This window comes from Nesoenas mayeri, assembly GCF_963082525.1.
Source record: "Nesoenas mayeri genome assembly, chromosome: 2".
NCBI classification, from domain to species: Eukaryota; Metazoa; Chordata; class Aves; order Columbiformes; family Columbidae; genus Nesoenas; species Nesoenas mayeri.
Window position 1 is genome coordinate 153,462,310 of NC_137543.1, and position 1,153,433 is coordinate 154,615,742.

The window sequence follows — 1,153,433 nt, forward strand, 5'->3', positions numbered from 1 at the left end:
GTCTTTCTTACTTTCAAAAATGTTAATTGCTCTAGGTTATCTTCTGCTAAAGTATGGCTTTGTGTTTTAAAACTCCCACAAATGTTCTTTGTTTTATGAAGCACTTGTTAGAATTAAAAGGTCCAGGCAGATACATCCCATATCCTGGCTGACTCATAGTTCTATCTTGCTCTTCTAGCACCTTTTTAAGTTGAAATACCTCTTTTATGATCACAGGTTACTTGAGCTGTATAAAGTGTCTGACTTGGAAACCCACATATTCCCAAATCACTTCTTATTTCTACAGGAAATATGTTACCAGACACCCGGGACTGCAAGTTCTTGCTCAGAGTAGTGATGACAGTTCATAGTCAATGATGCTACTAATATGTCAGTCTTTCATTCTCTCATTTATTCTCATAGAAAAATGGTTGGAAAAGATCTCTGTATCCTCCTTGCAGACTGAAACTGTTGCCACCCTGGACGATGAGAGCTCTAGCTTTGTCTAGTCAAGCCTTGGAACCTCCAATAATGGCACTTTGGTGCATAGCCAAAGTTTATAGTAGCAGCCCTTTGCACAGAAGGCTTCCATCTCACATCATGTTTAATTCCATTTCTAAAATGTTAGAATTCTAAAATGATCTTCAAGTGCCATGTAACGTTATTTTCTTTATGCAACAAATCTCTCTATGATGATGATTTTTCTTGACTTTGTGTCATCAGCAGTCTTCATCAGCACATTCCTACATTTCTGGACCAAGGCCTTATGAATTGAATTCATGAGTGGTGTTAAATAAGACTAGCCTCAAGACAGATTCCTGAGGAATTCCCCTGATACCTCTCTCCACCATAAATAGGATTGCCTGCCATTTCAGCTTTTTTCTACACTGCTTATACTAATCCCCATCTTCTCTGCCTAACTCACATTTTCAGATAGCCACATGCCAAATGTTGAGCAGTAATTCAAGTACATATATCTCTCTTTGTCTAAGAGATCACCTGTTATCAAACAAGGATATAGGATTTTCCAGCACAGTTAGCTGTGGCAAACTCATATTTGATTTCCTCCCATTTTCTATTCATTCCATTCCTAAAATTACTTTTTTTCTTTATATATATATATACACACACACACACACATATATACATATATGTATACATATATATATACATATACATATATACATATATATACATACATGTAGAGAGAGGTGTTTTGAAGCTTTGCATCCCATTCGAGTTGCACTACTCGTGTGGCTGTCTATCTGGTGTCCTTTCTTTCTATATATTTAGTTACTACACCTGCAGTTCTCTAGACATATGATACAAGTTTGGTGCTCTGGACTACAGACTTTTTGCTAGAGGATTTACAGTTTTGTGTGCCAGTTAGTAACAGGAATTTTTAGCTGGCACTTTTAACAGCAAGTGACACTCTGACCATGAGCTGACTTCTATGCTGATGAATTAATTCAATTGATTTAATACAGTTATTCAAATCTATTTCTCAGAAACATGTATAGCTATATGCTGGTAATTATTTAATTGACTAGAAATGCATTTGTATTTCTTCTCTAGCCTGAAGGAGACCATTTTTAGCTCCAAATTCTTGTTTATAGAAATCAGTGGAGATGTCCCTGAAATGTCTGCTATTGTAAATGAGGACAGAGGTGGTTTACCAGTTCCCATGCAGCTATGGCAACAGGAGCATTTTCTAGAATACTGGAAGTGTGTCAATGCTTCTGACCCTGTGAGCTGCACACCAGATATTACATGTGGTCAAGAGCCATGAGTAACATTCCACATCCACTAGACAACTAGAAAGAAGGGGATCTCAAAAACAATGTGAATGGATGAGATCATAACAGCTTCCATAGTTTCCCCTATTTCCATCGAGTTTGAGGCTTTTCAAGGTCCTTGGACAATATCACAACTAGTCCCACTGGTTGTACCTGGCTCATTTCCACCCAAATCCACTCAGTTTATCTACCAGCCCTCCTGGAAGTCCCATGGGGCTGTCCTGGCATGCAAGCACACAGAAAATCATTTTCTAGCTGAGCACAGCTCGAGAACAGTCATCGTGATTTTTGAAAGTTCAAGTTATGCTTTTAGAAGCTAATTGAAATAATCTTTGAATGTCAAGTTGTCCTCCTTTCATGCTTGCTTCAACTGGAAAATATACAGAGCTCTACCTGTTTCCAAAAGGAGCAAAGTCAGAGACATGAATAACTGGAAGCATACCTGGAAGTATGCACTTAACATGATTCTCCATGACAGCGTAACGTGACATCAGGTAGAGTCTGAGCTCCTCAAGGGACCCTTCGTGTATCTCCCAGAATCTTCTTTGCCTTTTTGATCTTGTCTTGTCTCTGCTGGCCACAGCTGACCTTCCCAGTTGTGCTGGACTGAAGGCAGGGTGCAGCGGGCTTGGCAAGCTGTCTGTGAAGGGGATGCGTTCCAGCCTGAGGAAAGCAGGAGTTCATCATTAAACACTTGGTAAATAATGGCCTGCTCATAAAGAACAAAAATTGAAGCAGAATAGCTTGGAAACTCATGAGCATTCTGAAATGGCAGGAACCATGTTTCCCGGTCTCTGAAATACATTTAAATTACTTTAAATGTTGTGGATCGATGATCGCCAAACTGCATACTGGAAGGAAACTGGTGATATAAAAAGTAATGAGAAAAGCCAGAACTGAACATTAGTAATTTTCTTCATAAAATGCAAGTTTCCATGACTCATTCATATACTATCAATTACATGTGTTTAGAGGCTGAATTTTAAGATTAAAATAGTCAACTAAATTTAACTGTGCCATTATCTTTATGTTCTCGCAGAAATTTTTTGCCCTGGCAATTGCAAAGCACAGCATAGTGATTGTGAGCATAGGTTACAATAACATCCGCCCATAAACTGCATTTACTGTTTATATAAATGTGTGGATAACGTTGAGGGTTTTTTTCCATTCTTCTAAATGCCAATATGACATGGTTTAATTCACATCTTCAGTAAGCTTTATTTTTACAGATGCATTTTTAGTGTTTTCATAAAGTTATTATTAACATGCAATGTGAACTAAACTTCCTAATATCCTGGACTGTGATGTTTAGAGATTGCAGCAGCCACACAGGCTCACATTAGGCATGATGATTTTCACTTCTTCAGTCTTGATTTGTGTTCACCTGGGAATAACTTACTTGAGAATTAGAACATAAATGCCATACTATATCAACCCAGAGATAAGCCCAGGTGATTAGTCTGTCTCTGGTGGGAATCTGTGGTGGATACAGGTGGAAAGGTGATGGGAAGAAAACTACGGATAAAATTATTCTTTCCTGAATATGTTCTTCCACTTTGTAGCTTACACTAGTCTGGGAATATCTTGAGTCAAAGTTGCATCTGGCAACTGCTTACTACTTAATACTCACTGTTAGGTTTGTCCTCCATGAATTGAACTGAACAAAATTATATGTTTTTGACTGCCACAGTATCCTCAAAGTCTGAGTACTACAATTTCACTATACATTGTCTGAAAAAGTAATTATTTTTATTTTAATACTGTAACATAATGATTTAATTGGTTGCCCTTAAGTTTTTATTATGAGACATTGTGAATAATGTTTTCCTTTTAGCCCAGTTCGTGAGTTGACTGTAGGGTGTCTCTCTGCAGTCATCACTCTTCTAAACCAAGAAGTGCTAGGATATTGTACTGGTTTTGGCTGGGATAGAGGTTGTTTTCTTCATAGCAGCCCCTAAAGCGCTGGTTTGGATTTGTGACCAAAACAGTGCTGATAACACAATGATGTTGTAGCTATTGCTGAGCAGTGCTTACACAGTGTCAAGGCCTTCTCCATGTCCCACTGCCTCACCAGCGAGGAGGCTGGGGGTGCATGAGAGGGTGGGAGAGCATACAGCCAGGACAGCTGACCCCGATCAGCCACAGATATTGTATACCATGTGACATCATGCTCAGCAATAGAACCTTGGGAAAGAAGGAAGAAGGAGGACGTTCAGAGTGATGGTGTTTGTCTTCCCTAGTCGCTGTTACATGTGATGGAGCCTGGCTTTCCTGGAGATGGATGAACACCTGCCTGCTGATGGGAAGTGATGAATCAATCCCTTGTTTTGTTTCACTTGTGTGTGGAGCTTTGGCTTTACCTGTTAAACTGTATTTATCTGAACCCCCAAGTTTTCTCAATGTTAACCTTCGGTTTCTCTCCCCCTTCCCACTGGGGGAGAGCGAGTGAGCAGCTGCGTGGGGCTGAGCTGCTGGCCAGGGTTAACCCACAACTGCTCTTTAATCTCTCCTGATATGGTAGATGCTCTGTACCTCTGATCATGCTCTTCTTCCCTCTGTATCATCTCTAGCTTTGCTGCATCCCTTTTGCAGTAAGAATCAGAGCTGCACATAGTGATAGAGAAACGGGTGCACCATTGATTCCTACAATGAATTTCTGATTATTTCTGTTTGCTAAGAAATAAGTATTAAAGGATCTTAATCAGAGATCCTTAATATTCGCTTTGCCTTTTGGCTACCACTGAGCACCAAGACAGCATTTTCACAAAATTACCTAAAGACACCTATCTGAATGGCTATCGTTCACATATATATATGTCTGTAGCCATATATAAAGAAAGCTAAGGGGTTTATTCCCCATCCGCATTCTTTTGACAGGAGTAGCTTTCAAAATAAAACTCACTTAAAGCAAAATGTACCTCAGAAAATAATACATCAGAAATTTCTGAACACCATCCATAACATATTCAATTTCTTCTTTTCAGTATACCTCACCTTTAAAGCCTTACAGCAAAGAAGCCCTGTGGATTTAACTTAAATATTTGAGCAAAAATGAATTGTTGAAGATTAATCTGAATCCTTCTATTAGCAGAATATTCTTTTCTCTTACAATTGGTCTCCTTTTTGCTATGTGGCATTGCAGGAATATTTTGAGCTAATTGAAAGGTAATTTATAGTCAGTGGAAAACAGAACATAAAAAGCTGAATTTAATATCTATTTCTTTTCTCATCCATCTCCTGATGAGCCTCTCAATTTTTTTCTCACATGATTTTGCCCTGTCTTAGGAAATACTGCAACTACAGTCAACTAAAGTCAATGCAGTCCTTAATTAGAATAATTTGATTCCTAAGGAAATAAAAAATAAACCAAATAACTAAAAACAGTTACTTCAGCTATGTATTTTTTGTTATAGCTGTGTTTGGAGAGCTTGTAACAGAATGCTTCTTCCTTTAATAGTAATGGTTTTGCCTAAACAAACTTCTAAGAACTTCTAATTCTCAAATATTAGCTGTAAGTCCTTTTCACTAAGTCAGGATTACAAATGGTTGAAAGATGGTGAGAGCAGTTTCAGTTAAAAGCAAGTCATTCTTATTAGTTTATCATGGATTATCAGAACAGTTTATAAAATGAGAAAACATGAACGGATGAGTAATCTCATGGAATTTATGTTCATTAAAATGGGTGAATAAAAATTACCTTCTAAAGGACTATCCCAAACAGATGTAGATTAAATGGTTGTTAGGTGTTTTAAACCTTTTTCTGTTTTTCCCTTTACAAATATGTAGTTATTAATAATAGGTAATAAGATAAAGCTATGTCTTCAGAAACACCTGAGAACCTAAAGCAAGGCTTCCCAGACTCAGTTTAACTGAATGACAGGACCAGTTTGAAAAATATTTTGGTACACAAGTGTCTGTGCTTGCTTCCCCTCTCTGCCAAGTCTTGATGTGTCTTGAGCAACAGATACCTTTGGAGCCACTGAACTGCAAGAGCCAGCACTGGTGTGGATGAGGAGACACCTCTTTAATCACTGTTATTTTGACTAGCCAGTATCCATCTTGCCAAGTCCTCCTAAAGTCTGGTTTAATAGCAAAAACAGTGGGCTCTTTTTTTTGTTCTGTTTCTGTCTTCAGTCTTTCTTCTGTGTTACAGATTCTTTCCTTGCTCTTTGTTTTTTTTCCTATATCTAATACTGATTTGATGGTCATTCCAACACACACTTCCTATAGCGATTCTGACTTTGGCTTTTTTATAATTGCAGTGCACATACAATAATGATCTTCATGATTTCAGAACTTGTGAAAAACAAACCTGCAATGATGGAAAGGTCATCTTTCTGCAGGAGCATTGAGGTGGAGGAATACCTTCTTTAATTTCTTTTATGTAGTTGCCTTAACAGTTCATATAGTTTTATTTGGGGACACCAGCCATTTGCTGCTTTTATTTAACTGTCTGTGGCTTATTTTGCTATTGCACCCACAACAATTCAACCTTCAACCAGACATTAGTACTGTACACTCAAGTGACTTTAAATTCTCTGACACTTAGCATTCTATTCCTTCTTCTGTGCCTTTGCAATAAGTATTTATTTCAAAGCCTACATTTTAAGGAGATGATGGGTTATTTTTCTCTAGAGTATTCCCCAGTCTGGGGATAAGAAGCATGGCACCCAGATCAGCCTTTCTCAGGGGAAGTGTCCTCCTTGCAGTCCCTGAAGGACATAACTTCACACCACACTATTGCCATGGAGCTGTTTTGTCATCAGGCTCATCTGAGACAGAAATGATTTGCTGCTATTGGTCAAACAGGGTTGTGATTTTCCCCACACTAGATGATTTCCTACTGCCTTTGCCATTGCAATGAAAATCCTCAAAGCAACTTTAAACTGGCAGTTTTAATTTATCTTTTAGTCACTTTTAGTCACTCTGAGGTACGTTTTTTCATTTCTGTGGGGTTTAGCAGTGGTTATTTGTGACACAAATCTGAATGCGATGCTGATGTCTTAAAGAAAATGCGGTTATCTGGAATTCCTCTGGTGCAGACCTGCAGCTCCCTGTGGGGGACTTGGGGGCCACAGGGGCCTCTGGACAGGCAAGCAGGCAGGGCAGAGATGGCAGAAATGGCAGATATGGCAGGCAGGAGAGGCAGAGGTGGCAGGCAGGGCACATTCCACTCCCAGCCAGCAAAGCTGTGAGGACAGCAGGGGCAGCCCCAGCCCTGGACATTGGGCACCTCCCTGGGGACAGGGACAACCAGGAGTCTCTCCCACAGCTGGAGACGGGGAGACCCGCAGCCCTGGGTACCAGCAGCAAAACCCCTGGCACTAGGCCACTCTGAGACATGACAGCCTGTTTTTTCTCTGGATTTAGTAAGGATTATTATTGAACAATGCCAGATAATAAATTTCCCTCTTAATATAAATTATTTGTAGCATTTTTCATGAAGAACCACTCACGGCACTCAAGACCCATTCTCACTTGCCAATTAATCATGTATTATACACATAGCACAAGTGCCCAGGAGTAGGTTTGCTTGGCGAAGGTTTCCATCAAAATGCAATGTGTTTGTGAACGTATTCTCAGCAGATATTTGTCTATGAATATTAGCATGTGGTTACTCCAGAAGAAATCTGTGAAACACCTCATTTGCCAAGTGCTTCGGTGAACCGAGTCAAGGCATAAATCATCAAAGTAAATAAATCCATTCAGATAGATCCAGATCTGCCTGCTCTGACAGTTTGTAAACAAAGCCTGTGTTTGTGCAGTGGTTTATGGTGTGTAGTTGGGCTTGTCATGTGCCATTTGCAGAGCAGGCGATCAAGTTGCTTCATGGATAGTCTCAAAATTTGCTCAAAGAATTTAAAACAAAGCTTGGTTTTACGATCATTTCATACCTCAGCATTGATAAGATTACTGTGAGATCAAACATCCAGTGAAGAAAAATCATAGTTATGTTTTTGTTTTTGTTTTAATTAGTTCATTAACTGCTCAAGGAAAACAAGTGGATTATATGGAATGTTAATCTCACATTCAGTAGCTCCTACTTAAACCAATGATTCCTCAGCAAGAAAAGTCCCAGTAAAACACATCGGTTTGCATGGTCACCAGGGATAACTGATGGTGATGATCTTTGCAATGCCAGCTGAATTGGTGCTGGGTTGCTATAAGGCTATTTAAGTTAATTTAACGGCACAATATCCCCGGTTCACTGTATACAGTGACTCAGTATTGAATTAGTACAAGTTACAAGAAAGTGCCTCAGAAACCAGGCAGCATTAGATAATTACCATTGTGTGTTGACAAGATAATCTAATTTTTTTCATAGACCTTGACTAAGCAAATCACTCATGTGCCTCCTTCCCAGGCAAACCATTTACATTTGATTAAGAATCCCATAGACATGAAGCATGTGCTGGGGATGCACTATGACCAGTCATCACCTGTTTTTCAAGAGATTTAAATAGACTTTGGATCAAGTCTCAGACTGCAGACTGATGAGAACCTGAAAAGGTCCTGAAATTTTATTTTATAAGATCTGCATAACTGAACAGAGTAAAGAAAGGGCACAAAACACTCCATAAAGTTAAGTATTAGTGTGCTACTTCCTGGTCCCACAAAATATTATTCCATATTGCTAAAAATATTGTCTTCCATTCCTTCTATTTTCCAATTCTTTGTGCCCATGGTCATCTTGTTCACAGAAGAACAGGCTGAAGTGTTGTTTGAGCACAAACGTTCCGTGTACATGTCAGTCAAGCTGGGATTCTTTTCAAGCAGACTGGAGATGTCAGCTCACAGTTATAATACTGGCTTTTATGTGTGCTAGTGCACAATTTGCTTATGCAAATAACCACTTGCATAGTTTGCATGACTCAAGGTTGAAGGACTTTGCAAATGTCACCTTCACAGAGCCTAAAAGGAAAGAAGAATCAGAGAGAGATGCAGAACAATATCAAGAGCTTTTCACTCACAGTAACTATGGTATTGTATTTCTACCACAGTCAAATAACAAATGCAAGAGTTACTTCATTTGATATTCTTCATATGAGATATGTTGCTAACACAATATTGAGTGCATGTATGAAACAAGTCATTTCACACACAGCAGTCATTTAAGTGTCCATTTGCTTATTCTTAACAAGCACAACCCACATCCTCATGCTGCTGAATTCATTTCATTTGTCTGTTCATCTTTCTGCTTTTATGTTTGATCTTTGCCATTCACAGAAGAGGATGTCTTCAAGCAAGACATGCTATTTAGTGTTCTATAACGAAATAGCACTGACCTAAATATATGTCAGCAATAGCATAGTATACAAAGAATAATAGAAGTTCATTTCCTCCAAATTTTGTTTAATGAGTTATTTGAAAATGTTTGATAAATGGTTGGTAAAGGATTGTATGTGTGTGAAATGCTTCTTCAGTTAATTCTGGTCTTTTTTATGTACCTTGTGAGGCTGTACATCAGCTCTTAGTAACATCAATACTAAATGTTTTGTATGTCTTAATTTGAAGTTTTGTAATTTACAGGGGAAATGGACCTTTGACATATGTTTCTGCAGAATGGACCAAACAAGATGAGAAGTAGAGTTTAATGCAATATAGCTATACCCATGACTATACACCTTTTAGTCAATATACTAACAAGCATTCCATGCAGTCTTAGAACAGTGACAGAGATAAGAAACTTGTCTCCATAGCAGTAATTCACAGTAACCAGTCTCTATTTCTACTTACTGTCTATTGTAAGGGAACTGCGTAAAATATTCTGTACAGTGGGGAGGAAAGAAGTTATTCTCCCACTTGCTGCTTTTGTTAATAGAAAAGCGGAGTGATTAACCATTAAGGAACAAAATGTAATATATTTTGTAGCAACAATGGTAATAGCAGTAAGAGCAACACAAAGGGCACCTACACAAGTAGAAAATGCATGCTAAACAATGTTGGAGATTATGCCATTTTGGATAAATTCAAGACTGAATTGCTAACAGTTTTCAAATCTGTGAATGTTTTTCATTTTTCTAACTTCTGTGTGTCTTGAGGTACAAAGAACATTTTCTCCATCTCTGAAACCAAACTCTCAAACATTTTTTGTAATATTTATTTCCGTTTAGAAGAATGGGTTTACTCTCAAAGTGATAAAGTTCAAATGATCTTATTCAGCTTGCCACCTTACTCAGCTGTTCAGTCCCAGAAGCATATTGCAACACCATATTGTTTATATGTCTTTTGGGGTTGTCTTTTCATTATTTCTTTCAATTACCTAGAGTGTTTTATGATTATTTCCACAGTGGCAGGCTAAATGCACAAAAACCACAGGCATTTAGAGAAGAAGCAGAAGATAAGCCAAGACAGTAACTTTTAGTGCAAGAATGCAGGTTGCTGATTTAGTTCTTCAGGCTAGAATCATGAAGACAGGCCAATGGTCCCTTATTCTGTAATCTAACCTGGAAACTGGGATGTAAATCACTTTCTGAAAAGCTGCTTTCAAACAGCCATCTAGAGAGAGCAAGAGGCTTCTTTTCTCATTCTCTGCAAGGGAATTTTCTCATTTCCTTTTGAAGGCACAAAGGCTAATAGAGAAAATAAGATGGACACTGATGTTTTAGAAGTTATTGTGGCTCCAGTCCTGACTCCCACTGCTGCACATCTTTTTTATATATACTAAAGACCATTGACTAAAATGCATAGGTGGCCAGATATCACCAAACCCCAAGCCCCTTCTCCCAGGAAGACTAATCAACAAGCAGCACTTTGGTTCCTATTTTGTGACTCTGCCTTTCCATTTCAGTCTAATGGCACAGCTACACTAGAAGGGATGAAGGGCTGACATACTTTATAATCTTTTGTCAGCCTTTAAGCAAGAGAGTGACAGCACTCAGGTATGTGACTGAATTGTCTAAATAATTGCTTAATTAAAATTAAGTCAGTGCTGTACAAAACATGTTCTCAGTGTTACAGTTGCAGCTCTTTCTGTAGCTGGCCAGTGACAGGAATGACAGGAAGACTATGACTCTAGGACTGTGCCCTTTCTGTTGTCTTTGCCAAAACAGGACCCCCTGGACCCATCTTTTTCTTCATGGAGCATTATAGATCTTCAAAGAAATTCTGTGTTTACTAATATGCATTGGACTCCTTTCCATCCTCCAATTTTACTGGGATTTTTTGCACTCAGGACCACCATGTCCTTGAGCAATGATATCTGCAGTTGGATAGAACAAGTCACAGAGTTTAGAGCAGGTAGTACCTTGACAAGTTTTCTTCCTTTCCTAGGAATCTTTGTCTTTGGAGTCTCCAAAGCATGGAAAGACATGGGGTTTACCTGTTCACTATATTGATCTGGTGCATGCTTAACAGATTGTTTTAAATTTTAGTAGCCTGGGAACTGGTTGTGTTATCTATCTGAAAAGATAAGGGTAGTTTCAGTGAGTTTGCAATGGAACAGACATACCTTAATTGTAATATTCTCTGGGAAAGCACTTCAAAGAACTAATTCCTGGAAGAAGAGCATGAAATCACAGGCGATAAATCCAGATAATGTTTATAAAATATGTAGAGTTTTGAAACTATTGAGGGAAATCTACTCACAGAAAATCAGACAGAAATAAGACCTTTTCTTCTTGGCCTTACAGTTTGTTTGACAGTCCAAATGAAATGTGGGGTGAGGGACACTCCTGCTGTACCAAGGGCAGGAGGCAAACATTCCACTAGTGTAGGAGTGGGCTGTCCAGAGTCATGTCTAGGGTAGAGGGTAAAGAGTAGATGAGAGAGTGAATAATTGGAGTTTTTCTGAGGCCCATTGCACTTCTCATTGGTCCTGAGAAGTTCATTAAGCACCAGGTCCTGTCTGAAGACAGAGATATTCCTGAAGGTTTTCTGTTAATGAAAATTCAGGGCAAAATTTTGCCCATTCAGTGTCCAGCTGAGGACTGAGAGGTCACTCTCTGCCCATGTGCGATTGCAGACTGAGACATGGCAGGTCCAAAAAGAGTGAGAGATCACCAAAAGCTGCTGCTCAAGGAGCCAAGGATGACTGTAAACCAGAGGAGTGACAAAAACTGTCTCCATTTGGTCCATTTTGTTCAAAATAGTCCTATACTGGATGTATGGGACCCAAACATACTGAGGCCATAAATATAAGATACTGGCTGTGGGAATTCTAAACCTTATAGCCTCTCATAGGGATCTCTTTTCTGAAGATCTTCTATCTGTTGCTGGCTCTGAGACTGTCTAGGGAGTGGTCAGCTTTCAAAATCAATGCTTCACTGTGATGTTTTGGTATCTTTTATGTTCTTTTTTTTCTAACTGTAAAAAATCTTTATTTTTCTCAACAAAATAAAGATTGACTTTGATCACTACCAGGCAAATCATGTCTCCTGGTGAGGAGCTGCAACTTCTCAGCAACTTTGTTGATCAAGCCATTTGGCAGGGAGTATTACACTATGACCCTGGAGAGACACAAATATGTTACCAGATACCAGTGGATGACTGGGACTCCAGAGAGAAAACCTCATCCTTCCAGATCCATAGGTACCAATGATGACAGGAGACATTTTAGAGAAGATGGCAGTTGAGAAGGTGTGTACTAAGTCACAGAAAAATTCTGTTGGAGTGTTAAACTTGCACCATATCATCAACATCTCAGTGCACTCCAACCTGCACCACTTCAAATCCTGCCACCTCTTTTCCCCAAAACACCCAGCAGCCAGCTCAGCAGGGATATTGTGGCACATACCCTACAGAAATGGAATAAAATCTGTTGTCCACCGAGGTCATACAAATTTCTATGCATTAAAAATATTAATATCTCAAATATAATTTCCATAAACACATACATAAATACCAGCCTTCAAGGTCCCAATGCAGAATGTTGTTCTACTTTTATTTATATATAAATATATTTGTTACTGTATATCCACAAAATACAGACATACACTCCCTTTAACAATGTAAAAACACTACATACATGCAACACATGGTTTCATAATTTCCTTTTCTTTAGTAAAATATCTATTTAAATAAATAGTAAAGCATGATGAGGCATAATTTCAAGACAAAAAGAACAGGTTGCAGCATAGTCTCAATTAATGGAAATATTAATAACAACGCACTGTTTTTAGCAGCAGAAAAGTACTTCAACCTAATAATCAGTTGTCATTTAATTAAGGGCCACGTAGGAGACTTTTGTCTTGGATATAACTTTTATGCAGAAAACAAATAGACTAGCTCAAGAAATCAAAAGAAGGAGAAACTCCTCATGCAGCTCACAATTCAAGAATGTTTTCTGCAGGAATCAGTGATAAATGTTTCTTCAGACATATCTGTCTCTGCAGAAGGGAAAAACATCTAATGAAATATATGCTGCCGTACAGAAAATTTATGAGTAAGTGAATTCATGGAGACCATGCCATATATCAAAATGAATGAGCATGCAGACACATCAACACCGTGATGTTAGTATTAGCATAAATACACACAAAAAGAAAGATTTCAATGATATCCACACTGAACTTAAAAAAAAAAACAAAACAAAACAAATCCCAGAAGGGTGATTAGGATATTTGTTCTAGTTCTGCCTTCTCATTTTTTATCTTAATTTGTCACACTTAATTTGACTGGTTTTGTAAATAGATCATAGAATCGAAGAACCCTGAATCTTCTGTAAGAAACCTCAAGGATCAACTGATTCTAAACTATTTACTTCAGTGTTGTTGTGGCATGAAGACTGAAGGAGCTTTCCTGATAAACCTTGCTAAATGATTCCCGAAGCGCATTGCCTGATTTGTACTAAAAATCTTCCATCCACAGAAATTCATAGAGTAACTGGTCAACATGCTTAATAACCTTTTTCTTTTTATTCTGAATTGTTTGATATCTTTCATGCTGTCAGTCCCCTGATAAACTATTTTCTGCTATAATGGAGATAGCAGTTTACACTCAGAAATGACTGTTTGCCATTAAATTACATTTGGGGATCCCAGTGTACAGTTCGTTTATACTTCGTCCTGAATTTTTATAGAAATATTATGTGGCAACTGCAACAGAGGAGATGGAAACTCTTTCTTAAACCATGCCACATTGTCATCCTGTAATATTTCCCAGGACATCATACTTCTGCGTGCTTTTAAAAATAGCAGTAGAAGAGGGGAAAAGGGAACAAATGATATAATCTTAAATTTCTCACTGCTTACTTCCTTTCACTGACATTCACATGGCAATACTTTTCATATATTTCAGTTTCCTGAATACAGAACTGTTTGAGAAAATCACTTCAATAATCATTAGATCATTATTGCCATTCAAAGAAAAAGCATTTAAAATGTCACCGCACTGCTTATCTCATAAATAAAGCACTCAGAAACTAAGTGCAGTTTTATGGAGGCCAAGTAGCATTTTGCAGTTAGTATGCTTTTCTGACAATGAAATATGAAAGGACAGTCTTACTACAGTCAGAGATATCCTCGTGTTTTATAGGAATATGTTCTGTATCACTGCCATAGCTTGACTATTCTCTTATTTAAACTTAGTTTAGGCACTAAGTCAGTGCCTTCTTAGTAACTGTTCTCTATTTGTTATACTTTACAGCTTGCTCTTGTCTGTAAGAAACATATCATGTATCTCCCAGAGCACTTGAAGAAATACTACACTTCCCGTGCAGTCTTCCAGAGTACACAGCTCTGTAGTCAGCAGCTGAGGACACGTTCTGGCTTTTTGCTTGCTTCACTTAGTTCTGGGGATTTCCCTCCAGATTCAGAGCTCAGCCAGTCAGTACCACCAGCCCACCCACGGGCTGCGCCTTTGCACCCAGGATGCTCCATGCATCTGCTGTCTCATGCTTGTGTAGAGATTACGGTTGCATTTCACATTGATTGCCAAGTCAACAAATTGTGCTGTGAAAAACTGCTCCATTGTGTTAACATTTACTCTCCTTTCAAGTAATATTAAATACTAATTTCTGCATTGTGCTTTTCCTCTGTTTTTCTATCACATACTTATTGAGAGACATGATACAAGAAGTGATAATCTGGGGAGACAACAGCTTCCAGCAGTTTTCATGGCTGATGGTAGAAAGCAAAGACAAATTGACATTTGTGTATTTTGCCAACCAGAGAGAGCACAGAGATGCATCTGCATGACTGGTGAGAGCAGAATTGATGTCACGGGGTCTGTCTGCAGCCCCTGACTGCTGACACTACTGTTCCCTCTGACACAGGGTCTGGGCTGGGGTTACCGTGCTCCATGCTCAGGTTCAGTCTGTGCTTGGGGTAAACTCAGCTGTGAGAATTTCATCCCAGCTCGAAGTGCAAAAGCCCAAGCCCAACCTGACAAACGCAGCACATGCAGAAGTCTCCTTGTGAGTGTCCTGGGCCTCAGACTAAATCTGAACCTGAGGGCATCTGCATGGCGTGTACGGTACAGGAGACTGGGCTTTAGACCAGGTCTGGACAGATATTTAACCAATGGTGAAAGTATATGGGAGAGGAAGAGGAGCAGGGGAGTCTGGTGTGAGCAACATTGAACTTGATGTAAACAAGATTAGTTCAGCTTGCAATGTGAAAAGTATTAAAGAAATCTTTTCCAGGCATGGAGCTACTCCAATTTCTATCATAACTTTTAAATTTAGTTTCTCCTTCATCTACTGAGGTAATAATTACTTGGAATGGGCTATCAGAAGCTGAGTATCGACTTCTTTCAGATAGTGCTCCTTTCTAAGGAAAGTAGCTGCATCCATCCTAACAGCGCACTCCAGTGTCAGTAAGGACAGAGGGCTCAGTGAGGAATGAGCGTCCTGCCTAGTAGCAAATCTTCCATTTCCTTTGTTATCCAGACAGTTTCTTTCCCCTGTGGCCAAGGACAGTGTGTTCAGCCATGGACGCACAGTGCCGGCCTGCAGGAAAGGGAAGAGGCATAATTTATGCTGCAAGCCAGCAGAGTGTCTCACACGCTTTAAAACAAGCACTTCCTATTTCGTAACTTTGGCCAATTCCACAGCTGGAGAGGGCTTCTGTCCCAGCGCACGTAAGCCTCCTTTGCATATTTCAAAGTCTTAGTTCCACAGTCTTAGTTCCTTCTCTTAAAGGAAAATGAAAATTTCCTTCATGCTATCAGCAATCTAAATGTTTTTCTCAGCAGGCAGCTGCAGAGAATAACTGCTACCTCAGAAAGAGAAGGATACACCTTGTGTTCCATGTACAAATTTTAACAATCAGAGAAATTCTGCCCCCATCTTCAACAGGAATTAATCTTTGGGAGGACACAGGCATTTGACTTTCCTCTTTGCTTTGTTACACCAAGTGTCACTTCAGCCCCCAGCTGTGGTACATGTAACCTTTCTTTGCTGCCCAGTGAAGCCAGTACAGATGTGAGCACAATGACCCAGCAGAAAACATTCAGATATTCATATGCAGACATGTTGCATTTCAGTCTGATTCTGCAAGGCTATGATACCCGGAAGATGCTGTCAGTACTTAGGGTAGAAAATAAATCAGGATTAATTGGTAGTCAGCATAGCTGAAAGACTGGTCCTTTTCCTCAGCAGGAACCAAATAATGTCACCCAAACTGATGCCATGGGAGTTTATTGCTGGATGGGAACAGTAAGAAGACAGAGAAAAAGCAGTACAATTATTTTATGAATTGTCTTTTAAATAATAGTAGTAGTAGTAGTAGTAGTAGTAGTAATATTAATAATAATAATAACAACAACAACAACAACAACAATAATAATAATAATAATAATAAGAAGAAGAAGAAGAAGAAGAAGAAGTGCTGTTGTATTAGTGGCAATGGGTCAATCCATGACAGATTTGCTTTGCACTGTACTCAGTGAGAATTATTATAGGAATAGTTAATGGCATTTTGAAATAATTTTATTTTCAGTGCCAGCCATTCTACATTTTCATTCCCTTTATACAGCCCAATTTATTTAATGGAGAGTTGTACTTCTAGTACAGCATTTTGCTTTGGACATTTCACTTAATGTTCTAGATAAATGAGAAACAGTTTAGAGGAAGAAAATAAGACAATAAAAACTTTAAAGGCCCTCAACCTCATTAAAAAAAAATTGAAGAATTATCTTTCTTCATTCTACAGTAGATAAATGTCACAGAAATATTATAATAGTTTTCATATGCATGCAAGGATTGTTACAGAGATAGTCCATGCTTTCCCATTTTCACCAACATAAAACAAGATGAAATCAACTTCATTATCAATCAGAGGAGTTTGTTTTAGGAAAGCATGTGTGCTGTAGTAACTGATGAATCCAACAGTAGATCACCAAAGGAGATGAAAGAATCTCCAACACATAAATATACATTAAGATTTATGTATTTGATTATACACCATGTGTGCATGTCTTAGACATGCATCTGATGAAGATGGGCTGGACTTATAGACACAGGATGGGGTAATAAAGCAGCAGGCCTTTCCCAGTCCTCTTTTTCATAATTCATTTGAATTTATAACACCGAATCTCAAAACAAAATCCAGCCCACTCAGCAGTTTTCGAAGCACATAAATCATAATAAATCTTCCACAGTTTTCTGGCTTTCATTCTCTAACAGTATCAATGTCTAGACAGATACTGCGTGACCAAGAAATCAACCTGCTGGTTTTTTAAGCAACATAAATGCATGAAAAGATTGACTATGCTGCACCTCCCATAACATTTAATCTAATTACTCTAAGGCTGATGGAAACATCAAGGGGAGGTTGCTTTTCCTAAGCAGGATGGACTGCCTTATCTCTTGCTTTCCCAGCTATCAACTAAGACAGCAATGGGCATGTCCTAGAGTAGAAAATGACCCCTTGAGTATCAACTTGTCTCTAAATTGTGCCAGGTTATCTCATAAAGTTCAAGTTGAAGTCTTAGCACCATAGAATTTGATGGGAATCTTTCCACTAGATTCAGCAGAACCAAGATTTTCCTCTCACGGCTGGGTTGGATACCTTCCAGAATGGAGGGTGTTTAGCTGTGAACGGTCTGCACTAACTCCATCACTTTCAGCTGTGGGAACACAACCTTGACTTAAACTAAAAAATTAATAACCTTAATCTCTGGTGTCTGTAAAGGCTCATCCAACCAGATGTGACAGCTGTGAAGTACTTTCATTGCTTGAGACAGGAAATACCAGGCCCATACACTGTACCATCAGGTTCTTGTTTTGAACGTAGCCAAGGTGGCAAATTTTGTGGGCAGTGGCTGCATTTGGAATAACTTCAGAAAGTCAGTAGGAGCTAAATACCCTGGAGATCCTCCTTAGCTTCTTTACTGACCCCTAACACGTTCATTAAATTTACACAGCCACTCCATGCAGATTTAAATACTTCTCTTACCCTCTCTCGTTTCCTAGTACCTGCAGCTCTCCACCGTGGGCTCACCCATGTTAAATGACACACACAGGGTCTGATCCACCCCTATACAAAGAAAAGATGTTGCCATGAAAACAGTAATGCAACGTACCATGATTAGCACCGCCACAGACTTGTGTTCCTTATATGTGTCAACTTCTGATTCATGCATCAGGCAAAGGTAGTTTCCTTCATTGAACAGAATTTTATTCGATCGATCCTTAATGTAAAACATGCTGTCTGGCAGTATGTATGCCACTGGCCTTTAATTCTTTACCAGGCCTCATTTTCAGGATTTCACCCAGCATTTTCCTTTCTTGCAGATTCCAGATGTCCCAGAGCTTGGAAACAAGTGATTTCCAAAATGTGCAGCTTAATCAAAACGCTTTTGAGACTGGAGAAATACCATGGCACTCACCTCAGTGACTTTCCGACTTTCTTAAACCTTCCTAAGGATCTGGCACCACAAGACGTATTCCCTTCCATTGCATTCAGCCAGTCAGTAATTGCTGCCAGATCTAGTGAGTACCTGGAAAATTTTCTTCTACAGTCGTCCCCAGCATGGTATAAAAGTGAATATTTGAAAACATTATTCCTTACTCTAAGACTCCCCAAGATGCTGTGACATGCTCTGAAGGCAGACTAACGTTGTATTTTACTTACAACATCCTCAGGAATATTTTACTGACTCATTTTCACATTTAAGCTTTCTATGGCCTATGCCTATACTAACCATAATCTCTTTTATGTTGTTTGTGCTCTTGACTTCTGCCTAAGCTGGTATGCCTGCATGCAGTGAGGTAAACCTTAATCACTCTTTCATTTTCCATTACTTACTATCATTTATTTAGATGCTCATAGCCATTGCAATATTCTCTTGAATATCTCTCCTTAACGTCTACCTCCACTATGACTACTATAGGCAATTTAGCAAGAGTTATATAGATGGAGTTGCCATGTTACTTATAAATTGCTGTTCTAATAAGCTGAGGTATAAACATTCTTTATGAGTCATGTATGCTATTTTTATAATTAAATATAACATATCTTCAAAGGTCAGCTTGGCAAAATAGTGTCTCAGTGATGGAAATCACTAAAAAGAAATGCATGAAATCAAGCAAAGCAAGTTAAGATAAAACTGTAAACAGCAGTTTGGTGGATAAAAATAACCCTCCATGGCTCTAATAGATATGCCAATGGTGAAATAAAGTAGGAGGAGCAGAAAGTGATCCAAGGTAATAGGAAAGTATTGCTGCTGGTGCTGGGCAGCGATAGATGTAAGAAACCTTGACAAAGGTATTTTGAAAAGAACCAGACACAACAGAATACTATAGAAAGGATTTATCATTTGAAACTGGTCACTGCACTTCTGCATTATGAAAGAATGAAAAAAATAATCCCACAGAAATATCTGGCAAGACACATTATGAGTTATGAGGTTACCTTAAGCAAAAACTGAGAAGCCCAGGAAAGATGCAAAACCATACAACAAAATTTCAGCTAGTCTTTACATCCTTTTGCTGTAATAAATAACAATAACAATAATAAAGTAATTAAATTGATGAGAGGAAAAGTTCTTGAACTTGCACACCCCACTGTTTCTTGTTTCTCCCCTTGACCTTACATCCTCTGGCATGTCCTGTGATCATCAAAAACCAAGCTACTACTGCTTGGTGCTGCTCCATCTCCACAGAGCTGCTGGGCCAGCGATTGCATTCTGCTTACCTTAGCTACCAAGTGAAATGAGTTTGGTTAAAGCACTTGACTTGTCTCAGCACCTTTGCGACAGTCAAAAAGTCGGTTACAGAAACTGCAATTTGCTTTGCTGTTTGCAACAGAAATGTGAATAGTTTCTCTGATGCAAGGGCTGTCCACATGCTCATCACTTAAGACTTCTCATGCTTGTTTGAAAACAGGGTTATGCTTAGACTATTTTTGTATCTGAGCCCCTTTGTTTTCAACACTATGGTTCATCTATAAGAGCTGAGCAGTATTGTTTCTTCTGAGAACAATCCACACAAACCACCACTGCGGCTACCAGCAGTAATATAATGAGAAGAAGCTTGTCAAAAGACTTGGCATCGGTAAAATTATACATAGTTGCTGCCACTGGTCTGTTCTGTCATGCTGAAACAACAAATTTTGACCAAGACCGTGGTTCCCTTACTGTCCATGCAGTTATGTGCTAGTTCATATTCAGGCTCCTCTATGACACAGGTCAGATATATTGAGGCAGGGAAATGCAGCTGGAACTGGAGACTGGGCCTTTCAGGGATTTCTCCTCTAAATGTAGGGTGGATACAGCCAGTGACCAATGTACAAAGCAGCTATACTCTCTTGGATAGAAAGATGCATCAAAGCTACCTGGCAGAGAATTGGAAAGCAGTTCTTAAAGTGGAGAACAACAACAATTCAGCTGTGTGCTACACGATGTACTTGCTCTCAAATGAATGCTGAAATCCATCCTTAGTCAACAAAGTTTAAGTTTACCAAGGGTTTGGTGAGCTTTTACCTGAATTAGTGTCAAAGAGAGGCAACTTGCCTCTGAGGTCTCAGAAGGAGTTGGAGAAAAATGTCTTCTCCCTTCATTGTACCCAAACCAAGTTTCTGCACACTAACACACTGCACTTTAAAAAAGTGATTGAAGTGTTGCACACAGCAATCTCAGCCAGGCATTGATCATGACATCCTAATAGTAATGTGTGGATATTCAGAATTCGGCTATTTTTTGAATTGTAGCAATAATCAACAATTGTTTCCAATCACGAAAAAAACCCCGCACACCTGAAATGGGATTTATGCCCAGCTTGGCATTTGCACAGTTGACATTGCTATGTACGGTATGTGTGTGTTGCGTGGAAACTGTACACGAAACCAGTGACCAAAGGAAACGGGGCTTTACTCCCTGACTTTATGATGATTTCATCCTTGATAGCTCATGTTGAGCTTTTTCAATTTTTCTTTCTCCAATAGTATCACCAGCCTCCAAAAGCTGGGATGGGATGGGATTATGAACTTTTCTCATGTATTTGGGTGATTCCTGTTCTGCTGCAGAAGCACACAGCACCACATGCTGGTTGCCCGCTCCTGACAGTCCATAGGCTGGAGGAAGAAGATGGACAGGACCTCAGACACCAGCAAGAAGTAGGAGCACCATATTGGGCTCTTAATACTGGGTGTCAAAAGCCATTTAAAAGGGTACTTCATTACATCTTGTACTGCTGGGTGATGAAAAGCACTGAGCTGAATAGGAGTGGGCTGACTCATGCTTTATTTTTTGCAGAGGGAAGAACTTCAGCACTCAGCAGCATGTCATGCAGCAGTTCTGCGCGATAGGTGGGTGCAGCACTATCATGGCCAGGAGGGATGGTGATGACATGGGCAAAATGATTTAATTTATGAGTTCAGGCTATCAGCAAATACTGTCCCCAGAGATACGAGCAAATGGCATGTTTCCTGGCAGCAAATTGTATACATGCTAGCAGAAGTTAGAAAGCAATCTCCTCACTTGACCCCACTTGCCCAAAGGAAAAAACACTTTTGAGTTTTAACAGATCTGAATTCAGAGACACACAGGAGTAGTACAGTTGATTAGGATTGGGGTGTGAGAAGTGAGATAACCTGAGTTTAGGCACCACACTTTAAATGTGAGCTCCTTGCCTATTCGCGGCTCACGTCGCTCCCCCATGAGCAGTCACCAATGTCCTGCCACTCACCATCCTCTGTCCCTTGGGCAGAAGTTTCAGAGAAATAAATCAAATCACAATCTCACTGATGGAAATCTCTCACAATGCTGACAGAAATCTCTGGAATTGACTACAAATTGTACCTGTGGACTTCAGAGGTCTTTCCAACACTACTTACCATCACCTGGTTTACTGCATTTGTAGCAAAACTGAAAAAAACCCTCTCTTTTTGGCCATCTCTCAGAAATCTTGTGCTGAAATTGATCTGACTTTGGAGTGACTCCTGCTTGCTGTGAGCTTCGTGACATAGAAGATGCAGCAACCACATGTTAGTCCTAACCTTTATTTTCTCTCCATGTTGATGTCCACTTATTGAGACTATTATCAGCTCCATTTTCCAGCCCATCCAAAGCTGTTAAGTAGCATTCTAGCAATTCAGGGCCACATGCTCATTTTCCTTCATGTTAGTCTTGGTATTTTGGTGTTGAAAAATGGGATAAATGTAATTTGTTATTTAAAGGGGCCAGGGCTGTTCTCCTGATTGCTCACCCCAAAATGAGCCCTTCATCTCCCAAATCCAGCAGGGACACCAGACACTTTGCAATGATCATAAGCTAAAAAGGACTATTTTAGATGATCCACCTGCTGCTGACTTTTACCCTGCAGACCCATCTGGAAATCTGAACATCTGCACAGTAAATGATGCTTTTGCTGCTGGAAAGAGCAGGTGCTGGAGGAGTCACCATCACTCAGGCCCAACATACAGGAGCGTGGCAGCCGTCCAGAACTCTCATCTGGGACTCACACCTCACATGAACCGTGGATAAGTCAGTCTTCCAGCTTACACCTGGTAGGGTTTGCATGAACACATTTATATTTAGAAACAGCCATAAAGAGATGGGCTGGTTATTTTTAAATTAATAAATAAATAATAGCTAGAGTGTTTCAATTACAAAAACATTTGAAATAACATTTTTCAAACAGCTACAATTCTCCTAAGTCCTGACCTCTTCCTATTCTACCCTAGATGGCAGACAAAAGGTACTTAGTTTGTTCTATTTAATTATTATATTTAGAGGAACAGTGCATTACCAATTGCATGCGTTGTAAAGTGAACAGTAATTTTTCACTTATCAAAATGTCAGTAATATACATTTTAGAATACTGCCATTTATTTAGGAGTATTACCAGTAATGGAGGCATTTTCCCCCTTATTTATAGTAATATCTTCAGACACAGTCCATATAATAGGCATTAATCTCTGGGACAAGGTTCACCTTGGCAAACAATCTCTCCCCTCTAGTTATGATGCTCAGAGGAAAGTCCAGTACATCTCAGTATTTGACATGTAAGTACAAAATCTGGTGCAGGGATGACATGGGTAAAGGACAGAAGAGCTTAGAATTCAGCCCTCCTACATGATACTATAAATCAAATACTATTTTTTCATATTTTAGCACTTCTTGTGTTTGCAGGAGAGTGAGGGCTGTGTGATGTTCTCCCACCAAGCTTTGGGCCAAAGTGGCTCAGCCACTGGTGTTGAGCTGATGCCAGTGGACACCACGATCACTGCGATCCCTTCTCTTAGCGAACCTACAGCTATAAACTCCATGTTTTAAATGCCAGACAGCTTTCACCATGAGACAGGTGCAACCAAGACATGACACAGCAGTATTTTATGTGCAAAAGTAAATTTAATGAAAAGCTTTGAAAGTGGGACTTGAAGAAAATCAGTGGGACATGAAGAAATCAGTGAGAGCTGCGTAGGTCCAGTAGAAAATACCGTCAGGTGACTCTTGACACCTTGACAGGTCTGCACAGCTCTTGTGATCTTCTAAACACTGGTGGCACTTTTAAAATGGAAGAAAACTGACTGAAATGCTTTCAAAACTCCTACCTGCTTTCACTTACCCACCTCTTGTGCTTACCCATGCTCAAAGAAAATGCTTTCTCTGACTCCAATTTATCACAATTTTTTTCAGTCCCAAGGTCATGAAATGAAAGATAGTTGACCTAAATATTGAATTATAAACCTGTTCTGCTGGCTCTGTTGTCAGCTGCTGCTCCAGAGTGGCACTCAGTGCTCTTGCTAAAAGAGAAATGGCAATAATCCAACCAAAGTCACTGCAGGAGGCGTCGCAGGATCTGTCACCCATCCGCTCCCAGAGCACAGCTCCTCTGCCAACAGGCACTGTGGTGGGCTCCCTGCCCCCCGCCCCCTTGAAACACCTCCATTCTCAAGCATTTGAAAAACACATAATGAAAATCAATGTGTAAGTACTGTGAACCAGCTCCTTTCCGCCTCAAGATCAGCTTGTGTAGTACTGAAAATATTTTGAGGTAATTTCACCATAACATGTTTAATTAGTTCAGCCATTTTGGTATGTCGGTTTCAGCACAATTAATTGCTCTCCATTACTCCAGTTATTCATGACGGTGACACAATTTTCGGAGATAAAAGGTTCTCAATCACAGCTTGCTAGATAGGCAATTACAATCAAAGAACAGTTATCCGCAGGAAAAATGAAACATCAAGACTGCCCGGCTGGGAATGCAAATGAAGCAAGACTCTTCTCCCAAGTAACAAGTTATAGAATGAGAGGAAATGGTCTCAATATGCACCAGGCAAGGTTTAGATTGAATATTAGGAAAAATTTCTTCCTGGAAATGATTGTCGGGCATTGGAACAGGCTGCCCAGGGAAGTGGTGAAGTCACCATCCCTGGAGGTGTTTTAAAGATGTATAGATGAGGTTCTTAGGGACATGGTTTACCGCCAGTGTTGGGTTAACGGTTGGACTCCATGATCTTGAGGGTCTCTTTCAACCAAAATTATTCTGTGATTCCATGAAGCCACATATACAAAATACAGACACTGCCACATCAGCCCATGAAACAGCCCCTCTGCCCCTGCACCTGCTGCTTCTCGCCAGTGGTCAACTCGCAGGGGCTGGGAGGAAGATGCTGGTGCCATGGGAGTTCTGCTGCATGTGGCTCTTTCCCCATGTGCTCTCCCATGACTGAACCGCTGCTGGCCCCAGGAGCTAAGGACAGGTTTGCTGTGAGAGCAGATAAGGGATAAAAGCATTCTTCAGTGATCCTGAAGTTGAAAGCAGGTCACAAGAGCACCAGGATAAGCCAGATGTGATGCATTGAATAGATTACAGCCATTTATTTGCCAAACTCTCCCTCCTGACGCTGTCCTCGTGTGAGGAGAAACAGTGCTCTCCAGATTCTGAGCTGACTCCTTTTGTCCCTTCTTGTCTCCTTTCTGAGTACTTGCACAGAATCTCTCTTTTACACCTTTGCAATAGTTGAGCCTGAGAAACTGCCCTCCACCCAGGAGGACACACTTTTCCCACAGTTCCAGCTTCCCCACACTACATACTTTAAATTAGTCTTCCCGGGAACCTGGATAGCTGGAACATGCGAGCACAAACTATTTTTAGGAAGGATTGCTAATTAGGCTTTATTTACTCTTGATATCACAAGAAGTGAATTGGATTCAAGCACATGCGCATGTGCCAACTTTGATTTTAATCTCTTTAGTGCCTGCCAGGACTCAGATTTTCCTGTGGAGCTTCATGTTTCCCCCCATTGAACTTGTTCCTTATGCTTTTTACTGGAATATTTATCGTCCTCAAATCATGTCAGCTTTCTTTGACTGCTTTTGTAATCAATAAGCATCCATCTCCTCATAAAGACTGTGCATTTACTCTTTGATTATGGCTTTTCCCCTCTCTCATAGGCAGGAAGGTGAATTGATTAACTCTGTTTGGCCACTCCCAAATAAACCTGGTCAATAAAAATACCTGTGACTGTCTTTTGTCCTTAAAAATCCCACAGGGATACAGAAGAAAGGATGGCAAGGGAATCGGGGGCTAGTTAATACAAAAGGTATTTCCAGTCGCTCCTCAGAAAGGTCACTACCCTCCGAAGCCTCACATCCTTTCCAGCAGCACAGACATGCAGGCAAAGCCAGCACGGTCCATCATCCAAGGATGCCCAGGTGGGTGATGTAAAACCAGCATGTACTTCCATGCAGATTGAGTGGAAAAAGTTCTGTAAGATCTGCAGTACTGATGAGCCATTGGATTGTGGCACTTCGTTACATTTTTACAGCTATCCCAATGCTTTTGATCTCTATTAGCATTTTAATAAATGGAAATTATGCAAACACAGGCAAATTCACAGGTGTTAGGCAGGACCTTTTTTATCTGTACTCTTTTATAGAACTAGCCCTTAATCCTGATGAAGCCTATGTGGTATCCATAACATACATATCTCCTGAGGCTGTAAGACTGAGCTGGTAACAACCAGTTCTTTGCAGGAACTGCCTATTCTTTATTATTTCTATTTGAGTTTGAAGCACCACAGCGGGGTTTTCCTGTGGTAGAGAAGCAGCCCATGCCAGCCTTCACTCAGTGCTGCTGGTTGTTATTTAGGAGGAAAGGAACAGGAGCATATTGTGAAGTTCAAACAAAAGTCACATTCAAACTTTGCTCAATGGCCAGGATGCACAAGGCTCCCACCATTGCTAGCCCATGGCTAAAGTTGAAGGCGTGAAGCACATCTAAACCAGAACAGAACTGAGGTGGGACATGGTTCTCACTCCAGAGCCAGATGCTTGTGAGCTTCTGTGAATGCCTACAAGCTAGATACTTGTAACCTCAGGGTAAAGCAAAAATGTAATTAGAGCCCTAAAATTCAGCAGAGACTACATGATATCAAACTCCAGGTGGGATGAAGGTGGGACTTAGATTCTAAATCGTTTTTCTCCAAAGATTTAGTAGGACGGCCTCTGCCTCTGGTTCCTCATTCATTGCAAAGTAAAGCAGTGTCGCAGCTAAAACTCAGAGAAATGAAACATCGTGTGTGCCTTACACAGTGAAAATGCTCCCAGTTTCTGCTCCATCTTGCCAGCCCGTTACAAGAGGATTGCTCCCCGTCCGTCAGCCTTCTGTCATCACTGCTTATTTCAAAATAAACAAGAGTCACTTTGGTGAACAGCTCAATCCTTATGTCCATTGCTTTTCTAATGACTGGATGTATCAGACAGGCTGTTACAGTGGTATCATTTATGGTACTAGTACCCTTCTCTTAAGCTTTTTCCAACACTCTCAGCAGAAATCTTTGTAGCCAATGCTTTTAGACTGACCTTTAATAAAATGCTGGAGATCTCAAGGTTTTGCAAATATTGTCTCTGTCAGAGGTTTTTGGGTTTTTTTTTGTTTGTTTGTTTGTGTTTGGTTTTGTTTTTGTTGGCGTTTTTGTTGGTATTTTACCACCTGATTTCAGGCAGATGTGAGCATCCACCATCTTCTTAATGGAATAAAGGCTGTTGTATTAGAGTGTGTCCTGTAGTAATTGCTAATGTCTCCATGGCTGGCATGTGTTATTAGTTATATTTTATCAATGTAATTAATATTGTGAGATACTGTGTTTGAGGATGAGAAAGTGGTAGAAAAGTGAAAATCTCAAAGAATTATTGGGCATCTGGGTTTGCTAGTGACTGACAGTGAGATGTGGATGTGTTATCTTTACTGTTGGGAATCAAAACATACTGAACCCCTGTTGTAGGATTCAGCAGCAGGCTGAAAGCACCAGCTTTTCAGTGGAGTGAAAGAACAAAACAACAAACAGAAATTGTCCATGTACCATTTGCAAATCAGAATGACAAGTTCAGAAAGGAATTGCTTTATTTCTCCCTTTCTGTATAGTCAGAAAGTATTTACCTCATGAATGTTGCATTGTCCAGATTCTCAGGAAGGTTTTCCTCTTTTTGGACAACTTAGTTTATTAATCTATTTTTACTGAAGTCAACGTAATGAGAATTGAAGTAACCAAGATCCAAAAAAGTGGGAGGATAGATTATTGTCACTGTAGGTGTATGGAAGAAGCGGACAGGCTGTACCTTAGAGGGTTGTTGGCCTCATTTAGACTGTGTGGTTGTGAGGATGCTTGGAGGATGCTGTGGAAAGGCGGCTGCCAGGTTTGGGGCCAGCCGGACGGGCGGGCGGGATGGTGCTACACAACATGCTGGTGCAAGGGGGTTGCCAAGGGAGTAAAAGGTGGAAGGAGGCCAAAAAAAGAGCAAAACTATGGGTGTGAACACAGAAAGCTTCTGTCCAGTTGAGAGAATAATAGATACCAGCCCATAATGATGTGCTGGGGAATTAGAAGAGCTGGATCCTGCCAAGCCCAGCACCCAGCCCCCCTCAGAGCTCGTGTCCTCTTAAGGTCACCAACAATCACAGGTCCTGATCTGCCGGTGCCTTGCACCTTGTCTTATCCCTTGCAGAACTAGAGGAAGAGAGACTGGTAGAATTTTACGCTTATTTTCTACTTATTTGTAGGTTTTACTTATTTTTTTCCCAGGTGCAATACTTACATTCCTGGTGCACGCCGCTGCAGCAGCATAGCAGTGTTGCTGTAACACCTGCGCTCAGTTATTCTCACAGGCTCGCAATGGGACGGTCATCGTGGAAAACTGGATTCAATCAGCAGCGATGAGCACATGGTTCTATATAAAGTCTTTTAAGGCAGCTGTTTCCATGGTGCTTAAGCATTAAATACAGTAAGTGAGATTCCAACAGCTCCTTGCAAGGCTGCTGGGCAGTCACTGTAGCGGGGAGTTGAAAACATGAAATGACTTTGATTTATATGATGCTCAAAACTTTATAAGGCAAATGGAAAACAAATGCTAGTAAATCCATGAGGTTTTTACGCATGATCCAGCACCACAGTCTGTTTAGTCTATGTATATGTCAAGACACATTTCACTAAACTATAAAACTCTCTATGAGCAACTTTTTACATTTGGATATATGTGCCTGTCCTTTAAACAACCTGCATAAAGTATTTCACCTTTCTTTCCTTCCTCTGTTGATGATTTTATTCTATGTTAGAAGTGTTTTTAACATTTTAAAACTATCGTAAATGGATATATGTGCTATAACACAAACAGCCTGTGGGACAATCACTGTGCTTTTGACTACATTTTAAAGGCATCACAGGGGATGTTAAGTAGGCCATTAGGGATGTTCAGGTTTTTAAAATGTATTGATTTAAATTATGTATGTTAATGCACCTATCAACATTACAAATGTAGTTTGCAGCAAACCACTTATAATATATGAATGATAAGCTATTAATAATAACTATGGCTGTAAATTAAATTACTTGATTATGCTGTGAAGATGCACTGTAATTTGGAACAGAAAATTACTTTGAAGTGATTTCAGCAGCTGATAATGCTTTTAGAGTAGCAGAGCTTTATGAGCCACAGTCTTCTTTAAGTCAAGCATCAAACTTTCTGATGGATTTTGCCCATTAACCTGTTTTGTTGGGTATTGCCATGCCCTGAATGCAATGGAAGAGACAGACTGACAATATAATGAGTGAAGATATTTGTTAAGCAAAATATGGAAATGTTTTAAATCAAAGACACAGATGCTTTTCTGATAGAAAGTGATCAAGCTTGGGCTGGGTATCAGTGACAGCTAAGCTCTTAGAAGAGTCTTGATTTTGAGATAAAAACAGAGACCCATTGTCTCTAAAGAAGTTACCTTGGAATTTTTGAATTTGCACAAACAAATATTCATATTAAAAACAAAACAAAACAACACAAAAGACTAAACAGACAAAAAAACCCCAAAATGCTCACCTATAGCAGAATTTATTATGAGGCTCTGAAATATAAGCTGAGCAGAAATGCCATGCTTAAGCACTACTCCCATCATGTCTTACATTGCTGGTATAGCAGATTAGATTCTGGATGAATTTCAATAGACAGAATAACCAAAAATAATTTGCCAAACATGGACTTCTGTAACAAAAAGCTGCTTTGGTAGTTTACATGTACCTATATAGAAAGGGATGAGGTTGTAGGAAAGTACTGGAGAGGTTGCGCTTGAGGAGCAGTGAGCATTTTATGTATATCCCAAGGGAAACACTGCACCTGCCTTAATAAAAGAGGGTAAAACCTGGGATTGTTGAGGCACGTGGTAATGGTTCAAGGCTTACCTGCAGCTCGGGGTAGAGGTAGCACTGCTGTGTGTCCATGAGGAGACTCCTTCTCAAACCTGGTTGGCCCTAAGGACTCCTTGGATACTTCCTGTGGCATGTAGATCCCTTGGGGATGGTTACACACTGTGGTAGTGGGTTTTGCAATTCATGAGTTTCTCCTTTAGAGTCACCGTTATCATACACGAGGCAAGGGCAAAACAGAAATGGTTCCTCTGGGCTCGATGAGCAATCTGATTTCTTATTATGAAGCGGCAACAAAGAAACGCAGAATCACAGAATCGCAGAATCACAAGACCACAGAATCACGGAATGTCAGGGATTGGAAGGGACCTTGAAAGGTCATCCAGTCCAATCCCCCCGCCAGAGCAGGAACACCCAGATGAGGTTACACAGGAAGGTGTCCAGGTGGGTTTGAATGTCTCCAGAGAAGGAGACTCCACAACCCCCCTGGGCAGCCTGTTCCAGGCTCTGTCACCCTCACTGAGAAGACGTTTCTTCTCAAATTTAAGTGGAACCTCTTGTGTTCCAATTTGAACCCATTGCTCCTTGTCCTACCATTGGTTGTCACCAAGAAGAGCCTGGCTCCGTCCTGACACTCACCCTTTATATATTTGTAAACATTAATAAAGGTCACCCCTCAGTCTTCTCCAAGCTAAAGAGACCCAGCTCCCTCAGCCTTTCCTCATAAGGGAGATGCTCCTTCATCATCTTTGTTGCCCTGTGCTGGACTCTCTCCAGCAGTTTCCTGTCCTTCCGGAACTGAGGGGCCCAGAACTGGACACACTAATAAACAAAATATAAAACAAATCCCACTTTAAATCTAAGAACTGCAGGTACTTCGAGTTGTTTGGTGCATTTAATTTTTTTCTAATCCAGTATCTCTAAATGTCCCAGCTGTTACAACTGGGATTTAGGGCCACCTCTTCCTTCTGAATTCTGCCACTAGATGAGAACTTGGATGTTTGTTGCTCTAATGCCAATTACTCAGCACATTGGGTGTGGGCTGTTGGGATTTTTTTTTGTTTGTTTTTGGTTTTGCTTTTTCCCCTTTATTAAATACAAATGTTGGAAGATGGTGTGAGCATGCATCACAAGATGTTGAGGTATTCAGCAGTATTTCAGGTAAATGGGACTTGGTTTTTTGATTGCTCAACCTGATATTTACAGTCACTCAACAGCAAGATTTGTTTTTCTTAATCATATTTTGATTTCTCCTCTGCAGGATCTGGATGGGCAACATTGGTTCTAGAAGGGAACAAATCAGAAATTTAGAAACCTTCGTTGGTTAACCACATGTGGGTTCTAGTTTTTGGGCAGTTAAGGGCATATGGGCAAGATGCAGTAACCTCTGGTGTGAAAGGAGGGAATGTGCGGCATGAACGTATCTTCTCCATATAGCACTGTCTTGTCTTCCTACCCCTTCCTCCTCACCAGCATGTGCGTGAAGCCCCCAGCTCCACACTGCCAGGGTTCTTCTGTTCCATGAGGGGAATAAGGAGGGGAAAGCACCTACGATCTCAATCCCCTTCTACAGCAACATCAGCACCTTTCCACTCGTTACCTCCTGCCATGCCATACAGAAGCTTTGGTCTTCACCTTCACCATGGGATGAAAAATATTGAAGAGGCAGAACAGATGCCTTAGGATCCAACCTTGTGTATCCTTGTTATACCATTGGGGTCTTCACCTGCTTTCTCAGCAGCCACTGCAATTATATCAAAGACACTGGTGGCCCTAGCAGCCAACCTTGTGTCCTGAGATTCCCCTTGAACAAGCAGAGGTACTTCAGGTAACGCTTTCAGAGGGGAGCTCTGCCAGGGCTCTGAACAGAGGTGCTCAGTCTCAATGTTCCCAAGGTGCAGTCCACAGGTCACTGACTGAAATGTTTTCTAGCGCAGTTCTAATGCAAACACCCCAAATCTGTGCTCATTTTTTATTCTACTTCTGCGACACAGTAGCACCAATTCCCTCCCCTGTCATGCCCTGCAAAATCTGTGTTTTTCAATACAGTCTGGCAGACTAGTGATGGGGGGGTTAAAATAAAGATTTAAAATCCACATTCACACAGAAGAAGGCATTTATGAAATACGTGTACCTCCCAATTTTGTCTCACTGTTTCATTTCATTCGAATTGTGTCACTTTTACTAGAAACTTTTCATGACCGTTCTTGGAGATCAGACATTGAGATCCCCTGGGAGAGAGCATTCTATGTCTCAGCTGCCGAATGGTGCAAATTATAGAAATATTGTGAATAACTCCAATATCAACATCCGGAGCTTCATAAATCTGACACTGCAGATTTTCCTTATGTCAACTGTCAGCCTTTTAGCTGCCCTATGGTCCATTTGCTATATATCCCTATAGTGCCTGCCCAGGGGGATGCTGGTGGCTTAAGCACAAGCTGCCTGAAAGGAGTGACCAGCTGTGTTGCCCTTTCTGAGGCAGTGCCAATTGCTCTACACTGCAATATTACAAACTTAATCTCTAAGAAATGTGTTGCAGAAAATCTACTAAAATGATATTTTAGAAACATTGTTTTCAGCAGCTCTCGATGATGAAATTTTCATTGTGGAACCAGTGTTCTTGCCTCTGTTGTTTGAAATGTGGAGGTAAATTATATTGTTATGTTGAAACCCCTAGTCTGTCGGACTGATGATGGGGTAGAGAGAGTAGACTTCAGATTTATGTTGACATAGATGAAGAAAGTTATGAGATTTGCAGTGACTGATATTGCCTCAGTCTCTCTTCATCTCCTTTGAATCCTGTCAATCATACTGTGCCACAAAAAGCTCCAAGAAATATTCATGGAGGAACACTTTTCTCCCTCTTTGAAACACATCACACTGAAGTCCATTATCTTGGGATATCCCAGGAACCTAAAAGAATGCTGAATCCTAAATCTGTCTTGTTTTGCTGTGATGCATAATTGACACCTCTTGTCTGGCAGAGACAGCAATGGTGCCTGTCCCTGGGCCAGGACCGAGGTCCCCTGTGTAAGGACAAGCTTGGCTGTGAGAGGAGGTCATGGCCACAGAGCAGGTGGTGGCTACATTTACAAAGCAGCCTTTTAATCTATATCAAAGCATTTCATAATCTAAATTAAATCTCTAAATTACCTAAATCTGGACATGAGGTATCTAAGTTTTAGATACAGAGAAAAATATATACACACATTTATATTATTTAATTAGCATCTATATTTACAACTTCCACCTATTTCCTGTACTCCTTTCTCATGACAATATTTTACTAGTGTATTTGAATCTGTGTTTTAAAAACAAGATAACTATACTTTGTCTTTGGTTCTTTCCTAGGAATTGAATGGTGTCACTGTTCCCCACGACCTTTTGACTTCAGAGATCAATACTGACCAATAAATTGTGTGTTTTTTCCTACAAATTCCTACTATCTGGTTAAGAGCCAGATCATTCAAATAGCTGTCACCTGCTGATGTGTTACACCTTGACTCATTCTGATAGTCTAATTTCCACCTGAAAAGATTCAAAATGGTAATATTATGGATCAAGCAAATATTATTTGCTTTAAAAAGATGCCTACAGAGGCACAATTAAGAAAAGGAGAATTACTGTCATCTATAAAGTCAAAGATGATCTGTTCCTTTCTAAACAATCACAGCTTTTCCACTGCATTATACAGAGGACTCATTCCCCTCATGGACTTGACCAAGCCTCTTACAACTAGCTCAGTCTTGGATATCCGTTTGGTTTTATTTTTGCACTTTGAAATGGAACATCTCTCTGGAGACACTGAAAACCAAAACACTAAAAGGACCTACACACTTACTGTTGTCAAAATGATTAATCTGTCTAATGGTCAGTCAAGTAGTCAGCACCTCAGACAAGATGCTCCATCCTTAACAGATGAGGCTGTTGGACACCAGCACAGCTACGCCGAAGGAGCATTAGGAGTGGCAAGAACCTGAAGTTTATCTGTCCCTGAAGTGTGTGCAGACTTGGATGCTGTAATTCAGAGCTCACAAGCCCAAAGTCTCCCTTGGATTGTGGGACACTTGTTCCCCAGCTGCAACATTCCTTCCTTTCTGCTCTGCTTTGGAAATCTTCAACCTCTAAATGAAAGCTACCTGCCTCATTACCCTGGGGGGATCAAAACTACAAACCTACCACATCACCAGCCTTATTCTACACCAGTATTAGGATTTCTTATTTTAAAAAGTGGTCACTTTAGGAATAATGACATATTCCAATATTGACTTTTACTGGAGGCTACATTTGCATGTGCAAGGGCTGAAGCTCCCAGGCTCTGCCAGAGGCTAATTCCAATACACATCTACTATCCTTATTTAAACAAGCATTCTTGGAGCAGGGTCTGATGCAATTTACTGGTATTCCCAGATGTGACTATTAAAGAAAACACTCTGTAGTTCAAAGTGAGACAACATTTGAGCCTAAATCATATTCTAAATGCAACTCACCTCAACACAGAAAGGAACTAAGAATATTTGGAAGAGGAGTCATTAACAGACAGAGATAGTATGGGAAAAAATGATTTCCCTCTCTATTTCCCAGCTAAAGTTTCCCTTTTCAGATAATACAAGATCTAGGACGTAGTTAACAAACTGATCAGCCAGTAGGCTTAAAACATAAGTATTTATTTACACAATGCAAGTATTTGGTGGACTATATTGCCACAAAATTTTTGGAGGCCAAAATAAAAATAGTTTTTAAAAGCTATTGGATGAATTAATGGGAAAAAAAATGCCTCTCTTCCTCTTAAACACTGTGATCTGAGTCAGAAAATTCCTATGCCACAGATTGCCAGAGGCTTGGAAGACTTACCATACTTGGAAGAAAAGTATCATTGCACGCTTCCTGTGTTACTCTCTATTTCTTTCTTCAGCATTTGCTGTTGGCCCATGTGGATGGGATAAGATTGACCTGTTGTTTGAATATGGCTGTTTTCCTGCATGGAAAGATCTTAAACTTCAGGGATCACTAAGGACACTAAAGAAGTAAAGTTTTTGTGTTGCAAAGACATGGATACAAGGATTGTGAATATTGTGAAATCCTTATCTTTGTATAATATTAGAAGAATGTAAAATGGATTTTAAACAAATGTAAACTACACTTCCTATCTTTGAAGATTGTGGATAGGTCATTTTCAGTTGTATCTGCACAGCATGGACCCCATGCAGCCACAACATCAGTTATGTATTTGTCTAATGAATTGACCTTGCTGAACCACCAAAAGACTAAATATTGAGCAAGTAAAGCAAAAGCCTAAGGGAACTTAGGGAATCGACAGTAATGTACTCTAGTAATTTAGGCCCCGTGTCCCAATCCAAACAACCCCAGTGAAGGAATTTCATTATATTCAATGGGAATTTAATAATTTTGGATTAATTAATCTTTAAATTAGGCTCTTTGACACTATCTTACAATGTGAAAAATAGTTGGATATCTAAAGTAACCTCGGTAATCATTAATTTTCTAAATGAAGGTTAGAAGGGCAGTTTCAGATCCATTTCTTTCTTTATCCTACTTTTCTGCTATTAATCAGCCTGTCCTTTGGCTCAACTGCCTGGGCATTAAAAGTATCATGTTACCTCGCAAATAAATGCAACAATCAAAAAACCCCATATCTTTTCTACCTCCATCATATAAGCTGTGTGAAACAAAGACTCTTCTCATGGTCACTTATTTCAACTTGACTCCCAAATGGTTGTCAAAAATTATTCTAGATGAGGAAAGTTAATTAAATTTTTCTCTTAATTCTTTGCCCTTAAGATATGGCATTTGAAACCTCCAGTACTGAGTGCACGTCCTTATGCAACTCATTGTAAGGGTTCACCGTTCGCTATTTAAAGAGGAAAGCAAATATCTCATTACAGACTATCCATTCTCTAAGCCTCTGGAAGAGTTTCTCCATGTCTCTAGGCAACTCTATTTTACCCAGCTCTCTGTTCTTCTGTCTCCAAGAGGAATCAAGTGGATTAAAAATGTATCTTCTAAAATATGTGTCTAACCAGATGCTGTGGTCTGTATTTTTTTTTCTATCACAGGGAGGAAAAAACATTGCAATTTGAGTTAAAGGCAAGTTATGAAATCCCTGATGTGCAACACCTGTGGTCTAGACGGGTTGAGCCATTTTGCCTGGTCACAAGACACACAAAAGAGGAATAGCAGTGAAATTATCAGCTGGCAAAGCAGAACTTCTGGCTAAGAGGCAAGACCTCTTAAAGAACACTGTAGCTGCCTCAAGGCTTGACTAAAAACACTAATAATATATTCTAACTGCTTTTTATTTATTGTATTAAACCTATTCAGCGGCAACAGATTGTCTGACCTGTGCATAGGATTAGTTTCCAATGAAACTCTTATATTTCAGACTCCTAAAAGCAAAAACCACTTGACACCTGGCAGAAAAGGGTAACAAACATATTATAAAATTTAATTAATCCCATAGAAATAAAGGTTCAACTAAAGGTGAAAAATAATCATGTTATAAATGTCAACGGGTGATATAGGCTATTACAATATTACTTTACTCCTGCTTTTGCTCGGGTATCATTGCTGCTTTCAACTGGGTTGCACCAGTGTGTAAGTAGAAAACAGAGCACTTAGGCTGCTTTAATTTGTAATGGGATATAAATGATGCGGAGCTGAAATTCCATCTAATGGCACAGTGTCAAAAAGTTTAAGCTACATCTATGAAAACCAGAGATTTTTCAAACTATGTGCAAGCGTTAGTGCCTTTATTCAAGAGACGAGAACAGGGGCCAGGGCCTGGCCAGAGAGGGCCAGCGTTTCCCATAATGTGGGAAAACTTGAGAGGGATGGAAATTGAATCCAGACCGCATTAGACCACTAGAGTCCCTCATGCCTCACACTCAGGTCTAAGTATCCCAACCGCACACCTATACGATAGTTTTTGGGATTTAGCATCCAGAAGGGAGAAGGGTCTCCAGAACGCAGAGCTGGCACCCCAGTAAGGAGACAGGGTGGCCAGAATGGGTCACCATTTGCAGTTGGAAATCGCTCTTGCACACACCTGAATTCTCCTCTTTTTGTGCCATTCCATTCATTCTGAGCGTTTCACTGGATTTACAAATCACTTACTTCAACGCTTACTCAGAGATTTTTTTTCCACCTAAACCACCTTAATCTATTGACAATAGATTGAGCGCTTTTACCTGTCTCAAGTGGCAGCTCATGGCATCAAACCAATATTGATGTTGACAATCCAAGAGAAAACACTATAGTTTCTGACAGAAACCTGAGAGAAAAGAGTGTGTGTTGGTGGGGGGAGGGCAGCATGGGGATGATCAGTGCCTATAAATACCTCTATATAAATACAGGAAATATAAAGACTTGCAATGACTTTCTGTTACTTTTCCCAGCCTGTATAGGAGAAACATAAGATATACATGGTAATATTTCCATTGATTTTGGTTGGCTTCAATTTGGTATGAAGAAATCATTAATATTTCATTATGGACTGGTTTGCATGCTGTCAGACACAGAACATCTGCATTGCTCCTCCAATGCACTATCTGCTGTGGAGGTAAAAATCTCCAGCTTCCAGTGGCAGCTGTGAAAACACTTTAAACCCTTCAAGATCTCAGGTGATCTGATCAAGGGACATCTTTTCATCCCCAGTATAGTGGGCTTGGTACCAGTGGCTGCAGAATATAGAAAGGAAAGGCTGAGTGAATTGGGGCAAGGCTGTGGAAAACACTGCACAGAGGGAAGCAAGCATCTCCTTCCTCCCAGCCATAGTCAGCAGCTATCTGCATAATTGCATTTGCTGACTTCTTTAAAAATAGCTAATGCTGGGCATGGCTGATCTATTAAAAAAAATGATTATTTTTACCATTAAGAGCATACATAAACATTTCCTCCTTCATGCAAAGCTTTTGCAAAACATCATCAGAAGTGTAATTCCCATAATGATTGTTTTTTGCTTGGCTGGGTTTGTTGTCACTCTATTTCCACCTGTAAAATCCTGTGGGATGTAACCATTACTGTGTCAAGTGAACTTTACTTTGGTTTTAACAGCCAAAAGAATGGCAAATGCCGTGACCTACACTGCGACTGCTGAAGCATCAGACACTGAAAATGCATTTTTCTTTCCTTTCCTAAAGAGCACAGGGAACTGGAAGGGCTGGCTGACACTCTAAGGATGTCTTCAGTGCCTCCCCACGGCAGCAAGCAGATATCCTATTTATTCAGTTTCAGAACAGTGTGAATAATGTGGAACTCCCAGGACTGGGCAGCCCACACCCCTTCTCCACCTTTCACGCCAATGATTAGCACGTGGGAGGTGAGCAGCAAAACTCTGTAATCGTGCTAAGAGGCTCGGAGTGAAAAAACAGCTTGAAATATAATCCGTTCTTAAACAGCTCCAATGGGATCTTTCATGTAGCAGTTTTCACAGAGCGCCACCTAAATCACTTCCTGTCACTTCCTATGCCACCTAAATAATTTCCTATGCTGTAACATCAAGACCTAGACTCTCCTATGGCAGTTTGAATAACGCATGAAAAGGCCTACAACAGGAACTATGGCAAGAGAATTTCACTTGCTGAAACCTTCAGGAACTACTAGTAAAAGAGACGTTAGCTGATTTCTTTAAGAGGAGCTGTAACTGGAATTGCCACCCTCCTTCTCACAGCCGAGGAGGCTCAGAAACAGATGGACAAGGAGTGTTTGTCTACAAACAGAATCCTGGTGAGCCTGGCTGGAAATCCAGCTGGCAATGAAAATCTGGCTCGTCAACCAGTTTCCTGTCCCAGTATCTGCATAACCTTTCCTGGTTTGCATATCACCAAGCATGGCCACTAATTCTGGTTAGTTCCTAAGTGAATTTTATCAATAGGCCTATTCCCAACAGGCTGTGTAATGCAACGACACTTCAGCGTTTGCTTTATTCCAGCCAATTTCCACACCTAGAACAAACCTAGATGGACTTTCCAATTCCATCAGGCAAAAAAAGATATTTTAAAAAAAGATCTATTTTTATGTTTTAACTGTGTTCTGCTAAAAATATTCCAGCTAGTAAAATATCCCCTCATTGCTATGGGAGCTACAATGCTCCTGGATCTTTCAACATAACCAAATGACAGTTATGATTAAATAAGGCAAAATTGCATTGGGTAGGATGGTCACCTTCAGAACAATTAAAACAAGTGTTCTGGTACAAAAGATGAATCATGCTATTCTTGTTCTCCCAAACTCTACTGCAAATATAGGCTGACAGGTTAATAAAAGCATTTCTAAACAGTTGTAAGAAATCAGCCATCTGATTCAAGAATCCTGTGACTCAGTTAACTTATTATTCAGCTACCGAAAACTTCATTTTCCCATCTGTGAGATGACAGAATCCAATGAAAACAATATTAATATTTATGTTCTAAATAGAAAAGGCTTTCAAAGTATGTTCATGAAGTGGAAAATAAAAGCAGAAGTTTAGCCAAAACTTTCTGGCATTTTGCATATTTAAAATGTTTCATTCTTGCTGCCAGGATTTTTTGGCTTCAGAGCAAGAAGTTATATTTTACAAAAGTTATTAATACGGGTGGATAGTGATTTAACTTCTGTATCACTTGAATCATCAGTATCTATTACATAGGTCAGTTAACTTTAACTACAGTTCATACTGTTAAGAATATGAATTCCAAAACTGCCCATAGGTGGGAAAAATATATTTATTTGAGCTATTTTAAATGTTCATTATAGTGGTGTTTACATATCATATAAAAATCAATCAATAGAATGTGTGCACATTTATCAGAGCTACTGGTAAAAATAATAAGGATATGAAATGCTTTGGAATTACCAGTGAACTTTTTCTTTCATATCCAGGGTCTAATTCTTAATTAATCATGTTGTTGCTTTCTTATGAAATGTGCAAATTTCCACACCTTATGTTAATAATACAAACTTGACAACCATTGGAAGCAGCTGATGGAAAACTGAGTATTTTGTTTCAAACAATTATGTAAGTCCTTATGCACGGAACACTTCCCTTGTATTGCAGCTGACCAATACCTCCCACTTTTCAGAGCAGATATATGCTCAGAAATTGTTCCACCAACAGGCCCCATTGCTCACATGAGACGGGTCATCACTCCAACAGTCTGCACTTATCCAGTGGGAGAATGCACAAGAGAGCAGCAACTTCTACACAGTTTTCCCCTGCATTCCCATAACAGCACTGCCAGCACAGGATGCATTTGTATTACGACATTAGTTTGCAGTTCAAGAAAGAAAACTCACTTTTTAAGCAAGAAACACAGGCCCAGTGCAAGAACTGACTCACTCCCAGCTCTCCAGGCAGCACAAGCACAAATACACACTGGCCTAAAATATTCGGATGTTTGAATTCGGACATACCTGTCGACAGCAGCTCCATCAGCTACTTCTGTGGGAAGGTTGATGCTTTTTCCGTTTTGCATATTGGGGAGAAAAACCCAGCACCACTGTGCACAGAACAAGGCAGGAACACCCCAGCCCCTTGTTTACAGTTTCCATGTAGGGAAGCGGGTGCAGGAAGAAAATTCAGGATGGTAAATCATGAAAGTGATGAAATCATAAGGAAGAGATTTCTTTAAGGAGGCTACTATCATTTCAAAGCTTAATTTTGATCTTAAATTGGGGGGAGGAGCAGTGGAGGGTGCATCTTTCTATCTGAGAGGGAAAGAATGAGATTTGGGTTTAGTTTTTTTACTATGCATCTCCGTAGTGATGCTCTGCTACTTTACTGTGAAAAGTACCTGTTCACCTGTTCTTTATCTGGATTAATAAACTTGTTATAATTTAATTTGGACTGTACATTATTACTATATGAACCCAACAATGAAGGAGAGTCATTTGTGTTTATGGCCATTACAAAAACCCAGAACTATGACTGACCAAAGAAAAAGGATAGTGAAATGGTCTCTGAAATGCATGTCCCTCGGACAGCTCATCAGGCTTTCTGGGTTGCAGTTGCTGCTTTTGAGGAAAGGGGAACATGCAGCAAACTCATTCCCAAAGTGGTATTATGCTGTGTATAGAAGACATTCATTTTTTACCACTGTGACTTGGCACCATCATGTGGCCACTTTGAGTTTGCTCAAGAAACAATTTACACGGAAAAACGCTCGCAATGAATTCATTAGAATTTGCAAATTATTTCAGTATATTTTAGGAGATGGTACATATCTTAAATACAGATTCACTCAATTCTGAACACATTGTCTTCCAGCCATCCTTTTTTTCCCCAAATTTAATCATGGTTTTCCTCATGATCTTTGCATCAGAAGATTTGAGGCTACAAAAGCGAAAGGCATTTTCAGTGCTTGGTCTCAGTACAAACTTTACCAATAGTGGACAAAACCTAGTATAATATAACAAACAACTATCCTTTTCCTCACTACAAGAGGTTTGGAAATGATTTGAAGGATTAAACAGGTCAGTATTTTCTGTTTTACATCAGAAATCCAAAAAGATTTAGAATTTTAGTAAATCTCACATGCATATTATTTACATAGTTTGATCCAAACAGGTAGTGTACATAGAAGGACAATCTGAGTTAGTCAGGTATTCCTTTTGCAAAGTTTTGGGGTCAAAATCAGTAGTAACATATCATGAGATGTAAACTTGTATTCTGAAATGTTTGCATCATGTTTTTAGGTAGATATAAGAAAGTTTTACCAAGCCTTAGTTTGTAAAAGGCCCAGAGGTATAAGTGTCCATACATTCAGGTTGTTTATACAGAGGCACAACCAAAAGATTACTATCATTTACTTCAAAGTAGAAAATTGAGAAACCGCAGTGTAATTTATAGGAATATATTTCCAGTATTTTATTGAAAATATATACATCTAGAGTACTTTCAATAATGAAATACAGTGCATCACATTTTAAAGTATAATAATGCTAAATTAGGTTGTCATTTTTATGATAAAATATAAAGTTTCAGCTGAAATATTGTATTAATATTCTTTAAAATATATACAAGTTATATACAAATACAAAATTACATTACAAATCTTTTAATTTATTATCAAAAATAATTGAATATTTTGCGGTAATTTGTACAGAGAGGTGGACTGTTTCTAAGAAGACTGCAATAAAATCATATGTAGTTTTTCAGATTCCTCGGGCTGAGGTAATGCCCACTTCTTCTTTACAAACTGAATGTCTATCTCTCCAGATGCTTTGGCCAGCACAAGGCCTAATAACCCGTTTGTTTTTTCTGGTTCTCCCAGGAGAGCCATAGTTACAACACTGAAATCAAAACAATGGGGGAGAGGTTTTAATTAAGGCAAAATTAATAGAAATGGGTGTTTTCAAACTTGTCTTTAGCAGGTTACTTCTAGTTAACTATGATTCCTTTTTTATGCTCATCATAGTGTAATATTCCTTACTATTTCAAGTCCCAGCATGTTCTTTAGCTTTTCACCAGTTGCAATCATTGAATGGAAACACAACAGGCAACTCTTGCCCAGTTCACAGATTCCACCATCGATTTCTAATAATGACTTTAAAATTACTTCAAGCTTGTAAAAATGAACTATTTTTAAATGAGATTTTCAAGTACCGTGTAGCCACTCCAAAAATTGCACTATTTTCTCTCCAAACTAGCAGCACTTTGCTATAGATTACAAAGATACAAGGAAAACTTCTTGTTAGATCAGGGGCATCAAATTCATTCTCACCAGGGGCCACATCAGCCTCGCGGTTGCCTTCAAAGGGCCAAACGTAATTTTAGAACTGTGTGAATGTAGTAGTTACATTTATCCAGTCCTAAAATGACATTCAGCCATTTGAAAGCAACCACGAGGCTGATGTGGCCCCTGGTGAAAATGAGTTTGATACCCCTGTGTTAGATATTCACCAGGATTAACTTAAACCTGGGGAAGACAGATTCTTGCAGCAGGGCTCCCATCAGGGAAGAAGGAGAGCTCTCCAGGCTCTATTTCAGAAAGGCTATATTAAATACCTTTTCTGCATCAAGCCACAGGACACCCAGCTCCCTACACTGACTACAGGAACGGCACTGTGAGACTACCCTGATGTTAGTCTTGGTGAATAGGTGCTAGCCAAAAATATTCTTGTTTACTTTCTGACAATGAACAAAATATATTTCTTTATGTTGGTAACCATACCATATATAGGTATTTGAAAATGTTCTCCAACATATCTTGCCTATTTTAGAGGCTGATCCTGATCCAGCAAAGCTATCTTTGAACTTAAAGCAGTCCAAGGATTTTAGTGGGAACAAAATTTTTCTGGTTGTGTAAACAGCAGCTGCTCCATGCACAGACATCTGTTCCAACTGATAACACTATACCTGATTTGGATTTATACTAAATATTATTTCTCCTTCATCAGACTGTATAAAAGAATGAGTAAATAAGGATGAACTAAAATTTAGCTTGCTATAGTCTCTCCATTTGTGCAACGGTTTAAAAAATACAGTTAGAAAAGCAATTCTAATGAACATTTAATGCCATAAAAAAAAAACAAACTCCAGTCAAGATGTAATAATAATATTAATATTTTGTTAAAAATAGAGCAATGTACTTACTTCTCTAACGGAACAGTCTGCTTTGCCACAGGCAACAAATCGTTTTCCAGAAGATCCCAAATGTAAATGTTAGATGATGCATCCAGAACAAAAAATACGGCGGGCCTGGTTAAAGCCCACTGCAGCGCAATGACTGGCTGCCCATTGGTGCTGCCATTCCACTGCAGGAGGGGATGCTCTGATGTCATTTGGTGTAGCCTGATACTGCCATCTGAACAGCCAACCTAGATGGTAGTCAAAAAGAAAATACTTTCTGTGAACAAAACAAACTAAACAAGATAAAAACTGCAATTCAATTCTTGAGAATACCAATCACATAAGTAGAAGTAGTTATCTGACTCAAGTGGCACATATCTCATATCTGACTCTACGGACTATCTGGATTTTAGCTTTCAATGTAATTTTAAGTTCAAAATCAGTAACTCTGTACAAGCATACTAGAGTAATCTAATCCACTAATCCTGGGTTGAAGTCCTCGTTTCCTATTTTAAAACAAGGTCTCAAGTGATCAACTTCGCTAATGCTGCGATCAAGTCTGAACTGGGGTGAGGTCATAGCCTAAGTGACCAATTCAGGCAGCTACTTAGTGACACAAGTAACCGGTAAAACCAAGAATAGCTTTCAGGACAGGCTACATTTAACAATATAAGGATATTAAACTGATTCATAATGCACAACTAAAACCAAAGACAGGCAGACATCACTACTTCCAGATATTTTCTTATACTCTTTGTCTGGCCTAGTATAACATTTACAAGCTTGCTCTAGCCCAGGTACAAAATGAACTATTCTATGAAAACAGAAAATAATTATTCTTAATAATTATTCTTACTACTTAATAATTATTCCACTACTTAATAATTATTCTTACTACTCTGGGCCACCTCTACATAGGGAAGACTTCCTAGAATTTTCAAATTATGATGACTTTTTACAGTGACTCTGGAAATTGTGCTTACATTTAAAAGGACTCTGCAGATCCAAACATGTAGAAATGAGCATCGCTCTAAAGAAATGCATTTATGAAAAATTTAAGAACATCTACACTGGTAAAAGAATGTTCTGACTGCGCAGAGGTGACACAAAATATATACTCTGTAGCCAAACACATTCATTTTATACCTTAGGCAATCCAAATGAAGTCATGTAAACCATGGCAATTTTAGAAAGACAGAGAGGATCAAGTACCAATGTATGCAAAGATAAGCAAATGGAAAATCCTACCCAAGTCAGATTCAACTTGTATTGAATACATTTTCTCAAAGAAGACAAATAAAGCCAAGAGGTGTGTTGCCAGGAACTGCTGAGGGCAGATCTGAACACGCGGGCTCACAGGAACGCTGCCCCGGGGCTGTGGGGCAGGGAGCAGGGAATGCCCAGGGCTGCCCCACACATCTGTATTTCACAGCAATACAGAAATTTTGTCTCCAAAGCGATGTCACTAGGAGATGGATGATGAAAGTGAGAAACTGCTGAGGTTTCATCAACAGCACAAGACATGCTTGTCATGCTGATATTCAGTAAGAACAAATAAGAAGTTATCAGGCTGAAGTGAGATTGCCATTTGTTTCTGCGAGCCAGATTTTCCACCTTCTACATAAGCAGAGTTCGAACACCAGGACACAAGATTTGGTTTCAGCCTTCACGGCAGATTGGAATTAGCAAGGTAAATCAACTATCACATCTAGTTAAATACATCAAATTAGGAATCCTCTCTCAGCATGTAACTAAAAATGAAACTTGTATTATATTAAAATGTTTTCATACCAAAAATAGTGGCTTTCCAAAAGGGAAGAAATCAATTGTGTTGATGCTTATTGATCTCAGTCCATTCTCCTGGGGTCTGAATAGTTTTGGAACAACTTTTAGATCATGTCTTGTACCGTGGCCTACCAGCCCCTAGGAACAACATAATGCAACTTCTGTTTTATTTTGTTCATTTTTTTAATCAGTATCACAAGAAAAAGTTAAATAATTCACAGAGCTGCTACCTTAAGCGATCCTTAATAGCTAACAAATTTTAATAGCTAACATATTTTAATAATAGTCTCAAATTATAAATTTCATCTACAGTCTACTGGTAAAATTCCAAGTAAATGGTGCAGTTTCAAAAAAAAAATCCCAACTATGAGATGAATTTCAGCACATTACTCACGATGTTTGTTCCAACAATGAAATGATTAGGATTAGAAGACAGAAATTTAACAGTCAGTGTCTGGGGCATTCTCTGGCGCACATCCTTTGGGAAAAGGCTAGAAAAACATAATGGTAAAAGATGACATAAATAAAGGAATTTGTCTCATAAAACTATGCAAGTACATACAGAAGCTCTTGATCTAAAATGGCTATGACTAGCTCTAAGAATAAGTGTATGTATATAAAAAAACCTAATGAAAATATCGTTAAACATATCTTACATAACGGCAAATTAATAAAGCATAGGAAAAATTAGCTTCAAGAGATACACATGTGAAGTCTAAATGCCCCTGTTTTCTTACCTGTTATTCAATTCCACAGTAGAGCTATGTACTAACTTCACTTTCCCTCCAGGAATTAAACCTAAAATTATAGAAAATAATTATTTAAACTGATTTAAGCACTTTGCATTAAGAAAGTGCTATCATCAAATTAAAACCTAAGTGAGTAAGTAAACGTCTATTCCATAATTAAATTGTTTATTATAGATTGAGCTTTTAGTAGGTAAGAATCACATAATTTAGAACTATACACTTCATAATTCAAATCAGAGGAGTTGTAATCATTGACAGAGGACAAAGAAAGGGAAACATGATTATAAGTTTGAGTTTTGCACTATGCATATAACCTCCTGTGATATGACTCCATAAAACTCAATTCTATCACTGGTGAAAAAGCACATTTATGTCTCTTGGATCTTCAACAATGAATTACAGTAATGAGAAACTGTAATAATGCTTCCATAAAGTCAGTCTATGTTAATTGTTAGTAGAGACTAACATAGATAATTCTAATTGTTCAAACACAAGCATTTTTTGCAGAGGAAAAAAATTAATGCTGGTGGCAGCAAAACTGTGTCAACACATGATCACAGCTTTAAAATGTATCTCTTCACAGACACACCATCCAGTTTCAGCAGCTTAATATAGCCAGGCATTGCACACGAGCTTATACAACAGAAAATTGATAAAAACCTTCTAGTTTGTTAGCATTACTTCATTGTTTATATATGTATTTTAAAATGTATCAGGATTTTAATCACAGCCTCTTCTATTTAGGCAAGTATGTAAGTCTAATTTTGGTCAAAGAACAAAAAAATGTAATTATCTTCATTCACATAACTCAGAAAGGGCTGAATGGACTTTGTTCTTTACTTTTTTAACAGAAACTTTTTCTCACACTAAATTAAGTACCTTCACCAAATGAGAACTTTCAGGACAATCAGCAAAGAGATATAGATATAGACAACAACAAAAGCATCATAACAGACTTGGTTAAAACTAAAGAAAGAACAGGAGGATTGAGAAGGACATAAAATCTCATAGTCTTTGAGAAAAAGCTGTTGAGGACACAGAAATCTGCTTTGACATTATAAGAAATGTATGGTGGCAATTACCACCATACATTACATACATTAGTAGATGAGATTCAGACAGCAGTGAAAATAACTCTCATGATACCTGCCCAATAACTTGAAATATCAGATATAAGTCCTATTCAGAATTAATCTTTTCCTCAGTAATTTAGCCTTCTTCTAAACTATTTTTGCCATCACTGACTCTCCCTCTGTCTTCTAACTTAATAATCTCAAAACTCAAGAACTTTATTCTACCTCTAACCTACAGTACTCACCTAAATCAGTTTGTGATCCAGCTAAATCCACTTTTTGTAATTCAACAACTACCTGAAAAGTCAATATTTAACATTAATAAGCAATATTTACTAGACTTTAAAGTATTTAAACTAGATGTAATAATGTATAACTGTAAAGGAACGTTTAGATAGTTAAGTCTAACATGATAATGATCACAGGTAGATTCTCTATCCTGTCAATGTCTGCAATGGTAAAAATAGTTCCATGTGCCTGCCAGATGTTCCCTGCTGTAAAGCAGAATATTGGAAGTGACATTCTACATTTAATTGTTAGTTGGCAATTAAAGGCAGATCATTTGGTCTGAGCCTGTTGCTACTAAAAATTACTTAAGAGCTTTAAGAGACTTAACTACTGATATAGAAGGAAACACTTTTATCCCCTTATTATTCACTGAGCCATTCAGTTCCTCAAGCAAGGTCAATTCAAATGAAAATAACAGGTTCAGCAGCTGGGCCAAAGCTGCATCAGAAGAAGACTGAACACATCCAACAGAAAGAAGAGCTGGCAGAACAGTTAATTAAGACCTACAGACCTGGTGCTTACCTGCCTGTCATTTTTTAGGCAGGGTAACCTTATCAACAGACCTTTAAATTTTGCCTTTGAACATTTATTTTATATAAATTATGTCACTCGTCACATACATTTAGTAAAGTCTCTGACATCACTGTGATTCAAGTAAAACAAAGTAGGTGGGTGAAAGAGGACTGGGGTCTATTACTCAATTAATAGAAATATGTGGACACATTCCTATGAAGCAGGACTACTGATTGCCTGTTTTCATGAATTTGTGTACCTGTTAATAGCTTTGCCTACGGATAACATCACAGCATTAGGGAGTCAAGTAAAAAATTTTGAGAATTCCACCAGAATGGCTGGTGTTGCTGTACTTTTCAGGGAGGAAATTCTTAATAGAAATCATGGATTTCGTTTTCTATATTTGAAGAAGTATTTTATTATTCCAACACGATGCTCTCTCTTTTTATACATACATTACTCACCCACATATTGAGGATTCCATTTTCATCCATTGAAGCTATCTGAAACGGAGGGCCTGAGATTTCTATGGAAGGAATAGTAGCAGTTTATATTCATACACTGCCCTTCGTCCTGAGCAATATCAAAGGATTTGAAACTTTTCCTAGGTTAATAAATTCCCTGAAACTTTTATGATCCTCTCAGCTGCATAAAAAGGAAAAGCACCCTAATTCTACCAATGAAGAAAAAGACAAGAAACTAATATGATCAGTTAGTCCTACCAGATAGGCAGATGTTCTCTGTCTGCATCTTTTAAAATGTCTTGATTCTGCAGGGACTTTGGAACAGAACATAAAGTGCAATAGATGAAATCTTGTAAAACCTGCAATATGCAGCACATTTATTCGGACTGCTATGGATTTCCAAGTGTAAATCTGCGATGGAAGGAATAATGTCTCTTCTAGCACACTGGTTGAGAATTTGAGGGCATGAGGATTAACGTTTCTTTTCAAAGGTTGGTTATGAAAAAATCAGGCAAAAAGCACAGGAAGAACCACCAAGTAGCGTCACATACTTTAAGTGCTTTTGGATATAAGCAAGTTGCTCCACTTTTTTAGATAGGTGTTTTTTTGGACATAATAGGAGTGCAAAGTCTTCTTTAAATGCATTCTGACTTCTTTAAAGACATTACAGAAGCTCCAAGACTTCTCTATAGGCAGTTTTTGAGTGACAATTTGTTTTATCATGGAAGAACAAAATATTGCCTTTAAAATAGACATTATAACAAACACACACCCACATCTGATGTGAAACTGCACTGGATGAACATCACATAAAAATGAGAGTAGAAAATAAACATCAATGTTGTATGCAACTACTACTACAGGCAACTTAAAAGGCAGAATAGAATTACAAACTGGATTTCGGCTGTATTTGTTTCACTAGATACCTAAAGAAAGAATCAGATGTCTTGATGGTTTGAAGAGCAGCTTACATACCCTCCTGATAAGACAGGCTTGAGAGCCCATAATTCTGATCAGTGTGGAGAAAGGTTGAGACAGATTCCACTGTTAGTATGGGAGAGGTGTGGTTTACTGTGTTTAGAACACCATCTGTAATTAAGGATAATGAAAGGTAAATACTATATTATTTTCAACACAAACAACAACAAAATGCCAATCACTTTTCGGCTTATGGAAGACCAACAATTACAAAGAGGGAATAGCAAATAATCACTTCACAAAGAGTTACATTTGTCTCAAATACCATACTGCAAACTGTTTCCTAAAATAACAAAATATTAATACTACTAGATAAATCTATGTTTCACCATTTGTATTTACTTCTCATTTTCCAAATAAATACTGCACCATTTATGCCACTGTACCAGACATTTCATTAAAATCTGCCATTTCGGGGTTACCATGAAAAGTATTATGTTAATTTCAAGCTCCATAAGTAACAGGTATAGAAATAAATCACTGCTTACTATAGAAAAGACAAAATCTAAGAAGGCTGGAGAGTTAGGCAGGGAAAATGTAATGAAATATAACAAGGGCAAGTGTAGAGTCTTGCATCTGGGCAGGAACAACCCCAGGTTCCAGTATAGGTTGGGGAATGACCTGTTAGAGAGCAGTGTAGGGGAAAGGGACCTGGGGATCCTGAGGACAGCAGGATGACCATGAGCCAGCACTGTGCCCTTGTGGCCAGGAAGGCCAATGGTACCTGGGGTGTGTTAGAAGGGGGGTGGTCAGTAGGTCAGAGAGGTTCTCCTGCCCCTCTACTCTGCCCTGGGGAGACCACACCTGGAATATTGTGTCCAGTTGTGGCCCCTCAGTTCCAGCAGGACAGGGAACTGCTGGAGAGAGTCCAGCGCAGGGCAACAATGATGATGAAGGGAGTGGAGCATCTTCTGTGTGAGGAAAGGCTGAGAGAGCTGGGGCTCTTTAGCTTGGAGGAGACTGAGGGGTGACCTCATTAATGTTTATGAATATGTAAAGGATGAGTGTCATGAGGATGGAGCCAGGCTCTTCTTGGTGACAACCAATGACAGGACAAGAGGCAATGGTAAGACAATGGGCAATGGGTACAAACTGGAACACAGGAGGTTCCATTTTAAATTTGAGAAGAAACTCCTTCACGGTGAGGGTGACAGACACTGGAACAGGCTGCCCAGTGAGCAGCCTGGAATGTCTCCTTCTCCAGAGACATTCAAACCTGCCTAGATACCTTCCTGTGTAACCTCATCTGGGTGTTCCTGCTCCAGCGGGGGGATTGGACTGGATGATCTTTCCAGGTCCCTTCCAATCCCTGACATTCTGTGATTCTGTGTGATGATTTGCAAAGATTGCAACCTTTAAATTACATTTGAAAAACTGTGTTTTACAGTCTTAAATTACTTTGTTTTGGTTTTAATATATCTTAATATGTGTGTTTAGATGTAGATAAAAAGAAACGTAGGTTATATTAAGGGAGATAAGATGAAGCTCATGATTTCAGATGAAGTAGTAGTTGAGTAGTCCATTTTAAAATTACGATACTCCTTAGGTTCCACATCTGGTCCACCTCTCTGTTCTCACTGCTTGATGCATATTGAGCTGGCTTATATTTCTTCACAGCTATTACTGATTGGCAATTTCTACTCGACTAAATATTATCTCCAAACTGGCTAAGCTAGGCTACTGAAGAGATAGTGTCCTTAAAAGAATTAATAGTAGTGGAATTGTTTCACTGCCCACAAAATTACTAATCAGATTGTGTAGATACTAACCAGTGGAAAATGTTGGAACTCGAAACGTCCAGTCAGTGTCACCGATCATCACGTGAGGGTGCATTCTCGAGTCTTCTCGAAGGTCCCACACCAACAATGAGCCATCTATTGTTCCAGCAAAAACTAATGTTGTTTTATTTGGACTAAAGCAGCAGCATGTTACCTGTTAAACAGTAAAAATATGCATGGTTGGTATCACGATAAAGGCAAATGATCTGATAAGCCTGAAATATGTTTGTTCTTCCTAAGCACGCAAATCCAGAAAAGACAGACTACAGATGTTTGTGGCAAGAGAACAGTTTGTTTAAAAGGGAATAGGATACAAGACTTTCAGTAGGCTTTCTCTTTTCAAGACAATTGTCTGCATCTACTGTCACAAAGCTGAAGAGCAGATAGAGCAGATCTAATTGATGGGGGGGAATGGAAACAGGTCCCTGATCGGAGAGGTAAAAGAACCCTCTCTCGATCCCCATCACCACCCTTGGTGCCCTTAACAAATAGATATGAGGCCCTGGACCCTGAAAATCAGGCAGAGGACAGCCAAGAAGATCCACCTGGAGAGCCCCCTGGATGGACCTCATCCACAAGAAGGATTACAACTGCAGCTGTAAGAGGAAAAAAAAAAAAGAAGAGTGGTAGTAGTCACCGACTCCCTTCTGAGGGGAACAGAGGGCCCTATATGTCGCCCAGACCCATCCCACAGGGAGCTCTGCTGCCTTCCTGGGGCCAGGGTGAGGGACATTAATAGAAGACTTCTGAAGCTAATTCAGCCCTCAGACTACTATCCCCTGTTAGTAGTCCAAGCTGGCAGCGAGGACATCAACAGAAGAAGTACTAAGATAATTAAAAAAGACTTTAAAGAACTGGGTCGGTCAGTTCATGGGACGGGAGCACAAGTGATATTTGCCTCAGTTCCTGTGCTATCTGGGATGGATGAGGAACTAAATAAAGAGAGAGGTAGAAAAGCCCATCTCATCAATAGGTGGCTTAAGGATTGGTGTCACTGTCAAAATTTTGGGGTTTTTGACCATGGGGCAAACTCCATGGTACCTAGTCTCCTCAGATCAGATGGGCTTCATCTTTCTAGGGAGAGCAAGAGGACTATAGCCCATAAGTTGGCAGGGCTGATCAGGAGGGCTTTAAACTAGGTTTGAAGGGGGAAGGGATTGAAATCGGGCTCTCCAAAGATCAGCCTAAGGATGGAAAGCCTGAATTAAGAGTGAAATCAGCAGCTCACTTGAAGTGCATGTACACTAATGCACGCAGTATGGGCAACAAACAAGAGAAGCTGGAAGCCATTGTGCAGCAGGAAAGCTATGACATAATTGCCATCACAGAATTTAACTGTGTGATAGTGATGAGTAGAGGGAAGTCCTGACTACATCTGGAATAGCTGCTTTAGTTCCATTCACTCTTCAACCATAAAATGGAGTCAAACTTTAAAAAGAAAGAAACAAATAAAAAACACACACAAACACCACACACCACCACGAACGAACATTCCAGTAATGGTGCACAATGAGTGAGAACAATGTTTTGCTCACAAGGCTCAGATCTGTTTCTCAAAAGAAGACATATCTTGCGGCAAGACAAGAAAACAAAATAAACATAATAAAGCCTTTTGTTCACTGAGTAAATATACAATGTTATTAAAACATACCTCTGAGTCACACATTAAAAGTTTCTGAGGACTGGAGGGCTGCCAGATGTTCCAAACACATATTATGCTCTTTCTATACAGTAAACCAACACCTGTCTTTTCAGGTAATCCATGAACAGAAAGTAGCGTCTGCCTCTGAACTTGAGAGACACATAGGCAGGATATTTTTCGGTCTAAACCATTAAAAAAAAAAATCAAGAAAGAAAAGCAATAAATAAACTCACAGTAGATGAAAAAGCATAATTAGCTGCTATAGCAACAACCAAAGAAGCTAAGATGTAATTATGAAGAATATTTCTATTAACAGTGGGTTGCTTTTGATGCTATAAAAGAAAAAAGAAGGGACTAGAGAAAGAATAAAAATAATTTGAAGTAGAAAGCAAAAAGGAAGACAGCCAAGAACTTAATAGAATAATTAGTCTGGGCATAAACAAGCCAGTCTGATCTGATGTCAGTACATATACTGAAAATTAAGCTAAGTCTCAAACAGGAAACAGCACAGGCTAGGTTTTTTCTGGTTCAACTCATGTTCATGTTGGAATATGTATGGTTGTGTGCTACAATAGGTCTTCCTAACATCATTACAGATGCTTTATTTTTCATTTTTCTTTTCATCTGAACATCTACTGTTTACAAGGGGAAGACATACCCGCAGTTCAAATATATCAGGCTATATTCTCCCTGTTCAATAGCCTTGTTTTATTTGCAACTTTGGCCCTAGTGTCAACATCAAGAGCCTAAATAAAATGACATCCCTTGGGATGGCCCTTCAAGAACAGGGGCAAGAAATTACATCCAAGACACCGATATATCATGCTAATCGCTAGCTATAGTTCAGGTTTCACAGCAGCTAGGACATTCTGATGTTCCCTGTGTGAAACCCATCTGCACAGAGTTACAGCAAGATTAGCACAATTAAAAGAAAAATGGGCTTTATGTCATCTATATATCCTGATATGTGCTGTTTGCACTTCGGTCATGACAAAAAGCATGGTATTTTGCATAAGGAAGAAGAGTTCAGACTGCATAGTAAGAGGTGTAGAATAAAGTTCCCTTACCGTGGAGGAATGGCTGGTTAGTATTTAACTGGAAACAGCTGTCACTAATAGACAGACTGGTTTGTCGAGAACCTGGTTTCCACCTGGGTTGTGTTGCAACTTGATCCTCCTCTAGCAAAACAGCAATCACCTTCCAAACACAATTACATTTATAGAAATAAAAGGCTCATCTTATCATTCAGCTTTGCTATTTGTAGCTTTCTAGATTATGTGGACTAATTTAAAAAAACCTTTAGCAACTCTGTTAATTTTACATCTTTGCAAATACAGCTTAACAGACATAAAAGCTGCACAGCTCTTGTTCCATTCCTTTGCAGAGAGATGAATCTCACCGATAATGAGTCTTATTTAAGTAATTTATTTAAATTAGTGAGAACAAGTACTGTAAGTGATCTATCACACAGTATATTTATGGACACAACTCTTAAGGGATATTAAGTACATAAGTGTACCTGGCAAGCAGACCGGAGGAAATTTGCTAATTTTTGTGAATCGATTTTAGGTGTTAGAGCTCCATTCACTGACATATCCTGGCTGGTTACAGGACCTAAGGAAAAATAAAAACCAAAACCAAACTTGAAGCTTCAAAAGAGAATCAATTAAGAAAACCATAAGAACACTGTAATCTTTAAGCGAGAAGAGAGTGGCAGGCATCAACTTCTCTTCAGAAGAAATAACAGTACTGAAGAACAAGATCTGTTGAGAAATTGTATCTGCTGCCAACAAAAACAGCAATCCAGAGGGAAGAAACTATTTCTGCTACTTATTCTCCACCTCCTTCCATGAATATCTACATATGTTCACATATATGAATATATTCACATATATTTTCAGTGCCTATGTATTCAGTGTGCCTACAGCAGTTTGCTATTCATGCACCCTACCACATTACAAATTCTGACAATTAACGGGTACAAAAGAGAAAGTTTACACGCACACATCCGTATATGAATAAGATTAAAATGTTCTTCACCTCCAGATACAATGGCACTTTCTGCTGGATGCTGTGTCCATTTCTCCAGGGTCTCAACTTCCTCAGTCTGAATGTCTCTCTCAAGATTGTCCTCATTACATTGAACATACGCCTAAAGTAGAATGATAAAGTGATCAATATATGGATGACACAGCTAAGAATGACACATAACTGAAAAGAACTTAAACAGTCATTTTAAACCTGATGAGCTCAACCTCTTCTCTTTGTAAATTCAGACCTAAGTTTACTACACAGTGTCACTACTTTGCACATGCACATTTTACCACACAAGAGTGCCAGACCTCCTGCAAAAATACAGAATGTCTTACGTGACATGTGAACATTAAACCCAGCATACCTGGGACAGTGAGCCATGGACTTACAGAAAGTCCTTTAGAAAATGTGGAGGGAACACGAGAGAAATGGAAAATAGCCTCATTGGCCAAAATGCTTTGATAGAATTGCTTTATGGTAATTAAGGCTTAGAGATGAAAGTTATAATTTATTACTTTACTGTCCTCTTAGCTCTAATAAGTTGCTTTTGTAAGGAAAAATATTTTCCAGAACATGAATCAGCAATTTCAGGATTTAAATATTATAACATGTTTGTTACCTGCTTAGTGTTCATTTTACCAAAATTCCTGATATACATGTCATACTCATTTACAGGAGGCAAATCCAGTAACGAAAAACTAACTGAGAAGTCCAGATCAATTAGTGGGAGAAGTTCCGAACTCCGTTTTCTTTAAAATAAATTACAAGAAAGAAACACAAAAATTATTATGACCAAGTATTTGGTATTCCAAAAGAAAATCAACCCAATTTGCTGCAGTACCAGAGATCTAACAATCCATTGATCTATGCAAATTGAAGCTGTACCAAAATTGACAGATAAAAATATATCAATAGAAGTACATAAAAGATTGTTACGATTTCTCATTTGTTCTGCTGAGATAATTATCATATCTGAAAACGCAATATTGATTGCAAATGGCAAACTTATGTGGTTTATTATTATAATTAAGTTAAAGCTGAGCACAATCGTCTTGCCTAAGTATTCAAAAGCTGTTCTGTGAGGTAACAGATGAATGTCATTTTCTTCTTGTAGCTAGTATGGTAGCTAATTCTCCTAAACTCACCTTATGAACTTACATTACCTGTATGTGTACGTGATTTATAAAGAAACTCGTTTTGTTATGACTTAGGCAAATGTAATTTGAGTGACCTCCACTGGTAACAGACTGCCTGAATTTCTACCTCTTTACATCACCAGAGAAACAAATAACAAGAGCAGCAATCTCAAAATACATTTTAAATATGTACATGAAATGAATTAATTGCTGATTCATAACCTGTGGAAATGAATACTTACCTCATCCACAAAAAAAAAGCCTCCAAAAACCATCAGTTACTGGATTATGGAACTCGATCTAGATTCTATGAAAACAAGTACTCAAGACTAAGGTAGACTATGCATTTTTCCATTTGTATTTTTTGTTTTGAATATGATTAGCACATTGTGCAGTACTTGAGATATCTGAATCTCTTTGTCCTATGAAATGCCAAATCGTTCCATTTCCCTACATTCTCTTGCTGCAATGATACAAAAAATAACTGCCTTATCCAGCTTCCTCCAATCCTTTTACTTTCTGCCTACCTCAGTTCTTAATTTTTTCATCTTTGCTCACAGATGAAACTATATTTTGATTCTTAATTGGAAGACAAGTCTAACTTTATATACTGTATCTTACTCTGATAAGCATAAAACATTTATGTGATATTAGTTATTATCATCAAGATCCCTACCACTCCACTTGGATGGATGTGTGGATAATGAAGAGGGTCAATCTTCATCACAATTCACACAATTACCTGTCTACTTTAATGTCATAAAATTGTTAGGATATTTTATTTTAAGAGTTAATTGCTTGAATTACACACAGATGTCTGTTTATAAGTTAATTCTGCACTCTTGCTATAGTAGAGATTCCTTGACAAGGGGAAAAATCTTTTAGTCTCTCTTGTACTTTCACATTTTTTTAAATATACTTAATGTAAATACAACCCATATACAATAATGGCTCTGTAGCAATTCCATATCTACACAATCTTACAGATGCATATCCTAGTTGCAGTTTTTCTTCAGTGAGATATAGTATTTGAAAAGGGAAAAGACTAGAGCAACAGGAGCTGGAATTTTAGGGTGGATTTTTCTTTATGCCTAAGGACAATTTTCACATCCCTTTTTTGCTACTTGATGACTTCTATTGCATTTTCTTATCCACATTTTACTTCTACTTCCTAATACACCACCTCTTCACAAACATTGTGGGCACAGATTGCTGAGGTTTAATTCAAATGCAGGAAAGTTGCTTCCTAGTTACAAATCTTAATGATACATGCAGACAAATCTTTAAAATAAATGAATACGCCTCATATTAATACTTAAAACTCCAAAGTGCTACTGTTCATTCATGGGATACTTTCAGTCTGTTTACTGGTAGCAATGTATTATCACAGCATTCAATTCCACAAACCCTTCCTCTTTCCTTGAAAATGCTAGTTATCTTCACAGGTTATATATGTTGTTAGCACACGATGTTATATACATAGTCATAATCAGTCACAGTACATAATCAGCAGAGGCTGACAAACATTTCAGAAGGCAATTCTTCAAAGAGGCGCCCTCCTGAATTTCCTAATCTGTCTTCAGTGTCTAGACAGGAAGCCTACACAATGAACTCATGTAAAATTTGGGTCTATAAATTTAGGCAAGATGAGTTAGACAACCTAAAATCTTCCTTACATGCAGATTAGCCACTGATGTTCTGTAGCGATGAAGCAGTGGAATCTAGTATTATCAACAAAATTTAATAGTCTTGCTTTACGCATTCAATTGATGCAACAGAAAATTTGAAATATATACAGTGCGGCAGATAAATCAGGAGCTCCTGGCAAGTTAGACATGAAACAGGCATCAATTTGTTTCTTTAATATAGAGCTATCTTAGATGACTTGCATCTAGATCAATTTTAAATTAGTTATAACACCAACTGCTGTTATCCCTGAAAGGGAACTTGCTATTTTAGCAACGGTATGTACCATATAGGCTTGAAGAAATTACAGTTCTGCAGAGCCCTGGGAGCAGCTAAAAGCCTTGCCCTTTAGTACTGTAAGTCAATATCTAATTAAGTGACTGAAGAATCCCACAAAAATTACAATCTTGGCAACATTCTGCAATAAAATGATACACATAAACTGATATACAGATAAATTTGTTATCAAATGACATGTAGCAAAGCCTGTAAATTATATTTACTTCACAACTGATTACTCTTAGCTTACAACATAATATTTGATTCTAAAAGCCTCAAGTTTATAAACTTCACATATTTCAAATACAACGAAAAAAAATCACATTTCAAATAGTGAGCTGCCATTTTGTGTGGATTATTTGAAATACACTTACTTCTGCTTACTAGCCATGCTTCGGCTACTTTGTCGTTGGTTTGCCATTTGAAAATCCATGAATATTCCACAAAAAGGGTTTCTGACAGAAGGGCATTGCCTTTCTGTGATATTATAAAACATTGTTAGTATTATAATTCTCACTTCACAGTGCATTAAAATGTAAAGGAGTATGTCTAAAAAGCAAAAGATTTATTACAACACAGCTACTAAAAGTTACTAGGTCTGCACATTACACAACACATTCTAACAGTTATCAGTACAGTATGCTTCTTAACTTCAGTAATATGGGCCAGCATTTTTCCCTTAATATGGTCCTTTATCAAACAATGCAAAATGACTGACCATTGTAATTTTTATCTTAGAAGACTATGATGCAGAAAGTGCCTTCTCCTTTCTTTCTCCTGCCATTAGCAGGTATCAGATCAACTGAATACAAGACAACAACTCCACGGTCACATTTAAGAAAAAACCCTGCATTTTAGAAGTGATACAGAACTATATATTTAAGTAGTATCTGTATTTCTCTCACCTTCCCACCCAGAGCAGTGGCTTCAACTTTGCTTAAAAGAAAGAGGAATTAATGTCACCGGAAGCCCCGAACTGTTCTAGCACTCCTCCAGTTTTCAAAATCGACTCTCATATCCTTCTCTTACCCAAAATAAGACATATTAAATGTCAGTCTGTAAATTTTTACACTTCACATTTTAAACGATTAGTAATGCCTCTGAATCATTCTTTAGAAATGTGAAAGTTACCCACAGACCTAAGTGACTCATCCAGACGACCAGATTTCTGCCTCTCGGCAGACTTCTAGAAAAAGTGGCCTGTTTACTCATAAGTTGTATGTGTTACTCATACACTTAATTAAAAAAGACTGTTATCTAAGCACATACCCATGATTTGTTCCTTTTTTTCATTTTCAGTTTTCTTTGGCAGTGAAGTACAAATTCTATCATTTTCTGCACTAATTGCTCTTTGAATTTCTTCAATTTCTGATGTTCTGGAAAATGGAATCTCTCTTGGATTTTCTTCTGCATCTTCTTCTTCACCACTTCGGTCTTCATCATCCTCAAAGTCATCTTCATAATCCTTTAAAAGTAACGGGATTTTCAATAACTAATAAAGATGGATTACAAATGTGTTTTTTGAAATCTTTTAAAGAAATTATAAAATGTTGCCAAAATACAAAACCAATTCTCATACAGATGGTTATATATCATCTCCCTGAAAGGTATTTTAAAATAACTTTTTGATAGTAAGATAATGGCATGTATTGATTGTTTGGTAATTTTAATCAAGAGAAGAAAATCCCACAGTTTTGTTCTTCACTGCCCAAAATAGATTCTCTTTTTTTCAATATCCTAAAGTAGGAACTATATGTTTAGGTGAACTGTGTGTTCTTTAAAAAAAATAAAACCACAGTGTTCGGTGGCATAAATGCTTCATAGATGTATTAAGTTGTTTATTTGATAGTTTTAATTCAAGCTGCCCTTCAATGGCAGGCTCAGATTTACTAAACTACCACGCTGTTTGCAAGCCCACACATAAGGCTCAGAATTCTCTTAACTAAGACAATTCACCTCACGCTAAAATAGTCACCTAATACAAATTATATGGACGAGTATCAAATATGGTAATTTCTCTCCACTGAATGGCAAAGAGCTCCTGCACTGAACAGCTCAACAGTGGACATCAATCCTAACAAAAGCAGAGATGAATTCTGGCTTTGCTGAACAAAGACTGAGGTGGGTCAGACAGTGATGAAAACACACTCAATACACTCATCTCTCTTAATAACATTAAACAAAAGAGAGTTAAAAGAGTTCAATTAAGCAAATTAGTGAGTGAACTGTTGTGTGTCTATACCTTTTTCTAGAATATTTTTGCAATGAAAAACAATGAGGCTTTTTTCCCTTCCTGAAATTATTTGCTCCTATTTAAAATTCAAACATTTTTCACAGAAAATAATTGAAGTAATTGAAACCCATTAAGACAGAAAAAGCATCTTATGAAGACTTCAACTCAAAAGCAAAAATTGTTTCCCAGCCCCTGATGAAAAGTAAGTAAATATCTAACAGAGAGTTTCTACATAACATCTACTTACTATCTACTGTTAGCCTAGTTAAGGTCACTGTCAGCAAAACATGTAACATCCTGTAATTTTTATTTCCATGAATAAAGTTAATCACTATTTTGATACTTGAGAATTACTTCAGAAGGACAATTGTATGCTTTTACTTACTTCAAAATCATCCTCATAATTTGCTGATGAATTATCAAATCCCGTGGCTGAGTCAAAGATGTGTGTATCTTTCACTTCCTAAACAGGGAAAATAAATGTAGCTGTTAAATAATCTTACAAAAAAAAATCTTTATCTGCCAAATCTTAGCATAAAGATAGACGAATAGTTGTTCTTCCCAGATATTTCTATATTTTCTAGCAAATATATAACGAATTCAGGTTTGAAATATATATAAAAATGTATAAACAAGTGATAATTACTGACTCAAATTAATAACACAGGAAAACAGAACTCAAGCCTATATTGGGAAGACCAACTGTTTTTCCACAAGTATTTTTACTGGGAAAGACACAAAAACTGCTGTGCTGCCTATAATTTCAATAGTATACAGTAGCTCTTATGATGGTATAAAAACAAAATAAGACTGTTGTACTTTTTCAAGGATTAGACAAAAATATCCCTATACCTAAATTATACTGGGAGACTCAATCTGTCAATAACATAGTGCAGATGTTGGAATCGGGAAAACAGAGATACAACAGGAAAATTAGATATTTTTATACATAAATGATTTTGTTAACATTGAATCCTCTACTGTATTTACATGGAATAAGATCCATGGCATCCCTGAAGCTAGAGAAAGGTAATTTATTTGAAGTTATTGATTAAAATAATGCCATTTAATTACAGCAACATGTACTCCACATAAACACAAACTGATCCATCCAGTCTTTAGTCGGCCTTTTCCTCCATAGCCTCCTCATAGATTAAATTATCCACATGGAAGGGATTTCAACAACTTTCCACATATAAACATATAAAAATAATTTTCTCTTTCTTATGCAACTGTTTCAAGAGACATATACAAACTACATTGCTAAATGCATTTTACTTAGCTTACACTACATATTATTTGCTAACGTCAGCTCCTTATATAAAGCAATAATATACTATAGATATTCGTAGACTATATGTATTATACATCTAAATTCTTCCCACTTATTAAGAACTATTTTTTCAAGCATACAATACTGAAATACAGTTGAATAGATGGCTACCTTCAATGCTTAGCAATTTTTTACAGAATAAATCAATATTCTCATGCAGTATCTAGAGAGGTTAAGAGATATCTTAAGACCAATACACGTAAATCTTATCTTCAAATGGCATTATATTGAAATATATATTGTAATTGTTTTTAATCCCAAGGAAAAAAAGAGCATTCTAAGATACAACACCAAATAGTTTTACCTCTTCTCTTGTGTCCCTTTCTTCTTTTTCAATGAGTTTTGCATGATCTTTAACAGTCCTATTGAAAAAGAGAACATCAATTTTCTTCGTCAACTTAGAAGAAAGCATTAATTTTGGTTTGTTTGGGTTTTTTTGGTTTAGAAAAAAAATAGTTTTCTTCCTGAAATAGAAAAATTGTCGAAAATCTCCTATTAACTGAAATATTTCTACAAATACTTTTATAGATCTGTTTATGAAACGAATTATAATGAAACAGTCAAGTTATTAATCATGTAAGAACTGCAAAAACCTTGTCCAAATTTAATACCCATAAATGCATCAAAATGGAAGAAAAAAAAATAAGGAGAGAAAAAAAAATCTATTAAATCCACACATCTTTTAGTTGTATTAATATCTGCAGCAAACTGGAGATCAAGGTCAGGTTGTTGTAATATGCTCTAAAACTGTCAATGACAGATTGACATTCAAACCTGCATTTATGAATGCAGAGAGAACTAGAATATATATAGAACTTCTGTAAGGATTTTCTGTTTGCTACTATGAAAACTTGGACATACCATCCTGAAATTTTGCTCATCCTACTGATGACCTGGACCTTTCTTTTTCACATACAACAGCAAACTTGCTATATATATCTAATGTTTGAGATACACATTCAGAGTAGCAGCTAAGTAGAGATATTAAAATTAAACCAAACAATTTAAGAGGATCCTGTGTAGTTCATCATGACCCTTACATGTGTCCATGTGCCTGCACAGTGAATTTCCAGGTGGTACAACACAGCATTTCTGTCTCCCAGACTCAGTGCCCAGATAAATATATAAGTAGTTTGCAACGACAACAAAATATCTCTTGCTATCCTGGGTCAGACAAAACAAAATAAATGGAATACAAATATATCTATTTTTATATGGATCCTCTCAGAGGTAAAACAGACTTATTTAATTGCTGTTACAAAAGGCATATGAAAATGTATATATATATATTCACCCTAGACATGTAAGATCAAGAATTCATGCTTTTTGTTTTGGTGGTGACTGAATCTTAGCATATAGTATATGTTTATTTTAAATCTTTGAATTTACCTTAGGTGCTGGTGGCTCATTTCTTCTTGAATTCTCTCCTCTTTTTTGTATTTGCTGTTCTGTAAAACAAGTCACAATATTCATGTGTCAGAAATGCTGAGAAGAAACATGTGTATGAACCTGTATTAGTAGTAGCAATGTTAAACAGTAAGAAAGCTTTCTAATTAATGATTTAAATGACACATATGATTTTCCATGAGTCATTGCTTGTAAGAAGTTCTGTGTATAAACTAACATCAGAATAATCCCCTCCTTACAGATATGGTAAGTAAAGAAAATAAACACACATAAAAGATATGCTATATAAATAATATGAGCTTCTCCTGAAGAAAATTAAATACTTGAGAGTAACATCTGGCTACATCCCCTTCTGCAGTGCATTTCAGAAAAGAAACAAGAATGGATCTGGAGTCTTTTTGCTTAAGAGAACCTTATAAAGCTTTATCAGAGTAAATCGTGTTTTTTTATTGGATACCTTCACATTAGTATGTTAGTAACAACAGTTAAAAAATGCTCTGCACTCAGCATGTACTGCTTAAATTGTGAGCCCAGAGCACTTTCCTAAATAACCTCTAGGTGTGGCTGAAAAACTGACGGGACTAAGGGCTGACCGCAGTGATACTGAAGATACCTAGTAATTTCAGCAGAAAATATATTTCTGAGAAGCTTGTACATCTTCAGTCTTTAGGCAGCAGAAGAAACCACCCCAGACCTTCTGAACAGTTCTATGTTCCATAGAACTTAGCTGATTTTAAGAGTTACAAATGACTATATGACTGCTTGTATTATAAAAATGTCCAAGTTTTGATTAAGTCTCTATGATATAAAAACATGGTCTGTATTAGAAACATAAAAGATATTCTGTGGCTTCAGAGGTAGAGACAAAAAACATAAGGGATCTATAGTCACATGCCTACTTGTGAGTTAGGTATCCATGCTCCCTTTAAGGGAACACCAAAAATAGCTTTCATTAAAATCATATTTTTTTTTCTATTAAGGCATCCAGTGCATTTTAATGGCCCTCTAGCTTAAACTCCTGTCCACTTCAAAGTGTTAGAAAAATGTCAAAAGTTATAGCAATAAAGACTATTATGAACAAAAGATGTTTCTATTTAGACAACATAGACAAGTTTCTAGTCTAAATTTGATGAAAAGAATCAGCCATAGGTTAGGATTACTTACATGCAAATGTCTTATTTTAATCTACCGCTTTAGCCTCAAATTTCAGAGAATGTTGACTTGCAATCCCAGTTTTTTTATTATTCACCTTATCAATGATGATATATCAACAATTAAAATAGGTTACAAGGTAATGTTTTAAAGTTTTAACAAAACTAACCCCTAGATCACACTTCTTTCTTTCATTTTCTGCTGTTTTTACTCTCTCCTGAGCTTCTGCTGGTTGTCCTTCTCTGTTTCCATGGGACGATCCCTCTTTAGATCTCTTTGATTTATGTTTTCCTTCCTGTTCCTTTTCATAACGTTTATGACTTCTCTCTTTTGAAAGCATCTCTTTTCCTGGCTTAATAGAATATTCTTTTTTTTCTCTGTGTCTTCTTTCTCCCTCTTTATTCCACTCTTGATCTTTCTGTAACTTCTGTACACATTCACCTTCTTCAGCTTCGTTGGCTAAAAACTTATCAATGCTCTTTTTGGTATCATTATCCTGGAAAGAGAAAAATAACATTAAAGAATTCGAAAGTTCTCCAAGACTGTTTTATCCTCACAAATCTATCCATTTTTGAGCATTAGAAGGATGGACTTGTAAGTAGCTAACATCTTTCTGCCACACAGATCTTCCAGCTATTATTCTTTTTTCATCTCCTATACTGGCAAGTTCCACACTACTGTATTAATTGAGATTCTGATATTTATCCCAGGACACTGTGTAATTTGCCAGAGAAAATTCTTTGGACTGTGTGTATTCTTCATATAAAAATTTAATTATTTGTTTACTAGGTGGTCTAACATAAAATATGATGTATACTTACTGATATTCCTGTAAGAAAGGCATGAACAGCAGATGGAAAATTTTGATGTAGCTGTACAAAAATAAAGCAATGTTTGCTACGCAAATTTTATTTTACTTTTACTTCAAAAAAAGAATGAAGTATGTCTTTAAAACAAAGTGGCTCAGATATATTTTGTTGTTGTGTGTTTTGTACACTTGTGAGGACCTTACTGTCTATGCATGTCTTGGATTCCTTGCGAACTGGAGTCTGATCCAGTTTGTTAATTATTCTACAATTTTATCTTATTCCTTTATGAAATACTTAGTTTCTTTACCTTCTTTTCTGTATGTCTTCTTTCTCGCTCTTCACTTCTCGGTTTCTTCTCTTCTAGAAAATATAACTTAATGAACAAATTTTATTATACTCAAACTATGTATATAATTAGCTCTAGCATGCAGAAAATAATGTTTTAGAAAACCTATGTCACTGAAATACAGGAGCTTTCTAAAACTTAATATTCTGTTGAAATTCTCTCTCCAAAACTGGTTATTCCTTTTTCTTTCCTGATGAATCCCTCTGTTCTCAATTGTCTTGTATAATGGTAAGAGTAATGACACACACTACTAACTTCAGCGATCACCCTGCAGCTTGCAGATTCAAATAGATCACTCAACAAAAAATGTCTAGGCAGGAAGGTACTTATTCTCTTCTAGTCAACTGACCAACAAAACCAAGGACGCTCACCCCCTCTTCAGAAAAACGGAAACAAGCATCACAAATTTTAAAAGCACCAAAACTAGGTTATGACAAGATTCCGTAAAGATATACCTTTCAGTAGGTAGTCACACCTGCCTGTATTTATCCCCTCTGTACAGACGGGCTGCGGTTTCAGAGTATTTCTATCTAACTATCAAATATTTCAAAGTACAACAACCCAAAGGGACTTACCCAAATGATGCCTGCTTTCTCTCCTTCTGTGATGTTCTTTATCTCTTCCTTCAAATGATTTCAGATTATTGTGTGTCTCTATTTGCTTTATCTCATGTCTTTTATGCTTTTTGTCTTGTTCTCTATCATTCTCCCTGTCTTTATGTTTTGGTACACTGTAGCTTTCCTTCTTCAAACTTGATTCTTGAAGCTTATCTTTGTATCTCTCTCGGTCCCCTCTTCTCTGGTGATCTTTTCCCTTTTCTCTCTCTCTCATTTTATCTCTGTCTCTTTCACCAGATTTAAATCTCTCTCTTTCTCTTGTTCTTTCCTTGCTCTTCCCTCTGTCTTTGCGTTCACGTTTATGAGTGTCTGTGTCATGAACAGACTTCTCTTTCTGCAGTTTCTTTTCTCTCAGCTTTTGGTCTTCATTTTGACCATCCAGTTGTGTTGCCTGAAATTTAAAAAAAGTCTGTTATTATAAATCAGCAGTCTATTTAGATATAGTATATTCATGTGAAAAAAATATTAGATTGCTAACTATGAATTTAATTTCCCAAACTGTACTAAAATACTGATATATTTCTAGGCTTACTTTGTAAAATTGTTAACATCACATCTATACTTATTGTAAAATTTTCAACATATTTTAAGAGAATTTGGTAAGAAAAAAAAAAGAAAATTTACTGAGGAACTGTGAATTCTGTTTAGAGCTGGGTAGAAAAGTTAACTAAGCATCTTAAAGTCGTTAGCTCATGTAGACAGAAACTGTGCCATCTTGTAAAATATGTTGCAGACACACACGATAACAATAGACACCCATCCTGCAGCTGCCTTTAGAACAGAAGATTTGCTTTTACTTGAACAGAAAACAGCATATAAAAACTGTGAAAGAAAATTTTTGGCCCAGATCCCTTCAGGATGCAACTATTATTGTACTTTCTAGTCATAAGAGATTATATTTTAACCTTCCTAAAGCAAGTAACACAACTCCCACTGATTTCACTGCATCCACGATTTCAGCTATTTACTCAAGGCAGAACAAACAGAACTTGCTTTGATTATAGTCAGTGAGTAAAGTGAATTAAACTTTATCCATCTGTTTCACAGAATGAAAGTCCAACCACACCACTTCTGTTGGAACGAAAGCATTTCAACTCAAATTTGTTTGCCTTAGCCCACATTGAATTAGTGGAAATGTTACTAAATGTGTAAAATGATGAAGTACTTATACTGTAGCACTGGCATTGAAGTAATGGGGAGCCAGGTAACAGAAAGCTAGGTACTAGATAAAGAAGAAGGATGCTTTGGCTTATCAAAGCACAAAAGCAGATCTACACAAGACATAGAAGATACATTTTGGAAAACAGCTTTTAAAAAATACAGTGCAAAACTAACATGAATATCCCTGGTATAACTGACTGGAGCCTGAATGCTTATGTGACCTATGTGACCTATGTATAAAGTAATTACCCAGTTTAAAAGTGCATGACAAACATAATAAATTATGATAACAAATGCAATATTTAATATACACATAGGAAACTGAGTAAGTATATATATATATCAGAGCTGTCACTTGAATTTGGGTAGCCAGCAAATCAGACCCCATTGTGTGCTGTGTGATTACCACAACAATGGTATTTTTTTTCAGTTACCTAATTAAGAAATCTGTAATCTTACATGACTCATATAGCTATAAACAGTTGAGTGGGCTGGCCTCTGGACACACTTGGGCTAACAGATTCCAGAATGGTCAGTTGTAGCAAGAAAGTTAACAGCTACACACAAAAGATCTGTACTGTCCATATTCAATAATGCAGATTTAAAGTGTCCAGTGTATCAAAAACCCTTAAAGAGCTATTATAGATCCACAAGGCAGATTGGCTGGTAGAACAAGCAGTCAACCCTCTATGTTTAGACTCTTAATAAATACCATTGCTATAAAGTAACAACAAAAATAATAGAAATAAAATAAAATAAAATTACCCTAAGATGTTTCCTAAGTTCTTCTGATTTCCAAGTATCTTCTTTGGTTCTTCTCTAGAACAGAAAAGACAGCAAAAGATTGACTAATCAATTTGCAGTGAGAAGGAACTCACTTAAAGGGCAGTTTTTCAAATGAAAGTATCAAGGTATATATGGCAAATAGCACTCCATTTTGTTATATAAACATTAATTTGATTTAGCCTGAATGTGTATACTTACAGTGTACCTCATCTGACTGGACCTGGAAGAAGCCTGAAGCTCAGACTTCTACTGGGTCACCCAGCTCTGCACACACATGGTAATGAGCTCTGAGGTCAGTGTCCACATTGGACAACTGTGCAGCCCTTCAAGAAGACTCAGAACTGGCTTTCCAGCGACAACCATTTAACTGTGTTACAGTCAAACGGGTGCAGACAGTCAGGCCACTTCTGGAAAGTAATCGGTATATCACTGTCATTAGGTTCAGCCTCCTGCTCTGTTAGATCTGACTTCAAAGTAAGTCCTGGTCAGAGACTTACTCAAGTGAGGTTCTAATATCTCTGAGGTCGGAATTGGTCTCGGCAACCTGGCTTTCAGGTTTGACCACTCCTCAGTTGAAAATGTGTTCTTATATGGAGTCACAGTTTTTCTTGCTGATCGCTAGGGCCACTGCCTTCTGTCCTCTCACTGTACACATCAGAGAAGCATTTGACTCCATCTTTTCCACAGATCCTCTGCACATACTTGAAAACAGCAGTTAGATTCCCTCTTAGTTTTCTTTTCTCTAGCCTCAAGAGCTCCTTATCCTCCTTCCCATGTACACCATGGGCTCCAGTCCCTAAAACATCTCAGTGTGTTGCTCTGGAATCTCTTTGGTACCAGGGGCCCTAAAACCAGACCTAGTACTGCAGACAAGGCCTTGCAAGTGCAGAGTGGGAGAGAACAGTCGCTTCTCTGCTAGCTGTGTATGGTCTTGACACATCACCAGGATGCTGTTAGCCATAACCACTTGAGGAGCACAATCATGACTTACGTTCAAGTTTCTGCCCACCAGCACCCCCAGATCCTTTTTCTGCAGAACCACTCACAGATCCCATTCACATGGCAAACAGTAAATACAGTATTTTCCCCTTAGACATATCGTTTGAGGCACCCCAAACCCAGCTGTAAGAACATTTCAGGGGATAAATAATGTAATCTTTCTTTTTCCCATCAGCAGGGATCTGACATAGCTATAACAAATTGTTAGATTTTTAAACACTAAAAGTTAGATAGATTAGCATGCATTTCAAGCAAACCAAGGAAGCTTCTGGTTTAGTATTTGAACATGCCTCAAAAAATGCTGGCATGATTTTTCAATCAATTGTCACTTAATATTTTAAAATGGTGTGGTGCAAATTACATGTGTAAGTTGACTGCCTCATGAAATACCTGTATTTAGCACTGAGTGGAACTTTAACAAAGCCTAAGAAACTCAACAGAACTTGTGCAAGGGTAAGCTGGAAGGACATGGACGGGAAGAGAACAGAATGCTGTATTAAGTCTCAAATGGTAACTTATTCAATATCCCAAATATATATGACTATGTTTTGGTTTTAGACAATATTTAGATACATATCAGCATACAAAGAAACAACGCTAATAATGTTAACAGCCTAAAGCCAGCATAACCAGTAGACAATATTGGATAATGTAGTTTGAGATTTATTTCAAAGCTGAGACAAAAAGCATGCAGCAAATATTTAGAGATGATTCTCTGGTGCCCAAAAAGGTGAATCTGTCACTTTTCTCGGGTCTGCAGTTTTTAGCTCCCCACTACCATTAAAACCTCTTGCTTTTTTATATGATGATTCTCCACTTAATTCTCTAGCAAACAAGCAAATAGAAAAAAGAGATTTTTTTAATAAAGTGTAAAGAAGCCTAATACTTTTGAAAGCACTGTCCCTCTGTGAGTAGAGGAATCATTGCACACACAAGATATTTAAAACAAACTTCAAAAGGATTTGTTGAAGTTTCTTACCTGTCTGCAAATTTAGAAGTCCTTATATACTCACTTAAATCCAGACTAAGATCAGTTATTTAAACTACACTGGGTTTTGACTTAATTCACCCATGTGAGAGCATGGGGAGCTCATCAGCTGACATAAAATTCCACAGATTTACCAAACTCAAAAAGTGCTATGAACATTTTTAACACGTACGAATCTGCCCGCAAAACAATAAGCACGTTGCCTCATGAAGTTCGCAGGACAAGTGACCATGTTACTTTATATAAATTCTCCACCAGATATCAAGAGGGTTTTCTTCACTGACAACCTAGAAAGACTAGGGGTTTTGGAAGTTTAATATTAAAGTTTTTAAGTAAGCTAAGAACTCAGTTAACTAAGATTCTAAAGAAACTGAAAAATAGTAAGAGCAACTTCTGTAGCTTTTAAGCTAGAAAAAAAGTACTTTACTTTTTACATATAAATATTTATCTTTCTTATTCCCAGTATGAGATGCCTATTGGAAAGCCCTCAAATGGGTAAACAGCACGAGTGATAGACTTGATTGAACAGAAACAGTGAAAGGAGGCTTTTCATACAGTGTGGCTGTTAGTATGGCTGCCTCTGGGTCTTTGGCATTTGTATCCAATGCACTTGAAAAATTTTAGATCGAAGTTTAACAATCCATCACAATTCAGTAACTCCTCTCTTCTCAGTAAGCAGTTATTGATGTACCACAGTTAATGAAATGATATCTGAATTTAAATGTTTAGAGTCATCCTAACATATTACTTCACATGCCCTGCCCAGCCACCCTGTTTTCTACTCCATTATTCAGCATCACCACAAACGAGTTAGCTGTAAAATCTAGATTCACACACTAGTAATAATAAAGTTTGTGGCAAATTGATTTGATATTTCTTTGCTATTTTCAAGTGAATATGCAACACAATAATTGACGTTAACATGTCCATGTGGTTTTGTTTCCTTTATTTTGGAGCTCTACAAACCTTTCACAATTTAACAGCATCGTACAAAAGTTATCGGGGTTCCTAAAGAACTAAAACCCAACAATTAGCAGTTACAGAAGCATCAATTATTAAGTGCATTTGATCTACAACTTTTATAAATCACCTATCCCGTTGTGCATCAGCGGTGGCTGATGCGGCCTCGTCCTTCCGCTGAGGTGGGAGTTGCGGGCAAAACAAGGAGCCGTGAGTTGTCCAAGGAACTCCACGGGGTTCCCAGGGGCAGCAGCAGAAACACTGCAACTGTTTCCTGCCTTGGCCCCCTCAGATTCCCTGCTTCATTCCTCGCTTTATCCGACGCCAAGGGACGCGAGTGCCGGCGGGGCACCTGGGGCACGGCGCGCCGGGGGAGGCCGAGCACAGCGCGGCGGCCGCCTGCTCAGGGCCCTCCCGTAGAGGAGGGAAAGGGCGAGGTGGGACAGCTCCCAGCAGCCGAGCCCAGGCAGCTCCCCAGAGACCCAACCGCCCCTCACCTTGTCACCCTCCATGGCGGGGGCGGGCGGGCCCGAACCGCCACCCGCCCGCTCCGAGCGGCTGGAGCCCGCGGCAGCTGCGTCCGGGCCTGCCTAGCAACGGGCGGCGAGGGGAGAGCAGACGATGGGCCGAGCGATGGATGAGCCGAGTGATGAGACGGGCCGAGCAGTGGATGGGTGCTGGGGCAGGGCGCTGCTGCCGCAGGGGATTGTGGGAAAGGGCGGGAGGCGCTGAGGTGGGGAGGCGTGATGGCGGAGCTGCCGCTCTGCGCCGCGCTGTCTGACCGTCTGCAGCCCTTTCTCAGGGAGAAGCCGTAGTGTGGGATGCCTGCGTGGCTGCCGGTGCTCAGCTGCGGTTCGCCAGGGGGAGGCGGCGTGGGGAGGGCTCTGACCCGCCGAGCAGCAGCCTGTGAGGCAGCGATGGGGCTGAAATGCAGGAATAAACTTAACAGCTGAGTCAATTATACTCTTAAGCGGCATTCTTTGTTTTATCAGCGCTGGGGAAACTGGGGATCATCCTCCCTAAGTGCTCCCAAGACTGGATACTCTTGCGTTGCTTGTATTCACAGAATTATTACATATGTATCCTGGGGTGTATTAGAAGGCGGGTGGTCAGTAGGTCAGAGAGGTTCTCCTGCCCCTCTACTCTGCCTGGTGAGACCACACCTGGAATATTGTGTCCAGTTGTGGCCCCTCAGTTCCAGCAGGACAGGGAACTGCTGGAGAGGGTCCAGCGCAGGGCAGCAAAGATGCTGAAGGGAGTGGAGCACCTCCCTTATGAGGAAAGGCTGAGGGAGCTGGGGCTCTTTAGTTTGGAGGAGACTGAGGGGCGACCTCATTAATGTTTATAAATATGTAAAGGGTGAGTGTCAGGAGGATGGAGCCAGGCTCTTCTCGGTGACAACCAATGGTAGGACAAGGGGCAATGGGTACAAACTGGAACAAAGGAGGTTCCACTGAAATGTGAGAAGAAACTTCTCAGTAAGGGTAACAGACACTGGAACAGGCTGCCCAGGGCGGTTGTAGAGTCTCCTCTGGAGACATTCAAACCTGCCTGGACACCTTCCTGTGTAACCTCATCTGGGTGTTCCTGCTCTGGTGGGGGGATTGCACTGGATGATCTTTTGAGATCCCTTCCAATACCTGACATTCTGTGATTCTGTGATATGCATTAAAATTTTTGAAAATTTTGACATACAATACATCTATACTAAGAAATAATTGATGTTAAAATTGTTTAGTTTCTTATTTACAGTACATCTATTAATTATTAGTTAAATATAAACTGAGCACTCTGCTTCTAAACAATGTATCACTTAATCTTCTGTCTCCCTCTTGTCATGCAGAAGAATCTAAAACTTGAAAAAATATCCCCTTGTTTTGCAGTTGGTCAGAAAGTATTTATCTCATGTCAATTGGTTAATGATGGGTACATATTTTATAAGTTAATCACAGTTTACATTAATTTGTCAGCTTCTCTTCAGGCCACTACTGACTTTTTATAGGCCAAGTACAACATGAAAGCATTCCTAATCGTAGCTGATTCACTTTGTAAATTCATGCAAGATTACTGTGGAAAAATAAGGGTGATATGCCTAACTTAACCTGCCGTTTACCCAGAAAGAAAGAAAACTTATGACTGAGGGGGTGAAAAAAGCAAAGGAAAAGGTGTTTTTGCATTTGAGAAACATTCTTGCTGTAGTTCAACAGGAGTTTGTCACACTGACAGAGAATTTAACCCCTTATACTTGGCCTTAAATAGTCATTTGACAAATACATACAAAGCCTTACAGTTGTCTCCTAGTCATGTTTCCAGAAGAAATTAAAAATGCTGTAAGAGTTGCCTCACTGTCTGGACCATGAAATATTTTCCTTTATCATGTAGCGGAAAAGCAAAGGCAAATTAAGCAAGCAAGGCGGGGAGGGGGATGGGAACCAAACAAAAGCAAAAATAAACAACAACAAACCCCCAAACCCCCCAACAAACTGCTATTAACTGTAAGCATGACCTTTAAGGGCTAAATTACATCCACTAAATACAAGCATCTATGGATACCCAACTATTTATAAATGTTCTTATGAATTATTTAGCTGTCTTTAGCAGAGCAATAATAATCTATTGGCATTTTATATTTTCTTCCCTGAACAAATAAAAACATACTTAGAAACCATCTGGGATTAACTAAAAGAACCCTTTAGCCAAAGTGGTGACTTAGAAACACACAGAACAAGGCATCTGCTCAGTAAAGGATACTCTGCAGAAATGCTGCCCTAGGCATAGAGGCTCAAGGACAAAAACTCCCTTCAAATATTCTAATTGAATTTGTTTTTAACAAATACATATAATTATCAAATGTAACAGATACCAAAGACTGGACAGGAGCAAAAGCTTTTTTTTCAAGTTCTGGTCCTACCATGTACTCTTCAGAATATGCAGATGTATCCCTATCTTACCCTTATTAGGGTACACTAGTCAGGCAGCTTTATGGCACAAGAAAAATTATAGATGTAAGAAGGCACCACTAGAGGGTTTGGAAGGAACTTTTCAACCTTAAAACCAGGGATCTAACTGAAATTAAACTGCTGCATAAGAACACAGGCTGGAATAACACCTTTGCAATAACAGAACTAAAACTTGTGCATGTTTAAGCGTTTCCACCATGTATTAAAATAAACTACAGTTTCTCACCAATGTAGTGGAAAAAAATGGAATACACCGGTGGTTTTACTGTTTTTTTATAAAGATGGGATTTAGAATTGTGTGACTACAGGCAACAAAAAGGCACATATGTGTTGCGTTACTGGACAGCACAAAAGGATGCTCTAGATTTTCTTGGAAAGAAAGGTGCTGTAAACAAGGTTTCTGGTAACCCTGGGCATTTTAATACAAGTTTATCTTCTACATTCTTTTCTGTTGTCTGGCTTGGCATGCATATCTTCATCTTCAGCTGCACTCTTATCTCAAAAACAGTAATATAAAATAACCCAGCTTTTTATATTCTGTACTTTTTGTCTTCGGATGTTCATAGAATTGTAGAATCATTTAGGTTGGAAAAGACCCTCAATATCATTGAGTCCAACCATAACCTAACACTGGCACTAAACCATGTCCCTGAGAACCTCATCTATACATGTTTTGAACCCCTCCAGGGGTGGTCTCTCCACCACTGCCCTGGGCAGCCTGTTCCAATGCCTGACAACCATTTCTATGAAGAATTTTTTGCTAATATTCAATCTGAGCTTCCCCTGGCACAACTTGAGGCCATTTCCTCTTGTCCTATCACTTGCTGCTTGGGAGGAGAGACCAACCCCCTCCATGCTCCACCCTCCTTTCAGGTAGTTGCAAACAGTGATAAAGTCTCCCCTCAGCCTCCTGTTCTCCAGGCTGAGCCCCCCAGTTCTCTCAGCTGCTCCTCATCACACTTGTGATCCAGACCCCTCACCAGCTTCGTTGCCTCCTCTGAACTCACTCCAGCACTTCAATGTCTTTCCTGCAATGAGGGGCCCAACACTAAATACAGGATTCAAGGTGGGGTCTCACCAGTGCCAAGTACCGGGCGACGATCTCTTCCCTGTCCTGCTGGCCACCCTGTTCCTGGTACAACCCAGGATGCTGTTGGCCTTTTTGGCCACCTGGGCACACTGTTGGCTCATATTCAGTCACTGTCAATCAACACCCCCAGATCCCTTTCCCAAGGCACTTTCCAGCCACTCTTCCCCGAGCCTGTAGCGCTCCCCAGGGTTGTTGTGACCCAAGCGCAGGACCCGGCACTTGGCCTTGTTGAACCTCATATGATTTGCCTCAGCCCAACAATCCATCTGGTCCAGACCCCTCTGTATGGCCATCCTACCCTCCAGCAGATCAACACTCCCATCCAAGTTGGTGTCATCTGCAAGCTTACTGAGGGTGCACTCAATCCCCTCATCCAGATCATCTATAAAGAGATTAAACAGAACTGGCCCCAATACTGAGCCCTGGAGAACACCACTCGTGACTGCCCACCAATTGGATTTGGCTTCGTTCACCACAACTCTTTGGGCTCGGCCCTCCAGCTGGGTCTTTATCTATTGCAGAGTACACCCATCCAGGCCATGAGCTGCAGCTTCTCCAGAATGCTGTGGTATACAGTGTCGAAGGCCCTACTGAAGTCTAAGTACACAATATCCACAGCCTTTCCCTCATCCACTAAGTAAGGGGGTCACCTTGTCATAGAAGGAGATCAAGTGAGTCAAGCAGGATCTGCCTTTCATAAAGCCACGCTTGGCTGTCCTGTATGTGCCGTGTGATGGCACTCAGGATGATCTTCTCCATGACCTTCCCTGGATCCTCCTTCCAGCCCTTCTGGTAGATGGGTGTCATGTTTGCCAACTTCTAATCCTATGAAACAATATTGATTTTTTCTCTACCTCTGTATGGAATGACACACCACAGCATTACACCAAAAAATCAGTTGAAATATCAAGCCTCGTCAGGAGAACGTGACAACCCTAAACCATGATTAAAAATGATAATTATTTTATTATTATAAATAAAATCTTTTTCTTTTTTTATATGAAGGAAGAGAATTGTTAGGATTTAGGCTTCGTAGATTTTTTTTTCATTTTTTTAAACCAATTTCTGCTGAGGTCTTATGAAGATGAGAAGAAAACTCAAATATTATTATCAACCTAGGTGCATAAATTACCTCTTTCAAAGTGTTCAAAATGCTCATGGGTCCTCCAGGTTCATAAACAAAAACAGCAAAAATTTGGATCCTTGAAATAAACTCTGTGCCTTTAGTTTTAAACTTTAACTTGTAAGAATCCTATTAGGGGGAAAAAAAAAAAAGAAAAAGAGATTATGATTATTATGAAAACTTATTAAGAAACACGTTTTAATGGAAACTATTTCTGTCTTAAGGAGCAACAAATATTTGAGGATCTTATCATGAGAGCACAATTTATGCATTCAGTGAAACTGAAGCCAGATTGGGTGATACCAGGGATCACACATGTTTGCTTTTCTTCCAGACAGCAGAAGCTCTATGCGCTAAACAGGTATAGTAGAGTCTTATAACTTTTCTTTGTGCTATATATTAGATAATTTGAAGCAGGTAGAAAATATTTGTGCTATATACTAGATCATCTGAAGCAAGTTGAGATAGCTGGATAAAATCAAATGCAGAAGTAATGAGTATTCCATCACATGAATTTACTAAGATGTAAACCATGCTCCATTAATAATTCCACAATTTTTAGGAAAAAAACCTCTTGAGTAAACATGCACAGATTTGTATTCAATAGTTAAAATCCTGTAGAGAGAAGCATAAGACTAAAATAATGTTGTTGGGTAAAATAAGGTATAATATCAAATATTGTTATTCACAAAATTACTGTTTGTGAAAATGGTCAAGAAGCTACAATTAAAATAGCTTCCAAAACATGTTTTCTTGTGTGAAATCCAAAGAAGATGGGGAAACTTAAATTTTATTTTTTTACCACATAAACTGAATTTTGCCAATTTTTCTCATCCTCAAGAACCAAGATATATAAATAACATCCTTTGGGAAGTTAGTCTGAAGAACAGTGACAGTACTTACTGGAAAAAAAAAAGCATCATGGAAAACTGGTGTGATGCAAGGTCAAGAGAAACATAGAATGACACTACTTTGACTTCAATTAAAGCTGCTGAGTTTGAGAAAGCGGAAAATGAAACCTATAAAAAGGACTAAACACATATGTCTAAGAAAGAAATATTGCAAGCAAAATGTATTCACTACAATTCTAAGAAGGCAACAGACCTAAAAAGCAGGATATGAAAAGAATATTATCTAAATGAGATATCGGCTCTGTAGCTGATATAATTCACTACAGGATACTTACGGAAAAGCCAGAGCAAGCTCCTTTCTGTGAGTCTCTTCAAGAGTTCCTGATGCATTCAAGACTGCTGTAATAAGTATTAAAAAACAGGATCAGGAAATAAGAGAATTAACAAATCCAAGACTCTGCTGATAAATTGTTTAATAACACATTTGTTTTTTTTATTATTATTTTAATTTATGGGCACCAAAAAGATTAGAATAAACAAATAACTTTTTATCAAAAGCTGTAATAGAGTAACTGACCCTAATTTATCCCCTGGCAACAGAGTTTATATCTTGATTTTAACAAGACTCTTTTGACCCTATTCTAATAGTTACATGCTAATTTCATACCACCCAGTTTTGTCATCAAAATACTGTGTGGAGCCAAGTCAGTTATCTACAGAAGTTCTAAGAAGTCAGTGGTAACCTCTTTATCAGAAGTTTCTATTGATGTTGCAGACAAATGCTTTCAAATTAATGCTACAAGATCTTGCTTCTGTTTGCCTATTTGATTGGCACAGTATCATCCACCTTTGGTTCTGAGTAATCAGACTTCCATATCAACTAATTAATTACTCTGTCCAGAATCACTGCTAGGCTGTGAGGCCTTCAATTATGTGTTTGTCATCCTAAATGCTACTACAAGATTCATTTTTTGCATTTAATACAGTACAGGGTAGTCCTCTACAAAATCTGTATCTAGCTCATTTGCAAAATACACACTGAGGCAGAAAGGAAGCCAGAATAAGATGCAGCATATGGTAAAGTGTTGGCTGGCAAACCTTACATTAATTCAGTTTTGGTTTTTTTTCTCATCTTTAATGTTCAGTTTGGTTTGTCATACAGATACCGTGAGGCCAGATAGGGAAGTAAAATGGAGCAATGGAGTCCAAGACAGAGAGGAAAGGGCTTGAAAAAATTATAAAATATTAATAGTATTGGTTGTAATGGAGGGAGCCAACATACAATGTGGCCATTTGTATAAGGTGTTACTGAAGCTCAGGAGTGAGGAGTTCACAAGAAAGTCTATATAAGCAGAATGAGTAACTAGAAAAGGAATACAATAAATGCAAAAAATCACCTACATTTACTGTAGTTTGATGTTATTAGTGTCCAAATGGGCAACAGCATCATATGTGATACCCCAAGTTGAAGGTAATAAGCTTTTGTAGGGCATTATACGGCCCTGCAGTCGTCTCACTGTTACACCCCGTAGGTCCTAGAAGCTCTCTAAAAAGACCCAAAGTAAGTAAATTGTCATTTCAAAGACTGGATTACCATATAGTTGTAAACTGTTGATTTTGTTACTTATGTTTTTATCATTTGGTCATTCTGAATTTTCATCCTAACTTAATTATACAGGTGGAAAACACACACTGTCAATGTTAAACAGCAACATGAGCCCATGGCCAGAAATCGTTCTTGCTTAGAGCGGTCTGTTGTGTCCGACTGCAGGCAGGGAGGGAATTTGAAAGGTGATAGAACAGAGCAGCACATTCAGTTGTCAAGACAGGGATTTTTTTTTTCCAATTCTGCTGTGCAGAACTGAGCAAACAACTTTTCCTTTTGTGCTGCTGCCTTCCCGACTTTTCCTTTCTCTGGATAATGGAGATGAGGTTGTTTTCAGTTCTTAAGGAAATAAATCTTATGCAGCTTTCCTATTTGTCCGTTTCTATGTGTTTTCATAACTTTTCAGCGTATTGCCTAAATGAATTTTCTCCCTTTCCCTGCCTGCAAATACTATATAAAGTCCTACAAACTTTACCTACTACTGCCTACTATATAAAGTCCTACAAACTTTGTGAAAATTGGCAGCTGAAGACAGGAGAAAGTACCCTCATTCCCACTAAGTGAAAGGTCAGATATTTAAAGGCAAAATAAAAAACCTTCTGGTAAAGGCCGAGTTTAATCAGCAAGTGTGTACCGGCAAACTGATTAGCACACAGCTAACAACAAGCAATAGCTGTTGGAAAAACAAAATTATTGAAAAGATAAAGGAACAGTAGGAGGAATGATTTGGGAAACAGGTGTTACTGTGAAAAAGGGATACAGGACAGAAGCCTGTAGAAAATCAGCTATTTTAGTTCCACAGATCAGGGCTGGTGTAATACCAGGAGCCTGGGTCGTGGTGCTGCCCTGGGTACTGCAGGGGATTCATGGATTTCAATAAAGAGTCAGCTTTATCTGAGGATGTGCGAGCAGAGCTTCGGGAACACCTGTTGTAACGGAGGAGTAGAGCAACTGGCCTCTGGTTCTGCTGAGCCATTGATCGCTTGGTCATTTAATAACATCCCTCAGTGGGGAACAAATATAAATATGCAGGCTGTCACAGGTAAAAACCACTCCACCGCATACATGGCTAAAGAGAGCGGGGCTGTTGCACGGTTGCCCCTAAGGAAGCACGTTCGCGGTCCCTGAGCCTCGGCAAGCCGGTTCTGCTTCGTGCCGCCCGGCAGGAGCTCTTTTCCCTGTTCCGACCCCTCGTTCCTGCGAGGCCGAGCAGCGGTGGCCGTTACGGGCAGACTGGTTTGGAGGAGAAGGACCAGAGAGAGCAGCGGCCGGCAGAGGGGAGGAGGCGGCAGGACGTCCGGCCGCCCGGCACGGGGGGAAGCGGCGGAGCCCAGGGGGCGCCAGCAGCCCCGGCTGCGGGGACGAGGCGCCTCCTGGCGGCGGCACAACCCGCCCCGCGGCACCGCCCTCCCCGCGGCGGCGGCGGTTTGGGCCGGGCCGGCCCGAACCCGGAAGCGGGCGGCGGTTGGTGTCGGTGCGCGGCGAGCGGGGCCGGGCGCAGGATGCGAGGCGCCGCCGCCCTGCCCCCCTGCCCGCTCGCAGCCAGCGCCCGAGGAGGAGGAGCGGCAGCGGCAGCGGGAGGAGCGGCAGCAGGAGCAGGAGCCGCCGCTGCGATAGCATGAGCGGGGCCGCGGCTAAGCAGCCCCCCGGCGCGGGGACCGCCACGGATCCCGCCGCCGCGGAGAAGGCGCCGGCTGGGGACGCGGTGCCGGAGCCGCCGCCGCTGCTGAGCGTGGACGTGACGGGTTTGGTGTCGCAGTTCGCGAGGAGCTTCGTGCTAATCTTCCCCGTGTATGTGCTGGGCTACCTGGGGCTGAGCTTCAGCTGGGTCCTCATCGCCCTGTGCGGGCTGTTCTGGATCCGCAGGCACCGCGGCGGCAAGACCTCCCGCCTGGGCCGGGCGCTCGCCTTCCTGGAGGACGAGGAGGAGGCGGTGCGGCTCAGCGTCTCCTCCGCGGATCTGCCTGCGTGGGTGAGTGAGTGAGTGGCCAACACCCTTGGGGCGCTTCCGACAGAGCACCCGCGCCCCGCGGGCAGCGCGGCCGCCGGCCGGGCTGGGGCCTGTCAGCTCCCCCGGGGCGGCCCCTCCTGCCCGGGCCGAAAGAGACTCGCTGCAGGCCGGAACGCCAGAGCCGGCCTGGCGGGAGGGAAGCGCTGGGGATGTGGCGATTCCCGCGCTCCTCGGCTGCTCGTCCGCAGCCCCCTTGGAGACTCGGCGGGAGCGGTCGTGTCCCGCAGCCCCGCCGGGTCCCCTGTCCGAACGCACGGCTGCCCCGCCCGCCCCGGCGCTGCCACCCGGCCCGTTAGCACCCGCGGCGGCCGCGCCGCCTGCGCCGTGCGCTGGCAGCCCCGCGGCGCTGAACCTGTCACAGCCGGGACTTCCCTCGCAGAAATAAACTTCACCTCAGGGGCTGGGGATTTTTTCACCTCAGATGCCTGTGGCACACAGTGACAAGCACGTCTCGATGTAGAGAGGTCTCTGCAGCGCACAGGTCTTGCAACTTGGGCAGGAACCTTTTCTTAAGAAGTTGAGATTAGAGGCAGACAAAATCGGTATCTTAAAGGCTTTATGGTTTTCAGGGAAGCGTTGCTTAATAGGGACAGAAAAATGAGGTGGTGTTTCTGACAGGTTTCAGGGTTGTGACATGGGGACTAGGGTAAAGGAGCTTTGGTGTCCTTATTTGTTCGTTGCTGTGGTTGGTTTTAAAAGGTTTTCTCTGAAAGTGGAGTCTTCCTTTGAAAGTTTAAGACTTTCTAATAAGTCTTTAGAACTGCCATTATTGTTTTTAGATGAACTCAGCTTTAAAGTTGAACACTTTTTCTTTGTAATTTTTACTTTGGAGGATTAACAGTGATTTAAATAGAGCTGACGGCCACCAGCCAGCAGTGTCAGTGCTCATCCAGGCCTCTCTGCATCCTGGTGTGCCTGGTGATGTGCTGCGCAAAGCTTGCTGCTCTCTTAGTCCCCATACCTGAAGTCTTGAGGGTTTCTGCTGTATCTTTCCATGTGATTTGTTGGTTGCTTACTCCCCACTCCTCAATAACAGCCATGCATATCTCTGCTAGGTTCTCTTTGCACTCACTGTGCATCGAGCAGTGCTGCAATGATGAATATCCGAGTAGCTGTTTTCATGTGATGAAATTGCTATACCTGGTCTGACCTGTCCCAGCTTTGCTAAGGACATTATGAGAGTTCCAGACATCCAGAGACAATATAGTATGTAGGTGTGCAGTGGGAGTCTTTTTTACTCCCATTTCTTCATATCTTTTACCCGAGTTCTAGCAGATGATAATGGTAAAAAAGGGTATAATGTTTAAAAGAGATGAGGTGGTTTCACTGCTTGAAGCTGAGATGTGAGTCTTAAATAATGTGGTTAATGGCTCTTACGTTAGCTTCAGGGTGTTTGTTTTGTGTTTTTTTTTTTTCCTCCCCTGTAATCATGTAGCCATATAATGGAAGGGTTCTGATTTGATGCATTCAAAATGAATTAACTGAAGCTAGATTTGTTGTGGAGGGTTGTATATGGTAACTATCTGCTGGTAACTAAGCAGTAGATATTCAAGCTTAGTGCTGTGTGTAAATTGTATTTTAAGCTACAATTTGTTACCTGTGATGACAATTAATTCCTGTGTGGAGTTGTCCGAATAACTAAAGATGTAGAAAGGAGCCTTTCGAGTGAAGTCAGAGGCAAAAAATCATCAAGAGGAATGAGTGCTGGCTGCGAACACCTGCATATCCTTATGGTATTACGAGAAAGCAACTGATCAGTATGCAGGGTTTCCCCAAAAATGTGACTTTCTGATATGCCAGTTGGCAGACGTATTGTAAATCACTGTTGTGTTTTTGCCTTTTTTATTTCTGTCTTTGGTTATGTTATTAAATTTTAAAGGTCTTGATTCTTTTCATTCTGCTGACATACATAGTATATTCTGGAAGTATCATGTTTCCAAGTAAATGTAGCTACCAGATGAAATGCAATCTGGAAAACTGAAGTCTTCTGAGAACTGAAGGCCCACCTAAATCAAAAGTGGTCTTCAATGTCTGCTGTCATAGTCATTAAACTTTATATGACTCGTTTTGCTGCCTCTGTAATGTGTCTTGGAAGAATGCTGTTCTCCTGCTTTTTGTGTGTTGTCTTGGAGATTCATGGATTTCAGATAAGAGTTACTGGATGGTATTTAGAGCCTGACATCTCTTTAATAGGTATTGAGTTTATCCATCTCAATGTGAACTCCAAACTGGTATGTTTTCCCTTGGTTTCTGGTCAGGGAAATAAACTTTAAATTCCTTGAGTATGACTGTGCTGTGTTTGAAATATAGGAAATTTTTTATTCCTCTGGGACTGGAACTGAGATGTAATAAACCATTTTTCAACTAAAACTATGTAACATTCCAAACAATTATTTGACATGTGATATCTTTCTGGGCTTTTGATGGGAAAAGAGCTTTAGCTGAGCAGCAGCGTATCTAGGTGTGAATTCTTACCCCTGCACCTACCTTGAGATCGATTGCTGCTTTAGTGATCAGTGAGTGGTCGGTAATACTGCATCAAGCTATTTATTTTTGAGAAAGTGATTGTTGCAGGAATAATGAATTAAGATTTTTCTGATGACAATATGTTCAGTTACGATTGGAAATTGTTGTATTATCACACTAGAGTTTGTAATGTTGTTTATTAGTTTCCTAAGCTAGATTTACTTCTTCCATAAGCACGTGGTTATAACATAGGAGAATTCCGTACTGTGCATGTTAAATGCATTAATTCAACACGAATACAATTTATGTTACTGAAAATGTCAACACTGAATTATTTACAAGAAATATATATGTGCTAAAAAAATATTTCTTTTACTGTCTTAAAAGAAAAAGATCTCTACTGAGACTTGCTAACATGTAGTTGTTGCTCTGCTGCATGTTTCGAAGATGTCACTGATTACATGCAGTGGGAGGGAGCAGAGGTGGGTGCTTTTCCAAGTCATTTAAAACTAGGCAGCAGAATTTACAATGAGGAAGAAATGGAGCTCAAAATGATCTTCAAGTAAAGTCAACATTTCTTCTTTCTTAACAACGTTTTTATACACTAGATGTGTTGTGTACTGGAATGAATGTCATTAAGATGCAAACATACATAAGGAAAGTGGCAATTTAAGTATCACTAAGAGGATAGAAGGTAGGAAGACAGGACTCTGAGGCTGTAAAGGCCTGCTATCATGTTGCCTTTTGTTTTTAAAACAGTAGTGGAATTTCATAATCTAAGTGGTATAACAAATTTACTTTGTTCTTTCTCAGAACAACCCAAAAAGTAAATATCATTTTGCCATTGTTGGTTTTTTTTGTTCTTGTTGTTGCTTAATGTGACTTTTATAACATTTCAACATCTTTTTGGATAAGTGAAACTTTGACTCCTGTTTTCTTCAAAATACAGATAAAAAGCTGTACTGAATATTTTTCTCCATATTGATTGTAAATTTGGCCTGCTACCAGGAGCTGTATCTGTGTGTGCAGTCTGTCAGCAGGAGACCAAAACAGGAATAAATCAGTGGTTTTAAATAATTGATTCTGAAAACAGATTTAGATGTTTTTCTTTGTATCCCTAACCATGTATTATATAGAAACTGAAATACTGTACATCATTGTAGTAAAAGTAATGTCATATTAACACATGAGTTACAAGTCTGCTCTAGCATTTTAGGTCCAACAGACTCGCTTGAGTTTCTGTGCTAGTTTGGAGTGAGTTTTAGGGTTTTGGTTTTGTTGTTTTGTTTTCTTATCTACTGAAGGCAAAAGGAAAAATCTGCCTAAACCTAAATAGGTGTCTAGTCACGTTTTTCATCAAATTGATTTAGTCCTATTGTGAAGAAGTCTGTTAGATCTTCTTTCTCTTGGGAAGCTGTATGAAATTGTTGCAGAGCGTGAGTATTGTGAATTACCATTGAACTGCTATACGGCTGCTACACCTATAGGGGAGAGATAATGTCAGCATTTACCCTTTTTGCTAGAGGCTAATGTATAGCTACAATAATCAATAAAATAGTCATCAACCCACGTTTAGTTGAGTGTTTTTGCAAGGGTGATGTTCAGTAAAGCATGACTTCAGTGGTAGGTGCATATTTCTTAGTTGAAGGTTGTACTGAATGTTGAACAAACTGTTAGTGTTTAAGAGATGGGGAACCATTCTGAGTATAAGCAGCACATGTCTGAAAAAGGAAATTGTGATTTATAATTATGAAATTATTTGTATTTAGTCACGTGTCTTAGAATAAAATACGCATACATATATTTCCGCCACCCCCCCACACCCCACCCCAAGCCCTTCCGTGAACTTGTCAAATACACCAATTATGTGGTTAGAGCAATGAAGACTTTGGTATTTACTGGTGTTAGGAAGGCAGAGCCAGTATGTTTGTGGAAGGAAACATGGTTAGGTAGCTCTAACTGCGAGGTCTCATACTGCACTGAGTGACGTGCAGATAAGGTTGAGGTGGTTACCCTCTTAGGTGTATTTGATATGAAGATTTCTTAATGATGTAGAATCAAACTTGCTAAGTGAATCTTTGATAGTTGAGAACAGGAATCTCCAAATAATCCTTCCTGATGGGTGTTAAGTATGTATTCAGTAAACCTCATAAACTTCTGCAATGCAATGTTTGTTTTTAATTGCCATAGAACAAAAAGATCTTTCTCTTAACTTTTAATTATACATTCAGTTAATGCCATTATTACTGGAGCTGTTGGAACCGTAGGTGGGTTTTTATACAACATACTAAAATATGAGAAGGAAGGCTGTGAGGCATTGTGACACATTCTTCTGATCCTTTCTCCAAATGTTAGTTGAGCATGTTAGGTTGAATTTTCTGAGGAGTGATTTATAAGAAAAATTACTTCCATGTATGGCTACTTAATGCTAAGCTGGATCTAATCCATTTATATGGTTCGTACTGCAGACGGCCATATAGCGTAGGCTGCCAGCCGGCATCTGGAAACTATGAAGGGGTGTAAGTAAGGATGGAATAAGAACTTGTGAGTACTTAACAACTGAAGTCCACGTCCTCTTTCTGCTTGGTTATTTTTTTTTCCATATTCTATTCTGGGTGCCTCGTAGCGTATGTATACATACATCTATGTATTGTGGGTTGTGTGCCTTTTTTTTGGCGGTTAGTTTTTTTTTTAAGAAGGAAGCTTCATTTGTTTCAGTATTACTTCTTGTAGTTAAGAAGGTAACCTGGCTGACTTTCTAAGGTTACTCCATAGTTAAGAGGCATGTGAAGGATGGCTTTAGGAACGGAGAACCAGAGGAAAAAAAAAACAACCCCATTTATTTTAGACAATTGATCATATATTCCTGTTTCTCATACAAAATTTTCAAATTTACTGTGTTAAACCTATACTGAAATGATGTCTGTCATATAACACATTCTCTCATGTAGTAATGTGGTGTCACTAGGTGATTAGTATGTAAAGATCCTTTTCCAGAGTATTTATGGTAGAAGGCCATGTGATGAACTGATATTAATGAACAGGATTAAAAAAATGCTAAAGAAAAATATTAACATGAAAGTATTACTGTGTCTCTTGAACTATTTTTAGGTGCTACAAGCCTTTTAAATATATGTTTATAATACATTCTTTTTCATATAACAAATTAATATTACATAACCATTATTACTGACTTTTGGGACTATTGCAAATGTATTCATTAAATGTGCCATTTATCTGAATAACTAAGATGTGTATGAGTGTTTTTTGGGTTTGTTTTTTTGTTTTTTTTAATTTTCATTTTAGTCTGTTGGTCTTGTTTCCATGACTAAATAGTTTTGCATATAGGGGCTGGCCCAGCTTTAGCCATATGTGGAAACATGGGAGTCATAAAGATCCTGTCTGTAAGGACTAAGGTTGTATAGAAGGAAAAAAAGGCTGGAGTATCAGTTGAACTTTTCTACCTCCTCTACAAGATTGAGTTACTACTACTTTTTGAGATTGTGGGCACATCGCAGATTGTGGTTGGATATGCATTCGAATTTTTTTGTTGTTGTTTTTTTCACATGAGAACCTGCTGGGAAATAGGAAGATGAATCAGCATTACTGTCAAAATATTTTGATTGCAATTTTTAGTAAAGAAAGCCAGTTCTAGAAATTTTAAGTATTCAAAACAATTATTTAGTGTCCTGTTCTTGTTTTTTTTTCAAATGAAAGAAGAGGCAGCATTTTGTTTCTGCTCAGATAAAAATCTTTGACTTAAATAATTTGATTTACATTGCAGTTTATCTCACATTTATCGAATCATTGCTAATTATAACATTGAAAATGTTCTCTAATTGCTGAAATTGCCTTTAGCATAACTTCTGAGCTTTGCAGCAATTTTGTGCTGACCTTATGCCTATACCAAATCTGAGGTATGGATTTGTGGAAGCTGTTTTTAAAACTTATTTTAAAATACAAAGTTTTAAAGAATGCTGATTTTTAAATAGCCTCTGTAGTGTCTGAAACCAGTTTGTTAGAGCCTTATAGTAGTACATCAGATTCTGAAAGCAGGAGTTAATGATTAAAAATTAACTTATGCCATCGATTCGGTATGTTTCAACATGTAGATAGAAGGGAATCAATAAAACAGTATGATCCTTCTGGTAGGGTTACAGAAAGAAGAGATTTTATATGAGGCACTGGTAGTTTAGATACAGTGTTTCTTGACCTGTGAAGTCTCATATTTCTCTTTGTTTTTCCTTGTTGTTGGACAATATGAAGTAAATCTGATACCATGCTTTCCTAAGGAAGTTTCAAATGGACCCCCACCAGCAGCTCTGGAGCTTTTCTGTGGCCAAGCCTGGGCAGCTTCTGAGTTTGATGTCCCCAGCTTGACAGACCAGCAGAATTTCAAATGCAGGATATGTAGAGCTGCTTTTGCATCTTTGGATGAAATACCGCACCACTTCTCATCTTTGGCTGGTGTTTGTGAACGTATCATGAAAATAAAGGATATACAGAGATGGAGCATTCAACATAGAATTGAATGTGAATAAGAACGGTTGGGAAACAGTATTTTGATAAGGAGAGGGGAGAATGTTTTTGTTTTAAACAACTGTTTGAATGAATTAAATTATGAAACTGAACTATTTGGGGTGATCTGGCATTTTATCACTAGTGTAACTTTTGGTGTGTACAGCACTTTGATATTTCTGAGTAAGATTTCAGTTGAAAGAGAGAGAGTTCTCTAAAGTATAGAAAGAAAATGTTGAATGAGGAATAAGAGGGAAGAATCAAATCAAGAATTTATGATAAGTGACCATATGTGAAATGGTGGAGACCAGTTGCCAGCTTGATGTGTTTGATGGAATTAGTTTTGTGACTTTTCTTGGCTGGCAATCTATGAGTAAGTCACAAAATGGATCATTGTTACATCTGGAGAGTGAATTTTTCCAAATTTGCCATGTCAGCTAATGGAGTAACTGATAGCAATAGTAGGTTTATTCTCTATGGGCTAGAAGTGTCAAGATTAAACTTGCTTTATAAGGAAATTTCATCACAAAAGTGAGGTTTGAAAATCCTGAATCCTTTGTGGGCAGGTGTTCAACAAGTGCACTAGCCTTGCAAAGTCCATTCTATTTACCTCAGCTTCTCAAGATTGTTTGTTTTGAACCCTTGTTCCTTAACATAGCCCCGGATAGCCTCTGCCTTTCTGTCGGGGCTCAGGTGAAGACCCGTGTCCCATCTCGTCTTGAATCCCATTGATAAGGTGCCTGGGAGAGGGAGAAAGATGGGGCTCCTCAGCTGCCTTGCCATCATTTGATCCCCATCCCCAACCTAATTCTAGGGTTTTATTCCCTATAGCTTCTACCAAGCTCCCTGTACCAGTCTTTGTTAGACTGGTAGAGTTCTTATTTTCTTTGCAGTTTAAATGGTGCAGCCTTTTTGTTTTATTCTCTGTGTGCTTCCTGTGATATTGTTAGAGGAGCAGTGAGGATTTCAAAGCTTCTTCCTACTAATGGTTCCTTATTCATGAGCATATGTATAAATACCATCCCTAAATTGCATTTGTAGGCTTTGTAAGTTTTTCTCTGCATTCTAATATGGCTATTGCAGAGAGAAGCAAGGGGGTTAGTAGTCAAAGGGGATGATTTTGCAGTTTCAAAAGGAAGTAAATGTACACTCCTGACAAAAAGGATCTTCTGCATCCACTGCATTTTCCCACTGATTCCTTGTGCCAGCATTAGAATTTACTTGGCCACCTAACTGTAAGTTTTTTGCCAGGTTTAGTGTTCAGCTGGATCAGTTCCGTGAGTTGTTTTACTGTGTAACCACAGAAGTGCTAGTGCCTACAAAAAAAGAGGTTATGGAAGCCTGTGGTTGGGTTTAAAGTGAGGTGCAATAATCACCTGCGTGGAGTGGACCTTCTTAGAGAGAGGTGGCAAATAACACTGCTGAGATGTCTTTGTGGGGAAGCAATTTGAACTGGAACAGTTTATCATGTCAAATTGCACATCCAAGTTGTTTTATAACATTTCAACAGACCTGTTAACATACTTAATCATCAAACACATCAACACTCAGTACTTTGATCCAGCTTAAAAGTTGGCTCTGTTTTTAGTGTGTGGTTGGGTCAGATGAGCTCCAGAGGTCTGTTCCAAGCTGAATTATTCTGTGATTTTTGTTTTTGATTTAACCTGTCGCTTAAATTAGCTTTCAGTCTCCACTTATGGCTTACAAATTATAAGAAACCTCTTCTGCATCAAATACCAGCATTTGCTTACCTCTTAAGTTTACTAGCAAAAAAAAAGATGGCTATCTTTAGAGAGTGTTTTGTGGGAGGCAGTGAGACTTTTTAAGTCGTTCAGATGCCTGTCAGCTAAATAGCTGGTATTAAAATTCTGTGCAGCAAATTGCTAAAACATAAAGTTTTTCAAGTGGAACTCCTGTTACATAAATAACCTTTGGAAAAGGAGCATTCCCGTATAATGAGTCATTGCACGAAGTTTTGTCTGCTACACCCTGATGTGACTACAAAATTCTTAGGAGTTGAAAATTTGAAACAGGGCTAATGGTTTTCAGCTGAAGCAGTCTGGAATTAAAGTACCATTAAGTTGTTACTAGAAATATGAAACTGGTTTTACTTGGCTGAAAATAACTGTCATATGACAGAGAAGCATTACATTGTCATTTGGCTGTCCTTATCATATAGCAGCATGAGTCAAGTTTACATTAGTTCAATTGCAAGCACTTTCACCTAAGAGATTTATATTTGTGATGTAAATTGCATACCTTTTTGCATCTGTTTTAATGAAGACTTGAATTGAGAGTGTCTAGTACAGACTGCAGCACTGTTGTTTTCATAACCTTTGTTTGCATTCCTTTGGGTAGATACTGGCTCACATGAACTGTCCAAATTGACTGAAATAGTTTCATAATAGGAATATTTTGAAAGCTGTAACACCAAATGCAAAATTAAATGTATTGACAGTCCATTGTCTTGTATTCCATCCCTGTCTACCTTAAAAGGAAGGCTGGGAAGAAAGCAGTTGAATCTCTAAAAATACAGTGTCTTCTTGTTTCATTTTTAAAAGTAAGCAGAAGGTATGTTGAAGCATGAAGGTAGCTATAAAACTTCCATTGTTGTGATTTAAATTAATCGTGCAGTATTATAATCCACACTTCTGCTCTCAAGGTTTGTAAGTGTTCATGTTTAAAACACCTTACTAAAAACAGTGGATGGTGGAAAGGAAAACATTGTGGGGGAGAACTCAAATGGTACTTAGCAGCTCAGGAAGCTCATAGTTGGCTTTGTATTCAAGCATTACTGCTGCTTTATAATACATGGTTCTTCTTGCCTTGTTTCAGATCTGCATAGCTTGACATCAAAATGTATTTGTGCTTTCTCAGATGCCCTACTTCACATAGCGTATTCTGTAGTAGACTGTTAACTTAATCGGCTTTAAAAAACAACAGTGAGTAAGTTTATAACTTCATATCTAAAAACTTGACAAGATCTCTTGTGGCATTTTGCAGGGAAGAGTATTACAAGACGTGATCTGCACTGTTGGCTTTTGTGCAGGCTTGTAGAGCAAACTCTGCGGACTCGGTGGCAGTTTGATCCATCTGCGTGTTTCAGGCAGACTCAATGTAATGAATGGGTGATACTTCAAGTGAAGAAATGTCTTTTCTTAATTTGTTCATATTTCCTAGTCCATATTTGCTAGTCCAGAATTTGGAAATACTGTAATTTGTCTTGAGGCAAGTCCCCTTCCTCCTCCCCTGGTCTATTGATTCATCTTGTTAATTGTTGAACTAGAATGCTAAATTCTCTTGTATGTGTGGCTAGGAAGTTGTCTAAGTCTAGTAATCAATTTTGTGATGCAGACTATATTATAAAATGCTGTGTTCCTCACCCAATGACTTTATCTTAAAATACTTGAACTAGAAAAAGAACATTTTTCCACCCACCCACCCTCTGCCAGTTAAATAGCAGCCAGGAAATGATAAGAGAGTGCTTCATGGGGGGAACAAAAAAAAAAGCCAAACTGGTGTTCAGTCATTTGACGTCTATGTGTTATGAGAATATTCAAAAGTGATTGATATATTGATCTACATTGTAATAATTTCTCTGTTTGTTCATGATAGTCTTTATTTTGGTAGGGAAAATACTTGGGCTTTTGAAAGTGTGTGTTTTGTTTGTTTGTTTTACTTTTTAGGGTGTGTTAGGTATAAGTACTGTGCTGATGTGAATGTGCCCAAGCTGTCCGTGTCTTTTGGATAAAATCAGTTTTCTTATTTCTGTCTTGTTCATGTAAGTCTTTACCATGAGAATTATACATAGCCAAATTTAATAGAAAATTAGACCTTTTAAAAAAGTTGCATATCATGTCTGCCTGTGTTGTTTTCAAGTCTTAACATAGATGTATAGTAACAGAAAACATATTTGCCAACAATTATTTTTTTTCCAGTTCCTTTGTGTTTTGGAAGTTTTGCAATTCTAACCTGAAGTTTTTTTGCCCTGTATGTCTGTTCTTCCCTGAGTTTTCTAAGGTGAATAATGAAATGTTACCAATCTGTTAACTTTGTTACATTGATTACCAAAAAAAAACCCAATGAAGTTTGAGGATTTTTTTTCCCCTTTTTAGTTCTTTAGGGTAATCCATTACACTCAGAGCCATCTGACAGCCTGGAAACAGTTTAGGTTTGGAAATCACATTTTTTTTTACAAATGAAGTTCCCATATAAGAATACAAACTTGAATTTTATGTGAGAGATGAGGACTTACAATAGTGTTCTTTTAAAACAGCAATTCATGATTCAGTGATTTGCTTCCACATGTTGTTAGTGATGTACCTGCTTTCTTTATACTGAATATTTTCAGTTTTCTGGCACAGCTAGGCAGTCTGTTGTATTAGTAACACCATAACAATGCTTCTGACAGAGTTGTCAATGGAAGCGTATCTACCTGAAATTAGGTATTTTTCCTCTTTTCTAAAACATTTTCTGGAGTAGGAAGCAGAGGCTTTTGTTCTTGAAGGGAAACTCTGCTAAAAGGATGGAAGTGGTTGTAGCTTTACTTACAGTTGCTTTAAAGCATTTGTCCTTGACTTAGTAACATGGATTCTCATCTGTGTCCTCAGAGTGGAAGCTGAAAAACTGTAGAACAGCATTTAACCTTCAATTTATTGAGAAGCAACGAGAATTTATCCACTTGTCAGAGAGAGGATATTATTTCATCATCATTCCTAAAATTAATGAGGTTTAAGCTCTGACAAATCACTTCAGAATTTCCTCTACTGTAAAGTTCTGATTCTTGATTCCCATGTAACACAAGCTTCCAGTTTCGATGTAACATGTAAGAACTTTTAAGGTCATTTGCTTTCTTGCTTGAGACTTGCAGTGCTTGGGGAAATGATGTTTCTTTCTGTCAACCCCAGGTGTCCTGTGGGTTTTCATTTGTTCCAGTTTCTTCTTCCAGCAATCAAAGTGATGAACTCCAGCTCTGCTTTCTGCTGCTGTGATTGTTTGCATTGCCAGGCACATGGAAAAAACATTCCTGTCTGTCATAGCCTAGTGAACGCAGTGTAAGTAAAGCTGTTACGTTGGGATCTCCCACTGACTAAGTGAAATGGAAAAAACCCTCTGATTTGGAACAGCTCAGATTAGTCGATGGTATAGGATTTGCCATGTCACTGTTTTAACAGAAAGTGACTAATTATATGAGCTCCTGAGGATGAAAGAGAACACTGAGAATGAAGTATTGAAATATATGTCTCAAAGACTGTTTTATTTTTTTCCAACATATTCTACAAGTTACTTTCGATTGCAGACATTTTGACTGCAGATGTTTCCATAGGCAAATAGATCTTCAATGATTTAGTTAAAACAAAAGTCTTCTATTCATTTAGTTTGTAAAAAAAAAAGTCTTGTAGATGAATGTTAAGCTTGCTGACTATTTTATGTCCTAAAATTTTTCAAATACATTGAGCAAAGTAATGGCTGCAGCAGATGCAGCAAATGAATATATGGCAACGAGAATGGTGCATTTGATTTCAATGTGCCTTTGATCTTGAAAACAAAGAAAATCCCTGCTTTTTTCCTTAGTGGCTAGTTGTACTTGGAAAAGCCTTTATCAGATTTTTGAAAATACTGGGTTTTCAGCTGGACTGATGTAGTTGCAAATTAACTGCTCTTTATGCAGATCACTGAAAGTAACTGTGGCATTTTACTCAGGGGGTTTGATTTCATTTTAACTGTCATCACTGCATGCTTCTAAACTCAAGTGATGTCTTCTGCAGGAAAGCTATTACATGTGATTAAGAGCTGGGTGCAGATCTTAGGCTGCTGAAAAAAATCTGTTAGTTGAACTTGGGCTGGGATTCAGGCCTAAAATAACACAATCAACAGTGAAAGCCATTAAAAAAAATCTACTGTCAATTAGTGCACACAATGAAGTTTGCTCTAGCAAACTGAAATGTAGATTTCATCCTACTGGACTTGGGCACCTCATTTCAGAGATAAGTCTCTTTCTGCCATCTGCCTTTAGTCAGTGGGAAGAGATGAGCTGAATTTTTTGCAGGAGGTTCCTGTTCTCCATATAGTAAGAACCTAAAGTAATGAGGCCATAACTTCACCGCTGCTTTTTACATGTCTAAATTTAGCAAGCAACAATGTGGGACACAGCTACTAGATTTTAATTAATACATGTAGTAAGTGTTCTATTGTAGAACTTCTAAACAATTATTAGCACCGTGTAGCAGCATCTGCTGCAAAATCTGCTGAGCGCTGAAGTGCTAACAGTGACTTGGCTGCAGATATTACTCCTCACATGTGCACAAACATTAATTTCTCCTTCAAGAGAAGTGCAGGCTAGGGAAGGCTTTGTTTAGAAGCAATCAAATAAAGTGGCATAGTTATTCTGGCATGGCCATGGGCAAGATTACTTGAAGCTAGATTTTAAGGAACTGATCAACTATGTGGTTGATTACTCGCAAGTCAGGCAGTTGTCTTTATTGGTTAGAAATTTCCACTCGTAGAATTAATATTCAGTTTGGTTTGAAGCACAAGGTGTTTGGTTTCCACTTACAACTAGAATTTGCTGGACCTAAATTTATATATGTAAGTCCAAATTCATTGCAGATTTTCTTTACAATCAATACTTTCTGTGATTAATACAGGCATCTCCAGAGGACTCTTATCTGACCATAGGAGTAATGTTCCAACATGTCAGATGTGTATCTCTACAGGCCTGTATTTCTCTCTGTTAATGATAAAGTGGGTGTAGAGTGACTAGATTATTCTTGGTCATGTAAAAGATAGAATTTTGAAAGTTAGAGAAGAAAAATTCAGCAATTGCCTACGGATCACCAGCATTTGAATCTTTAAAATTGGAAACCTTTGAAACTGCTACAAAGCCATATATAGGTAAAAAGGGTTGCTGAGGTGTAACAAGAGTCTTCCTGTTGTTGTAAACTGGTATGCAGATCTGGTATGATCTGATTATCTCTGTTCCAGCTGCTGTGGAAATATCCAGAGTGGGACTGTAGGTGTGGAATAAAATGCAGAAATGCTGAGCTTAAAGACTGAGTTGCTTATTACTGATATTTAAAGACACTATTTTGCACTTAATGTTATGAGCCAATTGTAGGCGGTATGTTTATAAAGTTACTGCTGTTGTCATTAATTAAATTAGTATTGATTTTTACTGCTGAATTTGGAAGTAGAAGAATATAGACTGGTTATAATGGTTGAGTTTAGGGTAAAGAGTATTCAAGAGATCCCTAAATGCTTGGGTTATCTTCAGCATTGATGACAATCAGTACTATGAGAGGTGACAGGTCTGTGCTGCATTTATAAAAGGAAAAATGTATCCAGCTCTCCTTTCTTCACTCCTGCTACCGCTCCGTCCCATCTGTCAAACATCCAACAATTCCAGCGGTCTAATGCTAGAACATTCCTCCTCTGTGTCCAAGAAAATACCCATCACTACCCATCATTTGTTTGAAGGGCAGTAACTGCCTTTATACAAGGGCTATTAGTAGTTTCAGTTGTGGGCAAACATCTTCCTGCAAGCATTTGCTGAGCGTAAAAAATGGCTGTGTGTATAGAAGCAAGTTGTTGTGGTTCAGGTCAGCAGCTGTGCACACTTGATTGGGCACGCTACCTGGAAGTACGTTGATGGTGTTATCGATAATCTTTGGTGTATACTCAATATGCTGTTTTTTCCACAGTTTACTTTCCACTGAAGGGCTGTTTTTGTAACTGCTTATGTAAAAACTACAGTATAGTATTTAAAAAAATTACAGGAGCTCCTCTCTAAACACAAATAAAATATGTGAATTTACATTAAAAGCAAAGAGATTAAAATGGAGTATAATTTAAGCCATATATGGCCAAACCTTAAACTTCCCAAACAGGGGAAGGCAGATTCTTTAGTTTCCAGTATTTAAAAACATAGATTACCTTAGAAAGAGGATTTATGGTTTTTAGAGTTTATGATCACTTTCTTTCCCTGTTTTTTCAGGTAGAAAAGCTTCAACAGAGGCTGGAGAATGTTTCGATGCAGATCATTTTAAGGCAGTATTTTGAATGCTGCTATCAGTGATGGTTTGCAGTCGTTAACGTGGGAGAGTGTCTGCAGGGAGCTGGAATCTCAGGGGATGTTCTCTGGAACCAGGGCTCGCAGGAACTCTGATAGGGTGAGGGGGAGCTTTGCAAGCTGGTGCCTGGGCTTTTTATTTGTATAATATTTCATCATTTGTATTTTTGTATTTACTACTGATCTCTTAAAAGATGTAATCTTCTTGAAACCTGGTCACTTTTTTTTTTTTTTAAGACAAATATTGGTTTTAATGGCTTACAGAAAGCATCGGTCTTGCAGGAGGTTTGCAACTTGCTGGATGTTATACTGTACAGATGCTGTATGTGTCAATCCAGTAGCATAAGCATATATTTTCCTTGGAGAATGTGATTTCAGTGGTATCCTTTCCTTCTGCAGGTTTATGCGCACTTACTCTGCTTTTTCTAAAATAGTGTCTTGTTTAAGAGGTGCTAAGCTCAGTCATGGGACAGATACTCCAGCTGAAAGACAGGCTATTGAAACAGATCCACGGTTTGGATGTATACAGGAATTACAAGCTGTGGGTGCAGATTGAAAACATGGTTGTAAAACCTTTTCAACATATAATAAAAATACCTTTCCTACTTCAAACCCAAGTAATATTACTGGGTGGGTATTTGATAGGGATTTTTATTGATGTTGAACATTATCTTGTGTCGTTTGATGAAGACTTTCTCCTCCAAAGTATCTTTTGTTGCTAATGCATAGAGTCAAAATAGTAAGACTGATATTTATGGATGAGGATAATAGTTAATTTAGCTGGGAGGCAGTCTGGCTTTTGCTTCCACCTTGTAGCTCAAACATATGATGTAGCATAAACCTAAGTTTAGAAACTTGGTTTAGCAGGGAGTGTTTCAGTCTTTCCTTAGCAACCAGCCTACCGAAAACACACCAGAGCTACTCTTCCTGGGCTGCACTGAGGAACGGCAGCAAACTCTGTGGTTTTAAGGTGGAGTTTATAAATAGAAATAGGATAATGACGCCTGCAATTGCAGGGGATTGGAATTCAGTGGTCAGACTGATTTCTAGTTCTGTATTGGTTGCGTATTTTCAGCATGATCCTGCATGAAGATAAGGGCTGCCCTAAAAATCTAGAGTGTCAGTTTTGCTTTAAGTAAACTTAGCTGATACAAGGGAATTTGTAAAATGGAATTAATATTATCTTTTGTTTTTTCTATTCTTTTTTTATTTTTCAAGGCGTAGAAGGGATGAAGGAGGGTGACAAGAGCTGCTAAACTGCTGTGGGCTACAGCCAGACTTTGCAAGAGCTGAGAGGATATTCAGAGAAGGATAACTCCATAGTACTACTTGGTTTTTTCTTTTCCTTAGACATCGCTTCTGGTTGCTGTGTTAGCTGCACCTTTGATCTCTAGTGCAGAAGTTCCTGTATTATGTGTTGCCAATGAAATATTAGATTTTGAGTATTTTTTTCTAACAAGTAACACCAGTGCTGAAGTACAGTCCATTGGGTGGGGGAAAATTGTTTTAGAGAGCATAGAGAACAGCTTTTATGAATTTTAAAAATTTGAATGTGGACCTGATTATTAGAAATACGGAGCTTTGTATCAGAATCTGGTTAAATGCTTGAATGGGGGAAGCAGAGTTGCACTTGTGAGCTGTTTGTCATCCGACACCTGACAGTACAAGGTTAACTAGGGGCTTTCTTCCCCACCTCTTGTTACCACTATGTTAACTGAGACACAAATTAACATTACTATGCTTTTTAGTCTCACCTTATTAGAATGTTCTGCTTTCAGTTACTTTCTCAGCAGAGTTCTGTAGTTTCAGAGAGAGTTTATCACTGAGTATTTACGAGTTCAACAAAGCTGTCAATCAGTCTGTGTATACTCTTTGTATTTTCTGGACTCTCTGTGGTAAGTTCATAGTGTTTCAGCTACAAATGATACAGGGGGATTTTACAATGCATGTTACACCTTGGATGGTTTCTGATCGTGTTTTAAAATGTTTTAATACCAAGAATAAACTCTGGCCTCATAGTACTGGATGTTGTGCAGTATGTTGAAGTTATACACTTCTGGTGTCAGATTCAATTAAAACATGAGCGTGCATGTATTTTCTTCTAGTGTAAGAACTAAATAATAAGCATATGAGACCTAAATAAGCATTTTCTACAGACTTGCTTGACTTCTTAGGATGCAGGTTAACCCATCTTGAATTAGCGTGCTCTGATACTGTATTTTGGCTTGAATATCACAATATAAAGTTCCCTGTTTTGCTATTTTGTTTTTTCAAACACAAATTCGCAGTCTGCTCAGCCTCAAACCAATAAAAAGTGAGTGATATCTGTCTTGTTGGAGTTCACATAGATTTGTTTCAAATGTATCATGAATTATAGGTTAAATTAAAATTGAAAAAAAAGTTTAACCATGGGTTTCAGTAGATGGAGACGTTTCATGCTAAAGTGTGCACATTGGGTCATACGAGATCATTTTACTCTTCAGTAATAAGCTGCTGTTAAGCCAGTTAAAGAGGGGAAGGGAGATTTGATCTGCCAGAGAAAGAGGACAGTCTGTCCTGTGGAAGGTGGTCAGTCCGTCCTGAGCACTTATCTTTCTTAAATATATGTCCATTTTTGTCTACACAGAACTCTTGCAAGGTTCCCTTAGAGAGAATAGCTGTGTAATGTAGCAAATGTTAACAGGAATAAGATCTCCCAGGAGAAAGAACCTCAGTGAGTCAGAGCTCCTGGCTATGGGGATTAGTAAAGCGGGTAGTGGGTCAGTGGAGTAAAAGGAGAAGGAACCTTCCACGTATTAGTCTAGACAGCAGCACCAAGGCAGGCTGACAGTTTGGTGCAGAGCCCAGCATTTCTTTTCATAGCTGTACACAACTCAAAAGGACAGTCAGTTGTACTGTGAAACTGGTTGTATAAGCTATTTTGAAAGCTAATACGTAGCAATCCAGAGAGGAAGATTTTTCTTCTTTTGAGAGCGAAGGACTCTGGCATGCAGTGGAGTGGGAACAAATCTGGAATCTCAAGGGAAATGAAAAGGAATTTTTTTTTATACAGGCTTAAAAATACAAAATATTTCATATTTTTGAAATGTGACAAATTGAAAGTAAGGTCCTATTGCCTTATAAAATTTGTAAACCCCGAAATCTCAAATTTAATGGTATTAAGACTTTATTAGGGAAGGGAGGAGAAGGAATGAAATTACTTTTGAGAATAAAAGGGTAAAGTTGATAACGTGTCAAAAAGGAGTAGTGTGCAAGATTTTTCCAGTGGTAAAATTCATCAAGCTCTTATATCTCTGGTTCATGCTATACCTTTAAGCAGCTTCAACATTTTGAATCTGGGTCTCTGCTTTTAGTGATGATTGCAATGCGTGTGGGAATTTGGAGATGTGCTATAATGTGGGCTGTCATTCCACATTGTATATTGTAAACCCTGGTTGCGCTAGGTGTCTATAACCTGGTGTGATAGCGAGATGTTATAAATCCTGTTCTTGATATTCCAATTCTTTGATGTTTAGCGTGTTACACTTTTGAGATCTGTTGTTGTCGCTGTTGTGGGGTTTTTTGTTTTTGTTTTGTTTTTAAACTATTCTTGCCCTGGCCTTTCATTGAACGTCAGCATTTAAAATATAATGGTTATTGCTGTGAATGCCCACTGAAGGTGAGATTGGAAAAGGGCATCTTGCTGTGATAACAGCTGATAATGATTTCTGGCCTTCTGAATGAGCAGTCATGTAGATAAAACAGCACTATTCTAAATGTGAGTAGTAAGTGATCAAAATGTTAAACTTAATTTCTTCTGCTGCTTGACTCTAAGAAGTGTTCAACATTTCTTCTGTGCCAGCAGCTGACAATTGAGAAGAATGGTGAACTGTTAGATGAAGAAGGACTCGTTAGGAGTCTTCCACTCCCTAGAAACTTGAAGAGTGCTCTTTCACTGAGTCTTTATTTGTAATGGATTTGGAATGGTGGATATGCACTTCAAGGGTGTAACTGAAGGGCTGGCTTTTGGCAGCAGGCATTGCTCACCTGTTGGGAATATGTGTATATATAGGGGACCCATTGGGTCTCAGTGGACCTACATGCTGATCATTATGTTAATGATCATAGAGTCATTTCAATTGGAAGAGACCCTCAGGATCATTGAGTCCAACCATAATCTAACTCTGGCACTAAACCATGTCCCTAAGGACCTCGTCTAAACACCTTTTAAACACCTCTAGGGATGGTGACTCAACCACCTTTCTGGGCAGCCTGTTCCAATGCCTGACAACCCTTTTTGCGAAGAATTTTTTCCTAATATCCAATCTAAACCTCCCCTGGCACAACTTGAGGCCATTTCTTCTTATCCTATCACTTGTTACTTGGGAGAAGACACCAACCCCCTCCATGCTACAGCCTCCTTTCAGGTAGTTGTAGACAACGATAAGGTCTCCCCTCAGCCTCCTGTTCTCCAGGCTGAACAGCCCCAGTTCCCTCAGCCACTCCTCATGGTTTTAGTCATTGCATTGCTAATTTATCTAGTGATTTCATTAGTGCTTTTAAATTTAAAATATTTTATATGAAATATAAAGGATTTTTATTATATTAAAGATTTAAAAAAAAAACCCTACCCATGAGACTGTGAGAAGCATAATGTCATTTCCTCAGTCTATTTATTTATGTATTTATTTTTTCATTGTAGAGAAAGATTAAGGCATGATTAATATTTTTATTTAGTGAAATTTAGCTCTAAAGGCTCTGTTTCTGGGTTACAATAACTAGTTTTGAGTCTTAGGAACACTTCCTGTCAAATTTGACATATTGTGCCTCATTGATGAAGTGATTTGCTGGAAATCTCCCACTCTGGGGAGCAGAGATCTTATTTTAGACACGGTCCAGAAACCTTCATTAAATTCTGGAGAAAAATACTACCTGGGTGTGAAAAGCGTGTCTCTGTGTCTGGGTATCAGTCTTATGTCAGAGGTTTTGCCTATGAATCCTTCAGAAAGTGGAAACCATTAAGGGTTTGGGGTTTTTTTTTAAGTTGTCCTGTTCCAGTCCAAACTCATCACTGAAAACTTAAAATCCTTTTCCAGCTGGAAAGTAGAAAAGAAATGTGAACACAAAGATTTGGGAAAAATTACAAGACCTTCTTCAGTGGCAGTGAGAAAAGCACTTTGGTTATGGAGTTGACTTCATCTTTGTATTGAAGCCTGAGTTGTGATGTAGATGGTACTGGGATACTAGTACTTGAAGATAATTCTGAAATTAGGCTGAGATGAATCTGTGGTACAGGAATGGAGGTTTCTATTTAGAAAGTGATAATGGACTAGCAAGGGAAAGCTGTGTGGTGTTGTCTAGCAGGCATAGTACACTGTGTTTAGGGTAGATTCTGCATCCAGATACAACAGAAACCCGTGCCAATGTATTTCCAGATGTTTGGAAGGAAATTGCGTAACTACTGGCGCTAACACAAGGGATTTTTACTTTAGGTGTAGTGATTAAGCCAGGATGCTTCTGGAAGTTAAATAGTCCTCAGTTTTTGTTTTCTAGGCTGAGCAGCTTTCTTTGAGTTGGGGTTGCAAAGGCTGAGTGTCAGGCTAGAAGGAGGATTTCCCAGATCCCTCACTGACTAGCACACTACTGTTCTGTCCATCTTCCAGAGCAGCTGCTCTGATGCCTGGCCCAGGGGATTTTGTTATGGCAAGCTGCTGCTAAGTGGGAGGTTCCTGGGTAACTTTGTACTGCAGCATGCTTGCTCCATCTCTGCAAAAATAGCAGCACTTAGGCAAATTCTGTCTAGTTTTTGTACTGGTGAGTCAAATTGCTGAAAAGTAATGCAGTTCTTGACAAGCCTCACTGCCAGAATGAGTGAGGCCTATTTAGTAGATGTTGAAGTGAAAGATGCGCATGGAGAAAATGAAACTGATGTGCTTTGTAACGGCTCAGCATCCTTCAGTTCTGAATTGCGTGACTGGCTTCTGGGCTGCCCTTACAGTCAGATCAGAGCTCAGGAACCTCTTCTAGGCAAATCCAGCATTATATTGCATTGCCAAGGACATTGTTTGCCAATAGAAGTTAGGGGGGATGCCCAAGTGAGAATGGGCACAGCTGCCACAACTTTGGGCTGGTCAGATTTTTGCTAGGCTGCTAGTGAAAACTGGAGGATTGGTAATTTTCTAAATGCTATTCCAATGACACCTGTAATCAGAAGGAAAACAGAGGGACAGCTTTCTCAATTACAGACTTATATATGTATTTTGTATGTAATATACATATATGTAAATCTAAGCAAAGTAGCATCTTTGTATTATTTAAATGAGAAACATAGGTATATTTATGGTCACTGGAACATTTAAAAAAACATTAAATATTTTGAATTTGATTTTATGTTTTAATTGTAGCACATCAGACAGGTTGGATGTGAGATCCCTCTGTGTGGTGAGGCCTTTGAAGTTCAATAGCGTGCGTAAGGGCAGCAGTGACTATTCTTACAGTGCTACTACCGTTTGCAGCATTTTATGAAGACTTGTTTTATGCTAGTTTAGCCTGACTTTACAAAAAACAGTGTAAGTGCTGTTAGTAATTTTCCTTCTCTCCCAGATACGATGTCTACAACTGTATGTTAGGAAATCTGTCCTTCAGGACATACCAGGTTGCTGAAGTATCTTGTGGATGTGAGCTACTGTTTACTCTGGCTTTGAAGTGGTCAGTAAATTAGGCCTTTCTTTAGGCCTTAGCAAAGGGGGAGGAACAGAAATAAAACTTCCTACACTGTGTAAAGAATCTCAGTTTTATTATTTGACGTATATTAATTTTATTATAGTAGCTTTCCTGTGTTTAGTATTGAAACCCGGAGGTGTTGAAAAGCTGCTCGTTTCAGACTTTCCGCAAGTGCTGACTTGTTTTCTGTTTAATTGCCCTGTTGTTGAAAGAATTAACTTTCCCTTTGATGCTGCCAGGGACTCTGGAGCGAATTGCTTGGGAGGCAGCGGAGAACACGGCAGAGCTCACACTGCAAGACTCCTGCTGAAAAGCTGCTGTCATTTGTTGTGGCAGCTCTTGGGCCTTGCTGAGCTGATAGGGGCCGTTCCCATGGGATGGCAATGCTTGTGCTGGTAGAATGTTTTAGAAACATTTGGTGGGATATCAAGTGTGTGTTTCTAATACTGCCCTTGTCTCATAGGTGCAAATCTGACTCAAAGGGTGTGCAATTCATTTTTTTTTAAAGGTTTACTTTGTTTTCCAGTGTGGTGTCCAAGTGCTTAAATGGCTTACGTTCCAGTTTATAAATAAATACAATCGTTAACCTTGCTTGGCATTACTACTGTTTCTTCTGTTGAGGTATGTTTCTACTTTTTCCAGTATTTCCATTTTACTTCCAGGTTTTATAGTGATCAGGAAGCCATGGCAACAAGTCTGAGTTCCTTCCCCATCTCCTTTATCTCTGTATCTTATGCCATGTGTGTGGTGTGTTTTGGGGCTTTGTTTTTTGTTTTATTGTGGGGGTTTTTTGGTTTGGTTTTGTGGATTTATTTATTTGTTGCTTTGCTTTTTGTTTGTTTTGGTTTTCATCATTATTGTTTACGGGCAATTACTATAAAAACCTATAGTGCCTATTTGAGTTAGGTTTAATTTTAGGTTTAGCTGATTTACACAGCTCCATTTAACTACTATTTTGTGAAGTACCATGTGGGCTTTGATAGTTAGCATATTAAACCAAACTGATTTTCTCTATTCAGCCTGTTTCTGGATCTTCCAGATGTTTCTGTTGAAAGACGTCACATATGCAGCATATACTAATGGTTCTCAGTAAAACTGCTTCAAGAGTCCTTGCTTAATCCCCATACTGAAAACATTCATATTCAGTATTAAGAATTATGTATTTTGCTGTACAGAGGCTAATCATTTTAATATATTTAAGGCTGCAAACACAAAATCCATGCCAAAGTGTGCTAAACAGAATCAGATTACTGAAAAATAATGGTAATAGCAGTTGTTTGTTAATTTAGTTGCAAGTGCTTGTGGTTAATAGCAGAATTTTTGAGGAACCAGAATTACTAACAATTTAACCTTCTCTTTCAGGAGTACTAAATCCTGCAGTTGTAGCAGTAAATATTTACTGTGTTTTCCCTTGTAATTCAGAAGAAATGGGAACTACAGTATTTCTGGGCTTGAAGTTGGGTGAATGTCCTCAGGCCAGCCTGCCTTACCGACTGGAAAACACTGGCATGAACAGCTGTTAAATCGAGCTTGAATATCACTATGTGACGCTCTTTATTCTATTCAAGCTGGGATTCTTCTTAATTCTTTTACTAAATTTCTCTGGCCTTTTTGAGTTACCACTGCAGTGAGTTTAGACAGATAAATCTGGCAGTTATAATTCAAAGGATAATTTAATTTCAGTGTGTTTCTTGCCACGCCACCTAGACTGAGGCTTAATAGTTAAATAATTGCTTATGCTGTGCATTCAGAAGGTGATGTAGAACACTAAAACTGGGAAATTCTAAAGCTAAAATGAAATTCTAAAACTAAAACTGAGAAATCCTGTTCTGAATTATGGCTGGTTTTATAAGGCACCAGTCTGGACAGTGATACATGGGAAAGGTTTTATCTCACAGGGGCAAAAGGCTGCTGGGGCAGGAATTAGCAGGGCTCATTTGGAGAGCTTTAAACTAGATTCCAAGGGGGATGGGGTTGTAGCTGGGCTTGCACCAGTGGGGCAGCATTCCAGAATTGATAAAGACCGGGAGGCCTCCCATATAGGGGTATAGGGTTGAAATCGGTGTGCTCAGCTCACTCTCTGAAATGCCTGTACACCAATGCACGCAGCAGGAGAAATAGGCAGGAGGAGCTAGAAACCTGTGTTTGGTCAGGAGATTATGATCTGGTGGCAATTGCAGAGACATAGTGGGACAGCTCACATGACTGGAATGTGGTCATGGATGGCTATGTCCTTCTCAGGAAAGACAGGCCAGCCAGGTGTGGTGGTGGTGCTGCTCTTTAGGTGAGAGAGCAATTACAATGTATTGAGTATTGTCCAGGCACAGATGAGGAGTGAGTTGAGAGTCTATGGGTGAGAATTAATGACAGGCTGGCAGGAGTGATACTGTTGTGGGTGTCTATTACAGCCCACCAGATCAGAGTGAGGAAGTTGACAAGGCCTTCTACAGCTGAGAGCGGCCTCACAATTACATGCCCTGGTTCTTGTGGGTGATTTTAACTACCCTGATGTTTGTTGGAAGGATTACTCAGCCAGCCAGCCACAGTCCAGGAGGTTCCTCCAGTGCATTGATGATAATTTCCTGGTGCAAATGGTGGATGAGCCAACTAGGAGAGGAGTGCTGCTGGGTCTCATCCTCACTAACAAGGAGGGTCTGGTTGAAGTGGTAAAGGTTGAGGGCTGCCTTGGCTGCAGCAACCATGAGATGCTGGAATTCAGGATCTCTTGTGGCAGGAACAGAATACCAAGCAGGATCACAACCTTGGACTTCAATAGGGTCAACTTTGGCCTTTTCAAGCAATTGCTAGAGGAAGTCCTGTGGGCAAGGGTGCTTGAAGGTAAAGGGGCCCAAGATAGTTGGTTAGTGTTCAGGGACTGCTTCCACCAGGCTCAAGATCAGAGCATCCCGACATGTAGGAACTCAAGGAAGGGAGCCAGGAGACCGTGGTTAAATAGGGGACTGCTGGGTAAGCTCAAATGGAAGAGGAGAGTTTACAGATCATGAAAGGAGGGGCTGGCCACTTGGGAAGAATATAAGGCTGTTGTCAGAGGATGGAGGGAAGCAACTAGAAAAGCTAAGGCCTTCTTAAAATTAAACCTTGCAAGATGGCTCAAGGACAACAGAAAGAGGTTATTCAAATACATGGCAGATAAAACTAACACTAGAGGCAATGTAGGCCCACTGATGAACGAAGTGGGTGCCCTGGTGACAGAAGATACAGAGAAGGCAGAGTTACTGAATGCCTTCTTTGTCTCTGTCTACTCTGCCGCAGGCTGTCCTGAGGAGCCCCGTGCCCCTGAGGCCCCAGAGGCAGTCAGGACAATGGAGGAGTTTGCCTGGGTTGATGAGGGGGTTAGGGAGCAATTAAGCCATCTGGACATCCATAAATCCATGGGTCCGGATGGGATTCTGAGGGAGCTCGCTGAAGTCATTGCTGAGACCACTCTCCATCATCTTTGCCAAGTCTTGGGAAATGAGAGAGGTGTCTGAGGGACTGGAGGAAAGCAAATGTCACTCCAGTCTTCAAAAAGGGCGAGAAGGATGATCCAGGTAATTATAGACCGGTCAGCCTCACCTCCAGCCCTGGGAAACTGATGGAACAACTTATCCTTGGTGCCATCTCAAAGCGTATCAAGGATAAGAGGGCCATTAAGGACAGTCAACATGGCTTCACCAAGGGGAAGTCATACTTGACCAACCTCATAGACTTTTATGAAGACATAACCAGGTGGATAGATGATGGCAAAGCAGTGGATGTGGACTACCTTGATTTCAGTGAAGCATTTGACACAGTCTCCCACAGCATCCTCCCTGCTAAATTGAGGAAGTGTGGACTGGACAGTTTGGTAGTGAGGTGGACTATGAACTGGCTGAAGAGAAGAAGCCAGAGAGTCGTGGTCAATGGGGCAGAGTCCAGTTAGAGGCCTGTTTCTAGTGGAGTGCCTCAAGGGTCGGTACTGGGGCCTATATTCAATATATTCATCAACGACCTGGATGAGGGAACAGAGTGCACTATCAGCAGGTTTGCTGATGACACTAAGCTGGGAGGAGTGGCTGACACGCCAGAGGCTGTGCTGCCATCCAGAGACCTGCACAGGCTGGAGAGTTGGGCAGGGAAAAATGTAATGAAATATAACAAGGACAAGTGTAGAGTCTTGTATCTGGGCAGGAACAACCCCAGGTTCCAGTATAAGTTGGGGAATGACCTGTTAGAGAGCAGTGTAGGGGAAAGGGACCTGGGGGTCCTGGTGGACAGCAGGATGACCATGAGCCAGCACTGTGCCCTTGTGGCCAGAAAGGCCAATGGTACCTGGGGTGTATTAGAAGGGGGGTGATTAGTAGGTCCAGAGAGGTTCTCCTTCCCCTCTACTCTGCCCTGGTGAGACCACATCTGGAATATTGTGTCCAGTTCTGGGCCCCTCAGTTCCAGAAGGACAGGGAACTGCTGGAGAGAGTCCAGTGCAGGGCAACAAAGATGATGGAGTAGAGCATCTCCTGTGTGAGGAAAGGCTGAGAGAGCTGGGTCTCTACCTTGGAGAAGAGGAGACTGAGGGGTGACCTCATTAATGTTTACAAATATATAAAGGGTGAGTGTCAGGAGGATGCAGCCAGGCTCTTCTCGGTGACAACCAATGATAGGACAAGGGGTAATGGGTACAAACTGGAACACAGGAGGTTCCACTTAAATATGAGAAGAAACTTCTTCTCAGTGATGGTGCCAGAGCCTGGAACAGGCTGCCCAGGGAGGTTGTGGAGTCTCCTTCTCTGGAGACATTCAAACCTGCCTGGACACCTTCCTGTGTAACCTCATCTGGGTGTTCCTGCTCCGGCGGGGGGATTGCACTGGATGAGCTTTTGAGGTCCCTTCCAATCCCTGACATTCTGTGACTCTGTGATTTCCTTCTGTGGGATGCTCTCCCCCTGCCCTTATAATGCACAAAGAGACTAAGAAGGCTAATTGCAATACTCTTTCATATTTTTACATTTAAGCTAAAGAAATGCACTTTTCATAGGGAGGAGGATTTTGTATGCAATATTAGCTTTCCAAAGTAAGCAAAAGGGATAGATATTCAATATAAGAGCTACTTGTGAGAACTGGAATACTGTTCAAGAATACTTAGTTACACTGTAACCATATCAAGAAACTTGGTTATATTTTGTGACCTTATAATTAGACAAAAAGTTACTGGTATAGTTCCTTTAGTATTTTTATCTGGTTCAACATGTAATTACACAGTGCAAATGGAAGAAACTACACATAAGCTAAGTAATGCTGACTCAGACAAGTATCTGTTAAACATAACTATTATAATCCACTATTTTTAATGTACTCTAAAATAGAATTCTTACCTTTGATCCTTGAGGGGAATAGAAGGGAAAAAAGCCAATATACAGTGGTGTGGGGGTTTTCTCGGGTTTGATATTTTATCTTAAATCGAAACAGTTTTTATTGTTTCCTTTTTTACTTTAATACATAATTCATAATGAAGTCGTTGATGTGTAGCAAGAAAAAGTTTTCACTTCATGGAATACTGTGGTCAATAGTGGTAGTTTATACTTTCAATGTAGGTGCCCTTTTTGTGGTTTCAGTGCATGTAAATAATACTTATGACCTGTGTATTGTATAAATCATAATCACTGAACAGAAGTTAAGCATAAGAAGGGTTGGCTGATAAATAGCTTTAAGCATGGAGAAAGCTGCAAAGACAATTTTAAAAAGTGTTTTACAGTGAGGAGATCAGTGCATAATAACTATTGTGCAATTTCTTTTTAAAAGTAGATAATTAATACCTACAACTTGTGCTGAGAGCAATTCACCATTGCTCCCAGAAGGGTGTTGTAACTTCATTCTTTCTGATTTTTTCTTGTCAGTGCCTAGTTTTAGTGACATTTATGTAGGTATGTGAAACCTCCCTTATTGGAACAAAGAATTGTATTTAAGGAATATTATTATTATTGTTATTATTAAGGAATATTATTATTATTAAGGAATATTATTATTATTATTTGCACTTTGAAACTCATTTGATACCATTTGCTGATTACTGTTTGACTTTCCAAAATTTCCCACCAATCTGTAGTCTGCAGGGTTTGAGTTTAATGGTTATTATTTATTTTGTAGCCTTGTTTCCTTAGGATGATGCGGATGATCATCTGGGCAGAAAGCTCAGTTAATTTGGCCAGTAGGAAGAGCGTATATAGAGACTTTGAAGAATAAAATCATTGTGGTTAAGAAATGTTTCTGCTGTTAGTATGGAAATAGGAGATTGCTAGTGGTTTTCTTCTGTCCCTGTTTTGTTCTATTGTTGCATTCCTTGGGGTTGTTTAGAGTTGAGCACAAGTAGTTGTGTGAGAAAGCTGAATAATGTATTTTTAACATGCAGAAATGCATCTTTTGAGCATATATAACTTTCAATATTAGAACTTCCCTGGAACATGTAATATTATGAAGTTTTTGATGTTGAACATGGTTGTTAGGGTATTTCTTACAACAGTTCTTTTTAGTTATATTTTCCTTTAAATAATAGATAACTGTGCCAGGTTGTTGAAATGAGATGCTTCTTACCAAACCTGCCTGAGCAATTTAAGAACAGAAACCAAGTGGAAAATGCCTTTAGTGTTTGAGTGTCTTCGCTGAAATCTTGGCTTCTGTCTCTCTCTGTCATGCTTGTCTAGTAGATTTTATACAGGATTTAACAGGTTTTGCACATCACTTAGTCTGATTTCTGTTTCTGGCCATAAAATGTTTGTTCAGTTGCCTCGATGCTCTTATGTCAGTCCTGACTGATCCAGAGGACCAACTGCCATCCCTCAGGCTTTCCCCAGTTGTCGTTGTGTAAGATTGCGTTTGATAGCAAAAACTCTTAAAGCAAAAGATAATGACGCCATTAATATTGCAGCCTCTTATAGCAGGCTAAAAATGTATGGAATTAGTACTGACAAATGTTTATGCCATGTTTTCAGACTACCTGGTTATGATGCATGTAAAGATTAAATGAAGCTCAAATTCTGACTCAAGGGTGACTGGATTAAAAATTTCAGTCTTGAAGGTGAAAGATTGTATTCTGTCTGGTTTTGATGTGAGAATAGACATTGACTACAACTGAAGTATGTTAAAGAGGAGTGAGTAGAAAAGTGACTAGATAAGCAAGGATGGAAAAGGGGTGAGAAACAGGAATGGAATATGTAATTCATTGTATTATTTGTTGCCTATTAACATGTGCAACTGTAAGCTAGGCTTAAATAATTAAGTGGTTGACCTAGTACTAAGTGCAATAATGATAGAAGCGTGATAGGTGTGGCACACTAAAGGACAAGTAATTATTAAATCTGTGGAAAAATTAAGAACCACATCTCGTTAAGCAAGGTCTTTATTAAGACTGTACAGTAGATAAAATAAAAATTAATAAATTAGCGTATATGACTTGATATTAGTCTATGTGGCTCCTTGTTTGTTTCCCAACCTATGCCAAGTGATTCTACTTAATTTGGGACTGATTGCGAAGGTGCTTGATGGGTGCACGTGGATGACACTCCCTGTTTTACCGCAGTCAGATGTGCTGAATGTCAGTTGTGTGCACGGCGCAGGAAATGTGGCCAATGCCTTGCGAGTCTATACGCTAAATCGGGGAAGGCGGATCACTCTATGGAGGAAGGTGGGCTGAAGTTACATTTAGGATGGGAGATCTTTCTCAGTCATGCGTGACTCTCCTGTTGGTGTCAACTGGACACTTGTACAGAAGACTGAAAATGAATTTTGAACATGGTAACTCTGTTATGTCTTGTGTTACTTGCAGCAGGCAGATTTGAGTTTGGTATTGCCATGAATTTCCTTTTCATTCCTTGTCTGTGTGTTTAATTAGCTGTAGTTCTTGTTTTCTCCTGTAAGGAACAGCTCTTGAGTTCCAGCCCTGTGAACATCACTAACCGCTCTCCTAAGCAAATTGGAATGAAATATTCATGGTGATCCAACATCATGCCTAAGTTGTTATTGAGAAATGGCACATTTTCCGTCTGCAGATTGAGAAGGCAAATGTTTTAGGGGAAAGATCAATATATTGCTTATTAGCATTAGGGTTAACACAGTGTGTGTTCTTTTTGTTCCTTTAACTTTTTATGGCTGGAAGCAACTTGAGAACCCTGCAGGACAAAAACTGAGTGTAAGATCTGTGCAGCTATAAATTCATGTACATACAGTAACTGCTTGTTTAGCAAATGCAAAAGAAAATTGCTTTTAAGAAAGAAAAAAGCCCCATTTAACCATCTAAATACAGACTTTTGACATTCTACCCACAGTAATTTCCTTGGACATTGTTTCTAAATAAATAAAATAGAATAATATGGTATTTGAACTCATTAAAATCCAGTGAATGCTTTTGTTACAGTCAGGCAGATCATTGGTCATTCTTGTGCCACTTGTAAGGGTTTTGATAGATACATGATATACTTGAAAAAAGTAGTTTGAAAAAGATGCCAAGAGCCTCTTTTTTTTGACAGTGGAAGTCAGCAATGTTTTTAATTCTTGAAAAATGTGTAAAAACATACAGCTTTCCTTAGTTATGGACCTTGGAATATTGAGAAAGAAACAAACTGGAGAAATAACGGATCATATTGATTATGCTGTGGGAGCCAATCCTCCCGCATGGCTGAAACAGAGATGCTTCGAGGAAATTAAGGACTGGTCTGAAGGTAGCTTGAGTATATTTAAGAATATTAGTGCTCATGGTTAATGCAAGAATTTAATAAAAATCTAAACAAATAAATCATTAATGGGCCTTTATTTCACATCCAGCTTGTTAAAAACACAGTTTAAAAGTCTGTACTGAACTGGCTGCTCACACTTGGGATATATGCATAATAAAAATAACCAGTAGGCACTGCTGTTAAAACCAGTGGTACAATCTGTTATGCTATGAAGAGATTAAGACTTTGCAATTCAGTTAAGTAGAGACGTTGTTTCACAAAAGTCAGTATATGTAGGTCACAGTTTTTTATGGCGTTCAAAGGCTCTTTGTGTTTCACCGTGTGATCTGCATCTCGTTGCAGAAGCTGTTTGTTCCTAAAGGAATGTTTAACTGCTTCAGGTTTTTATGTCTTGTCTGTGTGTGCAAGATGTAAAGCTACTAACTGTGCTCTCCTGTGTCTGAAAAACTCTCTATTCTTCCAGCGTATAATTGGTGTTTTCCTGTTGCGATGGGTACTTTCCATCCCATGTATGTACCATCATCCTTCTGCCTTCTACTGAATTTTGCAGTTGTTTAAGAAAAGAAATCAGTAAAAATGTCTTAGGAAGGGCTTTCAGCAGAGCTTAAATCCATATTCCTGAGCTTCGTCCTCACTGATTAAATTTTTCTAGCCATGATTTATTGATATTGTGAAAGATCTGGCCTTAATGAAAGGATGTAGATGTACAGTCAGAACTCTGGCGGTCGTGTGTCATTTTAGAAACCCCTGAAACAGAAGAGGTAAATTAATGGACCCTAACTGTATTAGCTATGCTTATTATTTTGTTTTTAGTTTGTTTATGGTGTTGAAGCAATACTTGATTCCACATGCTGCTATTAAAGATATGCTTGGACTTGCATCTGTGTAGTTCAGTTATGAGTTCATATCTTTCTCTGCTTGAATTAAAATATTCTTGTCAAGAGTGTTAGCTGCATAATATGTTGTTAGGGAGATGCTTAAGCTTTCCTGTATTACAAATGAGTGGACACGATTAAATAAAAAGTGGCTTTTATTTGTATTAAATTTATGTTTGGTGTGTGTTTGTTTTTTAGGTCCATTTTCCAGACACAGAGAGGGCAGAATGGCTCAACAAGGTAAGGGCAGTCATTAGCATCGCTTCCGAATGGGAAGAGGGAGGAGGGGAATCTGAGGTTTAAAAAAGTGACACAGAAATCTGAGAAAGGAGTAGTTTTATTTAACTGTGCTCTTTATACACTTGAAGCTTCTGGTAATCGATCCAGCTGGCCATGAGAAAGATTAAATCTGTTTTTGTGGTCTTGAAATTGTCAGTTTTGGAGAATGACTGTAAGTGGCATTAAAGTAGTTGTGTGGAAGTCATGGCAGCTGTAAACACAGTCTTGTCAGTTCTACTTGTCTGGGATACTTTCCAGTTACTGTGGGTTCCTGACCTACAATCTAAAAATATATCAATGTTGCAGTTTTGATTTGTATGTGTGATAATCTAAGATATAGATTTCTGTATCTTGTTTGTGTGGTTTTTTTTTAATATCTCTTATTCCAAGAGCATAGAAGAACATGAATTAACTAGAAAACAGTGAGGGAAAAAATGATACAGCATTATCAGATATGACAGTAAAATATTATATTTTTTACATTTATAAACCTTATGCAAGTATTTAAGAAATGCACTTGACCTGTTTTTTCTTATTCCTTTCTTTACATGCAAATAAACTTAACCCTCTTCATCCTTCTCCCCAGCATTCAGCATCAGTGCTGGATACACATGCATTCATGGGATAAAAGGAGAAAATTCTTAATATTGTTTTTCTCCTCCTCCAGTGCTTCAGATTTGTGCAAATGTATAAAACACTCAAATACAGAATTCCAGAAAGTTTTCCTGTATGTAAAAAAGAACCAGTTCTTACATCTGTAGTGAACTGTATGGAAAACCTGTATGTTTAAAACTTTGTACAAAATGTCTTACATTTGCGTTAGAGAATATTTTTTAGTGATGTGTGAAGTTGTGTTCCATGCAGATTTTTTTTCTTCCTTAGACTGTAAAACAAATGTGGCCTTTTATTTGCCAATTTATTGAGAAACTCTTCCGGGAGACCATAGAACCAGCAGTCAGAGGAGCAAACAACCACCTCAGCACCTTCAGTTTTACAAAGATTGATATTGGTCATCAGGTCAGTGGCTGGTGAAGTTACTTCTGAGAGGCTCTGTCTTCCATAGCGTTTTCATGTAGCCTGTTTAAATCTACTCCAAAATGTCTCAGTTACATTTGGCGGTGAGCCTGGTTCTGGTTTCTGCTCTAACATTAAAATAAAAATTGGTTTGGCTTTTTTAGCAGAGACTTAAATTTGCCTGAGCGTTGGGAGAAGACTCAAAATACAGTGAATAGCTCATAGCAACAGGATTTTAACACTGCTCGTGTAATGCTTTACATTAATGAGCAGGGATGATTATCCCTTTCTTGCCAGATGATCCGAGTGCAATTACCTTTCTTGTAACAGATGAACTTTTAATCGTGTTATGTATGGAGTTTAACGAGGGTGCGGCTGGCTCAGCTTTTGAAAGGACTGCACATAATGTATTGTCAAGGACCAGATAGGTGTTTAATTCTGTTTGGTCCACGAGACAAGGGGTCATAATAAGTAGCTCTTACAGCAGAAGAGCCTGTTTGACCAGTGCAAGCCAAGATTAAGTTACTTCTGCTTGCAGTAAATGTGGTGCTAATTCCTCTTACCTGCATCAAACAGAACTTTATTTTCTCTTGCTTATGATAACTGGGATTTAAGTAAGGTTTTATATATATATATATTTATATGGTTTTTTTCCCCTCCTCCTCTGAATGTTAGGAAAACTGAAGTTAAGTTTCAGTTATGAAGGAATTGTTTTTCTCTCTTTGACTCTTATTTCATGTATATTACAGTTCATTATGCTTTACTGCACCTTTTGTGTGTTTGGTTTTTTTTCTTTACAAGTTGTAAATACTTTTACACAGGGGCTCTGTCTTGTCCTAGATACACCTATCTTACAGACTGTAGAATAGCATTCTTTTTAAGCCATACTAATTTTAAGTATGGTTTAAATGATCTTCCACACCCCTGCATGCCTCTGCTGCTGGACTGAGTTATGTTGGACAGGAGAAGCAGCTTTTCTGGCTTTATATTGCAGCCTTGGTTGAGCTGCGTCCTGTGAGCTGCACAGCCCCAAACTTTGATTTTCCAAAGCCCAGGGTAATTGCCACAAGGGTTGTGGTTGAAAGGTAACTTTTACGCTTAAAATAATATTTTGAGCTATTGATATTGATAGCTTTGCTTCATAACTTTTAATATTGTTTAGAGTAAATTCTTAACTTCAGGCGTGAATGTGCATACATTCACCTTTATTTCAAAGTTAAGAATTTAATACGGTATGGTTCAGTAGAAGGATCCACCTTTTACTTGCTTCGTTGTTTCAGCCTCTGCGGATAAATGGTGTAAAAGTGTACACTGAAAACGTGGACAAAAGGCAAATCATTTTGGATCTTCAAATCAGGTAAACTCTATTATCATATTACGACGGTGCCCGTGCTTTGTTTGATTCAGCAGTTACATTAGCCTGAAAGGAGAAGAATTGCTTCATTACACAAATGTAGTTAATGCTAATTGTGTACGAATGGCGGAAGGAACTGCATGCTATAAATAGCATTTATCTGAGGGAAATAGTATATCAACTCAGTGTGACTGGATCATTAAAGTAGTGTTTCTTAATTAAAAAAATGCTTTTCAAAGCTCAAGCACCATCTTTGAGTTACTTTCCTAAGGTATTAAAGTTTCCCATGAAGTCTAGCCTAAAATTTAGGATATAAGATTGGGTTTTTTTACTTTTCTCAGTTACTTAGTTTTTTGTTTTATAAACACAGTGTTAGAAAAAGAACATGCTGCTACCAAAGTACTTGCATTCATAAACCTAACTGAAGTAAATCTATTTATTATATAATGCCAGAGTGACTGTGCTCCGCTGCTTCAGGTTTCTTTGCCCTTTCATCATGACCCTTTTCATATAGGTTTATAAATAGATCTGCCTAATGTTTGCCAAAGTCTTTCTCAACACAATCTGCAGCTACAGAGTTGTTTAAAAGTTCAGCTAGTGAACCCAGCAATGTTTATGTATTTGATCATCACAGATTTGTGTTACAGTGGCTACTTTTGCTGGTTTGTAGCTTGTGGATGGGCTGGATTCGTCAGTCAGTCAGCAGCCAGAAGGGTAATCAGGCCTCTCAGCTTTTCTTCCTCAGAGTCACTTCCAAAGTTTGAATTTGGTTATTCTTAATTTCTGAGTTATTTCTCTCAATGTCAGCTGTGCTGCTTTGTCAGAGCTGGGCCCTGGAGCGATAAGAGAAGCTGCTGCATCCTTTTCTGGGGTCCTCAGTGGGGCTACATCTGTGAGCAGGGCTCCATCTTTCTTGAATTGAACCGTTTTATTTCTGTAGGAGAAATACAGCTATCCAAATCAGGGACTGGTGCTGCAGAAAATACAACAGGAATATCTCTTGAGAGCTTGTTTCACTGGATGGATGCCTTTAAACCCTAATGGAGACATTTCCTTCAGTTTTCGCTTTTATGCCACTTTTGATAGCAGCAGTGAAAACAGCTTCACCTCTGCAGAATTAAACCCTTGGGAAAACAGACTTGTCTGACCACTGTGGACACAGTGCAGAGAAATTGTTTTTGAAAAGCTATTTTTGGGGCATTTGAAGTCTCCCAAGAGCGCTTCTTTCCTTTAAAGCAGAATTACTCCCACAAGAGGAGAGGGTAAATGTAATGTGAGTTTTGTTTTGTTTTCTTCTACTTATCTTCATGAAGTAGGTTGAGACAGATAGAAGTAAAAAGGACAATAAATCCTATCACCTAGACCTCAAGGAAATCTTTACCCATATGTCTTGTTGTGTTATATTGCAACCTACTTAGAGAAGTGGTAACAGCTGGAGTAGAATTCGGTCGAAAAGGCTGAAATAAATTCCTTGCAGTGATTTAGATAACAATAATAGTGCTGAGTCTGCTGGGTGCCTGATTTTCCCAACACCTTGTCCTACTGCTGGTAACATAGGGTAACAGGAAGAAAATGGAAACAGGAGAGCTGTGGAGATTCCGCCGATTATGGTTTAGACAAAACCACCATCAAAGGAAGTCCTGGTTTATATTTAAGACTTGTCCTTGATAATTTCTCGTTGAAAAAGGGCCCTTTTCAAAGGCTTTTACTTATGCAAGTTTAAGACAGGTGGCACCCCAGTATCAATTGCTACTGTTTTGTTTGTTTGGGGTTTTTTTTTAATGTTCTGTAAGGGTCCATCACTGGGATCATTTCAGTAGTAACAGGACTGAAGAATAAGAGTAATAAATGTAATAAATGTTCTTGGCATGCCTAGATACAGAGTTACGTACAGATACTGACCGTAAACAATTTTTTAGGGAATCAACTTAAGTTCAGTTTTGCAAGATTATAAAGAACAGCCTTACTGCTGGAGAAAAGTCTGTCATTTGGAGTATTTATCCCTGTAGACTTTAATCTCCAGTTAAATTAGCTTATTCTCATTTTAATTTATTTTTAAGTTTAAAGTTAGGATCTTTCTATAAATCATTCCCCAAATACAGTTGAGATGGAAACCACTCTCTCTAAGCATTTGTAAGAATGTACGAAGCCAAGTACTGAGGGTGAGTATGGCAGAGGAAAGGAAAGGTTTTATTTATATTTTTAATTATTTGAGGTACATTGATTCTTTTAGTAATCTCCTTTTATCCTGCTGTTTCGCCATTGTGGCTTCCTCTGTCCCTTTTTACTGTCTATTGTTTGTGACATGGTCTATGCATTTGCTTTGGACCATACAGTGTATTTGTCATTTCAATGCATCTCCAAAACACTTCTTCAGTATTTTTTCATATTACTTGAATTTTTGGGGTTTTTTTTTACTTTTAAGCTTAGTTACAAAGGGAGTGTGTTTTGGTTTAGTTGTTATCATTTCTGCAAGGATATCGAGTGTATTACAATCATTGCTTCGGGGTGTTTTTGAGAACATTTTGAAACGGGTCCTGTGCATCGCTCAGGATCCAATTAAGAACTTTACTCTTGTAAGCAGCTTGGCCAGCTAATCCACAAAGCAGTCACTGGAAAATGTATTTAAAGATTGAATGTCAGCACCACATTTGCAAAGGGAACGTTTTATCTTTCGCTACTGTGAGCTTGATGTTAAAAATGGTCAAAACTCATGTTACAATTTAAAAGTCCAGTTTCTGGTGACACAGATGTGCGAGAGAAAAATCTTAACTAGAGAAAATGAAGGTAAAGTCTTAAATAAATGGTTAATAAATGCAAATCTTATATTTGCTAAACTGCATGAATGTAGTAAACACTTGGGGAAAATGAAAGGTTATGGAGCAACAGAAAACAAGATAAACTCTCCGATTAAATTTGAACTGTAGGCCAAAAAAGATTGAGAGATTGAAGAAATACTCGTTAATAGCGTACAACTAAGTTTTTTTCATCTGATATAAAAAAATAGATGCACTGAAACAAAGTTTTAGGCTGCAGATTTAAACACACGGAAATATTTTTTCCATGTGGCATACTTGAATGGAGAAACTCCTTACCATTGTAATGCCAGAAGACAGATGTGAAAATGGGGTCAAAAGACCTTCTAAAAAATAATGATGATAGCCCAAAGTACAGATCATTGTAATCTGGGAAATATGTTTGTCCTATTCTTTGTTTTTCTTCTGGGTTTTTTCTATGGGCCATAATGACCACATACGGTATAATTAATGTGCAACTCATCTGATTCAGTACAGCTGCTGTTATATTCTTACAGGACTGTCCTCATTAAACTTTGTCTCAGTGATCTGAACATTGCAGGGGTCATAAATATTCCAGGATATTATGATCAGAATGAATAGAATTTGCTTCCTAAATGAGTCTTCAAGTTGTGTGTTGCAGTGGAATTCTATACGGCATCAACTGTTAATGGACTCAGCCAAATATCTTAGGGGATCAAACCACGTTTAACTTTACGATTATGTTAAAAGTTGTTGACTTATTATCTTCAAATGCAGTTTGTTACTATTTTTACATCAACCTGTCATCATGTTATCATGGATTTTCAAACGAGCATATTACTTCCCAGTCTTCATAACACAAATATTTCTGATGCTACAAAGTGCCAGGATTGGGATTTCAGTTGCAGGTTTTGATTGACCTTGGTACCCTGTCATGTTGTTACGCAATTATTCCTGTGTGTATTTATATATCTACCATCTCTCTATATAGCTAGATAGGTAAAAATAGAAATTACATAGATTTAAATTGTGTATTTAAAAGTATATCCCTATTTTTAAACTGTACAGTCACACCACATTCTTTCCAGGGAAAGCAATGGTCACCTTCCTTTCACACAGACCCCTGTCATGTTATCTTCTAGTTCACCAAACTGGTCATTCTACCAAAATGATTCTGCACAGAATTATATTTTGAATAGTCATCATCATTAAATTCCAGTGTTGGATGTTTACAAGAATGTCTTGTACTATTGTTTATTTCTGCTTAACGGACCGATATGATTTACATTTGCTTGAAATCCCCTAGACAGCACCATCACACACAGGAGGCTCCAGATGGTTTCAATAATGGATATCCTGAATGCAGCAACTCACCTTTGGGTTTTGGTGGGTTTTTTTGGTAGTATCTTGTTGCCATCGGTTGTCAGGGTTGGCACGGGTCCTGCTGTTCTGCTCTTACTGTGACAGCAATTTATTTTATCTTGGCTTGATTCTCAAATGGCCCCATGAGGACAGCTCCATTTTCTTCGTAATTTCCTAGATGTTTCTGTGCTAAGATTCCTTCAGACTCCTAGATGTGGCTGAACAGGTTTTTGCTGTACACGCTAGATCTGAGGAACCCAACGTGAGAAGCCTGGGCTCTAGTGCAGAATCTGGAACAGGATACCTTGTAGAGGAAACAAATTCTCCATTTCCAACCCCCTCCCAGCAGCATCTGACTTTAAGCTGCCTTGTCTCCTCCTCACTTAGTTCCTTCTTCCATTTTCTTTAACTGGGCAGTGTGTTCAGAAAGCTCTTCAGATTTGTCCTTTTGTTATAACCCATATCTTAGGCAATCTTGGTGCCCAGCTACTCTCTCCCTAGCTGTAGCTTGGTATTCAGTTTGTTGGCTTAATGGTTTTAGTTCTCATTCTGTAGAATCATTGACCAATTCCCTTGCTAAATCAGAGTATCAAACTTTCTTCCTAAATTCCTTGTTGAGTCTCAGAATGAGTTTGTTTTTAGATGCAATGTGGCTCTAGTTCCGAGAAGAGATCTACCCAGCTCTATGCTTGACCTGCATGGAGCTTCAGAAAAAGCAGCTGCTAAAATCTGAGTCTGAACTGCGTGCAAATAAGCTTTTAGTCTTGTAGTGTGGGCAAAATAGGCTTTTTTTACAATATTATATGAATCATAGGAGGTTCCATCTGAATACGAGGAGAAACTTCTTTACTTGGAGGTGCCAGAGCCCTGGAACAGGCTGCCCAGAGAGGCTGTGGAGCCTCCTTCTCTGGAGACATTGAAACCCGCCTGGACACCTTCCTGTGTGATCTGCTCTGGTGAACCTGCTTTAGCAGGTGGGTTGGACTGGATGATCTGCAGAGGTCCCTTCCAACCCCAGCCTGTGATTCTGTGATCTGTCTCTGAGATACAGGGCAGCATCTGCAAAATTTCAAGCCCTTGACCTTGCATTCCCAAAAATGGGATGCACGAATCGTTCAGGGAAAAACTTGCGTAATTTTAATATATTATTTTCTGATTTGCTTCCTGCCTCCTCTCTCTCTTCAGAAGGGGCTCAGCTGTTTTTGGCTTAAACCTTGCATAGGGGATCATCCAGTTCAGCATGTTCAGTTTACTGAATGTCTAAATATGACTGGTTTTCCAAGTCTCTGACTATTTCAGAGAACTCTTTTTCGCAAAATAACCATCTGTGTCTAGTGCTTCTCATGAGTAGATTAGATGAGAGTGGATTTGGGTATATGCACTATTAATGAGATCTATGTAGAGCTTTCTGTGTCCGTTATTTCCCAAAAGTAAGGCAACCCGCATGCTTTCTCTTAGATATGCTTCTGAAGATTATAACGTACCTCTGTATTAACCTGAGTGATTTTGCTTACAATGGTGCTGTTTTGAAGGGAGTGTATTTTTTAAACAATCTTAACTTTGTTGTAATGTTTTAATAGGCATTTTTGGTGTATAGACTGAGATACAATTATATTGTCATGACAGTGCAAAACAGAACTAATAGTGTTTTGTGGTTTGGTCCATGAAAATGAAATATATACTTTCTTTTTAGTTTTGTTGGGAACTGTGAAATTGATTTGGAGATCAAGAGATATTTCTGCAGAGCTGGTGTGAAAAGTATACAGGTGAAATACATTTTTTTTTCTGATTTTGATATAAATTAATCACTAAACCATTATTTTCTGATGAAATAGTTTATAAGAAAGACTCAGTAATTGTGTAGTTTTGTTGCTTTCCGATTTTTTAGTATTGATATTCAATAATTTCAGTAACGTGACTTAGCTGAAAGGGTAAATTCCTTTCAGATATAGAACTGTTTTAAATATATAACATTTTCTACTGGAAAAGATGGAGATAATTTCACAACAAGCCCATGTTCATGTGATGTGTAGATTCATAAAGAGAACATAGAACTTCAAATTTTATTTTATGTAATATTTTATGTAATATTTCCTCTCTGACGAGGAAAAATAATCTGGTTTTGTGTGTGTGATTCTTGACAATACCTGTAAGCATTTAGATTTGTTCTAGTATCTGCAGATGCCATTATACTGGTTTGTGCCATTTGTTTACATTGAAGTGTATAAATAATCTACTTCATATTTTTAGCAAAACTACCACTAACATGACACAGCATCATGTAGGTGAATGTAATGAATTGGGAAGCCCAACTATTTAGTGCTGTGTTAATTTTGGGGGATTTGGATGACATGTAAAGTTATAAGTATAAAATTCTTCTGTAATCAAAAAGGTAATGAATTAGAAGCGTGAGCACTGCCAGTGAATACATTTTATTTAAAACTTGAAGTCAATACTATTGCCCTTTTTTCCTCCCTTCCACAGATCCACGGCACTATGAGGGTTATCCTGGAACCACTAATTGGAGACATGCCCCTAATCGGTGCACTATCACTTTTTTTCCTTAGGAAACCTGTAAGTACATTTGTTTGTTTCTCCTCTTTTTAGAGTGCTGATCATAGTAGTGGGAAAACTGGTGCAAAAATTAAGCAGCAAGAGAATTTGGGAAATCGCTTCCATTTGGTTGAACTTTCCCATAAAAACAGTGGACATGAATACTAGAAGAAACCAAGATGAATAATACTTACCATGGAATTATGAAGTGTCTTTTGTCAAAGCTGCCAAATTTTTCTTACGAGTCTCCTGTAGAAGGGAAGATCAATAGATACCATCTTGGTTATTTGTAAAAAAGCTTTTGTTGCCGATTCTCATGACAGTCAGCATGTGAGCATGGTCTGAGTTAAAATGCCACAAGCTCTGTGCAAGGTTGTTTTAAAACCGTGCTGATGTTACCATGAATTAAAATCAATGTGTTGAGATTACCCACCATGATGACTTGAAGTTTTTACACTAGATAGTAGGGGGGTAATTTCCATTACAATTACCAGTGACCCAATTATGAGAATGGATGAAGCACAGAGGGAGTTGGAATTGGGATTCAAAACGATCGTGGCAGAAGTTGGAGGGGAGGGCGTGTCATGTAATCCAGCTGGAATAGGTGCTAGGCCAAAGTGCACATTTGGGCAGGAATAACAGCAAAACAAGAGCATCCGATGTATGGAGGTGAGAATAAGCTTGACCTGCAAGGACAGACCAAAAGAATAGGAATTGTTTCGTTTAGAGAAGACCAAGGAGAACGCGTTCTTACAGAAAAGAAACACGCAATCTATTGATGACATCTATGGAGGCTATGAGTCTGAGCATTGGTTGAGTCCATGGACTCTGGCACCCAAATGATGAGAATTTTTGCAGGATTCAGTAACATTTTAGTCATTCCAGGCATATTTTGAATCAAGAGAATTATTCTTAGCTTATTGAAGAGGAAGAAAACATCTCCATCTGAGTAATTAGAAAATGAGTTAAGGAAAGTTTTCTGAGGCCAGAAACTTTTCTGAACTCAGGCCTGTCACAAATTGCTTGATAGTTTTCATGAGAAGCTGCATTTTATAAGGCTGTCGTGCCTTTTCATGCAGAACTTAAATATGGTGTTTTAAAAATACATTAAGTGCAAAGTTGGAAACTAATACAGTTTTTGAAAGCTGGGAAGGTGGGTGGTGTAGTCATACAACTTCAGTTCAACACTTTCTTTTGCATTAAAATGATAGATGTATGTCATTGGAGTTTGTGCTATGATAAGGCACTGAAGACAGTGGATTGTTATACCTTGCAGTGATCATTCCACTTCAAAAGCTGTAGGCTAAATCCTACAGGTAAGATGGGTGAACAGGCACCAGTATGTCTGTTGGTAACTTGGTGCAGCAGTGGTAGAAGAACAAAGGATAGACAGCGAATGTAATTTTCCGTGTGTGAAAATGAGTAACAAACACCCTATGATCTTAATTGGATTAAATCTTATAAGATATGACAATAATGGTAGTGTAGGTTTTACTGCTTCCAGGAAATTTTTAATCTACAGATGAATTGAGAAATGTTCACAGATTTTGTGAAGTCCATACAATCATCTTATTTTAGAAAAATAGAAAGGAGAGCAAAATACACATTTCACACTTGCTGGTGAATTCTTTGATATTGTGTCACGTGTGTAAGGCAGTATCAGCAATTTGAAGTTTGATATTGCTTTTAGTAAGAGAGCTTAATAGAAAATGTGGATGACATGGAAATTCTACACAGTCTTATTTAAAGAAATTGTTTCCATCTTTTACTTGGAAATATATTTTCAGTTGGAAGCTTTTGTTTCTTAGATATGTTCTAATTAAACAGTAAAACTTGTGATGTCAAGATCTCGTTTTCAAGGTTTGGGGGGTTGGAGTGAATTAACTACTTCAACAGCTTTAGAGGGTATGTTGTTATTTTCTTCAGTGAAATCACATTTCTTTTGAACAAATGTCCTAACTTGTTGAAATGATAGATCTGTGTGGGTGTTTATATATGGCCTAGGAAAAGCTTCAAGTGTCCCGTGTAGCATTTATGTGGCTTATTTCATCTGTCTCGAGATACCATGTGTGCTTGAATAGAGGGAATGCAGACTTAAATCTCAGAAAAATATGCAAGAATTTGGAAATATTTAGTGGATAATTTGGTGAGTTTTTTTGTAAAAGTGAAACAGTTCATGCAAAGCTGAGAAAACATCATTGCTTTTATTTGGGACGGGTTGAGGAAGGATATTGGGATGAACCAGATTTGGAGTACCACACATTTCTTTGAAGCAAGTCTAAACATTAGGAGATGTCTGCTTAAGCTTTGTCTCATTTTTACCCTCTGACTAAGCAGTGTGAGTGTAGGGCATCTCTAAATGTTCATATCTATCCTATCAAACTAAACAGGGCTATGACAAGGATTGAATGCTGCCTTATGGTACTTTGCACTGTGTAATTAATGTATTCTCTGATATTATTTTGCTATTCAGTGCCCTCCCAAACAATCTTCAGTTTCAGTACAGGGACCACCCAATAAAGAAGTTAAATGCAAACTCTGTTTTAGAGGAGCAAGGAGAAGAGTTTAGCTGTGTGGACACACATGTGGTTCATGTTGTCCAGAGTAATTTTGTCTTTAGTCCTACCTCCTTGCCACTTTATTAGGGCTCTGGTTGACTTAGTGGGACAAAAAAGGACAGGAAATAGACTGGAGTATGAAAATTAAGTCAACTCCTCCTGAAAAGTATACAGTTACAAAAATATTAAGTGTTTGTCACCCTCCTTTCATTTAAAAACTAAGCTGGTGGTCAAGGTCTGAGTAAACTTAAGGGGGGTTATTTAAAAAACAATGTATCTTTGAATCAAGTTATTCCATAATTTTGACAGTTAAACATGGGCATTTAGTTTTTTTGAAGCGGACTTCTCTCCCACTGCACTGTGTCTTCTTGGTGGTTATTTGTTTAACTTCTGTAGAAAAATGAAAATAATGCTTATTATAGGAATAACCAAACTTTGTCCTCTTGCTAGAGAGCAAGTGGCTGCAGCCAAGGGAAGCTTTTCTTCAATATTTTTGTTAGAAGGGAAGAGGAATTAGTTGGCAGCTGGCGTTAGAGTTTGTTCTCATATTTTCCAGTCTAAAGTAACTGGCAACAATTCCTCTTGCTCTGTATCATCTGTTTGCTGGCCGTAATGACTATATAAGGCAACACTGCCTAAATTAATAGTTCCGAACATACTTGCTAAATGAATTTACCAGTCTCGCATTTCTGAGTAATGCAGGAAGTTTTTGATGCTGCAGGAGTTCTTACTTTATATGAAACTTCCATATGAAACTTTACATGAATATTGTATTGTTACTATTGCGAAGAAGGTCTTAGAAGTTTGATCAGTGTATAAAGTACGTCCAGATATGCAAGAGATTTCAAGAGGGAGAAATACGTGTTTTCTAGTGTTTTGAAGTAGTCGTTAAAATCTCTGAGCCTCAATGCTAGAGAGAAGTTAGCACTGTGGAAATAGTCGGGATTTGGAAGGGTTTTCGCATTACTTCTCATTACGTTAACATGATGTATATTTACCATATATTCTTCTTCTCTAAGTGTAGCTATGTTTTCTTTTAGAACAAGATTTCACAGTTAATTATTTTGATTTTTGGGTCAGTTATAGAAGTATATATGATTTATAGTACTGCAACTTGGTAATTTTCAAAGGTTGTTCAGTGGCATACTTAATATTGAAGGCGTGTCCTAACCCAACCCTTCTCTCTTTTTTTAAGAAAACCAACAAAACAGACACATGAAAATACCAGTACTATTGTTCTATAAAAACAATGGCTACAAAAAATCAGGATGCCTTCCAGGAAAAGTGGGCTCTTCCAAATGTCTCATTTTTATGTTCTCCGTTTTGCCCTCTGTTGCTGACTTGAGCACTGTTCTCTCTCTACCCATTTTACATTTTGTCCTGTCGTCTTGATTTATTTATATTGATTTAGTTTCATGTTTGGAAAATTCAGCGCTGGATGCGACTTTAAAAATTATCAGTACTGATGAAAATGAGGCTCCAAAGGGGTGCTTGCATCAAGAATGAGTCCTAGTGGAACGGCTGGAAAAACACATCAAGTTGTTACGTAGAACGCAGAAGAATGTTGTGTTGGTTTGCTTTTAGTTGATCCAAAACGCCTTCAGAACATACAAGACTGTTGGTATCTTTGCTTCAAAACTTTTTAACCTCTTTTAAAGGGGTTTGTGGAACACCTGGATAAATTCTGAAGTGCGGGTACTATTATAATAATATTTGTTAAGAATTAGTCTTGTTACTTATGAAGTGAGAGTGATTTGCACTGTTACTTTGTACACTTAGAATTTTAATTTTGGTAGGGATGCTTCAAGGGCCATCACAGTTGATGCTTCCACTGTACCGTGTTCTTCTCTCCCTGTGCCCTCCTATTTGGTGTTACTGTCTCCCTTATACCAGCATTGAAACCTCTGTTGCTAGAGGAAGCTGGTTAAGGGATGTCAGCTGGCAGAATATTGAACACAACAAGAAGTGAGAAGTTTCCTGTCCTTCAGATGTATTTTAGTATCTTGATTAAGCTCACTAACAGGTCAGGAGAATGTCAGTATGAGTGTGAGGGTGTGAACCAAAATGCAGGATGGGTAGAAAGCAGTAGAAATTGAGAAACTGAACTGTAGCTTTGAGTAGTTGACACTATGGAGAACACCAAGGTGCACTGAATTTTTGTAAGACCAACTGTGATCCATCTGGTCACCTTAAATCAAAAGCTTGCCTTCTCTTTGTCTTACCCTCACAACTACACATCTTATGTCTATAGCAATTATCTCACATAAATCTTCAGACAGTTAAAACTGAAACACCTGTGTTAAACACAGTTTACTTTCTATAGTATTGTATCCTCCAGCCTTGTTTGAGAGGCTGAGTTTATTATATATTTATTTGGGAAATAACACTGGATAATGTTACTTATTAAATTATTCTAATAATGTTAGCACTTTAGCATTGCAGTGCCAATGGGCGGTGGTCTACTGAGACAAATCGCGCTGTGTTTCTACGTGACCATTCACAAGTAACAGAAGAGGGCATGTTAGTCCCCTTCTAAGACATTTCTGAGAAGAAATACAGCTTACTCCATGGAATTTTATCACCGTGCCCAGTAGGAGAGCTTAAATTTGTCATGCAGAAACCTTACACTTCCATCGCTTGATTAGCAGGAAGTTGTTCATCAGCATTTTGAAATACTTTGTGGCTTCTGTTCTGAGCATGAGTAGTGCTCATGGCAGGCAAGTCCAGCCACAAGGTTGGCAGGGTTGAGAGGCTCCTTTTGTGCTGCTGTGTGAACTTGAGTTACTGCCCTGTATATTCTATATTCCAGTATGTTCTTTTCCCTTTGTAAATGCACCAGGGTATTGAGGGCACCAAACATGTGAAAATGCTCATCGGTTTTTAACCCACCTTTTCTTACAGGCTGCAGGGATATATGTTTTTTAAAAACTCTTTCAGTGTATGTGTTGCAGTAGTTCTCAGTACAGAGCCTTGATGAGACACAAATGTCTTGTTTTTAGAGACGAAGCATAATTTGTTTTCACTTCTCTGAGTAGAGGAAGAATTGAAAGAGCTGTAAGATGACGCACCTACTGGTTCATCGGAAAGTGTAACTGGTGTCTGAAATCCCATGCCAGGCCAGTGAGCTGCCTGGTGAAAGCCTCTGCAAGGCACGGCACAGCACCTCTCTCGCTTGCAACGTGTTGTGGAAAGACATCATTTCTGGCTCCTGGCAGAGTTTCACTTGGTGACAAATCCTGAACACAGACTTTCCAGGGCCCTGTCAGCTCTGCTGGAGACACCCAGCTGGCAGTCCCTGAATTTCACTAAACTAAGAGAAGTATGCATTGGCCAAAGCGGTGGCAGACAAGGAAATTATATTGTTAAGCTATTTTGGAGATGTATAGGCCAAACCTTTTTTTTTTAAGTATGGAATTTTTTGTGCTTTGTAAAACGGTTCATTGGCTGGCAGTCTTTTGCTTGCTTCCCTTCTCCATAGGACTGTTTGGTTTGCAGTGTGGTGATGTTGCTTTAACTCACTGTCAGAACCTCAAGTTAGGGGGTTGTCTTCTTCTCCAGCAATTCATGGCCTGGTGATGCCCAAAATGTACAACGAAAATCCTCGTTATATGGCTAGACCTCAAGTTAGGGGGTTGTCGTCTTCTCCAGCAATTCATGGCCTGGTGATGCCCAAAATGTGCAATGAAAATCCTCGTTATATGGCTAGACTATGTCTGGAAGGACTCCCTCTTGCATATCAAGCAATACTATAGATCTGACTGTTTCGTTCTCTCTCTGTGTGAGTTTATCTGCTGTCAGTGCTATTTCCATGCTACTGTGGGCATAAGCTTTTTTTTAACCTGAACTTCCTGTTGCTTTTGGGAAAACTCTTATATTCTTATGTTACAAAAGATGTATCTTACGCTGAAGTCTGATTCTGTTTGGAAGCCAAAAGTGCGTACTTGAAACAACCTTATTGAGAGGGATGGAAGGAGAGAGAAGACCAAAACAAAACCCAACCGAAACAAAACATGAAAAGAACAGAACATTTGTCAGTAAGATATGTAGACTAAGCTTAGAGAGTGTGTGTTACTGCGGTGATATCAGTGGTATCTTCTGGTAGCACTGGAAAGGAAGCTCTGAGTGAGCAAATGTGGCAAATCTTGTCTGCAAGGAGAACTTCGCTTCAAAGCCCAAATAGCAAAAGCTTGGTTTATGCCAGGACTTTGAAGGCTCGTATTCCTTCCAAAACATTTCATGGTTTAAGATTTATTTGCAAATCTTTTCTAATAATCCTATCAAAAGCTTAGCCTTTGTAATGTTTTTTAATTTCTTAGCTCCAACTTGGAAAAGGACTTGACTTTCGCATCTCTGAAACTGGCCTTGGTATTTATTCCTGTACAACAAGTGGATGAATAGAGGTTTCTGGGATTATATGTACTAATTGGCCACTCTTAGTAACACTATTTTTTCAGTTTCATTGTGTAATTATTTTTTACATCCTTCATGATCTAAGGACTGATGACAGAATGAATTGGTAGCCTTGTTTTTGAGGTGTGTAATAACCAAAGCATTGATAGTGAGGTTGTACCATAGGCACTCTATGAGTTTCATATACCGTGTTGCAACCTTTTGAAATGCTTTTTGATCGCATAAATTGAAAATCTTTCATCTCTCAGTGGTATCTCATAGCTTGGTCTTTGTTTTGGGTTGTGACCGTTAGTACAGAAACCACTACGATATGTTTCAGTCTAGTGTAGGAGATGTTTCTCAATGCAGAATTTCAACATGCATTACGTTGCTCATTTCATTTAATTCAGTTAAGTCTGTTTAGGGGACAGCACAGGACTGGCTGTGTGCAATGAAAAAATATAAAGGAAATGCAAATATTTTCTCATTTTCTATTTACTCTGAAAACATCAGTATGTAAAATTGTTAAATATGGGATGCAGGTATGAACACCTTAGGACAGGAACTACTCTTTTTAGGTATTTATGCTGTGTATTTGCCTTCTAATTCACCGGTGAGTAATGAAAAGGGAATAGATCATGTAATAAACTGGGTTCTTTCTTAAAACAGTACAAAATTACTTCTTCCAGACCCTTGGTAGCCTACATAGATTTTTGAACTGTGACATAATATAATGTCAAAACTTGTGATTAGAACATAAGAACGAGTCTGAAAACACAAATCGTGGTTAGTCTTATCGGCTGCTGCCAACCTACGTGCATGTTATGTTACTTAAACACTTGTGGGTTTGCAGGATTGAGGAAGTAGAACAAAACTATAAAACTGAGTTATTCGTGCTAAGCTGGACTTTTCCTCCTGTTTCAGTTATTTATTTCTTAACTTTCAGAGTTAAGATGAGCATGAGATTTGAGAACATACACTAAGTATTTGCACCATTAATTTTCAAAGAAGAATACACTGAAATAACCTTGTTTTCTTAACTGTTAATATTATGTTCTAGCTCATGGTTTTTTATTGTAGAACTGTACAAGTAAAGCTTACACACCAATGTAAAATAACTTGTTTCACCACAAATTATTTCTGATATTTTTTTTCTTTGCATTTGGAAATTTAGCAACTGGTCACTAGAGCTGCTATTGTATTCAGAGAATATCTTTCCTTATAGCGTAATTTAGTTTGCCTTCAACGTTGTGTGCAACTGGAAACATGAACTTGGAAATTCAGCTTTACATTCAATAGTATCTGATGCGATGTTTCATTTTGTCCTGCAAGATAATTTTAGTACACAGAATCACGTAAATAAACGAGTAAGTGAGAGGATGTCTTTGGAACATCCCAGTTCTAAAAACAAAATATCTTAATTGTGGAATGTAATTACCAGCAGAGAGAGAAAATTTTTCCTTTTCAGTTTATCCAGTGGTGCATTTTACCAGTGATGTAGAGGCGAAGACAGAAGTGATACCAGCAACTAATGCAAGAAGTATTTTCTCTTTATTTCTTTATGCCCTAAACTGCAAAAAGAAATTATTGCCATTTACTAAAAAGTTCAAAATTCTGGGGTTTTTTTGTTTGTTTGTTTTTCTTCCTCTGATATATCATTTCCAGTGTCTGTTTGGGATATTGTGCTGAAAAGTAAATTAAAAGAGAAATTAACTTCCTGATGAAAGCTGCAAAATATGGCCTTAGAAACTGGCCTCAGTTTTCACAGTAGCAGCAATTCTGCAGTATCTTATCAAAAAGCTCCTGTTATTTTTAAAGCCACAGAATTAAGCTTATAGGAAACATGTCGCTCATTGTTCACCCAAGTGTCTAAAGCTTTACATTTCAGTTCTCTACTGCTGCTACTTTATTTTGGGTACTTTGGGAAGGTGTTTTTTAATGGTCAGAGCAGAACAATAAAATGTTGGAATTTCATCATAATAATATCTGTTGAGATATTGAATATAATTCCTGGGCAAAATTCAGTATGTGAAATGGATAGATAAAGTAAATACTCTGTAATTGGCAACAGGAAGAAGGCGGATGCAAGGGCATAATTAAATAGATTAAAATACATACAACTGGCAGAAATTCGTTGTTTACTGCATTTTAACCCACACAATATAAAACTATGTGAAGTAAGAAAACAAATTGAATAGAACTAAACCATGAAGTTTAGGTGCCATTCTGAGAGTTCTTCTGTCTGGTGCTGTAATGACAGAATGAAAAATTGTTGACTTGTATTCATTTTTCCAGTCTGGGAAACATTATTATGCTGAAGGGTTTAGAAAATTGCATTTACAAGAGGCCAACAGATAAACCGTAATGATCTGTATACATGTATAATCATTTTGTTCAAAGTGTGTTGGTTTCTAAATGTTGAAGAAGAGCAGATCTCCACTGGGATCCTTCCTTCTGGCTGGCAGAGGTTGAAAGCTGCTTCCCGTCATCAAGTTGCCTGTATCAGAGGAGTCTCTGTTTCTGTTTCTCTCCTGCTTGTACAGAGCCATAGGAGTGTAATACAGTAGAAGAAGGAGGCTATGAAAAATCTTGCAGTGATTTTCTGAATGGATATCAGCAGGGCAAGTGCTAAATTTTAACCATTCTATTGAAGTCTGTAGGTTTATTCACCCTTCTGAATGGCATAGGTAGGAAGACACTAATCTTATTCCCTGGGTGGGACGAAATCACAGAATCACAGAATGTCAGGGCTTGGAAGGGACCTCAATCCATCCAGTCCAATCCCCCTGCTGGAGCAGGAACACCCAGATGAGGTTACACAGGAAGGTGTCCAGGCGAGTTTGAATGTCTCCAGAGAAGGAGACTCCACAACCCCCCTGGGCAGCCTGTTCCAGACTCTGTCACCCTCACTGAGAAGAAGTTTCTTCTCCAATTTAAATGGAACCTGCTGTGTTCCAGTTTGTACCCATTGCCCCTTGTCCTATCATTGGTTGTCACCGAGAAGAGACTGGCTACAACCTCCTGACACTCACCCTTTACATATGTATGAACATTAATGAGGTCACCCCTCAGTCTCCTCCAAGCTAAAGAGCCCCAGCTCTCTCAGCCTTTCCTCACACAGGAGATGCTCCACTCCATCATCTTTGTTGCCCTGCGCTGGACTCTCTCCAGCAGTTCCCTGTCCTGCTGGAACTGAGGGGCCCAGAACTGGACACAATATTCCAGGTGTGGTCTCACCAGGGCAGAGTAGAGGGGCAGGAGAACCTCTCTGACCTACTGACCACCCCCCTTCTAATCCACCCCAGGTACCATTGGCCTTCCTGGCCACAAGGGCACAGTGCTGGCTCATGGTCATCCTGCTGTCCCCAGGACCCCCAGGTCCCTTTCCCCTATGCTGCTCTCTAACAGGTCGTTCCCCATCTTATACTGGAACCTGGGGTTGTTCCTGCCCAGATTGAAGACTCTGCACTTGCCCTTGTTACATTTCATTCAATTTTTCCCCGCCCAACTCTCCAGCCTGTCCAGGTCTCTGGATGGCAGCACAGCCTCTGGCGTGTCAGCCACTCCTCCCAGCTTGGTGTCATCAGCAAACTTGCTGACAGTGCACTCTGTTCCCTCATCTTCGTTGGCCTGTTGTTGGACTCCCTCCAATACGTCCATGTGCTGAGGAGCCCAGACGTGGCCCAGGCTCTCCAGGTGTGGCCTCAGCAGCGCTGGGCAGAGGGGCAGGCCCAGCCCCCTCGGCCTGCTCGCCATGGCTCTCAGCGTCAGCCTCCTGTGTGGAAACGGCTCGTGTAGATCCTTGCCGTACATCCCGTGATATGTCTTGCCTTTAGTTTTGGAATACTAAGTTATTAAATCTATCTACCTTTTCCATGGTAAGGAAAATGATTTTTTTTTTCTGCTTAATTGTTTGTTACAAGTAAGGTATGTGCTTCATAGATAACGTTGAAATAATTCGCCACCTTTACAAAAGTATATTAACAGTGCTCCTTCTGTAAGTAAACGTATTACGTGTTATCTTTAGGCAAAGTATTCACAAAGGAAATCACTAATTAAACTATTAATAGATCCTTTATAAAAGAATGATGTGCGGGTTTCTTTTAATAGAAAATGAACGTAGTGATTATTCTTGCCTGTTTGTGGAAAGATGCAACATATGTTTTTTAGAGATTTGTTGTTTTGTTTCAATATTTAACTGAAACACCATAATTAGTTTGTTAACGGAGGAATGTCAAAGTCCTTTTAACTCTTTTCATACAGTTAGATTGGGTAGTTGCATTTGGAAGCATGGTGGTCATTGGGCGAGTTTGGATTTGTTTGTTGATTTTATTCAACTAAATACTATGCAGTTAACAGAAAGTTTTCAGTGAGAAGAGAGATAAGGAAATTCAGTTCTGTTAGTTTTGTTATCTAGAATGAGATGATTATAGGATTGAAAAGAATGTTAGAAATCAGTTGTTAATGCCAGTAGCCCTGAAATAGAATAAGCAGCTTTACAGAATAATATTTGTATGTATAGTATTCTGTACAGATTTTTGGTGAAGAAAGTATATATGATCTAGCAATCTCTATTCATTATTTCTGAAGACTTTTCTCACTTCAATACTTAATCCTGTTGATACCATTCTTCTTTACTGCATCAGTGCTAGAACGAATGTGTCTCTTTGTCATAGAAAACAGCCTATTCTGTGTTTGCAAGCTGTTGTCACATCCTCCTTCTCCCTTCTTAATCCCAGCTCTTCTTTCTTTCTGTTGGTCAGGTCTTCTAGATCACTTATTTTCTTGGTCTCTAATAGCATTCTTCATCAGCTTATTATACTTTGCAGATTCATGTTGGTGACTGTTCATCTGTAACAGGTCTATGGTGAATATGAAAATATTTCTTCAGAAATTAGGACCACATTTCATTCATATTGATTTTATATAGTAGATGCTGTATACGTGTGCATATTAGAGTGTGCACCTGTGTATTTAGATGTATTTATGAGAGGATGGATAAGAGAATGAGGACTTGTTTTTCTAGCTGTTTTAAAAGCCATTGGTAAAAATTATTTGGAATGGAATGGAAGAAGTTTTGGTTTTCTGTTTAAGAAGATCCTGGAAACTGGTTCTTAACCTTCCACTGACCAGAATCTATCGTGATCGGGTTTATTTCTTCAGTGTTGTAAACTCACAAGTTGCCTTTTTCCCCCCCTTCCCTTTTCTCTGTAATTCACAGCTTTTGGAAATCAACTGGACTGGACTGACCAATCTTCTGGATGTTCCAGGACTGAAGTGAGTATATGTAAAGCAGTGTTTGATATTCCTCCACCTCAATGAACTCCAGAAAATCTGAAGTCCATCAGCTAAAAATATCAGGCTAAATGAGCACTTTTATCTCTTCATTTAGAAGTATAAGAAGTTGCTCAACATGCAGAAGGTAGTGATTTCACTACAATTGAATGTACATAAAGAGTATTTTGAGTGGGTCTTGTTAAAAACATTTTGAAAAGATAATTTTTAATCTGCTTTTGTTAGTGTTCTCAGCCTTTCAAGGTTTCCAGAGTGTTGTGAATGTCCTATCTGCCATCTCCTGGGACAGCACAAGGGCAGAGAGCTTGAGTTTTTTATGCCAGTGGCTTCACAACATCCTGGCTTGTGGCTTCCTATGCTGATACATCTCTAGGTGCTTGTGTAAAGGTAGTTAGAAACAGCTTAAGACAGTGATCAAATTAAATGAACTCTTCAAGTACTTGCTTTTAAAGCTCTCAGTTTATTATGTGAAGATCAAATGGAGTAGCAAAAATATTGCCTGCATATAGCTAGAAAAAATGCTTGGCTTATTCAGAGCGTTTCAAAATAGTACCTGGCAAAACCCCAAAGAAAGAAAGCAGAAGTAGAGGTGAAAACCAAGCTGCTTTGAATCATCGCAATCCTGATAAGGTTAAATCCATGAATTTATTAATAATTATCAAGTTGTAATAGTTACCCAGGGGCTTTTCAATATTGGGACAATGGCTAAGGGGATAATGGCAGATCTGATACACACTCAGATTTTGTGACTAGTCCTTTTATTGGATCCAAATACTCCCAAGAGCTGGCTGACTCCAGGTTTATTTTTTATTGTTTAAAAACAAGAGCTTGAATTTAGGTATTAAATTAATCCCTTAGTGCTCAATTGTGTGACCAAAATGGTTTTTGCTTTACTTAGACACGTGAAGCCAGTGCATGGAATCCCAGTTGAACAGTTTGAAATTAGAACTTGCACTAAGTAGGTTAATGGCTGTAAGAAGTGCTCATGTTTCAAGCCTGCTTAGGACTGCCTCCAAGGAAAGAGCTTTTCTTGCTGAGTGAGAAAATGACTTCCAAAATGCAGCTCCGGAGTAATAATTTGCTCTTTTGACATAACATTAATAAATATACGTTTAGTACTTAAGCTTACTAGGCTCCCAAGTTTCATATCATGCTCCATATCTGCCTGACTGCAAACACAAAACCTCTGATGTAAACAAAGTCTCGCTAAGTATCTCAAGTTTATGGTTTCCGGAGCAACCAAGCTTGGCCACATGTGCATAGAGTGGTGCCATCTAGATACTATAGAAACTATTTCTATAGTAACTGTAACTGGGGTGACTCAACTCTTGGCGAGGCAGAGAGCATTTCTCGAGTGCTGTATTTGGTTTTCTTATCTGTATAGATAGATTGTATATTTTGGTACGACAGCCTGACATACTGTAGTTGTTCCAAACAATGGTGAACAAGAGATTACTGCCACTACAGGTACCTTTTCCACCCCACGGCTGTTGGCTGCACACTAAACTACTTCTGCTTTTCATACTCTTGTTTGTACATGTCTTCTGCTACACAAATTTCTGCATTTGCTCCTGGAACCTTCTCTGTCGGCCATTAACAACTTCCATTGCTCTTTGTATGTAACTCCACAAGGAGAAGGACAGAAAAGTAATTCATATTCCATCATTAGCATGGCTTACAGAGCAACGGAATTAAACTCTATGTGAGGAGTCAGGTTGTGAGAACACTCAAGTGCTGTCAGGAGGGGATGTGGATGGTGGGAAGATGAATTCTGTTATGGTATTGGAATATGGTAAAAATACTCTATGCAGTCAGATGTGCTGTCTCTGCAGCGTGAGCAAGGACAAGGCAGGAGAAATACAGAGCTGCTTGTTCCGTCACTAACAATTAAGTAGAGCTAAACAGCAATACAACAGAGTAGGCAAATGCCAATAATTTTCTGCAATGAAATGGAACTTTTGAAGACATTTACTATAATAACCTGTCTGAAGCATTTCACACCTCTCATTTCTGTGAACTGAAAAAATGATTGTACTTAAAATCAATGACAGAGTTTTACAGTCTTAAGCTCTTTATCGATAATGCAATTGTTTAAATTGATACATCTTCCCGTGCTGCTTGATCAGTGATGTGTCTCTGCTTTCCATGGATCAGACCTTTTAGTTCAAGTAATAAAATAATTAGAAAGATTGTAGTTTTTGACTTGTATTCATGAAGAATAGCTTCCAGCTGGGAGCATCCCAGTTGGCTCATATTTGGTTAGAGAAGTTTCAGACAGCTTGGAAGTGTCATGTTGGTTTAGAATTCATTTAATTAATTACTTAGTTAGGATCTTTGGTATTCTTTTTCAGCTCCCTGATTTTAAAGACAGAATATCTACTGCCTTGTAGGAGTCTGTGTAAATTTCTGTGAAATTCCATTAATGCTCGTTCAGTTTTTTATACTAATTTCTCACGTTTTAGTGAAATTCAAGCGTTTTTGTTAGGATAAAATTGCAAGACTGACCTTTGGAATCACAGGGTTGGGTTTTTGTCCTAGTATCAAGGACCACGAATCCGCCAAGGGTCTGGGCCCTGTTGTGCTTCAGGCCGTTTTTCTCTGCTTTAAGGAAATATCCTGTAGCATCGTTTGAACATCAGTCATTCTCTGAACCAAGTCCAGGTTTATTTATGCCCATAGCTTATTTCGTAATGCATGTGTTCTAAGCAAATACTTGAGAAGAGCATGATAACCTTTATTTCCAGGCAGCTGTGCTGCCATCGCCTCTCTGACACTGTTGTTGGCGTTTTCTGACCTAGAGCAGTGAGTTTTCTCCATTAATCATCTGTTCTCAAGGCCTGCGCTTCCCTGAGCGTCAAGGTAGAGCTTTGTCTTCTTGCCAGGAAGGGGCACTAACAAAAGCACGAACAGAACAAACTTCTCTGATCTCTCTACGGCAGATTCATCATCAGAGTTGTATTTTGAAAAATGGGATTGTTGCTTGTGTAGTGACCATCACCTCAGATTCTTTTTTTCCCTTTTTAATGTTTGGACTTTTTATCTTAAATTTTTAACAGAATGATGGGTTCTATTTTCTTGGCTTACCTCAGATAAAGTTTAATGTACATAAATTGAACACGTGATGTTTAGCAAAACTAAACTGAGGAGGTTCGAAAAGCAGCATGTGGTATGATGACTAAAGGAAGCTACTTATTTTCAAATAACATAGTTTGTCTTCTTGTAGTAGCTGTCTTAAGAATTACTGAAACTATAAATTTGTAGGGTTGAGGGTTCACACAGAATGAAAATCTTCACAAATATGACTGGATAAGCTCTGGGAGAAAGGAGGGGAATAAAGGCTCCTCTTTAGGACAGATGTGAATTAACTCACAGAAGCTGAGAGGAAGGTTCCTCTGAGCAACATCTTAACATTGTCCGCTGTTGCTTCTTTCAGAGAATAAATAGAGGTCTGCACAGACCTCTCAACTGATCTTGATGCAGTCTTGAGTTTCTTGTGTTCTTATTGCACTGGATATTATAAAAAAGAGCCACGTTATGTTGTGTGTCGTAGTTGATCTGGATTTACAGTGGATGTGGGCAGCCCGGGGGATGCAGAGATCTGGCATGAGAAATCAGTGTGAATTAGAAATGGGCCAGATTGTATTCAGTGGGTTAATTTTGTTACCTGTTTCTGCCATAATATGTTTACTGCTCACCAAGAAATTTTCTTCCCGAAGGAAAATGTAATATATATTTCATTTCACTGCGGGTTTTGTGTCCGGCTGCTGAATCAGAGCTGCTCCCAACTGCAGATTCAGTCTTAGGAAAACTTTACAAGTGCTCAGTCTGAAAAACCTTCTCAGTAATCGAACGTATCTGCATTTTCATTTCATAAAGACTACAAAAGGGGAATCTTAAAGTGTGTTTAGGAGGAGAAATCATTCATCCCTGAAGAAGCTCCACCAGCTTTAGTGCGAGTGCACCTGCGGCTCAGAAGTATTTTTATATTTGTCTCTCTGAATCTTTGCACATACCCCTAAACTCTCCCTGGATACTTGTTTTCCATGGTGAATTGTACCACTCCAGTTCTGCCTTCTTACCGCTGTAGATGATGCAGGTAACCAGTGGTGTTTGTCTGCAAACACTGATTTATTGTCAGCTGAGACCCAAACTGGGTGAACTGGTAGTTTAGGAAAGTTTCTCTTTTCTGTGCCTGTGGGGCGTGAGGGGGGCGAGTTTGGGTTTTTGAATGATTCATTAGCAATGTGACTGTACCGCCACTCCCTTTTTGCCAGAACAAAACCTGTTTTGCTTCCCTAGGCCATATTTTCCTGGGCCACAAGCATGTTTTCTTTGTGTTTCTTTTATAAAAGACAGTCCTCCCAGCTCAAGGGGACAACTTCTTTCCTAACAATACAGGAACACTCAGCCAAACTTTCAGGGCTGGTTAAATCATAATTAAAATACAAAAGCAGACTAACAGTTAACATCTGCTTGGTTATTTACAATGCGGGCAAGAGCCTTTTACCCTGGGTGGCTTTAAAAAGCGCGGGGCGAGGGGGGAGCTTGGGTGGCAGGGAAATGAGAATGCAGATTCATGTCTGTAGTTTCTGTGATTCCGTGTCAGCTGCTTCCACCTGGTGGCTATTTTGGCAAGAATCCTTTATTTTCAAAAGTGTTTTATAAAACTATGTCTTCTAAATCCCCCAAAAGGCAAATATTTTCTCTGTTCAGGTTGTTAAGCAGCAAAAGGCGTATCTTAGTGTGACATAACGTGTGTTTAATTCTCATGAAGTAACTGAAGACTATTTTCTCCAACAGTGGCTTATCAGATACAATAATATTGGATATAATATCCAACTACCTGGTCCTTCCAAATAGAATTACGGTCCCCCTTGTCAGTGAAGTGCAGATTGCTCAGCTGAGGTTTCCTATACCAAAGGTAAGCACCTTTCTGTTAATACTTTTAGTTTCACATTTAGTTTTTTCTGTATTAGTAACTGTTAGAGATTTTTGTATGAATTTCTAAATACTGTTATTGCAGTAGTTGATGTTATCATGAATCCAGTCACTTAAAATAATTGAATTAATTTATAAATAGTATGTCTGGAGTTAATGTTTCATAATAACACCAAGAATGACATTTTTCTTTTCCTAGAATCTTAAACATATTACTTGTTAAAATATAGTTCAATTGTATAGACTAAAAATCAAGTAGCCTGTGTGCAAATTATTGCCAGTGCTCTTCTCTGGAAAGTTCTTACTACCTATTGCTCCTCACTTCCATTTCTTGTTATAATTGGCATGTTTCTGATTATTGATGGCAGTTTTTCCTTTCAGGAATCTCTCGAATGTCAGGTCTTCTGTGTATGTGGATCGCCATTGATATCCCTCCATTTACAATGTGTCCAAACTAAGTTTCATGTTAAGGAAATCGCAGTGGAAATTTTAAAACATATATTGCAGAAATTGTGATGGAGGCTTTCAGGCTACTACATAAACTCATCTTTTCCTTTTTCAGGGTGTTCTAAGGATACACTTTATTGAAGCTCAGGACCTAGAGGGGAAAGATACTTACCTAAAAGGGATTGTCAAAGGGAAGTCAGATCCCTATGGAATCATCCGTGTGGGCAACCAGATTTTCCAAAGCAAGGTCATCAAAGAAAATCTCAATCCAAAATGGAATGAAGTTTATGAGGTATAATCAATACAAATAGCTTGTTGTGTGTTCTGTAAAGTCATTTTCAAAACTGATTTTGTTAGAGAAGGTACTCTGTAACAGAAGAGAAAGTCACCATTGATGTATGTACATTTTTAATCTAGACTAAGCATCAGTGCTTCTGAAACTAAATCCAGTCTCTTAAAGCAATGTTAGCAAATCACATCTGAAAAGCTCTTACACTTGCTCTACTCATCTTTTTTAAAGAATTTGCATATTGATATGTTTTAACACACAAAGGCAGTGCAGTTCAATGTTTTACTGTTACTGTGCCATTTGCTAGTTGGTTTTACCATTGACAATGCTATCTTACTGTACTTTCAGGCCTTAGTATACGAACATCCAGGCCAGGAGCTGGAGATCGAGCTCTTTGATGAAGATCCAGATAAAGATGACTTCCTGGGAAGGTAAATGTTATGGAGAACGTTTGCAAGTGTTGAAAAGAGATTAAATATTTCAATGTAATCTTTTTTTTTTCCTATTCGCATTTTATTGCGGTTGTAGTTCTGCTATATTACTATATTTATAAATTAATTATCTTTCCAAGATGTGGTAGTAAGTAGTTCTATAATTACTTCATATATGTAAATATATGCATATAAAAATGTGCTTGTGTGTGTATATACATATCTATATGTTTTTATATATATATATATATTTTAAATAATGTGTTGTGGGTACTCATGACAAAAAAAAGGTGGGTGTTTTTTAGGAATTGTACCCTACCTGCTTTAGTGTTCATAAGCTAGCACATTATTTATTCAGGCAAAGCTAATATAGCTTTATTACCGTGTATCTTCTTCATCTGCATAGTTTTTGAATGGCCAGCTCACAGTTTATTTTTCTCTAAGAGCTGATCTTAATTATTTGATTAAAGCAAATATCTTGCTGTAATGCTTCTGCAAACATTACTCACCCGTAGATTCCCTAGGCCTGCCTTTAGTGTTTACCCATGAACATTGCAGGCTTTTAGTCAGCCTTTTTCTCCAGTAATTTGTCACCTTTATTTCTTGCAGGGTTTTGGAGCTTCTCATTGTTGCTTTCCATACAGAGTAGAACTCCCTTATCTTTCCAGCTCCTTTTCTCCTAACAGGAGCAACAGCACCTACTTCTCATTAAATTAAAGAAGTAGGTAGTACAAAGGCTTCTTTTCTTTGCACTTCCCTAATCTTACACTCAAGTGGAGGGGAAGCAACTGGCATCATGTGTACTTCAGGGCTAATAAAATAAAAAGCCACAAAAAATGTCCATGTAATGACATGCAGTTGGCTGCCCTGTTTGATTTTTAGCAGATTCCCTGGTACATTTTCAGCTTGTGTGAACTAGTGCTCTCGCAGACAATGCTGAAGCATGAATTCATGGCCAGGGGCTGTTTTCCAGTGGGTAGTTAGGATGTGGGCACTGTTCTGAGAGTTTGGTCTTATGTGTGTGAGCCATATTGTGCCAGATGGGCTGTAGAATAGATATATTTTCTGCTATCCTGCATTCCTCTTCATTCAAACATTTCATTCTCTACTTCTTCCTCTTAGGGGCTAAAAGAACACTAGTCTGCTCCTTTGGTCTCAGAGGAAGCCTGGATGCTCAGCAAACATGGGCTGGGGTTGGAGTTCTCTATGGGATCTTTTTGCATCTTGACTAAAATACTTTTGTTTTGTTTTTCTAGTTTGATGATAGATTTAATTGAAGTTGAAAAGGAGCGTCTTCTAGATGAGGTAAGCGTTCAGCAAGTTTGGGTTAAAAATCCATATGTTGTCTATATGGTTCTTTAATTATTATTTTTTTCTGAGCATAGTTCCTGCATGTGCACGAATGACCTAATGCTAGAAATAGATTCCCTAATGATCAGTATAGTGATTTAAGGGATACCTGAATTGGTGAGATCTGTAGAATAATGCCGTTCTTCTGTCTTGGGGTTTTAAGATGACTACTATGTAAATGCAAAAACCAGTAACTTAGGTATTTGGTGAGAGCTTTTTCTTGCACTAGAATTGCCCAGTTTAACTACTGTTAGACTTAGCAGACTGACTTTTGTCCTGTATGTAAGAGAGTTTTTATAGTAATGTTATGCAAGGTTTGTATTTCCAGAACAACCTTACAGAACTTAAAGAATGCTCTTGATATTTTAAAAATGCTTTTACTATATAACGTCGAGGTATATATGGCTGGTTTTGTTATTTTTTGTTGTAATATTTTAAAGGCCATTTTAAACAATGAATCAGATCTCTTCAGGTTATGCGGACTTCAGCTCTATAAGATTTCTAGTAGAGTTTAGCATTTCCTAAATGTCCTAAAGAGCCAATTGCAACCATGTATTGGTTTGGTGTCACATCATTTCACATTACTTTGCTTAACTTTTAGTGGTTTACTTTGGATGAAGTGTCCAAAGGAAAATTGCATTTAAAACTGGAATGGCTCACATTGATGCCAACTGCTGAAAACCTAGACAAGGTATTAAAGAAACACATCACTTTTATCCTGATCTTAATTGTTGGGGGGTGGTTTTAGTTGTTGTTAAATATGTAAGTAATTAGATTATCTAGATGTTGTGAATCTGGATAAATCTGTAACTTTATTTCAAGCTGTTTGTGCTTTAGAAATCTTATTGTCGTAACTGTTAATGTGCTGTAGTGATATGGGATTTTAAAATGCTTTTGTCATCCTTTTCTCTTAGTACTAAGGTTTGAGAATATCAGCTAATAGTTCATTGGTCTGGGAGATAAAGCTGGATATGCTATTAGAATCTGTCCAGTCTAAAAAATGAATTAGTAAATGGGGCAGAAATTTCCATTAAAATGGGTTTGAAATATTTATGAGTTTTGAGAAGTTAGTTTTTATGCTTCATAGTGTTCAATTGTGAATGTTTGCATTTGGGAGATGGTTTGAAAATGTTTTTCAGGAGTATGGGAGAGAAATAATTATGATGTTTGATTTTCAGAAAAGCTTACAGTATGTTGTTGATTTAGGTGCTAACAAGCATTAGAGCTGATAAAGACCAAGCCAATGATGGGCTTTCTTCTGCATTGCTTATTCTCTATTTGGACTCAGCAAGAAACCTGCCTGTAAGTTACATTCTGATGGATAAACCCTTTTGTCATGGGTATGTCCCACGTACTTCCAGCATGTCTTGCTCGGTGGTATGGCACACTGCTTTACTAACACACATTATGCCACGTTTTCTATACTTTCTCTCATTTCAAAACGTGTAATGTAAGGTCCACGTTTCTAGCAGTATAGTATTATAGGTACATATATTTAATAAAACATTACTCTTTTATCAGTGTGATTTTTCTTTAAAGAATGCTCCTTTCCTGGACTTGAGAGGCTGCATGTTTTTATTACACAGTGTTTTCCATAAATAGTATGGGATTAGTATGGGGAATTTTAAGGAACCTACTGGGAAAAGGCCAAGGTAAACCTACTTGCTTTGGTTTAGGGTATCTGGGGTAGATTTGAAGATCCTGAAGTCCTCATCACAAAATTAATACTGTCCAGTGGATGTTACAGTGGCAGAAAACTTGTCTGAGATTTCTGTCAGGTTGTCATTTGGCCTATTGGTTATTTGCTTATGCAAAACATAAAAATAAACAGTGGTTCCATCACATAGCAGTAATAAAGTAAACCCTACCCTAAATAGATGTGAGAAGCATGACACTGGGTTTTGTTGTTTTTCAGCATTGCTGTTAGAATGAGAAATTCTGGAAGTGCTGACTAAAATACTAATGAGAGAATAAAGTTTTCAAGCCTCAGATTTTTTTTTGCATGCATTTTGCAAATCTGTCCCCTCATCTTAAATTGAAGTTCAAATGCTGCATGAGACACAGACTGTGGTAACAAATGAAACCTTAGCAGCCTAAACAATTCACATCACTGACTGGTGATTTGAAGCCTGTTCCAGGGTGCATAGAGCAGTGTTTGGAAGTAGTATTTATAGGTTATTTTAAAAGCCAAAAGGATGTAGCTCTTATGGAATAGAGTCCTGCGTTATCTTTTCAACCTCACTGTATTGAATTCAGGGGAACGCTCTAACTTGGTAGAAAAAGTGTAGAATTATTCTAGTACAGAATAAGCAGAGACAGAATAGAATTATTGTGTGCATAACATCAGTATCAGAATACTCCAACACACAAAAGGAGTCCATCTGCCATACGTTTTGTGCAATAGATTAAATTGAACTCATTTCTGTATTTTCTTGTTCAACTACTAATTTTACTCAAACTGTTAACAGTTTAATGTATCAGTTAAAATACACGAAGGCCTCTTACTTAAAACAAATAGTTTAAAGTTCTTTCCTCCACAATTTCCGATTTTTTTGCATACAAGTCGGCTTCTCTATATTAGATCAGCTTAGTTTTTCCCTTCCTGTTTTGAATATACATTTTCTAAAATGCTTAGAAATCCAATGCTTAAATAATGTCACTGCATTGAATCAGACTGCAGTGAATGATAGTGACTACAGCTTTTTTTAATGTCCATTTGATTCTACTATGGAACATTTGCAAGACTAAGTATAAAAGTCTGCTGGCTTCTCGTGTTGTGTTCATATTCACTTAAAGGGGTCGTGTAGTGTAATAGCAACATTCATCACTTTTGGATTCCTTGGATTTATGGGGAACAGAAAGTCCAAAGAGAACTAAGTCCGTTAAAATTACACTGATTGCTTTTAATAGTTTTGAAGACTTTTGTCCACAACTTGAATGTTACAGTTGAAATATGTTCTAGATGAATAAGTACTTTTTATTACCTTCCAAATGGATTACTTAAGTTAATGCTTATCACTGCTACATATTTGATCTTGTCGTCAGTCTTGTTTTGTTGGCGTTATGGTGAATAATCCCAGCACAGGCATTTCTTTGGCATAGATGCATCATAGTTGTGGGTTTCTGAGACACTGCGCTGATTTATCTCAAGTGTGTTTCAAGTGAAACAGAAGCGGTGTAGAAGGGCGGTCTCTAAATGTACTTAGTTGAATTTGCCCTATAAATCTGCACTAGCAAAAGTAAACTTGGGAAGTGGGTTAATAGATTTGAATAATTAATAAAAAACAAAAATGCAAAGACTTTTCACCTTGCTGCACTACAGAAAGTCATTTAACAGATGAAAGTATTTGTAATGACAAATATGTACTTACTTGTTGTTATCTGCTGTTTTCTCTGGAATCCTTTGACTGTGTTCCTTAACTTTTTTGTGTAGTAAAGCTGCTTATGCATTCATTCTGCCACAACCCCATCACTCTGCTTTCTCCTTCCATTTCCATCTTCCTAAGAGTATCTACGAGGGAAACTTTGGGTGTGGATACTTAAAAGAGAGGAGAGCATCGGGACTAGTCTTTTGTGAAAACACTACCTCACTCTATAGAGCACTATTTGTGAGTTCTCTGGTATTATTTGTATTGTACCTTTTCTCTGCCAGAGTGTGGATTAGCGCTACTAAAGCCACTCACTCTAGTGGAATGAGAGCATGCAATTTGTTTTGCTGCATGGTTTCAACAAGTGTGCATTGTTTTTGTGCTATTTTTATTGCATCTTAAAGGCTACTTAAATTTCATTGATCAGCATATCATTGGGTAAGTAAGTAACTTTTTATGATAAAAACCCAAGATAAGTTTGTTGTAAAAGCTCTTACATTTAACTTGGATTGCTGATTCATTGAGAAATAAAATGCATACTGTCCTAGCACACGGTATGCTGGTGGATTGTTGGCTTTTATTGCAGAGAAATAAGCTGATAAATATCGCAACCAACATCCCTGTAGTTTCTTTAAAAGGTGATGCACTTAATGTTTGTAAGAACTTGCAACCTCTCCACACTGGTTCAAGTATTGCTTTAAAAATGGATGTGGTTATTTGTGCTCCCCAAACTGTAAATTCCCTTGTAAATCCTATTTCACTCCATGATGCTCCTTGTTTTGCAAATTCCCAAGCTCCTTTTCTTTTTTTCCACGTAGTCTGTAGTCAGGAAAATCCAGGCTAGGATTCATATTTTTCACTTGAATTTAATGTTACAAGATTATTACAAACTAACGAGCCTCTGACTGTCTTACACTTAAATCTGTAAAACACAACCTTGGTATCTTCAAAGAGAACAAGAATCTGTTCAGATACAAACTCTTTGGCCAGAGAGAGCTGAGGATGCCATTGTAGACTGTGCAGATAAATTTGTTGCTGGCTGTTGGCTTTTGGCTCGTATCATAAACCTGGATTTTTATAACACCTTCCCCCCTTCCCAAACCCCAACAAAACCTTTTTCTGTGGTCCTTTAGCTTCTCTGTAAAGCTCATGGTGAAGTATCAAAAAAATTACATCTCATAGAATCACAGAATGTCAGGGATTGGAAGGGACCTCGAAAGCTCATCCAGTCCAATCCTCCATCGGAGCAGGAACACCCAGATGAGGTTACATCTGTTACCAAATCTTTATAAAAATCAATCAATAAGAAGTGCAGTTCTTAAGCTACAGTTCAGTTATTTTGGTGCTAAAACTGATAAGCAGTTGCTGTTTCTTTTAGGTACAAAACCACTAGATATATCCTAAAAATAATATTTTATTAAAAATTGAAATGCTTGATAGCATAGCCCTAATATTTTTCTTGGTCTTAAGGTCTTCACATTAGGACATGTAATCCACATATAACCGCATCTCTTTAGACACTGGACAAAAGTTTCCAAATCCCCAAAGCGATTAGTGAGTCCGAGTGGAGCAGCTGTACGAGCAGCCAGGTCTGGTTTCTGCAGCAGCAGCAGCAGCAGCGCTAAGCGCCCTGTGCCGCAGTTGCACGAGCGCTCGTCTTGCAGCAAGGAGGAGATTTCTGGCTGGAGACCAGGAGACAGGGCTGTAGGAGCCCAGAGATAATGACAGCTCCAGCAGTCATACAACTGCATCTTGTTTTCAGGGCATCTTGAAACACGAGGTATTATGCAAACATTCCCATCTGCAAGTTCAGGTATCTGCTATGTAACCTGAGTTACTTGGAAGAGGGGGAGTGTTAAAAAAGGGGCTCAGTTTATATGGGGAGAGGAAAATCCTCAGAGGGCTCTGAGTTCTCTCTGTACCTTTCTAGACAGCATTATTGACTACTGGGAACCTAGATTCATGACACCTAATTCAGACATTTACCCATCTAAATCTGATTTATCTGAAATTAAGGAATATGAGTAGTCTTCTAAGAGCGAGTAACACTAGTTTTATGATACATTATCATTAGCTCATAACATTTTTAATTTGGTGTCTATATAACATATAAATTATTCATATATTAAATCAGCTTTTACAGGTCAGTGACTGTCTTCTGGTTATCAATTGAGGGTGCACTCAGATTTAGACATTTCTAAAGCCCTATTTTACACCCAAACAAGACTGAGTGAATCAACGGAAGTAATAAGTTGTAGTCCAAAGCATGTTGAATTAGGATCTGCCTTAATAACAAAACAGCTTGTTAGTTGTGTTGTAGTTTATGGGTTTGTTATTAGGATTTACCGCAAATGTCACTGGCTGTTACAGAATGCTAGCCTGAAATGTTATTTATTCCACTGTGTCAGTTCTGAGTGTAGTTCTTGGATATTCATCCCCTTTTCTTATAACTTCAGAGGCACTCGGAATGGTTTTGTCACCCAAGGCAAGACCTTTCCTTGGCTTTTTATATTGAATACTCCCTCTTCTTCTCCTAGTCTCCTCCCGCCCAGCCTTTCAGCCACATCCTCATGGACCTGCAGCTCCTTCCCTTGAAACCTGAAGTCTGGCTTAAACATACTTGCCCCAGCTGATGTCCCTTCTGGCCTATCCTTGCTATGATTCCAGAGGAATTGAGACATGTTCAATATCCAGGAATCATTGGTTGCCTGCCTTTATAATTGATCACATAGGTTTGTTTTTGACTTTTAAAATTCCTTGAAATAATAATATAGGGGGAGAAGGGACATGTATTGAATATGCAGGTGCAAATGTAAAGGAAAGATGGCCAGTAAGTTGAGGGGCACTTTGGGATTTAAAATGACCTTGATGAATCGCAGATATGATCTTGAAAAACTAATACTTTTCCATAGAGAACAGTCACTTCACCCATATAAAGATGGGATGGAAATAGCTGTCTGCTGGATAGCTCTGCCCAGAGAGATCTGCAGTCATGCTGTACCACGCTGTTGTAAAGACAAACACAACACTGTATGGAAAGAGGAGCGTAGGCTGTAAGATGTATGGACTAATCCTTCTGTTCTGCTCAGCTACTGCTGAGGCCCTGATTTTGGCCACAGCAATTGAAGATCTGGAGGACAGCAGTGGTGATAATGAGAAAGCCAGGAAAGGTGCTGAGCAGGGGAAGAGTAACTAGAATGAGTTCAGCCTTGGGAAGTAAAGATGGGGATGGTAATGATACAAGGCTGCTCCAAACAAACTGGAGTTTTCATGATTGTCAGAAAACCAGAAGCTATGCTCCAGTAAGGAACACACCTGTTTGGCATTAAAAATTTTGCTAATGAAAAGAATAGTTAAACATTAGGATTGATATGGGTACGGCGCAAGTCTACATCTTTGAGGACCTTTAAGTACGATAGTAAGTCCCTAACTTATCAGAGAAATAGCTGTGGAAGATGCTTTAACTTTTTGAAAAGATAATCATTTTTTAAAATTCCCACAAAACCAGCCAAACCTTCTTTCTGGGTTTCTCCAGTTTCATCATATTGTGTGTTCATTCTGAAATAGAAACTTTAAAGCTGAATGCCAGGAATCTCATCATATATATTGGCCAGCTTCAGGATATGACGTTCCAAACGAAAATGTAAAGTATTTCTGCACAAATGTTAAATCTCTCTTCAAAGTTTAGTCACTTTTGGATTTGGTTTTCAGGAAGGCATTTCTTTTGGAAGAGCATTAATAGTGGTGGTTCCTGTTCATAGAACAGCGTGTTTTAAAGGACTATTATGCATTCTTTTTTTTGCCACACACTAGAGCTTTGAAAGCAGAATTCTCCCTTGAAACCAAATATTGTACTTAAAGAAAAAGCCAGCCATAAGTGTGCTACCTTGAAGTCTGTTTTATTTCAAAATCATATTTTCTGACATCACTTATGAGTTGAACGCAAATTTTCTGTAACATTTTTGTACTTCCTATGTGTCGCTTCAAGAACAATATGTTATTCTTAATAAGTAAAATGTAAAAATTTGCTTAATTAATGGCACATAGTCAAAGGTTTTGTGCTGCTAAATCAGTTCAAATTCCCATTGTTACTGTATTTGCATGTTATTCAACTAAGTAGCAGACCTTCATTCTAGTTAGCACATTCTTTGTATATTCATCTGCTGAAGAGGCTCAAATGACTTAGATTTTTATAGTGAACTAAGTCCTATCAATAATTTTGGTATAGTCCTTTCTCCCATAAAATGACTCATTAATATAATTACTTGACTTACCATCAGAGAAGTTTCTATATTGTGAAATGCACTTAATGGAATTTTAAAAAGGTTCATTTAGTAAGCAGTCCGTAAAACATCAGGCGTTCAGTAAATTCTGGGAAGGGAAATATGAGTGGAGTAAAACTGAGTTATATGAGTTTTAAAGCAGAATACAACCATTTAGAGAGGACAAGAGGAAAAGAAAGTTGTGTCAGGCTTTTTCTTGTTGTGATTCCTTCATTGTTTTGTTTGAAATTTCTTTTTGGGCTTTTTTTAGGTTGATTTTTTTTTCCCCCCACTTTGTCCTATGTTGTCGTGTTATAATTAATTAACCTAGCGAAATTGCTTCATTGCATGTCTTATTAACCCTTCCTATGTTCATTCTCTCCTGACTAAAAAGCATAATCCGTTAGAATTTAACCCTGATGGCTTGAAGAAGGCTGCTGTTCAGAAAGCCCTAAAGGTAAAACTAATATAGTTGTCCGTTTAAGGTCACAAAAGTAAATGGAAATGCACAAATGCCCGCAACACTTCTCTTCCAACAGTGGGTGGAACTTCTGTGACTAGATATATATATTTAGTGCGATTCTGTTTTACTTAAATATGGTTCAAGAACCGGTCAAGACATTGGTAAAATACTGTGATGTGTGGTAATTTGAATTGTAGATCAGTCGAGTGGAGTATAGGCTGCTTTAGAAGACTGGGGAAAAACAAATAGTCCTGAGAACTTGTTTGAAGTGACTGAAGAATGAAGCTGACATGAAAGCTAAATCATCTTTTACACACTGGGTGATATTGATTGGTCAACTGTGAGTGACTATCCAATAAAATCCATCTCTGACGTGTTTTGAAATAATCTTTCTGCTAGGTATCTTTAGAAGGCTTTGCATATTTTTTTATATAAATGCTTAATAAATTTAGCACAGTTTTTGGATGGAAGGCGTAGAATTGAGAGGCAAACCGAGAAGACAGAAGCCAAGCTCTCCACTGGAGGAACTTGGACACAAGACAGTCTCTGATAGACTTTAAACAGCAGCTCTGTCAGTCGCAGGTGTTAGAGGTGCATTCTGTGTGTGTACATATTGCTGCCCATTTGGCAGGAATTAAAATGATATTTACATATAAGCAGAAGCGACAGGGTCTTTTTGTCAACTTCTATAGTCTCTGTACAAAGGAAAAATGAAACAAATCTCACCAACCATCTTTAAACACCAGCAGCTGGAGTGTAATCCGATTTTCTTTCTATTCCTTAAACCTTTGTATGCTGTTGTCTTTGAGAGCTCAATATTTGCAATTAGATATAATGAAAAGAAAGAAATGCAGCATTCATCCAAGAAAGGAGTGCTTTCTTCACAGCTTTTTTTCCTAAAGGAAAGTATGGTCATAAGCAGCGTGTCACCTTAAAGTCAAGTAATATTTGTGGGAGTATGATGTCCAAAATGTAAGCTCAGATTCAAAAATACCTAAAACGTGCACATTCTTAATTTAAAATAGAAAATATTTTAATCACTTGGTTGTAATTGTGACCTTACATGCATTAAGTAGATTTTAACTAACTTTCTGTTTACATACCTGATCTGCACAATCTCCTACATGGTAGAATTCAAAGGATATTATTAACCATGTATACTATATTTTCTAGGCCTTTTAAACTGCATTAACACCTGCCTGAGATGGTTAACTTTCATGTCTAACTTTTCTTTCTGACTTAAATTTTTGTTAGGTTACTTTAAAGTTTGTAAAACAAACATGTAGTTGGGAATGTTCCTTTACATATATAATGTGTTTCTAAACTGATGTTTATTTTCACAGTTTGATGTAATGCTATACAGCTGGTGAGCAAGGCTCAGATATGGCACATGGTTGATTCTCTAATAAAGAGTATTTGGTAAACTGTAGAAATATACATCAGGTATATTATAGTGCATTTTATTTCTCCCCAAACCAAAAAGGGGGGAATATCAATATTCTGATATTCTGTTCTGATATCACATCCAATGTAATACTACTGCTGCAATGTAAATACAGCCAGCTTCCTGACTTTGTGCTTTCTCCATATCTCCCATCCGCATGCAATTTTCATTTTGCAGTTTTAACTACCCTTCATTAGCTTTGGGTGTTGTAATGCTTATTAAAGGATAATCATTCAAAGAAAACAGAAAGGAGTCTAAGCCTCCTGCTTATTTGTAGTGTTTTGCTTCAGTGTATTTAGGTTAGTTGGATGCCTTCATGTAAATGTATTCTTGAGTTACTAGCTAGTCTGCCATTCAAGCCTGTTGAATAAAATACTGAGAATAATAGATCAACATAGAGTAGAATGCATAGGATTTGTATTTTTAAGATGCAGCCGTTTAAGTTTGGGAGGAGAGAGGTTTTGTTTTTTTCTGAAGGCAAAGTTTTTCTTTTTCGTTACCAGTCAGGAAAGAAAATAAACAGCAATCCCAACCCACTTGTTTTGCTGTCAGTTGGACACAAGGCACAGGAAAGTAAGGTAAGTTCCTACTCTTTATACTTATAGAATCATAGAACCATTTTGGTTGGAAAAGACCTTTGCAATCAAATCCAACTGTCAGCCTAGCGCTGTCAAGTCCACCCCTGAACCATGTCCCTAGGAACCTCATCTCTAAACCACGTCCCTAGGAACCTCATCTGTGCGTCTTTTAAACCCCTCTATGGATGGTGACTCAACCGCCTTGGCTCTGTCTACAAAGACTTGGTGTCTCTGTGTGCTTGGCATTGGCCATCAAGTCATTGAGTGTATCCAGTGTGCTAACAGTTACCACCAGAACTGAAATTGCCAACAAGAAGCCAAGGATTGACTGGGTGCTTACTCAGTTTGAACCGTCTATGAGTAGAGACCGGATTTTTTAACTGTTTGTAGATGTCCTTCCACAGTAGGTTCTGATCTGCAACTAAGAATCCTACAGTAGTGATTGTACAAATAAGTGTGGGTAAACAGCAGGCTTCAAAATACTGATCAAGATTTGCAAACTTACAGAATCACGGAGTTATAGAAATGCCCAGGTCGAAAGGGACGACTGAAGACCATCTGCTTGAACCTCCTGTTTAAAGTAGGGCCTTAGATTAGCCAAAGTGCTGTGTTTCTCTCAGGAGCTTGTAGTTGAGCCAGGCTACTTTGTCGTTATGTCTGCTGCTTTGATGGAGGGAAAACCTGTGTGCTTTGAGAAGGTTGTCCTCTTGAGCTTCTGTGCCCTCCAGGGTAGGACACTCACAGGACCACTTCCGACAGTTCCTAGAGCAACTTGAAATCTGCTTTTCTGAAGTCCAGAGCTTTTATTCTGCTACTTGTTTTCCTCATGCTCCTTAGGATCTTAAGTTCTGTGATTTTATAGTCACTGTAGCCAAGACATTATCCCTCATTTTTAAGTAGGAGATTTAGAATAGCACCACTCCGAATCAACACATCCAGTGACTGAGAACAACCATAGCACAGTGTTTTCCTAACCCAGACTTTTCCATTGCTTGTGCACCTCTGTGCCACTTTCCTAGAAAACATTAGAATAGTTGAAGCTCTCAGTGAGAACCTGGTTCTGCTGACCTGAGACAGCTTGGTGTCATCTGAAGAAGGTGTGACCCATCTCCTTTTCCTCACTGGCTGGTCTGTAACAGATGCCTGTCATGAGGTCAGTCTTGATGGTGATCCCTCTGACTTTGACCCAAGGCATTCGACATACCTGTCGTGCATAAACAACCTCTGTGCCTTCAAATAGCTCTTTAAAATAAAATAGCAGTGGTGAATTGATACCTAGATAGGTAGATGTATGTAACATAGGTATGTTTTGTTTTTAAAGTGTCTCCAAAAGGAGAGGACATATAATCTAGTTGCTTCATATCATGCCAAAAATTGACAAAGCCTAAACCAGATCTTATATATGGAGGGAATGGAGATAGAAATTGAGGTCCTTTGTTCCTGGAGACAGATTTTCTTGTGAGCGCTTTTTTCTCCACCCCCCCCAATAAATAGGTTGCTGAAAGCTGGGAGATTTGAGAGTAAAAAACCTTGCATTTGTTCACAGACTGGTGTGACGTAAAGGTTCTTTAGCAAGAGTTTTACTTTACATGCAGCAGCTTTAATGGAAAACATACTCTGTGACATGTCCTGTGTATAATTTTACATGTGGTATTATAGATGCCTTGGGTAGATCCCACTTGGCCCTTGTTTAAATGTGTCAGGTTTCAGGCATTAATTTTGCAAAGCCAAAACAAAAAATGTCCTCAACTCTTGACACTGGCTTTATTAAACACAAATGTTCTGTAATTTTTGTGCTTCCTGTCTCTAACTTTAGATTCGATACAAGACCAATGAGCCGGTATGGGAGGAAAACTTCACTTTCTTTGTACACAATCCCAAAAGACAAGATCTTGAAGTTGAGGTATGTTGTCTCACTCTCTTTAGATACTTTTATTTCTAAGACATTTCAGTAGTAACATTCAGATGTTACAGGCTGTTATGACATTAGACTAAATATATTGTGAATGCCATTTAAAATTATACTTAAAGGGGTGTTTAAGACCAGGCTATGAGATGTTTATTTGCATTTACTACTAAAATGAAGAAAGACTACAACCAGTCTCTCACCAGAAGAACATAGTTGATGGGTGTCTTACTTAACAAGCCAAACCAAACCAATAAATTTATACCTGTTTCAAACCCTAACCATGTAGTTATTTGGTCAAGGATCAGGTAGATGTAGCTGTGATGGTTGGTTTTCTGTCTCGATTTTACTGTAGAAGATAGCGATGAAGAAACTAGGCATTGAGTATATTTGTTATTTCCTTCTTCAGTGCAAAGTAATCTTATGATCAGGGAAGTTTGGTTTAAGAACAAACTACATTTAATATTGTTTGTTTTAATAAAACTGTCATTTCCTTTTCTTTCTCTGAACTCGTACAAAGCAGATGATACAAAATGACTTGGCTTCTGTGTTCCTTCAGGTGAGGGACGAGCAGCACCAGTGTTCTTTGGGGAACCTCAAGCTGCCCCTCAGCCAGTTGCTGGAGAGTGAAGATTTAACTATGCATCAGCGGTTCCACCTGAGCAACTCCGGGCCAAACAGCACTATAAACATGAAGATTGCACTCAGGGTACTCTGAATCTTTTTTCCACTGTAAATATCTGAAAGCCTTTTAAGACTATTGTGACTTCTGGTCTTCTGGCTTTATGAAGAAGATAGTACATTTCCTTTGGTGTCACAATGCCAGGTGTCCTTAGTTGTGGCAGTGCTATCAAATACACAGAGGTAACTTCTAATTTCAATACATTCTATTTCAAAACCAGAGAATTCTCCAAACAAAACAGTAATCAGCTGCATTAAAATTAAGACTGAGACTCCCCATGGTTTTAGGTTCAGAAATCACATTTGGAATCTGAATTCCTTCAAGTCTCTTAGGACTCAGTAGGCTACAGATCAGTGAAATCACCTTTATCTTATAGAAATGGAACTGAGGTCATGATGGTTTAGAAAGAATAAAGTCTATAGGGAAAGGAAGTACCTTCACAGTACTAGAAAAATTCAAACCAACATATGTTTTGAGGATGAAACTTGCATACCCCAAAATTGGTTTGTTTTTTCCCCAAATAAATTATTTGGTTTAATAAGGTAGTGTATCTCTTTGCAAACAGTCAGACTTCTGTTACCTTCTGTTATTTGTTCCTTTCTCAAGTGTTTTCTTGCTTACTTGTCATTAATACACGAAAATAACTTATAAAAGAGAAAATAAGTTAAATGAGTGAGAAAATCTTGTGATGTAGAGATTAGACGTCAAAATATTAGAGGAAAAACTATTGTAGAAGAGCTTTCCAGGTGGGTACATCTGCAAAGTAAATAGCACCTGCACCAGAAGTGTGTTAAGTATGGGAAGGGAATAATGAGAATAATTCTAAAAGAATGGAGAATTTCAAATTGCTTTAGAGTGCTGCAGATGCCAAAGAGAAGATGGAGCTGTGTTTTGCTCTGCAAAAGGTTTCTTATTTTAGAATGGATGAGTGTAAGTGTGAATATTTTTGGTCCTGCATTAGTGTCTGAACTTAACTTGTCACCAACCAGTACTCTTGTAGAAACAAATCTGTTCCTGTTTTTTTATACCGGAAAACAGTAATATTGTATGTATTTTTACTATATCTAGGTCCTTTCTCTTGAAAAGCAAGCAAGATCTCCAGATCATCAACACTCAGCCCAAGTAAAAAGGCCAACTCTTTCCAAAGATGCAAGAAAATCATCTTTTAAGCCTCAGGTTCCTGTCTCACCAGCACCTGATTCAAACAAAACAGTTCCAGCTTCCCCAGGGGCTGACAGCGATAAAAAGACTGATACAGCTGACAAAGGCCAGCCTCCCAATGCCAGCCCGCAGTGGCCAACAGATCTCAGCCGAAGCTCCTCCAGTCTTCATGCTTCTAACTTCTCTTATTCTCCCAGCCACCTCTCGGTTAAAGAACCCACTCCCAGCATCGCCTCAGACATATCTCTGCCCATCGCCACGCAGGAGCTACGGCAAAGACTAAGGCAGCTTGAAAAGTACGGTGTTAATTACTTCTTTTTGCAATACTTCTAAGTTGATTTATACAAAGTGTCATCAGTGCAGTCAAAAAAAGAGAGTGCTTAGTTTGCATTTCAGTATTATTTTTCCCTGTTGCTGGCATTTGAAGATCAGCCATTGTGATTTTCTTCTTCCCCTGGTAGCTCAGTTAGACATACTCTGCAACCAGAAGTTGCCTCACTATTGCAATGATCTCCAAGATAAAGTCCACCTTGTTCTCATAGCTACGCTGTGTAGTGCTAAAAAGAGCAGCATGACAAGAGAGAAGGGTATTTTTCTGTAAAACATTAATCAGTTTCATGGCAATAGTTGCCCACCACTGAATCCTATTAGCATTAGTATTAAGCCAATTAAGCTGACTGTAGCTGTTTTTTTTATATTACTCAGAGGGATAGTTGACTACAAAGATTACTAAATGAATAGTCAGTTACTATTCCATTAATGAGGATTGCTGCAGCCATGCTTTCTTAAATTCTCTATTTTATTTTCTTTTACTTGCCTCAACGGGCAGCTATACTTCCCAGTAATAAAGACAGCTGAGCAGCCAATCTGCTCCGAACAGGAGAATGGAAGCCATTAATTCCTTATTCATGTAGCTTTGTGAATCGAAGTAGAAAGATTTGTATTTTTCATTTGAACCAATTCATCTTTATCAGAGTTCATAGAATCAAAAGAGCAATATCGGTTGGAAGAAGCCTCTGGAGTGCTGTCAGCCCTCTGCTCACAGCAAACCCCACTTCAAAGTTCGATCAGGTTTCTTGGGCCTTGTCCACATGAGTCAAATATCTCCAAGGCTGGAGATTCTTTAAATTTTCTCAGCAATTCCAGTGCTTAACCACTCCACTGTGAAAATGTTTGGGTTTTTTTCTCTGTTTCCAATAGGAATTTATCTTGCTGCAACCTGACTGCAGCCTCTTGTTTTACTGTGCACAGCCATGAGGAGTCTGTCTCAGTCTTCTCTATCATCTCTGGTTTTAGTGGGGAAAGGTTGCACTTTAGTCTGTGTTGGCATTTGTACAAACCCTTTTCCTTCACCATCTGCTCATGGGCTCCAGTCCCTCATTTATCCTTATGGTCCTCGGCTGTATTCGCTTTGTCAGTCTCTTTTCTGGCCCAAAACTGGGTTAGACTTTGCTAATGATAAATGTTGAAATACTACTCCTTATTTAATACACAGATTTCATACCTTCTTATGTAAGAAGGGTGGTAAAGCTACACCTAAGGACATCCTTTATTGCAGGCCCCATGTTTTTAGGTGCTCTGATTTTTTATTTTTCATTAAGAAAATACTGAACTGAAATGCCTTATTCCAGTTTTAAAGCGAATGACTTGGGAAAATTAATGGAGCATTCTGCAATCACTTTGTAGTGGGTACTCACATAAGAGGCATCGCCTCTCCCTTGAGGATGAGATATCCTTCGGGTGGCTGAGAAACGCCCAGCATGCCGTGTTCTGTCCTGTGTGAAACAGAAAATACCCATAGTCAGTTTACACAGAATAAAATAAACATTTTGTAGAGGTAAGGGAACTGTGTCATTCTTTAAAACAGAAATTCTTTATCATAGTGGTTGCTTTTTATTTAAGTGTAACTGGGATTTGTAAGTGTAAATTGATTTAAGTCTTATTTTCAATGTGGCATAGCCAACAGAAAAGTAAAACGGCTGTGTTTATACTGTGTCTGGAGCTTTTAAGACAGTAAGCGGGTTTAAGTATCACTATTTTAAGCCAAGGATATTTATATTTCTACATTAGAGAATTCAGAAAAGAACGAGCTGGTCTTCTGATTGCCTCCTGGCCATAGGTAAAGTGGCCCATCACTGTGGTTTTCAGTGCATTTTGCACCGTTACTCTTTCCAGTTTCCTAGATACTGCTGTAGTGTTTGTTGCAGGGTAAGCAAGTTCTTTTACTGCTGGTGGTTTTCAGAGTACCGAAGCTGACAAGACAAGAATACCTCGCTTATTTTGGAGAGCTGAGCTGTTCGGCAAGGAACTGGAGTATGAGAAACCGATGAAGATGCGCTCACATGCTAATGTGCTCTCTTCTTTCACACTGATCTAGCAAAAAGTTAAATAGATAATACATAATTTCTGGGAAAACTCAGCATATATTTCAGTTAGGTCTTAGTTTAAATATCTTGTTTTAAAAAACTAAGGATAGTGTTTTACTTTTTCCTGCAGTGGAACAACTCTGGGCCAGTCTCCGTTAGGACAGATTCAGCTAACGATTCGTCATAGTTCACAAAGGAACAAACTGATTGTGGTTGTGCATTCCTGCAGGTGAGCATAAAATACCCAGTTTCATTTCTGCGCATGTTGCTTTGTAAATGTTGTCGTATCTTGAATTATCCTCATAATTTGATTGTCTGGATGATCGTTGTTGTTTTTAAAGTAACATGCTAATTGTAATTAATTGTGTAAATACACAAACACTCAGAGCTATACTCAGAATCAGTAAAAACTTCAAAAATTTTGCTCTGATTTTTCTATTTGTCTCTTATGTCTCTGTCATTTAAAATGAAAACGGCACATAGATTTTTATCAGCAGCATCCGAAGGCTGACTCTAAGAGATTGAATTTTGCATGGAATAACAAAAACACACGATTTTTTGAAAGCCATATCTAAACTTCTAATTTAAGAAACATTGCATTCCCACCTCTGCTGTCTGCTGACCATTTATCTGATCTTATACAAGTCCCTGCTTGGCATTTTTTTAGTTCTTCTTTACCACTGCTATTAGCTATGGGCTGTATCCTGCATATCATGCTTTGTGCAGGGTATCCCACAACAGATTCATGTCCTAAATTAAGCAATAGTAGTGTAGAAACTGATATTCAGCAATGTCTCATTCATTTTTTAAATGTTTTCATTGTTTTTCCCTGGTTACAGAAATCTAATAGCATTTTCAGAAGAAGGATCTGATCCATACGTGCGAATGTATTTATTGCCTGACAAGAGACGATCAGGAAGACGAAAAACACATGTATCAAAGAAGACATTAAACCCAGTTTTCGATCAAATGTATGTTCTGAACTGTGTATAGCAGTGTTATATCATGTCATTTCAAAGCTGTCAAATCGAGGCTTCTCAGCTTACCTGAATGAATGAGCTGTTGCAACTCCTCTGTGCATCATCACATCACCCAGTCCCTCTACTTGGTGGCACTTCTCAGTATCCAGGGAGTCAGGAAATTTCCCCATAGTTTATACCCTGGTCCATAGGCTGGAAGTCGTGCAAGCTTATGCAATGTTATATTGCGTAAAAATCCTTATCTTTGTACTCAGCTGCCTGGTGGTAGTTTCCCTCAGACGTGTGCCCCTTCCTCCCTCACGCATCACTGAACAATAAAGATCTTTTTCTACGGACAGAAACTTAATTTGGGGAAAAAAACACTTCAGTCCATTCTGTCCAGGGGAAATCTGTAAGCATTATTTAGAGGCTCTGGTAGTTTTTCCTGGTATGGCAGCTCTTTCCTGTTTATTGCAGGTAACAGATTTATTTACTGTACCTTTCCAAGTAAAATGTGTTACAAAGCAATAAAGGTGTTTAAGAACCGTAGTAAGAAATAGATGTAGATTGTGGTCTGATCTTGCCCTTGCTTTCCTGAAGTTTCAGATCTAGAAAGAAAAGGAGCCAAGGTTCTACAGGACCAGGGATCAGGAAGACTGACCAGTCTTTCCATTTTAGAGAACAGTGATACTGAGCTGCCAAGACAGTAGGATTCCCCATTCTCTTTCTCTGTAGAGTCAGCATTTGACCTTTTCCTTGTTCTGTTCTGTTTGGGTTTTGTTTTGTTTTACCAGTGGCTTCTAGAGACCAAAGGTAACAGAATTGTCAAACATTTGACATTGACATTGATCATAGTATGAAGAAAAATTTTAGGCAAAACACTGGGATTTTGTTTCCTCCATTTAGCTCAGACCTCATTGCGGGGGGGTGGTTTGGTTATAATTTGAATTGTCATTTAGCTGTAGGAACTGAACTTGCACTTCAGGTACAAAATTCTCTCTAAAGCATCATTTTGCCTGTCAGATTTGATTTCAGTGTCTCCCTCCCTGAAGTGCAGAGAAGAACTCTAGATGTAGCAGTGAAGAACAGTGGTGGTTTCTTGTCCAAAGATAAAGGGCTGCTTGGCAAAGTAAGTTGACAACAAGCAAATTCTGTTAATAAAGCACGTTATTATGTAAGACTAAAATCCTCTTGTGAGATGAGATTATTCGTGTTGATTGAAGCACCTGGTTCAGCTCCAAAGCTTTTAAAAATGATAGATGGCTTAGATGTCATGCTTCAGTAAGGGAAGGAACAAACTGCAGAGACAGATGTCAGAAGCTGAGGCAGTGATCTCTTCTAGGAAAGGGCTCTCAGTAACAAAGGAAACCTGCATGTCAGACTTATTAATCGTACAGTCAGAAAAAGAAAATAACTAGTAGAAAACAGGTGGTATCTCAGAAAATGTTCAGACAAGACTGGAAGGACAAGCAAGAGTACTTAGAGAAGCACACAGAACAAATGTATGTTTAGTAATTAAAATTCCAGATTGTAACATCCATGAGAAAGAGCTGCTACTGGAGACGTTCCCAGTGCCAGAACCAGCTTCACTGTTCTGTAGGCACTCATTAAATCACTCTATTTCCTACCCATGTGATTTGGAGCATGGAAAAGGAATAGTAATTCCTACACGCTTGCAAATTTACATGTTAGAGCTCTGTAAAGAGGATGAGAGATACCGTGGCCAGTTCATGGGGAGTGCTGTTCCTAATTTTCCTGTTTAGCAGGAAGGCTGTCGGCATAAACAAATCACCTGATCACCATTGTCAAGATCTGCCGTGTTCAGAATTTCAGCCTGTGAGATGCTCTGGGACCCTCTCACTAAAGGGTATAGATCTTCAGGTTAAAAACAGCAACTTGAAGCTTTACTACAGGCTGAGCAGATAGCTAGGGTGACAAGGATGTAAAATATCTTTTTTATTAATGGCATTGCTTACACTGTAGTTTACAGGATTGTCAGATTTGATCTTTAAAAGACAAAGAATGAGAGGCAGACATAATGCATTGATTGCTAATTTAGCTTTCCAATTTAACTTTCCACAGGTATTAATACCTCTGGCATCTGAAGAACTTGCTAAAGGCTGGACCCAGTGGTACGTTATTTCCTTTAATAATAATACTACATACTAATAACTGGAGTGCTAATAATAGTTTTAATAATACATGCTAAAATGTAATTTTTTTTCCAGGTATGATTTAACAGAAGATGGTACAAGGCCACATGGTGCAAGTTAGGCCTGTGGATACTTGGAATTCACCACACAGAATTTTGCCAACCTTTATATATTTTTAAAGCGTTCTTCTCACAGATGTACCAATATTATTTTTATAGCTTTACTGATTTCATTCTTAGACACATCCCCAATAATTTTATAACACTTGGCCATTTTATGTAGACATAGCCTTTCTCATTGTTAAACTTTGTATTTTAATTTGCAAAACCATTTTACGTGTTATTGTCATGTGCAATAGTACAGTAAAGTAACCTTTTGTGTTTAAATTTCTCTTTATGATGGCTGTACCTATTAGAAAGTGGAAAGATTATGTTCTGCTGTTTTCTTGCCTTGTTTTATATCTCACCAAGGTATACTGTACCATGTAAATATATACTATTTTTTTATAATTCTTTCATGCTGATTTGAATTCAGAAGAAAATTAGATAAAGGATATAGATATTTTCTTGTAAATGCATGTTAATTTCCTCAGATGAATCTCTTTTGTCTTTGCAGCACAATGGTCTTAATCATTTTGTGATATTCTTCAAAAAGAAACTGCAGAAAAACCTTTTTACTTTGTGTTCCTGGCCCACTGTGGCCAGCTTAAAATGTACAAAACAATGACATTTTAATATTTATATATAAATGTATTATTGAAAGATCATGCTATAGAATATTATAAACAAAAAAGAGAATTCTATAAATATTGTACAAATAGAGGATGAGGTCCATAAACAGAGGATGAGGTCCATTAATCACGGTTTTTAAATCTGCGTTTTTAGTTAATGGAGCGAACATATTAAACAGTACAGTTTTATTATACAGGTTCACTTGGATTTTGTTATTTATTCTGGTACTCTGTAGTACCAGACATGTGACCTTTCAAAGGTATTAGGACATGGATTTTTTTGTAATATAAACAAAATCTCTGACCACTTACAACTGTCTTTGCTGCCACGTTTCACCAATTTAAAAGGTATACAAATCAGCTTGCAATGTAAGTTCATATAGTAGGCATACATACAAGTCATATGTTATTTTATTACACAAAACTGTGCTAAATAGTATATTATGCTATACGTTCTATAATACTCAAATGGAACACCAATAGGTAAGAGAGTGTGAAACTGAGTTGAAACTGTCTGTACAGTTGCTATTTAGTGTGTTTGTTGGATGTAGAAAATGCACTTCAGTGGTCCCCACCGGGTTGTGAGGAATGCTGGCGTTCTGCTGAGCATCACCACAGCTGATGCGATTAGCACAAACTGATAGAAGGAGACAGTTGAGAGCTGAAGTGAGAGTGTCAGCCTAAACAGCTGAGCTCATAACTCTAATTTCATGAACTATGGGAAAGTTTTTTGTATTCAGAATTGATTTTTCCTTTTCTGGTAAGTTTTCTCCGACTGTTATAAAAATGTGCATTAAGAATCCAAGAGAGCAGTTCAGCTCTTTCAGAGCCAACACCCTCATTCTTGGATAAGTATGCAATTACACAGATAAAGGACATTATTTAGCTAAGATTCCAGAATGATCTCTCAGTCAAGAAAGAATTTCAAAGCAGAATAATAAACTCCTGAAATTAGCTTTATTGTAAGACTACTGACAGAACCTTAATTCTAGATGTAGAATATGCCTACGTTACTAGATGTACCAAAGTGCCTACCATAGATGTAGCTTTTTGTCTTTTCCAAGTTTAAGAATTGACTCATTTCAGTTTGTCTAAATTCGGTTTAACACGAACATTTGTCATGGATGTGTGTGACATGCACACATACACCTCTATACAGTGATGGCCTTCTTATCGCCACATTTTATACAAGACAATTTTAGCAAACAAACTGTAAATTTTGCTGCTGTTACTTTCTGATGGACTCGGCAACAGAGAGGTTCTTTGTAAGAAATCATTTCCATTTGAAGGCTTCACTCTATATTGGAATGTATGACTATGAACATACACTCATCTGTTCATACAGAATGTAATATATTATGAAATATGTATTTTCTTTGCTAGTTCTTCATGAAAATGTTAAGAATGGAAAGACAGAATTATTGTTAATTCAATGAAAATGCAGGAAGTGAAAGGTGATCTAAATAAAGGAGGTCTAAGTGGAGCAGTTTGGCATAATTGTCTTTTTCCTTGGTTCAGCCCAAGGTAGAAGGACTTTTGCTGTTCATCTTGGCCAGTGACTCAGAGTTTGATCCATAGCCAACAAATGGGCTGTTTGAATGATGTGGTGTTTCAATTCGAAGTCTGGGGACAGATGTTAGAAGACTCTGCACTTACTGTAATTCAGTAAGAGTAATTCCTATTGACCGTAATCGGCCCTGGATGCCAGACTCTTTAGAAGTGTTCTCTTGAGTGAATTTGGATCAGAATATGAGTGCCTAGATGAGACTGATTCTTTTGATAGTGGAAACAAACCTCTTTATCATAGTTACCATCTTCTGGTGGTTCATATGGAAGTAGGAAGGACAAACACGACTTTCCTCTGGGTTAAATTGCACTTCATTATCAAGTCAATGTATTCAATATCAACTGATAGCTTTTCATGTAGTCCTTGTTTATCATGTGCCTTAAAATATGAACATATGAAGATATTTAAGAAATGGCTAAAAATAAGCTTTATTACCTGTATGTACCAACACATGTTCTCTACTGTTGAAACTGTTTTTAGATTTACTTTGCTTCACTGATGAGAAAACCAGCTTTCTTAATTATAGCAGTGGTATAACGCGAACTCAAATCAGCATGCATATCACTTGGATTTGGATTTAAAGAATTTTCATTTTCTGTCTTGAATCCTTTATCAGAGCTGCAGCAAATGGTGAGAGTTGAAATGAGAACAAAGGGTAATCGATTTTGTACAGATTGCCTTTTTAGCTCATGTAATTCTACATAATGATGCATGTATTTATTCAATAAACGGTTCATATGGAATCAGCGTGTTGCTTCTCTTTACAGGCACGTTCCCTTTTCCCCTCTTTTGCATATCCCTGTCCTAATTAGTAATATCATGAGGTGATTTTCTTCAATTGTCATGTGTGCTGACTATTACTTGCTGTAAAGTGTGTGGGCAAATTTGGGGGTTTTCCATGAAAGAGTACAGGCTACTTCACTGGAGAATTCCTTACTTGTTGGTCTGGAACTAATTCACACTTAATAATTAGTAGGTGCTTTGTTCAACTTAAGTGTCTAAAACTTTTTCTCTTAAAATGATCAGTTGAACAAACTGTCATGATTTTAGCACCTAGCAGTTGTCATGAACTATGTGTTCAAAAGGACCTAAAACTGCTTGAAATTGCCTTTGATTTAGAAGCAGATGTTTGAGCGTGGCAATCTTACCTGTCCTTCCGCCTGAGTGGTAAGGTGGATATTGATACAAAGTACAACCAAGTACTGCATAAATAAGAAAACGGTACTGGATCCTCTATCTATTACAGAAAAACAGCCATAGAAATTATGCTGTTTGCATTAAACATTAATTTCTAATTAGAAAAGGGAGATATCTCCCATTAGTGTCAATAAACATTATCCAGTGGGGTGACTGGGTGATGAACTTCTGCAACTTTTATTTATGGCTGATGAAAACTACTAGGAATTCAGACAAGTTGTAGCTGCTTAAGGGAAGGGGTATTATAATTAATTATGAAATTAATTAGAAATTAAACATTAATTTCTAATTAATTTATTCTAGCAGAAGAAAGGGCTTATGCTAATCAATGGGAAGGCATCTAGAGCCAAGTAAAAGCAATGCCCATCTTCCTGCCTCCCTCACGCAAGGTGTTTGTGGATGGCGCGCTTCCCGGCAGTGCCAGTGCTGATCAGGTGGCTGCATCTGCCAGACCTGGATCAGAATCGAACCTTCCATTCAGTCCCACAAGACAGATGGTAACTGGACCAGCACCTGCAGAACACTGCCTGCGTATTCACAGGTTCTTGTTAGAGAGGAGAAATAATTGTGCGAGACACTCCTCCAGATGGATTTGGTATTAATTTAATAGGCTTGGCCAAGCCTAGACTTTTTCTTAATATTTGCTGACTGTTTAAACTGGTTTTGGCCATCATTTAGTTCATCCAAGAGCAGTGTTTGCCAACATGGTTATTTTGGTTATTTTCTCAGGTAAGAGCTGAATACAAAATTGGTTCCCTATGAGGTATCATATATATTCTCCCCCAAACTCACTCTGAATGTTAGATGGTACCTTTGATATTTTGTAGGAAGACCCAAAACTTCAGATACTCCCAGGCCTACTTGTGGCTATTGCTGAAGGACTCTGAGTATTTAATCACAAATGGTATTTTTATACATCTTAACAAAGTGTCTAAGTTTGTGTGCTCTCCTACTGATTTCTAAGGCTGTCAGGCTCTCAACAGTGTTCTCAGCTACTTTCTGAAAATTCTTCATTTGAAAAATGTAAAGCAGCTGAAGTAAAAAACCCACTTGTATTTCTCTCAGTGTTCTGCAGTGAATGTAGCTGCCAGATGAGATGGCAGCGCTGGGAGCAGAGCTCTCATCTGTATTCATGTGACAGAGATGATGCTCTCTGTTCTCCCTGTCTGCAGGGAGTACTGCTTGCCAGTCACCTCCACTGGAATCCAATTTGATCACACCACCGCATCGCTGTTTCCTCAGATGTTACCAAAGTGAACCAACCTGTCTTCCTTTGTTGTTTCTTTGAGTCCTCAGGAGCCATAAAGTTTATTGCAAAGGAATTAAGGGCTAATAGGGACCATTCTTCACTTTAAGATCCAAACAGGAACAAGGTCAAAGACAGAACTAGTCAAGATTCCAACCTTTCACAGCCAGGCTGGGGTAGTGGTGATTCTTGCCTTGGGGACAGTGGGGTCTGTTCCTGCCAGGATGTGGTAGCCCAACTGCCCACAGAGCTGGCTGTGCAGCCCCTCAGTATAAGAAATGACATACAGAAGGAACCTGTGAAGACCCAGCACCCTGGCTGGCCTGTGATTTCATTTGCCGGGTGCACAGTAAGAATCTGTTGTGTAACTGACAATTTTATTAGTTATTTTCTAAACACAGAGTTCCTTTCAGCAGGATGTTCAACTAGATGACCTGCTGAGGTCCCTTCCGACCTGAAGAATTCTATGACTTTTGAGTACATTTTTTTTAAACGTTAAAATAAGATCAATAACTGTACTGAAGCTCTTGTGCAATCTTGGGCCTGTGTAGTAGGTCTTCCTGGGCATTTTGCTGCTTGAGCCCAGGCTCTCAGAGATGTAGCAACTTTGGCTGAGCAAAACAAGGGGCACATAGCAGGAAGGTGCAAGCTTTGTCAAGTCAGGACACAGAAGTATGTAGTACTTAAAAATACAAGTTAAGTTGAAATGTAGATAACGCCAGCAAAGTGCTAAGTGTCTGTAGGTACTCGGAGATCATTGATTTTACTGCATAACTGGAAGGAGATCCCTAAAACTAAAAATAGAGCACACATTTAACAGTGCTTGTTTCCAGCATGGGATTTCAAATCAGGTTTTTTATACTTCAGCTGGATTTGCAAGCTAATGTGTTATTCTGAAAACTCTCAGAGACTGGAGCTTACCAAGCATTTCACAAAGATTAATAATTTAATAAAGGGTATTCTGGAAGACAGTTCAATGTAGACTTCAACATGGAGAAATATAACAGCTGAAGTCCCTGATGTATTAAATTTTGCACGGTTTTTCATTGCTATCTGAAAGTTCAGTTGAAATTGCCATGTTGAAATGTTTTCAACCAAGAATTGATAAGAACCTTCATCTGTTTTTGCATGAATCATGAAACCTTCTCTGAGCTAAAGGCAGTATGATAACCACTGAACGGGTGCTCCCGTAACTTCCAGCTCAGAGCCCAGCTGGATAAATTAGATGAACTGTGACAGCAGCATCCAGACAAAGGACTCGGGTTGTCTCTAGACCTGTCCTTCGTACAGGTGATTAAAATGAAATGAAAGGTAATGAAAATGAGTTAATGGAAATGGCTGGTCATGTAGAATGGTTTTTGTAACAACGCTAGATCTTTGTGTTTTATTAGGTAAATCATTAATTAATGTGCATGTAAAATAAATTGGAATTGAAGGTTTAAAATACTAAGATAAGCTCTCAGAAAAGAAGTGTAAATCTTAGAGTTTTAGGCAACTTTGTTCTATGTCTTTTTAAAATCTATTTCATATGCTTTTTTAAGTTCACATTATTGGAAATGTAAAAACCACTTCATATTTAACATTTTTTATAAAACATTTTAGTTTTGCTTATCTTGTCTTTCAGCAGGAGGCTTGTTTTCTGAAGACACCATTCTATTCCACTAGATGGTAGTGCAGACCCTATTCTGAAAAACTTTTGCTGCCTGTGCACTTTGTTTCTTGTACGCAAACGAAGTGGTCTGAATTCTAGGCATCTTTTGGAGCCTGAAATCAACCTGACTAAAAAGCAGTGAAAGACTGGCATGTTCCCCACTGCACTCTGCTCCCCCTCTTTGCTCTGTGGCACAGGTGATACTAAAAGAATTGAGTTTCATAATAATGAGGGTTAATAATATCTGGATTCAATCTGCCAAAATATTTTTGTAAAAGGATTCAGTCATGAGGCACTGAGAAATAAAACTGGTCCATGGTTTGAGGAAACATGAAACTTCTCCTGGAAGATTAAGGTTCTAACTTCACCATAACTGCCTCTGTCAGCAATTTGCATAGGTGTTCCATGCCTTTGATACTCAGCCTATACAATTAGAGTTGATTATAGAACTCCCTTGGGGCGCTGACATGACTTGAATAAGATTAAGTGCAAAAAATGGAAATTAATCAGAGGCAGGGAGAAGTGAAATTACAGTTTAAGACACAGAGAAGGGCCTTGACCAGCACATTTGAAATGTCATCATGCTTTAAGTATTTATGTCTACCGTGGGTTTAAGCATGAGGCTAGAAACTCGAGATATCTAATAAAAGTGAAAATGATCACAGAATAGTACAGTAAACACAGGGCGGTGGAAAGGGGGAAAAGATAAAGTGCTACTAGAAAAAAGAAATCTTAAAAAACAATTCTCCTTGTTTAGGGACATGGTAAGAAAATATTTCCCAAATCACATTGTCAAAATGTCTTGTGATACTAAAACTCTTTGATGGAGAAAACAGGAATAATTGACAGGTATGTCTGAATGACTGAATTTGGGAGCCCTGTCAAATGCTTGACTCCAAATGAAACCTCCAGTCTGTCACTGCACTCACCCAGTTCCCAGTTTGCTGGTTTGCATGAAGACAGCTGGACACGCAGCCTGAAGGAGAAGCACAAGGAGCCGTGGTTAGGTTCCTGCTCTGGATCAGAACATGGGGACCATCCGCGTTGCAGCGTTCACAAAGCAACCCTGATGGGAGAGACAAGTAAATGCTGGTATATTCCCTAACCAATATAAAGTATTTCATCATGTGTGTGTATGCGTGTGCATACACACACATATATATATACATGCACAATATATATAAACTAAAATGGTTGAGCAAATCATGTCCATTCTGATATTTATATGGCATTTTCATGTTTCATACAAGAGAGATGGAACAGACATGGTGACGTATCTAGATGATGCATGTCTATCACAATGAAACCTCCAAGAGCACTTGTAAATTTATTAATAGCAGTATTTTTGTACTTTAGAAACGATTCTTCTCTTTATCCATAAAGACTAAAATAGAATGAGACGTTAAAGGAGACATAATATTTACAAGACTTGTAAATCTCTAATAATTCAGAATGTTAAATTTAACAGGGTTAAAGTAATCTAGACATGGCAGATGTAACTGGAGTGTTTCACATCTGAAACAAGTTAACTGACAAACTGATATCACAGATTTACTCATTGATACATAATATTCTGAAAGATGTTAATGACTTTATAATAGAAAATGTTTGCTGCAGTTATCATGAAGTGATACGCAATGTATTTACAGTGGGAGGGATTTAGACACACAAATATTATTGTAATTTCTTTCTGTGAGCATTTTATAGCATTTCAGAAATTGTCTAGTTTTCATGGTACTAAGATTTAGCAGAGTAAAATTACTGTGATTTATAACACTGCCTATAAGGAAAGAGGGATGAAAGGGCATAATAATAGAGCAAATAATAATAATTATTATTTTATAATAAAGCATAATAATAAACCAAAATAAATAGAGTTGCACTGTTTTCATGCCTTAAATTCACCTTGGTGTGAATGGCCTGGAAGACATTCAGCAGTACCGACGAGATCCCACGGGGCGGCAGTTCAGTTCTTCATCTGCAAGGAGTGGCCCTTCAGAAAAGCTCTTGCATTTTCTCGGCACATTTTATTTCCTTAATTTTGTTCAAGTTCACAAGGATCATTTTTTTTTCTACTTAATCTCTTAAACTCTAAAATTGTTTTGTGTTGATATTAATAATTTCAGGGAAATAAGCAGTTTCACAGCATAATCGCAGCACCTCCGAAAGCTGACAGTTCCCGATGCATAAAGGATGGTGTGATTGGCAGAGTTACCTTCAGGCAAGGGGAGAGCTGGAGAAGGGGAATAGTGTGAAACTTCATCTCTCTCCCGTGCTGCCATGCTGTTCGGATTATTTATCAAAGTATGTGAAGATCAAAAAAAAAAAGAAAGGGAAATGAATTGAATACATGTAAATTATTAAAAGCCTGCCTCAGAGGATGAGCACGTTTTGTGGATGCTCTATTAACTATAACAAATTTTATTATCTATTCAAATGAAAAGAAATAGGAATAACGATTCTAACATGTTAGGAAATAATGTGCATAATAATCTCATCAGAAACTATTATCTACAAAATAACACTGTAAATATGAATAAAAAAAGTCAAGAAAGCACCTGACATTCAGAGAATTACTTGGGTGTTTTTTTACGATTATTTATGATGTTGAATTGCATAGGTTAAAATAGAATATTTGCTATCGTCCAAACTATGATAGTCTTGTGAGAGACATTTGTAATAGAGATCTCTTACACAGGCCACCAACAAGAATAAAGACTAGTTTATGAAGCCATGGCACAAAAGCAAATCTTTATTTGCTGTTGCTCAGCAACCATGTGTGGAAGGCCCATTTTTCATTTTTGCCTTAACTTGACTTGACAGGAAAATGATAATAAATATGAGATTATTATCACAGGGTATAGATTATTTTGAACAGATGAACAGATATGTCAAAAAGAGGCATGTAATTTGGTAGTCTTGAAAGGGAGAACATTAGATAAACTGAAAATAGAGTTGTAGCTTCATTACTGGCTTGCAGTTCATGCACAGTTCTTGAAAAAACCTACAAAACGCTATTCTGCTTCCCCTTTTTTTCTATGTGGTCCTTTAAAATGAACCATTTGGTGTTATTCAGTCTGTTGTTATCTGTGTCAACTTCTAGTTTCAATACTAGGAAAAAATCATTCTGTGGTTGCTATGCAACACAAATTACAAGCTAAAATATGTTGTAGTCCGTTTGCTAAATGGATATGTGCCTGACTAAATAAACAGTAGCCAGGTGACTAACGCAGCATCTAATTAAAAGACTAATCAAGGTATTAATGAAATATTCAGTCCACACGAGACATGACAAATAAATCCATTAGTACGGATCTAAAATGACAAAAATTATTCATATATGCAGAAAGGGAAGATGATAGCACAATGTATAAATGTAAAGTTTTCATATTTTTTTTAATTTGCTTTTACTTTTCTACAAATATGTTACAACTTATTTGAAGCAAACTGTTTCACAGGCTTCTTGCACTTAGCAGAACACCTAACTTCAGAAATATTAAGTCAGGTCCATAGGATCTGAAACAACCCTAATTCTTCATTGTCCTTTACCGCAGAGCAGCAAAACGTTCCCCTGTTTTGGTAGTCCACTTCTGGAGGGCAGTGCCCACCGGCTGCCCAGTATGGGGAGCAGGGCTGGGGGACAGTGCGACTGTCCAGGCATCCGGCTCCCCTGGGACCTTTCTCCGTGGATGTCGATAACTTTGGGTATTGCCCTTTCAAAACTTCAAACAAGATGGGCCTTTGTCTAGATGGAAACGATGGAAATAAAATGGAAATACAGTGTGTGTGTGTGTGTGTTTGGCTGCAGGCGGAGACAAAGTGACACTGCACTGCTGGTGTGCAGTTATCTTCCTCAAGAAGGTGAGTCTTTTGGCTGCAAACTCCTTCTGCCACATCGTCCCTGCCTTGGGTAAGTGACCCTTTCAATTACAACTTGTAAGCAGTGTAACCCATTCTCCTACACTGCCTCCAGTACCTTCTATTTGGCATATTTTTGTTCTAAAACCCAGTAATTTTAAAAGTTTCACATGCACTCAGTTGATGACTCAGGAATTGAAACATTTTTAATAATATCTTTGTTTTCAGCAGCATTAGTTACCTGTTAAGTACAGTTTTTAAGCACGACAGAACAGCATAAATTATATGGGTTAAGCATGTAATAAATTATTTTTCATCCTATATTTTTCAAACTGCATTTAAAAAGAGGTAAATAGTTGACTCAAAAGCTTTAAAAAATAAACCAGGAAGTCTGCAAGTCAAATATATATGGCAGAAACTGTGACAAGTCTTAACTTTCAATATAAACTAATACTGTGAGAGGTAGGATGATTAAAGAATATTCTATGTTAAAAATTAACATATTAGCAGGAAACATAAATACTACTTTAAAAATTAGTGATTTTTTACATATAATATGAAATAAAATCTAAATTACATCATATTTTTTAAAATTACTATCCAGAAAAGTCTAATTAGAAGGGAGAATTTTATAGAAATTATTGTTGGTTTTGTTTGCTTGCATAGTAAAGCAGCATATGCTGTACTGCTCTCATGGACTGAGCGTCAATTATTTCAGTAAAGCACCTGCCTGCTCTGAACAGCCAACACCACTGAGAAATCTGCTACTCCAAACACAAAATCGAAAGATGATATAAACTAAGCCTTTAACAAGACGTATTGGCTGGTTTTGGTTTGCAGGAAAGCTCAGACAAATGGAATGGGGAATATTAGAGAATTTGAAAGCTGATTATGCTTAATTCAAGGACTGAGTCCAGCTATTTCTGAGCACTGCAAAATAAGTTTGAGAAAAAACAGAAAGCAGCCATTTCGTAAATAATTAGAACCAAAATAAAATAAAAAGCAAACGAAACCAAACACTTAGCTGTCGAAGTGTAAATATCATCCAGCCTGCCGTTTCCAATAAATTCTGGTGAGTCACCTGTTTAGCACTTCATCACTGTTCACCACTACAAAGATTAAATGTGTTAAGACAAAAACATTCTTTGAGGAAACAGTCACCAGTGTAATCAACTGGATGGTGCAGGCTTTGTGAGCTGGCAGGCATGATTTTGTAAAAACATTACCTGAGATCCAAGCAAGAAGGCATATTGTTTCTTAAACTTACACATGAATATAACTAAACATCTCTTATCCCTGTTTGAAGGCACCGAGACCTCAGAGGGGGCTACAGGAAGGTACCAGTGAGCTGGTGTGTGGATCTACTCTGTCACTTCTGAGTAACTGATCAGATGCTCCCCCAGGGATAGATTTGCAAGCAAACCAGCCTTTATTAAAAGGTGAAAGCAGTAGCGAATCAGTACAGTGTAGCTGACTTTAAAATCGAGGAGCGCTGTCTGCACTGAACTCCTGACTAATGCCTGTGCTGCAGCTGTCCAGACGTGCCCATCACTGGGCCTGTCATCTCCAGATTTACTACCTAATGCCTGTCTGCCATCCCAGCTCCTCCGGTCCTTCTGCCACTCCGGCAGCAGCAGCAGCCGGTTCTTCAGTCTCCTCCACAGAGGTGACCTGGGGGATGGGGACAGTGGTGCCCTGGAGGCAGCAGTGAGGAACCAAAGCTCACACAGGTGGCACCTGACTGAAAACACCTCTCTGAACACAGAATCACAGAATGTCAGGGATTGGAAGGGACCTCGAAAGCTCATCCAGTCCAATCCCCCCATGGAGCAGGAACACCCAGATGAGGTTACACAGGAAGGTGTCCAGGCAGGTTTGAATGTCTCCAGAGTAGACTCCACAATCCCCCTGGGCAGCCTATTCCAGGCTCAGTCACCCTCACTGTGAAGAAGTTTCTTATCATATTTAAATGGAACTTCTTGTGTTCCAGTTTTAACCCATTAACCCTTGTCTTAACATTGGTTGTCACCGAGAAGACCCTGGCTCCATCCTCCTGACACTCACCCTTTACATATTTATACAAATTAATAAGGTCACCCCTCAGTCTCCTCCAAGCTAAAGAGCCCCAGCTCCCTCAGCCTTTCCTCACACAGGAGATGCTCCACTCCATCATCATGTTCGCTGCCCTGCGCTGGACTTTCTCCGGCAGTTCCGTGTCCTTCCTGAGCTGAGGGGGTGAACCCCGCACCAGACAAGGGGGAAGCGGCGAACTCCCGCGTTTTGCGGAGCCCACCCCGCGCTTCCCGCCCAACGCTGCGCTCCCGCCCGTTCCTTTCACGGCCCCGCCCCCATCGGCCACAGGCGAGGGAAGGGAGCCCGGCCCTCAGCGCTACTGCTCGGCGGGAAGTGGGGGAGGGGAAAGCCGAAGCTCTCGCGAGACGGGAGTTCTGCGGCGCGCGCGCGCCCGCCCCGCGCTCAACGGCCGCCGCGGGAGAATTCGAAAGCTCAGCCTCAGCTCAGCTCGGCGGGGCTGGGGCCGGGGTCTCCTCCGGCGGGGAGGCACTCGTACGGACGGGTTTCTCACGCTACTGAGTGTTGTAGTCTCTTCTGCATGTGAGCTCGGGCGGTTGCCGTTTTTGTTCCCCTCTCGCCCTGCGCAGGCAGCTCCGCGTTGTTGGAAACGTACTCCGCAGATCTGTCAGGATTTCTGTGTGAGGGAGCGCTAGGTAAGCGGCTTGTTTATCTCTTCCCTCTTCTGCCAGGGGCGCGCACGGCAGCCTGCGGGGCTGTGCCGTGGGCTGGTGGTAAGCGGGAGAGCGGCCCGGCCTGGGTCGCTGTGTGTCCCTCCCGCCCCCTGTGCTGTGGCTCCACAGCCGCTGAGGCGGCCGCCCAGCTGGCAAGGATGGGAAACGCCGAAATTACGCTCATGGTGCCAAAAAGTGGCCTCGCCCATTTCCCATCGCCTTCACTTGACAAGAGAGGAAAGGAGAGAATGTTTTGCTGCCCATCAGTGTTTCTTATACATAAGTAAATGCTGTCGTCGGGAATGATGGCTACATAAATAGGGGTGTGTGCTGGATACCCTGTTGCTGGAATTATAGCATGTCCTGAGTTGGAAGGAACCCACAAGGATCATGGAGTCCAACTCCTGTCCCTGCATATGACAACCCCACAGTTCACATCGTGTGTCTGAGGGTGTTGTCCAGTCTCTTCTTGAACACTGTCAGGCTTGGGGCCGTGACACCTCCCTGGAGAGCCTGTTCAGTGTCCAGCACCCTCTGGGGGAAGAACCTTTTCCTAATGTCCAACCTAAATCTCCCCTGGCACATTTTAAAAATAAAAATATCCATTAGAAAGTTCTTCTGTTTTGAGACTTGATTACCAAAAAAGGACTGAAAATAATACATGCAAACACTGGAGCTTAGTGCTGTTATGAATCTAAATGCTGATTCAGATAACTGTAAAGTGTTTTGGAAGGGGAAACATCTTTTGTTTATAACTATGTAGATTAAGAATGTAAGTTCATACATTCTTCACTGAGACCAAATATTATCTTATTTTGAGATACAGTACTTTCTCTAACTTATTTTTTTTATAAAACAAGGAAAAACAAGACCACAATGAAACGTGAAGCATTTTTACAAGTTGTGTCCAAAGAGTCAATTGAAGACTTTTTGCGTTATACTCAGAGTCCTGTAAGTAAAGCCATGATACATATCCATTACAAGTAAGATCTTAGCAAAGAAATGCTGTGACATAGGGACAGAAACTATTTCTTTGCTACCTGGAGATGTGCTAAGAATAATTGCTTTAGAAGATAAGTTCAAATGACACTTAATGAAACATAGCTGAAAAAGTTGTAGAGTCTGAAGTGTTGTGATTTATAAGCCAACTCATTTTTTAACATTTGGTTGTTGCATATGGAGTTTACATTTTAAAAAATAAATGATTAATACTGTGGTAATACTAAAAAAAAGTACTTGTTTGATGTTGCTGAAGTACTGGTTTTTAGAATTTCAAGCTATGAAAGAGTTTGTTACTGTGTAATGAATATGAGCTAAAAGACAAACATAGCAGAGGCACGTTTCACAAGTATTTGTTTATTCATTTGGTTGTTTAGGCTGTCCAGTTGTTCCTTAGTCCATGTGTAATTGTACTTGATATTTCTTTGTTTTCACTGGATGTTTTAGAGATGTGATAGACTGCTGTCTTTAAATGTAGTGTGGAGAGAAGCAGCAGGAACAACAAAACAAATCCACTGAAATCTTCTAATTAAAAGTTCATTCTCATGTTGTGTATATGATATTGCATAGTAATCAGAAATAATAATTTGCTCTGTAGTGTTTTCCACTAAGCTTCAATCTTTCTGGTTTTAAGGTACGCATGATTTCTCCTAAACATCTTTAATAGCCTTAATAAATGTTATTGTCAGGTTAGTTTCTTAAATTTTCTAATCAGTATTTTCCTGATATTACCCATGTCAGGTTAAAGTCAGTGGATCAGTAGACATCGGTGTCCACAGAGGTACAAACTGATTTACTAATGTAGCAGATATATTAAACCTACCATTTCTATAATAGGGATCATATTCTATTTAATAAGCTTAGGTATATTTGTCTCCCAAACATCATCAAATCTCTTTTTCCAAGAAAGCTGCTATTATAGTTTTTGCATTTGCACTTCTGTATGTGATGTAGATGACAACTTGATTAGCAGATTGCCTTTGTTTGAAGTCTCCTTCCCGTTTTTTTCCCAGACTATTCTGTTCAGGATGATGTACGGTACTTGCAGTGTTTGCTTTTCAGTTAATTCGGTCGTGTTGTTTCTGCCATCTTCATCTAGTAATCTATCTTAACATATGCTCGTCTATTTGGATTAAAAATTGTTTTTTCAGCCTTTTATTTTTCATCACCAGTTCACAAGAGTTGTCTTGCAACAGTTTTCAGCTGTTGCCAAAACCACTGGAAACTTTATATCATAAGCTACAATGAGTATATTGATTAAAACTGTCTTCGTGCCTTCAGAGCACAAGGGAACATGAATATCCAAATTGCTTTTTTCTTGTCTAAGAGACTGAAGTTATTTTATTCATTTCCTTTTGAAACCTTCGGTGATAGTGTTTAGCCATGTCTTGTCTTAGGATGAGGAATTCTCATTTTAGGGTCTCCATTGAATAATTCTTGACTGCTTTTCTGGAGGAGGGTGTGGTAGGGTATTCTGTCATTTAGAAGTGGATGTGTAAATATAGAAAGAAGAAGAAAGCGTGGTTAGAGCCTCACTGCTTTTCTTAGTTTTCATACTGTATTTATGCCCTGTTTTGTCTACGTATTTTGCGTTCTAGCCTCAGAATGTGCCTTTTTAACTTATTTTTAAGGTTCCATTCTTGGCATCACTACTTATTTCAACATCTTTCATTTCTACACTCCCCTTGAATTTTCCTTTTCCCTCCTCTCAATGTTTTGTTTCATTCACATCTTCTAAAATTCCAAGGGTTTGCTGATTTTCCTTCAAGGTTTGTCTTGGGTTTTTTACTTTTATTCTTTGTAATATTTTTAAAATAGTACTGTATCGTGATGCTGTTCATTAAAGTCTATCAGGTGCTGATAATTTTTTTCCCACTAAATTGTGTTCCGGTTCAAGGAAATACGTTATTTCCTGGACAGGAAAATAGAAATTGTGGCTATGGCTATCATTCAATGACATCCTTTTCCCTCATAGGTTTTGGAATAATTCTATCTCATATAATCCCAAAGAAAGATCAGAAAGCTCTAGTCTCATTATAAGTTCGTTCTTTTTGTTCAAAACAGTGCTATCCTGTCTTTTGGGTTTGTTTGAATTGGAGGGCTGCAGATCTCCCTGTGTGCCGTTTGGTTTATTGTGTTTGTTTCCAGCTGTAGAATAGGATAGAAATTCTACTAAAACTATGTAAAGAATCTTTCTTCTCATACCCTTCTGGCAAAGTTCTAATACTTTCATTATTTTCTGTTTTTTCCTTCAACATTTTTTTAAAATTTTCTTTGTCATTCCTGCTTTTTAGTGTATATACAAACTAAAGATGTTTTTATTTAAAGATCATGGACATTTTCTTTTCTCTAAAGTGTTTTAAGTGTGGCAGTATTGCAAATTACATCTCAAAATTACATCTCTTTACTTTTAGCTGCATCTGCTTTTTCTTCTCATCTTTTCTCTGTATATTCTGTTTCCTAGCAAATTGTCTACCTTCTTTGATGCTAACAAGCTTTTGCGTCTGTGAGGTAACTTCTAGCAAAGTTCTTCTGAGCAAATAGTTCAGATCAGTCTCTTAGTGAAGTCTTTTGTAGAGACTAATAGTGGCTTCTTATTCAGGAGGGCAATATAGGGATAATGTGCTCATGAGTTCGGTTTGGTAGGGGGACTGGTCTATGCAGGTTGTACTCCAAAACCTGTAGTGCTGTCCTGTGGCTCTGCTGTTAAATTTCTAGACCTTGCGTAAGGATTTTATTTCAATAGCCATCATTAATCTCTATTTAAGATAGCAACGATATGATCAGGGACTCTAATTCTGTGCAGTTGTGAGCTTCTTAGCTAAGGGTGTGGAATGGTCTCCATTGGGAATGAAGTATTTATAACACATGAGAGGCAGAAGTTGATGTGATGGGGGCATGATTTATGTTCAGTAGTGTTGCTGTCAAGGGCTAAAGACTTCAGTCTTAAAAGAAAAGAAGCACTTTTGTTTCATGATAAAGAGTTAAACAGAAGGAATTTCTCATACTGGTTTTTAGAGAAATACAGCTTTTAGAAGGTTCTGTAAGTGCAGAGGAATGGAAAGAAATCCTTAATGTTAAAAATAAATTAACTTTAGGAAATACGATGTTGAAATATAAGTCACTTCACTGATGTGGAGTTGTGTGATATCTTCTAAATATTCACAGAAAAATGCATTTGATCCTTTTGACTTGAAAGAACTACTAGAAGAGCTGCCAAGAAAGCAAAAAGAAGTACTATGGGAGAGACTGAGTCAGCTATTGACAGAGACTTTGATGGAGAACCCTGTGGAAACATGGCAGAAGACAGAAGAACGTGAATGTGAAGATGATATGGAAGTTGAGATGGTTCCAGAAATGGTAAAAATTGTGTAAAATAAAAATAGAATGCATATTTCATATTTTCTAAGAAATAAAATATTTTCATAGTATCTGAAAACATGAAAGGGTGATCAAACAAGGTCAGGTCCAAACATCATCTCCATGCCCTATTCTTCACTATCATGCTTGGGTTAAACTGAAATGATGATTGGTCTATACTATAAAATATTAGATCTGCTGATAGTTGTAACTATGAGAGATGTGACTTAGTTTTTTCACTAGAGTTGAGTGGGCTTTTTGTATGTCTTACTTCAGTAAACAAATGTTGATCTTTCCTATGTTCCTTAAGTATCTGGCATATACTATAAATATTTACTACCTGTTTTATTATGTTATTTTATTGAAAGAAGATAATGAAATCTAGATTTCAATGCCCCTCCCACAAATTTAGCTTATACAAGATTTCTGACTCAGACCCTCATATACTGCCTTCTGTAGTCCATGTAGTCTTGAGAATATCAGAGAAAAAGCTTATTTAATTTTGGAAGAAAAAAGAAGTGCAGTGGGGAAATCATTAGGGAGACCTAGAGGCTTGTAGAGAATCCGTCATAACTACAGAGGCCTATAGAATCATGTACCAGGATCTAAAGTCACCAGATCTATGCATTTTTGAGTTGCGTGAGACCGTGGTAGTTCAGGTCTTTTTAGTTCTGAAATGGATATGTGTTTGAATGGTTTTGTTGCAGGTGAAGTTTTTAATGGTGGAATGGATATGCATATGCAGTTGCCGAATAATCTACTAGCGGGAGCTGAAAGGCCTTTTCAAACTTTTTGAAAGAGATGTACTTTAAAATCTATGCTGTTGCCTTTTCTTATTTGACAAGTTTTGGGTGCCAGTATACTCTTTGTTCAAAATGGGAGCCAAATAACAATTCAGCTTTGCTCTCTGTTGCTAAGGTTTGTTTCTTGTCATAATTATCTTCTGAGTATAAAATAAACTGCAGAATTGTTCCTTGACATTGCTTTCTTTCAGAAACAAACTGTAGCGGTGATCCAAGGAGTGACAAATGTAGTGACTGCTTCCATACCTGTAGTGGGTGAAACTGTAAACTACAAACCTCTTCTAGAATGTGTTTTTGTATTAAATGGTATGTATTTATCTGTTATAGAATATGGCATTATACTGTTGGTTTTTTTAGCAGATGAGTACACTAGGAAAAGTTGGTACTGATCTGAGTTCTTATTTATGAGATGAAATTAAGGGAGTGTTTACTTAAAAATCAGTTAAATGGTCTAAAAGTTGGAACTTGAATAGTTTTCTTCCTCCCAACTGTTTGCCCAATGATAGATAATTTTCCTTATTCTGTGGCTTATAGTGTTTTTAAGGCAAAACTTAACTCATTGTTAACTTTGGATCATTGTTACTCATCTAAAATCTTGGCCAAAACCTTAGAGTTAACAAAGCTACCTAAATACCCACGGTGAGAACAAGCTATTGAGATGTGTAAATGTGGTGAGAGCTAGTTGATATTGTGAGGTATAGTTAGTGTACACTAAAGTTAATTGTTTTGCAGTAATAACTTGGTTTGTTGCAGTAATAACTTGGTTTGTTGCAGTAAATAATTATCTATTACTTTTGTTAGGTATTCTTCCTGCATTACCTGAATCTGAAAAAATCCTACACGGTGCTATCCAAGGTGTATGTGAAGTGTGGTGGGAGAAAGGACTGGAAGGGAAGGAGCAGCTAGGGAAGACTCTATTTATCATTCTGCTAAGAAAAAGCCTGAAAAAATCTGCTACGGTATGCTGAAGCTGTATTGACTTCTAGATTACTAGTGAATATTCCATGAAAGATTATCCCTTCAAATTCTCTTTTATTTTAAGTTTACTTCTTTTCCATGTCCTAGTGCTTAGCAGTTAATACAACCTGGGATACATGTTAGAAAGTGTCTCTTCGGTGTAATTTGCATAAGCAACATATTAAAATGCTGCCTTCTCTAGAAAAAACTTTGGGTTTTGGGCATCAATTTCACAAGTGAATCGGGTTCTTTTACTTTCTTTTTTCAACTTTTTTTTTTTTTCTACATTTTTTAAATTTCCTCATTCATTTGTAAAGTCCAGTGATTAAGATTTAAATAGCAATTAACATTTTTAGATAATTCAGGTTTTCAGTACTATGTTTAACTAGTCAGAGAATTCTTATGTGGGAAGCTTCATTTTCTGTTAGTCTATGTCTCTACAAATAATTTATCTTATTTCTCTATTAAGGCAATAAAATTATTAAATGTGTGAGTTACTTAGAGTACTGTGGCATACAACTTTTACATTAAATCAATAAATATCTCCTTTGCTTATTTCTTTTATTTTTCCCTGTTAACTGCTTTCATTGTGTAAAATGTCAAAAGTGAAATAAGACACTTTTCATGTATTTTGAGTGAAATAGCAACTTGCTTTCTGTGCTTGAGTGTGTCTTCAATTGCAAGTCAGTGCTTCTGCAGTTACACGTTTTTGTAATTTCCAATGATGAGTTTTAAGTCAATTAACATTTATAATTTTACAATCTGAAAATCATCTCTCTGTAACAATGCATTTCAAATTAATTATTAAAAAATCTTTTAAATGCTCCTTCACATTGAAGCTATAGCTACTTCACTATATTGTGGGCTTTTTTTTTCCTGTCAGGGTGCAGATATAGTTCGCCTATGGAATCTACATCAGATATTACTTTGTTTTGATTATGATTCAGAGGAGAGTAATGAAGTCAAGGACTTGTTGCTTCAGTGTTTTATGAGTGTAAAACACATTAAAAAAGAAGAGGTAAGCAAATTCTCTTACTGTGATTTTATACGAGTGGGCTTTGGTTATTTTTAATGGTTTTGCCTGAGGCCTTTTTTGCAGTACAGTAGGTAGCAGTACAAGACAAATCAACTCTAACTCCACGCTATAAACCGTTTATGTTTGTTTCATTTGGAAAACACTTTATTCCTATTTCTGACTTAAATATAAAAGTGTATGTCTAAATCATCACTCAAGTTCTTGCACTTTGAGGTAATAAGAACCAAGTGCTTTGCTTCCAGTGCATATCCCTCAATACTTAAGAGAATTATACCAGGGAATGCTTTTATTTTATTGCAGCTTTTATTTTATCGGAGGCAGATAACTGTAGCAAAATAATTTCCCTTCTAAATGTTTCCATTTAGGAGATTGCATTGCCATGGTCTGTTTTAAAACTAACAAAATGAGAATTATTCTACTTGACTCCTTGTATTTGTCTCAGTGAAAAATTGCTGTATTACACTTTTTAGTTTGTGCCTGTGCACCAAGATAGTAGTATCCAAGCATTTTTTCTGGTTAGGTGACAAGACAACCTGACATGGGCTTTAAAGTTCTAAATCCTCCCTGCTGGTGTAAAATACATATGTTCACTTTGACGGAATACATGAACCTCCATCTTTAAATGAGCTCTGAGGTTGCTGCATGATTGGGGCACTGGGCATAGGAGGTTTTAAAAATAGTGTTAGGGAGTAAATTAGGTGAAATGTCTGATAGACCAGGTTTTGCATACCAGACACTAAATTTTTTTTATTTTTGTTACTTACACATTGTATTTTAAGATGTTGTAGTTTTGACTAGAATTGGGATATACTAAGGCAATGTGAGAGGTGGGAAAGGAAGGAGAGAAAACGTGGGTGGAAAGAGGGAAGACAGGTAACACTTTATTGACTGATTTTGCATTTGGTTTATGTCCTTGTTATATTTCGGTTCAGGTCATTTTTTGCCCTCTTGAAAAAGTGTGTATTTGATTCTGTATTAATTATTTTCTTCTGTTTTATTATAATCCATGACATCACTTTAATATTTCATATTCGTGTAGGCAGAGTAAATGGTTGGGAATTATATATGTAAAATGATACTGTTTTCTAGATTTCAGAAGTAACTACTTGTAGTTATTTTTTTTCTTCCATGTCTTGTGAGATTTTTAATATAACACATGTAAGTTTTTCTAAAGAAAATGTGTACCTTGAATCTTTGGGTGAAACACAGCCTTCAGCACGAAACTCTTAAATTTTGAGGAACAAAAAGCTGTAACAATCAGACTTGATACTGAATCTTTCTCCTGGCATATTGAAACACCTCCTCTTTGCTTCACAAGAATATGCAAGCTTGGTCACACTTTGCACGTTTACTTTTCTGTCCAAGCTTTTGCTCTTTCCTCTTCCTCATGATTTCTGGTCTCTTGACATTTTGTCACATTTCCTTTTTCATACGCCTGTGTCTTTTTAGGCAGATATAGAAAGAGCCTTACTGCACTTTTTGCTCTGACATATGATCGTTAGTGGTTTAAATCCTTAATCCTGTATCCTTAGCTTTATAGCTAGAAGGATTGACTGAAAGTAGCAGCTCCCAGCTGGGAATTGAACTTGCATTCTGTTAGTCCAACCATATCTTTCTGATAAAGGTGAAAGATCTAAACCACTGTTCACAAATATAGACTCTTACTGATTATGTCCATTCTTCTCATCTGTTCTTGAATTATTGGTATTGCCTGCCAGGCACTGATTCTGAGTCCTGAAATCTTTGAGTGGGCTTGGGGAGCTTTCTTAATTTCAGATAAAACCTTTTTATTATCGAGGTCTGTTCATTAGCCTAGACTTTACAAAAAAAATACAATGGCTGCCAGTGCAGCTGACACTGTTGCCAGATTCAGTCTGGATCTGACCTGCTTATTAGGGTATGACAGTGGGTACAGCCTGATAGGATATCTCCCTTTTCAGGGCTTCTAGGACCTGAGAGAGCTTTAGGCTCTTCATCTCCAAGCCTCTCACATGTAATCAAGGATGCTTTGACCTTTCTCAGACTTTTTGTTAATTTCAATCTGTACCTATTTTGGAGTGCTCTGGGTTTGGGTGTGTTGTGGGTTTTTGGTGTTTTGTTTTCTTTTCCAAAAGAAATTTAACATGGGAGGGAGAGTAAATAAGTTGTTCCTCCTATTTTATTTTTCTGATTATTCCTAAGTAAGTAATGTTGCTGAGTGTTAATATTAGAATTACAGAGTTTGAGATTGGAAAGGACCTCTGGAGATCATTTAGTGCAACAGCCTTGCTCAGAGCAGAGTGAGCTAGACCAGGTTGCTCAAGGCCATATCCAGTTGGGTTTTGATTATCTGTAAGGATGGAGACTCCACAACCTCTCTGGAGAAAGTTGCCCAATGTTTAATTACCCTTACAGTTTGGATGCCCCAATATAAGAAGGACATCAGACTATTAGAGTGAGTCCAGAGGAGGATGTCCAAAATAGTGAACGGCCTCAAGGCAAGACTTAGGAAGAGTAGCTGAGGTCACTTGGTTTGTTCATTTTGAAGAGGAGAAGGCTGAGGGGAAGCCTTTTTGCAGTCTATACCATCCTCATGTGGGGCAGCAGTGGGTGATGTGCTGGTGATCCTTATGGGTCCCTTCCAACTTGAGATGTTATGTGATTCTAAGTCATAGGTATTTTCTGTCCTCTTTTCCCATTTGGAAAATATCTTGCTAATCTTAGTGCTGTATTAAGATATTGCAGCAGTCAGGGAAGCTTTTTGTATCATCCAACAAGGCTTTTTCAGTCAGTGCAGTATTCTGCTATCACTTATATCACCCCTGCAATTTCTTCAGTGATCTATCTAAAGGGAGTCTATTTTGGTAGGAAGTGAACTCTCCTATGCCTCTATTTACCTGGCAAGTTGTGGTGGGTTGACCTTGGCTGGACACCAGGTTCTCATCAAGCTGCTCTGTTACTCCCCGTACTCATCAGCTGGACAGGGGAGAGAAAATATGACGAAAGGCTCATAGGTTGAGATAAGGACAGGGAGATAATAAAATATCTCATGTTGGAAGAGACCCTAAAGGATCAAGTCCAACTCCCTGCTCCTTTCAGGACTGCCTAAAACTAAACCATATGACTAAGAGTGTCATCCAGATGCTCCTTGAGCTCTGATAGGCTTGAGGCCATGACCACTTCCCTGGGGAGCCTGTTCCAGTGTCTGACCAGCCTCTCACTGAAGAACCTTTTCCTAATGTCCAATTTGAACTTCCCCTGACACAGCTTCCTACCATTTCTATGGGTCCTATTGCTGGTCACCAGGGTGAGGAGATGAGCACCTCCTGCTCCACTGCCTCCCTGATGAAGATGTAAACTGCAGTGGGGTCACCCCTCAGCCTTCTCTAAGCTGTGCAAACCAAGATCACTCACCAGTTACTGTCACTAATGGGCTTGGCCTTGGCCAGTGGCAGGTCCATCTTGGAGCCTTCTGGAACTGGCTACATCAGACATGGGGGAAGCTTCTAGCAGCTTCTCATGGAAGCCACTCCAGTAGCCTCCCTGCTACCAAAACCTTGCCATGTAAACCAAATATACAAGTCACTTATGTCCTTGAGGAAACTAGTTCAAAATAAGAGGGGAATCACAATCCATTCTGGAAAGAGCCCAAGACAGGGTTCAGTTAAATTAGGTGTCTGAAACCAATTTACACATCTACACCGGAGCCTAATCTGTATGGGTCTCAGGAAAGATTTAATTGTGTAAGTATAAGTGAATGACCTGTGCTATATTAAATGTCCTAAGTTGCTTCAGACATCTGCACAGGGCTGGCACATATAACACAGGATCTGTCCTAGGTCTCTGCCTTCTGGAAAACTGAGTGTTTATTATGAAATTGCTCTATGCTTGAGTAGTGGCATGCAGCCCCTAGTCAATAGGATCAACAGAACAGTTCAGCTTCACAAAGCAGTTACTAAACATTCTCCAGACAATTAACATTCTAGGGAACTAAACATCCAAATTTACGTGTCTCAGGTTGTGAGCTGAAACCAAACTTGAGTATGTGAACTGCCAGTACAGATGCAGAATGATAACTGGGATTTTTCTAGCTTGGCAGACAGGAGATTGTCTTGAAACTCAGAGTATTCAAACTATTTTCCTGTTGTTGTAAAACTATTGTGCTGCTGTTGCAAGTCCTTCTATTTGGGGATTTTGCATCCCAATGGAGTTTAGTTTTAGTCACAACCTGCCTTATGTGTGTTCTCTAGTTTTCCTGCCTGGCTCATTTCCCTAATGGCAGTTTTCTTTTAGCAACATGTCCAGCACACCTCCAGTGTCTCTGCTGCACCTTTTCTTACATTCTGTGTCTATTTCTTAAATGCTAATAGGCATACAAAATATTAACATGATGTATGAAATACCTTGAGACAAAGCTGAACTCCCGTATATTAGAGCTAATATTCCCTTTATTGTCTACAGGCTTGTTCTACAGTTCCTAAGAAAAGTACACTTGATAGTTTTTAGAGTATGTCCCAGAATGTAGCTCCATAGCACTTAAGCTGATGTAACTCCAGGTTGCAAGGATGTTGCCATGGGCTGGCATTCCTGTTTTCCTCTTTCTCTGCAGTATGAATGCTCAAGTAGCTACGTCATGGGTTGATTCAAGGAGGTACGAGATCAGATTTTTTCCTAGTAAGACTATTTTTCAGACAGATTAACTGCCCGAATTGATCATATGCAAGGATGAAGGTAAAGGAAAGGTCAGGAATGTGCTATCCTGGTTCTAGATCAGGTTAAACTGATACAGAATTGCACAGTTATGTCTCACTGCAAGATCAGGGAGCTCAGTTTTTCTGCCTTCCCAGACTGTGCTATTCAACACAGAGTAGTATTTCTCAGAAGCTTATTTTCAGGCTGCACTAGTGGAGTGATCCTCTGAATTTGTATCTGTGTGATATATGAAAACATCCTTGTTCAGGTGGGGTTTTCAGTCAAACAGCTGGAGAGCCCTGCAGAGCATATATTAGTGTGTTTTAGGGGTAGGTCTGTTCAGCTCTCTTCTTCCTTGCTAACCTGTGTATACAACTGACAACATCAGATGTACTATGTCCACAAGCACAGCAGTACGAGATGCTCAACATTCTGTTAATTCACTAATCCTAAAGATGACAAGTTTGCAGTCTTATTCACTTTTCACTGGTTTATCTCTCATGATGCAGAGAATATTGATAACGGTAATCATTTCAGATGCATTGATCACAAGCAGCAGATTAAATTAGAGACACTGTCATTTTCAGGATCAGGGTCAACTTGTTGAAATCTAAGGCAAAAAAGAACTGGTTGAACTGCTTGAAAGCTGCTTTGTGACTTCTTCGTCTGTCTTGCTGACAGTATTGTAGAAGATGAGATGAGCTTGAGTTTGGCCCCATCTTTGCCTTAAGCTGTAGAAGCTGTAGGTCAAGACATCCCTGACCTTCTGGTTTGTCAGGGATGTCAATGGAGGAGTGCACCACTGGGAGTCCAATATATGTATTATATCACCAAAGTTGGAGATAAGTGACTTTTTCTCATTCTCTTTTTTTTTTTTTTTTTTCTTTTATGGTAGAAGAAGCTCTCATTGTCAACAGGAAGAATTTTATCAGACCTGCAGACAAGAATCTTGGCACTGTATTTAGGCTTTAGGTCTTGATTTTTATAATATTTTGAATTACTTCTTAACCTGAAGGCATTTTAGTTATCAGTTCCACTAAAGGGCAATTTCTGCCTAAATGCTTCCTTCCCTCTACTCCTACTCCATGATATTCCAGCTCAAAGTGTGTCTGGCATTATCAGCCTTATTTTCTCTGTTTTGTCATAGATCTGAACCTAACTGCTGGTCCAGCTCACAATGGAGGTGTCCTCGAACCTCTGCTAATTGTTCTGTGCACCTTTTGAACTTTTGCCAATGTGCTCTTCACTATTGTATCTCCTTATTAATTCTCCTGATCTGTTTTTGGCTGGAAAGCTGACAGATACAAAGGACCCTTACCACTGGCTGACTTGCCCTTCTTTATGATCAAACTTTTCAGTCTCAGAAGCCAGATGCCTTCACTTCATCTGTAAGATGAGCGTGAGTGAGGCTGCCCATACAGATACTCTGTGAGGCTCTAATTCCATGGGCAGATCTTACTGATTCCAGAAAAGCAAGAGCTCATTTCCTCCATCCACAGCCTTCCACTGCCTTTTCTTGCAAAAAATTATGTTGCTCATCAGATTTGTCATGACCGTATCTTACTTGCTAAAATGGAAGGAAGCTAATTCAGGAAAAAACCTGAATAGTTTTTGTTCTGTTTTCGTGAATTAAATCAGCTCCAGGAGGTTTGCAAATTACCTTTCATGAGGCAATAGGAAAGGAATTGTCCTTTCTAATCAGAACATTTATTTTCCTTAGTGGCTCAGCTGTTCTCTGTGGCTTTGTTCAAAAATGTTTCTATACCCTGCACTGACAAAACTGTCGTGCTATTTTATTTGTTCCTTCACTGTCATTACCATGTCATCCTGGAATGACATGGCACTTGACAGAGCTGTGATGTGGCCTCAATGAGGATCCAGAGTTCCACAATCCTTTATCATTTTGCAATGCTACTTGAAGTCACACCAATACAGAATGGAGGTGGAAAAAAATACAGGCAGACATATAATCCATGTGCTCATTTGTTTTGTGTTTTCTCTTCAGTCTAAATAACTGTAATGCTCAAGTTCTGTTTAAAAATTAAGAATCTTTTTTTTTTTTCGCTGCAACAATTTCATCTATGCTTTTTAAAATCAAATGTGTCATTTCTTTTGATATTGAAGCTCTGTATTTACTGTTTTTTTGAGATGGCTCTTAAATTGGCTATTCCTCGGGGGTTTAACTTTCCTTTTTTTTTTCCTTTTTTCCTTTCCCAATAGGGAAGAAGATTCTTGAGCTTTTTGTTCAGCTGGAATATAAACTTCATTAAAATGATACATGGAACTGTTAAAAACCAATTACAATTTTTTCAAAGGTATGCATCACAGTTAAGAGTTCTTAATGATCGTTAAGGGCTTGGCTAAAGTCTTGTTTGTCTTCCTCTCTAAAATACCTAGTATATTGATAAATATATCAGAATCCTGGGACCTTCATATCTGTTGGATACAGCTACTGTATTGTTTCAGCAACTTCATTTAATAGTTTTTCTGCACATGCTTATGTATACAGTTATAACTGTAGTAAAATGCTTATTTAGCATTAGCTGAAGCAAATTACTCTCATATAAACTGTACTGCATTACTTGCAGTATTTGGGTGAGAATTGCAGGTCCATTTCTGCTTCTGTAAGGTGGTGTTTTTTTTTCCTATGAGCAATCTATAATTGAATTTGGTGAGATTCTATATAAAGACATTCTGAAAGAAGTGACTTGCAGGATCATAACCTAAGAACTTGAGTGATGGCTGAAAAATGTGGATGTTTTTTCCTTTGGTTATTTAGGGAAATATTACAGAAGTAATGCTTCATATTAAAATCAGAGGTTTTCTAATTATTTCAGTTAGAATAATGTATATCTGTACATATTTATAAGGAATTTAAGGCATTCATTGTGAGACAAAAAATAAGATATCTGTGCTAATGTTTTGACTTTCACACCATAAAAAGTATTTCCTGTGTTTTTTAATAGTGCTCGGGTTCATTAATTAGCAATTAGCTTTGTTTTTCTGCAGTTGTCAGTGTAGACCTGCAATATATTTGCTTCCTCTAAAAATAATGTTGATACACAGAATTAATAATAGTATTGGTACTTACAAAAACCTTCATATTTTTACCTTTATGACTTGTACATAGATATGATTAGGATGCTTGCTTGAAAGTGTTCCCATGTGTTAATACAGATCCTTGATGGAATACATTTCAGAAGTTTACTTCCGGGCCTGGAAGAAGGTGTCAGGAGAATTCTTAGAGGTAATAATATGCTTGAAATTTCATTTAGATAGTTTTGAATTTCAGATGGAGAAGATAAGTGACTTTTCAACCTCAGAAAGGTTCCTAAGCAAGCTTTAAGGAATTATTTCCATAAGGAAAGGGCCTCATCAGGGCCTTCAAGGAATAAGAGCATGTCATGCTTTGAATGTTTGCCCACTGTGATCTCCTTGGTTGCATTTAAGCACCTGTGATTCTGCTGCTGAAATATCGGTTCATGCAACTATGCATATACATAATGGTTTTTTTTGTGAACACACCGATTATCTGAGTAATTGAATGAGTGTTTGCAAGTCTATATATTTGATGGCTTAAATATTTATCTAGTTTTTGCAGATTTCCATTAAGATGATCAAAAACATAATTACAGCATTGCAACAATGCTACAGCCACATTTAAGATACCAAATAGTTCTTATTTGCCATGTGGAGGTGCTTTTGAATTCCAAACCTGGTTCTGAGAATCATATTGTTTGTATATTCTGAAATTGTGAAAATTAGTTGAAGCAGACAGACCTCTATCATGGAAAAATTTGGACCTAGTAGAAGCCAAGTAAGAAATAATATCAAAGACTATTTTCAGTTGTTTGTTTTAGAGAAAAATATGAGTTGCTGCACAGCCTGCAGTACTTATTATTGTTTTATTGTTTTAACAGTAGCATGTATGTGTTTTTACTGTAGATACTTGAATCCTGCATTCAGGATTTCATGCATCATGGAATTCACCTTCCCAGAAGTTCTTCTGTTCATTCTAAAGTTAGAGAGGTAAGTTTCTATAAAGCGTGACATGAACTATTAGCACCAAAATCAGATCAATTACTAGAAAGTGAAAAACTTCCATTTCTTACTAAAACATTATACTAGGTCTGGCTTGAATGGAATTACTTTTCTGTATAGCAGCCTGTATGGTGCCGTGGTTTGGATTTGTTGACTAAAACAGTGTTGATAACACACCGATATTTTGGCTATTGCTGAGCAGTACTTGCATGGTGGCAAGGCTTTCTCTTCCCTGCGCTTTGTCTCTAGCGAGTAGCTGGGGATGAGCAAGAATTCAGGAGAGGGTACAGCAGAGACAGATCTACCAAACTGACCAAGGGATATTACATGCCATATAACATCATACTCAGCAATAAAAACTGAGGGAATGTGGATTTTGGGGAGATAGTAATTGGTTGGAGACTGGCTAGGCATTCATCAACTTGTGGGTGGTGGCCAGTGATAGCATTTGCAGCACTTCTTTTTTGTGTGTGTGGTTTGTTGGTTGGCTGGCTTTTTTGGTCCTCTTTCCTTCACTTATGAAACGGCTTTTAGCTCGACCTGTGAGTTTTCTTGCTTTTCTCTTCCAATTCTCTCCCCGTCCCCACCGGCAGCAGAGTGAGTGGCTGTGTGGTGCTCGCCTCATGACTGAGGCCTGTCCGCCACAAATACTTACTTAAAAAGTAACATATTCTGAAAAACTATATTAGAGCAAATTTTAGGAGGAACCTGCTTATAGTTTTGCACCAGATTTGTCTTTGCTCGAAAGTAGAAATATAAGGAGATTTTCCAGAGTGCCAGAAATAGTTTTTGCTATCTGTTGTCGACGTTTCTCTTTACCTGGAGAATTGACCTTTCTACAGCTGATCACAGGGATGAAAAGTCATAAGCTCCTTGAGGCAAATTTAATAGAAGGATCTGGACTGAACTTTTTTCTTTTTTATCCATATGGGAGCTTTTGTACATGTTTATAGGGACAAGCCTTGATTGAGTTACAGATTCTAGTTGTTTATCTGTGGCTTTAATTCATGAGCAAGACTTATGAAGCAAAATGAGAAGTGCACAAGGCTTTTTAAGGCAAGGCATTTGTATTTGATCTATGCCCCTTCACCTCCCATGCTTTCCCCCAAATATATAGACACTGGAGTGTACAGTATGTGCAATATGTAGCTTGATACACTGGTATACAATCCTATATTGATTTTCTTGTTTATTTTGGTTTGGTTTTTTTGGTTTTGTTTGTAATAAAACATAAATAGATTCTCATATCTACAGTGTCGATTGCCTTGTCCTCTGGTTCCTGATTGATGGAGTAGGCTTTTGACAGGACATTTCATATTTTCTGGGCTCAGGAGCTTATGATCTTGAAAGAGGACAGTGATGTAAATAAATCTGGCTTTGAGTTGCAGGGGAGCGGGTCTTGTAATTAACTGAAATGATGCATTCTTTATAGTTATGCAAGAATTTGATTTAAAATGATCCTTTAGAATCCAGAAAATTCTGTAGCAATTAGAGTAACCAACCACAGTCATTCATTTGAGCAAAGTTTGGGCTATTTTACTGAAAGAGTGAGGAGGGAGGGGAAAGCAACACGTACAGCTCTCTCTTCTGAATTCAAATTTCTGGTTGTAAAATCTATTCATTTTGCAAAAATCTGATACTCACTGTTTTAATGAAATCTATTACAAAACGGTACTGATTTGCCATTAATCTTGGATTAGATCCATCATTCTCTTGTAGAAATAAGAGCTCCATATTCTTGTCTTTAGTGTATCTCAAAACCAGAGAAAAGAGATTCTTCCACCATGGTGTTCTTTCCGTAGATGCTTTTCACAGGCTTCCCTGTGGAGCTGGAGCTGTAAATACCTGAACTATTCAAAGTTGCCACTAGAGGGTCAGTTTCTTTTCAAAAACTGTCCAGGGGTTTGGGTGGAGGAATTACTTCCTATCAAGTTATGTGATGTCCTTTATTATAGTTTGCTCTGTTCTTCTACTTTCCTTTTTTGTCTGTGTAATTCAGATCCAAAAATAAAACGAGCTTTATCTGACTAGACACAGTTCTGTGTCAAAATGAGTACTAATAGTTGCTTTTCGTCAGTGCATACAAAATGTATTACGTTTGTAGATTTATATTTGAATAACTCTGGTTACCAAATAATGTTCCTTTGTTCTTAACAGAGAACTCATTAATTTATCTGTAGTTGATAATTACATGGTTTCAAAGATATTTATGCTAGTTACTCTAAAAGTAGAGGTTTTTACTGTAACAAAAAATGAATGGTTGCTGTGAAACTGACTCTAGCCATTATTTCATTTCTGAGTTGTAGTTCTTCATATAGATTTATCGAATGTATAAAGTTATAAAATGTGATATTTCTTAGATCTATTTCTTTGTTATGATTTGCGAGACTTTTTAATAAAATAGAGGGTCAATTAAAGTGTCTAGTTTTGTCATTTTCCATATTATGGAACACTTGGGTGTTAAATGATGAAATGAGACAACTGCACACTTCTTGAATGTAGAAAGTACTGTTACATTGATTTTTGAGGTTGGTTTGTTTGTTTTTTTTTCTCAGATGCTGAGTTATTTTCATAAACAAAGTAAAGTTCGTCAAGGAGTTGAAGAAATGCTTTATCGATTGTATCAACCTATCCTTTGGAGAGCACTGAAGGTAATTATCCTTTTCAGAATATAGGACTGTTTCTCCAACTACTAAATTTTCTATGCCTCCTGCATGTTCTGTTTTTAATAATTGCTTTTAAAATAAAATGGCTATGGAAAAAAACATCAGTGTGTTTAGCATCTCAGCTGTAGCAGAGTAACTTTACAAGCTGTAATTAGACATAGTTTGTGCAACAATATTCTAATTTGTTAATATAATTTACTTCTATAATTCAGTGTTATTTACAGGTACGCAGAGTGCTTTCCAGGATTACGGTAGACAGTGGGACTAACACTAAGTTTGGTCTTCTCATCTTCTTGTGAATTTGGGAATTTTGTGTATTCTTGTATTCTGTTTTCCATGTTCTTTATGGAATGATTAGTGCTTTTATCAATCAAAGCCAGAAAAGTTCAGAGGATGATTTAGTCTCACCTTCTAATTAATTACCAGCCTTAGAATACAGCTCAATTTATTTTCTTAGAGTATTATTTTAGAAAGCCTTTTCTTCTAGTTTGATTCTATGTGGAAGCATTCATGCTATGGATGTGCTTTTAATCAAGCTTTCAGAATGAGATTTCTGACTTGTACTACTTTTGAGGTTAGTGTGTACGTCTTCTGTGGATTGCATGCAGAGTAAGAGGGTGCCTACTGCATTTTACCTACTCAGTTACACTTCACGATTAAGATGAGCCAAGCTTTCTTCTTTGTGAACAGCTTTTATTTTGTCTGAGGTTATGAAGTTCCTTCAGAGAGACCATATATGTACCACTTGTTACAGACAAATTAAAGGCTTTTTAACATTTACTGGAGTTTCATTTATTGATTGGTCATATAGCATCTTCTCTAACTGTGGGAGAAGTATTTAAACACTCTTAAAAGTATTTCAAAACAACTTACAAAGTGGTTTAAAATGGATTTGAGAGCTACAGGAAGGAGCTGAGAGCTGTTTGGTTTCAGTAGAACCCTGTGGTAGAAGTGGGAAGATGAGCAGACTCATCGCTAGACCACTCTCTGGTCTGGTGTTCCATTAAAGACTAGATCCCATCCCTTTAGAATTAATATAAACAAGAATCCTTCTGAATGAACCATAAATATTCTCAGTGCAAGAGAATAATAGCTACAAAGCATGGCTATCTTTAATTTCTACATTTCTGTCTCTAAAAAGAATAGGGGTTTTGATTGATTTTTAAATTTTTTTTATAGAGTAGCAAAATTCCTGATTAGTCCCAGAAAAATTTCAGAGTGGTTAGCAAAATATGGTATTTTGTTCTTAAGGGAGTTGCTATCTATAAATGGAGGCTAGTAGTTCACTTTGCAAAGCCCAGGACTCAGATATAAGATTAGAGTACTTTGGGAGAATATTCTGTCAAACCTTATTAAAGTTGCATAGATTTGTTTGGAGAAATGTAACAGAAAGATTTGTCTTGAAGACAAAAGGTTAATTATAGATTTGCAGCAAGAGAGTGGGAGAAATTCCTGAATGCAGAGTGGTTCACTTTTTTGACAGCTGCTATTTGTAATTTTCACATCACTAATGGTTCCATTGCTAGAACAAATCTGAATTTAGGGAAGTTTTTTGGGGTGTTTTGTCAGTTGGATGTGTTTTTTGGTGTTGGTTTGAGGCTTTTGTTTGTGGTGGTTTTATTGTTGACAGCATCCACGTATGTAGTTAAGCACTTTAAGCTTAGACATTAAAAGGTATATCAAATAAGTTATGGAGAATTTGTTTTAATACAGCAAAATAGTCCAACTATTATGAACATGTATTGCAGAATGGTAAAGGGAGGTTTGTAAAAAACTGAATGCGGCAATTACATGAATCATGTAATGATTCAGTACAAGAAGAGACTTTGAAGTCCAAATGATTAAGTACCACATTTCTGAAAGTAAATACATGACTGAACGTCAAAATTTAGTGATTTATTTTTGGATAGGCCACTGCCTTGCTGTGTGACTTTTGTATAGTTTTATTTTTCATGGAGTACTGCTGAAGTACATGTCATTGTTATGATAACTGTTGCTGTGACTCAGAATCACCAGTAGTTTAAGATGCAGAACTAAGAAGGGAAGCTTATGATCATCCTTACTGGTATGGATTCTGCTCCAAAGCTTGAGATGTCAGTTTCAATTTGGATAACAAGATTGCTCTTATTTTAGCCAGTGTAGCCCTAATTTAATATAGTGCAGAACAAATCACTTTGTAACACTGGTGACAAAGCAGAAAGGCAACTCATAGAAGGACCTCTTTACCCCTCCTTTTTGCAGGATAATGCATAGTTCTCTGTTTCTTCTTATGTTGCTTATTTTGCAAAAACTTAGATCACACAAGCTTCCATTGTGGCTTTTAGCTACACATATTTTATAAGCATTTTTGCAACTGTAAGTTTTTATAATATGAGCCCTTATGCAATTTCATCTTTTTTCATGACTTTATTGTGAAAAGTAAGTTTCATGCAAACATAGCAGAGACAGTTGCGCAGTGATTGGTTAATAGTATAAGAAGCTAGGTAAATATAAAAATATGGATATTTATTGTCAGATAAGTAGTGATTATTTCTTATCAAGCTCGAAAAGTCAAGAACCACTCCTGCAGGAATTCAAGCTGTTGGAGGAAGTGATTCCTTTAAAGTAGTGTGTTTAATTGGGTTTTTTAATCATCCCGCACTTTTAAACTAACTTTTACTGGGCAACAGCGGTGTTTTAAATAGTTGGAAGTGAATTGCAAGGCCTGTAAGATCAGGTGAAACTTGAAAGAAACCTCTGAAAATTAACTGAACAAAAAAATATTTAAAATATTGTTTAAAAAGGTTCCGAGAGTTCCTCAGAGTATTACAAGGATAAAGGTAAAGCAGCATTAGTCATTTAAATAACTTGAGGCTCTTCTTGCATGGAAAAGCCAGTGTGGAACAAAATAAGAATTTAAAGTCTTAGCTTCCACCTCTGTGAAGACATTTTCTCTATTATGAGCTTGAATATGCAAATACATGTGGGATAAATTCCAGTTAATTAAAGGCAGGAATTTAAACTGTGGGTACTCAGTTTAGAATTAAAGTGAGCTTAATGGAATTCAGCGTAATGCACTTAGAAATTTTATGAAAATTAACTTTCTGGGATGGCCATGGTAGACAAGGTCTAGGTTATTGCACAGAAACATTCTTGAATTAATTTTCACATGAATTATTAGTGCATGAGAGCTGTTTGACCCTGAATTCACATATTAGCTTGTTGTGCATTAATTCTTCTATATAGGCAAGCTCAAAGTTAAAGGATTTTCTACAGCTTTATAGGATTGAACTAAGAATTATAATCTTTTCAAACTGTTTGTATTATCCATGATAAATAAAGTAAAACACAAGTCCCTCGCTAAAGGAAGCATAGATGGGCTTTATTTGCCTTCTTGATGTTAAATTTAGAATTGCTATTAAGTTTATTGACTTGAGGAATTTGGCATTTTTTGTTTCTATGCAGAGGTGTTACCCACCGTATGTGAATCAGCCCAGAAGCGAAATACAAAATAAATCGTAAATTAAATAACTGTTGCTCACTTCTTTTGTGCTTTTCCTGCTTTTATTTGCCATTAGTTTATTTAGTTTTAAATATTACATGGTTATCCTCATTTTTCTTTCTCCTGCCTTTGGTCCGAATGTCTCATATGACAAGGGAAGAAGAAAATTGGATTGTTAGAGTAGTCAGGAGTTATCTTGCTTTTAAAATTAAACCTACTTTGCTTGTTTTATTAGACCCTGTGTATATATTTAGCCTCATATATATGTTTGTTTTAACTTGAACCCAAAATCTGAAAAAAATTCTTCCTTCCAAAATGGAGTCCCCGCTCTCATTATTTCACTGGCTCTGATCAAATGTAGTCTGATGGTTGGATTTCAGATTTCTCCCTCTGATACTCTGAATTTCATATTTTCTTCTTTTCATTGCCTGCTCTCTGTTTCTATCCTCCAAGAGTCCACAGGGCCAATTATTTTTCACTGACTGAATGTCTGAATATATACTTTTTTCATCGTTCTTTACATTTGGGGTTCTACAACCAGTGAAATGTATAGTTCAACACACTGAAAACTATTAAAATTGGTAAAATGTCTGAGGGTTATGAGGCTTACCTTAGATTTTTGATGAGCTGCCCGGAGCTCAGAACATGGTCCTATTACTTATGTGCATAGATGCAGAACTGAATATGTTTATGTTGGGTAAGTTACTCTCCAGGCTTGCTAGTACTTAGTTCCTAAATGTTGTTTTATTGAGCTTTTCAATTAAAACACAGGTCTCTTGACAGGCAATTTAATTAAGTCTGCTTGAATTAAAGATTCTTGTATTCTGAAGAAGATCTTTAAGGTGACCAAGAGAAATCCCAACTGCTCTTAATTTATTCAGCATTACAGAGAGCAGAAGGTCTCTGACTGACTCTTCAGGGTCACTGAAGCTGATATGCCTTGAAAGCTGGTTGTACTAATAACTGAGGTTTGACTGAATGGGCAGAAATGTAAGGTAAAAATATTAAAAATAATATGTTACTATAAGTTCTCCCATACATTTAAATATTAATCTCTTCTATCTACTTAATTAAAAATAGTAACTTGCTGGAAGTGTTTAGAGAACAGTATTTGATAGGATATGCCTTTTGATATTAAAAGTCTGTGCTAATTGAAACTTTTTTTTCCTTCATTCTAACAGGCCAGAAACTCAGAAGTTCGCTCAAATGCAGCATTTTTGTTTGTTGATGCTTTTCCTGTTCGTGATCCCAGTTTCAGCGCTGAAGAGATGGAAAATGAAATTCAGAAACAGTTTGAAATACTTTTTGTAGGTTTTTGATGAAACTAAAATGTTAAAAACGAAAGTTCTGTCAAATAACTCAAAAATAAGCTGTGGATGCAATTAAAATTTATGGAATTTCAGGATGGTATTTACAGGGAAATGCAGGCCTGTGAGGCAGAAAATACAAAAATAAATAAATGTTTCAAATTTCATGTTGACAACAGATGGCACAACTCTGAAAAGGAAATATTTAGGATTGTTATTCATTAACCTGTAAACGAAAGATGCTTTTGAAAGACTAGATGCATGAGTAATGGATCTTGATCCTTATGTAACCTAATATTGGTGAAGAGAGCTTTACATTTGATACATAAGCATTGAATGGAAGCTTAGTAATGTACTACTGAATACCTTGGAAATGAAATATAATGGAGATAAGAACCTAAAAAAACTCTTGACCACTCCAGATGGATGAGAATGGGCATAGTATTTTCATCAAGAAAATGTTTGGGGAATCTTGAGTACGGTCTTTGAAAATGTAAACATCAGATAATTGAATCAATTTCAGAGTTCTTCTATTGTTACATAGAGCAGTGGCCAGTGTAAATTTGTATATAAATATAAGTCTAAACAGTCTCACTTAAGTCACAGATGCAAGACTTAATGCGACCTATTTAAAAAAAAATAAATTCCAAAGTCCAATTTTAAAAAAATGTCCAATATTTGTCTTAATTTTGCTTTGGTTTAAATTTCTTAGTTTGATACATAATAAAATGCCTTGAGAGAATATTAATATTACATTTCTTTGATAGTATGACAATTTGCATAATGATTAAAAGGTGATGGAATGCTATTTGTTTATAGTAGGTTATTGTCAAACAGCAGTAGAGTCACAAAAATGCGTATAGTCACATTGTTCTTCTGTTTGTTTTAGAGTCTCTTAGAAGATCCTCATCCAGTTGTCCGCTCTACAGGGATACTCGGAGTTACTCAGATAACAGCCAAATACTGGGAGATGATTCCTCCAACAGTTCTTGCTGATCTTTTAACAAAACTAACTGGAGATCTGGCATATGATGTAACATCTGCTGATGTTCGATGTGCTGTTTTTAAAGTAAGTCTCTTTTTCTAAGTTTAAAATAATGATTGTCATTTTTATATTGATGCGTAGGTTTCTAGTATAGGCCACTTTAAGTCAAGGAAATTATTCTAAAACACAGCTTGCACAAAAAAGTTCCTATTACACGCAAATTTTGCACCTATTCTACAAAAGCCATGCATTTGGGATGAACAAATGCCATTTTAAAATAGTGACTAGTTGGCACTTAGCATTTTTAGTCTTATGTACATTGTTTGTACCTGATAATCTAGTTATTTAATTTTTAGAAGTCTTGAAAAGTATTAGTCTTGAAAATGTATGGAGGCAGGTTTCGATATGTTTCAATGTTACTGGTTTTAACCCATCCCTAGTTGTGCACAGTTATATTGTGACTTTGTGCTCCACTTGGTGGTTTTGAGGTATGGGTGAATATAGTTACATACTGTTTCTTTTGGAATGCCGGCCTCCTGTGCATTGTTCAGTACATTAGGATTGTTTCACCTTGCATATTCCTGGCATCTGGTCAATAACTAATAGCTTGGACAGAAAAATGAACTCCATAACCGGTATTTTCCCTTAGAAAATGTGTGTGTGTGTGTCAATTCAGCCTTAATTTGGAGCAATCTTCATTTTAATCCTCACTTGCTCCACTACAGCTGCATGGGGGTCTATACTGGATAAGTAGGAAGTACTGATTTAAAAATAACTTGGCAACCCCCCGCCTCCATTTTTAATCTGAGATTGGCAGAGTTTAGGAAGCTCAGATTTTTACCACAAAGAGTACTTGACATTGTGTCCTCAGGTAGAAGGCAAGACCGTGGCCCCAGTGTAGATCTGAAGCTGCTTCATCTGAAACGAGTTCACTGGAAATTTGAAATAACCACAGCAATTTTTACTAAAGAATATTACAGGAAAAATACATGTGCACAGTGTGTGTCCCGACTTAATTTAACCTTAGAAGTGTCATTGTCCAGTTCAACAACTTTTAGGTACATCTTTTTGCTAATCCATTCTATTTTTTTTCTTCCTTGCAGTGCATACCGATTATTTTGGACAACAAACTAAGTCATCCATTACTGGAGCAGCTCCTGCCAGCTGTCAGAAACAGTCTTCATGACAATTCAGAGAAAGTGCGAGTGGCTTTTGTTGATATGCTGCTGAAAATTAAGGCTACCAAGGCTGCTAAGGTAGGATAAGTGACGTTTGATAAGTAGCAAGGAGATAAAATCCAAGGCATTTATTAAAAAAAATAATTATCTTTTGAGACTACTGCAGTATTCCTAAAAGGAAATAAATTGATGCTTAATGGAGTAATGCTCTTCATTTCAGTTTTTGCTGCCATTAAAGCCAGGAGAAAGATAATTCTCAGCTTCAGGGATTTATTTTGTTTTAGGTATTAATTAGTTCTTTAGGCATATTGGATACCTACTGTTTAAGATAATTCTAGTAGGGATGCCCATAGTTTGAAATCACAGGGGAATTAGAATTCCAGATTTCACAAAAATTACAAACTTGTATTACTGCTGGCAGTACAAGCTGTTTATTTTTTAATTTCATAGCCTTTAATTACTGTTACAAATAAGCTAGAGCTCTGCTAACGATGGGATGCACTGATGCTTTGGGATGATTTTGGAAAGGGTCTTGTTGTGTACAGGTTTTTAGGGTGTCTACCATACTTGTAGGTAGTTTGGTCCTACTTTGTCTTATGATGAGAGTATGAAACCTGGCACAGAATGATAAATCATTAGATTTTGTGGTGATATCCTTGCAGAGTAAATAATTCTTCCCTATACCTATGAGCCTGAATTGCTTGAACCAGAATTTTACTGGTCTATCAGAAATACAGGGAGATTTAGAGGTGCATCTGAGCAGTAAAGTCATGTTGTTGCAGCAATATGTGACCTCTATTAAATTCTGGTATTTTGGTAAAAAAAAAAAAAGCTCATGCTTTTCTCATAAATGCTATTTGAATTTATTGAGACTTTCGATGTGGACAACACTAAATAAAGGTTACCATTGTCTCTTTCTTTTTTTTAACTCATTTAATGTCTTTTTCTTGCTTTAAAAAGTTCTGGAAAATCTGTCCCATGGATCATCTTCTGTCTCGTCTCGAAGCTGATTCGCGGCCTGTGTCACGACGGATAGTGAATCTCTTATTCAACTCTTTCTTTCCCTTTAACCACCCTGAGGATGTGTGGTGTGAGCGCTGTGTTAATCTAATCCAGATGAATTCAGCAGCAGCTAGAAAGTTCTATCAATACGCTTATGAATATACTGCTCCCACCAATATAGGTAAAGTACCAAACCTTAGGAGTCTTTAGAAATACTAATATTGCATCATGAAATTGCTTTTAATTTTTTTTCTCTAAAGGTGCTGTATTGTTGCCAGATCTTTTGGATCTCGTTGAGATGGACAAAGGACAGTTAGTATTTATCATACAGAAATAGTGAAATAAAATACTTTGGTGTCTCTAGTGATTTCAGATCTTTATGTGGAAGATTCTATAGAGGGTGAAAAATATGTCTGATAACCTGATTATCTGGGACTTGTGGATCAGTAGTATTTTCAAGTTTCTCAGAGAAAATCTAAGCAGCCTCTTTGCTATTAAAAGCTTCAGAAACTTTCAGTGAAAAGAGTATGTACTGCACAGAGTATAGCTGCTTTTTATAAAAGTGCTATTGAACCAAGTAAAATCAGGAAAAAGATGTTTCAAAGGAGTTCTGATATTACAAAAACAAAGTAGTCAGCATGGATTGACTTAGGCAAAATACCCAAGCCCTTGCACTTGACTGCTTACCTTGGTAAGGTAGTTTGGAAAACACATGTGTTAGTGTATTTCACCTAGTCATACTTTCACCAGAGTGGACATAACCCTTTCCCTTTTATGTAGAGATGAGCTTCTCATTAAGGAGTGCAATGGTTAAGGCTGCTACATCATTTATAAACGATTGGAATTGACCTGGGAGGGGTGTATTATTGAACACAGGTCATTAAATTAGCAGCTATGTTGGATGTAGGACTTGCGGGAGCTTCCTCTGATCCTGATTTGATGTGGTGGTGGTTGTTGTGTGTTTACTTTTGAGTGGACCATTTAACAATAAAATTATAGAACCTGGTGATAATGTTGCCATTTCTTCTTCATACTTGAGGCTATAAAACGTTTCTTTCACATTTTTTCCATTTCCTTTTACCAGGAAATTTAATATTTTTCAAAAAATCTTTTTCCTTATTATTTCTGGTTCTGTTGCCTGCTTTTCAGACTGGCTTTCCAGCATTACACTTAGAAGCATTGACTAGCAACCTTCTTAACAAATAGTAAAGTCTAATTTATTCTTATTATACTTAAATATAGCTAAATTGATGCTTACTATTCGGCGCTGCTTGAATGCCTGCATCCAGAAAGCAATGAAAGAGAGTCTTCATAATAGTGATGATGATGATGAAGAAGAAAGTGAAAAGGAGAATACAAGTGTAAGAAAGTCCACTTTATGATAAGTTCTGGTAACTTTTTTCTATGATGCTTAATTTGAAACATAGGCAGTTAATGATCTGATGGAAATCTAAAGGAAAGCACATGGGCATCTGGGGAATTAGAAGGTGAGAACTGCGGTTATGGTGTTTTCATGCCCTTCAGTAGCAGAAATTTGGTGAAGCAGCTAAAATAAGATAGAAGAAATACGAAACATATTTTAAATTAATACTTCCCTAAGCACTAATTATAAATTGACTTTATTCTGCAATGAAATTATTCAAAAAATTAACGTCGCAAGATGACTGTATATATTTATATATAAAGTAAGAATGAATTGTGGAGTTCATGTTCTATAACAAACACAATGCTTTTGTGAAAATAAAAGAAGGATTTTCAGGTATTTTGAAACCTTATTTTAACCTAAATTTATATTTGAGCATGTGATAGGTAATATCATCTAAGTGTTTGTATTTCAGGTGTTGAACAACGTGTTGTCAATAGATGATGTGGCCAGCATGGCAAGTTTATTGGAGATTATTGTAATTCTCTGGAGAAGTATTCACAAAGCACTAGATCGAAATGAAGATGCCAAAGATTATACAATCAGAAAATTTGCTTCTGTACTTCCAGGATATTTTAAAGTATTTAAGGTAAAGAAAGTTGGGATTTTCCTGTAAAGCACTTAGTATTATCTTCATATTTTTTCACATATTAAGTCTTTTATCTATTTTCATGCCATCAAGTCTTTTTCATTGTTGCTATAAACCATAAACAATAGCAAGTTTCTCAGAATTCCACAAATGGGTAGAAGCTGTTTTCCAATTGCACTATCTGACTGATGAACTGTTATCCAAATAGCACAGAAATACTTATGCCATAAATTGTTCTCCTTATAATGTTTTTATAGGATTCCATTCTTTTCAATGTTTTTGGAACTTTTCAAAATCCGTGACTGAAAATATGTCATTGCAGAATAAATACTCAGTGTAGATGAGAGTCCACATGTTTTTCTACCTGCTCCCTGCCTCAAACCTTCCATCACCACCTCTTATGATCCAGCTGCTGGCACAGGGAACTGAAGCAGCTGAGGTTCCTTTTTCAGTTTCTTGTATTTGGTTTCTACTAATTTGATTCTACTTTCTTATGATCTCATGATGCACTCATTTATTGTTTGAGTTTGATATAGGCAATTAATTAAAATCAGTCATTTTCATATTTTCAGTCTCCTTGATCTGTTTAATCATTCTGGTGTTATTCTTCGGGATGCTGTCTTTTAATAGTGGCTAATAGCATCTGCTGCACCCTGTAGTGGATTTGGAGGGATTATCTACTGCATACCTTTTTTGTTTATGGTTTTCATGCTGAATTATACCAAGTTATGCTGAGTGGTATACTTAACAACATTCAAGTTTGCTTTAGATCATCAGGGAGTAGGAAACAATTCATTGCTGCCTAATATTCTGCAGCACAGATATACCAAATGCTCTCTCCACCCTGAAAGCATTTGGAAGTTGTCAAAGACATTACAAATCTTTTTTTTTTGGTAGAGGATGTACCATCCCTGCTGAAAGGTTCTGGTGAGCAGACAAGATATCCAGCTTTAGCAAGCAACCTCTTTGACTTTGATATTCTTACAGTGAGTAAGCAGCTTGGATTTAAAAAGACCTGTCATCAGAGGCTTAGTTTCTAAAACACTACAGATTGAAGCAGTATGTCTCTTTCCTGAAAAGCTACAAATATATTTTTAAATGTTCTTTTAAAAAATCATCTTTAAAGGTTTTAGCTCTTCAAATGTCTAAGTAGGTAGTAATTTCATTTGATTGTATTCATGAAGCCTGGACATACAGATAGACTATTTTTGAAGAGTCTTTCACATAAATTGGTTTCTAAATAATCTGAGTGAGACTGTGTCGTGGTCTAGACCAGGGGTGTCAAACTCCTTTTCACCGGGGGCCACATCAGCCTCGTGATTGCCTTCAAAGGGCCAAATGTAATTTTAGGACGTATAAATGTCACTGCTACTCCTACATTTATCCAGTCCTGGTCCAGTCCTTGTATTATGATGTCTGGTAACGACTGGTGGTGCATTTTACGTTACCATTGTTACAGAAGCACCCTTTCCTTTACAGACTTTTTTATAAATTTCTGATGCGAATGAATATTCATTTAAGGCACTAGTTACTTGAGAGGAGTCACCTGGTATCATGATTGTGCAAATAAATATTGGCCTCTGCTAGAAAGAATGTAAGCTAAAGCTGTTATTTCTTTTGCAATGGTTATTAAACAAATAGAGCCATAATTATTCATGGTAGTTGTTCTAACAGTTTGCCAGAAAGCTGAATTATAAGATAATTGATAATTGGCCTCTGAGAACAGGAATCAGAAGTTTCAGATTGCAAGCCACACATTGTTATGAGCTTCTTGCACATGCGTTTCTAGTGGGAAAAAAAGAAGAGGAAATCTTTAATTTGGTGTAATTTAATCATATTCTTTCTGTATTCTTTTTGAATAGTTTTGCATGCATCTGTACGTGTACATCATGTATTGTACTTTTTTCATCCTAGGATGAGCGTTGCATGACTCCATTGGTTATTCTGGCATCCTTTATGCCCCCTGCTGCCATTCCTACGTTCAGGTACTACTTTTAAATCCAAAATATGAATGACAACGTATCTCTTGTTGACTGTATTTGTTAATTTTACACAACGTAACATATTAAATGCCCATTTGGTTAATTACTCTACTAAACAAATTTGATAAATTAGTAATATCTGTGAAGTGCAAATATGCCTTTGAGCCACTGGTGAATCTTTTTTGATATTATATTGGTTGATTTTCTTTGAATTATTTCTGCACTGGATGTAAAACTAATGCATTTCTTGATTGTTTGTTTGTTTTCTTTTAAGCTGTAGTGTGATCTCCAGACTCAGAAACACTGATAATGGAGCTGACCAAAGCAAATACTCTACCCTGATAGACTGCTTGTGTCGCTGGGGTCAAGTGGGACATATTATGGAATTAGCCTGCGATTGGTTGTCTGACACATTAACATCAAAAAAGGTGCGCTTGTGCATCTGTCAAAGAATTAAGGAATTGCTAGATTACATAAAGGCATCATGCTTTTTTTTTTCTTAATAGAAGAAGCCTCTTTAATGCCCTATTATTCTGCTTTGGAATTAGTTGTAAAGTGAGATACTAGCAATATTGTCCTGGTTTTGTGCTTTCTTCTCATTTAGAGTATTAAAAAGTCTGAACGACGAGTACGTATCCACGTAACACATGAATCAAAGCCAGAATTAGCGATTGATTACATTGAGTATTTATTGACTCATCCTGTTAATCGTGACTGCCTACTCTCTGCTCCTAAAAAGATGCTGGAGAATCTTTTGAAAATTCTCAGGACTTCAAAGGTAGTATTCTCCTTACCATGGACAATGCATGTAAAAGTGTGCTTAACATCATATATTGCCTGCAAGAATAAAGAAATAAGTTTCATGATCCCTTCTTCCGCTCTACAAAAACGTTTTCCTTTTGATTTCTATTTCAAACAACTATTCTAAACAAGAAGCATGTTATTCCAGAATTGTTTATAAATGGCAGGTTTTGACCAGCTTGTCATTTTCAGGTGTGTCAAAGTTTTTGCGATCTTGTGTCATGCATTTTTAAGGGACCTGATTTTTGGAATGTACCTGTGAGGAACAGTCTGAAAATCAGATACAGCATTGCAAAATTAAACTAACTGCCTATTTGGTTGTTTGGGGTTGGTTTGTTTTTTTTTTTATCTTTTGTTTAAAGCTATTGAGAAAAGAAACATTTGAAAGGATTTTATGGAAAATACATGTGTAAAATTGATTTTTCAGGCGGTTCTTGGCTCAATTCTGAAAGGAAATGATGGAGGTTCTGGTAGCTGCAGTCAAGCAACTGGCCTAAGAGCCTTCAGCCTCTTTTGCAGGTTGAGTATTCATCTTCAGAACAAGGTATGGTTATACCTTTTAGATATAAGCTGGATTTACAGCTGATATTGTAAGAAAATTCCAAAAGAAGTGACAAGACAATTGTTAAATTTCTCATTTTCTTTCCAGTTTTCTGAAGAAGGAAAAGATTACCTCTCACTTCTGAAGGAGACGGGTGCTTGGATAGAAAATCAAGTTGTGCCTTTTATACTAGCAAGTGATCAAGAGGACGACATTTCAAAACGCAGTAATGTTGCTGAATTAATTATCCAGGTTAGACGTCTCTTTTAAATCAAACTGCTACCAATCTGAAAAGCTCTGTGTGTAGCAATGACATACTGACAAACATAGTGAAGTGGAGTTTTTGGAGCCCAGCAAGCGAAATACTATTCTGATTGTTCTGAGGCTACAGTTTTGTGATTTTGCTATTTCTTTGATTACTTAAAATAACACACTTTTAAAAAAACTTTATTTTAGTTATAACTTCTATATTTTATAAAATATAAAAATATATAAATGTGCACACCCTAGCATTTAATTCAAGTAGTTGGTGTCAATAATACCTTGTTCTTATCTAGAGTTTTTTAACCTACCAGTGCATAATATCTCATCAAATCTGTTGAAGTGAAGGTGGAACATGTTTTATGTTTCACATTTGTGAAAATGTCCACTTGAGATTTCTACCACAGCAGTTGATGTAACCTGATTGTCTCAAATTTTAGGTGTCTAACAAGTAAATCTTGTCCTCAGTCTCTCATCCCCCATATTAAATAATGTCTATGCTCCTTTATGAAAAGTGTATTAACATAAAGCTAACATTGTCACTGAGTCTTGGTTCTGAAAAAGAGAAGAAAATTTGTTGCTGGAAACGAGGGTATAAATACGTGGTGTGCTAGCATGTAGTAGCCTGTTCTTCTGTAGCAGGGATGGTCCTGGAAATGACATAGAATCACCGGAGCTGCCTTGTTGTGTTGAATAGCACAAGAGAGGAGGAGTTAGGGAACCAGGAAGGGTGGTGTAATTATGAGGGAGGATTTAGATCTAATCATATTTGCTCGCTTGCTTGCTTCCTTCCTTTCTTTCCTTCCTACTTTCCCAAAAGAAATAGGTAAAATTATACCCTGAGAAATTCAGGATGCTTCATTCTAGTGCTGAGTCCCATAGAACATATCTTTGGAAGCCAGCAGAGAGGGAGGTTGAGAGTTACTTGGGAATTTAATAATGAGGAGGTCAGTCTTGTACTAAATTCCACTGATGCAGCGAAATGGCTTTTTGAAAGTTTTAAAGAGATAGAAAACTTAAATAGGTGTTGTAGTTGTTCATGGTACAGGTTTCTGGTTTGTTTTATATGCTATTGTCTTTGAATGAAGAAACTTGGTATGCATATCATAACCCTTTTGCGGCTATTTTTCAAAAGTTTGGAGGCACAGAACTCAACTTTGTAGAAAGCCAGGACACAGAACAGGGAATCTTTACCAGCATAACCAGAATGTTTACGATCAATTTCCTAGGTTCTAATACAAAATTAAAATGCAGCTTTATTGATAAGCACTGACATAGGCAGTTGTCACCAGTAAACCCATCTGATATACTGCTTAACTAACCAATAGTGACACGCAATGATTTTTACTAGTAGATCTCAAAGTCTATTTGCATCATTGTTTCCACTGAAGAAATAGAGGTATGAAGACTAATGTGACTTGTCTGGAAGTCCAGAAGAGAATCCAGACCTCTTGCATTACCTGTAATGAGCCACATGCTTGTTAAGCAGCTCATACTTGCTGCTCACCTTGTGTATTCCTTTTTTAGTGGAATGAAGTCTTGATTGTGCTTTTTAGTTGTTTGGAGTGTGTATTTGGTAACAATGCTGGCATTAAAAACAGACCTCCACTTGCATTTCTCTATCAATTTCCCTGTGATGTATCCCATTCTTTCCCATTTTACGCTTCTCTGCTTGCTCTGTTACTCAGTTTTGCATGTGTCATTATGGGCAGGGATTCACTGGGGGGCCGTTCTCTTCAGGCTGCTGGTTTGTTGAGTGGAGCTGGTAGCCCCCTTTCAGATTTTGGTCAAGGGAAAGATCTGGACTAACTTTAGTCACAGTCAGTGTTCTTGAAAAAAACAGTTCATGCATACATAGACTAGTTAAAAATTCTCTACTCTGTCTATACATTAGTATTATAATCTGTTCAGTATGTAACGTGCGTCTCTAGGGAAAAGCTCTTTTTGTATGCTGTTTTTAATTTTGCTGTTCATTTAGGTAGAGATGTCATATTCTGCCTCAGTAACTGTTAGTTATCAGTGTGTCTGATCTGAGCCTGAGTGAAAAAGAGGGAGAATTTACTGCCTTTCAAGAAACAGTTTCTTGGAGGAAGTAGCAATTGGAAGCATTTGGAGAAGTGTTTGGAACTCCTGCTTTTCAAAGTTTGCGAACTGAGTAACTCCAAAGAGATGCACCAGCTTTCAAGGCAACTTGGCTAAGATTTTGTGGTTTGATTATTTTAAAGTTTTACTGAATGGTTACTTTGTATAAACCTTGTTTCTTTTATACTTTTCCATCTCTTTTCTAGTCCTACCTGACAGTATGTAAAGATGTCATAATGGTTGGCCTTGGAAATCTCACATTTCAAGCACAGCTTTTAGATATGGCTCTTTCAGTTATACAAACAGGTACAATGTTTTGTACTAACCTCAACATATCCATATATGTGTGGCTGGCTTTTCTTATATTAGCAGAACTATTCCTTTTAACATTTTGGAGTTTTTTTCTCAAAAAATGGTGTTTGCTGCTTGTGGTAGCTAGTACCAATAATATGGTCAAAAGTCACAGCAGCTTTTCAGAAAACTGAAAATAAACAGAAAACCAATGCAGAACCATGTCACTGATAACTAATGTTTCTTCGTTGTTCTTAGATTCCAGTTATTACAATATATAATTCAACGTTTATGTATGTGTATATATACATATATATATCAGTATGCCTTAGGAGGCAACATTGTAGCACTATTTAAATTTGTCTGACATTTGGAAAATTATGTCTGCAGTACAGACAGTATTAGAGCTCAGCTCCTGAAGAAATCTGCAGTTTTAACACCTATACTTCAAGAATTGGAAGGAACTCTGGATTTATACTTAAAATATTGATTAAACTGTTTGAAAATTTCAGCTAAGGATGCTCAGAAACTCAATATATTGTCTACACTTGTAAACTGTATCTATTTATGTTATATAACTGAGTTTCATTCTAAGCTTGTACCTGAAGAATGTCTCATTACAATTTTTATATTGTGGTATTTATCTCTTTCTCTAGAGAGAGGTGGCTTTTGTGCTCCAGTGTTACTGTATGCTCTAAAAGAAATTGTTGAAGCTTCTTTAACTCAGAATACTGAGACAGATGAAGTGGCAAATCTTTTCCAAGCTGTACAGACCACCTTCCAGAAAGTTTTACAATGTGTGGCACGTAGTCTCAAGAAACAGCAGAAAGAAGGGATTCAGGTATCATATTACACTTGAAATCACTACCTAATGTATAGATGAATCCGTACTTTTTATGCAATTGTATTATACTTAGACACTTTGAAGTTGTTGTTCAAGTCGGCATCTGATTAAATTTCCAGATAAATTTTCTAAGTTTCCTCGTTACCAATGTGTGGGTGTTTGGTTTTTTTTAATCCATTCTACCCTTTTTGTCTCATCATGACAGAAAAACTAGTAAATTGGAGTACTATGCATTCTGTTACAAATGATCCTGAACTACCATAGTACTCATAGGTTATTATTCTTATCTGCAGTTAAATGAACTCTCTCAATCCAGAGCAAAGAATTCGATCCATATATAGTATGATCTTGGGAAGGAGGAGAAGTTTATTTTAGCCTGAATTATATCAGCTTCAAAATATGTATGATATCCTAAAGTTCTTCAAAACCTCCTCCCTCCTATCTTCACAGAAGAGTCAGCTTCTTGTATTTTATAGTAGAGACTAGATAGTAGTGAGATGGGGAGATCACTCTGGAAAATCTGATGGCCTGCTTTTCAGGACTTCCAGAACATGTTCCATTCTTTTTTGTTACAACCAGTGTTTTGTTTGTTTCTCTCAAATTTGAGTGGGCTTCCCAAACATGTTGCTGACTCCCGCTCTGATCCAAGGTGGCTAGAGTAGCTCAATAGCTTTAGGTGTGATCTGCACTTCTGGACAGAGAACCTTGCTGAAATATTTTAATAAATGATCTGTTTTTCTTTGGTTTTAGTTGATTCACTCTCTTCAGGTGCCTCTTGGAGAATTCGTACATGCAGTCCAGTGCTGGCATTCAACTTGCCCAGCAGTTCACCAGGGTGTACTCTCCACCCTCCTGGCTGCAATAGTAGCAGAGATAAGTTATGTGCTACAGAAGGTACAGTTAATGCTGACTTTTTTTTCTTTTTATTATAATTACTGCTTTTTAAATGTTGTGTTGGGACAATAGAGCTATGTATGTTCAGAAAATGTGATCTTTGTACTGCAGGTCAATATTTTGTTTGTGTTGGCATGGAGCAAACAGGAAATCTTATTTGCCGTAATTTCATGTTGCAGTGCATCTCTCATGTTTACAAATACAGCCATGTAAGAACAGAGTTATCCTGATATGTAGTTCGCTATCTGCCTCAGATAGAAGAATTTAGAAATCGGGCAGTACTGGAGATGAACGACATGGTTTTTGAAAAGTTCTTTCCATATTTGTACTGGGTCAGACTGGGAAGGAGTTAAATTTCTTCACGGCGGTCCACGACAGTGCTGTGGTTTGCATTTGTGGCTACAACAGTGCTGAGGGCACGCGGGTTAGTTTTGGCTGTCGCTGATCAGGGTTTGTGGAGTGTGAGGGCTTGCTTTCTTCACCCCCAGCCCCACAAACCAGCAAGCAGGCTGAGTGGGACAGGACCAAGGCAGGTGACCCAAACTGACCAAAGGCGTGTGCCATACCATACGATGTGCTCGGCACTAAAAGCTCAGGGAAAGGAGGAGGAAGGGAGGTTATTCTAAACCTACCTCACTTTGTCTTGCCCAGCATTAGGGAACTTAAGAAGTGAACCAGTGATCTGTGAAACAGATTCCAGTGCCCTGTTCTTGGAATTGTCACATGAGGTTCTGTAATCCTGTACCACGGCAGGGTGATGTCTTGCTTGACACCGAGCACTCGTGCATCCTCTGCTTCAATACAGATCTATTTCTCATTCCACATCTTTTTGTTGTTGTTTGATTTCCAAATATCTGATCTGAGTTTCTTTGGAAAGAAAGAAGCTTTAATACAAAAAAAAATATATATATATACATAGAGATTATCGTATGTGCTAAAAGTCCAAGGAACCATTACTGTCCTTGAAGGAGAAGGGTAACATTCCCAATGTGTGTTCCTCATGCTGGGAGTGTTAGGAACAAATAGGGCAAGTAAGATTGGAAGTTTCATGGACTAACAAGGAAGAGCAGAAGTTCTTTAGCAGAGGCTGCTGTGGTTGCTGGATTTGTCAGAAAGTACCGAGTACAACAGAGCTGCTGCTAAGATTCGATGTTACAGAAGGAACTGAAACAATACCTGCAAATATTAATGTCCCAGCTGAGGGGCTGTGGGATGAGAGCATGCTGTTCATAGATGCTGCAGGGTAAAGGTTTGTCATCTTGAATGACATTACAGATTCATACTTGTAGATTATTTTTAGATTATTGCAGTAAATCGTCTGAGCTGGAGTTTTCCCTGCCCCCAGATTATTGTATTAGTAAATCAAAATTCAGTTCTAACTAAATACTTGCCACGCTATTCGGAATTTGATACTAAAGAGAACTGACACAGGGAATCAGGAAATCACTGTCACCTAAGCTGTGTTCAGAAATCATGTATGGACACTTAAACTTGGAGATACAAAGAATACTCATTTGTGCTTAGCAAGCTATGCCTTTATAAATAATGACCAACAATGTAGTTAAAAGAAATTTCTATTCAGAACAGCGCTGGAGAATATTTCCCTTGGTACAAATACTGTTTATTTGTTTTAGTCTTTCTAATTTGAATTTATTTTGTTTATTTGGACACAACACAATCAGATTAAGGCTGTTCAAAGAACACATGTGAATGTTTCTTCTAATTATATAAGGATAGGTCTTGGTTAGTGTAATTATTGATTTGCTTCAGTGTTTTCTGGATACATATATTTCTTGATATACAGCAGCTTTTGACTTTTTTCTTTTTTAGGCTTCCAGTGAAACAGACTTAACTATACCAAAGACTATTTCAGACCTTCCTCCTCTTTCAAGCAGTTTAATGACCATAATTATGAAGTCAGTTAATATTGTCAGGTAAATGTTTTTACATTAATTTGTCTAAGATTGTTGCTAATGTAGAATAGCTTATATGTTGTCAATAAATGTTAAATTTCAAAATTCAAATAAAGTTTGAGGAACTAGCTACTTCATAATCCCTTTCTCTTGATATGTTGTTTGTAGGTATTGATGGGTGGAGGGATTGGTTCCATTTTTTAGACTGCTTCTAAGAGTGCTTCTTGTTTACAAGACTGTTCATCTAAATGAGTTCTTTAATCATACATCTTGGCTTGTTTCTTTCATAAGGTAGTTATAAATATCTCAATCCTGTAATTCTAGTTGAATTTGCAAAACAAAGAAATCCAGAGAGTCCAACAATAGGTTTCCTAATCCAAATCTTGTTCTCTTTACACACCCCTTTTGAAAAGAAATACAGAAATTCAATTAATTCCTCTGAAACTTTTTCTTGTAGTGGTCAAGAAGAATCTTGTCCATTCTTGATGGAGAAAGTACTAGCTTAGACCAGATTGTTTCTATGAATACTTTGGTAAACATGTATCTGTCTTCTAGTATTTATCTTTTCAGTGCAAAGAAAATCTAATTGGGGAGATAATTTACCTCTGGTTCCACTGATGCCTCAAGACTGAGACTACTTAAGGCTTTCTTTTATTAATATGTATCAATAGGCCGTAATCAGAGACCAGTAGTAAATCTTTCAATATGTTAGAAATTATCATCTACTTATTCTGTGTACGATCTTTTTAGTTTTCTTTCCAAGCAATTCACCATTTTGCTAACTCACATATTCTCAGTTCCAGAAGCCACATGTTGTCTTGGATTACCCAGTAACCAATGCTTTATCCTGCATGGTGTCTTTGAAACTATGGTGGAAGGGTAGCATAATCACAAACTTGTGTTTAGTTCTATTTTGAAATAAACATGATTTATAAAGTGTTTTTGCTTTATTCTTCCCTTAGGTCATTTTTAAATGAATTAATGGAATGCATTCTCTCTGAAGAAATTGAAGGGATTTTTAGTTTAACAGCTTCTGTCTGCATTGTGATTATAATTAAAGGTCAGTCAAACCATTTGTGTTCTATATTTTCCCCTTTCTTTTTTTTATGTGCTACATTTTGAAAGCTGAATTCTTGTATAACTCAACAGGCACTTTTCCTCATGCTGTTAAGGTACCATTTTTCTACAGATTTAAGGTTATATCACTGGTAAATTACATTGTTAAGCTTTAGACTTTCCATCTTTGTGTAGTGAGTTTAAAAACACAATTGTCTGCTAAATCATAGGGTCTATATATTCTGTTTTGCTGAAATACACATTAATTAATGTGACAGTGAAAATCTAATATCTAATCTTGCATTAAACAGTATTTTATTTAAAGAAATATTTCTGAAAATTTGCAGAGGTTTTTGTGATAAATCATTATTTTTGTCCAACTTTTCAACATAAGCTTATTTCAACTAGGTAAGCACAAAACTTGGCTTCTGAAGGATATTGCACCTGCCATTCGAAGGAAACTGCTAACGTGCACGGGTGCTGCCGGGGAGGAATCCAGCAGCACTGAAAGGTAAATGCGTGAAGGGAATGAACGCTCACCTCTCCTGTACCCTCTCTGCAAGAACTGCCTGTGGTTTGTACGTACTTAATACAGTCAGGGTGTTTGGAGTGATTGCAGAGTTTAAAACAGCGGGTAAAAAAATGGTGAGCTATTGAGCCCAGCACAATATTAAATTTCTTGCCCATGTGTTTGCTGCAGTTGCGATCTTTACATACTTTGGGTTGTTTTGCATTTAATCTGAATGTGTTACGCCTTGATCCTATATACTGCAGGATTCAGTTCTGAAATTCAGTTCTGTTAGCGGCAGGTGTAGAACAAAGCAAGTTTACTATTTCTCTAACAATGTTTTTAAGACCTTTCCACAGGTGGTTTTATTTTACTCTTTTTTGGGATTTCAGAGTCATATCTGCTTGACTTTTAGGAGTTTTTTTGAGGTAGGTTTCTTGAAAGTTATTTGCTACACTGTATTTGCAAGCATTTATTTCAGACCTGCCTAAAAAAGACAGTTATGATGAATGCCTTAGCCTCAAGTGTCTCAAACTTGCCCAAGTCTAAAAAATTGTTAATATTTGGTTTCTGCCTAGTTATTGAACTGCCTGTGGAATGAGAAAACAGGCAAAGTAGACATTAAAAAGCACAAACATAAAATACAAAGAAAACAGGCTATACAAAAATACTGAGAAAGTTCATGATGGACTGCAGTGGCCTGAATATGCAGAGGCTGTTGCAACCTTTAGTTCTTCAAAATGATGATCCTTACTGTCCAATCAAACAATAGATGTCAAGTAGACAGACTTTAAACTAAATTACAAACAAATTAAAAAAAAAAAATCAAAACACACAAACCAAACCAACTTCAAATTTCATTGTACTCAACAATTTCTTGCATGGCACTTCCAACCTAAGGACAGTTCCCCAGCATGCTCTTCTGATGGGTCACCCACCTCAGGTATGTTGTTCTCTGGCATTGGTGCCATGTGTTTAAAGTCAGTACTATGGTTATAAGATGCTACTGAATGAAAAATAAGATGGTTTATCAAGGAAGCCACATGGGCTGTATCCTTTTCCCATGATACTTCACAACCTTAGAGTTTGCACATGAGGTGTATGAGGAAGCCCAACAGCTACACCGAGTCTTCTGGCAATGGTAGAACTTTCAGAAGGCTGTACAGTAAATATCCATTTGGAATTTGTCCACAAGTGCAGAAGGTAAATTGTATTTTTCCAGGCGGGAGTGGGGAAGACTCCTGATATATTCAAGACAATACAACAGAGTAGCTGTGTTGTTGCTGACAAAATATGTGTTTATTCATTTAATGTGCTATTAAATCAGCCAAAAGTGTTTTATTTAAGTCATTTTAAAGAGATACACCATCTTAAGAACTAGATCAGAAAGTTTTATGATATATATGAGCCACCTCAGTTATGTACCATCAAAAATGAGATTTATTTTAAAAAAAGGGGGGGAAAAAACCAGAAATTTTGCTGTTTAGACTTTGAGTGGTTTCCACAGAGGACAGTGTTCTCATGTAACAGAAAATTGATAAAGAACTAAAAAGAAATTATTTTTTTTATTAAGTAACTACATAATTGGACTTCTGACACACTGGCTGACCCTGTGTCCTAGGCGAATTGCTTTAATTAGTTGCTCGGTTGTCAAAAAGTTTATTTTGGTGAGACCTAGCTTAGAAACAAAATCAAACAAATACACAAAACTCGATTTTTTTTTTTTATATTAAATAATTGAATGTCAGGTTGCCAAGTTTCTACTGGAGTATTTTTTTTTAAATAATAGAGATCTGGAAAAGAAAGGTGATCAGCAGATTATCATGATTCAGTGATGCACTTTTAATCAAGACAGTTGAAAAGGCTAAGAAATTAAAGCAAGTTTTAACATGATTAAATAAATAGGCCCATTAAAATGAATAATTGCTGCCACTTGAGTGCATTACTGACTATAAATTTCAGTGAGAACACAGATAATTGTTTTATGAATCTATATGATCATCTCAGCCCAGTGAACAGGGACAAATTGACCTAGAAGTTGGGGCAGATGAAGAGCATAGGATGCTACAGTGGTTTAATTTTGTGATATACGAGTGACTACCTTTGTATAACACAAACCCAAGACATAGCTACAGGTAAACCACAATATTAAGAATATGACCATGATGATGGGAAGTATTTTGAATACGAATGAGAAGTGCAATATGATAACAAAATTCAGAAGCTATCACACAGCTTTGCAGAATGTGAGAGGATTTATATTTGTACAGGTATGCTGGGGTTTTTTTCCTCTCTCCTGAAGGGGAAAACAATTCAAGCTGAAAACAGGTCAAGAGGAAGTTCTTCAATGATGAGCTTTTGCTTGATGAATTTACAGCGTGTTTGCACTTTCTCAGACGAACGTTGGACCAGGCTGGGCCTCTGGTGTCTTCTCCCATGTCCTGTGTAGTGCTCTGGTACCTGTGTGCTCATGTCTAAGTAAACTGTGATTAAGTACAGTCTGAAACAGGCCCTGTTGTCTGTAAATTGTTATTGTCTGCCCACCGAACCCCAGCATCTGAGTCATGCTATGCTGTGAGCTACAGCTCTGCATGTTACTTTGACCAGAATCTTATAACACACAGTGCTGCACTGATACATGTTAAAATATATTATTGGGTTTTTTTAACTCATACTTAATACTATTATTACTTTTTGCTTCTGAGTGCTTTATCTCATAATAACTCCTTGAGGGTTTATTTTATTTAATACCCAGGTACATCAGGAAATAGTAACATCCTTTAATTTCCCAAGAGGCTTGGCATTCTGTGCCTGCATCTTAAATTTAGGCTTAGAAGTAATCTATTACGTATTAGCAAAGAAAGGAAAAAGTAAAAATGCTGTCTGGTGCAGTAATTAAAGTGCTGCCCTTAAACAAGGAAATGTTGCACTAATTCAGAAGCAAAACTTTTCATTGTGATTTAGTCTTCCCTCTTCAGCTGAGTTAGCGATTTAAGGTGGCCCTGTGGGTCTATTATTTTAAAAATGCTGTTCAGTGCACATAAAAATTCTGGACAACATATTGTATATTGAGAGAATTTCCTCAAGAGTAATGGCACACACATTAGTTTAGTTTATAAAATGCAAATATTTATGCCTAGCAAAACAATGCAAATAAAGCTGTCAGTGTAGTGATGTAGAGGATGGAGAAAAATACTTCATATTCTGTAAAAACAAACATACTACAGAATAATACCTTTTACTTAATACTTTGTATTTAATTAACATTTTGATATATTGGTATTAGAATTCAAATTTAGCTAATGGCTGTGCTGAAAGATATTTCTTTACTGTTATCATTTAGCTCTTCCAAACTCTTTTTTGCACTCTCACTGCATCTGTAAATAATGATTCTTGAATTGTTTTGTAGTATAACTTTGTGTATGGTGTGTCTGCCACCTATCTGAAAGTTCCCCAGGAAGGTACCCAGTAACACTGACAGACATTTGGCTGTTTGAGGAGTTATTCTGAGTAGGTGTTCCTGCTCCGGCAGGGGGATTGGACTGGATGATCTTTCCAGGTCCCTTCCAGTCCCTCACATTCTGTGATTCTCTGTGATTCTGTGATGGCTCCGTGTCCAGTGGCTGCAGGTGCGTGATCCAGCATCATAGATCGATTGCTTTATTAGCCTTAAATAGCAACAAAATAAAATTTATACAAAGTAGCATTGTGTGTAAAACCACAGTGCTTAACTAATTACACTAATTTTATAGTACATTATAATACCAGCTTGTTTTGACAGTTGAATTCCATCTGGCTTGATGGATGTGGTGCTGCAAAGGGCGAGTGTCACAGCCCTGTAGTTCTCTGGGTTCAGGGAGCCCAAACATCCCACCCGCTCCTGTGAACATGCAGATCTGCCTTGGGTATTTCAGGTCTTGGTGTCTCATGATGAATGCTCAAATTCATCACGATTAACGACTGACTAACCGTGCTTATTTGGGCCATCAGTCTAGGACTACAATAATAAAAACATGGAGAAAAAGAATGCTTGAGAAATACAGGTGACAGAATCTTTTATGAAAGTAACGTGAAGGGTAAAGTGCACAGTGGTTAACAGTGAAACAAAGTTTTGTTAGAAGACCTAAGAGCCCGTTTGTGTCTTTTGAGGGTATTTTAGAGCAGTCCTAGAAGTTGTTGCGTCAGAATGCGACTCCAAAGGCTACGTGAGTGACTGTCAGGGAATGCAAGAAAATATAAAGGAACTGCCAAATGGAAGTTTCAGAGCTGATTTGAGATTGTTTAGGGAGTAACAGGAGACCAAAGAGTCAGAAAGGGACTTGGGTGGGTGTACGTGCAGCTGGAGGAGGCAGCTGCTAATAAGGGTAAGATAGAAAGCTCAGGCTTGGAAAAAAATTGCCACAAGAGAGGAGAAAAATTATGAGGAGTGAAGAATGAGAGAGAAAGGAGGAAAGTAAAAGAATGAAAAATGGCCTTAGGGTGAATTATCCGTAAAGGATTAGACTATTTGTTTGAAAAAAAGGAGTAAAAAATGCTGTGAAGGAAATGAGTGGGTTCTTTAAATAGATGATGAAATATTAGAAAATCTGTTTGAATTGACAAAGTAATTTAAACTGGTTTCCTGTAGATTACACTGTAGCTGGAGATGATCAGCAGAAAAATGGAAGAGTTGAAAGAAAAAACCCAGCTATTTCAAAAATAATTTGTAAAGGTGTATTTAATACTTAAGCTAATATGGAATAACTGGTCATAGAAACTATGTGATACCTGTACTGTAAGAATCAAATAGTCAAGGACTGATTTAGCATTTAGCGTATCTAATCCTGTTGTGTATTGGTTTGTGCCATTTCAGAATCTTGTGCGAATCATCTCTGAAAACTTTGGATGAATTTTTGAATCCTTGACCACGCAGAAGCTTTTGTCATGAAAATTAAAGGAAGATGTATCGTTTTTTAAAAAAGATTGGTTTATATACTTATCAACAGTTAAAGTTTGTTTTTTTGCTATTCTGTACATGTAAAGCAGGCAAAATGTATAAAAGAGTGTATAAAAATCATGTAAAAGTATAGATTTTTTTTTTTTTTTCCAAACACCTCTAAAGAGGTTATTCTGTATAAAAATGTCATATTTGGAAGGGATATAAAAATCTTTTTTTTTTTCTAATAAAACTAATAAAAATTTGAGATGGTGGTAGCATGTAACCTCTGTTCCTGGGAAGACAATAGAGCACATTCCCAGAGGTTATGGGAATAAATTGGAAACATGTGAATGACAAAAAGGTGATGGAGCACAGCCCTCGGGAATTCACCAACCTGACTGTCCTCCCTTTTGTGGGAGAGAGCAGAGAATGTCATCTTGCCCGTCTAGCAGAGGCTTTTCCACAGGCTTGTATAATACCCTCAGCCAAACTGGAGAGAGGAGAACTGGATGGGTGGACTTAAAAGATGAGTGAGAAAACTGGCTGGACCATCACACTTGGAGAATAATGGTGCTACACAGTCTGAGAGCTGGTTACTAGTGGTGTTCCTCGGGGCAGATACTGCTGCCAATACTGTGTACCGGTTTTATGAAAAGCTTGCGCAATGGGATGAGATGCAACCCTAGGCTGTTGGCAGATGATACCAACTTGGGAGCAACAGTTGAATCACCGAGGGACAAGGTTGTCCCACTCAATGGGAGCCAGACAAGCTGGACTTAAGGATCAATACATCTTGTGATGTTCAACACAGACACGTGCTCTGCTGCCTGTATTGGGATCGCCCTGCACAGTAGCACAGGCAAGTGCAGAAGGGCCATCTCACTGCTGTCCTCGCTGTCCTGCATGAGGATTAAGAGGAGACTTTTCTCAGAGGTACACATGAGGAGAATGTGAGGCAACACGAACAACTTAGAGCAAGATAAATTCTTGTTTTTCATAAGAAAAAAATATTCTCATTATGAAAATGAATTTAAATTGGAAATGGAACCAGAACAGGTTGCTCAGAAAGGCTGTGGAACATTTGTCGTTGGAGATGTGCAGAACTTGACTGCTGAGGCCCTGACTGTCGAGTCATAAGTTTGAACTCAGGCCTGCTTGAGTAGGGGATTGGACCAGGTTATGTCCTGAGCTTCCTCCCAACTTGAGTATTAGTGTGATTTCGTGACAAGTGTACTGGAGGGGAAAAGCCTTAGCTATTAAACAGAGATGTGATTAATACATAAGTTAAATTGTTTTATATTTAGCTATTTTTATAAATTAATAATGATTATGCAGATAATGCAGACATGTAAGCTACTTATTTAATTTTCTTAATGCAACCAGATGTTCTCCTAAGACTAATGCTAGAATGCTGACTGTAGAATGTTCTTTTGCCTTCACTGAGATACCTGTACATGAGGGGTCTGAGCTCATGGTGTGGCTTAACCCCAGCCAACAACAGAACAACAGCTGCTCGCTCGCTCCCACCACCCTCTGTGGCACGAGGGAAGAATTGTAAGGGTAAGAGACTCATGGGTTGAGATTAAAACAGTTTAATAACTAAAAAGAATAATTTTTTAAAACTGTAAGGAAAAGACAAAACAGAACACATGCAGAGAGGAAAATAAAACCCAAGAAAGACAAGTGATGCAATTGAAAACAGTTGCTCACTACCAATCCACTGCTGCCCATCCAGGCCCTGAGCAGTGGCCCCCTGGCTGACTTGCGTCCTAGTTTATATACCAAGCATGCCATCACATAGGGTGTGGAATATCCCTCTGGTCAGCTGTCCCAGCTGTGTCCCCTCCCAAGCTCTCATGCACCTCCAGCCTTCCTGCTGGTGGTGAGAATCAGAGAAGGCCTTGATGCTGTGTAAGCTCTGCTCAGCAGTAGCTAAAACACTGGTGTATTATCAATGCTGTTTTGGTCAGAAATCCAAACACAGCCCCATGCCAGCTACTATGAAGACAATTAACTCCCAGCCAAAACCAGCACAGCTTGTAATGCTCTATTTTTCTCTGTTTCAGAAGGAACCAGATTCTTTTCAGTGGTGCCCAATGACCGGATGAGGAGCAGCAGGCACAGACTGAAGCACAGGAGGTTCCATCTGAATATGAGGAGAAACTTCTTTACTTGGAGGTGCCAGAGCCCTGGAATGGGCTGCCCAGAGAGGTTGTGGAGTCTCCTTCTCTGGAGACATTCAAACCCGCCTGGACACCTTCCTGTGCAATCTGCTCTGGTGAACCTGCTTTAGCAGGTGGGTTGGACTGGATGATCTCCAGAGGTCCCTTCCAACCCCAACCAGTCTGTGATTCAGTAAATCTAATTAGCGTCCCCAGAAAATGATTCAGCCACAGACTAAAAGCAGCACATGGTGACCAGCTTAGAGCTGGGTATCTAACGCTTTGTTATCTACAGTTAAGTGAGGTGACTCGCTATGTGTCTATGAAAATGGCTTATTGAGGTCTCCAGTGTTACTGAGTGGCACTGAAATGAAAATTCACAGATTTAGCCAAATTAAAGACAGACATTCTTAATTAAGATCCATGCACAGTGCTGTGCCCCCATGTATCTAAACAGGCATCTAATGTGCCAGCTTTGTGGTAAGAGACTAAGATTTTTTTCTAGTATCTGGTCTGTCAAGTGCAACAAACTACTTTTCACCTGGTTTGCATCAAATTCATGCTTAACCTTAGTGCATAAAACTTCCCTACTGGATAAAAACTGATGTAGCTGGAATGTTCATATTTAAAAGCAATCAAATTCTTAATAACTGTCAGGCTTTTCAACACGAAGGTCAGGATGTGTACAGATTAATGAATTCCAGAAGATTTACCTTACCCACAATGGTAGCCTGAGCCAAAAAGCCTAACGCTGCCACAGCAGGTATCTGTAGGTCTGCCAACTGTTTATCAACATCTTTATAAAAACTGTGTTCTTTGGCCTTCATTCTTCTACATCTGTTAACAGGCAGGTGTTCCAGTAATGACCTTTTAAGTCTTCTGATTATACAAATTACTTAATGAATATGTAAATCACAGCTTCTTTTTTCTGCTTCTCAGTCTTTCAGTATTTGCTGATATTATTAGATTAGAAGAGAATCCAAATTTACCGCCTTGTTTTTCCTCAGTGTATAATATTGCTTTTTGTTTTTTCACTTTCCATGGAATACTTGTTACAGACATAATGCCAACATCAGATGCAGATTTCTTCTGAAGCACTCGCAGGTGGTATTGCTGGGAAGGGTCAGAAAATGTAAAGATAACCCTTTGTCCTGCTGTTAGGTGGTACTCGAGTCATTCTCAAGAGTTGAAATAATTTTGCAGTAGTTGTGCAGCTGGTGGATAGATTTCAGTTCAATTTCTAGTCCAGTTCTGCTATATCTGCTCTTGGAGATGAAAAAACATTGGCTTTCTGCAACGCAAACAGTGATGTTCTTCAGATTCATTGAGTCAAGGTCTGACAGAGCTTTCTCCTTGGGTCTTTATGGCAAATTTCAGAAAAATATCAAAGGAGTTCTAGGTTTTATTTGTTGTTCTCATTGCAAATTAAATCTTGCCAAAATGTTAAACCCCTACATTTTCCTTCTGTTTCAAAGATGTAAATAAATAGCATGTTCTTTAAGTTGTCTTTCGGAAAACTGTAAACCAAATTTGTTTCCTCCTATTAATTCAAAGTGCTGCTGAAATGCTACTGGGGAAAAGGGCTGGTCTTGGTATTCACCCAGGTGCACTATCCTCACTGTGTGGCTGAGAACTTCCCACAGTTTTCAGACAGACCCTTTAAGATCTGTTCAGCTTTTTCAAGAAGTTGAACTTGACTTCGATTGATAAAATTGCTTGAAATATTAACAAGATAACACCATTTGAAGATACTCCATTGAGCAGCTTGCATCGACAGTCACTGCTCGTGTACAACTGCTTGAAGAATGAATTTTCTAGTCACAGTTGTACCTGTACATGGTGTGGCTGTAGCTCTCCCCTTCATGGAGATTTGTCCAATAGAAATATCACTGAAGAAGGCAATAGCTTTAAACTATTTGCAGTAATCTTCTGGCTTTTAACTTTGTTTCCCAGCCAGACAACAGAGCAAATTAACATCATCATCACAAAGGGGATACAGTCCCTACAAAGAAAATCCAGCAGTCTTCCATCTGTCACAGCTTCAAATCAGGAGCTAAAGAAAGACCAACAGAAGTTCTCAGGCTCCTTCCTTAGCAATTAGGTGTCCTCAGGTATGGATCCAAGCACACCAAGTTCCAGACTTGCCAAGGAAAAGAAAAAATCCACCTTGCACCTGCTGCTCACTCCCATGATAGCTGCAACTCTGCATTTAAACTCTTCCGTGCTGCTGCCAAGTGCTTTGAGATCTGCTGACTTGCAGGACAGCAGAGAAGCTAATTTTGATAAAATCCTTCACGTAATAAATGCTTAGTGAAGAATACTTACGACCATGACTGCGATATGAAATCATGAGCCATCCCAGCAACCTCACATTGTTTTTTGCTAATCTGCTCCAGTCTCTGATGAACCAGGACCCTTGTGCAGTGTCCGTGCCTGTGCTCACGGTGCCTGTCGTGGCAGCTGCCCAATCCAGACAGAGAAGCCTGGCTTAGTACTTGCACCTTGACAATTACCTGGCCAAGGGCAGCTTTGGGGAACAGCTGCAAAAGTTTCCAGAGGCAGCAGTTCTTCAGTTTCATTAAGCCATTGCAAATAGGCACTACTCTTGGCCTAATCTGCTTCAGATGAGACTTAGTCCCAGGCCCTGTGTAGCTGCATTGCTGCTTGGCTGAGCATGACCCTAGGTCTAGCCCTAGGCTTCAAAATTCCAAGTAATTTTAGCTTTAATTTACTCAGCAATCACTGGGATTTTTTCACTGGCTCAGGTCGTTTCCCACAGAGGTGTCCTAAGTCCTCTCTAATAACAGTGGGTCATTTGTTTCTGCACGGTTCCACACCACAGCTCTAGAAAAGCTGCAGAAATTCTATGCATTAGTATTGAGGAAACTTTAGCTGTGGAAATTCACTTTCTGTTCTATCTGCTAGCATTTTTTGCAAACAGTATCACAGTAGAAGTTCTGTTAGTATTATTTTCTTAGTGCTAATGACTCCAAGAACTAGAAGCTGTTACCGACCTTTTCCTGTATCATCTTTTATTTTTAACCAGAGGACCACCTTGTTTTCAGCAGAATAGCTTGGCTCTCAAACACATGACTTTACACTTATTTATTTCATGGCGCTTGTATTACTTTAGACCTCACATTACTAAAGTCTTTCCAATTAAAATTCTAGTCCTCGGTTTGGTATTGTTGTCAACTTTGTCCTAGTTTCAAATATATGTTCAAATTTCATTAGTTCATGCTTATTTTTTGTACTGTCATTAATGAAAATATTAAATAAGGTCCCCTTCCAAAACATGATTAGTAATTCCTTTTCAGCCTAATCTATTTCTCTCTTCCGTTCAATTAGTTCCTTACCCATCTTGCTATTCCTATAATCTTGTCTTGGGTTAATAATTTTTTATATGCTGCAGCAACAGATGCTTTGCTGTAAAGCCTTACATTTTAAGTAGGTACATTTTAGCAGTTCTTGCTGGAAAGGTACATGAATCCTGTACAGCCATATGCTACATCAGAGGACATATAGGATGGAGCCAGCCCAGCCTCCTTTTGGGTTCTTCGCAATGTAGAATGACACATGCTTCCTCCCTTTTGGGCTAATTATTAAGCACTTATATAAACTGTCTGTGCTAGCTCAACTTCCATGTGAATAAAGAATACTGATTTGGCATTTTTAAATTTTATTTCTTAATGTGACAACCTTTCCCAACCAATTGCCTAAAATGGTACCTGAGTACCCCTTACCAGCAAGAAACATGGGCTCCATGCACTGACCTTTCTGAAATCTTGTCATGGTTGTTAAGTAAAAGGTAAGTATTAGCAACTTTATTTTCTCAGCATAGTATCTAAAGGAAAAATACAGCATCTGTAAGAGGCTATGAATCCAGGGGGACCTATCTAAGAGAGTACTTAAAACAAACAACCAAAACCAACCAACCAAACAAAAGAAGGTGACTCTGTTTCCTGCTCCAGGCTATTTAATGACAGTGTGACTGAAGTTCTCCCACTGTTCCATTGAAGGAAAAGCTCCTTTTACTGAGGGAGCTCATTTTGTTGATCATAATGGCAAAAACTGTATCCTTTCCACATCGTTCTCTAAGATTGGACACTAGTAATACAAAGGATAAAGAAAAATATTTTACTCTCAGTATTTTCTCAGTTCCACACAAAGAGAAGTTCTCAGGCTTGTCTTTTATTTAAAAGCGGCCCTTTATGGAAAGCAACCATCTTTCTTTCATGACAAAACCAGTGCTGCCTTTCTCGCATCCTCTGTCCCCAGATTCCTTCTCAGGGCCTTGCAAGATGGCTGTTTGCGCTTGTGCACCCGCTGTGTGTAAACCTTTATTTTACAGGGAGAGCTGCCCCTGTCAAGTGCCTCACATGGTCACCAGGCTTAGCAGATGAATTTGCCCACGTACAAGAGCTGCCAGGGGATGCACAGTTTGGCGACCACAACACTTGACATCTTTAGATGTTTCAATCCGCACTGCATTTCTGCAACAATATTCAAACTCAAGGGCAGTAACAGAAAGTCCGAGCCTTATACTGCATGGTATACTATGCATCTGTGACCTAAGTAAAAAATTAAACGTGGGGTTACTAACTTTCAGTGTTTACCAGATTCTTTTTTTTTACTTTTCAGATGCCTTCAGATTGTCAGAATTGAAAAAAATAAGGTTAAGACTGAAAAAGAAGAAATTTAAAACTAGCCCGTCCGCAATGAAATTGAGATGTGTTTGATGTGAGAAAATGAGAGAACTTGTCAAGGGATCTGATTACAGCCTCCTGAGTCCCTGTTTTCATGGACGCTGGAATCGGCAGCAGTATTTGGCTCCGGAGCCATCCGTCACAGGTCAGCCAGCCTCTGGGGAATTCTTATCTTCCCAGATAAGATCATAGAGCCTTAAACTGCCTGAGCACCACGTAGTGATCAGGGAAACGAGCTTGCAGGTTTTAATTTATCAGTGTATCATGATGCATTGATTGAACGCTTAAAAGCAAACCGTTTCCATGGGATCTGATATCAGAAAGCACTCTGTGCTACCCGATGAAAGACTCTCCTGTGCGATTAGCACAGCTGAACAGGTGTGCTGCTTTTGGCTCCAGAAATATGTTGACTTTGTGGAAAATTTATATGTGGAAACAGGGGGTTTTTTTAATGATGGTGAAGGGGAAGAGGAGAATTCTTTTTTCACAAACCTGTTGTGAAGACCATCTTCATCCCTTCTGTTCTCAACCTTCCTGTTGCAGTTCCAGTTTAGAGCAGCTCTTTTACCTCTAATTTTATTCAGCTGCTAATGAAAGAAAAGGCGAGTTACATGTTTATAATTCTTTCTAACTATGTTTAATGTAATTCTTGCCAGTAGACTTATGAACCTTTGACACCTTTTCACCATTATAATGGTAATATAGGAGATTTATTGATAGAATACTAAATATCCATCATAAACTTCAAAGCAGAAACCTTCATCCATCTTATGAACCATTTGGAGAAATTCCCCTTCACATGGTGGAACTTCCACTCGTGGCAATGGGTTCTTTTTGAGCACAGTGGGGCTCTGGCTCTGACCAGGCTCCGGGTTCCCTGTGAGGGAACTCGGGCACCTCGGCAGCCCCAGCTCTCTCTGTCCTCCTTTATCCTCCCTGGGCTGCTCCTGCTCAGCCACCTTCATCCCACCATTCATTGGCTGGGACCCCAACATCGTATCTTTGCTTTCCTCCTGTTCCTTTTTTTTTTTTAAATTATTATTATTATTATTATTTTTCCAACCCTATGATAATTTTCTCACACTAAAGAGGCTAACTGTAGGTTAGGAGAGATTAATTTTAAAATAGTAAGACTTTTGCAATAGTGGCTTGCTTTTTCAAACTTGGTAGTCACTCCTTGGCTTTACCAAGAGCAGTGCATCCACATTTATTAACACTTGCATAAGAAAATAATTCTGTATGACTCAGCCCACAGTCGTATACAGCAGAGGGTCTATTATACAAAGCAGAAAAGTTCATGGAAAATGCTGAGCCTAAGAGGAAGATTCCCTTGAGAAGTCAAGTAAGTGTTTTTGTTTGGTCTTTGATGCTCTGTTGAAACACTCTGAACTACACCAGAGAGCAAAGGGAAGGCTTTTTGAAGCCGTTATTCAGAACAGAAAAAGAGCATCCTGTCTCTTCTATTATTTAATTTTTAATAGTTTCACCGAACCCTATGACTATTCTTAACATAATCTTGTACTTACAAAGCCACGTAATGTAATTTCAGTGTAGTCCAAACAATGTTCCTTTCCCCAGCTGTCATGACCGTGAACTTTCCCTCTTTTTTTGTTTTTTCTGGTGGCAGCATACCCTCAGTAACCTTCCTTTAAAAGAAACACAATGGTCCAGGCAGTCTTGTACTCTGAGATATCAGAATGCCTTGAGCAAGATTTACTAATTTTTTTACACTAGAAACTATATTGGTCTGGTTTTTTAATATTTTGCTATTCAGAATAACCCATGTCGATAAGCATTAAGCTACAAAACTGAAATGGAAATTATCTGAGCTCAGTTCTTCTTGCTCCATTCTGAGTTGCTACTAAATATATTGTTCAGTTCTTGATTTCCTCCCAGTACATTTCTCAACGATACTCCAAGTTTATAGTCGCACAACAGCCTGTAGGTCACCACCAGGTTTGCCTCTGCCTGTCACAGTAGCAGGACAATGTTTCCTGGGTAGAACATGGAGAATGAGCTTAACCCAGAAGCATTTATGTGTTCAGCAATAAGGAGCCAAAGTGAGTGACATGCTGGAGAAAAAAATGGAGAGGAGCATGAGTGGCTTTGTGACTGTTTGCTGTGCTGCACATCCTCTCACCACCACGGCAACGGGCTGGAAAATGCAAGAGCTGCACTTTCTGCTTTGCAAAACCAGATCCTCCCTCGTATGTAACACAGGAAAGCGTGGTTTGAGAACAGTTAGAGCTGAAAAGTCAGGCACTCACAAGTCAGGAGGTATCAAAATGAAGATGTGCACAGCTTTAACCTTACCTTTAAATATGTGCAAATGACCCAATATGTTTAATTACCTTAAGACAAGTTACTTACTCCACACAAATGGTTCCCTACTCAGTGCTTGGTCTGTATCTGTTCTACAGGTGATTCAAAACCCTTGCTGTTGACAATATAGCAAATATTCAGTGCTTTTCCTCCACTTATCATTCAACATATAGCTCTGCACTTAATCTGCTGCACACAAGTCATACCCAGCTCTGAGGACAAAACTATTAACTTCCACAGTGGTGTTACTATGGTACCATTCACCGCAGCCCCAGAGTTTCACAATGATTCAAGTGTCTTTCCAATTCCCTGCAGGTTTACTTATCGTCATTTTACAAACGTACAGTGAGACTAAGTTAAAAAACTTCTACGAATTTTGAGAACTCAGTGTGAGATGTCACGTTGTACAGCACTTGTCACCTCAAAGCCCCCGTCACCAGCTGCAGTTGTGGGGCCTTAGCACTTGAATCAGACCTCCATGTTCCCAAGTCACACACAGAAAGTGAGAGACACGTAACCAGAGCTCCCCAGCAGCTTTAAGTGAACCAGAGTCCTGTTCTTTAAGAATGACAAAAAGTGAAATAATTTCATTCATCCTTTAATATAGTACAAGAGGGGTGAATATCTCAGGGGGTTAGTTATCGGTTGTAAAATCCATTCACCAAGTATCAAATACTACAGATTATCGAAGATGGATAAAAATAGTATTTCTTAACAGTTCAACTCCCTCCCATTAAAAGCACCTAATTAATTTAAAAATTTGGTTTTTTAAATCAGTTTTGATCAATGGAAACCAAATCTCATTATTCATTGCATACATGGGGGTTTCAACTTGGTTTTCAAAGAACAAGAACCCATTTGCAAAACTAATTTAATCTGGATATGCCATCTTGGTAGGCTCAGATGGTAAGTTTTTCAAGTGTGCTTGGAAACCCATGAAAATCAGTAGGATTTTGGCTTCATAGAATCATAGAATCATTTTGGTTGGAAGAGACCATTAAGATCATTGAGTCCAACCATAACCTAACTCTGCCACTAAACCATGTCCCTGAGAACCTCATCTATACGTCTTCTAAACACCTCCAGGGATGGTGACTCCACCACTTCTCTGGGCAGCCTGTTCCAGTGCTTCACAACACTTTCTGTGAATTTATTCTGAACCTCCCCTGGCACATTTCCTCTCATCCTATCACTTGCTACTTGGGAGAACAGACCAACCCCCTCCATGCTACATTTTGGGATGCCAGAGGTTTGTTCCTCATAGGTGCTCAACATCCCTGCGTTGTTACTCACAGGTTGCCTCATGCCACCTTTTCCTTCTCTTCAACCTGTTTAAGATCAAACCCAGCTTTAGCACCCTGTTCAATGCAGGTATCACCGTAAGTGGTATTTGAGCAAGTCAGCTCGAATTTTAAATGAACCTCAGATGAATTCGGGTTCAATCCAGACCTACAGCTGCTCTCTCCAGCTTCCCCAGCAAACCAGCAGGAGACTATGGAAATTTTCCTCCCAGGCCCAAACTTCTGTGCCCACTGAAGTGGCTGGTCTGGTACCAATGGTTCCTACAGTCTCAGAAGTCAGCTCAGAACACGCTGTCCTAAGCGCTCATGTACACAGATGTTTAGGTCTTTGGTTAATGTAAGTCACATTTATAGTTTTCAGTTAATGTAAGTGACATAACTGCTATTCTCACAGGTAATTTTCTCGAGCTGCATTTTATCACTTAGGCCCTGAACACTCCATTTTAGGCTCCTTTCCAACTGTTCTTTCCAGCAACACGTAAAACCCATTATCATTCCACTACAGCATGGGGAATAAAAGGCCAGCTCACAGTTTACCAGTCGTAACTAAAATCAACCTACTTTTTTTCCTTTTCCTTTTTTAAACTCTATCAGTCGCTCAGTTGCACAGTTCCCAAGGATTTTTCTTCTGGCTCCACATTGAACTCCTGTTCCTCAGTGATGCAAAAATATCTAGAGAGAAATTTTCAGCATGTTCCAGAGTGAAGACATTTTCTAATACAATTTTGGAAACAAGCAGAAAAGCTTTAAAATAGATGAAATCAGCAGTACATTAAAACATTATTCCTAGATACAACTGAATTGCTGTCATATTTGCAAAACGAATCCTACCGCACTCTTCCATCACGCAATGTGACATCGTCAAATATTTATTTTCATGCTAAACTGAATTCTGTATGGATCCATTTAAAAATCTGAAAGGCTCTGCTAGTTTTATGGATATGAAGTAACTCATACTGAAATTCTGTAATTTCTGTATTGGATATTAAAATACTTTGAAGGACTTTTAGTTATACTATGAAATGTTCAACAATTGAGAAACAAAGCCCCCAAACACTGCTGATATGACCTGGGGCTTTTTACATCAGTTGAAGATCTCTCCCTTTAGGAACTCTCTATTCCTTCAATAAACTTAGTCCCTGAATGTAGAATACGACCATCAAATCTAAATTTAAGTGAGTATTTGCACTGCTATGGAGAGAATGATTTGATTTTAGCTCTCAGTAATCAGGCTTCTGTATAGCTTCTCATCTTCTAAACACTTAGTGTCTCAGGCACTGGATGACTTTTACACTTATTGCTTATCACTATTGCAGGATAAAGATCTTAATTCTTAACTGCTTTAAAATATTAATTATTTTAATTCTATATTTTAAAAAGTGTGCACATAGAATACGTTATATGTTTTCTCTTAATGAAAGGCTTGATTATGCAGAGGTATATAACCATACATGTAGTTTTTCAACATACCTAAATAAAAAACTATTTGTAAGTGCACAATGCATAGTAATTTTTGATAGTTTTTAATCCCAAGAGTTGCAATAACTCTCTCATAATTAAAAAAAAAAAACACCTTGCCACTTTAAACTTTCCATCAACAACAACAAATAAATATATTCAAAATGTTTATTTCCAGTATATGAATGTATGAACAGTTCTGCAGTCACAGTTCGAAGAATTTCTTTGCCAGATCAACCTGCAAAGGGTCCAGAGCTTGTCAGCCTCCTAAAGCAGAGTTTATGGCTGCTCACACCTGCAATATGCAAAGCAGCAGTCGGAACCGTTCCTCTCGTAACCATGGTACTCGAGATGTGGCTCTAGAGATGTTTTTTCTAGCCTTATTTTTCACAGTCTTCTGAACGAAGTCCTCAAATCACAAGCAAGGTGCAGGAGGATTAAAGCTGCTCACCCAGCTCTTGCTGCCCTCACACAAGCCTGGTGAAGGTGACATGTTCAGCAGTGAGACTCCAAAAGGCTCCCTTTGTGTCTGTGTATCCATCTACAGGCTTCAATTATTTTACCTATGTCCTCTAGAGCCAGAAAATGCAAATAAAAAAGGGTTTAAATTATACCTTGTCTGGGCATGGATGTAGCACAAACCTCTTTCACTCCTACCCCCCACAAAACATCTAAAAGCTCTGCCAAGAAATCTACATTACTGAATCTTAGATAAACTGCCTGATAGATATTGTTCCCTGTGGATTTTGGATGCATTAACAAGACAAATGATCTGCAATTTACGTGCTCAGAAGCCTGAATTTGGGGAGGAGAGGATGGGAGGGACAAGAGAAAAAGAAAACCAAGAAATGAAGAAGGTAATTTGAATGCTGTTGCGTCGGTTTGTTTTGTTTTTAAGGGCATGTTTGCCAGTGCAGGTAGACTGTATTTAGCAGGACCTGGCCTTTTGTTCAGACTCTTCTTTATACTTGGCTAAGCTGACAAATAGCTCCGTGCTCCTTAGATGAACCATACAGCTCCGTCCTGTACAAACAGACCTATACGATTTCTACAGTCCTGTGGGTGTACCTATGCTTGGTTATATAATTCTCATTTGTAATTAAAAAACAGACCTGCAAAGGCTTACAAACATCACCTCTGCGCCAAAGTAAAACTCAGATGCTACTTTTGTGTTTTATAACGCTTAGCTTTTAACTACCTTGTATTATTTTAATCCTGTTTACAACATTTTACTCATCACTTAATTGCTTGTAAGTATATAACTACTACGAGTATTTTCTCTTCGTGTATTTTTATACCTAAATTATTCTCTGGCAATGTTCTACTTTAACAGAATTCTGAGTCTATCTTCTTTTTTACCGCCACCCAGTTTTTGGTTCATGTAATTTTGGCATCTTCTTACCTGTCTAAAATTCCTATCATTAACTCAACTTCCGAGATTATTAATTCCTCCCTTCTACTATTTCATTCTGAACAGTATTAAATTTACAAAATAAACCTCTACACATCTTCTTGCCTCTTCCATGCTAAATTGCTTCTGCCTACCAACGTCTTTTCTAGCAGGGCTGTTTGCTTTCAATATAATTTGGAATGGCCCAGTGAAATTGAGAAAGAGAGGAGCTGACCTTATTGTCCAATGGTCAGACCATGTCTTTGAATAAGCCAGAGCAAAAATTGGAACCTTTAGAATCTGAGCCCACACAGGTGTCCTGGCCACCAGCCAGTTAGCCATTCTGGGATTATTTCTGACCTTTTCTGGGTCTTTTTCTGGTCCTTGCTAAGGGCTTTTTAATTAAAACATATGTATGTTTCTCATTAAAAATCTTATTCAAACAACACAGCATCTCCAAACAGAAGAGTGTTTCCTTGTAAAACTCTTGTTCAGCTGTGGTTGCCATGGATAATGTAAATCATATATATAAAATCATATAGATGATCCAGCTCTTCTTTCACTTTGCCCAGCATGTTTTTGACACCTGTAAGGGCATCATATAAAGACTCAGCTCCAGCAATTAAGGACATGCTAAACTCCAATATGTTATTCACTGTGCTCAAATTTTCAGATCTATAATTTCCAATGTCATCCTTCCACACAGCCTCACATTCACCTCTAGACACATCAGCAATGGAGGGCTGATATTCTACCCTCTCAGCCACCATTCAGTATCTTTACTAGTTTAGAATCCCTTATTGAAATGACTTAAATATGCCCTTATAGAAATAACCTACTGATTCCCTCTTCTACTCCTTTTTCGAAACTACCAAGTCCTACAGTTTTGTTAGGGCCCCACAACAACCGTGGCTTCAAGAATGGAGTTTCATTTTTCTAGTCTTTCTAGTAATTTTCACAAATGACTTCAGGATTTCTTTTTCCACAGTTCAGAAATTTATTGGAAACGTGATAATAAAAACCACAATCAAAACAATCTCATGAGGTTGGTAGTCCTAAATGTGGATGCTTAATTTATTACACAAACTATTAAAAACCTTGGCACTGAGAAATATCTTGAGAAAACGACTGTGAACCAGCAAGTAACCTGCATGTGTCATAACATGTTATTTACACTGTGATTCTGTTATCCATCTAATTTGCACGCAGACTCAAGTCTTGCAGTTTTTACACGTCATTAACAAAACTCATTATACCAAATACTGCTGGTTTCAATCTGTCTGTTCCTAGGGCTTTAGGACAGATCTGTGTATCTGCTAAGTGCGGTGTACTATAGAACTACAAAACACAACCAGGTAGGGAATGCTTTACACTTCCCAGTCCTGAGAATTGCTACTTGAGTTATTTCCAAATGCCCAATTCACCTACCAATTGACTCTTTACTCCTTCCTTGACACCTTACTCCAGTCTTTACTAACATTGTATACTCAAGGATTTCTTTCTGTCTTTGATGAATACCCTTTCTCTCTTGATTTTTCACATTTCTTCGTATGCGTTTGAACAAATGTCATTATTTTGCTAATCCTCTGCACAGAGTGGCTGTGAGAATTTTAATTTCTTCTTAAAATCTGCATAGTATTTGATCATAAATTCACAGGAGCTATGCAAATCATTCATTGCAGAACAGCAATGACTTCCAATAATACCACTGCTATTTTGTATTTTGACAAACAACTTGTTCTCTCGCTGTGCCTGCCATTTGCTCCTTTCTTACCTTCAGTTGTTTTGCAGTTCTCTGCTAATTCAGATGACCTTTTCCCTTGTTCCTACTACTGGCTTTTAAAGCCAGATGGTTTGCATAACCCATGAGAATATACTAATTTATGTTTCAGCACTTTCATTTCTCATCTTGTCCTTTCCATAGAATGCTTTTCCCTCCTTTTTCGTTTCTCCCCTTTCAGTACTCAGATTTCTTTCAGAGTCGTCAACATTGATTTTCTGAGGTAAAAGGACCTTTTGGCTTAGTGAAACCACTCCCCTGCGAGAGGCAAGCAACCATGTAACAGACCTCAAGGACAGAAATGCTTGAAAAGACCATCTGACCCTTTTGCAAACCCCGGGCCAGCAAACAACATCCAGTATTGATATATTTCTTTCAAAATGTCTGTTTTCTGAATAAAATATTGCCCTTTTTTGCATCTGAGTCACCAACCTTAACCACAAAGGAGGTGACTTTGCACCAGCTCTAGAATCCATGGGCCCTTTTCCCCAGCACAGAGGCTCACATTTTTCCCACAGAGCAAAACAGAGAGAAGAAGAGAAATCTGCAACTGTCTGTCAGGGCACCAGGAGCTGCAAGAGGCCTCGCATGGCCCTCCAAACCTTCCCCAAAGCTCTGACCTGTGTTCCCAGGCTTGGCTGATAACCCCATGGCAGGTCCCAGCTGGTCCCAAAGTGGTGCCCACACTCCTTGTGTCCACCCTGGTCTGGATTTATTGGTGTTGTATTCTCTGCCACCTTTGAGGTGAGCAAAGAGGAACAGCTGTGCTCTTCCCAAGTTAGCTTGTTCTGTGTGATTTTGTTATTTCATTTTCTAGTCTACGGCAAAGCCACTTCACATACTGCAATTTTCACTCCTCCCTTTAAATACCCTGAGCGTGAGTCTGTCATGACTGTACCTGGTTAAAGCCAGGGGTGAAGCATGTCAGGGAGCGCAGTTAGAGCTGTTTACCTCAGATATGAAGAAGATCGTGAGAATCTTAAACCTCAGGAACAAGTAAAGCAGATGTCAGGGTGACGGGGGTGGCTGGGACCAGCCGTGGCACGGAACCATCTGTCCCCGTCAAAAATGCATCCATCCCCTGCCAGGAGGCACGGCAGCTGCACCGCTTCACCTCCGTGACTGAGACTGCCGCGTTAAAGGCTAAATATTATTACACTGAATTTGTGAGAAAATGAGAGCTTGTGGAGGAGCAGGGAGGCAATGGGTTCGTGCCTGGGAGTCCTGCGCAGGCCCAGCGCCCCTGCTCTCATGGAGGGAATCAGGGACGGGAGGTGGAGGGTGAAGACATCACCGTGCGGACGTCACCCAGGCAAACACGCACACCTCAGCTGCCAGAGGGGTTCACCTGAGTGCTCATACAGCCCTCCAGGATGGAAAGTAATTTTCTGTGGAAGAAAGAGTGGTAAATAAATCATTACTGGGGAGGCCACAGGGAGATCCCAGCAGCTACTGGGAACAAAACTTTCACAGGGGCTGAACTGGTTTTAGAATGTAATAGAATCATTTCGACTGGAAGAGACCCTCAGGATCATTGAGTCCAACCATAACCTAACTCTAGCACTAAACCGTGTCCCTAAGAACCTCATATAAACACCTTTTAAACACCTGCAGGGATGGTGACTCCACCACGTCCCTGGGCAGCCTGTTCCAACGCCTGACAACCCTTTCCATGAAGAATTTTTTCCTAATATCCAACCTGAACCTCCCCTGGTGCAACCTGAGGCCATTTCCTCTTGTCCTATCACTTGCTACTTGGGAGAACAGACCAACAGCCTCCATGCTACAGCCTCCTTTCAGGTAGTTAATTTTGCATGCAGGTGTGTGGAACAAGCTCATTTAATAACCCCCACCCATCCGTTCTGTGCCATCTTCATGGGGACACGGGGGAACGGCCGTTCTGGCGGGAAGGATCGCGCGGGGCTCCTCTGAGGCAGCGCCGAGGGTTCACGGGCCGGGGACACCCCGAGCCCTCAGGCCGCCGGCGCAGGGGCCGCTACCCCGCGATCCTGGCAGGGAGGACAGCGTCCACTCCTGCAGCCGGGCGGGCTGGGAGAGAGAAGCGGGGAGCGGGGAGGCGGCGCCGCGGAGCCGGAGCGACCTGCCCCCCCCGCGCCTGCCGGGCCGGGCCGGGCCGGGGCGGGGCCGGCTCGGGGGCGGGCAGGCGGCGCTGGTCGCTGTCCTGGGTGTTGAATCTGCTGCGGCTGCCGCTCGCCGGAGCCCGGGAGCAGCTGCGGGAGGCGAAGGGCGGGCGGGCGGCATGGAGTGAGGGCTGGCGGCGGCGGGCAGGGGAGCGGGATAGCCGCCTGCGATGGGCCAGGCATGATGGGGGCGCTCGGCTCCGTCCTCCCGCTGCTGCTGCCGCCGCTGCTGCAGGTCCTCGCCGCCGCCCCGCGCAGCCAGCCGCCCTCCGCCGGAGCCGCCGCTGAGGCGCGGATCGGTGAGTGGGGCGAGGGGCGGGAGGCGCGGGGCTGGCGGGGAGCGGGGCCGCGCCGGCCCCTCAGCCCTCGGCTGCTGCCCGAGAGCTTCCCCAGGGGCAGCTCCACAGGCCCCCGGCGGCCGCGCCCGCACGGCTGCCGGTGAGGGGCCCGTCCTGCGGTCCCTTAGAACCGGCTCCGCTAAGGGGCCTCGTCCTCCTGCCCCTCAACAGCTGCTCCCGCTGAGGGTCCCTGTCCTCCTGCCCCTCAACAGCTGCTCCCGCTGAGGGTCCCTGTCCTCCTGCCCCTCAACAGCTGCTCCCGCTGAGGGTCCCTGTCCTCCGGCCCCTCAAGACCGACTCCCGGCCCCTCGCACCTCCCGGGTCCCCCTTGGTCACCCCGGGGCCGGCCCAGGACCCCAGCGGCGCGTCCCGGCGGCGTCTCTGGTGCCACCTCCGGGCTCACCTGGTCTCCCCACAAGCTGAAAAATTTTGCCAAGACAAACATGAGGCCCCTAAAGTCGAGGTGCACCCGTGGGGAGTCACCAAAAATGCGTCCAGCCTCCACGTATTTGACCCTCCTCCCAGTTTAGTGGATTCAGCCCACGGAACTGCCCTCATATTTGGAAAGCACAGGAAATCCACAGACCCCCAGGTGCAGCCCAGTCCACCACTAACTCATTCTGCTGGACATGGAAGTCAGCACTGGCTCCTGGTTAAGGCTGTTTTAGAGGTGTCTAAAAATACCCTGTGCTGCCCAGGGAAGACCCTTAAACAACCTCCTCCTTTGGAGACATTCTCTGACCATCCCCTTCCTCTTTTAGGTGATATCGTCTGCAATAAACACCCCCCTCCTGCTCAAATGACCCACACTAATATGGAGGGATCCTGAAAACAAACTCTGTGCGTTTAAGATCAATGCTATTCTGTGCAGCCCTCCCTGGCAGCCTCTCCTTGCACTGAGACACTCATGACTGCATGCTCACCAGAATTATCTCCAATGGTATCTAATACAGTCAGTTTCATTTCACTTATGGTGTCTTTCCTAAACTCACTTCAAGCCAAGAAGGTCATAAGTGGGAGAATTTAGTATTTTTTCCCTGGTTTAATACCTTCCAGGAGTGGTTATGGAGGTCAGAAAGTGCAAGGTAAACTAGCTGTCCCTAAGAAGTCTTTTTTCTAAGACAAAAAATAACATGACTTTAAGAAACAAAGGAAGCCTCCCACAGAAGTATCCGTGCAGTCTGCCTCGTGTATAGTCTGTTTATTAAGAAGGAATTAAAATCAGCTGACCATGTTTTTAATGAGGCTTCAGCCAAGTGGCAATAAAAATGAGCTATTAAATGCCTGTTATAGTTAAGGTAGTGATGCAAGGTTTTAAGGAGAAAGGGTTTGGACTGGATATATCCCTCCCTGCTCTCTCCTGGTTGCTATAGATATAGACTGTTTCTCCTAATCTGCTGAGGAGAAAGCTTGCATAAAGATATTGAAACTAATAGCTGTAATTTTTACCTTTCATAATGTGATAGGCTATACATTATGTTTTCAAACTAGTCAAGTTCTGGTTCTCTCTCCCTAAATATAAACTGCAAATGAGCCTGGGTCACAACATCTTTTTCAGCATGCTGTAGCTACAAAACAATGTTTGTTTGTTTGTCGCTTCCCTGTAGCTTCCCTGTGCTTCTGCCTCGGCAAGGATGCCTGCCCAACCGTTAAAGCTGTCCTTGCATGGAAGGGAATGGGGGAAGAGCAGGCTTGATTTTACACAGTGAATACAGTGATCTGGGAGGTATAATTCAGAGATATTTCAATAGCAGTGAAACAAGTTGAGCCTTTCTACTTCTTGCTGGGGTAAGGAACTAACTGATGTCTCACAGATCTCTGTGGAAGACGGGAAAGGATTTATTGTGTTTGACAAGATGCAGCAGAATGTTTGCATTGCTGGAAGTGAAGCAGCTTTAGCTGTCTCTTCTCTTAGTGTTCCTTTATTTTTTTTATTGACCAGTGTTTCAGATCTCTTTACTCTTGAGTTCAAACCATTTATTATGATAGATTTTGTTCAATTTTAGACTACAATTTTTAGACACAATCAGGAGATGCAACTGTAATTTTACAAGGTATCTGAGTTTTGGGATTATTTGTGGTTATAGGTGGAAGATACTACTTTGATTTCTTCTTGTGCACAATCCCATTTTCTGTAATTGAAAACTGAACACAGATGCATTATGAAACCTCTATAATATGTGCTGGAGATTCCTTTAAAAGCCATGTAATTATAAAAGCAGTTTTTTATTAATTTGTTCATATTAAGTGTTTCAGAAAGTCTTTGTAAAAGCTGGTTCAGTAGTAGAAGTTCATGACCTTTACCATTTCATAGGATGTTTTAATCCAGTTTCATTCTTTCCTTCTTCTTTTGGGTCCACCTTTGTCTATGCTTTCCAGTATAGTAAACATCTCCAAATGGTGATGTATTTACTTTGCAACATACTTACAAACTTGTTTAAGAAACTGAAAGTTTCCAAGTTGCAGTTAAGACAAAATATTTGGATTTGTGCTTCCTCTGCCTATATTGTCCATGAGGTTTTGTAAATTGTTCCTGTGGGAAGGTGTTTTTATAAGATGCTACTAGCAACAAAACCACATATTTTTCTGTTTCTTGACATTTCAAGTAGCATTTTGAATGTGAACAAATGAGGAAATGTGTAGCCTTTTTCCTCTCTCTCTCTCTCTTGCCCAAGTTTAGCCCAGGAGAGAGATTCTTATCTGTTCTGTGGAAAAAAGTCAGCTGAGTACCTAGTAGTGTTCATTAGCCTTTGATGAAACAGTGAGGCTGGGAGTTTAATATTCTAAATAAATCTTTATTTGTTGATAAGACACAGTCCATTTAAGATTATAGAACTTATTTTTAAAAGTATCTTACAAAATAATAATCTGTGAACAATATATCCTGATCATGTTTGCTAAACTTCTCCAATTTTGGTTATTCTGCTCCTGCAGTGATGGTTGTATGGATTTTTTTTTTTTTTCCAATGAGACATTTTATTAGCAAATAATTATGCTGAGGAAGTAGTTAAGTTTAAAATACCTTCCAATAAACTCTAAGCAGTTGCTTCAGTAAAAATAACAACTCCAACAATTATTTTCATGCAGTTGTACAGCTTTTTAAGTGGACTAATCTATTCAGAAAGTTGCAGGGGTATCTTATTTTCCTATTAGTCTGGGTGAGGTAGAGAACTTTGGAACAAAGTAAACTGTGAACATTGTTGATCACATTCTTTCCATAGTCCTAAAAGACAAAGGCTTAACAGCAGAAGTCATCCGCATATGTATTAGAAAAGAGTGTGCTTGCTGCAGTGCCTTCACATTGACCTCTAATGTGTAAAATGATACTTAGAACCTTCAGTGAATACAAGTATAATTTTGCAATATAATTTGATCTTTTGTGCTGTGTGCAATCCCATTTTTTGGTCTGCATGTTCTTCCTAAATTAGTACATTAATATGCTGTGGAAGTTTCTGGAAACAATTGTTCCATGTACCATGCAAGACAGACTTCCTTCAAAATTGTATTCGAATCATCATATGCAAAATTTCTGCAAGTTGAATGCCTATGAATTTAGTTTTTATCTAACTAGCAAAAAGACAAGTTGGTCACATTTCAGCTTATAAACTTAGATTCTTCTAAACCTGTAGCTGTGAGTCCCTGACACAGTGAGCAAAGACAGTCTTACCTTTCACTAGGGGTTAAATATGGTTGATGATAGAAACTTTACTCAAAGACTTGCAAATAATATTGCATGGCATGTATGTTTAAGAGCTGAACATAACTATTTTAGGTATGAATTAGGAATTTCAAGTTGAAAATAAGTAAGAAACTGCAAGAGCAGGGACTTAATTTACCATTAATGGAAAGCATATCTTCAGCACTGATTCTTAAATTAGAGGAGGATGAAATAAATAGTAGGAGAGATGAAAAATGCAGAATTTTTGGCTTTTCAGTCAGTGCTTCACATGCAATCTAAAGGAAGTAGTGTTAGAGAGCTTTTATCTATGGCTATTTCATGGGGAACAGCAAAAAAAAAAAAGGTCTTGGTTGAGTTCTTGTTGGGTAGATGTTGCTATAACAAAACTAATGGCAATTTTTCTCAGCCATCATTGTCAACCACCTTGGAGAGCCAGGAGGGCTGAAGTTTTGCTTCTTCCAGCAACTTGAGCTGAAGCTCAACAAAGTCAGTGTCAACCTGCCCATTGGCTTCAGTAGAGTTTGGATCAAGATGCTGGTTGAGGCTTGTGGCAGACTGGCTGGTAAAGCAGGGGAATGACACTGTCACCATCTTTTCAATAGATACAATTGCGTGACTTTCCAATTGCACTTATTTGGAACTTCTCATAGGCACTCAGGTATTTTGATATCATGTTGATTTGATGTAATTATTGACGATGGAGCATAATTTATGATTTAATGAGAATGAATAAAATATCAACAAAATAACTTAAGAAAATGCTATGTGCTCAGAATATGAAGGATTCACTGTAGGAAACTGCACGCTTCCCTTTATGAAAAGTATTTGTGTGTATTCTAGAAATGTTTCTGAATGATTCAGTTATGTTAGAGAGCTGCTTGAAAGCAGCTTGATATCAAGGCCTGTCTGTCTGCTAGCTCCATTGAATTAAAGGTAAGAACATACATTTATGTTTTTGGCATCATGTCATGACTGTTCTACAATATCCTTTTCCACAATATCTTTTTACTATCTAACTTGTATTTGTTGAAAGTTTCAAATGGACAGGAAGTGAATTACTTCTCTATTAGTAAAAGGAAGCTTTAAACATTGTTTGTAGGATGGGATTTCTAGGGAGATTTTTACTTTTTGTTTAGTTTACTGACTGAGAGAAAACAATCAAGTTTTTGGAAATATAAGCTTATTTCTACTTCCTACTTGAGTGTACCCCAACATTTCTCTGTATTTGATGAAATAAAAGACAAGATTTCTACTTGTCTTCTTTTTATTTTGCTACCAACAAATAATACCAGTCCCAAAATCTTCATAATACCAGACCATCATCATACTGTGCTGTCAGTCAGCCTACTGAGATGAAATCAAGTTACTCGTAGTTATTAGATCCTGAAATATTTGGGCAGTTCTGCTAAAATAGCAAAAGGTAGTTAATGTTGACAGACTCACCATAAACGTGTCGTTGCCTGTGTACTTTGTATATGGTGAACAGCAACGGTTATAAACATCAGGGTGGAGAGACTGCCAGTAGTGAGAAAAGGGCAACCCCAGTCCCTGAAGGTGCTGGAGCCCACAGCTAAGCAGGGACTTGAGGTCTCCTCTGTCAATCACAGTTTCAGTGGCTGCAAAGAGGAAAAAGGCATGAACTCGGATGGAAGTGGTTGCTGTCAGTCATATGTATCCATATCCATAAGACCTCCCTTCTTGTGGAGACCAAAAGGCAGTGTATATTCCAGCTTCCTGAAAATTATCTGTATTTCGGCTTCATCCTACCTACACTGTTGCCTGAAATTTAGATAAATCTTGGAAGTTATTCTTACAAAATCAGTATACATAAGGTCCTGCTAAAATCTGTGTTGGTGTTTACAGGTAGATTTAGGAGGGCATCCAATGAAGATTGGAGGAAATATCAATCTGGTTTTGGTGGTAGAATTGACAAAGGAGAGAAAGTATCCAAGAAGGCAAGTCCACTGCTAGTGTCCATTCAAGATAGGATGTGGAATTGGATGTATCTTTGGTTAGGCTCAGCATGGTCATTATTAATAAATCTGTGTAGGCAGTAAGTAATACTGTTGCTGGTGAAACAGTTCTATGTTTGCAAATGAAGAAGAAGAGAATGTTTACAGGGGAAAAATCAGAGGAGATGCCAAGGAATAGAGGGATGTTGGGGATGCGGATGTTTAAAAGAGGGATTGGGTGGAGTTACTTTTTCTCATGGAAAAGACAGTCAAATGCAGCAGCAAAACTGAGATGTTCAATGAACTGGCTTGAGGCATGAGAAAATGACTCAAGGTGAGAAGAAGGAAAAGGGATTAACAAAACAGAAATATTCATTCATTCATTTAGGCCAAAGCTGTGGCAAAAAGGGAGTTGGGAATTGTGTGTAGACTATGAGAAACTGCTCTGGGGATAGAAAAAAATGATTAATTTGTCCTAATATAAGGGATGGGATTCATCTAACTAAAGGTAATTATTTGAGCTAGTGACTCCAGACTCCTTTTAACCTACATCTATTTGATAAATTTCAATTAATTTTACCCAAATGTACATGTCTAACATAGGTCAGATAAATGTCTCCCTGAATAAAGCTATTGCTTTCCACTTAGTCTTAATATGTTTCCCAGGTTAGGGTGAGTATCTGGCTGTAAATATCTACTGCACCTTAGCTGTTCAAAAATCAGATGCTCAGGTTACACTTGGGGAGAGGTAAGCACATTTGGAGAGTGATTCACCTGTGTTTCCCCACTGAGTTGGAACTAATGAAGTAGCTTAAACTAAAGTTAGGTTGGTTGAGGATGACCTACTATGTTACTTTGAAACCACAGGCATGGCTTTGAGCTATGTCAGTCCTGCACTAAGCTGTTTGAGAAGGTTCTGTGACTAGTCAGGCAGGTTTGTCACATAAGGGACTGAAACAAGTGAAGTAGCTGAAGGATATTAGCAGTCCTGGAAAAAAAAATTCCTTGAGAAAAATCACCATCTGGTAAATACAAACAAATGAAAGTGACCTTTGAATGAGAGAGAGAGAGAAGTAATGAGCAGAACGGAATGAGCAAATGAAGGGAAAGGGGCAGGTAAATGAACAGGGGGTCTGCAGGTGAGATGGACAAATGAGGGGAGGCTGGTATGGGAGAGCTGAAGGAAGGGGACCATGAAGACTTAGTAGTTTTGGACAATCAAAAGACAGCAGGAAGGGCATGGAGGTTAATGTGTACACTGGATTACTGTGTTTTCTTATGTGAGTTATGGGAGTGGAAGGGCTCTATTTTTATCTTAACCATTTCATAGTGTCACTATACCGTAGCATACTCAATAGCAGTATGCCATTCAGAACAGCTGTGCTCACCAAAAAATTGGAGAACTTTTTTTTTCTGAAAAGATTAGAGGGGCTTAGCTTTACAGAGTATATTCCTTTTGTGATAGAATTTTTGAGAAGTAAAGTAGCTTTGTAAATTACTGCACCTTACTGCATTTTTTCCTATAGTTTCTTTCAGTGAATCATACTTAAATACTAAACATCTTTTGTTGATGCACAGTCTCTCTGAATGGAGAGTTGAGCACTTGACACCACATACTTATTTTACCTCAAACTAATATGCTGATAAAACCAGCTATTTTAAGGTGTATAAATCCGTAGCTAGAAGTTTCATAGGAAGTACAGCTGGTTGTAGTAGGTGTAAGGTCTTTCCTTTCAGTCATAGCTTAACAGCATGTGATGCTGGTTACATAAGCCTGAAATGCACAGATACATGTGCCTCCTCAAATGTAATATACTTCCAGATATCCTCATTGAAAACAATGCAACTAAGACCAAACACACGCTACATATTTTAATAAAATTACAAAGTTCAACAGAAGCCAGGAAATATCCTGATACATGTCAAAAACCCATTTTTACTCCCTCTGCCCTAATTAATCTTTGATCTCTCAAGTTTGAACCTCAAAAAATTCTACAAAATACGTTATGGATATCAATCTTGGATGCTCAAAAACTGATAGATATTTTGTATTTCTAGCACACAGAAATCTTCTCTCATTATTCTGCAGGAGATAATTACCTTCCTGTCTACTGCTGTCCAAAAAGAACTGAAGATACTATAACCACTTGCTGATATTCTGCTCTGCACCAGAATGGCCACCTTTTCTCTACAACTTCTTTAGTTGATTAATACGATGTAGTTAAACTCAGAGCAGTTGTTTCAGACAAATGCTTTACTTTACCTGCATGGTCTTGTCTCATCTTCAGGCCTGAGTAAAAGTTTCTGTGGTAAGAAATTGCCTGTGTTTTTCAACTATTATCAGGCTGCAGCTTTGCAGTGCAGAATGTTTAGTAATAACAAAATTCTACAGTGTTCCTGCTAGTGACTTCTTGATCTTGTCTTTGTAAAGAGTATTGGTTTGGCTGAAACAAAAAAAATGGATCTAAATCACGGCCTTGCTGACAGGCAGTGAAAACAATGCTGCTATTAGTGCTGGTTTCTGTGAAATGGCAACAGGGAGATGGGTTTGGGGAGAGGATTAGCTTATGCCACTGTTGCCCCTGGGCTCTCCATGGTATGAAGACTTGAAACTTTGACTTGAGTCCTTCTGAATGATAGTCTCCTATTAACCTGACCTCTCTTACAGAGTTGATTGGTAAGTTAGACTTTAAATTCTATTTACTCTTCAGTGCTGAATTAAAAATGTGGCATCAAAGATTAAAACCCTTGATTAATGCAGATAAGTCACCACCAAAGAATGTAAATGTCTATTCTGTTTTTTAAAGAATGTATACATTACGGTGTATTTATCTTGGCAAATAATTTTGTTATAATTTTAGTTTAGACAGTGGAATACTTTATATACTTGCTATTTATATTTCAGCTTTATTTGCTACCTGATATGATAGATGTTAGGCTACCATATATCTTCAGTGAGCTATTACTCATAAAATCTTCCTTTTCTAGATTTTAGCACAGCTCAGTATTCTCAGTATGTAGTCACTGCAATGCCTTACTTAACACTAGCAAAATATTATACCCTAATTCTTCTGTGACCTGGCCTCCCCTTTCATCCCAGCTTCTCAGCTAAAAACAGTTTCTCACTTTCATGGTATCACCTTCTGGGCTATAGCAACTCCTTCCACTTGCTGGAGAAGGCTGTAGTCACCAGTGAGTATTCAATTTCTTACTTATGTTCTAAAGGAACTATAAAGGGGGGGAAAGGGGAAATTTTGGAATTATACATCTATCATGACTTTCTGGAAATAGCTGGATATTCATGAAGACAAGATACCATGTTAAATATATCAGATAACGTTTAGATAGGTGAACGCAACTTGGAGTCGGCAACACAGTTGGCAGAGATACCCCCCTTCCTTTATCCTTGAAATCTGGGGTCAGGTTCTGCAATTTTCCCTTTCCTCAATTATGAGGTGAAAGGTCAAAGTTGTTAAAATATTCTTGTTAGTACTACCTATCTGGAGGTTTATTTTAGTTAACTATGTCGGCTCATAATTACAATTTAACAACGTACATTACAGGCCGGGGGTGATTTCCAAGCAAAAAGGGCAGCTGTAAAAACTGCAGATTCAAAATAAATGAAATAATAGTGAAAACACAAATTTTGAAGGAATAAACTGAGTTAACTGATGCTATCTGATGATTTTCCATCTTAAGAGCTGCAGAAAAAAAGAAAATAATCATGTTATGCGGGAGCAATCACACTTTTAGACAACATAAAATTTATAACACTCTAATCAAATAGCATTTAAAAAGCAGAATGAAGCAGAATGGGAGGGTTGTTTTAGGGTGATATCTCTTTGGTCTTAGGCTGCCCAACAAGATAAAGATCTACAGTCAAGGGCTTTTTTTTTTTACCCCTGTCCATTTGCTTTTGTTTCTCTGAGTAACACCTGCTCTAACGAGTTTATCATCTGAGAGTAAATAACTGAGAAGGGGGGAGGAAATGGACCCAGCATGCAGGCTTGAGAATACCCAGCTGTCAAACAGCTGACATTTTAGATAGTAGAACACACAGCTTTAATGGAGGATCTGATTCAGCTTGAATGAAGGAGCTGAGCACACCCGGTTGTCAAACTTTCTTAATTAAAGAATTACTTGAGAGAATGTTAGAACAATACTTTATCATCTTCAGATTATGGAGCTATTTTCCTAGTTTGGCGGATAGGGAAGAGCTCTAAAACGATCAGCGACCCGGTGATGGGGCGGCTACACAGGTTGATATTTAAAGGTTGTTAATAAAAGGAGCACAGTTGTGCTTCTTTCTCTTAACTTACATTTTAGAGCATTTTGTACCAGAGAGACTAAATTAAATAGTGGTGCATGGTAGGAGGGGGATGAGCCTCACCCAAGGCTCTGCATGAGTCTGCCAGCATCTGACATTGGGAATATGTATGTTTAGCCACCTAACACTCCTTTAACAGGATGGGCCACTTGTAATTCATTATATTTCTTTTTGTCCATCTAGTATTAGAATAAAGCTAATTTACTTTCAGGTGAAAGTTGATCACTGCACAGGGAGACTCTTCTCTTGACAGAAGTATATAAAATACAGCCTTTCATTAATAGTTTCACCAGTTTTCCTGAAGTTGTTTTGTTTGGTGTAAATAAGAACGGTTGCAGGTTCGGTTCCTTCTGATGTCACTGATGTGAGTCCAGGGTTCCTGGATTTAAGGTGATTTAAGCCATCAAATATTTGAATAGGACTTGCCTAGAGCTGGTTTTATAGAATATGTTTAACCCCATTTAAGACAGAGCGTTAGCAAATAAATATTTGAACGTTTTCTTTCCAATCAGTTTTCCATTGTCTCTGTTACAGCCTTGGCTTGGGAAGTCCCATGTTTTCCTGCTACTTGACAAAAAATCTCTGCTTAGCTCATCTCAGTTGAGAGAATTCTTGCCGAAGGATGAGTTTGGGTGGTGTGGTGGTGCATCATCTTGAAACCCTGATCCTGCAGAACGGGGTTCTGCTACTTTATTTGGGATTGTCATTCCCTGGAAAACAGCGGGTGTAGAGTTCTGTTGTTTGCCAGCCACACCTAAGTCACTCTTCTGTTAGACAATGTTCATGTACAAATGAAAAGAAAGTCAGTATTATACTCCTTGCAGAGTTCAGTGAAACAGCTATTATATAAAGAAATAAGTGCAGAAAAAGATCACATAACATTCTTATACCTGTAATCCTGGTTTGGCTTCAGCAGACTGTCAGATTAACCTAATTATTAGAACGCTTAATGAAATTTCCCGGAGAGGCAGATTATTTTTAGTCAGCTTTCATCCTCTAAAATGGGTACTGACGGAAGGTGAAGAATCGACCTTTCTACTGTGGTCTCTGTTGAGTGAAGCCTCATTTATACTTGGGATTTCTTTTTCCACCTTTGGCTTTTGTCAGCTGTGCTAACAGAGCTCTGTTTGACCAGCTTCAGCATTGCTATGCAACCTTTGGAAAGTCCTTCCCAGTTGTGCAGATGTCAACTATATACCAGTTTGTAAAAAAAAAAAATATCCCAACCCATCTACAGACTGCAGATACGGTGCTTCCTGAATACACATTAGATAAAATACATCACTTTCTTATAAAGTAAAGCTTCAGAAATAATGTATACAAATGTGTATAAATGAAAGCAATGAATACTGGTAAAGACCAGATATGATGGCAAACACAAAAACAGAGAAAAAGGGGGAGAGAGAGTGTTAGGAATAAATCGTCTCTAAATGTGCCAAGCTGGAAGTTAGCGTACTATGATAATCTCTGTTATGCTGGAGTCAGTATAAAACGTGTCTTTCCCCTAGTCTGTCTAAGCACAAAACCAGCAAAATGGTAGCTCTGTTGGAAATAGATTAATTTCATTACATAGTTTTCTAACACTAGTTCATTCCACAGTGTTCTATGTTCTATTTATTCATAATCTATTTTTGGTCATATTTCATTTGTGAATAACATATGTCAGGTATTATGATGATAGATTTTCACATCATAAATCACAGGAGAGCTGTTTCTGTAATAGTTTATTACCTGAAAGCTGTTACTGACTCTGTTTAATCTTGGTTCTGATTACCGGTGCAAATACCTAGGCATGTGCCTAACAATAGGTAAGTGCTATTGTCACTTAGTAAACAGCATGGGAAAAAATAGGTCACATCAGTTTTGATCATACCTTGAATTTTTGCAGAATCAGGAATTTTATTTCACTCATTTCTTTGCTAATTGGACACTTTAATGACATCAAAATTTCATGTACTAGGAAAGTCTATAATAACAAACTTCATAGTACTGTCACCTGCGTATGTTTTTAGGGTTAGCTAAAGAGTTTGTGGCATTTCCAGATAAGATAATTAGAGCAGGGTTTTAAAAATGAAACTAGATAGGAATTCCCCAAATGACTTTGCATCTGCTATTTGGAGTGCCTTCTGCAATAACAAAGCTTTGTGTGTTTCATTTACTTTTTAAAAATTGATACGGCACACCACTTTAGGATGAGTTAGAAGCTTTGGTTTTCATTCTCCTCTGATGAGTAGGTATCTGGTGACATCTGGGAAGGACTGTAAAAACCTACATTTGAGAAGACGTAAATTAACTAAACATTTCTCTGAAACCAGACTGGTGCCAAAAAAACACTAACTGATGCTTTACAACTGCGTGAAGACCAAAAGAGGTTGTTTCTCCTTTTCCAGACATGGTCCCCAATACACATATTGCCAACGCTCCCCTAGAAGAATGACTTAACTCTGGACCTTAAAGATCAGTGTGAGAACACCAGATATCATGTAGTTATAGAGCAAATAAATATAAACTCTTGTTATAATCCCCAGGTGCCTCATGAATGAATTTTGTATTCACGCTGCAATTTCTCAGTTCATATATTATCTATGTGTAGTCATTCCCCATATGCGAGAAACTGGAAATAGCTTTTTATTCTTGGTCTCATCTCAGGAGGTGCAAACTTATATCAGCAAATATATATTTTTGCAAATCTAAGCTTGCTTTTTTTCTTTTTTAATGGAGATGATATGTTGCTATAGGATAAAAATTATTAGGAATTTTCCCTGAGAGGCAGTTGAGAATTCTCTCCTCAGAAGAGAAACTACTGGCTGGCTAAGGGGAAAGAAAGTAGGACAGACCACAGCAAGTGACAAGTCATTATGGAAACAGCTAAAAACTTTAGTTCACCTTTCCCATTGCATTCTTACCCATGCTGAATATAAACTTGAATCCTCTGAAGAGCTTGTCTGTGCTCTTTAACTTGACCTAGAACTCTCTTAAGACAGTGTTTAAATTTAAAGGGCTTATTAGGAAGATGTTACTGTACCAACAGAAAAGTAATATTTTTCAGATTTGATAAAAAGCTTTTATGCCCTTCTTGACTGAATCTTCTCCAGATTCCATAGTAAGGATTTTTTTCCAATGTCATATCTGGTATTTGTGGAACGAATGATCAAAAATTAGTGAAGAGGAAAAGGATCATTTCAGATAGTGACTTCTGTTTTTAAGAATCTTACCTGTGGGAACATTTTGCCATTCCATTCATGAGACTTTAAAATATCGATAAGTTGAAGATTCCCTTTTTCTGCTGAGGGACATGTCTCTGCTGGTGGATCAGTTCTCCAGGCTGCTGTGAGTCCTGGTAGGTCTGAGGGTTGTCTGGCAGCGGTGGGTGGTTACTAAATGGGAAGGTCATCCCAAGGTGAGTGTCACGGTGCATCAACCCCTCCTTACCCCTTTTCCCTCAGCAGTGGGTCACTGCCAGAGACAGATTTTGGTCTCATCTGAAATGGCATTTTGTGTGGTTTGCTCCTAAGAAACTTTGGACTAGAGCAAACCAAGTAACCACAAACAGCATCCCCCCTGAATTATACCTGCGTTCCCCTAGAGACTGGTGAGAACAAGAGGCTCACAGTCCTGGGGATATTCTAATGATAGAACAATTCTGAAGCAGACAAATATTCTGGATGCGTATATACATAAACTGTCCTCAAAAGAAACAAAATTGTATCGTCACAGTAATTGTGAATCAAAAATTATGCTAGTATTTGCTCATTAGCTCCTGAAACACCGATGGTTTATAAGATGCAAAGTGGATTTTTGCTAGTCAACTGCTAATAAAATGCTAATCATTTCTTGCCAATATGTGCAGAAAATACACTTGGTTAAGTGTGTTTTTTTTAGAACTGTGTTCCAGCCAGAAGTCTCTAGTCTATATTAAAGTGCTTCTGCTGGGTTCCCAGAGCCATGGAGAGCACAAAAGTAACTTTGGTAGCAGAAAAACCCCTGTATCTTTGCATTGTATTTAGGATTTCAGTACAGATGAGAAATCATGAATGGAAAGACATTACATGAAGACAGCACATTTCAAGTATTATTTGGCTTTTGAACTGCATCACTCTACGCACCTAAGTGGTACCATCGCTTCAGCCTCAGCCCAGTGCAGACAACAGTGATGTAGGACCGTGTGGCCCTTCAGTGTGGTAGCAGGTGGAAACCATCAAAATCAAGTTACCTGCACTTTTGAGTGAGCAGCTGAAAGTGGGGTTTAGGTATGCCCTTCAGCTATTTGCTTTGCTTTTGGCATCATAAAGGAACAGGGCAAGGATTTGCCTTACCTTGTGTTTTAAAAGCTTGTTTTTCAATATTCAGTTACCCTGCTGTCTCATTTTGGAACAATGGTCCAGTACCGGTCTAGAACAACCAATTATGGTTTCTGCAATACTCGTGGAGGTTTCACGTGAGGGCTGGTGAGATCCTTCCCTATTCAGTTTATGAGGATTTGTGAGCTACTAATCTGGGTTACTGTATTTTGAACACAGAGAAATATACATAAAATTAACAGAAGAAAATGGATTTTTTTTCCCACAAATGGGCATGAAATAATGAAAGTGCACCATTGTGCATGGCATCTGTGTGAGAGGGAAGATTAAATTGCAAGTAAGCTGAATTCAAAGAGAAAATAGCTCTACAGTGTACTCAGAAAATACTTAATTGAATAAAGTAGGAAGAAGTACAGTAGGCATATACTCTACTGATTTATCATGATCTTATACCAGATTGGTGGGTATTGTAACCTCAGCTGAGCCCATTTTTTCATTGACTTGGTTTATTTTCAGAAATGACCAGTCTTAAAAATAGTCAGGTGTGGAGACAAGCAAACAAAAGGTGATAATACTGATGAAAAAGACAATACAACTTCAGGAAGATCTATTAATATTTGGTAACCTTGAAGTCACACAGATTAAAGAAGTGTAACTTTTCAAGTCTTCTTTAAAGGAAGAAGGTGAGAGATTTTAACGAAAATGGAATACCTTTGTTCCTTTTCATAGTACTTTTAGTAATCTGAATATGCAGTTTAAAACAGAACAGTTTCTTGAATCTTTGAGCTATCAGAACAGGTTTGTTCTTCTAAAATAAGCCCTTAAATATATATTTATCAATTTCTTTAAAATACAGATAATGCAGGAGAATAAATACTCTTCACCAAAAATTACTTCAGTGACAGAAAGTGGCTGTTGTTTTTCTCTTCTTTGGCTGTTGTACATAGGTTATTTGAGCAATGATTGTAAGTTTTTGCTTGAAGAGCAAGAGATCTCAAATTGCTCCCGAGTGCAATATGGCTATTACATACCATGTAGCTGCTATTTTTAACTTCTTGAGCCATTAGTTTTGTGTGATCATTGGATTAAAGCTCTAAGTGCAGTACAGATACTAAAATTATGTTTAATAGAAGCCAACAGAACAAGAAAATAAATAATAATAATAAATAATATTTTGGTTCTGCTGCCTCTATCCTGTTTAACATTTGGAGTTTTTTCCTTACAGGAGCAGCATTTGGTTTTGTGCCGTATCAGGACAAAAATAAAAAATGATGATGTTTGAATGGAATAAAACATTTTCAAAAAGATTATTTTTGGAGAAGGCAAAGTATTGGAACATTATTATTATTATCATTATCATTTTTTAAGATACCACTGAACTTTGTCAGCCTGAACTGCTGGGTTTGTCAGCCTGAAGGCAGAGAGAAGGTTTTGCTAATCCCGATGCTGGAATTTGTATCTGCAGATGCTTGTATGCCCGTGATGGGCAGGAGGGAAATCACTGAGCTGTTGTTGTGTGTCAGAGCCCCCAGACCTGTCACTGGTCAGGCTGCCTTGTTCCGTCACCACCCTTTAGAGGGGGGTTTGCAACACCTGAAATCAAAGCCCCAGCATTCAGATCTGGCACAGATGCATTGCAGTGTTAAATTGACCCCAAATTCAATATTTCAATTCAATTAGCTGGAATACTTTTTTTTACAGTTTATCCAGTGAAGTGTTTCATTAGAAGTACCATGTAGAACTTTGATTTTCTGAAAACCACACTTTAAACTGAAAGACCTCTTGACAGTCTCCAAACATCTTTAGTTTATATAAAGATCAGAATGCTCAGAAAAGTGAGTTTATTTAAAAGACAAAAACAAAACCAAAAAACAAACTAAAGAAATCTTTTAACTTCACTTATGTAAGAGCAGAATGTGAGTGAAATTGTCATTGAAGTGATAATTCTAATCTTTTACTTCTTCTTGAGGTATCAGCTGCCTGGTCTGTTTTTTGATAGCAGGAAAAAAATCCTGATGCCCGTTTTCCAAGTTTCTTCAAAGAAGATGCTGGTTTCAATGAAATTGGTGTGGGTTTGTGTACTTTCAAAAGCTCCGGCTTTCTCAAAAGATCACAGAATGTGTAGATATCTGTCCTCCAGAGAGAATCACATCAAAAATGGGTTCTGCTCAATTTTTCAATTATTTCCTAATCCCAGACTAACTGGATATTGTACCTATTGACAAACACTATGAGAAATAACAACAGGCAAGAAATTCCTTTTCGGCTCCAGCAATTTAATTCTTTCTCAGAAATGAGACTGTATTAGATTAGATATTTTAAATTCTTTGTTTTGTTTTCTTTAGATATCCTTTTGGTAAGAAGCATTTCAACATTTTTTTTTATTGGGAAAACTTCTGCAGGGTAGTTAGTTGTGCGGTGTGGGGTTCATCTCACTTCAGATGCCTGTAGTGGAGTCAGTCACTCTGTGGCCCATTTATAGTCATTGAAGAGAAAGTGGCACTTATGGGACATAATTGCTCTGACCTATTTTACGTGTCTGCTTCAGGATGAGAACAGGACTCCAGGAACATTTGGCTAAACGAATGAGATTTCCATCAACTGCAGGGGCAGTGAACAGAACCTGCGTTATAGACAGAGAAGTGTAGAGGAATATAAACTCCCATCCAAACTTTCTAATATATCCCCATGAACTTTTTATACTTGATGTCTGTACTTTGCCTTCAAAAGGGATAGTTTCCAAGTCTTAAGAGCACTTTTTAATGCTGAAGTTAGCATTTAGCATAAAGTTAGCATCTTTAGCAGTGCCTTTGTTGTACCCGAAAACCGTGTTACATAAAAGACAAATATATTCTCTTACAAAGTCTTTAAAACTTTGAGAACCCTAGTGATTGGAACTCTATGGAGTGATAGCGTGGTCTTCCCTCTCTTGAAGTACATTTTCAGCTCTACAACAATGGACTATATTATAGTTTGGGATTAAATGATATTTTTGAAAAATCAATTATTTTGAATTTTTAAAGGAATCTTCTTGATTTGTTTATAGATTGTGATTTATTTTGTTTGAAATAAGCAACTAAATGATAAGGATTTCCCAAGTAAATTCTAAGTAATCATTAACTCCAAACTGAAAAGATGCAGTTTGTTTCCTGTTTGTTTCTAATCTCAAAAAACTGTTGGCCATGGAAAATAATCATGTACCAGCACTCTTGACTGAAAATACATTCCTTCCTTCTTGATCTACAGTATAACTGACTGCATGATGTTTTATGATTATTTGCTTCATGACTCTTTGCTCATATTGAGCATATTTTTTTTTCTCAAAGTGCTAACTTGTCTTGGTACTGTGAAAAGTACAGAGATACTTTGTAGGGATTTTTCTTTCACCTGTGTTCATTAGAAAACAAACCTTGTCTTAACATTTGATGTAGTCTACTTTGCATATAGAAATACTGCTGGTTTTTTAGAATGTCTAATGAACTATTAATATATAGTGCTTATTTATTTTATGTTGCCACCAAGCATGCTGGGAATTTTAAAGACCTTTGAAAAGATAAACTTCCAGCCTGAAGGGGTTGATGAATTCTGTAGACAATATAATAAATGCAAGGATTTAGAGGCTGCATAAATGAATAGTAATATAAAGATGGTCAACAATATGCTGTTTACCTTAACTTATTTTGAAGTTATGACAGTAAATGCTTTTCTGTAGTAAGTAAGATTTTTTAGCTCCGTGGAGGAAAAGCGATATGTAGTTACCATGTGCTGGTAACCCAAGCACACTGGGTTGGGGGACTGAAAAGTTGTGTGTAGATATGGATGAGGACTGAGAAGGGGTCACACGCAAGGACCTCCTCTGTGATGGTCCATGACAGTCATGAAGTCTTAAGCTGAGCATTAATAAATAAAGGAGAAGCTGTATCTTGGTTTGGAAAGGGTACTCTAAATGTGTTAGCAGCATGAAAGGAAACAGCAAACAGGAATAGGAATACAAGAAGTTGGAGGACTTCAGTTGAGTGTTGAAGGAAGAGGGGGGGACAGGAGTGGAGTATTAGGAAGTAGGTTATGAAGGGCTTTGAATGTCAAGTGGTCATAGAACAGGATTTGATTTCTGTTTCCTACTATGTGACATTAGGCAAATCATGACATTTCTCTGTTTTTTTAATGAGCAGAAAATGTGGATGATGCTTGCATACCAAGTAGAGAACTGCGGTAACAACTCTGGTCTTGTTGCAATGCAAATGAGATATTTATACTAATTTTAAAAGTTCTTGAATGAACATGGTGATGTAAAAGCATTAGTTTTCAAGTTTCCTTGACCTTACACTATATTTTTTGTAGGACCCATTAACATATTTTGCTGCAATCAAAATTTCTGCAGAGCCTGATTTCTGTTTACAAAGCTTTTTATTTATGGAAAGCAAGATTCCGCAAGGTGCTTTTCTTTCTAGTCTGTAGCCATATTGAGTAGTTAATGGGGAAGAATGCTTCTTTTTGGACTTCATCATCCTAAGCATTTTCTTAAAAATACATAGATAGGATATTATAGTGTATCACTAACTGTTAAATTTAGTGTCCCTATTCATTAGATAAGAGAAACATGTGAAATAATATTGTCATCTGTGGGAGCAATCCTTGTGTCAATTGATGTATTTATTTTATTTTCCAAATAAGATCTTGCCACATAAGATATGCTTAGAGTGGTATGTTTTGTAAAAGCAAAATACAATACAGCAGAGAAACTACATCATTTTGGAGGGAACACTTGGATTTAGATAGACCTTTTTTATGTCAAATGAGGAATTTGTAATTATTTGGGTTTGCCAAAGACAGGAGAAAATCAACAGCTTTGTTGATAGATTGCATAAAACCAATAGTTTACCCATGGGTAGTCAACTTCCAGAATAAACCGTTGAAAAAGAAAAATATTCAAACAGTTTAGGAAAACAACAAATTCTACCAATGCCCTTCTTAGCTGTTTCTTATGTTCCATTTTGCAGTGCTCATAGGTACACTTTTTGAATTTATTTGGAAGATATGCTCACATTTACATGAAATTCTAATTTGTACCACAGATCGAGCCCATAAATTGAAGGTTTCAGCAAGAGATTGCTGTTCCTTTTGTTATAGGTGAAAAATAGCAAAGAATTAAATCTGAAGTTCAAGAATGGTTGTGTGGTCCCTGATGATTTCACACAGAACTGTCTCTAAGGATTCCTTCTTTGCCATGTCCAGCTGGCTCCGGTGCTGTGTCTCATGCTGGTAGATGGTGACCGGACCTGGATTTTACACCCTTTCACTGCCCCTCATCTGGATTTCAGTGGGGTAATATTCTGTGGTTTAAAGTTATCATTTTTTAATAAAGAGTACGTAATACAGAGCACAGCTCTGTATGTATCCAGCAACACAGTCAGGTGTGAGTACACTGGAGTTGTGTTTTGTGCTGAACACTCCTACAAGCTCCTTGTTTACATGACACTCACTACCCAGATTTCCTGATCCTTTAATAGTCCGAGATACCCAATGGTTCCAGGATGAGGGCTGCTGATAGAAACTCTGCTTCTCAAAGACAAATCTTGTCTGCACAGCGGAGAGGAGGTTTTGGGTAGTTTGAGACTTACACAAAAAACCTGAAGCGAGACTGAGACCCATCTGAGACCCGTGTCACATATACTCGTTATGTAGGATGAATTATTTTGTATTCTGTGCATTAATACAGATACACAGTACATATACTTGTGATTTGTAAAAGACAAATAAGCAGGCCTCCTCCCAAATGAATACCACTGGAGGTGAATGAGCAAGACTGGGAGAAATTCAGAAAGAAAGAGAGAAGCAGAGAGAAAGCTATTCCCAAAAGTTACATGTTAGGCATGTCACTTCATGTGCACTGGAAAACTGTTGGACATGACAACAATCCAAAAGCACATAATGATACAAAGTTATTCATAAAAATAGGATGGAACTCACGTTTGAAGATGGTAATACTTTTATGGATATTCGAAAATAACTTTGTATTTCCTAGATGTAACATTTTATGCAAAGTGAGTAAGAGATCTGGGGAAAAGCTGTATCTGAATGAGACAATTTATGGGAGTGTTGGTGGCTTAGGTAAATTAAAACAAAAATATTTTTTCTTTCTCTTCTCCTTTTGTTGTTTCTCTCATCTGTAATAAACTATTTGCTGTTAATATTTTCAGTATTTTTATTAAAATTATACTTAGGACTGATCATGACACACCCCATTTCTAAGATCCAATGCGATAAAAAGCCTCTTTGTACTTGTAGGTTTTGAAGCATGAAGGTTTGGACTGAGGAGAATTTAGAGAGTTCCCTGGGCAGCAGCTTTGGGGTTGTGGTAAAAGAAGGAAGTTGTTAAATTTGTCAAGAAAAAAGCCATAATGAGTGGTGGAAAATGAGAGCTGAAGCTGAATAAATTCATGTTAAAAGACAAGTGATTTTTAATCACTGGGTTGATAAGTCATTGAGCTGATTCAAATGGGACATATGATGCAATGCTTTTACTCAAGCAGAAATTGTGGACTGATTGCAGTGACCACCTGATGATACTTGATGACATTCTCTGATATTTTGAATGTAGAATGTGGTCACTGTGGTCTTTTCTGACCTTGAAATCTATCAATCACACTTCTGTTTATCTCATATGTTAGAGAGAATTACATTACTGGGGAATATATTCTCTATAGATTTTTCCTTCTTCGCTGTTCCTGTGCTGTTCGTGAAATGTGAACGGTGGTATCTATTATTAACAATCCCACAGTAGAATTATTTTATAGTGTTTTTTTATGATTAAAACAAAACAATTTCTACTTATTCTATATAAAGGGGTTTAAGGAAATCTGGCCAGTCTTACCAGCAGAAAAAGACAAAAATGCTTATCAGCTTCAGTTAACATCTTATTTGATTGTAAAGTGTTTTCTTTCTGGTATATTTTTGTAATAGGTAGAGCTGTAGGAAGCTGGTATGGATGACTATTTTGTATTCATAATTTTTACATGGACTGCTTGTAGTCATAAAGTACGCATACCTAAATGTTACTTACTGTACAAATTGCAGAAGGATGGAGGTCCTCATTCTAGAATAGTAAGAATATTTTCCCCGCACTTTGTACTATCTTTAAATTGATGTTTGAGGACTTGCTCCTAATATATTCAAGTCAATAGAAACACAACCAAATCTAGATGTAGTAAGACAGAGAAATAGTTTCTTAAATAAACTCATCAGACTTCTTCCTAGTTCTTGCTTTTCATCTGGGCAAGTCTTGGAGAAGATTGGATTGTTCCAAGTAGAGCTTTTCCCTTGACGACAGTTCCACCGGAACTTTATACACTTTGCTAACATTTTTCATTGTTTTGTTGTAACAATGCAGTGGCATTTCAAGCAGAGCTCCAGCAAAACAAAACCATTATTTATTATCAAGATAGTACTAAAATGAGATGTTTTATGTTGAAAACCAGAAAGAATGTTACCTTGTAGCATACTCCTACATGTCACTGGCTAGTGCTTGGGTTAAGATGCTACATTTTGGAACAGACAGTGAAATCCTCAACATGTAACAATTTTCCCTGTATGAGTATGTGTATAGTATTTGTTATTAAGACTGAAATCTGGTCCAGGGTTCTCATGCATTCGTGTACTGGTTCAGTAGCGCCCACAGCTACTCACTGTTTTCTTAAATACTGTTTTCTTAAATACTCACAATATTACAGACGTGTGCACACTGAAGTCTCCAGAGTTCTCTGTTGTGATTCACCACCAGTATTTGGAAGCATTAAAGCCACCACTGGATTCTTCTGCGCTTGTCTGTTTAGTTCCCTCTGCAGTGTTTGCGATCTGATATTCCAAACTTACTGGCCGATTTTATGGTAACAAGATATGAAGTTAAACACAGAAAAATCTGGCTAATCTGATTTTAAAATATAGCAATAATAGCTTTTGACCCCAAAGCACTGAATGCATTTTTATTCTTTTGATGGAAAATGGATCACTGTTCTTTTCGGCTTGGTATTTTGCTGCAGTGCAGCTTTCTGTGCCTTCTCCTGCAGCTTTTGCTGGTGTGTTTCTCACTGATGAGACAGAATTAATCCTGTGACTTCAGGTCAGTACAGGATCACGGCCCAGTGGGCACCGTGTCACTGGCTTGTATAGACTCTTCAGTCTTATTTTTTGCCAAAATCTACATCAAAGGAAAGGAAGACAGCAGGTGTTCCACATATAGCGTGGAGAGAAATGTATTTGAGCTTCTCTCTTTTACCATTCTGCAACTGCTGCAGAGATTTTAGGGAATAAGCAGAGGCTGAAATACGGTCATCTTGCAAAAATGAACAGAGAGTTTATTCAGACAGTGCTTTGTCCATTACTCATCTACTATTTTTTATGATTAGACAATATGTTTTTCTTATGTTTAGAAATGGCTCCTAATGGCTCAACCCTCTGCTGTTGTGTTTAAGTTTCAGACAAATGACAAAAAATAACAGATAGACAATATAGGAATAGTAAAAAAGACAGCCATAACTGTAGAGCAATGAAAGTACCCCACCTCCTCTTAGTTTGTTTGAATTAGAATCTTATATGTAACAACAAAACTATATATCTATATATATATATATAGATATAAAGAAGTGTATTTTTAAAGATGTTTTCCTTGAAAAAATCTCTGCTGTCAAGACAAATGGGATATGAGTCATTAGGAGGCGTGGTCTAATTTACATGCAGCTCATGTCATGTTTTGCAAGAGTAGATTAAATGCTTTTCAGGAGCACTAAACTTTTCTTGTTGACAGCGGGAGCAATTGTGGTTAGCATAATAAAACTGGCAATATAAAATAATTTAACCATATTTTGCTTCCATTTTACAATGCAAGAATTTATGTAACTGAAAATGTCAATAAGGAGATAAATTACTGGCTTTCACAGTGAAAAAATAATAGTGTGATTTTCTCGTGGCAAAAGATAGGGCAGATATCTGTGAAAAAGTAAGGCAAGAACAGCTATTTTTGAAGCAGTTTCTTTTATTCCAAATTCTTGCACATATTTCTTCTGGCTATTGAAATGCTATATTTTTTTTTTTTTTCCAGCTATTGATGTAATGAAGCTACTGAAATATCTCTGTCCTTTCAAAATTATTAAGAGACAGCTGTGATAGTTAGGGTGCTGTTCTAGCACTTTGATCTAAAGAAAGGCATGGCCTTATAGAATGAGAGTCTTAATGTATGGTCAGCTTCAGTTTGTTTGAGATAATGGTCCATAAGTGTCACAGCTGTTTTGCTAAATGACGAGAAATGTTGAAGGCAAGCCAGAAAATGTTTAGACAGTGAAAACAGCAAAGAAAGAACATATACAATGATCACTAAAGAAGGCTGATATCTAAAAGTGCATGAGTGGAGCTACAGAAGATGCTGTTATATTTCTGGTGACAAATAGTACAGCAATTGGGGGTGACCCACTTTGTAACTATCATCCAAATACTGACCTATCTCTGCTGCTCTTGGTCAGACAACTTGCTTGTTTCCTGGGCAGGATTTTTTATTTCAGTTAGTAAGACTGATTCTTTCTTCTCTAGAAACAAGGGCTAGAACAATGTAAATCATTGGTGATTGAGTTGTGACAGATTTATGTCAACGTGGAATTAAATTGTTTGATTTTTAAAGATGCTTTGTTAGGTTCGTTTTTAGGAACAAATGAAAACATCTCATAAGTAGGAACAAAAAGAAAGGTAGAAATTAAGAGCTACTAAGGAGCTTTAGGCATAATTTCCTAAATGGTGGAGATGGTGTCTTCTCTCTTTCTTACCAGGCTACTCAACTGGTTCTTTTTATTCTGAACTCTAAAGATGCTCAAAGGTGAGTTGGTCTTGTTGCAACTGTCTCATTCTGTACAAAAGTAATTGGGTGTCGAGCTGGCCACAGGAACCGTTGGTGGTTTGGGTTGTCCACAGAAACCGGGGCACAGGTCAGTGCTCTCAATGAGGCCACAGGGGCATTTTTGTTCAAATTCCTCACGTTGTCTTTGCAGCAGAAAGCACCAACCACACTGTGCTTTCTCATCAGGACTATTAGCAAAATTCAGCTCAAATTACAGAACTAGAGTTGGATTTATGAAAGTGAGATTGCCTTGATGTTATAAGCTTGCTGAATTAATCTTCAGTGGAACAGTTCACTAAATCTAGTATTTAAGAAAAAGTGTTTGTTTGTTTGTTTTTTTCCCCACTTTTAAATCGAGTAAGAAATCTGTACTTTTCATACAGACAATATTTCCACCATGCAGCACTAGGATGAGATTCTAGGAGTGTTGCCTAGGAGTACTACTAAGATACCACAGTAATGCTTCATTTTGTCCAGGAGAGAGATTTACAAGCAGCTGTCATTTCCAGAGGCAGATATTTCCATTTCTCACAGAAGTGGTAACTATTTTTAATTGCTGACAGTTAACAATTCCCTGGAAAATGGGAGCACCTATAGCCAGTAATTACAGTCTCTTCTCACCCTTCAGCCCTGAAGGATTCAAGCCCCTGCCAACAATTACAAAATCTGGTGCTCCTGGACCATGCTGCATATTAGGTTAAGCCTAAGTAGCTGTCAAGAAGAGGAGATATCATGCCCAAGACAGACAACCGAAGTAGGGTTACATTTCCAAAAAGTTTGAGAATTGCTGCTTTACTCAGTCCTAGAGGCATAGATTGGAATGAGCTGTCAAATACAATTTTTCACAGGCTATTGTTGAGCTTATATAATGAGGTGGAATCCACCTGCAGAATAGAATGAAGAAAGAGAAGATTAAAAGAGACATGGAGCTCCACTGACTGAACTCTAGGACAGCAAGAAAAAAACTGAATGAGATTTTTATACGCTTAGCTGAAAACTCTGTATCTAGCTGTTGTACAGGATGGAATAGTAAGTGTCTATCTTTTTTTTTCCTTTTCCAAAGCTTCATATGATAAAGGCAGAAACTCAATAACAGATTATTTGAGGTGGCCTTACAGAACAAATTCCACCTGCAGAGATACACAGTCCTTTGAGTTGGTAGCATGGACATATTAATTTGGGTGTGATGTCCAAGCTTGCGGTTTAAACTTTATATTAAAGAGCAGGAATTTGATTATATGAAAGGAGCATATGCCTTCCTCCCTCCCCCCCCCCCAATAAATATGGCTCTTTCAGCTTCTGAGCAAGATTTTGCAACTCTTCCAGATCCACACTTATGCTTAGTTGCAATGCTAATAGTGGTTTACCGTCTCTGGAAAACAGATATGAGTTTTCCAAGTGTAAACAGCACAGAAAGAGATACAAAGGAAGGAGGCAAATAGATGTACAGTGCCTGGCTGGAGGAGTTATATCAGTTTGACTGATTCACAAACATATACTGAAAGAATTTAATATGTGGCAGTCTGAATCAGTGATTTGTAAGAGATGACAGATGTAGCCAGAAACACCTTGCGAGCTGAGGGCTGAACATAGTGTTTCTGACCATCTGAAAGTGTTGTGATAAATGTCAACTACAGGCTATGTTTTCCTTCTGCTGTGTATCTTTGTTCAGACAGTATGTACTTGTCAGTTATTCTGATTTGGGTAAAATTGCAAGTATCCGTGTGCAATGTGTTTTCTGCCTTCCTCTTCCTACAGGACACATGCTCTTAATTCAAATATTTCTTGTTTTGGAGTGAGGTTCTGTAATAAGATGTAGAAAGCCAGAATTAGCAGTTTGACCTGTCTGTTGCCTTTGTTTGGCTTAAGGAAGGACTTTAGTAGATAGATTTTGATACAGCTTTATGCTGTTTGAGGGAGGGGTGTTTTTTCTCCATGCCCCAAGCCCCCCCTGTAAAGAATAGAAAAAAATGCAAAAAATGCAAAATACAGTCTGTTGAGGTGTGAGACCTAATACAAAAGCAATGTGAGACAGACTGTTTTGCATAGATTTTAGATTCTTACTTGACTGGCTAAAATCCCAAAAAAAGTCTCCTGTGATTTAGTTTTAACTAGTTGGCAGATGTTGAATGATCTCAACGAGTGTCTTTGTTGCTGTTCCATAGAAAATATGTAGCAGACTGACTGTTTATAATCTCTATAATAGAGGATTTGTCAGTCTTCCTTTATTACCTGTAAAATGGATTAGGAGAATGCTAAGATTGCACTGGTACTCTTAGGAACCTAAGAGAGTTAGATGCCCATCTTTGTTGGGGATTTTAATGAAAAATATGTCTTCAGTGATTATATTAAAATCATCAAGACTACTGGCTCTGCTTCAGCCTTCTCTATTTGTCCTCATCCAAGCAGATCATAGTGCTCTCACAGTTTCCAGCCTTTCTAAAACTGCTGGGAAATTCCTCTTTGGACAGAAAGTGCTGAGCATCTCACCAGAGCCAATTTCTGATATAAAGTCTGTTCTCAGTGATGCGATAGTAATGAAGATGAAGATCTGGCTGGGCACATAGAAAAGGTTTATTTTTCCACAGATGTGGTTTTTTTCCATCTTTTATCTTTACATGTTTTTTCTTTTCAGGCTTTATTAAAAATGAGCTGAAAAGATCAACATTGGCATATATGATGTGTCTGTGATTCCAAAGTGGAAACCATTTCTAGCTTCTGTGCTGTGGAAGTGCTGTGGAAGCTCATCTGAAAATAATATTCAGCTAAATCTAGTCAAATGTAAAGCACTTGCATGAGAAAATGTACATTTTAATGAATTGGTTTTAAAGCATCATGTATCAACTGGGGAAAAACACACAACTGAAAATGAAAAACTAAAGCACAAAGAGCCATTAGGCCTATCTGATCAGTTAAAATGTACACATGTTGGACCTAAAGTGTATGCATGTAAAGAAAGTGTGTACAGTAAAAATGAAGAATCTGATAGATCAGGCCAGATAAATCACATAATTAACAGTAAGATCAGTCCAGATAAATCACATAGTTAACAGTAAAAGAGACATTCAAGATTCAGGTTTTTATTTCCTCAATGTGAATGAATCATCCTGTATTTCTCCTTTGGAATCCAAACCAGTTTGTCTTTCTTACCCACTGCTGCTAATAGGAAAAAATTGTGTGTGTGAGTTCATTTATAATGTATACTAAGAGAACAGAAGACAGTTGAAATAATTCATTAGAATGAATATAATCTATTTTGCTCAGGAAGTAGATAGCTTACAATGAAACACCAGAGTGAAAACAGTGCTAAGAGTGCCATGCGGGTAAGGACACCCTGATTAACGGTTTATCTGGAGAGATATTCACAGTTTCATCTCTTCCAAAGTAGCTGCTTGATATTGTTGCTGATACATTGGTCCAGTGTCGTCTGGGAACACAGAAGATGGCCAACAGCCAATAAGAAGTAGAAAGTAAAACTGTTTTATTTACTGAGGTATTAAGCAAACGTCAGCAATCATTGTTAGTGCTTTGGATGATACCCAAGGCAGAAGACTGGACTCCTGTTGGCTCAGGAGTATAAGGAAGCTTACTGGAAAATAGGAAGGTTAATGAAAAGACTACTTATCTTACATACCAGGACTTGAACAAAAGACTAGAGCTTCAGATGGAAGTTCAACAGCTTTTTTTTAATGAGAAGTTCTTTTTATATGAGAGGTTCTGATTTCCTTTGGAATGAGACAGCATGGGACAAGGCCCATATCTATATATTTGTACTTTAAAAATCAATGAGAACGTTAAAGTAGGTTTGAATGGTTGGATAAAAATCAGCTCAAAATATAGCTAGAAGTGAACTATATCACAGACATATCCCCAACTTGTTCGACATTTTTGTTATAGTTCAATGTAAATAAGACTTGGGAAAGGCACGTAAAGGTTGTATCTGTAATAAAATGTGAGTGTCTGGAGGGTTTTGTCAGTATTTTTCCACTTAAAACAAACTAAACCAAAACAACTGCAAAAGTAATTAAGCTAGTGACCAAAACTCATGTGAAAATCTAGGGAATCACATATCTTTTCCTGGTGGTCTGGAATGCATAGAGACTTTGAGACAAAAGATCAAATTTATGGCCTTTATATACCCTTAAACTTCAACAGGTCATTTAAATGATTTGTACAAAGTGGTTATGTGTGAATGTTGGATGGAAGGCAGCTTATGAAAACAATTTTCTTGCTAGTTGTGTTGATGAATATGGCTCCAAAGGGCTTCTGCGCCACAGTGAAATCATATACCGCTAGTTTAACTTATACATGGTTTGAGGTGGATGAAGTGAACCCCATCTCTCCAGAAAAACTGGGCTGCTTAAATGTCTCATTTGGTTTTACCCAGCTGCCACAGAATTCTCTGAAATACATTTATATTCTATTTAAATCAGTTGCCATCCACTTCAGTAAACAGAGCTCTACAAAATTCCTTTAGCTTGCAGAGGTTCAAACCAAATAAATGCTGCATGGTAAAGTCGATCTTTACAAAATAAAAGTGTGTGAGGTTTATGTTAGTACAAAAACAATAATTCCTAAACTACAAATTCCTAAAGGAACTTTCATCATACTCCTTTATTATTTTTAAGAACATTTTTGCTTGCTTTCCAGATGCTATCATCATTCTGTTGTTTCTATGATATTACATTTGTTTTCCTGTTCAGGACTTCAGCAGTGCTACCAGGAGCAGGTTTACATGAAGTGATGAAGGAGTGTAGACCTTCTACTAAATACAGCCACTTCCATGTGATATTCATGTACAGATATGCAGCCTCTTCATTCAGATGTGCGGCATTTGTTGCTGAAGCTGAAAGGAATATTGTTCTCATACATTGCTCTATTTCCTTTGAACGTTTATTTTACACTAAACAAACAAAAAGTTTTTACCTCCAGTTTTTAATGTGGATATTAGCTGTGATTTAGAATAATATCCATATTTAAAGATATGAGAAGGTTAACTTGCAACTTTCTGCTAAGTTGTGTGATATAGTTGCATAGTATTGGCAGTTTGACTACATGATTCTGTTTGTCCCTTTCAATGAAAATGTTCTCTTCTATTCTCTTCTATTCTATTCTGTTCTGTTCTGTTCTGTTCTGTTGTGTTGTGTTCTGTTCTGTTATCAACTGTTGAATGTCTATTTACAGAGTGCTATAATCAGGTGTAAGTAATGCAAGTTTTGGAAGGACTGGTCAGAAAATGATGAGAGAGGGCAAGCTCAGAACAGCAACAATACGATGAGTGTGAAAATAGAGGGAGAATAGTGTGATAGAAAAGAATATAGTAAAAAAAAAAAGGATTGTATCAATATTGGAAAACAAATAGAAAAATCTGCAAGTATTTAAGAAGATAAATGTTGAAGTATAGTCCCACATCTTATTAAAATTGATAAGGGATATTTTTGCCTGTGTGTTACTTCCTGAAAAAAGTTTTACTTTTTTAACAGTAATAGTATTACTGACACATTTCCTTCAGCTACAAGAGATGCCATTTCTTTTTAGCTGGAGGGCATAGTCATTTATTTTCTTTGACTATACTATTCTATAGACAAGCTGACTCTTGAGCAAAATAGGCTATTCTTAATCCACTAAAAATTAGCAAGGTATTTAATATTAAAACAGTTGTTGAAGTGAAGTAGGTGTCAAAAGAAATGCCTCTGCATGATTGCAGTGAGAACAGAGGGACAATATGGCGAAAAATAAGGGTTAGTGGTAATTATCTGCTAATGATGAAATCTTGTGCGAAACCTGCAAGCAAATGGAGTTACAGAATCACCAATTCATATGAAAGGTCTTCTGTAGCTCATTAAATGAAAAACTAAAAAGGAACTGAGAAACTGGTTCTCAAATATATAGCAAAATGTGGTGATTATGGTCTGCACTAATAAACCAAATGTCTGACCTGCTGTCTGACCCACAGTGACAGAATATAAACAATTAAAATACAGTTTGTTAACTTCTGTAACTCAGACAAGCCGCCATTCTTGGTTTTGAAAGTAGCACAGACTGGTCACTGCATTGTGGAACAAATCCAATGTAAAATCAAACTCTGAATAATTTATGACAGTGCTTGTAAGCCTATATTAAAAAACCTCCTCAAATATATAAGTCCTTCAAAGGCCAGAGAAAAGTAATGAGTTCATATTTGTCTTATTTCTGCAGTGTAGACAGTTTTTTCAGTGTATAGTGAGAGACTGTTCATGACTTGAAATCATAGAAATGACTTTTTAAAATACAAAGTTGCTGAATCTCTATCTTTTTTACAACATTCTTGTGATTTTATTCCTGATTTTATCATTCTGCCCTTATTCTATTTGGAACATAATACATAATTTCTGCTTGGAGCTGAGAAAGACCCTATGGGTGGGTATATTAAGGGTTGTCCTCCCTTGCCTTCCTTTGGTCTGTATTTAATATGCAGAAACTGATAGGAGGTTGAAATATCAGAATGGAGGAAGAAGTGTAGAAGATTCAAAGACGATACTGTGTCCTCTGTGACTTTTGCTCATCAAGAAAATCTCTAATTTATCACCAGTTTTATTCATTGCTCTGAAAAATAGAGTAAGGCTTTCAATGAATGTAATAATAATTCTGGTGTTAAAGATTAGGTTTCTGTGATCGTAAGACTAACTTTTTCTAAACTGAATCCCTGAATGACTTTGGAAACTCCAGAAAACCTATTGTTGAGTTCTGGAAGTTTGCGGTACTGTGCATATATATTTAATGTCTGGTTTATGGTCATACATCTTATGAGCCAAAATGTAATATAGGCTCCTTAACTCCATTATTCAAAACTTACATTTCTGTTGCTGCAGTAGATTTGCGGTGAGTAATACCAGTATTTTGGAAAGTAGCCATTAGCTAAATGACTCATAGTAAAGAGTTTTACACAAATGTAGACTGTAACAGTATAAATTCTTTCATAAAAAGATTGAATCATTGACAGTAAATGTTCTCAATAAAGACACATTCCAAGGGCTCAATTAACAGGGTCTTTTTCATGCAACCTTTGTGTTGTGAAAGAAGAAACTGTATTAAAAAATAAAGTTACACCCACTTTCTAATTTAATCTTATTTTTTTGCAATAAGTATACTTCTTTCTCCATAATAAGTTTATGGAGAAAAGTAGTGTAATACAGTACACAAAAGGACAGTAGGGGCCTTGAGAACCATTGTAGCTTTCAGGTGAATAAAACCATGAGATTCTTGCATCTAATGTTTCCATTTGTATTTGTAATGTCTCTGATAAAAAATAGCTAAGAACAACAGAAGCGTGTGGCAGTGGAATAGCTTTTGCAACAAAACGTGTTGACGACTGTTAAGTCCTTTGAAGCGGTGTTAAAAGGAAATAGGAAATGTTGTAGTAGAACTGAAATGGTAAAAATAGGGAAAAATGTAGAAAGTTTTTTACAAAACAGTATTTCTAAAAGTATAAAGAGACTGAACAGTTCTTATCAAGTCCAGATCTCATAGTACATCTTCACATTTTAATTATAAGAGGAGTGCAGGTAGACAGAAAATAACTTCTAAGTAGTCGTAAAGAAAGGTGGCAACTGAAGCAGACTGGGATTTTCCTGGCTTACATTTGTGTTCAATGATTTGTCTCCATGGAGTCAATAGAACTAAACCAAGAAGAAGCAGTAAAGAAACTGGAGAAAAGCTGGAAAGGCATGTTTTCAATGTAAGAGTAGAATCTGTAGCTTTGAAGAAGAAAGCTGTTTTAGAAAAGGCGTATGAAAGAAGGAAGGTACTAAAAAGTGCTAAAAAGGAAATTGCTAGACCCTTCAGAGATGCCTATTAACAAAGGAGAGCGATTATAATGTCCGTATTTCCTGAAAGATTGATAAGAAAGGAAAGAGAAAACAGTTATTTAATTGTATGATTAAAAAACCAAAACCTACTTCTATCGTAAAAGGTAAGATTGATACACATAACCTAAATAAAGTGGTTAAGAACAATAATGAAAGAAAGCAAGAACTGTTTGAATGTGTTTGTCTCTTGGATGATAAAAGCCAAATGTTATTTCAGCAGAAGAAAAAGTCTGAGTGAAAAATGGCTCAGAAAGGATCTGCCAGGGCTGGCTGCTCCCTGAAGGGACACGAGCCAAAAGCTGGAGATGGTGACAAGGCTGACAGTGGCCTCACCAACCTGGACCTAGTCCCACCACAGATGAGCAAAGCAAGCCGGGCAGATCTGGTGACCTCAGCCCAGGCTTAGCTGAGAGTCGAGCCCACTGAGCAAGACCTTAGTGGTGAGAAAGGCTTGAGATCACACTGGGACGTTAAGTCTGAAGGTCTGGATCAGGCTCTGAATCAACAGGGTGCACATCCAGGCATTGATACGGTGGCAAAACAGCTCAGTGCAGTTCAGGCCAGGCCCAGGGTCTCAGCCTAAACTAGACAGAGTGGGGAGCCCCCACTTCAGCTCTTTTTCATAACAGCTCCCATCAGTGAGCTGGGCTTGAGCTGCCTTGCTCAAGGAGGGGAAGAGAGAGCTCAGGGCCCTGAGAGCATCACAGCAAAATGGCAGTTTGCGTATGGAAGAACTCACACATAAAATACATCATTTGGGTCTCTAGAAGAGGATTGAGTGAAGGATAAAATCAGAATCTAATAAGGCAACAGGTGATGTTTTTAATATGTGGCAGAAGAGACAGATAACAAACCTAAGACAAGGAAAACCTTTCCCCAGAAACTTACAGAAGAAAGAAAACAGTTGAAAGGGAGGATGTGAGATAAAGCAGCATGTTGTTCAAGGAACAATTGACGTTTTCAAAATGAGAGAACTGAAACCAGAGAAATGTGAAGGAACTGGGAACAGGAGTAGCGTAGGAAAAATTGAAATGATACCTGAATTAGGCAGGTAAAAGCAGCAAAAATGTTGAGGACGAGATTTGAAGAAGAACTGTGTCTGTGTTAGGACCACCTCTGCCAGAAATGCATATAAATTGTTTGGCTAAGCAAGGAACAGGAAGAGTTAGGAACCTGGTAGAAGTGGGGCTCTTACGATCATATAGGGCACCAAGAGTGGAAAAACCCAGCAATATTTGGGGGCAGAGAAGCAGCAACAGTTTAACCTCTCTCGTGTCTGGATTTTGGGCACCTGTCTCAAAGTTGTAGTTAAACTTCCATGTAGTTGAGACTGTAGGCCTTCATCTTTTTATTCTGACAGTTATATGTGATGGTAAATTAAATAGACACCTCTCAAAATAGTTTTTTAAGGGGTTTGTTAAGGCTGTCTTCTGAAAGTCACCCTCTGCAGAGAGAGCCCGCCACACCGAAGAGATGACTAAGTGATTTTTGAGTGATTTCTCCATTTTCAGAGAATGTCATTACATTTACAGGCTAAGAAAGGACAGAGAAAACTACATCCCCCAGGGAAGAAGGAATATAATTGCTTTGGGAAAAAAAAAATCTTCAGTGAAATGTACCCATCAAGAAGTCTACTTCTCCTTACAGTTGCAGGCTAAAAAAATCCAACTGTCATCCAAAGTGCATCATACTCTAGGAGCACGAGTTATGTCTTTGTTAATTAACTAATCCTGGACAGGATTTGGGCCTGAGTGTAGATATATGACAATCCATACTGTTGAATTGCTAGCACAGTCATGGCCTCGGCAGAGTTTGGAGTGTTAAATGAGCACTTTTCCAGACAATCCCCAGGGAAGGACTGGGGAGATGTTATGGGCCAGAGACCACTGCAGGTAGGATGCAGCTGTTCTGTTTTGGAGGACATGGAGACAGAAGCAGAAATGGATGTGAACCATGCTGTGCTAATCAATACCAGGGCCAGAGAACTGTTGCTGGCCTGTTTCATTTATTTTCAGAAGCAACCTGAAAGAAAAGTACCAGCATCCCAGAGTTATCTTGACATTTGAAGTTACATGTTAAGGAATCATAAGACTTGCTAGGAAGCTTGTAATTCTGTAGGCATCAGCTTTGGTTTTGGTCAAGTAAGTAGCTCCTCAATTTAAAACCAGGCCTTTAAACCATGCTTTGTGTCAGTGATCACCTGCAGTCTGTATTGAGTCAGCTGCAGTGTGAAGGCTTACAGGAGTAAGATAAGGAGTTTCAAAGAGTTAAAAGCTCAATTCCCAGTGACTACTAATGAGAGCTGAGAAGTCTAATCCTTTAGGTCTCTTGGAAAATCCTATCTGAAAATAAAAATTGGATGAAGTGTAGGATTTATTGGTTCTGACTGAAAAGATGAATAGTAGCATCAAGTTTTCAGACAAGCTGCAGACTGGAATAACAGAAGAGGAGTTATATGAATTTTCTAACAAGACTTGTCAGTTTTCCTGTCCTTATTAAGAAGAACAGAACATCTGCAAATGGGGCAGACGCGATCTTGAAAATAAGTCCTGAATCAATCAATTCAGCTAAGAACAATCTGTACACATGATTTTGGGTTTGGCAAATCATCAAACAGCTATTAACTGGAAAGCTAAATGGGGTCAGCAATCAAAGCCTGCCTGGAAGATAATAAAATCATAAAAGCATTATAATATGCATTACTTAAATATAAATAGTCAAGGCACTTTTGAATTATGTGAGGCAGTATTCAGCTACAGATTAAGACACGTTTCTATGTCTCCATATAGATGTCTCCACATGAATTAGTTACCTAAACTCCCATTATAGTCAATATAATCTCTCAAATTTGGAGAGGTTTTCAGCCCATCAAATGTGGGTAGTTAAGTTAGAGTGAACCGAATAGCTGTGGTCTTTGGTGTCTACTGGTTACCTATCACAGCTGCTTCATTCTTCATGAAGAATATGCCTTTAGTCAACTTTGTCACAGGAAACTTCTGAAATACACAAAGAATTTAGGATTATTTCCAATATACCTTGGTTGGACCATTGATTATTTCTTCAAGTTGAAATATATAACCCTTTACTGCAAGATCTGTATCCAGCTGGACATCCCTAACCATATGTTGTGGAGAAATAATACCTGGAACTGAATATCACGTGGAAGTTCTGTATCTATTTTTGGCTTCTGTTTACTTCTGTGTAACCTTGGTCCTATTTTTAGCTGTGGAACATCACTACCTGCCAGTGAACCTTGATAAGAGCTCTTCTGTAATAGGTCACATGCAGGATCCGTACAGACCCATACACTCTCTTTGCCCATTGCCTATACATTTACTTAAAAGAAAGCAAAAGAATAGCGCAAGCATAGAATCACATTTCTCTGGTATACTTTGCCAGCCTTCAGGAATTTTGAGCTAAAGGAGTCCTAAATCAGAGATTATATCATTTTCTTGGGCACTAATTTCTAGACCTTTATAAGCCATTTAAAAAAATGTGTGCTGTTACTTTATTTGATGTCCTGGGATTGTTGTGGTTGAAGGGACAGCAAACTTAGGTCTTCCTATTTACTTTTTCCATACTGTTTATGAATTTTTAAGCCTTCAGTCCTACTCCCTCCCTCAGCTGGGGAACAAGCTGAATCCTTTCACTGCTTTTTCTGGATTTATTTGACTATAGCTGAGGACAGAGACGACTTTTTCATGGAAACTTGTATTGTATCTTCCTGTCTAGTCAGAATATTACAGTTAGAAAGAGAAATCAGTTCCTATTCATCTAACCTTTGTGTTGGAAAACACTATTTAAATCGTGAGAGGTGTTAATCTAATCTTAGTGTGCACTAATATCAAATAAACTTCACAGAATCACAAAATCACAGAATGTCAGGGATTGGAAGGGACCTCGAAAGCTCATCCAGTCCAATCCCCCTACTGGAGCAGGAACACCCAGATGAGGTTACACAGGAAGGTGTCCAGGAGGGTCTTGAGTGTCTCCAGAGAAGGGGACTCCATAGTCTCCCTGGGCAGCCTGTTCCAGTGTCTGTCACCCTTATTGAGAAGAAGTTTCTTCTCAAATTTAAATGGAACCTTGTGTGTTTCAGTTTCAACCCATTACCCCTTGTCCTATCATTGGTTGTCACCGAGAAGAGCCTGGCTCCATCCTCCTGACACTCACCCTTTATATATCTGTAAACATTAATAAGGTCACCCCTCAGTCTCCTCTTCTCCAAGCTAAAGAGCCCCAGCTCCCTCAGCCTTTCCTCACATGGGAGATGCTCCACTCCATCATCTTTGTTGCCCTGCACTGGACTCTCTCCAGCAGTTCCCTGTCCTGCTGGAACTGAGGGGCCCAGAACTGGACACAATATTCCAGATATGGTCTCACCAGGGCAGAGTAGAGGGGCAGGAGAACCTCTCTGGACCTACTGACCACCCCCCTTCTAATACACCCCAGGTACCATTGGCCTTCCTGGCCACAAGGGCACAAGTGCTGGCTCATGGTCATACTGTTGTTCACCAGGACCCCCAGGTCCCTTTCCCCTACGCTGCTTCTCATAGGAAGCAGGTTAATAAAATAAGTTTTTCACAGTGATTGTTGTTTTATGTTTTGTATTTTGCTAAAATTGAGAAATTTTTTGTTAGAATTCCTTTTCAAGGGGGAAGCAAATAACATAACAACAGTTTTCTAAATCAACAGGAAACAGATATGATTCCCTAGAAAACTCTTGCATTCAAGCTTCTTTTCTAATTTGTTCATAAAGTAAATCAGCTCTAAAATAAATAGCGCTGTGGAGCAGAGTGTATCGGTGAACTGTCTTGAGTTTGGAGGGCCGTTCTACCCATGTACAATTCTATTGGCATCAGGAGGAATGGAAAATGAGAAAAGAATAAAATTGTTTTGAATAAGCTAAAACACCTTTTTAAATGTAAAAAATCTGACATTTCTCACTCTAATCAGGCTGGAAACAAAATTTTGACTTATTTCAACAGTAGCAAGAAGCCTGCAGCTTATTTGTCCTATAGCAATATATACTCCACTATGTATTTTCCTTTTTAAGACTATTTATACAAATTAAGAATGTTACTCTATGGTTTAGTTTTAGTTTTTGCTTAATTTCTATATTTGAGTAATAACAAAAGAGCAGCTGTTAATGAGATTGCACACAAATACTAATCCTAACTAAAAAGTGATGAATGGGATATACTTTGAAAAATTAAATTAGAAATTAATGGAATGAGGAGAAACTGTTGCCTGAACTGATGTGATTCTAAATCTCCAAATTATGTTGATAATTGGAAAAATTAAGAAACAGTAAGTGTGTGCTATTTGAGTAGAATTATATTAATTACTGTAGCTTGGAAAAGCCTGACAGGAACAGAGTGGTTTGAGGTAAAAAAGATCATATAACTTGTGAGGCTCTTGGATGGAAGTGAATGGGAACACAGTTCTGGAAAAAAATTCACCATAAATAAGCTAGCTTTTTAAGTGTAAAGAAACAATATCAGCATTAAAGTCCTTTTTTGCTTTGGAGACATTACAAAAGTAACTCTGCGTTAGAGCTTAAGAAAAAAAAAAACCCTGTTATAATTACAAACTATTGTAAATTTTATATTTAAAGGCTTCTTTTTCAAAGTGGTGATACATCACGGTGACAAGAGCAGCTGAGATGTAGCAGTGTGGAATAACTGATTACTTATTGGCGGGCACTGCAGTGATTTACTGGTGAGAAAAATTCCTCCTCTGTTCCTCTGACAATCACCAATAAATTACTTCGTCTTTTCCTTAAGTTTAAATATTTACAAGCAGCCCGGAAGAAAAATGCATTCTTCATGCTTTGTACATATTTTCTGTGTCTTGTATTATCACTTACTAAAGGTATTATAACCCAGTGCTATTTAGTGTCTCAGAATCCACAGCTTCGAGACATCTCTGTCTTCTGTTCAGCTGTATCACAAATAATGGACATGTTTATGGTTCCTTTTAAATGTGTCCTGTGGATGTGTTAAATTTAGTTGTTGAGTTTAATGGAAAGCCAGAGATGAGTTAAACCTCCTGCAGCAAGCAGTTGTCATTTATTTTGCAGTTTTGTGAATGTGACATGTGGTTAGTGAATTACTTTTAAAGCAAACTACCCCGGACTCCTCGCTGGCACGAACCAACGGGGACTAAAAGTCATTTCTTCTCTCTATACCTCAGAATTCTAGAGGTTTATAAATGTGCCAATACTGCCACTCTAACTTGATTACTTAAGCTTCTAGATTTGGAATAGTGTCTAATTTTGACAGAAACTATGTGACCATTTTATAATTCAGCATTTTAGTCGAATTTGAGACCTAGGCTGTAATTCATTCTGTTCCACTTCGTAGAATGCTTGTTCCTCTAACCTTGAATTCTTTTTATGTTGCTGTAGTTTTCCCATGTCTGGTTACTTTTCCCGTTGCTCATACATCTTTTAGTCTCTGCATTTTAGAATGCCATTCAAATACATTTTTTAAAAATTATCCACTTTTCCATGAAATACTTTTTAATAAGTGTTCCCAAATAGAAATTGGGATAGAGACATACCATAATGTGTTAGAAATTTAGAAATTTCATTCTAATAAATACAGAAGTAGAAATTATGAAGTGTCTTAAAAGATTTGATTAGTCACAGCAACTCAGTATTGTAAAAACTGGAAAAATTACCAGATGCTTCCTAAAATCAGGATCCATTTTTTATGTGCTTTGGAACATGTCTTACAGTTTTCTTCCATAATCTTAAGCAGTGGAAGTTTATTGTAAAAAGCATTTTATTTTATTTTATTTTATTTTATTTTATTTTATTTATTTTATATTTTTTAAATTTTTTTTTATTATTTTATTTTCATTGCTGGCAATAAAATCTGATGAGTCGGCTGCACTAGTAATCATTTGCTTGTCCTAATTCAACATAACCCCCCCTTGAATAACTGTGATTTTTGCCTGATTTCTATGATATATAGAAGTGTTTCCAGAAAGTGAAAGAAGGTATAGATCACATTCTACAATTTAAGGAAAAAATTAGAGAGAAAGCTTTTAATATTTTGGAACAGATATGTGTTTTACATCAACTTTGCATATTAGCACAGGAGGGCTACAAGTTAGTGTAACTTACAAGAGTTTTATGTCTCAAAATGTTTTCTATAGTGAAACTTTTGACAAGTTACTGGCTGAGCCTGGGAGTGTGCACAGTGTGCCCACAATATTTTAAAAAGAAATGGAAGCCAGCCCTCAGTTATTTGAAACAGCAAAATTAACATTACTGAGTTTATGTATGTTTGCCTTAACACAAATGCCTATGTCCTAGGCATTCCTTGCCTATGTCAGCAAACTTGACAAAACTATACAAAGTGATGAAAATGCTTGGGATTAGGATTGTTTGATCATCCTTTTGGACTATCACTGTTTTGGGAGAGTAACAATGGCAGCTGAACTTCTTCTGCACAAATATATCTGCTGCAAAGAGGGACCTTGATTTGGAAATGATGGTTCATTCAGCATTGCTTGCTACTCATAATTAAGCACAAGAACTGGTCTGGAATGAGGGATCTTCCCTGGGAGCGAAGACCAGCCCATGGGAAGCAGCAGGAGGGCACGGAGCTTCCAGCAAAGTGATTTGGAAAGAACAGATGTGCTGAGTTGGGCTTCAGTTTAGATTTGGCCACAACCTCCAGTCAAGTACTTGGAATAGTCTGAATTCCAAGCTTTTTACAGGAAACAGATTACAGAACAAAATAGCACTTTTTAGTTCTGGCAACAATAATTTACAGTGTAATTCCAGACAGGTTTCAAGTCAGCACAAAAGTTCTCCTGGTGCCGAACAAGTTGTCCTGCTCATCCACCTTCCACCTGGCTGGCTGTTGTGTCCTGTTCTCGCTCTGCTGCCCTTTCCTCTGCTGGGTGGGAGAACTTATCCCAGCTAGAACTGGAATGGATAGTCAGGGCTGTGATCGTGCCACTCTATACCAGTACTAAGTGCTCATGGAATTATTATTTTCCAGAGTTTTTTTCCTTCTCTCTATCTCTGCAGATAATTATGTTTGCTTCTTCCTGAGACAGAGCCACAGTAAAATCTCCTCATAGCTGCTCATCATCAACCAGCTATATCAATCACCATCAACCAGCTCATCATCAACCAACTATATTCTAGCATCATGGAAAGATTTGCTCCAGGACAGGTGTTTTTTGCTTAGGAAATGAAAGTAGCTGGAGCTGGTAATGGGTTGCAAATGAATCAATTAGCTTGTCAGGTGTCAGAAGTTCAAGATGGTTGTCAGATCTAGTCATAATGAAATTTCTACCAGTTATGAGGATGCTCTGCCAACAGTGTGTTTTAAAAATCCTTAATTACATATTCTTATCACCTAAAACTATCAGAATTATTTTTATTTTGCCCTCTGTCTTTTTATGTCCTTTTACCGCTGTATCCCAGTTAGGCTGCTGCGGTTTCTCACATCTGTGAGGCCATTTTCAGATATTTGTCAGATCAACATATTGTCAGGATTTGTTAAAATTAACTGATAAAATTCATAAAACTAATTGAAATACTGTTTTTGACTACAAGAAGGCAGAATGAAGAGAATGATCTAGCAAGCAGCACTAAGATTTTAGCAGACGCTTATTTTCCTTTAGCCCAAAGCCTATACCTGAGGGAGCTGAGCAACATGTCACCTGAATGCAGGAGCAGGGCTGCAGGGAAAATGGTAATGCTGCTCTGGCATGAGAAAACTAAGAAAACCAGTGCTGGAACAGCCTTCTAGTGGGAAACATTGAGTCGATGAACTTGGAAACCTAAAAGCATTTTTGTGTTGAAAGTGGAGCCATACACTCCTGGTGATTCATGCTGCATCTGTAGTATATCCACTTCCCCATGTGTCACATCAATAGGGCATTCAAAGAGAATGACAAGTAAAAGCAAGGAGTAACAGTGCGATGGGATGTAAGTAACATTAGAGTGTCTCTTTTTTTCCCCAACATGCGATTTAAGAGGTCTGAGCTTTGATGTATAATACAAAAGGGCACTAGTGGAGTGAAATCTGAAGGATGGGTAGGCGTTAGTAATGTACAAAATAGCAAGCTTGCTTTTAAATGGTTTGGCAAAGACCGAGCTGTGAAAAATAAGCCACTGTTGACAACTTGGAATCCCCCTAAGTGTGGTGTCCCTTCTCCTTCAGTAGTCTTAAAATCGAATATGCTTTTAGTTATGTGCATTTGCCTTCTCGTTATTGAAAAGAAGTTAGGAAAATTTTTCTTAGCTTATATAAGGAAAAGCTGAAGGAATGCTTTCAACTTGAAGATTATGTTTCCATTTTTAAATAATGAAGGCATTTTATTTACATGTATACTCATTTTAAACAAAAGAGGACAGCAAATAAGGAGTATTTGCTGTGATTTTGTTTTGTTCTTGTTGCAACATTTTGTGACAAGCCAGGTTAATGTCTTTGCTGATCATCTCTTGCACTTCCTGGCACATGCCTTTCATGTTGCTTTGTGTGTAGTTTATAACTTCAGGTAGAAAATGTTTTTAAGAGATGCATATGCTCATGTGCTGCTTAGTATTTTTAAAATGAATAGTACCAAACTGCTCTGCTACTCCAATATGTGCAATAAATATTCTGATGTAGTTAGAAATCTGGTTAAACTTTTAGACAGAAGGAACTGTTTAGTTGTGTTTTGACCTGAAAAGTGGTCTTTGCACTTTTATCTCCGAAATGGAATAACACAAGGAAGCACCCAAGTGTAACTGGACCCCACCTTTACAGAAATAACAGGCCTTGCAGAAGGAAAGCCTGAAATCTGTTAAAGTAGTATGAGGGGAAATCATGGGCTCCTGGAAATGAATTCCCAGCTCAAGCTCAGCTTGACACAGTGCCAGTCTGGCAATCTTCTACTGCTTTTAGCAAAGGGTGTAGTCCCATAGGTTAAGTGGTAAAGAACTCTTCTACAGAGCACAGGATTTGCTGCAGTTGCAGGTAATCAAACATTTTTTGGCTTTAAAACAGAAGACCAAAGAAAACAAATCCCCAAAATATTGCTGCTTAGAGTTTTTCAGCATATGCACACATAAAAAAGATAACCTGAATTATTAGAAGTGTGAATTTAAAGGGAATTTGTTGTACCACATTTGTCGCACACCCACTCTATGTGGGCACTTGGAAGTGATTTTCTTTGAGTTCGGCTTAACTGGTGAGTTGGCTTTTTTTTCACAGAATCACAGCATGGTTGATGTTGGCAGGAGCTCTGGAGGTCATGTCCAACCCCCCTGCTCAAGCAGGGCCACTCAGAGCCCAGGACCATGTCCAGATGGCTTCTGAGTACCTCTAAGAGATGGAAACACCACAGCCTCTCTGGGCAGCCTGTGCCAGCGTTCAGTTCTCCTCACAGTAAGAAAGTCTTTCATGTGTTTCAGTTTGTGCCCGTTGCCTGCTGTCCTGTCACTGGGCACCACTGGAAAGAACCTGGCTCCATATTCTTTGGATGTCCCTTCAGATATTTATATACATTGATGAGATATCTCTGAGCCTTCTCATCTCCTCTCCAGGCTGGACAGTCTCAGCTCTCTTAGCCTTTCCTCATAGGAGAGGGGCTCCAGTGCCTTCATCATCTTCATGGCCCTTTGTTGGACTCTCTCCAGTATGTCAATGTGCAGAGAAGCTTAGTATGGGACCCAGTACTCCAGCTGTGGCCTCACCAGTGCTGAGTAAAGGAGTAGGATCACTCCTTCAAACTACTGACAACACTCCTTTAATGTAGCCCAGGCCACCATCAGTCTTTGTGGTAAGATAATTATATGTGGCCAGGTCTTTGGCTGTAACATTTGGCACTTCAAGCTGGGAAATGCTTGTTTTAAATTGCTCCCTTTGCACACATACACTGTGATAGGTTTTTAATTATGTACTCAGAGACCATTTTACCACACCTCTCTCTCTCAATCAATCTCTCTTCAGTGAATAAGTCTTTATTTAAGGTTACGTGGTCACATTTACTGCTCTTTAGCTTTCAGAAGTTTGATTTAATGAATACCTGCAACTTAAATTTACAGAAATGCTAATGTATAATTAGGTGTATGTTCTCTGGGGCATGCTTGGAAGAGGCTCACTCTTACTGGGTTCTCTGTATTGGAACTCCTACATGTTACTTTAATGGAAATAATGGCATGTTCTTCAAAAGCCATCCTCATTCTTTTCAGGCTGTGGATTGAGCCATCTGGTTTTCAGCCAAGTGCTGACTTCAGGCAGGTGGTGAGAAGAGTAGAAGAACATGCCATTCATATCTGAACTGAAGCCATTGTGGTTACCTGCGTTGCTAATAATTCAGTGTAATTTACCTCTCTGGCTTTCCCAGAATCAAGTTCATTAATAATAACGCTGAGGGATGAGACCTGTGGGCTCCTCAAGGCCTCTGATGGTCCTTTGTGTTCATTCTGAGAGGAAGCACCATTGCAGGTATGTCTATTTATCCCTTTAACCATGAACATCAGAGGGGACCACCCTGTCCTGCACTGCGGAGGAGCCCAGTGGGATGAGCCTGGATGTGTTTTCCTTGTCGGTGGAGCAGAGGAGTTTACTTGTCAGAGCAATGGACACTGGTCTCAAAACTGCCCTGGTCTCAAGCCTGGCGGTTACACAATTGTGGCAGCTGACTAGAAAACGGCACTTTTTGTTAATGTCTTAATTACTCTTCTTTTGCAAAAGAGTCACTAAAACTTGAGCTGTTGCTCAGGAGGTTTTTATTATGAAAGAAAATTGTCCTTACTGCTGACTTGTACATTTGTATACAAATGTAGATGTTTTCTCTCCTAAAAGAGGAGCGGATAGTCTTGCAGAAGATATTGGTATGCAGTCTACCATCATGTTATCATCCAAAAATGCAAGTGTAGAAGTTGCAGGGGATTGTTCTGGCTGTTTTGAATCGTGCCATGAGAACTCTGGGGCTTGCTGGTAGACAAAATTTCTACCCTAAGGCAACCAGGCTGTCTATAATATATTCAGTCCATATCTACTTAATTTCTTATGTCCTCAGTCTTTTTTGGGAGTTAACCTCCTGTGGTAATTCAAATATTTTGGTTATTGTTCTCTATTCTTTGCAGTGAGCAGAGTGAGGACAGGAAATTCAGTTCAAGCGTATAGCAGCTGAGGACTCAGGAGGCCTCTCAAACTCTTCAATGTCCTGTTACATCTTTCGGATGACAAGTTGACCTTGCTCTTTATGGATCAAGAGTACTATAATCAAATGGAGGTATTATTGACCAGCTTGAGATTTTAGAGCAGTACACCTACATGCTAACAAAGTGCACCAGCTGCGGTAATTTATTGAGGTTCCAGTACACAATCTAGCACCAAAGAAACCTTAAAAATATTACTAGCAAATTAAGATGGTGGTGTTAGATGGCACATGGTTAAACACGCCCTCTAATCCCTTTTCCTAGAGGAAAAGATGTGTACAACCAGATACATTGCCACCTGGCAATCTAAGAACTTACTAGGGCGATTGGTGAAGGTTTATTTAGGGTGTAAATATTTTAAATAGCCTTGGATTCAATAAACATACATTTTGATAGCAGAGAACTTATCTCTTTATTTATTTATAAATTAATTTTTGCTCTAGGCCTGGAATAGTAATTGAAACTGTAATATCTAACTTGTATACTACAAAACTATACGGATTAACTAAATCAAGGTGAGCTTTACACATCTAGTTTACAAAAAAGTGTACACTAGGACATTTTTTCTTTCAAATGTCTCCTTTTCATGACCAGACAACTGGAAAGTGCATAGTGCAAAATCAGTTGAAACATAGACGCCTATGATGAGACACTTTCTGACTTCTGCTCAAAGTATCTGTATTATTTATCATCCTCAACATTTTGTTTCTGCTATTCTTAGTATGTGGCTTTGTTTCATTCAAGTAGTGTATTGTCTGGGAGGACTATTTATTAATAAGAACAAAATGTACAAGATGATGAAAATATGTTTTAATTTTTACTTTAGAAATCAATGTTTACATGAAAAATATTATAAAGTGCAAGGAATGTCCAAGGCAAAATTGCTTGCATTTGTTTATATATTTATGAAGGAAAGTATTACCAGAAACATGAGTTCAGGTAAAATCTTCCATTTTTCTATTGTGTGTTTACCTCTGTTTGCACAGATGGTGTAAGCCATGAAATGCAACCAGTGTTCAGGAAAATCTGAAGGTAATATAGTGGTAGGATGGAGACAAGACCTTCAATACAGGTTTTTAACTGATAGTAAACTGAGTTTTGTCTATTTTTTTTTTCTCTTTTAATACACTGAGAAGAAAAAACAAACTCATTTTGTAAGCATTTCTTAAAATTCATCAAATAACCTGCTGTAGCACTGGGGCTTCTTTCACCTTGACAGTTCGATTCTTGCTTTCAAATTTCTGGATGCTTACGCTCTCTTTCCAAGCACTGAATAACACACTTGCTTTAATTTACACTCCTCCAGACTCCTTTTCTTTTTGATTTATTGATTTTTACTTTAGTACAATCTTTTCTATTTGGGCTTCTGATCACTTGGACACAGTTATTACAGGGAAGCTAAAGATCAAAGGTTTGTGTCCTGTTAAGCAAGGTTCTCTCACGGTCTGTTTTGGTTTCCATATTACAGCTGTCACCTTTGGTTTTCTCACACTGTGTTTTCTGTTCCATTTCTTGCTTGTCAAGTGTCAGGAACTTGCTCCAGTGGGACTCTGTTCCTCTGATTAATAGCACAAGTGGCTAAAAATAGGAGGTATTCATGTAGGCTGCATTTCCTGATAAATATTTTTATGCCTTTTGACCGGTGTTCTCAGATGTAATTCTGACCAGGTGACAAAGTGACCACTAATACTCACAAAAGGAGTGAACCATTATGTCATTTTCTTCAAGTCATCCTCTGAAGAACAAAAATTTCTTGTGTAATGGGGAAGGCAGAAACATGTTAATAGGTTTAAATGTTACCTACTGTTATTTTTCTGCTGTGGGTCAGAGGCTTCTGCTGAGGGGGCTGTTGGGAGTGTTGTGATGACACCAGTTGCAACCATCTCTTATTCCTTTTCCAAAGTGGGAGATTTGTTGTCTTGTCAAATCAAATAATAGTGAGTTCTGGTCTCATTTGCAATTCTGAATTCTGTTGAGCAAATGTATGTATAATGAAGACATCAGTCATTATTTTGTTGCTCAGCTGGAAATATAAATCCTGATAATTATTTATGCGTTTTTTTTCCTAAATCCATATGTAAATTCTTGTAATGAAGTTTACAGTTATGGTTGTCATTAACTATCATGTGAAAGCCGAATACAAGGAACCTCAGGCAACCATCGTACCCATCGACATTTTTCTTTAGTACTACTACAGTTAGGTGCGCTCTGCTGTTTTGTAGGATAAATTGTCTTTCCAAAAAGCGATAGACCTCTAGTGCACAATTATGAATATTGTATGTTATGCTTTGGATGTAAACTGCCAGTATTAATTAATCCTCAGATGAATTGAGAAGATTCTACTCACATAAAGCTTGTGAAGCAATGCAGAAGCAAACTGAGCATTTTTATAGGAGAGCAGAAGGCTCAGGTTACGTAGGGAGTATAAAAAGTTTCTGTTCTTGCTCACTTTTATTAAACACTAATACATTTCCAAAAGTTTAATCTCTAGAGCTTAAACTTTGCAAGTTTTGCTCTCCCCAGAAGATTCACGTACTTGGGAAAACTGTGGCACATCCTTTCAAATGTTTTAATTCCATGTATACGTTCATGTATTTGCCCAGTGGAAAGGAAAAGTCAGAAATTTTGCACTAGCTCAAAGAGCATTAAAACTCTAATATATGAACCATAGATTTTGTGTTTTCCTCTGGATACCCATTACTGGTTGGATAAATGATTTTTTTCTAATCCTTTTAATGTTTGGTACATAAAGGAAGAAAATTTCATTAGCATGAAAAATGCTGCTAGGTGGCTATAATCTGTGCATGTTCGCACAACTTCCCTCACATGAACAAAAAATACCCTACTCTACCTAAATCTCCTTGGCATTTAGATCCAAGGAGTCTATCTCTGAATTTATTGAAAGTAGAAATTTCTGTTCCAAGGTAGAAAGATTAAATACACTGAAAGATGATTTCCAGCCTAGCCTAAATTCTACTGTTTGAATCTTTTGTACCTTAGAACTTATTTTGTGACTGAAGAATAGGAAAATAATATTATCTTCACTTTACTGATGATTTGATTGGATTGTAATGGAGATGGTAATGCTTTCTCGCCTGCAAAGTAGTTTATCTTCTGCTGATGGCTTAAAAATATAATTGTTTAACTACTATATGTGGGAAAGGTAATGTACTAAGAGAGTAAGAGAAAAAACAGAGAAGCATTTTGGTCTAATAGTGTTATATCAGATATTAGGAACCAGAATGCCTAATGCATTAAAATAGAAGAAAAAATAGTCGTCCACTCCTATGTTCAAAACAAAGCCCTAAAAACTGACCTTTACCAAGAGTCAGGCTAGACACTTTTTCTGTTCTGCTGGAGTATTTTGTGCCATCTGTCTAGACTGTAAGATCTTTAAGGCAAAAGGAGATGCACAAGTGGCACATAGACCACTGCTAGGACTGCTAATTGCTTACTTTTCACAACACCTGGCACACATTATAGAACACATTTTCTTCTGCCTGTTTAAAGCGGATAATATTTATTTACCTGCCTGTCACTTTGAAGAGTCTTGTGGAAACCAAAAGAATAAATAAGCTCTGAAGGGGAACTGATACTTCTCAGACATCCCAGGGCAGACACAGCCTCTAACTCCAGGTTTTCAAACAGTGTCTTGCATCACTCTGAGAGGTTTTCTGGTGCTCTCATCCCAAACATCTGCCCATGGCCACTCTCAGAGCCAGAAACCAGGTCCGGACAGAGCTCCCCTGGTGCAAATGGCCAGCCTGATGTTTTTAAATTTTGCATGGTGTTGTGGGACGCATTAAGTTTCACACTGGTGATTTTATTATGCTATCAGTGCTGTCTCAGTTGACCAAATGGCAACTATCATAAAAAGGGAAGAAAACCAGCCCGTCTTCTGTTGCCTGTGTTTCCTTCTTAGCTGAAAAGATATGAAAGAGCCCTTGGAGTATGGGAATAGAAAAGGTCTCAGCTGGAAATGGTCGATGGTCCTGCAGGAGCAGAAGATCAGGACACAGAGCAAAAATCTCACTGTGCAGGAATCACAGAATCACATAGAATCAACTGAGTTGGAACAGACCTCAGAGATCATCAAATCCAACCCTTGGTCCAACTCCAGTCCATTGACTAGATCATGGCACTAAGTGCCATGTCCAATCTCAGTTTAAAAACCTCCAGGGACGGTGAGTCCAGCACCTCCCTGGGCAGCCATTCCAATGCCTGACCACTCTCTCTGGAAATAATTTCTTTCTAATATCCAGCCTAAATTTCCCCTGGCAGAGTTTAAGCCCATGCCCCCTTGTCCTATTGCTGACTGCCTGGGAGAAGAGACCAATCCCCACCTGGCTATAACTTCTCTTTAGGAGCAGCATACCCAGAGTTAAGCTCGAATGAGGTCACCTAACAGGAATTTGTTCTTTTTTCTTTTCTCATTATTTCTCCTGGCTTTGAATAATTTCCATTAAAAATGAAACTTCTTCAGTTAGTCACCATAAATTAGTCATCCACCAGCGTTTGAGGTATTGGCCCCCAGTGAACCAACCTGCTACAGTCAAGTACAATTCAGAGCCCTTGTAGCTTTTCTTTGTGAACTGGGCAAATGAGCTTGATGTTCTCTGTTTCTTTGTGCTTGGATTACAGCTGCTGTAACTAGTTCTGGAGGGCTCCTACATTGCTGTTCTCTATAAGGACCTTACTGTGGAAAGTAACCTGCTGGTGCTTTTCCTTACATCTTTCTGACTGCATGAAACATCCAGATCCTATCTAGCCACATTTATCTGCATGAAGCTTCAAAAGCTACAAAGTCATCCCACAGTGTTTTAGCATATGTTGAAAAATGAAATACTGTCAAACTCCTACAGTACTTGAAATAGACTTGAAATTGCCTCCCATTTTTGCTCCTTCACACTTTTTCTACAGAGATCATTCAGGGACTCAGATGCAGCGGGGCACAGAAATAGAGAATGAATCTCTCATTTGTCAAACTAAAAAATTACCTTCTGAACTAAAATAGTTTTCGATAACTGGAATCTCTGGTTTCATGACTACTTTGTGTATTATACAGTATTAGAGGTTCTTATTGTTTTGTGCAGAATGCTTAAAGCAATAAGTGATATCTAAGTTTATGTTATGAAAAGAGAAATGTCTCAAAATTTGGTGTGAATGAGATCTCATAATTTTTTGAGCTTGATTACTACCAGCATAGATGATGGTCTAAAAATATGCTATTTGTTATTCTATCGCACCTATCTGGTGTGTCTAGAACTGAAATTTTATGTTCTGATCAGTACTATAAGTCTGCAGAATTACATTCTCAGAGCCAGTTGCAACAAGTGAGGATTTGCCAATAATTTTAAGGTGGCAAAATTTCACTGCTATGTGCACAGTTAAAACGACTTTAGAGATGCAGAAATACTGAATATCAATGCCTTCTCATAAACAATTATGAAGACATCCATCCTGGTTTGGGGGTGGTGGGTGCTGCCCTGCTTGAGCTTTGTGGTTTAATTATTTTGTTTTGTGTGTGTTTGATGACAGCCTTCTCTGCAGACTCATTTATCACCCCGTGATTTTACAGTGATTAAATAGTAATGCAGGAAGAGTGAAGTGTTAATTTCCTTTACCCTACTTTTCTTTAAGCAGCCAGCATAAAGTAGGGTAAACCCTGTTAAAACAATTTTAGCTCCAATATTGACTTTAGAAATACAGGATGAGATTATACCTTGCCAATGAGATGAAAGGAGAAAATAACAAGCTAAAGATTCTAAATCATTGCCTCAGTTCTACAGATGAACATTTATAAGTTGGCAGATGAAGATTTCTAGAATCAAAAATCTTAGTGCTTCCAGAGGAGCTATTTTGTTAGTTTTCTAAACTGCCTTTTAAATACTGTTTAGTTATATATAACACACACAGCAAAAAAATATAATCCTAAATACATAAACTGGAGATAGACCTGTGAGGAATGTTCTGGATTTTTTCTAGTATGCACCGATTACTTGAAACCATTCCTGGCCACGTTCAATGGATGATTTTTGTGCTGCAGCTGTCTTGCTGAATATTCATTTTGAAATGCTTGTATTTAAAAATAAACCCACTAGATTTGTTTTCATCACACAAACTTGTCTTTCACTACGTGTCAGCGACCTGGCATGGTGACGGCATCTCTGAGCCGCCTTCTTCTGAGAGTATTCACCAATATTTAGATAAGTTCAGGCATTTTTAAATGGATCCTAAAAATATAATAAGTTATGTAGCTGTTTCCTGTTTTCTCCTTTAAGAGCCAAGGTGGGCCTGTTTTCTCTACCTCCATCTCTACCATCATGTTTCCAGGCAAAACTGTCTGCTTTTTGGTGTGGAGTTATTTCTGATTCACAGAATTGCTTATAAATAGCAGAAGGCATTATGTGCCACTAAAGCAAAATATAAAGAAGGGAAAGCATATTTTTCTTTTCCCCAAGTAGAAAGAAAGGTTAATTCGCTTTTCTGTTCCTAGTTTAGTTGAGGAACAGTATTTCTTCTGTAATGCAGCAAAAGCACTTTTCCAATCTGCTGGAACTCCTGTTCCTCTCCTGACCATTTAGGATCCAGACTTGCTATTTCAAAAATCAGTGAAGTTTTGTCAGTGCCTATACTAGGAACAAGTTTATTCCCTTGGTGGCTGCTGCACTCTATATTGGGGAAGTATGACTGCCTACGACACTGGAGAATGAGACACATAGGAGCAGGCAAGCCAAGGCTACAATGCCAACAGAACTAGTATCAAGCAGACATATTCAACAAACCTTAAAACCTCATGAAGAAGTTATATACAGTGCACAGTGCCTCCTTTTTAGTTATTCCTTCTTCTTGACTCCTTGTATCCTCTGAATCTGGATTTTTCAAAGGTATTCAGATGATTGAGTCTCAACAAAATTTCCAGTTTTGAAGAACTAGACATTTGATTTTTGACATCTCGAAGAATGCAGTAGAGGCGTCTCATCTCAGGGAATCGTAGTGCTCAGACAGCTGGCATTTACCTCCAAGATCACTACAGAGAAACCTGCAAGACCAATTGAAACAAATAGGACTTTCATGGCACGGCTCATCTAAATGCTTTTAGAAAACAAGGCTGGATTCAGTTGCCTAAAGAAGGGCATCTTGTGTTGTTTCAGGTGGTGTCGCTATTCTGCCTGAGCACTGACACTCCAGAAAAGACCAGATCTCCCTCAAGTCCTGTATCATATCTCTCAGTGCTGTGTGGGTGTTTTAGTCTGTGGTATCTCAGCTGACACTAGACACCAATGTTTTGGCAATAAATTTCATCTCTATTTTAGTATAACAAAAATAATAATGAAAAATCATAGAATCATAGAATCATTTCAGTTGGAAGAGACACTCAGGATCATCGAGTCCAACCATAACCTAACTCTAGCACTAAACCGTGTCCCTAAGAACCTCATCTAAACGCCTTTTTAACCCCTCCAGGGATGGTGACTCCACCACTTCCATGGGCAGCCTGTTCCAATGCCTGACAATCCTTTCCATGAAGAATTTTTTCCTAATATCCAATCTGAACCTCCCCTGGCACAACTTGAGGCCATTTCCTCTTGTCCTATCACTTGCTACTTGGGAGAAAAGACCAACACCCTCCATGCTACAACCTCCTTTCAGGTAGTTGTAGACAGTGATAAGGTCTCCCCTCAGCCTCCTGTACTTAAGGCCAAACAGCCCCAGTTCCCTCAGCTGCTCCTCATCACACTTGTGCTCCAGACCTCTCACCAGCTTCGTCGCCTCCTCTGCGCTCTCTCCAGCACCTCAATGTCTTTCTTATGATGAGGGGCCCAAAACTGAACACAGGATTCAAGCTGCGGCCTCACTGGTGCCAAGTACAGAATCCTACATATATAATACACATATACATGTTTATTACATGTATATTCATACATGTGTAATACAGACCTATACTTCTTTTCAAAGACAAACATTGATTCTGTTTTGTGGAGTGAATGACACTGACTGGTAGTGGGAGAAGTACCGCGCAGCAGTAAGATGAGCAGTCATCTTTGATCTGGAATTGCCACTGTGCAGTTAGTGCTTTTTATCTGCTGTACCTCCTGCTGGTACAGGCGGCACACATTCAGGAGCTTCTCAGGTAAAAACATAATGCATGTTATTATACGTACAAAGAGGGAAGGTAGAAACTAAGCAGAAAATAACAAGACACAAAAGCACAGTACTTTTAGCTTCCCTTCATCATAAAGGAAAAAAATACAGGAGGAAAATAGCTTCCATATTTTCAGGCAATTGTGAGTCACCTTAAATCTCTTAGGATATTTTAGTAAAAATTATATTTAAAAAGCTTCTATGAAGTTATGAACTAGTAAGTTTTGCTTCTGATATATTATACTTACTTAAAACAACAAACTTCTTCAAGGTATAGAATTGGTTATCTATCTTGGAATATAAATGTTGTGAAGTGAGCTATGTGGATTGCAAAAGGAAAGACAACTGGGTGATCTTTTCTGAAGCCAGCTATTAGCATTCTGTAATTATACACTAGATGAGCAGTAGCAATGAAGGTGTTCCCACGTCCAGAAAGGTAGTGGCTGGGAGGGATAATCCATGGCCTAAACTCACTGTCCGGCGCATAAGGTCCTTATTGGTGAACTGTATGGTCAGGAGATCAGGTAGGCTCTGGAGGTGTGGTGGAGATCTCAGAAGAGAACAGATTAGAGCAAAGTCATAGTGTTGTCAAAGAGCGATGACAAGGAAATCATATGCTTAGAGAAGGTTTTATCCATAGTGCAGGAACAGGATTGGGAGTTCTGGGGTGATACAAGGCTCTAGTACTCGGTTGTTGTTTTGGAGGTGTGCAGACACTTTCATATGTCTTTTCAAACAAAGCATTACAACTAAAACCAAGAGTAAATGTGTAGTAATCATATTTTATATGTGTTTTCTACCTGTAACCCAGAATTACATAACTTGCATGCAGGTGTATTATCAGATGTCGGTGCATAGAGCTGCTGAGCATAAGGAAAGTAAGGATTTTCTGGGAAGTCAGGAGGATGCAGGCACATTCACGTACCAGCAGCCCTGTTCCGTTCCATCACAGCTGCGCCCTGTCCTCCTGCTCTATTTAAATTGGGAAGATGAAGAGCTGGGTTACTCTGATGTAACGCTCCAGCAGACCTGGGCCACTCCAAGGACTGTTTTTTTCATTGAACCTACACGTGTTAACTTCATGTTTTTATCTCTATAAAATTATTAAAACTGTTTGTGGTGATTACACAGAAAGCAGGGCGAAGTATTTTCTGTTCTAGTTGTTCTGGCATTATATTAATAACTAAAGGGAAATTGAATTAATAGACAAAACCCTCAGGTGTAAAAATCCTCAGGTTATCCTGAACCAAGTTCTAGCCGAGATTCTGCAGTGCATGTTTTTCAACAGCAGAATAACAATACAACTCATAATCTGTGAACTCCATTTTATTTTTCCATGTGCCCCTCAGTGAAAACATTCCAAAATATTATACAAAATGAATAGAACTGTAGATACAGTGATTGTTGTTCTGATCCTTGACCTGATACTTTTCAACTGTCTGCAGGAAACTGAGGCCACCTTCTCGAAAGGTCTGGTGGTATTCGATGTGAATCGGTAACAAAGCTTTATTCACAGAATAGCTAAACGAAGAGAAGTAGCTGTGTATTGTTTCTTTGTACAGACTAATGTGTAATAACACATCGCTCTTCCATGTTTTGCATTTTTGACATAACTTTTATGGAACGATTTCAGAGCCTTCAGACATTCTTGTTGCAATCTCATGTCTGTTTGAAAAGACACTTCAAATGAGGTTGCACTGTAAAAAAATCATATTCATGTACTCATTTGGGCATTCTTGTTGCTATGCTTCTGCTGCATGAAGTATAGCTTGTAGAACAGAGGATAAAGGGATAAAGGTCACAAAGCTTTGTTTTGTTTGGGTGCTTAATTTTTTTTAAATTTCTTTTAAGGGTCTTAGGATTTATATTCATGTACAAAACATTGCACACACATTGTTCTTTGCTGTCTGCAGAGTATTAAATTCAGAAACAAGAGCAGATTTATAAGATATTAATCAAAAAGAAAGTAGTCTCCAAGTATACTTTTAAAGATTATGGCTTAGTGTTTTGGCTGAAGTTCAAATCCTGAAGGAAAAAAACCCATTTTTTTGAATAATACTGGTTCATTAAAATAATTTAAGGATTCTTAAGAAGGCTCCCATATGAGGTGCCAGACTGGTTCTAAACCTCATTGAATATCATGTCTCACAGAATTATGCAAATGCCAGTCAACTTACAGTCAATTGTAAACTGAAGACTCATGTCTGGAACTTCATGAAATCTTATCACCAAGCATTTTTGGAGGAAAAAAATAAAATCCAGTCTTGAATTAATGAAAGTTTGGAATAGGCTTGCAAACTATCAATGAGATTATTGTAAAACAACTTCTGTTCTCAGGATGCCGGCAAGAAATGAGAGAGCCCCCTTCTGCTAAACTCTCTGAAATCCCGAGGCAGCGCTCCTGGCAAGTCAGTGTAAGGTGCTCCCAGGAAAGCTCAGGTCTGTTCTTATCGCGGCCACTGGCTTTTCTCTGTACTTTGGACTTTTTATCCACTTTAACTCATTGTGCCTCTCCTAGCGAGAGGCCAGATTCAATAGGCACAGCCGGCTCTGGAGTTGAGAGCAGCTTTGTGGGGCAGCGGAGGGACCTGGGCAGTGGTTTCCCATTGGTGAATACTGACGTGAAATTCCCCATTCTCTTCTCTTTTCCATTTTGTGCCTTCTACCTGGTAACTCTCAGGAGCGAAGAACATCCACGACAGGATAGGGTATGTAATGATGGGAGTAAAGACTGCTGCATGAATGCAGACGGTAAAAGGTATTTGGCTTTATATAAGACAGGCTGTTATGATGAGATGTGTAGAAATTCATTGAAGCACCTGCATATTTTTGTGGGATGTATTGCCTTTTGTATGGAATTTCTTTTCAGCAAATATGCTTTGAAGACTTTGAGTGATGCTAAAGAAATGTAAGTGTCCTTGACTTCAGTCTTCAGCTTAAGTTTAGATGGGAATATGAAAAACATGCAACACTAGCATTCACTTGTTCTCAGAAGTGGATTGTTATCCTCAGATGGATCATGACAATCTACAACTCCAGTGTGGTACACATGACGTGTATCTACAGGGTATTACTGAAGTGTAATCATGCTGACTGCGGTTCCTTCTTATCCAAAAGGAATGTGGTAGAGGATTAACACAACATTTGAGAAGAAACTTCTTCTCAGTAAGGGTGACAGAGCACTGGAACAGGCTGCCCAGGGGGGTTGTGGAGTCTCCTTCTCTGGAGACATTCAAGACCCACCTGGACATGTTCCTGTGCAACCTCACTTAGGCGTTCCTGCTCCAGCAGGGGGATTGGACTAGATGATCTTTTGAGGTCCCTTCCAATCCCGAACATACTGTGATACTGTGATACTGTAACATCCAGACATATTTTTTCTTTCATTAAAACCAAACTGAATGATAAGTCAAACTCAGAGTGGAAAGAAGCAACCAGAGTTGAGACCTGAAGAACAGTCTATCACTTCATTAGAAGCATCTGCATAGCAAGTCAAGAAAGAATGGCAGATAGTGCTCCTGAAGCCATAGAGAGATTTGTACAACTTATCACCTGAGGCCAGAGGTCTCCTTGCCTGTCTGATACTTGGCCAGTTCAAGGTCCTGAATAGAATTCTTGTCCCTTGTCATACTTTTCAGTCCCCTGCCAGCACCCAACTCCACTTCTCGGGGATTATAAACTCAAATCTCATGTACTGTAGAGTTCAGTGGCAGGCAAATAACTGCTTCACATTTTCTGTTGAAATCCTTGCATTTTTTGAGAAGAGTTACAGCACATTGACTTCACTTAAATCACCATTAAAAAAAGTACTATTTGGGAAATGCTTGTTTGCATTGCACTGAGTACTTCCCAGTACCTTTATGTAGCTACTTCCTTTTCTTTAAGGTTCAAACCATTTCTGTGAGATGTGCAGAATTTAAATAAAGGTGCACAAAGGTTGTTACTTGTATTACAATGACGATTAGCAACCCAAATTTGCCCAGGTCTCTGTTTCGCAGACCACTTATAAACACATTGTAACAATCAGAAATTTTAGCACTTACCTAGAGAGGACACGCAAAACACAGATGGAAAGCAATGGTGAAAGGATTTTCCCAGGACAGCAGCAAAAATGAAGACCAGGACAAGAATTCCAGTCTGCTGGATCGTAGTCTGCTAACCTTGCTAGTAGATCTGGCTTATCAGCAGCTTGATATCTCCTCACTATGAGATTCAGGTATTCTGAGGACATGCAACATCAACTCTTAGATAACATATTTTTCTTATCAGTTCTAGAAGAGCTCAGAATTTTTTCTCCTATGGCACAAATTTCACACAGGCACTTTGGAGGTTATTGTTTACAGAAGAAAAATAACAAAGATGATAAATGTGAACAAAAAAAGTGGGCTTTTGCACTGTAATTCACAAAGCTGCTCAGACGCTTCAGTTCCGTCCAAACCAGTAGGCATTAGATGCTGAGTTAATGAGAGCTGGAGACTATATGATATGGCAATGACTTTTGACTACTCTTAATGGTGAAAGGCACCTATATAAACTCCTGAAGGCATCCAGGCTTCAGATTTTTTTTCCTAAATAAATGAATTTTCTCAAGGGCAGTTTTTCCTTCTCATTTCAGAGAGTTTAACAGTTAGATGAACTTCTAGAATCTTCAAGGTTTAGTCTTCTAATGATTTTTTTTTTCCTAGAGAGAAAAATTTTGTTTTGTGTACTTCTTAGCAAGGAACCACAATATGAATTCTGGTGCTTTTCTGCATGCATCATGTTTGTCTTGTTTCAGAATTATCTCTAATTTTCTTGGCTTCCTCCCCAGATTGCTTTAATCATGAGTCTTTTTCTTAACTGCTTCTCTGATGTGTGTCATTGTGGTGCCTGCCTCTCAAGAGCTATCCCGGGAAAAAAACATCTCACTAGTATCACAGGGTGAGCAGAGCTGCTTCACAGAGACAACGGCACAATGTAGTCTGGGACAGCTGCCTCTCACGCCAACCTCAGATACATCAGGGTGAGTCAGGAGTAATTAGAGCACAATTACTGGTCAAAATCAGGACCATTCACACTCAGTTCCAGATTTTCTTTGAAATCGGTGCAATTTCACAAAAGTAAGTAGAAGTGGATCGTTTTACTCTGCAATGAATTTAAACTACTGTCTGGAATGAGTTTTGAATCAATACAGGATAGATTTAAATCTTTATCAGCATAACAAAGTATTGTCCTAAGTGTGCCCCTCAACATCTATCCCAGACAAGAATGTGGAGTGATGCGTGGAGTGTAACGTGCGCGGTTACATATAGTACATAAAATGGGACCTGAACAAAGCCACAAGGTGCTGCACATTGATTATATGTCAAGAGATAATTTGTATTGATTGGAACAGCTGGTGGCTTTTAGAAAAAGTATAGTACATAAACATATATAAAATTCTTTCCTTTTTCTGTGGATAGGGAAAAGTTTTAGGCATCTTCACTATGTAGTGTTAACTTTGATGAGCTACCAGTATCCTTGTGTGACCTATTTCTCATAACTCTGTTCCATACTAGAGAACACTGCAGCTTCATTGGCAATTCAAATTCCCAGGGTAAATTACACAGATAAATCTTGGTGCCACAGTCCATTGAATTTTACCTAATATTATTCTTTTTCCTTCAAGAACTTTAAGAGACTATGACTTTCTGCATTGACTTTCATTATTTTTCTCCAACACATAAATAATTAATGTGGATTACTCTGGACTGTTGAAACTCTTTATTGAAGAAATTACCAAGTGTATATCATAGTGTCTCTTTCACGAGATGAACTTAGGTGATTTTGGCACGCTAAATAAACCTTATAATGCGATTCAAAATTGCATGATAAAGGTACGAAGCTGTTTTGCCAAATACATTCCCAATAATAGCAATAAGAGCAATTTAAAGTGTTTTCAATATCCAGCAGGCTTCAGTATGGATACTCAGAAATAGATGGATTTAGAGCACAGCTTGTGTCCTGTCTCCCTCTTTGGAGCTCATCTGTTAAGTGTAGCTCCCAAACCCATGTCTGCTCTTGTCCAGATTAGGCTTATTTTCCTGCAGTAAATGACTATGGACTATGCTCATGCACTTCAGACTCCAGAGTTATACAATTCTTTTTTTCCTTGCCAACTTGTTTTTCCCAGTTCCACATGATAATTCACCCAGCTCAAATTAACTGCGAAACAGAGATGGAACAAAAAGAAGAGTGATTTTCTAAGAAGAATGAGGAATGGAAAAAGAAGGGATAATATGTGACGGGTACTGGTTGTACTGCAGCTGTTGGTACAGGCATCATTTTTAAAAGGAGCTGTGCTCTAGTCTAAACAAAACAGAACAGTAAAGCAAATCATTCCAAAGAAATACTCTAGAAAAATTGTTACTGCCTTTGAAGTCTGGTGAGGACAGTGTTGGCAGAGGTGAGCTACCCCTAAGTATTGGGTAATGACTTACTTTTAGGGTCAATATAACTGGATGAAAATTGCTGTGAGTTGTTTTTTTTTTAAGTACCAAGGAGATACTCATTAATATTCTCTGACAAATAACGAAAAGAAAATTTTGGTGCTTGTTAGAGGAAAATGATAAGCATATCTCCTTTATTTCCTTTGATTATGTGAACAATAGGAGTTTTCTCAAAACATGAGGCATGACTTTAAGCAACTGTTTTGGAAAAAACCTGTCAATGAATGTGCCTCTTGGAGAGTGATTCGCTTCAGATGATGGGACATAACCTTCTTTACCATGTGTGTGTTTTGGAAAATTTTATCTGAACTATCTTCCAAAGCTCATAACCCTCCGACACAGCTCCTGTTTCCTCTGGCTAATGGTTGATTCCTTCCCCGACCCAGGTTGTCTTAACCCTGACAGTGGAAGAAGGCTAAAATGATGTTATAATTATGACTTAGAATTCACCCCCATTCTGCAATTTTGTAAAATGAGTATACAGGAATAAACTGACAATCACTGATGGGTAAAATGAGGCTGACAGCTGTAATGATGACAGTAGTTCTTCCACAGAATAAATATGACTGAACTGCAGTGCTTGCTGGCCTGTGTGCAATAATATCGAGAAAGGCTTTGCCGGTGACACCATACTCTGCTGTGTATAAGCTTCAGTGTTACCTTTTCAATTTTTTATGGCTATGAATAATACTAGAAGACTTTTCTGCCCACAGATTGTGTGGCGAAGGAAGTCATACAGGCGATAGCGGCTAAAAAATCAGGCCACTTGTTGATGTGTTTAAACAGCAAAGCGGAATTATTGGAGTCAACAGCGTTCAGCGTTCAAATTCTCTGCTTAGTGCAAAAAAAAGTTTTGCTTGGTCACGGTTGTGATTTCAGTGGGTGTTGGGGGACTTTTCAGGTTACTGCCCAGTGAGGAAATTAATTATAACAACTGGTGACCAGAAGAAGGTATTGAATCACAGTTATTGAAGGCCTGGTCTGGATTTTTATGACATTTTGTATACAGCTTGTGAGCACTTCAGTTAACCTTTCCTGATTTTCTAGGAATGCATCATACATTTTATATTGTAGAGATGTGATTTTTTTTCCCAATATGGGCTACAAGCATGACAAGGATGTTTTGTTTGGGACCGCATTATTTGGGCAAAATCACATTTGATGCCCCACTGCCTCATTGAATAGATGTGGGTAAAAGATTTTGCTCTTGATCCTAAGAAGTAATAATTTTACTGTTAGTTTTTAAATGATCTTCTATTTGTTCTCCAATAATGGTTTTATCTGCAAATCTTGTATTTAAATAGAGAGCATGTTAGTGTTCAATGTAACCATGAGTGGAGCTGCTCATTTGCCAGGTTACGTCTGTGCTCCCCATTGCTGTGTGAGCTAGTTGTGGTCTCTGCTTAACAAAGACTTGGAAAATGCAGCATTGAGAGAATTGTATTTTTTCAGAGGAGACAATGCGAGTTCTTTTAGTATTTACTGTGAAAAAAATAACAAAAAGGCACAGCAAAACACATGCTGCCTGTATGTCGAGGGTTAAGATTGCAGGGTGGCAATAAAACCCTGGCAGATGTATTGTTAACCCCCTCTCCCCCCCCACTTCCCCCTTTTTGCCCCTCCCTCTCCCCCCTTCCCACTCAGGACAGGCGATCGGGAGGGAAAGAAGGACAGAGAGAAGAGAGTTGGAAAAATTAACAGTGTTTTACTAATGCTACTAATAAGAATAGAGAAAATAACACAAAATATACAAAACCAATCTTGAAAGTCTCAGCAACTGCAGAGCCGACACCCAAAGTCCTGGACTGGACTCTGCAGCCAACCGGAGCTGGATTCAGTCTGTCACTGGCCTCAGTTCGCAGGGACGACTAGCAAGGTCCTCTCCTAATGTCGGCCATAAGCAGAAGGGAAAAAGCAAAGGCAAAAGGGACGAGATCCTCATGACCTCCCACTTTTATATGAAGTATTCACGTGAATGGAATGTTATACACAGTTGGTCAGTTTCTTGGTCACTTGTTTCTCATCGCCCCTCTCGCGAGATGTCCATCCATGCTTATCAATAAGTTTGCATTCCATTGCTAGGTTTACCAAAACGTGTGTCTGGTTCTCCAGGAAAATGCAGCTAATATGAAGGCTTTAGCTGACAGGTAAATTCACTAAAAGAGAGACTTGTTTTTAACAAAACCAGGACACTGTATCAGCCATGTTCCTTCTGAGCCCTCGGCAAATCTTCTGGACCTTTCCAAGCAATGGCCTTTCCCTGTCTCTTCACTTCCTGGTCTATTATTACTGCTCACATCTTCAATTCTTCTTGATATTGACCTTTCCTCAGCACTCCCCAGAAGAAAAACCCTACATCATTGCAATCACGGCATTAGTAATTAGATAAGTAAATAATATTTTCACCACAAAGAAATTCCTTTCTTTAGTGATGGACAGACTCAGGACTAATTACATGCAATAGAAGAGATGTAGTTGTTTGCTTTTTTTTTTCCTAAATGCAAAAAGGACAAAGTACCTACCTTATATAGTGAGAAATAGTATCAATTAATACAGCGGTTTTGTGCTATTTTGCCTATTTAGTGCGTCAATCCTTGCATTCTGGTGGTGGAACAATGGTTTCTTGGAGAGCAGAAGAGAATGGGTAGGAGTTAGAAAAAAACTTCTCAGAAAGAGAATGGAGGAGTTTGGAATAGAAGAAAAAGAAAGAAAACAAAGCAAAGAAAAAAAATATAAAAATGAAAATTAAAAAAATAGAGCCAAGGAATATCAACATTTATTATCAAAGTGAATGCCAAAATAAAACTAAAGAAACAATTGATTTTTCATATGTAATTGATAGGTTTTGAGCAATGATTACATTACACATGTATGTCCACCTATGGTGCCTGTGTAACCACAGAGTTTGGGAAATGGAGAGAAACTCCGCTCAAAACCTGTGGTCAGCTAAAAGTACATTTTTCCCAGCCATTCTTGCAATGTTGTGTAATTCCCGCCTTGTTAGGTGTACATGTACAGCAGACAGATGAAGATGTGTTGGGTAGATCCCAGTTTTAGCCAACTGAGCAGAAGTTTCTCTCACCTCTACTAGTGAGATGAATACATCTCTCTCAACCAGATGACTTCTCCATTCAGTTTTCTACATGAAAACCATGTTTGACTCTTTAGTGATCAGTTCATGTTATCATTCCTTATTGCCACTGTGCACTAGCTTGATTTTTTTCAATTAGAGCTACCTCACTTCTGTGAGCTGAGCACTCATGAAATGTGATTCTAGGACCATATTTCTTCATCCCACTATAAAAAAATAAACAGGTGCTCTCTATTTAGAGGCACCCACAGCTGATGTTAAAGGCCCAGGGAGGCCCATTGGGCATGCCTGGTGTGGGCAAGCACAGGTGTTCCCTATTTTCTCTCTCATTAGTAGTAAGTATTTAGCAGTGCTTACCCTGTAAGGTCTCCTTACCAGAGAGCAACTAATTCTGAAAGAAACAGATAACTTTGAGCTTTAGCTGTTGAAAATGTTAATGGTCTTCAACATATTTTGATTAAAATAGGTCATAGTGGCTAAAATTTTGTGGTGAGGGAGGTGGTTGTGCTTTGGAAATGTGAAGAGATATTAAGTGCTCACATGGTGGTTGAATGAGGAGCCTGAAAGGAAAAGGGAGAGAACCCTCAACAACAGAAAGGATTTAGGAGGTTTGTATTTTCCTATTTTCTGATTGATAGGTATAGAAGAAAATTAGATGTTCTTGCCTATTGTTTGTTTTCTTGCTTTGATGATTATAAGACAATTTTTGATGAAGAAGCTATAGCCTATTTTTTATTATATATTAGTTAATAGAATGATTATGGGTTTGGGGCAATTTTGGAAGACATGTTTAATGTAAAGTTATAATGAGTTGGTTAATTGGGGGAAGAGACAGCAAAATAAATTTAATATAATCTAGTTGAGCAGTGGGTTTTAAAAAATTATTTTCCTGGTAGGTGAATTACTACAGCTTTTTCTAGATGAAGTTCAGGTGATTTCAGCTGATGTCTGGACTGTTGTAACCTTCGGAGACACCTTTTATAAATCCAAGCAAACAGTATATTCCAGTGTGATTTAAACTTCCCTATTTTGTCTTTAGGAAAGTAGAACCTGGTGGTAGGATGAAGGAAATAGTTTTATTAGTGTCTCATGAGAAAAATACCTTGATAAATAGATTTAAACTTTTAGGTGCTGTATTTGAAACAGTATTTTGTGTTTGTGTTGTGCTGACTGTCTGGGAAACTGTGCTGGAGATGTGGAGTAGAGGGAGAGAAAAGGGAGGTATAAGATTTTTTGAGGCCGTATGGAATCTCTTTTCCTGGATAGTTAACAAAGAATGCACCATGTAAATGTATCATAATATAGCATAGATATGCGTCCTCACTTTAAACAGTCATGAAGCTGAAAACTACCGAGAAAATGTGTCTGTATATGACTGGGTTCAATACAAATGGTCCTTGTACCTGACACAACTTAGCAGGATCACAGGCTAATAAAGTCTGTATTTAGAAGGACAAAACTAGGTATTTATTTATTGTTCTTGACCTCTCTCTGAGACACCTACTTACCTTGGTATATGGAAGTTTGATTTGGATTATGCAGACAGCCTGAGCTTTTCTGACCTATAATGATTTTACTCATATAAACCCTTCTGGAATTAATAAATTCATAAATTATCAAGAAGACAGCTTATAAGCATAGGATTTATGTCAGTATAGTAGAAGTTGGTGGGCATATACCACAGCTTGGTGAGCCCTTGCATTTAGGAATGTGAAAAAATAGGGGATAATCCTTATTGTTGTGCTGACTGGATTTTAAATAACTCCAATATGTGTCAGGGAACACAACACAGGCTTATGTGACATGGGGAGACGATGATCAGCTGAACTTCTCGTGGCTGCTGGTGCACAAGTTATGGCTCCAACCTTCTTCATGACTGTTGGGATGTGGGGGCCATGCAAGAATTAGCCATAAAGTTGAATCTTTAATGCAAGTTAAGAAAGAAACCTGTGTTTAAATTCTAGATTAAGATTTGTACCTGTTCAGTTTTAGTCTTTGTTACCTGGTTATGTCGAGAGCTTACTGTAGGGTTGCTGTTTCAAGTAAGATTGAGGGTTTCAGATGTTTTTTGCTTGCTTGTGGGTTGTTTTTGTTGTTTGGTGGATTTTGAAGATATTTTTAATGTGTTTTTGGAGATTGCCTGGTAGAAAATGAAATGTAATTTTGATCCCATAAGGCATGAACTGAATTAAGTGGTTTTATGGAGAAAATGGCACTTCACTCTTCAGTGGTGACTTATTGCCACTATTACTATTAGTAGGGAAATTATATTTAAAATGAAATATGATGCTTATTAATGTCACAGCAAATAACAACAAAAGATAAATTAGCATATTGACTGGCTGCATGAAATATGCATAATAATCAACTATAGCAATAAATAATTTGAAGCTAAATATTTTTTAAGGAGTTTTGAAGGTCCGTGTCTATTTCAAAGTATTCATAGATGGATACAGTTTGCCAGGCATTGACTTTATTAATTTGCTCTCTGAGACATAAGTTTCCAAGGCTGTGTCAGATGTCTTGCTGCAGTGAGTGTCAAATAACCAGTTCTTATTAAAAGAGAAACTAAAACATGATAAAATCAGCTTTCTTCTGTGAAATATATTAGGTAATAAAGCACAACTTATCAAGCAAAATCTGAGTGCATTTCAGTCAGAGTTCTGTACAGAGGTAGCCTGGCCACTTGTTGCTTTGCACCTGAGCATATTCATGCTATTTATTTTGAATCTGGAGTTTTCTGTTTCTGAGAATATCAGTATATTATGGGATGTCCTGTCTCTGGCAAGTGGCCATGGGCAGCAGGTGTTTGTGGTCCCAGCTCCCAGGTGTTGCAAAATCAGCAGAGTCTGGCTGAGCCAGTTGCTGTTTTAATGTGTGACTCCACTAGAAATGTTCCTGGTTGAAGCTTCTTATGCGATGTGTTTTGAATCTACAGCAGAACCACTGCAGGATGGGAAATCAAACACATAATTGCCTGTGTTCCCTCCATCATGAGACATCTTCCACAGCTCTTTATTTGAAATGGATACTGTGGGCTTCTGGTTTTATACCTTTTGTGATCTCTCAGGACAATGAGGCAGAGAGATTTAACCAAAGATTTCTTCTAACCGTAAAAACGCTTCTTTTGGAGAAGATAATCTTCCTGGGTTTGGAAAACTGAAGTTGAAACGTACCTTTCATTTGCCTGGCTTGTATCAGTACTTAGTCTTTTACTATTTTTTTTTTCCTGCAAGCATTCTCTTTTTGAAGTGATCATTACTATGCTTTTAATTAGAGCTCTACTTGTGCTGTCTACACTGTACTGATGCATTTTGATCCCTGCCTGTCATCATTCTTGCCTTATGTTCTTTATGAGTCAATGTATAGTTAAGACATCCTTCTGCTTTGCTGGGTGGGTATCAAGGCTGCAATTGGGTTTCTTAAGTGAGTTTTCAGATGCTATTTCAGGTCAAATGGCTGTTACATTAGACTTGACTGGAGCAAAATGGTATGCATCTCAAAAATAGGTCATGAACCAAAGTTTGTGGATGGTGTAGGCACATTCTGTTCTGCCAAACTCTGCTTGAAGAAACCTTTTCTGGTCTGAAACTTCCTCTGCCTTTCAAAAGCTACCAAAACTATATCCACAGCTTATTGGTGCACAGCTGAAAGAACAGGAGAACAGTTGTATTGGTGGGTGTATTGTAGGCTTTGATGATCTGCTTAAGGTTATGTATGTGTGGTGTTTCCAGGCAGATGTGGGATAGATATAAGGGACTCTGCTGGTGCTCCAGATGACTTGAATTCATGTAGATATGCTTGCTTAGCTCAGATCTAGCACTGAGCCAATAAATCCTGCTGAGAGACACAGTATATTAGTTCAGGCTTAATGATGTGCTAATACACTTACCTACTGAAAGGCTATGCAGGCACACATAAGTCACTCTATTCCCTGAACTTCGCTTTTAGTAGAGTTAGGACTTGGGTAATTCACAGGCAGAGACTCTTGAGCCTTTCAGTTTTTCTGTTAAGAACAGGCTACTTAATCCATTTGGCTCTCTGATGAATAGCGATGCTTGGACTCTATGCCTCTGTGGAGACAGGCATGGCTGGGAGAGAAGATTTACTCCTGTGTTTAGATGGGGTGAAGTTCCTGGCTGTTTTTTGGTGCGTAGTGTGGAACTGCTCAAGATTGCTTGATTTCTATAACTCCCTGTGCCCATTTCTAAACTTAAGGTACTTCCCAAAGAAGTTAGGAGGCTTAATTGTGAAAATGTCTTCTCCAGGGCAGTTTCTGTGTTCAAAATACAGCCTAGTTCCTTGGACTTTATCCAGTTCTACCTCCTTCTTTCTCAGAAAACAAAGTAAAGAAACTACTGGTTAGATGACTGGAGTGCATGCCATTAACAGCACAATATTTCACGCTGCTTCTGTACTTGGTCCTTGTTTCCGTCCCCTAGTGTGGAGTGACCAGAGCAGGGACACATCTTGCATACTTCACTGCTGCCCTCACAGACATCAGCATGAGTTCATTTTATTTGAAGATAAAGGGAAGAAAAACTAATGTCTCCCTACCTAGGTGATACTGGCAATAGAATACACATATTCACAGATTAAATAATATTTGAGTGGATGAGCTGGAATTACCAACCTGGATGCTGTTTCTAGAGTGAGGTGTGGGGCTGTCATAGCACGGGCCCGTAAAGCACCATTTTTGGAGCAAATTTCGTGCTTTAAGGGAAAAACAACAACATCAAAACTGTAATAAAAACCCACCCAAGCAAGAAATGCCTAGGATATTTTTCACAGACAGGCACCAGTTTGTCAGCTGTCTGTGGAGGTATCATGGTGTTGGTATGGATGGCTTAAAGACTTAACTCTTTTTCCAAAGGGTTAATGCTCCTGAGGATCTAGGCATAGTCTGTGGTTGCAGTTCCTAAATCCAAGCCTAATCTGAGCAATTTGTACCTGATTCTTAGGCTTGTCTGATCACAGTAAAAACATCTTTAGGAAACTCCTGATTTCTTGGTGTATATGTTTTGTGCTGTGGCACTGTGCTGTTGTATAATAATGTATTTAAAACGGAGACAACACAAAGTCCTTCCAACTACTAACTAGGAGACACATGCATGGAGGAAACTGAACCCTCAGAGGAATTTGGGGGAAGAAAAATATCAAAGGTTATTCTGGATATAGCTAGTTAGTAAGACATGCTGTCTAACCAGACCTGTTTCCCTTGGTTTCTGCACTGCCCTGTCCAGACTCTGAAGGCCAATGAAACATCTGACTCTTGCTGAGTAGTTAATAGCCTGAGAGGTCTTCAGTCTGCACTAATTATCCACAGTTTGAAACCTGCATTAATTTTCACCTTTCTGTTGTGTTTTTAGGCTGCCTGTTTGAGGATGACCTTTGCAGATCTTTTGAAGTCTGTGTAAATGGTAAGTCTTCAATGTTTTGTTTGCTGACTACTCTGTCCTCTGCTGTGTAATTGCTGTGTGATCAATTCAATAAGCACAATCTATATAAAAATGAGGAGAGGAAAGAAAAAGACAGTACTGGGTATGACTATTTGGTCAGCTGTTGGGGGAAAATTAATAGATTTTAAAAATGTATAAATCCTCTTTCAATCTTGAACGAGATCACCTCCTTTTATGAGAAACAGATTGTAATTAAATTAAACACAGTGAAATATGCTAACATTTAATTTGTCTTAATACAGGGTAAAAATAACAGTTTTACCTTCAGGTTGTTCATCTTTTTAGAGGTTGATATTGAGCAATTATCAGTCTCATTTTCTTGAAAAGGTTGTTATTTATTTTAATAAGAAAGAAGGTGTAAAATGAAGACTGCTATTGTTCTTGATTGTGCTGCTTCCATTTACTTGAACTATGTAGAAGCAGCTTTCTTCTGCTCTCCTTCACAATTTCTTTTCAGTAAGTCAAAAAAGTCAACACAAATGTATGAATAAGTCTAATTGGAATAGTAGGAAAGACTTTTTCTGACCATAGTCAAAGTTTGTTAATGTGCTATATGAAATAATTCAAATCCTGATGAAGGATGGACTGGTTTAGAGAGAGATCTTTTGAAGCATTACCGTTGTATGATACATAGATCCATAATCAGGGATTAAAAAAAACCACTGTTTTTTATATGAAATTTCTCTTTGTGAGTGTGTATGGCATAAAATAGTAGTTTTGTTTTATGTCAAACATGGGAGACAATTATAAACTTCATTTCACCTGAAATGTTTGTTAAATTTGGATATTAATAAAATTAAACTTCTGCTATTGTTGAATGTCAGGCAAATGCATGCAGGAGAGGCAATAAAAGACAAATATGGTTGAGGAGTTGGGAGGGACTAAAATAGTTAGTTTATAAATAGTATGTTTGTTAACATCTCCAAAGGTAATTTGTTAAAGTGTCATTTGCAGTCATTTGAATAATGTACAAAACTTCTTCATTGACAATTTCCATGAGGGAAGTGGCATTTTCTACAGTGATGTGTTTTGCTGACTACCAGTGATCTTCAGTGCCCAGCTGTAGTCTTCTCCAAAACATTTAATGGTGTTTTATGATAGGCCACGGTTATATCTGGCAGACAAGTCTATCATGGGAGTTTGTGTGTTCTCTGAAAGCCAAAATCTTCAATAAAGATGTTCCTATAAAGGTTACTTTATGGCTTCTTGCTCCACCTGTTTGCTTAATTGAAACAGTTTTAAAAAACCCAGCATGACTTTCATTAGAGTGCAGAATTAAACTCTGGAAATTGTATCTTTGAATTCAGAAAGGACCTCTTCTATAGATCTACTCTTATTTTGCCATAACTGTAACTTAAAGGTCATTAATAAACCAGTTGATCAATGGTATTTCATAATGTCTGATCTTAAGTAAAAAGTATATGCAGGGATTCTGTCACTGTGTTTAAGGTCACAGCAAGTTATTTTTTTTTTCCCCTAAATGGGTGAATGTTGTCTACAGTGGATTTTAAATGATGTCCTTGATGCAAGTGAAAATATGCTCTTCTTGAGGAAAACTAACAGAATCTTTGAAAGATCATACTTTGTAGTACTGAAATGCCATCAAAATTTACTTTACATATGTACCAGAAAAGAAGAGGGCCACTTGCTTCTAAGCAGTCCTTCCTATTTTTCCTGTCTAAACCAGTTCTGGTTCAACCGTATCTCTGAAGCTCTTCAGAAATCCTGATATATTAAAACACAAAGGCTTTGCTGGATTGAAAGCTCAGGAATCAGAGTCTGTGGAGGTCACTGTGCTCAGGAGCAGAGCTTACTCTGCATATTGCAAGGTCATATTGCAAGCTTGCCTCCTTTGTTGTCATACCAGTGCATATTTCTGAAGGAGAGTGTGGATGTGGGTAAGAAAGAGCAGCTACTTTTGGGCAGCATCTTTGAAGCAGCTGTGATGTGCAGGTCTGAGTCTGACTCCTGCAGGAAGGCTGATAGTTTTGATCGTTCCTCAGCCTCCAGCCAAGGACCTGAATTGATTGCATTTTCAAAAATGAAACTTGGTTTGCCTATTGAGGACATAAATCAGAGTATTTGCTGTTTCATGTCATGTCATCAGCTGGAGACTTGAAGTGCTTGTTGTGCATTAGACTTGTAAAAGGATAAGCAAAATGCCAATAGCTGAGCTGTTTCATAATTTGAAAAAACCTAATCTGTCCTTCTCATTTGTTTTGAAGAGATTAAGTGCCTGAAAGATTCTGATAAATGTTCATTTGTATGAGTAAAAAAGATATCTTAAAAGAAATCTGATTGTTAAAAGCAGTATAATCCAGTTATAAGATCTGATATAAACAGCATCACTGTTTCAGTTGCATCGCTTGCATCTGTTTAGGTCATACACCATTTTGCAGGGCAAAGACTGGCTGTAATAATGATTGTTGACTTTTCTGCCACTTTCCCTCATCATATAAAGGTCTCTCTTGGCTTCAGTGATGTGTTCTCGCTTATGTTTGTTTAATAGCTCCAGCAGCATGCATGCAATATTAATTTATTTTCATAAACCTTTTATCAGTTTCCTGAGCTGCACTGACTCATCAAGTGGTTAAAAAGGAACATATTGTTTCATGTTTATTTTAATGGCATAAGGATAAGCCAAGTAAAAAGACCAAATGAGTTTTCCTGGATTCTTCCTTTGCAAAGCTAGAACTTTGCAGGGTCAAGTGGCTTAGGTGTCATTTATTTTACTTCTGCTATGTCATTACCTCTATTTTACAGTTGGAGGAACTGATATTTTCACCCATCTAAAATGCTTGAAGCTTGAAAGCTTGCAGCTGAAAAACTTGATATGAAAGGTAGAAATGCTTACGAGCTGCAGACCCTGAGAGAAAATAATCTGGCATTCTATAAGATTGTAAGTTCTTGCTCCCCAATAAGTGCTGATAAGCTGCTACAGGTACCACAGGAAGCAAATAAAGATGTCTTAATTAAGATATATAGAAAGGAAAAGAATAATATAAGGAGTAGAATTTGAAATGAGGTATGTGTAGTGACACAGCTGTAGGTAAAGAGGGTTATAACATTCACATGTTCATGTAGGTTTTGCTGTCTGGGTTAGAATTTCCCATGTGTGCATTTTTTTTTCTTAACCATTATGCCTACAATGTGTTGGTATGAAAAGGAAAAAAAAGAAACATCAAGAAGGAATTTTTAGAGTATCTCTGAGACAGCAATCCTTCATTTGTTCTAGAATGCTCTGTGTGTTCATATATTAAAGTTAGTACTTCTGGATATGTTGGAATATGTCATGTTCTCTTTTGTATTTTAACTGATAAGTAAAGCAGTTCATGTAAAATATTAACTGATATAGATTCCTTGTTGGAAGGTTTAAACAAATGGGCTCCTGAAAGCAGGAAGGGAAAGAATAGTTTTTATCCTTATGAAATGACACTGTTGAATTCTGGTGGTGCCACTGGGAAAGATGCCATGTGTTATAGATAAAAGCATTCATTCCAAACTAGCCATCCCTTATTGTCCTCATTCCTCCCCTTATAAACTGTTTCAACTGCTGATTTAGAAGGATGGCATTCTTTCCCTTAGGTTTATTCTCCAGATATTTTGCTTCAGAAAGCAGCTTTGTGCTGTGTTTTATCCGTGCGTGGATACCGTGAAATATCTTTGCTCCTTATCAACAGAGCCTTTATAAATCAGAGCAGTTTTATTTATGAAAGATGTTGTGGCTGCAAGGCTCTTTCCAGCATGAAATCATAACAGGGTTCATGCAGACAAGATCAGACTGTACAAAAAACAGGTCTGTGAGGCCAACCAAAGAAGTTAATTAAATACAGTCTTTGGTACAGCGTGCATCATTAAGTCAAGCCTCACTGACAACCACTAAACCTCTCTTAGGAAGGCATGGTCTAATGTCTGCAGGAGTGTTTGAAGCTACTGTGCTCCTGAAAGGCTGCATAAACAGCTGTGCACAGCTGAATCAATATTGCTTTATGTATGCAAGTGGCACTTGTTAGGAGGGACTTAGGCTAGCATGGTGTGTCAAAGGCATCCAAGCATTGCAGTACAAAGTCATGAGCGTTTCCAAGTTTGGATGTCTCCAGATAGTTCAGAATATTAATGTACTTTATTCCTCAGCTACGGAGCTCCCTGAACATTTGGAATATAAGTGATTGTGTGTGCTGGTGATGAGCCATAAATAGTAAACATGTGCTAGAGATGATAAGGGAGAGGAGTCAGGGTCCCTGAAATGGTTTCTTGAACTTAATGTGTCACGCTTTGAGATTTTCCAGATCGTTGCCTTGTAGGATGGAATTACATGCACCTCAGCGTTGTTTAGCTAACAGATGTCTGCAGCTACATCTGCATTTGCAAGGCACTGCTCTTACAAAAGCTATCGAAACTTTGTCAAATGACAGTATAAAGCTGTGCCTAAGCTTTCCAAAGCCTTTCAGTAAGAATCAGTGCTTGTTATGACTAAATTCAGACTTTAGTGGATAATGCCAAGCGGCACCTCTATATACTGTTACTTTACTGTTATGTACAGAGAATTTCTGCACTTTCCAAGGATGTGGTAGTTCTTCACAAGTAACTCAAGTCTTAATACTATCCTATAAGCTGAACCTGATGTTGTAATTTTTGATGTGAATTCTGAGGTAAATGGGAACATGTGTGTTTGAAGTAGAAACCTGACCAATTATTTAAATATGAGGATTTACTTTCAGTGGTTCTTCTATACTAGTTCAAGGACATCAGATTTTTGTTGGACTTTTTTTTTAATATGCTTTGAATAAGTACATCAGAATCTGTTATGATACTCAAAAAGGAGAAAGTTTTAGTATTTTCCCTTGTATCATGGTATTCTGAAAAAAACACATCTTCAAAATTGTTTACATGGTTTGTTCAACTGGAATCAGGGGTGGTACCACCTACATATTCTTGAGAATCTGTGGCTGTGAGGATGTGTCTTACTTAAGAGTTCATACACAGATTTTGAAGTAATTCTGTGTTTGCCTCAGTGGAAATAAACACCAAGAATGAAATTTACTCACTTCTTCTCCCCCTGCACTTGTTCCCCATTAAATTATGTGACAGCATCACGTAACAGGAGCAAGTCAGTGATACAGAGTTTGTTTGGGAGTCTCTGGTCCCCATCAGCCGGTGAACTCCCTCTCCTCCAATGTTGGCTCTGGCTTCCCCTTGTATTATGAAAATCAAAGAACACCTGTGTTAATGACAGTGTCAGACCTCCTCAGGATTAATAAGTGGAAGAGAAATTGTAATGCATAATTAGGAGTGTGAAGGGGAGCAGGAGGTGGTGTCTTCAGACATCTCAGGGTTTCTCAGCTCTACTCCACCCAGCCATGCCACTGCTTCACAAATCAATTGTATGGCCATGGTTCCTAAACGAGGGGAGTCTGGTAAGCTACTGGGTACACAGAGCCCAGTGCCACTGACAGGAACACCTCCAACGCTGATGCTGGATGATTCTGGGCTATTTCAGTTAAAAACACTGTGGAAAAGAAATAACATTCTAATTTCACCATGAGGTTAAAAATGCCAGGACAATGATGACTTCATCTGCTTTACATTGCAGTAGGGTATGGTGCTTTTATTCTCTTTGAAGAAAAAGCCTATCTTCCAAACTGTCTATTTGTGTCCTGTTTTTCCTCTTGGTGTGGTGTTAAAATAGCTGCCTGTGTGACGGTGGGGTGTCTAACACAACTGGCATGAAAACTGGAGTAGTGGTCAAAGGTGAAGTTACAATCTGCTCCTTAGGAAAAGTCACTTGGTGTGATAACACAACTATGGTTATCACCATCCTAGCTGTCACTAAAAGTTTTATTGTGGATTGTGTGTGTGTGTAGAATCTGAAGTCATAGCTCCTGCAGGGCACAAACCATCACTTGGACTTTGACAGAATGCTCTCTAGCACCAAGAGAGTGGCCAGTATGTGCAACCATAAATCTACCACCAGCCATGGGTAGTCCTTTATATTCAGCTGTCCTCTGCTAGTAAATAAGTCTTGGAGCTGCTAAGTATTATTTCATGTGGACAGACCTCCTTTTTCTTCCAGCTCAGGCAAGAATGCTTCTGTGTTGTCATATGAAAACTTGGATTTCCATCCTAGTGTTGTGACTTGAGGTAGTGTATATTCTTACTCCAAATATTATGGAATCATAGAATCATTTTGATTGGAAGAGACCCCCAAGATCATGATGTCCATCTGCTAACCCAACACTATTACTAAACTATGTCCCTAAGAACCCCACCTATGCATATTTTAAACACCTCTAGGGATGGTGACTCCACTATTGCCCTGGGCAGCCTGTTCCAATGCATAACAACCCTTTCCATGAAGAAATGTTTCCTTATATCCAATCTAAACCAACCTCCCCTGGTGCAACCTGAGGCCATTTCCTCACATCCTATCACTTGTTACTTGGGAGAATACTAATGTGCTCCATGCTACCACAGAACCAGGGCAAGTATCACAAGTAAAATTGTTTAATCAGTGAATGTTTGAGTGTTGTTGTTTGTTGGTTTTGTTTGTGTTTTTGGTTTTTTTTTTTTTTTTTGGGGGGGGGAGGGCAAAGGGAATTTTGGTGTTTGATTCAAGATCTTTTGTTAAAAGATTCCACCTCCCCACCCACAGGTTGGAGAGGTGGAGGAGCTTGATCATTGATGAATAAACTTAATTTAGTATCTATTTCTCCACTACACAAATGATGTATTTACTGTGCAAATGTTGATGAATGTCCAACGTCTAATGCAACCTGATTTTAAGGAGTATTGAAGTTCTGGAATATTTTGGACTTTCTGTTTTTTGGGAAAATATTAAGTATTTCTCCATTGAATGAAGACTTCACTATTATAATATGTGTGCTTGTGTTTATTACAAAAAACCAGGCAAATCCTATTTGCTGCTTTTTGGAACTTGTGCTAGGCAGGATATGTGCAACTTAGGGTAACTTAGAAAATGTTACACTAGCATATTTAAGATTTTCATGAAAATACATTTGGGTATTTGCAGTATTTTCTGTATTATGTATCCTACTAGTGTGTGGTGGACCCCTTTTTGGGAAAGCTATGTAGCATCTGTTGGCACGCTTGTTGGACGTGTTCAGAGACGTTCTCTATTTCATCATTTTATTACAGTAAAAAAAGTAACTGCGGTATTTGGGAGACCATGGAAAAGTACAGCCTGTTTGAAAAAAGGCATTAGAGGCTCTCAGTAAAATTTATGTCTGATGAATCATGAAACACAGGAGTCTGAAAAGGACAGCATGGTCTGTAGAGAAGAGAACATCAAAGGATAGTGTTCTGGCAATGAGGTAGAAAGCAAATGAATCCTGGTTTGGAGTGACATTGCAGCAGTGTGTCTCTGAAAAGCCATCACGCTTTCTCCCTTTCATGTGTCAGGGGACATTTGGAAGTGTTATGGCTTCCTTTGTAATCACAGTGTTTGGGTGTGGCTTCAAAACTAGAATAATAGGCAGGTTTTTTCTTTAAATTTTTCACCTCTACTAAATTTTCACCTTTCCAAAAAAACCCTGAACCTGCACAAATATATTTATGAATAGAAAACATTAATAAAAACTGTCAGACCAGAGGAGATGTGAAATTGGTGAGCTGGCAGTGGCAGTTACACAGATACATTGTGATTATTGGGCACTCCAGATTTCAATGAGAGATGGATTTTTCTTTTTTTCTGGAGTTAAAATAATTTCCACTAAACATGTCGATTACTTACGAATATATAACACCAAAAATGAAGTGCATAACTTTGGATCTACTTGCTTATTTTGGATTTCACCTAATCTCTTTTAAATGTGAAACTGATGTTTGCTGTTGTCCCCTGAACAGAAGTAAATATTGTCACAGTGCAGCAGTGGCTAACTGGGTCAATCAGATTAATTATTATTAGTGATCAAGGTGCTTTGGTAATTAACAGAAGTACTGACAGGAGTGTCTATAAGAGGATAGACTAGAAAACTTTGAACCTGTTTCCTGCTTGAGAAAGCTGTGTGCTTTTTAAACATCGTGCCACTGTGTCTTTCTTCTGGAAAACTTCAGTAATACTGTCTAATAGTACATTTTCCTAAAATACGGAAAAATTAATCAGACTGCTTGCGAAATGTACCAGTTTTACAAGGCCATTAATGAATGACTCTTCACTACTCTTTCTCTGTGTGTTCTTGAGTGTGTGGGAGGCAAAGCTGTAGGCTACTTTAATGTCTCCTGAATAAGATCCTTTTGGATATTTCTTTACAGTTACAAGCTTAACTGTGCTTAAGATGGCATACTTTAATTTTTTTTTAATTTCAAATGTTCTGTCAAAACTCTTTGTCCCCGTTTGCTGGCCAGACTGTGCATTGCTTGACTGTTGCATTACAATAATCACATAATAAGCACCTTTATGTTGCAGACTTCATCCCATTTGACAAGCACTAACAGTTTTGACTCTCAACATGCCTTTAGATAGTAAGCATAACAGAAAAATAATGTTATTTATGGTTTGCTGGGGGGGATGTTTTGGTTCTGACTAGGTGACTTCTTGAATAATATGAGAAATTAGTAGCAAAACCTTGTGACTTGGATCACCTGAAAATATATCTGCCTCAGCAGAGTGAAACTCTGATAAAAGTTTCTGCAGACATTTTTTTGTCTCAAGATAGCTTGTATGTGAAAATATATTCAACAATAAGTAACATCCATGACCCGTCATGCAAGAAGCTAAGGAGGGAGGCAATTACTTTAACCGATAATATTCTAAATATGAGATGCAAGTTCATATGCACGTAAAAAAGTATATTTATGAAAAAACTTTCAGTGACTATGTTCTAAACAGATGAACTAAACAGATATATTTCCTTCTGTTTTATTTTTAAATAGAGTGCAGAAGTTTTATTCCAAGTTGTATAGCTATTACTGGAAGTCCTTATTTTGGACTTCATTGGATCCAAAGTAGAACATTAATCTAAGGAGAGCTAGAAAATATATACCTTTTATTTATTCTAATGCTTAGAATAAATGCTCTGTAATAAAGAACATTGACAGGCTTTTTTGTTCCATGTCCTCATTTAATAAATAAGAACAGTCTTAAAGTGAACTAATCATAGCACTACTTATTAACAGGTAAAGACTTGTTAATGAAAAGTCATTCTCCATTATCAGCTATTCAAAGCCTTTAATTTAAACAGAATTTTCTTTCCTGCCTCACAACCTCCATGGCAACAGCAACAAAAGTTTATCTAGAGGTAGACAGAACAATAAATATATTTTGTGGTCCAAAGGTATTTATTGTGATTTAGTCCTTTACTTAAATAGCTTTGGCTGCTGCTCTGCATAAGTGAAGAAATATTTAGTTGCTTTTGCTGTGGTGTCAGCACGTTCCTCAGTTGGCTCTAGGGTAGGATCAGCATGATTTAAGGAAGCCAATACCAGTAGTGGATGTTAAGGGAGAATAATATGACATTTAATGTTTGGACTGTAAACTCATCAAGGGAAGATGCTGATCAAAAGGAAAATGTTTTGGGTTTTGATGTAACACATCAAATACTTGAGGCTATTGAATTTGTGATATTAGGATAAGGCTGAAAATGTGTGCCTAATTTATTCTGTTTAGACCTTTTAAGACCATATTTAGTCTTTCAACTGCATTACCTCACTGACTCTTTCAGAGACTAGACAATACCATCATGTTCTTTTCCTGGAAGTAACAGACCGGATGTGCTTGTGTATGGTTGCAGACTGTACAATTTTTCAATGGCAAGAATATATTTTGTTAGCTTTCTTTATCTGTTCTTGAGCTGCAATTGAGTCTATCTGTATGATGAATTCTGTAACAGATGAGAAACGGGTGTATCATCCAACCAGAAACTACAATGTGCTGATGGGGGGAAAAAAAATATTGAGGGTAGGGTTGAAAACTAATGTGACCTTCATTAAGATTATTTTTCTTTGTCTAATTGTTGTCTTTTGACTCTGCCTCATACTGCTCAATCTCAGTCTTGTGAAACTCAGATGAAATGGGCATTGGGTGTAGACTGGCAGTTAGACGGATGGACATTTGGATGGTACAATTACCAATAGTATCATAGTTTCTTGGATGCTTATGTTATAGAAGACAATCTGCAATACCCAATCACAGTGTAACCAGTTAAAATGGATTGTGGATTTCCAAAATTAAATTAGTCTGTTTCCTTGGGAGGTTGGGTTGTTTTCAGGTTGGAGATAGGATGGTGGCATTGGTTTAATTTTTAAATTTCAATTCATTTTCTAGCTTTAAGGAAGAAATTTACCTCTTTCTTGTGTTAATGTGACATTTAAATCCCCCAAACCTTTCCTAATGACAGTAGCCTTCTGTTAGTCTTCTGATTTCATCTCTTTCTAGAATGTAGTTTCATTTCCTTTCAAGGTTGAACTTCCAAATTCAAGATACAAAGATTTACTAGACTTCTACAATAATTAAGAGTTCTTACTTCTATTTACTGACAGCCTGCCTCATTTTAATGGAATTTTGCTGATGGCTTATGTTGGGTAATTGAATGGAACAAACTGTTCTTTCACTGACTGTAGCTATTAAAGTTTCCCTTTGCATTTGTATCTATAATTGTGATTGCTTACGTGTGTTTGGTGAATGATGACATTCTAAGTATTCTTAAATGAGATATCTTTTTACCTTTTTATTTAATCACAGAAATTTTTGAACTAAGGCAAAAATGATTAGATGAGAAGGGACAAATATGTTCAACTAAGAATAAGATAATACTGATGTTCAATTAAGAAGTATCAGTCCTATTCCATGTGTCAAATTATTTTTGTTCACTTCAATTTTGTAATGGTAAATTTATCTGTAGTTCTCAATGTTTTTGTGACAAATGTTTGAAGTTGAGTCTAATACTAAGACTTTCTTTTGTTTTAGTAGATCAGTTAGTGCCCGTTTTATATCCTTTGATCTAATGCATTGTCAATTAGAAGTCACTCCTTATTGGGCTTTATTTCAGGTTATTTAGAGATTTAGCCCCACAAAGTGTGTGTGTTGTGTTATTTTGTTTTCTTCTTCTCCTGAAGGAATTAGGTCATTGGGTAAAATTATTTAAATTACTTTATTTCATGAAATATTACCCCACACAAATAATGCAAAAAACCCTCAAAAAACAGGTTTTAATGTATTTTGTTGGCATGGTAGTTGAAAGTCAAGTTGTGACCAGAACAGAGGTTAACAGCATATTTTAGAATGGAAGACATCTGCACCTTCAAAAAGGTGATTTCGCCTTAAAAATCTGTAGAAAGAACCAGTCTACCACAAAAAATCTCTTTGCTGTCCTCAGACATCTCTTGGCCAGCACACATTAACTGAAAATCAGTTCTGGACATGGAATATTTTTCTGGGGCTGCAGTGGTTGTGAAGCTAATGTCGTGATTCCTTCCTGCTTTGCTTAAATGGGAAACCCACAAATGCAGATCAAATTGCTCAAATAATAGCTTAGGATTTCTCCCTCGTTATGGGGAGGACAGCCACATCACTTCCTTGGTCTATGATGAAATAATAGTTCAGAATTCTTGAGCTTAGGGTTTTTTGTCATGGCTTTCATTTGCATCCAGTAGTACATGAGTAAATATTTCCTGTTTTTAATCTGAAAGTCTCTACATTGGATATAAATGGGAAATGGGCGATTGCTAATTAAGCTGCAGTAAGTGCAAGTTTCAGTGCCATTATAAGCCGCCTTTTTAGAAACCATGACAATGACATTAAGCATTTGCTAAACAAAATCTGCTCCTGTATGTCATGCAGTTTGCATCCTGTTTACTATTAAGAGGTTGTTGGCACAGGCAGATGATGTTTTGTTTAAAAACAATAAATAAACGAAATTTTCTTGGTCTGAAATCAGCTGTTTTCAGAAGTGCTGGTTTAGATTGGATTTAGATGGAAAAAGAGGAGGCATAAATATTTTTTCTATGCTTAATTTTTATGAGCCAGTGCTTGTACATCAGCTGTTATGATTTTTATGTGAATCTTCAAGCAAAGAAATATTTTCTAGTGACATGAAAATAAAGTTCTGTTCCATTCTCACAAGGAAGACTTACAGGGACCCACTATAAAGGTCTCTGGCAGGACCTGGTTTCAGATCCCACTCTGTTCCACAGGGGTGGAAATGTCATTTCAGGAGAAGAATGGGAAGGGGTTTAATCCTGTTGCATGGAGTTTGAGATGCTCACTTTGTCAGCATATACACTGCAGAGAAAGTTTTTTGGACTAAAAAAAACCCCAAACAAAGAAACACAAAAATCCAGGGACGTACCAAATCCCCTGAGGCTGAAAACCATACATAAGTGACTGAACTGCATCTTTTTGAAGTGGTGCAAAACTTAGTCCTGTCTTCAGTCCATGTCCCTTAGGCTGTTCTTTATGTTGTTTTAGCTATACAGGAATTGCTCTGCAGTCTTGCAGCTCCAAGCTGGCTTTTTTGCTAAAAGAATTGAACATTCTGGCTGTATAATCAATGGCATAGTCTAAACCCACATCACTAGAGGAGAAAAAAACTGCAAAGAATGTGAGAGAACTTGTGTGTCTGTTATATAGAAAGATGATTATGGTGATATGTGAGGTTTTCTCGGTGGAAAATACAAATTAATGCAGTTTTCTTTAAAGCATTTTCCTTTGCTAGACAAGGGGATTTGGTAGGCAGTCTGACACACTCGCAGAAGAGCAGAGCCATATGTCACTGCAGCAGGGTTGTCCTTTGGCTTGAATAAAATGAAAATGTGAAAGATTTTATTGCTTTGGGTGTCAGTGCTGGTTGTAATCAAGACAAAACAGCATTATCCACAATATCAGTCTGGGAGATAGTGCAATTCAAGTGGCAGCAATCTTATGGGTGCCCAAGAGCGATGCTGGCTGGGTCTGAGCTCTGCAGGTTTTGTGTGCTGTTCCCCCGTGAGCAGAAACACTTTCCACAATTGCATTTGGAGTGAATAGTGTTGATTAGTGACTATTTTTTTATGGAAGATGGAAGAGATTCTGGGTGTGGCTTTAACTCATCATTTCATCTTTTGCTGTTAACAATTTCTGAATTGCCTGTAGACTCAACCAAAGAATGTGGGTGTTTCAGGCAAGGCTGAGAAGATGGTGATGAGATAATCTGACCCGAACTGCTCCTCACAGTAGTTTTTGTGTGGGAGATGGGGTTGGTGAAGGCAGCAGCGTGCCCTTCCTTCAGCTGGGCCAACACAAACTCTCTTCTCTAGGGCTTCTCAGCTCAGGGTTGTTTTTCCACGTCCTGACCATATTGGTGCAGAGTTGTGGATGTGACCTGACACCTCTTCTCCTTGCCACAGCCCAGGATTCCCTGAGTGAGCAGCATTTCCTGTCTAAGACAGGAAGGGGCTGAGGGATCACTTAGACCAGGGGTGTCAAACTCATTTTCACTAGGGGGCGCATCAGCCTCACATTTGCCTTCAAAGGATTGAATGTCATTTTAGGACTGGATAAATGTAACTACTCCTACATTCTTACAGTCCTAAAACTGCATTTGACCAGTTGGTTCAAATATGCAGGGATTGTTTAGCTTACCAGATTCCCATAGAGAAACATCAGACATTGTTTCTGTTGACACGCCCTTATACCCCCCAAATGCTCTTGTATGCCTGAATCTGTTACTGACTTCAATTAATATTAATTCCAAATATTTATTCTTTAGATTCACAGGAGCCCTACCCACGTCTGTGTGAGGTCTTGACTTCCAAGTTCAGTGTCAGGGTATATTCTAAAAGTTAAAGTTTCAAAAAGCTTATATGAAGCCAAGAGAGGTAAAACATTTTAGTGAAGCTACACATCACCAGCTATTTTAAAGAGAAAATAGAGTACTTAATGAGGTTTATTGTATATATTAAGAAATAACAAATACTGTATGTTGTAGGCATACTTAGACTTTTGTGATATATGTTTGAGTCAATCTATAATCTAGTGTAGTCTAAAAATACAGCAAATATTTTTTGGATCTTTTTAAAAGAATATTTACTTTTGAAATAGGAAACTTGCATTTTTTTTTTTTAATAGGAGAATAATATGATGCTCTCGGGCAAAAATAATTTATGGAGTTGATCCCTAAATTTATTCTATGAGTCACTGTTTGCTCATTTGCATCAAGAGTGCTTGTGTGAGGAAAGGGCTAAAAGTCTTAGTTTGCTTGAGGAGTGAGTTTGCTTCAGGGATCTGGAAGTTCATATCCAAGATGGAGATGTGTTAGGAGAAGAAAGTGGTATGTTTGTTTGGGTTTGTTTGGTTTTTCTCCTGAATCTTCCATACAGTTTTGAGGTCATCTGACTTTATTCTCAGAGAATATGAAGTGTGAAAATAATTAGTAAATCAGATGTTCTTTGTCTCAAGTGAGAACTTATGGAAGATGGTGTCAGGAAAGGCCGCAGGGCACTTGTATGGGCACCTTTCTTGCTCTGTAGGTGTTGTGAGAATTTTTAACCTCTGTGCAGTCAGGAAAAAAATGCAGAAATGTATGTGATGGGTTAAGGTGCTTGTTTGTATTTTTATAACTCTCCCACATTTCTGAGTAGTCAAGTCTATTTCTCAATAGTGCTGAATAAAGTGATAAAGGCATCAGACAGGCACAGGGGGTTAAGGTGTCTGGCTATCTCTATTAATCACTGTGCCTGTTTTAACTGGTTTAGTCTGTTATCATTGTCATGTCCTAACCAGCAGCAGTTCAACAGTAGCTAGATTAACTAGCTAATCCCTAAAGCCCATTACTATTTGTTTTGCCTGATGCATTTGCTAGGTTGCTAATGGAGGGTGAAAGGTGCTAGAAGTGTGGAGCTGTGAGCTGGACAGGCTTGATTGACAGGCCCAAGATGTCAAGGTCATGAATAAAACTACTGCAAAAAGAAGCATACCTGGAGTACCACATTCTGTAATTCTGCAAAAAAAATACCATTACTTAAGTAGCGATGGGATCTGTGAGGTGTCGGTGCCAATGCGGTATGTGGAGTTGTGGAAGGATGCCATGATGGCAGCTCCATCAATATTACGGGAAATTCTGAATGAATGAATAAAGTGAGATGCCAAGTTCTACTCCAGAATTGCCTAATAGCCTTCCTGTGTGTCCATCATTATTTCAGTGTCACACAATGTGAAACTGGTAAGCAAGAAAGTTACAGAAGTAAATTCACTACTCTGACAAGTTCTAGTGTCTTACAAATACTTCCTTACTCTGAGATGAGCTTGAGTAACAATCTAGTTTAGAAAGTAGCTTTTAGTACTGGATTTCAAATACTCAAATTCTCTTTCTGTTCCTGTGAGATAATTAAATTATCAAATGTAGTGTCATTATGTATGATTGAAAGGAAATCAAAGAAAGTTGTCTTGCTTGAGATTAGTCTGAGAACACTAGAAATACCAGTTAATTTGCCAGATATTCAGCCACACACCTTTTTCTCTTAAACTTAGTTGTCAGAGAATGGAAGAGAATCAGTGAAACTGGTGTGCAATAACAAGGAGTAATAACATAATAGAGTGTGGAAAGCTGATGGATTCAGGACTGATTTTGGTAACAGGCAATAGAGGCAGAAAACAATTTCATAGCTGCAGAAGATTCAGAGAATTTGATAGAGATGGCAGATTTCAAAGAAAGGAAAGAACAAAAATATTAAGACTTCTAAAAGCAATTAAAGATAGCAAACTTCTGCAGTATTTATTTGAACACTTGCAACTTTGTGAATCTTTGCTGTTTAGAATGATCCAGCATCAACTGCAAGTAGCAGCAGTGACTGTAATTTGTCAGTTGTTTCTGGGTTCTGTTAGTAAGGCCACTGTTACATCAGGAAGAAGTTTAAAACTTTTTAAATGTCTTAAGTTGTTGAAATGCAGTTATTTTTCTGTTATGGCATGCCGCTGTCTTACCACCATGTTTGTGTGTACCTGCAAGGAACAGAAATATAGTTAAATGTGATGGGCAAAAAGTCTTAAATAAAATTGGTGTTGAGGTATTCTCCTGCTATACAAAAGAAAATTGAAATTATATTTCTGTTGTCCACACCTGTGATATAGTTTCTACAGGTTTTGAAAACCCACATGCTTAAAATAACTGTTACCTGAACAATAATATGATGTTATGGTCTTGGGCATGGCCTCAGCAGACCCGGCTCTCTCAAATCCCCCTTGTTTGTGCTGCTGTGGCCAGGATGCCCTTTCCAAATCTCAAGGCTCATTTAAGACTTTTGACTTGCTCTCTCTTTCCAGCTCCTTCGTCACCCTCCCTGGTGTCATGAGCAGAAGCAGGCAGCCTCACTGTTCTCATGAGTCTCTACCTCTTCCTTTCTCTTCTCTGGTTAGAAATCTTGCTGTTGTGCAACCAGCGCTGGCTCTTTTCTGTTCCCTGACTGTTGTAGCTGGATTGTCTCACTCAGAGTGTCTGTGACTGATGCTGGCAAGTGTGATGTGGGCTCCTTGTTTTACCTTGTACCCCACAAGGGTTGTGTCACATGTGGGCTGTGCAGTCCATTGGTCATTAGAACAGAAGAGGTGACCAGCTGGGCTGGAGTTGGGTTAGACACACCTTATGGAAACCTGCATGGCATGTGCCTCTTGCTTTTACCCCAGGAATCCCCTGGGTCCAGCTAAAGGAATCTTCTGAGTGCCTTCAGGAAGCCCTGGGTATATGCCAGAAACAGCATCCCCTCTGCCTTTCTAGACATGTGGTAGGAGAGAGCAAGAGGTTCCACCAGGCTTCTGGCGTTTGGTTTGCATGCAAAAAACATGGAATAAAATGGATTATTAAGATAGGCTGTGTCTTCTGCTTGGCCGGAGGCATGTAAGTGTTGGCCAGACCTATTTGCACAAAGGTCCAGGGCAAACTATAAATTGGTCTGCCAGAAGCCATGTTGTAATGTCTTATATAGATGCTAATCTTATATATATATGCGAACCTCAATCTGGGAGCACAGGGCTAAGGTGATACCAGGGTTTAAACCCAGTTTAAGAAGCATGTCCTGTACTTGACACAGCTCCATACTGTGCTGAGGATCTCTTCCCTGGTGATCAGAAAATCCATAAACAGAAGCACAATCCCTGGTTTTGCTTCTGTTCCAGGGAAGGTCCTTCTCTCCCCCTGGACATGGCAGAGCCCCAGACTGACAGCCCACTGCTGGTATGGGAATCTGATTGCCCACAGCATGAAGATGTTTTTGTTGCATGGATATTTCCCCAGGCCCTTCCAGTTCAGAACAGATAAGTGGTAAATTTGTTTGTTTGTTTTTACCTGAAACCATAAACCTAAAAGAAACCTACTTCTGCTGAATGTGCTTTGGAAGTATAATTTTGACCAAAACTCTAACTACCAACAATCAGTCAATCGGTTATATCCCTTTTGGGGGGACAGTTCTGATCCTTATTCCCTTCTCCCATACATAGGTTTATTTTGCTGTAATAATCACAGATGTGGAAATCAGGAAGGTTCCATTTTTAAGTGGTCCAGGGGTATGCAGTGTTCATGTTCAAGAGTATGGCTTTAACAAATTAAATTACCCTAAGGGAGAAGTTATAGTAGTACTCACTATCTGGAAAATATACAGCTAAAATGACTTATTCTCTAATAAACATATATATAGATATAGCATAATAGTTGTATATGATGATGGTATTGTCTGGGGAGCAGTTGCAGCAGCAGAGCTACCCTGTTTGCTTCGGAGCTCTCTGCTGACCTGCTGGTTAGATGACATTCTTATTAAACAGATGAACTTGTGAGAGAGGTGTTTAGGGGGATTGGTGATGTTAAGTGTCTGCCAGCAATTTGTAAATTCATAAAACATTTAAACCCACAAACTGTATATTAAGCAGCTGCACATCCTTGGTCAGTAATAGGCAAAATACAGCCTTATAAATCAGTTAATCACCTAAGCATGTGGTTTCTGATTACTAAGGAAAATGGGAAGGAGCATATTAATAAGTGAAAATAGAGCTGCGCGGATCTCAAAGTTTCTTAGATTGTTGCTGAAAATGCCTTTTGGAAAGGCAATTCTCACAGCTGCATGGTGTGCCTGAAGTTTGAGAGGCTTTAAATATTAGTTTGGTTTGTATATGTTGCTGGTTCACAATAGAGAAGTGATACAGTAGCTGTTGAAATAATAATTTGCTGTGTGTCGTTGTATATTTGTACTAACCAGTGCCATTGATTATGCACTTTGAAAGATTTCTATGCAAATATCTTTCAGGCAATCTCACATAGTGAAATTAAGTGGATCTGTATGCACAAAAATATATTGAGATCTGTTAGATGTGGCACAGACTCTAACAAATGACTGTAGATTTATATACATTAAACACTTTTCTTGATGTTTATTTGAAGTTCTTGGTATTCAGCTAGTGATGCAATTTCCTTCCTGGAACTTGAATCTCCTTGACAGTATAATGGCTCTTCTGATTCTGAACAAACCTACAGCAGAAATTATAACAATTATTTCTCTTCTGCAGTGATTTGGGAGTTTTTCTTATGGTTCTCATACCATTTAGACCCTAATGAGATGTATATTACTAATGATTGCTGAATGCTTGTCCAAATGTTCAGAGATGTTCACAGTGTAAAGCAGAAACAACTTCAAAAGCATGTCCTGTTGTAAATTTTTGATGAAAAATACTGTACAGTGTTGGAAATTGATGTGGCATGAGATTATTGTATTGCCCATGAAGAAAACTGTAGAGCAGAAGTGAGGAGGCAGGTTGCACTTTTAGCATGAGTAATATATCTTTATGAAGCCTGATAAATGCCTTAACTGAAATAAATATATTAGATCAATCCATCCAAATCTGTCTATCTTAGTTTAAAATGAAGAATGAATTGTGCTAAGGATACAAATAGTTTTATGGCAAACTTAGGTTTGTTTGTTTTTTTAACAGGAAAGTTAGAGTAATGATTTCTATAGACACATTTAAATGATTAATTCTCTGCCCATTCCCTGTCTGAGGAAATAATACACAGTACACATGTGAAGGGGAAAGTCTATTATGAAAGAAGTTTCTGCAGGCTCAGGTTAAGCAGTGTGCTAGAGTTCTGGTGATACTGTAGTACACCTGCTGATTTCAGACTTTCTTTTAAATTTTACTATTTACCTTGGCAAAGTAAACACAGCAAGTCATGTCTGCAGCACACAAAGCTTTTTATATTAATTTGCTTTGTAACAAACTGAAGATGACCATATATGTCTTGAAACTGGACCTGTCAAACTGTGCAGTGTTGTAGTGTTGGACTTGACTTCAGTAGGTCTTCTCAGAGGTGAATTTTAGGCTGCATTTTGCGGTGGTTAAGCCAACCGGATCACCATTAGGGTGATTCACATCTCTTCTCCAGCTCCAGTCACAGCACCTGCTGCTTTCCTTGTGCTGGATCTGGGGCTTCTCTGGTTTCAGAGCCCTTGTTTCAGTAAATCTTACTGATGGACAAGTACCATGTCTGCAGAATTGCATGAGAGGGGGAGACAGCCAGTGCTGAGGGAGAGGGAAATACCTTGCGTGCTGTCAGCAATTTTGCTTCACCTATGATGCAAAGCAACTTCATTATTACTCAATTCCAGAGCTAGAATTACTTTTTTTCTGCACTTTGTGGGCATTTCAGTTTTTCTGGCCCTTGCTGTGAGGTCTCTGTGCCATTAGCTTCTGCTCCTACGATTCTGCAACTTAATCCGAAATAATGGAGCTTAATGAACTTGTCATTTGCATTGTGGTCCATGCATTGCTAGGGGAAGTGTGGTCTTGAAGTAGTCTATTTTCCCTTTAGAAACTAATAGTATGAATAAGGGGCCAAAATAAAATTAATTTAATTCTGGCTTTTTCAGGGGGTGTAATTAAGAAAGACTTGAGCAATGAATCAAGTCTTTGCCATCTTTTAATAAAAGGGTTTGAGTCAGCAACCTGCAACACAGTTTTAGCTGGAAACATGTGGAAGAGCACATCCTGATCTGCAGTAATGATGTATTTTAACTGGATTGTAGGTTCTTCACAAAGTAAGCTTGTCCTTTTAATAATAGTACAGCTACTTATTTCCTAACACTATTAAAACCCAAATCCAGCATTTGCAGTAAAAGATGCTGTTTTCTTAAATTGATTTTATACACTGAAACAGCAAGAATGTATAAAAATGAAATCCACTTTATATAAGACTTGGGCTTTTTGTTTACAAGCAAGGTATTGGGTTAAATTTTGAGAGAATGTGCACATTTAATATTTGCTAGAAATATATGTGTATATATATATTTAAAGATTTATATTTACGTACCCAAAAAGGAAGATACTTAATTCTTTTGCCATTCTTTACCTCATAAATCTTCCCAGTCACAGAAGGAGAAAAAAAGTGTGTAATTCTATCCATGTAACAAGTGTTGAATTCGTGGCACTCCTTCAAAGGCTTTATGGGGCTTCCAATTTCTAAAAGCACATCCTGATTTTCAAGAGATTATCCAAAGCTGTAATTAAATTACATATCTCTTTTGGTGTGGTTGACTGTAAGGTGTGCTGTGTAGGAGATATGCAGCTACTTGGTTGAATGCTCTTATCTTGAAATGTATAGGCTTGTAAATGTGCAAGTTCAAGTTTAGAACTGTAACTCGTAGGAAATGCAGCTTGTCCAGAGTTTGGGTAAAGAAATGGACCTGAAACTTTGGTCAAACTTCAAGTGAAACTTCAATAGTTGGAACAGGCAAATATATATATTTTAAACTGTATTTTATGTTTTCATTTGGGTTCATAAGAAAGCAGCTGATCAGAAAGGATTCAGGTGACTTTGTAGAGTTGGGTTTAGCCTCAAACAGGGGATGAAAAGCTAAACCAGTCTCTCTCCAGGCCTTTGGTGATCTCACTGCTCCCCACAACCGTGTTCTGGTTGGGATTTTCACATGCCGTATGTCAGGGTGATTGAATCTATTCCTTTAAGGTTGGACGAGGCTCATCAGGTGACTTTAATGCTTCTGGTTTATGGTCAAGGTCTTTAAGTTCCAATATCACAGTATGTTTGGGATTGGAAGGGACCTCAGAAGATCATCTAGCCCAATCCCCCTGCCAGAGCAGGAAAGCCTAGATGAGATCACACAGGAAGGTGTCCAGGAGGGTCTTGAGTGTCTCCAGAGAAGGAGACTCCACAACCTCCCTGGGCAGCCTGTTCCACTGTTCTGTTACCCTCACTGAGAAGTTTCTTCTCAAATTTAAGTGGAACCTCTAGTGTTCCAGCTTGATCCCATTACCCCTTGTTCTATCATTGTTTGCCACTGAGAAGAGCCTGGCTCCATCCTCATGGCACTCACCTTTTATATACGTATAGGCATTAATAAGGTCCCCACTTAGCCTCCTCTTCTCCAAACTAAAGAGCCCCAGCTCCCTCAGCCTTTCTTCATAACGGAGATACTCCACTCCCTTCATCATCTTTGTTGCCCTAATGATATGATGAAAAACTCAATATGCAGGTGCCCCGGTGTGGGAAGTGCCCAGCTGTGCCATGTCTCAAGCTCTTGATGCTTTCAATAGACTCTGGATCACTTCATAATGGCATAAGACACAATGACAAACTATGAATATTAAATTTTGGCAGGTGTTTACAAGCCCATAGTCATTAGACTTCTTTGGAATTACTTGTGTTTTTCTGAAATTAACCTTGACAGCATTAAATAAATTAAGAAAATATTGCCAGTAGTGCAGGGGGCAGCAATGCCAAGACATAACCTTTCTGGAGCAAAGGCTCAGCTTGTTCTCTCATTGACTTTGTTGGCTGGTTGGTTGTATGTTTGTTTGGTTGTTTTGGTGTGGTGGGGTGTGCTTCCTGGCAACAGACAGAAGTGCAGTTGTACAATATCATAATTATATTTAACAAGCATTGCATATGGAATGACCAGGTGTGAGAAAGGTAAAACAAATAAACCCTCCAAACTCCAAAGCCCCCCTGCCCAAAAAACCACAAAAAACCCCAAACCCCAACATACATATATATATATATATATATATAAACATATCTGTATGAATTTTTCATTAATGGATAGAACCTCAGATTAAAAAAAAAAAAAATCCCCCTTATCTACTTAATTTGTCTGTCCTTTTTCAATAAATTAAGCTCCCATATTGTAGCTTTTTTTCCTTCCCGAACACATAGCAAGAAGCTGAGGTTCATGCATAACTTAAGAGGGCAGGAATGACACTGAGCCTTAGTTCTGCTTTATTGGTAATAGAGCTGACAGTTAAGAACAAATCTACAGAATGTAATTGCAAGTCCTTTAACCAAGCAGTGTGCTGAACATCTGCAATGGAATTGGCCCCGAAATTAAAGTTAAGCATTAGTTTAAATTCTCAGAAAGCAAATTAGGAAGCTAACTAGATCTCTAATTGCCACAGTGATTGTATTGAACACAAAGCTGGACTTGGGAATTAGTTTCATTTTTAATTCAATAGTAAGCAATTGTAAATATGCTAATTTTCAGGTATGGTATGTGTTTATGTAAATGAATAATCAGCTATTTTGCACATCTTGCACACTTGCATGTTTTCACTATGTATATAGCTATGGTAGGAAGGAGCTTCTGTCATGTAGATGCAATAGAAGCAGAAGAGAAATGAGTTTCCTTGCCCGCTTCCAATGGATGTGGAAAACAAAAGGAGACAGGGACTGTGAGGATGTGGAAAGTATAAATTAAACTATACAATAGTAATGTAATATCTGGGATACTGAATACATTGATGTGAATATACAATTGTTAAAAACAGAATGTGGTTCTACATAGCTTCTTGGTTTTTCCTAATTTCTGCTTGAATATATTTTAAATTAAATGTTAATTAATTGGCTTAAATTAAAATACTAATTATATTATTTAAATATATTAGCTATATTTTTCCAGTTGTGCAGACTGTAATTATTCTCTCCCTCTCTGTGCACAACCAAACAAAAATATTAATTTGTAATATCACTGTTATTCTGTTATTATTAAGGAAATAATAATTCTTTAAGATATTTAAGGGCATTAATCTGGTATAACTATTCAAAAAAAGTCTAGCTGTGGTATAAGTTCATTTAACAGATGGATACTTAAATTTGTGTGTTTGTGGTTTTGGTTTTCTTTGTTTGTTTTAAATAATGGTATAAAGCCAAAATATTTTGAAGCAGAGCTTGCAAAGAAAGTAGAAATATGGCTTGGTTGATTTTTTTTATCTTGCTAGAGGCCAAACTAGTAATGAACTGGATTTTAAAGTAGGATTTAACTTTATTCACCTTTACAAATTATTAGAAAGAAAATATATAATTTATTTCCTAAAAATTAGATAGTTGCATATGGCACATGGAGTGAGCAGAATGGTTTTTGATGAAGGCATGGCTGCTTTTGATACACTTAAATAGAAAGATGTGCTTCTAGAAAGAGTGGCTGCCTGCTCCATAAAACAGGGGAAGACAGTTTTAGTAATGCATGTAGGTGGAAAACAACCTGATATGGGTTGTTACTCTGGTATCGTGGTAAAAAAGGTTAATATAATTCAACATATGGGAACAAAATGTAGCTTGGGGGCATGGGAGGCCGGCTTTGATTTAATTTTCATCAAGTCTGGTAAGGCTACTATGAGAATATTGCATGAAACTGTCATTTTGTTTAAAATCATTGTCAAAAATTGGAATAGAGACAGAAGAGAGTAGATTAAATGATTTTAGGTTTGAGGAAAGCAAGAGCAAGAAGACGATCATAACGTGCACTGGTGGGCAAAAATTGAAAGTAGGTGATAGATTATTTGTAAATAGTCTTTAAGCTTGATTGCCTTTTTTGAAAAAACATATTTTATTTGAATGTGTTTTTCTGCAGTATTGGGTGGTTGATATGAACAGAGGAATGAAGCTGAAGGCTGAGTGGCATGAACAGTTTGGTTAAATGGCAAAATGATCTCTTCTGTCTGTTCAATTTTTAATAAAGCAATGGGGCAGTTTGCTTCCCTTGCTGTATCAGTGCAGAGGAGCACAGAGATTGGTATTCAGGAATAAAGGTTTTTGTACATGCACCAAAGGACATTTGAAGTGTAATTTGGGAACCAGAGAAATAATGCTCGGCACTGTTTCTGAACTGCTTGCTGCTGTGGGGACACAGCTGGCTGTGATGGAGTTTGAGCCATCACTAACGTTTCCAATGTGTCCTTAATCGGATCCAACCACCTCAGATCTAAATAACCCAATACCTGGGGCAAGAACTGCTGTATTGATCATAGCTTTGCCATTACTCGCAGAGCTGCACCTTATAACAAAAGCGAAGATTTTCATTAAAATGTCCTGAGCAGAGAAAGTTTGAGAGAGACTGACAGAAATTGATCCTGGGTCACTTTCTAAATTAATTTTTAGTTCACTGCTTGCTTTGTAGGGAACATTTATTTCATGGCCAAGAGTCTAGTGCATTGCTTTTGGAGGCATTCTAGTGAGTTTTCTTAATTAATCTTTCCTGCTTTAACTTTGTCTCCGAATAATTTATGGGTTTATTTCAGCTTTCTTAGACTTTCTACTGTGTATGTTATCTATAATAGCTGTTCCTAGCCTAGTCCATCCAATTACACTTCTTTTTGAAAAGAAATTGGCCCTGAAGAGAATGTTCTTCCAGAATATCAATAGTATCAGTAAGATGCAATCTGACATTTGAATTTGAAAAACATCTTCTCTAACAGTTAACAAAGTAGATGTCTGTGTATTTAATTTCCTTTGCAAAACTAGTGATTGGCTTTTGAAATTTTTCATTAGATGTAATGGTTGAACTGCGCTCTCTTTTGTCCTTTGGGTACTATATATGGTTTTAAGTTTGTGGATGTACGGCAAATTTGTGAGAAGTACTTGGACTGTTCTGATGATGACAGTTACTTCAATTTACTGTTTAAATTAGTGAGAGTTGAGTAGGGAGCGAGATACAGAAAGAGAACCTTGTAAGGTTTGGTCTCAATGCTTATTGAAGCCGAAATCTACCCAAAGAATGATGAAATTAACCCAGAGTGTTTCGGGGATTGACTTCTCCTTGTCCTAAAGCAGGGTTGTGGTCAGTAGTGGGTCATGTCAGCATATGGGAAGCCAAAGGATGAAGTCAGAGCTCTGCTGCAGGGACATGTGGAAGGGGATTCATCAGGCCCAACCTTAGATATTTGCAGTTTGGGTGTCAGTCTCGGAGCTGGTTGCCTAAAGTTTTCCATATAGTTGGGAGTAAAATAAGCATTTTTAGGTGACAACTGATCTAATATGCTGTAGGTCTTTCCTGTGAGAGGAGATAAATTGTTCCATGACTATATCCCTGCAGAACTGGATAGGATGATGTCTACTCTATACATGAGATCTATTTTAACCATGTGAATCCCATCCGTGCTTTTTTGGATAATGGTTGGTTTCTGGAACTGGCAGGTAAGAAACCCCCTGTCCCCTGCCTTTCATTGTCTGAAAGTGAAATGGAACACCTACCCACTGTGAAGGAAACTTGCTCTAATTAGGTAAAGCAGGTACCAGTCTTGTTGGACAGGTCAACAACAAACATGGTGTAGCCTTGGCCAAGGAAACTGAGAGCACAAGAAGCCAGAGGGGACAGACCATTGCTGGCACTAGTAGCTATTGACTTGCACCCTTTTCTTCTCAAACCATGGCTGATTAGACATGCCAGCAGTTTAAAAAGTGCCAGCAGGAACACCCGTAAGTACAGTCTAAGATCTTATTAACTCTGGGGGGTGGCACAATAGTTACTAATCTACAGAGACTGCACTGAGCGAAGACACTTTCCTTTTTGCTAAAGCCATTGTGTAGAAAAGACAAGATTTGCAGAGCTGGAAAAAGAGGACAAGAGGGAACAGGATTGTACCCTTGTGGTTATGCTGTGATTGAGTCCTGTTCCCAAGATTATGTCAAATTTTCAATGAATAGCTACTTAACGTACAATGCATTAACAATCTTGGGAGCACAAGCTGGAAATGATAATTGCTCTGTCTCCAGCTGAATATCCTATTAGGGTGCAGGGTCTTACTTTTCCTTTTGCTCTCTTTCTGGCTCCATGCAGCTTTTCTATTCACTGGCATGGCTTCAGCAAAAAGCAGATTTGTCCCAGCCCCTCTTAAAGCCTAATAGCTGGGGACAAGCCTGTGATACAGCAGATACAGGAGTCAAGCCTTTTCAGACTGAAGAACTCAGATTTGTCGTTTCCTAAGCAGAAGTGCTAGTCAGTAAGACATATATATATGTGTGTATATGTATATACATATGTGCATAGGTGTGACTCTCTCACAGTTCCTACTAGCCAAGGGCTGCTTTTCAGAAAGATGCTGAGTATACCTGCACTTTGAGTGTTTGGATCCAGTTGATGCTCTCAACACACAGAGTACACTGGTGTCCTGGCTTATTTAGAGTTGGTTTTGGTTTGTTACCAAGGACGATGGGAGTGGAGGTCATATTTTTCAAAGCAGAAAAATACATGGCTTGTACTGGTATTTTGGGGACATTGAGTGGACTTTGAGTTGTAGTTTGGCTTCTGCTGACTTTATATTGAGGATTTATGCCAGCACACAGAAGCAGAACTGCAAGGACTCAGAGTTTTTTAGGTCAATCAGAGCGATACTTGTGCTGTGTCTACATAAGTATGTATGTGGTTTTTTTAATTATTATATATATGTGGTTATTCCTATTGGAGTATACTGTGATTTTTTTCCCCCCTATGCCAAGATACAGGAAAAAAGTGTTATGACTTTTGGAGTGTGCCCATGGGATGTGACTGTTTGGGTTGAGCATTGCTGGTATGCTGCAATTAGCAGCATACAGCAATAGCGTGGTCAGCAGGACAAGGGAAGTGATCCTTCCCCTGTACTCTGCATTGGTGAGTATGCCTGGAGTATTGTGTTCAGTTCTGGGCCCCTCAGTTCAGGAAATAGATTGAAGTGCTGGAGCGGGTCCAGAGAAGAGCAACAAGACTGGTGAATGAATTTGAACATAAGACCTATGGGGAGAGGCTGAGGGAGCTGGGGTTGTTTAATCTGGAGAAGAGGAGGCTTAGAGGTGAGCTCATCACTCTCTAGAACTACCTGAAGGGAAGTTATAGCCCGGTGGGGATTGGTCTCTTCTCCCAGGCAGTCAGCAATAGGACAAGGGGGCATGGGCTTAAACTCTGCCAGGGGAAATTTAGGCTGGTTATTAGAAATTCTTTACGGAAAGAGTGATCAGGCATTGGAATGGCTGCCCAGAGAGGTGCTGGACTCACTGTCCCTAGAGGTTTTTAAACTTAGATTGGACATGGCACTTAGTGCCATGATCTAGTCAATGGACTGGAGTTGGACCAAGGGTTGGACTTGATGATCTCTGAGATCTTTTCCCACCCAGTCAATTTTGTGATTCTGTGAATTCACTATTGTATTTTGGGGTCTTAAATATTCTGCTATAATTTGAAAGGCTTGGGTTTTGTCTCCTAGAATTGGACTTCAGCATGTGATTTCATATCTACAGTGAGATTATAGTAAATAGTGATAGCCTGATGTGTAATACTGATTTTTGTACCCAGTACAGGTTAACCACAGTTCAGCAATTAAAATAGTCCCCCTAAGAAGGAAGGGCTTAGACTGTGCAGTGGTAGGCGTTATTTAACCCAATATTATCAATATCTTTTGCAATGCATTTCACATTGTAACATAAACACAGCTAGATTTCTTTTTTTCTGCTACTCTGTCCTGCCTCACAAACAAGTACACAATGCAGGAGGTGATGCTCTTTAAATGAGCTATGTGAAGCTACAAAAGGGAATATATTTTCCTTTTAGTGACAACACACAATGTTTCTATGATGGAGTTGTCATTTGTTCCTAGGTGGCTGTTATTGATCTCAAGTAAGTCTGAAAACATTTGATGCTGGAGCAAGGAGCTGCCTTCCACATACCATGTTAAAATATATTCCTGAGCAGAGCAGTGTCTTATTTTAGCATCGCTCAGCGGGCTGATTTGGATATTGGTGAATATATGTATGTATATATGACTCAAAAGTAGTCTTAGTTTTAGTTGAAGGGCAGCAATTAAGACACCTAGTAGTACATTTGTTTATGAATCACTGGGCTTTATCATCACTAAATACGCTGGCATCAGTGTTGTGGGAACTGCAACAGTAAGTGGGTTTGTTGAAGATCTGTTGTGCAAATACTGAAGTATTTTATGGAAAGCTGTTTGATGTTTCTGGCCAGCCTAAATAACTTATTATTTCAAAGTGGCTGGACTTAACTATAGGTACTGCAGCAATTATCTATAGAACTTGCTGTCATAATTCTCCATGGGTGTTTACCACAGCATTAACCAAAGCTGCTTTTTATTTTTGATATTTTCTTTTCCTCAACTACCATCTCCCATTCTTTTTCAAATACTATAAATTACTATTTCTAATACTGTCACTGTAGTTCATAAAATGCTACTTTATAAAACATCTCCCTTTGCCTTACCAGCAGTAATTAATAGAATGTCAGACTCTAAGTTCCAGGTTTATCGATTTAAATTAAGGGGCTATACTTAGTATTTTAAGGTGTGGCTTTAGTTTCAGTTCTATTTTTTCACAATACTTTGTGCATTAGTAGTGCTCTTCCATCAGTGGTCTGAAAACACCCAAGAAGCCATATTACATGAAGGTGCAAATCATTGCTGGGCACTCCCATAGAAGCTCAGCAAACTTTCTGGGTTAAGTCCAAGCAGGAGAAAACTGAGCTCTGCCACTTGTCTTCTATCAAGAATCTGCTTCTCTGCCCCATAAACACAAGAATTTTCTTGCTTATGAAGTAGTAAAGCAAAAATAGCTCTCACAATGACAAAAACCTAAACTCTTACTGGAAAAATTCCATTAAAACTTGGTTGGCACTGTTCTGGGGTCTGTTCAGAAATCTGTGCCAGATCTTTTCCTTTTTTTAAAGGAAAACAACACTTCCAGTGAGTCTTCAGGCATTGCCTTTTTTGCTGCATTTGTGGTAGTTGATAAAGCTTTGGCTTGTAAACCACCTGAGGATGTGTCTGCTTTGAGCCTGAACACAAAATCACAATCTTGCACTTGGGAATTGAGCCACGAGTCCACATGAGGCCACCAGAGCTGGAATCATACCAGGCTAAGATAGTCCAGGCTCTTGTATTGTGGTTATTGCAGGTGACCATATCCCTACACTCCTTAGGAAGGTGAGTGTAAGTCGTCAGGAGTTGTATTCACTCCTAGTAGAAGGTAAATGAAAGCCCAACCACCTGCAGTTCAGTGAGAGCTGTGATTTTGGCCAGTGCTAGAACTGGGTTGTGTGCCACCCTGCAGCTGGGATTGACAAGACAGTGTGTGTAGCTGGCTGTAATAAATTTGCATGCTTTTGGAGAGATTTTACACAAGAAATGAGGAGGGAAATCTTTTAGTTGACTAAATTATAGGAGGGAACTGAAGTATGCTCAGTAGGAGGTAACACATAGGGCCCTGTTTCTACATACCATGGGAATGTCTCTCAGATCTTGAGCTATATTTATGTAGTAATTCTATTTCTTGCTCTATAAATTTTACATGAGCTTAATGTACTTACGAGTTAATTGAAAATGTATTGCCAAGTTATATTAAGTTACACTGGGGGCAGCTAAATCACAAGTTCAGTTCCCCTTGTTAAAGGTGATCAGAACATCTTTGCTGACAACCCACCCCCACCTCCTGTATTTTCAACTAGAATAGTTATGTTATGAAGAACCTGTTTTCTACAGAAGGGTGCTCCATTCAAAAAACTGAATAGGTTGTCAGCAGAATAGATTTCAGTTGGGGGCAAGCTAGAACTGAGCTTTCAATTTATGGTGCATCTATTGATTGATATGCTTGTATTTCAAATATGGTACAGAGGAATATAATACTTCAGATGGAAAAAAATGAAGTTAGAGGACGATTCAGTGTGGCCTGTTTGCATTTATGAGAACTGTTGTCCAGCTAGTTGAAAAAAATGAAGATCCAGAAGAAAGAATGCAAGCCTTTTAGGCCAGCTGATGTATTCACTCAGGTGTGGGGCATTTCTAGAAACAATGTAATTTGACATCATTTTAATTTAGCATCTCACAGTCAGACTTTGCTTAATCTGGTTGTTGTCAGAACAGCAATGGCCCACTGCAATTTGGGGGCTTCCTGGCTGCAACAGCAGGAGCTGTGTTAGGAGCAGTTTTGCTATCATTCTTGTTAGCAAGCTGAGCTTTTCTGTTGGGATGATGTTTCTCACATTCAGCACAGCCAGTATTTCACATGAGGTTGTCCTTTTTGCCAGGATTTGACGTCACGGGTACTATTCAGGTATCAAATAGCGGAAGTTTGAACATAGGTTTGTGTGTAAGTCAGATCTTTAAATTTCGGTTGGAGAAAAATACTTGTATACTGATGAATATTATGTGTATTTTCTGTTATGTATTTCATCTTGAGGATGAGTGGTCTTCAATGTAGTTATGCAAAAATTGCTGACCAGGTTACTTCCCTGAGAAAATGCTGGTTGCACAGCGGAGTATGTAAAGTATCCTTCACCCAAAGAGCTTTTATGAGTTTTAAGTGTTTATTTGTAATTAGCTAAATGACCTGATATCAACCAGCAACTAACTTGGCTTGAAACACAAAGTGGAAATATGTATCCTTTTCTCACGATACTGAATTTTTGCACAAAGATTATTTTGCTTATTACTAGTATTCTGTTTGATATACAATATAAGGATATACAACTTTCATTTTATAAGTTTTAATTATCTTAAAACTTTTTTCACTTAATATTCCAGCTAAGACAAAAAAATTATAATAAATGCACAAATGAATTACTACTTGGTGTTACACTTAATATAGCAGAAAGCATGCATATATCTTTTTTGATATTATCAACTTGTCAAATGAGCGGAGACTGCCTGATAAGGTCTTTATTAAATATGAAATTGCAGGGACAAACACACACAAGTTCCAAAAGAAAACAATTTAAATTGATGTTCAACATCCAGCACTTCAGTTATATGATGTTTGCTGATGGGTAGCTTTTATATATTGGCATACATTTTTATTTAACTTTACCTGGAAATGTCAGGAGGAGAGTTCGGGGAAAACAGAAGAGAGATTGTAATTAATATTGCTCACGGTGGGACGCAAGCATTGTTTCAGTTTCAAATTAGAGCAGTGCTCACTCAGGCATGCACTGCTAATATGTTATAATTAAGGACTTGTAGAGCAGGGAAAATTAATGGGCAGCATCTCTGATAATGATGCTGTACTGCACTTCTGAGTGGCATTACAGCAGAGGGAATCAATACAGCCTTGCAGTTCATCTGTCATTTGCTTTTGCTTCAGACTGCTTTGAGTGTAGGGGGGTTAATATATATATAGATAGATAGATAGATACACATGTGAATAGGGTTTAAAGTCACCCAAGACCAGAAGATATAAAAGCTATAGAGGTTTTGTGTATATGTATGGTCATTAAATAATCAAGAGTTGCTTTCAGAAGACAAGATATGCTTATGTTTGAGATTTTGCTGTAATAGGAAATTTAGCAAATTTTAAAGCTTTTGTAGTCTTATATCCCCAGGTTTAATAAGACTAAAATATTCCCTGCAAAAGCCTTACTCTCATAAAAATTTTGGGCATTATAATTTTATAGGTAGGCATCTAGAAGGAATATTGGTTGTGGAAACTATTGATATAATGAAGACTAGTTTTATCACTTTTGCCACTCCCCTTGGTTATATCATAAGTCAAACTGGAACTGTTACTTCAGAGGTATATATGTAAAATTGTAATAATTAGCCACTTTGACTTGCTTGTCATGCAGAAGGTTATTTAAATCTTCAATCTCTTGGATTTTGTTCAGATTTTAAAATAACAGCTAACCAACTGGAAGCTTTTCCTCTTGTTTAGAAAGCATCTTGCAGGAAGTATGCTTGTGTTTGGTTTATATGATGGCTCTGAGGACGGCATTGTGGCTTGAAGGTGGGAAACTAAGTTTCGTATTTGGTTTGAGTTATCAACTGAGTATCTGAAATCACCACATCCAGATGGCGAGTAGCTCCTTCTCCATTGCACTTGTGAAGAGAGATTGTCAGACCTTGTTTTGGTGATGATTCATCACTGACTGATGATTTTACATAATTATATGATTCTCTGCCTAACATGAACCTAATATTTTTGTGTTGTGGAATAAACACATCTTCATTAAAAAAAAATAAAAAAATTGCAGTTTAATATCCATCCAAGGATTTCCAAACATTTTACAAACTTATACATCTTAGGACTTGTAACAATATTTCTTTAAAGGTGGTAGAGGGAGAAACCTTAGATAAGGCATCTAAGGCTGGTAAGAGTCTTAACCATACAGACTGAACTTTGAAAACTTGTTGATTCTTGTTATGTACTTGTACAGCCCTTCACAGGAAATGAAGCATTAAAACCAAAACCCAACAACACAAAAAACCAACAACCAACCAATCAAACAAACAAAAAAAACACAGAAAAATAATTGGCAAAATAAACTTTCCTTGAAGTGAATATATAGAACTTTCACTGCTAATGATCAGTTTTATGTATATAGAAAAGAGGATTAAAAATTTGTCTGGCACTAGAGACTGTAAGGTGGAATAGATCCCTTCTCACACAAATATAGTCTTAAACCTGTAAGTGGACCTACAGAGTTCCAACAAAAAGATTCAAGAAACAAGACAGACCTAAAAGCTGTCATTTGGTAGCTCTGTTGGAAGAGTCAGAGCTCTTCATTTAAGCGATGTCAAAGCAGAGTGACATTCTGTTTGGTGTTCCTTAGCCATTTTGTGTGGTGGTGACATACAATAAAATGTGGTGGTGGTTTTTTGTGTTTTTTCTTTTGGAGCAAGGTGGAACTTTTCTGGAAATAACATATGTTGTGCATAAAGTTATTTTCATTGCAAGGTATCAAGTTCTGGGTTCTTCTGAAAGAGCTGTCAGTGCAAACACAATCCAGGTATCTGTTGACATTTAGTGTTTCTATTCTACCTCACCTTCCATGAAAGACACACCATGATAAAGCTGCTGCCTTAGAGTGTGTATTATATAAACCCAGTAATTTGGCAGTACCTACCAAATCCTAAATGTAGCACAGCAGTAACATGAGTGAAATCCTCAGATAGCACAAGCTCTGCTCATTTCATTTTGAGCAAAGTATTGTACAATCCACATCCCCAGTGTGGAAACTCGGTGGTCTCCTGCAGTTTGAGGCTTCACTTGAGGTGTTCAGTCCTGCCTTTGAGTTTCAACAATCTGTGAATCCTACCAATTTTGCCTTTCTTGTTGACCTTACTTGTTTGTTTCATTGCCTGCATATATGTCATGACATAGATCTCATAGGAGAGTTTTCTTCTAAGGATCTTGAGGAAAATATAGTGCAACAACATGCCCTTATGCAACATCTTTGATTCAGAAAGCGCAGACTAGTGGTTGGTTGGTTTGTTTGTTTTAAATGACTGCTTTGTGGTAAGAGGATTCAAAGCTGTTGGTATGACTTTGGTATTATAATGCCTCTTTTCACTGAAGATCAGATCTGATTTTTTGGATACAAAATTTGTTCAAGTCACCCAAGTTTGTAGACATTTAAAAATAAACATATTCCAAAGCCTGCTAAGTGATTTAAATTCCTTACCTTACTCTTAAATCCATCATAAATCCAAATGAAGTTGAAATAATCTTCACTTATTCGACCTGTCCTGGTGATGTGGTTAGCTTCAAGCTCATCAGAAAGTGTAATCCAAGCCAACTATTCTATATCTACTGTACAGTTATTTCTACCTAGATATAGTAACTCACATTTCTGCCTATTGAATTGTGTACTTTTTTAATGCCATTTCCCAATTTGCCAAGATTATTTTGGTTTTAACCTTGTTCTCTAGGGGCTTGAAAGAAGCTTCAGGCCCAGTGTTACGTGCAGATAAATGTTGTATTTAATAAGCATTCACTCTGTTATACCATTTAAATGATTAATGAAGTTACTGAATAAATACTACTAGACCCAGGACAGACCCTCTGCAGAATCCTCTTGATCCATCCTTTTCTGATATCCTGTTTTGACAGTTATCCACTGATAAGTCTATATGTGGTTTTCAAAACAGTTTTACCCATTTTAGAAAGGGTTCATCTAGACTTGCTAATCAAAATGTCATGTGAGACGGTACCAAAAAACTCTGCTAAAGTGAACATAAGACATCTACTGACTCTTTCCTTCACACAAGGGCTTTTATCCTGTCATGGAGAATATCAACTTGATTGAGCAGTCTGTTCTTAAAAAAAAAAAAAATCCATGTTGACAACACTTATGTAATCTGTCCTGTCTTCTATCTGCTTTTGATTTGCTCCAGTGTTTTTCTGGGACTTCAGTTTAAACCAAGTAGTCCACATTTCCGAAACTTCTCAATTATCTCTTTTTCTGGAGACAGGTATTTTAGTTTACTTTTTCCAGCCTTGAGCCATGCTTCTTTCCCACAAGTTCTCTTAAATAAGTACTAAGTGCTCTAAGTTTCCTCTAGTGTGTTTTTTTTAAGAAAGAGTTTCATCAGGCCTGTGATTTGAAAATGTAGGATATGGTTAAATGCTCACTTATCTCATTCAAACTTCCATTTTCTCCCCCCCCCTTTTTTTTTCCTAGTGTGTTGTGATTACTTGCCTGATCACAGTTCCTTTTCTAATGAAAAAATTAAGCTAAAGTAATTTGAGTGTTTTCTCATGGCCATCTATTGATAATTCTCCTGAGTAACATGCAGTTCTTATTTTCAGTATACTCATATTTGTGGGGAAAAAGCACCCAAAGATATCCAGGCATTACCTTTTCATTAAAAAAAAATCCATGTGTTTTTCCTGAAGTCTAAACCATGATGGCTTTTATTTGTGAACCAACTTGAGGATTTTGTTACCCTTTCTTTACTCCATATTTTTCTTGCTAAATCCTGCAGAAAATTATACAAATATTTTCAACAGCCATGTGCATATCTTTTGTCACTTTTCTTTACTATTCTATATGAACTGCCTTCTGAGGGACAAGACGTGATCTACCAACCACAGACAGAGAAACTGAGGAGGATAGAACCATTTTTTCAGATAGTTTTCATGCTATTTCTATGTCTTTATAGCATGCACACTTTACCTGTTCCTTTCTTATTGATATATGCTCTGCTTTTGTCCCACTGTGCTCTTGTTACTTTTAGATTCCTATTATGAACTTAACTTCCAAAGTGATTTATTTTGAAGAGCTTGTACTTTACCTACCTACCAGATCTCTGGGCAGAGCACAACTCGTCTTTCCAGAATCCAGCCTTCACTTGATCCTTTTTCTCTTACAAAGAATTCACCACCTTTGCAATTTTACCATCTTTTGCACCTGTAGCTCCTTTGAAAGGTCTTGAAAAGCCTTTCTTTTCTGGCAGAAAAAAGCTGCCAAGGGTCTTCCTCTATTGCTTTCATGTGCTTTTAAATAAATAAATAGCCCAGAGTGTCCTGCTGCATTCTGCTTCTGGTGAGCATTTGGTAGTTCTCTTTGTTCTTGTCTTTTTATCATCAACTACACACACACACACACACACACAAAATACTAGAGACCTATAAAATGCTGTTCAGTAGTGTACACAAACATACAATTAATATGCCTACAGGAATGTTTGTCTATACAAAGTGCAGACAAACTGAGAATGGTTGACTAAGTTTTGTTTTGCCCTCAGAAGCGGCAAAGGTTACTACCTGCTTTGCAATGTTAACAGTGTGGCTTGAAGAGTGTGTATTTTCATGATGTCTAGTCAAGTTTTAATGTTTAAAATGAATTGAAAGCTTTTAACACTTAGCCAATGTCTCTTTTTAAAACGCTTTTTGATAGAAAAGGTAGTATATTGACACTTTGCCTTCTTCTGAGTATTTTGGTTTGCATGTTCAATATGACTTCTGTACAACTAAGGAGTAAACTTATTATTTTACAGTAAAAACTGAGATTCTTGTCTTGAAATGTTACAGGACTTTGGCTTCTGACAGCACCAAAATATTTTGGGGTTTCTGGTAAAAAAAAAAACCAAAAACTATATGTATATATATGTAGCTTTCAAGCTAATTTCTAATCTGGGCATATCAAAAATATATTAAACATATCAAAAATAGTATTAAAACAAACCCAAAAGAAACCCCCCCAAAAACCAAACCAACAAGAAAAACAAGAACAAACAAAACAAAAAACCAGTAACTTGTCTGGTTTACTTTATACAGATGAATTTTACCTTTATCTCCAGAATCAGTGAGTGATTCTTCCTTGTTTCTGCCCCAACCAGATATAGTAGGAACACTATTTCTGCTATTTTGACATCCTTGGTTATTTTTGCTTTTTTAAATCAAGAATAACAGAATTTCAGTTGTTGACTAGTGTAGATGATAACTGAAAAAAAATTTAAAGACATTTGTTTATGAAACATCATTAATACAGGGAAATTGGATAGTTATAGCTTCTGTGCAGTTATCATGAAGCGTCTAAGAACTGGGGGATTGAATATCAGACAAAAATGATACTATTGTAAATAAGATTCCTAGTTGTTGTTTTTCAAAATCTCAGCTTCCAGATGTACAGCCAGTGTTTGAAATATGTGCCTAAACATAATGATCTTTATGAAAAGCTTTTTTTTTCCAGAAATTGCTTGACCTTCCAAATGTATACTTGTTGTTATTGTGCCCTTAAGTGCCTACCTCAGGAAGGCTATCAGCAGTGGGCAAATCAGCTATGTGAACACAAGCTTTCTGTTAACATTTAGAGGAATTAGCATTTACCATATAGGCACAATGGGAAGCTCCTCCTTGAGTAATTTGCTCTTTTTAGACTGATTTCTGCCAGGAGATCCTATGGCTCCACAACAAACGCAGCTCCATGCTTTTTTTTCCCTATCCATCCTTCTTATGGCAAAAGGAAGGGATTAAAAGAAGTTCAGAAGTTTCCTAGAAGCAGTAAAAGGCCTTCACCAACTTGAATTCTTTTGGTGAGGTGATCACCTTTCTCTATGCATAAACTCATTTATCTGTAACTGTTTTAAGGCCTTTCTTCAAGACAGAACGAGTCCCTCTTTCCCATAGCAGAGTTGTGTGCAAACAAATTCCACCTACTTCTGTTTCTCCCAAGAAATCCAGCAAATGTTGTTGACGATGCTGAAGCTGCTTCACATTTCTGCATTTCTTGTTTTTCTTCTCTAGGCGAAGGGAAATGCCTTAAGTATTCAGTTTCTTTCCACTCTTCCAGTGACATATAGAAGAGAAAGTTGGAAAGAAATCATTTAAATAAGGATGTCAAGGACAGAGACTTTATTCTACTTTGTTGGTACTGCTTACCTATGGTATTTCTATTCGTATAATCCCTGTATATTAGCATTTGGGTTTATGTGTATATCCTCTGCATCAGGGGCCAGTTGCCCTCTTTATATAGAAGAAATGCTTGCTGCTTTTTTTCCCTCCTGTAGCAAAGCATTTTTTGGCTCCTTCATTTTATTTTCTTGCTGTTTGAAGTTCAACACATTTCTGAGGTACCAGATGGCCAGGTATTAAATGCATAAAGTGCATTATTTCCTCCTTCCCTTCCCTGCAGCTGTTTGTTTCTGTTCAGTTCTGCAAATAGGTGTGGTTGTGAGTTGCAGCTGATATAAATCCCAATAAAATCAAGTAGCATTGAATATGTTGGGAAAGTAATCAACTTTTAGCATTCTTAAGCTGCTTAGAATAGTGTTAAATAAAATTGTTGGCTGAAGAGTCTTTGTGTGTTTCATGCTGACACAGGGAGTGGGGAGTTTGAAAGAAGAGCTTCTGTTTAGCTGGTAATAAAGTCTGGTACAAATGAGGTGGGGTTGCTCAAAGTCAATGCAATGAATTGTGTGATGGAAGTCTCTCTCAACTATAGGATTAATGAGTTGAGCTGAATTTCAGCACTGCAGTGTATATATAGGGAGCTCAAATAGTTAACCATGCTGTTTGGGGTTTGACATGGTAAGGCTGCAGTAAGAAACTTATTCCCCTGATTTAAAAACCTTGTGAAATGCAAATAAAACTAACAACTCTTCGCTGCTTATTTTATCCAATATCCAGAACTAAGCCTTGCACAAGTAGGGCACGTCTGAATGACAGGTAGTATAGGTAACATATGGGGTTTTGGTGTTCTATAATTTACTTCCTAAATCAAAAGAAGTGGAGCATTTTTGCAGACGTGCTTTAATTAAGCTTCTCTCAGTAGGCAAAGTCACATAATGTTCCAGCTTTGCCAGGTTGTCCATATCCTCAGAACCCTGTTGCTTCATTGGATTAAAGCTGTAGATTGTCTTACTTGCAAAGTCTAAAAGACAATGTGCTGCACAGAGAAAAATGAATATAATAACCTTTAGATTTTTAAGATAACTTGATCTTTCATAGAAAATATGAGGTTTAATTTTTTTATGACTTTATGTATCCGAATATCTCATGTGAATTTTACAGCTTTTTGTGTATTAATACTGTTTCCACAGTATTTTACTTCATCTCAGAGTAGCAGTCCTGTAAAATGAGACTTTCTTTATACAGCCATGGAGGCTGCAGTGTGGAGGACTACTGAAATTACTTGTGACCTTGCCTGTCATTCGTTAGTGAACACGGCAGCAACATTAATCAAAATGAACTCGTTGGTGAATTTTTATCTACAGCATACTGCTCCCATAACTCTTCCTGTGTTTTTCCTGGTGTCAGCAAGATCTGACATTTTTAGAGCAGATGTGTAATTTCTGCAAATATTTATAATTCACTTTATAGGGCATATACATCACATAAGAGGTGCTATCTTGCTCAGGCTTTAACATGTACCACATTTTATGGTTCTTGTGAGCTTGACCTCAATTCATTTGCAAAATAATTTTTTTAATACTAGCACAGAAGCTTTGTAATACCAAGTATTGAAGTCTCCCATACTAAGCTGGATCGGTGATCTGTCATAAAATTGTAAACAACACATTTTAGTCCATGAGAATTACTCTGTGGCAATACTGGAGTGCAGCACCTTGAAACAGATTGATGCATAAATCCTATTGATTTCAACAGTCAAAATATCACCTGCTGTTTCTCTCACCCTCCTGCCTGTCATATGTGGCTGTGAGACCTCCAACACCACTGTCTTTTTGCATCCTGGTTATGATGATGATGTGACCAGACTGATGGCTTATTGCTTCTCATCCCACGTGTTTGTTCCACCACCTCTTCTCTGTACAGCAAAGCGTATGACAGAATTTCATTCTTTTTTCTGACAAAAGTAGGTCAAGACTAGGTACATCCCGGTTGTCATCTACAGTTCACAATGATGGAAGGAAATATCTTAACATCTCTCCTGTTTTATTATCACATTTGCCTCTTGTTCTCTCGTTTTTCTGTTAAGAATGAAGTCTTAAAATTTTAGTGTAGGGCTGTGTTTAGCAGGAATGTTAAAATTTTGTTTCTCTGTGTTTGTAACAGTCATGCTGGGTTGTTCTCCAGTCAGTTCATTTGAAATGTGAACAAACAAACAAATACTCTAATGCTGAGTTTATTGTTCTCTGCAGTAATTTATGTATGTATTGCATATGCCTCGAATCATCTTGTGGAAAGGGGCATTACATTCAGATATTATCTTGTATTCTCGTGTATAACCTCAGTCCTTCTCCCACAAGAGGGAGACACAAAATAAGCTTGAATTAAAGGAGGCAAGCATCTGGTCTGAGGAGACCCTAATTAGCAAGGAACTTTACCATTCCTGAGGGAACAAAACTCGCAGAAGGAGTAAATATCAATAGTGCGGGAACATTTGGTATGACAGAATGTTTTCTTGTAAAGGAGAAAGAGACTGTGTAGACGTGCTTATAGATTTAGAAGGAAGGCAAAATGTTTCTCAGTGAGATTCTGGCTGTGTTTGTGTTCACACATGATGTGGTGCAATTGGAGCAGACCTACCAAGCAAAACACTTGATTTGCAAACCTGACATCCAGGCTTGCATGGATTTTGGGAGGTGCTTTGCCTTGCAAGTCCTGGGACTTGAACAACACTAGCACCCATTTTCTTCAGAAAATTGAATATATGTGTTCCACTATGGAAACCAAAGTGTGTTCAGTGAGGAGAAGCAGAGATTTGCTGCAAAAACATATGACTTGTGAAATCAAACACTACTGTAAATACACCTTCCTTCTTCTATTTTTGTAAGTCTTCATGCCAAAGGTTGTGTTTGACATGTGAAATTTCATATGGAAACCCCATCCAAACTCGTTCTCTTTTTTTTTTTTCCCCTGAAATGTGTTTCCTATTATGAAATCCAAGGATTTTCCTAGAGAGAAAAGCAATGAATCTGGCAGTGCTATGCTAGCACCATCTTCCATGGCTGAAATGTTTACCAAACTCTGAAACACATAAATTAATTTAAGACCATTCTGTAGAAAAGGAAGGCAGAAGAGAGAAGGTCTAGTTTGGGTATTTTTTCAAATGGTGCTTCCTCAGGGAGCAATGCTGATGATCTCACATAAAATAGAGCAGACTGTCCTTCCATCTGCAGATGTGCTCTCAAAGATGGGTTATTACTGATGATCACTGCTACATTCCTCAGATGTGGTTTGTGTGTGGTGGTGTGTTTGAGTTTTGTTTTTGTGGTGTGGTTTGTGTTGTGTGTATGCAGTGGTGGTGTTTTGTTTGTGTGTTTTGTTTTGGTCACTAATATATTTTTCAGCAGTCCCCCTTCTCAGGATTATTGATCGATGCCTTCAATAAGAGCTACACTGTCTTCAGCTTCTGATTCTGCCTTTTTCCTGTAGGTTTGTACATGATCAGTAATTGATCCTGATTCCTTTTCAACAGTTACAGTCTTTTGTGACCTCTGCAGGCACTTCAGTAGTAGGGACCTGAGATTTTGGTGTATCATCCAGAGTGTCTTTTCTTCTCCACTTCTTAATTCATTACTAGGAACAAAACCAAAACTAAAAAACCGAACAAACCTTCAAATGCAATCTAATTGTGAATTACGTGAGAAAAATGAGATGAAATGAGAATATTTACTTCCTTTTCTTCTTCTATCCATTGCTTTGTGGACTAATGACGAAGTTGTTTTGCTGCTCAATGGAAAGATAACAATGGGAGATAGCTGGGATGATTGAAAACGTTTGTGTTCTCTCTCCTTCAATACTATGTCTGCAAAAGGAGATTATCTCTGCATGGTTGACACAAGCACCAGAGGAGTAATGGCTCTGCTGGAACAGGAAAGAAGCAAAAGTCAGAAACTGTTTAAGTGCAATGATTTGAGATCACCTCACCTATTTCCAGGTGTTTTGCAGTGCAATTTATTCAATTCAGTGTTAGGGTAGGAACCTTAGAGAAAACATAGAGAGCATCTGATGTTTTGTAAAAAAATAAAATGTAACATAGAGCTGACTCAATGAGGAGGATGTGAGACAGGAGAGGATGCGTTCTCAGCTTAACTTAAATTTCTAGGAAGTGTTTGGAGTATGTATGCTTCACCTGGTTGTTTATAAACCTGTACCTGATATAAAAGAAAAGAAAACAAAACAGTAGTAACAGGCAATGTGGATTTGTAGAAAAACAAAACAAAAAAACACAACCAAAAGGATTTTTTATGACCTAGTTTCAATCTTTGATGTGTAACAGGCCACAAGGCTAAGCATACACAGTAAATAATGACTTTAAGGAGGTTTTTGACATGTTCTTACAGGGAAGTTGTGCAGATCCTGTCCATATGAAAGTCCCTAACCTGGTGTGTGCATCAGTAATGGTGCAAAACCCGCTCTGGGATGGGACCTGGTCCTGGTGGAGACGCCAAGGGCAGCAGGATCAATTGGTTTTGCTTGGGCTGAGCCCTTTCACCCTGTGACTCCAGTAAACCCCTCCATGGGGGCAGTTGCTGACCAGCTGTGTCTGCTTGTTTGGAGAGGCTTTTCTGGTGCTTTTCAGTGTTGTTGTAATTATTTACATGACACAGCTGAGTGTGTGCTTAAGAAATCTGCTGGTGATATACAAGCCAGGAGGGCCTGTCAACATGTTCAAGGACAGGCTGGGAACCCATAATGACTTAGAAAAAAATTGGAGAAATGGCTTGAAATAGTGCAATCCAGTAAAGTGTAAAGTACTGCAGTTATCTGTAGCCTACCACAGGTGGGAGGGGGAAGGCTAGCTAAGAAGCCAAAAATGCTCTGGGATATAAAATGCATTGCAAGCTGTGCTGCAGTTGGTCCCATCATATTGCACAAATATCAAGCTTCCTGCTGATATGTTTAAGGCAGAATGTTGTGCCGAATGTACAGAAGGTAATCCTTCTATTCTGGTCAGCAATTTTGTGAGGCTTATTCTGGAGAACTGGCCTGTTTTAGAGCTGGAAAGGGTCTGTTTGGAGCAATAGAGGAATGATGTGATGAAAGAATCGGTGTTCTGAAAAAAAAAAAAGCCTGAGAACAAAGAAAAATGGTCTTCTTGTACTGAGAATAAAACCTGGTAGTTTAAGATACATCATGGGATATCGAGAAAGGATTTAGATATTTTTCCTCATCCTGCAGGCGATGAGCATGGAAATAGATTCCTGGTGATATAGAGCCTGTAGGAATGGTTTAGGGATTTTTGCTCCTGCCTGGAGGTGGGTGATGGGCTCTCTGATCTCATGAGGTCTGAATGTACATCTCATTTTTCCTGAGATGCCAGCCTGCCTGGGTGGAGACCTCAGAGAACCAAGAGCCACAGGAACTGCGTGGAAGGGACAAAAAATGGAAGGAAAATATGTTCAGCTTCCCAGGACTTTAATCTTTGAGTAGAGAAAGACACAGGTGCAACCAAATGATAGGCAGTAACTGAAATGTGCCAGAATACAAGGGTATGCTGTGCTCTACCATCTGTTATACTAGTTATGATTCTCAGTGCAGCATCCTGCAGGCCTTGCTCTTGCAGAGGATTTTGCCTGCCTACACGCTTGTCTTGTGTGTCAGCCTCAAGCTTTAAATTGTCTTTAAACTTTGAGACATGAAAGTTTTTTTGTCACCTGGGTCTTCTATATTGCAAATCATTTCAAGGCATCGTATGGCTTGTGGGGAAGTATTTGGATGTTACAGAAACTTTCCAGGGAAACATGGTTCTTGTAGGATGCCTGTTGTTGTTGCAGTGTCCTCCTTATCTGTTCTGACCTGATGTCCCCAATAAGTACTGTGAAACTAAATTTTTGGTCACTGATATTTTTATTCACTTGCCACCACAGCTGGGTGGTCCTGCTTTGAATATGGGATTAATTTTGCCTAATTTTAGTGACTTGGAGTTTTAGGTGTTTGGTCTAAACAACTCTAGGTTTCTCCTCTTGGCAGTGGATGGTAATAGATGCCTTCAGACAAGAAGTTTAGTGGTTAATATTGAAGGAAAGGACTTTGCATCTGGAAAGAAAGGGAGGTAAAAGCTTTGGTTACAAAAGAAGGGGAAGTATGACTTGTCTTTAATGTGAAAAGTATCTTCTTTTTTAATTAGCTGTTAGGGTAACGCTTTGTGGTATGTTAGTTTGTTAGTTTTGGAGTATGTTTTGTTCAAAAAAAGATGAAAAGTAAGAGGGAGTTTCTTGATATAATTTTATTTTGATGCAGTCATACATGTATTTTAAAGAAATTATGACTTATTGACACAATTAAGTCATTATTACTGTGATGCGAATACAAATGGAACTGCATTGAATTGAGTATTTAGTTGCGAGAACATATATGCAACCTATGATAGCATCACTTCTGTGTAAATAAGCTGGATGGAGGTTAAAGCAACGTCAAAAAATAGCTTTTTATTTTCCCTTTCACCTGAGTTTCCCCATGACATCTGTTTAATCTTTTTCTTGGCTACATGAGTCTCAAAGAGTGTATCTTTGACTTTTGCAGGTAGAAGATTAAGCCCATCTGTGGAGTTGTTTCTATTTGCATGCAAACACTTTGAATATTATTTAAGGAGGAAAATAAACTGTACTAGACCTTTACTTTGTATAGTATATAGGGGTATGAGGCATAGTCACATGTTTCCAGCAATGTTGGTGAAGTTTGATGGGGATTAGTGTGATGCAACTTTGGAACTGAAATCTGTCCTTTAGTTGCTCCTCCACACAACATAGCCATATGCATATAAAATTTGTCTGTTTATGAGAAGGCCACTTATTTAATGTGTTGTTGCACGGTAAAGATGTGAATAGCTGTTGGATGATCTTACACATATGTATTACTAAGTTTCACTTGTGAATTCTGGTTGTGGAATAGCAATCTGCATTTTTGCCTTTGGAGGTAACACCTGTTGAGAAGTTGTAGATGGAAATATGCAAAATATTTCCCATAAGCTACTTTTAATATGCTTTTCTCTTAATGAAATACATCTTAGCTTCGTATTTACTCTTTTGGCTTTTATTAATGATTTCTGTGATTAATCCATATGAAAAAGATGGTAAAGTTTGGATTATTTTTGTCCAAGACTTAACATACTATGAAAAGATCTGTAACTGTTGGAAGTGATTTGTGACAACTTCTTATTTCCTTTTGGAGGCTGCCATCTTGTGTTCTGAAGTCAAAAGTTCCATTACCATTATCTCACTAATGTTTTTTAAATTGTGAACACAGTGCTGATAAATACTGCAGTATTTAGCCTAATGTGTGTATAGTCAGGTATACTCACATATAGTAAGTCCTTTATCTTAAAGCAATCTGATCTTAATAATCTTAGATCAATGTTTACTCTGAAATCCGTTGCTGGTCATTGAGAAGACAACTGGTATGAAGAGTTTTGTAGGAGACCGAATTTGATACTGAAAGATCACTGTCTTGTAGATTTTGTGTGATATTTCTAGCAATATTTTTCTTGTAAAGTTCATTCTTGGAGCTGAGTGAGGAATGCAGGATTTGATATTAAAGAACACATTTTTTGGGTACCTCTTTCAACATACTCCATCAAATAGCCTTCAAAAATGTTTAAATTTAAAGTAAAAATTCAAATGCAGATTCAAATTTTGCTGAGGTTCTTCCATTTAATCATATTTTATTGTTTTAGACTTGCTCCTAGTTTTAGGCTTTGCCTTTTGCACCGTTTTCTTGTGTGAGAAGTTGAGTAAACTCAAAGCTTATCCCAGATTTACTAGTAGATTATCAAATTAGGATCTTTGAGAGCTTTAGGGATCAGAGCAGACACATAATGAGGCCTTCAATGTAAGAATGCAGTAGATTTGTACCATTTGCCCTTTAGTAGTGAAGGTGGTGAGCAATCTTCTTTAACTTACGGCATGAAGTGAATTATATTCAGAACAAGTTAACATCAGGCAACATATTCAGGGGTTTTCAGTGTTTCATACACAAAAATAAAAGCTGGACTTCTGAAAGCTGATATGAACAGAGAGGGTTCATTTTTTGCAGATGTCAGAATTCTTTTGTGTTTTCTTTTTTTTATAATAGTAGTATATTTTCCCAATTTCTGTGCAGAGTGATTTAAGCAAAACTTTGCTGAAATATCTACTGCCTATTTTTCTGAAATGAAATTCAAAGTGATATTTGGAAGTTAACTTCAAAGTTATATTTTCCCAACCTATCAAGTTTTAAGAACTCTGAATTATTTTTGATTCGTCTATGAAGGGGAAAAAAAAAGCAAGTATATGTGATACAGTCAGTGAAGAGGTGTTGCAATTGTTCTTGATTCATCTACGCTAACAATAGTTATGATTTTAACATAGCTGTTCCAGTGTGTGATGTGCTTTTATGATGCTTTGCTTATTATGTAAAGCCTTTCATGTTTATTTTTAGCACAAATTTACACTGGGATGAACATGAAAACATATTTAATGTTATCGTCTGTATTCTCAATCATTAAATAAGTTAAACCCCCTTGAAGCAATCAACGTCAGGTAACAGAAAAGCAAGGCATTTAAGTTGTGAAACTGTGAGGAAGGATGTGAGGCTACTCAAGTGCAAATTTAAACTGATAACTGGATCATGAATAAAACACAACCAAAAAGCAGGTAGAGAAGATACTGAGTCTAGGGCTTGTACAGAGCCGCTGTGGTGATCTGTGCAATTGCAAAGGTTCACTGAAGGAAAGGAAGAAACAGTTCCCAGTGCTAATTTGTATACATCCCCAGGCCAGCGAAGCTTTTAAGAGAGTCAAAAGGTGCTGTCATTTATTAACAAAACATAAACAGGGGTATGAGCATCCCACAGGGTTTGTGTTCTAGAAATGATTCTGACATCATGGATCTGCCCATTCCTGTGTAGCTGCAGATCCCCAAGGACCAGCTGAAATCCAGTATGTGTTTGTTTACCCAAACGTAGCAACTTCCAGGCCTACTTAGGTAAGAAAACTGAGGCTCAGTGCTGAAAAATCAGTAGCTCATCAGTGGTGCTGTGTAAAATGAAGACAGGTTGAAATCTGGTACTTTCCTACCACACCATCAAATATTTCTGTCTATGTTAAAGGTGCAAATCTGTTATCATCAAAAGTACCAGCAACAGCAGAGTCCCCAGGCTTGCTGTTATGCTGGCAGTCCTGGCAGATGGAAGAAAATTGCAGTCATGTATCACTCTTAAAGACAATGCAAAAGGAGAAGCTGCCATGAGGTGCTGTCTTCAGATGTCAGGGGAAGGGATGGATGACACTGTAATTAATTTAAGACTACTGCTTCAAATTGGTTAAGCCAGTGCCTTATTAAAGCAGAGAGCGGTGTGTGGTGCTTTCCAAGGAAGGAACAGGAGGAAACGAGAAGGAGTCTGGAAAAATAAAAGCAGCTCTAGAGGCTGTTGGCTTCCATTAATTCCTTTCAGATAAGTCCAGAAGTGAATTTTCTGCTGGGGAAAAATACTCTTACTACCAGCTGAACATACCCAGCAAGTCTGTTACTAAATGACTGGAAATATGTTGTGTTACAAGTACTACAGAAAGGACCAGACCAGGGGTATGGTTAATGTTTTTCTCAAGTTCAGGGGTAGAATCAGCACTTTCTGTTCTTTGAATTAGCTAAAATACAAGAATTGTTTAGCTCATTGAACTTGCTGAATCCTTATCTTTGTCCAAAACCTAGAAGAAATGGTATTCTTGGCTCTTATTATTTTGAAACTCGTTTAAGTTCTTTCTTTCAGTGAGTAGCATTTTTTTTTTCTCAGCCAAAGCTGAGATCTTGTCTGCAGTATCAGTTAGTTCTTTGTCTCTTTTCTTTCAGCAGGAAAGAGATATAACAATTTGAACATGAAAACTCTTCAATTTTGGAAGTAGAGAAAAAGGGAAAGAGTAGAAATTAAACTAAAGTCAGGCTATTAGTTGGTGCAGCAAAAAAGAGATGTCTCAACTGTTGTTTCAACAGACATGCTAAAATTACCTGGCTAATAAAAAAAGTAGACTTTATGATTTCAGTGAGGTTAAAAGCATCGAGATGAAATCTTGTAATATTCTATTCCTGGGGGTTGGGAGAAATATGTCTAAAATCTTTCATAGGTTCTGTGATGAAGACTTTCTGTCCTCAGCATGCTAGACCAAAAAGATTTAGGTATGATTGAGTAGTCTTTGGTACAAGAAAACAAAATTATGGCTACTTTTTCTCAACTTCTGAAGTGCAGAAATTTCCCACAGACCTCCCTCCCAAATTTCCTCCCCTTATGGAACAGGTGGTTGTGTTGGTAGCAAAAAGAAGAGGGATAGAGACATGAGCTGCAGTGTGCTGAGGTCTCCCTCCCTACTGCTGTCAGTAAGCAGAAGTGTGCTAGAAGTGAAGAGCTGGGGGAACTGGTGAGCAGCCATTTCTGCTCATTCCCAGGCTGTTGTCAATCATGTAACTGCAAGAATAACATCCACATGCAAGGCTGTGGGACCAAAGAAGGAAAAGCAGGCTTTTAATATGCTTTTCTTTTAATATGCTCATCTCCTGAAGTGACTTTCTGCCTGAGGGCAAGGAGCATCATCAAAGGATGGTGCAAGTGTGCTGCTGCTTTGTTCCCAGTTGCATCCCGCTTTTCCTTTTTGTTGCGTACAGACAACACATCATTCAAAAAGAGGCCTGAAGATTTGTCTAACGGAGGTTTCCACCTGTAGGTTGTGTGCTCGGGCTGTGTCATGCTGAAATTTTGCCGTAAGATGGCACGAAGGGATGTCCCACCTGTCACAGACTGACTGATGATACAGTTTAAAACTTTAGCTTATTCTTCTTTTCCAACAAAGTATAAATTGCAGCTTTTTTTTCCTGCTCTCAAGAGTGGAAAGGAGTATCACTAAAACTAATGATTTTTACAGTGTTTAAGGCTTTTCAGAGTGCTGTATAAGCTTCCGCCAGAGACACCCTGCATATAACAGGCACTTGTTCTACAAACGCAATAGAATGCGGACAGCAACAGTTGTGGCTGGTTGCGGGTTTTCACCAGCATCTTGGGAATTTGCAAAGGCAGTGAAATTATGAGGTGTTGTTTCTGCCATCCTGTGGCAGTTCTGATACACTGCAAAGGGCCGAGCTTGGCAAATTTCACTAAAACATGGATTATGGAGGGATGCTGGGGTGGTAATGGATGATGCCCTGGTCCTTGTTGTGAGTGGAGCTGCTGTTATTCAGGTGTTTATTTGTAGGGTGCATATACCTGAATGGGTGATATGAACAATATGGATATTTCCCCCCCCCCCCCTTTATATGTAATTTAGTGTACACTGCAGCTGGCTGCAATTGTTATTTGTTAGTAAGTAAACAATGATGTTTCCTGTTCTTCCTCTGAGAAAAATGCAAAGTGAATATCTTCTGAATATTGCTCTTTGGATAATTATATATTCTTGACATGTTTCTGAAATAAAAAGGAGTTACATCAACTATTAATATAAAATAGTAACCAGGTGGGGTTTTTAAAATTTTAATGCACCTAGAAATAATTTCTTTAGCTTTTACTGTAAAAAGAATAATTTTAATGGAGTTTCTGGGGAAAAAAAAAAAAATCCCTTCTGTGTTCCCAAAATAAACCAGCACTATTATTGCAGTGTTTTCATCTTTCTGCCCTGGAATGGCTAACTTTTCTAAATGAACTTCATGACAGCTAGATAAAAAACTGAACTTGTAATGAAGCCTAGTGCATAGTGACAAATAGGTTTTTAATTAGAACTCAGATTTCTTAACACCTCTGTGGAATAAACCCAAAACATATACGATGAAAACATGAGATGCAGATGTGTTTGTTCCTCAGTTACTGTTTTCTTAAACACATTTTTGTGAAGTGGAAATTGTATGAGTGTGGAAGCCTGGGGCAGGGAGAAAGTATTTGCACCAGGCACTATTAGTATAAATGGAAGTAGATTAGAGAACTATCTGAATTAAAACAAAACAAAATTGAAAAAATGCACAAAAAACCCACAAAACCCCAAACAAACACATACAAACAAAAAACCCACCACCCCCACAACCTAATCTCTATCCTTAAAAACCAATTTTAATTTTTTTAAGAGCTTAAAATTATACCTCTGTTTATGGATAAGTGTTTTATTCTGTTGTTCTGCATGTGGTTTGCTCTCCTAGAAGTAGTATTGATCTTTCTGGGGGAGAGCTTGTGCACACTGAATATTAGAATAGATTTGTGATGTAGCTTGGAGAGGTGGTTCTGTGTTCTTTGGCACAGACTCTGTGGCACTTATGGCACGTGGACACCACTCCAGGAGTTCAAGTGCTGCAGGTTGGTCTGTTATACATGGCATGGACAGGTCTTTGTTCTGATGTGCTGGGCACAACCATTTCAGTTTGTTCCAGATTTGGTCTCCTTGAATTCCTTTTCCCAAGTCGTTTTATGTGGTTTGGATCACGTGATTTCTAAATAGAAAATGTATCTGGAAATATTTTTCCATCTAACCTGGATATTTCCAGTCTCGTTAACCACCTCACTATTTACTACAGAGGCATACTGAAATTACAGAGACAGAACAATTTGGAATGAAGGCAAATTCTGTGTATGTCATAGAAACAGTAAAACATAAACAAAGTAAAACAATGGCTGAATCTCTTCTGTATTCCTGATATTTAGATGTCTGTATTTTGACATATCTATATATGTCTTAACTGGGCATTGAAACCTTTTTCTAGCATTAAGTATAAATTGAACTAAATTGTTTAGGAATGTTATAGTCTTCGAGACCTGGGAACCTATGTAGTTTTATACCTTAGTATATTCATCCTGTTTGAACTAAGTCACAAATATTTGGTGGAAACAAATGTTTCTATTCTCAGCAAGGTCATTCAGAAAAAAAATGAGTGACTTGTCTGGTTTATGAAACCCATCACAAACTATACATAGTTTAAATATATGTGTGCATCGGGCTTTATGTAACAATGTATATTGTACAGCAGGGGGAGTATTTCGTCAGGAATCGAAGACTATTTGTCACTGCGTCACTGAGCACTTGGCACTTCACAAGCTTTAGCAAGATATAGTGTTTGTTTTTATCAGAAACCATCAGGCATTAACGTGTTAAACAGCACGTATACAAGGGCAGAGGTTGGGTAGGATAGACTTGGTTACTTAAACCTTTCATTTTGTCCACTTAGGCAGAATAGAATAGAAATGGGTATGCGTGCTAAAGGTGAAAAGTCCGGTTGATTTCAGTATTTCTCTTTTCTACGTACAGAGATATTAAAATTTTCTGTATGAATTGTTTTTGAACAAACTTCTTTCTGTTCCCTGGGTCAGTATTTCCTAACGTCTAAGGTTTTAAACTCTTTATGCCTTTTATGCTTGTGTGTCTAAATTTAAAATAGTCCAATACCTAGTGGGCTTTTATGGTGTTTGTCACTCTTCTGCTGGAGTTAAAATGCTGTATTTTGGGCATGGGTGGGAATTCCAAACTGTGCAATGAGATGATGTGGGCAGCGCTCTGAATTCTCTTGTATTCATGATTAAAAAAAAAGTAAAATAAGATTTACAATGGACAGGGTGAGCAACAGGAAGGAGTGAGGCCAAATTAATCCTGATATTGCTGTGACTTATTTTATTACTGTGTTGCCAAGGCTTTCAGATTTTGTACCAGTATTTTTTATACAAGGTATCTATACATGATATTAAGTAAAACCCCGAAAGAACTCTTTACTTATGCTATTACAGAAGGGATATTCATTTACAGCCTGGTAAACAGAAAGGTAAATTGACTTTAAACTGATGATATCGTTCTGCCTTGTCCCTGTACTGTCCTCATCAAAACTGGATGTTTAATTCTATTTGAATTCTAGGGAACAAGCTGTCATTGTATATGTGTGTGTGTGTATATATATATATATACACACACACGTATATATGCGTGTGTGTGTGTATATATATATATATATATACACACACACGTATATATGCGTGTGTGTGTGTATATATGTATATTTTTTTCCTCCCTTCATTACAAGCTATTATTTGTACTTTCAAATCTTCCTACTGATAACCACTGCCAGTTAGAAAAAACAAATGGATACAGTATGCTAACGGCTTAAAATGTTAGCTGACATTTCTGTTATTTCACATTTCCTATAGTGTTTCTTTTGAAAACTAGATTTATTGTTACCTGACATCACAACAAGAACTGGACAAACCCCATGTCCTTAACAGAAGGCTCTTAGCAATTCAGTCTTGTCACACAATTGTGTGTCAGCAGCACAGGGCTTGGATCCTCGCGGGGTTTATTAAGTCTTCATTCTTGTACATTAGGCTGCTTGTTAGAGATGTGTCGAAATGAGATGCATTCAGTTCTGTGGTGATGTGAGAGACCTCATCTTGCCTTTTTATTTCTAAGATTTGTTTTTATTATTTTTTTTTCCATGAGATGATAGCTGAATTAAAGAGACAAAGAAAACTTCTCCACTCAATAAACAGGGTGCTTCTTGGCTATCTCATGCATGACAATTTTGTTGACTCCTCTATGTATTTTTTTTATGTAAAATCACTGGTTTTCCTTTTATACCAAATGTCAAACAGTTCCTTTTTTGCTGTCTGATGCAGATCACTCTATTGCCTGGGTGAATCCACCTGATGCATAAATCTCATCTGTAGCTGCACCCAGAGCAGGACCCTCATGTTCTTCCTGGGCATCTGGCTCTGGTCTCTGCTCCCTCCTCACTTCTAGTTTAGGCTCTGTAAGGCCTCTCATTGACATAGATTTTTCTACTGGCTTTTGCACCTAAACCAACGACTTCTCCTAAGCCTTAAAACTTGCTGTAAGACATCCTGAGGTTGCCCAGTTAACTATGGCAAATACTCCTGCTTACTTCAACAGTTTGGGACCTGCCTTGCCAACAGAGTAAGAAACCTGTTGTTTTGCACTGGTTTTTACTCAAAGCTCATCTTTAAGAAAAGGAGCAGAAGTCTTGACCTTCTCTCTGGCCTCCACTTACCCTTTTCTTTGTGTGATTTAGGGCCTGCAGTGTGTGGTACATGCCTGGTGAGATCACTGTAGTCACTCTGGACTCTGGTCCTGGTATGTTTGATGCCCTCAGTCCAACTTTTCTCTCTAGCACAACTATTGGTCTGGTTGTGGAATTTCCCATTTAAAAGATGATCTCGGTGCACAGACATGTTAATCCTTCATTTTGATGTCCTTGACAGATGAAGCGAGACAGTGCAGTGCATCATGCCGTTATCGCAGAATAATACTTCCATTTCTCACAATTTTGTTTACAGTTTTTAATGCAGCGTGGGGCAGAGATCCCTGAGCTACTGCTGAATAATCTAGTTCCAGAACCCAGAAGCAGCAGAGTGATATCAGTATGGTGCTGTACTGGGAGTAATTAGCCTTGCTTGAGAGGCAGGCCTAATTAGCCCATGCACAATGTTGCTCTAACGAGGTTATATTCTCTCTGAGACCTTGGCTAATATCCCTGCATGGTGCTGTATAAATGTGCTAGTTTGGCTGGCTCTGACACAGAGTTGCATTGCGCAGGGTGAATATGCATTTGAAAGGGTAAACGGGGGTCCAGAAAAAACTTTTTCCCTGTGTTTTTTTTATCATTTGCAAGGATATTTGATGTACATCTGTGGGGTACTATTCTGTCATCCTTGCTCATTTGGAGTATCCTATTTAAATCAGTGCAGCCACTTGCTTACAATTCACTCAGAAAAGATCAGAGTCATGCACAATCTTAGAATTTTAGGCTTACGAAAACATTACTTCTCATAGAAATAGTTATAAAAATGACTGGCTTATAATAATGCAAGTTATGAGATCTGTATTAACGTGCCTTAGTGGCAGCAACAGACTTTCCTTTGTTAATTCTCTCAAAATGTTAGGTGTGGTTTAGCCCATTAAGGAACTTCCATTATTGTTAACTTGTGCCAGGCTTAGTATTGCTACTGACCTGGTCTCAGTTCAGCCTTTCATTGCTGTTTTCAGTCCTGTGGAGTTGTCCTGTTCCCCATAACTTTTTAGCACAAACTTGTAGAACATATGTCTTCTTAAGCGCCTGCGGATCATGGGTCTTTTTCAGCATTGTTGAGGCTGATTTGGTTTCAACTTCAGTTGTGTAAATTTTACCCCTGTTGCTAATACATGTGTGTGAAATATTTAAAACTGGTCCTGAGCTGTGTGAAATGAAGAGCCTTGAAAGATGTAATGAACCAGGCAATACACAGATATATAACTTGTGAATTCCTAAAGCTGTAATGGAACAAAGGGAGACATTTGGTACTGGAAGATTCCTGTGTCATAAGGCTGAAGGTCCCACCCAGCACAGGCCAGGTGGTGGGTGCTGAGCTTCCAGCAATTGCTGCTCAGATACCCACCTCCAAAAATAATGCCAGCAACATTACTCCAGAAGGTTAAGGGAGAAGGTAGTGCTTTTCTGTACCTTTGTCAAAATCTGAATCCACTTTGTGGACAATATAATGAAATGTGTGAGTTCCAGAGCAATGCTGAGTGCCCTGGGCTGGTCCAGTCACCTTCTGTCACCAGTGTGGAGGTGACACTGCTGCTGGTCCCAGTGCTGGGAGAACTTAGGGTGTTTTTGGACCCCTGTAAAACAATATCTCCTTTCACACATGCATAGAATAGTTGCATCCCTGGAAATGCTGGTCTTGTATAAAGAATGAACTTTGATTTTTATGTGAGAAAGGCAGCTAGGGCCATTGAGAAAAATGTGACAATGCCTTAATGTGGCAGTGTCAGATACATGGGGGCTGATTTTTTTCATCATATTAGGTACTTCAAGTACAATTATGCAGTATTTACAATGAAGAATTGATGAACAATGGGGAAGTAAAGCACAAAGTGGAAGTAATCATGAAATAAGCTTCATCCTGACTTTATGGCTCAGCTTAGGAATTTGGAGTTTATCCATTAGGAATGCAGTGGTTTGTCAAATGGAATTTTTTTTCCCAAAATAATTTTTTGTAAGGTCATCTGAGAAGAATTTATAAACTAAAGTTTTAGCCAGTAAAATGGAAATTTGCTGTGACTGCATATTCCATGACTGACATACAAATACTGAAGGCAGGCTTATGCTGTGAGAATGTTTTTTTAAACAATATAGGACTCCAACATACAATAATATTTCTCCTGAATGCTATCCCTTTGGTTTATGAAAATGTTTACCTATTATTAAACTATTAGTAAGAAAAAATAACTGCATGTTCTCCATTGTAATTCTTGCTTTAATGTTGAAGGGATTTCATAAAATACCAGTATAAAATATTATAATCCCTTGTGTCTAGATATAAGAAGGTATGAAATACTTTATCACATAGCATAGTTGCAATCTTTGGGTTTCTCCTATGGTGTTTATTGCATACTTTGATGTTGCTCTTTCCAGTATATATTTGTATAAATTCTTACTGGTTTCACCAGAGATCACTGAAAGGAAGAAACGTGGACTCTGAAGCACAAAAATATTGCTCCTGTTCAATATTGTTTTCTATTCTTATTCAAGGGTGTGAGGTTTTTCTTTCTCCGCTGCATCTGAAGTTGTTTGAAAAGTCTTTTATCTCAAATACTTAAACCCTTCTGAGATTTTTCTTTCATTCTTTTCTTGGTTGATTTGATTATGTTTTATGTCTGTTTTCAAGGATAATTTTCATCTAAAGCAAGCCATGGTGTCTTAGTATGAAACATGATTTATTTATTTCATTGTTGATAATATCATTTGTGAATTCAGTCACACACTGAGTGCACCTTGGCAGAATATTAATTTCCTACAAACAAGAGAGCAAATAGTGAGATGTACTGTACATTTTGATCATGAGGTTAAGTGAATTCAGCTTACTGCCGAATGGAATATCGCTCCACAGTTGTAATGTTGTTTCTTCCTCTTGATTACCATATTTGCATCTAGAAGGAAACTTTTTACAGGAAAAAAGCTGGAGAAGGCATCAGAGATTTCAGGGTTGGTAGAAAGAGGGGGATTGCACGATAATTTTCTTATATGGGAACTAAGCATGTTAAATATTTCAATATTCACTTTCAAAGCAGATTAGATAAAATTGCTGTACTTTTCATCTGTTTCAAAGACTTTCAGACATTATTGTCATGGCATTTTGGTTGTTTCTGGTGTGGTTGATGCTTCTATGTTTAAAAGAAACAAAATAAGCCCCCAAACATTTGTTTCTAAGCAGAATACATAACTGGAGACCATGGCTGTACTGACACCTCTTCCATGGAACAAACACATTTACTTCTTAATTATAATCTAATTGATCCAAAGGACCTCTGCAACTGCATTGCAAGGTTGATGTGGGCTTTTATTCACTGAGTTCAGGTACTAAATATCTCAATATTGAGTGTGAAGTTTTTTTAAGTTTTAAAAATAAGTGTTGCCGGGGAGCTGGAAGGCCAGTGTTCCCCTGGCAGGTAAATGGATTTAGATTGCAGTGTACAATATATAGAGTCTGCACATAACCCCATTCCCACTAAATCTCCCAACACCTGAAGCTAAGTTACATTGCAAATAATGTTGATCTGCTGCCAGGTGATGCTGGGTTTCCATGAGAGCCCAGTGAGAATGGTAACTGAATTTCCTTGTTGGAAGAGGACAGGGAGTCAGCTAGAATGTGGGAATCATAGAACTAGGTTTACAACTACAGTGATCAACTTGGAAACTCAACTCATTGTTATAGTTTGATCTCCCCTGCTTTATCCTTTGTCTTTTCTCCTTGTGCATGTGCTTTTTCTGTCAAACACATGGCAGCACCAGGATGGAGTTTCTCAACCAGCTGAAGGGAAGCAGTTCACCAGAACTTGCATCTTGCTCAATGTTTTAAACTTCTTTTGTTCTTGGCATAGTAACAAAACTTCAGAAAGCTCGAGAAAAACAAAACAATCAATCAGCCACATCTTTCGAGTCTTGCGCAGTGGTTATATTTTGGTGTTTGAGCAGAGTTAATGATTTTTCCAATGTATGCTTCTCTTGTTTTACACAGGAGATTTTTGTAAATAAGTAGTAAGCACTAGAGAGTCGTCATATGGAGGAAGTCAGTGCATGTTGCAATTTTTTAACAATGAAATTATTAATTCAGACCTCTAGTAGTTTCAGAATCTAGTATTAAAGCTCAACTAAAGAAACCGAAAAAAAGTAGCCTAAGTCCTGTCAAGAGCACTTGTGGCATTGTATAGTCTTATTTTTATTTGATCTACAAGATGACTTTTATAAATAATATATTTTACATGGATATAAAAATAGATAATTTCATAAAGTATATAGCCAGAAGGGTATTCTCATGGTGGGATGAAGGAATGTCTCATAATTCAGCTCCAATTTGTGACCTGTCACATTTTTTAAATTTTTAAGATATTAAGTAGTTCCACAGTCTGGTGTTCTCCATTTTTCAACTAGAGAATTAATTGAACTGACAAGGTATGAGGAAAGACTTATAAATCTTTTTCTAATGAACCTACGTGTCTGAAGCTTAGACCAAAAACTACAGACAGTTTTAATAGAAGTTAGGTTTGACTTCATTTTGGCGATGATTTCACTAGGATTCTGCTGCAGCCACTTCTTTTGAAGTTAGTATTTTGCATATAGCATCTTATCCTTGTGATCTATACATATATAACTCTGCCATGATCATCTTTGCCCTCCGTACATGGGTACATAAAAAATGCAAGGCAGGAGAGTGAATATTTGGCAGAATGGTTGACTAGTAGAATTCCAACAAGAATTAATTTCCTCTCTTCTAATGTTATTTTATGTACACTCACAATAAATATTCTCCAAGTGATGGTTCTAGCATTTTCACCTGTGCCGTTTAGATGTGTTTTGAAACAAGGCATCCCAGGCAGACATGATCAGTGTGGTTTTTTCTTCCTTCCTGTGAATAGCAGATGTCATAAATTACTGGCCATACTTGAGTCCGTTGTCATGAGTTTGACTAACACTAAGTAGTTATATAAAAATGTTTGCAGCTATTGAGTGAAAACAGCTTATTTTCTTACCATAAGGATTTTGAGGAAAATAGAGAAAGATAACCGTATCACTAGTAAGCTGTTGGCTTTATATGGAATTAATTACTGCTTTTTAAATATAAAATATGGTATTTTTATGCCAAAGTCCTTTTAATGCCAGCAGTCAAAAAAATCCATTTATGATTCAAGAATGGTTGTTTCACTGCTGATGCCTTCAAATCTACTGGAAGCCGCATCCCCGCTTGAATTCAAGTAGTGAAATGGCAAATTTAATTTGTGCCATAAGTAGACACATTAGATTTTACACTTGTCTTCAAAGGTGTTTTTTATGGCATGTGAAATGAATAAAGTAATGCTGAATGTCGCATTTCGTTTGGGATAGAGGAGGATGGAAGTAACACTATTTAGGTTTATTCTAAATTCTTGGTGAATTCTTGACAGCGGAAATCCATAGCTGTGCAGCCATATGTGGTTTCAAAAAGCTGGGATTTTTTCTGAACATTTTATTGTGTATAGAGGAATGAGTTATAGCATCTAGATTTTAATTGTGAATCTTAATACAGATTTACAGTCTTAATAGCATGTCCAGCTCAGTCCTGCCCACATTCCCTCAGTCTCCCGTCTGTGGAAATACTTTGCAAGTGAAAGACTGCACAGGGTTGTCGTCTTTGTGTTGTCTGTTCTGGGTGGCTGGAGAAATGCAGATGTTATTCCATATGCCTCATGAAACCATGAACAGCTAAGAAGGCCCCCAACCTGAATATACTTTCCAAATAGCAATTTGAAGAATAGTCAGAGGGGAACAGGCATGTTCCTTCAGGTTAACATTCATACCTAGGGTTACAGAACATACAGGGTTATTTCTTAGTAGTTCTTAGTGGTTCAAAATCTTAGTAGTTCCACACCAGTTTACTCTCAGTATAGAGAAATTAAGAGCAAGATGTAAGTTCATGGGCACGAAAAGTCAAGAGCAGAAAATGAAAGTCAAGAAAATAAAGTGTTATTGGCCAAATTTAAAACTTATGCTTGAATACTTTCTCTTACCATTTTCATCTTCTTTCTTACCTTAGAAAAGTTTTCAGCTCACTGAAGCTGTTTCTTCTACCTTCCTCTTGACTCCTGAGCTGGCTTGTCTCATGGTAGTTCAGCTGCTGTGATGAGAAGTGCTGCTTCTGGTTGGAAATATTTAATTTCTTTTGTGCATATTAATCTCATAGTGTCTGTACTTACAATTCCTTACTCTTTTATTTCTTCTTTGTCTTCTCATTCCCTTTTCTTGCCTTCACTGCTCACTTGGGAAAAAATGGCAATAAGAAAACCCTGTGCACTTGTTTATTTTCTTGCTTATGAAATTATTTAATCATTGGAAATGAACAGTTGCCCAACATTGCCTATTGCAAACTGAAGTGATTCATTCACTGACAGTGTAATAAACCTTTCCTGAACAAGATGAAGAATATACAGGAAAAGAAGAATTCCAGTAGTGTTTGGATTCTTTTCCAGTAAGTTACAATATTGCCACTTTTGTCTTAGCTACCATGCCTTTCATCAAGAGCTGTTTAAATTTAGGAGAACTATTTTGATTGCCAGAGAGCTCTCCTAATTAAGTGTTTAATTCTGATAATTAAGGTTGAACTCATAAAAAAAAATATATATATATGCAGTTAAATACTGTGCTGCTTAAGCTCAGAAATTTAGAGTTTCCAAATTTTTTCTATTTCTTATGTATGTGTGATGTCATGAAAGCTGATCGTGCTCCTCTGTGCCTTCTTCCTGTTGATATAGTTTGGGATGAACAGCACAATTTATTTTTTAAACTCTATAAAAAGCCACCGTTTATCAAAGTGATTTGTTTTTCTGCTGTGCCTACTGTGACTGTTTATTGTCAAGCCCAAAACCCACAAGCGTTTCAGTACTGAGCGGTGTTGGACTCAACTCAGATCTCACAGTCACATCCAATGTTATTACAACTCTGCTCTTGGGTGAGTGACTTTGGTTTGAGGGTTGGTTCTGTAACTTCTAGTTGTCAAGGTCTAAAATTCTCAGGAGAGGAAATTGCAATAAACAATGCAAAGTCAAAGAGATGCCCTGGGTGTTTTACTGTAATGAATACAGAGAAGAAACATAGTTAAACAGTTCCCAAATCCACTTTATGTACTGGTGACCTGCTTTTTATCTTGGAGGTATTTACTTACTAGGCATACAGCATGGTCTGAATCCATCTCCCTGCCAACATATATAAAGCTGCAAAGCATATTTAAATTATATATGTAACAATAATGATATTTCTTTATTCCAAAACCAGAGAGAGTTTTAGAAATCAAATTTTTGTATTGCTGGCTTCCAAGCCAGTTTAGTCAATCTAAAATATTAAATTTCAAAACTACTTTTTTCTTTGAGGTATTTGTTGATGAAACCAAGGCATTTGCCCTTTAGAAACATGATCAAGTGTTTAATGCTAGTTACTCAACACAAATGTTAGCCGATGTGTATGTAGATACTGCTTGGGCTGCAAGACAATATATTTCAGAGAGACAATTTTTCTGTTTAATATTAGAGTTCTGGTTTTCATATAAAGACATTTAGCATATTCCCATAGGTCATATTTGTCCTCTATGTCTATTCATATAAATATAAATCGCTTCTTACCCTTTAGGATGATGTCACAAGTTATATTTATTATCTAACAATCAGAAGTGACTTATTTTGGGCATGAGTGGAAGAGAGAATTGTATTTTTATGCCCTGTGGTTTCATACCCAAAAGAGGTTGAGAATCAGTGGAGTAAGTCCACAAAAACACGTCTGTGACCAGACCTGTGCTTATGCAAGTCCACATTTAAACAGCTATTTGAACGCAGGCACCTAAGGGTGTCTCTTTGTGCTCAATGAGTAGTACCTGTTCCGTATTTGGTTTTGTCAACCTGTGTTTACTGCACACTGTATCCACACCCAATAGTGAATAGTTAATTTACTCCTAAGTGTTTCAATGTCAATCACTACTGTGCAATTTACATTTTTCAACAAGATTAATGAGTTTACTCAATGGGGAAAAGTAATAGATATTTCACCAACTGGGAAATTGGAGACCAGGGAGAATAAGGCTAAAACTGCCAACACTGAGCATGTACAAATGATGTGGGTTTTTTGTTGTGGTTTTTGTTTGTTTGTTTTTGTTGTTGGTTTTTTCCAGTCCCTGAGGCTTATAGGTACATTACATAAGAGTGGGTTTCCATGCAAACAAGTCTTGGAGTTGAGAATGATCATCTACTATGTTCTAATCTCTCCCCAGAGTGTAGAATTATTGTATTTGGTTTATTTTTTTTTCTGTAAGTATTTACTAATGAGGATGCACAGGGAACTGAACTGGTAGACCAGCTGCTTTTGTGATGATTTCCCTGCAAGGGGCTGAAAATGGGCCCAGCAGCACTGCTGAGGAGAACACTGGGCCGGGCACAGTGGTAAGTGTGATGTGCCCAGCATGTGCTGGAGCAGCCACCCTGGCGCATCACAAGGGAGCAGCTCCAGATAGAGTATTTGGCCATCCACAGCTCAGGGTGTATGGACCGCCTGGTGCCTCTGCCAGGATTGGCAATTACGTTGGCCCTGCCGGTGAGAAATGTGCTCTGATTGAGGTGCTGAGCCATGTAGCCACCACGCAAAGGAGCTATAGGAGACAGTGTGCAGCCTATGGAGATCAGCAGGGTTTTTGCAGAGACTGTGCAGGGCAGAAGCCCAACCTCTACATTGCATGGATGGCTGGAGGAGTAGCTGCATCTTAGTGAGTGGAGGCTGGACGCTCCAAAGATGGGGGAGGCTGGAAATTTGTGATTTTCAGGAGGAGGGAGGCTCTTTATCTATTTGCAGAGGTGCCCTTACAGAATAGATATAGGACTGTGATAACAGGCAAAGGGGCACCAGTTCCCTCTGGGTAGACAGCAACTGAGCCTGGTCCCCTTTCAAGCACCAACAGGAAATTAATCCCTTCTTGTCATCTCTAGGATCCTCAGAGGGTGGTTTGAGTGTGGTGCTTGGAGTCCCACAGAGTCTGCAGGGGGCTAATAGTGTCTTCACTTGCGTTCCAAACCTCTCCTGCTTGCTCCTGCCTTGCTGCTTTAGCAGATAGGAAAGTTGTGGTCAGGAATCATCCTCACACAGGTCACTTGACCCATCTGCTTCATTCAGTGTTTCTATTGACTCCCTCTTTGTATATAACCCAGACCTCTATGTTATAGGAGAGTTTTGAGAACAAATTCCACCTTTCTTCCTTACTAGTCAACTTTTCAGTTTGAACTGTACACACGACACAAAACAAAATCTGAAATGCCTGTAACTAGTCTCATGACTGAGCTTTGTAATGACGTTGAGGTCTTTACTTTGCCCTGTTGATTGCTTTTTGAGCTGTCTTTGAAGTATCAATAATTTCTTTATCCATTTGCACTGAAGTGCATCATCATTCTCATTTCTTATCTTACTACTGATACTTATCCGAGATGTTTTCAGGCAGAAAAAAGAAAAAAAAACCCAACAAATTCCAACCAAACAAATCCAACCAGATTCCATATCTTTTATCCTGTAGAATAGACTATATTTTTTCCAGAGGTTGCATGTATTCATGAAGTATACTAACATTGCAGGACTGAAGGGCATCCTCTTAGAAAGTTATCTGTGGCCAGTGACTTATTTTTATTGTGTGTGCATACTGTTTCAATTCCTAGATCCTGAAAAGACTGGGTTTCCTCCTGTGTTGTCTTATAAACCATTCTATGTGTTTTGCTAATTCTTCTGATATTGGCATTACTGCAAGCATTCTTTCTCATTTTTTGTTGTTGAATAAAATATCACTGGGTGGTGAATCCATGCTTCATTCATAATGCCTCATAACTTAACAGCACTATTATGAACAACTCTAAAAGCTTTCTCATTATGATATTAATTCTTCCTAATTTTTTTGAGGGCTAACATTTATATGTCTAGCCATAAACGTTACTGCTGTCTGGTTGAACTCAACCATTAAACTTCAGCTCATTTATCTCATCTTCTCTTCTATGTCCAGCAAAAATAGTTTAAGCATATATGGTCGCCTGTTGGTAACACTTACAAGGAAGTCAGCGTATCTCCTCCTCTTAGTAACATGGCCTGTATAACCACAGAGAGGAATGCAAGAGTAAACAGTGTGTGTGAATAGAATGTCCAAAACTGCCCCAGAGTATGTTTGTCCCAAAATTGGTAGTGCTAAAGCAGAAATTAAAAAGAGTAAAGTTTGCTTAAAAGGATTATCAGCTGGCTTAAGTGGTAACCAAGGATTTACCTAGAGATTTTTGGGAACTTAAAAAAAAAAAAAAAAAAAAAGAAAAATAATTGTGCTTGAAAATAAGTGTGAAAGAGGCATGAAAACTTGCTACAGTGTATAGGGGGTTGAGAGAAATGGGAACAGAGCAGCATGAAAATGGAGTTTGCCAGTGCTGGTCACTGTCCTGCCAGCATCACAACCTGCACCCAGGATGGTGCATCCTCTTTGCTGGAGGTGGTTGTAGGTATCCAGCACTGCTGGGACCTACTTTGGGTATTCATACCTGGCTCTGGGAGATCTAGTTCACTGCCTGCTAGTTATTCAGCTGAAGAAAGCAGGACAGGTATGCCCAGAGCTGGACACCCCTATCTCCCCAAGGAGGTGGTTGTAAGTGGGAACCTGCACCCCAGAAGGAGGAGATCCCGGTACAAAGCCTGTGAGCAGGTTGTGCATGTGCAGACAGCTGTATGTGAGCATGGCTATGGGGATTAGAATGTTTCGGGGCTAGCAGCAGAAGGGTGTTGAGAAAATTGTAAGCATTTGCTATCATTTTGTAAGTGCCTGGTATTGTGGTTTAGCTGTTCTTTTGCTGATATTGATCCTGAATGTATAGCTCACTGATTGCCAGTTCATTACATGCTATTAAATAAATCAATAAACCACTTCAACCCTGATTTCATTTAAACCATGTGATGTGGCCAAATTTTTCCTGTGACAACATTCTATGTAAAATTGAGGTAAAGGAAGATAATATCTCCAGAAATACATGATGGATGCCTACTTCATGTAGCACATCAGTTTAGGGTCATGGTGGTTCGGGTGGTTCATCAGGTTCATGCTGTGAGAGCAATGTAGCCTTTGTTCCTCAACTGATCCTGTTGTTCTGGTATGCGTGCCTGGCTCCTGTATCTCCCTCAGTATGGCTATTTTCATAAAGCCAATACAAAATAGCCATAATCTCTCTTTCCATTTAGAAGTTTTGATCTTTAATCAAAAGTATAATCTTTCATCGTATTTTAGCATTTGTTGTTTTGTGCTTCAACCAAATTTCCATTAAAACTTCAAGTGCCTCTTTGAATTGGAAAACACACCTGGGAACATGCTATTCTGATCACTCTGTTGAAAGCCATTATCACTTTCTGCAGTATCTCAATCTAAGCTGTAGCTCTGGAAATCCCTGTCTATATTTTGTCTGAAAGTGGCTGTTTTAAAAACAAAGAAATAAAAATCCTGTTGGTATTTATAGTACCTAATGATAGAATTTGCTTTTATTGGATGAATTATGGTGTTCCACACTCATATGTCTCCGCATCTAGTTTGCGTAGCATATGTTAATAAAACTGAGAAGTGCTTTTGTCAGTCAAAGTTATATATAAAGGCCAAAGAACCAGGAAGGCATTCAAAAAGTATTTACTGTCTGAATATAATGCTGTTTTCAAATACCCAGAGCTCTAGCATTACGGAATTAATGGCTAGTTTGAACTTTTAGTGCGGTTAGTGGCATTCCGCTTCATGTTTCAGCTGCATTACTCTCATCTGTGACGCGAACTTTTTCTCCAGTGGGGTAGTGCTCAGAGATCCCTCTGAGGCAGCACTGCTTAGAGAACTGCTTCATTAAATTTGTCAGTTCTGGCTCTAAATGAGTGTCATGAAAATGAATTCCACTTTAGGATAAAATATGTACTTGGTAAGGACTGTTTCTGCAGGTGAGCGAAGCTAAAGGCATTGACACATGTATGTTTTGCTGTTTCTAGCTAATGACTTGTCAAGGATGAGAATATGGGAATTCTAACATTCAGTGCAAGTGATAAATTATACCCATTAAATAATTTCAATAAAGTGTTTCAACTTATGTAAAACCTCAGAAAATACTGGAATAATTTTTGATTCATAAAAGGCTTATGTTACTCATCTGCAGGCTTTGATTTCAAACTAAACTAGTGGATTAGAGGGGCACAATCTAGAAGTTGAGGCAGGGTTTGGTGCTTTTGAGAAGTTATGAGAAAAAGGATATTCAGGCCTTGGGATGGTTATTGAAAGAGTTTTACAGAATAAAATGTTTTGAGTTAAAATATTATTCAGAGGTAAGCTGGAATCATACCAACCCTAGATGCTGTCATTTTGCATAACATTTGCATTTAAGCTGGTGGAAGCTATCTTACTGAAAAAGTTGCAGGTTATTTTGAAAATGGAGAACAATACAGGAAGGTGAAATTTTTGTCAGCAGGGTGCTTTTGCTACTGCAAACCTTCAGAATTGATTTAGAACAGTCTGCTCAGAAAATCAGCTTAACTCTGGTGTAACATTGGTATATACTAAGAAAAACTCTGCTGTGTTTAATTTTATGACCTCAATAGGCCACTTCTGGCAGATTAATCTGTAATCAGGAGCACTTAGAAGTTCCTATCCATCATGGGTGTTTTGTGTCCACTGTGGTGACTGCTCCATTTTTACCCTCCCCGTCACAAATTCAGCCCAGCTTCTATAATAACTGGCAAAATGATCCAGAGCTTCACAGGTTCTGAAAGCAGGATTGCCCTTCAGTGACAGCAGGAATTAAGTCAGGCTTGAGACAGGCTGGTGGGTAGTTGTACAAAGGGCTTTCTTCAGCTCTGTAGAAAGCTGGAAGTTGATAGTGAGGTCTGCCCGATAATTTTGGAAACGCTTCACAAAGTTGCAGCCCGTGCACTCTGCCGTGTGGCCTTGGAAGGCGGTTTCTGGGGACTATACAGAGAAGTCTGAATGTTGATAGATGTTGTATTCATCTTGGCAGAAGCTATTCAAATGTAGTTATTTGTATAAACTATGAGCGTTTTCTATAAAGCTAATAAATGGTTGTTATGGCTCAATGCAGATGGCATCAGTAGCTGGTTTGGGGCTTATGAAATGTATATATGTATTTCCACAGATAACATTTCTCAGAGTTTAACAAACTATTAGAAAGAGCATTATGGAAGATTTGTATGCTGTGTACATATTTCTGAGACCTGAATTCTGCCCTTGGGGAATTGACACCGCTACTGCTCAAAGGAGAAGCTATCAAGGGAAAAAATATTGGAAATCCAAACATGAGCAAATAAGAGATGTTTTATTTCCCCTTCCCCCTTTTCCATTTGCAAAAGATTGGAAAATAACTGATATTGCAGCCGTAGTGGCAGAAGCTACTGAGGAGAAAAAAGGATCTGAGAAAAAGCAAATGATATTAGTGCTTTGCTTTGTATTATATAGTCATCCAAATCTGCTGGAATTACAGCTATATCGTGACTCTGACAATGAAAGGGTTGTTTTTTTCTTAGATTAATGTTATTTTTCTTTCAGTTGTTGTAGAAGATATGCAGTTTATATACTATAACAAATTTTCTATAAGGTACTACCATAGCAACAGGAAATATACTTTTATATTGCATGTAATTGCTGTTATTTTGTATATCCTCACTCTGTATCCTGAGTAGATTCCAGATCCCATATATGAATATTTGTCATATTTAGAGATTCATTCTCACCATGTCCCTAGGAGACAGACAAAGACCATGCAAGAGAAGTATCACTCCATATTCAATTAGGTGAGAACTTTGAATTTTCATGAGAATATTTACCCCCATTTCAAACACTATCTCAAAAAGCCTCAATCCTATGTATTTGTCACTGGGTCAATACAGATTATTTCCTATTCTGAATCTTGGTGTGTTGAGAACTCATACATATGTAATAAAATCAACAGATTGTTTTGATCATAATTACTTGGTGGTTTGCAATATGGTCAAAGTATTTATTTTCCTAAGGTCTGGGTGTTTCCACAAGAGTTGTACGATAAATGGATTTTGTGGGAGGGGACCTGGGCATTTCTTGCCCTATGTAGCAATATTCCTTATTGTCAGCCCTAGTTGTGGTTTGCTGCTCACCAATTTGGAATTAGTGAGCAACTCATTGAAAGCCTCGATTCAGCAATCGCGAGTGGGAATCTGTGTCGCGTTTTGTTGATTTTAAAGGAGCTTTGCACAAATTTATCAGCGCAATCTGCTTGGAAGATTTAAGGCATAAGAAGAAAAGTCTGATGTGGAAAGGAAATACCCAAGAAAAGGAACTATAATAGGGGTAATTTTAAGCACATTTCTTATTGACTTCTGTTTTGCTGGCAGCCTTGTCAGCTTGCACACTAAATGACTCTCCAGTGCTCTGTTCCTCTTGCACAGTGCAGATTGAAACCTGGTGTGAATAAATAAATGGCAAGTCAGATGGAATCTGTTTAAAACTAGAAATAGAGACATGACTGTTAATGCAGGCACAGGCACAAGCCCTGGCCATAAAGGCTATATCAGCTCCTGCGACTTTTTCCTCCCCGTCGCCTCTCTTTCCCATGAATAGAGTCATGATCGAAATTGTGCCACAGCTACATCTTCGTTTGGATGATTTGTCCTCTTTTGGCTGCTACTGAGTAATTCTGGGATGCAGACACAAAGCTCATCCCAAATGACTGTTGCTAAACTATGTGTGACACCACATGTTCACAAAATGTGTGTTGTAAAATGTTACTAAATAATTCAGACTCATTAAAATCTTCAAAAGCACCTAAAATCTAAGTTTAAAAATGTGCGATGTGAAGATCTGGTATCTGTCATCTATATAGGTCAGTAAGTCTTTTTGGATGGTGGGTATCTACAGTGCCCAGCTTAGCAGGCCCACCAAGAAGCCTTTTTAAAAGCTTTTCGTTTTTACATGTAGGTAGTAGCTGGTGATGCTGAACTGATATTTCTAAAACTTCTGTCATTTGAATGTTAGCCTTCTTTATGGTAAGGGTACATAGTATTTGTAGCTATGCTGTTCTATGTTTATGCAATATGTAAGGTATGTTTGTATAGACAATATCATATCTCACTAATACATAAAATGTTGTATGTGAACATTACTGTGGCAGATGTGTTGGAAAGGCTAAGCTTGCTGATAAGGCTTACACACAAACATTTTGATTCTGAACATGTCGCAGTGATCCAGGCAGAACATGCAGGGATGCCATGAGTGCGTGGAGCATGTCAGTATCCTTGCTAAAGCACAAAATTGCTTCTTGAGATGTCTGGAGTAGAAATAACCAGCCAGTATTTCTGAATGCCAAGCAACTACACAAGAAACATCCAGAAGGCCAGACATTAGAAAATCCCTTTTATCTGAGAAAGCAACCTTCACTTCTTATAAGTCTTAGCTCACTGATATTACTGGTAGTGGAAGCAGAGACAGAGCTGGACTGCTGTTGGAAGAGAGATTTAAAGGGCTCTAACAGGAAGAAAATAAGAATGCTTATCTTCCAGTGGGGCAACAGAGTATTTTCTTTTTCTATCACCCCTTTCCATTTTGTTTGTTCCATAGGTTTGTAGGTATGGAAGTTGTTTGGGAACAGATGGTAGTCGAGTGACTGTATGCGGTGATGTGCAAGGCACCATAACCTTTGATGACCGTACTTGTTATCTGGCCTTGAGTCACAGTGGTTTTTCTTTCCAAGGACAACCACGTCTGAATTCTCCACAGCGCTGCTGTTCCAGTTTCACCTGCCCCTTCACAGCAATGCTGTGCTCGTAATGAATTTAGGGTCAAATTACAAAGCCCTTATTAAACTAGGCTGCTCTGGTTGCATTGCATTGTGAGTAGTTAACTGGAGAAAGAAGTTTTTATGAGCTCTTGCTTTAATATTTGATTTTCTTGGTATGAGGTCCTAATCCAGACTGCCAGTTTTCAGGTCCCATCTTTTTCTGCATTTTGGGATCTAAATCTGAGGAGTGCACAGAGAAGCATATATAGTATATTCACAGATCTGATGAAAATATTTTTTTAAAAGTTAATTAGCAGACAGCTTTTCAATTCCTCTGAAGTGCCTGATTTAGCCACTATGTATTCATGTTAGTGATCCTGTTGCCTTCAGTGGGAGTCCGTATGAAAGACTGTACACTCAGGAGCTTTTTGCCAACAGCTGGCAGAACTTAGAAGGTTATTTCCTCCAGCCTTTTCTGCAGATATGAGAATGAAAAGATATCTGTATCCAAGAGGCAATGTGCTAGAAATCTCTACACCTCCCTGTGCTCAGTGCCTCTGTCAGCCTATTGTCTGCTGTTATGAGGATGTTGGCATTAGAGAAGCAGAAAAAAGCAGTGGGCTCTACCTGTGGTATATCTGTGCATTAGGGCAGGATGTTGACTCTGATATCTTTTTCGTTTTCCTCTCTAGAAGCCTCAGGCCCCCTTTGGGAGTGCTGTCTATATGCTATTAAGCAGTAAAAGCATATGTTAATAGCATCTTCCTTTTTGATCCTTGAAGAGACTGACAATTTCCATCTAGCATACGCAGAAGTGCTGTAGTATGGGAGAAGTTGGAAATAGAAAGGCAGGGGGAAGGGAATGACTTCTTTAGAGATGCAATCCTTGTATCCCAAGACCTGCCAAAGTGTCCGTCTTTTTCTTCCTGGGCTCCAGCCAGAGAAGCGTCTGCCCAAACTTACAGAATCTCTGCTCTCTTTCAACATCACAGGCACAATGCTGCCTGTGTCAGAGCCGCAGGCAAACTTAAATAGCTGTAGATATATAAAGGAACAAAGTGAAGGAGCCTTTTGAAGCCCAGAAACCACTTTGAATAATTTAGGGATCTTCCTCATCATCCTACTGTTTTCGTTGGCAGTTTGGATGTACAGATCCAGTGGCTTAGTTTGTAAAAAGAGGCAGAAGTTGGGTGAACGAAACAGCTCACGTTTGGTTTTGTGTGTAGTTCATTATGCTCACCCTCTTTCTCCTTCTGTTGGAAATAACCCACTTTTTTTCAGAAGTTTTTAGGTATTTATGAATTATGAGGAGTGCTTAACATAAAGTGTGGTGTGTTTTTATTTTTACTCCCCCCCCCCCCCCCCAAATTCATTTATTGTAGTGGTTCTAAGCTCTTGGTAAGTAAGTTTATGACTACAGATTCGCATTCTGCAGTTTCATGCAAATGTCTCATTTCTTATAGAATATCTTTACTTACAGGGTGTGTTTTGTACTAAAAATTACGATTCTTTTACCTAACAAAATGAGAATGCTTTTGGAAAAAAGATGCACAGAGGTTTGAAATGTTCATGAAGGTCTAAAAATGACTACTCACTTTTCATTTACTATAGATTGCATTGGCTTTCATGGGGAAGAGAATTGGCTTTTAAAAGAGAAACCCAAACCCCTCTGAATGCTGAGTTTTGGGAAGGAGGGGGAGAACTGACACTGTTGGTTTGTTTTCATGAGATGTCTGCATTAGCTCTCAAATTACAGAGCTGATTCGATGGAAAATTGCAAGCGGCTGCTCATTTGTGACTGACCCTGCCATCTAACAAGAAGATAGACCTTAAGCATAATTGGGTTGATGCTGATTTGATCGCACACACACAAAAAAGCTTAAAATAAGTCTTAGATCTGCAGAAGCAAGGCAATGCTCCGTCCTTAAATTGCCCCTTTTGTTGGCTGTCGCAGGATTTTGCTGCACTGGATGAGTGGTTGTTAGAAATCATATGCCTAGTTCAGTGGATTGAAGAGAAAGTTATTTTTATTGATGCTTTGTGCAATTATATTTTGTGTATATGTTTGGAGAAAGAAATATTTGCCCAGCATTCCACCCCAAGAAAAACTACACAGTTTACACAGTGTAATTTGAGTGGAAGAAAAGGTAACATGAGTATTGAATAGTTTACGGGGAATTGATATTATGGATTTGCTACCTTTTTCACTGGAAATCCAGGAATGCATGAGACAACTAACAGAGTTTGGGAAGGAAACATGATGCTTATTTCCATGTTTATCTGCTTACATCTTGGAAGATAAATCTGGATGTTGTATGCTATTGCACATATGTGAAGGTGGCCAGCATAATCTAGGCTGTCTGGAAGACTTGTGGGGGGCAGGGCTGGTTTTATAAAGCAGAGAATGAGTAAAGACTGGGAAATGGGTGAGATGTGTTAATTCGGCACCTCTCCAAGCTCGTCTTCCTTGCTCCTGTGGAGTATGGCCAGCCAATTAACCTGCTCTGCTCAGCCGCCGGGTCTTGCTTGAACGCCCATGTAGATGCAGAGGATTGTAATTTGCAACTGCCTATACAGGTGAAAATTTCATCCCAACACCCTGCTGCTCAAGGACCTGGATTTCATGCTTCCAAAAAAGGTTCTTAATTATTTGGGAGGCTTGCTACTTGTGCTAATAATGAGCTTGCAGAAAGATGTTTTGCTTGAGGTTGAGAGTATTTTGCTCAGAGATCTGATCAGAGATGTATGCAAAAAAAAAAATTCCTGTAAACATAAACAGGTATTTTAAACAGCTATTATTCTGAGTCCTTATACATGGCAATGGAGAAGACTTTTTAGGTTCATTCTATCTGCATCCCCAACAATGCTGCAAATAAGTTTCAACAATTTTTTAGCATCGTTGCAGCAAATGTTGCTGTATTTGTGACAGACTCTTCCCTTTGATAAGGGACTAAATTTGCATGGCTGAGTTAAGCCCTCTGAAAATAAGGGCTCACAATGAATAAAACACCAATGTACTGTACCCCTTTAATTACCGTAGTTCTCAGACAGCATAGTTATGACATGTAATTAAATTTCATTGTATAAATGGAACATGGGCTGTGGTAGGCACATCTTTCATCTTTTGATGTATAATGACATTCAAAATATTCTCTAGTACTCAGTTGATAAACAACTTGAAGAGTCAGGGTCTACAGAGTAGCTTGTTTGATTTTAAATTTGTAAGATTGGCACGTGGTCTCTTTTGACGATACTGCATTCTGATGTGATCCATTTATCTAATGTCATTAACAGTACATGCTGAATGTACAATTAAGCTTGAAACTGTCAATGTCAGTGGCTGTTAAAAAAGGGTTGATAAAAAAGAGAAGAGGAACCGCTGTTTTGTAATAAGCATCTGTGTTGCTTTTAAGTCAAGAAAAAAAATCAATGAATTTCAATATATTGCTGTCTTCATTGCCAATGTAATTCAATAAATATGTTAATTCACTTTTCTGAACACTGAAGAGTTGAGAGCTTTTTGTGTCATTTATTTTTGTCAGTTCTCTTTTTCTTGTTTTAGTTAGACTTCTAGCTTAAGTCCAGTAATAAAAATGTTATTAAATTGAACTAAAGAGGAAATATTCTATATCTCAGATTTTTAACAAACTGTGGGATTTTTTTTTTTGCTATTTCTTTGTTACCTTTGAAACAGCAAGCCAGCAAAGACTGCATGTTATGTCTTCATCCTTAGCAATTCTTTTCCTGCTCAAACAAAAACCGAGCACTTTGAGGTCCAACAAAAAATACAATTTTCAGTTCACATGCAAAATTCAGTGTAAGCATTTCTTCTAGACCACATTACTGGTCTGTACCATAAAACATGATAGATAGACTTCATATATTTTAATCTTATTTAGGAATTTACATGTTTTGCACTTGGATGAATCAAATCTGAAGCATTTCTTTAGGAATTCTTTGACGTAATAGCATTATTTGGTAGTGAATTATAAATGCTGATGTGAGAAATACCTGTATCTATCTCCCTCTACAAGAGTGTTTTCTTGTTTTGTCATAGTTACATTTGTTTTCTAAAGAAATTATTAAAATATTAAATGCAACTGCATATGAAAGGCATAGACATCATGCTAACTACTGTAAGAACCTTTGCTGTTGTGGTTTCCAGAAGAACTAGTAGGTGTGCAAGTGCTGGAAAAGAGATGCCAAATTGTGAGTGCGCAGAGCTGGGAGCTCCTGTGTGTCCTGCCAGCAGCTCCGTTGCTGTGTTTTGAAATGGACAGAGATGGTCACTGAGGGAGTAGGAAGGAGTTGCATGTGTCAGGAGCACAGGATGTTCTTAGGGGTATCTGGGCATCAGACTTTTATTTTTAGCCTGTGAAATCTGTTGAGATATGTTATTGCATCAGACCTATTCTGCTTCTTCTCCCTTAATGCTTTTCTGACTCATCATCTAAATATTAGATCCAAGAAACTTAATATTATCAGAATGTATATATTGATTATTATTATTATTTTATTTTTTTTTTTCCTGGTTAATGGGTGTGGCTGGTCAGACCATGTGTTACTAAAATATCTGTCTGGAAGTAGTTATTCAAAATGTGGCCTTGTAAATGGACAGGAGATACACAAACAAAGCTTCAGTTCATAGAATTACCCCTCACTGGTTAATGTTCCAGTTAATAAAGTAACAAGAGATTTACTGGCTGAACTACTCCCATGGCGATGAAAGTTATCAAAGGAGACAATCCTATGGCTCTGTTAATACTTGGCTTGAGTTTTGTGAGATTGATGCTAACCAAGATGAGTAATCATTAGCAAAAATGGAAGTTACTATAACTAAGAGAAACTTGTTTATGGGACTGATGCTGAATAATCTTGCTAAGTTTCCTGAAAGAACTTCTACTCTGATCGGAGCTGAATGGGAAGACAACAGTATAAACCTACCCCAGATGCAACATATCAGTGGCCTAAAGAGGTTTTCTTTGTTTTGTCCTGTTGTATTTTTGAAGAACTAAGTTTCTCGACAGGGAATGGTGGCAGTGGCATCAATAAAGCACTTGATTGGTCTGTATAAGAAACTTCAGTTTAATCTGCAGAGTACAGACACTATTAAAGGAATCATAAAGTGAGTACAGTGTCTTAATAGATTACCACAAATTGCAGTATTGATGAGGGAAGTACTTGGACCGAGCTTCCTAAAAGAATTTCTAAAGAATTGATTTTGTAAAAGATCTCACTTTGTATTTTTATCAGTGACTTTAGGACGAGAATTAAGATAGTGCTGACAGAAAACTGAGCTGCTTTTGTGATAAAAAGAGGAATATTATGCTGAAAAGAACATGTAGCTTTGAGAAGAAGAATGATACAGAGTCATAGGAACAGTACAAAGTGTGAGGTCAAGCAGTTGAGGACTAAAAGCTCAACTATCAGAATATTCCCCATTGGAAATGGCAGAGGAAGAGAAGTGCCTGAATCTATTTTTCAAATGTGGGATGATTGTGCCTCCTTGCTATGAGGTTCCTGTGAAAGACAATGGACAATTTTATTATGGATCTATCCAGGCACATGGCAGCAGAGATAAACAAGGAGCAGTGTATCCAGCCTTAACGAGAGATGACCTGAGATACTCTTGTGCACATTTTCTTTCAAATATGTTGAAAAAGATTTAGTTGAAACTGGAGCGTGTGCAGAAAAAAAGGCTGGTAATAAGATTAGAGAATGAAGTCTCTCATCAGTGAGGAGGCTAGAGGAGGACATTCTATTTAGCCTTGCAGATTAAGCCAGAGAGATGATACCTGATATGCAGATGATACCTGATGATGCAGCTGATATCTGTAAGTATGTTGCTGATAAAATACCAGGGAGAGAAAAGAGCTCTTTAAGCTAAAGGCCAGTATTAGCATACGAACAGATCGGTAGTAATGGCTCATGGGTAGGTTCAAAATTGGACTTAGAGGATCCTTCCAAGAGTTGGCTCTTGAGCCTGCCTTCAGGTAGAAACTATAAAAGAAAAAGTGGGAAACATCTTGAAGATTAAGATGTATTTTTACCAGAGGAGTTGTGTGATGTGCGTGTGGAAGTTCCTTTCATTCTTCATATCCTATACTTGGCTTCAAACTCAGTTGCTGTGCTGTCTGTTAATGGTCTCAGGTGCTTGTGAGTTGCATAGGTCTTTCAGACTAAAAAAAAAAATCTTAGAGAGGATCAACTACCAATGCTGTTTATGTTGTGCACTTAAAAATACGTGGCTGTATGGGCTCCAAAAATGGCCAGGACCCATTTTCTGGCCCAACATTTGAGTAGCATCCAGCCATCCATCTCCAATGACCAGGTGGACAGATGTGCTGCCTTGAAATGTTGTAGCTCATGAACTATCGATGCGGTCAGTGTGCAAGAGTATTAGTTGGGACAAAACCATCCCAAAGACCTTTCCAACATGTCAGTGATGCGGGGGACAAATGCCAGTGGCCAGGAGGGTTCTGTGGTGTGGTTGAGTTTGCAAGTGCATATAGAGATGTTGGGCTCTTAGCGTGGGACTGCAGCTTGATGAGCACAAGAAATACAAATTGTATTACTTTGTTATCTCTGGTGTAAAGAAATAGATGAAATATTAATCTACTGTAGGATGAAACAAGACTGGTATACTGCTACTGAATAATATTTTATTGGAAATCATGGATTTCTGAAAGGTTTTCAGTGTTTGTGCTTGATTCCATTTTACTAAACAAAAGAAAATCAATAGTATTCTGAACAGGAGGATTCTCTAAAATTTGGCTAATTTGAAAAATGTTTTATTTGTTTTTTAATTTGAAATATGTTAAAGTACGTAGCAAACTTAGAATCTCTGTGTTTAGATGTAATTTGAGAATTTTTCTCATCTTGAATACAGGCTCAGAATGTATTAGGCCTATTTCTTATAAATAACACAGGTTTTAATTCCTTTTTCTGTTTTACCAGTTACCTCAAGCTTTATCTTCTTTGTATTCATTTTCAAATAAGCACCTTTGCCCTTCTCCCTTACATCTCCCATGTTTGAGAGAAGCTGCTTGTAACCATTCGTAACCCAGCTTAAAGCCGTCCTTCAGATTCCTTCCTGAAATTCTCCTCTGTGAAGCGTGTAAAGTATATTCAGGGAACAGGACTGTGTTTATTCTTGTTTGTTGTTCTGGCTGGTATTGCCAAGCTCACTTGTTTATCTATGTCTCAACACTATAAATACTCATTTGTGGATGTAGTGTCCTTGGAGGAGAGTTTTTAAAATTAGTGTTTTATTTTATATGTGTATATATAGTATTTTAATATAATATACACATATAAAATAATTATATGTAAATATATGAGAATGGATTTTTGTTATATGTTTACATTTAAAACATATTCCCTGATACTCTACCAATAATCAAAATTACCAGTGTAAAACACATGCTGGAAAGCTAGTGGATCTTATAGCAAATGTTCCTTTCCTTTGGTTCTTGGTGCTGTTTAATATATGCCCAGTACCTTCAAGGACAATACTGTATGTGAATTTTTGACTTTGCGTGTAGTATGACCCATCTGTGACTCTTGCTTTTTTGGTTATTTATTTCAATTCTGACTTTAACCACCATATTATGACACTTGTCCATTCCAAGAAATGGATGCATTGATGGCCATTACGAATTAATCTCATGTTAAACAAAACTGTGAAGCTCATATTTTTAGTGTTGTTTTTTTTTCTTTCTCTGTAACAGATAAGTTTTTACCATTATTTGAAAGCAATATGATTAATTGAAGGAATGTCCTTATGTTCTGCATGTCACATTCACTTAGAGTATCAAATGCTCAGACCAATGGATCCTGTTAAAACAAGAATAAACACTTGATACTTAAGTATAGTGCATCCAACTGATTCAGTTGTAGCAGGTACTTTTCCCTGAAGTGATTTAAAAATTAACTGTTAAAAATGATTGATACAAATCACAGAAAAGCAATTCTGTTTTTCTAAGAATAAGAATAGGTCTTGAAAATGTATTTGAATGCACTTAAATTACTATATTTAAGAATACCCTGCTCAATGCTAGGAAATTAACAGTTGTTTTACTCATTTGGAATAGAAATGTCTTCAACCTTTTAGGGAAAGCAAGAGCAAATTACAGCCAAATTTTCATTTCACAAGTCATCTTCATCCAGGATAAGCCAGGGCCCCAAGGTCAATTCTTCAATTTGGTATCCTATTTCCATAATGTTATTCTGCAGTGTACTTTCATTATTACTGGAGCAGTGCTCGCTTTCCTATTAGTTTTATAAATGGCTATGTTAATGCCTTTTTGCAGACAAAACCACCTTTTGTTAATATCCCAGTGGATTTCTTAAGGATTAAAATATATTTTTAAGCAGCCATTTGTTCTATTTATATTTTTTCATTGATGATTAGCCCTTGTCACCTACCCCAAAATGACATTGTTCAAACAGAGATCGAAGCAGTTTTTAGAAGATGTGTTGAGTGATTGGCTTGACTGATAGAAAAGAAATAATTAGAAGCTGAAAATCCTAAGAATCTTTGTAAAAATTAGTAATAGCTAAAGCAATGCAACAGTAGGGGAAAAATAAGGGTGGGGGGGAATTGTATTCTGGCCAGGGAATATTTTGTTAAGACATCGAGTTCTACAGATAGAACTGTTTTCTTTGTCTTTTCTGTGCTGTTAGTGATAAGGTACCAGTTCAGCTCAGCTGGGTTACATCTGTTACCCCTAAAAACTTGCCAGTTTTGTTTTAGATAATTAGGAATTGAGTTATACAGTTGTAATATATATGTAGATATTACATGTAATATAGTAATTTATCCAAGACAAAAATGGTTGGAAGAGGTCTGCAGTGTTCAACAGTGCACATTCTTGCTAGGAGGAGTTGTGTTTACTGCAGAGCCAACTATGGAGTAAGAAGGTCTCCTCAGACCCTAGATACACTGGAAAATACCAGTTCTTGGGAGCCATGTTGATTAAGTTTGTTTTTCTGAGGTGTCTTTTGATAGATGGATAAGTGACTTATATATATAAAATATAAACTTGTTCAAGAAAATATAGTGAAAGAAGCTATTGATTGATTACCTTGATCATTCTTAGGCTACAAATCTTGTAAACACTGTATAAACATTTTAGTAAATTTACAACAAAATCCTGTTAATAGTAGCATAGCATTCTGTTTTGTTTCGAAGCTGAACATTAGAATAGAATCTTTACGTTGGAAGGGGCCTATAGCAAAGGTCTAGTCCAGGGGTGTCAGACTTCTTTTCACGGAGGGCCACATAAACTTCGCAGTTGCCTTCAGAGTGCCGAATGTAATTTTAGGACTGGATAAATGTAACTACTACTATGTTCATACTTTCTCATTCACATTTTTATACATTCAGCCTTTCTCAGTGTTTGGGTTTTTTAAATGTCCTGACATATTTTTAGGTCTTGGAGACATATGGTCCAGTAATTTGTTATGCAGCTCAACCAGCTCTGACATATTGCCTCTGATGAAGTTACTTAGGTTAAATTTTCAAAGTTGAGTGCTTAAATGTGAGCGTATATGACAACAATAGCAATCTGCTGAGTTTGGTTTGCTTTTGTGTCAATGGAAACTTAGGATAAGCAGATAGATGCCTTAAAAGCAAAACTAAACCACCCTCCTCCCCCTCCCCCCCCCCCCAAAAAAAAAAATCAACAAAAAACCCAACAAACACAAAACAAAAAATCCCCCAAACAAACAAAACCAACAAAAATAGCATTTTTATTTTAGTACCTAATACTAATTCAGGTTTTCAAGATATGCTATACTCTGATTTGGAGCAAAATTCAGAGGTCCTTGAAATGATGAAGACTTGAACTAACATCCTACACTATACTGGTGGAACCAATTTAGACCCTAAATATACCTTCATAGTCTCAGAAAGGCTTCTCAACACATGTGAAGAAGACCACTATTGTAGTTAAATTGCTTGTAGACCTCTTCTATATGTGTTTGGCTAACTCCAGTGCATCTGCTTTCTGGGCTTTCCCAAGTGTCCTGTTCCTAATTAAGTCCTGGTGTGAGCATGTGCTGTTGGAGACACGCTCCAGGTTCACCTGACCTCAGTTTGGTGACTCTGCTGAGTGTGAGTGAAGAACTGACAGTGTCTCCAGAGTTAAGGTAGGCACTTCATCTTACCTAAAACTTGAAATATCTTCTAAATATACTCTCTCTCTTGGAGATTTTCCCTGTAGTGATCTTTACTACTTCTAAAAATCTCCATAGGTCTTGTGGCTTCCAGTGTATACATGCTGTCTTTTAGTTAAGATACTTTATGTTAAAAAACTGCCAAAGAAAGGAAAGGAATTTCATACGGTTCCCAAATGAATGAGAGTCAGCTTGCACGTTGGTTGCTTTCTGTTGGCATCTGGGTCCTAGTACAGGCTGCCATTCTTAATCATATTTTAATTTTCAAATAAATTGCTTTCATTATCCTTTCATTTACAATACCATGTGTGCATTACTGCTCATTAATGTTTGTCATCTACTTTGCTGAGACTGGGTTTTTAAATAGCCGTGGTTGCAATGCAGTAATTAAAGATGATCCATGTTGGTTTTATAGAAATTATTCTGAAGCCTTCTTACAAAAAAAAAAGGAAACCCAAACCCAGAGTGCTGTTGAAATCAATTCCTTAAATGTACAGAAGCAGCTTATGATAAGTGCTTTGCCTGTAGGTAAAAAGAGAGCACTTCTAATGGTTCTGCTAGAATGATGCCTAATGATGGATCTATATGGAAACTATATCTCCTTGTAATATTGTAATTACTGACAGGCCTGGTTTTTTTGAGTATAAGATTTTGTACTTCATATAAAGTATTTTTTTTCATATTTCTTTGCAATTTTTTTTATTCCAGTGCCTGTTTAGCGTGGCTAAATTCCTTCCCCCTTTTCAGCCCATTCAGCCAATTCCTTCCCCCTTTTTTCCACTCCAGCTACCAAAAGTATGAAGAGACTGAAACAACCTGATGAGGATTTTTAAATTACAATTTTGGAACAGGATCCCCGTGGGATTGAAGTCAAAACACAGAGGCAGTAGCCTCTGCCATCTTCCTTAGGTTGTATATCATAATATGGAAATGCTCCCTGTATCTGCACTTGCAGTTTGTCTTTGCTTGCCTGAGACAGCCTGTATGGCTGATTCCATGCACACACAAAATTGTGGATCTCCATACCTCTGCCTATCTGATATTTTTATTCCTTGCTCCTCAGCTTTGAAAATCTGTCCCTGAGGGATCCTGATGTGAATGTTCCAAAGTAATGTCACTACTGATATGGCACAGGAGTAAAGGAGCAATTATACACTATTCAAAGAGAAATTTAAATGGATTTTTAAGATGTGATACTCTTTATGAACTGCCAGAGAATTAGTTGTTTTTCTTGAATATGTTAAGAGAAAACTTCAGGTGATGGATACTTCCTGATATAAGAGTTCTTAGCCCCAAGAGTTGGTGCAATCTTCCTGATGGGACTTTAAACTTTAGTTCTGCTATCACTTGCAGTCCTTCTACATGGCACTAATGTGGTCATGTCTAAAGAGGTCTCTCATATCAGGCTACATTCGCTCTGAGCTCAAAAGGAGGAGATACATTCTGGCTCTTTCTGTCTATGCTATTGTTTGCTTTTAATGAAACTTGTAACCTCCCCATGACTAAGAACTTAACATTCCCTGACTCAGAGCGAAAAGAGAAAGTCTTAAGTATCAAAATTACCTATGTTACCTTTTTTTTCCTACAGTTTCTGTATCTTCATGGAAGTGTAGTGAAGGCAAAATATTTAGAAATTTTTTTGGGTGTGTGTTGCTGCACTCTGGTTAAAATAATGCTTCTTAAGGTACTGAAATACTAATAATTTCATATAGATAGATTCAATTAGTGATAAATCAATAGAGTCAAATGAGTAATAAATGTATTAATTTACTTGTTTGAGCAACAAAAGAAAACTCAACACCTCTCTATTTGAACCTTCTATGACTTTCTTATTTGTACTCAACTGAAATAGTTGTAACACTTCTTCTTAGTGTTTGTTAGCTGAAAACCCAGCTGGGTGAAAACTGATAGTAGCCCCTAAGCTAAGGCTGGATCCACAGATCTTTTTTAGAATTTGTTTTTTATGTCTAAGCGGTTTATCGAAGTCTTGTGACTTTATTCATGTCAAGGCACATACCTATTCAATTTAATGCTTTAGATTTTAGTTTAGCGACATGATGTTCAGCACATGCCCCTCTGTCTTTGTCAGATCTGGAGGAAACTTGTAGTAACTACACTCCTAACTTCACTGTCTAATCTCGTATGCAAGGTTTGTTGGGCTGAATAAGATTTAAAACATTTTTTCCTAAAACTCAGGCCATTTAGTATGAGAAGAAACATTGCCTTTATTTGTTCTTAGAAATAATACTTTCACTTATTTGCAATTTCACTATCCTTGTTAACGTTGAAAAATGGAAGGAGATGAATAGGCGGAGAAATCGATAATCCTGCTCTAGGTCATCTAAATACACTGTCTAGACAAAACTGTGGATTTGCTAGTGAGAGTGTGGTGAGATTTGGGAGTATATCTCAGAAGTTATTTTGCACTGAAAGAAGGCCAAAAATTATGCCTTTGTGAAATGAATTCATCAGCACCATTCTGAATGTAAGAGAGCCTGTAGTTGTATCAGACTGTATCATGTTCATGTAAGATGTTTCAACCTAAGTGTAATCAGTACTTTGAAATTCCATCTGCGTAGGAAACTTCAGTGCTAGAAAGGTGTGTTTCTTCTTCAGCAGGCAATATTTGTCCTATGGACTCCATATTACAGCAAAGCTTTAAAATTTCCTGAAGGATGTGATATGATACTTGCAGCATTTTCCAACTCCTTTTAATTTTTTTCAGATTTTTCTGAAATTTTGGGAAAGCTGAGACAGCCATGGAACACTGAGGCTGCAGTACAGACAATTGCTTAAGCAAAAAGTTAAGTGTGGAAATATTCCCAGTAGGATCTGGGAGACTTGGAATGAATTTAAATGTAGGGATGTACTTAACAGTAACTGAACGCATTGGGGTTTGTGTGGAAAAAGACTGGGTAACATGACATCCTTTAGAAGTACTTGCTACCTCAAATGCTTATAAATATTTGCCTTAAATCCAAACTCAGCTTTGTCTGAAAGACAGGAAATTCCATGAGTGTAAAGTTTGTTCCAGGATATTCCTTCCATTTTCTGGCCATGGGTAAATACACATCAAAGACAAAATTTTGAGGGGTCATAGTTCTCTGGAAATGGTGACTTGGGGATGATTAATTATTCTTCAGGATGGAATAAAGGTAAACGTTTATTTTCTAATTTGGGCAGTATACAATTAAGTTCTCTGATACAGTGAATGTGTCTAAGTATATTCTCTTATTTACCAGTTTTCCTGTGGTGGGTAATGATACAATTCTGTATATGCTGATTATAACACACAAGTACAATGACAGTTACAATTCCTCATGATTCTAGATGGCCCCAGATTTAAATTTTAGTAAGCAGAGAATCAGAAAAGGTGTTTATACTAAAAATCATAATCAGAAGAGGTGCTATAAGGTTTTGCTATTCCTATTCCAGTACATGAAGAGTGTCAGTATCTGAACAGAGAATCAGAATCTGTGCAGAGATGAAGACAGGAGAGAGAAGTAGTAATACTGTTAAAGAAATGTAATGCTGTCAGTTTTGCATAGATTGTCTTATTCTGGTCATGGTTATAAAGGTTTGAGGAATATCCCACCTACTGTGAGAAGACATCCCTCAAAGCATTGAAGCTGCTGCAATAGCTTTAGAATAAGCAACAAACGCTTGCTTTTCAGTAACGTAATAGGGATCTGCACAACCCTTGTCTCTCTGTATAAGAGGTATCAGTAACGTCAGTGAATTGCTGAGCATCTGCCAGCAATGTTAAAAAAAAAAATCTTATTTATGTAAATATATTTTTCTGTTTGTTTTGTGATATTAAAATAAGCAGAGCAGAAAATGATAGATTTTTTTTTTGAGTAACAGTCACTGTCCAGATAAGGTGAGGGCTAAAAGATTTCTCTTCTTCATACCACATAATATGCCATTTTCATTTTGTGCTGCTTATAACCCTGAGTGTCACAGCTTTCTATTCTAGTCTGAATAGTCAATGAAACATTATGAAGCCGATAAGAAAAGCTGGTCCCCGTTACTTGGCAACGGCTGTTAAGCAGAGCTGAGTGCTGTTGATTGAGGAGATTAGCTGCCATAGATAAACCTCCTCTTTTTGCTGCCCTGCTGCTTATCTTTCCACCCATAACAAGTTGCACCAAATATGACAGCAGTCAGTGGTTTGGGCTGAATATGAACTTGGAGGCAAATAATATTTGTGTAGGAGACTTAGGGTGCAGCCTTTAAAGTCTTGAATCTATTAAAATTTACAGGTTGTGTTCTGTACTGTCCTTTCTAGACTTTGGGGTGAACGTTCATGTTTAAAAGGGTGATGCTCCAGATGTGAGAGAAGTGGAAGGTTCTGTTCCTACATTGTCCATTTGTAAACACTGAGAATAGCAGCAAAACTTGTAACAGTCGTCTCTGACTCCTGTTCTTAGTGACTGCGAAGAAATAAATTGAATATGCTGTAAAATTAAACCATTTACTAGATATGCGGGAGTTGGATTAACAGATAAAAATTGTCTATTTTAGTTGATGCCTTTGGGAGAAAATGAAGTTGTAGTTCCAACAAAAATGTCTAGGTGTATCAATATCTGTTTATATATCTGTGTGTGGCTTGGAAATCTTTCTAGTTTCACTATATCCAAATTTAGTTTAATGAGAGAAGGATTATGTCGATGGGCAAATTAGAACTGAAGTATGGCCAGGGATAGGAGGTGGCGGCTTTTTCAGGCTTGTTTCTTTTTCCTCCCACAATTTTAAAACGTTGCTTTATGCTTTTCCTTTCATTACTGGTTGTACAGTTCTGTTTACATTTCTGCCTCTGCAGAGGTCTTTGCAAAACTTTATGTTGGCCAGAACAGGAGCGTAGGCTCGACTGGTTGAATAACTGGGGAATGGCAAAGCACTGGTAGAGGAGAGAAACTCTGAGGTGACACGCGTAGAGAAAAGTTGCCTTTGTTCACAGGTCTGGGTGATAGTGTCATAAATTCAGTTATTTTATTTAAACATGTGTTATTTTCAATAACCCAGCAGAAGCTTCAGAATAATAGTTTTTTGGGTAGAGGCATTTTCCTTCACTTAGGATTGCAGTCCTTTTTGTTATCTCTAGCAAAACATATTAAAAAAAGGTGATGGTTTCTGCCTGGAAGAGTATTCAGCTGGAGTATAAGAGGCATCAAACAGATGGACTATTTTCTGTGTAGTTTTGTTATCCCAAGCAAGAATCTGTCACTTCATAAGCAATACAGTATGAGGGAGAAATTTAGAAAGATACAGTATAGCACTCATTAGTAAAGTATCACTACAATGGGTTTTTTTTGCTGATCTTGTACTCCTGACTTTCAAGCTTTTTTGCATATTTTTGCTGTTTTGCATATTTGATGAACTGTTACTTCCTTTTTTTTTTGTAGTATGAATACTTTGTTCAAAATTAATATTTTTAAAAGTTCTGTCATCTTTTAAGAAGTGCATTTACTGAATATACAACTGTACTTAACCGCTCAAATTGCAGGTGACTCTTAAGCTTAAATTCTGCCCCCAAACTCCAGTTAGATTATGGCTTTTGTCTACAGTATATTAAAAAGCGCATTTCAACCTGTAAATATGCTAAAATGTTAAATATTTCCTATGAGCTGGATGTATTCTGTTAATGAATCTGGAAGCAATTGGAGACTGAACATTTCACATGCATTGAGGAGTCTCCATGTGCATTGTAAAAGCAGGAAATTTTTGCTTTTGAGATTCACTTGTACCATCATTTCCAACACTGCAAATCTTAAAAGTTGTTATGAACTGTAACCCACAAAACTGATGAAAATTCAATACTTCAGAAACCGCTCACAGTCCTGCTCCAGATCTCTGTTCCCATATCATTTTATCTGTCTGCAGGCTCACTTATAGAGACAAAAGATCATCCTCTTTTCTGAAGATTTCTATGCTGAAAAAGGCATTTCACTGTAGGGCTTTTTCCAGCCTTTAGATAATCTCTTTTGCTTTCCTCAATGTCATTTCTAAAATTTATCGCTCATTTTAAAATTTGGACACCAGAACTCTGTAATTCCCACGCTGACCTCATCAGTGCTGCATGCTGAATGACATCACCTCCCGATTCCAACCTTTATATCTGCGAACTTCCTGAGTGTTTTTGCCCTGTATTGTCTCAGACTGAATGCTGGGGTATGAACCAAGTGAGAAAGACTGAAATATCTCCTGTTCTCTACCTGTTGCTGTTATCAAAGCTGCAGGATGTACTCAGGTGCAGTCACATGGTGGGAACAGCTGCATCCAGACCAGGCATTGTGGTAGAAATAGTATCTCTAGATGCAGCTGCTGATAGGTGCTCCTACATATCACAGAATCACAGAGTGTCAGGGACTGGAAGGGACCTTGAAAGATCATCCAGTCCAATCCCCCTGCTGGAGCAGGAACACCCAGATGAGGTTACATGGGAAGGTATCCAGGCAGGTTTTGAATGTCTCCAGAGCAGGAGACTCCACAACCTTCCTGGGCAGCCTGTTCCAGGCTTTGTCACCCTTACTGAGAAGTTTCTTCTTAAATTTAAGTGGAACCTTTTGTGTTTTGGTTTGAACCCATTACCTCTTGTCCCATCATTGGTTCTCACTGAGAAGAGCCTGGCTCCATCTTTGTGACACTCACCCTTTATCTATCTGTAAACATTAATGGCATGACCCCTCAGTCTCCTCCAAGCTCAAGAGCCCCAGCTCCCTCAGCCTTTCCTCACACAGGAGATGCTCCACTCCCTTCATCATCTTTGTTGCCCTGCACTGGACTCTGTCCATCAGTTCCCTGTCCTTCTGGAACGGAGGGGCCAGGTATGTAACATCCTATTTAGCTATTTTAAAGCACAGTTTTCTTGAAAACTTTCAGATTTTTCACACACTCCAGCCTGTTCAGCAGAAGCTGTTGGTATCGCTCTGTCCAAGTTCAAGGGGAGGTTCTCGGCTGTTCCAGTGTCAACAAGGGAACTGCCAGAGACGGCTCGATGTGCTGTGGCTTCTGTAGGCGTGCTGAGATTTCATGCTCGAGCAAGGTGGAGAGATTTCTGAGATAGCTCGCAACAGTTTTAATCAATCCACAGGGTGCAGCACTCTGTGAAGTTACCCCAGTTTAGAAGGATTTCCCCTCCTCTTCATAAAGGAATGAATTTAAAATTTCTGCTGATGCGTTCAGGTTGGCATAACATGATTTTCCATAATTTTTGTGATACTTTGCAGCGAGGGAACAAGATGGAGATCTTTATTACTATAATTTCATGCATGTCTGAAGTCAATTTCATTTAGGAATAAATTCAGTAGCTCAGATTACAAAAGTAATCTGCTGTCTCAATACATCTTGCCTGCAAAGATCTAGGAAACTTTGAGTTTGGCAAAGGTCAGAAGTAAACCAAGTTTGCTCTGACTATTAGGTACTGCATCTGATGAATATGAATGGAATGGTCATTAGTCATGTTTTCATGAGGACATTGTCTCCTGCAGACCTGTAATAACTAACTCTTATAAGCTCTTGGAACTTAAACAGCACAAGTTAAACCTTTCACTATTTTGTATTTTAATACAAAATGAAAATTAATGCAGAAATCCATTTTGCTGAACATATTTCCTTGCAGAGTTATTTATGCCTTGGGAATACAGATGCAAGAGCAGCTACAGCCTCATCACACAGTGAAGACATTGCCAGCACCAAAGTGGTTCTTGGCATCAACCGAAAATGTAATGGGGATCCTTGAAGTGACTGAAGTACGTCTCAGTGATACTTGGAAAATTAGTGTGCATAAATAAGCATTAGTATATTTGCATCTGATTGCCTCCATAAATAAATTCTTACTCCCTCCAGTAACCTCTGTTCATAAATGCATATTGAGTAAAAAAAAGAATTGTTCATGTTTCATCATTCCCCATTGCTCTGGATTAATTTTAAACAGTACAAGCAACAGGAGTTCCATTACTCATCCAGGAGGGAGCTGAACAGCTTCAGAACAGTTTCTCCCTGCTTGAAACTTGTTCTGATTCAGATTGTTCATTTTTGTCTCTTCACTCCATTTCTCGCAATAATGTCATAAATAATTAATCAACCAGGTTGCATAAACTTTTAGTCTTTTCCCATAAAGCATCAGATAGATCCTTAAGCCCTGAACTCCTTTCTTTCTTAACTTCTCTAGTTTATTCATATCTTTCTATTCATCATGTGGTCAGAATTCAGTGCAGTGTTCTGTCTTCTGGAGAAGACAAATCGGGGGTAATATATGGCTCAGATTTCTCTCTGAGATTGCAATGTAAAGTATAAACTTACATGTTAATCTTGCAGTCCAATTACTAAATATGATAAAGAAATGAGAGCTTTTTTGTAAGCCTACTAATACTTGACTTACAATTGAATTTGAAGTATTTTTCCTTTTGGAGGAGGAGTTGTATGTTGAAGTCTTTCCTCCCTTTTCCCTTTATTACCAGTATTGACCAAAAAAAAGTATTTCCCATTCAGATGGTTTTGATTGCAAGCTCTTTTTTCTTCAAGATATCATAGTTAATATTAAGGAGTTTTGCTTAGTCCTCTTAATACATAACAAATAGATCATCTTGAGGGGTGTGATGGTGATTTTTTGTGGGGTGGGTTTTTTTTCCTTTGTGATCAACATTGATCATCTGGATGTGGAATATGTCACTGCTTTGTCATCCCTTTATGTCCTCATCATGAAGCCAAAAAGCACAACTTTCCTTGCACGTGGTTAACTATGAGGCCATGGAAAATTCAAGTTTGTTTCTCTAAGAAGTACCAAATTATCCAAGCATTATTCAACTGGAACACCAGCTCTAGCAGCAAAAATTTAAGATTTGCTTTCTTTTCATCCCTACTTTTTCCTTTCCTTAAACACCCTCCTGCCCTCTCCTCCCAAGATATGGTCATTATTTCTGTGGCTGGGAGGCCTCTGAATGACCTGTTAAGAGTGAGGTTCATTTCTGTGCTCTGAATTGCAGAAAGTAGGCATTGAAATCTGGAGCTCTCATTCTCTTAGCTGAATAAGTTAGGGGCTTTTTGGAAGCAGGCAGCACTTCTTTTCATGGCAAACCATCTCTCTTCTTGCTTTGTTAAACTGTAGCTAGCTTTTTCACAGTCCTCTCCCTCCTTTTTTTTGCTGGACTCAAGAAAGAATATGATTTTTTTAGGTACTCTCTCTACAATTTAAAGATTTCTGTTGTAACTTCAAAAAACACCCCTCTTGCAAATGAAAATGTGCATAATATTTTGGGACTGTGCAATCCACCACTTAAACTGGTGAGGGAAGATCAGGGTTCTCCAGAACTTGCTTTTGGAATTACTCCTTAAGACAAGGGGACTGTAGCCCCCAGAGGATCTACTTATTCTTTCTCAGATGTGCCGCAGGATGATCCTGAGCTTTGCAAATCCCAACCCTATCAGAGTGTTTGCACAACAGCTAACTAATGCTGCTCTTAATGTGAACTTCTATCTTTTCATATGAGCACTTTCATAATCACTAACATGCCGTCCAGTTCTTTCAATCAGCGGAAACATTTTGGGGTTTTTTTTCAGTTGCAAGCAGGCCTGCCATCTGCTTTTTCCTTAAGTATTTGTGTACAAAAAGGTGAGGAAAGGCATTAAATCTTGTTAGTCCTTTTATAGGACTGTGAGGTGGTCTGGCTTTCAGCAGAATTCACAAAGTTACCTTTGCCCTTCAGGCAGCAGTTTATTTAGTAGCTGAGGAAGGTTGTACTTACAGCTCTGTTAGTAAGAGTATCTGCTGCATAGTATTTTCTTGTTGGATACTTTTTGTTTTTCAAGTTCAGGACATCTCACATTGGTTATTTTTCTGCTTCTTATGGTGTTTCTATTGAATCCACAACATAAATCAACAAAAAAATTATGCTTTGTTATTTACTGTTGATTTACTTTTATTTAATAATGGTTTTTGCTGTACACACTAGCAAATGTAGAATACCAGGATGTACTGCTTCTAAAACAATCTGTATGCACTTTGCTTACTTGTTTTAATAATGCGTTTCTTCTAGAAACAAATATTCTAACTTTTAAATTTTTTTTCCGTATTGCATTTCTTAATTTTAAATAACTGCGTTAAAAACTTCCACATGCCTATCAGCCATCAGGATAGTAGGGAAGGACAGGGTGGACTGAGGGTGTTGTAGCTGCGTAGCTGTGGATTGCAGATGAAGTCAAATGGATCTAAAAGCGCCTAAATGCAGAAGGTAAATAATGTTTGCTCCAGGACTGATCCCCGAGCAGGAAACTGTCCACTAGGTGCCAGTGTTACTGCTCTGAATGGGAAACAACGCAGGACTATTGAGGTTCCACACAGATAAGCAAAATAAGAGTAAAAAGGTTTGCAAAGTTTAACACGGGGAGATTGGCTCCAAGGAAGGAGAGGCAGCATTCTCGGTGGAGCGCTGCAGGTTTGCAATGCAGTTCACCGTGATCGCAAGCAGCAGCTTTTCTGACGAACTGCTGCAGTGAGATTTGTAAGCATTTGCTGCTAGCAAGCATTGGAGGGATATTTTCAAAACATTGCATGAGAAATGACACTGTGGAAGCCACTGTTGCTCTATCTGCATGACCTCACCCTCACATGGAAAGGCAATTTAAAAGTAGAAGTATAACTTACAAACAAATATTTTTTTAGTAAGTGGAATATTGAAAAGATGCTGTTTGTGGAAGAGCTTATTTGTAAATGCTGAATGTGGGTTTGTGGACTACATGGTCTGAATAAGCCTCCTGGAATGCAACTTAACAGAACTGTAACTTTTTTAAAAATAATTCTGAAAACAAACACCTTACTGCAGAGAAATAGCAGGGAGAGAAGAGCAAAATATTTTAATAATCTATTTCATACTTCCTAAAACATTTAACATGTGTGACCTTGAAGTCCAGTATCGTGAGACTTTTGAGATGCAGATGTTATGCTTCCCATTGGAAAATGATTTAATCTTTCCAGTAGGCAAGCCAGGCTCTAACCTTGGGTTATAAGACTGCAAGCACTGGCCTTTTCATTAGTTCTGGACTTTTCTTGGATCTTACAGCCTCTTCACGCTCCTTCCCCAAGCTGTAGGTTTAAGTAATGTCCATATTCAGTGAGAAGAATGAATCTTTTTCTTACAGAAGGTTAGGCTGCTGGAGAATGATGCCCACCGAAAACTCTGCAGCAACATCAGAGGACTTTCTCTGATTGACTGCAAGAGCACGAATGACCCAGTCAAAAGTGGCAGCAGAGGCCCTTTGTCACTGGACTTTCTTGTTTACTTTGATGACTCAAGAACAATGGACACTGCCTGCAATAGGGGACAAAACTTACATTTTGTACAAAGCTCTACTTTATAATTTTTTAACAATTGTCAGGTAATTAGGGCAAGGCAGCTGAAGCATTGGTCGACCCATGAATGCGAATCCTGTCTCTCTCTGGACAGCCACCCCCTTTCCAGCTGCTGCTGGAAGCTCGAAGAGCAGAACTAGTGCTTCAAAGCATCTGCTTGAAGGCTCCTTTGCAAAGGTCACCTGTCAGCACCATGTGAAAATTTCTCTGTGTGTGGATCTAAATAATTGATGAGTGCAAAACGCACTCTTTTAATTTACATCTGTCAAGCTTTCATCAGTCTCCATTATCTCTACCAATCCTCATAGCTTTGGTCAACAAGAACTCTTCTTTTTTTGCTGGTATTATTCAAAACAGTGCCAAGTCTTGTACAGGTCTTAGTTTCAATTGTCAGATTAGCCATACTTGGTGGTTCCAGGATGGAATATATTTCTCTAGCCAAGGGCACTGTTATTTTATGTAGGAAACTCTACTTAAAAGGAATTGAATGAATCAGCTGCCCACAAATAGTCTTGCCTGCACGGTGAAGATGGGCACTCAGTGAGAGTTTCCAAAGATCTTTTAAGTACCTGTTAAGCACATGATGCCTGTCTACCTTACCAAGTGAACCTGCTGGCACAATCAACTCTTCAAAACTGTTTTAAACTATAATTTTTTGTGCCCTTCTTTTATATAATTTGATACCTAGATGTCAGTCATGAATGTAACATGGTGCTTTGCTCCTCAGTGGGTAGGAGAAGTAATAAATATCCACTAATTAACGGCAAATGGGCAAAATAATGAATTAAGATGCGTGTTTTTCATTTCCTTCTAAACCTCTCACAAAAATCACCTTTCCAGAACTTGTGTTTTGACTTGTTCACGGTTTAATCTGTCAGCTGTAATTTTTTCGTTAGAAGTTGATAAATATTCAGAGTAAATACACGTGCTCCAGGTTGTTGTCTCTAATAAAATAGGTTCATCTGCCACTATTCAAGATCTCGTTGGGCACCTGGGGTATGTCAAATTTGTATCTTGTAGTGTTAGTATCTAGCTTTGTAATGTGTATTTGTAAAAAATCAAGACTTTAAACAGCAGCTCGTAAAAAGAAAAAAAAATGCTTGCATTTTTTCTCAAATAAGAAACCTGTTAGCAAAATAGCGAAATACATAAAGAAGCTTCTCACTGTCTCCTTTGGTATATTATTCTTCTATTTTAGTATCTTCTTTGGAAACAAATGTAGAAGCCGCCTAAAAGTCAATATCACCACGCTGTTAACAGAGATATTTCCAGGTCTAAGTATAACTTATATTGCTATGGAAATTTCAGATACCACTCTTTGCTAATGGTTACCAAATGACAGCACCTTAATAGCAACCATATGTGTATATTGATCGGTTGTCTCACTCTTCCCTCATTCTGAGCATGCGTAAAAAGCAGAACTCTTTTGCATATCACCTTCCTTCTCAGAATGCTATTTTAATCAAAGTTCAGTATGAACACTGTCTTAACAGCTATAGGCATACAGAACTTTTCCTTGGGTGGTGGTTATTAAAGCATCACTTGTGCTTTGAATCTCCTCTACCATACGACAGTTACTGTAAAATTTGGGAGCTCTTCCATTTGCGTTTTTGTTTCATGACATCTTTGGGCAATTTGGAGGTCCAAGGTGTGCACGACAGGGAGCTCAGACACCAACACTAGAACAGCCCCACATCACCCTGCACTCGGCTGGAAAGTCACACCATGTATTCACTTACTGGAAAGACCACGCTGGTTTTGGATAGTCTGTGGCAGACTGGGCTGCAAAGTTTTTAAACATTACTGTAATTGAAGTGAAAATGAGGTTTGTGCTGGATCTGAGCCATTTTGGAATTTGGGCCCCATCTGCAGAATAGATTTTTTAGGAAGAAAAAGATGGGAACATTTTTTTGTTTGTTAAATCATTCTCACCTGCCTTTCCCCTGTCCCCCAATCTATGTAATTTTTAAAAAGGTTAAAGAGGTACCCTGAAAATGGAATGCTTACCACAGAGATGTTGTAATCAAAGAATGATAAAACCCAAATAAACCAACCCCAACCAAAAAAAAAAATCCCAAACAAATAGAAAAACCTAGGAAAATTGCTACTTTTTTTTTTAAAAAAAAACCCCAAAACCCTACTGAACTAAACTATGAAATCTACTATTTGCACAACTCCAGCTGTAATCCCCACTATAAAGACCCTCTGTATTTTAGAGATGGTATTTGCCAACCGCTCCTTGGGGCGTTGTGCTCCCCGGCTCTCCCAGTACCGCACTGAGCAGAGCGCTGTTAGTGATTGCCGCCTCTTCAAAGCTGCTTATACCCTACCCGTATTTCAAGCAAAAAAAACCCAAAATAACTTGCAGTTTCTCCCTAAGCAGTCCCAGTGTTTTTGGATGGATTGTATAATGCAGCTCAGGCCCATGTGCTAATTGTTCATTTTAGAATTTAAATAGGTTTTGTTCTATTCAAAGGCAGTTGGCTAAAGGTTTCTGAAAACTCTGCTTTTAGAAAAAAAGGTTAGGTCTCTTTTAGAGTTTGTGAGCGAATTAGCTTTTGCGTCGAGATATCTTGAAATGATACTTAATGCAAAAACTTCATTTTGAATGTGTACGCTTTTGTGGACTTTAAGATAATAATTTTTTTAGGTACTTTATTTTTAAAAAGGAATTTTTGTTGTTGATATAAACATAGATTTTGTCCTAATTATTTGTAGCTGATAATGGTGGCATTCCAAAATAGAGCTGGCTATTTCAAGTTATGTTTAATTTTGAACAATCTTTTGAACAAACACTGAAATGTTCCAGTATTCCATTCTGAATCAGGACCTTGTTATATTCCTATTATCCAACCTTTTAGAAGTGACTGATATTTATATACTTTCCTACTGCAACAGGTTTTTAAACAGATATTTTTATCTGCTCTTAGACTGTTTTATACGTTATATGGCAGAAAACCCAGATCTGCGTATGTGGTTTCTAAATTAAACGTAGTCTCCAATAACAAAATTAAACTCAGAGGTAAGTTTTTAATTTGGATCAACTTAATTTGGCAGTTGTAAGTGACAGGAGGATTGGAAAGGCAAAGAAAGCAAAAGTTGGCTGATTTCAATGAGGTATTTGTGTTTAACAGTGGAGGCTAATAATGCCCTTTTTCTGCATCCTAGATTGGTTTATTTCCTTTTGTGCCATTATTTGTGTTTAGTGAACAGCTGGGCCAGTAGTTCCCATTTGTAGCCTTTTAGCTCTGTGAAGCAGCAGAGAAAGTAATGGACATTGGAAAATTAATACTCACTGTTATTTTCTGCTAATCTCATACAGCTATTCTTTTTGAGGATGGATGTAATATCAGAGCTGAAGTAATTACTCTGTTAAAACTCGTACTGCAGGGGAATATTTTGCTAATTAAACTTGTTGCATTTAAATTGCTTCCTTTGGATCACCATATAGAAGAGAACTGTTGTGAACAATACATGAAACCACTTTCTTTCTCGGAGGCCCAGAATTGCAGATGGTCAGATTGGATGTGAAGCACCTAGGCTCTGAATTAGGCTTTTGTATGAAAGAGAGAAAGGTAATTTGAATGTTTGAACTCCCTGTTCCTCCCACACATATACAGGAAGCTTGTCTCAAAATGAACAATTCTCTAAATAAAGACTAATAAGAAGCTAAATTAATTAGAAGGTGTGATTTGAAAAGACATTGATGAGAAGAGTCTGTCATTTTAGACAAATGGAATTGAGCTAAATAAATTAGGCCACATTAATATCTCATTGTTCTGTGAGCAGCTTTCTTTTATTGCATTCATTAGAGGGTACTTCTTGAAATGAGCCTTTGCTCACCATTACGGATTCAGTTCTCATTTACCAATGCCTAACGCACATCCCCTGCATTAAAAATGTTTCTGCAAATCCTCATGGTTTCTGCAAATTAGTATTTATATTTCTGGATGCTGCACTTTTCATCTGCAACAGAGTAGGTGCTGAACGTTACTTTTTTTCCCCACTGAATTGTCAGTAGAGAAGTGCTACTTCAAAAGATTTGAGAGGCAGAAGTCTGAATTACTTCATAAAATAATCTGTATGTCTAACTTGTACAATAAAATCTTCCTCCAACTAATATTTTTTCTAGTATTTATCTATTTAGATGGAAAATAGCCTATTTCATGGCTTCAGTACTCCTTTGATAGCTTTTTAAAGTGTCTTTTAAACGGTTCCTTCATTATATAATTAGGAGACATTGGAAATGCGCATCTCATCACGCATTTCTTCCTGTCAGAAAATGGAATGTAGATTTTTCCTTTTCTTTTTCTCTTTCCTGCAGATGGAATATTTGGGAGATGTCAGCGAGTGCCGGTAATAGACATCTATAAATATGACATTTCACCTCCTGTTCTGCAGCGGCTGAGGATCATCCTGGAGAAGCTCTCGCACAGAGGTACAGTAAAAACTCTGGAGCGGGGTTAGTTGCGTTGGGGTTACAATTATTTTGTGCTCCCTCTGAGGTGACATCTTCAGAAGTTTTCTTAACACCCGGTAATACAGACCTTATAAAAAGTAAAGTGCCTTCTGACTCACTGAATCTGCAACAAGGACTTTGTGAAGCAATTTCAGGAGAGGTGCCTCCTCCCTACATAGTGCCTGTCTGTGGCTGACACTCTATACAATCAAATTTTAGCGTCTACGGATGCTGGTGTCATATAAATAAGTCAGCAGGAAAGAAAAATAATTTGCTATGTGGCATCACAGCATATTTCAGAGTGCATGGGCAGAAAACACACAACTTCTAGCAAGCTGCAAACAGTTTTCAACTTTCTAATGAATTCAGATAAGTAGAATTGCTCTGATTTCATTACAAGCTGCATCTACTGTGTTCCATTTAATTTTTCTTCAATTTTCTGAAATTAATCTCCATGTCCTTTCCAAAACTGGAAAGGATGTTCTGGCTTCTGAATGGCAAAACTTGAACCGTCAAATGAAAATTTGGATAAAGTGAAAGCCAAGGAGGTGAACAAATGTTTTAGGTATTGTTGTGTATTGATAAGGATCATGTCTGAAAGCATTGTGGTGAAACTAGTTCAGCCAGGAGATGACAGGTATTAATACATTAAATATACCTCTGTTGTAGACAGCCATAGGACCAAGAAATCTTTGTAACCTAAATAGTTCCAAGAGGATTGTTAAAATGGTTATTTTGCACTTGTATCATGTGTTTTGGAGTTTGTTGTTCATTATTTTCCAGTTACAATCTCAATTACAAACTAGTAATATTGTATTATGGTAGTTTAATCATGAGGATAAAATTGATTTATTAGAAATTCATGACTATACTTAGAGACTGGGCTTCTAGTTTGGAAACCACTGATTCAGAGGATTCAAAAAATTTCCAGGGATTTATTTCCTGTCCAGCAGCCCATCCAAATGAAGCAAACTTGGCAAAACTTGATTGTATAATAGTAACTCTTGGGTGATTTACAGTTACCTGTGAATAGTACTTGTGGCTCTTTCACTTGTCATTGCCTAAAGGCTAAATTATGCAAGCAAATTGACGGAAATACTATTTCATCAGGATAACATTGTACGAGTGGCAAAGCTCTCTAAATAAGCTCTCTAAATACAGTGAAGAAAGAGGGGAAATTCATCATACAAGACACCTAAACTGATACTAGGTTGATTATACTTTCATGGACAGCCAGCACTCCTTTACATTGCCTGAATATCGGTGATGAGTCCTATGTAAACCTTCCCTCACGAGGATGTAGGTGAGAGACCTTCTGGAGGGGCACACAGAGGCTGGTGGGTTGTCCCACGCCATCTCAAATTATGCTTATGTATCTCCATCTCCCTGACTACCATCACATTTTGGTTAGCTCAGCTGAATTCAGGTGACCAGCCCCTATGAAATGCTTCTCTGAGCAGTAAATCAGCCCTCCCTGAGATCTATTATCAGCAGCCTGTCTCCCTGGAAGGACCTGTTGCAGTAAACTGCAATATGCTTCTTTTAAGGAAACTTGGGTGTTGAAATTTGGACTTGTCTCACACTTTTTCATTGGAAAAGAATGAAAAGGGATTCAGAGGTTTAAACCATGGTGGAAAGTGAAAGTACTTTTGCTTTTCTGTTTCCTCACTCATGACATTTAGGGGTGCCTACACAAACATATATATGCTTTGAACTGATAGAAAACTTTTGCAGGCAGTTTTTGTGGCCTGTGGGTAGCCCATAGATGAGAATCTTAAATATAAATGTAAAAGATAATAGAATGCTAGAATGCCCTTGTTCGAGTGATTGATGTGATAAAATCATGGGATTTTATTTTTTTTTTCTCTCAGTATCCTTGGCAAATTCCGAAGTGTTTAGTGAGGACAGAAATACGGAAGGAATAGAATCAATACAGGCTTATCAGATTAACTGACACTGGGTTGCGCAGAGAAAACTCTGCTGTTTGCTGGTGCTATCAGATGTGATACATCCAGCCCTTAGGTCATGTTCACTGGCTATGATGGTCACTTACACAGTGAACGCTTTTCTCCTGCAAGGTGTGCACAAAACATTATGACCATTTCTGCAGTATAGATAAGCCAGACATTGTCAGGTCCACAAAAAATGTTTCAGGTAACCTCAAGAAAGGGCTTGCTTTTTTCAAAGGTCTTATTTCCTTTATCTACACAATATCCAGTTCTCCTTTCCACAAGAATACTGGCTAGTTCTGCTTGGTAATGCCCAGCTTTCCTGGAAGGGATAAGGGACAGCATTTGTTGTCTCCCTTTTGTAAAAAGCAGGACTAATTTCTCTTGAAAGACTACATAGTAGGTCCCACAATAATTAAAACTTCTAATAAAATCTATATTGAACACTTTCTATTTTTATTAGATATATATACAGTTAAGGACCAGACATCATGGATGTTAGTAACTTGAGTGGTTTTCTAGGTTCTTATTTATTTACTTTTCTAATGGCACTATTTTTGTTGTTGTTTTGTTTGTTTTGTTTTGGGGTTTTTTTGTTTGTTGGTTTGGTTTTTTTTGTTTTATTGTTGTTGGTTGGGTGGGGATTTTTTGCTTCCTTCCAGTATTATTAATCTATTATTTTTTCCTACCAATAGTCTGTTAACATCTATTTTCATAGAATTAAAAAAAAAAACCTCCATAGAAAGCCTTGTAAATTTTTTTGTTTGCTAATCACTTCTAAATGATAACTCTACTTGAATCAAGGTCCAAATGGAAAGATTGTATAATTATGCACTATAAAAAGACCCCTATACATCAGAATAGCAAATATAATTTGTGATTTTGCCAGCCTGAGATGTTTACTACAATAGGGAAGCATGCACCAAAAGCTTAGATGAGTGACACACCTGATGATAATCTATTTAATAAAAGACTTTGACTAATATTGAGTTCAGTTTTCATAGTTTTTATGTCTTCTTTACGTATTGAGTCTATCTTTGTCTATACTATCTACTAGTAGATTGATGATAGAAATGAAATTCTTGGAATATTAGTTTCCTACAAAGAAATGATCTGTTAGAATTCAAATAGCCTTGTTCATGGCCTTTTCACTCACAGTGACTCCGAGTCAGTCAAATCTTTTGAAATACCCTTAATGGAGATGACTTTTTTGAAGATTCAGTTTTTATGAATGTGACTATCTATACAGAAAAAGCCTTTTGCACAGCTGCTGAAACATGATGAATCACTTTCTAAATTGTTAGTGTTTCAATTTATAATTTATGAGGAGATCAAACATTTCTTGTTGTCTGATAAACAGAACAATCAAAAGTATGCTGTTTAGACAGAACTGGATCATTGGAAAAGGGGAATAAAGGGGAAGTATCAGCACAGAGTAGGAATGAGTAGTGCCTGTAGGAAATGGAAATACTTATCCCTGTGGCTGATGTTCCACGTTCTCTTGTCCAATTTAGAAGATACTTCTTGGAATATACCAAGAATGATAAGTCATCTATACACTTTCCTGTTTGAGCTAAGCTGCAAAAAAATAGGGTTTTTGGTTTTGTTTTTTTTTTTTAAATTAAATGGTTGAAATAGCTTATAAAATGTTGTTGTTTTCTTGCCCCAACAATATTATCATGAAGGCAAGGTGACAGAGTTGCTAAGATTCTTAGCAAGACTGTAGAAACACAGTTTCATGCTCATGGTTGACCTATAGACTAGAAGCACGGAAAATGAGATAGGAGGGCTAATCACGGTACATTATAACTCAAGCATGAATGCATAAGTAATAATTGAAATATCAGCATAAGTGATAATAAAAGGGAGCAGTAGTATTTATCAACTTGCTTACTCCAAGAGGGTTTTGAATTTGTTTCATGGAATAATTTCTAACCAGTGGTTCAGTGTAGCCAATGATGTGGTACCAACTCTGTGCAAGTCCAGCTGCTGTAGCAATGAGAATTACTGGAAGAGCGAGCTCAGAGGGGGAGCCTGGAGGACACACTTTCTTAAAGGCATTGGAACAAGGATATTTGTCCAGGACCACAACCAATGCCCATCAGGCTCAGGATTGTGCCACTGTGCGTCTTTAAGGAAAAAAAGTGAGGAAAGTTCAAGCATACAGAAGTATTTAATAGTGTTTACACCTTCTCAGCATCATGTGCTTAGTGGCATCTGGTTCTCCTGACACAGAAGTCATATTGTTATCTGCTCTATGGCCGGTGGACAGTGGTTCAAGGCAGTTCGATGGAGCACTGTGTATTAGAAACAAAGCATGGCAGACTAATAATTAGTAGTTTAGCTTCTGTCTTCTGTTTTACTTAAATTTTAACTAAATCACAGCTGTTGTCCCTTTACTGCAGGAATCATACAGCATGTCTATTTGGAAAACTAAACAGATAAATGTTTTCTTTTGTTTATGCAAGTTGGAGTCATTACTGAATGGTTCCTAAGTATGCTTGTTGCTATTTAATTTTTGCTATATTAACTTCTTGCTTTACACTTTGCTTTCAAGGAAAGCAATTTCTTTTACACTTTGGAGTCCTGCTTAAGATATTCAAATATAACAGTGTTATTAGGAGAACCAAAAAGAGTAGGATACACTTTTAAATTCATTTAGCTCAAGTCAGCAAGATATTCTTGAGAGGCTCATGTGCTGTGGAAATAGGCAACAGATTTACAGATGATTTGAAAAAATAGCACTTTTTTTCCTCGTTTGTCTTCTTTGCAACCCAGAAAGCTCTTGACAGGGAGAAAAAAAAATATTTGTTCTAAATTAATTTTAACCAGTTAAGTGTATGGTGATTAATATGACTTTGCTAGAAATAATTTTATGTACTCTTACAGCAGATTTGTTTAAAAAACTAAAATGATTTACAATCAGTTAACTTGAAAATTGAAATTAATGTGACTTGTCACATGGAGCTTGTGAAGTTCGCAAGGGTTGCTAAATATTTCAGTCAGGACTATTTTTCAAGGCAAAGTATCATTTGTTACTGCAATGAAGGTAACAGACTTGAAAGTAAACCTTTATAAGCTGAGTTTTGAAATAAACTTAAAAGGAATAATGCAGTTCTTGCACATATTTGCAAGGTGATTATCACATCATTATGGAGGTGTATGGAAAGCTGAAAAGAAGAGAGAAGTAGGAGAAAACAGGTTTGTCTTTACATTCAAGTATTGATATGAAGGAAGGCAAACTCTTCTTTTGACCTTTAGGAAAAAAATAGAGTTTTTCTTGAATAGAGCAATGCATTTATGTCAAATTTCGCAGGCATCAGCTTGCTCCAGGCATCTGTGTACTTAACACATTCTTCTCCTAGATGGCTGCTGAAGCCAGGAATTAAAGCATAAACTGCAGGACATGCTACACTGGAGGAACTCAGCTGGGACTGGAGGTACTTACCTTCTCCTGGTATCACTGTCATGCTGCCTTAACTTTTTGGCTCAATGGACAACACACTGAAAAGGTTGCAAAAAAAATCCTGCCTTTAAGTGCTAAAGACATTTTTGGTCTTCAAAAGCTAAACAGAATTTTAGCAAACTGAGTTTCAGAAAAAGCAAGAAGTTCCGTTTTATAAAACAGCAGAAAATATACACTTTGAAATCTGCTTACCAGACATAAACTAATATGGTGTTGATTTGCTCTTTTCCATGTAAGACCTTTATGAGAAATGTATTTGCATTACAAAAAATTATTATGGGGCAAAGCAAATTCTCTGTATTGTGGGAAAAATTTTGAAAGTACAGAAGAAAACTTCTTAATGTATGTTTAGTTTTAATGGTATTCACAACACTGTTACATAAAACTTTTTGATTTGGCATCATTTGAATATTGGGTTTTTTGGAAGATAAATACGTCAACCCAGTAGCATCATATTACTTTTGTTTAAAAAGGATGATGAATCAGGTTTTACTTGTGATTTTGATAAAATAACACATTAACTAATATGTGTGATAGGAAGGAGAAAAGGTCTTCATGTCTCTTTTGTGTCATGTTTCTGTCAACTAGCACTTCTTACTCTCTTACTTAATTCTTTAAAAAAATTAACACATTTCATAGGACTATTGAACTGAGCATATACTGGGCTTGGAATGATACTGGGACATGAAATGGTTTGAAAACGCACTTGGAAGCACAGGAATCAAATTGCAGTTCATTATCAGTTGTTCCTACACTTGGAATGTCAGCAAATATCAATTCAAGCATGAGATTATTTCTTTATCTGCTGTATTCTCTAATAACACCACTTTTGGAAACTGAATAACAGTATAGCATAACTAAACTAATTGTGCCATTTTGTACTATTAATCTATAATTATAGCACACTTACATGTTCATCATAAGACTGCTTTTTATCGTTGCACTACCATTGGTTTCTTCCTTATTTGTTTGTTACCAGAGAATTTGTTTTACTTTTCTATTTCTATATGCATTGCATTTCTTATCTACTGATTTTATCTCTGTCTACGTTGCCTCACGTTCTTGTAAGATATCAGCTCTTAATGACACCTAGTGTTTGACATATTTTAGCTTTATAATAGGTATTCTAAATTCTGAAACATTATTTTAATCTTTTTCATACAAAACCTCAATAGGTAGATTGTGTTCCTCACAGTACCTCATGGCATGACTGAAGCTTTAACTTGTTATAGTAATACAGTATGTATTCTCACAGAAGTTCCTTTTTCCCTCTGCTAAGCAGGAAAACAAGTGCATATATATATATACACACACTTTTTTTTTCTTAAGCTGTTTTCATTCTTTACCTTACAACTTTGTCAGAAAGCTTCTGAATAAGTGGCAGTTTTCTGCAAAGTCTGGCTGATATTAAATCTCTTTTTCAATCCCACTTGTGTTTTCTTTCATGCTGATTCTTCACAGATACTCGCTGTGTTTCACAAATTTCTTCTTCTGTTTTGTTTTGCCTGTATGTGTGTGGTCATGGATAGATGGTGCAGTTCCCGATGATAAAATTGTACTTTCTCGCCAACACTTCTCCAATACTCAGTTTCTCTTTTGCAGCTTCTCACAGTCTCAGCATTGCAAAAGTACTTTCCCCCCTATTTTGAGTCTTTTATTCCTATTGCGGTCTGGTTTCTAATTAAGCTTTGCACGGACCTGCACTGCGTATTTCACTAAAGTGTCTCCAGTCTTTTAGGAAGGCTTTGATTATTCTTCCTCTGTTTGACTTAAGATATGTTAAACATATAGCCCTTAAACTATTTCTTTTTTCTCCTCCCTTGCCACATTTTGGGGTTTGTGTGGGTTTCTTTTTGTTTTGAACGCAATATTTTCACATTTCATTAGTATGGTCAGAGAATTGATTTTCTTTATTTTACCTGCAAGCTATCCAGCAATGCAAAACCTCTGACTTGGAGAGAAGGTGTAAAGCTGCTGAGTCTGCAGTATTTTGAAAACGTAACTTTTTTACTTCTAGTCTTTTTGTAGCACCACTTGCTTTTGTAAAGAGGCAAAATTCCTGCCTAAGAAGGAATAATGATCTAAAAATGATAAAGATATGTTAGCCTTAACCAAGAACTTAATTCTGTAAGCACTGAGTTTTATTTAATCATGTTTCGTTATTTTTTGGGTTGGGTTGGTAACATAGTGGAATATTTTTGCTGTACTTGAATGTTAAAAACCAACCATGGTGAACAAAAGTCTGTGTTAGTTGTGGGAGTAGAGGAATAGGAGGAAAGTTACACGGTCACAAATGAGAACTCAGCCTGTTTCCATACAAGCCCAATCACACAACCTAAAGCTGTTTGCAGCTTCTGTGATGTCTTGGCTACTCAACCTCATGAATTTCCAGGCAGTTTGCATTTGCTGAGCTATTCCAACCAATGAATATTTTGCAAAAGACATTTTTTTCCTCTGTCATTTATTGTTGTATTTGCAAGGTGAGGTCTTTTGGCAGGGTGGTTTTCACAAACTATAAATTCCACATTGGTCCGCGTTGAGAGCTGTTAGTTTCTGTTCTTCATGGTAAGTGACCAATATGCAATATTACATCTCTGTCCATGGAGAAAAAATATTTTCTGATAGATTAGTAGTGTATATTACTGTATAATTTCCTTTGGTGTTGTCCTTATGTGAAAGGTTTAACAACTGCAAGTCAATTAATTAATGTTAAATGAAAGTGCTTACAGGAATCACAGAAGTGCTGGTTAGATGGATGTCTAGAGGGTAGCTAGTTCAATCTCTAGTTAAAAAGCAGGATAACTGGAAACTATATCAGATTGTCTGCTTGAGTCTTGAAAACCTCTAAGGAAAAGGATTTTAAAACCCTTTGTGTTTTACCCAAAGTTTGATCAATTTGTGTAGTCTCTGAGAGAAGTTCTTGCCATGTCCAGCCTCCCAAACTGTAACTTGTGGTTTCTATCTCTTGTTTTACTATCAGGTGTATTTACTTATATGTGGGAGAGATGATGAAATGTTCTTCCCTTTCCTTCTGTCAAGTTGAATTTTGTATAGATGCTGCCTGCAGGCTTGAGCAGAGGGCGAGTGTATGGTCAGAGAGGAATACACTGGTTTAAAATTACAAATTAAAATGTTTATTGGAACGGAAAACTTTTTAGTACCACCTTATTAACGTGTGAGGTAATTCCAACAGTCAATAAATAAAAATGGAAGGTGGGCCTCAGTGAGAGCTGCTTAAAATGGAAGAATTTTCTTTAAGCTGAGAATATCATTAGAAAGACTGGATACCAAACTCAATTCAGAAATGAGGAAAATACGCTTGAACCTATCTCAGTGCAACGCAGCTTTATCTCCCTTGTGAGCAGTGCAAAACCTGTCTGCTTTTAAATTTTAATTAAAACTTAGATTAGTTATGATCATCTAATCTTTCCTTTGCACTGCAGTGTCTGATCACTATGTATAAGTATCCAAAGTTTAATCTCCTTCTGGTCCTCCTAGATTTGACAGTCTAATTAAGTGCTCAATTCTAGCACTTAGTATATAAGAAATCCCACTTCATGTTTTGGTAAGATTTTAGATAAAATTGGTCATTTACCTGTTCTGCTGAAGAAGTTCTGGATAGTGTTATTGTTTTGTCTTTACTACTGCATTAATCTGCTTTAGGAACCAACAGATATCCTTCCTGCATTATGATGAAAAAATTTGAGGGCTCAGCCAAGCTTTGGTAGTAAAGCATTACTGACATCATACTGGGTTGTCCGAAAGACATACCTCAGTATCAAAATTAGAATATAAAAATGTAAACATACAACCATTTTCTCTAAAACTAGTGGCTCTTTGTTTACAAAATCTGCTCTGTTTTTCTCCCTAGGGAATGGTGATGTAACGACATAAGCAAATATCTGTGTTATTTCTCACACATCACCTTACCCTTCTCCCTGTTGACCTGTTCTTCAGTTTTCTTGTCTAGAACTCTGCCCTTTACCTCATCCCAGGTTCCTTGTGACTAATTTTTCCCCTTTGAACTTTGGGAAGAGGTGACATTAATCTCTTATTTCTTACACTAGCAACTTATTATCCCAGAAAGCTCTAGAAAAAACCTACTGTCTCCTCTTAAAGGAGCAGATATTTTTCCTTATGTCACTTGGCTTAACGTGTACAGAGGCAGGTGATCCATGTTCAGGTAATGCCAGCCCACATTATTTCAAGTGCTCTTAGCAATTCTGACAGTAGGCTTAAATTTGCTCTACAGGAGTCCACCTCAACTCTAAAAAAAAAATACAAGTGGTTGCAAATTTGCAAAATTGTTAATCCTCCATCCCCCTTGCTCACTCTCCACCTCATCCCATCCCTAATGTCGGTGAGTGCCAGGACAGTGCTTCAAACACTCTGCCACCCTGGGCGGACTCTGCTATTGCTGAATGGCAAATGTGAGCTCTGGTTGTGTGCATGCACCATGTCACGCAGCTGCAAGTCTACAGTCTCTGTCTCCAGAGGCTCTCTTCATAAGCAGTAGAGAAACAGGCACTTTGAGGGTATGATTCATTGGTGTAATTTCAGACAAGTGTGGGATGAAGTGAATCATATCCTAGATTTCACTGCTTAGCTCTCTGTTGACTAGAGACTCCATGCCTGATTACCTCTGCTGTTTCGTTTAGTCACGTGAATTTTGTCTTTTGTGTCTTACTGAATGTAATATTTATGTTCAACCATGTTCCGGGCTCTGTGGAGAGGTGTTTAGAGGAATTAAGTTGTGCTTTAAGGAGAAGTAGCTTCTGGTACAGCTTTAATAGTCTTGTATGGACTGAACAGAACCTGAGAAACCATTTCAAACTCTGAGACAGGGTCACTGAAAACAAAAACTCACCGACTTTGCTGCAGTTTGCCCTGGCCCACACTCTTGCAACAGTTTAATTATTGTTCTCAAATCATCTGGGTATTCATCAGTTATCCATGTAGCAGCATAAACTAATCAGTGCTGAAAATCTGACCTTTGTTGAATAGCAAGTGCTCAGGCAGTTTCTTACTCTGCTGTGTTATATTGGAATAAACTTTTTTTGTGAAACTCATGCTAGAATAGATTCTGGTTTTACCTTGAACTTCAATTTGACAGGTTATGGTAAATGTTCTTGTCTGGCAACTGCTGGTATGAACTTATCTTCATTAGCAGGTAGTTTAGCTTTTAGCCTTTAGAGTAAGTAACTACTCCTCCATTTATACAGTCTGAAAATTACATTCAGGCCTTTGAAGGCAACTGCGAGGCTGATGTGGCCCCTAGTGAAAATGAGTTTGCCTCTGCTTTAGAATATTCTTGTGATCTTAATGTTTGCGCTATTTTATGCCTCATCACTTTATACTGAGTACACGATAAGCCTGTTTACATGTCTTTTATCTTCTAGTGACTCCATGTCATATAGCATTATTTTTCATTTTCATTAAAACAATGTTGCCAGATTATGCAGTAGATCGACTTGGATTTCTCAGAATATTTGTATTTTGTAGGGAAAAATAAAAGCTATTGTATTGTTATAAATTTCACAAATGCTGTGGAAACAGATCTGTTGGAATAGTCAAACTGCAATATTTTCCCTGTTACAAAAAAAGCAGGTCTGGCATGTCCTTGTTTGATATTGTTTCTTTAATTTCAAAACGCAGCACCTGTCTCTGTTTCTGTGTTAGTCACTCTTTGCTAAGGCTGCTGCAAGTGTCCATTTTTATAATAAAACCTGCAATTGTAGAGGTTTTCACCTTGCTGCTGTTTTACTGAGCAAGCTGCAGCTGAGGGGGGTGATGCTGAGAAGGAAATCACATAGATTTCTGCATATCGACATACAGGAGTATTTGGGGATGTTTCTCTTTATATTCTTTGGATTTTTCAATGTTATTAAAAAAAATAGAACAAAAAAATACAAAAAACAAAAACAAAAAAGTACAAGTCTAGAACTGTGAAATCAAAGCATTGCCTGAAGAGAACCCAAATGTACTGATTTTCTGGAGGATTTGTGCTGATACATTGAAAGACTGGATGGACTCACTTTTCCAGACTGATTTTTACAGTGATACAACTGTCTAGGGCTTAAGACATCAGAGGGTAAGAATTAAGAGCCTCTTGGTTTCCCACATGGATGGCTGAGCAATAGGCCAACAAGATCTTCTTGTGAAATGAAACTTCTTGCAGAAGTGTAACAATATTCATCCCGGGAAGCAGCATATTATTAAATCAATATGACTTTTTGTTACTATACTACCAATGACTAGTGGCATAGGCAGAGCTTGCATTAAGAACAAGGTATAAGTGTAATAGCTTTTTAAAATTTATTTTTACTGGTATTATTTTATCTGTTTTAAAAGATGTTTTTTTAACCTGATTTGTCTTTTAAGTTTTCCGTTTGCATAAATGATTTCATAAAGGTATCTACAAAATGGTCTGATTGGTTGACTTTGTGTCCTCTGAAAATATATTTAGGTGAGTTAGTGAGTTGCTTTGACAGGTAATTCTAGAAATGGAAATCAGACATGATTTCAAAACCGGGTGAAACCTTTTGTCAGTGTCAGAGCATTTATAACCTTTTATAAGAGTTTCCAAACTTCCAACATCCCCCTGTATCGATAGTGCAACTTTACTGGTGCAATGAAGAGTGAGCAGCAGGTGGAGCATGCATATTGACTTTTGCACTACAGGACATTGAATCTCAGAAAGCAGGATTTAAATAAAATACAGGAACTCTGAGAGCAGTGTCCCTAGTCCTGAGATGGGAGAAAATATCCTGAGGCTGTTATCCCTGCTAGAAATGGTAGCATAGACTTAAAATTTTCTTCCTGGTGGTGCTTGTTGTATTACTCAATACTTTGAATAATGGATCTTATATTTTCCGTGTGCTCTTTCAATTTTTGAAATATTCATCAGGTGTCTGCATCTATTTTTGAAACAGAAATTACCAATCTGGGATTGTTTCACAGATATATGGAGAATAATTAACAGTCTCCTTACCTGCTTTGCTAGGACTCCGATTAATGGATTTAAATTTGGTGTTTCTAGGTTTAGCTCTCATATTAAGCACAGTCTATTGCACAATTGATGCATACAGTGAGGTTTGTGAAATGCATACTACAGCTCCTATAAATAAGAGATTTAATGAACTTTAGATCAAATTAAAATAGATCCTTCATCTCCAGACTGCAGAATTGCTCAGTTTTCTTTCACCGAGTTAGTTAGGCAATAAAAGGTCAATCATTGCAGAGTGTCTGTATGTTTATTGCCTGTGGTGTTGGAATGAAGCTATTTTTATTAGTGGATTTGTTGTTGGAGCACATACTATGAGCTATATGTAGTCATACCATCAGAATTGGTCATATACTACACCAGTGAAGGATACATGGCTCTACGTGCCGGTAATAATTTTGGAGCTCATCGGTTTATAATTGTGAAAATTACATTTTCAACCTCAGCAGTCATTTTAATTAACCTTTGTATCTATTTTATTTGTTTACAAGTTAAAGTTGAAGGGCCATTGGTACTTTGTCTGTTTGCTTCAATTGTCCACCATTACATCCCGTGTTTCTAGTTCTGAGCTCTGTGAACTTGACCTGAGATAGGAGAATTCAAAGAGAGTCTCGAGCTGCTCGAATGACTCATTTCTGTTTTGCTTCCCTACTTATCATGGGGTGCAGAGTAGAATCCAACTTGTTTTTGTGTGCTAGGAAAGGGGGGGGTGAAAACTTTGTCAGAAGATATCTGGAAGAAGCAAAAAGCACAATCTCATCATGTAGCTGATGTTTTTGGTTACAGCTGAGCTTCGTCTGAAATAAGCTTTTCTTTTTATTACCCTGTGGCAGCAAAATACTGTTTAGAATTTTTACATTTGTTCTTGCCCTCCCCTTTAAGCCGTTAGATCTGCTAACATATTTCTGCAGACGGAAAGAACAAATCCTACAGTGATTGGTTTAGCCACCTATCAAGTCTGGATAGGCATAAAACCCCATTGCTCTGGGCTGGTAAATGATGAAATGCAGTATTAGCTCACTCAGATGACTCATCCTGCTGAACATCCTCCTCTGACAGTGATAGGTAGCAGATATTTAGGGAAAGAGCCTAAGATATGGAAAAAGTATGGAATAAGCTTTTTCCTTATATGACTTCAGACAGTGGTTTAGGGACTTAGCAATTCTTGTATATTGCTAAGCAAAAACTGTTTGTAATACATAAAAGCAACTAAAATATTAATGTTACAGCAAAGAAACCATGACCTATGATGAAATAGGAGGAAAGATGAGCAATAATTGCATAGAGCCAGTACATACAGTATTCCCTTAAAAGTTCTTTGTAAATTAGTGAGATTCAGTTGCTTGAATTTAGTCTGTGAATATTATAATTTTTTTTTTTAATAATGCCTTTCCTCAAGCAAAAAAAAAATCTTATTAATGAAGATTCAAGAAAGTGATATAGCACATTCCTGGGATAGCTGTCCTGTTTTTCATTATAACAACTTCTACAGTAGTTAATAGTTTCTTCTTTTGGCCAGGGCTTTCAAAGCTCTTTGTGAACACCCCTTGGCATCCCTCAAAGGAGACAGAGTTATTCTGAAGTAGTGCCACAGTTGGAAAAAGTTCTGCATTTCCAATGGCACACGTTGTGCTGGTACCAGAGCCCAGAGAGAGGATGCTGCTCCCCTGCCTGCACCACCAGACAACACATCATCTTTAACTTGAATTGCTGCATTACAGGGTAAATGGAATCTGGCTGTAGTATTTTATTCAAATTTTTTTTGGCCTATTAAGAGTAAAGGTCGGTTTTCTTAATAAAGGAAGCTAACTGATTTCTTGAAGGTATCTGGGGGTTCTGGTCCATGGCAAGCTGGATATGAGCCAACAGTGTCCCTGGCAGCCAAGAGGGCAACCATGTCCTGGGTCGATCCAGCACAGCATGGCCAGCAGGGCAGGGAGGGGATTGTCCTGCTCTGCGCTGGTGTGGCCTCACCTGGAGCTCTGTGTGCAGGGCTGGGCAACACAGGATAAAAAGGATATAAAGCTACTGGAGTGTGTCTAGAAGAGGGCTAGGAAGTTGGTGAGGGGTTTAGAGGAGAAGCCACATGAGTGGCTGAGTCACTTGGTTTGTTCAGCCTGGAGAAGAGGAGACAGGGGAGACCTCATGGCAGCTGCAGCTTCCTCACAAGGGGAGGAGGAGGAGCAGACACTGAGCTCTTCTCTTCAGTGACCAACGACAGAACCTGAGGGAATGGCAGGAAGATGTGCTGGGGGAGGTTTAGGTTGGACATGAGGAAAAGGTTCTTCACCCAGAGGGTGCTGGACACTGGAACAGGCTCCCCAGGGAGGTGTCACAGTCCCAAGCCTGACAGTGTTCAAGAGGAGACTGGACAACACCCTCAGACACATGGTGTGAACTGTGGAGTTGTCATGTGCAGGGACAGGAGTTGGACTCAATGATCCTTGTGTGTCCCTTCCAACACAGGACATTCTATGATTCTGTGATTCTAGGTCACTTTTGTAACTGATTAAATGCACGCTAGGGGTGTGTTTCAATAGGAGTCTTGCTTTAGATTCTCACAATAACAGGCCATTAGGCCACACTCCGCCCCTTGCTTTTCGTGATATCACAGACATCTCCACAGTATCTTCTGTTTTCTTACTTTGGCTGTATCACCACTGATTCTCATTATTAATTTTTCATACATCATGTGTTTGTGCTTTTAATGGAAAAGGAAAACATCAGCACCTTCTGGTTTGGGTAGGGAAACAGATGGACCGATTTCACTGAAATGATGACATTGTGGAAAAGTACAGGAAAGTTTAAGAGCAAAAATGAATCTGCCATGGATCCATTTCAAATCTTGTTTTGGCACCCCAAGATTAACTGTGATCCAGCTGTGGAAAGGACCCAATTATTTGCCCCTTAATCTTTTACAGACTGAGTTCCTGGGAGCTGCGTTCCATCTGCCTTGAAATCTGTGTGCTGGCTTATTTTTCAGTAAGAAATGCTGCAGCCTCTAAAGATGGACAGCTTTGGGATTCAGAGTGACTGTGCCATATGATACATCATTTGACTGTTAGACAAGCTGTTTCTATACAGACAGTATACTTAGTAGATAAGCTAATAGGTCCATTTGCCCTTTGATTTCTTACATTTCTGTTAATTAGTATCAAATTCTGGCTGCGCTGGAACACTGCTGTTGGCCCCATGTCCCATTCCTGTCTCTGGGATCAAAGTTTCATTTTTAATGTTTTATAGTGAAGTTGCCTTACTACAGGAAAAATATAAGAAGATTTTTCTTTCTGTGTAGATGTGGCATCAAGGCTGGTGCTTAGGGAGAGTTTTGTTGGAAGTCTAATGTTAGCAGAAAAGTGGTGTTATGATCCTGCCAGAAGAAGTGTGCCAGTGTACCCTAGATGCTGCCCCAAAATAATTTAGCGGGGTCTGGGCTTGCTGTGTCTTCCTTACCTATATTCTGTTTGTAATCCATTGCTATGGGGTGTTATTTTGCACAAGATGCCTTTTTAAGGCATTTTTGGGTTACGCTATCTCTCCAGAAAGCTGGCTATCTGTAGTAAGCATAAATTGTAACAGGTGCTCTTCTAAAAGTATTTCCATCAGATTTTTGCCCTATGAATTTTTGAAGCAGCAGAGCTAAGTGAAGAAGAGGACTCACTGCCTCATACTCTGCCTTAACTCTGCTAAGAGAAATGATAGAGGAGGTGACATCAAGTCACTTGTGCTGTCTGCAGCAGAACACACACATCTTGATGGAGATGTCTGAGTATTTTTTTGGTCTAAGGAGGAGTGTTAAGGGCCTCTCTCCCTTATTCCAAGAGACGTCAAAAATGTTTCAGGATCCTCTAAGAACACGTTGCCAGGCAAATAATGTGAAACTGAATTCTTGTGAATATTTTGCTTCTGTGTTCCTGTTGAAGAAACAGTTTCATCCAAATCAGGGCTGTATAAATGTAGGAATAGTTACATTTACACAGTCTGAAAATTACCTTCGGCCCATTGAAGGCAACCAAGAGGCTGATGAGGCCCCAGCAAAATGAGTTTGACACCCCTGGTCTAAATGATGCAGCATAAACATGAAATAGGGTTGGGCTTAATGTTACAATTCATGTAAAAAACCATAATTGTCAAAGGCTTAAAGGGTACAGGATCTGCTGAGTCATACTGCCAGCCTCTTTGCGGGGATTCAGGGCAGCATATTGCAGAAAAGCGGCAATAAGATAACAGCACTATTGAAGTTAGAATCCTTCCTCTGTATCTGAGATGGTTTACACCTAAGACTGAATAACAGTTGCTGAGTCCATCCATGTTTTCTTCCCTTCAACCACCCCCACCCTTGATTTTGAGACTTTCTCCCTTTTAACATATTTTTTTGGTTTGCTCTTCTATTATAATGAAATCTGAGCACCTTTTAATTTTCAGTATTTGTGTTCTCTATCTCTGACAGATAAAGAATTAATGTTATCCTAATTTTACAGATGGGACATACAAGGACTAAAGGGTCAGGTTCACAGAGATATGTAAATGTTTGTATTCCCATTGATTTCAGTGGCAAGTCTCCTACCTATATAAGATGCTTAAATATGTTTTGGGTCATGGACCTTAGTGATTAGCTGAGATTTTACAGGAAATCAGTAGTGGCACAGGGATCTGAACCCTTTAGTGTTCTTTGAGTTCATCTTTTTTGTTGTGTGCTTTCTGAGATTATGTGAAGTCTAAGCCTTCCATTCTCATGAAGCTGGTTTTAGCATAATGGGACAGAGGTCGTGAAAGCTGCTTTGATAGCTGTTTGCCTTGGGCATTATAAAACAGAATTGACTTTAAAAAGGCATTTACAAGTGACCTAGTGCTTGCTGGGAGAAGGCCACTGCTGCTGGATCAAAAACTAGAGGAGATACAGCTTCAGGACACAAGTGAAGCGTCTCTGTACTGTTGAAAGAGTCAGTATCAGAAGAATTGAAAGGGGGGGTGCTGAGGGGAAAGCACAGAGTAAGTAAAAGTGATAATTTTTGAATATTTATAACCTCTTTTATGCTGCTGCACAATAGAAAACAAAGGAGGTGGAGCCTGTGTTCATATTTAAAATCTAATTCTCCAGGTCAGAGGGTAAGATGACCTGTTTGTGCTATTTGCTTTTCAGGACAACATATGGTGTGATTGATATTGGCTCTAAAGAACGGTCCTCATACAGCTGTAATGATGGGGTTGTGAATATGATATCAGCTCCCTAGGGAAAACTTTAAGTTTAACATTGGGGGATAAAGTGAATATAGTATCAATAAAAAGATATTGCTGCTATTTTTGTTGCTTGTGCCCTGGCACTCGCTGTATTGACAATAACATGCAGGTCAAAACACCTTCCAAAATGTGATGAAGAACTATTACTCTGTTCTTTGGTTTCACCAACTGGGATTTTAAATCTGATTTTAAAATAAGTAAATGAAGTCTCTTGCTTCTATTCTGATGTAAGGGCTGCTGATACGGTAACAAAAGTGACTTGAATTAATTTTGGAGAGGAATGTAAATACCAGAAGGTAGAATAACTGGTGAATTATATTGATTGTTACAGCAAGGGTATTGTCTTCCCCAGTAATGAAACAAAATAGTTTTTTTCTGTGTTAAATATACAAAGAAAAAATAAAGGATGTTTAAAAAACAGTGGAAAAAATATAAAAAGCTGCCTGCCATCAAATATTTGGCCTCTTGAGTTCAAGAAGGTAGGACATGATGCAGGGCTACTGATTTCGATTGAGGCTGGCTTGCTCCTCACAACAGCAATTTTTTTTGGTCCTTTATCTTGGATGATAAAGTTAATTACTTATTCAGTATCTATATCTTTATAGCCCTTCTATATCTGTGATTCTTTTAAGCAAACTCTACAACATTATCACAGTGCTTAAAAGCTCTACTTATGGACTTTGTTTTGGTTACTACAATATAGAATCAGTACAGACACTTTCTGGAGAACCTACAAGTTAAGAGGTAGCAGATGGACCCTTAAAGCCCAGCAGCAAAGCATAAGGAAGCCAGGAAACAATATGGGTCAGTATATAGACAGTAATTTTGCTGTGGCAGGAGCCCTATGGAGTTGAGGAAAGGGTGATCTGTCTTTGCAGGAGCCCTGCGGAGGTGAGGAAAGGGTGATATGTCTTTGCATGAACAATTCACTCTGTCAAGACTTGAACGTACAGCTTTAGGCAAGAATATTAGACACCTCCAGTCTGATACATACAAAGGCATTTTTCCCACTTCAATTGCTTCTGTACTTCCCAAATGATTGGTGAAAGGAAATCAGTAGGTTATACTTGGGGTTTCTGGCTGTTTTTTTTCCTTCCATTAAAAATCTGGGAGAAAACCGAGAACTTATCTGGGGATTTTAATGGTGAAAATTCAATACTGCAGCCTCATTACTGTTCTGTTATGGATTCCTTTCATCCAATATCTTGATATTACCACTTACAGCAATAAAATTGTTGCAGTTTATTAACCTAAGTGTTTAATACTGTTTAGTTGGAGAAAATCAAAAGCCCATGCTAATGTCACTGTATTGACAACCCTTCATCCTTGCCTCTGAACTGCCTGTGTTTGTTACCATTCAATGGGAGGTTCTCTAAATGTTTGAGGCTGAAGCGGGAGCGGAGACATTTCTGTCAGGTCACTGCTGCTTAATTAGACAAGGTTGCTTTCAACAGTTCTGCCCAATAGTTGTACTCTTTAAATAACAGGCTTTACCAGTGACTTGTGTACATTATGACTTGTGGAACATGGTCTCCAGTCTGATTATTTCTAAAAATTCAGTATATGGATATGCAGAATGAACTTAAGTCTCATTTTCGGTTAGAATACTGGCAGTAGAGAGAAGAGTGTTGCTTTGCCTAATTCTGTAACATGTTTGCACATGTTTCTTAGAAATAAAATTTATATGTTGGCAACTAATTGGCTGAGGCTTGATTGACAGACCAAAATATTTTTAACTGCAAATCCTACATGTAATTTAAATCTAATTTCATCTGTTCCAAAGAAGCTTGACTGATTAAAAGCATTTCATTTCATTGCCATGCAATGGATGTAATCTTAGTGCCACATTTTTTTAGCTGGCTTTTTAAGGCCAGCAGTGAGAGTAAAGCCTGTAGTCCTGGAAGGAGATAGAGTTAAATAGTTGTCTGATTATAAAACTTCAGTGTGTCATCCACAAATAATAATGAAAAAATATGGAGAATGAGGCAGCTTGCTGCCTGGTCTCCTTTAAAAATACATCTTGAAACTAACTGAATAGAAGTTATCATCATCATAAGGGTGTCAAGATACCATCTATCAGAAGATCAAATGTTTGAGAGTGATGATGGGTAAGGATGCAACTCCCTCAGCTCTGGACTAACCAGCTTAGCTTTACTGCAGGTGATCTGAAGTCATTTATTGTCATATGATTTGGGCAGTATGAAAGCAGTTAAAGTTAATATCAGTTTGAGTGATGTATGCTTCGGAGGAAAAGGTAATATGATTTTTGTGATAGCTGATATACTTGGAAAAAAATGGACAAGTTTCCGATGTGTCAGCCTTTATTCCAATGTATAAAGGGCAAGCATTGAACAGGCACAGGAGCTGACCTGATGTGTCCCCTAGATGGGGACATATTATCAAGGTATTTAAGGAATTATGCTCTGCTATTTCCCATGCACTAATTGTCTTGTGGGTGAGATTCCAGCCTCTAATGTTGACAGTCTGTTGGAAGTCACATGAGGCTTTCTAGGGGAGAAAGAATGGCTCTGTGGAAGTGTCAGGTATCAGTGAGTTCCTCTCATTTATTTACCTGATATGATTTTTGTTTTCCTTAACATAGTATTGTAAGGATGGGCATTGCCTGCCCATTGCAGCTCAGTACTTCAATAGTTTTTCAACATCTTAGCCAATTTGACAGAAAGGCAAGGTCTCAAATACATTCAGTATCTACAAGCTTTATGGAAATTTGTAGCTGGGTCAAGGAGAGGCTCCCAAATGAATACTCTGACAGAGGGAGAGAACACTCGGTGGTTTGAATGTTGTGTTTGGCTGGGTAATACACAGATATTTTGAAACTAGCCACAAGATGCAGGGAGATACCTGAAAGGGAATAAACATTTTAGAAGAATAAGAGGAGTACATAATGATGAGAAATAGAGATACTGGGGAAGGAGCTGTGGTGACATAAGGAGAATGGGTTGGAACTGTAGAAGAAAGCAGCAGAGAACACTTGAAGAGAGTTGGTATTTTTGTGAACGTGGGACATGTACCTGAAGGAATAAAGGCTTCATTAGTCTTCATTCTTGCTTGAAGAGTAACTCATAAAATATGCTGTGAAATGTATCTTCATATTCTTACATTCTGAGACAGTTTACTTCCCTTCGTCGCCGGCACCTTTTTATAACATTTCCTCCTACCCCTTTCTCTCCCCCAGGCTAGGAAGAACCATTCCAATCTTTTTTCATAAAGATACTTTCTGTTTCTTTATCATTCTCATTGTCTGGTGTTGAGACTGTGCTTCCTTTGTTCTTAGATCAGCAATGCAAAACTTCTCAAAGTGTTTCAATGAGGGCATTCAAACATTTTAATGTTGTAGGACCAGGAGCAGCCTTCCTGTTCTCCTCAGTACTTTTTTATTGTCCATAGCTGCACATTGAGAAGCTTTCTATTTATTTCCCCTGTTAACAGAATTAAGTTGGTTCCCAGCAAAGTATAGATATAGACTATTTTTTTCAATGTATACAAATTTGCATTTTTCAGCAGTTAACTTTTTCTCACGTTTACGCTATTGTCAAGAAGATAATTCTTGACCGTGTTCTCTGATTTTATTTAATGTAAGGATATTTGTTAGCCTGTGAATATATTCATACTGCCTGTCACGCCTCCTTTATAGACCATTATTAAATAAGGCAAAGATCCTAAGGGACCTTACATGTAAGCAAGAACACCGTGATTTTTATCATTGTAATTGCAGGAGGTAAAGGAAATTCTGCTTACAGCAATTTTTAACTTAAATAGCAACATTTCACATAACACAAATGTTTATTGGTAGCAAGTAAAAAATGTGTTGATGGAAATGTTTAAGATAAGCAGCAAGGAGAACATGCTTGCATGTGACGAAATGTGTTGAGAATATTTTTAGTCATCCATCTCTCGAATTTGCTCTCTGAAAGTCAGTCATCACTACCTATAGTCCAAGGAAAGAGAGAGGCAGCAAGTGTGTGGGAATCATAGCTGAGTGCTGGATGATCCCCTTTCTTTCCCTTCCTTCTCCCCTTTCACCTTTTCTTCTTTTTGGGTTTGCTAAAACTGTCCTGCAGATGGAAATGTCCTGGAAGTGGATGTTGGTAGGAGTTTTCCAACCAGTATGACAGCAGCAGAGATCCTCTGTGCCAGGAGGAGTGGAGAATTTAACCCCTATTCAGATGGCTCCTTTCTTACTAAATGAAGATGTGCTGTGGGAAATAGAATGCATTTGACACTGTATTTACCATTCATTTCTACTATGAACAGAATTATTTTATAGACAGACACATTGTTCTCTCACGTGTTAATTTTTTTAAATGCATTTCACTTCTGCTGACAAGCCATTAAAATTCAACATTTAAATGTCACGCTTTGGCATGTAATTTGCTGTCATGAAAACAACTATGGATTTATTTTCTGGTGAGATTCTCGTTAAGTATTGAGCAATATGTCAAAACCAAAAAGTGTCGTAATTTCTTAAAGGGAGGGAAAAGGAGAAATCCCCAATTGGTATGGAATATTAAAAATTGCCTGCCCTGATAGGAAGAGGTTCAACAGCATTGGTTATTTTTTTACAACATGAAAAAGGCAATATAATTGTTCTGGTGAGCTGGAGTTTTGATATAATTCTGAATAGGTCAGACCAATAAAAATTCAGGAATTAATTATTGAAGCTGAGTTCAACCAATTCTCGATTGGGTGACCACCAGTGAAAAACAGAAGATGCTGCACAAAGTGATTGTTTCGTTGCTGTTCCTTTTTATCTTTCTTTCTTCTTCCCAAGTCTGTTTAAACATTAACCAATAATCCAGCATGGCTCTAAGAAGGAGTGTGCTGTTTCAGGCACGGATGCCACAGTGAAATATAGTGCCTTGATCCCCTCTGGATTTTTAAAGGTGATAGGCACCTTTTGCAAGAAGAATAATATAAATTTCAGTGAGTGACACAAACTTAATTTGGACAATTTTCTTTCCTAAATTTGTCCCACACATGTATAAAATCCATTATACTTATTTAATCGCTGTCCTTATCAGCTGTTCAGTTTTGCTTTATACTATCAGATGGGTACTGTATTCCAGCCCACATAGGGCAACATATTAATCTCAGCTGAAAAAAAAAGCTATAATTTCCAGTGATTTCATACTAAAAGTTGTTGATAACAGTAATAAAAAATATTTTATGCTTAACACTTTTTGATTTAGTAAGATTTTGAGATTCCAGCTAACAGCTTCTTTTTCACCCCTACTTTATCCATAGAAATTGCTTTATTCCTTTCATTTTCTTAATGTTAAAATATATATGAAGTGAAACCAAATACCGTATTTGTTATTGCAAGATATTTTCACTGTAAACTGTTTTCCATTATGTGCAATAGCATATTTAATAACACAGAATGTGATTACTTTCTTAGGTAAATGTTAAAATATCTTCCAGGCTTCTGTAAACTCCCTCCCTCCACTCCCCCCACAACAGTTTATCCATTTTTTCTCTTCTTTTTTGTTCTGTTTTGTTTTTACTGGAAGCTATAACAGTACGTGTAGATTCAATATGGCTCCACAACAGATTTTCCTATGAACAGTACTTTGAAAGCTTTTTTACTAACATTTTATTTCTGTCAGGTTACCCTTTCTTTCAAGCAGCCCTTTTTTAGAAATTCTGTTAAAGTGTGTGTGTCCAGTGTCAAGAGCATCAGATACAGGCAGGGATGGGGAAGCGTTCAAAATGACCTGTCATTGTGAGAGGGAAGTGGTAAAGAACATTCTGCTGCTTTGAAAGAAAAAAATCTGTGCTAAAGACTATAAGAGCTCCTGCGTGGAAAAATGGCAGCAGCGGGGGAAGCAATTCTGTAAAATTTTTAAATGCAATTGTGAATTTTGTTTTGGATATAGAATAATTTTTAGAAATGAAATTAGTACTATGGTAGTGGTTGTTACACAAAACTCCCAATCTGGGTTTTGCTTTCAAAATTCCTTCCGCACAGTTTGTTACAGAAATCAAATATTAAACAGAGAACACAACCTGTCTCGTGTAAGGGAAATGCCTACATTGTGCAGGCACATCAGCTCTCTGCTGAGATGGGGGACAGGGATTTGGCACTGAGGGCACTAACCTCAATAATGCAGGTAAAGAGGTAATTGTGTAGCCCTGCAAAGAAGCTATAATTGTTAAAGGAGTCATTGAACAATGTTTCTTCCCAAGGCCTCATTGGCATCCTGGTTGCTTTCACAACAAAACTGAGTTGCAGTTCTAGCAAAGCTCATTTTTCTGTAAGAACCAAGGCTGGTGCTGGTTGAATGGAGATATGTGAAGGGGAGAAAGTGTTGTACTCTGCTTTTAAAGAGGGAAAGAAAATATGATGGACAAACTGAGAGCTGGAAAGCATCCTGTCATCTTCTCAGTCAAAACTCAGGTTGAGTTAGGCTGAGCTGGACGGGGTGTCCTGCCTGGAGTAGCGACTGGAAAGGGCCTGGTGAGAAGCAGTGAGGGCTGTATGAAATCTCACCATCGTTGCAATAGGTAACTGGGCTGTGGGGTTTATGAGATGAATTCTGCTGTTACACTTGCTCCTGGTTGTCCTGCTCAAAGCTGATTAGGGTGCTGGTTTAAACACGGGGGGATTTGATCGAAGGACAGCCCTCAAGATGGGCCTCCATTTAGAGCCTGTCAGAGATCAAACTATGCTATTGCAAGTAGAAACAGCATAGTAAAACATTACCTAAAAGCATAAGTAATAAATAAAACCGCACAATGAAGTAAATAGCTGTCATTTAAAGTATTCCAATTTACCCTCCCTTTTTCATTGCTCCCAGTTCAGAGTTTTAATATATCCTTTTTCTTTTCTGCTGTTTATCTGGGTTTCGGAAAAGGATGAGATTAGTGCAGCAAAGAGAAAATCCAGAACCTGCTTGTGCTTGCTAGAAACTGTAAGTACTATTTCAGCAAAAACAGTGCTCAGAGCACTTTAAATCCAGTCTGTCTTCTCCTACATCTGGTCACTGATTTTCCTTCCCATTACTGCCACGGAGAAGAATACACAAGTATTTTTTTTTTAATGAGTCACCAGGTTCAGCTTTCAGCATGTTCAACCACTTTGAGTGAGTGAATCCAGGTAGAAATTGAAAAGTTAAAATAAGAAGTTAAACATTTCCAAGATATTTTTGTCTTTGTTAGACAAGTAGAGTATAGAGTATGCTTCTATGTCTTTGCATCCCAGTTAGCAGTGAACTAGATAGCTTGGATAGGATTCAATGTAACTGTGTTGACATAGTGCTCTTCCTTGGCTAATTAGCCTTACTAAGCTCTACAGTGCTTTGTTTTGTACATGTTATAGCTTTGCCAGTGCTAAGTTAAGTATCTTTTCATGTTAGTCCATTTGCTGTGTAGATATACTATTTTGGGTCAATTTTAGAATCTCGCACTTTTTTTGATGTTGAAAATTCTAAACCTTTACCCTAAACTTCCATCAGATTTTTCAGGTGTCAACTTTGTGCTTACTTTGTTTATTATATTTACTTAACTTCTACTTAATTTTAGTGATTTTGTCATAATCATAATTAGAAGTAGAGTGTATTGTGTGTTATTGCTTAAATAGATTTCTGAACAAGCCCTAAGTGTATGGACTTCCTGCTATAAACTAGTTTATGCTGTGAACGGCTTATCAAGTTTGTTATTTTTCTTCTTTCGTGAGGATATATTTTCAGTTTATTGATAGTTTACCATAGGAATCTAAGCACTTATGGTAAAATTTAGCCTGTATGCAAGGAGTCCTTAGAAGGCCAGTATCTTCAAATTTACCATAAGCATCAGTTGCCTGTTACTTCTCTCTGAGGATTTTTTTCATTTGATGTGATAGTGAGTTTACATACAAGAGCTTTATTTGCCTTTTATTTACTACCAGTTTTGTAGGCTCTAGAATGTGTGATCCACTTCCTTAAGGACTGTCCAGTTTACAAAAACCTGCCTTCCAAAATCTCTGCCTCTGCAGCTGGTTTCAGTAGAGAAGCCAGTACACCAACAGGCTGGAGACTGGGTGATGAACAGTTCAGTTCTATGTTTTTCAAATTAGTGAATCAAATGCTTTTGTATTTTGGCTGAGGTATGTTATTCTCCTCTTCTATCTCTGGTGAGCAGATAATTCAAGGTTTAGATGCCCTTTAGAACACCTCTTTTAGCCACTCCCAGCTATAAATGAAAGGCCAACATTGGGTGCTTTCCTGTAAATGCCCTTTAAATGGGAAGTGAAAGGTAAACTAGCCTTATACCACCATGCAAACAAGGAGGAATTTTACCTAGTAGATTTGGAAGGAAATAAACTGAGAGGAAAAGATAAAGTGTGGTTCTTTTTTTAATTTATTTTTTTAGAAGAGTAATGAAAAAGAAGTTTTGCCACTGCAAAGTGTTCTTCTTTCCTGATCTCCAAGGATTATGATGTTATTACTAGATAATTGATCCAAGCCTTTGCACTGTCCATAGTGGATCTGAAGTGCTCACCAGGGAGATGCTCTGATTAGAGGCACAGCCCTTTTACTTTTCACAGAATGTTCTGCATCCCAAAACGCAACCTCTTTCCTCCCATTTACATGGCATAGACGGATAGTTAGTGCTGTCTAAATGCTGCAAATGAGCTTCTTGCTACACTAACAGTTTCTAGGAGTCATAGATTATATTCCCAGGCCTAAAGCTGTTTACTGCATCCATCATCAATACCATTAAGTGGTAGTTCATCTAATCTGCCTTAAGGGACACAAGTGAATTTTGTCAAGGTACTCTCAGACAAATGATAGTACAATATATATTATTTTTCCGCAGCTATTTATAAATACATTTTAAAGGAAAAAAAAAAAAAGTACTTTGGGAAAACTGATGGGCTTCACAAGAAATAACAAATGAACATTGCATTACCTGCAAAACACCATATTCATTCAACAGTTGTGCAAGTAATCAGGCACTATCAACATGCATATCACATTCAAATTTTACGCTCGTGTGTCTAAATGCATGCGTGGTAATGTCTTTAACTGCACAAACACATGCAAAAATATAGTCTTTTACAGTCTTAAGTCAGAACTAGACATTTATTTCCTCAGCTGAGAAGTTATGGCTGATTCAGGCACCCGGAACTGAGCAAGACTTTGTTTCTGAAAGGCACAGGGTGACTCCAGCGAGAGCAAAGAATGCCAGCTCCCTTCAGAAGCAGCTCGTTGTTTTGCAGGAGGGAGCCTCAGTGCCTCAGCCTGAATTATAGAAATCTGTGTCAGGAAAAAAAGCCTCTCTTCTCCCATGGGAATGACAATAAAGTAAATAGATCTAAACAAATTCTTTGAAACATCCCCCAGACTTTTCTGCAAGATCATACATTGTTAGATTAAAGAACTGCTCAATGCCATTTTTTTTTTCCTCAAAGATTTACTAGTAAGATCAAATCCCAAACCAAATTGCTTTCAGTACAAGATGGATCATTTTCTGGCTTATTTTCTATTTTCAGACCTCAATTTTTCAGTTTTAGTACTTTTCCAAGGAGCAAAGCCTGCATATAAAAGGAAAGGTGGGATTTTGACTTTCTTTTGAAATGCCTGTTAGGGTGCTGACATTCTTTTTAAGAAAGAAAAAGAGAATAATTTTAGGACCCTGAACCTAGAAAACATTATTCCAAGAGGGACTGATATCCTGTGAAATAGGGGTAAAAGCCCAGAATATACAGTATTATGTAAGAGATATGAGTGTATTTGTCCTATTTCCTACTGATATGTATATATTTTTTAACTGAGGCAAGTTTTTGAGGGCTAAGCATGTGGGAAGGAAGGGAAGAAATCCAGAGAAATGCAAGAGTCTGATATGGATTTAAACTTCACATTCATCGTTGTTTAAAGTTGTCTTTCACAATACCTTTCCTGAAATGGATTGTGTGACTGCCGTGTTTGGGTATCCTGTGCTTTTGCATTGTGATTCACTGGAACAGCAGTTATAATTCCATTAATTTGTTTGCCTGTTTTCTTAAATTTTGAGTAATGTGGCAAAATGTGCCACTTTTTAATCTTAACTTGAAATAAATGAATTAAGGACTGTCATAATAGCAATACTGAGCCAGAGCAAATTGCAAGGCAATAGATTTAGAGTAGAACTAAACAAATATCAGAATTTCTCATCTGTGAGAAATTTGAACATTGGAAAGAGGTTGTCTTGGGGAATGTAGATTGATGTACAGAGGGAAATTTTGTTCATTGCTAAATAAATTGTATAAAACTCATTATTTTAGAATTCCCAGAGGCTTGAGAAGCACCATGGACTTGAAATCCTCAGAGTTTCAGCTCCTGTGGATTGAAGAATTGCCAGGATTGCCTGGTGCTCTGCTGGCAGCCTGGAGCTCCCAGGGCTTCTCGTGTAGCTTTTCTGCTTAGGCAAATGGGTAGGAAAGCAGGTTGCTGTGAAGTGTTTTCTGGAATGTGTTCTAAGCAGAGCCCCTCTCTCTGAGAAGTTCTAAGCTAATACAAGATTCAAATCACTTCTCCTAGTAGTCATTTTTGTCAACTCAAAGCTAACAGCAGTACGATGAAGGCTTTACTTTTCCGATTTATTATTTCTTTTCCTCATTATGTGGAGTTGTTGCATTGGGCATCTTAAAGACCTAAAGCTGAAATATTCTCCAATAGTGCTGAGGAATTACCCCAGGTATGCTATACCTCCCTGATAGAAAATCACTGCTTCAAACGAGATGGAAAGAAGAGATTGTAGATTTTTGGAGTGGGGAGAGAAAATGCTTCTATGAGGGAGCATTAACCTCGAAATTGCATTAATATTGGTTAAACTATTTTGTCTGGAAATTGAGCAAAACAGGTAATGTTCTGTGTGACTTGGGGATGTTATTAGAAAGACTGATCGTACTCTGATACAGCCAGTAATCGTTTGGTTATTGCCCTTGTGATTTTCTGGTAAATTTGGTGCAGTGCAATTAGATTTTTAGTGATCTGGGTGTGGGTCATGTCTCTGATTATTTGTATAGTCAGAGTTCCTCTTACATGACAGTATTTGACAACAAATCAGTGCCGTGAACTACTATGATTACTCTCTGCATTTGATTAGCAGGAGGAACATCTTCCTGAGACAATATTCAGATATCTACCTGAAATTTAGCATCTTATGATGATATTTTTCAACAGTAAAAAGATTTCATAATCCACATTGAAACAACACTGATTCCAAAGTTTTGTTTCAGAATCTAAGATACCTAAATTGAAAAATCACCTGTCATTATTCATTATGTAAAGTTGTCATGCAGGTACATCAATGGAAAATATGTGATTGTGAATTTATTATTGTTTTGAAAGTCAAAAGAACAAGGCTAAATCAGATTAAAACCTTCAGTTAATTTACACTGATTCTTACCCATCTTATCTATTTTCCTTTTAACATGGTTAAGATAAGGTCCATAAATTTGCAAAGAATAAGCTAAAATAATCTTACTAGACAATGAAGGAAGTGGTAGCTTCCTTTCTATCGATGGTTTAGCTGCTACAGTAAATAGGGTTAATTTTTGCATGAAGATGGGACCCCCTTGTGTTAAACATGGCTCGAACACATGATGAGATTATTCTTCCCCCATTGACTGAATACTGGTAGAAGTCATAGCAGGGATGTTCCAAAAGCCCCCAGATGCTCAGTGGTGCTATTGGACACATTACCCAGGTCACTAATACCTGTTCATCAAGCAGCAATGTCCCTCCTGTTAGTCTCTTTCTGAGATCTCAGTCAGATGTTTCATAACAGAACAGCCTGATGACAATCCTGATTTTGTACTTTCTGCAAGGTTATGTTCCCAGCTAATAATAGGATGTTCTTTTGATTCCCCGAAGGATAATTGTCATGGAGTTCATGTTGTCAAAACATATTATTAGGATTGTTGGAGGAAGAATATAAAGCTTTGAGTAATCATTAGGTGAAGTTGGCAAAGATATGTACATGGTGACACCTGTTTTAGTGCAGAGGGTGAGAGATGAAGTAGAACACTAAGACAGGACACCTGAGTGAGGTTCTCTGCTACCCATCCCTTTCTAAGGATACTGTGAATCATCTTAGCAGATAATGACCCCTGGTCTTGTAACTCCTCTCGGTTGTTGCCGTGTGCTGTTGGCAACTTCAGTGCAGTGGAAAGCCAGGCTGGATTACTGGCTTACAGAGGGAACTAACTTGGTTTGGGTCAAGAATAATAAAAACATAGGAAGACAAATCTTTGTACCTGCAAATGGTACTTGAAGAGAAACGTGATTTTGAATTTTTCAGTGCTAAGAATTAGGATTATGGTGGGTTGAATTGCTGTGAATTTACCTTTTATCTGGCTAATGTGGGTTGCTTTGTACTGTCCATGTTCAGAAGATGCTGCTGAACTTGAGGCTGGCTGGGTGTTGGATGCTTTACCTTTTTGCAATCACTCTGGAATCAATGGGCTCTTCAGTTATCACTACATAATTGAGTTTCAGTCAAACATTGGTAAATTTTACAGCTCCTTTTCTGATTATCAGTAGTTTTCTTCCATTGCCTGTTTTCTTTTTGAATGAACTTCTTTGTGGCCATTGTACCAATCAATACTGCAGAGACTTAAAAAAGGGAAGAGGAACTTAACATAATGCAAGTAATCAGAAGAGTTGTTGTATACAAAGGGGATGAAAAATAAATCTTTCTCCATAATCCATGTGATAGAATAATTCTTTGTGTTCCTCTGCTTTGATCTTACTATGAACTGGGGAGTTGGAGGTGAGAAGTCAGTGACAAGCATGCTGAGCTACCACACACTGTCCACTACCTCAGTGTGGGAAAAGAAAGCCAAAAAAGCTTTGACCTCAAGCTGCAAGATACATTTTCATACCTACCAGGTTTTTCTGTTCTGTCTTGTTGGGATCATTTCCTACTGAGGCAGATACAGCCAGAGAAAAGAACAAATGTTTTCAAATACTTTGCACTGCCTTTATTGCTGCTTCCATGCCTTGAAGTGACTGCTTGCAGGAAATTGTTCGTAAGCCGAGAAACTTTTACTAATCTTTTGCTGGCATGCAGGAGGTTCAGTTCCTCTGATCTCTCTGGTTCAAGGTAGTCAGGAAAATAATGCAAAATTATAGAACTATTCAAAGCCACAGAGGAGTGACATCTCCAGAAAAGTAACTGAAGTGAACAAGACTGTAGTCTAGATTTCATGGTTATAATTCCTCATAGTATACAGTTTAGTGTGTGCATATTAGATAGTCACATAAAGGCCATAAGAGTTACTCTGCAGGGTAAGCACTCTTTATCAAGAGAAAATCTGAGCTATTGAGAACAGAAAAGTAATTGAGAATCGGGGAAATGGAGAAACGAAACAGGATCTTAAAGTTGCAACTTTGATTTAGAGCAGAATGGCTCTTTTGAACAGAGTCACACCACGAGCAAAGAAGCAAACAGGGGCTGAGGACAGCCCTGTATTGACTGTTTATGAGAAGGAATCTGCAAGATGGGGTAAGAGGACAAAATTTCCCATGACATGGGAACTGTGATGGGCATTTTGGGCTGAAGGTGTTGGGGAAGAGAGGAGACAAAAGATTATTTATTGGGAAATGCTCACTTAACTGGGAGTTAAATGAGTGCCTTATACAGAACCGATATCCCAACCAACCGAATTAAAGGCAATCTGTACATTAAAGTAGTCAAGAATATAAACCAGGGGGGAGGGAGAGATAAGATATTTCAAACACTTCAACAATTACCCTGAAACTAGATTAGAATGGAATCCAAAGAGAGATCTTTTATCCTCTGCAGAGCAGTGTGAGTAATTCTTGTTTTCATTACAAGTTTTCATTTTTTTAATGATGTTACATTTGCATTTTTTTTCTCCTAAAAGATAAGAGTTGATTAACAGTGCTGAGAGTTTTACTTCTGCCTTCTTAACAAAGTTTGTTCTGTAAGTTTTATGGACTTGCCTCTTCAGCCACTTGTGGCTGGTTCAAAGACCCGGTGCTGTGCTCAGTGTTGAATGACGGGGAGAAGGAAAAAGTGCTGAAGGTAATTCTGTGGCCTTATGTTTGTGCCAGCTGGGTATTTACATCTTCCTTTGGGCTGTAGCTTATAGCAGCCTCAGAGCTGGCCCTGTTTGGGGGCAGGAAGCATTTCCCAAGGGACTGGGTGTCAGCTGCATGCTCTCAGGGCACAACATACACTGGTTTAGTATCTTTTTTTCCTTAATTTGTGCAATTTGAGAAATTTTGGCCGACCGAAAGGTGTCAACACAGAAGAGGGTTTGTTAGAGACTCTGAAGTAATTTTGGATGGTCCATCCAATCTGTGCTTTAATTATCCTGTTAACCTACCATCAATTTACTACCTAAACTAGGAAATAAGACGGAATCAAACAGTTTTGATCTCCACCTTGGTTCCTTTTAACCTTTATGACCAAACAAACTATTTGGAGTTCGAGAACAGACTAGCTAACCTTGCTTGCAGCATTAACAGATATATCAGCAAGTTGTAGTGACATGATGTACTTTACTGTCCATTTAGAAATCAAGTTCAAGTAAAACAAATGTTGGAAAAAGACATATGGCTTATGGGGACAGATTTACTCTCTAGTGAAAAGTAAAGTTATTAAATGAGCAGTGCCTGCCAATTGCAGAGAAATTGGCAGGGATATGTTGGCACTGTATTTTTTTTTTTTATTTATTAGTTAAAATGCCTCATGCAGAACTTTGGAATATGACCTTAAAATGCTATGCAGTGGCAAAACATACAGGGTCAACGCACAAATTATGTATTGTGTTACGAGCAGAAAGAATATAGTACTACAAAAAACCTCTCAGAAAAATCAGTAGATACAGTGACGAAAGGATATCGCCTTTATAGATTAGAAAACCCTTTTTTAAAGATTAAAACTGTGTACAAGGTAAGAGCTACTTGTCTAACCTTCTCTGAAGTCCAAGCAGAGAGCATTCCTTATTTTTTATGGTAGTTATTATATAAAGTTGTTTGATTAGCAGAGGAAAAACAACAAAACAGAAAAACCCACAATACCCAAACAAACAAACCAACCCCCAAAAACCCAACAACAACAATCCAAAATAAAACCAAAAAAACAAATCAAGTTTATTTATTTTATTAGGAACAGTTGTTCTAAAAATCCAGAGTAATTAAGTTAATTTTGGAATAGTTTTAAGAATCTTAGATTGGTAAAGAGATTCATTACATTTTCAAAGTATGATCTATTAATAGCTGCTAGTACAAAGGAATCCTGACATATATGACAGCAGGTACTTCAATTAAGAATCTGGGTAATTAAGAGTGGGATGTACATATTTATCCAAAGGGGCTCTTACCAACACCCAAAATGTTTTCAGACTAGTACACTTAAGTAATACTTGATTCTTTTGAATCTCTGAATAAAGCCAACAGAACAAAACCAAACATTATTTCCAAAAAGTAAATGGTTCTTTACATATATACTCTAAAATATTAATGGTGTAAACTTGTTTAATGTTTTTAACATAATAGTTCACTGAAACTCCCATGTCTTCCTGCAAAGCAATTTTCAAGCAGGCAGTAAATAGCAGTAAAAGCGCACAGAGGCAACTCTGCATAAGATACAGCTGGGATCCCATTCAGAAACCTTGGTAGGTTTGGATCTGCAAGGGTACAGTGTCTATTCAGTAGCACTGAATGATCCAAAGCCAGGCCTGTGGTCACCAGCTGGGGCTCTGTCCCTCTATTGGCACCAGGCTCCAGGAGCTGAGGTGACTAAGTACAGTGAGCCGAATATGGATCTCATGCTCTTAGAAAACCTTGCACTTTGTATTTTATTTCAATTTGTTGCAAATACTAAACCCCGTATTTATTTTTTCCCATAGTCATTTGACTTTATTTTAATCTCCGATAAGCTACTCCCCGGTATTTTTGTATCTTGTGAAATATTTATTTTATTTCTCATATTTTTGTGCTGAAAGTTTTCAAGGAAAAAAAAGAATTCTAGTGCTGAGCTTCTGCATAAAAATAACGTGATCGTATGGTTTGTAGCTGACTTTTAAGTGCGTTGGAAAGGGTCGCCTTTGTGTAGGGGAAGCGTCAGCTCTTTAGCAAAGGCAGAGCCTTCATTTTGACTGGAACGAAATGTATCAACATTGGAAGAAACCAAGTCCTATTTAAAGCTGAAAGGCTACTAGATGGGACAAAACCCCTGCATTTTTAAAGGGGAAGGGAAAGAAAGCCATTCATGAGAAGTATAAAATGTAATTTTGTTTTAAACCTCACTAAAATCTATATAGGTCATGAAGACAATCAGTCTTTTATTCTTTGAAATAATTCACATTACAGCCCTATGTATTACCACCCTTATCACAGAAAAGCCTTTAGATTTGTGTTGGCAGATAATTACAAATTGATTTCTGGACCCTCATTTTGACAATGGTTTTGAAAACCTCTTATTTTTTTTCCTCTTTTTAAAAGCCTCTTATGATTTCTCCTGCATCATACTGAAGAAGTACTGTCATGATGAGCTGGCCAGGTGTACTAACCATTTATAAAAAAGAGCCATAGAGTACAAGACCTCAAATATTCTGGAAATGAACTGTGAAATGCTGCAGGTAACTGCAGTGTACTTAATTTACATCTGTCTTCATCTTTCATATCATTCAAACTTGAAATAATTTTACAAATAAATGGTAATTTAACAAATGGGTAACCTAAAATTTTACAGCCTGCAGCTTGCTCCTTTCAGTAACATACTGAATCCTGGGGTTTTCTTCTGCTTTTTCTGCATTTAACACTTGTCAAAAAGTCTTCAGGAAACAGACGGCTTAACCCTTTATTGCTCATATTTACCTTCAAGGGTAAGATTCCATTGAGTGATTACCAAAGTCTTGGGCTGAAAATTTAGTTTGCAGGTTCTATAGGTAGTAACCAAGTTTAGAGTGATAATTCCCATGTTTAGGAGTCTACAGTTTAAAACTCAGCATGTTACAGCTGAAGAACACATTTAAGTGAAGTTGATGGGTAGGAAGGGAGAAGATGAGTAACAAAAATAACTAGATATCTTGGCATGGTTTTGCTGTGTGCACAATCTGCAGTCAGTCGGTGACAGCAAGCGTAGTAATCACTGCTCACCACCTGCTTAGCTGTGCTATTTTTAAAGTATAATTGAATGACAGCAGTAGTGGGGTTTTTTAATTGTTTATTATTCCAGAGAATTAAATAGTGTTATCTCAGCATTTGGGATACATCTAAAGGATTCACAGCACTAAGAATATCACAGGCACGCAGGTATGTGAAGTAGCCTGTACGACATGCAGTAAACACTGACATAGAGTAACTGGAGGCTAAATTGAAATTTTTTAGTATTTCAGGTTTTATTGATTTGGTTTTGAGTTGTTTTCCTAACTCTCAGACCTTATGTATTATTAAAATGTTTGCAGAACATCAAGTATGAAACCATTTTTCTTAGGTTTATTTTTCTTTCAGGGGAAAAATAATCTTTCAGATATGTGGGAATGGTGGCCATTAGCTTTAGCTAATAATCCCTGTGCATGCCTTTAAAGTATTTTTTTCTGCAACTCCCAGAAGGATGTAATTTGTAAACAGTATTAAGAAAAGCATATGAAGTGCCACTGTCTTCAATAATCTGTAACTCTCAAGGGAAGATACATTCGGATCATGCTTCTTGTTGAGCTTGAACCTGAATCTGAATGCTATAAATTTACTTTTATTGTTCTTCATTTTTTCCTGTGTATTTATAAGTCATTTCTTCCATTAACCATTTTGCCTTCCTTTTACATTTCAATGTTCTGTTTTTCTAGTCTCCTTTTGATAAAGAAAACATTCCACTTAAAAACAAAATAGAAAAAAATCAATTCTTTGAAGTGACCAGTGGAATACATAAAACTATATGAAATAAAAATAATAAACTCCTTAACTTTTTGTGTAATTAATATAATTCAGGAAAGCAGGATGTGTGAGCAGGTTGAGAGGCATTTTTCATTTCTCAGAGGCAGATCCTTCACTGGAATTAATTCTCAGAGATCCATTTATTTCAGTGGACATTTAACAATTCACACAGCTTGGAATCTGACTCATCTCCTCCCTTTAAAAATATCTGTCACTTTTGTTTGTCCGCCGTTCTCTCCTGTGCCAGAACATGCATATGTCTGTGTATGTTTATGTATGAATGATACTTGCTAGAAACAATCTTTATTTTTCCTAGACGAGGCAGTTTAGGATTCTTCTGGGGTATCACTGATTTGTCTCCATGAGGATGTTACTGTCCTGTTGCTGATGCGAGCTGCTGCTTTAGACACGCCAGCAAAAGGCAAGAATTTATGTCTATGTTTAAATTTGGGGAGGAAATAAGACAATTGAGGAATGATGGAAAAGGAAATTAAGAAAATATTCTTCCCTTATCCTTCAAATAAGATCAGAAAAGAAATATTGTAAGCGACTTGGCTTTTTTTTTTTAATTAAATTAATTAAAGAATACTTTTTGAAATGAACAGGATTCACGTTTTCTGAATTCAATTGCATGTGTTGTGCCATGGAGATGTATCAATAGAGGAGGGATTGTATATGCTGCCTAATTCTGCTCAAGGCTCTCAGCCAGAGGGAAGGGAGCAGGGTAGCTTGGGCTGTGCAGTGATATCCTTTTGGACCAGTTTCTACACTCTGATGATGCAAATGCAAAGATTCATTTATTCTTCGTAAAGCCAATGCTCAGACAATATTTCAGAACAAACCTTTCCTTACACAAAGGTTATTTTCTCTCTGGAGCATTCTCTTTTTTACTGAAAAGCATTGTAGACTAGAAATTCTCTGAGAGTTCATGACACCCTGAGAGCCTTCCTTTCAGAGACAAGCTGTATAATAATAATGCGGTGACAGAAAAATCGAGGAGAGGTGGCTTTCTCTGATAGAGAATTTGCCTTTAATTCTATCCTGAAGAGATTGCAATGGAGCACCAACCTTTGTTCTTACTGTAGTGCTTCACTGCTGTACCAGCCATTTGTTAAATGGGAAGTAATTGAAGTTGGAAAAGAATTGAATGAATAAAGCTTTTGGCAGGGAAGGGGAGGAGGTAAAGTATGGGTTAAAGGTTATTCCCAGCAGAAATTTCATAAAATGAGAGGTAATGTGGCTTTTGAGCTGGAATTGTTGGTGCCTCTGGAGGGGGCTTGCAGAAGAGAGGGAGGAGAGCAGGTTGGGGGGAGGGAGGCTGAACCTGTGGAAGCCCAGTAAGAACCATAAACTTGCGTAAAATATTGAACTTGGGGCATCTTATTAATTATATTAGAAATTTCACCCCGAGAAGTACAGTCTTGGCTGTCTCTGTTGGTGAACGGAGAGCAAAGGAGAAGGAACTGAGGAAGAGTCAGGAATCTGTAATACAAACACCCCTTAGAAGCTTTCCTACCCCTATGTTTTAAGATTGCTGTAAGTTGCATTTGCTGCTTCTAAAGGAATGAACAGGCTGCACTTTTCAGTGCTTTCCTGAATTCTGGGGTTCTGGTAGTTTGAAAAATAATTAGGATGATTTTTTTTCTCTATTTTGATCTTGTATGTGCTTTCAGACTTCCTCCTTCACACTGACAAAACTTTTTTCCCCTCTGACTCCTTCCCCTCCACAAAGAAAAAAAGTCTGTCGTGAAAGTTAATTTTGTGTTATTTTGGGCCTGAGGACAGGCAAAAAGGATTTATGTCCTTAATAGAGACCATGTTGAATAACATATCACCATTGTGGAAAAATTAATATGATTCCATTAGGTGTGCTTTCCCTACTGTATTACTGGTATTTGAAATTTTTTGTTCTTGTATTTTGGTCCAAATGTCTGTAAACATATGCATTCTTTATGCTGTATGGTATTATTTGGTGGCCTTCCAATGCACAGTGAATTGTGCAAGACACAAGGTCTGAGTTTTTTTTACCCCAAACAAATTGATTTTTTAAGGACTATTATTTTTGATGCACAATTGTTATTTTCATACACGGCCTTTACATTTCTACATAATGAAACCCATCATTTGATATGCCTTGGAAAAGCTTTGCATATTTTTTACTATACAAATACTGTTCCTTATCTGGATAGAAGGCTGCTTCCCACTCCCAAAATAATAATGAGACTTTAAGTAAGATTGTTTTTAGTGAAATTCCTTAGGGATTGATGTTGGCTCAATTTTCATCCACAACTTTGTCAATAAATTGAAGATGCACATATACTAGCTGTAAATAAAAAGAATTCCAGGTGACTTATAGACTATCAGAGCTACAAATAATAATCAAGTCCTACCAGAAAAGTCAGGCTGGTTGCCAATATGAGCCATCCAAACAAAATGTGTAAGGGAGTACACAGGCTGGGAGGATCCATGTTCAGTCGAGAAAGGTGTGATGGTCACATCAGCCAAGCAGCTCATTGGGGCTTTCTGTGAGGTCCAATGTGGATCTTGTCTATACAGTTTAGAATACTGACTTAGGGAGAGGGAAGTGATTTACTCTGTATTGCATTAGGCAGATACAAAACTGAACAAGATATTCCAGTATCCACATTTATTTAACTTGTGTTGGCAAATTGAAGAAGATACACAAAATGGCTGGAAAAATAATTTTGAGAGAATGCCTTATAGTGACAAACTTAGAGCTCTATTTGTTCCACTTTTCTCAGTGAAAGAGGGGCTATTTGTTTACAGTGCAAAAGGGCCTTAATGTGTCAAAAATATTGGTTACAAGAAGCTGCCATAATCTTGCATAGCAAGACAAGATTTGGCTGAAATAGGCTAGAAGCTGAATCCAGATGAATTCAAATGGGAAAGTTGCAACAAATACACAAACAACAAAAGAAGCAGCCTTCATCACAGAGTAATACTTCATGGAAAAAGAAAGTCAGGGTACTAATTTTTTCTAGCTTGAATAAGGCAGCCCTCAGCATAGTATCACTATTGCCAAGCTTGCTAAATAAATTGAGAAGAAAAGTGCAAAGGTTTATTCTGTGTTGACAGAACATCATCACCAGTAAATTTTAAGATGATATATACTCAAATTCTGAATCTCGCAGTAATTGGTCATAATACCAGACCAGCAGCTATTAGCTCTGATAAATATGGTACTTTGTTGTTTTGTACAAGCATTATTATAACAAGCAGAGTGAACAGCTTACTCTGTGCTGCTGAAACTTTGCTGTTGTCTTCAGCAGGAGGTGGCCTTTGGATTTAACCACTTGGGACTGTTTGGAAAGGCTTTTGTTGTCCAGGAAAGGTGTTTGTATGGTTGCAGTGGGGCTGGTGCTCCAGCTCGCATCCAGCACTACAGTAACAATTCCTGCAATATCTGTAAGACAATGAACCAAAGATGGCCTTAGCGCAACTTCACCAGCCGATTTAATAGGAACTTTTTCTTAACCTGTCGTATTCAGGGGTCTCTCTGTCACGTAAGAATCAGCAGGTCTGAATGTGAAGCTTTGCATGAGTTATGTGCCTGCTGGAAAATGCTCCGTGCAGGGGCTGGGGCAGCCAGTGCCTGACTTTGCTTCCTGTGGCTTCTGGGAAAGCTGAACTCAGGGGAACTGTTGTTAAAAAAAAGTTAAAAAAAAGTCATGAATCATTCACAGCTGAAATAACTTTTAGAATTGGGGCTAGCAGATAGCTATAAAAAGTGTTAATTCTGTAAGTAATGTGTTACGATTAGAAATCATCATTAATTAAACACACTCATTTACAGAATGAGGTATTTTCTTTGTGGCACATCCGGGTGTTCTCTTTACTTGTATTTTTATTTCTTGCAATTACGATTTATGACTTTCCATAAAAATGATAATTTTCAGGCATCCTAAGTTAAAAGAATGAATCAATAATTTAAAACTGAGTATTTGTTATCTTTGAGGACTGCAAAAATGAATTGCCCATTGTTGAATTTAAAATGCCAGTCTTGTGGATAAATCAGTCCCCAGGGGAGCTGTGAGCAGCACTGTCTCAAAGAGAGAAAGGGAGAGGTTGCAGGGTACAGATATTTATTTCTCTTATATTTATGGCCTGATAGTCAGAGAGGCTGAGCGTTTGAAGATTCAACTGAAGTGAATCGAGTTGAAGGTGCTTCCCAAAAATCAAATCTTCATATATATGTTTGCAGTTGACTGGAGGGAAAGAAAAGTTAAAGGAGAGAAATATGGGCAGGGAGAAGACTCAGGCATGAGAGGAGTCTGAGTTGTGTGAAGTTAAATGTGGGCTGCTCTTTGGTGTCTCAAGAGATCAGAGAGATTCCCTTTTTTTCCTGGGTGGAAAATTCTGTGCAGGTTTTGGAGAGAAACGATCTGCTGTCCTGCACCAAAGTCGTTGCTGGGGACACTGGCAGCTGGGATTCCACTCTGGTTTTAGGACTTTTACTCCTTTTGCAGAAGGTTTAGATGCTTTAGCATCCTTGCGGGGTGGCAGGCACTATATGAATGTGAAGTTCTGTGCTATTAGCAGCAGCATCACTTCAATTACTCATTTGCAGGAATGGCCCTGCCATTCTCGACTACTTTGCTGACTTGAGGAGGTGTGGTGTAAATGAAGTGCATATAGCACACAGAGCAGTCTCACTGAATTCGGTGGAAACAGGATCAGTTCCTGTGTGATTGCTGCAAATTCATTTTGTTGCAGTTGTTTTTCCTCAAACCCTTGAGCTGACCCCAAATGTTACAAATCAGATTCTTTGTTATGTTTCATGTAAAAATCAGTCATCTATCGTATAGGTGATGATGATTATGTTATAGCATGATGATGCACAAACTATTAATTTCTTGTGATGTAAGCACCCATGTGCGGACACACATATGTATTTAATTTCTGTGTTTTTTTCTCAGTTCAAGATCACATATTCAGGGTTTTTACTTTGATCTTAAAGAAAAAAGGAAAGCTGAGGCTTTTGGCAAGGGCTGCAAAGGCAGCAAAACGAATAATTGAGGGACTCGAATATGAAAACTAGCTTTGTGTCTCCACCTCTGTCTAGAAGAGGAAGTGAGAAGATTTGTATCGTGTGTGGATGCTGTCATCTCCTTTGAGAAAAGAATAAGTATTCTCCCTAAATTCTTAAAAAAAAAAAAAAAAATTACCTCAGCTTTATCTGAAAAATGTACTTTACTCCCTTTTCGAATTAGTCATTGCTGCTACGCGTGGCATCTCCTGCCATTCCGTACCGTAATTGAAACTGTAATAATTGATGCCACCTTTACATATTTATTTCCTGTAGAAATAGTTGACACAGAGTCACAGATTTGGTAGATAAAAATAGCGTTCTGGTCATGGGTTTCTCTCCTCCACTGGCTGTGATGATAAAAGTGATTTCCTGTTAAACAGGCAGCCCGGGACCGCAATCGCACGTGCATGAAGCTTCTGATTTACAGGGGTGCTTAGCACCCTGAACTCCAGTTTAATTCACTGGGAGCTTTAGCACCAATAGATTAAAGTCAAGTATGTGTTTGAACATATTTTATATACTGTGTGACAGGTTCTGATTGCTTTCATTGTTGGATAAACTCTAGCCTGCTTTATTTTTCCTTCTTCTTTCCTCCCTTACTAAGTACTTTGTGGTGTTTCTTATGCTCATATAAACTATTACAAAAGCCCACAAAATTATTCCCCTTCCTCCAAAGCTCCAACCCTTCTTATTCTATAGGTGGTTTAGCATTTTCTTTAACACAAACAATATCAAAAGGTACAGAATATTGTATGAACTGGTTCAGCACTGTTTATTAATGGTGCACCAGACTTAGCAAGATGTCACCATTTTACTGTATTGTGACCAAGCTCAGAAATTGCCTAGAGAGTCACGCCTGTTTTCAATACCATGGATCTTGAAGTCAAAGAAAATTCTTGAGACACATCAGTGTTTATGATAATTAGGTTAAACAGTGTCTTTGAGGAAATCAAGGGGGTCATATGCATGAGTGAGCTGATATACAGAAGATATCATTAACCACTGGAATATCCATGTCCAAGTACAAAAAAATACCAGGACAATGAACAAGCAGGAGCTGCACACAAGAGGTCTCATTATTACTTGATACTGTATCATATTCTCTGTGTGCGTTATACACAATAGTTATGATTAATAAAAATAATAATTAAAAAAAAAACCTTCTGAGGACTGCAAATCAAATGTTCAAAAGGTAGATAAATGTAATTCTGGCATTCCCTGCTCTGCCTTAATTCAGCATCTTTGTGCTTGTCTGTTACAGTGCGGTGTCTGATTATATGATCGCATACTATTTTTTTCCACATAATCCCTGCATCGTTTAGTGCATGAGGAGAACCTATTCTTTGGATCACCTGGGATCTGAAATAGCTCCATTTGCAAGCTGATAGTTAAAACTCCTAGCAACCCAGACATGCCTACATAACCACCAAGCTTATCTAAGGTCTTCTGTGTTGTGAAATAAATTTAACCCATTCAATCGCAATAGCTAACCATGAAGAAGAGGAGAAATCAAGTCACACATTTTTATTTAGAAGCATTGCAGTTATTTTCTGTTTTTCTACAGTTTACAAAATTACAGAATCACAGAATGTTAGTGTGTAGACATACGCAGGCACATCGCAAGAAGAGCCAGAGGCCGCAAATGCATTGGAAAAAAACAAGATTTATTTTAGATACCTCTCTACTAGGGGATCTCCATAGCCGCACCTGAGCTCCCAGATAGAGGTGACACCAGCTCCTGCGTCCCCACTGGTAAGTTCAGCCCTGCTGGAACTTCGCTGGACCTGCTGAGCTTGCCTGTATTTCAAGGCTTCAAGCAGGTGCAGCCTCCCACTCTTTCTCACAACAAAGCAGGAAACTCAAACATAGTGATAAGGTGCCTAGAGTTTCTCACAGGCCTAAGTTATCTAACACAGAGGTTCTACTCATCAAGCACACAAGGTCAGTAAAACAATTAGTGTGATGTATGTGCTTTTTCTACAGACAGGTGCAAGTCACTTGAGCGTATTTACATTTAACTAACCTCCTTGCCATATCTTCTGCTATATTCCTGTACAGTTAGGGATTGGAAGGAACCTCAAAAGATCATCCAGTCCAATCCCCCCACCGGAGCAGGAACACCTAGGTGAGGTTACACAGGAAGGTGTCCAGGCAGGTTTGAATGTCTCTGGAGAAGGAGACTCCACAACCCCCCTGGGCAGCCTGGTCCAGGCTCTGTCACCCTTACTATGAAGAACTTTCTTATCATATATAAGGGGAACCTTTTGTGTTCCAGTGTATACCCGTTGCCCCTTGTCCTATCATTGGTTGTCACCGAGAAGAGCCTGGCTCCATCCTCGTGACACTCACCCTTTACATATTTATAAACATTAATGAGGTCATCCCTCAGTCTCCTCTTTTCCAGCTCCAGAGCCCCAGCTCCCTCAGCCTTTCCTCACACAGGAGATGCTCCACTCCCTTCATCATCTTTGTTGCCCTGCGCTGGACTCTCTCCAGCAGTTCCCTGTCCTTCTGGAACTGAGGGGCCCAGAACTGGACACAATATTCCAGATGTGGTCCCACCAGGGCAGAGTAGAGGGGCAGGAGAACCACTCTCAACCTACTGACCACCCCCCTTCTAATACACCCCAGGATGCCATTGGCCTTCCTGGCCACAAGGGCACAGTGCTGGCTCATGGTCATCCTGCTGTTCACCAGGACCCCCAGGTTCCTTTCCCCTACGCTGCTCTCTAAGAGGTCATTCCCTAACTTATAATGGAACCTGGGGTTGTTCCTGCCCAGATACAAGACTCTACACTTGCCCTTGTTATATTTCATTACATTTTTCACCACCCAACTCTCCAGCCTGTCCAGGTCAGAAGTTTCCAGGTTTAAAGTCTCATTAATCTCTTAAATATTTATTGACAGCAGGGTGTAAGCATAAATGAGTAGGATGTCATCATAAATAGATTGCTGTCTACTTTGTTTTCTTTGAAAACTGCATTTTTATTCATTGTTATGAAAAAGAAGTAATTCTGTGTCAGACTTGGACTGTTGTATGGAATACAGGGGCACGACTGCCTTTTGGGGAACATGTTAAATCAAAGAGGAGTATATTCCTGAATTGAGATTTTTAATGGGAAATTTAAGTGATTTTGAAACCCCAGTTACTGTGAATGCTGGAGGGAAGGAAGGTGTTACTGTATCTACTTCTGAGCTGTATTTTGAGAGAGTGTCTGCATGAGTCGTCAAAGGTGCCTGTGTGAGACGTGACCTTTTCAGTTCATATTTATTATGTCTTCCCAAATACACACTGTAGCTGTACAGTGCCTGTCAACATTACATTTGGTGAAACTCGTTCTCTGAAAGGAAAAGTTCTCTTTTAATCCTTAAATACTCCCCTTCTGAAGCTGGTCTTGAGAAAAGAAAAAAAAAAAAAAAAACAAAAACAAAACAACCTAAAAAACCCAAAACACTGTGAAGAAAATTGTATGACAGAGAGGAAGAAATATGTTTAAACCTTCTTTCCTCCCTTTTCCAAAATCCTTCCTCATGTTATCTCATACTTCTCCTTCTGATCTATTCTTTGTTATTTCACTTTGTTCTTCTGAGGGTTTGTGTTGTAAATGAAGTGCAAGTGTCCCATCTCCAATAAAACACGGTGCATTTGTACCATGTTGTATATACACTGTGTAGTGTAACTCCTTCCCCAGAAGTGACTCAGCTGTAGCACTTACCTGTTTCTGCCCATGCTGGTCATGGAAGAAGTTATCAAAACATTTTCAGCCTTTTTGACACTTTTGATGTCTCCTAACTTGCGAAACTCTAATTGTAGCCCTTAAGCTCTTGCTGGGGTTTGCTGTTTACAGGAGGGTGAACATAGAGGGATCAGAACCATGGACAAGAAATAATACAATGTATATTAAACCTATTGAAAACCATGGAAAATATTCTGTAGTATAACCCTAGCCAACTGATCAGTATGCCACCCTATTTCAACATTATGGATGAAAAACCTTGTGACATACACTGGTTTGGTGAAGAGTTGTCTCAAAGCTGAATTAAATAGCTTTGTGCCTTCTGAATCAAATGGGGCATTACCCACTCTATCTGTAATTAAAAAAAAAAATAGACATTAAGTGTAAATACAGGATATGACAGTTTGTGAAGTGAGTATTTAGGATTGGTTTGGTTTCGATTCTAAATGGGAACATTTTGGAAACTGGCTTTTAACAAATGCTGGTCAGTAGTGTGAAAACTTATTACATTTCTCTGGATGCCTGAAAGGGATTCATATCAGACTTGTATCATGGCAGTTTCTCAAATCTTTCAGTTACATCAGACTGTCAAAATCATCCACAACAGTGCAGTTGGTCTTTATAGCAGTATGCCCTTCCTAAATCCCCACTGTGACAGCAGTTGTCCTCGGGTGGGCTGGATCTCATCTTTTCTGGAGCAACCTCATCCATCTTCCTGCTTTGTGCTGCTGCAGACAGGGTGGAACAGCTCTGAGCACAACTGGGCTCTGATCAAGGCCTTTGGGCAATCCCATAATGTTTCCAATAAATCAAAATAAACTGACCAGCTGCTCTTTCATGTCCTCTCTTGTTTGGAATAGGAGAGAGTCTTTTATGGATTGAGTGTTTTGGCAGGGAAACAAAAATAGCCTCCAGACCCCTCAGGTAGCAAGCCTGGGTGATGGGAAAGGGGCTGGCAGGGATTAAGCTTGTGGATGACTTGGGGAGTTACACGAATGCTGGGGGTAGAAGACAAGTTCTTGTTCTTATGATTGCACAGCACATCCTCTACAGTGCGGTGCCAACAAGAGGGCAAAAGCTGCCCTTTGTTTTAAGGAATCCTTTCTCCCCTCCACAACCATCACCAGAGAATGGGGAGACCAATGTACTAGTGAAGATTTTTACAACTTGCATGACTTTGATCTTTTAATTTGTCTTTTATTCATCTATGAAAAAGTGACAATTGACCATCTGAAATGTCCTTCATAGTCCTCATGGGTGTGTTGCAAATGGGATGATGGTGGAGATAAATAAGCAGCAGCATCTGTATGTGAAATGCTCTGTGAGCCTCACACCATTGTGGCTATATGGAGTGGAAATTAAACTGCTCTTATTTTCTCATGTATGAATCAGCAGATAGTACTTTTTTTTTTTTCCTTTTTTTTTTTGTCATTGAGCAACTGAAAATAAATAAGGTTGAAAGTAAACATTTCCCAAACTTCTCTTTTGTGTTCTGACTTTTTGCAAAAATTTCTGCAGGTCTAACAGCTGTATAATGTATAAATCATTATAAACAAGGCTTGAAAGGAACTTCACTGTTTATACTATAGCTTCCCTGCCCTTTAGCAGTGATGAAAACTGAAAATACCAGTGCATCTTGAATTCAAAGGAGGAAAAAAAAAAGATGAGGGATCATAAAGGGGTAACGTGGTTCAGCTCGACTCAGCGTTTGGAATATTAAGCAGATTTGACCCATGCTGAGAAGAGTCTGAAGAGCAAATTCTTCTCAGCACCATCTCTTATATCAGGACCCTGATTAACAAAGACATTTAAATAATGTCACTGCACTTCATACAATTTGAGCCTATTTTCTCTTTTGTATAGCTTGTGAATGTAATTTTTTTTTTTGCTTGCCATATTTGACCTCTGTCTCCTAATAGTGGCAGCCGATGATACTTTGAATTATTATGCTGAATATAAATGTAAGCTTCAAAACTAACAAAGCTTTTGTTCCTTTTCCTGATGAAAGCACAATTTTGCAGTTACTTTAAATATTACAGCTCTAAGTCTGCCATTGCTACTTCTACTAAGGATTTCTCAGTGAATTCATTAGACGTGTCTGTTTTCATAGCCTGGCTTGTACAAATAAGAAGCAGGGATTTGAAAGTTCAGGGTATGTCTTGCTGTGCTTAAGCTGCAGCAGTGTTACATATGCTGAACCTGTTTTTATGTTACTAGGGGAGAATAATGCAAGCTGAACTCTAAATTCCCTCATTAGAGGTTTAAATCTCTAAGGCTAAAGCTTAGCCTAAGTTTTGATATTTGTTAACAGAATCCTGTGTGCATTAATATTTTCCAGAGGGCACAAGGAATTCTGAAAGAACAATTTTAGAATGATAAAGGTAAGTAAAAGCCACATGTGTTTTCCAGGCATGTGAAAATAATTTCAAGGGTCAGTGGCTTCACAGTTGGAATTAACAACATGGTAACAGAAAGAGGAAGAGGAGAAGGTGACTGCACTTCCATTTTGTTGTGTAATGTAGAGAACAGTCATGTTCACAGAATGTCCCTAATGAAATAATGGTGTTTCTGGAAATACTGGCTTTTTCTTTTCATTACATGGGAAGGGGGGAGTTGGTTGGTTGATTTTGTTTTTTGGTGTGGTGGTCTTTTTTTTTTTTTTGGCTGGTGCCTTTTTTTCTTTTTGAATTAGATCTGTTTCTAAATGAAGAATAAATGAATGGACCTAACCTGTCAGGTTTATTTCAAGCTATATCTAGGGACTGAGGGCAAACCACACTTCCCTTGATGATAATTTCAGCTTTCATGTAGTTTCCTACCTTACTGGTTTTGGAAGAATGGAAATGAAATGACTGTTCATTTGATTGATACATCTGAAAATGGAAGTGACTTTAGTGAGAACCCATTCTTCTCTTACTGAGTATCTAAATCGGAGTTTGCCAGAGCCTTTGTGCTACATTTTGAGGTAGCCTGATCCATAGTGAGTGCCAGTTGTCCAGATGGAAATTCTAAATCAGGCAGCAGTTGAATGTGGGATTGCCTCTGCAAAAAATAACATTTTTTCAATTGTTTTGCAGATTAACAACCTGTCATATTTCATCTCTGTCATACAATCCTAAACATGTTGTGGGGAGATACAGGGAGGACAGTGAAGAATATGAGATGACTAAACATAGTCTTATGTAATAGAAAATCGTATGTCATTTAGATTTCATTGCAATCCATACCATGAACAGGTTGCATCTCTTCCCTCAAGACTTATTCTATCTCCTTAATTCATTGCATTTAGGGAACATTAAAAATTCCCCCAAATCAAGGCTATCAGATATAGTTGCATGCAATTAGAGCCACAAAGAGTGAGAAGTTGTTGCCTCCGACAGGTTTTCATTTCACCATCACATAGGCACAGAGAGTCAGTGAAAGGGCAGTTTTGCAGCATCTTGGCACCTGGCTCTCAGTGGTTTTCAAACAGGGGGCTGGAATCTTTCCTTTTATCAATTGAGATATCTTTGGGGCTGGCAAATGAAATGAAAGACTCTTTGCGTTATGTGCTTGGAAACTTTGTACAATGTGTGATGCTTTCACTAGTATTTAGTGGCTGCCATGTAATCCCCCTCTTCTGCAAAGATCCAAAGTATCCTGCTATTGTTGCATTAAAATAACCATTTAAAAAAGCATACAGGAATTAGAGAAAGAAGTGGTATTTGCTTCAGCATTTTTATAAGCTCTACAAATCACTGTGTGTAGACATCAAACCTAAATCTAAACTGTAAGAGCAGGGGGTTTATCTTTTATTTAAAATAAAACAATGCAGTACTGTAATAATCACATTTTCTAAAGTCTCATAGAGCACAATAAACCTCTTCATACCAACTACAACATACTGTCCCCAGGGATTTTACTAAACAGAATAAAATTGATGACTTAGGTTATTCATTCTACCTGTGTGTCTATCAAATATTACTATAACATAAAGAACAGGAAAAGATTAAAACTACTGTTTCTTTAATGTTTTGTTTAGGTCAGAAATAAAAAGAGAGTATCTCAGTCTTTTTTTGTCCTCTCTTTTCCTGAATCCTTGTGTGATAGAAGTGATTTTTTTGCTTGTCATCACCATCTAGGCTGTGGTTTATCTTTGCTTATGAACCATTCCCATTTTAAAGCCAGTTTTCTATTCTGAGGCAATTAGCAGCCTGGCAGCCATCAATAGATGGAGACGCCAGTAGTGGCTTTTTTTTACCTGTGATGACTTCTAGCAATGAGCATGTCTTGATTTGAATCAATGTGGGGTTTTTTTTCCATTTCACTTTATATTTTATCAATGAACATTGTGCCAAGATTTCACCTACCATTACAATGTCATTTCTTTGACAAACACTGCCAGTTATTTTCTGTTTAATTAACATGTTCAGCACCATTTGAGAGTGAAAACGAGCATAGGTTTTATTAAGAAAGGAAATGCTGGTCATAGTTGGTGAGGGAAATGCACCAAAGATAGACACGGGTCAAATTGGAAGAACCGCACTTCCAGTTTCTCCCCGAAGGAAAGATGCTCATAGGAGTGAGTGTGGGCTGCTGCATCTGTGGGTCCTTGTGGCTGGGAGGGTATAAGGTGCTGTGAGCATTTTAATACTTAAGGAGAGGGACTCCCTGTTGTTGGATCTTGTGCTGACAACATTTCTCCTCGGGAAAAGTCCCCTGACTTTGAGAAATCCACCATGAACAAAAAGAGATTTCACTGCGGCTCTGCTGTAGAAACATGTCATTGAGTTGACATGATCTTGAAGAATACTATTTGCTGTATAACTCAGAGCCCTGAGCAGACTACCCCACACTCTCTTAAACCGTGGCATTACAAAACCAGCTGGAAAATGAGAACCTTGCAGTACTTTCCTTTGGAAAAGTGTTTGTGTTGTACCATGTCAGATGTGGCAGCAAGTCTGGGCTGTGCGACTCAGCAGAGCAGCTCTGCTCTGTGGAGATGGGCATCCCACTGACACCGAGCAGATTCTTCCGCAGCATAGAATCTACTGGTGACACTCAAGAAGTTAGAGGAGATAGGAGATTATTTACTATGCTGCTCAGTTTTTGTATTTCGTTTCTCTTTGAACTTGAAGATAAAATAACAATTAAGAATTATTGTTCAGTAAATGAAGGATACAAATGTAAGAAACAGCACATTATATTGCCTGATGTTATGCTGGGATAGTTTCAAAATTAGGTATCATGACTCTATTTTTTACTATATTTTATGTTGATATTTATTTCAAAAGCTCCTTAGTGTAATACTAAAAACATATTAAAATCAACTGAGTAGTTTTGGGTAGCATATGGAAGACCACTGCAATATATTCAAATGCAGAATTCAAGCATGTGAATGGGTTTTGTAGTAGCGTATTTCACAGAGCTTACAATGAAGGTCTAGAAAAAAAACAGGCAATCTTTCCTGTTTGTATTTAGCTTTTGCATTTATAAGTTTTCCTTTCGTTCTCCTCTGTTTCTGGTACATTGCACGCGTGTTTACACCACCTGTGCTTCTGAACAGGTTTTCAGAATTTGGACTTGGATCCAAACACGTGAATTCTTCAAGGGGAAAAGCAGCATCACTTGTCATTGATTCTACCAAGCATTTAAGAAGAAGTGACATTTACCAGGGCTTGTTTTGAAGATTTATAAATGCGATCTAGAGTTGGCAAGAATAGCTGCTTCAATAAATGTTGTGCTATAGCATGTAAGCATGGGTTTTACCACCAGTGGATTCACTAGCACTTTGTCATCCAAGTAAAAATAAATATTCAATAAACAATTTATTAGGGATGTGAGTTCACTTCTGCTTCATTCCACTTGGGAAGACTTGTCACCCGTTGCCTACATAGTGTTATTAAGGACACAATGAAATGAAGACAAATTAATTGTGGAATTGTCAAAACTATGTCAGGGAAACTTTCCCTTGGCTAACAACAATACTACAAAGAATAATAGGAGTAGGGATATATTTAGGCTGTGTACATGAGGGTGTTTGGTATAGTAGCTAATGTTAACTGAATCATAATACCTGAATAGAAGCTGTTCTTTCATGGGCCCAACTTTTGTCTTGACAGAACTGGTTTACATTGCTCAAGTGGCATTTGAAGAACTTATAGCAGAAGTAAGTAGGATTTGCAACCATTAGAATCCTCATTTGGACTACTAGATTTGTGTGACATAGCATTAATGTGAATGATAACAGAAATAATAAAAAAATGATGTACTGCTTCCTGTTCCCCTTAGCTATCCAAGGCCAGGTAGTGTGGAAAAAGTGGGAAAGGGTCTGTTTTAGCTTTGTCACTACAATAGTTGAGTTCCCATTCAGGAGCATTTTCTTGCACAGACAATTGGGGTAAAACCTGTGCTGGGCAACTGTTCAGCTAAACTTCACCAGTACTGATGCAGAGAAAGGGTTATCATGGCATGTTTATCCACACAGAATAGTACTGGTTTCACACAGTATCACAGTATGTTTGGGATTGGAAGGGACCCCAAAAGATCATCTAGTCCAATCCGCCTGCTGGAGCAGGAACGCCTAGGTGAGGTCGCACAGGAACATGTCCAGGTGGGTTTTGAATGGAGTTATTTTCTTCATGGGCTAAGTTAGAAACCTTTCTTTTTCATAGCTAGCCACGGTCATTATTTAGACTTAATTTGAGAATTAACACCCCAGAACAGAACTAATGTTTTTAAGTGCTTTGGTCTGAGAGCCAAGGATGCTCTGAACACTCTGCCCACAGGTGTGAGGCATCGAGGAAGGGGGGTGTGGATGGGGCAGAACTTGACTGACACCCAGACTGATCAATGAGAGTGTTCCTCATACTTAAGGACAGTTGGGATTTTCCAGTCTTTCTCTCCCTTATTTGTTTTCTTGGCCCTTTTTGTTGGAGCCAGTGGAGTTCTGTTTGGGGCATTTAGTTTGGCCTTTTGTTGTTTTGCAGAATGTCATTTTAGGATTGTATGAATGTGGGAATAGTTACATTCATACAGTCCTAAAATTATGTTTGGCCCTTTGAAGGCAACTGTGGGGCTGATGTGGCCTGCGGTGAACATGAGTTTGACACCCCTGCTCTAGGAGATCCATGGAAAACAGGGGCCCTGCTTCTGTGTTGGGTACCACTGAGGGAATCCTGGGTGGCATGTGAAGGTCCTGAGGACAGTGCAGGGGATGCTCTGGTGGCAGCAAGGACTCCTAGTGACCGCTTGGGCAACTGGAATCTGGTGTGTTGAGACAATCATCTTTAGCCATGGCTGTAATTCAGGATCACAGAAAAATACAAAACATCACACACACATACAAAGTATATAAACATCACAGTCAATGTGACAGATTTATTTTTTTTTCTAAATACAGAAAGGATGAGGAAAGAGAAACTTAATTGGTTTTGACAGTATATCAATGTGGCATAGGAGTATCTTTGCTGTAACCTTAGAAATTTTGACCAATTTTAATGTACTTTCAAGCAAACAGGATGTTCAAAAGTTACCTTTCTGAAAAACAGAGTACATTTAGCTTTTAAAAATGTCAAAGATTCAAGGGCGTAACTTGGTACTGTATATAGCAAAATGAATCAAACCTGACTAACTGCTAAATATAATGTAAAGTACAAAAGCAACAGTCTTATTCGAATGTCAGGGCAGACTCCTTCAGTTTATATGTTTGAACCTTTGGAATTTAGTCAAGGGGTAATTGATAGAAGGAAATATCTTCTTTCAAGTGTCACATGTAAATAAAGTAAAAGCTACAACTATAAATACAGTTCATGGAATATATAGAGATAGAAGTAAATGGTGAGTAGGAATAGCAAATTAACAACAAATTGTTGAATTTGCAATGCCCTGTGTTTCCGTTTTATTTGCTGTAGTAACTAAAGCACATTAATCCCAGGTTCTAGTTTACCCCTTGCAACAAAGTGCTGAATTGTAAACTAAAATGAAAAAACAAACAAACTTTTCCTGTTTGGTAGTCCTAGTGCTGTGTGAGGTGCTATGAATAAGGAATACCAGATAACGGCCAGATTTGTAGCATGTAAATGGATGAAGCACAACATTGTTGATAGCTTATTCATTTATTGTTCTTTTCTTTAGATGATTTGTGCCTTCTGGGGCCATGATAGCAAACATTTTCTAGGTAGACTACCTTGCTGGGCTACAGATTTGGGGAACTGAACCACAAGCATTTTGGAGTAAGAAAAGGGGAATTCTTTGTGGTTTTATTCTTGTGTTAGGAACAGATAAGGACGGATGTGTAGAGCTCTTGGACACCTTAACTCTCAGATACGTTTACAGGGAAATTTGCTTATAGTTTCATTATGAAAAATCAGAAATCTGTTCAATGAAACAGAGATCTTAAATAACAGTATGCTTGTAAAAAATGTACGGTAGTCTGGCTTTTTAACTTTGTCTTTTGTTGTGAATTAGCTTAAACTGCTATTGGAGCAATCAGATTGATTGCTGCAAGTTTCACCTATCATGACGGTTATAAACAGAGGGGTAACACTTCTAATAATTAAGGCTGCATTACATTTTCCAGTGTTATTTTAATGTGCCTATTGGAGCAGTTTATAGACTAATAGAATATTCAGTGTTCCTTTCTTATCACATTAATATTTCTCTTAAAAAGAATTAATATGCAGGTTTTGTTTTCTTAACGAGGGAGAAAAATGCATGTGACCTTTAACCAGTGTGCCCTGAGGAAGTGGAAGATTAGGCACATGAATGTTCCACTGCATCAAAAGCATGTTAATAGGTAGCAGCTGATTATTTAGAAATATATCGCTGCTGCTTAAAGTTGGCAGCCACTGATCAGAAGACTTACCTTCTGTAACAATACTAAGTGAAAGAGAAATGTGAGTTATGCCGCCAATGTTTTTGAAATGCTTTAACATAATTGCTGGTTCACTTCAGCATTAGCTCTGAAGGAGGTTTGCTGCTTTGTGTGCCATTCAAAAGAGCTGATGGACAAATTTCTGGAGTGAATGTTTTTGAAAATACTTTCACTTCCTTGATATTAGTTGCCAGTCCTTAAGCAATAGAAAAACACTGCAGTTAATGAAAAAAAGCAACTACCTCCCACTTAGTTAATGACACGAATGACACGTGGCAGTAGCTCTTGGTGGACTCTTGTTTTTGTCACTGTGTTTTGTTGATGCCAACCCAGTTCTACAATATTCAAATGCCTCACAAAATGCAATACAAGTTTAACCCCTGAAATTGTATTTTGTTATACCCGTGTTGCAGATAGAGAAGTGAGTTGTGTTGCATTGCAGGTTCAAAGGCAGATTCAAAAGCTGGCAAAGGTGCTTTCAGTCCCCCCTCCTGGAGCTCGTTGCCCTGTGGCTCAGCCAGAGGGTCCAGGTGACACCTCAAACTGAGGTCTTTGCTCAGAGGACATTCTCTCTTGCTCTGATTGAGCACAGTGGGTATAGCAGGTCTGGGCAGTTAATATTAGACCCTGGTGGCATGAAGTTAGTGGAGCTATTTTGGAATATCCAGATTTTAGCTGAACATAGAATATGCAAAGGCAAAATTTCTCCTAAGAATGACAGGAATTTTATATTCACTCTGTGTATTTTATTTCAGTGTTATGTTGTTATGTCACAGAATCATAGAATCGTTTCGGTTGGAAGAGACCCTCAGGATCATCGAGTCCAACCATAACCCAACTCTAGCACTAAACGATGTCCTGAATTCCATGTCATTGTGGAATGTTTTGAGGCATTTTGTTAATGTCAGAATTTTCACTAAGTGACATTTAAACCTAGCATCTCTTGGTGGTTGTGAGCAAAAAGTGATGTAGCTTTTTGAATGAAGTGATGTGTTGTGAATGGACATCAGGTGGAACTATGCTCACAAAGACTGAAATTTTAGAGGTTTTCAGTTCATATCTGATTGTACTAGCTCTTCCAGTGTAAATGTTTTAATTTGTTGACAATCTTGCTTAAAAAGTTACTCAGAGATTCAAAAAAATCTGCCTTTTAGTAGCACTGTGATAAATTGTGGTAAAATTGAATCACAGCTTGTAGCATCTCATATTTTAAGTTTTCAGAGAGAACAGACCCAGAAAGCAATAAAGAAGCTAGAAAGAACTAGAAATCAGAGTGTGTGCAGCTGACAAAGCATCAACGTGAATCCGTGAATCAGCATTACATGAATTGTCCAAAAATGTTATTAAAACTTGCTGAAGTATTAACTCCATGAAACAAGGCAGGGAAAATGAATACCAGGTAGGAAATCATGTCAGTCAGAGCTGCTTTCACTAAATCCTTTTCATTATTGGCTAAAATAAGTCAAATAATCTCATTTTTAATCTCTGGACAGCAGCTAAATACATGCACATACAATACACTTTACCTGACATGTATATGTAATTTTTTAATTGTAATTGACTTGTAAGTCAAAGCCCTGAAATGCAAAGGCTAAAAATGCTTAAATGAAAAAACATCTGTCATACAATGTATAGTAAAGTGCCATTTCAGCCTCCATTGCAATTCTTGGAAGGTCAAAACCCAAAAAGTTTATGTGCACAAGAGAACAGGAAAAGGATGATTCAAATACTCCTCTGGCTGAAAATGCTATGTTGCCTTTCAGGATTGCACGAATTCACAGTGCGTATTTTCTGTGCACGGGGTGAATTCAAAATGAAACCCAAGGAGCGCTAATCAGCTTTTTGGGGAGCAGTGTGACCTGCAGATTGTTCGTCTTTGCTTCAGGCAAACTGACTTGGCTAATGTATTTCCCTGGGAAACTTCCAGCTTTCAGCCACCAAGATCTTTACAAGGTTCCTAAGGGAACTCTAACTCCTGCAGCTGCTGTGCTTTTATTAATAATAATAGCAACAATAACAATTACTGTTATAATTGTTGTTATTGATGTAGAAAGAGACTGTACAAATGTGTGCAATACATGGCCTCTTCCTGGAGGAATTTACATTCCAAGAGAAGTGACTTAACGTTGGAAATGGAGGATATGATTCTACACAAGTCTATATGTAAGACTTTCTGCCTAGCATTAAAAAACAAACAAACAAAACAAAGAAAACCCACAAACCTTTTTTCTGTTTTAATTTGTATTGGTCTTGATGCAGGACAGAGTACGGTGAGCAGGGCACCAAAGGCCCTTGCTAGAGAAAATGTTTCAAGTATGTCAGATTTCTCTGTGTGAGCATAGAATCATTTAGATTGGAAGAGACCCTCAGGATCAGCAAGTCCAACCATAACCTAACTCTGGCACTAAACCATGTCCCTAAGAACCTCATCTAAACACCTTTTAAACCCTGCCAGGGATGGTGACTCCACCACTTCCCTGGGCCGCCTGTTCCAATGCCTGACAACCCTTTCCTTTTCCCCTGAGCCTCCTGTTCTCAACGCTTAAAAAACAGTTCCCTCAAGATACATCATGAATATCCTGCAGAAGCCTTTGCACTGACTCATTCTCAATTTCCTTCCATACTGCCTTGTACAGTGGTCTGTTAATTGGTCTTAGAGACTTAGTTCAGAACCAAATGTGGAGAGGGATTTGCACCTGCAGCCTGTGCTGTGCTACCCGGTTTTGCACTCCTGGGTATTGACTTTGCGTGTGCAATTGAAAGCACTCCTCTGACAGCCGAAAATTGATTTTTCAGAAACAACAATGAGAGTTCAGCAGTTACATAAAATGGGGATGAGAACCACTGTGCGGAGCTGCAAGATCAGTTCTGCTTGTAGGCATTTAAAAATACATGAAGAACGGTTGATCTGAGATAATTTGCTAGAATATTTGTAACCTGTATATCCAGTTAATTTTCTACACTTATGTAAGTGCCAGGACATTTCTGACCAATTCTACCTTGTTACAGGTGATGTTTTAATTCCCAGACTGAAGGCACTTCAAAAGCCCTTTCCCAGGAACTGTATTTTTCATGACAATAAGGCTGTCATCCTACTGCTAGCATGAAATGAAATGGATAAAATAAAATGCGAAGAAAGACCTGCTGGTTTTATATGCATTGTTAACTACTATTTGGACAATATCTCCATTCTTAGCATGGTACAGTCCTGCATTACAACCAATTTCTGCATACTAAAGAGATCCTTCATTATGAGATGAATGAACAAAAGTTTAGAGTGGTGTAAGGTGACTTGGAAAGAAGTAATAAGATAGAAAAGGAAGGAGAGTGGAACAGAAAAATAAGTGATATTTTGACAGAAAATGAAAGGTTGCCACTTATTTCAAAAGGAGATTGCAGAGGATTTGTGTAGTAGAGAGAGCTGTTTCGCAGTGTAGAACTAACATCAGGCTTTTTGCGTTAGATCTGGAATATTTGCATGCACTATGATGTGATTTCAAGCAAATACAGGTGGGCTCAAAGCTCAGTGAAACAAGCAAAGCAGTCTCATCTTTATTCTAGCATCACTGTTTGAGGTGCATGTGAATATTTCTTCATGTTCGTGAAAACTCCTTGGGCTGCCAGCACTGAGGATATGTCTGTGCGTCATCCAGGGGCAGAAGGATAGAGAGGAGCAGAAGGTGCAACTTTACTCACTATAAATTGGATTTGATTGAGTTTTTATAAATATGTCATGGCCTAGATACTGCAGAGAGCCATTTGATTTAAAGATGTAACTGACCATGAGTTAAATTATGGTTGAACTTTAGATTAAAGTTGTAACTGTGCAAGAAGCCCCCTTTGCATTTCTTCCTTCCTAAAAAGCCTTTCTGTGAATGGAACCATCTACTTTCAAGGTTGAGGGTCATCAATTTATGAAAGGATTATATGACATAGTGAATAGCATGGAATTTATCTCAAGGATTTGGGAAGTCTTTTTCATGTATCCATTCTGTGCTAGTCTTTGGAAAGCAGCCTATTCTACTTAGAAGCTAGATGATATATTTTGCATTATCATATTATTCTTTTATTACTATCAGATCCAGTGGCAGAAAAATCTTATGTAACGCTTAGAAACTTTCTCTTGTATAAACCAATTATTTGTAGCTGCCTACAAGAACTGAGATGAAGGAAACATTGCATACTCAGTCCTATGAGAGCATTTTATAATCTCCTTGGCAAATGAAGCACTCATTTGGCTTTTTCAAATAATAGAAATTCTAGAAATCTGAAGAGAAAAGCTTTTCTTCCACCTTCTGGGATAGTTACTTAGAGTAAATTAAAATCAGGCTTGTAAGAAGATCATGCTGGTAATTTAATTCTATGGAGATTATCACTTTTATGTATAATAAAACAATATATGAAAATTTGAAACCATAATCCTTAGGCAGCCCTTTCATCTATTCATTTGAATGGAAACTCTTTGCCTGCGAGTGTGAGTGAATCACTGCTGAGTGCAGTGCCTGAAATTCTTGTATATTATAGAGGAGATCCTACTAGAAGCTCCAAAAGAGGGCAACAAACTCACTGTTGCAAATCTGGTACTTGTCACTGCTGCCCGGGAAGGAAACAGCAAAGCTCCTGAGGACTTCCAGGAGATGGACTGAAAAGACTGGTGATGACTGCTTTATAGCTCCAAGTAGTTTCTTCAAATACAACCCGTACCAGATTTTCTTTTTATCTAGAAGGCCATATGATGTTTGATGAGAGGAAAAAAAAAATAATTAGAGCACATTTTCATGGAAGTGTAGCTCAAAACTGTCTTTCAGATTTTGTTCTGATTTTGTAGAAACCGTCTTTAGTCACAATTTTCAGAGCAAACAAATATTCCAAACCAAAGATACAGGGGTATTAAAATGTTGTGGTGCACCAACTTATAGGAGAAGCTGGAAGTGAGCTTAACTGTCCAGAGGTGGGTTTAACCTCTATTAGGATTTTAGCTATTAGCCTGCCATTGAGAGCTGTATTGCAAAATTGTTTTCAGAAGAAGTTTTAGTTTTCTTTTATTGCAACAGGAAACATCCAGATCTTACCTTTTGGCTGCATTCTTAGGCAGAAAATAAAGCAGTTGAAAGAATGAATTTTGTTATATGCACAGTGACCTCAGCATTAAAGCTGCAATTTTGACTTAGGCAGCACTGAAATATGTGAATGTATTTCAGTGAACATGTGAGCATGTCCTTGAGTTCTGAAAATGGAGGTCTGGGATGAGAACAATTGTGGCTCCTCTGGAGAACACGGAAGGGCAGCCTGGAGAAAGGCACGTCTATATGTTGACCTGTCTGTTGTGAAAATAGGGAAGAAAGACAATCATTCCCAATTCTGCAGACATTCTGACAGCTAAAGGTAGGCATTAACAATTTGCAACACATGGCGTGGGGGATGAAAGTCTCTGAGCTCTACAACTGAGAGTTTCCTGGCTGAAATGCAGCAGCAGTTGAAGGTAGCTCAGAGAAAAACTTATTTTATCATCCGCTGTGGATGGACAAAATGGATAACATCACCAAAAACTGGGGAAAAAAATAATGTCACCACTCAAAAATAGTAACATGTTCTGGCTTCAACTCTGAATGCTTCTGAGGGTTTTTGGCCTTTATATGGAGATTTTCTTGACAAGGATTGGATTTCATTGCATAGGTTTCTGCCAATATGTAATAATTACCTGTTACATTGAATGGACTTGGTACTCAAAAATAATTTTGTTTGCCAGTATATTGATGCAGAACTAATAATGTTATTTATTTCAATTGGTACCAGAGCTGGAAGGGTCTCATGGGTTTATCCTGTCAGACTCAGGTTCCACTGGGCTTGCCCTCAGAGCCCCGCGCAGCCCCAGCCAGGCTGGTCAGGAAAATGGTCGGTGGTCCGAGCAGGAAGATTTGCATGGTGCTGAGAAATTAAGAACTTAAATTGGACTCTACTGTTTTACAGCTGAACACTTCGGCAAAGTAAAAAGGCTGTTGTTTTTCTTGCCTAGGCCTTCAGAGGGCTTAAATATTGTATGAATAATTCTAAAATAGAATAAGTTCAGATGCAGAAGTTGCAAATATTTTCAACAGTTGCTAATATAATTTACATGCATTAAAGATGTGGTCAGGTATATCTGGAAAGGCGTCGAGTTTCTCTAAGATGAAAAGCAGAATCAAAACCACATGAAAGAATGCCATTGTGTAGATAAACGAGCGGCTGAAAGAAGAAAGCATATATTTTAATTTTTGTTATTTTTCAATAATTCTGTGTAATTGGTGTAGCATCACAACCAATTAAGCAGCTTAAAAGTGAAATTGTATGATAAATGTGAAAAAAACCTTGGCTTTACTTTTGGAGACAGAAGCTAATATCTCCACCAATGTGAATCTATGAAAACTGTTTTCTTCACTATTTATGCTTCTTGCTTTTGATTTTATTTCAATTAATAAAATAATTCTTAGACATGTACTCTCTGTTGAGTTCAACACTACTGAGTGCTGAACATAATGGAGACATAGACAATAATAATTTCATTATTATTTTTGTAGTTGTGGGTAATAATAGTAATTAATTGTGCTGTGGAAGGAAAAGATGTGGGGAGATACCTGATGATAATAAGGAAAGACCAGGTCATATCTGGAGCAACTCCATTGGTTTTGATGTGCAGATTGGGTTTACTAAAGGTATTAATGTCTTCCCTGTGTCTAGACTGGCATTCCCTTTTCACAGACATTTAGATTACGGAGTTTCAAGTTTAAAAAAAAAAAATAATAAACTTTAGACTCTGATACCAATGAAAAGTGCTACTCTTTTGGGGGAAAATTTGTACCAATGGCTTTTTCTTGGGTACTCATAATCAACAGTGCTGTTCAGCTGCTGCTGTTGTTGTTGTCATTGTATTTGCATCACTCCGGTGTCTACCAGACCCCTTCTCTCTTGGCATTGTCCGTCTGTGGGAATTCACGGTTGGGAGACACAGGTGGTCCTACTGGGGGGATGATTAATCGAGGGTTGGGCATACCCCTGTACCGTTCCCCATTAGTGACATGGAAGTAATGTGCATACAAGAGCCCGGCTGTGATCCTGCTCAGCCAGGGGAGAGAAATTGTTATAATTGGGTGGCGAGGCAGGAGCTGGCGCTACGTGTGACGGCGGAGACAAAGGGAACAGGAAATCGCCATACGGCGTCATATGCTTCTTCTCAACCTTAATTTTGATGGCAGCTGTCAGTGTAGCATTATGGTTCTTGAATGTGCTGTTTTATTGAGCTCAGTGTGTGGGAGAGATTTTTTTTGAAACTGAAACAATGCTGGAAAATGATTGACATGAGGTTAGCTTTAGACATGTTGCCATTCCTGAGATAGCTGAATAAAAACCAGCAGTATTAACTTACTGACAAGGGGATTTGAGAATTAATTAAAATTTGCATTTTTCATCCATAATTTGTTCTAACTCATATTTGAGTTAGAAGTGCTAGGGGATAAAGGGCATATTCCTTTAATTCTAGTTTCTTAAGCTCTATAACAAGTATTCTAGTTTCCTCTTATCTATTTGCTCTTCTTTAACACCACATTTGTGTTCTTTTACGATATTAAGACTGGTATACTTGTTACTGGTTTGAAATACATTATGAGAAAATGTTAAAATAGTGCTGCAGGAGGAAGAAAATATACTAAAGTTAACTAAAGATACATGGTTATCATGACCAGCGAGAACTGGGATTGCAATGGTTTCATATGTTCTTTTACCAAACCCATTTTTTTTGTGGAGGCATGAAAACATAGGTAACTATTGTCTCTCTGTCTGCAGCTGTATATATTGCTCAGGGTTGAGAGACATGAATTTCCTGTCTGTATACAGGTACCAAAGATTAACTCCTCTTGCTTTAATTTGAACAAAACTCTTCAGAGTAATCCTGTGGTTTTTTTCTTCAAAGTTTGTTATTTATTGTGTATTGTTTAGCCTTTATTAGGGCTAGTATTGACTTGGACTTACAAAGTGAAACTGTGTTTGTTTTGAACACGTCATTCATAAATTAGTAGTTTTATAGCTCTACTAATGATTTTAATATATAGGTGTTTTAGCTGAACTTATTTTGTTGCACCTTCTTCTATACTTGAATGTTATCTCTGTTTCTTCTCCTGCATGAATTTATAAAACAAACAGAAATGTGTAGTGCTAGGCAACAGAGAACTCAAATATACATATATATATATATAAACTTTCATGTAAAAATCATTTTAATAACACTACATCAAAATAATAGTAGGTGCATGGTGACTCATTTATGTGTATTCACATAAGAACATGCTCTGTGCAGCCTTAGATTGAGATTTGTGAAATTATTTGAATCCTTCTACTTACATGGCACATTTGAAAAGGTGAGATTTGCATTTGAAAAGGATTAATCAGAACTAAAAATAGATTAGATAGAGAGATTTTTTCCCCCTCCCAAGGGTCTGCAGTCATTTACTGTAGCCGTTAACATCTAGCATGATTTCAGGTGAAGTGTTTCCTTAATAAACTTGAGGAACATCTTTATTTAAGAAAGGAGAAAGAAGGAGCAAAAGCAGAGTGTCACAGAGATATCAGATAACTTTTTTGTTTGTTGAAGTCTTAATGAATACTTACATTAGTTCTTTATTGTTTATTATTATTCTCTAGATAAGTGAAAAAAATTAAGTTTGGGATGCAGTCCACCTAAATCTTGCATAAATAGCGACTTTATTTCCTAAAACGTGTCTAAGTCCCAGAAAACAGCACAGTATGAACACTTCCTAGGCCTGTTTAATCTTGTACCCAACTTAAGTATCTCCTCCTTAGGCTGAAAATTTGATATATGTGAAAGTAATTTTTACTTCTGCACACTCATAACTGTCTGCTTTAGCAGAATGGAGATATCTTGTATTTAGACTCCTTTTAAAATTCTGGGCTTAAGTAAACAGTGAACTCTAACTGAATGTAGTAGAAAAATTTAAAGAATACAGATCTTTTTTTAATAGCTCACTGGATAAACCACTCATCCAATGAGTGAGGTAGCCAAGTTCTGGGTTCTGCTGAGGCTAATGATGCTTTAGCTGCATTCTAAGAGTTTGCACTGACTCTTTTTGTGAGAACAAATCTGAGCCTGACTGCAAATGGTGATGGAGTTTATCTTGTCTGCATGAATCACAGAATCACAGAATGTTAGGGATTGGAAGGGGCCTCAAAAGATCATCCAGTCCAATCACCCTGCCGGAGCAGGAACACCCAGATGAGGTTACACAGGAAGGTGTCCAGGCAGGTTTTGAATGTCTCCAGAGAAGGAGACTCCACAACCCCCCTGGGCAGCCTGGTCCAGTGTCTGTTACCCTCACTGAGAAGAAGTTTCTTCTCAAATTTAAGTGGAACCTCTTGTGTTCCAGTTTGAACTCATTATCCCTTGTCCTACCATTGGTTGTCACAGAGAAGAGCCTGGCTCCATCCTCGTGGCATTCACCCTTTATATAACTGTAAACATTAATAAGGTCACCCCTCAGTCTCCTCCAAGCTAAAGAGCCCAAGCTTCCTCAGCCTTTCCTCACACAGGAGATGCTCCACTCCCTTCATCATCTTTGTTGCCCTGCACTGGACTCTCTCCAGCAGTTCCCTGTCCTGCTGGAACTGAGGGGCCCAGAACTGGACACAATATTCCAGGTGTGGTCTCACCAGGGCAGAGTAGAGGGGCAGGAGAACCTCTCTTGACCTACTAACCACCCCCTTTCTAATACACCCCAGGTACCATTGCCCTTCCTGGCCACAAGAACAGAGTGCTGGCTCATGGTCATCCCTAGGTCCCTTTCCTCTACGCTGCTCTCTAATAGGTAATTCCCCAATTTATACTGGAACCTGGGGTTGTTCTTGCCCAGATACAAACTCTGCACTTTCCCTTGTTATATTTCATTACATTTTTCCCTGCCCAACTCTCCAGCCTGTCCAGGTCTCTGGATGGCAGCACAGCCTCTGGCGTGTCAGCCACTCCTCCCAGCTTGGTGTCATCAGCAAACTTGCAGATAGTACACTCTATTCCCTCAGTCCCATGAAATAGGGACTGAACCAGAAATCCCCCTTCTGAGGCTGATTCTGTTAACCAGATACATCCCCTTCCATCTGGTGCTAGGGAGGACTTATCTTAAGGTGGTTTCTTACACGAAGATGTTAGCAGGATAACTATCTGGAATTTTTATCAATAGTTATTTGAGGGTTTTGTGGTGTTTTACTGTGCATGGTCTAAAAGCAGATATTCTCTTCAATTATGTGATATTTGGTTATTAGATAATTACAGATAATTGCATGGGCAAGTGCTATGAACTAAAGTGTTGCCGTAACATCTAAAATCTACAAACCGGGTAACAATTATATTTGGAGTTATATCATTATTTCAAGTATAATTACCATGAGATTGGCAGTGCGTGTAATTAATGAGTAATCACTGGAATTTGCCTTCATTGTTACACTTCCCCCTTGTTGTAAAGTTCTTTGTTACAATATTTAAGTATAAAGATAACATAAATTGCCCTCCACATGTGTTATACTAAAACTCGAAATACTTATTCCCACTATGGTAGCAGCTCCTTAATGTTCTAAAAGTGTAGTTTCATGGAGAAAACAAAGGAGGGACAATGTGCTGTGAATGGGGAAGAAGTGAAGCAACATTTCAACAGATACCAGCTAGTGAGAACTTTTCCACAGCTGTCCAAAATAACCCTTTTCTATCTATTAAAGCTAGTTTGTAGCTAGCTAAAATTCTGCTAAGAATAAAGTCTTTCAAAATCTTATTACATCATCTAGTGTCTTTCTTCCATGGTAAGGAAGGTTTGATTAACAAAATTTCATACAGGAGAGAAGAATCTGTAGTTTGTTCTTGGTTTCCAATTGAAAAAAGCTTTTTTGTTTGGTTGGTTTTAGTATTGCTTATATAAGACATATTTTGCCAAACTTTCAAGTTATTAAATAGTGGTTGTGCTTTTTGTTCGTTTGTTTCATTATTTATCAGGTTTTACCTGGCGAGATGATTATACACAGCATATTATTGGTCAGGAACTCTCAACCATCCACAAAATCCAAACCAGGCGCCCTGAAATATTTGCATCTGAAGGATCTGACACAGGCAGGTAAGTCTTCAATAGTTTTTTTGCCTGGTAGTTTTTTGGGAGGGTTTGCAAATGGACCAATAGACCACTGTCTATATGATAAAAGGAAACCACTTGTATGACAGCACTAAAAACATCAGTAGAAAAAGAGTCGACAGGTGAATGAAAACCCTGTTCTTCTGACTATCATCAGGTTAATAAAATATGCCTTCTGTTGCAAATTTAGTTGTCAGAATTCAAAACATCTTTTATCCAGATTACGCGGTGTCTAGTCTCAGATCAGCCAGCTATACTTTGACTGGCTTAAAAAGGCAGACTTAAACAGTAGCTCATCCACAGGAGACATTTTATTCTGGAATAAGCCAATAAAAAGTAGTATTGAATGACACGCTGAGCAACTAATTATATTTTCAGACTCGTGTTCTTCCAAAACAAAGCTGTAACTGATTCAAAGTCCGTAGATTCTCAGCTTTAGTTGCAAAATTTGTCCAAGAAGGAGAGATTCATGCATGTTCCCAATGTTGGGATATTTCTGTCTATTCTTTGCATTATAGAAGCCATTTTCCTCCTGACTTGAAGGATATTGAGGGGTGACAGTGGTTATTGTTGGCAAGAGACACAATATCTATAATTCTGTAGAGTGATATCATCTTGGTACACAGATACACATGCGAACACACTCTTTTATGTGGTCTGTTCTGTCCTACAGGCTTTTAAATGCAACCCAAACACACAAAGCCCAGCAGGACATTTTGAAATGCATAAAATTTTAGGAACATTAAAAATGGTAAATTTTGCTTTCCCCTACAATGATTTTAAGAAATGCAATATGAAAAATAGTGAAATTTATAGTCCTTTTTGTCAGAAACTTTTCTTCATAGTGGGAAACAGCTTGAGCTTCTAGCATTGAGGGGGAAGACATTGGACTTGAAATCTTCATATACTGCACTATATGGTTTGCATTTACTGCAAAACCATTTCTTTTCTAGATTGCTCTTTTATAGAAATAAAAATGCTGTGTATTTGATACTGCCCAGTGACTTCAGCTGTGTTTACCTCAGTTTGTTTTTATTTAATTCATAGAATTTGACCCTGTATTTCAAGTATTTACTGATTCAAAAATATTCCTTACAATCAGAGGACAATACATTTTAGGAGTGCAGTGAAGTAGCAACTTAACTTCTGAAGATGATGCTGATCTATAGATTATCAACAAAGTGATAACAACATGTGGTTGTTTTCACTGCTTAGGTATGCAAAATACCATTACTGTATGGATTGCTCTCTGTACATGGTATCAGAAACCATTTTGAACATCATCTGGGGGATTTTTGTTTTAGAATGAATGTTTCTAAAACTTTTATTCAAGAGAGTAAGACAAAATAGGCCAGATTTTCATGAGTCTAAACTATATTCTGCAGTGTTCAATGTTCATAGTTACATAAAAATAAAATATGCAAGAAGATATAAAAAATAATTTAGTTTTTAGACTGAGAACAGATGATCATTTTTAGGTGTTCCTGTTGTGATCAGGTTTGAGCTGGTTTGCATTTTTAACTAGGACTATACATTTAAAAACCCCCCATTTTGTCTGTTGACACCTTAAGAAAATCAGAATTTCAAATGCGTTCCACTTATAGCACTTCCTATTGTGGATAGATTTTCTGAAGTTACCAAGCTGTGCTTCTGAAAGCATTATCTTATGTGCCAACAGTTTAAAGCATTAATTGATTTTTCTGGTTGTCCATTTGCAATATATTCTGTAGGTCAGAGAACAGTAGGAACTTTTTCTCTGGCGTCTTGCAGATTCTGATAAAGTTTGCTATATGCTCAGCGTGCTCCATGCGCTTGCTAAAATCTTATCAGATAATATTAGATAATTAAAAAAGCAACTTAGTGTGGGTATCTAATTATCAAAGAAACATTAAGGCAGGAAGACCTTTTATTAAGGGTAACGTGTGTAATAAGACAATATGAAGTCATACTAATGAGTCATTAATCCCCACAGAGCTAGTGAGAGCAAGAAAATAGACTCAGACACTTGAAAGGTAAATTGACTTAGGCTAAATTAGTGTGTATGAAGTCTGATTGAACAGAAGACACGGATTTCATCTTAAAAAAAATGCTGAAACGGGGAGCTTGATTTCAAGATGAAAGTTCTTTCTTTGCTGGCTAACTGGAGTGTACGTGGTATTTCCTGGGCCCTTATTAAATTTCAAAAAAATCCACTCTTAAAAGAGGATCCAAGATAAAGGAAAAAAGTCCATTCTGCACACAGGGAATAAATGTCAGTTGTGTTCATCGGTGCAATTAGGCAAAACCAGAAACGTTTCCAGCAAACTTCAATGTACAAAATGGGGTATAGCATTATTTCTATAACAAAACCATCACTAAGTCAGTAATAAGATTCTCACAGCATTTAAAAGGGAGAAACTTTATTCTAAGAAGTGTCATATCTGTTAATTGAGAACATTCTAGAAAAGTATAATATATGAGGTGCAGTGATTTAGCTATTTCCCCACAAAAGCTTCTAAAGCGCTGTTTTTTGTAGAAAATATATCATTATTTCTGTGGATAAGTAATGATATACTTTATTGTCTTTACATCCTGAAATTGTATGTAAAGTGCTATTTCAGAATAAGTTAAAACTGGAAATAGTTACAAAAAAGTGCACAAGAACACAGCTGAAAGTCATGTCTCCTACTCACCAGGTGCTTCTATATATTTCTTTAATCCATTTTCCAATATCACTTTGTCAAATTTAAAAGAAATATTTTAATTCAGTTGCAGTAATAGCTCATTTAATGTATTGCACTTTCTGTGTTAACAAGGTGAACAGCAGTGATATACTGGTGAACTACAAAAATATTAAGTCTTTCAGATGTACTTGTAGGATTTTATTAAAGTTGTCATCAAGCGAAGTGTAATACTTTGATATCATTTTACATTTTAATTGTTCAAAAGTTTATATCATAAAATATTACATGTAGTGTGGAATTCGAGTGTAATTACTGTTTCCATAAGAAAAATGAGGAATCTTAGACCCCAGATTTTGCTTCTGCCACCAGTGTGAGTGATTATATACTGTAAATAATGGCGTAAAAAGCTAACCTAAATACTGTCTTTTATCTGTTCGGTTCCCATTAGTTCCAGTGTAAATCCTCCGGGCAGAATTTGGTCTGGTATTTCTGTTTTTCCTTTCTTTTCAAAGTCAGCGAAGAAAGGAGAAGATGGGTGTTAGAATTAATTGATGAATGAAAGATGAGTGTTTGAAGTGGGATACCTTCTATGATGAGAGCTTCTTTGGATTAGTTCTTGTCTATTGGAGCAGAGAGCATCCTGCTCAGCTCTCTCTCAAACTACAGAACAGTTTTAGTCTGGATTTAAGTTGAAAAGGAGATGGATGGTGTTCCCTGCATATCCACCATAAGGCAGAATTTAAAGCTCTGGAATAAGAGAAAAATATGAACAACATAAGAAGGGAGCAAGAATTATGATGGATTATATCAAGATTACTGAAGTGCTCTGTGTAATAAACCTTTGTTTTCTGAGAATTTGTGTACCTGATGGGAAGCTGATAGTTTTACACTAGGGAGAGGCTGAGGGTTTTTCTGGTACTTCAAAGTGAGGAACCTTGTGAGCACGATTGGTTGCAATGCCACCACAGCAAATCAGATTATTAATTACATTTATTGGCATTAAATTAGTCAGAACGTGCATTTGATGCAACTGTGAGCATAGATGGAAGTCTGTGACTTTGTGCACAAAGTAATGTAATTAAACCCAAGATTTTGGAAATGAAATAATGGTAGTCTCTCAAGCTGTGCCCCCCCCAAAAAGCATCTTGACATGGGCTGGTAGAATAAAATTTTGCTGACAGTGGCACAGAGATGTTGAAAGCCAAATGAAACCTCATCTTTCTAATCTGGAAAAGCTCTTCCACCTGGAATTATTGTTCACCGAAGAAGTGTGTGGGCATGTGGGTAGGAAATGGTGATGCCAAAAAGGTGATTTCCTTCAAAACCATGTGTCACTCACAAAGAAGGAAGCAAACTGGGAACCCTTTCTCTGCTTTCTTATATGAGGAATGACATAGTTACTTGTGTTGACTTTTAAATTGTTGTCATAATTGACAAGTTGTTGAGATAGATGAGGAGAGCTGATAATATTTCAGATTCATTGCACACAGCGGTCTGTATCCCCTATAAACACTTCTGCACTGCTGATGTTTAATCACATTTTTAGCTTTTCTTTGCAAATGTCACCAGGATCTGTCTAAAACGGTCAGGATACACCACTGTTATGTGAATCCCAGGCACATGAGAAGATCAGAAGAGACACGTTTTCCATCTCATTATTCCCTTTTTAAGCCTTTTGCTGGAACTGAGTTGCTCAGTTATTTCTGCACACCCGGTAGTCTCACTGCATTCCGTAAATTGGTGCAGGGCCAAATTGATGTTGAATCTCATCATAATCATCATCCAGTAACTTTAAAAAAATCTTAGAACTATCTCAAATTTCTTTGGGGTGCAATTTAATCATGCATATTTTCCTTTTACAAGCATTTTCTTTTCTTCCGAATATGGCTTTGCCTTGATGTGGGCATTTTATTTGATTTACAGTTGGATCATTAACTTTGATTCATGCAATAAATTGTTAATAGTACAAGATTTTTTGGCTGCTTTTGCTGAGACATTGAATTTTCTCTACTTTTGTGGTTGCTAAGCTTTTGCGTGACTTTTTTGTTAGGTACGGAACTAACTTCATTGGCCTGCAGTATGAAACGATGCCTTTTTAGTTGGAAACTTTGTATGTTGTGCGGGCTTATAACTTTCTTTTTTGCTTTTGCGGTGCAGGACTTTGGGACAGAACGCAGAGAAAGAAAGAAATTACGACCTGGAAAATGATGTGAACTTGGCCAAGTCTCTTCAGCAATATCTTAAATATCTTGGAATTCTTTCCCAGCCTGCAGCTACAGGTTTGCATCCAAGGAAGATGAATGACAAAGCTTCTGTTAAGGTAGTAATTTTAATGTGGTTCCTGCATTCTGTGATTTTTGTCATCATTCTTCTTTGAATTCTCTTTGTTTTTCAGTTTTCCCTTCTTTCCTGAGACCAGACCTTGTTTCTTGCTACCTCTTCCGACTAATTTTCATAACTGAACTAGCCAAGTTCTCTTCAAATGAGTAGGGTCAGGTTCAGCATTGTAGACAATAGAGCTCTGCTAATCCACAGCATTTTACCTTAATTAGGGACATGTTGTATGTGAGGGAGAAGGAAGAGGGGGATACAGGTTGTAACATCTTCACTGGCTGATCTGGAATCCTTCATGCAGCATTTGAACTGGTGCTCTCCAAAAAGCCGACTGAACTACCCTGTGAAATCTTGCTGGTGTTTATGGTGCTTAGAGTATAATTAATATGATATTCGAGCAGATTTTGACAAATCTGATTAATTGTACCTCAACATTTCCTACTTCTTATTATCATAAAAGAAGACTACAGAGATCAATTAAGGTTCAAATGTATACATTATAAATATACATATAGCTAGGAAGATAAATTTAACTATAAAATCCTGAGTATTTACTATGTCAAAAAAAAACCCAAAAACAAACACCACACACACAAATGCGTGTTTGAGAAGTAAACCATTTTTTATTTCTTTCCTAGAGAAAACCTCTCTTTTTCTAAGATGGAGCTTGATAAACTTATAATAATGTTTGGATGGTGGTGTTGCATATGGCAGGGTCTTATAGCCCTAAATATTTTGCTCAAAAAATATGTTTATCCAAAGCAATCTATTTATTTTAAAGAAATAGGCTGCTATTATAGGGAAACTTTCAAAAAATTGGCATGTACTATTTGCATGAATACAGTGTAAATGCAACAATGTTAGCTAAAAGATATAATGATGTGTTACAAAAAAAAAATCAGGCAAATATAATGCCAAAGCCACATTGCTAGTTTTTTCCAGGAGCTATAAGAAGCGAGAGACACAGCACTGCTACAGTATATCTGCAATGGCAACTCCCAACAGCCTTACCAGTTGTATCAACTACTTAGTTAGTCATGGTATAACTGGAATGTTGTTATTCTTGTCAGCAGCTCCAAATTTCCAGCTTCACTGATTGACATGTATAGCACATGATTTATGACGTATGTCATTAGGTGGTCATCTGGGGGAAGAGAAGCTTGCAGGCAGCAGCAAGGTGGCTTTAGGGATGGATGAGCGACCACCTTCATGGTACTTTTCCTTCAGTCTCTACTCCTGGATGCTGACTGCAGGGAGGATGCCCCGCTTTGAATCACTGCCTTTCAGAGACAAGAAAACTTGCTCAGGAAGTATTTCACTGGGTCTGGTGCTGTCATGCAAGTTCATAAATAATCCATATGGCTGAGACCTTCTGTGGGGAAGCCTGCTGTGATAACACCATCCACCAACCTTATCGAGTGTTGCCATGGAGATGGGTACTCTGAAGCTTGGGGAAGTGGGATAAAGAGGAGAAAATCTGGAAATGAAGCACATACAGGAGCAAGCCGTACTCTTCTGTTTACTAAGGAGCATTTTAAAACAACAGATATTCAGATGTGTTACCTATAATCTAAAATTAAAAGAAACAAAAAAGAAAATTATCTTAAAAATTAGTAATCAGTCATGTATTTTAATTGATCCTGGAGAAGTTTCCCTATCCTTTGTGAATCAAGTGCAACCACTATTGTTTAAAAAAGAAATAAGAGGGACGAAGTGTTTATGTCTTGATTCATTGAGTCATTAGTGGAATAATGTTTAAACAACAGAGAAACCAGGATTTTTGCTACTCCAGGAAGTAGGGGGCGGGGAAAAAGACAGTAAAATGGGTTGAATTTAGAAGAGTAGGAAGGAAGGAACGGTAGGAACAGCATTTGGTATTGTTATAGCTCTTGAAATTGAAAATGGCTATCTTGTGACCTTTGATTTTATGCTTTAACAAAATCTTGGTACCTTATTTTTGTATTTCTTATATGGATATGAACCAACATTAAATAATTACAGCAAGATCTTTTTCAGCTTTCTTGCACTTCTCTCATTAAAAATAAGGGTAAGACAGAGGTACTTTCCTGTACTTAAATTTAGAATTGCAAGTTTTGGGCATTTGCCCTTCTTAAAAGAATTTTCTTTCAAGTATATATTTACCTCTGTCACTTCATTCTTGCTGTTGGGGTGAAGGAGATGTAGCACTGCTCTGGTTGCTTTGATACCTTACCTGCTAGGAAGTATAGCTGCATCTTGCAGAAACTGAGTGCTTCTAGGTAGACTTTGAGTGAATTCTGATTTGTTACAAAACTGTCATCAGAGGACTCTGACCAAGAGTAAAAGACAGGAAGAAAAAAGACAAAGACAATCTAAAATATTTGTTACAGTCCAAACATGTTACTTAGTGTCTTAAATATTTTTACCCAAACTGGTTTACAGACTTTCAGTGGTTTTTTCCTACTATCTTCCACATATATTATCAGAATGAAACTGCAGAGCTTCAACATTACCATGTAGAGAGCACACATACAGTTATGCGTAAAGTTGTAAAATAAAACACAGAAAACCCTAAAACAGGTAACTCCTTTCCTATTTCCCTTCTTCAAAGAAGTGTCAGCTTGAGGCTGAGTAGTGACAGAAATAACACCGTTAACCTTACACCATGTGATGGACCAAAATTCCTGTAATGTCTACCACTTATTGCAAGAGCTTCTTGGAGTGATTTTTTTTTTTGAGACACTTAAAGATAATGATTTTTTCTTGGTATTTAGACAGTATCGACTGCAGGCTATAATCTCACCAGTCGATAATGACTCCACCAGTGGGTAAATAGCAGTAAATCAGGAGGTTTGGTGGTATCTTTCCTGAGGATTACAGTTGTAAAGAACATTTCACTTTAGTTCAACCGAAAAGAGTTGTTCAGAAAATGGGCGCTTGGTGGCATTTCTTACTTAAGCATTAGCTGATGTGTGTTTGTTTTTCTTGTCCTCCCCCTTCCCCCCTTAGGCTTAATGAAGTTTTTACCATTCACAAAATGCTGCATTGTCAGCACTTGTTATTCCTTTCTAGCAAACCTGGAGTTAACCAGGCACATACATATGATGAGAAAGCTGGTTTATCTTCTCTGCTGAGGCAAGAAATGCAGACTTCAAATCACATGTGAATTCTCCTGCTGTTCTCCCCTCCAGTTAGAGCAAACCCCTTTTTTCCAGGAAAAAAACCCCAAAACCAACAAAGACAAAACCCTGAAAAAAACATGACGCTGTTGACATTCCTACAGAAGCTGAGAAGCAGAGTTTTGTTGGGTTTGAAGGGGTGGCACCGAGGTTATTGCTGGAGCTGGTGGGCTATAGAAGGAGCGCTTGCTTGCTTTGCTGCTACTGGCAGCCTTGTGGGGAGCTCGGTGTGTGTTTGCAGAGCAGGTGTGCCTTCAGGAAACCTTTAAATAAAGGATGTGGGAAAAGGAAAAAAAACCTCTGCGTCCACAGTGTCTGTTACAACAAAGCAAAATAAAGAGGCAGCAAAAATGATCAGTACGGAAACAGAAATGCCTCTTATCTACTTTTCACCAGCCATTAGCCAAGGCAGAAGGGAATGATCTTATAGTTTGTTAAAAAGTTCACGTCTACAGATGAATAGTTACATGAGATTTCAATTATACTGCTTTCATCAGACCAAGAATAATTTTTTAGTCATCGCTGAAATGAAAAAAAGATTGGAAATGTGATCCAAATTTATTTAAAAGTCTCAAAATCAGGAAGAAACTAAAATAAACTCACCCTTGTTTTTTCCTTGACCTAGCTATCCCTTTTAGCTGGAACTGCTTGCTTTTTTCTTGAATAAGCTATCATTTTCACATGTTCTCTTGCCCTCTGGTAGCCTGAATTGTGAATCTTTCAATGCATCAGGCTGGCAAAAGCGCACATCTTTGGCAAAGTAGTGCTGCAATCGTGTCCACCACACCATGGGGCTGGACATGCTCCACTCTGGGGCTGGATGGTCTATTGGCTCCTCTGGGAAATCTTCTAGGCTGTAGGAATAAGCAAGCTGCCTGCTACGCTTACGCTTGTGCTGCATTTCTTGTTGCAGGGCTCTCTGTTTTATGGTTTAGGGTTTTAGAGCCAGAAGGTGCATGTTGTTGCTCTTATTCCTTCCCCCTGACTTGGTCTCTGAGGTCTTCAGGTGTGAGTCCTACCTGCTGCTAAGTCTTTTAAGGCTGGTGTGCCATTCAGACTCTAGTTCATAACACAGGCAAGGAGAAAATAGATTCTCTCAGAGTCTTCAGGGAATTTCATCCATTTTCTGCTTTTTTTTTTTTCCTCTTTCTTTGGTTTTGAATTACTCGCCTTCATTTTCAAGGTAGGCTTTATCTATAAATATTGTGATTGCAGAACTCTCTGTGTCTCAGGTATTCTTATAAATTTTAAAGCAAAGAGTTTGGAAAAAAACCAGAATCTTTACATCAAATAAGTGACTAATAAAGGTCTTTGCAGAATCTTGAAGGGAAGAAGGAACAGGCAGGGGGGTATGGCTGGTTGTTACATCAGCAGTAACAGTGGTACTGAAAGCGCAAATGCAAACTGCTGTGGCAGAGTCACTTTGCTGAAATCTAGAAGGGTGCGAAGGTTAGACAGGACATTTGGTAAAGCTTATATTTTAGTCCACGGTACAAGAGGGAACCTTCCACCTGTTTTACCCTTTGACATTCAGGGAACAGCACTCATGGCTTTGCTGGGTTGAAAATCAATTGTTTGATGCTTTGTAATTGATCTTCTGAAAGAATTAGGATGTGTGGTAATATTGAAAAGGATCATTATTTAGTTTAGAAAATCTGAGTGCATAAGTGCTCAAACGTGTACTCTGAACTTATCTGCAAATAATAATTACTGTGATTTACTAGTAAGAAATTATGCAGTCATTCCTCGTTTTAATCTAAAGATTTAATTAAAAAAACAGGACCCTTATTTATCTAGCACTGATTAAAATACAGTACTGAATGAAGATCATCAGAAATTGATTTGATAGCTGACTGCTGAAGAGTCAAAAACCTTTCTGCAATGTATGCATTTAAATTCTGCTGATATAAATGTAAGATTTAATATTTAATATATGTGGGATTATGTATAAGAAAAATGTAATTCATTCTATGAATAAACACTTTCATAAAAATATCAGGAATAATTGATAAAGGAGCCTCTCCCCAAAGTTATAGAATTTCCCATCTATTGACATATCTGCACAGCAACCATTAGAGTAAATCAAAATGTCTCACAAGTGTTGATGTATTGATTTACCTAATGCTGTTACAAAGTAGGGAAGAACTAAGACCCCCTATTTCATAGACAGATTTATGTAGCTTTTCTGAGGTTGTGCATGAATTTTTTGGTAGAGTGTAGACTAAAATTTAAGCTTCGAATCCCAGATAAATATTTAATCTGTTAGGTCATTCTCCCCTCCATGGCTCTTTTCAGTAAAATAGAAACATTAAAGTCCTCTTAAAAACAAACAAAAACCCCCAACACAAGCACTAGAACAGAATTCATTTAACCAAATACAGATGTTTGTATTGGTGCAAGTCAGCCTAAACTAATTTTATGATCAGTGGAGAGAAAAAATGGATTTCCAAGTTGTGATCCATCCATTCTAATTTAAATGTATACATTTAGATGTGTTAAATTCTATCCTGTTTGCCATTCTGCATGGATTTAGTCTAGATAGCAATTTTTTTCTGGGAGGGCTTATACCCATACATTTGAAGAAGTGAGAGAATCATGGCTATAAATCCTAGTAAATTACACATCAGGTTGTTCGTGGCATAAAAACACAATTTGGCAAATTAATGTGTGATTTAATTTTTGAGTTTAATAATTTAACAACTGAAGATTTTAGTGCCAGTATTGTGCTCTTTAAGTCTTAGACCTAACACCTGCTTCTACCTAAAACCTATCAGTTTATGTAGAATGTAGTTACAGAATTTTCACATCTTAACTTAGAAATCACAATTTCCCTTATTGCACAGCTTGTAAAGATTTGCAATCTTATAGAGATTAATTATTTGGAAAATGATTTGGAGATGTGAAAATGATGTAAATTATAAGCATAGGTCTGGAGGCTTATTTAAAGGCCAGTTCATTAATTTATAGTAATTTCCAGATGAAACATAGGTTGATAGTTCAAAAATTGCAAATACTGAATGGACAATAAGATTTGCATCTTTTCTAGATCCCACCCCTTCAAAAACCAGCTCTCTTTTTGCCAGTTATGTAGTATTTGGTGTTTTTGTTTCTCCTGCAAGCTTGCTGTTTGTCTGACAAGTATTTGCTCACTGTAATTCAGTACACAGAGCTCAGTAAATACAAGATGATGCAACTGGTACACATTTTAAAGTGTATTCCATCTTTATTTTTAGATCATATGTACCAAATGAGAGGATAGAATTCACAAACAAAGTTATTTTATCTAACTTCTGTGTGAGTGTGCTGGTGTATACATTTCAATATAGTGCAACATTTTTTCCCCTCATAAAAAGAAAAGAAAAATGCTCACCTTACTTCAAGCAGTTGTCCAGGAAATGGTTGGTTGCTTTCAATGGGGCTGTAAAGCAATTTTCACAGAATGTCAGGGATTGGAAGGGACCTCAAAAGATCATCCAGTCCAATCCCCCTGCTGGAGCAGGAACACCCAGATGAGGTTACACAGGAAGGTGTCCAGGTGGGTTTTGAATGTCTCCAGAGAAGGAGACTCCACAACCTCTCTGGGCAGCCTGTTCCAGGCTCTGTCACCGTCACTGTGAAGAAGTTTCTTCTCAAATTTAAGTGCAACCTCTTGTGTTTTGGTTTGAACCCATTACCCCTTGTCCTACCATTGGTTGTCACCGAGAAGAGCCTGGCTCCATCCTCGTGACACTCACCCTTTACATATTTATAAACATTAATGAGGTTACCCCTCAGTTTCCTCCAAGCTAAAGAGCCCCAGCTCCCTCAGCCTTTCCTCACACAGGAGATGCTCCACTCCCTTCATCATCTTTGTTGCCCTGCGCTGGACTCTCTCCAGCAGTTCCCTGTCCTGCTGGAACTGAGGGGCCCAGAACTGGGCACAATATTCCAGGTGTGGTCCCACCAGGGCAGAGTAGAGGGGCAGGAGAACCACTCTTGACTTACTGACCACCCCTTCCTGGCCACAAGGGCACAGTGCTGGCTCATGGTCATAATTTTATAAATTTTATCGATGTGAATCCTTCAGATCTCTATCCACTTGCATTTCCTTGGGTAAAAGTAGTCTCTAGATTCACATGTTACAGTTATAAATATACGGAATTGGTGCTAATGTGCTCAACTTTTGGCAGATGAAGATCTTCATGTTTCTGTGTAAATCATCTTTAGATAATGAGTTAGCTCAATATACCACCATATGCCTACAGAAAATGTGTTTAAACATCATTCACTGAAAACTTAAGTAACAGACTTATTGCCATATGAGCAAACTGTTCTCAGGAAGCTGATAAACCCTGGTGTATATATCAGCACTGACGGCCATGCTGCACAATTTCTACTGTCCACTGAGGGTTGAGTGTCACTCGTTGGTTCCTAATAGTAATGTTCAGGAGCTGCTGAACCCAGTAGCCTGACAGAGGTGAGGCTGCTTCAGCTCCATGTCCTCACATCTGGCCAGTAGCCAGGTGGAGCAGATACTGCCAATAGGCACCACGGGACCCATGGTTGTTGGCACTCAGACCACCATACACACACATTCACACAGAATAGAAAGCTTCTCACCCAGAAAGATAGATAGAAATTGAGTTTATGGGGAAGACAGGACAGACTCTGGTGATCAGACACAAGGACACTGGCCAGCCTGCTTAGATGCTACCAGTCCCTTTTACTCCACAGCTATTTCCTAACCCATCTTGATCACTCTCTCTCTGGTCCTTTCTCTAAATATCCCATAATTTGCCTCATGCAATGACAAGGTGCTCTTCTTGGCATCCCATAAGGAATCCCACACCCCTGTAGGCAGCAACCCCTTCAGTCTGCAGAGTGATCCAGAGAGATTCTCTCACTGACCCACCTGGTAGGTGGCACTTCCGGACACCATGGGTGATGGCTCCTTGTGATCGCCTGGGGAGGAGCTGGGACAGAGGCCCCTTGGCATTGATCAAGTTATTTGGGTTCATCCACATGTCATTCTCCACTCCATTGTGTGTGGAGAAAAAACATGTTATAATGTAACCCAATAGATAAAACTAACATTTCTCTTTGTGATGAGCTAATGATGAATTCTAAGGTAAGACAATCCAGCACTCCTTCTACACCAAAGGAAATGCTTTAGAAACTTTGTTTTAACCCATAGGTTGGAGATTTGTCAGAAACAGAGAGAACAACTAGCAGTTAGTTATGAAAACTAAAGCCTAGTGAGTTTCTCCACAGTATAAGAAACATCAATTAATGATAAAAATTATTCATACAGGAGAATCTGTTGGAGAACATTGAAGGGTAGACACACAGCTAAGAGCATCCCGAAGGAGACCATGAATGGCTGGGAACATTTGAGACTTAGAAGTGAATTTCTTAAACAGTAACTTATACATGAAAGAAACCAATTTATTTATCTTTCCTCCTCTTTTGTTTTGGAGGGTTGTTTTGTTTAAGAGTGGTAAAACATGCTGCTCACAATCAAATCTCTGTCAACTGAAATTACAGCAATGTAGATTATTGAACAGCATACAGTCAGATCCCAGACAATCCTGTTACACTGCAGTTTCACAAACAGAATTAGGAAGCGAAGTCATCACTAGTTTTGATCAAAGGAGACTCTGAGGACCCTTTTTGCTTGATCAAGCTTTTGACACTGCAAACTACAGGGTGTTAATTAACTATCTTTGCCATCTTTACTTCTCTGATGTAGTTCTTAAATGGTTTCAAAGCCCTTTTAATTCTCAGAAAGAAAATAGGAGATAGTTACAGAAAATTATTAGTGAAATAGTAGGTCAGATGATAGGACTTTAATGGTGCCTGTTGCCATAAGCCTATGAATCTGTCAAAAGACCATGGCCTGATGCTATCCCTTTGCTGTAGGAATCACTGGTTTGGCCTTTTTAACAGTTTCTGGATTCTGAATTAATCTTCCAGGTTCTGGGTTTTTATGCAGTGGTTTCTTGCATGGTATAATACCATTATCTATAGTAAGTGAAAAGGTTATCAGTTGGTAGAAAAGGCTTTTGCTCCAATGCTGCTCAGAAAACTGAATTTTCCATTGACTTTACCTATTATTTTCAGACAAACCTAACACTGAATTTTTTGCAGAGTGTGTGACATCACGCCTACAAGCACACAGAGGCTTGTAAAGTGGAGATCCCCTTTGCTCAACTCCATCCCAGGGACTTTTGCAGTAATATGTTCCATGGCACTGATTCAGTCCTCAGGTTTTACTGCTGGCTGGATTTCTCTCAAAGTAAAAATAAAAGGAGGTGTTCAAATTCATATCGCACACTCCAATCTAGCAATCAGGCAGTGCCACTCATGCCCCTGTTCAGTTAGGTGTTCACGTAAGTACACGGTATTTCCCATGAAGTGAGTTTACATGAGGCAAGGGTGTGTGATTCACAGACTGCTTCTGGTAGAAAAAGCAAAACTTCTTTCACTACATGGAATGAGTTAAAGTATGAGAACGCTTCATTTTTTGTAGCCTGTGGAAAATGGTATTTTATTGGTGAGAGAGGGACTGGTTCCAGTGTGTGTTTTTCCTTTCTAATTTCAGAGAGCATTCTGCCACTACTTCAAATAGCCACAGCAAGTTAAATACTGTAGGTGGAATCATGGTCCAACCAAATTTAGGTGGTAGCAAACAGGAATTAATATCTGAAAATGCATCAAACAGAAAAAGCTAAATGAAATTGAGAGAGGAAGATTTCTTGTTTATGCATTCCTAGGGGATTTTTTGTTAGCTCTATATGCTTTCAAGATTTAGCAAACGTATCCTCAAGAAAGGAAGTATTTTGTCATAAATTTAATTCCATTCTTTCTGCACTTGGGCAAAATATTCAAATCAATCTATCCCTTAGTGGATAAATTGAACAGCGTTTATCTATGCCTTGGGTAGTGTGTATCTAATCCTGCCCTCCCTCCCCTCGTTTTTGGGGGTTTTTTTTAGAGAAAACTTGTAGTCCATAGACTATTGCACACTGCATATGCAGGGTGTAATTTAATGTGCCCTTCTGTGAACTTTTGTGCAGAAAATGTCAGTTACTTACATACCTAAACCACATAAGACATTGCCCAAAGAATTCCATCTTCAGAAAGGTTAGTGCGTGGGGTTTTTTGATAATGTGTGAAATATTGAGATAGCTTATTTGAAAGGTAGCGAAGAGGAAAATCTTGTGCAGATGAAGAAATATTTTGTTTAAAGTGGTTTTTTTAGCAATTCACAGTACTTTTAAAAGATGCTGTATCAGTGACATGAGATAACTGAATAGTATCTTATCTATTTAAAAAAATCCTGATAGTAACAGGGACCCATTTTTTAACATATTTGCCACAAACCAGTTATATAGTAACTATATAGTAACTATTCTTTCGTAGTTTTGGCAATTGCACTTAATGTTTGTCCCTTTGTTTTTTCTTTCAGTTACACACAGTACTTTCTATAAATCCATTTTAATCAATCTAGAAATTATTTTTATTTTAAAATTTTTCTTGCTACCTGTTTCTCTCTCTTTCTCCATAATGTCAGCAGCTTCTCCAAAGGCACCCACAAAGGAATTTACAGATTCTTCTTTTCACTGACCATGAATTATGGCATTTAACTTTGAATTAAGTCAAATTAGCAATGTCCATGTTCAGGAGGTTGGATTGCACCAACACTTCAAATAAGATTATGCTCTGATGTAAATTGCCACTGGATTCTAAACTACATATAACAGATATTTCTATCTTTTTTTCTGTAAAAATATATATATATATATTTTTTTTTTTTTCTCATGCCACTTAGCACAAGGGTTGTATTTATCCATGCTGCATTATTATTGGATTTTGCCTTGTGTTTGGCACATATATTTTTGGTGCTGTGTTTTGTTTGAGTTTGGGGTGGGGATTTTTTTTCTCCTCCAAGCTGGGGCTGGCCATGCCACACAGCTGTGAGACCCCTTTAATTAAGTCAGACTAAGCTGCACCTGATGGGCTGGTATCGAGTGCACTGTGAAGACAGCTGAGCTGTCGGTGCTGTACTTTAATGAGAACTTTTAATATTTCATCCCTTCCTACCCAAAGTGTGACCTGTCAAGCTGCCGAGAGGCTGCCCCTTCTTGACAGGGGAGCAGTTCTGAGCCCGGGACTGGCACTTGATTATTTCCAATTTGTGTATGGTCACTTGGTATTTTTGTTGTGTTTTCTTTCTTGATGTGCTTGTTGTCTGCAAAAGCAGGAAATCACAGATCTGTTGATGTTAAAGGGTATTTGGACTTGTTAAATAGCTCATCAAAAGCCAGCCTACGTCTCCTGACCCTAATTTTTCATGAGTGGTTTGAGACTGTCTAGCAGTTTTATTCCCCCTAAGACTTGATTTATCAGTAAAGCTTTAGAGGTAAAAGAGGCAGCTGGATGTGGGACAGAGATCCAACATAGCTGACTTAATGCCTTTCCATGACTGAATGGGGATTGTCATCTTCCCCTACCATGTTTCTTCCTTTCCCAGCTCCCTATTCTTCCTTCCCTTGTCCCCGTGTCCTCCAAATAGTGGCAAGGTGAGGAGTACCTGAGTGGGAAAGGGAGACGACAGTTTACATGTATTCTCTACAAACTACTTGGTGTGTCTGGGACTTCGTGTCATCCTCTGCAAGTTCTTCTAGGGAGTGAGTGTCATTAAAGAGTTAATTACCCCATGCAAAGCCCCATTGAAATGGAGAGATAAATACACAAAACGAGTAGTTTTTCACATCTAGGATTTGCTATTAAGTATGTAAACAGCGTTCAACTCGTATTTTGACAACTGGCTCCCCTCTTGGCGTTGATCAGTGCGGTGCAAACCCTGCAGCTGGTGCACTGAACCGCAACTGCGTTGCTGCTGTTTGATGCAGTTCCCTGGGGACACTGAAATATTTCGTACACAAAGCTGCCTGATCTCCAGCTCTATATTCTTTGACACTGTCTTACTCCAGCCCAATTTCTTGGCATTAACAAAACACGTTTCTATGTTAAAGCCCAACTGCAGAAGTCAAAAGCCTTGCGTTGGTGGATCAGAAGCCAAAGTGCTGTTTTTCTGTAATAAAGTTGCATAAGCCATAAATCTACGAATCGTGATATGGAACCATGGAATGAGCCTCTTCAATCATTTCTCAAAGGGAGGATAAACCTCTTGGAAAGCAAGGGTTATGAATATATATTATAAAATCAACTGACTGTTATCAGAAGAAATAAAACTGTTCAGATGGAGAGAAAAAATTATTGTCCGTAAATAAAGAACTAGATAAAATCTAAAAGTTTTATTCATCTCTGGATTAGCTTGTCAGCCTTACTTATTTTGCCTTTAGAAAATCCATTAGGAAATAATTATTTTTTCTGGCCAAATTCTACTAATTGCTCTCCTCTGGGGTGTATATGCACTCTATATGTAATTTGCAGGATTTTCTGTCCTAAAATATTATGGTATCAGTGCACGGGGACATTAGTGATCCACTAAAATTATTGCAGTGAGAGCTGAAATAATCACTCTCCTAAGCTTCCCATGTCATAGCATAGTTTGTGTGACAGTTTAACCAAGAAACCACAGCTGAGAGGTAGGACTAATTCTTCAGCATACATACAGTATGGGATGCAACTTCAGCAAAGTGTCCTGAAAGAATTACAAAGAAAGAATATAATTGGAATAATTCTGGATATAAGTAAACATTTCATTTCAAATTTGTATTCAGCAGAGAGTGAAGGAAAATTATTTTTGAGATTATTTTGCAGGACAGAAGAGGTTTCTGAAAAGAAAGAGTCCTGCCTTCAGATCGTGCTCATAACAGAAATGACTCTAGGATTAAATGGTAGTAAATATAATACTAACAAATGAGTTTGTATGAGTTTGTTGTTTCCTGTGATGCACAGAGGCTTAAAGTACTCAAGGGGAGTTTAGAATTTGTCCTTAAACCTAAATTGCATCACAAGCAACAACAAAAAAAAGGTCAATGAAAATAACAGATATTGTCTTGCAATGCTGGATTCCCATGTGGTGAATCTTTGAAAATAGAAAAATCTAGTGCCAGCCCACCTTTCTGCCTTTTTTTTTTTTTTTCCCCACCGCATTTTCAATGAAAATATGCTTTTAGCTTGATTGGAATATTTTTTACATTCCTGTCAAATTTGCTGAGTAGTTTTACATGAAAATAATAAACGAATTAAAACCCAATTTAAAGGCTGTTTTCACACTTCTTTATACTGTCAGAGGACATATTGATTAAGGATTTAATTTAGTGGAAGAAAATTTGCATTTGGAACAAAACTATGTATTTTCTATATACAAAGGAATTGTTTCAATTCCTGGGTGTTCTTTAAAAAATGACATTTTTAATTTGACTTGCTAGTTTTGGGTAAGTAGCCTGAAAAAATGTTATTCTTACAAGTCTGGTAAAAACCGAAGGGAAAGTGGCTTTACTAAATTTTCTTTGTCAAACTGAATACAAATAGTACATACATAGTTAACATCAAGTTTTAGTTGTATATCATCCTCTAATATTTTTTTTGCTATTTAATAATTTAATAAACTGTTTTACAAAACTTGTGCCGATGTGATAGTACCTGTTTAAAGCAAACTTAGCAGTGTGAGGTTTGCAGTCTGCATACACATTACAGATTCTAATTATTGTTTTCCTGGTTGGTAAAACACTAAGCGTAGTGTCTGTGATTCCTACACCATAGTCATTGCAAAGCAATAATGACCCGATCCTTTTTTTCCACCTTCTTCTCTCTCTAGAACTACATCTATAATGATCCCATCAGGTACTACATGATGCAAAACCTCAAAGAAAGAACGCCTCCTTTGGCCCGTGTGTCAACACCACATCAACAACATGCTGAAAATCTCCATGGAAGGACCTTCAACCAACCTCAGCCAGACAGGTTCTCACCAGAGTCAGAAATGGGGCTCGACCAAAAAACCCTGCTGGCTGCAATGCACACGTACATCACTCAGAACTTGTCAGCACAAAGCAACGATAAAAGCTCCCACAGCAGGACTAAAGGGTCTCACATTTACGCTGATGGATTCTACTCTTCGCAAGTCAGCCCTTTTGATGGAACTTTTGCCAAAGAAAAAGCAGATGATGATAAAATGCAGAAGGTGTTCCAGCCAAGACCTGCGTCTGGAGTGCTGGGGCCAACCCCTGAGATAACGAATCATAAATCTGCTTCCCTGAATGATCCAAAGGACCCTCTGAGTATAGTGGATGGTAAAGTTGATATTTACTTATTTTTAATTTTCCCTCATGTTTACTGAGCATTTTTGAGAAAAAAGGAAAAGAATTTGACATTCTACTGTTATCTCCTACTGTTGGCATATTTCTATCTACCATAATACTCACAGTAATAACGTTCACCCTTCTAACTACTCTTTCCCTGCAAACATCTACCCACATTCTTCAACCCACCTTCCATATGCATGCAGAAATATATGGCACTCAGTAAGATGTAGCATTTATGTAACATGATATTTTCAAAGTTTTTTACAAACAACACATAATTATAGGTATATCTTTGCTGTCAAACCTGGTTTTATGCATGCACCCCACACTACATATAGGTAATATTGAAATGCCTGGTTTTGCTCTATTTCTTTGTATTTAACTAGAAATTTGAAGACTATGGGTAGAATTTAAAGTTAGACATAGAAATTAACACTGAGAGAAATTCTGGTGCAGAATACAGAGAGGGGAGAAGTCAATTATGTGGAGTCAATTATGTGGACAGGTGGACACAGTAATAAAAGAAGGTGAGGTTACAGCTGCTTCTGGGTGGACATTCTATAACGAACAACACATTTGCTGGATTTTCCTCTTTATTTTTGCTAATGCTGCTAAACTAGGACCAGATCCTGATTTTTTTTGCACATGATTGTTTGACAAATACTTAAATGAAGATCGAATGTAACATCTTACAGGATACTGTGCCACATTTTAAGCTCTGCTTTGTAAGACGAGATGGGTTTTCACATCATGGTTGGGGATCAGGCAGAGTTTAGAAAACAAGTCTCATTCACTTCATTGTTTTTTTAAACTATTGGTATTTTTCCAGTGGTTCAAAATGCCTGAAAAATGAAATACTTAATCCTCAGCTATTGCCAAGCAGTTACATGTGTTACACTATGGTTATGACTGTCCCAGTGGATTTTGGTGATATGTAAGAGGGTTCCTTTGAATCCCTTCTGTAGTTATTGTCATCCATAAAGTGTGATGTTCTCTTATTTATTTATCTATTTATTTATTTTTAAAACAGAACACACAGAAAAGTCAGAGTTGCAGCAGAGGAAAGATAATACTTGCAATCTAAAGGATGCTCAGAAGTGAAAGCATTCTTGGTATGGTGCCCAGAGATAATAGGTTTCAAGGAATGAAGTATAACGTAAAATCAAATCCAGGTGGCACTGTAAGTCTCTTGCACAGGTTAGACAATTTTGTTGCTAGACTCAAAACAAACTAGGAACATGCTGGTTTCATTATCCTCCAGCTGTTCCACTTCACCTTTCTTGCTAGGAGCCAACCGGGAAAAAAATGCTTAACACTTAGAGGGAATAACAGGTTTCACAATTCATTGCGTTGTACTGCTTTGACTTTGCGTACATAATGTGTCCTTTAGGAACCTGGTCCATTGCAATAGCTTGTAAATACTGCATGGATATAAAATTATGAATTGTTTGAGTAGGAAATAATATGGTTTCCTTAGTGGTTTTTAGGCAACTAATAGTCTCATAAGGAGGTATTGAGGACAGACCCAGTGTATTTGTTGTTTTAAGTGCTGTCTGTTGGAATAAAGATGGTTTGGATTCAGATTTGCTAGGCTGACCGCACTATCTCTTTCTACTTTTAACCTTTCTCCAGTCTCTCTGGTGCTTCAGGATTTTTGTACACTAGCGGGTGGTTTCTCTCTCTCACTTTCTAAACCACAGAAGTGTTCAAAAACTGGAAAGCATGTGAGCTCAGTTCTCTGCTGCATCTGGCACAGGATTAGACAAAGAAACTTGACTGAGAGAACAATCCAGAATGTACTGAACAGATTAGCACTGAGAATTGCTGCAAAACAGTGGCAGATAAATTAGCTAACAAGGCACCCTGAGGGAGAAATACAAGAGAAGGAAAAGTGTAGCTATTTTTCTCCCAGATTTGGAAACTGTCACCTCTAGGAGTAGCATGATGTGCGTGGGTACTGCCTTTGTAGACACTGCAACAGCGGAATCTGTACCAGCCACATTTAGAATTTGGCTCAGTGTTAAGTGATTTGTTCTAGTCTACTCGCTTTTCTTTTTGTATTAAATATCACAGAATACTTCCATTACTTTGGAAAGGCCATAAAATTCAGATGTCTTTTTTTTTTTTTTTCAAAAAATAACAAACTTTGCTGTTTATGAAACAGATATTTTTGTACATTCTTCATCTTGCAAAGCTGTGGTCCTCAATCCATACAGCTCTCAGCTGCTGAGGATAACTAATACATGGTCGGTAGGGTGATGAGGTAGAAGACGACAGGCTATCCTGTGGGACCGCCACCATTCAGGCAAGCTGGCTTTGGCAGTTGTGTCAACAGAGTATGGAGTATGATGGATACGTTATACAATAAAAAACTGTTTTCCCTTTCTAAGCTGCTATTGTTACCTACAAGGAGGATTCTACTGGTGAAGCTTATATCAAAAATCGCATCATCTAAGATATATGTGCCTTTACTGTCATCATAGTTCCAAGGCAACTTGCCTTCTCCAGAAGCCGGAGCTATGGGAGAAATCTGGTTTGCCATATAAACTATGCGAAATGTGGCTGAGCATTGCCAACTTAGTTTAGAAAGGGTCAGTGGGATAGTATAAGGGCTGTGCACAGGTACACGCATGTTCAAGTATGTGTGCTGCTGAAGCAATGTGCCATTGCAGTATCCATCTGCTTTTTGGTCTTTCTCCAACAATGTTTTCTGATTTTATTACACATTGGTGTTTGTAAATAGATCAGCCTTATACAGGAATATGCAAATGATACATAAGCATGGATAAGTGTCATGACAAGAAACAGAAACATCCGTATTTAACATGGGCATGTATTAATGTCATATCAGTAACCTCATCAAGTTAGCAAGACTCTTTATGTAGCCTTCCATTTCACCAGGCTGTTACAGACATTTTGGTGACTATTCCTCCCAGTATACTGAAAACATGGTGTTACTCATACTTACTGAATTTGGTTATCACCTTTGGTCCTTGGCATTTTAAGTCACACCTGCAGTTGTTCAGTAAAGATAGCGTATAATGCCTGAGTTTTACTCACATTGACAAAAGTATTTGGGAGTTCGTTCAATGAACTGTGCCCAGGTGGCATTGACCAGGGCAGGAATAGCAGCATCAGAGGAGCAGGAGGCTCCTCTATAACAGGTTTATTTAATGAACCAGAAGGACCTGCAGTGAGCCTGTCAGTATTCTCTGGAGTAGGGCCTGTGACCATTCATTTTCTTGTGATTCCCTGCCCCATTTCCACTTTTTCTGAGATTGATTCTGCTTTGCTATTGACTATAAACCTGTGGAAGTGGACTGGAGAGATAAGACTTGGCTAAGAAAATAGGTAAAGAGAAAAGTTAGTTTGGAAAAAATGGAGTAGAAATGAGAAGGCTATGTTGAGTAGCTCAGTAGTTGGTCTTGACAGCTGGCTGTGAAACAACTGAAATAAGTAAAAATATCCAGTAGTGCTACGTTAATATAGGTCTTTTAATAATATATGTCCTGAAACAAGATTGTATTTTAGATTTGTCTTCAAATATTGATATAATGGCCGTTGACTAGCTTAAATAAAACTTAAGAGGAGATCACAGAGGCAAATTATTTTTCTGAGGCCCAAACTTGCTTTCAACTTGGAAACTTCAAGTTGCTGATTTTTCAAATCAGAATTTTGAGCTACTTTTGGGTCGAATCTACTGCTGAATTAGAGTAATTCGAACTAGCTTTTTCATCATTAATGAATTAACATTGTACAACTTTTACTTAATGTCACAATTGCTTTTGTGCTGTTCCATTTGCTAGAATTTGCTTGAAACATCTCCCTGTGCATTTTGTTAAAAACTCCATAGTTTGAATAACCACTCTTTTGAAGTATTTTAAGATTTTTTTTTCCCTGTTTTCAGAAAACAGATGAATATTCAGGACCCTAAGTAACCTTATCACTGAGTAAACTTGAGAATCTGAGAGTGTAAATTTTGAAACAATAGTGCTACTAGGCACATGGTTTTGAATTTTTCTCATAAATCCATTTTCTTGGTAAGATGTTTCTTAATAGCTTGAAAATCACAGTAACTGAATGACATTCTCAACGTGTTACAGCTAGAAAGCAGGGCTTCTATGTCTTCTAAGGGAGAAGAAATGTGATTTCTGTTCTGAAGCTGAACAAGTAAAAAAATGCTTCAAAAATATTGTAGGAAAATAAGCGAGTGATCTTAATGCAGTCAGTATCGTTTAATAGTTAGGAAACTAATCTGGATTCTGGGAAACTCATGTGCGAAGCTCTAATCAGTTGGCTATTTGGGGCATGTTCTCTTCTGCCTAAAACTGAATGTTAATGAATGATGCTTGTGTGCCTTAGAAGCCTTTCATTCTTGAGGAAGATATTTTCTAAGACCATTCCACATTTACAAGGGTTTTAGAAATACAGAGGTGCATTCTTGATCTTCACTAAAAAATATTATGAACATTTGTAAATATTATTCCAGATGACTGGAAAAAACCTTCAGAATCTCACTCACATTGTTAGCTGCTGCATATCATGAGCTATTCATATCAATGGATAAATGGCAAAAACTCTTGAAAAGGAAATTCACTGAAGTCATCAGAGTCTTCATTCTTTTGTAGATGCACTGATGTCAGGTAAACAAACAGTGTTCCAAGAACACTTTTACCTACTGTGATGTGCTTTGCAATATGTCTTTATACATATAGTTGGAAAGTTTTAGTTTTGATTTGGAACTGACATATATTCTGTATTTTCTTTGCTGACTTTATTAGCTCCATTTCAATAATTTACCTTTTCCTGTCAGGTTATTGTATGATAGTTCTATAAAACACAAGAACAGAAATGATACGTAAGCAGGTACAAGGCTTCTGTGGTAATCTGGCAGTGCTGGTATTTTCTACAGCTTAAATTGCTTTTTTTTTTTTTCCTGAAAATGTAAGTCTGCCAGCTTTTCGTGGCCTGGGATGTCATCTAAACATTTCTTTCCTCAATGTGACAGACAAAACATTAATCGCCGACAAATCAAAACAGTAAAGTTCACTTTTTGCAAAATTATTGTTTTCCAAGGTTAATCAATACAATTTAGAAGATTCCTCCATTACATATGCATGTATATAATGGACGTATATCCATATCCACTTCTAATTGAAGAGGAGCTTTTTGATTGAAAAGCAAAGTGTCTCTTTTCTTATTTTGTCCAGAACTCTTTATATCTATTTACCTTGCAAAAAGCAAATCATCAAAGACACCTAATCTCTAATAAATAGTAGTGTTGTTTGCATTATCTTAGTGCTGCTAAAAAAAGTTAAGCTGCCTTAACACTTGTCTTCAGTATTTTGAGTTGGTTTAGACAAGGAAACTATACTCTTCTTGTAAAGAAAAGGTGATAATTTTATACTCCTCTCTCTAGGATAGTTTCCTGGCTTGTAGTGGCAAATATCTCCCAGTGCCTGGCATGGATTCACCTTCTCATAAACTCTAACATCCATTTAAAATATTGTGTTTTCTGTAAAGGTGGCTGCATGAATATGTATGCAGTCTTCTGGAAAACAGATATTCTCCATGAAGGAAAAGCTCATTTTTTAGGTAATGTGGAAGATATATATTGATACAAACACGTATTTAACGTATGCAGCTGAATCTTGTGCTTATATTGTTTTGTGATCCAGAGACAATGATTAAAGATGTATTGAAGAACCTAGAGAAACACCAGGTGAATGTGGAGAATCTCAGCTCAACAGAATTGGATGAGATTGCTGATACTATCGCCAGTGCAATTCAAACCATTGGCATTCAGGAAGAAACAAAGGAGAGTACTGGAAAAACTGGAGAAGACAAAACAGAAGCACAAATGAAAAAAGAAGGTGTTCAAGGAAGGGCAGAGACACAGACTGGATTAATGGAAAACAGTGTTAACAAACCAGGTATTAATTCTAAGAGTTAAGTACAGCAAAAGATTTTTTTTTTTTTTTGTAAAACAGTTTTAAAGAAGATAGGAGGGAAAGTTTCTTTGTTTTTCCCCAAAGGCTGCATAATTCTAGCCTGGTTGTTTTCTTTTTACAGCAGATACTTTATTTACTGAAAATGCGTCTTTTTTGAACCCTTGATCTTCAAGATTCGCAGACAAGATAGATCTATGCACCCAATTATATTGAAATACAAATTGCTTTAGGTTGTGTTGTCTAATTTCCATTTCTTGGAAATGAGACGTGTAAGCAAAATGTTAATAAAAATTATTACCTTTCAATAATGTATTTTGAATTTTAAAAGTTATGGTTTACAGATAATCATTCTTTAATGTACCACAATTACTTGCAGAAGAAAGTCTTGGGTACAGGTAGAAAACTACTTGTTCCCTTTCCTGCACAGGGAAACAAAAGAGTTGTTACTGGACACATATTTTCCTGGTGATGCAGAGTCAGGAACTCCAGTAATTGCCATTAATGTGTTAATACCACAGTGGGACATAAGTTAACACCCATTCTCTGTTGTAGGAATGTTATGATATCTAGGATACCAAAAACATATGCTATAAGTGATAAACAGTGATTTGAACTTAGTTTTTTTTTTTCATGGTGCTATATTGAAATACTTACTAGTTAGGGATATTCTGGGTATTTTAATTGTCAGTTCTTTTTGTAGATTAAAATGAGCAGACCAAAGGGTTTGTCTTGAATCATGCTGGGAGAGATGAATAAGACTCAGTTCATAAACCAACGAGCCAGCATTGTTAGACTGAGGTTAATGACATGACTGCATAACATCATTGTAGTTAAACCATGTCATGGTTTTAGTAGATATCTATTGAATTGTCGTCTTCTTCCGTGAAAATATGTGTAAGGGATGTATGTATTTACTTTAATATAAATTCCCATTCAGCTAGCTAGAGCCATTTTAATGTGTGATTTTTTTTTTTTAGCTATTGATAAACTGATATGAAGATTGGACACTTAATTAGCAAAATAACACTATTACATTGGCTCTTGAAGTACTTTGTCTATTGATCTTGCATTAATTTGCTATCGAAGTGGGGTTAGAATGACAATACTGAATTATACAGTGCTCTTTACTCTGCCCTTTCAGCTTTGATGTCTTAATGTTTAAATTGCATGAAAAGGCCACCACTACAAAGTCAGCCTGTAAATGGTGTTTGCTTCATATATGATGTTTTCCCTTCATAACTATGTATTTGTGCTTTTCATATCCTACAGACAATGGAGTACGGGAAGCCAGTGCAAGAACCGATAAAGAGGTAGAGTACCATTATTGTAACAAAACAAGTATTACATCTTGGAATATCAGGTTAATATGTAGTGAAGGTCAAACATTTCTGAAACATAAGACTTGTTTTATGTCTTGCGTGGATGTAATTCAGTATCAGAGCGTAGGCATATTGTTTTTCATACTTTGAAATGTTAAATGAACATTTATTTAAACCTAAACCAAAATGAGTTTTGTAGTTCAAAAAACCAATATCAAGTCCAGTTTTGCCTTTCTTTCATTCATAAATAGACAGAATTCATAACAGATCGCAAAGTTCAGACAAATTCAGGCTTTTCCTCAGGTTAGTAAGAAAATGACCGTATGACTTTTGTATTAATAGACTATACCCTATCAGTAAGAGTTTGAAAAGTTATATTCAGGTTTAGTTCAGTATAACATTCCTGGTTTTAGTTCTAAAAATAATGGTATTCTTTTAACACAGGATAACACTGCAAAACTAGTTAACTTCTTGAATGAGAATGCATTACGTGAAAATATGCCTAAAGACTTTATACCTGAAGTCTCTACTAAGACAGAAACCAAGAAATCTGAAGACACTGACTCTTCTTCCTCAGAAGAAATAAATGCTGGTGTGGAAAATGTAAAAAGTGAGACTTTCTCAAGGGAACTGACAGCGGCAGAGAACAGTAAACCTGACTCCAAAGACCCGAGTGAGACCAGCTACTGGATCAAGAATGCTTTAATGCAGGATGGAAACTCCTATAAAGAGCCTCAAAAAAATACGGGACAAGGCTTACAACTTGAAGTGAAGTCTTCTGAGGAGAAAGAATATGGATATATTGTTACAGTGAAAGAGTAAGTATAGCAGCCAATTTCAATGGCATTTTTAACTGGAGAAAAGATAAAGTCATTGCACCTCATGAAATATGAATGTACAAGAGGCAAATGCCACAGGCCTGATTTTTAATCCAGCTGAAACCGTTTGGAATCTGTTCAGTACTTTGATGAAAATACAAGAAAAAAAGTTTAATTTTCTTATAGTTGCCGCTCCTCCAATGCGGAAGATTTTTAGTTTGTAGGTCTTTTGCTTAGACCTCTCTCTGTCTTCTCATGTTCCAGTGACCTTCCAATATGTCAGTACGCGTTCTTATGGTTAGGATGTGGGCTTTAAATATTTGACTTGAAAGTAGCCTAAATATCAATGCCTGAGTCATTCTTTCAAAAAATGACACACCATAATAAAGCACAATATTTTCTCAGTGGTTTCATTTTGATCTGAAAATAACATGTATAGGAATCCAAACATCACATATGCAGCTAGTTTAGAAAGAAATACCTAGTGATTTCAGGTCATGTCACTAATGAATTTGACATTTAATACTATACTTTCAAAAGATAGCTTTTTTTTTTTCCTCTTACGATACACAGTTTATTATAGGAACGCTTTGAAGTTTAGAACGATGTAGGCACTTTTCCCTTTTCCCACTGTGGGAACAATGTTGTATTTGATTAGTAATCCCAGCTCATCTTCTGTCAGAAATCAGGAATTTCAAGGATAGGCTTACAAATCTCTGCCCAGTATTACAGAGAAAACGAGACAGAAACTTCTGTAGCATGCATTTATTCTTTTGAACGTCTCAAACTTATTACTGGGATCGAAGGCAATAGAAAATAGAAGATTCTTCTTTTTTACCACACTGTGTTGCCTTGAAATGCATGTGGTTGGGTGACAGAGGACAGCTTCTTGTTTGGCTTCTCCCAGGGGCTACAGTTGAGAAAGATGGGATCATGGAGCAAGGATGCCATTTGGGGAAGAGAGTATAGATGGTGCATAGAGGGAGAGGCAGAAGAGAGTGAAAGCCGGGGCTCGGCAGCCCGCAAACCTCAGAGATGGAGGCTTCCCAAAATGTAGGGAACACGCACTCACTCCTCAGAGATGACAGAAGAAATAGATTTCATAAGGACTCATGGGTTACCCTGCAGAAAATAAAAGTTACTTAGTTACTGGAATGAGAGACACTTGAAGGAAGGTGCTCACCTTGTGAGGACATAGAGTGGGGATGAGAGTTATATTAACAGTTCCTTGCATTCCTATCATGTCTCATTCTGAGTTTTATTTTTAACATTTTAGTGTTGAATTTTATTAACTTCCTAAAGAAAACCATCTCTACTGTTAGAGAAGACCTTTTGAGAGTTTCAGAGTACTTGCTTTAAGAAAAGTCCCAGACGATTTGGATCTTCATACTTGTGTTAACTTGTCTGTGTGTTAATGATTATTTCATAACCAAGTGCTTTGGATTTAATTAACCAGTTTTAAACTACTTTTACAGTGGCACTTTTCAGTTGTTTTCCTGTAATGCTCATTTTTGTTGACTTGTTCCTGCAGCAGGCTCGACGTTCTTAAGAACCTCGTCCAGGACAGAGCTAGTTATTACAGAGTATTATTCCAGTTTTTTGTCTAGGTCATAACTTAGTCCTTCAAGTAGGTTACACTTCTGTTTGCATTTTGTCAAGGGGGGCACTCAGGAGTTTTCTTCTGTGTTTTTGAAAGCAGTTTTCCAGAAATTGATGGTATTCTTTAGTGAAACCACGCTTCTTGGTTCCTGCCTGTGAATGCCGTGTGAAGCATTAAAAGCCAGTTTTTCCCCAGCTCAGTGCTACTACCCCCAGGCCTTTTAACTCGCATCAGTCTGGAAATCACTTTAAATCCAACAGTATCTTCATGACACCATCTCATTTGACCATCCAGGCTTATTTGGCTTATAAATTCTCTAAAAGCTTAGAGCTTTCACAGCTCTGTGTAGCTGGATATATTCTGAATTTTGGTCTTCACGGCATGTAGATTCTTCACTGTGTCATCTTATCTGGTTTTCTTCCTAGCTGGTCCCCTGCTGATGACTTTTCCCTGGATTATGTCTATTATTATTCAATGAAACTTGCTGAATAGGGTCATTTGTCCAAAAATTCTTGGTCCTAGAGGACTCCATATACAAAAATATAATTTAGCATAGATTTGTTCAGCTTCTTTGCTATTTTCAATGCCAGAAAGATAAAAAGTACTTTTCTTATATACTAGATTATTACAGTTTTAGTAAGTTTTGGGCAAGGTGCTTTTAGATAAACATTGGGATGTTGTTAATTCTCAGCAAAGATGAGAAAAAATTTGCAATGTCTTAGATGAAACTATTTCAAATGGTTTGAATTCAAAAATTTGTTTATCAAAACAATTTGAGTTTTTAATGGTAACCAGATCATTGTATAGTGCTCTTACTATCTGTATTCATAAAACTTAACTGATAACTCCTCACTACTTTCTTAGAACTTTGAGTACAACTAGATGTCATCTTCTCCAAAGTCACCGTAGAGAAAAAGAAAATAAGCTTTCATTCTTGTTTTCAGTTCCTAATCTGAAATGAGATAACTGTTAATGAGAATTAGGTGATAGAGCTGAACTAAAGAACAATTCCTTTTGTACCAGGATTATGTTGTATTCAATCTGCAGCAAATAGATTTTGGTTCAGGGGTCTTAGCCAGTGACTTATAACTCTTCAATGATTTGACCCTCAGCATTTCAACTCCCAAATATACTGGTTTAATTTTTGTTGTTGTGGTTCAGCTTGTTTGTTTTGAATAGGTCCATCTGAAATGTATGAGTAAAATGAAAAACTCACATGTTACAAAAAAACCCTTAGATTTTCTGGAATCTTGGAAGATGAACAAAACCTGTTTAGGAAATTCCACATACTAAAAATGGACTTGTACGCTCTGCAGGAGCAGTGAAATACTGTCTACAGCAGTCTAGGGATTTGTTGTGTGCTAGTATTTCCCACAACCATTTCCTGAGTACATAAAGTGGCCTTAGAGAGCAATTGGATCAGTGTAGCTGAGAGTTTTGATGATGCCTTGTTTTCATGAATGTAACTGTAATTCCATTTTTTTCTTGCGGGACAGAGGGTAGAGAGTGGAATGCTTGTTAACTATCACTGCATAGAAAAGAAATTTTGAAGTCCATTTAAGGAACATTTTTTTAGTAAGCTTCCAGTATAATTCAGTTTCTGTCCTGAAAATCTCACTGGATGTTTGCAGTAAATAAATAGTATTAATAAATGGCATAGGTGCATGGTACACATTTGTATATAACTGTGCGTGCATATTACATTCATACAGTGAAGAGGCTGGAACTATTCCTAGTCAGATCTGTGTCTATCTGAAATCACTTCTGTTTGATAGGTGATCATAGTCTGTAAGTACTCAGAAAATTGATTTCACAACTGATAATTGATATTTTGTGTTTAGATCTTTATGCTTTTTTCAAAAGTTCTCTAAAAGAGAGAGGAAGCTGGACCTAAAGGTAGGCACAAAATGTATCTTTCTAATAACCCAAGTGTTAGTCAGATTCATTTGTAAAGTAACTTTCTTCCATTAATTAGCACATTTAAGATTTTAAACCTAAAATTATGATTTAAGTGGTTTTTGGTTTTGTTTGTTTTTATTCCACTCTTAACTTGTGCACACAAAATGAAATACCAAAATATAACATGAGAGGTACTTATTTATTTTCCAATACTACTATCTTTGTATGTTTTGCTTCTTCCTTCATAAAGCAATAGGTCATAGTTTCAACCCATCAGTTTTTATTAGCCACGATTTTTTGGAGCAGCAAAGCTTCATTTTTACAGCTGCAACAGCGAGCTTTTGGTGAGAAAGGGAAGTAGTCCAATGTATTTGTACACTGGGGATAATAGCTTAAGTTCTTTTCACCTTCTGATCTGAAAATGGAACTGAAAAGTTTATACTCGGTGGTGTAGTTGACAGATGTCAGGGGTGATCCATTCACTATTAGATTCTCAGGCTTCCATGGCTTTGCGAGTGTGACCCAAGGAGATATTAAGACTGCTTCAGTGAACTCCTAAGATGCCAGCTTTTAATTGTGCCACAAAGCAAAGATAAACATTTCCATGTAATACTTGAAGAAAAGATTTGTGATAGTTTAAAGACTTGTCAAAACGGCAGTCTGATCGTCAATGGCAAGAACAATAGGTCACTCCTGCTGTGTTTGTTGAGTGACCTTTCAGATGGTTGGAGCAGTGCAATCCATACCAATCCATAATATCCATCAGCGCTAAGCTTCAGAATGAATTGACAGTTTCAGTGTAGAAAATTGTCCGGCAAATCCTCCACCGTGCTGCTTCAGCACTTTATTATGCTGAGAAACCAATCAAATTAGGTGATTTACTTTGTTTACTCTTTTCTCTTTCCAAAAAAAAATGGTATTCTGTCACTGTAGCATTTGTGTGGAAAAACACTTGTTTCTTTCTCAGTGTAACTGCTTTGAACTGTTTCTACTAATTTTAGCTCTGAAATTCTCAAGTAATATTATAGAAGTTATCTACAGGGTGCCATTTTCATTTCTATGCTACTTGGGCCTCTCCATTATGGTGGGAATACATCAATGTGAGCTCCCAAATCAGAGAAGTCTTTGCTTTTGGACCAAATAACTCTTCCTATTTTCTGAACTTCTAGTTCTTGAAGTATGCAAAACTTTTTTTTAGTTGGAGATAATGCCAACACTCCGATTTGTCTGGCAGGATATACTCTAAGCTGAGGGCCAAGATGCCACAATCAAAATATTTAAATGATATTTAGCTTCCTGAGTCCCCCATGTGGAAACCCAAAGCCTGACTTTCCAGAACGTGTAGTTCTTACCACCTTCAATAAAACTAAATGCAAGCTGCTGCATGCTCAGCATCTTAAATAGTCAAGCTGGTGTGCAGTTTCTTAAAGATGAGACTTGGTAGACCTAAATGCACTAAGAAAAGTCTTAATTTAACAGTAGGAAGTTCATTACTTTTCTCTGCTTATCATAGTCTTTTGAGCTTAAAAGTCAAGTCGTGCTTTTCCAAAGCCACGTTTGGAGCTTGGACACTTGGTGCAGAGGAACCCGTCCCATTTTGCAATTTATCAGCATGCATGTGCTTTGAATTTTTTATGTAAATACAAGATCGCAGACAGCTCATGGCAGCTCTGTTAGCTCATGAGCCAACTTGTGGCATTGTTGTATTAGTCAATTCCTGGATCTTTCATGTTTTGTCATATGTTAACTATCAATTCTAGACTGTCTATTTACAATTATATAGGCCGTAAATCTGTTCGCAACATATTAACTTAATTGGATCATACATGCAATTCTATGCATTTAATTTAGGGTAGCTGGCATTCTGCTCAGATGCTGCAAAAAAGCTGAAAATGGATCTTGTGTTCATAACATAAAATTGCTGTGGAATATGATTAGTCTTACCCATTTAACGTACTGAAGGGTTAGGTTAATTCCAAATACTTGATATTCTTTTTCCACTTTTACAAAGGTGATAAATGATACTGCTCTGCGTATAATGATTACTTTCTGCAGGGTGGTGTTCAGGTTAGGACCCTGAAGCTGGGTTGTACAAAACTCTTGGTTTATTCCCCAGGTTTTCTGTTTTCCTAGGCAAGTCATTAAAGCATTATATTTTTCTTATCTTCATTATTTGTTTCCCCTATCAGGTTAAAATATTTAGTGCATTTTAATTGCATTTTAAAGTGACATTTAAAATAAATAGGAGAAAATGAATCACAATATCTACAGCAATGAAACAGAGCTGATAGGTTTTATTGTTCCTTGTTACTGGAAGAGATCTTGATATTTTTTAGAAACTGAGCTTTTTGTGTTCCATGAAGCTTTTCAGCTCCTTTTTAGAAAATAATGACAAAAAGCTCTTGTCCTTTAACATATATACACAAACAGAAACACTGAGTTTATCTTCTATGCTTATATCAATGTCTTCTTTGAAATTGCTATTCTACCTAGTAGTGCATATTCTTCACTTAACTTTTACAACTAACTTAAAAAATAAAAACAATTATAAACATACCTAAAACAGAAAAGCTCTTGCTACTCATGTCTGTTAAAATCAGCAAGGAACAGCATTGCTGACATTAAAAAGATTAAATGAAAGATTTTTGCCCTCACTTTGTCACTTTCCCTATCAATCTCCACCCTTGTATAAATAAGTTCCATAAATGTCCATCATTCATTTTAAAGCCAGAAGTTTTGCCTCTGATAACATAACATGACTTTCTACCTAAATAATACAGGTGGAAAATACTTGTTTATGAATTTATCCAGTAGAGACAATTATGTCATTGTATCTCAACACTATAACTAGTGGAGAGACATAAATCTAGAATCTTCCTTGGCTGACTTTTCATGTGTAACTATTCACACTCCCTAGAGTTTTCTGGACATAAAATAATTTTTCCCTCTTTAATGCTCCAGATTCCTTGTGATATTTAGAAAATGACAGAGACCATATCCCCCACATTATTGCTTCAGTGCCTTAATTCTGATATTATATATTCCCATAGGAAAATGATGTTTCATGCATCTTATTCTTGCACAAGAAAATAAAAGCAGCAGTTGCTGTAGCTTTTCCATAGAGAGGAATATCTGCTGCATTTTTCTTTTCAATATGATAGTTCAGCTTTGAATATTTTGAATTTCTTCTTATCTGTTGTATGTGCAGAAATAAGATGATAGTCTGTTCTACTTCTGTTGCCCTTAGGTTTTGAGCTTCCAAAATCTGTTGAAATATATTATCCCAGAATATGATTCTCGCCTGCTGATGTTGATCACTTTACAAGAGAACACTCCCTCCATCTTTCCTTTCTCTTCACTTCCCCAGATATTTTCCTCTGCTTTCTATCAGGACCAGCTCTGCATTTTTAGCTCCAGAGGAACATTCAGAGCAAAATTTTGAATTGGTGTACCTGGTGACCATCTGATCTGTCACACTAGCAGCAGTAATGGCATGGAATCACTCCGGTCGTTTGAATTCATGACAGGCAATGGGTAATTGTAGGAGCACGCCTGGAGTTCCAAGTAGTGCCACTGGGACTAGCTCACATTTATGTCTCTCTGCTCAGCTGAAGAGATGTGGCCTTGTTTCCCAGAACAGACATTTCCATTTCTGTCCTTCCATGCCTTGTGTGCCCCATTAGTATCCCTTGTTTGGGTCTCACATGCTGGCTCTTTGAGGAAAGCCACTGGTGCAGGTACCCATGACCTCTCCAGGTGCAGGTTCAGGTTCTCTGCTGTCTCCAGGTGATGGACCTTTAATCTCTGAGGCTGCACATTACATATTGGCCCCTCATCCTAAGAAAGATGTTGAGGTACTAGAGAGAGCGCAGAGGAGGTGACGAAGCTGCTGAGGAGCACGTCTGATGAGGAGAAGCTGAGGGAACTAGAGCTGTTCAGGCTGGATAAAAGGAGCTTGAGGGGAGAACTTATCACTGTCTAGAAAACTACCTGAAAGGAGGTTGTAGCTTGGAGGGTGTTGGTCTCTTCTCCCAAGTATCAAGTGATAAGACGAGAGGAAATGGCCTCAAGTTGCACCAGGGGAGGTTCAGATTGGATATTAGGAAAAAATACTTCCCAGAAAGGGTTGTCAGGCATTGGAACAGGCTGCCCAGGGCAGTGGTGGAGTCACCATCCCTGGAGGGGTTAAAAGACATTTAGATGAGGTTCTTAAGGACATGGTTTAGTGCTAGATTTAGGTTATGGTTGGACTCAATGATCTTGAGGGTGTCTGCTAACCAAAACGATTTTATGATTCTATTCTATATCCCAGAACTGGGATGGGGCTGGGAGCTGTGCTTTGTTTTCATAAACAGTGGTTCACTAAAACCCCAAGATTCTGCAATATCTCACAATCCCATATGGTCAATACTTAGAGTGTATCACAGTCAGTTTTGGGGGGAAATTACCATGTAGTTCATTACAAAGGAGTGATAAATTTTAAGCTTTTGAAATTACTGAGAAGGAGAAAGCCAAAGATCCGGATTCCTGGGAATGCAGCAAACTGAATCATAATGCAGTGTATTATGTACCAGTACTCCTTCATCAGGGCTTTTCTATCCAGTCCTGGGAAGCTCAGATATAAAAATGCCATCATTTAATTTTCACACCTGAATTTTTTTTGGAATTTCTTAACCTCTAAAAATTAGAATGAAGTTATTTTAATCTCACTCTAAATCACTTTTATGCTCACAAATACAATTTCGTAAGAAAATCAGTGAGAACTAATTTGGAACACACAGAATAATCAGATCTGAGAAAATATTTAAATTTATCTTTCAAGTAGATATTCTGGCTTTCCACTGGCACTTGTTTGAAGAGGATATGCCACAATCTAAAGACTAGGTCTATCTGCTGTAGAAATAAATTTAGAGTTTATTTCCTAAAAGTGCAAAGATTGCTTTTTATAAAAAGTCAGTTTTAAAAGCTTTGAAGTTTGTATCTCTTACAGATTTTTTTTTGTTTCTTCAACATCTTTCTTTTTAAAGTAGGTTGTTCGATGTCTTTTGTCATTTTAAAGTTATATTTTAAATTTAAACCATTTGCATAATAAATTGGCCTGGGCTTTAAGCTGTCTTGAAGGAAGAGGAAAGATATGAAGGAAGGGAAAGAATGAAAAGTCAGAAATACATCAAAATGTGTGTCCTGAGTTATCCTCAGTCTCATTTATCAGTTACTTGTATGAAGGAGTAATTTGAAATGAAAGAACAATTTTGCATTTTCGAGGCTTTTCTGCATCAGAGATTCAAGGTTCATGACAAGTGGACTCCAGTGCTGTTTCTAACATTCAGCTTAAAATGCATTAAGGGAATACTTTAGTGAGGTCCATTTCAGCCTCAGAAAGGAGGCTATCACAATTAGGGCACAGATTATTGCCATTATTTCCATGCTTCTGCTGGAGACAAAGCATCTGTATGAATTTGTTGCTATTAACACAGCTGGAGGGTGGTGCGTGTTTAAAGCAATGCAAGTACAAGCTGGCACAGTGTCACACTTCCATTATAACTCCAGAGAGTTCATCCTTCTCGACTTCTCTATCACTCTCGTGTTTCCATGATGCTGTTATCTCCTCTGACCTTCATGGCCTGGCCACTGCCATTGATTTTTACCAAGTGTCATCTGTGTTACAAATTGGTCTGGACTTGAATCTGTCTGTATTAAGAGGTTTAAATTCACACTTACTGGTGGTGGGAAAAGAGGGAAAAAATTACAGAAAGTGGGAATTTGCTGAGCTGTCAAAATGGAAGTAAGCTTAAATGGGTTTTATGGCTAATAAAGCCTTTGAGGAAAGCATAGAAAAAGGAAAATGCAGCCCAATGCAATAAAATTGCAGTGTCCTGAAAATGATTGCGATAACAGCGCTGTGAAGTCAAGCAGCTCTCAAACAATCCCATGAGTAGCTCTGTGCTCAGAAGTTATTTGGTTGCTCTTGTGAATCCTGTATAAATATGAACCATTTACAAAATTAATCATTATTCAAATTTGAGGCACAGACTACATTCAAACCAAATTAAATCAATTTAGTGCTGAAATACATTATTTCTTTAAGTCTTTACTGGGGATGTGTGCTTCAAGATGTATGAAACTAAACTGAAACACAGAAAAAAGTCTCAAACTCAGCCAAGGCATCATGGACTTGAAGCTTCAGTGCCCAAGACTTTCATTATGGGTTATCAGATGAGTTACTCTCAAGGACTCTTCCAGACAAGAGAAATAAATACAACTTCGATGTCTAAATATTTTATTTTTTTTAGGCTTGATAGGCTCAGAAAGAATTTAATGACAACACTATAATTACTTTGAAGTTAAAATGTTCCCGGTAGTCCTTGCTGTACCACTTACCTCCTGTGTGACCTGGAGCAAACCACTCTTAATGTCTCAATTTCTTCTCCATAGTATGGAAAATATGCATCTCTCTCGTGATCATTAAGGCTTCCTTTGTGGCTAGAAAACTGGGAGTTGAAGAAGGTTGGATTTAGTAGCTTTATAATGGTTGCCGACATGATGAGAATGGGAGAGTCATGTCACTGTGTTGCCGTGTCTTCTCAGACATGCCACGTGCTACCTGAGATGGCCGGGGCATGCACTCCTTCCATGAGGTGTGTGTAGATGGCACTATCCACCTATTTTTTTCTCATCAGGTAAATGCCACATCTTTCCTCTGCATTGCAGGGTGCATGGTTCAGGTGTTCGTAAGCGCAGATAAATCAGACAGGTTTGGTGAGTGACCTTTCAGGTCAGAGAAGAGCAGTGGTGTTGAGCTAGAAAGTGTCATGAAGCCAGATCCCAGCAGATAGGAATCAGTGGGAAGAGAGGAGGGAAAAATCTCATAAGGAACCTTGCTAAAGCTATGCCTGTTTTTGTGATGGCATCAACAGCTCTTCCACAGTTCGGTTACTACTGGAATTCATACACAAGGAGTTTTGCATCCTTCTATTTCATACTTCAGTAACTGAGTTTCCCATTATGTTGCTTGTTAAAATATTTACTAATCTTGGAAAAAAAAAAAAAAAAAAGAAAAAAATTAAACCGTGTCCTTAAAATAAAACCTTTCCTAGTATTGTTTTCAGCTTCTCTGAGCTGAAGAAGTGCTCTGGTCACCAAATCTGAGACCACATCAGTGATATGCTACTATTCACATTATAAATCTTGGTGATTGATATCTGAAGGCTACCGAGCCTCAGCCTCCAGGAGTCAGTACCAGGGACCCTCTCTCCTCCGTCCTGGCAGCACCACACCTGGAAGACCCTCAGGAGTGAATCCCTGATGAGATACATCAGAGTCTCATGGGAGAAAAGCTGCTGTTGCAGCAAAACCCCAAGTTGTACCTGCCCTTCAAATCACCAGGAGATAAACGGGATGCTCTTCATACTGACTTTAAGGAGGGTGAGTCACAGAGCAAGGGCCAGGGTGTCACTGCAGATTAAGAACTGGTTATGAGATAGGAAAGATTCGTCATGAACTGCTGCTTCTCAGCGTGTAGAGAGATTAGTGGTACCCCATGGGCAAATTGTCTCTGTTAGGAAGAACTATGGAGGATTTAGAAAAATTCCAGATGGATTTAAATACATTGAGGGATTAAGGAACACAATAGTAGATGAAATTCAGCTGGAATAAGTGTGACAAAATAGTAGACATTAAGAAAAATAGTCCTTCTTGGGGGGAAAAAAAAAAAAAAAAAAGGTATTCATAAATCTCCTCATAGTCTGGGCTCTGAGGCTGTGGCAAATTTTGAAGAAAAGATTTGCTGTGTATAGATATATCAGTCCTACCCTTGGCATGGTGGTGCTTATTTTTGGACTTGAAAATTTAAAAGAAGGGGTGCAAATCCTGAATTAGGTGGCCCATTTCCCTGACATGTATTTCTAAAACACAGATGAGTCTATTACATATCACTAGGGTCAAGAGTTCAGCAGGAGATTTTTTAAAAAGATAGAGATTTTTATAAGTAATGAGCATACACGTAATCACATTAACGATTTGTAGAATTATACTATAATCTTATATATCTGTTTTTAGAAGGAATACTCTTGCTGCGGGGTATAAGGGACTGATTTCTGATCTGTTGTTTGCGCAGGCTGCAGTGCAATGGGTGTGCATGGAGGCAGAGTGAGAGGCTGAGATTATCACCCCAGTCTGGAGACACGAGGGTCACGTGTTTCATGATGTTCATGTAAAGATAAAACAGCACCATTCTTGTATCTGACTGGAGTCAGATACTGAAATAATTTGGAATCTGGTCTTTTCATGTGTAACGTTCTTGCTTATTTGATCAGGTGTCACTAGTACTCCTAGGATAGAATATGGATGTTCTGCTAGTTTTTGACTGGGCTTTGGGCAACTGTCTGAATACCAGCAATTTCATAGCAACCCTCACACACTCTAAGTTTTTACTCTGAGAATTGAAAGCAATGTCGAATACTGTTACTGGAGAAGTTTTTAACATATTTCTATCTTGATATTTAGCTATGTGAACACAACAGTGTCCAAGACAAAAATAACAAAACACCAACAAACAAACAAAAAAAGATTTCTGTCTGTTTTCCTGGGGTAGACTTCTTCTTACAGAGGTGAATCTCAGCTGACGACTTCTCTTACCCTCCTTCAGAACTTTTCCAGGATTATCTTGGACTTTATTTCTTCTTATTTTTGGACTCTTCTGTATTTTTCTGATGACTTAAGATCAGCAGCAGGAACTGGTGGTTGCTTACTCCACCTTTATGTTTTCCTCTCGGCTGCTTTTAGCAGGCAGAGCCCTCACAGCTGGTGTGCACCAGCCCCTTGCCCATGGAGAGGCAGCACTCAGGTCCCACAATTCTGGCTCCTCTGCTTCTTCTTGCCAAGCAATACACTGAGAGTGGAGACACAGGGTGAAAAGAATCAGGCCTAATACTGGCCCATGAAGGTGGGTGGTTAAAAGTGCTGAAGCTACTGTCACCTCTTCAAATAGACCTCCTCTAGTGGATTTGATCTTTTGTATTCGTTAGAGCAAATACTAAGCAAACAATTCCTAGTGTATCTGTAAGTCATGTTAAAGAAGCTCCATACACCTCAGAGTCTCTTGCCTCAGCCTGAGCCCTGTGACCAGAACGTACCCAGTATATGTGCTGTTTTTCAGGAGGATGGCAGCTTGTGCCAGAGCTGGCTGGGCATCTCCTCCCCGCTTCCCGCTGGTAGGGAGTTTTCCTGCAGCCTGGTCCATGCCCGTGCTGCTGCCAAATGGTTTTACCAGCTGGAGAAAACTTGACTTCAACTTCATTCATCCTAAAGGTGTACTCTTTATTTGATTTTCTAAAGCATTCCATACGGTATTCCAGACCCATCTTTTGGAACTTTGAGGGGTTATTTTTAGGTTTAGCTTCTGTCTGCAGTACTAACAAGATTGTGCTGCATATTAAGAAAGTGATACCATTGCCCTGTCAATGAGAGGAAGCCAATTTAATGTCAGTGCACAGAGACATTATTGGAAAATGACCAGGTGGAACTTTCTCAAATAATTATTTTAAACCATAGAATGCATCTTTCTTAAAATTTGAAAAGACTAGAGGAAAATATCTAAGATCAGTGCTAATAAAAGCAAATCTTCAACATGAAAGATGCTCCTGTGTATGCCTACTAAGTGAACAACTGTTAAAAAATCTTAGTTATAAACACTCAAAATAAATGCAGTGGTAGGCAGGACCAACAGAATTATGTTTGTCAGCTCAAGACTCAGATCAGCTTCTGAAGTACCATCACCAGAAGACACTGATCTTTGGTTGAACCCATCCAAGTGATTGTCAGACTAGGTCTTCTGGTGGATTATTTTTGGTAACATGTGAGTCTGTGGGGTAAGGACCCAACTGTGAAAGAATCTCACAGGTCTAAATCAACGCATTCACCTGCAGGGCATAATCGGAGTGTACCCCTCCTTGTTTAACTACTGAAATTAAATTTTTCAATAGATTTGGTCCATTCAGCTTCTGTTTTCAAGAGTGTTGGATATCTGTCTTGTTCTCTATGTGGTTAGTAACTTTTACCTTTAAGGCACATTTCTAGGTTTTAGGCTGAAATGTGGTTGTTTCACAATTTAGGGTAAAAAACACACTGCCTCATTTAGGTACCAAACTTAGAGCTGCGGGATGCTGTGCAGCTTCCCTAAGGATAGGCATGTCATCCACTTCATTTGATATCACTGAGCTCCCGGAAAGACAAGTGAAGACATTCCCACACACAGAGATTCAGGCACCTTCTTTCCTCTACTGATTAGAAGGGAGTTTGGGAGACTCCAGAAGATGACCCCAACTGCAAGGTATCTCCCTGTTCCACTGATATGTGCTGAACAAGTATGGATATTCTGGGATCCAGTGTATCTAGAGCTTCTCTGCTGAAAGGCATTTGTGTACTGTCTTCTGCTTATTACTGCCATGGTTAGAAGGTGAAGCAGAAGATGGAAGAGATCTTACTGAAGTTATTCTGAGCAGTTTTAAGTCCCACATCCTGGATGGTGCTCTGTGTACCATTCCTGAGGCATAGCACTGTCCATCATCGTCTTGGTGGCCCAGCAGTTCACCTTCAGCAGGCATAAGAGCAACAGAGGAAAGTAGACAACATGCAAGAGATAATGTCTTGGTTTGCTGCACTCAGGAGGAAGGAAGATGTCTGGTCCAAACTTAGTTTTTGAGCGTGTGTGCATTTTAGAGTAGTAAACCCTGAAAGTGGTTTTAAAGTTAACAGTCTGAATAAAATATGCCTTAAACCCAAAAGTCCTGTGTGCTGCCTTCAGGTTCTACCTTCCTCTGTTTGAGATGTGGATTCTATACTATAAAGCTAAACACAAGCGTAGCTAAAATTTTGAACCTTCTCCAAAGGAAACAGGTGGAGTAGAGATGCCGCTGTACTTGAGTTTGGGTAGCAAAAGAGAGGCTGAGTGTGAGAGTGGCACTTACTTCCCCAGAAATTGTGCTTTCTGTATTGCCAGGACTGTAGTGTACTCTTTCAGGCTTAAGAGAAATGCCTTGTAATTTTAGTGCAGTGGTCAGCTGGAAAGAAGCAAACTGGCATTCATTGCCTATGTCCCAGTTTAAGCAAATTTTAGGTGGATTGAACCCTACCTTACTTAAGATTTCACTGAGGATTAGACTGACATTGAGGTTAAAGTAGTGCAGTTCTCAAGTCAAGCCTATTTCTGTACTGTAGATTATTCTTCATTTTTGCAGAAAATGATTCAGTTGAACTAATCTGACAGGGCTGACTGGATGTCCATTACAGTGCTGCATTAAAATTGCTAAACAGAGTATTGGAAGGGCACTAGGTACAGTCTGGTAAAGACAATGCATAATTTGAATGACGGCACTAAGGGAGCATTTCAGAGTTTGGTAAACGGATTTCTGAAGACACTTGGCAATTGGGAGGAGGAAAAGCAAATGAGAGCAACTGCTTGTGAGACTGTCATAACCCCAGCATAACATTGAGCTACATGTTGCTCTCCTTGGGCTGGAAGCAGGCTTGGCAAATGTGAGCAATCAAGCCATCTGTATAACTGGATCAGATTTTTCACTACCAAAATGGATCAATTTATGGGATTGTTTTGACAGTCATGTTGGGAAATACAGAACATATAGTTTTCATCATTGTTTACTTCTGCTTTTCCTCTTGTTCCCTTTGACTTTGCCCACTGTCTTTTATTAGAGTTTGAGCTCCGTTTAGCTCAGCATGCAGAGCTGGCCATGCTGCCAGTGTTGCTCCCCGCAGAACTCCTCCTGTTCCTTCATTTACATGTTTCCTTCTTATTCTTTAACCAGAAGGGGAAGCTTTGAGCCTTGAATGCATAAATCATTAGGTCCAGGTCAAAAATAGACAATCTATTATTCAAAGTGATTGTTCTCACTCATCAGATTTGTAGTTTATCTTGGGAATTTCTTGGAAACATGGCATTCATTTGTAACATTGTTTGGATAACTGCAGCATGAGGCTGAACTGCTCCTGAGGTCTGCATCCAATATTCACAGAATCCCAGAATGTCAGGGATTGGAAGGGACCTCAAAAGCTCACCCAGTCCAATCCCCCTGCCAGAGCAGGAACACCCAGATGAGGTTACACAGGAAGGTGTCCAGGCGGGTTTGAATGTCTGCAGAGAAGGAGACTCCACAACCCCCCTGGGCAGCCTGGTCCAGTGTCTGTTACCCTCACTGAGAAGAAGTTTCTTCTCATATCTAAATGGAACCTCTTGTGTTCCAGTTTGAACCCATTACCCCTTGTCCTACCATTGGTTGTCACCTTGTAAACTCAGCAAAAGAAAAGTGAAATCTTTATTAGACAACAGCGGAGGAAGATTATAATCCAGTGTTCTATTACTTAAATTACCTCTGTAAGTGGATTGTTCCTTAAAGTATTTCTGTTTTCAGCTCCCTCACTGGGAGGGATTTAGATATTGGAAGATATGGAATATTGTTTTCAGCAGGCAATCTAGTTTTCCTATATTCAATGTCCAGTACACTTTGTGAAAACATTTTAACAAACAATTACATCAAGTTGGGCTTCCAAATCCGCTGCTGAGCATTTAAATGAATTACACTAATTTTCAGAAGTGCCTAGCAGCTCACATTAAGTTAAGAGATATTTATTCCTGTACTTTAATTTTTAATTTATCTGCAAATAAAGTAGCTTTGTAGCTTAGATGTGCTGTGAGGTTTTTTTTGTTTTATATTTTGTTTGTTTGGCATTTTTTTACAAAAAACCCTTGGTGAAGTTATAAGGAGCTGATTGGTTAGTGATTTTTTAGCTCAGACAAGTACGTATAGATTGGTCCATTTATTTTTCACATGTTTAAAGTGGGTAGGGAAGTTTTCGTGGTTAAATCATGATGTTAAATCATGACATCAGAGTCTTGAACTGAACTAGGAAGTCATTTCAGCTGAAGGGTAATGTAGTACTACCATAAAACATTGGCTATTTTTAGCAGAGATATAAGACGTATGCTCCAGCAGGTATAACTGGTTTAGTGCGATAGTTGTGCACTGAAAAGTGAGATTAAACAAAAGCAGCAGTGAAATATTTTGCGGATGACAATCTGACAGACTTTAAGACTATATATATCTACATAAATTTGAAAGGAAATACTTATATTTCATTCCCCATTTATTTCTTCATTGTCATCAACCTTTCAAATGAAGTATATTCTACAAATAATGTGAGAAAGAGATTGGCATCTGAGTGAGACAGAATGCTTCTACTGGTTCAGTGGGGTGTGAATCTGTCAACTGAAAACTAATAATTCTGCTAGCGCTCACACATAGAGATGGCATTAGGAAATAAAGAAATGGAAGAAAGTTAGTTATACATGAATTTTTAATAATTTCTGACTCTGTTTTCATCTTCCAAGCTGTAGAGAACTGGAAACCTAAAAAGGACCCCCAGAGAATTATTGTAAACTGTGGAATGTATCATATTTTTGTTTAGTTCCTGTTATCGTATCTTAGCACACTTAACTTGAAGGAAGATGCAAAAGAGGAATCTATAGCAAGTGAAATGAGAGTACAGGTAGGAAACCCAAAGTAAGCACTATCTCGGTATCTCAGCTGGCAACAGCTGTATCATCTGCAAAAGGGTGCTATGCCATCCAACAGTTTGTTCTTCATAAGACCAAATTCTAGATCAAAGCTGATCAGAAGCCTTCAGAATAATAAAATGGAGGGGTAAAATCAAGAAGGACTATTAAAGACGCTGCAGGAGCCATTAATTTTATTTTGCAGAAAAAGTGTTAGCCAGCCTCAAGGCAACTTGCAGAGCATAAATAGCAGCCATGGGTAGGTCTTCTGTCGCTTTTGTTGTTTTGGTTTTTTTCCAGTATGTGTTTTATATCTCTGAGGCCTGTACAAGTTGTGTTTTCTTTTTTTAAATGTTCACTGTTACTGGTGTACTGAAATATCTTATCACAGGTTCCCAAAAGAAAATGCATATGTGTTGGACTTGTATTGTAGCTTGTCTGGAAACCAATGGACCACAGCCCAGAGTCTCACTCTGTGCAAGGACTGTTACAAAAACAGGGACCCCTCTCTCCCCCGCCACTATAAGACGCTGAAATGGCCATCTTGGCCGTTGAAGTAAAGTAATGAAAACCTGATCCCCACCCTTAGCTCTCTTCCCAGTGTTTGGCCTTGAGAAAAGAGTTTCATCGTTAGGGTTGAGTCTAAAGAGTCTTCTTTCTACTGTTACAATTTGTCCCTGAAGTATCTCATTATTTGTATCTTATCTACTTTTGTAATGCTTCCTTTGAATTAATTTTGTAGTAGCTGAACCCTGACAATCACAGATGAATCATAGTCATAAAAAGAAAACAACAACAAACACCAAAAACCCACCAACCAACACTCCATAATATGGTAATTTCTTCCCATGTAGGACTGAATCGAGCAAGCAGAAAACCAAGCATAGTACAACAACACAAATAGAAGCTGTTCCATGAGTACTGTGTGCTTGCAGTGGGGACGTGTGGGAGGACCACGGGCAGGAGGATAGGTGATATTTGCAAGTTGTCTTCTGGTAACCGTCCTTGTATAAAGCAGAAATCAGAAGGGTGATCTGTTGCAATGTAGTTTCTGTAACACTGTGCTTGTGGGAATGGTGTATTTCCTGTGTGTAAACAAGGCTGAATGCACTCACTGTACGAACCGTGCAACACTAAACAAAAGCAAAGCAGAAATAGAGTGTGGAGAATGATGTTCTGCCATTTTTAGATAAAGGATTTGAATATTCAACTCTCCTACAGTATGACTGTCACAGAACTGTAATAAATGGTACTAGCATGGATCAGTGCTAAGAAGTTGGAAAAATTGTTTTGGAAAACATCGTGATATGAATTAATCATTCTTAATCTGAATCCTCAAATGTGATAGTGTCATCAATAACAGTACTGGTACCAAAGAGGATTATAGATAGCACTATGCCTTTTAAATGTGCACAATTTCTGGTTCTCCACCTTTCCTGTGTTATTATGAATGGCAATTTCTTAGCCTATGAAATGGTATGTGAGTTTGTGAATTTATGCGTTTTAGTTTGGTGTTGGATGAGGGTTACTAAGACTACTCCTGGATGCCTGGGCTTGCAAAAGAATGGCCTTCCAGCACCATTTTCTCTCCAGCATTCTTCCCAGACCATAGCACTCAAATGCTCTGATTACATCCCCCCCTTTACTGTTACTACATTGGATCATAGCAACATACCTTGGTTTTGAAGTCAGAGAATGCTTTTTCTGGGGAGAAGGGGTAAGCAGGGAGTAGGCGCTTGAGCCTTCACAAATTAGACTCCTTTGGTAAAAAAATGACAGCAATGTACGTAGCAGACTTTGCAGGTACCACTGCGTAGACTTGCTATTACAGTAAAAGCCCACTTGCTGACACCAATCATTTCCGTAAAATTTAAGCCAACATCTTTGGGAGAAAAGATTTAATTAACACATGAGCCCCTGAGTCACTATGACAATCTGCTTTCATAGTGGTGGGAATAATCACATTTCTACCCACTGTCAGCCCTTGAAGTATAGGGGTTTTATGAATAATCTATGGTACATTTTTTCCTTACAGAAACAATCAGATTCTTTTGTTCCTTTCACACAAGAACATTTCTGTCTTAGACATCTAGAAAAACTCTAAATTTATCTGGTGCCTTGAGAGGCTAGCTCTGCCTCTGTGACAGGAGGTCTCTTGAGCATTTTGGGTTAGTAGCATGAAGTGAGGCTGAGCGATTCCATCCTAATGGAGATCCACGTGAGACACCCCATTATTTAAACAGAGGTGCCCTTAGTGCAGTGTATGCAGAACACAGTGCAATAAATAAATAAATAAACAATGCTTATTGCAGATAATAAATAAAATTGTGGCAATGATTATTACTGTGAAGTAAAATTAGGTTCAAAAATGTTCACTGTGAAGCAGAAATAATAACCCAGGTACAGAGCTCTGAAAAATCTTTTTTCCCTCTTAGTCCATTTGAAAAGATCATGTCTAACAGTACATGTGTTTTTTTTGACACCTCCTTCACCAACTTGTTATAAATCCTTGAAGGAAAAAAAGAAGAATCTTTTTCCCCTGGTTTAGTCTCATCAAAGTTGTTTCTGATTTACTGTGGCATAAGTTAGGGAAGTATCCAGCTTGTAAGATTTAATTTTATGATCTTTGTTGCTTTAAAACTGTTGAGAATATTTCTAAAATCACAATTTAGACAGGGGATGTTATATCTGTTGTTCTCACTGGACATTGCTGCATCATTTCCTTATCTTTTTACTTTCTTAATACTTTCATATTTGATACCACAGTACTGAAAACAGCTAAACAAATAATGATCTGTTTATTAGAGACAGAATGTTTTTAATGCATCTTTAAAGTTGTAAAAACTCTAATAACATGAAATTTTTGCAAATCTAGATTTTTGCATCTAGATAAGTGTTTTTTAAAATGATAGCAGTCCTCTTGTGTTAGGCTTGATTGCAACCAGTTTTCTAAATTAAAAAATGTAAATGCGGCATTGACAAAGGTTAAAAAGGTTTAAAGTGGGTTCTGTCAGCAGTGCACGCACACACCAAACTAAATCCCATGTATCTAATCAGTGTCCTCCGGACTCTGTGCCTCGCTCCATTGTTTACTTTCAAATCCATAATAATTTTGTATCCTTTCACTGGATGAAGATTCATTTTTGAAACTAATGAATTTAAAAATGTGCTTTTCCCTTGTCCATTTGATACTGAGCCTACAATTTGACTTTCATTGTTTGTTTCCCTCCTTGTCTCGTCAATTCTTTTTTTTTTCTTTCTGTCCTTTTACTTTATTACAATTTTTATTGAGGACTGAGATGAACTGGTTGCTGCATCATGGGCCCATTACACTTCCTAACAATTCCATTTACACCTTATTGTTTGTCTTATTGCTGGAAAATTCAGGTGATTCATCATGCCTGAAGAAGCACCTGATCCCAATTCCCTTGATATCACGATCACTATGTGACAGGAATACAGTTAGTGGTGGCTTTCAGACTCTAAGAGGCCAAGGTGATAACTCTTTTGGGACTTTTAGCCTCTCAAGTATTGATGAGTTCCATTTTCGTAATGCTCTGTTTTCTTGCTCCCTTTCAACAGCCCCCTGAGTGTGGAAAAGGGCTTGGAGTTAATAAAAGAAGTGGCAGATCTCCTGAAACTGCAGATGAGTGCCTTCGATGATGTCAAGTACGTACACGGAATTTGCCCCTTCTTATTTTGTTGGATTTCTCATTATTTTTGAATAGTTTGTCTTACAAGGATATATCTGCTCTTTAATGACAAAATTAATGAGAGTGTGAGAGAGACGAAAAAGAATATTGTGATGATCTTTATACTGTCCCTGACACACAGGGGCAAATTATTTTGAAAAAAATTATAAAGACTGAAATTTTTCTATGCTTCCATAAGGAAAAATAGTCTGTTCAAAGCACTTTAAAAATATTACTAACCTTATTTAACAGTTTGTATGTAAGGAAAGTCTCATGAAGGGTCATCATATCCAGTGTTGCTCAGAGGGAAAATTACATTGGAGATGGGTAAGAACTTGAGTCCTTGGCTTTGAGTCTGGCATGTGACACAGTAGGTCATGTAGCTTGGTCAGCTACTCATTGAACAAGTCACAGGGAGTTCAGCTATGTTGAGTTACTGTTTTTCTTCATGTGATTCATACTGATGAATGCTTTGCATGTTAATCGCCTGAACTAAGAGGTTATGATTTGCCATGTCCGGTAAAAATGTTCAGATTGGGAATTTTATTAAATCATTTTGGTAGAAATATTTACTTCACAAAGCTTAATTCTTCCTTTGTAAGACACAAAACAAAAATAGTTTGATAGAAAAGTAATGGAGAAGAAGGGTCAGCTGTGGGAGGATTTTGACAGCTTGCTGGAAAGAAGTCACATTTTGGTGCACAGAAAATAACTGATGTCTGGGTGACGTCCAGTTCCTGCCTGTGTTTCAGAGGGTTTGGGGCTGCTTATTTTGGCCCATGAGTCAGGCTGCTGAAGTGCAGCATCTTTCTCAGCCTTACATGTGCTGCCATCAGCTTTTGTTTAACCATCAGTTCCAGTGAATATAATTCGTAATTTAAAACTGTGTTTTAAGCCATAGTCTGAAGATGCTTAATCTTTGGTGGACGTGTTTATTGTTATTCAGAAAAAAAAACCCTCTACCTATTCTATTATTGTATATGTAGGGCTAAATAAACTACTGGTAAGAAAATAGTCTTAGAAACCTGACAAATACCAGGGGTATTTGCTTTAGTTTTTTAGAAGGAAAATATTCCCACATTTTGTTTGTTAACACAGTCCTTTGCATTGCTGAATGTCTTTTTGCTTGTATTTTATGAAATGCATTTTTTTTATGAAAATTGAGGTTTAAAATTAAAAGAGAAAATACAATATTACCTGGTCTTCCTTGTAAACAGAATTTGCAGCCTTGACTTTGAATACTAGCAGAAAAAGTCTGCTACACTTTCAAAGTGGTAATCCCGTGGAACAATTTCTCTGCTGGAATCATTGGGTTCTGCTTCATTAACTTCATTCATTTACAGTACAAGAGCACTTTCAGCCACCTTTCTAATTGTTAGCATAAAGCCTTTTGGTTATTTTTTATCATTTGATAAATTACAACAGCTTTGCAATTGGCAGGATGTAGATTCATTCTCTAACAAAAAATATCCCTCCAGTGATACAGCTAGCTAGGAACCACCTTTTTTCTTAAATGTGCAACATTAGGAAAGCTCATCATTTTGTGTCTATTAACATGCAGTCATATGACTGTAGCAAAAGTATTAATACTTGTATTGTATGGTCTGTACTTTAAAAGTGTGTTATGAATTATAGTAACTCCAAACAGGACTGAGCGTTCTGCCCATCAAGACATTTTTATCAGTCTTTGCCTTTTTAAAAAATATATAAGTCTGGGAAAGGTTATCTCAAATCTCAAGTTAGTGAAGAATTCATCCATAATAAATTTTCTTAACAAAATGAGATACTTTGACTCAGGTTAAACCCATGAAATGCTAAAGATATGTGGAGCTGGCCAATAGCTATAGCCATAGTAGAAGCTTTTCAAAAAAGGCTTCACCAAGCAAAGGATTAACACTTTTTGGATTTGTTCTTTTGTTTTCACTGCACAACTGCCAATGGAAAACTGTATGAATGTGAAGGCTCTGGTTAGCTTCTGAGTGGCCTCATGGAGAGGGCTTTCGTGAAAAAAACCTGATGTCATGATTATTCCTAATCCAGCTTCGCCAAGTCGGGAAATATGCTCTTAGTTGACATAAGGCATCATGAGTGATTTACATTATTTTATTTCACTGGCAACTAAAAGTACTCTTTTTCTTAAGGATTCAGTAGCTTGTTTGTTTGTTTTTAAATGGAGACATTTTGTAGAAAAAATTACCAATAAACCTGAGACCAAGGATTTTTAAAAGGGGTTGGGAATATAACATACTAGTCTGCTTCAAACTCTGACCTGCGTAGTAGCCTGGTGTAAAATTTTCAGTTCTCTCTTTTCCATCCAGTAATTCTAGATGGCAAGAAGGTAACAGTGTAGGCCTTGAATTTTTCAGACTTGCAAAGATTTAAGAGTAAATACAAGTTAATGAGAAGCACAGCGTCAATCACATTCAATAGGAATAGTGTGAGAACTGAGGAGAGAAACTGAGTGGGGAGTCCTTTAAATTGTTTAAATTCTCGGTTAAGAGTTTCTTCTCCATTTCTATGGAAAACACAATTTTAAAGGGACTGCTTCAGAAATACGTTACTACCTTTAGTCAGTTTTGTCTGCAAATACCTTTCGTTCTTCCCTGTATTTTTAGTTTTTTCCTCTGCTTTGGAGTTCAGTAAGTGAACGATTGCTTTTGCCAGGGATTCCTACCGATTCCTGTGTTAGTTCTTGATTAGTTGATGCACGGTAGTAATCAGTTTATCCTCTTTCCTTCACGGTCCTGCCGACTTTAACCGATGGCCCGCGGTTTCCAGCGTAGCCTCGGGCTCGGCTCCCAGAGCGTTCAGTCCAGTTCTGCAGTTGGTTTGTTGTCAAGTTTGCATTGACATAAACTTTGCTCACCCTGTGAAGCAGATGAGTGGGAATAGATTTGGGGAATTCATAATTAGAAATATTTCAACGTTGAAGAAAAGATCCAACATGTTAGCTGTCACTTTTGGATGCAGCTTGAATCTTTATGGAAGTAATAGTTATGCTTAATATGTTTTGTTAATGATTATGTAGCTGTCAAATAAATTCCATTATTTCTTATTACATCATTAGAGACCATTAAAAGGATATTAGCATGCTGATGTAATTATGCAAGCAGACGTAAAATGACTATAGTTATGATTTTATAATCTAATTATGGGTGTCCAATGCCCCTGGTGATTGATTGTTGGACTGCTATCATGGATTGAAGTCAGATGAGTAGTAGTGTTAGGAGGGTTTGTATTTATTTAACAAAATATAATTTTACTACACTGCAATCTACAGCATTATCCTTCTTCATGTAATTACAATTCTTCACACCTTACAAAATAAACTTACAAACATGAAAGATTATCACGAAGCATCCAAATATAATAAAAATACTAAAATCTCTAAGCTCAGCTGTGAGGGCAGTGGAAAGAACACTCAGAATCCATAGTCAAAGGCGTTGATTAGAACATAAATGAATAATTTGGTTTCTGATGAGAATATAGGTTATTTCTGAATTTTTTTAATGTTCTTTTATTTGGGGAATTTACTGAAAACATTGACAGGGGAACTATTCAGCTCTAAGCTTAGCTGAATACCTTTGTATGGAGAGAAAACAGATTATTCTAATTTCATAGTACCTCAGACTGCATATCCTACCATTCTCAGCCTCCAGTTAGGAGTGAGATTTTCAGCTGAATATTACATTTTCTGACGGATGCTGCAGTAGCGCTGATTTTTTTTTTCTTTTCCTTCTTATTTCTCTCTTTAGCCTTATATGATTTGCCCTATTGCCATTGAAGATCTCTCACTTTAGTTTTCTCTTTTTTCCCCATTTTTTTCTACTGTGTTGGCTTCCTCCACCCATTTATCATAGTGGGCATCTTTGTCATTTTTGTGTTCTAATATAACTAAACTCAATACTCAAAGAACTGTCCTTTAGGACACGTGATAACTTGACCAACAAGCATGCCTATTTCCGTATCTATTTTTTCAGTGGAAATCCTGTAGCAGAACACTCTGTATGAATTCCATAAAATGACATGAATCTTTATCTGCTGCTGTTGTTTTGAAGTGTAAAATAATTGTCTATATAAACATATAATCTATATATATAAAGTTGGGGATGAACAGGATACTTATGTCAGTTTCCAAATGCTAATATAAATAGATTTTTCAAGTTAAAAAAGCTGAAGCTGATTATCTAATACAATGTCCTGGATTGCAGAGCCATAAAATTTAACCAATAGTCCCTTGTCATGTTGGATCTATATCTTATATCCAGAGCTAAGTTAAAAGACCAAATCACTGATCTTTCAGAGTCTAACATGCAAACTCCCAGGCCTCAGGCTGGCTGTTCCTATTTCACTTGACTTCTCTCCCTACCCACACTGAGGCTGGAGATGGATTCGGTGTTTTACTTGAATAGTTTATTATACAAAAAATGAAAATTCAGGTTAATTGAATATACGTATGGAAACCGTATGGAGGCTTCAGCTGAAAAATACATTTCAAAATTTGTAGCAGCCACAGCAGTGTGGTTTGACATTGTGAAAATAAAATACTATAATTTTTAAAGTCAAAGTAATGACTAGAGTAAAAATTTATCCAAGTTGGCTTATAAGAAAAATACTTTTTTTTTGGTCATAAGAACAAACAAAACATTACTTTGGACTGAACTCAAGCCTTTTTTTTTGAGCTGACCAAATATATCAATCTTTTTATAAAGACTAATTATTATATAGTCTTGAAATGTTTGATCATATCTACATATTTTTCTACAGCCGTCTGTCTTATCCCATATGCAGGAAATAAAATGCTGAGTTAATGAGCAACTCTTCAATGCTTCATTTTATTCTCATTGTTCAATGTGTGGCTTCAGGATTCATTTATTGCACATTATTCAAATCCTGCTTTGAGGTCAGAAAATCCATTTCCTCTTGTTTTGTTTTGTTTTGTTTTTTCCTATGGTGCTCTTCACTACGCTATCAAAATGCTTGACAAACATGAACTGATATACTTAACTCATATGAGATGTGGGGTGTTAATAGGACCATACAGAGCTGGAGTTCTGCATGAAGAGATTAATGTCAAAGCATTTGCTAATATGAAGTGTCCAGTCTGATGTCTCAGAGTGTAGCTTATTCGACCTCTTCTTTAAAGAACTTCACTTATTGAGAAAGAGATCCCATTGCTTTAAATTACCATTCTGAGTGTTCAGCAGTCCCAGAAGTCAGCTCTTAGTTTAGACAGTGGCACTTGGTCTGTGAGAACAAATTGCCTGAAATGACTTGGCTTCAAATGAACCGAGTCTGAATCTGAGGCAGAACTGAATGGTACCAGCAGAATTCAAAGCAGCGGTAGGACCTTTACATTCTTATAGTTCTGTACCTTATTTGCAATATACTTCCTAAAGTCTGATAAAAATGAAGTTGAGGCCCCTAAAAATATTGATCTTCTCTACTACTTCACCACCATTCTTCCTTGGATGTCAGGAATCCTACTGGAAAAAACATTTTGAAAAGAAAGACTGCATCTCTAGATATGAAGTCAAGATTGTTTTTTCCTGTTAAACTGTAGTATATCTTTAGTGTCAACTATGTTTTTTGCATAGTTTTATGTGAACAGTGATCTAACAAAAGCTTGAATTTGGAAGGCCCAAGGGGAGCAACAAGCACATTCTTGCCATACTTCAAATCTCTGTTTTCGAGTGGTGGGACATTTACTACCTCCTTTTCAAAGAAAAGGCCTTACACTCCAAATAACATCTACTATTATTCTTGTTCTTAGGAAGGGCTGAAACGTTTGGGCTGGAATAAATACAATTTGAAAAGCCAGCCAACCATCCCAGTGAAAAGAACTTAATCTGAGGAAGATATCTGAAAATCAAACCAAGTGCTGAAAGTTTGGAGAAGCTTTATATGCGTTCAAATCAGTGTTGGGCAGGCAGACTGATGAGCGGTGCTCCCAGCCTCACCTATTATGAACATGTGCATGGGCTGTAGGGTCCTAATCATGCTTTATAGGTTTTGTTCATTGTTTGTCATGCTATTTTTCTAACACCTGAAAAACTCAATCAGCCAGTTAATCATATTCAGTCATCCAGAACCTAAACACTGGAACAGCACTTGGTATTTTCACCCCATCATGCTGATGGATTATGACATGTGGTATATGTATGCTCTAAATGTGAACGTCTCAGGAAATTATTGGTAGCTGGAGAGGCAGGATAGTGTGAGGGAGGATTATTTAACCACTGAGCGCAGTAGTGGGACAGATGGCACTGTGTCTTGTTAGGTTTGTGTTTGCAAACTTTTACTGTACAGATTCCTCATGATTCCTTTCTTCTTGATTCAGTATGATCAATCTTTTCTTGTGTTGTATGTTGAGCACCTGCAGATTAATATTCTTGCAAAGTTTTTTTCTAGATTGGCAGATTCTGGATTCTGCCATCTATGCCATTTAGATTGACTGAGAGGAACGTTCTAATACTGTGCTCATGAAAAACCATGTAGTCCACACTGCTCTCCTTAAGGTGCTGTAATATAAGCTAGCAATAGATTGAACTTTTACTTCCATTCCATTTATTGTCCAGAAATTAAGCAACGTTTTTATTTCAGTTTGAATTGTGCTATGTTCAGTCTCAACAAAAAAATGTACCTTTCAAAAAAGTTGAGCAATATTTGTCGTTTGTTCTTTGATTTTAAATAGCAAACCAACAGACTAAGGCTATTTGGCATAATCTTGTTTAAAATGTTATAAAAGCATAACTCAGAAATAATGGAATCACTTCTATTCAAACTTGACCTCTTCCACAGCTTTAATGAGTCTGGCAAACAAATAGTCCGAAAAATGTACTGCTGTAACTCATCGCATGCAGGCTTTATAAGAAATTACATTGTGTTTCTAGTACATATTGTCTCATTTGAGAACTAATTTATAATATAAAGATGCATCAATTTTTAAAGGAATGAGGATAAGGAAACAAAAATAAGGTGGAAGTTTCGACTATGCATTCCTTTACTTAAAAATGAATGTTTTTTCAGCCTTAGCATTACATTAGTCTTGTGGCTTTTTCCCCTGAGGTATAATATATTTTGTGTGCTTTTCTTTAATAAATGTGCATATAGCCAAGATCATTTTGCCTTCTTCACTGTAACTTTCCTGCTAGAAAAATATGAAAATATATTAAAATAACAAGAAGGATTTTGGCCTGCAGCATTTTATGAATTCTAGGTGACAAAACAGGAAGACAGTAAAAATCTGGGGAGACTTATAAATAAAAATGTACAAAGTTTGACTTTCCAGTACAACACTTTATCTCATTAAACCAGGAGATTTGCACCTTTGTAATCAAAAGCAGAATGAAACCCAGTGTTATGAATACATATCCGTGTACTCACAGGTCCCTACTCAAGAGAAGGCTTTTACCGATAAGTGATCTTCTAAAGTTTACCTATTTTTAACTTCATATTTCTCTACTGCCCATCCCTCTGTGTGACTGAGAATGCCATCATATCCTTTTAAAAATAACATTAAAGTTCATAACATTATAAGGTAGGCAGGATATACTCCTTTGTTTCAAGCAAGTCACTGACTATGTGCCATTGCATTTAATTTATATAACATTTCACATATTGTTAACAAGTAATAATTACCATTCTACAGATGGGTAAATTGAAACTCAAGACAGTTTCCCTTAGATGGTACAGAACTTAGTGACAGATATGAGAATAGAGAGAACTGAGATTCTCACTCTTGAACTAAAGCTTGGTCCACAAATAGAATAACTAGTATTAGAAATGTAAAAAGATTATCGTGTAGAGATTTGTTTAAAAGAATAGTCACTTCTAAGGAATACATAAAATTAATCTTATAGGTATGTCTTTCTTGAGCCTTCTGCCCTTGGCTACTTGATTCTCCTATGTATGCAAACACACGCTTTTTTCGTCTCTGTCACCTGGATGGATGGGTTGCATGAATATTACAGACCTGCTGGCCCAGCTGAAAAAGAGAAATCATTATTATGCACATTTTTTTTTACACCCTAGCCAGTAAATATTGCATATCCAGGCCTACAAGCTGCACCACGACCTGCCTGTGGAAGGGTTTGTATTCCTGAGGAGCAATAAAGGCAGTAGGAGCAAATACACATCTGTAGGTGCAACTGAAAGAGGCCCATGAACTCCACTTGCAGAGCCTCCTTTGCAAAGCACATGTCTCTCCCTCAGAGCTGGCAGGGGAACCTCAAGACCAAATCTTTTAGTTAGTCTCCTCAGAGCTAAAGGAGAAGCCAAGAGTTCCTTAAGCAAACATGCAGGAGGGTTCAGGTTGTAGCACTCAGAGTTTTGTAACTTTTTGAATTGAGGCTGTAGCAAAGTTTGGGTTTTTTTAGTCTCTGGTTGTGCTGCTTAATCCTCATCAAAGAAATTTTTGACCTACCTGGCTCCTGTCAAAGCTGAACCTTTACCTCTGCAAAAGTCTAAACAGGAGTCATGTTCTTCATTAATTATTAAACGTCACTTGTGCAAACTCAGCATAAGGTGACTAGCATCCCAGTAGACAAATTTTACACGTGATTTCAATGGGCTCCATTAACAACAAAGGTGTGCGGAAGGTCAGTAGACCTCAAGTCAGTAAAATACATTGAATACTTACTGGCTAAAAATTAAAACTGTCTGCTGTTCAAGTACCAGGCAGAATGATAAAAGATATGAAGAAGAATGGAAATAGAAACAGAATACTATTATCTTCTGTTATTTATTTTTTTTAATAGTGTTAACATTTTTATCCTTAAGCTTAATTTTGGGGGAGTGAAAGAAAAATCATGGTACATCTAAACAGCATGTTGAGACCATTTTTCCATTCTCTCAGAGTCCAAACACTCTTTTGCTGTAAAAAATTATAGCACTTGTATGGTTTGTTCTTTTAAATACTGTAATTAAGAACCTTATTTGCATGGCAGGCAAAGCTGGCAACTTTCATGTACTCAGTGTGGTGAAAATGTCAAGTTTCATGGCTTGTGACAGATTAATAGAAAAATTATTTTAAAACTCTGCAAATTATTCATAGATATTGAGTAATCATCAGAAGTTGCATTTTATGAAGAATAAAAATAGGACAAATGGAGTGTGGCATCAATCTTTAAATTGAGTGTTGTCCGTTTTTTAAATCATTTAAATTGTAGGCTTAGCAAAATAATCTTCACCTGAGATGAAGTGAGTTGTGAAATCTTAAAAATACTCTTTCATCATCTTTTGCATGGTAAATTAGTATCCAGTGTATTTAGCACCATTTTGATATGTATGGATTAAATAAGTAATATAAAATTAATGATTAAAATAAAACAATTAAAGATCCATCATTTAATAATGGTTGCTATCAAAGACCCACCAAACATGGGCTGCTGTTGTTGGAAAGCATCCTTTTGTGGACCAATCACCCCTTTTCTGTGACTTTACTGTTGAAATTATTCTAGTGGCAGAAGTGTGCTGGTCAGAATACATTTTGTTATTTGGACACCCTGTATGGCCATCTTCTCTCCTCCTGAAACAATTTTCCATGAAATCACTCCACAGCACTGATCATTCCAGGGGAATAGAAGAGGACAGTTCCAGGTGTCCAAATAATTGCCTGATTTATGGAGGCTGTAGATGTAGCTTGCAGAGGTAAGTCTGAGCTGCAACCATCAAATAGGACAAGGGGTAATGCCTTTAAACTAAAAGACAGAAGATTCAGGCTAGAGGTGAGGAAAAAAATTGTTGAAATGGGGGTAGTAGAATACCAGAGCAGGTTGCCCAGAGAGGTGGTGGATGCCCCATCCCTGGAGACATCCCAGGCCAGGCTGGGCGGGACTCCGAGCAACCTGATCTGGGTGAAGATGCCCCTGCTTACGGCAGGGGTTTGCTTTGAAGGTTCCTTCTGTGATTCAATGATTCTATGAAATCCAGACCTAAGTTTTGTTTCCACATAGTTACATTTGCAAGATGTGATTGCTCTGAGACTGCCATTCCATCTAGTCTTTGTGATGTAGTCTGTTACAATTCACCCAGCTGCACCATTTAAACCATTCTAATGAAATACAAGTGGTGGTAGAAAATCAACCACTAACTGGTGAGCACCATGTTTAGTGCCCTTCCCTTAGCAGGGATTTTGCTTTTTCATCTTTAGTACTTGATCATTGTCAGGTGTAAGATGTGATGTTATTGCAACAAATCTTCAACTTTCTCTGTGTTAGCTCTGTGTTTAGTACAGGACCACATTTCTGTACACAATCATGCAAACGAACAGTTCATGGTTAGAGTATATAAAGGATATAAGTATGAATAGATAATATATTTTTGGCTGTATTTCAGTATGTTGTGGAACACTGTCTTTCTGCAGTCTAAGGAGAGTATTCAGTGTTTCCAGAGAAGGGCTAAAGAAGCTCAGTTTGCTAAAACAGATAAAGATGTTTTAATTGATCACTGGTTGTAAGTACATACTTGTCAATAGAAATGTGAGAATACATACAGCTGTACATTGACGTTTGTTCAGGTGCAAAATGAAACAAATCTTTGAACAGTAAAGATACCAAAGAGTGAAAGGTGCGTGCCATTTTAGTATTAAGTCTGGCTGATGATCAATATACTCTGCTTAACAGTTCAGGGAAGTTATTTTCTCGTAGGTCAGGCTAGAGCACAATATGTTCCTGACAGATTTTCTGAATCTTTGAAGTTTAGTCAGGTACCTGTGTATGTAATATAAATAGAGTATAATGCAATGCTCCACAAAATTAACTTTGGTTAAAATTTCTGGTCAAAAATATTGATGAAACCTGAATCAAGTGGTCAATGGATTTACAGCTGGTCTGAGTAACAGAAGGAGAACAAAATAGACAGCATACACTTCTCCATCCATTTATGATTTATGCGACAATGACCAGCTGCAATTTTTTGCCTTTGCTTTACTCAGTAAATCATGTTGTATGAACATACTGTATTAAAAAATGCCTCTTCTAATCCTGTGCTGTTTCTCATTAATTTGATCTGGCATGAGTATGTTTCTATACCTATATATAAATAATATATAACACATTCACAGTATTATGAGCATTTTAGTTCTTCCAAAATTGAGAAGGTGAAAAGGAGGCTTCATTGCAATATAAACAATGGACATAAGCTTCAAATTCCTAACACAGTATGCAGAGAAATGTGTACACATTGCAAGTCATTAGTTCAAGCCCACCAAACATTTCCTGAGACAATTACCTTCGTTGCTATAAAATTTACTTTGTGCAATCCTCTGGAGCGTTACTAATTGCTTTTCTTAACCTCCAGAGATTAAAGGATTTTGAAATGAACATATAGACAAGTAGTGACTCTAATTTCAAATCTAAGCTTTATTAAGGCAAGCTCTGTTTTACGAAATAGGGTCATTAAGAGAATGTTTAATGTTGGAAATACCCAATCCTGATCTCCTCATCTTCCTCCAATCTTGAGAAATTGCACTTTGCCTCTATTTTTAAAAAATGCGGTGCAACCTCAACTCATTTCCATCTGGCATCAGCTCTATGTCTCATCTTCAAGGATACACATAACCATGTTGGCACTTGTTTCTCAAATCCTTTTCCACTAGGGGGTATGATAGACTGTGACTGCATTTCACAGTAAACCTTCTGTATGATATTGTAATACTAAAGTGTACACACATGAGGGAGAAGATCAGGCATGCAAAGCTTGGTAGGTAATTTATGGAGATTTAAATCCTGTCATTCATAAATGTAATTATAACCTAAGGCTTAAAAGTGATATGGACCTTGCCATATTGACCATGCTCCAGCATCGTGTATTCAGATCATTCGTTGACAGGCAAAATGTAATAAGAATGTTGTTAGTCAGTAAAACAACTAATAAAAGGAAATACTTCTATTTTTCACAAATAATATTGTTTATTTCTCTGCATGTTGTGCACCCTCCCACCTTCAGATGAGAAATATAAACCCAAGAGGAGGGGATATTATTAAATCAGCAATCAACCTTCGAGTCATTCTGGTATAAACACTGTAATTATTTCATCTCTAGTAAACAGAATATAAGACAACAGCACATAAGGGTGACAATTTGCAATATGCTTTGAATGTCTTTGTTAAAAAAACCCAAAAACTATTATGGCTGAAGGCAACATTATTGAAATTAAAAAAAAACCTAGAAGTTGTGACAGCCAACAGAGGGGGTAATTAGTAAATTTCACATAATCAATTTAGCAGGTCATTGCGACAGAAATTACATTTTGCTTCGGAAGAAGTCACCATTTATTAGCCTTGAAGCCAGACCTGCTTACCTTTATTCAAAAAAATTTCATAATAAAGTATTAGAAAAAAGAAAAAATAATAATATGGTCCAGACGCCTTCTAAAACTCACAATCTTCTCTTGTTTAGTTAAGTGTAAGTTCACTTATGTCAGAACAGTCAACTACAAATTTACACAGGTGTAATTGTAGCCACATACAGCTTGGAGGGAAAAATAAACAAATCTGTTATAAAACCTTACTTTTCTAGATTAAAAGTGTTACTATCTACAATTTTACATCTCAATTGCGGCAGATGCATGTCTGAGGTGTAGGTTACGCTTCAGCCTGGACGTTGTGTTTTCCATTTCTGATTGCTTTTCCCTGCACAGCTGGCTGAGCGCTGGCGAGATGGAGCTGCCAGGCAGGAGGGATGCCCCCACTACCGCCAGCATCCTCCCTCCCTCCCTCCCTCCTCTGTGGGAATGGTTTGTTTGCAATTCGTCAGGTCATAAACAATCCTGTGCACTTCAGTGAGCCTCCGTATTGCGAGTGATGTAAAGACAATTGCCATTAATATTAGCTAGGCTTCAGAGGGTTTGACAGCCGCACGAAGAAGCGGTCTCATCTATCTAATTTAAAGTTTCTGGTTAGGAAGTATCAGGGGTGCATTTTATCCATCTTAGAACCTTTTTTTTTCAGGCTGGTTGCCCTCTTGTTAAAAAGTATTTTTAAAAAAATATTTTGCAGTCAAATAATTACCGGTTTTGTTTAAATGTTCTCGTCCAACACATAACGAACAGCGAGGAATTCCCCAAAGGGCATCTATTGTTATTGAAATGTTTATTTATTGAGTGCTTTTGCCAGAAGCCCCCCATGAGAAAAATCTCATTTTATGAGCTCCTGAAGCAGTCAGTTCCCAAAACATTGAGCACAAATGCAATTTAGACCAAGTAATCTCAAGGTCTTTTGTTTGCTTTTAAATAAACAGCAGAATACCAATATGCAAAGAGTTGTGACAAGAGCTGCTTTATTTTCTGTATTTTGTAGATATTCCTAGTGAAGCTGTGCTTATGTGGTGCTCAGGTGATTCCTTACATTCAAGCATTCAATTGCTACCATAGAGAAAAACAATATTCCATGTAGCAATATATGAGTGGGTATTTTAAATGATTCTGAGATTTCTTCTTTCTTGAAAAAGAATGGTGTTACCTTGATATCATCCCACTTCCATAAGCATTTTTTTTTTCCCCACCCTGTTTTTTCCTCTTTGTTTCCGTATGTTTTCTCTTCAGCTATAAGGAGAAATAATAGTGCTTGTGACAAGGTGTGCGTGGACTTGACTCAGATCCTGTCGTGTTCCTGGATTATCCAAGAGAATAGTGCGATGGTCCCTGCTAGGCTTCACCCCTCTCGCTGCCTGTGCTGGGTCACTGAAATGATCCCACTTTAATCTGTACAATTTGAATGATGCCATTAGGTGCACAACTGCAGTGAGCAGGGTAGGAGGACACCTGAGCAGGGAGTGAGCTCTGGATGAGAGACAGAAGCAAAAAACACACGCAAGGGAAGGAGGGCAGGAAACTTTGTGTCTTTGCTGATAAAGCCAACCTGTAACTACACCGTGCTTGAAAGTTTAAGTTGGTTCCAGGTTCACAGCTATAATGGAATATGCAGAGTAGATTTGAGGGGAATATCTAAATACTTTTTCACCCTACCCTTGTCGTGAGATAGCTGTGTACTGAGTTGGTGCCTGCTTTGATTTAAAGCAGACTGCTAGTTACACTGTCAGTGTATGTGCAGCCAAAGAGGAATCATCATTTCTCTTAAGCTGGCAATGCAGAAAGAAGGACAGGACAACAGTAGTTAAATTCAGTGCATGATATCATGAAACTCCCAGCTGCCTTTTAAAGTTGGATATCTCAGTGTCAGTGACAGAATTGGGGAATGACCTGAATTTTTTGTAAAGCAGTTGTCTCAAATAAAATATGCTTTTCAATTGTTGAGTATTGTAACTTAAATGATGCTAATAAATGTTTTATAATTACCTAGCATTATTAAAGTACATTTCTTGATCATTAATGACTAGGGATCTGGAGTGCCCTTTACCAATAAAATCTCTGTGTTTTCTTTTTTTTTGCCCTTCCCTAAGAGTATTTAGAAAAAAATGATGGATTAATGAAAGTTCCTGTTAACTCCGGTATAAGATGTGCACAGTGCATGCTTTGCTAGAAAAAGACCCAAAGAATGCTTCTTAGTGTGTTTCTCTTTGTCATCTCGAAACGAAGTCCTATGGTTAATAAGAATTTTTCTTCCTGAAATGAAAGAAGTTTAAAGGTATTTCTGTCTAGGATATATGTGATGCAATTAAGCACACTTCCTTAAATGCTCTCTATTGTATGAATGCAAAATATCAAGATGTTAGTAAAAGAATAATTTAATACTTCATGCCCTGCAACAAAAATATTTTCAGGTTATTATTTTTATGCAGCAATTTTTCAGACATCATTCTTTCATAAGCCACAGCTGTAGGAGGTCAAAGTGTGTTACATGTGTGGTCCCAGCCAATGTATATCACCATTTAAGCAGGGTTGTTATTCATAGTATAAATGTCATTTTTTTCACTGTTTATATGAATAATAAAACCGTAGGAGCTCACATAATACATAGTATGTCTGTAAACTTTTATAATGGTGCCAGTATTTGTCTTTGTTGAGCCCTTGTGCTCTTTCCCTCTGTAAATTATCGTATTATATTTTCTACAGTCTCTTGTTAACTGGACATTTTCCTCAAAAATACAGTTACTATATATCCATGTGTGTAATTTTCTTATGTTTTCAATACATATGCACTTTATTATCGTTTTAAGGATATCAGAACTAAAATTTATTTATTCCTTTCATCAGATATACATGTAAGTTGGATATTATTAGGATGGGTGGAGAATGAATGCAACATTACATACACGGATTTATTTTTCTTTAAAAATACACAAAGAAAGCTTTTTGTGAAATCCTGAATACTTTGCCATTCTTCATCTGCCTAATCAGTACCTTCCTCTGTAAATGTATCATATATCTTAATACCAGAAAGGACCATCAAAGTACACCCAAAAAGGTCACCACAGAGTCAATTGTTTCCCTTCAGAAGTTATTCGAAGAGGTGATTACATCTGTTGTTAATAGATAAACACTTTGTGGTATCTTTCTGGTCAAAATCAGCCATTGGATCAGATATGTCCAAAATCTTTTTGCCACACATGTTTTTGCAGAACATGATCAAGATAAATCTTCCGAGTTTCTTCCTTGTCCCTCTGACTTACAGTTGTGACAACAGGACTAGACTTGTATTGATGTTAGGCACATAAAACATGAAACTACGTGTTCTTTGGCTGCTGAATTCCAGTGATGGTTTATGCTTTACTTTGGTGAATAACAATTTCAGTGCCTCCAGTTCTCCATTTTCATAACAAGAATAGTATTTACAGGAGTGTTTTGAAGTTTAGTTAATGTCATTGAAATTCTTTCAGACAGGCACAAGATACACACAAGAAACCACAAGAGGTATAAAAATGTATGCAAATGTAGCTAATGAAGCAAGAGGAAGAGGGCTAAATGGTGTCTTAATAGTTTCTCCTTAAAAACCTATTTTGATAAGGAATATTATGCCATGTCTCTTGATTAAGAATCTTATGTTTTTTTAATAATCTCTTCCAGCGTGCTGGGACCAGCTGTGACCTTCAGAGTGCACTCAAACCTCCAAAACATTTCAACTGCAGATGTTGCCAAAGCAGCAGGTAAGAGTCCTTGTTCTCCATTCCTAAACTGTGACCTCCCACACATTTGCTTAGCCGGCAGTGGCCCTAGAAACTGCCCAGAGACATCCTGTTCTCCCAGGAAGATTGACATTTAAAGATGGAGACTGTCTAGAGGTGAGTGACACATAGAGGAAATTGAAGAGTAACATCTGAGTCAATTAAAACTACCTGAGACTTCCTTGTTTGTTGAGGAAGTGGATTAAATAGAGACTTATAGTCAAGGCCTAGCACAGTGAAAAAATCTTCAGTCTTGTCATGAACTCATAAAAAGAGCTTGGTTATTTGTAAATGAGGATTTAACACCTTCGCTTTTGCAATTCTTTTCAGGGAACAAAAGAATTACTACAGTTTAGCCTTAATTTCTGGATTAAAATATAGTAGAACTATAACTTCGTTGGTGTGCTGTTTAGGCAGTTTCCATGATGAGTTAATCTTGAGAGTAAAAGTTGTATTTCTGAAGCTAAGCTACTTCTGAATAAGTACCACTGTTCCAAGGACTCTCATTGGCTTCTTGTCAACTTGGCTACTAACTGTATTATGGAGTTACTAGCTACAAGAAATAATTTCTGCAAAGTAACTGAATTTATAAGTGATTTGCTTCCAGATTACCCAATTGATACGTTTTGAAAATGAGTAAACAAGTTACAATGTTGCTTGAAAACAGAAATAAAATAATTCCATTTAAAACACCCCAAAACTGTCCACTAACTTCATTTACTTCACCACAGATTAATTTAGTTATAGAGAGAACTGGGGTAGTTCCCATGCCAGAAATTTCCTTTGCAGGACCCATTGGAGATGGGTCTTGCTAACTACTGTTTAGAGAGCAGGAAATGGGGTACCATTTTTCTTAAAAGGGTTTAACATGCCAAAAAGCTGTCAAAGTACTATCAAAATTAGGAAATTGCAATCAAGTAATTATTGAATTATGTGACACCTGAATATATATCTTTTACATGGGAAAAATCAATATGGCTTTTTTACAGCAATGTCTTGTCTTGCAAATCTGTTGAACCTCTCTGAAGGGATCAACGAGCATGATGTAACTGGTAAAGCCTGTCTGAGTTGGCAAAGAATTTTGACAAAGTCTTTCATTAGAATTTTCTAAGGAAACTAATTGTTTCTAAGAATGTGGAATATAGAACATGAAAATGGTGGATCAGTAATTGGTCAAGAGACAATAAACAGAGCTTAAGAATAAATTATTAGATTTCTAAAAGGGTAGAGATGGCAGAAATGTGCAAGAATCTCTGCTGGGACAGTGACATTCAACATACTTATAAATGAGCTGGAAAAGAGAATGAACAGTGTGATGAGGAAGCCTACTAATGATACTAATTATTCACAATACCAAAGGTGAAAGTTGACCTTAGAAATGTACAGACTGAGTGACGAGACTCAAAATGGCAGATGAAGTAAATTGTAAATTAGTGTAAAAAATGCACATGGAGAAAATAATTTCTTTACATAGGAAGTTATAGGTCTAATTAGACCATTACTGCTTTGGAGTAAGAACTTAGTGTAGTAATAGATAATTGAGTGAATACCAGTTGAACAAGGAAACGTCTTAAGAATTATGGGGAAAGGAATAGAAAACAACACAATAGCATTTGTCCTTGCATAAATCAATTGCTTGCCTGTTTGTAAATACAACATACAGTTCTGCTTCTCATACCTCAGAGAAGTTGGAAACTCTGGTTGAAATGCAAAGATTTGGAGAAAGGCAGAATGCATGACTGTAAGTGTGGAATATCATCCAATAAGGCAGGAATCTTTATTTTGGGGGAAAAAAAAAAAAATATGATTATGGAATGACAAATATCTGTCAAGTCCTGAGTGACACAGTGAATATGAGTGGGGTTGTGCAGTGTCTCTTAAAATGCAAGAATAGATGAAACTAGTAGAAAATGGGTTCAGAATGCAGTTTGTAGCTTTAGATTTTGTGGATAATGAAATTGTGTTCAGAAATGTACATGTGAAGAAGTGCATGGAATAGACGTCCACTGAAATGTAGTAAATCCTTAGAAACCTTTGGAGGATCCTGATGCACCTTGGCCTGTTCCTAGCAAGTATAAATACTGTGACTGGTTTATTTCAGCAAAATTCAAGAATTAACATTAGCCTTTCTCTTACTCCTGGCATAAAAGTAGTTGTTCTCAACTTTCTTAACTTAAATATTGCTGGCTAAGTAGGGACGTTCTGTGGACAAAAAATGTTACCTCAGAGCAAGTTCTACAGATTAAGCAATTTAAACTAATATTTTATACTGTAATTTTATCTACTCTATATATTCGTATCCAGGCACTTCCTATCTTCTGTGTGTTTAGTACATTAAGATTTTCAGGTTTTGATGGCTGCAGAAAGAGGTTTGTAGGAGCCTTACATCAGCTGCTATTGATATGTCACCATGGCCACAGTATTGTTATAACTAAACCTTGTGTTTGCCTTTCATAAAAGAAACAAACAAACAAAACCCCAAAAACCCCAAACCATACCCAAACAAAAACCAACCAACTAACAATAACACAACAACAACAAAACACAACACCATCCACCCAGAAGCCCCCCATCACAACAGAACACACTCACAATTCTATCCATCCATCAAACATTTTAAATTTAAAAAGTATGTAATTTTACTTTCTAACCTATAAATAAGGTTGTAGTAGCTCGGCAAGGTAGTCACTCAGCAGTTCATTTATTTTCAATAAACTTTGTACTTGCAGATCTCTGAAGCCAAAAATAAATTCAGTTAAAAGATCGACAGCAGTATATACTATAAAGAATTTTGTCAGAATTTAGTTGTAATTAGAAATTTTAAAAGTCAGTGGTATGCTGAAGAAAAGCATTCAAAAAACTTAATTTACCCAAGAAAACCAAAGCAGAATAAATCAATGTGTACTTTCAGGGTAGGCACAAGTAAATGCATTACTCCATGGTGTACTGCTATTAGGTAACTTGACATGCAGCCAGGAACTCTGGAAACAGATCTTGTTTACAGAAAATGACCAAACTGACAGAAGAATTTCACTGTCCATCATGTCCCTAGAAACAAAAACAGTTTAGAAATGCAGGTAATCAGATGCAATAGTAATTGTGGGAATGTAAATTATCCAGATTTGCAAAAAGGAATTTGTGTAGATGTTATGTACATGCATGTCTCACTAATACCACAGAAACAATTTTTATGCAGGAGTTTGATCTTATTATTCATGCAGTATAGATTTTTCTAACCAAAATGGATAAATTGCATATTTTCCTTGCATTATTTAGGTTTAAATATAGGGAACTACATTTAAAGTTTTCCATCTTCCTCTGTGGAATTTGGCACATGTGCAGGTTAGAAAAGGCATGGCATTCTTTAGCAACTTTGCAAACAGATGAATGACTTAGAATATCTAGTAAAAAGAATTAGAGATATAGACATATGATAATAAAAATGGTTTCCTATGTTTTCTGGGATTTCGAGATTCATTCTTCTTGGTCTACACAAGACTCAGCTTGAGGAAATATAAAGCTCTCTAAAATCCTCAGCCATGTTCTTGCTGATAAAACTTGGGTTTTTTTCCAGTAATCCACAGTTCCAATTCTGTGTAAATGTTTTGATTTTTTTCCCCCATTTTCTCAAGCTACATAATTATATGGGAAAGCTGACAACAGACTAATTTAAAGTTGTGAATAGCTTGCTTTCTCACATTAACAATACCTTTATTTGCTCTTTGACTACTGAGCAGAAGGGCAGCCCATGTTTTGCCAGTGTCGCATGCTTTGACATTCATAATATAAAACATATCTTGCATCAAGTAGCTGTCCTCTGGCCTATTGCTGTTTAATAAGTCAGGCTCTGTGGTGCAGTGTAATTTCGTCTCAACGTTTTGAAGAAATAAACTTTCTCTAGACATAGATGACCTGCTCTAGAAGTAATTACACTTGGCACATGACATCATTTAGACAAATGAATGTGGATTTCATTTCTCTGCAGTTTAAAGGTTAGGAGAAATCTATCAGTGAACAATTATCTGTAAGATAACTCTGTTTATATAAAATTGCAATATAGTCAATATAGTAATGAGCAATGAGTTTGATTTTATACAGCTTTATAAGTACTCCAGAATCCCATTGTTTATGCAAGCCATGTACACTAACAGTGATAATTAGAAAAGAGGAACCTGCTGAAGTTTCTGAGCATAGGATTTTAGTATCAGATGGCTGTAATGATCATATATATACTGCACACATGAAAACGGGATGCAGGAGAGAAAAGTCCTTGTGCACAGACACTCAGCATTGCTTAAATGAAATTAAAGCATTTGCTTATGTATAGCTGCAGCCTTTCGCTAGTTAGAATCATGGTTACATTTTTCTAGTATTCTATTAGCATGCAACAGTTTAGGCGATATAAAAACTGGAGACTGAAAAGCAAGGGAATGTATGCATAATGTAAGGCATATTAGTGATAGGGGACAGATAACAAAGCAAAAAGCGATGCGTAACCAGATAGTAAGGAAATAATAGGTCTTGTATGCAGGTTCTTGTGTATAAGATGTATTGTGATGTACACCATTGTGGAGAGTCAGAAAGCTTTTTAAAATATGAATTTTTTAAAATATGAATTTTGAAGATGCATTAGAGTATCAAGAATATTTTTTTTTCCTAAATTTCTTTAACTTTTAGCTAAACTATTGATTTGGTTTGATTTTTTTTTTTTTTTTGGTTGGTTGGTTTTGTTTGTTGGTGTTTGGTTTTTTTTAATTTTGCTGTTGCTTTGCTGGTGAAGCCCAAATATTCACAAAGTGCATGGCTGATAGGGAATATTAATCACAACTTAGGGAACAAGGTGTTGAATCATATCACCTTGTTGTCTAAAAGTTATTTCTCTGCCAGCTTTCTAATTCTACAAAAAATAATTCCACTGTAAAAAACTCCCACAAACGTAAAAATACTGTATTACCATTAAAATCTAACGAGAAAGCTAATTTGAGTAAAGATGCTGCCTCAAAAGCATTGGAATAGTTAAAAAAATTCATATAGAATCCTTTAGCAGTTTTAAACAATGGCAAATGATTAAATTTGTAAACTTACAGATTTGAGATTTGTCACCTACCGATTTTGGTCATGTCCCAGCTGTGATGAAATATCCATGGCAACAAATATTGCAATGGAACTTCCTGACATCGAAAATGAATATTTTTTGCTAAAACTGCAGCTCTAAACAGATAAAACATGATCCCTACCTTTTAGCTTTAAACAGTCCTTCTGAGATGTAAAAGATACTTCAAAACCCTGAGAGTTAACTTACCCCATCTGATTATTTAAGCTGATGGTGTCTTATTGGTTTAGAGTGGTCCAAGATGTCACAGTTTTAATCCTGATTAGGATACCTAAATGGCCGGTTGTATTAGTGACCCTGGATTCAGTTGGTGAAGAAGGTATTTATGCCATATTCTTCCTCTGATATATTTCTGTTGCTTGACAAGTCTGAGCTGTGTTTATAGGCATCAAAACTTACTCTTCTAAACATGTAGGCTTAAGCAGCTAAATCACAGGTCTAATTACAAGGGCTCTTGGTTCCCATCACACCCTACAAACCTTTAATGATCTTGGACAGTTAGCAGGATTGAAATACAGAATTTTCTGATGGACAAGAAATTTAAAATTCAGAGATTCCAGACAGTGAAACAACTCACCTGAGTTAAAATAAAAAATGGTTCCATGTTCTTCTTCAGCTTGAATGTAGTGGTGAGGAACCAGCCTTACACAGTCACTGCAGAAATCTGTTTACTTCTCCTGTTTCTTAAGCACATTCAGTAAAATCACAGTTTTGTCACACATACAATCTGGGTCCTGTTAAAAAGGGCGGAGTCTTTAGCATGAACATATTTTTATTTCCTTATAAATTCAGTGCTACAAATATCCATTATAAATATATTTTAAGTGACTGAACTGTGAAAGTGCAAATGGTTGGTTAAAGCTATAGTCCTTGGATGCATTTTTTAGCTGTTTGCAGCAATTGTTTGTGTTAGCCTTCAGTATAATTGAAATATACATTTCAACTTCTAGCAGATCAAATGTAACTCTAAAATATCACAAATGATTTATATGACTTCTATTCATTCTAGTAATGAAATGTAGTCTTATTTTTATTGGTCAAATGGAGTTATCTTTCCAGCTTGCTGCATAATAGAAATAAATATAATAAAAACCACATTTATGGCATAAATGCTTGCATATCTCTTAATTTCATGGTCTGAAATTTGGCAAAACATGACACAGAGGGAAGATAATTTCCTTAAGATTAGAGAATCAATTGATGAGGATCTGGTGCACAAGTTAAATTGAATGTTCTAGGAATGCTGCAGAGGCTCCCTGTGCTCTCTGGCCAGTAAGTATTGACCATACCAGCATTGTTGAGATAAACATGATAACTGTATATTATCATCCATTATTAGGAAGGAAAGTTTTCTAGGAGGTTCTCATGAGAATGAAAGAGAGAGAACTGTCTTCAAATTTATCTTCATCTAATGTAACTCTTTATCTTCATATAATAAAACTACATGTGATATGCATATGTGAAGAATATATAAATGTAAAGGAGGGACACTAAGAGAGGGAATAGCAGAACAATGAGGAATAAATAAGCAACTGTGAGAACAAGATTATGTAAAGTTTTGTTTACCTATTCATATATTTAATTAAAAGCATATTTAGAATAATTTTTATTACTGATTCATGTCTTATAAGCATTTTGTTTCCATGGGTGAATTTGAACAAAAACGGTGAAACATCATTTAAGGTAGTGAGTGTGGAATGCTGGTCATTTTCACTTGTGGTTAAGCTCTGTCTGGCCTTTGTTTCTTTTTAGAACATGGTTGGTTAATTGTTGAATGTTCTTTGCATAATATATTTCACTAAACTACGTGTAACCTGGGAATGTATTGTTCCTTGTACTGCTGCTTTTGCTGTTATACTGAAACTTGGAAATGACTGTTTTGTTGTTTTGGTTCCAGCAAAACCCATCTTCTTTTTTGTGGCAACTGTCAGTGCCGATGAGTTCTATATCATCAGAAGCAGGAAATTTCAATTTCTGCTTAATAAGTTTTTGTTTTCTCTAAGAAGTCCTTGTTCTCACTAAATGGCTATAACCAGCCTTGGTTGACTTGTTGATTTTTGGCATAAGCTTTGAGAAGTCTCAGAAAGATGAACTCTGTGGCTTCAGTCACAATGGTGTGTGCTGGCATGCTGTCTTGGTGTCCTTTTCCTACCCTACAACCGCAACTAACAGTTGTTTTGAAAGTACTCATTGGCCAGTCATTGTCAGATTCCTAATTCAGCCGTGATGAAGTAAACAGAACAAGAAGAAAGTCTACAGCTGAATTCCTTCTCTCTGTCTAGATTTTTGTAGACCATGCATTTAGGTGTCTTTCTCTCTGAGATGGTAACAAAGAGTGCATTTATGAATAATTTGAAGTTCATCTTCGAAGTGAACTGACAGCTTCTGCATTGGAAACTTTGAGCAGTGTAGCCAGGGGGCTGTGAGGTCCATCTGATTTCACTTTCTGTTGCCCTGGTTTAAGGAGGGTTACAATTCTTTAGTCTCCAATGTGAAATATAAAAGTTTGACAGCTCTTTTTCTGTTGATAGCTCTCTTGATACAAATCTTGATTTCTTCTACTCAGGCCTCCTTAGTTCACATTATCCTTTTTCACCTCTTGACCCTTCTGTAGTTGATCAATTCCCTTTCACCTGCTGTATTGTCAAATCTATCTGAAGTATTTCCCTCAAATCCTACCATTGCTGAATAAAGGATGTCATTATATTTTTGAAGTATTATTCAGAATCTGAACTGTCTCCTGCACTACCAAATGTCTGATAGAATGATTAATGAATTTTGGAGATGGCATTTCTTTCCCATCTTGTTCTTCTGTTGAAAAACCAAGTGAGTTTTAGCAGCTGTGGGGGGTACTGCCATTTGGTAAATGTGCCTAAATCCTGAAGAATGGCAAATGTCTTTGGTTATGACGCTTCTCCAGTTACTCCCTTCTAATTCTGATGTTCATTGCTGTGATTAGTAAGGATGGATTTTATTATTTTTTTAACATACACCTCTCTCCTCTAAAATAACTGTGAGTTATCTAATTTAGAAAGAAATCATCTTGCTTTCAACCAATTTATGTTGTAACCGAAAACTTCAGAACTTCTTTTTGTCCACTCTATAAAGTGCAGCCTATTCCAGCAGAGAAATTCCTTAACCAAGCCTCTTAACTATTGGGAACTCTAAAGCTAGTTTGTCATTTTATAGACTTGAGGAGGAAAACAAGAGCTAAGTAGGATTATGTAGCCAATGTTCTTCAATTAAAGCAATGGTGGTTCGTGTCATTACATTCTGATGCGTATTTTTCAACACCCTTTCATAGAAAACCACCAGGTTGCTATTAAACTAAAATGAAGACAAGCACACCACTGGTGTAGTATATATGATAATATTTCAGAAGACAGTAGCTGATACCTGAACCAATCTGTTCTGTCAAAGGTTCAATAGAAAGGCCAGAACTGAAACTTAGAAAAATACGTATCTGCAAAGATTGATTTGCAGCTATTCATGTGTTTCTGTTAGCTGCTTTTTCTGAAATCTATAGGCAGGCCTATGAAGACAGGTAAAAATTAGTTGTCTCTTAAATTAATTTATATCATGATTTAAAGCTTAATAATGATTTTAAAGTTGACTTTTGAAAAGAGCTCTCTGGTACTATAACTACATGCATTGTAACAGTGAGGGTAGAATTCATCTAACCCAGTTGCAGTTGTCTAAGCATTTATTCAAAACTAGTTGTCTAAATTGCCTCTACATTCAAAGAAAAAAAAAAAAAAGAAATCATATGAACGTCTCCATCATATGGAGATGCTTATCTTATGCACTTATGATAGGTGACTAAAAGTAAGAAGAGAAGAGAAGAGAAACCCATCACAGATATCCCCACAAATGTATAGATGTTGATGATGGGACTGCCATGCATAAATGCTGCAGATAAATCCAGGAAGATTGGCTGAAGTCAGGGTTGTAGAATTTAGTGCAGTGAAAGGTTTTCAGGCTCTTCCTGTGGTCTCTAGTTGGTAACATATTAAAACATATTTTTTCTGTTGCTAAGTCTCTTAAGTCTTCTGGTGCAAATCCTCATTTCTTCGTTGTAAGCCTCCTTCATTCACATTGCCCTTTGGTAACATATTCAAAGCTCTTTAAGAATTCAAAATTAATTTAAGGTTAAGTAAATTTACAAAGATTTAAACTTTCATAAATATTACCACATATAATATTGTAAAACACCCAAACTCCTGCAGTCAGCTTGTTCACACCTACAGCTGGTAATGCCAAATGAAACTGTCGTGTAGTGTAAGTGCAAAGTGGTTTTCTTTCAAGTCCAACAAATCTCCCAATGTATTCTTGACTGTGGAAGTGAAAAGTGTTTTTCCATATTAAACTTTTGATCTATTTCCTTTCACAGATGTTTCAAACAGACATGTACATTTTAGAACAGTTTTCAGCTGATGTAAATCAACAGTTAGATGCACTGAAGTCCGTAGCACTGAGAAAGCGTGTTTGAAATGAAGAGGTATTTATTTTTGTATAGCAGAAGTATTATGGAGTCCCACTGTGAACATGGAATCAGAAAGTCCCTATACTAAAGTATTTGAAAACTAGATTTCATTCTAATTTAAATCAAAGCCAGTAGAGATCCCTAAACCTGAGACAACCTGCTTAATGTTGTATTTCATCCTATTATTTAGCAAAATAGCTTCTATTCAGTTTTGTTAGGATAAGCAACACATTTTCTTGGAAAATGGAAATAAATATGAAGTATGGCATATAAACAATAGTACTTACAATTAGACATCTTTAAATGTTATAGTCCTTTAATAAAATTTTATATAGTTTTGTTCAGTGCACTTAAAAGACTATCTCTGCAGCAGATGCTAAACACATTAAAAGAAATTATTTAGGGGTGTTACAGTAAGAAGAAATCTGGTAAGGCAGGTACATAAAAGGCACCTTTTGTGTAGAGAATAGGTAGGATGATCTAATTTTTTTGGTGAATATGTGACTTGAATTTTTAGGTAAGCATAAACAACTAAAGTACCCCTAATTTAGATCAGATAGTATTGTAACCTAACCTTTACCTGGAAATGAACAGTCAGTACATTTTTTTCCATCCAGAAATCAGGCAGATTGATTATAACTTTTGAAAATTTGGAACAAGATAAACCTAAGAATTTCAAACTATGCACGCAAATAAACATTAGGGACCATGAAGAACAGGGAATCATGTTCTATTTTAGTTGGTACAAACAAAGTTCTCTAGCTGATACAAATAATACCCTATTTTTAATAAATGAAACTGGATGATTAGCAACTTTGTGATTGTAAGTGATAGCTTTCATATCAGCGAAATAATAAAAAATGAAAAATAGCCGTTATTTAAAGCACGAGAAAAAACAACACAAAATCAATTACACACAGAATCATCTTAGAATCAGGCTGTCATCCCTTTTTGCTGGAGAAAAGTAATAACATGAAAAGGCACTTATCCAGAAACACAGTGTTTTGGTAATGGTGTGTAAGGGCGGCTGACCCAACCCTGGGAGCAATCTGTTCTCTTGGTAGAACACGATTTATGGGATGACATCTTGGGGAGGAGGCACAAACATGACCTGGGATGAAAGAGCTGGGCTGAAAAAGGCTTAGTTAGGAGGTCCGGAGGATTCGTGTGTTATCTGTCTTGAAAATAGCCACTTGCACGACCTTCTACTGCTGATAGCTCACGGAGGAATGTATCTGAGAGGGGAAATAACGAGCTCTTGACAGTGAGACAAGGAATTATTTGAGAGCTTTGGAAGAGTTTTTGAAGATAGGGGAAGTTTGTTGGCACTGCTCACAAGGGCGCACTTGTCAGAGATATTCAGTCCTGTATTTTAACATTGCCTTCATTTTGAGCAGTCTTTCTCCTATGGATTGAAGGCTGGTCCAGCAGCAGCTGCTGCTACCTGATAGCCTGCACAGTTGTTAGGGAACGTTGGGACTACAAGGCAAGTCATCAGATGTTCATGAATTCTGTTTCTGGACTGTTTGTGGTCAAGAAAGTATTTTTATTTCCCCAGGTTTTCATGAACTCCAGTTATCAATTCTGACACGTAAGATAAGATGGAGTCAAATTTATAGACCTTTGATCTTGTATTTACTTGGAAATGATGTTTTCCATTGTCTGACAAAAATTATATGGAGCATTTAGAGATTAATGACCATTGTAATAATCTGCAAATACTTAATCTTTCTCGCATTATCTAGTCTTTAGGAGAACATGTTAAATCCTTTTGTTCTCTTTGGAAAATATTTTCTATGAAGGTGAACATTCCAGATTAAGAAAAATTGTATGGCTTTATGTTGGTGGAAGTCAAAAGACGTGCCAGATTTAATCTAGCCGTAGATTTTCAAGAACTACATGTAAATACTCTGTGCCTCTATTTTCTTGATTGTCATCCCAAAATACTAGTAGGAAAAAGTTTTTTATGAAAACAAAAATAAAAGCTATAGCATTTTTTAAGTCAATTCAGGGGATAGACGATATGATGTTTTGTAGCGTCAACATAATCATTTGTATGTATTGTATTTTTTTCCTGGTTGCATAAGTACAACAAAATCAGGATGACAGCAATCATAAAATCAAATAACCCATCTAGTGGGTTATTTATCCTGTCCCTCAGAGCTGCGATGGGATTGGCTGGCAGGCGATCATATCGCTGATATTTGATACTTTATTAAAAAAAAAAAGACAGATGAGAAAAAAATGTGTATGCCAAAATCCAGAGGGTGCCTCTTGGCAAAGTTTTATACACATTTTAGATCAGTAACAAGAAAAGGTAGGTAGCTACACCCCATTACTCCTTCCTAAACAGCCAGGTAATTACTTTTGGCATTTTGACAAGTGTTTGCTGGAATGAAGGTCAAAGCTGTCAGCACAGAAGATCTATGCTAATCTGCTCAGCTGGAGAAGACTCAGGTAGCTAATGTTTTGTAATTAGAAGTTGTGGAAACCTGTTTTCACTTTAGTTTTTTTGCTGAGTGTAAGTGAACTAATAATACAGAGTAATTTCATTTATCATCGTTTACAAAATTGTTTAGATGGATGCTTAAGCATACAATGTGAAATTGCAGAAATATGGGAAAACTGATATTGTGGTACAAATGAAATATATATTTATATGCACATACATATATGTGTTGTGTTATATATATCCAGTGTGTATATTATATACATGTGTATTTGGCTAGGCATATACACAGAGTACTTAACACTAGTACTTTTAATTTACCAAGAAAAAATAGTAATAATGAAAAGAAAAAAGATAAAAGAAAATGTGTATTTATTGTATTAGATAATGCCGCAAAATGTTGCTGGAAATTTCATACACAAAAATTAAATGCATGCAAAAACCTGCAGTTTTTCTTTCGGAAGTTATCAATATCACTTTATTCATCAGTACTCTGTAAATGGATTCCTATAATGGATTTTAAACTGATAAAAGTACTTTAACAAAATACAAGAAAACAAGCAAAAGAACCCCCAAACCAGATAAATATATTAAAACTAATATGAAAACAATGAAGATTTTTATAAAACATATATTTTGTTTTGTAATGTTGATTGCCTTTACATAGTGTTCTATTCCTGTTTTTATAAGGCTAAACTAAAAAAGATTATTTTCCTCTATTGTGCTATTCTTTCAGCTACGGAGATTGCGTGCGTGTTTATATGTCTAAGAGACAGAAAGAGATAAGCAGACAATTTTTCAGAGGAGCTCAATATGTTCGGCTATGGTCCGAAGCCCCAGCTGAGACCTCTAGTCTGCAGTGATTTCACACACGTTTGCCTGTTCATTCCCTCTGATTTTGCTTCTTGAACTGCAATACTTAATACAGGTATATTGTGACCATGAAACACTTCCTATGCATGGAGAAAGAATGCAAAACTTCAAAAAGTAATGGTTTGGGGCAGACTGGCATGCACCGTGAAAATGCAGGTCAGGATTTGATGGCCTAATCCTAGACTTAAACCTAATAAGATAAAGTTGCAGCGTTTCAGTGGTTGCAGTTGGAGCTGGACTGGAACCTCATAGGAGTAGCAGTCAAAAGGTATGTTTTTTTTCAGAGTCATTTTTAACCTCGATCAGCTCTGCCAGACAAACCATTGAACTGCCACCAACAAAGAGCCATAGGGATGCAGCACTGATGAAAATATTCCTCTGATTCTTTTTGACTTTGCATGTAATTCAGAGCAGGTAGATAAATAGAATAAAAAAAAAAAAAGATAAAGCCATAAATCTAGGTCTAAAGAGCAGTAAGTCCATCTGAAACATACTTCAATTGAGAAAAAGATGCTGTTTTCTTCTGGATTTAATTATTTTATTTTATTTTATTTTATTTTATTTTATTTATTTTATTTTATTTATTTTATTTTATTTTATTTTATTATTTTTTCCAATTGCTAAATCATTGCAGGGAACCCAGCACATGAATAATTTTGTAAAGATACTAGGAAGCGCCTCCTTCCCTCCCCTCTGCCCCCACTGCCATCCTTCCTTCTCTGAATAGATTATGTGTTTTATATTATTCCATCTGACATTTCTTTCCTTGGCATTTTTCCTCTTCAGGGGAATCACCACATATTCATTCTCTTCTTTCATTGCCATTTAACAACTTGAGGGTACGTTCTCTGCCCATGTGCAGCAGTATGGCTGTGGAAGTCTCGTTAACATTAATGGGAAACGAGCAGCTAAAATCAGCCACACTGGGTGTAGTTACGACCCTTGGCTGTAAAATGGATTGGTATGTTCAGACAGGAATTATTTCCATTTAAAGAACTGAGAAATAAACCAGCTTATTAAATTATTTTATATTAAATTAAAAGTATTTTAACACTAATTTTTTAATGTGTTTCAAACTGAGAAATCCCACCCGCTGTAGAAGCTGTTATTTTATGCTACAACATGCTCTCAAAGTTACGTGGCATTTTAAGCACATAAGCTGTCTTTCCCTTGGCATCTCCCAGGACTCTACTTTCTATAAGCCTTAGGAAAATGTGTTAACAGTTATTTTTTGATGGTAAGTTAATAATTTGTTAACTTAACTGTAAAGAATCAGATGCCCCTCCCCGATTTTCTGATTTAAACATGAATTAATTTAAATGTTTGCAATGGTTTTCTCAGTCCTCCTGTGATTCTGCTTTTCTTTTCTGTTCCCTTTTGCTCTCATATTTTACCCAAGACTCTTTTCATACTGGCAGCAGAGTTCTCATAGGATAACCAACCATCTGAAAGCAGGGGAATGGACAAAAAAAATCTGAAAGCTGGGAGATGTGGGAAGCCCAGGACATCAGAGGTACATGTAGCTGATTCCAGAACTAGCAGTATGGATGAGGAAGCTGATCCTCTTCAGTTGTTACTAAACTGGAGATGAGGCAGAGTTTGCATATTTATCACATCACTTTTTTTTTTTTCTCCATATTGCTCCAGTTTTTCTGACTCCTTGCCAGAGTGAGTAAGTGCATTCATCTTTCACATTATAATGGTTTCTTGGTGTGTTGCTTGTAGGTAAAGAGTATCACAGAGTTTAAGAACTCTAATTTGCTATCTTCTGTTATGCTGTTATACTGATATCTGTTATATACTGCTATCTGTTATACTGCAAACAATCATAAATGTTAGAATTGGCATATATTTATGTGTAGAGGCATATGTATCAAAATGAATTATAACTTGCCCTTAAGAGTTTTAAACAAACTTAGTGGAGTATTGCCATACAGTTAAATCAATCTTTGCTTTAGACAGAAGGCAATAAGTATCTAAGACTCCTCATTCCAAAAGACATTTACATCTCAGACTTCTTCACTCAGAAAAAGAAAAAAGTGTAAATGGAAGCTATCAAGACAGAATGGTTAGTAACACAGCACACAGTCCACAGCATGTTTTCACTATCACATGTATACTTTCCAGTTCAAATTCTGGTACCCTTAGGAATAACATCTATTTGGTTCTTAGTGTATATCTCATAATGGCTGTCAGCTTCTCGCAGAATGTGCTGTTGCTGCTGAGCATCCTTCATCCCCCCCAGTTCCTCTTCTGTATAAACACATGCAATTCACACCTCTTCATTTACCCACTGTTAGTGGTTGGTATGGCAAGAGGTAAAACTGAGTTTGGGGTAGATCCCTGTAGAGATGTGAAAGCTGCTGTTGGCAAAGCCCAACCCTCATCCAGGCAGTTACATGAACCAGGTTGTTTGTGTTGATACTTACACATATTAAAATTAGATAGTACATTTATACCTCTTACATTTAAAGCTGTTTATATTTAAAGATATTTTGATATCTTTATCTCATTAAACAGGTAAAACCAGGAAGGCAATGTACATATTTAAAATGAAAAAGAAAAAAAAAAAAAAGTGAAACCAGCTATATTTGCTTCCATAGTCTTTTCCTTCTTTTCCTTTTGAACACTACTGGAGATACATGGCTAAAATAAACCAAATATGACCATTCATAGAAACCAATTCCAGCAAACATCACTTTGTACAGATTTTAGATGCAATATGTCTTTCTCTGTATAGTTCCCAAATTCTTTTTTTCATGTCTGAAGTGCAGTCATAAGAAAAAACAAGGAATTGCATCCGATTTCCATTCTTCACTGTTTTATTCAGACACAGTTATACCTGTAGAAATGCAAAAATATCACACTGCGATGGTGTGATCTTGAAAGTTTTTATGTTTGTAACAACTTCGTGCATTCTGCACTTTCGATCTGTCTCCTATTCACGGATCTCAAAGAGTCCTTGAGCATGTTCCAAAATGCACAGATGGGTTCTGCCCCTGCGCTAAGGGCAGGGAAGTCACATTGAACCAGAGCTGTTGTCGTGACACTTTTTAGAGGCTGGTATTTATCATGATTAATCAAAATGTCTATGATTTATGGTGAAATAGTTATTTTTAGTTCTGAAAGTTGTCCAAATTTCCTAAAATATTGGCATACAAAACCTCTAATAGTAAATGTGGTAGCACGCAGAGGTAGATTATGCCTGCATAAAATATCTTCCATATCTTATTTCCAAGGATGCTTAAACTTTCAAGAGGCCATATGTCTATGGGTCTGACAGTTATATTTTCTCTAGGAAGATTTCTGGGAAGATTATATGAAGAAAAATTCACTTTAATATTTTAGGTTTCTGATGAATCTTGATTGAGGATTGTCAAATTCAGATACGACATTTATTTTGATTGTTAGCTTAATTTATATGATAGGATTTTTGTATATAGAAATGACAGTTTCTCTGCACTTGACATGTCATAAACCAATCAAATTTTTCATAAGTGTGCTGGGCTAGTTCATCTTTTATACTAACCTTGGAATATTTCTTTTGAAAACATTGCAAGTGAAAACATGACATTCTCATTTCCTTTTTTATTAGTGTTATTATTTTAGTTTATGAACATTCTTTGCTGGTTTCCAACATCTGCTCCATTTTTAATATTTTAGGGCATAATTTCTCACATTTTAATAGAAGACATTTCTTTTTATCTGTAATTAAATCCGTAACATTTTATTCTCCGAATGTTACTATGGATTGTGACTTAAAGAGGCTCCTAATATCAATTTAGTTTAAGGATTTAGTTTATTATTCATTAATTTTGTGTTCATTGTAATAGCAGTAATCATTATTAACTCATTGGGTAGGTATGAGGATATCATGTAAACTGTATTTCCATAGGAAATCAGTTCATTAGTCATCTTTAGCAAAACATAAAAAGCCATTCATGCATTAATGCTGTCACTTTCTTTTCTGTATAATTCTATGCCCATTATTTTACATAGATATCTACATATGTATAAGCTGTACTGGAATTTAAACATTTCAATACATGTATAAATTCCCTTGCCTGTCCTTATGGCAACAGAAATTTTGCTGTTTTAAATCAAGATAGCTTCACTCAACTTATGACAGGACGCAGTCTAATTTCACTTTTTATTTTAAAGAAACACCTTTCAATTACGTACCGTTTACCTTAGTAAAATGTGTCAATTTTTAAAATCATACAGTCCTGCTTTTTTTTTTTAAAAAAAAAATCAGTTAAGCAAAGCAGAATTCTAATTTTTCTTTCAAACTAATTAATGTGTTAATCAGAATATATGTAATTTCCCTTTTAAAATTGGAATTAATATTTTATATTAATTAATATTTTATAGTTTAAAGTGTGCAGAATAGAAATGCAATGTGGGTTGTTTGGGGTTTTTTTTCCCCCCCATAAATCCCTCAGATACATCATTCTTAACTGTCCCATATTTCTGAGACTGCATCCCTTGACTGGTACACAATTCTGCTCATGTTAAAAATGAGTTGACTGAATGTCTTAGAAAAAACAAGTTGTGTGTACTGCCGTGTTAACTAATTGCAGTAGCTCCCTTGCAGCTCGGTGTTGGATTGGAGTTGTCCTTCTGTGCAGGGACCCAATCAGTCATGGTCAGTATTTTGTCAGCTAACTCAATTCTTTGTAATCAAATTTAGACATTAAGAGTGGATTTCATCTCCTCTAACTCAGGTGTCTGTCTTTTAGGTACTTCAGGTGTGAGCTAGTCAACCTTGGCTCCCTTTACAATCAGCTGAATGTAATAAGTGCTTTCAGAGGGTAATTCATTTCATCCCATGAGAGGTGTCTGTCTCATCTGTATCTCTGACATCTCATCTATCTCATACATGTCTATCACACTTATGATTGGTGTCTAAGATAGGTCGAGTATATATCATTCCCTTGAGGATCCCATTATTCTCCATTAACTACAACAGGAGACTTGCTTAAACTTAGGGCCAACCAAGAACTCCCAATGAAAGCAAATCCTCTCCCAGGAACCTTTAAAGCACATTTCAGAATTAATATGGACACAGAAAACTGTTGCTGATGCATAGGCATCATTTTTTGGAGCAAGGTGTTTCTGCCTGCCTTTGTGCAAAGATTAATGCAGCTCACTAAATAGTGTGGTCTGGCAGCGGTTTGGGCACTGAGCAAAACCTGTGTGGCTGCCAAGTGCCCCTTCAGAAAAATGCTGGTTTGTCATGGCCCTATGTCACCTCTGCCAGCCACATAGTGATATCTTAGGTACTTGGGTCATCTCAAAGGATGTGTGCTCCTGTATTTAGTCAACAGAATAAATAAGTGGAGGAAAAAGGTAAAATTTTGTTGTCTGTGGCTTTTGAAGGTTATACCTGCTTCACCTGTACATCTGTCTGTGCACATGATATAAGGTGGAGGTTGACTCTGAGGCAGTAAAAATGTTCTTCAATAGCTGTGTAGCCCTATATTTACGTCAAATTTCTTAACATGTGAAAGGGCTTGATCTCAGCTTACTTGAATCTTAGAAGACTTCCAGCCCTAGGTAGCTGAGCTGTGACTCTTTCCTTTCAACTAGGGTTTACACTATTCCTTAGTTGTAATGATTTTTAATTTCGAGTGCCCTGGATGTTCAAAAGGAGATGCAAGTCAATTTGCAATGGTTTCTTCTACTTCAGTCCACATCTAACTTCTGCTATGCGCAAACTCCCTTCACTTAAAAATAATGAAGTAGTATACCACATAACATTCTTCTTTTCAAATTCTGAGGAAAACAAACAAACAAACAAAAATTGAGCTATCCTTACAGAAATGACAGTTGCAGTTTCAGTGCTTCTCTGCCAGTCATTGGCTTTGACTTTCTTCCAAGGAGGCTGCCATGTTTTGTCAAGAAGAGCCAATAAGTGGTGGAAGTAAAGTCACCAGTTTGTACATTAGTGCATGACAACAGCAGGCCTTTTTGGAAGATGTTTTCTGATAGGTTCCAATTGATATTGAAAGTAATTTATTTTAAAGACTATCTTGGTTCCAATATAAACTGATAATTCTTTTTACTGTTCTCTCCCACCCTAACTTGTTTTCCACATCTGCTGTAGATCTTTGCATTATGGCCTGGAGCATCTCTGAGTATTCTTCCAGAAGCCACTGGTTTTATAAAATTGTCTCCTTCTCTTCTCTTCTTGGTAATGGCTCTTCTGGTTTTCAAACAGAAACAATCTTTATTTTGTCCTTCCTGACAATATTTTTAACAATAAGGCAAGAACATCCTTTCAGGGATTAAGTAGACTGTAATTTGAGTCTCTGCTCATCATCACACCATAGGTTTCCCATCAGCTTCTTTGTCCTTTTAGGAGAAACTTTGGTTTGCCTGTCTCACTTCCTGGATATTGAAGAAAATTTGGGCACAAAGCATGCTGCCAAAGAAAATTGTTCTTGCTTCATTATGGACCTGCTGGAGCAGCATGTCTAGGCCAGCCTTCTAGAGGTCTCAAGTAGGCACACAATGGCTAAAGAACCCTTGGAGATATAATCGCTCCAACATTTCCAGAACACAGCCCAGTCCCTTTCAGCTTGTACTATTACATATATGGTCAAATGTGTTTTGGCGCAAAATTGCAGAACTATTAGTTTACACAATGGGGAAAGTTCCAGCACACCTATTAACAGATTTCTAGTCTTACTATCACAAGATACAGTTAGGATGTGTAGTACTGGAGCTACCTGAAACAATCATCATTATTCCCTTGAAATTAATGGAATTCTTCCTTGGGAAGTGTATATCCCTCGTGTGTTCATGTCTGCCCAATGTGTTTGAGCCTTGCCTTGCCTTTTGTTGAAACCTTTACTTCACTGCAGCTTAGACTTTAGATTAAAAAAAAAACCATTAAATTAGAGGAGTGAGGCAAATTGATGTTCTACTTGGAAGAGAATATTTCAGCATAGGTAATTTTATCAGCTGTTAAAGTTACACAATTATCCTCCTTGAGCATACAATCAATGTCTTCTCCCTTTTATTTGTGCCACTTCCTAATCAAACAAGTTACTGTGTTATTAAACAATCTTTTTCATTGTTTTAGGAACAATTCCACTTTTAGTTGTGTTATGGATAAAAACATGAAGAAGTCCCCTGTTCGACATATTTTAGTTGGCAGCTTTAAATGTCATAGCCTTTTAAAAATTAAGAAAAAACCCCCATATTCATCTAAATCACTGATGTGGGTTTTGTCACTCTGAGTAAAAGTGAGTTTCAATTTTTCAGTATTTTCTTGGGATTTGTCTCAGCTTCAATAGGGAGAATATTGCATGAATTGTTGGTTGAATTGTGACTGAATCATTTCCCTATTACAGATAGAGTCTGAAAGTCACCAGCTGAAAAATGTATACATTCTGTGAAAAGCACATGATATGACTTATGGCATCGATTGTTAAGAGAAAAAAGGTGTACAGCTCTAATAACAAGTGAAAGATGTTTCTCTGTAATTAAGGTTTTTTTGGTCATTTTCTTTGATGTACAGTTAGCTAAATCTTCATTGTAGATAAACTGAAATGATACATTTTTAAACCACAGGATATGCAATTTCACACTACTTTGAAAAAAAAAAATCCTCCCTATAAAAATTGGCTATGTATGCTTCTTTTTCACAGTATGGATATGTATTTTTTAGTCTGTGTAACAGTGGATTTTTTTCTCTCCATAAACAAAATCAAAATCTTTTTGGGGAGGTATAGTTACAGATATATTCCACCATTTTTACAATACCTGATGACAAAATCTCAGAAAAGATCAAATACCAACTTTCTCTCAAACAACTTGCGTGGGACAAGTTACTTCATTTTCTCAGAATTTTCCATGTAATCACATCTTAAATTTATAATGCATGTGAATGGTCTCTGGAGCAGGGTTTGGCTATCAATAGATGGAGTGTTTAGATGTAACAAATTGTTTTTGTTGTGTGATATCATCTGAATAACAAGTGCTACTCAAAGCAACTGCCTACCAAAACGTTAATGATTTGAGAACGTTTTCCTGTCTTTGAGCTTCTGTCTCTTCTTTCCTTGGGCTTGATCCTGAAGTATCTTATGGGAGGGTGGAAGGGGATGGGATTTATAAAGGACAGAAGGATGCATACTTAGATGTGGATGTATATATATAAGTGCCTACATTTGACCTACATGTCTAAGTACTCATTATAGAATAATAGAATGGTTTGAGTTGGAAGGGACATTTACAGACCTAGTCCAACCCCCCTGCCATGAGCAGGGACATCTTCAACTAGATCAGGTTGCTCATAGCCCTATCCAGCCTGGCCTTGAATGTCTCTAGGGGTGGGGAATCTACCACCTCTCTGAGAAAACTGTTCCTTTGTTTGACCACCACCCTCCACATGAATTTTTTTTTTCCTCATGTCTAGTATAAATCTCAATATTATAGTGATGATGGGATTCATTTGCCTGATGGGAGACATCTGGGGCCACTGGAGGTGCTGTAGCTAAGATACCTACCTGTGACTTCACTTAGTGGAAGTCCACATCTTTCTGGAGGCCATGCAGGATAACTGATGGTACTTACAAGGGCACCAGACACCTGGGTCTCTAAGTGCTGCTCTAGGTTTCTCCTGAATCTGAAGTCAGCAGAGCTAAGAGAACTGTTCAGCTGGATGAGAGTAGGTGAGTGATTCGGGGAGATCTGAATAGCCCTCCTTAAGTGCATTGGCTTTAGACTTTATTAACTACATTGGGAGCTTAGGAAACCAACTGATACGTAGACATGTCTGTGTAGGCACTTAGGTCTAGATGTCTTAATTTGAGAGCTGAATTCCAGCCATAGCTTGCACTGAATTTGATGGCATAGCACTCTTAATGCTTCTCAATTATAAGCACCAAAAGAACTGACAATATTTATTAAGTGCAGGCATTTTTTTACTTTTCTGCAGAAACTGTGTGAGGCACCCTTCAGACTACAAGTTAGTTTTTAACAAAACTTGGGGAAATAAAGAAATTATTTTTGTTAAAATAAGAACTTGTCTTTAGCTTTCTGATAATAATTAAAACATCAATAGTTCCTTGGTCTTACTAGTGATAGATTTTCATAAAGGGATATGCTTCATTTTTAGGAAGTAAGAAAAAAAAGTCTCTTACAGGTGATTTTTTTTGTGTGTGTGATTGTCCAGTAACACAGTCGATTTGAATTAACTGAAATAACAGTTTTCTCCTTGCTATAGCATTTAAAAATTTTACATCGCTTACCACTGTCTGTATTATAACATCATCCCTTTGACAGCAATTAGAGCTATAACAATAAATCTCTGATTTTACTTTCTTTCAAAACGTTCACAATTCAGATTGCTATTAATATGGACTGAAGGTTGTGATGTAGATTCAAACTTGTTAAAAACATTTCTTCACTTTCAGGATAAAAATTAAACTGCATTTAATTCTGCCAATATTAAATCTGGCAAAGAAACATTCAAAATTGCTGATTTTAGATACTAGAAAATGCAGAAATCTGTTCTAAGTTTTTTACATATTAAATGAAGTAACAGAACCAATATAGGGATTTAATACCAACCGCTGATACATATAGATTATTTTAGATTAAATGAGACCTGTGCTTTTTGTAATGTCAGTAACAAGATGTTGTCTCATTGTCCCGATAATTTGATTATTTCACTATTTCAGCATCCTAAATTTATTTTGAAATGCCCTTCAATCAAATTTCTTATTTCAGACTCTTACTTGAGTTATGTAGTTCATATTTCTATATTAAAATATATGGTAGATTGAGGCACTACAATGGTAATAAGTATATGCAATTTGATAGGTTATTTTACTGTTAAGACACACACCATTACTCAATGGAAAATATCTCCATGCTATGTGTTGTTCCTCCCATTGGTCTTCTGATTTGTGTGAAATCAGAAGCAGATGGCATGGATCAAATTAACATGTTCATTTATGTGTGGGACAACATTAACGTCGAGGATGAGGTGGCCTCTTTTTTTTTTCTGCCATGCTCAGTAGTAGCCTAATTCAGTTTTCCATTGAAGTCATCGGAAAGGCATAACTTCACCTGGAATTGTTTACAACTGATGAATTTATCCAGTCGTATACAGGGGGTTTTGGTTTTGCTCCACAACTACTTGCTACTTTTCTGATGCATGGATTCTCTCAGGCTTGTACTACAAACCACAATGCATATAAGTATAATTAGTCTTGCTGATTAATTTCTATAGATGAAAGCTCAGTCTCCTCTCAGAAATGCACTTGGTCAGGATGAAGACATGAATTCAGTGTTTTCCTCTGCCTTAGGGAGCTAGAACCCATCTTGTTAATCACTGTGCCTGTAAAGCACTGGGAGGAGATTCTCAGCCTTTCCTCCAGAAGCTGTTACTCTTTTCCTGTAATAAGTGAACATTCACTGACCTAGAGTGCAGGAGAGCAGACGGGGACACTGCACTGCAGCCCAGCATGAGGACACTCCCAAGACATTGGGTAACTCATCTCCAAGTCCTTGCTTCATTCCACATTTAATGTAGATTAGGGGACTATTCACTGAAGAAAGAATTCAAATGAGGCTCTTCTCTTAGCTGGTTCAGAATGGTAGCTACAACATCTACTCAGTGAACCCACTCCTTTACGATTGACCTCAATAATTTTTCCACTTTTGGGGTATTAATCTGATTGATCTGAGCACAGTATAATTTATTCTTCTGTTTCACAATGTGTGTTAGCCTATAAACATCTTTAGAGAATATGGTTGGAACCATATCATCCATGCTTCATAGGGGGTACGCTTCACTTGCTTGTTTTTCAGTTGCAAAGAAGGTCAAAAAATAATGAATAAATGTCAAGAAAGATCACTTATGAGAAGTGGATGCTCTGCATAATAAACATTAACACATGTTTAACAAAAAATTTCCTCCAGTAGAAGTCATTCTCATATTAATTTAATCCTGCTGTCTAAGATAATACAATCTCTTTGAAACAGTCTCGATTCTTAGTGCATAGGGACCTTTTCTGGATCAGAGGCCAAATTTCCATTACCTGATGAGCTAATCTGACGTGACAGCCTCATATGCAGATGGGGAATCTCTTGTCAATAGTTTTCTTCAGAGACAAAGAGAGACAAATGTCTATATTCATTCTCTCACTTCATGCATGAGTAACATTACCTTTCTGTCTCCCTTTCACTCTATCTGTATTCAGGTAGTCATTGAGAATTTAAATATAAGCTTTTGTGTTTCTGAGTTAGCTTATGCATGCAAAGCTGTTTACAGAAGACTGGCATCCTTGTCTGTTTGTTTAAGTACAGTATGTATTTTGACATGTAAATTTACGTGAGGCATATTTAATCAGTCACAATGATATGCTAATTGGATTCCTGTATGAACTGCATAAAAACAGCATTTGAAAAAAAGATTATGAAGGGAACTTATTACCAGCTGAGACGCTTTCTAATCAGTATTGTGTGTCATCAAAATGCACAAAGATAAAAGTGATAGTTTTTCAGGACTTTTGTAACCAATAAAGAAAATATGAACGAAAGCAAATGTGAGTTTAAAAAAAAAAAAAAAAAAGTCTTTATCCAAAGGAGTAGCCTGAAAGTTAGAAAACAGCAACAAAAATCCATAAATTAGAATGCCAAAAAATCTCTGAATTGCTTCCGCAGGTTTTGGATGTTGTTCACTGACATGATTTGTGTTCTGATAAGGTTATAGGTTGATCTTCTCTGCAAAAGAGCAGTGACATTTAGACTTCAGCTCTGTATGCCCTGGGGATTTTTTCAAGTATTTTGAATATAGTTTTTATAATATATATTTTTATAAGCAAATCTCTAACTTGTTCAGTTGCAAGTGATTCAGTCTCAAGCAAAAGCAAACCATGCCAGTGTAAACAAGCATGAATGAATACGTATAAACTTACAACACTCTCCCATTCCCGTTCTGGTCATTTACCACTGATGCCTGAATTTCACTGGTAATGAAAAGTTTAAAGCTGACAGTCTTTATCCATTTAAAAAAAAAAAAAAAACCAAAAAAAAAGTATTCTAGGATCTTTTCTTTGGTGATCACATCAGACTACTTCTCATTCTGATATTTCTTCTGTGGATGGCTATACTTATATATTTTCTAGCATACCACAACATATTAATAAGTTTAGCACACTTAGGTTCTTTGACTGGTTTACTACTCGTATCAGGGCTTTACTGAAAATAATCTTTGTTTCTAATATTTTCCTTAAATTTTGACTGCACAGGGAACAATTACAAACATAGGTTAGGCCATAGGATCTCCAAATTAAGGGATTTACTATTGAAGGTTAGGCCTTTTCTTTGAATTTACTCAAAACAGGGAGTGGACAAGCAGTGAAAATGTTGCAAAACATTATAATGATTAGCTGGAAGCCACCTATGGGCAATGGGGAAAAATGGGCAAATAGCGTATCTTAGTTTTATTGCCTCAATAGAGTTTAACTACCTGGGTAGAGCTGAAAATTAGGTTTACTGAGAGATCCTGGGAATAAAGCCCTTTCTGAGGATAAACAAAAGGACAGAAAGAAGAAAACATAACAATCCTTCCCCAAGAAGTGGATTACTCAAGAGTCCACGCATATCATACCTTGGGGAGACTGGAAACCACAAGTTTCCCAGCTTTGAAGCAGCTCTAAAAGCAGACTACTGGGTGTTTACAGCTGAAAAGTGGGGAAAAGAAAAGGTTTTTCCTATTCCTGCTGTAGAAACCTGCCCCATGCGTGTCCATAAGCTGAGTGACACTGGCTCCAGGGATGAGCAGCCTGATGGCAGCCAGACACTCGCATGTGGTTGGGCCTTTGAGTGTAGAGTAGAAAATACTTCAGAAATATGATTATGTGATGTGCCATTTTTGCTTTTTCAATTATGATGGGTTATTGCAATATATATACACTGTAGGAGAAAGGGATCTTTTTTTCTCCATAGTTGGGTGCCCTAACTACTAAGCTGGAAGGGATCATGAGATTTGAATGTACTGCTAACAATTGGTTCTTCCCATGTCCAGTCTTACATTCATATTGCAAGTAATCTATGTATGTGTATGTTGGATCAGACTTTAATATATAGTTTACTTCAGGTGAATGTATATGCTGCTTTTGTAGTAATGACCCAGTTATAATTGAAGGAACATTAGGAAAAGCTATGCATTATATACTACTAAGAAAGAAGGAACACAGTTGGTACATCAGTGCTGTTGTGGTTCAGGGAACCACACTTAGTGCTTTTTGGCGGATACACTAATACCTTTTGCTGATACAAGAATAAGTACTTATGTATATGTTGTAATTGTTCATCATAACATGTTAATTTTTTTATTATTGCCTTAATTTACTCTTTACCCATTGATGTATTAGGAAGATAAAAGCCATTTTGATATATAAAATAGGAAAGTAATCACCTTATTTGGTTTAGATTAAGTATTTTAAAAGTCACCTAGTTAAGATTATGTGAATTTCTCTGTAGACACTATTATTTTGTTTAGCTCACTTTTTTTTCTTTGCTTTGGCTGGGACCAGGCAAAGTGAGAGGACAATAAGTGTATGGTGGTCTTCTTTCAATCTTCCACATATTAACCTCAATCGGTTTGAGAGAGAGCCTTAGTTTTACCAGTGTCATTTGTGTGATCTTAGTGAAATCCCTTAGATTTTCCTTTAAGTGGGAAAAATGATGGAAGGCCTAACACAGCAAGAAAGTTTTCTGAGCTTTGATGAAGCGTGCGAAGAGCTGTGCGATTGTCAGAGGGAAAGAAGTTCTGAGGCAGAAACTGTATAACATGCGGTGTGATGAAAAACACATTTCTGGTTGCACAGCCGCTTAATGCCCAACTCTAATTGGCCTTTATTTCGTATTTCTCACTGTCTGTGAGCAAGCTAGTAAACAGTTACATTTCTTTACTCATAGTAGACTGTATAGTGCTGCTGTACTTTGTGTGCTTTGTGTTTTAAGAGCCATGAAAGTATGAACTTCTGCATGCCACAGAGCATGAGCAAGGTCTAGTGAACAATTTAATATTTTGAATCTGGATTCTGGACCTCCTTCAGCATAAGCAATAGCAGAATATGTGTGCATTTTTTTCCCTTGAAGTGTGAGGATGCTTAAGGTATGGAAAACTGCACAACTGCACAACTGTATAATGTATGGAAAATATATTTTACCATTTGGATCTTACTGAGATTTCCACAGTGGGGTAATAGCACAAAATTGCTCAGGCTTCTATGTATTCAACACACCTGCTTTGATTTGTGGGTATCTGTTGCCTGCCTGCAATCTTATTAAAATCTCTGCGTGCATCATGCTATAGTTTTCTGAGCTGCAAGTAGTATTTTATAATGTTTCAGCTGATACATTGTGTCTACATAAGTGACATTGATATGTAACACAATCTTTTAATGATGTTTGATCTTCTTCTTATTCTGTAAATCAATTATTATACTATCCATAGGTGTTTTCTCTGTTTTACTATTTCACTCTACTAAGAAGAAAACTAAGCTTTGCAGTGTCCTTTTACCAAAGGTAGTGATTCCCAATAGGTACATCCCCATGCCAGGTCACAGAGTGCACATGAAGAGCTTTGAATTGCAGGCTTTTCCAGAAATGCATCACTAGTTCCCTTCCCTGTGCCGACGGGTGGTCTGTACTTGTCCTGTGGTCAGACTCTTTGCAATTCGTATTTGCCCAAATGAGAAACCGACCCTCGCAGGAAGGCTCTGGGCTGTCTGCAGGAACAATAGGGATAGATTGAATCCCAAGATTCATCCTCAATTTAAGCTGGAGTACCTAACTGTTGACTTCAGAAACGTATTACAAGCTTGGAAGGAAATCTGTATTGGGATAGAAAATGTGCAAAGGCCAGTGTGAGCCCCTTTGTGAATTTTGTGGAATTTAATTTCAAGTGTTTATATGTTAAAGAAAGCTGACAATCAAGATGAACACATCATGCAAAGCCATGTCAGTGAGTTATGATTGAAATTCTAGTTTACATGGGAAAAGGAGAAAAAAAAAATAAAATAAAGTAAATTATTTAAATACATCTTATTAGGAACTTAAGCCAAATTCATACCACGTAGTAAAAAACAAACAAACAAAAAAGCAACAAAACCAACAAAACAAACTTGAGAAAGACCAAAATCAATCCAATATGGTAAAATAGAATAAGAAAGTTACTAGAAGATATGTCAGGAAACCAGATGTTCAAAAGAGAAAATCATTAAATGTAAGAACTTAATAAAGTAGGCATAAAAGAATAGACAAGCAATTGCAAATTCTTAAAAACTAATAATGACTCATTTCCAAATTAGTTGGGGCCAGGAAGCCTTTCACAGGGTCCACAGGATCAAAGGTGTTGAATTACAGCTGCAAAAAAGTATACCCCAAGTGAAAAAAGAAAACGTTTTATAAAGCTATGCTCACTATTCAAGTATTTAGCAAGGTTTCTATGAGAGAATCCTTCTTCATGGGAAATCATCAGGTGATGTTTGAAATGGAATCTATGGAACAAATAGGCAAAATGAAGAGTAATAAATCACCATAGCCAGATGATACTTGCATAAAATCATTTAAACAGCTCTCCAGAATGAAATAGCTGAGGCAATAGGTGTGGTGGGGGAGCTTCAGCCTAAGACTGGAAGATGGAAAATATAATGCTAATTTGTAGAAAAGACTATTGATTGACAGGAATGACAAATCGCTAAACCAAATGTTTATATTGAATAAATGAGTATAAATTATTCTGATTATTAAATTAGAGGACATATGGGTGTGTATGGCGTAAGCTTTTGAAAAGCAAAGTCCTGCCTCCCAACTTCAGGCCCTTGAATTCAGTAACAAGCGTTGGAGGGAGATACCATTGATATGGTTCCCATGAAATTCCAACAGGCTTTCAACAATATCTCTCAACAAAGCAGCTAAGTTGCTCTGGGATAATAGGCAGGTCTTCACGTGGATAAATAGTCAGTAAAAAGAGAGGCAGTAGAGGGTAAGAATAAATGTTCCTTTTTCACAATGCGGAGATGTCACCAGCTAAATTCCACAGAGGCTTGTGCTCTTCAACAGATTCATAAATGATCTGTAAAAAGGACAGAATAGCTTGCTGAGGATTCTGAGATATTCAAGATAATCAAGACAAGGACTGACTGCGTAACATTGAAGAAGGACATATGAGTGACTGGGCAATAAATTAGTGGATGAAATTCAATTTTTATAAATGTTATGTGATACTTAGTGGTGAAAAAAATCTCACTCCTAACATTATGTATACGGTGATGGACACTGAGCTGACTGTAAGTACTCAGGAATGAAATTTGAGGTTATAATATATAGTTCTATGAAAATGCCAGTTCAGTTCTTCAATAGCAGCAATGAAAGCAAATTAGATGTTAGGGAAGTACAGAGAGAAAAAAACAGAAAACATCATTATGTCATTGTTACAAAATCACCTTGTGTCTGTGTCCCTAAATGCATGAAGCTCAGCTCCTGCTCTCAAAAGGTATATTATTATGGGCAAAAATATAGAGAGGCGTGACAAGGAAGATCAAAGGTATGGAACATCTGCTGTACCAGGAAAGATTAAATAGAATAGGAGTCTGTTTATAGTGGTATGACTGATGGAAAAATACAATAGAGGTCTGTAAAATCATGACTGTAATGGAGAAGTTGTGTAGTGTTTGAATATTTCTTCTGTCTTTTGAACGAGAACTAGGGGCCATCAATTATGTTATGTTTTATATAGCAAACAGTCCTCCTAACGTTGTGTATACAATGTCCTCAGTGCTAACTATGGGGAGACAAGATGACAAGCAGAAGAAAGTAGCTTTCCAAACAATACAGTATCAAACTGACAAAGTCTTTGACAAAGTTTGTTGAGAATACTAACGTTTATGTGGATTAAAAAAAAAAACAAACAACCAAACACCTGATACACAAATGAGTGTTAGAAAAATCCATTGATTGCAAAAACACAAAACATCACCTCTGGCTCAGAAACACCGTCTTATTTTTTACAACACTGTTCTGGGAAATACTTCTACCAGTCTCCCTTTCTGTGTAGGCTTCCCTACATATTTAGGATTAGTCATTGTAGGAGACAGAGTTTTAAGAAAATTATTTGCACCATCAGTTTTGTCATCAGGTGGCAGACTTACTGTGTTCTACATTTGTTTAGCTTTTTACCACTCTATTATTTTGTTCGGGGCTCTGTACTTAAGGGACATTTACATTTCTAGCTTGGTGTCATAATAACAATTTCAGCTAATTAGTAAGTCCTTAAGTGCTCCTAATAGAATAATGCTATCTTGAATGCTAGTGGTCCAGATTTATTTCTACTTGAATTTCTCTGAAATCAATGAAGTAACACCAGTAATAAGGCCTGCTTTAGGACATTTTTTTTCTTCCATTGGTTTCAAAGACTAAGATGTTACAGAGATGTGAATGTCAAAGCCACATCAAATAGAGTAGCCACAAGGCAGTTATATATTTTCAAATCATCTGACAAGCACATGTGGCAGAGAAAGAATGTGTGCAGAGAACACATTGGAGGATAAACACCAACGAGAATTGGAGAGGAAGGAATTCTGGAGGCTTCAGTTTGTGTTGGCAGATGGGGCCGAACATTTGTCTTAGGAGACTTAATACAAAAATAGACATTAAAATTATCCTGCTTTTCTTACTTGAGACAAATCATATGCTACCTTTTTTTTTTTTTTTTTTTTTTCCCAGAGAAAGGATCATATGTTAAAGAAAAAGTAGAATAAATTAGTATTTGGATATAATATTTTTATATGTGTTTCTTGGATGTGAAAATTTCGTTTATCCTTCTTTAAAAGCATGGTAAGGCTTCCTGAGTGCACCAGCCTCAGTCGTCTTAAACTAAAACTTCTTTTGGGCCATAGGAAGTGTTTGATCTAATTGGACCATCAGCCAAGGTATTCAGAATGAAGTGAAATGACATCTGAAACCAATTACATACTAGTCAAAGGGAGTAATAAAAAGCCCGATGGTGTAGCTAAGGTTCTGTGACTAAAAAACACTGAGTATTAATTTATTAAATTTTATTTTTAAATAATATTTAGATTTATAATAGATTTATAAATTTTTGAGATACAGTTTTGTTAAGGGTAACACTTGTTCTAGTCTACTGTAAAAGTGACAAAATTCTTGTTTGATGCATATAGCTACTAAAGCGACAGAGTGTGGGTGAAAAGCATTTTTTTCTGAGATCTTTATCTGAAAAGTGTAGAAAGGCCACTGGAAGTCTGTTTACACTGGAAATTAAAGGTTTGTCCTGAAATTGTTGGTTGAATACTCACTTTTTCTGGACTATGCTCTGTTGTCTGTGTGATGGACAAAGAGATCACATCCCTTCTTGACACTAAATATCACAACTTAAAAAAAGATTCTGTTATTTGGCACTGACTTAAGGGTGCAGAAAACAGTTGCCACAGTAAGTGGAAAGTTTACCCTGAAGCTGCTGAAGAAAAGCCACAAGAGGCTTCAAAGTAATGCAAAGTTACACGCTATTTTAACTTACTGAAAGAAGTCAAAAACACACAGAAAATCTTCAATAAAATCAAGAGTGCCAGAGCTCATGTCTTGGGATTTCCCCTAATGAAAACTGACTACCTCTTTAGACTCTAGAGATATGTGATTTGTGTTTGCATGAAACAGTGTACTAGCCATAATTATTAATAATATTTAGTATTCAGACTTGAAGTGGAGTATACATGGATGTAAGAGAGAGTTTAATTAAGTTTGATAAATATTAATTTTGGGGAGAGAAGATAACAGTGAGCATTCTTGTGTAGTAAATAAATCTCAGTTCAGCTTCTGGTTTGAGATGACGAACATTTGGGTTTTATTAAATTTAAGCTAGTTGATTTTATTTTTGTTTATCTTGGGTAAAACACAAACAAAATACCCATTTTACCTGTTTGAGGCACATACCTGTAGAAAACATTGATCCAGGAAGGACATGAGGGACAAGACATCACCCCTTCACAGTCACATCCATACAAGAAGCAGCAACTTCTAGGTGCTAACTAATGCAGAGGACTGTGCCCTGGCTCCCTTCTTCTGAGAAGAGGCAAGCCAGGTCTTTCAGGTTTTGTTCTTGAGGTCTACCATGAGCAGAACTGTCCTATCTAACCTGGCCTTCACATTTAATGCCTCTGTTGATTCATTTTGTATGTTGGTTCCTGTGTGGACGTAGATTAGTGGGCTCTTGGAAAGATGTTCAAGACCACGGAATTGAGGCCACCTGGTTCATATGGCTAAAGTAGGAGGACTGTCTCCCTCTGTAGGTGTTGGACTGAGGGAAGATTGGCCAGAAGACAATTTTGGAGCATCTAAGTAAAGATGCAGCTGTGAATTACCCTGTGTATGAGTTGCTTTCTTTCCTTTCTCTTACAGAGGTCTTTGGAAAATTATCCTCTTCATATAGGCACTACAGGTTAAATGCCTAAAATTAACGAGTGATGAAATTCAGGTTGATGCCAAAAGACAGCAGTTACTTTCTTCATTTTAAGCTTGTTTGTTTGTTTGTCGGTTTATTTTGGTTTTTTGTTTTGTATGTTTGGTTCTTGTTTATTTTTGCTAATAGACACCCAAAACTGTTGGCATCTGTTGGCTGAATTGTACCAGAAAATTTGAGGTCTTTCCAACATGTGTCCACATCCCTCCAACCATTAATACAGTGCTGGCACTGCCAACAAAGTTAGAGCAGTTAACCTGGGTGTGCTGCCTCTAGCCCACATGTGAGGGTTACAGGAGCACCCACCATGGCAAGGCCTGGACTTCACCTCTTCTGTGGTATTTCATTCCCAAGTCTTTGTAAAAGCTGTCAATGAATAAAGTTGTAGGGTTTTGTTTTGGTTTTTTTTTTTCCTTTTTAACATAAAGCTGCTCTGACTCCATTAATACAGTATTTCCTGAGTGCTAAAACTGGAAGGCTGCACATTCCCAGTGGTATTGTGTTGTGGCTGGGAAACTGACATTCCTTCCTCTCATTTAGTTTTAAATGAGAGGTAATGTGAGACAGTTTATGTAAAAATGTTTTAATTAACAGAACCCAGATGCAACATCAGAAGTTCTAGTGGAATTAAAAACAATATACCAAGGATTTAGTCCTCTAAATAGTAGATAGTTTAGAGCTATCTAAATTCCTCTGCTGTAATGCAATCTAGTCCTGTAGCTGCTGCCTTGCTGCCTTTTTTTTAATACTAAGTTATGCTGGGCCATGATAAAAGGATGCCAGCATTTCAATTTGAAACCATGGCAACTAGAAGTGGTGATTTGCATGTTTGCATGACAATGTGATCGTGTTATCTCTGGAGATAATGCACATAATATACATAGTGGAACTGCTCTACCTAAATATATGAAGTGGGATGGGGGAAGAGGATCATCTCTGTTGCTGTAGAAATTATACGTAAGAAACAAAATTATTTTTTCTCCTTGGGTGAATTGAAGGTCAAGAAACTTAATTCTGCACCTTTCAAGTTCATCTTTTGATTCAATATATTAAAATACTGAATTCAACAACAGCTTCCAGGGACCTCATCAGGAAGCAAAAACACTCTTCAAACTCTTCCTTTTCCAGTTGTCTGGATTCCTCTGTCCTCACACATGAAGAAGGTGCCACTAGAAAATGTTTCCTACTATTGATATAACTTTTTGCTAAAATGATGGCCAAAGGATACATGGAGACAAAATTAAGTAATCGAATAGGAAACTGACAATTTTTGTTTCAGTTTTAAGAGCAGGTTTGAAAACAGCCTGGGCTCTAGCATTGCTACCCTTCCTCCAAAGTATCATGGAATCTGTACTAGGTGACTGCTTTGATTAATTTATGCTAAAGTCTGGGATGTATTTGGCAGAACTCACTGTGGACTAACCTTCAACAGATTAAATCAGCCTTCCCAAGTAGGAACCAGAAACTCTCACAGCAGCAGTGAATCTCTCTGCCATGAATTCTAAAGACAAATAGCAAGAGTAGGGTATGATTTTTTTTTTTTCTCATTAATGGTGGAACAAACAGAAAAAGGTCCCTTGAAAGTTAAAGCTTAGCTACTGCAGAGTGTCCTCATGTATTATGAGTGAGAAACAAAGGAAACTGAGAAACTTCAAAGCTTCCTGTGGCATTCAGAGCTTTCCATCTTCAAAGCACCTCTCTCTTTTGTAGTTCTGCTCTGGGTTTAATTAATGCATTTTAAATATTGTTACTGTAAACAGCGTCATCTTTGTTTTCTACCCAGTTTCTTTCAGAGTAATTTAAATTATTTTATGAAGCTATCTGTCATCTTTATTTAGTGCCTCTTAACCTCTTGTCTTTTACAAATGAGTAGTCACCTCCAGTTGAGATTAAAACAACACTGGAAAGGGGTGTATATGCATGTGAAGCAGTCCAGAAGAAAAAAAAAATGCTTTGCCTGCCTTTTATGTACATTCTCTAAAGTAAAAATAGACATAACCCTTTCAGTTGATGTATTCGCAATATTTTAATATTTTAATATGGAGAAGAGAGCTTTAGGAGTTATGATGTATCTTTTTTTCTTTAGAAAGCTAATTCTAGACAACTGCATGGGAAAAAAAAATCTGTGAAAATTCCACATCTGCATACTTGGAGTATTACTCTTTTATTCATCCTGTCATTAAATTTTTTCATATGTATTTTGGGCATACAGATATGGGGGAAAAAGAGAAAAGAGGTAGGCTGGGAAAGACACAACATTTTTCATCTTATTAAGGTATTTTTGTCAGTGGAGACTTAAGAAGTTTTGCCTATTAAAATAGTATATTTCTTCCCTTACAATATCTTTTTAGTTCTTTCTTTAAAATATTCATTGATGAGAAAAACTAGAAAGCAATATTGAAGAAAGGTCATTTGACCAGTTAGGCAAAATACCACCTTGTAGTTAACATTACTTAGTTCTTCGAGTCTGAATTAATTAAGTTACTGCTTTATAGAAATACCATGATACTAGGCATTTTATTGTTTTTTTCTGTGCTGTGTGCACTAACAATAGAAAGAAGAGGGAAAAGTAGCTAGGGAGGGAACTTGTGGAAAAAACATGAAAATATTTTTCAGCTCTGGTAAGGGATATGAATGCAATTGTCTGCCAGTCTTATTCCTGCCTCCAGTCACACGATTGGGATCATGCCACACTTGAGGCAGAGAAGAGGCATTTTTAATGCCTGTATAGCATGATTTCAGTCTCTCAGCTTTCCAAAACATAATCCTTCCTGCCCTCCAGAATGTAAAAGAGCTCGAGTCAGAGGGCACTGAAGCTAATGAAAGCTTTCCTTTTGACATCCCTGGCCCTTGGTTCAGGCTTAAAGAACACAATGATTGCTGCTACCTTTAATTCCTTTTTAAGTCCTCTTTTCAAATCATGACTCATCTCTTCCCTCTCTTATCTGAATTATGGCTTAATCTTGCCCCAAAGCATGTGAATGGGAGGTTCCCCAGTGACTGGAAAGGAGCAGGATCAAATTTTAAATGTGCTTTAAGGGTCAGTAGCAGTCCCGTTGCTGACACAGTCTCACTGTTGTCTTCGTACAGCAATAATTTATGTAATATTAGTATTTGTGAAGTTTGATGTTTGTAGGTTTTGTTTTGGTTTTGTGGGGTTTTGTTTGTTTGTATTGTGCAAAAGAGCAACGCTTTTGCATCTTGACTGTGTTTGTACATGCGTGTAGACAGGGAATTTAACTTTACGCCAACACTACTGCAAAGAATGGAAGAAACATGTACTGAAAATGTAATGTATAAATACACAAAAATCAATCATTGTTTACCAGGCTTGTACCAGGCAAGCTGTTATTAGTCCTACCTGCTCCTGCAATGTTTTAGGGAAGATATAAATGGATACTGCAAACACAACACATGTTTCTGTTACTAATGGAAAATAAAATAACACACGTCTTCTAAGCTGGGTTTGCTTGGTGAATGTCATTTATTCACAATTTGATTATTCAGTCTTTCTAGTTACACAGCTTCAGTTTAGTATTCATCTCCTGCATCTTACTGCAAGTTTCATGGAGGCCTTATTCAGCCCTTCCATTTTAATTCTTCTTCTAAGTTAAGTTTGTTTGTTTGGTTTTCGCTTATTTTTGTTTGTTTGTTTTGATATATTCCTCAGTTGTGACAGATGCTCTCTTTTTCTTTTTCCTTTCTCTTGTCTTTAAAACTTCTTTCCTGTAAATCTTTGTCACCTCATTTCTATTTTTATTTAGTTTTCTTGTTCCCAAACTCCCTATTTTTGCTGGTGTTTTCTCTCCTTCCTTTTTCATAATCCATTTTTTTCTTATCTTTCTACTTCCCTGTCTCTCTACATTGCCTGTCCCCAGTATTTCCTCTCTTTGGGTCTTGCTCTTGTTGTTTTTGCGGCTGACTGTCATTCAAAATACTGCAGTAACATAACAAGGAGATCCCCTGAGACTCCATGAAAAATCCTATGAAAGCATTTCTTTCTTGTGATGTTTTCAGCAGGAAAAATGAACAGAAAAGACCGGCTGGACCTGAGCCCTAAATTGTGATGCTGGTGAACTGTCCCTTATAGTTGTTTCTCCAAAGTCTAAGGATGGGAAGGGACGTTCTTCCAGTCCTGACATGCCCATCTCCCTAACTATTATTTAGAGTACTATGTTCAAGACTTTGACTTGCCATCAGAAATACTCTCCCAGTAAATTTTTGCAAAGATCTGGTCTAGGGTTATTCGTGTGTGTAGAAGGGAGAGGTTTGTTTGCTATCTTTTTAGACAAAATGTGGTTTAACTAATAATATAAGGCTTCTTTCAAATTTTAAATGCCATTTTGAAGTTTTGCTTGATATCAAGTCATTAATTTAGCTGAGGCCTTGAAGGGATTTCTAAATTAAAAAATAGATAATAGAAAAGAAGCCAATGTAGCAACATTTTATGCATGCAATTCCGTAGCAAAATGTATGCTTACTGTCTATTTGTACACTTCTATGTTAGGTTATAAATAAAAGCATCTCTAATAAATAGAGAATCCTAACTTTAAATATACAAATTTAAATGTGGCCACAATGATATCCTGTTTCTAAGGTATCAGCAGCATATAAATTGCAATGGCCAGTATTAATTATACCAGGAATATTATTATTAATACTAGTAGTAGTAGTATTAAATTATGCTTATTCTTATGCCATATGTAATTGGGGTACTGTATCCAGTAGAAAATAATAATAATTCCTATTGTTATCGTGTTTACAAATAAGTAATTGTTAGCAAAAAACCCCCAAATGGTGGAATTAGTACAGAGCTGCTTTTTTTAACATTCTACTCTATATATAATGTTTACATTTTTATATGAATTTATGTTACACTGTTGGTGATGATGCTTTTGTAGCAGGTGTAGTTGGGTTATTTTTCTTAGAAGAATAACTTAATTTTCAGGGGAACCATAACCTAATTTTTAAAGTCTACTAAATCCTTATCTAGTATTTTAATAGAAAGACACAACAGGAAGTATATCATTTGTTTATTTGAAAACGGCTCATCATTTTTAGAAGGTTTCAGCTCTCATAAGCTACTGTGTAAGAATCATCTGCTTGTGTGTGTTTCACTGGAAGTTGGTGTTTCTGCACGACTAAGTCAAATAAGTATGTTTTCATGTGAATCTATTAATTTACAGCTTGTTGTCAGAGACTGTGCAGTGTTTCAGTTTGGTCTGCAAGCTCCTATTCACATAATGATGTTTTTTATACTAATACTGTTAGTTTAGAGTGTTTCTGTACAAGTGGCTGACAGGTCAGGATCACAATGAACAGACGAATATAAGGAAAACGGCTATCTGAAATTTCAGCATTTGTTAGTCATTTCCATGTGGCCCTACTATAGTACACAAGTTTGGTAAAAATTGCAAAACATGGTACTCTAAACAGAAAACTCTATTCAAAATGTTTTTCAGTGGCAACTGAGGGTCTCAGCTTTTTCTTATGTTCATTTCTGCACATAGAAAATCACTCATAAATTATTGCATAAATTATTTCGATTTCATTTTCAGCTACAAGCTGGCCACAAAAGAACATTATCTTCATGGTTTATGGTAGTTTTCTAAGGAAGTAGGGCTATACAGAACAAATGCTTTCATTTCAGTTGTTAAGTTTTGAGTCTAGGAACTACTCTTTGTCTCAGCTAAAGACATGTTAGGAAAGCATGGAAATAAAAATAAAACAGTGGGGCTTTAATCCAAGCTGTAAATGTTATGATCTCTTGTGACCTTTCTATTCTTTCCTGCCTGTGTTAGTTGAATATATCTTCCTCGTATTCTTTTATTTTCCTGTGCCTCTCTTAATCTGTGAATTTTAGTGTGTTGCAATATTAGAGAAATTCCAAATTAGTTGCCTCAAATCAATCATTTGACATTCCTGGGTATTAGAATTAGCCGAATTTGCATGATAGATTTCTCTAGTGTACCTGTTCAGGAAATAAAGCAGATAAGACTGTATTTTCCTTTGGTTTTCATGATATGATACTTTTTTCAGGTATATTTTTCAAGTTGGAAAAAAAAAAAAATATCATCACTAAAAGCCATTTTCCTGGTAGTTACAAGAACAAATAAGTCATATGGTCTATATCTCTTTGGTTCAGAAGTAATTTGATGTACCTGTATCGAACACAGTGATACCGATTCTATAATTTTATCTAAATAGGCACTAACTTCAGATGAAACTGTGAAAGCTAAATAATGCATACGCATCAGAAAGCACACTGTGCCCTTTCTATCTTCCCCAGCCCTCTGGTTTCTATCTAAATCAATATCTGTGTACTGCTGTGATGGCTCACAGCACGACGTGCATTTGGCATACTGAAACTGCTACATGCTTTAAAGCAACACAGGATCTTTTGGAAAGGCACTTTTCCCCTCAAAATACTACTGCCAGTGAAGCCCCACACAAATGGTCAATAACAACAAATTGCCTCCAAAAGTCACTGGAATGGAAAAGTAAGTCATACGACAGAAAATAACCTGAAAGGAAATTTTTCTTCTGGATCCATAAGAGGTTTTCTGTTTCACTAATCCAGAAAGCTTAACTTTGGTGATATATGCTTCTCTCTATATATTTGCATTTTTTTTCTGATCTTTATCCCTGTTATTAAATGCTTTCTTTTTTCCCAACATACTACATTTCTTCTAGTAATAAATGGATTTGGTTTGCTGAATGTCCTTGGCTTTTGTTTTTGCTTTCTTCTTCCATTCTTGGTAATGTATTGAAGAAATATACATATCAAGAGCAGAAATTTAATTTTGAGCCATCATTAAGGGTATAGTTCCAGATCCATCCCCTTATCCAATAGCACTCCTGGAAATATAAGTGAGGAAATTTAAACTATTGTATTCAGTACCACAAATGAAAACAGTGAAATAAAATGTAGTGACTGGTGATTGTCTTACAAGATGCTGCAACACAAATATTAGCCAGTGTCTGAATGTGGGGATCGATGAGGGCTTCCTAATTGATCTGTGCTTATGTTTCTTTCATCCAGAGCTCAAAATGTATGGGAAGCAGAACAAGCCTGAAAATGGCCCCTCTGGCAAAATATGATAGTTCTATCGTATCACTGGGAGATGAAATGATTCCTGGGTAGCAGCTTTGTAAAGGGTGAAATAGGTTTGTTTCCTCCTTTTTAAGTCTTTCTGGGGTGCATTAGCAGGTAGCCATTAAATCTCAGAGTATTTATTAAATGATGACTCAACTGTTATGATATTTCTCTACTTTTGCAGGGTTTTTTTTTTGTATACAACTTCAGGTTTCAGGTACAAACTTGTGAATTAGAACGACTTGTTTTCTGTGGTCCAGATTTTTAATGTGTCTCAGCTATTCAAAAAGTGGCCCGTCCTGACTATGTCTTGGAGACAAGTTTCCTCTTTCCACCTTGGCCACAGCTGACATGCGGCTCCAGTGCTCTGGGAACACACAGTTTTCTTCTGCTCTCTTTCCCCTGGGGAGGGCTGTGATCCCCACTGCTACCTGGGCTGGGATACAGTCGAACATGTAGGAGGTCATAACGCTTTTGTCAGCATGCTTTTCTTCCTAAATTCTGAGGAGCCCTAGGAAACATCAAACTTCAGCCAATTTGTGCTTACACTAGGGTAGTGGAACTGTAGGTTAGTCTTTATTATAGTCTTGAAAAGAAAATTGCGGTCTGTGAGTCCAAAGGTAAAAATGTTGCCCTAAGTTTTCTTCTTGTAATTTGTGCTCACAAAGTGAAGGTATTTTTTTTTGTCGTATACAAAGGTCAATCAATACACTAAATGTACCATACATCTCTTTTGTTTCTACTTTCAAAATCTCAGGACCATTGTTAGAAAATACATTTGCAACTGTTGAGAAACCACTTCAGCAATCATGATGGTACTCTGTGCTGTTATTTGAAAAGGTGTCTTTAAAAAGAATGAGAAAAAAGAAACAAAATGGTGAAAGGGAATTGTTTGTCCTTTTGGCTTTCTTTTTAGTTTCTGCATCTGTTTTTAGTATGCTATTTAAACATTATGCATTTCTGTTCTTTCATTCCAATGACATTACTAATCTTTCATTGATAGCTTTAGGGAGAGTAGAATGAAAAAAATACTATTTGTTTGTATAATTAACATTACAGATTGCTAACTAGAATAGTTCTGAATCTACACTAAGAATTCCCAGTTTATATATCATACATTTCACTCTCAGAAGTCCAAAACATGTTATGTGACGTTATATACGATATGTGCAGATTCAATAGCTCCAATTATATTTATCCAATGTATTTTAACTGAATCCAGTATAAATTAGATTTAAATATATAAAGATACCTGCTAAAATTGGGTCAAAGCTTTTCAATGCAAATGTAAATCTTCAGTACTAACACCTGAACAAACACATTTCCATTTTAATTATTGAGTTCATCTATGATCCTTCTTGCAAAGTCTTGGTTTATTTTGCCTTTGTTATCTTACCTGATTGTTTCAGCCCATTGAATCCATCTGTTAGCAGTGAACCCACGCAACCAAGTCACCAGGCTTGTCACATGTACTGGCAGACCCCTGTAGTGACCCTTGGGTTGGGCTTGGTATGTCCTCTCCTGCTCAGAGATGGTTTGCTCCTAAATCCTGATGTTCACAGGGATGCCTAAGCTGGCTACCCCCCTACACACAATCATCCCATAACTGCACATCAGCTCTATATCACTTGGTATACGGTTTTATATACCTAGGATGGAAATTAGTGTCACACTCTAAAATGTTTCTGCCTTTCAGTCTCTTGATAAATGACATGGTCTTCATGTATCGTGTGCATACCAGCTTACTTCTGGCTTGATAACCATAGCATTTGGAGTAGTGAAAGGAATAATACAGGTCTAGGAACACAGAGTAAACGACGTTCTTGCATCCATTCTTTCCAGCTACTTGTAATCCACACGTGAAAACATCCTTTTTCTTTCGTTTCTGAGAGAAATAAAGCTTTTCTATCCAGTGGGTGAATGTCACAAACTCTACTTGTGGAAATCTTGCAGGAATAACCCAGGACTTTATTTTCCTGTATTGTTTTACATCTGTAGAGATTATTTTTGAAAGCTAAGGAATACTTTACTGTTTTGTATTGTAAGTTACACTATTCAGACCCATCGTAGACTTTGGTTTTACTCTCTATGGAGGTCTCGATGACCTGCAGAGAAAGAATTGTTCCTTTGCACACTAAGATTAATAGAACTTTTTAGAAATATAAGTACTACATGCATATACACAATAACACAAGTCAGATTAAAAATCCAAGCCCTTCCTGATTCAAGAAATATTTCTCAAGGTATACAGTCTTCAGATCTTCTTTACAATTTGATCTCCAGTAGTTTTTTGAAGGAGTTACGTAACTTTTCAAATTAATTACTCCGACACATGTTGGACATAATTTTTTAATCCAGAAAATGGAAATTTTACTCCATGTAAATCAGAATTCAGGAGAAACAGAGGCAGCATGGCAATGAGATTCATCTTGGGCCAGCAGAGTGTCTAGGTATTTTACTTACCTGGTATATCATGATTATATTGTTCTATATTTTGTAGTCTTAAGAGACCACAATTCCTAGAGCTATCTGGACTTTGAGTCAAGAGCAATTATGTCAACTGTGTGTAGAAGGCTGTTGAAACTGTCTCGGTTAGTGGAAGGACAGGTGGGATAGTACTGACTCATGCTGATGTGGCTCCAGCTCTTTGATACTTGCATTTCAGATGCTTGTTGGCAAAATGACAGGGAGTTCTCTTTCCATATCGTTTCCATCCAGATTTCAGTGATTTTATTGGCTTTGGCTTGCAGAATGCCACGTTCATATCTTCATTCATCCCTTTGTAGACAGTGCTTATTTTTAGTGCTGCAGTCACCATGGTACCTGGGAGTGAGAAAATATTTCTGTATAATAACAACTTGGACAAGTTCCCTGTTAACATAGTAAAGATTGTCATCTATGATACCACATCTTAAAAGCAGCAACACTGAGCAGAAAGTAATAAAAAAATCAACAATACAGATATGCAGTGTACTCAGAATACATCTCTACTACCAGTTGTGTAGTTTATTATGATGGTATTGCAAACTCTGGAGCAAGATGAAGAAACATCAGAGTTCCAGCAATAGAAAACAATAACGTTATTTGATTTATCTGTGTCCCAGATATTGTTACAGCCACACATTTCTCAAACATTTTTAGGCGGATGAGATGTCTCCTCCTAAGGTGGGTCACTAAGGTAAATTATTTTCTGGCTTTGAATCCTTTCTATGACACCTGTGAAAACCTGGCTAACTCATATCAAGAACTAGAAGCAGTATATCCCCAGCCACGTGGAAAAACCAAGTGTTTTCAAGGATAAAACAGCAGTGTCACAAAACCTTGCCCAGTTATCATTGTAATGATTTTAATGTTGTCATTCTCACCTTCTTCCTTTTTTCTTGTCTAAACAGACTTCAAGGAAGAGATGATCCATCCTTCTGTGTGTTTGTTGAACACAAGTATATTCTGAATGTGGTGGTAACTGTTTATTTCTATATTATAATTTTAAATGGCTGGATTTCTGTGGGTCTTATGTGATATGTAAAACAGCATTTTTGTATTTGAAAAAAAGAAAAACAACAAAAAGACATCTGAGAAAGGATCTTTTTGAAAAATTCCAGTTTTAACCTCAACGTTCTTCTGGCCTAAGTTGTTTCCTTTATACCCTGAGCACATCAATTATTCCTAGCTGGTCAATTAAGCCTTGGGAAATGTCCTGCATTTCACTTATTATAACTGTAAACCAATAATTTGTAGTGCGTGCTTTATGTTCTAACCCTCATAGTTGCCTTTTGTTGCCAAGTAGTCTTATTAAAAAATGGTGATTTCCCTTATACCATGATACTGGACTTCTGTTCATGAAATATTTTTGAAGTGGTATTTCTTTCTCAAGAACGAGAGGATTTGTTGCTCATCTATCTGCTACTTCAGGGATACAAGACAGATCATAATTTTGTCATTCATTGCAATGCTATCTTTTTCCTGATAACCTCAACCCTTCCAACAATTTCCAGCAATCTGATAGCTTGTTTGCGGAGATAAACAGTCAGATTTTTCAGTGCTTTTTAATCTTCTGTAACAATTGCATTTTGTTATCCTTTGATCATTATCTCTATTACTTGATTTTTTTCTCCTCCTCTTCAAGCCCAAGGTCCATGGTCTTCAAATTTATATATTGCAACAATTGAAATCAAAATTATGTTTGGACACTTTTGAATAGCTCCTAAGTTCTTACAAAACAAATTTTACCAATCTGTATCTTTTAATATTACGGACAATGGAAATGAACAGACCTGCAGTAAATTCCTGATTAGAAGACAACTCTGAAGATAATTCAAAACTTTAGCTATTGGAGGTGTATATGCCAATCCTGTTGAATGTCTTTAGTGTCCTGTGAATCAACACAAGAATACTAAAAGCTCAGGTAAATAAATACACAAAAGTATGGAGAAAAGCATGTTGTTTAGATGCATTTATAACATGACCCAACTGTCTTCAAAAGTGCATAAAGACTCTTCCCCTTTAATAAACATTTTATCAAGTATGACAGAGTTTCTCTTGCTCTCTTAATGCTGTACCGACCTGGGTTAAGCACACTCTGGCAGCAGTTGCAATTCAAATTTGTATTTTGTCTTTTGCTGGAAAATAGATGATTGATTGCCTGTACAGTTCAGAAACACATGGGCCATTCATTCCTGGCTAGTTTTCTTCATGCACTTTCTACAATTGTCACTGTTTCCCTCAGTTCTTATTATAGAGCAAATCATTCCCTTGCCCCTCATCCTGCTGTGCATTCAAGGTTCCCAGCTGTCCTCATTTTCTCTATTCTTTTAGGAAAATCTCTTCAAGAATCTGCTCTTCAATGCCTTTTCCTAATTTTCTGTGGTTTTCGGATCTCTTGTAGTGCAAACCCACATGGGATATGGTCATTTGCATTATTCAACCCTATTATCTTGTTACTTTAAACCATGCCACTTTCAACTGAAGTTGTCTCGTGTATTACTCTCGTTGTGGTTATTCTTTGCAGCGTTTACTTTGATCCTCTTCTCTAAATGCAACATTTGAAAATCCTCTCTGCCTGATGTTTTCTTCTTTTTCTAAGTGTCATGTACGTATGATTGCTGGCCACAAAACACATTAGTTTAGCAAATATTTGTAGCCTCCAAATGTTTGTTGGGTTGCATGCTTTGTCTTCTAAAAGACAAAAGTGCAGGCATAGTGATAGTTTTATGACAAATTAATTCATGACAGGAGATTTTGTATCTGTTTCTAATTCTAGATGACCAACACAATTAAGGAAAGAGGCACACAAATTATCTACAGAATGGGAAAGATGATACTTCTTTTTCTCAATAAGATTCAAAGAAGAATGTATTAGTCTCTAGAGGACTTTGAGGCTCTGGGCCCCAAAAGTCCCATGGTCTTTATCACACCTGAAGACAACTGAACCTACTTATTTAAATATCCCTAGAACCTGATTTTATTTGTCATCACTTTAATTTGTCACAGGAAACAATTAGCTAAGTACTTCATACTTTCAAGTGTCTGAGATAGGAGTAGTGTTACTGGCAGCATCTGTGCTTTAGTGGTAAAGTTAGAGGCAACATTTTTAGGTGTTCTCTCTGTCTAAATATTCAGCAGGTGCATATCAGAAAAGTAATCTCTTCATTTTAACTAATGATTAAACTTCAATGTCTCGTTTACAGGAGAAAAAATAGAAAATTCATTTATGTTGTCTTTTTCCATACTGAGAGTTCTTTGAGGAAAAAATAGAATTCAATAAAATCTCACTGTCTCTGGGTACTGCCATAACATCAAAATTTTATTGAATGATTTCATTTACTGCTGTTTCTAAGTATTTATCATTAAGTGTTCCCCAACTTGAAATGAGTTTTACCCTTGATAAATAAGGCTTAACTTATGGGGAGGCCTAGATACAAAATCCCTTTGCCTTCCCTTTGCTGTACTGGATTATAATACTTGAAAATAAAATTTTAATGGTTAAAAAAATAGAACAAACTACACACTTAGGCCAGTTAGACATAAGGTCCTCTTCATAAGCCTCTTCTTTAGCTTAAAGTATTCCCAAATCCTGTCAGCAATCTGGGGTGTTACACATTGAACTCTCCTGATGTTTGTTAAGTATCTAGTAAACCTCTCAATAGATATACACCTTATTTTCTTTAGGACTTTTGATGTAAGCGTTTTCTACCCTCTTCTCTAGTATTCCTTTGGACTGATTCACTCAGAAAACTTCCTACTCGTTGACCTCTTTACCAATCTTTTTTACCAGGAGGATTTTCATCTGAGATGAATAGATTCTATGTCTCTTTGTTTTGTATCAAATGCATGTTTTCTTATTAAAAAAAAAAAAAGTCACTGTTTAGTATTTATTAACAATAATTTGCTTGCTTTCCTTTTTGCCTATATCTAATTTCCCTGGTTCCTTATGTTCTCCCAAATTCATAAGAGTGTACTAAGGTCTGCATTTCCTTTCGCTGTAAAAATTTATGGACTATTTTAATACAGATTAGTGAAAGTGCAATACCAAAGCACTGTAGGTGGTAAAACCCAGTTATCATTTGTATGATTAGTTTCACCTTGTAGCTGTGTCTCTGAAAAATGCAATTAACAGTTTCATATTCAGCATAGCTGGCTTTTATTCCTGCTGCATGGTGTGCAACATTTGCATCATAAAAAAAACCCTAATTGGTAAACACAGCCTTGCCAGATTCTCTGCAATTCACCCAATTCTCGTAACGTTAATTGGCTCAGCTTCAACACACATTGGATGGGTTTTCAAAGGCAGCCGCAGATTAGAGAGCTTGCAAGCACTTGTGTTTCACAGTACTGACTCCAAGGAGACTGAGGGAGGAAAAAAAAGTATTTTAAATTAATGCTGAATGCAGGCGAGCTCTCTTGTCCAATGGTTGCCATGGAAACTGTTTTGTCTGCTAATCTGATAGCAGAGTGTATGTTTATTGGTACACATCTCTAATGACCTTCAGAGACTAATCTCAGCTGGAAAGTAGTATTCTACCACTGTGGTCAGAGACAGCAGCTAAGTGATTACATCCTAAACTCTATTATTGTAGCTTATACTGTTGTGGGGGTTTTTTTTCCCTTCGTTATTGTTGTTCCCTGCTATGCATTGCCCCAAAAATGACAATTTGCAGTGCTTAGATGCATATCTTTGGTAACAGATACAGTGTGTCAGATACAGTATGTGAAGTTTTTATGGTGTGGTCTTGAAACTGCAAATTCTTGTATTGCTGAGCTGAGGGAATTTTTCACTTTTCTATCTCTAATAATGGGTTAATTCAAAGTAGCTGTGACTCTAAAAAAAAAAAGAAAAAAGAAAAATTGAATATGATATGAGGGAAAACACAATATGCCCCTTCGCGATGAACAAACCCATTTAGACTCAATCTTTTAAACCTGAGCAATGCTGTGTCTTATATCATTAAAAAAGTTAATTCTCAAAATTCAGGTGTTATGCCTTTAAGTTAGAAACATTAATTATAGCTGCCTTGCTGACAGTTTCTAATTTTTTAATAATAGTACACAAACTTATTATGGGAACAATTTCTAGAAGCATACACAACCAAATTGTATCCTAATTAATGAAGCAATCTTTCTTTAAATCTGGGGGTGTATGAGTGTTGTCTCTGCCTTAATTACCAGCACTGCATGCATGGATGCCGAACGATAGCCAATTAATACAGGAACTGTCAGACTCATACAGAGAAGGATTGTGGGTTTGTTTTCAAATCCTACAGACTAACTGGCACCTCAGCCTCGTGCAGAATTTTCGTATCGACCTCTACCAGGTATTATATAATTTCAGCCGTTACGAATTAAGCATTAACTAGTAAAAATCTGTGGCTTTGAGGTGCAGTAAATGGCGAAGCGCTGCAGGAGCTTCACCAAGGAGGTGCATCTCTTGCCTCCTGGCATGAGGCTGCATGGTGCCGAGCCTGTGGGAGACGGCGAGATGCAGGATCAGGGGCTGGTCCCTGAGGTTTGCTGCTTTTTGCCTTGAGGAGAAGTGGGAAGGCTGCTGCCACGCTTGTCTTCCAGCAGTCCATGGGCAGGAGCTGCTCAGAGTGTCTCCTTGCCTGCTCCCAGGCTTCTCATGGAGGGTGATGGAGGGTCCAGAAGTAGAGAGACCCAACAGAGGGACACCTGAGGAGTAAAGACAAAATAGTGAGAGTTAAGGGACCTAAGAGAAGATGAAAACAGGCAAGGAAAAGAAGCTGAGCTAGGAAAGAAAAATTACTCTTCTATAATTCAGAAGTGATTCAGGTACCTACATCCACCTCCACTATTTGAGTGAGTGTGAATGGTGAAGGCCACTAAAAAGAATGAAAGAGAGGAAAAAGTACAGGAGAAACTAAAAGAGAACTGTCATTGAGTAAGGGAACTACCTGAATTGTTTTGCCTACCAGGAGGTTCCAAGTTTGCTTTCTTCACTTTAAAATCTTTGATTTGAAAGGTTTGATCTTTGCAATTCATGAGGAAATAAGATAATTAGCATACTGGGGGCTATGTCTCTGCTATCTTGAGCCCTCTCTGTTCTTTTATTATTATTGTCAGAGCTTAGGATGCATAGTAAACACCATAGATCTGCAAACTTTGCCAGTGGTCAGGCCTTCAAATCTTCTGCGAATCTTACCAGGTGGCAGCAGCCTAAAGCGATGGTCCTGCAGGGACCCACCTCCTGCTGCACCTCTCCCACGGGGCTGCAGCACCAGAACCTGGGGAAAAGGGATGAAACCTGTCTCCCTTACTAAGATAGCGTTTCCTTAGCCAAGCTGCAGACATGTTTATGTCAGATCTTCAAGCTGAGTTAGTGCAGAGAATTTATTTTTAAACCTTTCTAGGAAGGAGCTTTCAATCCCTCCTTGCCATTCCCCTTCTATTTTCTCTTTCCAAAACTTGGTCATTTGATATTGTATCACATCACCTTGTCCTCAGAATGTTTTGTTTCTGGGCTTGAGTCTCTCCCCCTTCTGAGCTTCATTCTTTAAAATGAAATAAATTGGAGATTAATATAAACTGATTTTTTATTTTCATCTATATTAGCTATTATTTTCTTTTGAAAATATAAATCCCTGCATTTTATGAATTTGATTTAGACTGTTGGCTGCAGCTGCTTCAGCCTAACGGAGTGGTGTGCAAACTTAGCAGTGGATGCAATTCAAAGCTGTTTATTTGTGCAAGGGCTTCAGAGGGAGACCATGCTATGTGTTATTGGAACAAAACAGGCGTTTTCATGCAGGAGTTTGATTCTTCTCTCAATGAGATGAAAAAATGCCCAAAGTAAAGGCTAGCCTGATTTTTTTATCCTTTTGAAGTTCTGCTGACCTTCTTTACAAGAGTCGACTTACATTCACAGAAATTAAAATCTTCAAATCACTGTTTGGTACTTCTCTTTCACCGATTAAGGTATTTATCTGCATATATATTTCAAAAAATAATGCAATTGCTTTCTGTTCTCCTGTGTGAAGAGTATCTGAGAGCCTTGGTTTATCCAGAAATTGATGTTTTTCTTCTTTAGTGGGAAGAAAGGTAGTTGCAATTTTAATCTTTCCTTTCTATCATTATTCCTTGAATGCAGTCTGGTTCTGAAAGGTGCTTGAGAACCTTGATCTTTTTCTTCTAAATTACCAGGTTATTAATGATCAGCTTTGTCTCGAAGTAAGGAGTACAGATTGGGCTACTTAGTAGGCTGTTCAAAGCGAATTTCTACATCTCCTTTAGGTCCCAAATCCCAATACAAGTAAAGTCAATTGAAAATCTTCAGTGAGGAAGGATCAAGTTCTAAATTGTCTCATTTCTTTTAGTTATGGTTTGCTGTGAAAAGGCCCCTGTTTTCTGCTGTTTTCTGCTTAAAAAGCATGATTACAGGAAATGTGTTATTTGCACTTTATAAAAAGCTAAGGGAGCAGAAATGGAAAGCCAAGTTTTGTCGTCTGAACTAGAAAAAGATATATGTGAGTATTAGTGCTTTTTATAATACAGTTTGCAAAAGTGTATATTGTGTCTAAGTAACAAAATCTTTCCTTAGTATCCAACTCTAAAATATGTGTGTATCCTGTCTATATTGCTGTACATATTTATGCTAATGTTAGTTGAACAGACCACAGCTGAACCATTTTTAAAGGATGCTTGCATGAAAATGTATTGAAAACATACTGAAGTTCCAGCCTTATATTTTTATAGAAAGTAAATAAAGTAGATCAGAATTAAAGCATAAATAACTCTTTGATTTGATACAAAATATTTTATTAAAGTCACTTTTACAAAGCATTCCAAGCATTTTTAGACTGATTAGAAAGTAAAGGAAGCTATATTTCAGATTTTTGAATTCTATTTTGTTTCCTTTTTCATGCATGAGATACAAAGGTAAGGAAACATTTATGTGGAAGAATTTCTGTCAAATTTGGTATTTTTTTCCTATTCTTGTGCCTTTACGTGTTGGCACAACTGGTTTCACTCTTTCACCAGTTCAGGTTTTTTACAGAATTCTAGAACATCTGGGGAGGGAAATTATATATATATATTTAAACATCGGAATAGTCTCTGCTGGATATTGCCTATTATCTTAAAGGTATAGAAATAATTAGATCTCTTTTTGCTTATTTTTGTAGGTTGATAGCCATCATTGAAACTGAGTCATCAATTTGTCATTCGCTTTGGTTAGTAATGTTAAGTATTCCTATAAATCTAGTTAGTGTAACCTTTCTATATCTACCTTTCAACACACTTTATCTACAGGAAAAAAAAAATGTATAAAAGGGCATTATGTCTTTTTCAGGTTTTGTTTGGTTGGTTTTTAATATTTTTTACAGTGTTGTTCTGGTGTGGGAATTTTTTTTCCCCCACTCAGGAGACACAAAATAACATTTTAGTTTACTCATATTGAGTGAAAAGACATTATGAATTCTTCCTTCCAGGAGAACTCGAGTAGTTTTTTCATCCCTCGCTACCCTGATAACTACTTCTGTGGTGGTGAATCACTGTTTGAGTCATTATCATCATCAGTTATAGAGCGCTTTACTGATTTTGTCCAACTAATTGCATGGGTTTCTTGCTGCCTTTCTGTGCAAGGGCGAGTTAGCTAATCATTACAACACCCTAAGAGCAGGTACATACTACAGGTATCAACCTCGTAGTTGTTTCAGGAAAAAGTGAGATGTCCTGCAAAAATCTAAGAGAGATGCAGAACTTAAGCTAAAGAGAATCTGTGTTAAGAAAGTGTCTGACCTCCAGCTGTGTTCTAACATAACTGTTCAGTCTTCTACTTACTTATCCAAATCTTTGCAAATACCTCGCAAAAATACTGGCTTGTGAATTAATAAATAATGCTCATCTGATTCCAGTATTTTAGTGTACTATTTAATTATATGGAGGGCTAAATTTCCCCAAAATCTTATTCTTAAGCACATGCTTAACTTCAGACTATTGAAGTAAATAGTGCATATCCACTGCGAAATACACAGGGACTTTTGGACAATCCTGTTACAGAAAAAAATAAAGGACAAATACTTACCTTGTTTCACTTTTCTCCTCATGCAGCACTGCTATTCTCAGTACCTTCTCCATCACTCTTTAACAGTTTGTGTCAGATTCTGTCATGTTCTCCAGTTTGCGCTGATTCCTCTTTGCAATACAAAGGAGTAGTCAGGGCTGTGTTAGTGTAGGAAACATCTTTCAGCAATTAAACTGTATTTTCAGGACTTGAATTGACTCCTGTAGTGAATTTCAGAAGGAACTCAATTTCAAATCATTCAACCTATATTTTCTTGGTTTACAAAAACTCTTAAGATAAAAAGAAAATCTCTATGTTTTCTTGACCTTTACCTAAACAAGGCAAAGCATTTGAAATATATACTGAAATGAAAATGCAGATGAAACCTGAAATTCTTTTTGTCTCACTGCACTCCATCTGGACATAATATCATGTGTGGTTTCAACTTAAAATTTGCTTAAGAAGCAAATTCAGACTCAAACCTTTGCCTACATATATGTATGCAAAAGAATAAGCTTCCACTGAGAAAATAGTCCTACTGTTTAAAAATTCTGTTTAACTTTCCTTTTGTTAAATATGTCATTTTCTGTACTAGAAAAACTGATAAATTATTGGTACTTATTTCCAGTAAAACTTGGGTAATTATATCCCTTAATTCTGTAATCTTTGTTTTTAAAAACAGGTACAAATGATTACATAAGTCCAGAACCACCAGCGATTACATAGAAAACTTCCTTTGCTTTATGGCTTCAAAATTTCTAAAATAGATTAACCTGTCCCCTCACAGTGAAAGGGCTATTTAATGAAAATACCTACACGTTTTGCTTGATTCAAAGCTTAGTTTACCAAACAGCTCAATTCAATGATGTTACTATTTGCACAGTTATCTTCAAAGCCGATCCACCACTCAAGCAAGAAGCCTATTTTGAATTTAGAGTATAAAGTATTCCCATTAAAATTCATGGAATTTGGCTTATCTACATTGTTCTGAACATTTGGCATTTTAAATAATATAGTAACCTCCACAGACGGCAAGATAGATGAAGAGCAATGCCAAAATGTCAAGATTATGTTGCTTCTTCCACTCTGTCATCACACTACACAAATCCTGTAGACATGTTACGATAAAGCTCAAGGGCCACACAACATGAGAAAACCACCCTCTCTCAGATCATCTCCAGACACTACAGCTTTAGATATCACCAGGGGTTTCCACAGTAGATCTGACTTATTTGCAAACCCTCAACTTGAAGAGTCTAGCAGTATCCAAATAGTGACTTGAAAGCCATTTATAATTTGTTTAGAACAAAAGCATGTCAGAGGAGACATAGTTTTAAACTTAGACTGCATCAAAGTTTTCCCCAGCCTGCATCCAAGAATGAGCAGTGGCTTTGGACATGCTTTGCAAAGTCCCTTTGTCCCTTTGCCAACCTGCCAATCCAGATTGCCTTCGACAGGGCTTCTCCTCTCATCTCAAAGTTTCTCTGATTCGGATACTTTGTTATCCAAGCTTGACAATGCCAGTTTGTATCCTCCTTGGGTGTCTCTCAGTTCGTAATTTAGTACATCATGCTAGAGTCTCTTCTTGCCATTGCATTGTCACCCCGCTTGTTTCTTCAATCGCTTCCAGTATAGGCTAGAACTGTAAAACTCAATATATGGTAACTTTTTTCACTGATCTGGACAATTACAGTTTTCATAAAATTATTGCATGTAGCTTTCGTTACAGTACTAGATGTCAGCTCCACTGTCACAGATGTATTCCTCAATGATGTGTTATGGTTCTCCAGCCTTGTACTTTAAAAAGCTTTATTCAGTTTGTAAATATTTATTTAGTGATCAAAGTCTGAAAGTAGCTTTCCTTTCTGATTTGGGAGTTATTTTTTCCTCTGTCTAAAGAAGGTTTCACAGCGAAATGCCACCTCTAATCTGATTTTCTGTGTCTAGAGTGTATTTTATTAACCCTTTTTTATTTTCTTCAGTGATAGATTAGTAAATTCCAAAGTAGCTTAGAAACATTGCTTAGTGACCTTTTTGTTCTTTGCATTTTTTGAGGAGAAATCAACAAAAGACAACAATAGTAACCTTTCCATATTCATTACCATAAGCTGCACTGACCTTAAGAAACAGTCTTATGATTCCACACTTGTATACAGGTTACGGCTGCTGTGCTGATTTCAAGAACTTGACAATTTTTCTCTTCTTAGGCCTGTGAGAGACAAAGAAATTAGATATATTATAATACCTGTGCATTCAGGATGGAATGACAAGTAAATCTTCCAAACCTTACATTGCAAGGTAACCTTTTGTGTATATTTCCTCAAAACTGAACTTCTGGGTGATATTAAGTCTAAAAGTTTAAAGATGTCTTAGAAATCTGGTAAGAACAGGATCATTTTCATTATTGCTTCTGATTTATTTTAAAATAGGCTTATTATTATTTGTATTTAGTTTTTGAGAGAATGAAAATGAATTCTAAAAAGTATTATTTTCTTTCCCTTCCCTGGAGAGGAGGAGAAGCCAAATGAGAAGTATTAACATTTAAAGGGCAAAGGAAAAATAGAAGGTATGTGCAAGCTCAGCATTAGTGAACCTATATGATTGGATTCAACTAGATTTCTTGATATTTGATCTTGTTAGCTTCATTAGCTTTGCTGCTAAACATTGCACTGTTTTCTGGGAGATTTTCTGAAATGAAAAAGGAGAGCAGAAATAAAAAATAAAATTAACATATAATTTTGTAGGCATATGTGATAAAATCAGTAATTTATAGTTCACAGAGAATGAAGTGACGATAAATCTATTGTATTGTATATTGCGCAGCCCTGTGGTTGTAATAATATATTAATTGGTGATAATTTAAGACAAAATTGTCAAAAAAAATCAAACCTATATTCTGGCAAATCTGTGAACTCAATGTTCTCTCTGTCTTGAATAACCCAAAAAATTACGGTGTGCCTGTTTTGGTGCCTATAAACATGCAATCCCTTTCTAGATTATTAATGAATCTGTTAAATAGCCAGAGACCCAGAAAGTAACCATGATATGCCCTGTCATTAGCTTTTCACCATGACAAAAATGCACCATTTAATTTCCAGCCCCCCCCCGCATCCTCTGGCGATTTATTAGTCTGGGGCAGTGTTTTTCTCTTTATAACTCTTTACCTATACTCATCTCTTATAAGGGATCCTGAAAAATCATTTTGGCAATCTGAATAAAGTATGTCAAAAGGTTATTCTTTATTCACTATTTTGTCAACATATCACAAGGTTTCTGAGTTAGAGCTCTAAGACATGTTTTTTCAATACTAAACCAAACTTAAAGAAGATATTGCTTGCTTTTTCTGTTACGCCACTATCACCGCCTCCTCTGTAGTGTACACAGTTGTTTATGGAGCTGGGTTATACAGTCTGATTTTAAAACATGTAATATATATCATATAATATAACTTTTAAGGAATTCTATTTTATTTGTAATCTAATTTAGAGAATAATTCTCAAACAATTATAGTGGCACATTACAAAATATGTGAGGGGGCATTGAAGATGCCTTTTCTAGAAAATAAAATGTAGCTCTGTAGTCTAAGAGACAAGATGTGGTGTTTCTTCACAGAAACAGCGCTGATCAGCCCCTTTATTGTCATCATCTTCCAAGTGTTTTGTTTTTCTGATTTGAACTGTCATTTACATCCACTGGTCAGTAATTCCCTAGAGTGATTCTATAGCTCTGGATTGATTTTAAATGTAGCTACAGTGTGCTGCACGCATCAGAAGCAGCAGAGAGAGAGTATTCTATAAACAATTCAGATAACTTGTAGGTGAGTATTTCAGAAGCTTTAGATGTTTGCTATTTGTTCCAGATCACCTGGCACCTCTGTTTTGATAGTGTTTCGTCTGAATTACTGGAAAGGCACAAAGGCACAAGTGTCTCCTGTTACACTGACGCAAAGGATCATTTGGCTCAGATGGACCTCTCTCTTCTTTAACTGCTTCATTAACCTATTTTAGTCTTGGGCAAATTTTTCCCATTCTCCTCATTCTGATGTCCTTGAAGTATCTCTAAGTTGGTTTTCTCTTTAAAATAATTTTAGACTCTCATGTTTTTCTCCTTCAGACTGTTGGCCGTAGCTTATAATTTCATTTGGGCTCTACCAAACACTTTAGTTAGTAAATTAATTTCCATCTAACTTAACTGTCCTCTTGGATCTGGCTATTAAGAATTAATTCTCATCTTCCTGCTTCCTTCATCATGCATTTTGATACCCTCTTAATTTTTCTCTGAGTAGCGCCAGTCTTTACTAGAGATTTTACTTCATTTCTGTTTTTAGGTTCTTGCTAGCCTTTCGACTATCATTCCTCAAAAAATTCTCCATTGAAAGTTTAATGACACTTCTGGCCCTCTTGGTAAAAATACCCTACAAAGACTGTATCTAGAATGGGATTGTCTGTGGTAGGATCACAAGAGCAGCAACAACAACTGTCACTATCAGTGCTACATCTTTAATTTCTCAGACGTAAAAAACAAACTCTCCCTGGCTTTTTATGTGTTTTATGCTTTATGATGTCAGAGAAGTAATTCTAGTTTTAGAAGATTATTTTCCGTTAAGAAGCAAAAGTGCAGAAAAATAATGATAAGCCTCGGCTTCTCTTTGATTGAGGAAATCCTGTGTCCTACACCAGCTCCATTAAAACACGATTTCTTCTGCATGCTGAAGCAATATAAACAGTCCCTCATCACCAGAGGGTGTAATAATAGTGTCATCCCTTGAGGTGCAGTTCATCTGAGTGAACACTAGTTAGAAATTAGTAGTCCCTCTGTAGTCAAAGCAATGAAAGTATCCCCATAGAATGATTCATATTTTCTGTTTTACAGTTCTTATATTCTACTTTAGAGGTGTATTTTAAACACCACTTCTAGAGCTGCCTCCAGCATGTATAGAGAAAGACTAAATAACAGACATGTAGGTGGCAAAGTTCGGTGTAATCAGTCCCGCTGTTACTGTCATTTTCGGGATTCAGTAAAACCTGCAGCTCATGGTACCACCACTGGCCCCTCGGGCAATTCCTGCTGTGTCCATGGCTTCTGCGGCAAATGCGAAGAGGGGCAGGATTTTCCCCTTAGATCTTTTATACTACGTATCTAAAAAGGTCATGATGTTATATCTGTTTCTTAAATGTTTGTTTTGATTTGGGTTTTGTTATGTTTAGGGGTTTTTTTGTTAGATATCTATAAAGGTCATGTTCCACCACAGCCTGAGGTGTCTGTCCTAACCATGGAACTGCGTTAGCCGGTTTCTCTTTCCAATCTGTCATAAAATACTTGCTAAAGCACAAGTTGTGTACTTAGTTATATAAGTGCTGTTCTGAAAATTTTAATGCGTCCAGTTGTTTCCAAAATGTTGATAGGTATTCTACATTCATAACGTATGGCTGATTGCTTTCACTATTTTGGGCTTTCTCTCTTGAAGCCTTGTGGTTATGTGATAATGTCAGGGTTTTTATTCAGGAAAAATGTCTCCAGTTATTGAGGCTTCTTTCAAATAACCACTTGCAGCATTTTCCATTGCATAAATTTTAGATGCTGAGTGATCAGCTGCACCAGGTTTTTTTCAAGTTTCTAGGTTCAGAGAGGATTAAACCAAAATCTCTAGATGGGGACCGGGTCTCATTTTTTACCCTTCATAAAAAGATTTAATGAATCCATGTTAATCGTACTTTTGAAAAGGCATCTGTAACGCCTCACATTATGGTTCTTGAGAGGTTGCCTCATGGTGCATCTACAAGAGGTGTGAGAAAACTGCTGTTTTCTTGTTATCATTGCCATCACGGATGATGTTAGCTTTTGCTACATTGAATTTCAAACTTTCCTTTTGTTTGTATTTGTCTGCATCGAAATGGGAATGTAACTGTGACTTCTCAGATATACAACCTAGCTTCAAATTGAGAGGAAAAAAATAATTATAAGTATCCTCTAGTAATAATTCCATCATATTTCTGGCATTGAGAATATACTTACAAAGCCCAAAGAACTCACTGTAAAAGGCCCGTGCTGTAGTTCCACTCACTGAATTTTATCAAATGCAAGGAAGAGCAGCAGTGAGCTCTGAGAGGGTAATTGCAAACAGTAGATCTTTCCCTTGATTTGATAGTATGGATTGGATAATTTTCCAAATCACTAATTCCTCAGTACAGCGTATGGCACAGGTGGCTGCTGATAACTCAAGCCTGCAAAGAGTCACAAAGCTGAGTTGTTCACAGCATTGCTGCTGCTGCATATGTTGGTATAAAATACACAACAATGCTCCTAAGGAGGAGAAAGGATGAGAAATGATAACATTAAATCAATAATCTTTATTTGACTCCTTTTATCTTTGTTCAGCTCAGTAGCACATGAAAATGAAAGCAATGGTTTTTGTGAGAAATTTGGATAGCAGAGAGGGCTCAGCCACCATGAAAGTAATTTCATATCTGGAGATGAGCTGTGAAAGCAGCTTTTCTGTTTATTTGAAGGATAGAGCAGAGAGGCCCAATGTGACGAGGAGCGGTTTGAAAGCAGCAGAAAGAGTAGCTGCACGTTTCTCTCTAAGTGTCTTAAATCTCTTTCAGATTAGGAAACTGATCTCATGAGGAGGCATTAAATATGGCACACATCTTCAACCTGCTAAATGGTGGTAGCACTGCCATCATTAGCTACAAGTTTATTTTGGTAGCATGCAGAGATCAGATTGTATAATTACTGCACTGGCTCTTGCAATATGTTATTGGCTCAAACCTTGGCAGGCACACAGTAGCTGAGCAGACTGATCAGGTTCAGCCCCAAATAGTCTGATTTTTAAGGATATGCAAGCTATACAACACACAAAACCCAAGGGTTTTAATACCTTTTACAAATACCAGGTACAAAAGTAAAGATCTATTTTTGCTCTCTCTCCCGCCATGGCACCCTTCTCTCCTTGTTCATTGTTGGCCAAATACCTGAGTATTACCACCCTCAGAACAAGCATATTTTTAAAGAAAAATTTGAGCTCACACTCCAGTCACATTATTATTTCTATCAATGTGGTCATTGTTAAATGGATGACAGCAGTTTATGGGCTGGATGGGGAAATATTTGCATGTGGAATGCCTGTTGTACTTTTTGACCACTACTTATAACCTTCCTGTTGCAATATGGTCGTGTATTAATCTAAAGGGAAGTGGAAAAGGGCAAAACAAAAACTCCTACCAGCTGAGACTGTTTAACCTACCATCTGTTTCTGAACTGCCGGCTAGCCTCTAGTTACCCAAGAGGCTGCTATGCAGTTAACCTTACTGAGCAATGTATTTCTGGACTTCGATTAATGGAGGCGAGATAGGAAGAAATTAATAGATTTTAACTTCTGTGCTTCTTTTCTTTGAGATTTTGTAGTCCAGAACACCATTATGAAAGTAAAATCACAGCAGCAGTATTTCTGAGTTTTTCTAGTGATGCTGTGTATTGGGGATTCTGCGCAAGTATTAAATGTGCTGTATTACGATGTCAAGCACGTGGGAAGACTGTACATCCAGAGCAGGCTTGTTCTGAGCTGGTAAGATCATTTCTTATATCTGTAGTGTTACCAAATATTTCAAACATCTATTTTGTTTAGCAGTTTTGCTTCTACATTACTTCACTTTCCATGTGATTTATTGGTTCTGAGAGCACAGCAGCTTGGATTTGATCTCACCAGATGATGCTAACTAAACATGCTCATAGATGGTTTGCAAATGGAAAGGGACCTGAAGTGTTGAAGGAAATGTTCCTGGTAATTCTGTAGGTGGCACTCTTTGTTCTGCATCTGCCTTCAATCCAGGCCTTCATTCAGCGCTAGTTGTTTTCTATACAAGATACCAGGATGGGTATCTTCGTTTACATCCAATTTCAGTAGGCAGAATTTATGCAAATGATACTTCTAGAGTCAACTATATAATCTTTGCTTGCTGCCCTAGATTATCACATTTATATTGCTGGGTGCTCCTAAACTGTTAATGGCTTTTGGTGGTGGTGATATTCATTACCCTACTATTCCTTTTGTGATAATGGGTACACACACAGTTTTACAGAACATGAAAATTGGTGGGTTAATTATTACTGTTATTATGATTATTAACAGGAGCTCTGGGTTGAGTTCTGCTATTTTGGCTCACACCACAAGTGGCACCTGTAGCTGAAATAATCCTGTAGACGTCAGTGAGGTAATTCAGAAAGGATGGTTCGGCAAGGATGGCTGACTCTGCTCCAGTGCTGGGAGGCTGTCAGCTCTGAGAAGTTAAACCTTGGACTGTTTTTACAGACTTGAGCAGCTTCCCAGGCTGAACAAGTTGTGGGCTGCCTTTCCTCACAGCTGAGTATTGTCAGACTGTACGTGACAGAGTAACATCTGCATCATAATCTTTTAAAGAAGTCTTATGTTTTCATCAACACCTTGCTCAGGTTATGGGTAGAAAGGGGATGAAGATGGCATTCCCTTTATAAATAATATACAATAAAATAAAATATAATAAAATGAAATAAGTGAGTTGGGAATGAGACAGTTTCTCCCACTGCTAATGGCTCAGTCCTACTTGCAACACAGAAACCCTTGTTTGTGAAGTTTCTGGGGAGTGAATTCTGATATTTCAGCCCACTTATCACATGTGAAATACAAGACCTTAACTATGTAGCCTTAGTTGAAGGGAATGCCTGAGAAGAGAAACCATGGGTGCGTGCCTTCTTGAACTAGTAACAATTTTATCAACTTGCTGACATCAAGAGATGTGAGACACAGATGCCACCTCAAAGGCTTCCAGCTTGTTAGCCTTTCACACTCCTATTAGGATGCTCCTAGTCTAGCTCATTGGGTAAATTTGGTAATTGTCTTTAAGAGATATATAGAAATCTGAAAGGTGGCTGAGAAGCTGCAGGCTGGTTAGTAAAAGGAGCAGAGGGAAACTGAACAAAGTGAAACCTTTACTTGCAGCCACAAACTTTTAAAACTCCTCCCCTGTTTTGGGCAGCTTTTAAAACATTTACTGTAATAATTATGTATACATACTAATGTAAAAGAGCTTTCAGAATAGCTATTTCAACCATAGATGCAACGAAGGTCTTTAGGTAAATATGAGAAGCAAAATTAGAATGTGTATTTCTAAAGAGATAGATGGAAAAACATGTAAGGACACAATATGCTGGCCCAAATTATACCTTCATGAACTTGCATTGTGGAGTGAAATAGTTTTATCAAGGGCCTCTCATTCCTGAGGTGAATCAGGTAAATAAGAAAGTAGTGGCGGTTTTGTTGTTGTTATTTTGGGGTTTTTTTCCAATTAATTATCTAAATGATTAGCAGATACGGGAATTCAGAATGGAGATGTAGAAGATACTTGCACAGATCTAACTGGGAAAAGTCTTATTGGAAGATTTTAGAAGGTAGAAATTTCCTCTTTATCTTGATTGAGTAGTTTTCCTTCTTATGTTTTCTGTAAAGATGTATTGAAGAGTCTTATTTATGTTATATCTTCTAGTTTGCTGGTTTAAAGCTTTTCTGTACTTTGTACAGTCTTTTATTATATTTCAACTATAATAAAAGCAGAAAGCTCAGATGAAATTTACCTAATTGATTTTCTCTTTCTCAAATAAAGATAATAACAATATACATAAAGCTCCAAAATAAAGCACCTGTTATTTTGTAGATTTTGCCTGATACTACCTACTGCCTTGATTGAACCTGTTCCTTCCACTATAGTTGACATTGTGTAGTATTTTTTTTTCCTTAAGAAACCATACTGAAATAGCTTTTACTTCTAGAACTATTCCTGGAGAGTTGGGGTTTGGCCCTTGGTATTAAGTCTCAGCTAACCAAAGCCACAGACATGGATTACTGGCTATATAACATCATTTATTTGATTGCTGATCACAAGTCTACTTGTATAAGGGAAATTCCACTTCTTAAATGATCTTGAATAAGAGTTACTGAATGCAGGCTCCCAAATGCACACACTGAGATCATTGATTGTCCTACTACTCTTAAGTGCGCCTCCACTTTTTGCATGGTGAGGTCTTGCCTTTAACGTAACGTGAGATAACTGGTTGTACTTGTGAGAAAATAATACATGAGTATAATGCTCACTGCCTGCAGTGAGTGTAAAGATAGTGTTAGAAAATTCCTCACAAGGGCCTGGAGAGCCTAGCCTATCTTTTAATCACAGGAGAAAAGAACAACAGGATTACAGTTTGGCTTGATGTTCCTGGGTGATCTCCTCACCCTCCTTTCCCTATGGATCCCTGCAGAGAGAGCTTCTATGTGGAATGTGGGTGACCTTTGCTCATCTGTCCCTAGTCTCCTTTGAGCTGGGCTTTGGAGGGCACATGGACAGGATGCTTTTCTTCCAGGAGATGATGGCTCCACATAGCCCATGGGGAGTTATTGTCAGCCCTCACAGCCACGTGAACAACTGGCTACTGTTTTTCTTGGACTAGCTCTCCTTTTCCCTCCCAAGTGCTTGGGAGCCTGGTTGTACACCAGCCAAGACCCGCCTGTGTGGGGTTTGGGCTCTACAGTTTGCAACTCAGCTTAGCTGAGTGAAGTTAAGACTCACAGCAAAAATTCATGCATTTTTCTTCATGCTGACTTCATACCGTGGCCAGGCATAAAAACTGTTCCCTCGGGTCTGTAAGCTGATACTGTATATTGCATCAGCATCTGTCTTTATGTGCCCTCGATAAGCCATAGTGCAATTACTGGAAGTATTTTGGGATGAGTCAAGAGGCAGAAGTTTGCTGGACTGTTTTACCGTGGCCAAACAAGGAAATGGCGCAACAGATTTTGTTTTCTGGGGGAGTTAAAAAATCTCCTCTGAACCAAAAGAAAGACCTGTTAAAGCTTGGCTGACAACTATCATATCCTTACTGTATTCAAATCAGTTTGCTTATCTGGAGAAACACATCTGTTAGGACTTGTCCCCTGAGAAAATCTGAGCTTATCAGGCATCAAAAATAGCATACAGTTGGAAGGAGAACCAGACTTGTGAAGCTGATAGGTTTTGTTTACCCAACTACCATGTTATGTACAAAGAATTTTTTTTAACTTGGTTCTGTATGCTGTGTAATATAACGCGACATTTCTGTATATGACAGCAGAAGATTCAGCACTCGAACTTCTCACAGCATGACTCAACACCTCCTGACAACTCAGCAAATAACAACAACAAAAAAAGATCCTTAATTAATTCCTTTACCCGGTAATCTCAATTGCGATCATATACAATTACCTGTTAGTCTCAATTGGGATCACACAAAATCACTCCGAGTCTTTCATGACTTCATATTCAGCTTTTTGCACCAGAAAAAAATATATGCAGCTAATGAAAAGGTAAACTCCCTGTGTACACATTGACATAAATGTCAAATTTTAATGATTGCCCTCTTTGAACTTCAGACAACTCATACATACTGTGGGATCCTGCATAGAAAACAGTAAATGTCATCAAGACAGTGCATGAGATGTAATATATTATAATAAAAGGCCAAATGACTTGAAAGTCAGCTTTTCTTGCATTTTTTATGAAAGAAAAATTGACCCATTTTTGTGAAAGATGTCACTAAGTCATAGTATAATTTCTGTTGCAAAATTGAAGTCAGTGACCAAGACTTGTGTTCCTAGAGATAGCTAGACACTTTTGGAAATGCTTCTCCTAATTAAAAGATCCTGGCTGATTCAACCAAAAATGCTTTCATCTTTCATCCTGTAGAAATTGGTACATGGCCATGAAAAGTGATTTTTTTTTTTCCTCTTTCTCTCTGAGCTTTTGCAGACTTCAGCTGCAGTGTGGAAACAGACTATATTTTTGGCTGAGCAGAGACCCTTCTGTTGAAAATAGCTTTGATGTCTAGGAAAGGATAGTGGATGCATCTCTGCGTTTGACATTTTTCTTGAAGTTAAATCAAAGAAAATCTTTATTTTGCTGCCTCCAATTTTATATATATGTGTATATATATATATATAAAAGTATATATAAATGCATATATGTTTTTGGCAAAGGACGAGAAACTGCAAGACAAAAGCATTCTTTTGAATTTTAACTTTTTCCTACCTTTAATGATTATCATGAATGTTCTCTTGCAAAGCACCTCACTCTAAGAAAATACATGGTAATACTTAGTGTGAGCCAAGCAGCTAATCTAACAGCCCATTCATTTTATACTACCCAAATGATTCAAATGTAAAAATGGGAATTAAACATAAATAAATGTAAATTCTGCATTAGATCAATCCCTGGACATGAGTGAATACCTAAATTGGTGTTTCTGTTGCAGTAGTATCAGTTATCCTCTTAAATTTTATTTTTTTCTCTTGAAGTCAGAATTATAGTAGGGTTAGTTTAATTCATGTAACAATGCATAAGGAGTAAGATTTCAGAATTTGAAGACACCTCCCCCTCTTTGTTTCACATATTGTGAGTACACAGGCATCGGTGGGTACAAGGGGAAAAGAAGGAGGGATCGAACAGAATATTAATACTTTCTGAATTCCTTGTCATGAAATTCACAGCAGAACGCAGCAAATTGGCCATGAACATAGGAAAATTGTGTGCAGGATGCTCATTTTTGGAGTTTGCCCTCTGTTTTAGAATGTAATATATATGAAATTGCTGTGGAAGGCAAAGAAGAAAGAATGTGACACAGAGCAGCAGGGTGCCTGCTTAAAAACACAGTTCAAGCCTTCCGCGGTGGTACCGTGTAGTTGTGTAGGCAGAGGAGGCGATCCCACAGCCTTTCCTTGTGAATCCAAGCAACAAAAAGGGCACGGCAGAATCGCAGGCTTGATTTCAGTGCCAAGGGCTCAGCAGAAGCCAATCTCTTGGCTTGGCACCCTTCTTCTTGACAGGAACAAATCGAGTTATCCTGACTTCCCCACGGGAGGGACAAGCTCCAGGAGTGTACAGGCTGGTCTTGGAACAGCAGCTGAGCTCTTGGAGCAAATTAGGATGTCGAGACGTACCAGTGGCTTCCCATCGTGTCACCAGCCCTGGTGGTGACAGTGCCCAGCGACAGGATGCTGTAAGAGGGGAGGCAGGGACAGAGCTTTTGAGGACCAAGTGGGTGTGAAAGCAAAGCAGGCAAGCCAAGATTTCCTCAAGGATGTCTCAAAATGTTATGATTTTTTTCAGTCTCTTGCCCCATTCTTTAAATGCAATTATTCTTCATCTGCCACTCTTTGTTATTTGCTGCTATTGGTAGCATATATGGAACGAACAGCATATGTGGGACTGGACACACAGACACACCAGAGATAGCTGTGCAGCGGATGCAGTTCTCATAGGCATACACTGATACCCTGTGTCATAGGCTGTGCTAATGTGCAAGCCAAACTTCACACTAAATAATGGTAAATGATTATGACAGGAGTGGGAAAACAGATGCTGGTTTCAGAACCAATCCCTATGACTCATAATTTCATATTGCTGAAAACTTTGCTACAGAACAAACTCCTGCAGAAAGCAACGTTTTCAAAATTAAGAGGACCCTTCTTAATTTTTGTTCATTAAAGTTTTCTGGTAATAATTGCTTGTCCATATTATCTGGAAGTAAATTAGCTACCATCAGGCTTGAAAAAGTGCTGTGGAATATCTGTAGGTTCATTCTGTTCATGTTCGTGTTCAGGGTCAGTTCAATTCAGATGGTCTATACAGATGGTACGGTTTACTTTTTAAGAAACAGCCAACACAAAAGGCGAATGTTAAACAAATCCCAGAATTAAAAATCCTTGCACACGTATTGTCATATGAGACTACCCTGTTCATATTCCACTTGATAGTTTAGCAGTTCTTTTACTGAAATTAACATCTTACATTTTGAATAGCTTTTGTTTCAAAATAACCCTTCCTCCTCAAAATATAGGAAATATAGTTCATCACACAGAAATATAGGTAGAGAATTTCAGAGATTCCTACAGTGGAGGGTAATAGATATTTAGGAAGATACAGTTTGTATGGCAGAATACTTCAGTAGTTTAGGGGAGGAATTAGGTGTGCAGAATGCAATAAAACCAAGTTGGTTCAGCAGAAATTAATGGACAAGGTCTCCAGTATTGACAAAAAATACCCAGGGTCACTCATGACTGCACGGCAGTCACAGCTCTCATACCTTATGTGAAAGATGGCACTTGTCATTAGCATCTTCCTGAGACATTGACTTCAGGGACAGTTTGTTAATTTTGGCAACATTTTGTGGTTTTCTTTAAGATCTACCACTCTAGTCCCACTTCAGCACGTCCTTATCTGAAGAAATCTATTTTCAGTTTCTTTTAATAGGGAAGTAAAATGCTCACCAAGGTGTTAATGTCATAGTTCTAAAAGTTTTTATGCATTTAATATAAATTGCAATTTAAATAGTTCTGTGGTTATATTAAAGTTCCATAATAGGCATTGTTGTTTTTTCGTAATATTTTACTACTTTAATTGCAGGTAAATGGCTTGGCATAATGCATCTCAGTAAAGTATATCCCTATTTTCAAACAGTTTGATTAAATATTAATGATGAACAGTACACAAAAGCTGCTACAAAACAGTGAATAAAAAAATTCTTCCTTCAACTCCACTTTGTAATACTGAGCTTTTAAAAATATTTCAATGCATTCACACCATCCTCCACATTAAGAAATGCTGCTTAATGTTCCTGTGTAAACTTCACATAAAAAAGGAAATCTGCTGTCATTTTGCACTGAATATCAGCTTTAGTATTAAAAGATGTGAAGAGCTGAACTTTCTGATTGTCATGTGGGCTTAATTCATGCATGAAATGACTGTGCTTGCTCATATTGTAGGACTATATGCATATTGAGATCCTCCTAATGCCGTCTGCATCTGCACCTTCATACGCAACACTGATTTTTGTACTCCAGTGAACCCTTGGGGCTCCAGCCGTGGCGGGACCAAGCACTGTGGGTATATGGGATGATGGAGTTCCTTAAATTCAGAAGATTTTCTGTCCAACTACAAAACAGAAACAGAAGAGGGCAAACAAACCAAGAAAAAGTCCTCATTGTGCTGCTGGGAAGCGATGTTATGTAGAGGCTCTGTCCAGACATCAAAATACTGGAGGTTGCTCCAGTCCTCCAGTTTTTCAGACTTGAGTCACAGCCTGAATATCTGTATCTCTTTTCTGCACAGTTTTTTTGGGGGTTTCCTTCCCTTGGAAACCAAGGCATCCCTTGTAGACTGATGAATACTCATGGCTCATTTTATCAAATTAAGTCAAATCTCCCCAGTGCAGGTTTTCTCTTCATATGTATCTAAAATAATGTAATGGCTTGTGTCAAGAAACTTGGGCACTTGCACATCAGGACTTTCCATATATGACTCCAGACATTTATCAGGTTGTATCACTATTCTAGGAAACATGTCTTAAGAAATTGCTTTAGTAAAAACAAAAATTGATTGCTTTACTGAGATAGGTTGGTGATTTGCAGTGTCTGCAAGTACCTCTGCATGGTTTCACAAGTCAGGAAGTTGCCTAAAGGAATGCTTCACACTATATCTTTCTTAAGCCTGATGTCCATATGCTAAAATTTTGTATTTGCTCATTGCTAATGCTACCTTGCGCCTTGTTGACTGCAATGGAAATTTCCCAGATGCTCTCTGTCCTGCTGGCGGTAAGACTGAACTCAGAGGTAGGTGTGAGGGCCTGTGCAAACCTGCTAACCTGCTGAGCACAATTTCCATTCCTTACTCCACAAGAACAAGTATCTCCTGTTGAAAGCGGTGGTGAAAGGAGCAGCAAGAGCAAAGGCTCGGGAGCTCTGGCTCTGCTGTTCTCTTTGTGTTGCAGCAGTGCCCCGGTGCTAGGATTGTGCTGTGCAATGCAAAAACATGACAGCAATGCCTCTCTTGAGTTGTGCGGAAGTGCTTTCTCCTTTTTAGAGCTAATTTGTATGGGAGCATGTGTCTTTCCCATATTAAGTGCTACTCTTGGTCCCCAAAACATTTGCTGCCAGAAGTCCATGTGTTTTCATGTTATTTTTCCCTACTATATCTGTGATGGACCCATACAGAACTATTCATCTGCATTAAAGCTGCTCTTGCTGTGCACTTACTGCTCTAAGTAATTGTATAGTTTTCTCAGATTACCCTCTGTTTTTTTTCTTTTATCCCTTTCTTAAAATCTGCTAGTGCCATGTGTTTTGTAAGGTGTTTGCCAAACTGCCATCATCATCATCATCATCATCCCTCTTCTGCTCTATCAGGTGCATCAGGAAGAATCTTGACAGTATTGTACAAAGAAATCTTGCCTTTTTTCTATTTTCCTACAACAATTACCAAAATGTAATCATATTGCAGGTTGGGGACTGTATTCATTAAAATGGTACAGATTTGTAACAGAAAACAACAAAGAGTTTAAAATTGTTTTTGCTATCCTCAGACAAAAATTTTTGAATGAAAGAAGCTTCCTGGTGCTTAGACCAGAAATCAAAGAGATGTGTTTATCTGGATCTGACTCTGTCAGTTAAACAGCTAGTTTGAATCCTAGAAGGAACTATACCTCTTGTTCATGGATCATTCTTTGCTTGCAAACTGATCGGCCAAATTAAAAATAACCCATGTACTTCTGATTTCCCGATATTCAAAGGGAATTGGTTGAGTAGGCTCTTTTAAATGTTTATTTGTAATAGAAGTATTATTAAACATGTAATTGTTTTAGGAACTAACCTGTTGAATATTTTAAAAGAGCTGTTTCCAAAATATCTTGATTGGGCTGTAAGATAGGAAATATCTAGTCCTTGTTCGTTTCAGTTCCCTTACCATGTTTTGCTCTGCCCAGACTTGTGCATGTGTGTGCATCTGCATGAGAATTAAGGGAAAGACCACATACTTTTAAAGTGGGAATTGCATTTTCTTCTTAATATTAATCAGATGCCTGGTGAGATGCGTATGTCATATGTTGAGATGAGATACGTACTTGGCTATAGGATTTCCCTTGGCTGTTACACTGTTCACTTTAGTTTCTTGTCATACAAACTCCATATTAAAATGCCGTTTTAATTGATGCATGAACATCAAAGGATTGTGTTGGCTTGGATAGAGGTAGAAGAATACAGACCTATTAAACTCTTTTCTTTTTTCATCAATATTGAATTGCTTCATGGAATGTCTTCCTGACAATCTAAAAATATCATGTCTAAGTTTTCTCACTAGTTATTTGACATATATCTTTTGGTTTGCTGTGATCCGAAACAAGTGCAGTCATGAACTACTGTAGAGAAACAAGTAATGTGGGTCTGATTCTTTACATAGTGTAAACTAACACAGTTTAAATGACTTTGATAATTCTGTGGCAATTTATACCATCTGGAGATTGGAATGAGCAGTTTGCGCCCCTGCTTTGTCCTAAGGTCCAAGGTAGAATTTTTGTTCTTCTCTGATCAGGAAAGCTTAGAATGAAGAGGTGAAAGATTAGGAATGTTTAATTTATTCAGCATGTAGATTTAGAGTTGGGAAGTTTTATGAATAAATTCTTAAATATTTTTTTCTCTTCTGGCTAATCTTCTCTAGGCCTAACTCTGGGATTCATCGAGAGGATAGTTTTAATCTCTTGTTTGCTTTTCTTTTCTTCTCATGCTCTAAGTAAAAGTTACTTTTATTTCCCATAGTGTTTGAAATAATTTTCTTTGCTGTACTAAATTGGTTTTGTATTTCATAATTTGTATGCAAATCTAGTGAAAATACTTTGACAAAATATAAACCTTATGAATTAAACTGCTTTAAGCTTTAAAAAGCAAGCATGTTGTCCTGAAATTTTGAAGTTACATATTTGCATTCTCACAGGCAATGGAATTTAAAACGTACCTTAAAGCCTATCTTCTCTCCCAGTGTAACACCTGAACTCAATGCTAATATGGGCTGGCTCAGTTCATTATAGGAAACTTGCATTTTAACTTGATTCCATTATTTGCTGATATATGATCTTCCATGTGACCTGTAATATATTCTGGCAAAGTAACTGGCAGCTATAGCAGGTATCAGAAAACAGAAGGCTGCAAACCAGGGTGAACAGTAAAACAAGGCATTCGGCAAAAATCTTTCCCACAACTTAATATGCAGGTTTTGTAAGCAAAGTCATGACCCGATCACAATATCCATTTCTTTCATGGCTTTCATATAATAGGAAAGTCAGTAACAAAATAGGAATTCCCTGCATCTACCTCAGACTGACCTGGTCACACATCCTGTCCCAGATTTGGCGTACTTGTTGGTGGAGTTGCCTGGCTTGGATAAGTGGTGCGGTAAAAGCCAAGCTCCAGGGCAGACCTCAGCCTGCCCAGCCCATCTCACGGACCAGCTGAGTTTAACTTTCTCTGAGCTCATGAACTGAGAGGTCTGCTGGTGGCCTAGGGTATTGGCTGCTCAGCTGTGCTCTCCTGAATGAAAGAGTGAGACAATGGGGTCCTGTGCAGTTACCAAGTGGGCATCTCCTCCCTGCAAAAATGTCTAGCTTTTGTAGAATGAGATGAGGAAGGCCTGTTTCTGAGGACACGCTTGGATGCAGCCTTTCCAGACAGTGGAGCTACATCCATCTGGATGTTCATTCCAAGCCACATCAAACTGGAGGTTCATTCCCAAATCCAAGGTTTTAAACTTCATCGGATTCTTCTTCATCTTCTACATCTATATGAAATATGGGTTTAAAGTCAAACTCCCTTTCATCTGTGGCTTAGGTTAGAAATGGAAGAGTTGATAGGTGCCTGGATTCTTCTCTTCTTCACATAAAACTTACAATATGCATTAGAATGCTTCTTAGAAGCAGACAACACAACACCAAATCAATGTGAAAAAAAATAAAATCAAGCCCACACAGAAACGATCGAATGCCAAGACTAAGATTGCTTCTGGAGAACTTAATTTGGCCCCTTTAAGTGCAGGCACTCTAGCATTCTTTTAAAAATGAATACTGTTTTTCCCACATGACCCTGCCTCATCCGCAGTTACCTTGTGTTTCTTTCCATCCTCTTCATGTATTATGTGGCTCCAGGGCTTTCCCTACCACACATCATTCAAAACCTGCACTGAATACAAAATTATTCGTTACTTCATTGTTCTCATGGCTGTCATACCTGAATGCTTCACATGCAGTAATAAAATTACCTGCATAATACCCTGGCCATTCATGGTTTTGTTATCCTTACTTCACAGACAGGTGACAGACAGAGGCACACAGGGAGGAAGAACAAAATAGTTGACAATGTATCAGCTAATTTCTAAATAATATATTTTCATAGTATCCATAATTTCAATCAGCCTTGATGTGTGAATAAATACAGTTTTAATATACATCAGTTGCAACTATAAGTGTTCAATAGCTCAGCTCAATTGTCTTGTATAAAGGCCAGAAAATGAGGAACATCAAATTAATGGTCATCTCTGGGAAATGTGAAGTGATTTGTCCAACATCACATAGGAACTCTGTGGCAGATCCAGAAATGGAATTCAGTTCTTCAGTGGCAGCTGCCCTAACCATTAAATCTTATTTTCTCTTTCTGTAGTCCCTTGCTGGTTCATTATATACCTTCCAGTTCCTGAAACAAATGAGGCAGAAAGAAGTGAAAGCCTCATTCACTACATAAACCTGATTCATTCCCAGAATACCGTTTCTCAGAATACCATCCACAGAGCTCACAAAAAGAGCTGCAGCTATGCCATGGAAAAATAGTCTGTGATCACATAATTGAAGATGGTTTCATAGCAAATATGTTCAAGGGGTCCAAATTGAGTTGCAAAAGCAATTTTGAATACCTGAATTGGAATGGAGTCCTTAGTAATTATTTCTGATACCTAGAAAAAAAATAGTAAAACAGAATTTCTGCTGTGTTGAACAATACTTACCTTAAACTTAGATAATCAGAATTTGTATCTTCATCTTTATAGGAGAGACAACTAGCACCAGAGCTGTTAAAGTAAACGTTATTTATAGATGGCTTCTTAACTTTTATGAGAATCAGACAGAGTGAAAATAAAGTGCACCTTCTTCTCACAAAAAAAACCCCTTAAGTACTAATCTCTACCTTCACATAGATGTCTAGAGGCAACTTCAGTGCATACAGGGAATACCTATGTCTCCTATGTCTAAGATCTCTTACTCTATTTGTGTACCTGTTTGTCCCTTCATCTTGCACATGTTCTGCCCCTTCTCCACTGACTTTTTGCCATCACACATTTCAGAATAGAATATTTTTCTGTGGCTGGGTGTATTTATTGGTTAACATGTTGAAAAAAACTGATAAAAGGAAAGACAATAAAGGGAGTGGCCTATTTAGACACTACAAGTGATAACCGCGTTTGGAGAATAAGAAGAGCACTTAATTGAGTTGAAGTGCTTTTACGTTGTTGGGAACCTTCAGAAGACAGGAATGCAGAGGAGAGCAGATGGAATGGGGCAATCAGGTGGCGGTTCAACTCAAGGCAGTAACTCCAGGTGATGCATCCAGGAGCCCTCTGCAAGCTTGTGCTCCCCATGGCACGGTGCTTCCTTCCATGCTTGGACTCCTGGCTTTTTGCAGTCAGATAACATATGCATTGACAACATTTTACGAGTGGGACAGAGTATACTGGTGGGTCAAATTTCTCTGTAAATTTGTTTTTCTTAACTGAATCATAGCTGTGTGACAAAGCACATCGTCTGAGATCCAGTTTTCTCTGCCATTTTCCATGGTGCTCTATGAGCAGCTCTAATGCTGTAGCATGGAGGGTAAAAGTCAATGAGGAGTCAGGCTTGGGCATGGATAAATCTGTTACTTTCCTGAAGAATTTTGGCTTAGCTTTCTCACTTCGCTTGTTAGTACATTTTTCAGTTTCTGGTTTATCGGTAAGGAGCCAAAATTTCCTCTCCTGTTACATGCTGCCATAGGGGAAGGGTAATCCCTGTGGCTTTGGCAGGTGCCGATAACTTCTGAAGAGAAGTAGCTTTTGCAAAGGCATATTGTGACAGGGAGCATTGCTCTATAATGCATTCCTATCCCATTTGCCTATCATAATTCAGCTGTGCCACACCAGCTCATTTAAAATATCTTCTCGTTTGTTAGCTATTAGTGCATGTCAGATGCAAAAGAAGTTATGGCTTGTTTGCATATTGTGTATTTTCCCTCAAACTTACCCATATTTCTCAGTTTGACTCCTGCAGATGTAGCTCACATGCAAAGAGGATTTCTTTCACATTTTCTGGTACCTCTTAATAACCTTACTGGCTTTTTTAAAACAGACTTTCTTCTGATTTATGCTCAAGAATTAAAACCACATTGGTCTTGATTTCTGCTGTGCTTTTGACATCTGTTTCTCTGGTTGTAATCCACCTAAATAAATTTTTTAGTAAAATAAAATTAGCAAAAAAAAATATTTTAAACTTTAGTTTAAAAAAATACTATGGCTTCAAGCTTCTTTTATGGCTTGCTTCTTTTCTAATTAGATTTTTTTTTTAATTTTACTTTAGGTTATGTATTATAAATTGTTTATAAATCATGAGGAAAATAAATGGTTTGCATCAGAATTAATTCTGTCCCCAGGGAAGAGGTAACACTGATGTGAGAATAAGCCCCTGGCACAGCCACTTTTGTCCACTCAAGTCCTATTTTAAGGATGCTGTGAAAAGCGGTAGATGATGTTCAGGTTGATTTTTCAGAAATAAAATTAAGCTTATCTAGGAGCAGCGTTTATCTGTCTGAAGTCCAATGTTTTGCCTAAGTTTTTATTTGTTTATAAATTAAAACCATTGTGATGATTCTGTACAGCATGAAACACGATTCTTTCTTTAGAAATTCTTTGAATCATTTCTAGAGATATTTAATTGTATTTGAATTTTGAATGATTATGAATTACAAGAGTAGGGACAGCCATTGGCCAGACAGGTCACGCAGGCACGTTGTCATTAGATCTGCGTGCGTCCGTGCGACTGACAACAGCAGCAGCACAGTCAACCTATTCCCTGGAGATTAGAATGTGGCCTGAAAGGTCAACAACAGAAATTGCGTTCATCAACTCCAGAATAATGAGTCTTCCCCTGATTTTATTATTCTGCCTTTGTCTGGTTGGTATCCACAGTGAAAACTTTCCATGTTTACGGTAATGGTCACCTCAGAGCCTGGTTCTTCCATAAGCTCTGTGCTGGTTTACCTTGCTATTATTTGTAAAGCCTGTAATCCTTCCCGTTGGGTTATTGTAGGTTCTAGTCATTGGTTCTCTGGAGGTTTGGTTAGTTTAGTCTGTCAGCATGTTCAAAACTGTGGGGAGCACACTGTCGTGCAGAAGGTATATTGCTCAAGGCCAAATGCAAATGTTCTGGTTTGCATACACTCCCAAAGGTTTTAATTGCTGGAGCAAGGCCTCACACTTAATAAACAAGTATTGGCAAAGCTCACATCTGGAATAGCGAGCTATGTTACTCTTTGTGAAAAGAAAATCTTTTTTTGTTTGTTTTTATTTCAAAACTTTGAGAGAACCCATTTGATTGTTTGGAGTTATATTCCTATTTATTCAGTCCCAGAAGTGATCAAAGCTGTTCTCTATTTTATACCGCACATCTTGAATGATTTTATAAGATGTTATCTTGAAAGATTTTATAAGATGTTTATAAGATGCCATTAAAAAAAAAAAAAGTGGGAAACATTTGTCATGGACTGGTTTTGAAATAATTCAATATTCATTATAAAGATGAGGGTAAGAAATGGTTAAGTAAATTAGTAGCATACTGGGCTGTCCAAGGCTCTTTGGAGATCCAGGCCTGATGCCATCACCACTTTTCTTGAGTTTCTCGTCTCAAGACATTAAGGATGAGAATGATTATTATTCAACATTGCAGGCAGAAATACTGAGCTGCTAGCTCAAGGTTACGTGGTTCAATCTGAGGTGAAGTGGGGAATAAGACTCCTGAGAGCTTCCAGATCCAGGTCCACATTTTAACCACCACAGTTCCTTTATAGGAAACCCTGATTATCTGATACATTTTGTCCAGCAATCAAAATGAAAGAATAATTACTCATTTAGAGCCTGTTTCCTACAATGACAAACCAAATGAAATCAAAATGAAGGAGACATGCAAAAAACCTTAGTCCAAGTCTTGGGTTTGAGGAACTCTATTCAAGCCATGATGAGTTTTGAAAATTAATCAGAAAGCTAATGATAATGATTATTTTTATTTGAGATAAAAAGCCGGAAGTAGATTTTGAATGTTGTGTAGTTGTGATGTTCTGTTTATAGCCCTGGAAATTTCTTACCAATTAAAGATGAGCCCAGAAGTGCACAGAGAAGCAAGACCTTAATTCTCAACATTCCATTAGGTTGTTAATTAGCCATAATGTTTATGACTTTCTAAAGCAAGTTCCTGGAACGGGCTTAGGGTAACATCCGTGTTCTTTTGTGTTCTGGCAGTTTATAAATTGCAGTGTAGTCTAAGGTATATCAAAGTGTTGGACTTCACAGAAGAATGTAATGGATATAATTTGTTTAAAAAAAAATCACAGTATAATGTATGTATTTCTTATTTTAAATATACATTTGCCAAATACATTTTTTGGTTGAAATTGAGTGGTGAAGGACAGATTTCTGGTTAATTCTATGCAGGAATAGCTTCAGCTTATTGCTGGTATTTATGAAATAGTTTTACTTTTTGTCTCAGCTATCTCTCCGTGTTAGGGTGTATTTTTTTAAATTTCTCTTGTGACTTCTCCATACTTCTTAAATCACCCCTTATTCTATTTAAAGAAATACAGGTAGGGAGGAGGGGGAGTGTGTGACATTCTTTATAAAGAGCAAAAGAGTTCTTAGTCCCAATGTGATACATTTTACATTTTTGAAAGTAAATTTATTTTTTGAAGTATTGAAGAGGGATAGATTTTTTTATTTGCATATATTGCTCAAAAATTTTAACTTTTAAACATCGTTAAAAATATCTCTTTTAGTTTTTTGCAGTGTAAGACTTGGATAAAACCTTATAGCACAAATTTTATTTAATAAGTAAAGCAAAAGCTCCTAGAAGAACTATGTAGCTATTTTTGGTGATGTTTAGTGAAAAGGTGACAGCACTGACCTTTAGAGTGTTTGTCGAGTACGAGCAAAGTGCTTGAACCATTCACTCTAGTGATGTAAAGCTGCCAAGAATATAACCTATGAGAACAGGTGCTAGTACAGTAATAATTCTTTATAGACCTAAGGTTTTGTTCTAGCATTTTTAATGCTGTGAGTGTTTATCCTTTCTTTTCCTATCACATATCTACTGATTGTAGAGTTCGTGTGTGAGCTGCATTGTGGTATGCCAAAATAAAAGCCGAACTGCATGGCAATACACTAATCTACAGCATTGAGTTGGGTTTATGTAATTTAAATTATAGCCAGAGGTAATAAAATTTTCTGTTTCTAGTTTATAAGGGAACAACATGAACCCTAACAGCTGTAGAACAGTTCACAAGAGACAATTTACCCACAGTTTCACTGAGGCTAGTTTATAATGTATGATGAGCTGTCACAGGCTGGACTTCTCATTTTTAGATTGTCCTATATTTTTATTAGTGAAGTTAATAGTCAAATAGTACTACCACTATTCTGGATAAGACTAATAAATGTCATAGGTACCAATCTGAAAATATACAGATAAAAAGTGCACATCTTTAGAAAAAAAATAACCTAACAACATTATAGTTGAGTTGAATTGAATATGTAATTTTTGACATTCCACAGTACTTTTAGCACTGGAAGGAATTTTACTGAAAGAGGAAATTTCTAAAATATGAGAAGCTCAAGAGAGATCACGTTTAGATTTGACTGAAAATCAAATAGTGGTCCTTCTGAATGCAGTGATCCAAAATGTTGTCTTAGACTTCAGAGAGAAGGGGTTAACCATAAATATATTTCTTTCAAGAAAGCGCGCAACCGGGACGGATGTCTGAACAGCAACAAGGAAAACTCAAGTACTTTCAAGAGAGGATGAAGAGGCTGGGTTGAAAATATCACTTACAGTGATCTTGGCTCAGTCAAGTAATTTAATCACTATAACGAAATATGTAACTCAGACTCAACATAGTCCTGCTTCATTGCAGAGTTAGCAAATTACAAAGTGCATTGCAAAGAAATTAAGAATTCAACAGGGCATAAACGGGCAGCATAACAGAAAATAATTAAGCATAGATTTATGACACGAAAGATCAAACTTTTAAAAGTGAGCCTTATATTTGAGTAATTGAGATGAAATTTCTGTTTGTTTGTTTGTTTCCTGTTTGGTCTTATCTATATTTTAAACATTTCACAAAATACTTTTAAGATCTCTTCTCCCATTTTCCTAGTCTAAGTCAGTGTAAAAAATGAATCATTTTCATCAGCAAACCAGCTGCACAAGTCTGTAAACAGAAAAGGAACAATAACATCTTGCTTTTGCGCAACACCTTTCATCCTTTAGACTCCCCAAGTCTTTTTATGTTAAGATAAGCCATTCTGTGATTCTGTGATTCTAAGCTGTTCTTTGACTCATCAGCTCACAGGTGGAAAGCGACAGTATTAAAGTCCACAGTAATGATGGTCTAAAAGTCCAGACTAGAAAGAGAAAGCAAGTCCCCTTCCTTTTGCTTAGCAGTGAGAATTTTGGTAAGCAGGATGCAATTAGTCAAGCTGGAATTTGTCCCTAACATTCAGGATGATGCCCAATAATTTTGCTTTTATTCTGGGACACTGTCATAAAAAGCATCTTGAGATCTTTGATAAAAATAAATGGTGAGCAAGTGGCTTTAAAGACCTTTTTTCTTCAGTCAATCAGCTAAGCCTTAGCATCTGGCCCTAAATCTCATTCAAATAATTGTGCCTCAGGAGGTGTGTCCTGAAATTACTGAGGGACTTTGACTCTGTGGGGACTCACAACGTGAGAATACTTATCAAGGATGGAAGCACACCCTTTGGGTAGGAAGTCCCATAGGCTGGATTGACCCAGATCCTTTGGTTACCAGGATGGGAAAAGCTGGGAATGGGAACTGACAGTTGGCTGGGCAGCTTAATCCTTCTCACTAGGGTCTTTGCCAAGCATGCTTTGCTTCTGGCTGGGAAGGTGCCATCTTCTCAATGGCTGGTATCATTCCTGCAGCTCATGGACTTAAAGAAGGACAGGCCAAAACTTGGCCTGATCTAACCATGGCTTACAATTGTGAAGAATTAAGCCATGTCTGCAGTTAGGCAGTGACAAGAGTCTGCACCGATAAACACAAAAAAAGCAACTGCAACTGCAGTAAATACCTTTCCACAACATGAGGGCACAACTACCAAAAATTCAGGAATATTTTATGCAAAGTAGCTGGCCAGTGAGCATTGACCTCTGAAATATTCTTCAAGAAAAGCTGTTGTCCCTTGTGAAGGAGAATTAACAAGTAAAAAAAAAAATAAATAAAATAAAGCCATAAAGGCAGTAGTGACAGATGAGGGGGGCAAATGAATCTTAATCACTATACATATTTCTTTTCCACCAAGGGATTCTTATGGTGTACCAGTATTTTTCATCTCTAATCACTGGTGCTGCGTGTCAGTATCTCTTATTCCTTTCCCAATTTGAGTGACACAGTGTGATATGTCTAATGACAACTAGAACAAATTTCAGTAATGAGGTCACCTTGGGCCTGTGTTACTGTCTGACTGCTGTTTTCCATAGAAATTATTTGTGAAAGCAGACCACATGCTCTGCATAACTTCCTCTGCTTTACTGAGAGTGACGAAAGGGAGATATGTTAAAACTTGCAAGGTGCAGATGGTTTGCATTGATCTATTCCTGATTTTGAGCTGTAAATTGATATGTAATGAGAAAGCTGCCACTTTGGTCCCTAGAAAAAAAGTTTATGGGTTTGGTTGAATTACTTAACTTTTCTTTATAAATGTAAAATCATGCAGATTCTAACTGATGATGGGCAAACATATGCCAGCAAGAAAAATAATAAGTGTTTGAAAGATGAGCTGAAATGAAAATCTAAAGTCAAAAACCTAACTTTGCCTCCAGCTCAAGTTGAACTGAGATTTTGGAAAATAGTGCAGGAAAGTAATGATCTTGAGAGACTGTAAGTATCAAGAGTTAAGTTAGAACTTCTCTAACTATTGTAAAATTCCACTGTTTGCTACAATACAATCTGAAGCTTATTTCTGTTTCTACTATGTCACAGAAAAGTGGTTGTTTAGAAATTTTGCTCAGAGTTCCCAACAGAGAGGAAAGAACTACTGTCAAATCTGCAGAGACTCAGGACATCATTCTGTTGTCCACTTCATGCAGAAGTAAATCAGGAATACTTGGACAGCTATGTCACCTAATTTAGACTAGATTAATTCCAAAGACTACAAAGGATTTAATTTACAGTGATGTAAGGAAGGTCAGAACACACCTAGTAGATATGCACCAGTTTTCATCAGCTAAGTAACTTTATTCACCCTAAGAATAAGATTTCTGTGGGACTACTCATAAAGATACTCTTCTGTGCACAAGATTCAGGCTTTAATTAAGTTTTTAAACTATACTCACAGGAACACAAGAAATCATGAGTGGGTAGGAATATGGATTCAGTGCTTCAAAATGGCAGTTTATTGTGGAAAGGTCCAGTGAAGGGAGAACATGTATTTGAAATTTTTTTGTATGTGTTAATAGCATATTTTGATGTGTAACTTAGAGCCCACTACAAAATAACAATTTCAGCTCTCCTTTCAGCTTTGACCAGAATCCCCTGCAATCATATTTTCTGCCAGAGGTAGTGATAAATAGCAAACTCCTGTTCTTTACAATGCCACTGTTCTGTCATTATTAAATAAGATGGTGCTGAAACTACACACTATGTAATGTTTGTGTAAAAATACCCACCAGAAACCTAGCCATTTATCTTAAAAATCTTCACTATTTCTCATGAATTGACTGATCATTGTTTTATTAGTTAATGGATTTCATTATATATTTGTGTGCATTTCAAATTCACAATATACTTATGAAGCTACATAAAGATGATCACCAGGCCAGAAATCAAATTGTAAGTGAATCAATACATTGATCAGAAAGAATATTTCTAAATTAGCTCAATAAGGTGTTTTTTCTAATACATGGGCTTATAAAAATGCATGTAAAGCTTAGAATGACTACTTAGTGCCTTCCTCAGAGAGGTAAAAAATATTCCCTAGATTGAAAGCATTTTCCTGACAACTAAATCTAAGAGTTTTACTGGCTCCTTGCAACACTCATGCTCATTGAGGCTAATTGGTCCTGATTCTGTTCTCTGATTTATAGTTAGTCAGAAGGTTAAATTAATTAAAATCAGTGGAACTATACCAGTACAAGACGTTCTGATCTCATATCAAATGCTATGAAGGTAAAATCAAGTCCAGTGTTTTCTAATCTGTAATTCCATTAATTCAGAAACTCAGTGTTATTTGAAATTTCTCACTATTTTTACTAGGAGTAAGACATTGAAGGGAAAAGCACTGTCTTTTTTACATGCCATACATTATCACCATACTCTCATTGTCTGTTTTCTGATTCTGGTATTTTAATGTCAATCACTGCTTTGGTTTGGTAAGACCTGTCAGATCTGTTAATTCAGAGCCTCACCTGGTTTAAACAGACAGTGCCTTGCTGACAGTTGGCATGGCCTTAGATTTCACTTGAACTACTTCATCCACTTTTTCCAAGAGTTGACCCCTCACTATTAGCTGGAAACCTTGTGACTCAATAGCTGCATTTAACTTACACAGACTGTATCCCAGACCTGAGCTAAAAATTGAGCATAAAATTTAAAAATGTATTGAACTTCTCATTCTCTTGAATGTTGGCCTGTAACTTCCAGAGAGCAGATGTATGTAGCTAAGGCATACTGCTGATGACAGCACCTTCCCCGGCAAGGAAGTTCATGGTTTTCAGTTATTTTTCCTTGTTATTTTTTCATCTATAGGCTGTGCATAAGTTTTGATGACTCTCCAACATTTTCTGTTTGCATCTGCTCTCAGTCCTGGCCAACTCAAACATAACACTAACAAATACCAAGTGTACCTGTTAGGTTTACTATGATAGCTTGTGATTTGACCATTTCACTAATTTCTTTAAGATTCGCTACAGGCTTTCTTTGTTCCATGATAGATTTATAATTCTTGATCTTTGTCTTCCCTATTTGCCTGATTGCATTATTTTTTCTCTCAGGTAGTAATGTTATGTTGTCTTCCCTGGAACCTTCCTGAACTGGCTTTCTCTGGCCTATATGTGGTCATGCTTCTTTTTTTTTTTACTTTAGTAATCTTCTAAGTAAGAGTTCTAGTCTTCTTACTGTAAAGCTAAATTTCTAAAATTAAGCTTCTAAATCCACATTTAGGTTCACAACTAAAAAGATCTTTCTTTTTTCTGAAGAGCTGTGTACTTGTAGCACCCAAGGAGATTGAGGTTACAGAAGACAGGTGAACAATTTTCTCCTGCTTTTTGCTAATTAGAAATAAAATATTTAATTGTAGTAAAATTTACTTTCTTGAGAGTTACTTTTGCAGTATAATGCTAGGCTAAGGATTGTTGAAAATATGACTTATAAACTGTGATTTGGCTGTAGTGTTCTCAGAATCCCAAGCATTACATGCTGTATAGTCTACATGATGATGGTATAAGCATTCTTTCCAGGGCCTAGATTCTGTGAAAGAGAATTGGTGCCAACTGAGAAATATCAGCTGAAGCTCTAACACTGTTGACATCATCATCAGAATATCTTTAACTTCAGTGGCATTAGACTGGATTTCGGACTGCAACCTTTAGTTCAGACATTTTCAGTCCTCTAACGATATATTTAGCATATCTTTTGGAGGATCACTCCACCCTTTTCAGGAAAATACGTGGAATGGAGACAAGTAGTTTATGGAGGTTATGTAGGTTCCTTGTTTTGGGAGTCATGCCATCCTACTCCTATCAAATATTAAAAATCTGATTTAAATGCTCATTGTGTTCCTACTATAGCAGGAAGGACTAAACTGCCCTCTGAAGGTGTCTCCCTCACTTGCAACAGTCCAGGTAGCTCAGACTCAGTTCCTCTGCCCACCCATAGCTGTCTGATGCCTTTTGAAAATGGTACTTGATACTTGCACGTGAATTGTGAGGTGTGACACAGGACATACAGAAGACTTGTGCCTTTCTGTAGGGATGGCAGGAGGCCAGACAAAGTACCCAAGGGCATCTCAGATAGCACTAGGTATCAATGAGTAAGCAGGTCAGTTATACTTTAGGTTGAAGATGAGGTTCACCCTAGACATGCCCACATGCACGTTATTTGCATTCTTGTTACAATCAATACAGTCACCTGAATCAGCTGAACTTCGTGTAGGCACCTACCTTACACAATAACTCTTTAAACTCCCTTGGTCTTGTTGACTGGATCAAAACTAATCACTTTAGATATGCAGATCACAGACACCTATTTTCAGTTGTCATAATCTGAGAGGTGACTCCTAATGGTAGAAGTGAACTTCTTTAGATTCCATCTTTGCTGTTTAGTTATCTGAAGAATTAAGTATTTCATTATGAGGTTACTTGACCTATAGATCATCTAATTTTCTAACTGTCTTTGCCACACAGGAATCAAATATATTTGTCCATACTGCCAGGCACAAATTTTTTGTACTACTGAATAAGACATGGACAGAGAACAGTCACTGTTGGGATCACTGACTGTTGGGATGATTCTCTTGCTTATCTGCTAACATGATCCCAACCCAAACAGGATTTTTCCCCACTGCCTGAGCATGGCTCAAGGAACAACCTACTCCAATGACTATTATATGTAGGTAACAAGAGTGCACCAGATTTTGTTTTCTTTATAGTCCTCCAGTACTATCCTTGAAGGCTTTATGGCATCAAATACCCTGTATATGCCTTCATAGCGTACTCCAGGGAAATCAGCATACAGGGTTTTCATGTGATGGAAATATTTCTCTGGTGAACTACAACAGAGCCCTTATTTCAGACATCTTGACCTCCTCCCTGCAAACATTAAATAATTATGCCTTATGGTCACAGAGTAGTGCAAGGGCCCAAACAAGGCCCATGGCCAAGTGTGGGGTAGAGTAGAAGGAGCCTCAAGACTAGAGCTCTGTCAATGGCCATGTTTTATTTAGCACTATTGAAGTAGTTATGAGAACTGAAGGGTTAGGATTTCTAAGAGTATTATTGTTTGGAACGAGATTTGATGGATGAGGTTGTAAATAGTAAATTTGAGTTATAGAGCATAGATGTTAAAATGCTGGATGATACTGGGTGGGGAGTTGGTAAAGTGAGCTGCCTAATGTGAAAATTTGATGACGTGAAGATTGCAGGACAAAATAAAGACAGGCAAGAGAGATTTTTTTTGACTGTAGGAGACTGGGATAGAAATCTTTGTGAAGAAAAAGGTGGGAAGTTATTGACTGTTTTCCTGGTACAGTGAGGGAGGGTCAGAACAGTGGCAAATGTTGCCTGGTTTTAAATTATAGTCTTGATGGAAGTGGAAGAGTTGAGGTCCCAGGAGGTCCAGGTTAGTGCTGAATAGTCCCAGTAAAAATCAGAAAGTAAAGAACATTGCTGATTCACTAAATCCCAAAAGCTGATTTCCCTTAGTGAAGTTATAGCCGCACAGCGGAAGTAATGAATGTTTCTTATATTTTCCCCTGGTCAGTGAATACAACCAAAGAACATATACGGGGCAATTATCTCTGGGTTTTGTTCTAAGGCAGTAAAAAATAAAGCTTTTTGTCCTATATATTAAGAAAAAAATCAGGCAAACATAGATCCCTCTATTGGAATAAAGATCTTATTCTGAAAAGCTCATGAAAATTGAGCATCATTAGGCTGTTCCTAGACTATAAAAAAAATTTATACTGTACATTTTTTGAGAAATTTGCTCATGGATACCAAAGCCATGGATGATTAAAAACAAATATGAACTAAAGGGAACAAACAAAAAAATCTTATGTTATCCCTTAGTGAGAAAAAATGTTATGGAGAGTTTGAATGACCATGAATGTTAAGAAATTATTTGAATATCAAGGGGAATTACAAACACTAACTTATAATACTGTACTGTATTCCTAATTATCTTAAAACATGCGGCTCTTAGGCTCAACAGAAACAGAAGTTTTGCTTGCTGCTGTGTTCACAGGGGCTTATATTGTTCTTAAATGATTGAATAATCTTTGCTTGAAATTCAGGATTGGTTTGAACACTTTTTTTTTTTTCCCCCAGTGTGATTCAAAATGTTTCTTGAGTTTCTGACTGTTTCTGCATGTAGAGAATAACTGAGGCCACAATATCTGAACCAGCAGCATCCATAGTATATTTTGTTGGTTGTTTTACAATTCATTAATCAACAGTGAAAGTCTAAGCTCCTTAGCACACTGATCAGGAACAGCGGCTGCATGACGTGTCCACATTTCATATCCTTCACACCTAAAAAGGAATGGTCAGAGAGATCTAATTATAAATGTGTCATTCTGTATTTACTTTAAAAGAAAAGCTCATTGAAGGACTCTTAATGTAGATGACAAGTGAACAAACTGAAATGTACCCCAAGCTGATTGCTACCAGAGAGATTACAGGATTAAAGGAGCTGTGTTGCTTTTCTCATTGTCTCTTAAGAAAAAAAATCCACCACATAGTATATTTCTTTAGACTTTCACATTTTATTCTTAATCATAGAAGCATATTTAAGAGAAGCATTATAGCTTGGAGAAATGAACACAGATGACGTAAATCTTCCTCCTTTCCTTTATTATCTTGCTATTGTATTGTTAGCATTATTCCTTTTAGGGGAAGCATAACTAGACACTAACTGCAGGATACATGTTCCCATGTGTGGTGCACCACCTCTGAATAGTTCAGTCTGGTGTGAGGAAGTAATTTTCTTCCAGTTACTCTGCAATGCAGCTCTCTTTTTATTTTCTTAACTTAGGTCCTGGCTTTCTTCCAGGAGGAGAACTCTGAATGTTTTTCCATCCTTGTTAAAGGTCTAAAAAATTACTCCTCATTTTCCCCTCTGATTTAACCCTTACAGAAAAATTGATAAGGTTTAATCAAAGACACCATCTTGTTTTTAACTACAGGCAGTGCCTTGGATTCTCCCTGAAGCCAGGGTGTACTATGAATATCTCTGAATTTTGAAAGAAGCACTGTGGGGGAACATGTGGCAATTGCCCCCCACTCCAGGGCTTTGCTGCTGTTTGTGCATCTCACCCTTTCAGGGGGTTTAAACAGCCTTGGAGGGCCTGAGCTCCTTTGCCGTGCTTCCCTTCTTTCCACACTGCCCCTCAGCTGCACACCGGCCCTGTGGGAATACTAAAGCCCTGTTTATTTGCATTTTCATGTCCTTGAATGCCGGTCAGCAATGCAGTATATCGCACATTGATTCTAGCTTTCATCTTTCCAAGTGCGGGTATTATTTGTTATATTTCAGGTGCCAGTATGAGTGATTGTCATCCACCGACAGATGTGCTTTTGAGGTAGCAAAAAGAAAGATTGACATGACTTTTGACATGATTTTTGTCAAGACTTTAGCATGCCATTTGCTGGAATACCTAGTCTAATGAATACCTTTTACTCCTTGGAGACGTGCAATCTAATGTTATGCTATCTTTTTTCCTCTTTGATATCTAAATGTCAATCATCAGTAGGAAAATTATGTTAGTGAATAGGTAGCATGCAATTTATCCCATAGAAATTAAATATCTATCTAAATTAGTGAAAAGAGTCTTTTCCATACCCAAATGTAATTTCTGCATATAATTTTGTGCTTGCCAAAATCTCATTTGCACATATGGAACCTTGTTTTTATAAGTCATCTTGGAGTGAGAGTTTAATATATGTGGTGTTATTTTTAAAATAATTGTGTACATGTGCTGCTAACAAAGGGAAAGTTACTGCCAGCAGTAGAATTAAGGCTTCTTGTTTCCCCAGGGAGTTCTCTGACCATTGACTTAAACCAGTAGCTATTGTAGCCTGAGGCAAGAAACGCCTTGCTGTTTCACTATAGACTTTCTTGCAACAATGCAACACTTCTTTTTTAAAATTCATTTGGGGATTGTGTCTTAATGCAGATGTGAAATGTTCCATCCCTCAGCTGATGCTGAAAATTCTGATACTTTACAGTCACTTAATGGTGAATTATGGTGGAAATACTATGGAAGTACTTGTAAGGAACTCCTTATTTAGCATAAATTATTTCATCATTACTAATGCTAAATAAGAAATTCCAGAGACCTAGTTATGATTTTAATCACTTCAAAGTGCTATAAAAAAAAATAATCTTCATTCCTTACTATATATGCTTTAAAATACAACAAACATTTGGTTTATGTTTTGCAGTGTTTGGTCTTTTGTGAAAAACAATTGGTGAAGCTTTTCAAATTAAATTTCTACTCAGTTTGGAGAGTATGAGTGGTCACCAGCTTTATCTGTGAAGTGTCAGAAAGATAAGCTTTTTAAATTTGTGGTTAGAGACTTTTTTGTTTCTTTTAAATTTAATTCCTAAGGATAAACAACATGAATTTTAGCTGAATAAAGGCAGAAGAAAAATTATCCCTCTCTAAGGGGGAGGTTTTGGCTTTATATATGTGGAGTTTTATGTTTCAAAGGCAAAGAAAAGGAGGTGACAAAGCTGTCTCTGTTCATGTTATGGGTGGGTGTCGGTGGGTGTCTGAACCTTGGCAAAAGCACATGTGAAATGTGTAGCTTTTTCCAAAGATCATCACTGTTTGCTACCTAAGATAAAACAAGAGTCGGCTGAGGGATTTAGTATTTCCAGGCAAACAGAGAGGTCTCATCCATTCATCATCTTGCCTACTCGACAACTTTTCACCTCTTCTGACCAGGGAATCAATCATGTTATAATTAGGCTATTTGACACTGTTATTGCAATATAAGCAGTGCCTAAGACTACCATAAAAATGCATATTAATGCAGAAATCACAAGAGACAAACCACCTTTGTGATTCAGTAAATGCAGCTGCTTTGGCTATAGCAGATCAATAATACTGGAAGAAATTTGGCTGTAGCTTCTAAAATACTACTTAGAGAGTCTCTCTGGGAGTTTTTCTACAAGGGATTTACCTGAAGTTTTCTTAAGTCGTAGCAATTCACAACTTATTATATGAAGTATAAAAGTGGGAAGGAAACTTCATTCTAGCAAGTAAACCTGTAGTGAAAACCTCTTTGAACAATAGTGCTTGGGATGTATGTGAATGTTTATACAGAGATGTACACACAAATGCAAATATACATGTTATAGATTTAATTAATTTACTACAACCAGAGACTAATAGTTTCACTAAAAATTCCTTCTTTAAGCAAGAAAACAAATAGTGTAGGTAGTTAATATCTGAACATGCATTATATGGAAGTTTTCCATGCATTGTATGCATTCCAGAAGACACTGAACTACTTGCACTAAGAGAGAAAACAAAACAAAGCAAAACAAACAGGAACAACAACCCCCCCCCCCCCACACACACACACAGTATATAAATCTGTCTATAGGAACTTGCCTACTTACATAGTTATTAGACATTTGATCAAGAAATAAAATTGGTTCTTCAGAAACATACCAATATTTTAACTTCCTTTCAATCTGCATTTAATTAAAAAGTTGCAACTTAAGATATTCCACTACAAAATTTTGAAGTAAATATATTTCTAAACATCTAGACCACTGTTAGCAAAAATTTCATTTCAGCAATGTCAAAACAGTTCAGCCTGACAATCTCAGCACATTAGGATATAATATTGAATTATAGGAAACAATACTGCATGATTTAGAATTTAGGTTTTAAAACAAGTGCAAATAGAAATAGAACAAGACTGTACCATCAGGACAAAATCAAGTAATAAATCCCAATGCTCCATTCTTATTTGAAGCATTTGAATTTTTCTGTCAAATACTATAAAAATCAACATGTTCACTTAAAACTTTCTGTTTCAATGAAACAGCATTTCCTGATGGAAGATGGTTCTTTGGAAAAATGTTACCAGCTCTATCAGATAAGTGCTTTGAGATAGGCACTATTCTCTGAAAAGGACCATTAATTTTGAAGGTGACAATTCCTGTAGTAAAGGTAAAAAGTAGACAAGGATTGACATTACTTTGTCAAGAGGGAATCCAGATAACTCCTTCCTTTTAAAAGAGAAAGAGACCATACATTTGTGTGCTTCAATAAGTTGGCCGTAGCTTTATTTTGGGCTGGAGAGAAGAGAAAATTGGATCGAGTGAATACACATGAGAGACGGTGTGTGCGTAGGTGTCTCTGTGTGCGTGGCTCTCCGTGGACATAGTATTGTTACAGCAACAGGGGGCTTGTGTATTTTTACTGTCATGCTATTGTCTTGATATTGTAGCAAAACAGGGGAGAAGGTTTTGAATGGTTCATGCTCGCACACAGCTGCCTGGTAAACACAAAAACCTGGTGACTGTGTACCCAGCGCCTCTCTGAATCAAAGTGGTCTCCTGCATATAAATTTTCTGCTTCTTATCACATCTCAGTGATGTAATTTCTGTAACTTTCTGCTGAACCTGTAAAGGAAAAACGCTCAACATCCTTATAATTTATGTCACTTCCAAGAGGCAAAACCGCCACTATTCCTCCATTCATAAAAATCTGAACCCCTGTAGGTGGGCAGATCTTTCATTCATGCGCATATGGAAGAGGAAAAGTACTTTGAAGAGAAAAACTAATACACATAAAAGTGGTCTCCAGGGTATATTGTCAAAGAAGTGCTCAAATTTACACACATTTTTGGTTAATGGAATTTCTGCACCTATCCCCCCTGGAGGACTTTCAAAATGTACTCTGTTTATGAGCAGCTAATTAAATGTGCTTTCTGGTATGCCGGTAATTAGTTGTTTTTAACAATTATTCAGGTGCTGTAAGTAAAAGGTAACGGTGAATTTCAGTTTTAAAATGTTGACTTTTTTCCCCCACTGAAATATGTTTACTGTATAATAAAAGGCAGCTGCCACCATCTTTCCAATTTGGCAGTCAAACAACCCAAAAAGAAAAATACACCTTTAAGGCTGTGATCTATAATCTGGTGGATTTAGCAGACTCTGGTTTTGGATCAGAGCTTGAGCTGCTATAATTGTAGACAATCAATTGAAAAAATATAGATATATCCTTATATGTGTGCACACACAAAAACACACTCTCTCAGCTTGAACTTAATCAAGAAAAATGTTCTTTGGTTTATGAGGTCAGTCTAGATGATCATAGTGGTCCCATCTGGCTTTGCAATCTATGAGGTTAATTTATTGATACAACTGAAAAATAATGTATAACTGTGCAATATTAAATTTGATATATGAAGACTGAGAGCTGCTAAATAGAAAAGGTAATTGAAATTTCATTAATAGTGACAGGAAGTCAGAGTTATTTGTTCTTTTAAATTTTATTTTTCTTATCACCAGAAAGAGTGTATTCTCATGGTGATAGTTTGAGGCTTTTTTTTTAACTTCTATTTACTTCATTTTCACTGTATGTTGTAGTTCTTATTACTTTAGTGAAGCGACTCTTAACATTTTTCAGTCTTTACAAGGTCAATATGCATTCCAATAATTGTGAGAAAACTTGAAAAATATAGAAAAAAAATTGTTTTGCCTAATTTGTGTTGTCATCTCATATATATCTCTGACAAAGAATGAAAACCATCTACCCTGTGTAAATTAACACTTACATAAAATTAACATTTGTGTTTCTGTCAGGGTTGTTGCACCATATTGTTCTGCAGAAGGCAAAGGCAAACTGACTTTACCTAGTGGCTTAAATGGCACTGATGGATGCTTTACTTACAGTACATAGTAATCAACATTTCTTGCTGATGCTATCCAAATACTAGTGCTTTTTGTCCCATAATTACTCTCTATTTAAATTAATATTATTTAAGCCTATCTGGGATTAAACCCTTTCTAATTCTCAAAGAGCATTATAGTATGTTTACGTTCCAATTCAGACATAGTAAATCAAAATAGCTGAGCCTAGAGGTGTTTAACCCAAATGGCTCAAATATATGACTAATACCTTGTCTAGGATGAAGTTAAAATCCTTGAAGGCTATAGATTATTTTGAAATATATGTTCAATGCAATCCAAAATTGTATTTTGAAGAGCAACAAGGTAACATACAACGTTTTGCACAGCGCAGGGAAATGGAATGTCTCTTTCTGGTGGTGGGTAGAGCAAAACACATCTCTTCAGGGCTGCTCTATATCCACTTTTGTTGCTGATTCTTGTTGGAATTCTGGTGTTATTATGGTGCTGGTCAGTGAAGAACAAAATTTTGAGTGGCAGCAACTGCAGTCAGGTTCTGACTGTATGGTTTTCCTGTGGTGAGGGCAGAAGAGACAAAAGTGTGGCTTCCTACAGCTGAGGACTTTTGGTAAAGGAAAAGCAGTCCTGGGGAGCTCTTTCAGTTCTGGTGGAAATGAACCACTGGAGCCACTGCAGCTTTGGGCCATTAAGTCATGTGGTGAAGTATTTTGAATCTAACCTCATAAAAGACTTTCTTAGGAGAATTGCTGTTTTACCTGAAATATTATCAGAGTTCCTCAATACTAGTGCTCATGAAATGAAAAAGAAATAAGATTTGGTGATTCAGAATGAAATGTAATTTTGTGAAATAGCATTGTACTGCTGACTTATATTCAAGATTTTGACATGTATTTTGCTACACTGATGCCATGAAGCAAGGCTCCTTGCTACAGTGTCTCACAGGTGCTGGAATTTGAAGGTATATCATGACCAACAATTTGAAGATACCTATTATTTCTAAGTGTGTCCTCCTTTCTGGTGATAGTGCATTTAAAAGGGAGAAATGCATGTTTGCACATCCACAAATCCATTTTTTTTATGGTAGAAGGCAGTGAGGTCAGTCAGGCATGTTCTACCTTTGGCGAGTTCATCCTGAGTGTTCCCAATTACCTGCTCCTTCATATGCCTAAAAATGTGGTCTAAGGGAACTATTAAAGTTACAGTGTGATACTTTTCATCCTGGAAGATTAACTCCTCTTCAGTTAATAGAAATATTTGGAGTATTTTTAACTTCAAAAGACTGTATAAGCGTTTTTACATTATACTTATCTGTGAGAAATAATGTTATAAACTAGAACATATCACTCCAACGTTGCCAAGCCTGAAACTTTCTTTCACATTCTCTCTGTCTTTCCTGACCTCATATCCCAAATATATGTTTTTAATTTATTTGATTGCATAAAATTTAAAAAACCTGGTTTCCCAGTTGAGATTTCCAAATCTGTTTGTTTTCTTCTTTTGCATTGATGGCTGTTTCTATAGTGTTTGTCACTTCTGTTTTGGTTACATGCTCTGCAGAGTGTCTGAGTTCTCTGATGATCAAACACTTTATAGAGCTCCTTCCAAACAGACAGAAGTTCCTATTCACTGTTTGGTTAACTAAACCCAAGATTTATGGGGAGGAGAGCGTCCCTGGGAAGGTTTTACAGGTTATTGTAGAAATGACATATCATGTTTAATCTGTGAGGTCAGCTGAGCCTTGATGCCTCACGTATTTTCAAATCGATCCTAAGCACCTGTAAGTAGATCTGTAAACCGCTTCCTTTGAAGTATATTTCCATGAGAAAGAGCTATATTACTGTGACTTTGGGAGTGCCTTTAGTCCCACTGCAGCGCAAAGGATATCCACATGAATACTTAAGAGGGAGGTTGAAATTGGAATTATATGGTTCACAGCATTTCTACTTTAGAGGGACTAAAAAGCATCCTTCTCTCTGTACAGTTTTTTTTTAATTTTCATTTGCTGAGTATCACTTGGCCTTTAGTTAACTGAAGGCTTTTTAGGCTGCTGGAAATAAAATATCAAATGAGGTTCAAATAGTTGCCTTTTTATCCTGGCAGCTGCAGCTGGCTTCCTCTCACCTGGAACCTCTTTTAACTTGACACTAAGGAGAAAAAAAACTCTTCCCCCAAACCTCATATAATAACTTTTTTCACATTTATCTGCTTTTTTATTCAGTGGAGGATGTCATCCCTCGGATGTGAGGTCAGAGGATGAAGCACAAAATGTATATCCCACTGGAGAGTGCAGGCAGGGCTGCTCCTCAGCACCATTCAGTGCAAGACGCTGAAACAGAGGTAGATGGCAGCCAAGTGTTGGTGATTGGGGGATCCCTTGGGCCACCAGAAATCGGCAGGAAAGAACCACCACTGCCCATGGGTCCTGGAAGTGATTGCCACACTGTCACTGATTGCTGAACTTCCAGGTCACTGACTTTGCTCCCTGTCCAGGAAATGCTGAAGAACATTTTTCCCATCTTTTCCATTTGCCACAAACAGCTTTCTGTTCTCAAACAGATGAACTTATCCTCTAATTTTTCTTTGGTGTCCACCAGGAGCTGAAAAATCCCAGAACGCAGTATCTTCCACTAAGAGCAAGTTCAGAGAGTTTGTTCTGAATGTCACTACTTTAGGTTTTTTGTGCTCCTGTTTTTCTTACATATTAGATTTCTCGCCAAAGTCCCAGCTGTTTTCTCTTATCCTTTCTCTGTGGTTTTACAATAAAGAAGCTGATGATGAAGCATGATTCTATCAGACATGTAGCAATCAGCGCACAAGAACTGAAGTGCTGTTTCTCCAGTGTGCTTTACTGGCAAAGCCATTTCTTTCACTTTAATCAGTATTTTTATTGGCTTCTTCATCTGCACTGAAGCTTATTGGACTCTGTAGTTCCAACAAATGTAGGTTGTTACAAGGGCGTGCAGAAGTGCGTTGTTTTATGTGTCCCATAGGAAGAAATACAGAAGGGATTGCTCGGTTGATTACAGAGACAGGGAAGTGGTGCATGACTATTCGGAGTGGATGTTATGATTTGTCCAGTTCACTCTGATGCCAGCTGAGATTGCCATGATGACTAGAGGTGCAACTCCCAGAAGGTCAGCCTTCACTTGAGCCATTCCTGTAATGGACTTACAATATATTTTTGTGCTAAGACGTGGCTCAGATTGAACTCTGCATTGATTGAATTACTTGATGAGGACCAGCAAAACCAGTGGTTTCTCTTAGGAGTTTGTGTTTGATAGCACTCCAGTCTCTAATTTACTGTATGTGTGTGCGAGAATGCAAATAATTCTCACAGGATTGTATAATCGGTGTTTATCCTGACTTGTTAGTTGAATGAGTATATTATGTAATGACTTCGATTTTAAAATTTTCTATTTTTTATAAAAACAATAGTTCTTTTCCTAAGCTAAACTGAAACTTGTTGCTCCTGGTACCAACTTGATATCCAGTATTTTCTTCTTCAAATGACTTTTTAAAACATACCTTTGCCATCATACGTCTTCTCTGTATGGTAATATGCTTATAGTCCTGATCCTTAGGGATGTGAGAGCAGGATGGGCTCTAATGATAGAAGGACTTTGTTTGGAATCATTGTTGCAGCTGGAAAAAGCAAGTAAACTGTATAAACCATTGAATAAAAGCTTTTGCCTCCTTTTACAAATCTTCTCTCATAGTATGTGTCAACATAAATCACTTACCAGTGAGTAGGTTGGGGACAGATGAATATAGATGGTGTCTACAATTCTTCTTTTATAATAATAAAAAATAATGTGTATATTTGATTGTACTCTGCTCCATTCTTCTAGGTCACTTTTTTCTTTCACAGTATGGAGCACATTTATCTGCCATAATCTAAACATCAAAACTTAGACATTTAAGTCTAGGTGAGGCACCTTATATTTTCTTGTAGTCAGTACAGAGAGGTACATACCGCTGTTTGCCTTAGTTTCAGGTAGGTATCCAGGATATATCAGAGCTTTTCCTTCTAGATCTAACTATGCCTCTACACAGATGATAAAGTATAGGCTTGAACATCTAACTTTTGAATAGTGAGTTATCATGAATCTATGATGCAACTTTTTTTTGACTTTTCATCACTTAGCACAATAAGGCATAACATCTGACTCCAATAGAAAGAGATCATGGTGGCAATATCTTTTCTCTAGGAAAGAAATGAAACAGTCATTAGAAAACATCCAAGTTTAAAATGTCAGCCAGTTTATTATTAGTTAGAGCCAGTCTTCACATGTGGTCTCTTTATGTCCCGCTCCTTGAAATGAATGTTGCAATCTTCACCTAAATGTGCCTGCCTTGATCACCGCTGGCTTTCTCCTTCTGCCACTCCACACGTCCTCTGTTCAGTGCCAGGGTAATGCCAAACATGCTTATAATTCATGCAAAAACTTGGATCAAAGGTCATCCATGGGAAGCAAAGAGACAGAGCCCTAAGTTCTGATGACTCCAAGTTTTCTTTGCGTCTTCTGAGCTTGGAAAGCACAATAAATTGGTACAAATAAGTGTGCATGTGTTCTAATACCCATTAGTAAAGAGCACACAAACTTACCTTATGAGATATAAAGCCTGATCTTTGGGGAACCATTGAGAAGTCCATAGGATTTATATTATGATACTGAGTATTCTTTGAAGCAAAGAATTAAATACTGTGACAGAGACAGATTAAATACTGTTCCAGGCAATGTTGCACTCGGAATTGAAGCAGTAAAATTACAAAAGCACTTAGGAAGTGTTAGATGACTTGTGAAAGATATGTTTCATCCACATAACTGGAAAGCATAGACAAGTAAGCAAACTAATGAGACTTCTACAATAGTGAATGGATATCATAATAACCAATAGGAAATAAGGCCAAATTTTGTCATGCAGTGAGTTACCTTGTTCTGACATGTGCTCAGCAACCCATTGCTTTGAATTGATAGTTTTCTGTGACTGTGAAACTAGTTAACATTATTTTAAATCATAGAATCTTACAAGCTCCAACACTTTTTAAAAGGAATAAATAGTGATTATGGCAAATACAGAAGGAAAGCAAAGAATTACTGGATGTATTTAATGTAAGCTTTACAATTCACAGCGATCTCCAATACCTCGTGTTTCTTTCCCAGGAGTGTCGGACAGGATACTTACATTTTAAATGGATGAGGTTATGTCCTAGAAACACTTCCAGTGCTTCTTCCTTTCTTCTCTATTTTTAGAACTGGAGTTGATATTTACTTTATTAAATGTATTTTTTAAGTTTAAGGTGGAATTATTCAGAGCTAGTGAGATATTTTTCTCTTATCTCTGTTCATAATTTACCTCACAATGACTTCAAAATCATTTACATTCAGCCCATTCTCTTGTAATACAATCAAATCACATTGCTAGAAGGTGAATTAATTAAGAGAGGTTTGAGAATTTTTTGTTGCATTTCTGCAATATTTTTCTCCATTCATTGGCCAGCTTTCTGTGTAAATTTGAAAAATGCAGCATCATAAGCCAAGACAAACTAGCATTGGTTCTAAGCCCAGAGTCATGTCCCTGAAAATATACGACCTATGGATATTTTTTAAATAGCTCTAGTGATTCTCTAGGATAAATAATTTACATGCTCATAAAATGTATTCATAGAGCTTCTGTGCCACTTTGCCTTCATGTAACTCTAAGATTTGAAAATAGGATGGTCCTGTCAAAAGGTTCATCCTAGTTGTATGTTTCAAATAAAATGATCTTTTTGAGAGACTAAACATGAGTTAAAATTAGTTTTCTACTTTCTGCATATTACCCATTAGCTTGCTTCCTTTGTCCCCTGGTCTGTGTGCTGATACTTGGGCTACATCACTAAGTAATATCCCACCCTGAACAGATACCCCAGGTAGCAGTTAGCGAGTCGGCTCAGGTACAAGAAGCAGGTAGGTTACGTTGTGGTGTTTTGAATTGATTTACCCATCTTCTCTGCAGGGCTAATTAGCCCAGGCAATGTGCCAGGTTAAATGGTTCTGCTACCCAATGTAGCATGTTAAAAGAAACCTCACGTATCTCTGCTCGCTGCCAGGTTTGCTATGAGAAGTCATCTGGGCCACCAGCTACCAGCAACATCCTGCTGGGGCCCTGGACTGCTACTAAAGTGTAGGCATTAGTATGCAACAATGATAAATATCTGTTTCTGTGTGTTTATACTTCTATTGGATAAAAATTTTGCGTATGAGATATCCCTGTGGTTAGTAAAGGATATGAAGTTTTTTGAAATACTGGTGTAGTGAATTCCACATCTGGGCAAGACACAGCAGGCAGTTTCCTATGGTCAATGTGTATTTTCTGTTACCATTAGTGGCAGTTATATATCTGCTGTAAGAGTTCTTGGAGAAATAAATTCCCTACAATGTAAGGTTGTGTACTCTGCACCAAATTACACCTCAGCACTTCAGGTGTTCTTCCATTCAGGAAAAATAAAGCATTCAAATTGCTGAAGACAATTTCATTCTGATCTTTACTCTCTAAAGGAAGGAAAAAACCTCCAAACCTCTATAACATTATAAACACTATGCATTTTCCAACTCTCCTCTTTGCTATCTGTATATTAAAAGAAAAGAAAACAAAGCAAAACACAAAAAACCCACACCTCAATAAAGACCAAACATTTGTGCCCACTTGTAAGCAAATAATAGCAGGAAACAGAATGGTTGATATAAAGAAAATATTATATTTTACTGTCCTAAACACAGACTGCTTGACATGCATGTATAACAGCAATTCTTTTAAATGGAAATGCTTGCTGTTGACAGTGTAAATATACTTCCATGTGAAACATTTGAATGATATAATCCAAACCATTTGGCTCTCACCACCTCCAACAGGAGACTATTCCACAATCTAATAGATCTCACCTTTAGGAATTACTTTTTTCTTGAACTTATCCTAATGTTTCTTATCTGAGTTCTACCCCAGTACTGTGTAGAAATCTCTATGGGCTTTCTGAGATAATTTGTCTTGTAAGTTATTTATATCCTTCAAATCACTAGCAAAGGTTCTTCCTTCCCAGACCTTCCTCATGTTACCTTCATTTGCTGCTTGAGATAGGAGTTTTTGCTTCTTCCCTCTCTGGCTCATCCATTCAGGCACAGATGTGGCAGTCAGGAGGACTATGGGGTGGAGGCAAGGTCTGAAGGACACTGATGTTTACAAAGGAAAGGCAAAGCAGAAGATCAGCACAGAACAAATTCCTGCTTGGTCCGTAAGGAGGAATCTCTATAGTTTCCTCTAGAACCAGCAATGCTTTGCATTCTGGAGACATACAAAATTCCCAATTGTTTACTTTAAAGGCTTTTTAGAAAAAATTAAAAAAACCCTTGTCTTAGAGGTCATTTGCCTGTTCTTTTTGAGCAGCTCCTTATACAACTGTTCTCAAAGTGTTTAGTCCCAACTGTCTAATAAAACAGGCTATGGCAACCACTAGAACATCAAGAGTTACATTCTGATAACTTTAATGATACATTCGTTTCTCAGACATGCCTTAATGACCTTTTAGCAAACTTCAAGTAAAGAAAGACCAAAGGAGTTATACTTCTGCAGTTACTTGATGTCCTTAGCATAAAAAATTAGAAGTTGTGATAAATAAATAAATAAGCAGATAGAGATTGTCACCCTGCATGTTGTAGTAATAATGTATGTCATCAGAGAAGGAGTTACCAAATCTAAAGCCTTTAAGGAAAGACTTAAAACTTGAGATCAAAAACGCTGGAACTTTGGTTCCTCAAGACCAAACATTTTGATTTTGTTGGACTGAATACTTGTTTGAAGACTCTGAAATGCTATGAGATGAGATAATGCTGTAAGACCACAAAAGCTCTGAGGCCTCAGACATTGTTGTCTTTCCTTTTCTGGGTCATTTACCTGGACTAGTTTAGTGTATGCTGCACTTAAAAATGTCTTATAATCCTCCCAAGAAATACCTTTAAGTTAGGAAGAATAAAGTCCATGGTGCCCAAAATATGGTGAACTACCAACAAATATTTAAAGCTCTTCAGAAATGCAAGATGGAAAAATGTTGTGAAGCAGTGAAACTTAGTATGCAATTCTAGGGGCACCCAGCATCACTAGGATGAAACAGATTTTCCAAAATTTAGACAACACCGGTCATGATGGCATTGTGTTTCACTGATTTGATTCTCTCCCGCCTCACATCTAATTTATAGCTGTGCAGCTGGTATGATTTAGAAGCAAATACCTTGCAGAAACTGTAAATGACACCATATGGTGCCAAGGTATGCACTATTGCAATTTATGAGCCAGAACATTGAGCCGAAGAGAGACTGTAGTCAGAATTAAGGAAGATGTTCACAAGGAGAGTGTATATATAGTAAAAGGAGACTGTCTCAGTCCAGTACCTTTGTAAAATGTAGATGAGTTACATAGGGAACTGCCACTACAGCCTGATGGTTCTTCTTAGGGAACAGGATTCTCTGAATGTGGTCCAAACACACTTATTTTGAACATAGAAGGAAGAGTGGAAATGCAGATAGAATGAGTTAAATCATGGTTCTGTACTGATATTAACATACAGAAGTGTACTGAATGTATGCTAATTAGTAATCACTAAATAAGGGAGTTGAAGATTTTGAGGGGAATGAGGAAGACATATACCAGGCCCTGGGCTTCAGGAGATCAGACTTTGGCTTTTCAGGAAACTGGTGGGCAAAATCCTGGGAGAGGCAACTCTAAAGAAAAACAAACAAACAAACAGCTTAGGAGAGCTGGCAGGTGTTTAAGGACAGAAAGTCCTTAACTCTTTCCTGATACTCAGGAAAACGAGAAGTACCAGGAAACTGGCTTGGTAAGTCAGGACTGACTTCCAGTGGAAAAAAGGTGCATGCAGGAAGGACGGGCTACAAAAGAAAGACCATAAGAATGATAGAGAACCCAGAGCAGTACTAGGAAAGCCAATCTGCACTAGCATTCAAACTGACATGGAACATGGGAAACAAGAAGAGCTCCTACCACTGCAGTAGAAGTACAAGAAAAAAAAGGGAAAACATGGGCCCAGTACTGAATGGGGCAAGTGATTTAACGACAGCACATGGAGATAGGCAGAATTATTCAGTATTGTCTCTGTGACCTCCAGCAAAAAGGTCTCCCAAGACTATGTACGGAGAGAGAGTTTTCAAGGAAAGAAACTATTACAATGCAATCTATGATAGCAGAAGACAATTGAGTCAAGGATCTTTTAAGAAATCTTGACACAGGAAAGTCCACAGGTCAAGGTGGTACATACGAGGATGCTTAGAAAGGTATCTGATATCACAGAGAGGTGACTATCATCTTTGAAAGCTGTGAAAATTGGGGGTTAAGGCTGGAGAAAAGCCAGCGTTGCACCCGTCCTCACAAAGAGTAAGAAGGAATGCTCCTGGAAACTAGAGGCTGATCAGGTTCACTTTGATCTCTGAGAAAATTATGGTGTGTGTTCTCTTGGAAGCTATTACTGGGCACATGAAGGACAAGATGATGACTGGGACTAGCCAGCATGGATTAATCAAGGGCTAATCATGCCTGACCAACCTTATTGCCTTCTACACTGAAATGACAAGCTCTGTGGATAAGGGGAGAACAGTGGTTGTTATCTACTTTGACCTAAACAAGGCTTTTGACATGGTCTCCTGTAGCATCCATGAATTCAAGTTCAGGCATTTCAGTCTCAGTGAGCGGATTAGTACAAGGCTGAAAAACTGTCTGAATCGTTGGAATCAAAGAGAACTAATTAATGGTGTGTACTCTGCCTGGAGGCCTGTTATCTGTGGAATAACATTGTGCAACTGGCAATATTTGCTAGAAAAACAGAAATTGTGACAGCCAGGAGACAGTGTTGGAATTCATGACCAAGATGTACCCATGTCAGCGCATTGCCTAGCTGCATAGAGATTCTTGTTCATATTTCAGATAACAAATCTGCTCCCTTTAAGAAAGAAATAGGAAATGAAGGTGGGAGACTTGCTGCAACACTGAATTCTTTGCAGCATGCAGAGAGGGAAGCAAAGGGGTTTTAAATATGCATGTGTACCTAGAGACTCTTGGCATAGTGACTCTGACAGGAGAGTTCAAGCTTGTCCTGTGAGGGTTCCTCAGGGAGCGTATTAGGGTGAGGATCATAAGGGAGACACATTTCAAGGACAGGAGCGGATGAGGTGATGTGGGGACTCCAGGTAGGTCTCCAAGGCAGAGTCAGGCTGAAGGATCCTCTCAGGCACAGGAAAGCTCTCAGACCACTACGAAGTTTCCTAATATTTCATAGTTCCTACATGAGTTTAAAAGGAAAGGTCATAAAACCAGTGCAGCATCATCCTATTTTTTCCTTTTGGTGATGTACTAAGGCTCACTTCACACTCACTTCAGAGTGAATCTTTTAAATATGTATCAATTTCCTCTCATAAATCCAAAAAATGTTATCTCCCATGGTATATGGGCTTTTATGATACCGTTAACATCTTTCCTCAGTCAACAGAGCACAATTTGGAGCTTGTTGTAATAGATCCTGTTTCAGATGATGAATGGTGTATAGCATTCATCCAAAAACTGTCACTACTTAAATGTTTCTGAACATACTGTTCCTACTGTCCAGAGGCCAGGAGTCACAGCTGTAAGTCACATTCTTGGTCCTTAGCATGTCTTCCTCAAATGTAAAAACAAACCAAACCAAAACACATTTAAGTTTTGATCTCAGTGAAGTCCATGGCAAAATTGCTGCTCTGTATAGTAACAGCAGGATTTTCCCCTCAGATATAGGAATAAAAGATCTCAGAGATGTCAATGTTTCAAGGGGTTTAAACTGGTGGGGGTGCTGCTCACAGTTTGGTGGTGACACTTTGGGCCAGTGCCTGACATTGGCCTTCACGTTGCTGTGGTGACATGGCAGAGCTGCCAAACTCCCTCGGTTACCCCCGGCTTGGCTATACTGGCACTGCACTCCAGTATTTTACACTGTCTCTCAAGTAACCATACCCATGAAGGTATTATAAATACTGCATAGGTAATAGATTTTTGCTTCTTAATGGCAACCTGTAAATAAAATAAATAGAATTAAGAAAATAGGAAGTAAAGTTATAGACGGAAAATGAGTATGAAGTGATTTCCCTTGCTGCAGGCGTCTTACTTCTTCTTGGCGCTATGGCAGGGTGAGTTGAGAACCTGTAATTGCGCTCACTGACAGGCTGTCTCGAGAAACAAGCATTTGATCATGATCATCCTTGACAAAGATATAGGGCACAAGCACCCATGGACACCTAATTTATGGATTTTTATCTTGTTTTATGAACTGTCTGTAGGGTTAAATTGCTGAATAGGAAATGCAAAGTGAGCTGGAGACAAGGTATTTGAAAAGCAGAACTCAAGGAAGACTAATAATAGCGATAGACTGGAAGATCAGAGAGCTAAAAGACTATTTCGGCTAAATAAACAAGGAAGCCTCTGACCTCTGAAATTCAGTAAGCTGGTTATCAGTCTAAGAAATAATGTTGTTTTATCAGCTCATTGTTAAATAGGCCCAAAGTACCAAGTACAATGAGTTGTTAGGTGTATAATTTTTATAATAAAAACCCTTTCAGTTAATCTATGATTTTATTGTTGTACACAGATTGCTGCTATTTTCTCAAAGGTGGGTTCTCCTTTTGCCAGAAGAATTTCTTTTACTTTTCTTCAGAAAAAGGCAGTTAGCTGAGGGGAAACAAAAAATAAAAAGTTATTTAGTCCAGCACATTTCTTTACCTCTGTAATTTTATTTTACTCTTACCTATTTCTTCTTATCTTGAACCCCCCCTCCATGGTTGTGTTTGATTGCAAATTCCAGGCTGAGGTGAACACATAAAACTATCAGTGTTTCTAGAAATACTATAATTTTCACTGCTGAACCATGGAATGCAATGTAGTGTCACTGAGTTTGGCTTTGGGACAGTGAGGGATTTCCACTTCTGGCATTAGGCTGCTGGGTGACTCGCAGAAAACCACTTTTATCTCACTCTTTCACAACTTTTCCATCTCATATGTGAAACAAAGACTTTTACTGATGCAGATATTGTGGTGTAAAGGGGATGTGTCTACATCATGAAATCCCTTCCCAGTCACAAAACAGAAGCATCTCGGTGTGACTTTTATGTCTAACAGAAATGGATGCACAGCAGCTATATTTTGAGTGAATTGAACTGAATGCCTATGAAAATGTGACCCTATTAAATCAACAGGGTAACGTTCCCATTTGACAGCGCCCATATGGAGCACGACAGTGAAATCGGTGAGGCTCAAAACAGTTATGACCTCACACCAAGATTCAGCCTTGAATCAAATTCTGAATTATGACCTAAGAGTTATGCATAGAAATCTGTTCTTGAAATTAAATCTAACAAAGCTGTTTGAAGGGAACTTACAAACATGTAAAAGCTTCATATAAATTCATATTTATAGTAGTATACTATTATAAGCAGAAACTATTCAGACACCTTTGGTCTCATCAGTCAGATAACCAACACTGTGTCTAGTTAGCAAGTGCTCAAAGAAAACCACAAAAAAAAGGAAAAAGTGCAAGCTCAGTAGGGAAAATAGCCTTTTTTCAGAGTCAAATTCTTAATAAAGTGAGATTAATTGGGCTGTATTTAGATGCAGGGCTGCGTGAGGATGGCTTCAGCTACGGGACTCATGCAGACATGCTCCAATAGCTTTAGCTGCAAAATGTGAAATGTTCTATATGGCTTCTAATAATTTGTTCTGCAAAGGGCTACCATTGCCATGGCAGATGAACAGATTGGAGCATGTGTCCAGCCATCCCCTGTTGCTGCCAGGCCCGGGGAGAGCCGAGCGTGCCAAGATGCAGCGTTTCACCTTGGCAGCTCGGACACAAACACATATTCTGCTCCACAGTAGTAATTTCTGGGAAAGGAGGACCAGCTGGAGCTGTTATTAGCAATGTCTTAGGTTACCCCAAGTATGTGCTTTGGCCTTTGCCGCTAATCTTACCTGTTTGTAGATCAGATGCTAACAATATGAACAGTGGCAAGAATTATATTCATTAGGAAAAGATATTTTAAAAAACATTTGAAGGAAATGCTAATAACGGAAGCTAAGGATAGTAGTAATTTCATTCTCACTTTTCATAAAAACACTTTCTCTGCTTGTCTAAAAAAAATTTGTTGAATATATGTACAATGTTCCCTCCCCATATGGGTATACCTTCAGTTCACGCAAAGAAAGTCAATTTCTTACAGTGTCTCAATTACAGATAAAGACTACTCAAAATTTATTCAGTGAAATCACCAAATCAAATTATATTTCCTTTATTATGATCTTAGACATGCTTTGGAGTTTTGGAAGGAATTGTGTGGAGAACTTTTTGGGGAGGAGTGTTGTTGTTTTTCTTTTTTGTTTTTTTCTTTCTTTCTTTTTTTTTTTTTAACCTAACCACAATGAAACCCAAAACCTTTCATTTGATTTGGGTAAATACCTGAAGAACAGTTTTCTGTTGTTCACAGAGGATATTTTGAAACTATTTATGTTGCCAGATGTGTCTAACCCTTCTTTGCTTCCCCAGGCTTTGTTGTTTTATGTTTGTTGGTTCTTGCTTGGTTTTGTCAAACTATTATAGACGTAATGTTTGAAATACACATTTATATGGAAAGTAGTGTCCTGATGACCACACATTTGGAGCAAGAAATCCAAATACTTCATACCACATAGAGAATATTCTTGGTTTTCCTTTTCGCCATCTTCACATATGTTATTATCTAGCACCTAGGTTTAAAATAGGATCAGCATCTTGAATATGACAAGAAAGCCTTGATTTTACTACAAGTAAAATAATGAACACTGTCCTTTTGAAAGTCAATATTAATTAATAATTAAAATCAAAGGTGAATAAATTTAAAAGCTGCGAATGTGAAAAAGCCCTAATGCCAAAGTTAAATACAATAGCCAATTTAATTACTTTGTGGTTTGTCTGAGGCTGAAAACATGTTGTATAATATTAACCAGTAGAAAAAATAGGTTAAGTATTTTAACTGATGTTAAAAAAGCAACATCTACCCACTCTATAAAAGACATTACAAAGTAGTTTCTTTTTAACAGTCTACTGAGGATTGTAAATACAAGTAATATTTGTAGTTTTTATGATCTCTCTGGTCCAAAAGCCCAACGTGTCATATATTTGTCTCTGAATTACTACCCCATTTGCTGATAACAAGCATACTGATAAACAACCTGTATGTCCTTCTCAAATGTTACAGTTTAGTTAAAGCAGGATTTAAAATCATTGAGGTCAGTTCAGACTTTCATTGGATCTGTTAAATATTCAAGGTAAAGGAAGTCTTTCAAAATACGAAATCAATACATGCATTTTGTGGCATCAGATGGTAGGTCTTCCTTTGATGCTGCTCTGGTATTCTATCCCAAGTACTTCATGTTCCACACCAAAGGCGACACTTCACTTTGAACAACTGGAGTTCAAACTGTGCATAGAAAACATATTTAGATATTCTGAGTGCTTTTCCTTTCAGATGTATTAGGCTTTATAAAAACCCTGTTTTCCTTTAACACTACTGCTGTGGAAATAATAATTTTTAAATGTGGCATAGTGTGTTTTAAGTACATAGTAAAATTGCACAAGTAATAATATGGTAGTCTAAAAGAATGAGGTAGATGCTGTACTATGATAGATATGAAAATGGAAATTTATTTATATGTTGTAATTACCAAATAACTAGTATATTTTGATTCCTTCTAATGAATTGTCAACAATGCCTGCAGTTTGATTAAGATAGGCTTATGTCTTTAAAGTACTCTAACTAATAATATAATTTCTACAAAGTATTACAGTGCTATATTTAAAAGTTAATTTTATATTAATTGTTATTTAAGTATTAATATATTTCAATTTAATTTAAAGATTGTAATTGAATGCAAGGTTATAATGCAGTATTAATGTCTATTATTTAATGTTATTTATACTATCAAACATCTTGTTGGTATTTTTAAATAAGAAAATAGATGGGTGGATCATTATACAGTGTGAAATTAGGAAAATGAGAGAGATGCATCTTCTCCCTGTTATCTCTGTTTCTGTTCCTTCCTTTATTGCATTTTGTTTCACAAGATATTGAAGATCTAATGAATATTCAAATATATGCAAATCCTATTCCAGCACCATACATCACACACACAAACCACATACACTTTACATATAATTACATCCTACATATATCTCTATTCTACAAGACCCTGGTGCTTTTATCCCTTATAGATGAGTTTTCGTAGGAATTGCATTGACCCAAGGAATTGTCCAGATACAAAATTGCAGAACATCTAATTAAGTTGGCTATCAAAAACAAGAGATGCAGTAACCTGTTAATTATCTTGCCTTCATCTCCTCACTCATCGTACATGTGAAAAACAAGCCTCCCTTCTCCTTCATAGCCTCACTTGCAAGACAGCAGGACATTCAGATTCTCGTTCAACCTTTGGTGAAACTAATTGCTTGAAATTGCTCATTTTTTATATGTGGCACAATGTTACCTGAAGGAGCATCAACTCTTCCTGCTATGTGACAATGTAATATAGAGAGCTGTGCTCTTTTGCTGCTGCCTCCATTTATATGAATTCCCACAATAACCAAATCCTTTCAGGATAACCCTGGAGGCACTCGTTCTGCATGATAATTTGTCAACTTTGTCTGTTCAGTAAACTTTTTTGGAAGAGGAAGTTTTTTGTAGACCTTATCACAAATTAATCAAAACTTACAATACACAAAATTCTGCCTTTTTTTTTTTTTAATTAAAACCTAGAAGCTGTAACAATCCGTTATTTTCAAAGCAGGATGATGGGTGCTGAATGAAACAATTCATCAAAATATTTAATATGATATAATTGCAACACAAAAAAAGAGGCAATTTAATGATTCAGGGGAAAAAAACAAAACAACAAAACAAAAAACAAACAAACAAACATATTATATGCTGTACCTAATAAAAACTGTCCTCCTTGTTTTAAAATCCAAGAAATATTTTACAACTATAATTTTAACTCTTGTATTCTCATGCTAGATTAAGTCAGTCTTACCACTCTATGTCAATATTGCTCACTGCTACATTATATCTCAGATTATATAAAATAATACACATATATGGATGGAAATATAATACTGATATACATATAGTTTTAGGAGAAACCTCAAAATTTATTTTGAGTTTGAAATGACAGCCTCAGAGTTATGGGAAAACACCACTGTAGAAATTTACCCTTCATGTTACAGTCTGTGTGGCTCAGATTGTGGGTAGCAGAGACATCCCCTTCTTTCCGTCTTGACATTTTACCCATTAATTCAGTATGCTCCTTCCTCATCATATCACTTACTTATTTCCGTGTCACGCAAATCAGTTCCTTGAATCTTTGCTGCAAACTCCCAACTGCTTTGACGTTTCATGGCTGCACATCAAATGGATGGTGACATTTTATTTTCATGTGAATGGTGTCTTTCTGAGAGAGGATGAAGTGCTATCTGGAGCGGCCTCTCTCTATATCAGCTGTAGGGAAAGGAGGCAGGAAGCTTTTACTAAATGTCTAATTTTCAGGTGTCTCAAACTGCACTAAACCCACCTTTGGAATACAAAGTGCAAAACATAGTGTGTAGCCAAACCTAATCCAAAGTCCTGGGTAATTTTTTCTTTACCCTCACCCCTCTTTGTTTTTGTGGGTCCATCTCTCTTCTTTCTCCACCTTTGTGTCTGTCGGCCTCATGCTTTGGCAGCGGTAAAACTCAGTTGTGTCCTTCAATCACCTGCCATTTATGCAATGACATTATGCTGCTTCAGGAAGAGACCTCTCTTTCACACTTGAACGCCACTGTGTATCATTCAGTTTTTTCTATGTATTTTTGCCTGTTCTAATATTATTGTTTTCTCTAAAAATAACCCTTTCCTTTTATTTTTTTCATTATTCACATAATGCTCCATTTTTTAAACTTTTCAATCTTTCTAGTTTTTCTGTCATAACCTAGTTCAGCTCCGTTGTGATGACCATGCATTAGTGTGCCACAAAAACTAAGCAATAAAGTCCGAGTGTTAGTTTGTTTTAAATTTTCCCGAATTTCTGTGTTTCTCTTCTTCACTCCAGTTCTTTTGGGCCGTGATTCATCAGCTGAACATGTCTTAAAGTGCATTGCCGCATAAGAACAAACTGAACCAGAAATAAAAATGCTTTGCTGAACCCAGGTCTGAGAGCTGATGGTACCCTTGAGGATGGCAGCCTTTCCTCATAAAAACATGCAGTACCTTTTTCAAGCAAAGGTTTCTCAGTATTTCAGAAATGTTGGGATGGAATTATACAGTTACTTGTGAAAAATATCTGTCTTTAAACATGTTGCGTATAAATTTATAGTAATAGAAAAATTTGTCAGAAGGGATGTCTGGAGGTCACTGGGTCCAACAACCAGTGTAGAGCAGTGCCAAATCTGAAATTTTGCTTTTGGAGGCCTTGTTCCACCTGAATTATTGAAATCTCAATGAATAAATATTCTGTAGCCTCTCAGGGCAGCTTTTCCCAACGCTAAGTCATCACTTACTCGCTAAGAAAATATTTTTTTCCTTCTGTCCAACCATAATTTCCTTTGTAGTAATTTTGGTATGAGCCTCTATGAAAGTCCAGCTCCATCTTTTTAATAATCCTGCTCCAGCAGCAGTTGAATCACCATTTAGCCTTCTCTTCCCCAGGCTGAACAAACCCAGCAGTGTCAGCATCTCCTTGAAATCACTCTCCACCCACTTTGGAGGCCTGTCTCTGGTTTGCTGATGTCTTTGTTGTGCTGGAAACCTACCATGGGACACAGAGAACCAGAAAATATTACATGAGTCAGTCACTGAGTAAAAAGTCAGTAACTGCAAAACACTGCATCTGGCTAAATAAAGTAAAATGCTGGTAAAGTTGTGCAAATATGAGGAAGAACAAGACAGAAATACCCTCCATCCCTCAGTGTACAGCAAAGCAACAGAAGGGCACCAGGGAAATTCAAATTATGATACATTCTTGATGAAATATTAATAAAACCATAGTATGGTCTTAATTGCTATAATTTAACACCCTGTATGGTATAAATATTTTAGAAACATGGTAAAATGGAACATTAAGAAGGGGTCAAGGGATAATAATATACATTAATCTTGATTGGTAGAGATATATACCTCATACTTAATTTATGTTTATACTACTGTTCTGTATTCATTTTTGAAGAGTAGTGGGTGAAATAAGCTATATGTATGTATAATTTATATTGACATACATGTTACGTGTGTATGTGTAGGTTATTGTAGGTATTTATAAAGTAAAGGACTCTGACATGTGATATGTATATTTATGAAGGAATTTGAAAATGCTTTCTCAAGAGCATCCTCTCCTTTAGAAATCAGTCACGGATCCAGCAGTCTACAAAAGCAAGGGGGTCAGAAAATATGCAAACCACTTTCTCACAAAATTATTTCCTGAGGAAGTCATTATCTGTACTGCCCTTGTAATAGCCACCTTTTCTTTTTTTTTTCCTCCATAGCAAATGGTTCTTTTAAGGCTGGTTTCCATATATTTCCTTCAAGGGGAAGCTCTGAGAACAAACCTGTGCTGTGGCCGTGCTGGCAGGGACAGGGACACTGCAAGGCTGGCTCCATGCACAGCCTTGGGTGTCCTTTACAGCCTCACATGGTAGGAGAAAGTCTGCCTGCCAAATGGAGTAGTCAGAGAAGTCAGAAAACATTTCATCGAGCTTTTAACTCTCCTATAGATTTTCACCCTACAAGGAAGCTCTTGTGCTAATTTTTTTGCAGAAAATAGCATGCAGAAATTGCTTGAAATTGCTGGCACTCTAATAGCGACCTATGCCCACGTATGCATAAAGCGGATAGGCATTTCATTTACATTTATCGTAAATTGTATGCAGTAATGATTTCTGTGTGTTAAATTGCATAATCCATACAAGTCTGACAGTCTCATAAAGGCTGTGGGCCGATGTCCTCTTTGGAATGCATCAGTGCCAATGAAAGGGGTTACCGTATCCTTGACAGAGGTTACAGCCGCCCTGTATCTGCTGGTGGAACTGCTCCTGTCATCACTCCTGAACTGTGTCAGTCAAAATTTACCAGGTAATCTCGAAGAGTTTAAATAGCAGTTTGGTTTTTTTTTGCTAGTGATGCCAAAATTTTGCCAGAAAAGGGATAAGGTGCCACTCAGAAGAGTGCATAGCTGGCATTTTGAGAGACAGTAAACTCTTTTACCAGCAGGGCTCCTCCTGATACACAGGGTTAGTCTACAGTCTCACACTCTCTCAATTCATCAATCTTCTTTAGTTCTAATGTTTCTACGGTTGCTTACGTTTTCTTTTTAAAAAAAAACCAAAACCGAACCAAAACAATGACACCAAAAACCAACGAAACAAACAAAAAACCGGCATGACAGAGATGCTTTTCTTTCTGAATGTAGGATTCTCCCACAAAGTGTACAGAAATTAGAGATATAGAACAGCATTTTGCCCAGTATCTATAACCTGACCTGTAATCCTCTAGGAGTGAATTGGAACCACAGGGAGGGAGACAGCGTGTCCTGAAAAATGTTTTCATAGCATTGTTAGCGAGATGGTGCCCACAGAAACTCATGGCAGTAAGTACTGGGTTAGGTCTACTGGAAAAGAGAGACCTCCCTGTCACACCAGTTACAGAAAGGAAAGCTTTGCCTTTGCTTCCAGCACTTCTGGGAGAGCTGATCGGAGTGCCCTTTCCTGACATTTCTCCTTATTTTAAATCCTGCCGATAAGTCACTTCTGCTCCTCTCAACAGTGAAACAGTGAAAGTACTGCAGTTTTCAAAGGATTTATAAGGCTTAGCTGATCACATCACTTCCTGTGCCAAAAAATAAGAGAACAACCGTTGTGTGGATGAATGTTGCTTTGGTATTTTGCTGTCTTATTGCCAATATCAATTCCTTGTTATCTGTACTCCTCTCTGCAGCCATTTACAGTCTCCAGTTGTGAGGTATATAGCAGCTTTTTTGCCCAGGAACCACCTTTTAGTTGTGTGTTTTCACAGTGCATTTCCCATGAGGATCCTGGCCATGTGAAGAATTTGTAGGTTATATACTAGTAATAATAGTATTTTGAGTATGACTACAGCAGTCCTGGCTGCCTGAATGAAGGGTGGCTCAAGGGAGGAGGAAAAAAACATGTGGAAGCACTCATGGGGCTTGAATTTCTAGTAGCTAGTGACCAAGGTCTGAAGAAATGTCTTCAAAGACCAGCAACGGGGAGTTTAACCTTTCCCTATAAATCTGTCCCCAGGATCTGCAACGTAGCTATTCTTTGCACACTTAGATCTTTCCTGTTAAAAGCTTCTTCTCATTCCCATCAAAAGTGCATACCTGCACACACATGCACATTGAAATGCTGGAAATGCATTTAGGAGCCAGTCATCTCCGTAGACAAGCATTTACCCTCCTTATTTTGCACTTCACCTATCCAATGATAAACATAAAGCTTTTTTATGATATAAGTTTATATACTTTAAAAAATATTGGACCTATATTTCTGAACTATGAACAGGTTTCACTGAATCTTCCACTGTTGATTTTAAAGAAATTCCCTTAAAGATAGAAAAGTTTTCATTAAGGCAGAGATATGAAAAATTATTGTGAGAAATGGTGGGCAAGTTAATATTTACTCTCACCTGAAAGCTTTAATGTGACTTCTGTTACTAGTGGCATCCTTGGTAATAAATACTTTCATTTTATTCTGAGGGGACAGCAAATAGATTTTGCTAGTGAATGACCTTGTGCATTAGCTGCTTTTTTCATGATTTAGTGAGACAGTCAATTGAAATATTGCTAATGTTTTCCCAACTCAGTCTTGTTACATTTCTGCCACGACGATGACATTAAGTGTAGTTGTAGATGAATAACAAATAGCATGGCTTGCAGTTGTGTTTTGGATCATTAAAGAAATGAACCTACAGGGTACTGTTTTATTAACTGAGGAAATGACTGAAAAAAAAATGACAGTCCTTGAATGTGTATTTATTAAAAATAACAACAGTTTGGCATGCTGAGAATTAGTGGTAGTGCCTGTTAATTTTTTCATATACCAGTGCAAACACACTACAGTGTCCATCCAAAGATTTTGACAGATTTCAAATAAGAATAATTCATACATTTCAGACTGTTTATATGAGAATACTCAAAGTGGTGCAAGCAGGAAAATGCTATAATAGTACAATATAGCAAAGATGAAGATTAATAATTAGAGGCTAATCTGTGTATTTTTAAATCTTATATATTACAGTGTCAAAGAGGTTCAGTGTACTTTCCAGGGAGACCCTCAGGAGGACTGGAACGCTTCTTTAAAAGAGCGACTGTTACTGGTTTTCTTTTCCTGAGCCCTTTGGTGTGTTTTATTTTTAAAAAATAGAACCTATAGAAAAAGTAGCTGCAGGCTCCTGGAGAGCTGGTCTAAGTCCTTTCCCTTGCTCCAGTAACACATCATCACACAATGTCCGTTAAATTCTAGGTAACTGGTTTTCCTGAATTTCTACAAAGATACAACTGTAAGTGGCCACTTCTGGATCACTTCACTGGTTCTTCATGCTTATAAACCACCCCAGTTAATATGTTAGAAAAGTGAGAACAGGGGAGAAAACTGTATTTTAAATACTACTATTCCTGGACACTAGGTAGGTCAATATTTTGTTCCCATTAGATGGAGATGGCCATGAAATCTTGTAATTTTTCTACATTTTTTAAAGTGTTAAAAGGACAAGGAAAGGATCTTACATAAAAGTTTATGCTTTTAAGGAGGACAGGTGATTCTTATTTGAAAATAACAAAATTTAAAAAGGAGATGCGACGGATATCCTGAGGAATTGAAATCAAAGGAGAGAATATTCAAACAAAAGCAAAAAGCAGATACAAAATTCTAGAATATGTAGATACCGTTGAAAAGCCGAGTAACTGGTATTATCTGTTTGATTTTTTGATGTTATTTTCATCACAAGAAAATTAAAGCAGTCTGTTGAATTCTTGACTATAAATCAAAAAGGCAGAAAAACTGTTTTTTCGTAAAGCTGTTCCCAAGACCTGTCTATTTAAAAGGAAAGAAACTGTGGCCTTAAATTCATTCTATGAAGTGTTGCTTTCCACAGCATTGTGAAGGTGAGGAGATAAAAATTTCCCTGCACTAAGGCCGGCTGAGAGAGATCCAGATGGTCCTTTTTACTCACCCTTCCCCTGGGACCACGGATCTTGCCTCCTGATTTGTAAATGTTACAACTGAACATATGATGGTGAACTTTAATGTTAATCTAACTGGGACTTTTAAAAGAACAATTAAAAGTTGATCTAGAAGTTAGCAATCAGTCCAGAAAGAAGCTTGCTGGTAATGGCACTGGTAGTTGTGCCACTTTGGTGTCCTTGAACATATTCTGCTCCAGCTTCAGCTCAACGTACAGCAGGTTGCTTTATTTGAATTTTCCGTACAGAGCTGAATTTTGTCAAAGAATATTTATGTGAATAAATTTTGATGTGAAAGGTAGAATGACACTTCTTTTTTTTTCATTTTCTGCTAACACTGGCTGAATTGGTATACCTTTAGCTATAAATAATGGATAAGTATTTTAAATATGCAAGCAAATAGTTACATGTGCATGTGCTATACTCTATTAAGTAATGTGCAGCATTGAGTTGTCACTGTTAAAGTGGCCAATAGTTTTAAAAATTGTCCCCATTAAGAATTCTGTATTTATAAAACATACATGGTTATTTTTGTTATTAGATTCAAAACTCTTATATGGATAGACATCAACTTCCGTATTCTATTTAGAGGAATATTTTTGATAATGTGTTTCTGAAGGTCTGCAAGAAACGTGTAGAATAGGTTTTTCATTTCTACAGTTCTAATTAATATAAACTGGTTTTGCTCATAATTGAAGAGCAGAACCATCATGTTGACAGCACACCTTGAAAATTCCAGTTTGTATCCATGGCTTTGTCTGTAGGACTGTTTTACTGCTGAAGTATTTTGGAGCTTGTGTATGTGTGTTTCTTACAAGGGTTTGCATGTGGGAAAAAAAAAAGAAGAAGGAGGATTGGTTGACCTGGTTGACCCAACAGGCCTTTTAAGGCCTGTATTTATATGTGATTAATAAATGATACCTATGTCAGCATGGGATAAGTCAGTCTCTGGTGATACTTATTTATTTCTCTTGAAAAGTGAGGGAACCTTGACTGATTTCTTAGTTGAGAAAGCAAAGTTAGTAGAGATGGATCCCACCATTAACATAAAAGCTTCAGAGAAATAAAAAAGATGTTATTTCATATATCCCAAACTCCTTTGCTACAATTAAAATATCACATTTTACAATAGCAGTGCACTCATTTTAAAGGACAGTTAAGAGAAAACATACGAATCAGCAGCTGTTTATTAAATAAGTAAAAATAAATCAATGTAAGCAGTCAGGCAGAAAGAATGTGTTTAGAATACTACCTAATCTATGCAAATAGACAGCTACGTGAGGTCCTGATGTATCAAGTCTTTGCTGGTCTATCTTTGAAGAATAATCTGACCATGGGACATTAGGACATGGGAGGTAGATAGTTCAGAGAGGGGAAAGTGATGTCGCTTTAGTGAACAAGTTTAAAAAAATAGGCAGCTCTTGCCAGCTACTTCCGTATGAGCCGTTTTTTTCTCTTTTGGAAGTGTGCAGTGCTGCTATTTGCCTGAGAAATTGATTTGGTGTGTATTTATCGAACGAAGACAACAGAGATGGAAAATACTTTGTTTGTGTGCGTGTAGGTTTGGCTGCTTCGTACCAAAAAACTGTGCGAATGCACAGGTGCACCGGGGGCGGTGAGCATGGCCTGAATTTCCGTCTCCTGGTTTTGTTGACTAGAGCAGGTTGTAAAGGGATCCGTGCCCTCAGAATTGCTGGAGATGCAAACAATATTTCAAATTACTCCAGGCAGCAAGGTACTGCATCTGAACAGATTGAAAGCTGTAATGTTGATATCAGAAATTAAATTAATACACGTGAGATTGAAACAATATCTAATTAAAGTAATTTGAAAAATGACTTGAAAATTGAATCTGACATAATATTTAGCAGGCTGTTGCTGGTACACCTATGTGGCTTTGACTTTTCTGCAACCGTTTCCATTCTGGCCCTACCTGCTAGTTAACTAGAAATTACACATGAAGCCACTATCTCACACCATCAAACAGTAAAGACTGGAAAACAAAATACCTTTTTCCTGCATCCTCTGTACTTTTCCTTCACTAACTGAATTATAGAATTCATTAAAGGGACCCTTCTTCTCCTTTTGCCTGGCCACTCGAGTTAGTCATTTTTCTTTCAAACTAGAGCATTTTGAATGTTCCTGTTGTGGTTTTGATGTATTTCCTTGCAGCCTGATGCTTCTCCTGCCTGGAAGAAGTGCCCAGTGCTGGGGCTCCACATGCCACTCTGTAGACTTACACCAAAGTCAGGGAGATTTTATCTAATATTCTAGAAAGTCTATTCTTCTGGACATGGTCATACCTCAGTATCTAATTGAAAGCTCATTAAGGCACTGTTCGATTATTTTCAACAAAGGAAAGTGGATGAGATGAGAGCAACCTATGTAACATTGGGTGTTGTATAGGGAAAGACTTGGAGGGTTATGCACTGACAGCGTGGATTTCCTCTGTCCCATTCCCATTTAGTGGTGCAAATGCCTCAGCAGTTTCTAGAGGTGCATCGACTGTGCAAAGACAAGTTTATTCTGGGACTGTGTTCTTCTCAACAGGGGGAGAGCCAAAATATTATGGAAATCCATTTTCATTGGATTGCCAGGGACCAGGGTTTTAGTATGTGCTATGCGTATGTGTGTCACAGTGCATGGGTCGGCCAAACATAAAGGTAGTCTCTCTCTGGTTCACGCTATGAAGTAGCTTTCCTTATAATCTGGGGGTTCATTGTAGAGGAGGAGAAAGCAAAGATAGCTTGATGTAAATAAATGCAACATCTGCTTGTCTTAGATTTGGGAAACTTGTTAAAAATTTAAAAGCTGTAATAAACACTTATCATTTATCTGGATTTCCCTTCCCTTTCCGTTCCTCAAAGAGGGGAAAATACATGAAATTCTTCCCAATGTGGCTCTATGAGAGGAGCTTTGCAACAAGCAGATGAGAAGAGGACAGTTGTTGTAGTATTCATCTGACAGCCTACAGTAAATCTGAATTAATTGCCCTCCATCACTTTATTGACTGGAGGTGCAGCCAATATAGTTAGTGAGTCTAGGGCACGAATTTGCTCATTCTAAAATAGGCATGTAATAGAGGTCAGGGGAATCATATGTCTGTAAGTAGTTCTTTTTTTCTGCATTTAATTAAGCACAGCACACCATCAAAGTCAGACTCACAGCAGCAAAATAAGGTTTCCTTGTGAATGACACTATCTTCCCACAAATGCTTTTCATATTTAAGGATTATTTATTCTCTGGAGTAGGTGAATTCTGCAACAGCACAGGAGACAGACCGAGGAAACCTCCCGTAGAAACCCTTCCCTCGTCCCGCTCATGCCGGGGTGCACTTCAACAAGGTTGTGCTTGACCTTTGTAAACCACTCATTTTTTCAGGGCTTCCTTCTTCCAGAAGTGCTATAATGAGACTGGAGGTCTGCTTGAAGCCCTGTAAAACTCACTTCTCCTGCTAACCGATGGACTCTAAGGTTGAACCTGCCAACTACAAAACTAGGCACTCAGATTCCTGGCTGTGCCACTGACAGATAACTTTGCTAAAGCAAATAAATGTTAGCCCTCAGAAAACACATCAGACCTCTCTCCAGTTAGTGAAGACTATGAACAGTGACAATTCCTACCCTTAAACACTCAGTAACACCCTCATCGTGCTCTCTAATAGAGCAAAGCCATTAAGTTGTCCCCATTGTAATTTAGATCACAGAAGAGACTTCCACAGATTCTTTCAGGTTAAAATAACTGATATACAGAGAGCAGGTAAAATTATTCCACTGTAGCTATGTGCTTAATTATATGGAATACTGCATAAATTGTCAAGTGCAAAGAATTATTCTGATAAATTAAAATACTAATTAAATAGGCTATTGCAGAATTTTGAGAACATAGGGCTGCGCTTCTTCAGGTAATTTGCATATCCTTCATCTAGTGAATTTAATTTAAAGGCCTCCTTTTTTGTGTGTTTGCAAGCCCTTTTTGTTTCAGTGGAAGATTAAAAAAAGGATTTATGTGTTGCTAACTGGGTTGGGTGGATTTTTTGGGTGGTTTTTTTTTGAATAGCCGTTTTTATCATGCATCTTTGCTGATGAATTTGTCAGTTCTCCATTAGTATTTCAGGACTTTAAGCTATGACCATAAAAAATCAACTTTGATGGAATGTGTAATACACTATGTTACCCAGAATTATCATTTCCATTTCATAAAATTTGCAACAGAAACATCATCTGCTGTAAATTTGTACTGGAATAAAGCTAGTATGTAGTACACTAAAATGCTTTTAAAAAATGCAGGCCAGTTTTCAAGGGATTAGTAGCTTGTTCTTAATATCTAAATTTATTTTGCCACCATTTCTTCCTCATATATCTACAGGCTATCAACTATGTTTTATTGTCTTAAATTCTCAATTATAGTCATGCATAGAAAAAGTTAAGTAGTTCTATTCCCTGATCAGCAGCTTCAAGCAGCTACTTGATATGTGGTTGATGCTTCAGCACTGCTGTTTTTGAATTTCTTGACCTCCTGAACTGCTTGTGAAGTTCAAGGTTAACTAAAATATGCTTCTGTACACACCTGGAGTGAACATACTGGAGACTGTCTGCTGTGTCTCTCTCCGCAACATGACAGTGCCTGAGCTTGACCATTTTCAGCTTATGATTTAATCAATAACACATCGTGCCTTCATGCCCCCTAATTTTGGCAAAGTTTATCATGGCTGTCAAAGATGTCGGGTTTTTTAGCCAATATCAAGACAGAAATGGGAGCTGTTAAGTAAACTTTTAAAATGTTCTTTAATATCAAAACTTCAATAGTTAGAGTCTCTAGGAAACCTATAAAAAGGAGGTCAAATATATAATGGTAATTATAAATTTCAGCAATTCAGGAGACATAATATTTTCTTTTAACTGTTCGTGTGGTAGGAAATTTCACACTGGCATTTAAGCCTTGCTGTTTACTTGTACCTATTTATTTTGCAGGTACTCTGTTGTGCAGTTTTCTTTGTCCTGAGCTACCAAAGAACATTTAGTTAGACTACTTGGTTTCTTTGAAGGAACTTTCTGTGGAACTTTGTGTTTTTATAAATCTTCTAAATTTTTGCATTTGGTAGAAATCTGCCTTTACTGTGCATGCTGCACGTGAGGCAGTCAGTGTGGTAGCATGGCACACCTTTGGAATGACATGACACATCCAAAAAGGAGAATGTTGCTACATGACATGGCAGGTCATCAGCCAGCAGTAAAGCAACATAGCCTAGAGTCCATCTCAAAACTGAAAGTCAAGCTTGTTGGCAAATATTTACTTTTTTTTTTTTTTAATTCATACTGCATAACATACACAACACATTGAAAATGTAGCCTCAAATTGCATGGTCCAGGCAACTGTCTTTCTCATGTGGTTCTTGTGACTCTGGGTGGAATATATATGTTTGTGAATGTATAAAGCATGGCATAAGTCTTAAGCATGTGAGTATTGTATGCTGGTTTTAGGATAATATCCAGTAAAATATGTATTTAAGCTTTCTCAGCTTGGGACTCCATATTCCCATCTGCTTAACAGCTAGTGTAAGAGAAAGAAGCAAAAATAAAGCTGTACAAGTCTGAAAGGTGGGCAGAGCTTTCCTCTCCATTTCCTCTCCATTTAAATCATGGGCAGTAGTAATCCTTTGCTGAAGACAGTCAGAAAAGTTTCTCTGTGTTAGGATTGCTTGAGTTTTCACTCTTGAGTGAAATCTCTTACCAAAATCTTTCCACATTTTGGATATACAAGGTGAGATTGAGCCCTAATGATGCGACTCACCTCTGAAATAAATGTGAGTCATTTTTGTTGGACAAACTAAATGAAGTATCAGTTCACGATAATATTGCTTTTGAGAATTGTCTGCTGAAGTCTGAACTGTTTTGAAAATGTTTCAAGTATTAACAATTAAAGAGTATTTTTCACAAGTGAAAGAAAGACATAATAAGTCCTTTCAGTATTTTAATGTAAATTTAGAGTGTACAATATCTTCTAGCACACTTGTCCTTTGTGGTAGGAATGTTTCCTTTAGGCAACTTAAATCAAGAATCTGTGTCTGTCTAAATTGTGTCCTTAATCAAAGGAAAGAGATAGGTGCCTGCAGATGTGTGTAAGATATGTGGGATGACTCATCCTATTAAATGTCTGTCCCTTTCCAGTGACTGCAGAGACAACCTAGATGACTCACTTGGATTACATAGTCAATAACTAGATGGCTAAAGGGAGGAGATTTAACAAGGCTCCAAGGCTTCATTTCTACGCATAAGTAAACAAAACCAGGTGCATGGGTTTTGGCCATAAGTCCAACTGACACAGTTTGCATCTATAAGGTTAAAGTCTTCCCATCCAAAATGGGATGACCTTACCTATACCCCCAGCGGGGAATAATCTCATCCTTGTGCTGTCCCCAGAACTATGGTTGGACATTGTTTTGTGAGAATACTAGTGGGCAGAGGCCAAAAGCATGTGAAGACCATAGTAATGATTTAAAAGTATGGGCAATGGTAAGACAGTGCTAAAGTTCATGACCTGGGCATGTTTGGGTTCCAAGTGTAGATGTAGTCTTAGTGATTACTACCTCTATTTTGTATTTAGCTGTTTTATGCTGGATTACTTCATTTTTGTTTTGAATGCTTCTACTCACATAGAAGCATGAGCCAGCAATGTGCCCTTGTGGCTAAGAAGGCCAATAGTATCCTGGGGTGCATTAGGAAAAGTGTGACCAGCAGGTCAAGGGAGGTTCTCCTGCCCCTGTACTGCCCTGATGAGGCCACATCTGGAGTTCTGTGTCCAGTTCTGGGCCTTCCCAGTTCAAGAGAGACAAGGAACTACTGGAGAGAGTCCAGTGGAGAGTTACAAAGATTAATAGGGGACTGGGCCATCTTACTACGAGGAAAGGCTGAAAGAGTTGAGTCTGTTTTGCCTAAAGAAGAGAAGGCTGAGAGGGCATCTCAGCAGTGCTTATAAATACCTTAAGGGTGGGTTTCCAACCACATGATAAGGGGCAATGGGCATAAACTGAAGCATAGGACATTCTGTCTAAACATGACGAGAAACTTCTTTACTTTGAGTGTGACAGAGCCCTGGAACAGGCTGCCCAGAGAGGTTTTGGACTCTCCTTCTCTGGAGACATTCAAACCCACCTAGACACATTCCTGTGTGATCTGCTCTGGTGAACCTGCTTTAGCAGATGGGTTGGACTGGATGATCTCCAGAGATCATTTCCAACCCCAATTATTCTGTGATTATGTGATAAATGGGAAAAAACTAAATTTCAGAAAAGAAAACATTGTGCATTGCGTCCTGGTGTTGTGAAATAACTGATTTACCTTACCTGCTAGGTAGGAGTCTGTGTTTGTTGTGGAATGTCCCACGGTGGCAGTGCGGTGTAATGGTGAGGTGCCACTCTGCTCTTCGCTGCAAGGAAGTCAGTGGGAAGTTTCCACTGAAGAGAACTCTCCAAACATGTTGCATACATGTGTTAAATGTGTGTGATACTATGTGTACAAGGGAACTACAATTAGTTTGGCTTTCTTTTTCACATAAGAATGAACAATAAATGGCATACATTTGCATTCAAAAAACTGACTAGCAGTTGCTAGCAGGGAAAGATCTTCCATAGATGCTGTAGTTAGGAACTGTGATGAATTTATTGGTGGAGGAAAGAAGTTTAGTTGTATTGTAAATGCTGCAAAACCATGCATATTCTAGGTTTACTGTAACTCTTTCAATCTCAATTTTCCTTACAGCCATAAACAAAGTGAAGCTTGAAAAAACAACTGGACTGAAAATTCTGCAGACTGGTGTGGGGGAGGTAAGTGGCTTGAGGGCATGTTACACTCTCAAAATCGTTTTAATTGTTGGCTTTTTTATTAAGAAATCCTGGAGCTCATGAACGTTTGTGAGCTACCAGTCTGATAGTGCTAAGGGCCTTTTTATGATACAGTTGCATCTGTCAAAATACAATCTGCTGCACAAATACCACTGTATCCCACAGAGAAAAAAAATACCATGCTTATGAGAAAAGTGCAGCCAGCTTTAAGAAAGGCAGTTTTTTGCTTTGTTGTATCACAGGAACAAAATCCCCCAAAATGATCACAGCAACTGAAGTAATTCTGTTATTGCCCTTGATTTTGATGGAGTGCTATCTCATCTAGATCAATGAAAGTTTAAATTTGGGGTAAAGAATCTTCAGATGTTAGGGAGAATCTGACAGTGAATGACTTGCTTATTTTGGATGTAGCTTGAAACATAAATAAAACATGTGTCTGTTATTATGGTGATATCACTAAGCAAAAACTCCAGTAAGCAGTTCATCATTTATTAATAAAGATGATGCTATCTGCTAAGAACCTCGTATGAACTACAGTTGATTGCTAATTCTCGTGCTAATTTTGTGTACACAGTTATCTTTTTTTTTTTTCCTTTTCATTTAAGTAATTTTGCTAGTGGTGAATGCTCACAGGACTAGACAAATGCCTTTTTCTTGTGATTACATTATTCTCAGTATTAAGAATAATGAATTGCAAACTTGTAATATACTGAAGGAATTTACTTTTTTTCTTTTTTTTTTTACTGATTTTCATTTCTTATATTTCTAACTTTTATCAGTTTAAGCCTAAGAACTTAACTTGCCAGGATTTCTGAGGTTTTTTGTTTAACTTTATTCACATACTTAAAAGACTCAGTCCTGAAGAGGTACCAACACTGAGACCTGCTAAGATGTTTACGGACATAGCTTTAAGAATTAGAACATGGAAACAAGCATAGGTGAAATAATCAGAAAATGAAAGCCAGCATCTTAATCAGCTTAACTGGAGTCAGCTTAACTGGAGCTGATTTAACTAGTTGAGGTTCTCAAGGGTGCATAACCTCGAGAACTGGGAAGAGTGTCCTGGAGCGTGGCTGTGCACCTCAGGCTGTGTCCTCACCTCAAGCCAGAGTGAAGCTTGAATATATGCTGTCTGCAAGCTCTGGGCTCTGCTGCATAACAGAAGAACCAAGACTGTGGCACACACTGTGGAAGCCACATTCAGTAAAATTTTACCCAACAGGACTCCTCATGCTGATGAAATCCCTCCATGTATTTTGTCTGATTCCAGTCATTGAATGGATTCCAGTTGGCTTCAAAGTCAGCTGGAAAATGAAAGCCGACTTCACTTTGGTTGCTTACTGTTAAATGAATTGTTATCTTGCGTGTGGCCAATGGAGAAGGAAAGCACTTCTGGATATTCAAAATGCAAGTGGTTGTCACCTGCTAAATGCATCATTAATCCACATCGTGATAATAGGGTTTTGTAACCTTGGCAGTCTAAGGATGTACTGGAGATACAGCCTCAAGGACTTCTTAACTTTTTTTAAGACCAGCTAATAGAACTGGAAAAAGTGGACAAGTTCTTAGGCTAGAGAACTCCCCAGTCTTGTTCTTGTGCTCTGTTTAGTAAAAGTCATTGCAGAACTCATCCCACATATATTTATATTATCATACCTTTTTTAAAAAAAATGGTGATACTACTTGGATTAGTTAAGACTTTGACAGAAGTTTGTGCATTACACTCTGCCAAATATGTGGTTTTAGAAGGCAAAAAGTGGAAACAAATTAACCAAAGGGAAGCAGACATTTTGGCTTAAATACATGTTACACCTGAGATATGGTGATCAGCAGTGAAAGAACCAAGTTGTTTGGAGCAGTTTAGGTGATGGAAGAACATTTGTTCAGCGGCTTATGTATTTTGTTGGATGGGAATTCTCCCAGCTGTGTACATCCCCCTTTCTATGTCCTATCAGATATGATTGTGTACATAATGAATATATTTCTACAGTCTCACATGAAAAATACTGGAGTGCTGTAACCAAGCTGTTTCTTTGTTGATAGGGTATCAGATTCAGGCTATTTCAGGTTAAATCTGACTACATTAATCCAGTTTTGCAGTTTGTTTTTGATTCACCCTCGTGTTTCACAGTGTTAAAATAGTAGAAAGTACATATTTTAACATGATGAAGGAGCCTTTTGTTGAATAAGGATTTATTTTTCTTCACACCATATGAATGGAATGATATGTAACAGTAACTGTACATTAAAGTCAAGTTGCTCAAATCAAAAGTACTTAGAAAAAACTCTTTTAGTTTCAGAATGACAAACAGCCTTTTATTTGGACAGTAGGTCAGATTCATGGCAAAGTCAATGGCTATATAATCTTCACTTGCAGGACTGTAAAATAAAAAGGATTGATTTTACATGGCAAGTTTCATATCTGAAGTAGTTCAAGAGAAATATAGTTGAGATACTTATGGTGAATGGAGTAGCTGTACAAACAAATGCAGGAACTGTTCTAAGCTCAGTAATAATTTGTGTGTTGCTCTGAACAGTGGAATCGGTTTCAGGTGTTGATCTGTGATAACAGGATTTGTGCCTGTGTAGACACCAATGACTAACCAGGCCTTGGTGCCATAGAAGGAAACTGTCTCCTTCTCTGCGGAGAAGATAAATGCTTCTCAGAGCTCTTCAATCTCTTGCTTTCCCTCTCTATCTCAAGAAAAGCATTTCAAAAGCAACAACAGATTATAAAATTCACACCAAGCTTACTGAGCCATTCAGTAAAGTCTGGGGAGGGCTGATGAACTGCTTTTATGTCACTGCATAAACATGTGCTCTGTAGTCATTAACAACACAGGTCTGGAGTCTACCACAGCTGCAATACAGTTCATCATCTTTATGCCATGTAAAAGATTTTCACAGCTTCAGTGAGGTTTCTGGAGAGAGCTGAGGTTAGCTGCATTGTGCCAGTATAGGGTAGGCTCTGCTTTAGCAGGATGAAAGATGCATTCCTAAGCTGCAACATCAGAAGCTGCTCATGTGTCAGGATGTTGACTTGTAAGAAGGCTGTTATACCAGCAAACCAGGAATCATTCTGCTGTAGAGAAAACCAGTTCTGACACTGAAATCCTGAGGATGCGTGCACTGCTGTAGTACTGACTGCCTTTGGATGTTTATTTTCTGTTTGGAGTATTCCAGCACCTATAACAGCTCTAAAATTCCTATACAGTAGCCCTCCAAGATTTGAGTCATTGTCATGCATTATGTTTGTGCCACACAAATTCATCACGTTGTCTTGGTTATTCAGATATGGTGAAGCTGCTGTTGTCTTTGAGGTATTTTCTTTTGATCTCCCACACATGAAACAAATCTCTGAAGTCCTAAGGTCATCCTCAGAAGTCCAAGAACCTCCTATAATTGAGTGTGTGTGAGGCTGTGAATGTAAGTGTTGTGTTATCTATATGTATATTTGCATAACACCATAAGAGGCATAGTACCGATAAAAAACCCAAAGAGCTAAACAGCATTTAAGCAGGACCTGTACCTCCATTCCCCTATCTCCCAGCTTGGTGTGGTCCATTGCATGTTTCAGAAACAAGATCTGAACTTGTTGCTCTGTATGGCTGAGCACTCGTGCGAGATCTTGGGGACAGCATTTGGGGTCACATGGAGGAAAAGCCCCTTTAGCAGCCGCACAGCTCCACCTGACTCCTGCTGCCTTCAGGATTTAGCGGGATCAGGAGCCCCAGTCCCACGCCAACATTAGTCTCATGGACTTGTACCGAGGAACTGCTCTCTAGCACAAGGGACCTCAGTAGGCACCATGAAGCATGGCCCCGCACAGAGGTCACTGCTTGACCTGAGATTCCTCACATAAGCACTTTATAGTAATTATAAAATTGCAGTATTTTTCTGTTCAATTCCACGCTGGGCTTGGCTATAACCAGGGTTTGTCTGGTTCAAGTCCAGCTCCAGTTTAAGAAAATTTCAAATAATGGTTCAAATGCAGTTACTATGGCATGGAAAAATAACTGTTTATGCAGCTTTTGGCTGAAATTTGTTCGCAACAACAGTTTCAGAATAACAGGTCAGGCTTTCCAGTAGCTTAAGAAAGTGTAATGATTCAAATCATGTTTTGTAGGCTAAGGGCCTGTGATTTGAAATATAAATTATCTGAGCCAAGGTCTGAAACAAATCAAGGGAATGGCACTGTTTCTCTCTTGAGCTGGTAAAACGGCACCCACTCTGGAATACATTATTTTAAATTAACTCTTTCTGTTTCCCAGTAGGGGAAAATACACTCATCGCTGGAACTGTCACTTTTTTTCATAGGATTTGGATCATGGTTCTCATATGGCAGACATAAGAATTAGCATATTTTTCTAAACTAAATGTGAATCACCCAAAATATATGTGAAATGAACACTTTTCTGTACCTCTAGATGTTCTAAAATGGAGCAGTGATATTTTGACAGGTTTCAGGACATTCTCATTTAGAGATATTTTGATAGATGTAGATTATGTTGATGTTGCATGAATTGATGTTACTACAATAAAGGAAAGAAATCAGTGTTTAAAAATTCTATTGAATCTAGAGGACATTATAAGATAGACTTTTCAGTGATGTATAAGTCTCTTTGAGGCAGGAGTCAGATTTCTAACTTATTATCTTCCTTAATGTTGCCAAATTTTGTCATTAATGTCTGTGCATCCAGGTTTGACCCAGAATGATATTGGAAATCCATACGAAATTGGACTGAGTGCAAAACGTGACAAATCATTTGCTGTTGTTGAAGAATAAAGTGTCAGCTTCATTCTGATATGCTCTGATTACTAGGTAGAATGCTAAGGGTTGGGTTTTGCTTGTAACGACCAAATTAGCCTGGGATCTACTCCAGCTGCCTTTCTTACAGTGACAGCCTGGCAATCAGTAAATGTCTCTGATTTAAAGCAGGCATTGCACCCAGAGGTACACTGGGATAAAAAGGGATGCTGTATCCAAGATTACTCAGCTAAAGTAGCTCTGATACTCATCCCTCTCTTACCAGAGCTAATTATGCTGGAGCTGAGCACAGGTGCATATGAGGGAATACGCCTCTGCATCACAGCGTAAGCATCCTTAGACCAGGGGAGGGATTTTTCTGCTAGCCTGCTTTCAACATCTTTTCATGCCAAAGCTGTGGCTTAAGAGATCAACAAATCCATTTTTTCCTGTTATGTGAGATCTGGGACTGGAGATCGTGAAGACGGCTCTTGCTGTTGGCTTTTGCTGAGCGCTCTGCCTGTGCTGATTAACAGCTAAGTGGAGGTTTCCAGGAGGACAGTGTTTTGGAGCAGCATACATTGCTGTGAGCAAGGCGTGTGTCAGGACACAGATGGGCTCTTTGCTTTAAGGCATGTAACTTTAAGGCTATATATATATATATACATATATACATACAAATAAGAAAAATAATAATTAAATTTAAAACTTTAAGGAGTACAATCCTAGAAATATTCTTGGTGAAAGCACAGTGAGGAAGATTTACTTTATCCCACGCACAAATACTAGGTTCTAAAGCTGTGTAACCCTTAAAAATTCATAGATTACATTTTACATAGAATGCTACTAGAGATATTCTACTTTAATGGAGTTTTACTGACAGTGACTAATACCTCACTGTTACAATTTTGTGAGAATACATGTATAGTAAAGTGATGCTAATCAGAAGTTAGTCATATGGTAGCGTTTAGAAGTAATGCTTCAAGAGCTTTAAGGAATAAAGCTAAACAGAACATTAAATTTCTCCAAAGAGAATGATGGAGCTCTATGGCTCATTTGTTTAAGATCTTGTATGTTTTTGCAAAATGCATTTTAGCTAATATTTAGAGATAATGTTAATGCTATTTATTAACTATTCATTATGGTACATAGCCCACTAGAGGGCTGCTTTTCAAATAAATTGCTTCCAGAGTGTTAATAAATGGCAAAATAAAAACAAAAAATATGCAGCATGAATATGTATATTATTTTACCACATTATTTTGTCATATACCTTCTGTGACTGCATGTTATATACAGAAAATACTAAAACAATACAAATAATAGCCCCAACTCTGCAAACATTTAGAATATGCTCAGCTTTAAGTATATAGTTAGAGTTCCCTTTTAAGCTACTGATAAGTTCAGAGTTAAAGAGATGCCTCGGTGCTACTGGGACTGTCTTCTGTCACGTATCACACCGTCTCTGGTTGTGGAGGGGCAAAGTTCCAATGTTTATCCCCTGTATTTGATTTGAATATTGCATAGCAGAGGTATTTTGACATCTGAATGACAGGTCACAGCTTCAGTCTGGAAATCAGGTGTCAGTAGTAATTTCTTTTCTTGTGCTCTGATTGTGACAACGCCCTCCACCTTTACAAATTTGTAAAGAACATGACAAGAAAATGAGATTATAATGTTAAGAAAAATACAACAAATCTGATTTTCAGCGACAACTATCAGTGTATATTGATTTATGTTTTCCTCCTGAAACAGTATAAAAAGCACAAGTATCGAGGTGTCATGTTGGTTCATGAATTCCTTTACAGTAGCACTGTGTGATTTAAAGGAGCAGAAGTGCCAAGTGATGTGGCAGTTGCCATGGCAACTGCAGCAATTCAATTTTTATTCAGTATCATGTAAAATGAAACAAGATATGGTTTGCTTTGTGGCTTCAGGAACTTATGCATCCTACCAGTGTTGTTCCTTTTTTGTCTTTTGTAGCATTGTTCCATTAAAAAAGTAGCATATGTTTGTTTTAAGGATTTGTCGTGGTTTTAGGCTGTGTCATGCCACTGTTTTTAAAGCAGAGCTTCCCTTACAAACCATTATAGATGTGTACAGAAAAGAGATTTAGATACTAGCAATGACTATGTAAAGCAAACTGTAGGGTAATTCTGCTTAAAAATCAATGTTGTTATCTACCCTATGATTTGGTGGCCTGTGTTGGATATATTCATAAAGAAGATACGTGGGATCTTTACATAGGAGATATCTTACTGATTCATGAAATTCTGCACCCTCCCTTTACCAGCGGACAGTTCATTATGACTCAAAGGGGAACAAAATCTTCAGTGTTGTGGTGGATTGGCTAGGGAAGCTGCAGATGAACATTCACTTCTGTTTAACTGTCTGAAATTTGAGTGATAGAGCTGGTCAGAAATTTTGAGGAGGGAGATTCTTCCACCTCCAGAGACACGAGCTTGATCCTGGCAGGAAGACATGGATTTCAAGCAATCTGGAACACAGACTTATAATAATTTAGAAGAGGTATAAATCCTACTCCCTCAGCCCCTGCCCCAGCAGTCCCTGGGCAGCTAATGGACAAGTCCACATGGAAAGCCACCCACTAGGACCTCTGCTCTTGTTCTGTAGGCACAGGAGAGTGCCTTGGACTAAGACTAAAGTTGTGAGGCACCCACACTTTCCATATGAATCCCTGGCATCAGGGGCCTTATAGCTACATCAGCGTTAGTAAAATAAACAAGACCAGGACACAGAGCCTTTCATGGTCCCGTATTTGTCCATATTGTTGAGTTGTTGGCATGGTCACTCACATTACGTCTTATGCCAACTAATACACTTCTAGGCTGTTTTTGTGCTAAGCCTAAGCAAGATCTAGGCCTGGGACCATTTATGGCAGGCAGCTTCAGTGTGGTCTGGGCATTAAGACACAAACATTGAGGAGATAACTGATCCTTTATAGCTAAATACTGCATCTCCAGCAAAATATCCATTTCAGTGAAGAATTATAGGTGTTTATTTACTGCGTGCCAAGAATTGGATAGGGCATGAGCACAGCACTTCAGCATACACAAAACCAGCTCCTGGGTCACTATGACTGCTTTTAGCACTATGAGTAGATTCATCATAGAGCAATATTTCAATGTGAGCCGAGGATACCAAGTATCACAACCCGGGACAACGAAAAGGGACGCGATTCTATGCCACAGGAAAATGACCCACTCTGTTAATGGCCAAGGAGCACTATGCACTTTGCTCTTGAACAGGGATGTCATTTTGCAAACTATTTATGTCTCTGGCTCTTTACCTTTAGCAGGTAGAGTAATGACTTAATTTTACAGACATCAGTGCTGGTTTTATGATACAGATTTTGTTTGATTGTTAAACTGATAATTTACAGATCTTTACTAAGTGAATGCAAACAAATTCTGGTCCTCAAAGCTCTGCTAATGCACAATGTTTGAATTTTAATTTCCAGTCCATCTTAGATTATGGTGATGAAAAACAATATTTAATCCCTCGTTAACACATGAATAAGCGGAAACTGTCATTTCCCACCAAACAATAACGGGATTATCTCAAGAACTGTCAGTTTATGTGAAAACATTATGTTGCCCAAATTTTCATAAAAATTAGCAGTGGGTAATATTCAAGATCAGAGCAATGGAAAGAGGGAAATCTGCATTCATGGTAATAAATATTCATATTTGTCTGCTCAGGAGATGAAAATCTAATCAAGGGGCTATTGATGCGCTGGCTTCTTTTTTTTTTTTTTTCTTTTTTTTTTTTCTTTTTTTTTTTAAACCAAGATGTTTCATCTAAATTGGGTTTGATATGGAAATTAGTCTCACTCCAAGTCCTCCAGGCCATGAGCATGCTGGGATAACACTGGAGGTGTCCGGTACATCAGATGTTGCTGCTGGCATCTGCTTCTATAGACAACAAACACAATAAAATAAAATAAAATAAAAAATCGATAACATCTCAAGGGTCAGCCTCCCAGTGGCTTAGGGCGTTGGGTTTTCTTTTCCCCCCTAAACATTTTAATTTTATCCCAGTTAAATCCTCAGTAGTGCGGTGTTAAAATTGTCGGCATTTTTTGCTTTTGTTGACAATTACCATAAATCAGAAGACACTCTGCATGAAGCTTAATGAAATATGTATGATCTAAAAATGGGAAGAAGATAAGTGCGGTATGTTGCTGTAGGGTTTTGTGTGTGTATCTATGTATCTGTGCGTGCATATGCGCAACCTGAAGAGCTAACTTCTATTTCGTGTGCTGTGCACTGAATGGAAGAATCAGGAAGTTACCATCTGGAGAACAAAATAGGTTCTTTACAAGAAAAAAATATAACACATGAATAAAATGTATCACATTTTATCCAAAAAGTGAGAGCAGTGTGTTTTCCGTATCAGTTAATATGTTCAATTAATATACTTGTCTCTTAAAATATTCTTGATACTGATTTTGCCTACACTAATACAAAGATCTGGTCTGCTTGCACTGCCTCCAAAAGTAGCATTTGCCTTGACATACTTCTTTTTCCTAATATTCTAATTATTGAACTCAGTAGTTATACATAATCTCTTATCCTTGCTTGTACTTCCTGTGGATTTTATGATCTTTTCCTTAATTAGATGTATCTTGAAGGTTCTGATCTTACAAATAACCACATATATATTTATCTGAGCACAACCTTTCTTGAGAGAGAACCTATCAGCACTGTGAGTGCTGCTGGACACTAGATAGTATCATCTGGCTACTGGTCGCTGTCTGCACACAAGCAATGGGCAACTCAGTCCTTTTAAAACTCAGAATACCATCAGTCATTTTATTTAATTCCTGGAGAAACTGTCCTACAAAGGTATCTTTTTATGATTTGGAACTGGACAAATGTCGTATCAGCAGCATTCAGCTATATTGCCTGTAGCAGGAGAGAAAGATAAGCAGAGACTGTTCTGAAAGAAAGGCTATTCTTACTGACCAAGAAAAGAGAATAGCTAGAATACAAATATTGCTTGTTGAGGAGGTTGAATTCTTTCATTATCAAATCTATACCAAAAGAAATATGGAGATATGGCTTGTACTATTTCAGAATTCCAGTAATTTGTGCAATAAATCATTGAGAAGCAGGTATAAGCAGCCTGCAGAGTGTGGTGTGCATGTATTGGCAGACCTGATATCTTTTACTGTACAATCTGTGCTGGCATCTTTGTCCACAATGTTTTTCAGAGATCTTATCTCCCTAGTCAACTTCTTTGCCAAGCTTAAAAAAAAAAAAGAAAAAGCATGTGGTATATATAGCAGATGGGTGTTCATCAACATACAGGTGTCTGGCACACAGGTGCCCGATAATGTAAGGTAGTTAGATATTTTCTGGGAAATCCCATTATTTGTTCCTAAAAGAAAGGGTTGCCTATTCTTCTAGTGCTACCTGCACTGCAAGATGTACACCTGAGAGTTTAATGGCCTCTCTTAACTGTTACCCATTTGACCAGAGTGATGCTTAGACCAGAGCTGCCTTTCTTCTCTTTGCTTTTCCCCGAGACACTAAATTGACTCTGTGAAGTTCATGATATTCTGCAGCAGAACAGCAGCAGTCTGCGCTGACGTTAGGCAGCGCTACTTGATCCAAGTTCTTTATTCACTTCACCTTCATACATGTTTTGCTATTAATTTTATTGTAAATAATAACTGTTTCATCATGGAGAGAACTGGGAATTCTTCATATGTAACAAGTAACTTTGTCTAAAGCGTTTGAATTTTTAAGGAAAAAAGATCAAACCAGTTGTAGTAGCTTCTACTGAAATGCTGATTTGAGTTTGTCTCAAGTAGAAACATCATTATGATGATAATGATCTATTGATTAGAGAAGCATTAAGCCCCAATATATTTCAAGGTAGTATATGGAGAAAAGCAGTGCAGTGCTACTTGTAAGCAATATATCCAATACTTTGTAAGTACTCACATCACTAAACTCTGCAAACTATTTTAGCTGCATAAGGTACTTTGTATTAAATAATGACTTTGGGTTCTTGCCATAGGTAAAGAAGAGGTTCCAGGTGCTTCACAGCCCTTGGCTGTGGTCCAAGGTCTCACTTCCAGTCACTTTCTTTCAGGGTCTGCTACTACACACTGACTATCAAAGCAGCACAGTCAGCTTCAGGATGTGCACCCTGATTTTCCCCACAAAATTACCATGTAAACTTGGTATGGTTCTATGTGCTGCAGAGCCTTTCGATATTGTGGAGCATTCGTGGTTTCCCATTTAGATGAAATAATGTATTTTCTTATTTGTTCATGTAAGAAGCACAGCAACAGAGACCCAGAATAGAGTGGAGGTGTAGGTCCTTGTGCAGAAGCTGGGAGACCGTGAGTTTATGCGCCGCTCTTCTGTGTGGGCTAAACCTCATCAGCTACATGGGGTAGTAGCCTCCCAGGATTGTTTCATTTTATGTAAATATTTTAATGTTTCAGACAGTTCATGAGAACATGGAACAGTAGGTATTCAGCTTGGCTCCTGGTTCATACCAAGATCCTTGTTATAAGTCAAGTGGGTGAAGGCTTGGACGTTTCCCAGAGGAGGACTCTGACACTGAACCGTAGATGGTGGTAAAGCTTTCTGTCACCTGAACTTTAACTAAAAAGCATGTCTTTGACATGAAAAAAGTCCCTATTCAAAGTTTCCCTAAAACTTGTGTGGATCTATGAAAAAAATTCATTCTGTAGTGAATTGATATTACTTTGCATAAATCATTTAATTGTAAAAAGGCTGAGTAGTTTTAATTAACAGGGGCATTACCGTAATGCTTTCTAGACAGGATTGGGATCTCACTGGGTACCTGCCCACACACAGAGTGATAGGAAAACTGTGCCTTTGAGTGATTACAGTTAATCACTCAAAAAGACAAGATTAGAAAAGAAAGGGAATAAAACTTATCATTTTTCTTATTCTATAAATAAGGATCTGAGTCATAAAGATACTAATGAAATTGTCCACACTTGAAAACAAGCCTCTGAGAAATTTGGGACGGGACCCAAAGCCCAATCCAGTGCCTGAACCAGATGTTCACCTTTCCTGTCCATTAGTATGCAATTCCAGGAGCATCAGGATGAAAGCTTATCTTCAGACTTGACTTAACAAAATGTTTTAATAATCCTAGCTATGAAATGCTAGGAGCTGATCTTGGATTTTACAATGAGAGACAAAGTGGTTGTGATACAGTATGGTATGTAAATTATATGCAAAGTATATTGGCATGCAAATTCGAATGCTAAAAGGAAAATCATTCTTTTCTAAACGAGAGAAGAGAGCTTTTCACCCATAGAAGCCAGTATCTATGAATAAAATTTTTTAAACAAATTGACAGGCTTTCTTTACATTCTAAAACATATTTGTCTTTGCATGCAAAATAATTTCATCTCTTTTCTAAACAAGCTCAGTTTCTTTACTTTGCTGATACCAAGTAGGCAAAAATGCTAAAAGCCTCTCAGGCAACTAAGATCTTATGAAGATGCCATAATATTTTTTAAAATGTATATTAATATGTGAAATTCTGAAAAGTCATTTTAAGACTTCAATATTTTGGTTTCAATAGTCAACGCTTGGAGCAGATGCAGGTGTTGTCTGTGACCTTGTTAATCAGTAACATCCACAGTGGTTAATACCTTGTTGTTAATGCTCTTTTGTATCCATTAGACAACAAAATGTTCCTCTGTCTATTGCCATAGTGAACTCTGGAAACACTAATGGGCAGATATAGAATATTTCAGGAACTGGTAATATTCATAGGGCATGACAAGATACACCTGGTTGCCCCTCTGCCTCGCCAATAACACCGTGGTGCTATTAAGCATATTTTGTTAGCTGAGATGAGAGAAAGCAGAACAATAGTAGCTGTGTCTGCTGTCTTTTCTATTTTATATTTTTCATTTTGAGCTTGAGTTTCATGCCAGACTAATAGCCGATGGCAATGGGCTGGGGAAATGAAACTTTTGCTAAGATTAGGGAATGTGCAGAAAACAATGTGTGAAATCCTGATTTGACAAGGATGAACAGACTGGTGAGGGCACAGAGACATTTTGTGAAGTGAAACCATATTTGTACCCAACATGTCTAGAAAAAACCTATAACAACCAAGGTGGCAAAAGATCCCACCCAGGAGACAATAGAATGACATCCTCATTATGCCAGTCAGAACAAAGGAGGTGTGGAGTTTATTCTGCCCTTTTCAATTACTGGCAGCTTATATTAATTTATGGTAGTGGAGCGATGTGTGTGTTGTTGTGCTCTGGGGTGATTATCCTTGTGAGACTCTAAGTTCAACAGTTGTCATACAATTTGGAGTTGCAGACTGGCAATTTTCGTAATTGAACCTCAGGAAATAAATAAAATATGGCAACTTGATACATTTCAAGCAATTATATTTCTGCTGAAATTTCGGCTTCATCCTGGGAACTCCCAGATTTGCTAAGCCAAATTCTGTCTGTCATTAAGAATGCAAATAACCTCCAAGAAAGAGAAGAAGGCAGATATCTTTATTATATACAGTGGCACAACAATACATTGTACTGTCACCTGCCCTTCATTTAGAACATGGTCTTATAAACCTGCCACCAGACCACAAGTCAGGAGAGCAGACTTTGAAAAATTATATCAGCTGTGGCTTTTCTGGCTCCGGAGAGGCAGAACAACAGAATTCCTCCAGTGTAAAATGACGTATTTGCAGGGTACAAATTCAGTACTCCTACCCAGCTTATTCAGCCTGTAAAGTTTTCAGAGCAAGGTCTCTTCCTTGCTGCATGCCCAATGTCCAGTACCTTTATTATTAATTATCATGATGTAGCACAAACAGGGAACCACCAGGCTGGATTCCCTCATGCTAAATACCTGTCAGATTAGCAAATAATCAGAAGTTTTCTGAGTCATTTTCCTGAGAAGATTAATGATATATGCAAGTTATTTCTTTGGTGCAGTCCTGTTCATTTACAAAAACAGTACACCAGCTCTGTTCCACAGGATGCTGGAGGAGCCGGCAATTGCAGGCACAGTTTCCAGGCCCCCAGTTTATAACACTGGCTCTGGCTTTTTCCAGAGCTTTGAAAGACTGGCCCAGTTTCCAAGACTGCCCGGTACCCTTACCTGCTCCACTGAGATGTGAGCCTGCTGATTAGAAAAGTCTATTAGTAGCTGGTGTTATCGACCCCTAACTTAGAATTCTTTGAATCATCTATGATAGGAGTGTCATCAACTGAGCTCTGTAATCACCAGAGTTGAGCTATGATTGGAATTGCCTTCTATTTCCCACTGCTGATTACAGGGAAAGCCAAAGGCTAGGACTGCATAGGTAAATGGGATTCAGTTTACAAGCTAGTATTGAATAGGTTGGGTCTCCGCTAGATCTGAGGTGTCAAGATGATTCTGTGATACAAACAACTAGGTGAATTTGGGATATAACAACCTCTAGTGTTGGCTGAAGATGTGGATGGTACAAATGATGTTCATTGAACTCCATATTGCCCTATAAGCCTGTCTCAGGGATTCCCAAGTGTGATCTTCAACCATTTGTGGCCATCCTTGACAGTCTGAGCACTGAAGTTGTGTTCATGGAATGTGTGAGTACACCAAATCTGAGCAGTGGGATAATCAAAGCCCAGCAGATATCCCAGTTCTTGAATACTTCTAAGAGGTCATACGAGGCAATTATTAGGCATGTCTGACACTCTGCATCCCCAAGACTAGGATGAGATGATTTCTTGAAATGTAGCTGCAAGGGCTCTTGTTGTTGTAAGGATTTCCCTGTAAAGGGGAGATGAGACAGTGTGAGGGGAGATGAAAGCTCCCGTCAGGCTGGACCATGTTATTCTGGGCCAGGCTGGATCTTGATGGCCCAATGGTGAATCTACCTCTCAGGGCAACACTTTGAGACCTGCTGGCCTATGCAGTGAATAATCTGTAGTCTACATTAGTTTCCCAGTTGATCCCACTGGAGAAAGTCTCTTGTAGTAGCCTGAAGCCGCCTCCTTACAGGCAATGAATTCCCTAATATTAACTTCTGAACAAAGAGACAAGATTTCACTCTTTTTTTGTCTGGTATTGAGAAGTGGCATGAGGGTGGGCACGCTGACAGGGCACCTTGCAAGGAAAGAGGAAGGTGTCTGTTGCAACTAAAGGATGTTTCCTTCCTTTACTTTTCACGTTGTGTGAAAGATGTATGACTTCCCAGTCAGCACAGCTTGGCGTGCACCTTTGTTTTCCAAATTAGAAAAACAAAACAAGCTGTTTCTCAGTATAGTTGTTGGGCAGTTTGTTGCATCAAGCTGTGAGCAATGTATGCCATGGAAGGAGCCCTGGTTGATGCCAGCAGAGGAGATCTGTGACTGGGATACAAAAATAGTCATGCCACAACAGTATGCAAACAACGGTGTTTATCTTCTGGTAGTGTAGAACCCCTTGGTGTCTCTCCTAACCTCAAAGCTAACTCAGAAGAAAAATATAATAATGTTGTCATATCTTATTTTGCTCTTTCTTTTGTTGTTTGCTCACCCCTTCCTAGGTGATGATAGATAGTCTTGAGGTAGAGGACAGTGCACTTGTGATAAAGAAAATGTCCAGTTGCAGCTCTGTACCTGCAGGTAGATGCTACTGTCTCCATATAAACTCACAGACATGAGAGAAGGTGACTGGGCTGCGCCCATACCAAACCTGGAGCCTCACATGTTGGAACAGAATGAGTTTTAGGTCCCTTGGGTTGGTCTGGATAAGCCAGAAGAGGGAGACAACTCACACACATGGTGAAAATCATAAGTTTAGAAGGGTGAAATAGCTTTGAATTTATCTTAACTCCTTTTAAATAATTTGCTTGTAAGCGACTGATTTTTCAGGGCAAGGAATAATATTAAGACTCATTGTCAGAGATATAGCAAGTCCTTTTGATAAAATAGTTTGCAGAGTATATATGCTGTACTGATGCTAAACAGCTGAATAAAAACAAAAAAAAATATCGACATTATTATTTGCTACCAGCAGTTTCCATATATTTCTTCATATTGAGGACATCCTTTTCTTCTCTGTTTTGTTTTCAGTCTTGTTTTTATTTTGTTCAGAACAAGTGAGCCAGTATAATATTTCCTCAAAAGCTGTTTATTGCATTGCCTTAGCATTCATTTTTATTTAATATGAACCTGGTGAAGGCAAATTAAGAAAAAAAATGCTCAAATTGAATTGAATTTCAGGTGTCTGTCAAATACGTAACTGTGATAGTGTGAAATAGAGAGTAAAAATATTTTAAAATTGTAAAAAGGCAACACTGCTCATATATGCCAGTATGTATCTATTCCTCATTGATTTTCAGAGTCAGCTTCCAGTCATCTGACTCTTCACACCTTATGAAATATAATGCAGTATATAAAAATAAATCAGTTGGAAAACGCAGGATTCCAGCATGCAGCATTATGATGTCAAGGGTAAATGAACCCATTGAAAAAGCAACTAATGCACTTCAGTGATTGCATTTTTTTTAGGTTTTATCAACTAGTGTGCAGATTTTTACTGTCTAAACACAATGTAGTCAGCATTTATCTCCTATAAAATCAGTCAAAACAGAACCTCCTATGTAATCAGTTTGACTCAGAGATGGTTGTGGTGGTGGCGGAGGGAATCACTTTTCTCTAGTAATTCTCAGGCAGCCAATGCACACATCTTATCAGGGGTTACCTAGCAACTGTGGGCTGCCATTAGTTGAAGTATAGTGATTAGTTAATAGCCCATGACTTCACAGGTTACTTTTTTTTTCACAATTATATACAAATATTTAGCATTTGATTTCTTCTGAAAACCCCTTCTCATACAGAAATTAATACCAGGTCAGATCATGACTGGTGCTTATCTCTCCAATCTATAGTTAGCAGTAAGTGCTTACTTTCCTTCACCTTTCCTGTCATATTTTACATCTTCCAGTCAATTGCTGCAACTTAAGCACATTACCAAAAGAAAACTATGAAGCGTCAAAAACAGATCAGTGTAATTTTCTGGAACTTTTTTATATTGGCTTTATGAAATTTGGAGGGGATCACTCGCTAGCCTAGGTGAACCAGGCATCCATCAGATGTGCAAAATTTGGTTTAGTATGAAGCTTGTAGCCCAAAAGAGGGACAGGACTGAACTGTCAGCTATGCCTTTTCTTCTTTTAGCCCAAAAAAAGCATGACTGTAATGCCCAAGCCTGGTGACCTGCAGGTTGTTTCTGAGAAATGTGATCAAGTTTCCTCATATTGCTTTCATATTTCAAATCCTGTTGGCTCCAAGAAGCATCTGGAGAATCAGCCATGAAATCAGGAAACTGTTGGGTGAAGGGAACCTGAAGTCACCTCGTCCCATCTCCTGCTCAAAGCAGGGTGATTACTAACACCGTATCAGGCAGATCCCCTTTCTGCACTGGCAGTTCTAGCTCCAGCGTTAATAAATAAAGACTACGCTTTGAAGGCAGAAAGAAAATGGTGGATCTGTTATCTTACCTGTAAGATTCTTTTATCCTTTAGATGCTCCCACTACTAAGTTGCTTGTGCAGTCTGGCCTCACACATTTTCCAAGGACTTGTTTTCTATGCTCTTTGACTTTTGCTGTCTGCGGGTGATCTTGGTGTGTCCCTAGGACAACCATCCTGATCCTGGCATTGCTGCCATCTGGTGCATGATAAATAATAATGAGTTCTCTTTGTCTTTCTTCACCTGCTCAAAGTCCATGCTCAAAGCCATACATCAAAGGCTCTGCATGTAATAAATGTATCTGGCACGGAGGTCTTTGGGGTGACGATAACCATTAATCACATAGAGTCTCCTTTCCATTTCTACCAGGCCAGGGTGGTGGTGGCCCCATAGCCCCTCAAAGGTTAAGGACGGCAGTCATTTTTATGGTTTTCTCTATACCTTGTGGAGTTGCTGGTGTGAGCTAGCCTTGACCAAAAAATTTAAAGTTTCTTGCATCTATTTTCCCTCAATGAATTACCAGGGGCTTTGGATGAGTGTGCTGCAGATGTATTTGGCCCTAGAGTAACTTTTAGAATTCACCAGAATTTTTCTGGACACAGTTGCTACCAGAGCTTCCTCCTCCGTGGCTGCTTCCAGCTCTGAAGAAGGTCAGGGCCGTGTGCCTACAACTGTTCTGATTCAAAATGCAGTGAAGTCAGTGGAAGAATTGCCTTGGGTTAGGTCCTACACAAATGCATTAGGATACAAGATAATGCATAGATCATAGGAAGTCTACTACACCCAACTGTCTCTGTATACAAGGGAAAGACAAGGAAAATAAGGAGCTGTTCCCTAGTTCCCCAGTCCCTTGGGTTTACTTTTCTGGCCTAATTCCAAGCCAAAACCACCACTGGGCAAATTTCCCTGAAGGAAAAGCACAGCCTTGCTCACCACCAGGCTACTCAGCAGAGGTGGCCCCTTCAGAAGCCGATGGTGTAACCATGTGATTTTTCTAGTCTGAATTCATAGGATACAACCTTAGTTTGACTTTTAAATACCTGTCACATAGCCTCTGATAGTCTTAAAAGCATGGATTGTGTTTAGTATAACTTACTTCAGATTCAGGACTTTCTGAAAGGTAGAACAGATTGCAGTTGGTATCTTACAGACCTTTGCAAGCTACTCTTACAGGCACAGGGAAGAGAAGGCAGAGCTTTGTTCCATTTGTAGTTTTCAGTGGGACTTGCTCTGCTACTAATGGTGATGGGGACAATGTAAATTCATAAAAAGATAAATGTACAAAATATTTCTACTGTGAACTCCGGATAAAAATATAAGTTTTAGATAAACTTTATGCTACTATGATAATTCCTATTCTATGCACTACATGTATCTATGCATCACATGAGCTCAACTCATATCAACACATATAAGTTGGTTAAAGAAAAATCCACTTATAGTTTATAAAATTTGAAGGGCTTTATGAGTGCAAGGGTTGAATTTTGGGAATTGTAACAGAACAATAATTACCATTGACTAGTATCTAGTCATTTTAAGCTTTGATCTTATTAATAGGGTCAGATTTTGTTACTGTTGGGAAGAGTACTTTAAAAGACAGCTGCTGTGACTTCTGAACAGAGATCATAAAGGTTGGATTAGAATGTCACAATTGTTTATGTATCTCCTGAGATATTTTATTGTACAGTATTAAATATAAACTGCAGGTACAACAGATGGATTTTGCCATACAATCCATCTACGTTTCCTTCTGTAAGGTGTGGTTATCACTGCCAGTGTACAAAATGTTTTGTCTTGCGGAAATTTTTCTAAAGGATTGCAGCGGGATTTGTGCTGTCATTCACTAAACAGCAGCCCCAGACCAAAGAGTGGTGCTACACCCTGGCAGCTGCTCTGTTCAGCACAAAACCAGCATTTTTCATGGGGCTGAGCCTTTCTCTCAGCCAGCTCCACAGCAACTTTAAATCATTCATCTCTTTCTTTGTGTTTGATGGGGAAATGTAGCTGGAGGTTGACTTAAGGGCCATTTTAGCATGCTTGGGTCTCAAAGAAGTATCATGTTCATTTGTAAAGTGGTTGATCAGCCCAGTGAATGGAGCTGTTGCTACATCCCTGCCTCATTAGCTTTTTAACTGACTGTATTGGATGTGAGCCCTGCTTGAAAGTACAGGGAGGTGCTTTGCCGCTGCTCTCATCAAAAGCAGCTTTCAAGCAAGAGCATGAAGTTATGGGATGTTATTTGTTAAATTAAACTGATAAGAATGAGACCAAAACTGGGACCAAAGCCTCCTGTCCCTCATTCCCATGCTCAGATATCCTTTTTTATTCTTTCCTAATAAATGCTTTTCAAATCCTAGCAGGCAGATTTGGAGTTATTAATGACATTTCGAATGGAGCCTTCCTGTCACCCTCAGGAGAGTGCGTGCAGCCCTGGGCCGTGTGCTGGAGAAGCTCTGCCCTGTTATTAAAGTGACAACTTCACAATCATGGCTCTTTGGCACTGGTCATATTACTTTTCAATTTGATGTGAGTGTATTATTTAACAATGACTACATTAAGGTCTTTTAGCTCCCAGAAGAGTATTTTACTGCATGTTGGATTCCCTGTTATTGTCACATTTCACAGTCAATAAAAGCTTTGAACTGGGAGCCCCTGCATCCATTGGCACTGGGTAACAGCAGATTTTGTGCCCTTTTTTTGGACACCTGTTTTACCAACCTGAGCACTTAAGTGGATAATTTTGAGAACAGAGCCTATCCAAATCCCTCCAAAACCCAAGCCATCCTACATACAAATTACATACATAAGGAGTGGTTTATCTGAAGCAAATGCTTGTGTAGCACGTGTGAGCAGCATCTGCCCCTGACATCTGCACCTCACATCCACTGGTTAGCTCTCTGTGGTCTCCTTTTTGAAAATTGTATTACCTGTGAAAGGACTTGTCTCAATTTAAATTACCTGTGAGATGCTGTCTTCATCCTAGTGTTAAATTCCTAACAATTTCTGTCAGCTCTCCATATCAGCAACAATGTTTAATGAAAATCTTATAGTATTAAAGCTACATCACCTTGGCATGGGTAATGGTGAGTCAGAAGACAGCCCTAGACCATACCATTAACTCATCAAATAAAGAACATCGCCATTTGTAGAGGGGTGGGGTTTGTTTTACTTTTGGTTTCTCTTTATTTGTAATCCAAAGGTGTAAACTTTGGGATTTGTCCAAACTGGTATTCCTGTTGCAGTGAAAGAGTGAGTTTGCATCCAGGTTTGGAGTTTATTTTTCACAAGTCTTACAATAAGGCATTTTAAACTAGACTTAGGTGAATAAATAATCTTATTTTGCAGGTCATGGTACAAAGATTTTTCTTCCTGTGGCATTTATTCTCCCTGATAGTTTCATTCTGTTATTGTGTAACTAAATCCATCATTTATATATGTCCAACTTGAAAAAGAGACCTACATGCAACCACTACCGGTATTTTAAAAAAACATTTTGTTTGACTGGAGCAAAAATGAATGAATACCAAAAGTTCAAAATATACATCAGGGAATCAGGAAATTTCTATGAGTAAATGGCCATTCTGATAAATTGACTTCCATAATTTATGAAGATGTGACAGTAGATTCTATACACCATATTCTAGGCATCTATTTTCGGCCTTGTATTTAAATACTACATTTTCACCATCAAAGTGCAAAATACAGTGCAAAATTGGCACATAGCCCAGCAAAAGACAGACTGTCTCTATTCTCAGCTCTATGAATGTAAGAGAGTGGAAGCTATTGGCTCACAACAAAGTTACTCTGCAGAAACTAAGATTGAATTTTGGTCTGTGGAGCAGGTAGGAGACAAAATTCTCTGCATTTCTTCCTGGAAGGGATGCTGAGCAGCTGGCAAACTATGCACAAGAGCTTTATGGTGCAGGCCTGTAAGCACAAAAGATCAAAATAAAAAACTTCAAATGGCCATCAGAAAACAGAGTTAAACAAAGCTGCCCGCAGCCTCGGCCGTGACCCAGCCTGAACTTCTGATGCTGGGGCACTTCAGTGAACACCGACTCCAGCGCAGCCTCTGTTTTCACCCAACCTGCTAATGGAAAGAGCATGTTTGATTACTGACTCCGGGAGCAGATATTTGCCCTGCTTCCTGCAGTTTGGTAGTTAATGTTTAAAACCATGCTATTTTAATAATAACAATAATAATAATTTTTAAAAAGAGTATCCACTGGGAACAAACATCCCATGATTTCTAAAAATAGTTATAAAATGCATCTTAACATTCAGAAGAGTGTGGCTCATGAATAGGAATGTAATTTCATGATTTAAATGCTGATGGTAAAGCTAGAAAGCAAGTGAAGTACATTATACACCAAGTTTCTCGTATTTTTCTCTAATGCCAATTCAACATTAGCAGCACTAAGCCACTTGCTCTTTTCTTAATAGAGCATGAGTTATTAAGAACAATGTTTTAAATTATGTTTATGCTCTAATAGAAAGGATCTGGTTTCTTAATTTAAGAGGTGATTTAGTTTACCTGCTTTACTTGGCATATTAATTATTAAGTCACTATCTGAGTGTCATTTAAGATTAAATCATGTTGAATTGCTTTGAAAAATTTATAAAAAATCAGGAAAGATGAGTTTAAAGATGAAATAAATCAGCATAAACTAAAGGAAATCATGACCTAGTGAGGTAAGACCAATCTTGTGGCCATGGTTGAGCATTTGTAGTTCAGAGACTCAGAAATTCTTTTGCATTGTTCTAAAAACTTTATGTTCATTTCTTATCAATGCTCTTGCAACTAGAGTTTCAAAACTCTAAAAGTTTTCAGTAATCTATTTTTCCATCTCATGTGTTACCTTATCATATTAATCAAAACATTTATTTCCATGTTTACCATTTGAGAATTAATTCACTTAAATTAATGTGAATTTTATATTTAAAAAGTTAGATCAATATGAAATGGTAAATTTTCTGACCATAAAATATCAAATTAGAGACTTTGAGTATTTAATAATTTTTTGAAAAGGAAAATTAAGGGATCTGACTCTTTCTGAGTGTTGTCAATGGCCCTGATGCCTAGAAAAGACTCGTGCTGAGAAATTTCCTATTAGTTCTCGAAGCAGAATTTTCTGGATGTTGCATGTTTGGCAAGGCAAATTCATCAAGATTAGGGAGTTAATTTTTATTGAGTTTATGGATGGTCAGAACAAAACACCTTTATTAGTTTTGCTGGATACCTTTGTGTCATGTTGCAGGATGTGGATAAGGAGACAAACAACCACTGCAGAACTGCTGGAGCAATTGCTTTGTTGGTTCAGCCTTCCCTTGCACTACTTTCTCATCTCATGGGAATGCACAATTATTATATTTGGGCGTTAAATATTGAATTCAAGCTCCCCTTGATAAATCTTAGTAACCAAACCTCCATCCATACCATCATTAAAAAATTCTTATCTTCCTGGCCCTTTTACTAGGCAAGATCAAGGCCAATGCATTATAACTTTCTTTAAAGGTTCCTAACATTTTAGCTTGGAAACAGTTAAGGTGGTTTTGACTAGACTACAGATTCCCAAGCTCCAGTTTATGAGAGCTATTTAAATGGGGTGCCTCTACAGTGTGAGGTGCTGTAATACACACCCGTCCTCTGTCTAGGGGCATGCATAGGTGCACCCACGTCATGAGATGCCAGAGCATGTTTCATACCTGGGGGTGTCCACAAAACAGCTCAAGATCCTTCAGCCTCCAACCTAAATCCCACTGTGCTACAGAATGGAGACTGGGAGTGATCATCACATGGCCATTGTGAGAAAGTATCACAACTTGCTTCTCCAGATATTCTTGGGGGACTTTTAATGTACTCATGAATGGCTGCTGCCACAAGCAGAGTGTTGAACTACATGCTTTTTTGGTCTAACTCATTATGGTCATTCCTATGTTTATAAAGACTGAGAAATCCAAATCTCAATATTTCTTTGGTAATTAAGAAAATAGTTTTCACTGCTGATCGGATACCATTAGTGTAGATAGAAGTTTGCATCACCTGTGCAAATGTAGGAAAAGACAACACCCTGCAAAACGCAAACCAGAAAACTGCTGGAGAGAAAGGCAGAAACTGGTGAACTCACTTCCCCAGGGTAACACGTAATTTCAGTGGCATGGTATCATTCCACAAATCCTGATAATAGGATTCCCAGAGATGTCCCTGTGAAAACCAACTTAGACATGATCCTTACCAAGCTGTTTATCATAGCCAGCAATATGGATATCACAGCAGGAGTAACCCCAGGTTTGTTAAGCCTGGTGCACTACCCAGTAGTGCTATATTCTTGGATTTCTTAAGTTTACAAGCAGATCTAAAAATTTTAATATTTCTTTCTAAAAGTTATCTATGAGAAATACAAAGTTGATCTTTCTTTTTGAGCTTCCTCCATTCCAACCAGCCCTCTATTCCCAAGTGAAGCAGCCCCCAGCATCTGCAGAACAGTGCCTCTCTTTTGAATGGCTGATTTTGTTCTAGTTTTTGGAATAAAAATCAGACTCTTCCAATGGCTAATCCCTCCAGTGCCATGTTTCATAGGTAGTTACTCACACTTATGCAAAGTGGGAGCAGAGAATGAGAATATCCCAATTGTGGCTGTGATACTGAACATTCATTTATCATAACTACAAACAACAGCAAATGGTGCAAGAAATTGCATCTCTGTGCATGCTCCACTGTGTCAGTTTTTCATTTTTAAGACAGCTGATTTGGACCTGTCCAGTCAAGTAGTTTTATATCTTTTGTTCAACTGAATTCTTTTTTGCAAAGTGCAACTGGTTTTGATAGAAATTGGAATGTCAGCTTTGCTTATCCCACTCACTGGTATAGCAGTGAGCTATTTTCCTCTTCAAATTATACAAAAACAACTTCTGTATTGATACAATGAATTAAGGATCCTTTCAATTTATAGCCTATACCAACTGGATGCAGATCCGGCTGAAATATTTCTAGGAAAAATATTGGATATCAGAGCTGCTTTTGTGTCCAGAAAAGTGATTTGACTCTGTCTTTCTTGTCTCCAAGTATCATCTCTGTCTGTGTCCAGCAGAGAGAGCAACAATAAATCTTACATATGTGACCCAGATTGTGATTTCAAAGGACTATGGAAGTCCAACTCTATGCAAAATCAAACAAGGTCCTGTGTTTGGTCTCAGTGGTGAAGTTTAGTGAAGTTATTACTATGCCAAATAAAAATATGATCCTGTCCAGCCCTCCCAGTGGCTTTGTGCCACTGACTTCCCTGGGGTGACACAGCAGTCACTGTCTCACACAGTGGGTCACAGACCTCCAGCAACAGCAAAATAGAAAATAAGTGGACAAGAAAAATCCAACTGTAAGACTCTTCAGCTTCCACCAAAATCAGTCCCAAACCCACAAAAGAAAACTCACTGTAAAAAAACCCCACAGTTCTTCCTCTTCTGAAAAAAATTTGGATTCTCTCTGGGACAAGGGGCAGCCTTTGGGTCCCCAAACCCTGGGTATGATGGTCCCATTGACTCTGGTGCCATCTTGTCAATATGTGAGAGTGAGGCTGCAGCAACCAGCAGAGGAAAGAGGCTGGATTTTGGGACCTGAGTAGCTATTTGATATGAAGTGACTATTGTCACCCAGCCCCTCTCCTGTTCTTAACATACAGCTATCTGTAAACGCTATTTTCACGTGTGATACTAATTCTGTCTCTCCTATAGGCACCATCACTGCCACGGTGTGAGCACTCCCAGCCATTAATGAAGGGATGCTGGGAACCCCTCTGAGGTGCAGCCAAGTATTATAATCACTCTTACAGCTGGGAGCCGGAGCGTAGAAATGAACTGTGAGCATCCCAGCCCACATGGAAAGTCAGCAACAGACTTGAGAAATTGGCTTCATTGCTTAGTCTCATTTCTGTATCTTCTTTTCTTTGTTCTGTCTTGTTATTTCTCTTTACTTTGCTGCTTTCTCTGAGAGCGCTATCTGAGGGCCAAAGGAGGAGTTTTACTGAGAGCTGAACTAGCCATGAGCAGCTCAAGCCCTGGAGCACCACAGCTCACAGACCTTGTGTGAACTCAGCCTCTGCCAAACTTCTCGCAGAAAGGGCTTCCCATTTCTAACAGGGGCACATTTTACAATGGCTCAGTCATTTTTTGCTTTAAAAATCTCTAAATTGGTAACCATGCAGTTTTAAAAGCTTTTATTTGTGCTGCCTACCTGTTTGGCGTTACTGTAGTGTCCAGCTACCTGGTAGTCTTGAAGGCTTTTCTGAGAGTCCACCAGGGTAGGGAAGTAATGTATCCCGCACTTACAAATGGAGAAATGAGTCATGGAGATGCTGTGTTATCACTGAGGGTGCATTAAGTAGCCCAGGTCTCCCAACTTCTAAGCCAGCTCCCCCAGCACTGGGCCATCCTCTCAGCCCTTCCTTGAAGGCTATTGAATTATGGGACTCTGCTGTCATAGAAAAACCCAGTCCTTTCATCCATCCTTCCATCCGCCATGCGTTGCTATCACATCTAGCAGCAGATGTGCACACTTGAACCATAAGAAGGGAAAAAAAAAGAACAAAGAACAATGTTTACCGTAGGAAGATCTGAAATCTTTGTAGTTGGCACCTAAATCAAAGGAATGCTTATGTTTTGATGTACAGCAGTCTTAAATCATTTGTAATTTTCTATCACCTCCTTTTATCAACAAATTAACATCTTGATATATAAGATCATCAGTAAATTAGCAATCAGCACCAGAACACAAATTTACTTTTTAATATGTGTACAAAACAAAGGGCAATTGATAATATGCAGTGTAGCACTTTAAATTTTAAAGGGAAAATACAAATATTTATACATGTTAACATACTTGTTAATTTATTCTGGCACCTGCAATTGGTGAATTTCTCTAGGCTTTGTGTCATATTGATGTATGTGCTGTCCAAACTCTTTCTCTTGCAAAAAGGCTTCTATTTGCATGAACAAGAGGGGAGGATGGGGAACTATATGAGGGAAAAGGAAACACATCTGCATCTCTCTCAAGGAAAATATTTTAAACATAATACTAAAAAGCTACAGATTTCCAAGATAAATTCTATGTGTAAGGCGAGGGCATTTCCTGTAAACAAAGCAAAGTAATAGTTTAGCATAGATTTAAAGCTAACATATTAAATTGCAGATCAAATCCTCCTCCCCCCAACAGTCATTAATTCATTAATCCTTGAAGCCATCACTGCATTGTTTTCTGGTAATTATACACACCTCATATGCTGGCTTTTTAAGACATTAATTGCATGATTAGTTTTATGATTTCTTCTGATTACCAATTAGGTTACCTTTTTCTCTCTTTTTCGTATTTCATACATACCATTAGACTTTATAGTGCTTCTTTTTTTAATTTCTCACCTAGCAGGGGTTCTCACACATTCGAAGACTGCATTATCCACTCAATAAACAGAGAGAGAGTTTAATTTTCTGTGTAAAGTATTGGTGTGGACTTGGAAGGATGATGTTTCAGATATTATGCTATCAAGAGTGACATTTAATTTTACAGGGAAAAAAATCTTGTTTTTCCCTGTCATAACAATGTTCACAGAGCATGATTTTAAAGATGTGCAGAGACCAAATCAAGTGATTCTGTCTGTTTGCTTAGCTGAAGTTGTCACATCTTCCTTTTTTTGCCCAACATGTATTGCCAGCTGGCCTTCAATTCTATCACTGTGATATCTTGTATGGAGTTGTCTGGGTCTGTATATATGTATAAAACTAGCATCCCATATATCATCAATCAGATACACATGCACGATGCTCTCAAAGACCCAGAAGAAAAAAAAAAAAGATCAGTGGGACTACAAGTTTGAATAGAACTGAATTTCCAAATCCCCAGTATAACTGCATCCCAGTTATCTTGTAGCCTACATCATTCAGATGCTGAGAAATCTCAGCTTTTCTAATACACATCTGGTTTTCAGCAACTGAGACTCCTGTCAGCTGCAGTGGCAATGTGTTAATGCCTGTACACATCAGGTGAAACTTGTGTGGGTGTTTTTTGAGACATACGTGAGAATATTGCACAAAACACAGAAATACAAATCTAGATGCAAAAAAATGTTTTTACTCTCCATGTTGCACATACATGGACAAAGACTGTGTATCCCATTATGCTTTACTTCTTGTGTACATGTTTGTATGTTTGGTATATCAGATATTTTGTGGAATTCATACACATATCTACATCATCTTTGTAGTGTAAAAGCAAATACGTTTAATAGTTGACACCAGACAAGATGCCTAAATAGCAAGGAACTGAGAAAGGCCTTTATGTAAAGGAAAGAGGGAACAGACTCACAGGTCTTTTTGAAGGGAATACTACAGTCTTTAGTATATTGTGCTTGTGTGTTTTTAAGACAACCTGATATTGATTTAAATGAGTACACACTTCCAATTTCCTGACAGCTATGTCAGGTCAGAGAATAGAAAGGCTCTGGGAGTTGCAGGGTAACTCTAGTTGGATCGCCAAAGAAAATAAACTCCCAAGTTTTCTTTTGCCCCTTAGAATGCTTGCTGGCCAAAGCTCTATGATGGTTCTCTAGCAGGAAAAAAAATGTCCACAGTGTGCCATATGCTGTTCCACAAGCACCCTGCGGACAGCAAGTCAGCGTGGAGAAATGTGCAAAATTGAAGGTGTTCCTGTAATAACATGTAAGGACACCTCCAGCTCTATGAAAGCTGCAATTTTTTTTATAAATTGTAGGAAAAAAATATCGGGTTCTCTGATTAACCTTTATTTTTCTGTTGTGGTTTTCCTTTTTAAGAGTTCTTTTAAATCTGTTCCGCTCAGTCCTGCTTGGTATTGAATAATACATGAGGCAGCAGCAAAATCCGCCAGTCTAGAAAACAGGAGGCTCCAGGAGTATGGGCGCTGGTTGTCACTGGCCTGACAAGGTCAGGAATGGATTTAGAGTGCCCAGAGATTGCTATTGCCTTTAGTTACAACTGATAGTAACTTAAATTTCACTAACCAGGTACATTTATTTTTGATCTCTTTAGAAGTATTTTAGGCATAATCTGCATATTTCACTCATCTTTTATATTGAATGACAAATATGGATTGTTTGAAATATTTTCCCAGGCCTCCAAAAGGTGAATGTGTATTTATGGCATTTCTGTCTGCTTTCTAGGCTGTGTCAAACTCAATACTCTAAACAAAGCAGAAATATTTCCTTCTAATAGCTGTAATTTTTTTTTGTAATTGCACTCTTCTGCTTTCAGCCATTCATAAAAAGTTATGCATACAGGAGGTAATGAGGTAAGACAAAATATTGTTGCTAACTTGAAAAGAGGAAGAAAAGCAGTAACATAGATTTTCCTGTTTCTTTCTCTTTGGCAAAAGTTACTTGGCTGCTGTTTTTGAAGAAAAATTGTGAGAGATTTGGAGGAAAAGCAGAGGTAGGGGGGGAAAGCTATAATTCTGTCTTCCTCTTGTTTAAAACTTTTATTGACAATAAGGCAAACAAGATTCCCTTGAAGATACAGTCAACATTTTTCCCAAAAAGATATTTCAAACTTTTTTTTTTTTTTTTTAATATATATTCTGTTTCTTCTTTCCAAAAGTGTCTAAAATATGTCTTTCTGAAGGCTGAGGCTGTGACAAACACATGCTTTTACTGGATGGAGATGGTGTCGTCTTCTCTTCTGACACTGAGAAAAACTTATGTCTTCATTCCTAAACTAAGGTGTTTAGAAGCCAATAGATCTGTTTTATTTATAGTATCTCATGGTTTGAATCTAATAGTATAGGGCCAAATGCTGATCCCTCTTAAAACTTTATAACACTGTGGGCAGATATGTTCTTAGGCATCAAGAGCCATCTTGAAATTTAAAAAAAAATATCAAAACCCAATAAATAAATCAATGAGGTTAATAAAGTAAATTGATAACCAGTTTGGTTAATGTGGAAAAAAGTTAAATATATCCTTTCCCGTGACAGCCATTATCCCCAGTGGTTTAGAAATCAGAGTAACGGTGTATTCAAAAAGAATAATTATAAAAAAAGAAACGATTCTGCATGGTACCTGATGTCAACTGGGTGACAATGGGCATCAAGGACTACCCAAATGCCTGTAACCCATGAAGCATATCTGTTCGCATCCCTGCATTACCTAGTTTTATCAATTCAGAAATGAACTTGTTTGCAGCTCACATCTAACACAGTGGTGCCGCCCCACGGTGCGGCTGGGATGCTGTGGGAACACAGCAGTTCTCGTTGTGCTGCCACTGCTCAGAGCCACCGCAACCCCATCAGCCCTTAGTTTCTCCCTGGCTTACTCCATTGCCCAGTTTACATGTGCTAGGACCCTCCTGAGCAAATTCCTCAGTCTTTACCGCTGACCTGATGTGTGCCCTTGGATAAGCTGCCTAGTACCTCTTCTTCAGAACACCAAGTGTGTATGTGGACAGTATCAGGAGGATGATACAGGCTAAGCAATAATAATAGCACTGTGCTGAATGTGTTTAGTGCTAAGAAAAGGAATTACTGCCCTCAGAGAATGCTACGAGTTTTAGAAGCTTCATGGGTACACTAGAGAAGGTGCTTCTAGAGAAATGTAGCACATCCTTGGAACTAGAAAGTACAGAAAGCAGCATGGAAATACTGTCAGCACACTCTCTGATAGCCTCCAGCCTTATTTTAATGTAAGCGTGAATAAATGAACCAGTAACTATTCCAGATATTCCTTCATCTTGCAGACTGATGTAAACTAAAATTTTAGCAACATTCAAGTAGTTATTTGAACAATGTGTTTTCAACCTCTTACACTTCCTACATCTGCAGGTTTAGTGCTCACTGGATACATGAAGTGCTGAAAGTGTCATGAGAGGATTTTTCTTCCTAAGATCATTTGCAGTTGGATGTTGTATAAGGTTTGGAAAAGCAAATGTGTAGGTCCTTCTCAAAACAAACTGCATTTCTGGAATTTCAGTTTGACCATCACTAATGTTCATTCAAGTCCATGTTTAAATTGGGAACAAAATTATCTCCAGTTTACAGAAATGTAGGCATCCATAGCAGCCCAAATGGATTAGCATTGCTGCATCAAGAAGTCCATTAGTGTAGTGTAAAGTCCAGCTACAGTATAAGCCATTTCAAAAAGTACAGCTGCCTCTGATCAACCTAAAAAAATCCTCTTACTTCTGAAAATGCGACATAAAAATGTACATCAGGCTACAGGCCAGATATGTCAAGTACATATTTTTTAAATGTGGAGTTTAACCCATAAAAGTCATCATTCACTATTAAATTTCTGTTATTCTACTATTCTTGATACCAGCCCGATTTAAATGGATGCTGAATGCCACAATGGACATCTCATCCACTTGTCTTGCTTGAAATAGCCAAGGAACTTGATGCACTTTTGGTGGTCTCATGTACCCTGTACTGACCTCCTGTCAATGAATGACAAATGTCAGTACAGGCATGGCATGCAGCAGGCCAAGTCCAAGCATCAAATGACAGGAGCCAAAGAGTAGGTCATCCTGCAGTATATTACACATTCATTATGATGGGGGATGTCAGAATTAGAATATCAGTATGAAATTTCTCATTTCTTTGATCATGAGAAGAGGCAAACTAGCCAGCCTGCTTACTCTTGCAACATACTCCTTTCTCTCTTCGCAAAGGATGGACCACTAAGGAAGTCACCCCAACCTGAGTCGCATGGGTTTGCCAAGAAAGGCTGGTTTTCCTGAGTGGTTTTCCTCCATTCTTTACACTTGTCAGAGGATGAGATCCTAACCAGCACTGAGGCAGACACTGGAACAGACTGCCTGGAAAAGTGGTTGAGTCTCCGTCCCTGGAGGGGATGTAGACATGTAGAGGTGGTTCTTAGGGACATGGTCTAGAATACATGGCAGTGCTATGTTCTCAGTTGGACTCAATGATCTTAAAGGTCTTTTCCAAACAAAATGATTCTGTGAGGAGCAGGGGGTTTGATGGGCAGGATCTAGGACGGATACACAGTAACCCCTGGTTTCTATCTACATCAACATCCAAACCTAAAACCCCTGGTCCATGCCTGATTGTTCAACGATAAATAAAGATGGTTTTAATGGCTAGTATTGGTCAGAATGGAAGGACGTAATTGCATGGCATAAACCATTGTGTCCTAGAGCTTCTGTGGAAGTTGTGAACTGGAGAACTACAGTTCCCACCAGGTACTCTGGAGATGAAAGCAAAACGGTTCAGTTTAGGATAGTACAGGGGCAGCTTTCAAACTGGCAGGGCTGAAATGCCACACGAAGTGCTCTAGTTGGACATCTCATTTTAAGTCCTTCATTTCCTACCTTCGTTTTCAATAACGTAATCTTGAAAACTTGTTTCTGAAGACAAGATCCCTGTTTATAGGGAAATTTGATGCTTTTTTACATTTTGCAGGAGCAATCTTTCATATCAAAATTTGTTTGATATGGAAATATCATATACTTGCTGCTTTTAAGCCCATCTACATACACAGCAAGTTTCTGAATTACCAGTAAAAATCTATAGACTTTTGTGCACAAACTCAGCTTTTTAGTATGCACCTGCTTAAGCAATTTCTTTTAGAACAGCATAGTTGGGTTTGGGGGTTTTTTTCCCTATATATAGCCTTGCTTTGTAGAATGAAGTTTATTACAGGCTGTTTTAAATACACTTCTAAAGGGAAATATGTAGTTGTCCTTATTAAAAATGAATTGTATACACCAACATTAAAGTTGTTTGCAATAACATAACATTCTTATGCATCTTATGCTAAGATCAGCACAATCAGTGGAAAACATAAAAGGGGATAGCCCATACACATTTCAAATTACAATTAGAATATTGGGGGAGGGGCTCTTTTAAGTTAATTTTTTCCCTGAGAACAAGGCTGATTTTCTTGAAGACTTGTGTTTCCCACAGACACCTGGCTCTAGCATATAACTGAATCAGCCTTGGAGCAGAGGCCTCAGGAGGAGAATGTCCTGCCTTACACAAGATATACTACAAATTACAAACAACACAAAAATGTGTTAAATAATAATGATATCATTATCTTTGTATCACTTTTGAGACACAAAATACCTTTTCCTATTGTTATTAGCTTTTCTTAATGTATTTTACAGATAAAACTGACTCCTGGAACTGCTAAAATAACTCTGTGAATATAATCTGTGTTTTGCTGCAGTCAGTCAGGAATAAACGTACCAGGGGAGTTTGATAAATCCATAATACTTTTCTTTAATTTCTCATGAAAATGATTTAAATTTGATGGTTACTTGGATAAGATCCAAAAAGTTAAGCAATGTGATAATTAAGTTGTCTCTTCACAATCTAGTAATTCTCTAGTAATCTAGTAATCTAGCAAACACCCGGAATTTGGACTATTAGTCAATCAATTCACATTGTGCTCATGATATAAATGGTAGCCAATAGCTGACAGACTACTTAGCAAGACTGATGTTTAAGATTCATCTGTGTCTTTGATTTGGTGTTTGAGGTGTACATGGGCATCTCAGAAGGCAGCTTTTATGTAACGTTATCTTATTGAGACCTTAGTATTTTATTTCCTTTAATGTTTTTCTCATTTCTCAAATGTCATTAAAATATTTCAGCTTCCCAGCAGTACTGGATAAGTCAGCCTATGATCTGGAGTTGATAGACACATCAAAGTTAATCACAGCCTTAAGAGAAAGCAAGGTTTGCACCTATTTTGAACCAAAAATCATAAATCAATTATGATATTCATACTAAAGACCTACAAAACTCATGAAGTTTCCTTTTTTATTTTGGGACTGACATAAGTACCAGTTGATACTTACACATACTCTGGTCTTCCTTTAAGCTAGCTGTCTGTGCCAGCCCTCGTAGCTTAACAGAAAATTATCAGAACTCTCCTTCCTAAATGAATTCACTTGCATATGAAACAATGCAACACATGAGCTCAAAATTTAAGCCTGTGCACTTACACTGAGTATTTGCTCAGTTTTTGAAGTTTTTTTTTTTTTCATTTTTTCTGCTTTTGGAAGTAGAACAGAGGGTACATTTGTATGCTGTATGTTTTCTCTTTGGAAGATAAAAGACACTTTTGATGGAGGCACAGACTGTCTTCATTCATGGTAACATTCAAGGTATGGTGAAAAGATGTCACATACAGGCATATTGAAATTTCTGTCTTAAGTGTTTTGTTTATAGAGTATATCTAGAGGACAGTTGGGCAGCATTATCAACCCTTAAAGTTTCTTGGCACTTCCTGTTAGAAATTTCACCTGCAAACTTTAATCATTTGAAAATTTCTGGCATCTACTCTCTACCTCTCACTGAATTTTCGTAGGAAAATTGCAACACAGACAACTCCGTCATTTCAGACGCTGCACTGGGGAAAAAGAACCTTAAACCAGTGTCAAAAAGTGATGGTGCTTTATTCTTTCAACTACCCCGGTAATCCATCCCTGCTACTTTTCCTCAGGCCAGTAGGAGCCATGTGACAAGGGTTTTCCTTCTCTTTAATGGAAATCCAGGAAATCATTTCCAAATTAGTTATAAATCCGTGTTTATGTGTGTTTTGCACTTGCCCTGGAGAAACTTGTGACATTTTAACAGTTGCATTCACCAGGGAATCCATCCCTGTGGATGGACAGATGGCTCATACAGAATGGACAAAAAGCTGGTTGAGAGCTTGTAGATCATGATCTGAGGAATTTGTTACAGATGCCACAATCAGGGGAAGAAGTGTTAGAGGTCTTTTCTAAATAATGTAAGGAAATGTCTGTAACACAGATCTGGTTCATGGAGGGGACTTTAGCGTCTCTAACATTTGCTGCATCAGCAATGCCACAGGACAAAAGCAGCCACATAGGTTTTGGGAGTGTGTCAGGGTTGACTTCTTGGTATTATCTCCAGGGCCAACCAGAGGTGACACACACCTGGGTCTGCAGAAGTGGCTGGGGAAGACAAGCCAAGACTTCTGGCCAAGACAACTATGGAGAGAATCTTCCCAGCAGAGGGTTCTGGGACTGGGTAGGCAAAGAACAAGGAGCTGGGAAAAAGATGGATTCAAATTTGGAATACAGTAGTCACAAAAGCTTTGTGTAAAGTACCTTCCTCCACAGTGTGGCCTGAAGTCACTGGTTTTGTCTCAGTGTCTCCCTACATCAGCACAAGGATGTGGAAGCAATGGTAATACTTCCCTCTCTTTCAAAACTCTCTTATTTTATTCCTGTAACTCAAACAGTAGGGATCTAGGTGATGGAAATTAAGTTCTGTGATGAATTATGTTGGTGTCAATATGAAAACACATATTCAAACTACAGAGGGGAGGGTATTTTTTTTTTAAATCAAAATCTTGTGGATGTCATCTTTTATTCTGAAAAAATATTTTCTTTGCCAAAAATTGCAAAGTTAAGCCCTCAAAATTTAATGCCTGACTTATATTGTTTGTACACCCTTAATTTGTCCCATTTTTCTATGTATATTAAGGTAGAATGTTTAATTACAGAATCCTGCTTCATTTGTATGCAGAAAGGGTCAGTTCTGGCAATGAACTAGAACTTTGCAGTAAAGCAAACGATTAGAGGCCACTACCTCATTTGTTAAGTAAGTCAGAAAGTGTAGAGTGGATGAGACAGAATAGTCTCTTGCTTAGAACAGAGCATTTTTTATTTTCTACAAGAGAGTCTTTATATGTAGTTGGGTAATTTTCTTATATCAGTTTTGTCAGAGATTGGTATTTCTGTCTTGTTTTCTAGATATACAAGACCTTCTGTGTAGGGCTTGGCCCATAGGTTTGGTGAGCACTTATGCAACAAATGTATGAACAGGAGAGTGAATGCAATTATATGAAATACTAAAAAAATAAAGAGACAGCTTAGACTGGGTACCCAAAATTAATGAGTACTTTTTGACATAAATCTCTGTGTGCCTCAAATCCCCTTTTTACAGCGGAAACAAAAACCACTCATGTCCTAGGCAGGATATGAAATTCATTAAAATTCTGGAGTGTTTGTGTACTGGAATAATGTCTACTAAAGAAGGAAATGAAAACACTGAAAATTATTAATCTGTCCTTACAGCTGACGTCTGTCATCACAGAAGTCTTTGTGTAATTGTAGGTAAAAAAGGCAAACGGCCAAATGCGAATATAGACACAAAATCCACTGACCAATCTGTGCCCTGAGTGAAGATGACTCTTTTAGAAAAACCCAAATTCAGGACATATTTATTGGGCAAGACTGAGTTGAGTGGGCAACCTTAATTCTGTCTTTTCCTGAGTGCTTGGTTTTCCAGCTTCAGTAATTTAAAAAGGCTTCCCAAGAATGATTTGCTGCAGCTGAGAGCAGCAGGTAAGTCCCATGAGACACTAAAACCTCTTCCCTTGAGGCATAGAGATTGGCTTAACCTGTACCTCAGACACAGGATGCAAAGTCAAGTCCCTCTTCTCCATTGCTGCAGTTGACCAACGTGCTTGGACCATTTTGGCCAAGTGTTGAACTGAATGCTGTCACATCTTTGTTCCAGTAAATACTTCATAGAAAATACTTCAGCGTTGATTCTGTGTGCTAGAATTAGGTTAGGTCAGGTTGGGTTATGGTTGGGCTCAATGATCCTGAGGGTCTTTTCCTACCAAAACGATTCTGTGATTCAATGATTCATTAGAGAAGGGATGAGACTCTCTCCATGGGGACTGCCACAATGACTAAGCTAGAGTGTGATGCTCCCTCTCTGACCCAGTGAATACTTAAGTGGGAAGTGCAAAGAGGGAGAGTTTCAGCAGGATGAACTGAGAGAAGCCTCAGTAGGAAAACCAAGCTCTGGTGGCTTCATCCATCTGACAGGATGGATGAGTACTGATCTCTCAGGTGGAAGAGCTGTTTGATCAAGGTAGAGGCCCACATCACATTGACAATTGGTCTAATTACTCAGCTAATTACTAGTTGAAAAAGGGCACTATCTTGTTGCCCTTGTTCTTTGAAAAGAACAGACCTCCTTTGCTTATCTAAAGAAAGGATTTATCTATGTGAACCCCAAATGCAACTAAGTGTCTTTGTGCAAGTGAGTCCCTAAATCAAGGACTGAAGCCATATCCAAATGTTTGACATCTTCTCCTGGCTAGGCTGGGCAAGTCCAGTGTGGTGGTTGCTGTGAGCCCTTCAGTCTGGCCTTTTTTTTACCCCAAAATACCTAATTCGGAGTGGGGAAAAGCCTTCATCAGTGCAGTATCTGGAGGCAGTTGTTGCAGTGGCACTGCCAAACTCCTTGGGTTACTCAAGCTCAAGGAAAAAAATGGATATTTAGGGATGGCAATATGTAGTCCACATGTTGTTAGGTAGCATCTGCAGAGAAATCTGCATAATCTCAGAGGAAAGCTTTTCATGAATGTGAAATACAAGGTTGTTCCTGAGAATCCTTTTCTGAAGTGTGTTTAAACTATGCACTTCAAAGCGTGCTGGTGCTTCTGTGAGCCCCAGCTTCACAGGAAACTTTCCCATAGATACAAAGGAGGAGAAAAACTCCAAAGTAATATATGGAAATAAAAGGAAAGGCTGTTTGCTCCTTCGCATGAATCCACCTGACTTTGACACAAGAAAGGAAACAGTAGACAGAAGCTCAAAGCTCTCAGTTGCAGCCCTTTTATAGTAACAAGATATGGGGTTTAGCCAAAACTAAACTTTCCCCACCAATTCACTCTGCTGTTTGTTTGCTTCCAACGTATCCAGCTGGTATCCCAGAGCATCATATGTGTCAGTGCTTTAAAATGCTGTGGACGAACCCTTTGCAAGTTAACTGCGTGCTAACAGTAGGTGGAGATACAATCCAGTTGTTCCGTAGTGTTTCCAAACAATCTGAAGCCAGCCTGACTTGCTATTAATTTTAATTAAGCTTTACAATAAAAACCAACAGAACAGTGAAAATCATGAGCAAAAATAAATGTATAGGTCATGCTTTTAGTTGCCTTTATGCAGTAATCTGATAGCTTGTTTTGGCATTGCAAGTGGAATACAGAGACCTAAATTTAATCTCTGTTGTTTGTTTTTCTCTCAAAAAAATCATGCCTTCTGCTTTTTCTTTGCCTCAGCAAGAGAAAATGAAAATAAAAGGAAGATGGTTTTCAGACCAGTTTAAGCATCGGAATACAAGCTGATTTAAAAAAAAAAAAAAAAGTGTCAAGTTCCTAGTTTGTGCATCTTATTTTTTAAAGGAAAGGCAATAGGAAATTCTGAAGTTCTTTTAATTAAACTTTTACCACAGCTGGATTTGAAAAGATGTCTCTGATCTATGCTTCCTCAGAGTTGAAACAAAATGGTGACTGTCTGTCTTTGTACATCTAAAATTGGAGAATGAAGGGCACAACCAGTTTTTTGCTATACCCACTTTGCTCCTCAGGCACTGGGCAGTGAGTGTTTGATGGGCACTGGCAAGAATTGTTAATCATGTTTATAAAGTGCTCCCAGACATGCCCGTCTGTAGAAAGGGCAAAATGCCACCCTGGTAATGGCACTCCTGAAGACTTTGTCTGTCCTTTTAGGTGGTACCTGCTGCCCATGTTTTCAGGTTTCTGCAAGTTTAATGTTTTAAAATTTACCAGGATACAATGGTTTTCTTCTTTTAAAATCAGAATTATAACCTGTTTGTGCTGTGGCTCCGCCTCTCCTTCTGGAAGCCTCCAGAAATACAAGACCAGGAACTCCAGCCAGCACTAGACTGAGGGGTGGCAGAAGGATTAATGTGGATTAAGGAGCAACAAAGCCCTTTTCTAGGAATAGTTCTGTTTTCTGAAGGTAGCTGCCATTTTGCTTTGTGCTTTTATGCAGTTTGTTATACATAGCATTTATCTTGTCCTCTTTTTCATGCTTCTCAATTATCTGATAATAAATATAGCTTGATTTATCCCTAGAACTCCAGCAGTGTTATAAAGAAGCTGTAACTAGAGGTAAAGAGATGAAGTTATAGGCATACAGCGAACCAGGGAATATCATATGGAGGTACCTGTAGGTCCTGGAAATTATTTGCTTCTCCCCGTAGCCTCTCCCAGCTCACCATTGCTTATTCTCATGGCAAAACGGTCAGATATATCACAAAAGATTATACTAAGATGACAAAAATGATAGTTAATAGAAAGCTATTTTTAAAAGGCTGTCTTTCATAGTGTTACTTTGTTGAACTCAATTTTCAGAAGAAAACACAAGAATACCATAAATTCACAGTCTACTTCAGGTAAGATGCAATTACGTCTCATGAGAAGTAAGTCACATATATTTCATTGGTGTTTTTTTAATCTCAAATCAGATAATTGCCACTGCTGGAAAATATCAGTCTTTCAGTTCTGTATACCATATTCATTCTACCATTAGGACTTTTTTCATTAATAATTACATTAAAATATCACCCCACTTATGTTCTGAAGCAGCACTCAAAGCTTAGCAAGTACTGAATTTTTAATTACATTATTTTGTCATTTCTTCACTATCTTTAAGTTCTTTGCTTATACCCATGAAAACTAAGATATAAAAAAAAAAATAAGCACTAAATGAGAGTACACAGAGCTTGTGTGTAGGTATTTGTATGTGTCTGCCTTTCATATAGCGAATTGAATCCTAAATGAACACAAGGAAAATGTGACAAGACAGCCACACCTAACCAACAGCAGGCTCCTAGAAATTTAATAATATGGTTCGCTGTAACACAAAGTCCTAATAATGAGTTAAATTACTTCCAATGACTGTGTACTCTGCATTGCATGATGTGGTAGCACATTTTGATAGTAGCACCCCACACTTACTCAAACTGCCAGAGGTCTTTAGTACCCCTACAAAGCAAAAAGGAACCTGGTTTCGAATGAATTCAATTGATCCTTGCTGACTTATGTTACTATCTGTTTTCTAGCATCGTATGTATTACTGCCATGTAGCAAATAACGATAATTCATAGTACCTCTTTCATATCAATACAAACTCAGCTTACTGTAGGATTTGTCTCTACAGGAAAGTAGTTTTATAGTCATATCGATATTTTACATCCATATATTTGAAACAGCATGAGCCATTTCAAGATCTTTGAGTTCAATTGTACAAAATCCCAGGTTTGTTTCAAACTTGCATACAGGCAAATTCAGCTAAGCCAAAAAACATTTAGAAGAGTATAAGGATGTTCAACATGCAAATTTCATTAGCTTACTTCCCTCAATCTAGCTCTGTGTGATGGGCCAGAGAGGTTCAACTTGTTTGAAGACCATGTCTTATAAAACAGAGGCTGTGACTCTGACAGGGGTGTGATCCCACAGTCCCACCAGCTCTGATGCAGAGAGCAGTGAGCACCGATCTATGTTTGTCACTTTGCTGAGTCTTTTTCCCTCCTTCATTTATTTGGCTGATAGTCATCAATAATACTTTCAGTGTACGCTACCACTGGGTATCTACTTGTGCCCTGCGCTGCGGATGTGTTTATAAATTGAAGATTGTCCGATATGATAGACAGTATTTTAACAGTAATTAGAGCATATGGTGATGTCAAATCTTAATAGAGACAACTCTATTGCAAAGATTCCAGGCTGCCAGTAATGGAAATCTGACATTTATGCAGGCTTTGTGCTGTTTGAAGCTACTGGCCATTATAGCTGAATTGCTCTGCAGCTCTGCTCAGTCATTCTCTTTCCCAGAAGTGTTTCAAGAGCATGAAACCATTTCTTTTCCTTTTTTTGTTTGTTTGCAAAGGGCCTAGTGAGTTATGTAGCTTTCCCTGGGAAATAAAAAGACTTGCAAATGTAACACTTATTCCTCCCTGACATTTCAAATCTATGTGTTGCTGGTTAAACATTTAGTTACATGGCTATTTTTCTAATGAACTACCTTGCTTAAAAATGATCTCTAAAATGCCAGTCTTCCTTAAAAGCTATATTGCAGTCAAATTCCCTGGTGAAGTATGTGGAACTTGCTGACTTCCATGGGAGCAACACACATCTGAGGGCAAAATTTGTCTCCCAGATTGACTGATTGTCAGAGGTTTGGTACTATGTGCCAGATATTCAAAGGCGCTTAGCTCCCAGCAACTCTTGTAATGAGTCCTCTGGCTGAATCTTCACAGTCTTTCTGTGAATCTCACATACAACATGTAAATAAAAATGGACTTGAGTCCTTACGTTCAATGGGAAGTAATTTACTCTCAGAAGCAGTCCCAATGTGCATCTAGATGATTAAGTACTTATTAACATGAGTAAGAGTTACAGATTACAGCATGCCGTTGACTATTTAAAAAATCACAAGGCACAATTAATGTTAGAGTCAATGGGCAGAGACAGGAGGAGCAGGAAACATTCATTAGAGACATGGACTGCACTGAGGTCCCCGGAGCCTGTGTTTGTCAAGCTTAAGGTGTGATTTTTAAATTGCATCTTTGGTTTTGTGGGTGCCACTTTACACTTACAATGAATTGTGCTGCCATTTTGAAATGACAAGGTATCCCTGTTTCTCTCAGCTTTTTCTCTGGGGTGGTAAATTTAAGAGGGAGTATTGTTTGACAAGCAGATTCTGTTGTCAAAACTTATTTTCTCTCTGGACTACCCCACCATTGGCAAGATATCTACATTTTCCTTCCTCAGGTTTACAGTGTGAGGAGCGCACCTCAGGGTGCTGTCTCCTGGTTTCCAGATGCCTTTCAGGGTCACAGTTTCTTTCTTTCATGAGGGGCTCTGAGGAGTGAGAGAACCCATGGCTGGAAAGCAGGGTTGTGATTCCCACCCCCACCAAGTTCTGGTGATGCTCTACAAGGCCAAGCCCCAACCCTGAGCTCTCTGCTTCAGATATAGCCTAAGAATGGTATTCAGGCTCTGTGTGTTTAAAATGTTTCCATATACATTGAACATGTTTAACAGTTGTTTAGAGTAGACCTTTTAAATTATAGGCAATCATCTATCAGACCTACCACCCAAATTTAAGTGAGGTGTTTTCTAACATTTTTAGCTTATGAATTACCTCTTTTGCTTGATGATGAACATTTCTTGGTTTTTTTTGTTGACAGAAAACCAGCACACATTGATCATTAGTTTCATTTTGAGTCTAGTCATGATGCATTTATCAAATGAGGTGTCACTTGTGTGGTGGTTGATGGAGTCATGGAGATTTGTGAGCCAGAGAGTCTTACACTGGAAGCAGCTTACACAAGAAAGAGTGTTTTTCCACAGTAGTCATTCACGCACTCTTATGAACAATCTCATTGATAAGCTGAGAAAAACCGTATGGTTCCTTATCTTGAACTAGCAATAATGTAATCTAAGCTTGCTGAACATAAGATCTTGGAGCTCAAAAGGTTTGGGTTTATCTGAACAAAGTGTGTGTTTATGCACACATAATTATAGAAGGGTGCATTATATCCCATGACTTTAAGCTAAATTCCTTGAAATGAGGAAGTATCTGACATTTGTGTATCTTTTTATCATGTCATATGTATATATCTAATGTTGTAAAGAAATTCATAGACCTACAAATCTCATGTCACACAATCACAGTTTGCACCCAACATAAAGGCTACGGCTTTTGAAAATGAAAAGAGTATCATGTGGTTGTTAGAAGGCTTAAATTAGCCCATTCTAGACATACAGTCAGGGAGAAAGATGCATAGGTCTGGGCAACAGCTGAGCGTATTATTTCAGATTTTAAGCATAACAAAAGAGACCATCATGAAACCTTAGAGACCTAACTTCAAAACAAAATTATTAATAGCCAAGAGGGTAAAAGCTTTAGTGAAATTTGGAATCCAGTTCTAAATAGGATCTCCACTTCAAGAATGAATAATAGATGGAGTCCAACTGTTCTGTGGTTGAGCACAAATTAGTGATTCATTGATTGTAATCAAAAGCAGCTGCTTGTAATCAAAGCATAGGTTTTGATAGGTCATTATCAAATGATATGCTAATTTTCTATGTATATAAAGAGCAGAGATGGAGCTTGTCAAGAAAGGCCTTGATGATGCAAAATACAAATTTTGTGAGAAGTTTACCTTGGTGCTTTTTTTCCTTATATGTCCTTTTTCCCACTCAGTATTTTCTGACTCCATAATTAGTCTGAGTTTTGTGGCAGTTTAGTGGAAATGTCACCAACACCTGTGTTGGTGCAGCACAGCACAATAATGCATTTGTAGGAAGAAAGCAAGTCTTAGCCTTTCCCTATAGAGTTATTGTAGGTAACTCACAATGAATACCTCTTTCTGTGGACATAAATTTGTGAATCTGAATTTTGCTAAGTGCTTAAACAAGTATTTTCAAATTCACCTGTCTTAAGTTAAAAGACACAAGTAAATGGAAGTAGTCAGTCAGCAATATTTAGTGAATGGGAATTACAGCTATTTATACACTGGAAATCAGATCACTATTTAAGTGCTTAAATTTATACACACATTTGGAAATACACTGCCCTTATGTCTCATAGTCTCAAAGTTACCTGGGACAAAGCTCTGTGCAAAATTAGTTCCTCTAGTGGTATCAAAGATCCCGTATTTAGTCACAAAACATCTTTAGAGTCCAAAATCTTCATGACATACTTCTGCCCTTTAGGAAAAGAGGTATTATTTTGCCTGTTCATTGCTAGGAAGGGTTTCTTAGTGTCATCTCTTGGTGGGAGGCATCTGGATATCTCCGTGTGAACTCTGAAGCAGCTCTGTGAGCCAGAAGTTCATTCTCTGGGTTTGAGCTTGGTCTGTTGAACAGAAACAGAGGAGGTGGGAAGGCCAAAAAGGACAGTTGCAATCTCTTAGTATGACTTCACAACACAGTAGCCAATTCAGAGGAAATTAGGCCAAGCTCGATGTATTTTAAAAGGAGACTGTATCCCTTTTTACCATGCTTTTTATGTGCCATTGATCCTGACGTTTGCAATCTGTAGTTATTGTTCACTCCCTGGCTGCTTTTAGGTGCTCAAGAGGATTTTTCCATATCAATACAACAAGGATTTTTCAATTTCAGCATAGGGAGGAAACTTTTTTAGCATCAAGCCTTGCTTGTGTAAACCATCCTCTATGTCCTTGCTAGACAGACTTCTTGTCGTTGCTATTTAAATTACTTTGGAAACTACAACTCTTACACCCCTGTAACAAAACTGTCAAGGTGAGCTAGTGACCACTGGATAAGTATTAGAATATATGAATATTATGGCAAACAGAGAGTCTCAGGTGTGCTGTTGCCTCTCAGTCCAGTTCATAGAGTGTGTTGTTTGTAGAAATACTGGCAACTTGGCATATTAAGTTGGACTTCTGCTTCTGGACCATGAGTTTTTGTAAGTGGTATGATTTTTACTTTCGAATGCTCTCATTTAAGTGTTTCTGATATCAAGACACAGTGTGATTTTACTTTGGGGATGCTTTCATTGAAGTATTTCTGATATCAAGACACAGCTGCCATGTGAAGGCTTCTGCAAAGAGGAAATCCCAACACCTTGCACTGACATGTGCTACATGGTGCACATGTCTGACCTCTGAGAATAGACTTGCGGAATAAGTGGTTGAAAGGCTTAAGAGGGAAGTTCTATCCTTCCAGTTGCGGGATTTTGCAACCAGGGTGTTGTTGACCTGTAGTCAAAAAGGCAATCAGGCATTAGTACAGCCTTGTGAGGATCCTAGCAGCATCCCACATCATCTACACCAATCTGTTGCCCCCTTCCAGCCCCTCTGTGGAAGAACATGATCACAACTGGTCTTCAGCATCTTCCCAATGGTTAAAAAAAACCTCTCTAGTTCTGTAACTAGTCCCAACAGTGTAACGAGCATTTCTAGTTTATCCTCAGCTTTTCCCCTGGAAACATCCCAGGTCTTGGAAGCATTCTAACCCATCAACATGTGCTTAGAAAGCAAACACAGTTTAGAGGATTATGCCATGGTTTCTGAATGGAAAACCACAGGAGAACAGAGGATTCTTTCCTCACTAATCATGGGTATTGTAAGTCAGAAAATGCAGAAAGCAGTGAAAACTGTTGCCATAGGTGGGTTGTTGGTTTTGGTTTTGGTTTTTGGTTTTTTCTCATTTTCCCATTTAGAGAATGGGGGATAGTTTTCTTCAGTAAGGCAGTTTACAATTACTCTTGTTGCTGCATTGTGAATTGATTAAAATAATACCTTCACTTATGTTTGAATTTGACCCACAGTTTTTATAAATGTAGATGGAGACAAAACAACGTCACAAAAATAAGTGAAATCTCAAAGAGCCGTTCTCTTTGTTTTTTGGTGAGCATGCTCTCTGTCTTCATCAGAAATATGGCATGATCTAAAAGGCAGTTAATTGTTTATGTTGTTTCTAAGAGCTTAGATATATCAATACACAATTAATATTGTATTTTTAGAATGGCTGTTGTGTGAGTTTTTCAGTCTTAAACAGTGTGAATGCAGACAGTCTTGGATTAATTCAATATTTTGTTTCCAAGATGAACCAGTAAACACACAAAAATATTTTTCATGGTATTTTTTCAAAGTAGAAAAGAAATATTAACGTAGTTATTCCCTCTTCTCACATTCACTATTTCTCACTTTTTACTCTCCTATACCAAGTCAGGGGTCTGATTGCCTAACTCCGTGAAAATTAGATGGTCTAGTTCCTTCCATCCTGTGCTTCAGAGGTTAATATGGAGAAAACAGAACAATTATTTAGTCGAAACTTTAAATCATTTAAGCCAAAAATTAAATTTAGCTATTCCAGAGTTGAAGCAAGACATAGCAGAGGGATGGAGAGAGAAGATGAGGCCATTGCTCCTGAGATGTGAGGAACAGATATGGACACAGTGGCAGGATTTATATCCTAATGTTTTCCTTTCTGGACAGCCGTGGTGGCAGCCAGCCTGGATCATCAGTGCTTTGGCATGAATAAAGGGGGCGAAGCAGCCAAAGGACTTTTATTACCTCTAGCAGTGGGTGACTGCTGGCTTTGCCTATATGTAAGACAAAAAATGCTCCCCTAAAGAATAAATAAGCAATAGAAATTTGACTTAAAGATAACATTACCTTTCTTTCTTACAAAGGTTTTATTAAAAAAAAAAAAAAAAAAAAGGAGAAAAATAAGAATGATAATGTCTCTGTTATTTTTCCAGTCTCAGCTTTAAGCCATTACAATGGTTGAACAAAGGTGAGCAGCGAACCTCACCAAGCCGTGCATTTTGGCTTCCTGTTCTGCTGACTGATGTATTGTTATTTGAAGTGTTGCATACCTCATTATGTGCAGTTAATAAAGTAGTTTTGTGGGCAGATCTGCAGTGCCCTCAGATCTATGGAGCAGGTTAAAAAATATTCCAGCAGTTAAAGGTTGTGAGGCAGGGAAAATGACCTGCAAAATTCACAGTGAATAACAATGCATGCTTTCTGACATTGTGTTTCCTCCCTGTTTTCTGCTCTTAACCACAGCCAAAACAGCCCATTCTCCTTTTTTCCTCGATACATATTCACCTTGGTATGAATATTCATCTATCTGTGGAATTTTAGTCAAATATTCGCACCGCAAGGCTAAAATGTCATTTTCATTTTCTAGGGGAAAATGTCGTTGTAATACACAGGAGAACTTAAAATTTGCACCTAACTTTATAGAAGGAGTAAAATATTTCTTATCAAACTGGAATTTCATAAAAAGTATACTGCATTTCTAGAACACTGCTTTTCTTTGGTTGTTAGTCTGTGGATAGGAAAAGAAATAGAAATTTTAACAATTTTCACACAAGACTTCAAATAAGGGGTTTTCAAGCAGAAGTTGCAACAGAAAATTCAGATCTTTCCACATCCTAAAAATAAATGTTTTAAGAAAGTAGAACAAACAAGTAGGCCCAAAAGAATTTTAGCCGATGGGATCCCATGTCTACTGCTGTTGCAGATGCTAATTATCAGAAGACTAATAGCACAGTCAGGTGTCCTGGAAGGTGTTGATTTTGTCTCCTTGGACTTCAATTATGAACTTTCCCCTCTGTATGTAATTCACTTTTACACCTTTCTGTGCTTACTGAGCAGTAAGCTCCAGCAGGTCCGGATGTTTTCAGACTTTGGACCACCAAAACAGGTCTGAAAGAGCAAGTTCATACATGCTGTGTATGAGCAATCGAAGTCCTGAAACTTGGAAGGGTTTGCAGTTCACTGGAAATGTTTTAAGGATCCAGGTTGAAAAGTTTGAAGCTGACAGCTGGATCCAGGAACTTAAAATGGACAACAGGGATAATGGAAGAAAAGAAAAGAGTTTGTGAAACAAATATGTAAAAAAGCTCCCAGCCATTCCTTTATTTACAGCTACCAACTTCTTGTTTTTCCTACAGGCCTCCTTTATAAAGCAAAAATGGGTAAGGCATAAGCAATCAGTTAAACAGAATGAAATTAAAGTTGTTGACGAAAACTCATAATGTGCATTTGATTATTCAGCTTCAGTGAGACAAATGTTTAGGGCAGCATTCAAGGTTTCATTGTTTTTATGACCAGTACGTTTGCTGCCATGAACTCAATCACAGCACAATAGGAGGTGAGACTAAATGGTTTGACACATAGCAAGTAATCATGATAAAAGAATTGACACTATGCAGTGCAGAGGCTGTTACATTTTTAAATGCAAAATTAATTTCAAGATTGATTGAAGTCTTCTCCCTTTCTTCTAGCAGTGGAATTAGCATACTATTGTGGGTCTTCTGCAGCTCTTTGTCTAGTGTATGGCATCTGCAGTGAGTTCAGCAGTGTTTAAAAATGCATTTAGATTTGAGCTTTAGAATAACCTTTGCAAATACTTTTCCCCCTTGAAACTTCGCAATGAATTTGATACGGGAGATGGAGGAGGGAAAGGAGGAGGAGTTGGCATTAGAGCTTCAGAGGATACTGAAGGATTCTGTTTATCCAGAGCCCAGGTAAATTGCTGGAGATTTAGCACGCAGATCATGCCATTTGTCTGCACACGACCTTGAGAGGACACCTTCTTTCTGGTTTGAGAGGGGTAATTTTGTTCCATGCACTTGTCAATCTTCTGGCTGTTTCTCCAAAAGCAAGCAAGCGTGCTGAAGGAAATGTGTGGCAGTGCTGAGAGGCGGCCCGCAAAAGTGTAAGGCTTGATTATTAATTAAGCCGAGACTGCATTCAAAGCAGCAGTGCTACAGTCCAAAATTATCTGTTGTTTTTGTGGAGGGTTATGTTTGCTGGGCCATCACAGTTCAGATCTTACACACAGGGTTATTTGCAAACAAAAGCAGTCATCTGTATACATCAGTCCATGCTATTTCTGCAAGTCTTCTTGCTGAGGGCGCTGATGAATCCACAGTAGCTGGAAGGCTGCGTTAGAAGAGATCTGTGTTAAACAAGATGATTTCTTGGCCGTTGGGTATTCCTGTGGTCTGAACTAAATCACACTTGGGCACTCCTAATTGCTTCACTGGCTTCAATATGCAGCCACAAATGAAAATGGTCTGCCCTAATTCCTATGTTGAATATCAACAAGTTGTGAAGTGTTTGTATGTGAGAGAGCGAGCTGGCATTATCTGGCTGATCCGTGCTGGCAGGAGATTAGATCGAAACAAGGAAAGTTTCCTCATCGTTGTCTTTGGTATGCTAATGCTCTTGTTCATTACATTAACTCTAGCATAGCAATTAAAAATAATAAGAAGAAAGAGAATAGCAGTAAATAGTGAAATGTTGAAAATACTGAGATATAATACACCCTAAATCTGCTGACCATTGTCAGTGAAAACTCAGAGTAGCCAAAATCTGCTAATGTTTACTCATGCTGAGAGAATAGTTCCTCTAGGTTACAATAATTTTCCAAATTTGGATATATTTCTTTGTACTTCAGTTGGACTGTAACAAGGCTACATGGAGAATTAAGATCTTACCACTTCAATGATATAACGTACAGAAGTTACGCTTTAAGGTCAATCTGGCTTAGGTTTACCACAAGTCCTGAGAAATGAGTACTGGGAAGGCAAGAAATGAACAATGTAAAGCGAGAAATGAGCAATGAAAGGTGAGAAATCAGCAGTGGAAGGTATGATCTGGGCAGCTGAGGAAGCCATCATGTCCCCCATACCTCCTTCTGTCACAGCGTGCAACCCCCTGGGAGGAGCTGGCATGGGGACACAGGTCTCTCCAGTGCAGAGCCTGGGGGTTCATATGAACCACTGCCCCTGGGCATTAAAACTGTGCATTTAGGGCTGGAGCAGCTGAGTGCAGGCACATTTCTTTCCACTACTTCTGTCACAGCCAGAGATCGCAGGAAGAGTTATATCTGGACCCTTTGAACCAAATTTCCTTCACTTTTCATATCACCCAGTTTAGCAGTGAAAAAAAAATGACCATCAGGAGCAATATCATTATTGCAAGGCATACTTTTTTTGGCAATTACGATTATTGTAGGGGTGATACACAGTCAAGTGTGACTGCTTCAGATGACTTTCCCATTCTCCAGGAGGCAGGTCATGAATGCAGAGATTCTTACTACAGAACCAGTATGCTGCAGCTTGGAATGTTGGGAAGTGAGCTGAGGTCCCAGCCAAGTCTTTCTGGATGTTTTACCCCAAATAAATTACAATAAAAATAAAATAAAGTAAATGTGGTGTTGTAAAACAGTCAGAAAAGTCAGAAATTTACTTTCCAAGCTCAGTAAAAACTTAGAATTAATATTTAGGTTTAAGCCCCACACGTGGTACACTTTATGGGACTAGCCAAAAATTTTCCTTTCAAATTGTAATAAGTGTACAATGCTGCTTTTAAATTTGTGTGGTAAAAGACAGTTTCAACAAACTATTTCACATAAAGTGGTGTTTGAGTTTTTTTTTAAATCAGCTTTCAAATTTCGAGATGCACGTTTGGGCATGTTTTCATAACTGCACGAACATTTTGTCTGACATTTTAAAATAAGTCTATTTTAAAAGTTTAAAATTAGCAAAACAGCAGTGAATCATTGTAAATTATTTAAATAAAATGTTTGCAATTATTCAAATAATTTATTAAAAATTTCTTTGAGGCAAAATTCAGATTGTTGTGTTTGATCCAATTAATTTGATTCAATCTTTGAAATCCCTTAATTTTTTACAAGGCAAGAAAGACTGTTCTCAGCTCTGTTCTGCTGTTTTGTGTGTGATATAGCAAAGAATCAAGTACTGAAAAGATTTGCAGCAATTTAGAGCACTGTCTTCTCTCTTTAATGGCATCTTCGCTGCAAACCAACTCTGAACTCCATGCAAGTCCTCCTGCTCCTAAATTTTCTTAAAAAATTCAGTAATGATGAAATGAAATCTGTGCCTTTCTAACCACTTGAATGAGAGCAGCATTTTACCCTAACTAACCAGGCAGTGAGGCGTTGGCAGAATCAGTAGTTTATGATTAGTTCAGCAATAATAATTTCAATTATATATGGATAATTCTTTTGTATTCATGAAGACAGCTCTAAACCTTCAGAATCAGGCAATCTGTATTTACTAGTTTGAAGCTATTTCAATTTTATCTTTTACTTTTAAATTATTTTTATACAATTATCTCTCCCCATGAAAATTCTTTTCTGTGTTCATTCAGTATTGAAGAGCAATATGTTTCCATTTGAAAAGTCTTAGTGTTTCAGATGAAAATAGATCCAGTAATTACTGCTTTTTTTCCCCAAATTAATTTCATCTAACTGCCTCTATATAGGCCTCTGCTTGTATTGTACCATTTTGATTTAATTGTAGGGAAGAAATAAAAACAAAAGATTCAAGACATTGAGTGTTTAGAGAGAAATGGTAGCACCATGTACGATTACAGTTGCCTAAAACTCTCAGAACAAGATAATATTTTAATTTTTCTATAGATAAATAATGTTTAACTTCTTCAACCTGAACTCTTCTCTACAAAGAATTTTTCAGGCTGAATTGCATCAATAATTAGTGAATTTATTTAGGTGATCATAGAATGATAGAATCATAGAGCATCCCAGGTTGGAAGTGACCTCAGAAGATCATCTGGTCCAGACTTTCATGGGAATGGGAACCTAGATAAAATTATCTAGTGTCCTGTTCAACCCCATATTGAAAAGCTCCAGTGATGGGGATTCCAGTGTCTCTGTGGAGGTTGGTCCAGTGAATGATTGTTTTTACTGTAAAAAATTTCTGTCTCATATTGAGACAAAACCTCTCCTACTGCAACTTGTACCCATTGCCTCTTCTCCATGTGGCTCCCTGTGAAGGGAGAGCCTCTGTCCTCTTCGTAGCCACCATTTAAGTACCAGAATATTGTGGTAAGATCCCTTGGAGCCTTTTCTTCTCCAGGCAGAAAAGATCTGTCTCCTTCAGTCTTTCCTCATAGGGCAGGTTCTCCAGATTTTCGATCATCTTTGTGGGCCTCCTTTGGACCATTTTCATTCTGTCCACATCTTTCTTGAATTATGGGGAACAGAACAGGACACAGTACTCCAGGTGCAGCTTGTCAAGCACTGAGTAAAGTGAAATGATCGTGCCTCTATCTCTGCTAGTAATTCCTGTGCAGATGTAGCCCATGATCTGATTTGCATTGGCTGCTGCAGGGGTGCCCTGTTGACTCATGTTCAGCATGCTGCCCACGAGGACCTTCAGGGCCCCTTCAGCAAGGCTGCTCCCCAGCCACGGAGATCCTATCCTGTGCCAGGCTCTTCAGTTATTTTGTGCCAGGTGCAGGATATTTCACTTGTCTCTGTTAAATTTAATATTTTTTTGCTTTGCCGCTCTTCCAGCCTGCCCAGGTTTCTCTGTAAAATGGCTCATCCCTCTAATGTGTTCTTCTCACCACCTGGTTTGGTGTCATCAGCAGACTTGGTGAAGGTGCTTTCAATCCCATCATCCAGATCGTTTATGAAGATGTTGAACAGCATGGGGCCCAGTATTGATCCCTGGGGGATCCCACTTGTGACAGGCTGATACTTTCCAAGAATGCAATTAACTGGGTGTGTTACAGAAAAGTTACCACAACTGAGCAAACTGAAAGTATGTTCAGCTCCTTCACAGCAGTCGTTCCCATGAATACTTTGACTTCGTGGATAATGCAAGTAACCTTCTCTCACTTTGTCCCTGAGGCTCAGGATAAAAACTAAATAGTGAAGATAAAATGTTCAGCAGTTGCTCTTTCAGGGAGCACCAGCTGAGAACTTGGTGAAAAAGTGGTTTGTGATCATGTAATTAATGACAGTAGCAAAAATACATATTCATAAACTAGATGGATTCTGGTATTTCCTAATTTTTGACGACGTGTGATTATAATCTTAATATTCAAAACATTTCTTCTGAGTATGTGTCCGGGTTTTGGCTAGGATGGAGTTAACTTTCTTCCTAGTAGCTGGTATAGTGCTGTGTTTTAGATTTAGCCTGAGAATAATGTTGATGTTATTAACAACTGATGTTTCAGTTGTTAATAAGCAGTCAAAGACTTTTCAGCTTCTCATGCCAATTGCTCAGGAACCTGAAAGGGGGCACAGCTGGGATAGCTGAACTCAAATGGCTAAAGGGATATTCCATACCATATGACGTCATGCTCAGTATATATATCCTACCGAGGAGATGTGGGTGAGTGGCTGCGTGGGGGTTAGTTGCTGGCTGGGGTTAAATCACAACAGTGTGTAGTACATCAGTATGGGCGGGCAACAGGAGGCACAACTGACTCCTCTTCCAAGAAACTGATGCTTCTAAGAGGCTTCTGTGGCTTCTGGGCCCCAAATAACAGCCAGAAGTGCCTTTTTGTCAGTGCAAAAGGGAAGTCAGTCCATGGGGATGATCCCTCCTGAAGAAAGGCAAAGGGAAGAGGTTTGGGAATTTTTCTGAGATCAAATTCACAGAAAGGTTGGGGTCTTTTTCCACTTTCAGGCAAGTTAACTTATAGATATAGGTGCCATTAAGAATTCAGAAATTAGAATTGAAAGGGACACTCCAAAGCATTTAAAAACAAATGTGGAATGGCTGTTGGCAGTTTTATTTTAACTAATAAACTACATAGCTTTAAATATCCAAGAAAGGTCATCTCAGGTCTTAATCACCCCCACTCCCTTTATTGAGTCTTGCAGAATATCTTCCCAACGGTTAGTTCAGTTGTAGTAAAGGCAGCGACAAAGTACTAGAAACAGAAAACATGCAAATAAAATTCCTTCATGTCCTTCAGAAACTGTGTGTGCAACCTGTAATTTCTAGGGCAAAGGTTTGATGTCTGATGCTTCAAGTGAAGTTTGAAACTGAAACAAACCCTGGCTCCTGTGGAGAAGAAAATGTATTGAGGAAGTTTGTCCTTTTTAATCAGGGCACCTAAGAAAAAGTGTTAGATCTAAAATATATAGGTTTTGTCAGAGCAGGCTTCTATAAAAATGCAAGCCAGAGAAATGTTTCTGTGGGTTTTTAATAATATTTGCATTGGAAAATAAGTTTCTTGAGGACTTTTTCTCAGTGCTACCAACCTAGGCAAAGCAGTAAAGGAACCAGGAAGCCAAGATGGCCAAGTAAATAAAATATGTGATAGGTTAAATTTTTAGCTGAAGATAAGAAATGCAGAAACGCAGTATGTATCAAAGTAATTATTTTAAAAATATACTTATAATAATATTTGTTATTAAAAAGTTTCATTACGTTTACTTAGAAACACAGTCTGCCCTAGCTTCTGTGATTGCTACACTATTTTTGACATCTTCATCCCTGTGTAAGGTTCGGGAAAAGTTTTCAATAATTCCTAGAGGCAGCCCTCCAACGGGAGCATCCACCATCAAGTTGCTGTTCTGTCATTGGTTTTTTATGTTGAAATAAACATTGCAAGGACTTTTTCAATGGATTAAAAGTTTTTAAGCAAGGATTATTTCAAGGTAATATCTTGTCATGTATATTAAGGCTTTCCCATACACACATGCTCTCAAGTGCGCATGTGTGTGTAAATACATATATAAAGACACCATCTGATTAATGCTGTTAAATGCTAGAGAGAGAATTGACAGTATTGTAACAAATTCTACAAAGAGAAGACTTAAGATTGGGGCGGGAGCTGTGGAAGTAAAGGTGAACCTTTCCATCAGATTCACTAAATGTTAACTATGGCTGTCCTTAAGACAATATTCTACATTGACTGTATCATTTGTAAAGTTTTGGAAGACATATAATAAGATGTAAAAACATGAAAAGAAAAAAAAGATATAGAATTCTTACCTGCGTATGAATATTTAGTCTGAGTCTTTGAGCTTCCTTGAACTCATGGCTGCTGAGAGTTAGTAATTTTGTCAGCAGTTTCATTATTTGATGCCTAAAGGTAGGCAATTACATTTTGTATTTGAGTTTCAAATATCCTCTGAAAATCAAGTGATTTATTTAAGTGCTTTCCTGTGAACTTAGCCCAATTTCTGTTACTCATGCTGGAATATATTGGCTAGAATTCTTCAAAAGTTCATCTCGGAATTAATAGGCATATGCAAACACATATTTTGATCTGCTCAGGTTTTGTGTTCCTGCTACTTTTAATAGGTACTCAAACATCACGTATAACCTTTTGTCCATCTCCTTCTCCACAGGGCTATATTTATAAATAGTTTCACCTTTAATGTGGCCCTGCTTCCCTATTTTAGAGAACAGAAATGACTTATCAGCCTGGTAGCAGGTCCTTATTTTGTCTGCCTCCCACAATCCACCAGGAGAGGGTTAAGAAAAGGACCAGTTATCTCATAGCAGTCAAATTCTTTGTACATCATTGAGTTTTACATTGAACATCTCTGTGTGCTGTCAGCTGCAGAGAAAGAAGATTACACTGTGTGTCTGCTATATGAATACCCTGTAAATACTGCTTCAGTGCAAAAAGGCAGATTTCTAATCAGCTATGAAATAAACAGAAACTGCTAGTTATTTTAGCATTCAAATAGTCAAATTTGGTTGCTTTAATGCACAACAGTAATTTACTTAATGTATTAACAGACATCTAATAGCACAACAGCCAAAATATCCAAAGGAATAAACTGAACCCCACAAATGAGAGAGGCTATGAAAATATTTAACAAGAACCGTCCTACATACTGGGATACTCACCAGTATTCACAGCACAAACAATTCTTTTTCAGCCTACAAACTATTTTGAATCACTGATGCCCAGGTTGATGGAGGATAAAGATAGCAGGGATGGGGAGATGCAAATTTGTTTAGGGGTTTATGTTTCTCTTCTTCCAAAACAGTCTTAAACACCATCTTTCCAGGCACCACTGAATACTGTTGAAACAAAAGCTTTTACCTAATTTGATAGGAAACAAAAGCATAGTGGGAAAAGTGAAGATATAGCTTAGATTTGATGTTTTTAAAACATCAGAGTGTGTCTTTTTAAGTATATATATGTTGCAGGTCAGCTGTTCATGGAAAAGGCAATGTGGGGTGCAACCAGCAACTAGTCTTGAATGTATCTTGTCACCTAAAGAATGTCTCTGTACAAGAATACATAAGGCTGTAGTAAACTCCAGAGGAGAAAAAAATCTGAATTAGAGCAGTGAAGGTTTCTTGTGGGGTGCTCTTGTATCTTTTGAGGAATGACAGGGATCTTTATGAAGTGATGCAACACTTGCAAAATCACAGCAAATGTGCAGATTGCTCATTGTGCTGCTGGTGAGGATCATAATAGTATAGCCTGCATGGGGCTTTGTTTTCACAGTTAGACACAGAAACAAATTCAAACTTCATAATTAGGGCATAACCCAAATCCCAGGACTTTAAAAACCTCTATTTAACTCCACTGTTCATGGTGTTTCCCTAAGGACTCAATACTGACCAATAGATGAAATTTGAATGCTGGCCATAGGAGGCTTTAAAAATAATGGCCCTTATAATGTCCGTAGTGCAACGAACAGCCTCCATACTACAGATTTTAGTGCTTCAGATATTCCTGCCTCTGGAAGGCCCTTTCTTGTGGCACATGTAAATATTATTGCTTAAATATTAGTGTAGATGCTTAATAAAGTGCTATAAGGACACTGTTTCAAATTTCACTGAGAAAATAGCAGCCTGTGTATAAAATGATCATTTCTTTTAGCAAGTGATATGACGTAGCAGAGACACAGCCATCATGGTGGGTTTATATCATTTTAATTTGATACAAAGAAAATTCTGCACACCAGTAGCTATTCTTTGACAGTTTTGTTTTTGTTCTTTCTTCCATTTGCATTTCAGTATGGGGCTCTCCTCAAACTTTTCAATATTTTGGTTGCCTCCATTTCTTATGCATTAAAAGGGCCTGTTTACAAATGAAAATGCCATCCTACCTAATAGATGCATTTGTCTCTTCAGGCACAGGGATTTTCGTTCACTTCCCAGGTCTGTTACTGGCCTATCCATGATCACAGGTTAGCTGCACGGTGGCTGCATCCTTGGTGCAAACAATAGCCCTTGGTCAGCATCTTTAAATTAAATGGGTGGAAAATGCAGCTTAGTTATTGTGATTTAACTTTCGATCCACATTCTTTAAAAAATGCACACTTGCAAATGCCAGGGACTCTGAGAAGACTGATGCTTTTCATAGGTATCCACTTTCTCCTACTGTTGCCAGTTTGAATTCTATATATATTTTAAAAATTGTACTTCTTCAAATATTGGGCATGGCATTTTATTCCAGCCCAGCCTACAAGGAACAAAAGTGCTTTGAACTCTTAACCAGAATATTTTAAGAAGGAAAGAGGGAAAAAATTCTTTCATTCTTGAAATCTGGCATCCTTTAATTTTTTGTCTGGGCTTTGAATTACTGTTGAGTTGAGGGTTTTTATTTCTCTTTTAATGAAAGTGTTGTGGAAAAAGAAAAAAAAGAAAAAAAAAGAGTCCTTTCTAGTATGTGACATAAAAAATAATAAGTTAAACTGAAAATAGCTGGAAGAAATAAAAACTCTTTTGGTCTTAGCTTTCTCTTCCTCCAGTTTTCTACTACTGAAACTCTCTAGCCTAGCCTAGGCAATGGCAATCACATTAGAAGTAGCTTTCCATAAATGCGTTTGTGAAAATACTAGTACAGAACTACACAACACTATTTTATTCTACATCTATTCATCTGTTTTCTTATAGACCTGTTTGTTAGAGACCGAGGTCCTACATTTGCTAATCAAACCTTCTTTCAGACACAGATATACAGTGACCGACCGAATAAAGGTCAGTCTTTACATGTGAAAATAATTTGCAATTTAGACACATTTACAATTGTGTTTTTTTATATTTAGGGTAATAAAACCCATATATTTTAAATAATACTTAATGTCTGATCGTGTGACTGGCTTTGCAATGTACGTTTGCTCCAGGCTTGGAGCCTTGTTTTGTATTTTCAGAACAGTACGCATCCCATTTCTCACAGTAGCATATAAGAACACTGTCTCCTGTCCTTTGGTCGGTTTGCCAAAGATAAGCAACTCATTCCAACTTTAAACTAATAAGAACTTGAATTGTTGCCAAAAGATGTGTTAAAAGTACAATGGCAAGCCTAAAAATCAAAATACATCATTCATTCCCTCTGGAATGGATTCCTGGTGCTCAAAAGCTTCATTTCAATCCCAAAGTAAATATGAGCAACTTTGAATAGCTTTGTATCATCTTTTGAAGTTATTTTTATAAAATAAAAAGGAAAAAAAGGAAAGAAAACTTTTCTTACTATGCTGTATCCTCAAATCTTATTAATCAATAAAGCCTTAAAGTGGCAAGTGAGTCGCATCCTCCTGCTAGGGTAAATGATGGTTTAAACCCTTTCTTAAAATTGCTTCCTTTTTTCTTCTCTTCTCCATCATAACATCGGTTTTGTTACAGGCTGCAAATGTGCTTTTCTGACTGCACTTTGTCACCCACAGATTCCACTGCACAGTGGGTGGAGAGCTGGGGATTTGTGTTCTGTTTTCATGCAGAGCTGTGCATTAAGAAATGTGCTGCTGCTGCTGCTGCTGTATTGTGAGAAAACATCCTACCAAAACAGATTAATGATAGTCTTTCCAATCTAAATAAAACTAAATAAAACAATCTGATTACTTTCTATTTAGAAAATAAGACTATAAAGGAAAAAAAAAAGACAAAAAACTTAAATCTCTGGTGATTCCTATGCATGCATACTTGGTTGTGGCTCTATTTATAATAAACTATTCCTTTAATGAGGAGACAAGAGGCATCAATAGCGCACTTTGTTATTTGTTCACCTTTTCATTATGAGTAATTCGGACCTGTATAATGAAATCAGATTATGTGTGGAAAATGAAGCAATGCTATACTGAAATGCAGTGTGAAGGTCAAATGTGGATTTTGTAGTGGTGGGAGAGTAAGAGACAACCCGTTTTTTAACAGATCAAGTGAAATATTTCTGATTCTGAAATGCAGTTCAGGAGGGAGATGAAAGGAGCAAGAAAAAAAGAGGTCTGGCTTGAACACCCAAAAAGAGAGTGAGGAGCTAGAAAATATAATTTCCTAAAACAACCCCTGACACAGAGCTTGATTCCAGTCACTAACTCTCCTCTTTCTGTTTTGTTTTGTGTACACGGGGAATTACGATCCTCATCAAGGGTCTGGGTCAGGCCCCTAGAGTTGTGAATGAAAACATATCCCCTGCCTGTAGTAGCAGCTCAACATTCAGTGCTTCCAGAGATTCATGCTTATTTATAAGGAGATTGCTCCTGGATTAATTATTATTATTTAGAGGTGTAAAAGGTCATACTGATGCTCATGAAGTGAAATTACATTACAATATTGGCTCGGCATTTAAATGTTTAAATTCTTGAAGTGAAATGTAGACAGCATTAACCAAACACCATCAATGTGATAGGTATGGATCTAGTACATTTAAAACACAGTTTTGTGAGTTTCCTTTTTCCTTCTTTTCCAAAATCTGAATTTTGCAAAAGTGTGAAAAAACGTTGAAACCCTCTGACTTTAATATTGTTGAATTAGTTGAAAATAACAAAGCTGATAAAGAATAAAACATATTTCTAAATAATTGTTTCAGGATGGAAATGGTTAAAATGTAGAAGTGTTACCATGAATTATCTAGCTTGCAGTAGCAAATACTCATCCTTTGTGAAGCTGATGCTTCTACTAAAACAAACAAAACAAAAACAAACAGAAAAAAACCCACCACGCCACACAATCTAAATGCACTCACAATAAAGTCTGCAGATTTGTTTAAATAGAGGGAAATGATCGTGTAGTTCAGAAATAATTCCAAAGGATGGCACAAGCAAGATACAAACTGGAGATTCTGAGTCTGGGAACCTGCGATGTGCAGGTTGTGAGGAACAAGGTTTCAGATACAAATCTATGTCCTGGACTGTCCTTTGTTCGCAAACCCCAGGAAAGGTCAATCCCCACATTGATCTTTGAAAGAGAAAAATAAGCCGTATCACTCTGCCAGCCCAGGCTTTGCTTCAATTCACCCTCTCTGGCCACAGCTGTCTTCACTTTGGAAAGGTCTATCTATAGGGCTGCCACTCTTCTTCCAACTGCTCCTTGTTACATGCATCTGTTGGGGGGGTTGCCCTCCCAGTGGGAGGATACAGCCTCCATGTGCATCCCACAAAAGGCTGATGTTTCATCTATTTTCCATCTAAGTCAGAAGAATATGACTCTTATAAAGCGATGTAAATTCTGGTAAGGCATCAGTGACTGGATTATTTTATTTTTGCTGTTATTGATGTCTTAATTTATTTCATATTTTTCAACAGACTTTCTTAGATGCTTGCCTTGTGCTCTAACAAATTCATCTGTTTCTGCTCATTACTCATTTATTACCTTTTGCAGAAGTAGGTATGAGAGAACAAGATAATTTCATATTTAGTGTTGTGTGTTGTTAAACCAACGCTGACTTTCAGTGAGGAATTAGGATTTGTCTTTCTAGTTTGCACATTAGTTTAAGTTTGTGGGGGACTTTGAGATCTTTTAGATGACAGGAAATATATGAAAGTGAGTTTATTATGCAGATAAGCAGAATAGATGCTAAAAACACTTTCACACAATTCCACACAATTCCATGTGTTAATATGAAGAACTTGTAGATTGTTAGCACTAACAAAGTAATTTGCTGAACTACCTTTTTAGGACAGCTATTTATTACTGAGATATTTGGTTGTGCTCTATAAACACAGGTCTATGTAGAAAAGCATCTCTGTCACTTGATATTGCTGCAGAAGTGACATGACATTGTTGAAATTCTCAGTTTAAAAAGGCATTCCAGTTTTTAATCTTAAATAAGATCAAAATGAAAAAAAACACAATAGAGAAATGACTGCTACTGTTGATTGTGTTTCAGTTCCCAAACTAGACCGAAACATAGTTAGCTAGGGAAAGATGAATATCATGGATTTGAGGGTATTGGGAGCTTTGCCAATTTCTTAATTAAAGTACAGGGAGTCGCACGCAAAGCTTCAGGAAACAGTGGGAGAAGAAGAGCGTAGGCTGCTCTGTCTCCCATAGCTTACACTTCTCCATGGGGGAACGCTGGTTTCCAGCAAAGACTTCATTTATGCAAAAGCTTACCTTTCCTTGACCTGAGCTTGTCAGCTTGGTCTGAAATGGAAGATTCTTTACCAGAATGTCTGATTAATTGTATGTCATAATGTCCAATTCAGCTGTTGACTTTAGTTAGCTGTCATTTTTCCAAGTTAATCCAAAACTGAATAGCAACTTCCCAGGCATCTGATCTTTTATTAGCTCAAAATGAAACACTGCATAAGAAAGGATTCTTACTCTGGCAAAGGTACAATTATCTAGTTTGTTTGTTTGCAGGTTTTATGTGTTGTGTTGTACTCTTTACTAAAAAAAAGAGCCAAATTGCAAGCTGGAGTGCTTCCTTTTGGCTCTAATCTCTCCAAGGAAGAAGAGTGTTTCCCTTTACCCTGACAGAACTCAGGGTAAGGAAAGAGTGCAAGATGCAGGGGTCAGGGACTGCGGATAGGAGCCTACATATCAAGGGTAGAGAAGGAGAGATGCCTGGCAAGAGCAGGAGTCCTCTGCGGACAGTCAGCGTGGAGACTTCCCCATGTATCCGGAGATGAGCGTCAGGGTTGGTTTGACCCAGTAGGGCGCTGGAAGTCACCCTTTCCAAAAATCCTCCTTTCACCGTTGCTGGGTTTGCACTGTATAATAAGTAGCTATTGCATTCAGGTTTAGTATTTTGTGCTGTCACAGAAACTGGTCTTGAAAAATGGGAATGTTTTGGTATCTCTGCTCATCTCAGAGAAAAGGTGGTCCTTTTCCTTATAAGATTGTTGCTGCCTGGGGGCTCCCATTGCATTTACCCTCAGTGTGAAGTTGTAAGTCATAGAATTGTTTAGGTTGGAAAAGACCTTTAAGATCATCAAGTCCAACCATAAACCTAATGCTGCCAAGTCTACTAGTAAACTATATCCTGAAGTGTCATATCTACATGTCTTTTTAAATACCTCCAGATACGGTGACTCAACCACATCACTGTGCAGCTGCTCCAGTGCTTAATAACCCTTTTGGTGAATAATTTCTGTCTAATATCCAATCTAAACCTCACCTGGTGAACTTGAAGTGATTTCCAAAGCTACCTAGTTCAGCGACAAAAGCTTTCTTTTTGGCACACAAGAGGACAAGCTATCTCTGGGCAACCTTGATCATATATTGCCTTGTTTATCTTACTTCTGGTTCCACGTGTCAGGTTGGGCTGGTTGTGTGAATAGTTCAATAAGGAAGGCTCCGAGACTAGAAGGACACAGGGATTTCACAGGGCTTTGAATTCCTGGACTCTGTTTTAGGGACAGCAGATACAGCAAGTTGTCCTAGAGAACCAGGTGGTCCACACCGGACCTGACCTTGAACTTAACAACATTACAGTAGGCTTTGTCAAGTGTGATGAAATGTGTATGTATTTGTATTTAATACTGGGATTATTTCTTTTAAAAGAAGAGATTGAGAACCCCATGAAGACGGGTCCAGCTTGTCCAGTTTTCTCTGTTTTATTGATTCGTACTCAACAGTGCAAAGCCTATAGGTAACGAGTCTTGGTAGCACCTGAAAAGGCTGACCCATGTTGTCACTTCCATAGCATTGGCTACCCTGATTGGCAAGGTTTATATGGCCTACCTGCATTTCTACAATTGCTTAACGTTAAGACTATAGCTCTATGAAAGTTTCTGGGACTGAAAATTGCTAATCTTGTGTGACATGCTAGAGTATAATAGTTCTTTGTGAAGTCCTAATCCAGTGCTTCTTGTATGAGGATTATAATGGAGCAGAGTTTGAAGGGAAAGAGGGCTCTGGAGTGAAGGGGCTCTGTGTTTCTGAATGCAGAATCCTTATCTCTTAAAATTCATTTATTTCCCAAAGTCGGAAACTAACAAAATTTTTCAAAGTATTTTATCAGGCATCAGTTGGTGTTTAAAGGATTATAAGCATGTTATGAAAATTGATCTGTGCTCAACTCACTTTATAGTTCGAACTAAATCATTATTGATTTTATATTTTTGTATTAAATTATATATCACTGCTTTAAATTGCCAAATGCATGAATAAATATAACCCATTTTTAAAGCAGGCTGTTACTTATATTCTTCCAGAAGGTGGCAGTTGGGGAGCTCGTACTACTGCATAGCACACTCAGGCTACTACAATATGAACACTTTGTGTTAGGGGAAATTAGATTATAACAGAGCAGAAAGGGGGAACTACATCTCCACACACCATTCACATCAGTAGACTTGAACTGAGAGTTGTATCAGAATGTTGTCCTGAACATTTTAAATGGTCCGAATGTCTCTTTCCACAGGAAAAAAAAAAAAAAAATCAGAAATTATGAGATGTCTATTTTTATTTATTTCATATGTATGCATATATATAATATGTATATATGCGTGCATATTAAAATATATATATGAAGTAAGCACAAGGTTTCTGTGGAGGGAAGAGATGGGAAGCCAAGACAAAGTAGAGTGAGGCGTCTCTAGGTGACTGAATCCAAAGAGGACACCAATATATCTCCAATGTATCTGTTGGGTCTGGGTTGACAAGCTCCAGTGTAAGTTCACAGACCTTGTGTCAGAAGGCAGAAAGATGCTTAGTGATCCAAAATGATCAGATCTGAGTAATAAATGTGGGGAGAGTGCTAGATGCAAATTCCTGCAGAATTTTTAGAATGAGAAGGGTTTTTTTGGACTGTCTGTTGAAACTAAAGTTTGTTTGACATGATGACATGGTATGTGGGAGAAGGTGGGCAGCAGCTCCCAAAATCTGAAAAGCTGGGGCTTGCTGAAGTCAGAAAGAAGAATTTTGCAGCTGTTGAGACTGCAGGCAGCTTGGTGATTATATAGCAGGGTAGTCTGGCTTTTCTTTCTTCTGTGCATATTTTGAGTCAGCCATGAAGCTCTTGCAGCTTTACAAGGATGGCTGTAACACCTGGAGTAACACCTGATCACATTGTCTCAAGAATGCTTTTAAAAAATTGAAAATGCAATATTTCATTGCTTGTGAGGAAAAAATATTTAGACAGAATAAGGTCACTTTTTAAAATAAAAAATAAAGCCCAAAAGGTTGTTATTTCTAAAGGAGCAAGCTAAGTATTTAATAAAATGTTAAGCTTTCTCTATGTTAGATCAGTTTCTTCATCATTTAAAACTGAGCAATGGAAAGTGTACCTGTTCCAAAAATAATAATGAAAGGTCCAGCAGACCAGTCTTTGCTTTACATCAAAATGAGAAAAATAAATTTCAGCAGCCATTTCTAGCCCTTTAATTCCTCTCTTAGCTGGAGATATAAAATGCCAAGTTTTGAAAGAAATTTTGTAGGTAAATATAAATGTCATGCATTTTTGTGCACTGAAAATAATAATAAAAAAATCCCTTGCTTGTCATGAGTAGTTTTGGTGTTGCCAGAATATTAGTTTTGAGAACAGGGTTTTTTTATAAACAAAACTTTATTAAAAGATCTGCTAAATGAGCAGCAACAGTTTCAAATTCTGGTTTCATTTGTGCCCCCTCTTTATTAAGAACAATTATCATTAACAGTTTCTGTTGGAGACTCTCAATTTTAGCTTTAAGCCTTCACAGGAATCTCCAGAAGAGCACAACTGTTCTCTGTTCTATGAAATTTAATTGGCTTTAACACGGTTCCTGCTAATAAAATAGAAAAGTAATATATCAGTAGGTGTCCTCCCTTGTTGCTTTCTCCTATTACAGCAATCCCACATTGGACTGCGAGTGCAATTTGATTCACAAGTAAATCAGGAACAGTTTCTTAAAGGGCGATTTGTGAGGCGCACCACTGCTGCAGAAAGTAGCTTTGATTAGTGAGTGGTTGACATCCTTTCCTGGAAATCCTCATGTTACAGGGAGCGTTTTGCAGTGCTTCAGGTGGAGAAATTAAAAGGCTATTGATCTCTTGTTCGTTAACAGTCTTATTACACTTTTGCTAGACTGACTGCCTAATGCCCTGTCAAAATTCGCACTCGGCTGCCTGTCATACATCTGCGTGCTTCCCAGCGTCAGCCCTGTGGGGTAATATGACATTTTTTTACTTTTTGCCTCAAAATGTTGTGCAATGTTGTGTGATATTTACATCTATCTAGAAGCGGTTGCATATCAGCACTTAGTGAGAGACTCCCTAGACACACTCGAGTTGTACAAATGTTAAGGCCCCACATTCACAATAAATATTCTAACACTCATACAGTATTAATAATACAAATTCATAATATTTATAATACATCCCAGGGGAGAGGAAGGGAGGTTCACTTGAGTGTATTACACATCATTTCAAAAAGATTTGGAAACAGCTGCTTTCTTTCCTAGCTGGTGGCAGCTGATGGATGCTGCTGCTCTTGGAGATGGTGCTGTCTGACATCAGGTAATGTATGTGCTGCTGAGGAGCTGCAGCATCCCTTGGGATACTGGGAGCCTCGTGGCATGATTGTTCAGTGTGATCTGATGCAAGTGCAAGTCATTAGCACTGTAAGAATAACAGTTGTAGGGAAGCCAGTGCACCTATTGCCAAACTGGGTGATAATGTCGCTTCTAAAAGTTCGTTGGAAGAAAGGGGTTAGTGAGTCACACCTGTGGAAAAATACTGTGTCATTCTTATTTCCCCAAGGAAGATAAATTGCACTTCAATCAATGACAAATCAGGAACATCAGTCACTTTTGAAAGCAAAAACTTTGTGACCAGCTGCCATATTTTTATTCCGAGTTCTATTAGAACCAAACCTCAGCTCTGCTGCCCTTATATTTCAAAAATAGTAAAGATACAGTAAGCAGTGAAATGTCCTATCGAGCAATTAGGATTAGGGCTTATGGAAAAGATCCTAAATGGAGTTAAGGCTTCAATCCTTTGAAAATCCTATCCTAAGTCTACATAAGGTTTCAGCTTCCAAAGGATGATATGATCATAAGCATTCAGAGCATCTGAGAGGCGATCCAGGAGAAGACAGTGGTTTGTATATGCACAAGTAGTGAACAAATGTATGTGTTTTACCATTTTGAAATACCTACCCCTTTCAGTTTATAGAAAGGGTTTGTGTTCAGGATAACAATATTCATTCAGGCTTTCTCTAACTTTTGACTAAGCATTCTAATTAAAATTGCTTTATTAGGTTCCAATTTATTTTAAGATAAAAGGTGTTGTGCTAACTACACTCAAATTGGCTGTGTGCTAGTTCTTGACCTTATGGCAGGCCATAGCTCAAGGATGCCCTATTAAGTCCACACGAAGGTACTTTTAGACCTTTTAGCATTTGGGTTTTTCTTTTTATGTTGAGCACCTCATGTTCCTCTTAACCCCTCTGTTATGCATTATTGTGTGCTTTTTAAGTAGGAAGAGTTGATGCTGCATTATTGTTAGCTAAACTAACAGAGTCCAGGTTAGGATTTTATTTGAGTGACTTTGTCAGAGAGGTATCTTAAAATCCACTGCAGTGCAGTCTGTGGTATTTAATTACTTGAAAAAAATTCTGAACTATAGAACACCCAGCAAAAGTAGCTGTACCTTCTGGGATATCAATGAAATTTTAACCTAATTAATATATCTCTGTGTATAAGCATCACAGGTAAGAACTAACCCATGCCTTCATAATATCTTGTAACTATGCTTAGACGAGTTGCTCATATGAGGTGCACCACACAGTTGCAATGTAACATGTTGCAATTTAACATGTATAAAATATATTTCTATATAGCTTGATTATGTGTAACTGTTTGCCAGTAACTGGCAGCTGACTCTGAAGCAAAGTAGATCAATTTGGCTGCTGCTATTGGGGAGAGGTGGATTTCTTTGAGAGTCACGATATGCCGTGATCTTCCCAAAATATCAGTGCACGTGCAGCCTACCAGCTGAAGTGATTGAAGTTGAGCAGAAGGGTTGTTTGAATTTGGTGTGAAGGTTCTGCAAAGTTCTATTTGCCCTCCATCCTAAAAAAGAGTAGAAACATTTATAAATGTTTATAAAGTGTATAGAAATCTTCTTAAACGAGGATAAAACATATCAGTATGGTCTTTTTCCATTTTGTGAAGGGGTGAGGGCTAATTGACTTATCCAGTTTGTGCTTTAGAGACTTTGGACGGGGGGGGGAAAAAAGGGGAAGATGATGATGGTGATGCTTTTTTTGCTGTTTTTAGTATATTGTGGAGTGGCAATTACTTATGTAGCTGGAAATAAAAAAGAAACCAAGATAATGCATTTTGCAGCAAGGACACTAAAAAGCCCCATTTTTGCTGTGTTTGAAGGACAAGTTTCAGACAAAAGGTCTGGAAATTCTTTTTACTCAGACCATCGTGACAGAGCGCTCCACCACTGTGGAGACTGGGAACCAGCCATGCAAATCCACTGCCCAAATCCCAAAAGCAGGGGTGCAGCAGATGCTACTCCTGCGAGCAGCAACTTGGCTGTTCTCTCTGTTTGCTTTTATTCTGTGCTGATGGGGGATGAGAAGATAGAGGTGATGAGATCATTTAAAAAAAAATAAAAATTCTAAACTGAACAAGTGTAGAAAGGTGATATTATTTGTAGCACCTACCATATGCATGTGTGTGTATGTGTGCCATCACAGGTCACCAAAAAGATTACTTCATCAGACAGTCAAAAAGGGAAATCTGTCCCTAGCTTTCATCATAGTGATGGTCCTGGAAATGCCTTTATATCTCCTCAGAATTATCACTGGGAAAGTCCCCTTGCTCTCATTTTGTGCTAGTCTCAGGGCTCAGTTCTTAATGCAGCCCTATAAAAACACAAACCTGTAATACATGCCTGATTTCAGCTGTAAAAGGCTTTTGTTCCTACAGTGGCCTCCCTTTGCTGAAAATCTGCTCTGCGTGAGCTTTCTCAGTGTGTAATTACTTGAGGATCTATAGGTAAGACTTTTCAGTACTTAAATAACTAGTATATGAAAACTCCATGGTGAGGCCTTTCATAAATCAGAGGAGGCTTTGGTGCAGTTGATTTGATGATGCAGTTCACTCTAGGGGCTATGGATGGTGGAGTCTAATGAAGAATATTGAAAAGGTTACAGAACTTTCTCTTGCTTTATGTGCCTTTTGTCTCGAGGCTGATGCTTGAATGGTAGAAACAGTCAAGATAATAAAAACCACATATTTCACTTCTATTTAAAATACAAATCTCTCTAATTTTGTTTCAAAACATGCATTTGTCCATGTTTTTTTTTTCTTTTGGCAGTACAAAGATGATTATTTCTGGCTAACCATTACCAGTTTCTGTTTCTCAGACTAACTAATGGTTTTTCTCATACACTTACTGCAAAAATAGGCAAAATCCAATTTGGACCCATGCTGTACTAAAGGTGTTGATGAAAGAACAGGCTGCTTGGAAATACTTCAGCTGCTGTTACTTATTTCCAATATTTTCCTTCCATCTTCCCTCCCTTGCAAGCAATTATCATAGCTTGCCTGAGTTCTGCATTGCATTGTAAGGGCAACATTTAAGCCCTGGCAAGGGTGCATTGCAGCAAAATGGCTACCAGTAAACAATTTTCAATATGGCAATTCAATATTAAATTCTCTGAAGGGCTCTGTTATTTCTTTGTTAAGAGAGAGCAAGCAAGCACAGTGGTTTTCAAGATCCAGACAGTGTTACCACAAAATATCAGTGAAGCCCTTTCCGTGGAGGGACAGGGCATGTAACTCCACAAGCAGCAAAGCTTTCCTATAGATTCTGGGTTTTTTCTGTGCATCAGTCTTTCTGGATTTATATTTATGGAATTAAGTAAAATATATAGTAATATTAACTTGGATGTCTTCATTTAGTCAAGAAGATTCATATGTCTTTCAAAGTTTCCTTTGTGTGCTTTGTTGTTGTTGTTTTGCGGGATTGGTTGTTTGTTTTCAAAATAGCAAGAAAGACTAAGGCTGCCTTATTCTGAGTTGGTTAAAGGAATCTTTAGATAGCAGTGTTAAGCTTATGGCACAAAGGCAAAAGCCATTGCACTCATACTGCTTTTATATAGTAGTCACGTTGTACCAGAAATAATAATCTCTTGGTAAGCTAATTTCAAAATGATGATAATGACATTGATCTCCTTTCTAAATTGCTTTGAGATTCACTGATGAATGTCTCAATGCAAGAAATAGATATAAATTATCATCAAAAGCATTCATGTACAGAAACTCCAAAGAAAATTATCAGAAAATTTAGGTTCTAAAGTTTAGTACTGCTATGGAAATTCTCTGTTCTGCCATTACCATCAGTAAAGAGTGAAAATGAACATGAAAATATGCCGGGCCAGCAAAGTAACCCTATGTGTGAGCCCCCCCTGCTGCCTGCGCCTGCCATTGCCTGGCAAGCCTGATCCCAGAAATCACTCCAAAGCTTATTTATGAGGTTCAAGGAGAAGCAAAGAAGTTGTGGGAGACATAGTGGTTGGGATGAGGATTAAATTTGCTCAATAGAGTTGTCAAACTGGGCAGGGACACTTCTTATTTTAGAGTTTTGGGTGGGGGAAAAAAAACCATGTTTCTAAGAAAGGAAACATTTGGCAAATTTATTGAAGCTAATAATATTGTTTGCTTTCAAAATTGTAACTATTATTTTTAGAATTTTGGCAAATGCAAAACAATATTCAAGCTATTTAGGGCCCTTTGCATTTATGTAACTTTAACAGAAATGTTAAATTTCACTTTCCTTAAAAGTAATCTGCTAAGATTTTAAATGCTACATTTCCAATAGCAAAGGTTTTTCTAATGAAAGTGCAGGTGTAAGGATTTATACTCTGCAGCCTTGCAGCTTCTTTGCTCATTTTCACCTGCTCAGCAGGGAGAAGAGAGTGGGAGTGAGCGCTACAACAAGAACTGTAGCACATTATACCTTTTGTGCGAAAGTATTGATATCTAGGCAAGGCAGTGAAGGATCGGGTCCCCTGGGACTGGTCCAGGAAAACAGACACACACCAACAGTTGTGCTCCTGCAGCTGAAGTGGGAGGTGGGTTGCTCATTAAAATTGTCTTTCAGACTAGATATAGAATTTAGCTTCTATGGCTAGAAGTGAGACTGTGGCACATTGTGCAGTTCTTGGATGTGCTGTTTTATGACTGATGCCCATATGAGCCACAGTACAAGTGTCAATTCTCCGTTTTGGTAATTCTGCAGAATTACTATTTGTTTGTATTTTTGCTTTCCCATCTTAATTCCTAATGTATGCTGAAGAAAAAAAAATAATAATTTCTCATTTTGATCAAGACGTGAAGGAGATTGGAAAGAATCTCATATATAAGTACATCTGTATGTCTGTCTATCTGCTCCAGTGTCCAACATTCGTCCTCTGATTTGGTGTGAATGAACTACTGTAGAAGAGCTACAAATGAATAGACATAGATAGGAAAATAAATTATAAACCACTTTTATTTGAACACTGGAAAGCCAATTGAAGGAGGAAAATACAGAGGTAGGTTGCCCACTCCTGCAGTGTTAACAAGATAGTGATGGCAGAATTGGGTAGGAAGATGAAACTGGGAAGACCATAGGAACTAAAACAAATGGTGTTGCTGCACACCAGCAGGCTGAAGGTCCTGTCCTTCCTGGAAAGCCTGTCCTGAGCTGCTGGGTTATTCCCTAAAGGCTGAAGACCTTACTTGGAGTTTAGAGGCTTTGGGATTCACTGAGAGAGCAGTGGGAGAACAAGGTAAAGCTTGTTCAGGGATCAGCTTTAAAATGCCATTTTTAAAAAAGTAGGTGACATAAGGTTATATTCTCAGAGGGGCAATATAGAGATTCAAGGCAAAACATACATTAAACTGTGAAAGCAATAACATTGTACCTATCTGGAACTAACCTATCTGGATAACCCTGGAAATGCTGTTTGACTGCACATATTCTTCCAAGAAAATGTGTAGAGTTGCTCTAAATTTTTAAATAGTTGCTCTATATCAATTTGAAAGCTGCTGAACTTCAACAGTGTATGAATGTATGGAATGCTTATGTGGTCTTCAAGATGAAAAGGACAGTATGGGTTTTATCTGAAAGTCAATGGTAATATTTGTCAAGACTTCTGTGGACTCTGGCTTAGACTAAGCTGTTGCTTGTAAGTAGTCAAAATAAGGAAAATGGGTGTCATTGCTTGGCAAAATTTAACACTTTTGTATGTCTTGGGAACCCCTTCCTGGCTTAACTAACATACACACCAAAAATGAGGTCACAGTTCTATAATCTCCTTCAGATGTACCTTCTATTACCCGAAAGTCTTGAAATTTTTATGCTGTGAAGCTTGTGTCAATAAAGTGCCAAGCTGTCTTACGTAAAACTTTCAGCAAATTGGGAATCCATCATGACTGCTTAAGAAAACTCTTTGAAGGCTACTGTTGACCTTGGATTTATAACTGTCATGTTTTTGACATTCCCTTTCTTATTTAAGGCGTATATTCACTTTGCACTGTCTTCATCACAAATACAGCTGAGATTGATGAGACCCATCCATTAATTCCAGCTTTTTTTCATGACACATCTTACACCTCTCCTGTCCCTTCTCCAGCCTGTGTTTTTCATATTAAGTAGTAGCCTGAACTTGTGTAAAAGCACTTGACTTGCAGAAATACAAGAGGAACTTGGTCTTTCTAGATAATATTGCTTAACTTCTTGATTTTCAAATGTGATTCCTTTCAGAGATGAAAAGTGATGATATTTCGATCTATTTGCTGGAAGTCACTGGAACTTGTGCTAAATTTAAGGCAGTTCCTAACCGCTTTGAAGGGCTGGGATCAGGGCCCTCATTGCCTTACCAAAATAAGTCTCCAGTAACCTGTGACTTGAGTCCCATGCTGTTTTGCACCTAGATAATAGTATTGAGTTCAGCACTGTTGTTGCTCTTCTAAATGTGTCTCGGACATCTATCCTGAAGCCTCAGAACTGAGCTGCAAGAAGAGTCCTTCTGTTGTTGTATCTGCTGCAGGATGCTCTGTAGCATGTGCCCATAAGGAAAATCCAGTTACTATTGAATCTGGAAAAAAACACAAACAAGGGATAGAATGGAAAGACCATAAAGAAAATAATATAGCAGCCAAAAATCCAAGGTATTTTCCTTATTTTGGCCAAATCCTGAAATAAAAAACATCATTTACTGACACCTTCATCTTAATTATACTGCAGAATCTGAAGAAGACTTCTGGGATAGGTTTAGTAAAGGATTGAGGTTGAAGTTGCTCTTGTACAGTGAATCTGCCATTTTTGCATTCTGACCTGTAGATAAATATTTATTTTTTTTTAATTATGGGAAGCAACAACTGTGCTGTAGTGAGCTAGACATGCTAATATTGGCACAACCTGCTCGGCTGCTGGGCAAATAAAAAGGTGGTTTTAAGAATGAATTCCTCGCCTTTCTCTTAGGCGAAATAAGGAAACCCTGGCTGACCAGAGCACGAAGAAGGTCAGTGTAGGGAAGTTGCTTTTATGTCACATCAGTTCACCTATTTGATATTTTTCTGAGAAGTTAAATATGGCCTTTAGAAGAGGGAAATGGGAAATGGAACAAAGCAAATCAAGCACAGCCTGGAAGGGCTCACTGGTGATAACATTAGGGATGCTGTTAATTGGGGAAGCCCTCTAGCCTGGCTCTAGCTTCCTGGCAAATCGTGATCTTTCCAGTCTGGACCTATAATCGCATAAACACTAAACCACGTAAATGTCTGCATAATGGCATGAGGCTGGGGGTGCTGCCAGAACTGCCCAGTCTATAGTGAGCATTTTGCAGTTCTGCATATCGCAGATAAAAAAGCTATGTGGAGGGTTGGGTTAGGAGAAATAAGCATATACACCGTTTTTTGTATTTACCCCCTAGACATTCTGTGAACAAGTAGTGAGTAAATACTGCTTGGTTACTCAAAGAGGTTATAAAAGTGGCAAGTAGAGTGGTGATCCATACTAACATAACACCGTGGAAAGCTGGTAGCTGCAGCTCTGACACCCAGACTAGCCACTTACCATGGAAATCAGACTGGTAAATGAGGACAAGCAAAGGAAGAGCTAACTATGATACTAGGACAGTTTAGGTGGAATTTTTCCCAGGCATGTTCTTCTGGACACTTTATTTGTATTTAATTTCACAGAATCTCGCAAGAATTTTGGGGCTTTTAGGCCAAAAATAAAAAGGGTATTGTCCTCCCTCTGCCTCTGTTGCTACATAAACAAAACAAAAGATGTTTAACTCAGGAAAGGAGTGACTTTCTATATGCAAATAATTTTGTTTCATAAAGTACATTTTCCAGAGGTCTTAGACATCCTTAGGTAGTTTAAAAAAGAAGAAAAGGATATTGGTAGTGCAGTAAAGGCAGAACTAAGAGTAAAGTATATATCTGTTAAGCACATAATACCATAGTGCTAATCCTGCCATCGGATATTTGTGCAGGACCCAAGGTTTCTGCCTGTTCAGCACCACAGGATAATGGTCAAAAAGTATCATCTTTTGTTATGTTTGTAGACAGCACCTGAGATTTGTTTTCCCTCCCCTAATTCGGACTCTTTATCTGGGGACTTTTGGTTTTGGTGAGCCAGCCAAGCTCTGCCGGAGCTGAATGCTGGGTGTTGCATGTGTGCATAAGCACGCAGCAAAAGCTTAGTTATTGTCTATATTATCTCTGTGCACTGGGCTGTGATTTTTCATTTCGTAGCTCTGTCACAAATTGGTGTGCTTGAACTGGTGACAGAAAGGAAAGGATTTGGACACATATTGGCGTGGGTTTCATTAGCCACTGCACTGCCCTGGTCGGAGCTGCTTTTATAGATAAATCCTGTATCCTTACTCCAGAAGTAAGCAACAGAATAATTCTTTAGGGTTGTATTTTGTGTAATCTCCATATGGGAACAGTCACATCTTATTTCATTTTACAACAGGCACTTTGTTCTGCTAAATGCTTCCCTTTCCAGGGAGATAGGAAGGGGGAAAATGGCTTTTCTTTGGTTTTTAACCTGTGCTACATGTCACAGAATCATAAAATGTCAGGGATTGGAAAGGACCTCGAAAGATCATCTAGTCCAATCCCCCTGCCAGAGCAGAAACACCCAGATGAGGTTCAATGTCAAGTTACAGAATGACTAAATAGATTTGCAACCTGCAAACCCTGTTTTAGTGTACCTGCAAAATCCACTGGCCATTGTTTTGATGCCATTCAGCTTCCATCATTTCAGTGAAAGTGAAGGGCTTCTAATACCTTGTAGGATATTGGGGAATGGGCCAAGTGAAAGGTCAATGTCATGAAAGGAGATTTTCCAGCATGGAGCATGTCAGGAAAACTGAACATCCTGATAGAAGGAGAAGAACGTATAAAAGGCATCATGAAATTATTGAGCTGCCTGCCCAGAACCTGAAGTGCTTTGGATCTTCGTCACATCTCATCTCTCAGCTGTTTTTATTCTCTCTGTTTTTTGGGGGGGTTTTTTGTTGTTGTTTTTTAGTACAAAGGCCATATTTACTATGTTTGTGCCAATATTAACACACTTCCAGAGACAGCGCAAACTGGGAGCTCTGAGGCTGCATTGCTGCGGACGTCGCTCTTGGCATCAAAGGCAGCGTGAGCCATTCCTGCTCTTCTCCTCTTCAGCTCCATCTGTTTATTCCATTTATCTCCAACTGTTCACTCCAGGGGTGGCTCCTCAGTTGTGCCATTGCTACTTTTTGCTGGGCTTCAGATGAACTGTTTGACCTCAGCTGAATTTAAAATATGTTCAGGACTTTTTTTAAAAGAAATTCTTTAGCAAGATTAGTTGTGAGTTGCGTTTCTGGATCTAGCTCAAACAAGACCACACAGACAAACAGATCAGCGGGACTGAGGGACCAGGACAGGAAGAAAGAACCAGATTGGCCTGTTTTGCCTCCCAGAAATGTGTCCTGAAACTGCGACCTGAAGCACAGTCAAGTGTCAGGACCGACACAGTCATCACAAGCTTTGTGCCCGAGACATTCGCTTCTCTTATCAGAATGATTAGAAATAATATGGGACCAAACTGTGCTTTCTGGTGCATTCTTAACACCTTCTCAGAACTGCAGAGAAGGTGAATGGTTATTTAAGGATGGAGCTTGGCTTATTATTAGGTTCAGCTTTTAAACTGCCTTCTACCCTTCTGTGCAATATATTCTAATTCCTTTTTATTTATATCCAGCCCTTTGTGAGGTTGCCTTTATCATCTGATTGTTATCCCTTTCCCACCCATGCAGGAACAAATTTTGGCTTTCTTTGCTGGCTCACCTTTTAACTTTTCTTGTTCCTGTGCTGTTTGTCTTTTTCACACTGAATGCTGATGAGGTACTATTTGGTCTGTCTTCAGCAGTCATTTTCTGGGTAATTTCTTCAAGCAGCAAACACTAATTCCACCCACTCTTTAAGTGCCATATGGGATCAGATTACCAGATTAAACATGAATCCATTTTTGGATGGCATTTCTGTCCCATGCTAATTCTATTAAAATTATTGACTATCTGGCTGAAAATACTGCCTTCTAAAGACTGACATGTAGCTATTTTCAGGCCAGAACAGGAAGGGCAAAGAACCATTGTAAAATGTTGTTTCTAACATCTTTGTCACAAAGTTTGCACTTATGCAAACATATTGCCAACTGGATTGCATTTGTTCATGTTAACAGGCACGGTTACAAATGCAAAAATATGTTTTTAACAGTTATCCTCCTAAGAAGTGTTTCCAATCCTGACTGACACATCTTGTGAGGGGGGGACTCAGAAAGAGAATGTGGCCCTAGAGATTATTATCATCATTCAGACAGTAAAGCTGCACACGTTTTAGGAGCATATGATAGTTCACAGGCTGATATTTGATAGCTTTAACAGAACTGGATGTTTATTTGTTTGTTTATTAAAAGAACTGGTATGAGGAACAGGTTTAAATGAATAACACTGTTCTGGATGAATATTTCTGATGCATTAATACATGGTGGGTGGACTGCATTTGATAGTCAAGGGGTAGCAGTCTGGTAGTAACTGGGTACTTTGTGTTATTCTCTCTCTTGCCAGTTTTATGTTTGTTTGGTGAGGCTGAGTAATGCCTGGCTCAGCAGCATGGTTTCTGCTTTGGAAAGAAAGAAAGTACTATATTTAGTCTGTGGCTGAAAAGCAGCTGCCTCATTTCCTTACCCAACCCATCAGCTCTCCTCTCCCCTTCCCAATAGGTGTTATGGTGCAGTGTGTGGGAATTCCTTCACACTGGAGGCTTCCGGGGGACCAGAAGCCAAAATGAGATTTAAAATCATTAACATGGCTTCTGCCTTTATACTCTCAGCAGATATTGTAAACTTGCAGGATTTGGTTCATCATTTGCATTGGTGCAGAATTGGCTGTGACTGCCAAAAAACAATTGACTGTTCCTTCACAGCTGTTTTCTAATGACATGATAATGCTGCAGCATCTCATGCAGCTGCTCAGCAGTGGCTTGGACCTGCCTTCTCCCAGAGGGACCTTTCCAGAACATTTGCTTTGAGATGAAATCTATGGCTTATACACAGGTAGCAGTGACTCTTTAGTCGTGGCCAGTTCATGTCTTTCCTGGGAAGCCATCCCATAGGACAGACAACTGTGGAGAAGTCAGGGTTTAGAAAAAAAAAAACACCGAAAACATCAAGTCATCTCACATCATGCTGGCACACAGCCCAGAAGCTTGTAAAAATGCAACTTCATCCAACAAAAAGGAGTAACCGGAAAAGCAATGGAACAGAAAAGAAAATACCTTCCTGGCTCTAACTTGTGACGTTCCTGTATTTCATATGCCCTGTGCAGCTCTTGGTACCATCTCCAGTGGGATGTGGTGGAACTGGAAGAGCTGCAGAGAAGGAGACAGATTGAGTGGAGGAACTGAGCAGTTTCTTTACAAGCAGAGACTCAGTGCACCAAAGCTCTTTGCCCTGGGGGGAAAAAGGAGTCTCACAGTGCACATAATATTATGAGCAACAAAGATGTAAAAAGGTGTACAAAATTATGAATGATCCAGAGAGGAAATGATCATCCCCTGTTGCCACAAAACAAGAAGTAGGGGCACCAGGAAACTGCCAGGGAGTAGAAAAGCACTTTATCTCCTTAATGCAAAACAAAACGAGTGTTTCATTGCTACAAGATATTTTGGATACAACATGTTTAAAGAGGTTTACGAAATAATTAGACAAATTCAAGACAGAAAGATGCATCAAAGGTTATTAAATGCAGTGGTCTGGATACAACTTTCAGTTCGGAAAAATGCAAAGTCTTCGACTGACAGAAACTAGAAGATTATGTTAGGGAAATATCATCTTGCAGCTTTGGGCTAAATGAGGACAGATTAGTAAAAAGATTGTTTTTCAGCTTTCTTCAGTTCTCTGTATATTTTACATGCTTACTTTCCTGAGAACAAACCACTGAGACTCAAGCTTGGAAAACTGGATTATTATTATTTTAATACGTTTACCAGCTTTCTGAAGGGAAGGGGTTCTGTTCTGGTAGCCTTCCCTCCATGCTCCCCTGGACACTTTCTGTGAGGCTGAGGCTTCTTGGAAAACAGCTTGAGGTAGGAATAGGCATATCCATAGGAAAGAGCTAAAAAGCAGTTAAACTGGCTCAAGTAGCAAACATCAAGTCTGCAGTTGGTCATCTGGTCTGGCTTTTTTTTTTGCATTTTGGGTTGTTTTTTTTTTTCCTTTTTTTCCCAGGCAAAACCAGAATAAAAACCTCCTAACCTATAGAGCTTTTTGTCTACAGGGAGCGTTTGTTTATGTCATGAGTTTCTATTTAAGTAACAAAGAAGTTATCATCTTTTTATGGTTGAAAAGATAATGAGGAGGCAAATTAAGTGTAAACCAACAAGATGAGATTGTCTGAGTCAGAAGATGATCTGAAAAACAAAAGAGAAGCAGACCGCCTTCATCACAGTGATGAATTACTTGATGTCCAGCTAGGATTATATTGCCTCTTTTAGGTAGATAATATTAATATGTCTTTTATACATAGCATAATAAAATGTATATAACACAACTGTCTGCTACCATCCACTGCTGTTGTTTTAGCATAGCTAGGAAAGAGAAAAGCACAAAGATCAATACAAAAATCATTATTTGACATCAATAAATCTGTTTTAAAACATATATGTTGCCAACCCAAACAGGGAGCCTAAAGATTGCTTATGGATATTATTTTCTTTTCTTGTCTGTAAATAACATCTGTAAGAAAAATCAGATCTCTTATTGTTTGAGGAACATGGTTTAAGATCCTTAACTACATTAAAAAAAAATTGACAGAGCATGATTTAAAGAATTATGGACATACTTAATGGTGTGATGGAAAGAGTAACCTGAGTTAGTTTTTCTAAAGGCTTCCAATATCCTCTGGGTTATGTTGACAAAGATGATTCATATACCCTACTAAAAATAATTTGAAATGGAAGGTGGGTGTTTGTTTTTCTTCCTGTCCTACAGAGATTATTGTAGAGGATGGCACAGTACCTGTCATGTGGGAGAACCAAGTACTAGGGGCATGTAAAATGGCATGACTTGTTTCATCATTTCAACTTAAGTCATTAAACTGTTTAGAGTTGGGGAAATTATTTTTCTATTTCACCATTATATACATATAAATATATATTTATATAAAATATCTTATAGCCCCTACTTAGAACAGGGTCTCAAAATATCTTATAGCCCCTACTTAGAACAGGGTCTCAGTGCCTTCTTAGTAGTTTCTGGAGAGAGAGCTGGTCATTCCTGTGGATCACTGGCTAACTATGGCCAACTGAACTTGGGGGCTGCAGGCTGGTGGACTCACCAGCCCTTATAAGCAGTGGGAGTCTTATGCAAACCTGAATTTTGGGACCACACAAATGGGGACAGCTGCAGCTACTGACACCCCAAAAAGTGTCTCATTCTCGATAGTAAATATGGGTATGGGAAGAAGGCTGCTGGCCTCCTTTTAAAGAGTTGCTGTTTGGCACAAAAAGGTTAAAAGGAAGAAGTACCACACACAAGAGCTTTGGATAATTCAAAATTATTTGCATCTGGGCTTGTCAGTGCTGCATTTCCAACTCTGCAGAGGTTCTGTATATCTGCCTTGAGCTGGTATCACTGCTAATGGTGAAGATGACCCTCTTGCTCTCGAGCAATGGAAAGTCCTTCAATGTTTCTCCTTTTCACTGATGAAAAGCAAAGTGAAGTCCTGACTCTGGAATTTTACTTGGTGAGGTAGAACTGGGTAACAGAGACACCAGCTTTGACAGGATCCCAAGAGGATACACGGTCCAGTGTGGTATAAATATCTAAACTGATAGCTAAAAATGGTGTCACTTATGTAATGGGCTAGTAAAATTTACTAGCCCTATAATTTCCAGAGACAGAAAATGGGACAGATTGGCAAGATCTGGCATTATTTAAAAAAATGTTGGTTTTCAGACAAATGCTTTTTTATCCACTGTACATATAAATTAGATCTGAATTTTTCAGCTGAAACATTTTACTTACTTAAAATGAGACCTGACCCTGACTGCTAAATTCATACTACAATTTTTGTTTGTTTTTCTGTGCAAGAGAACCGCAAATGTGAGTAGGGTCATCCTACCTTCTGCAGAAATTATTCAGTGGAGACAACATGTATACACCTAACATTTTTCTAAACTATCAAACAAGAGAAAACCATAATTCAGATATACTGGTAGTACTGTTAGAGATAAATAGCAGATTTGTTTTACTTGCAATTTTGTCAAGATAAGGGGGAAGTTACAAGCAGTCTTTCTTCTTGTATTATTATTTTTAGGGTTTCAAAGATATATCAGGTCTCTTGTAAGATAGGGAAAAAGCTGACCTCTTGCCCAGGTAACAGCTAAGTACAACATAGAAACTGTGACTCGCAGAGGATATTGAGCAAAGGATCTATCGAGATGACCATGACATTTTAAAGCATTTTTGCTTTCTGTTGTTTCTTGCAGATGAGATGGTCAGCTTCAGCCTTTGCAGAAAATTGCTATAATAAGGAAAATGTTTGGGAGTAGAAGTAGGATGTTGTGCAGATACAGTGGAAGGAACCTGTGAGAAAACATAGCGAGGGCAAAGAGGCTGCTGTCATTAGGAGAGCAGGGAGGATGGGAGCAGCCACAAAGTGGTCGAAGGCCCACGATAGCAACCGATGAAATTCGGTTTGCTGTGTTTGTGATCCAGATTCATCTCTTCCAGCAGCAAAATTCTGGGAGGTAGGAGGAGGGAGGTGGTTCTCTGAATCGGGAAGATTTTTCACTGAAAATCTCCCGTACTGATGAATTCTCCCCATTACCCTGCACGCACTTCACAATCTTTACAGACAACATAAGGCATAGTAACAGCATGGCCCTTGGGTCTACTGAATATAAATAAAAGTTGAGTCCTGAAGCCTCAGACAGTACTATAAGACAACTAAATCAGGAGATCAGAAAATCATTACTTCTAAGTAGTGGTGATATTTTCCTAAAAATGGAAGGACATCACCAAAAAATTAACAACAACAAAAAAGGCTTTGTCGTTTTTAAATCCTACTTTGAAGATGTAGGTGTTAATTCCGAGTAGTTTTTATTAACAAAATTCATGCTTTATGAGTTTTAAGTGAAAGATGAATGTTTTGTCCCAATATTTGTTCTTGTGCATTAAAATAACGGCTAGGATTCCCACTGATGCTTAGACCTCTCATAAAGAAGCCTTCCAGGCCTCTTTGTTATGTTTGGGTGGTATTACCCATTAAGCTGTTTTGCAGTAGCGGTGAATATGCTTATCTTCCAGGGCTTTTTCAATAGTTCTTTAGATTCCCATTCACTACTAGTGATATTCAAATGTGCAAATCAATCAGTCACATGTCATTTAGAGCTTCCTGGTGTGGGGTAGATCTGGCTTTCCACCCTGAAATGACATGCCATCAAGGGCACTTGTTTTTAGAAGGTACCTAGCCCAACATATGTAAACCAGTACATTTTGTAGTATCTTTTATTCTTCTTTTCCTTTTGAGCACACAGATATAATTATTTTGAAGGACAGTTTTGAAAACTAGGCTGGAAGATTGTCCTTCAACTATTTTAGCAATTAAAACACAAAAATATCCTTTTTTTTTTGCTATAGTAAGTTTTTGGCTTGCCAGTGGAACTGTATGAATACTGAATGCTTGCATTTACGCTCGTGACTGCTAAAAGTATATATGGCTCTACAGAACAGTGTTTGGTATCAATATTGTATGCCTTTTCACTTTCTGTTAGAGAATGGATAATTTAGGTCTAACTTGAAAGAGCACTTGGCTCCAATGATTCTGATAATTGAAATGTATGAGAATTCTGTTTAAATACAAATCTAATCAGGATATTGCTGGTTGCCCAAGTGGAATTCAGAGCACTGTAATACTTTGATCTATGAAGGTCTTTTCTAACAGGAAGGGAAATTAGTCTTGGTTGCTAAACAAATCAAGTTTGCTTTCTTTTATTTTCTTTTGCCTCTGACGTTTGTTTCTGTTTGAAGATATCGCCAATTTTATTCATTTTATTTTTTGTTCTTTGTGTTCACTTCAAATATCCTCTCTTCCAATTCTTCTGTATGATTCCTCAGATCCCTTCTTTCCATAGCAATGACCTCCTACTGCTGTCTCAATCCTGTCTTGCAAAAAAACTCAGCGGCAACATTATTTTAGAATAATAGAAGGCAGTTGCTTTATTATAACTTCAAAAATGAGCCAGTTCAAACTGTGCAAGAAGTGCAGTCTCAGCAGCACTGGATCTGGCCACTTGGTAGATTATTATCCGAGAAATTCCTTTTTTGGGGGAGAGTACCAGGATTCCATATTCACAGCTGGCCAAAACTGATGGCCTCAAAATTCACAACATCCATAAGGAAATCAACTCGGGTTTCTTGAACAGTCTGTTCTTTGGTTTGCATGGTCTGTATGTGGCTAATGTGTCCATGCATTATATTTTAGAAGTCTTTGCTCATCGTTGTGCTTCTTTTGTCACAGGGTCCATCACACCACACTTCACTAAAATACCCTACATTTGTTAATGACATCTGTTACTTGACATCTGTATCACTTCAGTGACAGAAAGGCTTTACACTTGTGCTAGCAATTCTCGTTTGTGGGAAGAGAAGTATAATTCAATGGCTGTGATACTTTCCATTATTCAGAATTACACAAAATTAGTTCCCAGCCCTATTGCAGCTTTTCAGTACAACTTGCTCTCTTTAACCCAAAATTACGAGGCCTCAATTTTGCCAAAGTCCCCGTGTCTGCTACTTACTCTTAACTGACAACTTCTTATCAGCCTAGACCTTCTGATGGATATTCAATAAAAGGGGAAAACCAAGTGAGAACTACAAATGAGAGTGGATATTACCTTGCCTTCTATGTTGGGGTGCATCTATATGGGCAACACACTGCTATGTTAGACATAATCAGATTAGGCAAGAATGAGATAATATAGGGGCTTAAGTGGAATTCAGGTCATTTGATTCTCATCTTCTGGCTGTATGTACATGTTTGGGGGTTTTTTTGTTTGGTTTTGGTGTTTGGTTTGGTTTTGGTGTTTGGTTTGTTTGGGTTTTATTTTTTTTGTAAATAAGTGTAAATAAATCCTGTGCCACCTTCCCTTCTTCTCTTCTGCCTGCTGTACTGATATAATTTGTGGAGTTTCCCGGTGAACAAAATCAGATAATTTAGCCTTATGTGGACATGCCAGTTGTATTTACAGGGCTTGAGAACATCTGTGTAGCTATATGACATCAAGTTGGTGGCACTAGATTAGATTCTTGCCATTATAGATACGTTCTAAGTTAGAAGATAAAGGAACTTTAAGTCTTTTGTACACAGTTTGAATTTTGTGGTTCCCTGCTTTACACCAAGATTTCCCAGTTCCTCAGCCACTAAGGCAGATGAATATTGAAGGGGTGTACTAATGGGGACAAGCGAGATCTTACACGCCGATTTTTCTTCTTGCTTTCCTTATTATCACTTGTCCCTCATATTTGTGTCATATTACTGTCATTACCAGTAGACTTCTACTTCAGTTTACCTGAGCTGTTTTGGACAGGTGTGGGTTTTTTTGGTGTAAGATTTACGGCATAGTTTGACTATCACCTCTTTAATGTCTGTGTCAACAGGGCCTTAATCACACTGAAATCTCTGGATCTCTTAGATTTACCAGGATTTCTCCAAGGAAATCAGAATTGCAAAGGCTGGAGAAAGCCCCAGTGGCCTTCCAACTTAATTAGGAGTGAACTCTTTCCCTGTAAATGAAGTGGTTCTTTAAAATGACTTGGAGTCTCCATTGGCATCTTCTGACAGTGCTATGATGAAGTACAAAATATTATTAGAATGATGTTCCCCTCTTGTGACACTTTCTCTCTCATATATCTTATGGAAATAGTCATATTTTGTGAGTACCCATAGCATTATTTTTCTTGTTCTGAGACAGAGTTAAAAAAAAACAAACAGGTAAAATAGGTTTGAAAACACTGCAAAATAACATATCTCTGTAGCATTACAGTCTGAACTTTTCTGATTTTAAAAACGACATTGTGAATGTGAAACAATTATTGATAGAACAGCTCTTTAATGAATGGATGAGATTAAATGGTTTATAATAGACTTAATCCTATGAAGTGTCACTGTCTTGCTATATTACGCATTTAAATGACACTGCTGTAAAAGGTAAACGATACATTCTAATATTTACTGTTTTATTAAATACCTTTATCTGCAAAGAAGACATGATTTTCGATCCTGGTCAGGTATTCCTGGGTGTCCACAAAATTCTTAAAAAGCCATTTTCCTTCAGGTTAACTGAACACCACCAAATTTGAAGTAATGACAGATAAACTTGAGACAAGCACAAGACAAGCAGTTCACATTCTTCAAAATTTGCTCTAAAACCTCTTATTTATGGTTGATTTCTCTATCATTCTTCCTCACATGCCATTTAACAAGCAAAATATTGTCTAACCTTCTCTTTATATATCATAAATCACACACAATAGCACTGAAATGCAGTTTTCTGCTTAATTCAAAATGGGCCAGAGTCTGCTTATGTCTTGCCAGAGCAAGCATGAAATAGCTGCATAACGGTGCTGAAATAGCTGTACAATTTTGCTGAAATAGCCAGGATTTATACTGATGTTGGGGCCATTGCTTCTAGTATGTTACTTCTTGTTTGGAGAAATGTTAAAATGTAAAAGGTTTTGTACACTCATCAGATCATTACAGTAAAGTTTGGTAAATACTTTAGACAGAGGTCCTGTTCTGAGGAAGACCAGCAGAAATTTATCTGTTGGAACTTGTAACACAGCCAATGGATGTGTAGAAAGACAGATACAGGGCCTGATTAGTTTTATTTTAATGGAGTTACTCCTGATGTTTGAGCTAGTGTGATTGAGAGGAATCAGTCCTAATGCTTTTTTCTCTGTTCTTTTCTTCATTTATTTCAACAATAGGAGATAAGCTCAAGAAAAGTGAGAATGTGCGAGTCGTCAGTGATGCTAACTGAGGGCACTGGTCATTTTGCAGGGTAGATTATCCAGTTTTATAATGAATTCTTTTCATAAGAAAGCCCTTTCTGAATAGTCTAGCTTCTTTCTAGCAGTGCCATCACAGATATTTTAATTTGGTGCATAATTTGGTGATGCCAGCTGCAAAAATCAAGGCGACCTCCATCCCAAATTTGGCCCCAACGTGCCACTGTGGATGTTCTGCAGTTGAGTTGGTGATCTGCTAATGAGTCTTTTCCAACTACTGATTCTTTTCTTGAGTCAAAGCTGTTTGGAAACTAACATTAAACCAAGGTTTAAGTGCAAAATACAAAGGAATCTTATGGCCTGCCTCTGAAATAACACCAAATTGTACATGAGGCTCATCTGTTCTCTCAGTGCAGTTGTGCAGAGAAGGAGAAATTACTTGCTTATTTCAGGGCAGGGGTGTTTTAATAAAAAGAGAAGAATGAAACGGGGTGAGTTTAGCCATTATTGCTTTGATTGCTGCTGGCTCATTAGCATTGGCCACGCTCCTTCAGATTAGCAGTAATTAAACTGTGAAATCAGACCGATTGCCTTAAGCTGAGACACCATACCAGGCTGTCAAGAGAAATCACAGGGGATAAATCAAGGGCCCTGTGCATCTCGGATCACCCTTGGCATGGGTGAGAGTGTGAGAAGCGGAATAATGAGGACATTCAGTTTTTTGTATCTGTTGAACTCTCGGCAGACAAGCTTTGGAAGCGTTGTCATGACGATGACAACAGCAAGGATAAACTCTTACTCCCGCTAGCTGTGGTTAATGAAGATGATAATGAAAAATTATGCCAACATTACTGCAATTTTTTTATTCCGACTGGCACTTGTAACCTTACGCCTAATGACACAACACAATAGTGACAGTAATTGTGCATTGATAAATGGGGTAAAGATGCTGAAAAAATGTCTGACTCAAAGATATACAAGTTTAGTTAGCTGAGTAATTTCTTCCAATAAGCATTTGCTTTGTTCTTTGAACTCTCACTAGGTGGTTTTGGACTCTGCATGCCAAAAAACATCTCTAATCACTTTTCATTGTTTACTAAAGAATAGGCCCAGCAATTAAGGCAAAGAGCGCCTGTGTTTTATTTCTTCTAAGCAGAACAAATGCGATCAAGATAAATAACAGTAATAAAACAACAATACTTTTTACACATTCTGAATGGGTTTACAAATTCAGTGTTTGTTTAACTGCTGGTTTCTGGGACATCCAGTTTGTCCTGCTAGAAATGTAGAGCTTTGGTGGATAAATCTCCAATTACATTATGTAATAGCTGTCTCATCCCCCCCACCATTGCCCTTGCCTAAATGCCACCATTTATTCAGATTGCATTAGCACTTATGTGCCTTTTTTAACCACAGCTCTTAAAGCATTGCACAGGGGTAAGGATGGAGGGATGGATGGAGGGATGGATGGAGGGATGAATGGAGGCTGTGGTTTAACAATGCAGTTAAACCAATGTAAAAACTTTCTCCTGTCCTACCCCAGCCATGTGCTCTTATTTCCTTTCTTGCATCATACGTGTGATCAATCATGGTGAACCAGTTCAAGGTGCTAAATGGGCAAAAATCTGTTCACTTCATATTTTTCATAGTCATTTGCCAGTTTAGCTCCCTGATCCAGATAAGGGCCAGTGATGGGGCAAGAGATGCAGCAAGAGCACATAGGCAGAATGGGCAGTGATAGCCAGCCTAAGCAAAAACTCAAGCCTCACCGCAAAGCACGAAGGGCTCGTGTGACTTTGGGGAGGGATCTGCACTTGAAACTCTCACTGCCTTCCAGTTAAGCACCATGGGACCATAATCCCAAAGAGGCTTATGGAAGCTGTTCAAAAAGTGCTCGCAGCAAGAACAGTGCTTTTGCAAACACATCTCACAGTGATTCCTGAAGGGCCACGTGGCACGTCGGGAATCTCTCCTGCTCTCCAGGCCACCCGTTTCCCGGTGCTGAAAGGTTGATGTTGTTTCAACAAGCAAGCGTGATACAGACAATACAGAATAGCAAACTCCTTCAGTTTATGTAGTGGATTCTGACTCTGCTGAAATCCAGCATCCGCACTCCCACTTTAGAAGCCATAACACTTGGCTTTAGAGAATAGCCCAATTGAATGTGTGAGTATGCTGCAGCACAATAACCTCTCTGGGATTAGACAAATAAATGCAAATGAATCATTTAATGCAAACAAATCACTTCAAGGAGTAAGTGTTGTTTTATTTACTCCAAAACTAACTAAAAGAATAGCTCTTTTGATAGCTTTAGTAAAGTGTTTGGGGTTTCTTCTATGTAAAGTTCTGCTGTTGCTCACCAATGGCCTCATTCCATCAAAGCTTTAGAAATCTAGATTGTCGCATATGGGATTTTTTGTGTTCAACAAGTGTTTGTTTTGTTTGCTTTTAAGAAAAAAGATTAATCACAGAGCATTTGGAAGTGTATCAGATATATGAGGGTTTCTCCTTGTCTGAGTGGTATTTGTCTCTTCAGGTCTTGAAAGACAGTATTAAGACAGCGTGGTAGTGTTTGTGATTCATGGTTGCAATTCTCTTTTTATTGCTGAACACCAGCAGTGAATAGGAACTGCAGAAGGACACATTTCCAATTACTCTATCTCAGAGTTCTCCATTGCTTCTTAACAGAGACTTCTCTATCTCTGAAAGTGAGTACAATGCAAAAGTTTATTGGGGATGGGGCGAGGGGGGGAATACACATATATATATACACATGCACGTACACCAGAGAAAGATTTCTTTGCTCTTTCAGCTGTTCTTAGAGTTCACTCAGTGTCTGCCGCCTTGTTGCCACTCTTCTCACTAGATGAATATAGATGAATAAAGACAATTTAACCATTAGACACAGGTATTACTTGAAGCAGTGTCCAAAGAACATTGAATGTTGTTTGGAAAGAAATGACACAGCTCCTGAATCCTAAGTGAGTGTCTTCTTGCACAGCATGATGGAAATGGCAAGAAAAAAAGCAAGATCATAATTCAGGAACAGGGGAGAGTCCAAGCAAGAAATAGATTGATTTCTGCTTCCTGAAGTGGAATTTCTTCTGGGCTATGGTCTTTAGTTCTTGGTGAGTTTGGGCCTTTATTCTGTAGTAGGATAAAGCAAAGTCTGTTACCTGGGCATGTGTGGAGCTTGATACAACTCAAAAGGAATTTCTGGTCCATCAACACACAATTGCCTCACACAATAGTGGGGGTGTGGAGAAAAAGAACAAAAGCCTCAATTACATTATCCTCGAGTGTCTCTTACCTTTATCAGCATCAATTTGAAGAGAGATATTTTTTAAAAAGCAAGGCAGGAAAAGCATCAAAATACACCATCTAAACATTAACACAGGGCACAGCTCCCAAAGTGACAGAGAAATCAGTGCTGGGGAGAAGTCTGGAATAAAGGATCAAAAGCAAACACACTCTCTGAAGAAAGGAGGATAATGGTACAGAACACCATGCACCAAGCCATTTTGATTTAAAGCATTTTGAAAGAAAACTCAGTTTACTTTAGAGACTGACAAAAGTTTATACATTCATGAATGAGTTCTTTATGTATTTAAGAGGGATGACAACAGACAAAGGGGCTATTTGATGAATGTTCAGGCAAAATTATGAAAGTCGGAGATCATTGACAGAAGACAGAAGGTTTTGGCTTTTTCTTACAAACAGCTCCATCTGTTTGGCACTTTGTTTTTGCTATTCTGTGTGCTGGAATTGTGATAGAACCAGAAAAAGTATTTGGGAGCTGACTGAGGAACTTAAAAAATAAAAATATTTAGGAAAGCTATGGCTTACATCCTTTCATAACTTCCTTTTCATCTTGCCCTGTAATGAAGGACCCTGGCTAAAATACCAGCTAGCAGAAACGGGACAGCTGTAGAGAAATGGGGCTGTGACTTGAATTCATTTGGAGAACAAGTGGGAGAGAAAACTGAGATAGTTTTGATATATTTTTGGTTTTAAGGCCTTTGACAGAGATATTTGTTTCAACTCTGCTCTGTAACGGGGTCAAAAAAAGACTGGACACCTGTACTTCAAGGACGTCACTTTGTAGACTGATTTCTCAGCAGTTTGAAGGGGCTCTGTGAGATACAGGCCCACATTTTAGTTTGCCCTTCTGCCCAGGGGCAGTAACTTTGACAGAAGGATGGGGAAAATAACTGAGAGCAGTAATATCTAAACTACATCAGCAAAATTTGCTCGAGTTCATCTGTTACAACCTATCTTTTCTGCTAAATCAGCAAATCTTGAGGTTTCAGAGAAAGTTCTTAATTATTTGTAGTGGAGTTTAGCTTGCAGGAGGAGACCATATGACAAATACTGCAGGTACATTTTAAATGTGATGACCAGTGTTATAAGGTTCTCAGATCATCTCTTGGTGGACGAAGTGATTGTTTGTAATTTTAAAACATTCTTTATGACTTTAAATATTCAGAAGGCAGAGGTGCTGGTGATTAGGTTAATGAAGCATCATGGCACTGACAGGACCTGGTTACCAGACTTTAGGTATCATGTGTAGGGACCTCTAGGTCTCTACAGTAGCCTGAGGGCCAAAGGCTGTAGCTGGACAGTAGCAAGAGGGTTGCTGGTGCTTTGCTGAAAAAGGAGCAGCCAGGTGACCCAAATCAGTGATTACACCACACTGCACCAGTTCAGAATCGTTAATGAGTATATAGATAATATTCCTGGATGAACTGATGTCAACAGACCTTATGACAGATTAAGTAACATTGGCCTATGCCAGAATTTTACTGCATCTGCCACTGTTTCCACACCAGTCTTTTCTTCTGACACAATTTCTGTTCTCACAGTGTAATCACTGGAGTTACTACACAAAGATGTTCTTGCCCCTCCTTCAATGCAAGTCACTCCACATAGTGCTACAACATCCCCTGGATGTTACACTCTCTTTTTCAGTAGTCTGAGTAGGTGTTTTTTCTACCCAGTGCAGCAAAGCACCAGGCCTTCTTTGGCTTTTTCTGTCTTTGGTTGGCAAGAATAGTTGCACAACATGTGGAATAACTCTAAAATAAGGAAGATATTATTATCATGGCCTTCTGCTTTGGCTTCTACTTTCTGTGGTGTGGACCTGTGCCTATTAACAGGGCAAATAGTCCTTGTGTCTCTTCATGAGCCAGGACAGCAGAGAGTAGGCAGAAGTCTCAGACAAAGGCATTGAGGTTGTAAAAGGCTTCACACAAGCTACATGTGGAGGAGGAGCCACATCAGCAAGCTCCCACCAACAGCCAAACTGGAAATCAGGAATACACCAGCATCCTGTACCTTAGATCTCAGCTGAGAACATGAAATAACCCTAAACCCCTGTCCATGGTATGTCAAGGGGAGGGACAGCAGCAGAGGAGGATGTATGTCCTGTGCACACTGTTCTAGGGCTTAAAACCACACTCTGATCTGCACTATCTTCATCAGTCAGAGATTAAGGGTGGTGAGGAACCTCCCCCATGGCCACTGGAACCTCGCCAGCTACAAAAAATTGACCGTTCCTTTGGCAAACCAAGATGTGTGCTCCCGCTGCTGCAAATGAGGTAGTTCAGGGCTGCTCTGACAGTGCTAAGACACCGTTGCCAACATGGCAGCACCTCGTCTCGGGCACAGCGGGCAGGAGGAGCCGCTCAAAACAGCTCACGGCTGGCACCTGGTGATCCACGGGGAGGGCAGGCGGTGGCCAAGCTGGCAGGCAGTCTGGGATGTCAGCACCATGCCTGAGGCTCGTGCCACTGTGTAAAACCCTCCTGCAGATTTGCACATTTGGCAATGGCCATGCAGAGCGTGACGGCATTACCAGAGCCATGAACTGTCTCTGGCCTTGTCCCTGCTCCAGCTGTTTGCCCGCTGTCAGCGCTGACTTCAGATATAGGAGAACAAACAAAACAGTGACTTTCAAGGAGACTTAAGCCTTGCTTACATTTCAAAGTTGTTCATCTTAAAGGAAAAAGGCAGCTCCGTAGGGCTTAGAAGCATCTGTTTTGGTAGAAAGGTTTGGACAGGAATTGCTTACTCCTTCCCTTGTGATTCCAAGCTGCTTACCCTCCATTTCTTTCATCCATATCTCTCACTCCACATTAAACCTAGCATTAAGAAATCTAAATCAATGCTTTTCTGATTATATAGTAATTTTTGCTATTTAAGGTATATTTAATATTCAGATTACTGTACTAATTTAACTGTTCGTTCTCCATCGTGTGACTTACCTGACCCTTGTGACGTTTTAGATCAAATCTTCGATATCGATGGGTAAGCCCAAATGAACACGGTTAAGTTCCTGTCACTCTACAGAAACTGGACAACTGTGTTACTCTTCTGAAATGTAACTTGGAAGGCAAACAAGAAATCATAATGAAAAACATGGTTTATTGGTTTTACATTCATTGATCCTGATGATAGTACCTTTACAAAACTGATTTCTTGTTTTCTTTTATCTCAAATCTCTTCCTCTTTCTTCTAGCAGAAATAGTTCTATAAAGACATTACAATGACATATTGTTATTTCTTATTCTGGAAATCACCTTAGATTTTTAGTTGTTGTATATGCTGAAGGAATGAAGTTGTGAATCAATTTAAGTCAGTGATAGCTTTGCCATTAACTTCACACATATCAGGATTTTGTCTAGCTGTTCCTAATGCATTTGAGTCAGATTTTCTGTACTATTTATTCTGTGCCATATTTAGGAATATCAACAAGAAAAAAAAAAAAAAAAAGGAAAATGTAATCAGAACTTCAGCTTGAGAAGGAAGAATATCAACATAAAAACAATGTGTTGTCCTCTCTGTTTTGTTTTTCCCTATTGAAACTTCCCTCTCCTTTGAGTAGAACTCAGCTGGTTCAGTGAAGGTTTCTAACCAGTCCATTGTACCACAGCAAACAGGCCTTTGCCCACTGGTAGCCAACAACTTGTTAAAAAACTCATCTAGATCAGCCCTATGGGACGATTTGTATTGCTAGGCTTAAGCAGGTGTACAATTGCATGGAAGGTTAGGTCTGTTGGGATGGATTTGCTCAGTTTTAGTTGTTTTGATTGTTGTAATGTCTTCCCAGACTTCAGCCCTGAAGCTGAAATGGGAGTTTCATTTGGCAAAGATTTCACTACTTTCTGAAGCAGGCAGCATGTTGCATAGAACGGCCACTTTCTAACACTAATAGTTATCTATCAGACACCAGCGGAAAAAAACATTGCAGCGTTGGTCAGTTGATACTGTTGGCAGAAAATAATCAAAACTACACGTTGTCTTGTAGCCTTCTGCCTCTGAATGAATCACTCCCGGCTTCCTTTACAGTCAGTGGAGAGAAACAGGCACTTTGCAGACGTGATTCTTCTGGCCTATTTTAGATATCTAGTTTAGGACAAGATGAAGTGCAGCCTAGAAGTGTCTATTTCTCATTGCTGATTATAAAAGGAGTCTAGACATCTCCCAGAGAAGTAGGCAGCCAGATTGCAGATGTTTTTATTTGGCATTGTGTGTCTTCATGTGGCATGGATGACTAAAAAGGCTTCTAAGCTCTATTTTGTTAGAATTATTCCAGTACAGTAAATTTAAGCCTCACTATTGGAAATGAGAGATCTTTTTATAGGTTATTATTTTGTAGATAGCAATTAACCACTCAGAAGAGCTGCTAGTTTTGCCACGCACACACTCAGCCACTTCATGCTTTAATGTTAAATTATATTTGACATTTAATTTAAGCTCATATTGCCTTCATTCAAAAATAAACCCTACTGCATTAGCAATGAGAAGGTGGAGGGATAATTTTTCTCCCCAAATTCACACTCAGTGAAATCTAAACTGATTCTTCATGCTTAGTTTTTCACGTATATTATGTGCATTCTTCTGAGTGTAAGTCTGTGCAATTGCTTCTCAGATGCGAGGAAAAAAAATCAATGCATCTTAGTAAGCAATTACAACATAAAAATGTATTTTTAATAGGTGCTTTGAAGGCTGTACATACTGTGAGGTTTGCCTCCTTGAACCGATTGTAATCAGAAGCGATATACACCATTATTTGTTGGGCAAAGCAGCGCTGATTTTGTGGTTATACCAGTGTGTAAAGTGATCTCTTTAGCTCTTATAAATAAAGCGGGATGAAGACTTAGCTGACTGACACACATGTAATAGCAGGGTATGGGAGGTCATTCTACCGGCTGTCCTGCCGGTGATGCTTATCCTGCCTGAGTGGGAACAGAGATCTGTCCCACTGGGTCTCTGCTACAAGGCTGGACCTGAAAGTAGACCAAGGGGAGGTTGCTTCTCCCTCGGTATGGTCTGACTGGTCTGTGCCGTAAGTCCTTTACTTTACAGTCTCTGTTTCAACCTTGGGTGCATCCCTCTTGCTCTTAAAAGAGCCAGGCTGCTCTTTACATCTGCATTTTACTTTGTAGCTGTGCACACCCCAAAAAGATATTACCCTTCCAGGCAAAGAAGCAGAATCTCTTCCCTCTGGAGTGCTGCAGTACTGCTGAAGTCGGTATCCTGAACGCTGGTTCCTGTGAAAGATCACGTCGGAGATTTAGGAACGCAGTTTGTTGAGCCAAATTAGAACTAGGCCAGCTACATTCCATTCCTCGTTCAGCCCTGCAGCCCGTCTTGGCTGGTTCAGCCTTGCTGTGCACACCGTGGCCAAGACCTGCTGGGAAAATGGAAGTCTTCAGCCATGGTAGGACTATTGCAAGTGAGGTTTGTAGTCATGGGAAGTGGATGGTGATTATTCAAGGGAGATAGTCATCCATGAGTATGGCTTTCCTCAAATATTTTCAACAATCACGAGTCTCGGGGTCTTCAAGATAGAAACAAAACAAAAATCCCCACCAAAATTAGAACCTCCCAAATAAGCCAGTGCAACTACAGCTCCTCTGCACATTTGTCTTTGCTGTTAAATTGAGTGATTTATCCACCTTGCAAAAGACATTAGCATTAAGGGACATAGTCTTTCTCAGATGTAATTCATTATTAATCTTAATGGGATTATGCTTCAAAGACCAATAAATGCACATCTTCAAAGTACTTAAATTACTCCCTATTATTACTTCTGACAACAAAATAAATAAAGCTTAGTTAAATTCTACATGTTAAACCCAAATTTCTTTTTTTTTTTCTTTTCACTATGTAAACCAAAGCAAAATAGACCATTAAAAAACAAACAAACAAAAACAAAACCCACACAAATCAAACCAAACACCTCCCTTCACTCAAAACCTTAAGGTTTTAATGGATTGTGATTAACAAATAATCATAAAACCAGGTTGAAGGCATTTGAAAATGCATTTTTTCATTGTAAATGTATGCAGCCTCAAAAGTATGATTACAGTGAGAGAAGAATAAATATTTAACATCAAACAAATTTCTTTATTAATATAATTACTTGGTGCAAAATGCATTTCCTAATATTGCTTTAAAATAAATTTTAAAAATTCATATTGTGAAGCTAGCATTATCAACAACAGAATCTAGATAATAGGTAAATAGCTCTTTGGGTGACATTTGCTTTAAAAACAGCAGTGAAAGCCAAAATTTCCATTTGTCTCTGTTTTCTAATGCAAATTCTTCATAAGCTTTGCACAGAATAAACATGTTCAAGCTGTGCCCTGGCTATATGGAGTTGTGTGACAGGGAGACATTTTCTGATGTTTGCACTAATTGCATTGGATTGAGACTCTTCCTAGGGGTCCACTAGGTCGCTGCATGGATTCACAAGGAGGGAGGGAAGAGAATATCTTGGACAAATGGTGTAGAACATTGCTGCAGACAGACTTGCCAGATGCTCGGGTTGTCCCCAGACAGCCCTGGGCTGGGGCATGTGTCAGTCGCTCATGCCATGGTGCCTCCTCACCTGCAGCCAACACCTCGTGCCTGCGTGTCCCATTTCCTTGCCACACTCCCTTCCTCAGTACTTGGGGCCTGAACTGAGGAGCAAGCACGTTCATGGCATAAAAGAAACAACAGGATTAGGGCTCAGGGTTTGTGCCACCCCAGCTTGAACCCTGTGCAATCTCATCCTGCTTTGCTACAAGCTGAAACGGGCTCCACCACTCCACACAGTCTGGCTGTGTATTTCACAGGCTGCTCAGAAACAGAGCCTTTTAACAAGTCTCCACAACATGTTATTTAATTCTGCAGCCCCACATCAGGAAGGCTTCAAGGAGTCACGTCTCCTGACATCAGGGATACCATCTGCTAAGAGGTTCACCTCTGTCATGGCTTCTCTAATCCAAGCTCATGGCCCAGCTCAGGGATTGTGCTTTGAGGCCTCCTCTGCTTACAAAGACCCTAAAACATCATCTTTCACTCCATTCCTGGGGCACTGTTGTGCTGTGGTTTCTCTAAAGCATACAAAACACACGTATGCTGTTGGCTGGGGGCAGCGGGGGAGCTGTGTCAGTCTGGCTGTCCCCTATTCTTTCCCCTTCAGCTACTCCAGTGGTCACTGTAGGTTCCCTGCTGCCTTCCCTCTCACAGAGTAATTTGGCTTACATCCCTCTTCCCACCACCATCATCTTCTCTCTGACTAGGAGGCAGGTCATTTGGAAAGGCACTGCTCTAAACTTTATGGGTAGACACTTATGCAGGGATATTGCTGTTCTGGAAGAAGTCCACTGCTACCATCAGTCAGTTCTCTGACATTCAGGCAATTGCAGAGATACCTGAAGCAGTGGCTCTACTAAGCAGATGGTAGGAGTCCTGCCTTCAGTTTTCCAGGTTCTCCCCAATAAATACAGCTGATTATAAATGTTGATGATGATTTTCCCCCAGCTACCTGGGGGCATAAAAACATCTTTCTTGGACCATGTAATTCTGTGTCCAACTGCAGGCAACAGCAGGATGGAGTAGGGCCAATGTTGTAGCGACACTTTGCTGATGAATTTCCCCAACTCTTGGTGATTTGCAGTCCAGGGACTTACTGCACCACAGATGGTATCTTTGTGTTTAATAGCCTTTGATACATTCTTCTTTCTTCAACTTGCCTCCAACATTCCCCTTGAAATTGTGGAGGAGAGCAGATGTGCCATCCCGAATTTTATCATGTTATAGTCAATTAAAAAAAATTACACTGAGCAGAGTGTAGAGCCTCCTAGTCTCAACAAGTTGCCTTTACTATATATTTACAGTAATCAAGTCTCTCAAACTTGGTAGAAGCAGATACAGCAAGCTGTAGTCTGATTCAGTTTGTCACAACTGGGATGCAGGTAGTCCTGCCAGTTGATTTAACTCAGTTGAATCAGGCTGAAGGAAGTCAAGACAAATCTTGACCAACGAGACCAAAAATTGGGAAAGTCATGGAAGAGTCAAACCAAAGGGCAAGGCAGGAGCCTGGTGTGAGGTAAGGATTTCAGATACCAGCAAGATAGGGTGAGGCCTGGGGACAAATGCAGGCAGTGCAGGAACAGGAGGATGACAACACAGAAGACAGAACAAAGTGTAAGAACCAGGTACAGATGAACAGGGCTACCCACAATAGGAAATATCAGAATCTGAAGCTAGCGGCTGAGGGATCATCAGGTTTCAAAACATGCTACAAATTCCTGGGGTGATCTTCACACAGATACTTCGTTTGTATTTGTCTGCTAGTTTAAAATTGTATTTGGGTGACATTCACGGTACTTGGTAGACAGTGACTGGACTGGTAGAGATGTGTCAGCCCCAGCTGGGCAATAGGTTGTCACTCCTGTTCATACACACAGCCTTTATGCTTAAGTAAATCCCCATTGATCTGTGGTCCATGGGGTTTCCAGCTACAAGCCCACATTTGTAACTGTAGCAATAGAGTTAGGCAGCAAGGCTTGTATTTAAGTCTTAAAATCGGTATAATTCTGCAAGTACTCATCACCCCATGGCTTAAGTTAGGATGAGTTGCGTGTGCCCACCAGCTCTTTAAATGTGGATAGTCGGGCACATTTGTGTGGGTTTTGGTGCTGAGATCAGACTGCTGAGACTGAATAGTTTAAGTATGGCACATGAGGCTTGTCTCTGTTTACACAGATTTTATCTCAACCAAGTGACTTAAAATGTTTTAGTAATTGTATTAAACCATCCAAATGCATCTACTAGGACCTGCTGCGCCAAGGCTAAATGGAAGTATTTTAAATTTTCATGGATGTCTGTGCAGACTTAGGAACATAGTTGCAGTAGCTGAAATTGATGTAAAACAGAATATGTCAAAGTTTGCCTAGTATAGAGGACATTTGGTGGGTTTTTTTTAAATTACCTTACATTTCTACTTTGTAAAATTTAAGAAAATGCATTTTTATTGTACATTTATTATTTATTTTGCAGCGTTTTAGCTGCAGTATGAAAAAACATATATATATATATATATATATATATATATATATATATATATATAAAATTTAGGTCTGCTGTACCAGGTTTGCCTTTATACTATAAGTGATTCCTAGGCAGGAAGCAGGTCCCAATACAAACATTAAAATTGGACTATTTTGTGTCAGGTCATCTAAGAATATCCATTTTACAACATAGGGAGAAGATAACTGAGGTACTAGCATCACAGAGGGAAAAAAAAATCTGTTAAATAGCTACAGTGAAAGTTTTGCATTTATTTTAGGCAAATAGAAATGTGCACAATGACCACATAGAGCTCAACAGTTCTCGGACACAAGATTGTTAACAAGTTTGAAAAAAAAAAAATGCATCATTAGGAAGGCAAGAACTAGTAAAGCAGGATCTAGGTTTCTTATTTCTGGATATTTATTACTTGTATAAATGTCAGAGGCCAGATAACTGTCTTTTATTGGTAACAGCCTGAACTGTATTACAATGTGTATACATAGTTTTTACGGCAATAAATCAGCAAGCTGCCACACCAGGTCAGAGCTGGTTATATGGATTATAATGAGATAATATCCAGGCTCGGGAGTTCTCTTCAGATAGGACACTTTGTGTCCTTTTCTTATAAAACATTTAGATATATATAGTCAAGTGCTATAATGAAGAACTGTAAAACATCTAATCCAGTCAGACACTGAGCATCTTCAGTACCAGTGCAATCGCTATTCAACAAATAGAAATTTTAAAAGGTATTTTTCTCCTACAAAAATTTTCTTTTCCAATACGTGCCTCATCTAGATCACATAATGGTAAGCCATCCATGCAAGAATTTTGTGCAGCTTAGTTAATATCATGCCATATTGTGGTCCATGCTGTCGTTTTGCTGTTATTTCAAGGGACAGGGCAATTAAGATTGCTCACCTCTGTGTGTAAAGATTACTCCTCTCCACTGTTAAAGACAGCCTACTGCAGTAAAGCCATCCATACGCTGAGGTTTTTCTGTACTGATTCTTTCCACATTTGTATTTTCGGTACACACTTAAACGTTTCTGATGAGAAAGTACATATATACCTAGAAGCCTATGGTTCTGGTGCAGTTATTGGTCATTTAGCACTGCAAAACTTCTTTGATTTGTTATTTCTAAAATCTTCCACTGCCTATTGCCAGGGAGCCTTACCTGCTGGAACTTGCAATCTTTTCTTAGAAATGCTTTAGGAAACACAGACTCTCTCTTTTTACCTTAGTATTTCATGCTTTGGCAGTATAGGAGCTGAATACTTTAATTTTTAAAATGCCTAGGTCTAAACGAGCAAGCTTTGAGATCAAATCAGTATAGAAAGTTACATGATCAGAAACACACAGTTATTATGGTATCTAGTGGAGCAAAAAAAATTCCACAGATATATGGAAAGAGCGAGACCTTCAGTGCATTGGACCTATAGGTACAGTCATGAATAGTTTACATAATCTTTGGGCTTTGAGTTCAATACCACACCCTGTGTGGAAGGGAAGGCTGAGAGAAAACACTAGAGGCCATAACAGCAGGAGAATTCCTCCATTTCTGTTTGCCTTGATATCAATAGAACTGAGGTTATATCCAGCAAACCCTGTTGATGGATGATTGCAACTGAAAGAATTGAGAAGCAAGCCGTTTTATTATAAAGAAATATTTTGTCTCCAATGGTAAACCACACTCAAGGCAACTGTCAGTCTTAGGGAAAATTTTACACCTCCTGGTCTAGAGCAATCTAGACTTCTCATTTCTAATTATATGTATGTTCTAAGCACACTGTATCTATACAGTTTAAAATTAAGAAAGATTTTAAATCTAAAAATAAAGATGAGGTTTTTGAATAGTCTCAGAAAAGAACAAGTTATTTCCAGAGCTCATTCAACTTTTATAATCACTTCCGCGTAATAAATGAAAGTTCTCCTAAAAATACCGATGTACCATTACTTAATTAAACTATTCCATTACAACCTCAGAAACCTGGATGCTTCTAGATTTAATCTCTAGTAAATGTACCTTGCCACAGATAAAGCATGGAGTTAGGAAAATACCTGATCTTAAAAAGAGCTGCAACTGAAATTATGTTTTTTCTCATGCTGATACAGATCAGTCAGTAGGAATGAAAATAGAAAAGGTAACCCAAAAAGAGGGAACTTGTCTTCTTGCCACTGGCCTTCATTTGCATTCCAGTTGAACCCATTTTGAAGATTTTTTTATTATTATGACTATTATTATTTTGGTGGATCTAATGAACTCTTGTATGCGCCTGTGCAGAGATGTGAATTCCAGAAATGTCTGGAGGGGTCAGTGAAATGAGAACATCTCTCCTGGGGACAGGATTCAACCCTTCTCAAGGACTAGACAGAGGAGATTTGGTATCTGGTTATGTGGCTCAGCTCCTCATGTTTAACTTGTGCCTTGAATCAGGTGCCCTCTGTGATCCTGTGGGCTGTTCACAGAAAAGATGGATATGGGGCAAAAATTCCCACAGAAAAATGAGCTACACCTTGATGTAAGGATTACTTGGCTGATTTCTGCTAAACTTTGGCCTCTCTTAGCCCCAGACTCTTGAAAGGAGGTGTGAAGGAAGGCATGTAAGAAGGCATTGTTACCATCCAAGTTGGCAAGGTGCTTGCCAGCTCGCTTGCAGGTGACACAGGTGAGATGTCACCCTAGGTGAGATAACACATCCAGCCACGCTGTATGGTCTCTCCAGCTTCTCATGCACTGATCAGGAGGGAGCAGGTCTGGCCCTCAGCACCTGCAAACCTGAAAGAGAGGGTGTGCCTCCTAATCACATCCTGCAAGGGTAGTGCAACAGTTCTTTTAATTTTAATTTATATTGTGTTTGTAAGTAGTCAATGGCAGGCAAGGATTAACGCTCAAAACAGCATATGCTGGTTAGTTGGTAGGAATAATGCTATTAAAAAGTGATAGTGCTCAAGCTATAAATTGATACAATTTAATGGATAGTATTAGCAGAGCTGTTCAGCTGAAGCCATGGCTAAAGGGACTTTGGTTTAATAACTTTCTAATTACATCTGTATAAGCTGGGTCACTTAGCAGTAAACTGACAGGTTTACATTTCCTTATATACTAGGTATTGCTCTGTGTATTAGCCCTACACTAGAATTGCAAATAGAAAATAATTGGGTTGCTTTTTAGCTTCCCCAAAAGGTTTAAATTAATGGCAGTGCAGATCAACACAATGCCTTCATGTGTGCGATTTTAACCTTTATTGATTTTCTCAGTTCCAGGGCAGCATGACATTGGCTGGAAAACCATGCTGATGTGATAGCTGTAAAGCCGAGCAGTGAAAGGAGGTTTACGCAATATTAGATTAGTTCCTGGTATTCAAGAGCACACATTATAGAAAACTGAAGGCTCCGTTCTCCAAATTATAAGTGTTTGGTATTATTCCTTAGGGCAGAGAAATTCAGTATCGTTCTGTTTATGAGCGGCTGGCAGTGGCTTTGCACGAAGTTTTGAAATCTCTGCAGAAAATCTGATGCCTGGCTAAGATGCATCAGGCGAGTTTTGAGATAGGATAAGTGGGAAGGCTCGAGTGGCTTTAAACAAACAGACTCGTGGAGGTTTCTACCTAACATCTTCCACATATAGCACATTTTAAATTTTATTAATTGCAGTAGTGCCTGTTACCATGACAGCTAGATGCTGCAATTACCTCACACCTTGGGGAATGTTATGCTTAGTGTAGCATTTGGAGGCTACTTCCTTATATCTTGTTTTTGTTTGGCAACTTCTTTGTACTTTGGGGAAGTATTGTGGGTAGCAGGGATGCGCCATGAAAAAAAAAAACGCATCTTTATAGTCCCAGCGTACCACAAAGCCCTATTTAGCCATGGCCTGAGGAAACAGTAAAATGTAATTATCTCTATGGGGATCAAATGCAGTCACTGCAGTTGTTTTTTCCCTTTACAACTGCCCAGGTTGGCCAGGACTTGCTGACAAGAGCTCCTTGGTGGGAGGAACATGCTGCACTGTAAAATGACTTTGACGACAAGCTTTGCCAGGGGAAAGCCACAACACCCTCATCCAGAGGGATTAGCCTGGGGTCTAGCCATGAGCTGCTGCATAATCTAGGTATTTCAGCTTTGGGGAAAGGCCACAGCAAAAAAATGTATTTAAAAAGAATGCCCTTTTCCATTGGGGTGCCTCTCAGTTGGGGAGCTGGTTGCCATAACCAAAAATGCTGGGCATGGAGGGTATTAAAGCAGAGCAGGGACCACAGTGCTGTGAATCCTGAGGCAGATGTGAAGGAGAAAGAAGGAGGCTCACACACAGTGCTTGAGAAAATACATCTGTTAATCCCTTCTTTAAGGTGTTAAGCAGGCTCAGCTGTCATGCAAGCCTTGTGCTGGTGATCCACTACAGCAGACTTTGTCTAGAAGTAGCTGATTTGAAGCTCGCTTAAGGTACGTTATTACTTTGAAGAGTGTTGTAAACAAAGAGATATAGGCTAAGAAACATCCCCTGGGCAAACTTGAACCCTTTAGACTGAAGCTGGGGATTCAGACATTTACACCCAACCAGTAATAGTTCATGGATCAAGTTTCCCACCTGATGTAGCAGCAATGCCATTTTATTTGAGTCTGTCAGCATTTTCACATCATAAACCTCAATGTTGCAGTATATCTCAGCTGTTTCTAATCCCTGAGAGCTGAGACTTGGCATATAAATTACCAAGCCATATATTAATTTGAATAGAAGAGAATAAAGCTATGTCTAAGTTATGCCACAAATTCTATTGATTTTTATTTCAGTTACAGATGTGCTCTCTGCCAAACTCTTGTAAAATATGTTTTTCACCACAAGGAACTGCACATTCTTTATGTCTTACATGAATTGGTATCTTTTATATTGTTTTAAATGCTTTTGAAATAGCTATTATATTTACAACAAATAGTCTTTAGCTAATATTCTTTTTTGTACATAATTTCTCCCTAATATTAGAATAGCATCCATGAACCAAATGCAGGTCCTTTGGCTTTCTTCTTTTTCTTAATTTATGTAAAGGTTTGCTAGAACTTTATTTTGAATCTTAAAGCCATGTATTACAGTATTTGCTGACAAAAATGCACATCTCAGTGAGAAGCATAAAGATTATTATTGTTCAAATGTCACAGCATTCAAATGTTGGAGAGATTTCTAACAGCATTAATAAAAATACGTTTATTTTAATCTTGGGTATTTGCAGAAGAATGTTGGGTATGTTTTTGACCTTAATCCCGTTGCTGGTACAAATTTATTTACCTGTGTGCTGGGACAGGACTTGATTGATTCTTTCTTTAAAAAGGGGGGTGGTGGGAGGATGGAAATCCCTGACAGATAGAAAATAACCTCCAGCAAACAGAAATTGTGTACCTAGGATATGCAAAACATAAGTGCAAAACATTCTCTATGTAATACTCCACTGACGTGATAGCTTGACAAAATCAAATTTGCTTCACCTGCCTTCTAATGAATTTTGAGGGTTCTAAAGAGATAGTGCTATCGTAGTGAATAAAGTTTGGCATATTAGTATATACCAGTCCAGAAGACAGTGAGTTTTTTCATGACTAGGGAGTTTTTACTGAAATGTTAATTCAAACTTCAGAATTGTGAGACAAGTTGGATTCTCCACTGATTTAAATCAACTCAGTGCTCGCTCTTCCCCCCCTCAACTCCTACTGCCCAAACAGACTATCAAGAAATAGTGATATCCAGCCAATAAAACACAAGTCAAAGTCCTGGGAGATGACCTGTCAAATAATTAGAGATCCAGAGCTCAGGGTACTGTTACTTAGCAACTTCTGAGAATGGATTAACCTTCTGTGGGCATCCCATGCACTGCATGTGCAACAAGACTGCTTCTTATGCTCATTTGTGTACTCAAATATGTCTCCTACGCATCAATCAGAGACTTCCCTGAAAGAAATTTATCGTTGTATTGCATCGTATGTGCAGTGAGCTGAGTGCGTTTGGGATAAACTGAGCAGTAGTATCAGCATAGCAGAGTTGATCTGCCTGTGTGTGGTACTGCAGATGTGCATCAAACACCTTTTTCATGGATAGATCAGCTATACAGTGCATAATCCAGTGTTTCACTGTTATCATAATTCATAGTTCAATGTGGTTTATTATATGTGGTAATATATTTGTTATAGCACATAAAACAGATTAGGCTGGCACATGTGTGGTGACTTTTTCTCTGACATTTTCAGGCAATGTTTTGGTCATTTTCACAGCTGTTTAAAAGACTTCAACAATAAGCCATATTCCCCTTTCTTCTGCACTAAAGAGAATAAACTTTGGAAAGTCTAAATACTTGGGAAAGTTTGTTAGATAATAGAGTGCAGTGAGGAGACTCCTTTTGAAATGAGACTCACCTGTAGATGAGCATTGTCTATTATTTTGTGATCTGTTCTTTTGATGCAAATATAAAATCCCATTAATATTAATGGTAGGTTCTTGTGAATAGTCTGAACAGAAAGGAACAGACATTATAAAAACAAACCAAAAAACAACAACAAAAAAATCATTTGACGTGGCTGGTAAAAGACCTTATGCTGTAGTAAATTTTCAGAACCATTCTTTATCCCTTTGAACGAAATTACTGCTTTCACAATTGCTATACTTTTTTATGATTGTTTAAATAGTTATATTCACCATGTTCAGTTTCATACTTAGCATTATACAGGATCACAAAAAGGGTGATTGGAAGGGACATGAGCAGGTCTAGGCCAAACTCCAGCTCAGACTTCAGCTATCACCAACACACTCTCAGGTCACTCAAGTTATGGTCCTCCTGAGTCTTGAAAACCACCAAGGGTGGAGAATTCACAGCCTCTTTGGGCTATTTTCATCTCCCGGGCCCTAGATGTTCCATTGTCCTCAGTATGTCCTCTAATGTTGCGAAGATTTTGGCTCTACCACCTTTGTAACTAACCCTTAAGTAGCTGTAGACTGCTACAGATTCCTCTTTCAACTCCTTTTTAGCAGGTGTACAATTAATTTAGAGTATGAGCATTTGGCTAACGTGCTTTTTCTTCACGTGTTATTTCTAGCCTGACTGTCCAATTTCTGTGTATGTTCTACTCAAACCACTAAGGGATTATTTTCTTTTAGTACAGCTTGTTCCCATATTTTCCTGTACTTCATCTTTTCCACAGAAGCCTAAATGCATCTGTACTATGAAAAGGTTCCTCCACCCGCTGATGACTGATTTCAGTAGATGGAAATGAGGATTTCAGTGATAGCAAAGGGCAAGACTGGGCCCAGGTTGTAAATGATCTGCAAGTTAAGAATACAACCACAGTAATATTTTGCTCATCTGTTTTGGCACAGAAACAGTCAAGAAAGATTAGGCTCAAAGCCTTCATGCATTTATTTTTCCCCCCACTTTCATTAACCTGGGCTGGCCAGCAGGTGATAGCAATTTATGCAAATCCTTCTCTGTATAAGACTTTTTACCTTTTGACAATAGGCAACTGAGCAGATGACACAGCTACAGACAAGAGGGTTTTGAAGACCCAATTTAAAATCTGAGCTACCATATTTTTTTCAAAAGCTTTTCTAAGGATAAGATAAGAGTGTAATCCCTTAGTTTGGTGCAAATGTTTTAAGACTTTGTGTTTCTAAAATCCAATTTGAATTAGCCTTAAACTTTAAAGCTGTTTATGTCTACTGAACCAAAAGACACCATGTGATGCATAAAATAGAAAGTATTGTACAGTCTCTCTTTTTCTCCTCCCCTTCTGATACTGGTCTATAGTATTTGTCAAGAAAACCATCCAAAGGCAAAATGTCATAACTTTAGACAAAGAAAATGCTAGTCCCTTTGCAGTGAAGGACTTACAAAGGTTCCTGTTCCTTCAGCTTCTCTAGCCTTACAATTTATTAGGAACTCTTGCCATCAAATATGCTTAGGATCAACACACACTCTGTGCGAAATTATTTCTGATAGCATGTTGTATAAAATGTTTCTCGATACTCATAACCGTTTGGACAAGTCTGCTGCATCTTTGGGAATCAGCGCTTTGGGAATCTGCATGCTGATGTGACTTGTGAGAGGAGGGTACATCAGATAATGAGATGTTGGCTTGCTCTCATTTCAAATCATGCATTATTTAAGAAATGAGAGGAAGAGGTTGGGCAAACTGTCATGAATTCCTTTGCTCCCAACATCAGCCTGTCTATATTTTTACCCGAAATAGTAATCTTTATCAGTGTTTGCATAATTTCAGAATTTGTCCTCGATTCTTTTCAAAAGTCCTGACACTTCGGGTCTTGGAGTAGGTTACCTATTTGTGACTTAGATTATTCCTTCAGATACAACATGGATTTAATAATCTGTATCCTGTTTTAGCCTTAACTCAACAATGTGATTAGAATAATGGGTGCATGACCTATAAGCACTACTTCTGAAAGTAACTTTCTTGTATTCATTATTAGTGAAAAGGCTCACCGTTCCACCAACTAGTTTATTAACCAAACCCGTATGTGTTGATATGGAGTTTCCAAAGGACAAGGATGAATAGTCCTTTGGTTGTGACAGTAGCACAGTAGTCACAAGGCTGAGATTCAAATGTTGCTCTGACTCAGGAAAGTCAATTGGTGCTAGCCCTATGAAATTACTTAAGCCTCCCATTCTGACAGGTTTAGTACCTGTGCTTCTGGGTGTGTTTTTTGGGTACCCACTGTCTTGGAGAAATTTACTATACAGGACACCCATTCAGTGGGTAGGAGGGTTTGTATATATAATAAAGCCTCTATAAAACTAGCATGCTGAGCAGGGAACTGCCTAAGGGGGCTAAAGAGGATTCAACCACATGTCACTCAGGAAATACAGAAAATCAGGAGATCTGGATGAGAATTAAACCCTGAACCTTCTTCTGCTAGTAGTTTCTTATCCACCAACCAGTTTTCAAGAAAAAAGAAAGCAGCAGTTGGAGGAAATTACAATGGCAATTGCCTTATCTTCTGTCCTATAGACCACTAAGGATATGGGACAACCAGATTCAGTTTCCATGCTTTGAGAGTTATAGTGACATGCCCAGTGTCCTGGTAGATGTTATAAGTCACTAGAGCTTTCTTAGAAGTGTTCTTTATGGAATGGTTTGGGTTGGAAGGGACTTTTAAAGATCCCTTTAAATCTACCTTTAAATCCACCATCTTTTGGTTGTCTCTTGTTCTATCACCACAGTCCCTGGTAAAAAGTCCTCCTCTGTCTTTTTTAAATGCCCCATTTAAGTATTAAAACACCACAACAAAGTCTTCCCAACGCTTTCTGTTCTCCAGGCTAAACAAACCCAACTCTCTCAGCCTTTCTTAATAGGAGAGTTGTTCCAACCCCCTGATCTGCATGTGTCCTTTGCTAAACAATTATACAAATGCCTAGACCAGTATAAGGAAGCTGGCAGCAGTGCCTTTAGCAGCCTCAATAGTGGGATCTCCCCGAGTCTTTAGGTTGTTTCAAAGCAAATTTAATTTATTTTAGCATTAATGACAATATAGACCCTATACTAGGTTGCACCAATTCCCTTTTAAAATGTGCAAAGATCCTCACAGCAGAGTACAATGAACACACCTGCCATCTGCTTCTTGCATCTGTAGGTGATGCTTATATTCAAGGGCTAGTACCTGTTACAGCTATTTTGGATTAAGCTGCAGAAATGACCTAAAAATGGTGGCTTAACAAAAGACACTCTTAAAGCAAATGGATAATCGCCAAAGCTTTATTTACAGGGTATCAGGCCATTATATTAATGTTTTAAATATCTGGCTTTTTGTCTCATTCATCTGTGCCTGAGTGGGAAAAATCCATAACAAGTGTAGTTTCCTGATGAAAATAATATGAACAAGGGAAATCTTCTTAGCTTTAAAGGTAAATGTCACGCTCTATGTAAAAGTTAGTCTTTTGATACTGTTTGTGAGACCAACATCTTATTGAATTACCTTTGTGCTACTTTTCCACTCTCTAAACCCCACTCTTCAAAGCTTTATGGCTGCACATTGCTGTGTGAATAGGCTTATGGATGCTATGAACTCTTAACAAAAAATCCATTATAATGATACTTTGCTGTTTCAGGGATATTCACTGTATAACAATCCTAATGGTTCTGGTGAAGTAATAGGTATGGAAATGCTGGGTAGAAGATAGCTTCTCCCTACTTGAGTTGCTACATGAAAGGTTCTGGCTCTAGTTATCGATGATCTAACCACCTGCAGCACTTAAACTTGCTTTTTATTTTTGTCCCCAGCAGCAGTCCCATTGCATTCAGTAGGACTGCATACATGATTAATCTGATGAAGCTCTAATTAGTAAAAGAAGTGCGAAGGGCAGCCATCAGTGCTGTAGACGATAGCTGTGCGCTGAGCCTGTCTTCCAGTCCTGTTTTAACTCCTGTACTCTCACCCATACGCTGACACAGGCATGAGCCTGGATGTGTCTGCATGCAAAATGTTGTTCTGAACAAGCATTTAAATCCAGATGTAAATTAGTTTCATATTTTGCGTCCTCTGGGGAACCAGACTAAAACTATCCATTTTGATTCTAGACTATTTCGGAGGCTTCATCAGGAACATTCGGTGAGCACAAAGATCCTTTTCAAGGGAAAAGTAGCAAGTGAATATTTATTTGTCCTGCTTTTAAAACAACAGGAACATCTTCAGTCAGCAGTTAAAGGCTCGATTTCACCATGAAGTGATTAAAGAGCAATGCTGCTCTGGCCCTCTTTGTAGTCACCAGGGGAAGATGTGTCTCCTCTGGACACTCCAGCCCACAGCCAGAATTGCCCTGTGGAGCAGACTCGTTACTTTCTGTAGCCCAAAGAGCCTACAGAAACTAATTACCAAATTTCACCAGCCTAGGAATGTGCCTCAGGTTGGATAATCTCAGTCGTTCAGGTCTTTTGCTGCTAAACAACTCCATTACAAATGCACACTGATGGTAATGATTATTTGCAATACTTAGCGATACATGTTTTGCAGAATAAAAAATAGTGATTGAGCTTTCGGGTCTTTTTGTTGTTGTTAAGACAGACGCAGTCTGATGTGTCAAAGATGCCTTTGTCACATTTTCTAATGTGATGGGGATATAAAAGGCATTTAAGTTCTTGGGGAATTATTGAACTAATATGTTAAAGGTATATTTTTCCTGTACATACTGGTACAGTTTAAAAAAATATTCCCACACAAGTTTTGATCATCAAACTCCAAATCATCATGCAAATATTAATTAGTTGAAGTAGGTGAGCACTGGGAGTAAACTGGAGAACTGGCTAATGGAACAACTGGGAAGTAGGTGAGTTGGCAGAAGTCGTCAAATAGTACTAGAGATTGGCTCCACAAATCATGCTGTTCATGAAAATACTGGCGAGTCCTCAAAGCATTGTGAATTTTTGTGGGCACTGAAATGTCGTACTAAGTGAATATTCATGATTCACTGTTGCTAGTGACTTTCTTTCCGACATTTGAAAAATTTAACTCATTCGGTCAGGATAAAAAAAATAATACTGTGTTAATTAAATGCCAAACTAAATGGCACAAATAGCCAATATGTAATAATTAAAAGGAAAAGTTCACATGATAGTTCAGATAACATTTTTCAGATTCTGAATATTTGGCAAATATTTATGAATTATAAATGAACAGCTAGAAAATTAATTATTGACTTGTGAATTATTTACTAACCAGAACAGATGTTAAAGTTCTGCATTATTTATTATGATGCATTTATTTCAGTGCTGAATATAATCTATTAAGATAATAGTGATATTATAAGTATATTATTTAAACAGGTTGATAGTTGTAATTATTATCCCTACTTAAGAGGGAAGTCAACTAAAAACACAGGAAGGGAGATTTTCAAAGGACCCAAGGGGTGGAGTTGCACACGTCTAATGAAAATTAATGAGACTTGCGTTTCTGAATCCCTCTGGTGCTTATGAAAAATCTTTCATAGGGAGGTTAAATTGCATGCCCAAGAGAATTCAAGAGCTAGCAAAAGAGCCTGGGAGTTCTGGTCCCTGCTTAAATTTGCTAGTGATCGTATGCAATACCTTCTCTGTTTTTGGGGTGAGGTTTTTTCCTTGATACTGAAAGGTAAGAGTCTCATTTGATATCAAACTTTCCCAGGTGGAGCAGGCAGTTCACCACTCTGCTCTGGCTAGCCTGTGGGTAACAAATTTGTTGTCCAGATATTCATAAATTTGGGATTCGCCAACAAACTCATATATCTTTATTTTTTCCTCTTTGGCCCTAAGACTACATTGAAACTATCCCTTGACAGCCACCTCATAAAAGTCTATATTTTTCATGTCTTATGGGTGGAGCTTAGATTGCCTGACTTCTCATATCTATGTCATATTATAAGATCCTAGGAAGATCAGGAACTTACAGGGTTGACATTACATTTATATGACTGAATGTTGAGCCATTCTGAAGTCCAGTTAGAATTTTTTTTTCAACAAAAACATATTATCTTTTGTCCCTTATCTCTCTGGTTTTGGCATTTTTCATAAAGCCACCTTTGTTTATTCCTGCTTTATGGCACTTGTTACAAGAATCTGTCTGAACATCTGCCTATCAGCTGCAATATTTAAATTAACCACATCGTGCCTCTCTTACTTATTTTTAAGCCAGGATAAGAATGCTTGGATGTCTTATTTAACTTAATTTTATTTTTTCAGTGTTTGGTCTGATTTTCAACTTCTCATTAGCAGTATTGTATGAAAGTCTTGCAGCAAGCTCAGAGATGTGACCCCATAGTCAGTGAGTTCATGCTACTTCTGGTAGCTAGAAATCCACACAATCTGGAGGCAGCTCTGTTTGGTGGCACCAAAGCGGTGTGACACTTTATTCAAAAAGGATGTGCTACTTGTGAATACCTACCTATAACTTTTCAGCTTGGGCAATAAAGACAGAAAGTGTCTATGGTAGCACAAGGAACCCTGTATGCGTGACTTTTTTTTTTTTTCTTCTGGTTTGTATTCAGCCGTGTAGGGAAACAGATGCTCCAAGCTTTGAAATTTATACAGCAACTTTTGGCTAAAAACTTGAATGCATCTTATAAATTTTAATGAATTGAACTCTACAACAGCCTTGTGAGGGACTGAAGTTCTGCTGTGTCCATTTTACAAATAAGAAAACTCAGGAACTGATAAATGTAATGACTTGTGAAGGATTATACCATGGACAGACATGGAAAGAAACTCTCTCCCTACTTATCGCTTCACCTTCCCAAGGTCCAAAAATGTATGGAAATCTGTAGAGCAAAATGCTTTGCTGTCATTGTTAACTCTGGGAGGCTTTGTGTGCTGTTCTAATGAGACCTGGCATGAGTCTGAAGCTGGAGATCACCCTCTCCTCTTCCCTCCCACCCTCTTATCTGTCTGCTCCTTTATATACCCCCAAAGGTACGGTAGTTTGAAAAGGAGAATATTTTATGTTGAAAATACATTGTTTAATTTGAGGATGGGCACCTTGGAGGATTCCAAGAGGGCTGATAAGCCCTGTAGGTAGCATTGGGAATCTGTTATTAGGGAAGGTTTTGGTTGTCCCCCCCCACCTGGAGTAGGTGCAGTGATGCCAACCCCAATTCTGGATTTATTGGTCCAGTTTGTGAGATGGTTTTATGCCAATATGATTTTCATTGTATGACTGGGCTGTAAGAGGATGAAGAGGGTAGTGTCTTGACCTGCCCCCCGCCCCCAACAGGCATCTTGATTTCTTCTCTCAGTGGCCGATTCAGCCCCTAAAATCCACAATCCCCCTCTCACCTGCCCAAATCCTGCCAGCTAGCAGCTCTAGCCTATACCTACCATTAAAAACCCACAATACCAACTGCGTTAACAATCCTCTAGGCTTTAAAGTAAAACTTTTGCTTTTGTTGTTATTGTTGTGCTGACTATCTTATTAGGCAAATGTAAGGAAATAAATAAAATGTTTCCATCTTTTATTTTTCCAGAGGCCTCTGTAATCCTCTTTTACTTCAGTTCTTTAAAAAAAAAAATTTAAAAATCCCATTTTCCCTTTAAAATCAAATTGAGTCCTATTCTTATTGAAATGAGATGCATAAATCATTCTGCCAGGACAAGTTGTTCAGATCTGACCGTCACAAATAATAATAATAATAATAATCTGGTATGTAAAAATTAGTGTGAGCACACATTTTCTACTGTAAGGGCAAAAAGTGATCTATAACAAGAAAAAATACTCTGCTGGGATCCTTTTTAATAAAGAAAAGCAGCAAGCCACTGGAGAGGTGTTAAAGTCAAAGCACATCTTAGTCACAGACTTTGTAGCTGAATTTCAACAAAAGAGATGTTAAGGTATGCTTCGGTGTTCCTGTAAGTAAAATCTGCTGCAGCGCACATACTTCATAACCATTTAGAGTTTTGCTGACAAATAGATTCAAATTAATATTTTAAATTAATGTATAAGTAAGAGTGCTTGATTTTTTTCCATGATAAATAATCCAGCATTTCTGTAGATGATGAATGTCCCTTCTCTTTGAAGCTTGAAAACTGGCACTCTGAGGAAAAATGCATAATGCAGTTGCTGCCTCTGAAATCTGGGGCTACATTCAGTGCAGGCTTGAGGAGCCTGCAGTGAGATGTGCCTACATCCAAAATTGCAATGTGACTGCCTTCACTTCTCTGTCCTTCAGTTATTTCCTGTCGTCACACGTGTCTCTACGTGATTATGAAGGTCTTGCAGCATTTGGGTTTGGTTTCTTCAGTGGTCAGGTGGGGATGTAGGCTGGTGAGGACAGCCAGGTGCTTGGCTCCAGCCGGTGCTCAGGGACCTGGGCTTTGCCCCAGGATACACTGTGCTTTGGAAAGCTTGTCTGCAGCAGCTGAGAGCACAGCACTCACTCTGAATCACAGACTGGTTGGGGTTGGAAGGCACCTCTGGAGATCATCCTGTCCAACCCACCTGCTAAAGCAGGTTCACCCGAGCAGATCGCACAGGAAGGTGTCCAGGTGGGTTTTGAATGTCTCCAGAGGAGACTCCACAACCTTTCTGGGCAGCCTGTTCCAGTGCTTTTGTAAGAAAATATGAACTTTTATAACTTCATCAGCTGCAATTATTTGTGTCATCCACATCAGGTCTCTCTCCAAGTAAGCCTGGCTGGCCTGCTTGCCCTGTAATGGTTGTGCAATGTTTCTGCAAGGAGGTGGTGATGGGCTCCTGTGCTCAGGCATGGCCACTTCTGTGTTTGAGAGCTTGCAGATATGCTAAGAGAAAGGCTGACTGCCAGCCAGGCCCAAGCTCTCCCCAGTCCACTCTTACATAGTTTTGCAATGCATGAGCCTTAGCATGTGACAAAAAGTCAATCCTAGGTCTGAGGATGGGCTGAGAGCTTCTTTTAGAGGTATGGCGCTGAGGTGATCCTTTGCTTCTCTGCTCCAAGTGCCTCAATATACAGGGAGAAGGAGCAGACTGGAGGCTGCAGACCTTGCTGTCAGCCCTGCTGCCCACGGTGTTCAGCACTGTGTTCATCCCAGGTGTGTGAGTCCCTGGAAGTCGTGACCCCCCGTCCCTCCAAGAAGCATCACATCCACTTTCAGCAACTTTCTCTCTCTCCTGCAAAAAGGCACAGCTCAAATATCTAAGGAGCCTTCCCCCATCCAAATACCTTAAGGGCGCGAGAAGGAAGGAGTGCCCCCCAGCTCTGGGCGTGCAGGAGGGAAAACGCAGCATCATTCTCCAGACCCACAATTCGCAATGACCTGCTGATGCAGGGGAGCGATGGCAGCTGATGTAGTGACACCGTCAGTCTGAGCAGGTTTCCTAAGCGTGCAGCTGAGGGACAGGGTCACTCAGCCTGTTTCTTCCATTCAAGGAGTTCACCCTTTAAAATTATGATTTGTAACTGTAGCCCTAAACCATACACTGTAACTGTGAAATAGTAGAGTCGCCTGATTACTTCTCCCATAAAAAGGACTTTGGATTTATTCCCCTTCTCAGTCACTGGAAAGCAATTTATAGCGTTCTTGTTCTCTAGCTCTTGATTACAGTGAGGTCCAGCTCTCTGGCCAAATGTAGAGTTTATTTTGTTTGACATCCATTTTGTTAAAAGTGGTAACAAATTGCAATCAAAACTGTATTTTGTTAATGCACTCTTAAGAAATTCTCTTCCCCTCTTTACCATATCATCAGTGACACTTACACAATCAGGACTAAAGCCAAACTTTTGGATCTCTTCATTTAGTGTTGTAATGGGGTGTAAAACAACAAAGCCTTCTTAGTCTCAGATCCGTGGTCTTTTCCTTAAACTCTGTTCTACACAGCAACAGAGAACAAAAATCAGGGCTCTATGGGAAAGCCACAGAAGGGAAGCACCTTAAAAATAATGATCTTGATGATCTGTTTATTTGGTTTTCTGCTCGTTATCCTTTAGGCAGACGAATTGCCTCTCAAAATCCAAAGCGGGATGGAGAGGTTGTTTCAAAGATGTAAGACAGAATGGGGACTGCAAAGAGAAATTAGAAACTGGTCTGATATCAGGGCAAAGAGAGCATGTTCCTAAGCATCTCCCCTCCACTCGTTCATCAGATGAAGGAACCTGGTCTATGGAGTAAACGCTTTGGCAGAACCAAAGTGCTACAGAGAAAACCGGATAATATGCTGCATTTTAGCCCAACTGTGCATTTATTGCAGGCAACCAAGGGCAACAGGGAAATTTCTTGTACAACAGCCCAATTTTAATGAGTCTGTTGAAAAAAGTGACAGATCAAATGGCTGGGATGAGAAGTAATTTGCAACATTATTCCATCTCTTATTTCCATGCAGATGAATGCTCAAAGTTGTGAAGAGTGCACAGGATTCACAGGTTGTGCCACATGGATAAGATAGGAGAGCTTTGGTCATCTTTCTGAGACATTCCTCTTTTGAGGGACCACTCACCCGCATCACTCTAAGTAAAAGTGAAAGGGGGCGCTCTATAAAGAAGCTTGATGTTCCTGTTTTAATGCACTCGTGTTGTATTCCTATCCCTAAGGATAGGAACGCTTTCTATAGAGGCCAGCAGGAATCCATACACAGTCATTCTTCTGCCTCTGTGATGCGGGACCATGCTCAGGGACCTGCCTGCCCCACCCCTGCAGTCGCCTGAACACTGCAGAGTGTCACAAAGCAAGTGGAGTGGGCCAAGATCCAACCCTCATCCATGTATGAGACACACTGATGTAGAAAGATATCATTTTTCTTTGTCATATGTATGATAGTCATGTTTCCAAACCCTGCAATTTCAAAATTGTTTAATTTTCATATAATGTTAATCATAGTTATTACACTACTCTATGTTATGTCTAGGGGGAAAAATGAGTGGGAAATTTGTTCTGCATGAAACTACAAGACTCAAGTACGGAGCAGACACATGAGCTTGTGTCTACATTAATTTACCCACTGACTGCATCTTAAATTTTGTATCTGTTCTATCATACTCTTAATTAAGCCCTAAGTAATTTAAAGCTTTGAGGTGGACTACTGTTTTATTTCTAGCTATGGTGCATGGAAGTGTGATACATACGTGTGAATAAAAATAGATGAGGACAGACCTTCCCCAGTGCAAACTGTTACAGCTTAAGTGACTTGTCTTTCATAGAGAAGACCAGAGAAATGGCATAGAGATTTTTGTCTTGATTTTAGGGCAAACCATGTTACTCGTACATGGCAAAGCTACAGGACAGTGCAGAAGGGCCTTCAGGGCTGAACCTCAGGCTTTTGTGTTGGTCCCATTTCATATTTGTTTGTATCTAAAGGCAGATAAATGATGATGTGAACATGGAGAAATTCTCACAATAAAGTAAATACATCCTGCTGAAGAAAGGAGGTGAGGAGTTCTGAAGAAACTAGCACCTCCCTTTAGCAAATCTCACACTTCACATAAAAATAGCCCATGCTCAGATGTGTGGTCAGCAGGGAGCTCTCTGCCAGGGCAGCTTCAGCACATTAATCATCTGCCTTTGATATCCAGATGCAAAGGCCAGCTCTCATGGGCAACATCTAATGTTATGGCACTGAGTCCATAAACCAATAAATGTGTTTTGATGATGCAGACAACGTTGAACAACCCAGTTTTGAAACAAGCAGACCTGTTTCTGTGTGAAATTCCTTCTGTGGCACTGAATATAAACATAATTACCAAAGATTTTAAACCAACTTCCAGCTGAAAGCTTCCCACTATATACCTGTGTTTCATATCTAAACCTGTCCCTGCACTCCTTGCTTCTGCCTCTTGCTAGATGCCTGTTGAGAAAAGCCTTTTACCAGTGTGGCTGGGGCACAATTTGGGCTAAATGTGGGAATATGACTCTTTGTGAGATCAGTGGGGGTGAAAAATGATGTCTAGATATTTCCAAAACCTGGTCTTTCTAGAAATGGTGAGAAATTAAATCAGAAGCAAGATATCAAAGATACCTCACTTACAGCTGTACTATGCACTGCCCTTCCTGACTTCAGGAGGAAAAATACTATCACTGTTTATCTTTCTGATTGGCAAGAAATTTATAATCAAAATCTAAAAGTTTATTTAAAGTGTGGTGTCACTTTCAGAATATGTTTTTCTTTTGGTGCCTTCTATGTACATCTGTCCTGATACTGTACCTCTCCTCACCTTCACATCATCTCTTTCATTCATTTGCTTTATTCTTATTTTTTCATGTCATTCAGTTGAAATGGAAACAGAAGACATAATTCTGACAGCAAAAAACTAAAGGTGGAAGTATGATAATTTATTATATAAATAAGTGGCTAAAAAATTAACAAATTAACAATTTGTTAATTTTATATTTCTCTTCAATGTGAGGAATGTTTGCAGCTTTTGTGAAAAATTTAAATACTCAGCAGAAATTGAATATTGAAAGAAAGAAAAATAATTTTGCTTGGCATTTTTTAAGCTGGGTTGATTGTTTTTCTTATATCTATTCTCAATGTTTATTTCTCTCTCTGAGTAAGAGACACACATGAAGGAAGCAGGATTAGAAAGGAGGAAATAGGACTAAGCAGGAATGGAAGGACTTCTACCACTAAAAACGCAGAAGCAAATTTCTAAGACTCCTTGCATTAAGGATGGGAAAGAAATAAAACATTTCTATAAGAGCCTGCAGAACAAAAAACTAGTTCAAATGTTGTTGTTTTTCCTCGTTTTCAGGTTGGCTCTACTACAAAGAAAATGAGAAAACTGTCTTTATTATCATTAATCTCGTTCCATTCAGCCATGTGATTTATCTACAGCAGAGCCAGTAATGCAAAGGGAAGGCACACTGCATTTGTATTATTATCTCCTCTAAATACGTGAGAGTTTATGAATAAACTATTTATCAGCTTTGTGACCAATTCTGAATTTTCTTTAAATTTGTATTACTGTTACTTGCAGAGCACCTGCCACTTTGCAGCATATTTTCCTCTGCTTCCATAAGATCAAAGTATCTTACGCAGATGGACCTTCTTCTCCTCTGCCAAAATCTGTCAGAGTTTGCCAGTGATCCCACGGAAGAAGGAGTAGAAAAGTATGAGGGATTAATGTTATACTACAGATTGGCACAAATAAATGGAAAATAACTGATATAGCACAGTAGGTTAGTATCAATTAGTTTAAATTAGGAAATTTCTCAATTAAAAAATTTGAAGATACGACATTAAATTTCTCTGTGTGCGGAGAATGTCTGTACTATGTCTCATTTCAGACATTTTTCTTTCCATTCATCTTGCCTACTACCATGTAAACACATATTCAAAGTTACTCTTCCTTTCTGTCTACATTTTGCTGGTATTTCTCACATTCTGAGTGTTTTGTCACTCTGGATTTTTGTTCTCTCCTTGCTCAATCAGATGTCTGAACAAGAAACAATGTTCGAATTTTCTCTGGGGATGTAGAACAGAATTAGATAAAATGAAAAGTTGGGTCATGTCGTGATACATATTTAGTGAGACAAAAACATCTCTATCTTTGAACAAGTGTATACTTATGGATATATTTTTAAACTAATGACTCACTTGATATGTTGCAGTTTTTAATGGTGCATGAGTAATGCCTGGGAGTCCGTATTTAAATGTGAGGGAAATCTTGACATTTTTAAAGGGAATTCTCTGGTGGTGTTTCTATGGTAACTTTTCTAATGAGATGATATTTGTTTCAGTTTATTTTTAATTGTGATCAACAGTAGAGTAATGAATATATTGAACATAAAAGAGAGATTATATTTGTTATGGGCTCTTTCAGACTAGTAGGAAAGCAAGAGACCAGTTGTACCTCACTTAAGTCCTTAACTATGGGTTTAAAGGACTTTCTGTGGTTCATGGACCTGACTTGGGCTTTTGGAAGCAAGGAGGCAGGGTGGAAGGCACAAGCATAAATCAGGGATTGTAGTCAGTGGGGTTGCAGCAAATAGTCCCCAGTAGTGCCAGGTCAAATATTTGGCTTATTGAAACAGAAGACAGGATAATCACTCCCAAGGTGTAATTTAGCTAAAGGAACAAAACTATTAAAAATAGTAAATTTGAGATAATGAGGTAGGAAAATGAAGACCTTCAAGAATGCCTTTGCATGTCCTTTTCTCAACAGCATCTTCTCCATTTGCTGGGAGAGCTGAACAGCAGAATATTTCTATTAATCATAGTTCTAACTCTAAAACCTTCCAGTACATTTATGTTTTAAACAATGCAATACTTTAAGGCATGGTTTCCTGTTTCTTGTGAAATCAGACCCTGGTGCGCTTTTGTCCTACAAGCAGGACTAGGTAGTTGGAGAATGTGTAACCTTTGATGGTGGCACTTATTTCCTGGCCTCTGAGGTGCTTGGGGGAGAGTTACACTTTCATGCACAAAGCGATTGATCTGGGCACCAAACCTGCAGCTCTTCCCTGAGTGTGCTTAAAGTCCATCCTGAGATCTCCACGGTGCCTTCAGGAGCTCAGAGGACACAATCAGAGGGAGGCTGGAAGGACCTCCAGAGGAAATTTGTCCATAAGTACTGTTTCTCATTAATTGCCTTGAATTCACAAGGAAATCTAACTCATAAAACTTAGTTGTGCTGGAGTGTAGCTGGTACAGTGAACTCTTAACTTTTCCTGAGCTCTGCATTTAAAAGGGTTGTATCATTAGTATTAGTGACAATTTAAAATTCGGTATTGCATTAAGAGAAATCTTTGAGATTCATTGGAAAATTTTTTGAACAAACTTATCATACACAGAGCGAGTGACTAAAAGGAAGGAAGAGTCAAGAAGGTCTTTTCTTTCAAAAGCCTGAGCAAATCACAAAAAAAGTGATAAACAGAAGATCTTTTCAGAAGCTCTGACTTTGCCTCTGCAATTAGCTTTGCATGAGAGGCTTGTCAGCGTGCATCTTATCAAGCTCCGGCATGACCCCTTCATTCTTTGCCCTTCCAAAACTCTGATGAAGTTATGGGAATCCAGTGATAGGCATGGGGACGCAGCTCTTGGTGTCACTTCTAAGACCACTGTTTAAGGGTGAAAGCTTCTGTTCATATAAATCAGCACTGTTGCTCTCCTTATTCCATTTTTAAAAAATGAGACTTCAGTGATAACTGCTTCAAACACTGCATACAGGTAAAAGCTTACAGACCATACCTACATTTAGTGTAAATTGACCTATCTGCATCAGTAAAGCAATGACTGTAAAGTCTTACTGTTTAAAATGGAATTTTAAATCTATATTTAGAGAAACTTGGGTTTGAAATTAATTAATTGAGAAAAATCTAATGAGTGTCTCTACTCATGCTTCATTACATGCAAAATGCAAAGCATAGGATAACAATCTTTCTGATTTCATATGTAATCTGAAGGTATACATTTAAAGCAGGCATTTTTTAAATGACTGTGTGATACATTCATTTTAGCATGCTGTCACATGTAATTATTTATCTAGGTTTTATAGCTTGTGGTTGCATAAACCGATGTAGTCACCTTCCTGTTTCTAGAGCCAGAAAAGGCAAAATTTTTCAATGTTCTTGAATGCTTCTATGACTCAGAGAAGAAAAGGGACTTTCTGAAGGTTACCTAGCCTCTATCCTCCTTCCTATACGTGTCAGGACCTTCTTTCTCTTTTGATAAGTGTTCATACTTTCAGGAATACAGTCATATTAAAACCACCACACACATAGTGCCTATTTGCTTTACTGCCCTGCTTCCAATCAAGGGCATTTTGTCATTTCTTCAGCGGGAGGGAAAAAAGAAAAGCGTAACCCTGGCCAGCTGCTTTCTAAAATAAAGAATTGGGCTGGGAGTGGGGGTGGTGTCTTTATTACATATAGTGAAAGTATAATAAGGATTTTACTGGGCGTCTGGCATCTTTACCAAATCATCAGTTAAAGCCCAGGACCAGTATAACTGGTGGTATTGCTGATGCCGTTCAGACTTTCACCATTTCCTTGTGTCACAACATAAAAGCAAGACTCTTATCAGGGACCCGAAAGCAATGGCAGCACCAGCTAGAAATCTTCAATAAGGTGGAGTATGACTGGTGCATGAACTTATATGGTCTAACAGCACTTTGCAATTCTGACAGTCATTAAAACTTCATATACCAATTAAAATGCTGTCTTAATATGGTTTCATAAGAGACATAGCTGTGTTTTCCACAAAGACGGTCTTTCTCTTCAGTCAGAAATGGAAGATCAGTGTAAAAAGAAACTCAATGTGACTGTACAAAGCACATAAGAACTATGGAAACCATCTGCTTTAGAAATTCAGACTACTTATAAAAGCATTTTGTTATTTTGAATTTATAATGCAAACAATTTAGAACTAATAAAAATGTTCTAACATGAGGTTCAGGTAGGTTGGAAGTAAATTTCGATCAATATAATGAAGGACAATTTTCTAACGTAATCTATGTCTGTCCTGAGGCTACCAGTATTAGAAGATAAGATAGAAGGAGCAATATTTGTGTCAAAGGCAGAAAAAAACCCCAAACACATCTTGATTTCAGATCTCATATGGATTTGTAGCACTGGCTACTATGCTGAAAATACTTTTTCAGATGTAAACTGTACTAGTTTGTTTTCTTCTCAGGAAAGAAGAAATAAATGCCCTTTTCACAACAATATTAAAATAACACTATAACAAAACTAATCTGCCGATGTTGCAGTAGAGAAAACTGATACCTAACGCTTCTCTGAATTCTTGGCACGTACAGTACTGATGCGTAAAATAAGTTCAGCATTTCAATGATGGCCACGTTTTGTTATAACAAGATCAGAGTGTAAAATCATGCATTTCTCATAATGTTTTACCATTAAACAGGTTTTGAGTTGGCATTTTTATAGAGGCTTCTTAATCAGGCTTTCATAATAACAGTATTTAGTCTCATGTTAAAACTTAAATTAATATTTTTATCTCTATTCTGTGAATATAAACCTAATCACAATGCAATTAAGGTTTCAATATTGCAAGTATTTTTTGTGAAATATTGATTTACATAAAGCCTGACCCTGGAAATATTTGCTATTGTGTTGCGGTTGCTATTCTGATTAGTTCTGTTGATTTAGAATGAATTTCTCAGATTGAAATGGGCAGGATCGGGCCCTGAATTACAAAGGGTCTCAAACTGTTCTGAAATGTATAAAGGACATTTCACAACACCTGCTTTCACTCCCAAGGTATTTTGAAACTTTTTCTTCAATATTTGTTTTTCCTTCAGCTGATGCTACTGCTCAAATATTGGAAGGATAGAATTATTATTGAATTAGGTAGAATGGCATTTTTTTGGACATAAACCACAGGACAGGATAGAGGCAGTCTTGTTAGTAGTTATCTCAAGGAAAACGTTCACCTGCAAATCTAGAACACATCAGCTTTAATTAAATTGAATATTAAAACCACAATTCATTCAGTTGTCTTGTAATATTTTGTCTGCGGATCAATAAGCATCACAGGCAAGTGGATCGGAGAGATCTAATGGTTTTTTTTAGTTTACCTGGAAAAATGCAATAAAAGAAAATCTTCATTTGTTTAAGAGTATCTATAAAGGCATCCAGTTTGGTATTACTGATTACCTTTATAAGCAATATGTTATGACAATGCCACTTTTAAAGGACTATATCAGCTTCCTAGAAGGCTGAGCTGACCTTTCTAGACAGTTGCACCTCATTTCACTAATGGGAACCCCCAAACATTTCTGCATCTCTTTCCTATTTAAAAATAACCAGTCAAAAGTGCCAATGTGAAAAGACGACTAGTCAATAGAAAAAAAAAATGCATTCAAGTTTGTTTGAATTGATGAAGCATAGAACTATTTTATTTATTGAAACTTGTATTAATGTAATTAAAATAAATGGAAAATGCACTCTTTAATTAATATTTTAAGCTGTCTCTGAAGAATAGTATGCAGCTTGAATTTAGTTATCATTTTTAAAATGCGAGACAGATTAATTAGATTCAAATCTTAGCCAGAATGAAATCATTTTCTTAATAAAGCTAAGAGCTCTAGAATATACTTGGAAGTAGAAAGTGTCTGGTGTTGATCTTCACAGATGAGCATGGGAAGATAAGACTTAAAAACTCAGTGAAGACCAGTGGTTAAAATACTGTTAAATCCATATTCAAGTTATGGTCCTAGGTGATGGTTTTATTTATGTTTCAAGACATAGGCACTCTGTTTGTTTCTTAGTGCACGTAACCCTAAAGTTATGGTAATACTTAAAAATGTGTATAGGAAGTTAATGTTTGGAAAAGTCCTCTTGTTGATAGGAGTGGAGGAAATTCAACTTTAAGATCCTCACAGACAGAAATCTGTGGAAAATCCTCTGCAAGATACTTGGATTAGTATGTAAGGAGCTAAGGCTCCAAAGGATGTTAGATAAAACTTTTAAACAAAACAACAAATGGGATTAAATGGTGGTTTAACTTCATCATACATCCTTTAAAAGAATGAAAATCTATTTCATGCTGTACATTGCGCATGCATTTGCAGAAAGAAGTGGCTAAACTTAAACCTGCAGACAGATGTGGAGTCAGAAATCAAGGCAAAAGGGTCAGTGTGGTTTTCAGTACCTGATTTTGAAGAAAAGATTTGTAGGGGGTCCTGACAAACATTGCTGGTTCTCAGACAGGAGCTCCATTCTGGGCAAACTGGGAATATGTTTCAGTATCATTCTCATTGAAATCACAAGATTCAGAATATTTTGAGTTTAGGTGTAGTTCAAATACAGCTCTTGATTTTATATGAGTGTTCATGCAAATCTTCAAAATACCAGTATTTTAGATGTGCTAAAACTGGACAAACGGTCTTAAAGTAATTTTTACTTTCGGTTTCAAATATTTTCCAAGAAAAAGACGGGAAACTTCCTAGAAATTCTGTCATGAAATGCTGCTGATGTCAGGGGTTTTTGTTTTCCTATTTACGGACACATTATACAGTATGAGAAAATTTATCTAGATGACCTAAATGTAAGTTATTCAATTGGAAATGAGGTTTTACCAAGTACCACAGGTTTTAAGTTTTAAATTAGTAAACTATTGAATATTATTTCTTCTATCTGGCAACATATCCTGCGTTTTTAAGGAATAGCACATTAAACAATCTATGTTTAAGTAATTCTTTCTCTGTGAAATAGCTGTCACAGGTATTTGAGATCTCTTCAAAGGTTGTATTTAGCACATGATAAAAGTAATGAAAATTACATTCAAATGAAAAATATTTCAACTTTCATTACAAATTTCTCAAAATTTCACTGTTAAAAAATGCATTTTAAATAATATTTTGCTGTGTCTGGGCAGTTGGTGAGTCAATTTCATGCTCAACTCATTCAGCACGTCAGTTTTGAAAAGATGCAATATTTGCCCAGGAAATTATAATTATTATATTTGTAAATAAGAAATACATATTACAATGCTAATAGAAGTATTTATCAGTTTCAGACAGTTCATTAGGAGGATCAATATGCAAACACACGTGTGCTTTTAATGAAATCTCTTGGCAGGTTCATTTATCTTTCAACTTAAGCAATACAGGTTAGTGAGCAAATGAGGTACGCTGTGGCTCTTAGCGGGGCAGGACAGTATCAGATGAAGAAGAGTGTTATCAGGCTGACAGACTGACAAAGTCATAAGTTGATACTGTGCACTAAAACTGTAGCGGATTGAATGTTTGGAAAAATCAAATTTGTGTTAATGTGTGAGAACATGAAAGACTTTCCAGGAGCAGAAGCCAGGTAGGAGCATGAGGAGCAACCTCTTCTCCCTGGAAATCTTATAGTCAAAGGTGAGGTTGATATAAACAGCATCCTCCTCCACCTGAAATGGGAAGGGGATCGATGTGTGGTTATTGGGGGGTGAGCCTATGGTACAACCACTCTGCCCTTTCTGAACATGGCAGAACCCAGGACAGTGGATGGTGGTGACATTTTGGTGCTGCCCTATAAGTAAAGTGTCACTCTAGGGATGCTTTCAGGATACAGGCTGCCCTCGCCCTTCCTGGGCCGCCTGGACAGGCCCGTGTCCTTACCAAGGCGTTTGTTGGGGAGGCGGGGGAGAGAAGGGAAAAAAAGGAAGGGAAAACAGGAGAAGCTACATGAGGTTGCTGCAGTGTCACCGGGAAAGCCGCGGGGAGCACGAACCGCCCTCTCCCGCCGGGGCCGGGCCGACTGCAGCGGGCTGTGCCCCGACGGCTGCCGGTGCGGCGGGGCTGTGGGGAAGGCGGTGACCCAGCCCGCCCCGTCCGGCCCATCCCACCCACCCCCGCACGCCGACCCCTCCGCACCGTCCCGCCGCGTCTGGGTGGGGTCCTCTCGGGGTGTGTGTGGGGGGGAACAGCTCCGCCTCCCTGATTTACGTCCGTCTAGGCTCAGAAGGGTTTTGCCCGGGGGGTTACGCAGGGGCTGCCACCGCCCGAACCGGGGGAGGCTGGGGCACAGCGGGTGGGGAGGACGGCTGGAGGCTGCGGAGGGGAAGGGGAAAGGGAAAGGGAAAAGAAAGGGAAAGGGAAAAGAAAGGGAAGGGAGGGTTCCCCCCCTCCCGCCCAGAGGAGGGCCAGCTTTGCCCTGCCTGCCGCTCTCAGCTTTAGGGGCAATTGGAAACAGTGGGGAGAAAGAGGAGGGAGGACGCTCTATGGTGGGGGGGCGGTCTGAAGGGGCCTCCCAAGGACCTGTCACCTGCACTCGGCATCCCCCTTGCTCCCCGCTCTTTCTTGTCCCGCTCCCGCAGCCGGGGCACTTCGTGGGCAGATGCTTCGGGGCTGCCCCCGCAGCGCGTTTTTCGGCGGCGTGTTGTAATATGGGGGAGACGGGGAAGGCTGCGGGGTCCGTTCCGTTTTAAGTGTCAGTGCTGCCCGGAACACCTGCACAGAAAAGCAGCTTTAACTGGGAGTTAGTGGTGTGCAGAGCGGGCACAGCACGGCCCCGCTCGCCCGCACCGGTGCCGCACCCGGCAGTCCCTGCCGTGATTTCTTTAACTGGGCTCCGCCGCTGTCCCACGGCTGGTCGCAGCACACTGCTGCTTCTTAATTCCGTGTGTTATTTGGAGAACCAGGATGGCAAAGAGAGAACTTTGGACCTCCTTTGCTCGGCACTGTGTGTCTGGATTTTTTCTGTTTGTTTGGTTTGTTTATTTGTTTTTACGGAGGAAAGTCTTTTTCAGGAAGAAACGTTGCGGGCTTCTTTGCTGTATTGTCATGCAAATGATCTTTAGGTTTTCCTTGCTGTCCTCGTTTGATTTTATTTTTGGCTTTCCGTCATTGTTCTACCCTCTGCTTCCATCTTGCAAGAGTGGTACAAAAAAAAAAAAGAAAAAAGGGATGGAGAGGATGCGTAAAATTAATATATATATACATATATATATCAACCAAAAAAAAAAAAAAAAAAACAAAAAAAACCAAACCAGCCCCAAAACTCCCACATCCACAACAGAAACCCCAAACAGCTTTTCCCAATGAGTGACACAGCCCGTGTCCATTCATCGCCTCACTCCGGCGAAGGGTTTCTGAACAGCCCAGACCTCCTTAGCCAATTGCTGCCAGCAACATGTGGAGGGGAGGCATCGCTATAGCAACCGGTGGATGGGCCATGTGCGGCAGCCGGCAGGGGCTGCGAGCGGCCCGATATAAGGAGGGCAGCGCCGGGGCGCGCCGGCATCCTCCACCCGCGCCCGCGCCCCGCGGGGACCGCCGGCCCGCCCGGGGACACCGGTTCCCCCCGCCCCGCCCCGCCGAGCAGCGCCGGGAGGCGGCTGCGGGCTGCGAGGAGCGCTGGTGCCTATCGCCGCCTTTGTCTTCGCTGAGGAGGGGAGTGGGGGGGGGATAAGGGGAAGTTTTGGCACCGGAGGAGGATTGCTGAGCCCGCCGAGGTGCGCTGAGCCCTCCCAGGGAGGAGCCCAGCCCGGCACGCCGGTTGCGCCGCCATGGCAGCAGGTAAATGCGGCTGAAGACCGGGGAGCGGCGGGGGGAAAGCGCAGTGTTTGGAAGCGGCCGGGTCAGGGCTCGTGTGCGCGGCGTGGGGCGAAGGAGCGGGCTGTGGGGGCGGGATGCGGGGAAGCCGCCGCTGGCGTCTGCCCCGTCGGTCCAGGCCGGGCCGGGTCTCCGCGAAGCAGCGCGGGCGGACGGGGCGGGCACTTCGCCGGCCCCGCGGCTCCGGCAGCCCCGGGCGCCCCCGGCCGAGCGGGTCCCGGGGATGCCCCTGAACTCGGGGCCGTCAAACCGGAGAAGCGCGGAGGGGGCAGCGGGCCCGGCGAGGCGAGTTCGTGCGCTTCCCGCTCCTCTCGGCCCGCTCACGGCTCGCTGCCCCGAGGACGGAGGCGGCTCCGGAGCCCCATCCCCCGGCGGGGGCGGCTCCGGAGCCGCGGGGCCCGGCCCGGCTCCCTGTGAGATGAGGCGGCTGCTCCGCTGATGGGGCCTCCGGCTCTACCGGCGTGTTACCGAGAGGCGGCTCGCTTGTTGGCACTCGGGTTTAAGGGCGCTTTATCTAATCCCTAAATTATGTGCCTTCAGCATCAGCATTAGATCAGCGCTGGCACTACGGCTTGTGTTTTTCTTGCTTGCTGAAGATATTTGATTAAGCTCGGCTGTTGCTGACCGTCCTCTTGGCTCGGGCTCTGACACTTTGTGACTTGGACCTGCTGAGTCCCTCTATTTATCTGTTTCGCTCTGTCTTACAAAGCCTGGGCCGAGGAGGAAATCTGCGTCTTGGTGCTCTCATTCTGCTGCTTTCCCCTCATTGCTCCTTAGACATGGGAATCCAAGTTTCTTCACCATGGTGTCTCCCTGCCTTCCTCTTCTTGCTGCCACCCCAAAAGCGCTCTGCGCGTCTTCAGGCAGGACGGGCCACGCTGCTCCATCTCCAGCTTACCTACCTCCTCCGTGGATGTGGCTGTCTGGTTTTCTGAATCGTGTGTTATACCTACAGCATCTCAGTGATGCTGTAGGCTTTTGTGCTGTACTATTTTAACTAAATGCTGACTTAAAAAAAAATCCTCAGGAAAATCTTGAAGCTCCTTAAATTCCCTCTTTTGCAACCTTATTCCTTCCACTCCACAAACTTCTTTGGGGTTCTTGGACATTTTGGCATTTCAGCATCATCTTGTAGTGGGATTCAGGATAATAGCTATAATTTCTTGTAACTCTAACCAGAAACTTCACTTCTGTTTGCCTTTAGGAAGCCAGAAGAAAATATCTACCATTGATCAAGGGATCTTTGAACTCACTGCATTCTTGATTATATTCAGTCATTGTTCATGGTATTAATCCTACTAAAAGGTATAGAGACGCTCCAGAGTGCTTTGTGGTGTTGAAGGTTGCGGAAAGATCATTGTACCCCTACAGATGAATAGATCTGTGGCTCTTGCAGTGACCTTTCTCAGTGATTTGAATAAGCTGCAGTTCCCAGAAATCCATCTGCCTTTTGTGTTTGTCGATTTGTCTAATCTTTCCGACCCCTAAAAGAAGGAAAAAGTACCTTCCCATCCGATTTCATCCTCCCGAGTAAAAGCATTAAATTGACCTCATTTCAGGTGATGAACTGACATCTGCTGAAAGTGATCCTGGCACCAGGCAGCTTTCTGGGAGGGTTGTGATGAGGGAGGCAGAGGACAGCGGCCCCACAAACCTCTTACTAGCTGTAAAGATAGTACCTTAAAACACCAACAAGTAGCCTGGACCATACAGCTCGGGAGTGCAGTGCTGAACGCAGGAATTATATGCGCTGAAGGTGAACGTCCCCAGGCCCTGCTGCCCCAGTCTAACCTGACTGGGAGCGCAAAGTAGGGAAGGAGAAGCAGGAACTAAAACCGAGGGAGAGGCTGCTTTCCCTTCTGTTTGCTGTCTTATTTATTGGAGGAACAAAAAAATAAAATCTTACCTGTAGGTCTTCTGAGGACAGATTAGGGTAGCCAGGCTCCTCCTGATGTATTTATCTGGTTTTATAGTAACCTATCAAAAATTGAACCAGCATAGTGTATCCCAACCTACGTCTCGGATAACCTTACAGAGGGAAATTACTAGAAGTAAATTTAAGTTTAGATTTATTCAAGCAAGCAGACACACACAGATATGTGTGTGTGTGTACATATATATATATGAATACATATTATATAGATATATCTCCATATACTCCCACATACATCCCTTTCTTCATGCTTTCTATATTAAGGAAATAAGACATATATCCTTTATGATTTGTTTTTATGTCAGTGGCTGTGACTGTTAGCAAAGGATCCTTTAAAAAAAAAAAAACAAACCACCCCGATGAACTGAAACTTATTTTGCTGAAGTTTATTTTTAAGAATAATGATTTTCTTGTAGAATTCTTTTCTTCTGCCTAGGCACTTCTTTCCCTCCTTGAATGGCAGATTTGCAAGTACAATTTCATCTGCACAGAGGAACAATAGCTTTCAGTTGCACAAAGGATTTCTCCCACCCTGAATCCAAACCACAATGCCTCTTGCTCTGATAATAGCTTCTGAAAAGATTTTGTAATGCACAGAATTAATACATGATTATTTCCGCCTCGCTTCTCTCATTTATTAGACTCTATAGTGAATTCCAAATTAAAATAGCACCTCTTGAGTTTTTTAACATTCTAATATTTGGAAACAAATCATATTCTGGAGATTATCTTTTCGCCCATGTTTCTAAGAAATTTGCATTTTTTTATTATTGCTCAGAAACAAAACTGTCTAATATAAATGTAAAAATCAAGGCACACAAAAATTGGGAGAAATTATAATTTCAAGTTAGTTTAAACTGAATTGTACTGATTTTTCCTTTGCAAACTGGAGGAGAGGTTGGGTGCAGTAACGGGCGAACTGGGTTTTAAATCGGGAATGTCTTTTTAAATTTATGAAGCAAAACAAGACCTCAACTTCAGTTAGAGTTTTGCTTTAACAAGGACCAGAATCAGGCCCTGTATCCTAAAGGAAATAATGAAGTGTAATTCTGCTGAGGCATCTGGAAGGTGAGCTTTCACATCACTGCACGGGGAGCTCCTCTCTGCTCTTACAAAGACTTTCTCCCACACTTCCAACATAGGTGTGAGAACTTATTTACATGAAAGCGTACATTAAATATTTACTGACATTTGCTTGGAATTCGTTTGAAATGTCGGCTGTTCTGCTGCATCATGGGATGACACCGTGGAACGGGACGCTGCTCTTTGATTAGAACAGTGATTTGTGACTCCACCATTATGGCTGATCTAGTTACTGACTCACTTTTGGGTGTATATAAAATTTGTTCTGTCGAGGGACTGGGAAAGCCTACATGAGATCAGATCCTCTGCATTTTTTCTTCCCTCTTCAACCAACCAACCAAATGAACAACAAAAAATCCCCACAACACGCAACCCCACAGAAGCAGTGTACTTCAAGCAAACAGTTGAGTGTAAGTGGTAGGTGTCATGTTGTTCTGAGACAGGGTGAATCTCTGCTTTCTAGCATTTAAGCTCAGGCCAGACGGTTTCAAAGCAAGGAGACACTGGCTGAATATCTCCAAAGCCTCTGTATTTAGAGTCACTTCCTAAGCTATCCATTTAGGAATTAGTTGTTCTTCCTTCACTGGGACTCTGTGATACTACACAATTTTCAAAAGAGAAAATCATTCAGAGAAATGTCAATATATTCTGTTACGTAAAGTTTAAAAAATGCATAGTTACATGTAGCTGAGTTTAATATTTAATTATGTGTAATTTATGTGGTCTATTTATTTCTTGAGCCTTAGGGGAGAAAAAAGAGGAAAAAAAAAAGGTGATTTGTTTTTCTTGTTATGCAACAGCTATTGTTCCCCTTCCACCCCAGGCACACGCACCATGGCAGCCTCAACCAGCACAGGGAGAGGTGTTCTGCTTTAAAAGACATCCGACTGTAAATGTCAAATTCATAAATATTTAAACATTTTTCTTTCAATTTCCAGTCAAGTCTGACAGGACGCCTCTAATTAACCCTGGGCTCCGTTTCAGGCTGGGGCCTTATTGCAGGGAAGAATCAGGGGTTTAGGCGAGGTGGGGAAATCTGTGCTCCTGGCTGGAGGGGGGAAGGAGCTGGTAACGAACTCGTCGAATTTGTTTTTACCCCTTTCATAATTTGATGTTTGGTCAGACATCAAGCAGGATGAAAGGGCAGCGGCTTTCTCCAGCTGAGCTGCGGGCAATGGGGGCTGTTTCCTAATGGGACACAGGCCCGTGGGGGCGGGCCCCGCTGCCCTCTGCGGCGCCGGGTGTCCGCAGCCCGGGGCCCGGGAGAGCGGCCGGTGCGGGACCCGGAGCCGGACCGCGGGGCTTCGCCGTCGGCTTTACCCGTCGGTTTATGCGGGATCGCGCAGCCGGCAGCAGTCACCGATGTTTCCCGCGGGCGGCGTGGGGGCTGCCCGAGGCGACTTTAAGCACTAACACCCCTCCCGGAGGCGGAGAGGGGACCCCTCCGAGCCCTGACGGCAGCGGCTCCGGAGGCGCCTCCCGTGAAGCGGGAGGGAAGAAGGAGCAGGGAAAAAGGCTGGCGGCCCCATGGCAGAGCTCCTTTCCCTTCCCCATCAGCCGCTCCGACGTGGCGGGCACCGGCCGTGCCCCTGTGCCGCTTTGTCACCCCTTCGCTCCGGCTGCGCGGCCCCCGTCCCCTGCCAGGGCACGGAGGGTCGGGGCAGGCATTGGCGCTGCTCCCCCAGGTCGTGTAAGGTTTTTGCAAGCTCGCCTGCTTGAAACCCATCACTAGGGACACGGATACACTGGCTGCCCACAGAAGAAGCTTACCGAGGTGTACGCAATGCTCAACACCCCACGGAAGGTTTCCAACTCTTCCTCGTGTTTCACGTTCCTGCGTGCAGCCGTCCGCTGGAGGGGTGCGGGGTGTCTCAGCCCTTTTGTTAAGGGCAGCCAGCTCCGGGGAGGGCAGTCCCGGCTCTGCGGGGAAAACTGCCTGGCGAAGTTAGGAACAACATCTAAAATCACTCTAACTACAGTGGAAGAAAGGCAAGCATGCTCTTTCTCTCCCCTATGTTTACTCGAGGCACTTGACAGCACTTTGCTCCCATCATTTTCATTGTTTCTCCCGCATAGGCCTTTTCCCGGCTGCTTGTGCGGCTCTCTTCACACGGCAACCGGAAAATAATTTAAAACAGTAATTGCGAGAGCAGAGAAGAGACTCAAAAGCAGTGCCCGAAACTGCCCGCCATCCTCTGCCTTCCCGGCGGCGGCAGCGCTGGCCCTGCGCGCACCCGCGCTGCCGCTGCGCGCACCCGGGCTCCGAGGCGGAGAAGCCTCCCGGCGAGCGGGCCCGACCCGCGGGGGGTCCCAGCCCGGCGGTGGTGAGCGGGGGCCGCTTGTCCCTGCGGCGCCGATGGGAAGCCAAACACCGCGGCGAGGCGGATTAACGTCCCGGGGCACAGCGCTCGGGGAGGGGACGCCGGCACTTTTGCAGGAGCTGCCTATTTAGATGCAGATTGGGACCTCTGGCCCCGAGGGGACGGCGGCCTTTCATGGAGATGCTAATGGCAGAGCGCAACAGCCCTGCACCCTCCCCAGGGCCCCCAGGGCCGAGGCGGCGGGAACTGCGAGCAGGCGGCGGCTGCCGTCGGTGCTGCCCCTCCTGGGTCTCCCTTGCACGCCCCCCTTCCCCCGCCCGGAGCGGAGGGCGGCAGCGGTGCGGGTCGCGGCCGCGCTCCCCGCGCTGCTGCCGGGGCAGGTATCCGCGGGAACACAGCCCCGGACCCCCGGTGCGGAGGGCTGGGGGTTGCAGGGGCAGCCCCATGCTCCTGGTGGCTGTTGGGATTTGGAGGAGGGGCCGGCAGTGGAGGGGAGGGGAGGGAGGGGGCGGCGGTGGCTGCGCGGACGCGGAGGCGGGGGCACATGCTCGGCCTCGGCGAGCCCTGCGCCGCCCCCCGCCGCCCGGGGTTTACAAACCAGGCAATCCTCCTGCGCTCCGAGCATCCAGGCAAGAAAATCCGGGAGTCTTATTGAACCTGCATTTCCATTAACTCAGCCTCAGCCCCGGCTAATCCGCAGCACTGAAGGCAAGGAGGCTAATTAATGACAAGCTTTTACAGTCAAGACCAGCGATAATTGCTTTGGTGGCCTTTATGATTACAAGATAAAAATGGACCGGGCCTGACATAAGAGCCACTGTGTACACTGCAAGACAGGAGGAAATTAAGAGCTGGCTAGCTGAATACGGAGCAGAAAATTACTAATAGAGGAGAGATAATGAATAGGCCGGCTAGGCATTCATGGGGAAAAATCCATTTTGTTACCACGCGAAATTAGGTGGTGGAAAGGAGTTTGCTAATTGTTCTCATCTTGTAGCAACCAGGACTGAGGCAGGGGCGTGCTTTTCAATTCATTTCCCTGGTAATTGTGAAAGGGGGAATGCAGGCCAAATGAGTCTTGCTGCAATTTGCGCGCCTGGTCTTTTCATTTTCATGTTGCGTTTTTAATTGTTGCTAATATAGCTTATAATGAAGCTAATGAGGGGAAATTATTGTACAACTTTTTAGCACATGGAGACAAGTGAAATGCACTAGAAGGATTCTCTCCTATTGCTGCAAAAATAATAGTAATCTGGAGGAGTTTGGAACTGTCGGGCTTTTTTTATCCTTTTTCTTCTACAACAGACAAAAGGAAGGACCGCCACCTACTTTTTCTTTTTTTTTTTTTTTCTGTGTTGTTCCGTGTTTTATTTTTCACTCAATGAAAAAAAAAATATCGGAGTTTCCCTTGCTGACCCTGGCCCTGGATGCGGGGGGGTGCGGAGCTGCGGGGCGCGCCGCGGTGCTTGCGCGCAGCCAGCGCGCCCGCCTCCGCCTTTCGGCAGTTAAATGCAAGTCGCCGGGAGGGGAAGGGGCGGAGGGGGCCATGTCAGCAGCGCTGTCCCTGTCCCTCCGTTCGCCTCTATCCTTGGCTGAAAGTTCGCGCTGACGGGTGTTTTCCCCCGACGGGGTCTCGCCGCTCCGCGACCGCGCAACTCAGGCGCTGCCTCTCTCTCCTCCCCTGCAGAAAAGCAACGTCCCGCCGCTCCCGCAGCGCGGGGAAGAGGCAGAATCCGCCAAATTCCTCCTCCTCACCCTTCTCTCCCTCGCCTGCATCGCCGGGGTCTTGGTGGCGTCGGGGGTCGCCTACTGCCTCCGCCACCGCGCCCACCATCGCCTGAAGGAGAAGCTCTCGGCCCTGGGGACCGACACCGGCTCCGACGCTCCAGCTGCTTATCAGGTAAGGACCGAGGCTCCCTCCTCCGGCCCCGCTCCCCGGGCTGCCCGGCAGTGCCCGGGGGGACCCGCCTCGTACTGGGAGGCGAGGGGGTGGGTTTGTTTCCGATGCTGCCCTCCCCCCCTCCCCCCGCCCCGCTCCGCTCCGCTCCATTCATGTGCCCGCGGATTCACTGTAGCAGCTTTTTACTGCTGGGTATTAATCTTGGCTATTCTGGTAGTTGTTGTAAATTCGTGCCTAATTAGAAACATTAAAAAAGAAGAAGAAAAAAAAGCCCTTGCTATTGAGATTCTCTGAAAAATAACATTAATATCCATAAGCTGTCACCCCTGCCACTATTAATAACGAAAAATCTTTAACATTTATGAGGAATGGATTGCATGGTTATCTGAAGATGTCTCTCTTTTTGAGTAATCGACTTCTTCAGGGTCTGATATGAAAAGAGCCTTTGACCCGATCTGTTGCCACCTTCTGCCATTATTCAGATAAAATGAAATCTAATGCTGATAAATGGGGAGGTTAACCAGGACTGGTTCTGGGAGAACAATGGTAGCAGATGTGTACCCAGTAATACAGGAGGACTGTGCTCAGATTTCCTGAAGTAAATCAGAAAACTGAGGCTTTCTCTTTCAGTTTCAAAAGTATTGGGTGGAGAGACACTCTGCATCTTCCTGGAGTTTGTTTTAGATCATGGCGCTTATTTCTTGGTGTGTTATTGGTGTGGTAATGCATGTGTTATGGTCATATACCACACAGCCCTAGTCTGCTTTCCCAAAATATTTAGAGTGAAAAAGAATTTAAGATTTTTAAAGCGTTGTCGCTGTAGTATCCCTGTCTACGGTGTACCCATAGGGCACTCTTCCCTCAAGTTTTATTTTACCTTCTTGTTCTGCTTAGGATCAGACATTACAGCCTTTCTATATTCTGGAGCTGAGATAGATTCAAATTGGCAGCTGAGAGTCATACGGGAATAAATTCATATTTCCTCACAAAGTTTAGGTCTGCCTGTACCTCTTATATCTTAAAGATGTAATGTATTAAGTACATCTCCACAGGCTTGGTCCAGGCAGATTGTAGTACAGAATGGTAAATATGAGTGTTTCTGTAACAATTAGTATCTTCAGGAGTGGTTTGTGGTTAAAACAGAATGTTTACTGAAAAAAAGAAATATCTTGAAATTACTTCTTTAAATTAAGTGATTTCCAAAGCAAGAACGAGCGAGTGCGAGAGCATTTCCAGTGGAAAAAAGGAGCGTCCTCCAGGATAGAGTGTGAACAAAACAGCAGTTTATCAGATCAGTGTTGTTGGTTGTAGAGATCGTGGCCGTAAATATTTTTGTTTGGTTTTAACAGGGAACTTGCCATTGACTCATTGAAACCACAGAAGCAATAGATAGTCTTTCTTCCATTAACGTGAATACAAGAATTCTTAATTCTGAAAAAAAAGGCCTCCAGGTTCCAAAATTACACTTGAAACTGAATTTGTGATAATTAACAGGACAATCTTCCTACTGACAGCTCTAATTAATAGTATCTGTAATTAAAATCGTGCCCTTCCAGCAGGAAAATTGTTTGAATTTCTTGGAGTGACCTTTTTTGCCATTTCTCCTGGGAGCATAGTGGTTAAGTTGATATTGATTTTATAATGAGCTCTGGTTTGTTTAATAAGAATCTGTAATCCAGACACTAAATGAAATGTGTGCTTCATTTCTTCTTCCCACATTTATATATATTTTAAAATCTTCCTAGTTAGATCTGAGAGTGACGTTTTCTGTTTGAAAACAACAACAACAACGCTTTGAGGATGCTGCTCAGTTTTTCAATAGCAAGACTGTATTAATATTCTTTGTTCCTGACCTTTGGGCCCAGTCCTAACCACCTGACTTCTTAAACATTTCTATTGGTTTTTCAAGGGAACTGGAGTCATGAGTGGGAGGAAAAAATGTTTTTCCTTAAATACAAAGGTTTCTAAGGGCTTGGCTCTCCTCCTGTGGAAGTAAATGGGAATTTTGCCATTTGTTTCAATGGCAGCAGTAGGAGGCCCCAGTATAGGCAGACAAAATACTCAGGCAGTTTTGATGCTGCTAAGTAGCGTTTTATCAAAATGAATCACTGAGCCTGGTCCTTTATATAATAAACTATTCATATGGGTTTGAAGAGAAACAGGATTGAGCCCTATTCGGATCGTCAAAATCGCCTTATGTTGAGCTGTGTTAAATGTAATGGATATCTGGTGTGATGCATGTTTTGGATAACATCAATTAGGTGTCAGAAAAGCATCAATTATCTTTTTCCTCATCTTCCCTGATACACATAGGGGGATAATGTAGCCCATGTGAGGGAAGAAAAAACGCAGATAGCTTTCAAAATTGTACCTACTTTGTTCTCTTCTGTTAAATGTTTCCCAAGTATCTACTCGGTTAACTCAGTGTATTTTAAAAACGTGAAATATTTCAGCAGCTGCTGCCTCTAGACTTTAAAGCATGACACTCTCATGTGTTGCTGGTTGCAGCTTAAGTGACAATTCAGATTTTTTTTTGTTTTTTAATTTGAAGGGGGAGAAATTGGTTGGTAAAAAAGGGCCTGGTGGCCCAATGTGGTTCGGAGAGAACACTGAAATATCCCTTTGATTCACATGCTTCTCCAAATGTCAGTGTTTTATATCTTCATGTAAACAAGACTGACCTAAATTTTCAAGTTTTAGCAGAAGCATTTTTCATCCTAACCCACTTCAGCCAGGAGAGTTCATTTGGAGTTTTACTCTTTCCTTACTCACCCTATGAACTTTGAAGAGTTTTTTTCCCACAGCTGCTGTTTTTTGTTTGGCTTTGTTTTGTTTTTAATTTCTCCTTTGCACAGTGAAATACCAGCTTGAGAAAGGGAGAACAGACAAACCATATTGCCAGGGAAATAGCAGGTTGGCTGCTAAGCCTCCCCCTGGGTAGTGCCTGTCATGCGATGTCACTCTCCCTCGGGTACTCTCCTGCTAGCACGAGCAGTTCTGGTATAGAGCCCACTTACCTACTACTAGACGGAGTATTTCTTGTGTAAGTGCAGGGGCAAGTGGCCAGTCTTAGGCAGAACAGCCAATGCCATTTAGAAGTTGTAGCTGGCAAATAAAAATCTCTGCGGTGCCTTTGATGAGCTGCTGAACAGCCCGATGCGGCGTGAAGGGGCTGTGGTGTGAGGCTGGTTCTTCAGGTGTTAAAGGAAGATCTGGGAGACTAAACCCTATGGAAAGACTAAGTAACACTAGGAAGGGTAGATACACAATTGCAACTTCATTGATCTTTGAATCCCTAAACAACAAAATTATAGGCTGGTTTAATTAGGCAGTGGCTAAGGAGCTTTTCAAAATTAATGGAAATAGTGTATCTTGGAAAGTGTTGCATGGGCACAAAACGCATTTTGTACATAAAGGCGGGCGATTTTTGCGCAGCTTTTGAACACGTCTCCTGTCCCTTCAAATCACACGTGTAATGATTAGATAAGTCAGCGTTAGCAGTCAGGGATGACTAAAAAGAGGTTCCTCCTGCCTCCGCGGGGCCCCTGCACATGCGCACACCTGCACCCGTGTTTTTAATTGTTGCTCGTGGTGCTTTGATCTTCTTTGAAAAGCAAGTTTAGCATTCTGCAAGCCCGCTCTCTGGTCCGGGAGATTAGGGAAGAAGCGTTTTAGGAATTTTGAGCAGACACTCTTTGATTTATTTCACAACACTGAGCAGATTTTCTTCATGCACTTTGAAGCCTTTAGAGCGGAACCCAGAGAAAAACGGGCATTCAGACGTCAGGGGCGGGCTGCAAACAGGGCCACTAAGTGCACATCTTACTTGTCACTGCTCCCATTAGCGAGCAATTTATTAATGTAATGAGTGTATGTTAGTGACTGCTACTATTTAGGGATGCTCTGTTTGATTCAGGGTGATGTATTTGTGAGTCCAGCTGAACCCTGGCTTTTGACCTTCGTGTGGGGAACGAAGGGCTGTGCGAGATGTTAAATCATCAGCATATTTAATACTTTGTGCTGCAGAACTTTACTATGAGCATGGTGTTCTGCATCGCTGGTAATGCACTGCAAAACGTTGCCCATAATGGAATTTAAAGGCAAAAGTTAAAATGCACTGAAGCTGGCCTCAGAAAGCCTGCCTGTTAATATTTTATCTCAATAATGTTCTTTTTAATTTTCCTTCACCTCAGCCAAAAGAACTTCCTTTAAAAGGACAGAGGTAAAGACCAAACAGTTTACAATGAAGTTCCTTCTTAAACTGCCTGAAGTATTCGAGGTTACATGCGCCGTGCACTGTCAGTGCAGCTGGATCACATCATCTGCTGTTTTAAAAACTTGTTCGAATAACTTGATTTGGCAGGCATATAATTGTAAATTATATGTTAAATTCTGCATTCTCACGTGTATTATATTATATAGAAATTATATATTCCTTTGTCAAATACAGTCCTATTAATTACATTATCCTTCGGGATTCAGAGTCACTAAGAACTTCTCTGTGCTTTTATAGACTTGATCCTGCTGGGTTTTTTTCTTAGAGATCTTAAGAACGCAGTATTTATGAAAATCACTAAATATTTTTCTGCAAATATTTTAAAAGGCGCCAACTGAAATAATCCACTGGAAACATACTCTCTACTTAAACATCCTGCCTGGTTTGTGTGTGTAAATACAGATAAATCATTACCCCTGGCTTCATATTTTACACTCTAGACTGGTTTCACTAAGCAAACTTGTTCTTATATTAATAGTATTAGTCATTAATGTTATAGTAATGCTGGATATCAGCTCCTTAGAAAATGGAATTTTGTCAACTAAGTGAAACATATTTAAAAAAAAAAAAAAGGAAAATTTTAAATTTTGCTGTCATTATTTATCAAGTTCTTGGTAATATTCCAGTTATAACAACATAAGGTTTGGGACCAAAGAAAGCTGATAAACTGGAGGTAATCAGTACCATAAAGTATTACCTCCTATCTATGTAAAACTTCATTTTCAAGGACCTTCACTATACTTAAGCAAAAAAGGTATCAGTGAGGACAAAGTGTATTCAGTACATGAGTATTTAGTAAACATTTCAGTAAGCAATACATTTAGTAAGGATTTTGGGCAGATGAAAGTTTTGCCTTAAGGCTGAATGCTGTGAAGGGCTTGCTTGTGTTTTCTTCTGGGGAAAACAAAGGACATAATGCATTTTTAATCTTTTATTTTCCCGTGTCCTTATTAAAAAAGAAGGAAAAGATAATCTCACATGACTATGTAAAGCAACAGGACAAACTGTAATTGCTTGTAATAAAAGATGCACAGGGAGGTTTATGTATTAGAAGAGTTGTTCTTCCCCATTTAAATGTGATTATTGTGTATTATGTGAACAATTTTCTCTATCTTTAATTAGAATTTTGCCTTTAAATAAGTTCTTAGGGACCTACAAATACATTATGTGTAATGTTGCTACATAAACCACTGTATTTTAAGGTGAGACAGTTTTCATAATGTACAAAATATATATTCTACGCAATAGTAATGGATAGCAATAACAGGAGAGGAAAAAGAAGTGCGGAGTTTTTTTAAGGTGATTGGAAGAGAGTTTATCTTATGTTTAAACACTTCATTGAAGTCAGGCAGTGGATGGCCAAAAAAGAATGAGGCAAAACGGGAAGTGTACAAATATGGATTTCACTTCTGATCTGGTTTCTTATCTGATTAGTGTTTAAAGCAATCCACAATTCCTGTGGCGCAATGGACTATGTAATTCCCTAACCTTGCTTCCTGTGGTAGCCATAAAATAGAGTTAAATGGTAGTAATGGTCAAAGTAGCATTTCAAAACATGATATGAATTTATACATCAGCAGAACTTTATCAGACATGCCTGTTTGCTAAATTGGGGTATAAACACAGAAATAGGGGTGTGTTTGCTCCCGCACGCCGTGGGGCAGCCCCAGGGGAACTGCGCTGGCTGGGGGAGAGAAGTTCATTCGGCTTTTTACCAATAGCTGTCCTCCAGGCTTTTCTTATTTAAGAAAATCGCTTCTGTAAATTTCTCAGTGTTGGAGAAATGAACTTGCCCTTACCAGAGGGAGGTTTTACCTTTGCAGCCCAAGCCCTGGGCAGCTACAGCAGTGGCAATGCAGCAACAGTTTTGACTCAAATGGCCTTTATATTAGAGTGGGCAGGTGGAGAGAGAGGTTTTTTGCAGGCGTGGAAGGAGAATGAGTATACACACAACTTCTGGAGTGCTTGGATGAGAAGGTGCCATGTGGGTTTAGATTTGAGTAATATAAACCATCTTTTTCAAGTAGTTGGCTGTTTATCTGTGTAGGACTAGAGCAAAGTGGAAGAGATGAGGTGATGTTGACCTTCTCCCCTTACCTGACTTTGTTTATTTTTCCCTATCTAAAGAGTACAGAGTTTGAGCTTGGTGTTTTGTGGAACAAGGACAAGCGTGCTCCAAGCATCTTGCAGTCTAATTTCTGTGTATTTAGGATGTAAGAAAATGCCAAGAAAAAAAATGTGGGAGAGGAAATTAAGTTAGTGACTCATTTTTAATTACTGGGAAATCCAGCGTCCTTACCCAAACAGGCATTTCTTAGAAAATGTGCTGGAGGTGCTCTAGACTTGCAGGCTGCATCTCGCCTGGTAAATTAAACCGGTAAATTATTCGAATGGCCCTGGCACCATTTCAGGTCAAGCCACCCAACTTTCTCCCAAACAATTTCTCAGCACAGTTAGTACAGGCCAAGAAAAAGACATACATTCATTCACCGGGCAGTTTTCTTAATAGCTTGGGTGTCGCTACCCTGTTCTAGAAGGTGACAATTACGGTTGCTTTACCACTCTCCGTCCTGGACCGCTGAGGTCCGGGATGCTGAGCATCCTGCTCCTGCTTCAGAGCCCATTCCACCCATCCCTGCTGTCCCGCGGGCTGTTTGCCAGCTGAGTGTGGGCTGGTTCTGGATAAGTACAATGGATTGTCTCCTTCTGGTAAATTGATTATGTCCCAGTGCCTGTATGTTATAAAGGAGCCAAAGATAACCACAGTCTTGCCTAATGGGCTGGAGAGTATTTGATCTGCAGTCCCAGGCAGTACATCATCTCAAGTGTCCCAGTTTCTTTCTGGAATAACTATACTGTCTTCAGTGACTTTTTTTTTTCTCATGTAATGTAGAGGATAATCAGGCCTGTCTTTCCTACACACTTCTGCCCTTTTTTCTGCTGTAGGATTTTACTTTTTCTTTTGGAGCAGCTCTGTTATCATGTTTCAGGTTTGACACATTCTTCTACTGTATATTCTCTGAACGCTCAGCAGCTAACACTGCAATCTGGCTTGCTGAGCCTTTCATATTTCCTCAGAGTGCTGCACTAGAAGAAAAATATATATATATTTTTTAAAGTTTTTAACTGTGAAGTTTTCTTTAGTTGTGGAACAAATCTTGTATCAGACTTGTGTTCCCTGGGAGACAGTAGAAGCTAATTTCTATATGTAAAGAACCATTGTAGATTGTGTTTGTTGGTTCTTGTAGGACCATGTTGCCTGCGAGCAGGAACAGGTTGCAATTTATTCTCTCAAGCCTATGAGGTACATAAAAAGCATTCTTCTTACTGATTTCTTCTGGGTACATCTGTTCATCATGCACACCAGGGTTACATGGTGCATGGTGAAAGGGAAGAGGCATGGGGGTGCAGCTCTTGTCCTGCCCAAAGCCAGCAGGATCTCAGCTTCAGGCATCTCTGGTCCTTCCTGCAGTGTGTGTTTGTGAAGGGTTTGAAGCTGACTGCAGCCACCTAAGGTTTTAACTCTATGGTAAAACCATACTTACTTGGCTCTTTTGTGGGACAGATGAACAAAACTAGGTTTCAAATCTTCAACTTTCCTCTGCCTGTAGCCCTGTTGTGCTGCTCTTTCAGCGAAGCAGATGTTGCAAGGCTGAATATTCTGGGGCGACTGTGATGTTTTTACTCATTCTATTGTGGTATAAACTTTGAGAGAAGAAGTTTGGGTAGAGCAGACTGGAGCTGTCCTGGGGTCATGCTGCTCAACTGCTCTGGTCTTCACAAAGGCACAAGTGAGAGGTGGTGTCTGGAGCAGCCTCGGGACCATGTGTGACACGCGAGGGCATGGGGACCCATGGACAGCCTGTGTGCAGGGCTACGAAGAGTTGGATGTTAAAGATGTGATGACTGGACAAGAGCCCTCATTTCATCCCTCTCAACAGGGACAAAGCTACAACTCCAGGGATGAGGCCTTCCTATCCAAGATATTTTCCTTTTCATGTATTTACATGCACAACAGAGATGTGAATGCTTTCTAGCAGTTTAAAGAACTGTAAAAGAAAATTTGAGTGAATTCGTGCATGGCAGCAAGATACAGGAAAGGACTGAGACAACTCAGGGCTGTGATTTTTTTGCTCTTGCAGGTTCAAAGCTCTCATAGCACCAGTGTGTTGTCAGTGTATGTCAGCTGGGGCACTCCTGCAGCTCTTCATCTTCCAGTTCAGGTTCTCAGCTTTCAGCATTCAAATCCAGTTTTCATCACTTGTATTCTTACAAAACAACCAAACCAAGACTGAAGAAGGGAGACTGTAAAAGGATGCTCCTAGAGGTTAAATCCTTCAAAGAACCAAAACTAATTTGGAGGGTGATGGGAAAGAATAGCTTTTGAATCAGAGAAAATAAAATTTGGTGTTGGTGGTTTATCAAAAGGATAAAACGCACAAAGTTTTCTCTAAGCTTTGCTGACCAGTTTCTAGACTTTACCAAAGACAAATGAGTGATGGTTTATTGATGTTTGCTTGGGATGACTGCATTCTGAACAAGAACAGATATTGATCAGGGAAATAGTTTAAGTTTTTAATACTTCAGATGGATAAAATCCTACTCATTTTTAGTGCAGTTTTTATTTTTCTGGTTTTCTGTCTAGCTAACATAAATTCAGGCTTCTTGATGATTACTGCTTTTTCTTTCTACAGAGAACCGGTGCTGCTTCGCAGAACTGTGTTCTGGCAGCATCTCAGAGATCTCAGAAGTGGCTGATCTTGCCCTCCAAAGTGGGAACAGCTCATCATTATCATAACAGTCACTTTTGGTATAGCTACCTCCTTTCCCCTTATCCAGCGTTACTTAACATGGAGATACATGCATTTCATGCAGGTGGGAAGGCTTTTCCTTGGTGGTGCTGTCTCACAACGGCAGAGGTAGATGGTTTGAAGTTGGCTGCAGTAGAGCAGTAACTACCAACCCTGCCTGTTTTCTAGTAATGCTGATCTGAACATCCCCCTTATCTTCAAAAATGTGTCAGGGAGAATATTCACATGCCAGAGAAATACTGATCTTTCCCACTATCTATGAATAGAAGAACGAGGGAAAGATGAAAAGGAAAAATTCAGTATGCTGCTGCTTTTCTGACAGCATGGGGAAAAGAATCTTGGGTTTTACCTTTTTCCAGCTTCTCAACTGGAGTTTCTCCTGGCTTCCTGGGAAAGAAAAATGCCTTGTTTGGTGTGAAATGGTGTGATTTACTGGAAGAGGTTTCACTGCAGTGGATCACAGCGAAAGGTGCCAGTGGCTGGCTATCCATGTAAGATAGGAGGAGAGATGTGATGGAGCCGAATGTAGTTTTGGGAGCAAGAACAATCTACATATGTAAATTCATGTTATATAGTAAAATTAAGTCATATAGTATCTCCCTCTGTAGTCTGGGGAAATAATATGTGCAGTAAAATGGGAACGTGAGCATGTAAATTCCATATGATGTCACCCACAAGAGTGAAATAAAGAGCTGCAATTCCTAATTAACCTCACCGGAAAGCTCTTGAGTGTAAAGTTAAAACATACAGAAGGGTTGCCTAGCGAACTGTTCCAAATTTCAGCTTGTTTTTGAAGGTCTAGGTCAGACCAATGGCTCTCCAGGCATTGTTGACTAATAATTTTGTTTGCTTGTTTGAGGGCTTTAGAAGTTAATGAAGTATAAATCAATGCTTGAGGCTTCTGTGAGTGCTGGTCACTCCATCTCTGAAGGAACGCTGCAAAAATGGAGTGAGGAAAAGGTGACAAGTATGATTAAGGGCATGGAAAACTCATATGAAGAGAGATTGAAAAGACAGATGATTTCTTCTAGAACACTAACAAGTGGCAGTGTAGAAAAGAAAAAAGTATATAAAAGAGGAACTGAAGAAAGAGTAAAACTCTTATTGTCACTTCTGCGTAGCACTATGGCAAAGACCTTTAGTTATTATAAATACATAAAATAAAAGACTAATACAGGAAAAGCTACCTGCATAAGACAACTGCAATGTGACACGCTATTTCTTCAGAATGTTGTTGGTGCACGAGTTTTTAGCAAGAATCTCAAAAACCAAAGAAGCATGTTAAAAAAAAATATTCCGGGTAATAAAAAGGTTGATAGTGTTTTAGAAGATGCCTGTAACTTCATGCCCCGGGTCTTAAAATTAAGATGTGACCCTTTTAGGAGTGTGCCAAGCTTGTACATCTTCTCTTGTGCTGTTCCCGTGGTGCTTCTTGCAGACGAACTGGTGTCTGGTGGAGAGGTCCAAGGCGGCATAACAACCCCTATGCTTGCATGAGTTGGCAAAGGGAAACTCAGGAGCTTCAGTAATGGCCAAGGAAGTTTTTTTCTTTAAAAGCAGACATGCACATTAACTCCTTGCTTCTGCTGTGGGGTGTTCACTGGGGGTGCTGCTGGGGCAGGGGAGGGATGGCGGGTGGTCCGGGGCTCTCGCCAGGTGCCGGGGCACGACTGTGGTCCCGATGTGCGGATAGACAGGGCAGAACAAAGGGAAAAGTGCATTTTTGTTGTTGTGGCTGTTTTCTCCAAAATGTGAAGTCTCCCTCCATCTCTGACCATCAGTACTAAGATCTGAGTATGAAATCCCTCAGTTTCTCCGGTATCTCCTGTAACACCAAGAAAGTGAGTCTGTAGAAATATCAACAAACATTTTTAATCACTGATGACTTTTGTGTGCGCGTGACAGTTCTCAGAGACACGGCGGAACTCAGTGAAACTATATTTTCCCATAGTTTAGGAGAGTTTCTCAGTATTACAAAGAACTTTTCTCATAAAAACCTGTTCTGACTTACAAGCAGCTTTGTAGATCCTTTTTTTTTTTTCCCACCATTTCCTTGTTCACAAAATTTGCATTAGTTCTTTCTAGCAGAGTTTAAGAGTGATTTTCTTTTCATTTTCAGTGAGCAATGGGTGTAAGCAATGACTTTAGTTTTCCAGTCAGGAGAGGGTAATGGCTGACAACTTCTACTCTCATGATAAATGATGTTATGAAAAAAAAATGTCGCTGATGGCCATACTTGATAAATATTTCCTTATACCAGCATCACTTCTTACGTATATACCCCCTTCTATGAAAAAAAACCAAAAGTATTGGAGGGTTTTACAAGTTTTTGGGACTTCTTTTTGTATTTCTCTGACTGTTTTTAATATCTCTGTTACCACAAATGCAATTACACAGACCTAAGGAAAAGCAATAATAATATTTGCAATGGGGTAAACTAGCATTTTTAGGCATAAACTTGTGGTTATGTTTGTGTCTTTCCAAGGTAGAAGTGCATTCCGAGTCCTCCTGGCGAGCTGGGAATTCTTGTTTCTAGCAGAAATGATGTCCCATTTTTAGCCCTGCAGGGCAATAAAATAGTGGACCGTACAACCTTAATGTATATCTTTCCTGAGAAACTACAGCTGGCTTGGGACTGAATTTTTTGCCTGCTTTGGGCCCCAGGCAGCTATAAATGCTGGGAGTGACAAAGGAAACGTTTGTGGCAGTTATCTTTTAGAGCGCTGGCATCAGCTAGAAGCTGGTCGGGCTTTGGGTGGGTTAGACAAAGTCAAAATAGGTGATGAATTGGCACATGGTTCTGCATGGCCTTTCAGGTTAATTCAATCATTACTACGGTTTATTTGTAACCCATACTGTGCTGTGTGGCTCTCACTGTGCTAGCGGTGAATTTACTGTACAAATTCATATTAAGAAACAGCTGAGCCCTCATGAGCATGTATTTTTGTTACTTAAGATGAACAAAATATGGAAAGGGTGAAGTTTGTTTTACACATAATTTTTCTCTGTCTAGTTATACCTTAAGTAACCTTTCCTCTCCCAGCTTCATACTTGTATTAAACGCTACGTGCTGGAATGTGGGGAGTACAATTTAGAAACCAGCATTGGCTGAAACCACCAAAAAATATATTCCTTTTGTTTGTTTGTTTTGTGTCAGGTAGGTCAATCTCATGTCCTGCTGCTTCCAGACTTGTGGTTGTCTGAATTGCAGGACACTGCTCAGAGCTTGTCAGGGACACCCTGAGACAAACCTCGGTGCTTTTACACCAGGTGATCTCAGGTGACTTCAGGTCTGCAGTTTGCAGATCTTTCCTATTAGAGATGTCGTTATGCAGGGGAAGTACCAGTTCAAATCAGTTTAAAGAAACATGAACTTCATAGAATCGTAGAATAGTTTGGGTTGGAAGGGACCTCCAAAGCTCATCCAGTGCCACCCCTGCCATGAGCAGGGACATCTTCACCCAGATCAGGTTGCTCAGAGCCCCGTCCAGCCTGGCCTGGGATGTCTCCAGGGATGGGGCATCCACCACCTCTCTGGGCAACCTGGATCAGTATTTTACCCTCATTGTAAAAAGTTTCTTCCTCATGTCCAGCCTGAATCTCTCCTTTTTTAGTTTAAAACCATCACCCCTTGTCCTGTCATAACAAGTCCTTCTAAAGTCTGTTCCCATCTTTCTTATCGACTCCTTTTAAGTACTGAAAGGCTGCAACAAAGTCTCCCCAGAGCTTCTCTTCTCCAGGCTGACCAGCCCCAGCCCTCAGCCTGTCCACATAGGAAAGGATTTCCAGTCCTCTGATCATTTTGGTGGCTTCATCTGGACATTTTATTTAGATATCTTCTGTCTGTGAAGTCTAGTGTACTTGCAGTCATGTTAAGTCAGGCATCTGTTTCATAAAACTCTTCCATCTTTTATAAATCAAAGATATAAACTGTCTCACAGTCCCAGTTAGGGTGATGTGTTGTATTTTTCTATAGGAAAAAAAATCCCTAGTATGGTAACCTACACATGGCCTTCAAATTTCACTGATCCTCTGAAAAGCAGTATTATCCCCAAAGAAACCTGTGCTTTGCTGGCATGGATAGCAGGGAAAAAACACAACCACCGTTATTTCAGGGAAGTATCATTAGACCTATGCTGTCATGTCTTCCTTGGTGACACAAGCCATGTAAAACACATCTCCCTCCTTCAGAAGCTTCTGGGCTATTTACCTCATTGATAAGAGGTTACTAAGAGAATTCTGAGCTATTTACCTCATTGATAAGAGGTTACTAAGAGAATTAAAGTATTTCCTTAAGCTTTATTTCGTAGTCAGTGTCTTCATTTCTGTTTGTTTGATTTGGTAAGATAAGACTGTGTAAATGCTTCAATTTAAAGAGAGGGAATAAAACAAATAAATGCAAATAAAGGAAAAGTAATTTTCCATATAAAGATAGATATTGCCATGTTTTCTTTGCCTGTTTCCCCCAGCATGGCCTCTGCTTTCCTTATGTACCTTAAGAAAGGGGAATTGTAATTACATGAGTCACCACCAGGAAACACTAGCAATGCTAAAATAATTGCAATTTTTAATGTCACAGACCATAATAAAAATTGAGGTTTTGTTAGGAAAATGAGTCTCAAGCTTGCATTTGACTGCAATGTTCTCACAGAGAAACAGCAGCCCTGCCTTTTAGGTCATTTAAAAACCAAACAAAGCAAAACCCCTACACTGAGACCCAGCGTTCTATCCAGGTAAATAGAGGAAGGTGCGGTATGAGAGGACAGACAGTAAACTGAACTGGACAGACTAAGACTATATTGACAATCAAATAAATACATACTGCTTTCTTCTCCCTCTCCCGGATCTATCACATACAAGTCTAGATAAATAGAAGTTGTATAGAATATGGAGATGTAATGATACGTTTGATGCTGTGGCAGAGATGAGGTCTCTCAAAATATTACTTTCAGACATTTTTCCAGTATCTCCCTTTGTTCCTTTTCTGAGGGCACACTGATCTCAGTAGTTGCCTTTTCTAGCAAGGGTAGAAAATATATGTACAAATATTCCACATATGTAAACAGCTCTTTTACTCGTGGACAAAAAGTATGTTAGAATGAAACTAAAGCTTGAAAGTATGTTTCAATAACTCAAAAATAAATGGTAATAAAGCTGTAATTATCCCCAAAGCTACAAACACAGTAAATAAGTTGAAGTTAAATTTATAACACCTGCAAGCATATTAAGTATGCAAAAGCAAAACAAAGGCAGCCAAATGACTTTAGCTTCACCCTGTAGTACCACTAAGCAAATTTAGTTAGAGAATAATGATGTTTGTAGTCCTAGATTCATTTGTTTTTAAAAAATGAGCTCACTTTTTTTTTATTATTATTTTTTTAAATCTCCCTGTGTTATGACTGCATCCATAGCAGAACGGTTACATTCATGCTGTACATGCAGACCTCACCCCATCCTGTGAATAATGCCTTCTTAATTTAAAGGAAAGTGAGGCTACTATTTAATTAAGTGTATTAAAGCTGAGAATAAAAGTATTTTTAAAAATCTTATTCTTCTAAACCTAGCATAAGAAAGATTACATGTATTCTTAGTTTTCATTATATATTTTGTTATAAAGTATAGCCTTGAATCCTTTAGAAATAGCGGTCAGCATTTTTAATTTAAAATTTCTACAAAACAATTTTGTTTTGCATGTAAAATGAATAGAGTGCTATTGTGATCATGCCTGTTTAAAGCAGATTTGTTTCTGATAGAATATTAGGCAGGTCAGGTTGAAAGGGCTTGGTATACGCTCAGCTATCACTTTTAATAAACAGTAATTTCTTCATCTAATGTCTCTTCATTTTATTAATAATTATACTATGGATGGTCTAGTCTCTCTTGTATTTTGTTAATTCCGAAAATAATCGCGCCACACTTGTCTCTGGACTACCTCAAGTGATTTGCATTTGAATTTGTTAAGCAAAAGATTTTGAAAAGCATGGAAACACCAGGCCTATTTCCTGGACTTTGTTTTTAGAATTATGTAAATTTGGGCATCAATTACAAAAATAGATTATTTTCAGTAATAGATAGTAAAGAAATTATATTTCTTTTTCTAAATAAATCGGACAGTTGGAATTTCCTTCGGGTCCCAGATTCCTATAACATTAAGCAGATTTGAAGGGAATGTGACTGGGGAAGACTAGCAGCGTTGTAGATATGAATCTATTTTCATTTACTTTGGACTGAACAATTTCATTTACAATACAACTGGTACCTAGCTAGATGAGAACGATTCACGTGCGGTGGTCAGTGGCTGGACTCAGAGTACCTGAAGATATTGTGTCATGAAGCCTCATGAAGTAGGTATATTTTAATAAACAGCAACATCCTCACTGGAGGCAGCTTTGAGGTGGAGCGAATCATCTTTAAGAGTAAGGAGTGGAAGGCCGAGGTGCATGTTGGCCATCTCTTAACTGAGATGCCCAGGTCAGGTCCTTTGCCTCTAACGTGCCACCATAAAACAAGATTAAAAAGCTTCAGTGTTGCCTATTCAAGCCTCAGTTCCAGCTCATTTGAGTTCCATGCTTACCTATACTTTTATTCCTTGCAAGGTTGTACACATAGGTTTCTCTCCAAAACCAGGCATTTTAGTAAACTGTGTGTTCTTCATGGATTTTCCAGATACTTAATGCAAGATTGATGAAAGATTAAAATTTCTCCAAATTATAATTTGCTGTCTTTCCCTTCCGTGATGCCGATGGCTACGTACGTCATGAAGCCAAGTGGCAGAAAATGCCGCTGCTGTCACTGTCTGTGGATGTCCAGGAGAGGTGGCTTAACGCTTGTGGTGGGAAGCAGGTTGCATCTCTCAACCAGACCTGGACAGGTATCTGTGCGGTGCCGTTCTGATCAGTCTCGATGTCTCCTTGGTTGAGAGGAGAGTTTTTTACTCCCCTCTGCAAGCTCAGAGACCCATCTAACAAAGCAGTGTAGTAATGGTGGCTCTCCATCCACGGGGTGATGTCCATTAAGTGCAACAAGTCTATTAATGCCCTTCTTTAAGGGCAGAGAAGCTACATTTATGCCGCAATGTGGCTCATTCACAAATGTGGATATGAAAATTCATTTGCTGTACCTGAGGAAATAATTGTGTCTTCATGCTTCTCCCTGTCTCTTTGAGGACAACCAAGTATTAGGAACACTTTTAAACCTCATTGGAGGAGGTCCAGGGTTTTTCTGAGAATACTATTTATGGTTTGTTTAAGGTTATCAATTATGTCTCAAATAAAAAGCTCTCTACACATGATCATTGTGCTGTACTTTGAACTCATTTAACTGGACATTATTTACAGGATATTTATCTTGGTTATGGCAGTTTTTGTCACACAGCAATATTACTTTTCCATTATATACTGCATGTGACCACCACGTAAGTTTGATAATAAATGTTGGGAAATAAAAAACAGAGTAAGTGCCTCAGTATGATAGCAATTCCCATGTGATGGGAAATAATGTCATAAACTTCAAATTACCTTTTAAATAAATGTTTATGTCCAACCCATCCATTAGATCATAGCCTGAAGGGTCAGGAGGATCATTTCTTCATATTTCAGTGTATGCATTATGATTGCTTTTTTAGGTGTAAATGATGTTTTTTAATGAAGAATGGCACTCAAACTATATACAAACAACGGCTAGACATTACTGAGTCGCAGTGTGGCAGAAATAGCTTCAGCCACTTGGCTAAATATAGAAGTGCAGCAGTAAATTGAATTCATTCTTAGAAAATATTTTTAATGGTGTACGTGCTGGGACAATACAGAAATACAGCTTGTGTCATTCTCACAGTTTGCAGCTTTGACATTTTAGTCAAGTTTAAATTCTAATTGTGTTTGGGTAGATGTCTGATTTGCTAAATGTTTATGAGAGTAAAGATTTTGGAGGGTGGGGAAGAGCATACCTGAGTGTGCAGAGAAGTGTACAGGTGACAGATTATCCTATTAATGAGGCTCTTAACCATCTAGGGCTTTGTGTGCTTCTGAAATGATGCCACCTCTGAAAGTGCCCAGGGATGGTGTTTCCTTGAGAGCACCCAGTGTAAAACACCCCACACTTTGAGATCCTGCTATTCCTGATGCCTTTTACAGGAATGGGATAAAGCTGCCCATCTCAATGGTGAAGCAAACCCAAATCCAACATTTAAGACATTTCCCTGCTCTGAGCTGGACCTCCCTAGTCCGTATGTCCCAGAGGGACCCATTTGGCTCCCCAAAACAACCCATGCATCAAAGCTTTTACACATGATGGTGTTAACACATGGAGGTGCTGGAGTGTTCAGAGAAGGGTGATGAAGCTGGTGAGGGGTCTGCAGCACAAGTGTGATGAGGAGCAGCTGAGGGAACTGGGGCTGTTCAGCCTGGGGAAAAGGAGGCTGAGGGGAGACCTTATCACTGTCTACAACTGCCTGAAAGGAGGTTGTAGCATGGAGGGAGAGGGTTGGTCTCTTCTCCAAGTAACAAGTGATAGGACAAGAGGAAATGGCCTCAAGTTGCGCCAGGGGAGGTTTAGATTGGATATTAGGAACAATTTTTCCATGGAGCAGGTTGTCAGGTGTTGGAACAGGCTGCCCAGAGAAGTGATGGAGTCACCATCCCTAGAAGGGTTTAAAAGACATGTAGATGAGGTTCTTAGGGACATAGTTTAGTGCCAGAGTTAGGTTATGGTTGGACTCCATAATCTTAAGAGTCTCTTCCAACCAAAATCGTTCCATGATTCTATCCGAGCAGTGCTAGGCTAAAACCCAACCTGGAGGTGAAATGGTCGGGCTAACAGGGAAGCAGCTCTGAAGAAGCAGAAGCTGTAGGTGTCCTGAGGCTGCTGACGTGCACGTGGCGATGGGGCAGGTTCCTCAGCCTGGGCTGGACTGGCTGGGAGTGGGGGAAGGAAGAGCAGTCAAGGGCAGTTAGACCAATCTGGAAATAAATTCAAACAAAAAACTTCTGTTTACAGGCAAGGGAAAAAAACCCATTGTCTTAGAGATTTAGAACACCAATCAAGAAATCCAGTGTTGTTTTTGCTGCAACTATGATTTGACCTTCCTGTTTACATTAAATATGTTTTATTGTGGTGTGCAGTGACGTGGTTGCTTTGTTTAAGGTATCTGACAGTTATAGCAGTTCTGGGAATAATTGTTTTCATTCTGTCTATGTGTGGAAAGAAACATGCTAACGTTTGAGATCAGGTTACTTTTCTTTTTTTAAATACTTATTTATATTTGTTGTTTTTCTCAATAGTACCTTCTTCCATGAGGGCAATGAACATGTTTAACTTAGTTTTAAAACAACATTCCTTAGTAACATATTAAAGGCTTCATGTCCAAAACATTCTGTTTAGTTGGAGGTTAATCTCTTCTAGAACCTGTTGGCTATAATATGGCTTCTTTCGTCATTATCATTTGCATAAAAAATGTTATATTAATTTCTTAAAGTTCATTTGATCCTGATTCTTTCTTGTTAGCAGAAGTCTGTAGTCCTTTCCACAGCAACCACTCGTAAAAGCAAGGGATTCTGACTCGAGGCAGGATATGAGCAGCAGGAACAGATCAACTTAAAAACAAAGATCCTGTTTGAGAACAAATGCTATTGTTAGCACAGAGTTGGGGTGAGTCAAGTGGCAGGATGTCTATTAGAATATAATAAATTTGTATTTACGCCACATGGCATGCTAGCCAGAAGACACATCCTTTTAGCAGTTATGTGATAACTACGTGTTTTTACACCTTTACTTATTATACTTTTGCCTAGTCCAATAAGCCGTTCCCTCCAAGAACGGCTGATACTAAACATCTGAATAGCTTTTGGTTTTTGTAGATTTATTTTTCTGTCTAAAAAGTTTCTGCACTGTTACACTATTCCCAAAATCTGCTAAAAGCAGGGATTTGAAATTACACTGCTGCAAGGTCATTCCGAGGTTAGTAATAGCCATTCTGGACTATTACTATCTGTTTTTTATGATGTGTGTGATCCTTCAGAGAAAAGGAGAGGTTTTTTTTTAATTTGATCCTATATTTGAAAAAAATAAAGAATTACAATAGCGTTTTTCCTTTATTAAAAAGTCTTGGTTTTAATACTGATAGTTAACTGACCGATTTATCACTAATACATGTAACTCCATTTCAAAGTATATTTCTGAAATTATATTTTTTTCCTAATATTTTTCCTGTTCAGGTCGGTAAGAAGTAATGAAGGTACAACGTGACAGCAAAATTTCTAATCAAATCAGGGAAATACCCTACTTGTTATAAAAATTTAAAAACATTCTTACATAACATGAACAAAATGAGTAAATATACAAAATGCAGTGATGGAGTCAGGTAGCAGTTTCATATAGGACAGGCTGCACAGTTATTCCAACAATTAACACCACATACAAGGAGTAATCTGTGCTTCCCAAACTTCTGGTAACTGTAACAGTAACTGTAACAGTAACTGTAACAGTAACTGTTTATGATACAAATTTTGTATCGGTATATCTTAATTTGTACATGCATATATATCCACATATATATATAAAAAATGTATTATACAGCATAAAAATAGTAAAATTCTACGTAAGCATCCCTATTGACAAGTTAAACAAAAAATTTGGAAGAAGAAAATGTTGGGAAGGGTCTTTAATATTAGTCTTGTGGTGGCAAGAGGAGACTCAATGTAACGGTTTCAGTGGGTTTCTTTGAATGGTTGCTACTGCATGGGCTAGGAAACCTCTTCAGTGTCCTAAAGTTTGCAAGGTTTAAAACAAAAAAAACCCCATACTCTTAAAGTTATGTTTCTAGCTCCTGCCTGAAAACAAGATTTTATTGCACTTGATATATGGAGGTTTTCAGATCATCCTGTTGATGACACTTGGGCTGCAACTCTGTTATCAATGAATAAGAAAAGGGAAGCCATGGCATTTCAACAGTATGAATTCTTCAGACTGTATTATTGTGTTAGCCTGCAGCAAGAGACTGTGCTCTAAGAACTCGTCTGTGCAGAATGAGTAATCTGAGACAAATGTGTAACCACACTGCCTGCGCAATATGGCCAGATACTATGGACTAGCCGGACTTGCTGTGCACCACAGGCAGCCAAGTGTCTCTCATGGACAATAGACATATGTTAAAAAATGATATTTTTTTAATATGACTGGGATTTCACCACACATAAGTGATTCTAAAAGCATTATAACAATGACAGTGTAACTCTGGGTCTCTTTATCCCGTTAGAGTCAGAATTTTTTACTGTAAGGAGTTAGTTTTACCAGCAGGATTTTCTGTTACCTAACCAGAATTGTGTATTTTTGTATTAATTCCATGCACGGAAGCAACTTGAAATATGTATTCCCAGTGCAATCTATTTCGGTGTTTTAACATGGCTTGCATTAGCATCTGTGATAGCTTGAATTCTCTTTCTTCGCCAAAGCTGCTTAAACAATACAATGACAGATTTCTGCTTTTATTCTTCGTTAATGTCATTCTTCATCCTCTCTGCCCCACATCAGGGAGGAAGTGTTGAGAGTTTGCTATTTTAATGAAGAGAAATGAGGCATCTATCAAGTAGGATTTATATTGGAGAGCACATCAATTCAGTTGCCTTGAGCTTGCTGAGTTTGCATATCCAGGGCCAAGTAGCACTCTCAATTACTCCTGTGCAACCCCATTAACTTAAGGAGGTTGTGCAGCTCAAAAGTGGCTTCGCAGAATGTGGGGCGATATTAGGGGAAAAAAGGATATCTGATAGAGAAGTCAAGCTCCAAAATATTATTTTTGGTTATATAAAAGGAGACGTGCGTGCAGTCATAATTATGCTTTTGAAAGGTTAGGGTAGTCATCGTGTAGTAATTTCATTGAGTATCTCTTTGTAGATGTGCCTAACAGAACAGACAGCCTCCCAAAAATCCCTGCGGTGAGGGGGAAAACACTTCCAACCCTGGGAACATATTGTAAATCATACGTCTTTAGTAGACTGTATCCTGTAATTACTCTTAATCGTAGGTTGTTTCTTCCTCTTTCTCTCTCTAGGAGCTATGCCGCCAGCGCATGGCAGTGAAAACTTCTGATCGCCCGGAGCCCCTGCACGCTTCTCGAATAAATAGTGTATCTTCACAATTTAGCGATGGGCCCATTCCCAGCCCCTCGGCTCGGAGCAGCACGTCATCCTGGTGCGAGGAGCCGGTCCAGTCCAACATGGACATCTCCACCGGACACATGATCTTGGTAAGGCCTTTTTGTCTTCACGGCACGAGAAATGTTGTCAGAATTTAAGGCACCTGCTCAGCTTTTCGGAAGAGATAACTTTTAAAGAATGGGAAGCTGCCTTTCCACAGGTAAAATAAATATTCCTGAGCTTCGTTGGTTATCTTACTTTTGTATAATTAAAACTAAAGGGATTTTAATTTCCATGTATTTTTCATTATAGTGTTTTGTTGGGTTTTTTTTTTTCTCTGTCTGGGGATCATTCTTTTATCTTGGACATACAAATTGTTTGCATGCTTGCTTTAAAAAAGATAAATTAATAGAACAAAAGGACAACACAGGACTTATGTTTACCTCAGTTTGGACAACTGAAGAAAACTGTTAAATTTCTGGTCAGCTTGCTGTTTTTTCTCTTGTATCTTTAGTGTGCAGAGGTATCTGAACTGAGAAAGCAAGAGAATATTAGTGACATAGAGCAATTTCTTTTCCATTAGCCTTAGAAAAGAGATCTGAATTTTGTTGTCCTTGGCTGGATTTCTTCCAAACTGGATCTCTTTTATCTTTGAAATGACCCAAATATATTATATTAATGAAGTCTGCATTGGAAAACTCAGGTTACTTCCAAACACAACTTGTGACCAGTATCGGTGTAGAAGGTGGACACGTGAAGATCTATATATGAAATGGCTTTAGCAGCCCAAGACAGACAGAGTCGAGGGGTTGGTACTGCCTGCAGCTGGTTTCTGTGTCTCTCTCTTAGTGTCCTGCTGGGAGGACTTTGGAGTATTCCCCCACTTTTTGTGCTTTATTTTCCTCCTTCTTTAGATATTTGCTGTCTTTGTAGAGTGCATTGAAATTAGCTGAGAAGAAGTTAGGTGATGGTGAAGGTGATGAGTCAGGTGTTATTTTTCCATGATGATTTCTGCTATTTATTAGTGTGGTTGATCTAAAGTAAACACCCTTTCCAGTTGATAGCCTTGCTGTGATTTGGCAACTTCCCTGTTGATATATATCAACCCTACTCCTCAGTGGGCTTTCTCAGAAGAAAACTTCTCTTCACTATGCCATACTTTGGGGTCATAATTTTTCAGCTTCTTTCTCTCTTTTTTTTTTTTTTTTTTTTCTGAAATAATATTTGAAAGTGCTGTTTTCCAAGGTATTTTTCAAGTTCTTATAAGCCACCTCACCTGATGGAGAGTGGAGTGAAGGCAGGCAAAACCCAACAAGCTAATTTGACCTCAGCCAAGTTACTGACCTCCTTCAGCCTTGATCAGGTCAGCTATAAAACTGAGCAAAAGCAGGGCAGGTTTGTAAACCAGATGCTTCATCTGACTATGACATCCTGAGTAAATATTTCTTCTTCTGCCTCTGCTTATTCCCCCCCCAAAAGGAGTTAATTAAGCATTATGTTAAAATCTGATATACAAATGCAGTTTGGAAGGGTTGCTCTCATGAGATAAAATCGGAATTAAAATTCACTTGATATCCTTTCATAGTTAATGGAAATGCTTACGGAAAAAAGAACAACTTAATTGCATAACTTTAAAATAAGTACAAAATCCTGATACGAGTTTCTAAGGCAATAGATTTGTATGGAAGTAAGAGCAAAATTTCTTATATAGTTGGAAATACATATTTAGCATTTGCAAACAGTTTCAACTACTTTAAACTGAGCAAATTTTTTTTTTCAATTACAATATTGAGAAAAATAAAAAAACCCTAAATCAAGCTTGAAGGAGAGAAAGTTGTGCATGGACACCACTTATTCTGGCTCTGGGAAGTTCTGCAAAATTGCAAGAAAGAATTGTCTTCATATGGTGATGAACAAACTTTAAAAAATGGTCACATTAGTCAAGATCACTGTTGCAGTGTTCAGTGTCCATAATTCAGTCAGTCCTGTTTAACCCTGAATGAACTCATACATATGTTAGCTATCTAGCAGCATATGTTCTATCTTAGCTGGTGAGGGTTCAAAGAAGGGTAAAAGAAATGCTGCAGTGTCTTGAGAGTACAAACCACACAGAGAGAATAAAAATAGTAAATTTGTTTAGTCTAACCTGAACAAACAAAAATCAGTGATGCAGGGGGGTCTGCATACGTGCTTTGAAATACAGGATGGGGAAAAATTGTTCTTAATGGGCGCAAATGATACAATTAGGAAGAAAATATGGGTTAGAATCGAAAGGATGCATTTAGCTTGGATATCAGGGCAAGCCTAATAGGAAGATCAGGCTGGCAGGGGGGATGTTTACTTAAGGGAAGTAGTTAAATTGTAAATTCAGGATTTGCCAAAGGTGAAGCTGGGTAAGGTTTACATGGGAAGATCAGCATCGCTCAGCTACAGAACTGAAGCAAAAGATTGGACTTGGTCAGAAATGCTTGTGTTTTGTGGGTCACACTGAAACCGGAGAGCTGACCCAATTTATGTTTTTCTCAAAATTAAATGCACGTATCTGTAATACCTTATTTACCTGTATTTTTCTCCCTCTGGAGATGCTGTGGCTTGTTGGACTTCAGCAATAGAAGAGGCTCGACAGAGGGGCACTTTTCCTCCCCTTGCCCCCCAGCTACAAGTCAAAGAGAGCGAGGGGCCAGTTCACAACTTTTATACCCTTCAATACAAGAAAGTTCTCTAGTTCTTCCCGTTTCATGCTGCCACAATCCTCTTATCTTCTAAATTTTTTAGATATTTTTCAGTGAAAAAATGTCTCAGTGCCTAAAAAAGCAACGAGAAATATTAGCAAGGGGCCTAGTAGGAATGGCAAATACCATCTGCTTTGCAAGGTAAATGCACTTACAGCTCCGTAAATGTGTTTTTCAGCTCTGCAGTGTGCAGCAAAGTAGCAGTTAGCTGGGCTTGGGCTTCTCAGTCTTTATGTTTGTAGGTGCCAGGACCTCCCCAGAGAAAATAAAACAATGGATTACTGTATAAAGTGGCAAGAGGAAATATTTTATTTTTATTTATAAACAGAATAAATCTTTAATGAAAATAGCTTACAAGAACTGTTTCTGCCACTGCTGAGTGACTCCAGGTAATCTTGCTCAGAGGTAGCATTAGTCAGAAACCTTTCTGTAAAGCTGTTTAATTTGCTGGAAAATGCTCGCAGGTTGTACCTGAAGTGATGTCTATGCCACCTCAACTTTGCTTTTTCTGGAGTTTGTGGTTGGTCGCAGGTACCGTTTTCTTGGAGGACTTGCTGCTTGTGGTTAGCCCATTGTTTATAGTACTTGAGGGCTAGAGAACTCCAGAATCTTCCACACCCATGTGGCTGTGGGGCAGTCTCCTCAGTTAGATTGAAACCCCTGTTTTGAAGAGAAGAATCCTGCATTTCTGCCACTTTTCCTATACAGCGAAGGCAAAGTCTCCGTGCTGCTGACAGTAGCATGAGGTGGTTTATACTGTTGGCAGGAGGAAGCAGGGAGGCCCAGAAGGACAGTGCTAACAACATTCAGAGCCTTTTTTTCCTGTTCTTCTTCCTCACGTTTCTAGCAGGAGGGTGGCCCATATGGTGCTTTTTGATTCTGTCATTCTGAAAGATCCAAGCACTCTGGAAAGTGTAATTAGAGGAGCATGTTTTATGCAGTTGTGTTAGTGGCACTGACTGGCTGGTTCCAGCATGAGCAACAACACAGAAGTGCCCTGATTTCGGTCACTGTTGGTTTTGCCAAAAAAAAGCACACTTGTATTTCAGAAGGTCACAGCAAGGGAAGAATAGGAACTTAGAATGAGATTTCCATCCACTTTATTCACATGTGTGCATCTATATTTCAAGTGCCAAGAGAAGTCCTAATAAAGTGCAATGCTTCACTTTGCAGTCCAGCAAGAAAATGAAGGGTGGGCTTGAAGGTGTCCAGGAGAGATTCAACCTCCCTTAATTTGGGCTCCTAACTTATATCTACATTTTAGGCACTTAATGAAGTGGTGTTGTTGACTCGAGTCCATAAATTCCCCCTCTAGTTGGTAAAGTGAGTGAGTGGCTATGAAGGTCTCCAAGGAATTAAGCAGAGAGTGGATTTCTCTTGGGAGGCCCCTTCTTGTGCCTGCATCATCCCATTGACTGCTGCAGCTTAGACCCAGTCTCTTGTGTTTGTGCTGAAGCACACGTTCAGCACCTAAGTCAGGTAGATGGGATCCCACATCCTCTTCGTATATTACCACGCTTGTTTGGCTAAAATAATTATAATCTTTTATGAATTTTTAAATGAAAACAGTACTGCAAAGAAGTGTATGCTTTTGATGATAATAACATTTTGAGGTTATCCGAATACTGTATATGAGAGGGAATTTGCAGAAGCAGAAGTGATTTTCTGTGTTTTGGGGTTTTTTTCCCTTGTAAAGACAGACGTGCAAAATTTGGAGCATCAAGCATAAATTAGAATTTCAGAAAGTGTGAATTTAGAAAAGGTCCTCCTCAGTACTTGTTTAAGCTGGAAATCTGAGGAGTCTTCTTCCTGAGGGTATGAAACTGCTGTATGTATTGCAAATAATAATAGTCCGTGACAGTTTGTGCATACTGCATGTTTCAGAAGGAGAAGAAACTTTGATAACTGGGCTGAACAAGGCAGTGGGAGCAAATGATCTAGAGACCGAAATGTAGGGCCTCACATCTAGGAGATGTAAGTCCACCTGATCCCCTTGTCTTTGGCAATATGCCTGCAAAACCAGAAGTGTTTGCCCCATAGAGAAGGAAAGCATGGCCTCAAATGAGAACTTTGTGTCAAAAGCAATTCTGGGACAGGCTGTGACACAACCTGAACTGAAGGACTTGGGAACAGAGATCTGCTGCTGGGAAACCAGTCAAACCCAAGATGTTGAATTTTGCATCTGCTTCAGTTTTGATGCTGAATCAATGGCAGGATTGCTGTGAGACTGAGAAGGGTAACAAGGAGTGAATAGTTTCCAAGGTCGAAACTGGGGTTTTTTTGTAACATTGGTATCCTGTCATCTCTGCATAGAAACTTCTTGATGGTTTATAAGTAATTTCCCCTTACTCTCATTTTTTTTAAAAGAACCTCTGTTTGAAATTAACTGTATGGGATAGCTTCTATAGATTTTCCTTTAATTGAATATGGAAGAGTGTAACTGGGTGATAGAAGACACATTCCAACAAGAAAAAAATATTTGTTAAATCCTCCACCACATTTTGCTGAAACTCCTTGATTTTATTCCTAAAGCTACAATAAATACATGAGCAAAAGGCATCTAAACACACTTCTCTAAATAAAGAGAGAAACTCCAGCATGTGAGGACCGATAGCACTGTGCTAGATGCAGACGTACTTTCCACCTCGAGCTTAATCCATGTATACACAAAACATTTCCTGAGCAAAGGAGCGTGATGCACAGTATGTGAGTACAGCGCACTGCCCGGGGACACGCGCCACAGAGGTGATTAATGCCAGCAGGGACAAAGGTGAGGAGTGCAGGGACGGTGAACAAGGTCTTTGTCACAGTTATGGTGTGTTCTATTATTTAGTGGGTTTTAAAATTTTATTCTTTTTCCACCATTTCCTTCTACCACCATTAATTTCTCTTTAATGAATTTCAAGAATTCAAATAGTCTGATTTTAAAAAAGCTTACAACTGGGAAAACGAAGTAAAAATTCTCCCTCACATGGGAAGGGAAACAAGTCAGTGGCAAAGCTTAGCTAAAAGCATAAACTTCTAACACATGTGCTAAGTGGATCTAAATACCAATTCATCTTTTAGCTGTGCCAGTATAAATAGTTGTAGGAGTCTAATGAAATTTGAGTCCCAAGAAGGCTTTGGCCCTAAAGGCCATTTCATCACAAACAGTCAGGCGAGAGGAGTCACAAGACAAAAAGCTGTTGCATATGGCATTACTCAGTGACAAGATAGCCAGTATCCCAAAAAGACATAAATCTGTGGGTGGGAAAATCTTCACCCCTCTCTCCCTGAGTTGTCACGCTTTTAGGGACAAGTGGAGCTGGGTGCCTCCTGAAAGATCTGCTGATGAAACGGCGTTTATCCCTTCATTTTAGGGGTTTTATTCCTCCTTAAATGTTTAAGTTATTCTGAAACATTTGCCTCTGTTTCTTTAAAGCCAGGACTTGAGATATAAGAACAAAGGAAAATCTGCAAAGAAGAGTGCAAAAAGACTCCTTGCATATGTAAACAGCTCTACTAATAGAGCCATAAATCTAATAAATGGATGTATGTACTACAAAGATTTCATCAATAAAACTCAGAAAATATATTCGTGAACAGGTTACCCTTTGATTCTTCCATTTTTGTTTGTTTCATGTTCAGTTGCCTCTCTTTTTCTATATTAATCTTGTTGAATGGGCCTTAGGAAATAACGACAATTACAGAATCAGTATTAAATCAAGAACACGGTAATAAATTTTGAGCACGGTATGAAATTAATTTCAAAATATTTTTTTCCCTAAATTCATAGAAATAACTCGCCAAATTTCTGTGGCTTCTTGGTCTGTCGTTTGACTGTGAGGTGTTTATTCCACCTTTGTTTAAGCTGCTTGGGTTGAACATTTTTGGCCATCTTATATTATTCCTTTAGGCTTTTAGTAGAAGGATGAAAACACACATTTATATTAATATTCTAGAGTCCTAATTTTAGAAGCGTTACATTGGGAGAAATATATGACACAAAACTAGCTTGTGCAACTATGCACACAAAGTAAAAAGAAATGATCATTGCCATGGCTGCAAAAAATGAGCTGGCTATCTGAACTTTTTTTTTCTGTTTCTCTCAGCTTTTTTCCATTTCCAGAGAATATGCAGGTAATATCAAGGCAAGAAGAATGCCAGTTGTAGCAAGTAGCAAAAGATGCTAGGAGGTCATTTAGCCAAAAAGATCTGGTTTTTGATACTTCAGATTGAAGACAAGGGATTTTAGTGGCTCCTCAGCTGCTTCTGAGAGTCTCATTAGTGGCAGAAACCAGAGATGAACACTCATCCAGGAGGCTGCTGGTCTTGTCTTTTGGCTCCAAATAGATCCTCAGTAATGAAGTGCTCTTTGCTGTGTTTGTCCTCTTGTGCACGCTCACATCATGCATTGAGCTGTTGATAACTCATTGAAGCAGATGTAGCAGTCAAGCGTATTTGGGATCGAACTGGTGGAAAAGCCTATTTAGAAGGAGAAGGATACTAGAAGGAGAGTGGTTCAGGAAGACTTCTCAGGCAGGAGGCCCAAGGTGATAATACATGTTATAGAGGATTTCTGAGCTGGCAGCAGAGTTCAGATGTGAGAAGAAGATGAGTTTTGACTCGCTGTGGGGTGAAGAAGTGGCTCACACAGGTTGCGAGACGAGGTGCACCGCTAAGATCAAATGACATCGTAAATGGGACTACACCTGCAGAGCTTGTGAAAACACCTAACGGTTCAGGATGAAACTGAGACTCGCTCCATGGTGTTACAAAGAGTGTTTTTTTTAGTTATACCGGTTGCAGTTTAAGATACCCAGAACTCCAGTGGTATTTTGGAGGCCTCATTCTCTTCACATGGGCTATGCCAGCAGAAGTTACTGCAAGTGCTCTGGTTAAGATGCTGTTGGCAATGAAGGCAGCTTAATCACTCCATTGATTCAACAAAGTCTGTTTATTCTCATCTTCAGGGCAAGATAAAAAAAATGTATACTTTGCTTTCTGCAGCTGTTTCTGGGATTAGGCCTTAACTTGACAGTGTTTTGGGAGTAAGGTGTCAGAATTTGGGTGGTATTTGGAAAAGTTAATGTGTAGGACACAGGCAAAATGCTCTTGTGATGATCAAATCTTGCATATGCACCCACGACTCAGCTGTGAAAACATTTTTAAATAAGGAGATAAACATTAAAGTAATCTGTCAAGCTCACTTGTGGATGGCATAGTATTTGCTGTTCCGTAAAGGAGGACTAAGTTACTCTTTGGTCAAAACCAGATGATGTAAAAGTCTGTTACCCTTGAATATTCCACCCCTGCCCCAACATGCCTTTATAAAATACATAATTTTGCTATGATTTTCTCTCTTTTGTATAACTCTGGTTTTGTTGCAGACTAGAGTGATATCTTCTAAGTTTTTCTAGTTGGTAGCTTATTCTCAATGCTATTGTGTCTCACTCATCCTCTTGTCCTAAACTTGTGTGCTAATGCTGGTTTAGGTTGCCCAGCTGACCAGGAAAACCCTGTCATAGCTGGGGAAAACTATCATTTACCTCTTGTTTCTGGCTGCTTGCTGTACCATTGGATTGAGCTAAGAATAGAAGGGCAGAGTGACAAACCGTGCACAGCATCACCTCCTTCAAATATGGCCCATTACTGCTCTGGAAGTTATTCCCTGCTCTTTTCTTTTTGAAATGACTATGAGGACTGGTGTCCAGGTCCTAAAATGTTTCTGTCCTCAGCCTGGTTAGTAGTAAATCCATGAATGCCTTTTGAAGATGGTTTCTGGGTTTGACATGTCTTTAAAAAGATATTTCGTTGACTATGTTATCACAACTGCTTTATTTTTAACGTGACTTATGTGAAGGTCTGCCTCCTCCTGACTGGGCTGTTTGTACTATCTAGAACATTCCCATGAACATTCAATAACCCTACTGCACATAGCAGCTAAGCTCTAGTAGCTGTCAGAGTGTAGGGAATTGAAGCATGTTTCTGTGCTTCTTTTATTAAATATGTGCACATGTAACACATTTCTTTAAGGAAAATAAATAAAAAATGACAATGTCTCACTGGATACATTGTATTTATACCTTGAGAATTGAAGAGAGCCTGGTAATTATAAAGTTGTTTAAGCATTTTTTTTTTTTAATTGAAAAGGTACTGAACTTGAGAAAACAAATACAGTCAGTTATTTAGTAGTTGCTAGTTCTTACGTTCTTTTTGTATTTTGGACTTTAGCTGGTTGCAAATAAAAATACAAACGGCATAGCAATGCGCACTGTGATTTGTGTTCTTGCTGTCATCCAAATTCACAGAAAGAGGCAAACATATTAAAGAAATTTGATAAGACCAGGTGGTCTGAGTGAATAATTTCCCTTTCATTAACATATTCCCCTTATTAACTCTGTAATTAATTGTACATAGCTAAGGAAAGCTATGGAAATTGCATTTTGAGATGTATCAAAGCTGACTTTATGCTTCAGACTTCCATGCAATTTACTATTAATGAAGCAAGAGATGGAGGCCCTAAATCTATAATTATTACTTACTATTTGAATGACAAGCAAAGAATTTTATCAGCACAGTTTCAAATGAAAGGGGATTAGCAGCTAATGTCGAAATTGTTAATCTTTCTTATTAAAATAATTTTGACGAGAGTGTTTAGCCTGAAAGAGGTTTCTGGAACATCATTTACCATTAAAACAGCTATTTTCTGAAGCTCAGTATGAATTTGTCTAAGTTTGACAGCAGGGTGCAAATATTTTTTAAATGAATGAATATTTTATGGGAGCTAAGGCTGTTCATGTGTGAGCCGATGCCGAGCTGCTTGCTGTGTTCATATTCCTGGAGTGTGTAGCAGGATGGTAGTTCAATATCCATCTTACCAAAGTGAAGATGTGGGGGCCCTGTCAGAATCAAGCCCTAGATCTTGATGATATTTTTATGACACAGAAATAGCCTAGAGTTATGTTTGGTAACCATGTTACTTCATATATAGTTAGGCCTTCTCACTCCTTTAAATGGTGGCATATTTACAGTTTTCATATATTTTTATTAGCGTCATGTGCCTTGAGATGAGTATTCAGTGGTGGGTGCTTTATACCCACATGTACACTTGTTTACAAATACCACATACAGCAACGGTATCTTCATATAATTACAGATAAATGTTTCTGAGTGGAAATATTATATACACGTTTTCTAAGTGTTAGTGAAAAAGTATTTGACATTTTAAATTTTAAAACTTTTCCTTGCAATATTTGCAATTGTCATCTCTTACAGGAGTGGAGCCTACCAGTGAAGCTGACAGGGCTGTTTTCACTCCTCAGCATGAGGAAATTGCATAAATAGTAAAATAGTAAAAAGCAAAGCAGGGATAATTTTAAAAAAATAATTTGCAGTGGTCTCAGCCACATAAGTACTGGACGAGATGTATGTTAAAGAACACTATTAATTTGCCTGTGTCCCATTATAGGAAGAAGCTAATCTAAGAGATGTGACGTCTTTGTTGGTGACAAATCTTACTGGCGAAATAGATAGAGATCATTTAAATGCTCTAAGTAAGACATTATTTGCATGAGTAGTTGGACTTTGTATAAAGATGCCTTTGATGCAACAAACCCCCGTATACCTGCTCTACCATGAGACTAATCCAAGCTTTACCCCTTGTGTGGGCCATATTGGAGCTTCCTTGGATTCACTCAGAAAATTACAAGTTACAGAATTAACCTTTTATCTGTAGTCCCACAGGTGTTTCTTTGCAACAGTCTTGCAGACTTGCAGCAGAGAGTGCCATAAATTGTGTGTTGGCATCATTCAATGAGATGGAATCAAAGAGTTTTTAGCTTAAACATAGCAGTTGTTCAATAGCATGCAGTAACAATACCTGAAGAAGTAGTTTCATTCTAAAAACATGTTTTGTATGTATTGTAATTATGTGTGAAGTCAAAGACATCAAGGATTCTTCTTAATGTATAAGAATCATAGCAAACCATGTAGACCACAACGGTGAAAGACAGTGACCATGCCAGTGGGGTAGGCTGGTGAACGTAAGAGGTGGAATTTGTCAAGCATGACGCTAATGCAGAATCCAAAACGAATGCTTTTCTAAATGTAGGAGTATTTCTGATGCAGATATTTATCTGTGCTTTAGTAGGAAGGCACCCAGAAGAGCTCGTCTGTTTAATCACAGCAACCATGCAGAAGCAGGAACATAAAATCCCCAGGTCACTGCTGGCTGGCAGCAGGGGGGATGTCCAGCTGCTGCTCAGGTGGACATGTGTGATACCTGCCTGCAAAAAGTGCTTTCTTGTTTCCTCATTGCCTCCTTTTCGCCTGTCGATGTCTTTGTTTGCATTAGACCGGTTTGACTGAAAGCATTATAATAGTGTCTAATTATTATTAATAGAGTGGATATTCTAATGGTGCCTAATACATTATTTCTTCTGGAAGTCCAGAAATTACTTCTGTGTCGTTTTAAGTTCTGCTGGAGTCAAATTCTGCAGTATTTGAGGGTGTACATCAGCCTTTGACTTCCCATTCCTGTATCCTCATGACAATTTTGAGAAACTTCGTCCTTCAGGTAGGGTTCTGGTGCCTGAAATAAGAACTTTTGATTAAAGTCACTGGGAAGCTTTCAACTCACTTCAGTAACCAAAATAATAATAACCCAGCTCTTACATAGCAGTTTTGATCAGTAGGTTCAAAGCTCTTTTTAAAGGTCAATATCATTATCCTGTCTTTTTAGCCCACGAAGCTCAGGCACAAACAAGGAACTGTCTTGACCAAGACTAACCTGAAGGTCAGAAGCAGAGCCAGGAGTAGAGCCCCATTCTCTGGTTTCCCAGTGCTCTCACAACTAATCATACTGGCTTTAAGAGAAAAAGGATTGTATTGAAGGGCAATATTTTTGCCCTTTTTTTGTCCCTCATTAGTCTTTTTTAAGACATGAAAGTATGACATGAAGGTATAAAGGAGTTCTGCACCTGGGTTTGTCAGATTTGATTCTGCGAGTTTAGTTTGGGCCTCATTATCTAAGACCAAACTATTCCATATTTGGAGAGCTGGATGAAAGATATTAAATACACATTGGAAAAGCTTGTGAAAACCAAACTGAGGACGTGCAGCCTATAGTTAGTTACCTCTATGATGGAAAGAGAGGCCGTCTACTCATTTTTTGAGTCTCTTCCAAATTGTTACCAGTTTTCATCAATAATACATGTTCCCAGTCTGCTAGATCCTTAGCCATTGCACCCAGGCTCATGGACACATGCACTGAATTTCAGGTTCTTTATTTTGCTTTTTCCTCCTGTTTAGCAGTAAGTAGCACTTGTACTGTCGACCCAAAACTACTACAAATATCACTCTCTCAATGTTTTCTCTTTGGTTCAGCACGTGAAGGGAAGTGTTCCAAGGAAAAGAAACAGCACACAAAGAAATGTTAATAGTTACCACTTATGACCAAAATTCACTTCTTCCCATAACATTTTCTTCATTTGCTGTGTTCTAGTTTTTGTTTTTCTGATTTTCTTTCTTTGCAATGCAGTCTCTTCTTTCATCGTTTCACTTCTTTGTTGACCTCTGCAGTCTGTTCTTGGCTTCTTTTTCTGTCCTCTTTCACATTGTTTTTCCCTTGTTCTTATTTTGCCTTCTGTCACTTCAAATATTTTCATCTGTGTATTAGACCAGTGTTCCTCCAACTTCTTTAAAGTGTTATCCCTTGCTGGCTTCCATAGAAACCCATGAGTCCCAGGAGTAGGGAGTATGTCTTCATCTTATACACTTCTAAAGCTTTTCTACCATCACTCCACAATCCCTTTTGAATGCATCATGAGAAAAACATTTGAGAGTTTGAGAATCACTGAGCTAGTCCAACCTCAGCTGAAAATCCCATGGGGCATAGATAAAAGGTTACCTAAAAAATGGGACACTTCTGTAGATTTGGGAGCTGGGTAGATGCCAGCTGCATCTTTCTCATGGCCAGCATCGCTCAGTCTCCTGCTGCACGTTGGTGCGACATGGCCATGAGTGTGACATGGAAGGAATAGGGCAGAAGTCAGGCATGTCTTCATAGAATCAAAGACTGGTTGGGGTTGGAAGGGACCTCTGGAGATCATTTAGTGCAACCCACCTGCTAAAGCAGGTTCACCAGAGCAGATCACACAGGAATGTGTCCAGGTGGGTTTTGAATGTCTCCAGAGAAGGAGACTCCACAGTGTTGGAGTAACTGGGTTAGTTCCCTTCATCTTAGGTCTGGGACATGGTTCCAACATGGTTTTGAGTGCTAGGATTTGACTATTGAAGTTGTTAATGGAATTTGAAGTTTCCCATCTCTGACAGTGATGGGAGCTTTCTAAGGAAAAGGCTGATTATCCAGTCTGTGCTTTCTCTGCTTTTTCTCACAGGTGACTGTAAGTTCACTTGTGCTTACACATGTTCTGCCATGAGGCTGTAGATATAGTGTGGATTACTAGACTTCTTGGATTTCCTATTGCATATTGTCAGTTTTCACATACATAAACCTGTACATGCTTCTTTTTTACTATGTTTTGCTGTGTGTGTTGACTCTCACTATCAATTTTGATACCTTTTTTTTCCCCCCAGACCACTGAAAAATAGAGGTTTTCCTTTATAAGTCATGATTTTCTCCTAGGGAAGCATCTTTTCACTTTTATTCGCATATTTAAGAAGAGTAGTAAGAGTATTACTGCTTATCCATTTGCTCTAGCAGGGAGCTCTGTGTCTGTAGAAATAATATTTTCCTTTCTCCCCTCAAGATGGCCACTGTCTAGCAGAGGCATAATTTGCCAGACTATCTATAAATCACATCATGTGCAGTATCACTTTGATGCACTTGGTCATGGTTGCCTGGGTTTTCCTAGTCTCATTATCTCTGAAGAACTTGACCATGCTTGAAGAAAAGATTATTTTTAAACATGACGTTTTCAGAATTCTATATTTACCTCTTGGTAATTTTTTTTTTATATATAGTAAATGAAGATGACTGTACAAGTGCTCTGAAAAGAAACACAGACTTTAATTCATTAAAATCTGAATTTGCAAATACGGTACCCAACCGGGAACCCAAATTTAGATGTTTAATTGAGTTAGCGAGGCTCAGAGGGGAAGAAGGCAGGGAATTTGGTTTTGTGTTTTCAGCTAGGTAATTAGTGTGCGGTAATATATTTTTTAAGTTTTCATTTCAGGCATAGAGCATCATTAGCAGGCATATAAATGAACCAAAAATATGTCTTGGATTGTGGTATGACGTTCAAACCATTAGTAAAAAAGTGAAGTGAGAAGAAGGGATCATCTCAAAAATAGATTTAATGTGTAAGAAGAAAATACACTTTCCTGTGAGAATGGAGTCGAGTGTCAATATTTATTAATATCACAAAGAGTCAAAGGACTTGATCTGTATATTTTTTGCAATTTTTCTGCTACTTTCTATTCAGCTATGTATCTTGTGCTTATATTTTTTAACAAAGCTACCAGAAGCACTTCCCAAAATGTCTCAGTTGAGAAACTCAACTGACGCTGTCCTTGGCATCAGTTCCTATCCTGCAGAGTTGTCTTTAATGGGGAGGTTTTGGGGTTTTTTTTGTTTGGATTTATTTTTGGTTTCAGTAAATGTCACAATATGTCCCATGCTGTAAAATGGCAATATTAGGCTAAGAGGTTTAGCCCTCCATTTATTGAAATAACATTCTTCCCTTATTTAAAGGCTATTTATTATTTAAGATTTTTATTGTGAAATCTACCATAAGAGGCACAGAAAGCCTGGACACTGATTTTGGCTGATTCTTCTTTCAGATCTTTATTATTTAGTTTGGCATGTCTTTGTATAAACAGAATCTACCATGTGCGTAAATTAAATACCTTTACTCATCAACCACTTAAACCCTGTGCTTCTAAACAAAACCCCCAAACCAAAACCTGTTCTCATTCCATTGGAGTCAGAACATTTGGTATGCTCTAATTACAAAAGTGTTATCAGATGTGAATTCATGAAAGCTGCACAACCTATAGCCCTTTCTATAGACGTGATCACGGAAAAAGGAAAAAATAGTGGTCAAGAAGACTGGGTTCGGAATTTCCCTGAAAAATAAGTGGTTTAGGAGCATATTTTGTGACCCTGAGAAAATCATGTTGATGTTTCTGCCCTTTTATTTCCTGTCTGTGAAGCGGCAGTGATACCAGCGACACTCACCTCCCCTGCAGAAGTGATGCGAGTCCTTTCAGACAGTTGGGCAGGAGGAGCTATAGAAATACAGAGATCGTAAGGGAGCAAATTATATTCCTTTTATGGTAGTCATCTTCTCCTTTTTGTTGAAGTTTATTTAAAGCAAAGTAATTGCAGGGGTGAAATTTCATAGGCATAATTTAGATTTCAAGAAAGGGGATAAGGAGGTGGAGATGGGGGTGGTTGTATTTTAAGACCTAGAAGACACCATTAAGTAGCTGATAATCCTTAAGAAGGAATTATTTGTAGAGTTAATTTCTTCATCTTCTGCCATATTTAGGGAGCCAGAATAAATAGAGTAAATATTTCATAATAGAGCATTCTCTCTCTTTTTTTTATGTTTAATTTCTTAGCTATATGTTTCCTTTTAAAAGCATACCTGCGTCCATCATTGCCAATTCAAGCAATGCTTAGCATCACATGTATTTTCCAAGATTTCCTCCAGAGCTGAAAACCTGCAGCAGTCCATACCAGGTTGTATCCAGCCATTTCATTGGGATTTCATTGAGCACCTTTGGCAGCTGGGAGCTGTAAGAAAAGGGATTAGTGAGTGTTTGTCTGACACACGCTGATCCCAGCACCTGCTGATTGGATTGAAGTAATCCTTTTACAAGTTACAAAACTCTATTATCAGAGCATTAAGAGAGGGGCAGGCAGTGATATACGCTACATCAAGGGTATATTAATTTAGGTAAACAGAACATACGTGGCCATTTAATGTACTTGCGAATTACAGTCATTCTCGCAAAAGTTGCACGATAGTCTAGTTTGATAATGTCATACACTGCTCATGCAAAGATGATACTTCTCTAGACACCCAAGGACAATAATTTTAAATTATTTTAGATGGCATGCTTAAAGCATGGCAGTGGTCTCTGTGTACAGAGTGTACTGTATAAATTTAACTACTCCTAAAATTACATTCGGCCCTTTGAAGGCAACTGCAAGGCTAATGTGGCCTCTAGTGAAAATGAGTTTGACATCCCTGGTGTACATGCTTAGTTATTTACAACAATCTTTACATCTCAAAATATAAAATTGAAACTATGGGATGTCATTTTTTATTGTTGGCTGACATCGCCATAGAAGTTAATTTATTTCCTAATAGTACATCCTATTTGAAACAATCTAGGGATACTGTTTTCATCCAGGCTAAATAGTTGCTGTGTCAGAGAATTCCTTCCCTCTGTTTGGTTGTTTGGGATTTTTGTTCTTTTGGTTTTGGGTTTTTTTTTTAGTTTTTTTCCATCACCTACCATATTATATATGACATTAGTAGTGTTTTGTGCGAAATTACCAGTAAAGCTTCATAGTAGTTTTTGATACTTCATTGAAAAAGTGTAAAAGCTATTCTTTTCACTGGTGTAATCAGGTACTGAGAAATATGAGAAAAATTAGATCAAAATACATTTTGGTGATAATACAGCTGCAAACACCAAGGAGGGAAAATAATTTCTTGGTGTATTTTATAAAGACAAAATACAGATTCCCATGTTTTTATTTCCTAGGTTTTTTCATTTGTAGTTAACTTAGGCAGTTGTCGCTGATAAGATCAGGGGATCTGGGGTGGCACAGGACAAGTTAGAAAAGAGTAAGGAGCCTTTAGACTTTAGCGTTTAGACTGGCTGATTGGATGATGAAATCCTGGCTCCAGTGAAGTCAGGAGTGTTGCCATTGACAGTAGTGGATGCAGAATGCTCCCCAGGATTGAAAAAGTCTGTGAGACTTTATTATCAGATGTGAAATTACTTGAGATTTCTTCCAGATATGAGTTCTGAGAGATATTGACAATGAGTTGCCACAACAGAATTTTTATTTTATATACATCTGTATATAAACGTATATATTTGAACTCAATGTAGGTAGCCAAATAAAGTCACAGTTCTCTACAATTAACATTGAAAACTTGATTTGCCATGTTAGGACTGAAACTAGTGCTTTTAAGAACAGTTCTGGCGTGACATTTCAGAGGTGGAGCTGCTCTTGGTAACAGCTGTAGACTGTATTATTGCATGCTGGCTGGATCAGAGTTTCAGAAACATTGATGGTGCTTCAACAGAACTATAACTGTTGGAGAGCACTGTGATTTTCTTAATGTGTTAGTTGACTGAAAGACTTAAATTGTTTGAGATAGTGCATCCTCTCTTTGAGGTCTGATTTGTTAAGGAAGAGAGGGAGGAAAGGTATGGGCAGAGTTTGGCTCTGCTCCTGTGTTTTCTTTTCTATGGGGCACCATTGTGAATATTCTTCATGGAAACACATGTGATGAGCTCCCAGGCCTTGATCTCTGCAAGAACACTGTGACAGCTCAGAGAGAAAGCCTGACCATCTGTAAACAAGGAGGAGCCCAAAGTAACTTAATCGTTGCTATGAAACTGTGTTAGGAGGTGTGAGAAATGCTTAGAAAATAGCAAGAACTATTGTGGTGCTCTGTGTGGTCTGAATATGGCTCAGGAGTCTAATAGGGACACTTAGGGAGCTTTATTTGAGCAGATCTGGACAAGTGTGGGTGCACCAAAATAGAATAAAGTAATCAGAATTTTATAAAAGAGGAAAGAGGAGAAGACAAATGAACTTTTCTATTGCCGTTCCCTGAGTCCAGACTGAGCCCTAGAAAATAATGGAACACATATTAAAAAAGAAATTGCTGATTATCTAGTGAGAGATTTTTCAAGGGCATAAAAGGGACATAAGAGTGAGGGTCTCATTTAAGAGGATGGGGAAGGCTGGAGTCTTTCCTTTGTGCATTTGCTCATTTCCTCCATCCTTTCCATTGGGTAACCGCACAATGAGTAAGAATGTGCATAATTTTATGAAGAATAAATCTGGCCTGGACAAACTTGATTGCTTTTTATTTAACTAAACCCAGTAGATGAAGTGAAAACAACAGATGTAATATATCTATATTTTAATAAAGTCTTGAAACTCTCATAAATAGTTAATTGAAAAATTAATGTCAATGTTTTAGAAGACAATTATGTGGATTGAAATGTAGCTACAGGATGATATACAAAAAGTAATAAACAAAAGCTACGTATGGAGTGTTTGGCAGAGTACAGGAGTTGCTGTTAGATCCAGTTATATTTAACTTTTTAAATAATGATCTGGAAGTGGATGGAAGTGACTTAATGACTTTTACAAGTGGTATCACAGTGTAAAGTTCTGCACAGAACTGAAGACAGAGGAGTAATTCAAAAGTTTGAAAACTTTAGACCTGAGAACACATGTAACAAATTTAAATTATCTTTGAAGAGTCACAAGAAGAGATGTCTGTAGTTTGCATAGATCCATTAATTCATGATCTGTGAAGACAATGAAATAGAAACAGGAGGAAATTATACAGAACAGCAATATTCTGTGTAAACAGACTGGGGTTGAAATAAATGCCTTTGAGGCAATGGGTAGCAAAATAAGTTTGCAATAGAAAAGCAATACTATTGGCATCCCTGTGAAAAAGCCATCTCAAATGAGGACTCCTGTTCCCTACTGAAAAACTTTTGAGTATTTCCAGGAATACAAAGTATCGTTCAGAACAGTATGTGCCCCAGGAAACAGTCATGACTGTGTTGTAGGCTTCTGCTTTAGATACAGGACACCTGTTAGCAAAGTTTCTTTGTGAAGTACAAGACACAAGGCATCATTTGAAGTCCTGGAAAGGCGAAATCAGATAGACTCCTTCTGTCTCTAACTCCTATAGCACTTTGAGTATAATGGGTGGGAACAGAGAAATTTACTGTGAACCTAGTAATGATCAGGTATTAAGCCAGAAAAATGAAGGTGAAAATCTTGTGCTGTGTTGAAAATAAATTGGATTTGTGCAAAAACATTTCCCTCTTACATGTAGTTCATGTCGCATGCCCTGAAGAAGGCAATGTTTAAGCAGAACAGCAAAAATGCTGGGTGTCCTGTGCCAGAACAATGTGGCCTACAAGTTAGCAAGGAGCAAAGGCCAAATAAAAGCCTTTACTTAAGTCGATTGAAGAGAATAACAAAACAAATTGTTTCAAGTATGGTTGTTTAGTGCATAATTTGCTGCGTAATAGCTAAGGGAAATTCTATCCTATCCAGATTCCTTCAGAGGAGCCCAGTGAAGCAGCACTGGCCCTCTGCATCTCTGGAAGAAACAACCAGGGTTTGAAAGCAGAGGCTCTCACGCTGTTAGGTGAAAGGTGTGGATTTGAGTGGTCACCGCTCACAAGGATTAAGATAATGTCCCATCCACTTCTTCAGCTGACATTTGAAATTCGATTAGACCTGTCGAGGTCTGTCAGTTTAACAGTTGCCCATCTTTTTATTAGAAGAGACATCCTCAGCTGTGAGAAGAGTGTCTAATCAAGTACGCATTGGAAGTATGTTGTCAAAAATAATTGCTTTTCGTAATAGCTGAATATCAGCTAATAAAACAGGTGGTTTTAAAACAAATATCTTGACAGATGCAAACCATACTATCTCTGAAGAAGGTATTTGGAGATTGACCAGAGAATTAGAATTTAATAGTTATATTTGCTAACCTTAATTTAGTCACAGAGCACGCACTGGATGCCTCTCCTTGAGTAAAGAGAAAAGAAAAGCAATGCGTTTTGACACCATGTTAGAACATCAACCAAGCACCCAGGAAGCTTTAGCAAAGCCAAGCCAAGCCACTCTGCTCTGTCTTTAGAACCATAGAATCATTTTGGTTGAAAGAGACCTTTTAGATCATGGAGTCCAACCCTAACCTAAATCTAGCGCTAAGCCATGTCCCTAAGAGCCTCATCTATACGTCTTTTAAAAATTGCCAGGGATGGTGACTCCACCACTTCCTTGGGCAGCGTGTTCTGCTGTTCAGGCACATTGACTCTGTCTTAATATTTGCCACTGGCCCTGGCCCACAGCCAGAGATTCATTGTCCCTGGGACAGTTTTTAATCCTCTGGCTGAAAGTTCATCTTTTGCCTTACAACTGCCATGTCTCATACAATAATAATAGATGTTTACAACATCACTCCACATAATGTTGATTCATCCCCCTTGTTCCCATAAAGTTTGGTAACGAGTATCATCCGTGCATAGAAGAGTCCTTGCAGGTGGGGCTCTGTGGAAGGAAGATGAAGACAATGAAATTTAAGGTACATCAGGAGATCTGGCCAAGCAGTGTTTGTTTAAATAATAGCATATACTTGGGTTTACAGGATTTGTCTTAATGTGGACATATTGGTGAGACCAGACCTCTGCCTTTTCTGTGAGGCTTTGAGAAGCGTTACGATAACAGTGGTGACAACCTCTATTTATTTTACCTGCTGCTCTGGGACAAGGAAAATCATGTGCATGTTTGACACGTTGGTAATGAATTCCTTTTGTACCAGGCAAACACTGCAGAATGCCTCATGAAAACATCCTAATTAAGGAGTAGATTTGAGCAGACATACAATCTTTAAAATATCAGAAGTTCCACTCAATTTAATGTACATCCAGCACCTCCCAAGAGGGTGTTTCAAAATCACGAAGCTTCTGTTTAACAAAATGGGGATGAGAGTAGGGGCTCTGAAGGACTGTAAATGAAAGATTATTCAACTCTGAGGGAATTGTGTGACTTCTGAATGTTTTAAAACAAGCTTCTTTCCTGGTAGTTTTTTTAAATGTGCGTAAAGCGGGTGTTCACATTGTGCAGAACCTTCCATGGGTCTGTTCAAACAGTCAAACACCTTTTCAAGGTCTGTCAGGAAGTGCCCTGTGAATCTGATCCATGCAATGTAGGTGTTGATATTACACAAGAAATGGTTGTCTGGTTAAAGATTTCAGTGTGTTTTCATTTGAACATTAATTTCTCTTTGCACTCAGGATGCCTTGAAAAAGGAAGGTAAAAATAAAAATTGTGTTCCTTTTTAAAGAGAGATGAGTTATTTAAAAATTCATGTGCACTGAAAGCAATCAAATTACCTTAACTGTGTCACATTTGATGATTTAAAAATAAATTTAAAAATATTTTTAAAATACAGTCCTTGAAATCATCAAATAGACAAGTTGCAGCCAACAAGAAGCTCCTTGCTACATACAGCCCTGCCTTAGGAATCAAATGTTCATGGCCCTTTTCCCACAGCTTTGTGGATCTGAGTATTTTGGAGAGATTCAGCATTGACAGATCTGTACATCTGCATAAAATGTCCCTGAAGTCTACAGGATATTGGTGATGGGCATGTCAAAATGAATCAGATTATAAAATTATGGTTTAAAATGGGAAGATGCTACAGGCTGGTCCTCGACTGCCCAGTCCCTGCCTGCTGCATGCTAAAGAGCCTCTCTGAGGCCAGGAGTCTTGCCTCAGTTGTATTGGAAGATTTTGCTGATTTTTTTTTTTTCCTTTGCTTCATAAAAATTCTTATATACCAACTATTCTCTACTTAGGATGGATTATCATTGGGGTTTTTTTTGCTTTTATTGTGTTCAGTGTACATGTTCAGGCACAGGTTTATTAGAAGAAAATAACGGGATCTTTAGCCTCCCTCATTTCCCCAGTAGCAACAGTCTTTTGCAAGGACAAAGAAGCTACCAGAAGATACTTTCCTCCCATTAACTTGCAGGTTAAGGCTGGACACACGTTAGCTGACCCTCTCCCCTCACACACACGGCTCTCCCAGCTCCCCGTCCGTCAGGTCACAGCTCTGTCCACTGCGATGCTTTTTTCCTTCGTTACAGAAAAGAAGCAATCACACAGCAGGTGTTTTGATTGTATCTAGGCCACCACTATTTTTTACCTCCTTTAGAAACCTTTCTTCTAAAGCGGTCTATTTCTATATCCTTAAAGATACCCTTTCTGGAAGCATCGCTTCTTGAATTGCTTTTCGGTAACAGGTTTGATTTACAAATCTTGCGTAAAGACACACACAGCCGACAAACCCTGCACAAAACAAAGCCGTGTGTCAGGGGCTCTTTTGTAACCGAAAACCCGTTCTAGCTGCAAGAGAGAGCAGCACCCTGCCTGCCGGGGGGGCTGGGGGTGCGGTGGAGCGACAGCTTTAGCAGAGCTCCCATTTGGCAGAAGACAAGCTGCGAGCTTTTTGCACCTTCTGCTAAACCTGCTGAGAGGGCACGAGAGAGAGAAGATTGTCTACGGAAAAGGTTTTCTAAGCAATTAAACTGCTTTTTATAATGTTCAGTGAATCCTTTCCAGGAGCGTTTTCTAGACAAGTGTTGCTACAGATGGGGCTGTATCAGTGAGTGCTCCAGCAGGAGCTGCGTTGACTGAGGTTTGGGTCAGGTGCAACCACAGCTCTGCTCCTGATCCTCTCCAGAACCTGAGCCTGTCCACTAAACAGTCTGTCCCTTTTTTAATCTGTTTAAGGATGTTAACTTCAACCTACTTTGTAAAGGTAGTACGGAGTTCAATTTACAAATACAGACTGGGTGTAATGTGAGTTTATTCTGTTGCCTATTGTAGGAGGAGAATACAGGCTCTGAAAGCCAAATTAGCTCTATAAGTAGGCTGACAGTACAAGGTGATCACTTTCTTAATTTTCATGTTAAAGGGAGGGAAATATTTCTGGTTTTCTGGTTTTCCCCTTCCTGCTCTCTTCTCCTCATCTACCTGGATGATCTTCAGGTCCATGGGATGAAGAAATAGGGTTTTAGTTCACTTTTGGCAAACCTTTGGAACTGAATTCTTGATCCACTGGTGTACTGAGTTTCTGGCCTTGGGAGATCTGCAAAAACGTAAGACCTGCACCGATATACTCTGATGGGCCACAGCCAGTTCATTTTTCTTTGGTGATGTTTCTCCTAACACAGTTGACTTTACTGAATGCCAGGTACAATCTTTAACAATGTATATTAATATTAATTAACACCTTCTCAGTTCAAGACCCTCTCTGTGCCAGTCCCTGTGCAGGACAAGTTCCTAATGACCTGGTGCTTCAGCCTGGCAATTTTTTAATTCTCCTTAACAGCTGTATCTTTGTTGTGACTTGCATATGTGCTTGAACTTTATTTGTAAAAGCCTTTGGTTTGATATGAACTGTTGTTGTAGTCAGTAATTTTTATCAATGGACTTTTGTTTCTTTTTTCATTGCCTGATGACGGAGGCATTTAGGATTACACTTTCTAGGTACTGAAGAAGAAATAGTTTACTCCTGAAGCTCAGTAGCTGGGGCTTTCAAACATTTCTGTTAGCACTGGTATATCTTAGTGTTCTCATTCTGTGTAGCACAAATAAACTTGAAGTTGACTCTGTTAAGTGAAGGAATTAGCTGTGAAACTGAGTGTGATTTGTCCCCAAAGCTCAGGATTCCCATGCTCTGATTTTTCACTCCTGGCTGTTCTTCCCTTCTGTAAGGATAAAGTCAAAGTATCTGAGCTTTTGACAGTTTGGAAAGCTGGAAATGAGTTGTGAGCAAGTTCTTATTTGAAAAAGCCCTGAATTATACGTTAAGTCTTCCCATTCTGCTTTCCATCCTGAAATACATTATTTTAGCTTACCTTTGAGCCTGGATAAGTCAATGCTTATTAAAGTATTCTTTATTTCCAGTCCTACATGGAAGATCATCTGAAAAACAAGAATCGTTTGGAGAAGGAGTGGGAAGCTCTGTGTGCTTATCAGGCTGAACCCAATGCCACCAATATTGCACTGCAGGAGGAAAACATGCAGAAGAATCGCTCACAGGCTGTAGTACCATGTATGTACACTTTAATTTGGATGATTACATTTTAAGTTCTTCATCCTTTTCTCAATATCCTTTGCACAGTGGTTTCAAAGCTACAGATGACAGGAGAACAGAATACAGAGTAGCATATGTGTGTACTAGAAAACTTACAGCTGTGACTATGGGCTTGGTGCATGTCCTGTTGTCATATCAGACACTGTTTATTTCATTATAAGTTGCATATATGTTACAAAAATACACAACTCTGTCACATAGCACTGCTGCTGCAGCTGTGCCGTCTCATGAAGTTCAATAGCCAGAGTGCTTTTCAATGCTGGAATATACTTTCTGTACAAGAGTGGCATCTGTAGCCATTCAACAGAAAGAAGTTTGGCGTGTGTTTAGACAAGTTGGTATCATGTCCATCCAACAACAATACCAGCAGTCTATAATCAGAGCTAGATGATCTGTTTAGCAGATACTCAGCTGTACTGAACAAACCCCTTTAGGCTTCAGTGGATAAGCTTGCAAACTGGCTTCTCTCTCTGCTAGGCTTAGGATAAAAAGAAAAAAACAGCCAGTGTTTGTATTCCTAGAATATGCTCTTTCCTGTAAGCAGCCACCTTTCGAAGCCTGAAATAAAAGCAACATGTTTTTCCTATGCAAATATATGTATCTCATAGATTACGTTAGTAATCTATGGCCACACATTTTGTTAAGCAACCAATGAAAAAACCCCTGAAACTGAGAATATATGCACAATCCACAGCAACAAAAATGCTCTCAGTGTGCCCACAATCCAGATGGGTAGCTTGGCAAACATATATAGCTATTTTAATTTTTAAAGTGCCCTGAAAATATTAATTTTCCCTATGAGAGTCTTGAGTAAAGTACTATTCCTCCTTTAGAAATGGGGAAATGACAGGCAACACATTAAGTAAATGTCAGAGCCAAATTTAGAGTGAAGATTCTTTAGAAGTACATGATAATTTAACTGAGCCCATCAGTCCTTGCATATTTGCTTCAGCAGACTTTGGCTCTCTTGTTTATGTAGTGGTTCTTTTTGCCATACTTTGCCGCTTAGGAGAGGAGTTCACTAGTTTACAATATGAATTCTCCTGAGTAAATATGGTGCTGGTTGAAAGCTTTTGGGGCAACAGCAACAGTTTACTGACTTCCATGTGTTTTGGAATCAGGTCTGTTGAAAACTTTTAAAGTCACCCTGAAAATTAAAGGAGTGCAAGACTTCTGTGCTCTTTCCCATCCTGAAAAAATAGCATTTAACAAACATGATAGGAAGTGAAAATTGCTCCATGATAATGTGTATTGATCCAAGTTAATCTTCCTGCTTAAAGTGTTCTTTTCAATGTGAATTTAGAGACAGACCATCTTAAGGTGTTCTAAGTCCCTGCTCATAAATTAAGCCAGATTGTTTCTGGTTGCTGCCTTGGAGACAGCATGGGAGCTACAGGTGTTGCCAGAAGCTGCTAATGGTTATTCAGCCCATGTGGGACATGTGTCTGCATGATAAAACCAGCAGTAAGATAGGGACCCTCCGACTCGACTGTCCTAACTCTGAATCCAGAAGTAACATAGCTATGGCAGTATTAAAGAGCGGAGGTTTTCAGTTTGAGTGTCATGCCACACTAGTGAGCTGGACTGTTTGCAGAGCTGAGATTGTTGTCATCATATGGTACCATGTGGATGAATCAGCCTGGGCTGATCAGACTTCAGCTGACGAGTCTCTGCCATTGCTTCTTCCACAGCAGATTGTTATTCCTGTTCTTCCCATTGCTGAGCCTAGACTGAATCGGTACTGCCTGGGAAGGCATCTGGACATGGACAGGGTGGCTGCAGTTTACCTGAAGCTTTAATTAGAAGTATTTTAGCACATTTTAAATCCCTTAGTAGTTTTACAGGAGGGAAATGCTGGTTTTTGGCTTTGCTACAATGTGGGAACTTCTGTTATAGCTATTAGTGCGCTGGGAACTTTACTTTTTGACTGAATTGAACAAGATTACCTGACCACACTTTCAGAAGTTGCTGCCCACTGGTAGACAGCTGTCATGTTATATCCTTAAAACTACTTTAATGATGGGTTGACAGTGTGGCATAGAGTTTAAACAATATTAAATTTTGATAAGATGATGGTTATTGTAGGCTCTAAGATTAGACTGATATGAGAGAGAGCCCAGTTTGCCCACTTTTTTTTGACTATGTTTGACATTGAAATTACAGCGAGAAGTCACAGATTTGTCTCATAATAAATTAAGAATGAAAGCTGATACGCTTTTGATATGCTGCAAAGTTGTTATGCTACATTCAGTGTATTCTCAGAGAATAATGCCTTGTTAGCATTTCCTTACCCCTTTTATATTCATAAGCACCTTGACAAGGTGGAACAAGATTGCCAATTCATGTAGAAGGTTTCATCTTGGGAAGGCTTCAAAGAGTATCATGTTGTCTTTACTTTGTGTTTTCCTTTCTTAACCAGTCTTAAAATAATATGGTATTATTTTTTGCTCATTACATATCTCATGTAATTTCTAGCTTAACATTATCCTTAATATCACAATTTTATCATATCTTACTCTTATACCTATCTTATCTATTTAAAAACAGCTTTTTAAAGTCCCTGGTAGTAAAACACCTTGACGCTGCACTTAAGAAATTCCTAGTTTAAAAAATTCTGACCATTGAAGCAATTTGGACATTCTAGATTAACAAAACTGCATCCTTTTGTCCAAACAAAAAGCAGATTGCTGTAATTTAGGGCAATGGGATACCTTTTCTTTTCTGTATGGACACATGAGTAGCTCAGTTTGTTATGTCCATACTTTTTCTTCTTGCATCTCTGCAAAATAAAATCATCTTAATAGGGTTAGTACTGTATGTTGTTATTTATGTATACCATAGATACGTATTGGTATTTTAAACGTTTGGCAGAAAACTTCTTGTGGTGAACATCTGTCAAAACCTGTCTACTGTACCTGCGTCTATGGGTCATGGTATATATTAAAACAAGCTGCTTACCTCTGTGCTTTGACTTTCCTCCAAAGGACAGCAAAGCATTTGAGGGCAGAGTATGCAGCCAGAGCACAGCTAGGGGATGTGCATCAAGGATGGGAACACCTGAGCAGAGGGTACTTGCTCTGGGTGTGTGCGTTGTCCGTATTAATAATGCATGTACAAGTAGTGCTCTGGAATAAATGAATTTGATTTCAGAATTCAGATCTAAGAGTTCCATTTTGTGCAGATACCTGTGGGGCAAAATAATGATAATCAACAACTTACGGTTCTTCACAATCTTCAGACCCCTCCACATTTGCTACTCTGTGGTTCTTCACTTTCTTACCTCAGTTTAGTTCTGTGTAGTGCTTTGTATGGAAAAAAAAAATCAGTCTAAATCAAGAAGGAAAAGAATGATGATCCAGGCAGAATGTGCCAGGTTAATTGTTGGGAGATTCGCTCTGCTCTGTGATGCCTGGATTCAGACAACCCAAAGGCATCCATATTCCTTGTTTCCAGCCTTCGTTTGTTGATTCTGTTTCTTCAGAAGTATCTGGCTAAAAGGAAACAGAAGATGGAAGGAATTAGGCAAGATGTGAGTCTTATTTTTCCAAGCTTTCAATGCCCCTCTGAAAAACAACAAAAATAATCGATCTTCATTCATAGATCTTCATTTGCTCCGGCAGGGGGATTGGAGTAGAACTTTCGAGGTCCCTTCTGATCCCTAACATTATGTGATTCTATGAACAACACCTGGTTTGCTTGGAGGCAGCTACATGAAGACACTTGCATCCTAATCTACAATTTCACAGAATCATGCCTAGATAACTTGATTCAATGCATCAGTGTAGGTTTCCACTGGTATCTGAGGTGCCCCAAGGATACTCAGGCCAGCACCCAGGAGGGTATAGGTCTCCCATAGAGCCCATGTTTAGTGACTAGCTCTGTGTGGGTACCTTGAATACTTCACGCATCTCAAATGGCACCGGATTCCCGTGATTAAATGAATTAGTTGAGAGCAAAACATCATATCTATGTGAATTATTTAAACAGCAACCAATAGTAGAGTGGCATGTCATCTCACAGACTTCTGTTTATCTCACAGCAGCCCTGTGATTAATGAATCACAGAATCACAGAATGTTAGAGATTGAAAGGGACCTCGAAAGCTCATCCAGTCCAATCCCCCCACCGGAGCAGCAACACCCAGATGAGGTTACACAGGAAGGTGTCCAGGCGCGTTTGAATGTCTGCAGAGGAGACTCCGCAACCTCCCTGGGCAGCCTGTTCCAGGACTCCGGCAGCCTCACTGAGAAGTTTCTTCTCATATTTGATTAGCAAAGAGCTGGTCACTGCGGTGGCACAAGAGATTTGCGTAATGGCCAGAAGTTGGTAGTTGGTTTCCAGTGAAATTAATAGCTTTAGGATGGCCTCATATATGCTGTCTGAGCTTCAGGTGCTGGTCTGATAGGGTACAAATCTTTAGGCCTTGTGTCATACCTGTTATCCGTATACAATGTCTCATCTACAGTTTCTCAAATGGTGTGACATGTCCGTGTTTAGCCACGTAAATTAAACCCCATTAACTGTAACCTAGAAGATATCTGTAAGTAGACTTCTAAAGTTAGGTTTCTCAGTCTATAAATTGAGTTTCTATATACTGCACACTCGTGTGTGTTTCCTTTGTTCTATCTTGTATCCTCTATCCTTTATATTTTATACTTTTTGTTTTATATAAATATAAAATACAACACTGTGTTATCCTTCTCCTCAATTATAGGTTAGTACTAGCTTTCCTTAGGAAGCTTGCATCTGCCACACATATCCATCTATACATTTTGCTTTTCTTTCAGCCATGGCTTCTCTGGAGCAATAGCAAATGCACAGTAGTTCAGCATTCAGCAGTAGCTATTGTAGATATTCAAAATGATGACTAGTCATAGCTTGACCAGATTGCAGTAGCTAGTAACACCATTTGTCTTTTCTCTCACTTCCTTTTTACTGTCCGTCTACTCTCCTATTTCTTCATCTTTCTTTCTCACTTTTTAGATTGATCTTATGCATCCTCCTTTTTTGTCATCCCCTTCCTTCCTTTTATTTCCTGCTTCTTTTGCTTCTAACATAATCAATATGCAGTTTACAAAAAAAACCCTCCTGTACATTCAGCATTTTCTCCATTGTTGCTTTTTGTTAACATAACAAACTAGTGTCCGTGGTATATTTTTTTTCTTCTTTTTCTTTTTCTGCCTGTTTCTGAAGAGCTATTATGCTAGTTCCTAGAAGCTTTGAGGTGATAACAGGCATAGACAAGCACAATCTGTTCATTGTCAATATGAACGCTTGATGCTGCAACTGAAGCACACATGAGTGCAAACTCTTGATATACACAGAAAACACGTGTACAACCTTTTTTGCACACTTTTTCTGAGTGCAAATACAAAGTCTCACCACCTTTTCACTACCCAAGAGTTAACATATCTCACCCTCTGGTAAGCACTCCCAAGACAGCAGGATAATAAAATAGTACACTAAATCAGAGGGTCTGCTTAAAACGTTATGTTTTGGGGTTTTTTTAAAAAGAAAAAAAAAATATATATATATATATATATATATATATATATCTCCTGAAGTTACTGATCTGCCATTTGACTTTTATTGGAGAGTCACACTGACATCTGTTTGCTAAATACTGATGAATCACTGTCTGCTCTCTCTCCCTCATCCATTTGAAAACATTTCACACATTTTCTTTGGTGATTAGTTCAAACACTTCTGCTGTCCAATGGATGAGGCTTTTCCTTAGTGCTTACTTAGCTTCAGATACGTGAAAGACCACATTTAGTGCATGTAACCTGCCTGTCATCTCTTGCATAGCCAAAAGGTTTCAGAGCTGTAGTTCTTCAAACACTCTGTGACAATGCTTATTGTAAGCCTTTCTATAAAAAACCTTGGGTAGCCCCAAGATCTCAGATGTCACAAGTTCATTTTTATTTTCCGGATTTTCTGTGCAGTGGTTTCAAAGTAAGCTGGAAGTGAATATTGTGCATGAACATGTTTTCTATCTCATCTTCTTCATCCTCCTATTGTGTTGAAGCCTTACCAGAGGAAATAATTTTATGTGAATAGCAAAGAATGACTTTTCATTCATTTGATGTGACTTGTTCACCTCTAATCTTACTCCAGAAGAACATTGCTCACGTTGGTGGGTTAAATATTGCTGGTGAGACTGAGCGACTATAAACACACTCGTACAAGCACACCTTTGTCTGTCTCACATATTGAACTGCCATGACAGTACTGCTGAATACACCTCAGCAGTGCCCAAAACCTGTGTCTCTGCTTTCCTGTGTGGTACTTAAAATGTTTGATAACTCATTTATTGTTCCTTATTGTTAAAATAATGACTGGTACTTAATAGTTTAAAAAGCCAGCTTGTAATTCTGCTATTAAGAGTGATGTCACAGGCCTCTAGACAAAGTACAAAGGGGGAGTGGGTGTGTTCCTGTATTCTTCTGTTGTCTATTTAAATAACTGGTGGAAAGATCCTCTCAAAACCACAGTATCCATGTTCACATGGTTATAGAAAGGGCAGCTCCATGACCTCTCACCACAATATACTGTGCAGTGTAGGTTTTCTGTGAAGTGTAAATTGTGCTGGCTGTGTGTCAGGTACAAATTGTTTGAGATCCATACGTAAAAACTTAAACATCTCTTGCATAAATTATCTGCATGCAGTCTGGTCTTTCTTTCTTTAGTCAATGGGAAGGAACAGGCACTTCTCGAGTGCAATTTGGCCTGTTTGAGACAGCTAAATCAGGATGAGATGACTCATGGCATAGAAATATTTCTTTTCTCTTAGCAGAAAGTGAGTCTAGATGACTGGAAGAGATGCAGACATCTGCATTGTCACTGTCGAAACACAGACAAATAAAACCCATCCATTACATATATCCTGAAGTAAAAAATAAACAAAACGCTAGAGTTTGGGGTGTACCAGCTCTAGAACTAATTGATCTAGCACTGGGAAAAACACAAGTTTAAAAGTGATAAAAGAATCTTGACAATGGGCAAATATGAGTAAGTCTTCTGTGTCCAGAACTGCTGTTTTCTTCACTAGCGGTGTCTGAACTGGCTACATTACCAGCAGTATAAAACATCTACATGTGCTCCAGTTGTACTACAGGTGCAGTTGTTATCGGCATTTTCTCTTGCTCACGATCATCTCCAAGTGATTTCATCTCCCCACGTCAGCAGAGCAGCACCACACAGAACTGCTCTTTGATCAGGACAGATTAACTTATTGTCCAGCTTTCATCTGTACTTCAGTGTTCCAGCTGTTCATTTTATAGAGAAGCCAGATGGACAAAGTCCATCAGCTTCCTTCTCCCCACACCCCGAAACACTGGAGTGTTTTCCATAATATTGTTTCTTTTCTAGTAATTTGCCTAGTTTAAATCTTAAACTCCTTGAGCAACAGAGATTCCCCTTTTTCCTATGAGAGGCTGCAGCACATTCTGGCGCATCTCATGAAGACACGCTTTCTGATAGTCAGCCTCTGGAATATCTTAGTGCTTCATTCCTGTGTCAGGCGGTGATGCTGTGGCTGTCTCAAGGCTATGCTAGGTTGGGAATCAGGAGAAAATATCCTTTCTGATATTTACTGTTTGCCTGTCTTGAAATTCACATTAATCTGACTTTGGAATTTTTTAACTTAAAATGGGTAGAATACTTGTATAGAAGCTTTATTTTCTTATTTTCTCCTTTGCAGATGATCATTCCAGGATATGTCTGAAAGGTGAAAATAGCCATGACAGTTCTGACTACATCAATGCTAGCCCAATTGTAAGTACCGTAATTTATGAGAAATAATCCACATAGTCAGTCCGTGTCTTTCCTTATTGTTAAAATATGCTAACTTGCGGCACCTCACTCAGGTTGTGCAACTTCAGGATGTGAGCACCTCACGACTCTGATGCCTCAGGCTGTCCTTTCAAATTGAAGAGAAATAAATCTTCTGTGTGTGCATGTGATACCCTTCAAGTTTGTGTACCAAGAAAACAAAGTCACTAGATGGTCATCATTCTACCTTGTAATACTGTCAGGTTTTCTGTACTTGGTATTATTAAGTTACAGGTTATAAAGTTCAACGCTTAGCAGAGGTTTTTCTTCTCTGAGAAGGTAAAACTTGCTTGCTCTTTTTTCCTTTGTCCTACTAGCTAGGAGAAATGGTTTCTGCGGGCATGGAGAGCTGAGCTCCACAGGCTTCTGAACTTCTTCTGCGTCAGCAAGTAATATTTCCTCTTACCTTTCTTCCTCTTTTGCCGTGCAGATGTATAGCTTGGTGTTTCTGTAGCTCTCCTGGTCCTTCTCAGAGCTTGCTGTTTTGAAAGCAAGGACGTGATCCCTTACCACTTGTGTATTCATTCAAACTGCAAAATAGGTCAATCCAATTTTTGCCTCCAAATGCACCAACATGGCCCAGCTACCCTTTGTCACCCTCCGTAAGCTGAATATGAATTCTTTATTGTATGCGAAAGATGATAGAGAGAAAAGGTCTCTGTCTTGAGACACGAAACAGGTATGACAGAACCAGTAGCATTGCCCTGCCATAGCATCTCAGTGGAAGTGTTATGATATCCATTTTCACAGAATCACAGAATGTCGGGGATTGGAAGGGACCTCAGAAGCTCATCCAGTCCAATCCCCCATTGGAGCAGGAACACCCAGATGAGGTTACACAGGAAGGTGTCCAGGCGGGTTTGAATGTCTCCAGACAAGGAGACTCCACAACCTCCCTGGGCAGCCTGTTCCAAGTGTCTGTTACCCTCACTGAGAAGAAGTTTCTTCTCAAATTTAAGTGGAACCTTTTGTGTTCCAGTTTAAACCCATTAGCCCTTGTTCTATCATTGGTTGTCACTGAGAAGAGCCTGGCTCCATCCTCCTGACACTCACCCTTTATATATCTGCAAACATTAATAAGGTCACTCCTCAGTCTCCCCTTCTCCAAGCTAAAGAGCCCCAGCTCCCTCAGCCTTTCCTCACACAGGAGATGCTCCACACCCTTCATCATCTTTGTTGCCGTGCGCTGGACTCTCTCCAGCAGTTCCCTGTCCTTCTGGAACTGAGGGGCCCAGAACTGGACACAATATTCCAGGTGTGGTCTCACCAGGGCAGAGTAGAGGGGCACGAGAACATCTCTCGACCTACTAACCACCCCCCTTGTAATACACCTCAGGATGCCATTGGCCTTCCTGGCCACTTTAAGGGGGAAAAAGGCACTGTGTCCATGACTGCTATGAGACTGCTAGTATTGGAGTCACTTTTGCTCATGGTTCTGGTTCACGTTAATTGGGCACTAAAAAGTTATTATAGGGAAACTATAAGAAAGAACTTAGGATGGAGAATTAGATTTCACTGCAGTGAGCCATTACTGTCTTATTTTCCTGGAGAGTATCACTCCCCCAGTAAAATCACTTTGTGTGGGCAAGGCAGCTGACAATTTGCAACAGCATGAAATTAAAGGCTGCTTCCTTCCAATGTTGTTGACATTTTTTCTTAAAAAAACTCACAACTACATAGAAACTCTTCTCTGAGGTTTGTTCTTGTTACTTCCCGCAGAGTTCAAAAACTTCATTGCTTCGACCGAATGTTTTATTCGAAGAGTTACGAAATACACAGAACCCCCAGAAAAAATTTTCAGGATGATTTTGTCTTTGACTTAGGGTGAAGGGTAAACCAAAGCACCTGCACGCTGCAGGGCTTGCCAGCTGCCATTTTAGAAGACGGAGTGGATGCACACAGATTAGAGCAGGTTTTAGAATACTTTTAAGTATGTTTCTGACTAGACCAAGCTCTAGCTGGCCCCAGGATCAGGAGATCAGAGTAACCTGGCACTCCAAGGAATATATATCCTGCTTGTAAAGTCATGCACAGAGGTCCAGCTCCAGGGCTTCAGCGCTGTTGGTCTGTCTTCAGGGAGCATTCAGTGAGTTATGTTTGGTCAAGCCTTAATTTGATAGTAGAACCTGAGAGGTTTTGTGGCAAGCAGAGGAGTGGGAGGTGTTAACTGGAAGTGTGATATTGTGTTCTTGTAAGAGTTTGGTTGTAATTTGCATGGCTACAGCACGGTGCAGAAGTGAAATTACAGCATCTGTAGACAGTGCTAAACCAGGTTCGGTGTTGGCAGTAGTACAGATGCTGTGTTTTTACCAAAAAAACCAAGATGGGCTTTTGCAACCTGCCCAAAAGTCTGTGTAGATGCAGCTTAACTGGTTTTAGTACACAAATTTGCTTGGGGAAGGGTAAATTCTTGCATGTGTGTATATGCCTGTTGCGATTCTAATTCTGGATTATAGTGTAACTATTCCCTTAATTATGCTGGAAAGTATTAACTTAAGTAGCGTTGGAGGTAGAGAGTCAAGACTAAGATACCCCATTGATACAACTGGGAAGAGATTTGCTTTGTGAGAATATCCAAAGCTAATGCAGGCAGAAGCTCTCTGCTTCCATAGCTTTTACTCTTATGGTTTTACAGGGAGTTGTAATTTTGCCCTCCCATACAGCACTTAATAAAGGTGTTTTCTTCTACAAGGTTAGAAGATATTACTTTTTTTCTAGCTTTCCCAGACTAAAGAGTTTTGTTCAATGAAACAAGTCACACTGATGAAGCAAAAATTATGATGGTTCTCTCTATATCTCTTACACAAATATTTCTATGCCCAGAGATAAGTAGGTGCACAAGTGTTTCATTGAATTGGGACAAGCATCCAGTATCTTGCATAGCCATGAAAAGCTGCCAAGAGTTCCTCTTGAGTTCCTCTTCTTCATGGTAGGACAGGGACTCTGCTGTATGGGAAGAAGTGCCACAACCCACATTTGTGTAGATGACCCTTTACTCCAAGGAAAGAGATGCTCCAGATGTTTTTTTGAGTTCATTTCACTAAGTCAATAGCCATTTTGCTATTTTGAAAGCAGTAGTTAAAATGTGTGTTTCCTGAAGCTGATGCAGTGGAACGTTGGTAGGAGGAAATCACTACTTTGCAAGCCCGTAATTTGGAAAGATTCCCTGCAAACTGTTTCATTTCAGAACAAATCAAATATCTTCAGGTTAGTGTAAATGTGTTTGTTAATCTGGTATAGTTTTTGTATAATTAGTAGAATATAGGAGCCTCTGTTCTGCCACTTTGGAAGCCTACTGGACTATTATACTGGGCCCTTGAAGTATCAAGTAAATATTGCAGAAGCAATATTTATGGTGCCTGTACAGCTGTTGCAGCCTGAGCTGGATATACATGCTGCTACTACTGCTGTTTATTTGAGCCCTTTTCTGTTAGCAGACACACATTTAATCAATGTCTCTTTAAGTGTACAGTGGATGTGGACTACCAGTAAGTCTGCCTTCATTCGCTCTTGCAAAAATCCTTCCATTTCTTTCCTTCAGACTGCTGCCTTTCAACTTAAATAGCCTCAGCAATTATCATGTCAATACAGGGATGTTTCTGATGCATTTGCGTCTTGCAGTGCTTGGGTTAGGAGTGAGCATTGTAGTGAGCTGCAAGATGGGCATTAATAGTGCAGGATCAGTACGGTCTGAACTGACTAGAAGAGGATTTTTCCTCCCTACACGTGTGAGATGTCTGGTGAGGGAAGAGTGTAAAATAAAGTAATTATATTTGAGCTTTGGAAGGGAAGGCTTCCAGTCGTGTACATGTCACTGGGTGTCTCCAGCTTCTGGGTCAGTGGTCCAGTCTCCAGCTGGGGCTCACTCAACCTTAAGTTAAGTCTAAATGAGTGCAGCAGCACACCGTAAAAAAATCCCATGCTAGACAATGCGCTGGCCACCTGCCCACATCCTTTCAAAGAATGGTACCCCCCTCAAGACCTCCTTTCTTTCCAATATGTTGTGAAAACTGGGGATAGATTGATGGCCTCACCATGGCTGCGAGTGGGTGAGGAGAGTCAGCAGAGATTTAGTCCAGGTTCTTCCCCATGGTCTTTAATTTCACTGTAGTGTGAGGCCAGGCAAAATGAGTCCTTGGGAGAATTTGCAGGGTAAAAGTGGAGTAGAAATCTGTTCCCTCCTCTCTGAAATAACATAAAGTACTATGATAATAACTCTGCTATCAGCAGCTGAATGAAAGGCTTGCAATTACAGCACAAGGAGACCCTGACTGTGCAGAATAAAACTGTGATAATTACATCTGTCATATTTGTACTTAGTCCTCATTAAATTTCGGGAAAATCATCCAGTAGTAAATAATGTGCAATCTTTGCTTTTAAATCAGAGGTCATGAAAGTAAATAGGAATTCTGTTTTTCCTCATATGGTGTCTGAGAGAGAAAAAAATCCCATCAAGTACATTTAAAAACTCAGTTTGCTTATTATTGAAGACACCAGACTGAGGAATGTCATTAGCATGACAGTTTGTTCAAACACAGCATACAAATTTCATCACCAAGAATAGACTCTGAAAATCATAATGGCAGTCACAACCGGATTTACTTCTTTCATTCCATTAGGGGTTTTAAAGGAAGGATTTAAAAATTGTTTTAAATTTTAATTCAAACATGAACATGAGGGCTAGTCTACCTTTTTAATTTTAATGCTGAGATGAATGTGATTGCGAAGTTCATCTGCATTTACTGGATACACCTTCTTTTACAAAAACAAATATATTTTTCTTTAGTGACTGTGTATACTCTGTGTAACAAATACATGTATAAAAGTATATTTTATTGGTATTATAAACACAATAAATCTGGAAACTACCCAGTAGCTTGGATCCATATGAATTTTTAAGGCAGTCAACTTTTTTTCCACTGTATTTATTCTACACTAGATCTCATTCTGATCTCATATGGTTTAGGAATATTTAAGCTGGACTCAAAGGATTTAGATCAAGGCAAATATGGTGTCACTGAGACCACATCTCACCTAGTTTCCTTCTTTGTGGAAAGTATGGATCTGACAAGCTGAGGGAGAAGGTAAAGGACAGCAATGAACTGGAGTATCATTTCCAGGAGATTTCAAAATGGTCCTTGATGCCTATTGACTCCTTTACTTCAGTTTATAGTTTTAGACGACTGCTTAACAAGCATCTACATGTACCACTCTCAAGTCCAAATACAATACATTTGAGGATTTACTCCCAGAATGTATTGATTTTGCCGTATTTCATCAGCATTATCAGTAAAATCAAACAGCAGCATGATCTCTATCTAAAAACTCAACAAAATTCAGACTTCTTCAGGGAATCCTTGCAAAGTAAGGCAAAGATAAGGCAACTGGATAGTAGAACTCTTCCAGGAAAAGCTAAAGGGGTAGCTTTTATTCTCTAGTAAAGCAAAGCTGGAATTGTGGTCTGATTTTAATTTAACAATGATGCAACTAATTGTGATATATGTTCTTTCAATGTTTTCCTGCATTAAGGTGCTCTAAGTCAACTTTCATTACAAAATCCTATAGAAAACCACAAGTCATGCCACTAACCAGTTTAATATATAGGGACTTTGTGGTTCAGTTTTCTGAAGTATTTATTTTCCAACAGTAAATCTGAAGGCTCCTCCTTTTTGTTTCCATTTGCTTTTCACAGGGGTAGCGACAGAAATCGCCACATTCAGTTGCATGGTCAGTTACAGTAATCCTTGATCCCTTTCTTTCCCTAATACAAAATCATGGAAAAAATAAATTGAAGCATTATCAGCAGACTTGCCTTTGTTGTACTGCAGCAGAAAATGAGAATTCCACCACAGCAGAACAGTTGTAATAATTGCAGCTCTTTGTTTCTCCAAAATGGCTGTTCAATCCAGTTCTGATGTGAGTCTCGTGAACTTTGTGCTTTGATAGGGGCACAGAGGGAAAAATGTTGCTCTTTTTGAGCAGTTACTATTAGAGTGATTCCTGAAGGTTGTTCTGATGTAAAATGCTAGCAAACAGTCGATTTTTGTTTTAATACTTGATATTATGGAGCCTGCTGTTCTCTGTCTTCTCTGGAGAATACATTTTCTGTTTTATTTTCATGAAGTGAGAAATCTGAGGGCTCGTTTAAAGAAGATAATGACTACTGACATAAAAAAAAGCCTTTTACTTGATCCTTGATTAGTTAGTTTAAAACCCATTACTGACTTCATTTCTTTATTCAAACTTTTGTTAACTTTGATAGATTAAGATGCCCTTGGTGTTCTTGGTGACCTTGAGAGAATAAAAAGAACAAAACAAAAACATTCAAGAACCATCCCTTGCAGTCATCTACTCATGTCAAACTGAATGTGACCAGAGTAGTGATTTTTCACAGTTTTCTATGTGGCCTTTAAAACAGTACATATAATAGAAAATGGATGAAACCAGGAATTTCATTTAATTAGTTTAATCTTTGTTCTTATTTTTGTTCAGTTAAAGATCATTTAATAGTGTGATATGGCTTTCTGCCATCTTCTATTTGCTCCAAGCAAGAAGAGTTTCTGCTCATAATTGTTTTCTGTGCAACACAATGTGCTTGGAATGTAATAATTGTAATTGTCTTTTGAATTATTGTTAAACTGCTGATACACTTCACTACACTGTGCTTATTGTAATGTTTGCCACGTTCCAACAGCACCTTTGTGACAGAAGTTGATTAATACTGAAATGCCAAGATTGGCCTGTTCCTGATTTATCAGTCGAATGTTGAGAAGTATTTCCTCCATGACAGCGCTATTTGCATCATCCTTGATTTCTCCTGCCTTTGTTTTCTGGCATGTCTATATACAAAAGAATTTAGTTTAAGCAGAAATTCAAAGTAAATTATTATCTTTCTAAAGTTTGGTGTATTCACTGGGGATTCCATTTCCAAATCAGGCTCTTGGCTGTTGGACAAGTGACATCGTTTTAAAGTGGATGCAGCCTACAACAGTTTCCACTGGGAGCAGCAAGTCCTCTTTGGTGCAGGTCAATTTTTCTAAGCTAAAATTTTGAGTTCCAGCATAGGAAAACATTTAAGCATGTGATTAAATGCTATGGATCTCTGTGGGATTCAAAACAAAACAACAGAAATTAATTCAGCCATAATGGAGGAAACAAAAAAATAAGCCTGACTTTGCTTAAGCACATTTGCTGTTGTTTTCAGCTGTGCTTAGTTCAGTGTCTCAGTTCTTACAGAAAAGAACCATTTTGAAATGGTTCCTAAGGTTTTTCTGCTAATACTGCTTTGTGAAGAAAGCGAGTTTTTCCCTGATCTGAAAATACCCACAGTAGTAAACGTCCGGCTATCAGAATTGCTTTTGTCAAAAGGCGAAGGAAGCAAGGTTGAAATTTGTTGTGAGCAATTGCCTGTTGTGAGGAGTTATTGGCTGATAAGCAAAGCATCTCAATGAAGCTCAGAATAAAATGATGGTATTATAGCCATCCTAGTCAAGGTTTTTTATAACTATGGGTGGTGAATCAGAAGTAAGCTTTTATTCTAAATGGATTCAGTGACTTCATTCTACCTGTGTTGTGTTGTCATGGAGAATTTTAATATTAAGTCCAGCTTAATTATACATCAGAAAATTAAAAATATAAAAGTGTTCTCTTCCTTTTTGCAACATGCATCATATTGTTGTTCCGTTAGAATAACTTACATCTGTTCTTTTATGGTTCTTCCCTCTTTTATGTTGCACATAATTATGAGGTGCCTTCTTTTACGCTGACATGTACCATCACTGAAAATTTTGATAGGCTATGAATAAATTCAGTAGATGCCTGTTAATGCAAATGTGACTCACATTCATTCTTATTCAGGACTTTACTTATGGAAGAGAATCGTGTATTGAGACAAATTCTGCCTTCAGCTACATGGGTACAAGTTAACTCTCATCAACTCCAGTGTCACTGAGTCACACCCACACATCTGAGAGCTGAACTGGGGCTCTTTTCTTTATTTTCAAAGTTTTGTCTTGCCTCGTTCAGGGTTAGAATGAGTTTGTTTGTTTTTTAATCCCATCAGCAGATCTTCTTTTTCAGCAGAATGGGTCCTAAGATTTAGAACCAAGAAAACCACCCATCAGCTCAAAAACATTCATTGTAACACACTAATCCTATTTACTCTTGATGGCTTTGTTTCTCAGATTCTTTATTTTTTCTGCTCAGTGAATTTTCTGCTCCTTGAATTAAATGTAATAATTAAGGTCTTTAAGCAGAACTTCCTCTATTGATGCCAAATCCATGCATTTAGATAAATCAGCTAACCAGAAAAAGCCAGAAACTAAATTTGTTCCCCATTTTTGCTGTTTTTTAGTTACATGTGCCCTTGACTGGCACGGTGGAATTGGAGAACATATTTAGATGTGTGGAGCATTCTTAGCACTCCATGTAGAAAAATGTTTCAAATGGCTCCTAGGTTGCTATGAAACCACAAGTACTGATCTCTCAAGTAAATGCTTTTGTCAACTGCCATAAATGATCTTTCACTGCATATTGAAGACACAGGACATTGTTCATCATGTGTGCTGATACTCATCTAGTAGCATCAGCCTTTTGTGGAAAAAGTTCTCTTCTGAGCTTATAAATACAAATAAAACTGCTTGCCAGTAAAGGATGGAGGGATGTGACAGTTCTTTAGGAGGTCCCTTGTTTCTGCCCTCGCGTACTTTCTGTTTCTGAAACAGCAAGGGAATTTCTTTTAAATAAAACCAGTGTGTGTTCTCTCTCCTTATTCCATGCAGATGGACCACGACCCCCGAAATCCAGCATATATTGCCACCCAGGGCCCTCTCCCGGCTACTGTCGCTGACTTCTGGCAGGTAAGTTAAACATCTCTTTGAAAACTGAATTTATGTTACAAGTCAAATGTTCTCCTGTGCTTCTAGAAATGTAAGGTGTATAAAAATCTGTTTTGCTGGAGTCACAATAGGTAGAAAAACCTTAGTTCAAGTGTCTTTTTAAAATCTAGTATCACAGAATCACAGAATGTCAGGGATTGGAAGGGACCTCAAAAGCTCATCCAGTCCAATTCCCCTGCCAGAGCAGGAACATCCAGATGAGGTTACACAGGAAGGTGTCCAGGTGGGTTTTAACTGTCTCCAGAGAAGGAGACTCCACAACCCCCCTGGGCAGCCTGGTCCAGTGTCTGTCACCCTCACTGAGAAGAAATTTCTTCTCATATTTAAGTGGAAGGTCCTATGTTCCAGTTGGCACCCCCTGCCCCTTGTCCTATCATTGGCTGTCACCGAGAAGAGCCTGGTTCCATCCTCCTGACACTCACCCTTTACATATTTATACACATTAATGAGGTCACCCCTCAGTCTCCTCTTCTCCAAGCTCCAGAACCCCAGATCCCTCAGCCTTTCCTCACACAGGAGATGCTCCACTCCCTTAATCATCTTTGTTGCCCTGCGCTGGACTCTCTCCAGCAGTTCCCTGTCCTTCCTGAACTGAGGAGCCCAGAACTGAACACAATATTCCAGGTGTGGTCTCGCCAGGGCAGAGTAGAGGGGAAGGAGAACATCTATGTATATGGCAAGCTAAGAAATAGTTGATCTGGAAATTATATTGAAAATCTCAGGCCAACGTATTCATATTTTAGTGCCAAACTTCAGACCAGGTCTCTGTAATTAAACTGCTGCCAAGGATTGGATGATTTTCAGAGGGCCTGACCTTCTTAAGGGTGTAGGCAGAATTCATTATCATTCTCCAGATCAGAAAAGACCTAACACTATGTGCTGTGCATTTTTCCATTGAAGCCTACTTCTCACATGCCCCAGTTCTCCAAAATGCTTTAATTCTTATGCATTTTCCCTGCCACAGGTAGCTGAGTTAAAGGCCAAGTTAAGACCCTGCTGCATAAAGTTAAGTAGGTGCATAAAGTTTTGCAGGACTAGGGCTAAAGGCAGTAGTTACTAATACACAAATACGAGCTTACTTTGCATGCTGGTTTTTTACGTGCTCAGGCGGCTCTCAGATTTGGGAACACACACACTGCCAGGCTAGGTGTGCGTGATGGCGTGAGAGATGTGCTGCACTAGCTATTCCTTTCTAAGTGTAAAAATGTGCCTGAAAGCTTGCTGAAGCTGTCTGGGGAGGAGGCCAGCTGGAGCTTATCAACACAAACATATGTTTTTATTTTTTTGGTTTGTATTATGAATTTAGAAGCATTTGTTCTGAAGATAAAGAATATCTGTGTAAAAATTACAGAAGTGCCATTGTATTTTAGGAGCTTGCGTCGCCTGAAATCATCTTCATCACTTGCTCTGTGATTAGGAAGTGTTAACTCATACCTGTTGAAAACGCTTTTCATGTCACCATTTCCTGCTGTTTCCGATGAGGAATAGGGACGCTTTCAAAAAGTTTGTTTGATTCTGGGTGCTTGGATATTTAGATGCTCAGTCCAAGATATCTTGGGACTGGTTTTTAGAAGTGCAGACCAAATGCTTTCAGCTTGAAGTCAGTTGAGCTGTTAGTCTGGCTTAAATTTTCAAGTAATTTAAGATTCTTGTCGACACTACCTGGTAATTAAACACAATTGAGGAGACTGATTTTTTTCCTTTGGCAGGTGGATTCAGTATAACAGGCACGATACTTGAAAATTTGTTTTTAAACATGCAAAATCAAATACCATGTTAGCTGTTCTGTAGTGATATTTTATGATTCCTAAGGCCCAGGTTTTTAAATTGTATATTTTTACATATTTGTATATTTTGTTTGTTTTTACCTGTAACTGCACCTTTGCATGTTGCAAAAACTTATGTTCTCATTTTCAAAGGAGGCCTTTAAAGAACACACTGCTGACACAGAAATCAGAATTAATCATACAAACACAGTATGAAGGATATATTTTGTTCTTCTCCCCTTGCAATTTGAACAGCTAAGCAATGTGTTTGCACAGACACAGATTAGAACTGAAATGTTATTTCTTTGTTCTGTGATCCAATTGTGTTCATTCCAACTTTGCACTCAAAAGGTCTCTTTCTTAACTTACTTTCTTTGCGCTATTTGTGAGTGGAGAGCCTTCACTTTCCTTCTGCTCTTTCTAGCTATTTCTCCTCCCAGTTATCCATCAGTGAAAGTTCACTCCATCTCCCCACCACATTTGCTGTAAACATCTCCACGGAAGCCATATGGCAACCATGGTTCAGCTTCTTCTCAAGAGTGTCCATTTTTAATGTGATATTCTTTTATTGTTTCTTCTATTAGGTGCCATAGAAAAGTTTGTTTCTTACATTTACGTTGATGATGTCTGTCACTTCAGCATAACAATCTGCCTATGTCAGATTTGGTCCATCATCCACTTTTCATAAACTTCCTACAGATCACATGTCAATGTGCTGGTTCCCACCCCAAGTTTTTTACATGGCCAAGGGTATCAACCAGGTATAATAAACAAGCCAGGAGAGATTAACTCCTTACAGAACACGGTGTCCATAACTTCTGAAATGTGGTAGATCCATCGTACAAGTCAAAAGCCGTGGCCTGAAGTTGTTGTGGTTGACATCCAGATGCAGGAGCAAAGTTTACATCCATTTTTCACCTTATAGTACCTGTTTTAAGTTAAAGCAGGGAAACCTGAACTTGCTATGGAAAATAGAGTGTGAACCCCAGTCAGGGCAGAATCCTTTGGTGTTTACTTGAATACAGTTTTCTGTAGATTATACAGCCCATGGTGCTGCCACCAGGGATTGTTTAAAGATTCAATTATTCATTCCTGAAACATCTTCTCAGTGGTTCTCCTCCCTCTCCCTCCTCCACTCAATACCAGCTGTTGCTGAGCTGTGGTGCTTTTTTTCCTCCTTCATGTGCTCAGTGAAGCAGTTTTGTCACTGTTAGTGAGCAGAGTGACTGACTCCAGAGAGACATGGGACTGTTCTGCTATTCTTTGTCTAAATGCACAATGTCATGCTTTAGCAACTCCAACAGAAACTCTTAGAGCTTGTCATCCCCTTCTATGGCAATATTTACTAGAAACTGTTACAATTGTTTCCACCCCTGTAGGAATTTCAAGCTGATTTCTAGAAAACAGTTGTCTACATAGCATTTGTTTTGGCATTTACGACACAGCTGATATCTGTAATGAGATCCAAACCACTCCTGATTTGTCTTGACTATCTAGATTTCATGCTCAAATTCCAGACACTCAGTTTCTAAAACTAGTTTCCCTTAAACTTGCGTCAGATTCTTCCACCTGCCAGTGACTATGTCTACATTAGCAAGCAGTGTGGCACACTAGGAATGGATTTCTAGAGTGTCACAGTACTATGTAGGTTTTACTTTAGATCAACTGTTCGATGGTCCAATGGACCAAATGCCTGTTGGTGGGGAGAAGACTGCAGATGTGTCTGGAGGAAGCTTCTTCCAAAGGAACCCAGTTCCTGAGGTCTAACACTGCTCAGCAGTATCTGCTGCTCTTCATCTCTGTTGCCTACATGATCATGTGGTCACATCCATTATCTCTATTTAAGACCAAACAGATGATTTAGTTTTGGAGAATCTTTTTGTCTAGTTTTATTGGCAGGCCCCTCTAAAGCCTGCTATGTTGATCCAGTGCCCAGTATTTTTGTGCAAGTGCTATTAGACACTCAGCAATCAAATTCCCATTTACTGCTTTCAGGTTGCCCAGATCTGAACAAAGATAATGGTCAACTCAGCGTCTTCTCTTTCCCGCACTGGGCAAAGCTTTTTTGTAAAACAGCGATGGTGTTTTTTCCAAGCTCATCTCGTTCAGAATTCTTATTGCTGATGAGCAGATCCATGCCTAGTACCACTGTGGAACTGGAGGGTGACCCATTTCAGTTATCTCACTAGTGACCGCATCTTGGAAGATTATGTCCTTTTTGGTAAGGTGAGGAAGAAGAGCAGGTATTTTTCTTCAGTACCATCTAACTTGAGCCACTAGAGTTGTCCATCAGACTCAGTGTTTTCTGTACACATTTCTATTCATTTGGGTTTTCCTGTTGACCTCAAATGAGCTTGATGAGTCTTGGAGCTGGAGATGGTCCAAACTCCTATCTAATGGTCATTTTCAAATGGTGTTCAAACAATTTTTTTATGTATTGTAAAAATAATGATGAAAAAAAAGGCAAGAGTCTTACTCTGGGTTTTTTAATGGTGTAAGACCGCTTCCTGGCATCAGCTTTCTATAGTTGTCTGTGTCCCTCTGGTTTCCTTGTCCAGCTCCTTATATTCTTGGCACAGCTCCTCTAAGTCAGAGAGTGCCAAATTACTTCCAACTTTCCTGGCTTACCTATTTCTTTGAAAACTTTCTAGCCTGCAGGAGTTGTGTTGTCAGTCATCTCATTGATCTGTTTTGCCACAGGGCTTCCTAATCTGCCTGGATACTCTGTGTTTGTGGCTCAAGCAGAGATTTCATCTCTGCCTGCATGTCATCTCTTAGACTGCTCTGGAAATTTTCCAGCCACTATTTTAATTAATTTTGAAAAGCCTCCAGCTGATTTAAGTCTTCTTTTAATTTCATCTGGTCTTGTTTTCATCTCTTTTTACCAATTACTATTTCTGAGAGATACCTCCTTCATTGATTCTATTTCGGTTCACTGGGAATTCCACCTCACAATTCCCTTTCTTGAAAACTGGATGCCCCTCCTCACATGGTATTAATCCATTTTTACCTGAGTTTTTAAACAGTTTGCCAGGTTTGTGTGTTGTTTTCTTCTCAGCTGGAAAGAGAATTCATCCTCAGGATAGGGTTTTGCTTTGATATAGCTCCATTTTATTTACAAAGAAAGTACAGAGTTTTATTTCCTTGAACAAAGGCGAAATCAAATAGCAGGCAATGATTTCTTTTTTTTTGTCCAAACCTCATTCACCCGGTGTTTTACCCCCAACCTCTCTTTCAGCCTTCTACCAGGATCATAATGCTAGTTTTTCAGGCTGTATTGGTGGTTTCTTTATTCCTTTTACACATTTTTCCTGCTTATCTGGATTAATCATCTTGACTTGATTAATGCCTCTCTCTCTGCATTAAGCATATCAGTTTCTAGAGAAACTCATGGGTCCATATGCTTCACGTTTCTCTTGTTTTTGATGATAACTTCTGTAATTTCAGTTATCAGGCTCCATAAAAGAGTTTGCTTGTTTCTTACATTTATCTTGAATGAAAGGTGATGATTTTGTCCAGCAGCTTCAGTGAGATTTCACTCAGCTCTTTCACATAACACTATTAAAATTCAACATGTCTTTGAACATATTTCAAAAGAAAGAGGATGTAGAACATTTCTGATCTATAACAAGTTTTCGCAGCAGGAGTTCCATGTTGTGAATAATTCTGGAGGCATAAAATTTTATTATTTTCCATATGTGCTGGGTTATAATTCCATGAAGTATTTGACAAGAAGTACATGTTTTAACTTGCAAAGTAGTCTAAGAAGCAAGGGATGATAATATGCAAGAAACCAGTCCTAGGTATTAGGATATTTAGAACCAACTGTCCTTGCACTGAAAAATTGTTCTTAATTATTCCAGTTTTATAAATTGCATGTCTGCTGAGGTTTGTCATCTCCAAATGGAGATTTCTGTAGAAAGCCGTAATTTTTCCCTCTGGAAAACACCTCACATTATGCCTTGCTTTCATAAATCTACCCATATTTGCCCTTCTTTGCTCTTCCCCTTTTTGGAGGGAAATGAATTTTCATGTGGGTTTTTTTGTTGTTGTTTGGTTTGGTTTGGGTTTTTCTACCATAAAAAGTGAAATAGAGAGCATGATCAAGCAATTTCTGCCAAGTGTCTTAAGAGGATATGCTGCTTAGTTGTCTTAAACAATCATGTCACATACGATATATATTTATGTAAGTATTTATTGTCTTTCTACGATGTCCTCTCCATGGCGAACATAATTAGCAAATACATGAACATGATGTAACTTCCATGAAAGGAATAAAGAAATACGTTTTTCCTCATTTTGCAGACATTCAATAAGGTTCAAAACATCTACAGCAGTAAATCATGAGGTTAAATACAGTCGGCACTTGCAGTCTGGACCAGAAAATTCCCTGGCTTTTGCCTGAATAGATCTGTAGTTTGGGCGAGATAGCTCCCCAGATGCCTTAGTCACTGAAGGTCTCCAGTCTGGCTGGATGACTGAGCAGATACTGCTCATGAACATCCCTGGGCAAGACACAGGACTGGGAAGGCAGAGCTCAGGTGCTGCCCCTTTGTGGTGAGGATGTTCCTCCAGGTAGCGAGGAAAAGCTTCACCGTACAAGTTGTGAATCAAACCCGTGTTTTTTACTACCCCGTCTTTCCTCCACTATTGACCAATACCTTAAATAGTCTTTAAACTGGGAATGCTCTTCAGCGTTCCTGTTAGAGCTGGGCATCTCTTGCCAGCTAACAAAAAGAAAGCTCAAAGGAGTGGAGATTTACACTGTTGTGATTTTAGGGAGTAGGGAGACCTCATCTCCACTCCTTTGATTATTTTCTGTTTTTATTGCAAGGCTATTAAATGTAAAGTGCAGAAGGAGTCCTGAGAGTGAAGACCAAAGCCCTAATCTGAGCCAAGGAGTTCAGTTGCCATTTGCTTTTCATTGCCCCAATCCTACATTTCTTAATCTAAGACTATTTTTAGAATATTTTTTCTCTGCTCATATTCAGGAGTGTATTAGCAGAGTCAGTTCAAAAACTGACTATTATTTCCTCCCGGATCACACCAGCATATTAAGAACCCAATTCTTCTTGAGTTGCTGTCTTGAGGACATGATAAATCTTTGCATATCTGTTTGGCAACACTTGTTTCTCTCTTAAAGTTTTAGAATTCAACAAAAGAGATACAAAATACTGCCGGTTTATTGTTTCCTGTGCAAAAAGGCTTAGTCATCAGAGATCTCCAAGGGCAAATCCTAGTGGGCAGAAGACCATGTCCCTGTAGCTGAATCAGTCTCCATGCAAAATCGGTGTTCCAAGCCCGTGTTCCAAGAACAACTGTACCAAGCCATCCCCTGCTTTAATTGCTGGTTTCTGTGCTCCCAGTTCAGCATGTTTTGTGAGTGATGAAATTAATTTACTGACTAAATTATTTTTCTGCGTTTTGTTCCTCTGTGCAGAGCACAGTGCTTTCAAGCAGCCTTGATTCCCAAGTTTTATTTTCCTTGCCTGGAACTGGGCTTCCTGCATGTCTAATCAGTTCTCACCTTCAGAAAGAAGAGCAGATGAAAAGCGACACAAAGCAATTCAATGTGTAAAATATGCATATTTTAATTTAATAAAAGAAAAACAGCAAGGGAGAGATAGGCACAGAACAGTAGCCCCTAGAGCTCTAGTAACTTGTCAAGCCATGTGAAATAAATATCGCATTAGGAATTCCACAGGCGTTCAGGAAAGGAGTGTGCGTTTGCTATGCTCACTTCTAATTATGGCTTCGCTTGGACAAGGTACTTAGAAGTGGTCCTTTTAAAATTTCTATCCTTTTATTGTTTAGATTCCACCTTTCCAATACTAAAGTGAAAAGCTAATTAATGGTGATTTTGGTGGACCTTCCCTCCTTAATGTGGTTTTGTCAGCACCGCAATACTAAATAGCACTCATATTTAAATTATTTAATAATAACGCTTGAGTTAGGAGTCCACTGAGAAAAATAAGAGCAGTTTAGGTCTCTCTGAGAAAACAGAAGTTATCGCAAGACATACAGTCATCTTGAGCTTGCCTTTCCCATTGATTTCCAAACAAGTGTTGCTGCAACAGCAGGGACATAACACATGGAGCCAGCCATGTATTTATATATGTTCCTCTCTTTTCAGCTGCAAGAGTCAGATAATTTTTTTTAATTAAACATAGATTGTTGATAATTAATTTTTCAACCTACAGTTTTACTTAGCTGTCTGGCACAGCTATGACTTTGCAAATGGCAACTCTTGACTTTGCCAGATTTGACACACTTCATATCAAAATGCTAAGTCATTTTCAACCCGACTGTTTGGCAAAAAATGTTGCTTTTTGACTGGCACACATTGTGAAATGCTCATTGATAATAAAAAAATCTAAATACTCCCCATTTTTTTTTCATTTAAATGCTCCTTTTTTTTAAAAAACCCATTAAAATTTTTTTGGTTTAAAATATTCCACAAAATACCGTTTTCTGACTTATCTCCATTCAATACAGTGTTTCCTTCTTCCAGTGCAGAACTTGAAGGGGTCGCAGTTGAACTAATTGCTTTCAAGATACATAATGGGACTAATATTATCTGATCCAGCAAGGGTTAGTACCTTGCTTTGTTGTTAGTTTAGGAGTTGTGTTTATTCATGTTGAGTTTTGATTATCATTAGAAATTATTCAGATGTTGTTTGCCTGTCTGCTTTTCCAAATAGTTGCATTTACCAACTATTTGGGAAGCCTAAAAGACAGAAAAGGTTGATTCTTTGGCTTGCTGAAAATCTCTCCCAGAAAGCAGCTGGTGTGATTAGCTTGATATTTTTATTGAACAGGCTGAATTTAACTGATTATCCTATGTATTTTCTACTTTTAAGATTTTAGAACCTTCTCCACCAGTCTCCATCAAAAGAGTCGTCTCTGGTCAGAGCACAGATCTTGTCATTTCTCTATCAATAAAATAAAAAAGAAAATGACTGAAAATGGGGTTGGGGGTGGATCGTTCATTATAAAAAGAAGCTTCAAAATTATGAATTGTCTGAAAAAAATAAAGGTATTAATAGTAAGCATTTTATTTACAAGCTAGTAAACAAGGACATTTTAAAATACAAGCTTTCAAAAACTGGTGTTTTATCAGATTTGTGACAGTGCTTTAACAGCGATTCTCCTATTTGTGACTTTATTTTTCTCCTTACTTGAAAAACCAATTCTGTGCTCCTTTGCAAGTAATTAGTATTAAATATAATTCATCCCTCTGTGGAAGTCCTTTGTATGGGACTGGCATGCTGGATAGCCGCAGCATGAGCTCTCTGCACGTGGTGGATTTCATCAACAGGGATTCTTGGGGGTGTCAAACGTGCTGCTCATCTTTGGGTTGCAGGATTCAGCCTTTAATTTGCAATAAATTGAAAGGGGTGGTGTTATTCTTGTCTAAGAAATGTTTTGAGAATGATGCATGCAGCAGAACCTCATTAAAGATCATTAACACGTTACTCTCTAGGCATATAGGTTGAAGGTAGACATGTCACACAAAATTATACACTGTCTTCCCTTTTCAGCAAAGCATGTGTTGCAGAGCTCTGCGGTGAGCTCCTATATGTAACTCAGGCTTTATTACTTCTATTCAGATGACTCTATTCAATATTTCTTCTTCACGTAGAAGTATTACCGTAAATCACAAACATGAAACTGCCTGTGCTAAGAGATCTAAATAAGTTTAGCTTTATGTGGTGATTTCCATAATAGTAGTTAACACTTGGAGTCTAAATTTAGTCTTAATTTTGCTGGGCTCTACCTAAAAAGGAAAACCTCTGCCCCAAGTACCTTATATTCTCCTCATTCTTATAGCACATGCATTGAGTTACTTTCTATTTTGCAAGCATACAAAGTTAAGAACTATGTGAATTTGCAACTGAACCTCCTCCCTTGTTCTCCAAGCCCAGTTAAAATGTCTCTTTGGTACCCAGAGGTGCTTCTCCAGACACTGGACTGAGATTGTGCAGACCAGATCTGTACAATCTGTTCTGTCATTACAAAGACACTTTTCTTGGGGCCACTTTCTGCTTGGCCACATGTGGACACTGAGCACACAACCCGTTAGGTGGTGGGAGATGTAGCTTCTCAAGAACCCATCACCAAGTTAAAGATGAGGCGATGAACACGCGACAGTATAGAACTCTGTGAACTGCCTTTGACTCATCCCACTTCTGCTTTATTTGGAAAGAAATTCAGGTAACAGCCTGATGGTCTAATATTGAAGTTAGCAAGGAAACAAAACGCTGTAGTCCTCCAGTCACAGGCGGTGGGTCTTAGTGAAAATCCCGTCTCAACGGTAAGCGCAGGAGATGCGGTGACAATTGCTTGTAACGGCACTAGATTGTATTTATTGCCTTCTTGATTTAGTAGATTTGACTTCTACGTTTTCACACAATGACCTGAAGGAAATATTATACCCCGGAGTAACTTTGAAATTGTTTGTTTAAATTAACTTTCATTTGGATTTATGCTTAATGAAATCTTGGGAGATGCAGACAGGCCCCTCTCTAATGAAATGCTGTGCCTTTGAACCAATGAACTGGGTTGCCAAACTGTAAGGATTCCTCTCTAAACGAGTGGGCTTTTATAATGTTACACTTGGGTGGCACAAGCAGAGTGCTAGATGATTAGTTTATGGTCTAGATCATTGTATTTTTATTACACTCATAAAAACTGTGTTTCTCCTCATTTTCGTAATGGCTTCAATGAGCTTCTATACCTTCCAGAGGCACATTAAATCGTTATGTGATGAAAGTACTGATTTAGTGGGGCTAGTTTTAAAGTAAGATGCATGTTTGGAATTCTTATGTTAGTCTGATTGCTGACTAAAAAAGGTGAAACTGCTTTAGAATCAATGAAATCTGTATCGTCTTCCTTACATACAAAGAAAGTTCCCAGCTGTGACCTAAAATAAATGCTGTACAAAAAAAGATACAAATGATAAATCTACATCTTTCTATAAAAGAAATTATCTATCAATTTAAAGTATTTTTGAGTGATTTTGTGCCACTGTGACTTTTTAACAGACGGATGAGTGGATTACAGCTATTTTTATTTAAAAAATCTTTTTAAGGGGAAGAAAGAAACAAGATAAGAAAGATTCTTTTTATCCCTTACATTCCACTGTAATTTTTCCCCCACTTCTGTTCAAAATTATAAATAACTCTATTCTGTGCAATCCCTAGATTCATTTCTCTAAATATTTCTAAGCTGGTCTTAAAAGTTGTTTTAATTATGTTGCAAAATGAAGGAAAAAAAAAAGGGGGGGGGGAAGAGAAATGCTAATTGTTTCTCTATATGCGAGCTATTCTTAAAAGAGAACACAACATCATTATCCATGAATGGGAAACCTTTTTACTTGATATGTAATTAAAAAAAAATAATCCTTGAATTGAATGTATCATCTCATCTTTGCACAGTTTAGACAAAGGCCTTTTTTGTTTACGAAATTTACATGTCAATACAGTTGCTTATAAATATTTCTGTGAAATAAACATAACCCTTCACAAAAAGAGCAGTTTCCTCTTCATTCAGTAATTTTATGTGCTAGCAAAAAGACAATGAAAGTTGTATGCAAATATAACATCAATGTACAGCATAATAATAACAGTTTTTAGTGATTGTGCTGCTTGGTATTAATTCATAGGAGTCTTTTTGTTCAGCCTGGGGCTGTGTTTGGAACAGAGAGACGCCAGACCAGAGCATCTCTCTTGTTCTGCCGTTTATGGGAGACATCCACAAATCCTTTAGTTAAGGATGCGCTGGATTCCTGTATCCCACTCTCTGGCTGCTCTGAATTATTAAGCAATCGTGGGTAGTGAAAATACACTATATTCTTCTGTTCCCGCTGTACCTGTGCTCTGTTAGTGCACAGTCTGCAGCATGGGTTGGATTTTCCTTCTATGTCTAGGGAAAAAAACATAGAGAAGGGGCAGGAGTGGGAGAGAAAGAAAAATAATTATAAATATATATACATACATAAGGAAAAAATAAATGGAAGATAAAAAAGAAATAAGGGAAAAGGAAAAGATAAAAAGAGAATAGAAATAAAGAAAAAGGAGAGGGGAAAAAAGATGAGAACAAGGAAAATAAGGGAAAAATTAAAGGGAAGATAAAAAATAAGGAGGAAAGGAAGAAAGAAGGAAGAGAAAGTAATGCACATTTGCAACAAATCTTTTATAAGTGGGCTTTTGGAGGGACAGTTTCTCCATCTGATATGTTTCTGGATGAACAGATTTAGTTTGGGTTTTTCCTGCCTTTTCCTCATTACTTTTACGATTGTTTCGGCAACACAGCAGTTCAGTAGCTTTTGCTACCTGGCAAGCTGTAAAAAGAAAGAGGGTTGAGGACACAGACAGGTTTCAGTATGTGTGACTTCAGTAGGTCCACACTGCTTTAGTATTAAATACCAAATCCCAAATAGTTGTGTGTTCTGCAAGCATCGCTCAGTGTTCCCTTTGTGGATCTACAAGTTTGACAGAAAAGCAGCTGAACACGGTACCAGGATCGAGGAGAGATTTTGTGGAAGACCCGCATTGAAATCGCAGGAAATTCTTTAATATTTCATGGACGCCTGCAAAATATGGTGCCAGTTTATTCACGGATTTGAAAGCAGCTGCAGAGGAAAAGTGTCTAATGAAAATGAAATAAATTTCCTGTGAATGGAATAAATTTTGATTGTGTGTCTGAGTGCAGTAATTATACATGTCACGCAGTAATTAGGCAGTCACAATGTGGCCACGGTGTCTTTCTTTGTCTGCAGATGGTCTGGGAGAACGGCTGTGTCGTTATTGTCATGCTGACACCCCTCGCCGAAAACGGAGTCAAACAGTGCTACCACTATTGGCCAGACGAAGGGTCAAACCTCTACCACATCTACGAGGTACCTAAACAAAATACCTGGTTGTGAATGTGACAGTAAGTGTACGGGTTCATTTCATATGGGGCAAAATGGTGTTTAAGCCGGTCTAACCAGGAGGTTGAGCTGAGGGCTCTTAAATATACTTTGTGTACCTTTGAGTAGTTTTAGATTTGAAAAAAAATTGAGCGCAGTTTTAATAGCAAGGTAGTTTCTGCTGAATAAAATCTGGTAAATCATGAGCCAAGTATCGGAATGAAAAAAGGACGACGATTTTGCTTTTCAAATGGTTTTGCAAGTGGTTGAAATATGAAAGCGTGTATTCATATTTTATAGGAAAATAGTGTTCTTAGAACTAGTGAATTTTGCCTTAGGAAGGCCATATGTATGTCTTTGTAGAAAAACCCCTATATAGCTTTAGTAATTAATGCTATCTATTTTTACCTCTTGCCTCAGTCACAACAACAAATATATATATGTTTTTATGTTCTGCTTTACATTTGTAGCCCAAAATACCATATCACTGGTTTTGTTGCAATGTGAGATTGACAATGGCTGTCAGATTTTTCCAGTTGTCTGACTGAGCAGAGGAAGAAAATAATACCGCAATGCCAGATACAAAGCATAGGAAATGTGAGGAAATTATTTAAACTAAAGTGTGAATAAACTCATATTCTGAAAAGATGAACTCTGCAAACAAGCTCCATTTTTTTAATGCTGATTTTTCTTCATAGTAGAAGAATCCGACTTTTCACTTCTCATGTGTCAGATTTGTAAGACCTCTGAGGGTGGCCTGGGCAATGCATTGTGGGCGTTTCCGAGCAGAAAGCGACTGACGGCCTAATGTGTTTTCAGGCAGTTTCTTTTGTATTCACGTAACGATATAAAGGTTCAATTTGGTGCTCTTTTTTGCATTAAAACTGTCGAGAATTTCTTTTCAGTAAAATAGCTGTGGCAGCTAAACCCTTCCTGACAGCTACACTCATCACTAAATCCAAAAAAATACCGAAATATTTTCCCAGCACTGACCAATTTGCTAATAAAAATAAAACTTCCATGCAATTCCTTCATCCCAGACAACCAACGCCGGCGAACCTGAAGATGTGGCTTCCAACCAAAATTGCTCATCTCCGTTTCTTCCTTCCCATGGGGTGTAGGTAAACCTTGTCTCTGAGCACATCTGGTGCGAGGATTTCCTCGTGAGGAGTTTCTACCTGAAGAACCTTCAGACGAACGAGACCCGCACGGTGACGCAGTTCCACTTCCTCAGCTGGAATGATCAGAGGGTTCCTGCTTCAACGCGATCGCTTCTGGATTTCCGCAGGTAAAGCACCGAGTATGACAGTTTGTTTGAGACGGTGCCAACCCGAGGAACTAAACTCCTCCTTTTAATTGTCCTTTAAATATTTCTGATTTGAAAGGGGGGTCCTCAGCCTGTGATGCCACATTGCTAAACTAACACAAAAATCTGCAGTAGGTTGATGTTCAGTGTTGTCTCACGCATAGGTGTTGCCTGGTTTTAAGACATACTCATTTCCCATTTAGAGATCAACACCTTTCTTCCCTTCTACAGCTCCTCAGTGCTTCTGTATTTCTTTGTTTTCCAAGTATTTATCCATTCTGCAATGCCCAGGCTTTTTGTGTGGCTCCTCTATGATCCTTATTGCAGGAATCTCACGAATAAATTACGTAGCACAAGCACGCTTGAAAAAACAATACTGGTATTCCCACAGGAGCATTTGCTCATAGGGATCAAACAGTGAGGTCTTTAGACCTTCTTAGGCTGCAGGACGGTGGAAATTTGAGAAAGCAGGTGAAAATGTTGACAAAGCATACCCTCTGGAATTTTAAAGAAAGTCAGTGTGGCTTTAAAATATAAATATACAAAGGCAAAACCTGCAGAAGTCCTTGCCACTTTCTGTAATGTTTACTGTGTCTATCTAAATTTTAATTTGAAAATTAAAGCCATGCATGATAAATACTGGAGTGAAATAATCTTCATTTGATTGCAAACTGTGCCCAGTGCATCGTGTGTAGGTGTTCACCTGTATCAGCTAATCCACAGCGATGCGCTTATGAGTAATGAAAAGAATCTCCGGGAGGTTTGGGGAGTTGATTATCAATCCGCAAGCGGCCAGTGGGATCGCGTGTTTGCCTCTCTGTACTACAATATTATCTACAGCCCCACAAAGTGATTATAAGGGGCTCAGTGCTCAAAAGGTCCAAACTTGTTTCTTTCACTAAGTGCCAGGAGCTCTGGCTGATGTCAGACAGAATTACATATCTGCACCTGGGGGGAGAACCTAGCATTTATCCAATGGGAGCTGGTTGCACAGTTGACTGTTGGCAGAATTTTACTCTTAAAAACTTAAGACTAAATGCCACCCTTCATCTTTCAGTATTCTTGTCCGTATTGCAAGGCTTTTCAAAGCAAAGAGTCATCTCGCACTGAGTAGGAACTCTGGTGAGGTGCGAATATAAGGGTATGCTACAGAATTGCAACGCAAAAGCAGTAGTGGAGGAAGAAACCACAGCCGTAGGATGGAGTTGGAATTGTAATCGAATTTTCAAGGTTTTTTTCAAACTGTAATGTGATTTTTCTAGGTTGATTTCGCTTTTCTTGTGGCACTGTGCAGGTTGCCTGTAGTGAATTCCTGTAGTGGAAATTCCGAATTGGTTCCATTCAGCCGTGCAAGGCTGTAGCGTGGAGCCAACGCAGTGTCCAATTTTGCCCTTTTTAAAGTCAGTGGCAAATTTGCTAGCAGTTTGAACTAGACTATAAATGAGCCTGTACAGGCAGGACATCTGAAATTCGGAGCACCTCGACTCCGACTTGCTTCAGTACAAATTGAGGTCTCTGCGTGAGCTGCAGGATTAGGTCTACAGTAAGTCACCGTTCACATCGCCAAGAAAGTGCTGCTTAGAGTGGCATTGTGTAAGGGTTAAATAGCCATGATGGAGAAATGTTGTGCAGTACTTCGAAAAAGAAAAATTATAACTAGATGAGAAAAGTAGTGGAGCTGCCATTCTTTGTATTTAAAGCCAGTATGGGAATGAACCTGTTAAGATTTAATTGAATTCTGAGTGTTCATTTAATATGTACTCGCAGTCCAGCGTAGAGTACTGTAATCATTTGCTACGTGCAGATTTTGTACAATGAACTCATAGTACTGAATGCATAGTAAAATTCCGCCTGAAAAGGAATTTTGGCATGCACAGTAGCTGGTCTATGAATCTCAGTTTTCTTGGTCATCTGATGTTGCTGTTTTTCTAACAACAAAAAAACCCTAATGCACTATTGCTAAAATGTATTTGGGATTCATTTATACAATACATGTTCTGCACCTAAAGCTTCCTATTTAAAGTATGAACTCTGCTGGATTACAACAGCTGAGTCGTAAAGCCCCCAGAATAAACATCTTGACAGCGCTACCATACTCATAGTAGAGTAGTGCTAGGAAGGGGCTGCTCTCATTTCTTTTAATCTATGTTTTTATGTGCATTCAATGTGTTTGTATATATATATATGGATATGTGTGTATATTTATATATTCACATACATATATGAAATTAAGCATATACATAACCAACCCTCTATTTTTTATAATTCATCACCAAGAAAAATTGGATTCCCAAAATTACCTTGCCCAGAGTCTGTGGAAATATGGACCTTGAAATTTTTATCGAAGTAAATTTTGCAAGTCTCTTTGAAAACTGAAAGCTTACATCATTTTTCTTGCTATGTATCAGACAATGTTTTAGATGAGTTTGCGTTTAGCAGATACATTAAGCCTTGTGGAATAATCTATTATACTTTCATAACGTAGGTATAAATTGCCAAAAAGAGATTATTCTATATATTTTTAAAAATCTGTGCAAAAGACAGTCCCTGAGAGGTGAGGCTACTGTAGAAACCACTGGTCAGTTTTAAATGCTTCTGGAGTCCTGATTTCATTTTGAACAATAGACCAATCATTATTGCTCTGGACTAGCTTGTTAGTCATGCACTGATATGTGTAATTAAATATTTCTTGAGCCCAGAGGGAGCACATTTACACTTTAAAGAGGGACTGCTAAGCTAAAAGATAATTAGCATCACATGTGAGGGCTTTGCTTAAAATATATATCTATTATGCTATCACTTCTCGCTGTGTGCAATGGCATTTACTAACACTGCTCACTTTAAAAATGGACAAATTCTTATTTTGCCAGCTAATTAGCGGTTGCCAGTGTCATTTTTGTGATGTTGCAGCTAGTAATATGAGCCCAGTTGCATAGTCACAAAAGTGATCATTGGAAACTGTGACTCTGCTGCAGGGACAATGTGGGAAACCCCTTTTCTGAGCCTCTAACGACCTCTGACCTTTGCTTGCTGATGGTTTGCATGATGATTTCTTTTTCACTCAATGAGCCAAGGGTTGGTTTGTATTACTAATCATTCTTTCTAAGTTAATTCTTCCTGTATATGTATATATATATAAAATATATATTTTCTTCAACATTAAAGAACTTCGCTTACTGATGAATTTTCAGCTCACTCTCATTAGCCAGAACTAAGAATGAAATGAGATGTTGCTGCACTTCTAAATATTTTCATAAACTATATATAGACAAAGCTATGAACCAGCTGGATTGAAACACTTTGTTTTAATGTGTTTTCTGAAATGTGTGATAATGAAAATGTTTGAAACGCCTTCAATAAAACTGACAAACACAAGGTGTCTTTCCCTAACGTGTGTCTCTGGCTGTCTGATTTCCTGGGAGGTCTGATTTACTGATAGGTTTAGATCAAGTTTGTCATGGAAATTCTATCAGGACTTTGGTAGATGGCTAGTCACAACATGCAAATATCATATTAGTGGTGCCATGCAAGGAACAAAGGAACCACACAAGCAGAAAAAGAAATGGTAAATACCCCTCTGTAATTATTTAGCTTTTATTGAGTACTTTAAATGCAGAAACTACTCTTTCTGAATGCACATGATGGGGGGTGGAGGGAGGATGACCAGCTGCACACAGGGAGATGCAGGCTGACTGTATCACTTGTTGTTACAGACATTTCAAATATAATTTACTGTGCAATACAAAAGATAAAGGTCAGGCTTTGTATTGTATAGGAGTTGAGCCTTAGGTATGGCCATCAAGTATTGAATGATTAATTTATTTGAAAACTCTACTGCAGCTGAAGTCATTGAAGTTTTCCTTGTTGCCTGTGTATATATGCATTTATGGACATATAAATGGTCCATTTAACTTCTAAAGTCAGGTGCTTCTCAATGGCATACCACTTACTTCATAGAACGTTGTTCTACTGCATTAATTACTTACATCCAAGGAATAAAAATAGAGACAAAATGTCTCTGTAAGTATGATTTACGTCAGTAAGCAAAAGAGTAAGAATTGTGAAAATTTTCTGAATTCTAATGTTTAAAGGGAATCATTGCAAGAACTTAACATTGTTATCAAGTTTGGTTAGAGTCTTAAATAATAAAAGGCAGAATGTGAAAACACGGTTTAATGGGACATCACTTGCACCTCTGTAGCACGTTTGGGTTGAATTCCAGGTATCCCCACTCCCTGTCAGATCGAGAACTTTAGGCATCTTCAGGCTATCCTGTAAGCAATGTTTAAAGATATATGCATGTTTTCACAGCGCAGATGTTAGTGAATAGATGAATAGCCAAGAACTAAATGATTCAGTAGGTTAGCTATGCTTTAAAATTCATAATAACATGGTACCACAGTTGCCAGATTCCAGCAGCTCGCTTTGGTTTAGCAGCCAGCACCCTGTGTGACACTTGAGCTGAGCTGGGGACCGTTAGGGCACCTGGGCATCCCTTGGGAGCTGCCCTGGGAAACAGTGTCATAGGGACCTTCTAGCTCCAGTAAACCCAAACATCTCATCAGGGAAACTGAATGAAAGGTTTTGATTTCTCAAAGCAATGCTTTCCCGTTTTAGCCTTTATTCGGCCTCTCCTTGTTAACATATGTGTGCATATTTTATGACTTTTTGGGCCTGTAACATACTTGGCATGCAAAATAGATCCTAGAGCAGAAGGGAGGATTTAGGATTTTGGTTATTGTAAGGCAATTGAAATAGATTTAAAACAATTTAGTGGATTCTGTTCTTAGACTGAGTATCTTGGTTTGCTTCAACACTGGTCAATTCATTGAGTTTACATATCAACAGACCTGTTCTGTAGCTGCACTTTTATTGATTGACTTCACATATATCCTCTTGCCACTGAGAATGTTTAACCAAGAAGCTGAAGAAGACAATAAAGTGTAAATATTAAATACATAAGAATTCTTCACTAGAACCGAAGCAGTAAAGCTTACTGATGGTCTTAGTTGTTTTTACCACAATAGATTACATTATAGAATTTTGTGAAAGCTTTTCAGGGGATTTGGTGTTTACCTTTCTGGGGAGAACTGGTTTTACGAATCAGCGCACATTGTGCAAAGTATTCCAGCATAGCCATATTTAATTTTGGATTCAGTTTAATGCCCCTCAGTATTTCTTTGAGCAAGCTCATGAACTCAAAGTTGGCTTTAAAATTAAACCATCTCAAGATAGTCTTAGTTTTGGAGATAAGACAAGAGACATTTGAGAAAAGACATTGTTTATTTTGCATAGCCAGCAGCAATAATGGGATGTTGTCTGGGATTTCTACAGCAGCAAAGCAGAAGCAAATTTTAAACAAGGTTATGTACATAACAACGGCTTATTATATTAGGATATTATCAACTTGACTATTTCTTTAAAGACTGAAATATTTGCTTTTTCTCATTGCTTATTTTTGATAGTTGGCTAAAGAAACAGTATGTAATATGCTTAATTAATTTTTTGTGTCTGTTTTATTTCAGAAAAGTAAACAAGTGCTACAGGGGTCGCTCTTGTCCAGTAGTTGTTCATTGCAGGCAAGTACAATTTCTAAAATAGCTTTAGAGAGATTTGTATGTGTAAGAATTTCCTATCGATATAAACAAAGCAGGCAAATTAAAGCTTTAGATGAATCACTAAACAGATAGTGAGGTAAGCCAAAGGTATTATATATAATTAATCTGATTTTAGTGCTAATTAATGCTTAAGATCTGTTTTCATCCTTTTCTATGATTTTGTACATGTTGTGCCGTGACTTAAGGTATGGCCAACCTTTCAAATATAAGTAGCACTTCAGTTTTGTAAATCTCCTTGAAAATGATAGTGAATCCTTGCACTCCCTCCCAATATGGTCTTCTTTATTTCATTAACACTCAATTATGTTTTATTTCTTCTTTGCTTACTTTTAGTGATCATGCTAAGAAGGCAGCAATGTCAGGGAGTGGAAACCTACCCTAAGATTAAGTAATCCTTTAAACACAGATTATCTTTAGGCCTGACAGTCTGATAGATGCACACAAAAGCTATTGGGCAGGTCAATGGAAAACTTCACCATTGTAATGTTAACATTTGGGTTTACCATTGGAGGTTCTGGGTTATAAGGAGAATATTGCAGTTATTTACTGATGATATTCGTGTAGGTAAGACAGAAAACCTTCCATGCTACGAGGGCGGTTGTTTGACATGTGGCACTCAGCTTTGGGTAAGAGTGGGGAAAGAGGGGACGTGTTTCCCACCCGTGACTCGGCAGAGTCACCTTCCACAGGGTGCAAGGAGTTCCTCTGGAGCAGGCTCGTTTGCATTGCCTTCGGGAAGCCTGAGAAAAGCAATATTTGATGCAGAATGAAGAGGCTTCAAGTTTCTTGCTCTTTCCCTACTGTGATGGATGGAAATGTCTACCATCCGCTCGGTAGTTTTGTTTTTATTGGGCCTGATCGCTGCTTTGTCTTTCGTTATTCGGCTTAACTAATAAGATTGCGTCTTTGTTCCCTTCATAGCCATAGAAGGAAAAAAATGTATTAATGTTACCTCCTTTTCTCTAAGCAGTGATCTAGTAGCTGAAAGAAAAAAACCTCTGTCCACAGAGACTTAACAAAAATTAAGTTTCATAGCTTGCCTGTAAACAAAATGTAATAACACGCTTCATGCTGTTCTATTATTTTTTTTTCCTTTCATTAATTCCTGTACACAAATTGAGCTATCAATAAAAATAATGGCTTAATTAATAAAACTACATACCAGTCTAATTGGTCACACATGCACCTTTGTAAAAATTTTGGGGAGGCAAAGAAAAAAAGCTTTTACTTAAGTCTTAATTATGTTTGCTAACAGCAGCTCTAAAAGAGCATCACGCTGGCAATTACACGTTGCTCTCTGAGAAGGACACAAGCTGAATTCAGATGAGGGACCTTCCCCCCTCCAAGGCTTGGTCTCATATCTCTGAGGAAGGGCTGATGATACAGAAAAGTTAAAAGCTGTTTCTTTCTTAGGAATTACATGATATTTTTTTTTTCTGGTCATTGTAACTAAGGAAGAATTAAAAGTAAAAATCAAAAACAAGCCACTCGTGATGTATAGTGAAGAAAAATTGTAGTCCCTCAGTAATCAAATATTTTGGTTCTCGAACAGGTCTCAGTATACATTGCCTCTGACTGCTATGTTTAAATACAATCTGCAATATTTAGGGAGTGTTCTGGATTATCTTCTGGTCCAACTAATTCCATGGTTCTTGATGTCGTATACAAATGACTATAAACTCATTATATATATATATATATCTATCTACTTTTTTAACAAGAATGGCATCCTGTTTTAGGGTTACTGACATTTCCACTGTTGTTTAAAATACTTTTAAAGCATAAACACAACTTGGTTTAAAAAATCAAAACGAAACCCAGTTATCCATGCAGGCTAATAGTTAATGTTCCACAAACAGATTGTGTTAAAATCAGTGCAAGCTTTCTCTCCTCTCTCAGTGCCCCTCGTTCTGTCCTCTCCCTCATGTGTAACATTAAGGGCAGGTACCTTCGTGTTGAGTCTGGATGCACATTGACAGGCTTTATTTTTTCTTTTTCCCTTTCTGTTGGCAGCGATGGTGCAGGAAGAAGTGGAACCTACATTCTAATTGACATGGTTCTCAATAAAATGGCCAAAGGTGAGAATCGAAAGGCTTGTTACTTCCTCGCTACTGAAAGATGTGCTTTTGTTGCCATGGCAACATGGGGAGCAATATTCACAGAAAATCTGAGAATAAACTAGAGATAAATTGTACTCTTTCTTGAATGTTCCTAAGTTTTATTTTCACAGCAATTTCAAAAACCAAACCAAACGCAAATGCTTTGTAAACGAGCAGGTGGTTTTGTGCTCTTGAGAAGTATTTGAATTTTAAAATTTATCACTTAAAATAGCTACTACAGTTTTTAGAAGAAGATACCTTGGGCCTGTGCAATCCTTACTTTGTGTTTACATGAGTTAGGTCCCAGACTGCTTCATGACTGTTGCCCAGTCCCTTGTCGCTTGCCCAGCCACAATATTCAAACATGATTACTTTTATTTTTGTAGCTACCCACTGCCACCAAAGCACCTATAAGAGCTGGTATCAGGGCACCATGTGCTGGGCAGATTTGTCTCTTGGGAGGAAAAATACTGTAGTGAAGGGGACAGAGGACAAAAAATGAATCAAGTAATCCTTTTTTCCTAGCTCTGCCACTATCTGTTCAATACTGAAAAATTTATTTAACTTTGCTGTTCCTTAGTTTCCTTATCTGTGAGATGCAATTTTATGAAGTGGGAAATCATCTGTCAACATAAATATATACTGTTATTGGTCTAAAATGAAGTCTATAGATTCTCTAGAGAATGAGACTATTCCTTTGGTTTTTGTTGATCAGTAAATGGTACGTGGTGCAAAGTACTTGAGAAACTCTGAAATAGTCTTTGTATGTTAGAACTAAACCAAATTTTTAATGTTGATACTGTCTTCAAAAGGAAGAAGGGTAAAAGTGGGCACCTGACCATATGTTAAAAAGACATAATAGTCAGTTTTATTTATATATTGTACCGTTTCCTCATGCTTGTGGCCATGTTTGTATCAAAGTTTCACAGAACGGCATTTTACGAGGGACAGAAATCTTACGAGGTTGAAAACAAACAAAAATCATTATTTCCCTTTATTAAGTTGAGAACTTAAGCTACCTTGATCTGGTATTATGCTCTTATGTGTATTTGAAGAAAAAAGCTTAACTGTAAAAACATAATTTATACAGAGAAACGATAATTATTGTAGTTCTTTGAATTCTAATCACTTTACTGTTGTCATTTAAAATCTACAGACAGAGATGTATTTTGTATGTAGTTTAAAAATACACTCCCTCTTTTGCAGTCATCTATTGCATCCTACATATCTCCGTCCTCTGGGACATGGTGGTGTTCTGTCCCTTTAGAAAGAAGAGTTTAACATTTCTTCCTCCTGCATTCTGGCTGTTAACGTGTCTCGTCAAACATGGACTTAGTTTTCTGCCCTCAAGCATCCTGTGGAACTTGCTGCTGATGTTACAAGAAGTTGTGTGTTTGCCTTCTCCTTAGCACTATACTGAAAATCATTTTTTTCAGTGGGGTGAGATCAGTTTTTCATGCTCATCGGAAAATGTGAAGGATTATGGTGATATTTCCAATGCTTGTTACGTGCCACGTGACAACCTAGTCTTTAAAAATAGAAGCAATGGTACTTCGTAAAATTAACGTAGACCTTTGTTAGGTGTTTGTTCGGCTCATTTCAGTCATCAGCAAAGAGAAGCCTTAATGAAAACTAGATTTAAAGTAGATGCAATTTACTCGCATAAAGAAGTAAATGAGAAGTATTTTCTAGCTTGGGGCTTTCAGCCACTTAAGGGAGGGTTGACTTTGTTGTAAAAGCACTGAAGAATGCCATTTATTGACTCCATTGTACCATGTAATGTCAAATTCCATTTTAAGTGTGGGCTTAGCACTTCACAATACCAGACAAGTCATGTGAAACTGGCCAGAGAAAGGCGTCACAGGGCTTTTTGGAGATCGGTCACCCCCATTTTGTTCTTGACCTGCTCCCCTCTGCCCATGGGGGTGTGCGACGCAAAATCCCCCTGACCTGGTGCTTTGGCTGGGATTTAAATGAAAGATCAAAGGGCAGAGCGGGCATCTCAGCCCTGCTGAGGTGGGCCTTTCCCAGGCTGTCACACTGTGCGGCCGCCAAAGGTTTTGTTCGGGCGGGAACCGCGGCCCAGCCTGTGCGGCCGGGACCCTCTTTGTCTGGCCTGAGAAGCTGGAGGCCCAGGTTGAGGATCCAATGTTCATCAAATGATCAAAGGCCTCGGAGCCCTGGACATGAAATCTTTCTTTCCATTTCCTTTTCTTAGAGAATGAATTGCACGAGTGGCAAAGAATGCCCTTTCCAAAGCTTTTATGTGGAGTGCGAGGGCTAACTTCAGAGTCCTTCAGCGCTAAACATAAAAATGTAAGTGCACTTTCAATCTGGGCCCAGCTGCAAGGCCAGCATCTAGTAACATTTCTTTCAAAAAGGCTTTTAAGGATTAAGGCCTTCAGTCTTTCAAAAAAAAAAAAAAAAACCCACACCACACCAAAAAAACGGACTTTTAAGAATAAACTTAGAATAATTTGAGTTTCTTGTTCCACTGTCTGGTTTATTAGAAAGTAGACAATAATGCATTTTTAAATCAAAGTAAATAGAGGAGTACTTAGTTTCGGCAGTGGGAAAGTAGAAAGCAATCAATAAATGCCTTGGCTCTTTAGTGGGGTTTTTAATGGGGTAGGTTGAGAAAAGGACCTCCTTTTTCATGTAATGATTTACTTCCCTGCATTCTCTTAGACAGTTAACTGTAAATGCCTTTGTCATCTACAGTTTCTTCTCCTACTGCTCATTGAATTAGTGCTGATACTTAGTCTGTTAAACATGTTATAAATTCATATCTTCTGCTATCTTGCATGTTACTGTCCCACATATTATTTCAGATGCTGAAAACTACCAGCACGGGACCTGTTCCTACAGCCTAAAGAATGGAAAAAGAAACCAAACTGGGGAGGATTTTGTGCTTGACACCTGCCATGTCAGTCTGGCTGCTCCAAACGATTTGAGAAAGCAGGAATTAAATTAAAAGAAAAGAAAAAAAGCAAAGCACCTTATTTTAGTGCCACTTGCAGGATGGTGAAAGTTGGTACCGAGGGTAGAAATGCCCCCTTGGTGTCCTTGGGTCATAAAAATTAGGGCTGTCCCCCCAGGGGTGTGTTAGCGGGCAGGAGGGCACACGAGAGCTGGCAGGAGCCCTCTGCCAGTGTGGGGAAGGATTGTTTTCCTGTTGAGTTGGGTTTTTAATGACTTTCACTGTCCCCTCTGCAGTAAATGTAATGACTGCATCTGTGCATTCACTCCAACAGCCACATTAAATAATCTTATTAGATGCTGGCACAGTCAGAGAACAACGGTGTCTATTTAGTGCTATCATTCCTGTGTCATGTCACTAGGAAGTTTTAAATGCCTTTTGTTCAGTTGTTCCAGTAACTTAGTGCTGCTATTTGTCATGTAGTTTATTACTATAATTGTTTTTCTTGCTAAATTTGTATGCAGAGCAGTTACAAGACCCTGATCCCATACCCGTCGGTGTAATAACAAAAAAAGTGTTGAATGTGGCCTTACAGTAGCACGATTTAACTATGATAACTGTGTTACTATTTTTATGTGGGTGATACAATTTTAAGACAGTTACCAAGTCACCTCTCATTTCCCTGACAGACAGTTTAGGACAAGCTTTAGTTTTGAGTGAGAAGTTGAGGAGTGATTTATATCAACTCCATGTGAGCTTCCATGGTTTAAATAAATACAGAAAATGATAATGGGTTGTTTCTGTACATAACAATGCTTTCTGGCTTTTTGACAGAGGCTGTTTCTCTGAGGCTGATTTCTGCTGAGAATTTTAATGTTCTTGATGTATTTACAAGTTTTATTCTTTGTTACTAGGGAAGATAAAGTGATTTAGTCTCCTTGATATTCCTTCCTCACCCTAAACTCACAGTAACTCTGAGCTGATCATGGGGTTTTGTGTGCGTGATCTAGGGAAAAATTAAGAATTTTCTCATTTCTTGTCTTTCCCGGAGGCTTATTGTAGTGACTAAAAGTTTGATTTATTGCAAGACATTTTTATTGAGTGTTTCTGGCATGAAAAATGAAAAAAAATGAGATTATGAGTCTTCCCACTTTCATTTTTCTGAACTGAGAGACTTGGATAGTGTAGATAATAGTTTGATTTTTAGATATTAATCTAGCCAGCAGCTGCTCGGGGTTTGCTGACCATCCCTTTTCTTGTGTTTGAACTAGCTGGAATGAGATGAGTCAAAGGGAAGGCAAATATGAATTTTAAAACCCTTTTAAAGTATTGATTTCCGAATTCTAAAACCCATTAAAAAAAAAAAAAAGTGATTTAGCAAAGCCAAACCAGCAGTTTATTCTCTTGCATTCAAAAGCCTGGATTATAATTGACGAGCACACACGCTCCGGCCGGGGCTGACGGCCGGGGTTATCTCCCCAAGTCCTTTCCTTTCCCCCGCCACCCTATTGTCTGAGGGTCTTGTGAGTCAGCTCCTGAGCAGATGCAGTTTATACTGTGACATTTTAAGGCAAAACAAAAGATGCCTTAATTCGCCTTCTGACTCATCGTGATCAAATGATTTTGGCTAATCTGAACCCTTGCTGAGGTTTTGCTTATCTGCTGTGTGGATTTAATGATCATAATGAAGTTGTGGGGCTATCTCCTCTCTGAAAGGATTTTATGAAAGAAAATGCTTGCCCGTATTCGTGTTAAAATGGATTCAATCTGCTTATTTTTGAGTCCTTATGCAAAGTCTGGCATAATTCTATTCTTTGGTGGGGGTGATAAAAGTCTGGAGCAGACTATTTCTGCCATGCTCTTGGTGAATGAGGGAATAATTCGCCAGCTCAGGATTCAGTTTCTCCCATGAAAATAAAACTCAACATACTATGTGTCATGCAGTGGCTGAGAGAATATATGGTGTAAAAGAGAAATAACTGGTTGGTTGGTTGGTTTTGGTTGGTTTTTTGTTGTTGGTTTTGGAGGGGGGTTATGGTATTTAGTGGTAAGAGGGCAAGAAGTGGGTGGTGTTCTGGAGAAAAAAAAATGGCAGAAAAATTCAGGGTTTAAAAATTTAATTGTTTTCATGTTCTGGGTTTGAATCGATCACGTTGCTGGTCTTTGAGATTTGGGTGAGAAAGGTTATTATCTCTAGGAAAAAAGGAAAAAAATGCAGGCTGGTAAAGCCAAAAAATTAGATTTTGCTTTGTGCACTGTTGTGCTGTCCACAAAACTGCCTCAGTTCTCAGCAGCAATAACCGTGTAAATCTGAAATGTTGCTATTTCAATTTCTGAAGGAAGTTCTTAGTGTCCATGTAAACATACATATGTTATAAGGCCGTTTTTTCAAACGAGCTGCATTTATGTATTGTAACTTTTATGTAATGAGTTACCCTGGAAACACAATTAGGCAAATAGTGCTCATTGTTGCAGCCTTTCCCAGCAGATAATTAATCACAATGAGAGCTGGGCCCCCAGCTACGCGCAAAAGTGTATAGGGAATGTATAGGACAGATTTTTACGGTCCAGCCTGTGATGCTCAGGGAACTCTTGCTATTTAGAACAAGCTCTTTAAAACAATGTTTATTTCCTTTGCAAAAGACGTTTTGATTTATAAAGCTTTTGATGCATTATTGACAGCAGAGAGTCATCAATTAATAGTTCATAAAACAAAAATAGCAAAATAGCACATTCTACAAGCTTCTATTGTGAAATGAATTGGTGACAATGGGGAAGGTCGTTTTGGTTGATGTTTCCTAGTGTATGTTATATGGACTGCATTTTCAGATGGTTTCCTTTATGGCACGTAGAGATTTCAAACAAAAGGCAAACAAGTTATTGATGTAGTTTCTTTGGCTTTGTTCTTTTTTATATAATTTAGTGGTTAGGGATTACTCTAAAAGAGCCATAATTCTTGAGTTATTTGCTGTTCTGGGGATTTTATTGGAAAAGAATCTGGACTTGAAAAGTGTGGTAGAAAGCAATCCTAATTATTCAGGGTTCGGGGCAAATGAATTGTGAAGAAAGACTGATCAGACATGGGCTGTTCCTTGGGAAAGGGAGCGCAAAGGGGAGTCCCCATAGAGCATTAGAAGACCCTGAAAGGAATGTATTGATGTCAGTAAGCAGCTTGAGATAGTGACTAATTTGAAAACAAGAGGTCATTGACTGAAACTAAGGAGGAGACAAGCAGATAAGGAATTTGGGCGGCATTTTTTCACACAATGGGTAGGTTAGAATATGGAAAAAGTGGAAAAGCTGGTCATAGTACTGTGCTATCGGTTTGAGAAGCAGCTGGGCAAATGTTTGGAAAAGGAGGTTTATACACAGGGTGAAGAACTACTTTTTTTGTAGCTAATCTCATGCAGCAGTCCATAGAAGGATTTGAAGAGAAGTGTTTAATTGACCAGATGGTAGTCTTCTGGCTGTAAAGGGTACAATGTCTATTACCTAACTAAAGTGTAATTATTCCACAACTTCTATAGCTGGACCAGATTAGGCACTTTTAAGGATAAACTTCATTAAAGAATGAATCCATAATAGTTGCATCTTTTATTCAGGTCACTCCATGTACTGTCTTGTGAAAGCTTTGCCACCTACGTGCAATGTTAAATGAAAGTAATGTGAAATGTAGTTCGTCCAATTGAACAGATTCACGTGGGTGAACTACTTCTATATCCTCTATAAAGAAAATTTACATTTCCCAAAGGGGACTCCCAAGATTTTTTTAGGGCCAACTGAGGCACGTTTTCAGAAATGTCATTTTTGCAAAGAGCATCTTAACTTTGTCCATGTTTGATTCAGCATGTGGGGATGAACTGCCTGTCAGGTCATTCGCTGGTGGTTTCTGGAACAGATACTAGAAGAAGTGGATTGTGTAGAACTCTGTGAGAGCTGATACTGGGGAACACCCATAAGCAGGTGGCAGCAGCACATCCACAGTTCTTGCTACGTATATACTTTGTATGTGCGCGTGCATGTGTAACTTGAATGCATATGTGTGCACTGGTATTTTCTAGAGTGACCAGAGATCATACAGGGAATATAACTCATTAACTTCTATTTCCTGTATGTAGTAGTTTAGGCATATTCCTTTTACTTTTAACTTCTAAGGAGGCTGGGGGAAATCTAGGTGTAAAAGAGAAACAATTCCTATATGAGTGTATTGTGATATATTCTCCTGCACAGTGGAAGTGAGGAAGGATTAGGCCTCAAATTAGCATCCATTTGCATTCAGTTACAGTGAGTGATTTCTGCGTGTTTTTTCTGCATTGACAAAGGATATGAGCTTAAGAGCTGACATGTCAGCAGTGAATTTCTATCTCTGCAAGACTGTTAAAATCAGTGTAAGCTTAAAAGCATTATTTTCCTATAGCAGTTTTAAAAATATGAGGCTATTCCTAGGAATTCCATCTTCAGTTATCACCTTTCTTTGGAATGCATACAGGCAAAGCCATATCACTTCTGTACATTTGTAACATACAGTTTTCAGGTATTAATATAAAATGTGTAAACAATAGCACATTATGTAATGTATACTATGTGTGTATATGAGTGTCACTATAATTTTCATTTCACCTTTAATAAGTGCTCCCTTCTCCATTTGTACACTTGCTTTGCCCATTGTTTGAGGTTTTTTTGCGGTTTCGGGTTTTGGTTTTGTTGTTGTTTTGTTTGGCTTTTGTTGTTGCTTTTTAAATGTAGTGAAATTTTGCTTTGGGTCATTTTGAGGTGTATAGAAGGGCTTATGTATTTTGTGTGAAATTACAGGCAGTGCAGAGATTCAGGTGGATGTTGGGTCCAGCCCTAACCACATACATGCATGCGCACAGATTTCGTTCATCTCAGAGAGAGAATAAGCTTGTAATGAAAATGCCAGCCTGAATACATCTATATTTTTTGTTATCTTTAAAACTGTGTCCCTCACTAGGGTTTTGCTGACGCTTTTCTCTTTCCATGAAAAGCACCAAATGATCCTCCTGGCCAATAGCAGAACTCCAGCAGCTACAGCAGCAGACATCTGGATAACTGCAAATGAAAATTGCTTTTATTTTTTTGTAGTTTCTGGCTGTTATTCAGCTCCCTTTTTAAACTCTAATATTTACAAGTGTTTTTATTTAATGGGCGCTCAGACAATGCAAGTTGAAGGAAGAAAATAGTCTTGTTTCTTTGCAGCAGAGCACTATACAACCAGCAGTCACTCTTACGACGTGTTTTTCTTTTCCATGGCCTTCCCTACACTCTACTGCAACTGGTTCCATTGTGGTTCCACGTTGCTTTTTCTTTGTCATTTCCATCAAAATTGCCAAACTTGGGGGGGGGGGGGAGACAGGAAGGAAGGAGGAGAAGGCAACAGACACCAAACACAGATCTCAAACGCTGTTAGATTGGGCAGATTCTGTCATTCAGGAGCATGGAACTACAGAGCAGAAACTCAACTCTTTTCAAGCTGGGGGTTTTTTTCAGTTAACTTTAGCCCTGTAAAGCATCCAGCATTAAGCATCTCACCTAACCTAGTTGTCTGGGTCTCTTCAGTCATCAGTGGAGAAGGATCTACACCCCTGGAGGGTAATTCCCAGGCAAATGAATTGCCCATCAGAGCTTCCCCTCTCTCTCTTAGCTGTTGGGAGAGGAGGTGACAAACTCCGATTCGAACTTCAAGGATGGCTGGAGCAGATGAGATGAGGCTGGGCCTTCGAGACTAAGCTAGTTAGTAAATATTACCGGTACGCCATTAAAACTAATGGTCAGTGAAGAAGTGGTGTTACACTCCCCCTAGTTATGACCCTTTCTTCTTTAATCAGATTGAGTTTGCCCCTCATATGGTGTGATTAAATGTTTCACTGCAACATTAAGTACTCAATGGGGCAAATGCTTGCTGGAGTGGCTACACAAGCCATCTTTCAGAAGGTGTCAGTGGGAAGCTGGAGGCATCTAGAGCTTTGGGGGCACTGCAAATCTGTAGCATATCTTTGCTACGTCCAGCTAGCTTGTGCATTGGGAACAGCATAGCTGTGACAGCGTAACAGGCCATGGGTATTGATAACTAAAATCTAACTCCCCAGAGAGCCCACTTCTGTTTCTATACATCACCACAGCCAGAAGTATAGATGGTTGCTGTCCTTGGGTCTCCACAGTTCACTGTCCACCTCCTTCCTAAGGCAAAGCTGGGCACAGAAAAGGGCCAGAAAATGTGGTACTGAACCCCAAAAAGCCTATTTGTCAGAGTCCTCACATGGGGAAGGAAGAAAGGTGACATTTAAGTTGCTGTGCCAGAGTTTGCTTTGACCATGAAGCATCGCTTTTAGGCATGAGTCATGCAGTCATCACCCAAACATGAAAAACACTTGTATTCTTCCTAACCACAGACGTACCGTGATGCGACAGCTGATTGTCCTTGCTGACGCTGGATTTTTGCCCTTATTTTCTTTCTCACATGTATTTTTGCTATTTCATATTATAAGTGATTCTTCCATGGCGCTCCCGACTGCCTGCGAGTACAACACCGTGCATGACTAAAAGGCTGCCGATCAGCAGCATCTTGCCGATATTAATTGGGTCTTTTTCAGCTTCTAGCAACTGCAGCAGAAAGAACTGTATCAGGGACTCTTCCTTCAAGATTTTAACAAAACAGTTTTTAATCTGACCTAACAACTCCCTTTGCCCTTCAAGGCCTAATTCAAAATCTGTACAATATAATAAATATAAAAAGTTGCATTATGCAGGTAATATCCGACTAGAAAGACACTGAATACTTACTGCTGCAAAAAGAAAGGCCCTTGACAGGTTATTTGTGTATTCCCCTTAGTACCCTATTTTTTTCTGTTGGGATAAATGCGTATTCCCACACAGATCATCATCAACTCCTTAAGGAGAAATGGGAACTGTGCTGATAATCCCACATTTGCAACCTCTCAGCATGAATCCTACATCATATATTCAGCTTTGTGATCACTTTATGATCAAGGGGAACAGAAAGAGGACTGAGAAAGGTGCAAAGGGTATTGGAAAAAAAACAGAGTATCTCCCTAGGTCCTCACCTCTCTAATGTCCAAGTACCTTGTAATCTTTAATGGATTCAACTTCATAAAAACTTATTAGGTAGGAAAAAGATAGTTCATTTTATAAATGATGGTGTGAAACAAAGGGTGAATTAAATTATTTAACCAAGAGTATTCAAATGTATCTTAACTTAGCAACCTAATGACCAAGCTGTCCTTTAGGACCCACAGTAACAAATTTATAGCCGTTCTACAGAGATATAATCGTATCTTTTTGAGGATATACGCCAGTAGATCTGAAAGTTGTTCCCAGCTAGAAAAATCCTTTTTAATTTAATATTTATGAGTGATATGTATTTGTGAAACATCACAAAGAAAACTCTTCAGTTTGGATAATTTAAAAAGAAACCCCCCACAAATAACTGCTTTGATGAAGTATTTAAGGATCATTTTATTTTTATAAATACACAGAAAATTCAGAGCATCTAGAATCTAAAATATTCCTTTTAATACAGTCCTTTAATATAAAATTCTATCAGTCTCAGAGAACCTCTGCTGCACTTTTCATTAGTAATGAATAAAATAGAACTTTTCACTTTGCTTTCAGTGCAAGTATGTTCAAGCCTATTACATAAAAATAAAATCTCAAAGTTTGCCTTAATTAAGCTGAAATTTTCATACGTTTATGTAACAAATGCTGATTGTTTTTATAAATGAAAAGAAACAAAAACCCTGGCATATTTTTGGGTGCGCAAGCTCTGTAGTGTGCTGAACCTGAAAACCATTTTTTGATGACATACCTTCATTTTTTCTTCCCAGATGATATATTAAAAGGTGTTACCCCTCTCGACAAACTCTGTCATATTCCTGTACCACCACAGTGGCAGCAGTTTCATGGTTTATCCTCCACAGAGTCTTTCTCATGTGTCTTGTGTTTATAAAAATGGATACCTTGCCATGTTTAGGGGAAAGAGAGGGAAGATTTCACTATTATAGTCGTAAAACTAACATGATGATTTTAAGTGTTGCGAGCTGCTGCTCATCACCTCATGGAGCCTATTGCAGCATAATTTGGCTAGTTCCTTATTTATTGCAGGAGGGAAAGGGAATTCAACTTTTCCCCATGTTTTTATGCCATGCTGGATACTCCACTTCTGCCATTGTCTGAGGGCAAACACTTTAACCCCTTGAGATCCACTAATCAGGAGCAGCAGCTGTTAGGTGCCAACGTGCGCCCTGCGTTGGTGCCTGCGGGGAGAGGAAGGGTTGCAAAGGAGATGACCCCAAACTTCAGAAACTGCTTCTCTCCTTGGGGGCAAAATATCATTCGGCTTGCATCTTCTCCTCTTTTCTTCTAGTTTATCCAGTTAATGTTCCTGATGTGGCTTGTTGTGCACTCACTGTGAATCCTTCAAGCCTTTAGGAAGATGATAGTTAGTTGCTGAAGTTAAAAATCTACCCTCGCAGGGGTTTGCAAGTGCTTTCAGAGGTGTTTCCGCAGCAGCTCACTACTAAGGGCAAGGGCAATGCTGGTAGTATCTGGCTCACAGTGAATTACTACAAAAGCATGTTCTAAATTACAAAAAAAAAAAAATGCACAGTCATTTTTCACAATACTGCTGGTACAATATTAGCCCAGTCTCACACTAAGCTAGATTCTTACTTTCATTTGAAACAAGCAACGAAATCCATTGTGAAAAAGGAACCTGTCACAAACACAAACCAAATTTATTCCCTGCAGAGTAAAATACAGTCAAAAGGTGAAAAGACTGTTCTTTATTCTTTAAATGCTTCCTCTTTTATCCCCCTCTTTATTTCCTGAAACCAGCAGCACTGTTAAGCAAATACATATTGGTGGGGAAAAAGGATCTATACCTTTTTGACATACTTTGTGTTTTCCAATTGTCAGTGCTCTCCAGCCTAATATTTTTAACCCTCTAGATTATTTACTGTACAACAATAAATTGGCATCTCCATCTCTTACTGGACTTCATGGTTTAGTAGCCTGAGCAAAACACTTCCAATAATGAGATATCTTTGGAATCAGTAGATCAAGTTCTTCCAGCTTTTACTGTAAACCACTGCATCAAATTAAGTTTGTATGTGGATTTTCCAGATAAGTGATGTTTAAAATACCCTAGCAGTGTGCGGATATTTTGCAGCCATCTCAGTAAGAACATGATTTGACCCTAATGTCCTTGGATGCAATATCCCTCTCTCCCAGTGTCGTGCAGCATATGCTGTGTTTTTTATCTTCTGAAATGGCTCAGAAACATAAATGAAATGGTATTGGGTGCTACAGAATGTCATGCCATACTGTTGTACTCTCAGATTAAAGAGAAAGCCTCAGCATGGCAAAAAAAGAGATGTTGAATTTGTGTCAGATTTCAACCAAATACATTCCAAAGAGAGCTGAAAGTTAAACTGCAGTTAAACACTGAGCTCCTCTCACCTGTGAAAGCAGGTTGGGTTCAGACCTCCATTTGTGCCTAGAAAATCTCTTCCTTTGTCTATCTCAGTCATCAGAGAACTTTCTACATCTACCTTCTATCATCGCACACATCAAGGGAAGTGAGCTGAATTTACATAATATAACAGCAATCTAGCCTTAAGTTTGAATAGGAAAAAAGCCCTCATCGCAAAATGAGATTTAATAGTGGACTAGCAATATATATTTAAAGCTATTTGTTTTAAGCACAATAAGTGAATAGATGCAGAACGTGTAGCGATGGATGAGGGGGAGGAAGAGAGGTTTGCTCACGTAGAGAGAAAACAAGTCGCGCTGGCTTTATCCTGTGCCATTGATTTCATCCTTTTTCCTGGGAATTTTCTTCCAAAACAGCTGCCCATCTTTGCAACACTAAGTTTTGTTGATCAAGCTTTCTAAGCACTTAGGTGGTTCCCATCACCGTAGTACCAGAGGCATTAAGAAATGGAAAAAAAGGGGGTAGCAAACCAATCTCTGCCTCTGCTCTGCCTCACCTCTAACTCCCAGCCTCCGAACAAGACACTTGCTTTTGGCAAAATCACACTTTGTTCTCCTTTTCCTTTTAGTTACCTATGGCTAAGAACATCGGAAGTGCTTGTGGTAATGTGCTGATCACAGCCCATGGACTGGGGGACACTAATCAGTGAAAACTGATGTTTCAGGGACTTATACTGACAAAATGCAAGCTTCCCAGTAAGCACACTGGCCCACCAGGACTATTCTTATGTTCCAGTGCAAGCATATGCTTTGGTGTTTTGCTAAATCAGGATTTTATAATCAGGCATTGTTCATACTATTAGGCATGCCATTCCGTTGATGATGATAAAAAAGCAAGCATCAGTTCCCTAGTAAATGCCTGCAATCTGCATCACAGCAATGGAGAATTAACTCTTTCAAACGTAAGCTCAGAAGCCCATCTGGCCATTAAAGAGTGTTATTAAGTCTTGTCATGAACCATTCCCCTTTTATGTCCTGAGGCTAGAGCATTTTCAAATAAAGAGCATCCCTTACTGGAGGTGGGCCATAATGATTTGCAGCCATGGGGAAGCCCCATGGCACTGGAGCCCACCAGCTCCATTGGGAGCATCTCTGGGTTCATCCTCTCAGCACATCTCGGAGGGTGGCTTAGGACTGTGCTTAATCTCATCCATGTCAGTGTCTAAAGTTTTTCTCATATCTTAATTTCTGAAAGAGAATTCCTCTTATGTTGAGCCAAGATGCAACATTTTAATTCCTGGTAACCTATTGAGGCAACAAGTAAATCCGTAAAGCGTGTGCGGTACTCGCAGAGCTCGGCTGTCATGGACATCTGTGGTGCAACAGGAAAATCCCACCTAATTGCACGTGCATGTGTGAGACTAAACACTGAAATGGGCTCCCACATTATACCAGTTTGAGGGTTTACAAAGAGTGTGCCTTTACTGATGCTTTCCAGATGAGCTGCCACTGCAAAACCTGCAACACACATAAGGTATAATTACTGTCACTGTTAGTAGACTTTACAGCATCTGGGAGTATTTATTGCTTTTGTCCATTGTAAGGAAGCTTGGGGGTTTTTTTAATTTTAAAATAAAACTTCCTATATTTTTCAAAGCTTCTCCCTGTAAATTCCTGTACAAAGTGTGGCAGGAAGAAGCAAAAACCATACAGTGCCTCAACCTGTGGTAATTAGCAAAAATATCTGTCAGATAACTTTTCTGAGTTGTCACTGTTAAATTTACTGAATGGATTCATTCCATTTCTGAAAACAGCTGAAGAACGTATTTTCATCAATACAAAATATTGCAAATTGATTATTATTCTGGAGCTGATGTTATTTTAAAATATGTTCTTGTGTCTTCTGTCAAAGGAAACCAAATTAAATCATTTACTTTTAGTTGCTCTTCTGAATTTTTGGAAATATAGTATTGAATTACAAAGTTGAGTTGGGTAAATGAGGAGGTGCGTAATGTTTACATTGACACGAGCCTAATTACTGTTAGAGTTAAGCCTTTAAATTGCAGAGTTGTAGAAATAGTGGTATGCATTGACCCAATCCTGCAAATCTAGTCCTGGGAACTAAGCTATTCCAACAGCAACACTTTAGGTGCATGACCCCCAAGTTAGGCACCAAGACCCCTGTGAATAGTTGGAGTGACTTAAATGCCTCCAGAAGGAAGTCGCGAATTGGCACAGACCAGGCCAATAGATTCCTAGGGCCAGGCACTGGGAAACAAATTGTACGATTTTATGTAGAAAGGCCACGATCCTCTTCAGAGCACATCGTTGAGAATTCTTCAAAGTGGAGCAGATTTCAGAGTGTTAGCCAATCCCTGTCCTTGATAAACCATCTAAGAATGAAAGTGTAAGTACAAGATGGGGGAGACCTGGGGTCAGCATCCTCCTAAGCTTCAGAGGCTACAGACCCACATCTGCCCTAGGAGAATGCATGGACAACCACAGCAGTAGGGGACAGGGAAGCGGAGATGAGGAACGTACACATGGGCTAGGGTGACCCTCTGTCCATCTGCCTGATGCTTTGGTGCCATGTGATGTTCCTACAAGATGCAGAACGGGACAGATATGAGAGAGCCAAATTCTGGAGCTAAACTTCTCAAAGGATTTCCAGCCAGGCATCTACTCTTGGAGCTCACACCGGAGGGAACAAAATCCTCATTTTTCTCTTGGTCCCCCTCAAAAAACATGTGGCTGGTCAGGCATTTAAGGAAAATGGGGAGGGTGTCTTGAAACATCTTAAACTTGAGGAAATTGAGAAGGAAATGGGCGTCTCCCTGTCCCTTTCAGTTCTCCAGGCTCTGGGTCATTATAAGAAAGGTGAGAGGCACAAGGACTTGCTTTCCTCTCCATATATCATGTTTGAAAAGAAAGCCCCTCCGTTTGCCCTGCGGCAGGGAGCCCATCCCTGCAGCGGTGAGGCTCTGCATGCCAATTTCCTGCATCCTAGTGCTGCCAATCACTCCACAGCAGCCATGTCCAGACACCTCAACTGGAACCTAAAGAAAATACCATAGGTTTGCCGGCTCAAGCAGTGATCACACAGTGCGACGGTCTGGCAAGTCCTGAACTAGGAAGCCACACACAGGGCTTCTGAATCTCAGCTGTGGGTGGCAAAAGTTTAACTAAACCTTGTTTTAACAGCGTAGATCTTTGTGTGGTTCGGGTTCTTAATTCAGTGCATACTCCTAGAAGTGACAAAGGGGCACTCGGTGGCATTGCCACAATGGACCCTTAGGTTCTGAAAGTATATTCTGCTCTAGGTGCAGAGGCATTTTTAAGAATTTGGTTTTCTCTGGCTTTTCTTGAATTAATGCTAATAAAAGCTGCCCCAGCCTCTCATTTTTTTCTATATGAACACAAAAATTGCAGCTGCCTGCCAAGTCTGCTGAGAGATGGATGTAATAATTTTCAATTGGACTGTTAGCCCAAAGGGAACCCGATAGCAAGAGATTGACAGATGCAGCATGGATTATCTTGTGCTCTGAACTCAGCCCAATTTGTGGTTTGTTGCAGGTGCTAAAGAGATTGATATTGCTGCTACCCTGGAGCACTTGAGGGACCAGAGACCAGGCATGGTCCAGACAAAGGTACTGTCAATAAATCCACTGGGATTTTAAATACGTTAAAGGTCTTTCACAGTAGTTGTTTTCATGACAGAAGAGAGAGGCTATGACCTAATTTAACGCAGGTCGCTTGCTGATTACTCTGTTTGGCTCCCTACCAACTGAGGTTTATTTATGCTGAAGATTTATCCAAGCTACTTTCTTTGGTGTCTACTGTTCTTTCTTGTAACATCTCCAACATCTATCTTGATTACCATATATGAAGGGCAGTCAAGACGACATTCTATAGCCTACTAAAGAAAATGTGCATTTGAAAGAGTGTTCTTGCTTTCATCCTGAAATATGGATTATTTTCTTAGAGTATCTCTGCTTAACTGTGCATGCACGCTTCAGCTCATTAAAGAAAATGTAACTGCTCCTTTTGATTTGTTTCTGGAAAAAAAAACAAAAGAGTTTTTGAATGAAAGGAAACACAGTTTTGTAGGAAATTGAGTCATTTTTAGTATCTTGAATGGAAGAGTATGCATTGTGCCTAAAGCCACGTCCTTTATGGACATAGCATGGTGACTGTATTTGTACCCTTTGCTGAGGTGAACATCTTACTCTGTAATTCCTGTCAGCTGACATTTTTCCACAATGTAAAATTTTTAGAGATAGCTGATGGTGTGATTGTAGTGCCTTAAATTAGAAATGAAACTTTCTATTATTAACAATTTCAGTGATGTATGGAATGATATTTGGGGGTATTTGCTGCAAGTTAAGAGCTGCAAATATGGCAATAAAGAAACTCATTCTTGGCATGGAGACCAAATAAATCTGTATATGACATTGTGAAATACTCAATGAGAATTACAGCCCCAAATGGAGTAACGAGCAACATGACAGCACTCTGTCTCGGCCAGGCTGGAACTGATAGGAAAGTGTGCGGCATTTACAGAGTTGAAATTGCTGAGGGTCTAAGGTGAAATAAATGTATCTTGCAGGATTCATTGGTTCATAACTTTTCTTGAATCTCTTCCTAATCATTTTGTCTTCCCACTAATACTAGGAGAAGTGGTGCTGGATAACAGCTGGGGGGATGTTAATTATTATTTACCAATTAAGTAAGAGCATGAAAAATAAAGATGAGCCAGTCAAAGCTAACTAATCTTTATCTGCAAGTCAGACATAAAATTGCACAAATCTTTCTTCTGCTTTGATTATTCTGACTGGAAAAAAAATGCATATAATACACAGTATCCAATGTCACATATATTTACTCTGAGGGAAGCTGCAAGTCCTGAGCTACTCTGTAAATGCAACCAAAATATATGACAGCTCCATAGAAATATAGAGCTCTAATTCCAATTTCACTTTTAGGGCAGAGAAATTACAGCTTGTTGCCTTCAACAAAAGAAAAACCACAGCTCCAGAACCGAAGATTGAGGTTATGCGAACAACGTCTCATAGTTAGCTCGGAAATAGTTACCCAAGTCTCATGAAAATATTACTCAAGACATGTTTTTCCCGTCCAAACATTTATCTGGAAGAGCTCCAGAAAAAAAAATGTATCCTGTGTTTCCCCCAGGATGAAAAATTTTCTCAGGATATTGCTTATCTCTTCTCTTGCTCCTTCTTCCATCATTGTCGTTTTCTCAAAACCACACAAATCACTTATTCAAGCTAATGTCTTGCAAATTATAAATATCTGGTTACATGCTAGCAATGCACAATCCCCAGAGAATTTTTCTGATGGATTTAAACAAACCCTGTGCTTTCCCAGCTGAATACAAATGAGGAATATTAGACTCTTGGAGTAATTTAAAACAATGGATTAAAAGTCAGGTTAGAAATGCCAATTACAGAATATCCCTAGGCAAAATAAACACCAACTTGCTTCAGCAATGTTATTGTGTTTCCAGCAGGCAGCGCTCCACATTTCCAATAAGCATGTGAAAGATTTGTTTGCCACATTTTGTCTTCTGGAAGGGATCTTTAGTTGAAAAGCACTGTATATAATAAATGGTAATGAAATTATCATAACGACATTCTGCATTTCTGAGAAGCATAATAGAGGGTTTGTGGTTTGGGATTTTTTTTGCAGGGGAATCATAAAATAGAACTGGTATGCCGCATGTGAGAGGAAAAAGTAAGGAAGGAAGAAGCATATTCTCTGTGATGGGAAAAAATACATATTTCTTTTTTTCTCTCCTTCTATATCTTTCTATAATATTTAGCTAAGATTCTTTATTGTGTGATATATGCTACATGTACTCTGTTTTCCTGGGAATTTTTATTTGTAGACTTAGTAAAACGCAGCTGATTATTTTTTTCTAAATATATTCATATCACCTCTACATTATAAGTGGACTAACACCACAAGATGACCTTCCAGCTCTGTTTTCTAGGCAGAGCTAGATGTCTAAGTTCATCTCCAGTCAATCTTGTATATGCAAATAGCATACATGAATGGCAGCGTAGCCGTACAAAACAACAAACTGAGCTCCTTTGAAAATCACTGAAATTAATTTGATCTAACTGTGGTTGTTCTCATGGAAAGGAGCGGAAGGTGTGTAAAGGCTTTTCTTTGGAGGGTGGTGATGCACATCAATGGGAGCCGCACGATCTGCCTTTCACCTGGGCGCATTATGCAGAAGAAGGAGGGGGAAGCGCTCAGCTGTGCGGTCCCAGCAGGACCACGTCCTGGCACCTCTCTTGTGTCTGTCCTACTCTCTGCTTTACTGCAGCATTTCACAATCAGTTTTGAGCTCTGGCTGTGAAGATGGTGCTTTGCAAGTTTTTTTGCCTCAGTAATTTACGGTCACACCTATTGTTAGGCGGTGCTCTTCACTGGTCTCCAGCTTTGGAGTTCATGTTGATCAGTCCACAGTCCTCAGGTGAGACGGACGCTTTTCCTCAGGTGGTGCAGTGATGCCTAGAGCTCACATAAGGGTCAATGGCCTCCAGTTCTTAACAATAAGGTGAACACGTCTCAGACCAACAAGAGTAAAGGGCAGATTTGCTCAGTGAATAACTTTAGAGTAACATACCTTATTTTCAACTAATATTAAAGTATCATAGTCCCCTATCATACAAGCTCTTCCTGACTATAAAGTACTCAGCTGAAGAGTATTAGGTATTAGGTAGACTCATTAACATGGGTAGCTTCCCTTCTTTTGAATTGACACCCACATCTTGGAAGAGGGATCTGTCCATCTCTGAAACTTGGCTGCATCACTGTGTCAGCCCTGCCGTGCTCAGATCAGCCTCTGCTGTTGTGGTGCTCCAAGGTCTGGCAGTGACGGGGACCAACTCACCCGCTCACATCTGAGCGGTGGCATCCTGGGAGCACCCGCTTTGTCCCTCTCCTGGGCACAAGGGTCTCCCACCGTGCCCAGGCAGCTCCTCAGGTCTCTCCCTTTGCAGGGATGCATTGATGGGGTCCAGCGGCTGCTGGTTCTTCCTGCCAAGGCTCCTTTTCCTGGAGGTGAGCACTTCTCCTGCTTCAGCCCAGATTTCCTGAAGCTTTTTGAGGTGCCAGGTGTGGTTGTGGCACGGCATATCCAGATGAATACTCTCTCTGCACCCACTGCCCTGCAGCTCCTCTCACAAAATCACTGCGCTCCAGTTAAAATAGAACTGCAGCTCCTGGGTGGCCACCAGCATTTCCAGTCTTTTGTTTAATTGCAGAGACCTTGGAAAGTGCGGGGAGGCATAGGCAGGCATATACACCGTTTTCTGTGCCTAATGAGGATGAGTCCTACTCTTTAGGGTGAATTGATGTCTGATTAAAAACTTTTGGCTGCAGTCCAGCAAACGTACAAGGCTGCCACTTTGACAGCAGCAGGCAGACAGCAAAATTCTTGAAAGTCAGTGTCTCTGAGAAATCATTCTGAGTTTTGTTCTTTTTCTGCTCAGGAGCTGTGCCTATCATTGCTTCTCTCTGAGGCCTCTCCACGTGGGAGATGACTCTGCAGTGGGGTAAAACAAAGCAGAGAAGACTGGCACTGAATTGCAGGAAGCAAAAGTCAGCCGTCTGTCTGAAATATGAGTTGTACATCTGTAGTTCATCCTTCCTGCAGATTTCCACAGGAAATTGAAGCACTGTGGAAAATCAATGCTATTAGTCTATTCATCACCTTTCAGGCCATCCACCGCTGCTTTGTACGTACCTGCATCCCTGCAGCTGCCCCTGGCAGCACCAACGGGGCTCGAGGTACCTACCGGAGCACCAGTTTCCTAATTGGAGGCACAGATGGTGTCCCAGCACTGATCTCAGGACACTGCAGGGTATATCTCACACTTCCATTCTTAAAGTTGGTTCTTCAGCATCTCTTGATCCTGGCTGACTTAAACCACTGGAATACTTCTAGAAAATCCAGAAACTTCTGCACAGTTATTGTCTGGTGTCCTTGATTTACCTACATTCTGAGTAAACTGCCCACATTTCTTTTTTCATCTGAAGAGTTGCAAACACCAAATCATACTGTCAGGTATTTCAGTAAGGTAAATTTCTGAATAAAATTACTTGGTTAGAAAAAGCAATACCTGTTAACCTTGAGAAAGCAAGGCTCCTTTGTCCTTCTGTAGGACTAGGCAGTTTAGGAGTGTATTAGGGTTGCACTTAGATGATGTGGCCATTGATGTCTGTGTCCTTCACACTTCTGCCAACACAGCTCAGAAACCTGTTTGTAATTTTAAGGTTTGTGCTTACAGTAAATTAATAGCAGAGGAAAACCTTGCCAAGTATTTCTTAAATAGAAATGTCTAAACATCGTTAGATAGTTTGTGGGTGCAGAGAAGCTGTTAAAAAGGGAGACTGAAAAAGAGTAACAGGTAAACGAAAGAGCTTTATATAATAGACACAAGGTGGGGAGCTGACTTCAACTAGACACGGTCCTGAGAAAAGCCAAAGGCTCTGCTTTGCAGCATCTCATCTATTCCATATCTCAATTATGTTAACGAGTTTCCATCTCTGCGTCAGAAGGAAATGGCTAATGATCAAATACTCCCAAACCCTTCTGACCGCACAGTTGCAATACATCATTGTGTCCCAGTAGCTTAGTTTCTGCTACCAACATTTTTCTCCATTAAAATGACTCCTGCTTCAAGATGCTATCAGACATGGTATATGGCATCAATAATCCCAGAACATTTTGTTCCTTTCCGTTGCAGTGCACAGTTCATCCTGCATATTCATATTTTTAACAATGTCTTGAGGATGCTCGGCTGCAGAATACGCTGAACCAGGCTTTTGAAAGTGCTTTGTTTTATTATTCAGAGTATGTGTTTGTTCTCTCCGCAGGAGCAGTTTGAGTTTGCTCTGACAGCGGTTGCAGAGGAAGTGAATGCAATACTCAAAGCACTTCCCCAGTGAGCGAGCGGCTCAGGCTCCTGAAGGTTCCCGCAGGATCCGTCCCTCGTTTTCCTCATCCTCAGTCCCTGTGAATGTTCTTGGAAACCGTGACATGACCTTAACTGTGTATCTTCTGTTGTAACCACATAGTGATAGGGTCCTTACAAACTCCTTTAGCTGGTAAAAGTTCAACAGTTAAAATGTGTATTCTGTTTTTTTGGGGTTTTAAACAAATTTTTTAAAGTACATTGAAGCCTCGGATTAAGTGACAGAACAATTCCTTTCACATCCTCAAAGCCCTGAATGTCACTTTCAAAGCACACATCCATGTTCTTAATAGCAAATATACAGTATTGTGGGTAATCAGTGCAGTCAATATAGTATCAGAAAACAATGCTCTGTTATATTTTGTAACTTCTCAAAGACTGACTAAGACTGGAGGGGCTGAAGAGGATGATGATCATTCCTTTACAATGCCAAGCAAGACCATGAAGCAGTGCTGAGGGTGTGCATAAACACGCGCCCCGGCTCTGGCAAAGAAAGCTCGCACCTTCTCATGCTGGGCTTTGGCAAGCAAATGTTTTCTTAACTGTTGTTTACTTTTCAGCTTTGTGCCATGAATAGAAGAAAATCTGAACTATAAGTAAACAGGCCTGCACGGTTGTTGCAACAGGGGAGAACAAGTTGGTCACATTGATGGGAAGCCAGGAGATAACGAGCGCAACAACTCTGAGCGCTACCTGCCCCTGGCAGCGCGGACAAGGAGAGCGTAGAGTCACCTCGGGTGATGGGGAAAGACCATGTCAGCGTCAGGTAAATGTCCGGAGCCATTGTGGAAACAGATTGTTGATTTTAGGGGATGACTGAGGAAGAAAATGAGACTCTCCTCTTTATATTTTTTGCATTTCCCTCTGTAAAACTGTGCTGTGCCATCCCTTTTAGCCGGGAAAATCTATTTCTGTAAAAACCTGGCTTGAGGGAGAAATCTCCAATCAGCATTTTGTGATTCTCATCAAGTTTGTCTGATCCAGATGTTCGTTGCACCTTTCTGCAGAGGTTCTGCTCGCTCCTTGTTCTGAATGATACCTGTTTTAACTAACCATCGAGGGATAAAGAAGCACACAGGTTGAATTTCAGAAATTCTTGTGTTCTCAAAATCCTAATGCCTGCTGTTCCAAAGTAATGCTAAAATATGCCTGTAAATGGTTTCGTTATGCGATCTTGCCTATGTGAATTCACAGGTTTAGTTGTGGTACTCTACCAAAGGAATTGAAATTACTGATAGAAAATACTCTGATAAGTTTGAATGAAGGGCCTGAGAGTAAAATTGTCAAAGGTACTAAGTGATCTAGGTTCTTGATTTCATTTTCAAAAGTGAATACTTGGATGCTTTTTCATATTATCCTACATCTCTGTGATTTAAGAATTTGGGGTGCTTTTTTCCCAAAATCTTAACAGTGTTGTGTGCTTGAAGCCATATTAGGCTAACTGTATGACTTCAACACTGGAAGATCTATCATTGAATTTAATTTAGGAGAGGGAAGCTTTTATAAACTTCTAATCAGTGAAAAGTTAAAGTTACAATATTGCATATTTTTGATGTCGTAGGGGCAACAGGCATCTATCAAGATCAACCATCTTGCAATTTTGTGTTGTAGGTGTGGATATTGGTGATTTATTCTTTTTAGCTATTAAAGAGTTAATTAAAAAAAAAGAAAAAAGGCAGAAGGCTTGTTACTTTTTGCCATACATTTTTGTATGCTTTACTTGATATGTGCCGTTGCTTAATTGGTACATTCCATTACTATAGCAGTACAGAGCGGTTACTGCAGATGCCATCATCCTCTTAAGTACACATACTGTACATTAAGCCACATGTTTATTTTATGGCCTAAGCATTTTAGAGCTTTCCTAGCAATAACTAAAAAAACTAATGGAGTATGAATGAGAAAATTGCCTTTTTCATTTGATAATTTAGGTTTAACAGGACTCTTTTATTACTTCAGCTAACACAAAATTGCAGATCAGGGCAGATGAGATCAGTTTAAACAGTATCAGCAAGTGTTTGAAGTAGATTTACTGTGAGCCATGTACTGCAGCTTTCTGAAAATACAGGTAGTTATATCCAAACAAACTGTCCAAAGACTCAAATTAGAGCATCCTAAGCCAAGCCCTCCAATTATCGAGCAGAATTATTTCCCAGTGCAAGATGCTGTGCCATTACCCACTGCCAATGGGATAATGGGTTTTTAGCACAGATTTCTGCCCTGGGATTCATTAGCGTTCGCCTCCTGACTGTCCCTGTGCATACCACAAACATGGCTGACAAGCCTTTCGTTTGCACTTCAGGAATATTTTTTTAATTGTTCTTTTGCAAATATTTGCATTTCATAACAGCAATTTCAGGGTCATCCCTATTAATTCACACGCAGCTGAGTGCAGGACTTAAATATTGGTCTTCATGCCTTGGAGTTTATTTAGTGTAGATTAGAGGGCATTCATCTTCCCAAGGCTAATGGGGCAGGGATGTGTTGTTTTATTCATACTTGGATACCCGTTTACACAACAGAAAGATGCAGTCTTACTCAGAGGGTTAGAGTATCTCCCACTGAATGTCATTGACAATCCTGTTACTTCAGCTGTGTTTTGTACAGTTCTTCCACAAAGAGGTGCCAGGCTTATTCTGCTGACTGTAAACTATCACGCAGAGTATTTTGTCTGTGCAAGTAGCACAGGTTCACACCTCTCAGTAAATTCCCTGCTTCTGGGACTGATAATTTGCTGCAAGGTCTATTAGTGAAATGCAGGTTTCAGTTGCACCAGGGCAATCCAGAGGGGTTTGACAATCCATTTCCCTAGAAGATACCAAAGCCGTGGATGAAGCCACAGAGATGGATTTCACTGCAGTTAATTTAATCCTTGTGATCTGGCAGAGGATGCTGTTCAGGCCACCCCCAGGCACTGGTGCTGGATGTGGGACCTCCCCCGTGTTCGCTGGCAGGTGGAGTTGAGCCCAGATCAGCTGATCTCAAATGAGATCCACGGTCCTTCTCTGTTCAATGTTCTGCTTGATCTTTAGTAAACTGATTGCAATTGAAGCTTTGGCTGGTTCCTGACATGTAGCCATAAACAGCATGTGTTTAATATCGACCATCATCATGGCCTTGATGAAGACAGATTGAATCTACAGGTGCTGTTTGTGTGGTTGAATCTTTAAATTACATTTCAGTGGGGAGGTGCAGGAGGGCGATTTAACCCTAGTGCCGAGTTTCCTTCCTTGGTGGTCAAAGCCTGTGGCAGAGGGAAGAAAACCCTTTTTTCCCCAAGGCAGAGGGGCGAGCGTGGCCTGAGCAGTGACTGGACCAGACTCCACGCTCACGGAGCCCCAGGTGGCTGCAGACATGAGGGATGGAGGGGTGGTTGTCACCAGCATTGACAGTTATAGGAATAACAGCACAGTCACCTTTCCCATAATGTGGGCCAGGATTTGGAGGGGCAGGACAGCCCGGATCCTTGAGGTTCAGCCTTAGCCGCAGGGTTTTGCTGGTGGCTCTCGGGTGTGAGCTTTAACTGTTGCTCTTGACCAGGTGGGACCTGGTGCAACCCAGGTAACATCCAGTGGAAGTCCCTGGCAATTGTGAGGGCTAAGAATGAATTTCAGCAGAAAATCCCATATCCAAATCTAAATCCAGCAGCAAAACGAGCAAGATTATTTTTATAGATGCTACTAAACATTTAAAACATTTAAAATATTTTTTAAATCTACACCAATGATTAAACCTTGTTCCTGTCTCTAGCATGCATGCAGAACCAATCTCCATCCATCCCCAGGGAAATGACAGCTATAGTACCTATACGGAGTTCATGCTTTATTAGTCAAGTGGAACATTAATAAAACCCAGCCCACTTCATAATTTCCAGAACAGTCATTAATTAAAAAAACTGTTTATTGGAATAGAAAACAAGTATTTGATTAGCTTTGTTACAGAACAATAGCTCTCCTAATTTTTATTCTGCATATTTTATTCTTTGTTTAGAAAATTCTCTTAAGAAGCAGTCGAGATAATTCGCTTTTTAAAACTGTACAGTTTCTATGGTTTTGCTTTTTAAATGAGAGTACACTTTGTAGATTTCGTTATTCTATTTTTCTGTTAAGATTACATTGGGCATTACAAAAGCATTCCCCACCACAGTGAAAAGAAATCTATCCTGTTGGTTTATTGTAAAAGAAAAAAAAATAAAGCAAAATTACAGAGCTGTGGCATACTCAATCCAATTAGAGCATGACTCTTTACTACTCTTCACTTACCGCATTAGAAATAAAATAAAGTTACACCAGCAAGATTTCATTTGAAGTTGTTCTTGCATGCTGTTTGTACTGTATTTGATGGCATAATATTGTTCTGTTTACAACCTTTTCTTTCTTGTCATTCTATTATATTCTTTATATAGTTTAAAAATATATATATATATATGATACAAAGTATTTTGTTCTACCTCTGTAAAAATCATATTTGTGAATAAAGTCACATAGTCTGTGGAGTATGGTATTGTGAGTACAGCATTACCAGCTGGTGTTTTGCTTTTATTTGGGGGGGAGCAGTACCTCCACCCACTGCTGGAGAGACGGATTCTGAATATCCAAAGTGGGCAGACGGTGCCCAAAAGAGGGACACAAACATCCTGTTGATGGCTTAGTGGTCCACGTTTAATCTGCTGTGAGCAGAAGAGGTTGCAGCCACCACTGGCTTGAGTGTGTGGCCTGTAGCATTGCAGCTCCCAACATTTTGACAGTCAGACTTCTGTGTTCAGAGCAGAACATGACACAGCAAAAAAAATACTAAATTATGGTGACCCTCTTTGTATAACTGGGAAGAGAAAAAAAAATGGCCTATAGTGTGTGTCACAGAGTGTACAAGTTAACAAACAGAATCAATGATACCCTCTTTCAGGAAAATTAGAGGCAGAAAAATGTTTCTGGGGAGGGAGAGCTGGTGGATCAGAGCATCACATAATGGGTGGGATGTGCTGCTCGGGATTTATAGTTTTAAAACAGCAGCAGGATTCACAGAAGGATGTGAACAGGTAAGGGAAAATACTGTTGTATTAAATAAGGTTAAGAGGAATAAAGGTCTAAGTTTTCCCACATATGCACGCATAAAGTAACCAGTCTTTTCCCTGAGGGAAATGAAGTAATCTTCCCTTAAGAACTATTCGTTATATGAAGTTTTGTATCTTTCCATGAAATATCTGTTGTTAGCTATTACCAGAGGCAGTCTTCAGAATTAGACAGACCTGTTATGGCAGTTCTTATCATCCTGTATTGTGTGTTAAAATTTCACTTGTGTTTCGAAGAAGACTTAAAATAGTTTGCCGCTTACCTGGAAATAACTAGCAAAATGTAAATAGAAAGGTAGAAACTGTCCTGGTCCCGCTCACTGCCTTCCCATCAGAAGAATCACATTTTACATTCCTTAACCTTGTTTATGTAGTTGCATGTTTTAATATCTATGCCTTTCTCAGTGTAAGAGGTGACTTTCATCTTGGAAGCAAAACATATGCACTATCATCACAGCTATTTTCCTGGTGTTGTAATTTAGGAGGTCTTTCATCTCCAACATAGCTTTCTGAAGCTTCTGGTAACATCAGACGGAGGACAAAAGGAGAAATACGTTTAACTGTATAACTACTGGAGCATTGTATATCTTCTAGGCAAACACGAAAGCCAGCAGTTGCGAGTACATTGATTCACCCAGACAGTGCTTTTGCTTCATGCTATGCAGGTACATACAACCTCGTCCTCTCCGGTGCTCTGACTGTGGGAGAGTGTCTCATCTATGGCCAAGGGGCATTACTTCATTGCTGTTATTCTTGGGTTTGTACGGCTCCAGCTCATTAACAGAACAGGCTGGGTATTGGCTTCTGGCAGGGCTCAGGAAACAGGATCAGCCTGGAGCATCCCCGGTGCACCGGGATGCTCCTGTGGCACAGCCCGTGCTGTGATAACACACCTCCTCTGCGCTGGAAGATGTTCACGCTTCTGGGGAAGCAGGAGGGCAGAGAATTCAGCAAACTGGGGGAGAGGAGGCAAGAGGTGTGTATCTGCTGCCCTGCTTGGTGTCAGCGCGAACGGGAGGGACTTGGGTCTGCTCCGGCTGAACTACTGCAGCCCCTCCTGCAGTATGAACACCAGGAACTTCTCACGTTGCCCAAAGTTCCTTGCGGTTTTATTTTTAGAGCTTCTTGCAAAACTTCAGTGCTGATGGGACTGGTAACTTCTGTTTTACATGCTGAACAAATACAAACTACAAACCCACAGGGAGGGGTGACCAGTAGGCTGGGTTTATTCTTGGCTTAGTGGTAGGACCAGCACATTGTGTGCTTGAAACCACTGAATCCTTGGGGAAATTCCTCTTACTGCAGTGGTTTTAAAACAAAAATCATTTTCTCCCCTTGAGAATGCACCAGTTATCCCCACACAGAGGTGAATCAGCAACAGGCTCTACATGGATGACCATCCTGAGAGATGCTGACTGAAATTAAGTTTGGAGCTATGTGACTGATGTATTTGCCCAGCACCAGACTTTCCCCTGTGGGAGGTTTGGCCACAGTTCTCAAAGATACAGGAATGTGTTATTCCATCATTTCCAGCAGAAGTTAGAGGTGGGATTCATCATAAACAACCTCTTGAGTAGCTTTTGCATAGACTACTACAGATGAGCAACTCATCATAAGCTTCCTTTGTAGTCAATGAGAGAAAATAAGCAGTTTTAGGGTATGATTTGTCTGATCTTGTTGGATGTCTACCAGAAGGTGAATCATCTTATTCACCCACTACCCTGAAGCAGGGAGTTCCAAAGTTTAACTATGCGTTAGGTAGAGAAGCATTTCCTTTTGATATGGTAAACCTATTTCCTCATAACTGCATTGGATCACTTGTGAGAAAAATAGAAGTAATTTCTGATTTTGTACACCATGAATTTATAGACATTCTTACTCTACTCCTCCTGTTTTCCCATTCCACACTGCAGACTCATTCCATCACTTAGAGAAGCTGTCCCATGCCTTTGAGCACCTTCACTACCCCTCACCTAACCTTGCCCATTTCTGTTTCTACTAGGCTTGTTCTCAGGTGCACAGGGCTCCAGGTGCACTGCACTGTCACCTAGTGATGTTTTTCTCTTTCTTCTTGGGAGTTTCTCACACTGTTGCTCTCCTCCACTGCTGAGCACTGAGCTGGTGCTCAGAGACCACCCTCATTCACAACAATACCAACCTTCCTTCAGGGCAATAGCTCACCGAGAGGTCATCCTTGTGTCTTTATTGTTAGCGATGTATTTCATGATGTGCGTTACTTTATGGTTACCATTAGTGATTTAATCTGCCCTCCTCACACAGTTATCACAAGATATCTTCACAGTTACTTTTGTTTTCACTACCTTGGATAATATGTGCCATCCACATTTTGCCACCTCCCTATCACCGCCTCCTTTTTCATGTTGTTTATATTGGGGAATCGCCACCACTGCAAAAACTCTCCCTTTCTTCCCAACCTGTTTCTTACCCTTTAACCACTCATTAATCCACAAAAGAACTTCCCTCGATCCCATAGCAGTTCAGTTTCTGTAAGAAACTTTCATGAAACAGCCTTTGCTAAACATTTTTAGGAAAGCCAAAGGCACAACATAAAGTAAATCACCCACATCAACATGCTCACTGATGCCTTCAGAGCCTCTCAGTAGGCTTTTGAGACATGATTTCCCTGTGCAAAAGCCATGTTGCTTCTCCCTCTGCTTTACATCACCAGTTCTGTAGGACCTAGACACAAGAGGGTGGATGCGGCTTATAGAATAACATACCTCATGAACAGCTTTGGGATCCTTTTAGAGTTAGTTGAAAGCTGCCGAATGGATTTTAAAATGGAGCTCTGCAGCTCAGCTAGTGCAACCCCTCACTCAGAGCAGCACTTGGAGCACATTGCTCAGGTTCATTTCCAGACAAGAGATGCAGGTTCCTTTAGGTCCTGTTTATGAAAAACATCTTTTCAAGACTTAATTGAAATTTCCCTTGATGCAGATTGATTGCTAATCAGTTCCCCAAAAGGAGACACCTACACTTGGACAGCCAAATCCCTCTCTAGGCTCCACCAACACATTTGACATGTACTGTAGCGGACACTCAGACATGTAGCACACATGGAGTCATTTCTATTTAAGGGTGATAATCTTGCCCCCGAGGCAAGATTCAGTGCTTGTTCTAAGTGTTCGATGTCACTGCAGAAGCTGTGGATATCCTGAAGAGCCTCCAGTGCTTATGCCAAATGGCTGAGGGGCTGAAATCTTGTGTTTTGCTTGCCAGCCCTGTCCTGGTGGCTTAAGTCTCCTGAGATGCCTCAAATGATGTTGGATGCCTACATTCAGGGAATCGAATCTCACATCCTGTGTCTCCCCATTGGAGTCTGTAGTTTCTACCAAAATTCAAGGTATAGGAGGAAATTTCACAGGGCAGTAGTTTCCCAGATACAACCCACTTCTCCCAAACTGGCAGCACCTTTTGAAAACTCTCATGATGTGGATGGGTATTGATAGATAAAGATCTGTTGCTGAATTAGTCAGGCTCAAAGGTATTTCAAGGCCGCTTCGAGAACAGAGTCTGCTGCGAGAAAGAGGGGCGTTCCTCAATCACCGGGATCCTGGTGTGGCGTGAATCATCGGACGTATCATCAGTGAGACTCCAGAGCACAGACAGCCCACGATACTCATTTAACGAATCCATGCTTGGAGCGTGGACACGTGATTAGAATATAGTTACGTATATAAGGAGACTTGTTTCTGTAATAAATGGCTTAGCGTGATTCACATTGAATCGACTTGTTTTGCTTAATCCTTATCTCGCTCTTACATCATGATACCTGTTTGAACATCCATCAGTACTGGAGTCAAGGTGGGACTGTGACTTCAGCAGCAGACAGCACTGCTTGAGCATATGCCAAGCCTGGGCACGAGGTGCTGTGGTGGCCACACCAGGGCACAACTGGAGAGCAGCCTTTATACTGGGTAGCACTTAATGGCTTTGTGTACCTCACAGCTGGTGACAGCGTTGTGTGGGAGCATAGGAACTGTTGCTTTCCAGTACAAGAGGGAAAAAAAAGGGAAAAGTAGCCAAAAACGTGGTATTTAGGCTTTTCAGTTCATGTAAAAAAAACCTAGTGAACAGCAGTGTTCTAGTAGCACTTGTTTCTAAATATGGCATCCATTTCCTTCATGCAGGAAATCTGCTCCATTTTCCAGCAGATTTCATTTGTGTTGTCCAAGTTAGAAATGTTTGTTCCTGCATACGGATATTATGGTAGAGACTGAGCCTAGCAAGACCAGTTCTTGTGGTGAGACTGATGCTACACCTGATTTGTTGGGCAGAAGCCAAAGTGGACCCACAGCTTTGCGATCCTGATAAAAGCATTGCTGAGGCTGAAAGCAAACCAGTGCTCTCATGAGTTCCTGAAGGAGAAAAACAAACCACCATTTTTTCCAGAATTACCTTTTGATTATTTATAGATTTGTTTCCATGAGCAGGAATACACTTGTCTTTATGAAAAGGGAGATTAATTTGACATCTGGTGTGTATGGCCATGCATGGTTGAAGGAGCTGGGCAAGTGACCTGACTCAATGAGATGTTCCTTGCAGTACAGGAGGCCTTTAGCATTGACTTTTTAAACTGTTCTACTGCTCATTTTAAGTACAGCCCACGTTTTTATTTTATTTTTTTTAAACAAGGTATTATAGAAGCCGAAGAAACAAGCTGAGGTCTATTAGGATTCATCTGAAATGAATTACAGTTCTGCCTATCCCATATAGCTCCATTACAAAGAGCCAAAAGACAGGCAGTCGAGCCAAAAGACAGCTAATCAAGCCAGACTGTGTTCCTAAGCAGTCAGGTAGGACTTGGCCTTCCTTGCAGGTATAGCACTAAATGCTGAGCTTTTGGAGAAACCCTTAGGTTATGTCTGTCATGTTAAATGACCTCCTTTATTTTTCTCTGAGGCTGAAGGAGTAAAGACACTATAACAACATAATGAGATAATGAGATGACCTGGGAAAGAAAACATTTTTGATGCACTGCTGGCTTGTACAGTTTCTGGTATTTTGTTCTGAAAGATTTTGTTACAGCTGTGTTTGCTAAACCAGACTCTATACCACATCTTGCCTGGAACCTCAGTTGTGCCAAATTCTTGCCTGGCTCAACTTCCACCTCCCTTATATCCCCCATAACCAAGATGCCAAATGGAGATGGACATGTTTGGTAGGCTGGTACCACTCCGACATGAGGGTTTAAGGCATAAGAACAGATATATTGAAGGTAAGACTGCTGTTAGCATGCTGTCTGCAGGAAAAATGTGGATCCTTGCTCTACAACAGAGACGTTACAGCAGGAACCCCATATCGTGACATTGACCAAGGAATGGGATGGATACCTTTGTAGTGATCTACCAGTGTTGTCGTCTCACTGCCTGGGCGTAGAATCATAGAATCATTCAGGTTGGAAAAGACCTTTAAGATCATCAGGTCCACAGATTAACCTAACATGTTCCAGTCTCTAATAATCTGGGTCTTATCAGTAAGAAAAATAACATGATTTTAGTCAGTGCTGTAGGTATTTACCCTGGGAGACTTTCACACCTCTTCCTTTTCTGCACACATCCAAACTTGCTTTTCTTTAAGTTGCTAACACGACTTCTAATGTGTACAAAACCACAGAAATACCCACAAAGCTCCTTTTTTAGCAGAATGCTGTCTTGTAAAAGCTTTTACAATTTTCCTCGGTAAATTCCAGTCCTGCAAAAGCAGGACTTATTTAAATGGCTGGCACAAACAGCCCTGCCACACATAACCAGTGTTATTCTCGCCATCCTAAAGCAGACTCCTGCCACTAGACGTGCAGGTCTAGCTGGGTCTGACCAGCATGAGTCACAGAGACCATGACATTTGAAAGGCTGCTTCTAAAGAGATGGCCGATACTGCATGTGTTACGCCATTTCTAATGTATGGCAATGGATTAACAACTTAATGCTGGCTGAAAATGCCATTATAGCTTTTACTTTTGGCGTCTGTGAAAGCTCATTTAATATTATTAAGTTTTTTAAGTTGTAGAAAAGTAATTCAATTAGTTGTCTGAGTTTCCCTTTAATGTACAGTGAGATATGGAGTGTTGGGCGAGAGGTAAAAGAAGCAGCAGGATCTTGATAAACTCCTCTTGCCCATACCCAGGATTGGGGAATACTTGGTGCTTCTGTGCAGGATAGACCTTCCAGGAGAAGACAGATAACAGCAAAGCAGTGTATCAATAACGTTTTTATAAGCCCTTGAATAAATATTCACTTACACACATGCACAATTTCTTCTGCCCATCCCATCTGCTCCCCAACACTTCAGTCTGTAACGCAGGGATAGAGGGTGGGATTTGCTTTCCCTCATCCATACAGCTAAAAATTAAGTGGCAGTCTCTGATAGTCCTTTTGGCTTCCTCCCAAATGAGCAGAGAGGGAAAAGCAGTGGTGAGTTATTTAGCCTAAAATTGTTCAGGGGTTGAAAGTGGAAAAATAGTGTTCCCAGTGGAAAATACAGACTGGGCATTAGATAGGCAGGACATTACTGAAATAGCCTCTCTTGAAGAAGGAGAACATCACAAGATGTGGAAGGACTCACACCTGGCTCTGGACTCAGGCCAGGGATGCTGCATCTCTTACGGGAGGTTTGCGCTGCCAAGTGGCATCTGCTGGACCCAGGTGCCACAGATCCTCTCTGATGGGCCAGGAGGACTGCAGGGCAGATCTGACAGTGAGGATTGCCCAGGTATAGACTAAGTTTGTGTGGGCATTTTGAACAATAGACAAGACACCCACTTTTATTTTTCTCTTTTTAGCCAGAGCCTATAAAACCAATACCACACAGCATTCCAGCTCTTAGGGCTGTTGCATGTGCTGTGCCATAGGTTTGCTGTACTGCCATCTTCAAATTTAATTTTGCCAGGTATTCATGATGGGAGCACAGGTGGTGGGCAGCACCTCTGGGGTCCTGAAACAGAGCTGAGAAGCTGCCCTGGCAGGGTGTCAAATGGCTCAGGAATAGATGGGGATGGGAGACATCCTGTCTTTAACAAAGTTTGAAGCCACCTGAGTGACGTTGCGGCCATACGAGTTAGTACCCAATCCACACCGGAGATGCAGAATCACCTCCTGGCCCAACTGCAGCCAAGGTCCAGCCATGTTTTGGCCACATTTCAACCAAAATTTCACTCTTGTTTAACCTTTAGGTGCAGGATGGGAGAGCCTATTCCACTCGGTTTGTGCCTAAGTTGAATCAATGAAGGAGCTTTTTGCACTGTATCAGGGTAAGCAGCTCCGGATCTGAGAAAGGACAAAGGTGTGGGGTTTATTCATAGCACACCATGGTCCTTCCCGACCTCAAAGGCTTTGAGACAGGGCAGCAGCCCTTGAGCAGAACAGCATCAGGTCTGAGCAGTGACCTGTCCTCTTGCAGCACCGAGCACAGAAGGAAGGAGAAACCAGCACCAGTGAAGCTGAGCAGGGATTTCTCCCCTCTCATGGCTTCAGTGTGAGATATGCTGATAAAAGCATCAGTTTGTGAAGGACAAGATCTTCTGCCCCTAGACACAGGAGCATAAATTCATTAGCCAAATGAAGGGCTCAGAGGTGAATCATGACAGGCCTCGTAATCGGATAAAATGGAATGTTTCCTTATTAAAATACAAATGGAAAGCTTTATTATTGTTATTTAAAACTCTTTCTTCCCCGGTGAAAGGCCAGCAGGTAAGGGATGTGGTACAGATCACTTTTGTTGGCTCTGGGAAAAAGCAAGCTATGGAAAGCAGGGGACAAGACAGGTTTGCACTTTTCACCTGGCTGGTTGGGAGGCTTTATGGTTCCTTTTCTTTATGTTTTTTTCTCCTTCCTGTCTGCCAGGATACTATAACCTGCTCCACTTTCCTTCTGTATGTGACTGAACATAAATAAGTCCACTGTCTTGGAACACATTTTTTGAACAGTTGCAACTAATAAGGCTGTGCCTGTGACTTTTGACTGCAAATTTATGTTAACTTCTCTGCTAACACAGTGTTTTCGTCCCAGGGTAGACCATACCTTGCCTGCAGATGTTTATCTGTACAGCTGTCTTTGGAGCTGTGAGATATATATATATCACAGATCTCTATATACATAAACAACAACAACAGGGAAAAAAAAATACAAAAAACAAGAGCACAGCTATGTGGATAGCCAACAGATGGATAAGTGCACCTCCAGACATTTGTGCTGCATAAAATAGCGTCACAGCACTCCTACCAGGCACATGTTCACTTACTCATGGTTGGGCATCTATAGCTTTTGGTGTAGGAGACATCCACCCCTTCTCTACCATCTTGGCTCTGCTAGGAGCTGGGAGTTATTTTGCCTGTCCTGGTGTCCCTGCACCCAGTTGGTAGCAATGGGTCTCCCACCAGTTCCCTCCACTGACTCCACTAACACAAGATGGTTCTAACTGGTAAGAAACTGCAAACCTGGTAGTCTCCCAGTAAGCTTGCTCTCATTGTAACTGCGATTTTTGATGTGTTTAAATTAATAAAAGGGAGGTAGTTAGGGACCAAGTTCTAAAGAGGAAGTGAGTAAATTTGGTTTCCTAATGGAAAGTCAAGGATAAACAAATACGTGCATTGTGCCACATATAAAACAGGGATGGCGATGTTCATTTTTGTTGAGTACCGAGATGTGCATGTAGACAGTGGCACAATCTGCAGTTGATTCTTCTCTCTCCCTAGTGTGGCTATACAGAGTGGGTCAGCATACAAAATATCATGTCAAGATACTTGAGTTGCTGTAAGGATTCCTGGAGCTCATTTAAGGAATAATTGGAAAAATTTAAATTGGGTTTGTTTTTTTTTTAAAAACCGAACATGTCCACTTTCCAATTAGCTTGAGATTCAACTGCAAAACTGACAGATTTCTATTGAAAAAAAATCCAATATTTGGTTTACATATATATGTATATATAAAAAGTCCCCGAAATTTTGCTTTTCAGGACCCTCTGGACCATTTCATGGGGCTTGTCTATCCCAAGCTGAGACTGTAGCCCAGACCCCACAGCTTCTGGTTTGAGTGAGAAACTCTCAATTTTTGTTTTTCATTGCATAAAAACTGGGGCTAGATTCTGTGCATTTGCCACCTGCTGAGTTCTGAGGGAAAAAAATTACCACCTACCATGTCCAGAAATGTTTAATCACAAAATCGCCTCAGCCTTTGAGGAGCTTCATGGCTGCAGAGATAGTCACAAATACTCTGCCTACCATTAGCCTCAAAGACAAAAACTGGAAGGTAATTTAGAACCTAAATGAGTGTTCAAAGGGTTGTGATAGATGTGGTTTAAGCATCATTATCCTTGGGGTGTTAGTCCTAATGATTCCACACCTGGGGGTTGACATATGTTGCCTGTTTTCCTGTCTCTGGTGAGAATCTAGTGTCACCTGCCCTGTCCCAACAGGAGAGGACAGTTGTGGGCATTAAACACACCAACGAGTTGCTCACATCCATAACTGTCTGCCAGTAGGACCATACCCCAAGCAGGGCTTGCATGATTTTTTCTCATTGCATCCTCTCTAGGAAGGTCCCCGAGTTGTTGTCCTTTCCAATAGATACCAAAGGGCAGACGCAGCCCTGCCCGATTAGGCCACTGCAGATGTCTCCCTCTGAAGGGGCTTGTGCAGCCCAGTGCTGTTCATGTGCTAATGCTTCCCCATGAGCACAACAGGCAGTGGGGGATGCTCTGTACCATCCTCCATTTAACACATTGCCTGTCAGATGCATTTACTGTTTATTTCATAGAATCATAGAATCATAGGATGCTAGGGATTGGAAGGGACCTTGAAAGCTCATCCAGTCCAATCCCCCTGCTGGAGCAGGAACACGCAGATGAGGTTACACAGGAAGGTGTCCAGGCAGGTTTGAATGTCTTCAGAGAAGGAGACTCCACAACCTCCCTGGGCAGCCTGTTCCAGGCTCTGTCACCCTCACTAAGAAGTTTTTTCTCAAGTGTAAGTGGAACCTCTTATGTTCCAGTTTAAACCCATTACCCCTTGTCCTACCATTGTTTGTCACTGAGAAGAGCCTGGCTTCATCCTTGTGACACTCAGCCTTTGTATATTTATAGACATTAATAAGGTCACCCCTCAGTCTCCTCTTCTCCAAGCTAAAGAGCCCCAGCTCCCTCAGCCTTTCCTCATAAGGGAGATGCTCCACTCCCTTCAGCATCTTTGTTGCCCTGTGCTGGACTCTCTCCAGCAGTTCCCTGTCCTGCTGGAACTGAGGGGCCCAGAACTGGACACAATATTCCAGATGTGGTCTCACCCTTTTCTCTTTTCCCTTTTCTGACTATTTAAGAGAAGGTTTAGAATTCACTACAGTACTCGCTGCCTTCAGAACAGGTGGGATGAAGAGTTTTATCACTCCAGATCCAATCTTAGTCCTGCAGAAGGGACATTAAGTGTCCTATTCCTACCCCGCCACACTTCACCAGAGCGCTGTCTGTGCTTCAGCTCAAGCCCTGCCTGTGTGTGTGTAGGATAAACCTTCCCCTCCCTCATCAGGGCAGCCTGTGCTTGCACATGCTAATTCCTTCACAGTCAACACTTGGAAAGTCACCCCTGCCGGCTCCAGGGACTGAAGTCCTTCATCTGCAGCTCTGGGGTGGCAGCACTTTTAATGAGGCTGGAAGGAGATTGCCCAGCCTCTGAGGGCAATCCACCCTCCTTCAGCCCCCACCCGGGCCTTACTGATGGCTAATACCGCAGGCACTGTGGGAGATATTTGCACCAGCCTCTTCATGTGTCTAAATTACAGGCCTAAATTATCAGCCTGAAGTTATTAGCTCATCAGTGGTTGGAGGTAAAACACTCTGGCTGGACCATGTGTCTGAGCAAACCTGCTTCGATTGCCGCAGAGGGAGCTGAGACCTCACCTGTGGCATTTTAGTGAGACGTAGAGTTTTGTGCGAACGCTGCCCCTCTCTCAGAGGGAGGTGAGCCTTGGCACGTCCTTGCCAGTCCCCTGACCACGACACGTTGGCTTTGTCAGCCCCGGAGCCTCCCCGGGGAGCAGAGAGGGGCAAGACAAGCTGCACCACTGGGTTATTAGAGTGGGAGAATGAATAATTTTCACAGGTTCAGTTCGGAGCTTTCAGACAAATTGCTAAGACATATCAAATTTACGTGACGAAAGACTAAAAGGTGAAACTCTGAAAACATAAAATTATTCTCGCTCTAAGCTCCCCTGGGCCTTACCCAGCAAATGCTTGACTTGGCTTTTCCATATAGCTCTACTGGTTTCAGGAATAATGTTCACAGCGTGTTGTATAAAATTAGGTCCTTATTTTATCCATCTGCATTTCTCCTCTAATTTATTGACTTCTCTAGTTCTGATGATTAGGTCAGGCGGTGTCACATGCTTCAAGTACCTAGGCCAATTAACACTCTTTCTGGGTGACCAGGATTGCTGATCGATTAAGCTGCTCCGTCCCACTGAGATCCCTCGCTGTTGCAAAGGCAGACGCGCAGCCATATAAAATACATTGAAATAGAATTAATGAAAAGTCAGGCCTGAATGACAGCCGAAATGTTTTTTATTTCTGGAAGGAACCCAAGAAGGGATTTATTGAACTCTTCTTCCCAGCACTTGGAAAGAAATAACAGCTGTTATTAAAAAGAAAGCCTTTTGGGGAGGGGGGAGGAATTCAGTTCAGCAAAATGGATAGAAAGAGCTAAAATAAATTCTGAACCAAATATCCCTCTCCCTTCTAGAAAATGTTGAAAGTGGTAATCATGGCAATAACAAAATTGAGGTTTCTTTTAAAAGGGATCCACATTTTACATACTCCCATTTACCCAGCAAGGATGTACTTTTAAGCAATATTCCAAAGCTACACAGTTCACGCTCCTCAGTTTTTCAGCACCCTAATTAAAATGGAATTAACTGAGTATAAGCGTGTACATGACTCTGAAGAGTTTCACTGACTATATATCTTTCTGAAATCCAACCCCCATTCCAGCTTGCATGATGCCACAAGGGATGAGAGTCTGCTGGATACCCTTGTAATGGGTAAGAGGGGCGATGGAGAAATGGAGGGGGGTTTTGCCTGCTGGAGAAGGTGGCTCTCACCCACGTCGTGCTGTCCGTTTCTGCGAGTGGATCAGAACGGCATGACCTAGCAAGAGAGACATCCCTTGGGCATTGATCCAATTTTTCTCCCTCTCAGATGGAATAGCTAAAAAGCAAATCACATCATTGCATAAAAAGCAAACTCACAGCATTTTCCTGACTAAATGCATCTTCAAAAGAGCCCTGGGTAGCTGAAAAGCCAACAAAAACTTCAACACAAGTGAAACTTGGGTGAATAGCTCTGCGCTTCTAGTCTGCATCAGAAACAGAGTCCGGGTGTGTTGTGAGTCGCCCACGCAGAGCGGGGCCAAAGCCATGGTACAGAGAGGAGCTGAATCACCCGATGACGGCAGCTTTTATCAGCTTTTGCAGGTAGCTGGAGCCTCAGGCCTCTCAGAGAAGCTCAGCATAGGCACTCAAGCACATTTCACATTAAATAATGCTCAACTTTCCATTTTCTTTTTTTGTAAACTGCGAAAAGATACTTCTCTGACACTAATGCCAGCTGAACTGACACTGAGGTTTATAACCTTTGAAAAATATATAACGGTTGAGAGTGCAATCAGAAGTGGGGCTTGGGAATGGCGCGGCAAAGCTGGGGTGAAAGGCAGGCAGAGGGTCCTTCCTCCAGAGCGGAGGTCTCGGAGCACCAAGGTGGAGAAGTCACACACAAGACGTTTGCGTTTTCCTTTCAGTTAAGGACTGTCATTTACTCAAGGGCAGTCATGGCATCCTCATCTCAGATTAAGACCCTCTGTACCAGGCAGAAACCCACCACAAGGCTCTGCTCAGAAGAAGCTGAAGCCTAACTAGACAAGACAGATGAAAGTTAAGGATGGAAGGAGCTGAATGATTTAGCGGAAGGTAATGCAGAAAACTTGAATATGTTCCAGGTTTGACAGGCTGGGCTTACTTGGCAAAATATATTTCTGTGGGACAAGGCCCTGTTCCTAGTCTTGACTCTTCATCCTGGGATTTGCACACATTGCAAATCCAGTCTCAACCTGGCTGAAGATCTGACAGGGCTCTGTCTTTGTGAAGGACCACTAAAGATTTGTTTTTAACAGCCCCACAAAGGACATTGTGAAAACAGGATTGCATTGTCTCCAGACTCTCCTGGGTATGAGGACAATTTCCCTTCTGATCTATACCTCTGGATCCTTGGCTTGGATGGTCTTTAACGTCAGTCAATTCATCAGCTTCCTGCAAAAAGAAAGTAATTTTGGAAAGCTGAAACATGGTCTTAATTAACATGCTATTGTGGTTAATCTGTTTTACCAATCCCTTAATACAGTGAATCAATAGTTACAGACATCAAAGTTGATGAGTTCTCTCATAGGAAAAGAAAAATCTATAAAACATAGATGGTTACACTTCTCAAAGCTGCAAATTAAAACCGATGAGTTCCACTAAACCTTATCCCAAGGTGAAAGTTGCTGGTGTTTTAACCCAGTGTACAGCTAGCTTGTGGGCCAAAATTGTTATGCAGACTTTTGAGCAGCAGGAGGATTTTGACAAATACCTTCATAACCATCCCAGCTTGAATGACATCTCAGTGCATAACTTTGTGGATTTGCAAAAGTAATAATGTTTTTCTTAGTGCAGACTATCGAATTGTAGGTGGCTGTGGCGGTTATCTAAATACAATAGTAGAAACATTTAACCTTGCAGACATGTTGAGAAAATTTACAAGGCACAATATTAACTGGACTTATCTGACTTTTACTATGATTGATGAAAGCAAAATGTGAATCATCAAGTACTTACCTGTCAAAATATTCTCTGCCATGAAGTATAATATTTTTCAATTTCAAAGTATGCAAGGAAGATTTATCCCTGCAATAATTTGGTGACTTCTTTAAAATTCTACAGACTGAAAAAAAATGAGACCTGGCCAACTTCTGCCTGCCTTGGTGAAGCAGAAATCCAGCCACTGGGGATAAGATCATCTTTGCAGTTGGTTGTTATGGTCTAACTAAGTTAAGTAGCTCGAACTGGTCATCTGTGCAGGGGCTGCTCCTTCTCCTCTGAGAGACATATCAGAGAAAATGGCCACATCACTCAGTAAAATGTTCTTAAATGTTTTCTCATAGGAAATTATAGACGTGGCTATTCCTGAAGTTACTAGTGCATAGGATAACTTCAGGAGAGCTAACTCTCATGCCATACTGATAGGATCCACAGAAATATTAGGTACAATGGAATCTGTTAGGGAATGTCCTTTCAGATATGGAGCCTAAAACAAATCTTGACTGATACCTCCTCAGACCTTGCTGCAGGAGTTATACATTAACCTCAAAATAGCACTCAAACCAAACCCAAGTTTTGTCATAGCAACCAGCTGACTTTGCATCAGAGAAATTACTACCTTGGTCTCGTGGGGAGGGTACTATAATGTGACACGCGTGGAAATAGGTTGAGCTGTCAAACCTTGTGAGCTCAAGGTATGAGTCCTTCAGCTCCTCCAGGGAGTAGCTGTACAATGTGTGTCACTGAGGAATTCAGCTGGACACAGCCAACAAGACAACTTTAGGGTGTAAGGGAGGAAAAGGGCTTCTCCCAGCCTGCACAGAACATGCAGGAATTGGGGCTTACTGCCTGTGTCTAATCATATTTAATTTTCCACTCACCATGTATTTGATGATTCTTTACAGGTCTGCTACAAAAGGATGACACAATATTCATTCTTCTAAGACAATCTGAATATTGGAGCATTTACTGGGGTGGGGATAGTTGGAGTTCTGTCTAAAGGAAGACAAAGAGCCATTGACCAGCAACTTGCAGTTTCAGTGCCAAAGTCTTATTTCATTCCTTGTAGTCTTTCTATGCTAAAAGTCCTTTCTATCAGGTACTTACACCTCCCAGAAAAGAGAACTTGATCAGGAAGGTTCACTTATGGCCCATCCAATGAGACACAAGGAATATGATGATACACTTCCTTGGACATTGGCATTGGCATTATCCCTTTGGGTGTGAAATGACCACATCAGATCAAAATTTACTGTAAAAGTCTAGGCTGTAGCAAGCACAGGTTCTCCCTTGTGCTTGATATTTCTCATAGAGGGATATTGATGTTTTCTAGCCTTTAAGGTTTTTATGTTTTCCTGGGAGAATAAATTTTACAGAGGGGCCCAAAAGCCAACCAAGAATAGAGTAAGGAACATTGGGTCAGTGGACTAGTCAATCCCTGCTCAGAAGAACTTTTACAATCTCAAATACCATTGTTCAACCCTGTATTTATAGCTATAGCTGCCTGAACATGGCTTTTAGTCAGGAAGCTGAGTAAACAGGTACCTCCTCAGTAAAGGAGCAGCAGTCTTTGGTGTCTGAGAGCCTCTGATCAAATAGCTGAGTTCATGGTTGGGATTCTTGCTGCTGCACACGGGGCATCCAAGTGATGTAGTTTTTGGTGCACATCTGCCCGCTTGCCTCAGGGGGACATGTGGAGTGGGTAAGGTGCAGCACTGTGCTTCCAGTTATCAAATAGTCCCTTCGACGTACAGCTCCTGTTATCACAACTTCCGTGTCAGAAACGTTCTCTTCCAATTTTCTGATAAATCCTGACTGCTGTCGACCTGAGTTACAGATGTGGCTTTTCACCTTTTGAGCAGGTTCTTCCCAAAGTGATCTGTTTTACTGGACTTGTATAAAGATTCTGGGTTTAGTAAAACTTCAGTACTGTGTGCCTTGATGCACAATGTTATTTCCTGTGCTCCTACAAAGACTGGTGTCATCGTGACAGTGCCTGAACACGAAGTCCCAAATGGTCTAGTCCATGGGACTGTGCTGTCACTAGAGGAGTCTTACATGTCCAAAGTGAAGAAAAAAAAATACCACTAGGCAATGAAATTCCCAAAGGATTTTTGTAAAGCATCCCCCATAATATCTGTTTCTACATCTGATTAAAAACTCCTCTTTCTTTAAAAATAAGTCTCCCATTCTTTCAGTTCTCTAAAAATATTCACACTTCTAGCTGAGATGCTGCTAATTGGTGACATCTTTGTACTCTGAGTCTTACTCATTCCTCATCAAATAGAAGAGTCAGGCTTCACTGATTCTTTGTGTTGCTGTTAAAAGCTTTACATACTGGACGTACCTTCCCTGTCTTATGAAAAACAGAGCTTGTATGTTTGGGGTTTTTTTTTCCCTTAACATGCATGAGATTTTGAAGGTCATTTCCTGCTAGGGCTCCTGACCTGCCTTATTACTGTTTTCATATGTTTCTGTTTTCTTTCTCTGGCATCCTTTTTACAACAACTGAGAGAAGAAGCTGCATATTTTAAAGGTCTGCTGGTGAAACAAAGTCAAGTCCATGAATAATTAGGTCTCAATCCAGTGCTGTAGTCCATGTGGGCAGGATGCAGATCCATTAATTCCATTAGGAGCCTGGGTGAAGGACAAACCTGTGAATAAACCCAGGGAAATCAATGGCTTCTGGTGAGTTAAATTCATTGACAAGAACAGGACTTGCATATGGGATGGGAGTGACAGCACATATAGGATGAAATCCTGGCCCTATCTTTGTCAGGGATAAGAGTTTTGAGTCAGTAGTTTAGATTCCCCTCATGGTTTGTTGTTTTCCTCCCTCTAAGTTTTAAAGACATGCAATTATTTGCACAAGCAGGACAGGACTGGCAACTTCAATAAGGCAAGTTTTTATAAAGGTCTTTTGCTAATTTAGTAGCAACTTGAAAAAAAAAAAAATAGCCTTTAGGTTGTTGAGATTAATGAAGTGCATTTTGGAGGTGTCCTGAACTGGATGCAAATGTATCTAAGCACCAGCTGACAGATCAAGGGAGATGCTTGACTTAGGGACTCCAGCAACTTAAAAGCACACTGAGGAGCCAGAAATAAATAAAGTCACAGTGCAATAAGGATGCAATGGGCTGCTGGTTGCTGTGGGTTGAGCAGATACAGATCACGCTACATGGAAGGAGAAAGAATATGGGAAATCCCTCTCGGAGCTGCTGGGCTGACATTGCCTCTGTACAGTAGAGCGTGGATGAGCAAGCCACCTCTCATTATCACTTCCATTTCTCATGCTGGGTTTTGTAGTGTGATAAAGAATTAGGTTTAGCAAATTGGGTAAGGGAAAGGGAATTTGGAAATGACACTCTCAATGATTGATGATACTAATAAGTATTGTGCCAAGGAGATCCCCGTCCCCCATCAAACAGGGCACATGCACACACAGCCTTGCACACTGCCTGAACATAAACATCACTGTGTACAACATATATTGAGGTGTTTAGAGAGGGAAAATAAAAAATGCACACAACAACCTTTATTCATGCAATATCTGTACAGTGCTGCTAAATATACACACACTATTCATCTAAGTGGAAGCATGCAAAGAAGTGCACAATTTATACACACAGAAATATGTATACTTTAAAAATCCCCTGCACATATATTTCCCTTTACAAAAATGTAATGGAACTAAACTATGACAGATGATTGTTAATCTTGTGCTCAGTTCCCTGGTTTGGCTTCATTTAAGGCAAAATTCAAACCTTTCTCCTCCGGGGAAGGTCTTCTGCAGAGGAAATCTTTTTCCTTCAGACTGTTCATTCAAATAGGGAGAACTGAAAGCAGAGATATGGTAGGATGTGAGAGGAGGAGGTGTACTTCTCTACTTCAAATGATTCAGAGGAAATTTGAACCTGTCTGTCACACAGCAGTGCTTTAACCACCAAGTCTATGGGGCTGCCAGGAAGGCAAGAGTGGCAGGTATAGAAATTAATATATGGCCATACTTATCCCTAGGCTGTCCACTGGGTGAGCCACAGCTCATTTAAACATCTTCCCAGGGTGTTTCCAAGGCACTGGAGAGTCAAGTTGAGAAATTCTCACTTTGAGGATCTGCCTTCAAGTTCTGTTTTGGCTTGAGCCAGAGTCCTTAGCAGCTTCTCAGCTATGGGCAGCATTTGTATTCATTCACCTTGGACATACACAGGAATGTATGGAAGCTTAATAATATTTTTGTGACTGCAATAGCACCCTACTGGTAGATTTGGGTGCTGAAGGATACCTAAATAACCTTTGAAGAGCTGGACCTCTGTTGCTATGGTGATGAGAACTGTATAAAATACTACATGGAATTGAATAAAATATTGTATTTAAATAGATCCATGGAGATCTACAAGTTTATTTCTTTTTTAGGTTTCATATCCATGCACAGTGCCTGCCAGCGCTTCAATCTGCTGTTTGGCTTGACACCCAGGATTAGGTGCAATGTCCATGCACCGTTTGCTCTCCATGCCAGCTCATACAGTCAAAGACTTGTTGTACAGTGAAAACTGGAAATGCTGCTTTTGCCCACTCATCAGGAACGTGTTAATCACATAGGAAGTAACTGATGAATGGTGCTAAAAGATATTTGAAAGATGGTGTAGATGTGTGTGTATGTTGACAGCAGAATTCTTTGTTGTAGACAAAATTGGGGGCTATCGCTACATGGACGACTGCAAGCCTGAGACTTTGGTATTACTCACTCCCATACCCAGTAACAGTAGAATTAATGTTGATTTCTTTCCCCAGGGTATTTCCTTCTCTCTTCCTAACATTTTAATCCAGAGCACTACCACTGTCAAGAGCTGGATGGGGCTCCCCACACACAATAGCTCCTCAGTCTCTATAAGAATCATTTCAGAGCATAAAAAGACTTTGTTCAGCTGTCAGCCGAGAGGCAGCTTTTCACCACTTCAGCATGCAGAGTCTCCTTCCAGCAGGTTCCTTCTGAACTTATCCTCAGCTCTTTGTACCATGACAGGAGACTCACAGTCAATCCTTTTAATGTGATAGTGAACAGGCACTTCATCTTATACCAGCATAAGAATAAAATTCTTCCAGTCTTCTGGTGCATTAGTTTTTAGAGCAAAACTTTTCCTCTCAGATTTTTTTGTTCTAGCCTCCTGGTCTGACTCAGCCATATTTCAGAAGTCTGGAACTGCATTTATGCTACAGATAACAGCTACAAAAATGCCCAGAATTGCCTAAATCACAGAATTACCTAAATATTGATTGGAATGGACATCTGGAGGTCTCTAGTCCCCATCTCCCTACTCAGCTGGATTCTCACCCACATGGGACCAGGTCCATGATTTTGTGTAGCTGAGACTTGCAAACCTCAAAAGATGGAGGTTGCACAACAGTTCTGGGGAGCTTTTCCACTACTGTGCCCTCCAGATGAAACATGTTTCCTTAATGCTCAAACTGAAATCCCAAATCACATTTTATGGTCTTTGCCCTTCTTACAGTACCTGGCACTACCAAGGATTTGGGTCTTCATCTTTGTAGCTGCTCATCAAGCCATTTTAGTTACCAGTGTGTCCCTTAGCCTTCCCTCCACAAAGGCAGAACAGGTCCAGCTCCCTCAGCCTCTCCTTGTGAGCCGTGAGCTCCCAGTTTCATGCCATTTTGGTAGCACTCCATTAGATCTGTTGCACTTTCTTCCTATCCCTCTTCAGCTGGAGGCCCAAACCAGACACAGTGTCACAGATGGCATCTCACCGGAGCCCAGTGCCCTGTTTATTGCTGATCACTGGCTGGATATCAAGCCATTGATTACCTCACTTTGAGGAGTGTCAATAAAACTGTTTTTCTGAACTGCACAAGGTTCCTATGAGACTCTGCCACTGTCACACCTGAGTCCTCCTACTCTAGTTGGGGAGGGCTTCAGGACAGAGAGTATCAACCCATGGTCAGCTTTGTCGTAGAACTATATCCTGGGCTGCATCACAAGAAGCGTGACCAGTAGGTCAAGGGAGACGATTCTGCGCCTCTGCTCTGCTCTGGTCAGACCCCCCCGCAGTCCTGCGTCCAGCTCTGGAGCCCTCAGGACACGACGAACATGGACCTGTTGGAGAGAGGCCAGAGGAGGGACACAAAAATGATCAGAGGGCTGGATGCTCTGCTGTGAGAACAGGCTGAGAGAGTTGGGGTGTTCAGCCTGGAGAAGAGAAGGCTCCACAGAGGCCTTATTGTGGCCTTTTAGTGCTTAAAAGGAGCCTATGAGAAAAATGGGGACAGACCTTTTTCAAAGGGCCTGTTGCAATAGGACATGGGGTGATGCTTTTAAACTAAAAGAGAGGAGATTCAGACTAGATATGAAGAAGACATTTTTTACTACGAGGGTGGAGAAATGCTGGAACATGTTTGTCCAGTGTTAGGAAATAGACTGCCTTAGCTTATTGAGTTATTTGATATACCCACCACCCACTCCAACCAAGGAGCCAGCAAAACTGCAGAGCTGGCAAGGCAGAAGTGATTCCCTGTGAGTTGCACAGAAATATCAATGGGCCCTGTGGACCCATGCCACAATGAGATCTTTTTAAAGTGTAAGACCCAAACAAGTGGTAGCCCCAAACCCATTCCTTCATGAAACCTGATGGCACCTAAAAACCTACAGGCATCACAGCCTCGAGCACCAGTGTATTTTCAGACATGCCCAGAAGTTTCTCAGTTTTAATGGGTCTATCTTAGACATGACTCCTGTTAGTATCTACAAATTAGGCATCTGTCTTGCATGTGGGGGAGCCTAAGCTAGCAATTCGGGGCAAAAGACCAGACGATACACAGAGAGAAAGACAGCAAATAACGGGCGAATTCTGGTGTGACAACTCACTGCCAGTCCACTGTCAGTGTCCCTGCAGATCTTCTCCTTTTCAGGATATTGGCTGCCTGTGACATTTTTTCTTCATCCAACATTCAAATTAGAGTGATCAGAGGCTGACCCGCAGAGTCTAGTTCATCATGAATTTTTCCTACTGATTACATAAATAATCACAGGAAGGAAAGTGCCTTTTACATTAACACACAATTGCAGAAGCTTTTGTAAGAACATAAGGAGAAGTACGTTGAGTGGTAAAGCCATGCTTGAATTGTCTAATTTAGCTTGTGAGTCTAAAGGCCTGTCATCTGCAAAGTGACAAAGTTGTCTGCTTAACCTAAACTCATCTCCATTTTACAACCTATTAATGCATTTGGAGTGCATGGGTAAACAACAGTACTTAGCATTGATGTTCCTCGTGATACTTGTTCCTCTGGGTTCTGGGTACTATTTTTTTTTAAGAGATTAATGGCAGAATCATGGGCAAATTCAGGGGATTAGGATGGGATTCTTTGTTAAACAAAAGAAATGTGTAAAAGCAAAGGAATAGGCAACCTGCCATGCAAATCAAAACGACAGGGTCAAGTAGAAGATACATCTGGAATTGCCTAGAGGAGTATGAAGGAAAGAAGCCCAAATCTGTGAAAACATAACAAAGGTGAGGTTACTGGCTTCCTGAATTCAAGAAAATACGGAGACTGTACTGTAAGGTCAGAATGATGGAAAAATCTGCCTTTTGAGTGACCCACCTCATCTTTGTTCTTCAAGGAGAGATGGGCAAATGCAGCACAGAAGTTTCTTCATCACAGTTAGTGACATTTCTGAAATAAACTCTCCCAATTTCATCCTAACGACGTGATTGAAGGTCATAGAAGATTGGAGCCTTTGCATTTGGTTGTGTAGCTGGAGGAGCAAATAGAGAAAATGAGTCACAAGCTCTAATATTAAACATAGATGTCTTTACATTTCCCAGAAACCAGCCTCTATACCTAGGCTCTGCAGCCACTCAGCCAGCTGGCACAAGAGCTCGAGACACCTTTTAAGCTCTCTTTCATGTCACGGTAGCAGAAGTTTCGTCTGTTCCCTTCTCTTCTGGCACAGTTACGGAGCCTGCTTGTGGCTGGCCAGAGTCTCCTCAGGCTTCAGATCTGTGTTCAGCATCACAGCTGGGCCCCGCTGCTACCAGAGCTAATTAGAGTCCTGCAGGTCACTGCCTTCATGAAGATGTTTTTGTTGTTCTGCTACTGAGCACCCTGCTCCTTTGCTACTGGCACTTGTCCTGCTTTCAGCACAGAGCCCTAAAGCTCCAAGACACCACTGAAGACAGATTCTCAGTACAATAATTAGACTCAAACACAGAAGGAAAGCAGTCCATTTTCTGCTGCCACAGCCAGCATCACTACTTAGGTCCTTTCTCTCCCCCATCTCAGATGGCTTTGTGGGATGTGCAATGGTAGTGCGCTCTAATTAAGGCATTCAGGTCTGGTTTGTTACATCCACGATAGACAGGGAGCTCTGCCGGAAGGGTTGTGGGGCGGGTCACACCAAGGAATGACATCTATTCACCTCTGAGGGTGAAGTAGCACAGGCAGATGGTGCAGACCCCTCCCTGCACATCCCCCCACTGTTCGCAGTGCTACCCCACTGTGCCCCTTGCATTGGCTCAGCTAGATCAGCTCACTAATCTAAACTTTCATTTCTTCTTTTCTGATCTTTTGCCTCTTTAATGACACGGGCTGGTTGCTAGGAGGTCCAAAGAGCTAACTGAATGCAAGGGAAACAGTTAGACCACAAGATCCATAGTGAGGAGACGACGCTTTTGCAGACGATGAGCTGTAAGGCTGAGCTGTCTCATGAAACCTTATCCTAAGAAACACCTGGGCTGTCACTCACAAAGGAAAATGGACTCTGGCCTTAAAATCTTCCTGAGAACATTTAACATTAAAAACCTGCATGCACTAGGCAAAGATGCAGCCCAAAAGGGAACTGTTGCACTGTTCCATACAATATTTGCGGTATTCTGTTAAGGATGTTATACTTATCTTCTGTATCTTACATCACAAAAATGAACACTGACTATTACATCCTGTGCACAGGTAAAATCAGCCAAAAACTAGCAGCTCTCTATTTCTGTGTAAATTGTAGAGCCTTTAGATATGCAGTGAATGTTCAAAGAGGAAATGTTGTAGCAACAGTAAAACAAGGGAGCTACTTTCTTCTGCAGGTATATGGATTAGTCTGATGACAACACTGTTACCTGGTTAGGTGAGGAACAAATCCCACTCCCAAAGAGGCAAATCTGAATCACTGTTTTGCTGATCGGATTCAGTGATACTTATCAAGAGTTATATCACTGCAGCATCTAAAATTAGGCCCTTTGTGCTTAATTTTTGGGCAAGGTAAAAAGATTTTTGAATAATCAAAATATGTGAATATGGATCACATATTGTGCTGGAGCCTCCGGAAATAGATTCACTGGGGTGCTGGAGGTGTCTAACTGCTGTTCTGTGAGCTAACTTCAAAACCGGCTGTCCTCCAGACCTCCTTGATGCCTAAATTACACAGATATCAGGGCTCTTCCCTCCTCTACAGAAATCCCCATGGCACCTGAATTTCAGCCACTGCTTCTCCCTATCTCAGGCTCACAAATCAAACATTCCCCTGCTTGCTGTGCTCATGGGACCTGAGCTATTCCATGCTGCAATAAAGACATAAATATTCATTAAGTCACAGGGAACAAGAAGCTGAAAGGGTTGATCCTGCAGCTGTGGGGGTTGGATCCTTACCTGCACCAGGGGGGAGGCAGGGCTGTGTCCCTTAGCCTGTGAATGATGAACTGCGAATGGGTAATAACTTATGGGATTAACTGATCCAGCTACATCCCATCTCACTTAGTACCCCACTGGTACAAGGTCTCCAGAAAGAGGGGAGATCTGTCTGTGCATTTCTGTCCGAAAACAGGCAGAGCAGAGATTTGATCTCAAGGATTACCAAAAGAACCAGTGTGTAGTGAAGAGGATTGTCTGACTGCGTTTTCTTAGGAGAAGTAGGGAGGTGGAGGGAAATCAGGCTGCAGGTGTGGCTGCAGGATGCCTTTCTCTGGAAAAGAGTGAGAATGTGTCAGTGAAACAGATGTCATGCAACTCAGAGTCTTCAAACTGCAGGTGAAGGTCTATCTGTGCAAGCCCAGTGCCATGGCACCTGGCAAACTTTATCAGTGGAAACTTCGGTATTTAGGGAATTAAATGTTTCCTGTAGGGAGAGAGAGAGAGAGAAAAATTACATTTGGAGTTAAACGTAAAATGGCTGCTAGTATACTAAGCTGACCTTGTAAATCCAACCCCAAGGCTGTTGCTCATTTTTTATTCTAAGTTAGTGATTTTAACCATTTCCTTCTTTCTCTCCCAGATTTTCTAAAAATAACAAGAATAATAATAGGGGGGGAAAAACACAAGATCCAAAGACTCTATGGGGCAGAGCCAGCAGCATACTCTCTCCCCTGACTGTACGGCAGGCACTTATCAGTGTTGGTATAAATCCCATCTCTGCTCTCGTGATATCAGCTGAACAAAAGGGGCCAAGCAAACCCTTGGTGTCACTCCAAGGAAGCTGCTGGAGCCACCTCAGGTGTGGGCTTGCCCAGTGCACTTGCCAATGCAACGTGTGCTGATGCGCGGGCATCTCCCCGGCTGGATCTGCACCTGGTCTGTGGTCTAGACCAAGTGTCTGTCCATCACTGCATTTCTCTACTTGTCTTTTGGATTCCAATTAAATATATTCTCGCCTCTTTTGTTTAACCTTTGTCTTCCAGTTTTTGTCTGCCTCGTGAATTCTGCCTAATTAGGAACCTTTCAAATTCCCTTGTGGCCTTGAGTTTTCTCATGCAGAATTTGGAATTAGTGCATTTTTGTGGCTAGTTTTCAGGGCCAGGTTCACGCTTTTAAAGTGCTAAAATAATTAACAATACTTTGCACTTTCATACTTCTTTTTTTCCTCTGGGGATCTCAAAGTACTTCATAAGTGGTGATTAATTAAGATACGACATTGTGAGGGGAGGAATATATGGGGACATAATTCTTTTCCACTGTAGGAATGCAGCCATTTCTGGGGCAGACATTAATAACTGGTTTAAGAGAGTCACTACAACATATTGAATACCAGACAGCAGTTTTTTGGCTGGAAAGTAAAAACAATGCAATACGCAATTGAATGTGCAAAACAGATTTATAGAATCAGAATGAAATTACACAAATGAATTTTAACTATGACGCCAAGGTCAGTCCTCTTCACACCCGAGGCCAGAAACGCAGCTTCACATCTTGTTCAGATAAAACCAGCCCCAATAACAGCCTTAAACAGGGCACTTCGGCCTTAGGGCTCCCCACAGGTCTTGCTGGAATTTCGGCTTGGTGCTAAATCAAGAGGAAATGGTGCCACCTACTGAACCACCGGCCCCACCAGCCACCAGTGCTCGGGGTGAATTCCCAGCCAGACATGGAATCCACATCCAGCATGTAAAAAACAGCATGTTTTGTAAGCGATGTATATACAACACATATATAGAGGGAGAGAGGCAGACAACAGAAGTGTCAGTATGCCAGAAAAGATGCAAACTTAGGCTTGTTTAATGATAGCACTGTGATGAGAAAAGACCTGAGTGTGGACCGAAGCACCAGCTGGACGCTGTATATTTTGAGGCCCCACACTAGCTAGCAGTCACGTCGAGTCTTTGCTCCCGGAGTCTTCAGAATATTAATGAAGGAAAGAATGTTTATTATTTTCAACACTCCTTCTCCCTACAAGGATAGTATTAATGATGTAAGGAAGTAAACAGTTCACTGAGCCACAGAGCTCTAACAGTTATTAATTTCCAAGGAACTATCCTCACACCGATCTAGGAACTGGAACATCGGAGAATGGTGTGAATAAATATGAACACAGACACACTCTGGTTTACAAATATCAGACATGGGTCCAGTTTGTCAAAATCGTTTCTTTTCAACAACTGCGTACTTGGACATTGACAGCTAAATCCTTGAATATTTAGCCTGAATGCTGCCCAGGCTCTTTGCTGTGGTTGTTGGTGCAGGTGTCATGGTTGAGGGTACCGATCCTGAAGCAATCCAAGTGTAGGCAAACAGGGACATACACCCTGCCTCAGTTTCCAGGTGATGTGGCAGGACTTCTGATACCACCAAGGTGGTGGCAATCAGGCAATCATGTCCCTATTGCTGTTACCTTTGCGGCATGCAGGCGCGTCTCTGCCGTTATAGTTTAGCATCGCTGGATAAAAAACAGGAGAAAGCCATGGCAAAACCCAGCACTGCTCCTGTGTGGCCGATGAGTGCCTGGCTGCTGCCTGCTGCCCAGCTCCCTCCTGCTTGATGTCTGTTCCATGTGGCTCTTGACAGCCTGGCTGTACCATGGCTTGGCTTGAAAAGAAGAGCTGGCGACTGCTCTTGTCCAGGATACAGAGTGGTCTGGTGATCAGGGCACTCTGGAGATCTGGGAAACAGGAGAACGTTTCTACGTTAATCAAAGGAAAGCTGAGAGCATGATGTTCCCCATCTTAAGTCAGTGCTCTAACTACTGCCACAGAGTTCAAATGGGAGAAATGGCATCATCCAGTACAAGATTCCTGCCTTTAGGAAAGGGTGATGGAGAGGCATGAAGATGACTAACATTCCCAGTGGTTCCCTTATACTTTCCTTACACGTCACAAGTGAGGGAGACAGGAGCAACCTCCTCGAATCTTTATAGTTGCCTATGCCTTTGCATTGACTGAAAAAAGAGATTTAGGTAGGTGTATCCATTTCTTTTTCCATCTTCCCAGGCCCCTAAAATTTCAGCCATGCGTGCAAATTAGACAAACTGGGCTCAGACCACTGGCAGTATTCCTCATTACTTCTTTGTAGTAACCCGTCAGGTCTTTTGGGACAGTGCCAGAAGGAACAGACCTCAGAGAGCTCTGCAAAATCCAGGCAGAAAGGTGCATTTCAGGATTGGCTCTCAATAGAGCTTAAGAGCACAATACCAGCTCAAGGCTGATCCTTACTACAGGTAGAATTCAATTCTGAAAAAGCAAAGAGGAGATTTAGAGGAAGGGTGTAGGAAAAGCTGGGGGACACCAGTTTGGGGAAAAATTCCTTTTCTAAGTTCTCTCTGGATTACTCGGCTATCTGTCCGAACACTTCTTGAGTGGGGAACGGGAGATGCTGGATCAGGTGAGAGGGGGAAGGGATGGGTCTGGAAAGGAGAGCTGGACTTGCTAATTTTCTTGCTTTGGAGGAGGAGGAAAGCAGAGAGCTGATCCCGGAATAGTAAACATTGTCTCTTACATTGTCTCTTACAATCTCTGCCGGTAGCTGGATAGATAGATAGATAGATAGATAGATAGATAGATAGATAGATAGATAGCTGTATAGATAGAGACCGGCCAAACTGGGGACCAGGGCAGTGCTATGCCACATACCTTGTCCAAGCGAACCTTGTCCAAGCGAACCTTGTCCACAGCAAACCACCAGCTGTGCCTGTCTGTAAAGGTGACCCCAGAGGAAAGAAGACAGAGAGGTAAGTTTCTATCTTGGAGAACAATTTTTCCCAAAAGCTCTGCGTTGGTGAGAGATTCATCTTGCTGGAGCCTTATGGAGTTATGGGACCTTCTTAAGGAAGCTCCACTGCGCACCACTATCCTTTTCATCTACCATCATCTGAGCTCGTGTTATCGACCTGTTGGGAAGGGAATTCAATTTTTCTGAAAGGGAATGGCTGGTTTCATTTTCTTATATATGAATCCACATTCGATTGCAAGCTGTTTGTACATGGTACTGAGCACAGAGGCTCTAATCCTTACCAAAGCCCCTGGGTGTACCTTCACTTCAGGAACAAATAAAAATAGTGATTGCATTAGGTATCCATTCATCAAACCCAGGTGCCATCTAAGGATGATGTGTCTTACTGTCCTTCTGTAGTGCATTTCTTCCAAAACAAAAATAATTTCAAATAATAATTTCAGTTTCAGGTTGCTCAAAGCCAGACACTCATAAGGGCAGGCTGTCAGCTTTCTAGCACCAATTAATGTATTGATAAAGCTTCTGGAGAAGTGACATTAACAGCATCTTCTTACAAAGATACCTGCAGGTAACATCAACCCAATTAGTATTGAAGCTGAAATGGGGGAACTGGTGAGCCTGCCTTAACAAAATTACCAAGATATATTGAATTATTTTTACCAATATGGAAACGCACGTAAGAGCAAAGCACTGAGTGAGACATATTTGTCTTTGTTGAGCAAAGCTGAAGCACAGATGTTCCCCAGGCCATTCTGGCCCATATTGGTGATAAATTCAGAGCTCTGGATGTTTCAAGTAAATACATCCTTAGCCACACTCCCTCTGCTGTCCCTAGTGATTTTGATTTAAGGAACAGACCCTTGAAGCAAAGAGATACCCACCAACAGAAAGGTGATTTATATAATATCTTAGCACCAAGGTGGGACTTCAAAAGAAGATGCTTCTCCCAAGGTATGGATTGGCACAAACCATTGGCACAAACCACACATCCACTTTTACTCCTGTAGCAAAACCCAGCGGCCATGATGGTGTTTAATGTCCTTTGGGCTTACTCCAGTCAACTCAGCGATGTTAGCTGCAGGGTGAGGAGAGTGGGGAGTATGATCAGACAGGAGCAGTCATGGGGCATTTCAGTGTAATCAAAAGGAAAGGATGCTGGATGAGAGAAAGTTTGGGATGTTTCCATCTTACCTCTATGTGGCAAATGCTTCCACTCTCTCAAAATTTGAGTGTACCCTTCAAAGAGAGCTTTTAAAATTCTGATGTGCTCCAGTCATCCTCTGCCACTTTTACACTCAATCCATATACATACACACACATATATGTATGTATGTACATATAGAAATAAAGAAACAAAGGAGTAATCAACACACAGGGTGAACAATCCTGCTCAGAGACATCGCTTTTGCTATTTCACTTGCTTTGGTAGGTTGTTACATTGTGCAGTGATATCTTCTCACTGTTTTCTTTTAATTATCCTTAATTCTATTAAACAGACAAACATCAACTGCAAATAATGCATGCTTAATTATGCAGTGTTGGTGGTTGATACTGTATTAGCATCAGCTTTTCTTTTAATATTTTGGCAGCACACAAATGAAACTCCTACAATATGTTTAAATAGCCTCTATCAGAGTAATGGTCATGAAACCATCGCAGGCACAGTCTCCTCACCTCTGCACATAGAAGGCCAGCAGAGGTGGTGAAAGGGAGCAGCTCCCATCCCAAATGATCTTCCAGATGCCCTTGCTGGATACAGATCTGATGGCAGGAGGATGGGAAATGGTTGCCAGGTGACCCCAGAGACAGGCAGGAGGTGCCCTCATGCAACGCAAAACAATAATTTTCAAAATAAAGCACAAATTCTCTGGGTTTTGTCATCATTATTATTTGTAATCGCTTCTGAGGATGGAGAAGGCTTGTCAGACCAGATGGGACCAGCATATATAATGAAGGACACAGTACATTGCACAGGAACCAGAAGTAGCTGAGAGCAATAGGGGCCCCAGGATTGTCACTATTGCATTAGTGATGAACAGATCCACAGGGAAGTATGTAAAAGATGCAGCCATTTTCACAAAGACATTGCAAAGACGCCACAGGGTGAACAGTGTTTTTCACCTGCAAACACAAAAATCTGGTGTAATCTGGTAGGGCAGCCACTGAAGCCACTCTTTACCTGTGTCATGGTAGACTTGGTCTGCTTATCCCAGGGGTCCTCTTGAGTTTGACTTTGTGTGGCACATTTGCCACAGAATACACAGTTAAAACCACAATCAATTGTTTTACGTTGAACATTTCCAGGAATTTATTTTGGTAGGTGCTTTACTTTGTTTTATTGTCTTTATTCTTTTCCATCTACATACAGCCTGTGCACAAGCGGTACATATTCCTGCCATTACACAACAGATAAACAGATCCAGGAGCCATGTCCCCATTTCAGGGGCTATAGAACACCTAAGGATGGCCCTGTGCTTCAGCCTTGGCCTTGGCAATCTCCCATTTTTTACCATCATCCAGGTAACAAGAAGCACTGAACTGATTCCTAGGGTGGATATCAGTGGGCCCAAAGGGTGGCTGGAAAGTAACTAGACAGGACAAGCATTTTACAGTGAATTGGTAAAACTATTCCAAGGAGATTTGTCCTCATGCTAATTGACAGGCATAAACACTGCTTCAAAACATTGAATTTGCTTAGAATGAGACTATGAAGAGGATTTTACAGAATCGTGGAACAGTTTGGGTTGGAAGGGACCTTCAAAGCTCATCTAATCTAACCCCTCTGCAATGAGCAGAGGCATCTTCAACCTGATCAGGTTGCTCAAAGCCCCATCCAGCCTGGCCTTGAATCTCTCCAGGGATGGGATTTGGCCCTTAATCTATGAGTACATACCATATCAAACACAACGTGACACGCAGTTCTCCTTCCAGACCCATGCAAAATACTTTAAATGAGTTGGACAAAATAGGTCTCAAGCCAGTCCTGGCCCTGCTTGGAGTGAGGGCTTGGACTAGGTGGTCTCCCAAGGCCCCTTGTCAGTGTGAATGATAATGGGACAATGCAGTGATAAGAAACCTGGGCACTTTGAAGTCCATGAAGCATCCTAAAGATCATATTGCCAAAAGTGGCAGGAGCAAAGACAACATTCTTCACCATCTTCATATACTTGCCACTAAATGAATTGGTTAAGAGCTTAAAACAGCTTCATGGTGCAGAAGCAGCTCCCTGCATTAACGTGGCTGAGTCACGGAGGCCAAAGACAGCGGAGGGCTGTTCCGCTAATGTGGGGTGGGCAAAAAAAGCGAACAATGAAGGAAAGCTTACACTGCTGCTGCCTTTACTCCAGGACTTGTTTCATTCTTGCAAGCTCTCAGGCAGTTCATTCATGCACAGGTGCAGCCATAAAGGGGCCAAATGTGGAAGGCAGGGTGTGACTAAGCCCAAAAATGAGCGACACAAATGCATTATTCATGTAGAAAGCTTACAATGCTCCGTGATTCCTTTCTTCAGAGCAGATCGCTCCGCTATCAACTTCGGCTACATGATTCTTTATTTCTGACACCTGCCTTTGTTTCTTTTCTACTTCCAAAGTGAGATGACCTAGGTATTTACATGAAATACTTGCTCAGGCCAAATTTCCCAGCAATGCCAGGTAAGTCCCCGAGACTGTAAGGGAGGAGCAGTGACACAAGTGGTGACAGGGTCCAGCCATCTTATTAATACATCATCCGCCCCTCTGAGCACAGGATTCAGTGCATTGACAGGAACTTTGCTAAAGAAATGTATTAAAAGAAAAGAAGGGTAGAAAAAAGAGAGAGGAAGAAGAGACCACAGAAAGCAAAAAGGGAGGCTGAGGATGGCAAGAGAAAGGAACCTCCAATCAACACAAAAAAAGCTGGAAGCTTGACTTCCTTGTTGAAAATAATAGGGTTTTAACAGTTAAAAGGTTTTAAAAGGTCATTATGCATTTAGCAGCGAAAGAGCAATATGAATTTCTAAGCAGCAACATCTGGAAGATCAAAAGAAATCATACTTCAATCAACATGAAAATCTCTGCTCATTACACGCAATCATATTTAGTTATTAATAGACACTGGCTAGACACTGACATTTTACACATTTCATCCTATGATGCGCCAGGGACACTTCTGGCATTTAGTTTATCATTTTCATCAGTGTCATGGAAAGAGTGACCGATATGACCCCAAAAAATCTCACACTGTCAGTCATCGTAAGTGAATTTATCAACACATACAAAATCGGAATCCACATGAGAGTTTTAACTGTTTGCATACGAAATTACTTCATTCTTCACGCTTCAAAAAAAATTCAGTTTTGCATAATAAATAATGATAAAGGCCAGCAGACAATTATATAGGTGGAAACAGTATGCATAATACTTAGATTTCAAATTTATTATGTGAATATATCCAGAAGTTGCTTAAGTAATCAACTGAGTGGCTGTATTACCCATTGTTAGAGCTTAATACAAAAGCTCTTCAGCTTATATTAAAAGCAGCCCAACTTAAACTGCAATTGGCACACGTCCTATTAGTATTTTCTCTTTGTTAGACAGCTTCCAACTGATTCAGATGTGCAATTAGGTCAATATGAAAATTAAATAGTCTGTTGTTTCAATTCAGAAAATGAAGAGGTCTTTGGGAGGAAGGAATCGGTCCAAAAATAATGTTGCTTCCAACATGATGACAAAAGGAGAGTGTTGTAAGCCAGCAGCTCTAGCCTAAACCTCCGTGTTGTGGTGTGAGAGGTAGGGCTCCTAGCTGAGAATTGGTGGATAAACTGGCATATACGATTTCATGACTGATTTTTGTGTGTAATAATTGCATTAAAAAATATAATGAGAGTGGGTTTCTTTCTAGTTTTACCAATCACTATGGCAAACATGCTGAGACGCTTCAGACAGAAATGTGATTTTACTTCTAATGACAATTATTTTTGGACTGAATTGTAATTCCGTCCGTTAATTAAATCTGTCACTGCATTTTCTAACTCGGTTATTGCATCCTTTGATGATTTTACCAGAATTATACTTCTATTTCTGCCACTTTGCATTCTATGCTTTAATAATTCTTCAGACAAATATGCTAGGCCGTTGATTACATTTTGTGGCAGCAGTAATGTAAACCCTCTCCTGTGTTACATTGGTTCAAAAATCATGCTGATCACTGAACCAACAAGCTAGCCCAGTACCACTCTGAGCAAGTGAGTTATTCAGCAGAATTCAGCCAGGGACAGATTGTGGACATGCTTTTTTTAGTTATTAAATGGATATAAACAGTTACAAACAATTATAAATGTAAACAAGATTCAAAAACCAATTTAAAAACAACTTGAGTGTTCTAAAATGCATTTAGTTATCAGCAAAATGAGATCTTATCTACTAAATTATTTCAAGGCAAGTTGGCATGGGGTTATTATATATTAATGAGCTGACAGATTTTTAAAGATCTTGCAGTTTTGACAGCTTTAAAAACGAAATTGTTTTTATGTGAGTTGTGGCATTTTGCTGACCCAGAACTGTGGGCACAGTGAGAAACTCACTGTTGGAATAAAGACAATGTGATCAAAATAGTCACATCAAAAAAACCATCCAGTGCTTCCAAGCTATAGATTCCTCCAAGTCTTACTGTCTATGCAGACATCTGCCAGTCAGGTGCTGTGTGACGTGTATTACAACTCAAAATACTGATTCTGAAAATACCCACCACTAAACATAGCTGTTATGGCAGCGAGCAAGCCCTCTGGGCAGTGCTGGGTTGTGTTTTCACTGTCTGCCCTGAACAGGAGACAGCTCGTAGCTGCTCTGTATCAGGGGCAGAACAGGCAGCAATCACAGCTTCTCTCCTCTCTCTGCTTGCTCGAAGGAGAAATATTTGCTGTGCTTCTTTTCCTGGAATTAAAGTGCTTCTTTTCCCGCTCTTCTAAAAGTAAGGAATCACAGAGCCAGAACTCCATAAACTATCTACTTCTGGCTGCCATCTTCTTATCCAATCCAGTCCAAACCCTAAGAAAATGTCTTTTGACAGAAGATTTGTATTAAACGTATTTGGTGAGATTTTTAGTGCCAGTTTAAAAGCATTTTCATGTTTATTGTAGTATTGGATTTTTTCAGAGTAACTGTGAGGTGTCTGAGGAACATATCCTGTGATCCAGCATTTGGTCATTTGGCTCTGAGGATGGTATGAATCTCCTAGTAGTGCACTACAGGACTTCCAGGACACAGGCACCAGATAATCACTTCCCAATAGTCTTCCTCCTGCATTTCATTTAATTCATCCAAGTGGGCTCAATTTTCAACCCATTAACCAACAGCACAGGTAAAAATACATGCAGCTGTAACAGTTCTGCTCAGATTTGTAATGATTTCTCAGCCTCCACAGATTTCCTTTCTGTAAGTGGATGATTTCTTGAGATGCTGGGCTGCAAAACAGCATCGGATATTGCTTTAAAATCCTTTAAAAGACTGGGGAAATGGAGCAATGCTCATGTACCAGACTGGTGCTCAGAAAGGCCTTGCTGGGGTAGGAAGGAAACAATGAATGAACACAAGACTGTGTATTGTTCTACAATCCAGGCACTGAAACCGAGCACTAATTTGCCTTGTTTAAACCCTCTCCCAAAGGCTTTTCAATCATAAAAGTGCACTTGCAAATAACTAGACTTTATAGTAATAGATTTAAATCTGAATTGTTAAAAATTCCAAGGATTTGACCAAAAATAGCCAAGAATTCCTTGTAATGATGCTTTGCAGACTGAGGCACCCCAAGCAGGAAATGCTGGTGGGGATGAGCTCATGGGCTTGGAAGTGGAGTTGCAAGAGAGGACATCTGGGAATTTCTGCCTTATCGCCTCCATGGATTTTTGTAATGTTGTCATGGCTTAATTTTGGCAATTTACCTCCTCTACTATAAATGTAGTTAAAAATTTAAGAGAGTGTTCACTCATGGGTTTTTGAACCAGGGTTTTTCTACCCCAGTAAATGTGCCATGCAAAATACTGATACTTCAATGTCTACTGTGCTCTGTGGAGAGGAGTTAAAAAGAAGAGTGGCTAAACAGGAAAGACAGTGAAAGTTAAAGCACATGGACATGTAGAAAAGGTGGGACATTTGGCCAATTATTGCAAAATTAGACACATTGAACAAAACAAAGCTGTTAAAAGTATGAAGTTGTAGGAGCACCATATGAGCAGGGCAGGACAGGGTTTGGTTTGATGGGAAAGAGCAAAGAAAAGAAACACTGATCTTATAATGACCACTATTTACACCTACTTAAAACTTTGCAAAATCAAGTGCAGAACTTTAAGTAGACGGATCAGTAGGAGAGCAGCCTGGTATTGCAGTAATGCCACCAGTGTTCCTTGGGTATAGTAGGGTGTCGGCCCTTGTCCCCATAATTGCTTTCCTCCCACGTGCTCTGCCCCAGACACTGATGGGTCACGGCAAAGCACTGACTGATTCAGTGAGGACTGGACATGCTCTTCTCCTGGTAGAGACAAAAACCCTGAGAAATCCTGGGGCACAGCATCCCCACCGGCTCAGTAATTAGAGTGGAAGTGGGGAGGAGAGGGGACAGAGCAAGAGGGATGTGAGGCGAGCAGAAAAGCAAAGGGGTGAAAGCAATTGCCTCTCATCATGTAAATTGCCCTGTGACATCTGTTTGGGATGCTTGCAGAGCAGTGGGGTTCATGCAGGTAAAAGAAAAGCAGATGGATGGAGGCCTGAAGCAAGGCAAGGTGGGCAAGCTGTGGGAGGGCTGTCAGGAGGGATGTAGTCACTCTGAAATAGAGATGCCTCCGCACAAAACTTGTACCACTGCAACTCATTCCAAAACAAGAGTCATGCTGCTTCCAAAGTGGTTTAATTAAAGCAGAATCAAAATGTCAGCTTAAAAAAAAACAAACCAAAACAAAACAAAACAAAAAAACAACACCAAACTTTTGTGTAGGGACATAAAGCAGCTGATGCCATTAAAAAAAAAAAAGTTACAGGAGAGGGAAAAACAAAACAAAACATTTCCATGTTGCCAAAGACCTGTCTCACTGGAGGGAATTTCAGTTGAATAGTTGCCGCTGTCAGGAGCTGGAGTTGCAAACTGAGCAGGGGAGCAGCAGGGTTCTCATTCTCTCGCCTTGCTGACCGAGGGCTCTGACAGTCCAGCTCATTATTTTCAAAGGCACAGCTCAAAGCAGTAGACCCAGAGCTTGCTGGGACCACATTAGTCCATTTACAGCATTTGTACCAGCCAGTAACTGGGATTCTGGCAGGGACTGAGATAAAACAGTCTTGGAAGGGAGGTTTAGTCAAGAGCAGTGCCGAGAACCACTCTGTTTTCACCGAATAGATGAAAAATCACGAATTCGATGAGAAATCCAGCACAAGGTTATGGGGGAGGCAGCACAAGGGTGGAAGGAGTTTTACTCCAGTTAAAGAAGCCAGAAGTGTCCTTCTTTCACTGTTTGTTAGTGGCACGTTTATAGACATTCACATGCACTTGGGAAGGGGGACTGAGGAAACTGAACTTGTGATTGCTGCTGTTGCCCCAGGCTTGCTTGGGCTTCTGAGCAGTTCTTCAGCTGTTCCCTAGGACCTGAGGGAATGGCAGGAAGATGTGCCAGGGGAGGCTGAGATTGGACATTAGGAAAAGGTTCTTCCCCCAGAGGGTGCTGGACACTGGAACAGGCTCCCCAGGGAGGTGTCACAGCCCCAAGCCTGACAGTGTTCAAGAGGAGACTGGACAACACCCTCAGACACATGGTGTGAACTGTGGGGTTGTCATGTGCAGGGAAAGGAGCTGGACTCGATGATCCTTGTGGGTCCCTTCCAACTCAGGACATGCTATGACTTTATGAGTAGTTGAAAGCAGGACCCGTCTTTACCCCCATGCACACCACAGACCGAAGCCCAGGTAGCAGCTCAGGAGCTCATTTTGGAAATGACACCTCAATGACAGATTGGACCAACTCAGCTCATGACAAGAAGAAACTCAGAAAACCTGCAGTTAAGGCGGTTACTTTTGTTAGACATTGTTACAGCTTTTCGAGTCTAAAAACAACTGTAAATAAAATCTAGCAAAATTTCCTCTAACTGAGAAATTTCACCATGGAGCAAATTTTCATGCCTGAGTTATAAACCCAATGAATTCACAATACTACAATGATAGTAATTTGCAATACTACAAGGATAGTAAAAACCATACTACAATAGTGCTATTGGGGATGTCTAATTCTGGTAGATGTTATTCCCTTTATCTTATTATTGTTCCTTTCTTCCCAAGCTAGAAATAAATATATAAGTTAAAAGGAATAAAAATGCCCACCTAATTGTGCAGATGCATAGTTAATTAATCACTTAATTTAACCCACTTAACTTCAATAAGAAAGAAATGTAATCTGACAGCCAAGGCAGCAATATTTTCCATTCACTCTAGTGTTTGAAAATATCTACCTTTTTTTAAAATAGCACCTGCATTCAGTGGATTGATGATAATGTTCTTGCTTAATTTGGTTTTAGAAAGGCTGTATAACATTAAATAGGTAAAGCATGCGCCCTGGATAAAAATAACGGTGTCATCATGTGTCTGGTAAATATTAACAAATTTTATTAAAAAGAAATATATGTATTTGTGGATAGCTGAGAAAATTCACTTTGGGCTGAAACTTGATAAAATAAAAAAAAATTATGTGCTTATGGCTTCAGCATATCCACTGAAACAAAACATTGAATTGTCTTGTTCATTCTATTTTAAATCTAAGATTCTGATGTTAATGGCTCTCTGATATGCATTAACATAATGCAGCATTAAACAAGCTATGCTACACTGCCTCCACAATGCCTTTCTCTCCATCAGGGGGGAGCTGGGCACTGGGGACCTGATCTGTAGCTCTGTGCAGCCCAAGGCTGATTTGCTCGTTTTCACAGAATCCCAGAATGTCAGGGATTGGAGGGACCTCAAAAGATCATCCGGTCCAATCCCCCCGCCGGAGCAGAAACACCCAGATGAGGTTACACAGGAAGGTGTCCAGGCAGGTTTTGAATGTCTCCAGAGTAGGAGACTCCACAACCCCCCTGGGCAGCCTGGTCCAGTGTCTGTCACCCTCACTGAGAAGAAATTTCTTCTCATATTTTAGTGGAACCTCCTGTGTCCCAGTTGCCACCCATTGCCCCTTGTCCTATCATTGGTTGTCACCGAGAAGAGCCTGGCTGCATCCTTGTGACACCCTTTACATATTTATAAACATGAATGAGGTCACCCCTCAGTCTCCTCCAAGCTAAAGAGCCCCAGCTCCCTCAGTCTTTCCTCACATGGGAGATGCTCCATTCTCTTCATCATCTTTGTTGCCCTGCGCTGGACTCTCTCCAGCAGTTCCCTGTCCTTCCTGAACTGAGGGACCCAGAACTGGACACAATATTCCAGGTGTGGTCTCACCAGGGCGGAGTAGAGGGGCAGGAGAACCTCTCTTGACCTACTAAACCACCCCGCTTCTAATACACCCCAGGTACCATTGGCCTTCCTGGCCACAAGGACACAGTGCTGGCTCATGGTCATCCTGCTGTTCCCAGGACCCCCAGGTCCCTTTCCCCTACACTGCTCTCTAACAGCTTGCTTCCCAACTTACACTGGAACCTGGGGTTGTTCCTGCCCAGATACAAGACTCTACACTTGCCCTTGTTACATTTCATTCAATTTTTCCCCGCCCAACTCTCCATCCTGTCCAGGTCTCTGGATGGCAGCACAGCCTCTGGCGTGTCAGCCACTCCTCCCAGCTTGGTGTCATCCGCAAACTTGCTGACAGTGCACTCTGTTCCCTCATCCAAGTCGTTGATGAATATATTGAATAGTACCAGTCCCACTACCAGCCCTTGAGGCACTCCTCTAGATACAGGCCTCCAACTAGACTCTGCCCCATTGACCATGACTCTCTGGCTTCTTTTCTTCAGCTAGTTCACAGTCCACCTCACTACACTTGCTTCCCAGTCACCCCTGAACCAGGTGGCACCTGCATCCTGACCAAGCCCTCACGTTCGGCACCGCTGAGCAGGTTGAGCTGGCCTTGCTGCACCTCTTGCTCTACACACACTATCCATATGTAATGGCAAAGGTGGCTCAGCCAAACTCAGAGGGAAGATAAACCTGAGATTTGGCCCTGAGAATGAAGGATCAGCGCCAGTTTGCTGAATCCATGTCCTCCGCAGAAGGCTTGGAGCTGAATTTACCAATCCTGATGTTGCCAGAGATGGCAGCAAGAACACCTTCTCCAAGTGCTGTCTCTCTTGCCAAATTGTAGCTATGGCCATCAACAACTTATACACCACTGGCAGCAGCAGCCGATCTACCTCCAAGGCATCTGGACCGTGACTCTCATACAGCTATATGTATGTCTTATATATACCTTATGCATTACAGCCCTGCATGTTTTCTTTGCTCTTAGAAGTGGTCCTGTTTTAGGAAATGAAAGAAATGTTGGGATCCAAACACTTAGCACATACAGCCCACAAGATGAAGCATCACATACATGTGAAACATCGTGGTGGTTTCCAAAACAGAAGAAAATGAGGGATATTGGGGCCTATTAAAAAGGTTAGTAACAAAATCTCACACCGTATATTCAAGGAAGACTTTTAGGAAAGGCTTAAGGAAAACTTCCAAGCAAAGCTCATTGCAATTACTGAAAAACTCAAAACACAAACATAAGCATGTGCTTAACTCTTGGATTGGGTCCAAAGCTGTAAAGAAATAATATCCGTACTAATGCAGATGGCATTTCTCTCCATAAGCTATATTGAGCTACTACATTTGAGGACAAAACTACTTGTTGTTTACAGATGATATACACTCACACATTCATATATGTGTATATATATAAATATACACACATGTACAGATATATAGGAGATGTATATATATAAATACATAAGTGCACAACATCTACCACCAAAAATGCATAAGATGCTTTCAACATAACATTCATGACTTAGACTGTCTACTCTGAGTTTTACAAATAGTGGATTTTTATCTCATTAGTAGCTCTGGAAAAATGTCATTGAAATAACTGTGTCTCATTCCAAAATGTTTTTTTAGTTATCAGCAGAAATATATTTTTAAAATCATTGTACCAGGCAAACCAAAATTCTTCATGTACTAAAATAATGTATTTTCCTTTTGATGTTAACAATTTATTTTTTTTTAATTAATTTTTATGCCATTTCTAGCTGAAATGTATTTTCCAATAAAAATACAGTATACTACCATGGAAGTATTAAAAACAAGCACACTTTCTATGAAACTAGGAAAACAAAAAAGCCTCCGTGAAATAAAATATGTTGTGATGTAAATATTTAGTATCATGGAATCTTTGTGGTTTAGCAGAAATTTTACATACAATAGTTCATCCAGTTTTGTCTTTTGGACCTGGTATCTGGTTCCTGTTGTAATTTTGAAGTTGCAGACAGATTGGAAGAAGTTTAAAAAGTGTCCCTAGTCCCTCAGGTTTTTTTGTGCAATTATATATTTTGTACCGTGGGGGTAGAGACAATCGGGGAGGGAATACATATGTAATAAACAGTAGGTGGGCTGCATTAGTACTGGGAAATGAAATATTTTCTTTGGCAATAAATGTACTAATGACAGAAAAAAAAAGTGGAAATCTCACCTTCACTAAGCAGTAAGGGAAAAGGGAATGGTAGAAAAGGAAAAAGCTCAAAACCAAGACCCACCGCTGTGGCTACCATGATCTATAAAAAGCTGTACATCTCCTGCTTCACACATACTGATGTCACATTTGTCAGAAACATCGTCCTCCTAGGATAAGAACTGGGGTTCTGGCACTGCTGGGGTCTCCAGCTGCCTGCGGGCGACAGAGTTTGACAGTTCCATGTCCAGGGAGCTGAGTACGAAACTTGCCTTCAGGAGATGGAGACAGGTGAGGAAATCAAAGAAAGCCTAAAAATTGTTATTGCTCAAATGCATAGGCATAGAATTTAATTCATATTCAGCTGAAAAGATAGGCATGAGCATGTAGAAGATACCCTGAGCAGCAAATAAAAAGAACAGGAAGGCCAGGCTGTGCTACGATTTGTTTAATCAGAAATATAATGGGTGATGGTGAAGAAAAAGGTCTTGCTAGTAAGGCAGCATAGCTGAATCCTTATGAGGCGTAAGCTTTAGTCTCAGAAAGTATTTCTTGAAAAATAAATTCATATTGGCTTGAATACGGGCATTGTCACACAGAGTGACAACTGGCTGAGTGGCTGTAAACAAAAGGTAATGATAAATGACACCACATCAGGTCGGTGTGTCTGCGTGGAAGTGACGGCCAACAAGATACCATTGGGGAAAGGCTAGAGCTGTCACAGAGCCAGCCCGGTTTTATTTAACATCTTTGCTAATGATCGGGAAAAGGAAGGAGAAATGCACAGTATTTACTTCATTTGATTTTCAAGAAAAGAGGCAAGACTCTCACCTGCTCCTGGGAGACCCCTAATATCAAAGCCCTGTTATCCCCTGTCTGCAGGGAGACGGATTGCTCCGAGGCTGCGCAGGCGAGTGTTTGAGAAAGTGCCCGATGGTGGAGGTGGTGGCAGCAATACAAAAGAATATGTAGCAATTATCTGCCTGGCGAGGGGGCTGTACAGGAGCAATCCAGCTCTTGACGTAAGCAAAATGCAGTAAAGCAGATAAATAAATCTCTGTGTGTGGAGGGCAGGGGGAGGTTTTCAATAAACCTGCAGGGATTTTTGCTCCAAATTATTTTAAGTATCCGTGATATTTCCGTGAGGGATTTCTTATCTTTTTCTTCCATTGTCAGTGAGTTCATTCACCTCGCAGAAATATGAGCAAAGAGAAAGAGGTGAGATGGCATTCATTACCTGAATGTTGAGGTTTTACATGACAAGGGGGGATGAAAAGAGTAGCAAGAGGGACGTTGGAGTGGGCAGAGCAAAGGAGAAGCAGAGGCAGAGAAAGGTAATGGTACGGGTTAGGCAGAGATCCTACAAAATATGCTAAAGCCAAAGGGAAAATTACTGTTTTCTTGATGCCTTTTAGATGAAGGCAGGCCTGGCTCTGCTGTGCCCTGCACGCCTTCCTGCCAAAATGAGAGCAACACTGTTTAAATGAGAGAGAGAAAAACTCAAGACATGGAAAACAGAGTAAATGGCAGACAAAAAGAATTCACAAATAATCCTTCATGCTGGGGGAAGGGATAATCCCTCCACACCACGACAGGCCCAAGGGACTGGGATTGCTTCAGTCCACTCCTGTGGCTAGAGGAAAGGGGGAAAAAAGCAAGCAAGCTCTGTTGGATTTCTCCTATGCTGCGTCTGACTTTCATTCATATAGAAGATGGCTCTTAGCAAGCTGCTCCTAACCACTCCCCTTATTTCTTGATCATTTCTGCTCTATTGCATAGGTGGTGCTATTGTCAGATGCTAAAAGCCATCAGGATTTGAGGAAGAAAGAGACAGAGCAAGACAAGGAAAACAAACAAACAAACAAATTAATAATTTCTTCAGGAATTCAGCAAGTGACTCCAGAAAATAGTGCATATCTATACTTCTGTCCAGGGTCTGACACACTGAGCATACTTTCACCCTTTATCAGTTTTGTCTTATTTTCCTAAAGGTATTTTTAAGAGTGCTTTTCACTGCTGTGCTATAGGCCAGGGAATAATACCCCCATACACAGGGGAGTCCTGCCATTTCATTGTCATGTCCAGGGAGGGGTATGTAATTGCTGAAGATGCTTGCAATACCTTGAATATTGAAGCTGAGAGGTGGGGGGATGTTCCCAAGAGCCTCAGTCACATCTTCAGGTTGCAAAAGTAGAGGAATAGCTGAGGTGAACCTACACTGTTTCATGGAAATCAGTCTTCTTGTTCCCACGTCTGCCCTGATGCTGGAAGTAATGGACTTTCAAGTAACATCACTCGACATGGTTTGACAAGACACATGAATTCATAGATGCTGTTGGAGTACAAATAATTAACAAAGACGACTAAGAGTGTGTCTAGTAACAGCTTCAGCCAAAAACATCAAGCATCAGTATGCAATGGCCTTTTAAACAAATCTTTTCGCATTGCCATCATAAAATAAAATTGGCCCTTGACTCTTTAAAAGGTTCTTTCCCTCAGCTCTGAGTTGTATAAATACAATATGATTTCATGACTCTAGACATGTGGTACTGTCCAGAGCAGGCTGTTCTGTATCACTGAGATGCCAAAATTTGGCTTGCAGAAGTGGAAACACAGCAGGTAACAACCCAGCTGAGGCAGGCTGATGAAAGTATTTTATTCTGTTCCACAGTGTGACTCATGTTACAACAGAAAAATCTATCAGATTGTTGTTCTGTCCTTGTGAGCCAAACAGAAGGTAGAGTTGTTGTGCCTCCCTGAGACACAGTCATGACCCCGGATCAAGAATTACCGACATGATGGTCTAATAAAACTCTTCTCTTTGACTATGGAAATCAGATCATGCTAGGAAACTTCCACCTCTCTTGTCATAAGAGATTCAACAGTCAGGATTCAATCCTATTCCAATCCAAGGGCAAAGATGTCTCTGGCATCAATAGGAGCAGCACTGGTATGAAAGAGTTCAAATGTCAAGTGTGTATTTGCAGAAACTGATTCCACTGAAGAGTATGCAGATATTATTATGCTGCTCTCTTCCTCATTGCTCTCTTTTTATATTATCTAAGGCAGAGTGCCCACAGAGGACACAGATGCACTCTATTAGATATAGAGTGAGTATTGTTAAAAATATCCTGCCTAATACCAACTACATATTTACTCCTTTGTAGCCTCGTCATCTGTGACACTATGCAATTAGAGATTGTTCAAGAGTCTTGTCGGCCCACTCAGTGCCAGAATGAAAAACAACTAAAGAAAACAAAAAGCAAAACAGACAAATGAGCATGAGCCCTCCACCATGTTCCCAAGAGGCTCAATGTACACTTCACATCTCAGGGCAGATAAATCCCATGTACAGCATATTCTGCCCCTCAGCAAGGCACTTTTACTACACTAAAGTTACTAACAGAAGAAAACAGCAACATGTGAGAAAGTAAAGGTTAGACAGAATCAGCGCCGATGAGTCACACTTAATTTCTTATTTCTGTTGCACAAGCTTTCCTGAAAAAGTGTGGGTTTTTTCCCGAGTAACGGTCTCTTCTCTCATGTTGTATTGGTGCACCCAGTGCTATCCCAGGACTCTGCCTAAATGCCCCAAGAAGTGCTGTCCCTGTTGCACAAACCTCAGTCTTTGTCCTGTAATCAGCCCAGCATGTGCAGAGCATTGGTACATACAGGGTTCTGCTGAGATTTGGGAGCTCAGCACAGATGAGGCAATCTTCCCACGCAGATCAAGGATTGAGAGTGAGGCTTCAGAGAAAAAATAACAAACTGAAGGATAAAACCCACTGTGAAATACTGGGTAATTTTTTAAAATGTAATTTAGCAGGTGTTTAGTTATTACCTTGAAAATAAGGCACGAACATTTTCATGACTCATATTTGTGCTTTAGTTAAATTCTCTCTTCCATGCTATAGCTGTAATTTAAAACATTTGCTTCATCCTGAGAGAAAAAAAATGAAGATATTTTAAATAAATCACTGCTGCAGAACCATAGGGTGCACACAGAAACTATATCATCAGCAAATGTTGAATTCTGATCATCATTCCTCCTTGAGGGAAGAGCTGTACTCACCTTCTTATTTTGGATCCCCTGTTCCTTCTACACTAAATGCTTTGATCTAGTCAGCTATAAATAGCTTATGTTACAGTCCCACAAGCTTTCTGGGATGGGGACTGCATGACATTTTTGTCCTAATCTGGTGATGTCCTAGACTGGCAGGTCTATGTTAATGTTTTCATGATATAAAAGTGAAGTGCTAATTAAATATACGAATAACTGGGTGGGCAAGGTGAGAATCTAGACTTCTCAAAAGAAGATTGGTAGTGAATTTTTTACTGTGCCTTTATGTTTAAGATAGACTTGCTGAGTTAAATGGTTCAGGTTTTCTGTGATTCCACTGTGACCCTGCTCTCCATCCATGGTTTGGTGGGGCCTATATTTTTACTGGAGGTAGGAGAATTAAGGACACAGAGCACTATAAAGGATGCTACAGGTTGTCACTGCTTTAGTCAATGTCCCTTAAGATGCACATGACTCTTTGTTAAGCACTTTCTACATCTTCAAATGATATAAAGCACAACAGATCCACTGGCAGGAACTGACCTCACTGGAGGTTGGTTGATTTATGCCAGAAACAGTCCAGGACAGGGCATTGCTTTGCAAACATTCGGTATCAGTATTGTAGAAATTATCAGATAGTCTCTTTGGGAGTAGGCTGGGAACGTTTAGCAGAGATTTATTTTTCAAGAGAAAATGCCTCTTCAAATACACCAACAGTGATCAATCATCTAGCCATTCCTTCTGAACCTTTCCTCTTTCTTTCTTAGGTGATTTCTTCCTCTTTCCTCATCACTTGCTAGAAGACAGTGATGGTGTCTGACCATGCAGCATACAGAAGCAAGCAAGTTCTGTCAGGGAGATGTGGGGAAAGCAAGACTTGGGAAGTGCACTTTAGAAGTAGAACTTCAGCTAAGTTATAGAATTACACTATCAGTTTGTATAGGTATTTACTGGTGGAAAAGACACCTAATGAAGAGCTTTCAATCTTGTTGACAAAAGCTTGAAAAAGACTGAATGGCTGAAAGTTGAAGTTAGACAAATTCAACCTTGAAACAAGATGTAATTTTCTTGCAGGCAGAGTAATTAAACACTAGAAGATTATCAGTGACAGTGGACGTCTCACTATTTGCTGGAGATTTCAAGGCAATACTAGATACCTTCCTAAAAGATGAGGTTTAATACAACCTCAGAGTGAGGCAAGGTGAGAAAGATTCCCTCTAATGCTCAACTGGCTAGGTGGAGATGACTGGGGGTTTGAAGACTGGGATTTTCTCTTTATTTGATTCTTTAAGGCTTTCTTTTCTTTTTTTCTCTCTTTTTTTTTTTTTTTTTTTTTTTCCAAAATTACAGATTTGCCATAACAGACAGGAAAATCCCAAATAAACTAGAAGTGTGTTCTTGTTATATTTCTTAGTGAAATATAACAAGGGCAAGTGTAGAGTCTTGCATCTGGGCAGGAACAACCCTAGGTTCCAGTATAAGTTGGGAAGCAAGCTGTTAGAGAGCAGTGTAGGGGAAAGGGACCTGGGGGTCCTGGGAACAGCAGGATGACCATGAGCCAGCACTGTGTCCTTGTGGCCAGGAAGGCCAATGGTGAATTAGAAGGGGGGTGGTTAGTAGGTTGAGAGAGGTTCTCCTGCCCCTCTACTCTGCCCTGGTGAGACCACATCTGGAATATTGTGTCCAGTTGTGGCCCCTCAGTTCCAGCAGGACAGGGAACTGCTGTAGAGAGTCCAGTGCAGAGCCATGAAGATGAGGAAGGGAGTGGAGCATCTCCTGTGTGAGGAAAGGCTGAGAGAGCTGGGGCTCTTTAGCTTGGAGAAGAGGAGACTGAGGGTTGACCTCATTAATGTTTATAAATATGTAAAGGGTGAGTGTCACAAGGATGGAGCCAGGCTTTTCTCGGTGACAACCAGTGATAGGACAAGGGGCAATGGGTGCCAGCTGGAACACAGGAAGTTCCACTTAAATATGAGAAGAAATTTCTTCACGGGGAGGGTGACAGACACTGGAACAGGCTGCCCAGGGGTGTTGTGGAGTCTCCTTCTCTGGAGACATTCAAAACCCACCTGGACACCTTCCTGTGTAACCTCATCTGAGTGCTCCTACTCTGGCAGGGGGATTGGACCGGATGTTCTTTTGAGGTCCCTTCCAATCCCTGACATTCTGTGATTCTGTGGCTCTGAACAGATAGAGACAAATGTTCCTAGATAATACGTTTGTATTTCTGGCTTACATCCACAGAATCATATTGATCGGCAGATTTAAGATTGGAAATAATTTATCAGGTTAAATTGGACAGAAATGAGTTAAAAGACAGGGGAAGGTATTACTTTGACTAGTTGCGATCAGTTAGGCATGTCCCATTTAATAAACCATCCATCATGCTGGGCCTCACACATACCTGGCACTATAGCTTGTTCATCCTGTTCTATGCCTGTAGCACACAACTGTTACCCCTGAAGACATAAATGCTTTAACTAAAATCATCATCCTGGAAATACACGTGAATTGCAATAAACTGATTAGACTATCTAATACAGGAGATCAAACTAGATGATCTTGTGGTGCTTTCTTACCTCAGAGCAAATTGCTCTTAAGAAACAAATGCTCAAGGTTGTTTCCATTGATCACAATATAAGTTTTGATACCATTGTCAACAAAATTCCTATACATTCAAAGCTAACATAGGCATGACTCAAACATGCCAATTTTTCTAACAGCTGTGAGTTCAAGACTTTCTTGAAAAGCTCAGACAATACACAAAGGAGGAGCCCACTGCATGACGCAGGGTTTGCTGAAGGAGAATTGGAACTTTTGCTTATAAATAAGCTGAGTAATGTTAACTATTACACACTAATTATCAATGCTACTTTTATTCACACAGACAGCTACTGTATCAATGTTTCTGCAACGTGAGCACTTACTCCTTATGAAACATCCATGATTCTGGTATCGTGGCACTTTCTCTAGGAAGATCCTACCCATCATGGTACCTTCTCTTCCTAGCTATTTGTAATCCAGTAGAATTATGGCATATGGGATCCACATCCAAAGTCCCATTATTCCTTTTATGTTATTGCTTTATCTCAGTTTTGGATAAATAGCAACGTTTTGACCTACACTATTTAATCACAGAACATTGACAAAACAGTGTGCTGTGTCACTATGGTAATCGCTGCAAATACACAGGGGTTTCTGGAGATGTATTAGACATTTCACTGCTGGCTGGCTGCAGCTTCCCAGGTCAGCTGCCAGGGGTCTTGGAAAGCTGAAGCAGCTACCGACCTGCTTTAAAGCAGTTTCTGTGTCTACACTTGCAGGGATCCTACCTAAATCTACTGTATGTGGGTTAGGAACGTCAGCAACCAGTTGCTTTGGAGTAACTGTTCATGGCACTTTCAGAAAAAGGCTCTTTCCAGGCTCAGAAACAAGTTGAGTGTGGAAGAGGATTGTGCAGCAGACAGCAAAGACCAATATGGGTGAGACACAATAGACACAGGCTGAAGCATAGGATGCTTCATCAGAATATGAGGAGAAACTTCTCTACTTTGAGGGTGTCAGGGCACTGGGACAGGCTGCCCAGAGAGGTTGTGGAGTCTCCTTCTCTGGAGACATTCAAACCCACCTGGACACGTTCTCATACAATTTGCTCTGGTGAACCTGCTTTAGCAGGTGTGTTGGACTAGATGATCTCCAGAGGTCCCTTCCAATCCCAACCATTCTGTGATTCTGTGATTTTAACATCATGCAGAGCTACTTTGAAGGAGACATAAAGTGAGTTTCCTGATGAGCCTGGATCACCATAACTCGTCATGACAGCATATGGTTTCGGACCTTGTGATCCTAACACAAAAGTCCAGGACATAGGTCTGTGTCAACCTACAGAAGACAGAATTAAATAGATCCAGTGAACTACATGCAAAAAGGGACTGTTTATCCTGGGCTCAGTAGATCTGCTGTAGATGTCTCTACCCCAAACATCTAACACATAGCATCATGTTGGCTGTTCTTTCTTCATTTTGAAGAATGATTACTCTGCAAAATGGGACCAAATCTGAAACATTGCCTTGCTCTAAGAAGCAAAAATCTCCATGGCACCAGCAAGGTCTGAGTCTCTCAGCCCTCTCTTCCCAGTCTATAGCTCCCAATATCCACTAGTCAAGCAATAAAACTGTGACAATATGCTTGTAAATTATTAGAAAGTTTCAATCAGTAAGTCTCCTCAGTTTCACCAATACCCTGACTGAGCTTACAGACTTTGTACTAAAGAAGTTTGTTTCCTAGTGCAGTGTCATAAAAATGTATAAACCATATTGCACTGCATGTGAGTACATCGCATAGTGTTATATTAGTACTTTTTCTCTGATACAACACATAGCATTCAAGGACTAAATATGCATTTAGAGGATCACTGAAAATTCAAAGAGATGGAAAAACATATCAGTAAGGAAAGAGTGCAGCCGTGCTGTTAATCTGCAAAATTCTGAACGATCATTGCAAAATTCCTTGTAGTTCACAGCAGACCTGATGCACATCTACAGGAAACACAGGTACGGAAAGTGCCTCTTATAGCTCTAAATTTACATGCTCAAACTGCTTTGCTGCTCATTCCAGAGTGGATGCCAAGACTCTTCTAACTTTGCAGCACCTTGCTGGGGACATTTGGTCAATCAGTATCAGCACATACCATGTTACTTCTCCCAGACCAGATTCTCTGCTTCCTAGCCACATGAAATAGTGCCCCATTCTCCATGAAAGGGCTCCCTACAGAAAGGTTCATCAACCCATTAACCCACTCAAATTCTACTCCTATTTCTTCAGAAGTCTCACTTGCCAACTTAGTGTTGTAGCAACAGCTACAACTCACCTAACTGGTGATAAACACAACCCACCACCAAAATGCTCCAGAATAGTGAACCAAAGTGTTCAAAGGCAAAGGTGTGCAAGATGGAAAAGGGTTTGACAGAAGTACTATTAAATGCCATGACAGAAAAACAAGTGGTGAAGAAAGATCCTTGCTGTCATGGAAAGCTAAAAAATAAAAGAGCATTTGCCCACTATTTTCTGTGCTTCCAAGGCTTGGCACTGAGCCCTTGTGCCTCCAAGGAGCAGGATTTTTTATTGAAATCCCGGCCTTTAGCAAACCTGATGCAGAACATTAGAAAGACCAAGAGGTTATGTTTTGAAAAACTCCCAGCAGTCTCTCTGAGGTGAGCCCAAATGGGACGCATTCGTGTCTGGGAAGCTTGAAGGAGGCCCAGGGATAGATTAAAAAGGACTCACCATATCCCTGTTCATACTAATAACAAGAGCTGCCTGTCTTAGGGTTTGCTAACAGAGTGTTCCCAGTGCCCTTGACCTGAAACTCACTTTACTTTTGACATTTCCTGAGCAGCTGGCATTAAACAGTGGGTTTCTTTATCTGGGCTGTGATTCTCTATCCTTTGTTGATTCTCATCAGCTTCATCACACTATACAATGTTTGTGGATTAATGTAAACTCTATGAAGATTACTGATAGTATAAACCAGTTGAAATTACTTCAGCAGAAAATGTTTTAAATTATAGAAGGATCTTTGTGAAGAATATGTTTGTGCTACAGCACAATTTTGAAATTATTATTGTTAAAAATGCAAAGCTTTTTTGTTCATACAGTCCTTAATAGAAAAGGAGCCTCGGAAAGTTTTCATTCTTTTTAAGTAAATTGAAAGAAGCCTTTTGTTTCTAAAAGAAACTTCTACTGAAACAATAACATTGAAAATTTGGAAGAAGAAAAATACAGGTTTGATATTTTCTGTGGAAATAGATTTGAGATTTTTCAATCAGATGCTACAGATATGAAGAAAAAAAATTGCTTGCTCTCCTTCTTTTCTCATAGCCACTCCTGCTTTCTGAAGGTCACCTCCTGCTCCACCCGGGCCATACATACACCGACCTCCTGCTCATCATGCACCAAAAGCTTCCCTTTCCTCAGTCAGATTTTTCCTTAAGAGCTGCTGCTTTTGTGAAAGCTTCCTGCACCATTTTTCTCCCTGTTTATGGCTCCAAACCTTCTGGCACTTGAACTATTGTCCGGTATATATTGTATGCATTTGAGTCACGTTGGTAGGTCCACACCATAAAGGCCTCCAGCCCCTCCTCACCCATCAGCACACAAACACAGCAGAGGGAATTATAAAATCTTAATCAAGAAAACTTGGCAAGATTCTTCCTGAGGAGCTGCCTACAAAATGTCCAGGAGGAGCCACAGGGCTCGCTGGAGTTGAGATCTCTCGTCCCTTCACGTTCAAGCACTCTTTTCATGAAGTTAGGACCGATGCATGAAGGCAACAGCTGTGCCCAGCTCTACTAAGATTTTTCCACAATCTGACAGGATAGCTACAGAAAGAGCTTGGCTGCTGGTGGTTGAATCTCTTGTAGCTCCTGAACAGAAAGATGGAGAGATACTAAGGCCATTTATAAGACTGGAAATATATATTTGTTTAAATTGTATATGTTTAAGAAGTCATTTGCTGCCTCTTTGCTGACTATTTCAGCTATTCCAAACCTCATGGTGCATGCTGTATTTATATAGGTGTGGGAATACTCATCTTCCAATGGATTAGGCGTAGAGTATTATACACAAAAATGTAGATCACTAATTGAAAAGTTTAAAACACAATTATTTGGTTCGCAAAAACACAATCTACACTTCCTGCAAGTACAAACTGCTAACCTATTTTTCATTTTAATGTATGTTGCAAGGAACCACTGTCAAAAAAATAACAAATTTAACACGTTCATATACACAAATGTTAATACTGTGTTTTCAGCAAACTGCATCTCAGACATTTCTGTGCTTTAAGCATCATTGAGTCTCTAATGACACATCTATAGCCTGAGCTTTTTTTATAACGGAGTTTGATGAATGTTCTGTCAGGAATGTGTGGGATAGGCAATACAGTTTTGCCTTAACAATTTTCTTCAATAGAAAACATTTTAATAATAGAAAATAATAAAACTTAAGGGCCATTGCAGCTGAAGCTTTTAGGGACCGCCTGATATTCAGAGTTGAGCGTAAATGTTCTTTACTCCTACATGCAGTGTTTCACAGACTTTTTTTTTTTCAGTGCTCATTGGTTTTTACACAACAGAACATTTTGTTTAATAATCCTAGAAATAAGGTACCATTCTACTCTGAATCACAGGAGGGTCGGATATATTTCATCTTCATCTCAGAGCTCTTGCTTAAGTCATTTACTTCTCCCTGAGGAACAGCCATGAACCAGTCAGGAGTTGAGGTGTCAAAAGCATAAATTCCATGATACAAAATCTGTAGAAATTCATCTAATTGCTCAGACATTTCCTTGCTGAGTAAATTGCTTAGCCTGCAGTTGCCTTAAAAACAGGGCTTTGAGGAGGAGTGGGGATACCTCATTCACCACATCAGTCATGAACCTTCAAGGCAACAAGAGACCTTTGCTGCGGTCAGTATTTGGACAGCTGAGTCTGGCAATAATTGTGCAAGCTTAAATCTGACTCAAAATAAGGATCAGTCACATTATTTTCTCTGAAATTAATAATTTTTCAATTCACATTTGTCCGCAGAGGCTTGACACAGAATGGATGGAAATAATTTGTCACCAATATGGAAAAACAAACAAACAAACAAACAAACAAAACACATGCCACCCTCTGCACGAGCACAAGTGTCTCTTTTGATATCAATATTCATTAGGTATAGGAAAATATCATAATTTCTGTAGCATAACATCCATCATACTTCTTAAAAGATGAAGATTAGGGAAATTAAATGAATTGCAATAACCAAGTAAAAAGCATCAGAGGTTTTGTTCATGTGGGGCGTTCCAGCTGGGGAATTATCTGTGGGTAACAACATTGTTTTGCACTTGAGTGAAGGGGGCAAGCTGTAGATGTGGCATTTGCAGGGATCCTCTCTTCAGCCATTGGAACCACTAATTGAGGCCCGAGCGTCCTGAACTCCATCAACAGAAGGTCTCAAGTCATATTTGGGCACAGATATCTGTTATGAGGCGAGAAAAGCCAGCGCACTGGCCAGCCCGGCCGCTGGATTCCTCCAGCTCCATCGTGCTCCAAGGGGACAATTTCCTCTCTAACCGCCAGCAAATACCACTTCTGGTGTTTGCATCCTGTTTTGTCTCCGAACCAAAGAGGGGGGAAAAAATAATACCCCAACGAGTCGCAGAGTTCACTGAAAATCCTACAAGCTTTTCCTGAACAAATAACAGATAGTGACCTCTGGCCCTGTCTTTGCATAAGAATTAATATCAGTATTCAGGAGTCACTGCTGTGACTGGGGACGACGCAAATGCCAGATTCTGATTTAAAACTCAGATTATTTTTTTCCTTTTTTTTAAATTTTTTTTAACTTTTTTTTTTTTTTAAGAACCCAGAAGAAAAGGGGAGCCTTGCAGCTCATCTGCATTACAGATCAGGCCTCTTTGAGAAAATCAACCATCCATAATTCATTACATGTTTCCTGCAGGGCCCGGAGACGGCCGAGGCCCTAGCAACAGAGTCATAGCAACAGCAGCCGGCCGCAGCCAATCGGCGGCCATCTTTCTGACGCTGCTCAGCCAATCGGGCGGGGCGGCACAGTCCGAGGTGCCGTCGCCCAACGGCCGGGAGTCTGCGCTGTCAATGGGTGCTGGGCGTTGGGAGGGTGGGTGGTGGTGTTAACGGCACAATCATAGACTGGCCTGAGCTGGAAGGGACCCACAAGGATCATCGAGTCCAACTCCTGTCCCTGCACATGACAACCCCACAGTTCACACCATGTGTCTGAGGGGGTTGTCCAGTCTCCTCTTGAACACTGTCAGGCTTGGGACTGTGACACCTCCCTGGGGAGCCTGTTCAGTGTTCAGCACCCTCTGGGTGAAGAACCTTTTCCTAATGTCCAACCTAAACCTTCCCTGGCACATCTTCCTGCCATTCCCTCAGGTTCTGTCGTTGGTCACTAAAGCGAAGTTCGGTGCCTTCTCCTCCTCCCCCTGTGAGGAAGCTGCAGCCGCCATGAGCTCTCCCCTCAGCCTCCTCCAGGCTGAACAAACCAAGAGACTTCAGCCACTCCTCATACAGCTTCTCCTCCAAACCCTTCACCAACTTCATAACCGTCTTCTGGACACTCTCTAGCAGCTTAATATCTTTTTTATCCTGTGTCACCCAGAACTGCACGCAGTACTCCAGGTTGCTGGTGGTGGTGTTAGCAGTTGTGGTATTGGTGGTGGTAGTAGCAGTAGTGGTGGTGGTTTTGATACCAAAAAGTCAGCAAAAAGACTCTTTAACACTGTTTTGAAAGTGTTAAAAAGCAGGCACTTTTATTACAGTGCACCGGACACTCAGAGGATTGCTCCTCTAATCGAGTGTGCACGTGATTCACACTTCTTGGTATTTATTACGTACACCTATTACATATTCATTTGTTTCTACCACTTAAAGCATGAAACAAAAATTACTTACATAATCCTGCCTTTTGCCGGAAGTCCTTCTTTGGTATTCGAGAGTCTTCATCAGGGGTCTCTAGTGGTCCTCAGTGGTCTTCGCAGCCTGGTGCCCCCCTCCCAGTGTTGGCTTCGTGACCTAATTTCTTGAGCATGCACATTGTCATTTTGTGCTGCTATTTAACAAAAGTCATGTAGCTCTTTCTTCATTTAGTTTTGTTCTTATCCGTTGTAATGGTGGTGGTAGTGGTGGTGATGGTGTTGGTGGTCGTAATGGTCATGGTAGTGGTGGAGATGGTGGTGGTGGTGATGGTGGTAGTGATGGTTGTGGTGGGCAGCAGCTGCACGGGGGAGCTTTAGAGTTTCATGTATCTGAAGTGTGTGGCTGGCTACTGCTCTACTGTTTGCACAAAAAGAAGTAACGTGGAAGTTAAGACTTACTACATTTAGTGCTCCATTGGGAATATTGGCTTCTGATTCTAATTGTCTTTATATCTGCCATTGATCTGCAATTAGAAGCAGCAAAGGCCTGGCTGTAACTACTCCTGGTAGTACCTTTCATCTTGAAATCTCAAACCACTTATAAACATGGATTTTAACAGGAAAAAAAAGCAAGGCACAGTTGCCCAAGACTTGCCTACCAATTACACATAAAATTAGTGGTATACTTCGAAAATTCAGAAGTCCTGGCTTCTTGTTCTCTGAAGTACTTAATTGTGGTGGGCAGCAGCTGCACGGGGGAGGCGGCTGAATTTATTTTGTGGGAATCAGGTAATTTTGAACATCTGTCCAGCCAAACTGTAACAATGCATGCTGATGCTAAAAGGTGCGGTGGGTTTTGATCAGGAGGAAGTGGAATCATTATTTATTTATTCTTTGTGGCAGACAAGTGTATATTTTTTTAAAACACTTGTAGCTTGAGGAGGACTTTTCTGAGTAAAAATGCCTTGTACCTACCTGGCACAAAACCTATATACATCTCTGGTTGTTGTTGGGTTTTTTTTCCTAATAAAGATTCTTAACTGCAAGTAACTCTATAATTCAAAAAACATTATTTTGTATTCTGTTGGTCTTTATGAAGCAGAAATACTCTGCTACAACTTGCTGTGACAGTCTATAACTGAGAGATTACTTTTGAATAAAATGGCTTAATAACCAGATTTTTTTTCCTCAGTTGTGCTCTACAACAATAATTACTGTGTTCTGACTTTGCTCTTCCATGCAATAGTTTGTCTTACATGACATAGTCATTGTTCTCAAATGACATACAGGAGAACAAAGCAAAAATGCAGGAATTGTGGAAACAGAATAGTTGCAAAAACAACCAAAAAATCTGCTGTAGTGCAAACTGTACTTGGAAACAGAAGTGCAGAAATCATTGAGCCTTCATGCATGGAATTCTGTTGTGAAGTTTTGTTAAATGGTGTAAAGTCCTAATACTGCTACACACACAAAAATGTGTGATTTCCTTTCTTTGAGGGAAAGGAAAGGTATTGAGCTTTGTTTAGATTAAATAAGAATAGCAAAGCCAGGAAAGCTTGTTGGTCACTAAAGTCACACAATGGTGACTTACTGCAACCATCAAGCTCTGGAAAATAATATGATTTTTCTCAGAATGACATAAGGAAATATGTGCTTTTGCAGTATTTGTATTTAACGTACATTTTAAAAGAAAAACTTGATGCCCATGTCTATGCGGGTACAGAGGTCTATAAATCCTAGTATAAAACTGTATCTTTTATCATTTATCTGTGGGGAAAATGAAAAGCAATCATTTATCCAAACCTGAGCATTACACTTGAAGCCAAGATACTCTAGGTTATCTATGAAAGCGTTTCACCCCTCAACCTAAAAGCCGATCCCAAATTCCACTCTAATGCATATGTTGCTCAGATAGTGAAAGTGGAGATTAGAAGATTTGCTATGGATGCTTCAAAGTACATTTTGGGACCCAGTGCCCCACATTGAACTTTAACAGATGATGCATAAATTGACTAAAGCCGTGAAGGCTGCCAGGGGAAGATTGAAAAACACATTTCAATCTCCTCTCGTATATTTTATAAAATGTTGAAAACAACCTGCTTTGTCAAGGCCATGACTCCTGAGATTCCACAGATGAAAAAATTCCGGATCGCTAACTTTCTTGATCTGACAAAGGCTCAGAACTCCGCTTAATCATTATTTTTTTTCAACAAATTAGTAGGACTAATTACTGTTTTCTGTGTAGAAGGGGCAGTTTTTCACTTGTTTGAAGAGAAGCCATGTTAAGATTTTTACAGCAGTATTTTGCAGCAGTTAAACCTGAAATCAAAATATTTATTTCATCCTAAAAATATCCCAAACCAGAATCATTTAGGCACAATGGATCTGAAAATATAATTGCTGACTGTAAATTAAAATTTTTATTTTTCTTTCTTGGCAAGAAGGATCAATTTAGCAATTTCATATTTTGCTTGCAATTAGACACAAATGAAGATTTGAATGTCAGGCCTATGACTTCATTAAAGTCATTTAATGAACCCTGTGGTCTGCATAGTTAGAAATAAGAAATTGTCTTCCAGGATGGTTAAATTGTCCCATACCTTTATCCTTAACTTTGACAGATTCAACGTAGGGCTGGAGGCATGCTCACTCTGAAAGGCACAGTGCTCTCTAATGAGCTGTTGCAATCACATAACTTAAGCTAATGAATTTCTTATCCTCTTATGCGGATGAAAGTTTCCATTACAAGTCAAAAGATCTCTGCTTTTTAAGTGGATTTGTACCTCGCATTTGGGGAGGGAAGGGCGGAAAGGATACTGCAGTGAGTGAAATTCATTGTGTTCTTAACAAGCAGCACTGTGTGGCAATAATGAAATCATCACAATTAGTAAAGGATCCTCGTGTGCTCAGTTTGAAGTGCAGAACGTTCCAGGGCAGAGCCACAGATCCACAGGCACGGGTGGAAATTTGAACGAGTCCCACGAGTCTGTGCAAGAGAGCGGGTCCTGTTCCCCTTACACCCTGAAGTGGCTCCAGGGCCAGGCAGAAAAGCTCAGTGCTGTGCAGAGAACCAGCGGCCCACCTACCTGCAACCCAGTATGTAGAAGAATATGACACTTCTATTTGCAAAGGCCAAATCGCTCATTTATAAGAGGGGTCATCTGAGGCACCGATGAACAGTGTCAGTCCTCAACTCCGCAGTGGTGAGGTGCTGTAGAATAACAATATTGCACGTTTACACAGGGACCTCAAAGCCTTTTGTAGCCATTTGCTGCCCAGGCCACACAGCATCACACAGACGTATTTCACCTAGGGCATAAAACCGGTGTTGTTCCACGTTTAAGTGCTACTGCTTCTATAGAAACAATGTGTCATCTCAAGAGCTGGGTGGGAAAGATCTGAGCTATTCCAGTGTGCTCAAATGTGCAGACTGCAATCACAGTGCCAGGGGTCAACATCTGCCTTAAGAGAAGTCGTTCTGACTTTGCAGAGGAAGTGGGAAGGAGCAAAAAAGGAAGAAGAAAACAAGGAAAGAAAGAGAGAGAGACAGAGAAGGAAAAAAGGAAGGGAGGGAGGAAGGAAGGGAGGAAGGGGAAGGGAGGAAGGGAGGCGGGGAGGAAGGAGGGAAGGAAGGAGGGAAGGAAGGAGGGAAGGAGGGAAGGAGGGAAGGAGGGAAGGAAGGAGGGAAGGAAGGAGGGAAGGAAGGAGGGAAGGAAGGAAGGAAGGAAGGAAGGAAGGAAGGAAGGAAGGAAGGAAGGAAGGAAGGAAGGAAGGTCTTACCTACAATTTGAGGATCTGGGTACACATTAATTTATGCTAGTAGTTTCTCTACTCAGTCTTATGAGTACGTAGAAAGTCTCTGCATCTTTTTCAGGCAGGCTGCTCTTTCTGTCATTTAATACAGTGAAGGCTGAAACTGTAGGATACCTTTACAGTAAAAGTGTGTTTTCTACTTCAATCTTAGGGCCAAATTCTTGTTTCAAGGTAAGCAGCTACACAGTGCTTATGTCCCTTGTCTGTGGTTTGGAGGTGGGAAAGACTGGCTCATTGACTGTAATGGGGACTGCAAACCCCTATCTCTGAACAGAATTTGGCCCCAAGACTTGAAAGAAGTAGGGATTAATCTGTGAAAAGACAGCTCTTGACGAGGACTTTTAATTCCATATTAGCTCCCTAAAGATCATCCCAGAGACTAATGTAAAGACTGGTCACGGCCTAACCTAAAACACATGAAATTCAGCCAGAACGCTTACATTATTTCAAAGGATGCAGATCAGGCTGTAAGGGAGTCACCTGAAACAGTTCAAACCCCAAACAACAATCAGGACAGTTGTTTTTATTTACTGTTTCCTGCCTGATAACACAGAATCTGAATTTTCCAGTGTATTTCACATGATCATCACTTTCTTACAGTGCTTCACAGGAGCTTCGTGTTTTCCCCAAATTCAGGGCTGGTGTGTACTCACAAGTCAGTAGAGATTTTACCGTGGATTTGCAGCTGTGCTGGGTGGTGTCACCAAAACCTCCAAGTGACTCAAAACCTTCAGCATTTCACATTTATGTGGATTTTAAAGCGTTGCTCGGCTAATTCTACTATGCCCCAGCAGCCCGAAACATCCTCAGAAAAAAAAAGAACCGTAGGAGCTGCCCTTTTGTTCTTGCCTCTTTCCAAAAGAGGCCCAGGTAGTGACTTGTGAGTTCCCTCTACACAAAGAAGAGAGAGAGAAAAAGGAACTAATCTCCCCTGCCCCCCATGCGGGAGGGCAAGCGAGCGGGGAGGAGAGTGTGTGTGTCCACAGGGCTGGGCAGGGGGTGACCCCCGGCTGCCTGTCCACCACAAAAGGGACTATGGCATTGACACAGCCTCGCTGCTCCCCTTCGGAGGGGGCGGATTGAGAGGAAGTGACCCTCGGTGCCCCCCTTCTGCGGGGGACCTTGTGAAATAACTGTTGCTCTTCTCTTCCTTCCTTCCTTCCTCGAGCAGGTCAAAGAAATTAATGATGAGAAATCTCCCTCTTTAACTTCGTCATTTGGAGAGCAAGAAAAAAAAAAAAGGCTTTTTCCTTGAAAGAGATGAGGAGGAAGTGTTGAGGTTCTAAACTTGACTATTTACTTCTGTCTTGGGAAATGCAGAGTGGTTCCAGAACCGGTCTGCGGGGTTTGTGGGTGACAGGGCAGCAGCAGCTCCAGGTGAGGCTGTGTGAGTCCATCTGGGTTTGTTTTCTAAGGAGACTCATAAAACCCTGTGGCTCAGTTCCCAAGAACCAGGAGTATCAGGAGGTTCAAGGCTGTTCAACACCACTCCCTAATGGCATCTGCTTAATTACTAGGGAAACCCAGAGCTGGGAGGAGAAGGAGGATCCTGGGGACTGTGGGAAGGAAAAGGCTGGTTCAGGTAATTGAAAAGGAATCAGAAATGGTTAGGCCCCCTTCTTAGCTGTGTGAGCGATCTCTGCCCTTCCCTGCTGCAGTTCACGAAGTGCCAAACCTTGAACCTGAGGCCGGGCCTGAGTAGGTTTGAGCTTCGAGGTAAACATTTCATATACTGCCCTTGTTCACATCTCTTGGCTGTTGAGGGACAGTAGGTAGAGCACATGGACTCAATCTCTCCCCTCCCTCTTCAAAGGAGTTTTAAATGTCTCTCAGATGCACTTGGGGTGAGTTGGAAAGGGAGGGAATGACCTTTGGATTCTCCCTCCAGAGGGAACCTGAGAAAATGACCTTTTGGCCCTTAGCTCCGCGGGGGCTCGGGAGAGGTCGTGAGGAATGACTCTTGGTCCAATCTTGTTCTCCACAGGGGCTAGATGGGGGGAAAAAAAGGAGAAAGAACTCCAGGAATATGTGATCACGGGAATTTTTGTCTAAAAAGGGACATGTTTACTTCATAGCCCCTCTAAGAAAAATAACCTGCCACAGAGAAGCAAGCAAGTCCATTTAAAGCAAGAAAGAGCCTCAACTCGGTGACCTAGAAATCAAGGCAGAAAGTAAAAGCTAATAAATAAATAAATAAGTAAATAAAATAATCAGGGATGTCACACAAAATCAAGGGGTGCCCTCTGAAGAGGTGTAATCAAGGCTCTGAGCCATCAGTTATAATGGTTTTGATTAAAGAAAGCTGTGCAGAAGTAATCTGTTTTATTTTTAAATAGCTTGATTTTCCCTCGCTACTCGCTTGGAGGCTGAACCTAGAACAAGTCGAAGGAGGACATGAAATGTTCAGTGAAAAAAGACAACTGAAAAGGCATGCATTTCATTTAAAAGTTACTTTTGGATTTGATGTGGCACGTAAAAATTGGTTGAAAATAGCAATGCTTTAGTAAAATAGAAACATGAAAGACCTTCCAGATTCTGGCTGATCAAGCCACACGCTTCTGCATTTCTTCCAGAAAACCTGCAATATAATTATAACAGCAGTTGTCACACTGAGCTGGGGATGGAGTTCATCATACGCTGTACACCTAGAAGCATGAAGGTTTTGATTTATTCCCTGTATTCTTCACAGTGTAAAATCTTAAAGTGAAAACTTCCTTCCTACAAACTTCATATTTATTCACAATTCTGAACTTCTTCACTTGTTTCCGTTATAGTTGAAATCTTCTTTAAGTCTGAAAGTCTTCTGTTCTTATACAGGGTCAAATTTATTGTCTTTGCTTGATAAATAAAGACAAATAGTAGAAAAGAACCTCAAAAGAGTCACAGCTGGGGTGGGAGGGGAGGGAGGTTTACATTTTCTTCCTCAAGAAGGTCAGATGTTTATTCAAGCCTATCCAAGCCTTTTGAACAGCGCATAGGCTGTGCTGGAAATCTCCTGAGAACAGCTTTTCCTGGAGAATGGAAGGACGGCTGTCTGCAGAGCGGCCGGCTGCAAAGCGCTCTGTGCGTTTACAGCCTGACAATGCCGAAGGTGCATTGAAATACAAGATGCACTAACACGGCCTGTTTCCAAAATGGTTATTTCAATAAAATGAGCTGAGTTCTTGTAATAACCTGCATCGTGGCAGCAAGAATAAAGTGTGTGTGTTATTTCCTGCCAGTTATGCTCTGGCCATCACTGAGAGTTCCTCCCAAATGACTTAGATGTTGGAAATGGGGGGTGGGGCTGTCCCCTTACCTAGAGTTTTGCTGACCAACTTTTTTAGTCATAGCAGTTTTTAGGAGAACTTTGGAACATTATTAGCAATGTTCAGCTCTTTCCTTTTCTAAAAATTATTTAAAATAAGCTGCATAAAATATTGGAGCCTGGAAAAGCAAAGGCAAGCCAAAACTTGTACTAAGTGCAGAGCAACAACATTGTGTAATTTGGCCTACAAAAGCATCAACAGCGCATTCACCACATGGCATGGCAGAGCCATTTAAAGCTGAGGATCTTAACACTGATCCATGGAGGATGGCTGTGAATGTGAGCACAAGCAAGATGCTGATGTCCTTTTCGCAAAGGTACGCAACAGCATTGAACAACATCTGCAACTACAGCTTCCTCTGCAAAGACCAGGGACTAGAATTACTGCTCTCCTGATAAAATACAAGAATCCAAACAGGCCTGCAACGTACAGTTTTTGTAGAGGCTTGGAAATTATCTTTGACCACAACGAATGGGCAAAAGCTTATTGTGCCTACCAATCCCAACTCAGAATTAACACTGGATTTCTAAAAGCGTGGCAATCTTGTATGTTCTTTTCAGTAACAGCATGTGTTCTCTATTCATAGGAAATCAAAGTTGTATGATGTTTACATTTCAGCAGCAAGCTTCAGAGAATGAATTTCGCCATTCAAAGCAGAGCTACTTTTAAGTAATACCAAGATAACAAGAAAGTCATGGAACAGAAGACCAAATGAAGTTACATTCCTCACCTGCTAAAACTACTTTCTTAATATGCCAGCTGTTGCCTGAGCTTCAAAGATCTGGAGGTAAAATAAGCAGTGGTTTAAAATAAAGCTGCTTTAACCCATTTGTGAGCAATAATGTAATGGCATTCGTGGCCTTGGCGGTATCTGGACCATCCCTTTCCCAAAGTGAGAATCGCCCTCCCCAGCTAGCTGGGAGCATCCTACCCAGCAGCCATGTGGTACTTTTTCTGTTGGGAGACAATTTTAGCTCATTTTACAAAATTTTACAAGATACAGCATTGATATGCTGCCTGTTCTGAGCAACAGTTAGGGTGAAGTGCCCCAGGTGTCATTTATAAGGCCTGTGGTACCCTGAGGTACCCTGGTTATCTCTGCATAATGCTGAAACATGCTGTGTAGGTACGCCATTGTGGTGTTCTTCGGGAGAAAATCTGTTCCTTGAACCATAAGGAAAAGCTGGATAAAATTTGATTTATGCAGAAATAATGTCCTTTTATGTCCTCTTCACATAGCAGTTGTTTAGGTAGTAGCAAGAAACCACTTTTGCAAGGTGTACGAAGAATGAAACGAATAGTCAGCTCTAAGACGCAGTCACTTTAAACCACCTGGAATTCACCACCTGCACACCAAATGCATTGGACAAATCCCTGTGTTTGTTGAGGATGGAGAGGTTGCTTGGTGTGTCACCTACAAAACTAGGATGTGGCTTTGGCTGATGGTTCTGCTCTTGTCACCCAGCCTTAGTCAGTTTGTGTCAAGTCTTTGCAAGTTACGCAGGGATCCCTGGAGCTGCCATTCAATGCAGATGACGTAAATCCACTGTGTTTGCCATTGACGACTGAAGATGTGTTTAGTACATTATTATTAAGTGAGAAAAGGCAATGTGTGACTGAAGTTCACGCCTTTGAAATCAGTGAAGTTCTTTCTGTTAATATTGGTGAGCCGTGGTTGTAAGTATACGTGCATTTGTATTAACAAGAGGGGAAATAAACAGAAAGATGACTGGAATCACAGTAACATAGGGATACAAATAAAGCCACAACTGTTGTACGAGGATTGGTTGCTATGCCCTTGGCATGTGGATACTGTCACAATACCTCTGAGAAATGCATGTTTACTGGATATATATTATAGTACATACTACCACAAAAAGGGGAGGGGGCATTCAGTGACACATTCTGATTAATTGGTTAACAGGAGCTTCCTCATACTCATTACAGCTTTTCGGCCATATCACTTTCTAAATCGGAAGACACAATTTTATCTGAGAGTCCATATGGCTTATCAGGAAACTGTGCATATAGAAAACTCCCACAGTCCTGAACCAAGATAATATTTATCTAATAGACCATAACAGCTCGGAAAGAGTCAATACGGTCTCTCATTTGAGCATGCATTTTGATATGCATTCTACCTATCCAAACACAGGTCATTTACATTGTAAGATATCTGCCTGGTAAATCCATGTTTAGGTAATTCTTATAATGGTGGATTTTATTTTTTTTTTACAATAGAGATTACAAAGATCATTTGAATGTATTGTCCATGGACTAATTTGGAAATTACTGAATATTTGCCTGATAGATTGTAATGGACTCTGATGGAGCTGTTGGCTTTTATCAGCTAAACCCATATTTTGATATGTAAGCAAATCTGAAAAAGCAAAATATTTGCAGAATAATCAACCAGGCTGCTCTGTCTGGCTTGAAGCATCCTGTCTGCTTGAAGTCACTAGATGGATGAAAGCAGACTATGTGTAGCCAAGGCCCAAATCTGGCAGAAATGAGCCTTTAGCCTAAATTCTGTCTTACCCCTTGAACTCAGAGAAGCCCAGGAGCATGAAGAGCAGATTGCTAGGGGTTAATAGTTGAGTAGAAAGTGAAGAGTTAAGCCTGTTCACCTAATCCCATAGAGCTCTGCAGAGAACATCCCATGGTAAAACCATACTTGCCCTGAGAGTCCTGAGTGGGTCCCCAGCTGTATGTTCAGACAATCTTGAACAGTGTCGTTCAATAGGCTTAATCTTCTTCTCTCTTGGTATTTTCTGTTCTGTTTTCCCACTGTTGGAAAAGCAAAACAAAATAAAGAGAAAAATGAAGAGAAAGCAGGGAGCATTGGAATATGGGAAAAGAAAATTAGCAACAAGACATAGTTTAGGTTTTATTTCAATGTTTGGATACTGTTCAAAGTGAAGGATCAGAAATTTTCAAAGAACACAGGTTTTTGTGAAAAAGACACTTAAAGCAAATCTTTTTGTCAGTGTTTTTTTTTTTTTTTAAGGCAAGATTTTTGGCAAACCACAGTCAAGGAAAAGTCTTCCTGAGGAGGGACTGTCCAAAATCACAGGTGGCCCCTCAGCATAAGCTCTGAGAGCCCACAGAGGGATGAAGATGTCTTTCCTCTTCACTGAATGTAGAGGGACCCCACGTGGCTGGTGCAGACTGTGTCTGCTTCCTAAATGACTCAAGTTAGGGGAGACGAAACCTTCTCAAATTCAGCTTTTTCACCAAATCCTCTCATTGAAGAAAAATGGAAGAGCAGCCAGGCAGTACCAGCCTTTCCAGCAATTTTCCAGAAGTTATCAAAGCAAATCTCCTCACATGTCAAGGTTCACAATCCTTTTAAGCAAAATTATTTCAGTGATGTGTTTATACCATCTCCAAGTAATTTGGTAGCATTTCCAGAAGAGGCAGGACGTGCTGACACTGAGTAGAATAGAGAGAGAGTTATTCTGTGTTGGAACCACACAGAGAGCAAGTGACCTTGTGGGCTAGAGCTCTGGTAGGTCTTAATGCAGTTATTATCATGATGAGACATTTACAAAGTCAGCCACAGAATACTAAAAATAAAATTCCTATAAATAATGTAAACTGAAATACATATTTTTATCAGATCTCACTTTTCTGGAGGAGTATCAGTAAAACGGCAGTTGACATAGTGCCAATAAGACAGTATAATGAAAGGTAATATTTAATTTTCTTGAAAATGCATTTGGATTTGATTATTGAGGGTCTGTTGGCAGCTGTTAAGCTGTTATAACAGACATCAAGACCTAATAGAATGACTACATTACTCAAACCCTTCCTACTATCTAAGTAAATAAATATAATCCATATTCCGTTTGAAGCTATTGAAGAAGTTGCTGCATTGTAGAAATTAAGGTGACATGAAGAAATTAAGATTATGACCGTAGAGACTGCACTACTCACTGCAGCTTCAACTTGGGTTTTAAGAAGAGGATTGGAAAGGAACATACTGCAAAGAAATGGCCCTATTTCTGAACTGCGGTTTCTTGCCCATCTTGTGAAGTGACTGAGGGCATAAAAAGGGCCTCTCTGCAGTATCCCCTGCTTTCTTTGATGTAGTATAAGGGTATCTATGAAGCCCAGGCTCGTTCATATTCTGGAAGGTAAGTAAGGATGCTACATTTAATCTCCATTGAAACAGCAACACAGATTCAACAGTGCATCTCTGTGAGGCTTCCTACGTACCTTTGTATCTTGTCCGTCACCTACCAGCCTCAGTCCTTGCTCTTCCTCACTCCGTCCTGCCATCAAATCAGTGATAGCTGTATCTAGTATTCTTAAGAGTATCTCTACCCCAAGCCCATCTCTGACAGTCTCATGTTGTGGTCTTCAGCCGTATGTGTAGCTTTTGTCTCAGCAAAGTCAATATATGCCTATTTCTAATCATAGGGTAATTCGAAGTGTAGCCATCACATTAGCCCTGTCTTAAGGAGAAGGGATTCAAACCAGACAGTTAGTTCAGGAAAGCCGTGATTGCCGTCAGTGAGAATGGTCCATGCTTGAAGCATGTATTCAAGTGCTTTGCAGGATCAGAGTCCCAGTCACTTATGTGCCTCAGTTTCCCCATTATCCCTGGTGGGGATACCATTTACTCAGATCACATTGCATGGTGAGCTCCCACTGATCTTATGTTCATAATGTGCTTGGAAAAATGTCATTAGCTTTTCCAAAGGTCTGAATTGTTTCTCTTTAATTTTAACTGGTTTCGTTCATAACCTCCAATGTTCTTTTCCTGTAGAGTGTGTCTGTGTGTGATTTCTTTATTGGTAAAATTAAAATGCATCAGGAAAGTTCCTGAATAACAAAATGCAGCACTCCAGCCTCCTGGAGTTTAATTATATTTGTATGCCCACTCCTGCTTCGGTGACTCTTTCAGAGGTTCCCACTCACAGCTGCAGCTAAGTGGGCACGTCTTAAGGTGACAGATTGAGAATATGTGTTCAAGTGCATATATAAGCGTATATATAGATTTCCATTTCTCCTTCATTTCTCCCTCCCACTCACTGATGATAAAATCACACACTTGCAATTGAAACTGCAACACACTTGGTTATTTTGAAAAAAAAGAGAAAAGAAAAAGTATTGCTCACCCTCATCCCTCACCTTTCACAGGATTTCACACATTATTTCCCTGCTTGCTCACCCTCATTCCTGGTTTGACAAGGGACTCTCACAAAGCCAGTGATCCTCTTCTTTGACCATCTCCTTGTCATCCCAGCAGAAGTATTTCCCGCACCACAGCCTTCCCATCTAGGTCTAAGCTGACAGTTGACTATGAAAGCTTCAGATCCAAATCAGACTTTGTGACACAACCGATAGGTTCCTCATAAGACTCTGAGGAGTCTCATGGCTTGTATCACATTATATTTACCTGAAAAATTCAGAATCCAGTCAATACTGTAAAGCTCTGAAAGTTTAAGGCACTCATGTTGGTGGGGTGAGGGGAAGCTGTGATTCTGGACTTACATTTTTCAAGCTGTTTGCTTCAACCACACTTGCACTGCTTTTGTGTTCACTTTCTTTGAATATTCATGTGATTGAAGTCTGTGTCCATTAACATTCAGAGAAAGTGAACCTCAGAGCTGCACATATATTTTCAGAAGGAGCGGTTTACATTTGCACGCTTAAGTATTCATAGCTAAAAGCACTCACTCGAGGAACAAAATCACCGCCATTTAGGCAGCCAGTCCTAAGCAAAACTATTTATTACACACAAAATAAATTATTTTTTATCCTGCTACAGGATTTTTTTTGCTTGCTCATAGAAAAAAAAAAAGTATTTAAATAATCCAAGGAAATCACAGCTTTCCCATAGATTTGTGCAAGTAGAAGAAAAGCTTAGGCAGATTATGCGTTATAAAGTATTTGTTCAGAATTTGGATCCTCCTGCCACAAAAGCGTGACCTCTTGTAGACGTTAGCGGTATGGAAACTATGACACACAGCTGAGCAGATACAGGCTTTTCAGCAGAGATGTTACACATCCACCTGACACAGTTAATTAAAATGTCACTTCTATAGGAGTAAAGGGAGATGAATGTGAGCCAAACAGCTGAGCAGAGAATTTTGTTTTGCCTTTGAGCAATTCACTGTAATTTTGTTTAAACACAGGGTGCTATTTTTCCCATTGTATTGATCAACATAAAGCTACGAAATTTACCCCCCCCAAAAAAAAAAACCTGGCATGTTCAAACCATTTTCTTCACACCTTACACTTATTGATCTTAAACTTTTGAGCCTATTGAGTGTGGTGGCCTGGCACACTAACATCAGTGCAAAGACCCCTTTTGATTTCAGTGGGTGTTATAATGATCTTGCTGGGAGGGTATTTAACATCAAATGCTGTACTAAGTGACGACGTGGGGTTAAGTCATCCCCCATCAGAGTATATGAAGTAGCATGTGGTTTGTTGAAAGTGTAGCCTAAACGCAAATGTTAAATTGACACAAATGTCAGAACATGTTGATGATGGGTATTGATGGCACAAAGCTGGGAGGTGTTCCCAAACTGAGAAGAATTTTTACATTGTATGGAAGGAATTGCATGACACTTTGAACTGGAATAATGGAAATAGGATGAAATTCATTCAAGGTGCAAAATACTAATTGATATGTCTGGAACGCCTTCCTGTGTAACCTCATCTGGGTGTTCCTGCTCCGGCAGGGGGATTGGACTGGATGATCTTTTGAGGGCCCTTCCAATCCCTGACATTCTGTGATCCTGTGAACTAAAACCAAAACACTGCCTGTAAGGCGGGAGCTCATCACTGGGAAATGACCAGAGGTCATGAGTTGATGTGATGTGGTCATGATGATGATGGTGGCTATGAGCCACCAGCCTGGGGCACTTGTGAGGAGGCTGCCTTCAGTTGTACCAGGAGCAGTATTTCTAGTAGAGCTAAGGATGTATTAAACTATCATGGTCTGGTGGGCTGATCTAATGGCTCGCTACTGCCTTAAAAATGGAGACATGTCTTGTGCCCTTTCCTTACTTTCAGCCGCATGTTCCCACCGTCTCCTATGCACAATCTCTAGCTTTCCTCAGACCCTTCTCATAGCCTTCTGCTGCCTGTCAGTCCAGACTTCTGTAATTTTTGGGCAACAACCAAGGTAAAAAATGTTTTTGTTGTTACTGAGCTGTATGCATTTGTGGAGAGATCCAGAAAGACTCAGACCTCCCACACAGCAAATGACAAGAGTGTGTAGCAGGGAGCAGAGGTGGAGGAAAGAGAAAGGAGTAGGTTCTTCTTCTACTGACAAGTGGCTGTTAGGTCAGTGCATCCCATTTTCATAGAATCATAGAATAGTTTGGGTTGGAAGGGACCTTTAAAGATCATCTGGTCCACCTCCTCTGCAATGAGCAGGGACATCTTCACCCAGATCAGGTTGCTCAGAGCCCCGTCCAGCCTGGCCTGGAATGTCTCCAGGGGTGGGACATCCACCACCTCTGTTTTAGAAAAACTGCTGACATATTGTCTTTGAGTAAAATTTTGTCTGGGTAGGAGCTCATCTAAAACATACCATACACTGATGGACACAGAGGGATGGACCCTTTGGTGGTATCATTGGAGAGCAGCCAGAGAAGGCGTCTTCAGACCACCTCACTGCCCTCCAGAGATACTCCTGGGGAAGTCAGAAGTTGAGATTTGCTTGCCAGTTGGAAAATGTATATTGCCAAGTGGCAACCTCTGTGAAAGACTAATTCCTAGATCTCCAGTCTATGATAGCAACTCGTCAACAAGAAGCAGACAGCACTCTACCTCCAGGGAAGTCTGAGACTCCACAGAGTCTGCCGTGCCAGCACACAAATGCTGCAAACACCATCATATGGTTCCTTTTGTAAACCTGTTAAGTTTGTTGATCGGATTTTTTTGTGTTTTTGTTTTGTTTTGTTTTTTTCCAGTACTGAAAGCCTGGTCCAGAAACTGATTCCTGTACTCAGGAAAAATCTTCCAGTTTTCAGCTAAGTGTATTCAAGACCTGTGTACACAGGGGATCAAGCAAACTCAATGGCAAAACAAGAAAGGAGGCAATTGGCAAGATATATGGTCAGGCACTTAGTTACCGCATTGAAAGCAAATGGTCACAAGGAAACAAAAACAAAACCAAAAGCCATCTCTAGTCAGAGATGGCAACCAACGTCCAGCACCTAGACCTCTCAAGAGCCTTTTCAGCTGCCAGACCTAGGAATCAAGAGCTTCTGGAGACACTCTACCTTCCAAATAAGTCTTCCCTTTCCACTTCTGCTTATATTCTGGTGTACCAGTTTCAGGAGCTGGTGACCTGGTTTTCAACCAGTAACCCCTCCCTGAGCATCCCTTCAGCATCAGGATCTTTCACTCTGCAGCCACTTACCCATCTTTGTCAGAGGGGCTTTGGCGTATCTTACACAATTGTAAGCGAACTTGATGACTCTCTCAGGACCCAAATCTGGAGCAGTGAGCAGGTCTCAGCATCCTTTAAGTGATGCCTCAAGGGACATAAGACAGAGATGAGGAGCACGAGGGGGCACGTTTGAGCATGAGGAGGCTGCGCAAAACAGGGAGGACAAGACGTTTTCTGCCTTCGGAAAAAGAACAGGGAAATAGGTCTGGAAAACAGAGCTGGAGGTGTAAGAACCAGATGATTTATGTGTAGGTACACATGAGAGAATGAGAAGCAAAGTTGCAAACCAGTAATTGGTTTAGGGTTTATATTTATTATAAATTCAAATTCCAAGCTATAATTAATAACCTGAGCCTGGACCGTACCTGTTATACAGAGTTGCTAACACATCTCTATAAAATGTCTTGCAAGGCGATAGCTAGACATAAATTCTGTGAAGCTGATGATTTTCAGCATGTTATTAATACCAACTTTCTATAAAGACAGTCCATTGTTATAAAACTTGGCAGCAGACATAGTAATGAAATGTTGCTTGGAACCATCTTTTCCAGCAACTGTTTTCACTTCTTATGTAACCTTTTTAAGATTTCTGTGGTGCATTTCTCCCACATCCCACTTTGTTCTTGAGTAAAATGAATGGAATAGTCATATGCAAAAGAATGTTCAAAGACCGTTAATGCTATTTTAATTTCTGTGTTTATGTCATAATTCACTCTTTTTGCTTTGGAGTCAGTGATTTATACCCATGGATGAAAATTCAGATTTGTACTTGGGGCTGTGTGATTTGGGCTGAGTTGACATTACTGTGTTTTGACTTTGTGGATGGGTTACTTTATACAAAATTCTTTTGACTTGACAGGCCTAAAAAGGGGGCAAAAGCACCCAAATGCATTTATCTCTTCTCTTACGTATGACTTCAACAATAATATAAAAATTTTCATTTTAAAGTGCACTAATGCCATTTTAATCATTTATTGAGCAACAAACATAATACAAAGGAAAGGATGAAATGGAATATTCGTGGCTGCAGGGACAGATATCATTATTCAAGGGTAGAAGCATGGGAAAGGGTAAAGGGGGTTTAAAGAGATACTCTTTTGTTGTACTTAACACTGATAAATGACATACAAGTCAGGATAACAGGGCAGAGCTCCTGTCAGGGAGACAGTGATAAATGTGGAGGCTGGGACAGAAAGGTCCACTAAACAGAAATCTGTATATGACACGTTGTACATTTGATAGACTTGTCTGCATGGTCTGAGTAATCCACCAAGTGTTCCTCTTGGCTCGAATTGTGGCCCTCGAGCACATCTTATACAATCACTGAGCTCATGTTTGTTTTCCCATTTTCATATGGCAGCAAAGATCAATACCCCTTAATCAGTGCAGCACACAGGGCTAAAAACAGAGAGGAAAAATGTCCTTATACAAATATAATTGATATCTCTTTCAGGCTAATCATTGCTAATATGAAACAAAAAGCAGATAGACCCTTTATTACTACTGCTGTCTCAAAAAAAAAATGTTCCTTTTAAAAAAATGCTCAGCATCAACCTGTTAACCAAAGGATTAATTTAAGAGAAAACAAAATCCTCAATTATTTCTTCTTTATGAATAAAACAGAACATCTGATTCATACATTAAGCTTCCTACATCCCATGTTCCCGTGCAACATGGCCTGTACTTCTCAAATGTCCTCTGTGTCAAAAACGAAGACAGAGGATTGGAGACAGCCAGAAAAGCATTCATGTCCTTAAGAAGCAATTTTAACAGTTCACAAAGAAAAAAAATCCAAGAATACACTCATGTAACATTCACTGTACCCTCTTAACAGATGACTAAGACTTGCACTTTGAATAGGAAGAATGTGCATGAAGGGATAAGTGTGATATCAGGTAAGAACACAAAGGAAGATTGAACGAAAGTAATTCAGCCAGATTGGTGGGAGATTAGAGGCTGACGGTCAGTCCCTTTTGGATTCTTTTAAGCACACAGACATTTTTTACTGGCATATACTGCCTGTCTCGCTGAGCACTGCAAGTCTGATGGCGTAGTGGAGAATTGCCAAGTTCTAGGTGGAAACATTTTCTCTGTTACAGCAGGTTATGAACACAGCAGTATCATCTCATACCTTAGGTGAGGCTGCCGTACATATACCTGTGGGTACCAATATGTGCTGACACAATCTAACGAAGATGAATCACAAGGGCAGCACTGAAACCTGAATTTCAAAGCTATCCAGCTTCATATCTACAAGTTTTGGCATCTGAACATCATGTACCACCTACAGCACACTGGCTTCTTTTGTCTCTTCCTACCTCTAGTGCAGTCCCAGGGAGTGACTTACCAAGTGTGGTGGCACATCTACTCTCCAAGACGTGATGTCCTCTCGCTCAGTGAATTTAGGATGGGGAAAGTGAATGGAATGGAGCACAGTCCCCCTCTCCAGCACTGTGCAAAGGAAACAAAGAGAGAATAGGAATATATCTTCACTTTTCCAGTGGAAACACCCGTCTTCTAAAGTCTACGGGGACTGTGGGAGGGACCGGCGATGGCACTGTCAAAAATCCTTTATAGGGAAAAAATTATGGACACCTTCCACATAAGTTGTTTCACTTTCCAAGCACTCATTAAGTTCAGGAAAGGGTTCTGCAACCTATTCTGCAGAAAAGGGGGACCAGAGACCATCTCTATGACCACACGATTAAAGAGGAACCCCAGGGAAGGGTCCCTGTGAGGGTGGCGAACCCCAAGCCCGTCTTAGCAGTTTATGGGTGGGGGAAGTGCCAGACGCACAGATTTTAACACACTGAGGCCAGGCAGCTGGGTGCCCACAGAAAAGCTGCAACATTGAGAGGAATCTTAAAAAGAAACAAGCCCCTTAAATAAATTCAGGTGTGTTTGGGACCACTGCTTTATAGAATCTATGTTTGACATTAATATACAATACAACCTCAACATGACGCTGACATACTCTCCCTGCTACTCTCCACTGCATCCTTTGCCTCTGGGTCTGATATGTCCTCCAAACACCAGAAGCGGTAGGAAGAAATTGTGTACGGATTTTTAATGTGTTTTTCCTCCTTCACTGCAGCTCAGTAACACGAGCTCTTGCAGCCAGAAGGGCTTGTTTACCCACCTGCATTCGCACGTGGACGCTGGCATGTTCTGCATCGTGTCAGTACTGCAAAGTCAGTGAACAACAAGGGTCCATATGTCCCTCAAATGACCTACAAAATACCCTGAGAAACGGATAGGAGCCCCTTCAGAACATCCTTTTTCATAACATGTTGCCTTGACACCGTGGCTAGAACTGGGTCAGGATAAACAGATTGTTTTGTGAAGAAAAGAGGGAGAAGGGAGGAAAACAATATCCTATTTCCCACATGCTGCTTTCTGTCTTAATTCGTTACCTTTTGTAATGCGGATAAATGCATCCTGACACAGAAATCTCATGCAAGTCCCTGACATCGAATAGTGCGCTGAAATAACAGACCTCACATTGATGATTTTAAAAGCATATTACAAGTTTCTCCAACTAAAATGCCTCTCTACTGCTGAGTCTAAATATTGATTTCAGGCTAGAATAGTTGATACCTGGGATGGAATGAGTGAAAAATATGCTGTATTTTCCTTTTTTCACTACTACAGTACCTTTTTTATTATTAAAACAGTAAAAAGGGAAGAATTTATTAAATGTTAGCTATTTGTTATGTTTACCTTGTTTTTTCCCAGTTTATTCCTATCTATTTTTGAGAAGAACTGAAATAAAATCTAGTGCAGGGGGATTTTTTGAAGAAGAAAAGTCTATTCAATAGTAATGTAAAATGCAAGTTAAATATTTGTTAAGTGTTTAGTCGTTCCATAGAGATAAAAAGAAATTCTTCATCACGACCTCTATGCTGACCTTCACACCAAATGAGAAAGTTTTAGTGCTTATGTGAAACCATATACATTGTGCCTATAAGTGATTGCAAAGAAGAAATGAATATTGCAAACTTGTTTCAAGGCTCGTTTTGTGAGATATCTGCTCACTGAAGACTACAATTTACCTTTTTACAATTTCGTTTAATGATCTGACATTTGAGACATTTCCTAATTAATTCTGTCTCTGTCTAAGCCAGCTGTGATAAATATAACCTGTGCATACAGGATTACATTGTCGCTTTTAGAAAATACATCCAATAAGAAAACGTGAAGCTTTCAGGATAGGATGTTATATCAACCGTATCATAAATGATGAAACTCTTATTGTTAATCTGAAGTAGCTACTGTACTAAATAGCTAGTGTGAAAGGCTGCACCAAGTAAACGTGGGAGCACAGACTGTTTAGTTGTTTACAGAACATTTTTCACCGTAGAAGTTGTGTTTTAGCACATGAAAGCGGTTGTTTCAGAGTCTGGCGTTTGTAGGATGCTTGTGTATAAAAGGTTTGCTAACCAAAATAGTTCCCAAGTCGAGCGCATCCACAGGGCGACGATGGGGCAGGAACGCAGCGTGTGGAATCCCCTTTGTCAGCCCCGCAAACCGTCCGGGCCAGGACAGTTCAACGCTCTGGTTAATGGTGTCATGCCGCAAAAATGGTCATCTGCAAATCAGCAGTGGGGCATTTTTAAAATGGCTTTATAAGCAGCAGCTGTGACAACTGTTGATGTGATTTAGGGAGACCTCTGGAGCACCAGACAGAGCAAACTCTCTGTTAACTGTGTAGTGAGCCATGGGGTTTGCTTAATCAGCAAATGAAAAAGCATTTTTAAAGGTGATAAACACTCCTGGATATTGCCCTAAAATTACACACTGCAAGTTCAGACTTTGTCCTTGCATCTTTACTTCCAGGTAAATATTCCATATTTTCTTCTCTTTTTGTTGAGTGATTTAAAGCAGAGATGTGAAAGGGTGGCTTGACATGCCACAAAAGCTGGATGTTTTTCCATCAAAGAGCGAAAATCTCTGGAATAAGATTATACTAGATCTTGAGGTGTTCATTATTTGCTATATGACAGATCATGCTGTGGAGGAAATAGTAATTGTAACAACTGGAATAAGTGTAATACTTCTAAATTTCTGTTTCTATGGCGACTTTAATAAATATTCTTTTCAAGATAAATTTAGATACTCAGGAATATAAATGTTTCCTGCCTTCTGTTTCAGACAAAAATAGAATTGTATTTGCACAGAGATATGTTTTAGACACATTTGGCATATCTTTCCCAGATTGCCACTTTCTCGGTGACTATTCTTTTTTATGGAAAAGTAGTGGGTGACCATAAATATTCGTTTATTTAGCTGAGAAAAAAAAAAAGCGGTTTGGCAAGAGTTGACTTGCAATAAAACAGGTGGACTTGATGTGAAAAAGAAAAGGGAAATCCAGCTTTGCTATGGACATCACTCCCAAAAACTTGCAGCAGCGAGAGGAACAGCCTGGCCATCAGAGATGATGTGGTTGCCTGAATGTGTCCGGTGGCTGCAGATGGTGCTGTGGGTGTTCATGGCCCCGTCCTGCACCCTTTGCCCGCTTCAGTTCAGCATAGGGCAAGTTGGGCTGTGGAGGAGCAGGCCTGATGACCTCCCCATGAAGCCTTAACACTAGTCCAAAGCAACCCAAAATAATTCTTTTCCTTTCTTTTCCTCCTATGTTTATAGAACTAATAACTTTAGGTGATGTTAGGTCTTTGGTTTTTAACCTGAAATAAGGACGGAGTCTTCCATCCAAGACAGAGCAGGAGTGGATGGGGCTGGAAGGGCTGGAGCAGGTTGCGGTTTGTTTTAGTTTTGTAGTGGAGGTGTCCCTCCAGTGGCTTCTCCAAAAAATGCAGCATTGAAGACAAAACTGTTGGTTTATACTGCTGACTGAAATGAGGTGCTCTCTATGTCTCCCAAAACTAACAACACGCCTTACTACCTTAGAAAAAAATGGCAATGATTTAGGCAAACTGATGTCAACACTCACAGCTCCCTACGGAATTCACGGCATTCAACCAACAGGAAATTTAGGCACGTCCTTTAATGAAAGAGTTAGCACCCTCCACATTTATTCTGATTATGTATTTACGTCGCTCAGTTCTTGGAGTCCTAATAACCCCTGAATGAGTTTCTTACCCCAAAGAGTTTATAATCAAGGCATTAGAAAAATACATAGGAAATATGGGAAATAATTAACGAATATATTATTAAGTGTAATATGCTCGTGTAGTCTGTGTAATGTCTAAGGTGGGTTTTTTTCCCAAGGCTTACAGCAAAGGAGAATTTAAATAAGAGTTTCTGAAGGCAGGTAATAATGTTGCTTTGCGGCTGTTTGCAGGATGTCTCTCCCAAGCCCGAGGGTCTAATGGAAGAAGTATGAGTGCTTGTTAGAAAATTTAACAAGGGGATGATGGCACCCCAGCAACAAAAGCTGGTGCAGAAGGTACGTCCAGAGAGCCAAAGCAAGAAACTTGTATTCAGTGTATTTGAGGAAGAGGTGCCAATGTGGAAGAACAAAGGTGATCCAGGCTAGAGAACGACCTTTGATAGCCCATGAATAGGAGGAGGGTAGGACCAAGTTTCTCAAAGGCAACAGAAAGGAACTTCTAAGGATCTAGGTGTGAAATACTGGGTGTCTGGAGGAGATATTTACCTGCATCCATTGCTAGGAAGGATTGGCTATTAAAAATGTCAACAATCAAGAAGCACTGGGATTTCAGTAATCACAGCTCACCTAAATCTCAGATATAATAATACAATAGCCAGGTCGGGAGCCTGAGTGACAGGACAATAGGGTTATCACCTGCCATGATTGGGAAAGGATGTAGAAAGGAGGAAAGATGAAAAAATTAACAAAAAACAATGGCTGGACATTCATGAAGACTCACCAGGATTTTAGTCTGGACAGCAAAGGTAGGATTCAACTCCTGCTTAGGACACAGAATTCGAGGTGTCTGCCAGGGTGACTGGTGTGTAGGACCCCGTTACAGTCAATGTCAGTCCAACCACTGGAGCCCAGAGTGCAAGTCAGCTGGTCAAAGGTAGGTCAGGCCTCAGGATGAGCTTAAATATTCCTGAGAGTCAATTGATCGCATCGACTAGGGCTCCACTGACTGCAGGAGGTGCTTAGACAGCAGGGCCCATGGAGGCAGCTCCCCACGGGTGCTTGTCACCCACAGAATCCAGTAACCCAGAGAACTGTCAGCATTGAGACAATACGGGGCCTGGGGAACAAGGCCAACGAGGGATGGAAAGAGCTGAGAAAAGAGTAAACGGACATCTAGGAGGAGAATCACTAGAGGACAATGTCTTGCGCAGAACAGGACCAATTTAAGTATTTGGTTCTAGTTCGGCAGAGCTTTAGCTATCAGAGATATTGAATATTTGTTTACTTTAATAATTTTATGTAGCTTAAGTGAGGATTTTTGAAGTCCTAGGTGTATTTCTTTGAAAATTAGCTTTTTTCTTTGTTTATCTGTGTATTAGACTTAAAACAGATACTTTAAGTCAGAGATACTCTGTTCTCATCACAGCATGACCCATCACTGGCCAGGTGGAAGGCATTTCATCCACAGTTTAGCAAAGCATGTTGCATGTAACTTAAAGATTAGTCCCTCCTAAAGCTAGGAAACAATTCACACACTTAAATGCATCTAAACACTTGTTTTCAAGCAGAATCCCAATAAAAATTACTCACTTAAATGCTGCAGGGGATCATAAGTCTCTTCCCCAGTCTCACTGACTTTTACAGCACTTGAATTTTTAACATTTAACAATAAAATATAAGCATTACAATCCTTATTTTTGGATGTGTTTTTACTTTGCTATAGAGCTGCTTAATTCTCTGCCATATCTGGAATGACATTTGCGATGGAAGTCAGCCAGTAAGTTTGTGAAAGTTTTTCTGGTTCCCTGGAAACCTTCCCTAACATCCCACCCTGCCCAAAGTTTAGACAATGACACATCTCAGCCTTACATACTTCCCATGCCTCGGGTCTGAAAGGATTTTTCCCCTTTGCATATGAAGAAGAGCTGACATAGCCTAGATTGGCTTTTGAGACATTCTTGGGATAGTCAAGATGCTCCGTGTTTAAGAGAAATATTTATTTTACAGTTCACAGCCAAGGGCAACTGGCCTGGCTCGGAACCCATTGACTTCATCGGGAATTGGCTCAGGGTTGATGGGAGCTGCTCTGAGCCAGCCAACACATACATGACCGATCGAAAGTGTAAACCTGAGAACGGGAGGAATTGTGCTACCAGCTAATAAAAATTAAAATTAAAAAAAATAATAATAATAATAATAAATGCTTATATAGATAACACAAAGCAAACCATGTTTGGCCTGCAATTTTAAAAGGATTTACCTTAAATAATTTGGAGAGCCACTGAAATGCAGGTCTGGGCCACAGTCCAGTGCCCCTGGGGAGCAGAAGGAGATGTGTATCAGCATCATCGGGCTCCAGACTCCAACCTAAGACAGCGAAGCAGAGGATAAGCACTCCTGTGACCACACTTCCAAAGGGAGAGCACTCAAAAGGAAAGGAATTAAAATCAGAATACATGCAAGTTGTTTTACTTTAAAAAAAAAAAAAAAAGTATAATAACCACTCCACAATAATATTCTTAAGGCTCCCTCTCCATATCGACAAGTCCTCTAGTGCTTCCTCAGGCTGTCAGAGAGATTTTCAGCAGATTTCCCTATTTCCAGGCTTTTTGCACCGTCTCCTGTTTGCGGAGCATCTGTTTCTTTCAAAATAAGCAGGACTTACTCCTGCTGGCATTACCCCTTTTACACATAAAATAACAAGGATAGAACAATAACAAACAGATGTGATATATGACATCTCATAAACTATAATAGCAACATCTCTCTCCAGCCCAGGAGGGTTATTTAATTCATCAGGTTTAACGAGTCTTCAAGCAGTTTATGGCACGTACTGATTCATGCAATCTAAATGCAGCTCTGTCATTAATATCAGATAAATCTTTCTAAGCAAGAAGCTATGCTTTCACACCAAAAAAAAATGTGTCTGTGCTACAACAAGGGCTCGTGTTTTGGCAATTAAATTAAACTGGGATTTAGGCTAGTGGTTTTAAATAAAATTATCCTACACTAAAGGTAAATTTAATGCTTTCGAATATTAGTTCTGCTCCTGTGCTGGGTCGGGAGGAAGGTGTTGAGATCACACAAAGAGTAAGTAGCTCCCATGAGAAACCTGGCAGACAGATTGGGATTTGGGGTTGTCATGCTAGCAGTGGGATTTGGGGTTGTCATGCTAGCAGTGGGATTTTACTCCCAATCTGTGAAAGCTGGAACCCGTGCTTAGTAATAAAGCCTACACAAATATATATTACAAGTGAAGAGAAGAGACAACGTGAGATTTGAATTAATAATATAGTGGTTCCCAGCCAGGGGTCAAGGTCAAAGAGCGTATTGATAGCAAAATCAGCAGCTGTTATTTTCATGTGCCTATGTCTTGTCCATAGCCATACATTACACTGAAAGAGCCATATATACATCACGAGCAGACTGATGACAGCTTCTGGCAATGCTCCAAAAGTAGGCTATAAGCAGAAAATGACAGTTGGAAAGTGGCAAATTTCTGGCTTTCTTCTGTTTTTAAAATATGAATGGATTTTACAGGGAGGTGAGAGAGGTGCCAATAAAATGTTTCCTCGGCATCAGAATTATTCACCTGAAATAATTCAAGGAAGGCAGTACTGGTCTGCAAAATCCCAAAGAATTTTTAAAACAGGAAAACTAGGCAAAGTTGGGATTATGGGTCACTTTACTCACAATAGAGAACAACACATGTATGTTTATTTTAAAAGCTTATCTTTAGCACCAGTCTTAATAAAATGCCTGGAGTTAAACATGAAACTTGCAAAGATATGGAATCCATTTTAACCACATATTGAGCAATGATTTCTGTACTACAGCTAGCCTTGATACAGCCATACCAACAGCATCCTTAAATACTATTTGATAATATTCCTATACTGAGACAATAGTATTTAGAAGTTTTGAGGTTAAAAAGGAGTGATGTAAATTCAAACTGGATTGGTAGCTACCAATAAATTCTCCATTTTAAATTGGGTCAGTTACTTAGAGTTAGATTTAGAAGCAGAACTTGGGCACTCGATTACCTGAAAAGAGCACTGTTGCTGTGAAGCCTTCAGGCACTGGAGCATGTGAACCTGCAGCTGCTCCATTCCAGCAGAAGCTGAGACCATCTTTAGGCACATGGTCCTTTTCCTGGTGGTCTCTGAAGGTGAAAATGGGCACTGAGCACCTCATTGGTGACTATCAGCAGGAACACGAGTTGGTGGTTGTCTGTCTCTGAATACAGAACATGTAGGGATGTTTAGGGAAATCTTCAAGAAAAACATGAGGAGGTTTCAGGCTTAGGACACCATCAGCTTTTGCTAAGAAAGGGTGGTGGCTGAAGGCTGAGCAGGTAGACTTTGAGCTTTGGCACTGGAATTGCTTTTTTATCTCTCCATGCTGTGCCTGTAGGACGAAGATAACAGTTTTTCTCCAACTGGTCGTAGAGGGACAAGGAAAAAAAATAGAAAAAGGGAGCCAGTTATACAGTTATAACTAAAAGCTAGACAGTCAGAGGCACGTTACTTCAACAGCACCCGAATCTGAGGCTGAAAAACAGAGAAAATGGTGTCTGTCCTTAATTTAATAACTTTTAGAAGAGTAAGTTGAAAACCCAGAAGTAGATTCCAAATTAAAACCATACCTGTTCCCTCTTTAGGGGGAAACTGGTTAAAGACACACAGCAGATGGTGGGAGCAGGGCTGAATCACAGCGTGACAGTGAAGGGCCAGTCACCAAACACACAGTGGACCAGAAGATGGGCAAGTGAAGATGCCCAGTTATGCTGCCCTGGAATAATTTACCGTAAAATGATGGCAGGAGCCATATAAGAAAGGTGAGGGATGCATCAAATGGATGTTGGCTTGCTTGTGCCCCCTAAAAGCCACCACCAGCCCAACATGAGAAACTGCAGGAAAGGAGAGGGTTGGAGCTCGGCTGAGCCTTTAGGAGATGGTACCCGGAAAGATGTCGTAAAGAAGAAGAGAACAAGAGCAACAAGGTGACTCATGCCAGAGGTGAGGACTGTACAGCAGCAATGTAACCCATCCCATCCCCTCAATGCTTGGAATTAACTACACACTCGAGCAAAGGCACAGGACAGAAGAAGAAGGGAAAGAAGGGAAAGAAGGGAAAGAAGGGAAAGAAGGGGAAGAAGGGAAAGAAGGGAAAGAAGGGGAAGAAGGGAAAGAAGGGAAAGAGGGGAAAGAAGGGAAAGAAGGGAAAGAAGGGAAAGAAGGGAAAGGGAAAGGGAAAGGGAAAGGGAAAGGGAAAGGGAAAGGGAAAGGGAAAGGGAAAGGGAAAGGGAAAGGGAAGAAAGAAGGAAAGGAAAGGAAACATTTTTCACACTCTAGCAATAATTTGCCCAATTTCTGCTACGTGTAAATACAGTCACACTGTCATGAGGTGGCAGGGAAGTGGTGTGGAGGGCGAGCTCCTCGCATGGAGCAAACAAGCTTGTACCATGTTCTCACGGCAGAGCCTGTGCTAATGTGAGTATGCTCGGGGCATGCCTGGTATTTTTGGAAGCCTGAGCAGATTCAAAATAGCTGAGCGCTGATGTGTTTGGGATCCAGAGCCCAGGTCAGAGGGGATTAGGAGGCAGGATTCGTGGTAGCATAGCTGCTTCCAGCTCTCCCGCATCAGGCAGCAGCCAGGACCCTTTGTCACCAGCTTTGTCCTTCCCTGCTCACAGCCAGGCCAGCTTGCTCTCCTGTTCACCACCGTGGGATGTGGGTCTTCACAGATTTAAACAAAGCTATAAATGTTTCACATTATGTTCAGAGTCAAAGGCAAAAGCAAAGTGGAGCAGTTTATAATTGTTAAAGCTGGTGGACATAAGAGGACGTAGGCAGTGGGTCCCACTGAAAAGACATTACCTTAGGGACTGTATTGTGTATACTTATTTTTTTTTTTTCCAATCTTTGCCATGGCTGCAAATGGAAAAGGAAAAAAAAAAACACCAACTACCACTTTGTGTTTAAGTTGCGTGCTTTGATAGGAGATAGCCTAATCCTCTTCTTGCTTGAGTGGTCTCTCCAATTTCTGCCGTAGCACTGACAAGTCCCTTTGGGTTTATGGTGAGGGATTTTTTTTTATAGCCTTTTCTTTTTTATCTTTTGCTCTACTGATTTAACCTCAGGGAAAATCACTGATTTTTATTTTTTTTTTTTCCACAAGCAATAGCTTCTCATTTATTTAGCTAAGCTATCTAATTCCATTAACAGTAGCTGTTTTGGGGGCCTTTTTAAACATTCCTCCCTTTGTTCTGGATTCTTGAGGTCTTACGGCATCTTTTTACCGCACTAGTTGGCTTGGATAGTTAGGGTTACATTAGGTTTGTCTAACAAGTGGGAAAATACATTTAAACCCTTTGCGGAGGACAGTTACAGGGTCTGTTCCACTCCAGTGGGACTCGCATCCAGCACGCTGAGGGCAGAGCTGCAGGAAAGCCAGAAGGGAACCAGTTATGCTGTTCTTGCACTAACCCGCACCTTGAAAATGTGAGTAACTACAGAAGTGCAGGTTACAAATGCAGAAGGTAAATAACTGAAGGAGTTAAATAACTTTTCATGTGATGGGTATGCTGAAATTTTCTTCTAAATCAAGGTGTCCTCCTCTAGCCCTGCTCTGTGTCACATCCCAGAGTGGTGGACATCAGAGCACAGGAACAGCTGGATAAAGACCTATAGGCTGAACCACGCCAGAGGGCAGGAATGTGGTGTTCCTCCAAACACCATTTAAGTTGTTCAGTTTTGTTTTCTCTTGACAAACATGGGACAAACTAATTACATTATTTTGTAGATCACTGTGGGTGGAAATGAAATAAAACCCCTTATCTCTGGGAAAGCCCTTAGATATGGCTGTGGTTGTACAAATACTTGCACTGCAAATACAATTAGGCAGAATGAAAGGCGATGCAATGAGAGGCACCAGCAAAAGGGTGGAGCAGGGCACTTCAACCTCACCCATCTCTGGTGTGCTTAGACTTCAGGGAAAGGGAGAAATGTGTTCTCTTGGTCTTGGTAATAAGGGTGAGTACTCTGTAGGGTTGAATTTCATTTTTATAAGCTACAAAACTGTTTAATCTGTACTGCTTCACATTATTTCTCTGTGTGCTCGCTTTGTGAAACAGCATGATTGAGCTCCTGGTCTGGAGAATTAATGAGCTAAATGGATTGAATGAAGTGCAAGAGAAAAGGATCAAATTACCTCATTTTATACACGGCGAACAAAGAGATAGGCTGACTGGTAACCATTTTAAAATTGACTCAAGAAGGCAGGAGCAGAGTGAAGAACTGCATGCAGATCCTCTAAGCCCCCGGCTGCTCTCTTAACCATGAAAACCAGCTTCTCAAGTACCAAGTTTGTTTGTAATGTGGCCATGCATCATACATCAAACCACTTTCTGTCTCTGGTCCACTCTCACTCCAGCAAATTTCCAACTTTGAACTTCATATCTATAAGGGATGATTCCTCCAGTAAAAAAAGTGCTTCCAGATTAATATGTTTTGCAGCCCCAAATGTTCAGGAAATGCAGAAGACCAGAAGGACTCTAAACAGATAATTTTTTTTACAAAGCTGATGAATTAGGCTAATGTGCTAGGAAATTCAGCTGTATCAAAAATGAGGATGAGGTAGCTTTCAAAGTAGAATGCTCTTGGCTAATGCCAAAAAGCTGGTTTAGTAATGGTTTCAATTTGATGGGAGAGTCAGGAACACAACCACCTCTTCCTAGGAGGAAAGCAGAGCACTGCTTTATTTATGAACTCAGGAACCCAACGGGAGTACATTAAGCTCTGTGGAGCAAGTCTCCTTGTAGGCTCATAAATGACAGCAGGATTTAGGGGTTTACTATGTAAGTATTGGAGTTAACTCATCACAATAAAGTGCTCCAACATTTGGAGCAACACAAATTATTTGGTAGAGGCTGCTTTAAGTTAATGTGAGTAGATGGGATTTCTTCATCACTGCACTTGGAAGGATGTATCATGATTTAATTCACTGAATATCAGTATATATTAGTGCAAATAGCACAGCAACTGCCAGGGCTAAATTAAGAAATGGTTAGTTCCATTCTGAAAAAGCATTGTGCACTCAGAAAGCTTTACTTTAAATAGGAAGACATTTTCAGGGTCTTTTCTAGAGGACACAACCTGATAATGTCATCAAATTGACCAGATTTTGAGGTAGCAACATGGTATGTCTGTTACCCTTTAAGAATGAGATTCAGTGTAATGATGCGCATAGCAATAGCTTATTTATGTTATATATGTGAAGCCTTAAATAAGTCCAGAATTTTACCTCAGAATACCTGTGTTGGTATAATTAATATATAACACTGTTTCAGGTTCATGTGTCATTATCCCAGTAAAGGTATTTATCACTAGAAATACAGTGCTAAAACACACAGTGCTGAATCCTGCCCCAATAGCTGGGTGAGCACACACAAAAACATCCTCTCCAAAGTGGGACATCGGGAAAAGCTGCACCTGCAATAAGTACATCCACATGACAAAAATCCCAAATGGAAGGAAAGAGCCTGATATAAAAAGTATGGTATTTATTTTAAATTAATCTTCAAAGTACAAGAATACGGTTGTGTCCTGGGGCTCTCATTGCAGATAAGGAAACAAAAGTGTGGACTCCCCTTGACAGCTCTCTATCCAACTCTGTAAGTCGAAGAAATAAACTGCACCAAAGTCCCTTTAACAACAGTGTAATTACATTTATCAAAGTCTGTATAATTGTAGCTACTCTGGCAGCTGTATTGATGCTATTTTACCTACTGAAACCCATTCCTTGTAGCCAACTCGGCACAAACTCTGTGTTTAGTCCAACCACAGACAGTCCTACCTGTGCAAAGATGCTGCAGACAGACAGACAGTTGCTTTGAAGAAGCTGCTGTTTGAGGAACTGGTGAAACTGAAGTTAAGGGATGATGCCTGTAAGAGAGAATTATTCCAGTTGTGGCTGGATGTTTCCCTGTGAGATACATGCTGGGTTTGCCATGACATCATAACTTCAATGCAAGCATCATTAAGTGAAATTATATGGACCCATGTAATGCAGCAGATCAGATTTTCATTATATTCTCCTCTTGACCATAAAACAAAGAAGTTCCACTGAGGAGACCCAAGTCAGACTTAGATCACCTCAGTGTTTGACACTATCGGAACAGAAACTCAGAGGCCTGAAAAACAAATGCTCTGCATGAAGATATGCAGAAAACTGCTGATTCCCCTGTTTTAAGACCAATAAAGGCAATTCCTGTTTGCTTCAGCTTCCTAGCTGCTAGTACAGTATCCATCTTCTTGGCCTAAGAAAAGTAGTTGAAAATATCCAGAGGAGTACTTAAGATACATATAAATGTGTATAAGTTTGTGTGTATATTTATTTCTAAGAGAAAAAAAACACCTTTCAGGTGTTCAGCTTGACCAGAAATCAGCCCCAAAGCAGAGCAAGAAGGGTAGCAGGAAGGGGTAGTAAAACATTTCCAAAATAAAACCTTACTTGATAGAAGACTGACTTATTAAAATTAATGATCGACCTCTTTCTGTTTGATGTACTTGCTTCCTAATGGAACGTTCACCTGTCAAAATACCTTAACAAAAATCTCTCAGTTAACTCTTCTGAGAAGCTCAGTTGTATTCATACATAGAGAAATAATTTGGTCCCCACATCTTTGGCCCTTTGTCCAATAGTAATAGGTGTATGTTCAATGTCCATCCTTTTCTATGCAAACCTGCAGATGTGCCTTTTTGGACACCGGACTTCTTTCACCAGTAATTTTGCAAAAAGGGTGGCCCCTGAAGCTGAATATTGTTGGATAGAGTCCTTTGCTCAGGTTAAATTTGATTCCGAGGAGGTGAAAATTTCCACCCTGGACTGGAATCACTTGGGTGGCTTTCCGATGTCTGGGGGTTCGGAGCATCGCAGGTCTCCCAGAGCACCCTCCGTGGAGGTGTGGGGTCCCTGTGCCAGCTGAGGTGACCCTCAGCTCTGCCGCCCTGGGGGCTGTGTCTGCTCTTCCCTGGTGTGGGAAATGCAATTATGAAGAAGAGCTCAGGGTCTGGTTTCAACTGTAATTGCTTGCAGAGGTGCTGATACATGCGGTCAGACAGACAACCTCCTCCCTCCATGTAAATACACTAGAACTGTAGCTTAAAACACTGTTAAGCCTGAAATAAAGGGGGAGACTTGGAGGCTATTTATATTTTAAATAGAAAATAAAAATAGAAATAGAAAAATAGAATTAAAAAAAAGTGATAAGGAGCTTCCTTAGTTCTTCTGCCTTCAAAGAGGCACAAGAAGCGTTCCCAAATAGGTAAGCTCTTTATTTCCTAGTTCTTCACAAAGCAAAAGACATTCTCAGCATGGACACTGGAGGAAGAGGACCCACACCTGCTCTGTGTGGGAGCAGATTTGCCCACAGTAGATAAAGCTGACTGGTATGCAGCAGAGAGATTGCTACCAAAAAAGCAAAAAAGAACAGGAAAAAAACCCTGAAACAGCCTCATAGGCCGCCCCAGACATCTCTAGCAATATCTTGCACAGCTATCAGGTGAAGCGGTTCTGCTTCCCTGCAGTCAAATTGGTCCACTTTTTGCTATCAGTATTGTGAGATTTTAATAGTAAATCCTCAGTGCTGACCATCATCTCCCCAGCGAGTGAAGGGAAGTGATAGCAGGTGCTTTATGGTCGGCTTTTCCCTTCCACCTCCTCCCTCCAGCATCTCTATTGTCCACATGTCCTTCCCTGCCAGCGTGCTTAACTTCACACCTACTCGACAGCTTTCCACATAGGCACCAAACCCTTACAAAGACAACAGATGTTTTCTTCATCATCACCTTTAAAATAATTCTTAATAAAAGCTGAGATTAAAAGAATTATCTTATAAATTGCTCTGCAGCACTAGACAAACAGCCTTCACACTCCAAAGGAAAAAGCCTTATTTCAAGAAAGCAAGCACTCTGATGGCAAGACGCAGACCATTATCGATTGCTGGTCCCATAAATCACATTTATTTTCCAAATAATAGGAAGATTCATTGTTTTCTGCCAAGCATTGTCACCTGGTAATAGCAGCCAGTCAAAGCAACAGTAATTTTCACACCATAAAAACAGTATCAAGCCTGTTCACTGAGTAGGATGAATGTTATTGATCGGGGTGGGGGGGGAGGAAAAAAACAAACAAACCTATAAAAACAAGAGACAAAAGCAAAGAAATTAAGTCATGATGTATTGTGTGTGTAATGAAAGGCCTGTTAACATTTCCATTATTCAGCTTCCCTCCCCAGATGCCTCCTCTGAAGCATTTACAGCCCCACTAGGAAACCTTCTCCTCAAAGCAGGGCTACAAGGGGTTAATGGTGTGAGACAGACACTTTAGAGAAGGGGAGTTCAAACCATCCTATAAAAATGATGAGAAAGGTCCTACCCTGGCCTCTGTTTATTGACACAGCAAAAGCCCCAGAGCATTTAACTGAATTGATTTTTCTTTCTGCTGCAGAGGGACGGGGCTACAGGAACTGCCCAGGAGTCGCAGTCAGGAGGAGCCACAGAGCCGTGGAAAAGGAGACACATGTACCTGCCCGAATCTGTCACCTGTGTGAGGGGCTGGAAACCACAGCCCTCCTGCTGGGTCCACTCATAGATCAAATAACTAGCACAAGAAGAAAAGCTGAACGTATGGATCCTTATTCTCAAAATTTATCTAAGCTTTTACATTAAAAAAAACCAACTCATCCACCATCACCATAAGCAGATTGTGTACACCGTACCCTTCCAGACTGCCCCGCTCAGTGGCTGTTTGCTTGTGCAGCCTTGGCAAACCCATGGGCATTTCATGGGGAGGCAAAGCAGTTGGCTGAAGGTCTCACCAGACCAGTGGTGGAGAGGGACTGAGACCTGTGGACCTCCTCCAATTCCATCACCTGCATCCCGCAGACACAATTTCATACCCAGGGCTGGTGTGATGTCCTGAAGGGTCCTGTGTGCTTCTTCTTAATGACCATCAGCAACACAGCCATCAGTAATGGAAATGAAAAGTAAACCCTTTGAGTTTTTCTGCCTGTGTCTGGGCATCTGTCACTCTCTGGATCAAATTCAGAAGTACAGGGACAGTCTTTAATCTCCTGACTTTCTAAATTACACCCTCATATTCTCAGTTCTACAGCAGCGACCAGCAATGCCATCGTCACCCTCTTCTACTCAATACCAGAAGAAAGTAGCCCCAAAATAAAGACAATCTCACAAACTTCCCCTCTGCCAAGAAAGACATTCTTGTCCTAATGACTCAAGTTTTTGAGCAAGGTCAACCCTTGCTAACAAGAGACTGATGACTTTTCTGGATGGAAATTAGATTCTGAGGCAGCTCATTGTTAGCAGCTTAAACAAAACATTGCTAAACCGCAGACCTAAACCTATCTGCTAACTATCCCAGGAAAAACTTTGTAATCTCTGCATGAACCAGCGATTGTTTCATAATTGGGCTGGTAAAAACACCTAGAGCTCTCTAGCTTTCTCAGCTGACACATCACAATAAAACATGATGTGAGGTGAGTCATTACCATCATGTTCTATCACATCCCATCTCCTAATGCAACCTGAGACTTGCATTACACATGAGCTGAACAATATTTTCCTAAGTATTCATGATAGAAAAAATCTGTGGTTCCGAGGGACGTCATTTTGTTGATTAAAAAACTGCCACCACCAAACCTGAATCCTGCTGAGAAAAATGAGGCCATGGGCTCAGGTGCACCCAAAACAATCTTCCTGCAAACCGCAGCAGGGCTGTCTGCTGGAGGAGAGCTACAGTGAGCAGAGGTTACCTGTGTAGGCACTCAGATCAAAAACCCATCATATTTAAAAGTGGAGCTGGATCTGAACCAGAACTGCAGAGCCAGACACACAGAGCTTTGGCAAATCCTGACACAGCGTTTTGGGGGGTTGGATCAATGGGCCAGTTTTGACTTTGCATTTAAGAGTCAGTGTCTGATGTGATGCACCCTCCCATCTCCCTGGATCCTCCCTACCATCACTGGTGTTTCCTCATAACTAATGACCCAGTCATTTAAGATTTCCCAAATGACGTCAGCGACCCTAAAACCCAGTAAGCAAACACTTGCACACAGCTGTCCCTGCACAAAAGATGCTGAGAGGAATAGGGAAATCACAGATTGCTACACACAGAAATACCAGCCACATGTTGGGAAAAAAAGGGGTTGGAAATGCAGACGTTGTTGTGCTGCCCTGGGCAGCGCTGCAGAAATCCGGGATGCGTGGAGGCGCACTGCCCGCATCTCCCAGCACTGCCTGGAGGGATGTGGCACACCAGGAGCAAAGTCTCTTCCTGAGGTCACCGGACCCGTCTCTCTGGTTAGCAGGGATCACACAGCCGACAGCGGTTCTCCGTGGGAACAGGAAAACTGACAGTGGTAACACCAGGTGCTTCCTAAAATAAAACGCTTACTCCACAGTCCGTGTTCTGCCAGCCAAGCAGAGTTAGAGACAGCCCGAGGAACAACAAGCAGCGGCAAGAGCTGTGCCTGAGTCAGGAGGTGCACGTCCCATCACCCACCAAGGAATGTCCCATGACGCGATTCCGTCTGAGGGGGTGGGAAGGAGGGTGAAGGTGTGTGGGACCACGCTCTGGAGATACCATCACTGCCATGAGCTCATGCGTTCTCATTCCAGAGCCCGTGAGACCCTGGTGGGACCGAGGGCATCGGAGCTGGGTCTCAAATATGGGTCTCATTTTTCTGTGTCCTGGGCTCTGCATGGCCTTTTTCTCATTCTGTCAGACTGATAACGGGTTATTAGCAAGTTGCTCAAATGCTCATCATGCTCATCTGAGTGGTCATTACAATTTAAGGAGCTGAGTGACAGGTGCTGTGAGTGACAATGTGCTTTCCTAACCTAAGTGAGAGGGTGATCCAGGCTAGGAAACGGCTTTTCTGTGAGGAATGGTTCAATATGCTGGACCTCTTGAGCCATAAAAGAGTTAACCGAACGCTGATGTGAACAAAATGTGTAAAACCACGATTGGCACAGAAAAGGTGAATAAGGATGTGCTGTTCACTGTCTGGTCCAATGTCAGGAGGGAGGAGGGAAGGAAAAGAAGCTCGCAAGAGAGGGGTTTAAAACACAGGGGATATCTCTTTACCCGACAGTCAGGTGAGGAATCCCTTGCCATAGGACACTGGGCATTGAGCAATTTTCAAGGTTAACAGGCAATCAAAAAAGTCAGTGTAAAAAAATACTGGGCAACAGAAAGACCATTTCTGGATTCAGGAGCCTCTGACCCACAAAGTGCCGTGGTTGGGAAAACACTCTGGTGAGGTGTAATTACATGCTGAGCCTGTTCCTGTGCTCTCCCCTCGGCATCCATCGTTAGTCTCCATCAAAGACAGGACAGTGGGCCAGGTAGCTGACAAATCATTTTTATGGGTATAAAGCGTGACTCACAGCACAGGGAAGGCTCTAGTGCTGGTTACCTCCTTGCCTGGAATCCTGAAGCAGTAAAACTCATGTTGTCACACCACCACCAGTGTGGCAGGTTGTGGCTTGCATCTGCTGCCAAGATATCATCGTGTACCTTTGGCGATTGTCCCTTCTCGGAGCCGTGGGAAGCAGCAGCTCAGGGCTCCTCAATGGCTCCTTTTGCTCCTTTCCTTGCCCAGCTCCGAGCATGCAGTCTGTTAAAGAAGCTCCAACCTGTCTCTTGGTTTCACATAGCAATATGTAATCAGCACCGCTCAGCTTAACATATTACAGCCTCCAAAGATGTCACACATTGGGACTCCAAAAATCAGGCAGAAACATTTATTTCATAAGTTTCAACCTGATACATTTAAGAGGCATATTTTCCTACTGGCTTTGGAGTGATCTACCGTTTTGCCCTGTTATCTTTCACCTGGAAGTAACTTTTGCTTTTTCGTTAAAGAAATCTTCCCAACTGTAACTCTCTAATATTGAGATAATGTAAAAAAAACCAACTTATCATAAGACTTCATTAACTTGTAACCACCAGCAGCCTAAAGAACAAGCAACACATTCTGCATTGACTGAAGGATGAGCTCTTCCCAAACAAGGGATGGAAAAAATTATGCATCCTGTTTAAGTAGAAAGGTGTATGTGCATGCCAATGGAAACAGGCATTGAAGAGATGCAATTAAACATCCAGCCAGTGCAGTGAGGTCCTATTCCCTCCTTGGAGACATCCTAGAAAATCTGTGATCACTTCCAGGCGGATATGGAGACTTGTCCCTGAAATCAAAGCATCCAGACTCGCTAAGAGAGCTTGTGTTTTGAGCTTCCTCTCACACTCACCTCTTGCTTTTGGGGCTGGCTTTGCAGTGACAACATGAGGCCTCCTGGAAGAGTCGGAAGGAAAGTCTGGGATACTTGATGCTGTAGTTCAAGATGTGACAAATGACATGAGTAGTGTCTGCTGGTTGTGATGACAGCGGCGAGGTAACCTACCCACTTGGAAATGTCATCTCATGTCAGCTCAGCCACTTTGGAAGTGCAGCTCCTGCCATCAGCAGTTAACAGCTGGTGGCCAAGATGGCACCAACAAGGTACTTAATGAACCTGACACTTCCCAACACCCCACCTAATCCTTTTGGGCTAGAAAAAACTTGTGAGAAGTCCAAGTGTGCTGACACAGGGCAGCTGAATTTATCACAGTTTCAAATATGAGCATTTATTAAAATTGAGCGTCTGTCTATGGCTTTAAGTGTCCTGTTTTAATTCTTATCAGTGGAGAGGAAAATTGTCTTGCCTTGCCTGGTTTTCAGTGCTACAGGTAGCGATGAGCAAAGTTTCGCAAATAGTGATAAAAAGACCAGATTCTGATCATTGGGAAGAGAATATACCTAATCATGGGCAATTGTACCACCTCCCAAAAAATATGTGACTTATAGGGGAGTAAGGTGCTCCCCAGGCAAGGTAACATGAGAGAGAACTAACATTTGAGTTAAGTTTGGACATAAAGGAGCAGGACTGCACACAAAGGAAGAGAACTGAGATCTGAAATGCAGGAAGGACTAACCTGAGCATCCCAGGCATAAACAGTCCGGTGCAACTGGCACACAAAACGAAGGAAAAAAAATGGAATCAATACATTTCTGTATAGGCAGAATAAAACATTGACATTCAATATAGTAACAAGCTAATCCCACCACTTGACAGGCACCAGTTTGGTGGCACATGCCTTGGAACGTTCCTGAAGAACAAGGGGGCACAAGTCACACACATTTCAGACGTGTTTGGGAAAACAGGCAGTTTGGTGCTTCCCTAATGATCATTATACATTTTCCAGGTATCTGACTCTCTTCTTTTCAAAAGAAGCATCTTTTCAGTGTGTTATTTCAATAAATACATACAAAGTATCATGAGATTATTCTGAATTTTGGGAAAAAAGCAAGTCTATGTAAAGGCAGCCAAGCTGGAAGAGAAAAATTGAGTTTTGTATTGCATCTAGAAGTAGGATTTACAGGTCTGCAAGCTGCCCACAGAGGTGAGCAGCAGCACAGAGCAGAGACTGGGTAAAAACCTGAAAAATACGTTTTTATCATTTTGACACCTGCGTTCTCTGAGATCATTTATTTGGGATCAAAGTCTCGCCAAACCTCAGTTCAAAGAGCAGGTGGTGCACATCTCGGAAAGGTGAGGAAAAACAACTGAATTCGAACCAATTTGCAGTGGCAGCTTCCAAGTGAGGAACAGGAACCTGTATCTAGCAGTATTTTGTTTGTTTGTGATTATGTCCCACTATCTTAAGATAAAATTGGTTTGTTTTCAGCGTATCATTTTAATTATGCTGTTACCCAACTATTTTCTACTGTAATAACTTAATTTTCTCATGGGATACATTTTGGGTCTCTGAGCCCAGGTATCTGCTCTGTAAAGACTCATTTTGCAATACGTTTCATAAACCACGTCAGGTCTGTATCCAAACTAGCTCTGCTTCTGTCCTCAGCTCTGCCACAGAAGTGTTGTAGGATGGTCAGCAATCTTTTCCCAGCTTTCACAATACATTTATTCATCACAGCCACTCTTGGGCCAGCATCATCTGTTATCAGTTGTGGTGTCTCACGCCCACCTGCATTTTTCTTGCCCCAACGCATACTTTAAGTAACCATATCATCACGCAGTCCTCACCTTCAGCAGATGGATGCCATGGGATACCAGACGTCACATACATGCCTGCTCGTACATACGTGGCAGACGCGGCGCCGCGTCCAGGCTGTCCTGCAAGCGGTATAGTCGCACGAGCACAGTGCTACCCCCAGGCTGGCAGCCCTGCTCCACGCTGCTCAGTTAAGCGGTGACCCTTCAGCTAAAATCCAGGAGGAAAAAACAAGAACAGCAAGAAAAAAGTCCAGAATCCAGGCTGAGAAGGAAGGAATTAGGCTCAATGGCCATGAGCCCACATTTCTTAATTTCTGGGCAAGCTTAGGCAGATACGAGGTAGTTACAGGAAAGATTATTCCAGTTGTTCCCTCCTCAGGGGCCTCTGTGTTTCCCAGGAGTTTCTCCCCATGGGGTGTAGGAGCCCAGCCCCAAGCACACCAGCACACTCCTGGTGGGACAAGGGTGCCCTTGGTGAGACAGACTTCCTCACTAATTTAGAGCCTATCTTCAAGTCTCCTAACTAATTAATGCTCTGTCCTCCTCCTAGCACAGGGATCAGAGTCAAGAAGATATTTATGTACCCAAATCCAGGTCTGCTCTAACTCTTGGAGGCACATTCCTGATCCGGAGCCACCCTGTCCGATGACGTGAGGCTGTTCCCCGCACGGGGACAGCACTAAGGAGACCAGCCCTACACAGGCATCACATCTCCCTTCTTCCACCTCCCCTGCTTTACCAAAGCATTCACCATTTTCCCAAGAAATAAGGAACACTAAGAGCTTAAAATTGGCATATGTACTGGGGGGACTTCTCCCACATATGGGAAGTGTACAAAATCCGATGCAATTCAAAGTGTTGTGTATTGTTGAGGATGAATGTTCCTTGCACGGCAAATGTGCAAGCTCTGTTTTAGGTATATTTCTTATAGTCATGTTTCCAGCCAGAAAGAAACCTCATTTTCCAGTGTCAGCCATATGACACAGGGACTGTATCAACTCGCTCACGGATTTAGCAAAAGGAATAACTCCGTATGCTTGTGGGCGTTCTGTGAATGTCAACTCTCTCCCCTGAGCTTACAGCCTAAACTTGAAGTGAAACTAAACATGACCAAGTGATGCCAGCTCTAGTCTACAGTACAGTGCAAGAGGACAAAGTATAAAGGATAATTTTCTTTATTTTAAAATATTAGTAACACTGCACAAAACAAAAATGTGGTACTTAAGTGACAGAAAACTGGTACTCAGTCTTATTTCATATTAACTATAATTTAAATACCCTAACAGAGTTCACATATGGTTATATGTTTGCATAGAGTTACATAGGGTAATGTAAGCATTTGAAGCCAAACTGTTCAGATACCAGAGACACTAGAATTTGTTATATCAAACTATGCTAGAATACAGACTTGATTTTTGTGTTTAGCTCCTTCCTTACACCATTATGTGCATTCCTACATCTTTTAAACGTTAGGATGAGTAAGTTTCTCCAGGAACGTGGACTTTCAATATTGCCAGGTTTAAGTCTGTTACAGCAACAATATATTGGCAAAAGGAAGACAAACAAAACAAAACCGTAAGCTGCTAACTCCTATCTGGAGGTTAAAAAGAGGAGGCGACATACTGACAAGAAACATGCAGGTATTATAAACGCTTAAGGCAACAGAAGGGCTCTGTACAAACTAACAGGTTAAGAGAAGCAATGTGTCATGCACATGAGACAAGTATGGGAAGCAAGGAAGTAATCTTGCCAAAACAATAATATTTCTTTTAAACTGAAAACATCTTTTCAGGCTAAAAAAAAATTAGTCCTGCAATAAAACCGATGCGAAATGCTTTCATACATAAAGGTGTAAGTTCTTTGCGGAAACAACTTGATAAAATCTTATACAGATGCTGAAAAAATGTTATCTAAAACCTACTCAGCAGAAACAAAGAGCAGTTTTAAAGTAGCACTTAGATCATTTGTCTCTAGGTTCTGAAAATAACCTTTTAAAATAAGGAATGATTTCACTAAATGATTCATCAGGAGTCAACTATGCTTATGGAAATCAGTAGGAGTGTTTACAGGAGACCATCATTACACTAAGTTTCTTAAAATCAGAGTATATAACTTCATGACACAATTTAAAATTAAGGAACTTTTCAATAGCTGGGACAAATGTTTGCTGCCCAGCTCGGGAAAAAAAAACCCCAACCATAAAAGTCACTTATTAAGCTTGCATAAATTACCCTAAAAGAGCTCATGCCTCAATCCCATTCCCAATGACATGAGCCAATAGGACTCTTCTTTCAACAGGCTTGATGTTGATGCCAGAGTGAGCAAAGAAACAGGCATTTGCACAACCCTTTATATCCTACAAGACAAATAAACAAACACTAGACTAGAGTCGTTTTAGTCCCAGGGAAGGAAGAGGTAAGAAATTCTGCAACACTTTCCCATCTTCAAACGTAACGCACTTCTAACCAAGATCAGCCTCATTCGAATTCCCTAACCTGACTGGCAAGAAAGCCACTCCGTGAAACTAAAAAGAATAACATAGTGCAATTTTAGTACAGTTTGAAACATGAGTCACTTCCTTGCTAGCAGTGTGAACAATCAAAAAATATACACAAAAGAGGTGTGCTCAAATATAACATTAAGTCGTCATTATTATAAAGGTATTGGCATGGCAAAGAAGTCCATTTTAGTAACTCCCTTTGGTTGACTTCTTCTTCTTCTGTTCCTCTCTCTGCTTCTGCTTCCTCCTCTTGCTGCCTTCTTTGTATCCTGAGGAAACATGGCTTGTAAAACACTATTCACAGCATTCATGGACTTTTCCCTCTAGAAAAAGCACACGTTCTCTGAATGGTTTAAGGCAGGGGTGTCAAACTTATTTTCACCACAGGTCACATCAGCCTCGTGGTTGCGTTCAAACAGTCAAATGTAATGAGTGAAAATGAGTTTGACACCCCTAGTTTAAGGAATCTTAAAGAAAAGGTCTGGCTTTCTAATGCATTTTTTTTTTTTAATGATCAGTCCTACTATATCCCCAGTTCTACTATAACCCTTATATAGGATACAAAGAAAACACTATCAGTCTTTGAAGTTTGAAAAGACCTGGAGAACTTTTTCAAAAGACTTCAAAGCCATTCAGGAAAAGCTTCAAAATTAGAGCACATGCAAAACCAGAATAATTCTCAAAACAGAAGCAATAAATAAGACTTATATAGCAGGAGCTAGTTAAGTACTGGCATTTCCTGCTCACAGTAATCAGAGGTACCACAATATTTGCATTTCCATTTTAAGACTAGGGAGTGCTGACAATCCTGAGTAAATAAGAAGGTGCTCAGTGTTTACCAATACGCATTTCATATGCAGGTCATCAGCCTGCTCATGCTTAACTATGCACCATAGGTTATATTCTACTGCAGTCCCAATGGCACATGGAAGTATTCAGTTCAAGCAACAATTATCTGCTACAGGTTCAGCAGGCATAAGCTTCCAGCCACATCCAGATCATCATCCCAATTATTCCCCCCCTCAATGAAGATGCATAAAAACCAGGTTTTGCTCTGCATCTCATTCTTTCCTCCAAACTTGCAGTAAAATGCAACTTGCTAGCAGACTTGCATGGACAGTGAACTGTGCGGAAACAACACCAAGCGCACTTGTAAATCGAAACCTGAAGCTAGCAAACATTTCCCTCAGCTGATCATTCTCTGATGCTTCAAGATAGCTGGTGGGATCTTATAGCTCAGCGGTGCTCTGACACTGGGAACAGCACAGCCCAGTGAACGGGGCCAGTCTGGAGCGGAGGAGCCAGCTGAGAGAGGCAGAAGAACAGCCCATGAAGGGCCCAGCTCTGCCCCTCTGGAAATGGGCTTATATTCCCCATTCCATCTGCAGGCATATGTGACCCCGAGGAAGCCACGTTACCATCACACCTCATTCTCCATCAGTTTAGCACCAATAGCAAAATTAAGACGGGAAAAGGAAGTGGAGGGAGGTCACCACGCCGTGGTTGAAGTTAGCTCCTAAGCAGAGCTCGTCCCAAGTGCAATTAGGGTTGTGCCCACAGCAGAACTGCAGCTCTTCAGTTTAAGACTTAGGGAGAACCACGAGGTAGTTTTTGGGCTAAAATCACTTTATCAAAACCTTGTGCGTCAGAGGAAACACACTCCCTTGTAGCAAAGGGAAACAGTTCCCAAGTTATCACTCTAGCTCCTACACTGTATCAACAGCATTACTTCATCTTTTGCAATCATCTGAGTCAAGAAGCGGGGTATTTATTTAGAAACTCTGCCATGAGCGATTAGCCTGCGCAAAGTTAGAGGGGAAACCAGTTTTATTGTTTAAGGAAGAGGAAAACTGGCAGTGCTTTGCAGAATTGCAGGTGACGCTGTGTTTTCCCTGCATCCCGACACCCTTCTGAGCTACAGTCCTGTCCCCATGGACAATTCGTGGACAACTCCTAATTAAGAACTCCATCCATAAAGTTTACATCAACGTCAGCCCCTCGGTCACCTATACATTGTTAAAAATAAGATCCCTCAGCATTTAATTTACTTCTGTGAGGGACACATCTTGAGCATCTCTTTGCTTTCCCACAGAAGCCAATGGAGGCGGAAGGGACACGCTGACTCTTGAGAATCTGTCATCCGAAGGGTGTTATTCAAATGATTCTTCCCTTTACTGGAGGGAAAAACAGCATCATATCAGCTGATCAGAACTAGTTCATGTAGTAACTATGAAATACTAACACAGACATTTGGGAAAGGATCATTAAACCCTAACAGGTTTAATTAGCTTCATCATTTTCCCATTTTTCATTCTCAACGCACTGTCAGTATTTTTTAAAGGCTTCCACATACAGGCATGATCTCATTTGAAACTGCCATTTTATATCATAACACTTTTCTTTTTTCCAACAGTTCACTTTCTTAAAATCTTTGAGACTTTGAAAGCAATTCTAGCAACTCTGCCTCAAAAATACTGTGAGTCAATGTAAATTACCACTTGAAACGAATGCCACATACTTCATTGTCTTCTAAATGAAACAACTCAAATGTTAAAATAATGCGCTATGAAGATAGTTGGGCATTTGACAACATGGTCTCCTACCAGCCTCTGGAATGATAAGAGTGAAAAGTGGAAATCTTTCAAGTGTTATCACTGACGCACAGAAACAGATTGGCCGAAGCAGGAGATAACGCACAAATAGAGTATTCCTCAAGAGAAAACTGCCAGGTCTTTTCTGTTTCGAGCCTGCTGTGATAAATAATTTCACTCTCAACCATTTCTTTTTCTACCCCCATGTAAGAAGAAAGTAGAGGTCAAACTTTGCCAGTCTGTTAGTGTCAGTGATGCTATGCTGGGTCATAATGACCAAAAACCTGACCCAAACAAGTGAATCAGCTGCTAGTAAAAAGAAAAATTGCACACTGAAGATGTAACCCTTCAGTGCTTATTTCACTTGAATACTTCAACCAGCACTAATTAAAAGCATATTTAGCTACCTTGGTTACAAGAGTAGCCCTAAAGTCATGAGAGAACAAAATCTGAATTAGAAAGCAGCAGTCCCATTACTATTTGGTTAATTTGCAGTGAACTGTGTCCTGGTGAGGCACCAGCATCATAAAGCAGGCACCGAGACTTCCCATAGTTAGTGCCTGGCTGGACTGGCTTTAGCCAAACAGGTCTGGCCTTGGAGATGGGCTTTTCAAATTTCCAGCCTTAGAAGAAATTGTTAGCTATCTAAACTCTCGAAATGCATGATATTAAGACAGAGAGTCTTAGGGAAGGGTGGGGGGAGCATAGGCTGCCGAGAGCTTTCCCGAGCTTTGACATTTGGAAAAAAGATTCACTCAAATGCAGACAGAAATCAGCCTAATTTGGTACATTCTTGCTTTTGTCAGCTGCCAGGCACAGGGATGGATGAAGTAAGAATCCATACCACTTGGCATTAAACCTGTTTTGCAGGCTGGATAATTCTTGTCTAAAACAAATCGCATCTGCTGACCTGCTCTTCTGATATCATTCCCCTCTATTCTATGTCCAGAAGAACAGTAAAGAGCACAGAAGCTATTCCAGCTCTCAAAAAGCTGCTGAAGACTAAAATCAACTTCCAACAACACTTGCAGCAACTCTCTCAGCCACTCAGCAAGGACCAAAACAAATTGGGAAGCCTCTTTGCTGGGTCCCAGATTGACTTTCCTTCTGGCTTTCTACTTCTCTGACACCTGCACCTCCCGAAGTCACTGGTTTGTTCAGTCACTGACTATGAAACTTGTCACATTCTTGGGTGGCAGCTGCAAGAGAGGTGTGCACATCAAGCGATCGACCCAGAAGGTCAAGTGTCTTGGGGAAAACACTCTTACCCAACCCATTTGTGCCATCCTACTTCTTCCAGCCCTGTCTGACACCTGCCTGCTCTACCGGGATGCAGAGTAGCCGCAGGTCTGCTCCACCTTCCTTCTGCCAGCAAATGGGAGCGTAGGAGTCAGCAGAAGGAAACAAGGTGTTCAGTCTCAACCAATCATTAAAATGAGGTATTGCCACTTCTCGACCAACATCAGTCAGTAATAAAGGCCCTGGCCTGATTTTTATAAAAGATCTCCTGCAAAGATGAAGACTTTGGAGGAGTCTCCTACTTCTAGGCTCTGAAGCACTGAGGTTGGGGGTGACAGTGATTTATGCTTTCTGCTCAAATCCCAAAGAAAATAGTTTTCAAGATCTACCCTTGCCCTCCTTCAAACCACGAAAGCAGTCATGGCTCCAACATGCACACAGAGCTTTAACATGGCAGCAGGGCATTTGCAAATCAGGTTCTGTAGTGTGCTTTCTAATTTTCTGTTCTTAGAACCTCTCCAGTCAAAACAATAAATTGCTATTTGAAAGGTAGATAGCTTACTTCTGAGTTACAGTCACCATCTGTTATTTTAGACTGACCCCACTTGCATATGCCATTACAAAAACCCATCCCAAATCACTGCTTCAGTATAATTTCATATGTGTGACTCAATTTACAATTACAGCTTTACACTACACTTTCACATTCCCTCCTTTCAGCCCGAGCCACTGCCCAACACATACCACAATTTGACCTACTAATTCTCTCATCGCATCCACAGCTCCTGCCCATGCCACAGAACACTGTGGAGAGAAAACCCGCCTTTACATAAAGACCTGAGGTGACAAAACATCCCACCCCGTCTAGGTATGCTGCTCCACTATTTAATTACCCGAACTGTTAAATCTGAGGGGTGAGTTCTCCAGTTTCACTGGCCAACCCAGTGATGTAATCCCAATTTTGATGTTTTAGGGGACTGAAAAGCTTTAGTGACTTACTCGGGCCTTACTTCATGCTTGCTCACCATACTATTTTCATTACCAATTCTGCCTAGAATTACTACAAGAACATACCAAAGCCACATACAACCTGCTTGCCGGTTATTAGTTAAGGTAATACTATTACTGAATAGAGTCCAAGCATCTACTCCCACACGGTAAGCGAAAGCTTGCAAGGCTACGTAGCCTTGGAAGCCCTTCCATGTGCAACCCAGCCACCTTCCATAAGAAGCAAACGGTTAATGGGATGCTCTCTTACTAGTAGCCAAACAAACATGCGTGAAGGCAGCTCTGGCTAAGCCAGGGAACAACGAGCCAGCCTCCAAATCCACCAGCCAATCTTCCAACCCTCTGCCCACAGACGAGTGGGGCTGTTGCCCCATCCCACTGATACGCAGTTACAGCCAGGGGACGTGGAGCAAAGGGAGTGTGAGCTCCCTCCCAATTCTGCACCTCCAGCATGCCTCGTGTATTAGTTTTCCACAGAAAACAGGGGCTTTGCTTTCCTTTCTCTTTCCCTTACGTGCCCAAATACAGGTCTGTGAGGGAACTATAAAGTAATTAGTTTGGATAATGAAGCACATCGATTTTACTAGTTAGTAATGTGTAATTCAGGAAACTGTGTGTCAGTAAAGAGAATGGAAATTGCCTTAAAGATGTAATAAAGTACAAATAGCTCAACTTTCCAGCAGAGGAATCCATGGCAGGAAAGGATCAAGATTAGTTAGGCTTGTTCTTTTAAAGTGGTTTCCTCTTCAGGGATGCCAGTGGATGAAAATGCAGCAAAAAAAATGAATTATTAATGTTGTTAAGCTTTAGGTTAATGTAAGCTATTTCATTCAAAAGGAAGAGCAAACCTTGCAATATTATCTTGCAAATAATGATCTTTGATATAAAGTAATTTTTCAGTATTTTAACAATCCAGCATTTCAATCATTCATGCTACATAAAGATCAAAAACTCTCAAATCCAGAGAAGCATTTTTGGGGGGTATTTACCCCTACCCCTACAATTAGTGGCTGCAACCTCCAGGTCTCTGTTGGCATAAATACCACTTTGTTATAACTTGGATATCACCAGTCAGCCATACATCATACAGTCATGGAGTACATTCCTTCTAGTATGTGAATTCTTTTTAAAACATTACTTGTTTGGAGCTAGAGGACTGCTTGAGATATGCGGCAACTTCAAAGCACAAGAGGTGAAGTTTTATTCTAAAGGCTGTTATGAAATCATGAACAGTTGGAAACCCAGCGCAATTTCTACTAAAATGCAACATGCCAGCTAGATGAAGAATCAAACTTAACTCTTATTTTTTCATTAAAAACCCATTGTAACACCTGGAAATCCTGACTAAGGAGAGGATTCATCTCACCTTTGGATATCGGTTGCCAGTCTAAATGAGTTGGCTGGCCTTTCTCCTTGGGCGCTAGAGAGAGACGGCCACTTCCAGAGCCATTCCTACCACGTAGTGAAGATAAAACCCATCCCCCTTTCCTTCATTTAAATTTGTTAATGACTTATAAATTAAAACTCAAACATTCACACTCTTAGAACAGAAAACCATTTCACTGCAGGTGAATCATTAACAACGGAGGATTTGCTTGAGGTGCTCCAACTGGGACATCATCTAAAACTGCCACATGCCAGCTGTGCCAAAACCATCTGATTCGAGGTGGAACAGCACCTGGGTCGAGACCATTGAACTTTATTTTCCACTGAAGTGAGTCGGCGTTGGACCAAGACAGCAAAAGATGCTATTTTTGCCCAACGCTGACCCGTGTAAGCACGGCAGCTGTTGCAGTGATCAACGAGAAGCCAAGCAGGAGCAATTAAGTGGTCTACATAATTACAGAGCTGCGCTGGTGAAGCCTGCTTGTTGGGCAAGGCAGTTGGCAGAGGTGAACACCCATGAAGGAGAAGGGCGTTATTGGCCAGGGCTCGTGCACAAACGTCCCAGGGAGGGATTAAGACACTCACGTAGGTTTTTATGACTGACTCGACCAGTTCTTCAGCAGCCCTGTCCATCAGAGGAACAGTAGGCAAAATATTTAAAGCAACAGTAAAAACCTTAGTCTTACTGCAATCAAGTTTTCACCCCGAATCTTTTATGGCAACTCAAAATCTACTGGTAGAAGAGAGGATTTTGTGATTGCATAAATACTTCTGGAAATTCATTTTAATTGCAAATTTGTGCATCTTGGAGCACAAATAGATTCACAGCAAAAAGTCCTAAGCAATCTTAAAAATTGCTCCAAAAAATTGCAAGGTGCGTGTCAAAATCAGATGCTCTTTGGAAACAAAGTATGGTTATGATCGCAGAGAACCTCAAGTCTCCAAATGCAGAGCCTAAAGGTTACATTCAAGCTACAATCAGGTTTCTGCAGAGAAATTTTAAACTTAAAAAAAGAAGATTCAACTTGGCCATCCCTAAAGAGACAAGGCTTCCAGCAACTGATCAGAAAGACATTTATCTGAACATTTCTATTTTTTCAAGCTGTCATCCCACACGATATCTTTAGGTCTTCCATACAGAAGACAGTGTTAGATTTAAAGGCTCATAAGTGCAGCGGAAGTTGGTACAACCCTGGGGGTACATGAGCACATGTTTTGGGGCACAGTGCATGCTTTCCATGTGCTGTTTTTACCCTGAGGTGCCTCACACGCTCACACTTCTCAGCACTTCACCTAATTGAGCACTACTGAGAAGGGCCCTTGGTTTGGGCATCCAAGTAGAAAGTCACCTTCATGTTTCGGAAAAACCTGTCCTGGCAGTCCTGGGTGATCTTTGACCACAGGTTCAAATTAAATCAAGTAGTTACAAGGACTCTGTTGTCCAAGATAGCCTCTGGACTACATTGCCAAAACATTACAGTCAGGAAATATATCAAAGGACTAATTACTTCCAAAAATAACTGGGACAATTGCCATGCTTCCATGTTTGCCTGAACAGTCTCAGCCTTTTCTATTAGGATTTAAGTGCCTAAAACTGAAGCTTCCAGTAATAATGTCAAGTTGCTGAACTTCTCCTTCGGCAAGGAAGTCAAGCACAATTTAAGTAAACGATGTGCAAAGTATTGTGATTAGTTAATCTCTAAAAGGCCTTCACTTCTAAGAACAAAGAGCATGGGCACTTCAGTGGCATAACAATATTTGCCCTGGAACCCTGAATATCCCAGGGCATTTGTGAATCCGGACTAAATGGAAGAGCAGAACTAATGCAGGATGAAGGCACACAAGATGCCGTTTATTTCCTACCGGGGAGCTAACATTAAGTCAACACACAGCAATAACCTCTTGCTCGGCTTTTTGGTTTTGGCTTTTGACTATCTGATGGATCCTTTTCTGCACATTTCTCATCAACATGCTTGTGCACACCTGATAAATAAAAAGGGGTCTCCAAGCTGCTTGTAACCCGGCTTCTATCTTGTTCTTCCACCTCATCGCTATTATAATGATAGGCATATTTGGGGGAACTGGCAGGTTTGTGAGACTTCAGCAGGCGAGGGTTGGTGGGCTGGAAAGGCAGAGCGTGTTGTCCCCTTCGTCTGCACTCCTCGGCAAAGGCTTCTTCATCTGCCACACCTGAAAAAGCAAAGAGTGCAAGAAAAGTGAGCTGCGAACAAAATGTTTTAATTTTAGCCTGAAAAAACCCTACAAAACTGGGCTGGAAATTGGGTGTCACAGAACTACTGCCTTGGCTGTAGACAGTCCTGTCTATCTGCTGATTGGGGAGTGTCTGGAGCAGAAAGCTCCATCGGTGGCATCTTACCACACTGAAGCCAACCAAAAATGTCAGCTAGATACAACAGCTCTGGGGCCACTGTTTTCCCAAAAGGCAGGGTGAGCGAGCTGAGCACATGGCTCTGGACAATATTTCTGTCCTGTGCAGAGCAAGTCATCTCATCCCACCTCACCTGGACTGTCTGCCTAGGAAGGGCTGGCCCTGCTCAAGGAAAAGCTTTAGGGAAAGGAGGGAGAAATACCCAGGCTGGCTACAGGGATGGGGAGAGAAAATCAAAGCCAATATGGGTTCAGAGGGGCTGGATGTTGGACATCCACAGCTGGGAGGACGGCAGAGGAGTGTGAAGGTTCACATGAAGATGGCAAATTAGGTTGAAGATGTAAGGGGAAAGCGCAGTCCGGGGGGCAAGGCAGGCACACACACCAAAGGTGAATGAACACAATGGGCATAGAACACCAATGTTTGTAAAAATTAACATGAAAGACGAGGTACTCCCATCATACTCATGCTGTTTTGCAGATGACACTTTGCTGCAGAACCTGTAACAGCACCAATGTTGTGAAGTAGAGAAATCAACTACTGTAACACAAAACCCCCCCAAACAAACAAACAAACCCAGCAAAACCACACAGCGAAAAGCAAACAGTAAGATAACGAATAAAAAAGCCAACCGAACACATTCAATGGGGAAAATAAGAAAACAAAAAAGTGAGAAGAAAGGTGTGTACCACATTTGTCTCTTAAAGGCTTTTAAAAGTTTCGTTAATTCAATTACTTAAGTACTTTTAATAGAGCTGATGAAATACAGCGTCATTTTATTTGCATCTAAAGTGGTGTGTCACATTCTGGAAGTTTTTTCCTGGGATGTGCCCGGCATCAGCTGCTTCGGGAGGGGTGTGAGCTCTCGGCTAATGTGTGCACTCTTATTTCATGGCTGGAAAATGCTTTGAAGATGGAAAAAGCACCACGTATGCAGTAAGGAACAAGAGCGGCAATACCCACTTCGTTGTGCGCACCAAACCTCCGACACTTCCAAACAAAACAGGTTGCGTCGTCTTTACCTTGTAATCCTACATGGGGAGATGCTTCTGAGGGCATGAGGAAAAGGAGGCAAGGTATGTTTAAAAAGTCATTTCACAGTGCGATGCGGCACCCGAGGCATCATAGGAGAAAAGGACTCTAAGACATCGCCCCGCCGTGTGTTTGAGCACCTGATGTGCACAAATATTATGCAGAAGACCTTTTTACCCAGGTGATTAACACCCATTCCCCCCACAGCCCCAACGCTCGTGCCTTTTTACCCTGGAGCCTCCTGCTCCTCCAAAAGCACAAGCAAACAAGGTGAACACACAAGTGACAGTAACACTGAGGATTTCTGCACTTAGACAGCGGTTGCCTGCCCCACACCGATGGCAAGCTCTGGGTGTGCGGTTCCCAGCTGCCCCCATGGCTCTTTGCCCTTGCAAGGGGCACAGCGCTTCAGCTACAAGAGGCGGTGGGCAAGGAAAAGCTCAGAAAACACCAGGCACAGAATTGCTGGCATTGCCCGTAAGAGGCTACGGGATTTTACACACTGTACAAACAGCACTGAAGCACGGATCAGTCTGATGATACCAGGCTTATGAAAATGAAGCCTATAAAATGCCAGAATTTTTTTAAAAAATAAATAAATAAAGCATAGGAAACCCATGTATGCCAGTTGCACACACAAAAAGCAGTCAAGAGAGTTCACTTCTGAACAAATTATAGTGAACCAGAAAGAGGAGATCGCTCCCCTCCCATGGAAACACAAACTGCAAGGCTTTCTTTTTGGTGTGCAAAGTCTTGCTCCATGTATGTTTAAAACATACATTGGCAAGCAGATGCAGGAATGAGAAATGTGCTGGGGCCACTCTCAAAACTGCATGTGTGTGTGTGTGCATCACAGAGACACCTGAGCACACACACTAACACTTAACACAGTAAAATATTAAATCAGATGTTCTACACACACCCCAATAAATAGCTCGTAAGTACCATATCAATCTCAACACCCTTAGTCTAATTCAGCTGGTGTGAAAGGCACAGTTTAACACTGGAAGGATTCAAAATAATCCTGCTCCTCCCTGGTGACGTACCCGCAGCATCAGTGCATCCTGACGCCTCCGTGACCCACCTCCTGCAGCAAGGGCGCTGCAGAACTGCCCTGCGCTGAGCTGTGACACCGCTGAGCACCCAACAGAGACACAGAGAGACCTTCAGCAAGCACTCGCTGCTCCAGTTCAACTTAAAATGAAATGTTAAAAAAATAAAAAGACATTTGGTACTCCCACCTTCCCAGTTAAATCAAGCGCAGCCTAGAGAAGAGACAGAGGAGCTTGACCTGCTTTATCAAACCCTGTGAGAGCTGCTCTCCAGAGCAGGTTTTAGCCTTCGGCTCCTGAGGGTATGAGCACAGCTCCGACTGCAAAATGATGGTACCTGCATGTTACACACCTCCTCTGAGTTTTGGACGAGTCCTTACAACTATGCCACTTTTTGGCTGTGAAAAGTCACAATACGACCCTCCAAGGCTTTGCCTGGAGTGTTCTCCAACTGCGGCTCTTCTGCAAGCGGTCCAGAGCAAGCACTGTCCCCTGAGAGCCACACAGCCTCCTCCAGCTGGGTTCATAATTCAATTGCTCCATGCAAGATGATACAGCAAGGTAAAAACAACAACAACACCACCCCAGACAATGCCTGTAATGCATATTTCTCTTTCCTTCAAAACTGATGCAAAAGTAACCCCCAAAGCTGGACCTTGCACTGCACCGTCACATTGGCTGGACACATTGCAGCAGCCCAGCATATTCAGACGAAGCCTGGCTGTGCTGGGCGCTGCTGGCACGCTGCCTGCACGCTGCCTGCACACTGCCTGCACACTGCCTGCACGCTGCCTGCGCCAGTCACGGCTCAGCACCGGGCTGCTCCTGCTTGGGCTTTATCTGTGCAGCACAGCTGCGGCTGGAGCACAAGGAAAGGACACGGGGCTGAAGGTGGGAATCAGTGAGAAATGCTTCGATACCATCCGCTGACAACAAGTGGCGAAGAGGCTGTTTGCAAACTCGCTGAAACCCCAGAGAGGCGGCAATCTGCGCTAAAACCCAGAGCACAACTCCTCAGTATTGGACTCAGGGGATCAGCATCCCTTTGGAAGCTTGTGTTTAAGCTTTCCTCATAAGCTCTCTAACTTTCTAACTCATAAGCTCTCTAACTCTCATCAAAGATTTGTAATTAGCGTTTTTGCTAAGATGAGCTAACCTGTGTTATACTGCAAGAAAATTCCCTCTTAAGCTGCTGGTGGCAGTATTCTGCTGTTTGGGGTATGTTGTAAAAGCACCAGCACACCAGAGGGGCTGCATCTGCGTGCCACAAAACATAATACAGTGGCAACTGCGGTAAAATACTTTATTACCTTTAATTAGAATACAAAGTTACCCAGTTTTCCTCCAGAAGAATAATTTGTGCTTCCTATCTCTAGGCTGCCCATGCCTGTCCCCACCCATCCTTCATCCCGTGGCAGAGCCCTGAGGGCATCATAGAATCACAGAATGGCTTGGTTTGGAAGGGACCTTCTAAGCTCATCCAGTGCCACCCCTGCCATGAGCAGGGACATCTTCACCAGCTCAGGTTGCTCAGAGCCCCGTCCAGCCTGGCCTGGGGTGTCTCCAGGGATGGTTCATCCACCACCTCTCTGGGCAACCTGGGTCAGTGTTTCACCACCCTCAGTGTAAAGCATCTCTTCCTTATATCTAGTCTGACTCTACCCTCTTTTAGTTTAAAACCATCACCCCTTGTCCTGTCGCTGCAGGCTCTATTAAAACATCTGTCTCCATCTTTCTTATAAGCACCCTTTAAGTATTTAAAGGATTAAATCCACCTCAGTCATCTAACAGTCATTCAGTTTTCCATCCTTCCCAAGTAAAGACAAATTTCTGTTCAATAAATAGACCCTCAAAATTGTTCAAACTCTTTCTCCTTTCTGAGTTGCAGAACACCATGGAACCACGAATTAGTTAAATGCTGTAACATGATGTCAGCTGTGATTCAAATACTGAATTATCTATGGTGCTGTGCACAGTATGAGCCTCCAAATCTCTGATCATCTATCTTTAGTGCACCTTACAAAGCAAAACTGAAGTGCCATTTGCATCAACTATTTTCTCTTGTTCTACATATTTAAACATACTTGAAACATTCAAGCCAGACTGAATGAAACGAGCTTTACTAGTTGCAAAATATGAGACTTGAAAAGAATTTACTCAGGGAAACGTCAGGCACACAGGGCATCACCACCAAAAAGTGCTTAAACATTGCTGGAGCTTTGTCAGCAGTGACGTTTGTCCTAGAAATGGCTTTTAGGAACACAGCTCTAACAGAAGGGGAATCCATAGCCGAGTTCAGAGCTGGAATATCCACTTGAGAAGGAGCTTTCAGGGGTTGCACAGCCCTCGGTTCCCCCCGCGGCTCGTTCTTGCCGCCTCTCACGCCTCCAAGCCAGCACACCCACGTGAGACGGCAGCCGCGCCGTGAACCCGAGCAGTAGACTGACCCGGGTTAAAAATAACACTCCTTTTGTGAGCTTATTTTTAACCCAGCTCGGTGCCTGGATCCAGCTCATCCTGCAGCCACCCCGGCTGTGGCAGGGGAGGGAGCAGCTCCCGGGGCTGCTGGAGTCGGCATCCACATCCTAGCATTAAGCAAAAGGTCTACTAATGCAAATAATAATTAAAAGCCTTGCAGTTATTTGACTTGCAGAACCAGTTTGGAGAAGTTACATTTCTAAAGGGATCATTCTGAAAATGAGGGATTCGGCGTTAATACTAATATTTAAAAACAATAATTAAAAGTTTGGTGTTCAGGTGGCACCAGGTCCTTCCAAATGAAAAGCAGCTTCTGGGGAAAACGAAATCGAACAAGCTGTAGCATCCTAAAAAGTTGCATTAGGACCAAAACCTGCCTTCTGCTCCAAGCAAGAAAGGGTGAAAAATAATACAACAGCACTTTGCTATGAGAAATTAAAGGGGAAAATATGGATCCTTTAACCCGTAATTAACCAGTAGAGGGCAATATTGCCTATTGTGAGGGGCAACGTTATCAGAAAAGTCCCTGCCAACTCGTGTTTTCTTGGTAATGCATCGATTTTATATATCTGAGGCAAACCATGAGTACAGCGCTTGGCCCAGGCGGGTGCTCTGGGGGAGCCGCCACATCTGTTCCTGAAAAATGGAGACGACACATGGGAATAAAAACATTAAGAGGATATTCCAGGTCAGGTGGGACGGATAAGTCACAGAGCACTTCATAAAAGAGCATCCCTGCATGAGCTAGCATTATTATTTCACGTTACATTTAAGTAACATCTGTATACATCCCAGAATTGGACTGAAATCCTACTAGGAATCAGCAGTAATTAATGGTAAGACTGTAATTAACAGAAGGATGCTGAACACACTGGGGTAAACATCCTGAGGACACTGAACCACTCATTTACATTTACCAGGTCACTTCCCACACAAGAGGAAGCGGTGGCTTCATGGTTCCCGCACGGGAGCCCTGCCGCTTGTATGCTATTTCATTACACGCCTAACAAAAAAGAAGAAAATATATATAAATATATATATGCATATATATAATTGGGATTTTCCCCTGTATTAAGAAACAAAAGTAGGTGGACAGGTTTGCTCAGTTCAGAGGAAATTTCCCCGAGGCTGTGAACAAAACGCAGCCCTTCCTGTAAGTGGCTTCAGAGAAGATGCAGTCGGGGAGGGACACCTGGCTTGATCTAATGACACAAGTCGGCTCCGAGATAAAGCTCCAGGAAGCTGGTTGGGCAAGAACAGCTTGCAGGAAACTCCTTCCATTCAAATCCTTCTTGAATGATGGCCAGCAAAGTTTCTTTCTAACGCTTTAAGACTTGAAAGCTAAGGGGTGGTGTATTTTCTGAAGCTCAGAGCAAGACACCATATTGCTGTTCTAGAGAAGACTCAACGGGAGTGGGATGTTAGTCTGAGCTGCTAGAGGGTTTTCCCCAGTTACTACAGGGACTTGGAATTTACCCTGTGCCCACAGAGGGCACTGGAGTTTCCTATGACTCAACTGCATCCGCTGCTGCCCGGAGAGCTGAGCTGCGGCTGACGGAGCAACCCAAAGAGAAAACAAACCCATTTAAATGCATTTATCTGAAGTCAACAGCACTATGATCCTTGTAATCTGTTGATAAGATTTTTGTACTGATAAACCTTTCCGCTGTTGCAGCAGCTCAGGTATTAATATTTACCTTAGCAGAAGATACCAGGGTTCTTCTGAGACTCAAGGCCAACTTTTGCTGGAAAGTCTCATACTTTAAAGGAGCCCATTGGTGTCAGGAACGTATTTAATGGAAACGACCTGCCTAGAGGTCTGGATTACCCCAGGGCTGAAAAACTCCTGGAGATTAACTGGTTCTTTTGTTTCTTCTCCTTAAAGCTCCATATCAATATATTATAGCACAGAGAAAACATCAGGAGACCGAGTAACTCTACTAATACATAGAAGAAGTGGTCTAATTGGGGGCACCAAGCTTGAATCTTATTTTCAGAGGGGCCAAATCATCATCACTTTATTTCTGTTGGGATCGAAGGATGCTCATTGCAAGATACCAAGCCTGGAGTATTTTCCAAAACCACATGTGCACACAGTCCCCCCCTCAACCCGCTCAGCTGAGAAAACACAACCTCACCATTACTGGAGGTTATGCTGAGCAAGTTCTGCTGAGCAAGTTCTTAAAACTTGTTTCTAAAAGCCAGGAAACACTAATACTGTGACACTTAACAGCAGGAGCTATAAAAGCCCCTTCCAGGCTGTGCTCTCTCTCGTGTTTGTCAGACTTGTCAGAAACTCAAATTTGCATCAAGTCCTCTTTGGAAAACATCATTGTCTCAGTTTGACAGTGACAACCTTTAAAAATTTCTCTCTTGCTATTTGATGTGATGCTTATGAGAAAAAGCAGCCATTTACAAATCTACCGATTGAAGAAAAAAAAAGATGCAAGTAGCCTCGGAAGCCAAAAGAGCCTGAAATCACTCAGAAACCATCCGGGGAATGCTGGAGCAGCTGCCCCATCTGCACCATTGCTTCGAGGGGCAGAGCTTCTGTAAACTGAAAAGGGAGTTTATTTCAACACTGAAGTTCATTGGGTAAAGCACTAGACGAAGGACGTTTTGAGTTGCCTCACGCAAATCAGTGTCTTTCGCCAATTATTGGCAATCCGGAGCAATTGCACGTTTCTCAGTGCTACTGAGAGCACAAGGACATTCAGGGTTTCCTCCAGCACAGCAAACTGATGTGTGGCTGAGACATCCCTCCTGCAAAACGCTAGGAAATGTTCAGCCAACGCGGTGCCTGCAGCGTTCAGCCGGTTACAAACCCCAGACGTCGTCAGCTCTTAACCCGCACCCTCCGCAGAAACATCATCCCCTCCCCACCTCACACCCTGCGCTGGCTGCGCGGTCACCAACGTCACCGCGCTCAGACGTGCATTACGTCTCCCTGCTCCGACTCAACGCCTCGTATGAAGTTTATAACTTAGGGGATTTAGGCTGGGCTTTCTCAGGCCAGGACCAGCACCGCTATTTCCTCTGCCGTGTGAGCCGAGCATTTCCTGCAAGGGGGTAAAAAAGTCCACAATTGGTGGGGACAGCATGGGAGGTGGTGGTGAAGTCGCTGCGAAGTGATGGAGAAAACAGGGGGTGGGATTTGGGAAAAAGGACAGACTGATGTTGTGAGTCTCGCCGTGCTATTTCTGTCACAGAAGAGCCATGGCTGCAGCACGTCCAGGTCCGGGAAAGGGCAGGGCTCAGTGCTTTTTGCTCAACACACATCGCAATCCTCTGCCCTTCTGGCTCTATAAGCTGGCAATGGACTCGCTCCTTTTATTTCTGCCCTCGCATCCAGCTGCTCCGGCGCCAGCTCGCGCTGTTCCAGCCCAGCCCGAACCCCTGTGGCGCAGGGAAAGCCCCACGCCGGGTCCCTCACCCTCCCCGCCCCGCGGCAGCTCCCTTAGAAACCTCAGCCTTTTCTTTTTAGCCATCTGGGTTTTACCTACCACCCCCGTACACGCCCCAGAACCCCATTATATCCTGTATTCAGCCCAGCGTGTACCAACACGAATCCTGCAATCCCAGCACGTCAACCTACTCAAAATGATGACGTTTCTCCACAAAGATTCCCTGATCTGCAACAAATTGGAAAAATTAAATGTGTGTACACCCTGCTCTAACTGCAGCAAAGATGCCATCGTGCTGTTCCCCTGAGCAGCTAAATGGGGATCGATGGCTAAAGCCACTCCCGGGTGACCACATCGCGTGGCACCGAGCTCTGCAACCTGACATATAGGATCATAGGATCATTTTGGTTGGAAGAGACCCTCAGGATCATCAAGTCCAACCATAACCTGACTCTGGCACTAAACCATGTCCCTAAGAACCTTGTCTAAACGCCTTTTAAACCCCTCCAGGGATGGTGACTCCACCACTGCCCTGGGCAGTCTGTTCCAATGCCTGACAACCCTCTACGTGAAGAATTTTTTCCTAATATCCAATCTGAACCTCCCCTGGTGCAACTTGAGGGCATTTCCACTTGTCCCATCACTTGCTACTTAGGAGAAGAGACCAAAACCCTCCACTCTACAATCTCCTTTCAGGTAGTTGTAGACGGTGATAAGGTCTCCCCTCAGCCTCCTGTACTTAAGGCCAAACAGCCCCAGTTCCCTCAGCTGCTCCTCATCACACTTGTGCTCCAGACCCCTCACCAGCTTCATCACCTTCAATACAGGAGTTGCTGAGAGAGCCTGGATTTACCCCCTCACTGCCAAAACTTACTCATCAGAAGATCTTTTAAAGCCCAACAAATAGTCCGACATTAAATTTGAGGCCAGAGAGAAGTGCGGGCTGAGCACGTCCAGGCTGCTGCAGTTATTTCGCTTTTGTTGAAGCACATACAGATTACACCAACTGCTCTCAGCTTAGGATGTGGGAAATGCAAATAGCAGGAGGTAACACGAATCCCCACGTTTCCAGCAAGCAGAGAGATGACCCCATTTGCACGCTGCTGCTCAAAGTGAATTTTATTAATTTTAAAAGACTTCATCACACAGGGGTCTTTTGTTCATTTCTGCATGAATTTTGAAAGGAAGCAAAGAGCGAGGAATGAGCTTCGCAGCTTGACAGACATAAATACAAATTAGCAAGATTTCAAGCTCAGAGTTTGAACAAATGGACCTGACTTTAAAAAAAAAGACCAAAAAATCAGCAATTGAGATTACTTAAAAAATGATTCTTTCTGCCCTTTTCAAGGTCATGCCGGCTCTCTACCATGGCTTCCAGTCACCTTGTCTGCCATTACACTGCAGTGCTGTCGGTCAGGATCCCTTAAATAGTCACACCGGGGGCTCCCACTCTTAGGGCTTCTCTCCCCAACACAGCCCTACACAACAAGCAGGTGAGATGGGGCTCAGGTCCCAGTAACTGTCCCCCTCTCTTACACAGCCCTTCTTCCTCCAGAATTGCTGGCACTGACATCAAAATACTTGATTTGGTTCAATATTCAGAGTGTGGGGTTTTTTTTTCATCCCATGTGTATTTCAACCTCAGGCAAAAATCCCCGCGGGGTTCACCTCCACCACGAGGAAGCCTCGCAGCTCCTGCTTCACTTTGAAATTGCATTTTGAAATGCAAAAAGAATAATTCTATTGAGAAAAACAAGATCAGGCCCTTACAATACAACTTAGTACTCGCTGCTGTAGGAAAACAAACAAACAAACAAATCAATCCACAGCGCAACCACACGCAGCCCGGCCAGGTCCTCCATCACGTACCCAGACATGTGGCACCTTCCACCAGTGTCTCCTCCGCCCCAGCAGATCCCCATGGACCTTCACACCTCATGCGATCATCTCCAGAACCTCCCAGTCCCTTCGCTGCCCCAATAGACCAAACTTCACTTCTTGCCTTCAGCCCTCCCAGGAGTAACCACCACCAGGTCAAGCAAATTGGCTTCTCATTAGAAAACTGTTCAGACAGCAAGCAGAGAAGTACTATTCTGCTTTCCCAACCAACAGACCTTTAACTCAATAGTTTTTAAGAGTTCTAAAGTATTAAGACAGCACCTTTTATTTCCATTAGTGAACTTCACTAAAAGGAGCAACTCCCAAGCACTTCTGTGCAAGCCCTGATTTGCAGATTATACAGTTTTGTTACACATTTTTCCATTGATTATCAGCTTTAAACCAGTCTTCAAAACCTTAAATACAGCAAATCCAGAGAAAAAAAAAATACATACAAAGCAAAAAGCCACACCGTTAAATTTTAAAAGAAAAGAATCTCATGAGTAACTTCAGAAAGATGTGCTGAATGACTTCCCCAGCTGTTTTGTCAACGCTCCCATAGTAATCTGGCAAAAGCACAAAATCACCAAGTTCATATTTTCATCAAATGGCTATTAGTGCTGTTGAAATTGCACAGACAGGAGACGGTAAGAGCAAGCTCCATGTTTTATATCGCATGGCCCGCGCTCAGTTTGTAAGCCCTCATCTTTCCAGGTTAATCATTTGAAAAATATTCTCCCTTCTACCCCAAGCCTTAAATATGACATAAAGGGTTTCACATATTAATTACAAAAAAATGAAGATACACCCGCCCTCTTCAATTACAGCCCCATCACGTAACTCATTCCTCATCTGTTCCTTCATGACCAGGGGCAGGACAAGCAAACCCCAGCTCGCCGTGCCCGCACAATCCCTGAATTACAGACCTCCACATACACAGACCATCTCCTTTCAGCCGACCCTGCAAACAATACGTGCTCAGGGTAACAGGAGATCTCTTCTGACAGCTCAATAGCTTTTTATGAACCTTCATCACAACACCAAATCCTATTTTTGACATCTTCCTGGCAACAACAGCACTAAGCCATTGGCTGGCGTTCGGCTCGATAATATTGACACGCTAATGAGAAGTCTGAATTTAAAAAACCAGTGTTTCGAGTTAATGTTCAATACTAATTTTGACTAAATACTGTAGTTAAATAGGAACATGCATATGGGCCTTACAGGGGCTGCAACTTCCCAGCTGCACCACTTTTTGTTGTTCGGTGTCTCAAATCCACCAGCAAACTCTCAAAGTTTCCAAACAATCTTTCTTTCCCACCCATAGTCCAGCTCTTCAGGCTGTGCCTTAAAACTCACCGTAGTTTAGGAATACAAGGAATTGTTCAAATGCACGACCTATCAAGAACTAAATGTTTATACTCACAAACATACACATAAATATATCCATATATATGTATTTATAGATGCAGAAATTGCTCTGTGTGCACTGCTTGAACTAAAGTTCTGACCAAAATAAATTAAAAACTTCTCAATAAAATAAAACTTAAAACAAAAAAAAACCCCTACCACTATTACAATCCAACAATAACAATACTTACAATTAACTTTCGGGAACAGTATTTCATCAAATGGCTATAAGCACTGTTGAAATTGCACAGACAGGAGATGGTAAGAGCAATTGGGAACAATATCATTAGTCAATTTATATGCTCCTTCTGCAGAGATCCAGTGGAATGGGGAATGTTTTACCAAGAGAGCTTTTTGACTTTTGGAAACAGAGGAGAGTTCGAGCCGCATCAGTATCTGCTTGGTGCACCCAGTACGGCCACATGTCTCCTGGGAGGCCCATCCCAGAGCTGCCCATGCCCGAGCAATCACAGAATGTCAGGGATTGGAAGGGACCCCAAAACATCATCCAGTCCAATCCCCCTGCTGGAGCAGGAACACCCAGATGAGGTTACACAGGAAGGTGTCCAGGCGGGTTGAAATGTCTCCAGAGTAGGAGACTCCACAACCCCCCTGGGCAGCCTGTTCCAGTGTCTGTTACCCTTACTGAGAAGAAGTTTCTTCTCAAATTTAAGTAAAACCTCTTGTGGACCAGTTTGAACTCATTACCCCTTGTCTTATCACTGGTTGTCACTGAGAAGAGCCTGGCTCCATCCTTGTGACACTCACCCTTTATATATTTGTAAACATTAATGAGGTCACCCCTCAGTCTCCTCCAAGCTAAAGAGCCCCAGCTCCCTCAGCCTTTCCTCACACGGGAGATGCTCCACTCCCTTCAGCATCTTTGTTGCCCTGCGCTGGACTCTCTCCAGCAGTTCCCTGTCCTGCTGGAACTGAGGGGCCACAACTGGACACAATATTTCAGGTGTGGTCTCACCAGGGCAGAGTAGAGGGGCAGGAGAACCTCTCTGACCTACTGACCACCCCTCTTCTAACCCACCCCAGGTACCATTGGTCTTCCTGGCCACAAGGGCACAGTGCTGGCTCATGGTCATCCTGCTGTCCACCAGGACACCCCCAGGTCCCTTTCCCCTATGCTGCTCTCTAATAGGTCATTCCCCAACTTATACTGGAACCTGGGGTTGTTCCTGCCCAGATGCAAGATTCTACACTTGCCCTTGTTACATTTCATTGTTCCCATTCTACCATCCCACCTCTCCTCTCCTAACACATCTCTGAGGCCCAGCGGATGGAGCACCCAGGATGGTAACAACCATTCCCAAACATCATCTCTGGGGCCAAAAAGAGAAAGAGTGGGACCCACATTTCAGAGCTACCACAAAGGCAGGGAAACTGGAGGAACACGCTGCAGAAGGCAGCAAAGAGCAACTGGACACCCACCGACTCTCAGCGGAGGTGGGTGCACCTGTGTAAAGGATGTACCACCAAAACTGCGTGACAGGACAACAACTCAATGCCTGAATCACAGAATCATGGAATAGTTTGGGTTGGAAGGGATCTTCAAAGGTCATCTAGTCCAACCCCCCTGCAAGTTGCCGTAAAAAGATTCTGCTCAAAATCGAGCAGCGTACGGACATGCCCACATCTCCTCTAATTCTGTAATGGCAACGAAGGCTTTTCCAAATATGTGACTGTCACTGGACTCATTTTACCATGGTGTGAATGTTTGAAAAACTTCACAAACACTTCATCAAAACTGCAGAGCTTCGACTTGTTCAACTACAAAAACCATATTTGTACTACCAGCAGCCCCAAGTGCAGGATCCACCTCTCTCTTCAACACCAGCAAACTCAAAATCTGCTCAGAAACACTTGCCGAGAGTTTTATGAAGTTTGAAGATGTCAAACTTCATTTATGTTCTCCTTGTAAGATCATGATTGCTCCCTTTGCAGGGCTGAAAATGTCCTACAGTCAGCACTGTGATATCGAAAGGAAACCTAGAGCAGATGCACACCAGATAAGACTGACGTTCACCTACATTTGTTGTCATGCAAGTCAGCAACTGACATAAAAAGTCCCGGACTTTGCACTTTTCAGAACATTTCATCACTCTCCAATTAAACTGTGACCTTGCCTGAACTCCCAGTATTGGACACATCCTGGTACCTCTGCAGAAACAATCTCCTTTTACAGTCAATTTTAAACATGCCAAATAAAAGAAGTAACAACTGCTTTTTAAAGAAAAAATTGCTTACTCAAGACTGAGTACTGGGCTGGAGACAAAATTACAGGAGGTAAGGTAGTAATATCACCTTCCAGGAGATGGAATCTCTTTGCAGAAGCCTGGAAAGCACCGAGTATTTATTGAGAAGACAAACCAATAAATAAAACCATGTGGCTGTAACACTAATATACTGGACACTGATGACAGTCCTGTTAGGACCTCAGAGTGTCCATCTCTATCATAATTTCAACTGAAAATATACAGGGCTTGTATTTTAAGGGACGATTAGCCAGAACTGTCACCAAAAAAAAACTGGAGAGGCTTTGACCTCTGTCAGCAATATATCATCTAATATGCATTAAAGCTGCACGTCGAGCTGCTGCCTTGGCTCTGGGCCACTTACAGGTCCATACTCAACACTGGAGACACCGATAATTTGGGGAATTTTGCCACCACGCCCGGAAAACACAACAGTGAGCCGAATGTGACGTGAACAAAGGGTTGGCTTTTTGTTTCAGGGGAAGCTGGGAGGCGTTAAGACCAAATCCACACCTCAACCATAAAGAAAAGGCTTTTTGCTACTGGAAATGATGCTGTCAAGGGCAACAAGCACCTCCCTGCAATGGAGCACAGAGCACGGGCATGCGCTTGGCTTCGTGATTTATCTTACAGAAAGGGTTACCGGGGATGTCGGCACCTCCTTCTGTAAATAGAGGAGCAAAGCGCACCCGGCATCTCCGAGCAAGCGCTGGAGGAGAGGGAAGAGCGGCAACCACGTCACAGGAATCAATTCACCTTTTTGGGCTTGATTCTGTTCATCAGGAGGAGCAGGGAGGCTCAGGCACCTGCATCTTCACAGAAAAACTGTTTATTTCCCCAAGCTGAGCTTTGTGGTTTAAGGAGTGGTTAAGCACCTAAATTCACCTCCTGTCATATGACATTTTTCAAGGCAGAGTTACGTCTGTTAATAAAGAAATTATTCATGGCTACAAAACTGCTATGGGCAGAATACGGGAGAAATTACTACATTTTCTTTTAACCTTTCAAACAGGACTATCTTCCAGTTCTTTCAGGCTAATACATTGACTGATTTTTCACCCATCTCCAATGTATTAGAAATACCTTGGAAATTATCTAAACAGCCTGCCAGTAATATACCATATAGTAGTTACTGGCATCCATAGAACTCCTCCAAAATATGCATATGCAGAGTAAGCTATGCACACTTTTCTTTTTACTTAGCAGTGGTAAAAATTATCATCTCCTTTGTCATTTTCTACCCGATTCTTTAGAGAAATTGCTGTTTTGCCTAAGAACACGTGGATGTCCCTTCCAGTGAGGTAACAGGGACTCGAGTTGTACAGCAAAGAGAATTGCATCTCCTGACTCTCAAACAGGTTCCACGCAGATGCAACCCAAACATTTTGAAGCTCCTTGGAAAATATGGACAAAATGGGCATAATTATTTTGCTTTGGCAAGTTACAGCTCTTTTAAAAATAACTAATTGTGAAGAGGTTTTCTGCTAACAAACAGCACATACGAAGCATACGTTGGCCCTATACTTGGTCATTACAGAAGTATTTCTGCCCTAGACTTCTCTTAAGCCAGAAAAGGGCCAAGCACTACAGCACGTACACTTGTTTGCTCTGCCATTAATGAGTTTCCTTGTCACCACAGCTGTGTCTATACTGGTGACGCTGCGCTCCTGGACTCTGCTGTCAGGAGAAAGCCTTGTGGATTTTATTATTCGTACAGAAAGGCAACTGCACAAAAGCTACTTTAAGGGCTGAATATTTAGATCTCAAAATATGATTAATTCGGCTTTAGAAGAACTAAGAGTTGGTTCTGGAGCTGCAGCACTCTCCAAGCTGGACACCGTCCCCAGGATGGACCCAGAGACACCAGGACTTTGCCATACAAGAGTTCACATTTTGGTGTCGTTCCAAACTATGTTTGATGGTTATATGACCCAAATGCTGCCAAGTTATAACTCCATGAATTTGCCTTCCCTCAAGCTTATTTTAGAAATAAACTTGACTAACAAATGCAGTTCCAGGTGTACACAAAACCCAAATAAGCATCCGCAGACAGTTTTTTCATGCACATCAGCCCTGTAGGAGACATTTCTCCGGCTGTTCCTTGTGGAAATATCTTTCTGACACATTGCAGTCTTAGGCATTTAGTGCACTACCAAAACCCATCCAATTAACAAAAAGCCAGCTTTTTTTCATTATAGTCACTCTAAATTCAAACCACACATATTGCTATCCATGTAAGATTTAACACACTCTAAAAACAAAAACTTTACGTCGTTAAAGTGTTGCCCACACTTAAGAAAATGAAAAGTTCATTCTGCTAAATGAATCTTTGTCGTAACGTTACATTCATGAACAAGAAATGTCCTAATCTTCACCTCGGGAGCTGAAGTGAGGCTCTCGCAAGCTCTGCAGTCTGTTGGTGGTGAAAAGACAGGAGATGTACAAGGGCTCACTGTAACATGAACTCCAAATCAAATTCCCTGGGACACTCATCATGGCCCTCACCCTCGTTCCTCTCATCACTAAACACCCAATTTGTCCACTGAAATGAAGCAATTGCTTACCTTAACGGATCCAGAATGTCTTCTCCCACATGAAGTCCACTCTTGGACCCCTACGCATCCCAGACTGGATGGCAACAGTCACCAAGGAACAATATCTGTGCCCTAGATGGACATGTTGTCTCCTCTCTTCCCACCTACCCGGCTTCCCCAGCACCTCCTGATGGGCAAGGCAGCAGCCCCAACCATCCTTCAAATTCCTTCATGGCAAAAGCATTCCACAGTCTCAAAATCATGGTAAAAGAACACGTCATGTGCATTAATGTTAACACACCATGAGAAGGCGGGAAGAAACCAAGACACAGACTGTGAAGAAAGGCTCAAAGAAACGCTGTGCCCCATATTGCACCTTCATCACGTCCCAGGCTCCCGGGTTTCTGCTGCTTCTCTGCAGAGCCCAAACACTCGCTTCTCACTAAAACATAATCTCCAGAAAGCCAACTCTTTTAAGACACTGAAAGCTGGGGAAACCACTTCTATTGGTAGGTTCTTCCAACAGTTAATCATCCATGATTTAAAAATGTATGTTTATCTTCTCATTTGAGTTTGGCTAGCCTTATACAAATGTTTATACCCTTCTGCCAACCAGAGCGACCTTTAATATGCACAGTTTTATCTTGCTGGTGTACACTTTTTCTTAGAATCAAACTGGAATTCAGCACAGCATCCTTGACTGGCAGAGGCAGCTCCTTTGCCTTTGCTGGCAGGGAAACGAGTCTCTGCAGCAGAAAACAGGCAGGGGGAAGAGGAGACAAATGCAAACGCCCACGGCTTCTGCATTCACTGTGATACCTCGTGATCAGGTTTTCCTGATGAGAAAGGCAAAGGCCAAATGAGAAAAAATGCCCTTGAAATTTGTCAACAGCACAAAATAGGCTGTGTTGGTTTCCTGCTTCATAGAATCACAGAATGGTTTGGGTTGGAAAGGACCTTCAAATCCCATCTATTCCAACCCCCCTGCCATGAGCAGGGACATCTTCACCCAGATCAGGTTGCTCAGAGCCCCGTCCAGCCTGGCCTGCGATGTCGCCAGAGATGGGGCATCCACCACCTCTCTGGGCAACCTGGGCCAGGGTTTCAGCAGCCTCACTGTAAAACATTTCTTCCTTCTGTCTGGTCTGACTCTGCCCTCTTTTAATTTAAAACCAGCATCCCTTGTCCTGCTGCTACAGGCCCTAATGTCTGTCCCCATCTTTCTTACAAGCCCCTTTTAAGCACTGACAGGCCACAATAAGGTCTCCCCAGAGCTTTCTCTTCTCCAGGCTGAACACCCCCAGCTCTCTCAGCCTGTTCTCCCAGCAGAGCTGTTCCAGCCTCTGATCATCTTGGTGGCCTGCTCTGACCCCCCCCAACAGGTCCATGTCTTCCCTTTCTCCCTTACTGGTTTCATGGCCTGCAAGTTACATTGCAAAGGCTCACTGTGCCTATCAAAGACATTAAGATTTGCCTTTCTTCTTGGGGCTAAAACTTGCAAGCCCAGAAAAGACAAAAGTAGCACTAGGGGTATTTAATGAAAGAAATGCTTCGGTGGTTGTCCTAACTCAGAAGGTGAATCTCCCCAAGAGAAACATCTTCTACCTCTTTGCACCCACTGAGAAGCTCAGTCAAAGGCTGAGGGCAGGTGGCTTGTGAGCATTATTCACGCTTGCAGGCAATACCAGGTGCATCTAAAACAGCCTCAAGTGAACTTCTGGCTCTCCAGTGCTCTCCTGAACATTCACAGTATAACAGAATCACAGTATGTTTGGGATTGGAAGGGACCTCAAAAGATCATCTAGTCCAATCCCCCTGCCAGAGCAGGAACGCCTAGGTGAGGTCGCACAGGAACATGTCCAGGCGGGTTTGAATGTCTGCAGAGAAGGAGACTTCACAGCCTCCCTGGGCAGCCTGTTCCAGGCTCTGTCATCCTCACTGAGAAGACGTTTTTTCTCAAATTTAAGTGGAACCTCTTGTGTTCCAGCTTGATCCCATTACCCCTTGTCTTATCATTGGTTGTCACCGAGAAGAGCCTGGCTCCGTCCTCATGGCACTCACCCTTTATATATTTATAAACATTAATAAGGTCACCCCTCAGTCTCCTCTTCTCCAAACTAAAGAGCCCCAGCTCCCTCAGCCTTTCCTCACATGGGAGATGCTCCACTCCCTTCAGCATCTTTGTTGCCCTGCGCTGGACTCTCTCCAGCAGTTCCCTGTCCTTCTGGAACTGAGGGGCCCAGAACTGGACACAATATTCCAGGTGTGGTCTCACCAGGGCAGAGTAGAGGGACAGAAGAACCTCTCTGACCTACTGACCACCCCCCTTCTAATCCACCCCAGGTACCATTGGCCTTCCTGGCCACAAGGGCACAGTGCTGGCTCATGGTCATACATTCAGCTCACAGTTTGTAAAAAAGAGCTGAAAAATGCACTCTGGTTAGTGAAGTGCAGTACACCTAGTGATAAGGACCTGACTATTTCCCATTAAGCACCCAGTAGTAAGAAACATGTATGTCAAGATTAGCAGGCTAATTCTGGGAGGTGAGTGACTGCGTAACGGTGCACGTCCAATTAAATCAAAATGCCTTTTGATGAGAGGCAAAACCATTACAGAAAGCCTGGCCAAAGCCTTTTGAAGACAAAATGCCTAGTTCTGTACCTCCAGCTAAGGAAAACTGAACGAAAGGCTGAGCCTTGGCCATGTGATTTTTCTCCATTTTCCTCCAGAATTATCGTCATACAGAAGTCCAAAACAATTTAAAAACATGCATAGTCTAGCTCCCTTGGGGAGAAGAAGGGCAGAGACCGATACTACAGAATATGCCCTTTCACAAAAGCAAGATGCAGCACCCTGAGTAAGACAAATATCGCACCAGGATGCAAATTCAGACTTAGTTTCTGTACCGGGTTCTGTTCTGCTCACAGCTAAAGGGCAGCCTCCAACTACATGCCTAGGAAACAGTGTGCAGAGGTGGCTATGGTGACAGTTATGCAAATGTGTGATAAATGAGTTGATCTTACTCTATATATCAGTTAGACACACACAGCATGTATTTCTGGAGAGAAACCGAAAGGCTGCTGGGTCTACCCAGCTTCTCTACCGGATGTGTCAAAGCTTTTGTAGGGTTACGTTTGTTGTTTGTGGGGTTTTTTTAATCAGGTAAATTCCCCTCTTGAACCACATTTCCATCAAGCTCACGACTGCAACCAAGATACAATACTGTTAGTCTAGAGCTGCTGCTTCCTATCTTTAGCTGTTTTGGTAACAGCTTCAAACAACCCTGTCACAGACATGGCCAAAATAATTCTCTCTTCTCTTCTTCATCAGGAACGTGTGTTCCAAAATCTGCATTCCATGACCAGTCACCCAGGCTGGATTCCCCTCCCATATTAGTAACTCATTCAAACAAATTTACAACTAGGAAACAACGCAGCAGATTTTGCATTTGATTTTTAGCAGTCAATAAGAGGAGGAATTGAAGCCTTGTCAACATACTGTGTCATTTGTTATATCGCATGAAGGACCAGCATCCTTACTGTGGTCTTTACAAACTAGGTTTTAATATATATTCTCTCTCAGAATTAACATTTAATTGTATGAAAAGATTCAGCTTTATTTCGACCACTGGTAAACTGGCAGCTACAGGGGTTTTCTTCTATTTTTATGAAGTTCATTCAAAGCTGGTTGCATTGAAAAGAATAGCTGAGAGAGCTCTCATTTATGATTCAATAAAAAGGAGAAGTTACAGAGCAAAGTTTTAAGAATTATTACCATAAGCCTCTAAAAATCTATTTTCTTGATTGTCAATTTTAAGTCAAGCTCAAAAAAATAATCTATTTTTAATGATTTTTAAATGAACCCACCATGCTCCAAAAGCCAGCATTACTTAAAAAGCCAGAGAATTAAAGAGACAATTCTACTTAACAGCATCCTTTAATAAAACTTCTTACTTCTCTTCTGAATTAAACATATTTTAATCCCCACCATCACATTTCAAAGCCGACATGTTCTCAGGCAGACTCCAGCTCCCTTTATTTGGAAGATAATCAGTATTTAGGCCAGCAGAGCAATCTACCTCACCCCAAGACTTCACAGCTTTCACATTCAGGCACTATCATCATCAAACTACGGTGTGGATTTTCGACATGGTAAGCATGACAGGGGATATAGAATTCATGTGGGTTTCCAATTAACTTTCTACTAGCTGTTTTAAGTACTCTAACGCCTAACCAAGCACTAAGTCAGCCAGAACACAGTTTTCAGAGAAGTTTCAAAGAGTCTGAACGAGCAGGCAGCTTGCACAGGTTCAGGGTCACGTCTCAGATGGTCACAGCATTTTTCTTCTTCTTTTTAAATTCAACAACAGCATTTCAAGAGCGGGGCTTATGGCTTTGTGAATGTCTGACCTAGGCAGCAGAGTATAAACCAACCATCTTCTGCTCTGCCTTCTCACTATTGCACTTCACTAAACAACCAACTCTAGTTGAGGTGATTTTTCCAAAACCAAAGCAGATCAAACAGTAAACCCACTAAAATGATAAATTGAAAAGGTCTAAGCTCTTACACGAACAAAGTAAATACGCTTCATTCCAACATATTGCAACATAAGGACCACTTCAGCTGAAAGATAAAATACCTTTTACTTAAGACAACCTCTTGAAGACAAGCAATAACAAGAAAACCCAAACTGTCTACACTGGGTACAACCAAAGCAAGTCTGTGATGACAAATGAGTCCCAAAGCAAAAAAGACCAGAGGGAGCAGACACTATAAACAAGTTTCCTTTTCTTACATTACAGAAACTAAAATTTCAAAGTCCGGATTACTGCTGGCTGGCAAATTAACAGATGTCTGTATTGCAACTACCTTGTGAGAACACCATGAATTAAACAGAAGCCTAAATACTAAGACATCCAAAAACCACAACCAAAGAGACAAGTTTTCCAAAAGTACTAAGAAATGCTTCCACAAAATGGTTAACGAGTACTCTAAGACTAAGTTAAAGCACTGCACGGAGTCCTTTTGAAGAGTTCTCTGCCCATTAGCATCATACAGCTGTAAGCATTCGTTTTGCAAAGCAACAATCTCAGAGGCAAACACAATCCTGTTCCGATCACAGATCGTACTACAGGACCGCAGGAAACAAGCTCACTTCTCACACAGAACCAAAGCACATTCAGGAACAATTCACATTTCCAAAAATAACAAAATGTAACTTTCTTTATCACTGGTCCGCCTCAGAGATGGTCTGAAACACAGAAGCACAGCTAAATATGAAAGACAAACGTCCACTCACACCTAACGCTAACACATCACAGGAGGACAACAGGACAGCCCAACACAGACACTGACAGAGAAAGAGAAAACCCTTGGGCTCGTTTAGAGACAATTTTTTTTAAGTCTTTTATAAGCCTTGTTTTCATCATTCTAAGACTCAGTCCATCAATTAATCACAAGTTGATATTCTATATCTTACAAATGCTATATGAACACTTACTCTGCAGAGCAGCTTTGTCACTTACACCACAAAACACCACCTGTCATTGCCAACACAGAAGGTGTTATAAGAACCGAGAAATAGCTGCAGCAATTTGAAAGCACCAAGAATTGTAAGCAAAAATCCCAAACCTCTTCAGCGCAGCCAAGTGCAAGGGGCAGGTGCCATGCGATCTGAAGAGAAACTCGTGTTACGGTGAATTGCACTGGAATTACTGCCATGCACAAGAGAGCAAGAGCGGTTGCACCAAGGAAAAGCATCACAAAGTTCTTGTCTTCCACCAAAGAACTTTGAAGCGAGTACAGAAGAGTAAGTGACTCAGCAGGTTCAAAAACTCCATCTTAGTTTTTCCAGACCATGGGAGGAAGCTTGATTTAAAGGGGATGGTGTCGCTAAACATTAATCCCTCATGTATTTTTAATTAAACAGCACCTGGTTTTGAAAGCCACCTCATTCCACTGCATGTTTGATGCCTAGCATTTGCTAGAATTAAGAATCTTTTCTGTTATTAAGGTTTTTTAATGCTGTTTTGGCCAAAATTGAAGTTTAAGGAAATTTGCTGCCCTTGATCCATTCTGTCCAGTGAGCAGGTTTTGTACAGCCATGCAAATTACAGATTAGTAAGGAACAACGTAAAATTTTTCAGGACAACCTAGTAAGTAGATTTTCAAGAGAAAATGGAAATTCTGAATGTATAACACAACGGGAAGATTTTAAATTGGATCCACAGTAAACATAGAATGAGGTTTCATTTTGTTTTCAGTTGGGTGTGAGAAGTTGTATTTAAAAAAAAGTTGGATATGTTGTTCTTTAAAAAAAAAAAACAAACTAAAGAGCCCTGTGTTCTACATATTGAAACAGGCGGACACTATCAGGCTTAGGTCAAGAGTAAGAAGGTGACTGGAACTGCTAGTCCAGTTGTACACTTGGACCAAGCCCACGTATCCACCCAGTTCAACCATCAGCCTGTTCAAACGCTGGTGTGCGGGGATCTGCTTACTGCTCTAGAAATCTTTCCTGCTGAATTCCGCCTTCACCTGACTTATTTCTTCTGGGCTGCTCTTGTGTTTTGCCAGTTTCTACCACGAATGCGCAGCGCTGCCATTTGATGCTGCATTTTGTCCCGCTCTGCCAATAACCAGCTTCAGGGATCTGAAAGCAGAAGACAGACTACCCAAAATATTGACCTGCAGCAAATGTATAGCGTTAAAGGATTTCACTATAGAAGCCTGGAGTGAACAGTTTGTCTGTCATACTATGAGAAGGGTAGGAAGATCTAAGACAAGTGTGTGGGTACAGATTTGCCACTAGCAGCCACGCTATCATAACTTCCTTGTTAACCGGAGCTAGGTAATTTCAATGTTAAAGAAGATTACCTGGGATTAAAATGAAAGGTAGTTTGGCAGCTTAGCATAAACCCTATGGGTATCCACAGGAAGGAATTCAAACTCAACTGCAGATTGTCCTAATTTTATTTGAGTTGGTTAACTAATTGTGAAGCACTTTTTACAGTTTACATAACTTAAAGGAGCACACTGTGTCCTATAAATATAAATTAACATTTTTTAATAACTCAAGACATCACAACAAAGTCAGATTTTGAAATAAATTGTCTGTTTAGTTATCTGGATCAAGAAGGAACATACATGAGAAAGTAAAAAACAGCACTGACAAGAAAACACTGTTTAGCTCTAAACTGAGTTTGTGCTTCTACACCAAAAACACAACACTGAAGTAACAAGAACTCTGCAAAGATCTTGAAAAAGTACATGACTTATGTAGTCCCAAAACCAAAGCACACATTTATTTCTTCTTCTACTGGTTACTTTGCTTGGTTCTATGAAATCAGCCTTAATGGTAGAGGGACAAATTAAGACATACTAACTCGGCTGCAAATGCGACTTCTGTTGTAGCAGTTAGATTGTTGCTTTGGGTTGGTTTTCCTACATGATAAGCAAGAGCAAATCTTTTTGATATATTTATTAATCAATATATTTGTTAGTACAAAGCAGCTGGTGTTCAGCAGGAAGGCATTAAGTGATCATTTGAAAACACCATGTCTTTTTTTTTTTAACACTAAGCCACTCTGCAGGATTTGGTGAAGGCCAGATGTTCAAAGCTGGTGCAGAGATAAAAAGTGCACATCCAGGATTGATGCACAGCAATACCCAGAGCCTGGCAGGTGTGAACATACGCCAATACTCATCTGAATGCTTTTGCTATGACATACAGAAATCAAGTCATCTTTCACTAAACTTTGAAAATCTGGTCTTAGCTACAAAATTAACACTTTGCTTCACTTTATTAATTTTTAAAAAGGCATTAATCTGTGCTTCAATTTTGGGTTGATGACTAAAATTAGAATGAGATGTTTTAAACCTAATAATTCTGTACACGTTTTCTCCAAAGCTATTATGCTGGTTTCTAATACAAGCAAAAAAAAAATCTTATTGTTCAGAAAGCCTTTTTTAATTATTAAATGTTTTCCTGTCTATTTACATTCATTACAGACTATTTTTGAAGCAATCTCAGGAACTTTCAAAACCTTTTTTTTTTAAAATGTATGTTCTAGGGTAAAGATGGAGTTAGAGAGTCGGCCTCTGAATGCTGCTTAAAAATAAGTGCTTCAAATATAGGTTTAGAAAAGAAATTAAATATCATGTTTTCAGTCACACTGAAGAAAACATCTGCAAAGAAAAAAGGCCCTCATCCTTAAGATTGAAGAAAAAAGGTGGTAGGGAAACAAACAAAAAAGAGCACTGTTTTCCCAAGTTACCCAAATCACACACAGACACAAGAAGGTTACAAATGCCATTCATGAAAGAATGCACCACAAACATCAGCATTTATTCATTTTGAATTGTCTTATTTTAGCAAATGACAAAAGACTCAGCTCACTGGCTTCACTTTTGTTTACCTTTTGCTTACATTACACATTGAAACATTTGTCAAAACTTACTAAGTTGTCTGCATTCATGCACAACTAGAAAACATCCTTAATTTATTTAAACCAGAAATGCATTACCAGAAATGTATTAACATTGTTCACTACTAAACAGTTAAAAAAAAAAAAAAGTTGAAATTATTAAAAAGGTTATCCTGGAAATGTTAACTTCACAGCAGACTTAAACTACTAATTGGCTCACATTTCAAACAAATTGGAAAAAGCAAGATTCATGCTAGTGTTAGTGTACATCTCGCCCTAGCACTACTCAAGGATCATGGTTCACCTTGATCATATATAATAAAAAGAAAAGTGCATACAGAAATTTACAACAATTTTAAGGACGAAAATGGTCCAATTGATGTGGTCCCAACAATAAACTCAAAAGTCTATGACAAATACGAGCTTCAGTGAGCTATTTATTCTACTTAAGTACGGATATACAGAAAGTCGAGTTCGTTTGAAATCTTCAAAAAATGTTCCTGTCAATCCTCAAATGGTGGCTGTTATAGCTTAAAATTTCTGTTAAATGCGTGCGTTGAATTACTTGTTATCCAAGCGTAGCAGCTGCTCCTTACCATTTATTGTTAGCGACCTTAACTGGCCATCTTCTTCAACTTCTACTCTCTCTTGTCCATTCTCAACAATCCTGTAGGACAAAACCACAGTTACTCCTTTTAAAGCACTGTCAGCAGTTTGGAAATAGGTTTTTAGATAAGGAACTATAGCAGAGCACTGCCTGCTTCACACAACTGTACTTGCCAAGCTTTTGTATCTAACAGCGCAGAAGCTGTAACTGGTAACCATCTGCATTCCCCACTTATTTATAGCAGGAAAATCGCTTTCTGGAAGTTTGAATCCTCCACTTTGTAGAGTTCACAGTTACAGCTGCCACCTCGTACACTGTCACAGTTGTACTGACACTACCCACTATTATCTAGAACTAAATGTCTTTTGACAGCGCAACTGTAAATCTTGATGTTGCATTTAGTACCTACCCACTTGTTAAATGCATAATATTCTAGATCACATCCCAATTTTGCATGATATAAGGCACACTCTTTAATCCATTTTAATTTGATGAGACCAATTAATTTGAAGACCTACCATGTAACAAGCTTAAGACCAGCATGTATGTTGCACAACTTAAGTAGCCCTGGTTGGAAAGCGAGATTATTAAAGAGCTCTGTGTGTCTGGTTTGGGGTTTTTTTGTTTGTTGGTTTGGGCCTTTGTTGTTCTTTCTTTTTAGAACACTTAAAATTTATGCCTAAGTTTTCCCCTCATGATTCAAATGGGGAAACCACACCGAGGAACACAATCTTTTCTGGAGATCAGGCTTATGGAAGAGAATACACCAAAATTAAAATCAGAGGGAATGGCTTCTTGCCTGAAGCAAAATATTACTCAAGGAAGATGAATCTTCCTTAGGCTTAGCAACAGACACTCTATAAAGCAACAGGACTTCTCGGAGATAGAAAATCCATCTTCCTATATGTGGCTAACCACATTTCTTGTGTCTCCTCACTCTAAATATGATAATAAAAGATATGACAGTAGCATGCTTGATTTACTCTGTTTTTAATACTAAAACAAACATGGTGCCTTGCATAAACACTTTGTCTCTCTTACCCGGTACAATTCCCTCAAAAGTGGGCAGTATTCAGATTTTTCTGGAATACACTCCCAGAAAAATATCTTGACCACGCCAGTGCGTGATGGCAAAGGCTACATTTAAGTGGCCAAGATGACAGGATCTCTCTAATACAAGAGGAGACACAAGAATTTTGCACTTCAAAATATAGGACACAAGTTATCAGACAAAAAAAATTGATTCTACCTTGCTTTTCTGTAACTTTTTATCAAGTACTGAAATCACATTTCATTACTTGTTCAGTTCTCCTATAACTTACTGATCATAATGTCCCATGTAAGTTACTCTATAGCAAACTAACATCTGGGTTTCCCAAATGCAGTGATTTTCTCATCACAAGCATGATATAAAGGTATTCTGTATAAGTACTGGAAAATTCACATTCCAACAAACAGGAGAAGTTTTCTCCAAAGCAGGTTTCAGTTACTCAGTTCACTTAACGGATAAAAGAAAATGACTTTTTACACAAAATCTTAACATTGCCCAGGAAAGCAAACCAGAGCAGATGTTAGGGGAAATTGTTTCATGTGTTATCATGTCAAAAGCTACATTATGAACAGAAACCAAGTGCACTATTCTCCAGAAGCTCAAGCTGACTCAGCAGACAGTAGTCAAGGACAATAATAAAAGATGTGTCACTGCACAGGAGGTTCTGAAGGCCTGGAAGGGCTCCATTGCCAGGGCCCTTTCAATCAGCAAACAAGCCGCAGCCTGCATTTTTTGATCAGGACAGTTCTAAAACCATGTCTTGCATGTCTGAACCTTCCTTGACTATCAAGAGTTTAGACAAAAACATCATCTTCCCCATTTGCACACGCTACGGCTTTATGTGAAGTCTGCAATGTCAAGAAGAGGCACAGGACTTAATAAAACTTCTCATTATTTTTTAAGCATTCAGAGAAATCCAAGTAATATGAAAACCATTGCTACAAAAGTAAAAATACATATACATACATGTATCACTATATTTACGTGCATATATATTGTGTACTTACATGCATGTATTTAGAGCTATATATGTCTCTACATATAGTTTCATACAAATACATCACTTACTTCTTTGTAGTAATTTTTCTGCCGTTAACTATTTTAGTTGAGGTTGATATTGATTTGAAGTTGCCCATCCCACTGCCACCAAATGACGTAGAGGAGAATGAAGCAAGGCCTCCGTGTCCCAGTGAACCAAACGAAGTAAAACCTACCGGGGAAAGAGATATTTGACTAAAAATATATTTTCCAATGATTGTGGGATCCAAATCTATCAGTTTCTCAGACTACATCCCAGCTTCAAGATGCCCTTAGATAGCTGCATCCACACAGCATCAGTGACTGACAGCATTAAACACCAGTGTGACAATAAAAACATTACTCCAGCCCCATCAATTCCTCCCACATGGACCCATGGTTCAGGTTCCAAATGGAGAGCATCATCCAAAAACTGCTGGTTACTTCTTCTGTTCAAGTCTGTCTGCTGAACACAACTGTTATTCTTGCCATTCACAGTAAAGCTACTAACTTCAATGAGGCTGATTTTTTTGCTTTAATGTGGATGTTGGTAAGCACTGAGTTAGCAGACTGAACACGTTGTGTGTTATTAACATCCCAAGTAATAACCCAAACTTTAACACCCAAAAGGATGTCAACTATCAGCAGCTCTCAGTAATCTCTAGCCGTCAGCGTTCAAATTGATGACCCCAGAACTGATACTAAGTAGTCCTATGGATTTTAGGCACACATTTTTCTAGGACCTTAAATAAAAGCCATCACTCCCAGCACCTAAAAGCAAATAGAAGAAAATTCTAAAGCTATAAAGAAAAAGCAGCACCAAAATTAAGAACACGGAGTTCTGCCCCTTAGAGGTCTTTCTGCTTTTCATGAGCTTTCAGGTAGACCAAATATTGATAACTATGGTTTTATTTGCATTCAGACCTTACAGCGAGCACCTTAATTTTTAAGAAAATGGCCTTTAAATTTCCTGAATGAAGAAGGCAACTTTTTAAAACAAAAGTATTTCTCAGCTTATTATATTCAGATCCTCTGTGAGTCAAAATGGCATTCCTTGTTAAATATTGGGATATTTACCTGTGTCAAATGAAGAAAAACCACCTCCAAAAGCAGGGAATCCACTAAAGGCAGAGAAAAATGATCCACCACCTCTGTTTCTGCTTCCCCTTGGACCCCGTCTGCCACCGAAGAAGTCCTCAAAAGGGTCGTCTAGAAAATAGAAGGTGAGTATTACTGAGTGATTCTGCATTTAATCATTAAGGATTCTTCATTTAAAAGAAAAAATTCCTTGTTACAGATAAGATTTACATTGAAATATTGCTACTGAGCTGAACAGTCCACTAAAAAGCCAATTCCTATGATACTCTGGACAAAATTCTGTTTCCCTTTCAAGCTTAAAAAATAATTATAAAAGGCAGCTTCTTCCCTTATTTTAGCTGTTCAGTATCAAAACCTGGTAAACCTAATGCAAATACTCTTACGTTTTTCAGTATAATAGAAGCGGCAAGAGTTACAGAAATAGTATTATTTCCATCACATGCTCATACAGCCTAATACACTTGAGGTATGATAAAAAAATTAATTGAAAGTCAACTCTGAGCAGTCAGTTGACATTTGACAGATTTAACACTCTTCAGATGCATGATCATGATCTTTACACACCAAGCCACCATAAGGCAAATCCGTCAGCTGTTCTACAGAACTCCCTGGCATCAGACTAAGTTTTTCCAAGGTGTGGAATAAAGAGTGGCACTACAGACAAACTAAACTAATAGAGCTCTTAGAAAATTATTTTAACCAATCTTGCAGTATCACACACAGGTACCTAAACTTCCTAGCTTATTTCTATTAAAGATTTATTGTGGATCACCGTGATGAGGTCTCTGAAAAGTAACTTCTAAATAGGTTATATCAATTATTGAAATATAAAAACAGCAGCCAGGGATTGTTGACTCATACTCTTAAAGTGTTCAACGTGTTTATTTTAGCACTTGCCACATTAAGTACTTCAAACATGTATCCTGATGCACATTTAGGCAGGAAAGTATGGAGATTTACACACTGTCCCTACCAAGCAGAAGGAAGATGGGAGAAAAAGAGAAAGGGGGTCATGGATAAAACGCTATTTCAAATTCAAGTACAACTGTTATGTCATTCTAACAGCTGCTGTTCCATCCCCATCAGAAAACAACAGTCTCTTTTTAAAAAAGGGTTTAAAAAGAGGGGGAAGGAGAGGGCAGGGATGGAGAGGACCTGTATGGAAGAAAGCCTTATTTTCTTTGTCACTAAAAAATAGTTATTACTATATTTATCTGAAACGTGCTTTTTACTAGTGCTCTTAAAACAAAGAACACATACAATTGCAATGATCTAATAGATAATAAACATAATACTTGCACTAAAATCAGAAAAGTTTAGGAACTTCAGCTATTTTCTCCATCAACCACAACTCTTCCCAAATTAGTGTTGTATAGTACCAATGATTTTACAAGTAGGTACTTGATATTGAAAAGTAACAGTTTGAAACACTGCTCAGAATAAGTTCTTATTGAAAAATGCAGAAATTGGTGATAGCAATGACAGCAGTATGAAAGCAAGGGAAAACTCTTGTAACCCCATGACTGCTCAGAACTACAAACTGATAAAGTGAAGGTCAGAAACGCAGTATTTATTCCACCTCTGGTACTCCCACAAAAATCCAAGCCGGTATATGATAAATCACCAAGTTAATGCAATAGTGACAGTACTAAAATGCCTTCTGATAATAAAAAGATATCAGTTAACTGCCTGGTCCATTTGCAATTACTTAATAAAGGTGAAACGTCATGATGTATTTATGCCGAACGAAAACAGCCACCAAAGACAAAAAATGCCAAGAACAACAAAATTAACCCTATCCTTCCCCAAGCTTACACAGTTATGGAATAGAACAAGGCAGGACCAAACTTTGACCTTACATACAGTAGACAAAAAAGCAATAAGATTTTTTTTTTCTTCCTAGGGTATTTTTTTGTGTTTCTTCAATATAAAGATGACCTGTTATTACCAACAAAATAAACCAACTCTTGAGCTTGGAAATATGGGAACCTACCACCAAAATTACTATTTCTAAAACAAACACTACACTCATTTAAATAAAGCTATTTTTTTCAGACTAGCGTTATCAGCTAGCAAGTAAAATCACTGCAGTTAATTTTTTGCAGCGCAATTTATTCTCACTAGAGTGACTCATAAGTTAGTTATGAAGGTCATTCACTCACGTGTACAAATGATCTATATTATATTACTACCACTGTTAAGCCTTCTATTTATAATTCAATTTTTCTTGTTACCTGGAGTTAAAATAAAAACAAACCAACCAACCATATAAGCTTTGAGGTTTGAATCCTCCACAGTGTATCAGTCTATTCTGCAAGTGAATCCCTCCTCCTCGGCACAACAGCAGCAGAAACACAAAGGTTTTTAAGGGACAGTTACAGAATGTTCCTGAGATCCCTGCTATCAACTCAGCTTCTAAGTGGATTACTGCCTACACAAAAACCTGACAGAGACTGGGACATGCCTTAGTAGCCTTTGGCAACCATACACACCAAAGAAAGAGGCCAGCACTCTGTGTTAGCAAATGTCCCGGCCTCAGGTGATTTCTGTTGGCAGCCCTGCTAATAATCCTCCAGTGCTCTTCTAGTAACTCTTGCCAGTGAACGGAGACACTGGAACCACTGCAGAATGCTCAGCAAGATGGATGATGCAGAGACTGGAAAATGGGTAGGACTTTCCTGGGGGAATATTTCTTATGGTCCTGATATCCATCCAGGTACAGCATGCAAAGGGAAAAATAAAGAAATAAAAACCACCAACCACAACACCATGAAACACCACCACCAAAACCCATGAGGAGAGAAGGCAGCAGGAGGCTTCTGCATTCTTACTGTATTCACCACTAAATATACATGAATACAGCAACCTCACATCTATTCAGACCCTGTGTATGCTTTTAGGCCCAAAATCAGTGTGATTAATAGTACCACTCAGCAAAATAATAACATTTCAGCCTGGTAGGCCTATTTTTGTGATCTAGCAGAACCTTTCCATGCATGATAACCTTTTCACATAGACGGCTTTTTCCAAACAGCTCAAATGCAGTGAATATTGCAATAGGCAACTGTTTGTTGCATGGTTTTGTTTTGTTTTTTTTGTTTGCTTGGGGTTTTTTTTTGCCTTTTAAAAAAGTTTTTGGTGGCTTGTTTGTTTGTTTCTAATGACTCCTCATATGATAGTTATTTTGGTGCAACTTAAAATCCATGTAATTCCCTGACTAAATATTAGAAGCCCATCAGATCAATAAAAGTAAGAAGTAAAAAACAGAACAAACAAAAAAATCACCAACCACAAGTTAAGGCCTTTCTAAAAAAGGCTAAAAAACTATATAAGTACTATACAACTGAAAAGCTTCAGAAAACCAAAATACTAGACCAGTGTTACCTCAGAGTGTAAATAAATGCTGTCTGGAGATAAAGCCATAGTATACTCTAGTCTGGGTATTACCAAAACCTTATGAGAGGGCAGAGTATCAGATTCAATTTCAACAGAAATGTTGGAGCACGTTTCTGACACAGAACTTGTGGTGCAAAAAATAGCAAAGACAACAAAAGGTGAAAAATCTCAAGGAAGCCAGTGAGACTTCTAGTCTATCAGCAACAGGAGATGACATGAAGCTGTCTGGGGGAAAAGCAAATGCTTAAGCATAAGCCTGCTGTTACTAGGTAGGAAGATTACAGTTAGAGAAGCCAAAAAATTAATGTGAAGGCTGGAGCACAAAACCCTCAGCAACACAAAAGGCTACACACTAACAAACCCATCTGAAAAGAATGACATTAGGTCATGTTTCCAAAAGAATTTATTTAGAAAATATCTTTGCTAATTCAAATGCATGTCTCATTCCTCTGGATAAAACATTAAACCAGCTCACTGTGAACCATGGCATCCTACCTTGCTTTTCTGTAGTCACAAAGAAAGTATTTAACCTCTAAAGTCAAACAACAACTACACTGCATCTCTCTCTGCAGTTCAAAATGAGGTAGGTCATGATTAACCCCATCCACAGGAGTCCTTGGCTCTAACACATTTTCCCACTTTCAGCAATATAATCCTATTGCAGAATACTACGTAAAATAACTGATAGCTCTTCTTTCCCGCTTTGTGATCATGGAACCAAATGACAAGTTGTATTAATTCATTACTCCAAAAGAAAACACTGGAGTGTTTACATTGTTACATTTCTGTTGCATCCATGAGCTAATCCCACTCAGTACTGGCAAGACTGGTATATCTGAAAGAAAATGGGCAGGAAGGCACCATACCGTGGGGAAAGGAGAAAAGAAGGCAAAAATCCATAATATCTACATTTGAAGCATTCTACAATTCAGTTAAATCTCATTAAATTCATCAAATCTAAGGCATTAGCTGGAATCACCACAAGATACTAAACAAAATGTGCCCCATTTCCTATAGCAGTCACTTCTACCATGACACTGGTACCCTGGCAGCTTCTTGGGAACCAGATGAAGAACAGATCAGCAGAAAAGAGCATCTCCAGATGAAAGGAAGTTCAGCCACATCAATTCTTGGCCAAAGTTCACACTGTGGCCATAAAAGCAGCTGTGCTGGTTACAGGGAAGACAGCAGGAAAACGTGGCCGGTGGTGAAAAGCAGCAGAGGAAGCTGCTTTCAGCCACAGAACGATGTGTTGAGCACACTGCAGCGCAATGCCATCATTCACCTCCAGAAAAATCAAGAGCTGAGATAAATCGTGCACTGCCAGCAAGTGTTCTCACATGCACACACTGCAGCAGGCAGCAACACTGATAATCTTATAGGGACAGTATGCAAAAGAATACTGCCTCATAGAAACAGGATCACAGCTCAGTCACCACTTACTGGGCTACTTCCCCAACCACTACACTTCGTTTCTTTATTCTCTGCAATCAGAGCCATACTGCTGTCCCTGCCAAAACGTGATGCCAAGGAAAAGCTGAACACCCACCCTGCAGACGCAGGCCGGGGACACCGAAGCTGCAGCACGCTGAGCAGTGATGCTGAAAGACTGCTCAGCCCCTGCGGAACAAAGCAGACTCAACAGCACCGAGTATTACAGCCTGCAATCAGTTCTTTCTATCAAAAGCATACTGTACGTTACTTTATAGATCATGCCAGAAGAGATTCTGAAATAAGGGTCTGAATAATATGTTTATACAAAGGGCTATAGATGTATGATATATCCAATAAAATAGATATATCCAATAAAATAGAATTCTTGCAGTAGGTATTTCTAGCTTGTCTCCTATTTGAAAAACGTTTCAAAGATGCAGATTTGCAGTAAGTACACAACCTCATGCTACAGCTCTGGAGCATACCCAGGCACTACAAAGGATATCATCAGAACAAGACAGACCACGGAAACCTGTAAGCACTTTTGCTTTGAAATAATGTTGTCTTTAACAACAAAATACCACACTGTTGATGCCACTTACTCAGAAGAGACACTAAGATGCTGTTGCAAGCACTGTTGATTCACCTGCCTGGAGTGTTTCTCCATGTTCTTATTAATAACTGCGCACTTCCAAAATACCAACTCAAATAGATGTTCGCCCCACTTGTTTAGGCAAGTTTACCAGTGGAAGCATTTGAAAGTCTTTCTAATGATATATAGCAGAGATCTTGAGATTAGTAATTTCCTAGGAAAAGGATGCTTAATACATTACCTTCAAATGCCATCTATACCATAATTATATAGACAGTAGAGTATGTAAGTCCCACTCTAATCAGCATTTCATACTTACCAAACTGCTGCCCGAATGTTCAGGCACACCTTAAAAACAGAGGAATCTTCCACTACCACTGTATGACCCACTCCCCTTGCACTATGTTTTGCATTTGGCCTCTGACCAATTTAACCAGCTAGCTATTCAAGGAAAATTAAACATTAAAAAATAAACAAATAACCCCCCCTAACTGTTTTCTTGAGGACTAACAATTTGAAGTGGCTAAGGATGCTGGAGGCAAGTTTCCTCTTTGGCCAGTGCACTATCAAACAGCTTCTCAATGTGTCTAATGGGATATCAGTGTCAAAGATTAAAGTTTTAAGATGGACATGAGAATTTGGAACTAGGCCTCCACCCTTTCAGCAGCAGAAGCTAAACATTATTTTAGCTACACATGGAGCCACAACATTAGTTCCATCTGTTGCTGTTTGGTAATGCTGTCTGGGCAAGACAATTCCTGTATTTCAAAGACTTTATTTGAATCTTTAAAGTTACTCCTGAAAAATTCACAGTAGTGAGATCTGGACCATTCAGTGGATAATTATGATCTAAGACTGGTGCTCATGAAATACATTTGTGCACATTCATACCAAAGCAATGAATGCACATTAAAATCTCTGAGCACTTCATAAATACCAAAAGCTGCACAATTATGTCAACAAAAAGATTAATTAGAGAGAGGACAGTGTTGTGTGAGACAGCTTTAATTGAAAGCGTCCTCCATTTTCAGTTTTAAGCAAATGTTTGATTAACAAATACATTTTACATTAGAATACCTAAACATCATGATTATTCAGGAATGAAATTACATGTGGATTAAAATCATTATCTGACTCTTCAGCAAACCTTTTGCCCCAGCAAGACAACTTTCTGTCCTTGAGATAAACGGGCTGATGAAGCTATCCCATTCCTAAATGTCCTAAAACACAGATCATGTAAAGTAAGAGCTTACAAGGATTACCGCATGCAGATTCTCCTCTTTCCTGTCAGATGACGACTCTTTAGCCTGGATGCTTGAAGTAACTCGCTATGCTTTTCCAGAACACTCAGGCCTCATTGTATGTAATCAATATGACAGTAGTCAACCTGCAGTAATTTTGTTATATGGTATATAGTTTTGTTCCACCAAACAACTAGCTAGTTGATGTTCTCTGTGACAAAAATTCAATTTAGATAGTCATATTAATGTCATGTTAAATTTAATTTTACCTTTGGTTTCCAAGAGTAGAGACTTTTAAATACCACATAAACCAGGTTTACAGAATTCTCAAGGGGAAACCCCACAGAATGTATATGGATTTATATACATCATGTGGTATATAGATTAAAATACATCCTGAATTCTACTTCACAAACTAAGAAATCATTTAAGGCATTTATAAAATGCCATCTCAGAAGGCACAATGAGAATACTAAAGTGTTTAGGAACTACAGCAAAACTGTTCAAGATTATCAATTATGTGGAAAGAGACTCCACAAATAGACTTCTCTCAGACATGAAATCTAGAGAGGGCATCCATCTGGAGCAATTTATCACGTCACATTAACAACACATTCTACCACAGAGAAAAGGAGGGGTGCCTGTGGGATTCACTGAACTAAACATACAGGCATCTAAAACTGTTTGAAATGCCCAGAAAATTCTGTCTGGCTTCTAGATATTGCTGCTGGAGGATACTGGGCTGCTGTAGGTACCGAGCCTGTTGGGTAATGTTATGCTGTTGTGATAACCATTCCACATGTCAATATAATTCCTCATTGATAATCCCTTCCAACATATAACCCATTCTTGAAGTGAGAATCTGAAAAGCCTCTAAACCAAGACTAAGTCAATTCTTTAAAAGCCCAGAATGACAGCCTAGCTACACCAAAACCTATCAGTTTCTGTTCCATGCAATGCTTGAAGTAGCAGTCTTTAAATTAATGAATACACCTCCGTTACTAGTGGTAACACTGAAAAACGTCCTTGAAAAGTTTACAAGTAAAATAGAACCAAAACACTACATGGAAGACAAATGAACCAAATCAAGGTAAACACTATATATAAATTGAGTAGGATATGGTTTACATATAAAACAAACTTAACATAGAGATGGATTTCTCATTTCAGTAGGAAGAAACAGTCCATTCTAATGTCAAAGGACAGTCAAAGAATAGAACAGGTATACGGTACAGAGTGCTGAATACCAGTTAAGCAGATATTGATACTCCTATGTAGTACTTTGCAATACAAAGAGTGGTACTGCATAGGAAGCATCACCTTTTCTCTTCTTTTATTCCTGTTAATATGGATTATCATTCATTCACATGTCAAAGAGATTGAAAACTGTCACTGGAAGAGCTCACTATGCAAAAGCAGATTGTGCTGTAACAAGGCGTGACAGAAAGTGAGCCCATTTCTCACAAGTTAACCTGCTGTCATATTATCAGATCAACTTTTCAAAAGTACTTGCCTTCATGCACCCTGATTTTTACAAAGTATTTGCATGCAGATCAGTGAAGAGAAATTGTGACTGGCTGAGCTACGTGCAACACAGAGCGCATAACATTAACTTTACTCTATTTGGAAGCATTCAGGGTGTCTTCACCAGTATTATAAATTCTCATTTGAAAAGTCTGAAGGGACTCATCAGTTAAAAACCACCACCAAACTCTGCGTACATTCTTGTCTTTTCCATAGATGAATTAAGATGCCTCTGTTTATAAAGAAAACTTTCTGTAACTGCAATAGTAGTGCAACGTAGCTCAGTGGAGTTTAAGAGACTCAATTCATAGCACAGTTTAAGAAATTCTTCATATCCATAAATTTACAGGGATTACGCATCTGAATGCTACTCTTTCCATATTCAATGGCAATCAGAAAACAGTCCCACCTGCATTCTGTGGGCCTCACTATATGCCACTTCAAACTGTATGAGAAGGTGCAAACATCTCAAAGCATTTATTCAGTTTCATGTTTGATTCCACCAGTGCACATTTTCAGAAAGCCTTATAAAACCAATTATAACCCAAGTGACTTAAAAAGTCACGAGTTCCACAGAAAATTCATCAACAAGTTGAAAATTTCTGATTTTTTTAGAAGATAAATTCCCTTACTCTTCAGGACAGAAGCTGCCCACCAGTATTCCAACAGAACAGATCCTACAAGAGCTCTAGTTAACCAATACAAATAATCATGTTATACATAAAATTCTACTGCTTGCTTTGGGCATTATTAAATGTACTACATTCAGTTGAAAGCAGCCAGATTTTCACGCTGTACCACCTTAAACATTCATGTAAATTTTGCAGAGGTGAGACTGTTGCCAACACTTTTTATAGAAAGTCGTGGAAAATTTGATTCAAGTTACACTTTCCCATCCAATTAGAGAATGTCTTGAGCATATTAAAGCAAAAAAATTTCAGAAAAATAAGAGGTGTTCACCTCAAAGCCTTCTGACTAGAAAAACTGCAAGAGGATTTACTCAGAATCCAAAGCTCAACACAGGTTTTAGGACTCTGATTGCTGACACTGTAACTATCTCATGAAGGGGAGGGAGCTTTGAAATGGACTGTTTTCACTAACTGGACTATACCCAATACAGCTGACAGTGTTACTTACTCTGCAAGGAGTGGAACTTGTGCCACGTCACTCACATCTTAAAGCTGACAATAACAGTGATCAATACATGAAGTAGATAACCTGCTTCAGAATAAGTAAATAAATTGGGGTGTTGAGCAGTGGGAGAATGTTTCTGGAAGCAAGCCTTGATGCCATCAGTGCAGAGGTCTGGTTTTAAATCCACCCATTCCACAAGGCAAGATACACCAGTTTTCCTGTGCAGGAGTGGCTGAAATAGCTGCAATATCCCAGGAAAACTTTGGCAGTAGTGGTACCTCCATTTGGTAAGCTGGAGACCTCTATGCACTATGTTGTACAGCCTTGTTTCTAAAGAATTCAAGAGCTAAGCCCTCAGGTTCTTTTTAACTCCATGAATATTTAACATGCAAGGTTTAACTTCACTTCTTTACGGTTAGTCATGAACACCGACATTTTTAGAGACACCAAATTAAATCTTTTGCTGGTGAAGTAAATACAATCAAAATAAAAAACAGCCTATGTCAATCTCCAGAAGATAGAACATGCCTTACCTAGACAGTTTACTCTAGTTGAAGATATTTGATTGAGAACCAACTAGTTTATTTAAAGTATCTTAGATTCAGAAATAAATAAAAGAGCTGAACGTCCTCTCCCAGCTCCTCCTCACTAGCTTCCTACTCAACATCTTGCTCAGATTTTTCTAGGTTTTCTACCACTCAATCATAAAATGATCGAGGTTGGCAGGGACATATGGAGGTCATCTGGTCCAAGCCTTGTTTAAGCAGGGCCACCTAGAGCAGGTTATCCAGGGCTACGTGTAGATGGCTTTTAAGTATCTCCAAACATGATGATCACACAACCTCCGTGGGCCATCTGCTCCAATGCTTGGTCACCCTCACAGTAGAAAAGTGTTGCCTTAAGTTCAGACAGAACCTCCTGTGCTTCAGTTTGTGCCCACTGACTCTTGTCCTGCCACTGGGCACTGCTGACAACAGCCTGGCTTCATCTTCTTTACACCCCCCCTTCATATATTTATATATATATAGATGAGACTCCACCCTGAGCTTTCTCTATACTGAGCAGCTCCAGCTCTCTCAGCCTTTCCTCATATGAGAGATGCTCCAGCCCTTTTTTGTCTTAGTAGTCCTTCACTGGACCCTATTCAGTAGCTCTGTCTCTTGTACTGGGGAGCCCAGAACTGGACACAGTACTTCAGATGTGACTTAACCAGTGCTGAAATCACTCACCTAAACTAAAATCCTCATCTAGTACTCCTTAAGATTTTTCTGCTGCTGCAGGAACAGTGAAGAAGTTGCATGTTCCTAGTTCAGCCCCGGTTTAATGCATCTGTATTTTGCTAGATGCAACCTCCAATCTCCCCCTTACTACTTCTGCCTATTTCCCACTGCATCTAATTGCTCAAGTTCTGCTGTTTATCCTCAAGCAGATTCTTCCTTTAGCTACTCATCTAATTCATCAGCTAACCTTCTACTGTATTCAGCCTCCACCCTTTAACCCCTTTTCTAATCCTTCATTAGTCATCCAACAACTGATGATCCCTGAATAGCAAACTAAAGAAAGATACAATTAAAATCTGAGCTGAATTAGCCCCTTAATGCTGCCAAAGATAAAAAGCTACCTTTCAAAATATTAAAACATCTACATACATTATTATAGAGATTAATCAATATCAAGGTACTGAACAGGAAGAGAGCTTTGTTTTTCAAGCACATCTCTTGCAGTTTTCAATATGGGACCTTTAAGTAAATAATGAACACAGGATGTCCTCCACTTTAAAGGTCAACATTTTATTAAACACTCCAGCACCTCTGAGACCTTCAACACACAAGAGCAACCCCATGAGCAAGCAACATCACAAGCCAAAAGACCATCAGCACTACGGTAAAAAACATTACTTTGACAACTTTATCACATATTACTCCCTTTAACTAAATGAAAAATCCAGGCTTCAAGAACTATTTCAGTTATCCGAGCCTTTAGGGGCTACATCCCACTAGCAAACATGTGACACGAATTTGGGAGACTGTCTAGATTATGTATGCAGCTGTTCTTGTTTTGATACAAGAAAATCATTCCTGCTATGATACAAGTTCACACTGAGCGCTGTATTGTAGCAGTTACAGTTAACCTGTCCAGTTCAGAAGCTCTGAAAGCTACATTAAATATTTACAGGTCAAGAGAGACTATCAAAAGAAACAGACTAAGTTTGCCTGATCAAATTATCGAAAGCAATTCCAGTGTGCACTTTTTCCATTGACTGTTAGTTCCATCCAAACTACAGAGACACAGCAGTCATGATTTTTTTCCTTTTTTTCTAAACCAAGTCTTCCAGCAAAACATGAATTGACAAGTCATACCTGTTCTGTACTGTCAAGTCAACAACGAAGAAGAAACAGGTAAGAATTGTTTACCTCCAGTTTTCAGAGCTATTTCTAATAAAGCTGCATTAGCTATGTTTGTTTTGTAAAAGTTTTAGCCACACTTTAGATACACATAACTAAAACCAGTGAATTACTTACCAAAGATGTCAAATGAAAACGGGTCCCTTCCACCAAAAAACTCCCTAAAGACATCTTCTGGGTTACGGAATGTAAATCCAAATTCAAATGGATTATCATGATAATTTCCACCTGCAAAAAGAAGTTAAACTTCAATTACCTTCACCATTCTACTAACAAGGAAGTTCAGGCCTATAGAGTATTTGAATAATTATTTCTAAAATTTCTCTTCCCCTTTCAGGTATCACTGAAGTTAAGTACAGGTATTACTTTCTATAAGTCATTATCTTTTCTCTGTTTCCAGGTATCAATAATGCATTTTAGAACTGAAGAAATTATAGAAACAACTGTAACTTCACTTTCAGACGATCACATTTTAGGCCTTAGAACAGGCATTTCCAGATTCCTATCTTAAAAAGAAAGCTACAGAAAATGGTTTTCCACTAGATTAGAGAAAGTAAAGAACTGCTAGTTGTCAACGTACCTCCGCCTCCATTTATTAAGCCTTCTTTTCCATATCTGTCATAGATGTCACGTTTTTTAGCTACAAAGAAAAGTTGTACATCATGTCAGTAAATAGGCACATTGAATTTTGAAAAAAAAAAAAAAGACTTAACTGATATTCTCAGCTAAAAACCTTCTCAAAGCCAGTTTATTAAGAAAGTTCTAGCACATAACTGATGAACATTTTTATTGAGAATTTCCAAACCAGTTTAGGTTCAGAAAGAACTGGTACTATAGTTTAGAGTAGTCAGCATTTAGTTGTAAAAGTTCAGGTCCTGCTGTACCATTAAAAAATCTCTGGTAATTCACAAGGAAGTTTGCCTTTACAAGAATACTGCAATCTTCACCTTTCCATAGGTAACATGGAAAGCTTTGGGTTGTAAAGGACCTCTGGAATTCAGACTTCTCCTCCAAACAAGTCTAATCTCAAAGTCGGTCAAACTTGCCTGGATATAGCCCTGATCTCAACAATTGCCAAGAAAATTTCACAGTCCCTCTGGAAAACAGCCTCAGTGCTCAAGCATTCTCATTGCAAGCATTTGGCTTCTTCTATCCAACTGGAATGTCCCTTGTTGCAAACCCTGACCACTGCCTCTTTTCCTGTTATTGCACAAGACCAAGCCCATTGTGACTGTTATAAGAAAGGAAGGACAGTGTTTGCATGAGTGACTGCAAAACCCTTCAAATTAATTATAGTCACTTGTAGGTTAATAAAAGGTAATGAAGTGATGTTAAAAAAAAAAAAAAAAGCCATTGAGGGATCTGAAACTGCTTGCGCTCTATTATTTCAGAAGACATGGAATGGCTCGCTCTTAATTTCACTGCAGACCAGCCTTCCAGTATCCATGAGAAAGTGAAGAAAAATCAGCTTTACAATACTACATCAGACTGCACTGTTGGTACTGGAAGGGAACCTAAAGAGTTTAAAGAGGCAGATAATCAGCTTATTTTGCTTGCATTGGTGTGGAAACATCAGCCAAAAAAATCAGCCATGGAATCTGATTTAGACTCTTAATATTTTATTCCCACTGGATCTCTTCAGTGAAAGATGTTTTTGAAATTTAAATAGCATCATTGAAAGAACGTGCAGTTACCTCAAACAGCTGCTAAAAAGCAAAATACTTCTGACTAATAGGAATTAAAATTTTATATACTGGTCATTATCTCCAAATAATGGAAACTTGCAATAGGTTCCCATACACACCCCTCCCTCCTCGCTTGCCCAGCAAAGTTTGGTACATTACCCATGTTATCTTTGTAGAAAACAATTTTTAAAGAAAGGAGGTTAACCTATCCACCAATGCAAAAGAGCAAATTCTGAAAAGGAGCAGGAAACGAGGAAGACCTGAGGGCTCGCAAAGCCCAAAGTTCATCTTGAAAAATACAACGTTCTTGAAACCACGGGGGAAGCGTGTTCTATGATCACCCAATTTCAGTATTCTTTGCTTATGCAACCCCTTACAAAACTATTCTTCTGCCAAAAACATGTCTTCATTCAAGCCTGTAATGGTGTCAGAAAGCTTCATTAAGTCTGCGGAATAGCTGATTGCCCCTCAGCCACGGGGCTCAGCGTTCAGACATCCCTGGTGCGCAAATGATTGTGAAGAAACCTGTAACTTAGGATTTGGTCTAGATCCAAAACCAGGCAGTATTTTCAGAAGGTGTTTTAAAATTCTAGTAGTGTATTATTTCCAAAGAACTTGAAGATCTGTATAACAAGCAGACCAGTATCCTATTTTTATCTTGCTCAAAAAAATGTAATTACTCTGGAAGACAAGTGTACAATGCACTGCCCATAAATTAAGTTCTGTTTCTCCCATGACAATTAATTAGCAAAACCAACCAAAGAAATAGGGTGTACAAGACTGCAGCTTAATAAATCAGGCCAAACTCTGCAAGGTAATCTAGATGCTGCTAGTGCTTTAAATATAGCTTTCCCATGCTCACTGGTCCCAGGTGCAATCAAGGACACTTCAGAAATAGCATACAGACAGCTGCAGTCAGTTACAGGGGAAAATAATCAAAGTGGCTCACTTTGTTATGATTCAGACTCCTTTTGCCAGAATACTAGCAAAACTTAATGATACTTTTCAAGCAAAAAGATAGTGGTGAACTATAAACTGAACTCTTGCACCACATGGGTCAGCCTAAGCAACTGTTTCAGAACAATTTAAAATATAAACACTCGCATTATCACAGTTGACTGAATTTACGGAATTCACCCAAACAAAATCCAAATTTTCAGCGAGGTTTACAGAATGCTTTGACTTTGTTGAGACTAGTTTAAGTAGACACAGTACACCCAGCAGTAGATACTTCAGAGCTTGCCTAGCCTAGTTTTTATTGGATAAACACAATGACTCCCCTATATTGACAGTACCATTGGCTTTACTTCGGAAGATAAAATGAATCTTAGTATTCACAGACACCTCTTCAGAAATTCCTGAAGAGGGCCTGGCAAACAGAGGATTTAGATTTCTAGAAGGAAATTGGTTTGGTTACTTATCCAGAGTGATCTCAAACTCTTTGTTTCAAAATTTCTGTTTATTCTGCAAGTTTCTTTTTCTCTCTCCTTTCTTTTGAAAAGGAAGTAGTTGAGTTGGATGGTAAACTAAAGTTACAATATCCCTTTAAAGCACCATGCATCAGCATTTTCAGTCTGATACCCATACTAGAGACCTGCAGTTCAATAGCCCTTTTCGAATACCTACCATCTGACAAAACTTCATAGGCCTCAGCGACTTGTTTAAATTGCCGTTCTGCCTCTTCTTTATTGTCTGGATTTTTATCAGGGTGCCATTTTAATGCCAATTTACGGTACCTAAACAGAAGGGAAAAAAAGGATATTTTACTCTGAAATGAAGGAATATTCTGTACAGAGAAACACAAAATGTTTCAAGCAAGTTGTCAGAGATTAAAGTATTTAGAAATTCCCCAGTGCTTTGTATCTTGTGTCTAAACCAGTACCAACAGATTCTGCAGGTATACAAAGAACCATCTACTCAGATCCGCTTTAAAAAAAAGAAGTGGGTTTGGGGTTCTTTAGTTATTTTGAGATTATTCCTATGCATTTCTGATGACTAACATCTGGCAGGTCTAAGCAAAACATTCCATAACATTTCTGCTATGGGCTTCTCCTTAGAGCTCCATAATTGTTCAATACCACAATCAACCATTGGAAACATCAAGAGTACAGTTCTGGTACAGACAAAAATGACAAAGCTCCAGGAGTACTCTGATACCAAACTGTGGCAGCACCCTAAATTCAGTAGCTTCTTTGACTGCTACACCTGCACACAACTCCTATCTCCTCAAATGAAATATTTTAGGCAAAGTATTCATAACTACTCAAGAGGGGCAAAGCCAGTCTTGCACTTAGGTTGGTTTGGAGTGTTTTACATGGAGTCATACAAGATCACAGTTCAAACATTTGAGTTGGCAAAGTAGTATGTGCAGGAATTAGGTAAAGAACAAGGGAGGAAAAAACCAAACTTCCACACACTAGTGCAATTTGATTAAGCTCAGGCCCCTCAGAGAAGGTAAAAGAAATACAGTATTTCCAGGTCACTTGAAACTGCAATTTATTGTCAGACAGTTTTGGCATACTAGAAATGTGTATTACATAAACGTTTCCTCCCAATGGTTTGTCGAAAAGTAAACAGTATATTTTGAAAACATTACAAACACCCATCTTAAAACAGTATATAAACAGTAAATCTAAACAAAGAACTGTATTTAATTCCTTCGAACACTCCTAATTTAAACAGTGGTGGATTTTTTTAATAGTAACAGATGTTCAGTCCATCAAAATGTAAGCACAGAAACCAGACCTCATGTTAAGAAAGAGCTAGTATCCAAAAGAGCAGCATGCCAAATATTTGTTAATAACTTTGAAAAATCACCCCTGCAAATGGAGGGAAAGACTGATTAGTGCAATTCAGCCAAAGAAGAAGGGTCTGTCACTGCCTGCACCATCTCCAGTTTGGAGGCACGCTTGTACAGAAATGTATCAAAAACCAGTGACTGACAGCATTTTCACTTAAGCAGTACTCAGTATTCTTTTCCCAGTTTCATAAAAGTGAGCAAATGCTTTTTATTCAGAAGACTGAATATTTCTCTGTTAGCAAAGGTACCACCTGGGATGACTGCTATTCATCCTAGCACTGACAAAGTCAGTATCCAGAAACCATGTGATTATATTTGTTCCTTAAAATACATAACATATATATTTATCAGTGATACTTACGCTTTTTTAATATCTTCTGCTGAGGCATGCTTTTGCACTCCCAGAACTTCATAGTAATCCACCATGTTTCAGTAGTTGTCTTGTTGGCCTTGTTAACAACAGCTGAGTCCTTTCACGTCCTGTAACAAGAAGAACTTGTAAATTAAACTTGTATAGTAAAGCTACTTCAAGAAAGTCAGGTAGCAGCCTAGTACCTTCCAGTTCCAACTCTCATCTGAGCAAGCTGCTTGTTTTCAGAAATTTGAATGTTCCAAACACAGGTAAACAGGAGGTTCTTGAAACAAATTAGGCTGAAATGCTAGATTTAATCACTATACTAAGAAAAGCATGAATAGTGTGTCATCATTTCGATATGTAAACACTGAATGCAAAAGAAACCACCTATCCTGTTTATGTCATCTGACACCTGTGTCATGTCTTAAGCACACATGAGCATAAACAAAGGGCCACATCTTTTCTATCTACTCTTCAGAATATTACTGCCACTGAGATACTCCCTTCAAAAAAGCAATGTACGTGCAGGAGTACCCAGTTTAAATATACTTAGAACATAACTACACAGCAATGTATTAGTCATGTTTTCTTATCTGTGCACCAAAACAAAAAATTCACTGAAATAACTTTTTTCAACCCCCTCAAGTAATTCAGTGGTTTTTAATTTCAGTCCAGGCAGTGTCTCATTTTCATGTTCTTTCACATAAGTGCTGAAAGAATTAAGCATGATATAGCCCAATGAAATCTTCTGAAATCAACTCATTGTGCTAACATTACATGTATCTTTCAACATCCTGGAATACAAACATTAAAGAGACTTCATTTTAAAATAAATTGGTACATCTTAAAAATACTTTGCTGTTGTAGGTTAAAGCTTAATTAACTTTAATTAGGGATGTGGCTATACACACATTTCCTCAAATGGCAAAACCAGTTTAAGAAATACCCTGCCACACTACCTCCCCCCTTTCAACTACTTATAGAAGTAAATGGATTAGACAAGCATGTGTTTCTTTTAAACCTGGGTGGTTTTAACAACCTAGTTAACATACAGTCCCCACAAATACTTGGAAAATTAAAGTGTAGTGGGGTTAACAAATCTCTAATTGACTTTGCCCTTTAAAGAAACCTCCATACTGAAGAAAAAATAGTAAAGGTATAGTTAATATTCTAACACCAAGGAAGTTGTGAGACATGCATTAAAATGAACACTAAGAATGCCCAATAGTAATGGCAGGGTTCAATATGCAAACATAAAAATGACCAAAAATACCCCAGGGTACTTGCTATCAACCAGCCTCACTAGTTTTGCTGTTTCCAAAACAATGATTAGAACAACTCTATGAATACACAGGCGAGGAGCAAGGTTAGCGTGGCTTTAGTATGTTATCAAGTCCTGTAGCCACTCCTTATGAGTAATAGCATATGTGGAACGTACTGTTTACAGAAAGAAATTAAGAGAGGGGACCAAAAAAATCTAGTATGAGTCCAGCTTAAAGCCAGAGATCAGAACCCCTCCTAACAAGAGACACTGGCCTAAAATGAACGAGCTAACAGCAGGAAGCCACAACACATAAAAGTACATACCATACCGCTAGGCTTTTTTTCCCCATATTTTGCATTTGTTGTTTTTTTTTTTCTTAAATACAAGACCTGCATTAACACTCCTCCCAATTTAGGCAGATATCTTAGAGGGAAAATCAAAACTCATGCTTCTAGCTAGAATAAGCAGGTAGGAAAAGCAATTTAGATCTGAAAAATAAAACTCATCTTTCTCTAGAGAACTCTGCTGAAACTGGTAATCATATTGATTTCAACATATCTTTAAACACTAGATGTTTGTTTAAAAACAGTATTACAGTGTTAGAAGCTCAGACTCAATATATATACACCAATACATCCTAAACCACAGAAACCTGAGACCGGGACAAAAAATGAGTGCTGAGACAACATGACCAGCACTTACTAGATTGCTCTGACCCTGAAAAGCAACTCCTCCAAGAATAGAGGAATTATTTGTTTCAATGAAATGTCTGGTACTTACATATTCTATATTTTATCTGTTATTGTTCAGTTTTTACTTGCCACTAACATGAAGTCTGGAATTAAGACAAGTCAGCAACCAACCTCTGCCTCTAATCTTTCCAGGAAAATAAAGTACTACAAATAGTCACTCAAGAAAAAAACCACCATCAACTTATAATAAAACAGAAAATGGCTGATAAAACTGTTGATCTTTTTGAAGTCTAGCCAGAATCTGCATGGTCAAAATGCCTAGATGATTCAAATAAGCAAATCATATACCTTCCTGCAAAAGGAAATCTCAACTGTCCTAACCAAAATGACACAACAAAAATCTTCTTCCAACCCAAATCTGTCAAACAATTGGTCTCCAAATATACAAGCAAGGCTCATTAACTAGGCACTCATTATTGTTTTTCCAAAGCCACAAGGAAGCCAGCCCACATTAACTAACTCCCTGCTTCCAGCCACAGAAAATCTTCAAAGTCTCAGGAAAAAAAAAAAGCAAAAAAACTCCAGATGAAAGAAGTTGTTTCATGGCCTTCATGTTTGCTTGCAAAAAATCTACAGTTACTTGCGTTCCTAATTGCACTGTGTTTACAGGATGCTATCAGCTACTCTAACTCCTTATTCAGAGAATGAACAAATCAAACATCCAAACACTGATATGAACCAGAAGTTTCCATAACTTATAGATTTTCCAGTCATCAAAGGAGAAGTCAGTGTTGTGCTGGTGTATGGAGCAGAAGCCCTGAAGGCTCGTCCTGACACAAGTGACAGGGGTACATGACCAGACCTGAGACCTCTCTCTTGCAGCACAGCCCAGAGCTCGCCCAGTTCAGAGTTATCTTTACAGCATAGTCCTCAGCAACATAAAAGGCATGAGAAAAATTACAGACGACTGATACGTAGAGAGCTATAAACTTCTATAAGATGAAATGACAAAGAAAAAAGTAATCAGATGCACAACCTGCAGGAATGACAAAGCAGTACCCCTTCCATACTGAAGGGAGGAAGGTATCCAAACTAGAAATTCTTAAATCAGTCAGAAGGGAATTCAGACAGCAAGGAACGTGCGACCTTTGCAGTCAGCCTAGTCAGAAAAAGTTATCTATTTCTGGCCATGAAGCAAGAGGGCAGCACAGAGAGTCCTGAAAGATGCCAGAATAGCTCCCGCTTAGTGACTGGAGCAGTCACCTGCGCAGAGGGAGCTGAAGTTCCAAATTCCTGATTCATGCAATCCACAGCAGCAGCCAGTCATCAACATCCTGCGCAAGCCACCCAGCTGCCCCATCCTGGTCCCTGCCTCCTTTCCACAAACACAGCTCAGGGACTGCAGCCTGCTGGCAACACCAGGAGAATAAATATCTTGTTCTGAATCCCAGCTGAGCTCGAGCTTGCGCCTGACCTACTCAACAGCAACTGAGCAATTTAGAGATGTCTCTGGTATGTTAATAGATGATGCACACACTCGAGGATCTTTGGAATTGCCACCTGTGATTAAAAAAACATTATTTTTCACATTCCAAGAGTTTTTACTAGAAAGCAGTAAGTCAGCTGGACCTGATGATGTTTTACACTCCTTAAACTATGAACAAGACTACAGCAGCATTAATATTGTGGTGGATTCAGGACCATACAAAGAACAGCAAGCAACACACACATACTCAAAGTCTTCTATTATTTCTTCATTTAATTTTTATATAGCTAAGACACCTTTGCTAAGCTTTTTTATTATTTACGGTATGGTAAATTCAGAGACATCTACAAATATTTTCAGTCTTAAAGTAATAAACTTCAGATGAAGTTCAGTCACTTCACTTGCTCACAAGCTACAGATTTCAAATGTAATCCATGAATTGTAATTACTGGCCGATATCTCTCCACGTTACCCATCTAAAAGAAGGGTAAATAAAGAACAACCACAAAGCACTAACTCTCTGCCAAGGCTTCCAAGACACACCTGTACCATTGGCTCAGGGAGTCCTCACTGGTTTGGAAAGGTCACAGCCTTTAACACACAGATCTTGGTTATAGAAACTGCCTTCTGGTGTCATCCTACGTCTCAACCAAAGCAGATAAACCTCACACAACAGCTCTTCAGAGCAGAACACCACTCAGGCAACAATCAAATGCATCTTACCTAGTACAACTCAGTAACACAGAAAGCTATGTAAGTCCTAAAACCTTGGCCAAATCTCTAATAAATGAAAAGATCTTTGTCAATTCTAGCAAAAATATCTGGGATGTGCCGTATGGAACTAAGTTGAGACCATAAGCAGTCTGCTGGCTGTGCTTGCAAAGGTCCCCGGTGCTAGTGCTGTACAAGTGCTAACAAAGACAACCACACTGTACACCAGAACACCTTTGTAAAAGGAAGTTTGAGAATGCTAAGGAACTGAAAGAATGTTACCTTAATTCTGCTGTCTATAGTAATACAGCGCAAGAAAACCTGTTTAAAGTTTCTAAATAATTAATCTGACAAATACATTTAAACAATGCACCAACACAATTTTTTCTAACCTATCTACAATATATGCACAGTGTGGTACAGACTGAGGTATATTAAAAACGTCAGTATTTTTAACTTCTACTTACCAAAACTTTGAAAAGCTGTCACAGTTTAACTTTGTTCCCCAAATTTATTGTTTAATGGAAAAATGTAAATTTTCCACAAAATTAAAGTTAATAAAATATCCTGAAATATCAATGGTTATACTCATTACAATAATACTAACAAAACATCCCCATGAGATGAATCTAATTAAATGAACATTCCAAAAAGCTTAGTTGAATTTCATGTTTGTGCTGAACATCCTGGTTTTACATTAGAAAACAGAGTGGATTTGAATACAGTGATTATTATAGGAGAAGGTGCAGTACATACAGGAGAAGAGGTAGCTAGGCTGACTGCAAGAAGTTACAAAGACCCCCGTCCATCCCTCTCCCCCCCCAGGGAGAGCAAGACACAACCAGCAAGAACCACAGGGTTCATATTATTGTCTGGCACCGGGAAAGCCTGTAGAGGACAATATGTAAGAAACCATTAAAAAACAATTAACCTACCAAAAATAGAAAGAGAATAAATCAAAAGTCTTCATCTGTGAAAGAAAAGTAAACTAGCTGACAAAAACTGGAATAGGAGCTGATGAGTGAACAGGCTGCCCTCACACCCCGGCTGACACTCTGCTGCTTATCCAGCTGATCTACAAGCAGGCCCTAAATCAAGGGGCACTTATTCACCATCTCTCCTTAAAGCAAAGGGGCATTTTTCCAAAACACAACAACTCAGGTGTCCAAATTTGGAATTCTATCATACAAATATCTGGAACACTGGTACCCTCCTAAAACTAACCATAAAAGGCTATTTTATACAAAGTAAAAATATTCCTAACTCATTTTTTTAAAAAGTATGATCTGTGTTTGATTAAGCGATTAAAAACAATGAAAGCCTCAACTGGCAAAGATCAGGTCTAGAAAGTTTCAGCCAAATAATCACATGCAACCAGATGATCCTTCATGGAAAAGAAAACAGTTCAGTTTCTACGTACTTCCCTTGAAGCAGTTTTTTGAGTTAGAATAATTTTACTTAAGCCAACCAGCAAAAAATAGTGTTACATTAAAGCAAACACTCATTTCTTTTTCAGAACAATGACAGGGTGTCACAGATTCAAACTACATTTTAAGACAGAAAATAACTTCTTCTAATGAAAAGAATTAACAAAGTTTTAACAAAAACTGGCTGCAATGTAGCTAACGACAGCTTCAGGCTTATCATACGAGCTACGAGATCCTTGTTAAGTTGTGGGTCCTCACTAGTACCAGTGGGATATCGGTACGTACTCAGAACAAATAGAAAACAAAACCTACAACTGCAGGAGTAAAATGCATACACATGAACTACTTCTTCCCTAGCAGTTAAATAAACAGAAGCAGAATAATGCTTTCATTAAGTCCAAACTTAAGAAAAATCTAACAGCCATTCATAGGTAGTATTTCATTCAAAAGCAAAGCAAACATAATTTAAACCTATTAATATCATCAGCTGCAGTTTTAATTAAAATCTATCTTGAAATAAATGATCAACAGATATAAAATCCAACACGTTTTGACAAAGTTAAGTAAATGTCTCACTAATCTTTCCATTCCTCAATAAATCAAGACAAAGGAAAAGTTGCTGACAGAAAATGCTTTCAGGACAGAGCTGATGGGGTTCCTTATAAAAGCTACTAAAGTAAAGAAGCACTTCCTACTGAAGGAGCAAAATACTACAAAATTAAACCTCACACAACAAAGTTGAAATTAAGGCAATACATTCCCTTCAAAACATCATCATACGGTAAGAAACAGTTCGCTCAAGTCTGGAAGTCCAGTGTATGGACGTGATGGAGATCACAGAATCATTTTGGTTGGAAGAGACCCTGAGGATCAAGTCAAACCATAACCTAACCCTAGCACTAAACCATGTCCCTAAGAACCTCGTCTAAACGCCTTTTCAACACCTCCAGGGCTGCTGACTCCAGCACCGTCCTCTAGAGCCAGGAGCACAAGAGCTGCTCACGCGGCTACAGGGGCGGCTGCACTCGCTCTGCTCAACCTGCAGCACCTCCGGACTCATAGTAACACTGTCATCACCCCCATCCCACACCACCTCAGCTCAAAGTCCAAACTGCGCCAAGGTGTTAAGCACAAATGTACAACTGTAGTAGTCCTGAAATTTTTACCTTAACTTAAAAAAAAAAATAAAAAGAAAGGAAAAAAGTGCTTCCTTCCTCAGCACAGCCCAAATACTATTAGAGACTCATATACCCTTGTTATTGAAATGATGATTTAACATAAATTGTTTCCTCTCTCCACATACATTCCAAAACTTCTAGTAGATGAAAGCAAGTATACAGTAAGTAGAGACAAATGTATGTATTTATTAAATAGCTAAATAGCAAACCACATTATTCCTCCAGCTAAAAACTCTGTGTTACACAAAACCAAGGCCTTGCATGTTCTTCCACAAAGTCCGCTCAAGATAAGTTAGTAAAATGCACCAATCTAGGAAAGACAGAAGAAAATACCACGGATAAATGCTGTTTTGGTAAGAATAGGCTGTAGTCACAAAGCACAAGTGCTAAAATGAAAAATCTGATGGAGAATTTCTCCTCAAATGTCTGAGATTTTAAAAGAAAATTTAATCATAAATTAATTTGCATTTCAAATGGTCTCTTGTTCTCCATGGAAAAGGTAGCACAAGAACTAAGAGGGGAAAACAAAATTAGACTAATATTATGCACTAGCTAGCATTTTAGTTGTTTAAAATAATAAAAAAACTAATCACAGAAGCAAAATCTGTAAATACATTTACTCACTGGTCCCAACAAATCTTCTTTGACAACATAATCCAGCAAACTAAGTGGTACTTTAACCACCAGGCTTTCAATCATCGGCTGAACACAAAATCCTCCTAACTAGAGCACAAAGATCTCCAAAGAGTAAACAAAAAATTAAGGTCAGCAGTAACCGCAGCCTCAGAGGACCAGAGAGGCAGAGCCTAACTAGGCTGTTCCCTCTGTGTCAACACCTTGTTCTTATCACTTTTTGACACTTTACTTCCTAAAAACTCAGGGCTTGATCACTGATCGACTATGCAATGTCACAAGCTTAACCATTTGCACATTAGCATTGTTATAAATTTAGCTCCTCTTATGTCGCTGTGCCCAAATGAGACCCAACCAGGCAGTTTGTTATTATCAGAATTCAAAAGAAGTTTGCTCAGCATTTTGAAGGACCTTTTCTAATGCCTTCACTAGAAGGGCTCAAGCCTGCAGCACACATTTTCAGCAGCCCAGGAGAACTCTGACAGTAACACTAACACAGCATAAAGCGTTGCTACAAACAGGAACACTGATCATAAGCAACTCCACTTCCCAACTCACCGCCCCTTCAGAAGCCCAGAAAATACTAACAAACTACAGCCCTTACCTGCCAGTGACAGTTTTCAACTCAGCTGGGAACTTGGCAACAGCAAGTTAAAAACACAACCACCTTCCTCCACAACAAATCTTACTACTGAATCTACTCTGAGTTCATAATCGCAGAAGACAATTTAATTAAACCACTTCTACGGGAGGAAAAAACACGTTTCGTTTACGAGCATGTAAAAAAAAACAAAAAACGAAAAACAAACAAACAAACAAAACCCAACCAAACACAAACAAAAAACCAAACAAAAAAACAAACAAAAAAACCCAAAAAAATAAACAAACAAACCAACAAAAACCAGACTTTGAGTAAAAGGTCTGTTCACCCCATTGGAGAGCGAGCTGGCGCTCTCCCTCACCTTTCTGTAACCGAAACCTCTGCAAGCAGAAATAGAAATGACGATTTTTTTCTCTGCCTGCGGCAAGCGGGAGACAAATCCGTCCTAGTTCCGCAGGACGCGCGGCTCCCCGAGTGCATCTCCCCCGCTCCGAGCCGCGGGACCGGCCCGACGCAGCCGCTGCGCCCGGGGCGGCTCCCGCACCGCCCGCCCACCGCGCCAGAGACCCCGCCGCTCGCTCCGGCCGGCGCCACGCACCTCCCCACCGCCCGGGAAGGAGCCGCCGAGGCCGGCAGCGCTGCCGGCTCCCCGCGGGGACACCCCCCGGCCGCTGCGCAGCGTGACGGCCCGGGCCCTCACCGAGCCGGCAGGCCCCGTTACCAGAGACACCGTTGCTAAGAGCCGAGGCCCTGGCGCAGGCACCGCGGCGCCGTCCCGCTCGCTCCCCACTTCCCCTCGGCCGAACGGAACGAGGCCCGTTCCGGGGCGGCCTCGGCCCCGGCACTCACCCGGCGCGGCCGCCACCTCCCGCCAGCAGCCCGGGACAACGGCTCCGCGGCCCTCACCTCAGCCGCAAACAGGAAGCTCCGTCAGCGCGCGACGTCGCTTCCGCCCGGCTGTTTCCGGAAGTTTCTGGAAATGCCGCGCTGCCCAGGCGCTGCCCGGCCGGGCGCAAGCAGAGCCCGCCCCCTGCCGGCGGCCGGCCGTGCTGCAGCGGAGGCGGGGACAGGGGGCGGGGCTTCGGGCCTCACAGCGCGGCCGCTCCTCTGTCAATCAGCCGGGGGGGCGGGGCTTCCCCAGGGCGCACTCACGGCACCGTGGGGGCTGCGGGCGGGGGGTCAGGGCCGGGGGGGAAACCGCTGTGTGGTTCTCCGAGGGAATAAAATAAAACATCAGAAGTGACACCCAGGTGTGCGGAGTGAAAGGAGAAGAGAAGGCTGAGGGGATCTTATTTTTTAAATTATCCTTTTTTTAACAGAATCACAGGCTGGTTGGGGTTGAAGGGACCTCTGGGATCATCCAGTCCAACCCACCTGCTAGAGCAGGGTCATCAGAGCAGATCACACAGGAAGGTGTCCAGGTGGGTTTGAATGTCTCCAGAGAAGGAGACTCCACAGCCTCTCTGGGCAGCCTGTTCCAGGCTCTGGCACCTCCAGGTAAAGAAGTTTCTCCTCATATTCAGATGGAACCTCCTGTGGTTCAGTCTGTGCCCGTTGTCCCTCATCCTGTCATTGGGCACCACTCAAAAGAGTCCGGTCCATCCTCTTGACACCCACTCCTGAGATATTTATGAACAATTGTGATGGGAGCGGCTGAGGGACCTGGGGGGTTCAGCTGGAGAACAGGAGCTGAGGGGAGACCTTCTGATCTCTGAACTGCCTGAAAGGAGCTTGGAGCATGGAGGGGGTTGGTCTCTTCTCCCAAGTAACAAGTGGTAGAACGAGAGGAAATGGACTCAAGTTGCACTGGGGGAGGTTTAGATTGGATATTAGGAAAAAAATATTCCCAGAAAGGGTTGTCAGGCATCAGAACAGGTTGCCCAGGGCAGTGGTGGAGTCACCATTCCTGGAGGGATTTAAAATATGTGCAGATGAGGTTCTTAGGGACGTGGTTTAGTGCCAGAGTCAGGTTGTGGTTGGACTTGATGGTCTTGAGGGTCTCTTCCCACTAAAAAGCTACTATGATTCTATGTTTCTGTCCTTACGGTTGTATCTGAGTATGTGGTTTTCTGAGTGTCATGGCTGAGAGCAAAGTATAAGCAGCCAAGTTAGTATTCTATTTTTAAAAATTGGACCTTATCCATTATTTAAATTGCTGTAAAATTATATTTCTTGCCCTTTATTCAAAATGCTGGAGAAGGCATCAGTTTATAAATCACCAAAGTGAAATTAGAGAGTTGCCAAACATACAACTTGTGCTCCCCAAATAAAGTCAATTGAAAGACTGCTCATTAATTTGGAGATGTTTATGTAGGAGTGGGATGAGTTCAAAAAGGAAAAGCCTTGGAATGAGACAGAGGACAACCTAATACAACTCAGCAAGGTAACTAGTAGGACAACCCTAAGAAAAGTATACGTTGGGTGCTTTCAGGGAAATACAAGCTTCAAAAGAAATATTGTTCCATGAGGTGTGGTGCTAAATTGCGGTCATGGAAACAGGTCTTTAAATCAGACGAAAGAGACACTTAGAACCATTATTAGTTTCTCATCAGAATCAGGAAGTAGCTCTGAAGTCCAAATTGTTGATCCGCTCGGAAAAAGGGCAAGAAAAAAGGCTAATGGGTTAGACTGCCTCTTTCTAAAGGGTTCGGTTGCAAACCTCGGAGGATTCTCAGCCCAGCAAGTGCGAAGGCAAGTGGTGGGTCAGGACCGTGTAATTTAGGAGATCATATACAAATTTGATTTCATGCTTGAAACATTTTGCGATGTGAAGAGTTTTTTCCTCAACTTTTTGTAACTGATGACAGGTGAGAACAAAGTAGGAAATGTCTGCAGTCTTGTAAAAATCTCCCCCGTAGTAAACACACTGGAGGTAGCACGAGGCAGTTACTTTGCTTTAATTGCTTATGGAAAAGACTTTTTTATTAAAATTATGGCATAATGGATGCTGACCATAAAATCTTCTATCTATCCACACAAGTGGAACAACAGTGTCCTGGTTTTGTTAAAAACAAGATTCTCTTTTAGTGAATTTGCCTGTCAGCTAAAGCCTTCTTATTAGCTGCATTTTCCTGAAAGCTGGATACGTATTTTGGTCGACGTAGCAATGGAATGCAAGGTCAGCGATAAGAATGGGTGCCCATTTCACAAGAGGGGCAACGAGAAACAGGTGACCAAAAACTGACTGAGTATAACACGCCATTCACACGATACTTCATATAAAAGTGGGAGATCACAAGGCTCTCATCCCTTTTCCTTATGGCCGACATTAGGAGAGGACCTTGCGAATCGTCCCTGTGAACCTGAGCCCTAGTGACAGGCTGAATCCAGTTCCGGTTGGCTGCAGAGTCCAGTCCAGGACTTCAGCTGCTGGCCCTTCATCTGCCGGAGCAGTTGCAGGGACTTTCAAGATTGATTTTGTATATTTTGTATTATTTTCTCTATTTTTATTGGTAGCATTAGTAAAACATTTTTCATTTTTCCAACTCTCTTCTCTCTGTCCTTCTTTCCCTCCCGATCACCAGTCCTTAGCGGGAAGGGGAGAGAAGGAGTGGCTAAAGGGGCAGGGTGAGGAGAGAGGGTTAACAATACATGTGCCACGGTTTTATTGTCACCCTGCAACCAAACCTCGACACAGTGGCAAAAAAACTTAATTCTGTATGAAATTACAGAGGTTTTTTTGTATCTCAAGGTCCTAAGAAGAGAGAGAAATAACTGCAGAGGCCGAGGTTGCTTCCAGGCAGCATCCACCAGACTGCTCAGTTCCCCCCCAGGAAGATGCTTCTACATCTCACCTGTGGTTCAAGCTCCCCATTGCTCAATGACCACGCACCGATCACAAGTCATCTTGATGAGGTTGAACCCTACGCATTTTTTTACGCATGGAGGTGGGTTACACGTTAACAGTAATTTTGGGAACACGAGATTAACAGGACAATTCTATAAAAACAAGCACAGTGACAACTTCCCATGTCTTTTGCTCAGCTTCTTGTAGAATTTAACAGAGAAACGTAAATTCAAGAGTAGTTTTGAAAACATTTACATTCATGGTCTTGTTTTCCTGGCTTCTGTTTGTTTTCAGGCTAACAGGAACTAATATAGAAGTGTCCAGACAAAGTCTCTGCTTCTCCCAGATCATCCAAAGCTTAAAACAGCAGTGCCTGTGGTTACTTTGCTTTTAAGAGTAGCACTGTCACGAACAATGTTCATAACTCTAATCACGTGCTGCTAAACCACTTTCTTTCCCTCCTTTCATTCAAGCTGCACAGTTCAGGTGCCACAGGACAGAACTGATCAGTTCCGCAATGATTCATTAAAATTCTTCTGACCCATAGTTCGATTTGATCTGCATACCCAGTCATGCTCATTTCAGTTAAGATTTCTTCAGAGTTAATTATATTTAGATGCCTTACAATAGTTTGAAAGTCCTTAAGTAAGAACTGCCCATGTCAGTGCTTTTCATCCAAATAAAAGCAACTTGCAGTCTCTGTGTAAAAAAATTAACAAAGATAAACAAGAAGGGGAACTGCAGACAGTGAAGAGCCAAAACTACCCTCCTCCTCATCAGAGATAATGTCATGGGAAAGATTTTAGAAGCAGGACTTGTAGAAAGAGCTAGTATGTTTAATTACATCTCCCTATAGGACTAATAAAACAGAAAAGCTTTTAGATTCAGAAAACTTTCTTCAAAGGTATTTGCAAAACTATAAAAACGTTCTCTGTTTTCATGGCTAACTGCTTGCAGCTAAAGCCTGGAATATGGTGTTAAATAGCATTAAATATGATGTCACTGGCAGAGGATCAACATTCCAATAACAAGCTGATGAAGTCCAGTGGGTCTGTCAAAGCTGGTATCAAAGATCCAGGCAGACCTGGGCTGGTCTCCAAGAGCTGAGTCATAAATCAGAATAAATTCTGTTATTGAAGGAATTCAAGAACTTTCAGCTCTGGCCTGGGAACACGAGGCAAACGCCTGGTTTCAGCGGTCTAAAAGTCGAGCATCTTGTTTAAACTTCTCTGACTAGGAAGAGAGAAGGAGGGAGCACATGAGGGTGTGATTGATTCCCTCCGCTTTGGAGATGTATTTCAGCAAAGACAAACCCACCCTCTGGAGCTCAGTCTCTGGGTCACTTCTCTTTCATGGGAAGTGTCTCCACAGCCACTGCGCAGGTGGCTGAAGTTCAGCGAGATGAATCCAAGCCTGACGGGTAGCGATAACCTGAAGATGGAAATAACGTGGCAGCATTCCAGGAGGTATTAGCGATTCACGCAGTTCCCAGATTCTTTTTTTTTAATCAGTTTTTATGACTTATGGAGGTCAATTATGAAAAGCCCATCGGGACACAAGAAATGCTTGAAAATGCTGCATTAGAGAGATATTAATATTAGTCCCTTTGATGTGGTAATGGCTGTAGCCTTCCCGGCCTGCTGCTCTGGCTTGCTGCTTAATGCATCCAGTTTTTCTATTTACAGATTCTATTTTTGGTATTAGCAAAGAATATGAGCATATGTATCAAAGACTCTTCTCACATCATTTAATTATAGTACTACTGGCAAAGTAATTCTGGAAAGTGGCACTTAATTAAATATAAGCATTAACTTTTTGCTGATAGCTTATCAGAAACAATTAGACTTGAAATATGGGCAATACACCTAATGTTTAAAACTTTAAGTAGAAACATTAAAAGCACTAAATAACCCATTTTCATTAGCATTCCCCAGAGTTTTTCTGTCAAGCACAATCTCAGTTTCCATCGGTAAAGTGTTTCCGAGGTAATCAAGAGGCTGCAAGTTTATCCAGACTCCTCTTTATAATGAAAAGCTTGAGCATTTTTTGGTGGGTTTGTTTGTTTGTTTGTTTTTAATAGATGTTTTTGAAAGTGGACAAAACATTTCAGGGTTGCTGGGATTTTTGCCAGTTGCTCCTGAAGTATCAGACATATCCTACTGATTATTTGGTGCACACAGTCAACAAGTTAAGAACTGTCGTGGGCAGCCAGAAGATCTCACGGCTTATGGCAAGTGCTTGTTTTTTACAAGAACAGCTTGATCAGCATTTACATTCATTAACTTGATCAGGAATATTCCTATCCATATGTCAGTGTCAAATATTAGTTAATTCTATGTCATTTTTCATCAATATCTAATAGATAATTAGACCTAAAATATCTCTGCAGAGCTATGAGCTCTGCTGCTGTTGCCCAAAAGCGCAGAGGGGAAAAACAGTAAGCAGAGCTGTAATGAAAAGAATTATTCTTAATTAAAGATACAAATGCTAGAAGGAACTGATTTCTTCAGAAGGTGTGTTTGACAACACGCAGCAAAACTCCATAGCAAGTGATGAGAGCTGCTTTTCCTAGATCTAACATTTGGGTAAGCAGAAGTAGCAGGATGATCTGAAACAACACCATCTGGTGAACGCCTGTTTCCTTCTTCAGCAATCAAGAGCTACACGTAACTGTGAACAGAGAATGGAATAGAATCAATGCAAAATTACTTTTCAGTCAAATGTTGCACAGAATGAACTAACAGCTGCTCTGGGAATGGAGAAAAGAATGACCTTAAATATAGCAGGACGTTTGAGCAAGCTGGTCCTATAAATACATTAACAAACACTGCAAACAGGGTGTATGTTTTCAACAAACCTGCAGACAGGTAAACTCAGTCCTAGACTGGAGAGTAACTGTTCTGGCAGTAAAATGCAGCCATGATTTAACAACCACACAGGAAGATTTTGTCTGCTGACAGGGTGAAATGGAGCCTGCAGGACACCTGTGCGTGATGCCCCATCCGTGCCAGTCAGAATTCCCACATTTCTCCCATTTGACTGTTCCATGAGCTTTGCTGGATTGCACTGGGCTACCCAGCCACTGCGGGACACAGACAAATTACAGGAGTTTGTCCAACAAACTGCACCTTTGGAAGAAGTGAATACAGAGGGAGGTGGTTTAACATTCAGCATCAGTGCTATGGCTTTTGAGTCAATGCTTTGCGTCGCATCTATAAAAAGCAGAGAAAATAATTGAGAGCTCAGCTTTCTTTCTGAGTCTTACTTTGTAGTTGATAGCAGATTTGCAATCTGCCCAATTTTCCTCTACTCTGCCCTGGTGAGACCACACCTGGAATATTGTGTCCAGTTCTGGGCCCCTCAGTTCCAGAAGGACAGGGAACTGCTGGAGAGAGTCCAGTGCAGGGCAATGAAGATGATGATGGGAGTGGAGCATCTCCCGTGTGAGGAAAGGCTGAGGGAGCTGAGGCTCTTGAGCTTGGAGAAGGGGAGACTGAGGGGTGACCTCAGTAATGTTTACAGATATATAAAGGGTGAGTGTCAGGAGGATGGAGCCAGGCTCTTCTCGGTGACAGCCAATGGTAGGACAAGGGGTAATGGGTTCAAACTGGAACACAGGAGGTTCCACTTAAATTTGAGAAGAAACTACTTCTCAGTGATGGTGACAGAGCCTGGAACAGGCTGCCCAGGGAGGTTGTGGAGTCTCCTCTGGAGACATTCAAACCCACCTGGACACCTTCTTGTGTAACCTCATCTGGGTGTTCTGCTCCCGTGGGGGGATTGGACTGGATGAGCTTTTGGGGTCTCTTCCAACCCCTGACATTCTGTGATTCTGTGCAAAATCCTTTAATAGACAAAGCAGCACTGAAAGTTGAAAAAGCAAAGACATAGAATCTTGAATCCAACTTTTACCTGATAGGTGCCATTTATTAACAATTAAATAAAAGCATCTACAGGCATCCAGCAAGGAAGAGAAGTTCTGTGGTACACACAGTCCCTGGTCACAGAAAATTCCACAGAAGGTATTTTGAAGGTGCCGCTCTGCTCACTGAACAAGCAGGTCAGAGATAAATTAACTTTGTCATTTTCACCTGATAGGAGTCACGGGCAGCATAACAGCACAAGGCAATATCTGAGAGAAAAAAGAACTTAAGTTTGAAGTCTGCAAACCCTTAAGTCAGCTTGCTTTGTCAGAATGACTTCAAAATGCACTTTTACCAAATTAAAACTAGACACCTTCCTAAGTGCAGGGCGGTTTTGTGCTATCTAGATTTTTCTCTGCATACCTGTACATCTTATTTCCCATATTTTCCCTAGTTGTTTACTATAGCAATTAATAAACTTATGCTATCTGAGATGCATGCAAGTCACATTAAACTTAACCATAGATAGCAGTTTCTAGTTATAATCTGCACAGGAAACAAGATCACACTTGATGCACATAAGTAGTTAAATGTGGGGAAAAATCTGTAGAAACAGTTGTTGGTGCTGTAATTTGTTCACTTGGGTCTTACCAAGCCACCTATATCGGGACAGCAAAGCCCTGTCCACATAGAATGGAGTTGTCTTCTATTTTTTCTTAGGGAAATTCTCTACTTTTATTCTTCATTTCAAAGACATGACAGCATTATTCTTGGAATGAATTTCCACATACCTCAAAATTTGCAGCTTTTCTAAGTCATCCAGCTCCTGTGAACAAGTCACTGACCTGAGATGGAGTGAAGCTGAGCCCAGAGCTTCACTTTCAAACAAGTACTGTCTCAAGATAGCGAGTAAAATGCTGCACTGGTACCAGTGGGAGGCCAGTCAGCTGAAAGTAGATGAGCAGAAAATGTCCTGGGGTTTCAGGAAGGCAAGTTGAAGATGAACCCAGAAGGTGTCCCCGCAGCAAGGGCCACCAGCAGCACCGTGGACTGCGTTAGGGAGACTATCAGCAACAGGTTGAGGGAGGGGATTCTGCTTTGCACAGAGGTGAGGCACATCTGGAGCGCTGGGGCTCTCCTGTACAAGAGAGGTGGACACGCCGGTGAGTACAGCACCGGGTGACAAATATGATGAAGGTTTGTGGAGTCTCATAACCTATCTTGCAGGGTTACATGTTGATAAAGGTTCAGGCTGTCAAAGAAGCCTGGGTTGTATTAGCACCCAGATTCCTCCTCGGCTGCTTCACTTCTGAAGTGGGTATACATACAACACCACATTCATGTCCATAGGGCAATGTCTGCAAATAGTAAATAAATGAAAAGCACCCCCTAGACTTCAGTAAGAAAGGTAACAAACCAATCCAACACTGGAATTACTAATATATGTACGCTTTGTTAAGCATCTACATATTTGCAAAACTTACTGTGTTAGATCTAACAGTGAATCCTAATCAAATATTAATGGATAAAACTAGTTATGAACGCAACAGTAACAAGAACAATAATGATACAGATAACACTCATGATTGCAATTAAGATGACTGGCAGTGTCACACGGTCAAGCATCCCTGGCCAGGAGAATGTCACCACGCCAAGGAGATCCTCAGCTAGTTCTGTCCCCAAATTAGCTTTTATGGAGTTGCTTTACCTACACGCTTTACCTACACATTTACAACTGTGATCTGAGAGCAAAACCACACACAGGAGATCAAAACCGCAAACCTTCCATCACACAGACAAAAAATTTGGGTTTTGTTTCTTGGAATTAAGCCCTGTGCAAGGTACAAAAGTGGTAGTGGGGTAGTTCTCGGAATTCAAGGTACAAACGCAGGGAGGAAGGTACAGAAGGAGGGTCAGTGACCACAGCGGAAGACACTGAGAGACCTGGGGCTGTTCAGCCTGGAGAAGGCTGAGATTCCTCCTGGTAGGTGCCCGGTGTCAGGACAACAGGCAACGGGCACAAACTGGAGCGGAAGAAATTGTGTTTAAGCCTGAGCAGGCAGAGGGTTGGACTCAGTGATCTCCAGCCATTCCTGCTGCCCTCAGCCACTCCGTGTTCTCAGAAATGGATTCAACAGGATTCATCATCACTTTTTGCCTTGTGTTGTCTATGTGTCAGAAACCGTGAGCTTTCCAGACACGTACTGAAAACCAGGCAAGATATCTGGGCAATTGAGTTCTATTTGTGCTATAAATTATGAAGTATCCTACAGGAGTTTTCTGTAATTTTCTGTTTACCACATTTTAGTGGTATATAACTCAGGAATATATGATGCTATTTGTAAGTATTCCAAAATAAACATGCACAATAGTAACTTCATAAATGCTATATGAAAATAATAGAAATTGAAATTATCAAATGAGATAAAAATTAAATTACACCTTCAGAAGCACCCACATCTGTGCTAAAATTCCAGAAGAAGCTGAAATAGGTGGCTTTGTACATTTGCTGACAGAGCAGCATTCTTCACTATGAATTACAGCTTCTCATATTTTTATCCAAGGAGGGAGACTTGTTCTTCCCAAAGATTCTGAAGAAGTTTCTCGAAGCACATCAGTCACCTCAGCTACATTGTTTGAAAGACATTGAAAACAAGTCAAACCTTAGAGCCGCGGTTTGACTGACAGCAAGAGCTTCGGAGCTTGAAAACTGAAGTTGCAAATCACCCTGAAGCAGCAGTAACTTCAAGACCAAAGTCAATATTAGCTTCCCTTTTAGAAGCTATCCAGCACTATCAATCTGTAGCAAGATAATATAAATGTACTGAAAACAATGGAAGAAAAGAGTGTTTCTACAACATTTCAAGAAAACTCAAATTATTTTATTCACAAAAGCAGAAGTCAATAAAAATATAGATATCCTGATCAGTTTTACAGACCACGTTCATTCCTGCTCTTCTTCACTGACAGGTAAAAGCATCATGAAAAAAAAAATAGTAACAAGCATTTACATCACAAACCATTATTAACACAGATTCAGGTGAGCAAATGTTTTAAAGTTTTGCATATAATCATAAATACAAAAAAAAATCACAGCTCCAACACAACATTCCAAGAAAAACAGCTCTCTTGCTTTTCCCTTTTTGTTTCTGTGCTGTACTGTTTTTCAGGGGTGGAAAGAGTATGTGCTGTCTCACTGGCATTGAACAGAGGTTTTGGTTAAATGGAAATCTAGCACGAGCTCCCTGCACGCACTCAAGTATTTTATCTGAATTCCAAACCCCTTTACAGACCAAATCAGGATGTTTGTGCCAGACTACTTGAGTGCAAACCTGTCCATGTGTCTACTAATAGCATCAGGAAGCTCTTAGTTTTAAATTATGGAGCACCCCACATGAAAATTACTGCAGATATCCTAGCTGCTAAAATCAAACTTGTGTCAGGCTAGGGTTTACACGTGAAACTGGAGCTAAATCTTTCCTCTTTTGTAGACATGAACTCTCCCTAGAAATCACAAGCGAGTTTTGTGAAATGTATACAAGTCCGGCTTTCAGGACCATGATGGAAGACAACTGAGATTAAGGAACAAGGAACAAATAATTTCTGGTGTGTGTTTGTTTGTTCTCTTTTAAATCCAGCTAGTAGGAATAAACCCATATAGGGAAAAATTCTCATAGGAGAGATGAAGAATTTGTGACCTCTTCCATCTTAGCGATAAACCTTGACAACACTGGTTTTGAAACAGTTCACAAAATTAACGAAACAAAAAGCAAACAGAAAATGCTGTTGTTTTTAAAACAGCAAGTACTGAACTAGGAGGACAAAGCACTGAAGTACAGAAAGTGACTTTAAGGAAGGGTTGTATTGCATGGAAAATTCCAGACCCTTAATTATTACTGCCACAGTTCTGATGATCAAAATCTACAATAGTATTTCAGGTTACTGGCATGCAAAATGCTTCCTGCCTCTGCCCACCTAAACTCTGCGAGTATCACAACTGGGAGAGAGTTTGCTCTTGTTTTAAAAACCAGAAAAATCAATTTTTGTATATAAACAATTCTTGCTATGTAAGAGCTACAAGAGACCATTTAGACCACGTAGCCCCTCTCAGTACCTGACTTAACTACCCCTAGATTATTTCTCATACCTTTATCTCCCGTTCCATAAAATATCCAGCAACAGGTCAGAGAAAAGCAGGGACTCGCGCTTCATCCTGACGCCACAAAAGCAGCCGACAGGCGGGACTGACAGCGGTGGGTGACACGGGGACGCCCGACCCTCTTCCGACCGCGCTCTGGACGCTGACGGTGGCACAAGCTATTGCACCAGAGTGAAATCTGGGCTGCAGTCCCACTGCTGGGTGTCAGAATTTCACACTTCATGTACAGAATATACAAAACGAGACCACCGAGTACTACACACAGAAGAAATGAAAAGTATTTTCAGCCAACTCACAATTCTCTACGGACGTTTTCTGCCACTGCGCGGTTCTTGCAATTACACGACTACACCTGTGTGTAACTCACCCTGCCCTCCCTGTTGAACCTGCACTCATGGTAATTTGGCAGCTCCTCTTCCAAAAGCACAAAGCGAACGTTACCGGTCATGATTGCTTGGCATGACTCCCACACAGTCTTCAAAATATGCATATTTAATAGAAAATTTAAATTTACTTTTACAAAATACAGATAACAACACTACCCAATGTAGCAAAATAATGCAATTGAAAAATAATTTCAAAATATTTAAAGCGTTAGGTTCTAAAATAAATAATGCTATCTAAATGATGTGTTCGAGTCTTGCAATTACAAGGAGGCAGTTCCACTAGCACTGATCTCTTTCAGCTTCTTTACAAGTTCCACAATTTATGTAGAAAAATATACAAGAAAAGGATTTGGGGATAAAGAATAGGTTGGGTATGTTAACATTTAACATAAATAAAAAGCCTAAAGCAAAACCAAAAGAAAACCAATCATTTTATTTCTGTACATCAAGACTACAAATAGCATTTTAACTCTTCATTTATTACCCAAATTAAGAAATTATACATTTTTATATGGTTACTAGTAAACATCTTAAAATCACTCCGTTTTCCCACATTTAAAAGGATATTGCTGGTTACTGCTTATTAAATATGAAATCCAACAGTTTCCAGTAACAGCAAAGTATTTTTTTGCATAAGAGATGAATACAAATTTGATTGTAAATTTTGATGTAAAAGAAAAACCTAAAGTTCAGAGGGATGCACTGATGAATCTTACAGTTTGAACTGTAATTCCTTTTTCAAACCGACTGCAGTTTGCATACGAATACCCAACAATGTGCCTACTAATAGAGGATCAGTTCCTTCCATATGAAAGCAAATTTTTTCCCCAGATGTCAAATTACATTAAGCAGCATATTCCCACCTACTTTTCTTAGCAGAAATACTGCTGGCAGATGGATATAAAACGCTGTTTAATCATCAAAAAATACTGAATTTGACTAGCGTCTACAGCACAGATACGGTATTTAAGGTGGAAAGAACTGACAGGGAAAAGGAATGTGAACACCACAGGCTTCAAATATAAAAGATAAAGCCTGATAACTTTGGTTCAAATAATTTTAATAGTTGTTACATGTATATTTTTCCAAAGTGATGACTTCTGTATGTACTGTTTATGCAATAGGAATCTGATACATTTAAAAAAAGAAATCTGTACAGGCACAAAAGACAGAAACAGAACAGAGAAAACATGGATAGTCACATCCATTTACGACAGTGTTCAAGTGATGACACAGCCAAAGGTTGAACTTAAAATAACGCGAATCCGATTCCTCCAAAGTATTTCAGAAAACACAAATAGAACACTATAAATGTTTTATCTCCGTGCCTACCATCTTGAGGGAAGGTAGTATAAACCAAGATCCATTCTGCAACAACTATGGTTTGTAAACAATTCTACAACATAAATCAAGATGTTACGTTATTGGTAATGAGCATTTTCATCCTCTCAGTTCTGGGATATCTGCAAACATCTGCTTCGCTTCCATCTAAAAGATTAATTACAGGATGTTAGCCCTGTCTCATCCCAATGTGCTGCATGATACACAACTTTATTGCCGGTTTGTGAACTTATTTACGTTTGAACAGCACAAAGCCAAAGCTTCATCTTTGGTTAATCTCACTGAGATGTCATTGCTCTTTAAATGTGCTCTTTCTTCGCATAAAACACAGAAACAGCCACACTGCACACAGCATTCATCGTTTTGAATCATAAAGCAGTGTCAATGTATTATTAATTAATGAAAGCTAAATAAGAAACTGTGTTTAAAAATGAAACCTATTTGAGGGCATTTGATAAGACACAAGAGCTGCAGAAATCTAGAGAGAATTCCCTTAAAACTGCTCGGGTACGGGTGCTGCTTATAGAGTAGGCACTGGTTAGTTCCTCTGCAGATCATCCAAACAAGCATCGGTTCTACTCAGCTGAGTTCAAATCCAGCAGCACATTCAATGGCATAAAGAAGTTTGCTTCGCATCAGGTTCTCATCATAAAACTCAGGAAGCTTCAGCAAGTTCATGCAGGTACTGGCAGTAGGTAGCCTGTCCAAATCAGAGCCTCCATTGTGAATGCAAAATGCAGGATATAACTCCTGAAAGACACAACAGGAAAACAAAAACAAATCAAAAAACACATGCAAGCTAAAACATACCCTGTAACAGCTGGCACGGAGTTCTAGGAAATAAACCATCAAATTAAAATCTGAAATGGCATTTATTTGTGTTCCTGGTGGGCCCAAAAGCACTCCCGAATTGCGTATCCCCTCCCTCTACCTCATCTCCACCAAGATCCGTTAATCTGCAAAACACAAAGCCATTTACCTGCTTCTAAGGAAAAAAATAATTTGTTATTGTTCATACACTCTATCCTGCAAACGGATGATGCTGAAAAACCAGTGAAACACAATATGGAAAAAGTAGCACAGCTGGATGTCATAAATGTTTTGTTTTATTTGGGAGAAACAACTGGGATTCACAACTTTGGCCTCTCCTTGCAAAGGCTCCCAAACGCTGGTGGCTGCTGCGGATTCTGTAGGAACAGGAAAATGCCGTGTTCTGTCACGCTGCGGTTTTCTGGCAGTGAAATACATGCCAAACACAGGGAAGAACAGACCGCTAGCAAGAGCGGAGGTAAATGGGAAAGGACATTCTGTCCTGTTCGAATGACACATGATATTTGTCATTGTATATTGAACCAGCTTCTTCTGAGAATTATACTTCGTTTTTTCCTTTCAGACACAGAACATCGTTTCTGTATACACAAAAATCATAACAAGAGCAATGTGCTACAGCAGTCACAACATTCTTGTGTTAGAGTTTAAAGGAGTTTTAAAGTATTCCAATTAGATGCATAAATTCTACATGAGCAGTGATGTTCTGAGGAGAAAGGAGATGAATGAGTGACCAGATCAAAGAATAAACTTAATAAATTTTTACTACTAAGTCAATTTCTTTCTGTGACATCACAAAAACAATCAAAATAAATAATGACCAAAACTTACATTTTCAGTGCTTTCCTTCTAGAGCTTTAGTTTGTCAGCATATCCCAGATACATAAAATAAATTCTTCAAGCTGATGAGTATCAAGCCATCATTTTCCTTCTACTCATCACAATACACAATGATATTTTCTTTGTTAGAACCAAGTGTCCGATACAACACTGAAGGCATTTCTTGTCCTAAAGGGATTTCTGTCTAAATTAACCTTCCAGCAAGGTTACAACTTATGAATTTCAAGATGAAGGGTACTAACAACTTCAGTGGATCTGTTCATGTGCAAGATTAAGCCCGATTTACACTACCATGGTCTAGAACTCTGAATCAAGAGGTACTTTGTATCCTCCAAATAAAAATCTAACTTTAAATAAAGTAATTACACTCGGTGTTTCTTGACAGAGTGATTAGAAAGTCACTCAGCTGTTATTGGGATGCTAGTGATGTGCATAGTGAGTCTCTAACGACATAAACTTGTCAAACCCTCATTATTCTGATGTGATAACTATTGATCTCAGGTACAAGCTTCTAAGACATATCGTAGGTAATATTTAACTGTTTTAATAACATCTGATATTTTTTTTCCTTCTGAGAAGGAGTGCAGTGAAACATGTATTTATTTGTTACTTCCAAAGCACTGCTTTTGATAAAATTAATACTTTCTTGCCAGCAAATGCCTCCCTGAAGTAAAACAGCTCTGATTTTAGAAACTGGAAAAAAAAATCCCAGCTCCAAAGGCAAAAGGTCAATGAGATTCTAAGCTAAATTATTGTTCAAATGGAGGCCTTAAAAGTATTTCATGGCTAAAATGCTGCATTTTTAGTGTTCCTTTCAAAATGCTAATTGAATTCCCCCACTTTAGCTTTAAAAATGGAAAAATGAAGTTCTAAATTGAAATGTCATGCCAAGGGCATCATTTGTTGCATAATTAAATACTGTACAGCGGGAAACTGCAATAGTTTGGAAGTGAAAAGTATCATCAATTTATTATGTGACCTGATTGGAACTTAACAATTTTCAACCACGCTTTAATGATTTTTTTTTTGTCCGTAACAATCACATTTATTAAACTTATTAAACTTTAATTAGCTTTAGCAAATGTTATTCTGAGTCTGAATCTGGCAGTAAGAGTTTAAAATTTTTAAACTATGCAAAGCTAGGCTAGGTTATCTATAAGATGTCTTGACATTCATATTTTATCTTAAATTAACACACACTAACTTTAAGAAAAGGTGAAGGTTTCACAACATAAAGCACACTGACGATTTCAGAGTGAGAACCAGAAATTGTTTTCCTCTCAGAAAAATACAGTACATGTATTAAAAATAGGAGCTAATTTTGAAGACAGGTTGTGTTAATGTCTGCCATCAACAAATATATTCAGACAGTTAGTTATTTGTCCGGCCACACTCAGCACTCCTGCAGCTTCACGCTCTTCAGAGCAACACCAAGTGTCACAGGCTACCAAGACATTACTGCTGATGGCACTACCAGTTACCTACTGTCTTGTCCAGCAAATGTTTCCCAGCAGAACCCTGGTTTGTTGGTAAATCCGTGTTAACAAGACACAACTGCAAGCACCAGGCAAGTCCCGACCTCCCGCCCTCTCCGTGCTGCCCGGCACAGCAGCCGTGACGTGGGGTTGAGCTCGCAAGTTCGTTGTACAGTGAATTAATCTTTTCACTTATTGCTGTGTCCTGGTTTTGTTAAAAACAAGTTTCTCTTTTAGTGAATTTGCCTGTCAGCTAAAGCCTTCATACTAACTGCATTTTCCTGGAGAACCAGACACATGTTTTGGTAAACCTAGCAATGGAATGCAAATTTACTGATAAGCATGGATGGACATCTCATGAGAGGGGCGACAAGAAACAAGTGACCAAGAAACTGACCAACTGTGTATAACATTCCATTCACGTGAATACTTCATATAAAAGTGGGAGATCACAAGGGTCTCGTCCTTTTTTTCCTTTTTGCCTTTGCTTTTTCCCTTCTGCTTATGGCCGACATTAGGAGAGGACCTTGCTAGTCGTCCCTGCGAACTGAGGCCAGTGACAGACTGAATCCAGCTCCTGTTGGCTGCAGAGTCTAATCCAGGACTTTGGGTGCCGGCTCTGCAGTTGCTGAGACTTTCAAGATTGGTTTTGTATATTTTGTATTATTTTCTCTATTCTTATTAGTAGCATTAGTAAAACACTGTTAATTTTTCCAACTCTCTTCTCTCTGTCCTTCTTCCCCTCCCGATCGCCTGTCCTGAGTGGGAAGGGGGGAGAGGGAGGGGCAAAAAGGGGGAAGTGGGGGTGGAGAGGAGGTTAACAATACATCTGCCAGGGTTTTATTGTCACCCCGCAATCTTAACCCTCGACATGCTGTCATGCTGAAAATTTGATGACTGTTTTACTTCCATTTTTTCCTAGCCAAGTACATTAAAGGCAGGTTGTGGCCCATCTCCCAAGCACGCACACAAACTTCAGCTTCCCACGTTTGGCTTCTTTCTAATGTGCCACCATCAGCTTTGATATTTTTAGACTTTTGATTCACTTCCTCCATCTCTTCAAGTGTCACACTGGCTACCTCAGAGCTGGGTAACTGCATCTGCATCTCTTCCTCTCCCCTTGTAATTAAAAAGGATGACAACAAATGGAGACTTCTGTTTCTCTTGTTTCCACAAAATTGTTTCCCAATTCTCCCTTCATTACGTGACTGATATGCACTGCTCTATCTTGATCTCATCCCACCGTTTTTCCCACTGTCCTATAAAATCCTGTTTGTGGATTGAGCACTGTACAATGATATTCACACAGACTTGGCAAGTTTAAGAGAAATGCCTGCAGGCTTTCAAATAACCAACCACACAAATCAATCAATTAATACGCCAGAGAAGGCTGTTTAATCACATGAATCCTATCTGTTGTCTCCATATCCAAATCTAGTCACCCCAGACACTCTTGACTATTAAAGGGGATCTAGTTGGTATGTTTTGTGGCATCTAAGACATTATTTGTTTCATCCTGAAACAGACATGTGGAACAGTCAAGACAAATTACCAACAGAAAGTGCCAAATCCTCTCCTCAGTGCCTATAAAAGGAGCGTAGCTGACCTATAGATTATAGATCCCGAGGCCAGAGGATATGTTGCCCATCCACTTGCTAACAGCTCCACACAGCTCTTGCAACTGGTCCACATACTACTGTATGACAGCCCACATATGCCTTTCTATATTTTAAATCATTGAAGTGTCAGAGGTCTGTGTCTGAGACCGCTGCAATTTCAATACTGGAGCAGCTTCTTGCTTGTTTTCCAGAGGAAAACTATTTATGAAAAAAGTAAATCATCAAAGTTTGAAAATTCTAAAACGAATTTTGTTTCATTCAGTAAGAGAAAAACAGTAATAAGTGCTACAAACATCTAAGTTGTGTGTGAAGAAGGTGGCAGGTTTTGTGCCATTTTTTACTTGTAATACGTTTAACATGTGTCACCCCAGGACACATCACAGGAAAGGGTCAAGTTTGTTGTTTGTTTGTTTTAATGCTGATTAAACACACACACATACACACACAAAACCCACACAAAGAAACACACTCCACCAGAATGAACTTTCACAATATGATTCAAATAAAAATATCTGAATTCCTTGTCCCTACATAAAACGTTAGTGTCTGTCCCTGAAGTATTTCTATAATGAGAAAATGTTCATTCATTTTACAAAACAGCTAATAAACCTATAAACCTTCAGGACTTACACAATACCTGCATTCATTCCTTATGAATTCATCTATCTATTTTACCTAATAGATGTAGGAAATTAATCGCTATCCACTGCTAATTGAATGTTGTACTACAGTACCTTATAACGTGACAATTTCCAAAGGACATGTACTCAAATTTTTTTAGCAACAAATCCTATTCTTACTTGTAAGGAACTGGATGACGCAATGCCTATAGTTGTTCCACATTAGCCCATCTTTGTATTAATTGTACTAAACAGTACAACAGTAAACATGCTGTTGACCACTGTAATAAAGCTGATGGAGTTTGCTGTGAAGCAATCTTTTATTTATTACAGAAAAACATGAAATGTTCCCACATGTTAGAGGACATGAAGTCCATGGCCAGTTCTTAGAAGTTTGCAGCCCAGCTGTAACTCAAGGGTAAAACGTGCCCAGAATTTAGTTTCAAAATGTCTTCAACTTGTCTCGGCCTCTCTTTCATTTTTTTTAAGCTCTAGACAAAAGTTTTCTTCATACTTAAGCTTTACTGTAAATAGCCATCTAAAGACAGCAGCAAAATATTTAGATACAAAGGGTAATGGGCTGTGACCCTATAAGCAGATAAGTGGTAATTAGAAAGAAACAAAATATATCTGCCACTTCAGATGCTTAAATTAAGAGGTTCAAATTTAATAGCTACTTTTACATCCTAAATCCTCTTTTGCCTGATTTAAATTATTCTTAACTCAACCTGTTCCTTGAAACTGGTAGCAATATCGTTTCTGTACAGTAACACGAAATGTCAGCGAGGATCTCCCACGACAAAGCACTCTAATCAACCTGGTTTTAGGCTTATCAAACTTTGCAGTTCAGTAGAAAACAATAGAGCAACCTGTCATTAAATATTTTAAAACTACTCATCATACACAAGGGCAAACATTGAAGCTGCTTCCATAGTCACAGAGGAACATTCTTCTCAAAATAGAAATTCCTACAGACAACAAAAGTCTGTATCATAATCTGTAGTATTTACAGAAACTCAACAGGAAGTTAAGATGCTTAAATACATATATACATATATATATATGAGACTTATATACATATATATATACACACACACATATACATACACATACCTTAAATCCCAGAAGAGGCGGTCGAGAGCAGCTTGTTACAAACTTGAGCAGTTTGCGTTTATCTTCATCAGTGAAGCTTTCTACAACTCTCCAGAATATTTTAATTACAGGATGGTCTGCTGTGTAGCCACCTATAATGATATTTAAATTATTTATAGGTAGAATAGTTTTACATAAGAAATGAATTCTTCAGAAAAGCGAGCATCTGTCTTGAAAGGCTTAGGGACAATATGAGAACCAGTAGGCATACACTGCTGACTTTCAGTATCTATTGAGCTCTTTGATCACCACATTTTGAGTTTCTCACTTGTTCACCTATGGCTATTATCTCCCTCAGCTTAACTGCAGTTTTCTTCACGGAATTCTATTTGTTTATTTTAAATTAATTTTATTTACTTTAGCATTTACTTAGTAACTTTTATTCTAAGACTTTTATTCTAAGTAACTTTTATTCTAAGACACTGCAAAATCTGCAAGACTCAGGGTGTTATTTAATGGATCATCGTCCTTTGAGGTAAGCACCGATGTGAACTGATGATACGGTAGCTACTTTTTGATTACATTAATGATAAATGCAGGGAAAAATGAAGTAAGATACCTTGCATTTCTCACAAGGAAAAAATATGAGCTCTCTCTTCAGGCTGTCTGATAAATGCTGAGTGTTTGAATGCCGTGGTAGAAACAACCATCCCAAAGTAATTTGCAGGCTTGCTTTCAGGGCAACCAGACACAACATCGAGTCATATCCATTTAGGAAAAGGAATCAAATGCCAGATAATTCAAGTGTATTAATAAAATCAATTACATAACTACATCTCCAGCATTTATAAAAATAGGTCATAATTTTACCCAATCTTCTGAAATTCAGGCCTGTCTAGAGAATTTGGCCAAAGTTTACAGTTTTTTTTTTTAAAAAAACTAGGATAAAAAGCAAGTTTATTTATTCCTGAGTCAGTCATAAAACACTTATTTAAGTAAAACATACTTACCTGAATAGTTTGTGAAAGATTTGAGGTCATCCAAACTAATAGGAACCTGGGCACCAGAAATGAGAACCTAATAGTGAAGGAAACCAGACAGTTCCATTACAGTCAAAAATTGGCATTTATTTCTGCATTAAGCCATTCTTTTTCTGCACTTTTAAGTAGAAGTACCTGTATTTCCTGTTGATCAAACATTCGAAGCCATTCGAGATTCACGACATTGGCCAGTCCCTGACGAAAAGCGAGGCAATGCTGTCGGATTTGCTTGTTTAACCTGTAGTCGGCCACCAGGTGGATGTAGGCGATTCGGTTCGCGCTGGTAACAGGAATGTCTTTTCCACCCGGCTTCAGCTCAACCACCTATGGACACAACAATTTCCATCACCTTGACTAACTTTAATTCTGTGTGCTGTAACTGTAACATTGGACTGCAACACATTCTAGTAAGTGATGTATATATTTGAACTTTGCTAAATACACACAAGGATAACCACCGTTTAATCATAAGAGCACGTTCTATGGCACCCAGTTTTTATACCTAGACCTCCAGCTGCTAATGCAGCTGACCACATGGTCCCATGGTTTATTACCAGAAAGCAGATTTGGCAAAGTCAGAGCTCTTTTATAGGAAAAAAAAGAGTGATATACGATATTCACCACTGCAAGTCAGAAATTGGGGTGAAAAGCTTCCCTTCGGCAAGCTTGCTCCTGCCTTCCCTGCTGTTAATAAGTGCCCTGGAAGAGGAAAGCTGGGCTTGATTGGCTACGCTCCTCCCTAATGGGTTGGTGATCGTGAATCCTGCAGGATCACATTGCAGCAATGTCCACCAAGTCAAAATTAAGATTCTGACACAAGCTTAATGTACAGACTGATAAACATTCACAATTCATACTGTTGAAAATCAATTTACACACGTTCAGCACCTTAGACAACAACAAAAAGCCTAAACCTTGTTTTTCTGCCAAGAAGCTTTTGTCCTTCCTTCAAGTACAAACAAGATACTTCAGCATGGAAGAATTTTTAATGGGAAGAACAAAAACAAAAAAAGCCCCACAAAGATACTATAAATGCATTAAGATATAAAGCAGGATCAACAGTAGTTGTTATTAAAACACTACTGACCTCTACATATTCTACTCTTTACTACAAGATGAGTAGTAACCAAATCTGAAGGGATTATTAGAGTACTATGAGGATAAAAAAATAATGAAAAGCTGAGATAGAGTCACCTTCTGAAGCTTTCAGAAAAAGTCTGGTTTTCTATAATCTGGAGTCAGCAATTTGTTTTTTTAAATAACTGTGCATTTCAGTCTGTGGTAAAAATCACATCTTTAGAGGACAGAGAATTAAACGCATGAATAACTACTTTTGTAACATGCTGCCTCATAATGTGAGCCCGTTCCAGTACTAAGCAAAATGCATTAAGATTAAAAATTCGCAGTGCTTTTGAGCAGATTTTCACTTGATTCATAGATTTTAAAGGCCAAAAGAGAACATTAAGATCTGCGACTCTGACCTCCCAGAAAACACAGGCCAGAGGATTCTGTCTAGAGATTCCTGTATTTAACTCAATAAATCCATAGATGAGTTAGAGCGCATTTATTTAAAGAGACAGGCAATCCTGGCGTAAAGACTCAATGTGATGGAGTATTTACCACTTTCCTTGATAAGCCAGGACAACCCGACTTACAATAGGTGTTAAAAATATGTCTTACTTCCCACTTTAATCCTTCAACTGCAAGGTTCTTGCTTTTGTTATGTCTACAGTAAAAAAAGCAAAACAAAACAAACAGAACCCATCAATACTCCACCATGTCTGTGAGCAGGTAGTTCTGACTGTGTTTAAATCCTGGAGAATTAAGTCAGCTGAACTTCACACCCTCCCCCAAGGGGCTTTCTCTGGGGTGCAGCCCTGGGGAGACTGGCCAGTCAAGGGGGTACAGACCAGTACCTGGTGCCACTCGCTGGCCCTGAGATGAGGATATTTTTACAGATAAAGTCCACAAGGAGTGTTACTCAGAGCATGGGACGTGTTCCACACCGCGGTGGAAACATCTGCTGAGAAGGGGCCCCTGTGCTGCTCAGCTTTCTCCGCTGCTACCTCAGGCAACAACCCGCTCCAGAAATGTTTCATCCTGCTATAGTAGCTTTGCTGTTGTCACTGGAAAGTTAGTCAATAACTGGATTTATCCAATGATTAGAAACATTTCCACTTCAACAGTTCAAGTTCGTTCATACCCATTGTTCTCATTTCAATATTGTCCTATAGCTTAACCAACTCTTTCCTTCCTCCTCACTTACATCCCATGTCAGGGCAGCAACTACATTAATCTTCCCAGTGCCTTTTTCAATGAACTAAGCAATGAACTCTTTTAATCTCCTCTTATAAAATACCCTTTTACAAGGCCTAACAAGATTAGAAAGCTTTCTCTTACTTACTATTTAATTTCTTGTCTTCCTTAGCTACAGGATCAGTGCTATCAGTGGTGTTCCAGATGAAGAGATCATTCTTGAGACATCCACACTACTAATACTTGGCTATCTGCCCACTTACCCATCTCTACTGGTTTTTCAGAACTGCATTATTACCTGTTCTTCTGTCACTACTTCACCAAATACAACTGAAGTATGGCTGACACTGAATTTGGCCGTATTAAAGCGTATTTGTATCTCCTAGCTCATCTTCATCTTAAGAATACAGACACAAACAAACAAAAATAGTTATTATTTCATCTGTGTAAAATATTTTCTGTGAGGTCAGTTCCAGAAGGACAGGGAACTGCTGGAGAGAGTCCAGTGCAGGGCAACAAAGATGATGAAGGGAGTGGAGCATCTCCCGTGTGAGGAAAGGCTGAGGGAGCTGGGGCTCTTTAGTTTGGAGAAGAGGAGACTGAGGGGTGACCTTATTAATGCTTATAAATATACAAAGGGTGAGTGTCACAAGGATGGAGCCAGGCTCTTCTCAGTGACAACCAATGATAGGACAAGGGGCAATGGGTTTAAACTGGAACATAAGAGGTTCCACTTAAACTTGAGAAGAAACTTCTCAGTGATGGTGACAGACACTGGAACAGGCTGCCCAGGAAGGTTGTGGAGTCTCCTTCTCTGCAGACATTCAAACCTGCCTGGACACCTTCCTGTGTAACCTCATCTGGGTGTTCCTGCTCCGGCGGAGGGACTGGACTGGATGAGCTTTCGAGGTCCCTTCCAATCCCTGACATTCTGTGATTCTGTGATTAGGAAAAAAAAAAAGCTTGAACTGAATTCCTTTTAAAATAGCAAAAGGGAATCAATGGCAGGGTGTTTTATTACAGAAAACTGCATTTTAAGATTCATTCCAGCAACAGGTGAAGTAAAACGTCTGACCTTCCCTGCAGGTCAGCAAATTGAAATCAGGACACAGATTAATTTATGCTCATGTTTGCACTATAATAGTATTGTGTCCACAGTGGTCTAAGGATGTCAGGAGAGCTGTATTTATTGTATAATAAAATTTATTTTCTGTCTCTATAATGTTCTTCTTGCAAATCAGAGATAAAAAGAAGTGGTGTACTCTGACAGCTATTTTTAGAAGATAAGAAAAAGAAATTTAAATCCTATTTTTATACTTTATTTTTATATTTGTAAGTAGCAAACCCTGATTTCTGCCCCAGCAACACTTGTGCAGCTCCCCTTCCCCCTCGCAACCCTGCGCTGCCACCGGTGAAACTACAGCAGGTCACCCAATTTCCTGGGGATTCCCACTCATCTAACTCTCCATTCTCAGAGTGTGTCAATGTGAGGTTAATTCTGCCATCGTTTTGTCAAAGTACCATCACAGTCTGAAACAAAAGGGCTAATGTAGCAGGAAGAATAAATATAAAACAGAAGAGAGAAAATAGTAACACTTCTTAGCAGTAAAACTAGAGTAAATGTCAATGCAGTCCGCTTTTTACTCATTCAGTGTTTTCATGGCATTTTAAAGAAACTATGATAGAGCTCCCACTTAATTCTGAATGTCAGGAATTATTGTTGAAGTGTTCCTTTTCAAAAATGGCACAACACCATTTATTACATCAAAGATTCATCGGCTTGCATGTTTATTTTTATCCATCCAATTTTCGCCACTAGATGGTGCAAGATAATAACACAGGTTACACAGGATGGGTGAGAACAGAAAACTACCCATAATGTGCAGACTTGTGTCATCATCTTATTTTCTAGCTTGCAGATCTAAGTTTGGAAAAAAAAGTCATTTCAACTTGGTTCATTATCAAAATCACGTATTTTAAAAACAATCAAATCATACATATTTAAATATACTTATTTAGCTAAGTGTTAAGATCATTCAGACAGTACCAGGGATTACTGAATTCGATTCAATATTCACAAAGTATGCCTTCAAAATGAAAGGGGAAATATGAAAATGGGATAGAAAAGTCCCATATTTGTAAAAATCTGCTAGAAAAATGTGCTTTTTGCTATTTACTTCTGTCCATAGCACTATTGCATCGGGCTTCTGACTGAAGGTCAGATACACTCAGAACTACAGTTGCATGTCCTGAGGGTTTTCTTGGCTATAAATTCAACTATATGTTTCTGCAGGAACATACTAAAAAATGTGATCAACTTACACTTATATTCTTATATAAGAAAACCACCATAGTTTGTAAACAAGAAAAAAAAGTAAATGTCCTTTATGTACAGTCGCAGATCAAGTGAACAGTTTAGACTATCATTTGGAATGTTTATGTCTACTATTATGAATGTTATCATAATAATGAAATAAATACACACATACAAAAAAAAAAAATCAGGGAAACAGTGAATAACATTTGTCAAGCAGAATTCAGGGGGGTTATCTTCTGGCTTATTGATAACAATCTGTCACACAAAGTCAATTTGTGATGTGATTAGAGGCAGAAAACGGCAAGTAGCTGTTGGCAGACAATGGTAGTGGCTGCTCACTCAGGTCTGGCTGTGGCTGCTGCTTCCCAAGCCAATGGAGAAAAAGGGAATATTTAGAGGGTAAAGTGGGGAAAAATTTTAGGAGAGAATAAGGGATCTGTCATCTAGAACTCTTGTTTTGTGTACAAAACCAAGATGTATCTTCAGTGCAGTTCCAAAAAGAACTCTAACAGATAATCAAGAACTCTTACAAACTTGGTTTTAGGACAGGTAAAAATATTTTATGTTTTCTCTCAGACTCTAATCACCTTTGTTCACATCACCCCTGAAGACTTTCCCAATTCTGAAAACAGTTCAATAAAGGTTTTCTTTCTTTCCCTGCCATCTGCCTTCCAGATGTTCAGGCCAGAGTTCCAGGTAGGAGATTGTATTTGAATACCTAAGAAAGCATTTGCCATAAGTGTTATAAATCTGCCTGAGACGAATCAGCCTCAACATGAGTATTTTGCTTCTGGAAAACCTCCCAAAACACTCATCTGAACCCCAGTATCCTAGAAAAGAAGTTGCCAAGACAGAAAGTTTGAGAATGATTTTTTAAGGCTTCAAAATTTTCTCTCAGGGAAATTTAAAGGCAAAGAACTTTCCTTTAGTGAGCCAATGTACGTTCAGCAACAGCAAAGGCATTCACATCTGTTTAAAAAGCCAAGGAAAGTGTCACGACACCAAGTTCTATACTATATGGATTCCACAGAAACTGCTGCCATATACGTTATGATGCTTTTCTGTGGATCTGTGTTTCTTCTGATCATATTCAACTGTTCAGATCCATGTAACCGCAAGAATCAATGTCTGAGGAGACTCGCTGGAGTACAGAATCAAACATTTTTGAAGGAAGACAAATAGATTTGGAATCTTCCTTCCTCTCTTCCCTTGGGCTGTCCGAAAACTTGGCTTCCTCATTGCAGGGGAGAGGGGGGGTCTGAAAAGAGGTGGTATTTTCTTGAATTTGTTAACCTTACACTTACTATAAGCATTTCACAACCATTTTATCACCATCTAATCTACAAGATAAAACAAAAAATAAAATCAATACGTACGGCTACTTGAAGGCACCTGGAACTATAGGCTGACATTCTTTCGAGATTTTTTTTTTACTGGCTATCATTTTATGCAGCAGATCCAACAGTTGAAATCTAGGATGGTACCACTGCATTAGATAGTTCTTTATCAAAAGCTAAAGCTATTTGGGGCTGGAAGATAAGGTTGATGGCATAGCTCCCCTAATTAGCAGGTCTAATGTGCAAATTATTAAGTACCTTTTTCAACTTCTGGTGAATGCACTTTGACAATAGTTTAATGGGATCTAAAAGCACATTACAGGATTGAAATCAATACGCTGATAATAGAATTTCTACCTTCTACTACTGACAGAGGCAATAGAGCCCCTTTTGAATGCGTCTTTCATTGCAGATAATGCTTCTGTGCCACAATTGCTGGATGGACACTGTCACCAGGATAGCTATTTACAATGATAGATTTATGATGCATTTATTGGGCACTAATTTATTAGACACTAAAGTGGTTGTTTAGCTGAAAACTGGAGGTAATGTACATTCCAGATAAAGAGTGCAAATTAAGCTCTTTTCCCAAAGTGAATTAGCCTTACCTTGACACAATTAATTAGTATGCAATGATTACACGAGTCACATACCAGACAAAATGTGTTTATCCATATAAGGTTTATTAAGGTAATGAAATGAAGTATAAAAAGTAACTTGTTGCATTAAAACCCAGATGACAGCAACAGAACCCATTATTAATAGTTCTGTTGAACTACACTAACATGCAGCCTCATTAAAAGATGGTTAATATTTCACAGCTACCATGTTCTCTCTCCAAGTATAAACATCACGAAACAACATCAGAATATTTAATTTCACTTACATTTCCTTTTGTTACTCAGAAACTCACTCTTATAGTTAATCTTCCTTTTAAAGTTATGCTGAACAATTAAAAGTCAAGAGTCTTGATCACACCAGCCACAGCCCTCAAAGGATTTTAACAAACAAATCAGGCTTCTTGCAAAAAAGTACTTTTTACAAGTTTATGTTGCAGTAGGTAGAGTTGGCAACATCTCTACCTTGGGTCTCCCCTTATGTTTTTTTCTGAGCTATTTCTCTTTTCTATGTCCTTCTACCTTATTGTTGAGGTAGGTTCTAACTTGCGTGGCTAATTTTTGAGGACGTACAGAGTAGATGTATAAAGTATGAAAACGAAAACCCCTCCAGAAAATATTAGTTACTTTTCATTTTTAATTAGAGACTAAACTGGATTTGTATTCACTGCGGATTCTACAGAAACCCATTCAGTATCAGTCAGAGCACATGCTACAACAGAGCAGGCACCCCACTGTACAGTGTTGTACCACAGAGCAGGAACCCTAAGAATGTGTTTTCTGATAACCCTGTACCACATGCATTTAGTTCAAGTTTTGGAGTGTTTTTTTAAAGAGCGCAGGTCAGAAGTTTTCATATAAAGAGTGTAACCCAGGGAAAAAATGATGTATGGTGTATGTTTAATACGAAACACTACTTCTATCAGGTAATTTTTGACTCTCCCCTCCAGTATGATTCAGGAATCCCAAATCTGAGGATACTATTTTAAAATTATTATGCGATCCAGGTTTTAGGATCTTCCAAAATCACAGAATCACAGAATGTCAGGGATTGGAAGGGACCTCGAAAGCTCATCCAGTCCAATCCCCCTGCCGGAGCAGGAACACCCAGATGAGGTTACACAGGAAGATGTCCAGGCGGGTTTGAATGTCTCCAGAGAAGGAGACTACACAACCCCCCTGGGCAGCCTGGTCCAGGCTCTGTCACCCTCACTGAGAAGAAGTTTCTTCTCAAAGTGGAACCTCTTGTGTTCCAGTTTGTACCCATTTACCCCTGTCCTACCATTAGTTGTCACCAGAAGAGCCTGGCTCCATCCTCCTGACACTCACCCTTTATATATTTGTAAACATTAATAAGGTCACCCCTCAGTCTCCTCTTCTCCAAGCTAAAGATGACAGGAAATTGATGACAGAAAAGATAAAGTCTGAGCCTGATGCTGTTAAAGCAGAAATCTCCTGCATTAGCCTTGCTATAATCCCAGCAGCAGCAGAGAACTCCAGCTTATCATTTCCAGAAGCAGCTGCTGCTCCAGTGAGATGTGCCCGGCCCAGGTTCTCCGACCAACAGGCAAACCCAAGAGGACTGCTCACCCCCGGCTAGAGTGTCTGCATCCTCCACAAGAAACAAGGCTGAATTTGGATGCTGCTGTATGTCACTATATGGTCAGATCTACTTTTTAATCCAATTATTCAATACCATCATCAAGTGTAAGTAGGTCATAAGTAGTACACAATTTTAAGTCCTCAAAACCAAAAGAAGCAGCATGACAGGAGACTTTAACTAAGGAGGTTCATTAACTTTTCAAGCTCTAGTGACATCACTTTTCTACTATGAGCCTAAGTGAACTTTAGAACTCACAACAGAGCAAATAAAAGCCATAAACAATTTATACAGTACAGTCACATTTAAAAAACCTAATTAACTGGCCCTATCTAACTGCTTTTCTCTCATCTGACTCACCTGGTGTCTCAGCCTCTTAAAAAAAAAGAAGAAAAAAATAAAATAGGATTTAAAAAAATTAAGGTCTAATTTCAGGCCCTCTACTTTGAAAAGTACAGCTAAAGGAGACAACACTTATCTCACAATGAAGCGTCACTATTGCTTAAAAGTATACTGTTTTCTAACTCTGATTCCAAAACCAGGCAGTTCTTCTATAGTTTACATATCATCCTTTATAATTAATTGAGGTGTAATCAAAGAAGCAACATAAAATATTTCGTTCAAGAAATTCTCTCAACCAACAGAAAGTTTCATGTATCACTGTTAGGAAATGGTCACTAGAGTTTCCTACCTAAAAGAGCTGACATTTAAATCACTATCAAAAGTTTGCTGGGTTTAAGCACAAGACTAGTTATTGTCTACTCCAAATACTGAGTCCAAATCCCGATGACGCTTCACAACAAACAGCATTTGTAAGAGTTTTTCCTTATAATTTTCAAATTAAAAAAAATAATTAGTGGGTATAGTAATGATTCATCAGTCATTAAAAGGAGAAGGAAAAACAATCTAAAGCCATTCTTACCTGTGCTTCCCCAAGGTCATTATTTACCACCGTGAAGTTTAGTCCAAGTTCTTCTACATCTCCTTCATAGCTCTTGAGAAAAAGCAAATTTTTGTACATTTCGGGATCTAACGAAGCTAAATGATGGATGTCAACATCAGCACTTGTCCCCAGTAATTTGGAGAGGAAAAAACTAGCAAATGGCAGCTCCACCAGCATATTTTCATAAAGAGCCTGAAAAACAAAATCATTAAAAGCACATTAGCTTTTCTTGTTGTACATCCAGGAATTCTGAAAGCTATTGTGTGTTTCTCATTTTTTTTGGTAATTCCTTCTTAATTTGGTACCTAAACAGGATCTTCCGGCATGGCAATAGCCCAGACATTGCATGAATGTAAAATATTCAACACAAGTTTGAAATTTGAATATCCTCGTGAAATGCCAAGCTCCAAAATCTTACAAATTAATTATTTTGCAATTTAAAAGGTAAACTCACTTGCTTATCCGTCATTAACCTTCTTGTTAATGAGATGAGAGCACACAGGAGGTGTATTGATTGCACAGATTAGCAAATTTGGCTTTTCTTGCCCAAGGACAATGCAATTGTATCAAGAATGGCTTCCAAAAAAGTGAGCATCTGTACCTCCAGTAGCATTATCATAAACAATATTTTTCCACTTTTATCAATTGCTCGACGTAAAATAGTCTGGCCCTTAAAAATAACTATGTAAGGCCAGCACATTTCAAACTAATCCAAATAAACTACTTCTCTTGCATATTTTTGGTGAATTCTACTGCTTAACAGCATGAAACCGTCTTAATTTCCAAGCTGGGAGTTTATCAGTTATGCCTGTATCATATGGCCAATCCTTCCTATGCCTGTTACACTTCTCAAGAGATAACTGAACTGAAAATGAGCTTGACCTGAATATGCAGCACTCATGAAAAGTAGATTTTTATTGTAAACTGAGAGTTTATTCGAAAACTTTAAAAAATGCACAAAACGCCAGCAATACCACTTTTAGTTGATCTACTGTGTGAGCATATGGCAATGGAACATAAAGCAACTTTGCATATTTTCCATACAATAAGTAACAACGTCTTGTTGATGGGAAGAAGAAGGTACTTCTGGTAGCTCTGAAAAGCAGCAGAGATGGAAACTCCAGAGCTAGAAAGAAAAAGCATCACAACATTTTGGGAAATTGCACATGAATAAAGGAAAAATAGAAGATGATTGCCTTTAAAAAGCCATTCCCAAAGCAGGCTGCCTGTGCAGAGCCTCTCTCGTCATCTGGTTTGTTTGCTACATCAGCACGTCAAACAATGAGAACCAAATCTTTACGGTGTCATTAATATCACTGCCAGGCTGATCAGAAAAAGCATCATCACTGTAACACCATTGTTTGCTCCCTTTTACTCTCCAAGAGCCGTGGTTTGGTGTTACTTAATTCCTCCATAATCTGCTGCAAACTTAGAAAAGGAAGCACAACGAGCGCAAAAGGAAAAAGGAATAAATGAAGCTGTAACCACTCAATGATATTCCAACAAAGGCGTTAAGAAAAACATACACAATTCCTTAAACTTTTGAAAAAACAATTCTATGAGGTGAGTTAGACCTTGCAGAAAAAAGCGAGAATAACGAGTTCAAAGCCAAAGGGTGCATTATATTTAGAGCTATATGATTTATTCAAGGTGTAGAAGTCGAAATCCTCATTTGTATAGTCGACTTTAAAAGCAAACTAGAGGGATAAATCATTAATTTGCAATGTATAAGGTCAGTGTTTGCTGTTCCTGCATTAGTAACAATAAAGCCATTGTAATTCCTTAAATATATCAAAGCTACCCGAATTTAAAATGGAATTCCATCTATGACTCATAAAATGTAAATGCAGAGCTGTAATTTTTTACACAAGGCAGGTTTAAGCCTTTAGAGCATTTAATATACAAGGACTAATAAATGATAGCACTAAAAACTATGATCACATCAGCTAAATGGATTATAAATTAAATTTCCATAATGTATGCAACTGAAATACAAATGTAGACATAAATCAAGGTATTTTCTAAACACAGGTTAATTACACAAATTCAAAACCTGTCTATTTTTTATGCAAAATAATCCACTTAGCATTTTTCAAACTGGTCTTAAGTCTTAGCCACTTGCAACACTTGATCCTAGAAGCCTATCAATAATTCCCTGTCAGGAAAAAACAGCAATAGGTATATTGAAGAAACCTGTACGTTATTTTTCAAGTGTCTGTCTTTTATGAGTGTTTATTGCTAGAAATTGTGCCAAAATGATTTGAAATAAAAAGGATTAATTATAGTAGAAGCTTTTTAATATAAGTGAGTGCAGCTGCAATGCAATTAATGCAAATTGTGACGCTATCAGGAAAATAAATGTGAACAACATCACTGGCTATTTCTGTTTGCTGCCAAATAACTTCAGTAATTTACTACATTAAGAATCAATAAAAAAATAATGCATTTCAAATGCATCACTATTAATCTTCAGGTAGTTCCAAAGCGAACATTTATAACTTCATCTAAAAACTATATAAAGCATTTTTAAAGAAACTAAATTGTGCAACTTGAGAATAACTTTAATTACTCCTTCTATTAGCTAAGTGATTGCAATGTTAAAAACAAAGTATTTTTGGAAAGAAGACAAAGAGTGGTGTTTTAATTAGTTTGAAAGTCAAGCTGTCCTAATAAAGTTTAATAAAAAAAATGCACTCAAACTCTGGTAAATCATTATAAACTTTTTGTTTCAGAGGTAAATTACACCATTCCAGCTCCAGCATTGTGTGGAGATGCTGCAAAATGCTGCGTACAATTGAATATGATTAAATAAACCGAAACTTTAATTTTCAGTTTCAATGTAACCTCCCAGTTTTTCAGTCACCAGAAACTGACCAAACCACCACCAAAGATGTGATTCCACCCATTCCTGCCAGAGCGGTGAATTAAGTCTGCCTGCCGATCCAACTGGGTTTGTTTGCAAGTAATTACATAGTACAATTTCCATGAGCATTACAACATGCTGAATAAGGTTCAAATTTTGCAGATCATTTGCATTGTGCTTTGTTTGGGGTGTCAGGTTTTGGGTTTGGGGGGTGGGTTGGTACTGGTGGACACAGCACAGACACTGTTTGAAGTTGAGTCGTCTTCTGAATCAGAATCGGGTGCCGCTCACAGCCATGGCTGAAACTGGGTAGGAACAGCAAGACCATTTGTTTCAACGGGTGCACAACCTTAACGCTGCCAGTTGCTCAAAGTCCACTCTGATGAGTATTTTTCTTCCTGCAGCTCATCTAATGGCCAAAAGGGGAGATTAACTCCATTCCTTTTTTCCTTAGTGAATTGCCTTGGGGAGCTGTAAGTTACCTGATTTGAAGCTTAGTTTTCTGCCTGTTTTGCTCCCTGAACTGGCCTTCTGCAACATCAACATGAAGGAGGCAGGAGCCCAGCATCAGTGACAGGCATGGGACTGGTGACCACCTCTTGCCGAGGTAACCAGCTGTCAGATTCACCAGCTGCAATATGAAGCTGCCTCGTTAGAATGCACTTATATATGTACTTAAATACACCCTAAGGTCATGATCTCCCCACAGGAGGAGTCCTCTTTTTCCCTCCAGCAGCCAATTGGCAACAATGCTGACAGAAGAAACCAGCTTTCTCCTGGAGGCGACTTCTTCTGTTTGACTGTAAGTCAGAAGTTCCTGTTCATACTCTGCTTCAAGAGATTGAAGCCAGCAAGTTTAACCAATATATATTTTAAAACTAAATCTCTTCTCAGACTACAAGTACTCTCACCCTTCGGCAAGTTTCCTTTAACTCTCATGGTTGTTACCTATGGGAGCGATACCATTCGACGATGAATTCTGAGAGTTCACATTCCCAACTTTCCTATCCAACGAGCCTCTTACTTGACTTCATTATCTCTATGCTACAGTCCCATAAACTGCAACTGACATATATAAATCAATAAAAATTCCAGATTGGAAGTCAAGAAAGGAGCAATTGGTGGTCAAATATAACATTAGGGGCAACCTCATTCATGTTTATAAATACATTAAGGGTGAGTGTCAGGAGGATGGAGCCAGGCTCTTCTCGGTGACAACCAGTGATAGGACAAGGGGCAATGGGTACCAACTGGAACACAAGGGGTTCCATTTAAATTTGAGAAGAAACTTCTTCACGGTGAGGGTGCCAGAGCCTGGCCCAGGCTGCCCAGGGGGGTTGTGGAGTCTCCTTCTCTGCAGACATTGAAACTCGCCTGAACACCTTCCTGTGTAACCTCATCTGGGTGTTCGTGCTCTGGCGGGGAAATTGGACGAGATGATCTTTTGAGGTTCCTTCTAATCCCAAACATTCTGTGATTCGACTTGTGGTTTCTAACATTTGGGGCAGAGGGAGAAAAAAACAAACACCTTAACAAAGCCTATACACCTCTGCCTCCTCGAAAGGCTGGAATTCCACTCTCAGTAAAAGGGCAGTTTGCAGACGCAAGCTTGGGGCAAGAGGTAAGTCCAGCCTAAGCACAGACAGTGCTGGCCACACCAAGGACAACCACATCGGTGCTGTAATGCTCAGAGGGTGACGCATTCCCAGCAGCTAAAAGGTTATGTCTGCTGAAAGGGCCGACCTGGATTTCCCAGCGCTATTTCAAACTCACGTAGGTTAGGGATGCTCTTTAGGTAAGGTTAGGACATCTCTGGATAACCACTGAAATTTTAAAAAGCTTCTGAAACAACTAAACACAACAAAAAGCAAACAAACAAATTGGTTTTTCAGTAATGTTATTTTGGCTACTCTTCACCCAGTGTTTTCCCAATTATCTGAAGATGCCTTGGTGGCTTTTTTCCCCTCCAAAAAATGGTTAAAATAAGTTATTTTTCTGGTTAGAAGACCAAGAACAATTATTTCACTATGGAAGAGGCAGGATTCAGTACACGGAACTTTATACACCTCCCCCTCTGTGTGTGAATGCCTGCGGAACACACCAGAATGTTAAAAACAAGCAAAATAGCAGAAAGCCTACTGTACTTAGTACATTTTGACTTTACACACAAAGCACACAGTCCAAAGTCTATGTTTCTCTTCTAAATAATATTAGCCAGTTGTGATCACAGTCTAGTTCAATTATAATTGATTGCAACATGGACAAGCTAGCAAAGCCTTTCTCAGTTCAGTGACACAGGTCACAGCTCGGTCTTCTAAAGTGAAAATTATTATGTTCAGATACTTCTATAAATACTGAATGCATTCATTAAACACCTGTGATGTGGGGGAACGTGGAATGGTTCTTTAAGGCAACCGACTTTCAGAATAAAGGCATGCAAATAGTGGTTTCAATATACTACAGAAGGAAGATCTCAGCTGGAAGGACAGCTGTATATAGCACCTAGTAATAAAGCAAGAAAAATTACAGAGGACTTTTTTTTCCTGTTTTCAACATTATAAGAATAATATCTGACTGGGACTACACACAGTAACTATCCCTGGAGGTGTTTAAAAGGCATATAGATGAGCTTCTTAGGGACATGGTTTAGTGCTAGAGTTAGGTTATAGTTGAACTCGATGATCCTGAGGGTCTCTTCCAACTGAAATGATTCTCTGATTCTGTTCCATGATTCTATCATAATATTGTTTAAGCACTACATGGTCACACAACTTACAGCTCAGGTATGACCCCAAGGTTTAGGAAACAGCTCTTCAAAAATAAAAGATTTTGCACCATGTTTTAAAACTGGACAAAATTTAAGTTAGGTCATTTCAGACAAACTAGCTATTTATAGCAGAGCTTACATGAGCATTACAACATGCTGAATAAGGTTCAAATTGTGTGAACAAATACACAGATAAACACAGATAAACCTCCCTGACTGTGAGGCAGCTTTAGCGCCTTTACTCGCACTTTCAGGTCCACAATTAATTCTCTCATTTATTATTTCAACTAAAATATTTTTTTAAAAAAATAGTGAATCAGTTATCGCTCCTACTTCCCATTAATGGTTTACAACACAGAACTGTATTTTAAAACCTAAACAATGCTAAAGTCGTAGCCCAGAAAGACACACAGCTTATGGGCTGAGGCACTAAATGATGGTTTAAATTCCGCTGTTTCCCTAATCAGCCCCCAAGACCATAACCCTTTCTATTTCAGTCATTTTAAACAATTACTATTAAATAATACTTAGCACTTACAGAGTGCAATAGATCTTCAAAGCTATACAGAACCATCAATAAAAATGATAGAAAAATAGCTAAACCATTAGAACTTCCTTCTACCTTATTATTTATATCCTAGAAATATCTCATGGCACTCACAATGCCTTTGGGGCCAGAAAAGCCTTTTATACCCTAATGAAAAAGATAAAACTGAAAATATAAGTTAGATTAAAATGAGCTCATATTTTTGAAGCATATTCAAAGTTAGTATTTAGTAATTTTAAGATAAAATAATTACTTACAGATATACTAATAAGGAGTTTTAAAGTGAGAAAAACATTATATTGTTTCTAACATCAATATGACAAAATAAAACTAATTCTCTCAGGTGTGTGTCACAATGCACTGTGTCAGCTACCTGGGAGCTTTAAGCCACTGGTTTGCAGTTCTCTGAGCTCTACAGTAGCAGAGACCTCTAGATGCATTTGTATCATGGTAATAATGGAAAATCTGGTGCATTATCTTCCCTGTATGATTGCAAAAATTCATAGTGCACTTTTTGTTCAAATACTGGATGCCTTTTCTGTCTTTTAAAAAAGTAGGAGCCCAAATTTCCGCAGCTCGATGCCTGTAATTAGGCTTCCAAGAGAGCTTTATTAACAACCCTTGTGGATCTACTAGTATCCTCAGAATCTTCTTAGGGTTTGTTTTTTTTTTTTCAGAAAATATAAAGTCTTTTGTAATTGGTTTTACTTCCCACTTGCTGGGAATTTGAAGGTCAGTAACTACAAGTTCACGGACATTCCAGAGACTTGGGGTAGCAAGACTCAGATGCGAAGGGTTTGCAAAACGCCAAATGTGCTGCAGTGTCAATACCTGATCGCAGACACAAAACAAACTCGTGAACACATTACCATAAAAATGCAGGTCTCCACTTCAAAAGGCTCCATTGGAGAATATCAAGTATAATGACCTTGAGTTCATTTTTAATTTAAAAATGGAAAGTCATACGAGTATTTTGTTCTAAGAATTCAGGGCATATTTAATTTTATTACAAGCATTTTTATTACCAAAACAGAGTGTTTCAGAAATGCTGGTACTTGCAGAAAACCATTATTTCATCAGCTTGATACATTGACAGTTTTCATAGGAACAGTTATCTCTGTAACTTATGCTGTATATATAATATAAATTGCTACCGATGTCATTTAGAGGGTTTTGATGGGAGAGGGAAATACTAAATGTCATCCAGTGCAACCCGTGGATGCACTTGATAACTGACAGTTATCATTCACCACTGAAGTTCCAGTAAAAGCTTAACAGATTTTTCTTGTCTCATATTTAAACATAATTTAGTAAGAACTGAAGATAAAAGGAAGACATTTCCTCCTTATTTAAGTTCTAATCTTCTGAAAAACTGAAACATTTACTACTAAATAACTAACCTCTGGATATGCTTCTAAGATAAATCTGTATCTTAATAGCAGTGAAACTAGTCATTTCTGAAGACAGCTCAAATGGAATAAAGAATTTCAGTAAATATTCCAAGCCTAATTGATTGAAATGGACGTAGGTGTTCCCAGCTGTGAAAAAAGATCAGGATACCATTACCACACACTCTAACTGTTTATTTATTCCCTGTCTAGGAACCTGATTTAGAGGCAATAAAATGCAATCAGTACACAAACCAGAAGCAGGAATCATCTGCTAATGGAACTTTTAACTGAGGAGTGACCACTGACATGAGGTAATTCTTTCCATGCAGAACTCCTTGCAGGGACCTCTATGCACTTTATCACAGTAAACAATCACTAACATATGCATTAAAGAAAATTTAAATACATTATGACTCAATAAATATCACAATCCATCAATACACACTTTTCTTTCTTAAAGATTTAGAGTTAAAATAGCACATTTCAGTAGTCTTTTAGTGCTAGACATATATTTACAAGGTTAGTACTAACGTAGCTATTTGTAATCAAAAGATAATTGGTTATGTTAAATGAACCAGTACACAAAGGAATTGTCAAGCTAAATAACCGTGTCAGAAAATAGATTCAGATTCGTTTACATCTACATTCATAAATCATGAAATAACTTCCATAAGGTATCCATTTCCCTCTCTTATGACTGTGTTTCTGCACTGTAAATGTATAAGTAAAAGCACATGCCACTTTACATAGTAAATTCCTGTTTTGATTCCATTTCAGGTGATTCAGGATTTTCTGAGACAATTGATCGGCTAACTTGCTTTTAAACAAAACGCTGAGTTTACAAAATCACATACAGGGTTACTGAAATTAATAAAACAAAATGTTTATACAAATTACCTCCTCTTTGTATCAGTATTACTAATTCCATACCTACCTTTCTAGGTAGTAGCAGTATCAATCGTGGCTTCAGCACAAATCAATTGAGAGTGTACCGATTTAAGCCAAGCCAAAGTGGATCTTAATTAAATGGACAATAAGCAAATGGAAAGGGTAGCCTAACATTCAGAAGAAGGAAAAAAACCCCACCACCCTTAAACACACGGAGAACAGAGGAAGAGCAACAGCACAATGCTTGACGCACCATCCCATCAAACACAAAACCTGGTACACGAAACCCAGTTGTTCTCATTGTGGAGTCTTCTTGCCTTTGTTTTCTCTCTAAAAACTTTTGGCGCACAAAGGGCACACAAATATGTTACTAGAAACATCTGCCTGAAGGTTTTAACTCTGTATGTTCAGCTTATTAATGATTTAAGAGTTCAGGATCTGATCCAGATCTTGCCGTGAAAGATTTCCACTGACTCCATCCACTTTAGACAAGGCCCCAGCATGATCAAGAACTAATTTAGTTTTCCTGCAATATGGATACTGCGGACTTACAATCGTACCTTCCAACCAGGAAAAATCTCTCACACAACACATGATCTGTCACAGATCTATTCAGAGTTACAAAGAGTAACCACAAGGCACATTCTCTAAGATATAGAAAATAATCTAATCAATAATTAGTAATTAATAATGGTCCCACATTTACTACTACGGTAATAAAATTTGTATTTGATCTACTATTACCCCTCTAATGTTTAATTTAAGCAAAAGACATATTTTATAACTTTTTTCAATTATATATATTTAATAACATTCAGATATGTGCGCAGAACAGTTTATCTCTTAAATCACTGTAGTAACCTACAAAATGTCATATGAAAATAAACAACTTAAACCTCCAGCAATATAATATCCACCAGGCCATGCAAATTACTGACCTCCTATATAACATTACATATTAATGATCAAAGTCTAAACACAGATTGTCTCATCTATCCATCATCAATATTCTGCTAAAATTTCAAATGAACACATTATTTTTGCTCATTCCTTGCTGCTTTGTCTATCAGTGTTCTTTATGTGGATCCACAGTGGACTCAGTTCAAAGCAACAATTCCAAACATCACACTTTATGCTGCCCTCCAAACCATTGAAGAAGTTAAGGCTTGGCAAAATAAATCTAAAGCTTTTCAGAAAAATCCAGTGTCTTCCATGGACTGCAGATTCTATTGCTTAGAAAAAGAAACCTGATACTATTTTTCAAAGATAGTGCATATGCACTTCAACAACATGAAAATGTGTCTCACTAGTGCTGTTCAATATGCTGGAATAAGAGAAAAGAAATGGAGATGGTAGAATTCAGTACAGCCAAAGATGCTGAGTGTATTAGACAAAAATCTCTAGTGTCGGAAAGAATCACTGTTAAAGGTACAAAGACAACCACTGCAAAACATAATATATGCAAGAACTAGCAAGTTTATGTCAAAAAGGAAGAAGAGGAATTAATAAAAATTATAATTCTAATTTTTCTGTAGACTTCCTGCCATATTCTTAACCTAATGTTGATACTTCATGTAGTTTAAGTAAATTATCATAATAATTAGCTACCTGATGTCAAATCATTCCAAATGCAAAGAACGTCCTTTTACACATCATCTGTCACATTAACATCATTAAAAAACACAAGCTGGAAACGAGAAAGATAATACAGTACACAAGACTGAGTTCAGGTCTGAACTAGGTGAAGTTCAGATTTTTAATTCCGTATCTGTCACTGCTCCACTGATCCCTGTTTCTATTGAAACGGTAAACCAGGGTTTCCCTCTTCCCAGGTTTGCAGCAGACCATTCAAGCACAGAGAAAATCCTCATTTAAGATTCTCAGGTGTCGCTTCCAAACTCCCCTCTCTGGCTATGTCGCTTGAAGTTTTGGCAGCCTGTCAAAGTAGCACCTTCTGTGTTCTCCTGAGCCAAATCCACTACATTGCCCTAAGATGCAGCTGAGAAGTCTGCACGTGGAAAGATTTTTAACTCTGTCAGAACTAATATTGCTTGTACTAAGGAAGTTAAATCAAATTGGGTGCCTCCCTACAGCCCAATCCTACCATGAGAGCAAAAGGATTACAGAATCACAGGCTGGTTGGGGTTGGAAGGGACCTCTGGAGATCATCCAGTCCAACCCACCTGATAAAGCAGGTTCACCAGAGCAGATCACACAGGAAGGTGTCCAGGTGGGTTTGAATGTCTCCAGAGAAGGAGACTCCACAGCCTCTCTGGGCAGCCCGTTCCAGGGCTCTGGCACCTCCAAGTAAAGAACTTTTTCCTCATATTCAGACAGAACCTCCTGTGTTTCAGTCTGTGCCCACTGCCCATCAGATTACAATGTCCCATCCACACTTCTGGGACACCACATAGGACAAGACAACTTTACAGAGAGGACAACAAAGAGAATGTGTGGCTAGAACACCTCTGTCTGAACATTCCCCCGGCCTAGGACACCCTCAGCTCTCAAGCACAGCCTGGGACTCACAAAGTCACCACTGAGCTTCCACTGGGAGCAACTGCAAGGCTGGAGTTCCAAATCCCCAGCGGTGGGAGATAGCTGCCCAAGGTGTGACACTGAGCTGGGCTTTCACTTTTAAGACAAAGAAAAACGCTTAAAAGGCAACAATATTAAAACAATATTTACATTACAGAATGAAGTCACTGGAAGTTGAGAAATGCAAACTTTTTAAGTGTTTGCGTAGCTGTTGTTTAAGCAAACTACTGTCTGCCTTTTTCTTTTTTAAGAATTATTTCCGAAAACATATGCAATTACATGATCACATGGTATTCTTTTACAGGACCTTTTGCTCAGTGATCAGTAAAAGGTGCATGGACAGCGATGCAGTTTGTATAGTATATAGAGTTCAATTGCTTCACAAACTACAAAAATACACCCCAAATAGCCAATAATTTATCTAAGGTTAAAGTAATTTAAATGTTTAGACACATGATTTTTAAAGATAAATTTTAATTTTTCAGGTGTTTCTACTTCTGAACTAACAACTAACACAGAAGATGTCAAGCGGTTAGAAACTTCCTGATGAGAAGAAAAACTGAATTAGATATAAATCTGTGGTACTGAAAAGTTAAATACACTTGCGTATTAGTATGAAATGGTTACCAAGAGACAGAGAATTTCTATAAATTATTATATTTTAATGTATTTGTTTTCTGATAGCACTGAAACATCTTACGTGAGAGATTTTGGTGGCAGTGCTCTTTACATGCTGGTTTCCACAAATAAGAAATTGCTGCGGATGCCTGATTGCTTCCTTTGCATTATATCTATTCTGTTTACAAAGGGGCTTTTAATAATCCACTATTGCTCTTAAATAGCCTTGTGCAAAGCATCAAATGGACACATTTTTGAAAACAGGTGAGTGAGTATTCAGTAACTTAAGCAAGATCACAACACTGGCAGGTTTTGAATAGCATGGTCGTGCCTTATCTTTCTGTTTAATTCATCAAGTCTCTAAATACAGTACTAAAAAGGTGTCTGTGCACCTGGGTAGGGGTAATTATTAAATAACACTGTCAGTTCTTACCTTATGTAAACATACTGCAAATACAAAAACAATTTATGCTTTCAAAATGTTAAATAATAGAACCTTTGATTTTAAAAAGTCCAAACCAAAACTATACTTGTAGCACTCTATGGGAGATAAAACACACTTTGCAACTTCTGTCTTTATGCTAATATTTGAAAACCAATTACATAAGTCAGTGTGTTGTTTAGACAGAGGAAATTAAAGATTTGATATTGCAATCTTTGTTTGAAAAAAATGTTTCAAACTTCCCCTCAATGAATGAGCCCTGCCCCATTCCTAGATAAACACGAAACATTTCTAGAGTGAAGTAACTTCCTCATAATACCACAGCACAATTTGCTCCCCTACTCCAAAAATCAACAGGTGCAGAAAGAAAATGAAGCCTTGGATACGTAACACAGGTCATAATTACAAACCATTGTATTACTATTGAACTGAACCCATCTCCTATTAAGAGCAGCAACATCCTCCCAAGATTCTTTTGTTTAAATGGCTGATTTTAAATTTTCATTATTTAACAAGTTTTGACATTGCAATAGCTATGATGCATTAGCAGAGAATTTACTTATGAAGTGGCAGTTTAAATCAGCTGATTGGCAGCTCTAAAGAACCACGCTCTGTTTCAACAACTCAGGTTTGCCAACATTTGTTTGTAATCCAAACTTTGTTTCACAATTATAAGTTTTACAAAAACAATTTCAAGGGCTTAGAAGGAAACAGCCTCAGTATGAAACATGACCATTAAAAAAATGAATTTAAGGAATGTTTTTAATGGTTTCTCTCTTTTTTTCTTGTTTTTCCTCCTCATCATTTTTCATCTCGCTCAACAAGTGTGTGTTGGTCTTTGAATGTTCACAACACCAAAATACCAAGCACTAAAGCTCAAGAAAGATACAAAATGTATGAAAAAACAAGCAGAATAAATGAAAGTTAATTTGCACCTGGCTCATAAGTATGGTAAATGCTCATGGGAAATTTTAAATGCTAGCAAGAATTGTACCTCATGCAATTAGAAACTGTTTGTTTCTGAAAACATTAATTCCATTTATTCCAAATGGTGAAAATGTAACTGCAGTTGAATTCCAGAGTAGTTCTACTGGTTGCAATCAACAGAACCTTAAGGGAGAGGATAAACACAGAAGCAGACATGCACACACTGCTCATTTGGCAGTCAGGGTATCTCAGATTCTCTGTATTTCTTAATTACGTAACTTATTGAAATGAACCAGAAATTTAAGTGATCTGTGGAAAAAATGCTCAGATTGAACATGTGAACGTTATTTTTCCTTAACTCTATAAAATATTTTTTCCCATCTACCCTTATCTAAAAAGAGAAAACGAACAAACAAACCCTACTGAATAATTTCAATACTGCTACAGCTTTATATCACACAACACTGGTTTTACCTTTCCAAGCATTCTTCCAAGAAAGTAGTAATGTCGGGCGTAAGAGTCTCCAACGAGCATCTGTGCAGCAGGGTTGGGGTAAAGAAGTCCCTCATTGGTGGTCTTAAAAAATCCCTGGTTAGGGTTAAATCCTGATTTAAGCAGTTCATTCAGAAATTCTCTGAAAATTCCACCACCATCAATACCAGCTTCATCAAGACCATGTGCATTGAGTAAGTGAACACGAATGCGCTTTTTTAGGTCAGGTTCTGCAGAGAAAGGAGAGAGACAAACTCATATACAACTGTCTGCTTGAATTTTGTTTGGATAAAACCACATGTAACTACATATATAGATGTATCCACATTAATTTTATATTTAAAAAAAATGAACTAGTAAATAGTACGGTAGCAAAAAATTCTATTACAGGCTTGAATTTTGGGATATTTAGTATGTGAAACTCACTCTGTACAAAGGGTCTTGCCTTCCCTACACTGTTAGGGGAATCAAAAAAACCCTACCAAATATTTTAAGAGGCCTAAGAATAATTCGAAAATTCTTTTTATGTAAGACATTGTGAATGCAAGGTTCAACTTTCTCCTGTCTGAAGGAACCGTCAATAAGCACTGCACTCACTTTGAGGGGTGATTGTTAAGCTACACCATTACCTAATATTCTTCGAAATGGAACTTAATATTGACTCATTGCTATGTCATGTTATTCCAGAGAGCAAGGTGTGGTAAAGATGGACACGTTCTGCAGCATGTTCTGTGTGTTTCATAGAAGGCTGCTACTTGAGAGAGCAAGCAGTCGTTAGCCCTTGAGCCATGTCCACGTAAGAGGGAAGGAATTCCTTTCTGTTCTAGTCACTGAAGATCTAATCAAATACACAGCTTTTATTTGAACCCTTGCATTGACTAAACTTGCATCCCAGCAAAGCAATCAGTAATAATAACAGTTAAATCTTCTACTGCTCCTCTGCACACAAATGCACACAGACTAAGGATGGGCAGCTGATGTTCAGGAACAAATCTGCAGCAACTTGTAGCAACAGAATTTCTCCTGAACCACAGAGTGTTGCACTTGCACTCTCATTCGCAAACGCCTCTACATCTACTGGTAACTTGCCAGTCTCTTCACAAGTTTCACACTTAGATTTTCTAAAAAATTACCCACTAGTTCTTCATTTGACTGAAATGCTCTCCTGCATAAGAATTCTGCTGGCCGGAAATACAGGATGGCCATTTTTAGCCCCAGGCACTGCAACACGTCCACTATCTCAACCTCATCTCTACTCAAAACAAGAGAACATGTGTGCACCAGCAGGAGGGAGTCTCAAGCACACAGGGATGCTTTGCCTGGAGACTCCTGAGATATTGAGCATTAAAGCTTTTATATATGGAAAATGTTGGTTTAGTGCTTTTTGGAGCCTTATAAAGAAAATCAGTTATTTGACTCTTCCTCCATGCATTGACAACCAGTTTTATAACAAGGAGGGGAAAATGGTCCTAAAACAAAGTCACGTGTCAAAACAGGTGATCAGGTAGAAGTGGACTCCAAGTTAGTGCAACCTCTGAAAAATAGTTCCATTTTATGACTCATACCTCTAGAATGTAACTTAATTGTTAACTGGAATCCACTAGAGGCTATTATGGAATGTGCTGAAAATTTCAGCTACAGGGAAGGAAAAAATTAGGAGAAGTTTGCACATTTTAAAGCATATGACAACCAAATAAAAATTTAAACCCACAGGAACCAATCTAGTACATTTCTGCTGTTCCAAGGCTGTTTTCTTAATGATCTCAGGTAATGTACTATGGAAACATCAACTCTGAACAGCTTTCTTGTCAGGGCCAGTGGACAAACTGGACGCCTCTTCCAAATGAACGTTCTTTGCCCTCTCCTGATCAATTCTAGGACCTCATCTGTCATCTGTTCAATTTCCCAGACTGATTTTAATCAATTCAGTCTGTAGTCTTGAAATTGTCTCACATGATTTTCAGGAATACATCTCAGAATACTGGCATTTTTAAAAAGGTCCAACCTTCTAAATTAGTCTTCACTGATGCTCAATAACAGTAGTGCTGCAGTGGTACAGTACCAGATGGCACTGTATGTGTATGTGAGTGTATATGTGCGTGTATACATGGTGCATTGTACACACATGCAGAACAACAGACTTTCTGTCTTCAATGGCCAACTAGCACTGTGGCTTCTCTGTACTTCTAAATGAGACGTAAATCTTCACTGAGAGATCACTCTACTTCCAATCACTTGCTACAAGCTTATTGGGTTCTCCCTTGTCACCTTTTTATGAGTCATTTTCTTCCCAAGGAAAGGCTGCAAACATTACCTGGAACTATGTACTTCTATAAGCAGATACATTTTGAAGTGATATAAAAGCTCTTTTTGCTGAACAGAAAGCTTGACAGAATCATAGAACAGTTCAGCTTGGACGAGATCTCATATGGTTCAAAAATCCCACACTGGAAAGCAAGGCCAATTTCCAAGTCAGACCAGGATGCTCGGTGCCTCCGTCCTTTTAAGTTCTCCAATGATAGAGATTTCACCACCTCTCTGAACAGTGCATTTCAGTGCTTAGTAAGTCTTATATATAGTAAGTATAGTATATATAGTAAGTATATATATATATATAAAAATATAAATTTCCAGTCACCACTGCATCTTATCAAACTGGCTTCTGTAGCCTCCCAGTCACAGCAATAACAATTTCCTTTCAGCCTTTTCTGTTTAGCCTGAGCAAACCCAGTTCTCTCAGCTTCTTCTCACATGCCACATGTTTCAGTCCCCTGTATCACCCTGGTGGCTTCTGCAGGACCCGTTCTTTATGTTCATGTCTTCTTTTGTACTGCGATGTCCAAAGCTGGGCACTGTTCACCAGTGCTGAAACTGTGAGCTATGTTCTTGCTAACAGAGCTCAGCATGCAGCGAGCTTTCATCTCATCAACAGGAACTCTTTATTTGTTGTATTTGTTGTCCATGAAGAACCCTATGGTCCTTTACTGAAAACATCTTTCCAGCCAGTCAGTGCTCAGTCTGTGCTGCTACAGGGTGTTATTACACTCCAGGTACAAAATTTTGCTTTAGTCCTTCCTAAACTTCATGAAGCTCCTAATAAACTCTTTTCTTAGTCTGTCAGGGGCTGAGTGACAATCTGACCTTCCAGTGTATTAGTTACTCCACTCAATTTCATATTGCCCATAACCTCGCTACAGGTGGAATACATCCCAGTACCCCAGCTGTCAGACTGCAGGTTAAGTTTAGGAAACACATATTGTAAAACTGCTTTTGTAGTTTAATAAAACAAAGTAGAACTACAGTCTTCACAGAAAATGTGTTTCTCTTTTCAAGCTATCTTCATATTAAACAAATAGGTTGATTTTCCTGTTACTCAACGTTGCATTATTCAAAAGCTCAGACTGCGGTTTCTGACCTGTATTTTCATACGTTGAAGAGGGGAACAAGAATCACAACAGACTCAACTTTTTCTGTTTTCCAGTTCAATTTCATCTTTCTCTTTTTAAGAAACTAGTAAATGACTCATACTAAACTTAGTACAATGAAGCTATTCGCAACTATAAAAGAGCCCGAACAGCCAATCGCACATAAAATTTTCAGATGATCATACAGCAACATCTCCTGATTGGCCTTCAGAACTTCCCAAAAACAGGAGGATTTAATTTGTACTTAATTTAGAATATATTAAAAAAAAAAAAAAAAAAAGATAAATCAATCTAAATGTTTCTCTTTCAGGTAATTACAGTTTCAAACACAGGTACTGAAATACAAAATCCTATTTATAAATAGAATAGTATCTTTACTTCTACTAAAGAAAATTAAGAAAAGGCACAATCTCCAGGAATTTTATAGAAACCAAGAATACCAACACCTCTTCTTCCTCTTCTCTAAACTGGGCAGTTCTCCAGGAGGAAACCTACATGGCACAGCAGGTGAGATTCAGATGGCAAACCTCAAGTATTTGGCAAATAATCTTTTTGTATGCAAAAATACCACATAACTATTCAGACTTTCTTTTGGCAGACTTTACCTACATTGGAATTTTGGCTTTTAGAGCAGCTGCTCTCACAGAAATTCACACTACAGTATAATTTAAACCTATGTGGTACAATATATACTACTACATACTGTCACTACAAAGCACACTACATTACCCTTGTCAGCCACACTGTACCTAGCAAATCCTAAACAGTCCAGGTATTTTTGTTGACATGGATTAACCAAGCAGATAATATATAATGAGCTACACAAATAAATACACAAAGTACAGTTATCTTGACAAGTAAATGGGAAGAAAAGCCCCCTAAAAGTAGCTTTGAACTAAGGAAGGTGTGTTAAAGAGAATGAGACTGCAACAATCAGAAAGAATGTGATTAGATGAGATTACTTTATGTAAAAAGAGGAAATTTAACTTCCTAAGGACTTTCACGCCTAAGAGCTGATACACGTCAAACATCCTACTCAAGTAAGCAAATATGTAACTACATGGTAAGAATGGTTAAATGTTCTAAACAAGGTGATGATAACGTAATTGTAAACCTACCATTTTCAGGAGAAAGTTTATCATAAGCATCTTCATAAATATAATTTCTTCTGATAGTGACATTAATGCCATCCAAAAATGGCCCTTCTCCTTGAACTTCTTGTTTATCAGCATAGATCAACCTTTGAAAAATCTGTAAAAATGAGTGAAAAGAGAAACCATGTCACTGTGCAGATATAAACATTCAACAAGAGGTAGTTATTCACTACTATTACTGTCCTTTGAGTTGCTTCTGGGCACTCACTTTGAAGTGATTTGTCTTGTCCCTCACTGAGCCGCAGAAACTTAACACAGAGCCACATCCCAGGGGAAGGGAGGAGGGGACAGACATGGAACTACAAGAGTTCAGTCTGCAGTTTTATCCTTCTCTCCAAGGTCTCATCCAATTGTAATGATTTCAGTTTTTGTGATAAAACCAAATAAGGTTTTACGAATTCCAGAAACTTCAAATATGTGAAGCTTAACACAGCTTCAAGAAGTCTAAAGGTTGTAGACAGCGACCATATCATGACACAGAGATCCCTGCTTGAAGTCACTCCCCTTTTCCTCTAATTCCAGTGCAACATTGCTACACTGTATTAAGATGTTTTGTTGGAACAAGTGTTTCATAGAAGCTTGGAAAAAACACCTTTATTCTACCAAAGCTGACACTGTCTTTCTTTGATGAAACTATTCTTCAGTCCCTTGTTGGTGTCTTGCAACTTAATGTTTTCATTATATTTCAGAGAGCAGTTTTTAAGTAATTTATATTTCTGACGACAAAAGCAGTTCAGAAAAAAAATATGGATAACAGAATAACAGCTTTTTATATATATATATATATATGAAATAGGTATATATAACTGAATAGGTAAATATAACTGCAATAGGTAACAGAACTGACAATTGCTTATTTAAAATCTAGAAAACGTTCAGAAGCAAATCAACTAGTACAAGACTCTTGCATGTTTTAAACTACATACTCTATTATAAAGTTCAGCTACTCAGCTATGAATGCAGAAACTTAATCTCTAGGTGTTATTTTCCCCAAATGGACACCCATCATCTCATTCGGAGTAAATGCAACCACTGCACAAAAGCCTCCAGTCTGGACCTTGCAATCTGTTCATTAGATACACAACCAGTCGGTGCTCTGCTCACCACAAGAGGGTGCAACCATGTAGACCAACCATTGAATCAAGACTGCGCTTTATTACAAACATACAACTGCTCTCATGTATCTCGCAATACATGTTTTTAATGCTGTTATTACAAAGGGTAATATAACTATTCAAAAAAAGAGAGAAAAGTAATTAACTTCAAATGTTTGCTGACACACGCGTACTGAAGAAAAACACTCTGACCTGTCATATCCTTCAGCAGGGAAACAATCCAGTTTCTGTACTTAGCTAAGTGATCTTTTTACACTTATTGAAAACAAAAAACTAAAAAAGCAGTTGTATATTAAATTAGAAATTAGGTACCTTTACTCTTTCTTCAAAAGGAACTACAAAAGGTAGCTCTGTCAGAATTGCAAGTTGTCGTTCTTCAGACACAGAAAGAGGTGCTGGTTCCAAACCCACTTAAAATAGAAATAATAATTTTAAAGATTTGGAAATAACATTTTAACAGTTTATTTTGTATCTAGTGACTCATTTTACTTTGTATAAAAACACATACATTAAAATAATTTATTTACTAAACGGTCACACTAAGCCTTACCTTTATTTAAACAGTTTCTGCACACAAACTGAAACATTAGTAGTAAAAACACATTGAAAACAAAATGTGTATAAAGATAAGTACTCCTCCTTTTTCTTTTTAGAAGAAAAAGGATATTTTCTTATTTTTGACATTTTAATTTTCCAATTAAGAAAAAATATACGATAGAAGACAAGAAGTTTTCAGTAGTTAGAATTTTCTTTGTAGGATTACACAATATTCTCATCCCAATATTCAAAATAATTGAAAGAGACTGTGCTTTCAACTACAACATCTAAGAATTAAACCAAATCTAATGAAACCAAGAGAAAGATAACATTTATTTCAATGGGTTTTCTCTCCCAACAGCAAGGTCACAGTGATCACATTAAATCTTACTCATTCCTGAAACAGTGAAAAGAACATCAAGAAACTGTATATTGTGCTCAATAAAAAGAAAATAGAAAAAAATTCAAGCACCCACAGCAGAGAGACTCAATTGCATGAGGTTCCCAAGCTTTCCTTCAGCTCCTTTGAACCCTCCTATACCCACAGAGGATGTTCTTAGGAAAAACTCCACTTTGGGTGATGCACAAGTGACAATCCTGCTCTAACTCCACCGGAAGAAACTCAGTTTCTGAGCATATATCTGACTGTAAATTAATTAATGGCAGCCAAAAAAAAAAGGTATTGCTCACTGACTATAGACACTGTGGTTAAAGGTCCACCTAGCTTCAGTCTGCAGAGGAAACAAACCCCACAACTCCTTAGTTGTTTCATTTTCATGTTTTATAACCATCTTCTCAAAAAGACTCCAGAGTCTGGACTATTTATAGACCTTTATATAAAACAGAACTGAATGCTGCACGTTGCTACCTAGTCTGGAATTTTATGATGACAACTTCAAGCTTTTCCTCTGGCTCCTACCTGTGGTGATAAGCATTTTGCTGCCCTTCTGTAACCAGATATCTATTTAGTTCCCCCCCACACACACTCCTCAAAGCACTTTAAGTCCAGATATTTTAAGCACCAATTTGACATGACTGACCCAAAACATCACTATACTCGATGTGTATAAATTTGGGGCAGGTTTCAGCATTGCAAGCTTTTGGAATTTCTGATAAAATGTTTATCTGTGATTACCCTTTCTTTACTTAGTAAACATTTTTAATTAAAGTCAATGTATGCAGCCTATTAAGCTAAGGGTTAAAAGCACTTTAAATAAAAAGTGCGTGTACAGCAAAGGTAAACTACTACATAACTTCGACAGTTCAATTATTCTAGTCAATTAGTCAATTTTATCTGCATTTCTCCATCATGGCTTCTGTCTTTAAAGAGAAATATGGGATGGAGTCATCAATATAGAGGGCATTTAGAACTCACAAGCCTGCCATTTAAGTAAATGAAAAAGCACAAATAAACATGACCATATGTGATTCAGCAGTACTTTCATGCTAATTGCCTTTAACCCATATGGAGTCAAGAGGGATTAAACAAGTCATGTGCAGGTTGTTACCTGCTTGTTTTCACACATTCATGTTGACTGCACTTTTTTTAGCCTGATTTTATGTGAAAATGAGGTTTACACAACACACTGTGACATCTTTCCCCACCGTCTTGCCTCCAACACACTTTTTGTGCTAACCAGCTGAATTTTAGCTTCGATAGAGAATAGGAGATTCAAAAAAATACGAAGTTTTGCTAAAGTTTTCAACTGGATAGAGAAATTCCTTTAGTGATTAGATTCCAGAAAGAGCAAGGACAGCTCAGTTATCTGCTCTGTTCACTAGCCAGCAAAATAAGGGCACGGAGCTGCTCCACACTAGCCACAGTGTGGGCTCCTTATCCACCAACTGCCCAGACCAAGGCAAGTAATGAAACGGAGGAACTGGTGCTATTATGGGAAGAAAGACAAGGGAGAGAGCTCAAGATACGGTATGTATGGGGACAAGGAGACCAGCAGACTAGTAGCATGGGGGAGAATCTGGAATTAATAAATGTGGCACAGGTCTCATGGTGGAAAACATGGAGAGAATAGCTGTCAAGAACCATACAGAGCAATGGAAGAAAATGGGGATATTTATTTATACTCGTAAATATAGGAGTAGTTACATTTATACAGCCCTAAAATTACATTGGGCCCTTTGAAAGCAACCAGGAGGCTGATGCGGCTCCCTGGTGAAAATGAGCTTGACACGCCTGGTCCCGATATTTTTGAGTAATTCAAGGGCTTACATTTCTGTCTTATCTAATTAAAGACAATATTTATAAACAGTAATTAATACTTATCATGGTCCCTAAAGCTTATTTGTTACAGTTTAATATATAATCAAGAAGTTTCTTTATAACATACAATAAAAGCAAACCCCCAATGCCTTATATCTTCCACAACTTCATTAATTTTGTATCTTATGCAACTGCCTTTTATACATACTAATACGTGTCTTTTTAACACATAGCATTTGTCTATCTCATAATTTCCCCTCCTCAATGCCAGCAGAAACTTGAAATACATGCAATAGCCTGAAGACATACACACATGTAGACAAATACATATTTTTTAAAATATGTGAAACAAAATTACGAAAGATTGCCATGATTTCAGTTATCATTAAGACTTTCATACAAAATACTCCATCAAGCTCTATGAAAGGTAGATTTTCTTTGAATCAGGCAAACTGTTCTTTTGACTTAGTAAATCAAAAATTGCATAGACAGTATCTTACCATCCAAAGTAGACTGCAATGGTCCTATTCTTCCCATTCTTCTGACTCTCCAGACGTGTCTAGCGGATGGCACATACAGCTGTGTAACCTAATAAATTAACAGTATTTTATAGTTAAATATTCTCTGATTACTTACAATTTACTATTAGATAGCAAATACATAAAATTGTTATATCCAAGAGTGCATCTGAATGCCTAATTATCTTCATTTCTAATCCCTCCTTATACTCGTGCTTTAAAGCTAAGCTGCAAAATTAATAACACTATAATATAAAGTCCATGTATCATTTAAAAATACCATGCAATGTTACATTAAATTCTGGTATTTAAGATGTCAGAGAAGCAAAGTTTGAATTTTGAAATGTCAAATAAATTCTCTTGACTTTGTATTGAGAATCAGGCTAGCATCCCAATTTAAGACTTCTACTACTTTCTGTAAGGTGTGTAGATACTATTTCCTAAAAACTATAAAAAACTGTCACTCAGAAACTCAAATCTTGGACACAAGGCAAGCAACCATGGAATCATCAACAATAAACAGAAGACTTCTCTGTTAACTATTCCACGCAAAAATTCCCGCTGTTAAGACATCTAATAGTACAAGGTAACCTGAGGTGTAACCATCCAAGTTTCCAATGATTCAAAGAATGTACTTGCACATCCATAGTAGTGTTTTCTTTTGCATGTACCTATGCACTTTTGAAGCTCAAACAATGTCATTTTTTCAAATGCTCTTAGGGAAAAAGTAATTTCTAGGTGAGGTAAGCACAGAAAACACTCTGGAATTTTCTTTAATTTGGAAGAGAATTTTTAGGGTTTTTTCCTCACTATCAAGCAATTCTTTTATTTAGCATTTTTATTATAAGAAGCACTTAAAATAACTAGAAAATAAAATGCCACAACATGCTACAAGATATTCAGTTCTCTGCTGTAAATGCAGATGACTTACACTGTCACACTGTAGAGTGGGTTCTACTTTATGGAGTGGAAACAGGATTTAGCATAAAAATTTCTTAACAGATGCAAAACTTTACATTAGGGAAAAGCAGCATTTCTCCAGGTTTTAAACCACACTAAATCTGTGCAATGTCAACCTCGATTCTGTCCGGAATCAAACATTCTGCCACTGAAGCTTTGGCACCTGTAAGGCTATGTGGAAAAAGGATATTATTCTTACCTTATCTGCTTTAATGTTTTCTTGTTCAGAAAGCCAATGATTGGGTGGGCAGAAATTTCTCCTTGTATCTCTAGATTTCAACATTTTCACTAAGTTTGTGATGACCTGGGTGTTAGAAACACATACAGTCAATCTACATTTAACACTGTGAATGACACTGTATAATTCAGAAGCAAAAACTTAAGAAAATCTTTCAGTAACGCATGAAGTTGTTACTTATTTTTAACTAACAAAAACTTGCTCTTATACTTAAATACCTTAGAATGTAAGTGTGGCTCACCTCTAAGTCCTGATAAAATGGCTTATTATCCAAAACTTAAGAACTAGGGCTACCTAGGACTAGGTAATCCTAGAACCCTGCACACCTAAAAAGTTGTATGCTAGTCCAGGGAAGCTTAAAGTCGTCATTACTGGCATTAAACTACTTATTTAAAGACTGTGAACAGTTAACCAGGTAATTTATACAACTGTCATTTACACAGACTTTTTTTTTTTGGCTAATATAGGTTTTCAGAAATTAAACATGTGTATAGATGTATGCTTCAGAAGAGAGAGCTATACTCTTTGCCACCTCTCATTCCAAACCTGAGATTCTGAATAATTTGGTTGATTTGTATGTTTTCATTGTCTACAAAAGGGAAGACTCTTCAATTTCTATGCATCATTTTTCAAGGAAAATGCTCCACAGAAGAATGGAACTTTAGCTTGCCATCTCAAGACAAAGGTCCCTGTATCACTCCGCACTAGGCAAATCTGAGGGATCAACTAATTAACAGTGGGTATTTCTGTCAATAATCAATAAATGTAACTAACTAGCCAGCACAAGCTCATGTGACGTGCTTCATAACGACCAAACTGTACAAAAGCCAACATCAACTTCAGAAAGTAAAGCGAGAGAGGGCAGAAGCATTAAATTTGCACCAAAACAACAGCGAAAGTTACATCTCTAAAGTACTACTTCTTGTTTCTGCAGTAATAAACTAAAGCATTTCCAACTAAAGATGCCTCAGAGAAATCATAAGTATCTGCTGATGATATCACCTGACCAAATATGGAGGTGATTATCAATGTGAAAAAAAAATCAATGCTGATATTTTTACAGGTAATGATCTACATCTGAAAAGACACTACATTCTCCTTTTCTTGTTAATGAGTATCTTGTTAACATTCTCGGAGCTGGCAAGAGAGAAAAGAATACCTTCTCATCAAGAAGTAGTTACCGATTTATCAAATTAACTGTACCCCCAAAGTTCCTGTCTCTGCTAAAGCAGATCCAGTGTGATTCGCTCAGTTGTTTATACTGTTCAGTAAACCCTGTTAAAGGATCCAACAGAGCTGATTCAGAAAGTAAAACCACTCCTGAGAAGGGCCCAGCCCAAACATCCCTGAAAGCTGATTACAAGATAATTGTGGTAAGAAGCACAAAAAGCCCCGATGGTCCTAAAAATATACCTGTGGAGTGGTGGTTTGTAATTCTCATTTAATCACAGAACCACAGAATGTCAGGGATTGGAAGGGACCTTGAAAGATCATCCAGTCCAATCCCCCTACCAGAGCAGAGATGAGGTTACACAGGAAGGTGTCCAGGCAGGTGTGAATGTCTCCAGAGAAGACTTCACAACCTCCCTGGGCAGCCTGTTCCAGTGTCTGTCACCCTTACTGAGAAGAAGTTTCTTCTCAAATTTAAGTGGAACCTCTTGCGTTCCAGTTTGAACCCATTACCCCTTGTCCTATCATTGGTTGTCACTGAGAAGAGCCTGGCTCCATCCTCATTACACTCACCGTTTATATATCTGTAAATATTAATATGCACATAAATACTGTATTATCTTAACGTTCTTTACAAACTAAAACATGCCAGGTAAAGCCCTTTAGCGTGTTAAGTTACTAAGCTTTTTCCTAACAGAAGGTAAAAGCATTCACTCGAAATCCACCTAGTAACAGTGGTTTAACAAATTTTTGCTTATCAACTGAACCATAGCAAGTGATGATGTGTGTGCCTGTACTTCACCCAACAACAAGCACATTAGCTTAAACCACTATGTTTAATTCACTTTTATTTACAAGGATTTCAAATAATGAAAGATAATTCTGTCATTATTATAAACACGCAGTCAGAAAATGAGAAAACTCTAGAGATAACTAGTTTACGCATGTCTTTATAACAAAATTAAGAGGCTAAGAAAACTGGCTACCATGGTCGCTAGGGTGTCTTTGTAATTTTAATATTTTTCTTGGCAGTTTCCTCCAATCCAGACAACAAAAGAAGAAAAACTAGAGATATTAAGCTAACAGCTAGTCCATCTCAGCGCAGTTGTCATACTTGGTTGTATGCCTTCTATCCAAAGCAGAACCAACTTAGCCCAACACTACATAAAACATAATTAAGTGGAATCAATAGAATATTAAATTACTAACCTAAAAGACATTATCATTGCTACAATGAACAGCCATCTGTTTTTCAACTTAGAACCACGGCACTTGAAAAATGAATAGAAAAAAAAAACCCATACACAAAGCTTCTCTGAAGTAATCTTGCTAAAAGACAGTCTTAATGGGCAGGTGTCAAGAGTAACAAAGAGTTTAATGGGCCTTCTAAAGGATTCTGTGTCTAGATACTATACAAAAGACCTTTTAAGATCCAGTTTGTAAAGTAACATCTTGAATAAAGAGAGAACAAAGAGGAATGCTATTAAGGGAACTGTCTGATTACGCAGGAATTTTCATCACCTTGCCCTTATAAAATTCAGTGCAGGTTACATGAGTCACTGAAGCTCTGTGGTCCCATTACCACTATACTTAACGAAAAAAAAAGTCAGAAAATATTATCCAAATGAAGACCATGCTAATAAAATATTTTACAAGTAGTTAAAGAATCCTTAAAGGGTACTGAGAATATTAGCAATCTAAACTCAGGACTCCTCTGTGAAATTTTTGTAAGTATATATTTTATTCAAAGGAAAGATGCACTTCTATAAATAATATTAAAATGGAGATTTCTTTCCAACAAAGCGCCAAATGCAAGTAAAATCAAAGCCAAAAATCAGCAAAATTAGCAACTTCATTTCACAGGATTAACTCAAGATAATGAAACAATTCTTTTATTTGACAAAACCCATTTTCATGCACTCATAATTTAAGTCCTTCTATGGAATCTGTAACCATTGACTATTCAATATTACGCCCCGCCAAAACAGGGTGATTCTGCTGACTAAAGATATTTTCATGTGTATATCTTCCATTACAAAAATCTCTATTCTGCTAGCAAATAAGCACATCATTTTCAGCAGCCTCACCGTTTTCAGATTTACCATTACCTTGCAGAAGTCAAGTCTGTATTTACGTGCATATATATGCAGAAATATATTTCATTAGACACCAATGCCATGGAAAATACGCAAAAGAAGTGCCAGAAGTTAAAAGAAAAAATAAAATAAATATATTAAAAGCATAGAGGATAGGGAAGCAATGTGCCTTTTTCTCTGCATACAGCTTACAAAAGCTTTTGGAAAGATAAACAGCTCATGCATTTGACTTGAACACCTTAAATTTATGATGAACTACTTTAGCTTTGTTTTAATGACTTGGAAGAAGATACTGCTGCCTGCTCACTATTTTGAAGCTGCCCTCAGGAAAGACTCAGTGCTGCATACATAAGTCTTGGTAAGAACTTTGCTTGTTATGAATTTTTATCTGTAGCAATATGATTCCGAAGGAGTAAACAGCAGCCTTGTTGTTAGCTACTTTTTTTGGTAGAAGCAGAGCCTTTGAGATACCCTCGAGATTTATGTTTGTAATTCAGCTCTTTGGAAGACAACTCTGGCTCCTGAAAACACTAAGAGTACAAAGGGAGACAGGGTAACCTGGGATTTACAGCTTTCTGAATGACAGCAAAATGTGATCAAATTCACCTGAAACATAAGGCACTTATGAAAACATTTATTAAATACTACAAACTAAAGAGAAGAAATAGAAGATGGCATGATAAAAACCACATACATATAAAACACCCCTCGCACACTGTCCTTCTTAGAAAAATAGACATATTAGGGTTTTCACTTGTGACCTTTAAATTGAAAGTTTATTTGGCAATTTAAAGACAAGTAATTAAATTAAATTGTGCAAACATATATTAGATCAATCCGTGCAAATTACAAATTCAGTGCTGCATTAGGACTGTATTCAATGCAATCAAAACATTATCAGTTACTCTCAGTGCTATTACTGCTTATGCTCATAAGTGAAATGTGTTGTAAAATCAGACAGAATAGGCTGGATAGAGGCTATCTTAGACTTGTAGAATGAATAAGCATTCCTTAATTAGCCCATCAGGTTAAGTGCAAGCCTTAATGGGCCTTTCCTAAAGTCTAGCATGACATCTTTCTCCAAACATGGCCAAGAAGAAAGTTCCATTAGCAATATTAATACAAGCTTAGTTGATCATTTTCATTCAATTAACTTCTTTCAATTAAATAGATAGCTTGACAAAAGCAGTGATAAAAGACCTGAAGGGACAGCTGATGACTCGAACTGAACATTAGTGTGCGAGAGGTCGTCAGTATTAAACAGACTGTAAATCTAGCATTCAATTTGGAAAATGCATTTCTTCTGCTCCCACTTCTTTAATGAGCAATTTTAGCTGACTAGATGTGTTTGCTGCAGAATTTTCATGACAAGTCAAGCACTCCTTTTTTTCGGCAACAGTTCTATTAGGTTTTTCCTGCCAACATTTTCAGCTTCTCTTAACTCATGTCTTAAGTAGGATGCCATGGATAAAACTAGCAGAAATACATTGGTAGATATCCAGAAAGAACATACATTAAGTTTACATTTGCTAGCCAGATTCACCATGCCATTACTATTGCAGAAACCCAAAACGAGCAGTACCAACAAAACCAATACATCCTGGTACCAGTTTAGTGAAGCCTCTAATGCAGAAGTACTTGAGTAATCCTATGATTCAGTTAGAATTTCACACTTACATAAAGTTGTAATGGCCTGTTTAAGTACCTTGCTGGATGGGAGTCCAAGTTAAAACCTATATGCTATGCAGTAACTTTTTTATAAGCAGGATAAGCTGGAAAATTAATTAATTAAGCTGGAAAATGTGAGTCGCCAAGAGAAAATTTTTAAAAATTGCTACTGTTCTCAGAATTTAATTACCAAAGCTTAGCAAATACGCCAAAAAGCAACCTTCCCAAATCCATATTCCTTGTAACTGTTAAAAGTATAATTAGAGGGGAAAAAAAAATAGCTGATCTCATATCTTCAGCAAAAGCCCGAAAATTTTATTTAAATATGTTCTGAAATTTGACACAATTTACCTTGAATAACTGAATCCACCTTTTTTGTTCTGTCTGTATACATTGCTGCATTTCCGTATTTTTTGTTACTCCAACACTTCTAAATGCTGCAATATATTCCTCACGAACCTCTGGTTTTGTTTCTGGGTACGCCAGCTTTATGATTCCTAAACATGCATCCCGAAGGCAGCGTGATAATATTACAAGCTCTTCTAGTGTAAAAGGCATCATTGATGATTGTCTTTGACCTACAACTACAGAAAACACAAGTTTGGTTTCTTTAAATGACTTTTTCTTTATCATTTTGTTATTAGAAAAGCACTTATTTCATTGCAACTTTAACATTCACACACAAAATCTAAAGGCAGAGAAAAGAAACATCACCCAAAAAGAGAATGGCTAAACATTTATAAAGGCAATCAGGGCTTGTAACTGTTTGCAGTCGCCGTGATTTTAAGGACAATATTCTCTTATTCTCTTTCATGAGTGACTCCTGCTATATTCAATTTTTACATTAGGCTACAGATTCAGTCCAGAACTTCACTTGCTTCACTAACTCATTAAAAATTAGCATGATTAAGAACTTCCACATCAGACCCTGTAAAGCTACGGTTCCCAAGGTGTAATCCATCTTTTTTTTCCTCTTCTTTCTAAATGCAATCACCACAAAAAGAGCCCGCTGACAGCTGAGTGCCCAAGGGACTATCAGCAAGTCAGCCCAGAAGAGCCTTCCCCACAGATGTCGGCAAATCATTCCCCAGGGAACATTTTGCAAAACGCTGCTATTCAGTATGCTTGAAACTCACCTTCTATTGGATCACCAAAGAACTCATTATCATGAATAGAAATAAGAGAATGACTAAACAAAGAACTAAAAAGGTAGAAGAGAGGGATAATTCGACTAGAGTCTTCTAAAGACATTGGAGAGCCTCTTGAAATCACTTGAAGGAGTGGCACCATAGACCTTAAAATATAAAATGCAAAAATAATGACACGGTTAATAAATTAAATACTCCAAAAACAGTATTAGCTTCAGCATTCTCGTAAAAATATCTAGTAGCAGTTCCTACAGCAAAATAAGGAGGGCACTCTCAGTTAAATAACTAGTGTTTCCCATACTTGGAACATAAGGTTACTTTTTCTAAGTTCTTGTCACAGTAGTACCTCAATGTCTTGATGATTTATATAAACTTTGGCATTAACTATTACAGACTGCAGATACTTTCTGCTTTAGAACAGAGACGCAAAACAAAGAGGGTAACTAATCTGCATGTCAGCATAGAATAGATCTGTAAATCCAACTCCTCCGTTCCTAGGAAAAAGCTTCTGCCACCATCGAGTTCTGGATTAGTCGAAATGTAAGAGATAATTCTCACATATTTGGGATTAAGTACTTGGAGCTTCAGTGTTTCTTACATTAATGCTAATAAACACTCAAAACAACCTACAAAATATCCACCTTATTTTAAATAAAGATTTAATTTATTTACCTGTAATTATTGGAACTGTCCAATTCCCAAGATTTTGCTCAGTTTTATGATATCATAGGAGCTAAGTAACTGTTACAGTTTTGCTTTCAGTCATCTTCCACGAGCACTATCATACCACCAGTTGTCTCATTCTCTTTTTCAGTAGATACGCTCTATTTTAACAAAGACTCCATTTCAGGAATGGTGTAATACATACCCTGTAATCATTCGTGTAGTCATTGAAGATATCAAATACCAAAGATGCCTCAGGAATCTGGCATTAAAGGCTAAACTATAAAGAAGCCTGCAAGAAGAAGTTCAAATGAATTGTGTCTTCCAAAATACTGTATTCACAAAACACAATGCTTCTATAAGAACTTTTCTGTTACGCATTTCTCAAACATTAAAAATTCAAATTGATTTTTTCCAGGTTCTTAGTTTAATAAAATCCAGTGAAAGCCCCAAAGGTGAAAAACATGATACAAATCCTTTTACCTAAAATACACAGTATTCATTAACTCAGCAACAAAACACACTACATAGACACAAGTTTCCCATATTCCACAAAATTAAACACACATTAAATAAAAATAACATACACTCTAAGTTCTTGATCTGTGATTATTAAAAATTCTCATATAGAAAACCATCTCAAGTAGTTAATAAGTCACTTCTATTAAGTGACCTGTTCACTTTTGTGAAAAACAGGTTAAAAGACCTTAAAGTTAATTTATGTTAGAAGCAACTATTGATTTAAAATTATGTAGCAATTTTATGGGTATATTTCTGCATGGCAGAAATAAACAGAACAACATCAACGGAACAATGTCTGTCAGAACAGCCACCCACACACATACACTAATCCATCTGTAGACAGAAAATGGTTTATACACCTGTAAAAATAAATGTGTATGTTCACAAGGCAGTTACATACAGGACCACAATTATGGTATGATGAACTTTTCATAGAAATGAGAAACAAAAAGCTTCCTGGAATTAAAAGGTCTCCCCCAGCCTATTTTTTAGCATTGCAGGAAGCAACACAGGTAACAAACATAATTTGAAACAATTTATGTCTTCTAGCAAATCAAATAGGCTTTGACCTGACTAAACTGCCATTTTTTTGATACTGAAGGACTATATTCAGTGAATTATTCTAAATGCTACTTTCCTAGGTCTTCTAATTACTATTAGAATAAATAAAGTAAAACAGATACTCAAGTCCACATCCCTTCTCAGAGGTCAATAGCCTCATAATATCAAAATTCCCTGTGACCACACATACAAGAGGTTGAAGGTTGGGAAACAGGAGCAGAGAGGGTAGACCAGAAGTACTGCTGCCTGAAACAACACTATTTATTCCAGACCACGGGGATAAATTAAAATTCAGCAGATGGCAAAAGGGAAAGAAGCATACATTTCATTAAGGAAAAAAGTAAAATACAAGTAAACGCTATAAAATATTTGAAAATGGCTTAAGCAGCAATTAATTTTAAAACATTAGAAGACAAAAGAACCACAAGCAAACCTACACGCCCATTCAAACAAATGCTGCCCAGTGCCATGTGCCTCTGGGTGCTCTATCACTGGCCCATCCCTGACTTGGGCTGTGGGGTCATCAAGTTTCACAGGTACGGGGAGTTTTGGAAATAGAATGAGGGATGCAGAAGGGAAAAATGAAATACAAGCAACCTCTGTTTTGCAGTGCGTCTCTGCTGAAATATCACCCCTCTTCTTTCAAAAGCTTTGAATTTTAAATACATAGATTGTACCTTTAAAAAGAGTTGGGAGCTTCACATATTCCAGAGAAGCTGGATGTTGCTGATCATTACCAAGTTCAAGTCAAATCTGAGGCAAATGCAGCTAATGCTGTTTTAAGACATGTTTCATTGTAAAATTAAGTTCTACTTTAAATATGTGGAAATTTTGAAAAAAAAAAAAAAAAAAATACACCTGAGTTTGATACATGGGAATTTCACTTCATTCTAAAGTCACATTGTTTTGACATTTTGTGAAAATTATGTATTATCATGTAAGGAAGGGCTTATTATATCTAGTTAAGTTAACATAAGGATTTGTATTTGAATGTTTAGGTATCTGAATGATAGCTCAGATGTCTTGGTTTCTGAAATGAGATATTTCCTCAGTGACCTTCAGTCTCATATTTGAAATGAAAAGTAATTTGGCACAGTGCCGTTAGGTCTCATAGGGCTTCCAAGTCAAAACTTGTTAATTTTACAATCATCCCTGGAAATTATCTAATAGTTTTAGCAGAAATGAACAAACATTATGGACACTGAACCTATCATAGTGTAATTCATTTTTTCATTCTAGCAATATTCAGCAATAATGAAGGGAAAAAGAGGACAAACCTTAAGAGCTTATAATAATAACCTTTGTCTAAGTTTTAGCCATTTTTATTCCATATCCACGATTCAGACAGTCAATTGTAGCAACTGCTATATTTCATGGCCCGATTCCAGAAATGCTGAATGTATTCAACTTTCACATTGCCCTTCCCTGAAAATCTGGTTAAATACAAAAACGCAAATTTGGTAGAAGATGTTATCATACGGCCTATTTTATCAATATGAAATACCTATGAAATATGAAGCAGATTAATTCATCAATTCTAAAGTTTCCATACTGTTACCAGAAAATAAACACAAAACTGCAAACTAAACACAGAAGGGTGAATTAGGCCTTGCTCTACAAAAATGTTACATCACTGGATTCACCTGGAATATAATCCACTGCAAAAGGAATGACAGCAGAAACAACCTACTACCCTTCTTTCAAACTAGAAGGTAACAATTGTAACAAATAAACCCTAAATACACTGATGGGGTTGGAAAGTCACAAGTCTGCAAAAGTTCATGAAATCGGCTGTGCTAAAAAGCTTAAAAATTTTTGGCTTCACACTGAAAAAAAGGCAAAACCCAAAAAAACCCTTAAAAAGCAAAAAATTAAAACTCTGAGAATCAAAATAGGTCAAAATCTACCTCATTTGGCCTTTTTCTTGGGCAGAGAAAACATGTGCATCTGCTAAAAACAAGCATTTCCAAATAGAACTACATTAACATGACACAGCACAAGATAATAATTCCTGATAAACTGCAGAACATTTCAGGGATAGCTTATATAGCTTATAGCCCCTAAAGACAAAGCATTATCAGTCCACAAAGTTCAGTGATCAGTTAATGTAAAGCCTGAGTGTCCACACAAGTCTTGATCACTTTTTCCTTTAAAGAAAAAAAGAAATAAATTGCCACATACAAACACTAGAAATCAAAAATATTCTATATTATTTCTCTTTATGTAGATTTTTATAAACTAATGCAGGGGGTTAATTTTCAATATTTAATATTTGTACTATTCTAAAAACAAAGTAGCTAAATTTTATACCTGAGTTTTTACCCTTCCTATCTGGTGGTTCCGTGTATTCTTGACAATCTCATTGCATTCCGTCAACTACTTTATTATGAGATCATTACACATAGTTTTATATAATGGATTCATTAATAGATTTTCTGTAAAGTTCAATATTCAGATTTAGCATTGTAGTTTGAAAGAACCACTTGTCAACTACCAGGAAGGATGAGCTCCTTTCAAGCGGAAAAATGCACATTGTATCAGCCACAGGCTACAACAGAGTTAAATTCACTCCAGCGATTTCTTAAGTATCTATTTTAATCATACCAAATTAAATTATCTGCTCCCAAAAGTAAGTACATAACAATCATTTATTTAGAACCCTGTTTGCCTCCCTAGGTATCTAATTGTCCACAAAGGCCACATGATTTATGTGTACTTGCCAGAATGGTATTTTGGGCACCTCTGGTATTAAAAAAAGCGTCAAATTCCTCCTGCGCAATGGGACAGATTAAATGACCCATTAAGCTTAATTTAGCTGAGGCACCACTACAAGTTAATTAGTTAAAGGCAAGATTTTCAGTCTAGGTCATAAATTGGGCCCAGTTTCCCACTGAGACCATTTAAGTTAATGAAGAGAATACACTAGAATGAGAGGAGCTCATACAGTCTGCGAAAGGTCACGGCTGCCGGGGCAGCGGATTTTGACACTCGAGAACTGCAAGGTGGCACAGGTACGAGCCGACACGCAAAGCCATCCTTAAATGAACTACACCTCTCTTTTGGCTGCTTTATTCTTCTGTTTCCATTTGTATTGGACCAAGAATGCAAAGCAAAGCTTAAAAAAAAAAAAAAACATATACCATTTTTCTGGTCTTAAAAACACAGCAGCGTAAGAACATTCCCTAAAGAATTACTAAAATAGCCTCACATAAAGCCCAAATCTCTTCAGCACACATCTGAAGACAGGCTGCTCATATTACACCAGAATGTCATTTTCCAAACCATCTTCAGCCACAGGTTAAGATTAGCAATATTATGTTAATTAAATAGCAGCAATGTACAGTCATTATGAAATTGCTGAACCAAGATTAGCAATCATGCCAGGGCACTGATCAGATGGCCGATAGCGACTGAAGTCCTAGTATAAGCACAGTTTCCATTACCATTTAATATTAAACCGTAATGATGATCTGAAGTTATTGGTGCTAAATTACACCCCAAAATATTTTCCAGAAACAGAATTTACTGGTTTTTTAAAGTATAGTTTAGATGCATGAAACTCTTGCAAATCTCTTTATAAGGATAACTACACTCCAAGACCCATGTTTTCTCCTTTTTTTTAAAATAACTGTATTCAATAATGTCTAGCAGCTTTACATTGAAAAGATGTAAGCCCTGCCCCTCTGAAAACGGGTACAATTCCCAATAACTTCATTCCAATGAGGATTCTATTCTACACCTCTCATCTGGCTCACTAAACACCAGCTACAGCTGGGTTTTTCCAGTCTTGTGGTCTGTAACTGGGCTTGATGGTGTCTTTCCAGAACTCATTCTGAACTTAACAAAATTCCTAATGACTACCTCAAAGCAATGTGCTTTTTCCAGGGATCCACCTTTGGATCTCACCACTCTACAGATAACCAGAAAGCAACTTGAGAGGCTTGTTCCTTCTGCTCGACACCGCAGTGGCCTTTTCAGTGGCTCATTCTGACCTCTCTTGGTCTTTGTTGCAAAACCAAACAAGCTGCTGAGCTAATGCAGCAACACCAACCATCCAGTATCATTATCAGTTAAATCAAAGATGTACTGAGAAGCCAGAAGATGAAAAAGCCTTCAGCTTTAATGGAGTGACAGAAGTCTATACTACGAGTTTCCTCTCTTTTTTCAAGAAGGAAAAAAAGCCTTAGAAATATTAAAACAATACATAGATATTTCTTGCTTCCTCCCTTTCAAAGCCGGTGTTAACTTTGGCCTAATTTTCTTTACAGTTATTGAAAAGTTATTTTCCGTTATTAATCACGCTATCTAGCAGGCCATTTTGCAGATTTGCAGCCTTTATCTCTACTTTCTATTACATTTTTAAATGCAGTTAAATAAGAGAAGTCTTTGTAACAAGCTTTTCTATCTTTTAAACCATTTGACCCACAATGGTTCCGAACAGAAAACAAGAGCATTTCTAAGCTCTTAGAATATATTAAAAATCATTTTCAATAAATTATTTCTAACTATTTCTACTTGGTTTAATTAAATAGATACACTTCAAATACCAAGACACTGAAAAGTTAGTTTCAAACAAGTGAAGCATATTTCAAAAGACTATCGTTAAATTTGACAAAATCATTTAGGCAACAAAAAGATCATCAGGAAATGTTTTTTAAAAGTGGAAATTAATGACAAAAAATCTTTTATCTTTTGATGTGGCACAATGTTTACTACCATTAAAATACAAATGTCTCTTGAAAAACACTCAAAAATAATGTTTAGAATAGCCACTTGGTAACTTAGGCCAGGTCTAAAATGCACCAAGAACACGACAAAAGATCAGCACCTCCTGACATGACGATAGCTGGCAAACCTAACACTTACCATTAACTTGGAACTCTGAACTAATAACTAAAAGTCTACTTTAATTTACTAAATACATGTAAGAATTAACTTCATTTTGACCATGAAAGTAAGTCCAATTGTATGACTGACACAAATCTTAGTATCTCTACTAGTTATTTCTAAAATTGGTACATTCAACTATTTTGGAGCTATTCAAAAGTTACAATTTGTAACCTGCTTTCTGTTACAAGATGGTGAGTAGAGTTTTCATAACTCCAGAATTTATCCAATATGTAACTAGCTTGTTAATCACCAATAATTGCAAAGACCCAATACAGCTCCTCAGAGGAAACAGATGCCATATTCACACAATTAAAGTTCTGTGTGACTTCTTTATTCATTAAACACCCTTTTCCACACCGTTCACCAGCAAACCTCAAGTCAAAGCAGTGACGCATTTAAACTCAGTAATTACTATCCAAGGCAATGTACTACTCACAACAATAAAGTGGGCCTACTAATTCAACTGCTGCTATGATCTTCAGCTCTCACATCCTGCTCTAATGCAATTAGTCTACAAAGAACTAATTACCCTAATCGAGCAATCACAGTTTCACTGACATCTTACTTCCTCTAGCAGCTATAAACACCACTGGGCTAAGATAGCACCTAATTAGTTTTCTGTATCACTGTTTACAATGCAGTTTGAATTGATTACATTTACAACATTCCCTAAATACTTACTTTACTACAGCAACTACATTCTTACTCTAAGCTACTTGCACCAGAACAGTGTGAACACTTATGGGCTTTAGCTTGTTAATAAAAAGGTCAAAAATCTTCTTCCATTGTTACTGACATTTGTGGTTGTAAATGAACAAGTCTTTTATCTCAATCTCAGGTGCCAAAGTGCTTCCCAAATAACAACAGTGATTTTCAATAGCTGGGAATTGTTTTAATTTGTAGCAAGAGAGTTTTTGGGCATATATTGAAGAGGGTAGAGAACAAGTTGGTTTCAGTGAGCAGCTTCCTAGAGACACTGTGGAATCCATATCACTGGAAGTTTTAAAAATAAGCTACACAAGCTTCTGCTAGAATGACAATACACCCTCTGACCAAGGGGATGGATAAACTCCTTTCAAGAATCTTTACAATCCCTATTTGTGTGATTTTCTGATCACAAACACTACCTGCTCCAGAATCCGCAATGTGGTGTAGAATACTAATTTATTTGCAACTTGCTAAACAAACCAAGAGCTTACACTTTTTGGATTTAGTGATTACTCCACAGAGAACACAATGAACAAGAACAAGAACAGCTGCTCATAAAAGAAAACACATAAAAAAACCCGCAGTGTATTTAAAACAAGCCTATCTGATAAAACCAAGTTTAGATGTTGTACAGTTCAACATCACATTTATTTATACTTGCCTGACTTTTGGCACCATCATTCGGTGTTGTACCATTAGCGTGTGGCAGATGGATGCCATCAGGGTAAAGACCTCTTCACTAGCTGAATCTCTCCAAACCATATTCAGTAGAGTGTTTGTCTGCTGCTTTGTATCCAATTTCTTTAGACATTCCTCAGTTATATACTGAACTGATATTCTCCCATCACCCTACAAACATAAAGAAAAATTTGCATTGTCTTTTTAATGATCAAGTATTCTCTTTTTTTAAAAAAAAATAACACTTCAGAGTTTTACTAGAACATAGTTTTATTGTACAATAATTAAAACACAAGCACATATGTATATCCCAGTAGCTCTCTTAAAAGTATCAGACCCAAGAGCCAGCTTAAATCCCTAGGTTGGGGATTTAAATGTTGGGTTGTGGTATCAATCTTTTCCCTTAGGCCAGTGGGAAAGACCCCCTTTAATGTGAGCATGTTCTCCAACACTTGGATACAATGAGTTAAAATCATTTACTGGCACGATGTGAAGAGTCATGTTTTCCCCACTGACACCAGTCAGCATTTGACATGAAATCCAAAAATGGATGACTACCATAAGTTCCTTTATAGACAATATTTTCACATTCATAATCCATGGGTTAACAAACCACAAAAAACTTGAAGGTGGCTAACAGACATTTGGGTAGTACCAGAAGTGTAAGAAGAGGAATGCTTTCTCTTGTCATAGAACCAAGTGGAGCTCAACCTTTTCATTATTTCCTCTGGCTCACTGACGGATACAAGTTACCCAACTCTGAATTTTTCACAAAGAGGCATTTTCTCCATTCACCTCCTCCCCTCCGCTTTTTTATTACAGGCATGCATGAAAATATGGAATACGTAAAAAACTCACAAGAGAAACACACAAAAACCATATAGCAATAAATATTATGTAGTAAAGCCTCCTCACAGGGGTTTTTCTCTAATTTACAAATTACTGTAAGTTACCTGTGAACAGAAATTTATGCTTTGTTTTTAACTAATCACCTCTTAAACATTACCAATATCCTTAAGCCACAAGTAGACTCTGGCAATATTTACATCACATACGTTGCATGCATGTCTGGCCAATTAATTATTTTATTCATACTATCTTGGTAAAGATTTTGGGGTAACAGTAACACATCTACAAATGCACAAGTAAAAGGGTGCACGCATTCCACAGCAGTACGGCTCCCTGTAAGAGGTTCCTCTCAATATCGAGGTCTTAAAAATGCTGCATCTTTCAGAAATGCACATCACCTTATATGAAATGTAAGCAAGCATTATAGAACAGTATCCCTTAGAAGAGCTTATATGCCTTTCCTTTCAGAACTTAAGCAAGAGAATGCCAGGAAGCCTCAGAAATCCAGAATTCCCAGCTCAGTGTGAAGAAGAAAAATAATCTATGAGACTTTATTTTTTTTTTTAAATTAACTCTAGATATGGTGAAATTTCACAGATTCCACACGGAAAGACTGCACAAGTCCTTTGAATTGTGGTGTCCTTTGACAGATCATATAAAGGCCAGTAAGAAATTTTTGGATTTACAGCTCTTCAACTTTGGTCGTTCAAAGCCTTGATCTGAGGATTAGGAAGTTAAAGTTGGCACAGATTCATTTTACTGGTGGAAGTTTAAACTATAGTGAAAACTTCTATTTATAATACAGTCCCTATACTTTATTATGGAAAGCAGATGTTCCTCCTTTGAGGGCTTTGAAGATACTGGATATATTTAAATACAGAGCTAATTCTACAGGGTAAAGACTGTAGCTGAACTTTAAATACTTCCATGACCAAAAAAACCAAAAACCACTATGTTGGAAGATCAGATCGCTATGTCTCATGGTATCTCAGACTAATACAGTCTCTGTAAAATACATATTTAGAGAAGTTCAAGTTTTTTTTTGTTAAATAAAAGCTCTTTCTTTCAGCAGACACACTACCTATACTTTAAGATTTCTTATTATAGTAAGGGGGTTGTTTTTAACGTAAGCAACCAGTTCTATTTGCTTCCAGTGAGCAGCCATCTATTTTTGAGAAGTAAACACGCTCCTTTCTACATGGAGCTAGAAAAACACTGGACTTAGGGTGGTCAGGGTTTTTCCAATATTTGCTGCTGCTGTAATACAAATTCAAAGTAATTCTGCACTGCTTACTGGTGTAGTTGTCATTTTACTGATCTCCTCATCCTCGTCTTCAGAATCACTGTTTGCATCTTGACAATTTGTACCAGCAGCAGACACAGGCAGCTGTGAGAGAAAAGTCTGGAGTACCCTCAAATACACAAGCAGTCCTTCCTCTGAAAGGGACCCTATAGTACATACATTGAAATAAAAGATCATTAGTCAGATCACACTGTACCATAAAACATATTTTACCAGAAACACTTGACCAAAACACATTATGCCAAATCTTCCCAAATTAAGCATATTTCTCACTGAAAAGGGTAAGAATAGCTAATGAATCTGATGTCTCCAATACTTTTATCCACGAACTGTCCTTGTTGCTTGGCAATGAACCATATTGCGGAATTATACAACAAATTAACTCAAATATGAAAAGATGAATCAGCCTCCAGCTTTCTCACCCAAGTATGTTTCTCCAACTGTTAACACGAAGTAGAAAAGCCATGGGGCTCGATCACTTTTTCTTGAACATCCACTTTCTGCTAATAATAGTGCATTCAGAAAGAGTTCATAAGGGAAAACGGTCTGCACATCAGCAAGCGCCGGAATGATGAAATGGAATATCTGATCTGTAAAAGGTGCTGCCAGAAACTCCTCTGTGAAGGCTGCAAAAATCTGCTGCCTGAAATGAAAAAAAAATTGCCTTTATAGAAGAAATAAGCAAAATTTCCTACAATTATATCCATGGAATAACAGATCAATTTGCAAGTTTGAACACGTCCATCAAGAAGACTGTAGAGATGCACTCCATTAATCCTGTCCTAATAAACCAAATTTCTCAGATTTCTCAAAAATTTTCTTATTCTATATCCTTTTCCTGATGATCTTACATGGAACTTTATCCTTTAAAATTTTCATGACCTCACAGAAAACTATTCTGAAGTTAAATTCATAACTTAAAATCTTGAAATAAGTTTTAAAAGCACAAATAGTCTTTCCCCCCCTAAATACTACTTTAACACAATCACAAATGATACAACCAGAGTTTGATTTCTGCTCTTTCTACACATCTGATTCTTTCTTCTTGTAAGCTTAGTTATTTCTCTTGATAAACCTCAGCTCTTCTGCCACAAAGTTCTTAATTCTAAAATTATTTTCATCTCCCCTCACTGCATCTCTGCTTTCATCCAAGTTTTTCCACACCTATGTTCCCTCTTACTGTGATGCCTGCTATTCTCTGTGCTGTTTACTGCGGTCTTCAGCATTTTATTGCCTTTTTCCTAAACACATCTGGAACTACATTGTTTCACTGATGTACAGCATTACCAAAAAAACCCATTACTATTGCAAATAAATCAAACTGCACTTGAAGAATAGTGAGACACTCAACAACAACAAACTACACACCTCTGACAATAACAAATGAACACACAAATATCTAACATTACGTTTATTTACCTTGCACCTTCTGGACAGGAGCTATATGTAAAGTGCAATGGCTTCAGAACATTCTCCAGAAGTATTTTTGCAATAGGGACTCGAGAAACATCAGAATACTCAATACTCGAGGGAAGCTTATTGTTAATTAACAAATAAAGCGATTTGTAGTAGCCTGCAAATAAGAAACATCACATTATAAATACAGCATTATTATTTTTCTTTTCCTCATAAAACTTAACACACTTAAAGTTTTTTTCAAGTTAAAAATGTTACGATTCACTGCACGAAGCTTTACTTAGGATGACATTTTACAATAGTCCCAGTCTCATTCACATAACTAACATGACACACCAGCAACCTCTTGGAAAGATCACTTTATAAAATCACAGACAGATAATTACATTCAGAGTCAGTCTGATTTTCAAAGACCAACCACTCCTGCTGATGAAGTGAATAATTTGATTTTTTGGAAACAATCACCTATGAGAAAGATACTCTTCTCTCCTCTGAGTGACTCTAATCGTGCTTTTGACAGTCGTCCTTCTAACCTCAATGATGAATCTTCCCCACTTACTCCAAAACATGACTGCATCATATAAGGAAGAGTCCCACTGGCAGAATGTTTCAATTCTATAAACACCTTGCCTTAACAGCCTGAACACTACAACTACTGTTTCCAAAACAGGGATCTCTCAGAGACCAATAAAATGCATTACCACCCAAGCCATAAAGACGTGTGGAGGGTAATCGATTTTTGTCTCACTAAAGTACAAATGGAATCAAGATTTCATTCTTCTTAAACCAACTTCCTATTGCTCAATGAATTCCTACATTTAAGACACAAGTTCCCCTACTACAGGAACCACTGTAAATGCGTCGTGTCGCACCACTGAGAGGTCCAGTCTAAGCCCCTTTGCCGGAGACTATGTAACTCAACACACAATGCAACAAGTAGAAGCCACCATAGAATAATAACTGAGTGATGCTTACAAGATGGACATGGAAAACAAATTACATACAAAAACATGCATTAATAACAGCTGATTACAAAGTCTTTATAACTTAACCACGTATTAAAGTATTTTGGAAGATACACTTGTCACAGAGTAAGCAATGAGACAAAAAACAAATACTTCTATATTTTTAGTTCTGCCTGGCAAGTAAAATAAATGTGCTACAATAACAGGGTTGTTGGTTTTTTTCCCCCACACAGTGACTTCAACATGTAGTAGTTGAAAATAAATCCTTAGTAACAGGATAAGATACCTTGGTCCACTAAATGTACTTTAGAACTTACAAACACAAAATTATTCTAACAATTAACTAACAAACTTGAAGGTTCTCTTTTTACATTTTATGCCCATGAAACCAGATCAGAGATATTTATTTCATAATGTTTTTGTCTTTTCTCCCCATAAGTCTTGCAAAATCAAGCTACGGTATCAGAAAACCAAATTAATTCTTTCACACATTCCCAGAGTAATAAATTTTATTTGAGACAAAACATAATTTTGGTGATAACTACGCAATTCATTAACTTTCAGTATGTTTGCACAGGTGTAACTGATTACAGTTTAGCAAACAGTTTTGCTGATGATGGTACAAGGGAAATAAAAGCTAGGTCACCATCTCTTTGCTAAGGTGTCTCTAGTGTTCCCAGGATGAAAAGGTAATGTCAATTTACAATAATAATGGCTGTCAGCAGTTACAGTGAACAGTACTGCAAAACAAAGCCCAACTTTTACACAACCAAAAATCAGACCTGGCATATTTTGTGTGTGTGTCTGTGTGTGTGTAAACAGCTACTGGAATAAAACTTCTCTCCAAACATTTGTGGTGAAAATCTGGATAAGTAACTTGGTAGAATATTCCATTTGTAAACAGAATTTCCAAAGAAATCAAATAGCCTCAAGCAGTGATCTCATTACAAGCAAAATAACCACCTAATGTACAAATTAGTGTATGCAGCACCTAATTTATCATGTCACTGGTAAAGACAAAACATGATTAAGCAACATGGTTTCAGATATTACACATTCTGTTTAACATTGAAGTATTTCCCAGAACTCCTAGTTCCTAGCTACTTACCTTTTTGAACCATGTAGTGCAAAATTTGTTCAATTAATGATGTCACATAGCTGACATCTTGTAAAACAGGCAAATATATATTCTCAGATGAAAATACCTCAAGCATTCTCATAGGAAGTGCAACATTCAGACTGTCATCATTGCAATTTTGCAATAGCCTGTAAATAAAATGAAATCAAAATTATTTAACAAGATATTTCTCTTATTTCACCACAGCCACATGTACACTGGTTTAAAAATAAAACTACAAGAAACCTTTTCACGTTCATCTTAAAATAACTTATTTATAATTGGTTTCAAGCATTTCCAGTAGTTTAGCTACATCTCTTTGTTGGCACCTTTATAATAAGAATTCCTGATTTTAGGCTTTGTATGAATATGGCACTCACTCTTTAAGTCCTACTAAATTCTTGCATTCAACAAATTGACAGTTTGGAGATCTATTGCATGAACTGGAAGAGATTAAAAAAAGAATAATACACGTTTTTCCAGCATCTATTACTGTCCATATTAAAAACGAAGTAATGAATGCCCCAGAGCAATATGGCCTGGGAACAAATGTTGGGGAGCATCATATGTGTAACTAAAACAGTATGTCCTTGACTACAGACTGAAATATCAAAGCACAATCATCTCCATCCTTTTAGCAAATTGCTTATGAAACAAACATCAGTAACCACAGAAATGGTGAAGATTAAGAGACTGTTTAGAATTAAAAGGATTTGTTAGTATGCAATATATATAAGTATAGTTGCCCTAACATTGTGTTTTCTTTCCCAGCCATTCAGAAAGACCAGATTTATCAGCAGAAAATATTTTGACACCGTATTTAAGACATTTCACTGAACAGAAAAAAAGCTACTCAAGACCTTTTTTGCCAATGTAGGTGGAATCAAACTACCATTTTTTGCTACAATTTTACACAGTCACCTGTTTTTCCATAGCATCAAAAGCTACAGCTTTTCATGAATCTGAACTCATCTCAGGGAAACACTTCCAGCTCCCTATCCCACTGCTTGCTTTTTGGGCTTTTGCAGAAAATTAAAGCAGCTCAGACAGCAAATATAGACCCCCCCATCACCATGCTGGCTTCTCCCTATATGCATAGGCAGAGACAGCTCTTCCACTCCTGTTCTCCCACATCGCCCCACCACGAAGGGAGAGTGGGAATATGAGCAGAGCTGCATTTACAAAACCACAATTTCAACTGTAGTGAAAATGTACAATTCAATCCAGTGACACCACAGCTGTGTTTCACTGAATGTGGACTTGGAAGCTCATTGCTCAGGTCTTTTTTAGTATCTGGTGTCATTGTTTGTTATAAACACAGTACACACAATTATAAGAACATAAGGTTCAGTGCCTTGAATGAAACAATTTTCTAAAAAAGCCTCAATATTAAAAGGGAAAAGTATTTTAAAGCTCTGGAGAGTAAAACTAGTTCCTATTATTGATAAGAGCAAATATATTGTTTTCTAAAAGTAGGCTTTAGCTGCCAGCTATTCAAATTGCCTTGTTAGATATACCTTCCTGTAATCCTCCCAGGATCCTCCCATTACAAATAACAAATGTCCTGCAGATCCAGTATTGTAACTGCTTAACATGCTTTAAATTCAAAACAAAGTGTGCGGAAAGGCATCTCAAACAACGTCTGTCTTAAAACAAAATGTAGCCAAAGCATATTTGGAACATTAGTCTAACTGAGATAATACCATCCAATCACTATCAGTTCCCCCAAAAAAATGGTTTCCACAAATATCATGAATGATATCACTACATGTGAACAGTTAAGAACATACTCAAGCTTATCCCTAGGCAGGACATTCCTTATGCATGTGCTGAACTTGAAAGTCAATTCCATTGTTCTCACATAGGAACAAGTAACCCATACCTCTGCCTACAGATATATTTAGCAAAAACAGTCCTAATTTACACTTAATATTTCACCTGCTGCAACAAAAAGAAACAAAAAAGGGCCAAACATAATTTCTGAATGCTTTTTAGACAGTAGCATATAGAAAAAAGAATTTACCTGCAACACAGCCCCAACAGTCTTTTTATTTGGAATAAGCAAGTAAGTCTGTCTGGACCATCCAATTGCTTAACAAACTGAGAACTCTGTTTAATTAAATTCTGACACATCCATACCTGGGAAAACATATGCACAAGTTTGCTGTTTATAACAAGTCAAATTACTTATTGCAAGACAGTAATACTTCAATCTTGGTTTGGATACCTTTGGAGAACTTAGAAAACACTATGTAGGACAATCATATTGTTACCCAACATAAACTACAAAACTGCTAGTATTAAACTTTAAAAGTTAAGAATGAATTACACTTACAAATAACTTTCGTCTTGCAACAAATTTATCTGTTAATTTTTTGTTTATAAATAGCCATAATTCTTTAACATCCATTATTAATACCTGCTATGAATCATACTTACTCATACATTTGGGAAGTTTGAAGTGACTTTGCAATTGATATGCCGGCATTATTGATCAATAAGAAAAAGAAAAACAACACACACAACAAACTAAACAGCTTAGGAACGACCAGAAGGCTAAATGGAAAATAGTTTAAAAACTAAATTCTAATAAAGTATATTTTTTAAAATAAATTACTGTGAATAATACACACAAGATTTTTCAAGGCTTCATTTCACAGATTTTGTGTGTGCACGCACATATAAAGTCTAATTTTACGTTATTCTGTCTAAACAAAAAAAAAAAAAAATCAGAGTGCAGGCCAGCAAAAGTCAGAATTCTTAAATGAATTTACTGAACTGGTCAGAGACTACTTTTTTTCATCTCTTTAAAATATTTTAAGTGAAAGAATACTGCAAAAGCACATTAAAATAAAGGGTGAGTGTCAGGAGGATAGAGCCAGGCTCTTCTCAGTGACAGCCAATGACAGGACAAGGGGCAATGGGTACAAACTGGAACACAGGAGGTTCCACTTAAATATGAGAAGAAACTTCTTCATCGTGAGGGTGACAGAGCTGGAACAGGCTGCCCAGGAAGGTTGTGGAGTCTCCTTCTCTGCAGACATTCAAAATCTGCCTGGACACCTTCCTGTATAACCTCATCTGGGTGTTCCTGCTCTGGCAGGGGGATTGGACTGGATGAGCTTTCGAGGTCCCTTCCAATCCCTGACATTCTGTGATTCTGTGATGAAATAAAAGTACTATGGATCGAAGTATGTAACTACTCACCAAACGCTTAGAATCCTCACTCTGTCTATAGAAAAAGAGCAACTGACGAACTAGAAGAGTCAAATTAGCTCCATTAGCGGTAGAAAAGCTTCCTCCAGATTGGGCCAAATTAGCACAGCGATCAAATTCACTTCTTTGGATAGAGTACTTAAAAATACAACATGCATCAATAGATCAGTAACAGTTATGATTTAAAATAGAAACACAAACTTTTAAAAACCTCATTTCAGTTTCCCATCCAAACTGGCAGCAAAGTGGTGAAGTAGATACAATACATATTTGTTTAAAACGTACACACAGTATCACAGTTAGGGCTACAACTTCTTTCTGTGATTCATAAAGTACACATCGCAACAAATGTGTTGCTTTTCAAGTAAAAAATACCACATCAAACATTTACAACTGGTTTATGCAATAAATATTACTGAATTTAAACAGATACAACTCAGAATGATCTAGCCAACAACAGGCTTGAAACAACACCTTTTGACTCAAACCACCACCTTAGTCATATTGGGGAAAAAAAACAACACAAAACCACTCTACTGCTGTGTAAAGCTGTTAATACCCAACTGTTCTCATATGCTTAGTCAGCTCAGAAAAACATTGTGTCATCCCACTCAAATACACTGTCACATACACACTTTGCAGAATAAGCATCCATTTACTAAAATAGATGTTCAAATGCAAATGTCAAGATGGAAAAAGAACTTGCATTTTGTGGGCACACACGGTACTCAAAAAGCTGAGGATTTTTCAATGGAATTACTACTACAAAATCTCATTTTCAAAAAAACTGTTTTACATCTTTCTAAGCACATAAATAAGTACTTACTTGATGCTTTCTGTCTCTGTACCCTCTTACAAAAGATTGGATTATTATTGCATTTTTCAGCCTCCGCCTTTCTTCCTGTAAAAAAAACAAATAAGAAAATAAAAATCAGTATTGTGGAAGTGACTCTAATTTCTGTATTCAGAAGGATTATTAATACAAATTAAGCACTAATCATCAGTAAAATAAAATGTTTGAAGGTTTGCATCCAATATAAATAAATCAAGGAGAAAGCTTTTCATAAGTGTGAATTTATTATTGTAAATATTGTAAAAAATTTTAACACTCAGTAACTATGTAAGATTACAGAAATCAAAATAAACACATTTGTACTTTACAGAAGGAAGTCTTAACGCTAAAATGTTGAAGAAATCATCAAATTCAAAGATACCATTTCTCCTTCTACATAGATTAAAATTAAAAAGCACTTATTTGTTTCCATTCAAATAATATATGAGTATTATGAGGCTAGTGCAGTTTAATGTGGAAGGGGAAAAAAGCCACACCCAAAAAAAAGCAGTTCTTTGGAAACAATACTGCTGTCAAAATGAAAATGGGGCTTAATGCTTTAAGCCCAGGGGCATAATATCGAAATTCATAAAAATTCTTGCTCTCTCCTTCAAACCAAAGTGAGTCATTTTATGGTCTTCCTCAGTAGCTAGAAAGAGTGGTTAAAATCATCCATTTAAAATGGCTCAATTTCTGATGAAGTAAAAGCCAGCGCTCTGCAGGTCCTGTGGAGAGAGAACTCAGTGAGTCCCTGACAACACGCCCAGCACATCCCATTGCAATGAATATCTAAGGGAAGTGGCTACTGTAATTAGCTTTCTGATAATGTCTGTCTAGTTTCTTAGGGGATGAAAGAAGGAAGTAAATGAAATAGTTGCTCATGAACCTAGAGCTACAAAGCGGTGTTTGAGAAAGGGAAAGTTGGAAGACTTCTTTGAAAAGAGAAATTTTAACCTCATCCACTGTTGAACTACAATGATCCCATAATTCTGAGGGCCACCAAGTAAAACAAAACACCAAAATGTTCTTATAAATTTCATTAAAATACATTTGGGAAAGTTCATATAAACTTTTAACTCACAAAAAATTGATTTCTAATTTGTTGTGCCAAAAAGACACATTCAACTCAAGAATTTAACCTCAACTTCCCAGAGAAATTTGTTATTCAAGGCCTATTTTATTGTTCCTGGAAACCCTAGTTCCTAAAGCAATTTCTCAGAATAGGCATATACTTGATAGACTCTGATTACCTCTAGAGCATGGACTAAAATCAAAATGTTGATAGGCCAAAGTGTATTTTTTCTCTCCATAGTATCTAACAGTAAAAGTGCAAAGTATGCAGACAAGCAGGAGTTTCAATTACAGGGAGGCAATGTCTCTTCATAATCATAATGTAATGCTCGACTACAGAGTAGATAAGTTCTCCTTTTCTCCAGATACAGGTTTTATCCTAGAATACATAATTGTTAATTAGCGACCCGTAATTGTGAAGGTTTTAAGTCTGAGGTCACTGCTAAGATTCTCCTCCAGGCATTTTTTTAAAAGCCGTAACTGATTTTGTTCTCAGAGGAGTCATTCATTTCGTAACAATCTGATACATGCCACAGAAAATCGCTGTGTCTATGTGTGTATGTATGTACACAGATATGTAAGTTTCTGAACTAAGCAACTGAATGTGTTATTTCAATATATGGCAAAAAGTTTACGAAGCACAAAAAGTCTTTTTGCATATGTTGATAAAGACTCACTGATCATAAACTTTATTCATAACATAGTATTTTGAACTAACTGGGGAAATCCTAGGAACCTCATACTTAAACTTGGTCCATAATTATACAACCAGGTTGGGAATTACAAAAATATTAACTGTCCTCAGAAAGAGAGGAGTCACCACAGAAGCTGTATTTAATCAAGAAAGGGTCAAACACATCTTGAAGGGGCAAACATCTTTGTTGTCTTGATTAGCATGAAAACTACTTAGTTACACTTTTTAAATAGTTTTCCAAACAAAATTGTTTCTATTCACATCAGAGGGGAAAAAAAAAAAAAAAAAAAAAAAAAATTAGGCTATTCACTTCAATCCCATATTACTAAACTTTGTTTTGATATTGCCACATACATTAATGTTTTAAAACTGGTATTTTTGCTTTCAATGCCTATTCCTCCTTTGCACTATTCCAGCCTGAATTATCTATGGCAATAAGCTTCAATGTCAAAGGTGTCCTAAAGCCTCACATACCAGCCTCACAACTGCTTCTCACTGCTCCTCAATTATCAGGTGATTCCAAAGCCCTTCAGGAAGCATTCAAGTATCACTGTTCTGGTTCTACCTCCACAGAACTGGAGAAGCAAATTGTGTAAGGTCATCCAAAATCATAGCAGAACCAGGAGCACAAGACAGTTCACAGAGACAAACCCATAGTAACAGTTGACGGACAAGGCAAAAAGCACATTTTACTATCTAAATGACTGTCTTTTCTCAACCACAACTAGGTCAAATGAGCACCAAAATAAAAGGAAAAATTCCCTTTGCACTATGCTTAAGTACCTTCTTTTGAGGTTAAAATCATTTCCAGGAAGCATCTTGAAAGTAGTGAAATAGCTTGTCAATTCTAGTATAGTGAAAGACTATGTAGGACTTGAGAACTGCAACAAAACATTCCTGAACTAAGGACAAACAACTGCAGCAGAATAAAGTACTTTGGACTGTAAGTGTTACTACATCAAAGAAAAACCCAGTGTGTATGCAAATGCTTACAGTCTACTTTACCTCTCGTTTTCTCCTTTCTTCCTGAGTACGATGCAGGAGAGAAGCCTTTTCTTCCTATAAAGCACAAATGAAGATATGATTGCATTTTCATTCAAACACATGATCCAAAGGTCTTCATGATATTTTATCTAGCTTCACTTTGAGCATTGTTCATAATATGTAACATGTAAAACACTGGAGAGAAGTGTCAATCATCTTCTGCTCTTACAAATTACATTACAAATTACAAAAGCACAGTGATGGAAGCTATGTCAAAAGAAAAGGGACAGGCAAACGGCAGCAAACTGTACTGATACCTGTCTAGATTTGTGTTCTCAGCACCCCAATAATCCGGGCAAACATCATCCATTTACAAATGGGGGAGCTGAAACACTAAAAGTCCCAATCACACCAGGCAGTACTAAATGTTTATCAAGTGTTTTTCTTGCTCAGAGAATATGTAAGTCATCGGCCCAGGTGCGTATGGCAAGTTATGGCATGTCTAAAGTACTCACATACTCCTCCAAAGCCCCGGGCTTTTGTCTAGCTTGCAAGAAAGCATTAAGCTCTTATATTTACTTATCCTTTCCCTCAAAACTTGTCCGGAAAAGATGTCAAAACAGACTTATACAACATAAATGGTAGGAATTTTTTCTTTTAAAATTTTGAACTCTTCACCCAAATTAAGGCTACAAACTGAAACTTTCAGGAGAGTGATCTCTCCAACAGAGAACAAGTAAAGAATACTAAAATATTCATGAAGCCTCTAAAGAACAATACCATTACAATAGAAAGCCTGTGCATTAGCTTTTACACCAGTACACATAGATTACAAAATATAAACAAAGCTTTATTTGGAAGAATGTCTTATTGAGTGGTTCTGTGTCATTTCCAAGGAAATATACAAAATAATTAATATTTGATGCAGAGTATTCAGCTCCCTCTGTAGACAATAAGAGTTGAAAGTACCCTAACACTTTCCCCAATCCAGTCTAAAACAGACAAAAGCTTTAAGGAAACTCTCTTTTTGCTTCTACTACACACAAAACTGCTTCCTTTTTTCTCCCTATGCCCTTATTAGTTTAGAGAAAGTTAAGAAACAAAACACACTCAAGCTGAAAATGCATTATATCTGAATACATAAAAATAAATCTGAAGTTGGTAAACAGAAGTTTATAAAATATTTAACCACATATAAAACAACTGTGCTGGAATATTTTCCATGTCTATATGCAGATGCAAAAACTGAGGGCAAAACTCTTTTTTGATAACACAAAGGAAGCAAGGTCACAATTCTTCTAGTTTCATACGAATAGAAAACACTTCCAATGGAGACCACCAAGAGAGAATGAAAAAAGAAAAACACAGGCGCAAAAAAAAATTGGGTTTGTATTTCAGATCAGCTACTGGAACAATCATAAAGAAAAAAAATCCCACAGAAGGTTAACCATCTTTTCCTCTAAACCATCTTTTCCTTGACCTCTAAAGACAGTATTTATGGCCAAAGACACCACTAAATACAGCTATTTCCCTCTAAAGATGGGGTTTTTTCCATGTGTTAAACATGGTAGAAACAAACCATAAAAAAATTCATACATAAGCAGGTCAGCTTGGTAACACAAAGCAAAAGATTCTGACCTCATGCACACAAAAAAGACAAAATAATGTACTAAATTAAGAAATAGTCAGCAGACGGCTTAAAGTTTCAGGACTTCTTTTTAACAGATTACTTTTTCAACAGCTGATACCTCATGCATTAAATAAATTAGTAAAAGGTTCCTATTTAGAAGTGATGAGAGCGACCTCTCTTCAATGTGCTTGGAGAGAGACATTCTGCAGGCAGCACCACGTAAAGACCATTTCTGCTTAGAAGCAATGTGGCTAAATTTGTCCTTAAACTACAGAGCAGATGGAAAGAAAAGGCAAAAGAACATACAGAAAAGAGAACAAATTGCTACATGTGAGTGGAGAAGGAAATGGCACAAAACAAACAAACAAACAAACAAACAAACAACAACAAAGAAAAAGAAAACAGTAAATGCAAGGGATTAACAGATAAAAGAAAATAAGTGGCCAGAGGGGTCATCAGAAATAAATAACTTTAAGTATTTGGAAAGGGGAGAAATTATAAGAGGGCAGCGTATCCTCACTTATTTTATCACCAGCTTTGCATCGACTAGCTATCTTTGAAGCAAGCACTTACTAAACCAATCCACTTTAAAAAAAAAATACCAAAACTTTAAGTGTTTAGTCAATGTCACATACTTGCTCTGAGTGTTTGTAAAGAAAACCACCAACTTGTTAAAGTATAAATTATATTCAGGTAAGTACATTCTACCCTCAAAAAATTATTAGGGGTCAAATAATACTCCTGTTCACAAGATACATATAGATCAGAAACATAAAAGAATGGAATCATACCTATGCCTAAATAATATTTTTAAATTAAATGCAAGAAAAATTTATCCCCTTCAGAGCTATTCAACCCAAATGGAATACACTGTCTCTTCAGAAATTAAAAAGTAACAGCAAATAAAGCTGCTGTGCAAAAGAGATGGAAAAAAACCCTATGAAATAATGTTCTTTACTTATAAAGAGCATTCTGACAAAATTATTTCTTAAAGACAGCTAACTGCACAGTCGCCTCTGAAATCCTCCCTGCCTTGTCTCTTAATAAATAGCACAGTGATAAAGAACTAAACTCAGTAGCTGCTGCTGTGAATGACAATAGTGTTCCAAGTGATGCACAGTTGACAGCTCCCATCTATACAGTCACGCGACTGCTGACAGCAACCGCCGCTGCTCCCTCTTTTCCTGCCCACCTACAGCCAGAGCTCCTGACAACATGAGATCCTCTGACAGTAACGTCCACGGATCACACCTAGCTCATTCCTATTCCCCATCTTCCTTACCTCACTTCTGTGACTGTCATGCTGTCTTTTTATTTCATCTGCCAGACAGACACCAGGTATCAAGTCTACCTATCAAGGTAGGCAGTCAAGACACTTCAAGGGGAATGAAGCATCAGCATCTTGATTTCTTCAACCCTAACTCAAAAGAAGCAAAAAGCCATTTACTGAATCAAATTCCTGACACCTTCTATGATGCAGTCTTCTTTCTTCAGGAGCTTGACCTCCGAAGTGCAGAACAGGGAACACGCTATGTGTTTCACGCAACATTTAGTACCTTACTAGCAGTCTCCTGTCTGCTCCTTCCTCCAACAGAAGATATTAGTAAAGACAACCAACCTCAGGCTCTAGCACGCAAGCTGCAGGATCACGAGAAGCCCAATTTGAGAAGTTTCTTCATCAGATATGTGCAGCACAAAGATACAAGAAAGCAAAGAAAGTACGTGACAGCAAAACACAACTTGACATTATAGATGATGACTCAAAGAGTAAGACAGAAAGAAAGAGGTGAACACAGGAAGCAGGAAGACAGTATACAGAAAGCAAAGCTTTGTTAATATTTGAAATGTTAATTTATATATCAGGATAAAATTACTATGTACTCTGTTATTCATCACAGCAAAGTTCAAGGTCACACCACTGGTGTAACAGACCAGCTGATGAGAACAGCCACATCTGACAGTGTAACAGTGTCAATGTCAGTACTTCAAAAACTCCACTCAACTAACATAACAAAAAAAGGAGTTAAAACTGCTGCTTTCTTGTCTTCATTTTACTGAAACACACTGTTGTGCTGAAAAAGTATGCTTACACAACTCCTAGCCTTTACATATCCTAGACAAAGACTGAATAACATAAACAAATATATGAATTATGATTGGTTTTGTCCTGTATTTTGACACTTTGCATTAAGAGTGTTAATAAACTTTCAGCCCTCTCGGCTCAAAATTTGGTTTCAGAAAAAAAACTGTATAATTAATTAGTTTGTTACAAATACTCCTAGTATTTATTGACTCTTAAAAACTGAAATTAAACACTCCTGGACAGTCACGTTAATCAAGCCATCTTGGTTCCATACAAGTAAATTTAAAACCTAAATATGCTATATGTAAAGGTGAAAGTGATAATTATTTTCCGGTATTGTCTAAACAGTAAGCACCCTTTTAAAAGAAAATAAAAATAAACGGATGCAAATATTTACATATTATTAATAAATGTTTGAGATTTATTTGTAAACCACGGGGGTTTCTTTTCTTTCTTTACTTGAGAATGCTATTATATTTAAGATTACAATAGATCATGCAAAGTATAAGGCATGGAGAAACAAATAAGCATTTGATCTTTCATGTTTTGAGGACAATTATAAAATCTTTCATGGTTTTCATCTACACAACCCAGGAACTTGCATCTTTTTTCTTTCCCTAAAATGAGGAACCTGACTTTTCAGCTGAATTTAGCTTGAACCACATAATCATCACTAACAACTCCCAAAGCAAATGAAGTGACCTAAGCAGTTTATAGCATAAAATTCCTTTCAACACAAGTATTAAATAAGTCCAACAAATAAAAGGAAGACTTTTAGCACCTATTTGTTGAGAACGAATGTGGACAATGAGAGACGTCCCTCCCCAGAGTGGTTCTCAACAATGTTTCTAGCTCCCAACGTTATTTTAGACAAAATAAACTCCACTTCGATTATCTTTTCTGAATATTAAAATAAACTAGCATATTTAAAGATTCAAATTGTCTTGAACTGAACCTCAACAATTTAAATTCCATTGGACACGCAGCTCAGCCAGCTTGAGTAAAATATGTTTGGCAGTTTGAAAAAATTCGATTTAAAACAGTTAGTGACTCTTCATATCTCTATTTACATCATGATGTGTAGAGAAAATCCTCTTCCAGAATAAGGTATGTGCAGGAAGAATAATATGTGCAAGGAGAGGCATTTGGCCAGGCAAAGCCTGGCCTCACTAACATCAATGTCACAGTGCTTGCTAAAAAACATCTCAGCATTTTAGCTCTGATTTTACTGTAGGATGCAGTGAGTACCCGGAACCACTTCAAAGAGTATTTCAAGACTTAGGCTTTGACATTTCAATGTTATGGACAAAACACAGTTCTGACTCAGAATGAGGTATGTACTTGCCTAAGAATCTACCCCATGTATCTTATGGGACAAAGGTCTTATAAAGCAAAGCAGTGCAATTCTTTACAGTTACAAATTTACAACTTATTTTTGAATGCGGTAATCTAGAAATCCCATACTCTAAATCCCTAGCACCATTTAATTTCTATTGTGAGCAGGGGTAGGTTCAAATAAGATAACAGTAATTCTCCCTTCCAGAAATTATTAACAACTTTCCTCAATCAGTAAGAGAGAAACAAAGCAATCTTCTACATCTGCCCCATCGTTGCTAAATGCTACAGAAATCTATCACCATAAACAATCCTAGTTGTGCAGATCCCTCCATGCACTGGCAATCTTAAAGCCTACAGGTTTTAAATAATTGATTTTTATTCCATGAGAAGTTACTTCATGTGCAGAATACAAACAGCAAACAAGGTGCTTCTGGAGTTCGACCTCTGCACTTCAGCTGAGAGCAGGGGGAAAAATACACAGGAATCTAATGCTTAGTGTTGTGCTATCAATTAAAAATTATTGGTAACTACTAAAAAAAAACACCCCACACTTTGTAATTATTAATTATGTATTAATTATTAATTATTGTAATTATTAATACTGTCTACATTAAAATAAACAGACTTTTAAAAATACAGATGGAGTCATCACTGTTTGTTCATTAGTAATTTTCCATGTCTTCCACAAAAGCAAAACCAAACAGAAACTCAGTGAAGTTGGTTCTACTTTCGCAAGTGCTAACTCATCTGTGTTACAAATTCCTGAAAAGGAAGATTTTTTTTAAAACCATCTCATACTGTACTATCATTTTAAAATACGCTATTTTAAACAGTCTTGAGATTTATAAAAGCATGTTTTAGGTATTTCAAGTGATACTGTAAATTTGACTAAATAATATTCTTTAAACCATCTTTCCAGTTAAAAGCTTACAATATGTCATTAATACATTTCATGACCTAAATGAATAATGTGGATCTACAGAGCCCCTTGCACATCTCAGCAGAGGCATGGAGATCTCCCTGCATGGATGTACTAAAGGACTGGCACTTCATGTTTTTCTTAACACTGATAAAATTAATAAAGGAACACCAGGCCTGACTGTACCAAACTAAGGTGATGTGGTTAAACAGATTCTGCACTATACCAGCTGCCACCAAAAGGCATGGTGACACTTCACCTTGAAGAAATATGTTTACTATATCGGACACAAAGGATGGGGTGGGAACCACCTGGGGGAAGGACCATCTGTTTCAGTGCACTGCACTGTTAGGGTGGGTTTGTTCCATTTGAACTGCACCTCAGACCAACTCTGCAGATGCGTGTCTTTTTTCCTACCTGACATGCCACAGAAATTCTGCTGCCACAGCTTTTTAGGTAACAATTACTGCCCTGTACAAAAAGTCCATCAGTAATTCAAGACATCCCCATATTGAACTCAACAGTATTCATTTTTGGAGGTTATTCTACATCAGAAGTAAAAAAAAAGAAAAAAAAAATTAACAGATACAATTAAAACTAAATCTGAAAATACCTTTCGAAGAGCCTCATAAAGCATGGAATTATGTTTTAGAAGCAAAAATAAGCCCAAAAATAAAAAACATAAAAATTAACTTATCACATAGTAAATAAAACACAGTGTCTATACCCTCAAACTTATGTACAACTAATGCAAATAGTCCAAATGAATCAGCAGATTTTTGGAAGCAGATGTAAAGGGAAGAGTCCAAACACTGACAGTACCACCTGTATTTTTTACATTTATGTACAATGCAATATTAAAATGTTACAATAATATTCTGAAAGGATCAGTCACAGGGATAGTCATTTTGAGAACATTAGTTTTGCAACCCAGGATTTTAACAAAAATAAGTGACACTTAAAAACTACTTTTTTTGGCAAAAAGTTTGGTTGAAGTGCCTCTCTACAGCATCCTCGATTCAGACCATCATAACACACATAAATATAAGATGCAAACAGTGTAATATCAAACCTGAAGCATTCTGCTTTTATAATTCAAAAATGCTATAAAAGTTAGTGGCAAGAAAGAACACTGGATTCAGTACCTGTCTGATTGTTATAATGCCACAAGCCTCCAGCTATATTTCTCATTGTGCCTGCATCAGCAAGACCCTTCATGAGGCCTAACGAGACATTAGGGACATACATGGCAATGTCAGACAAGGTATCAACACATGACCACCACAGTTACCATTTGCAGCTGCAGTTATATTAGTAAAACAACTTTTTAAATAGTCAGGTTTGCTGACAGTTTATTCTGGTGTCATTTTATCCATGCCAGGAAGACTCTGATAGTATCTTCAGCACTATCTCCTCAAACTGGAGTCTCTGCTTTCATACTGGGAGGGTTTTGCTAATGCACTTATACTACATTACGTGCAACAACATTTAGGAAACTTCCACAAATTGTATAGAGAGCTATTCTTAGCATTAAGCAGCCTGCATACAGATACTACTTGTATTTCTGAGTTGTGCTTTATTCCAGAACAGGAATCCCAGTAGGCAGTACTGAGAATCCAGCTAACAGAGCATGGCAGAGGTGCAGGGTTGGAACTATACACTGTATCTTTCTAAAACTATACACATTTGGGAGGGGAAGTGGGTTGTCAAAGGAGATTTTTTTTTTTTTATGTGCACAAAAAGGTGAAAGGAAACATTTTACAATTCAGCCTTCCATAAAACTGAAGCCAACAGGTATGAGAAAAGTGATCACGAGGAGACTGTGACATGAGATAACGAGAAGCACATGGAACCCATGTAAACACTTCCCCCGTCAATCTCTGCTGTAGTATGTTTACACAAAAGTTCAGGTAAACTGCATTTTAAAAGTAATTCTTAGTACTGTTTACATGTATTCTTTCATTAGTCCTGTACATACTCCCTGAAAATCAGCAGCTAGTTCAAGGCAATTCTACAATGTCCATATAATCACAATGTCCAAAGCTGCCACTAACTGATTTACAGTGATGCAGCACAAACACTTCAGTGCACCAATGTACAATCATGAAATCTGTGGACCAGTCAGTATCAATCTGATCATGAAATACAATCTTCCTGTTGACCGAGAATAGGCTAGGCATCAATTTCAGTTTCCACTTCCTTTACTTTTGAATATTGCTCTTGGAAATTTATACCTGTATAATATTAATACATTTGTCTGTATACTCAGATAGAATTCTGCTGCATTTTCACACATAAATCAGTACATGTAAAAAGAGATATTATGACAGTTGTTTACTTCTGTAGAAGGAAACACGCTCTCCAAGTAACGCTATTAGGAAGTCAGTCCCAAAAGTTGCCAAGCACCTAAAGTACCCTAAAGCTTAGGGCCACGGCATATTCTGTCAATTCCTACTTCAGCTGAGGAATATTTGTTGTATTTTTGACTCCTGTAATGCCGTTGTATGTAGTCTACTGAACAGAAAGTTCTTAAGATAAAAAAAAGATTATTCAGATTAAAATCTACACAATTTAAATGCAGTTGTTACATAGCCTCTTCAGTGAACTATGTTAAGGAATACACCAAAATGCAGACTTCACTGTGATTGTAGTATCACATAGAATAGTATTGTAGCTCAGTTTCCTAACCATGCTGCCAAGTCTTAAAAGTTTCAGAGAACCAAAGTAGCTTACAGTGCACTATAACAAAACCCAAGACTTATTTTTGCCCCCATTAAGATTCAAAAATACTGATGGAAACATTCAACAGCTTCCCACACAATCACGTCCAGTGATAACATGAGACAGCAGTACTTCAGCAGTGAATTAAAGTGACCCTTACAAATCAGGTCACTTCTAAAAACACTTTGTCCTTTCTCCTACTCTTCGGTAGTTCTATGCCCTTCAGTGCTTGACTAAACATTTGACTACCCTGCCCAATGAGCAAGGTCTAAATAAACCGCTTCGCTTCCTTTCCATCAATAAACACAAGTAGATCCAATAGTCTGGCACAGCAGACGATGAACTGCTGCTCACCCCGCACACGGCAAATTGACTGAACGTAAACTTGACGGAGAAAAGCTAAACCTGTGACCCGGCAACCCTCACTCACGTGGAGGAAGAAGCCTCCCCCAGCGGTTTGCACTCATCTCCGGCTTGTAAGGCTGTTCCCCCCCCGCTCTCTCTGGCTTTCCCTGCGGAGAGACCCGACAAGAGGTGTCCGAGTCCTTCGCTCCTTCACCCCGGGAGCCCCAGAGACGAGCGGCCCGGGAGGTGCCGCCCGCCGCGGGGGCTGGGGAGACATTTCCTCGCTTCCCACAATTCTTACTACACAACAAGCCCGAGAGGGTGTGTGTGGCCTGATTAAAAACAAAAAAAGCAACACAACACAGAGCCAGGGAGATCAGGGATAAACACCTCATCAGGAGGGGAGGGGTTTTTCCCCCTCTATTAAGCCTTAGTCATAGCTGCTCCCATTTCTGAAGGCCCAGCGGTAAAAACAATGATAATACGATCAGACAAGGCAGGCGGGGGGCGAAGGAAACCGACACAGACACAAACGCGGAGACGGACAAGGGCCGTTTCTTACCTTCCTACTCGCTCCTCCGAGAGACACCTTGGGCCTTGTTTTGAAATCCCCTTCAAAGCTAAACATGTTTACAGCTTATCCCATCTAGAGCGGGGCCCGGCCCCCCGCGCTCACCCCGCCGAGGGGGCGCCGGCCGGCAGCGGCGAGCGGAGAAGCCGCCGCCGGCCCCGCGGAGGTACGAGCCCTCCCCGGGCTGCCACCCCTCAGCCCGCCCGCCGCCGGCGAGCCCCGCGTCGCCCCCGCGGGGCTGCTCACCGCCCGGCTGCCTCCCCCGCCCCGCGGCCTTCGCTTCCCCCGGTCGCCCCCTTTCTGACCGGCGGCGACAGCTGAGTGTAGTGGGAGGGAAGAGGAGGAGGGAGGGAGCGGAGGAGGGGGGCTGGCGGGGCTGCTTCACTTGCACTGGGGGAGCAGCCGGCTGTGCAGAGAAGATGGCCGCCGCCCGCAGCCTCCCCGGCGCGCTCCCGACGGGCGCGCGCCGCCCGCAGCCGCCGGCGCCGCGCCTCCCGCGCGCGCGCCGCCCCTCGGTGCTGACGAGAGCGCGCATCGCGGCGGCCGCAGCGCACGGACCGCGGGTCCGGCCGCCTCTCCCGGCCGCAGCTGCCTCGGCGCCTTCCCCGCGGCCCGCCAGCCCCGCAGAGCCCTCACCTCCGCCCGGGCCTGCCTCTGCGCTTCCCGGGCCTAGCCACCGGGTGGTCTCCCCGCCCGCTGGAGCCGGGTGTCTCACAGCCGTGCGCGGTGTCCGGCTTGTCCCATCTGCGGTTGTCTCAAATAAAATTTCGTTCTCGTTTTAAATATAAATTTCGCGCGGGTGTACACAGAATCGCAGAATGTCAGGGACTGGAAGGGACCTCAAAAAATCATGACGTCCAATCCCCCCGCGGGAGCAGGAACACCCAGATGAGGTTACACAGGAAGGTGTCCAGGCGGATTTGAATGTCTCCAGAGTAGGAGACTCCACAACCCCCCTGGGCAGCCTGTTCCAGGCTCTGGCACCCTCACTGAGAAGAAGTTTCTTCTCATATTTAGGTGGAACCTCTTGTGTTCCAATGTGTACCCATTGCCCCTTGTCCTACCACTGGTTGTCACCGAGAAGAGCCTGGCTCCATCCTCCTGACACTCACCCTTTACATATTTATAAACATTAATGAGGTCACCCCTTAGTATCCAAGCTCAAGAGCCCCAGCTCCCTCAGCCTTTCCTCACACAGGAAATGCTCCACTCCCTTCAGCATCTTGGTGGCTCTGTGCTGGACTCTCTCCAGCAGTTCCCTGTCCTGCTGGAACTGAGGGGCCACAACTGGACACAATATTCCAGGTGTGGTCTCACCAGGGCAGAGTAGAGGGGCAGGAGAACCTCTTTGACCTGCTAACCACCCCCCTCCATTTGAAGCGTAGCTGAGGGTTCCTCTTGGCCCCAGCACGGGGCTGCCTTCCTCAGCATGGGATGCAGCAACATGCATATTATATATATATGTACATAAAATTTGGCCTTTTTGTAGGACAAGCATATGCTAGATATCACCCCATTGCAAAGACTCCCTGACGAGTCTGGAGACCAGCCGCTGAACACCCAAGTAAAGGCCCTTGAGCTGACACACATGAAAATCCACTTGAGAAAGTTCCTGGTGCAAGTCGGGTCTGCATGGGATCAGCACCTCGATGAAGAATGGAAAGAGAAAAAAGGCTGTAAAACAAAAGCAGCAGACCTGAATGGTGAAACTATACCTGAGGCTCGTTTATCTTCTATTTCTTACCCTGGTCTCCATTTTACAGTGCTGTGGTTGTATCCTTTCAGATACAGAAGTGATATGGACAACAGCAATAACAAGAAGCAGCTACTCAGTCTACAGCTACGAGGTGATAAATAAATATACGTGGCCAAATCCAGCTTTCGTTTCCTTCAGTGCAAATTTGATTGAGCCCTAACTCGTGAATTCTCACGTCGGCGTATCAGAACAAACAAATGGCGGTGATCCGTGTCAGGAGGCAATGTATGCACTCCGCAGCTGTTCATACCGAGACCACAAAGCCATTTAACTACCACCAAGCTGACTGACAAATGAAGTATTTGTTGAGATTTCTTCAGGCTTAGATGATCCAGAAGAGCCTAAATTTTAAAATTTCAGACTTTTCACAAGGGAACAAGTGCTTGGCAAGAGTGAATGTTAGCCCTGCATTTCCTGAGATAACATAGTTTCAGTATGAGCAAGCCTGGCTTCCTTTAAGTACTGTTTATGAGTGGAGTTGAGGTTTAGGGCATTGTGAAATACCATGTCAAATGTTCGTTCATAATTTCAACATGGTGCATTGCTGATGTAATATCACAATGCTCTATATGGGAGGGGTAGCAAGTTGTTGGTTTTTTTTCAAGCGTGTCAGCATTCTTTTCAAGTGGAATTAAGCCTTGGTAAACTTTGTAAGTCTTATACAGAGAAGAACTAGTCTAGATGTCCCTTGCAGTTAATTCATTGATTTTCATTGGTACCAAAGCCACCTATTAGATCATGAGTTTATGCTCTATTTTTATCAGTAGTAAAGCCAATTTAGGCATTCAATCCCTCATCATGTAAGACGCCAAAGAAACATGAAACTGCAGATAACAGAGTTTCTATGAAGTAGGTTTTGAACCAATATGTTTGACAGATTCCAGCTTCAATGTCAGGACACAAGACCCTCTGCTGACCCTGGCTGTTACCTTCTGAAGAAGTATTTGGTAAATGACATGGGTCCAACTGATGAATGCTTGTCTGAGAAGTCTTAGTGATTTGCATGTGCCCCTAGAGGCCACTCTAGGTGTAATTTTATTAGATGAAAACTTATATGACAGAATAAACCAAGTGCTTGTATCTTGGACACATGGAATTTGTGGAAGCATAAAAGAAACTGTAAATGTGTTTTATTTTTATATTTACTTTTTTTAGGACAAAATACAAATTTCTGTCACAGTGGAGAAAATATACAAAAGCCAAAAGTCTCAGTGTCACTTATTTAAAATTCAGAACAGGGGCTGGTTTAACATTCTCACAGAGAGCAGCAAGAGCAGAGCTGCTCCATGAAGGAAGATGAGTGGGCGCTGAGCGTGACCCCAGCACAGGCCATGCCCTCCCCGCTCAGGACGTAATCCCACAGGATGCAAACACGATGGGTGTTTGCTCAATGTCTACTGACAGCCCCATGTGGTGTGAGGGTCCAGCCGTGAGCAGCAGACAGTGCATGGCATCGGTTCAAGGTCCATCCAGCAGTCAGGGCTGCAGACAGGTTCGTCTGCTTAGGTGACGGATGGGCAGTGGGGTGAGTGACAGGGGGTCCCGGCTGAAGCTGTTCAGGGCAATTAGGTCCTGTCAGTGTGTTCAGAGCTCTGACAAACACATACTCAACGATCTAGGAATATTGCTCTTGCATGTGTGCTGTGTTGGCACCCAACTGGCTCACCTGCTGCAGTGAGGTTACAATAGCTCCATCCACAGTTTTCCATCTTTCTCATCTCCTTAGTGCACATTCCATGAGACTTTTTGCTTTGTCCTAATCAAGGTTCTCTGCCTTTTGATTGCTCCTTTTCCTCTCTGCAGGCATAGGTACACATTGCTTCTAGGTACAGCTGGACTGCAGAAGTCCAATTGTTCATCAGGCTGTAGTCTGTTAAAAAGATGTCATTACTCAACATTTTCTTCACTTCCTACAGTCAATATTAATATTTTCTTCTTTTTATTTGAAATCAGGTATGTAGGCCATTTTACCTGTATGTGTGAGAATCACCAGTGACAAGTATTCCATTTCCAAGAAAATTAATTTCTTTTTACTTTGGGGTGTTTTTGTTTGTTGTTAACAAACAATGAAAGAAGGCTGTGAATATAGAATCATAGAATCCTTTCAGTTGGAAGAGACCCTCAGGATCGTTAAGTCCAACCATAACCTAACCCTAGCACTAAACCATGTCCCTAAGAAGTGAATGACATATGAAAGTCCTGGGGAATTAAAAACAAAGCACCCCAGAAATACAGGTGTAGGTCTGACCTCTAGTCCATCCCCATGCTCTAAGAATCTATAGGTCCATGTAGATTGTCTCTAAATACATATGTCTCTAAGTATATGTTGCTCTTAAGCACCTTTCGCACATCAGTACTGAGCGTAGTTCTGGTAAACTACTGCAAACCGGCAAGTTCAACAATGTGCACAGGTGCTCGCAACAGGAAGTTGTGGATTTTCTCCTAGCATCCAATTTAAATTTCCATCCTTCTGTTGTGCAAATAAAGTCTGAATCATAAGAGATATGTATAGTGACCGAGTCTCAACATGTTTTACATTTCCTTTGAGATGTCCTGTAGGTTTGATGGTCTATATTGCTTTTTGTTTGCAAGTGCGGGGCAAAGAGGGAAACATCAGAGGAGATTCTGCCTGAGCAGAAGATTATGTTCTGGCATTGACGTGGAGTGGGATAAGTTTTCAGAGGCTGTGAAGATACCACCTTGTTCTTGTAAATGCACACCATTGAAATAAAGCAACACCACAGAGTGAGTCCCATTTGTTGAAAATATGGGCAAAGTGTGATTCAATCCACATTAGAGAGGAACTTCTCTATAGACTCTTTCCTGGGCCTGCCTCTTGGTACTAAAGGACGGGAAAAATTTTGTGGTTCATATCTGAGAATTGTAAGATGATGCTCCCTGGTTTTCTTTTTCCTTTTCCGCTGTGTGTGACTTGGAGCAAAGCCGTCTTCTAAATGGAGCTTCCTGACACCTTGATACTGGGCAGAAGAAAACCAGGAATAACTATTTTTGGGGGAGCAATAATGAAATAATTCCTTCCCAACAGATCTTGACTTCATGTTGTGCTGGCTGCTAAGGACAACACTACTGTGCTGAATTATGAGCTTTTAAAATTATTGAACTACTGGTACCTTACTGTAAGGAAACTAAGACACTCTGCCTCTGTCAAAGACTGATTTTATAGTCTGCATAACCACTCTACATATCAAAAGAATCAACGGCATTTAAAAATAAAATAAATACTATGTACACTGTTTTTACACATTGAGTGAGCACTGTTTTACATCCACAGTCTTTTTTATTGTCAAACTAATCCCCAAACAATTTAACATCTGATGCATTGTCCTTCTGGCCCAGTCCTGGGAGTATATTCCTTTTTTAGACAGGGTAAGCAATCAAGAGTATATTTGGCAATTGCTCAGTACTGTAGGGCATGATGGCCAAATCATCACCATCTTACCATTACTTTCCATTCCCTGTGCAATTGTAATAAAGTGTCCTAAACTTTAATGCTGACTTGCTGAACTCAGATGAAAATCTAAGATGCACCCGCAGTGTCTCATTATGTGCTACATTACTTCCCAAGATGCAGAAACATTTTTTTTTACAAGAGTGCAGAGTAAATGAACAGCAAATAAGTTAGAAATTCTCCAATTTACAGGAGGTGAGGCTTGAGATTAGTCCAAATGCTGTGATAGGCCAATATCTGATTTCTAGTAATGCTTTAGCAAGGTTTGCTACCATATGGACTGATGGTGGGAGGTAATTTATTTTTTAAAATTTATTTACTGTGGGTAAAACATTGAAAATTAAATCTATTCTATCAGAGAAGATACTGGCAAGACTGTAATGTAGAAGCACTTCACTTAAGCACTTCCTTTAGTTAAATCTGAGTGCCAAAAGACACTGCCAAGGAATGAAGACATTTTATTTAAAATTACACTGGCAAGAGACCATCAAATTATCCTTAACATTTTCATTAAATTGAGATACAGATATAGTTACGGTAGTAAATCTTTTCAATACAAGGAGTTTATTCCCGAGCCAAGGCCAGATTCAGCAGTAATTGTAGGAACTATTAAGACCTAAAGCCTCATCTACAATACCAAAACAACTGTTCAGGGCTTTAGCCCAGTTTTGAAAAATGGATGGGATCCATCCTGTGCTACACAGCTAATCAGATCAACCAACTATGGTGAAGCAATAAGATTCTCTTCTGGGGTGATCATTCCACATTTTTTGGCTTGATTTGATGAGATATTGGGGGTTTTGATTAGAAAACTCTGAATATCTACAAGTTGTCTGCAGTCCATGCTCTCAAGCCTGTAAAACAGGCAAACAAGCGCTATATTTCTTAATATTGACACCTTATTCCCTTATAGAAACGTTGAGCTGAAGAGAGTAAAGAACCCTATATCCGTAGTTCCTAAGATGAAAAAGTTATTGCCCTATGGTCTCAGCTCCTTTGTAAGATCTTCACAGCAAAATCTTCTCCCAGAGGTTCCTACATTTCATTCACCGCTTCTGATTGAACAAGATCATTTATTTTAGGCATCCAGTCTTCTGGGGAGTGTGGGGGTAAGGGCTTATTATAGTTTTATAGCTATAATTGAGAGACAACATCATGTTACTTGGCAAGTGTTAGTTAACCATAAATCCTAGCTTGTTTTCTGGGGTTAAACATTATAAACATATTTGATTCCAACAGTAGTGCTGCAAAGATGTTCAGCTAAATAATAGAGATTAGGATGCTCTTTTTCTGCCTAAAGGCTTAAGTATCAATTTATTTTCATAGGAGTTCAGGATCCTTAGATGTCTTTGAAAGCCCAATTGCAAAGAATAATAGCTCTCAAGTGAGCACAAATACAACTTCATCTTTAGCTTTGTTATCTTTGGCTCACCTTTGATACACCTGGAAGCTTTCCCTATGTATAAGCATTAGAAAAATTGCCATTCCAAGCAAATTCAAACATGCTGGTTTTATGCTGACAGAAACATATATGCTATGGGCCAGTACACATCTAGCTGTTGTTAAAACGTGTTTCACTTCATTGCCTATTTAAATTGGTTGGAGTATTTTCACATTCTCTTGGTGCCCATGTAAACAAGAGCCTTATCAACGTCAAATCTTTCATGCGGTTTGAGGAAAACCAGACAAAATTAGTTCTTTGGTTTAGATGACCTGCACTTCCTTGTGATCCAGAAAAACTTACTCACACTTATGTGTATGTATAGATATGGAAGTGTTTTCTTGTAGAAGTTCTTAGAAGAATTTCAAAAGGTCCTTCATAACAAATTACTCATGTTTAAAAAGGATAAAGGTCTGGAATGTCTGAAGAAGATCCCTGTACATCCCAACCTGCGTTCATTAAGTATGAACACTCAAATGGGTTGTTCGGTGTACAGGGCTTTGGCTTTGGCAACAGTGAAAAGTATTAATGAAAACACAAGCCAATGTCAAGCCCACTCAGAAGACAAGTTTTCACGAAACAGCTCCTGAGAGACAGAAGTGACCTTCAAGTTTTACTAGAAATAGTGGAAATTAAAGACAGCCAATAAGCTCATATTGTGAAGACTCGTCCAAAAATTAAGGAACACAAATTATAATCTTGTGGAATATTAATAAGAGAAAGCAAGGGAAAAAAAAATAAAAAAAGGAAAAAAAACCAATTCAGATAACCAAGAGGAAACAATAGTATTCTCATATCTTAAATTATTCTGAAGGAATTACTACAGCTACGCCCTAGAATCCTGGTTCTGACTTAACTCTATGCATCATTCAAGTTACTCAGATTAATTTGCTGCATAGGTTTATTAGCTTAGTCCCTAATGAGCTGTATATGTTCTGCTATAAACTTAGATTTTGCACAGCTCAGACCCATTATTTTAGCTTTGCAGTTGATAAAAATTGGTGTGATTACTCAGAATTCAGTAGGAGTGAGGACAGTTTATGTTACCTTAGAAAAAAGTTTCTGAATTTTACTCCTGCCTACTCTTACATTTCTTTATGAGCGATATCAATGTAATCTGATTTTAGCTGTCTAAATATTAGGCATCTAGTCTAACCCCTTCACCTAGATGTTACACCATAGCAAGACACTTCTCTTCTGAACTCCTCTCTTATGATGGGTTCAGCTCACTGGATGTGTTTATTGACTGAAAATCTCTGATGAGATTAAGCACTTGCCATGTGCATGGCTTAAGTTAGTTGGGGTGAGTTTACACTCCATGTGATTGGAGATAAGCCACACAATGAAGAAATTAATGTTTCATCTGTACAGAAGGAGCAATGATGCTTGGACACTTGTAAACAGACTTTAAGACCTAAACGACAAATGAGCAATTAAGTTGTTCAGGATTATTATTATTAGTGTCACAGAAGGATGTTGAGAAAAGTGCCAGACAGTTGAATAATTCTTATTGTACTTTGGTACTGATTCTAAAGGCTTTAGTTAACATTTGCTGTGGGGAAAAAAAAATACATTTGTCTTTTGATCTCTGACAGTAAATCTGGGTTTTCAAAAGACCCTTGGGAAGAGGTGAAGATGTCCCAGACAGGATTCAGGAGATGTAGTTTAAATGCTCAGCATTTCCACTAACCTTTTCTGTGGTCATGATCATGTAAGCTAGCTGGAAAACATCTTTGCAGAGAAGGACCTGGAGTGCTCCTGGGCAAGAAGTAGACATGAGTTGGCGGCCTCAAAGAAAGCCAACCATGTAGCAGGCTGTTTTAACTAGATATAGCCAGCAGGTTGATGGAAGTGACTCTTGCCTTTGTTTGGCACTTACAAGGCTGCATCTGGAGAGCTACATGCAATTTGAGATCCTCAGGGCAGGAAAGACACTGAAATACTGTAGCAAATCCATCAGAGGACCAACAAGATGATGAGGGGCTGGACTGTATGATACAAAGGGAGGCTGAAAGAGTTAGTTTTGTTCAGCCTTAAGACAAGAAGGTGAAGGCAAGACCTTACTGCATTTTATAACTATCTAATGGGAGTGCATATAAAAGGTGGAGCCAGACTCCTCTTAAGACAATGCACACAAGTTGCAACCAAGAGGCCATGGACACAAGTTTCAAAGAGGGAAATTAGGGTATTTTCAACTAGATACTAGGAAGAAAATGTTGTTGGTAGAGGTAGTCAATCACAGGAACAGGACCCAGATGATATACCCTGTGAAACCTCCATCCTTGGGAATATTCAAACCTGCACTGCACAGGGTGCTGAGCAATCTGTTGCCCTGCTTTGCACAGAGGTCATGAACAAAGTCCACAGATGCCTTCCGACCTCAACTGTTCTCTGATTCTGTGATTCAGTTCACCTAGCTAATATCTATGGAACAGTCATTTACATCTGGGCTGGTTGCTCTGGGTTCACTTTGACATCAGTGCTGTGACTCATCCAACATTGACTTTAAGATGAGATGCCAGCCCGTGCTCACTGTTGTTGCTCAGTTGCAGAGACGGGGGAGTCACAAACACTTGTCATATCAGTCCCACACTCTTTACCTCTCTTTCACATTTGTAAAGCAGAGGTACTCCTACCTCAGTACTTTTTTTTGAGGAACACATTTGTTAATATTTGAGTCTCACTCAGAGACTGTGATGTTGGCTGCTATGTATGGAAAGGGAAAAAAGAAATAAAGTCTTCCAGCTGATGATAGCGCTGTGGCTCCCTCCTCTCCTAAGCAATGCCATAAATAATTTTTAAAAAGCCTTTTATCTTCAAATGTATTTCAGAGCCACTTCGGAGTGAGAAGAGCTTCTTAACATATGAACTTTCAGATGGCTTGGTTGAAGAAAATATGCAGCTTTCCTTTAAACAGTTAGAGCCCATTTTGGTGATCAATTTTTGTCAAGCGCCTAGAAACATTTTTCATGATCAGATTCCAAATTGTCTTGAACAGTATGAACTAATGACCTTTTATCAGTCCAGTTTGGGGCACTCTGATACATTCCTACTCAAATTAAATAAATCACAAACCTTCATTAACAAAGACTGGCATGACTGCAAAAGCAATGAATTAGTTTGTACGCTGAGAGATCACAAAAGTACAGTAGTTACAATTAATGAATTTAATTTTAAATGCTAGGACTCCCACATGAAAGTGCCTGAGAAGTCCATCCTGGAATTCTTATTACTCTTTAATTATAATTGATGTACCTGGGAAAGATGTCAGCAGTGTACGTTTTAATACAGGTGCAAGTCTCCCTTAAGAGCTCACAGACCTTGCTTGAAACAGTCAATGATACGCAACAAGGTTTTGATGAAATCCAAATTTATTAGGGTTATTAAAAGTCATTAATTATTTGGCACTGTAGAGATGTAATCTGGTACTGTTTTTTAATAGATAGCTTTATATATTTAAGTTTGAGAACTGAGGTTTATTTTTAGTTTCAAACACTTCTGTCCCTCTTGGCCCCCTCCTGCCATTCCTATTTCTTGCAGATTTCTCTCTTTTTTCCCCTTCTTAGGCTGTGCTTTTATCTTCCAAGCAGATATTTCCACTATTTTCCATGCTTTTTCCAACCTCAAGAGAGTTCTTCACTGTTCCACTATCACTGTTCTTGTGTGAGGCTTCTCCCAGGAGGTTCAGCCAGCAACGAACAGTTAGTCAAGCCTAAAAGATAAAGTCAGCTAACATCAGCAGAAGATAAATCCATCTTCTGTAAAATTACATCAAGTCCACTGGCATTGTTTGAGGTGTCAAGCTTGATCTGAACATAAGTGGCCTGATAATTCAGTATTTTCCAAGAGTAGTCCTCTGTTCCCCTCCATCTATGTTCAGTTTTGGGCCACTCACAACAGGAAAGACCTTGAGGTGCTGGAGAGAGTTCAGAAAAGGGAATGGAGCTGGTGGGGGGTCTGGAGCACAAGTGTGACGGGAGCGACTAAGGGACCTGGGACTGTTCAGCCTGGAGAACAGGAGCTGAGGGGAGACCTTATTGCTCTCTACAACTACCTGAAAGGATGTTGTAGCATGGAGGGTGTTGGTCTCTGCTCCCAAGTAGCAAGTGATAGGACAAGAGGAAATGGCCTCAAGTTGTGCCAGGGAAGGTTCAGATTGGATATTGGGAAAAATTTCTTCACGTAAAGGGTTGTCAGGCATTGGAACAGGCTGCCCAGGGAAGCGTTTGGATCACCATCCCTGGAGGTGTTTAAAAGACATGTAGATGAGGTTCTTAGGGACATAGTTTAGTGCTATATTTAGTTTATGGTTGAACCCAATGATCCTGAGGTTCTCTTCCAACCAAAATTATTCCATGATCCCACATGCAGCCCAGCAAGCAGGCACCAGGCACAGATGAAGTCACCAGGTGGCTGGTGCAGCCGCTCTGCCCTCCCTGAGTGCTTGCTTTGGCCATCTGGAGAACAAGACCAGCAGCTCCTGCCTCTGCTGGAGGATATGGGGTACATAAAGTGTCAGCAACAAGGGAGGTGGTGGAAAGTCCCAGAAATAGACAGCATTGTCCCAACCTATTTGTATTCTGAGTAGCAGTGACAAAGTCAGCTTGGTAGGATCTGCAATCCACTCTCCCTCCCAGCTTGGTCCTTTCTTGGAGCTGGCTGGACCACACTCCCAGCCCTTCATCCCAAGGGCACTCCTGCCCAATTCATCAGATCTCCCTGTGCAACACTCTGCCCTCTTCCTGCAGGACGAGTTTAAAAGAAATATTTCTTCTCCAGCTGACTCTCATAATAACAGCACAAACCTTATGATAACTTGTCCTTCTCTCATTGCCTCCATTTCTGGAGTTATTAGACTATAGGAAAATTTCAGCAGCCAGTTAAAAAGGAAAATTAATTTTCTAGTTACAGAAATTGGAAATGGCAAGTAGGTGAGTCCTGAAGGCTCATAAAAAACAAAAGGCAAGTAAAATATAATCCCGTAGGGATTTCATCACTGATGTTACAAAAGCTTTGTCATTGACTTTAATGCATTCAGAATTTTCTTGATTCCTTTAAAAAATATATTTTTAAAGGATGTATCATGATTATTGGGGTCTGATGCATCATTTTTTAATATTTAGGGTTGGCATAAAATATTTCATGGAACTCTGCAACACAGGTATGGGCATTTGCTAAATTTTGTGTATTATGCATCAAACCTACAATTTAAAAACTAAATTATGTGAATCAAGTAACAGAAATAACATCTAAACTTTGTTTTGTATTAATTATATACTAACTTTCATCAGTTCCATTTTCTATGCCATCCAATTAGTCCTTACAGCAATTGAAGTCAGTAACAGTGATTGGTGGTGGAAAATCAAAACAAAATACTTTTAACTGAGAAATAGAAACTTGCCTACAAGTTTGCTTGCTTTGCACTATCTGGTAGCCTAGTCTTAAGCAAATAAATATTTTGGCCAGATAAGAACACTGGTTTGGTGTCTTATGGAATACAGGACATGAAATTTGAACCATTAGCCTCTGCAGTGATCCGTACACTTTGGATGTAGGTCTTGAAAAAGCATCCTGCATCTCACACTCTGATCCCCTGCTACCACAGGCTCCATACCTATAATCCTTTGCACAAATGCGTGGAGCTCCAACCTAGGAACATTTTTGCTGTTTGAAGTAGAAACTGATGTGTTTCCCCTTCAGGAATTTGGCTAATCCCTGTTTGAGTCCATTTACCTTTGTGGCCTCTGTAACATCCTCCAACAGCAGAATCCTGTTGCTGCATGCCTATAAGTGCTCTGTGGATGAAAAAGTAATTCCTTCTGTTTAAACGTGACTGTTTATTGGTTGTACCTCAGTGTTTATGTCTTTCCTGTTTTCCTGAGTAATCCTATTAGAAGCTGTTGCAGAATCTGTCTAATATTAATCCTAAAACTCTCCTAATTTGCAGCCCAACTCTGTGGCCAGTTTTTATCCATTTGTTCTTGCATTATTCGTCTCTGTCTTATCTTGTTGAGTGTTGATAAACAAAATCTTCTTTCTGCCCTGTCGAGTTTTGCTAGACTGAGTAAGCCTTGCTCTGCTGAGTTAGGCAAGGCTGCCAGAAACAGGCTGAGCTGATCTATCAGCCTCTCACTGTTGAAAGGCGTGATCCCTGACTTTCTTCTCCTCCTCCTCTGCTCTCTCCTGGCCATGCTTATGTTTCCTGTGCAAGTGGTTCTGGCTGTTGTCTGACCTTTCAATTCAGATGATTAAACCAGCAGAAAAATAACTCTTGAAGTTCTCTGCTGGGTTTTTGAGTAGTATCAGTTCAGCAGATGGTCAGCCAAGGCTGGGCTGGCTCAGGCCACCTCCAGAAACCGCGACAACTGTGTCTTCTTGTAAGATCAGGTCCCCATTTCCTTCATTATTCTGGTAGCCCTTCTTCACACTGTTTGTCAACACAGCAAACCAGAGCCAGGTGCTGGGTTGCAGAGCAGGTCTCCCCTGTCATACTGAAACATTTTTCACTCTTTGAAGTACTTCTGTACATGCATTTTTATTTACTTTTCTCATCTCTGCACAATGCTATTGTCTCCTAACAGTCCTGGTATTCAATGGTACATCCTGATCTTCCTTTTCCTCAGACGTTTTTGGTTGATGAGTTCAATTAATGGCAGAAGTTCCTCCGATGTTTCCCCTAAGGCAGGACACTGTTGAACGACAAAATTTGGTCTCAGTTTTGGATTCCAGTACTTTTGGTTATTCAGTACTTTCTGATGGATGTTCGGCTTCACTTAGTTTTGACAGTGCCTCTCAACTTTTTACTATTGGCAAATTCCTTATGTGTGTGTGTCACAGTCACCAATAGGAATATTGTACAAGACAGGCTCGAGGTTGGACAGTCACTAGTGAACATCTCTGATGACCCTTCAGCTTACACAATTTCTGCTTGACCGATGTTCTTCTTCACTAAACTGGAATTACAGTCACTGTAAGGTAAATGTAATGTTGCAAAGCAGCCAGATTACGCCAGACAACTTGATCTTGATTTTTCCCTCGCCATCCAAAGTACTGTAAAGCCTAAACAAAACGAAAAATAAAAAACCATAAAAGAGTAAAAGATATACAGGTTAAATATAATCAGTTACTGTAGTTCTCTTGTTATTTTCATTTGTTCATATGAAGCTTTTTCAATAGATTTTTTTTCTAGGGTAGCCTGTCTTTGGAAGGCTTCCTGGAATTAGTATGTTTTAAAGTTAAGTGGATACAAGGTAATGAATTTGTTTCAGAAGACTGACTCATGCATCTGATCTCCTCTTTGCTTACAACTGGTGTTAATAACTCTCAGGATATGGATACTGACTATGCTAAAAGGAACTTAATTGTTATATATTTTGCAGCTAACTAAATCTCCTGCCTCCACTTTAATTATTTTTAAATTACAACAATGTGGCATGTTTAACGTGGTTGGGAGTCACCAGGTTGTATACCACAGATAATCTTCAGGTATTTATTTACCTGACTATAGAGATAGAACAACAAGATCCTGAATATTATCTGGTTGTTAGTTGTAATGAAGTTATATTTAGAAACTGTCATGATAAATTTCAATCTTTCTTCCTGACTCTGGACCACACTGACATATTTCCTAGTTAAATGTCCTATCCCCGAGATCCACACAAGCAAGCAAAACACCCTGTGATGCAAAATGATACACGGCCTATGAAATGTATTTGTTGGCCTCATATTGTCCACTATCAAGTTCACGAGACTGAAAAGGGAACCAAATTTTACAGATATGTTTAACTTTTGAACTCAAGTAAAACTGTTTACTTAGTTTCGGATTGTTGCTGCTAGAATGACAGTTTTGCAGAGCAGTTTCACGCTGTACTTAATATGCTAACAATATGTCACTGGTGATCATTAATTTACTAAATAAAGCATCTCTGGTAACAGTTTCCCAAGACATGACATCTTTTCTAGATTGTGTTTTTGTTCAAAGAACATTAACCTCAAGAAGTCCAATAAAAAGGCCTAATGGAAAGTAACATTTTCCACAGCATAACCCTGGCATTTAGGAAAAAAAAATATAGCTGAGTGAATCCAGAGAAAGTATAATTATATTCAAAGAGCAGTTATTGCTGTACTTGCATTAACCTTGCAAGTCTCATGCCTAAAATATCTATATAATGTATTTAACCTTGCATTTGATAATGAAATACGATGAGTAGATCACTGTAGCAATGTGCGGAAGATGATCAGGAAATGCTCACCCACCGGCACTGCAAGAGCACGTGTGATCAGGTGCTGCAGTACAAAAGCAAGAAAGATGGCTGTAAAAACATACAATGCGGCAGACAAGAGAAAACGAGGCAAGGGAGAGAAATGTCAAGAACTCAAGTTCTTTCAATCATGGTAGATCATCAAGAGCAGAGGTGTCAAACCCATTTTCACCGGGGGTCACGTCAGTCTTGTGGTTGCCTTCAAAGGGCCGAATATGATCGTAGGACTGTGTGAATGTAGCAGTAGTTACATTTGTTATATTTATTCAGTCCTAAAATTACATTCCGCCCTTTGAAGGCAACCACAAGGCTGATGTGGCCCTCAATGAAAATGAGTTTGACACCCCTGATCTAGAGACTTCCAAAATCATAGTTTCATTGTTTTTGAAAAAGTAGTAAAAAGTAGCCGTTACTTTCGAGAGTTCGGGTCTAATAGACGTTAGATTGATGGAAGGATGAAAGTATTTATTACCATGAAGAGATGAGGCAGAAATTATATGGGTTGCCCAAGATCAGGTAAGAAAGCACTAGCGGACATCAGTAGAATTCAGTGTGGGTCTCTTGTCCTCTTTCCTGTACATGGGCTGGGCTGCAAAGGTTTACTTAAGCAAGGAAGTTTAACCTGTGAAGCCTAAAATGCTATCAGTAGTTTTACACTGAGGTTATCTATTGTACACGTTCAAACATGCCAAAGTTATTGAATCCCACATTGATTCTGTATGTCAACATTTTCCTTTTTTTTTGTTAATCCACGTTCCTTCAAAAACTCTCACATTTTTAGTTTTCAGGCAACCAAGTGACAAATACTTTTGGAACTAAAAGAAAATAGACAGATGGCTGGTATTTACAGCAAAGTTAGCTCGTGTCATCATTGAAATGTAGTTTCTAGTTACAGTCCAGTCCACACACAGAAGCTTTTAACCTGATTGAGTTAATGCCTTGAACTCTATTTGAATCGGCCACCAGGGGTAGAGATGCTGAAGTAGCGTGGTCCATGCTCAGTTTTCCATTACCCAAAAAACTAGAATGTTCATGCTTATATATTTGAGCATTAGAACTGCATGAGGTCATGTAGCTATGTAGGGCACTACGGTGGGTCCGTGGATTCCCTGACAGAGGGCATGGGAACAGAAATTAGCCTTGAAGATGTTGGGGCCTACTCATGAGAAAGATGGGAGTAACGGAGTATCTGGAGATGTTAAGGATGTACCCATTAAGGGAGTAAAAGAGTGACTTTGATGATAGCAAAAATAGCCAATGAGATGTTACTGCTGTAACTTGTAACCAGTAGTGAAGAGATACATGAATTGGTAAAACTGTATAAAAATGCCCTTGTGGCAATAAACAGCATTTACTACATTCATCCTGAAAGAACTTGGTCTATGTCGTTTGTCCGTCTCAACTGCGACAAGCTATACGCTTTTTGCATCATTACTTTACAGGTGGTAGTCATCTTGCACAGAAAATAATCCAAGACTTGTCATGTTAATTGTCTAGAACATTTAATTTCTATGACAAGATGACAGATACCGTTTTGGAGGCACTATTTAATGTGAAACCACCAAAATGTTTCTCCATTGAAGATTTCATGTGGTCATGCACTTAAAGCAGGAATTTAGATATTTTTGTCCTACAAAAAGTTGAAGTTGTCTACAGTACATTTTCTGAAAATTTACAAATGCATTTGTTGAACAGCTTATGCAATATAAGAAAATCAACATAATTCTTTGGAGGATTTAATTGTTTTTCTACTTTTCAGTAGTAGGAACGTGAGGTTTTGGTCCTGTTTACCCTGTACCGATGTGAAGTCTGACTACTAGTCTGTAGCAAAATAATGACAGAAAGTATATTCCAGTTGTACAGATCTGCTGATGTAGCATCTCTTATTCCTTGGATTTACTGTTCCTTTTTCTTTTAAATTATGTTCATGGCAATAGCCATGTACTGTTTTTAAATTTTGGCAGTTTAAAAATCTGATCAATTTGGGGAAAGATTGAAAGTTGGTTCAGTAATATATTTTTGTGCCTTGCTTCTGCAATTTGCAGATCATTATGAGAGTGTTGTCTCTTAATATTCTTCTGATTACTATTTTGGAAGAAACATTGTAAAATGTAACAAATGGATCCAATCACAAATGGACTTTGGACGATTAATATATTAATGGATTTGATGACAAATACTTAAAAGGCAGCCCAGCACTTAGGGCTGCACAGACGTTTGCATTTAAAATAGGAATTAGATTATTTTCTAATATATGAATAATAAGATGTCCCTGTCTCAAACTCTTACTCATAGGAAACCCAACCCATTAGCTGAAAATGTTAGATAAAGCCATTACATTATGTTCTAACCATTTTTAAAATAGTTCCTTTGGAAAATTTTATTGGCAAACAAAATTCTTCTTTGGATCTGTCTCACAATAGAGTTTCTGAAGTCTGTAGGTTGAAAAATGACCCATTTGTAGATTATTCTAAAATCTAGGACATGGCTATTTTAAGTTTTACTGATGTGTAAATGTTGGCTTTAATAGAGTCACCACAGTTTTACGTTCCAGATCTTGCCATATAACACTCTTATCAAAATGTTTATGTTGTAAAATACTTTCCAAATTTGTTTGTCATAAAGTTTTTCTCATGGCAAATGTTGCTTCATACCATTGATTTTGTATTAATTACTTCTCATGAAGAATAAGATATGCACTGTATTTCTCCCAGACAAGTCACACAGAGAACAGCAGAGATATTTTATCTGACAAGTAACTTCAGCTTTGCCTGTTGAGTGATTCAGCATTTCACTGAGTTATAAACTCATCTCCTGCAGGGTGAGAGCCTCTTGGCCAAAGCCCCTCACTAAGGCCCCATCACCACAGTCTGAGCCCCAAACTTGCCCTTTTTCTGTCTCCCTGCCATTCTCGTGGCTCCCAGAGCAAGCGGCTCTGCAGGACTCCCAGTTTTCACGGCTCTAGAGAAAAGCATGAGATGCACATCAACCAAGGCTGTTCATAAGCTAGTAATCAGAAGCACTCAACTATTTATGGATTTTGTTGTGGTTTTTAAGCCAGGCACAGTCTTGCAAGAGATCACAGAGTCACAGAACGGTTGAGGTTGGAAGGGACCTCTGGAGATCATCTAGTCCAACCCACCTGCCTAAGTAGGTTCACCTAGAGTAGATCAACCCAGTTTGATGTCATTCTCCATTCCTGTGTGTGATGGATTCTCCCACAGTGATTCGACCCCATGCTTATGGCTTCAATGAACTAACCCAACAGAGCAGCTCCGAGGTCATGGTGAAAACGCTCAGCCAAGGATCTGAAGCCCAGAGCACCAGGAGAAAGGGATCTGCCCCCATGTAACTAAAACCAAGGAAATCCACTGGCGATCCCACACCTTCCCATGAAGGATCATTTACTCCTAGATAATGTGAGGCTGGTGCCAAAAGTTGACCCAGTCACACAGTGGCTTCTTCCAGTTAAGCCATTTCAGACCTATATGATCTGTGACTATTGTGCAAATCATTCTGCGGATGCAAGCATTACAGTAACATGTATTGCCATGGACACATAGACAGGAAAAGAGGAAACTGGATGAAACAGCCTGAATATCAGTCAGGAATTACTCCTTTACAGGACAAAGATGACCTGAAAATTTTTCTTTTAAAATAGGCTTCTATCCTTTCTTGCTTCTTCATGACATTCATGGAAGGCCTAAAATCTGTTCACAGAATCACAGAATGGTTGGGATTGGAAGGGACCTCTGGGATCATCCAGTCCAATCCACCTGCCAAAGCAGGTTTGCCAGAGCAGATCACACAGGAATGTGTCCAGGTGGGTTTGAATGTCTCCGGAGAAGGAGACTCCACAGCCTCTCTGGGCAGCCTGTTCCAGTGCATTTATACAGTTTGGGCTTCACAATACTTTTTCTTAAAGTACACTTTGGTTTATTTTTTTAGACTCCTTCAGCCAGCTCCCGACTGGACCAGAAATCCATCGTGCCTTGCAGCTGGTTAGTCAGGATATCACAAGAGACAAGAGACTGACAGGTGTGGAGATGATCAGCCAGGTGGCTTCCACAGGACTCCTGGGTGGTTTTGGTTTTAACGGTTGTTTCAGTTCAGTTGCTGACATTTGGGATATAAGACATCAGCTCTGTCATTTGGAGACAGAATAGTCCTACCCTGATGCCCATAGCCAGAGAAATCACAACTTCCACCTTCCAAGTTACCCAGCCCCACCTAGGAAAACCAGAAATTACCAAGATATAAAATCTCTGCCAATTTTAAATCAATAATGAAGTAAAAGAAACCTTTTATTTAAGAAATGAAACAAACTCTTCAGGTGCTCTTTATAAAGGCCTACAGTGAAAGACACAACCTATTCTTCAGAGTCATTTCCATGTTGCTTTTAAAGACAGAGTAACTGGGTGTTCAGAAAGCAGAGAAAACTCTAAAGAAATTCTAGAGGTCAATTTAACAAGCAAATCAATTATGATTAATACTCCATACTTCCATATTTTCTAATCCTCGTAGAGGAAACTTCAAATGACACAAATGTCTGATGAAAAATGACCATCAGCTGGAGTTTCCTCCTCCTTGCCTACAAGATTTTACATGGAGAAGATTAAATTGGCTGGCTTCACAGCCCTATTTCCTCTTAAGCTCATTGCTCCATTCACTTGGTCACTGCCCACCATTTGCGGACATTATAGCTAGGAAATTCTCTGCAAAAGCAAACAAGAATGACATGTGAGAAATCTCGCAAAAGCCCTTCCTAAAAAAAAAAAAAAAATAAATAAAAATTAAAATAATTTTTAAAACCCAGTATGATGCCAATATTCATCCATAACCCTCTGCTACCCTAGCGCTGACCCGCAGGAGCAAATTTCTGTTGCACCAATAGAATACCCACACCCACAATATGTAACCATGAAGCAGCAAAATGTTGGGTTTTTCACAGCATGGGGAGATGCTCTGTCCTTCTGGCCCCTCAGATGTCCATGGGATGAGAAATCCTGTGTCCTTCAAGGGACATGTCTGTCCCCATCTCTGGTACTCTCACTCTGTAAGATGACAACACATATTTGAAAATATATGCCTAACCTGCAACCATAGGAATTTGCCCTGTATTTACTGAGAGAAACCTGTGCTAAGAGCTGTGTCCTTGCTCTCCTTATTTCCTTCTGCCTTGCCAGTACCTCTCTCCAACACCCCAGAGAATTCCACTGCTCCCAGTGTTATCATTGGGATCATGGGAAGATGCAGGGAAGCAAAAGGAATAGTGTTGCTTACAGTGGTTTCCAATCCTTCTGATGCATCTCTATATACTTTGGAACCTTTAACCAATTTTGTGCTAAAACACGGGTTTTCAGCTTTGCAGGCTATTAATTTAAGGCAATCGAGCCACTTACAATGTAATACTGTCAAATGCAATAATGCAGAATAAAATTTAAATCATGGTTACAGCATCATGGTGGTCTGGAAATATTTTTTTCTCAGTTTCTTTCAGATCACATCTGGTACAGTTTCAACATTTTTCATCTGCAAGCTACATGTGGAATGAGAATGATAATAAAGTTGGAGCTACAGAACTTGGGTTGATAATGAATAAACCAGAACAGAATCCAAGAATCTGGGATGGAAAGCATTGTGACTTTCTTAGCTGAGTTTTTATACTGACTTACTTCCCAAAAGCTTAGAAGTTGGCCCCCAGCATAATCCAGCAGGATTCGGGTCTTTTATTATTTTTACTTCTTTTTTTTAGGCTTTACAACATGAAGCTGCCACTCAAGTTTCTCAGCAGTTTGGATAACTCACACAGGAAGAGTGAGCTGTATTTTGTCTGCCAGACAACATCCCCAATTCCCCCGACTTCAAAGAAGGCAAAGCTGGATCCTGATGGTCTGCTCTGCTTCTCTGTCAGAAAACTTTACTTTTCACAAGGTTAAAGTACAAGTTCACAAATCTTGTTTGTACACAATGATAGTACAATAGGGTTGGGTTCTCCAGCCAGGCTGAGCTGTGTCCAGCCCCAAGAAGACATGAGGACAAAGGAAACCTGGACATGGTCGTCCTAATCCTGGGACCACTAGGCTATTCTTCATTAATCCCTGCTGCCTGTGGCCCCCAGGATTTATGGCTCACCATAATGGCGGGATTTTGGCTATATCCCTTTTCCTAGGGATGCATACAGGTGTCAGAGTAAAGCTGACTTCCAAGGTCTTTGCAATGTTGAGTTGCAAGAAAATAATTACATAAACTACAAAATAAAATTAAATGTGTCCTCTCCTTACAATGCCCATTTGCTTTGATGTCTGATGAAAACTTGTCAATAGTTTTGATACTCTGGAACTGGTGTCTATTGTGGTGTTCCCTCATTTTTTTATGTTTTCCTATGTATCCCTATTCTTCTTCATCTCTCAGGCTTAGAACTGTTTTGTCTTGGGTTTGTATAACACTGAGCACATTGAGACTCAACACAAACAACAAATAGCATTGCAACAATAATTAAATTAGAGGTCAGTGTCCAGTACTGCCAAAGAAAAACATCAGGTTTTCCCATTCAAGGCATTCCAGAGAGAAAGCAAAAGCAAGATCCCTTTCCTTTCTTGGCAATGAGTCACTGGTGTGGCTATCAATTAGGCATTTTAGGAGCAACAAAGATTATTATATGAATGCAGTTTAATCAGTCATTTTACAGCAGCAACAGTGGCAATTAGAACTGTTATAGCACTTTTAGGTCAAGATTAAAAATGATAGGATTTATTGCTGCTGATTTAGAGATTAACATTGTGCCAATTAATCAATTACTTGGTATAAAGAATTGACAATTCAATGACATTCTTCTTCCAGGCTGGCAAACTACTATTTAATAGTTGAGGATTTAAAAATACATATATATGGAGCCAGAACAACAGCTATTTCAGAAGAAAGGCAGCTGGGAAAGTGTAGTCAAAATAAAAATAACATTGAGAGCCTTGGCAGTTTCCATCAACCTCTGTAGCCACAGGGTTATTTCAGAATGAAAAATCAGATGCAGCATTTGATTTTTGTGCAATACATTAAAATGCTCTGAAGCAAGCGTCCTGGGCTGTGCTGCACAGGCAGCCTAAGAATTGCCTCCTCCAGACCTAGTTCCTCTGCTGCGTTTCTTAATGACTTGTCTGAAGGCATTTGGGGAAAGTGGAATGAATGAATAACATAACAGGCAATTCCCCTTTAGCTTTCTCATTGGGCTTGACCATACCTACATTTCTTGTCACAGCATAATCCAAACTGCATGTTAAATCAAGGCTCTAAAAATAGCTATTCCCACCTGATGCCCTTTTTGATGCCAGAAGTCAGAATCACCTAGAAAGCTATTTCTGATTTGGGCAAAAGCAGAGTCAAGCTTTGAATGGCGCTTCCAGACTAGTGTTTGTGCTGGTGCTAGAGGAATTAGCACTGAAGGAATTACA

The 1,153,433-nt window shown here is 38.8% G+C and overlaps 7 protein-coding genes across 16 annotated transcripts; 3 read left to right on the forward strand and 4 right to left on the reverse strand.

The window, feature by feature from the left end:
• Positions 1-41,919: 41,919 nt before the first annotated feature.
• Positions 41,920-71,078, reverse strand: DYNC2I1 (dynein 2 intermediate chain 1; the record flags this gene model as incomplete). Its single annotated transcript, XM_080364226.1, has 24 exons — positions 41,920-42,091; positions 43,395-43,618; positions 45,162-45,293; positions 45,550-45,646; positions 45,893-45,953; positions 47,223-47,274; positions 48,243-48,304; positions 49,218-49,331; positions 50,990-51,152; positions 52,650-52,822; positions 53,708-53,837; positions 54,160-54,254; positions 54,681-54,792; positions 55,294-55,423; positions 58,150-58,252; positions 59,045-59,240; positions 60,394-60,471; positions 61,646-61,703; positions 62,731-62,789; positions 64,070-64,396; positions 65,017-65,069; positions 65,631-66,063; positions 67,599-67,652; positions 71,064-71,078. The coding sequence occupies 24 exons, from the start codon at positions 71,076-71,078 to the stop codon at positions 41,920-41,922; spliced, it is 3,093 nt and encodes a 1,030-aa protein (XP_080220352.1).
• An 8,652-nt stretch (positions 71,079-79,730) lies between these two features.
• Positions 79,731-160,538, forward strand: ESYT2 (extended synaptotagmin 2). Its single transcript, XM_080339539.1, has 22 exons — positions 79,731-80,168; positions 111,740-111,781; positions 112,703-112,837; positions 114,115-114,191; positions 120,021-120,093; positions 120,812-120,901; positions 133,049-133,104; positions 137,923-138,043; positions 138,623-138,799; positions 139,145-139,227; positions 140,484-140,532; positions 141,179-141,268; positions 141,784-141,879; positions 150,618-150,692; positions 152,509-152,595; positions 153,158-153,307; positions 154,349-154,737; positions 156,938-157,036; positions 157,647-157,778; positions 158,790-158,895; positions 159,849-159,898; positions 159,995-160,538. The coding sequence occupies exons 1-22, from the start codon at positions 79,815-79,817 to the stop codon at positions 160,038-160,040; spliced, it is 2,577 nt and encodes an 858-aa protein (XP_080195665.1). The 5' UTR covers positions 79,731-79,814; the 3' UTR covers positions 160,041-160,538.
• A 13,250-nt stretch (positions 160,539-173,788) lies between these two features.
• NCAPG2 (non-SMC condensin II complex subunit G2) lies at positions 173,789-218,173 on the forward strand (the record flags this gene model as incomplete). The annotated part of the gene is made up of 27 exons (XM_080339584.1): positions 173,789-173,863; positions 177,080-177,271; positions 178,266-178,380; positions 178,876-179,033; positions 179,915-180,049; positions 186,959-187,053; positions 187,916-187,985; positions 188,684-188,767; positions 191,335-191,430; positions 196,108-196,233; positions 197,123-197,302; positions 198,322-198,474; positions 199,357-199,579; positions 200,641-200,759; positions 201,237-201,410; positions 203,325-203,395; positions 203,667-203,820; positions 203,997-204,170; positions 204,621-204,737; positions 204,843-204,986; positions 207,284-207,383; positions 208,025-208,209; positions 208,963-209,106; positions 210,937-211,040; positions 211,982-212,079; positions 212,484-212,586; positions 217,436-218,173. 27 exons carry the CDS (start codon positions 173,789-173,791, stop codon positions 217,485-217,487), a joined length of 3,441 nt encoding a protein of 1,146 aa, XP_080195710.1. The 3' UTR covers positions 217,488-218,173.
• Positions 218,174-234,942: 16,769 nt separating this feature from the next.
• Positions 234,943-879,933, forward strand: PTPRN2 (protein tyrosine phosphatase receptor type N2; the record flags this gene model as incomplete). Its single annotated transcript, XM_080338634.1, has 23 exons — positions 234,943-235,060; positions 302,342-302,392; positions 396,442-396,555; positions 460,794-460,911; positions 465,747-465,909; positions 479,853-480,327; positions 486,018-486,272; positions 487,560-487,600; positions 488,054-488,427; positions 509,076-509,162; positions 525,153-525,232; positions 644,150-644,214; positions 775,068-775,280; positions 796,414-796,608; positions 819,947-820,094; positions 827,838-827,911; positions 836,749-836,826; positions 849,412-849,531; positions 850,665-850,831; positions 856,375-856,428; positions 858,481-858,545; positions 874,528-874,601; positions 879,862-879,933. The coding sequence occupies 23 exons, from the start codon at positions 234,943-234,945 to the stop codon at positions 879,931-879,933; spliced, it is 3,201 nt and encodes a 1,066-aa protein (XP_080194760.1).
• A 58,586-nt stretch (positions 879,934-938,519) lies between these two features.
• On the reverse strand, positions 938,520-964,374 carry LOC308038116 (uncharacterized protein). Of its 6 annotated transcripts, XR_013921900.1 has the most exons (6): positions 964,122-964,374; positions 962,339-962,445; positions 956,356-956,459; positions 950,769-950,996; positions 948,271-948,379; positions 940,036-941,682 (listed from the first exon to the last, which is right to left on the reverse strand). XR_013921900.1 is itself a non-coding variant. In XM_080340397.1 (4 exons), the coding sequence occupies exons 1-4, from the start codon at positions 964,218-964,220 to the stop codon at positions 941,629-941,631; spliced, it is 369 nt and encodes a 122-aa protein (XP_080196523.1). In that variant the 5' UTR covers positions 964,221-964,374; the 3' UTR covers positions 940,036-941,628. The 6 variants fall into 6 exon arrangements, 1 of the variants encoding a protein (XP_080196523.1); XR_013921897.1 differs by lacking the exons at positions 950,769-950,996; positions 956,356-956,459 and adding an exon at positions 938,520-938,889 and having other exon boundaries at positions 941,558-941,682; XR_013921898.1 differs by lacking the exons at positions 950,769-950,996; positions 956,356-956,459 and having other exon boundaries at positions 940,036-941,476; positions 941,558-941,682.
• A 14,004-nt stretch (positions 964,375-978,378) lies between these two features.
• Positions 978,379-1,042,154, reverse strand: DNAJB6 (DnaJ heat shock protein family (Hsp40) member B6). Of its 4 annotated transcripts, XM_080339218.1 has the most exons (10): positions 1,041,992-1,042,150; positions 1,033,157-1,033,275; positions 1,031,622-1,031,731; positions 1,028,891-1,028,950; positions 1,028,428-1,028,538; positions 1,016,564-1,016,695; positions 1,015,538-1,015,679; positions 1,013,408-1,013,478; positions 987,927-988,133; positions 978,379-979,988 (listed from the first exon to the last, which is right to left on the reverse strand). In XM_080339218.1, exons 2-10 carry the CDS (start codon positions 1,033,219-1,033,221, stop codon positions 979,906-979,908), a joined length of 981 nt encoding a protein of 326 aa, XP_080195344.1. In that variant the 5' UTR covers positions 1,033,222-1,033,275; positions 1,041,992-1,042,150; the 3' UTR covers positions 978,379-979,905. The 4 variants fall into 4 exon arrangements, with proteins under 4 accessions (XP_080195344.1, XP_080195341.1, XP_080195343.1 ...); XM_080339215.1 differs by lacking the exon at positions 978,379-979,988 and having other exon boundaries at positions 987,805-988,133; positions 1,041,992-1,042,154; XM_080339217.1 differs by lacking the exons at positions 978,379-979,988; positions 1,041,992-1,042,150 and adding an exon at positions 1,041,741-1,041,941 and having other exon boundaries at positions 987,805-988,133.
• Positions 1,042,155-1,051,658: 9,504 nt separating this feature from the next.
• On the reverse strand, positions 1,051,659-1,131,435 carry UBE3C (ubiquitin protein ligase E3C). Of its 2 annotated transcripts, none has more exons than XM_080338975.1 (23): positions 1,131,050-1,131,435; positions 1,121,473-1,121,526; positions 1,118,697-1,118,771; positions 1,117,862-1,118,008; positions 1,116,678-1,116,793; positions 1,114,646-1,114,803; positions 1,112,576-1,112,729; positions 1,111,579-1,111,799; positions 1,111,148-1,111,302; positions 1,108,988-1,109,175; positions 1,101,851-1,101,937; positions 1,100,971-1,101,128; positions 1,100,186-1,100,418; positions 1,094,862-1,094,966; positions 1,093,685-1,093,772; positions 1,090,742-1,090,839; positions 1,089,279-1,089,411; positions 1,084,718-1,084,965; positions 1,071,242-1,071,454; positions 1,062,328-1,062,516; positions 1,062,163-1,062,229; positions 1,061,174-1,061,304; positions 1,051,659-1,055,428 (listed from the first exon to the last, which is right to left on the reverse strand). In XM_080338975.1, the coding sequence occupies exons 1-23, from the start codon at positions 1,131,113-1,131,115 to the stop codon at positions 1,055,258-1,055,260; spliced, it is 3,255 nt and encodes a 1,084-aa protein (XP_080195101.1). In that variant the 5' UTR covers positions 1,131,116-1,131,435; the 3' UTR covers positions 1,051,659-1,055,257. The 2 variants fall into 2 exon arrangements, with proteins under 2 accessions (XP_080195101.1, XP_080195102.1); XM_080338976.1 differs by lacking the exon at positions 1,051,659-1,055,428 and adding an exon at positions 1,056,337-1,056,437.
• Positions 1,131,436-1,153,433: the final 21,998 nt, after the last annotated feature.

Excerpts from the sequence above, each read along its gene's own strand:
- LOC308038116 (XM_080340397.1), bottom strand. The coding sequence starts at position 964,220 with ATGTGCCTAAAGATGGTCTCAGCTTCTGCTGGAATGGAGCAGCTGCAG. Across the intron at positions 962,446-964,121 it reads AGCAACAGTGCTCTTTTCAG|GTTGGAGTCTGGAGCCCGAT; the intron begins GTAATCGAGTGC and ends TCGCTGTCTTAG. Across the intron at positions 941,683-948,270 it reads ACCCACTCAGGACTCTCAGG|CACCTCACCACTGCGGAGTT; the intron begins GCAAGTATGGTT and ends GTTATTCTACAG.
- ESYT2 (XM_080339539.1), top strand. The coding sequence starts at position 79,815 with ATGAGCGGGGCCGCGGCTAAGCAGCCCCCCGGCGCGGGGACCGCCACG. Across the intron at positions 153,308-154,348 it reads ACATGAAGATTGCACTCAGG|GTCCTTTCTCTTGAAAAGCA; the intron begins GTACTCTGAATC and ends TACTATATCTAG. Across the intron at positions 154,738-156,937 it reads AGACTAAGGCAGCTTGAAAA|TGGAACAACTCTGGGCCAGT; the intron begins GTACGGTGTTAA and ends TTTTTCCTGCAG.
- DNAJB6 (XM_080339215.1), bottom strand. The coding sequence starts at position 1,033,221 with ATGGTGGATTACTATGAAGTTCTGGGAGTGCAAAAGCATGCCTCAGCA. Across the intron at positions 1,015,680-1,016,563 it reads TTTTTCTTCATTTGACACAG|GTTTTACTTCGTTTGGTTCA; the intron begins GTAAATATCCCA and ends TTTCCCCGGTAG. Across the intron at positions 1,013,479-1,015,537 it reads AGAAAAATTACTACAAAGAA|GATTGTTGAGAATGGACAAG; the intron begins GTAAGTGATGTA and ends TTTGTCCTACAG.
- UBE3C (XM_080338975.1), bottom strand. The coding sequence starts at position 1,131,115 with ATGTTTAGCTTTGAAGGGGATTTCAAAACAAGGCCCAAGGTGTCTCTC. Across the intron at positions 1,114,804-1,116,677 it reads CTGTTGGGGCTGTGTTGCAG|GCTATTGCAAAATTGCAATG; the intron begins GTAAATTCTTTT and ends TTTTATTTACAG. Across the intron at positions 1,093,773-1,094,861 it reads AAAACATTAAAGCAGATAAG|GTTACACAGCTGTATGTGCC; the intron begins GTAAGAATAATA and ends TTAATTTATTAG.